The 1,153,433-nt window shown below is 40.0% G+C and overlaps 2 protein-coding genes, 2 non-coding genes and 1 pseudogene across 10 annotated transcripts in view; 1 reads left to right on the top strand and 4 right to left on the bottom strand.

The window, feature by feature from the left end:
• The window catches only part of USH2A (usherin), a 928,983-nt gene extending 775,503 nt beyond the window's left edge, over window positions 1–153,480 (bottom strand). Inside the window, exons 1-10 of the mRNA XM_014481290.2 lie at window positions 152,978–153,480; window positions 149,295–149,460; window positions 87,946–88,078; window positions 55,985–56,048; window positions 52,918–53,212; window positions 51,837–52,021; window positions 51,152–51,373; window positions 49,944–50,037; window positions 17,339–17,534; window positions 13,360–13,490 (exon numbers count right to left, since the gene is read on the bottom strand). Coding sequence (XP_014336776.2) covers window positions 13,360–13,490; window positions 17,339–17,534; window positions 49,944–50,037; window positions 51,152–51,373; window positions 51,837–52,021; window positions 52,918–53,212; window positions 55,985–56,048; window positions 87,946–88,078; window positions 149,295–149,460; window positions 152,978–153,462 — 1,971 coding nt within the window. The 5' untranslated portion in view covers window positions 153,463–153,480. The remainder of the gene's footprint in view (window positions 1–13,359; window positions 13,491–17,338; window positions 17,535–49,943; window positions 50,038–51,151; window positions 51,374–51,836; window positions 52,022–52,917; window positions 53,213–55,984; window positions 56,049–87,945; window positions 88,079–149,294; window positions 149,461–152,977) is intronic.
• An 86,941-nt stretch (window positions 153,481–240,421) lies between these two features.
• ESRRG (estrogen related receptor gamma) lies at window positions 240,422–933,626 on the bottom strand. 7 transcript variants are annotated; one of them, XM_070385518.1, is made up of 10 exons: window positions 733,929–733,983; window positions 732,289–732,379; window positions 723,772–723,863; window positions 579,788–579,817; window positions 437,979–438,394; window positions 410,797–410,913; window positions 311,312–311,422; window positions 307,063–307,224; window positions 256,691–256,960; window positions 240,422–244,306 (listed from the first exon to the last, which is right to left on the bottom strand). In XM_070385518.1, exons 5-10 carry the CDS (start codon window positions 438,379–438,381, stop codon window positions 244,062–244,064), a joined length of 1,308 nt encoding a protein of 435 aa, XP_070241619.1. In that variant the 5' UTR covers window positions 438,382–438,394; window positions 579,788–579,817; window positions 723,772–723,863; window positions 732,289–732,379; window positions 733,929–733,983; the 3' UTR covers window positions 240,422–244,061. The 7 variants fall into 7 exon arrangements, with proteins under 7 accessions (XP_070241619.1, XP_070241614.1, XP_070241616.1 ...); XM_070385513.1 differs by lacking the exon at window positions 579,788–579,817 and adding an exon at window positions 725,412–725,457 and having other exon boundaries at window positions 733,929–733,982; XM_070385515.1 differs by lacking the exons at window positions 732,289–732,379; window positions 733,929–733,983 and adding an exon at window positions 933,464–933,626.
• LOC102275693 (enhancer of rudimentary homolog pseudogene) lies at window positions 279,278–280,001 on the top strand (annotated as a pseudogene).
• TRNAY-AUA (transfer RNA tyrosine (anticodon AUA)) lies at window positions 569,967–570,038 on the bottom strand. Its single transcript has one exon. It is a non-coding gene; the product is annotated as a tRNA-Tyr (tRNA).
• On the bottom strand, window positions 646,215–646,286 carry TRNAC-ACA (transfer RNA cysteine (anticodon ACA)). The gene has a single exon. It is a non-coding gene; the product is annotated as a tRNA-Cys (tRNA).
• Window positions 933,627–1,153,433: the final 219,807 nt, after the last annotated feature.

Genomic DNA, 1,153,433 nt, shown 5'->3' with positions numbered 1-1,153,433 from the left:
AAGCTTTATATGGATGTCCTAAAACTCATCTATCATCTACAGTAGGCTTAGGGATCCCAGGACTCTATATTAAGGATTCTTCAATTATAATGACTCCTCCATTTTTCCTAATAATGGTAATATTATCAATGTCATTTAGATGGTCTATATGTCTTAATTTTAGCATCAGTAGTTTTAGGATCTAGTGACTCAGAGCATTACTTCATGCCATTTTCAAGATCTTGGCATCCACAAGAGGAAGAATTACAACATTTCTTATGGAAGAATAAAGCAAATATGCCATATCTTACAAGATTGGATTGAGTTTCAAATGACAACCGCCAAAGGAAAAAATTCCCTTCCAGAACTCAAAGCACACAACACAGTCACTCAGGCCATTTGGGGCTGGCTTGGTTCCTAAGTTATAAAATGAGACTTGAACTACTGCCTAATTTCCTTGTATGCTCCCTAATATTATTAAGGATTGAAATTGCATGAATGTTTTAAAAACGTCCTTGAATTTAATTTTACAGTTTATAATTCTGACATTGTTGACAGCTTTTTTTAGTGTGTATCCTTTTTTATCCCATTGAAAATGATGGTAAACATTTTTAGAAATCTTTCATAAGATGATTTAGGCAAATGTGTACTCGACACTGCATTTCCACAAGTAATAATAATCCATACACGTTGTGTCTGTACTCGGAACATGAGAAAACAAAATAAAAATCAGGTAAAATGTGAAAGTGATTTAGAGATGGACAATGTGGAGCTTCTAAATTCATTAAAGCATTCTATCACTATGTACCTTCAGACACCTATAACGTAGTTCTCTGGCTGCATGTCATCTTTCATGAATATTCTATTTTTTTCCTGAGTATAAAAATTATCAACAAAGCTAATTAGAGAAAAATAATAAGAAAAAATTAAAACAAAATTTTAAAAAATCTTCCCTTTTATGCATTTTTAAATTAGATTTTTGTACATATACACAGGCGTATCTTTTGAAAACGCCTTTTCTTTTCTTGTCCTTCTTTTTCCTCTACTCTCACTCCTGAGACCAAAGTACATGTTGTAATATTTCAGTACCTTTTTCTTCTTACTACTAAATAATATTCCTTTGAGTGAATATATTTTATTTACCCATTTATCAGTTAATGGATATTTGGATTATTCTTACATTTTGACTACTATGAATAAAGCAGCAGTGAACATTCATGAATAAGATTATATGAGGATGTATTTTTCTTTTTGTCTGGATATATAGCAAGGAGTTAAAGTGCTGGGTCATATAGTAACCCTGTATTTAGTATTTAGAGGAACACGAAATTGTCTTCCAAAGAGGGTGCACATTTTTCATTTCCACCATCAGTCTATGGGAATTCCACTTGCCCCACCTCCTAATCAACATGTGTACTTTTAATGATAGCTATGTTAGTGTGATGTCTCACTGGGCTTTTGATGTGTTTTTCTCTTATGACAGATAATGTCAAGCACATTTCTTCATATGCTTATTTGCCATTTGTTTATCTTCCTTGGAGCAATGTCTCTTTAGGTCTTTTATTCACTTTTAAAATTAGATTGTCTGCTAATTATTGAATTTTAAAATTGTTCTTTAATTAATTTCTGTTTATTGAAGGATACTTGCTTTACCAAATTTTGCTGTTTTCTGTCAAACCTCAACATGAATCAGCCATAGGTATACATATATCCCTTCTCTTCTGAACTTCCCTCCCATCTCCCGCCCCCATCCCACCCCTCTAGGTTGATACAGAGCCCCTGCTTGAGTTTCCTGAGCCATTCAGCAAATTCCTGTTGGCTACCTATTTTACATATGGTAATGTAAGTTCCATGTTACACTTTTCATACATCTCACCCTCTCCTCCCCTCTCCCCATGTCCATAAGTCTATTCTGTATGTCTCTTTCTCCACTGTTGCCCTGTAAGTAAATTCTTCAGTACTATTTTTCTAGATTCCATATATATGTGTTAGAATACGGTATTTATCTTTCTCTTTCTGACTCACTTCACTCTGTATAATAGGTTCTAGGTTCATCCACTTCATTAGAACTGACTCAAATGTGTTCCTTTTATGGCTGAGTAATATTCCATTGTGTATATATATACCACAACTTCTTTATCCACTCATCTGTAGATGGACATCTAGGTTGCTTCCATGTTCTAGCTACTGTAAATAGTGCTGCAATGAACAATGGGATACACGTGTCTCTTTCAATTTTGGTTTCCTCAGGATATATGCCTAGGAGTGGGATTGCTGGGTCATATGGTGGTTTTATTTCTAGTTTTTTAAGGACTCTCCAACCGTCTTTCATAATGGCTATATCAATTTACATTCCCATCAACAGTGCAAGAGTGTTCCCTTTTCTCCACACCCTTCCCAGCATTTATTGTTTGTGGACTTTTTGCTGAGGGCCATTCCGACTGGTGCGAGGTGATATTTCATTGTAATGAATTTTAAAGTCTTTTGCTTTTTTTTTTTTTTTAACATATGCTGGAGACAAGGCTCTTATTGACTATATGCTTTACAAATACTTTCTCCCATTTGTTGGGTTGTTTTTTTCATTTTTGAAACAGTGTCAGACTTTATTTTGGGGGGCTCCAAAATCACTGCAGATGATGATTGCAGCCATAAAATCAAAAGACGCTTACTCCTTGGAAGGAAAGTTATGACCAACTTAGATAGCACATTCAAAAGCAGAGACATTACTTTGCCAAAACAGGTCTGTCTAGTCTAGGCTTTGGTTTTTGCAGTAGTCATGTATGGATGTGAGAGTTGGACTCTGAAGAAAGCTGAGCGCCAAAGAATCGATGCTTTTGAACTGTGGTGTTGGAGAAGACTCTTGAGAGTCCCTTGGACTGCAAGGAGATCCAATCAGTCCACTCTAAAGGAGATCAGTCCTAGGTGTTCTTTGGAAGGACTGATGCTAAAACTGAAACTCCAGTACTTTGGCCACCTCATGCAAAGAGTTGACTCATTGGAAAAGACTCTGATGCTGGGAGGGATTGGGGGCAGGAGAAGAAGGGAACGACAGAGGATGAGATGGTTGGATGGCATCACCAACTCAATGGACGTGAGTTTGAGTGAACTCTGGGAGTTGGTGATGGACAGGGAGGCCTCGCATGCTGCAATTCATGGGGTCACAAAGAGTCTGACACAACTGAGTGACTAAACTGAATGATGTCCTCAGTAAAACAAATGTTCTAAATTTTAATGAAGTCCAATTAATCCATTTTTTGTTTGCTTGTTCTGTAGGAGTAAAATCTAGAAAGTCACTGACTAATCCAAGGATATGAAGATTTACAGCTATTTTCTTCTAAGAGTTTTATAGTTTTTGCTCTTACATTTCATTCTTGTTCTACTTTAATTTTTTGTATATAATATGAAGCAGGAAATTAAACTTCATTTTTTTGCATATCACTATCATTTATTGAAAAGAACATTATTTATTTGTCATGGCACTCATCAAAAATCAACTGACTGTAAAAGCAATGCAATTCTAGACTAATTTCTAGACTCTCACAAACCATTACATTAGTATTGTTAAAATCTGTTTAAATCTTTACTGTATACCTGTATGGATTCATTTTGATATTTGGCAAACCACAATCACATTTAAAAATAAAATAAAATTAGAGAAAAAAAATATTTTAAAAAAAATAAAAAATAAAAAAAATAAAAAAAAAAAAAAAAAAAAAAAACAAAACAAAAAAAAATAGTCTCTTCTAAATCTGTTCTTTTTCAAGACTGTTTTGGCCTTTTTTGAGCGACTTGAGTTTTAATATGAATTTTGAGACCATCATAAATGTTTACAAAGAAGCAATCTGGACCTTTAAGACTGTATTGACTTTCTAGATCAATTGGGAAAGCATTGCTGTCTTAGCAATATTAAGTCTCTAATACAAAAGCACAGGATTTTTTCTATTTATTTACATCTTTAATTCCTTTCAAAAATTATTTTGATGCTATTTAAATAGTGTTTTTAACTTCATTTTCAGATTGTTCTTTACAAGTATATAAAAATACCACTGATCTCTGTAAATTGATCTTGTATTCTGAAACTTTGTTGACCCTTGTCCATTCTGATAGTATGTTGATATATTCCTTGGAATCTTGGGATTTTCTTTTTACCTACAAGACCATATTACATACAAAAAAAGTTTTACTTCTTCCTTTTCAATCGGGATGACTTTTCTTTCTCATTTTCTTGCCTAATGTCCCTGGCTGGAACCTACAATACAGTGTTCAACAGAACATTGTTGTCTTATTTCTGACCTTAGGGGGAGAGCATTGTTTGTCACTGAGTGTTTTCATTTATAAGTAGGAGGTCAGCAGTAGGTGGGTATTATATAGACATTTGTTTTCAAATTGAAGAAATTCTCCATTTTTAGTTTTCTAAGAGTGTTTATCATGAATGTGAGTTAAATTTTGTCAAATACTCTTTCTGAAAACATTATTAATAATCAGGTGACTTTTTCCTTAGCGGAAAATAAGTTGATTGTATTTTTTGATTTTCAAATATTGAAATAATGCATTCCTAGAACACAACTACTTTGGTCTTTGTGTTTAACTATTTTAAAATACTGCTGAATAATTCATGTGCTAAAATTTGTTAAAATCATTGCTCTCGATTCATGAATGATATTGGTTTGTGTTTTTCTTTCATGCACTGTCTTTGTGTTGTTTGCTATCGTCAGTGAAGTGAAGTCGCTCAGTCATGCCCGACTCTGCGACCCCATGGATAGTAGCCTGCACCAAGCTCCTCTGTCCATAGGATTTTCAAGACAAGAAGTACTGGAGTGAGTGTGTAATTTTCTTGGTTGTCTCATAGCAAGAAAAATTTGAAGTGATGGACCAGCATTATAGCCCTCAGATGGACCAGTGTTACAGCTCTGTGTTACAGCTCAGTTTTATTTAGAAAGTAAAGGAAAATACATCCTCAAGGCATGAGGGCATGTCAACACAAAAGACTCAAAGAGAAGAGAGGCCCCTGGCCCAATTTTGGCTCCTCTTTTTACATGCTTTTTCTCCTCCCCCTGGGCCTGCCCTATGTAAACTGGGCTAGCCAGGAGTGCTGTTTGTTTTACCTGAGGTCCTCACTCCAGTCCTCGGACCTTTCTTTGTTCTATTTTTGAGGGCTTTTCCCTTCCTTGTCTTTTAGCCACCACCCTTCTAGACTCCTTTTTCCTATTCTAACTACCTAACACTATCAAGATAATACATTCACAAAATGAGTTAGAATGTCTTCATTTCTTTTCTGTTTTCTGTCAGAGATGCAAAACTCACACAAATTACTTTGAAAATGTTTGGTAGAATTCTCCAGTGAAACAATGAGGCATGGAGATTTCATCTTTAGTTGGTTTTTAATTATGAATTCAAATACCTTAATAGTTGTAGAGTTATTCAAATTATCTATATCATGTTGGGTGAGTTGGCAATTTGCACTTACTGAGTAAATATTTCATTTCATCTAAGTTATAATATGTATGAGTATAGAGTTACTGGTAGTATTCTTTTACTATTCTTTTGATGTCTACAAGATCTGAAGTGATACTTCCGGTTTCATTTTTGCTTAGTTATTTTATTTTTTCTTTGGCAGTCTTGGTAAATACATGTCAGTTTAATTTACCTTTCCAGAGATCCATGTCTTTCGTTGATTTTTTCTATTGTTTTTATGTTTTGATGTGCATTGATTTCTGCTCTTAGTTTTATTACTTAATTTATTCTGCTTGCTTTGAAGTGACTTTGCTTTTTCTTTTATTTCTTGAGTTAGGAGTTCAGATTATAGTTTTGATACTTTTTTTTTCTCTTTTTTCAAGTAAGCACTTAGGGTCATAATCTTCCCTAGTGTTCCTGCTTTATTCACACCCAGGGATTTTCATATTTTATATTTTTGTATGGTTTTAGTTCTTTTAATTCATTAAGGTTTGCTGTATGTCCCAGGATATTTTCTGCCTTGTATAATGAATATGTATATTCTGATATTGTTGAGGGGACTGTTCATCAATGTCAGATAGATTTTTTGGTTGGAAGATATTTTTTACTTCTGTATTCTTGATGAATTTCTATTGTTCTATCAAATGTTCCATTTTCTTTTGTTTATTTATCCTTTAAGGTCTTAGTTTTTCTTCATATATTTTGCAGTGCTGCTGATTGGTACAAACACATTTACAATTTCTGTGTCTTCTTGCTTGACTGGCTCTTTGATCATTATGTATATATCTTTGCCTCATGTAATATCTCAGTTTCTATCTCTGATCATCATGTAATATCTCTGTCTCAAATTTTATTTGCTCTGTTTTCCACATTATCTGCTATTACTATTGAAACTCTTGCTTTCTTTTTGTTAAAATTTTTTAATTTTATTTTTAAACTTTACAATATTGTATTAGTTTTGCCAAATATCGAAATGAATCTGCCACAGGTATACCCGCGTTCCCCATCCTGAACCCTCCTCCCTCCCCATACCCTCCCTCTGGGTTGTCCCAGTGCATCAGCCCCAAGCATGCAGTATCGTGCATCGAACCTGGACTGGCGACTTGTTTCATACATGATATTATACATGTTTCAATGCCATTCTCCCAAATCTCCCCACCCTCTCCCTCTCCCTCTCCCACAGAGTCCATAAGACTGATCTATACATCAGTGTCTCTTTTGCTGTCTCGTACACAGGGTTATTGTTACCATCTTTCTAAATTCCATATATATGCGTTAGTATACTGTATTGGTGTTTTTCTTTCTGGCTTACTTCATTCTGTATAATAGGTTCCAGTTTCATCCATCTCATTAGAACTGATTCAAATGTATTCTTTTTAATGGCTGAGTAATACTCCATTGTGTATATGTACCACTGCTTTCTTATCCATTCATCTGCTGATGGACATCTAGGTTGCTTCCATGTCCTGGCTATTATAAACAGTGCTGCGATGAACATTGGGGTACACGTGTCTCTTTCCCTTCTGATTTCCTCAGTGTGTATGCCCAGCAGTGGGATTGCTGTGTCATGAGGCAGTTCTATTTCCAGTTTTTTAAGGAATCTCCACACTGTTCTCCATAGTGGCTGTACTAGTTTGCATTCCCACCAACAGTGTAAGAGAGTTCCCTTTTCTCCACACCCTCTCCAGCATTTATTGCTTGTAGACTTTTGGATTGCAGCCATTCTGACTGGCGTGAAATGGTACCTCATAGTGGTTTTGATTTGCATTTCTCTGATAATGAGTGATGTTGAGCATCTTTTCATGTGTTTGTTAGCCATCTGTATGTCTTCTTTGGAGAAATGTCTATTTAGTTCTTTGGCCCATCTTAAAGGACATAAATTAATACTTAAAGTGAACTTTTTCCCATAAAAGCAGACAGTAGGTAATGATTTTTTAAATCTGTTATGTCACTCTTTTTTAATTGCTTTATTAGACCAATTATATTTAATGACATTATTGTTAATTAAGGCTTAATAGACATGCCATTTTCTTTTTTTGGTTTTAATTTATTCTATCTGATTTTCAATCTCTATTTACTTTCTCTCTGTATTATTTCAGGTTACTTAAAGATATTTTATTATTTATTTTTTTTACTTTAACATTTTTTCAGAATTCCATTTTAATTATCTATTGTGTTTTAGAGCACATTTTTATTGTCTTTTAATTGTTGCCTAGATATTACATTATATATACATATATTAAAGTCTGCTATTTTTAAAAAATTTTACCAATTCCAGTTAAGGATAGAAAAATTACTGCCACTTACATTCTCTTACCCTCTCCATTTTAAAAATAATTGTTTAACATATCTCCTCTAATACATTGAGAATCACACTAGATAGATAGTGATCCTCAAAAAATTTTAAAAACTCTAATGGGGAAAATATATTATATTTAGCCATATTTTACCTATAGTTTTTTATGCCTTCCTGGTGTTTCAAGATTCCTTTATCTGTCATTTCCTTTCTGTTCAGAGAAGTTTCTTTAGCCAAATTTTAGGTACATGCTGAAAACAAATGTACGGATGCTTTAAAATCTTTATATGATAATTCTAACATCTAAATCACATTGATACTGATATTGCTGATTTTCATTATCCTATTGGAAACTGGACATTTTGGTGTTATAAGAATCTGAATCTTACTTAACCATTGCTTTAACAGTCAGGCCTCCTATGAAACTCTTCTGGTGGAAAGAGGGGATGTTGCCTCGATATTGCCAGGTGTGTATAGAAATCAAGATTCTCCACTCTGGCTCCACTGACCCACCAGGTTCAAGCCTTCATGTTTCCACAGGCAGAACTTGGAGTTTTGGCTCTCCACTAGGACTCTGAAAACACTGCCCAAGCTGGGAGAGGAGAAACACCTCCATTTCCACAAGATCTCAAAGGATGCCTATTTATATTGATGACGTTAATGGTCAGATCAAAGGATGCCTATTTATATTGATGACATTAATGGTCAGAGAGGTCATACCTTTTGAAATGTCATTGTCCTAGTGTACAATTCTGCCCCCAAATCAGATTCACCCCATGAGAGGTGGGGAGAGAGACCTAGAGACAGTATTGTACTGAAACAGTCTCCATTGTCCATCCTAGACATCATATTAAAAAGGAGAGACATGACTTTGCTGACAAAGGTCCAAACAGTCAAAGCTATGGTTTTTCCAGTAATCATGTATGGATGTGACCATTAGACCATAAATAAGGCCGAGCACTGAAGAATCGATGCTTTTGAACTGTGGTGCTGGAGAAGACTCTTGAGAGTCTCTTGAGAGCAAGGAGATCAAACCAGTCAATCCTAAAGGATATCAACCCAGAATATTCATTGGAAGGCTGATACTGAAGCTCTAATACTTGGGCCATCTGATGCAAAGAGCTGATTCATTGGCAAAGACCCTGATGCCAAGAAAGATTGAAGGCAGAAGGAGAAGGGGATGATAGAGTATGAGATTGTTGGATGGCATCATCAATTCCATGAACATGAGTTTGAGCCAATTCCAGGAGACAGTGAAGGACAGGGAAGCCTGGCATGCTGCAGTCCAGGGGATCACAAAGAGTTGGACAGGACTGAGTGACTGAACAACAACAAAGTTTCCATTGTATGATAAAACCATTCTTCCCAAGTTCACATTCAGTGACATTTAATTGGTAGCTTAAATTGATCATAGTGGGTTTTGTTTTTACTCAGATATGTAGTTGTTAAATATTTACAAGCACAGAACTATCAAAACTACCTCCTACTTCTGTGAAATGGAGTTGAGATAGAAATTTGAGAAAAATTAGATTCTAATTTCTTGCATGTCTGAGTTGTACACCTGAGGGGAAAACATGCTATACTTTAGTTCACATGAGTTATGACAAATAAACAAAACTTTGAGAATCGTAACTTTGGTTCACAGTTTTTTAATCAGTTCAGTTCAGTCCAGTCACTCAGTCATGTCCAAATCTTTGCGAGCCCATGGACTGAAGCACACCAGGCTTCCCTGTCCATCACCAACTCCCAGAGCTTGCTCAAATTCATGTCCATCAAGTCGGTGATGCCACCCAACCATCTCATTCTCTGTCGTCCCCTTCTCCTTCTGCCTTCAATCTTTCCCAGCATTGAGGTCTTTCCAATACATCGTTTCTTCACATCAGGTGGCCAAAGTATTGGAGTTTCAGCTTCAGCATCAGTCCTTCCAATGAATATTCAGGACTTATTTCCTTTAGGATTGACTGGTTTGATCTCCTTGCTGTCCAAGGGACTCTCAGAAGTCTTCTTCAACACCGTAAGTTAAAAAAAAAAAAAAAAGGAAAAAAAAAAAAAAACCCTAGTTCTTCAGCATTCAGCTTTCTTTATGGTCCAACTCTTATGTCCATACTTGACTACTGGAAAAACCATAGCTTTGGCTAGATGGACCTTTGTTGGCAAAGTAATGTCTCTGCCTTTTAATATCTGTCTAGGTTAGTCATAGCTCTTCTTCCAAGGAATAAGTGTCTTTTAATTTCATGGTTGCAGTCACCATCTGCAGTGATTTTGGAGCCCAAGAAAATAGCCTGCCACTGTTTCCATTGTTTCCCCATCTACTTGCCATGAAGTGATGGGACCAGATGCCATGATCTTAGTTTTTTGAATGTTGAATTTTAAGCCAGCACAAGATGGCAGAGTAGAAGGATATGCGCTCAACTTCTGTGAGAACTCCAATATTGTAGCTCACTGCTGAACAACAGTTGACCAGAGAATGTTGCATCCCACCAAAAAAAATACCCAATGTAAAAGGACAAAGGAGAAGCCCCAGTAAGATGGTAGGAGGGGTGAAATCATATTTAGAATCAAACTCCACACCCACCAGAGACCCTTGGAGGGCTCAAACAAAATCTCTACTCACCAGGACCCAGAGACCCCACAGAGACTGAGCCATCCCTGCTTTTGAGTGTCTCCTGGGAAGGCACAGGTCAGCAGTGGCCTGCCATGGGGATAAGGGCTCTGGCTGTAGCAGACCTGGGACACACAGCATGTGGCATAAGCCATTTTAGAGGATGTTGCCATTAGCCCCACCATAAAGCTGCCAAGCATACAACCCATAAACTGCACAAAAATTATACCAAAGAAATTCTCACATTGTTAAGAAAGTTCCAGGACCCACAACAGATTTCCCAACCTGAAGATTCAGCAAAGGGACTAAGAACCCCTAGGGAATTTGACTTTGGAGGCCAGTGGGAAAGAACTTCCACAGGACTAGGGAAACAGACTCTTGGAGGGCACAAACAAAACTCTGTGTATACCAGGAGCCAGGAGAAAGGGGCAGTGTCCACACAAGAGACTGAGCCAGACTTGCCTGTTGAGTGTCCAGGAGTCAGTCTCTAGCAGAGGTGTGGGTCAACAGTGGCCTGCTGTGGGGTCAGGGACACCAAATACAACGGTGCAGGCCTAAGGCCTTTTGAAGGAGGTCACCATTACCTCCGTTACCCCCACCACAGTTCCGCCTCAGGCCAAACAACAGGGAGGGAACACAGTCCTGTCCCTCAACAGAAAGTTGGATTAAAGATTTACTGAGCATGGCCCCACTCATCAGAACAAGACCCAGATTCTCCACAGTCAGTCTCTCCCATCAGGAAGCTTCTAAAAGCCTCTTATCCTTATCCATCAGGGCAGACAGAATGAAAACCACAATCCCAGAAAGCTAACAAACTGATCACATGGATCACAGCCTTGTCTAACTCAATGACACGATGAGCCGTGCCATGTAGGGCCACCCAAGACAGACGGGTCCTCGTGGAGAGTTCTAACAAAACATGGTCCAATGGAGAAGGGAATGGCAAACTACTTCAGTATTCTTGCCTTGAGAACCCCATGAACAGTATGAAAAGGCAAAAAAGTTTTTAATACCGTACACTAAAATTACTTGACATTAGGTCTTGAGGGAGAAAACATATTTAAGCAAAAACTTTATATCATGCTCATATTATTATAATAACCATTCTAAATGACCATCTGACCATGACATTAGTGCTCAGACAGAATCTCTCATTTTCTCAACATTTAGTAAACAAATATATGTAGAGTACTCATTACATGACTGAAACCATATTGCTTGTGTTGAACAGAGAGAAGACAGAGTATATAAATAAATTTGCTTAATTAAATAAAGGCTATAGTGAAAATGGGCTTCCCTTGTAGCTCAGCTAGTAAAGAATCTGCCTGCAACGTGAAAGACCTGGGTTTGATCCCTAGGTCAGGAAGATCCCCTGGAGAGTATTCTGGCCTGGAGAATTCCATGGACTGTATAGTCCATGGAGTCACAAAGAGTCCGACACAACGGAGAAACCTTCACTTTCACTTTCATAATGAAAATACCATTGGATGATGAGAAATACAGTGGTTTAAGAATGTTCTTTAATTGCATGGTGGGTGAAGAGATCTCAAAGGATATATCAGTATTTGAGTTGATATTTGAATAATAAGCAAAAGTCATATATGCTGAAATTTCAGGGCAAATGTATAAAGATGAGATGTGTAAAGACACAGATTTTAATAATCAACATATATAAAAATATAATGTGATTCTCTCAGAAAATAGTGCCTCAGTAGCACCATATAAAAACCATAGAAACTGCCTTTGTTATTTTTCTACTCTTTAGCATTCCAATGAAGCATAAAATGCTCTTTCATTAACACACTATGGTTAATATGATGATCTTCAAAAAATAAACATTTTAGTTTATATTATATTTGGCTTTTAATTGTTAAAAACGTTTTTATGCATGCTACAAGTTATATGACAAATAAATTTTGCCTTGGACTTATTATATTTACATTGCAACTTAAAAAATATTTTTTCTTTAACCAGATTGTGGCTTATGCTCGTGGCCACTGCATTTTAAGCTATTTGCAAAAGAATTTAATTATTAAAAATTAACACAATCAGGGCTTCCTTGGTGGTCTGGTAGTTAAGAATCTGCCTTGCAAAACAAGGGACACTGGTTCAGTCCCTGGTCTGGGAAGATACTACTGAGTCTGCCTCTAGAGCCCATGAGCCACAACTACCGAGCCCGTGTGCCTAGAGCCTGTGCTCCACACAAGAGAGAAGCCACTGCCTTGAGAAGCCTGAGCAACACAAGTAGAGAACAGGCCCTACTTGCCACAATTAGAGAAAGCCTGTGCACGGGAATGAAGTCCCAGCACAGTCAAAAAATAAAATGGATAAATAAATCTTTTTAAAAATATATTAAAAATTAATACAATCATTGAATTAATTCTTCAGTGTAAATTTGCCCTTTATCTATTTTTCTGTGGTAGGACTATCAGAAGAGGGAAAAAGCTTCAGTTGAAGACAGCACATTTAAAGATGGAGCTACTTTTCCTGATTGGTAATACAGTTAGGATCTGTGTTAATACAGGTCAGACATCATTTGTGACATTGGTAATTAAAATTTATAAAATTATAGAAACTCATTGTACTGTTAGAGAAAAGGTTACAAGAAATTTATCATAATTTCCATTTGGATCTATGTGTGATTTTTGCTATACTATCATCTATGAAATTAGGAGGAAAACTGTTCTTGTTTACCTAATATCACTTATTAATATTAATTCACAAATAATTCCCAGGCATGTACTTAACTTCCTTCTTTGTTTATGGAACGTCCTACCTCCCAATTTTTTGACAACTGCAAACTTAAAAATAAAATGAGCCTATCTTAACGTGCAAAGAACCATCCAGGTAACCTTATATTTTATGTTCATATTAAAAGTTGCACAGAAACACCCTTAAAGCAAACTCTCTTTGAAATACAAACACAAGAGAGGACTTCCTGATATAGTCCTCAATTTCACTGATGGACCATATCCTAAATTAGTTTCTGAAAGAATGCTGTTCTTTATCTTTGACAGTGAGAACTCACCTGATCACAAAGGAAGCTACTGTTTCTTGTGCCAACTTTATCACAATCACAGGGTCTGCAAACATCTATGGCTGAAGGATCTGCACCAACTTGTCGGAAAAAGTAATCCTTACACAGCTCACAGTTCTTTCCTGCGTCAGGGAAAGGTTATGCATTATGACTTCCAATTCATTAAAATCGGCTGCATAATTCAAAATTAAAGACTGTATTCCTTTGAGGGAATTCTATAATTTTCGGGACGTCCATTTTAATGTACCTTTCATCTCTACCTGCCAGTTTAGTGATCCACAGCATATGAAACAATGAACCTGTTACAAAATGTGCTTTACTTCATTAAACTCCCATCTGTTATATAATACCACACTTCTAAAAAGCTGTGCTTTGCAGGGGCCCATACATTTTGAAATAGTTTATTTCCAAACTTAAAACTTTAGTTTCAGATCAGGTACTGAATCTAAATCAAATATGAGAAATTTCTACATGTGTGGGAGAAGATAGCTATACAGTTGGAAGCAAATAAGCATATAGTATTAAAATATTTTTCTGGAACTAAATCTGATAAAACAGAAGACTACTCTTAATGTAATTTATTATTCTATAGTTAATGTGATTAAAAGTGAATGCTTCTATTGATGCCTATGGCCATTATTTTTCATTCCAAGTATTAAAATACAATTTTATATTTAGCTACACCAAATAAATTTCATATTAAATGTTAGAATATCTTGACACTTTAGAAATATGAGCTACTTCCTGTTGTTTACAACTTATTATTCAGAAAATTTCCCTTTTGATCTTATATTAGAAAACAATCTAAATTAGAGGAAGTTTCTAGAGTAAATATGAGTAGCATATCAGATCACTGAAATAAAAGTCAAGGCTATCAATTCCCGCTTTAAACATGATGCACTTTTGCTCAAATATTGCTGAAATTGGCCCAGTGTTAGAAGACTGAAAGTAACTTGGGCCTCCCTCAAAGCTCAGCGGGTAAAGAATCTGCCTGCAATGCAGGAGACCTGGGTTAAATCCTTGGGTCAGGAAGATTCCCTGGAGAAAGAAATGGCAACCCACTCCAGTATTCCTGCCTGGAGAATCCCATGGACAGAGGAGCCTGGCAGGCTACAGTCCATGGTGTTGCAAGAGTCAGATACAACTTAGTGACTAAACACCATCATGAAAATAACATAATCAAATGAAAAACTCACATTCTAATGGATATTGAATATGGGCTAATTAAAAATAAAATGGATTTATGTCTAGGATATTTCCATTTATATATGCTGATGACTCCCAAATTTATATCTCCAATCTAGAAATCTCTCCTTTGTTAATCATTCAATGAATATTTATTGAGTGATTACCACATTCCAAATACTATGCTAAGTGTTGAGGAAAATACACAATGCACCCTTTTTACAGGACTATCTTATAGTTTAGCAGGTAAGAAGAATCCTAATTAAATAATCACAGGAATAAATATACATTTAAAAGCTGTGATAAGCCTAAGATGCCACTCAAGTACACAGATTATACTGATCTCTGAAGAATCATGGAAGGCTTTATTTGAGAAAGGAGTTTCAGAACTGTGTTTCTAACTGCCTCAGTTCAGTTCAGTTTAGTCACTCAGTCGTGTCCAACTCCTTGCAACCTCATGGACTGCAGCACATCAGGCTTCCCTGTCCATCACCAACTGCCAGAGCTTTCTCAAACTCATGTCTATTGAGTTGGTGATGCCATCCAACCATGTCATTATCTGTAGTCCCCTTCTCCTCCCACCTTCAATCTTTCCCAGCATCAGGGTCTTTTCTAATGAGTCAGTTCTTTGCATCAGGTGGCCAAAGTATTGGAGTTTCAGCTTTGATATCAGTTCTTCCAATGAATATTCAGGACTGATTTCCTATAGGATGGACTGGTTGGATCTCCTTGCAGTCCAAGGGACTCTCAGGAGTCTTCTCCAACACCACACTTCAAAAGCATCAAATCTTTGGTGCTCAGCTTTCTTTATAGTCCAACTCTCACTTCCATACATGACTACTAGAAAAACCATAGCCTTGACTAGATGGACCTTTGTTGGCAAAGCAATGTCTCTGCTTTTTTAATATGCTGCCTAGGTTGGTCATAACTTTTCTTCCAAGGAGTAAGCATCAAAGAGAGTTTATTCTTTGTTTCTTGGAAACATACAGGGAACATGTTCAAAAGAGAATTTTCCATTTTCTCCTTAAGTTTGATCCTCCTGTATCCTATCTAAATGGCTGGTACCAATTTTGACTGTGCTGCTCAAACTAGAGGGTTAGTCATAAGTCATGACTCTTCTTATTTACCTTATCTATACTCTGCATCTTGCTCAGAAAATGCCATCACTTTCTACCCTAAATATCTACTGGATCTACTCATATCTATTCACACCACCTTAATTGTTTTCCCACATTATTTTTCATCTGAATTTTTGTAATACCTGACTAATTGGTTTTCCCAAACCTCTTTGACCCTCTGCAAACCATTCTCTATAACCTGATGGATGTTTCAAAAACACAGTACTTTCCCGAAGTGCCCATATGTGGCATCTCATTAACTTTAGGGTACAAGCCAATCTCTTTATCATTGTTTAGGTGGCCCTCTAGCATCTGAGCGCTGCCTTTCTTCCTGCTTCCTTTTCTCACAATCAACCATTTGCACTTCTGCAAGTGCGCCATGTTTCTCTTTCCTCTCAGCCATGGTGCAACTGTTTCTCTTACTGGAAAACTTTGTCTACACCCTAATATCTACCCCTGCTTCTCCACCTGGTTAACTCCTACTACTCTCCTCCACTTTAGCATTCATCACACCTTTTAATTCTCCCTTTAATAGGGTGTCTTTACCACCAAGTGGGCTTCCCAGGTGGCTCAGTGGTTTAAAAAAATAAAATCTGCCTGCCAATACAGAGACACGGGTACAATCCCTACATCAAAAGATCCCCTGGAGGAGGAAATGGCAACCCACTCTAGTATTCTTGCCTGGGAAATCTCATGGACAAAGGAACCTTGTGGGGTACAGTTCATGGGGTCACAAAGAAACAGACACAACTTAGTGACTAAACAAAAACAACAACAATAGAAAAAAAACAACAAACCACCACCATGTAATAATCCATACAAAGATAATAAAATTCATCATCGTATTAATTTTTATATTCCCAGAAACTAGCCAAGAGCTTGTACCATTTTATATTATCAATAAATATCTAGCAAATTCATTCATGCTTCAAAGTAGCATAATTTCAAACCCATCAGACTTGGGCCATTATATTTTACAAATTCTGATATCATCATTTCTGCTTTTAACATATTAGCCTTTCAAAAAATAGTAATTTTTCAGTGACTAGTCAAAATGCTGGTTGGTTCTTGAAACAAGACTTTAATAGTTTCTGCTTTTAATGAAAATTTTTAAAAAGAGGATTCCCAGATTATCAGAGTCCATGTCAAATCTGACATGCAAATCTCTCTATATGAGAATCCAGGAATAGTAGAAGATCTGGGTCACATAAGAAAATTTATTTTTAGGATATATACATTCAGAATTAGAGAAGGAAATGGTGACCCACTCTAGTATTCTTGCCTGGGAAATCCCATGGATAGAGGAGCCTGGTGGACTACAGTCCATGGGATCTCAAAAGAGTTGGACACAACTTAATGACTAAATAGCAACAATAATACATTCAGAATAATACAGCAATTCTTGATTTATCCAATATATATTTATGATCTAATCAAATGGTGTGAACTTATTTAAAAAATCCTTTTTCCTGAAATTATATAGTGTAAGACTCCAGTATTTGAAAGCTATCCAAATGGAATTATGAATATTTGGTAAACCAGAGTAGTTTTCAAACTTAATAGTATGAAACCACTTTCTTATATAGAATAGCAATATATAATTTAAAATAATATTCATTATATGTAGGTCACGTCTATCTTTGTTATTTGTGTTATTATCTAGTTACCTGCGGTGTTATGCTCACAGTCATCACAAACTCCTCCACCTCCTCTGTAGTGCTCAAATGGAAAGGGATCCACTGAGATGTTGTAGTGGCAGCTTCTGGAATGGCTGTTGCACTCACAGGGTTTACAGTTAAAGGCATGAACATGATCACTTTGGCGGAAAGGCTTGTTATTATAAAGAGGCAGGCAGCGATCACACTAGAATAAAGTAATACCAGAATGATAAATATATAAAGCTGTATTTTTTCTTTTTATTTACAGATACTTTCACTAGATAGAAAGCTAATATCAAAAAGTTAAAAGCCAGCCACTATTGTATTTTCAAAGTGTTTTATACATCAGAAATCAGCATATTACAGGCATGGTCACACAGATTTATAAAAGTGAAAATGAAAGCTGAAACCATGTAAAGTGATCTTAATAACCAGTGGGGGAAATTATGATTGTTTCACAACCTGAATTTTTTTCTCAAAACATTAAAAACTTGACTTTTATGTCCTGGTTCTACCAAGTAAAGAGCTTGGAGTCATCACTCCATCATAACAAAAAATAAAATGTTGAACAGAATGAAAAAAACAATGACTCTCCCTGGATACCTAAGTGAGGGACACAGGGCAAGTAGCTGTCCCTAAGATTGGATAAACGGCAAATACAGGGAGTCTCAGCTATAGGAGGCCAACAAAGGTCTGTCTAGTCAAAGCTATGGTTTTTCCAGTAGTCATGTATGGATGTGAGAGTTGAACTATGAAAAAAGCTGAGCACCAAAGAATTGATGCTTTTGAACTGTGGTGTTGGAGAAGATTCTTGAGAATCCCTTGGACTACAAGGAGATCCAACCAATCCATCCTAAAGGAAATCAGTCCTGAATATTCATTGGAAGGACTGATGTTGAAGCTGAAACTCCAATACTTAGGTCACCTGAGGTGAAGAACTGACTCACTGGAAAAGACCCTGATGCTGGGAAAGATTGAAGGAGGAGAAGGGACGATGAGGATGAGATGGTTGGATGGCATCACTGACTTTATGGACATGAAGTAAGCTCTAGGAGTAAGCTTACTTACTTATTAGAGCTTGAGTAAGCTCTAGGAGTTTGTGATGGACAGGGAAGCCTGGCATGCTGCAGTCCACGCAGTCACAAAGAGTCGGACACGACTGAGTGACTGAACTGAACTGACAGCTATAGAAACAAAGACTCATTGGCAGAAGCTTCCATGAAAATGAATGCTGGGGTGGAAAATCTGAAATATAATTGATATATTGTTGGAAGTTCTGTGTGGACAAGTCTGAGATTTGAAAACTCCAGGGCAATAAGGGGGTCCCTACAATTTTGACCATGTTCTCACAGTAGATAAACTTAGGGGAAAATGACCTGGTGCTTCTGGCAGAGGGAGAAGAAAGGGAGCATTTTTAAATACATAAGAACACTTTGTTTTTCTGATCAATATCTGCCTTAGGATAAAGTAGTTGACCAGAGCCTAACTGACCTGAAGAAGGAAAACACTCCACTCCGGCCCCCTCTAGTCATCCTGTCCCGCCTAAAGAGGAGGCGGGTAGTGGCAACAAAGGCACACGTGGAGTTCACAGTCCAGAGGAAAAGGCTCACTGGGAGAATGAAGCCTAATCATAAGACTATAGAACACATCCCCTCCCCTCCTCACAAGCAGATTGCTAAAAACCTGTTTACAGTAGTTCATTTCAACTGGTACATCATGTCTGCTTTTCAAGAAAGGAAAAAAATAAAAATACAAGGCATACCAGAAAGAGCAAACATCAGAGTTGTTATGGCAGAGATGTTAGAATTATCAGGCTTCCCAAGTGGCACTAGTGGTAAAGAACATGCCCATCAACGCAGGAAATTCAAGGGACATGAGTTCAAGTCCTAGGTCATGAATATCTCCTGGAGAAAGGCATGGCAAATCACTTCACTGTTCTTGCCTGGAGAATCCCATGGACAGAGGAGTCTACCTCCATGAGGTAGCAAAGAGTCAGACACGACTGAAGTGACTTAGCATGCATGCATGCAAGATTAATATGCTATAGACTCTAATGGATAAAGCAGAGAGCACGCAAGAAGAGATGATTAATATAGCAAAGAGATGGAAATTCCATGAAAGAACAAAAAGCAAATAATGAAGATCAAAAAATGAACAATGCCTTTGATGAGCTTAGTGGTAGACTGCACAAGGCTGAGGAGGGAATCTCTGAACTAGATGATAGATACATCACTGCTGCTGCTGCTGCTAAGTCGCTTCAGTCGTGTCCAACTCTGTGCGACCCCATAGACAGCAGCCCACCAGGTTCCCCCGTCCCTGGGATTCTCCAGGCAAGAACACTGGAGTGGGTTGCCATTTCCTTCTCCAACGCATGAAAGTGAAAAGTGAAAGTGAAGTCGCTCAGTCGTGTCCGACTCTTAGCGACTCCATGGACTTGTAGCCTACCAGGATCCTCCGTCCATGGGATTTTCTAGAAGCTTCAAAAACTGAAAAGCAAAGAAAAACAAACTGAAAGGACAAAACAGAAAACCCAAGGACTGTGAGAAAACTGAAAAAGTAGCAAAATACATATAATAGGAATATCAGAGGGAGAAGAAATATTTGAAACAACAATAAAGTCCACTACACTGAGGTATCTTTTTCAAACTACAGAAAACCAAAGAAAAAATTCCAAAAGAGAAACCAAAATTAAAGACACAGCCTACAGAGTTACTAACTAATGACATCCCATTTCTCCTCAGAAAATGTAAACAAGAAGAGAATTGCATGAAATACTTAAAGTGTTGAGAGAAAAAACCCACCAACCTAGAATTATATACTATGCACAATTATCCCTCAAAAGTGAGGGAGAAATAAAGATGTGTAAGACACACACAAATTGAAAATATGTTTCCAGTAAACTTGACTTGGAAGAAATTTTTTAAAAAGTTTTGTAGAGAAGAGAAAAATAATGTAGATAAGAAACTTGGACCTACATAAAGAAAGAAAGAGCATCAGAGAAGGAATAAGTAAAGATAAGGCTATTAAAACTTTCACCAGTTAAAAATGTAAAGAGAAATATTTAGAAAATATTAAAACTAACAATAAATTATGATTTAATATTAGAAACTTTGAGAATTATTTTCTTTGTTAAAAAGCATTATTTGAATAGTGTTTACCTTCTTATTCTATAAATTTCCATATAGAACAAGCATCTTTTCTATACCTTGAGAAAGGTCATACTCTATTTCTAAGCATGGATCAGCCTACTTATATCATTTGCATGTTTGTGCTTTCACTGGCATGAAATATATCTGAGAATTCTTTAAGGTAAAGTTATTGTCAACATCACTTCAGCTAGGACATCTTTACCTATTCATCGCAATCAATGTCCACATTGATGCTAAATTCACCTTAAGTTGCTCTGCCTGCATATATAAATGCAAATGGTAGCACTGATCAACTATTTTGTTTGTAAGAAGAAATGTTTAATTGAAATTCCACTCCAAGAACATTTTCTTTCCATCATTTCAACAATCATTGTTTTTTGAATATTCATACTCATAAATACCAAAAGAGTTTATCACTGACAAAGACGTTACATAACTACAAGCTTCTTTGTGAATGAAATGATTAATGAATGTGCACTGACCAGTTACCACATATGGAAAGAAGAGACATGATTGGTCACTGATCATGATGTGCAATGATTATTTGTTTAGTAATTTGTGGACTGAAGAGCCAGCAGCAAAATTATATAAAATCTATATTTTATATAATTATTTACAGTTATATACCTTAATAACTAATATATGAAACATGTTTTTAGAGGGCTGATGCTTAACTAAACTATGGTAAATGAAATTCATGCATATTGGAACGGCACAGATGCAATTGCCTGTATAACCGAAGAAAACTTTTCTAAGTCACATAAAACTTGTTATGCACTGGATCAATTAAAGCTAGAGTTTTTTTTAATTAATTATTTAGCTTATCTAATACAAATACAATGTATGGACCAATCCAAATAAAGAAACAATTCATAGGCACTGAGCTAAAATTTTAGGCTAAATGTGTACTTAAAAAAGTAGTAATATTTATTTTATAAAATAAAGTAGAAAATAAATATTGACAATTTGAACATCAAGTAATAAGTCAAAATATTTAAATGAGATGATTTTTTCAAAACTTTTAAGTATATATTTTTTTCTTTTTCAAAATTGGGACTACACAGAAACTCACCCGTGCACACACGTATATATCCCATATTCAGTTCAGTTGTCAGTCATGTCCGGCCCCTTGTGACCCCATGAACCGCAGCACACCAGGCCTCCCTGTCCATCACCAACTGCCGTAGTCTACCCAAACCCATATCCATTGAGTCAGTGATGCCATCCAACCATATCATCCTCTATCATCCCCTTCTCCTCCTGCCCTCAATCTTTCTCAGCATCAGGGTCTTTTCAAATGAGTCAGCTCTTTGCATCAGGTGGCCAAAGTATTGGAGTTTCAGCTTCAACATCAGTCCTTCCAATGAACACCCAGGACTGATCTCCTTTAGGATGGACTGGTTGGATCTCCTTTAGGATGGACTGGTTGGATCTCCTTGCAGTCCAAGGGACTCTCAAGAGTCTTCTCCAACACCATACTTCAAAAGCATCAATTCTTCAGTGCTCAGCTTTCTTCATAGTCCAACTCTCACAACCATACATGAACTGGAAAAACCACAGCCTTGACCAGATGGACCTTTGTTGGCAAAGTAATATCTCTGCTTTTTAATATGCTGTCTAGGTTGGTCATAACTTTCCTTCCAAGGAGTAAGCGTCTTTTAATTTCATGGCTGAAATCACCATCTGCAGTGATTTTAGAGCCCCCAAAATAAAGTCAGCCACTGTTTCCACTGTTTCCCCATCTATTTTCCATGAAGTGATGGGACTGGATATTATGATCTTAGTTTTCTGAATGCTGAACTTTAAGCCAACTTTTTCACTCTCCTCTTTCACTTTCATCAAGAGGCTCTTTAGTTCTTCACTTTCTGCCATAAGGGTGGTGTCATCTGCGTATCTGAGGTTATTGATATTTCTCCTGGAAATCTTGATTCCAGCTTGTGCTTCATCCAGCCCAGCATTTCTCATGATGTACCCTGCATGTAAGTTAAATAGGCAGGGTGACAATATAGTCCTGTGATGTACTCCTTTTCCTATTTGGAACCAGTCTGCTGTTCCATGTCCAGTTCTAACTGTTACTTCCTGACCTACATACAGGTTTCTCAAGAGGCAGGTCAGGTGGTCTGGTATTCCCATCTCCTTCAGACTTTTCCACAGTTTATTGTGATCCACACAGTCAAAAGGTTTTGGTATAATCAAAAAAGCAGAAATAGCACATATTACACATTCAAAATCTAGAAGTTACAAGATAGAGGAGGAGGAATAAGAAGGATGAACAGGGTAAAAATCCAACAGAAGTTTTGATCTTGAGTTCAAATGACACCAGCAGTATGTTAGACAGTGCATACTTAATACATTGTCTGCAACCATTGGTAGGGGATTTTGTGATCACAAATGTACTGGTCTATGATCTGATTTAGATGATGTAGCCCAAAGAGTAGACCAATGAGCAGTTTACGGCCAAAGTGCATTTCTGTCTTATTATCTGTAGCTACAACTACTGAGGAGGTCTTATCTAAACTTCATTCCTAGTCGTCATGAGATACCACCAGCATACAACTATCACGTCTAGGAATCCTCCATGTAGGGGAGATCTATCCTCATCACATAGGCAGAAGAATAGATGAAAACTCACTTTCAGACCTTCTGGTTTGGGAGAAGAGAAACGTGCTTATCAATTTTCCCCCCCAGGTCAATCATCCACGCAATTAATCTCATTTCCAATATTTCAAAATCTCTATCTCATTCCAAAACTTTTGCCAAAGGCAAAATTTTGCTGCAATACCTGAAGTCTAATTTTTTTCACTTTATTTCAAAGTATTCTTGTTGATGACTTTGCTCTCCCAATGATGCTTTTAATACTATTCAAGTTATGCTTTTTGCATAACTTGGTGGAAGTGATGATATGCAACCTGTGGTCCTGTCATACTGATTACAGATGCAGTTTGTCTTCAACAAAGCAACTGCCAGCTGTTGGAGTTTGGGATGCTGTCTTCATGAATTAGTGGAGCAAATTCAGTTAAAACCATTCTTTTGATATTCTTATGAACACAACATTTCTGCTTTCAGACTATGATCTAAAGACTCATTGGAGACTTTATCCTTATTGTCAATTTAAAAGCCATTATCAAAAAGTCCTATAGTAAATAATTCTGGACTCAAAACTATATCCATGTTCCAAAGATACAGTCCTGGGTCCTTTGACATTTAAAAACAAAGAGGAATTTGCCACTAACCTAATGGAATGGTTTGGGTCCAACCAAGTAGTTGTTAGTGACAATGGCTAGTCTTTTTGTGAAGAATAAAAAAGCCTACATAAATATTGGTAACATTTCATCCCTTTCTAGAGAAATCAAGCATAGTTATCATCTTTTCAACTCTCAATTAAAAAAAATATTATACCACTTGGGTGCAAGAATTTGTAGAAAGGGTGAGTACAGACACCAGTCCTAGGAGGGGAAGTTGTCCACACCTATCAGGAAAATGTGTACATTCCACTGGACCCTATAATTCTACTGAAAATTCAGACAAGTTCATTTTTTAAACTATTTGAAATATATATTTTATAATGTGGCCCTTATAATAAAGAATAGGATATGAATGTCCAAAAGTAAAGAAATGGTAAAAAAAAAAAAATCATATATCTTCTAAGAAACATACTGCAAACATTTATAGATACAAATGTAGATGAGATTACATAATACAATTTGAATTTTAAAACAAGTGAAAGTAATATGTAGAGTACAATCCTATTTTTTAGATAAAGATAGATTCATATGTATATATGAATATAGAGATACAACTTTAAGAAGATAGAAACAGATGACACAGACTTGTAAATAACAATAATAAAATAATCTGAAATGATATAAACTAAGTTATTTGCCAAGGTTGTCTATGGATGGTAGGGTTATAGATGACTTTTACTTTTTTATAATAAAATTTATTTCTGTGGTGTACATTTATTGCTAATGTATTAAAAATTGTGGGCAAATAAAATGCAACTGCATGGATGGTTAGGCTTCCCAAGTGGCTCAGCAGTAAGAATCCGCCTGCCAAGCAGGAGAAGTGAGTTTGATACCTGGGTCAGAAGATCCCCTGGAGAAGGAAATAGCAACCCACTCCAGTATTCTTGCCTAGGAAATCCCAAGGAGAGGAGCCTTGTGGGCTACAGTCCAAGGAGTCTCGAAGAGTCGGACACAACTTAGCAACGAAGCAGCAGCAGCAGCATATACTTACAAGGAAATTACACGTTATTTACATCACTTGCATGTCACATTCACTGAGAAAAGCTAAGAAAATTAAAATGTACTAGTTTTAAATTACACAGAGATCAGTAAGATAGTGCAGGGAAAATGATTCTCTTTTTTGAGCATAACGTAATGAGTTACCAGTAAACAATATAATTTTTAAAAGGTAAAAAAATTTTCAAAAGAATGAGATTAACATATTGAAGCAAAGATTTTGAGAGGTAACATCCTAAAAGTCTGTTTTAAAATTTAATTGAAAAAATACACAACTAAATAGCACCTTGGCACACATTTTGGCCTCTGATCTTAAGGATGAAGCTATACTTTACGATTTTATGTGGTTTACAAATTTAATGTAACGGTTAATTTTTTCATCTTATAATTCTGTTTCTCACAACTCCTGTTTGAAAATACAAAGACAGTGAAGAAAAAATGGAAGAAATACTAATTAAGTGCATTATGAATAAAGTTTTGAATTTTCACAATTACTTCTATCTTTGCTATCAATGACTTTTGAAGTTTCATTTAAAATCTAGAAATAGGTGTATACCATATTTTACGCAGGTTCTGAACCAAGTGGTTTTCTATTTAATGTCCCAATCTGCAGCTGATCATTTGTCACTTTCAATTATGTTTCAGTTTGTTCTGTAACAACTGGATTCCCCCTGATATGTCCCTGGATGTACAAATTATAAGATTAGACAATGGCTTATCAGGATGAGGACCTTTATCAACTGATTCATTTAACTTCTTTCATTTTGATAGCTTCTTAAAGGCTACTAGTCAATTCCACTAAGTTGCAGTCAAGTTCATTGACATATTCAGGTAGACAAATCATAGAATCATCATTGGATATAGAAAACAGTGATGAAATTTATTTTACTACATTACGTATTAATATTACACAATGACATTTCTCTCTTCTTGATCATTAAACTAGAATAGTGTTTTTTTGTTACTATTATAGACTAACAAAGACAATCTGTCAAAAATCTTCCACAGATCCAAAAGTACTTTTATCAACTCTACTGTTGTCAGTCTCAAGCTTGATGTTTTATTTCCAGTATTTCAAATATGATCCTAATTTACAGAAAAAATACAAGATACATATAGTCACATTTTCAAAAATCTAACTATACAAACTATATATTTCTTCAGCCAATTATCCAGCAATATCAAATGACCACTATGCATCTTTGAAGGAAGGAAGAGAAAATGTCCTCTTAATCAAAGATACATAAAGGGCATGGGAAGGTGGGAGAGGGGATGAGATCTTCTCAAAAGTTACTCATGGAAGAGTTCAACAGATCCAAAAGTCCAACAGATTCAATGCCCTTTGAAAGCTAAAGTTCATTATGATGACCACAAGTTACCAAAATCAACTTGTTGTCAGTGACAGAACAAAGTAAGTGATTTGTTTTATTTTAGAATGGCTTCAAAAAACAGATTAAAACTTCTTTTCATGTTCATTTTAAAAGATCACATCTGGAAAATTTACAAGAAGCAGTTAATTCTCCAATTATGGTAAATAAATGAAACAAATCTTTCTTTAAAAAAAAAAAAGTACTCTAGTACATACTATACAGGCTAAAGTATTAGAAGTGCAAAGAACAACTCTGGGTACAGCCTTATTTCGATAAGCACTTGCAGAGAAAATAGAATCTTGTCTATATTCTTAAAATCACTGCAATTATCATAGAATATTACAATAGTGCATATACTTCTCTGTTGTCCTTGCTAGATTCTGAGCTTCCTTAAGCAGGAATCGGATTTTATTATCTAGTGAGTCTCAGCATAACGCCTGAAATTTTGTTCAATAAATGTATCTTAGGTGAGAGAATGAATAAACAAATTAATGTATGAATGAGTGAATATATCTGTGAACAGCTGATACAAAAAGAGCTCATCTCTATCAGGGAATTCCTTTCATTCACTACTTGCTCTAGCAAAAAAAAAAAAAAAAAGTGAGACAAAATTAGTTCCCTTTCGACCCTCAACAGTAAAATGTCCACAGATGTGGTTATCTAGGCAATGATCTCTGTATACTAAGAACAGTTAAACCTTATGGTGTCAGGCCCAAGTGCTTCATATGTATAAGCTGACTGAATCTCTCCAACTAGCCCGGAAGCAGTAGTTGCAATTGCCTCTCTTTTATTACAGCTGAGAAAACTGAGGAATAGGAAAGAAACTTAATAATTTTCTAAAATCATCCATTAGAATGTCAACTAATATAAGCTAGAATGTAAAAGTTTCTAAGGGCAGAAAAGCTTATTTTTAATTCATGACTATGTTTTCAGTGTCTAGAAGAAGCCCTAACACATAGCAGGTATTCAATTTAGATAAGTAGAATATAGATACATACATACATAGGTAGATAGACAGCCCTTACTCCTGATCATTATGCTAAACTGTTCCAAGATATATGAAATGATCTCTGAGGGAGGGAGGTGTTGAGTAGTTTACTAAGACTGGAATGTCCATACCTACCTCCTTCTGCTCAGTCAAAGGGGATGGCAGAGCCCTGGATGAAAGTGAAAGAAGAGAGTGAAACAGCTGGCTTAAAATTCAACATTCAAAAAACGAGGATCATGGCATCCAGTCGCATCACTTCATGGCAAATAGATGGGAAAACAATGGAAACAGTGACAGACTTTATTTTGGGGGGCTCCAAAATCATTGCAGATCGTGACTGCAGTCGTGAGATTAAAAGACAGTTGCTCCTTGAAAGAAAAGCTATGACTAACCTAGACAGCATATTAAAATGCAGAGACATTACTTTGCTGACAAAGGTCCATCTAGTCAAAGCTATGGTTTTTCCAGTAGGCATGTATGGATGTGAGAGTTGAACTATAAAGAAAGCTGAGTGCTGAAGAATTGATGCTTTTGAACTGTGGTGTTGGAGAAGACTCTTAAGAGTTCTTTGGCCTGCAAGGAGATCCAACCAGTCCATCCGAAAATAAATCAGTCCTGAATATTCACTGGAAGAACTGATGCTGAAGCTGAAACTCCAATACTTTGGCCACCTGATGTGAAGTACTGACTCATGTGAAAAGACCCTGATGCTGGGAAAAATTGAAGGCAGAAGGAGAAGGGGACGACAGAGAATGAGATGGTTGAATGGCATCACCGACTCAGTGGACATGAGTTTGAACAAGCTCTGGGAGTTGGTGATGGACAGGGAAGCCTGGTATGCTTCAGTCCATGGGGTTGCAAAGAGTCGGACACGACTGAGTGACTGAACTGAACTGAACTGAGCTAAGCCCTGGAAACCCAAAGTAGCCATTACCCCATCCTCAATCAGAAAATTTATAGGTATGCAGGCAGCCCCTGTCTCTACAGGAAGGAAAGGAAGGAATCTGTTTCAAAGTGAGAGATATAAACTGTTCACTTTTCCATGGGGTTGCGAAGAGCTGGACATGACTGAGAGACTAACACACTCACATAGTACTACTCACTGAGCTAAAATAATTCATTTGTTAAAACTATTCCCAAACAGCCTAAACGAATTAAAGATCTTTGTAAAGTCTACGAATTGCTCCTTTCTCATCACTAAAAGCCAAACCAGTGTGTTGGAAATTTTTAGAGTCTAAATCTCTGATAATAATAATTGTCCTCGGGCTCTATTCACAGCTTCCTCTTTCTTTCAGATATAGCAGGAATTGTAATTCAAATGATGCAATTTCAGTATAATTTCTTTTGTCTACTAGATAGAAAAATCATTATAAACAATGAACACAAAAACTTCAGTGTAATCATGTAACTCCTTTTCTTTTCCCCAATAGAAGTTTTGCTGGGTATCTCTAATGCTTTAATCACAAAGATATTGTTACACAAACTTGTTAGTTATTTATCATGATATATTGGGTTAGGGGTTGTAGAAGCATAGATAATACTTCCAATTGCAGAAAGAATCCAGACCGAAACTGGCTGAATGCTTTGCACACAGTAAGTGATCAATACACGCTGAATAAATGCATGAATGTATGGGTGAATGACCTAACAGCTTGCTTATATTTATAACATGCTGCAGGGTGGTACCTTAGTATATGCAGTATTTAATTAAATAGTAACATAAAAGGTCTAAAGATAAATGTAATATTTTCCTGCAGAATTTTACCTATGAATTACTATGTAATCTTAACTAGCAAATTTAAAACAATTACCGCACATCACCATTGAGAAGACAGAAATGTTCATGTATTTATCCTTTAATGATATATTCCTTTCTCAGTAATTATCTTTCCCCTAGTTAGAAATTCTCATACAATTAAAAAAGAGTCCACATAAAAATTGTACTTACCTGCTTTCTAGGTGCTGAAATCAATAGCATAAATTGAATAACTATTAATACTATTGGACAGTACTGATCAGACATTGGTGGTAATATAATGATAGTGAATATTTAATATACATAGCCTTTCTATCAATTCAACTATTAATATGTGGTAGCTACTTTTAGAAACTTTCTTAATTCATGCAATGCCTTTTCTGTACCTTGTCTGTACCACTTTAGGCAAAGGAGAATGGAGGATTAGAAAACCATCCAATAAAACAAATTTTAGTAATGCGTGAAACAAAATCTACACCTGCAAAAATGATATAGGCAGAATTATTCAGACAATTGATTCAGTCCTACACATTGTCTCTGTATAAATATAACTGATAGTCTCTGTGCTTTTAAGTACAGGGCTCCTGACCCTGTGATTTGTGAATATATACCATCTAACTGTCCATAGAATTCTCCAGGCAAGTATACTGGAGTGGGATTCCCTGGTGGCTCAGACTGTAAATAATCTCTAATCTCTCTGCAATGCAGGAGATCCAGGTTTGATTCCTGGGTTGGGATGATCCCCTGGAGAAGGGAATGGCAACCCACTCCAGTATTCTTGCCTGGGAAATCACATGGACAAAGAGCCTGGCTGGCTACAGTCCATGGGGTCGCAGAGTTGGATACGACTGAGAGACTAACACTTTCGCTTTCTTTCACCATCCAGCTGTATCTGTTTGTCGAATGAAAAAGAAGCACTTGGGTGATGGACCCTGGAGTCTTATTCATTACTTTTGAATACTGATGGTATTTGATATTTGATTTTTCCCTTGAGCTGTCTGCTTTTTTCCCCCTCTTCCTATTTTTATTGTTTGACTTTTTCAGAGAACTAAATAGAAAAGACTCACAAGAAATGTAAGTCCCCCTCAGAATCCAGAAGGAATATTTAAAGATTTGTTCAAGTTTGTGGGCAGTGGCCAAGCCAAAGCAATTCCACTGCTTTATAATAACTTAAACCTATCGATATGTCAGAAAATTGACCTGGAGTAGAGAACACATTTGTATAGTATAAACTGCATATTTTGTAAAGAAACAATGAAAAAGAAATGAATTCTATTAAAATGTTCTTTACATGCAACTGTTTCAAATAATATAATACAAATATGGATTCTCTAGATTAAGAAGCATAATCCATTATTTCTGTCCTTTAGTTTAATGAGTGGGCATAAAAATGTATTTGAGTTACTATTTGGATATATAGCCATTTTATATTACAAATTTTACCTAGTGCTAGACATGAGTATTAGATTAATAAATTAAAAATCCTTTTATTCATATAGCCCCATTTAATTTTTCCTTTTAAGATTTAAAATGTCAATGATATTTATATTATTTGTTAATTACAAATTGTCAGCCTCAATCATTTGTTGTATTAAAGTCATCTCCATTTATTATAGTAATTAGTGTCTGCCAGGGAATCTTCTTTGAATTTCATAAATGAAAGTCCTTCAATATTTTCAAATACTTGAATCTGTAATCAAGATGTTATGGTTATACTCTAGCCTAACACTCTTCATATAGAAGGCATTTCATAAATATTTCTTAAATGAAGAGAACAAATAATGAAACTTCACATTAGAACAGGAAACATATAATTATTAATTTTATAATGGTTATTCCATGATGAAGAGTCACCTCCACTGTCTTTACCAATAGCATGAATACTTAACATAGGTAATATGTTCTTAATAGATTAATAAATCATTATATTTTAGGAAAATTTTGCTGAAATAAAGCCATGCGAAATTTATAAATAAAACAGCAAACTGTGCTCCTTATTCACCACCTGACAAAAACAAAATAAAATGCCATGTACATCCTGTCTTACCAGTAATATCTGAATTTAGTAATGTTCATTCACAAGTATTTCTTGATATTTTATTACTTTTAACATAGTATGATTTTCTATGGTTATAAATATTATATAAATGATATACTATACTTTACTAAAACAAGCTTTTGGCACTTCATTGTTTGAGAAATCTAATAATGTTGATGCAATAGCTACATTCATTCATATTCACTGCTGTATTTCATTTAAATACTGGCAAATTATTTTTCAGTGGTGGCAACCTTCCCATCAGTGGCTTATACATCCTCAGTACCTAATTTACATCCTTGTCAGAATTTGAAACTTTCAGATTTTTTTCTCTTTACCAACCTCATGGGTATAAAACATTGTCTCATGGTTTTGGTTATTTCACTGCTAACTAGTAAAAGTTCAGATCTTTTCACATGTATTTGACCAGTTAAGTTGCCATTTATGGCCTTTTCTGTGAATTGTTGTTGTACTTGCTAAGTTGTGTTCAACTCTTTGCAAGACTGTAGCCCACCAGGCTCCTCCATTCATGGGATTTACTAGGCAAGAATACTGGAGTGGGTTGCCATTTTCTTCTCCAGAGGATCTTCCCGACCCAGGGATCGAACCCACATCTCCTGCATTGGCAGGCAGATTCTTTACTACCTAGACACCAGGGAAGCTCCTTCTGTGAATTATCTTATCTTGGTGTGTTTTTCAATTAGTTTGTATGATTTAAAAGTTTCCTTTGTTATATTCATTGTGTTGTCCAATATCATCAGCTAGTCTGTAGTTTTTCTTAAAAAGGTAGCTTTTGATGATTAGAAGTTTCTAATTTTTACATAGCCACATTTACCAATTTCCTCTTTTATTAGTTTGTGCTTCAAGTGTCCAGAAGTCATAAAGACATCCTTTATTTCCCAAGGGAAAAATGTTTATCTTCATAAATAGATGATATTGGGAAAGGCAAGACCCTGCCACTTACTATACTCCCCAAATTTATTTCCACTATTTTACTTCTCTAATAATATGTATATTAGAATAAGTTTGTCAAGTCACAGCAAAAAAAAAAAAACTGCTCCAATATTATTAGAATTAGATTGAATTTATAACTGGGGAGAACTGACATGCTTTTGATATGGAATCTTTCTCTACATGAGCATGTTGTAGTTCTCTATTAATTTAAATCTTATAAATTTTTTTCAATACTGTTTCTACCATATATATAAGTTGGTAGATTTTCCTTTGGATATTACTATAATTAGTATCTCTGTTTAAATTAAGCTTCCCATTTGCTTTTTGTTATTAAAAAGCAATTGATTTCCATGAGTCTATCCTGTTTATAGGATTCTTTTCTGTTTGGTCACCCAGTCATGTCTGACCCTTTGTGACCCCATGGACTGCAGCACACCAGGCCTCCCTGCCCCTCACCATCTCCTGAAGTTTGCCCAATTTCATGTCCATTGCATCGGTGATGTCCTCCAGCCATCTCATCCTCTCATGCCTTCTTCTCTTTCTGCCACCAATCTTTCCCAGCATCAGGGACTTTTCCAATGAGTCGGCTATTTGCATCAGACTGAAGTCATTAATATTTAATAATTTGTAGATTGTCTTCCATTTTATGACCAAATCATCTTGTCTTCAGACATTGACAGTTCAATTATTTCTTTTTATTTAATAAATAAATACTTGTATTGACTCATACTTAATTTACAATATTGTGTGAATTTCAGGTATACAGCAAAGTGAATCAGTTACATAGGTGTATACATGTATACAGTAGTCATTAGTCACTCAGTCATGTCCGACTCTTGGCAACCCCATGGACTGTAGCCCACCATGCTCCTCTGTCTGTGGAATTCTCCAGGCAAGAATACTGGAGTGGGTTATACACACATACATACATTATTTTTCAGATTACTTTTCATTATAGGTTATTATAAGATATTGATTATAACTCCTTATGCTATACAGTAGATCCTTGTTGGTTATCTACTTTATGTATAGTAGTCTGTAACCCTGAATTCCTAATTTACTCCCCCACCCCCACTATCCACTTTGGTAACCATAATTTTATTGTCTGTGTCTATAAGTCTATTTCTATTTTCTAAATAAGTTCACTTGTTTCACATTTTTAGATTTCACATATGTGATATCACATGATATTTTTCTTTCTCTGACTTACTTAAAATGATAATATCTAGGTCCATCCATATTGTCCAAATGGCATTATTTCATTCCTTCTTATGGCTGAGCAATATTCCATTGTATATACATGGCACGTCTTACTTATCCATTCATTTGTCAATGGACATTTAGGTTGCTTCCATGTCTTGGCTATAGTAAATTGTGCTGCTATGAATACTGAGATGTCTGTATCTTTTTGAATTGTTTTCTCTGTATATATGCCCAGAAGTGGGATTTGCAGGATTATATGATAACTTTAGTATTTTTAAAGAACCTCCAGACTCTTCACCATAGTGGCTGTATCAATTTACATCCCCACCAACAGTGGTACCTTTTTCTCCATACCCTCTCCAGCGTTTGTTATTTGTAGACTTTTTTGATGATGGTTATTTTAACTGGTGTGAGGTGATACCTCATATGGAGTTTTGATTTGTATTTCTCTAGTAATTAGTCATGCTGAACATCTTTTCATCTGTCTGTTGGAATTTTCTCTTTCCAATTCTTTAAGTGATTACTCTTTTTCTTATCATACTGAGCTGGCTAGATCCTTCAAAAATATGTTGAATAATAGACAATCTTTTTTTTATTTATTTTTTAGATGAAGAATAATTGCTTTACAGAATTTTGTTGTTTTCTGTCAAACCTCAAAATGAATCCTGACCTAAAGTGAACCACCATTATGGGTACTGTTGTTTAAATAAATTTGTAGGTTTTTTTTTTTTTTATCAGATTAAGGGAGTCTGCTTCAACTATGCTGAAAATATTAATCTAGATGGATACTAAATGTTATCAACTGTTTTCTCCAAATATATTGAAATGAGCATGTTTTTCCTCCCTTCATTGGTTAATGTAGTAAATTATATTAATTAATTTTTAATACCAAGTTTCACTTGCATTTGTGGGAGAAACTTGATTTGGCTACCATAAGTTATTGTTTTTATAAATAGCCACATTTGGTCTGTTATTAGTTTAAGAAACTTAGGCTTATGTTTACTAGTGAGAATGATAAAGTTTTATTTGTACTGTCCTTTTTTGACTTTGTTTCCTGGCTTCCTCACTTCTATTGACAGAATTCAAAATAAAGATATGTGCCCTCAGATAAAAACTTAGCATGCTATATATTTAACTTTATATTGCTGTTGACTCTTCTATTCCCACCACCAATTTAAGAGAATGTAAAGAAACTCTTCAAGAATAAGAATTGTGGTTTGCTCAGAGATATAAACCTATTTCTCAGTAAATGAGTACCCAATACAATTTTATTGGATTAATGAAAGATTCATAATTTTAGTTGGCGATGTTTTCTTATTCTATTTTTCTTGATGAATTTATATAATAATGAAATAATTAAATGCATTCATTAACTGAGAACCATGTACTTAATGCCTACAATGTGTTCTGATTAAAAATTCTATATAATATGTTGAAACCATCTTTATTGATTAATACAAGATCAATGTTTATAAATTTTCTATGTGATCTTGACACATACAATGTGTATTTTTCACAGCTGGATACAGGAACCTATTAGTTCAGGCTTCAGATTAGTTCAATACTTAGTTACTAAGGTTTTCCTATTTGTGTTTGGACTGGCTGTTTGACCAATTAAAGTCATCTATACTGATAGCAGATTTGTCAATTTCACCTTCCAGTTCTATCAAAATTTGCTCTATACTTTTGAATCTATAAAATGTATATAAATTTAGAATTGTATTTTTTTATCCATTATATGTAATGAATGTTTTATCTCTAATAAATTTTTAAAGACTATTTTATCCAATATGAATACAGTTTGAGTTTTCTTACATTTTCAAACTTTGTATGTGCTTGTGTTTTAGGTATATATCTCACAACCATAGTGTAAGTATCATGTTAAACTGTATTCAAGCCTGTGCTGTGCTTAGTCGCTCAGTCCTATCCAACTCTCTGAGACCCCATGGACTGTAGTCTGCCAGGTTCCTATGTCCATAGAGATTCTCCATGGACGGAAGAATACTGAAGTAGATCGCCATGCCCTCCTCCAGGGGATCTTCCCAACTCAGGGGTTGAACCAAAGTCTCCCACATTGCAGGCAGATTCTTTACCACCTGAGCCACCAAAGAAGCCCAAGAATACTGGAGTGGGTAGGTAGCTTATCCCTTCTTCAGGGGATCTTCCAGACCCAGGAATCAAACCAGGGGTTCCTGCATTGCAGGCAGATTCTTTACCAGCTGAGATATCAGGGAAGACCATATATACTCCAATATATACTATGAGCTTCCCTGGTGGCTCAGTTGGTAAAGAATCTGCCTGCAATGCAGGAGACCTAGGTTCAATCGTGGGCCAGGGCAGATCCCCTAAAGAAGGAAATGGCAACCCACTCCAGTATCTAGACTGGAGAAATCCCATGGATAGAGTAGCCCACAGGCTACAGTTCATGGGGTAAAATATCTTCCCAAATTTGAAACAAGTGACCTAAGAGCACACATTGCATGATTTAAGTTTGTTAAAGTATAATTTTGTGGCCCAGAATGTGGTTAATCTAGTGAATGTTTCATGTGGGCTTGAGAAGAACATGTATGCTGTAACTGTTGGATAAAGTAATCTACAGGTGTTCAATTAAATCCAGTTGATGAAAGTATTGTTGAATTGAACTATTTCCTTCCTGATTTCCTGCCTCCTGGATCTGTCCATTTCTGACAGAGGGGTTTTGAAGTAGCTAACAAAGATAGTGACTTCATCTATTTCTTTTACCAGTTCTATCAGTTTTTGCCTTACATATTTTGATGCTCTGTTATTAGGCACATATACATTAAGGATTGTTATGTCTCCTCTCAGTTAACCCTTTTACCATTATGTAATACCCCATTTTACCACTGATAATTTTCCTTTCTCTTAACTGTGCTCTAAAGTTAACACTTCAGTGTTTACTCTAGAGTTTTTTGATTAATGTTAACATATAAATCTTTACTCTTTTAATCTATATGTGTCTTTATATTTAACATGGATTTCTTAAAGACAACACATAGTTTTGTCATGTTTTTGATCTTCTCTGCCAAACCCTTTTAACTGATATTTAGGCCATTGATGTTTAAAGTAATTACTGACATATTTGGAGTAATATCTATTGTATCTGTTACTGTTTTCTATTACTTTCACTCTTTGATTCTATTTTTATCTTCCACTCTTTCTGCTTTTGTTGTCTTGATTGTGCGTTTTATGTGATTCCATTTTGTCTTTTCTCAGCATATTAATTATTTTTTACTTTTTTAAAAAAATCGGTGTCCTTAGAGTTTGTAATATACATTTACAACTAATGTACAATATTTACAACTATTCTAAGTCCCCTTTCATTTAACACTATACCACTTCATGGGTAGGATAAATATCTTAAAATAAAATAGCACTCCCAGGTCCTCTCTTCAATTCCTTGTTGCTATTTCATTTGCTAATACATGAGCATATTATGCTATCATTATTTAGATCAAACTATTATCTTTAGATCAATTAAAATTTTAAAAATGTTTTTATTTTACTGTCACTTTTTCTCTAAATCATCTTGACTATTTATATAGATCCAAGCTTCTGATTTATATAGCTTTCCTTCTCTCTAATGAACTTTCAACATTTCTTGTAAACAAGTCTACTGATAACAAATTCCCTCAATTTTGTTTCATTTCTCCCTAACTTTTGAAGGATTAATTTTTCAGGTTACAGAATTCTAGGTCGGTGTGTTGTGTCTCTCAAAACTTGAAATATTTTTCTTGCTTACTGGTATCTGAGATGTCAGAAGTAATTCTTATCTTTGTTCCCCTGTAGGTTAGATGGGTTTTTTCTTTGTAGTTTTTTTGCAGGCTTTTCTTCTTTGATTTCCTGTAGTTTGACTATGATATGGGGGCTTCCCTAGTGGCTCAGATGGTAAGACTCTGCCTGCAATGCGAGAGACCTGACTATGATATGTCAGGGTGTAAATTTTTTTAATTTATTTTGCTTGCTATTTTCAGGCTTCCTGGATTTGTGGGTTGCTATCTGACTTTAATGTAGGAAATTCCCAATCACTATTTCTTCAAATATTTGTTCTTTTCCACTTTTTTCTCTTTCTGATATTTCCATTATGCATATATTATATCCTTTGTAATTATCTCAAAGTTCTTGGATAATCTTTCTTTTTTAACTCTTTACTTCCTCTTTGCTTTTTAGTTTTGGAAGTTTCTGTCCACACATCCTCAAGTTCAGAGATTCTTTCATCAGCCTTGCCCAGTCTACTAATGAATCCATCAAAGATATTCTTCATTTCTATTGCAGTGTTTTTTCTCTCTAACATTTGTTTTTTTTAAGATCTTTCTGCTTATATTATCCATTTATTGTTGCATATAATTTTCCCATTAGAACCTGTATCATATTAATCATAGTTGCTTTAAATTCACAATCTGGTAATTCCAAAATTTCTACTATATTTGAATCTGGATCTGATGTTTGCCCCGTCTCTTTAAACTGCATTTTTGCCTTTTAGTATACTGATTTTTTAAAAAACATAATGATGGACTGGACTGAAGAAACTCCAGAAAAGAAGGCCTTTAGTGAATGTGGTGGTAAGATATGGGATCAGAGAAGTGTTCTATGGCCCTATATTGGGTCTCAGTCTTTCAGTGAGTGTGTGACAGTCCTTCAATCTGACCTGTTAGGTGTAGCAGGATGACTAGAAGGGGGTGGAGTAAGATATTTTCCTTCCCCTTAATTATATTTTTAATGTCCATTTTAATAGTATCTTGCTATTTTATAAACTCTACCACATATTATTACTGAGTTTACATTTATTATTTAATATATTATTATTAAACAAGATTATTATTTCAGTTCAGTTCAGTCGCTCAGTTGTGTCCGACTCTTTGCGACCCCATGAATCGCAGCACACCAGGCCTCCCTGTCCATCACCAACTACCAGAGTTCACCCAGACTCACGTCCCTTGAGTCAGTGATGCCATCCAGCCATCTCATCCTCATCCTCATTCCCCTTGTCCTCCTGCCCCCAATCCCTCCCAGCATCAGAGTCTTTTCCAATGAGTCAACTCTTCGCATGAGGTGGCCAAAGTACTGGAGTTTCAGCTTTAGCATCATTCCTTCCAAAGAAATTCTAGGGCTGATCTCCTTCAGAATGGACTGGTTGGATCTCCTTGCAGTCCAAGGGACTCTCAAGAGTCTTCTCCAACACCACAGTTCAAAAGCATCAATTCTTCGGCACTCAGCCTTCTTCACAGTCCAACTCTCACATCCATACATGACCACAGGAAAAACCATAGCCTTGACTAGACGAACCTTTGTTGGCAAAGTAATGTCTCTGCTTTTGAATATGTTATCTAGGTTGGACATAACTTTCCTTCCAAGGACTAAGCGTCTTTTAATTTCATGGCTGCAGTCACTATCTGCAGTGATTTTGGAGCCCCCAAAAATAAAGTCTGGCACTGTTTCCACTGTTTTCCCATCTATCTCCCATGAAGTGATGGGACTGGATGCCATGATCTTCGTTTTCTGAATGTTGAGCTTTAAGCCAACTTTTTCACTCTCCTCTTTCACTTTCATCAAGAGGCTTTTTAGCTCCTCTTCACTTTCTGCCATAAGGGTGGTGTCATCTGCATATCTGAGGTTATTGATATTTCTCCCGGCAATCTTGATTCCAACTTGTGTTTCTTCCAGTCCAGCATTTCTCATGATGTACTCTGCATAGAAGTTAAATAAGCAGGGTGACAATATACAGCCTTGACATACTCCTTTTCCTATTTGGAACCAGTCTGTTGTTCCATGTCCAGTTCTAACTGTTGCTTCCTGATCTGCATACAGATTTCTCAAGAAGCAGGTCAGGTGGTCTGGTATTCCCATCTCTTTCAGAATTTCCCACAGTTTATTGTGATCCACACAGTCAAAGGCTTTGGCATAGTCAATAAAGCAAAAATAGATGTTTTTCTGGAACTCTCTTGCTTTTTTCCATGATCCAGCGGATGTTGGCAATTTGATCTCTGGTTCTTCTGCCTTTTCTAAAACCAGCTTGAACATCAGGAAGTTCACAGTTCACATATTGCTGAAGCCTGGCTTGGAGCATTTTGAACATTACTTTACTAGCATGTGAGATGAGTACAACTGTGCAGTAGTTTGAGTATTCTTTGGCATTGCCTTTCTTTGGGACCGGAATGAAAACTGACCTTTTCCAGTCCTGTGGCCACTGCTGAGTTTTCCAAATTTGCTGGCATATTGAGTGCAGCACTTTCACAGCATCATCTTTCAGGATTTGAAATAACTCAAATGGAATTCCATCACTTCCACTAGCTTTGTTCGTAGTGATGCTTTCTAAGGCCCACTTGACTTCACATTCCAGGATGTCTGGCTCTAGGTCAGTGATTACACCATCGTGATTATCTGGGTCGTGAAGATCTTTTTTGTACAGTTCTTCTGTGTATTCCTGCCACCTCTTCTTAATATCTTCTGCTTCTGTTAGGTCCATACAATTTCTGTCCTTTATCGAGCTCATCTTTGCATGAAATGTTCCCTTAGTATCTCTAATTTTCTTGAAGAGATCTCTAGTCTTTTCCATTCTGTTGTTTTCCTCTATTTCTTTGCATTGATTGCTGAGGAAGGCTTTCTTATTTCTTCTTACTATTCTTTGGAACTCTGCATTCAGATGCTTATATCTTTCCTTTTCTCCTTTGCTTTTTGCTTCTCTTCTTTTCACAGCTATTTGTAAGGCCTCCCCAGACAGCCATTTTGCTTTTTTGCATTTCTTTTCCATGGGGATGGTCTTGATCCCTGTCTCCTGTACAATGTCATGAACCTCATTCCATAGTTCATCAGGCACTCTATCTATCAGATATCTCACTCCCACTGTATAATCATCACAAGGGATTTGATTTAGGTCATACCTGAATGGTCTAGTGGTTTTCCCTACTTTCTTCAATTTCAGTCTGAATTTGGCAATAAGGAGTTCATGATCTGAGCCACAGTCAGCTTCTGGTCTTGTTTTTGCTGACTGTATAGAGCTTCTCCATCTTTGGCTGCAAAGAATATAATCAGTCTGATTTTGGTAACCTAGCTTATATGTATTGGCTAGTTTACTTGCTCACAGTTCACTTTTGCCTGTCAGGCCTTTTTCCTGAAATAATTATATTTCTTTGTAAAATATATCCTTAAAAATGTTCTTAGTGAATCTACACCAGTGGTAAAGTTGATAAATTTTTGTCAGAGATAAATTGTACTTTTCATCCTTTGTGTTTAAATGATAGTTTAACTACAAATACAATTCTAGGTTTGTTGGTTACTTTTTCTTTGCACTTCAGAGGTACTATTCCATTGTCTTTTGGCTTCTATCGTGAATTGAGATATCCGAAGTTTCAATTTCTTATAAATTCATATCGATAAATATTTATCTTTTTCTCTGGCTACTTTTTAAAATTTACTCTTGGTCTTTGGCAATCATCAGAATCACTATATATTATCAGTGTATTTTTCATAGCCTATTTAGGATTAAGAAGGATCATGTCATTACTCAACTTTTGCCAATTCTTTACCCTTATCCCTTTAAATACCATATGTCTTCATTTTTATATGCTCATCATTTCTATTCTATAAAGCTGTCTTAATCTATCCACTTGCTCCTAACCTCTTTTTCATGTTTTAAACTTACATTTTCAAGGTGTTTAGGTACATACTTATCTCAGGGAAACAAGAATAAGTGTTTTTCAAAGATTAATAATATCATCCATGTGTCAGATAGGAAATGAAATTCTTGACTTTGACTCATGAAGCGAACATCTAATGTAGATTCTATAATATAAACTGCCTAAATGCTAGTTACATGAAAATGAATTCATCAGTATTACAAAACTATAATATAAAATGAAATAAATTTAGAGTAAAAAATTTCTGTTAGCAAATAGAAAACATTCAGAAAACAAAGATCATGGCATCTGGTCCCATCACTTCATGGGAAATAGATGGAGAAACAGTGGAAACAGTGCCAGACTTTATTTTTGGGGGCTCCACAATCACTGCAGATGGTGACTGCAGCCATGAAATTAAAAGACGCTTACTCCTTGGAAGGAAAGTTATGGCCAACCTAGATAGCATGTTCAAAAGCAGAGACATTACTTTGCCAACAAAGGTTCGTCTAGTCAAGGCTATGGTTTTTCCTGTGGTCATGTATGGATGTGAGAGTTGGACTGTGAAGAAGGCTGAGTGCCGAAGAATTGATGCTTTTGAACTGTGGTGTTGGAGAAGACTCTTGAGAGTCCCTTGGACTGCAAGGAGATCCAACCAGTCCATTCTGAAGATCAGCCCTGGGATTTCTTTGGAAGGAATGATGCTGAAGCTGAAACTCCAGTACTTTGGCCACCTCATGCAAAGAGTTGACTCATTGGAAAAGACTCTGATGCTGGGAGGGATTGGGGGCAGGAGGAGAAGGGGGATGACAGAGGATGAGATGGCTGGATGGCATCACTGACTTGACGGACGTGAGTCTGAGTGAACTCCGGGAGTTGGTGATGGGCAGGGAGGCCTGGCATGCTGCGATTCATGGGGTTGCAAAGAGTCGGACACAACTGAGCAACTGAACTGAACTGAACTGAAAGCTCAATGTGTAATAAAAATATGACACAAGTTAGTCATGATGACTCATACTTCTGGACTTAAGTTCCATAATGGAACATACTCTCTAAAATAACAGGAAATACTCATTTACATAAATATCAATGTAGAGTGTGACGATGGCACGATTCAAATTGTTGAATGGTAGAAAGGGTTATTATATAAAATGTTTTAAGCTGGCTCTGCTATTTATAATACTAACAAAATGCATACTGATAGTTTGATCTTAGTTAATTCATAAAATCTAAGATTAATGTTATAAAAGGGTCACAAATCAGAGCCAAAGAATAAAGGAGTATTCACGGTTACTAATAAATTGCTCCATGAATGCTTGGCCACCCTTGCAGATAATGATGTCACAAAATGATGAAAGAATAGTTAAGCAGCCAACAAAGTGCCAGTGCTTGGCAGAGGAACTGATCATTGCATCATTCTTGGACCACAGCCTTTGAAAGGTGAACACAGCTATTAAAAGAAAATGAAAAATTCTAAGGATGCAAGTTTCAACTGGTAACACTTTTCTTAAAACTAGATTCTATCAATACTTGAACTCTTAGAACAGGTAAATAAAGTTCCAGATAGGAGGAGAAAAGAATTAATGGCTATATTGTAGCTATGCCACCATGTTATCTGATATATACTAGTTATTTCCTTATACAAGTTTCCAATTCCTAGGTTGTATTCTGCACCTGTGAACTTAACATATATTTTTGAAATTTATAATGGACTTCCTGAGCAGGTGGACCAGAAGTACTTTTTTATTATAAAGCTAATAATATGACTAGCTAGGAAATGATCTAAAAAGTAAAAAGGAGTTGGGGTGGGGTGGGATTTAGAAGTCTATGTATCAAAATAATATTTATTGAATAACTCTTTGGTATGAAATTAATCTACAATGACAAAATGGTGGTTTCTTCAAACAGGGTTGGTGGGGAGATATTGACTACAAAGGAGCACAAAAGAGAGCTTGCAGAGAGGAAAAGGTTCTATATTTTAATCAGGGTGGTTATTACAACAAGGCTATACATTTGCCAAAACTCAAACTCTACATTTTTAAATGGGTATATTCTATTGTATGCAAATCATACTTCAAGAAAGTCACTCTATAAAGAAAAACAAGATATTCCTATATGTGAAATTTGGTAAAGAGAACAAGAAATATTTGTATCGCTTCTTTTTTTTCTGACCATTGATCTCCTACTCTTTATTAGGAACATATTCCGCAAAGGCCTTTGGTATGGATAGCAGGAAAGCATAAAAACTTTGCTTTTGTGAAGATTAAAGGAAAAATAATGGGTAAAAATACCTGCCACTGGGCAACAGTCATTCACCCCTCCCACTCTGGACTCAGGCTGACATTAGGATTTAAGGAAAGACTGTAATCAATGCTGCTTTACCTCCAAAGGTTGAAGCTGATGTCCTGACTTCAGGAATTGCTTGCTAGAGTTAGCACTCTCCCCACAAACACACACACATACACAACAAAAAGGAAAAAAAAAACAACAACTGTCTTTTGAATGCATAAGTTTTTTCCCCCATAGAATGAATCCTTACACTACTCTTTGAACTCATCTTAAAAATGATAAATACTTACAGTATATGAATTTATAATTCTATCAAAAAACTATTTAAAAATTAAAAATACATGTATAAGTGACAGTTATTAGTCAAATAACATTAAGCATTTTAAAACAGTATCAACAATCATATGATCCATTAGAAGCCTGATGCCATGTAATCCTGAAATCTACTTTAAAACATTCAACTCTGCTCAAAAGTCATTGAATAGTATCTAGTCTGTTGGGATTTGTTTGCCATAGATTAATCCTAAAATGGACCAGTAAATTAATTACTCACTGCTTCAGTCATTTGGAGGGAAGAAATGTGACAAATGCTCCAAATTTTTCTCTATTAATGAAATATGCCATTATTATTTATGGTAACCATAATACATTATGCTCAAAGCATAACACATTGTGTTTAAAGCCTTAAAATTGCCGATACCATACCAAAATATGTCAGAGTTCCTAGTCCAACAGCACTGAGGAGAATCAGTGAGCCTCCTCGAGATAAGTATTTTAAGTTTCACAAAAAGCAGTGGAATGTTTAAGAAAAAGTAAGTATGACTTCAAGTTCATCTTAGAATCAATGGTATCTTTGGTTACAGATATTGAGTTGTTTTGGGTTATTTGTTAGTTTTTTTTTAACTTTATGAATGGACAAAATAAATAGGAACAATGAAACAGACTGCTGATCTTACTATACCCAGAATAATCTACTAGTATACGTCTCAAATATTAGAGTAAGTTTTATTTTTTAGGGTTTACAAGCTTAAAAGTGTCTGAAGACCAGATGGTTAACATGAATGAGGTCACAAGATATACGGCTAAGGATAGTAGTAAATACAGTGGCAAGTGAAGAGTAATGATGCTCTAGAGAGGGTAACTGCTACCATGAGTTAACCAGCTGTTACCATGGGGAACGGGGGCATGCCCGTGTTGGACGACTTTCTAATTAAGAGAACTCGGAGATGTAATAAAAAGATGGAAGGAAGGAAGGTGAAAACTCTTCTTGGAAATTAAAAAACTGAACACTGTTCCCACCTGAGGACCACCAGTTTGCAATATCAACTTTACAAGCAAAAAATATTTTACAGAAAAGTCTCTAGAATGACTATGTATATGAACACACTTCTGATTTCACCATTCCATTCCCCCAATTTCATTCATTTTCACTTCTGCTAAAAACACTTTCTCATAGGACTGACAGTTGCCAAGAACTGGCATATTTTCAAGGCTTACGTTTTCATCTGTTTGCCAAATGGCTGTAATATAAGTCACAGAAGTCCTGTTTATTGAGTAATATTATTAATGGCTAGCATAATACTGTGAAATTGAAGACACTCCTTTTGGATTATGTCCAGATCTTTAAAGAGAACATTGTTTCCAATAGGATATGGATGGCTTATATTAAAACTTGTTATTTAAAAAGTGAAACAATGTGAAAAACACTTGAATATTTTCAAATTACTGTAGGGGAATTTTTTCAGATATAAGTCCCACATGTATTAAAATATCTAGAATGATAACAAAAGAAAAGGTCATGCTATGAATACCTCATAAAATCATTTTTCATTTTCAACACACTATTGAAAATATCATAGGACTGAGAAATCATTCAGCTTAACAGTTTATTGACTTTTTCCCTTCAGTTGCATTTGGGAAGGAAGTGAATGATATTTGTTGCTCTTTTATTTATGGTACAATTCATGAATTATCAAAATACTACAAGAAGGAAGATAACATAAAAGTTAACTTTTAAACTTTTGTTTTCAAAGGCACTTAATGTCTAAGTAAGAAGCATTAAAACATATTCTCAACATAAATTATAGTTAATTATTTCACTAGTTCATAATTCAACAGTCACCACTGGAGACCAAGTCTGAAAATCCCAACTTGACTTCTGAAACCAATCATGAGCCTTGACTTATTTAATGGCTCTATTTTTAAGAGGAAGCATGAAATCACCCAAGAATCATAAGATATCAATCATTGAACTGTGAGCATTTAGAGAGAGAAAAGGGAAAAATATGGGATGGGGCATGAATAGGAAGGGAGATGGGGATGAGAAAACGGGAGAGGAACTAACTAGCCAAAATAAAGCAAGAGAGGCTCAAAAAACAATGAATCAAATGAAAGTATTAGGCAGTCCTCAGTCTATGGGGTCACACAGAGTCGGACACAAGTGACGCGACTTAGGAGCAGCAGCAGCAGCGGTATTCATTTACTAAACCTGTTCAGATCTAACTGTCCTACTCAGTTCATCCCAGAGCACTTTTAAATTGAGTTATTAGTGGACTTGGGGAGGAGTGAGGTTATAAAAGAAATCACTGACTGCAAAAACAGAAGTGTCTATTTTAAATGATCAAAAGGAGACAACACTAAGAAAAACAGTATAGTAAAGTCACTCAGTCGTGTCCAACTCTTTGTGACTCCATGGACTGTAGCCTACCAGGCTCCTCTGTCCATGGGATTTTCCCGACAATAGTCCTGGAGTGGATTGCCATTTCCTTCTCCAGGGGATCTTCCCAACCCAGGGATTGAACCCGGTCTGCGGCATTGTAGACAGAGGCTTTACCGTCTGAGCCACCAGGGAAGTCAAGAAAAACAGTATAAATGTCATTTTTAATATCAAGAGCAAATCAAATTGCCCAAAATTTAAATACACAATTACAGCTGAATAAAGAGTGAATCAATGAAGTTAATTCAAATAATTTCCTTCTGCAACAATACAGTAAGCCATATAAACATTAAAATCAATGTTTAGAGACTTTTTCATGATATACTAATACAATCACACTCAAAGACTCCAGTGTTAGATATCTGAAAAATATAGAAGATTCTTTCTTTCAAATCGATTAACTAGTGGCAAAGACCAAATGTATAAATTAAAAAATCAGCAATATGAATCCATGATCTGGAGGATAGGTTCAAACGGACATCTGAATTAGAATGTGGAAGTTTTGGTTTGAGCACATAGAAATAAAGGTGGCTGTAATCAAATCAAAGACCCTAAGTTGAAACCAAAGATTAGCAAGACGTTCTAAATGTGTCAGAGGAATGCTGCATCTCAGAAAATATTCTTGCCATTGAATTATACACACTAATGCTGTAGTTGAAAAACAAATTAGATTAAGAATTTCAGAAGACAAAAATGGAGTTTGTCAAATCCTTTACAGATGGTTTTTAAAACAAGATATTCCATGAAATTCTAAAACAAACTACACAGACGAGTGAAGTGACTAACAACACACAAGTCGGGAACATCTAGAAGGCATGCAAGTCATATAAGAATCAAGAGACAGTGCTGCCATTTTAAAAGCTAAAATACACTAATGTATAATCTCATATTTATATAACAAAAGATACAAATGTAACCATTCCATACTCTTGTCAATGAAGAACAGCTTTTTAGAATGACAACTACATAAAGTAATCCACTGTATTTACAACTTAAATTTAATACGTGTGAATGTGTTAGTTGCTCAGTCATGTCTGACTCTTCGTGACCCCACGAACTGTGGCCCACCAGGCTCTTCTGTCCATGGGATTTCCTAGGCAAGAATACTGGAGTGGGTAGCCCTTCCCTTCTATAGGGGATCTTATCCACCCGGGGACTGAACCTCAGTCTCCTGTACTGCAGGCAGATTCTTTACTGCCTGAACCACCACGGAATCCCCTTAATTTAATATACACATGGCCACATAATCCTCCAAAAATTTTGTACCAGTTGGGAGTTCCACCATGTTATATTCAAAATTCATCTTCTCTCAAATCTAAATGTCATCAATTTTGAAATTTGTTGCTAATCTGATAGGCTAAAAACAAAATTTTATTATAATCTTCACTTTCCTAATTAAAAGTGAAGTTGGTAAACTTTGATGCATTTGTTGAAAATTGTCTTCTTTGTGAATTGCTTGTTAGTATATTAGCCCCTTAATATTATTACCTTCGACAGCAAGGATATCAAACCAGTCAATCCTAATGGAAATCAACCCTGAATATTCATTGGAAGGACTAATGCTGAAGTTGAAGCTTCAATACTTTGGCCACCTGTTTAAAAGGATCAGCTCATTGGAAAAGACCCTGATGCTGGGAAAGACTGAGAGCAGGAGAAGAGGACGACAGAGGATGAGATGTTTAGATGGCATCACTGACTCAACAGACTTGAGTTTGAGCAAACTCTGGGAGATAGTGAAGGACAGGGAAGCCTGGTGTGCTGCAGTCCATAGGGTTGCAAAGATTTGGACATGATTGAGTGACTGAACGACAAATGGTATTAATTATTTTCCTTAGTATTCTTTAAGTGTTCTTTGTGTATTAGAGATTGTGACATAATAAAATACATATTTTTGGTCTCTGGCACACAGCTTCTAAAACTCTTGTTATTTCCTAACTGGTAAGAGTGATAGGGGCATATTTTGTTATAAACTTGGTTTCTATTCCCAGTTCCTAAAATAGTTCCAGAACCAAAAGTTAAAAAAAATATCTTTTTTATATTCATAACAAGTCCCTATCCACATGAGTTTATTTTAACAAGATGATTTTTGGAAACACCTTAAGGATAAGGGCTGGTGCCAGCAAAGACAACCAAGTGGTCAGAGGGATGGAACTTTCTGCCTCACCTCTAGATCTCCAGGGAAGTGAGAAGGGCTCAAGGTCAAATTCAATGGCCAATGATTAAATCAATCATGTGTAATGAAGTATCCATAAAAATTCTACCTGAAAAGGCTCTGAGAGCCTGCAGACTGCTAAACACATAGACAGTGGCATGCTCAGAGAGGGCATGGAAACTCTGTTCCCCTTCCTCCTGACATTCTCTTTGCATCCCTTCCATCTGGGCGTGCTTGAATTGCATCCTTTTATAATAAATGGTTATCTAATAAGTAAACTATTTACTTGAGTTTTGTGAGCATTTTTAGCAAATTATCAAGCCCAAGGAGTGCATTAGGGGAACTTCTAATTTGTAGCTAAGTCGGACAGAAGTTGTAGTTAACCTGGGGACTCACTACTTGCAGTTGGCATCTAAAGTGAGTGATGTCTTCTAGGACTAAGCTCTAAACCCATGAGGTCTGTGCTAATTCCAATTAGTGTCAGAACTGAATTAAATTGTAGTACACCCAGTTGGTATCCATAGAGAACTGAATTGCTTGGTGTAGGAAAAAAACCCATATATCTGGTGTCAGAAATGTGATCTGTAGTTGTAGGTAAAATAGTGTGCGTTTCCTTTTTAGAAGGATCTCAGATCTTTATCTGTTAAATATTTTCAATCAGCCCCATCACTTATCACTATTGTGCTTAGTCGCTTAGTCGTGTCTGACTCTTTGCGACTCTATGGACTGTAGCCCACCAGACTCCTCTGTCCATGGGGATTCTCTAGGCAAGTATAGTAGAGTGGGCTGTCATGCCCTCCTTCAGGGGATCTTCCTAACCCAGGGATCAAACCCAGGTCTCCCGCATTGCAGGCAGATTCTTTACCATCTGAGCCACGAGAGAAGCCTTCACTTATAAAGAATACTTGTATGACAGAATGTCAGTACTTTTTTATGACTCCTGATATGCTTCTTTATTTTGTATTTCATATGTTTTGCTTATATAGACCCCACCTGAAATTTAGAAATATTTTTTAAGTTATAAAATATATTTTATTATTCTATTGTTTACACATATTCAATGTAGAAAATTTCAAAAATACTGTTATAAATAGGATAAAATACTTTATTTCTGTCACATAGGACTGGTAATTTCTTAAAATTATATTCATTTATTATTTTACCTAGCATTATTAATGTATCAGTAAGTTATTTATTATAATCCTTCCAGTTAAATACGAATGCATTTATGTAATGTATATGTGTGGATATATATGAAAGTGAAAGTGTTAATCATTCTTTTTCTAACCTTTATTTTCATAAATTTACAGTTGTTTTTACATTTAATTCTTTAAGCACCTAGATTTTTATACATGTCATGAGGTAGGTAACTTTATTTTCTTACAAATTGGCAGCCAATTGCTTCAAACACCATTTACTGAAGATGCCATACTCTTTACTTTTATTTCTGCTGTAATCCTGTCTCTGCTGCTGTAACCCTCTTTCATATCATCTATTACTGATGTTTGTGCTGAATATTTATTTCTAACAAATTTCTCTTAATTTTTTTTTCATTTACTTCTTATTCCTAAAGATGAAGCTAAATTTCCACTTCAAGTATGAAACTTACCCCGATGATTAGAGACAAACTAAAGCAATGTAACTTCTAAGCGATTTCACTATAGATTTTCAAATTAACTACTAATTAAAATTCCTGATATCAGCAATAAATTAAACTTGATTGATGCAATCACATAAAGATCTTTTTATATACCTTTGCACAAATGTACCCTTTAGGTGTAGCAATCTGATCCTTTTCTTAGTTCCATCTATTTATATGCCTTAAAAGTTGCTGTATAAAATATGATAATGCTGATGAAACAGAAAAAAAAAGGAAAAAGAAAACCTCTGGGTTTAGTATTAGTTGTTATTTCTCCCACAGAGTATTTTTAAATAAAGTTTTCAACTTTACTCATAGCTTTCATTTTTCTCTATGAAAATGTTTTCTGAAATAATTAACAGTTTAAGTTCATATCAATTTACTTTTACTCACAAGGAGAAGTTAGACCAAGTCAAGTTTAAAGGATTTATATTCAACAGCCCACCCACTTCTTTGAGATTCCCACGCATAAACAGAGAACTCACATGAAGTCCTTCAGTGAAACTTTCCTGAGAGCAGAGGCATCTATAGGGCTGGCTTGTTGTGTCACAGTGATTGGCATGACCATAGCACTGACATCTGTGGACATGAGCATCGAACAACTCCTTAGAAACACCAACCCAACTGTGAGTATATTTAAAGATCTATGTATGTATCCACTATGCGAATTTAACAACAAGAGGCAAAGTCTATTATCCAATACAAAATTCAGGTCCTTTTTAGTCATATGGATAATATTCATAACAGTTTTAAATTAACACTGAAGTATTGGAAGGATTTTCATCAATATCCAAAAGTGAAGTTGATTTCCAAACTCATTCTGAGTGGTTTGTACCAATATTAACCATGTGGCAAACTGTCATGAAAAGGCATTTACTGAAACTACCAAAAACAGAATTGAGACTACAAAGTTCAGAATAAACTGAAGAATAAAGTTCACACATTTCAATTGGTCTTTTTCCTCAAAATTAGATGGTGAAAACTTAATAGCTATTTTTTCATTGTGCTACGACTTAACAAATAACATTTATATGTTCATATTCCAGTCTGCTTATGAATATGTGCTTTATTCACAGGATATATCATTCTTCTAGCGCAAACCAATTCTAAGTAGAGTCTATATATGCAGCATTTCCATACTAGGGAGTACGCTATCTTGTAGTTTTCCAACTATTCATTTATTTAACTTTGTTCTCTACTAGAGCCAGATATTTATAAATTCCTTAGAGTGTCCTATAATTTTCCTTTATTCCTTTATAAGAAAACAGATATTCCTCATAAAACTGTGAACTTATGGAGATCAAGCTCAGTACTTACAGACTAGCTGGGACTACAGTTGTAACTGCAAATCTAGCTTCTTCTCTTTGATTTCAAGAACACTTGAAAATTATATTCCAGAAAAAAATAAGCAAAATATTTGACAATTCTTTTCTAAGTTGGACTCAGGGTATCATAACTTCTAAACCCAACAGCTTTTGAAAATTGATTTCCTAACAATGTGATATTATGTACATCAAAGACCCACATACAAATCTCCCCCCAAAATCTTAGAATAGGAAATAATGTCAATACATGGAGACTGGAATCTGGTTTTCTCTAAAAGGCTAATGTATTTTTAAATGAGTATGACAAAATTTGTTGGACACGAGATTCATCATGAAAAGCACACTCAGAACCTTGGTCATGAGCCTACCTTCCAGTGATGGTGATTTCATTGACCCCATAGTATCTGTGTCTGGGGCTGACAGGAGTCTCAGTCGTATGGTACTGCCCATGGAAATGAAGTCGTACTTGGGTGGCCTTAACGAACTCTTGAAGTGATGGGGTATTATAGAAATTATTGTATCCAGGACGCTGATTTGGTCCAGGTGTTAGGATGCTAAACGTGACATTCCCACAGGAATATGGAGGAAAACTGTTGATGAAATTTGAAATCATGAAAAGCTATTCATATTTTTTGACAAAGCAGACATTATAACAGTAATAGCTTGAATTCTTCATTCTTGGAGACAAACATTTCATCTATTTTATACACAAGCAATACGAAAGCATCCCAGAAAATATAGTAAAACATTTCCCTGAGGACATAATAAAAATCCTATTAATATATATAACTTGGTAGCTAATCTGAAAATCAATTTTAAAGCACAAGTGAGACTGTAAGCAAGAGATACTCTATAAAGTCTTACGGGAATTTTAAACAGTGTTTAAAACTCAGCTTAAGAAATAGTCTTAGAAAAATCTTCCTCAAGAAAATTGGTGGTAGAGGAAGTCTCTACCAGCTTAACTAGCTTGCATGCAGGTTACTACTGCACATTAGTCTATTCAAATTAACTCCTAACTGCATTCAAAGATAATACTTTAAAAAACATTCATACTTGGGAAGTTGAAGACAGTTGACAGAATCAGAATTTGCCAAATCTCCATTGTTTTTCATTCTGAAAGTGCTGCAATTTCTAGCAAAATATTGCCAATCCTCCCAATCTAGGCTGTCCTCCTTTTTCCTCTGAATCCTTACTGCTGTTGGTTGTGGACTAGAGAACTGAATGATAATATAAAACACCTGAAAATGAATGATAATTGTCATTGAAGTTTTAAGTTTGACCCCATCAGTATAAATCAAACCATGGGAATTTTTATGTTCAAACATAATAGCTTACTTCCTTATAATGACAATTACCAAATATTCATTAGACATCAGAAATTCCATAGCCTACAGTAAAGGCAACACATTCTATAACTGCATATATGTCCCTCTTCTCAAGGATTTTATAAAGTGGAAATTAATACATTTCATATAAAGACATGAACAAAACATTACTTCTAAAAATAATTGTTATATATTTCTTCTTATAGTTATTTACAATAAGGACTACAGTTTACATTAATTTGTGCTACTTAATATTGAAAAGAATGTTTTCATATTTCATATGATTTTGATACAAATCTCTAGAAAATTAGGGCCTGCATATCTTTGATATATTTTTATTTTATAGGTTATGATACACTACTTTGATGAAGTAATGGTCAATTGCCTAATTCAGCTTTCACTTTATAGCTGGTTAAATTGTTTCCCAAATAGATGTGTTCAAGTACTAACTCTTGATACTTGTGACTGCAACCTTATTTGAAAATACGGTCTTTGCAGGTATAATTAAGGGTCTCAAGGTGAGGTAATCCTGGATGTACAAGGAAGAGGGCCATGAAAAATGGAGGCAGAGATTGGAGTTATGCTGCCATAAACCAAGAAATGCCAGGAGCCACCAGAATCTGAAGAAGGCAAGGAAAGATTCTTCCCTACAGCCTTTAGAGGGAGCATGGCCTTGTCAACATTGATTTCATACTTCTGATATTCAGAACTGTAAGAGAATAAATTTATGATTGCAAAACTATTAAATGTGTGGTAGCTTGTTGAAATATGCAAAGGAAACTAACACGCATCCCACTGTTACGAATTACCTGATACTGTCCATTTTCCAAATCTATGGAAATGGTCACTCCTTGACTAAGCTGGGTCATGTTTGTAAACACATGTGACACCCACGAAGTACCAACGTTGTTATCATTGACAAAAGAAAGAGGATGGGCTTCAGGATTCAGCCGTAACACCCTGTTTTTGGTTGTGTCTTCTGCGTCATTAGGAATGCAGTACCGCTGTTCCAAACGATGGACACGAGGGTGGCTGCCAGGGCAACGGCAATGTGACTGGATATGCAATCTGGGTAGATCTCTGGAGAAAACTTCCTGAATCTCTCTGTAGGAGTCAAGAGGAAGATGGTAAGGACCAGTAACTCAACAGTGACAGGACTTCTAAGAGGTGTTACCAATGACTATCAGTATCACGATGTTTTGATTTGCAGACATTTACCCTTAATAATTTTCTAAACACAACATAAAATCAAAGTCATTCCTAGTCAAACATATGCAATCTCAAAAACTGTATCTCAAAAACAGTGCATTTTTTAAAATGAGGTATAGTTGATTTACAAAGTTGTCAATCGCTGCTGTATCGCAAAGTGATTCAGTTACAAATACTCATACATTGTTTTTAATATTCTTTCCCATTCATAGTTTATAACAGGATATTGAATATAGTACCCTGTGCTGTACAGCAGGACCTTGTTATTTATCCGTTCTAAATATACTAGTTTGCATCTGCTAATCCCAAACTCCCACTGTATCCTCCCTTAAACCCTGCGCCCTTGGCAACCACAAGATACCACAAGTAACCACAAGTCTATTCTCTGTGTAAAATCAGCACATTCTTAAGGGTTAATTGTATACATCAAGAAGCATGCACAAGTCCTTGACTGATAATCAAGATATTTGTTAAAATATAATACTTTATTGTGCCTATTTTTGATTAAAAGAAAGGCAACATTAACTTTAAGATTAACATTAAGATTGTTAAGCTGACATCACTATGAGTGAACAATAATGTATTGAAAATAATGAGTTATAGATAGGGTCCCCCGTTCATCCATGGAAAGAATTAAGAAAATCATTTTATCTGCTGCTGTTTTAGGAGAAGGGACTGGGGCCAAACCCATTTGTCAATGGTTTCCTGTGACTCATCAGTACAGATTCTGGCACCCTAAAATGCTTCAATGGCTTCAGATCATATGGCCACTGCCAAGAGTCAAAGAAGAATGCCAATTTCAGGCAGATATATTTAATTTTTCCATTAAGGGCAATATACTGATACAGAGCAAAATCAGTCATTCTATTTATAAGCATTCTCCCACATAATGCCTTTCCAGACATTTCAGATAGGCCAACACCAGCAAGCCAGGTCTAAGTAGAGAGCAAACCAGGTCTAAGTTGAGAGATCAGACTTCTCTCAGACCCCTCTAAGGGCAAATGGAGGAGGCGGGCACCTTTTTCACTCACTTAAAACACAGAATGGCATGTGTTCTTCTTTAAATCTCATTCATACTTTTCACTTGACATCATGTGTGGCATAGGGCCAGCAGTGACCGTCCAGTGAAATGTTTATCTGAGGAAAATCTTTATTAGCAATGCTGCTTTTCAGAATTTTAGACAAAAGTGATCTAAATGATTGTCAGACTAGTGGCCATAAATCTCCCCAAGAAAGTGTTTCAGTGTTACAGCATCCTATATTCAGGCATCTCCGGATCATATAGACTAACTAAAAGAATGTGTATATTGTTAATGGACATAAGATCATCGCTTCATCTCAAGAGCAATGCCTCTCAAATTTACAAGAACTAGTTCTGTCATTGGAAATTCACCATACTAATCTACATTTCCCTTGAAGAAAAATGAATAAACATTCTTCTTCTGCAAGTGAATAAGATCAACCAACATATTCATACAATGATGTAATATTATATCATCAAATCATAACTCAGGAAACAAACTTCAGAGGATATCTCAGGCTGAATTTTCCTTGAACTTTCTGAGGAGAATGGAAATATGCATGCCTTAAAAAACACCTAAGAAAGATTTCCTACCTATTCTCAAGATGAAGAAATACTTCAATAAATATAGTTCAAGTCCACACAATGTTTTGTTCACTGGAAATAGAAATATATAACAATACTTCAAATTACTTACTCTTTTTGTCTCGAAGTCTAGTAGTCCAGTCTCTTGAGATTTTTCTATACATGAATATAAGTACTCATTTCCTTTGTTCTACATTCTGTAGTACTTACAAATTCAGCAAAGCAATTTTAAAAGGCAGATATAGCGGTTTCATAAGTATCAGAAACAACTTCAAACAGAACATTTAAACAAATGTATAAAGTGCTTCCCTGATAGCTCACCTGGTAAAGAATCCGCCTGCAATGCAAGCAACCCTAGTTCAATTCCTGGGTCGGGAAGACCCCCTGGAGAAGGGATAGGATACCCACTCTAGAATCTGCCTGCAGTGTGGGAGATCTGGGTTCAATCCCTGGGTTGGGAAGATCCCCTTGAAGAAGGGAAAGGCTACCCACTCCATTATTCCAGCCTGGAGAATTCCATGGACTATATAGTCCATGAGGTCACAAAGAGTCAGACACGACTGAGCAACTTTTACTTCACTTTTATCCCAAATTAGAGGTTTCCCTTGTGGTTTAGTGGTAAAGAACTGGCATGCGAGTTCAACCCCTGGGTCAGGAAGATCCCCTGGAGAATGAAATGACAACTCACTTCAGTATTCTTGCTTGGGAAATTCCATGGACAGGGGCCCTTAGTGGGCTACAGTCCATGGAGTCTCAAGAGAATCAGACATGACTTAGCAACAAAACAACAACAACATCCTAAATTATACACTACTACTTGTTCAAAAGTCTAGTTTTCTTAGAAGAAATCATCTGTACCGAATTTGATCAATTCTATGTTATGAGTTACCCACAGAGTAGCACTAGTGAGTAAAAACCATAGACTAAGCCAAAGCAAACACTAAAAACATTAATTAGATGATGTTAAATACTGTAAAGGTGGAAAATTCAAAATATTCATGATATTCTTACTTAAATGAATTTATCCTTACACTTCAGGTATAAAATTTTCATCAGCTTACCTGTTTGTAAGCGCCACTTGGTATAATCGAAAATCTTGCATTCTTCCAACAAACTGCTCTGAACCTGTAATATATATATACACATGTATATACATATATATTAAATCTCAGTTTTCCAAGCAATGTCTGACAAATGTTCAAGTGACATTCTTTTAAAGCTATGAAACGTTTTTATTCATATTAGTTTCAGTTGTACAGCATTATAATTCAACATCTGTATATAGTACAAAGTGGTCACCACAAATCTAGTTATCACCCATCTCTATACAAGTTGACACCCTCATCGGTTTTGACCCCTCTCAACCACATTTCCCTACAGTTACCAGTAAACTGTTCTCTGTGTTGATGAGTTTTTTAAATTTTTATTGGGCACAATCCAGGGTTCTCAATTCTGTCCCATTGATCTGTGTGTCTGTTTTTGTGCCAACACCATACAATGTTGATTACTATAGCTTTGTAGTAGAGTTTGAAATCAGGGAGGATGGTCCTTCCAGCTTTGTTCTTCTTGCTCAAGATCATTTTGATAATTCATGATCTTTTGTGGTTTGCTACAACTTTTAGAATTATTTGTTCTAGTTCTATGAAATATGCCCTTGGAATTTTGAAAAGAGTTGCATTGAACTTATAGATTTTTTGGATAAGATGAAGCAGTCTCTAAGAGCTATCAGAGGTACTGTCTCCTGGGCTGCAGTCTTCACTCTGGGGCTTCCCTGGTGGCATATATGGTAAAGAATCTACCTTTAATGAGAAGACCCGAATCTGATCCCTGGGTCTGGAAGATCCCCTGGAGAAGGAAACAGCAACCCACTCCAGTATTCTTGCCTGGGAAATACCATGGACAGAAAAGCCTTGTGGGCTGCAACTTGGGTCTCAAAGAGTTGGACACCACTGAGAGAGTAACTCTTTGGATAAGATGGACATTTCAAGAATATTAACTATCCCAATCTATGAACAAGAAATAAATTTCCACTAATTTGTGTCTTTAGTTTGATTCATGAGTGTCCTGTAGTTTTCAATGTACAGGTCTTTTACCTCCTTGGTTAAATTTATTCCTATTTTGCTTTTGTGGTGGTTTAGTCACTAAGTCGTGTCTGACTCTTTGTGAGCCCATGAACTGTGGCCTGCCAGCTCCTCCGTCCATGGGCTTTTTCAGGCAAGAATACTGGAGTGGGTTGCCATTTCCTTCTCCAGGGTATCTTACCAACCCAGAGATCAAATTCAGGTCTCCTGAATTGCAGGCAGATTCTTTACCAATTTGATGCAATTGTAAATATGATTGTTTTCTTAATTTCTCTTCCTCATTAGTTCATTATTTGTGTATAGAACTATGACATATTTTTCTGTATATTGATTTTATATACTGCAACTTGCCTTATTTATCAGTTCTAACAGCTTTTGGCAGGCAGTCTTTAGGTTTTCCATAACATGATATCTGCAAATAGTGATAGTTTTCCCTGCATGCTACAGTCCATGGGGTCGCAAAGAGTTGGACATGACTTAGTGATTGAACGACAACAACAATAATGTGTTATCTGCAAACAGCAACAGTTTTTCTTTTCTTTCTTTCCAATTTAGATTCCTTTTACTTCTTGTGTGCTGTACTTAGTCACTCGATCATGTCCAACTCTTTGAAACCCCATGGACTATAGCCCACCAGGCTCCTCTGTCCATGGGGATTCTCCAGGCAAGAATACTGGAGTGGGTTGCCATGCCCTCCACCGGAGGATCTTCCAAACCCAGGGATCGAACCCAGGTCTCCTGCATTGCAGGAGATTCTTTACCATCTGGGCCACCAGGGAAGTAAGCCCAAGAATACTGGAGTGGGTAGCCTATCCCTTCTTCAGGGGATCTTCCTGACCCAGGAATCAAACCAGGGTCTCCTGCGCTGCATGTGGATTCTTTATCAGCTGAGCTACCAGGGATTTGTTGCTAATTGCTGTGGATAGGAATTTCAAACAATGCTGACGAGAAGTAGTGAGAGGGCATTCTTGTCTTATTCCTGATCTTACAGGAAAGCCTTCATATTTCCACCATTGTTAGTTGTGGGTTTGTCATACATGGCCATTTTATGCTGAGATATAGTCCTCTATAAACACTTTGCTGAGAGTCTTTGTCATAAATTAATGTTGAATTTTGTAAAATGTTTTTTCTACATGTATTGAAATGATCATATGACTTTTATCCTTCATTTTGCTGATGTGACTTATCACCTCAATCGATTTGTGGGTACTGAACCATCCTTACATCCTTGGAATAAATCCCACTTTATCACAATGCATGAGCCTTTCAATGTCTTTTTGGATTCAGTTTGCTAATATCTTGTTCAGAATTTTTTTATCTATGTTCATCAAAGAAGAGTTTGAGAAGGCTAGGTATTTAATCTTCTTTGAATACTTCCTAGAATTCACCAGTGAGGTCATTTGCTCCTGGGCTTACTGGTTGAGAGACTTCTTTTTTTAACTGTTTTAATCTCCTTACTAGTAATTTGGTCAATAGGTGGAAGTGCTTTATATCACAGCCTTTTCAAATTCTTATAGACCAGTGTGTGTACTTAGTCACTTCAGTCGTGTATGACTCTTTGTGACCCCATGGACCATAACACGCCAGGCTTCTCTGTCCATGGGATTTTCCTGGCAAGAATACTAGAGTGGGTTGTCATGCCCTCATCACTGAACAGTATATATTTTACTAATTACAAATGAATAACAGTAATGATCATAGTTATTTCTATAAACTTTATAGGCCTTATGTCAGAGTTATTATTTTGGTGAGCCTACTTACTGACACAACTTATAATCTCTATCCCGAATATCTTCCCCAAATCAAATTTCTCCGTAGTTTATAAACATAAATCTATCATTTCATCAGTCCTAAATGTGATTCTCATCTGTTTCTTATGTGATTTTCAGAGCATTCACATTACTGAGAGATGACTCCCCATTTTTCCATTCCACTTGCTCAATCACCAAGCTTCAGGGCATCAGTTTAGGTACTCTACAAATTAAGATTAATGCCTCATTTAGAAAGCCTGCAATAAGTGAGGATAGATTGTAAACCTCCTATTTATGAGTTCTGAGTTACTCACATGTCTCAAAATTCCATCACCACATGAGTATTTTTATAAAACAAGTCAAGTTCAGAGCCCAATCTGCTTTGAATTAGGTAACTTTTCAAGATATGGGTAGATATCAACTTTAAACCACACACAATTTTATCAATTCAGCAAATACTTATTTACAATGCATTAACAGATAAGCTGATGGAGAGTAGGAACAGAAAAATGTAAGAAAGCTTGTTTGTTTTAATAATAAGAAAAACAATGAAAATGGCAAAATTCTAGCTAGAGTTTAAATCATGGGGACACAAAAAAGGATATGATCTAAAATATAATGCCTATTCAGTAACTGTTTTTAAATTAAATTTAGAGCAATGGCCAATCACCAAATGACTATTTCCTCAAATGTGTTTTTTTAAACAATTCTATTTTTTAATTTTATCTTAATAATAGAGTTTTTAAAAATGTTTGCTGAGCCTTTGCTGCAGTTCCTTGGTGGTGACTCAGAGGAACCTGGGACAGAGTGAGGTTATGCCAGGTGAATAAATGATGCCAAGTAGAATTAGCACACCAAATAGTTTCGATGTTGATCTCAGAAGCAGGGGGAGATGAATGAGCAAAACGGGTGAGATTCAGGGGCATAAAAAGGACATGTGTTTGTGTTTGTGCTTGTGTGTATATATTTCTATTTCTTCTTATAATTATATTAAAGGCTATACTTAAGAAAATAACATTTCACATATGAATATTTCTTCATGAATCTAAAGGTTTCCAATTGATATACAGGAAGTAGGCTAATTGAAATAATTATAGTATTCACTTCAGCGTTGGCTAGGGACACTAAAGAGATTAACACTGATTCTGCTCTTGGCAGCACTTACTAATGAAGCAACAAGAAGTTTCCCAACATCCTCAAAGCATGCTATGCCATCAAGCAATACCCTCCCCAATTTAAAAGCTATTGTTACAGGTTGAATGGTACTCTTCCCAAACTGCATACTGAAGTCATCCCCCAGCACCTATGAACATGCCTTTATATGGAAACAGAGTCTTTGCAGATATAATCAAGTTAAGGTGATATCATTAGGGTAGGACCTAACCTGACGAGTGTCCTTGTAAGAAGAGGAAAGTGCCTGGTAGAAACACATTCACACAATGAGAAGGCCATGTGACGACAAAGGTGGAGTTTGGAGTGACGTAACTGTATAAGTCACGGAATACCATGGCTTGGTGGCCACCACCAGAAGTTAATTAAAGGCAAAGGACTCTCCACTAGAGGTTTCAAAGAGAACATGGACCTAGTAACACCTTGATTTCAGATGTATAGCATCCAGAACCATGAGACAATAAAGTTCTATTGTTATAAGCCACGCAGTTTGTGGTATTTTGTTATGGAGGCCCAGGTAATGAATTTAGTCAATATTTTGTACATTTAACATAATGAGTTATCAAAGAGAAAAAATATATATTATGAAATGTATTCCATATTATCCAATTTGTTTTTTCAGTGTATTTTTTTTAAAAGTCTAAAACATTATATATAGAACCACTAGGGAATGTTTTATTTCAAAGTACCCAGAAAATACAGATCATAACAAGTAAGGGATAATCACTTGTGATTTTTGAAAGACTTAATATCACCGAAAGCAAAATTGATGATCATTGTTATTTTCTCAAAGCTTGAATCATGGATTTAAATTATCAAGGTGCTTTCATTCTTTCTTCATTCATTCCTTCAACAAATATTTATTAAGAGCCTTTCACACGTTAGGACTTTTCATGGGTTTGGGGGATATATTAGTTAACAAAACAGGCACAAAAAGCCAAAAAAACAACTGTGGAGCCTATATTCCAGCAGTTATATGAACATAATAAATGAGTAACTTATATAGTATATTAAAATATGATAAATACTATGAAAATGGGGAAAATTAGAGCTACATAGAGAGCATAGCTGGAATTTAATTTGGATGGTATGTTAAAGAGAGGTCTCATTGAGAACAGAAAGAGAATGAATCATGTATACATCTTGGGGCAATATTCCAGACAGAAGTCAATGAACGCACAGACCCCCTAAGCCACTATGATTGGCATACTAGAGGAGCTGCAAGAAGTCAGTACCCCGAAGCAGAGTAAGAGAAGGGAGGCTCTTGGAAAATTAAGTCAGACAAGCCAGCCAGACAAGTAACTGGCTGCTGTGGTGGTCGGCAGGGGGATGGGGTAATTGGGTTCCAATTGTGAAAAGTCATGGAGCCTATTGTTAGTACTTTGGTTTTATTCTGTGTAAAATAGGAAGTTTCTGGAGAGCATAGAGTAGAGAAGTGACATGAAGTCAGGTTTATTCCAAAGTGTTAAAAACAGAATATAGGAAGACAAGGGTAGAAACAGTGAGACCAGTTAGGCTATTACAGTCTCCAAGTCACAGAAGTCAGACTAGGGTATAGAAGTGAAGGTGCACACCTCAATATTAATAAATCTGAATTCATTTCCTATATTTTAGCAATAAAGGGACACTTTGCTGCAGAGGGATTGTGAAGTCTATTTTATCACCTGTAAAATAAAGGGACTAGGTTTTATGACCTTTAAAAACAATTACAGTTTTCAAATTTGGAATCTGAACATAGAACAATCACATCTTCTACCACAGAATTCATATTTGAAGGGAATTTTTAAAGTTAAAAAAGTTCACTAAAGACCTAGAGTTAATGTGAATCATCCACTTCAAACAGGAGAATTATTATTTGATTTTGGGGGAGAATATCATAAAATCAAGGACACAGTCATAAGAGTGAATTTTACTAATTCCTTTGTCAGCTGCCAGCTTTACAGCAACAGATATTCACTGGAATAAACAATAAAATGATTTTTCTTTGAAAAATATTCATATGGAAAATATCAGTTAAATTACATAAATTGATCAAGTAAACAAATATGAATCATACAGGAAAGCCCTCATGGTTGTATATTTAGAAAATATGTACTTACTGGAAAGAAGCAGTATATCCACATTATGATTGGTGGCATAGCAAAATTACTTCAATAGGAAAACTGAGTAAATAATCTAATACATAAATCAAGATAAAAAGAGTAGTTTTGCAATAAGGCTAAATTTTTAAAAAGTCACACCAACTGGAAAGGAAGAAATAAAATTGCCTCTATTCATGGGTAATATAATTGTCTCTTAGGAAAGCCCAGTAAATTTATACAAAAACTACTAGAAGTAATAAGTGAATTTAGCAATAAGTTGAATGTATAAAAATCAATTCAATTTCTATACACTAGTGATGAACTACTGGAAAGAAGTTTTAAAGTAATATTTATATTAGTCCCAAAACATGAATACTAGTTATAAATCTAACAAATGAAGGTTATGCCTGCTGATGAAAGTGCAAGATAATGATGAGAGAAATTACACAGTGTGATCAGGAATGGCAAAGTAAGAACAAATGAAGATTCTGCCATAAAAGCAATAATAACACTAGCAAAGAATGTCAAAATGATGACATTCTAAAATGATGGAAACTGACCAAAGATTTGCAAAAATCCAGGGGGGGTGTGTGTGTGTGTTTAGTGGGTGAATAACAATAAGAATAGCAAATTTTGTGGCATTTTAACTTTCTCAATTGCCGTCCTCCTCTCCATCGCTCAATGGTTAATCTTGATATTGGATATTCTATGATCACAGCGAAAAATAGAGCCTAGCATCCACTGGAGGAATGAGAGTGGTGTTGGAGTTCCTTGAAAGCCTTAATCTCAGAAAACTGTCATTATTTAATCTGATGGTGGTACTATAAAAAACCCCACATGTATGGCTTGAAATTACTCAGAGCTTGGTCATTTCTTCTCATACTGTCCGTGGCATTCTGAAGGCAAGAATACTGAAGTAGTTTGCCATTCCCTTCTCCAGTGGACCACATTTGGTCAGAACTCTCCACCATGACCCATCCATCTTGGATGCTCCTACACAGCATGGCTCATGGTTTCACTGAGCTAGACAAGGCTGTGGTCCATGTGATCAGTTTCATTAGTTTTCTGTGATTGTGGTTTTCAGTCTGCCTGCCCTCTGATGAAGAAGGATTAGAGGCTTAAGGACGCTTCCTGATGGGAGAGACTGACTGAATGTGAAACTGGGTCTTGTTCTGATGGGTGAGACCATGTTCAGTAAATTTTTAATCCCATTTTCTGTTGATGGGCAGGACTGTGTTCCCTCCCTGTGGCTTGACCTGAGGCCAAACTATGGTGGAGATAATGAAAATAATAGCAACCTCCTTCAAAAGTCCCTTGAACACACCGCTGCACTCAGTGCCCCTGACCCTGCAGCAGGCAACTGCCAACCTACACCTCTGCCAGAGACTCCTGGACACTCCTGGGCAAGTCTGGGTCAGTCTCTTGTGGGGCCACTGCTTCTTTCTCCTGGGTCCTGGTGCACACAAGGGTTTGTTGGTGCCCTCCAAGAGTCTGTTTAAGTTCTGTGTTAGTTCAGCAGTTCTAGGGTGGGGTTAATGGCAACCTCCTCCAAGAGGGCTTATGCCATATCCAGGTCTGCTGAACCCAGAGACACTTCCCCTGTGGCAGGCCACTGCTGACGCATACCTCCACAGGAGACACTCAGACACAGTTCTGGCTGATATACCCATTTGAATGCAGAGTTCCAAAGAATACCAAGGAGAGATAAGAAAGCCTTCCTCAGCAATCAATGAAAAGAAATAGAGGAAAACAGTAGAATGGGAAAGACTACAGATCTCTTCAAGAAAATCAGAGATACCAAAGGAACATTTCATGCAAAAGTGGGCACAATAAAGGACAGAAATTGTATGGACCTAACAGAAGCAGAAGATATTAAGAAGAGGTGGCAAGAATACATAGAACTATACAAAAGAGATCTTCATTACCCAAATAACCACAATGGTGTGATCACTCACCTAGAGCCAGACATCCTGGAATCAAAGTCAAGTGGGCCTTAGGAAGTATCACTAAGAACGAGGCTATAGAGGTGATGGGATTCCAATTGAGTTATTTCAAATCTGAAAAGATGATGCTGTGAAAGTGCTGCACTCAATATGCCAGCAAATCTGGAAAACTCAGCAGTGGCCACAGGACTGAAAAAGGTCAATTTTCATTCCAATCCCAAAGAAGGGCAATGCCAAATAATGTGCAAACTACCACACAATTGCACTCATCTCACACACTAGCAAAGTAATGCTCAAAATGATCCAAGCCAGGTTTCAAAAGTACATGAACTGTGAACTTCCAAATGTTCAAGCTGGATTTAGAAAAGGCAGAGGAACCAGAGATCAAATTTCCAACATTCACTGGATCATCGAAAAACAAAGAGAGTTTCAGAAAAACATCTATTTCTGCTTTATTGACTATGCCAAAGCCTTTTACTGTGGATCACAACAAACTGTGGAAAATTCTGAAAGAGATGGGAATACCAGACACCTGACTTGCCTCCAGAGAAATCTGTATGCAGGTCAAGAAGCAACAGTTAGAACTGGACATGGAACAACAGACTGGTTCCAAATGGGGCAAGGAGTACGTCAAGACTGTATATTGTCACCCTGCTTATTTAACTTATATGCAGAGTACATCATGTGAAATGACAGGCTTGATGAAGCACAAGCTGGAATGAAGATTGCCGGGAGAAATAACAATAACCTCAGATACACACATGACACCACCCTTATGATAGAAAGCAAAGAACTAAAGAGCCTCTTAATGAAAATGAAAGTAGAGAGTGAAAAAGTTGACTTAAAACTCAACATTCAGAAAACTAAGATCATGGCATCTAGTCCCATCACTTGATGGCAAATAGATGGGGAAAGAATGGATACAGTGACAGACTTTATTTTGGGGGGTTACAAAATCACTGCAGACAATGACTGCAGCCATAAAATTAAAAGATGCTTGCTCCTTGGAAGAAAAACTATGACCAACCTAGACAGCACATTAAAAAGGAGAGACATTACTTTGCTGACACATGTCCGTCTAGTCAAAGCTATGGTTTTTCCAGTGGTCATGTATGGATGTGAGAGTTGAACTATAAAGAAAGCTGAGCGCTGAAGAATTGAGGCTTTTGAACTGTGGTGTTGGAGAAGACTCCTGAGAGTCCCTTGGTCAGCAAGGAGATCTGACCAGTCAATCTTAAAGGAAATCAGTCCTGAATATTCACTGGAAGAACTGATGCTGAAGCTGAAACTCTAATACTTTGGCCACCTGATACAAAGAACCAACTCCTTGGAAAAGACCCTGATACTGGGAAAGATTGAAGGTGGGAGGTGAAGGGGATGACAGAGGATGAGATGGTTAGATGGCATCACCGATGCGATGGACATGAGTTTGAATAGGCTCCGGGAGTTGGTGATCGACGGGAATGTCTGAAATGCTACAGTCCAGAGGGTCACAGAGAGTCCGACATGACTGAGGAACTGAACTGAACTGGGATGTTTGTTGAAAGTAATCAGTGGCAACTGCTTAACATTATAGTTGCCTAAGGCAACAATAACAGCTTGGGAAAACAACAAACAAACAAAAAAGAGATAAAAGCTGAGAAATGACACATCCATAGGGGGCTTTGCAAAGATTTCCTGGGAATCTAGAAAGCCATGCTCATACAAAGGGGTATGTATATGTCCAGGAACATGTACATCCCCGAGGGACATTTGAGAACTTAAACTTTCACCTCTCTTTGACCTTGTAATTCTACACAAGCAGTAAATGGTGACTAAAGAAGAGCGCTAATCTGACCGACTGAATGTTAAAGGTATATGGCAACAGACTAATAGAGCCCTCAAAAGAGACTAAAAAGATTATTGGCTCTAAGAATTTATGAAAACCTCAAGGCTATGGTTTTTCCAGTGGTCATGTATGGATGTGAGAGTTGGACTGTGAAGAAAGCTGAGCACCGAAGAATTGATGCTTTTGAACTGTGGTGTTGGAGAAGACTCTTGAGAGTCCCTTGGACTGCAAGGAGATCCAACCTGTCCATTCTAAAGGAGATTAGCCCTGGGATTTCTTTGGAAGGAATGATGCTAAAGCTGAAACTCCAGTACTTTGGCCACCTCATGCGAAGAGTTGACTCATTGGAAAAGGCTCTGATGCTGGGAGGGATTGGGGGCAGGAGGAGAAGGGGACGTCAGAGGATGAGATGGCTGGATGGCATCACTGACTCGATGGACGTGAGTCTGAGTGAACTCCGGGAGTTTGTGATGGACAGGGAGGCCTGGCGTGCAGCGATTCATGGGGTCGCAAGGAGTCGGACACGACTGAGCGACTGAACTGAACTGAACTTCCATTATTGGCTTAAATGGTAAAGAATCTGCATGCAGTGCAGGATACTTGGGTTTGATCCCTGTGTCAGGAAGATACCCTGGAGAAGGGAATGGCAATGCACTCCAGTATTCTTGCCTGGAGAATCCCACGGACAGAGGAGGCTTGTGGGCTACAGTCCATGGGACGCAGAGAGTCAGACATGACTGAACGACTAACACACTAGAGTGCACACTCACACATGCTAACTGAACAGAGAGTTCAATGACCATTCATGACAAAAATATGTATTTTATATAATTTGTTTAGGAAAGTCACTAAACAAGCAAACAGCAGCAACAAAAATCCTGGGGAAGGAAAGACTCTGATTTTTGTATCTGCTACATTACACTATCTAAAATGCCCAGTTTTCAACAAAAAATATGACACATGCTAAGGAACAAGAAAGTATGGCTGATAAACAGTTGAGGGGAAGGGGTCATATAAGCTGGGCCAGTTAAAAGCCCATACATTAAACTTACTAGACAAAGACTTTAAATCAACTATTTAAACATGTTCAAAAAACGGAAGGAAACCATATCTAGAGAACCAAAGTATCAGAATGATGTCTGAGCAAATAGAAAAGATGATTATATGAGACAGAAATTATCGAAAAAGAAAAATTCACTAAAGGGACTCAACAGTAGATGCAAATGGGCAGAAAAAAAACAGTGAACTTAAAAACTGGTCAACTGAGATTAGTCTGCAGAATAGAAAGAAAAAAAATACAAAAATTAACCAGAACTTCAGGGACTTGTGGGATTCCCCATCAAGTATACAAATATGGCCATAACACTAGTCCCACGAGAAGAGAGAATGAAAGGAGCAAGAAAAATATTTAAAGAAATAATCATAAACCTCCTCAGATTTGATGAAAAACATAAATGTATACATCCAAGAAACTCAATTAACTTCAAGAAGGATAATTCAGAAAACTGTACACAATATTTCATAATCAAACTGCTGAAATTCCAACAAATTTATGAAAGCACCAAGAGAGAAATGATCCATCTATACAATGTATCTTCAATAAGATTAACAAGATTTCTCATCAGAAACCATACAGGCCAGATGATAGTGAGATGACATATTTAAAGCACAAAGGAAAAAAGAAAAGAATATGAACCAAAAATTCTCTTTCCAGTAAAACTATTCATAAAAAATGCAGGACAAATGAAGAAATTCCAAAGTAAACAAAAACCGAGACTATGATTTATAGACCTAATGACTTACAGACCTAATTTATAAGAAGTACTAAAGGAAGTCTTCAGACTGAAATGAAAGGACACTAGACAATAATTCTAGTCTATGTAGAGAAATAAAGAACACTTTTAAAAGTAACTACACAAACATAAATATTATTTAAATATTTTACTTATAATTCTTTTTCTTAATTAAAAAGAGAAATGCATAAAATAGTAATTATATATCTGTGTTAACAACATAATTTGAATGACAATAACAAGAGGGATAAAAACAAACAAACAATAAGCAGAAAGTTTGAGTATACTAATGAAATTAAGTTGGTATTAATTCAAGCTAGATTATTATAAGTTTAGAGGCAACTGTGATAACCTGGGAAACTACTAATAAAATAACAAATATAGTAAAAAGAATAACAAGAGGATTAAAATGGTATACTCAAAAACATCTATTTAACACAAAAGAATACATGAACAAAAGAGGCATAAGCCTTAGAAAACAAAGAGCAAAGTAATATTACAAAGTTAACTACCTTATCATAATTGCATTAAATGTAAATGGTTTAAATACAATAAAAAGTAGATTTGCAGAATGGAAAACCAAAACATAAATATGATTCAACTATATGCTTTCTACAATAGACAAGCTTAAGGAAACAAATAGTTTGAAAGTTAAAAAATAAAAAAAGACACATATTACATAAACTATAACCAACATATTCCCAACAATAAATAGGTCAAAGAGGAAATCACAAGCAAATTAGAAAATCCTGAGACAAATAAAAATGAACATATATCACACTCTATGAGTTTCAGATAAAACAACGCTTAAAGTGAAATATAGAACTATAATCATCTATATTAATAATGAAAAGTTTCCAATCAATAACCTAGTCTTCTACCTTCAAAAACTAGAAAAAAAGAGGAAACTCAATCCAAAGCATACTGAAATAAGTCAATTATTAAGATTAGACACAAATGAAATATAGAATTTAAAACAATCAGGAAAACCAGAAAGAACAAAAATTGTGTTTTTTTGTTTTTTTTTTTTTTAATGAACAGCATCTTTAACAAGTCTTCAGCTACACACACTAAGAAAAGAGGAGACAAAGACTCAAATTAGTAATACCAGGAGTGAAAGAGGGGACATTGCAACAGACCTTACAGACAAGAAAAGATGACAAGGGAATCCCTGAAAAATGTAGGCCAAAATTAGGTAATCCAGATCAATGGATCAATTTCTAGAAAGACACAAACTACTGAAACTGACTCAAGAAACAGATATCATCACCAACAGACTACCAGAGCTCATCAATGAATTCAATAATGTTGCAGGTTATAATATTAATATAGAGAAATCTGTTGCAGTTGAATACACTAACAATTTTAAAATGACAAAACTACCCAAATAACCTACAGATTCAGTTCTCAGTCACACAGTCGTGTCCAACTCTTTGCGACCCCATGGACTGCAGCACGCTAGGCTTCCCTGTCCATCACCAACTCCTGGAGTTTACTCAAATTCATGCCCATTGAGTCGGTGATGTCATCCAACCATCTCATCCTCTGTTTTCCCCATCTCCTCCTCCCTTCAATCTTTCCCAGCATCAGGGTTTTTTCAAATGAGTCAGCTCTTTGCATGAGGTGGCCAAAGTACTGGAGTTTCAACTTCAACATCAGTCTTTCCAATGAACATTCAGGACTGATTTCCTTTAGGATGGACTGGTTGGATCTCCTTGCAGTCCAAGGGGCTTTCAAGAGTCTTCTCCAATACCACAGTTCAAAAGCATCAATTCTTCAGTGCTCAACTTTCTTTATAGTCCATGATAGTCAACAAGAGTCCGAAATGCAGTACTTGGATGCAATCTCAAAAACGACAGAATGATCTCTGTTTGTTTCTAAGGCAAACCACTCAATATCATGGTAATCCAACTCTATGCTTCAACCAGTAATGCTGAAGAAGCTGAAATTGAATGGTCCTATGAAGACCTACAAGACCTTCTAGAACTAACACCCAAAAAAGATGTCCTTTTCATTATAGGGACCTGGAAGGCAAAAGTAGGAAGTCAAGAAACACCTGGAGTAACAGGCAAATTTGGCCTTGGAGTAAGGAATGAAGCAGGGCAAAGGCTAATAGAGTTCTGCCAAGAGAATGTACTGGTCATAAGCAAACACCCTCTTCCAACAACACAAGAGAAGACTCTACACATGGACATCACCAGATGGTCAACACCATAATCAGACTGATTATATTATTTGCAGCCAAAGATGAAGAAGCTCTATACAGTAGCAAAAACAAAACCGGGAGCTGACTGTGGCTCAGATCATGAACTCCTTATTGCCAAATTCAGACTGAAATGGAAGAAAGTGGGGAAAACCACTAGGCCATTCAGGTATGACCTAAATCAGATCCCTTATGATTATACAGTGGAAGTGAGAAACAGATTTAAGCAATTAGATCTGATAGACAGAGTGCCTGATGAACTATGGAATGAGGTTCATAACATTGTACAGGAGACAGGGAGCAAAACCATCCCCAAGAAAAAGAAATGCAAAAAAGCAAAATGGCTGTCTGGGGAGGCCTTACAAATAGCTGTGAAAAGAAGAGAAGTGAAAAGCAAAGGAGAAAAGGAAAGATATACCCATCTGAGTGCAGAGTTCCAAAGAACAGCAAGCAGAGATAAGAAAGCCTCCCTCAGTGATCAGTGCAAAGAAATAGAGGAAAACAATAGAATGGGAAAGACTAAAGATCTCTCCAAGAAAATTAGAGATACCAAGGGAACACTTCATGCGAAGATGGGCTCAATAAAGGACAGAAATGGTATGGACCTAACAGAAGCAGAAGATATTAAGAAGAGGTGGCAAGAATACACAGAAGAACTGTAAAAAGATCTCCATGACCCCCAAAAATCGTCACGACCCAAAAGATCTTCATGACTACAGATTCAATGCAATCCCAATCCCAAACAATCTACAGATTCAATGCAATACCAATGACTTTTTTCTTCATACAAACAAAATAATTCTAAAATTTGCAAGGAAACACAAAAGACTCCAAATAGCTAAAACATTATTGAGAAAGACCCAGATGTCTCATGCTCCCTGATTTCAAACCATACTATAAAGCTACAGTAATCAAAACAGTATGATATTGGCACAAAAACAGATGTAGATTAATGGATTAGAATAAAGAATGTAGTGAATACAGGCAATTACTCTATGAAAAAGGAGGGAAGGGCATAAAATAGGAAAAAGTCTCTTTAACAAATGGTGTTGGGAGAAGTGGACAACTACATGCAAAAGAATCAATCTGGACTACTATCACATTATGCACAAAAATAAATTCAAAATAGATTAAAAATTTAAATGTAAGACCTGAAAGCATATAACATCTAGAAGTAAGAATAGGTATGTTCTCTTTGACATTGGTCTTCATAATTTTTTTTTTTGATATGCATCCTTGGGTAGAGAAAACAAAGCAAAAATAAGCAAACAAGACTACATCAAACTAAAAAGCTTTTGCACAGGGAAGGAAACCATCATTAAAAGTAAAATGCCAAAACAACAAAATTCTGTAAAGCAATTATCCATCAATATAAAAATAAATTAAGAAAAAAAAGGAAAATGCCACCTAGTAAATAAGAAAAGATATCTGCAAATGATACATGTTAAGTGCTTAATATCAAAAATAAATAACTCATACAATTCCACAAATGAACAAATAACCCAGTTGAAAAATGCTCTAAGTAGACATTTTTACAAGGAAGATACACAAATGGCCAACAGCCAAATGAAAGATGATCAACATCATCAGGAAAATGCAAGTCAAAACCACAGTAAGATATTACACCATATTTGTCAAAGTAGCTATTATCAAAACACAACAAATAACAAATGTTGGCAAGGAAAAAAGGAAAACCCCCACTGGTGGGAATGTAAACTGGTGCAGCCACTATGGCAGAGTATGGTTATTCCCCCAAAATTTAAAAATAGAGCTACTGTATGATCCAGCAGTGTCATTTCTCAGTATCTATCCTAAGAAGTATAAACATTAATTAGAATAGATATATGCACCTCTTTTTCATTGTAGCATTATTATATTATAAATAACCAAATATGGAAGCAACCAAAATGTACATCAATAGATGAATGGATAAAGAAGATGAGGTATATATACACACATACACAAACAGAATATGGAGTATCACTCAGCCATAAGAAATAAAATCCTGTCATTTGCAAAAACAAGGATGAACTCTGAAGATATGAAATAAACCAGAAAGAGAATGGCAAGTAGTGTATGATTTTACTTAAATTTGAAATCTAAAAAACAAAACAAATGGACAAATATAATAGAACACAAATAGACTTACAGATGCAGTAAAAGGGGACGAGGAAGGAGGAGGAATTAAATAGGTGAGGGAGATTAAGAGGTACAAGCTTTCAGTTGCAAAGTAAATGAGTCACAGGTATGAAATGTACAGTGTGGGAAATATAGTGAATAACTGCATAATATCTTTGCATGGTGATATACGGTACTAGATTTATTGTTATGACCATTTAAAATACAAAATTTTTGAGTCACTAAGTTGAGTAACAGAAACTAACATAGTGTTATAGGTCTACGATATTTTAAAAACAAATTTATAGAAAAGAGATCAAATTTATGGTTAACAGAGAGGGAATAGAGTAGAGGGAAGGGGAAGGAGATGCAGACAGTCAAAAGGTCTGAACCTCCAGGTATAAGTAAGTACTAGTGATATAATATACAATATGATGAATTTAATTAACACTGCTGCATATCATTACGGAAGCTGTTAAGAGAGTAAATCTCAAGAGCTATCATAAGAAAACATTTTTTTCTATTTCTTAAGTTTTATACCTATATAAGTTGATGAATGTTCACCAAAACTATTGTAAAAATCACTTCATGATGTATGTAAATGAGATCACTGTGCTGTATTCCTTAAACTTAAATAGTGCTGTATGTCAATTATATCTTAGTAAAACTGGAAGAAACAAAATCAAATATAATAGTGAATGAAAAAAGAAGAAACAGATATTCTTAATATGGCTATAATAAAAAAGGAGATTTATTTAGTTTAAAAAAGTTATTTTCCACAAAGAAAATCCAGGATCCATGTCTTCACTGAATTCTTATAAGCATTTATTTTTTTCTTTTTTTTTAAATTTATTTATCTTAATTGGAGAAGAGAAACAATGGGGACTTCCCTGGTAGTCCAGTGGCTGAGGTGCCACATTCCCAATGCAAAGGGTCCTGGTTCTACCCCCAGTCGAGGAACTAGATCCCTGATACTGCAGCTGAAAGATTCCCCAAGTTACAACTAAGACCCAGTGCAGTCAAATAAATAAAGAGGAAAAATGTCAAGCCTTCACAAGCTCTTCCAAAAAATATAAAAGGTAAAAACACTTCACGTTGAGGTTTGACAGAAAACAACAGAATTCTGTAAAGCAATTATCCTTCAACAAAAAATAAATAAATTAAAAAAAAAAGCACTTCCCAAATAATTCTATGAAGTTATCTTACCCTGAGAACAAACCCAATAAAGACTATACAAGTAAAGAAAGTTACAGATCAATGTCTTACAAATATATATCTTCAAAAAAAAATACTATTAAACCAAATTCAACAACATAAATACAACACCACAAGCAACTGGGATTTCTCCCAGAGATTCAAGGCTCATTCTACATATGAAAACTAAATAATGCACAATCTGATAGAATAAAGGACAAAACACAAATGATTATCTCCTTAGACGTAGAAAAAGGCCTTTGTCAAATGCCAACATTTGCATTATAAAAACAGTAAACCCTGAAAAAGAGAGAAATTCTTCATATAAGAAAGGGATTTTAGAAAAATCCATAGCTAACATCATATTCGAAGGTACAAGACTACTTGTCTGCCATGTCCAATATCCACATTTGCCACTTGTAGTATATATTGTTCTGTAGGTAATTAACCAGGGCAATTAAGCAGGGAAAAGAAAGGGTTTCCAATTATCAAGGAAGAAGTAAAACAAATGTGTACCACGAGAAACATATGTTAAATGTGAAATTTCATAAATTATAAGAAGAAAATTCTCAGCATGGAAACAAATAAATAATGTATGCTTTTATTCATAAAATGGAATATTAATAAAGCATGCAAAATGAATGAATCAGACTTAAAAATTAAAAATACTCAAAAACAAATTTTACAGTTGCTTTCCAAGGTGAAATTTTACAGTTGTTTCCCAAGGTGAAGCAACTTTTATAAATTTTAACATGAAGATAATAGTATGTATTGTATTATTTAAGTATACTTATATACTCCAGTACTCTTGCCTGGAAAATCCCATGGACAGAGGAGCCTGGGAGACTATAGTCCATGGGGTCGCGAAGAGTCAGACATGACTGAGCGACTTCATTTTCACTTTTATGCATTGGAGAAGGAAATGGCAACCCACTCCAGTGTTCTTGCCTGGAAAATCCCAGGAACAGAGGAGCCTGGTGGGCTGCCATCTATGGAGTCGCACAGAGTCGGACATGACTGACGTGACTTACCAGCAGCAGCAGCATATACATATTAACTTAAGGTTGAAATAGTTAATATTTGACAATCTTTAGTCTATAAAACTGGCAATTATACAAGGTATAAAAAATCTCATGAGGTATAAAAATGACACAAGAATAATAAATGTGAATACAGAATGGGAGAGAGGGTTAAGAACCTTTTGATATTTCAAGGCCATAAATGACCATTACCTAGAAAACTCACTGGCATAACAACAATTTCTATTTTAGAAAGTTAGATGTTAATAAACATGCTAAAGTCAAATGAGGAGAAGGCAATGGCACCCCACTCCGGTACTCTTGACTGGAAAATCCCATGGACGGAGGAGCCTGGTAGGCTGCAGTCCATGGGGTTGCTAAGAGTTGGACACAACTGAGCAACTTCCCTTTCACTTTTCACTTTCATGCATTGGAGAAGGAAATGGCAACCCACTCCAGTGTTCTTGCCTGGAGAATCCCAAGGACGGGGGAGCCTGGTCGGCTGCCATCTATGGGGTCGCACAGAGTCGGACACGACTGAAGCAACTTAGCAAAGTCAAATGAATGGAAATAGCAACAAGTTATTAAGACTAGATCTGTCCTTGTGAACCAAAACAATTTTAGAATTAGAACTGGAAGTATAATTATCGGCACTGCTGCTAAGTCACTTCAGTCGTGTCCAACTCTGTGAGACCCCATAGACGGCAGCCCACCAGGTTCCCCCGTCCCTGGGATTCTCCAGGCAAGAACACTGGAGTGGGTTGCCATTTCCTTCTCCAATGCATGAAAGTGAAAAGTGAAAGTGAAGTCGCTCAGTCATGTCTGACCCTCAGCGACCCCATGGCCTGCAGCCTACCAGGCTCCTCCGTCCATGGGATTTTCCAGGCAAGAGTACTGGAGTGGGGTGCCATTGCCTTCTCCAAATGATTGGCACAGTTGCCTTTAAATAGAGATACCCACTCACGGGCTAAAAGAAAGATAATTACTGTGAATTTTTATTTAAAAAAAAAACCTAGTATGATATCATACTGAGAATCTTCACTTCTGAAAATAACAAAGCTTAAAGACTGAGCATTTTGACAATACCATTAATAGATTCACATATGTAAGAAAAAACCTGCCAATGTAATAGAACAAAAATAAATAAATCTGTGTCCATTCTACAAAGACTTAGATAACCTCCTTTCCTCATTTCTATCAAAAGTTCTAATTGAAATTAAAATTATGCATGATGGGGGTCAGATTAATTACCTAATTTCTATTTACTTCAGTGTGACACAAAAGAAAACATTGTACTCTGAATCCAACTATAAAAGCAAATCAGAAAAAATCTAGAACTTCAAAAATGATGGCTCTAGAACAGAGAGTCAAAGAAGCTTGCTCATTTATTTTTTTCATGCTCACAATGGTAAGGGCTTTATGCCAGAAAATTTAGAATGCATTTTGTGTTTCTATTATTGTTAATGTTGCTTTTAGGTAGTAGTAACAAAAAGATAAGAATATACTCCAGCTGTCATGGAACCATAAGAAAGAAAATAAAGATTTAAATAAAATATCATTGCAGACAACAATAACAAAAAAAAAAAGCATTCAATATAGAGTCAGATATGATTAATATATGTGTATTATACAATTACACAATATATACACTATAATAAAATTCCTTGATTGAGGAAAATTTGAAAATTCACCTCTAGAAGTGGTAGCTAAAATCAGTGAAAGGCAAGGTGTTATCCTGAACAAGTAACAGATGACTACAAAATATTCAAATTAATCATCAACCCCTAGAAGGTAAAAGTTTGAGCTGAATGAAGAAATAACCAATGGTTCAAGTGTTGTAAGACAGAAACTGCTTCACAAAATCAAGAAACAGAAAAAGGCCACTAATGAGTTGAGATAATCTAACAAGGATTCAGAATCCTCAAAAAATTTCAGTGTTAAATATTGGCAGTGAATAGATTTCAGGAAGACCAAAGAAAACTTATGTAAAAAGCCAAAAATCTCCAGAAAAATTTTGAAGAGGTAACAAATAAGGTCAATTCCCAAATGCTACCAAAATAATCTTTGGGGCCAAGTAATAGGTACCTCCCTTGATCAGAATGCCAGAGATCAGCCATGGTTAACAACCAAGAGAGGTGCAGAGTTAAGCAAAGAGGTGGTCAAAGAAAGAAAATGTGCTATCAAGTGTTACAGTAAGAGTTGGATTTCCACCTGTGCTTCAGGTATAGAAAGTTGAAACCATCACTTTAGATCAAACAACCAAAGTAAGCCAGATAAGCTCTAAAATCATTTCTTAAACCATCAGAAAGTAGAGAAGACAGAGAAATTTGAATAAATTCTAAAAAGTAAACAAGCCTTACACAGAAGAGTTGAGACCCACAGCTGTTCTCATCCCTAACAGAAAAGTGAGAGGTAGCAGAAATCAGTTATAGAATAAGAAGACAGCAGTCCCTACTAGCACCAGAGGGAGTCTACATCCATCCTAATTCTGTCATCAAACATCTGAAACCAGCGGTGAACTAAATTATATTACAGCTGAAATAAAGCTCAAATCCACATCAACTTCAAATAAGTTTGATGCTGCTCTCCTCCTTTCCTCCTCCCACCCACTGCCAACACACACACTCCAGAGGCCTAATAGAACCAGAAGTGCTCTTTTCTCTGGAGGTAACTATTATTCACCTAGCTTTCCTGATGGCTCAGATGGTAAAGAATCCGGCTGCAATGCAGGAGATACGGGTTCAGTACCTGGGTCGGGATGATTCCCTGGAGTAGGAAATGGTAACTCACTCCAGGATTCTTATCTGGAGAATTCCACAGACAGAGGAGCCTGGTGGGCTACAGTCCATGGGGTCACAAAGAGTCAGCTGACTGAACAACTAACACACACAAACACACTTCTATCTCTTTCATTCCCTTACACAAAATGTCTGGCACACAATAAAAACATTTTAAGACACATGAAACAGCAAGAAAACATTGTGCATCACAAAGAAAGGAAAAAAAAGTCAAGACATGGCTCAGATGTTCCATAAAATTCTAGTCGTTCAGTCGTGTCCTACTCTTTGTGATGCTGTGGACTATACAGTCCACGGAATTCTCCAGGCCAGAATACTGGAGTGGGTAGACTTTCCCTTCTCCAGAAGATCTTCCCAACTCAGGGGTCAAACCCAGGTCTCCCACATTGCAGGCAGATTCTTTACCAGCTGAGCCACAAGGGAAGACTCAGATGTTGGAATGATCCAAATATCTAAGACAAAAAATACCAAAAGATCTAGTGGAAATGGTGACAATATGTGTGAAAAGATGAGGGAATATGATGAGCAGACAGATGGAACCTACAAATGAGTTACCAAATGGAAATTCTAGAGATGAAAAGTTTGTTATTAAAAAATGAAGAATTTTCTAGATAAGCTTAAGAGCAGCCTAGATACAAACAAGAAATTAATAATCAGTGACTACTAAGACAAATCAATATATAGTATCCAAAGAGAAATGCTAAGAATAAAAAAGAGTATGTTAAAAAAAAAGCAAACAAAAACGTGCCCTACATCTGTGGAATACTATCCATGCTCTGACATAAACATAACTGAAGTCCTAGAGTAAGAGGAGAAAGAATGTGGAATGGAAAAAAAAGAAGAAAGAAAAGTTTAAAGAGATAATTATCAGAACTTCCAAAAGTAGTGAAAACATCAATTTACATAAGCAAGAATCTGAGCAAATCTCAACTAGGATGAATACTATGAAAACTACATCCAGGCAGTTTAATTAAACTATTAAAATCAAAGAGAAAATTTTCAGCAACAATAAAAAAATGGCATATACCCTACAAAGGAATATTAATATGAATGATGGCTGATAACTCATCAAAAATAATGAAGGCAGGAAGACAGTGAAACAACAATCTTTAAACTGCTAAAAAAAATTATAATTAACAATGTATAATTCTATATCCAGTGAAAATATCTTTCAAAAGTAAAAACAAATTAAAGACATTTTTCATAAAGCTGAGAGAATTTGTTCCCACTGGCCAAACTATAAACAATGAAGAAGGAAGTCCTTCAGGCTGAAAAGAAATAACACCAGATAGATGTCACGATTTGTAAAAAAAAAAAAAAAAAACAATGAAGAGTACCAGAGAGGACTAATCTTTGAACAGAGAAAGAACTTATTTTGTGGAGCTTACCTACACAAAATATAGCCATTTTAAACATACTGTACATCACTGTCCTAAATTAAAATTTTTTTCTTACTCACCCTAGGAAAATTTTTATTTTGAGCCAAAAATTGAATGTCGGCCAGGACCATTATTTTAAAATACTTAAATTTCACAAAGTCAATAAGAGTAATACCTAAATTATTATAACATTAATATTTATAATAGCAAACTTTCATTGGATAACAAACATAAACCAAGTATATATTATTTAAAAGTTTTACAGTTGCTTTGAAAACTATATCAAAAACATGTTATAGATGAACAAACAAATTAGGAAACTGGATTGAGAAGTTAAATTTTTTGCCAAAGTCACTTGACTTTTAAGAAGCAAAGCCAGATTCAAACCAAAAACAAGTACCTTGCTTCTCAGGCACTAATTATTATAGCAATAATAATTTCTATGTACAGAGTTCAATATCCGGTGCAAATTTGCATTTCCTCAAACCATGTTAAAGATTATATTATACTTTATGCTCATTCATTTTTCATATTATAACACATCATGAATGTGTTGCCAAGTCTTGACCAACAGACATTTCATTTTTCTTAATAATATACACTTTTCCATTGGAGACATAAATTATCATTTATTTTAATCCATTCTCTTTTGAAGTTTCTAACTGGTTCCAATTATTTGCTACCTTAAGTAATTCTACAATTAACATTTCATGTACATATTTAAAGCCTTACTTAATCATATTCTTGAGAGATATGTCCTGGAAGGAGAACACTTGGATGACACAGCTTTCATATTTTTACTTTTCATAGCTTGCCAGGTTATCGCAAACTCTTTCCAACACTAGTATTCTCTTTTTTATTCCCAAACTATATACAAAATGATAAGCACTGTTTGAATTTTAAATTCTCAGTCAGATGCTTCAATATTTTTGCTTTACCATTTCTGGCCAGGATATCATGCTAATAAAAATCTTCAATATGCCAGGATTATGAAAACATTTCCTTTTACTGTCCTCTACTATCTCATGATTATATATTTCACATTTAAATTTTAATTCATCTGCAGTTTTTATTTAATTATGATTGCAAGGTACACATTTAAATTATATTTTTATTTTTGTAACATAGTTGGCCACTTGTCCTAATAGCATTGCTAGATATCTCTTCCGCAATGCTCTGAAACTCCTTCATCCTTAATTAAACTCCTCTACAGCATTATATGGGCTTTCCTGGTGGCTCAGATGGTAAAGAGTCTTCCTGCAATGTGGGAGAGTCAGGTTCAATCCCTAGGTTAGAAAGATTCCCTGGAGAAGGGAATGGCCACCCATTCCAGTATTCTTGCCTGGAGAATTCTATGGACAGACGAGCCTGGCGGGTATAAACCAAAGGAGTCACAAAGAGTCAGACATGACTGAGCGACTAACACTTGTTTGTTTTTTTAATACCTTTATAGATCTTGTTCCTATAGTCTATTTCCATTCCATTTACCTGTCTCAATTCATCAATTTCTACATTTTTCTATTTCTTTACTTTTTACCTAATTAAAAACAAGAATTCTCTCAGAAAAATTTTAGATTTATCTCCAGCTAAACTAAAAGGAAAACTGGCTTTCCATACATAGCTGAAGTTAGAAATGTTATTGATAACCTTTGGGACAATAGTAGAAATAAAAATACTATTCCAACTCCAGAAAGAACAAGCAAGTGAATGAAGATACAATGCCTAGAAAACATGGAATGCAAGGGAAGTTGGCATTAGCATTAGGTGATCATCTTTTTCTTCCTTGTATATTTGCTTTCACAGCTACACAACGAAAGTTCCCTGATTCCTTAATGACCAGTTATCTTAAGAAAGTAATGTAGAGAAACCAACATTTAAAAGGAAATTAGAACTCTGTTGATAAGAGTTCAGAAATTACTCTGAAATACTTTGATTCATGAGATTTTTTACTTTTATATCCAAAATTTGCAGGGCTATTGTAGTTTATCACCACAGTGACTTTAGAGACTGTTTATAATTACATGTCTGTTACCACAGCTCCTCTTCATTTTCTGCCCAACTGAAGGAATTAAAATAAATATATGACTGGAACTAACGGTACTTAAAAAGGAACTGACACATTGGTTGATATGGAAGGTCTAAGCTGTTTCTATTTGTATATTTAAAAATCAGCCAGAGCAAATCAGATGACTGAGCACACACACTCACACACATCCCATTAATACAGATACAGAACCCAGGAAACAATATTCATATGGTCCATTGACTAATTTCCTAGAGGAGGCAAAGACAAGGCCCACAGCAACAGAAAGTGTCATTGGCACCCTACAATATTTTTCTAGAAAGTTATGCTAGTTGGAGATGAGACTCAAAGAAAAGGCTTTCTAGCAGCCAACACTCACGTGAAGCTGTCGCTTCCTGAGTACAGAAACAAGGAAACAAGGTAAGCCTAACCAGAGAAAGAAAGAAAAGCCATCTTGATTTCCTGTAGACCTTCGTTTGATATGCCTGCGATTGAGGCAGTGTCTGTTCCAAAGCAGAGACAGCCGGCCCGGTACTGCATGAGAGCACCTTTAATTCAGCTTACGGTAATCTCTTGCACAATTACCTCTCCTGAATGAAACCATCTTGGATGTAGACAAAAGTATGGAGGACAGTGACTTAATTTTTTGATTAAAAAAAGGAGCACGGGAGAGAAAGAAAATGATTTATAATAAGTCCGTGGGAACATTCTGTACCTATCTCTTTTCTGATTAGAGAGGTGGCATGGAGCCTGGCTCATTAGGCAGAAGTAATGAGCCAGTCTACCTGCCATCTCTAATTAGAGAAAAGATACAGTAGGTACAACCATACCTAGAAATTGATGGGAAAAAAGATAAAAATTATTTTTAAATATCTTTGCCTCCTGTAGCTCTCCAATGCCAAAACTTAAGGAGGAAAACTATATTAAAAACTAAGTAACACTGGAAATAAATGCTTTTCCAATTATGTGCTTTCTAATCAGAAGTCAAATTTCTTTTTTTGCAGTTTAAAAACAAACATCATATTCAGCCCACACTGTCCTTTGGAATCATTAATTCAGCATTTAGTATATTGAAATAGAATAGAAGCAAGTCATTTCAACCCCACAGTGCAGAATGGACAAATTTATGGCACTATCGAATACTTTGAGCAACATTTGGTGCAATAAAACACTTTTAGAAGTGCTAATGGGAATTAAATATTGAAATAAGGCTCACAAGATTTAATGTGTTATTAAGAATTTCTGCATGCAGAGTACTTTATAAAATTTCTCAATAATACTAATTACTCAAACCAAGTTTCTAAATATATAGGTTTCTTAAAATGCTACTTCTTTACAGAAGTTTAGCTTGATCTAAGAGAATATATAAATTAAAATAATAGAGTCATTTATAGACATTTTCCTTTGGATCTCTCAACAATTCTATGGAAAGTAATTGCTATGTCTACTTCACAATAAGAAAATAGATATTCAAAGAGGTTAATAATAGCTACCACTTATTAAAATTTACTATATGACAAGAAATATATTCTACATATACACTAACATATATAATTCTTATAATATCCCTATAAAATATTTATTAAAATATAAAATTTAACAGATTAGAAACTTTAAAGGAATATATCTTTAGATCAAAGGTAAACAAATGGATTGAATTCAACCCTAAATTTGTTTGGCACCAGAGCTTGGAAATTTAACCAGTGTTTTAGAGTGTATTTTGAATATTTAAATATCTATACACACATTTTCCCATAATTAAATAACTATATAAATCAGGTCATGGGGAAAAATTAACATTTTGCATTATTTCAAAGTTAATAATAACAACACCTATAAATATCTATGTGACAACTCCATGACCAGTTAGGTATTTACTGCAAACATTTGAAAAGATTTGAGTGCCTGCTATGTATAAATGATAGGACTGTATAACTATCAGAATTTAAATTTAGCAAGGTCATTGATTTCGGTGTTGACCATCTGGTAATGTCCACGTATAGAGTCTTCCCTTGTGTTGTTGTAAGAAGGTGTTTGCGATAACCAGTGCGTTCTCTTGGCAAAACTCTATTATTAGCCTTTGCCCTGCTTCATTCCTTACTCCAAGGCCAAATTTGCCTGTTACTCCAGGTGTTTCTTGACTTCCTACTTTTGCATTCCAATCCCCTATAATGAAAAGGGCATCTTTTTGGGGTGTTAGTTCTAGAAGGTCTTGTAGGTCTTCATAGAACTGTTCAACTTCAGCTTCTTCAGTGTTACTGGTTGGGGCATAGGCTTCGATTACTGTGATATTGAATGGTTTGCCTCGGAAACAAACAGAGATCATTCTGTCATTTTTGAGACTGCATCCAAGTACTGCATTTCAGACTCTTGTTGACCATGATGGCTACTCCATTTCTTCTAAGGGATTCCTGCCCACAGTAGTAGATATAATGGTCATCTGAGTTAAATTCACCCATTCCAGTCCATCTTAGTTCACTAATTCCTAGAATGTTGACATTCACTCTTGCCATCTCCTGTTTGACCACTTCCAATTTGCCTTAATTCAGGGACCTGATATTCCAGGTTCCTATGCAATATTGCTCTTTACAGCATCGGACCTTGCTTCTATCACCACTCCCATCCACAACTGGGTATTGTTTTTGCTTTGGCTCCATCCCTTCATTCTTTCTAGAGTTATTTCTCCACTGATCTCCAGTAGCATATTGGGCATCTACTGACCTGGGGAGTTTCCCTTTCAGTATGACACCACCCTTATGTCAGAAATGGCAAAGTAATTTTAGAATTTGTAATTAAGGAAATGGCAATTCACTCCAGCACTCTTGCCTGGAAAATGCCATGGACAGAGGAGCCTGACAGGCTACAGTCCATGGGGTTGCAAAGAGTTGGACACTACTGAGCAACTACACTAACTTCACTTATGTCAGAAAGTGAAGAGGAACTAAAAAGCCTGTTGATGAAAGTGAAAGAGGAGAGTGAAAAAGTTGGCTTAAAGCTCAACATTCAGAAAACTAAGATCATGGCATCTGGTCCCATCACTTCACGGCAGATAGATGGGGGAACAGTGGAAACACTGTCAGGCTTTATTTTGGGGGGCTCCAAAATCACTGCAGATGGTGACTGCAGCCATGAAATTAAAAGACGCTTACTCCATGGAAGGAAAGTTATGACCAACCTAGACAGCATATTGAAAAGCAAAGACATGACTTTGCCAACAAAGATCCGTCTAGTCAAGGCTATGTATGGATGTGAGAGTTGGACTGTGAAGAAAGCTGAGCACTGAAGAATTGATGCTTTTGAAGTGTGGTGTTGGAGAAGACTCTTGAGAGTCCCTTGGACTGCAAGGAGATCCAATCAGTCCATCCTAAAGGAGACCAGTCCTGGGTGTTCATCGGAAGGACTGGTGCTGAAGCTGAAACTCCAATACTTTGGCCACCTCATGTGAAGAGTTGACTCATTGGAAAAGACCCTGATGCTGGGAGGGATTGGGGGCAGGAGGAGAAGGGGACAACAAAAGATGAGGTGGTTGGATGGCATCACCAACTCGATGGACACGAGTTTGAGTGAACTCCGGGAGTTGGTGATAGACAGGGAGGCCTGGTGTGCTGTGATTCATGGAGTCGCAAAGAGTCAGACACGACTGAGCAACTGAACTGCACTGAACTGAAGGTCACTGAACTTAACGTCGATATAAAAATTGATGCTAATTTTATATAATAGAAATAAAACTAGAGAATAAAGTTCCAAAACAGTATTAAGTGAAACTGAATCTTTAAAAAAAAAAAGGACAAAAAAACACACAGGACTAAGTCCTACAAATATGAATGAGACCACTATACAGAAAACTAAAAACATTGCTGGGAGAAATTAAGGAATATATGCTGCTCGTGGATTGGAGGACTTGATATTCTCTATATATCTATTCTTGCAAAAATTGAGTTAAGGATTTAAACTCCCACAAAATTTTTGTGAAAATTGAAAAAACTCCTTTAAAATTCATATAATAACCAAGACAATCTTGAAAGATTTAAAAAAAATTGGAGAAATTAAATCCTTCTAGACAGTAAGACTCTTCTGAAGCTACAAAAATGAAAACTAAATGTTTTAACTATATGTATGGGCAAACAGATCACTGAAACAAAATAGGGAGCTCAGGAACTCACTTCTTCATGTAACAGGGATGTAATTTGTGACAAAGCTGCCATTGCAAAGTAGTGGAGAAGTGATGAAAATGTTTCAGGGTTAATTAAAATTCCAGGTGGGGAAAAAAATAGAATCTTGACTCCTACTTCATACTATACCCAAAAATCAATCCCAGATAGAATGTCAATCTAAATTTGAGAGGCAAAATAATATCACTTTTAAAATAAAGCACAGGAGAACATCTTTAGAGATTTTGGGTATTCTCCTACACTTTATACTTTCAGGGTTTGCAAAGATATTCTAAACATCACATAAAAAGTATTAAGTTTAAAATAAACATAAATTAGACTTCACTGAAATTAAGAACTTCTGTTGATCAAAGGAAACTGATAGTATAAGTTGTAATTCAGAAGGTTATATTTGAAGTCCATTTATCTCTCAAAGAATTCAAATTCAAAATATTGAATTCCTATAAGTTATAAAAAAGACAAGCCTTCCAACTAAAAATTAGCAGAAACTTATATAGGTAGTTCACAAAAGAGCATAACCACGGCCAAGAAGCACATGAAAATGTTCTCAATACCATCAATCATCAGAAAATGCACCATAAAGCCACCAGAATGGCAAACAACAATAATGTATGATATTATTAAGTGTTGGTAAGGACATGGAACACCAACATTCTCAAACATCTTTGGTTAAAATACCCACTTTGAAAAAGTAAAGAAGTATTTTCTAAAGCTTAAAGAAATAGCAGCACACTATAGAGATATATCTTATTGGTGCTTAGAAAAGAATTCATACACAAGAGTACTCACTTGCATGATTTAAAGCGCTTGAACATTCAAGAACAGCCAACACTAATTTATGCTGATAGAGGTCTCTACTGACACTATTCTTTGTTTCCCTTTAGAGTTGGTATTCACCAGGAGTGTGTGAAATCCAGGAAATGTTTGATAACTTTTTCTGGATGAGAATTATGCAAGTTTATATACAGATTAAAAATTCATAAAGCTATATCCGTTAATATTCATGTATTATGTTGCATGAATGTTTTTGCCTTGACTAAAATATAAGAGAATATTTTTTAATTTCTATAATGAAAAGTTCTGACTATCTAAAAGCTAGAAAAAATGTGTAACATAATATTATTAACATTAATGAGCTTTTACAAATAGATTTTCCAGAGTATAAATATGAATATACAATATCAATAAGGAATTCACAAATGACATGCAAATTATCCAGACATATGTGGGAAGCTACTTAATCTCACTAATGGCGAATAATTCTAAGGCAGGGTCCAAAAATACTTTCCGGTGAGAGGAACGGCAAAAATGAAAAAAAAAAAAAGGATTATTTGTCAGGTTAGTTAGTGTTTAAGACAAATAGTTACTTATATTTTTAAATAAGCCTGTAAATTTTCACAACCTTATGAGGTAATGAGGTAATCTGTCGTTATGCTTTAGGGCAATCATTCCCATATGTATTAAAATATAAAATGACCATTTCAATCTAACTTCTATCAACTTAGGTTAGCAAAATAATTATAATTAACAACAGCATTGCATATTAATATAGTTTCGTATACACAAGACCCAGTTATTCATTCATTCATTCAACAAATATGGAACAACTACTGAGTACCAGATGCTGGAAAAACAGTACTGTTTTCTATGACACAGCCTCATTTGATCCTCACCATGAAACTGTAATATCATCACCATCATGATTTTAAATTCAAGATAACTATAGTTTAGAGACATAAAGTTATTTCAAGTCACATGGCTAGTAAGCAGAGAGATGGGACTTGAAAACTGACACCAAAGGAAAAGGTCTTAAGGAACTGCACAGACAATTGCTCAAATGCAATATATATGTGTATGCATAATAGATATAGACACAAATACAATATATAAATACATACATATATATTTTGTGTTTTTGTTCAGATAACTGCTAATAATTTTGAAATAGCAGACGTAATCTACATGTTCATTAATAAGATTGTGTTTAAAAAGTTTTGGTTACATCTATACAACTGTGCACAATGCAGTCATTTTAAATGAGAAGGCATATTAACTTGTTTCTCATAACATTTGGAGGGGAAGTATTTATTTTTAGAGGGCTCAGAGAAAGCATATGTATGATAATTTCATTTTTGGAAAATTATTATATTTATAACCATATCTCTAGCTATATGTACAAAAATGGTGGAAGGTTATAACAAAATTAACTATCTCTATCTATAAAGGTCAAAATAAGGAAAATCCTTCCTATTTTGTAGAGTTTAATGCTGTTTAGTTTTTCTTATAATGATCATTCACTGTTTAATAATATAAAGCAATTAATATTCCCATTTTTAAGTATAGGCAATTTTGTAGACCAGTGTGCTAGTTACTACAAGAGAATTCTAAATTCAGCTTCTGTTCTTTTCAGGATATGCTACTATCTTCTTAAAACTATCTACTCCACCGTACAAAAGAATGAAATAATGTCACTTGCAGCAACGTCAGTGCAACTAGAGTATCTGAAGTAATCAGAGAAAGACAAATGCCATAAAATATCACGTATACGTGGGATCTAAAATTTAACACAAATGAACCTATCTATGAAACAGAAACAAAATCAGAAACACAGAAAACAGACTGTGGTTGCCAAGCGGGAGGGGAACAGGACAGAGGTGGATTGGGAATCTAGGGTTAGCAGATGCAAACTGGTATATATAGAATGGATAAATGACAAGATTCTACTGTATAGCAAAGGGAAAGATATTCAATATCCTATGATAACCATAATGGAAAAATATGAAAAAGAATGAATATATATATGTAACTGAGTCACTCTGCTGTAGAACAGAAATTAATACAAGACTGTAACTCAACTTTACTTCGATAAAAATACATTTTAAAAATATAGTTTATTACATATTGTTCTTACTTTGAAAAAATAATGATAAAGACATTTTAAAGATTCTCTGATATAGTGGGTTAAATAATGGCCTCCAACAAGTAAGACTACCTGCAATTGTGACTTTATTTGGAAAGAAAATCTTTGCAGATGTAATTAAGGATGTCAAGATGAGAAAATACTGGATTAGGCTGGGACCTAAATCTGATCACAAGTGTCTTTAAAAGAGACGAGAAGGGGAGAAGGCCAGGTGAAGATGGAGGCAAAGACTGAAGTTATATATTAATAGCTACAAGCCAAGGAACACTAAGTATTGCTAGAAGCCACCAGAAAGAGAGAGGCATGAAATGAACTCCCCCTCAGAACTTCCAGAAGAGGCCAACACTGAGCCCTTGATTTCAGATTTCTACGCTCCAGAATCACAGGGGGATGAAATCTGCTTTATTAAACTGTCACCCAATTGGTGCTACTGTATTACAGAAGCCCTAGGAAACAAATACACCTGGGTATTTTAAAATATTTTTGACACATTTTTCAAGGAACAATGTAATTAAATAAAACAAATAATTTTCTGAAATCTAAACTCACCATTTAAGCTCTGTCCTATTTGCATGGTACCAGAGGCAAAATCTGTAATTGAACCACTTAGAGTTCTTGCATCAAAAGCTGCATTATCCTTTTCCAAACCATTGATGAAGAAACTGATTTTTGTCTGGTGTACCTGTAAGAAATTATCACCATTATTAATTGCATAATCTTTTATTTTATAATAACTGCCGTTAGCAAGCTTTCTCAAGTTAACTTCCCACTTCTCCACTTCCTTCCGTTGGAAACACTAGGAATTTATTTTAATGGTCAAATGGTATATATTGTGTTTTTATATCTAGACATAAACCTAGATATAATAATTCTGTGCTGGATCATACATACCAGGGTATTCAAAGGTTTGCTTAACTGTTTGTCCCATATATTTCACAGCTCTGTCTTCCATGCCTTCATAAGTTGTTCTGGAGACACTGCTTCTTTAGCTACTAGTTAAATTTGTTACAGTCATATTTGGAAATAAACAGAAATGAATGCAAAAGGCAAAAATATTCAAAACCAGATACACTAGAAATGTATTACATATGAATATAATTCAATTTAGGTTGCTAACACAAAGACTCCTTATAAACATTTATTTTCTTGGATGTTGGTATCCAGTTGGTAATTTTCACCTGCACTTCTCCATGCTGCTGCTGCTGCTGCTACTGCTAAGTCGCTTCAGTCGTGTCCGACTCTGTGCGACCCCAGAGACGGCAGCCCACCAGGCTCCCCCATCCCTGGGATTCTCCTGGCAAGAACACTGGAGTGGGTTGCCATTTCCTTCTCCAGTGCATGAAAGTGAAAAGTGAAAGTGAAGTCGCTCAGTCGTGTCCCATGTCCGACTCTTCGCGACCCCATGGACTGCAGCCTACCAGGCTCCTCTGTCCATGGGAGTTTCCAGGCAAGAGTACTGGAGTGGGTAGCCATTGCCTTCTCCATACAGAATAGCAAAAATCTGCTGACCATAGTCTAGGCTAATTAATCAGGTACCCTAACAACCCTCTACACCAGAAGTCAACAAGCTTTTTCTGTAAATAGATAAATATTTTTTATTTGAATACCAAATGATTTGATTTTGTGGTCTAAATGGCTCAGGTCACAACTGTTCAACTCTGCTGTAATAGGAAAGCAGCCACAAACAATATATATATAAATGGGCACAAATGTGTTCCAGCAAAACTTTTATAAAAATACGTGGCCAGCCACGTTTGTACCACGAGCTATAATTTGACTACCCCTGGATTATATCATAAAAAGTTACGCAGATTACTTCATTGAGAGAAACGTAATATCTTGTAGTTGAAGGTTAGATGCTAACATCTTAAATAAAAATATCAAAATGAAAGTATATTAAAACAGCCTTTCAAAAATTAATGAAAATAAACAACCACCCTCCAATATTTTTAAATCATGTGAATAATTGCCTTAGGAACTCTTTTCAAAGTCCCCATCTTTAAAAAAAAATTACACACACACACTATTGGCAACTATAAAAATTTCTTGGCAATATCAATATATCAGTTCATCAAAAACTTATTCAGTTTGGCTTTTTTCCTCTCTATCCAACCTGCTTTCATTTAAAACCATATTTTTTCCTAAATGCATCAACCCTGTGTTCCATTTGACTTAATTATAAAACAAAGCGTTAACATAAAGACCAAAAATCACACACTAGCTCCTCACGGACCTGGATATATACCCTTCTGCTCTTTTTTTTTTTTTTTGCATGCCATTTTTTACAGCCTGTTACTGTCATTTGGTGTTTGACTGTTATCATTATAAAAGATACAGGCTTTTCTACTTTGTTATTTGTAGCATTATCTCATGTTTTACAACATCTCTGCGCAACATGCAGGCACATGAAATATAACTCGTGGAAAGTTCTCGAAGGTATTAATGCATAAAAAAGAATGTGGTTCCATCTCTACTGTCTTTACCCAGCCAAAAGCTGATGAACAGCCAATTTTCCTTTATCACATTAGCGCAGCCATGAGGGAAACACATTTGTTCTAGTCAGCTCCACTAAAGATACTATTACCAATCTAACATATACATGTTTTATATCAGCAGTATTCTCAGAGCATGAGAGAGCCAACAATATATTAACACTAGCATGACAGTTTATTTAAGAAAAGAAAATTGTCTCTGTAGAGGGACAGAAGTTAGAAATGTATGGCTAAAGCTCAGTGTCACTGGTCTAATAAAGGTAATAATTCTTTGGCTTTCTTTATAGCAGGTAACACTCCTGTGACAGTTCTGTCATATCATTCAAATAAAAATGTTGTCTTTTACAAGTTTAAGTGCACCTTTATTTTGAGTCAGATGGAAAGCATGCTTTTGATTTTCTGTATTCACTGTATTATATCTGTAGTCAAGAGTTCGGGACCTTCTTTTCTCTTTTTTTTTTTTTTTTATCAACTCATCACATATTTACTTAATAGAAGGATTCAGTGTCACTTGCAGTGAATTCCAGAAGAATGTTTTCACTTTCTTGGTACTTAAAAAATGATTAATGATGATCCCAAGTCACTCTTGCCTGGTGTGGCCTCTCCCCCACCCACCACCACCAACTACCTTTCTATAAATAAGATTAAATCATCTTTGGTGTTCTGTATCATGTTTTATATTCCAAGATTCTCTAAACTACTTTGCAATTCAGGTCTGGGGCCCCATCACACTGAAACTGTGACCATGATGGTGGCTCTTTGCCATAGCTCATCCTGATGATCCCCTTGCCAGTTATTTAAGGGAATAGGAATATATATGATGGAATTTCTGATCTGTAAAAAGAAAGCCTTCTGCTCAACTGAACTTCCTCTCTATCTTTCTCCACCTCTCTGAGGATTAGAGGAGTTTGGACATGTTTATTGGTGTGGCTTGAAGGAATGAATTGCCAAAACTAGTAGCAGCTGTAGAAAAGCTTTACGCCCTCACAAGATCCCCAAAAACATTTCAGAAAGAAGATACAAGGGGGCATGTCATTCTCAAGCCTTCATGCTCTCGGGCCTTCAAATTTTACTTTGTTGATTTTTTTTTTTTTTTTGGGAGGGGGTCAAATTTGTGTCTCTGTGATAGGCTGTACTCATTCCTTTGAGCTCCAGAGTATATTAGACTCAAAAAAAAAAAAAAAAAAAGTAGAATTCCTCACCATCCTCATGCCTGATTAGAGAGGAGCATAATTCAAAACTCTAGAAAATCATACAACTGCTAAGAGGCTACCAAGGGAAAAATACAACCAGGCCCCCCCCTGTAATTATCAGCAATCTCTTGTTTCACTGAAATGCCAGATTTCTGTTGTTTTTCTACTTAGGCTGGCTGCTACCGTTACCACTGCCACCACCGACAACACAAAAGCAAAATAATGCTGATTCAGGCTGGGGAAAAAAATAGGCAGAGTCCCTATGCTGACTTCCTCATTGGAGAAATAGTTTTGCAGTTTTCCTGTTGCCTATATCCTCCTAATTTTAATTTACTTCAGCACAGCATGAACCTAGAATCTACAGTAGCCCTGTAAGTTACACCAAAAAAAAATAAATAAAATCACAATCATTTCCTCTAGGAGTTTGTATGTATGAAAGCATAAAGTATTTTTAGTATACTAAAAGTATGTGAATCATTATAAAATATGACAGTTGTTTTTCACTAAAGTACTGAAGCTTATTGTCTTTTTCATGAGGTTGATTTGAAAAGTTGTGCCTTAATCCATAAATGTGTGGTGTAGAACCTATTTGGGGACTTTCTTTGTGGGACCTATCTTCCTAGAACTGACTTATGAGCCTCCCAAGAATATAAGTTTCATTAATTTGATGGATCTCATTTTAGAGCAAAACCATTTTAAGCATTTTGAATAACATCTCTCTCATAGATTTAATACAAATGGTTTGGCAACAGATCTCAAATTCAGACTCACTTTCAGAAGATGAGGATGGGTGATACAAATATAAAGAACATCATCTTGAATGCTAAAGATTTCAAACAAAAAAAGAAAACTACTTTCCCTACAGATATGAATCTGAAGGGAAAACTTTATGAAGGAAAAAGTGTTTGGACTTTCTGAAATAGAAATTGTCCTAAAATAGAATTTCTATTTCTAGGTTAAAGAAGGATTTGCATAAAAGATTCAACTATTCCATCTATAATTTTTAAGCATAAGGAAGACAGTTTATTCTGAAAACTTCATAAGGTTATTTTAAAATATCACATGTATGTTTCATCCTCTACCTGAAAGCATGTGGAATGCCACTCTGCTTACCGTCCTAAACTAAAGGTCTTCTAAGGTTTTCCCTCTCTCGTTCCATCCACTTTTATTTCCAACTGCTCACCAAGAGTCAACTTCACCTAAATGGTGAGATTTCCTCACTGTCTGATAATCACACAATGCTTAATTCTATTTCCATGTTATATTTAAGCTATTTCCATATGGTAATAAACTTGCTACTGCTTTTCATTTACTTAAATTCTTAGTATTTTAAAAACATATATATCTCAAGTCCTAAATCCTACAAGGATCCTTTATTGACTCCTTCAGCATTATCAAAGTGTTCACATTTATTGAGAAGCTAGCATATTGAGCACTGTTCTAAAGTTTTCTTTTATCTTTACAACAACCCGAGACAGATTTGGAATTATCTCCAAGTAATGAAATGGAATCATAGAGAATTAAATACAAAAAGGTTACATTTTTCAAAGTCACAGAGAGGAGTGACTGGTTCTAGAGACTGTTTTAACCAATTTTAATTATCTACACCCAGTTAGCATTTAGAAATAACCACCATCTAGTTTATCAGACCCACCCATTGAACTACTTTGCTTTAACTCAACACAGTGATGATTCAGGTTTCATATCAATGCCTCCCATAATAAGAAGGGTAACAACCCGAATGAGCAATATAACCATTTGCCATTTTCCTGGCAATGTTTTGAATGTTTTACTTATAGTATCTTACCAGGTTCTCAGATCCCCCTCTGTCATGTTATTAGTTTTATCCCCAAAATGAGGACTCTTGAGATTCACCTGCTCCACTATTCTGATCCTGCAGACTCTGGGAAACCTTTCATCTTTGAACAGCTTTTGCTATTATAAATGATTGAACTGGAAGATGTCTCTTTATAAATTCAATTCTTAGGTCCCAGCTCTAATTACTGAGACCACATGAAACAAATTCAATCCCTTTTCCACACAAGAGTTCACACATATTTTTCTCCCAAGTCTTCTTCAAGATAAATGTGTTTGGCTTCTGTGGCGTTCTAAATATGACATGGCTTTGGGTCTTTCTTTTAAAATATGGCTCCAGAAATACTACAATCTCTACATGTGGCCTCTCACCAAATTGAAATAAGATTATCACCTTAATGTAATCCAAACTTGCATGCTACATTTCTGGCAATGACATCATATAGCTAAAACTGATAAATTAAGTTGAGCTGACTGTTAAAGCATATCTACCCCATCCTGTACATATGCAGTTAGTTTTGTGAATCCAAGGACAGGAATTTATATTTATCCACAATATATTTCATCTTGTTAGATTCAGCCCATTGCTCCAGGCTGTCAAAATCTTTTTGGATGCTATGTCTCTCATCCAATGTATTTAACATCCTCCAAGATTTGTGTCATTTGCAAATTTGATGAGCATGCCCTATGTGCTGGGCAGAAGCTCAGTAAATACTAATTGACTGATTGACTAATAAATACTCCAAAAATAAAACCACCAACACAATCTACAGCATTGTAATTCTAAGCAATAAAGAAAAGGCATCATTTTTAACAGATAAAATGTGTCATACAGGAATTCTTCACCTTTGCAGAGTGACCTTATTTACTAACATGGGTTTTTTTATAGAATCATATAATTATGAATAAATACACAAATTTATTAAATATGTTCTATGCTACATTTATCCAAACAATATGAAAAAAAGAGTTGAGGTAATTATTTATGGAAAGTTTGTTTGTAGAAATTAATCACATGGGTTGCACACAAGTATTTGAAATGTGTATGTGTTCCCACATACACTTGGTTTGATTTACCGATAACTCCTTAAATCTTTCTTCTCTTTGACCATGTGAAAGATGCTGCAGGGAAATGACTTCTGACACAGCTATATTATTCAAGATTTTCTGACTAGTTTTGTTTCTCTTTATTATCTCCCATGAGCTCACACATTTCAACACTCCTCTCCCTGGTCCCATCTCCCTTCCTCCCTGCTCCGTTCATCCCCAACCCCCTCTCCAATAGAACTCTGTCTCTGACATAAAGACTTCTGTTTCTCCTGTATGAATAACTCAGACAAGCCAGACCCTGGAAGTGATTCATGCCTAAGTGACTACATTTACACCCTAAGCAGGGTACTTTGGATTTACTACTCTCTCCATGACATCTATCGGGCTTCCCTGATGGCTCAATGGGTAAAGAATCCACCTGCAATGCAGGAGACACATGTTTGACCCCTGGGTTGTGAAGTTCCTCTAGAGGAAGAAATGGCAACCCACTCTAGTATTCTTGCCTGAAAAATCCCACAGACATTGGATCCTGATGAGCTACAGTCCATGGGGTCACAAGGAGTCAGACATGATTGAGCAACTAAGCCTGTATGCATGCCATGACACCTATTAAAGCTCTCTCTCCATATACTGCAATCTCCTAGGAACAAACCTCCAGCTTAATCAATCTCTAGAAATTTAACATAGGAATGTAAGTAATTTTCTTTGTCCTATCTTGAGTGGATATGAAACTCTCATGGCCACTTTTTCCTAAACTATTACTCTAGTTACTTTAAAAAGTAGCTATTAATTTATACATACACACAATGGAAAAATGCGCCAATGGTTTATTATTGATTTCATAGGGAATGGGGACAGAGTCAGCCCATTGTCTGTAGATACTACCTAGGAACATTTTATGCACAATTCCACATTTAAGAATGCTTTTGGTAGTGTGCATATGTTGCATAAAATAAATAATAAGGAACTTACTATTAGTATATATCACAGAGAACTATATTCAATATCTTCTAATAACCTACAATGGAAAAGAACCTAAATACATATATATATAGGTGTGTGTGTGTATGTGTGTGTGTGTGTGTATATATATAGGTGTATATACATATATATATGAATCACTGCTATGCACTTGAAGTTAACAAAACACTGCATATTAACTATACTTCAATTTATAAAAATGGTTGAAAAAGAATGCTTTTGGTACACAGATGATCACAATATCTGACGCTCTTAATTGTCTCAATGTATCTTTAGTTCTTTTTCCTATTTTATCCATACAGAACAGATGACTTCTAAAAGATTATTAGAATTAGCTAAAAAGAACCTTAGTAACTTTTTCAACATTTCCTATCCCTAAATCTGGAAGTTGTTTTTATGCCTACAATTTCCTTTCCTTAAAGTCAAGTTCTTATCATGTCTTCCATGTCTAGGAATAAAACTGTTCATCATACCCTTCATATAAAACCATAACTTTCTGCCATACAATAAGTCTTTGTTGGTTATCTATTTTAAATATAGCAGTGTCTATGTCAGTTCCAAACTCCCAGTCTATGCCTTTCTCCATCCTTTCCCTGACAACTATAACTTCTTTTTCTAAGTCTGTGGGTCTATTTATGTTTTGTAAGTAAGTCCATTTGTAGCATGCTTTAGATGCCACGTGTAAGTGATATCATATGTTATTTGTCTTTCTCTTTCTGACTTACTTCACTTAGTACGATAATTTCTAGGTCAATTCATGTTGTTGGATATGGCATTAACTCATTCTTTCTTTATGGCTGAGTAGTACTCCATTGTGTATATATGCCACATCTTTATTCATTCATCTGTCAATGGACATTTAGGTTGCTTTCATATATTGGCTATTGTGAATAATGCTGCTATGAACACTGGCCTGCATGCATCTATTTGAATTAGAGTTTTCTGGATTTTTGCACAAATGTAGGATCACTGGATCATATGAGAGCTCTATTTTTAGTTTGAGGAACATCCATACTGTTTTCCATAATGTCTGCACCAATTTACATTCCTACCAACAATGTACGAGGATTCCTTTTCCTCCACATGCTCATTAGCTTTTATGATTTTTGGCTTTTGGTGATGGCCATTCTGATTGGCCTAGTGATGTTCTCTACTTTCTTCAATTTATGTCTGAATTTTGCAATAAAGAGTTCATAATCTGAGCCATGGCCAGCTCCTGGTCTTGTTTTTGCTGACTGTGTAGAGCTCCAAAGAATATAATCAATCTGATTTTGGTATTGACCACCTGGTGATGTCCATGCGTAGAGTCTTCTCTTGTGTTGTTGGAAGAAGGTGTTTGCTATGACCAGTGTGTTCTCTTGGCGAAACTCTGTTAGCCTTTGCCTGGCTTCATTTTGTACTCCAAGGCCAAGCTTGCCTGTTACTCCAGGTATCTCTTGACTTCCTACTTTTGCATTCCAGTCCTCTATGATGAAAAGGACATTTTTCTTTGATGTTAGTTCTATAAGGTCTTATAGGTCTTCAAAGAACCATTCAACTTCAGCTTCTTTGGCATTAGTGGTTGGGGTATAAACATGGATTACTGTGATACTGAATGGTTTCCTTGAAAACGAACAAAGATTATTCTACCATTTTTGAGATTGCACCCAAGTACTGCATTTTGGACTCTTTTGTTGACTATGAGGGCTACTCCATTTCCTCTAAGGGATTCTTGCCCACAGTAGCAGCTATAATGGCCATCTGAATTAAATTCACCCATTCCAGTCCATTTCAGTTCACTGATTCCTAAAATGTCAATGTTCACTCTTGCCATCTCTGTTTGACCACTTCCAATTTACCTTGATTTGTGGACCTAACATTCCAGGTTCCTATGTGATATTGTTCTTCAGAGCACTAAACTTTACTTTCACCACCAGACATGTCCACAACTGAGCACTGTTTATGCTTTGGCTCAGCCTCTTCATCCCTTCTGGACCTATTTCTCCACTTTTCTCCAGTAGCATATTGGACACCTACTGACCTGAGGAGTACATCTTTCAATGTCGTATCTTTTTGCCTTTTCATACAGTTTATGGGGTTCTCAAGGCAAGAATACTGAGTGGTTTGCCATCCCCTTCTCCAGTGGACCACGTTTTGTCAGAACTCTCTGCCATGAGCCATTCGTCTCGGGTGACCCTACACGGCATGGCTCATAGTTTCAGTGAGTTTGACAAGGCTGTGATCCATGTGATGTTTGGTTAGTTTCCTGTAATTGTGGCTTTCAGTCTGTCTGCCTCTGAAAGATGAGGATAAAAGGCTTGTGGAAGCTTCCTGGTGGGATGGACTGGCTGTGGGGAAAACTGGGTCTTGCTCTGGTGGGCAGGCCATGCTCATTAAATCTTTAATCCAATTTTCTGCTGATGGATATAGCTGTGTTCCGTCTCTGTAGCTTGGCCTGGGGCCAAACTATGGTAGGGATCAGTTTAGTCAGTTCAGTTTAGTTACTCAGTCATGTCTGACTTTTTGCGATCACATGGACTGCGGCACACCAGGTTTCCCTGTCCTTCACCATCTCTCAGAGCTTACTCAAACTCACATCCATTGATTCACTGATGCCATCCAACCATCTCATCCTCTGTCATCCCCTTATCCTCCTGCCCTCAATCTTTCCCAGCATCAGGGTCTTTTCCAATGAGTCAGTTCTTTGCATCAGGTGGCCAAAGTATTGGAGTTTCAGCTTCAGCATCAGTCCTTCCAATGCATATTCAGCAGAATATTCAAGGAGAGATAAGAAAATCTTCCTCAATGATCAATGCAAAGAAATAGAGGAAAACAATAGAATAGGAAAGACTAGAGATCTCTTCAAGAAAATAAGAGACTGCAAGGGAACATTTCATGCAAAGGTGGGCACAATAAAGGACAGAAATGGTATGGACCTAACAGAAGCAGAAGAAATTAAGAAGAGGTGGCAAGAACACAGAAGAACTAAAGATCTTCATGACCCAAATAACCACAATGGTGTGATCACTCACCTAGAGCCAGACATTCTGGAATTTCAAGTGGGCCTTAGGAAGCATCACTACAAACAAAGCTAGTGGAGGTAATGGAATTCCAATTGAACTATTTCAAATCCTAAAAGATGATGCTGTGAAAGTGCTGCACTCAATATGCCAGCAAATCTGAAAAACTCAGCAGTGGCCACAGGACTGCAAAAGGTCAATTTTCATCCCAATCCCAAAGAAAGGCAATGCCAAAGAATGCTCAAACTACCACACAATTGCATTCATCTCACACATTAGCAAAGTAATGCTCAAAATTCTCCAAGGCAGGCTTCAATAGTATGTGAACTGTGAACTTTCAGATGTTCGAGCTGGATTTAGAAATGACAGAATATCCAAAGATCAAATAGCCAACATCCAGTGGATCATCGAAAAAGCAAGAGAGTTCCAGAAAACATCTACTTCTGCTTTATTGACTACGCCAAAGCCTTTGACTGTGTGGATCACAACAAACTATGGAAAATTCTTCAAGAGATGGGAATACCCGATCACCTGACCTGCTCCTGAGAAATCTGTATGCAGGTCAAGAAGCAACAGTTAGAACTGGAAGTAATACAACAGACTGGTTTCAAATCAGGAAAGGAGCATGTCAAGGCTGTATACTGTCACCCTGCTTATTTAACTTATATGCAGAGTATATCATGGGAAATGCCGGGCTGGATAAAGCACAAGCTGGAATCAAGATTGCCGGGAGAATATCAATAACCTCAGATATGCAGATGACAACACCCTTATGGTAGGGGTAATGACAGTAATGGCAACCTCCTTCAAAAGGACTTATGCCAGCACACTGTGGCTCCCAGGACTGTTTTAATCAATTAGATCTGATAGACAGAGTGCCTGAAGAACCATGGACAGAGGCTCGTGACATTGTACAGGAGGCAGTGATCAAAACCTTTCCCAAGAAAAAGAAACGAAAAAAGACAAAACAGTTGTCTAAGGAGGCCCTACAAATAGCTGAGAAAAGAAGAGAAGTGGAAGGCAAAGAAGAAAAGAAAAGATATACCCATCTGAATGCACAGTTCCAAAGAATAGCAAGGAGAAATAAGAAAGTCTTCCTAAGTGATCAATGCAAAGAAATAGAGGAAAACAATAAAACGGGAAAGATGAGGAATCTCTTCAAGAAAATTAGAATCAAGGAAACATTTCATGCAAAATGGGCACAATAAAGGAGAGAAATGGTATAGAACTAACAGAAGCAGAAGATATTAAGAAGCGGTAGCAAGAATACACAGAACTATACAAAGAGGGTCAAGGATGAGATCCTTGGATGGCATCACTGACTCAATGCACATGGATTTGAGTAAGCTTCTGGGAGACGGTGAAGGACAAAGAAGCCTGGCGTGCTGCAGTCCATCCAGTCACAAACAGTCGGACGCGACTGAGCGACTAAACAACAAATTCTGACTGGTGTGAAGTGGTACCCCATTGTAATTTTTATTTGCATTTCTCTTAATTCGCAACACTGAGCATCTTTTCATGTCCTTATTGGCCATCTGTATGTCTTCTTTGGAGAAATATCTATTTAGGTATTCTACTGCTTTTCAGTTGGATTGTTTGTTTGTTATTAAGTTGTATGAGTTGTTTGTATATTTTGGAAATTAACCCTTTGTCAGTTGCATCATTTGTGAATATTTTCTCCCAGTCTGTATGTTATCTTTACATTCTGTTTATGGTTTCCTTTGCTGTAAAAAGCTTATAAGTTCAGTTATGTCCCATTTGCTTATTTTTGCTTTTATCAATATTTACTTTTTATCAATAAATATTGCTTTTTAAAATATTGCTTTTATCAATATTTATCAATTTGCACTGGTAAAATTTGTCCGAGAATATCTGGCCTATGTTCTCTTCTACGATTTGTCATGTTGTGTATTACATTTAAGCCTTTTAAGCCATTTTGTGTTTATTTTTGTGTATTTTTGTGTGACGATATGTTCTACTAATCTTCATTGATTTACTGCATATAAAGCAACTGGATCTTGCACCAAGTTGTTGTTCAGTCGCTAAGTCATGTCCGACTCTTTGTGACCCCACGAACTGCAGCACACCAGGCTGAGATGTCCTTCACTATCTCCATGAGTTTGTTCAGACTCACGTCCACTGAGTCAGTGATGCCATCCAACCATCTCATCTTCTGTCGTTCTCTTCTCCTCTTGCCCTCAGTCTTTCCCAGCATCAGGGTCTTTTTCAATAAATTCGACAAATCCTCATTCAATCTGTTTCCTTGCTACCTCTGACTTGTCTTTATTAGTATGTCCCTGTGCTCTCTGATCTAGCTACACTGCCCTCAAGGGCTTCCTGGTTGATGGTAGTGGTAAAGAATCTGCCTTCCAGTGGTGCAGGAGACACAGGAGACATGGATTCAATCTCTGAATTGGGAAGCTCTCCTGGTGGAGGAAATGGAAACCCAGTCCAGTATTCTTGCCTGGAGAATCCCATGGAAAGAGAAGTCTGGCAGGCTACAGTACATGGGGTTGCAAAGAGTTGGACACAACTGAGTGTCTGAGTACACACCCCCTCAAACATTCTAGGCACCCATTTTCCTCAAAACCTTCACATTTTCTATTCCTACTCCTTGACATTACTCCTACGGACACCTGCTGGCTATTTGCCACACCTCCTTCAGATGTTTCCTTAATTTCTTTAATTGTCATTTTAGGAAAATCCCTCCTAATACCCTTACTAAAACTGTAGTACCATCCTTGCTAACCCCCTTCCCTATCAGCTTTTCTCTCTGTCCACACCAAACATACTGCATATTTTATTTATTTTTCGGCTTTTTAGTCTCCTCTTCCTGCCTAGAGTCTAAATTCAATAAGGAGAAGTTTGGCTTTGTTTCCTTTTGCTGTTTTGTTTACTACTGTTACCTCATTCCCCAGAGTGATAACTAGCAACTATTAGGAACTTATTAAATATTCACTGAATGAATGAAGCTTCATCTAAACTAAGGACTGAAAGATTAACTACACTAACTTGAAAGATTAACAGAAATTAGCAAAAGGCAGAAGTGGTAGAAGATAGGAAATAAGTGAATTGTTGGAAATGGCAACCCACTCCAGTATTCTTGCCTGGAGAATCCCAGGGACGGAGGAGCCTGGTGGGCTGCCATCTATGGGGTCGCAGAGAGTCAGACACGACTGAAGCGACTTAGCAGCAGCAGCAGCAAGAATAGAAAATGGCTTCCCTTGTAACTCAGTTGGTAAAGAGTCTGCCTGCAGTGCAAAAGACCCAGGTTCAGTTCCCAGGTTAGGAAGATCCCCTGGAGAAGGAAATGGCAACCCACTCCAGTATTCTTGCCTGGAGAACCCCATGGACAGAGGATCCTGACAGGCTACAGTCCATGGGGTTGCAAGAGTCAGACATGACTTAGTGACTAAACCACCACCACCAGGCATAGAAAAACACAAGAAAATGGAAAGAAGCCTTAAACTTATCCCAAGCCTTCTATTTATACTACCCATTCTCATCCTTTTCTTTTCAGTGTGTTGAATTTAAAGCCACATTTCTTACTTTCCCCCCAAATCCTTCCCAGTTTTTTAAATCTATTTAAATTTTAATGATACAGTTGTATATAACTAGGGCAAATTGTGTCTGAAAATGGTGGACATCAGATTCCTGTTTATAAGTTCAGGGAGTAAGACAAAGATGTGAAATCACTCCTGACCCAAAGGCAGAGGCTCATCATTCAATCCTCAACATCTAGATAGATATGTAGGAAATCATTTCTGTACACAATCCGAAAACTCAACTCTGTGCCAGTATTCAACTAATATCTTAAAGATCCTGAGCAGTAATTTGTAAGTTGAAATGGAGTCCTGCTCTATAAACAAAACAGGTAAAATACCTCCTTCTGCTATGCAGGAGTTACTCCTACTAAAATCTTCAACAAAGGCAAAAAATCCCATTAATTAATTAATGGATTATTAAATTTACATTCTTGAAAGAAACACATGCTTTTCTACAAGTACCTATCTTCCAGCCATTCTGTATCCTTAGCTTTTATTTTTTTTTTTTTTTCCCCCAGCTCCAGGAGTACTGAGCAAAATTTATTGAAAATGTGTCTCATAAACTAAATGAAGAAGAGCCATTTTAGGCCAAAGGAAAAACATGGATCTCTTTAACCTCCTTTAGAGAATTGTATCATGAAATCTGATACGAATTGCTTTATCTTTAAAGACACTCAGAACTGAGAATAAAGCCTTCATGGTGACCCTTGTTTAAAGGTGGTGCTCTTTGCCCTAAAGCTGGTGAGATAGTAATTGTCTAAGCAGTTTTTTCTTCAATCAGTAATGGAGAAGCACACACATTTAATTTGGTTTTGACAGGAAAAATGACAGCAGCAAATAGGCATTTTTTTTAAGGTAAGGATTATATCAGCCCTAAAACCAAAAGTAGCTATTTGTGGGTCAAATGTAGAACATTCAGTAAAGTTTCCTTTCTTTCACCCATTTGCAAAAACAGCAAAGAAAAAACCTAAGATTGTGTCATCAGTTAGAGCAAAATAAATGAATGCTTTCATTATTCTCTGAAGAAATTTATACTAGCAAATGGATAACCAGATTCAAGCGGTGCTCTTGAAAATAATATTCATTTTGTCTTTTTACAATTCACATTTATACAGTCCAATTCTTACATATTTCTTCCCAAACCATTTTTCCCAACGTAAGCAGCAGCTGTCAAAAAAAAAAAAAAAAAAATCCCTACATTTGGTGGTGTATTTGGAATCTTTTTTTTACAAAGAGATTAAACTTCTCTAAAGGCTGACAGGCTCCAGAAACGTGAGGCCCAGAATAAAAATAATGGGTGGGAGAAATAGCCACGTGTTGACTTGCCAAAAATAATGAGTTTATAATAACTGCTATAATACCTGACTTCAGTATATTTTTAGAAAGAGGAAATCAAGAGTGAAGGTGGCTATTAAAGGGTAAAACAAAAGGGAAGGGAGAGAACTGCTATGGTTATAATGGGTAATATAAAAATCAGCTTATCTATCATCTCCCACATAATACTGTTTCTGATATTTCACTGGCGCTTTTTTATCTCCTGATATGTGTAACAATGGATGTTGTTAGGTTAGTGTACCTTCCCATTCACTTAAGAATGACTAGGTAGTAGTTTACTTCTACCTTCCACAAATTCACCTTTGAATTATAATGTTTAAATACTCGGTTCAGCTTTTAGGACTTAATGAGACTTTTTTTTAGAACCAGTGATGGGTATGAAGGGATGCAGGGTTTATCGTCACTCAGACCTCACTTGTCTATTGCCACCTCAGAGAGTCCTTTAATGTCCGAGCCAGCCTAAATAATCACTCAATAACTTTCTACTATGTTGTCGTATTTTAATTCTGCAGGTATAAATTTTCTCTCAAAGTATTTCTGGTTTAATTCGCTTGTTCTCCTTTCCCCACTCATACCTCATCATGTACATACATGTGCATGCACGCGTGCACACATACACACACAATAACATCAACTCCAGTCAGTCACTGCATTGTCCCAGCACCAGCAAAGAATCCTTCTAATCTAAGAGATTTCTTTCCACAACTTTAACATAACTGTTTCTATTATCTGTGATTTTTTTCCCCATCCATTCTTTCTGTTTCCGTCTCTGAAACCCCTCTTAGAAGCATGATGGATCTGCCTGTGGACACATCTCTATTTTCTCTAGATCAGATCTGATAACTGCAGGGCAAGGGCGGGTATGCAGGACAACTCATTTTCTCAGGGCAAGGATCCCCTTTCACTTGAGTTTCATCAGCCTTCCTTCTTCTGGCCTAGAGTCCACTCTGTATGCTCCAAACTGAGGTCAGCTGTCACCACTGCCTGATGCCTCTTGATGGGGAAGAGTGGGAGAATCTGACCCAGACTGTCACTCCAAGTGCTGCTTGCCAATTCCTGTCCCCGGCAGTGACGGAGTCTGCTGTGTCTTCTGCCCACGGAGTCCTCCTGCCCCCGGAGTCTGTCAGCTCCAGGCTTATGACACCCACCACTCAGTTCTCTCCTCCACCACAACTTCACTCTCCTGTGTGTATTTTGGACTGTGGTTTCTTTTGCCAACCTGATCTCATCTGCTTTCTACTTTCCCAGATTCCTACGACACATGTTCTAATCATCATGTTCTTTTCTATACCTCCCAATAGTAGCACTTGTGATCAACTGCTGCTGTGTCTGAGCAGGTTAAAATGGTAAATTCCTTTCCCTAGCCAAAAAAGAAAAAAGAAAAACCAGTGAAGACCTGAAACACTCACTGTGAGAAATAAATGTGGGCACTGCCTAAGTAACTTACCCGAAATGCACTTGAGAGCTTCGCAAAATTTCACTTTACCATTAGCCTTTCACGCTACTCGGAATCAGTGTCTAAGTCATTTATACCATTAGACTAGCTAGATGACAGCAAGTTGTCAACAGATTTCTCAAGGATTTCTCCAAGGAACTAGAGACTTACAAGTGGGAGAAAGTGTCACTCCATCTGAATCCAACCATTACACCAATTGACCTGAAAGCTAGAAAGGTTCTGTTTCTCTAAGGAAAATAAAACAATTGAAAAGCTTGAGTATCCAATCAAACAAATTACATTTAACTCCCCAGGGGGCTACACCACTTGTGCTCAAAGCAGAGTTTCGAAGGAATATCTATTCTAAAGGATAGGCTTAGCACAGACTGCTGAAAAGGAGCAAAAAATAAAATGAATAAAACTGAAATATAATGGAACTGAGGAACTACATAGGCATAAAGGTACAATATTATTTTTAAATAATGTTACTATTAAATAACATTTTATATGAACTTGAATTCAAGCCCTGTCATTTAAAATTACATATTTATGGACTAAGAGGGGAATTGATAAAGAATTCCAGTTTTCAGGTTGTCATTAGTGATCGGCAAGAATAATTACTCTATTAATGAAATCTGCAGACAACACCCAATTGATAGGTACTGTGAAAGTCATTAAGAAACCAACCTAGAAGAAAATGCAAGAGGTTAGATTATCGGGCAGGAAAGGAGTGGGAAATTTACTCTATTTAAAGAGAAGGTCATTCAGAAAGCACACTTTAAATAACTTCTTTTTCCAAGTAGCTGAAAATGTTTGAGTACTACTCACTACCTCATATTTACTAGGCAGCAACACTGCTTCAGACAACAGACAGGATATAGAGCCAGAATCGTGAAAAATCAAAATCAAAAATGCCAAATGCAAAAGAAAGAAGTCCCGAGAAATGCGAGAGAAAGACACTCTTTATGTATTTTTTCCTTGACGTGAAATGTGAAGAAAATGTATATAATTTTTAAAGAAACCCCAGCTATCTTCTGGGCTGTAACAGAACTCAAAAGGCTGAGTGTGAATACATCTGTGAAGAACAAAGGATACTGTAGAATTCGGCGTGAGACGAATTGTGAGGGACAAAAAAGAGAACCACTAGTTTAAGTTATACTGTGTTTTTTTTTTTTTTTTTTTTTGACTAAATAGAGAATGGACAGCAGTGAGCAATACAATCACCATCATTGGAAAATACTACAAAGTGATCAACAATCATCTGAAAGAGAATTTTGCTAAAGATAAAGAGGAGATTTTTGTAGAATTTAGCAAAGTTGGGTTCTTTCATCGTTTAAAAAATATATTGAGGTTTTCAGTCTATCACATATGTTTTTCTCAATACTATCATTCTTTACCAAACTCACTCAATTCCATTTGTTTACACATTTTCTTATATTAAACATCCACTATGCAGACACTTTGCTCTATTCTTGACATACATAAATGAAGAAAGTATTTGCCTTCAACAAATTCAAAATGTACTTAATATAAAAATCTACCTATAAATGTCTAATAAAATCTACCCTGTATAAAAAATATTGTACAGCAAATAGGAAAAAATGCCATAGGAGCACAGAAGAGAAAAGGGAAAACAGATTTAACATGCTCTTTACAAACGAATTTGCATTTGTTCTGGTCCCTAAAATATGTGTACAAAGGAACTAAAGGTTAGTTCTAGAGGAAGAAAGGTGCAGGGCAGAAGCAACTATGAAGGAAGGCAAGCCGGAAGAACATGGATGAAAGGACAGTTTTCAGAGACTCAGGGAACACTGCAATTAAAGGTCAAGATACTTGAAGGACAATAAGGCTACAGATCCACAATCTAAAACACTGTAAAAGGGTCTTGAGAGAGTTGCTAAGAGAAGGAGAACTTATGGAGCATAGAGTTTCTTTAGACATGTAATCACATTTGTATTTTAGAAAGAAAACAGTTTTCATTATGGAGGTTGTTTTGAAGACAGATTGAAAACACTAGGGGTAGTGGGTGGGAAGTAGGACAGTGGGGAGTAGAAAATAATTGTAATACACAACCCAAGCGTTACGGAAGGCTCCTCTTTGTAACTCCTACTTGCAAAGCAAGTTGTGAAGAACTTTGTTCAAAACTTTAAAGTCATCTTTAGTGCTCCTCCAAACTTGCCAGTTATTAATGAAATCTTTGCAGTTTTCTCTGTATTTGCCTCATAAACCTGTTTTTGCCCTTCATTTTTTTCCTGCTGCTGCTGCTGCTAAGTCGCTTCAGTCGTGTCCGACTCTGTGCAACCCCAGAGACGGCAGCCCACCACGCTCCCCTGTCCCTGGGATTCTCCAGGCAAGAACACTGGAGTGGGTTGCCATTTCCATCTCCAATGCATGAAAGTGAAAAGTGAAAGTGAAGTCGCTCAGTCGTGTCCGACTCCTAGCGATCCCATGGACTGCAGCCCACCAGGCTCCTCCGTCCATGGGATTTTCCAGGCAAAAGTACTGGAGTGGGGTGCCATTGCCTTCTCTGTTTTTCTGCTACATGTTCAATAATCCATCAATACCTCTCATCTATATCTTAATCAGTTCAGTTCAGTCACTCAGTCAAGTTCTGCTTTATGACCCCACGGACTGCCGCACGCCAGGCTTCCATGTCAATCACCAACTCCCAGAGTTTACTCAAACTCATGTCCATTGAGTCGGTGACGCCATCCAACCATCTCATCCTCTGTCATCCCCTTCTCCTCCTGCCGTCAATCTTTACCAGCATCAGGGTCTTTTCCAATGAGTCCATTCTTCACATCAGGTGGCTAAAGTATTGGAGTTCAAGCTTCACCATCAGTCCTTCCAATGAATATTCAGGACTGATTTTCTTTAGGATACACTGATTGGATCTCCTTGCAGTCCAAAGGACTCTCAACAGTCTTCTCCAACACCACAGTTCAAAAGCATCGAGTCTTCCGTGCTCGGCTTTCTTTATAGTCCAAGTCTCACATCCATAAATGACTACTGGAAAAACCATAGCTTTGATCAGACAGACCTTTGTTGGTGAAGTAATGTTTCTGCTTTTTAATATGCTGACTAGGTTGGTCATAGCTTTTCTTCCAAGGAGCAAGTATCTTGGTTTAATTTCATGGCTGCAGTCACCATCTGCAGTGATTTTGGAGCCCAAGAAAATAGTCTGCCACTGTTTCCATTGTTTCCCCATCTATTTGCCATGAAGTGATGGGACCAGATGCCATGATCTTCGTGGTTTTTTTTTTTTTGAATGCTGAGTTTTAAGCCAGCTTTTTCACACTCCTCTAGATTCCAAACAGATTGTCCTGTTTTCCAAATCTCTTCACTCCAACACTGGATTATGTCATCATTCACTCACTCCATTCATTTACTCATAAAATATTTGAGAACTGACCACATTCAGACATGATGCCAAGCCCTCAAGGAAGTATCAGTAAATATGGTACAATCTTTGACGTAAAGTTTCCTGGTCTAGTTGGGAACACAAATGCAGAGCATTAAGTTAATTGTGAGGATTTCACAGAAGTACTAAGCATATCTCATTCAGGGTTTGAGATAAGAAAAGATATCCAAAAGAATCTGAAACCACCTGAGTTAAAGGAGAAGTAGGGTTAATCTGAATAAACAGGAGTGGCAGAGACAGAGTAAAGGGGCAAAGTACGTAATTAAATAGTTAATCCCACTAGGGGATTTTAAGTAAAGAAAAAAGTATGGAAGACCCCTGTAAGTTAATGATTACTTAAGAAAGCAGATTTGCTTAACCACAAAACCAAGCAGGCTTGCTTAGCAATAAAACCATGTAACAGAATCATGAGACATGCCCCAAAACAATAAAGTAATGGTGGCATGACACCCACATCCTACCCAGGAACTCAGTAAGTCAATGACTCCTAAGACATGCTGTCTGCACACTTAAAAAACAATAATTTTGGAAAGGTGACATTTCAAAGAGACAGACCCTCATTATGTTGAGACCTGAAATAATTTTTTCATAGCATCAAGGCAGTTCTATCTTGATCATGGAGGGACAAGAAAATTTCCCCACCTGACATGGAGGAGGAGTTAATGATGGAAGCATAACATCTACTCAAGAATGAGGAAGAAAATAATCTTTTCCCTCTCCCCCACTTTTCCTTTGATTATAAAACTATAGCCCACTAAGTCCTTGAGATGCAACATCATCTCACCCACCTGTTTGTAAGCCTCGCAAGCATCCTGTTCTAATAAATCACTTATCTATCACACTGCCTCTCACTGAATTCTTTTTGCATGGAGACATAAAGAACTGGAGCTCCTTGGAGTCCCCTGAAATGCCAATGAGTGGTTTTAGCAGGGGGAAAGTAGTCCTCTCACAGTCAAGAAGTTCTGTGGTTTTACAAATGCAAAAAAGACTGATACAGAGTTCAGCATCACTGAAATGAAAGGTACACAGGGAGGATTTACAGGACACAAGGCTGTGCAGCTGTTGCAGCTAACTCATTGAGCATCTTTGTTTCATGCTAAGATATCTTAAAAGTTGGAAGAAAAATAATTGAACTATGAAATATCACTGACAGCATGATGACAATACAAACCTAGGATTTATAGATTTTGTAATCATGAGTATGGGGTTTTCCTGGTGTCTCAGTGGTAAAGAATTTGCCTGCCAATGAAGGAGACTCAGGTTTGATCCCTGGGTTAGAAAGATCCCCTAGAAAAGGAAATGACAACTGACTCCAGTATTCTTCCCTGGGAAATCCCATGGACAGAGGAGCCTCACAGGCTATAGTCCATGGGTTGCAAAAGAGTCAGACACAAATTAGCGACTAAACAACAACAATCATGAGTATAGAACTAGTTCCAGAGTTAATCCTGGTTGTGAATAAGGTCTCTCAGTGGGTGTGTGTGAGATGAAAAGTGAATACAGTTAAACAAGTGGCTGTGGAAATACCAAAATAAAGAGCCTGTGTGGAAGAAGAGTTCTTGAAGAAGAGGCTTGAGGTGACCAGAATATACTGACAGATTAACAGACATCAGAGTATATGCATCCTCTTATTTGGGCTTCACTGATAGCTCCAGTTGGTAAAGAATGAGCCTGCAACACAGAAGATCCCGGTTCAATTCCTGGGTCGGGAAGATCTGCTGGAGAAGGGATAGGCTACCCACTCCAGTATTCTTGGGCTTTTAATCCAAGAATCCACCTGCAATGTGGGAGCCCTGGGTTCAATCTCTGGGTTGGGAAAATCCCCTGGAGAAGGTAAAGGCTACCCATCCTCTTATTTTACTTGTTTACTGCTTATTTAATTTATATGCAGAGTACATCATGAGAAATGCTGGACTGCATGAAGCGCAAGCTAGAATCAAGATTGCTGGGAGAAATATTAATAACTTCAGATATGCAGATGACACCACCCTTATGACAGAAAGCGAAGAACTGAAGAGCCTCTTGATGAAATTGAGAGAGGAGAGTGAAAAAGTTGGCTTAAAACTCAACATTGAGAAAACTAAGATCATGGCTTCTGGTCCCATTACTTCATGGCAAATGGATGGGGAAACAATGGAAACACTGACAGACTTTATATTCTTGGGCTCCAAAATCATTGCAGCTGGTGACTGCAGCCATGAAATTAAAAGACACTTGCTCCTTGGAAGAAAAGCTATGACCAAACTAGACAGCACATTAAAAGGCAGAGACATTACTTTGCCAACAAAGGTCCATCTAGTCAAAGCTATGTTTTTCCAGTAGTCATATACGGACGTGAGAGTTGTACCATAAAGAAGGCTGAGTGCTGAAGAATTGATGCTTTTGAACTGTGATGTTGAAGAAGACTCTTGAGACTCCCTTGGACTGAAGAAGATCCAACCAGTCCATCCTAATGAAAATCAGTTCTGAATATTCATTGGAAGGACATGTTGAAGCTGAAGCTCCAATACTTTGGCTACCTGATGTGAAGAACAGACTCAATGGAAAAGACCCTGATGCTAGGAAAGATTGAAGGCAGGAGGAGAAGGGGACAACAGAGGATGAGATGGTTGGATGGCATCACCGACTCAACGGATATGAGTTTGAGTGAACTCCAGGAGTTGGTGATAGACAGGGAGGCCTGTCATGCTGCAGTGCATGGGGTCACAAAGAGTCGGACACAACTGAGCAACCCAGCTAAACTGATTTTACTTGAAAGAAAGAAAGTAATCTTATAGGATGGAAGCCTGAAAAAACAAATAAGATATAAAGCCAAAGACATAAGAGAGACTAGTATTTAGTGACTATAAAGATGTTCTGAACATTCAGATAAAAGAAGTTTACTCTTCAGAAAAATAAAGATTAATTAATACCATGGTACATGTTTTTTGAACAGGACTTTAAAGATAAAGAAGGAAACCTGTAAGTATTCCCAGCCCCAAACACACACAGGACATGGATAGTGAAAAATAATTCTTAAACTTTTCTCAGATTTCTCTTCAGCAACATGATGTGGTATATTAAAGGCTCAGAAATGAAAGAATATGAAAAGAAGCACATTCTCATCCAAGTCATTGTTCGTGAATACAGGCCTTGGATATGCCCAACTCTACAAAGATTTTGAAGGCACAACACCAGCCATGTTCCTTTTGGAAAACAAATACTCTCACCAATGAGAAAGCTCAATTTTTTTTAAATTTTATTTTATTTTTAAATTTTACATAATTGTATTAGTTTTGTCAAATATCAAAATGAATCCGCCACAGGTATACATGTGTTCCCCATCCTGAACCCTCCTCCCTCCTCCCTCCCCATACCATCCCTCTGGGTCGTCCCAGTGCACCAGCCCCAAGCATCCAGTATAGTGCATCGAACCTGGACTGGCAACTCGCTTCTTACATGATATTTTACATGTTTCAATGCCATTCTCTCAAATCTTCCCACCCTCTCCTTCTCCCACAGAGTCCATAAGACTGTTCTATACATCAGTGTCTCTTTTGCTGTCTCGTACACCGGGTTATTGTTACCATCTTTCTAAATTCCATATATATGCGTTAGTATACTGTATTGGTGTTTTTCCTTCTGGCTTACTTCACTCTGTATAATAGGCTCCAGTTTCATCCACCTCATTAGAACTGCTCAATTTAAATGAAGAAATTAGGTAAATTATAAAAGGATGCTCAGTGAATATTGAATCCATTTAAACCTATTACTTTTAAATAATAGCTATAAAATGTTAGAATAATCCTTGAAATAAAAGTAACATCATCTAATTATAATGATTTTGCTATAATTTATTGGGATAAGAATCTTTATTTATTCTAAGAAAAACTAGACTGTGGCAAGAGAAAAAAAAAAAAAAAAAGAGTTGTGAAAGCAGAGATATGACTACTCTCTTACTTTCCTATGGGAGTTGATAGTTTGATGCCTGAAATTCATAACTTGAGAAATATAGCCTTAAATTATTTTCACACATGGATTTTTAAAATAATCACTAGCATAAATAAAATTAGATTTAATTCCTTCCAAATTACTATAGCCGTAGTATTAGTCACTCAGTCTTGTCCAGCTCTTTGTGACCTCATGGACTGTAGTCCACTAGGCTCCTCGGCTCATGGGATTTCCCAGGCAAGAATACTGGAGTGGGTTGCCAGTTCCTTCTCCAGAGAATCTTCCCAACCTGAGGATGAAACCCAGGTCTCCCACATTGCAGGCAGATTCTTTACCATCTGAACCAAACAATTACTGATACATTAAGATTTCTTAGTAGTCAATAAAAAAGCAAATCCCTTAATTAAAAAAAAAAAAAAAAAGCAAGAAGCAATGTACAATATTACTCAGAAAAAAAACAAAAAACACGTGGTTGATCAATAAGTAGCCATTGCACAGAAGGTGAGACATGTACAAGTTAGGGTAAGAAATGCAAAATGGAACAAGAATGACTAATCTTGTTTTGCCCATCAGATTGGGGAAAATGAAATAAGTAATTCCCTGTATTGACAAGAATTTAAAGGACAGGCACTCTGATTCACTTTTGGTAGGAGTCTGCATTAGTCAAACATTTTCTGAAGGCAATTTGTCAATATGTGTCAAAAATAAAATTATGTACACCCTTTGAGTCAAAAACTGCACCTCTGTAATTGACCCTAAGGTTGCACTGAGAAACCACCTCCAGCTGGAAATCATTTAATCAGTCTACACACCTGTTTTTCTTTGGTATTACCCATCAGTCTATACACAGGCAGTAACAAGGCAGTCTGATGAATAATTTAAGACTAGGGTATTTGGAGGCAAGAGAAGGAAAAGGGGACATGAAATAAAAGAAATTGTTAAGAGACTAGTGAAATCACGTTCTTTGTGGCCTAAGCTAGAAGTAGAGGAAGTGAATCCAGACCAGACTTGATAGACTCAGACAAAAACAAGGGTCCAGAGGCTTAGGTGTGTAGTTAAAAGTTATCATTCAGGACAGATAGGACATCAGAAAGAGGGTGACTGAGTGAGTGAGGATGGTAAAGCGGAGAAGAAGTGAGGGTACATGATCATTGAGCAAAAGATGATGCTGATGTTGAGAAACCCTAAGAGTTAGGGGTGATATTTTATTGTGTTTATAGGGAGGTTGCCCCAGATACCAGCTGTGCAAAAAAATGAGTCAGGTATTGAAGAAAGTTATGTGCTTAATTAACATGAACTTAAAAGTACTGTTTCTTTCCAATGTGAGATTAAGAAAATATGTCAATCTTTATATCTTCATTTATATACATATACATATATATATATAATATATATCTTTATACCTGCCCCAGCACTGAAATGGATGAAAAGCAGGTAGATGAGCACCCTCCACTTGAAAGGCACAAGAGAGGGGTCCTCCAGGGAGGGAATTAGTGTTTATAAGGACAGGACTTTGAAGAGCTGTTGATAAGAGGCTGAAATTGTAGATAAAGTAGCTTGGTTACAAGCTACTGTAAAATGAAAATGTTGAAGATGAAAATAAAGAAAGGAAGGACAGGGAAATAATGGCATGAGAACATGTGAGAAGACACATAATTGATGGGCATGAGTAATAACAAAAGATGACAGGGCTCTTGGACCCTGTGGACTTAACTACTCCACATTCTACTGGAATTCTGGGGTGAAGGTGGCTCTGTGCTGGCAGGTTGGGGGAGGGAGAGAGTGAGAGACTGAAATTAGAAAATATAGGCTATTACATATAGACTGTATAAACAACAAGGTCCTATTGTATAGAATAGAGATCTATATTCAATATCCCATGATAAACCATAATGGAAAGAATTTTTTTGTTTTTTTAACATAAATTTATTTATTTTAATTTGAGGCTAATCACTTTACAGCATTGTATTGGTTTTGCCATATATCAACATGAATCTGCCACGGGTATACACGTGTTCCCCATTCTGAACCCCCTTCCCACCTCCCTCCCCATACCATCCCTCTGGGTCATTCCAGTGCACCATCCCCAAGCATCCTGTATCATGCATCGAACCTGGACTGGCAATTTGTTTCATATATGATATTATACATGTTTTAATACCATTCACCCAAATGATTCCACCCTCTCCCTCTCCCACAGAGTCCAAAAGACTGTTCTATACATCTGTGTCTCTTTTGCTGTCTTGCATACAGGGTTATCATTACCATCTTTCTAAATTCCATATATATGTGTTAGTATACTGTATTGGTGTTTTTCTTTCTGGCTTACTTCACTCTGTATAATAGGCTCCAGTTTCATCCACCTCATTAGAACCGATTCAAATGTGTTCTTTTTAATGGCTGAGTAATACTCCATTGTGTATATGTACCACTGCTTTCTTATCCATTCATCTGCTGATGGACATCTAGGTTGCTTCCATGTCCTGGCTACTATAAACAGCACTGCAATGAACATTGGGGTACACGTGTCTCTTTCAATTCTGGTTTCCTCACTGTCTATGCCCAGCAGTGGGATTGCTGGATCATAAGGCAGTTCTATTTCCAGTTTTTTAAGGAATTTCCACACTGTTCTCCATAGTGGCTATACTAGTTTTCATTCCCACCAACAGTGTAAGAGGATTCCCTTTTCTCAACACCCTCTCCAGCATTTATTGCTTGTAGACTTTTGGATCGCAGCCATTCTGACTGGCAAAATGGTACCTCATTATGGTTCTGATTTGCATTTCTCTGATAATGAGTGATGTGGAGCATCTTTTCATGTGTTTGTTAGCCATCTGTATGTCTTCTTTGGAGAAATGTCTGTTTAGTTCTTTGGCCCATTTTTTGATTGGGTCATTTATTTTTCTGGAATTGAGCTGCAGGAGTTGCTTGTATATTTTTTAGATTCTTTGTCAGTTGCTTCATTTGCTATTATTTTCTCCCATTCTGAAGGCTGTCTTTTCACCTTGCTTATAGTTTCCTTTGTTGTGCAGAAGCTTTTAAGTTTAATTAGGTCCCATTTGTTTATTTTTGCTTTTATTTCCAATATTCTGGGAGATGGGTCATAGAGGATCCTGCTGTGATTTATGTCGGAGAGTGTTTTGCCTATGTTCTCCTCAAGGAGTTTTATAGTTTCTGGTCTTACGTTTAGATCTTTAATCAATTTTGAGTTTATTTTTGTGTATGGTGTTAAAAAGTGCTCTAGTTTCATTCTTTTACAAGTGGTTGACCAGTTTTCCCAGCACCACTTGTTAAAGAGCTTGTCTTTTTTCCATTGTATATTCCTGCCTCCTTTGTCAAAATTAAGGTGTCCATAGGTGTGTGGATTTATCTCTGGGCTTTCTATTTTGTTCCATTGATCTCTATTTCTGTCTTTGTGCCAGTACCATACTGTCTTGATGACTGTGGCTTTGTAGTAGAGCCTGAAGTCAGGCAGGTTGATTCCTCCAGTACCATTCTTCTTTCTCAAGATTGCTTTGGCTATTCGAGGTTTTTTGTATTTCCATACAAATTGTGAAATTATTTGTCCTACCTCTGTGAAAAATGCTGTTGGTAGTTTGATAGGGATTGCACTGAATCTATAGATTGCTTGGGGTAGTATACTCATTTTCACTATATTGATTCTTCCAATCCATGAACACGGTATATTTGTCCATCTATTAGTATCCTCTTTGATTTCTTTCACCAGTGTTTTATAGTTTTCTATATATAGCAAATCTGGGAAACTCAGCAGTGGCCACAGGACTGGAAAAGGTCAGTTTTCATTCCAATCCCAAAGAAAGGCAATGCCAAAGAATGCTCAAACTACCACACAACTGCACTCATCTCACACGCTAGTAAAATAATGCTCAAAATTCTCCAAGCCAGACTTCAGCAATACGTGAACCGTGAACTTCCTAATGTTCAAGCTGGTTTTAGAAAAGGCAGAGGAACCAAAGATCAAATTACCAACATCCACTGGATCATGGAAAAAGTAAGAGAGTTCCAGAAAAACATCTATTTCTGCTTTATTGACTATGCCAAAGCCTTTGACTGTGTGGATCACAATAAACTGTGGAAAATTCTGAAAGATGGGAATACCAGACCACCTGATCTGCCTCTTGAGAAATTTGTATGCAGGTCAGGAAGCAACAGTTAGAACTGGACATGGAACAACAGGCTGGTTCCAAATAGGAAAAGGAGTACGTCAAGGCTGTGTATCGTCACCCTGTTTATTTAACTTATGTGCAGAGTACATCATGAGAAACGCTGGGCTGGAAGAAGCACAAGCTGGAATCAAGATTGCCCGGAGAAATATCAATAACCTCAGATATGCAAATGACACCACCCTTATGACAGAAAGTGAAAAGGAACTAAAAAGCCTCTTGATGAAAGTGAAAGTGGAGAGTGAAAAAGTTGGCTTAAAGCTCAACATTCAGAAAATGAAGATCATGGCATCCGGTCCCATCGCTTCATGGGAGATAGATGGGAAAACAGTGGAAACAGTGTCAGACTTTATTTTTCTGGGCTCCAAAATCACTGCAGATGGTGACTGCAGCCATGAAATTAAAAGATGCTTACTCCTTGGAAGGAAAGTTATGACCAACCCAGATAGCATATTCAAAAGCAGAGACATTACTTTGCCAACAAAAGTCCATCTAGTCAAGGCTATGGTTTTTCCTGTGGTCATGTATGGATGTGAGAGTTGGACTGTGAAGAAGGCTGAGCACTGAAGAATTGATGCTTTTGAACTGTGGTGTTGGAGAAGACTCTTGAGAGTCCCTTGGACTTCAAAGAGATCCAATCAGTCCATTCTGAAGGAGATCAGCCCTGGGATTTCTTTGGAAGGAATGATGCTAAAGCTGAAACTCCAGTACTTTGGCCACCTCATGAGAAGAGTTGACTCATTGGAAAAGACTCTGATGCTGGGAGAGATTGGGGGCAAGAGGAGAAGGGGACGACAGAGGATGAGATGGCTGGATGGCATCACTGACTCAATCGACCTGAGTCTGAGTGAACTCCAAGAGTTGGTGATAGACAGGGAGGCCTGGTGTGCTGCGATTCATGGGGTCGCAAAGAGTCGGATATGACTGAGCGACTGATCTGATCTGATATATAGGTCTTTAGTTTCTTTAGGTAGATATATTCCTAAGTATTTTATTCTTTTCATTTCAGTGGTGAATGGAATTGTTTCCTTAATTTCTCTATTTTCTCATTATTAGTGTATAGGAATGCAAGGGATTTCATATCCTGCAACTTTACTATATTCATTAATTAGCTCTAGTAATTTTCTGGTGGAGTCTTTAGAGTTTTCTATGTAGAGGATCATGTCATCTGCAAACAGTGAGAGTTTTACTTCTTCCTTTCCAAATTGGATTCCTTTTATTTCTTTTTATGCTCCAATTGCTGTGGCCAAAAGTTCCAAAATTTTGTTGAACAGTAATGGTGAAAGTGGACACGCTTGTCTTGTTCCTGACTTTAGGGGAAATGCTTTCAATTTTTCACCATTGAGGATAATGTTTGCTGTGGGTTTGTCATATATAGCTTTTATTATGTTGAGGTATGTTCCTTCTATTCCTGCTTTCTGGAGAGTTTTTATCATAAATGGATGTTGAATTTTGTCAAAGGCTTTCTGGAAAGAATTTGATGCTTGGGGCTGGTGCACTGGGACGACCCAGAGGGATGGTGTGGGGAGGGAGGAGGAAGGAGGGTTCAGGATGGGGAACACATGTATGCCTGTGGCAGATTCATTTTGATATTTGGCAAAACTAATACAATTATGTAAAGTTTAAAAATAAAATAAAATTTTAAAAAATGGAAAGAATATTTTAAAAGAATGTATAAAGATATACATATAAAACCAAATCACTTTACTTTGCTGTACAGCAGAAGTTAACACAACACTGTAAATCAACCATATTTCAATACGTAAAGTAAAGGGCTGTTTTAAACCAATTCCTTTGTTCAAAACTGCCTTTTGTTTCCACTTAATTATTGAATGGTTTTACCAACTTCTTTCAAGTTCCCATCATCTGACACTCAAAATCTTTCAGGATTTCATCTTATTGTGTCTTACATAAAACCTACTCAAGACAAACTTGACCAGTCACTCTAAGTGTTACATGAATACACCGAACTCTGTGCTTTTCCATGTCCCTGTCCAAAATCCAGAATTCTCTTCCCATTTCTACCTCTTTAAAACTTTTCAATCCTCAAAGTCCAGGTTAAATTCATTACGATCTATGAAACTTCAGGAGAAAACACAACTCCAACAACTATAACCACTTGTATGTATTACTCTGTCAGTGTTACAGTCACCAGTGTTTACATTTTACGTCTTCTAATAAGTTCCTGTTGTTGTTCAGTTGCTCAGTCGTGTCTGACTCTTTATGACCCCATGGACTGCAGCATGCCAGGCTTCTCTGTCCTTCACCATCTCTCAGAGCTTGCTCAAACTCATGTCTATTGAGTCAGTGATACCATCCAACCATCTCATCCTCTGTCATCCCCTTTTCCTCCTGCCTTCAATCTTTCCCAGCATCAGGGTCTTTTCCAGGGAGTCAGCTCTTCTCATCAGGGGGCCAAAGTATTGGAGTTTCAGCCTCAGCATCAGTCCTTCCAATGAATATTCAGGGTTGATTTCCTTTAGGATTGACTGGTTTGAACTCCTTGTGTACAAGGGACTCTCAAGAGTCTTCCTCAACACCATAGCTTGAAAGCATCCATTCAACTCTCACATCCATACATGACTACTGGAAAAACCGTAGCTTTGATGGAAAAACCATAGCTTTGACCATATGGACCTTTGTTGGCAAAGTAATGTCTCTGTTTTTTAATATGTTGTCCAGGTCTCTCATAGCTTTTCTTCCAAAGAGGAAGTTTCTTTTAAATTTTGGCTGCAGTTACCAGCTGCAATGATTTTGGTGCCCAAGAAAATAAAGTCTGTCAGTATTTCCATTGTTTCCCCATCCATTTGCCATGAAGTGATGGGACCAGATGCCATAATCTTAGGTTTTTGAATGTTGAGTTTTAAACCAGATTTTTCATTCTCTTTCACCTTCATCAAGAGGCTCTTTAGTTCCCTTTACCAAGATTCTATTTAGTTGATTTTTGTCACTTCCAAAACGTCTATCCAGTGTCTTTTGTACGTGTGCTAAGTCGCTCCAGTCATGTCCAACTCTTTCTGACCTAGTGGACCAACGCCTGCCAGGCTCCTCTGTGCATGGAATTCTCCAGGCAAGAAGACTAGAGTGAGTTGCCATTTCCTTCTTCAAGGTATGTTTCTAGCCTAGAGACTGAATCTGTGTCTCATATCTACTATGTTGGGAGGTGGGTTCTTTACCATTAGCACCATCTGGGAAGCCCGTGGTGTCTCTTACACAGAATTTAATTTGAAAAACAAATTAAAGTGAACAGCAGTCACAACAGAATAGGAGTCATCAAAAAGAATAAAAACTCCTGACTTTGTTCATGCTTTAGCTTTGTGGGCAGAGCTTAAATACCAACTCTACCCACCCATTTAGCCTCTCAGACTTTGAGAATTTTGACATAGGACAGCTTGAAAATCCTCATGGGTTGTAAAGGGATTTTGAAGTAAGGCAGGAGGAATTACTTTTAAAAAAACCATAGTTTAATTACCTTGTAAAAAGGAGAAAATCCAGGGTATGAAGGACCCAGAATGTGTATAAACTTTGTAGTTCTATAAATATAAGATATAATTTGGAAAAGACAAAAATAATCTGAATATAAGAAACATTTATAAAACTAATGTCAACTGGATAAAGAAAATGGTTGAAGACATCACTTAGAATACCCAAACCTGGTTTTCCTAAGCCACAGAGTAGTAAACTTAGATGACAATAACATTCCGGCAGTCAAACTACGGAATCCATTGTTAACAATTTAGTTTCCATTTTCACATTTGAGTCTGGTGTAGCTGACCTGACAAAAAAAAAAGTCTTCAATAGAGACCAAATTTTTCTGCGTGGGTTATTCCATGCAAGTTACTTTACTACCCAAGCTTAATATTCTGGCATTCAGACAATTTTTCAGATGCTGAGCATTTTATATTATTAGACAGGAAGAATCTGGGTATAAAAATGGTTTTAATACATTGCATACTCCCCAGGTGGGCCAAAGTGCTTTACAAATTAATGAGGCAGCTACTGGCTTTGTGGTAACTTCAGTAGACAAACAGAATCTATTAAGAACTCAGTAATACCCTTTACAGATCCTCCAATGTAAAAATCTATTTTAAAGCAACACTTCCAAAGTGTCACTGGGTCTTTAATGCTCTGTGCCACCAAAGTTAGAAATAAAGGACCTTATTTTAACATTTAACCTGCCAGGACATCTTTACCTGCCCTCCCTCCTCCCCCCATTGTGACACCGTCTGAATTCAATATGAGACAAAATTCTGGTATGGGAATTCAACTCAGATATCTCGTTGAAGAGCATCAGGCTCTCCTGACCTCCCAACCTTCCCTTTGTCTGAACCTCCTGAGAATCAGGTAGATGTCAAAATGTAACGAGTTTCCTCTGGAAGAGCGTTATTGGAAGGGGGAATATTCCTTGCCGGGGACTGACCACATTCTGCCAAGATCCAGTGACAAAGCTGTTTAAAGTAAAAATCAACAAATTCCTATAAATTTAATTTAGTGAGTTTAACTATAACCATTATTTTCTTAAAAAAAGAAAAATCTAGCTTTCAAGGCAAAGGTGACTTCAATTTGGGAAGTCAGTGAAAACAAGTATCTGGTGAGAAATGATGCTTTTTCCATAAAGGAGATGGTTTCAACATTCTTTCTTCAGAGATCATTTTAAAGGGAACCTTTAAGGATCTCCTCAAGGATTTTATCTTTGTCTGGAAATCCACTAAGCTTCTGTGTTTGGCTAACCTTATGCTGCCTTTTGGCTATTGCTGCCAGTAATCAACTTTTTTGTTTTGTAGTTTTAGGGGGAAAAAAAGTATTTTCCATTCTTTGTATTTTAATATTTTGACTTAAAATGGAAACTGCAAATGCAAAGGTACGCCAGGTGAGTTAAGATTCAGAAGATGAGTGTTTTTGCTGGGCATAGTGAACAGGAAAACAGCTCACTTTGTACATAAAAGCAGTTTTTTACACATGTCATGAGGCATTTGCACAGGGTCTTGTTCTCAGTCAGACCAAAATGCAAACGCCATGTTAACAGAGGCAGGAATCAAAAGAATGACACTGAAGGACAAGCCAGAATAACTTCTAAGCTGCTGACACCCCTGGCTGAGGTTCCTGCCAAGGAAACTCCTGCTGTTCTTCTGTGAGGAAACTTCTCCTTTCTCCTTTCGTAACTTATTATGCAGGTCTTTCCCTGCCTCCCCCTAGGTATTCGTCAAACAATCAAAGAGGTATTTGGAACTCCTTTATTTAAAGGCAAATCAGCTTTAATTTTATATGACAAATTTTCACAAAGCTATTTATAATTGCAGGGAAAAGGTAAAGATATAAAAAGCAGTGATGGAGCAGAATAAAACGATTAAAACGAGCTAAGGGTTCATTCCCTGAGTGCCCAGTGCAGATGAAAAAAGGAAAAAGTTTTTGGATGAAACGAATGGATTTAATTGCAAGCTTTAATTTGAAAACTTCTAAATCCCAAGTCTTCCTACTCTACCAATTCTCACAGATATAAGGGACCCACACAAAGGATGAGCATCATCTAAATTATAAATAAATGAACACTACTATGTATCTCCCTGCGTTTGGAAACTCAGCTGTTATTTACAATGTAGAGAAACGACAATGCGCGTGCACGCTCAGGCTTGTCTAACTCTTTTGCTACCCCCATGGACTGCAGCCCGTTGGTCTCCTCTGTCCACGGACTCTCCTAGGCAAGAACACTATAGTGGGTTACCATTTCTTCCTCAAGGGGATCATCCTGACCCAGGGACTGAACCCAAGTCTCCTGTGTGCCCTGCATTGGCAAGCAGATTCTTTACCACTGAACCATCTGGGAAGCCCAGAGAAATGACAGCTCACTTCTGAAAGTATGTAAGGAATCATTCCTTCTATTATGAAAGTGTTGGTCGAGGTTGGCTCAACTTACTTCTACTAATTCACTTACATAGCATTTCTTCCAGGGATATATTTACTGAGTAGGATTTTTCTAATTACAAAAGAACAATTTTAAATATTAACTCTTATATTTAAACAGGGGAAAATTCTGAATCTGACATTAACTTCTTAACCTTTCTTTTCTCCATTTATATACTCCCCAGTCATTTCTAAAAAGAGATTTACATGCTGAAAGATTTATACCTAATGGAACAGAAAGTAAACACACACCTTAAATAATTGGCCAATTTTCTTCAATACAAATACTCATCACATCCCTAATGAGGAAAGTATGGTATTTCTAAATACATTCAAATCTTGCCTCAAACACATTTTTATTTAAAGAGAACAGTTTTTCTATACATCTTCCCTTTAGAACCACTGGAAATAATTTAGTTTTTATTTTAAAATATAGCCAAACATTTCCCCTAATGCTCAGGTATCAGGTGGACAAAATAATAGTGACTTACATTTACATCTTGCTTCTCAACTGTCAGTACATTTACTGGCTGTCAGTAAAAGAGAAAAATTTAAAAATTGACTGTCAGTTTTAAAAAAGGGTAAGAAAGAGGAAATATACCAGCAAATGTGGAGAAAATAATTTTGAAAAATATTTTACCCATTTCAGGTGTCTTTCACCAATGTGAAATGTATAACTACGCAATTTGAATTGTTTGATGTCTTAAAATCGTAGATTCTAGAGAAGATGGAAATGCCTGGGTAAAACATGTTTACTTTGAAATCACTATTTCCAAACTAGGTTGAGGCAGATGTAAACAAGACTGCCATTCACCTAGTCAAATAAAGGGATTCTGGAGCTTTGCAGTGTTATTTATATAGAACAGGGGACTTAGACTCAGATTATTAGATCTATGCATCCCTTAAATTTTCCAATCAAATTACTGATGAATTTACCATAACTAAAAAGTTGAGCATATAATACTATAATGAAGAATGAATTCACACCATAACTGCACCTCTTCCAGAACATAAAACCCCAATCTTAGTTATTTCTCAATCTAAACATTCAGAAATTGCAGCAGAGTTTGTTCTCTTATAATGTGTTGGGTTATATGTATTTTTTAATTCAATGAAAATATTTTAAACATTTAATCTAAATTATATTCATTTTCAAAGGCTAAATATTCTTGAAATGGAGAATTCTATACCTAAGTTTTTAAGATAATTCACAGACCTAAATAAATAAGATAAAGAAATAATGATATAGCAAATAAATGTGTACCTATTTTCTTAGTATTTATAACCACAACAAACTTTGAAGATTTTAAGTTTATTAGAGATGTAAGAAATCTCCCATCACTTTGGTATTTTCCTGCTTCAGTGGTGAAATTGCCGATCAAGAAGACTCTTTAAATTTAATCATCATTCATCTAATTTAATGAAATTAAATCTGGGCATATTATTTTTATTAAAATAATGAAATTGAATCATTACAGCATTCTGTCCAGAGATAACAAGTGGACGATGGACGAGAACATCAGCTGTGAATATATTTAAATATAGATTTACACATGCAGTATTAGGGAAGGTAAAAACAGGCTATGAAATAAACATTAGGCATCAACTCTAAGCTCACTGTCAAGAGTACGCCCAAGCTTCTAACCACAGAGTTCAGCTGAAGGTAACTATCTGTCAAATGTAATCTGTGCAAGTGAATATGCTTAAGCTGGTGCTATGAATCAACCAAAATTGCTTTGGTCTTATTGACATTCAATTGCGAGAAGTTGCAGCTCATCCCGTCCAATAGACAGTCTGACAACACCAGGAGTGCTTCCCGTGACAGAAAGCTTTAAATATAGATGCAACTATCATCAAAATACACATGGACCTAAACTTTATGATCCTTCAAAGCATCTTTTGCAATTGGTCAGGCAGTCATCAGCTGGTCATAGAAGCCCCAAGATCCCATCTCGTCGCCCTAACGTCTGCCAGCTGGCTCAGTTAACAAACCATTATTAATCTTGAAAAAAATAATGAATATAGATTTGATTGACAGGTAAAGTCCTCCTGGATTAGTAGGAGCGTTCCTGTTGCATTGTGCTTAACCCCACTTCTTCGCTTTGCAGGTCTGCCTTTTATCTTTTCTACCATTTGAGACTTGCCCCCAATACATCTTAATAAATAATAACCTGGCATGCAGGAAGAAATCCAGAGGGTCAATTTTAGACAATGCCTTGCAGATATTTTTTGACATGTATTGAGTTTGCATAAGCACTGCATTATACAAACAAGAGAACTAAGGTGAGTGAGGTTAAATGACTTGCTTAGAGTTGTTTCCCCTTGGGCACTGTGACCTCTCAAGCAGATTCTGCCGGGGCCCATATGCTTTTGTTCCAGGTCTTAATCTCATATTGAACAAACTTTCCATTTCTTTCCTGTCTGGGCATATTTTCAACTAAGAAAAATGTGTTGAGTTACAAACAAGTCGTGATGCTCTGCTCACCTCTGCTAAATACCGTCAATCGCTCTGTACCTTGGTCATTTCATCTGTACCTTCTTCATAGGGTAGTTCATAAAATGACATGTAAAACCCTTGACTCCATAAGAAACCAGCAGACATAGGTGGGTAGATTGATATTTTCATTTCTAAAGTACCTAAGTAAATACTTTGCTGTTCCTCTAAGAGCTTATCATTTAAGAGAAATTGCACTGTTGAGAACAAATCTTTACAGGACATAAGGAAAGTATATGACCTACCACATTATCTTAAAAAAAAAAAAAACCAGTAGAGTAGCTTCCTGAACTCTCACACTAATCCCTTTATTAGCAATAGTCTTTTCCTTTTTCAGGGAACATATTACTTCTTCAAGACCTACCTTGAACTTTGAAGCTACATGGAAAAAATTGTGATGCAATGTTAACTTAAAAAGGGGAAGGAGGGGTAGACGAAAGTATATATTCACTAAGGATCTGCTGTGGTTAGAACTATCTAAAATATGCGCATGAGACCGGAGGGAATTACATTAGTTTAATGACAGAATTATTGGAGGGGATTGTTGGGTTCATCATTTTTCTTATTTATTTTCTAAGTATTCTAAAATATTGATTTCATCACAGATACAGAGAATAAACTAGTGGTTTTCAAAGGGGAGCAGGTTGGGGCAAGGATGGCATGGGAGATTGAAGTTAGCAGATGTAAGTTATTATATATAGAATGGCTAAACAACAAGGTCCTACTGAATAGTACAGGGAAATATATTCAATACTCTATGATAAAAACACAATGAAAAAGAATATTAAGAAAATGTATATATAAATATACTATACAGCAGTAATTAACACAATATTTTAAGTCGACTATACTTCAATCAAAATAAAAATTAAAGAATATTGATTCTCTAACTATAGTGATTTTTTTAAAAAATCTCATTGTTAACCAAAAATTATTTTTGAACAATCTCTACCCAACCTTCCCACATTGTTTTTTTCTCCTCTGTATAGCTTCTTAGGGACAGGGACAAGGGACTTACCATCTGCGCTCACCTCAAGACCTCTCACAAAGTGTTGTAGGTACAGCAGATATCTAGTTTATTTTACACTCAAAAAAAAATGTGTTCTGGGCAAAACTGTCTTTTTAATTTATTTTTTAATTGCAGCATAATTGCTTTATAATGTGTTGATTTCTGCTGTACAACTATATGAATCAGCTATTTGTATACATATGTATCATCTCCCTCTTGGACCTCCCTCCCACCTCTTCCATCCCACCCCTGTAGATCGTCACTCTTGACTTGTTTCCTAGGACCGTGGCCACAGAGGTTCTTTTCAAGTATTACATGTGAAAATGGAAGATGCATCCACCAATCCTGACTTTTACACCTGCTTTTTCATCAAGCACTCTGTGGCCTTGCTTGAGTCAGCTGCCCTTGTGTCACCAGAGACAAAAAAGTCCCTCCTGCCTACAGGTAAAACATAAAGTTTCTCAACAATCTTATTTACATAGTTTTTTTCACCCCACAATTTTCTTACTTTCTAGCAAATATTTAAATTGAAAATTTAATCAAAGAAGTTCCAAAAGTTCTAAAATCACATATATTAAGGATAAGGTTCCTAAGTACAACACTTTCCATGTTAAGTGCTTGCAGGGAAAACACACTAAATCGGACTTAGCATTTTCAGGTTTAGTTATTTTGAGTGTTTTAGACTACTAGTTAGTTTCCATGTGGCTTTTTATTTATTTCTGGAGTTAAAAAATGTTATGGCTTTTGATGTTTTTATTGTCTCATATGGAAGATGTCATAAATATTATTAATGGACTGAAAATAATTTTTATAAAATATTAAAAATTAGAAAGCATCTTACAAGTCTTCTGATTCTGACCAAGACAGAGTAAGCCCACTTCAGCCTCTATTTCCTTGCAATTACCACCAAAAACCCTGAACAAAATACAAAAAGCAATGGCCTGAAGATTCTGAAAAATGAACCAAAGCAAACAGATTGTGGAAACGAGGCATAACCTAAAGAACTGAAAACTTCTGACTTGTAAAAGACATTGTTGAAAGAATGGGAAGACAAGCTACAGACCAGAAGAATATCTGGAAAACTAACAACTGTCAAAAAGTTCATATGCAGAATACATAAAAAACCATTGAACGTACCTAATAAGAAAACAAAGAACACATGTTTTTTAAATGGGAAGATCTGAACAATACTTCACCAAAGAAAATACATGGAGGATGCACATAAAAGCTGCTTGATGTCAGCAATCTCCAGGGAAATGCAGACCAAAAGCACAATGAGATAACAATAAGTGTCTATCAAAAGAACGGCTGGCTAAGTACAGGTAGGTTGGTAGATGGGTAGGTAGAGAGACCAACCATATTAAGTTCTGGCAAGGATACAAAGCAACTAATCTCACATTTTGCTGGTGGGAATACAAAATGAGACAGCCACTTTGGAGAAAAGTTTGGCAATTTCTGAAAAATGTAAGCATATAGCTACCATAGGAGCCAGGCATTCTACTGCTAGATACTTACTCAGATAACAGATCAGAGGTTGATGGGGGTTGGGAGTGGAAAGAGGGCAGTGACTATAAAAGGGCAGCACAGAGGAATATGTGGAGGTTCCAGATCTCTTTCATATGTTGACTGGCTGGTGATTATATAACTATTACGGTCCCATGATAGTGCATTTGCCCAAAGGAATAGAACTGTACACCAAAAAGGGAACAAATTTGCTATATGTAAATATATTTTGAGCTGTTGTTGTTTAGACTCTAAGTCATATCTAACTCTTTGTGACCCCATGGACTGTAGCCTGCCAGGTCCTCTGGGAGTTCCCAGGCAAGAATATTGGAGTAAGTTGCCATTTCTTTCTCTAGGGAATCTCCCTGATTCAGGGGTCAAACCCAGGTCTCCTGCTTGGCAGGCTGATTCTTTACCACTGAGCCACCAGGGGAAAAAATAAAAAAGCACCTTACAAATATGTGATAACAAACAACCTTTTCAAAAACCTTTAATAGAATAGATAACTAACAGACTTTTTATAGAAATGTCAAATATCACCTGCAAACGTCTCCCAATTGTCAATTTGGCCAATGGTTTCAATCATCAAATTGAGGTACTAATAACTGATCCAGCATGAATCACTAATGAATCAGCTAAGTCACTTCTGCTGCCGCTGCTGCTAAGTCACTTCAGTCGTGTCCTACTCTGTGCGACCCCATAGACGGCAGCCCACCAGGCTCCCCTGTCCCTGGGATTCTCCAGGCAAGAACACTGGAGTGGGTTGCCATTTCCTTCTCCAGTGCATGAAAGTGAAAAGGGAAAGTGAAGTCACTCAGTCGTGTCTGACTCTTAGCGACCCCATGGACTGTAGCCTACCAGACTCCTCCGTCCATGGGATTTTCCAGGCAAGAGTACTTCAGTCGTATCCAGTTCTGCAACCTCACGGACTACAGCTTGCCAGGCTCCTCTGGCCATGTGATTCTCCACACAAGAATACTGGAGTGGGTTGCCGTGCCTTCCTCCAGGGGATTGAACCTTCCTCTCTTACCTCTAACCAGCATTGACAGGTGGGTTCTTTACCACTAGAGCCACCTGGGAAAACCAACAACTGACCCAGACATTTAAAATCCTATCTGATCTCACACCTTAACTCTATGTCACCCTCAAAACACTCAGACTTGTAAGGCTGTTTCCCTTTTTAAATCGACTATTTACTGAAATCCTATTATTTTCATATAAATGAAACTCCTCTTTTAAACATTTCCGATGCTAACAATTCTGTGCACTTTATTTAAACAGAAATTTTTAACAATCAACTTAAATTTGGATCAATTTTTGAGCCAAAATATAGTATGTTGCTAATTCAGAGTTCTTATCAGCTATCCTTAGAAACTGCAGAAGCCTATTTTTAGAATTCCTTTCTGTTTCCATTTTTCTTATTTTTTGGCTTTGATAAACATCGCTCAATTATGTATGGTTAACCTTAAGTCCAAGTCTTTTCTGTATAGGCTTAATATCATACATTATGTCTCTCAAAAAAAGACAGAAATCACCTTGCAAACTATAAGGAAATAGCTAAGAATAAAAATCTAAAACCAAGAAAGATGGTTTTGCCTCTGAGGAGTCACATAGCCATGTCTGAAGACACTTTTGATTATCACTGGGCTAGAGGGAGTTAGATGCGTGGGAGATTTGTTAGTGATATCTATTGATAGTAGGCAGAGGCCAGGATTGACAATAAACATCCTACAACCTACAGGATAGCCCCTACAACAGAGAATTACACTGTCCAAAACATCAAAAGTACTGATACAGAAAATAAACTAGTGGTTACCAGTGGGGAGAGGACACAGAAAAGGAACAATATGGGGGGGGGGGAGATTTAAGAGATCCAAACTATTAGATATGGGCTTCCCTGGTGGCTCAGACAGTAAAGAATCTGCCTGCAATGTAGGAGACCCAGGTTCGATCCCTGGGTCTGCAAGATCCCCTAGGGAAGAAATGGCTACCCATTCCATTATTCCTGCCTGAAAAATTCCATGGACAGAAGAGCCTGGCAGGCTACAGTCCATCGGGTAGCAAAGAGTCAGACATGACCGAGTGACTAACACTTTCACTTTCAACTATTTTATATAAATTCCATGGATATGTTCTACAACATAGGAAATATAGCCAATATCTTACAATAACTATACATGTAGTATGACTTTTATCAATTGTGAACACTATATTGTATACCTGTAATTTATGTAATATTACATAATACATCAACTGTACTTCAATTTGAAAAAAAATATATACCTCAGATTGAGAAACGCTGCCCCAAAGCAATCACATATTCAAGAACATGACATATACTAATGAAAACATGAGCATAAAATCAAAAATTCAGGTAATTTCTAGGCGTTTCACTTATTCTCTAATGACTCGATAGCTACACACATACATAGTAGATTTTTCAATATTAAGAAGCAGTAACAGTACTTTCTCTATTACCCATTATACAAACATGCAAGACTATACCATTTTAAGAAATCCACCAAAAGTTTTCAATAAAAATAAATGTCATATGATTTCAAGAAACAGAAAGTCATAAAAAATTGAGTCAGAGTGCAAGGGAATCTTGAATCAGCAACTTCTTGCATGCAAACACAGTTCGATTTTTAAGGAATAACTCAATAAGCAAACCTAATACATTTTTAATTATGCTAAATCTAAAACTCCACATGAATTTTCTATGATTCTGTTTGAAACAGTATAAAACCTGTATTTGCTAGTTTAAGTTTTACATGAGAGCTTCCACTACATATTTAAAAAGCAAGTCATCTATCATTAATGCTCAGTTATACTAGAGTTAATGATTTAGGACAGGGTGTTTAATAGGTCACAACAAAAATTAACAACAGCTAATAATTATAGATGCTGATTTGGATAAGCTCTCACTAATTAATAGAAGAATTTATCCTTGGTATTTATTTTAACTGCAGTCAAGCATTGCTTATTATTTTAATCACTACATGAACCAGTTATACATGGTACAAATGAACGTCAAACTACATATATTAACACAAGAAACTCCCAGTCATGAGATCTGCAAATAATAACAATTGTTTTTCCATCATGATAACCCTATGTCCCTATTCACAAATCATATAAACTAGTTATGGTCATTTTAACATGGAAAAAGTCTTGAGGGGTCACAAGCACCACTTCAACACGTGAAAGTGGGTTAGTCACTCAGTCGTGTCTGACTCTTTGTGACCTCATGGACTGTAGCCCACCAGGCTCCTCTGTCCATGAGATTCTCCAGGCAAGGACACTGGAGTAGGTTGCCATTCCCTTCTCCTCAACATTTGAAGTTGCTTCAAAAAAGGCAGATATGCCAAAATTAATTGAAACAAAATGTTTAAAAGTACAGACTGCATTATCTCCCTGAACTCCACTTTATGTTTAATATGAAATAGCAATTTCTCTTTCCCCTATGGTGTTCCTGGTCATGTAAATTGGCTCAAATGTTGACACACTGATGCCAAGTTAAAAGCTGCTCTTGAATAAAGTCTTTCTAACTGTGAATGAATCTTGGACTTGCCCACAGGAAAGGGATGGGTCTCTGCCAGCAGCAGTAGTTGTGATAATCAGCAATAGTTATATGTCCAATCAAGGACACACCTTGTTGACTTATGTACTTACTTTACACTTACCTGGAATGATATTTGGTTCAAAAACCATTTCAACCTTTTAACTTCAATTTTGACAAAAGAGTTTCTGAAGAATGTTAAGAGAATCTACAAATGCTCACCCATAGGTTTCTCATCAAGCATTTTATAATTCGCCAGTACACCTGAACACTGCTGCAACTTAGGTCAAATTTTTATTTGTAAACAAGACCATGTCTAGCTTTGTCAGAACTGACTTTGCAGTATTTGACCAGTGTATCTTTTTCCAATACCCAACTCACTTTACAGAGGATTCTTTCTTACTTCCCACCCATTTTAGCCAACTGCTCTGCTGTTACACAGCTGGATGGGATTGGGGGCAGGGAGGTCCCAGAGGGAGTGGATATATGTATACATATAGCTGATTCAAAGCAGAGACATCACTTTGCCAACAAAGGTCCATCTAGTCAAGGTTATGGTTTTTCCAGTGGTCATGTATGGATGTGAGAGTTGGACTGTGAAGAAAGCTGAGCGCTGAAGAATCGATGGTTTTGAACTGTGGTGTTGAAGAAGACTCTTGAGAGTCCCTTGGACTTCAAAGAGATCCAACCAGTCCATTCTAAAGGAGATTGTCCTGGGTGTTCTTTGGAAGGAATGACGCTGAGGCTGAAACTCCAGTACTTTGGCCACCTCATGCGAAGAGTTGACTCATTGGAAAAGACTCCGATGCTGGGAGGGATTGGGGGCAGGAGGAGAAGGGGACGACAGAGGATGAGATGGCTGGATGGCATCACCGACTCGATGGACATGAGTTTGAGTGAACTCCGGGAGTTGGTGATGAACAGGGAGGCCTGGCGTGCTGCAATTCATGGGGTCGCAAAGAGTCGGACACAACTGAGTGACTGAACTGCACTGATAGCTGATTCACTTCATTGTATAGCAGAAACTAATGCAACATTGTAAAGCAACTATACCCTAATTTTTAAAAAGAGAATAAATGTAATGAAGAGTTTATAATAAATAACAAGCATTTTAAAATGGTGGACAAGGTCCCCTTTAAAAGATTGTGACTTTTGGTTCTGATAAAGAACCAGAATAATCCCATTCCTCCCAGGTCCTCTCTCTACAATTTAAAACCCTGGGCACAACACGACAAACAAGTATGGGAGGACTCTTCAAGGTGGGAAGAAGGCAAAAAAACTTTGGGACCTCAGGATCTGAGAAACAACATGGCAGTAAATCCCCTAAGTTTTCTTATTAGTACTCATATTCCCTAGACGGAGCATTCCAGAAGCATCTATCCTAGAATTACAATAGGCACAGGTAAAATAAGTTCCAAGAAAAGTCTAATTCTCCTAGATAAAGGACCAGGAAGTGGTGGCCTAAAATAAAAGGGCTTTTAGGCAATGTCTACCCTACTTCCGCCAAACACCAATGGAAAAATTACAAACACATTAATACACACTCTCTCATAGTTCTAACAAAGCCCATCAGAGGGCTAATATTTCACCCTACCCTCCCAACCCAGCAGAAGCATGCCGCAGTACTTTGAGTCCCCTATGTGGTAGAACTGACAGAGCCATTCAGAGAGTTCACCTTCCTTTGCCCCTGGCGAAGCAGCCAATGTCCTCCTGCAGGGCGGTGCTGTAAACCCAGCAAGGAGCTGCTCTGCCCTTCTCCACTTCAAAAAAGCAAGCAACTCTCCAATTTAAAGGTAGAGGTAGTATTGATGGGAAAGAGTAAGGAACTTACTTTCTATCCTCTGCTCCATGGAAGGAGGTAATATTCTAACCGCCTTCCAAAAGAGTATGCCTTTTGGAATACTCTTTTGGGGGAGCTGATCTGCCACCCCCACCTGCCTGAGGCAGGTTGTACTTCAATTCTTCACCAGGGGAACGTCACCTCAGCCCAGCAAGGACTGAGACTCCAACTCTACCCTCCCATCTGACAACAAGGAGACATGATGAGGTGGGGCAAAGAAGCGTACATCAGCATTTCACTTCCTCCGCCCATGTCATGTCCTGGCAGGAGCTGGCCCGTCACATTCACCCAGCATCAGTATGACTGAAAATGACGTGTGCGTCAGGGCCCATCAGCACTTTACCTCCCCCAACCCTTGGTGTCAGGGGAGCCCAGTTGAGAACCGTACATTTATACCTTCTTCACGGCATGACCAAATGCAGTGATGTGAATCCGGGCTAGTCTGTACCCAAGTTCCCATCCCTCTCCCACCAAGTGAGCAGGGCCTAGTGGGGAGGTGAGCTGAGCCCCCATCCCTGGTGTTAGTTAGACTGAAGGATGTAGTGTGAGGAAGGACTGGTCAGTATTCCACCCCCTCTTCACTTCCTTGTGAAGTGAACCCAGTGAGAAGCTGAGCCTCCTCTTATACCTGGCATCTGTAAGGCAGAATAAGGTGACAGGGGAAGGATTCTTGACCTTCCACCACCCTCTTCCCTGGTGTCAGTAGATACCAGCAGGAAGCTGAGTTTCCGCCACCCTAAAGCTACAAAGTGGTGTGAGTTAGCAATGTGCTTTCCCCGCCCTGGTGGCAGTGAGGCTCAATGGGCATATATCCGGAGAAAACCATAATTCAAAAAGATACCTGCACCCCTATGTTTATTGTAGCACTATTTACAATAGCCAAAACATGGAGACAACTTGAGTCCATCATAGATGAATAGATAAAGAAGATATGGTGTGTAACGGTCCATTGTGTGTGTGTGTATACACTTAACATATAGAAGTATATAATGTAATTATATATAATACATGTAATATGTATATATTGCTTAGGCATAAAAAAGAATGAAATAATGCCATTTGCAGTAACATGGATGGACCTAGATATTGTCATACTAAGTGAAGTCAGACAAAGACAAATATTACATGATACAACATGTATGTGGAATCTTTAAAGAAATAATACAAATGAACTTATTTACAAAATGGAAACATACTCACAGACTTCAAATACAAACTTATGGTTACCAAGGTGAAATGTGGGTTAGGGGGAGACTGAAAGATTAGGCATTTGCGTATTAACATATACACACTGCTATATAAAAATAGATAAACAAGGACCTACTTATAACACAGGAAACTCTACTCAGTATTCTGTAATAACCTAAATGGGAAAAGAATCTGAAAAAAATGGATATATGTATATGTACAACTGACTCACTTTGTTGTATACCTGGAACAGAACATTATAAATCAACTGTGCTCCAATATAAAATAAAAAATAGAAAAATACATCACTCAGACACAACCAGGTGCTACCAGTAGGTGGCCCAGTTCACTGAGGAGGCGTTTGAAGTGCTAAACTTCCAACCCTTCATCTGTAATAAAGCAGTGTGGGTCAGTGAGGTGGTGGTGACAGGAGCAAGTGGGAAGCTAAGTGTATACACTCACCTGGTCATTGTACCTTATCTCAACAGGGGGTCGACCTAATAATAAAAAGAAGAGTAAAGTGGAGCCAGAGTCTCAGAACACAGTATCTAAAATGTCCAGAGGAAAATAAAAGTACTTGTCATACCAAGAACCAGAGAAACTATGACTTAGAATGAGAACAGAAAATCTACCAATACAACACTGAGATGAATCAGATAGTCGAATTATTTGATAAGATTTAAAAGCATAGAAGTGCCCTTGGAAGAAGTTGTGAACTCTCAAGGTGAATGAAGAAAAAGAAAGTCTCAGCAAAGAAATAGAAGTTATAATAAAAGATTAAAATGGAAATTAAAGCATTTAAAAAAAGCCACTGAAACAACAATTTAAAAAAATTTGCTGTATGGACTCAAGAGTAAAGTTAAGATTACAGGATAGAAACTAAACTTGAGGGCAGATCAACAGTATTTATATAGGCTAAATAAAAGAGGAAAAAAGAGATTAAAAGAAATAAAATGAAGAGCACCTCACAGATCTGAGAGACAATAACAGAAGAGTTAATATTGGGATAAATAGAATCTTGGAGACGAGAGCGTGGATTGAAAATGTATTCAAAGAAATATTGTCTGAAAACACTGAGAAACAGCAAAAGACATAAACATACAGAATCAAGAGGCTGAGCAAACTCAGGATAGATAGTAGGATAATACCAAAGACATTCACACCAAGGAGTTCAATATTAAACTTCTGAAAACACAAAGAAAAACTGAAAGTAGCCACAGGAAAATGATGTGAAACTTATTAGGGAATATCAATTCCAATTAAAACAGGTTTCTCACCGGAACGATGGAGGCCTGAAGGAGGGCCACAACATTTTTCAAGTGATGACAGAAATTAACTCTCAATCACAAATTTTACATTCAGCCAAAAATATCCTTTAGAAATAAATGGAAACTCAACGACATTCTCAGTTGAATAAAAACTAAGAAATTTTGTTTTCATCAGTCCTACTCTTAAAGAAGGACTAAAGAAAGTTACTTAGAAACAAAATGATAATAGAAGGTTTAGAGCTTAAGAAAGAAAATAAAAACATCAGAATGAGTAATACTAAGGGTAAATATATAAACTATCCTTATCATGAGTTTATTAAATAACATTTGATGGCTGAAGAAAAAACTATAACACCATCTGTTGTGGTGCTCAATGTATGGAGAGGAAACAGTCAAGGTAATTATACTTAAAATCAGGGTAGGTAAAGGGACCTAAATGGGAGTGAAACTTCTATACTTCAACAGAAGCGACAAAACATCAATGCCAGTAGACTGTGACAAGTTAACTATATATACTGTAATACCTAAGACAATAAAAACACTATAATCAAAAATGCCATAAATAAAAATGAATTCTAGAATGGGCCCAAGTAACCTACAGCAAAGTAAGAAAAGAGGAGAAAAATTTAAAAAAAAAAAAAAAACAAATGACAAAATTGCAGACATAACTCCATCATATGATTAAGCTTAGATGTAAATACACCAAATAAATTGCAAAGATTGGTAGAGAGGATTAAAAGATAATATACAGATAATCAATATATATGAAGAATATATAAACACATACACATTTTATACACACACACACACACACACATAATACAAGCTACACAACAGTAGAATATACATTAATTCTAAGTGCTCACAGAACATTCACCAAGAACATTGGGCCATTTTTTTTAAAAATTCAAGAAAATTTAAAGAACTGAAATCAAATAGTGCTTTTTTTCTGACCACAATGTATTCAAATGGAAATCAATACCAGAAACATAATTTTTTTTAATCTTCAAAAGCTCAGAAATTAGACAACATACCTGGAATTAAAGCATGCATCAAAGAGGAAGTCTCAATAGAAATAAAAATAAATAGAACTGAATAAAAACGAACATACTAAAATATCTATGACACAGCTAAAATGGTACAGAAGTGAATATTTACAGCACTGAATTACACATTAAATTACAGCAGAAGCCTATTGCTTTAAGAAGCCTATTGCATTTAAGAAGAGAAAGGTCTAGAAATATTAATCTGAGTTTCTACCTCAAGAAACCCCAGAAAAAAGAGCAAAATAAATGCAAACTGTTAGGTAGGTAGAATAGGAAAGAGGAGTCCAGAATGGCGGTGGTTAAAAGACAAATAAGGGAAAAGCCAAGAAAATAGAAGCAAGGAAGTTCCCAGTACCCGAGTGAGAACCTCAGGTAAAACAAAAAGTCCTCCTGGCTAGCCCAATTTTCACAGGGCAGGCTCAGGGGGAGGAGAAAAAACATATAAAAAAAAGAGCCAAAATTGGGCCAGGGGGCGTCTCTTCTTTTGGGTCCGCTCGCCCTCATGCCTCAAGGATGTATTTTCCTTTGCTTGCTAAATAAAACTGAGCTGTAACACGGAGTTGTAACACTGGTCTATACAAGGAAATTACACAGGACTGTAACATTGGTCCATCTGTCGTTTCAAATTTTTGTTTCAATGAGACAGAACCGAGGAAATTACACACTCCCCCAACAAAATCAAGCAAATGAAAAGAAATAATAAATATAAAAGCAGAAATCAATGAAATTGAGGATAGGTAAACATTAGAGAAAAGTCAAGGAAACAAGAATTTGGTTTTTCAAAAATATCCATTAAACTGATAAACTTCCAGCAAGACTGACAATTATAAGAAGAGAGAAGATACAAATAATATCAAGAATGAAATAAGTGATATCACTTTAGATCCCATAACCAGTTAAATAAGTGATAATAAAAAATAAATAATATTAAAATCACAAATTCAATTCACTTAAAATAGACTAGTTCTCTGAAAACCACAAACTACCTAAAATCAGCTGAGATAAAAATATACAATCCAAATGAAAGAAATTCAACTTAAATAAAAAGCTTCAACAATGAGATCTCCAAACAACTTCACTATACCTGAAGATGTCTATCAAACATTTAAGAAAGAACGAACACTAATTTTACATAATCTATTTCTGAAAACAGAATAGGAGGGAACACTTCCCAACTCATTTTATGAGGATCACTCTAACCTAATAGTAAAATATAGGACAAGAAAGGAAAATTATGGATCAATACAGCTCACAAATGTAGATGGAAAAATCTTAAGAATACTAGTAAATCAAATCAAGCCGCATATATAAAGAATCATCATAACCTAGTTGAATTTATTTCAGACACATAAAGTTGGTTCAACATTTGGAAATCAGCCAGTGATCACCCACTTTAATAGGCTAAAGAAGAAAAATATCAATTGATGTAGACAAGATCTTTAACAACATCCAACACTCATTATGATGAAAATTTTTAGTAAATCAGCAATAAAGGGAAATTCCCTCAACACGATAGCTAATATTATACTTACTGGTGAAATCTGAATCCTTTGTCCCTAAGATTAGGAACAAAGCAAAGATGTTTGGCATTATCACTCTTACACAACATAATACTAGAAATTCTAGCTATTGCAACAAAGAAAAAAAAAAACGTACAGATTGGAAAGAAACTACTCCTAATTGCAGACATGATTGTCTATGTAGAAAATTCCAACAAATTACAAAATAATTTTCAGAACTAATACATTAAGTTTTTAAATACAGAATTAAGCCCCCTAAATTAATAAGGTTTCTACATACTAACAAAAATACGTGAAAAGTGAAGTCGCTCAGTCATGTCCGACTCTTTGTGACCCCATGGACTGTAGCCTAACAGGCTCTGCTGTCCATGGGATTTTCCTGGCAAGAGTTCTGGAGTGGGTTGCCATTGGAACTAAAATTTAAAATCTGATCAATTTCAATCACTTCAAAGAAAATTAAACACTTATGAATCAACTTAGCAAAACATACACAGGATTTGTATGCTCAGAATTACAAAATGCCTATAAAAAAATCAAAGATTTAAATAGGTTATCTATCATGTTCATTTATTAGAAGATTCAGCATCATAAAAGATGGTAATTCTCCCCAGGTTGATCTATAGATGTAATGAAATTCCTACCAAAATCCCAATAAAACATGTGGTAGACACAGGTAAACTTATTCTAAAATTTATATGAGAAGGCACAAGCCCTGTTGCTGCTGCTGCTAAGTCGCTTCACTCAGGTCCAACTCTGTGCAACCTCATAGACGGCAGCCCACCAGGCTTCCCCATCCCTGGGATATTCCAGGCAAGAACACTGGAGTGGGTTGCCATTTTCCTTCTCTAATGCATGAAAGTGAAAAGGGAAAGTGAAATTGCTCAGTCGTGTCTGACTCTTAGTGACCCTATGGACCGCAGCCTACCAGACTCCTCCATCCGTGGGATTTTCCAGGCAAGAGTACTAGAGTGGGTTGTCATTGCCTTCTCCAGGCACAAGCCCTAAAAATATGTTAAAAAATTAAATCTGTGGTGAAGTAAGACACAAGGTGGGTATGTTTATAAAAGGGGAGCTCAGGGCAGTCTTTTGGTAATGGAACTGTTCTTTATCTTGATTATGATGGAGCCACAAATCTACATATGTGATAATATTATATGGAACTATACACACAAGGGCTTCTCAGGTGGCTCAGTGGCAAAGAATCCACCTGCCAATGCAGAAGGTGCAGGTTCGATCCCCGGGTTGGGAAGATTAAGGAAATGACAATCCACTACAGTATTCTTGCCTGAGAAATTCCATGGACAGAGGAACCTGGTGGGCTAGAGTCCATGGGGTCACAAGAGTCAGATATGACTTAGCAACTACATAACAACAACACACACACAAACAAGTGCAAGAAAAATGGGAAATCTAAATAAAGTGGGTGGATTAGATCAATGTCAGTATCCTGGCTCTGATATTATACTATAGTTTTGCAAGATATTACTGGGGATAAGGGATATTTGAGATCATTCAGTATTATTTCTCATGAATGCTTACAAATATACAATTATCTCCAAATAAGTTAATTAAACATAAAGAAGCACTATCTAGACGGGATCTCTCCAAGTTTAGTGCTCCTCAGTTTTCAGAATTTCTGGGGTCTCACTTCTCTTTGATATTTATAAAAGCCTTTTTCCACAAACTTTGAGATTTTCTGCCTGCAATTGTTAGAGGTGTTTTAGGGGATTAAATAATGGCCACCATTTGTCCCAATGCATATTCCCACAGAACTCATCTTATTTCCAGCTCTCTTGTTTTTTTCTTCTAGCTACCTCTCATTCAACCCAAACATTGAACCCAACTCTTTTCTATAGATTCCCTAAAGTGCCAACCCCTCCCCGCAAATAGCTAGCTATAATTGATGTGGGGCAGATAACTACAATACCACAAGGGATTTGCATCCCAGAAAACATCTTAAAATTGCATACTACATATCCATAATCTAGGTTTTCTTGGTCATCCCCACCACAGTGAAATTGGCATGGCCTGAGTCTCCTCTTCTGAGCCTTGGGCTCTGGCTCTCCTCCCCTCCCCCCACCCTCAACTTGACCACCTTCTGACCTTTTCCCTTCTTTTCTTTTCCCTTTCTCTCCTTAAACTGAGAACCATGAAAACTAATCATAAACCAAAAAATCCAACTATTTTTTCTACTTCTAGAATATACAATTTTTTCCGAGACTACTTCATGTAATCTTTAGAAAGTAAAATGAAGCTGCTTTTCCTAATATGCTTATTATATATATATATATATATAAATAAATACACACACACATATAAATACACAAACATGACTTAGCAACTTGGCACACAATTATACACATATTTATCATGTATATATAATTTTTAAATATCACTTTTCTCTGTTGTAGTTAAGATAATGGGAAGACTAGCATATCCATTAAAGCCTTTCCATTCTTGGGAAAGTTTTTATAATTTGACTATTCTTTCTTTGGCTCAGAGATATCTAAACTGGTATCTTGAACATATGCTCTTATTATGTATCCAGAACAATACAGCTGCTTGGAATATTTTTGAAGGTTGCATTTTAGAGAGAGAAATACCAGGGGAAATTGTATAGGAAAATAAAACTATTCAAGGCCATGTTTAAATAAAGTCATATTCTCTATTCCATTACCAAGCGATACATACCATAGGCCAAATTCTGCCCTAGGTTATATGCACGCTGCTCTTTCTGACTTTAGTGGGAATTGTTCATGTATAACTGAAGGCTTCAGTTAGCCCTGTGGGCACAGAAATGCCTACCCTCAAAAAAAGCAAAAATTATCTGTCTTACTATATTTGGCTTTTAGATGAAAGTGATATAATATAAATGACAATTCTATTAGATAATATAGGTTTTAAAAAGCACTACCATCAAATTTTAACCATTAAAAATTTGACAGAATTACCATAGTGGCATTTGCAAGACCAGAGATTGTTCAAACAGATAAGTAGACGCTGGAAAATACTTTTGGTTGCAATTTTCGATTTTAGTAGTATACAGAATAATGTGCACTATAATATTTGTATGTATTTTTCTTTTGTATATATCATGCATTTTATAGCTATTGGCTGAGAGTCAACCATTTTCTGGCAAGAAAAATTGCTAAATTTTTCAAACAGCAGTTTCTAAGTTTAAATGTTAATTTACCCATGGTTTGCTTTAGATTTTGATTTAGAGGTATTTTCAGAGGAAAGATCTTACTGAACTTAAATTTTTGCTATGAAATATTAGACTGATCACATTCAGACTTGTAAAGTCTAAACACTGCAATGAGAGACGTGATGATCTTTTTGCACATATTAACTAGACAAATATTTTCTTTTGATGTATACATGTATATTGTGTATATTCTAAGGTAAATAACAGTTATGAAACACAATGGATTAGAAGCAGGTGACAAAACATGGGTTGCCTGTCGGAGGGAGAAACAAAATAAAAATAAAAAATTCATAGCCCTATGTAAACTTCTAAGCCACTTTCTCCAGCCTTCTTTATTTAATACATGATATATTTCTTCCTAAGAAACTCAGACCCCTCTTACCCTTACAAGCATCTTAGGCTATTCTCATGCCCCAGGAATTGCTCACCCATTCCTGGTATACAGATTTCCTTCCTCCTCTTCTCTACCTAGGCAAAAGCCTAGTTTCCTTTAGGAGTTAACTCAGATCCTACATTCTTTATGCATCCTTCCTAACAAACCTGAATTGCAGCAGGCCATTTCCTACCTTAAATTCTGATTATTTTATTATACATTTTGTAATCCATCAAGGAAGGCAGGAAAGGAAGAAACAATACTTGGGCCCCACCTCAGAGCAACGAAGACACACTGCAGTGTTGGCATCTGAATGTTTTTGAAAGTTTCTCAGTGATGCTAGTGATTTCTAGAGTTGAGAATTACTACTCTGAACTGCAGTCTAGCTTGTAAGCACTGAATATCAGAAATAGAAGTCTCTTCGAATGTATCTCTTTGGGCAAATGAGACTGTTATTCATACAATCATACAAAAGCCAATAATCTGGGATTTATAAACATCTCCCTTTACCTTAACCTCTACTCTCTTTCAGTCAACAAGTGCTTTGATTTAATTCCTAAATAGATTTTAAAGCTGACCACTTCTCTGTGTACCTATTATTGCCAACATAGTTCAAGATATACTTATATCTCACCTGGACTCTAAGGGTAATTTAACAATCTTTTTTTCTTGTCCTCATACAAATTTTTCTTCTTCACTGCAACCAACATCTGCCCAGGCCATATATTTTCCATTCTTCCCCAATTTCTTCCCTCACCCTCTGTTCCCTACATAAAGTATTTCCATAGAGTCCCCTTGAAAAAAATGTAACATGACCACAATGATCTTTCAGTGGCTGTGGCTTCATTTTGCATGCTGCTCTGCTTAGTCTGCTGCACTCCACCCCTGCACTGGCCTTTTAGTATCTCATATGCAACAGAGTCCCTTTTACCAAAGGGCATTTGCACTATGTGCTACACACGTATGGAAAGTTCTTCTCTACTTGGGTTGCCTCGTTCAGTTCCATATGTTCTTTTGAATACATGCTGCTGCTGCTGCTAAGTCGCTTCAGTCGTGTCCGACTGTGCGACCCCATAGATGGCAGACCACCAGGCTCCACCGTCCCTGGGATACATGCTATCAGTTAAATTGTGACAATCCCAAAAAGACAAATTGAAGTCCTAACCCCTGTGCTGGGGAAACAGTGGAAACAGTGTCAGACTTTATTTTTCTGGGCTCCAAAATCACTGCAGATGGTGACTGCAGCCATGAAATTAAAAGACACTTACTCCTTGGAAGGAAAGTTATGACCAACCTAGATAGCATATTCAGGGGCAGAGACATTACTTTGCCAACAAAGGTTTGTCTAGTCAAGGCTATGGTTTTTCCTATGGTCATGTATGTATGTGAGAGTTGGACTGTGAAGAAGGCTGAGCGCCGAAGAATTCATGGTTTTGAACTGTGGTGTTGGAGAAGACTCTTGAGAGTCCCTTGGACTGCAAGGAGATCCAACCAGTCCATTCTGAAGGAGATCAGCCCTGGGATTTCTTTGGAAGGAATGATGCTAAAGCTGAAACTCCAGTACTTTGGCCACCTCATGAGAAGAGTTGACTCATTGGAAAAGGCTCTGATGCTGGTAGGGATTGGGGGAAGGAGGAGAAGGAGACAACAGAGGATGAGATGGCTGGATGGCATCACGGACTCGATGGATGTGAGTGTGAGTGAACTCCGGGAGTTGGTGATGGACAGGGAGGCCTGGTGTGCTGCGATTCATGGGGTCGCAAAGAGTTGGACACGACTGAGTGACTGATCTGATCTGAACCCCTGTGCCTGTTAATATGATCTTATTTTGGAATAGTTTTTGTGGATGTAATCCAGTTAAGATGAAGTCATACTGAATTAGGATGGATGCTAACCCAGCATGACTGGTGTTCTTATAAAAAGAGGACACTGACACGCAATGGAGAAGATGGTCATGTGATGTTGGAGGCAGAGATGAGAGCAATGCATCTAAAAACGAAGGACTGCTGGTAAACACGAGGAGCAGCAAGTAAAGCTACCCCTCTACAGATTTCAGAAAGAGCATGGTCTTGCAGATTCCTTGATTTCAAACTTCTACTGGAAAAGAATACATTTTCGCTGTTTTAAGCTACTCCATGTGTGTTTTTTAGGGAAAGCCCAGAAAAGTAATACACACATCTAATACAATTTCCTCAAAGTAAGCCTTTCTTGACTTCAGAGATTTCATCAAATTGTCCTTCAGATGATCCCACAGAACTTATCACAGTCATAACTTGGCTTTCATTGGCGTGATTATTTGTCTTTTCTTTCTAATAAACTGTAAGCTCCATCACAGCAGACTGTAAAGTATCACTACTTCATCAGACATTTTTTTCTTTACATGTCACATTTACGGTAGAAGTTAAATAGGCTGGGTTTATCTTTGTTCCCAATTGTTGTGGGTATCTAACATTTCAAGGAGCTACATCACTTTCCTAGGGTTGCACAATTTTTAAGTAAGATATCAAGAATTGAACTTTGCCTTTTTACTAAATATGATATTTTAAAGTCCCATGCAAAGAGAAAAATTAATTTTTACTTGGATTGTTTTACCTTTTTCTAATCAAGTGGTAAAAATTCTTCCTTCTTATTTTTACTATATTGTTACTGGGCTTGGTTCTGTATGTCATGGATCAGGTAACCAGGGAAGGTTAAGTAGAATATTCTTTCTTTAGCCCACCATGGTCTTTCCTGACTGTTATAAACCATAGAGATATTGAGAACATAACATAAAATGATTTATGTTATGCATTAAGCCGCCTGTATCACTGAGAGTATAATCATAAAAATATATTGATTTTAATTATTTGTGCAAATCATGTAAATATGTGAAGCATTATAAACACTGACATTACAAATATGTACAAACATGTATGAAAATTAATTTATATTTACTTTGCAAATATGTCTTTTCAGTTCTTGGTTTTTGTCAAGGGGACATTTAGAGAATTCTGATACTCCTCGTACTTCTGATACAAGTACTTCTTGTATCTTTACAGTGATCTAGGGTCATAGCAATTTATTATTTTTTAGGTAAAGGTCAGGGAAACTTGAGATTTTAAATTCAGGCAGGAAATTTAACCTTGGCAAGGCTGCATTTTTAATCCAGTACAACTAACTAGGCTCAATAATCACAGCTTTTATTATCATCATTTTTAACTGAATATTCTGAAAAGCTTTGTTAAATTCTATTGATCTTTAATTCATTTCAAGTGACAAACTATTCCCCTAACTTGGGTGATATTTGACTGACTAGACACAAACAGAAGGCTTTCATATACATGTAAATAATTACAGTTTAAAGCAATAAAAAGTATTAAAGGAACCATATGGATTGAAATTCTCTTGTGGTAGGAGTTGAGGTGGTGCTCCCAGGAGAATCCCAGTACACAGAGCTTCCTGAAATGAATGAAGAAGCTTCCATGAGGTTGCAAGGACAGTTTATGTTCCCTCAATCAATAGAGACATGGAAATACCTTTATAAAGTGTGCACATGGGCATACACTCCAGAGATTAATTGAGAGAGTTGGTTTATCTATTCTAACAAATGTTGGTTAAATTGCATTTTATTTTTCTCCAGAACCATCAATAGTTTCCCTTTTTCAGATTGAATACATAAATCAACAGAACATATTTCATGAACAAACTATGATTATGAAACTCCTATTCTTCATCTATTGATCCCTGAAACTTTATTTACCCATGCATTTTTTTCCCTTCTCTGTATTAGATTAGAACTGCTCTTTTTCACATTATTGTAGCTAGGACCATCTGTGGCTCTTGACTTGTCAGTGTTTCAAGGAGTCCTCAAAATAGCATAGATGTGAAAAACTCATTGCTAAACCTATTCTTGCTTCCACACTTGCAGTATTTCATCAGCTTCTAATTATAGAATACTACTACATTTCAGCATAATTATTAAAGGGTTACTAATGATTCTTTGATGCTATTGGTCTTATAAAACATGTAGAACTATTTAAGGGAAAACTGTTTTCATAGGAAACTCTGAGGTTTTACTTTTAAATGATACACAACAGAATATCAATATCCTTCCAAGCTGCTTTACTCACCAAGCCCTAACAAACTGCTGAAATAAAATCCTTTTACATATTTTAAAACTTAAAAAAAAAAAGAAAATCCAAAGAGATCTCTTAAAATAACCATAACATGCTGATACAATATGAAAACGAAGCTTTAAAAAATCTGCTAATGTTATCAGTGTTCCCCATTCGATAATAAAAAGTCTGAATTGATTTTTTTCCAGTTTTAGTACAAAAAATATGACATAACGAATTTCAGCTTGATATAATTTGAAATAGCCAATATATTAAACCCCAAAGTAAAATTTAAATTGGCAATCATGTCAGATTCAAGTCCCTGAATGAATATTAATTTAAAAACTAATCATTTTCCAACAGGTTGAAGCTGCAAAATGCTAATTCTTGAATAAAAGCTGTTAGATCCATTACAGTAATATCAGGCATTTTTTTGTTTAGGAAAATAGACCTCCAAAATTTGGAATGTCTGACTCTTCCTAGCACCATTTTTTTTTTTTTTTTTTTTTTGCCCAGGGATTTAATTATTTAAAACTCATTTCTTGTTTTAGATTTGGGAAATCAGAATTCTGATTTTACTGATGGAAAGCTGACACTAAGTGAACTCTCTGAGGTAAGGTGTAAGGCCAGATCGGTTAATTAATTTTATGTCACTATGTCCATGTAAGTTAAATTCTGGTTTCTGAACCAAATCCATGAGTAAAGGTATTTTAGTTTTATAGACACACACATACACGCGTGTGCACATACCATGTAAATTAATTGATTGTGGCTATATTGGAGGATGAGTAAAGACATACATATACACATTAACTATAGACTTGCAATTTTAAACTTGACTAAGCCAGATTATCAAGTATGTGTTCTATCCTATGCCCAGCATGATGAAGGCCCTGATCCCCAAATGAAACAGAATTTGGATGCACTAGATAATAAGGCAACAGAGAATAAGTTACATTTCACATTTAAAATATATTCTTTGCAGTTAAATAGTGAAAGAGTTACAAGTTGCACTTGTCCATATCTTGGCCAAGAAGTCTACCAAAAACATTGCTGTGTAAATTACAGACCACAGGGGGAAGCAGGGGAAAAGCATAAACCCGAGCATCACTTGAGGAGCTGGCTGTGTCACTTAACCATGTCTGTCCAGACAACCCTACACAAATTAACTGCTTCCCACACTTCTTTTCAACAAAGAATTCCAGGAAGCCTTGTTTTGCACATCTAGTCCAATCCTCTTATCACATAAGAAAACTGAGCTAAGTATATTTGTTAAGACTACTGAGTAGCATTACCTGAGTCATATTTCTCTTCTCCTTACCTGTTATTCTTCCCACTTCTTTTTGTATCACTTTTTAGGAATGAGTACCTTCTTTATTAAGCATCTATAACTTTATAAGTATCTTAATATCTTAAATATATCAGAAGTGAGAAGTGAAGGTGTTAATTGCTCAGGCATGTCCAACTCTTTGCAACCCTGCCAGGCTCCTCTGTCCATTGAATTCTCTAAGTAAGAATACTGGAGTGGGTAGCCATTCCCTTCTCCAGGGGATCTTTCTGATCCAGGGATCAAACTCAGGCCTCCCACATTGCAGGCAGGTTCTTTACCGTCTGAGCCACCAGGGAAGCCCAAATGTATTCAGACTTGCGTCCAATTTAAAGGAACGCTATGCAGATCTCCAGTTTAAATAACTGCTCTTTAATTATTATTTGAATGAATACAGATCTCCAAAATGCTGGGTATCCCCATATCTATCAATAAATACCAGATGAATAAAATCCAATCTGCATGATTTTTCTGCTTTATGGCTGTTTTGTTCTGTAGTTTTAAGGTAAAACGTAGAATAGGGATTTAAAAAAAAAAAACACATAAAAATAAATAAATAAAAGAAGAGCACAAATTGGAAAGGACAAGTTTTCTCTTGATAGTCAAACAGTTATGAAATAAAGGTGTCTCATTAAATCATAAGTACTTTAGCCTTTCTTGAAAGAAGGCAAGGATTTAAAGATTTATAAAGAAATTTTGCCTAAACTAGGAAGTGACTCCTATTTGACATGTATTGAAATGATAATGCTGATTTCAACAGGCACTCTAAGAGCATCTGACTCCTAGGGGAGTAATTCAGTCATGGTTACCTCTTCACTTTTAGATTTTTAAACTTTCTTTGTAAAGCTTTTAATGTACTGCTGCCTGCCAAAACATGGCACAGTTTCACAGGTAAGGCAAAATAAAGGCAGGTAGAAAACATTTATTCTTCATTACTGATACAAAACTATGCAACAAATAAATATACTCATTCGATATCTTTTGTAGAGTCCACTTATTCAGTGGTTTCTATTTCCATATTTTTATAACCCAATTCTGGTTCTGGTACACTGGCAGCAGGCAGAATGGACAAGACATATAATAAGTCTTATATCTGCTAACTACTGAATAAATGAGAGGCAAGCATAAACAGACTGAATCCATCATTGCAATAGATATCAGATGTGACCTACCTTTTTGCAGGTCCTTTCAACCTTGGTGGCATGGAAACCCTGCTCCATGCCAACTGAATTTGCTAAACTCATATCCTACCAAAAAGCAGAGTAGATAAGCCTAACATGCTGACTGAAGATCACTTTGCCAATACCCTCCTAGGAAATTAATCATTTCCTCTCTGTGTTCAATCACCTCTCTGCGTTTCTATTTTAAATGTCCTTTTTAAGGCTTTTAATGCAATGCAGCACACACGCATAGCAGAATTTCACAGTTACAATCAGACCAAACAAAGATATGTTTAAAGCGTATTATAATCCTCAATAATAGTATCTACACTGAAATAGATTTTAAAATCCAAATAACAATTCTCAAGACACTTTAAGTGGAACCTGGGACCCCTTGCAGCAGTGCTTGAGTGAACGAGTGAAAGTCACTCAGTCATATCTGACTCTTTGTGACCCCATGTCTCCAGGCCAGAATACTGGAGTGGGTAGCTTTTCCCTTCTCCAGGGGATCTTCCCAACCCAGGGATCGAACCCTGGACAAATGTCTCCTGGAGCAACAAAATACAAAGAAACTATAAAAGACTAAAAACAACTGTGTACATGTTCAGTTGGGGCAAATTATGGACAATAAGATGAAAAAACCCAAATGCCACTTCTGAAGAGCTGGGACCAAAATCAGGGTACTGCACATGTCCCATGCACATAGCATCACCAAAGAGGTAGCAGACCACCTAAGTCATCTCTCTGGTCTGACCCTGGACCTGTTCCTAGTCTCACCACATGTAAGGAATTAGCTTGCACCTCACCTCAAAGAGCAAGCAAGGGAAACTGTTACTTGTTTTTGCCACCTCCCCTGCTACAGCAGGGGACCCAGTAAAAAAAAGGCTTGCTGAATTATTTGTCTGGCCTCTAATCAATTTCTATTAAGGAAGCCAAGAACCATGGTAGTAACATAAGGAAGTCTACCTGCTTCAGAGTTGGGGGGAATGTAATAAATCAAAGACTTTCACAAAGTACACAAGGCTACAGATGTCCTCTAGTGCAAATGGCATGGACCACACGGGGGTGCACCTGTGAGAGCATACTCACGCTGATGCTCCAAGGCTTTGGCCACCTGATGCAAAGAACTGACTCATCGGAAAAGACTCTGATGCTGGGAAAGATCGAAGGCAAAAGGAGAAGGGGACGCAGAGGATGAGATGGTCAGACAGCATCACCAGCTCAATGGACGTGAATTTGAGCAAACTCCAGGAGATAGTAGAGAACAGAGGAGTCTGGTGGGCTGAAGTTCAGGAGGTTGCAGAGCCTGACTGAACAACATGAGAGCATATACTGGGGACTATGGTACACAGTACCTCTGGTGTAAAAGGCAAGGGTGACTTTAGACTGCACTGGACCCTTCCAGAGCCCTAAAGAAACCAAAGAAGAAACTGTCTGTTCCCGAGAACTATAAAATAGCGGCCATCTCACAGTTATCTCAGCCTTTAGCAGCTTCTAAGGCAAATGCAAACTGTTGTTGACAACTAAAGTAATCATATAACACCTTTTGAGTGCCTATTGTGTAAAGTTCATTAGTTCTAAGGTCAGCATTTTAAATGCAACAGTCAAATTGTATTCATATCATAAGAGACTACCTAGAAAAGATAGCTATAAAATCCAGGCCAAGGTCTTAATACTGCATGACTATTAAAATTAGTATTAGACAGCAAAAGAGCTGTTACACATTTTTAAACAAAATAAAATATACTAAGCAAATAAAACAAAACTTTGCTGAGGATATTACTCCAAATGGGACTGTCCTAAGCATCTGTGGACATTTTCACTGCAATTTTGTGGGGGAAATACTGGAATTTCAAAAGATACATTGTTAGGTCATTTAAATATTGTTTTTCTTTAGTTGTCACTTACAAATACTTAAGATCTGAAAGGTAGTGCTTCACATCTTATGGGAAGATGCCATTTAAAGGAAAAAAAAAAGAAAGATGGATCCTTGTGCTTAACCAAATGTTAAATATTTTTTATTTTACTCACCTGCACACTAAGATGAATCCATTTCTTCACAAGAATTCTCCCCAGTGTCATTACTTTTATTGGAGGCTGCAAACCATTTACTGTGCGGTAATAAAACATGGTCTCTTTCTCAGATATTGTAAGTTTGAATACAATCTGCCCATCCGCTGTTTTTTCTATAACACACCTTGGGAAACAACCAGAAAAGAGAAAAGGTCAGTTTCCAACCAAAAGACATTGTCCAGTGATGGTGGTGCAACAGATCCCAGACTCTCATCAAAGGTCACAATGAACAAGTACCTGAAGGTCATCATATTCAGGGCAAGCTTTCTTTCAATTAAGAGGCCCTTTAATTTCAAGAAAGATAGAATTCTTATTTACAGTACATCTGCTAGAACCTTCACTCCCTTTATTAGAGATTCATGGTGGCAGCTCAAGTGGTTGAATCATCCTGCAAAACCAATATTTAGCCTATTGGCTCATTAGTTCCTCTGCCATTTCTTTTATAGGAAGCGGCACAATACACCACATTCTGCTTGGCTATTGAGCCACCAGAGCAAATCATTTTCTCCTCCTCTTTTTTTTTTTAATGTAAAGATAGTTTAGTGTCCATAGAAGGCTCTAAACTGCTAGCCCTGAAGTCAGAATCGCTCTATTTAATTCCCATGATGAAATGGAGAATGGACAACTATAGTCTTTATTTAGCTCATCATCAACTGGCCAGAAGCCAAAGCCAGTGTCTGTAAGATGACGGCCCAGCTCGCCATGACCACAAAGCCCAACTGGGGCACTGAGATCATGGTAATGATCTGGGATGAAAGGTCATGGAATCTTCTAAAAATACAGTGAAATATTTTGATAAAATAGAAGAATTTTCAGAAAATTAACTGTCAGGCCAGTTATCAAATCATGTTATTTTTAAAAATCACTTATATCCTGATTACAACAGCACTGTGTTCTCATCCCTTTAAATAGACATGTTTTATGTTTTCTATATTCTCTACTGATTTATGTTTAGTATAAGTGATTTTATTTTATACTAATTATATCATTGCATGTGCCTTAGCCACTCTGAACCCACTGAGAAGAAACAGATATGAACTTGAGCCCATTTCCAATTACATTTCAGTCTAGCAGTTCAACTTTTGCAGAAGAGACAAGAATCTCCTAAGGAGATTAGTCCCCCAAACCTACTATTTAAAGAGAAATATCATGAACATTAAGCACAAATATCTCCTCCAAGTAACTAGCTATTAAAGATGCTCCTTGCTGCTCACTTATTGTGCTGCTCTGGAAATAACACCCATCCATCTGTCTTCCTATTCAATCATGAGTTGTCTGACAATAGCAGCACAGCCTGGGATATAGTAGATCCTCTGTGCGCCCCGCCCCCCCCACCCCCAAAAAATGATGAGTTAGTGATCTGAGTATGAAGAATCAAAGAGGCAAAGGTAAGATTGGGCCAACCTAGAACTATTGCTAAATATGTTTTTAAAACTTTTCTTTTTTGTTGTTGTTTTTTAATTTTATTTTATTTTTAAACTTTACATAATTGTATTAGTTTTGCCAAATATCAAAATGATTCTTAAAGGACACATTTTTCTCACAAATCATTCCTCCACATTTGCATTCTTTCTGAGAGTTGAGAGGTAATGATACGATCAGAGAATACATAACTCTGCTTGTTATGTATTACTATTAGTAATAGTAATTAGAAATAGTAATACATTACTATTTCACTCTCACTTTTTACTCTATTTTGCACATATATTTGGTGATCAAGTTATGAAAAATATATTTTATATTGGGCAAATAGGTTTAGTTGACATATAGATTTTATATAAAGCAGAGATATGATTTTATGAAAATTCTATTGTGATTCAACTCTTTAGTAGGTGGATATTTCTCAGTCACTGGAATTAAAGTTCCTCTCTATTCCTCACTTCTATGTCTTAAACAATCCAAGAAGAGATTGCCTCCATTCGTTTTTCTTGAGTTTAAATCTACAAGTTAGAATTTGACCATTACTCAAGAATGTATTTGCCAAATGCAGGCTTATTTCCCCAAGCTTACTGAAAATGCATTTCTTAATATGTTATTGATTATCTTCCTTGCTATTTTGTTTGCTTGTAAACATACTTGCTTTGGTAGATAATGAATGTGAGAGGAAGGCAGGTAGCAAAATATTTAGGAACTGGATTTATTTTGCTCCTGGATAAACAATAATTGGATAATCCATGTTTTGTTTGTTTTACTTATCTAGTACAAACACCGCGAAATTCCCCAATTCCCACAGGTATTTTAGTTTTGAGAAGGGAAACGACCTTGATGCTTGGAACTCTCAAAACCGTAAACCATGTGCTACTGCCTCTATAAATGTTCCTCTGTCTTATTTATACAAAATGATACCAATAGAAGATGAATTTTATAGAGACATATCCCCTGGAAAAATTTAGAAAAAATAACTTCATCCTAGCCATATTTGTCAAGAGACAATATTTTAAGACTCTTTGGACATTAGTTACATAAACTAAGTAAGTTGGATTTACTGACATTTCAAACAGTAAGAAAACAGGGTTTTCTTTTAGGGTACATACAGAAACAAAGGTAATGGTTTGAGATGATTTTCACTCCAAATAAAACAAAATGAAAAAACGCCAACTTTCACTTGGCAAATTAAAACTAAACATCATAGATATTTAAGTCTTATTTGCTTATGAGATTATAAGACTTTTCTGGTTTGTTTCACGAGTTTTTAGATACTTGGCCAACATCCTCATACAAAGAAAACATCACAAGAGGAAGAGCCAGAAGCTCTATGGGAAGAAGAAAGATAAGAAAAAAAAAAAAAGTCTCAAAACTGTGTCTTATTTATTCTCATTTCCAGATTGGCTCTAAACACTTAAGGAAAACACTGGATATCAGTTTTAGAAACTATTACAGAATGAAAATAAGGTGATTATTAAAAATAACCAAAAATTGTTAACGAAGCCCCCCACCAAACTCACCAAAGGCATTTCTGATGGGGTCAATGGCATTAAATTTTGAGAATCTTTTATGCTTTTCTATATATTTCCTAATGGATGAAAACACCAGGAAGCAAAGGGCCGAAAGCGATCTCTTTTCAGACATGAGGTGTCATTCATTTGTTCAACTCATTATTGAACATCTTTTACAATGAGTTAAACAAACATCTCTTCCTAGGAAAATAAGAACACAGAAACAGTCCCCAGCACTCACAGAGTTCACTGCCTAATGACAATTGTATACTCTAGTAAAGGCAGGTTGCTTATACAAATCTAGACCAAGACCTTGAAAGTATACATTATTTGTATTACTAGTCCCCATGGCTTACAACTCACAGTGAGCCTGGCTGAGCCTCTGAAAACAAGACTAAAGGTTTAGCTAAAACTACTGGGGGAAAAAAATGAGGCAAGTATAAATATTTCTGCCTGCCATGAAATTATTTTAACATACCTTGAGGGTTCACTTCATTCATAGAAAGGGGAAAGCACTTTGAATTTAGGGAAAGAAATATTTGGTCAAATGAAGTTGACCAGAAAAGCCTCATGTAGGAGCTGGTCTTCAGTTAGCCTAAATTCCGAAGTGCCTTCATTTCCAGGTTGGAATTCAGGTTGCAATACCCTTGACGCTAACTGATTTTGCAGGACCCTAGGAAAGCTTACACTCCCTCTGCTACTTACATTACACCTCCTTGCTCAAGTTTCAACCACACAGCTAGAGTAAATGATGCCGCCAGCCTGGGAGCAGGAGGAGAGGCAAAGCAACTCTGGTGATTTCCAAAAATGAAACTTGCAGAATGGTTATGGGAGTTGGGACTCAGGTCACGCTGGTCTTTAATGATGCAACCCCTGAGGCCTGCTGAGAAGAGGTTGGTGTAGGTGGGGGGCGATGATCGGTAAGGGCAATCCTGAACACACAGCCTCTGAGGACAGACCCGAAGGCCCTCGGGTGTGGCAGAGCTCTGACAGAAAGTGCTTTGGGCTGGGATTCCGCACGTTGCTTGGGTTGGCACCACCGAAACCTTCTTGAAGGCTGCCACGTTCTCCAGCCTTGGGAACAAGCCCTGAGAGTCAGCCCATGAGATGGAAGCAAAGTAGGCAAAGAGCCATGTTTCAGGGACCGGAAACAAGAGGCCGAAGCCCAGAGAAAGAGCCAGGCAATTCATGTTGACTCAAAAGCATTCTCCTCTGATTCAGGCGTTCCTAAATAAGTTGGAAGGCCGAGGGCACTGGCCAGCAACACTTTATTGCGGGGTGCTTTAAGTAACGTTGAGATAAATCCATTTTCGGGAAACTGCAGACGTGGTTTCACACGGGGGTAACACCGGAGGCTTCCGTGGTGATGGCGAAGACATGAGTAGCAGCTGGTGTCTGGGAATCAAAAGTAGAGTGTCAAGAAAAATCTGCTGTGTCTTTAAAACTTTAGGTGCAGTCTAAGCATGAGGATTCTGAGTCCCTAAGAAACATTATTAAACTTCTTAAAAACATTCTTTAGTACACTGTTTATAGCAAAACACTCATTGGTACCTATCTTCATTGGGCGAATCAAGCACTGGAAAAAGTCCACAGGACAGCCAGTTTGATACACACATATGCACGTATATTTTATTAATATATTTCCCCACACAGCAATTTCGGATTGCTACTCCACCTCAGGGAATTAGCAGCATCCACTCTCCTTCACAAAACAAAGAACTGTATAGATTTCCTTTACACACACACGGGAGGCAGTTAACGCAGAGCCAACCTGCAGATGTCCCGAATAAAGCTGGCAAAGCACTTTGGGCCTTCCCCCCTCATCCCAGCATGTGAGGCAACTTTAAGCTCACGGTAAAGCTGATTAGAAACCCAACACCATCTGTCCGTCCTATGCCTTAGTATTTAGCAAATGTTTGCGTGTTTCCTCATATGACTATTTGTAGGTTACATATGGACCCCTAATACTGTGTTAGTAATTGTATTGATAAATAAGCTGAGTTACCATTTCTTTATTGCATTTCAACCAGACCCCTTAGTGTGACAAATGGCTCTTCCCAGGACCGCTGTCCCTGGTTGCCTGGCAACACTACGGTAACCCCCAGAAAGTCTCAGCAAATAGGCCGCAGCAGAAGGACGACTGCAAGGAAGACTTGGGTGCCCAAGTCAGGGATTCTGCAGGGCAAACGCTTGGTTACCTGAAACGCAGAGCGCAGTCTGCTGGCTGGACCGCCTGGAACTGAACTCTCCAAGACTTCAGCAAGTGCCTCAAGCAGTGGGAGGGACAAGGATGCAGCCAGGCATGCATAATTTTAAAGTAGCAGTGTACCTTATCCTCTAATCCCTTTTTTGCCCCTCCCCTTTCCCCCACTTTTATGCACCTCAATCCTTTTAGCCATGTCATCAAAATGATCTGCCACTATCAGACAGTAACATAAGAATTCCTAGTGCTCTTTTTTCTGAGCGACAAATGTACTGATGCTCTAAAAGCTTGTTGCATTCATAAAGTTTTTGTTGCCCATTCAATGGTCACCGTGTTCTTCACCCCAGAACACCCTCTTCTAAATGTATGAACAGCATCTGATGTGATTTCCAAATGGTGCATTTGAAGGGTCAGAAATTTTAATTAAACTACAGAAGCAATAGGACTGCTGACTTTGTAGCTGCTTGATTAGATATGAATGTGTGTTTTTATGAATGCACGGTTGATGTCAATTCTACGTAGTTTTATTACATCCAAAACTCTCTTCAACCATCTGAGGCATCTCATCCTAAATTAGAAATAGCCTAAAGCAACTACTACCCCTCCATTGTCTTAAAAATGGAAAGCTCATTTGGGAAACAACTAGACAATCGCACTTTTATTTTCTATAAGCTATTATATTTAGAAAAATGTGAAGGAAATGGTTGTATGGCATTCCTTGTTAGTAAGGCAGCAAGAGACAAATTCAAAGTACCGTCTCTTAAATTTCCCTTCCAAGAGACTTGAACACAACTCATTTAAATATCAGCTTTACCAATCAGAACTAGGTGCTTCCAGAGGAAATCTTTACCTTTTGTCAAATTATCCTATTGTCTGTCTTGTTGATTAGTATAATCTTTCAAGGGCAAATTTTGAATCAAAAAACAAATGTTACTATAAAACCCACTAACATGTAAGAACTTCTGAAAACCTGGAAAAATGTTTGGAAATAAAGGACACAGTGATGTAGACAAATGGATTATTCACACCTCAACAAAACATGCAACCAATGTTTGTCTTAGAACATGTTATTCAATGGCTAGTTTCTCTTTATGCCTTATGAATCCAAGGATTAACTAATTTTTAATTGTGGTACTTCAGGGTGCATTTTTTGGGTCACTGTTCAGGGGATGAGAAATCATCTACCACATAACAACTGATGTTTTGTAGTAGGAAGTCATGACTCAATTTAGATGATTTAAGATTAGTGACTCTGCTCCACATTCAGAAACTCTGCCTGTGATTTGCAAAGACAGACAGTGGGTTGACATATCCCTCAACTTCTGCAATTCAGTACTGTCAATCTGAAGACACATCTGGTAACTGATTTGGACACCAGCAGTCTTACCACCACTAGACGGGACTTAGAGATACAGGAAAAAAGCAAAAGCAAGAGTGGCAGAAGGAAAGTTTAGTTAAATACAAAGAACTATGTGCTATTATTTTCTCATATTTTTGTGGATCCACTGGGTAGTTCTGCTCTGAACTAGCGTGGCTTGGGCTGGATACTCTGATTTGGCCTTACTCTGTCATCTAGCAGTTGGTTTGACACTCGTGAGAGTCTAACCTAAGCTCGTTGTGATAGTAGCCAGAAAATGCCCAGCAACATAAGCTGAAAGACCCTAATGTAGGAGTACTATTCAGGCATTTGCTTGTATCACATTTGTTAATGTTCCACTGACAGAGGAAGTCACATGACCAAGCCCAGATTCAAGGGCTATGAAACTGACTCCACTCTTCAAAGAACAGTCACATTGCAAGGGGGCACACATAACAGATTGGAAAGAACTTGAGACGATTTTGTAAACTACCACAGAGAGCTGAAAGCAATTTCTTTTTCTAATGGTCAAGACATCTTAGAATCAGCATTTCCTTCTTTTGAAAAAGTTCAAAAAATGATGTTTTAGTTAGTCAACGATTAGTAAATTCATACTCATTATTATGGAAAAGTTCACTATTATAGTTTATTATAAACTTGGTTTTTCAAGCCCTTGAGGCTTAGGTCTCGAAGATGGGCAAAATCAAGGGATATCCTTGGGGTTTTTTAAGCATTCATGGATTTTCTATTAAAATTAATTAACCTATGGCATAACTAATCTAGAAAAAGAAAAATGGTGGATGTGTAAGTAATATAAGATATGAAAACAGAGGGTCCGATGTAATTACAAAATAAGAAAATGTTGTAGACAATTTTATGAGAATTAAACTTGAGTTCTTAGGAATATTAAATAAGTTCCTTAAAATATTTCCAACTTAGACTGAGTCAAGAAGAAACGGTTGGAAACAACACGTTCCATCAACTGCAGAACAGACAGATTATGGTATATATTCACACACTGAAAGGTGAACGCAGAATGAAAGAAAAGTGAACTACTGCTACAAGAAACAACATGGAAAATCTCACAGACCTGATCATGAGTGAAACAAGGTAAACACCCCAAGAACATACTAGAATGATTCCATTCATATGAAGTCAAAGAGAATCAAAGCTAATCTGCGGTGAAAGAAGTCAACATAATGCTATCTTTAAAACAGAGGAAGAAATGGGAAAGGATTCAAGGAAGCCATCAGGAGGGCTGGAAATGTCTTCATCTTAATACAGGTGGTGGTTACACAGATGGATACAGTTTTTGAAGTTCATCAAGTATTACAGTTAAGATTTGTGCTCTTTGTGCAAATTATGCTTCAATAAAAAAGAATAAAGTTTTGCTTTTATTTTTCAACATGAATAGTTCTAATACAGTCTATAGTTAAATTTCTTCCCAAAAGGAAAACAGTAGGCTCCGGCAGTTGTGCAAATCAGTTATGCCACACATATGGGAAACTATAATTCCAGTTTTTACAAACATTCTTACCATTGAAATAAGAATATTTCCCAATTTATTGTATGAGGTAGCTATAACCAAAATAGAATGTGTGTGAGAAAGACAGAAGGCAGGGAGTGAGAGAAAGAGGGAGATTATAAAACAGACAGGAGAATATGAAAGAAAAATTAAAGACCAGTCACACTCATATACATAATGCAAAAAAATTCTGAATAAAGCATAAGCAAACTGAATTCAGAAATATTTAAAAAGAATAAATCTCCTGACAAAGTTGGGTTTGTTCCAGAATTGTAAGATTGGTTTGAATGTTAAAATATATATTACTTCACCATTAAAATAGTTTAAAAATTCATGTTATTTATTGAGGACCAAAATCCTTTATGAATTTATTTCTTTAGGACCAAAATTCTTCATAAAAGAAGAAAACTTCTATAACTTGACAGTTCATGTACAAAAACATTATAAATAATAAGTATGATAATTAGCACTTTTGTTAAGATCAGTAGAGAAGGAACACCTACTTATTACTGCTGCTAGTCAACATCCAACTAGCCAATGCATTAAAATAGGTAAAATATAAACTAAAGGATAAACACTGCAAATGATTATCAAATATCATTTATTTCAGTAGATAACAAAACCTAATGACAAATTTTAACCAGGATTCTAGAGAGAAGATGTAAATATGATTAATGCTATTCATCAATTTTAGAACTCTTCTCTCTAGGCACATACTACTTTTAACTCCTTGGAAATGGTCACATGACTTGCTTTTGCTGAAAAATATGAGCCACTGCCAGGAGGAAGCTATAGGGACCAGTAAGCAATTGCTCTCTCCCTCCCACTTTGCCACATCCAGCTAGTGGCTGCTCTGTCAACCTCTTGCCCTGGCTGGAAAGACATAGATCAGAGTTTGCTTGCCAGACACAAAGCATGTGTGAAAAATAAACCCTTATTGTTTAAAGGAATTTTTTGAAATTTTAGAGTTGTTACTACAGGATAATTTAGTTTAATACAAGTGATGCAAAATCAATAAGCAAAAATCAATTGCACTTCTCTATACCAGTTAGAGAATGAAATAAACAAATTAAAAAATATAACTAAAAGATGCTATCCATATTGTAGAGTACTTGGGAACACATTTAAAAAATGCATTACTGCTATGAAAAAATCAAGTTTATTGGTAACATTTAAGAAACTGAAAATAGAGATATTATGTTTTGGGATTCAAAGACTAACACAAGGATGAAGTTTTCATATAGTCATCTATTAATCCAATGCAATTCCTATGAAAATCACAACAGAGTTATTCATGAACTTGACAAGTTTATTTCAAAGCATATTAAAAAAGAGCAAATAATTGACAGTATTCAAGGCATTACAGACATAGAATAAGGTAAGGGAGTGACTTCGCTAACAGACACCAAGATGTTCTTGCTGCTGCTGCTGCTAAGTCGCTTCAGTCGTGTCTGACTCTGTGCGACCCCAAAGACGACAGACCATCAGGCTCCACCTTCCCTGGGATTCTCCAGGCAAGAACACTGGAGTGGGTTGCCATTTCCTTCGCCAGGGCCACGTAAATTAGGAGTGTGGAACCTTAGTGCAGAGATCGGTGGGGGATTGGGGGAATCCAATAGAAACATCAAAAATCATAGGAAATGATTCACACATATGTATAGACATATGTATATACTTATTTTGTTCCTGTATATCACTAAAAGGGCTTCTTTGGTGGCTCAGATAGTAAAGAATCTGCCTGCAATGCTTGCAGTGCAGGAGTCTCACGTTCAACCCCTGGGTCTGGAAGATCCCCTGAAGAAGGGAATGGCCACCCAATCCAGTATTTTTGCCTGGAGAGCTCCATGGATGGAGCCTGGCGGATTATAGTCTATGGGCTGGCAAAGAGTCAGACATGACTGAGTGACTAACACATCACTAAGAAAAGGGTGAACTAGTTAGTAAATTTTGCAAGGAAAATTAATTCCCTGTATTGGAAAATACTGATAAAATGAGACTGGATCCCTACTTCTCACTATATACAAAAGTTACTTCCAGATAGATTGAGACTTAAATGTTAAGGAGCAAAACTTGAAAATCATTTGAAATTAAAGAAGATGCTTTAACCGCCTTAAGATGTGAACATATTTCTTGAGCTGGACACAAGTGCAAAACATAAAAGATAAATAAATGGGATTACATTAAAATCAAGGACTTCTGTTCATCAAACATCCCCACAAATTGAAAACCTAAGCCACAACATGAGAGACATGTCACACAAATAGGAGAAAAGAATTAATACACAGAATGCTTAAGTGATTTCTGTGAATCCAGACACAAATATTCATTTCTTTATAGAAAAAAAGACAGATGATATAAACAAGGATTTCACAGAATGGCAAACATGAGGGACCCATAAACTTCCAGAAAGCGTTGGACTGCATCAGTATTAGGGAAAAGCAAATTAAAATCACAATGAGATTTTATTTTACACATGCTACGTCACACAAATTTTAAATTAGGACAATGCCAATTGTTATGGAGGACATGTATCAAAAGGAACTCTAAATATATAAAATTGATGCATATTTTTAAAAGTTGAAACTATGTATATCCTAGGAAACAGCATATTCACACATATACATTCATTAGAAAGCCTCAACATTATGCACCAGGGAGCTTACTCTGTGTATTCACAGTAGATATTTCTGGTAATGCCTGAAAACTGGAAACCATTCAATGTTATAAAAAAAAATGTTTATTAAAAACATCAATAAGTCATTGACATTTTCCTATGATGACAAATTCTGCTATTTGTTGATCTTTTCCATATTTTTATTTATTCTGCCTTTTTGTTTCCCATGCTTTGCGGCTTTCTGTGATACAAGTTGACTGTTGACACAGTTATCTAACTAACTGTCCAACCACAGGTTACAATGGGCAAGCCCAATGCATTCATTGAGCATAATATTCTAATTCTGGCTTTTTTATCTTTTCAACAGTTTGTGGTAGATGAGAACTCCTAGCATCTGTCATTGTTGTTGTTGTTGTTTTTAATTACATCCTTGCCCTTTTTCATATTTGAAAATTCAGATGGCTAGTTCTTAGATAATTAAGATTATTTAAAGTCATAATAGTCATCACAATAGGTGCCATATGTGAATGTCTCATATATAGCAGGGACTATGCACATGATTTATACACAATTGAGCATTTATACATACACACACACACACATATAGCCATCATATCTTTACTATAACTCTAGGAGTTAAGTGTTCTTACTTCATTTCACAAATGTGGAAATTGAAGTGTGGAAGGGCTCATGCTGTTTGTTTTTGCCTCTTGAAAAATTAACATGTCCAATAGGAGAAGCGTTCAAACTATGTTGGTTTTCTTTTTATTTCATGTTCTTTATTTTTATCATATTTTTCCTTCCATGATTGAAAACACTAGCTATTACATAAAGACTGAATTAGTTTTTTCAATATAGAAACAATTTGTGCTTTCAAATTATAAAGAGTAAATGTCAAATAGGAATCTGTAAGTGCAATGTTTTTGACCGGTGTGTCCTACTTATAGTGTGTAAGTTCAGTTCAGTCGCTCAGTCGTGTCCCACTCTTTGTAACCCCATGGACTGCAGCATGCCTGTCCATCACCAACTCCTGGAGTTTACCCAAACTCATGTCCATCGAGTCAGTGATGCCATCCAACCATCTCATCCTCTGTCATCCCCTACTCCTCCCGCCTTCCAATCTTTCCCAGCATCAGAGTCTTTTCCAATGAGTCAGTTCTTCTCATCAGGTGGCCAAGGTACTGCAGCTTCAGCCTCAGCATCAGTCCTTCTGTTTAGTGACACCAGTGCCGAGTGTGACAAGGACACAGGGGTATCACCCATAGACTGTGGCCTGGGCTGTGGTCCTGTCAACCTGAAGGACTAAACCAAGATTATAAATCAAATAGGGTGGCAGGCCAGGCTAGGGTGTGGCTGGCAAATTTAAAATTCAGAAAATGTACACGTAAGGAAGGTATGTGGTAGAGAGGCCAAGAGATCAAGAGAGATATTGCAAGTAAATGACTGAGTTGGACCATAATTCCAAAAGGTACATGCATCCCAGTGCTTATGGCAGCCCTATTTACAACAGCCAGGACATAGAAGCAACCCAAACAATGGAATATCACTCCGCCAGAAAAAGGAACAAAATTGTGAAATTTGCAAAGATGTGGATGGACCTAGAAACTGTCACACAAAGTCACGAAAAGAAAAACAAATATTTTATATTAATACACATATATGAAATCTAGCAAATGGCACAGAAGGTCTTATTTGCAAAGCAGAAATAGAGACACAGACAAAGAGAACAAGCGCATGGACACCAAGGGGAGAAAGGTGGGATGAAATGGGAAATTGGGATTGACATATGCTAATATATACGATTGATACTATGTGTAAAATAAATAACTAATGAGAACCTACTGAATAGCACAGGGAACTCTACTCAATGCTCTGTGGTGACCCAAATGGGATGGAAATCCACAAAAGAGGAGACATGTTATACGTATAGCTGATTCACTTTGTTGTACAGTAGTAATTAACACAACATTGTAAAGCAACTATACTCCAATAAAAAAATGTTTAAAAAGTAAATGACTGAGCTGGTAAGTTGGTACAATAAGATGGATAGAGAGGACCATGGCTGCGATCATTAGCAGATTGCTCCTGAAACAGAAAACAGGTTAAGTCAAAAACCAATCTGGAATTAGATATGGCCAGGCTCAAGTGGACCCAATCAGATGGATATGCCCTGACATATGTTTGAAGCAGATTTAACAAGGAGAGGAAAAACTGACTTTTTCCCTCTCCTCCACCCCATACATTTTCTCTCTTTTTTAAAATCACACAAGTAATATATGAACACTGTTTAAAAAAAATTTTAAGCAATATGGAGAGACAAAATTGAAGACTTCATCTGCATCCCACCATCAACTCTTCATTATGCCTCTACTGTTAAAATTTGGACCATTTTCTACAAGCATGAAGTATGTATACTCTACACCAATCAGATTCAACATTGTGAAAAAGTTCAGCAAAATGCTTCCTATTCTTGAAAATTCCCACCTACTTTCTTTTGTAGTTTTCAGAACCAATACAGTCCCTTGCAATGCTCAAAATTCAGAGTCAATTAAATCACCTTTTTTCCCCAAACAGACTAAATCACATATTAATTCTAGGACAATGCCAATAATCCATTTAAGGGAACCCTCCTTCCTTGGAGTGAGTTAGAGTTTCACCCAGGGGCTCAATGAAAGTTGACTTCTTGGAATGGTTTGATCTTCAGGGCCAGACCTAGAATCCTCATAGTGGAATATTTGCTTCCTAGAGAATGATAGACTGTCAGAGCCTCTCAGTGTCAAGAATAAAACAAGTCATGAGGAGATAACTCATATGACAGCACTACCCGTCCAAGTAGCCAGAGACCTGCCCTGAGGAATGTGAGCCCTGGACTTGGGAGACCACAATGGAAGATGTTTCATAATCAAAAGAAGCAGTGACTGAGAAGATGAGCAAAGAACCACGCCTTGCTGGTGATGCCAGCCCTATCCCCACAAGATGCAGAGAAGCTGTGGTGGGACACAGTATATCTTGCTGCTACTGCTGCTAAGTCGCTTCAGTCGTGTCAGACTCTGCAACCCCATAGACGGCAGCCCACCAGGCTCCTCCATCCCTGGGATTCTCCAGGCAAGAACACTGGAGTGGGTTGCCATTGCCTTCTCCAATGCATGAAAGTGAAAAGTGAAAGTGAAGTCACTCAGTTGTGTCCGACTCCTAGCAACCCCATGGACCGCAGCCCACCAGGCTCCTCCGTCCATGGGATTTTCCAGGCAAGAGTACTGGAGTGGGTTGCCATTGCCTTCTCCAAATATTCAAAAAAAAAGATTAAATGAATGGACCACACATCCATCATCACCTGAAGCACTGGGACAGGTAGGACCAGTTAGTGGGTAAGGATGCAAGTGGCAGAGACAGCCTGGGTTGGAACCCTGGCTCCATCACCTGTATTCACTGCGTGTTCTTGGACAGGTTACGTAACCGCTTTTGGCTTCAACTTCCTTACCTGTAGCATGGGAATGTCTTCTACCTCCTACCATTGTTGGCAAATTAAATGTAGAGAAAAAGTGAAAGCTGAAGTCGCTCAGTTGTGTCCCACTCTTTGCAACTCCATGGACTATATAGTCCATGGAATTCTCCAGGCCAGAATACTGGAGTGGGTTGTCATTCCCTTCTCTAGGGGACCTTCCCAACCCAGGGATCGAACCCAGGTCTCCACAATGCAGGCGGATTCTTTACCAGCTGAGCCATAAGGCAAGCCCTAAATGTAGAAACAATAGACTGGGTTTTCACTGTTAGCTCTCCTTATATTTTTTTTTTCAATTTATACCTACTGAGTTCTTCTGTAATTGTATATCCAAAGACAGAGAATAAGCACATTTTTAGAAAATACTACCATAATTTTTCCTGTCATTATCACTTTTTTTAGATTATCTTTTGATCTTTATTAACAAACCTACAAATTGCACAGAGAAACTACTACTTCTAAAATAAAAGTGAACAAATGAGAATCCAGGCTTAAGTCACTTGATGGGCAAATGGCAAAACTCAGACTATCTGGATTAGACCCAGTAACCATCATTTTTTATTTTATTTTTTTACAAAGATTGAACTCAGAGGTTTTGTGATAGGCTGGGGTATTCAATTGTGCCTTGAGAGTTGACAGTTTTATAGACAGAGGAGAACACAATGAGCCTTTTAAGTGACAGGAACAGCATAAGTGAGGACATCTAGTTTAGAATAAGATTGTCCTACATTTATGAGACACATATTTCCTGTAGAAATGTATAAATACAATTCAGAGCTCTAAAGTAGATTGTATCGGATTTCCAGATTTCTCTGAGAACGTTCAAAGCATTAACAAGGGTATTATAAATAACTTCGGGAGCCTTGGTTTTTTATTCTGTATCTAGGTCCTAGCTGTTCTCAATCTATTGCCTTGATCAAAATTGTTGAACACATGTTCTTATACTTCTTAAATTATGCAAACCCTCAGATGGCCCAGGAATCACATTTGTTCAAGGCATAAAAGCTTGGTGTGGGTATTTCAGGTTGCACCAAGACATGTGGGGAACTTGATACCACTGATAGCGTGTGGCAGGCCATCTACCCGCTGTCCATTCCTTCTCCTCAGGCTGGGCAAGGGCCCAGACTGAGCCTGGCAGGTGAATTTAAGAGCGACTTTCGAGAGCTGAGTCTGGCAGGGATATAACAGCTGCCAGGCAGTACGGGACAGGTAGCAGCAGGCCGTTTAATGGCTGGTGAACAGGACAAATGGGTGGGTGTGGGTCTGAAAAAGAAAATGATACAATGTGGGGGAAGGACGGCAGGCAAGCAGAGCACAGCATGGAGCCCCAGCCAGCAGACGATCAGCAATAATTAAGGCTCAAGTTTCTGCAAAGCGCCACGCTCCTCAAGATGATGTGGGCCCCCCTTTTACCATGTGGGAAAGCCCTAGATTGCCTGAAACCCATGGGTGTGGAGTTTCAATATGCTTTTGAGAAAGTGTCATTGTTTTGAGGGAGGAAACACGAAGACACAGCAGGATTCAGGGCACAGTTTACTAAGCAGAGAGGGTGGTATATCTGGTCTTAGAAACTCAACCCAGCTGAACAACCCCTAAAACATTCCCAAGAGTGGGGGAAAAAAATGTGCACTACATTTAGAGTGAAATGGAGGATGTAAAAGTTATGATGATGGGAAGAAAAACCATTTTGCTTAGGAGAAAAAGCCAACAGTATACGGTTGAAGGCTATTTTGTCTTAATTTAGGGGAAATAAAAGGGAATCTGCTGGATCAGTAAACTTTCCTCAAAGGTCTCTGTAACTCTTCATGTAATTTACTTATGTGGTTTATTAATATAATTCTTAGAAGCCAAAGACTTTAAAGAGGAGAAGAGCAAGAGTTTAAAAAATGAAGAGGATGATAAAATTTGAGCAAAATACATTTGCAAAGCAGTTTCTAAAACATATCCAAACACCATCATTATCAGTAAAACTAAAACGGACAGTTTGAGAAACAAGACATTTTACTGAAAAGGAAATTGCCTTTGAGGGAGGCGATGTGAGACTCAACTCTGATGGGACTCAATATTGTTAGGGTTTAAACCAAAACCCAGATCACCTGATGACCAGACCAGCATGATTTCTACCTCATTCTATACCCATGAACATATTTGATTACATTTTATTTGCATATATGTAAAATTACATATTGTACATATATGTAAAGTATGTACTTTCACACATATGCTAAATCAAATGGTCCAAGAAGAAAGGAATTAAGGATCATGAGTGTGTGAGCAATCTGTCTGTAATAGTAACAATACTAACAATACTACAAATGCTAACTGAATTTACATTGTATTCATCATCATGTTGTAAAATACTATCTCATCTAACCTACACAAAACCCTCCAGCACTAATGAATACTATTTGACATATCAGGATGCTGAGATATGGATACTAATTAATTTATTACAGACGAACAATATTTAGAAAGAAATACGGGACTCAAATATACCTCCATTTAAGCTCTTACCCAATGCCACATTGTCATTCAAAGCAATGATATCAGAACATTTTAGTATTAAACTTTTTCTTATATTTTTTAAATTTATCCTTAAGGCAATTTGGGAATCACTGGTTAAAAAAAAATATATTCACCTGCAATTTAGGAGACCAGGAAACACGAGTTTGATCCCTGGGTCAGGAAGACTGCCTGGAGAAGGAAATGGCAGCCCACTCCAGTATTCTTGCCTGGGAAATCTCATGGACAGAGAAGCCTGGCAGGCAATAGTTCATAGGGTTACAAGAGTTGAACACGACTTAGGGACTAAACCACCACCACAAAAGCAATTTAAGTGATACTGAGCATCTTCAGTCTATCAGGCACTGTGCTACACTAACTGATATACAGATATCAATTTTATGAAAATTCCTGAAATTAAGAATTGGCCTTTTGCTTTTAAAAAAATTAAAGATCTTATTTTAGGTGACAATATAAAGTCCTTAGTTTGAGATTGACAGAAGCAGCCCCTTTTGGCAATAGTATGTTCAAATGCCATCAATTCTATTGTTCTAGAACCATGTTAACAAAGCACATTCAGAAGGATCATCAGAGAAAAATCCTTGAAGATGGGGGAAAAAATGAGAAGTAAAGCATAGTTTTGAATAAGTACTTGATAAGATTGAAGTTACTGGCAGTAAGGGAGTCACTTCGTGTAGGAGCAAATAAATCAACTACAATTTTAACCTAAAGTACCACTATAGGAGTATTAAAATTCCTTCTACTTGGGTAAATATCTCTATTTGAATTGCAACTTGCAGGGAGAATGTAATAGAGAGTAACCTAACTGGACAAGACTCTGACCACAAAGAAGGGGCTCTTTGTCAGGCAGCTACAGAACTGGCCAACAGAACTGAAATAGAACTAGAATATAACCTGCAAATGATCCATCAAAAGCAGGCGAGAATTCTAGAGAAATGAGTTATGTGGGCAAATGCCCAACAAGACATTTACTACTGGGGGAAAGACAGTGGACTAGAGGACAGTCACTTGAAGACTGACTCTGAAACTAGCTCCTCAGCAGCTCAAAGAGGAGGGACACTATGCATGTTTACATCTTCTCCAATTACACACCTAGTAATCAATGATCTGTTAAATGAGTAAACAAGCCGAATCTATAATGCAGCTCATAGCTGGGCAGTCAACCATTATGCTGGAGAGCCACACTCCACGCTGCAGCTTCAGATTCCGGAAGAACATACACCAACCAGTACTGTAATGAAACTCAGTAGCCTTGGGAGCTCCTGAAAATGCCAATGTAAGGGACATGGGATGTAGAAGACTGGCAAGCAGAAGGAAAAAGAGAAACCAAAACAGTCAAGAGGAAAACACATAAGATGAATTTGAAACAGGCTCAGAAATTCAAAATGAACTTTTTAAAAAGTCAACATTGTATGGTATCTCTGTTAACATGTAAGCTTAGATCGTTCTTGTCAGGACAGAATCTTGAAAAATAAAGCCTATGGCATTTGCCTCTGGGAGTGGAGAGATGACACACACGCGGCACCTTCTCTGTAGTTGGTCCTTCATGGCCTCAGTGAGTTTGGACACTCCCGTCTTAAGCCTATGCTCTTATATTATCTTTAAACCCATCTTTTCAATTATCTTGGGGAAAAAAAAAGTAAAGTGCAAGCTGATGTCTCAACAGAAACAATGGAAGCTAGATGACAACTCAATATCATCTTTGAAGGAATATAAATGACAATGTAGAATTCTAAAACCATCAAAACTAATCTTCAGATCAGGGATGAAGTCAACATATTTCCTAATGAACAAAAATTGAGATAATTTTTTTCCAGTAAATCTTCACTTAAAGGAGAATTAAAGAAATCCTTTGGTTAGAAGGAAAATGAACTTGGGAAGTGGGGGTGGATACGAAACACAAGATAGAATGTAAAGAAACATAACATCATATGTATGTGTAAATATAAATATTTACATACCTAGTGTATAAAACAGAAGTAATATTTTATTACATTTAAATTGAATAAAGTTAATTAATTTAATGACAAAAATAAAACAAAAATTCGCCTGGAACAAATGAAGTTAAAAAGCTTATTACTGTCTAACTGAAAAATATTAATTTATATTTAACTGTGAAATTAAGCATTCATATTATCATTTGTTGTGTGACTACAAAAAGAATAGAAAAAGTATAACTATCAGCTAGTAGAGAGAAAAATGGAATAATGAAAAAATTTAAAACAATTAACCCAAAGAGGGCAAGACAGAAAAAAAGGAACATAAAACAAATAGGGAAATATAAAACAAACCACAAGAAGTATCTGTAAGTACACAAACATTTAACAGATTATATCGTGATATGAAAAGACTATGATTATAAGCTTCTGTGCTGCTTACAGGATATTTTGGTAAGACGATAAAAGGGTGGGCAAAGATACACCAGCAAACACCGACTAAAAGAATTTATGGTAGTTATAATAAAATTTCAGAAAATGTACACTTTAAGAAGAATTTTTAGGAATAAAGAGGCATATATATATGACACTAAAAAGGTCAATTAACAAGAACACAATAAATCATAAATGTACACATTTGTAGTTCAATTTCCAACTGTGTGTGTGTGTGTGTGTGTATATATATATATATTTGACAGAATTAATGGGGGAAATAGGTAAATGCATAATCATAAACAAAGGACTTTACCCCACCTGTCTTAGATCAATAACAATTAAAAAGACATTTTTAGCAAAATGAATAAACTTGACCTCTTCAACATTTAGAGAACAGTATGGTCAATCATGTTAAATATTTTCAAATACACATAGAATATTTACCAAAGTTTTTCATGTGTTTGGCCATGAAGCAACTCTCAAGTTTCTATAAATTCAAGTAAATTCATATTCAACAGACTACAGTAAAATTAAGATATAAATCAACAAAGATATTCAGAAAATCCCTAAGTGTTTTGAAATGAAATAACATGTTTCTATATAATTCATATATCAAAGATCAATCACAACATGGATATTACAAAATATCTTGAGCTTAACAATAATGGCAAGAAAACAGAAATCTTAAAGGGAAATGAAGAGCCTAAATGCATATATGTTAAGATTGAAAGTCAACTAATTAATCTCAAGCAAAGGAAGAAAATAAATTGAATCCAAAACCCCCAAGAGAAAAATAAATAATCAGTGGGTATAAATCTACACAAAGAATACTGCAGAATAGAGAAAAACCAAGAAAACCAAACCATTTCTTGGAAAAGATCAATAAAATTGATAATTAATGGATCAAGAGGAAAATGAAAGAAGCAGAATTTGCCAATATCAAGTAGATAACCTGTCAAAACCACAGATACCAAAAGGAAAGTAAAGTGACATTATTAATAACTTTATGCCAGTAAATTTGGGAAGTAACCTGAGAGAATTCTTAGAAAAAGAAATTTTATCAAAAAGCTGATATTTTTGCATATATTAAAGAATATATAGTATTCTTTAATATAGAACTCTGTAGCTGGAAATATTTCCAAAAATAACTTTCCATACACAGATGATTTTACCGGGAAACTCTTCCAAATACTTAAGATATATTATAGTTATTACATAAATTCTTCCAGAGGCTAAAGAAAGAAAGAACATTTTCCAAATAGTTTTTATGAGGCTAAAAGCTGCAAGGATACAAAAAAAAAAAAAAAAAATGGAATTCTGCATACCAATCTCTCCCCTGAAGTGCAGAAAACTGAAAAACTGTTAGCATACATACTGTAAAGTACATATGAAGTACAAAACATCAGAATCAAGTTGAATTTATTTTTAAATTGCAAATTTAATTTACCATCTGATAAGTAATCAATATAATATGCTACACTAACTTTATAAAAGAGAAACCCTATGCGATCATAGACACAGAAAAAAAATCACTTGATAAAATTTTAATATTCATTCTTATTTTAAAGAAAAACTCAGCTAGAAGTAGAAGAGAATTTCTGCATGCATTAAGCATATCAACTCCTCCAGAAAGCACTATAGCAGATATCTACTTAATAACATATAAACTTTCATTGTTGCCATTTCTATTCATCATTAAACTCAAACTCCAGGCCAGTGCAATAAAGTAAATGAAAGAAATAAATGGTATAAATATGAGTAACTGAGAAATATCAGCGTTCAAGATATTGATGAGTTGTGGAAAATTCAAAAGAATCTACAAACTATTAAATGAGTTAATTTAGCAAAGTGACTGGATATAAAACATAAAATCCATTATAGTTTATATAACATCATGAAATTAAAATTCAAGAATTATCATTAGAGTAGCTTAAACAACTTTAATGAAAGACAAAGAAGTGCATGAAATTTTATTTTAATAAGTAAAATAAGTTAAATAAATTGAGAGCTAGACCATATTCACAAACTGAAAAACTCAATATTACACAGATATCAATTCTCTACAAATTGAAGAACAAATCCAACATAATCCCTATCAAAATCCTAGCAGAGTTAATTATAAATTGATGTAAGTATAAAATTTATATGAAACTGAAAGGACAAGGAATAATCAAGACAATTATGAAAAAGAACAGTTAAAGAAGTAACAAGTTGGAGAAGGCCTAAAGAACAGAGAACATTACTAGATACTACTGCTGCTGCTGCTGCAAAGTCACTTCAGTCGTGTCTGACTCTGTGCGACCCCAGAGACGGCAGCCCACCAGGCTCCCCCATCCCTGGGACTCTCCAGGCAAGAACACTGGAGTGGGTTGCCATTTCCTTCTCCAATGCATGAAAGTGAAAAGTGAAAGTGAAGTCACTCAGTCGTGCCTGACTCTTAACGACCCCATGGACTGCAGCCTTCCAGGCTCCTCCGTCCATGGGATTTTCCAGGCAAGAATATTGGAGTGGGGTGCCATTGCTTTCTCTGCTACTAGACACTAAGGTATAATAAATCTGTAATAAGATAGTGTGGTGTGGGTGAAAATAAATACACCAAAGGAAACACAATAGAGCCTGGAAACACAATCAAATATAGATATTTCATTTATGAAAATAATTTACTTTAGAGAAGTAAAGATTTTCTGTTATTTTTGGTTTGTGTTTTTTCTTGAAAGATTCTGGGTCAACTTATAATATGAAAGAAAATATCTTTATATAAACAAAAATTTCTAATGTTAATATATCACTGAGAGATTAGAAAGACAAGTTACAAACAGGAACAAAACATTTGCAATAGTTGATAAACAATTCTTATCCAAAGTATATAGAAACACCTGCAAATCAATGAGAGATACTCAGAAAAAATGGCCAAACTACTTGAACAAGATTCTCTAAGTCAATAGACTTAGGAAAAAACATAATTTCATGCTCAGCCCCTCCATGACCAGAGAATTAAACGCAATAACAAGGCACCTCTACAAAAATGGATAAAATTTAAGGCAAGAAATACCAAGTATACAGAAATATTTGATGCAGTTGTAAATCTTAGATACTGCAGTTCCATCTTAAGGTTTACACTCAACAAACATGTGTATAACATATGTTTACCAAAAAAACAAATACTAATAAGCATTTGAATTTTCACAGCAGCACCTTCATAACAGCTAAAAAATGGAAACTATCAAATGTGCATTATCAGTGGAATGGAAAACAATACATTGTTTTAATATTCATACAATAAAACTATGCAGCATTGCCTGTTTCTGCCTTTATATGATTTGAACAAGTTTCCTAATCTACTTTTCTTACCTCACTAGTGAAAAATTACATATTTCATTCATATTCTTATGATTATCATCCGATATTTTACCTTCACATTATTGTTCTTTAAACATGTAGTCAGAATTTCTAACTTTTCCCTAAAGACACCAAGAATGTCAGTACAGTTTTACTTCCACTTCTCTCTCTCTTCTCATCTGTCATTTGGATACCATTTGGAATTTTATTTTAAATTAAGAATCAACATTTACCTGGATGTATCCATGAATTTCACTATCATCTCCCAATGCTGCTTCTTGGATTGCATTTCTACCTCCTACATTTATTTTCTTCTTGCTGAAGAAGCATTTTTACTAGAGTGTCTATAAAGGTCAAATGTCTGAGTCTTACATAGTTGAAAGTTACTTTCTCATTCTCACATTTGAATGATACTTCTGATTTGGGATAGATCCTAGATTTCAAGTTATTGGTCCGAAGAACTTGGATCTTGATCTACTGCCCTCTTGCATCCGGTTTTACTGGATATCAAATCTACTATCAAACTAATATCAAAGTAATTATCATGCTCATGTAGCTAATGAGGTTTCCCTCACTCCCACCTTTGGAATTCTACAATTTTTTCTCTGCAGATTCCCTGTGTTGACTCTAGACGTGGTGTCCTCTTTAGAATTTTTATTGCCTGATATAGTTAACTGTTTCAGTTTGAAAACTCTTAATTCATTTTAGAAATTACCTCCTGTTTGTATTTTGGATATTTTCTCTTCTATAATCTCTACATTTTATTAGATAAATTAAACCTAATGTATTTATCTCACATATTTTATACTTATTTCTCTTCATCTATTATGCTACATCTGGGTAATTCTTTGCTCATCTTCTAGTTTATGAATGGTCTTTTTGGCTATGACTATTGGGCTAATCCAATAAGATTTTAAGCTTTATATTTCAAAAGTTTAATTTTGCTGAATTTAATCTGTTCAAATTTCCTGAGTTTTACTCTGTGGATATCATTTGTATTTATTCTGAAGTCATATTTTTGTAGTACAAACTGTTAGAAACTTTTTACTCTTTCAAGTGCTGAGTTTTCTTCAGATGTTTTATGAGTTCTGAATATGCAGTTTTTTATAGCAGAAATTGTACATCAGACAGAAATTGTCTATTTTAAACTATCTTTCTGCAGTTTCTACTTGGGCAAACTTTTGGTAAACAGTCTTAAGAAAAACAGAGCTGGAGAAATTAGGCTCTGTAACTCGAGACTATATTACAAAGCTACAGTAATCAATACAGTATGGTATTGTCACAAAACAGAAATATAGATCAATGGTACCTCCTGATGGAAAGAGTTGACTCATTGGAAAAGATTCTAACATTAGGTAAGATTGAGGGCAGGAAGACAAGGGGCTGACAGAAGAGGAGATGGTTGAGTGGCATCACCATGGGGTCAAAAAGTCAGACATGACTTAGAGATTGAACAACAACAACAGGACAGAAAGCCAAGATATAAATCCATGCTGCTGCTGCTGCTAAATCACTTCAGTCGTGTCTGACTCTGTGCGACCCCATGGACAGCAGCCCACCAGGCTCCCCCATCCCTGGGACTCTCCAGGCAAGAACACTGGAGTGGGTTGCCATTTCCTTCTCCAATGCATGAAAGTGAAAGGTGAAAGTGAAGTCGCTCAGTCGTGTCCGACCCTCAGTGACCCCATGGACTGCAGCCCACCAGGCTCCTCCGTCCATGGGATTTTCCAGGCAAGAGTACTGGAGTGGGGTGCCATTGTGATTAATTAATCTATGACAATGGAGGCAAGAATATACAATGGAGAAAAAAGTCTCTTCAATAAGCGGTGCTGGGAAAACTGGACAGCTCCATGTAAAAGAGTGAAATGAGAACACTTCCTAACACCATACACAAAAATAAACTAAAAATGGATTAAAGACCTAAATGCAAGACTGCATGCTATAAAACTCTTCAAGAAAAATGTAGGCAGAAGACTGTTTGACATAAATTGCAGCAAGATATTTTTTAATCCACCTCCTAGAGTAATGAAAATAAAAACAAAAATAAACAAATGGAATCTACTTAAAAGCTTTTGTGTAGTAATGGAAAGCATAAACAAAGAGACAACCTTCAGAATGGGAGAAAATATTTGCTATCAAAGTGAAACCAACATGAGATTCATCTCCAAAATATATGAACAGCTCATGAAACTCAGTATCAAAAAAAAAAAAAGCCAGCCCAATCAAAGTGGGCAGAAGATCTAACTAGACATTTCTCTAATTATGACATATAGATGGCTAAAAAGCATGTCAAAAGATGCTCAATATCACTAATTATTAAAGAAATACAAATCAAAACAACATTGAAGTATCACATTACACTAGTCAAAACAGCCAGCATCAAAAAAAATTTACAAATAAATGCTGGAGAGGGTGTAGAGAAAAGAGAATCCTCCTACATTGTCGGTGGGAATGTAAATTGGTCGAGCCACTATGGATAGCAGCATGGAGGTGCCTTAAAAAACTGAAAATAGAACTACTGTAAGACCCAGCAAACACACTACTAGAAACATACCCAGAGAAAAATATAATTCAAAAAGACACATGCACCCCAGTGTTCACTGTCGCACTATTTACAATAGCCATGTCATGGAAGCGAGCTAAATGCCCATCAACGGAGGAATGAATAAAGATGTGGTACCTTTACACAACAGAATATCACTCAGCCATAGCGAAACACAATGTCATTTGCAGCGACATGGATGGACTTAGAGACTGTCACACTGAGTGAATTAAGTCAGAGAAAAACAAATATCGTATGATTATCACTTATACGTGAAATCTTTAAAAAAATGGTATAAATGAACTTATTTACAAAACAAAAGCAAAAAAAAAAAGCAGAAAAAAAATAGAAAACAAACTTACAATTACTCATGGGTAAGTAGGGACTGATAAACTGGGAGATTGGGATTGACAGATACAGACATATACATATAAAAGAGATAAGTAATAAAGAGCTTCTGGGTAATTAGGCTAACAAAGTTGTGAACATTTTAAAAGAATTGTATCATCTGTTCTTAAGCAATTTGTGTCAGTTATATTCTATCAGGCTATTTACTGATAAAAATGAGAAACATCTACTGTAAGGTAAACAAGGATAAAGAACTTTTACAATGAACAATGAGCATGCTTACTGAGACTTGTATCTACAGCATACACTCTGCCATATTATACAATTTCTCCAAAAGTGTATTCACTATTCAAGATGTAGAAGTCTTCTGTTCAGTGTGGAAACAATGCAAAATATACTGCTATTTAAACTACTTCCGAGGGTTTTTCTCTCTTTGGGAGTTACAACTCAATTCTTACATAGTTACAAAATGACACACTGATCTGGTCCAGAATTTATCCCTAATTTTTTTCTGGCTTGTGTTAGATAAGAGATGTGAGTACACTGACATCAGAAGAACAGTTTACAGGATATAAGCACAGGATTGACCCTTCTAAAATATTGATTAAATTCTGTAGAATAATACTTTGCCTCACATTCCCTCCTTCCCAAGTAGCCAACCTGTTTGCTCATTGTCTTGGGGGGCAAAGAGGGGCAGTTAAGATAGGGAAGAAAATGGGCAGGGGTAAGAGAGCTCGCTTCATGATTTTAATTTGAAAATGCCTAAAGCCCTTAAGAAGAAATGGCAACCACTCCAGTGTTCTTGCCTGGAGAATCCCATGGACAGAGGAGCCTGGCAGGCTACAGTCCATAGGGTTCCAAAGAGTTGGACACGACTAAAGCGACTTAGTCCCTGATGCTGGGAAAGACTGAAGGCAGGAAGAGAAGGGGATAACAGAGGATGAGATGGTTGGATGGCATCACTGTTGACAGACATGAGTTTGAGCAAGCTCCAGGAGTTGGTGATGGAGAGGCAGGCCTGGCGTTCTGCAGTCCATGGGGTCTGGACACTGGACTGAGTAGGACACAACTGAGCAACTGAACTAACAAACTAAAAGGGACTCAGCACACAACACACAGAGCCCTTAAGGGGCTTCCTGATGGCTCAGCAGTAAAGACTCCACCTGCAATGCAGGAGACATAGGCAATGGCAACCCGTTTCAGTATTCTTACCTGGAGGATTCCATGGACAGAGAAGCCTGGCAGGATACAGTCCATGGGATCACCGAGTCAGACATGACTTAGCAACTGAACAATAAGAAAAAACCTGTAAGAGAGTGAAGAGTCAGAAGACGTTTATGGGGAGGGACACTGAGAATTGTAAATATCAGGGTTCCCTGTCAGTCTTTCCAGAATGCTCCCCAACCTAAGCAACTTTGGACACAGGCTATGAAGGAGTGGAGGTACCTGGGGAAGGAAGGGAAAAAAGCCACAATAGTTTAAATATCAGAAAACTGAATAGCGGGGTGGGTCCTTTGCTAAGTCAGAACTTCCTAAGATCATTTTATGGAATCTGAGAGCATAATTATATGCCTTGCTCCTGGGGAGAGGTATCACAAAGCGGTAGAGAGCTCCCCAAGAAAGAAAGGCAACAGTGAGTTTAGGCAGGGCGGGACCAGAAACAACCTCATAGATACCACCTGTGTCCTGCAATGGCTGTCTCCCATAAGCCCACAGTATTGCACTGACTGAGGGAAAAGATGATGTCGCCATGGCAACACGCTTCATCAAGAGCCAAGGAAGAAACTGAGTGCTAGCCTTCTCAGTGGGCCAAATACTTCAGGTCACTGTCTCCTTCCTAGGGACGCTCCACAAAAACTTAGTTGCAATTTTGAAGAAAACTATGAGCTGAATTGAAGTTACCAAAAATAAATACATTTCTTACACACCTCAACTACAGAGTTTGAAGGTACTAGAATGAATGCACTTCCTACGTTTCTGCTTGATGGCCTCTCAGACCCTGATTAGCACAAGAATAAGGGGAGCTGGGCAGAAACTAGAGAATTAATGTCTCCTGGGCATTTTTAAGTACTAGATCCTTTACTCAGAGAAGGCAATAGCACCCCACTCCAGTACTCTTGCCTGGAAAATCCCATGGACGGAGGAGCCTGATAGGCTGCAGTCCACGGCGTCATGAAGAGTCGGACACGACTGAGCGACTTCACTTTCACTTTTCACTTTCATGCATTGGAGAAGGAAATGGCAACCCACTCCAGTGTTCTTGCCTGGAGAATCCCAGGGATGGGGAAGCCTGGTGGGCTGCCGTCTCTGGGGTCACACAGAGTCGGACACGACTGAAGCAACTTAGCAGCAGCAGCAGCACCTTTACTAAGCACTTTATTTATCCTAGAAATAAAACCACTAGGAGATAACTTATCTATATTTTTATAAATGAAAAAGTTGAGGCTCACAGAAATAACGTGCCCAAAAATACTCAGGTAGTAACTGAGTTCGAATTCCAATACAAGTCAGCCTCTCTTTGGAGGCTACAAACCTGGGCTTCACCCCCAGACTTAATCAAATTCATCAGGCCTGTCTCACAACCCCAGTCCCTGTACAAGTTCACCAAGAATCCAGGCATGCCGTCTCTTATTTTTCATCCCACTTAGCTATGAATCTGCTCCAATCAGCAATACACTACACCAGGGCACTGTGGTCACCAAGATCCTCCCCCTTCTGAAATCTAAGAAATCCTACTTACTGTCTGTAAGCTTCCTTCCTTTCTTTCTCATTCCTTCATTTCTATTAAGCCAACAGCAGGAGTTCATGAACACGATTAATTCCTGTATTGTCATCCTTCACTATCCCAGGCTGGCCTCTCCACCACATAATCCTGCCTATACCTCAGACTCATTACCTCAAACACCTTAACAATGCTCTAACTTCGTTACTTTTTTTCCGCCCTATCCTGCCTGTCCTCACTCAGACGTAGCCTTCTGTTTCCCATGTATAAACTGCTAACTGTTGCTGCAGAAAACTCCTGGCTATACAGTTTGCAGGCACCATCACTAGTTCAGTAGCGCTCTCGAACACTGTCTGGTAGTTTGGGAATGACAGTTTTCACCCAGCCCCCCTTATTCTTGTGCTAATCAGGGTCTGAGAGCCCATCAAGCAGAAATGCAGGAAGTGCATTCTAGAACCTTCAAACTCTGTAGTTGAGGTGTGTAAGAAATGTATTTATTTTTCTTAACTTCAATTCAGCTCACAGGATTTACATTCATTTTGCATTCCCCTCCCCATGATATCAATCCACACTCCCTCAAGCCCTCCAAAATCCCCCAGTTCCTCTTCACAGCACATGATAAACATGCTCGCATCCTTGCAGACGATCCCTTTCATCCTTACCTCTCATTCCCAAGAAGAGAACTGTCTCTTAATTCTACATCTAAAACTCTCAATTTCTTCTCCTTCCAGATGTTGCTCCTTGAAACATACTTTAAGATTAGGGCTTCAACATCTCCTCTGGTGATTTTTTTGAACTAAAGGATTCTAAATGTTTTTCATTCATATGTATTTGGGTTTTTTTCTTCATTCATTTATATATAATACATATGAAGAGAATAGTAATTTTGCTCTTGCTGTAAGATGTTCTATCTCTTCAAACGTGGTGAAAGCAGAACCTGTTCTCTGTCTCCACGGCCATAGCCTTTCTCTTGTTCTTGTGTCTATGCCGCTCTACTGAAGACACCCTCCCTAAATCACTTCTCTCCCTTCGGTCAAGTGCACTAGCTTATTTTCAGTCCTGTTTCTGTCAATATCTACTAAGCTTGTTAATGTTACCTATTCCTACTTTTTAAAAAATCATTCCTCACCTGACTTCCAGATAACTTCATTTCTGTCTTCTATAGAAATCCTTTTTGGATTTTCAGGTTCTTCCTACAGCCTTCAAGTATTCTTTGCCCTTTTTGTTTGCAGTTCCAAATAAGAATCACCTGGGGCACTTTTCTTAGCACTAAGCTGCAAATTACAATCACCTGAGGGGTCATTTTTAAACAGGCTGAAGCTGTAGCCCTACCTGAGACCAATGAAGTTAAAGTTTCTTGGGGGTGAAGCCTAGGCATCACCATTTTTTTAAGTTCCCAAGATGCTTCTAATGCACAGCCAGAATTGGAGACTTACAGGTTTTCCAGAAACCAAAGATTCTTATATGCATAAGTATCACCTAGGAAGAATTCTTAAAAGGCAATTCCCTAAGTCCTGCTAGCTAGGTATTATCAGTGGGATTTGAAAGGGACCTGTGGATTCACACACACAGGAGGAGAAGGGGATGACAGAAGATGAGATGGTGGATGGCAACACCAAGTCGATGGACATGAGTTTGAGCAAGCTCCGGGAGTTGGTGATGGACAGGGAAGCCTGGTGTGCTGCAGTCCATGGGGTGGCAAAGAGTCAGACATGGCTGAGACATGGCTGAATTGAACTGATGGATTCACATGTCTAACAAGAACACCAGATGATTCTGATCAAGGGTGCTTAAGAATCATTTTAAGACTTTTTCACCTATTCCCTTTCTTTTAGCATGCCTTCTAAACTATTTTCTAAACTTCTTGCCTTTTGAAGTCACTTTAAACTTACCATGTCTAAAATAAAATGTATCCTCCACCCCCCCATATAGCTCTCAACCCCCATATTCCTGCTCCCTGCTAAACAACCTAAGTACCTACTGTGTAAAAGCAGAAATCTTTGAGCCAACACCTTTTCACTTTTCCTCATTCTTCACATCACATTGATCAATACAGCCCTTTGATTCTACCTAAGAAACGTCTCCAAAAATCTCTTCTTACTCCTCACTTCATTATTCAGACTTTTCTTCAATCATACCACTTTATGACTGTTTGTAACTCAGTATCTGAACATTGTTGCCAGAGTAAGCTTTTTATTCATAAAATGCCTACTAGAAAATGGGCTTCCCTGGTGACTGGGATGGTGAAGAATCTGCCTGTGATGCAGGAGACCTGGATTCGAACACTGGGTCAGGAAGATCCCCTGAAAAAGGAAATGGCAACCCACTCCAGTAATCTTGCCTGGAGTATTCCATGGAAAGCGGAACCTGGTGGACTACATACAGTTCATGGGGTTGCAGAGAGTTGGACACGATGGAGTAACTAACACTTAACTCTTGTACTAGAAAATGAAGTAACATTTGATTAAGGGCCAAGACTATGCCAAACACCATTCTAAGAATTATACCTGCTTAATATATTTACATCTCACATTAGCACTTTGCCTGTATTACCTCTATTTTATAGATGAAAGGCAAGTGAGAAGAAACTTGCCTACGTTTACATACCTAAGAAGCAGCAGAGCTGGGATTCAGGTCCAGGCACTGGAGCTCATCACCATTTCAGAGTACTGTAGTTTGGCTACATTGTTTCCCATCTTGAAGGTCTTGGCTTCTTCCAGATTGCCTACAAAAACAAAGACGCTTGAGCATGGCATACAAATCGTTTCAGATTATTTCCTCCCTCTTATTTACTACCTGCTACGCTGCACCCTACAGGCTGCTAATGTTGTAGTTGTCCAGCCGAGAGTCCAAAGAGCCAGAAAACAGGGAGAGACACCAGTGGTTTATCCGATGGGGAATCTTACAGGGCTGAAACCAAAGGGCCCAGCAACAACACTGATGGCTGACGCTATTGAGGGGGAGGAGTCTACCACTGATAGGGGGAATTGACTTCCAATTGGCTCATAGTTACCAGGGAAACCAGTGACTGGGGTGGGGAAGAGGCGGGTGGGGGGCAAGCACCTAGATGGTTACTACTGCTGCTGCTGCTGCTAAGTTGCTTCAGTCGTGTCCGACTCTGTGCAACCCCATAGACAGCAGCCCACCGGGCTCCCCTGTCCCTGGGATTCTCCAGGCAAGAACAATGGAGTGGGTTGCCAGTTCCTTCTCCAATGCATGAAAGTGAAAAGTCAAAGTGAAGTTGCTCAGTCGTGTCCGACTCTTAGCGACCCCATGGACTGCAGCCCAACAGGCTCCTCCGTCCATGGGATTTTCCAGGGCCTTCTCAGATGGTTACTAGAGGCTTACAATTAAGAAGAACGGAGAGTCCGGTGAGTAAAGCAGGGCCTGGCTGAGCAGGGTATGCAGAGAGAGCAAGAGAAGAGCCATCTAAATGGCCTGACCACACATCACCACCCCCTTCTTTGTTCTGTGAGATTTGCACTATTTTCATCCCCACCAAGTCCTCTTAGGCTCAACAACCCTGCTCCATCTGCTCTGCTTATCTTGCCTCTCTGCAACTTCTTCCTACCCTCCATCTGACCAGGCAATGCTGACTCATCCTTTCAAAAATAATTTCAAATATTACTGATTCTGTAAAAATGTTGCAGATGCTTTCAGTAAATAGCTCTTGGCTTATTTTGTATCATCACTCTTTGAACTTTTTATAGACAATGCATATTATTAATTTTAGCTAAAAGTTCCTGAAATAGGATCTGTATTCATCTAGAGCCACTAACAACAAATCAACACCAACTTGGGGGTTTAAAACATTAGAAATGCATTCTCTTATAGTTTGGGGAACCAGGGGTGTGAAATTAAGATGTCGTCAGGGATATGCCCCCTAGAAAGTTCTGGAGAGAATTTTTCTTTGCCTTCTCCAGATTTTGGTGTTATTGGTTTGTGGTGCATAACTCCAACCTCTGCCTTCCTCTTCATATGGTCCATTCTGTTTCTGTGTCCTCTCCTCATAAGAACATTAGTCACTGGATTTAGAGCCCATCTTATCTGAAGGATGACTTCATCTTGAGATCCTCATGAATTACCTGCAAAGAACCTATTTCCAGATACTGTCACAATCTGAGGTTCTAGCTAGACTTAAATTTTTGAGAGAAACTATTTAACCTGGTAAAGAGTTAAATAAGAAAGAATCAATAAATGCTTATTGTTTGGTAGGAAGTAGAATGAATGAATCGGAGATGGTGATGGCACCCCACTCCAGTACTCTTGCCTGGAAAATCCCATTTGATGGAGGAGCCTGGTGGGCTGCAGTCCATGGGGTCGCAAAGAGTTGGACACAACTGAGCGTCTTCACTTTCACTTTTCATTTTCATGCATTGGAGAAGGAAATGGCAACCCACTCCAGTGTTCTTGCCTGGAGAATCCCAGGGACGGGGGAGCCTGGTGGGCTGCCGTCTCTGGGGTCGCACAGAGTCAGACACGACTGAAGCGACTTAGCAACAGCAGAATGAATGAATGAATGACAAATAAATGTCAGAGCTTATATCAAGCTGTATAAAGAATTCTCAATAATAAGACACTTCAATTTTTTAACTCATTTTACTTTTTAACATCTTATTTTTAAAAGCAGTTTTAGCTTTACAACAAAATTAAGAGGGAGGCCTAAGGATTTCTCATATACCCTGTGCCCCCACACATGAATAACATTCCCTATTATAAATATCCGTCCCTATCATCAATGTCACTCACCAGAATGTTTTTTTTTTTTTTTTTTTTTTTGGGGGGAGGCCACACACTGTGACATGTGGGATCTTAATTTCCTGACCAGGGATCAAACCTATGCCCCCTTCATTGGAAGGTCAGGGGAAAAAATCTACACTGACTCACCATAATCAACCAAAGTACACACGTTGTTTGCTAGAGTTCACTCTTGATGATGTGTGATAATATATATACATCATTATAATATCATACAGAGCATTTTCATTGGCCTAAAAGTCTTCTGTGTTTGGGCTATTAATCCCTCCCTCACCCCCCAACCCTGGCAGGCATTGATCTTTTCATTGTTTCCATTGTTGCGCCTTTTCCAGAATATCCTACAGTCGGACTCATTCAGTGTGTAGCATTTTCAGAACAGATGTTGCATCATTCATCATTAGGAAAAATACAATGTAAAATCACAATAAGACATCGCTTCACCCCTATAAGAATGGCTAAAATTTAAAAGATCAGATCAGATCAGATCAGTCTCTCAGTCGTGTCCGACTCTTTGCGACCCCATGAATCGCAGCACGCCAGGCCTCCCTGTCCATCACCAACTCCCAGAGTTCACTCAGACTCACGTCCATCGAGTCAGCGATGCAATCCAGCCATCTCATCCTCTGTCGTCCCCTTCTCCTTCTGCCCCAAATCCCTCCCAGCATCAGAGTCTTTTCCAGTGAGTCAACTCTTCGCATGAGGTGGCCAAAGTACTGGAGTTTCAGCTTTAGCATCATTCCTTCTAAAGAAATCCCAGGGTTGATCTCCTTCAGAATGGACAGGTTGGATCTCCTTGCAGTCCAAGGGACTCTCAAGAGTCTTCTCCAACACCACAGTTCAAAAGCATCAATTCTTCAGCACTCAGCCTTCTTCACAGTCCAATTCTCACATCCATACATGACCACAGGAAAAACCATAGCCTTGACTAGACGAACCTTTGTTGGCAAAGTAATGTCTCTGCTTTTGAATATGCTATCTAGGTTGGTCATAACTTTCCTTCCAAGGAGTAAGCATCTTTTAATTTTATGGCTGCAGTCACCATCTGTAGTGATTTTGGAGCCCAGAAAAATAAAGTCTGACACTGTTTCCACTGTTTCCCCATCTATTTCCCATGAAGTGGTGGGACTGGATGCCATGATCTTCGTTTTCTGAATGTTGAGCTTTAAGCCAACTTTTTCACTCTCCACTTTAGTAAATGATAATGATGTGGAACAATGGAAACTCTTACAGAAAATGGTGCAGCCCCTTTAGAAAACTGGCAGCTTCTGATAAAGTTAAATATACACCACAGAATTTAGCAATCTCACTCTAAAGAAATGAAACATATGCCCATATGATGACCTTTAGACAAATGTTAATAGCAGCTTTATTCATAGTAACCCAGAACCGGCAACAACCAAAGTATCCATCAAATGGTAAATGAAGGAATAAATGATAGCACCTCCATACAGTAGAATAGTATCAGCAATGGAAAAATACAAACTAATAATACCTACAACATGGATAAATCTTTAAAAAAAAAAACACTGCACTAAGTGAAAGAATCCAGGAACCTAAGACCAAAACCAGACTATTGCATTATTACAATATTCTAGAAAAGGCAAAGCTAAAGAGACAGAAATCAATCCGATGACCACTGACTATGAGGGATGGAAAAGGATGTATTGTAAGGGGCAGGCAGGCAGTTACTGAGGTTGTGGAAATATCCCCATCTACGTGGTGATTCGGAGAAGGCAATGGCACCCCACTCCAGTACTCTTGCCTGGAAAATCCCATGGACGGAGGAGCCTGGAAGGCAGCAGTCCATGGGGTCACTGAGGGTCGGACACAACTAAGCGACTTCACTTTCACTTTTCACTTTCATGCATTGGAGAAGGAAATGGCAACCCACTCCAGTGTTCTTGCCTGGAGAATCCCAGGGACGGGGAAGCCTGGTGGGCTGCCATCTATGGGGTCACACAGAGTCGGATACGACTGAAGCGACTTAGCAGCACATGGTGATTGGAGTAAAGGTTACATGATGGTAAAGATTTGTTAAAACTCAAAATAAACATTTTGAAAGAGCAAATTTGGGGACTTTCCTGGTGGTCCTGTGATTAAGACTCCATGCTTCCAATGCATAGTATGCATGTTTGGTCTCTGGTCTGGGAACAAAGATCCCACATGCCTTGAGGTGTGGCCAAAAAACAAACAAACAAAAAATAAATAAATAAAAACAGAAAAATAAAAATCAGTAAACAAAAAAGCAAATTTTACTATATATAAATGGAAACAATGAAGTAGACTCAAAACAGTAAATATATAAATGACAAGATAACTCAATGGCTAATTGCTAGGTTCAGATTCTCCTACTTGTATTCTCAATACTTGTATAACCTTGAGCAAAGTCAGCAAACCTTTGTTTCTTCATATGTGAAACTGTAATAGTAATTTAATAATACCTACTGCATAGAGTAGCTGGGAAGACAAAATGAGATCCTCGATGTAAATGTGTTAGTCCTGGGCCTGGCATATAGCAGGTGTTCTTTAGAATCAGCTCTTATTACTTAATCCCAAGTATTACGAATACAGTATAAAATCATGGCAAAAAGGCATTTCAAAGAAAAATGAAAGCTCTGGCTATGAGCTACAGTGACGAGAGGGGTTCTAGCATAGTAGGGGTTCCCCCTGGCTTTACTTTCTCTCACTCCATAATAAAGCAAAACTCTTCTCAGCAACTCACTAACTGTTGGAAATTGATCTTCCACCAACTCAGTGACATAAACATTGCTTCCTCTGAGGCAGTTTCTTGACCTTGTGGCCATCTTGACTGGCCATCTCATCTCTTCTAGCTGAAGCCCCTGCTGTTATTCAATTAAGCCTCGATTCCAGACCAGAGGCTCCTGGACAGAGTCCCCAGCCCAGATCTCCTGTGGGCACAGCACACAGCTCACACAGACAGAGGAGAGTGACTAACAGTTGGATTTAGAGATTTCTGGTTCACCCTGCACCGCAGGCAAAAAGCAATGTTCCTTTGGGTTTGTGGAGTGTCTGGATGGAGTGAGTCATGTAATCCCATAAGGTAAGTAACATCGCATTTTAAATGGAACGCAGTAAATACATTCATAAAAGCAATTAAGATATTTCAGTAACACCACAAAGCATTTATACAATCAAAAAAAGATGATAATAATACCATTTTACTGATCCCCAGCCTTCAAACACAGGTCTTAAATAGCACATTTATCCTTGGCCTATTGATTAAAGAAATATGACATGTTGTGACCAAATTTTGGCATGTTTCTAAATATTTTGTGAGCACTATAAAGAGTTTTTTAAAATATGAGCTTTGTGAGACAATCTCCATAAGCAATGTTATAGTTTCTAGAATTGTTAAGCAATATAGGAAGAAACAAAAAGTTGAAATGTCGGGCAGTGTGATTGCATGTGTAGGAGAAAGCCAGCAGGAATAAATCTGGGTGACTGTAAAAACTGTTTTTCAAAACCATACAAATTAAATATTAAGAGTACGTATATGCCAGTGTTTCTATGAATTCACTGACTCCTCTCACGTATACAGGCAGAAATACTTCCTCTGTCACCACGGCATTTTGGAAAAGCCTCTTACATATCTCCTTAGAGGGACTCCAGGCATGGTTGCTCCCAGGGTCTTGTGAGACAATGGGCGTTAGAGGAGAGGACAGTATAGGTGAGGTGGGGGTCAGACTTGGAAGTCCAAGCACCATGACTTCCCATCTCAGCTGTGCTGTTTACTGTATGTGGATCCTTAAGCAAGTTACTTGACCTTTTCATTCTTTCATTTTTTTTTTCACAGTTGTTGGGAGAATCAATTGAGAAATGTAAGTGACCGGTAAACAGCAGGTGACATCATTCAAAAAGTGTTATTACCTTCTGGACATTTGACTTTCTAAATAACTCTGTTTTCCTCTTTGCCTTGGCCCCTGGGAAACTTACAGAACAAATTTTCTAACCATCTATAGTAACCACACTGGATGGACCCAAATGATCTACGTTTTTAGGTGAAAGTTTATCTTGGTTTTGGGAGGTTTTTTTGAACTTATATTTGAGTATAGATGAACAGCAATGCTGTGTTAGTTTCAGTTGTACATAAAAGTGATTCAGTTGCACATACACTTGTATCTATTCTTTTTCAAAATCTTTTTCCATTTAGGTTGTTACATAATATTGAGCAGAGTTCCCTGCGCTCTACAGTATGTGCTTGTTGGTTATCCATTTTAAGTATAGTAGTGTGTACTTCAGAGAAGGCGATGGCAACCCGCTCCAGTACTCTTGCCTGGAGAATCCCATGTACGGAGGAGCCTGGTAGGCTGCAGTCCATGAGGTCTCTAAAAGTTGGATACGACTGAGCGACTTCACTTTCACTTTTCACTTTCATGCATTGGAGAAGGAAATGGCAACCCACTCCAGTGTTCTTGCCTGGAGACTCCCAGGGACGGCGGAGCCTGGTGCGCTGCCGTCTCTGGGGTCACACAGAGTCCCACACGACTGAAGCGACTTAGCAGCAGCAGCAGCAGTGTATACTTGTTGATCCCAAACTCCCTGACTATCCTCCCCCACACTCTTCCCCATTGGTAACTGTAAGTTTGTTCTCTTACTGCCCATATTTCTCTTTCTCTTCAACTATGTTGACATTTGCAAAAGTGTGTGTGTATATATTCTATCAAATCTTTTGTGGAATAAATGAGTATATGTATGCAAGTGAACAAATAAATCCATTTTAAACATTCTATGTAAATGATTATCTAATGATATCATAGTTGCTTTGCATTGTCTCCAGAGTAGACTGTGACAAGGAATCCAGACTCCTACAGGGACATATCTTACTCCCTATTGCATTCATTATACCGATGACAGTTCCCAAAACACAGAAGAAATCCCATGACTATTAAAATGAAAGTAATACAATATTGTAAAGTAATTAGCCTCCAATTAAAATAAATAAATTTAAATTAAAAAATAATAAAAAATAAATAAATTTCAATTCCAAAAAAAAAAAAAAAAGTATATTTCTCACTGTGTTGTGTATTACTTTGCCTTGACTTCTAAGGAACCTGCTCACATTTGAGAACAGGATGAGAAAAATCTCACGAAATGTACCTAAAAACTATGAAAGCATATAGTGTTCATATTAAGCTTAATTCAGAGTTAAATAAACCAGAGTTTCACAGGGTCCACAGTAAGCAAAGTCAGGATTATTACTCTGTACCCTGACCACATAATGATCTTTCCCTCCATATTTCAGTATCTTAACTCTAAGTTTATAGACAGAGTAATATATTTTGATTTTTTTTAATATTTATTTTTTTGGCTCTACCGGGTCTTAACTGCTGCATGTGGGATCTTTAATATTTGTTGTGTGGCATATGAGCTCTTAGTTGGGTTATGTGGGATCAAGTTTCCTGACCAGGGATTGTTCCTAGGCCCTCTACTTTGGGAACAGAGTCTTAGACACTGGACTACCAGGGAAGTCCCCAGTATATGTCCTGATTTTAAAGAAAACAGTGACATTGTCTTTTTAATCAGTCTCAGTAAGTGAATAATAAAAATAATCAGGGGGTCATGATGTTGGAGAAAACTTGGACATCTAGTCCTCATTTCATAAATAAGCTCAAAATTCAGCTAAGGCTTTTAATAGAATCTAAATAGCTATATAATGTGTCTCTGGAAGGGATAATAAATTAATGGTGTAAGCAGAAACCAGATTTATATATTCATTAATGTCTTAATTTATAAAAACCAATTGTGAGGTAAAGCAAAAAAAAAAAGTCCAATTCATTTCTTAATTTGTTTTCATGATCTCATTTCCTTTATTACTATTTGCTATTATTTATAAAATTAATTTATTTCCTTTCACGCCACACTTTCCCTGATTTTCTAAAAGGGGCAGCAGGGGCTTTCTGGGTCCTAAAAGAGTGGGCGGGTGATGACTGAAATGCAGACTAATGACTTAATGCCTGCAAGTCCTGCGATTTCCCCACAAAGCTCTGACAAAAAGACCTGGAGAACAGCAGACCCTGCTATTCTCAGCGCAGCTGACAATTTGTGCTAAATAGAATCAAATTTGGGGATCTAGACAAATGCCCAGTGGGACCAGGTTTGATTCACCTGGTCTCTCTGAGTAGAAGATAACCCCCAAGAGAGAAATCAGTCTTCAAAAAACAGAAAGGGAAAAGAAAATTTTCTGATCTCTTGGGATTTGTGTGGGTGCACCCCTCTCTCTGCTACTCCTTCTTCTTTTGGAAAACATCTAGTTTTGGGTCTGATCTTAACTGAAAACCGGTGTCATTAGTATTATTTGAAAGTTAGGATATGAGGGAAACTAGTCACCAAGGTCAATAAGTAAAGATAAAGATAATATTAACATAAGGGGAAAATGAAGCCTCTTTCTGAAAAATATCACAAAGCACCACGGTATCAGAGATATCCATTTGTTGTTGTTTTGTCCACAAAGTCGTGTCAGACTCTTTACAGCCTCATGAACTGCAGCATACCAGGCTCCTCTGTCCTCCACTGTCTCCCAGAGTTTGCTCAAATCCATGTTCAATTAGTTGGTGATGTGACTTAGCACCCACTCATGAATGCTATCTGACCATCTCATCCTCTTCCGCCCCCTTCTCCTTTTGCTTTCAATCATTCCCAGCATCCAGGTCTTTTCTAATGAGTTGGCTCTTCGTATCAGGTGGTCAAAGTATTAGAGCTTCAGCAACAGTCCTTCCAATGAATATTCAGGGTTGATGTCCTCTACGATTGACTGGTTTGATCTCCTTGCTGTCCAAGGGACTCTCAAGAGTCTTCTTCAATACGGCAGTTTAAAAGCATTACTCAGCCTTCTTTGCAGTTCTACTCTCACATCCATACATGACTACTAGGAAAACCATAGCTTTGACTACACGGATCTTTGTTGCCAAAGTATCTCTCTCCTTTCTAATACGCTGTCTAGGTTTGTCATAACTTTCCTTCCAAGGAGAACTGTTTTTTAATTTCATGCTTTCAGTCACCATCCACAGTGAATTTTGGAGCCCAAGAAAATAAAATCTGTCACTGCTTCCACTTTTCCCCTATTTGACAGGAAGTGATGGGACCAGATGCCATGCTCTTAGTTTTTTGAATGCTGAGTTTCAAGCCAGCTTTTCACTCTCCCCTTTCACCCTCATCAAGAGACTCTTTTCGTTCCTCTTCACTTTCTGCCATTACAGTGGTATCATCTGCATATCTGAGGCTGTTAATATTTCTCCAGGCAATCTTGATTCTGGCTTGTGATTCATCCAGCCCAGCATTTCACATCATGTTCTCTGCAGAAGTTAAATAAGCAGAGTGACAATATACAGCCTTGTCATACTCTTTTCCCAATTTTGAACTAGTCAGTTGTTTCATGTCCATTTCTAACTGCTATTTCTTCATCCACATACAGGTTTCTCAGGAGATAGGTAAGGTGGTCTGGTACTCCCATCTCTTTAAGAATTTTCCACAGTTTGTTGTGTGTGATCTATATAGTCAAAGGCTTTAGTATATTCAGTGAAGTAGAAGTAGATGTTCTTCTGGAACTCCCTTGCTCTCTCCATGATCCAACGAATGTTGCAAATTTGATCTTCAGTATCTCTGCCTCTTTGAAACCCAGCCTGTACATCTGGAAGTTTTCAGTTTACTTACTGCTAAAGCCTAGCTTGCAGGATTTTGAGCATTACTTTGCTGGCATGTAAAATGAGCGCAATTGTTCAGTAGTCTGGACATTCTTTGGTATTTCCCTTCTTTGGTATTGGAATGAAATCTGACCTTTTCCAGTCCTGTGGCCACTGCTGAGTTTTCTAAATTTGCTGACATGCTGAATGCAGTGCATTGACAGCGTCATTTTTTAGGATTTTAAATAGCTCAGCTGGAATTCCATCACCTGCACTAGCTTTGTTCATAGTAAAGCTTCCTAAGGCCCACTTGACTTCACACTCCAGGATGTCCTGCTCTAGGAGAGTGACCACACCATCATGGTTAACCAGGTCATTAAGCCAAGTGAAACAGCACAATCAGATTAAATCAGCCACCAATTGTGTTTGAGTATTATGATCAGTGAAAATTCCAAACAGACTGAAAAAAATTACATTCAGTAACTCTAAAAGATGACATTACTCAAAAAGTCTCAATGAACGAGGAATAGGCAGTTGCACTTCTTCCTGGCCCTCTCCTAACTGGTTGCTGTTTTGAGTCTCCCTCTTATTGTAATTTTAGCTTATTTTTGGACATGCCTATACACTTAATGCGAAGAAGGCAATGGCACCCCACTCCAGCACTTTTGCCTGGCAAAACCCATGGATGGAGGAGCCTGGTAGGCTGCAGTCCATGGGGTCACTTGGAGTCAGACATGACTGAGCGACTTCACTTTCACGCATTGGAGAAGGAAATGGCAACCCACTCCAGTGTTCTTGCCTGGAGAATCCCAGGGACGGGGGAACTTGGTGGGCTGCCGTCTATGGGGTTGCACAGAATCGGACACGACTGAAGCGACTTAGCAGTAGCAGCAGCAGCATACACTTAATGACCCTCAATATTCCATTCCCATGTTTCTTCCTTCTCAAATGTCACTTATAGCCTAATAATTCCCACTGCCATGTCCCATTCAACTTTTACACATGACTTTCAGACCTATGTCTCTTACAACTTACAGAATGTCTCTACCTAAATCTGACACAACTTCTTCAAGAGCTGGTCTGAATCATCCTTAACTCTCCACTCCCAAAAGCCAAAAGTCAGCAGTATCTATTGCTTCTGCTTCATATCTAGCTCTTTCTCTCACTACTCTTCCATCTTAGACAAAATTTTCCTTAGAACTTCTCAGCAGCCTAGTGTGTTCCAACTTCAGTGATCTCCCCTGACCCTAGTTAATCCCTCAATCATCCAACCCTCAAAATTTTCCATCAGAGCCATACATCTGACATTCTTATCCTGTTTAAAGGTTTACAATGACCTCTCCTTGTCTATAAGAGAAATTAATATCCTCATAATATTTATTGCATGTAAGTTGTTGCACCCACTGTGAAAAACAGTATGTAGGTTCCTCAGAAAACTAAAACTAAAAATTTTTGTCTGGCATATATCCAGACAAAAACGACAGTTCAAAGAGATAACAGGCACCACTACGTTCATAGCAGCACTAATCACAATAACCAAGACATGGAAACAACTTAAATGTCCACTGACAAATGATTTAAAGAAGATATGGTCAATCAGTTCAGTTCACTCAGTCATGTCTGACTCTTTGCGACCCCATGCACTGCAGTAAACCAGGCTTCCCTGTCTATCACCAACTCTCAAAGTATACTCAAATGCATGTCCATCGAGTCGACGATACCATCCAACCATCTCATCCTCTATCGTCCCCTTCTCCTCCTGCCTTTAATCTTTCCTAACATAGGGTCTTTTCCAATGAGTCTGTTCTTTGGATCAAGTGGCCAAAGTATTGGAGTTTCAGCTTCAGCATCAGTTCTTCCAGTGAATATTCAGGACTGATTTCCTTTAGGATAGACTGGTTGGATCTCCTTGCAGTCCAAGAGACTCTCAAGAGTCTTCTCCAACACCACAGTTCAAAAGCATCAATTCTTCAGCGCTCAGCTTTCTTTATGGTCCAACTCACATCCATACATGACTATAGGAAAAACCATAGCTTTGACTAGATGGACCTTTGTTTGCAAAGTAGTGTCTCTGCCTTTTATTATGCTGTCTAGGTTGGTCATAGCTTTTCTTTCAGGGAGCAAGCATCTTCTAATTTCATGGCTGCAGTCATCATCTGCAGTGATTTTCGAGCTCAAAAAAATAAAGTATCTCACTGTTTCCATTGTTTCCCCATCTATTTACCATGAAATGATGGGACCAGATGCTATGATCTTAGTTTTCTGAATGTTGAGCTTTAAGCCAACCTTTTCACTCTCTTCTTTCACTTTCATCAAGAGGCTCTTTAGTTCTTCTTTGTTTTCTTCCATAAGGGTGGTGTCATCTGCATATCTGAGGTTATTGATATCTCTCCCAACAATCTTGATTCTAGCTTGTGCTTCATCCAGCCTGGCATTTCTCATGATGTATTCTGCCTATAAGTTGCATAAGCAGGGTGACAATATACAGCCTCGACATACTCCTTTCCTGATTTGGAACCAATCTGTTGTTTCATGTCCAGTTCTAATTGTTGCATCTTGATCTGCCTACAGATTTCTCAGGAGGCAGGTCAGGTGGTCTGGTATTCCCATCTCTTTAAGAATTTTCCACAGTTTGTTGTGATCCACTCAGTCAAAGTCTTTGGCATAGTCAATAAAGCAGAAGCAGATGGTTTTCTGGAATTTTCTTGCTCTTTCTATGATCCAACAGATGTTGGCAATTTGATTTCTGGTTCCTCTGCCTTTACTAAATCCATTTTGAACATCTGGAAGTTCACAGTTCATGTACTGTTTAAGCCTGGCTTGGAGAATTTTGAGCATTATGTTGGTATCGTGAGATGAGTGCAATTGTGCAGTAGTTTGAACATCTTTGACATTGCCATTCTTTGGGATTGGAATATTCACAATATTTGGCATTGCCTTTCTTTTTTAAAATTAATTTATTTAATTTAATTGGAGGTTAATTACTTTACAACATTGTGGTGGTTTTTGTCAAACATTGACATGAATCAGCCATGGGTTTACATGTGTCCCCCATCCCAAATCCCCCTCCCACCTCCCTCCCCATCCCATCCCTCTGGATTGTCCCAGTGCACCATGGCATTGCCTTTCTTTGGGATTGGAATATTCATAATAGCCAAGACATGGAAACAACCTAAATACCTATTGACAGATGATTTAAGGAAGATATGGTAGGTAAACACAATTGAATACTACCCAGTCATAAAAAAGAACAAAATAATTCTAAGTACAGAAACACGGATGAAACTAGAGATTATCATACTAAGTGAAGTAAGTCTGAAAAAGAGACAAATGCAACTGCCTTCATCATGGACACAGAGAATCATGGACACAGAGAACAGGTGAGTGGTTGCCAAGAGGGAGGATGCATGGGAGAGGGATGAAGGGGAGGCTGGGGTTAGTGGATATAAGCTGTTATAAGCAGAATGGAAAATAAGGTCCCACCGTACAGCACACAGCTATATTCAATGTCCTATCATAAACCATAATGGAAAAGAATATATTCAAAAGAGAATGTATACAGATGTATAACTGAGTCATTTCACAGTACAGTGAGTAATTAACACACCCTAAATCAACTATACTTCAATTAAAAATCTTTAAAATATTTTTAAAATATAATAATATTCATTCCATCTATCTATCCATTTATCTCTACATTCATTTACTCAAGAAATACTTACTGAGAATAGCATTGAAACATGTATATTACCATATATGAAACAGATCATCAGTCCAAGTTCGATGCATGAAACAGGGCACTCAAAGCCACCGCACTGGGACAACCCTGAGGAATGGGATAGGGAGGGAGGTGGGAGGGGGCTCAGGATGTACACCTGTACACATGTACACCCATGGCTGATTCATGTCAATGTATGTCAAAAACCACTACAATATTGTAAAGTAATTAGCCTCCAATTAAAATAAATAAAATTTTAAAAAAGAAACCATATAAGCATAAAAAAAAAGAAAGAAATACTTACTGGACTCATATTAAAAAACAGGCACTGTTGGTATTATGCTATGTGGAGTAAAACACAAGTCCATGCCTTCTCTGAACCCTGACCTCCACCTTCCAGACTCATCCCTGTCTTTTCTCCCTACCTTACTCAAACCCTACATACTGAATTCATACCAAATATTTCAGTTTCCTTTTTTGGGCTCCAAAATCACTGTAGATGGTGACTGCAGCCATGAAATTAAAAGACGCTTACTCCTTGGAAGGAAAGTTATGACCAACCTAGATAGCATATTCAAAAGCAGAGACATTACTTTGCCAACAAAGGTCCACTAGTCAAGGTTATGGTTTTTCCTGTGGTCATGTATGGATGTGAGAGTTGGACTGTGAAGAAGGCTGAGCGCCAAAGAATTGATGCTTTTGAACTGTGGTGTTGGAGAAGACTCTTGAGAGTCCCTTGGACTGCAAGGAGATCCAATCAGTCCATTCTGAAGGAGATCAGCCCTGGGATTTCTTTGGAAGGAATGATGCTAAAGCTGAAACTCCAGTACTTTGGCCACCTCATGCGAAGAGTTGACTCATTGGAAAAGACTCTGATGCTGGGAGGGATTTGGGGCAGGAGGAGAAGGGGATGACAGAGGGTGAGATGGCTGGATGGCATCACGGACTCGATGGCCGTGAGTCTGAGTGAACTCTGGGAGTTGGTGATGGACAGGGAGGCCTGGCGTGCTGCGATTCATGGGGTCACAGAGAGTCAGACACGACTGAGCAACTGAAATGAAATGAATGAAATATGTTCTGCATTTTGACCTTCACATATTTCACAAACTAGGCTCCCTATTTCAAATCGTGACTTCCTAATAACATTTAAGTACCACAGTCAAGTGCCACCTTTCCTGAGAATGTTCCTGGCTATCCCAGAGAGGGATATCTACAACCTAACCAACAGTTATAGGCTAGATGATTAACTGTCATTTTCTGTTTTGGTTTTTTTTTTTTGGTCCCAGCATATTACACAATGCAAACATATGTGTGTTGGGCAAGAAAACCAATTTTCCAGTAACAAATGCAAAATAAACATAAAAAGTAAAGTAGTTTGGTCAAATGAATTGTCTAAGTCTATTGGTGGAAGAAAAACAAGTTAATTTCAGATAAATGTCCATCTGAAGAAGGAAGGAATGTTGCTTTTTGACCATTTCAACTATGATTTTGAACTCTGTTAAATGGTGAATACATGACCTAGATGAAAAACCTGATTTAGATGAATGCATTCACTGGTTTCAGAACTAGAAGACAATGTTTTACTCACATGTGCAACTTTGAGATGTTCTGGGAAAACAATGTGCTTCCACAAAATTTACTCCCAGAAATTAAGGATTTTGTGAACACATCTCTAAGCACACTTTAAAATGTAAGTATGCCAAATGACCTCTTTGGACCACATCCGCAGTAACTGTCTTATTCTCAACCTGCCACTTCTTGAAAGAACATTCCTTTTTACCAATGGCTCCTATTCACATAGTTCAGAATAAATATCTCTATGGTTCCCGTGTAACTCAGGAAACTGACAAAGTACAGCATCTTCTCCTACCCAGTTTCTCCTTTGCTCCCTACCCCCAACCCTCAATCCCTTTCCAAGGCACCAATGTAAAAGCTGACTGATAACATTCTCACCAGTAGCTGGTCTATTATGATCTGAAACTGGGCTTCTTCTCACTGCTGCATAGAAATCCCATGAGCTCCTATTGCTACATCGTTCAAATACCAGCAGCCAGGGATTCTGAAAGAGGAGTGGAGGAGCAGGAAGAAGCTCTCATGGGGCATTCATTTCATGCAGATCCATGAAGCCAAAGTCTTCCTGGCTGCTTTTCACACATTCTTTGTTAAAAAGATGTGGCATAAGGCTTAGTGGATGCACAAGTCCTCAAGCTGTTGGACTGTATAGAAAAGGGGAAGATATTTTGTCAGCTTTTGAGATTTCCTTTTTAAATATGACCAGACATTCATATACATTTACACACTTTCCCTTTAATCAGCAACATGCAAATTGCGTATTCATCTGGCTAGACATAGGGCAAGCACTGTTTATGGAGATAGCATTACACATTATAGGCACAATTCTGATGAAAGGAAATCTTTTTAAAAAAAAAAAAAAAGTACTGGAGGTAAAAAGAAGCAAGTTCTGTAAAAAGCAAATACAGTTTGGGACCAGGACTTCCAAGGTATGGATCTCGTCTCTGGTTGCCTAGTACAAAGCCAACCAAATTTCTCATAATCATTTTAATAATATTAATACAAATGCCACCATAACATACCATACATTGATTTAATTCCTAAATGTTTCTGTTTGCTGCATTGGTGCAGTTCCCCTAACAAAAACCTTTCAGTTGATTATGAGTCATATTTCCATGCTAGCTTATTTTTAACAATGAATTCTGATGTAGTCAGGACTATTTTTGTGGATGACTATGCTGAGTGTCATTCCAGAATCATTTTGTCAGACTCATCAGTATACCGTGCATGCTTAATGCTAAAATAAAATAATAAAATGTATTTATTTATAAATATTTTCTATTTCTTATATAATTAGAGAAACTGTATTATCATCATATGTTCTTCTTTAATCAGTGTTTATCTCTTTAACATCCATTGAAACATTACATTTATACCAAGTGGTAATACTTTATAAGTAATGGTGAATCTGTCTTAACATTTTCACCCCCGTACTTACTTGTGAGTGATGAGGAAAGGTCACAGGATGATTGAACTTCAGTTTGGTCTCAGCACCATAAGATGATTCTCTTTTCTATTTTTATAACTCATGAAAATTTTGTAAAACTATGGCCATAACAAAGTCAATCTCTTTTATTCCACTTTCATGGCATGCACCATCTTTAATTGAGTATGTTAATCTTCCAAGAGAGGCTAAAAACCCCAAAAAAGTAGTTTGTGTCTGCTTGTTCATTGCCATATCTCCAATGTCTAGAACAAGAATGGCACGAAGAATTACATGGGCGCATCAATAAATATTTGAAAAATAACTAAAAAGAAACAATCAGAACAGAAGAGCAGAATCACAGCCATTCCTTCTTCAGCAATTCAAGCTGCTCCCCTTCTCTCACTCATCTTGAAAAGGAGAGGGAAACAGCAGCAGAAAATGGACAAATGCTCCACTGTTGATGGCAGTGACTTAGATTCAGGAAGTTTGATTAAATATCTGTGGTGAGAGGATGTTAACACGTCTCCTGCCTAGTCCTACCCTCTGTCTTACCTCACACCCCTCTCATTTCACTCAAACCAGGGAAACACAGATATTGGGATCCTTGAACAAAGCCATCATCATCTTGATTTTCATTCCAAGAGCTTATTCCCAGTAAAAGTCCCTTTTCTATAAGGAAAGATTTGCAAGGATATGCTATGATAGAGAACCAGTTTTGTACTGTTATTTCTCCCACCTCCAACCCCCGACTCTCACATCAAGATGGGAAAGAACATGATCCTCGTTGGAGGGCAGAGGGAGCAGAGTGGAAAAGAGACAAAGAAACCGCAGTTAAGTTTGACTACAGAAGGGTAGGAAGGCCCTGAATTCATTAGGTGGAGCCCAAGAAAGTGAATGAGGTTCTGAGCAGCACGAGCAGAAGTCAGGGTGTTAAACAGGGGCAAGTTGAGGAGATACCATACAAAATCCCCCCAACTCTCCCCCTCCACTCCCATAAATCTCCAGAAGCCCTGAGTACACAAAATCATCTCCTCTAGTTCCCCATACTCCTCAAAGTCTTATGTAAGTGTTGAGATTTGGTCAATGAATAGAAAGGGAGCCTTGGGTTCAGGACAGTGAAGCCACCAAGTACGTGACTGAAGACCAGAAACCATGCGGAACTGTGTCAATCTCACCTGACGGCCTCATGGACAGACCCTTCTCCCTGATGCCATGTGAGCCCCAGGAAGTGGATGCTACTCTAGGGGGTAACATGAAGAAAGGACAAATTTAATGAACTGAGTTAAAATCTAGAATGGCTAAGAAAACCCAGGACTGACTACAACACATTTCCCCATTAGGGGGAATGAGGACTCAACAAAGAGATTGGCAGCGTTATGGACAAAGTTTCACAGCACAGTTCGGAAGCATTCACATCCCTTAGCATATATTGTAACTCCATTTGGCAAGCTACATGCTGGGGATGACAAGCATAAGTGTAACTAAACAATCTCTTTAAAGTGTCATGAATACCTGAGAATAAATAAATACAAGTTTAATGCATTTTATCTAAACTGAGGACAGCTAAAATAAAGGAGGTGGCAGAATACATTGTAGACACAGATGTGACCAATAATTTCCTTGAAAATACAGTTGAAAATCATGATTAATATTTTATAACAAATGAAAAGATTATATTACTATTTAAATTTAGCTGTTCCTAACAACACTGTCACCAAGAGTAGAAATGAGATGTTGACCCACTGTATTAGGACATGTATTTTAAATTTCTGCGCACTGAGTCATTCCCTTACTTTACTAAAAATATTTATTCAGGAGCTGGGTCAATGATTAAGGACTGTAGGACGATTAGAAAAAAGTCAAACTTACTGATCCGTAAAGAAGACTGGTACATTATAGTACTTGGATGTAATAATTAGTATCATTGTCTTCATTAGCATTATGGTCATTAAAAAAGCGTGTAATATAGTGGTTATGGACATAGAGTCCAGAGTGAAATCTCAGCTCATTCATTTACTAGCTATGTGTCACTGCAGTAAGTTGCTTAATTTCTTAATTTACCCATCTGTAAAATGGACATTTCACTGTCCCCACCTCTCAGGGCTGTTAGGCCGAAAAGAGTTTAATAGAACAAAGAACTTGGAACAGAATCTGGCACATATGAGATGCTGTTCAGATGTTGACATTTACAGAGGTTATTACTGGTAGTGAGCATGGTGACATCTAAACTTAAAACGGTATCTCACAGTTTAAAAACAATACTGATGTACAATGATCTATTTTAATCTTTATATGAGCCCTGAGAAGGAGGTAACATTGATATGCAGAATAAGGGACTCTACACCTCTAGAGTAGGCTAGGGTCTGCAGCCCTTGTCTAGCAGGAAGAAATTTCAGAAGATGAGACCTTCAGCCACTTAACTCTTAAGAATAAGAGTGTAGGGACAATGAGACAGGTTGGGACCTGGACCCTTTGCTGCAGTACTGCAAAGCTTGCACCTGGATATACCTCTCCTTCTGCAACAAAATACAAAAAAAACTATGTGGGACTAAAACTAACTGCAGGACTGTGCAGGTGGGGCAAATTGTGTACAAAAGATATAAAAAGACCAAAGAACCCCTACTGCCATTTCTGGAGAGCCAGGAGCAAAAACAAGGTGTTGGGAGCAAAGCAAGGTACTGAGCATGCTCCCTGCCTACACCACCTAAGCGTCCTTTGGACCCTACCCCTGGATATACCCAACTCTCAACCCATATAAGGAACAAGCTCACCCCCAATCCCATCAGGCAGAGAGCAAGCAAGAGAGCCTGTATCTTCTCTCTGCTCCTCTGATGTAGCTGCATGCATGTAGCTGGGCCCCTAATAAAGCCTTGCCTGAAAAAAAAGAGAGAACACTAAAATTTGGAGAGCATAAGGGAGATGTGAACCCCAGTCTCCTGAATCCAAATCTAAACTTGCTGTCAAAACATTTGCATCCTCCACTATACAACATGACTCGTTCTCCTTTAAGGAAAACATAAAGGTAAAAGGAATGAGTACTACTTTATCCAGAGACATCAACATATAGAACCTGATCACTGATGACATTGGCATCAGACTGAGAAAGGGCAGTATGCACAGGAGGAAGTTGTGGAAGCCCTGGTTCACTGATGGGAAAGGCCAGCTTAGGGGACTGAGATGATCTGAGGCAGCAGAGCCCCCTGTGGAGGCCACCTGTGTGAGAAGGTATATTATGCACAAAGCATCCCCACTTCTAGGAATTGAAAGGCTGCAGAAAGTAACAGCTGGGCATGGAAAGATATCTCCAATCACTGTGATATAGGATAAAATTTACAATGACCTTATATTTCAGCTATTATAGGACCTTAAGAAATACCTCACAAAAGAAGATATCAGTTCAGTTCAGTTACTCAGTTGTGTCAGACTCTTTGCAACCCCATGGACTGCAGCACACCAGGTTTCCCTGTCCATCAGCAACTCCCGGAGCTTGCTCAAACTCATGTCCGTTGAGTCAGTGATGCCATCCAACCACCTCATCCTCTGTTGTCCCCTTCTCCTCCCACCTTCAATCTTTTCCAGCATCAGGGCCTTTTCCAATGAGTCTGTTCATTGCATCAATGGCCCAAGTATTGGAGTTTCAGCTTCAGCATTAGTCCTTCCAATGAATATTCAGGACTGATTTCCTTTAGGATGGACTCGTTGGTTCTCCTTGAACGTCTAAGGGACTCTCTAGAGTCTTCTCCAAAACAATTCAAAAGCATCAATTCTTTGGCTCTCAGCTTTGGACTATAAAGAAAACTGAGTGCCAAAGAACTGATGCTTCTGGAAACACCATAGCTTTGACTAGATGGACCTTTGTTGACAAAGTAATGTCTCTGCTTTTTAATATGCTGTCTAGGTTGGTCATAAAGAAGATATACAGATGGCAAATAAGCATGTAAAAAGATGCTCTGTACCATACATCGTCATGGAAATGCAAATTAAAACAATAAGATACCACTACCTACTTATTAGAAGGGCCAAAATCCAGAACACTGACAGCATCAAATGCTGGTGAAGAGATGTGGAGCAACCGGAACTCTCCTGACTTAAGGGGATGAAAATGGCACAGCCACTTTGGAAAACAGCTTTGTGGCTTCTTAAAAAACTAGACAAACACACCTCCATGCAAAACAGTCGGAAACTTATGTCTTCACACAAACCTACACACAGATGTTTACTGTAGCTTCACTTACAATTGCCAAACTTGGAAGCATCCTGAGATACCCTTCAGTAAGTGAGTGGATATATGAACAGTGGTACCTCCAGAAATGGAATATTACTCATTGCTAAAAAAGAAATGAGCTATCAAGCCACAAAAAGACATGGATTGCTAAGAGACTTACATATTGCTAAGTGCAGGAAGCCAATCTGAAAGTGCTGCATACTTTGTGATTCCAACTACATGATATTTTGGAAAAAGAAAAACTGTGGAGACAGTAAAAAAGATCAGTGGTTGCCAAGGTTGGTGGGAGTAGGTGGGAGAGACATGAATAAGCTGAGCACAGAGTGAAAATATTGTTTTTGCTATTATAACAATGGATGTCATTAGGCATTGTTTACACCCATAGCATGCACAACACCAAGAGTGAACCATAATGCAAACTTACAGACTTTGGTTGACTATGATATATCAATCTAGGCTTTTCCTTTGTTAAAAAAAAAAAAAAAAGTAGCATTCTGGTATATTCTGGTGCATTCTATGCACTCAAGGGGTCAGGAGGCATATGGGAAATCTCCACTTCCCTTTCAATTTTGCTGCAAACCTAAAACTGCTCCAAAAAAATCTTTTTTAAAAACTAAATAAGTAAGGATACATAACTGTATTTTGAATGATGTCCTGAGAAGTGTCCAAGGTTAAAAATCTGTCTGTTCAAAGAAATATGGAGGCCAATATTTACAGAGATTACACTCAAAGGTGGAAGGTAATGGAAATAATCCTCACAATTAGATAACAGAGCCTTTCCATATTAACATAAATGATATTTTAAAATTGAAATATTAAGCCATGGTAAGCATAAGCTCCAATATTAATGGGGCACATAAACAGAAAAAAAATGGTTTTGTGCTATTTAATCTCAAAAATGGTTTAATGACCCTTATCTGATTATGAAAACAGCACAAGGCACTGTATTAGATAAATAGGACATTAAAAATACTGCTAACTGGTAAGCAGCTTGAAAATATCCAAATGAAAGTAATTTTAAATCAAATTTAATAGTCACTAAAGGAATATTAAAGAGTTGTCCTGGATATGGCTATGACATTGGCAAACACAAACATGTATAAAGAAAGTAAAAGAAAAGCACAGAATAACAGCTAAGAAAACAAATCACAGATTGAAAGTTATGAATTTGGTTAATTTACTTATGGCTTGGTGTCTGCTACTCCAGATGCATTAATCCTCAGACTAATAAAAATGTTGAGTAATACAGTATACTTTAATGCATAATTATACCAACCTAATACAACAAACATGGTCAAGTGCTTTTCTCTGGAATTTGGTTATTTGTTTGCTTACTATAATGAAATTTAGACTAGAAATCAACAATAAAAATTGTATATATAAAGGACATAAACATAAACAACATATACATTTTGAGAAATATGTAATATTTAGAAATAAATAATAAAAATATTATTTATGAAAATCGAGTTATAATAAAAAGCAGTACTTAATGTTAATATTTGGTTAAGCTAGATGCTAATATATGGGGATTATTATATTAATTTCTATTCATATTTTATATTTTTTAAGATTTTCATCTGTGATTTTATTTTTTGATGTTTTTTTGAATTTGGTTAATTTTATATTAGGAATCGAAAGCTGAGCACTGAAGAATCGATGCTTTTGAACTGTGGTGTTGGAGAAGACTCTTGCGAGTCCCTTAGACTGCAAGGAGATCCAACTAATCCATCCTAAAGGAGACCAGTCCTGGGTGTTCATTGGAAGGACTGATGCTGAGGCTGAAACTCCAATACTTTGGCCACATCATGCGAAGAGCTGACTCATTGGAAAAGACTCTGATGCTGGGAGGGATTGGAGGCAGGAGGAGAAGGGGACGACAGAGGATGAGATGGCTGGATGGCATCACTGACTCGATGCACGTGAGTCTGGGTGAACTCCAGGAGTTGATGATGGACAGGGAGGCCTGGCGTGGTATGATTCGTGGGGTTGCAAAGAGTCAGACACAACTGAGTGACTGAACTGAACTCAACTGAACTATTAGGAATCAGCCATTTCAGGACACTGGACAGAGCTTAAGCAAAACATGTAAAACACCGTACTTGAAGCTATCCCCATTTCCCCACTACTCACTTTGACATAAAAGTCATGATGACTAATACATGATTATCTCTAGTGCTTCAGCATCTGAGTATGGGTGGGCTTGACTTGGGCTTCCCAGGTGGCGCTAGAGGTAAAGAACCTGTCTGCCAGTGCAGGAGACATAGAGATGTGGGTTCAATTCCTGGGTCGGGAAGATTCCCTGGAGGAGGAAATGGCAACCCACTCCAATATTCTTTCCTGGAGAATCCCATGGACAGAGGTGCTTGTCAGGCCCGGGTCCATAGAATCACAGAGTCAGACACAGCTGAAGAGACGCAGCAGCAGCAGCAGCAGCAGCAGCAGCAGGGCTTGGCCTGGGATGGTTCTGGCTCCCCCTTCTAAGTGTTCATTCATCTCTCTTTCTCTCCTCTTAAGTGTTAGTACAATGAAAAGGACTTGACTTCATCCCAAAGTTATCTAAGTGTGGGGTCTTCCAGGCCTCAATTCCCTAACTTGAAAACTGAAGGTAACAGCAAAATCTCACAAGTGATTGCATAATAAGAGAGGTAAATAATGTGCCTGGTGGAGCGATAAGTTCAGTGAGCATTACTGATTGTTATGCTCCTTACACCATGGCCCTAGTCACTGTGGTCTACTCACTGGCCCCAACCCCAAGATTTAACTTCTTGCTGATGACCATCTAGGAACCTCCTCGTTTGGGCCATGGTTCATCACATTGTTCTGGTACTACAACAGCATATTTGAGGTATGTATGTTAAATTGTGGTTGGAAATACAAAAGAGAAATTTGTCATAGATAGTTCCAAAAAGTCAAGTAATCACCCCAAAACATTTGTCTCCATCCCAAGAACAAAATTAGAATCACAAGATATTGTCAATGGGATAGTGATGACACCCTCGAGTCAGAAGGGAAATCTGGCCTAGGTTAGTTGGAGGCTGTCCCAGCAGTATCAGCCTCTATATTGCTAGGTTTTGCACATTTGATCAGCTCTGATAGTCAAAATGGTTGTTGTGATTATAAAGGCATCTGGAGTCAGAAAGGATCAAGAATCTCCCTACCTATATCATTTGTTGACATGAGACCTGGAGTTACCTCACAGACACACAGCAGTTTTTTCTCTCCCTGTTTATCATGGTCTAACCTTTTGAACTGTAATTTGGAGAAACAGACAAAAAATTATCTCTGTTAATGAAATCTTGTTGGTTTGTTTTGTTTCTTCAGGGAGCTTGATGTTTACCTACATGTTCCCAAATGAGAGAGCCATTTTTAGGAATCCATTTTTCCAAATAGCAAATAGAAATGAACCCTAGAAGAAAAATAAATGCAGCCAGAGAGCCTAAAAAGTAATCCTAGTGCTCACTCCCAGGTCTGTTATCACCTCCCTGAGTACTGTAACTTCTCCAGTCTTTCCTGCAAGAACCCCAGTTGCACTGAAAGTCACATCCAGCAGAAGTGACCTGTGGCATTTATTAGAACCTGTTTGATGTAATTACTCTTTTTTTTTTCCTTAAGAACCCCTTAACACCTAACCATCCACACAGGTGTTTGTTAGCAGGTACAATGTTACTGCAGAGAAGGCAATGGCACAGGCAAGAGAATCCCATGGGAGGAGCCTGGTAGGCTGCAGTCCATGGGGTCGCTAGGAGTTGGACATGACAGTGACTTCACTTTCACGCAATGGAGAAGGAAATGGCAACCCACTCCAGTGTTCTTGCCTGCAGAATCCCAGGGATGGGGGAGCCTGGTGGGCTGCCGTCTCTGGGGTCGCACAGAGTCGGACACGACTGAATCGACTTAGCAGCAGCAGCAGCACAATGTTACTGAGCATTTACTTTTGTAGGTACAATCCTGAAATGAAGAGCATAGGATGAAATAGAGAACACAATAAAGGCCAGTCCGTAAATCCTATCATCTTTATATTCGTACAACTATGCTGTGAAAGTATATACAATAAATGCAGCAACATATGATTTTCAACTGTAAATTTTGTAAACACTGTTTTGATTCCTCTAATATGTCTCTGGAACTACTCTATAATGTGAATTCATGTTTTCTTCATTTTCGTTCAAATTTTTTTGGAACACAGCCAGTTACAAAGAAATAATTTTATTTTTCAAATCACTGCTATCCTCTATACCACCTTTGGCCAATGGGGAAAAGCATCAGATTGTTAAGCAAACAATAATTAGGTGCAAAGCTCAGAAAGATAGGAATGGCTGTTCTCATACAGGCGGGGCAGTTGGAAGCTCTCCTTCTTTTGACAATTACAGATACAGTGAGTGCATCAAGAGGGCATGTGAGAAATATCAATGCTCACTTGACCTACCAAATATATTTGTTTGGGAAAATATAAATGACAAATTGATCTTCAGATTAATGGCTGCCATATTGGTAAAGTACAAATCACTTTTAACAGCCACATTACTTCAGTAAAGAGAAGCTAGCTAACTGCTCTTTAATTAAGTACAGTTAATGACCTTAAGGGGATTAGTAGTCTTGTCTGATAATCAATAAGCATGGCAAGATTGCTGCCTCATAAACTGGGATGGGAGAACTAAATTAATCTGAAAAGATTAGTTTCCCCTAGGTTTTTTTTTTTTCTTTCTTTCTTTCTTATAGGTTGATTCCATGCAACCCTTTGGAAACTCATAATCCCAGGCAAGAAGTACATGCCAGTAATCCATTTATTATAAAGATATACATTTATCTTAGCATACATGGCTTAAAAAATGGTGCCAAGAATCCAAGTGACCAAAAAAAGGCCTTTTCTTGCAAATCATTGCTTGAATAATGCTCAAATAAAATCCTCTGTGCTGCATTTGGTAAGTGATTGATTAATGGATTTTAACTAGCTCTGCCATTGTGAGGTTCCATTTCTTCATTCATAAAATGAAGGAGGAAGCCTTGAAGGCCCTTTCCAGTTCCTACATTTTATATTTTGAATAGATCATAATTATAGATTCACTTGGTGAATTGTCCGTTTTTTAGTAGCCAATCAGTTTTGAGCAATAAGACACTAATCTTCCGGGCTCTCATCTGCGTTTCCCTTACACAGTCAGCAAAAATAAGCACGGTAAGCCAAGAACGTACATTTGAAATGTACCATCTAGGCAAAAAAAAACAATATATTAAAAATGGATGGTAGTGGATGCCATGTGGTACAGTGGAGATAGGAGAGAGAGGGAGGTGGGACTCGGTAATAATGGCTTTGTAGTCACATATGTTTTATTCAATACTTGACTCTTCTGCTTCTAAGAAACATGGCTTAGACAAATTGCTCTTCCTTTCTCAACCTCAGTAGGGTTAGAGAGTGGATCATCAAAATCATGGTAAATAAATGTTCTATGTACATATCATAGCACTTTCCAAATGCTACTCGTCTAGTCCCATGCCATTCTCTGATGTATTTGGGTGATCAATAGACAAATTCACACAAAATTTGTATGATCCAGCAATCCCATTCCTGGGCACGTATCTGGAAAACCATATTTCAAAGATACATGCACTCCAATATTCACAGCAGCAGTATTCATAATGGCTAAGACATGGAAACAACCTAAATGTCCATCAACAGATGGATGGATAAAGAGGATGTGGTACATATATACAACAAAATATTACTCAGTCATTAAAAAGGATGAAAGAATGTCATTTGAAGCAACATGGATGAACCTAGAGAAGACCATACTAAAAAAGTCAGATGGAGAAAGACAATGTAAATATATATGATAACAGAAAAAATGGTATCAGTCATATGTGGAATCTAAAAATGATTCAAATGAACTTATTTATAAAACAGAAACAGACTCAGATTTAGAAAACAAACTTATGGTTACCAAAGGAGAAGGTGGAGGAGAGGATAAATCAGGATGTGGGGATTAACATGCACATTACTATATACAAAATAGTGAACAAGGACTTACTGTATAGCACAGGGAACGCTACTAAATATTCTGTAATGACCTACATGGAAAAAAATCCAAAAAGCAATGGATATAGGTAAACATATAACTGAATCACCTTGTTGTGACCAACACAAAATTGAAAATCAACTATTCACCAATATAAAATAAAAATTTTAAATACATGTATATGCAGTATAACTATATGTGATATATAAATTCTCTACTTGTATCTGAGTACCGACAAACCTTTTGAAAATAAGACTGGGTCTTTTTTAGCTATAGTTTTCAGCTCCACATGTAGTATCTGGCATAGACACATACTGATAAAACTAAATAAGTACACTTTAGAGTAGTTTATTGGTTTTATTCAATTTTAAACCTTCAATATCTAAGCCCTCAATGTTTTGTTGAACAACCAGGGACATCAACCTACTTGCTAAAACTAATAAGTAGTATCTGATTTTTCTTTCAGTATGTCAGTGTTATCAACTTCATGCACAGCAGTTTACTTATAGAACAATTAAGCCCAACTATGTCCCAGGGATTATGAGAAGTGGTTTTAAACATTAAATGATGCTAATCACAAAAAAATTATATAGCTATTTAATATGTGCTGTCATAATAAAAAGGGTTTGTCTTAAAGTCTTTTCACAGTCACATTTAACTTAGTATTATAAATATGTCGATTATTATCCAAGCAACATTGGTAAGACTTGGAAACTTGGAAGCTGAAATTGTCAGAAAAAGTCATTTTGCCAGCATGAGATAAAGTTCTGTTTACCAACATAATTAAGATAATGTAATAGAGGCTATATCTGCAGAATAATCTCAAGAACTTCAAAAGCTAAAAAACAAAAAACAGAAACAAAAACCCACTGAAATTCTAGTAATGCTGCTGATACTTCAGAGATCTTTTCCTTTCTTATGGATAGGTTATTTAACTTCTTAAGGGTTCATCTTACAAGCCTTCTAGATGAAGAAAATGCAAAAGGTTCTATAAGCAAGGGAGAAAAGCTTCCTTCACTAGATGAAAAATTGTTAACATTTCCTATATTCCAAGAGTCAAACATCTATATAGTGTATAGGAATGAAACCCATTCCGAAATGCCTACATGAGATGCCAGATTTCCAGCTTTGCCACTGAACATGGCTGTCCATGTCTTTAGATTCTCTTGCAATCCCATTTTTTTTTCCCATTTGTGAGAAAGTACACAGAAAGGGCAACGTGTTTCCAGCAGTCTGTAAGAGCCTGTAATGCTTAAATGCTATTGGATTGGTCTTGGGGGACCTGGGGACTCAGCTTATGATTCTATAGCTGGACCTCAGGTTTCTCACTGGTGACAGAGAGCAGCTCCCCACGTGGAGGTGGTTCAGCACCCCTGTGCTCTGCCACTTGGGGGCATTTTCTGCAGTGCCTGTTTCAACCAGTGGACAGTTCCTACACCATCTACCTACCACTGATGTTGGTGGACTGACCAAGTTCCTGGATGCTGCCCTGCGGAACCTGCTCTGCCCAACCATGTGCTTCAAGGGTCACTAAGGAGGTCCTGATGGCTCAAATGATAAAAAAGAAAAAAAAAAAATTCTACCTGCAATGCAAGTGGGTGTGAAAGTCGCTCAGCCATATCTGACTCCTTGCAACCCCATGGACAATGGCCCACCAGGCTCCTCAGTCCATGGGGATTTCCCAGGCAAGAATACTGGAGTGGATTGCCATTCCCTTCTCCAGGGATCTTCTTGCCCCGGGGATCAAGCCCAGGTCTCCTGCATTGCAGGCAGATTCTTACTGTCTGAGCCACCAGGGAAGCCCACAATTTCCTGGGTTGGGTTCAATTTCCTGGGTTGGGAAGATCTCCTGGAGAAGGGAATGGCAGCCCATTCCAGTATTCTTGCCTGGAGAATTCCAGGGACAGAGGAGCCTGGCAGGCTATAGTTCATGGGGTTCATGACTATAGTTCATGACTGAGCGACTAACACTTTCACCTTCAAGGAGGTCCTATTCTCTGAACCATGAGCCACAACTATCCTTTAAGTCATGAATTAATCCAGTGTCATTATAAATGGCAAAACGTGTTGTTCCACTGTGTCCCCATGGACACACTGACCTCAATGTCAATAAATTGCAGTAGGTTATGAGATTTCATTAATTCCTTTCTCTGAACAGCTATGGCCACGAAGACAAGTAAAACATCAAACACTTAAACACTCAAAAAGTTCCCTGAAAGTCCCTAGGCATGGGATAAAGTAATAACAAATACAAAATCATCCTAAATTTCCACTGTGCCTCTCAGGCAAGCTCTAAAAATTCAAAAATAGTACTGTTACTACTTTGCCAAATCTTCAAGGAGCAGTTAAAAGAAAGAAACATTATTGGGGTTAAGATTTTATACTTCATAGAGTTGAAGCAGTGTGACAAGGCATTATAAAACTGTAGGAGAGGATAGCAGTAAGTAGTAGCAGTAGTAATAGTAGTAATGGAAGTGGTAGTGTTCTATTAGATGCTTGGAGACAGCAGAAGAATCAACGAGAAAGATAGAACATTGCAGAGTAGATTTGGTTGAAGAAAGACCTGCTAAGTGTTCCTTCATCCTGTCTCACTTACTATATATGTGGCTGCCCATGCCAGTCAGTCAGTCAGTTCAGTCGCTCAGTTGTATCTTTACGACCCCATGGACTCTTTACGACTCTTTACGACCCCATGGACTGCAGCACGCCAGCCCTCCCTGTCCATCACCAACTTCCGGAGCTTGCTCAAACTCACGTCCGTTGAGCTGGTGATGCCATCCAAACATATTATCCTCTGTCGTCCCCTTCTCCTCACACCTTCAATCTTTCCCAGCATCAGGGTCTTTTCAAATGAGTCAGCTCTTCGCATCAGGTGGCCAAAGTATTGGAGTTTCAGCTTCAGCATCAGTCCGTCCAATGAATATTCAGGACTGATTTCCTTTAGGATGGACTGGTTGGATCTCCTTGCAGTCCAAGGGACTCTCAAGAGTCTTCTCCAACACCACAGTTCAAATGCATCATTTCTTTGGTGCTCAGCTTTGTTTATAGTCTACCTCTCACATCCATACATGACCACTGGAAAAACCATAGCCTTGACTAGACAGACCTTTGTTGGCAAAGTAATGTCTCTGCATTTTAATATGCTATCTAGGTTGGTCATAACTTTTCTTCCAAGAAGTAAGCATATTTTAATTTCATGGCTGCAGTCACCATCTGCAGTGATTTTGGAGCCCAGAAAAATAAAGTCTGCCACTGTTTCCACTGTTTCCCCATCCATTTGCCATGAAGTGATGGGACCAGATGCCATGATCTTAGTTTTTGGAATATTGAGCTTTAAGCCAACTTTTTCACTCTTCTCTTTCACTTTCATCAAGAGGCTCTTTAGTTCTTCTTCACTTTCTGCCATAAGGGTGGTGTCATCTGCATATCTGAGGTTATTGATATTGCCAGAGAAGCCTACAATTTCAGCATCATCTTCAACAGCCTTGATTATAAGGTCACAGGAAGAAAATACAGAAAAGTGAAGAGAGCATAGGTATTCTACCACCATCTCTGGCTAAGGCTTTATGAAGCCTTGAGCAAATCCCTTCACTTCACTGCCCCCCGATTCCTCTCCCACAAATATCCATCTTACAGGGCTCTTGGAGGACTTATAACTCATCAATACAAGGCGCCTAGCAGGGTTATGGTTAGAGCAGTGACTTTTAAATTGACACTTTATTTTTCAAATATTAAATTTAAAAAGGCAAATAATTCAGTGCTACCCATGCCCATTCATCCAGATTTAATTTATTAGTAGCAAGGAAGGTCCAATTGGAGAAGGCAACGGCACCCACTCCAGTGTTCTTGCCTGGAAAATCCCATGGACAGAGGAGCCTGGTGGGCTGCAGTCCACGGGGTCGCTAAGAGTCGGACATGACTGAATGACTTTACTTTCACTTTTCACTTTCATGCATTGGAGAAGGCAATGGCAACCCACTCCAGTGTTCTAGCCTGGAGAATCCCAGGGATGGGGAGCCTGTGTGGGCTGCCATGACTGAAGCGAAGTAGCAGCAGCAGCAGCAGAAAGGTCCAAAGAGACTAATGGAGAGCAGAGAAGGTTCAGAGAACAAAATTTGTCCCCTGGGGGCCACTCGGGAAGAGAACCCTACAGAGATCAGTGGAGCAGGAAGATACAATAGGGAAAGCATTGAAGATGCTCAAAGGGAATTTTCCAATGGATCAAAGAGTTTCTTTTACAGTTCTGCTCTGCACTAGCCCTGAGTCCGGATAAGGATATTTAATCAGAGAGCAGTTAATTGTTATTAATATCAAGTCATGATTTTTACTTTGCAGGTGTCACATTTTCATTTCTGTGTCTTTCTTAGAGAAATTTTCCTCAGCGTTTTCTCAGATTGGCATGGTTCTTTTTTTTTTTTCCACAATGATGTTGGGGGTTCCAGTGATAGGAGAACTGACCCGGGGCTTGTCATAAGAGCAGCCCTGGTTTCTATGTTGCTGTTGGACAGATTAATAAATAGCTCTGGTATCGGATTGAAGATGTTTTGTGCCACAGATTATGAACTGGGGGCCAAGCTTGTGAAAGTCTCTGCAAAGAGTATTCTTTTTACGTTTTTATTGCCTACAAAATGCCAGGAGAGTTTCCAAGTAAGAGCAATCACTGTTAAAGAAAATAGGACATAAAATAAACTGTTATTACCTGCAAAACAGCTGTATTTCCTTTTCTTTCCAGAGAAGCGCATAAACCCTCTGTATACTCTGACATGAAGAAATGTAATAGAACTTTTATTTCTGTAAACACTAGATATTCATCCTTGATAGGTAACATCGGGGGGGAAAGTTGTACTTAAAGTTATATCAGCTGTTTCAGAATCACAAAATTAAAGAAGGGATCTCACAAATGGATCTGGCCATTCTTGGCCCAAGATGGGATGTTGTTAAGGTTCTGAGCAAGTGTTTGCAGCAGGATAGACTGGTGTTCAGTTCCAGCTCTGCCTCTTGGTACCTAGGGAACCTGGAAAAATTTATTTCTGCTCTGCAAGTTTCACTTTCCTCATTGTCAAAGTGGGGACAATAATAGCACCTACTTTATAGGCGCTATTAAATGAAATAATATTAAATGAAGTAACATATGTAAAGTGTTAAATATAGCACTTGACCCACTGGGAGCACATCAAACAATTGGTAGCTATTATGCCAAAACTGTTCTTAGCAGCTAGTTATCTGTTATTTTATAATATATAAAGGGGACCTAATGGATAATTTGAAGAAATAAGAATATTTTCAATTGCTTACTTTCTTTTCCATTCATTTAAATCCATTGCTTTTCCTGATTGTTTTCTTTGAATAAAATGAATGACTTCTCAGCACCTGTCTTATAAACACACTCTTCACAAATCTAGAATCACCATTTTACAGCTGTGAAAGCCTTCATATATAATTTAATGCAACTCCCTTGTTTTCTAGATGATGGAACAAAGTGTTAAAAAGATAACAGGATTTGCACAAATTCACAGGTATCATCTTCAACAAGACCCCAGCTATTACGGGCTCTCCCAAAGCTCCTTCAAGTAAAAGTCAGAATTCAAAGCTAATTTTCACACTCTCCAGTCCTTGATCCCTGACATGAGTTCTCCCAACCACGTTTTATTGTCATTCTATCCTTTTTATGATACTTTTTCTAAGCATATTCCTGGTTCTCTGACCTTTTTTTTTTTTTTTTTAGCTATTTAAAGACTGCAAGCTGAATGCATCACCCTATTGGTGTCTAATTACAGACAAGGGTTCCCAAAGGATTCTTCCCTGACCCCTGGTTTTTGGTCCTGCCCCTGGAAGAATCTTCTCTGAGCATACCTGGTAAAGGTCATGCTTTCTTTCTACTTCTCACAGGTCCAGATACATGTGCATATTTGCTCCTCTTTCCTGGACTCGAGTCCCTGGACAGAGGAATTCTAGTTCCCTGCATCGATCACCCAACAGATCTCTGTGCAAGAAGCCCAGAACAGTTTCTTACTTTCTTTGCTTGTGCCAATGCAACTCACGGATCTAGATCTCACGGATCTAGATCAAGGCACAACAGTGGCTGCCTCTGGCTTTCGGAAAATAAAGCAAAAGGCAGAACTTGAGTTTAGTTTCTTCCTCATGTCTAACCCTAATTTGTTTTAAATGAATGTATCAGACTGCCTGTTGTTTTTCTTATTTTTCACTGTCAATTTTTCTCAGTAGATGTGTCTTCACATCCCATGGATACATATTCAAGTACATGATTTGGTATAAAGATTCCACTGACGTTCTTATTTAAGTTCCAGACCCTTTTTCTTATAACTAAACTTTAATTCTATCTTCTTTTGATGGAGCCAAAGAGGCGTGGATTTGGTATGAAATTTTTCATACATCAGTTACACATCCTTGAAAACAAGGATGCTAAATTTTGAGAACTGCTTTCTGCATAATGATTAAAACTAGTCTGAAGCAGTAATTTACTCCCCCTCCAATACCATTGGGTGGGTTTGCAGGGTGTGTATGGAAGGTTAGATGATGACAGAATTATTTTTAAGAAAAGATATTTCTACTTTCTAACCTGGGTTAAATAAACATAAACCTTAAGCTGGAGGGGGGAGGTGGCAGGCAAAGGGATGAGCACAAATTCCCCATCCATAAAAAACATCTGGCACAAGGAAAACAGTAGCAAGTCCAGATGGTACCCGGCTCTGACACAAGCCAGGGGATGCTCTACGGACAGAGACACCATAGAGATTGTGTGTGTGAGGAAGCACAAAATACAGTCTTACAGAATTAAAACCGGAAACCTTCACGGCTGGTAGCAGGAGAGAATGAGAGCTTAGTCAATATTCTAACAATGACGACTTTGTAAAACCTTTTCTTAATACTTTATGTCTACACCTCTGCTTTACACTGTACTATAAGGTACATGGCAGTTTTACACTGGGCAATCACACTGGGAGGGGGCAAATGCTGCCCAGTATTGAAAAAACCAATTGGAAAGTGAACATGCATGGCACCCAGTTGGTGTGGATGCCGTCTAATATGGTCTCAGGTCAGCAATTGGCCTCTTGTTGTTATCATTCCGCATGCATTTGGTGCACAGCTTTGTTAAGATCAGCTGAACTGGCTATAGAAAACAAACATGTTTATCAAAGGGGAAATGGTAGAGGGGATAAATTAGGAAGTTGGGATGAACAGATATACTACTGTTTATAAAATAGATAACCAACGAGGACCTATTAACATAGCAGAGGGAACTATATGCACTATTTTGTAATAACCTATAAGGGAAAAGAATTCTAAAAAGAGCACTGTACTGTCCAACTGAAACTAACAACACATTATAAATCAACTATACTTCAGCAGAATAAAACAAAATTTAAGAAAAGAGATCTCTGAAGCAATTGATTCCTACTTGCTTCACTCTCTCCTCAGAAAAGCTAAAGGTTATTTTCTCAGTTCAAATATTTCTCATTCCGGGAGGCATCTTCAAGTGAGAGTCTGGTTAAGGGCTCTCATTCCACCCTCCTTAGCAGCCAGGACTTTCTGTAAGAACTCACCGCAGTAGTGGTCATTGGCTCAAAGCAGGTTCCTCCTCTAAGCCTGAATTACACAAATGCTGGGAATACAACCATTTTTCCCATTTAGCCAGTTCATGACTGACTCCACATCTTCACGTCTTGTGTCTGTGTAACAGTCCCTCTTCTAAGCACCCACACAGTGATGAACAAAACAGACAAAACCCCTGTTTCATGGAGTTCATTTCTATGAGGGGAGACAAGCAACATGCATGAAATAAATTAGCAAGACTCTCAAAAGAAAAATGTTTGATGGTGCTGACAGTTCTGGAGGAAAATCCAGGAGGCAAAGAGAGAAGGGGAGTGAGATAGGAGAGGGGTTTTTCAGTTTTAAATAAAGTGACTGGAAAAGCCTCACTGAGAACTTGAGATCTAAAGAAGGTGAGGGAGCAAAAGCAGGCATCAGAAAGGTGTTTACATGTTGAGTGAACTAGTAAATGAAATGACAAGGTAAAGAGGAGTGCGGTCACTGGTCTAGGGTTTCCTCATCTGTGTGGTTCCAGGCTCAGGAGCACTCTGCTAGGTTAAAAAAGATCCATGTAAAAATCCAAGGAAGCAGCTCTGGGGTGGAGTTATTTTCTTTCTAGTTTGAATTACATAACAGAAAAGGAAAACTAGCTGATGGGTTGCAGAAATCAAGGAAAGTAAGGGTGAAGATTAGCTGATGGTTGACTTTCCGGAGAAGAGTAGGTGAGGACCAGCATGAGCACAAGTGGGAAAGAAGAAAGGAACCCGGTGCCTTGGTGTCACGGGAGACCCAGGGGAGAAACTGACTTCTGGACCATTTGGAGAGGAGGCTGGCTTGAAAGGCAGGCCAGAGAGAGAGTCCTTGGTGCTGAAGAAAGAAATTTGGTGTCTGATGTCACAGACAGTTGTAACCAGTGGGCTTTATGAAGCTTAATCGAGACCCGAGATTGATGGCCAAGGAGAGGCGAAACGGAAGTTTATTTAGTGCAAGAGTGGAATGGTGCAGGTGCGGCGCCAATAAGGGAGAGATGGGATTAAGGGAAAAAAGCACATCACTAACTGCAGGACCTTGGGAAAGGCTCACAGCCTCTCAGCCCACTTTCATCTGGAACAGAAACAAACTGGGCCAGATAATTCCTGTAGCAGCTTCCAGCTCTAATCAGTTCTGACTTTGTTTATATTATAAAAGGATAGTAAAGAAAGATAAAGAAAGACATCTCCCTTCTGGATTGAATATCACCTCTTCCCACGGTTCTACTGTTGTTTCTGAAATGCAAGTCTGTGTACCCAATGCACAGCGAGGCCAAATGATACCAAAACGTCAGAGTTTGCAGCAGAGAAAAGTTTATTGAGGGCCCTGCAATGCTATGAGTGGGTCATGCTTTAAAAATCCCAAACTCCCTGAAAGCTCCCAGCAGAGCCCTTTTCTAAGAAAGGTGATGGAGGGGCATGGTGAGTTTGTGCCAACGTCTCGGTTGTCAGACCCTTTGTTCTTGAGGTAGAGTTGTGGTCAGATAACCATATTCCTGTAAATCTCCACCAAATGAACTTTATTCTCTGTTCTGACAAGAAAGGGCAGGTCCTGCAGCACAACCTTCAACCTCTGAGATCCAGGACTGGCTGAGAGAAGGCAGAGCTCAGCAGGCGGCTCCCTCAGGGCCAGGTCCCCAGACCCCATCCAGCCATCATCACTGAGGGAGCCAGGCGCCCAGGACCCAAAGGTCAGTTGGGTCAGGAGCTCAGGCTCCTTAGGTCAGCCACATGGTGGGGACAGGTCTCATAGACTATGTCCCAGGCAGACGGCCACTGCCATTAGGTTGCAGAGGCAGGGATTAGGGAGAGGCTTACTGCCACCTCAAGGCCTGAGCCTGGTCAGTGGGCAGCCATGGCCAGGCCTCCAGAGCCTTGCAGGACACAGATCCTGCCTGTCCCCTGAGCCACACACCCCACCCCAGTTCACCTGCTGGCCCTAGGACAGAGGGCCCCAGGGAGAAGGCCAGGGTCCACCTCTTACCTCACTTTCTGCCTGAGGACCACCACCCAGCCAACTGTTGGCTCAACATGCCCACTAACTGCTGCTCAGTGACAATTGGTCACTTGAGGGAGGGGCTTACCGTGGCCTCAACCAATGGCTGAGCAAGGCCACTAATGGTCACTCATTGACAGTTGTATGCTTGTGGGGGAGGGGCCCATTGTAGTGCAACCATTAGTGGTCTCCTGGTAACCATTGCCTGGTAACAGAAGCCGGTGGTAGAGCACACCAATGGCCATGTGCTAAGGGATATGCAGGCTGCACCTTATCACACTGTTAACTGTTGTGGATGTACCTAGAGCCCCATGCCAAAGCATTCAGTTGGAAATTTCACTTAGAAAGTCTGGTTCATTAAAAATCTAAAAAATAGAGTCACCATATGATCCAGCAACCCCACATCTGGGCAAATATCTGGAAAAGATGAAAATTATGACCCCAAAAGATACATGCACCACAATGTTCATAGCAGCACTATTTTTAATAGTCAAGACATTGACTATCGACAGAGGAATGGATAAAGAAGATGTGGTACATATATACAAAGGAAAATTACTCAGCCAAAAAAAAAAAAAGAATGAAATAAGCCCATTTTAGTAACATGGATGAACCTAGAGAATGTCATACTGAGTGAAGTTAAGTCAGAAAGATAAATATAATACTACTTATATGTGGAATCTAAAAAAATGATACAAACTTATTATAAAGCAGAAATTAACTCAGATGCAGAAAACAAACCAAAGGGGGAAGAAGGGGATAAATGGGAAATTTGGGATTAATATATATACACTGCTATATATTTAAATAGATAAAAAACAAGGACCTACTGTATAACACAGGGAACTGTATTCAGTATCTTTTAATAACCCATAATGGAAAAGTATCTGAAAAAAGATGTGTGTGTGTGTGTGTGTATATCAGATTCAGATATCTGAATCTGTTTGCTGTACACCTGAAATTTATGAATCAATCATATGTTGATTAAAAAAAAAGATCTCTAGGATTCCTCTAGTGTTAGTTGCTCATGTGTCCAACTCTTGTGACTCCCATGAGTTCAGTGCCAGGCTCCCCTCTGACCACGGGATTTCCTAGGCAAGAGTACTGGAGTGGGTTACCATTTCCTTTTCCAGGGGATCTTCCCAACCAAGGAAATGAACCTGGGTCTCCTGCATTGCAGGCAGATTCTTTTCCATCTGAGCCACCAGGGAAGCCCGAATCTTATAAAAGTCATATTCAAATCACTTTGAAAAACACAAAAATCATGTGTGTGAAATACTGCAGACTTTTGGAAATAATTTATTTTATCCTATGAGCATTAAGAAGAAGTAACCAAAAAAGATATACAGAAAGAGAGAGGACTACACCACAGGCATATATTTAAGTCCAACCCTTAACCACATATGAAACCACAAAATGAGGCAGATGCTAATTGGGAGATCTGGTCTTGAGCTTGTTTCTCTTTCCAGCCGCTGGGCTCAAGCAGAGTCAGTTTTCACCAGAAACTCTCATCTGAACTTCCCGCTGGGAGACCTCTGCATGTAGCGCCCTGGGAGGGAGAGAAACTGGACTGAGCACAAAGGACAAAAAGTGGGTGAATTTCTGAAGACAGGGATTGTGAGAAACTACTTCTCTCTTGTTCTTTGGGATGCACCGCTATGGTCTCTAGAAACTGCAGAAACTGTGATTTGGAAGGAGGAGCTAAGATGGTGGAGGAATAGGATGGGAAGAACACTTCACCCCCCAACAAATTCATCAAAAGAACATTTAAACGCCAAGTAAATTCCACAAAACAACTTCTGAATGCTGGCATAGGACATCAGGCACCCAGAAAAGCAACCCATTGTCTTCGAAAGGAGAGAGAAGAAATCCAGCTCCACCCACCAGAACACTGACACAAGCTTCCCTAACCAAGAAACCTTGACAAGCCACCTGTACAAATCCACACACAATGAGGAAACGCCACAATAAAGAGAACTCCACAAACTCCCAGAATATAGAAAGGACACCCCAAACTCAGCAATTTAAACAAGATGAAGAGACAGAGGAATACCCAGCAGGTAAAGGAACAGGATAAATGCCCACCAAACCAAACAAAAGAGGAAGAGATAGGGAATCTACCTGATAAAGAATTCCGAATAATGATAGTGAAATTGATCCAAAATCTTGAAATCAAAATAGAATCACAGATAAACAGCCTGGAGACAAGGACTGAGAAGATGCAAGAAAGGTTTAAAAAGGACCTAGAAGAAGTAAAAAAGAGTCAGTATATAATGAATAATGCAATAAATGAGATCAAAAACACTCTGGAGGCAACAAAAGGTAGAATAACAGAGGCAGAAGATAGGATTAGTGAATTAGAAGATAGAATGGTAGAAATAAATGAATCAGAGAGGGGAAAAAAAAAAACGAATTAAAAGAAATGAGGATAATCTCAGAGACCTCCAGGACAATACTAAACACCACAACATTCGAATCATAGGGTCCCAGAAGAAGACAAAAAAGAAAGACCATGAGAAAATACTTGAGGAGATAATAGTTGAAAACTTCCTAAAATGGGGAAGGAAATAATCATTCAAGTCCAAGAAACCCAGAGAGTCCCAAACAGGATAAACCCAAGGCAAAAAACACCCCAAGACACATATTAATCAAATTAACAAAGATCAAGCACAAAGAACAAATATTAAAAGCAGCAAGGGAAAAACAACAAATAACACACAAGGGAATTCCCATAAGGATAACAGCTGATCTTTCAATAGAAACTCTTCAAGCCAGGAGGGAATGGCAAGACATACTTAAAGTGATGAAAGAAAATAACCTACAGCCCAGATTATTGTACCCAGCAAGGATCTCATTCAAATATGAAGGAGAAATCAAAGGCTTTACAGACAAGCAAAAGCTGAGAGAATTCAGCACCATCAAACCAGCTCTCCAACAAATACTAAAGGATATTCTCTAGACAGAAAACACAAAAACGGTGTATAAATTTGAACCCAAAACAATAAAGTAAATGGCAATGGGATAATACTTATCAATAATTACCTTAAATGTAAATGGGTTGAATGCCCCAACCAAAAGACAAAGATTGGCTGAATGGATACAAAAACAAGACCCCTATATATGTTGTCTACAAGAGACCCACCTCAAAACAGGGGACACATACAGACTGAAAGTGAAGGGCTGGAAAAAGGTTTTCCATGCAAATAGGGACCAAAAGAAAGCAGGAGTAGCAATATTCATATCAGATAAAATAGACTTTAAAACAAAGGCTGTGAAAAGAGATAAAGAAGGTCACTACATAATGATCAAAGGATCAATCCAAGAAGAAGATATAACAATTGTAAATATATATGCACCCAACACGGGAGCACCACAATATGTAAGACAAATGCTAACAAGTATGAAAGGGGAAATTAACAATAACACAATAATAGTGGGAGACTTTAATACCCCACTCACACCTATGGATAGATCAACTAAACAGAAAATTAACAAGGAAACACAAACTTTAAACGATACAATAGACCAGTTAGACCTAATTGATATCTATAGGACATTTCATCTCAAAACAATGAATTTCACCTTTTTCTCAAGCGCACATGGAACCTTCTCCAGGATAGATCACATCCTGGGCCATAAATCTAGCCTTGGTAAATTCAGAAAAATTGAAATCATTCCAAGCATCTTTTCTAACCACAATGGAGTAAGATTAGATCTCAATTACAGGAGAAAAACTATTAAAAATTCCCACATATGGAGGCTGAACAACACGCTGCTGAATAACCAACAAATCACAGAAGAAATCAAAAAAGAAATCAAAATTTGCATTGAATGAAAAAATGAAAACACAACAACCCAAAACCTGTGGGACACTGTAAAAGCAGTCCTCAGGGGAAAGTTCATAGCAATACAGGCATACCTCAAGAAACAAGAAAAAAAAAGTCAAATAAATAACCTAACTCTATACCTAAAGCAACTAGAAAAGGAAGAAATGAAGAACCCCAGGGTTAGTAGAAGGAAAGAAATCTTAAAAATTAGGGCATAAATAAATGCAAAAGAAACAAAAGAGACCATAGCAAAAATCAACAAAGCCAAAAGCTGGTTCTTTGAAAGGATAAGTAAAATTGACAAACCATTAGCCAGACTCATCAAGAAACAAAGGGAGAAAAATCAAATCAATAAAATTAGAAATGAAAATGGAGAGATCACAACAGACAACACAGAAATACAAAGGATCATAAGAGACTACTATCAACAATTATATGCCAATAAAATGGACAATATGGAATAAATGGACAAATTCTTAGAAAAGTACAACTTTCCAAAACTGGACCAGGAAGAAATAGAAAATCTTAACAGACCCATCACAAGCATGGAAATTGAAACTGTAATCAAAAATCTTCCAGCAAACAAAAGCCCAGGTCCAGGCGGCTTCACAGCTGAATTCTACCAAAAATTCAGAGAAGAGCTAACACCTATCCTACTCAAACTCTTCCAGAAAATTGGAGAGGAAGGTAAACTTCCAAACTCATTCTATGAGGCCACCATCAGCCTAATACCAAAATCTGACAAAGATGCCACAAAAAAAGAAAACTACAGGCCAATATCACTGATGAACATAGATGCAAAAATCCTTAACAAAAATCTAGCAATCAGAATCCAACAACACATTAAAAAGATCATACACCATGACCAAGCAGGCTTTATCCCAGGCATGCAAGGATTCTTCAATATCCACAAATCAATCAATGTAATACACCACATTAACAAATTGAAAAATAAAAACCATATGATTATCTCAATAGATGCAGAAAAAGCCTTTGACAAAATTCAACATCCATTTATGATAAAAATTCTCCAGAAAGCAGGAATAGAAGGAACATACCTCAACATAATAAAAGCTATCTATAACAAACCCAAAGCAAACATTATCCTCAATGGTGAAAAATTGAAAGCATTTCCTCTAAAGTCAGGAACAAGACAAGGGTGCCCACTTTCACCATTACTATTCAACATAGTTTTGGAAGTTTTGGTCACAGCAATCAGAGCAGAAAAAGAAATAAAAGGAATCCAAATTGGTAAAGAAGAAGTAAAACTCACTGTTTGCAGATGACATGATCCTCTACCTTGAAAACCCTAAAGACTCCACTAGAAAATTACTAGAACTAATCAATGAATATACTAAAGTTGCAGGATATAAAATCAACACACAGAAATCCCTTGCATTCCTATACACTAATAATGAGAAAATAGAAAGAGAAATTAAGGAAACAATTCCATTCATCATTGCAATGAAAAGAATAAAATACTTAGGAATATATCTACCTAAAGAAACTAAAGACCTATATATAGAAAACTATAAAACACTGGTGAAAGAAATCAAGATCAGATCAGTCGCTCAGTCGTGTCCGACTCTTTGTGACCCCATGAACCGCAGCACGCCAGGCCTCCCTGTCCATCACCAACTCCCGGAGTTCACTGAGACTCACGTCCATTGAGTCAGTGATGCCATCCAGCCATCTCATCCTCTGTCATCCCCTTCTCCTCCTGCCCCCAATCCCTCCCAGCATCAGGGTCTTTTCCAATAAATCAACTCTTCGCATGAGGTGGCCAAAGTACTGGAGTTTCAGCTTTAGCATCATTCCTTCCAAAGAAATCCCAGGGCTGATCTCCTTCAGAATGGACACGTTGGATCTTCTTGCAGTCCAAGGGACTCTCAAGAGTCTTCTCCAACATCACAGTTCAAAAGCATCAATTCTTCGGTGCTCAGCCTTCTTCACAGTCCAATTCTCACATCCATACATGACCACAGGAAAAACCATAGCCTTCACTAGACAGACCTTTGTTGGCAAAGGAATGTCTCTGCTTTTGAATATGCTATCTAGGTTGGTCATAACTTTCTGTCCAAGGAGTAAACGTCTTTTAATTTCATGGCTGCAGTCACCATCTGTAGTGATTTTGGAGCCCAGAAAAATAAAGTCTGACACTGTTTCCACTGTTTCCCCATCTAAAGAGGACACTAATAGATGGAGAAATATACCATGTTCATGGATTGGAAGAATCAATATAGTGAAAATGAGTATAATACCCAAGGCAATTTATAGATTCAATGCAATCCCTATTAAGCTACCAACAGTATTCTTCACAGAGCTAGAACAAATAATTTCACAATTTGTATGGAAATACAAAAAACCTCGAATAGCCAAAGCTATCCTGAGAAAGAAGAATGGTACTGGAGGAATCAACCTGCCTGACTTCAGGCTCTACTACAAAGCCACATTCATCAAGACAGTATGGTACTGGCACAAAGACAGAAATATAGATCAATGGAACAAAATAGAAAGCCCAGAGATAAATCCATGCACATATGGACACCTTATCTTTGACAAAGGAGGCAAGAATATACAATGGATTAAAGACAATCTCTTTAACAAGTGGTGCTGGGAAAACTGGTCAACCACTTGTAAAAGAATGAAACTAGAGCACTTTCTAACACCATACACAAAAATAAACTCAAAATGGATTAAAGATCTAAACGTAAGACCAGAAACTATAAAACTCCTAGAGGAGAACATAGGCAAAACACTCTCCAACATACATCACAGCAGGATCCTCTATGACCCACCTCCAAGAATATTGGAAATAAAAGCAAAAATAAACAAATGGGACCTAATTAAACTTAAAAGCTTCTGCACAACAAAGGAAACTATAAGCAAGGTGAAAAGACAGCCTTCAGAATGGGAGAAAATAATAGCAAATGAAGCAACAGACAAACAACTAACTTCAAAAATATACAAGCAACTCCTACAGCTCAATTCCAGAAAATAAATGACCCAATCAAAAAATGGGCCAAAGAACTAAATAGACATTTCTCCAAAGAAGACATACAGATGGCTAACAAACACATGAAAAGATGCTCAACATCACTCATTATCAGAGAAATGCAAATCAAAACCACTGAGGTACCATTTCACACTAGTCAGAATGGCTGCGATCCAAAAGTCTACAAGCAATAAATGCTGGAGAGGGTGTGGAGAAAAGGGAATCCTCTTACACTGTTGGTGGGAATGCAAACTAGTACAGCCACTATGGAGAACAGTGTGGAGATTCCTTAAAAAACTGGAAATAGAACTGCCTTATGATACAGCAATCCCACTGCTGGGCATACACACTGAGGAAACCAGAAAGGAAAGAGACATGTGTACCCCAATGTTCATCGCAGCACTGTTTATAATAGCCAGGACATGGAAGCAACCTAGATGTCCATCAGCAGATGAATGGATAAGAAAGCAGTGGTACATATACACAATGGAGTATTACTCAGCCATTAAAAAGAATACATTGAATCAGTTCTAATGAGGTGGATGAAACTGGAGCCTATTATACACAGTGAAGTAAGCCAGAAAGAAAAACACCAATACAGTATACTAACGCATATATATGGAATTTAGAAAGATGGTAACAATAACCCTGTATATGAGACAGTAAAAGAGACACTGATGTATAGAACAGTCTTTTGGACTCTGTGGGAGAGGGAGAGGGTGGGATGATTTGGGAGAATGACATTGAAATATGTATAATATCATATATGAAACGAGTCGCCAGTCCAGGTTTGATGCACGATACTGGATGCTTGGGGCTGGTGCACTGGGATGACCCAGAGGGATGGTATAGGGAGGGAGGAACAAGGAGGTTTCAGGATGGGGAACACATGTATACCTGTGACAGATTCATTTTGATATATGGCAAAACCAATACAATATTGTAAAGTTAAATAAAATAAAATTAAAAAAAAAAAAAGACAGCAACACACAGACAACCCCATCCCTTGGAGTCATGAATTCCCGTCTTCCTTGCCTTCAGCTACACTGATTTTAATTTAAGTCATGTTGGGCAGGACTTAAGAAAATTTGGTGAGAGGGTTGACAACATTTTCTACAGTATAAAAAAATCTCAGGCAAAAATTTTACATATACAAGTAAAGTTTTTTATGTTTATTCATAAAGATATTTATGAAGACTTTATTTTTTCTGACCACCTTTAACTCAATTCAACCTTTCATAGATTATTATGGATTCATATCATAAATTGATAGTTTTGTTCTGTCTCAGTGTTCTCACCTTGTGGAATGAAAGAACTCTAAGAAATTTCAAAATTAATTTTGTGATTTTATTTTAGCAAAAATCCAAACACTTTTGAGGCTAAACCCACTTTAGTACAGGCTTCCCAGGTGGTGCTAGAGGCGAGGAACCTTCCTCCCAATGCAGGAGACATTAGAGACACAGGTTCAATCCCTGGGCCAGGAAGATCCTCTGGAGGAGTGCATGACAATCCACTCCAGTTTTTTAGTCTGGAGAATCCCATGGACAGAGGGCTGCCTACAGTCCATAGGGTTACAAAGAGTCAGACAAGATGAAAGGACTTAGCAGGCCCATCACTTTATACATCTGGATGTCCACTGACTTCTGCCATAATTCCAGTGCCTAGCTATGTGTGTGTCCACAATTACTTTGGAATCAAATTGTTGAAGAAACATGAGAAAAGTCTAGAGGTATATTTAATATATAACAATGTCTGGGCACCAAATGCATGCTGAGTGATATAACACAATGTGCTTTAGAATAGAGGGTTTTAATGCTTTATACAGTGGGCTGCCATCTATGGGGTCGCACAGAGTCAGACATGACTGAAGCGACTTAACAGCAACAACAGCATGAGAAAAAAAATGATAGAATAAATTTTACAACTAGGACTGATTACATCCCCTGAAGGAGGAAATGGTAACCCACTCCAGTATTCTTGCCTGGAAAATCCCACAGACAAGAGGAGCCTGGCAGGCTATAGTCTATGGGGTTGCAAAGAGTGGAACACGACTGAGAAACTTAGTATGCACGCACATAAATTGCAAGACTTAGTGGATCATGAACATGTGGAGCATTTTGTTCAAAAAGAAAAAGAGAAAAACATTTCTAACCCTCCCCCCAGACTCTCACTTGACATGTTACTGTATTTTTATCAGTTACTTAATGTCTCAGTCCCTGGAGTGTAGGGATACTGGCCAGAAAAGTGCAGACCCTCACACACACTAATGACTCAGATCACATGAGGAACACATAACCACAACCCTGACACCAGCCTTCACAACAAAACTTCAAAAGTCAAGGCCATAGGATCTGTGTTTTAGTGACACCATATTGACATTATACTAAATAATCCAGTTTCAAGAAAAGGTATCATCTGTCACATACTTTGTTTTATTCGTTTGTTTTGTATTTACTTTGTAGATTTTTTGTTACATAATTGTATAAGGAATGTCCCTAATTTTGCCCTTATAATTATTTAAGTACTGTTATTATAAAAACAGGGCTTGTAATGGCTCAGCAGGTGAAGAATCTGCCTGCAAAGCAGGAGGCACAGGTTCAATCCCTGGGTCAGCATTATCCTCTGGAGAAGGAAATGGCAACCCATGCCAGTATTCTTGCCTGGGAAATCCCAAGGACAGGGGAGTTTGGCGGACTGCAGTCCATGGCATTGCAAAAGAGTCAGACATGATTGATTGAATAAGAACAGACATTATAAAAATAGAAATAATTAAGTAAATCTTGGAGATCTATGAATTTTTTTTCCCCGAAAAGCATCAAAATTATTAACTAACATGAGCTGCTTCTATATTCCCCTACATTCAACATTGGAGATGCCACAAAAATCAAATGAGGTGCTAAAAAACTTATGATAAATTCTTGGGGTACTGTGTGGAAGGAAAATGCACTGAGATCATGATAAGGAGTAGATAGTACAAACGAGGAGAGAGGCTGAGGAAGTGGGGAAGGGCTTGGTCATTGGATCTTCTTTTTCCCCTGCCTCTTCCCCTCCCCATCCAATTTGTCATTATGGAGCAGGAGGAAAAAAGAAGGACGGAAAAGCATATATTATGAAATGACAAATAATAGTAGTGGATCTGTATTATGAGAAAAAAAGTAGACCTAAGGAAAAAGCAGATCATACAGCTAAAGAAGGAAAGTTCATTATGATAAGGGTATCATTTGCCAGTGAAACCAATTTAATGGCAGAAAATGAAGAGGAATGAAAGAGCCTCTTGATGGAGGTGAAAGGGCAGGGTGGAAAGGTTGGCTTAAAATTCAGCATTAAAAAAACAAGGATCTTGGCATCTGGTCTTATCATTTCAAATAAAGAGGCAAATGAAAAGGGAAAATCTGGTAACAGTGTTGGATTTTGTTTTCTTGGGCTCCAAAATCACTCCAGACAGTGACTGCAGCCATGAAATCAAAAGATGCTTGCTCCTTAGAAAAAAAGTTATGAGAACTCTAGGCTGTGTATTAACAAGCAAGAGACATCACTTTGCCAGCAAAGATCTGTATAGTCAACATTTCATGCAAAAAGTGAAGTTGCTCACCATCGTGTCTAAATCTTTATGACCCCATGGACTGTAGCCCACCAGGTTCCTCTGTCCATAGGATGTTCCAGGCAAGAATACTGGAGTGTGTTGCCATTTCCTTCTCCAGGAGATCTTCCTGACCCAGGGATTGAACCCAGGTTTCCCACATTGTAGGCAGACGTTTTACCATCTGAGCCACCAGGGAAGTCATACAAAGATGGGCACAATAAAGGACAGAAATGGTATGGACCTAACAGAAAAAGAAGATATTAGAACAGGTGGCAAGAATACACAGAAGAACGATACAAAAAAGATCTTTATGACCAAGATAACCATGATGGTGTGATCACTCACCTAGAGCCAGACATTCTGGAATGTGAGGTCAAGTGGGCCTTAGGAAGCATCATTACGAACAAAGCTAGTGGAGGTGATGGAATTCCAGCTGACCTATTTCAAATGCTAAAAGATGATGCTGTGAAAAAGCTATACTCAATATGCCAGCAAATTAGGAAGACTCAGCAGTGGCCACAAGACTGGAAAAGGTCAGTTTCATTCCAATCCCAAAGAAAGTTCAAACTACTGTTGCTGCTGCTAAGTCATTTTGTCGTGTCCAACTCTGTGCAACCCCATAGACGGCAGCCCACCAGGCTTCCCCGTCCCTGGGATTCTCCAGGCAAGAACACTGGAGTGGGTTGCCATTTCCTTCTCCCATGCATGAAAGTGAAAAGTGAAAGTGAAGTCTCTCAGTTGTATCCGACCCTCAGTGACCCCATGGCCTGCAGCCTTCCAGGCTCCTACGTCCATGGGATTTTCCAGGTAAGAGTACTGGAGTGGGGTGCCATTGCCTTCTCTGCAAACTACTGTTAGGTAGGTAGAATAGGGAAAAGGAGTCCAAAATGGCTGTGGCTAAAAGACAAGGAAGGGAAAAGCCCGCAAAAATAGAACAAAGGAAGGTTTGAGGACCAGAGTGAGAACCTCAGGTAAAACAAACAATACTCCTGGCTGGCCCAATTTACATAGGACAGGCTCAGGGAGAAAAAAACATAAAAAGAGGAGTCAAAGCTAGCTCTCTCACTCTCTCTACCCCGCGCATTGAGGTGCTCTTCTCTTCCTGTCTTTGGATCAACGTGCCCTCATGCCTCGAATATGGATTTTCCTGCTATCTTCTAAATAAAATAGAGCTGTAACACTGAGCTGTAACACTGATTTGTCTAAGAGTTATAACACGGTCCTTTTGTGACCCAAGAGCTATAACACGGTCTATCCAAGACTCAGAATTTGTAAATATTACCTTATTAGGAAAAAAGAGTTTATACAGATTAAGTTAAGGATCTCAAGATTGGGAAATTATACTTACTAGATGATCTGGGGCATTCTAAATGCCATTACAAATATCTTTATAAGAGATAGAGACAAGACATGAACTGAAGAGAGGGTCATGGTGCTGATGGAGCCAAGAGAGATCTGGAGATGGGACTAATCTAGTTATATGAAAGTCACTCAGTCATGTCCGACTCTTTGTGACCCCATGGACTATACAGCCCATAAACTTCTCCAGGCCAGAATACTGGTGTGGGTTGCATTTCCCTTCTCCAGGGGATCTTCCCAACCCAGGGATCAAACCCAGGTCTCCCACACTGCAGGCAGATTCTTTACCTGCTGAGGAACAAGGGAAGCCCAAGAATACTGGAGTGGGTAGCCTATCCCTTCTCCAACAGATCTTCCTGACCCAGGAATCGAACCAGGGTCTCCTGCATTGCAGATAGATTCTTTACCAACTGGGCTATCAGGAAAGCCAATCCAGTTATATAGCAAGGAACGTCAGCAGCCCCCAGTAGTTGTAGAAGGCAAGGAATGGATGCTCCTCTTGAGTCTTTGGAGGGAACATCTTGATTTTGGACTGGTGAAATTTATTTCAGACTTCTGCCTGAGGATAAATGTCAATTGTTAAGCCAGTAGGTTTGTGGTAATTTGTTATAGCAGTCATAGGAAATTAACATAACTGCTCCACTACAGACTTTGAAGTCACTAAAATATTAATAACAGAAAACTATGAACAATGTTATACAAATAAATTTGAAAACAGAAATAAAGGCACAAATTCCCACAAAAATACAAACATGATACAGGAAGAGATTTAAAAATCTGAATGATGTATATACCTGTTATAAAGTATAGTCCTAAGGAAATAACTTTATCTAGAGAAAATATCTAGAGTTGGACAATAAAGAAAGCTGAGTGCCGAAGAATTGATGCTTTAACACTATGGTGTTAGAGAAGAATCTTGAGAGTCCCTTGGACTTCAAGGAGATCAAACCAGTCAATCTTAAAGGAAATCAGTCCTGAATATTCATTGGAAGGACTAATGCTGAAGCTGAAGCTGAAATACTTGCCACCTGATGGAAATAACTGACTCATTGGAAAAGACCCTGATGCTGGGAAAGAATGAAGGAAGGACGAGACAAAGAAGACAGAGGATGTGATGGTTGGAGGGCATCACCGACTTGATGGACATGAGTTTGAGCAAGCTCTGAGAGTTGGTGATGGACCAGGAGGCCTGGCGTGCTGCAGTCCATGGGGTTGCAAAGAGTCGGACATGACTGAACTGACTGCAACCTCCCTACACACATTACATTTGGAGATACCTTTTCGACACAAAGAAGTCTAGTGTGCAGTTGGATTCTTAATTCTTAGAGAAAATATCAGGCACTCCTGGTTTCTGCATCAAATTCTAAGATGCATTATTTCTTACCAAAGAAATAATGTAATAAATGATATTAGCACAATAAATGTATTTGGTTCTAATTGAATTTTTTCAAGAAAAGGAAATCTAAAGGAGGTACATTTCTTCCATCTTGTTTTATGACAACCTTTATATCATAACATGAAAATTATATCATGGAAAAAAATTAAAGGATTTTATTATTCATAAATAGAGATGGAAAAATTCTTAAATAAAACATAAGCAAATCAAATTCAGCATAATATAAAGAGATTACCATACTATGATCAAGTTAAGTTTATTTCAGGAATGCTATATTAAAATAGCAATAAATAAGTTGCCACATTACCAGAGCAAAGAACAAAAATCACAGAATATCTCAGTAGATGCAAGAAAAGGTATAACATTCAAAGTCCATGGAGTATAAAAATTCTTGGCAATTGGTGGAAAATAAGGAACCATCCTTTATCTATTAAAGAATGTCTGTATGGAACCTACATCAAAATTAATCCATCAAAATTAATGGAGAAAGCCAAAAGCATTTACTTTGAGACAAGGAATAAGGTAAGGGTTCTTGTCTCATTAGTTTTATTAACATGGGATGAAGGTCTCTGCCAGTTCAGTAAGACAAAAGGAAAAGAAGTAAAAGACAAAGGGTTTAGAGGAAAGAAATAAAGCATATGTGAAAGATAAGTTTGAGTATGTAAAAAATTCAAAAGAACTCACAGACAGCTAATTTGAATAAATATGTAAGTTTACACAGGTTGGTGGATACAAACTAAATATACCAAGCAATTTCAATTTTAGATGTCAGCAAAAGACAGAACACAAAATTAAATAAAAATGAACTCTAGACATAAATTTTTATAATAGCAGCAAAATATTTCTAATATGCTATAAGACCTCAAGTTTTTGTTTAAAGATGCTGCTTTGTAAGAAAATAAAGTGCAAGAAAAATAAATTGAGGGTTATAACATACTTATGAATTGGAAGTCTCAATGTAACCTAGATATGTATTTTCTACAAATTGATCTAGAGAATTAATGCAACCCCAATTAAAATATTACCAGGTATGTGCAATTAACAAAATGATATTGTATTTTATATAGAAATGCTAAATGCCAAGATACTTAGGTAAAAGACAACATGAAGAGGAGTTGTTCAGGCAGCTATTTAGCTTTGTAGCATTTTAGGAAGTAATTAAGAGTGTGCAGGATTGGCACAAAGATTGCCAAATGAATGAATAGAAGAGTGGACCCAGAAACAGAGCCATGTTTAACAAAGGTGCCAGTGGAGCTGCAGAGAAAGGTCAGTCTTTCCCATTGAGTGTTTAAACAACTGGATGTTCATACAGAAAAACAAAAAGATAAAAACCGTGACCTCTACTTCATGTCATACAAAAAAATCAATTCCAACTAATTTGAACATATAAAAGAGAAAGCTAAAACAATAAAATTTTTAAAATATTTGAAAGCCTCTTCATAACCTCAAAGAAAGGAAGAATTTTAAAACTGGGTACTATGTAAAGTAATTAGCCTCCAATTAAATAAATTTATATTTAAAAAATAAAAAAATAAATAAAACTGGGTACTAAAAGGACAAACTGTAGAAAATGATTGATAACTTGGATATTAAAATTAAGAACTACTTTCTCAAAATGTAACACTGAGAGTGAAAATCTAAGCCACAGTGTTAGAGAAGTTATTTGCTACACATTAAAAGGACAAATGATACATACTGAGAATATATGAAAAAAACGACAAATCAATAAGTACAAGCCACCAGAAATGTGAATGAAGCAATTGCTTAAACAGAAACTTCATAAAAATAACCAAAATGCTAATAAAAATATGAAAAGGAGCTCAATATTATTAATCAGGGAAGTGAGAAATGTTATAAAATATATAAAAATACATAGTCATCAGAATGACTAAAATTTAAAGGTATGCAGTAACATTCAAACCTTTAGAACTTTCTCTCACACTGTGAGCAGAAAAAGATACTGACATAACCACATGGGAAGAGTTTAGAAGTAACTGCTGAAGTTGAACTTCATGAGAGTCATGCCATTTTTTAGAATATAGTAACAAATGCATGTAATATAAGTAGATGGTGGGGCAAACCAGTTAGCTTGTAGCAGCATTATGCATACTAGCAAAAACTGTATGTAACCCATATGTCCCTCATTTGGAAAAATAAACAGTATTATACAGCACTGAAGAGAAACCACTATTAGCTATAGCATGGACAAATGTCTCAAAAGTGATATTGACTGAAAGAAGCCAGTCACAAAATATTATGTATTGTATAACTCAGTTTTTATAAATGTCAAATGTAGACAAATTTGTACCATGTTGTTTAGAAATACATGAGTAGAAGGAAAAGTGAATCGTGATTCTCTTTGTTTTGCAGAAGAAGCATAAGTGTGATATTTGTGAAACTCACAGTGTTCTTTCTTGACTTGGTGGATGCTTTCATAGATGTTGGTTTTATGATCTTTCTTTAAGGAGTACTTATATTTTAGGTACATTTGTATGTTTAAAAATGTTTTTAAAAGGAAACTACTTACTGGTAAAGAAAATGATCAATTAAGATGTCATGAAGATAATGAACATTATGTAATTGATGATAGAGATTCAAAATATATAAAGGAATAACTAACAAATAAGTCAATACATAATTCTAAGTGGAGATTCTAACACATCCCCATAAGAAATTCTAACATCAAGCAGACAAAAAAAGCGGCAATGACATATTTAAAATAACATTAATAATGTGCTAAAATGAACATTTCGCCCTTCATTCAGAGTATTCACATTCTTTTTGAGCACAACTGGAATATTCTCAAAAAGCTGATCCTAGCTTAACAACAAAGAAGGCTTTTCTAAATTTTGTGGTTCAAATTCATACAATGTTATCTGACAATAACAAAACATCATTAGATCAATAGTAGTAAGTATTTAAAACAAATATTTGAAAACATATACCTATAAAAATATACACATATACAACATACTGGTAAAAAGCCCTTGATGAAAAAGTAAATCATAAGAAGAATTACAGAACACTGCAAAAATACTACACGTCAAATTTTGTGGAAAAGTACTAAGAGGGAAATTTGTGGCTTTAAATACAGTCATTAAAAAATGAAAAAGTGAGAAGTTATTAAGTCATTTGTGATGTACTGAATTATTGTCTCTATTTCTTGATTTCTTTTTGTTTCTACACTCTGTTATGTAAATTTGAAGTTTCTCCCACATAATTGTTTCTCCCGTTCTTTTTTTTTTTTTTAACTTTACAATATTGTATCGGTTTTGCCATACATCAACATGAATCCGCCACAGGTATACACGTGCTCCCCATCCTGAACCCTCCTCCTCCTCCCTCCCTGTAGGATTTGGCTACATGAGTTCCTTTGGCCAATAGGGGGAGTGCATGCTTAGTCACTCAGTCCTGGCTCTTTGTGACCCCATGGACTGTAGTCCATCAGGCTCTTCTGTTCATGGAATTCTCCAAGCAAGAAAAGTGGAGCAGGTTGCCATTCCTTTCTCCAGGGAATCTTCCCCACCCAGGGAATGAAACCAGGTCTCCTGCATTGCAGGCAGATTCTTTACCATCTGAGCCACCAGGAAAGCCCAATGGGAGGAGACAGGAGATAAATAAGAGCCTGAAATGCTCTTGTGTCTTGGCACTTGCTTTCCTGTGCCCTCTTTTATCATCATGATAAGAGAATCTTCTGATTAGTTGCTGCCCCTCTAGCCTGGCCCCCCGAGGGAGACATGAGATGCTGAACTGAGTCCTCTCTCTAGATTCTCCAACCAACTTCAAATGAGTACCTATTTTATTCCACAGTGAGGTTTTGTATTATTATGCACCAAAAACTGATAGAAAAATCGGTACCCAGAAATGGAGTTTCTGCTGCAATGTAAACCTAAAATATGTGGAAGTGGTTTTGGAATACTGGCAGTGGGAAACTTTTATAGAAAACTGGAAAAATGCTACTGAAGGCTGGAAAAATGCTACTGAAGGCTGGAAAAATGGCCATTCATGTTACATACTAGAAACCCATTCACAAAAGTTTTGCCTTCAGTAACTTGGAAGAAAGTAAATGAATCTAACAAATTTATGGACTTGGGGAAAGATGGTTTATAATTAGAATGCTAAAAACATGGGTTGATTCCTCTTAACTGCTTATATAATAAGGTACAATGAGAAAGAGATGAACTCAGAAATAAGCTGATCAGTTTGCAACCTGAATTTAGAGGGAATCCAAGACTGTATATAAATAATTAGAATTAATAAAGAAATTCAGGAAATATTCAAATATAAGATCAATATGTAAAATGAAAGAATATTCTTTATTTAAAAAGTCGCTAATAAAATAGTAAGTTACAATTTCAATAGCCACAAATCTGTAAGTTTCCTAGGATTTGACTCAAAGAATGAGACTTCATGGAGGTAATTTAAAAACATGTTTTCTTAGGTTAATCTCCTAAGGCAGTAAAAATTTTTAAAAAATTAAACAAATAGGGATCTAATCAAACCTACAAACTTTTTCACAGCAAAGGAAACCACTAGTAAAATGGAAAGACAACCTACTGAATAAAAGATTTGCAAATGATGCAACCGACAGGGATTAATTTCCTAAATATACAAACAGTTCACAGAACTCAACAACAAAATAACAAATAATCCCATTGAAAAATAGACAGAAGACCTAAATAAATACTTCTCAAAAGAAGATATAGAGGTGACCAACAGGCCCATGAAAAGGTGCTCAACATCTCTAACTACTGTATTAGAGAAATGCAAGTCAAAACTTCAGTGAGGTACCACTTCACACTAGTCAGAATGGTCGCGTACATTTCCACCAACAGTGTAGGGGGGGTTCCCTTTTCTCCACACTCTCTCCAAAATTTATTATTTGAGTCTACAAATCTGGAGAAAAGGGAACCGTCCTACATTGCTGGTGGAAATGTACACTTGGTGCAGCCACTATGGAAAACAGTTATGAAGAGTCCTCAAAACACTAACAATAGAACTACCATATGATCCAGCAATCCCCCATCTAGCCATATATCCAAATCAAACTCAAATTCAAAAAGATACATGCACTTCTCTGTTCACATCAGAACTATTCACAATAGCCAAGACTTGGAAACAACCTAATGTTCACTGACAGATGAATGAAAAAAGATATGGTATGTGTGTGAATATATATACACATACATATGCACAAACATATGTATGTATACATATATACAATACACATATGCATGCTAAGTCACTTCAGTCATGTCCAACTCTTTGTAACTCCATGAACTAGAGCCTGCCAGGCTCCTCTGTCCATGGGATTCTCCAGGCAACAATACTAGAGTGGGTTGCTGTGCCCTCCCGCAAGGGATCTTTCTGATCCAGGGATTGATTCTGGGTCTCTTATATTTCCTGCCTCGGCAGGTGGTTTCTTTACCACTAGCACAATCTGGGAATCCCCACAATATATACACACACACACACACACACACACACACACATATACATATACACAATGGAATACTACTCAGTCATAGAAAAAGAACAAAATGATGCCATTTGCAGCAACACAGATGAAACTAGAGATTATCATATTAAGTGAAGTAACTCAGAAAAAGAAAGACAAATACCATATGCAATCACTTATTTGTGAAATCTAAAATATGACACAGATGAATTTATCTAAGAAACAGACTCACATAGAGAAGACTTGTGGCTGCCAAGGGCAAGGGTGTATGGGGGAGAGATGGAATGAGAGTTTGGGGTTAGCAGATGCAAATTATTATATATAAAATGGATAAACAACAAGTACTCCTGTATAGTGCAGGGAAATATGGTCAACATACTCTTGGCAAACCATATTAAAAAGGATATGTATGTGTATGTATTTATACATGTATTTGTATATCTGAAACACTTCACTTTACAGCAGAAATGAATAAAACTATACTTCAAAAGAGAATTCTTAAAGAAATAAAAGAAGATATGAATTAATAGATATGTGTACATTGAATCTGATTGATGAAAATGTTAACTTTGTCCAAATTAATTTGTAGACTATACATTGTAATAAAATTTATAGGATGTTCATTCTGAGAACTGAAAAAACACTTTGAAGTTTATGAGAAAGAAAAAAATTTTTCCAAAAAAACAAGAATTTGACAAATAAGACAAAGTGTGTGGCAGGTGAGTGGAGGATACACTCTAAGAGATATTAAGACAAGTTAAAAAATTATATTAATAAAATTATAATACTGTGGCAGTAACATACAGACTGTCAAAAAGCATAAGGAAAAATCAAGTAGATCTTTATACATGGTCGTTTGGTATAATATAGATTTGACATCATACCTTGGTAGAGAACCTTTTATCACAGCGTATCCCAAAGAGATTTTTAAAAGGCTTCAATACAAAATTCAAATCATAAAAAGTTTCAAAAATTTAGAAACATATTTTTAAGTTCAAAAACATGAGGATCAAACAGATGAAGCACTCTATCACAAATAATTTCTAGTGAACACAGACAAAGGTCAAAGTTACTAGGTGAATGACAGACTAGGAGAAGACATTTGGGAAAAAGCTGAAACTGATAAGGATCAATATCTAGAATGTATCAAGAACTCCTGAAGATGAACAAGAAAATGGTGGGAAATCCAATACAAAAAAGAGCAAAGGTTATGAATAGGCAATTCACAGAAAGAAGAGCCTAAGCTGGTAGAAAATAGGAAAAGATGTTCAAAGAAGGGTAAGTCAAAATAATTAATTGCTGTTTGAAAAATAATGTTAGTAAAATTTAAGAGCAAAATAAAATTATATGCTGAGGGAAAATGAAACAAAAAAGGCACTGCGGGTGGGAGTTCAAACCTACCTAATTCAAATTATATTGGTCCATAGGAAAGTCATCCAAAGGTGTTCTTTGCATTGTTGATTGTATTAAGAAATTCAAAACCACCTTCTCAAGAACAGCAAGGAAATCACATGCCATAGAATCCTTGCATGTATTATTAATAAAAACATCCTAAAAACATCTTTATATCTAAACATCCGTTTACTTACAAACCAGCCCAGAAATTACTCTGAACTACATTTTGTGTGTGTGTGTGTGTGCGCGTGGATGAAAGGATTTTTTTTTTCAATGCATACCCTTGAAAACATAGACTACATATTTATTTTGATCTAGAAGCATAAACTTGATACCCTAGGGCTAGTCAATCATTTTGTTCACTAAAGGAAAACCAAGACGAAATAAAAGTCCAGGGGAGAAGAATCTCAAAGACAGTAATATAGAACTCTCTGTGGGATTTTCTTACATTAATTTTAGTATTTTTCATTTGTAATAATTGGAAATCTCATAATTTGGTGGGGGAAAGCCAACACTTGTATAGCTCTAGATCTCATTTTGGAAATTGCTCTCATGACTTCAGTTTTCTGTGCTGTTTTTTTTTTTTTTTTTAAATAGCAGCCAGTTCTTCACTTCCCAAGAAAACTGTGAAATTCGACTGAGCATGGCAGATTGAATTGGAGTGTGAATAGTGTGATTTAATGCTCTTGCTAGTCTGGAATGTTTTCCTGTTAGTACTTTTTAGTGACCCCTCCCAACAGTGTGTTTGTGTTTTCAAACCAACTCTCCCAAGTTCAGTATATTTGAAACACACAGGTTACCATGATTTTCATAAAGAAAATAGGCATTGTCTTGTAGAATAAAATCCAGTTGTACTTTGACCATCTGTAACAAAATTTGTATTGATTAAAAGCTTCAGTGTTTCAAAATCCTTTGTCAGGGCTGCATTCTAATACTTATAGCAAAATCATCCAAATAATTCCATATACTCTATGATGTTATTTTCAATTTTTTAAAAAAAGAATAATGGAAAAGGTATATTACACTCTAAGAGCATTTTCATTCATGCTCGTGGCTTCTGTGCTACATCTGCTACCCTCTGTTCAAAAATATTTTTACACACACACACACATATTTGGTTTATGATCTTAAGTTTAAAAACACTTGTGATTTGAAGCAAATTTTCTCACGGCCAAAATTCTGTGGCATGTTAAGGCAACACCATTAGTACATTGGGACATCTTTTTTTTTTTTTTTTTTTTTGAGGCTGTACAATTGATGCAATAGTTAATTATTAATCTGACTGGCATCTGTAATGAAAAAGTGAGTGCTCTTGCTTTTAGGCCATAGAGCAGTATGTAAATCTCTTGTGTGGCTGCAATCATAATATTCCTGCAGCTATGGTGTCACCTATTGTAATTTTTCTGCTAATAAACAAATTTGAACTAGCCAGGAATCCTAAATTTTGAGACTCGTTGTTTATCTCAAATATACTCCAGAGAAATCGTAATGCAGTCCTGCTTTGAATTTAATTTAAACAGGAACAGGCAAAACAAATCTCTATGGAGGACATTTGACAATAATAAAATATTTCTCCCAGCGGGTGAGCTGGTAGCAATTGTATTGTTGCAATACAAGCTCACGTTTCAGTAGGTCATTACCATCATAACAAGCCCTTGGACCAACTGGCATGGACATGCAACATTGAGCCCCTGATGGGCACATTATTTCAGACCTTTAACTTCATGGAGAACAAGACAAATACTCCTGGGAAAGGAGGATTATATTTTGAAATCCCTTTCTTTTCTATTTTGTTTCATAATAAGATGCAGTGTACAATCAATCTACTGCTACTTGTTTCATTCTGTTTTCTCCACGCTACCGAGGGGCACCAGAAGCTAGACTTAGAGATTTGAAAGGGCCAGAAACAATGACTTAAACGCTCTATGTCTATTGGACTCTGGAACTTTCCATTTCATGTGTACATCACTGTGGACGAAACGAAAACCTTAAGCATTGCTCTCTTTTGACAGTTTAATCACAAAGTAAATCTCACAGTAACAAAGTATACCTAAAGTTTTTGCACAGGCCCAAGAACGAAATATTCTATTTCAGTTCTATTTCGTTTCTACCTCTTATCTACGTCAGCAACTTGCAAAAAGAGAGGTAACGGGAATCATTCCAACAAATCAATTTTGTTTTGTGTTGGTGTTTTCGTTTTTTAGTAGGAAAAAAAATAGGTATTTTTGAACCAAACCTAATTTTAAAGCACAGGATAGGGCCAAATGAGCAGGATTAAAAAAAAAAAAAAAAGATTGGGTGATACTCCGCACAAGTTTTTAGCAGGTATTTCCATTCTATCTCCATTATCTGGGGCATAGCCAGAAGATGTGGCTTGGGAATTATCAAAGAAAATGTGTTCTCCACACTTGTGCTATGCTGCAGAAGCATGAAGGCATGAGGGGTGGATGTGAGGGGGTGGGAGAAAGTGGAGCTGAAAACCATGCAAATACATTCCATTGGCTTTGTGAGTTAAAAAATAAAGAGGTTAAGTCCTTTTGTCTTGATATTTTAAAAGAAGATAGTCTAAAATCTCATAAAAACTCAGAGCCTTTATTTTCTAGGACATTCCTGGCTTATTTGAGAAAAGTATAAAACTTTAAAGCAGTGGTTGCCTCATCTTATCTTTGCATGAGGATCACCTGGAGATGTTTTTTCAAAACTATTCCAAAGCCCAGGCCAATTAAACCCCAAATTTCAGTATGAGCACCAGGCATTTTTAACACTCTTCACGTGATTCCAATATTCTGCCAAGTTCCATAACCACCATTTCCAAAAAAATTAACTCCTTTATACACAACAGGTAAAATAAAATTGATACCTTAACATAAATACAGCCCATTTGTCAAAGCCCATCATTTATATATTGAGAAACACGTGTCAAAATCCTATTGTTATTTTTCTTTTACACCTGAGGCAACCATGATAAACACATCAGTACCAGCAAAGTCACTCTGTAATAATTCTAAATTATAAAAACCAACAAGAGAATTCTGATGTAAAAGTTTTCAAAAGCATGTGTGCCTGTGTGTGTGTGTGTATGTGTGTGTGTGTGTGTAAAACACATACTTTGAAATGAGGACCTATTGGAAAGAATTACAGGCATAATTTTCCTTCTTAGGTTTGTCTCTTGCAGGGTCTCAGTTTTACCCAAATATTTTGAAATTGTCCAGAGTAAAACATGTCACATGCAACGCTGGGCTATGGCCACTCAAAAGACATTCAATCAGGAAAAGACAAGTCTGAATCCTGTGGCCAGCTCGTGTACCTTAGTGATTTAGGTAATTGTGCGCCTCTAAATCGGATGCGGTGTTATCAGCTTGTTTCTCTAGAGAGCCGGCCACCTCGGAAAGGTGAGAAACACGGTGGGCAAACACAGTGACAGGAGGCCATCCAGATAAGCCGAGAAGCCAAGGAAGCAGGGATTAGCACCTCGGAGATGGTGCCAGGAGGGGCTGGTGGATGAACGGCGGACGCTGAGCAGCAAGGGCCCTCACCTCTCTGGAAGAAAGAGCCAGGCAGGGTCCACTTGCGGTCAGCAGTGCTGTGTAAACCTCTTGAATTCCAAGACAGCTCCCAACCTCACTCAGCCTCACCTTTCTAGAAGCTCTGCAACTGATGCCCCCTCGGGAAATCCTGCCGGCCCCTCTGCCTGGCGCTGCTCCACGGACCCAGCAGCTCGCTGGCTGCCAAGCTCAGAGCCGGCACCTGATTTAATTGTGGGTGGAGGGAAATAATAGGTTATCTCTAGCAGGTTTTAATAGGATCTTAAAATAGGGGGAAAGTTTTCTGTTATGACATTGACATAGAGGCGATGATTTGGAGTAAAGTAGGATGATGTGAGACGCTTTAAGATTAAATAAGAGCTATATAAAGGCTTGTCAGAATGAATTCTAATGTGCTTGAGACACTTTGCATACTCTTAAATATGCAAAATGTCTCTTGGCACCCTAGAATTCATTCTGACAAGCCTTTATATAGCTCTTCTTTAACCTCGTACCTTATTCTTAGGGAACAGGTAACTCAGAGATATTCTCTGAAGGAAAGCCACAAAGGGCAGTGTTTTATTGATTTGGTTCTTAACTGGGGGGAGGGGAAAAAAAGAAAACACCATACGAAAGAGCAATCAAAAGTGGAAGCATGTTTAATATTGCTCTACCGTCATCCTGAAAGGCATAATAATTTGAGTTACACATCTGAACTGATTGGAGTTACAGAATCATATCTCCTTTTTGCATTTAACAATATATACAATATAAAATAAATACATTTACACAAATGGACATTTGCTGGAGCACACAGTATGGTACACATCACAAAAATATACAATTGATTGCTTTACAGATGTGAAGCCCATCTACAGCTATAGACAAGGTTTTATTATTATTATTATTCTTTTTACTACTGGCTATAATGCAACTCCTGGATTATTATAAGCAGTTTAAATTTTTTTTGTCCTTTTACGATCTTTGCACATAAGACTGCCATAAAATGTTTTCCTAGGCAGGTAAACAGAGACGCTTAAATAATTAAAATACAATCACCAACACTCATTTTCTCTTCTATAAGAAAAATAGCAGTTTTAAATTTTTTATATCTTTTATGTTATCATTTAAATGCAAAATAGTGGAATAAATACAACAATCTGATCTGATTGAAACACAAGTGTAACTACAGGTAGTCACACAATCATATTGCTTAAATAAGAACCAACCTAAAAGAAGCGAAAGGAAAATGAAAATTATATGGCTAAAACATACACCTTGAGAACTTTCCAGTACTTCACATTAAGTAAATGGTCTTGCTTGAAACTTGAAAAAACTTACCTCCAGCGAGGTTTAAGATGAAGCGTTTACCCTAAAGCCCGTGCAATTCTTTTAGATCTAAATTTTAGTTGTGTTTCCTATTTGTGAGATGCTTGTTCTTTTGTAATGCGGAGAGTCAATTGAACTGAAAACTAAAAATTGTTCTTCATTCTTTTTACATTTCTCCCTCTCAGGTTTTCAGCTGGTTGGCTTTTACTTCTGAAGCCCAGGTACTTCAATGTGATACAGTGAAAACAATGTATATATTGTATATATTTTATTTCTATAGATAGTGTGGTTGAATAGTAGTAACTTAAACCCTGCACAAACTTTCTGGAAAATAATCTTTTGAAACACTTACATATATAAATAATCTTAGAGAATCAGCACCTTTTTTCCCAGGAGTTGTATTTTCCATTGTTATTTTTTCAAGGGATGTGCCAATTTCTGAACTCCTATCACAGCTATAAATTTCAAGTTATTGACCATCTGAATGAATTGCTAATGATGATTTATCTAGAATCACACTACAGTCACTTCTCTACTGAGAAACCACAATCTACGATATAATCCCATATAGCTAATGATAGATACACAGTATTCCTAGCACTAGGCTGATGAGACATCAACCCAAGGTATTTTGTTTAAAGCACACAAAGTAGCAATAGTTTTGGAAACGTGTCCGCACCAAAAAAGTTTTGCAACAACACAGAGCGAGTTAATAACAACATCTGAGAGATGATTGAGTGAAAGCCATATATACAGCATTTAAAAATTAGACTTATCTATATTCTTGAAATATTCAAAGTTTTATTTCTAAGCTATACATTGGTATTCTATAATAAACCATTAGAGAAATTATTCCTTGTTTTGAAAATATTATTATGATTCTGATGTGTATCTGTTTGTAATGAATACTTGTTTGGAGTCTCAATCTCTTAATTATTATTAGGAAGAACCTTATTAATGGTAAGGAATAGAATATACTACTGTAGTCTCCTGAGGAATTGTACATCCAATATTGTCTCTAATTCTACCCTGTGTCTAAAAGCACACACCACAAGAATCCAAACACCACAAGAAGAACAAGACAACAGTCTTTGAATGCAACATAAAATTCAGAAAAGCACAGCAAACATGAAACATTGAAAAGCTGAACTACATTTCTTTTGTTTGTTAGGATTACAATTTTAATTACATTTGTGTACATAGAATAAGACTGTTCACATAATACAGGGAGCAGCTACTAACACTGGTCCATTGGTATAGCATTTGATGGAGGTTACTGTTTATTGGTTATTCAGCGATTGTAGATTTCAGGGGCATCTAATTGATTTCTTCATTAGATTACACCTCTTAACAGTCTGGAACCTGACTGACTTTCTTGCTGTGACAATACTGGTGGAAAAGTACATAGATTGGCTTAGCTCTTGGTAAAAACTGCAGATTAATTTTAACAAACATTCCTAAATGAATCAACTCATAAAGATTGGGTTTTAGAATTTGGTCAGGCGTCTGCTGTCTTTGATGATTTTTTTTTTTTCCCCCAAATCCTGGCATTTGCCTTATTGCCTCTAAAGTGAATACTGGCTCACAGCTCCTTCAGGGATAAAGTCTGTAACTTTGCAAACAGGCAGTATTTCATTCCTAACCACCGTGGCAGCTAGAAATCCTATGGCAACTGGACCTCCCAGGGAGAGAGGCGCGCTCCTGATCACTCTACGGATCTGTATTCCAAGTGCAGTGACCACTCGGAGTCACTGCAGGTGTAATCTAATCCTTTGTGTCAAGTGAACACTTAGGTAAACTGGAGCTCATGTTAAGAAACTGATGTTTGGGACCAGACTGGCACACAACATAAATTGCATCCGTGAAAGTATGCACCTTCCTCTCAACTATTGCTTGAGTAAGTTAAATTCCCATATTAACAAATGGCTGAAAAGTGGTAAAGCTGGTACAAAAAAATCTCCATTTGTAAGAAGAAAACGAAACATTTTTTTAAAAATCTTCCTTCAGGATTCATTTGTCCTTCATTATTGTTCGTAATTGTTCAAAGCCAGCACAAAATTGCAGTATTCTTATTTCTCTTTAGTATTGCATGAATGAATAAAGCTTAAACTATTCCCTGAAAAAGTTACATAGTAGCTAAACTAACAAATACCTGGAAGACTTGAAAAAACAATTAAGGAATCAAATGGCTGTAACTGATTTAGATGGAAAAGCAATGATAAGAAGCAGCCGATGCAACGTTGCTTAAGTCATCTAATTAGAGGCTGCTCCCGTGGAATCTAATACTGCACTCAGTCAATTTGTGTGTGTTGCACTGTACTTTTAGGTACGTCGGTTCTGTCTCTTTGATTCCTTAGTCATTGGGGACGTTACGGTTCACAAGAAGTTCACTGGTATCCATATTATGGATCTCCATCCTTTGGCAGGGCTGGCTTCCATAGCTCTCCAATTAGAGACCTCTTTTAAAAGTTCAGCAGCAGAAGGAAGGAAGGAAAGAAGGAAAAAAGGGAGGAGGAAAGGAAGGAAGGGAAAAAAGAAGGAAGAAGGGAGGGAGGGAAAGAAAAAGAAAGGAAGGAAAATCTTCTTACAACTAGAGAGATTAAAGTTTAAAAGAAAGTAGAAGAATAAGAACAGGAGGGACAAGGGATACAGGAGAAGGAAGGAAGGAATGAAGGAGAGGAAGACTAGGGAAGGAGGAAAAAAAATAACGAGGAAAAGAAAGTGAGAAAAGATACGGAGAAAAGATGAGATCAAGGTAGGAAGAAACTCATCAGGAAGATAGGGAGAAATCTGAAAGCTGCTTCATAGTCTTGCTGCTAAATCATGAGTGCAGTCTTTGTTGATTTTTGACGTTGTTAACTAAACTCTTAAGTTTCTTTGACATCACTCTTGGGTTTATTTTCCCTTTTTCAGCGTGCAGGATAGGATGGCCCCGGGAAGCCTTTAGTCAGACCTTGGCCTCCAGCATTTCCAAAAAAAGTTTGTGCATGGGGACTTTGCCTTCCAGTTTGATGTTGTAGAAATGCTGCACAGCCTTGGTGGAGGTCTGCCTCAGAAGCGGCAGCGTCATCAGCATCTTGCCAGCCCTGCGAGGGTCTTCCATGTGCTGGCCGGCCTCATAATCCTGCAGGGCCTCATGTAAGACATCCTGAAGCTTCTGAACAGCTTCGACATCTTCTATGTGCATGGAGTCTACAAGCAAAGCCAAGAAGATAAACAACAATAAAAAACATGGCAATTCGAGTTGTGAAACTTAAGTCTTATTCTTGAACTTCTCTATGCTGTGAATTGCTCAGGGATTTCCAAAATCTCCATTTTATTTTTCTAAATTTCACTGCAATAGATAATTTCCAGTGCTGACTTAGGGCGTGGGAATTACTACAAAAATCCATTATTTCAAACCTGTGGGTTTTTCCCTCTGGAATCTGAGCAAGAGAAGACTTTAACAGAATATAGTCTTGGCTGTTTTATTCATTATTTCATTCATATATTTATTCATTCATTCAACAATTATAAAAGGCCATCTGTTAAAAAATTATCCTAAGTGCCATGGAGGTAATGTTGTCTAAAATTCAGATCTTGTACTCAAAAAGCCCATATTTCCCAAAAGGGTAAAAAAGAAGCTGATAACCAAAACTGTAAGATATCCATGAAAATACATTGAACCTAACATTATGTTCCATTGTAAACTATACACAAATCACAATAAACTGCTCATCTTTCCAGAATTTTTAGTGTTCTCTTAACAATTCATTAAAGCATCCTTACCTAGTCTGCTTCTCTACAGAAAAACACATGAAGTCTTTAATGAATTCTGAAATACTTTTCACATTTGTGAAGGTGAACTTTGCCCATAAGTGACTAATTTAAAAACCTAATTCAATCAAGCAAGGAAAGGGTTAACAGGGTTGCCACAAGTACTCTTGTGAGAAATGTGAGATGTGAAGGAAAAAATAAAAGTTACAGCTCTAGCTCTAAAACAGACACTTAATTATATACAAGTTTGAATCATTTAGCACGTTTTATTGATTCTGATGACAGTTTATCTGTTAATTACACATAATGGAGTCTTTGGGGGGTTCTTCATGTTTAATAATTCTAGTTCTCTGAGAATGCAGAGCTCTGAGATATATGTAGTTAGCCTAATCTTTCATATAATTCAAATATCAGATCACATGCCCAAAAAGAGAGAGGAAATGTAATTTAAAATCAAGTAGCTAAACATATGATGGAAAAGAATTACGGCAAGGTAATTAAAAGACTGATGGCTATAACCAGTAAATGCTTTTAAAACTTCTAGGTATTTTCTTTACTGTTTTGTTTTGATTTTTACATTGCCATTGTAAAATTGTTGATTCATGAATTGACCATTGTTAACAACAGATTTCTTTAAAAGAGTTTTAGGGGACATCCCTGGTGGTCCAGTGATTAAGAATCCATTCTCCCAATGCAGGGGACAAGGGTTTGATCCTCAGTCAGGGAACCAAGATCCCACAGGCGGCAAGACGCAGCCAAAAAATTTAAAAATTAAAAAACTTGAAAAAATGAAAAAGAGCAGAAAAATATAATAACTAAACCATTTCTTAAATACTTGTTTTTGGGTGTGGCCTCTGATAAGCACTTTATCAGTGCTTATCTCATTCATTTCCCAACAGCCCTGTGAGTCAGGTGGCAGTGCTAGTAAGTGTCAGAGTAGGATTAAACTCAGGTGTCTTTGAATCAAAGTATGTTGCCAGAATTTATAACACTGGACATGACATTTCCTTTAAAAAATAAAAGAGTTGAAATTGTCCTCTGAGCTCATCTCACTCAACTTTCCATCTTCATCAAAAATCTTGTCTACGACATTTCTAACGATGACACTGCCAGTTGCATGGACAGCTTTCTACTTAACAAGGAAAAGAACTAATTGTTAGAAATGTCTTCTTCATATTTTCCCAAATCTGTCTCCAACTGCCATCCTTTGGTCCTGGTTCTAACTACCGAAACCATACAGGATACATTTTCTTCTTTGACATGGCAGATCTTTAAATGCTTGGAGTCAGCTGTACGGTCACCTCGGCCCCCACCCCAAGTCTTGCCTTCCCCACTGCTCTTGCCCAGCAGGAGATATATTATAGAATGTCACAGGAAATGAGGCGAGGACAAATAGCAGAGAGATATGCTCACAAACAGCAATTAAGACTTCAAACTATTCTTTAAAGGCGGTGATTTAGCTTGAGAGATTTAAAAATGATTTAATCAAATTACTATGATAATTTAACTTCCCATTTACAGAAAAGATTCTAACTCATTTTAGCTTAACCCATTCTCGGATCTGCTAATATTTTAAATGCAAACTCACTAAATCTGAACTATTTAATTAGACCATGATTCAGCTGGCAGACTGCTGAAGAAAATATTAATCTCCATTAGGGATCCTAGTTCAAGTTCTGGCTCTCCGGCTTTAATCTGTGTTTTATTCTTGGGGCTAAATTTACACATTTATGCCAAGCTCAATAGAACTGGCATTACTTTATGTAATTATTTAATTTGGTTGTTGGTACTTTTTTTTAACTTTATGTTTTAAAGGAAATTGTCCCAGTATTTGCGCTGATGGGAACCAACTAAATTTAATAATGGAAACCATAGGTTTATGAACTAATCAGACAGAGCAAAGCTGAACATTAAAAACACAGAGTGAGCTGCTAAGAAAAAATAAACCTAGGATTTCTGGGTTCAAGCCCAGACCCATTAAATAAGAAAACTGGAGCAGCATGCAGGACATTAGTAGTTTTTAAAATCTAGGTGATTCTGTGGTCAAGTCAGAGTTGAGAATCAGTCAAATAGACAGTAAGACAAATGGTATTCTAAAATAATCAAGATTCCAAAAGACAACCAGAGATCAAATGATATATATAACCTCAACCATATTTTAAGTTCCAACATCTAATAATAAAACAGAAACCTTTTGTTAAATTCCAGTACTTTCCTCCATGAAGTGGGACCGTAAAGGGACATATCTAATTCAGATCGTTTACTTTGGGAAGACAGCTAAATATCCTTATACTAATAGCTGCAAAATCCATTGAGACTTAGAGCCATGGCAAAAGAAGATTTTTATTTTTACATCTTATCTGGAACAGAACACTGTCCTTCTCAATGGTAAAGTTATCCATTACTGTGGCATTAGGTACAGCCAAATGCCCACGTTCTATTTGGAAACTGTCTTCAGGATTTGTAGCTCATTCTTGGCAATATTTTCTCAATGATGCCAAATCTTATTTTGAGGATGGAATTGAATATTAGACACAGACGAAGCATATTCAGAGTCAAGCCTGACACACATTATAAACTGATACTCAGCCATCTTTTCCATGGAACACAGGTGTTGATTTTCTTTAGTTTGTAAGCTGCCTACATGAAGAGGGGCAGTAAGGGCTCAGCCAATGTGACTCCCTCTCTAATCACCGAAGCAATGAAATGTAGTATGATGAAAAAGAGAAGTGAGCAAAAGCCTACTTTCTAAAAGCAAATTTGTGTCTCCAAATTTTTGTATACGACTGTAAAGAGTCTAATGAAGTGATCTCAGTTAACCAGCTGAGATATTGAAGAAACTGTGTTGTCCACTATGGCAAAATGACTCTTGATTAACCCAGTTAGACTAAAGTTTTCAAAAAGGTGCCAATTATAAAGTTTGGATTAAAAATCAGTAAACTGTATTCCAGGAAGTTGGTAGTTGTGTCACCAAACACTTTTAATCTCTCCAAATCTGCACATAACTAGATAGCAAAACTAAAAACCACAGACAACACTTAGCAGAAACACGAAGTGACAAGATATCCAAAACATACACACACAAACACACACAATCAGAATTATAGTGCGTGTGTCTGTCTGTGTTCCTAGCTCTGTCCACTGAAAAGATTCAGGAAGGATGGTCAACCTAGGGATGTAGTAATGGGTACCACCAGCACCCAAGCTGTAATCAGATTCCAAGTTCCAGCCAGGAAATATTAAGGAAGAATATGGAACTCCTTGGGCTTCCCAGGTGGTGTGAGTGGTAAAGAACCTGCCTGCCAATGCAGAAGACATAAGAGACGTGAGTTTGATCCCTGGGCCGGGAAGATCCCCTGGAGGAGGGCACGGCAACCCACTCCAGTATTCTTGCCTGGAGAATCCCATGGTCAGAGGAACCTGGTGGGCTACAGTCCATAAGGTTGCAAAGAGTCAGACACAACTGAAGCGACTTAGCACACACACACATATAGAACACCTTGTCATGATAACTAGGAAGGAGAGTATCTACAACTACTAAGTCATTCAAAAAAGATTCCATACACTGACCTGCAGAGGTTCCCACTGATGCTATGGGGCAATTTAAAAAGAATTATACTTGCAACTGATTGAAATCCTCTGAATCTGTTTAAATACAAGTTTTTATAATGACATTTTAAAAAGAGTGCTGTTTCATTATCTCGAAAACTTGTAAATTTTAAGTAGAAATAATCAAGCATTTATCCTTTTTTCCCACATTCACTCTGTGACTCTGGTAACCAAGTAAGACAAAGACTCTCTGTGTAAAAGTATCCCCACTACAGAATGAAAAAAGAAAGGTCACAATACAAATCACCATGGATTTAGGGAATGAGTTCCAATGGCTGCTGGGCTTCCCTGGTGGCTCAGACAGTAAACAATCCACCTTGCAATGCAGGAGACCCAGGTTTGATCCCTGGGTTGGGAAGATCCCCTGGAAAAGGGAAGGGCTACCCACTCCAGTATTCCTGCCTGGAGAATCCCATGGACAGAGGAACCTGGCAAGCTTACAGTCCATGGGGTCACAAAGAGTTGGGTGCAACTGAGGGACTAACACTTTCCCTTGCTTTACCAAAGAGCTGCTAACATCACACAAAAAAGTGAGACAGCCAGACATCATGTGTCTGCCCAAGAATAACATGCCACCTATAGGTCTAGAAACTGAATCTGATTATGCTGTTTTGGATCCTGTCACGGGTTTGCACAAGATGCCAAGGCCAGAGAAACAAGATGAGCTGCCCCTACAGGGTGTAAACTGCAAAGTTTGCACTGTGGGGAACTCTGCAGGGCAAATGTCTTGGCTTTTGCAAGAGACAAACTCTAAGAATGTGAAAATGAAAGAATAAATTTTACATGGAAAGAGACTTCACAGATCCATAAGGAGAAGACAATGTTTTTTAAAGGGCAAGACTAAACTATCAAGTCTGGGGATATACATTCAGCAATAAAGCCATTGTAAAAAGCTAACTGTAAAAGTTGGGAGAAGAGTGGTTACTTACATGGAAAGGGAGGGGATTGAGATTGGGACAGAACAATTGAGATTGGACACAACTTGACCTTGTTCATTGTGACAGGTAGCAAAATGGTCCGAAAGATATCCAGATTGTCTATCTCTCCAACCTGAATGTTACCCTGTATGGAAAAAGGGACTTTGATATAGGACAGTATCTTATATTATCCATGGGCATTCAGTGAAATCAAGTGTCCTTTTAAGAGGGAGGGGGGGAAAAAAAGGCAATGTCACCACTGAAGCAAAATGGTACAGGAATGGCTCTGAAGATGGTGGAAAGAACCACGAGCCAAGGATTATAAGGAACACCACAGTGGAAGCTGTAAAAGGCCAGGAGCCAGATTGTCCTATAGAGTTCCCAGAGGCAGTGTGGCCCTGTCCATACCTTGTTGTTAACCTGGTGAAGCTGATCAGGACTTTTGACCTCCAGAACTGTAGGACAATAAATTCGTGTGGTTTAAAGCCATGGGAGCTTCCTTGGTGGCTAAGTGGTAAAGAAACCTGCAGTGCAGGAGATGATGGAGACATGGGTTCGATCCCTGGGTCGGGAAGATCCCCTGGAGTAGAGTACAGCAACCCACTCCAGTATTCTTACCTAGAGAATCCCATGGACAGAGGAGCCTGGCAGGCTTCAATCTATAGTCAAAAAGAGTTGGACACAGCCGAGTGATTTACACTTTCAAGTCACATATTTGCTTTTGTATGTGTATGGGTGTGTTAGTTTGTGTTTTACATTAAAATGGTGAGAGACCTAGAGAGAGGTAGAGAGAAACTTGATGAAAATGTCCTTTCTAGAAAGTAGTGAGTTGAGCGGAATTCCTATCAAGACTACAGAAACAGTTGGCAGAAACACCAAGGAAGCTGCACACACATCAAGTAGGGGGTTGGATCATAACACCTTGTAGGTAGGTCTTTTCTAACCCAGAGAAGTTGCAGTTCTAATACTGCAAATAAAAATAACTCTGAGGAGACTGGGCTTGACACGTACACACTACTGTATATAAAGTACGTAACTACTAATAACTGACTAATAATGAGGGTCAGTGGTCAAGAATCCAACTGCTGATGCCAACTCTAATCCAACTGGATATGCAGGAGATCTAGGTTTGATCCCTGGGTGGAGAAGATCCCCTGGAGAAGGAAATGGCAACCCACTCCAGTATTCTTGCTGGAAAAATCCCAAGGACAGAGGAGCCTGGCGAGCTACAGTCCATAGGGTCGCAAAGATTTGGGCATAACTGAACACACAGCAGTGATCACTGAGCATGGTAAGAAACATTCCAAGAACCAGCTCTATTTTTACATAGGATTTTGAAACATCACAATATGCAAATAAGGGTTGCATTAAATCAAAAAACAATCTACTTTCCTAATATGTCTTCAAAAATAAAATAACCCAAAGAATGATGGCAGATTTGAGCAAAAACTAAAAAGAAGTAGAAAAGACGGAAAGGCATTAAGTTTGCTTTTTTATTTGTGTGATAGTATTAACTATGGTTTTGTCTGGGTAAGAGTTGAGAATAAGCTTCTACCTGCCAAAAAAGACCTACCTATATTAATTTCTTACAAAATCTGGTAAACATTTTGGCTTCAACTATTTTTGTAACTTTCCCGAGTAGTTTTATACCATAACTCTCTACAAAGACAGTAAGAAGATAAAGGAAGCATAAGCAAGCACATGTGCTCAGCAGTGTCCAACTCTTTGCGACCCCATGTACAACAGCCTGCCAAGCACCTCTGTCCAGGGGATTTCCCGGGCAAGAACACTACAGTAGCGTTGCTATTACCTCTTCCAGGGGATCTTTCCAACCCAGGGATTAAACCCGCACCCTTGCATTGCAGGTGGATTTTTTTTTTTTTTTACCACTGAGCCACCTGGGAAGCCCAAGATAAAGGAACTGGGGACAAAATTCAAAATGAAACTTAAAATATTAATTTAGGCTGGCAGATCTGAAACTGCACTTGGTAATGTCTTACTCACTGACCACTTTAAAGACGTGGGATATACTTATTTGTAAAACAAACAGCTTATTGATAGCAAGGGACAGAGGGTCCAACCCTCTGTCCTCAAGTAGTCTCACATCTTTTATCGGCTCGCTTCTGTTACCCATAAAACGATACTGGAGATGTCTACTCAAACAGGCAGGTTGTGGGAATCTAAAAAGATTTCCTGGCAGAGGCTCAAAACTAAAATAGAAATGTCTACAGAAAGATACTAAAAATGGATAATCTCTTGTCCATTAGCTAAAACGGTCTCCTGTGTATCAAATCAGCAAACTCCATTAAAATTTCAATAAAACTGTTTGAGGACCCAGTAGATACTAAAGAGCTGTTTTTACTCCTTTACTAATTGTTCCGATCTGTGAAGATGTTACTATTTCTCTATTACAAATTCAACACAAATACACATACCACACATGAAATCTAAGACCAAAGGCATTATCCTCTTTTAAAAGTAACTGAGAGTTAAAATTTTAGGCCAGTTAGGAGAAATAAGGTGCTATTTAATTCATCTGCCTGATTTTACAGAGAAGAAGCCATGCATTCCTAAAGGATGTAAAAATCTGAAATTGGAAGAGTAGGGGAAAAAATCTCTGCTTTAAGGTAAAATGCATACACAGACAGTACATAAACAGATTATATAGAGTATTTGTAATATTACTTCACTGGGGACCTATTAGGAAAAACGTATCTAAACAGCCTACCCTAAGAAGAGTATGTGGTGCTGGAGAAGACTCTTGAGAGTCCCTTGAACAGCACGGACATCAAACCAGTCAACCCTAAAGGAAATCAATCCTGAATATTCATTGGAAGGACTAACACTAAAGCTGAAACTCCAATACTTTGGCCACCTGATGCAAAGAGCCAGCTCAGAAAAGACACGGAACAGACCATGATGCTGGGAAAGACTGAGGGCAGGAGAAGGGGGCGACAAAGGATGAGATGGTTGGATGGCATCACTGACTCAATGGACATGAGGCTGAACAAACTCTGGGAGATAGTGAAGGACAGGGAAGCCTGGCGTGCTGTAGTCCCTGGGTTCGCAAAGAGTCAGACATGACTGAGTGACTGAACAAGAAGAGTGATCATGAAAAATAAGATTGAGAGACACTAAAGTTGTATGAGGTTCCAAATACACTGATTAAATATGGCCCCATTCCAGCCTCCAATAGAAATCATCAACTTTTCAATCCCTGAAATTACACCACATTCTGTACATATACCATTTGTATTTGAGAACGAAATACTGTCATGAGATGAGGATAATCACTTATGATTTAAAATTGATGACCAAAATATCATTTGCAGCTCGATATCAATTTGATGTTATTACTCCAGAAGTGGGATTCCCAGATGGCACAGTGGTAAAGAATTCGCCTGCAATACAGGAGATGCGGGTTTGATCCCTGGGTCAGGAAGATCCCCTGGAGAAGGCAATGGTAACCCACTACCACAGTCTTGCTGGGAAAATCGCATGGACAGAAGAGCCTGGCAGGCTACAGTCCTGGGTGTCACAAAGAGTCAGACACGACTGACCGTGCATACATGCACACTCTTAAAGTACTGTGTAGAAGTAAAAAGAAAACTCAACTTGAACATGTAGATTCTATTTATTCTCAAACAGCCCAGGGTTAAAACTGCTCTAGGTTGGGGGTGGATCTGGAGTGGCAACAGTTGGCATGTGAGGGGTGGCTATGGAACTTGAAGCTCTTGTGACTTAAGCAAAGAGAATGATCGGACTAAAAGTAATTCTTAATCTTAAAGTGCTTTTAATCTTGCACTGCATAAAGGTGAGTATATTACCTTGGGGCTAGTGATAATAGTTTTCAATAAATCTTAGACAAAAGAATCAAAAGAACCAATTGAGAGAATAGAATCATATGCTATAATCTTACCTAAAATGCTTACAGCACTATCTTACTCTCTTTATGTCTCATGAAGACAAAGTGAATTCTAGAATCATAGAATTCCCCAAATGGAAAGAATTCTAGAGATTAGTCAAAACCTCTTGGTTAATGTGTCAGAAAGCTGGGGCCTTACAAGGCCAATGTTCAAATTGTGACCTAGATTCTCCTTTTAAAATTCAATCTCACGAGATGTATCAGGGTGCAATATTTCTCAAAGAGATTGTTGTTCTCTATCCAAAATAGAGAATATGTAGTTGAAATGAGCCTATAAAGTTTCTTACCTTCAAATATAAGTGGAATAATTAGAGTTTTCAAATATTAGAATATCGTAATCACAGTATTGTTGTTGTTGTTTAGTTGCTCAGTCATTTCTGACTCTTTGTGACCCCGTGGACTGTAGCCTGCCAGGCTCCTCCGTCCATGGGATTTCCCAGGCAAGAATCCTGGAGTAGCTTGTCATTTCCTTCTCCAGGGGATCTTCCCAACCCAGGGACTGAACCAGTGTTTCCTGCAAGGGTAGGAGGATTCTTTACCACTGAATCACCAGGGAAGCCCTAATTACAGCATTAGCTCACGATACATTGGGATTTTTGGCTGTGTACCTAAAGACAGGGAATATACTTTCAATGGCTTTCTGGTGTTATAAATATTCCTGAATTCATATGTGACAGAAACACAGCTACAAAAATTATGACAGCCATTATCAGGAAGCCAATTCCCTGTTTCCCAAGCATAAGCACAACATTTATAATTATTGAATAAAGACAGGTGTTTAAAATAAGCTGAAATTTAGATTAATGAGACAATGGTTGTTAACACCGACAGCCCGAAGGAGAATGCTGAGATATTATAACAATAAAGTAGATTTTTTTCTCCACACACAGTCTTTTACATTAACCTAAAATTTCTAAATATGAAAAGAAAAATTTACAAACTTTTTGGTATGTTTATGAGAAGTATTAAAATATATTCACATTGATGTGTTTGGCAGCTTAAGAAACACTGGTTCCTAGCAAGATCAAATCTACAACTTTATTGATGTCCTTCAAATAATGGTTAAAAAATGGAATAAAACAGCATCATATTGGCAGTCTCAAACAAAATGACTTTCTGAGTGGTTTATCCCAAGCTAAAACAGTAGGGCTTACAGGTTGGATGGATGAGAGAAAGCTATATTTACGAGACGAAGGAGAGGTGACACCATGTAGAAATTAAAAGCCCTTATAGTGCTTAATCACTACTCCTTCATTACAGACTCTGATTCTGTTAGTTTTTCTTGGTACTGAGAAGCTGAAAAATGTTAGAATTACTCACAGGAGAATTTTGTGATGTGGAGAAGTAGCATACTACTGAATAACACTATGCTAGAAGAGAGGGTTTGTTGACTATTTCTGGCTTAACACATGAAAAATAAACTGACTAGTTCTTTAAAGAGTTTCTAATCACCACTCATTGCTCAAAAGTAGGTCACTTCCTCCCCCTCATATAGAAGAGAATGTGGGATTCGAACATCATATATCAAAATATTAATGATTATACTTCTAAACGACAGTGACAAATGCTGCTACTAATTAATTCGGGTATTTTAAATTATAATCCATAGCCATAAAGTATACAACTAATATCCAAAATTACAAAATTTTAGCAATTTTGATGATAAAGTTTTAGCATTGCACAGCATTCATGATTAGTTAATAATTCACAAAAAGCAATTTGAGACACAAAAGATACACAACACACTGGGCTATATTTTAAAAATAATTAACCAAGTAAATGTTTTAAATTAGAACCACTATACAATTTCCAGATAAAAATTCTTCCCAAACCATCACTGGATCTTTCATCCAATTATGAGAGATGCTTTAATGGGAAGTCCATACCAACTAATAAATTCTCAAAACATTTCTATCCCATCTCCCACTTTGGTCATCCAGACAGCAGGGGTTTCTTCAGGGTTTGTGATGATGATGCCATGTGTCATAAAGAGTCATATTTTACAATTTCACAAGGGGAGGAGGAGAGAAGCGAGTGGTATTTTAAGGAAGAGGGGTCCATTCACAATTAAAAGTGTGAAATGCTAAACTCCATTATGAAGACAAATAGCAAAGTACAACTTCATTGTTGAAAACAATTTCCCTCCTATCAGTCCAAGGATTCATGCATCAATATTGTAGATGAACTGTTAATTACAAAATCAATTAAAAATTATTCCTAAAAACAGTCACGCATCCCTGGCTCTCATGGGGGCAATTTGGGCAGAAGGTCTCATCTCACTAGGACCGCGCCAAATCACAAAGTCGTCATCCACAAGTAAGCAAAAGCAATCTGGTTTTTCATTTTTCAGCGCGGCTGAGCCCAGCCTGAGATTGATCGTCACATATGGCCCCAGAAAACAAACTGTCAATACCTTGAATGCTGCAGAATTTGAACAAATAGCCACCCGCCCATTCAAGCCACTCATTGCATCCCATTTAACAGATTTTATTGACAGTTTCCTTCTTGTAATTAAAGGGAAAACTACTGGCCGGCAACCAAGATAAAGTTCAAAGATAGGGTCAAAACAAAAGCAGATGGAGGGGCACGATGTGACTGTCAATGGTACATAGCATCAGAGCGTGTTATTGACGCAGGTATCTAAAGATCGGCACGTCATTAAGGAGGGATCTATCCTGGACTTTATGCAAATGCTGAGAGAGACTTAAGACCACAGTCAAGCATCCAGAGAGGCACAAAGGCAAGAACAACAAAGCACCAACGATTTTTACTTATCAGAGTTTGCTCTCTATTTTAGCACATTTCAGTTCTCACGTAAAGACCGTTTATTCTCATAATTCTTAACCCTTACTACATAGGTAATACCTTTAAGGGAAATACTCCTTTGCAGAATTCGACTGCTAGAGAATTCCAGAAGGGAAGAAAACAGTATTCTCTGATAACCAGAATGAAAAGCAACACAACATATATGATTCCAATTAAAAAATTTGCATTATAAGGTAGGGGAATGATTTGCATGTCTAACTCATACTTATTTTCACTTGTGTAAATAAGACAAAGGACCTAACATTGTCCTGAGTGTCCATTTACACCACTGCCACTTTTGCTTTTGCTTTGCCATGATTTGTGTTAATGAACAATTTGGTGGTATAAGGGACACAGCCCTTAATAAGCAAATAAAATAAAAATAACTCCCTTTAAGTTGGTTTTTCTTTTCTTCTAACTTTTCCCTAGAAAGCTATGAGGATTATAATTTAGCTGACTCAGAATTTACAGCTGGGTCTAGTAAATCCCTGAAGAAGAAGTTAAGTGAAGGGGCAGAACTGACATATTAGGAAATATAACAACGAACCATGTCAATATGCCAACCTGAATTAGCGAGAGCTATCGCTTTGAGGGTGACAAATTCTTCTTTCTCCAGCTTCATGCTCTTGTATTTTTTTACCAGCTGCAGGATAGCATTATTTAGGTCAAGAAGGCCTGCTAATTTGGACTGGTCTTCATCCATTATATAATCGTCTGCATAGACAAGTTCATCCTCAAAGGAAAGAGATCGGTACACGACACCAAGGATCAAGATTTCCATCCAAGCACTTTGCAGAAGGCTCATCTGGTCCGCCAGGGACAGCGTGGAGAAGCCTGCATGGGGATATAGGCAGATCAAGTTACTTTAAAGCCATCATATCATAATGCAATATTAGCTTCATATGGTAGTCAGCTTCTGCATAGGTGCTCAAAATTATGCTGAGCTCTGATTAGCTGCTCTTAAAATTTCCTCTACCCATTTTGCCAACGGCAAAGTAAAAGGCACCAACCAGATTAAACTTGTTGGTGTTTTCTCCATATTTCAGACACAGCTGACAGGAATATAATAGATAAGAGGTAGTTTTCTTTCACTTGAAATACCATGCAATCATGAAATACAATTGATTTCTAGTGGAAGTCTTTATGAATGTCTTAAATGGAAGGAAGTGTTAGTCGCTCAGGCATGGCTGGCTCTTTGTGACCCCATGGACTCTAGCCTGCCAGGGTCCTCTGTCCCTGGAATTCTCCAGGCAAGAATACTGGGGTGGGTAGCCATTTTCTTCTCCAGGGAAACTTCCCTACCCAGGAATCGAACCTGGGTCTCCTGCATTGCAGGTAGATTTTTTACCATTTGAGCCACTCTTACTAGGCTTGATAGTTTGATAGGAAGTCAAACTATCAACTACCTCATCTCCAAAAACTGCTCTTGATAAACATGAAAGTGAAAAACAAACCCCAAAAAACAGAAGCCCCAAATAAAGGACAACAATTTAGGCCACACAGTAGAGTGCAATCTGGAACCATTTCTCTGTAGTAGTCACAAGCACAGCGAGTGTTGAGTACGATTACACCTGAAAGAGCTTTCTTAATTGGATATTCTGTCCCCACTGACATTTAGCATGAATTCCTTTTTTAAATGGTGATTATTGGTATCAAAGAGGATGGAATACTTTGCAGACTGGTCCCCTCACCAAACAGAGAAGCCACATTTTATTCTTGATATTAGGATCCACTCATTTAAAAAGTTAAAATGGAGACCAGGAGGTGCAATGAACAAAGTGTGAGCAGAGACAGATCCTAAACTTCAGTATCCGCTCCATTGAACTACTGGCTGTGTCACCTTGAGCAAGATAATTTCCTTGTACCCTAATTTCTGTTTTGCCAAACACTACTTTATAATATGTATTCTATAAGTGTAGCTATATGATATGCTATTTTTATCTGAAATACCTGGATGACTGCTTCAATCCTAAACCTGGTCTGCATTTATACATACATGTTTAAAGTCCCTTCTGAACTTGAGAAAACACAAGTTAAAAAAAATTAAAAAGAAAATGTGGATCAAGAGGGAAACATGAAGTAGGACAATTAAACCTACTTAGGAGTAAAGATATCTATTTAAATTTTAGAGGGATTAGACCCAGACTCTAAAAGAAGTCTTAGTGGAGATAACCTGATGATCAGTTGCTTACTTTTGCCTTAAGAAAAAAAGTTTTCTTAAAACTTCACCTTCATTTCAAGGTTATGCCCAGGAATTCCAAGGGTAACAAACCGTATCTATGGTTTTTGAGGACAATGGTACCATGATTTTAGATTCTGCCACCAATAATTTCACAGAAGGAAGAAAGTATTCATAATGCAACTTATAAAATCTGTTATTACTCCCTTTCTAGAACCTATTACCCAAATCATAAATACCCACTGCTGTTCAGCTTTCTTAGGCTCCTACCTTTGGCTATTGTTCTTAATCATTTTTATTCATCACAAATTATTCATGTTTCCTGTGAGAGTAGCAACTATAGCATGATAAAGAAAAGGAAATTATTTCCTGGCCCATTGGAGGAAACTAGTGGTTGGACATTTGGTACCATTCCCTTCAAGTGTTTAATAAAATCACCAAGAGGGATTAGTCCAGCTTTTCTTAAGGCCCACGTAAAAAGCATTTATTTCATTTTTTTTCTTCATCAAGTTGCTTACATATTACTTAACTGATCTTCTTTTGGACTATGTCTCTTTTTCCTTTTTCTCTATTCTTTCTTTGTCAACAAAATATGGGGTTACATGAATAAATGTCTGCTTAGAATTAGAGACGTCACAACTTTTAACAGGGATTACAAAGAGAAAAATAACGATCGAATCTGAGTAGATGTGGCTCCATTTCCTTTTCATGTTGAGAATGTTTTACAACAAATAAACCAAAAATCAAACAAACAAATATTGATCTTTTTTCCATTCCCCCACTGCAAGAAAAAGATGTCCTGCAAATACCTAAGTTAAGAAGAGAGACTAAGCAGGAATTTCTTTTGTAACTAAAATAGACGCAAAAATAGTCATCTAGGAAGTTCTGAGCAAAAGGAGATGGGTAATTTCCATTCGCCTTCATATCCTTGTTCCTTTTCACGCTCCCAAGCAGCAGTTTTTCTGCAGCGGCAGATGGACAGAGCGCATAGCCTGCAGCACCTTCCTGTGACAGCCCTATTCTCCAGCCCAGACACTGCTGTTAGTAAATAGATTTACACATTCTCCAATCTCCACACATCTTTCTGCCGAATAATTAAAAGCAGGATGATTAGTTTATTGAGTGGAAGGAGGAACTTTTTTATTGAGGTCCGTCCACGATTTTATCAGGGCCAGCACTTTTACGGTTGTCAGGAGGATGCAGGCATCCAATTTTTCTTATCTGGCTGATTAATACAAACGCTGTTTCAGGACGCATTAATTAACAGATACAAATCTACGTTCTCATGGAAGGATCAATACGGAGAAGAAAAGAGGCATCAATGTGAATTTAGTGCTGATGATGGAGCAGGCACGCTATCGACATTTACGTGCACGGAAACTTTAAAGTTGCACGGGGGCCCTTTTGTCCCTGTGATTTACAAATGAACAATTTTTTTTCAGCCATGACAATGTTTCACACATTTCTTGGGGGGTTTAATTAAGCCCAAAACAATAAAACTTCATTTTTTTAGGTTGATCCTGTGACTTGATCCTTCTAGGGGTGGGTGGGTAGGTGGGTAGGTGGGTGGGTGTGTGTGTGAACCGAACTTGGCCTTTTACTTCTTAATGAAATAAAAACAAGGAAAAGGGTAAAGAAAAGGTTCTCCTTTTGGAGGGTGGGGGTGGTCAGGGAGCACATAAAGATAGATATAGTACAAAAGGTCCGCTTGAGAGCCTCAAGTCTATTTCAAGCTGATCAGAGGAGGTGTAATTTGCCAAACCAAAGGGGAAAGGACAACCTATGGTCTACACAATATAAATAAAGTCTGGACTTTTATCTCTTCTTGGTCCAGAAATAGCTGGATCCCAACATTTTAACCCTTTCCTCCCAAACCCTTGCAATCTGGAAGCTGTCACAAAGAACTGTCCTGCCCAAATGCTTGGATAACAGTTAAACAGCCCTGTTATAAGCTGGCTGTGCTCACCTGAGCACTAAGGCAGCTGAACCCAAAACAGAGACGATATTTCAATTCCTCAAAAATTTCCTTCCTGGCCTTTAGGAGTGCTAGTTCTATTTTACACTCATAAAGACGCAGGGATGAAGTGATAATTTAATCAGTAGTCCTGAGCAAAGTAGAAAAACATAAGTGACCAAGAGCTAAATGAAAATGCATATTTTAGTGAACTGAGTCTAAGGAATTTTCTCAAAACATGACTGCTCCATTGGTCCACACAGGCTTGCCTCCAAATGATAATTATTTGTTTGTGCTTTTACTGGGCCTTCAGTGGTGTTTTATAGCTACTGGACTACAAGTTAGAGGTCCTTCGTATCTATAACCTTTAGCTATCTTTGGCGAGAAACCTCTTTGCCAAGTGAAATAAAACATGCTTTGCCGTGGTGTCATGGGCACTTCATGTTTTGTACATTCCGGCATCTTAATCTTCAGTGTGTGACAGGTTATAGTTTTAAATGTTCAGCTGTATTACAGCTTTTTAAAATACACTGATACCATGGCACATTTTTTTCTTCCCCAGCTCCAGTCCATCCCAGGCATATTGCTGACATCTCCGATCTCTCTTCATCTCCACCCTAGAGTCAGTGCGACTTAATGTATCTCAGGCATTCTGCAGGCAGAATGAGTCTCTACCTTAACCCACAGTTACGTAGCGTGTTTATCTGCAGGATGGTGTGCGCCAAATAAACCAGATGACACTTGGGAATAACATCATTTTGAAAGATTGAAAAGCTTCTCGAGAGGCAGGTACCCTTGAAGTAACAAGCCTGAAGAAAGCATGTTTTGTGCCAAGTCCCTCGCTTTCTTCTCCTGGAAGCGTCGGAGGTTGACAGTGGCGCTGTGGGCCCTTGTCAAGCACTTTTATTTATTTATTTTTAGCCTGGCAAACTGATGCACTTTGCAGTCAACTTACCAAAAAGGCTAAGCATTTGAAAGTGTGAAGGGCAAAAAATATCTGACGGCTAGTCTTCAAAAATACACTTTCATTTCAGAAAGCATAAATGTTTATTTCCTGAACAGAGTGTTGACAGAAATAGGCTGCCGTGAAGGCGTTTGGGTTTAACCCCTGCTAGGCATTTTCTTCTTGGCAGTTTCCTCGAAACAGAGCAAGCCTCTTACATCTTTGGGGTGTCTGTTAATATCACTTAATCATGGCATTGATTTCTCTGTTCACAGTTTTTGAACTGGAGTGTCTCTGTCCCACCAAAAATGGACACATTTCAATGAATAGCATAGCATGCTAAAATTACATGTATATCACAATGACATAACAACTCACTGAGATCACAAGCGGAGTTCACTGAGAGAAGCTGACTGAGCAACACGGAATCTTCAACTCTCATAGAAATAAACCTAGTGTTGATAGGAACTAGAGGAAAAAAGCATAACAATGGCACAAAGGTTTGGCCTTAGTTATTAATAAATGCAGATCCATAGGCTTTGTCAGTGATACTCTTTTTTTTAGTTAACTTGTTCTTCTCAAATAGGAACAGACATATCATTTCTTCTATGATTCGCAAAACACAGGGCTTGAGTTTATGTGTATGTATGTGTGCACATGTGTGTGTATATATATACCTAAAAGACCTTTTCTCTCTTTATTTCCCATAGAGATGAACTTCATGGACTAGAACTCAGTTGGGGCTCAAGGCAAACAGTTACCAATAGTCCAGTGCCAAACTGAAAACCTGGAATATCCTTTTGGTGCTATCAGCAACATTTTTTTTAAACATTTTCTTTATAAAAGATAATTATTATCACTCTATTATTATCTCTCTACCATATTATCTCTTTGTTATATTAGCACCTAAGCATTACATACATACAGTGCTACCCTTTGAACCTTTATTCTTTTAGCCTGACTGAGACCCAGATTTCAAGCATTTAAATTCAATCACAGTTGGTTTGGGTGAAACGTAAGAATAACTGACAAAAATGGGATCGCTCCCTTTCTTGCCAATATGATCACTCATTTCAACATATGTGGAACACCAGAAATCTGTTTCTTTAGTTCTGTTTCTATACTCCAAGTAAGGTTCATGGATATTTTACAGAGCCATTATCTTAAAATAGTGGTTTCATGGGATAAATGTGAAAATTAGAAAGACAGAACTCAGATTCAAAAATTACTTTATATCTGCATGGCAGAACTGACCACTGTGTGTACAATGATCTGGATAGCCGTGATAAACTAAAGGAGGAGAGAAGAGAGTTGAACAGGTGGTATCCACCAGTCCAAGGCACAATTACCACTATTCACCAAGCTTACAGGTTTGACTGGCCACTCACTAACCACTTATGCTGGTTATGTGAACAGCCAAATATGTTAGCAACAACACGCCCCTATGCCCACATGGCACTGGTGAAATGCTTTCTTCAGCAATTGTTTCATGGTTTGTTTTTTTTTTTTTTTTTTTGGCCACACCACAAGGCATCTATGATCTTAGTTCCCTGACCAGAGATTGACCTCGTGCCCCCTGCAATACAAGTGGAGATTCTTAACCACTGGACTGCCAGGGAAGTCCCAGCAATTGTTTCTTGTTTCCCAGTCCAGCTTGCTAGAAAAAATTTTTTAAATTAAATAAAAAATTAAAAGTGTAACAGCAGCTAAGGAAAAATATTCCCAGGTGGCAGCACTGGAAAGCCTCAAAATGACGGTACGAACTTTTTTGTTGGTTTGTTTGTTTCTGTGAGTGGGCAGGTTTAAACACTTGCCAACCTACTTTGAAAAGGACCTGAGAGAGGGCAGATGAATGCAAAATAAGAACCCAGAGAACATCTACAGGGAGGGTACAGCTTCTCTTTGTAAATCCCACTTACCTACCATCTCTGAAGGCTCCAGAGGAGCTGAAATAATTCCCTTAGTCCTTCCCCAACCCTCTCTGAGCTGGCCTCAACTGTACTTCTCTCCTTTCATCTAAGCCAAGAAGAAAGACAAATTGTTTGGGGTCATGGAGGCAAGGATAGAGAAGCTGCTTTCAAGGAGGAAACTCTAATAGCTTTCTTTTCTTACAACCTTTTTTTGTGTGTGGTACTAGTTGAAGACAACAAAGTTCTACCTGGGAAAACTCTCCTTTTTGATGTGACTAAAATTTGTTTGGCCATGAAGAAAAAAAAAGGCTGCACCATATATAAAATAGGACTCTTCAAAAAAAATCTGATAAAAGGGTATTGCCAGTTTTACTTTGGAATTAGATAGATACTGAGGAGGGAAAAACATTGTGAAGCTACATTTCTAATTTGGGGGCAAAAAAAGAAACTACTGGAATCTTGCTCTCCCCAGTAGGACTGGTAAGAAATATCTTGTGTGTTATAGGAGCCAGAACCGTTGTCCAAGAAGAATCAGCCCAGCCCCACCAGATATGCAGGCATTATCCTCTTTAGGAAATTCCCAAGAAGTGTGTATCAGTTTTGGTCTAATACTTGATATAAAAGTCAAACCCTGAAAACAAACACAGGTCGACTGTCTTGAACTTTGGGGATCTTTAAGGCTGGTAGACATTTCCACAAACTTTTAAAGAGTATGTAGGAAACTTTTAATGTCAAATATTCAAAAGCTAAGGGTTTACTGCTATGGGTGACAGAAGAGGGAAGAGGCTGTGGTGTGGGGAGCAGTGACCTTGAGGTCTGGGGATCTGAGTTCTGGTTCCATCTCTCCCGGTGACCAAGGGTGTTACCTTGGCCCCTGCTGTTAAGTTGACAGCTGTTAAGCTGTTAACTGCCCTCCAAAAGCTGTTGGAATCCAAAATCCCAGGACTGTGAATGTGACCTTATTTGGAAATAAGGTCTGTGTAGATGATCAAGTTAAAATGAGGTCATTAGGATGCTGCTGCTGCTGCTAAGTCACTTCAGTCATGTCTGACTCTGTGCGACCCCATAGACGGCAGCCCACCAGGCTCCCCAGTCCCTGGGATTCTCCAGGCAAGAACACTGGAGTGGGTTGCCATTTCCTTCTTCAATGCATGAAAGTGAAAAGTCAAAGTGAAGTCACTCAGTCGTGTCCAACTCTTTGTGACCCCATGGACTGCAGCCCACCAGGTTCTGCTGTCCATGGGATTTTCCAGGCAAGAGTACTGGAGTGGGGTGCCATCGCCTTCTCCGAGAAGAAAGGCTTCCCTGACCAGGAAGGTCATTAGGGTGGGTCCTCATCTAATCTGATTACAACTTCACTGAAGGGGAAATTCAGACTCAGACACAAACAGGAGGAAAACAAAGTGAAGATACACAGAATATTATCATCCACAAACCATAGGATGCTGGAGGCTACCTGAAGCTAGAAGAAAGGCATGGGATAGATCTCAGAAGGAACATACCCTTCAGACACCCTTGATCTCAGACTTCTAGGCTCCAGAACTATAAGACAAATGCTTAAGTCATTCAGTTTGAGGTACATAATTATAGCAGCCCAAACAAACTGCTGGCTTCCCTGGTGGCTCAATGGTAAAGAATCCGCCTGCCATGTAAGGTACTCAGGTTTGATCCCTGGGTCAGGAAGATCCCCTGGAAAAGGAAATGGCAACCCGCTCCGGTATTCTTGCCTGGGAAATTCCATGGACAGAGTTGTCTGGCGGGCTACAGTCCATGGGGTCTCAAAGAGTCAGACAATACTGAGTGCACACACGCACACATGCAGAGGAAACCAATACAGACCCGTAGCTGATGCTTCACCTGTCAGTGTGAAATGAGGACCAAACATCTCTGAAGCATCTTCCAGCCCCAGTGCTGTCTGACTCCGAATAACAAATGGGAGAGCTGCTTACATGAAACAAGCCTGTGTGGGTAATAGTGAGCACCTCTGATGAAGATCACTGGATTGGGAGTAAATCAGCTAGCATGGGGTGCCAGCTCAGCCACCAACTAGCCATGGGACTCAGCTCCTGGGATTCCTGCTTTCTCACCCGTAAAATGAAAGGTGGGAACAATCTTCCCAAAGTTTGGGTCCAGTTCTGCATCATTCAGGTTTTAGTGGTTCCACCCTAACACAATTCAAATTAACCGATACTTGGTGCGTCTATGATGAATGAAACGCTGTGTTCATGACCATGATACTAATATTACACAAGATGATATGATTCCTGCGCTCTCAGACTTTACGGTTTAGTAAATGAAGAGGAGTACACCACGAGGTGAAGTAGGTGGGTACCACAAAAGGCTCACACTGAGTACAATGGGCTGGCCAAAAAGTCCACTCGGTTTTTTCCATCCCATCTCACAGAAAAACCCTAATGAACTTTTTGGCCAACCCAATAAATGCAGAGGAAGAAAGATGGGTGTTTGGTTGGACGCATCCTCCCAAATGGACCCATCACTTTGTCTCCTTTTCTTCCTCTGTGGTTTTGGTTTGGGTGTCCATCTTCTCTTTTGGGATAAAGGATACACAAATCCTTATGGCTAGTGTTTCCCACTTCTGTCCTACCTGTGGTTACTCAAACATTCTGTTGAATATGAACTCTAACTCTGCTATTCACTGATACAAATGTTTTCTTGGCTTCCACATCTCCTGCAGGACAAAACTGAAACTCTCTGGCACAAGATGAAATTTCTTTAAAAAAAAAAAAAGATGAAATTTCTTTCACTCTGTGGCCTTTCTCATCCCTTCCTTCCATACTTCCTGAAAATGTCTCACCTGGGAAGTGCTCTGTGGATGGCTTAATACCTTGAAAACTGAGACCATTTTCCCAACCCCCATGTCAAACTCCACACCTTCATGACTTCCCAGATTAACAGCAACACCACCTACCAGCTGCCTCACCCCTAGCCTCTCAGGGATCTATCACTAAGTGTTCTCTTTAATTCCTAATGTCAAGTGCATATATTTCTTTCCATCCTTACTGTCCTTATCACTGTTCCTGTGTAGCATCCAGTGGCAGTGACAGTGGTGAGCTGCAGAACAGGCTAGTGGAGCTCAAGGTAAAGACATCAACAAGTGAGGGAGCGGGGGTGACGACATTTGCCCAACAGGTATATCCATATCCTTCTTGTGCATTTCCCCGATCTCTGAGCTCTTACCAGTGGAGACCTTCTCTTCTTTGCTCCTTGCTGTATCCGCAGCACCTCCAACACTGCCTGCCGTGTAGCATGTGCTCAATAAATATGTGCCGAACGAATGAATGATAGAAAATTCCTTAACAACTCCTGGACTGGCTTTCAACAAGAATAGGAGGCTAAAGAAATAAATATTCCAGATACCAGCTCCAGCCCCCCAAATATTTGAACACTTCACAAAAAAACTGCCTAATATTTTTTTTTTTTAATTCAACAAGTGTTTATTAAGGCACTGATTATACATAAAGCTTTTTGCTTGTAAGTGCCTATCTAGCATATAGGATTTTCTCTGGAGCCACTTAAACTCTGATAAAGTTCTGCCTAAATTTCACAACCTCAGCCAGTTCTTTTTGAATTTGTAATTAAAGTTGACATTTTAATCATACTGCCTAACTACGTTCTCCTATATTTACAAATAACCATTCACAACAGATTCCATGATCATGTCACGACTTTTTTATTATTTACAAGTATCTGTAATTAATTTCTCTACTTTACCCCAGTTGTGTAATTATTTTGACAATGTGTAAATTTATTATCTGGAGCTAGTATTTTAATTCTCTGAAAGCCTGACTTAGGTCACAAATGAAAGAAAAAGCTCACTGCCTCTTTCTACTCGCTGGAATAAAAATTTGTATCTCTACCGTTTTTACATAAATTCTTAGGAGACTCCAAATCTGGCTTTGATAAAGCCAAAGTCACTGACAAAGGCACTTTCTACACTTTAAAAAAATGGCAAGCAGATTGAGCAATCCTGTATTTTCTTTATTCATTATGAGTTTCCTTTCCTTGAGTCAAAAACAGCAAAGAAAAGGCAATGCAATAAAAATGCATTCAGGTATGGCAACTCCCTCTCGGTCCATTCTAGAACAATGGATTCTAATACTCACTTGTCAGAAGTATTTGCAACATGACAGCCATTGGGCAGCACGAGGGAGTGAGGTGGCTTCCCACTTGAAAGCAGCAAATTAGGCATTTACGGCAGTGAAGATGGTACTTGTTGGTTCCGACCTTTCACTGTGACTGCACAAGTAGGTGTTAATGTAATTTAAATGCCACTTAGACATGTTTCAGGTTTATCAAACTGGTTTGCACATCCATTCTTATGCAATCATTTTGAAGGGGACCGATTTCCACCTGCTGTAGGAACAAGCATGGCCAGAAACAGCCCTAGGCAAATGCTGTGGGCAAGTGAAGGAGGGTCCGTTTAACTTAAGAAAAAGGCAGGTTGGACCTTGAGGAAATCAACAGGACGCCAAAAAATACCTTTAATAAGTTGGGTAGTTGGTTCACATTACTTTTTACGAACTCTGTTTTTTCCATTTTTTTATACGTATTCAGCTGAGAGTCTGTATTTATGGACACACATGTTAGGTCTCTTGGAAACCATAACTTTTCATTTAAAATAGGGATATGGTGAGAAACTCAAGAAGATGAATTTTGCTAACACAAATTTTCAGATCAAATACATTTTTTTTTTACAATTCAAAATTTTAATAAACTAAACAATGTTATTAATAAAGCATATCATCTGTCAGAGTTTAGCAAGAGAGAGATGTGCCTCTAACCCTCTTTAGAATTGCTGGAGAAACAATCCCAACTATAATTTTGGGTTGTTCTTTTAAAGCAACAGTGCATTATCGGCATTTTTTATCTTCCTTTACAATTCCTAATATTTTATTTTTAAACTGTGTTTCTGATCCCAAAATATACTTTAAATTAAAAATAAATTTTTGTGAGTTTGTCTTTTGCTCACACATGAAACGTGATAACTTTTTAAAAAGATGAACCACTTTTAATGGGAGCATTCGATCATTAAGGAAATCTATAAATAGCAAGTTAGCCATGGCTGCTTTGTCTTGTTATATGTGACACAACATGATATTTTGATATTGAAGAATCTAAAAGCACATTCCACACATTGGATAAAATAGAAATAAGCTGTTGTAGTATATACATGTATATTTATACATATTAAATAAATTGGTTATATATTATGTAATATATACATAGGTGTGCATATTCATATACATATATATAAAACTACAAATATATGGTTTACATATATCTAAATAAGTTAACATAATGAAAAATTAGAAGGAAAGAAGAAATGATCTATCCACCCTAATTTGATTTTGGATTAAATGCTGCCCATTCAAGGAAGGTAAGTATTCAAACTTTCTCCCAATGCACCTGCTTGCATTAACAGAGGCACAGTTGCTAGCTTATGGCTTAGGGTATTAAGTCAAAAGAGTCTTTTTTTTACACTATTTTTCCATTTGTGAAGGCCACATCTGCACACCTGAAGCCACAGAATGACGTTGGCATCATGAAAGACTGAGTTAATTCTCTGAGCTCACCCAAAAATGTGCAAATTTTATTTCCGCTGCCAAATACCAAAGAACAGAACATTGCGATCATCTTGCTTGCTTTCACTTAAAGGATAAAGAATTGATTCTCTCTGGGATCTCTAAGAGAAAGTCACTTCTAATTTCTTTATTAATTTTATATAACATGCCTTCAAATCTTTTCTAACATACCAAATTAAGTTCCTCGATATAGAAACACAAATCTCAACAAGAGCACTAATTATGAGAGGCTTGTTGTTTATGGAATTAAAATTTATGTCTTCCCTTTTCTCACTTTTACTTCTTATATATAAAGTAGAAAAAGAAAAAAGAAAATCTTCAGGTGTGCTTTTCTTGATTTTTCCCTAAGTAGAAAGATACTATAATTCAGTGTCTCCAACATATGCCCTAGAAAGAGGAGAGGCAGGAAAAAAAAAAAAAAAGGCAAAAAACTAAGAGGTCTTCTGCATAAATGCAAGTTAAAGGATTTACAGCGAAGGCTATTAAAAACAAAGTGTCATATGTATTCGTGAAAGAACGTAGAAGAAATATGTTATCCATGAGATGCATGTCATAGATGTAAAATTATAGCACCCTGACCCTGAAACTCCACATTCAAATAATATTAGAAATTATCACCATCTATGCTTAAAAACCCGGGCATAATTTGTGCTCCAGACAGCAAGGAAAAACAGCAACTCTGAATTTCTAGCCCTGAGAGTTGGGTTTAAAGTCAGGCTCTCACATGATTTTTCTCTGGGGCTAATGAAGATCTGTTTACGAATATTTACTCCCAAGTTCACGGCTGGTGTTTGCTGGCTCAAGCAGAGCTAAGTCATTACGGCTTGGCACACGATCCACCGGGGAGGCTACCAGTTATCTTCTCACTGACAACAGAGGCAACCCCTCCGATTCCTCTCTGCCTCCCCTCCTTCTTCTCTACACTGCCCTGATTTGGATAACTGGCCAAGTTAACAGGAAACAAAAAAACTGAGAAACAACACAGCTCTTGGAATTTCTCAACCACATGAATGCAGAATCGTTATCAGTCTTGAAATGCTGCCTGTCCTATTTACCACAGATACATAATATACAAACCAGACCTGCAAACCTACGCCTCTTAGAATAACTCTTTCGAGACACTTCCATTCAAAAGTAGAATGGAGGAGGGAGATGGAGCTGCGGTGTAAAGCTCTCACATTGTCATGGCTCTTTTCCTGAAATGAACAAGAGCACCCACTGCACCGCCTCCCTGTCTTCCTGCTTGGATCTTTTGGAGAAGGAAATTTATCTTTGCATCTCACCTCTCCTCTATGCTGTGACCAATCCCTTTCACGTCACTGAGATCCTGCAAATAGATCCAGGAAATCCTAGAAATTTCTAGATGAGGCTGATTCAAGAAAACAAGCAAGAGGTTACTAAATAAGAGTTACCATTCAGGCATGAATCTAGCTGGAAGTTGCACTGCATCCTAACTCCACTGGAGTAGCATGAAGGCACCTCTGCAGGCAGAAACTCTTAAACGTCTGCAACAGTCCAAAATGAAAGAGGAGGGGAAAAAAAGAAGAAGGAAAAAAAAAAAAGCTGCCTGATTCTAATACACCTAATTAGCCATCGGCAGACTCTTAATTGCATACATTAGGATGATTCCATAGTGGAGATTAATTCTAAATATACCCAAGCAGCTGGTTAAGATGCCATGGATTACAGTGTGGACTGTACTTTTCCACTTAATTAGATATCAAAATTAAGCAGCAACAAGCATTTTGACATAACGGGGATCAAGCCGCTGCTTGGTATCCCAGAGCTGCACTTAAAATGACCGCTAAACAGAGCCGCACAGATGGAGAGATATTAAATGCCGCACTGGAAAGTAATTTCAAATAATAAAATATCAATATTTACATTTTAATTACCCCTACTGAGAGCCTCTCTGTCATTTTCACTATTGCCGACGCAGCAAGGGGTAGTGAAATGACATTGCAGCTCTGGCTGCAATGACTATTTTGTTTCCATTAAAGAATGACAAGTGTTTTAGAGGCAGTGACACTCGGTGTGTGAACAAGAATGACAGCAGATCAGAAAATTCCTATTAAGGGACTAAATGCCTCAACAAGAGAATTGACTCTGAGCAGCAGCTCTTCCTTGAAGCACATAATCCTTTCCAAATTTTCTGCTGAAAGTTTATTATTGGGGATGCCCAAGGGAAGTTTTAGTCTCCCATGAAATATTTAGATTGGTAAAACGTTATATGATGATCGCCAATCTAAAAACAATAATACTTGACATGAACAAATATCCAGGAGTTCTGTGTAAATCACAAAGAAGTTAAGGGTTTCTTTTTAAAAATTTCTGTCATTGAAATTGACAATACCATTGATCACGTTTCCTTGAAACATATCTATTTCCTATCAAATGCATGGATGAAAGCTCGGGATGTGACTTCGAATCATCATAGTAAAAATGCTGGGCTTGTTTGCCCCAGTTTTTCATTAGTATTTTTATTGTATGCAACCATCTCAATCATAATTTCCTTGACATGGAAAATAAAGTTAAAAAATGGGTAACAATTTGTATGTGTAAAATGCATATCCATGTGCAAAGATACTATAGATTTTTTCTTTGGCTTCTGTTATGATTTAAAAGTAGCAAATTCCTTGCGGCTCTTAGAGGCCGTCCTCAAATTTAATTACTCTTTATGGGGTGCGAAGATGAGATCATGGAAAAAAATAAAAGGTATATATGAAACGTGACATGCCACATTCACGGGATAATAAATGAAAACGGTAAAGTCTTCCTTTGGGGATGACTGTCAAAACTGTAGAGATCTTGAAAGAATTTTAATGCCTCAAGATATGAGAGAGCATATAAGAGAAACTCCTTGGTCACTATAGTAGGCAGTTAACTGACCCCCTATCTCAGAGCCTGCATTTATTTAATGTGTAGAGATGAACAACCATAAACATGATGAATGGCTATAGCGGGAGGCTGAACAGAATTTTTCAAAGAAGAGAAAAGGGAAGTTGGGGAGTGATACAGACCCTTAGCCCTCTTCTACTCCCATTCCTTTTAAAATACCAGTTTTGAAGTTGGAATAAAAACTTGGTAATAGGCATGGGAGACTAATGCTGATTCTCGAGGAGATGTTCCTCTGAACAACAACAAAAAAGGAAGTGCCTAGGAAAGTATGTCTTAAGCATCCTTAATGCTTTTAGGACAAGACAGATCCCCATTTCTCAGCTACCAGCACCTTTTAATTTCTGAAAGAGCCACGGTTGAAAATCTTAATTAATTGTTCCATACTGCTTCAGGATCATTATGCAATGTAATAAAGGCCGTGTAATTATGAAATTTTACAGCCATTACCAAGGCTGATGGCTCGTATTTCATCCTCAGCTGGACCCGATGGCTTTTAGGCACTCAGCTCCCCTTTGATGAACTACAGACAGATCTATCAGGCCCAAACAATATCCAGGCGAGGCAGCTATAATAGCTACCTACAGATGAAGCCATAGATAAAGATAAACTATAAATCTACACACACAAATGCAGGCACATCGCCTGGGGATGACAGAGAGAGGATGAGACATTTGGGAAAGGCAGACGCTCCCACGAAGACGACCTCCTGCGTCTTCCCTTCATTTCACTCCAGAATGGCTTGGATTTTATAAAAGACAGCGAAACCCAAGTGAACGTCTCATTTATTCTCTGTATCTCAAAATCAAATGAGAAAAGGCAGGGGTGTGAGAGTATGTCCATAAGCATTGTACTTAGTGCATTATTTAAAGAGTAGAAACTACTCAGATATCCTAACATCTATTTCAAAGGTGAAAGAAAAAAAGAAAGGCTAGCTATTTATAATTTTTTTTGCCCAAACCTAGCACTAACGTGGCAATCCAAAATAAGCACATTGTGGCAAATTAGAGTACATCTCATGAGTATCTTTTGTAGAGATATGAACATTTAAAAAATAATTTAAGAACAACAAAAAGCCACGCTGAAATGCAGAGAGAGAAAAATACAATTATATTCATATATAACTATTATAACTAAGGGATTCCCTGGTAGCTCAGACAGTAAAGAATCTGCATGCAATGCGGGAGACCTGGGTTCGATCCCTGGGTTGGGAAGTTCCCCTGGAGAAGGGAATGGCAACCCACTCCAGTATTCTGGCCTAGAGAATCCCATGGTCTGTATAGTCAATGGGGTCGCAAAGAGTCGGACACGACTGAGCAACTTTCACATATTATAACTAAAACTTTTGTAGCTTGAAGTATTTTTCATTTTGGCATGTAAGAATTCATATAGCCTGAGAAATGATAAAGCTATGGTCTGAAAAAAATTTAAAAAAAAAAAAACAGCAACTATGGTCTTCTTAATATGTTTCCAACATCTCTTTTTTTATGTGAATTAAACATTTACGGAGCTCCTTTTAATCATCAAGATAAAGAGAAAAGGGCCACCAAGGAGGTTCATTTGACAACCATTAAGTGCTACACTCCGGGGAGCATTGAGTTCAACTCTGCCTCTGGGATGTGGCAGCAACTTCACAGAGCTAATGCCCTCAGTCCTTACGATGGCTGGCTCATTTCATGAATATGACCGGACAGCCAGTCTTAACTTGGTTTTATCCAGGAGGAAAAAAAAAATGCCTATCAGAGGGTTAATCTAATTCAAGGTGCAAGCCCAAGGGTGGACCATGCCTGGCAAGAAAGAAAAGTAGCACGATGTACCCAGGGTGATTTTGAGATTGAAGACAGGCTGTGAGGTAGGATGTATGAGTAAGGGGGCTGGTGAACATAAAAAAGGATATAATATGGGTTTAAGTGGTGTATAGTCTCTAGAAAGCACAGCTCGAAACTGTTCATGAAAAGCATGGATCAAGAGTGAGAAAACTGGTTTCCGTACAATCTCAACTGACCAGTTGTGTAACCTTGAGCTAGTCACCAAATCGCTCAGCCTCCTTCTCCCAGACAAAGCTGATTGACAGGATGCTCTAGTCTACAGTACACTCCAGACTGACATTCCATTATCTTTAATGTCCTTTGTTTTGGTGGGGGCAGAAAAAAGTGTAGATCCAAAACATTCCTTCTCTACAGAAATGGATGGTCTCCCTGCTTGAATCCCTTTCTAGGCTTGACTATATTTTACTTTGCTAACATGATCCCACCTCTCCCCGCCTTTTCTCTGAGAAAGAGAACACCGAGTACAAATGCCCTTGACCTACTCCCCCTTGTCATCTGTATGAGGACCGATTCCTAACACCTTTTTGCTTTTCTCTAAAGAAAAGGGATTGCTCCTTCCTCCCACGGATGGATGTTTAGCCCATTCTGTCCCTCCTCCTCCCTGAAACTCCCCCCATGGCCTCTGGTGCTTGTCACACAGCCTTCTCTTGGTCGTCCTGCCTTCTTTTGTGCAGTACTTTCCATGTGACATTTTCCATAATTCTGCTTGGCTTTTCACTGCTGCTAAGTCACTTCAGTCGTGTCCATCTCTGTGCGACCCCATAGATGGCCGCCCACCAGGTTCCGCCGTCCCTGGGATTCTCCAGGCAAGAACACTGGAGTGGGTTGCCATTTCCTTCTCCAATGCAGGAAAGTGAAAAGTGAAAGGGAAGTTGCTCAGTTGTGTCCGACTCTTAGCGACCCCATGGACTGCAGCCTACCAGGCTCCTCCATCCATGGGATTTTCCAGGCAAGAGTACTGGAGTGGGGTGCCATTATTTCCATGGGTGTAACAAGCCTATGATACCAGCACACATGGTTCCCCAAAGAGCTAGACTTTTCTATCTCCCACTCCCTGTAGTCATCCTCATGGAAATGTAACTTGGGCAACTCACCTCAAAATATCTACAGGTGAACTCATCCCCTGCCTCTCTAACTTAGCCCAGTGAATCCCCTAGAGCATCCTCATCAAATACTTAACAAGATAGAACCAAAATTTTTGGATTGATCTTTGACTCTTCTCCCAAGTCCAAGTGTTCCCATGAAACGTCTCTTAGTCCCACCTCTTCCTTCCAATCCTACCGCCTAATCACATCCTCCATTATCTTCCACCTGAACCGAACTCATGGTTTCCCTGACTCAAATCTCACCCCTCTACACTGACATTAAGCAGGGATCATCTCTCCCCTGCTCTTATGGTTTCTCTCTGTGAGGTTCACGGAATCCCTCATAGTCTAGGCTCATCGTGCCATTCTTTATTTCTTGTTAAGAATGATGGTGACGATAACAATTTGTAAAATTTGTTCAGGGCTTATTACATGCCAGGAATTGTGTTAAAGACTTCCATTTATAAAGAGACCATAATGAGCCCAGTATTAGGGATTCACCAAAAGACAAAGTACTTGCCTTTTGGGGGTTTACATTTAGGACCTATGGGACCAGGTGGTGCAGTGGTACAGAATATGCCTGCCAGTACAGGAGAAGGCAATGGCACCCCACTCCAGTACTGTTGCCCGGAAAATCCCATGGATGGAGAAGCCTGGTAGGCCGCAGTCCATGGGGTTGCTAAGAGTCAGACACGACTGAGCGACTTCACTTTCACTTTCCACTTTCATGCATTGGAGAAGGAAATGGCAACCAACTCCAGTGTTCTTGCCTGGAGAATCCCAGGGACGGGGGAGCCTGATAGGCTGCAGTCCATGGGGTCGCACAGAGTCAGATACAACTGAAGCGACTTAGCAGCAGCAGCAGCACAGAAGATACTGTACTTTTGAACTGTGGTGTTGGAGAAGACTCTTAAGAGTCCCTTGGACTGCAAGAAGATCCAACCAGTCCATTCTGAAGGAGATCAGCCCTGGGATTTCTTTGGAAGGAATGATGCTAAAGCTGAAACTCCAGTACTTTGGCCACCTCATGTGAAGAGTTGACTCACTGGAAAAGACTCTGATGCTGGGAGGGATTGGGGGCAGGAGGAGAAGGGGATGACAGAGGATGAGATGGCTGGATGGCATCACTGACTCGATGGACATGAGTCTGGGTGAACTCTGGGAGTCGGTGCTGGACAGGGAGGCCTGGCGTGCTGCGATTCATGGGGTCGCAAAGAGTCAGACACGACTGAGCTACTGAACTGAACTGAACAGGAGATATAAGAGATGCAGGTTCTGTCTCTAGGTCAGGAAGATTCCCTGGAGTAGGAAATGGCAACCCACTCCAGTATTCCAATCCCATGGACAGAGGAGCCTGGTGGGCTACAGTCCAAAGAGTTGCAAAGAGTCAGACATGACTAAGCAAGTGAGCACTCACACACATGTTCAGGAGGGCAGTGGGGAGAGAAGAAATAAAACCACAGCAGGCAGTAAAATAACAGTGCAATGGAGGGACCTTCCACAAAACTAAGGGAATAAACAGGCACCAAAAAGGGGCAAAGGGAAGCAGTCATGTTAAACAGGGCTCTCAAGGGGAGTGTTCCTGATACAGGGTGTCTGAGCAGAGCCCTGAAGAGCTGAAAGCACAGTCCTGTATCCCCCTATGGAGGAGCATCCCAGGAGGACAGAAAGGTAAAGATGCACTCACTGGAGAAGGCTTTTCGTGGTTCAGAGAATTGCAGAGAGGCCAGTGTGGCTGGGGAGGAAGAGGAGGAGCTAATGGTGTTGGTGAGGTCATGAGAACAGGCATGTCACAGAGGCTTTGCAACTTTTTACAAACTTTTGGTTTTTGGTTTTTTTTTTTTTTGAATGAGAGAAGAAAAGCCACTGGTTGCTTTGAGCAGAGAGGAGACACAACCTGACCTGCATTTTTAAAAGATGACTGGGTGCAAGAGACGAATGAGGCGGCTCTAAGCATTTCATTCTAACCTTACAGAACATCTACTATTCTCCTTCCCAGTTTCCACGTGAGGCAACTGAGGCATGAAACCCACTCCAGGTCACACGGTGAAAAGTATTAGAGTTACAGCCATGAAAATGAATGAAATAATGCCATTTGCAGCAACATGAATGGACCTTGAGATGATCACACTAAGTAAGTCAGAAAGAGAAAAACAAACACCATATGATATCACTGGCATCACTTATACGTGGAATCTAAAACATGACACAAGTGAGCTTTGCTACAAAACAAACTCTCAGACAGAGAACAGATTTGCCGCTGCCATGGGGGGAGGATGGATTGGGAGTTTGGGATTTGCCGATGCAAACTATTATATAGATGCATAACTGAATCCCTTTGCTGTCCACCAGAAACTAATACAACACTGTACATCAACTAAACTTCAATAAAATATGTTTTTTTAAAAAAAGTACTAGAGCTATGATTTGCACATGTGCCACTTGAATCCAGAACCTGTAACTGAACCACGAAGCAGCGAGCTTCTCTTCCTGTGTTCCCACCATCACTTATTCTTTCCCAAACAAGCCATACTTGACTTCTGCCCATTCTTTCTTCCTGAATGTTTTTCTTCCTTCCTTTCTTTCGGCCACACTGAGTTTGCAGGATCTCAGTTCCCTGATCAAGGACTGAGCCCAAACCAGGGCAGAGAAAGCCTGGAATCCTAACCAACAGGCCACCCGGGAACTCCTGCTATTTCCTGACCTCGGTGTGGACTGCCCTTTCCCTTCCTCTCTGAAGAGGCAACTCATTGGCAAAGACCCTGATAATGGGGAAGACTGAGAGCAGGAGGAGAAGGGGGCAACGGAGGATGAGATGGTTGGATGGCATCACCGACTCACTGGACAAGAGTTTAAGTAAACTCTGGGAGATGGTGGAGGACAGTGAAGCCTAGCGTGCTCCAGTTCATGGGGTCACAAAGACTCAGACACGACTGAGTGACTGAACAACAGCTGTAGGGCAGATGCCCCTTCAACCGTCCAAACCTCTCTGAAATATTTTCCTCGAACTATTTCTCTCATGACCTTAGAGACAGTGAGGCGTCCTTCTCCTCCAGTACCCAGCCCATCATATCAGCTTGTGTCGACCCTACTGAAGTTACTATCTTTTCTACGATATCAAATCACTTATTCATCATGGTATCCCCAGGGCTGGGTACACAGTTGCATAGTCTCAGGACCTAAATGGTTTTAATCCATGTTTGGGGAATAACTAAAGAAATGACTGATGGGAAGGGAGTCAGGGTCACAGCTTGGCTCAGGGTGTGAGGAGAGCTGAAAGCAAAAGAGCTTCCAGACACCTCTGTCCCGTCCATTCCTGGTCCCACGCTCCCTCCCAAAGGCTGGAAATCAGAACACAGTGAAGGCTTGCTCTGCTGCCGCCAGTTAGAGGTGACTCAGATAGCTGAGGAATTCCTCAAGGGGAACACAGGGTAAGCCTGAAAAGCTGGAAGAGTTTTGAGAGCGAAAAAGCAGCAAATGCATCCTGTCGCCCCAAAAGAAGATGCTCAAAACCTCCTAAAAGGACCCTAAAGCATCATCCTATTCCCCAGCTTAACACCAAGTGGCTGTTCCACACGCCTGGGTTTAAGTCTCCAGCCTGCCAGGCACCCCATTAACAGCGAAACTGTTTCAAGATAACTTTGAAAAGCTAGGCGCCACAGCAGTACAATGCAACCTGGAGTTTACTGAACAAAGCGCACGAGGCCACAGGATACAAAGTCCTAGAAACAGTCTTAAAAATGATCTCATTGAAAATCCCCGTTTAAACGATGACAAAGCTGAGAACCCTTAGGAAAACAAATTCCATCATATTAGACATGTGGGCTGTGCTTAGTTGCTCAGTCGGACTCTTTGTGACCCCATGGACTGCAGCCGCAAGGCTGGTCTGTCCATGGGGATTCTCCAGGTAAGAATACGGGAGTGGGTTGCCAGGCCCTCTCCTCCAGGGGATCTTCCCAACCCAGGGATCGAACCCAGGTCTCCCACGCTGCAGGAAGATTCTTTACCATCTGAGCCACCGGCCTCCTCCCTAACCATTCTAGGATATATAGTCTGGCCACATTGTGCATACAGTTTATGTATTTTAATATTTCTACTGCATCTCATCCCTAAGACAGAGGTAGTCTTGGAAGACTTCTCCCTTATTAACACTTCCTGTAGACTTTTGATATTCTATTCTCATGTTGTGAAGAACCTCAGCAGAGTCAATGGGCTCAGAAATTCCTACAGAATGAAATGGCTGTAAAGTTCCACCTTATATGCAGAGAAAAACTTTACAGATTTGTTACACATAGTTTTTATTTATCACGTATTTTTAATTAAAAGGTATAATAGATTCACATAGTCAAGCTCTAAATGAAGACGGCTGGGGTCACACATAAAGGACTGTATTTAAATTTTGACTGGTCTGTTACACCACAAGGTAGGTGCTCAAATATTCATTAAACGCATAAGCTCACAAGACTAGGTGGTGTAAATCAGTCAATATCATGTTTGACATAATGATGTGTTTTCAATTGTTTCATTTCTAAATTCAACTTTAGTATAAATAAAGTTGCTATTTGCAGCAACATGGATGGGCCTAAAGAAAACTACACTTGGTGAAGTAAGTCAGACAGAGAAAGACAAATACTATGTGATACCATTTATATGTGGAATCTAAAGAATAATACAAATGGATCTATATATAAGACAGAAACAGATTCACAGACATAGAAAACAAACTCGGTGCGGCGGCGGAGTCGGCCATCGGCTGCAGCGGGAGACTTTGGCACGATGTCTCACACCATCTTGCTGGTACAGCCTACCAAGAGGCCAGAAGGCAGAACTTACGCTGACTATGAATCTGTGAATGAGTGTATGGAAGGTGTTTGTAAAATGTATGAAGAACATCTGAAGAGAATGAATCCCAACAGCCCCTCAGTCAGTTGTTTGATTTTATTGATGACCTGGCAGACCTCAGCTGCCTTGTTTACCGAGCTGATACCCAGACATACCAGCCTTATAACAAAGATTGGATTAAAGAGAAGATCTACATGCTCCTTCGTCAAAAGGCCCAACAGGCTGGGAAATAGTTGAGTTTGCAAGCATTAGGGGGACGGGGGTGGGCTTGGAACACAGGTGTGTGCAGTGTGCTGTAGTGGAAGTTTTGTATTATAGTTATCCTGTTTCCATTTTGGTATACCCTAGCCAGAATTGAATGTATTAGATAAAATGTGATGATCTTGTTCAATCTGAAAACCCCTTTGCCGCCCCCCCCGCCTTTTTTTTTACTTAAACATTTTTATGATGATTTAGATGGAAGTTGGTTTTTGTCAGTTAACGTTGGTTCCAGTCCCTCAAACTGTTCATACCTGCTTTATAACATCCACTGTACTAATCCTCCTTCAAGTTGGAGTGGGGAGTGGAGGCGCAGTTTAGTTACGTCCTCAAGATAAAGTCTTGTTGAAAAACAAATAAATGTTCTTTAGTTAAAAAAAAAAAAAAGAAAAGAAAACAAACTCATGGTTACCAAAGGGGAAAGTAGGCGGGAGGGATAAATTAGGAGTATGAGATTAACAGATACAAGCTACTCTGTATAAAACAGATAAGCAGTAAGGATCTTCTGCATAGCACAGGGAACTATATTTAATATCTTATAATAACCTATAAACAAAACAACCTGAAAAAAAAAATATGTAACTGAACTGCTTTGCTGTACACCTGAAACATAATATTGAAAATGACTATACTTGAGTAAAAAAAATTTTTGCAAGGAACTTGACATTTAAAAATTAGCAGTAAAGGTATCAATATAATGGTGAGACATGCTCAACTCTGCTTCAGTTTCTCCAGGATCAAGGCCTGGGAAGTATGTGAGCAAATGAACTAGAGAAGAAACAATAGCTAGAAATAAAGTCTAATTCAAAGCCAATTACATTCCAATACGAACCTTACTTTACTCTGCTGCTTTTACTAAGATATGTTCTTTAGGCAGAATAATTCCTGTTGTGCTTGATTAGGATTTCTCACTACTTAAAATTTAATGGTTGAGTTATTTCTTTTTTTTTTTTTTGAGTTATTTCTTAAAAAAAAAAAAAAGGCATCAAAGAACTTGCTTTTTTATTCCTATTGAAAACTGGCAGTTTTTCCAGACGTTTCTTTATAACCTGGGAAGATGACAGTTACCACTGTTGTAAGGAGACACGGACTCTCTTTGGAGGCTGCAGCGCTAATAAGAAAGATATGGTTCAATGTCCTAGGTATTCTTCCAAGTTTTATTAATTAGGTGGAAAGCCTTTCCCCCTGGAATAGTCAAGGTATTTATTAACACTTCAGCCCCACAAATAGAACAAATGTACAGCAAAGGAGGTAATTATTAAATACACCGATCCCTTTATCAACTTGGCAGGGACAACCCAAAAGACAGTTTCTGATTATGATCTTTTTCATGATATTTTAATTGTGCTTCTTAACCTGCTAAATTAAAAACTACAGGGCAATCTCACTTAGATCACAGACAAAGGAGATCATATCAATTTGCAACAAAATGTATGAATGCTCCTATCTGCTTTAATTACACCGAGAACTTAACAGGCATATTCAATAGGATCACAGAAGGATTGAGAGCTAAATGTTATCTCTTAGCCAACAGCATTATCATGCCCGTATGTTGTTACACATTATGGAGTGTGAACCTCTGTTTCATAATAAGTTTAGGAAATAAGGACATTGAAGTAAAGGAGCTTGCTCTGATATTTGAGTCTGTTGGTTTTTTTTTTTTTTTTTTTTAAGATTTTTTTTGATGTGGAACGTTTTTAAAGGTTTTCTTGAATGTGTTACAATGCTGCTTCTGTCTTATGTTTTGGTCTTTGGCCATGAGGTTTGTGGGATCTGAGCTCCCAGACCAGGGATTGAACGTCTCCTGCATTGGAAGGCAAAGTCTTAACCATTAGTCCGCCAGGGAAGACCCCGTCAGTCATTTTTATCATGAGCTCTTCTATGTAACTCGGCCATGAGCCTAAGATGAGTGACGACAAGAAAAGACCTAAGTCTTCCTGTCTCTTAAAGTCAGCATATGGATTCTAAATATGTTTTTTAACTTGCATTTTATTCTACGTATGTAATCGTTTTTCAACCAAAATCCTGCTAGAATTAATCTCAGCCAACCTTTTAGGTTTTCTCAATTAGCCCATTTACTTTTATCCTAAAAACCCTCACCCCAAACCTTCTTGTGATGCCTGAGTGTGAATACGGAGCAGGTTCCTGCGAGCATCAACCACCAAGGATTTGAGCTTTTAATCTTGTCCACACCTTTGGGAGCATAAACCAAGGCCAATTTTGCTATAATAACTTGATAGGAAATGTGTTCTTTGGTGACTTTTCAAAGCTGGACACACTACATTCTGTGACTCTATTCTTTGTGTTTGGGGAGATGGAGGAGGGACAGAGAGTTTTCTGATTCTACTACTAATCCTGGTTGATCAGTTCCATGCTACCTGGGCTTCCCTGGTAGATCAGCTGGTAAAGAATCCGCCTGCAATGCAGGAGACCTCAGTTTGATTCCTAGGTCGGGAAGATCTGCTGGAGAAGGGATAGGCTACCCACTCCAGTATTCTAGGGCTTCCCTGATGACTCAGCTGGTAAAGAATCCACTTGAAATGTGGCAAGCCTGGGTTTGATCCCTGGGTTGGGACAATCCCCTAGAGAAGGGAAAAGCTACCCACTCCAGTATTTGGGCCTGGAGAATTCCACCGGGTCGCAAAGAGTTGGACACAACTGAGCTACTTTCGCTTTTCTTTCTATGCTACTTGCAAGGGAACCCCCTTCCCAGTGCTCACATCCTGCTGATACTCATTTTTTTTTTATTTTTAAACTTTACAATATTGTATTGGTTTTGCCAAATATCGAAATGAATCCGTGACAGGCATACATGTGTTCCCTATCCTGAACCCTCCTCCCTCCTCCCTCCCCATACTATCCCTCTGGGTCCAGTATCGTGCATCGAACCTGGACTGGCGACTCGTTTCATATATGATATTATACGTATTTCAATGCCATTCTCCCACATCATCCCACCCTCTCCCTCTCCCTCTCCCACAGAGTCCAAAAGACTCTTCCTTGAACTATTTTCTATCTCCCTCCCAGAGGTGGGAATTCTTATTTAATTGCTTTAGCAAGCTTCCATCTTTTTGCTAGCCTGTAAGAACAGAAGGATGCACCTTTTAAAATTCCTTATGAAGTAGTCTTTAAAAATTACTGATAGCTCTTACATATCCATGTAAAGGAGATATTAACATGGAGCTATGCAAAAAGAAGCACATCCAAGCAAGGATGGACAATGCATCATGTAGATCCTTAGAATTCTCCACCAGCCACAAATGAAATGGGAGACTGCAGAGATATACTGCCATTCAGAAGCTTACACTCAATATTACCTAGGAAGCTACTGTTTTCCCCTTAGTTAGGACACACTGTAGCATTTATTCCACCAGGTATCCTGATTGTCTTTGACATTTTTGTTTTTTTTTTTTTCAAATTTTTACACTGTTTTCCCAAATAGATTTTGATGACTGGGATTGTTTTAAAAACAATATATTTCATACCCTGCCCCCCCCCCAAAATACCCTCAATAATGTTGTAGGATTAAATTTTTTCTATTTACTTATTTTTTGCTGAGTTCTAGGTCCACACTTTCACACTCCTGCATGTGCCACTTAGTTTTACCCATTTGAATTTGTACTGACCTGAATTGAGTATTCATTTCCACTCAAATTATTCTCAGCTAAAGGAAATAGCCACTCCGACCCATTCCCCTCACCAAATGGCATTAGGAAATATGGTAGTGTTTTTTCTAATATATGCTTATTTGGCTGTCCCAGGTCTGAGTTGAGTCCTGTGGGATCTAGTTCTCTGACCATGAACCCAGGGCCCTGCATTGGGAGTATGGCATCTTAATCTTAAGATTAATTGGGAGTATGGTCTCTTAATCACTGGACCACCAGGGAGGTCCCCAGAAATATGGCATTTTTGAACCAAGACTTTTGAGAATCAAAGGATGCTAAAAGTTCTTCAAGATAAGTAAGCTCCCATTCAGAATAACAATAGCATCCTCACTGAAAAATGCCATGAGTTCAGTCCACTAGACAAATAAACCTGAAATTGACTACACTGTTGCCATGTGCAAAAATGCACACGAGACCACCTTCAAATCATTGACAAGGAATTGGATGCACTGAAATTTTCCATGGGACACTGATATCTATCCCAAATCCAAGTTATACAGTATTTCAGGTTGTAGCATCGTTTCCAAATCTGCCTTTAAGAATCTCATTACACGTTCTTTTATTTGGAATTTTTTGAAGTTCCCTATCACCATTTTTAAAAAGTTTTGGGATTAAAATATGTTTCTTTCTTTGGCACAGACATTCAGGAAATCTCTTCTATGCTTCTATGAATCCCTGGTAGATCTAAAAGAATAAAGAACTGACTTCTTGAGCCCCAAGGCTGGAAGACCATTCTGGTAACACAGGTATATATCACATTTGGATTCCAGCAAGCTTCTAATTTTGCTTTATTATCTCAATACTAATGTCTAACTGCTGCCTTCTGGAGACTTACTAATAAAATTTGAATTGGAAATACACTGCAACATGTATTATTTCATTTATTTCTATTGATTCACTATCAAAACTATGATTACATTTGCAGTATTTTCTCAGTCTATTGAATAAAAATACAGTGCTCACCATGATCTAAACAGTACTTTAACACATTCTAAACTTCAGGATTCCATCTATACTTGAGATCATAGTGATAAGTAAAGTTACTTAAATACTTTTAAGAGATTAGCTCATTTGAAAAATAGAAGATTATAGAAGCTCATCATTATGTTTATGACCAATACACATTAAAAATGAAAAGAAAATTAGAAAATTGTTCTAAATATCAAAATGGCAGAAACTTTTGATCACCTGAATTTAGGTATCTTGTAGAACTGCATAGCAATTACCTGAGTGACAGTTGTCAGAAGACAGATGTACATACACAATCAAGTGTGTTAGTTTAGAGAAAATCACTTAATCTTTGTGTCTTGGTTTCCTCATCTGGACAAAATGAAAAGGTGAAAACAACAACCTCACAGGTAAGCTGTATGTAACAAATGCAGATGAATATCAGATTTATTTGGATTCACTTTGTAAGCTGAGCCTCACTATGCAAATGATGATCATTTTCATTATTGCTGCTACTGCTGCTAAGTCGCTTCAGTCCTGTCCGACTCTGTGCGACCCCAGAGACGGCAGCCCCACAGGCTTCCCCGTCCCTGGGATTCTCCAGGCAAGAACAGTGGAGTGGGTTGCCATTTCCTTCTCCAATGCATGAAAGTGAAAAGTGAAAGTGAAGTCTCTCAGTCATGCCCGACTCTTAGCGACCCCATGGACTGCAGCCTACCAGGCTCCTCTGTCCATGGATTTTCCAGGCAAGAGTACTGGAGTGGGGTGCCATTGCCTTCTCCGATTTTCATTATTACTGTTTCACTAATAATCACAATAGTTCAGACTCATCTCACCTAGGTGAATTTCAGAAACTTCCAAGCACTTTTTAAAAAAAGATTTTAGTCATCTTTGGTAGATTTCTTTAAAATAATTACATATTTCTCAGTCTTCTTAAAGTAAGTCTACTGAATACATCTTTAATTTTCCTGATGACCAGGGTCAGCACGCCAGGACCCATCAGGAGATCCAAGCTGCCCTGAGTTACCCTCAGAGGTAGCTGAAGGATGCAAGGCTGCCCAAACCCATGTTACTTAGCCTCCAGTGCTGGGCTTCTTAGGGCTTGATTTGCATTTTATATTTTTACCTGCAGACTCTTGCTTTCTATTGCCATTCACAGATTCCTTTTGGCATTATCCCTCCTAAAATTTGCTATGTTTGAGAAGAAAAGCTAAGGTATTTAGAATGGATCATAGAAACGATTGACTAGTCTATGAACGAGGGGCTGAGGGACTTCACAATGACAACAGTTTCGGATATTACCCAGAACACTTCTTTCTGTTTGTTTTCAGTTATGCTATAGGGAATTGGGTTGCTCAAAATTTGATATAATATCCCTAGAAGGAGAGAAACTGAGTTGAAAGACAGTGATATAAAGTTTACTTACGTAGAAATTTCTGTGTAAAAAGATGGTTATTATGGTTCATTGTTTTTCCTCTTAAATGATTAGAAAAACAGTTTAAGAATTAAAAAATGTCAGTAAGAGTTGAATTATATAGCCTCATGAATTTTTAAGAGTAACTGCTGAAGTGTTTATGCAATAAAGCAATACATTTACATATAGCAGCTTTATGTAGACTTTATACAACTCATTGACAAGCTTATGAAATACCCACCCCAACTCAGCAATTTTAAGAATGTCCAGGTTAATATTAACATATTTAGTGTTATTCTAAAGTTATCTGTATAAGTTCATATAAAAGATATCTGTCAAAAATTCAAATGTCTTCAAATACACATAGCATTTAACTGTGTCCTTAGAACATTTATCACTGAAGATTTATAAATTTTTATAAAAATTTATAAACATTATTTACATCCAAATAACTGAAAACATTTCTGTTCAATGAATAAATACATATTTATATATTTGTTAAAATGCATATTGCTTACTGGAATGTGCTATAATGGCCCCTTTCTCATCATTACATGTGAATATGTAATTAGCCACATAATGAATATCTCCAATGAAATTTCCAAGAAAGCTCTTAATTCAAATGTGTCATGATCACTTTTCAGAGATCATGAACTTTTCTGTTTTATTTTTTTGAACACTAAAGATAAAATTATGGCTTGGCCACAAAAATGCTGGTGTAAATGCACCTTGGCTGTCCAATAAATCTTTATTGATCTTGTGGATAAAGGTGGCTTCTAGGGAAGTGAAGCCTTCTCTTTGGTAATAAAGCTACCATATTTATTTATGTATCCATTTAAAAGATTTGCAAAACTGAACACTAAACTTGAAAATCATGAGAGTATGATGGTTTACGATAGATTTTTCAACCCCAATACTACTGACACCTTTGGGTGGAAAACTCTTCATTGAGGAGAAAGGGGTGGGGGGCTGCTCTGTGAACTGTTGAAGGTGAAACAGCATTCCTGGCCTCTCTCCACTAGATGTTCCTCCTTCTCTGTTGTTACCCTGATTGTGACAAAGTGTCTCTGCTGCTGCTGCTAAGTCGCTTCAGTTGTGTCCGACTCTCTGCGATCCCATAGTCACTGCCAAATATCCCCTGTGATGCAAAATTCTCCCTGGGTGGGGACCACCGGTTAAAGATGATGAAAAAACATCTTTTCCTCCCTAAATGAGCTACCAGAAGTTGAGAATCATGGTAACAAGAGTAAGTTTTCTTGGCCTACGTAGCATTTTCCCAGCCCTAACCAAACAGAGACTTGAATAAGAGAGGCTCCTCTATTCGCCAAACTTGGCCCCAAGCAAAATTTGCATCTCTCAAAGGCATGCTTCATGGCTAGCTGCCCTGTGTCGGGAGCTGCGTGAGGTTGAATCCTCTGCTGTTGCCATTGTGAAATTCTTAGTAATTTTTATTTATTGTTTTTTTTCTTATTTTTTTTTCTTCTTAATAATTTTTAAACTGTGGGTTCTGCATTTCCCTGTGCACTGTACCCCGTCAGTTATGGAGCCAGTTCCATAAAAACTATCAAACCAACATTAGTGGGATGCACCAATGAAATCTGTTTTGCCAGCAGAAGTTTTTGAGATCCCACTGTGCTAAACAAAAAAATCAGTTTGGAACTTTTTAAAAAAAATGAATTAGTTTATAAACTGTGTTAGCATAATAGGTAAAAATCAGGGATTTTGAATGCAATAGACCTGAATTGCAATCTCATTGTCTCTATTTTACTAGCTTCAGAATCTCAGGCCAAGTTGGCCTCTCTAAACTTCAATTTTCTCAATTATAAAACGGTGTCCAATTGACAAGGGGATATATATATAAATGGAATATTACTCAGCCATAAAAAGCAAAATACTGGTATTTGCAGCAACAGATGGAACAAGAGAATATTATGCTTAGTGAAATAAATCAAAGACAAATATACGGTATCACTTATATGTGGCATCTGCAAAATTATACAAGTGAATCTATATACAAAACAGAAATAGAGTAGTAGAAAACAAACTTGTGGTTACCAAAGGGGATGGGAGGCAGGAACAAATTGGGGGTATGGGATTAACATAAACAAACTACTATACGTAAACCAGATAAGCAACAAAGATCTACTGTATAGCACAGGGACCTATACCCACTACCTTATAATAACTTTAATGGAATATAATCTGTACAAGTGCTGAGTCACTATGCTGTTCATCTGAAACTACCACAATGTTGTAAATTACTTATGTTTCAATAAATAGCATCAGAGGTGATACTTAGTTACAGGGTTTCTTTGAAGAGTAACTGAGGTAATTTATACAAAACAATTAGCCTGACACCTAGTAAGTGCTCAGTGAATGTAGCTCTAGCACAGTGATGTTGTCGAGATTCATCCAAGATTGGGATGAGAAAATAAAATCTCAACCTGAACAGGGTCCTCATACTGTTTGTGAAGGCACATTTCCAAGGTGCAAAGCATCGTGGAGTCCTGCTTGCCCAATCATTTCCAATCATTATTCACCCAAAAGTCTCAAATTTCAAAAACACCTATCAAGTGTTTAAAACCTGGTTCTGAATTTGCACCTGCAGGTCCAAAGGTCCAGCAGAACACACCTGAGCCGGGCTGTGCATGCTTGGCTGCTGATATCAGCCCAAGTCGATGGTGCAAGCGTGCGTGTTAATACATTTCATACATTAGAGATGTAAATTTTATTCTTCAAGCTGAAAGCCAGGTGATTAATTCTCATAGCATAGTGATCAATTGGTGCAGATGCTCCACCTGTATTAATGTTTGTTTTTGTACGCATTAGGAGCGGGAGCACACCAATAACACAGGTGTCTGACGCAGAGCTCTGCAATGTTGCCGTTAGCCGGCAAACATTGAGATCAGTACTTAGGCTGCACGTAGCACTGCCAATTTTTTCAATTAGACCCATTATTGATTTGATGAAAAAGCAAATTAAACATACCATGGTGGTATGTAAATCGGTTAGAGAGAGCATAAGGTTCTGGTACAAAGAAGGCATGAGCTGCACGGCTTTCCTCAGCTGTAACTCGTAAGGGGTTCTTGGCAATTGCTGTCCTGGATGGGGTTCCTTGTGGCTTCCTTGGTGGCTCAGATAGTGAAGAAATCGCCTCAAATTCAGGAGACCCGGGTTTGATCCCTGGGTCTGGAAGATGCCCTAGAGAAGGGAATGGTTACCCACTCCAGTATTCTTGCCTGGGAATCCCATGGACAGGGAAGCCTGGTAGGCTACAGTCCATGATGTCTAAAAGAGTCAGACATGACTGAGCGATTAAGCACACACATACAAATACAGAGGGTTCCTGGAGCTACACGGGCTGGCTGGCAAAACAACCACCTGCAAAGAGCAGAGCTATGTTTTAAAAATTCACAACAGTTTTGCAGAAAGGAAAAGGGATGTTGGAAATCAACTAACTTTGAAAGGATATGGAGATAGGAAGGGTTGCAGAAGCAGCATAAACTGGTTTTCATCAACTGATGGTCCATTTTGCTCAGATGTATGGCCATTGAGAGTGCATCCGGCAGGCATATATGTGAGACATTTAAGAAACTGATTTTGCTGATTCAAAATGTTGTCTTGACCACTACCTCAAGCTCGTGCATGTTTTCCTTGTCTAAAGTTGAAAGCTCCTGGCCTGCCTACGATCAGAGTTTAATCCAGCTCCTATAATTTCTTAAAATTTGAAAGAATGTTCTTCGTTGGTCAGTGAATGATGTTCTCCAGTCCTGCTAACAAATGGGACAAAAGTATGAAAAATGAGCCTGTTTAACCTACTCTATTGTTTGCTTTTAATTCAAACCTTTCATTTTTATTTTATCTATTCATTTATTTTTGGCAGCACTGCATGACATGTGAGATTAGTTCCTCGACTAGGGATGGAACCCGTGTCCCCTGCAGTAGACCAATAGAGTCTTAGCCACTGGACTGCCAGGAAGTCCCTACTCTACTGGTTTTATTAACAGAAGGAAGCTAATGCTTATCTCAAAGTTCTTGATATCTCCCTAAACATGCATCTTCTCTAGATTTCTATACAAGAAGGCGTCAAGGCTTCTAGGAGCCTTCCCTGATTCCCAATGTTAAAACTGCCACCATGGTGTATCCCTAGTATGCTGCGCTGCTCCATCAATGCACTGAGAACACCATGCTATAACTGCCCCTTTGCTTATTTGTGACCTTCAAAAGATCCAACTTTTGACAACTGTGTGATCATCTCTACTCTGTTCACTTGTATATTCCACCACCAAGCAGAGTGCTTAGCATAAAGGTACTCAACATTTTTACAATAAATATGTCACACAGACAAAATTCAATTTTGTTGACTTTAAATAAGAGATCTTATTAAATAATATTCCAGGGACTTCTGTGGTAGTTCAGTGAGTAAGACTCCATGCTTCCACTGCAAGGGGGCATGGATTCGATCCCTGGTCTGGGAACTAGGATCCCACATGCCACACAGCCTGGTCAAAATAAATTAATAACATTCTAAAGAGTTTGCTCTTCTCCTGGCAAATAATGGGGTCTAGTAGGCCAAAGGGTTGGCCTTGCCAAATCTTAAGCTCTAAGTTTCAATTATAAAGTCTATGACAAATCTGCCAAGATAAACTGGAATCAGTCAGTGATGATTCAAAATGCCACCAAAATAAGTAGCAGGTGAACCAAGGTCATGCAGATATGTTTTTCATATCTTATTTAGCAACTTTCACTGAGAAGGCAAATGACTTCTGCAGAGAAGAGAAAGAATCAAAGCAACGTCAGTAACTGGATGAGGTTAATGACAAACACAAATCAAAGAGGAAATGTTGAAAGTTTTAAATTCCACGAGATCAATGATTTAAAGGCGCTTTTTATATGAGCACTCATAAAAAGAGATTTAGACAAGAGAAAAATATTGGGAAAGGATGGAAACGTATGACCACTGCTTTCACTGGGATAAATAGAGCCAAGAGGGCCTGAGAGGGATAGAGGGATCCTATATGTATGAGAAGACAATTTCTGTGAATGAATGAATGAACTGTCACAGCTCATCTGAAGTTACTGAGCTGCTATGCAAGTATAATTAGGGAAAAGGCATTCAGATCAGATACTCCATCCAAACAATTTCATTCACTATACTGTGAATTATAACATGATGTGTATATGTGTGTGTGTGTGTGTGTGTGTGTATACGTGTGTGTGAGTGTATATATATGAAATTAGGCTTCCCAGGTGATGCTAGTGGTAAAGAATCCACTTGCCAATGCAGGAGACACAGGAGATACAGGTTCAATATCTGGGTTGAGAAGATCCCTTGGAGGAGGGCATGGCAACCCACTCCAGTATTCTTGCCTGGAGAATCCCATGGACATAGCATTGCAAAGAGTCAGACAAGACTGAAGTGACTTAGCACAGCACACATATATAACCAGCATTTCTCTATGGTGCCCCAAATCAACACTCTTATCAGGGTGCTGCAAAGACACACATCTCCACAAAGAATGGCTTAGGTGAAAAGAATACCTTGCATAAACAGAGAGGTTCTAAAAATGTGAAACTAAGAAAAATAAAGGTTTTGTTCACTTTTTCCCTCCAAGGGAAACTCTTCAAAGAGATGGTATGAGTCATCTGAAGAGTTCCTGGTTGTTCTTTGTTTTCCTTTATTTTTACATTTGTGGGTTCATTTTTTTTTTAATCGAAAATCGAGAAGATTGGAGCTGGCATGGCCATCAGTGTCTGACAGGAGAGAGCATATGTTTCCTGTCATGCTGGCACCTGAGTGCAACAGCCGTGCGGAAGTCAGCACAAGTCCTCGCATCAAAGTTTGCTTGCCATTGTACGGACGTTGTTAGAAGTTGAAAAAAAGCAATGTCCATTTGAAGCTCGTCTGTGAACTTTGCATGAACCGCTAGGAATAATGTAGTGTGATGACAAGCCAGTTATACCTTCCACTAAATTTGCTGTCTGGAATGAACTGAAATAGTGTTTGGTTTGTGTAATTACGTCCATCTATCTTTATATTCCAGCGGCATATCGCAAATTGAAAATACTAAAAATTGACTGTTGGTTCTGATATTTAATGATTGCCAAAGACAAGACGATGATTTATTGGTTACTTACCGATGTGACACATTTGCATCTTATTAGACGGAGATTACTATTCCTTAAAATGCGGACGAGGCCTGATCATGTCTGATGGATTGATTTGATTTGCAAATGTAATCAAACTAATAAGAGGGAAAAAATGAGCAATAATGCCTTGTTTTTCAACTGGCAATCACTCCCCTGCCAACAAGGCTGATATCCCTGACTAAGCAGCCTTTACACAGTCTTCCTGTCGCCTCAAATAAACAAAGGGATGCTAAGAGCTTGATAAGAGGATAACAAGCCAAGTATGGATGCAGCATGGAACCCACACCCCTGAACTGTGCTGCTGCAGGGGAGAACAAAAGTGAACAGCAGGAGATGCCACACGACCTTAACAATCTGGAGAAAAAGCTCTCATCAGCTCTCTATGCCCAAATTCTTCCACCTCTTCAAAGTAAACGAAGAAGCTTTTCTTAAAGTGAAAAATACTGTCATATTCCCTCATGCAGTAAAGCAGGCCTCTATTCATAAAGAGACTGTTTCTGAGAGAGTTTAACCACGTAACATCCAAGTGGGTTTAGAACCACCACACGTACATGGTTTGAAAATAGCATCAAAGCCCTGCGAGGCAGCCACTGACCCTCAGTTGAGACCCTACAATATCACTGATATCCAGAATACACGAAGGGGTGCTACAGAGTGGGAAACTGCAGTAAGGACCAGGAACGCGGTTGATACCTGACTTCGATCATTCTCAAAGCCTTTCTTCAAGCTTCCTGAGTACATGTAGGACAGAAAAATAAAAACCATGATCCTCAGTGTGCTGTAAAGCAGCCATTCTTAAGATGAAAATTCAAAAAGAGTTTTGATAATAGATCAACTATGCCTCATAGTCATTTACTAAATAAAGCCAGAGACAGTCTCCCTAGAATGGAACTTTAGTGTAAGAGCTACCATAGAATAGGCTTTCAATATACATTTTTGTTCAGTGCATGAGTGAACAGGCATTAAGTTGCTACAAAAATATATCACAAACAGTATTTCTGCTGGGGTGTTGAATATTACAAAGTGTGCAAAAAAGTCAAATTGAATTTACAGAACTTATTACCATATTCAGATCTCCAAAACTATCATAGTTGATGTTTCAAAGATAACCACATCACCCATCCTCAGCCCACAGGAAATTTATTAAACCACAAGAACACAGCATGGTCCGATTCAAATTAAATAATAAACAATTCTATAGTAACTATATAAAGTTGTCTTGGAAATTTGAATTAAACATACATGGCACACACAGAGATGTTAAAATCTAAAATCCTCACTGGGAATAATGGGTTGGATCGCTGACTAGGCTAATTAGAATCCATGGATTATCCACAAGCTTATTTTAATCAAACGTTATATACCCATTTGCAAGAGACATTGTTTTCAAAGATAGCATCAGTGTTTGCATAGCAAGTATACTCAGAGATGGTCTAAAAGTAAGGTGCTCCTTGTGTATTCATGTTATTTTATCCTTATGTTATCCAGGCCCTTAGCTTTGCCTCAAGAACTTCCATTGAAAAATGCTTGGTCACCTTAAGCTGTTGGTCATGTTTACCAACCTCAAGCTTCAGCAATGATTTCTCTCTACTATATACCCCTGCATGAAACAGTAAGATTCTAAGCTAAACCTTTAGATTGATAATCCTTCAGATTATGATCTGATATATCCAGATATTATATCCAGGCTATATCAAAGAATAACAAAAGAAAGATGGGCTTACTGCTTATACCGTGGGGTCCATAGTTTAAAAAATACACAGAAATAACTTTTCTATAATATTTTCATTACTGGTCTATCTTCAAGTCTATGTTGCCCATGTAAATATATGTATGCTTATATGTGTGTGTATGTTAGTCATTCAATCATGTCTGACTCTGCAACCCCATGGACTGCAGCTCCCCAGGCTCCTCTGTCCATGCAGATTCTCCAGGCAAGAATACTGGTGTGGGTGGCCATTCCCTTCTCCAGGGGATCTTCCTGACCCAGGAATCAAACTCATGTCTCCTGTACTGCAGGCAGATTCTTTACCATTTGAGCCACCAAGGAAACTCCTGTTTATATATAATGTGCTATATATATAGATTAGAAAAAACATTGAGGATAACTTGCTAATATTTAATACCATGCATAAGAGTGTTTATATACTCTTTCCCAAAAAACTGGTGGTGACCATGATAAATATCAACATCGTTCAACTGGGAGTTAAAAGACTGAGTTTTAGTCTCAACTATGTCCTAAGTAGCTTGTGACCTTGGGTAAGTCATTCAGTTTTCCTGGTCTTAAACATTTTTGTCTGTGAGTGAATGTGCAAGTAAAGGCATTTAACATTTAATGAACACTTAACAATTAAAATATTGGATTGGGCACTTTACAATTAATGCATTGATTTGCCCTAGCACCCTATAAAGTTGGTTGCTATATCATTCTCATGCCCATCTTATACATAAGCAAACTGAGTTCCTACTGCTGCTGCTGCTGCCAAGTCGCTTCAGTCATGTCCGACTCTGTGCGACCCCATAGACAGCAGCCCACCAGGCTCCCCTGTCCCTGGGATTCTCCAGGCAAGAACACTGGAGTGGGTTGCCATTTCCTTCTCCAATGCATGAAAGTGAAAAGTCAAAGTGAAGTCTCTCAGTTGTGTCAGAGTCTTAGCCATCCCATGGACTGCAGCCTACTAGGCTCCTCCATTCATGGCAGGTAGCAAATACAGATATTTTATATCTAATCCAAACTGCAATACAGCATCTCCTCTTAAAATGGAAAGTTCTAGCAAATGATCTCTAAGGTTTATTCTAGTTCTACCAACCAAGAACTAATTTTTTAAGAGATCTCTCTTTGATATCATTACATTTTTTTTTTAAAGAATGTCACAAAACTTCCTCTAGGTATTTTTCTGAATAAGCAAGCACATTTTTTTAAACTTTGGAAAAGTCTATGATACAGCAGTTTAGCAGTTCAGCATCATAGCTGTTCACAGACATAAATCTGCAATGTTCAAGTACAGATTCCGTGTTTGCGTGCACAGTTGAAAGGACCTTTGGGAGGGTATTTCTCTCTTACATTTATAAATCTGCATTGCAGACACCCTGCCACTGGGTTCTGCCATGACACAGAAAATGATAAGAAGACACTGGTTGGGAGGGGAGTTTGGGGGAGAATGGATACCTGTGTGTGTAAGGCTGGGTCCCTTCACTGTCCACCTGAAACTATCACAACATTGTTAACTGGCTATGTGTGTGTGTTAGTCGCTCAGTCGCATCCGACTCTTTGTGATTCCATGAACTGTAGCCCGCCAGGTTTCTCTGTCCACGGAATTCTCCAGGCAAGAATACTGGACTGGGTTGCCATTCCCTTCTCCAGATTAACTGGCTATACCCCAATGCAAAATAAAAAAGTTTTTAAAATCACAAGAATAAGTACAGCTGGACTACTTTTTCCCCCTAAAGTGCTGACCGCATCAGGAGGAGTCAGTCCTTCCGTGAGCCCCCAGCGGCTCCTTCTCCCCTACTCCCTCCTCAGCCCAGGCCACCATGTGTCCTGCCACAAACATGCTGACTGGCGGCGGGGGCCCCACACGTCAGGTAATTAATCCTTCCCTAATGTAGGTTAAGCAGGTGTGAACCCCCTTCATACACAGAGGAGGGGGCTACTCTTCAGAGACACCCCTGAGGTATGGTGCTTAATTGGGCTCCGATGACTCTCAATTCATACAGGCCGTGCTGCTGACCTGGACGCCCAGTCATCCACTGCCTTAATCTGAACCCAGTGGAAGAAGCTGGTCCTTTCCCCTTCTTGATTTTGTAATATTAACTATATGCGGTGAGGACTTAATTGCCCATTCAGGCAACAGAAATATAATTTTCTTATTGGAAGCAAAGTTATGTGATTAATGGAGACACATAAAATTGCGGGATGAACTAAGTTGCATTGACTCTAGCGCTTAGAATTCACAAGAGGTGGTATTTATCCATTATATTTTTCTCTTTAACTAAATTACAATGCATTAGTATCTTTAGGTCATATAATGATAACACTGAACTGCACATTAAGAGATCCAAGTATAAAATGAATGCTGAATACCCCTTTGACTTGGGGCTTGTACATTTTGTACATCATTCCTGATTCTTGCTGGAGGGAAAAAAATATATCAGCTGACAAAAATAAAAGTGGTTGATTGTTTCAGAGAAAACCATAGTACTTTTTCTTCTGGCAAAACAGAACATTTTTCTTCTTAAGAGAAATATTAAGGTGTTTACAAACAAATGGACATATAATGTCTATTTATCATATACCATTCACTTATTAGAAAATTTGGTCAATCAAAGTGATTTTGGGACTTCCCTAGTGGCTCAGCTGGTAAAGAATCCGCTTGCAATGCGGGAGACCTGGGTTCAGTCCCTAGGCTGGGAAGATCCCCTGGAGATCTCACTCCAGTATATCCCCTGGAATACCCACTCCAGTATTCTGGCCTGGAGAATTCCAAGGACTGTATAGTGATGGGGTTGCAAAGAGCTGGACGTTACTGAGCGACTTTCACTTTCACTTTCAAAGTGATTTTGGCTGGTTAAATACATTCTTCTAGTTGGATTCTTGTAATGAAGAGTCATTTATGATGGCTGAAAAGTGGCCTGAACTGGGGAGGGAGCCATGGGTTGGGAAGATCCCTGGAGAAAAGAATAGCTACCCATTCCAGTAGTCTTGCCTTGAGAATTCCACGGACAGAGGAGCTTGGTGGGCTACAGTCCATAGGGTCACAAAGAGTCAGATACGACTGAGTGATGAACATTTTCACTTTTCAGCTTTTAGGGAAGTCATAAGCTTACATTCAAGTTTGGTATTGTCTGATTGGTAAAATACCACTGATGTGGATAGCGTGGGTGACTTTGTACATGCGTGTGTGCACTCAGTTGCTCAGTCATGTCCAACTCTGCAACCCCATGGACTGTAGCCCACCAGGCTCCTCTGCCCATGGGATATCCTAGGCAAGAATACTAGAGTGGGTTGCCTTTTCCTTCTCCAGGGAACCTTTCCAACTCAGGAATCGAACCTGTGTCTCCTGCGGCTCCCGCAATGGGGGGCAGATTCTTTACCACTGAGGCTCCCAGGAAGTCCCACTTCGGACATACATGGGTTGAAAATTAGAGAAAAGAGAATAATGAAAAAGCATAGTTAAAGGGAGGACGGTGCCTTGACTGTGTGGACCCTGACTTTGGTTAATAAGGAAAATTCATAAGGAAGAGGAAAAGGTAAATGAACAGCAAATGCTAGCGGCAGATTTCCCCTCCCCCTTCTTGTCGCACCTCCCTGACAACCCCTCAGCAAAGGCTATCCAACAGTCTAGGAAATCACAATTTCAAAAGTACTCCTGGGACGTGCCTGGTGGTCCAGAAGTTAAGACTCCACACTTCTACTGCAAGGGCCGTGGGTTCCACTCCGGTCAGGAACTGAGATCTGGCAAGTCCCATAGAGGCCAAAGGAGAATACACCCTAATACTCCTCACGCCTTTCATTCTTCCCCAAATGTTCGCAGTGAGTTCAGTTCAACTCTCTTTCCTCTTTGCTTCATCCACATCCATACCATTTCCTTTTACACATCAAAACCACACTTTGTATCTTGAACCTGAAGCTCACTTATTCACCAGAGCTTGGTCTAACAAGGAAGCAGGCTGACTTAGTCACTTAAAAAACAAAGCCAAGGTGGGCACTCTTGGGAAAAAGATAAACAGAAGACCACAGTTACCTGGCTTTTCTGTGGCTTGTGAACCAAAATTATTTTGAATTCTCTTTCAGTTCAGTTCAGTTCAGTCGCTCAGTTGTGCCTGATTCTTTGTGACCCCATGGGCTGCAGCACGCCAGGCCTCCCTGTTCATCACCAACTCCCGGAGCTTACTCAAACCCATGTCCATTGAGTCAGTGATGCCATCCAACCATCTCATCCTCTGTCGTCCCCTTCTCCTTCCACCTTCAATCTTTCCCAACATTAGGGTCTTTTCACATGAGTCAGTTCTTCGCATGATGTGGACAAATTATTGGAATTTCAGGGTGATACAAAATCCCCATTCCTTATGCACCCTGGCGCACATGTGTGAGGGAGCGCGCACACACGCACACACACACACACACACAAACACACACACACAACTATACAGCATTCACACTTTCAAATTAACCATTCCACTCTATGTGGATGATTTGACTATTCCTTCTTCCAAAGTATTTAGGCTGTGTCCTAGCTTTCATAAATTCATTAGGTATAGGCAATCTTGGATTACACAGATAGCTATTTTTATCTAAAAAATATAATGCACTGTACCAGAAATTCTGAGTTTAGCTGAGTAATACATACACCCTCTTTCAAAAAGAAAACTCAGCAGTTAATTTTTTTTTTTTTTTTTTTGAAGAAACCTCTTCTCTGTGAGTTTAAAAAAGTGCTTTCAAATTACTCGGCATTCTACAGAAAACTGTTTCTCTGATGCTTGAAGTCTCCAACTGCCTCATAATTTATATCTCTTTTCTCTGCTCTTTGTTTTTCAGCCATTTTCCCTGAATGTCAAAGTCAATTTAGTGCATTTCACTTTGCTGAATAAATCAGAGGCGAAATCCTTGCTAAAAGTGAAAATTTGATTTGCTAAAAGGAGCTTAGGGCAACTATTAATCAATATATCCAGAGTGCCAAAGCCAAGGCCACTATAGACATGCATTCATTTGGAGATTGGCTGAGGCAGACCAAGGGGGACGCAGGGGAAAACGTGTGACCAGCCCCCAGGAGGGAGGTGGGATTAGGGGTGGGGAGAGGGTCACAGAGGAGCAGAGGGAGAAACAAAAACACGCCGGCATCGTGTTCAGACTTCTCCCTTCAATTCTTCTTTTACAAGTGGAGAAAGATTCTAAGGACGCATTTAAGCATATATGGGTTATGCTAACTACACTGGCTTCCATGCAACAATTTTTTCACAAGACACAAAAGTCTTTCTCTCTAGAACTCATCAAGCAGCCTTCAGAAGAACCTAAAAGCAACAGCTTTATAAACAAACAGAATTCCAGAATAGAAATGAGTTGGGTCAGATCTATAGGATGTCAATATTTTGATAACCCTCAGGCTTCTGATACACAATGAAATGAAGGACAGGACTCATCCTGTCCCTTATCATTCAAAAGAGCTTCACAATTACAATTACTTGCCTGAAAACGATACCATATTTTAGGATATGATGCATAGAGAAATCTTCAATCTAGTGAATCTGAACAGAGTCAAGGAGGGAGAGCCTTCATTTTAGCAACCAATCACTTAAAAACTTTTCCAACTATTCAGCTGAGTAGCTACTCAGTGATCACTTTGTTTCATTAAAATTTGTGATCAGGGATATAAAGGATACAGTATCAATCAAACACCTTGGTTTTGACTGATTTTAAAAGTGTGTCATACATTTCCTCTTCAATTATTTTCATTCTCCTTTCATTTTATAAATTAATAGACAAAATGTAAAGATAAGGCAAACATGTTACATTTGCCTAAACTTGCTATGAAAGGCAGGTAGATAATCTGGAACAATGACAAAAAAAAAAAAAAAGTATGGGAAAGTAGATAGATGAAGAGGGGTGAGAAAGGCCCAATGAAGCTATTGGCAAAAAGTGATTTAAGCTAAATAGTCTATGGGTTCTAGTAACATTACTAACAGTGTGAATGAAACCTCCTGACTTAAGAGTTTGCTCATCTATAAAGTGAAGGTAATAAGAATTACATTATGATATGTAAAATTAGATAGCTAGTAGGAATTTGCTGTATGACACAGGGAGCTCAAATTCGTTGTTCTGTGACAACCTAGAGGGGTGGGATGGGACGTGGGAGGGAGGTTCAAAAGGGAGGGGACATACGTATATCTATGGCTGATTCTTGTTGATATACAGCAGAAACTAACCCAAAATTATAAAGTAATTATCCTCCAATTAAAGATAAATAATTTAAAAAAAGAATTAAACTGCCAAACTGTTGTAGACACCAAATAAAAGTTCTTGCACATGCTTTGTAAATAATAATAAACCATATAGATATTAGTTATTTTTGTGTTGAAAGCTTATGCGCATGCTTTAGTCACTCAGTCACATCCAAATCTTTGTGACCCCAGCGACTACAGTCCGCCAGGCTCCTCCGTCCATGGAATTCTCCAGGCAAGAATACTGGAGTGGGTTGCCATTCCCTTCTCCAGGGGATCTTCCTGATCCAGGGATTGAACCCGTGTCTCCTGCACCGCAGGCAGATCCTTTAATACCTGAGCCATCAGGGAAGACCTTTGAAAGCTTAATCTCACAAGAAAAAAGAAGATCACATTTCAGTGTACACATGTATACACAGAAATTTCTGTAGACAAAGACCCATGATTCAGGGTAGAGATCAGGTCACTTGTATCTTTAATAACCCTCACAGTACCTAGCATAGTACTAAGTCCATAGCTGACAGTCAAATGCTTAAACTGTATTCATGACTGCTATGAAATTATGATCCTTCTTTGATCAGAGGTACATGGTGGCATGACTATGAGTGGAAATGCAAATCTATTTGGGGGACACCTAGTAACGCAGCAGAAGTAATGCTGGAACAGAGGTCACGTGAGCACAGGTAATTCAGCATGGTGACTGCACTGTACGTTCAGTCACAAACAAAGGCACTGAACATTGAGGAGAGGTCTCTGTGAGCATCTTTAACAACATTTGAGGTGTCTCAGAAACTGAGTCTCTGTCTGGGAAACCTCAAAACTTCTTTGTTGGTCTTCCTCCTTTATAGCAAGGGGAGCTGCGGAAAAGGAACAAATCTCTCGGGGACATTGCAGATTATCTTACTCACAACAGTTTTCAACTTGTTCCTTTCTCCTTATCACAATTGTGACTTCTGGAACTGATCAACACAGTTATTTTAGGTTTGGCTGAGGAGGACAAACTAGAGTATTTGAAGCTGATGGTCCTGCTCACCTAGGACAGCATGACGACAATATCCATACAATGATCCTCTTGGTTAAATAACCTTTCCCTCCCTTTCTACTACAACGGATGTTTGCCGTGAATATTTTTTGAAATAGCTCTTATGAATACTAACTTTTTGGATCACTTGCCTCTAATTACAATAAAATGACAATCTATGTGCAGTCTCTTCGATAATAAAATGAACACTGAATATTTTACGTTTAGATCATGCTTTATAATGTGCAAATTAGTTATGCATATGTATGTAATTTGCATGTGTATTCTTTTCCTTTTCATTTTCACAAAATAACTAACGGTTAGACCAGTTATGCAACTTACAAAATAGTACTCAACTATATACAGCTCAGGTTTTCTGATTTTACTTTCAGAATTATTCTACATGTATTAAACCACAACTACAGGTACCCAGGTATACAACTACCAGGTGCATTAAATATAACTTCTGATTATCTTATAATTGAATTTAGCTATAATTTAAATAGTCTTATTAAGTGCCAGAAGAGTAGATCTTCAATTTAAAATTTTTCCATTTAACTAAAAGACTCAATGACTTTATAGTTCGGAAATCACTGTTACATGCAAATAAGAAATATTAACCCTAAGAAAAGAGCTGTAATCACTTTAATTCACTTATAGCAAAGTAGAAATCACAACTACATGTAAATTCAGTTATAGAATGGGGTGGAAGGTGGAGCCTCAGAGCCAATTAACAGTTTCATGCTATGAATATTTTTAATCAACAATATATTTTTCAAGTGCCAATGCTATAGATCCAAAACAGCATATTAGGTCCTTTTTATATATACCATAGGGGCTTCCCTGGTGGCTCAGACGGTAAGGAGTCTGCCTACAAGGCAGGAGACCCGGGTTTGATCCCTGGGTCAGGAAGATCCCCTGGAAAAGAAAATGGCAAGCCACTCCAGTATTCTTACCTGGAAAATCCCATGGACGGAGGAGCCTGGCAGGCTATAGTCCACGGGGTCACAAAGAGTAAGACATGACTGAACGACTAACACACAACACAACTCCCCAGGTGCCTCGGTGGTAAACAATCCGCCTGCCAATGCAGGAGACTCAGGTTCGATCCTGTGTCAGGAAGATGCCCTGGAGAAGAAAACAGCAACCCACTCCAGCTTTTGCCTGGGAAATCCCATGGACAGAGGAGCCCCAAGGTGCATTTGGTCACAAACAAAGGCACTGAATGATGAGGAGAGGTCTCTGTGAACATCTTTATGGTCTGTGGGGTCACAAAAGAGTCAGACATGACTTAATGACTAAAACAATACATAACCTAACTCTCTTAGTCATCTATGCCATTTCTTGCATACAAAACCATGATCACATACACATATACATGAAACATACTGTTGTTACAGATGGAAACATAAGCTTACAGTAATTATTTCCATCACAATATATGTGCTTTTTCACATCAAAAGCATGTACTGGTGCTAAGCAGTTTAAGATAAATAACCGGCATTTGAAAAACAAAACCTTCACAACTTTGTCTGGAGGATGACACAATCTTAAAAATTTGTCTCTGCATCAAATGCACTAGGACAATAAACATTTCTTTAAAAAGTATCATTTTCAAAATGCTCTTGTGTATTCTCTCAAAAGATTTATATCCTAGGGTAGAAATAGTTCGTTCATTTTCTTTAGAGATTTCTTTCATTTACAGAAAACTCTGAATACTTTTACTGAGAAAACTATTAAAAAAAACTCAATGAGCAATTTTAATACATTTTCCTAAGTAAATAAATGTGTTAGTAAACAATGTTTCAGAGTAAATGGAGAATACTGGTTTCTCTATGTTAGATTTCTGTTTCTTCATGAATAAAGAACTATATGTAAAGAGTTTTCTATCTCATATCTTCCTAGTGTGGCTTGCTTTTCGAGCTTATTATTTCCTGCCTTCGTTTGGTATGAAGAAAATAATTACAGGTTTTTTCCTTTCCTGTTTAATGCCATTGTATAGACACTATTTTAAAAATGTGACTAAGAGGCCCCAAACTTAAAGAGTCCTCCTTCTTTAGCAAGGAACTGTTTAACCTGTCATGTTAAAATTAAACAAGCCCACCTGACAATTTGCCATACTTGATAAAGGAACCAAAAAAAAAGCTTCTAACGTACATTCATTCACTTAATTGTTCAAATACCTTTCTCTTCTTTTAAAGTAATCCATCTGGCAAGATCCATAAATATATTTAAGCCACTTATATAGGTCAGCTAATATGGGTGATGCTTTTTTAAGCACCATCTGACGAAGCACATTCTGCATTCCACTAACAAAGTTACAGTATAAAATAATATTTTAATCAAGCCCAAAGAACAATAACAGATCTGACTGCTGGACTGATAATCGTCTTATCACACCGTGTGAAACCTAGCTCTAATATTTGACGGAGCCTCCATTACTTGGCAGCCCATTCTAAAAAAGGCCAACAATGGAGAGAGAATGAAGTGGAGTGTGCAAGACCTCCGTATCTACATAAAAGAGATTAGAGGCGACAGCGTTCCATTTTACAGCTCAATCATATTGTGTTAGCATGCGCTTATCCGAGCGCAGACGAAATTGAAAGAGAAATAAAAAAGAGTCAGGCAGATAGGAACCAGAAAAGCGAGGCCTGAGCAATTTCCAAGGATATAAAAGGATGCTAATGGCGGGGCCCTGTCATTCTTAAAAAGGGCTATTAGGGCACCATCATCTGTTCTGGTGCCCTTATGCTCCTTCAACTAAAGTCAAGCATTTTCTAAAGCCCTTGTGATCTTTTTGCTTCTAGAGATAAAGTATGGTCATGTTTCAGAACAACACACTTTCCATTTATGTGATTTATTAAAGTAAGTCAACTAATTCTATTTACTGATTTAAAAAAAAAAAAAAAAAACCCACTCCCTATGTATTTTTCTTCAGTACTTGCTTTTGTTGAATTTGTCACTTTTTCACGGAGCAAAACAAGTATACGAAAATACTTTCCCAGCAATGCAGAAAGGCTATGATGTTATCTGAGATGCTAAACTTAATTTTGAAAAAGCATGTGGGTCTACATGTGTGTGTGATTCCACAAACTGAGAGTCGCATACAGAGAGCAAAGGCTTGGATGTTAGTATATTCTAAAAAAAGGTTTCACTTAATTTTCACACAAGCATTAAAAACATAACAGTTTTGAAGTGAAATTTCAGTTCTGATTTGGCTTTAATTCCAGCTCTGACCCCAGTTATCAGGACTAGGTCATGGTATCAAAAACACATTTTTACTTTTATTGCGGCAGAAATGGGACCTCAGTCTTTATATTCTCTTAGGCGTTACCCTCCCATCCCACATTGCACGCTGCCGCCATGCCCAAGCAGCCTGAACCCAGCTTGCACATAGAGCAGCAAGCTCGAATCACAGCATCTTTCTCTTCCACCTCAAAACACTGTCTGGCACACTTACTGTTAGCATTTCAGTGAATGCGTGGTTTGCTAATCCCTCTCTGAAAAGCCAAGAGACTCCTTGCAATCATTTAAAACACCCTCCGGGTATCACGAAAACCAGAGCTGTGAATCATCAGTGCACAGCAACCTCCTCTGGCATTTGCTGGGCAGAGAGACTCACGTCAGCCCCCACCAATTCTAAGCCTCCGCTTAAGACTGAACACATAATCGTACAGCAATTGTTTCCACCACTGGAAATGCTGTTACTCATAGTTATTTAAAGTTACTGTCTTCACAGAAGTCACCAGAGCCCCTTTACTGTGACAAGTTCCTCTGTAAGCTGACATTTCTACTTAGATACACAACTGGACCCACAAATTTATCACCGACTTTTCCTGACCGGAGAGCATCAGCAGGCATTGTTGACTTCTTGGTCGTCTTTATGGAATGTCTGCACAGTATCAAAATACGGGCTTAGTAAATTTCTTAATTTAAGGAGAACTGGGGCAGAATTCTCTGAAAGAATGGGTGGTGTGGTGTCAGAATGACATATCCTTTGATGCTATGAATAATGATAACATTATTGCTATTATTTTGAACTAATTCTCTCAAAGGTGATCAACTGGGGAACTAACATACACAGATTCCACTCCAGGAAGCAATGATGAATATGGGCTTTGAAGGCTCTGGACGCATCTGTGAACCTGTGGAAGTGCTTTTATTAATACCTCCTTCTGCCCCAGATCTCCCTATCTTTGAATTAAGCAAAATAATATCTAATTCCTGGGTTAGAACAATGATTCTCAACTGGGGAAGAAGGGGTTGATATTGCCCCCTCGAGAGGATATCTGGCAATGTCTGAAGACATTTTTATTTGTCATAACTCAAAGGTACCAGAGGATGGTAGAGGGTAGAGACCAAGGATGCTGCTAAATTCCCTACAAGGAACAGGACAGGCCCCACAACAAAGGGTTACCTGGTTCCAAACAACAATTGTGTCAAGACTGAGAAACCTTGGCTTAGAATAATACTAGTTTGAATTTGTGACAATATATGTGTGTGTACATATAAATACTGGAGAAGGAAATGGCAACCCACTCCAGTATTCTTGCCTGGAGAATCCCATAGACAGAGGAGCCTGGTGGGCTACAGTCCATAGGGTCGCAAAGAGTCAGACACAACTGAAGCGACTTAGCAGCAGTAACAGCATGTATAAATATAAATGATATACTATATATTGGTTATTTTTAAAAGTTTATATGGGCTCTTCAACAAATCTTAGTTGTGTTTCTTTTAAATCGCTTCATTAACACTTTCCTTCAAAATAAGTTTTCATATAATTGTTTAGGCAAATTCCAGCTTTTTCCCCTGCTACCATTCCCAATGTCTTACCATCTTTTAGCATATCCTATTTTTTCTTTTTTTGCTTTTCCTGAAAATCTGTCAGCTGTGATCATAATCCAAATGCAAACCAACCATCCACACGATCAAATTTCCATCTTTCTTTTAGATGTAGTGACCCTTGTGGAGGTATCTGCTACAGACCACACTCCAGCTCACCTATTTAACTAGTTTTGACCTAATTTGGGGTGCTTTATTAGCAAACAGTGTAAGACAAAGTAGCTGGTATAATACAGAGTGATGTTTAAATTAGTTTACAATTTGCTTGGCCTCATCTAGAACTGCAGCGAACAAAGCCATTCAGAAATGTCAGCTGTGTTCCCAAGCACTGTAACAAATTGTCGCCTGAACGCTGCACACCTAATGACTTCAAATTAGCTTCACTGCGATATCGCCTGACAGTTCGTTACGACTGTTAGCAACATAGCTGGCGTATCATGACCAATAAATTGGTTTCAGTGTGGGCTGGGAAAGGGACTTCCATCAATTTGATTAAAGAAATTACTGTAGCATTCAAAGCATAAAGACAAACTAGTTTAAGGAGACAGAAATAAGTTCACTCTACCAAAGAAACATGGCTCATCATCCAAAAATTTGTGTGTAAACTATTTGAAGATCAGAGTTCAAACAGACAATAATTCAAGTAGACAACTAAAATTCTTAAACCTTGTGATCAGGTAATATGTTCACTGATCTAAGGATGGGTCTGGAAAGAAAAGTCACTGGATATTTTAAAATACTACTCTTAAGTTATAATAACAGAAAATTTATGAGGTTTAACATTTATGTTTGTAATTTATGTATAAATTCATAGTAAATATCTCATTGTAAACCAAAGCAATAAGCAAATATGAAAAGCAATTCAGTATAAATCGCCACTACGAATGACAAAATGAGTGATTTTTAAAAGGAAAAATGGGATCTAGACTACTCTTGATAAAAAAACATTTTTTAAAGTGAAAAGAAAAAGCCGAAGTGTTTTCTTAGGCTAAAACAGACTTTAAAAGGAGTAAAAAATATTTTAACAAGTTATATTCTATTTATCTGAGGTTGGCAATAATAGTACCTTCATGTGTGAAAAAATAATGAACAAGCATTCAAGATGGTATAGCTATAAAAAGATTTATGATTCTATTAGGATAGGAAAGCTCTAAATTAAGTATGACAAATGTAAAGGTTTAAAAAAAGTCCTAATGAACAGGATTTCCCTGGAAGGCCAGTGGTTAGGACTGCGTGCTTTCACTGCTGAGGATGTGAGTTCAATTCCTAGTCAGAGAGCTAAGATTCCACATGCCTTGCCAGGTGGCCCCCCCAAAAAGAAAAAAAAATTTTTTTAATATATAAATTTAAAAAAGTAAAATTTAAAACTCTTAATGAGAAAACTGTGAATTGGCCTAAATCAACATATACACCCTAGGGGATTAATTGCAAACATTTCTTTTTCATTTCAGAAAATGTACCTGGAATATGCTTCGCCCATCCAATGATAACCACCAACTCTCGATCAGCCAAGTCACACAGTGTAGTGAGGGCTTTGATGTCACTGTCGGGGACGGTAGGGTCAGGCATGGCATAGATCTTCTCCGGTTCAGCCACCAACAAATGTGAGACAATCTTGTTATCTGCAGGATCAGACCAGAGCACTCCGGGATCACTAGCAGCATCATTTCTTTTTCACACATTCTAAACTAGGTGGTGTTTTGAAAGGAAAAAAACCCAAAGCCTCAAATAGCCTATAATCAACCCCAAATATTCCATTTATGGTTCAATATATGTATATTAAAGTGTTTCGGAAAACCCACAGCAAGAAATAAGCCGCTGCAGTCGTGATAGCCCTCTGCTTCTCCTTGGCTTTACCTGCCTTTGCTGGAATGAAGCATCTGTCCTGTAATGAAATTTTTTATAGCAAACAGATAAGAGGAGTTAGATGCTTTCTGGGTTTACTCTTTGATTCTTAAGTGGGATTTGGGGAAGCAGATTAAATAGTATAGAGCAGTTTTAAAATAAAACTCTACGTAAACCCCTGAAATGTAGAACGCAATGTGGAAGGCAAAGATCTAGTGCCCGTAGACCTAATGGGCATAAAAGTCATTAATTGTCCTAATTCCTTTAAAAAAGAGCAAAGGTCAGAGCCCTTCTGCCTGGGTGAATTACTGACTGTATAACTCTATCTCTGTGGGATGCCTTCAATAGGAATGTCTTTCCTGTCTCCTCTCCACACACCCAGCGCATCTTCCAAATAGAGCCAATGTCAGTTTCCAGAAAAACACTCCTACTTAAAAGTGACCATGTTTTCTCTTCTGAGCGTCTCATTCTTCAGTCTTCTTTTATCATCTATTGTCTTAGTTCACTCTCTGGTTCAGATCTATCTGTCCGAAATTTGTGATATACGTTTTTAAAATCCTTCATAAAGTAAACACTAGAGACAAATGGAAAGCATCACATCAAATGTGTTTTATCGCTCAGGGCCATGTGAGAGTTTATGGAAGGGGTTATAAAGCCTTGCTAACGGAATGAATTTTCTTGTTGGCCTTATTTCCAATTTTTACACATAGTTTTAGATTTGATACTTTCTTCTAAGTGAGGAGATACAAATAGGTAAGAATAAACCCAGATATTTCAATATTCTACATCTTATTACTCTAGAAAACTAAGGTCTTAAATGGGATCTTATGAGTCAAACCAAAAATTCTTCTCTGTTCACTGTTTGCCTTTTCCTCTAAATTTTTAACTTTTTAAACTCAAAATGAAAAGACTTCGTATATCTTAGAATTGAAAACAAAGCTTTCTGTCTCCTTTAACAGCAAGAATCCTTATCCAAGCTATAATTAGTAATTTTTCTGATATAGTTTAAAATTTTTATTACTATGACTGCCACATGAATTCTTTTAATTTCAAAGTAGCAACATCAATATTCCCTGGCAGTAATATTCGATTACTATCAAATTAAAAACACAGATTTGGGAGGAAATATTTCCAAATATATACTTTCTAGAAAAAAATTAAGCTCAAATAGAGATTTTTTTTTTTTAATTTGCAGGATCTGCAGAGAATGACATTTGTTTCTTGTATATGCTATAGAAACAACACCCTGTTTTTTAGTTACGCTTGGAAAAGTTTCTGCTTTCATTGCTCTGACACTGTAACAAACCCTGTCAGCAACTACTAGATTCTCAGGACTAGAAGGAAATGCAATAATAAAGGGTGCAAAAATGTAACTGAAGGAAATAGTGATTCGAGTTTTTTTTAGTACAGGGAAAATGTTAACCTGTTTTTAGCTAAGTCAATGGATACTTGACCAGAGGGGCCAGAAAAACTTGGTGGAGGCTTAGAAATTCCTATCATTCAGAAAATGGAATAGCTGGCAGCACTGTTTCGAGGTGAAGCTTATTTAATGTTTCCCTAATTAGAATCAATAGAACCCAATTTTCATTCTTGGGCTTTTGTAGAACACAGACAATCAGTCAGGCTCCAGAAATCTCCCCCAGCCACTTCCTCAGCAATGCCAGGGCCCAGTCTCTTGACACTTATCTGACAGGATCTGAAAATTAAGTTTTATAAATGTTTGTTACCAAAACACACTAATTGGATGGACTAAGGAAAATTAACACAGAGGCCTTAAGATAATGAGTAATGATTTATTAGGAGTCCTCTTTTATCTCAGACCAGTGGAGCTCACTGAAATTGCTGTAATCTCCTTCAAGGTACTTGACAAGCCTCCTCCCGATTCCCCAGGTTTAAGCTGAAAACCATAGATGTTTCTCTACCCTGTGGACTTACGAATGAGCTGGTGCTCATTCTTCTCTCAGTAGAGGAAATCATCAATGGTGTCAGTCAACGTTCATAGAAAATGAATGAGAAATGGCCAGTCTGGACATTTACTGAATCCAGGAAAACAAAACCTCTAATGAAATTAAGCATTAGTGTTTATTGCATTTTATTGTATTATCAGAAAGTTTTTGATTCTAATGTGCAAAATCTGCTTAATGCAGTCCTAGATTGTATTTGCAGAATGCCAAACAGCTTATGCAGGCTGAGGAGAAGATGCCAGATTGGACAATTGAAGGTATAATCAACATAATGTTTTTTGGAAAGGCAAAAGGAAACTATGCCATATGTTCACTTAAGCTTTAATTTTATGTAAAACTGGTTGTTTTTCCTTTGACATAGCTAAAATGTCCTTTCATTTACAGTTCAGGGTCTGTTTTATTTACTTAACAGATGCCCATATGCTCACATGGATGACACACAGCAGCGCCCCCTCCTGGAGAGTCCGAGAGAGGACATTTTTTTTTTCTCTTCCCCTCAAAGCTGATCAAAAATGACCTGTGTCTTTTCTAGACCTGCTCTAGCTGCAACTTCCTCTGGTGAGGGCCAGTTGTGTCTTCTGAGCCAGAGACAGCTAAATAGGAGAAATGTTTCCACCGCAGCAGTTTTCAGTGCCTCGTATAAACTCTGTGCCTAAACATCCTAAAATATTAGCTCTTTTGCATTACAATAAGCCCCCCACATGTGAACCTTCAAGTTGCAAACTTTCAATGTCTGGCCTGAGTGAAACTGCAGCTTGCCCTCCGTCTCCTATTGCTGACGATCCTTCAGCTCTACCATCTCCCACCGCCTCTCCCTCCTCCAGTCAGCAACTTCTCTTGCCTCTTCACTTGATGCCAGCCTCGGTATGCCAGCTGTTGTACTGTACTACTACTGGACTTTGCAACATAGTGTAAGATTAAAAATGTTTTCTTTATTTTTTGTGTCTGTTTTATGTGTTATTTGTGTGAAAAGAATTATAAACCTATTACAGTACAGCACTACATAGCTGTGTTAGTAAGGTGCCTAGGCTAATTTTGTTGGACTTATGAACAAATTGGATGTACAAATGGGCTCTTGGAATGGAACTGGTTGGTATGTAAGGGACTTACTATACAGCCATGAACTGATTTTTCCAAAACTGGAATACGGTTAACCACCTTGATCTATATTCTACCTCTTTAAAAAGATGTATCTATAGTCTAGTTAATGACATACAGAACAGGGCTTGCATTTTAGCTATGTACCCATCACCATTTTAAACTGCAACTGGACGTTATCAATGGGCTTTTAAAAAATAATTCATAAAGCCCATAAGGACATCTGAAATGGAACCACCAACCTATGCTTGTTATTAGTTGGACTCAATCTTGTTTTAATCTATTGCTGGCTCGTGTGTTAACCTTCCATAGCTCCAAATTAATGAGGCTCCTAATGTATTTTCATTGGGAGGTTGAACAGTCAAACTCATTTAGTTAGTGAAAACTACAAAAATCACTTTCTTGTGAAATCTGAAACTAACAGCTCCAATGAACTAATGATCGTGGTATGATCTGTTTTATGTACCTCTGAAAATAAAGATAACCTGTAAATGTAAAAGTCACACCATATAAGCTATGACTTAGTATGCTTAATGTTTCTACAAAATGACTAGGTTTAAAAAAGTGGGGAGGGGCGGTAGGGGACAAGAAAGCCATAGGGGGAAAAAGATAATCAGCTGAGTTGCTACTGCTCTTCAAAGGCAGTCCCTGGGAATAAAGCCACAGACCCCCCCTACCCCCCTTAGGGAAGAGAAGCCTCATTGGAGTCAGTAGGAATGGGCATGCCAAAACTAATGTATCGAGAGCAGCCAGCTGGGAGGATGTCGTGTGCTGGAAAGCCAGACGTGTCTGCTGTACTTACATGGCTTTTTGGCTGGCTGAACCAGCTGAGGGTTCAGGTATGGGCTGTTCTCCGCATCTATTCTGCGTTTGTACTTCTGCCGACCTCCGCGTACTCTGTCAAGACGCACTCCTGTGGGCAAAGACAGGCACTAACTTACTGTTGAGGTAACTATCTTTGGGACCAATCAAATACATAGAGGTAAACAGAGAATAGAATGCTGAATGGTCCAGGCGGATTAGAGGAATGTTAAAAAAAAAAAATGTGATGGTTAAGCCAAGACTGCCAGAGATTGGAAACCAAATCTGGAAGAGACGCCGCCCAAGCTGAAAGACATGTATCCAAGGCCATCAAAATCACCTACACACCAAAGAAAAGGCACCTTTCCTTGAGAATTAAAACAAAGAAACTGGAATTTGGTGCTAATGTTGTTTCCTCCATTAGCAGTGTGTATTCTCCTCATCATGGGCTTCCCTGGAAGCTCAGTGGTAAAGAATCCATCTGCCAATGCAGAAGACTCAGGTTCCATCCTTGGGTCGGGAAGATCCCCTGGAGGAGGAAATGGCAACCCACTCCAGTATTCTTGCCTGGAGAATCCCATGGACAGAGGAGCCTGGTGGGCTACAGTCCATGGGGTTGCAATAGTCGGACACAGCTTGGCAACTAAACAACAGTCCTCTTCATCAGTCACCCCTGAAAGCTCAGTGTGTGGGGTCGAGTAGATGGGTAGATCCAAAGCCGTCGAATCCACCCCTGTCTATCAGAGGACTCCACATGGACCTGTGGAAGTGAACTGAGTTGAAAACTCCCACGGGCTGTGGAGAGCAGGAATCCCATACCCGGGATGAGATCCAAGGATGAGATCCATGTTCTAACATCAACATGTCTCAGACAGAGTGTGTTATTTACATCTTGCCACACATCTGTATTTTGTTTTAATTGAGAGAAAACGGAGAGTAGGTTTGGACTGAACACAGGATAGAAAGAGGAGATTCCTGAAAGAATTCAGGAGGCTAGGATGGTGAAGAGGGGATTTGTTAGGAGGGCAGAGATGAAGCGTGAAGCTAGAAAGTAGGCAAAAGGAGACTGGCAGTAACACTTTTTCCCCAAGAGTGATGGATTGGGTCAAGATTCAGGGAGGTTTTGCTGGCAGTGGGTCAGCAAAATTAAGCAAAGGAACAAAAGGAAAAGAAAGGAATTAAAAAGAAAGAAATGTCTCATTTACATGGAGGAGCGGTGAGGAAGAGCTTGATAATAACCTGGCTTCCAGTCTATAATTACAAAGTTTAGGGTAGAACCATATAAATCTTTATCAAATAGAGACGATAACTTGGGAGTAAAGAGAGGGGTGAGAGATTCTTTCTGTGCTCTTAGGTTGTACCTTAGCTGATTAAAAAAACAGTATTAACACTCTCCATTAATAAATTCAGCCAAACAGTTCATTGTATTTTGGTATTTCTCACACACACACAAACTGTTTAGGACATAGTTTAACAGCATCCTCAGTATTATTATTTTACCAAAGGACCTCTCAGAGCTTTTAACACACAAATAACCTCTGTAAAACTCTCATAGGGAGATACAGACTATGCAATGTTTTGCAAGCCAATGTCACAAAGATCTTGATTTGGAAACACTTATCAATATCATGTTGCACATGTGGATTGTGGGGTAACTAAGTTAAATGAAACAGTTCGGGAAAGGCTGATGTGTTTCTTTGTGAATCCTGAAGGTGAATATATACACTCAAATGTTAAAGGTGATTATCAATCCATGAGCTAAAGAAAAATACAACTTTTCATATTGTCTTAATAATACCACTTTAAGAGCTGATTTCCTTTTAGAGATAAACACAAACACACACTTGGTTCTAGATAAAGCCTGAAATGTCAAACTGAAACTTCTGAGCATAGTTTAAATGAAATCAAGAGAAAACTTCAAGAGCAATGACAGTAGATTCAGATAAATAAATACCAAAAATCGAAGAAATTACGTATAGTATCTAAGTATTTAGGGGCTTCCCCAGTGGCTCGGACGGTAAAGAATATGCTTACAACGCAGGAGACCAGGGTTCGATCCCTGAGTCAGGAAGATTCCCTAGAGAAGGAAATGGCAACCCAACCCACTCCAGTATTCTTGTCTGGAGAATTCCATGGACAGAGGAGTATTTAATGAAAATAGTAGTGCTAGTGAGTCACAAAGAAACTGTATTTCTTGACTGTTGCTTTTAAAGTACTTTTGAGCTTATGGTAGAGTTTTACCCCTTTGATTATCTAATTTTTAATGTTCTATTTTTATTGTGTCTCTATTTACTAAAGTTTAACACTTGCTCCCTTTTCTGCTTTTTAATTCATGTTCCATGTTTTTTCATTTCTTTCTTTCCCCAAGATAGTTTTCCAATTTACACAATGTGTCCACATTTCATTTGTTCATCTGAGATCCATTCAAATGTGTTTCACTGTAAGAGTTTAGGAAATTCAAAGCATACATAATTCAGAGTGGTATCATAGCACGTGTGGCATCTAAGTCCAACACAATGCAGACATTAATGTGATATGATTAAAGGTGTAAAGAGAAGGCAGGATGAAACAAACAAAGAGAGAAAGACAATGGCAGACTAAAGCTAAGAAAAGGAGGAAACATTTAAAAATAACCAAAATTGTTAGAACCCATAAAGCTTGACATACTATATATAAGCTGTCACTACTATATATAAAATAGATAATCAACAAGGACCTATTTTTAGCATAGGGAAATCTACTCAAGTCTATAATGATCTATACGGGAAAAGAATCTCAAAGTGGATATATGTATATGTATAACTGATTCCATTTGCTGTACAGCAGAAAATACCACAAAACTATAAATCAACTATACTCCAATAAATTTTTTTTCATTAAAAAAAAAAAAAAGAACCAAGAAAGCTCATAGAATACATCTCAGTTAGGTTTTAGACTCCAAGATTTCCTTCTGGTGTTTGTCAAGACATGCATTCACCATGTGCAATACAGCCTCACACTGCCAAATGCTGAACAATACACTACATATTTTCAAATACAGGGGTCAGAGCTGGTGCGTTTCTGACAATGGATTTTGTCTGTCATGAAGGCACGTGGAAGAAGACTATGGCTCAAAGACTGGATTCAAGGTCCCAGTTGAAACAGTTCTGACATAGTCATACATACCACACGAGAGCCACCAGCCAGCTTAGACAACTGGCCCAAGTTTAGGGGAAAAGTGCAACACTGAAAACCAGTTATTAAACATCACGAAGAAAAAATGAATACTCTTTACTGACACAACTTTTATTATATATTGTGCATTATTTTTGTATTTGGAGGAACAGATCCTTTAAGCATTATGAAATAATTTTATTACTGTGCATTTCCTCTCAACTTTGAACAATGAATTACAGAAATACTCATATTACTCCCTGCATGCTCCCTCCAAATTTAAAAGCGTGTCCTCCCTCTTACATTTATTCTTTTTCTCCTTTTTCCTCTTTTTCTTATTACCCCCCACCCGCCCCACCTCATTGCAGTGTGTGGGCAGATAAACTACTGTCTAGCCATATATCTGGGAGAAGGCAATGGCATCCCACTCCAGTCCTCTTGCCTGGAAAATCCCATGGATGGAGGAGCCTGATGGGCTACAGTCCATGGGGTCACTAACAGTCAGACATGACTGAGTGACTTCACTTTCACTTTTCACTTTCATGCATTGGAGAAGGAAATGGCAACCTACTCCAGTGTTCTTGCCTGGAGAATCCCAGGGATGGGGGAGCCTAGTGGGCTGCCATCTATGGGGTCGCACAGAGTCGGACATGACTGAAGTGACTTAGCAACAGCCATACATCTATCTCATCCTTCCCATTCATCCACACAAACATCTATCCATCCAACCAGCCAGCCATCCCACTGTATATAGCTGTCTAGTTTCTAAATATAAATACTCAAGCACTTTTTACATAAACCATGGTTTCATTATTTCCTAAAATAAAGATCAGTAGGACAAAGGATTCTTTTATGATTTGTAACTTTAGGTAAATGATATTCAGTAGATTATTACAGAGGGGAAAATTAGATATGCTACTTGATTAATAATACAGTTATGTAGTGAAAATTGATGGACAGCCAACAGAAAAAGTGTTCCTGCCAAGTTCAAATAACTTAATGGTAAAAATTTATAGAATCAATATATTTTAAAAGATCATAATAATTTAAATGAAAATTTTATTCCCATTTTAGGGCGTGAAAAGTAGGCAAATATCAATAGCTTCAACTAAAAAATATTTATACCACTTTTAACCTCTTTTCAAAATCTGGGAAATCTTTTTATGCTTCTTGCAGTGAAATGATGATGATGATGATGATGATATAGTTTAGCTGACTTCATACTCAGTGAAATGTTTGAACTCAAATCCTAGTAACACACCTGCAACTACTACATCATACTTAAATTACTCATATATTTACTCAGTTCTGCTTGAAGAAAAAACTTACTCAGTAAAACCAATCCCCACCTGCCCCCGCCCCTGGACAATCACAGAACACACAAATACACAAGAGGCATAGCTGTAGAACTTAAATCAGCGTAAACTACGTCTTAAAACACATGGACCCAGCCTCTGAGTTGTGCATCTTTGAAAATAAACAATAAACAAAATAAACTGAGTCATAATAATGCATGCACTAAAACTGTAAAAGTTATTTTAAAAAGAGTCCAATAACACTACACAGATATCATGAAGAAGTCTACTATCAGCATATTTAGAGTTTAAAATTTTTTCCAGAAAAATGTTTCTAACTGTAATAATATGATAATTTATTCCTAAATACTACAGGAAGACTATGCTAAAAAAAATAAAGCATCGTTTACAAATCAGAATGCTTCCTTTCTGGCTCTTTCATTAACCAGCTCTTGAATTTTGTTGAACTCCTTAACTTTTGCTTTCCAAATATATGAATATTAAGACAATATTCTCCCAGATGTTTTGCTGCAATGATTCAATATGATATTAATATAATAATATATTTGGATATTATACAAATGCATTATTAAAATATTTTATAAATACTAAAATGCCAAGGATATTGACATTATATCAAAATTTTGTTGAAATATTGCTATATTACTTTATTGGAGTATAATCTCCATCATGATCATTTACTGAATATCTACCCTGATGGAGTTTGACGGTCTACCCTGTCTCAGTTCTATATGTCAACAGATTTGATATATGATTGAATGGTAAGATAATATAAAAGATAAAAGCCCAATAATGATATTATTTGATGTATAAGTGAATACAGAATCTCATTCTATTTACTGCTCATCCCTGTTACTAATAATATCTCTTAGAGATTATTTTAGAGTAGGTATAGAGACTAACCCAAATTCTATCCAAAAGAAAAATGCTTTCTTTGAATCCAGCTATAAACACGTAATACAAAGTTAAGTAGAGAACTGATAATTATTCAATTAACCTAATGCATTTCATTTAAAAGTCTTAAACTATTTCAGCAGAAACAAAGAAAAATGACCATATTTACGATCTGGACCAGGAAAATCCTGATTTGCCATAAATAAATATCAATCTAATCCAAATATTTCTACTGCCAATGGCAAAGCCTGCCCCTCTACATCTTTACAATCTTTAATACAAACAATTTCTGTTGGGACTTCACTTGGTAAATCATTTTCGAAAAAGTTTAAAAAAAAAAAGATTTCTCTCAGGAAATAAGACACCCACAATGTTCAATGTGTGACAGGATGCGAAGTTAATTAAGGCAATTGGACTTTCTATTCATGTGGAGACTGCCATTACCCTTTTTTTTAAAAATAAAAGATTTTAATAGTTGGCATTACTGACTCAACAGAACACTTCACACTGCTTCTTCTTTCAAATACTGCATGTGCCTGCACTGCCACAAGGGAATCACAAATCTCATACACTGTCAGAATTTACAAAATTGAGAAAGCAAGAATAGGGCAAGAAGGAAAAAAAATATGCTGTGAGGCAAATAAACGCCAAAAGAAGTGAAACAGTTCAGCACAGGCCTTCTTAGGTCAGCTCATTTTAAGTCTACATTTTATGCCCAAATGCAAATTTTTACAATATTATATAGTCCAAAGTCAAAAGTGTTTTCCACATTTTTTAATAGCACAAAGTCAGAGGCATTTCATAGGACAATAAAAGTTCTCTTCAGATAATTCTACAAGGCAACCCTAGCCTATTTGGCTAAATCAAAGACAAGGTTTTCATAACACTGTTCTCTAACAAACGTTTGCTTAAAAAAAAACAAAGAAACGATAATTACACAGCCCCATGGAATACTTAAAATACAGAGTCATATTAAAGTAATGATAATCTTTAAAAAGAAAGTGAAATCATTTTTTAAAAGATTAGTGACTTTAATGACTCCTAAATAAATAGCTGCATTATTTAAATATTACTGAACAGGACTTGTAATTGAGGATGGGAAACAGATGGGAAAGTACTGATAAAACTTATGAGGCAATAAGGTGAAGAGAGTGGGAACTTTCTCTTCCACTATGTCTCCTGATACTGCGGCTTCCTTTGCTGCGGAAGGAAACGTGGTTCCTTCCAGTCAGAAAAATAAATACCTAGGTGTGCCCTAGAATTTGCCTGAGATTTCTGTGAGGGAACCATCGTAGACAGAGGGTAGGGAAAATCCCTTTGCGGGACTGCAGGAAAGAAGAAAAGGCAAGTCAGCAGCATCAAAACACAGTAGAGAGAATTTTAGTGGCAGCTTCTGACAGGGTTCTCCTTCAGAACAGCATCCTTACAGAGAGTACCAGTTTTACCTAAAGTAGCTGGGTGTATTTACAGGCACCACAGTAAAAGGTGAGTGGAACTTATCTGTATATTGACACACATACTCCAGCAAGAGTCTAATCATAGTAAAGTATTGAGGATCGTGAGACACAATAAAATATGCCAAGCCTTAGTTATCTACTTACTATTATTGCCCCTTCTCTAAATAGACAGCAATGCTGCTCAACATGGCTTCATGATATAGTTCCTTTCTTCCTACTTCAGTAGTTTTTTGACTCCTGATACCCGCATCTCCCTACCAAGCAGTGTCTTCATTTCTAATGGAATGACTCAGTCTCTGTATGAAATGTCTTGGAATCAACTGGAACATCCATGGGTTATGAGAGCTTCTTCCAGGCAATGGGTTAACTGTTTTACATATACGGACACACTAGATATTTATAGCAACCCTACGAGGCAGGTGCTATTATTATCCCATTTTACAAATGAGAAAACTGGAATTGGGAAGAGGCTGAGTCAGGAGTGGCAGCTGGGGACCATGGATGCAGAACTCACGTCCTCAAGCACTCTGTTTATACTGCTTCTCTGTCATCAAATTCTATTTTTGGAAAAGAGTGTGTGTGCTCAGTCCCTTCAGTTGTATTAGACTCTTTGCAGCCCTATGGACTGTAGCCCAGAGGGTCCTTTATTCATGGGATTCTCTAGGCACGAATACTGGAGTGAGTTGCCATGCCCTCCTCCAGGGGATCCTCCCAATCCAGGAATCCGCATCTCTTCTATCTCCTGCACTGGCAGGCAGGTTCTTTACTACTCGTGCCACATGGGAAGCCCTTGGAAAAGAGCATGTGGTATTAATATATACTCCAAGAGCAGAAGCACAGGCAGACAAAGCCCAATTGTTGTGGTAAACAGTACTTGCCTCCTGATGGGAGTGTGTGTAAACAGTGGGGCAGAATGATGAATGAGCAGGGGGAGAGACGAAGACAGATGAACACCTTTACCCCACGGAAGGGCTGGGGCTTCTCAGGTGGTCTCCATGGTAAAGAACCCGCGTGCCAATGCAGGAGATGGAAGAGACGCAAGTTTGATTCCTAGGCTGGGAAGATTTCCCAGAGGAGGGCATGGCAATCCATTCCAGTGTTCTTACCTGGAGAAATCACATGGACAGAGGAGCCTGGCGGGTTCTGAGTCCATGAGTCAGACAGTCCATGAGTCAGACACAACTGAAGTGACTTGGTGTGTATGCACACACAAAAGGGCTAGGCATTCTGCATCTATGACTCTATAAAGCATCTTCACATAGAAGTTTATAGCTATGTGACTGTAAACCAAAGATGATATACAGATTCAGTCACTCTGCTTTTCTGCTGAGGTAGGGACCCAGAGATATTTATTTCCTTGCTCCCTGTTTCTCTTTAAAACATCAGTGAAGTAAGACAAGGACTGTTTGGCCAGGGCCATGGAGGAAAAGCAACGCTCTGGCTGAGTTTTACAGTTTAGAAGGAGACCCAGATGGTGGCTTTTCAGCTAGACCCCCTGACCAATGGTTACATTTACATTTACTTCTGCTGGAATGCCACTGCATGTCCAATACTTCGGCCACCTGATGAGAAGAGCCCACTCATTGGAAAGACCCTGATGCTGGGAAAGATTGAGGGCAGGAGGAGAAGGGGACAACAGAGGATGAGATGGTTGATTGGCATCACCGACTCAACGGACATGAATTTGAGCCAACTCTGGGAGACAGTGAAAGGGAAGTCTGGTGTGCTGCAGTCCAAGGGGTCGCAAAGAGTGGGACACGACTTAGCGACTGAACAAGAACAATGTGAAAACACTGTAAGATCTACTGAAATAAAAGGGGAAAATCACACAAGGAGAGAAAATGCATATCCATTAAGCGGGCTTTTTTTTCTTTTTAACTGAGTCCTCAGTCACTAAAAGAGATAAAAGCCATGACTCACATTAAAGCTTCCTTGCTCTACAGATGAATTAACAATTAGCAAGGGGAAGTCTTTCGTTTTGGTCTTCTGATAGCTATCTGGACTATTAAACATGTGAGCCTTGCATAGGAAATTACAGAGGCTTCCCTCTGTTGCAGATTCAAGCTGCAACCAAAATACATTTGTAGATTTCCGCACCTAGGACACAGCCACAAAGAAGTCCCTCCTTCTTTTTCTTTTTTTTCCAGGGTGCGATTCACTGCTTTTAGCTGGTTCTGAGGCATCTGTGCTAAATTTATAATCTGGGTGATAGCCGAAATAAAAATCACAGAAAGCTGAAATAGTCATAGTTTACAAAATACTTTGCAGGGAAAATATGATTCCACCAAGGGACCCAAGTTGCTTCATCTGAAGCATGGAGCCCTAATCTATGACACATACAAGTACAAATTAGGTCATCTGCAACAGGTGACAAGTTTTAATTGAATGTCTTCTGTCTGCAATTCTGACAAAAGGTGAATGGAAATAAATGAGTCTGGCAAGAACGGCCCTGAGCCTTACAAAACCCAATATCTCATTATTTTTAAACAGCTATCTATAAACTGATGCTGACAAGCCTTGAACCTTTTATTTCTGCTCAAGATGAGGTGGTGTGCAGGGAAGAAAAAAAAAAGGGAAAGAAAAAGGGGCATCTAGAACATTACATTAAACATGCAATACCTACCATTATTACTTCCCCAACGTAATTAAAGGAAATCTCCTATTCAAAAGGCACTATTTCTTACTTTGCTTGATGTCAGAGAGGAAGAGAGAGAGCATGCTTGCCTTGCATTTGCTTAAACACAGAGACTGCCTTTAAGGGAAAAAAAAGAAAATCTTCTCTTTCTTTCTTTTTGGCCTGTTAAAAATTTCATAAACTATTCAAAGAGATATTACGGTGGCTTAAACCTATCTAAACTCTATGTTCTCAGGTTACTATTAAATACTGGTGACTCTTCCTTTTACCCTTTTCAAAATTGCCTTCTCCTGTGAATAAAGTTGTGAATTAGTGGGTAAAGACATGAAATGTGGTTGCACATCACCATCAAGAAAAGTGATTCTACTAATTCACAATTAAATTTGACACTGGCAGCAATAAGTTTAACACAATAATAACAGTAATAACAGTGCACAGTACCCCATGGGGATGCTCTGTAAACAGAAGCACAAATATTATTTATGCAAAATTCAATGCCCTGTAAAAATGAATTAAATATGAAATCAACCAAGCTGGTTTATAAGTTGCAGGTTGAGAGCCATAGTCACTGTGTTTCATTCAATGGAGAGGAAGTCAGTGGAGACCAAAAAACCAGACATGGATTTCAAAGAGAATATAGGCTGTGGGAGAAAAAAATAAATGAGTGACAGAGAAAGAAAGTATGATTCTAGGTCACGTGGGCAACCAACGTAGAGTTTATGAAGCACAAAGAGAAGCTGACTGTAATGAATCTGCCTGCAATGCAGATCCCCGGGTTGGGAAGATTCTCTAGAGGAGGGAATGGCTACCCACTCCAGTATTCCTGCCTGGAGAATCCCATGAACAGAGGAGCTGGTGGGCTGCAGTCCATGGGGTCTCAAAGAGTTGGACAGGACTGAGTGACCAACATTTTCACTTTTCACTTGGTGACTTTAGTGGGGAGAACTTGAAACCCTGGACAATTTGTTAGGAACTCAGCAAAAATAATAAAAATGCTTTACCAGGGCAGGCTGCAAGTTAAATTGCTTCAGCTATGTCTGACTCTTTGAGACTCCATGGACTGTAGCCTGCCAGGCTCCTCTGTCCAAAGGATTCTCCCGCAAGAACTCTGGAGTGGGTTGCCATTTCCTCCTCCAGAGGATTTTCCTGACCCAAGCTCAAACAGAAATTACAAAAGCCAACTATAAGATACCAAAGTGACACATGATGCTTAATATTTTTCCACTGCTATGATCTGGCAAAATTGAGATTGTATATAAAGTAAAGCTAGCAGAAGGAACATATGTCTGGGTCGTGTGAAAAAGAATTATACCTAAAACATAAAATGCATAGGAAAAAAATCAGTAGAGATCAAATGTTAATATAATTTAATGTATACACACTGAAATTTCATATCAGTGAGACATTTTCTTGTGACCATGTGACATTTCTTATGCTATTGGCAGCAATGAGCTTAATAGAGTAATAATAGTAATAACAATACACAGGACTCCATGGGGATTCTGTGTGTAAACAGAAGCACAAAGAAAATTTATGCAAAATTCAGTACCCTGTAAAAAAGAATTAAATATGAAATTAAGCTGGTATTCAAGTAGCTGGAGTGAGAACCATCGTCACTGCATAATATTCAAATAGAGAGGTACACAGTGGAGTTCAATGGCCGCACCGTAGGTTTTTAGTGGAGTAAACACGAAGTGCCATGGGCTGAATGTTTGTTTTCCCCCAAAATTCATACGTTGAAACTGAGTCCCCCACGTGATAGTACCTGGAAGTGAGGCCTTTGCGGCGATTAGATCACGAAGGTGTAGCCCTCATGATAGGACTAGTGCCCTTATAAAAAACGTTTCAGGGGACTTCCCTGATGGTCTAGTGGTTAAGACTCTGCCTTTCAATGGGCTAGGGTTAGATCCCTAGTCGGCAAACTAAGGTTCCGCATGCCCAGAGAGCTCTCAGGAAACCTCACTGAACACTGAATCTGCCAGGGCCTTGGTCTTGGACTTCTCAGCCTCTGGAAACGCGAGAAGTAAGTTTCTCTTTTTTATAAGCCACCCAGTCTATGGTATCCTGGTACAGCATCCCAAATGGACTAAAACAAGGAGAAATGAAGAAAAAAATTTAAAAATGACTCGGCCATAAGAAAGAATGAAATAATGCCATTTGCAGCAACATGGATGGGTCTAGAGGCTGTCCTACTAAGTGAAATAAGTGAGAAAGAGAAAGACAAATACCATATGTATCACTTTTATGTGGAATCTAAAATATGGCACAAATGAATTTATATATCAAACAGAAAGACTCACAAACATAACAGAATTGCGGCTTCCAAAGGACACGGGGAGTGTAGGAGAGAAGGAATGGGAGTTTAGGGGCAGCAGATGTAAACTATTACATACAGACTGGATAAACAACAAGGTCCTATTGTATAGCACAGAGAACTATACACACACACACACACACACACACACACAAATAACATACAAATCCAACCAGTCCATTCTGAAGGAGATCAGCCCTGGGATTTCTTTGGAAGGAGTGATGTTAAAGCTGAAACTCCAGTACTTCGGCCACCTCATGTGAAGAGTTGACTCATTGGAAAAGACTCTGATGCTGGGAGGGATTGGGGACAGGAGGAAAAGGGGATGACAGAGGATGAGATGGCTGGATGGCATCACCGACTCAATGGACGTGAGTTTGAATGAACTCTGGGAGTTGGTGATGGACAGGGAGGCCTGGAGTGCTGCGATTCATGGGGTCGCAAAGAGTCGGACATGACTGAGCGACTGAACTGAACTGAACTGAACATACATATATGGTGGTTTAGTCAATAAGTCATGTTTGTCTCTTGAGACCCCATGACTATCAGACTAGCCTATGAGACTCCTCTGTCCATAGAATTTCCCAGGCAAGAATACTGGAGTGGGTTGCCACTTCCTTCTCTAGGAGATCTTCCCAACCCAGGAATAAACCCAGATCACCTGCATTGCAAGTGGCCTCCTGCATCTCAGGTGGATTCTTTACCGACTGAGCCACCAGGGAACATAACATACATACACATATATATAACTGAACAATATATATAATATATATATAACTGCATAATTTTGCTGTATAATAGAAAGTAATATAACACTGCAAATCAACTATACTTCAATAAAATTTTTCAAAAGGAGGGAGATAGAGACATACTCTACAATGGATTGATTCAATGTCTAATATGAAATTTAAAAATACAATAGTTTTCCATATGCTTCTCATCCAAATCTATGTACCATTCAGTTCAGTTCAGTTCAGTCGCTCAGTCGTGTCTGACTCTTTGCAACCCCATGAATCGCAGCATGCCAGGCCTCCCTGTCCATCACCAACTCCCGGAGTTCACTCAGACTCACGTCCATAGAGTCAGTGATGCCATCCAGCCATCTCATCCTCTGTCGTCCCCTTCTCCTCCTGCCCCCAATCCCTCCCAGCATCAGAGTCTTTTCCAATGAGTCAACTCTTCGCATGAGGTGGCCAAAGTACTGGAGTTTCAGCTTTGGCATCATTCCTTCCAAAGAAATCCTAGGGCTGATATCCTTCAGAATGGACTGGTTGGATCTCCTTGCAGTCCAAGGGACTCTCAAGAGTCTTCTCCAACACCACAGTTCAAAAGCATCAATTCTTCGGCGCTCAGCCTTCTTCACAGTCCAACTCTCACATCCATATATGACCACAGGAAAAACCATAGCCTTGACTAGACGGACCTTTGTTGTACCATTACTAACCCCCATTCATCTGCCAACTAAGCTGTTAATTTGTGAGGACAATTAATGGAGAAAAGGAAAAGAAAACCAAGAGAGAGTATGAGTGAATGGTCTAAGCCTTGCAGAAGTACAGACATGGAGAAGATGGCATGGTGGATTTAGAATCCACTTCCAGCTGCCTGGGTCCACAAGGGCACATGGCTTCTGTAAGCACATTTTCAAGCCTATGAGAATTCAGTTTTCCTCCCCTAAAGCTGACAAATTAGACTACTGAGCAATTTAAGACCTCATGAGAAAAACTAGGGTAGAATAATCATGAGTGGCAGTGATAATAAAAAAGCACTTATACATAAGTGATATATTCACTAAAATAAAGACAAATATGAAAAGACTATTAATAACAGACACACTAAATAAGTCATGTTTCCTGTACAATTAATTTCCATTTATCATCCTTTGATCTCTGGAATATTTTTAGTATCTTCCTTCTACCTAGTTTTAGCAAGATAACTATAAATTCAGTTTGAATTGCTGTAGATAAGACGTGTATGAAAATACATTTTTTTAAAAAATCTGTTTTTTAAACCAAATGTTCACTGACACACTTATGTTACCATTTTGGGAACTGAAGTCTTAAGCCGGTGCTATTCCAGATTCATGCTTTAATGAATGTTAAAGATTTGGGGGAGAGTGATGCATAAGCAAATATAAATATAAACATATCAAGACTTTCAGTCAAGGAAAAAAAAAACAGTGAAGAAAGTGCTTACTCTGAGGCCAGTAAGAAAACTGTACATTTAAAGTGCAGTGGCGGGATGAGGTCCATGGGCTGTACTTTTGTTCTTATATTAGGATGTGTGAAGAGTGTGTAAAAAAAAAAAAAGACAGAAAACACCAATGATATTTCCAGATGCCAAATACAGTAGGTTTTGGCTGAGGAAAGTCTGTATCCGTACCAGATCATAAATTTCCTGAAAGACTTCGCTGTGTGTAGTTGTTATAGGAGGGGCTAGCTGGAGGTCCTGCCAGAATCCCCAGAATGGCCCACAAGGCCAGGAAGAATCTTGACATCCTAAAGGTGCCAAGAAATGAAGAACAGGCTTTTCTAGGCATGGGCAGCTCAAAGCTAGATGTTGGGAGTTAAGCGTCTAACTGTCACTGCCTCACATGGAATGCAGTAGAATTTCCCATGAAAATCTCCTCGCAGTATTCCAAAACACATTTTCTTATTCTTTCCTGTTAACAGGTTCACTCCATATTTTTATATTATTTTATTTCTTTAAATGTATTTGGCTGTGCTGGATCTTAATTGAAGCATGCTGTATCTTTAGTTGTGGTATTCGTGTTTAGTTGCTCTGTTGTGTCTGACTCTTTTGCAACCCCATGGACAGTAGCCTGCCAGGCTCCTCTCTGTCCATGGGGTTCTCCAGGCAAGAATCCTGGAGTGTGTTGCCATTTCCTTCTCTGGTGGGGGGAGGGAGGGTGGTGGTCGGGGGTCTTCCTGACCCAGGGATAGAACCCACATCTCTTGTGTCTCCTGCATTGCAGGCAAATTCTTTACATGCTGACCCACTGGGGAAGCCCTTTAGTTGCAGCATGTGGGATCTAGTTCCCTGACCAGAGATTAAACCTGGGCCCCCTGCATTGGGAGTTTGGAGTCTTAACCACTGGGCCACCAGGGAATCCCATTTCTCTATATTTTTAAAAACACAATCTAGGTTAAAATCAAAAATATTTTATCTATTATGTATGTTCATAATTTCATCAAAAAGTTGAGGGTGAGGTCACAGTGAGAAATGACACTCTAATTGAAACAGCTTCAAAGGATCAAAATACAGTCAGATGATTTTGATGTACATTTTAATAGCATGTTGCTCTGTCATTGCCCTTGTAGTATATGTCACACAGAAGACACTCAAAAATACTGAGTAAGTGAATAAAATTTACAACATGCTTTATAGCCATGTACTAATCGGGGTCTTTTTTTATTCTTCTTTTGATATTTCTAAACCTGGAATGTAAACACAGAAAGATATGGACCTCTTGTCATTTCTCTCAGTAATTCTTATTTATCCTGTCTTTCTTAACTAACATATTTTAACTTTAGAAAGGTAGAGAAAGCTTGACAGTGGAAAAACAGCATGAAGCAATTAAAAAAAGAGTTGTTCAAAGCATGCATTTTGAGTCACTTCAGTCATGTCCAACTCTTCTTGACCCTATGGACTGTAGTCTGCCAGGCTCCTCTGTCTGTGGGATTCTCTAGGCAAGAACACTGGAGGGGGTTGTCATGCCCTCCTCCAGGGAATCTGCCTGACCCAGGGACGGAACCCATTCCTCTTGTGTCTCCTGCATCCGCAGGTGGGTTCTTTACCACTAGCACCATCTGGGAAGCCTTCTGTTGAAAGGGAGGACATCTAAATTGAATTTTTCAATATTCATCCTTGTAATATAAGAGGAAACAGCATTTGATTTACTGGGAAAACCACAGATAAATATTAAGAAAAATTAACTCCTAAGAATTATATTTAGATTCCAAATATTGAGCAAGAAAGGCCAAGGTCCCTATACTTGGGAAATTTGATAAATGAAGAAAACCATTCTGTTTCCGAGACATTTTTATTGCTCTCTCACTGGAAGCAGATGAATGAATGTGATCACGTGTTAAGCTCTCTTCCAGTTCTAAGACTCTATGAATGAAATGGTATACTTAAAAAGATGGAATTGACCCACAGATTCAGAGTACAAAAACTGCCTTGGCAGTGGGAAACATCAACATACTTCATATCTTAAATCAGGAAGACCAGAGCCAAATGGATAGCATTAATGAACCAGAAGAGCAGAAGGTTTTCTGGCACAGGCCTCAGCCTTCCCCTTTCACTGACCTTGGCCAAATGCATTTCCTTTTGTTCTTGACAATAATACAGCAAATAATGTGCCCATGTTTGAAAAGTGCTCCTAGCTTATTACTGCATTAGGAAAAGATCAATGCCTGTTGCATATGCCTGTGCAGACTGAAGGATGGAAAATTAGAAACAGCTTCAGATTTGTGAGCACTGTACCACACAGAGACTAGATTATGCTAAGGAGAGGACAATATGACCTAATAATGGAGATTAAGAAAACGACCAATGAGCAGCTAATACCTATTCTGGTACTTAAGTGAATTTCATCTGGAGTTTCAAAATAAAAAGGCATTTGGCTAAATAGGATCAGGTTTCAGTAAATATGCTACAATGAGTAATGTTTCATCTAAACATCTATAGTCATCCTTTTAGGGCTTCCCTGGTGACTCAGTCAGTAAATACCTTGCCTGCGATGCAGGAGACCCAGGTTTGATCCCTGGGTTGAGAAGATCCCTTGGAGAAGGGAATGGTAATCCACTCTAGTATTCTTGCCTGGAAAATTCCAAGAACAGAGGAGCCTGGCGGGCTACAATCTGTGCGGTCGCAAGAACTGGACACAACTGAACGACTAACACACACACACACATATATATACACAGAAATTATAGTTATATATCATGGATATCTACATATATACATAAATACATAAAGAAATAGATGTGTGTGTGCTTGCTCAGTGGAATCTGATTCTTTGCGACTTCATGGAATGTAGCCCACCAGCCTCCTCTCTCCATGGGATTTCCCAGGCAAGAGTATGGAATGAGTTGCCATTTCCTTTTCCAGGGGATCTTCCCGACCCAGGGATCAAACCTGCGTCTCTTGCATCTCCTGCATTGCAGGCAGATTCTTTACCACTGAGCCACCTGGGAACCCCTATCTAGAAATAGGTAAATATACACAAATTCTAAATCAATAATATACAGTTCAATTTCTTTACCTTCTTGATAATGATCTGCCAGGTCTAATGACTGTGGCAATTATTTATTTGCAAGATTTTTCCATTCAAAGAAAACCCATGTTACATGAGTTAATATTGATGTTTATATCAGGAGTTGCAAATTCAAACAACTACAGGGACTCCTGGTGTAAAGTGAAGAAGCAAAATGGACTGTGTGTTTAAAAAAAATAAGGAGGACGTGCTGTGGTGACCCAGAGACCTCTGGTCCCACCATGTATACAGTCCCTGCCAGCACCCCTATGATGTTGCCTTGTGGGGATGTAGGTGCATCCGAATGGAAGGCCAGCATTATCAGTTTCCAATTCCAAAAGCAGCCAGCAATCTGGATCTTTACATAAAATTACCCAATGATTACATGTTCACACCAATTTTTAGCTAATCAATGGCCCTCAGGATGCCAAATTATAGTCTTTGGTTTATCTTCTTTAACACAGGGGCCATTTGTTAGAAGTTCCCTGATAGAAGTCAACTCTGACAACTGGCTGATTAAACTGATCAGACTATAAGTTGGTAGCTATTTAGAAATTTTATTTAGGCCTTCCTTATATATGAGCATAACTTAATTGCTTAAATTGTTTGATAGGCTATATTCTGAAATTCTAATTGAAAAATACTATTATCCACAGGCACAGAAAACAAATTCGCGGTTACCAAAGAGAAAAGGAAGTAGAGAGATAAATTAGGAGTTTGGGATTAACATACACACACTACTGTACATAAAATACAGAACTAACAACGACCTACTGTGTAACACAGGGAACGCTACTCAATAGTTTATAATAATCTATACGGGAAAACAATCTGAAAAATTATATATATATATATACATGCAAATATACACTTATGTGCATAACTGAATCACTTTGCTGTATACCTGAAACTTACACAACACTGTAAATCAATTACACTTCAATAAAAAAATTAAAAAATGCTATCTAGTAGGGTTTTAGGTATAATAATGTACAAAATATAAGGATTCTGATTAGAAACCATTTCAAACAAGAGTAAAAAGTGAATCATCTATGCCCGCACATAGCACCTGTCAGTTCAGAATGTTGACATGTTTTGATCCACATAAGCCCTCTTACAGAATCTTGCTTAAATAAGCACAAGTCTCCATGGCTGTTTATAGTAAATGGCAGTGAAGGCTTTCCTTAAATTCATCCATCATGTTTACAAAATATCTTGACTTTAGGAAGGAATATCTTTCTGCCTAGCAAAATCTGTTGGAACCTGCAAAGTCAACTCTTATAATACAATTGGTGTGTCATGACTGTCACTAAGATGACACCAAATTAATCATTATTGGGAATTAGCTGACAAAGAACTGCTCTTCTGTTGGCCTAGACCCTTCCTCCCCCAACTTATTGTGTAATATGGGAAGAGAGGGTCTTCGATGTGAAAAAGAGTAAAATATACTGAACACCTTTTGGAACTGTCCTAGTAGGAATTTGGTTTTAATAATGAGTTCTTTGGTTTGGTAGATCACCAAACACAATGGACTAGAAGATGCTACTGACAGCTGGAGGGGGTGGGTGTCAGTGGGAGATGGCCAAGACCGTGTTACTATCAAAGATGTTGTAAGAGAAATGAAAGGAAAGAAACTAAATTTCAAAAGACTTGCGAGTTTACAAAATAAAACCTCTATGATTAAAAGAAGGTACTAAAAATCACTTAATCATTAACTCTTTAAAAATACATGGGGGGAAGAAATGAGTCTTTAAACAGATCATGACATACACTGGACAACCAGCAGTAATATTATCACTGAAGCCAGGATTAATTAAAATATAAATGTATTCACAACAGAGAGGAGTCAAATCTGTACACCTGCTGAATGAAATGGTTATTCCCTGAGTCTCATCAATACCAAACCACTCATGCAACATGAGCCTCTGACAGAGAGGTAAGGGCTTCCTCTACTCTTCATATTTCAGAAACTCACTTTAACAAGCATCTCATCTTTGCTGCCATCAAGAGAACTGGATAGGAATCCCCTGGAAGTTGTCATCTAAGTGCCCTAATAATCAAGAAGGCTGTTACTGGGTAGCATGACCACCACCACCACCACCACCTCCTGCCCACTATCCACAATAGCTTCTTGGCTTTCCTCTTCAGTACACAGGGTCCTTAATGGCCAAGGAAATGGAAGACCTTGAAACTGAACTCAAGACATGGCATGTCAAGCAACGGTAGTAACTGGGCCACCAAAGAAGCCCAAGAACACACTTAAATGTCATAATAACATTTCCATCACCACGTTGAGACTGGAAAAAGTACAACACTTAGATTCCAAAAAAATTTTTAGATAGCCATATATGTTGGTTTACTCATGCCTTTAACCAAATCCTAAGGAGACAGTCAATATAGACAAAGACTTTATGTGATATGGGGTTGGCGGGGGGAACCACAGCAAAGTCATTCTCATTCTTCCTACTTCTCTCATCTGGCTACCTGATTTAATTTTATATGTATTATATTCATACACACACACACACACATATATGTGTGTGTGTATATATATACATGTTATATATGTATATATGTATATATGTACACACACATGAATGCTCAGTTGCTTAGTCATGTCTGATTCTTTTGCGACCCCATGGACTGCAGCCTGCCAGGTTCCTCTGTCCATGGGATTCTCTAGGCAAGGGTTCTGGAGTGGGTTGTCATTTCCATCTCCAGGGGATCTTCCTGACCCAGGGATTGAACTGGTGTCTTCTGCATTGGCAAGGAGATTCTTTATCACTGAGCCACCAGGGAAGCCCATACACACACACACACACACACACACACACACACACACACACACACACACACACACGTGTGTGTATATTCAGGACTGGTCAGATCTTTTTTAAAATAATTGATATGTTCTGTAAATCAATGTACCTTGTTGTTAAAAACATGCTATAAATGGGAAAAATATAAGCTTTTCTGAGCATTCCTTGCTTGGCTATTACTGAAATGATTTCCCAAATTTCAAATAATTTTCCAGCTCTGATAATAATTTGTATTTCTTAAAAATGTTTATATTGTTTCATGTGTTTTACTTGGTATTTACAAAAGTAATAACCAAAGTACTGCTTAGTATTAAAATGCAAAAAAACAGAGCTCAACTCAATAATTCTCTGCATATCTGTCCATAATATGATGTAGTTTTTACTGCTGGGGATATAATTCAAGAATATCTGCATATCATGGAGTTGTTTTAAGACCAGCTGTATGCTGAATACTTGACAGATCTCATGGTATCAAACACACTCAATAAATGTTCATTGGTAACATTGTTAAGAATGAAAAGAAATATAAGGGGAATTATTTTAGTCATTGGTTCTAATAAAATGACAGTTCATTTATCTATCAACATGTATTCAGTCCCAAACTGAGATACATTTTAAAAGTTAAATAAGATACAGAAGAGACCTTGTATGAAGGTAAAAAGAAATCATCGACAGAAAAGAATGCTTGGTTTTCTGTTTCCCTGATATTTATTATAGATTTTCTTTTTCAAGACTGAGGTACACTTAAAGAAAATGGGAAAATTAAAAATGTGGCATGGACTCTTGTAAATCTATACTGCCTCACTTAGTAAACGTGTTAACGTGTGATGAATTTTTTGTGAAGTCGTTAACATAGGATTACACCGAACACTGTACTATCTCCATATCTGAATCATGTGTTGCATATTTAACAAAACAAGGTGGACAGATCTGGATTTGGAATACAATGGTGTAAAACTTTTCTTGAAATCAAGGAGTTAATTAAGCACAAAACAAAGGAGGAATAAATTCTAAAATAGTCCCTGAAAAAAAGATGAGGGAGGGAATCTGATTTTTGAGGAAAACAAGATATATTTTCAGAAATGGGATGTTAATTACATCAAATAATATCCTAATAGATGTTTGTAAACAGTTGTGCATAATTTTAAACCATAACATGTTGTTATTAGATAATGCAACATAAATAGAAATATAGGATCAATTACATAAATTTTATCAATCCAATGTCTGAATTCAATGAACATACATAAAAATAAAGCTATTTTAAAGTTTTTACCTTTTTCAAGAAATTCCAGTAACAGTATTCCACTTTTTATATAGTGAAATATGAATATATACAAAGGATAATTCAGAACCACATTAACAATTCCTAAAACTGAAAATTCAAACCTGTCCAACTTTTCCACTTTCCTATCTGGTGTAAGTATAATTTCTGAAGCTACCTGGGTTTCAGCTTCTTTACCAAAACAAACTTTAGCACAATCTTTCAAAATTCTGGAATAAAGACTGCTTTTAAAATATTTTGAAAAGAAGAACTCCAAAAGAGTTTTGCCACAGATGAAATAGCTGTGGTTTTGAAAACCAATAATCAGCATTTTCTTTTAAAGACAATTAGTGGTAAAGTTAAGAGGTACATTAACTTTGGCCATTAGAGGGATGCGTTATTTTTAAAATACATCACCTAATAATGATGCAACTGTTAACTGAAATCATAAAAATCTCTATTCCAACTTCTACTTGTCCAAGGAATCTAATAGCCAAAGTAACTTGGGGTTTCCAAATCTTCCTTTATTAGCACCGTTGCAACACTTGAGACATTTTATCCCACTTATAATTTCTATATATGCTGTCCAAACAATACACTATGATTATCCAAGTTTTAAAAAATACTACCATATTATTTATTGATACTACAATCTAGACGAGGTATTATAAATCTCATACAAATAGTATACTGGCAATGGAAATAAAGTAACTATGTATCTACTATAAAAATTCAGACAGACATTCTATGGAATTCTAAGCAAGAAAGCCATTTTTGAAAAATGATATCTAATTCCACAATCTATCATTATGCTTCAAATCAATGCTTTGGACCAAAATGAAATTATATTCAGAAATTCTAATGACAGTCTGCACCTCGATTGCAATGTGCCCCCTCCAAAATTTCAACAGAAAACAGTAGCAATTTTACCGTAATCTGATGAAGAAGCATTTAGACTTTTGGGGAAGGAGTTAATGAATTATAGATCTGAAACCAAGTTCCATGGATTCACTATGGACTTTCATTCTAATAGTTAAAGTACATGTCTATCAAATTGCTCATGAGGACAAATTTATGGAAAATAACCAAGAGGAAAAGCTTTGTTCTTATTAAGAAACATGAATATGTATGTAATTTTAGCCAGACTAAATTAACCCAAAAATGAATAAAAAAAAAAAAGGACAATAATTGTCACCACAGAAGGCTTGCTTCCCTTCCTGCTCTTACAAAAGCATCTATGTTTAGAGTTTCAAAAAAGAACTCATCATTTTGAATAAAACTACTTGGAAAGAGACAAAAGAAAAGGAATATGAGAGGAAACCATTATGGAGTAAGAAACAAGCAGAGTGTCCCCCCCTTAGTAATCAACCTGTTTAAAGCAGGGATAGCCTGCAGGCTTGCTATGAACAAGGACAGGATAATTAGTGTGCATGCGAGTAGTGTGCTATTGCCCGGGTGTGTCCACTTCCTAAGCACGACTCTATTTACAAAGCTTACACTGAGTCATTAATCCAAATTCTACATTATACATCTGAAACTGCATGAATTCTGAAAAGAGCAAAATCCCATTTTAGCAGCAACAGTACAAATATGAAATGAATGTGCAATGTATTACAGATAGTTGTGCAAATTCTTCCCCATCTTTGTGGGCAAGCTATGTTTACATGTCCTCTTCTTGGCAAATGCTCAATTCATCCGAACCAATATCAACACATAAGTGGATTCAATCTGTGATTTTTGTTTTTACTTTCAAACTAACGGTGCCTTCCCAGATGGCGCTAGTGGGAAAGAACCTATTTGCCAATGCAAGAGACGTTAAGAGACACGGGTTCAATCCCTGGGTCGGGAAGATCCCCTGGAGGAGGGGCATGGCAATCCACTCCAGGATTCTTGCCTAGAGAATTCCATGGACAGAGGAGCCTGGCAGGCTTCGGTCCACAGGGCTGCAAAGAGTTGTAGACTACTGAAGCGACTTCATACGCGCTAATGGTTTAATTTGATTGATGTTTGCTCATGATTAGGGATTTTAGAATGTAAAATCAGTACCATTTGAATTTAGCAGACATGCAAAATTATACTGCTGTTATCTCTCTCATCTTCTTAGGCTACTATTTCTTCTATAACCTTTTAATATATGAAGACCTGAAAGTGAGGAACTCATACATCAAACAACAAATAAAACCAGGCAATGCGGTTCATTTCTGTTAATAAATTAATGACTATGATTTAACTTCTGGTTCCAAATAGGAAAAGGAGTACATCAAGGCTGTCAATTGTCACCCTGCTTATTTAACTTATATGCAGAGTACATCATAAGAAACGCTGGGCTGGAGGAATCAAGCTTGCCGGGAGAAATATCAATAACCTCAGATATGCAGATGACACCACCCTTACAGCAGAAAGTGAAGAGGAACTAAAAAGCCTCTTGATGAAAGTGAAAGAGGAGAGTGAAAAAGTTGGCTTAAAGCTCAACATTCAGAAAACGAAGATCACGGCATCTGGTCCCATCACTTCATGGGAAATAGATGGGGAAACAGTGGAAACAGTGTCAGACTTTATTTTTCTGGGCTCCAAAATCACTGCAGATGGTGATTGCAGCCATGAAATTAAAAGATGCTTGCTCTTTGCAAGAAAAGTTATGACCAACCTAGACAGCATATTCAAAAGCAGAGACATTACTTTGCCAACAAAGGGGTGGCTAGTCAAGGCTATGGTTTTTCCAGTGGTCATGTATGGATGTGAGAGTTGGACTATGAAGAAAGCTGAGTGCCAAAGAATTGATGCTTTTGAACTGTGGTGTTGGAGAAGACTCTTGAGAGTCCCTTGGACTGCAAGGAGATCCAACCAGTCCATCCTAAAGGAGATCAGTCCTGGGTGTTCATTGGAAGGACTGATGCTGAAGTTGAAACTCCAATACTTTGGCCACCTCATGCGAAGAGTTGACTTACTGGAAAAGACCCTGATGCTAGGAGGGATTGGGGGCAGGAGGAGAAGGGGACAACAGAGGATGAGATGGCTGAATGGCGTCACCGACTCGATGGCCATGAGTTTGGGTAAACTCCAGGAGTTGGTGGTGGACAGGGAGGCCTGGCGTGCTGCTATTCATGGGGTCGCAAAGAGTCGGACATGACTGAGCGACTGAACTGAACTGACCTTCTGCATTGCCTTATATAAAATAGAAATAACTATACTTTTCATTTTTAAATTAAATAAATTTAATATAACATCGCTTTATATACCAGACATTTCAAATACATCAACTCTCCCTCAAAGACTTTGGAATACAGTAAGCAAAAACACCCAAGTGAATTATTAATGTCTACAAAGCACTTTCACGGATATAATCTCATTAATTCCTAACAGTGCTATAAACATAGGCCTGATATTTCCAATTTGTAGAGTCAGAGGAGATAAGCAACTTGTGATCAAGATCTTGGACTTATTTTTCTAATTCCACGTGCTCCTTAAACTACTGTGAGTGTGTGTGTGTATGTGTGTGTGTGTGTGTGTGTGTATTATATATAATCTTCATTTTCCAAAACTCAATAAATGTATTAAAAAAGTTTAAAAATAGAAAAAGTAAAAAATAAAGAACAGTAGATAATATACCCATTGCTCTCTCCAGCCCCTTCCTCCCAAACAGACACTTTGAGAATCTCCTGGATCCTTTTCTGAGACCTTACAGGCAATGGGAACAAAGAGAAGGGCAAGTTCAAGACTGACAATGTGGCAGGGGAAGAGAAAACAGGGTCAGAGAAGAGCCAAAATCTGGATCCCAAAGGAAAAAACAGTGTTCTTGGCCAAAATGGGGGAACCAGAAGAAGGAATCGGTTACAAAACAAAGATAACAAGTATAGTGTTATGCCTGTCAAACTTGAGATGATTTGGGGAAATCCAAGGTATAGCACACAGAACTCAAAACTGAAATTCAAGTCAGAACTCAGAACTGGTCGTGTAAACTTGAGTCCCAATGCAGACATGTAAAAATGTAAACGCAGATTTGCTTTTCAGAAAGTAGAATGGAAGGGCTAGGACCAATCTTGGAAACTTCTCATAAATACAGTGAAGAAACAATAAGTGAAATGAGATGGAGGAAACTAGGAATGGTGATTTCAAAAGTAGGAGGGGGAAAATTGCTGACTATTGTAGTACATTAATTGAAGGAGAACAAACCACTAGGAGATGGGATTCCTACAAGCTTAGCAAAATGAATGGGGACAGTAAAATTGAAGAAATTATATAGTATCAACTTAAGGAACACATGTCAATATTACTTTAAGTTATGATAAAACTGAGCATCTTAAACTAAGTGTGAATGTATAGTCTTCAAGATATTTTTAAATCAGCCTTGATGAAAATATGGGCTTCCCAGAGGGCTCAGTAAGGTAAAGAACCTGCCTGCAATGCAGGAGATGCCAGGGATATGGGTTTGATTCTTGGGTTGGCAAGATCCCCTGGAGAAGGGTACGGCAACCCACTCCGGTATTCTTGCCTGAAGAATCCCACGGACAGAGGAGCCTGGTGGGCTACAGTCGATAGGTCGCAAAGAATCAGACATGACTGAAGCAACTGAGCACAGCACACACGGTAGATGAACATATATGCAGTATCACAGATTCTTATCTAAACCAAAACTCTCCTAAAGGCAGTCATTATTAATAGCATGACTAATATAATGCATCATATCCAAAGGGAAGGGACATTATTACATCCTATCGTACCGCTCTGTTTGTGTCTGTGTAGATGTGTGTGGATGTGTTTAGTGCTTGAGTTGTAATATATCTTTGCATTTTCTTTAACACACTATAAAAAAAAAAAAAAAGGGCAGACCAGAGTCAAAGGAGTAAATATCAACACAATTAAACTGTATGAATTTTAACAATCTTACATCTTTTACAAAAACCACAAAGCTCTATGCTACCAACAGTTCTACAGTCCAAGGGACTGAATTAACTTTTCTATTTCTGTTATTTTTTAAGTTAAATCCTTCCAAACCCCAATCTCACGTGAAATATCACTCTAGAATACTCTGAAGGTTATGAACTTAAAGAACTGTACAATCCGCACTGATCTGGATTTATGTTAAGGATGGGCAAAAGAGTTTGGATAAACCCATAAAAAGGAGCTGAAACCAGCTACTCTTCTCTCTGGAGTAAGGAAGTAAAGACTCCTGCAATCTTACACCAGGTAAAACTGTGCTTCACTTACAAAGTTCATCGATATGTTTTCTGGGCTACAGATCCTGTTATGGATTTTTGGAGAAAATGAAAGCAGAGGGCAGCAGAAGTGGTTCTAATGATGAAAATCCAAGACTGAATATTACCCTGTGATTTCAGGCCTTTAAATAGGAACACTATTGTCTGATCCCTCACTGGGGAGCATGGAAGAGCAACAGGAGAACTAAAAACCCAACTTCATTTTACTCTCATACAGGCCACAGACAGCGTCTCCATCAGACTCGTGTTCAGTAACTACGCATGGGATGATAGCACATGTCCTTTTTTTGTCTCTTAAGTCTATGACGCTTTACTGACAACTGACTTTCTAAAGCTTCAGCTTTATTGACACATGACCATGACCATACAGTATGGTGATGCTCCTTTTATACAAACACTCAAAACAACACCTGTGGTATCAGAGAAAGAAACTGCATCTTTGTCCCCATTCCTGACACACAGCTCCTAAAATCATCAGAACTGTCTGAGTGATAAATAAGCATGATAGGAGTCACTTTGGTACTCATGAAACAACTCTCTGTGAGCCCCTTGACAGCTTCAGGATGGGGACTCTTGGTCAGGAAGGCCAAACCTTGATTAGAAATTTGGAACTTTCAACCCCACACCCCTACGCAAAACTTCCAGGGAGCAGATAGTGGCTAGAGATTGAATTAGTTGCCAATGGCCAATAATTCAATCAGTCGTGATTATTTTGTAGAAACCTCCATGAAATACTCTAAAAATGGGACTCAGTTTGGAGAGCTTCCAAGCTGGTAAATACCATGGTGCTGGGAGGACAGAGCATTCAGAGAGGGCAGAGAAGCTCTGTAACCCTGCCCATCCCTCACTCTATGCCTATTTCCCATTTGCTGATCTTTATAAGAACCCAAAAATAGTAAGTGCAGTTCCTTCCTGAGTTCCATGTGCCTTTCCAGGAAATTATCAAACCTGAGGATGGTCATTGAGACCATGGGAAGCTGTGTGCTGTTTTCTGGTTCATGAAGCACTTCATCGACCTTACCTCTCTGGATTCTCATATTCACTCTAAGAGTTAAGTATTGTGCTTTCCCATTTTACAAATGAGGAAACTGAGGAAGATTCAATCCATCACAAGGTGGTAGACACAGTTACCACACTTACATGAGTATCACATGGCTGCCTTCCTTACATACAAGGAACTGTCTGCATCCAGCATTATTAAAAAGAAAGTCATTTAAACAAAGAACTGCCACTGAAATAAGCTGGTATTGTTCAAACTACTCAATCCGAATGAATAACCGTCACTATGCCATCTCAATTAACGTAGGGAAGGCTACAGTCATTTATCTTCTCTTCCATCGTTGCTTAGCTTTTTAACTAAAAGGGACGGTCCTTTATTGTTAATTGTGATTTTTTTTTTAAGAAGTGGAAAGAAACAAAAAAGAAAATGAACAAAATCAATTATGGTTGTTGGTGAATTTCATATATCTGAGGCCGAACTTTACTGTTTTAATTAAGTGGAAATATAGGCCCATTGTTTGAAAAACATTAAAAGACAATTCCAGCCCTGACACTGACCCTCCCCCATGCCCCAACCTTGTCTTTTTAAAGGGGAACACCTATGACAACCAGGCCGAGAACTGCCTGGAAGACTGAATGCTGATAATGACCAATAGTAAATAACTATCTGCATCTTAATTATTCCTCTAAAAAGCCAACTAATTATAAGTCAACCACCTGGTACATTTCAATAAAGTTAGTAAATTATCTAAAGTCATTCGATAGAGTTCACAGATTTGAAATCAAAAGTATCTATGCATAAGTTTGAATAAATTCCCAGTGAGTAATTCTAGGATTTATTCTACTCACACTGACTACATCTTACTAGGAGTTTGCATCCTGAAACACAAGGAAAATCTCTTAAAACTGGTGTGCGTGTGTGCGTGCATGCTTAGTCACCAAGTCCTGTTAGGCTCCTCTGTCCACGCAATTTTCCAGGCAAGAGTGGCTTACCATTTCCTTTTCCAGGGGATCTTCCTGACCGAGGGATTGAACCTGTGTCTCTTGCGTCTCCTGCATAGGCAGGCAGATTCTTTACCACTGAGTCAGCAGGGAAGCCCTGAGGAAGCATTTCATGGTTGGTGGCATTGTGACTTTAAAGTTATGAAACTGGATCAAACCCCAGTTGCATCACTTCCCAGATGTGTGATCTTCATCGTTTTGGGGCCTCGGCTTGCTCATGTGTGGAATGGGTCTGAAACCAGTATATACCTCGCAGACACATGGTGACAAAATGAGATGAGTCTCCGGTACCAGACATGCCAGCCATTGTTAGTACTCACATGTGCATTACAAATACACTTTACTATCCTTTAAATGTTTAGGTTTCCAATCTTCTATCTAGAAATTAATGTCTTTTGGGGACAACAATATTACTTACACCCTTTTGAGTACTCTTTTAAGTAGGAATATTTTGAGAATAGCAAAATGTCCTCAAAAATCTATGTGCTCAATGGTTCCATCAGTCCTGTTATGTGGCCAAACATCCGATCGAGAGGGAAGACTGGGCAAACTGTCTTCCATCACTCCCACCTGTTAAGACTGGTCCTCTCCCTCCATCGTACCATCTGACCAGAGTGTTCAGCATCCTGGAACCAACTAATGAAAGCTAATCACTCATTTCACAAGAAAGTGGAGTGGAAAAAATGACTGCTTTTAGCTTGAATCACAGCTCCACCACTTTTTCGCTGTGTGATCTTTGCACAATTCATGAACACCTTTGAGTATCTTTTGTTCCCTCTCCTGCCTAGCTAGATTGAGAAATTAGGAAAACAGCATCTCTATAAGGCCTTACACAGTACCAGGCACACAGCAGACACTCAGTAAATATTCATTCTCTATGGCCTTCATCTACGTCTTTCCCAGGAAAGAAGAACATAGCATGTAAAGGAAACATTTGCAAGGCAGGCAAAAAAAAAAAAAAGTCATTATTGGTGGAATTTCAGGACTCAGTAGTATCTTGGTAGAGCAGCTATTTTGAGACCTGGGGCATTTTTAGCATCTGTCACAGCATAATAGGCAACTACTTGATCGGAGCTGCAGAGAGTAGGCTATGGCTAACAGTGATGTTTCCATAAACTCCTCAAGGTAAAATCGTGCAAGTGCTTGTATGAGAGTGAGAAATCTATCTTCTCTCTTTCTAAGAAAGATGAGAGGGACACTGTTCTCTAGGCAAATGTTTGAAATGAAAAAGCTAGTATGATTAGAACAAACCAGTATGAAGCACATTAAACAATGTCTAATGATAGAAAACAATTTTATTTTTCAAAGCTGATACTTACATGGGAAGGCTTACTTGATGTCTAAAATTCACACAGCACTCAGCTCTCATTACTTTAGGAACTCATGTTAGCTCAAAAATGACAGGGCCGTGAAACACATAGAAACAGGAAACCTCGATTACAAACGCTAAATTCCAACATAATCAATCATAATTGGACTTATTTTATCTTTTCACTTGATAAAAACATATTCTGTGGGGAAGTATGTACAGTAAAAACCTGTTTAAATTATTTTAGAAAACTAAGTTTCAAATAATTTAAAAGGTAAACTGCTACTATCAAATGTCAAATGCATAAAATGTCAATTTCTTGGGAAGGGTGCAGCACAGATTTCATTTCTATTATGCTTTTTGTACCTTTCCTCTATTTCTGGAGACAAATAAATTTTGAGAGAGCCTAATTAGCTGTCTATTCAGGTGCAACTCAGTGAAAAAGCTGAGGGCATTCCTGACTGTTTTTCCCCAACTTCTGATTTCTTAGAATGCTGAATTTCTGCTTACACTGCCTCAAAACCCTTGGGATCCAAGGGGCGATTTTATTTTCTGCAGTGCCAGATTACGAAAACAATTATGCAAAGCATCAGTGGCATCTCTTCTCCGCAGAATTTTGGTAGGAACATGGGAGAACATTAAAAAAAAAAAAAAAAACCTGTAACAAGTTACATATTTTAGTAGCACAGGGCAAAGATAAAGGTTTATTGCTATGTTTCATATGCATTGTTTTGACTGCACGCTGCCCCAAAGCCAATTCAGAGAGCAATCAGGGATTACTCGCAGCTTCGTTTCCTCTGGAGAAGAACACACATTCTTACACTGCTTCCAACCTGTGCAAGCCCCATCCCTGGGGTCAACTGGCTCACTGAGAAAGTCAGATGAGGAACAACATAAAACACGATTACTGCTCTGGTTTTCCCTAAATGCTCTAGGTAGCCGTCACTTTACCCTGTATACACTGCATTCCATTACTGCCCAAAGTAATAAAGACTTCTGTCACCACAAGAGCTTTTCATCTTCAGAGCTCCTTTCTCTTCTCCTGATAAGACTGCCAACTCCATTCTCTGTAAATGAGCTCATGTGAACACTTTATTTTCAGCACGTGAAAACAAAAAGGGCCACTGCCCAGCTTCAGAGATGGAGGGGGTGGTGCTCTGTCTTCAAAGTCAGCCAGGGATGTTTGAAAGGGATTGAAGCTGACCTAGGGAGCCTCCCTTGGAATAAGGAAGTTAAGGCTGAGCCATTCTATTCCTCCAGTAGTCTCACTTCTATTTTACAATGAAGTAAGACTTGGCTGGGTGGGGGAGTGGAGGAGATGGAGCGAGGAGAACAGAGCAGCTACCTTTAAACCGATTTTCTGTGTGTGAACATTAGATGTTTGCATTCACTTTGGACACCACCACTAGCCAATACCCATGCCATCACAAGCGTATGTGAGCTGAACATGTCACATGTGGGACAGATGGCTAAACCATCCCAATGCTGTCAATTCTGAAATAAGTGAATCGCAGCTTAGGTGTCCTCGTCCAAACAGTAAGTAAATTTAATTTTTTTGCAATCAGTGGCATATGTTTGCATCTGTGTACAATATGACTTGGGCCAAATCTGATCTGGCCACGATGTCCTGAGTACTAAGGCCGTATAATTCCTAGGTTAAATGTATTGCAAATACCAGAGGGGGACAGGTTAACTAATTAAGAATATACATTGCTTTTCTAGTCCCCTGGATATCTACCATGCTTGTGCAAAGTAAGAGTGACTGACCAGCCAGAGGATCTTCTCTGTTGTATTTCTAAAATGCTTAAACTTGCCCCATCAATGGAACACACTTAATTTTCCATAGTATCTAACAGAGACTGGCTTTATCTGTTCACAGAATTATATCCACAATCATTATATCATTAATCATTAATCATCATTATATCCACCTCCACAAAGCTAGTGGAGGTGATGGAATACCAGTTGAGCTATTTCAACTCCTAAAAGATGATGCTATGAAAATGCTGCACTCAACATGCCAGCAAATTTGGAAAACTCAGCAGTGGCCACAGGACTGGAAAAGGTCAGTTTTCATTCCAATCCCAAAGAAAGGCAATGCCAAAGAATGCTCAAACTACGGCACAATTGCATTCATCTCACACGCTAGCAAAGTACTGCTCGAAATTCTCCAAGCCAGACTTCGACAGTACATGAACCGTGAACTTCCACATGTTCAAGTTGGATTTAGAAAAGGCAGAGGAACCAGAGATCAAATTGCCAACATCTGTTGGATCACTGAAAAAGCAAGAGAGTTCCAGAAAAACATCTACTTCTGCTTTATTGACTATGCCAAAGCCTTTGACTATGCGGATCACAACAAACTGTGGAAAATTTTTAGAGATGGGGATACCAAACCACCTGACCTGCCAGCTAAGAGATCTGGATGCAGGTCAAACAGCAACAGTTAGAACTGGACATGGAACAACAGGCTGGTTCCAAATCGGGAATGAAGTACGTCAAGACTGTGAATTGTCACCCTGCTTATTTAACTTATATGCAGAGTACATCATGAGAAACGCTGGGCTGGAGGAAGCACAAGCTGGAATCAAGATTACCGGGAGAAATATCAATAACCTCACATATGCAGATGACACCACCCTTATGGCAGAAAGTGAAGAAGAACTAAAGAGCCTCTTGAAGAAAGTGAAAGAGGAGAGTGAAAAAGTTGGCCTAAAACTCAACATTCAGAAAACTAAGATCATGGCATCTGGTCCCATCACTTCATGGCAAATAGATGGGGAAACAATGGAAACACTGACAGACTTTATTTTGGGGGCTCCAAAATCACTGCAGATGGCGACTGCAGCCATGATATTAAAAGATGCTTGCTCCTTGGAAGAAAAGTTACGACCAACCTAGACAGCATATTAAAAAGCAGAGACATTACTTTGCCAACAAAGGTCCATCTAGTCAAAGATATGGTTTTTCGAGTAGTCATGTATGGACGTGAGAGTTGGACTATAAAGAAAGCTGAGTGCTGAAGAATCGATGCTTTTGAACTGTGGTGTTGGAGAAGACTCTTGAGAGTCCCTTGGACTGCAAGGAGATCCAGCCAGTCCATCCTAAAGGAAATCAGTCCTGAATATTCATTGGAAGGACTGATGCTGAAGCTGAAACTCCAATACTTTGGACACCTGATGTTAAGTACTGACTCCTTTGAAAAGAGCCTGATGCTGGGAAAGACTGAAGGCAAGAGGAGAGGGGACGACAGAGGATGAGATGGTTGGATGGCATCACCAACTCAATGGACAGGAGTTTGAGTAAACTCGAATTTGGTGACAGACAGGGAGGCCTGGTGTACTGCAGTCCATGGGGTCACAAAGAGTTGGACACAACTGAATGACTGAACTGAATTGAACTGATCATTATATCCACCCAAATCAAGTTATTCAAATATGTAAAAAGTGCTTATTATGTGCCAGGCTCTGTAGCAGGCATGGAGTTACTTTCCTTCCAGGGCTCCCAGTCTGGTGGAGGCAGGTAAATAATTACAGATAAATAATTACTGTGGAATGTCATTTTCTAATGAAAGCACAGGTCCCTAGAAGGGAAGAAAAGTTCTCTGGGGAAGTCAAGGAAGGTATTCAGGCATCGTTGAGTTGAAGAGCCAATCTGTATATTTAAATACGGAAGACAGAAGCACATTTTAGTCACAGAGACTAGCTGTGGCAATTGTTTCTTTATCTGTTGCTTACTTGCTAAGTCCTGTTTGACTCTTTTGTGACCCCATGGACTGTAGCTTGCCAGGATCCTCTGTCCAAGGGATTTCCCAGGCAAGATTACTGGAGTGGGTTGCCATTCCCTTTTCCAGGGGATCTTCCTGACCTAGGGGTCAAAACTGTATCTTCCACATTGCAGGTAGATTCTTTAGCACTGACCCAGCAGGGAAGCCCAGTTGTGGCAGAGAAATAAGCAAAAACATGATCTGAAACTGTGCTGTCCAATATTTGGCTATTTCCATTTCAACGTAAACTCATTAAAATAAAATCTAAACTTCAGTATCTTAGTTATACTTGCTATATTTTAAATATTCTGTAGTTACATGCAGCTAGTGGCTACCATATTGGACACTGTACTTACAGAGTATTTCCATCATTGCAGAAATTATGGATTTGGGAAAACAGACATTTGAGGAGTGACAAGCTATGGATGTTTGAAATACAGGAAGGAACCTGGAGATCCTGAAAGATGACTCAAAGAAACAGACACTTTAGCTCACCATATTTGAAGACCCACAGCTGCATTTAAGTAATGGAGTAAGTAGTGTGGGCAAATGAGAAACGAAAATGGATGATCTGATCAGATTGGTGTTTTAGAAAAAAACTTCATTCAAGCTAAAGTGTGGAGTGTGGCTCACAGACACACATGTGCACACACACACAATCATACACAAGTATTCCACATACGTATACACTAACCATACATGCTTTTTACTTCCTTTGTTTTTGAATGAATAACAGCAATCATAATGGAGGCTAACACTGCGGGTTGCTTACTCTGGACCAGGCACTGCCTCAAATACTCTGCACATATTAACTCATGGGGCTCAAGAGGTGAAAGGATTCCTTAGAGAAACATGTTGACATCTATGGGCCAATACTTCTGTTTAATCCTTCACTTATATTGTTTCATGGGACTAGACATACAGAACTCTGAATAGAAATAACTACAGAAAAACACATGGACAGTTGAATCGATGGTGTAATTCATCCTGCCAACTGAACTTAAGCCTTCATCAGGTTACCCTGGAACTTGGGGGCTGAGCTGATCGTGCCTGCTACACTCATCCACAAATATGTCATATGGCATTTATGGAGGTGCCAATAAAAATCTCCTGTGTCGCATGAATGGGAACTTCTCCACACAGAACATCCAACTAAAAGCCCCAGAAGTAACAGTTCATACTGAAAACCCACAGTATAAAACTTGAAGACACAGAGGCAACAATTAGAAGCAACCATGAGCAGTGACTTCTCCAGTGACCAGCATCTCACTCACATGGTGAATTGAGGTGGCTGAATGTCTGGCCAAATCTCGCTTGTCTTCACTTTCTTGGGTAGGGTACTTTGCTCACCATCCTAATCACTTAAAGTCAGGCTGTGCCCCACACTAAGCTAGTGAAATAAGCTTTCTTCTTTAATGGCCAAAATCTGACCCAGGTTCACCCAGTGGAAGAGAAGGAGCCTCATATAGTCTGAGTCTAGATGTCCTTCCACACTAGACTCTTAAAGCCCCTCTCAGTATCCTATAATTCACTGAGTGGATCAGTCATAAAGAACTAATTCAATGCCCACTGTGTGCAAAGAACTCATGGCATGTAAAGAAACATACTTCTGGAATAAAGATTTTAAAAGAGATAAAGTATATATAGAGGAAATAACATGACAACAATTAAAAAGCAACACATAAATACTGAAAACAATTTGTTATAAGCTAAATCCTTGAGTGCTATGAGATTTAGGATTTAGGAGAGAGAGAGAGATGAATCTAGTGATACAGGTTAAGAAAGGAAGACAACTCGAAGAAGACTGATTCTAAATCAGGTCATGACCAACTCTGTGCGACCCCATAGACGGCAGCCCTCCAGGCTCCCCCGTCCCTGGGAATCTCCAGGCAAGAACACTGGAGTGGGTTGCCATTTCCTTCTCCATAAGCTATATATATGGTTCACCAAAAAAGTTCATTCGAGTTTTTCCATAACCTCTTGTGGGAAAACTCAAATGAATTTTTTGGCTGACCCAATATGTTTATCAAAATGGTTCCCAGTGAATTCTTTCTGATTTATTTTACAATAAAACTACAATCAAAGGTTCTTAACATCTGAAAAGAGAAATTAGGAAAGAAAGCATATGAAAGTTAGTATTGGCTCATCAGCCATTTTTAAAGAAAGAGTAGAAAAAAAGCACATTAGAAATTACATAGTCTTATCTCCAAACAAGAAAGACAACTTTACATGGCGTACTTTCCTTACAATTTCTTAAAACCTCACTATTTACAATTTCTAATATAATTAATGGAATGTTTATAATGCTTAATGCTGAAAATCCTCTGATCGAGCTAATTTTTAAAATGAATTATTCCACTTAACAAGGAAAGGAAAAAAAATCCTTTCGATTTTTACCCACATGCTACAGTTCTCCAACTATTCCATATTTTCAGCTATTATCCCTTTCTTACAAAGAGCCCACTTAATAATGTTCACTCTAACAACCTCATTTATTTTCCAGAAAATTAACTCAGTTTCAACCCTGATTAATGATTTCATCTAAATGAATCAAATTAAAAATTGAAAATTATATTTCAAAAGCCAAAGAAAAAAAAATTGACCATTTCCAGTTAACAAATGATCCTTTCAAATATTAAAAGATGACCATGAAGAGTGCGTGATAGTAATGAAATCTGGCTCAGGCCTGCTGCTTATCTGGAGTTCATGGAGGAGAAATAAAGGAAAAGAGAAAAAAGCAAAGAAAAAGGTACCCTATGCATTTTTTAACACTGAAATCCCTTGGGCGTCCAAACTGACTTCTACTTAAGCTTTGCCTGTAATCAGTGTACCAAAATAATATGAGCATTTCCCTCTTAATTAAAACTGGTTGGGTTGGAGATGCCCCTCAAGCCCATGGGGGATTAGGAAGCCACATACACACTAATAGCCCCTGTTAACAAAACCCAACCCATGAAAGAACGCCTCATGCTAGGAGGGAGAAGCTTGCCCATAAGGAAAACAAGCAACTAATTAGGGAGAAACTTCTTCTCTGATAGGTTGTTTAAAAAAAAATTTATTCTGGGCCAGGGATTAAGGAGGAGGCAGTGAATGGGAGAAGCACAGAGGGTTTTAGGGCAGTGAAACTATTCTGTGATATTACAATGGTAGATACACCCAGAGAACATAAAGGGTGAACCCTGATGTCAACATGAACTTTGGGTCCCTGTAGGTTCCACTGTAGGAAAAGTATCACTTCTCTGCTCGGTGTTGTCAGTGGGGGACGGGGTGTATGCGGGAGGAGAGGGGACAAGGGCACTCTGTGCTTCCCACTCAATCTGGCTATGAACCTAAAACTACTTTAAAGAACAATGTTTATTTAAAAAAAAAAAAAAAAAAGAATCCTCTCCACCAGAAGTCTACTTTAGGAGTCTATGGGATTACTGCCTTTAGAGACTTTAAGAATAAAGGATGTCACTTTCAGCTAGACTCCCTTCTTTAATTCAATTGTTCAAATGTACACCTCAAGAGTAACCAACGTGAACAACTGGCCTTCCAGCGGGTCTCAAGTCGACAGAACGGAGGAGGCGTTGTGGTTGTACACAGGCTGCATCCCGTTTCTCTGACAGATAAATGCAGCCCAAGCTTTCCCTTCCGAGGGCAGATTGTTACAGATAATATAGTATCTCAAATGATGAGGGAGCCAAAAAAAGCTGCTTCTGCATTCCTCCCCAATTCTCCGCTGGGATTTGGCTCACAGAGGTCGTTAGGGGCTTCGCAGAGGCCAACCAAGCCCGCCAGCGGAGGAGGGAGGAGGGAGGAGGGAGGAGGGAAGCGGGAGGATGGCGGCAGGATGCGGGACTGGGCGGCGGTTGCAGCTCCGGGCAGGGGATGCTGCGGGGAGGCTCTGGTGAGACTCGGCTCCAACTGCCAGCTCGGGTCCCCCGCCACCCGCAAGCTGCCCGCCCGCCCACCCCCGATGGGCGCCCGGCCAGGGGCTCTGCTAGGTGGAGGGGACGCCCGGGGAGGGCGCCCTGGCCCGCAGCCCGCACACCCGGCGCCGCCCTGGGGCTCCCCTTTGCACACTCGTGTCTGGCCGGGGCTGCCTCCGAACCGCCGCACCGGGAGCCAACCTCAGAGGCAAAACAGAAACGCAGAACCTGAGACGCAAGGAAGAGGCGGCTGTCCCAGAAAACTCGAGACCGGAACATCGCGAGTGTTATGAGAAAACAAGGGCGTCTGTGATCGGAAACATTTACCAAACAGTGTTCATCCTCATGAGTTGTTTGGGTTCTCACAGAGAAACACGACTTCAAAGGGAATAAGCAAGGATGAACCTTTATTTACGGCAAGAATGTGGTGGGTTTGGAGATTATTACGTTTTACTCCAAGTTAGTGCAACAACCCTCAGCTGCTTCCTCTTCAGTGGCTCCTTTCTCACGTCCCTTGTCAGAGCTGGTGTGCCCTCATGTCCCTTGCCCCCTGGTTGGAAAATTATTTCATTAATCACTACAACAGGCAGCAGATAATATTACCTACAATTTACGAGGAAAATAAAGACACAGGAAGAAGCGACTTGCACCATAACCAAAAAAAAAAAAGTATCATGTTATATGGCTCCTCAACTATTATTAACCTGTCAAACTTTCTATGGTAGACTTCATAAAATTCTAGAAAAAAATTTTAAGTACTCTGCATAACTTTAAAACCAGAAACCTATTCAAAGCCCTTACAACTGAAATGAGCCCTTGAGAGATTATTAAAATGCCCTCATATAACAAATAAATAAACGAAGGCTCAAAATGGTTGAATGACTTGTCTAAGTTCACAGGGCTAGTAAATAAACATAGGATAAAAATGTATGAAAACGTCTGAATCAGTACAGCCTTTTTGTGTTCTGCTTAAATTCCTGGTGCTTTCAAATACAGTAATTCTTTTAACGCACAGTGGAAGCTATGATCTACATTAGAGATAAAGTGCTGGCTTGAATGAGCCTTTGACATTTGCAGGGATTTTGTTAATGATCAGTGGAGAGGACCAAGAGAGCCTGGCTATGTCATATATGGGATTTCTCTTCCATTACATTTTCCCAAGGAATCTAAATGCTCATAGACTCTGCCTAGCTTGTCCTGAGCCTGCCAAGGTTTGTGACTTGTCTAGGTACACACCTGCTTTTGTGATGAAACATAATATAGAAAATAAAATTTGCTTATGAAAGCAAAAATTCTTCAACACTAAATATAATCTTTGCCATTTTCAGACAAGAAGGCTGGGATAAGAAAATCAGAACTAGGGCCAACTGTAACAGGTGCTAATAAAATTTTTCCATGAACCACTGTGTCACTATAATCCCTACTCTGATCTGGAACACTTTGGCCATTTTAATGCCAGGCTTGTCTGGACTATCTGTTCCAGGTTAAATGTTCCCAAGTGGATTGTTGATTCAATGCAATGGAGAGAAGTTTTGCAGAGATTATTTTAAAATTGCACAATAATTTCTCTGACTGTCTAGATGAACCAAGTTTTCAAAATGATGATCTAATTAATTACCTAGGCCAGTAACATCTTCCCAGCATAGCTGGACACTGAAATGATTTTCTCGAGTTCAAGGTTCAGGAAATAAATGTAAACTTACTGTAAATTTAAATCAGTCTTTAATAACTGATCAAAAAGCTACAACCAACCTAGATAGCATATTAAAAAGCAGAGACATTACTTTGCCAACTAAGGTCTGTCTAGTCAAAGCTACAGTTTTTCCAGTAGTCATGTATGGATGTGAGAGTTGGCCTATAAAGAAAGCTGAACACCAAAAAATTGATGCTTTTGAACTTTGGTGTTGGAGAAGACTCTTGAGAGTCCCTTGGACTACAAGGAGATCCAGCCAGTCCATCCTAAAGGAAATCAGTCCTGAATATTCATTGGAAGGACTGATGCTGAAGCTGAAACTCCAATACTTTGGACACCTGACGTGAAGAACTGACTCACTGGAAAAGACCCTGATGCTGGGAAAGACTGAAGGCAGGAGGAGAAGGGGACGACAGAATAAGATGGTTGGATGGCATCACGAACTTGATGGACATGAGTTTGAGCAAGCTCCGGGAGTTGATGATGGACAGGGAAGCCTGGCGTGCTGCAGTCCTGGGGGTTGCAAAGAGTCAGACACAAATGAGAAACTGAACTGAATCTGACATTTGTTTTCATTGCTTACATGAAGAAAATGAAGACAAAATAATGTTTAAGCTGTATTATAACCTGGTGTTAAACCACATCTATATAGCAGGAAAGAAAACAATGGGAGCAGATAATGTTTAATTTGGTTTCTATAGATCTGATAATAAAGATATCAAAGTTCTATCTTTTTATTTGAATTACTGTATTTAGCTGCTATCTATACTAGTCAGAATAACCATGCTAATGTCTTGCTTTTATATTTGATATTACTTAAAATATCATTTTAATCATATGTATACTGAATGTCACTTTAAAGGAAATTACGTAGTTCCTAAATATCATTTAATTTTCATTAATAGTTACTTTTGTTCATTTTTAACACTAAACTCCTCTGCTTACTTTAACATGTAATTCAAAACCCTCATTCTACACAAACTTTTTCAAAATGTATCTTATTCATCCATTCTCCAAAAGACTGACACAATCCATGAATTGACCCTAATTTTCATTGAAGTAGTTTGCAAATATTTGCTATAACTTTATTTACCTAACTGCTTTATCTGGTTTGACTACTAGCTGGATGAAGATAGATTTCTATTTAATCCTCACCATAAAAAGACACTATTGAATGCTAAGGAGCCTGTGAACACTCCAAAAAAGATCACTGGCTGCAAATCAGTTTAAGTTACAGACATCAAAGAATAAAATGCCAGTACAGTGATTCAGGGACTTCCCTGGTGGCTTAGAAGCACACAGTCCAACTGCAATGCAGTAGATGCAGGGAATGGGGGTTCGATCCCCGAGCTGGGGAGATCCCCTGGAGGAGGAAATGGCAACCTGCTCTAGTATTCCAACCTGAGAAATCCCATGAACAGAAGCACCTGGGGGGTTTACACCACAGGGTCACAAATAAGACAGACAGCACTGAAGCGACCGAGCAAGCAAGCATGTACTGTGATTCAGTGTTCTCAGCCGTTTTCAAACTCGTCAACAAAACTTTGAGATTCCCAAAAAGGAAAACAGAAAATTCTCTAATTTATGCCATCACATTCTAGTCATGTATTCTAGTACCCAGTGAGGGAATGAGGCTGTGAGATTAAGAGAAATAATGCATATAAAATTAGGAAATTGTTGTTCTACATTTATTGAAGTCCAGATGGGAAGACAGAAATCATACCAGGCATTTCAACAGGGAGAATTTAATATGAGAAACTGGTTCAAAGGGTATTGGAAAGTTGCAAGAGCAAAAATGCAGCAGGGATCCTAACTGCAGGAAGCTTCTGGAAATCGAGAGAGCAAAAGGAAGATTCAGTGCTATCAGAGTCTGGAAGCCCGGCAAAAAGGCCCTAGTTGGGCTGGGACTCAGAGCTCTGAGCTGCGCTATGGGGCTTGAGCAGGAGTGCCAGGAAGAGCTAGAAACAGAGCCAACTGTCAATGCCAGGGCAAAGGGTCTTTGATAGAATGGCACTGGCAGGAGTAAGTCAACAGGAAGCAAACATAAAGATCCAATTTCTTCTCTCTCCTCCTGTCTTAGATCCCAGGCCTTGCATCACAACAGAAAAGGGTGGGTGAGCGCTCTGAGAGCTGAGACACAATAGCTCCATAAAGGGCTCTAGGCTTAAGAGGGTTTTCATAACTGGATCATCAACCTCATCTCTAAGAAACAGTAACCTTTCTATAAAAGTGCATCCTAGGGCATTAAAAAGCCATCGGGTCACTTTCATGAGCCAGTAATCTGTTGCTAATACTCAATGTTCACCCGCTAACGCCCACATTTACATTCTTTTCCATGGACTGTATCACCAAAATATTTAGCTGTTGCTCCTTAATCTAAACACTTACTCTTGACCTTTTCACTTTAAAAAGGCGGATTATATCACCATTGGTCACCAAAGGCACAGCAGTATTTCTGTGCAGGGTGAACATATCTTTGGAATATATTGAAACCCTAGCCCTGTGGCCTTAGGGCTGTGTTGGCTCATTACCAGGTGGACAGGTGGATGGAGGTGGGAGGGGGGTGTGCCTGTATGTAAGGGGTGGATGGATATGTGTGTACAATGAGGCCGCTATTGTAAAGAGAAGCACAGCACCAAATTAGGCCAAAAACGTAATCAAGAAGCAGAGCTCAAACCAAACTTAATAAAGAAGTTACTTGTTCTTTTTCTTCTTCTTTTTTTTTTTTTTTTTTTTGCATTAATGTTTTTGGTCAGATCCTTAATGTTATATGAAAACAGAACTATTGCCTGTGAACCAATTTACTAAACAAATAGCAGCTGTAGTAAAACATCTGTTTGGGAAAGAGAAAATATAAACACATAAAATCAAATGAAGGCAATGCGACTTGTACTTTCACGAATATGTGAGCATTGGACATATGGTGCAGTCTGCAAACGATTATTAATCATTCTATTAAAAAAACAAATTGCAAAGCAGGTATTATTATGACTGTTACACAGTATAATAGCCAGTATCTGAATAAGATTTTAGAAAATAGTATATGACTATTTCTCAGGAATGAGAACTCCCTTGCAAAAGAAATGTTTAAAATGAAAAGCAGCATTGTATCTAAAAATATTTCTATGTCTCTATACTGTCACCCAAAGTGGAAAGATTGGTGTAATATAAATAACATAATATAGAGATTGAATAAAGTAATAATAACAATTGGAACAAAAAATTGTGTAACTTGGGAAGGGCATTAAGTAGATTATGCATAGACTTGGCCCTGTAGCTCATCAAAGTCAAAGTGGTTTGCTTTCTGAGATGAATCGTCAGAAGACCTCTAATAAAAATTTCAATGAAACTATGGAAAAGAAAAGTCAGGGAAATGACTAGGTTCCAGCCTTATGTGCCCAGTGTGGAAGAAAAGCAAAAACCAATAAAGAGAGCTTAAATTAAAAAAAGCAAAGCAACACACAAAAACATCTTCTGCAGAAGCTGTTGCTGTCTTCATAATAAGAGAAAAGCTGATTTTTGCTTGTTTTTTGTTTGCACTACTTTGCTGCCCTCGCTCGCCTTCTTTCTCTTTGATTCACAGAGTTTAAGTTAAAACCAAAGAAAGACATAATACAACTGAAACCAAATCACATCACTAGTATACAGCAAATCTGAGAGTGGTAATAAATGTCAGAGCTATACAAGCAAAGGCGAGCAGCTAGGTTCTTTTTAAAAAAAAAAAAATTTTTTTTCTTTCTTTCCATACTTAAAAGTGAAATACCTAGCTGTTATCTTGGTGCCTGCAGAGCCTCCCCATTGTAGATTCAATAATACAAGAGGCTTCTTATCAGCAGCTGGGGTGACTGATTGGAGCTGTGATATGTTTAGACAATGCACTGTATTTAACTGAATTTACAGATGCCCCAACTCAGGCGTGGTAGTAAACGCCAGAGACTAATAGCAAATTAAACATGTACAATGGACTAACTCCATTTGCTCTCACAGTGTAATGTGTTTAGTTAACTTACTCATAGTCACACTTTATCTTTTTCTCTATGGATTCCCTGGGATATGTTTCAAATTGGCCAGAGATTAAATCTTCTTTTCAATTTTTTTGTTACCATTTTATTGCCTCTTTCCATTATTATGGGCCCCTTTTTCTCTTGCAGAGATAAGCTAAACAAGATGACCCTCAGTTCCCCCCCCCAACCCAATTATCAGATAGTCAGCAAGGAATGCCAGGCTACAGGATTCCATAATATTAATATTAATATAACATGAGAGGAACAAAAATCAGTCACTTATTTGAAAGCAATGGTGTATTTAACTCATTTGAAATTTAAATGTGAATTTTAATGTACCTGGTATGTAACACATACATACAGAGTGGGAGCAGCATGCACAGGCCATTCTGAGAATTATTTTAACTCTTCACTGTTTCATAGATTTGTTCACAAAAATAACTGCAAGTAAATGTATATCTACGTCCATGCACAGCCCAACTGTTGACGAGGAAGGAAGAGTTGTCACAATGCTCTCGCACTTTCCATCTGGTTAACAGAGAAAGGTAATTTATTGTTAGATAGACCCACAGATGGATCTGCTGATCTTCTTTGAAAGAGGTTGTTCAGAGAACTCTCTCATTATACAATAGCCACTGAATCCATAATGGGTCTGTTGTCCTCAGGAAACTACAAAGAATTTCTACATTCATGAAAGCATGTTACCTACAGAGCATAAAGGAAATCTCTAGTTTATGCTGATCACATTCAGACTCTGGAGAGGGTTAAAGATAGCTCCACATCCCCGCCCTCCCATGACCCTGGTCTTGAGAAAAGTGGATGGAGTTACATGCTGAAAAAACTGACAGCTAAGGTTGACATTAGGCTAGATGATGGTGACTTCTGATTCACTTGTTGACATCTATTATACGGACAAGCAAAAACATTTTTGCATCAGCCTCACTTACAAAACGAAACATAAGGAAACCTAGAGTAAAGACAATGGTCTGGAAAAAATGAACAAAATGGATGATTTCATGGCCATTTCCATGGTTCGGAACCTAAAAAATGACACTGGACAGAAAGAAGGTACAGTGTAAATCCTGTGTGTGTGTATTCACATCTACTTCTGAGAGACCAGTCCCTGGACCCTACCACAGGACGGCTCATTCTGATGCACAGGAGACCCAAACTTGTGACCATGGCCTTGATCTGACATGATCTTCTCCATTCTCCATTAGCCCTTATGACTGACTACACAAACTATTTTATCAGGATCTTGCATCTAATGAGACATAAATACTTAAACAAAATGGAAAGTGGAAAAGAAACATGTGACTATGATGACCAAATGCTGCTAAGTCACTTCAGTCGTGTCCAACCCTGTGCGACCCCATAGACGGCAGCCCACCAGGCTCCCCCGTCCCTGGGATTCTCCAGGCAAGAACACTGGAGTGGGTTGCCATTTCCTTCTCCAATGCATGAAAGTGAAAAGTGAAAGTGAAGTCACTCAGTCGTGTCCGACTCTTAGCGACCCCATGGACTGAAGCCTACCAGTCTCCTCTATCCATGGGATTTTCCAGGCAAAAGTACTGGAGTGGGGTGCCATTGCCTTCTCCAATGCATGAAAGTGAAAAGTGAAAGGGAAGTTGCTCAGTCGTGTCCAACTCTTGGCGACCCCATGGACTGCAGCCCACCAGGCTCCTCCATCATGGGATTTTCCAGGCAAGAGTACTGGAGTGGGGTGCCTAAGTGCCTGAGTATCAGAGTCCCTCTGATAAAAGTCAAAAAATTGACTTTTGAATTGGCTTTCTGAAAAGCAGGGATGGCACCAAATGGAAACACTAAAAGCACACATAACCACACAAAACCACTATAAACCAAGCTTATAGAATGAATCATCCCCAAAGCACTAGTCCCCTAACGCCCAGACCCAAACTTCACTCTGAGCAAAGTACAAAATGGCATGGAGGACTACTGTCATTTGAAAATCAACTTATAATCAAATAACCATTACTCGTCAGACGGACTTCACAGTAATCGTTTCTTTCTATAACTGAGCAGTCCAACAAATGTTACTTCTCTTAATCAGTTCTGATTGGTATTTGCCATAGGAGACATAGACAAATCTTTGACCAATCTTTAATTAGTATCACTGATGAAATATTTATTCTTTTAATTTGAATTTAGAAACCCAATAAAGCCATGTTTGCATCTTTTATCAACTTAAATATTATCCTCCTTTATTGCTTTTGTCATGACTGCAGATTCTGAAAATGTTCTCCTGAAACAATGCGTCTTCCACATATGCACAGTTGCCCTGGTCTCACTGCTTTTAGGGCAAATATTTAATATAGGCATTAAGGTCATAAATTCATTTCAGTCCTCCTCCTGAGGGGATCATGAGGTAGAATTCCTCTAAGTGTCAAGAGAGAAAAGGAAGATATTTTTAGACATCTTAAGACCTTCTTAGGGAATCACAGATTGACCAAATCATACTTAATCCTCCAATTCGCAGAAACAATGGGCTGGACAGTACTATTTAGCCCTTGTGCGTGGAACGTATGGGATATTCTACTGTCCAGACGCTGAACTGAGAAGTTGGTGTTCTATTTTTGGTTCTACAACTGATGAACTGCCACCATTGGCTTAACCTGTCTCCCAGCCACAGACACAGTTACATAGTTCTCCTGTCTGATGGTTCAACAGGGATCAGAATTCATCTAAAATACCAGAAATCACCAAGAATGTGATTAAAATCAAATGAAGCAATCAGAATGCCTCTTGTAACAAGAATGCCTTTACCAATTTCCTGTAGCCCATAAAACACCTCTGAAATTAGTATCTGGAATAATCTAGGGGGAAAAAAAAGCAAACTAGGGAAGAATTATATCTTCCGGCAGTTACACAAATAAATAACATAAATGTCCCCTGCATTGCTCAGAGGAGGTTCCAGTACTGAAATATCTTTCCTAGTTGCTGGTTTTGAATTTTCTTTCACCTTTTCTTTCGCACTCTAGAATCTCCAATAAAAGTCACCTCTTTGTGACAAATCCATCACAAACGGGTGTTTGTAATATATAGAGTATCAGATGTTCAAACAAGCTGTGCTTGCTAATCTATTACACGTACTTAGGAGCATCACCTATTTCTGCTACCTAGAAGTTACACAGATACCCATGCTCCTGAGATTATCGCACATAAGATTACAAACTTTTTTCAGAACCTGGATCATACTGGCTTATGCTTGCTACTGTATACTCAAAGTCCAACATAATGCCCGGCACATAAACATCAAATGAGGAGAATATAGACCTTTTATCAAAGAAGCCAACACTTATTCTGTGCTTGTCTTGTAATAGAGTCACACCTTTATCTACCTGGGAGCCCTCCTCTCATCCTTGACATATCTCCTGCCAGAGTCCTGACATCCCGATGGGTGCAAACTTGGATACTCCTACGTTCTTACTTCTACTAAGAAATAACAAAAGCAACAATTGACATTTCATGTTTTGAAAAGATGTTTTGTAAAAAAAAATAAACACGCCAAGTAGGATCCTTAACCCTCTTACTCAGATTCAATAAAACAGAATACTCTGGAATTCACAAAATAAACTTCACTAAAATCCCACTTTAGAAATAACAAACCCCTTTCTTAAAATAATCAACCATGAAAAAGGAAACACAGATACAAAAATAACCTGATTGTTGATACAGTAGTTAAAGTGTATGCTGGCATTTCCTGTCAAAAAATCTTCATTAGTGGTTAATTCTGTCAAACAAAATCTGGACCCACAATTCTACTGGTGGTGGCTGTCAGCTTGTAGTTTGGACATTTCAGTATTATTTAAAAGTACTTTTCCATATTTAATATATGATGGCTTCCTGTACCTTTCCACTGGCATTTATCACCTCTCAAGAGTGATCAGTCTCCATGAAAGTGAAGCTCACTGTCACAGAAGGGCCTAGCCCTCATTTATTTCCCCATGCAGTATTTGGTACATAGCAGAATGTCCAACAGCAGATGTGTCTCCTATAGAAAGGTCACACACTTAATAGAAATACAAGTTACTTAAACAGACTTGTAATCTTTAAAGACATAAAGTGCCCTTAGAATAAAGTCTAGATAATTGTACAAAATTCAGTGTGTGTATTTTCTTTTGCTCCAGGTTCCAAAATGATCTTAAAGATGCTGCCATTTCCCACACCAGAGTTCTGACTGTTGGTAGGATTTAACATTGAGTTTAGAGAAAGACAGGCTTACAGTATCCCCATCAACCAACTTTATCCTTGCTGCATTTCTCTATCTCTGTAAGAAGTCAACACAGCGTATGGGGCTTGAAGGCATTTAAAAGACATTTAGAGGAGTATTTTTTTTTCTCCATTAGCTTCCGCATGATAAGCCCATCTTAATTTGTTTTTCTTCTGAATCTCTTTACTAATGATTAGTACAGGCTCTCAGCATGAATGTGGGAAAGGGAGGTGGGCTGCATTGGAGAAAAATGTAAGTGCCTACAGCGGTGAACATGATTCACCCCACCCCCGCCCCAGCTCTGCCACTGACTATGTGACTTTGGGCAGGATACCCGAACACTATCTGTAAGGATATGAGGGTAGTAAGTGCTACTGAAATACACACACACACACACACACACACGGGGTTGGCCAAAAAAGTTCATTCGAGTTTTTCATAAGATCTTACAGAAAAACCCAAACAAACTTTTTGGCCAACCCTAGTATACACACACACACGCACACAGACACACACACACACACAGCTTCCCCAGTGGCTCAGTGGTAAAGAACACACCTGCAATGTAGAATACACAGGAGACCTAGGTTCGATCCCTGGGTCAGGAAGATCCCCTGGAAAAGGGAAAGTAACCCATTCCAGTATTCTTGCCTGGAGAATCCCATGGACAGAGGAGCCTGGCAAGCTACAGTCCATGGGGGTCTCAAAGAGTCAGGCATGACTGAAGCAACTGAGCGTGCACACACACACATTTATTTATTGTTGTTGTTAAGTTGCTAAGTCATGTCCAACTCTTTTACAACCCCACGGACTGTAGGGCTTGATTCTCTATGACTCAGCCACCAGGGAAGCCCTATATATACGTATGCATGTATGTGTACACACACACACACACACACACACACACACATAATATAAAGCAAAGGAAACAGAGTACCTAATCGCTAAGTAAATGCCCAAGTTTACACAACAAAAGTGAAAGAATCAGAATGTAGCTGTTTTGATGCCTTGAAGGATATAACTAAGATTATGAAAAGCATGTGGGATAGAGTCTGACACACAGGAGTTCCTCAATATAAATGGTAGGTTCTTCCTTCTCTGTCTCTCTCTTCCCTGCATTTCCTTTTCACAGAAATAGATAGCCAGATTCTCTTAGACTAGCCTGAAGGACCAATTCAATTGGTAAAAAGAACTTAGCAGGGAGTCACTATAGATACGGAGAAGGCAATGACACCCTACTCTAGTACTCTTGCCTGGAAAATCCCATGGACGGAGGAGCCTGGTAGGCTGCAGTCCATGGGGTCGCGAAGAGTCAGACACGACTGAGTGACTTCACTTTCACTTTTCACTTTCATGCATTGGAGAAGGAAATGGCAACCCACTCCAGTGTTCTTGCCTGGAGAATCCCAGGGACGGGGGAGCCTGGTGGGCTGCCATCTATGGGGTCGCACAGAGTCGGACACGACTGAAGTGACTTAGTAGTAGTAGCAGCAGCACTATAGATAAAATTTTATGAATATACACAGACTTAGTGAACAAACTTATAGTTGCCAGGGTGAATGGATGGGGGAAAGGAATATTAGGGAAGTTAGGATCAACATGGACACACTGCTATATTTAAAACAGATAAGCAACAAAGTCCTACTGTACAGCACAGGGAACCGTGCTCAATGTTACGTGGCAGCCTGGATAGGAAGAGAGTTGGATACATGTATATTTATGGCTGAGTCCCTTGGCTGTCCACCTGAAACTATCACAACACTGTTAATCAGCTATACTCCAATATAAATAAAATGTTAAAAAAAATCTTATGAGCATATATAAATATTAATCTACTAACAAATTCAGTGCACCTACACACACACACACACACACACACACACAATTCAAGTAAGCCTCCAAAGAAGGTTCCTGGAATAGCCACAGACAATGAGTGGACTCAGGTCACAAACACTATGTTGGGTTTAGGGGCAGGAGGTCAGGAGGTCAGACAAGAACAAAACTTACTGCCTGCCCTCAAGGGCCCAGAATCCACTGGGGTACTCTTTTTAATAACTCAGTGTAATATATTTTGCTCTATGTCAGAGGTATATATTAAAAAAAAAAGCAAACCCTATGGGAATGTAGAACAAGAAACAATTAATTCTGCAAAAGGATTCAGGAAGTCTTCACAAAATGGAAGTGATTTTTTTTAGACATGTTGAACTTCTCCAGGCAATGATGTGGGTAAGAAGGGTATCCTAAGTTGAGAGAATGAACAAGCAGTGACATGGAGGCATGGAGAGCCTGCTACGTGCCAGTGGTAGAGAGAAGAACAAAGTCGCTAAACATACAGGACCTGACGAAGGCCCGGGAGATGGATGAGGTTTTAAGTGTGAATGGCTGCTTACAAAACTGGGAGGGTGTTGGAATTTACCCTGCGCAGTGTGGAACACGCCCAGAAGAGAGGACAACGCAGACTGGTGGAGATGACTTCATAGCCTGGGTGATGAAGAAAACAATCTTTGCCAAAGTAATGGCCAGGGGAGACTTCCCTGGTGGCCCAGTGGTTAAAATTCCACCCTCCCACTGCAGGGACCACAGGTTTGATCCCTGGTTGAGGAACTAAGATCCCGCATGATGCCCTCTCATTCAGCTAAAAACATAATATAAAATAAACAAAGAAGTGGCAAGGGGGATGAATGGAAGGAGATGCAATCAAAGGATTAACAACAGAAGAGCTGTAGGGATTTAGAAGAAGACAAATGCCAGGATGTGTCTGATGATAGTAAGTCCATATACTGGGTTAGCTAAAAAGTTCGTTCGAGTTTTTCTGTAAGATCACATGGAAAAACCCAAATGAACTTTTTGGCCAATCCAATACCTGATGCTCTTTAAGATTTATTCTTGCACGAAAAGAAAAGGAGGATAGGAGGCAGGACTTGTCTTTGAGGAAAAAGGAGAATAATAATAATAAAAACAACAACTGTTTCAATTCTAAGGTGCTGTAAAACTGAAGTCGAAGAGTAGACATCTCGGGCTGCAGTAAAGAGCATCCAAGGGTACTTACTGAGGGCTCTACATCACATTACAAAATACATATACAACATACACTTTATATTCCTTTCTCCATTTCTCCTTCTCCTACCTTCTTCCTTCTCCTTTCTTCTTTCCCTTCCTCTTCTCTGTAGTCTGTCCTAGGCCCAAACACATCAGCAGAGCTTAGCTCTACAAGTCAGGAAGAATCCATAACACCCTGCCCTCTGACTTCCCTCACACTAACATTAGTGTCACAACCACAATTTACTCGACACACCTCAGAATCCCATTATAGAAATTCAAGTTCTTCCAAAACCGCTTTGTGGGACTTATTTAACCTAAAAGCTCAGCGATGTTTACCTCTGAGCCTGCAGCCCTGCAGTGGAATAACTTAATAAATGGACGTTGCGGAGACACCTTTATGTTTCCTATGCAAATACTGCTTAGAAAAGCCATTAATGGGAATTATGGAAGGAGAAAGCCAACTAAATACCCAGGCCAGGATAAGCAGGGATGGATGACTCAACTGGCCTTCAGGGGCCTTCTCCTCTGCTCGTAATTTTATTAGAACCATTACCAGTGAAGAAATCTGGAGCTTTTTGAATTGAACCGTAAATTGTTTCTGCTTTCTATGGGATCCTAAAGGAATTTCAGGGGGAATTTTTCTTTGCTTTGTCGAGTGGCTCCCAATGGACTGGGGGAAGTCTTTTGGAAATTTCTGGGTTACTCTTGGGGACTTTTCCTGGAATAGATTCTTCATTAGAAGTTATTAATTTTAAAAATACATTGGAATTTTTGTATAAAAATGCACAGCATGCACCCCCAAATTCAAGTTTACAGGATTCACAAAAAACAGTCTCATAATGGTAACATCTTATCATGGTGGAAATGTTTTCTGCTCATGGTTACAAAACCCTGTGTTACTGCTTTAATCTCTGCAGTAAGAAGTCATTGTTTTAAAAACAAGACACTGAATGTGTTTTTGACAATCCCTCATTACCCAATTTATTTTTGGCAGAAGTGATATAAAGTGTTTCGTTTTTATTTATAAAAAATATATTATTTGTGATTCTGGGCAAAAAGACAATGAAATGACATGGAAAGCACCTTAAAATGTTTGTCTGCAAAAGCACTTAAAGGCTCATAACAACTGCTTGATGTAATGTTTATTGTGTTCAATCATCACATCATTTATTTTATTTAAAAGTGCATGCCTCTCTCCACATCCCAGTTTTAACAAAATCATCTTTTACTGTTCATATCCTCCTCAGAAAACTTTAGGTGGCATTAATAATGCCACCCACTCACACCTGAATCTAACACAATACTGGAAATTAACTATGATTTAATAATAATAATAAAATATAATAATGCTGCCCATTCACAGGGGCGATATAAAAAACTCCTCTAACTTTCTCTCAGTTGTTTCTCTCGTGGCCAAAGTTCCAACACTAACAACAAATTGTGGTTTAAAAGGCAGATATCATACGATATCACTTATATGTGGAATCTAAAATATGACACAAATGAGCCCAGCTATGAAACAGAAACAGAATCATGGACACGGACCAGACGGGAGGTTGCCAAGGCAGGGTTGGGAGAGGGGTGGGTGGAGTGGGAGGTTGGGGTTAGCAGATGTAAGCTTTTATTTATAGAATGGATAAACAACAGGTTCTACTCTACTCTGTAGCACAGAAAACTACATCTTATGATAAACCATAATGGAAAACCATATTAAAAAAGAATGTGCGTGTATACGAATGTATAACTGAATCACACTCGACTGTGTAGCAGTAGTTAACACGCTGTAAATCAACTATACTTCAATTTTTAAAAAATCGACACAGGCAACTACACTTCATACTTTGTAATAACCTATATGAGAAAAGACTGAAAAATAATGCATATATGTGTGTGTGTATATATATACATGAATAACTGAATCACTTGGCTGTACACCTAAATCTAACATGACACTGTAAATCAACTCCACCTCAGTAAAAACATACATTGTGATAAAAGGTGATAGCTATGAATTGGAAAATTGCTTTTAGTTTTCAGAGAACAGTATCTTCTTATGCTCTTCAGCTTTTATTTCCTTAGCAGCCTCTTAAGCCAAACAGGTTTCCTTTTGCTATTTTCCCTGCTCTTCCACAAGTTTCCCAAGCAAGTCTTCTCTTGGTTTGCAACTCCCGTTGAGTAAAATAGCACTCTGGTGTCTCTACGGGGCCACACTGTCCGGGCTATACTAAATTTGAAGTCCTTTCTCCCTGATTCCACACCCTGCTTTACAAAAACACACCATTTGCAGATCAAAGAGAGACGATTTATGCTTTCATCCAGCTGACGGACGATTAAATTAAAACAGATCAGCAGTGCAGTGCACGGGCAGGTGGCTCCCACCACCACGGTCGGCCTCAGAGCGATTAAATTGTGGCGGAGATGGAGGGCCTTCCGCTCCCATTCCCGCACTTACAGATCAAACGGTGACAAATGAGATGTTACTGCTCTTGTAAAGCAAGGCTACAATCTGTCAAAATCCAACATAATTTGTGACCCTCTGTGACATCCTCTTTCTCTCTCTCTCTCTCTTTTTTTTTTTTGACATTTGAATACAGTGATTGTACTAGAGTCAAGTCCATTTAAGTGAATATAGTCAATTCTATCTAAAGGAATACAGCCTGTTAGCTCCAACATGGTAGCTGAATATATATCTGTTGAGTACTCCAGCGACCCTTTGTGTTAAGTGCATACCATTAACAATGAATTCTGATTTTTTCCAAGTTATATAATTTGATATCTTGACAGCCCAGACACTTAAAGCACTACTATTTGTTTTAAATGGCTTTATTTTATTGTTTAAATGTCAGTATCAAAATAAAGTAATGCATACAGCCTTGTCAGTTCTACTGCAGAGGGAAGGATTCCCGTTGAGGAGAGTCTTGAAAGAGTTTGTTCTAAAAATGGACTCAAAAGTCAATTGCAATGTCTCTTGGCTGAATCCTTAAATGACTCATGAAACATATTTATACCGCATTTTCTGTTTGGTTGCTGCATTTAATAAGGCACTGAGGCATAACAGCAAAGGGAGCATAGCATCTTAACTTACTGAAGTTGACATCGTTGCCAGGTTTGAAAAAAAAAAAAAAAAAAAAAACTATGGGAAATAATTGAGGAATGCTTGATAAAAGCCACAGCCCAAACTGAACGGGCTTCTTCATGGGCTTTCATTGTATAATCTGTGGGATTACTGTAGGTGGCTTAATCTTCAAGAAAGAAAATACAAGATTCAAGGGACTGATTGAGGATAGTTTCTAATATTTTTAACTACTTGAATGACAGGGAGAATTGATTCTCTCACGCTTTCACTCCATTCAGACCTGTTTGGGGTTTATGAGCCTGTCACATTTTAGAAAAGTCATTAACTTTCTACTTCAAGGTGGCTAAAGATCTTTCCCAAAAGATTTCTGTTGACCACAAACCTTTAGGCAAAGCAACGTCAACCTTCTGGGAAATCTCTCTGAAATAACTTTGTTTACAAAGAATAAAAGTATATCTAGGCTCTTTGAGCACTTTTTTTAGGGTCATACTTCAAGGTTCATGGGTATAAAATGTTTTCCTTCTGTGCAGCTCATTCAGTGAACTACCAAAATAAAATGGGTGTGTTCAACTTATTCTGCTCCTCCTGGTTTACCTCTGGGCTTGTTTGCCCACATTTTAAAGTAACTGTCCAGCCTGACTAAAATCCCTGTTAATGACTTGGCTTCAGGAACCCAGTTGGCTAAAACAGCAATCAGCAGAGACAGAAAATTCACCTCCATTTCTGGCACACGGTGCTGTGATATCTACCCTTATTATGATGCACCTTTATATCACTGCTACCCAGACGAGGAGAGGAGAGTATGAGCCATAAGACCTACAGACCTTGCCTATTAAAGGCAGAGTCCAAGTCAGTCTGAACACATCCGAGGAGCCATGCATTTGCTTTCTATAGCAAGGAAAAGGAATTCACCCTCCAAAAAAGGAATCCAGGGTCTATGGCCAGCAGCTCTGTTGTGTCAGGAGTTACCAGAGAGGTGCTCCAGTGGATTATCACAGAAGAAAGTCCACATTAAGTCCCTGACATACAAATGGGTTCCATTCTGAGAACACATTTGTAAGTCCAACTTGTTCGTATGTCTAACAATGGCTTGTTTGCCCATATTTTAGGTACCCAACTAACCCCGTCGGCTATATATGGATAGTACTGTACTGTAATAGGTTTATAATACATAAAAGACAAGCAAACACAAAAAATAAAGAAAACATTTTCAATCCTATCCAACCAGTCCATTCTGAAGGAGATCAGCCCTGGGATTTCTTTGGAAGGAATGATGCTAAAGCTGAAGCTCCAGTACTTCGGCCACCTCATGCGAAGAGCTGACTCATTGGAAAAGACTCTGATGCTGGGAGGGATTGGGGGCAGGAGGAGAAGGGGACGACAGAGGATGAGATGGCTGGATGGCATCACTGACTCGATGGACGTGAGTCTGAGTGAACTCCGGGAGTTGGTGATGGACAGGGAGGCCTGGTGTGCTGCGATTCATGGGGTCGCAAAGAGTTGGACACGACTGAGCGACTGAACTGAACAGTACCTTGAAAAGTCCAGTAGTACAGTACAACAGCTGGCATACAGGGGCTGGCATTCAGTGAACAGGCAGAAAGAGTTACTGACAAGAGGTGGGAGATGGTAGAGCTGAAGGATCATCACCAACAGGAGACAGAGCGTCAGCTGCAATTTCACTCCTGTCTGAAATGACTGGATGTGAGAATGCACGTTCGCATCTTTGAAAGTTCCCGACTTGAAGTTTCCTATGTAGGAGACTTAACTGTATTGGGGTTTGGCTCCACTACTGTGTGTTTGTGGATTTCTAGAATGTAACTCTTATAGTTACCTAACCTGTGGTATGAGTAGTTTGTTATCACTGAAAACCTACCAGCATTGGGGAATAAATATGCTTAGTGAAATAAGTCAGACAAAGACAAACACTGTATGACAGCACTTATATGTGGAATTTAAAAATATGAGTGAATGTATATGCAAAACAGAAACAGACACACAGCTATAGAGAACAATCTAGCAGTTATGAAAGAGGAGAGGGAAGGGGGAGGGGAAGTTTGGGGTACGGGATTAAGAGATACAAACTACTATGTATAATTCAGTGACAAGGGTACATTGTAGCACGGGGAATTTTAACTGTTAATAGAGTATAATCTGTTAAAAAAAAAAAGGAAATGAATTACTATGTTGTACACCTGAAACTTTATAGTACAACATTGTAAATCAACTATCAGTTGAGTTCAGTTCAGTCGCTCAGTTATGTCCAACCCTGTGACCCCATGGACCGCAGCACGCCAGGCTTCCCTGTCCAGCACCAACACCCAGAGTTACTTAAACTCATGTCCATCAAGTCAATGATGCCATCCATCTCATCTTCTGTTGTCCCCTTCTCCTCCCGCCTTAAATCTTTCCCAGCATCAGAGTCTTTTCCCATGAGTCAGTTCTTTACATCAGGTGGCCAAAGTATTGGAGTTTCAGCTTCAGCATCAGTCCTTCCAATGAATATTTAAGACTGATTTCCTTTAGGATTGACTCGTTGGATCTCCTTGCAGTCCAAGAGACTTTCAAGAGTCTTCTCCAACACCACAGTTCAAAAGCATCAATTCTTCGGGGCATAGCATTCTTTATAGTCCAATTCTCTCACATCCATACATGACTACTGGAAAAACCACAGCCTTAACTAGACGGACCTTTGTTGACAAAGTAATGTCTCTGCTTTTTCATATGCTGTCTAGGTTGGTCGTAACTTTTCTTCCAAGGAGCGTCTTTTAATTTCATGGCTGCAGTCACCATCTGCAGTGATTTTGGAGCCCCCCAAAATAAAGTCTGTCACTGTTTTCATTGTTTCCCCATCTATTTGCCATGAAGTGATGGGACCAGATGCCATGATCTTAGTTTTCTGAATGTTGAGTTTTAAGCCAACTTCTTCATTCTCCTCTTTCACTTTCATTAAGAGGCTTTTTAGTTCCTCTTCACTTTCTGCCATAAGGGTGGTGTCATCTGCACATCTGAGGTCACTGATATTTCTCCTGGCAATCCTGATCCCAGCTTTTGCTTCATCCAGTCCAGCATTTCTCATGATGTAGTCTGCATATAAGTTAAATAAGCAGGGTGACAATATACAGCCTTGATGTACTCCTTTCCCAATTCGGAACCAGTCTGTTGTCCCATGTCCAATTCTAACTGTTCCTTCTTGACCTGCAGACAGATTTCTCAGAAGGCAGGTCAGGTGGTCCGGTATACTACACTTCAATTTTAAAGAATGCATGTTCTACCCTGAACCAGTTAGAAATGGGTATATAAAACAGAAAATGCAGGTTTGGCAAATGTTCTCTTCACAGCAATCCTTCTCAAGTCAAAACATGACTTGAAAGATTTTAACAAGATTGATTTTTACTTTCCCCTTCATCCCATCTTGTTCTTTCTCCACATTGTTTATAAATGTAAATAGGTTAGAATTGTGTGTCGATCTGTACTTATTGTGACTCACAAACAGCAGTCACTGGGGTTGCCAACTGTTCTGCATTTGTTAACAGATTACTTCTACTTGTGTGAGTTCTGTCTGGCTCCTATATCTGCAAAGACTTTTGCTGATTTTATAACCTGCCACATAGTGATGAGCTGATCTCTGTTCCTCACTTTCCTCTCTCTTCTTTCCCTTTCCTGCTTTTGATGTAGATTCTCTATTAGACGCAGGGGACATAAAGCAGGTTTTCACCTTTGCCTGGAAGGACGCACAAGAGGAGCAAAAAGGAAGGTGGCAGAAATATTCAGAACTTGAAAATCTTTTCTCTGCCTCCAAGATGAGGATAAATGTCCCCGAAAGATTACCTGAGATCCATGTACAGACAGCTCTTCCCTCGAAGGATTCTCCCGGCACCTCAGAGGTTGTTTGTTTTCCTTTTACCTTCTTTCAATGGAGTATGACTCTCAGTGTATGCAGAAAGTGAAAGTGAAAGTCGCTCAGTTGTGTCTCTTTGCAACCCCTTGGACTATACAGTCCATGGCATTCTCCAGGCCAGAATACTGGAGTGGGTAGCCTTTCACTTCTCCAGGGGATCTTCCCAACCCAGGGATCAAACTCAGGTCTCCCGCACTGCAGGCTGATCCTTTACCAGCTGAGCCTCAAGGGAAGCCCCAGTGTATGTAGAGATCTTCCCAAGTAAGACGACTGCTTTGCATTTGTTAATGACATCTTTGTAAGATAAAACCCATCCAATTTGTGTTTCTTCTCAACATTTTCAATGTTTGCTATATGATGGTAATTACACCTGAACTTTCCTACCACTAAAAATTTCCCCAACTTTCCTTAGATTGGTAGCTCACATCTTCCTGAGTAACTTTTCCAGCAACAGAAGTGCATATGAGTGGCTGATGTCAACCAAACCGGAGGCCACTTGAGAATGCCACTAAAAGAATAGTGGCTGAAGGTTATAAATAGGTGACACTATTTTTAAAGCATCAACGAAATGCTTCATGAAGTGAAACATAAAGCCCAAGCAGTCATATTGTTAAAGAGCTGTCCCCGTGTCTAATATCCACATAAATAGCAGCATGAACGTAGTCTCATGAGCTGCTTTGCTTGGTCTCAAGCTCATCACAGGCACAACAGAGGAAACTTCCTACAAACTGCTGGTCTGCCTTAAAAACAACAACAACAACAAGAAAACCAACTTCTGGGCTGTTGAAGCCTTACAAAGTGAGCAAATAAGAGTATCACAAAGCAGAGTTCAAAAGAATCTCAATTACTGAACAGTCAGGAATGATTATATATTGCAGTACTTCAGTTTAGACCAATAACATTTTGTTAACAAGAACATTCAATTCTTAGCCTCAACCTCACCCGGCACTTGTTGCTACTGAAAGATTAAGGTTATCTCTCTGTGTAAGTAACCTACGTTTATGTCCAAAATTAGACTGTAAAGTGGGAGCCTTCTTGGCTAGAATAAAATGGTTTTTAACGTCAATTTATAAGTACTCTGAAAATGCAAGTCCCTTTCCCTCAGCTGAATGACTAATGCATAACAAGATTTTGTGATATCCAAACCATTGACTGTCAGAAAGATTTAAGCTCAAATCAACATGCATTTATTCTATGGTACAGCAATATGGAAGGCTGATAGCATGAATATTTTACAGTAATGTTTCAATATTAAAATCCCTATATTGAGATTCTGGAGTAACATGCAAATTATATTTAACCATCAAAAAAATTCACTGAAGTACTTATTAGGGTATCAGTAATAATAGTCATTAAAATTTTATGATCACTTAAAAGAACACTAAATAAAGACAGTTTAGCAAATGCCCTATTTACATATTTTAACAAGACTTACATAGTAATATCAAAATCACATTGAATTTGAGAGTAAAATTAAACTTGCCCTTAAAAGAACAGATACATTATGATCTACTCTGATAAATTTGCTTGTTTTCCCAATAGTGGGGTGAGTTGCATGGATTTATTCATTTTGCCTTTTCAGACCAGCTGTGATATTATACAAGATATGACCAAAGGTCAGGGGTTCATTCTAGGGATTAAGAACAGAATTAACTGAACAGGCTGTATAGGAATTGAGTCTGCAATCTTAGCCTCCAACACCAAGTCCTATTTTGCTCTACTAAACACTAACACATGAACATCACTTGATTTTACATAGATATAAGTAAAGACTATATATATAACTACTTCCACATATATATGTATGTACATAGGTGGCTCGCTTTCATTTAAAACATTTTAGGATATTTATACAAATTAGGCATTTTGACATATAAAATAAGAAGCTGACTTTTCACAGCATTTTAGAATGCTGACGACAATCATTTTCAAAACTGAGGGCCCTCACACTTTGCAACTAAATCCAGCGTAGAGCATAAAACTAAAAAATGGGTGGGATTTGTCTTCTTTACCCTATATGTGTAAGGTTAAGAGTGATCACTGTAAATTCAATGCACTTGAGGAAACAGCAGACCAACAGAAATTCTCAAGGAGAGATATATGTAGGTACTCAGGGAAGATGGGTGGTCTGGGGTCAACAACCAAGTCTGTGGAGAGTGATCGTGCCATTGACCAGGTCACTTCGGTTTCCTTGGGATGACTGATTTACTGGAAAACACATCCGGTAGAACCCATTAGGCTCCATCAAAATTTGAGGCTCATGGGTGGCCAATTCATTTGGCAAGACAGGCAGCACCACAGAATCCAATGAGGAATAAATAAGCCGCACCATATGTGAGTCCTTAGCTATCTTCCTTGTTTCCCTGTTAGCGCATTTACAAAGTAACTAACACTAGGAAATCAGAAAAGAGGAAACTTCCTAATATCATACTGTCCTGACCGTATGTGTGTGTGTGTGTGTGTGGGTATACACACGCTCACATGTATGAGGGAGGGAGATAATTACAGAACTGACAGATTCTTGGAATCAGAAATTTATAGAAAAGATGAAATATGTCAAGTGATGTTTTCTAAAGTCTTATTTAAATAAACAAAGAAAAACTATCAGAGATATTTGGGAGCAACTTCATTCAAAGCCCATGACTGCCACTGTTTCCACTTTCCTTCTTCAAAGAAATAGGAGTTAAGACTTCTCACTTTCACTGGCTGTCATACAAGTAACTTTCAGCAACACTTTATATGGCAGCTGTATGAGCTTTCCACTAAGGACATTAACTTTTTTCTTTCAAAACTCTAGCTATCACTAAGCAGTTCTGTATTCTAAGGAGTTCTGTATTCTGAAAGGCACACACTAGTAACAAAAGACCACAAACACTAATTTGCAATGTATCTGTGCCCAGTTACTAAAGCATTTTCATCTTTCCAATCATCTCTCTTTTTTTCTTTTTTAGGTTAATATCAATACTAAGTGAAGTAGGCCAGACAGAGAAAGACCAATATACGATACTGTTTATATGTGGAAATCTGAAAAAAAAAAAAAAAAGATGCAAACAAACTTATTTACAAAACAGGAACAGACTCACAGACTCAGAGAATGAACTTAGGGTTATCAGGGGAGAGTTGAGGGGAGAACAGATTGGGAGTTTGGGACTGACATGTACACACTGCTATATTTAAAGCAAATAGCCAACTGTATAGCACAGGGAACTCTGCTACTCTGTAACAACTTAAATGGGAAAACAATTTGAAAAAGAATAGATACATGTATATGTATAACTGAACCACTCTGCTATACACCTGAAACTAACACAACACTGTTAATTCTATTCCAATAAAATAAAAAATTTTTTAATTATATTTTTCATGACATAGAGAGGTTTGTTTAGTTGAAGAGTTAAAAGATACCCCAAATAACTTGATAACCGAATAATCCACAAACAGCATTCAATACAAGTGGCTAGCAGAGAGTCGAATTTGATTAGACATATCTAGTCAGTAAAATATTTTAAAAGGTTTTTAAACTGAAAAGTTCATTCAGTGTGAATTAGGAAAAAAAAACCCTGAATATATGCGTCCAAAAAGATCCAAAATGCACAAAATTCACCATCTCATGGTCCTTCCCAATGTTTTAAAAATTAAAGAACAAGCCCTTTTGACATTAAAAAAGCTCTCAATACATGTAGAAATTTTTTTCATATAATTAGAAGCCCTCCACGCTATAGTAACAGATGGTAGACTGCAGTCTATAAAAGCCTGGGTTCAGAAGTCAATTTCTAGGTTTGAATCCCAGCCCTGTAAAGTATCTGTGTGATTCTGAAACAAGTTACTCAATACCTTTGCTCTCCAATTTTCTCATCTACAAAATGGGTTTAAAATAGCACCTATACCAATCCTTAGTATAATTTTGAGGATGAACTGACTTAATACACATAAAGCTCTACTCGCAAACCATCATTATTAATACATTTTAGATCATCCCATCACAGAGCCAATTTGCCAGTTTGAATGCTATGCTGCCCCCGGAGAATCCTACTCAATCTTTTATATTCATTCATTCAATTGCTCCTGTTCTTAAAGAATTTGGAGAAGGACATGTCACCAAGCTAGTAGCTAACCAAGAAAAAGAATCAATGGGGCCTACTCTTGACAATAAGCATGCACTTTGGTGGTGTGAAGTAATTATTTAAATTATATAACCCAATCCTTCCTTCACTAACTGCAGTTCATTCACATTATACTCTAGGCACAAAATGAATGAGAGACTTAATCACTTATTTGTGACCAAGGAAAATGTTGACGACATATTTTATTTGACCTCAAGGACAAAAAAATGTAAATATTTACAAGAAGGTATACTTTTACATGATGGTAATCTCCTTTCATCCATGGTCCTTTGATTTGTAACTATAGTTACCATTTGGAGGATCCACTGAAATATCCTCCATTTTTAGAAAATCGCTCAAGGCAGAGTAGTATTTTGAATGATGCAGAAAAGGAGACTGATCTTTAAACATGTTTGGCTCACCAATCTGAAATCTGTTCCTCCATGACATAATATGAATACTGACATCAAGTTTGGACACCAGACGTCAAGATGCAGGGTGTTTTCCAAAGAAGACTCCCATCTTTGTTTTTACATCAGCCAATGAATATTGATAAGACTCTGGAAGCAGCCCTGGATATGTATCCACAGCAGAAACTTCATGTAAGTGGCATGTAAGTGATATTTGCGTATAAAATTTTGCTTATTCTAGGCTAAAGCACTCAAAGCTCTGACCTTGACCTACCCTTTGCCCAGTTGGGCAAAAATCCAATTTATTACTCAGTTTCAAGAATTTTCTTTATGTTTTATTGGAAAAAGGATGCCTTTCTATCTCATATACTAGTAAAAGGAACATCCTGGTGGTATGTGCTTAAAAAACCTGACAAAGAGGTACCTCATCGGGGGTCACACACAATAATTATTCCATGCATCCCATCAAAAGATACCACTGGTGGCACTCTGTGTTTTGTTGCCAAGAGAGGGGAAAGGAGATGTAGAAGGAGGTCACCCCACATGTTCAGGTCATGCTTAGTCACTCAGTCGTGTCCGACTCTTTGTGACCCCATGGACTGTAGCCCACTAGGCTCCTCTGTCTATGAGGATTCTCCAGGCAAGAATACTGGAGTGGGCTTGCCATGCCCTCCTCCAGGAGATTTTTCCAAACTATGTCTCCCACATTGCAGGTGAATTCTTTACTGTCTGAGTCATCAGAGAAACCCAAGAATACCAGAGTGGGTAGCCTATCCCTTCTCCAGGGGACCTTCCCAACCCAGGAATTGAACCAAGGTCTCCTGCATTGCAGGTGGATTCTTTACCAGCTGAGCTAGCAGGGAAGTCCATGTTCAGGTTATATGATGATAAAGCCACCTTCCTTAGAACAAAGGGCTTCGTTCAGATATCTCTAGCTAACACCTTAATTCCTCAACAAGGCCACCTCCTTGTGGAATGCTCCATAATCAAGCCATTTGGGGACAGGTCAGCAGCCACAGGAGACAAAATTCCACTCTCCCAAGTCGCCTTGGCTTTGATTTTTAAACCAAAAACTCTCTTTTTAATTAGCACTTTCTGGTTGTTTATTTACTTTTATTGGAAAGATAACTGCTTTACAAAGTTGTATTGGTTTCTGCCATACATCAGCAAGGATCAGCCTACGGGATACATATGTCCCCTCCCTCTTGAACATGCCTTCCCCTCCCCACCCCATCTCACCCCTCTAGGTTGTCATGGAACATCAGCTTGATCTTCCTGTGTCATACAGGAAATTCCCAATGGCTATCTATTGACAGACGACAATAGGTATGTTTCCAATGCTACTCTCTCAATTCATCCCACCCGCTCCTTTCCCCGCCGTGTGTCCACAAGTCTGTTCTATGTCAGTGTCTCTATGGCTGCCTTGCAATAGGTTCATCACAATTAGAGACTGAAGGTACGCCGAGAATAATCAGTTGCAGCCGTGGGCTCCACTGGTTTTACCACGAAGTGACTATTGCTCCTTCCAACAATATTACAAAATCTGGAGAGGCACTGAGTCAGGTGAATTCTCCCTTGAAATGCTTCTCAAGTCCATCTCTTTCTAGTCCTCAAGTGGATCCACACTATTCGACACTTGAAATGTCCACAGTGATGTGCTCACCAGACTGCATGCGTCGCCTTCCTCTACACTTCCATCTTCACACATGGGTACCCATCACTTCCCTTAAGATATACAAGCCTTAGACCCTGGGTATCTACTGTCTATAGGATGCAGTGTACATATTTGGCCTGGAATTCTAGCAACATTCTCTATGACCTTGGTCTTATCAACTTCATCCTCATCTCCAGACTCTGCCTTTCACAAAACTTGATTTGAGCCAGAATGATACTTACTGGGCCTGAAAAATCACTGAAGACTTATGACTCAAGTGACACCCACGCATAACTGGCCACAGCTACTCTTCTGAGGAAGGTCCTTCTTCTCAATCTCTGCAGTTCTAAGAACTAACATTCCTTTAAGAATAGAAATCCACTTGTTAAAATATCCTGGTGTCACCTTTAATCAGGTAGGAACTGATCTCTGATAACTAGTCTCTGACTTATTTATATGGGATCTCTTTTGTGCTCATGAGAATGGTTGATATCTTTTATTTGTTCTTTGATTCTTCTCAACTAGATCAACCATCTTTTAGGGGTACAGACCCTACACTTGAAATCCCCTGGACACATGAAAGTGACCTACACATAACAGAAAATTTGTTCACTATGATAGTAAGAAAAATGTTTCTCCCTTCTGTTAAGTAGCTCCAATGGAACACAAAGAAAAGGCATCTATATTTTATAATACATAAGCATATATAGATATAATAAATTATATAATATACACAATTATTTGCTTAGTAAGCCATGTTCTTTATGGGTGTTTTGCTTCTTGTAAGCTCAATTTATAAGGTCAGACTTTTCCTGAAGAAGAAATTTCAATGCATATCAATCACTCTGATTACAGGTTTCTTTCTTTCGATATATTCTACATTGATTTGAGCCATTTGAAGTCTCAAAATAAAGAAATTACTAGTGTATTTGAAAGGCATGTCCATACTTCTAGATGAGACTGGCTCTTTTAAAGATACAGGAAGAAAGAAAGAAGGAAGATACAGTCATGTAAACAAATCTAAACTCTTCCTGTAGAAAAGAGCACTTTAATCATTTCATTCTGTTTATCCTAGGAGTTCAAAACATTAACTTCTATAGTCACAGTTCAATGCAACTTACGACTAAACTTGGCATCCATCGAAGCCATTTAACTCTACCTTTAAAGAACAGGGGAAAAGACTCTGTTTGCAGCATTATATAGATTAGCATTACTCCCGTAGGTGATATTATTATCAAGTAAATTCCTCCATCATATAAACGATGCATCCATTCACTGAGACGAGAATGTACTAATGTAAAATATTCCCTGCCCCTGTTCTTCTGACAGGATTTCCCTGGTGACTCAGTGGTAAAGAATCCACCTGCCACTGCAAGAAACGTGGGTTCAGTCCCTGAGTTGGGAAAATCCCCTGGATAAGGAAATGGCAACCCACTCTAGTAATCTTGCCTGGAGAATCCCACGGGCAAAGGAGCCTGGTGGGCTAGAGACCACAGGGTTGCAAACAGTCAGATATGAGTGTGACTGAGGACACACTCACACTCTTCTGACAAAGCAGGAAAGGTGGTAGAGACAAGGCTCTGCTATTGCGTGACTAAGGAAACTGAAGATTTCCTTTATCAACTTTAGAAGGTACAAGGAAGGAAGCAAGACCTCTGGAAACTAGTCAGATGCTTACAAATCCTTACAAGGATATCCTTGCAAGGGCGACTAGACCATATAGCTCTGAAAATGTACCCATGTCACACTTACAGGCAGAAAGATGCTAAGATTAATAGTAACTCACTACGATAAATATACTGAGAATTTGCAAGTGCGCTCTACACACTGTGCTCAGTCGCTAAGTCATGTCCGACTCTTTGCGACACCATGGACTGTAGCCCACCAGGTCCTCTGTGCATGGAATTTTGAAGAATACTACAGCAGGTTGCCATTTCCTGCTCCATGGGCTCTTCCCAACCCAGGGATGGAGCCCGCATCTCTTGCATCTCCTGCATTGGCGGGCGGATTCTTTTACCACTACCCCACCTGGAAAGGCCCTCTCTACACTGGGTTGGTCATAAATAGCTTATGTGTGCATGTACAGCAAAATGCACAGAAATACAAACAAATACGTAATAAAGGTAGGTCTACATAGCGAGTATGTGCTTCAGGATGTATATCCATATGGATCAAATGTACTATTCCAGCAGGACCATCATTTATAAATCAAACTCTATCAGCCAAGTCCACATCCCCAGACCATTACTATTTGGAAAAGATCTGAAACACTCTCCTTTTCTCCAAAATATGCTCAGCCGATATCACTTCCACTAAGACTTAGAAAAAAGCCCAGAGAGACACAAAAACCCCATGAGCGACCATCAAATGCCAGCCTCGGTCTCCTTCTCCCATAAATCACAGACAGTAGGGTGCTGAGCACTAAAAATCTGAAGCAGAAAAAATGTCTAGAACCATGAACAGAAACTTGCCTTTGCTCATTTCTGGCAATACTGTGAGTTTCTGTTCCTGTGTTCACTTATCATTGCAAAGATGAAAAAGCATTCAGATACTTAACAGTGTCTAATAATAGGAGACAGTTTAGAACAGAAATAATTCCAGACTTCTAAGAAACCTGTCAAAATTTCCCAGAGGTAAGAAACAATGACCTACAGTAGACTGTGGCCATGACCCTGGGGTCTAAGTGCTAAGTCTAAAAAAGTGCCACAAGATATCTGATGACAGATGATCAAGACATCATTTTACACCCTACCTGGACCAGATAATACACTCAAATGAATATTCAGCATACTTGCCTTCAATACCACATGGAAATTCACAGAGAGACACAAGGAAAAAAATGACATTCTTTGTTCAAGGCTCTCCTTGAATCCATACAAGACTCAACCCTCATCTTTATGCTACTGTTCTCAAATTAACATCTCATCTCAGTCCCTGAAATTCTTACCCAGACTCCAGCCTCATGGTTTTAAGTGTGGTGAATCATTTTGATTCGGATACTCCGATATGACCCGAAACCCAGCACATCTGAACTAAACTCATGCTCAGTCCCTGATCAGTACTTATCAGAAGGCTTGGCTCAAAGGTCAAAGAAAGCACCCAAAAAATCCATGTTCAGTGAGTTATTTCTTCTCGTACCAGTTACCGTTCCACACCCTCCAATTGTGTTTCTTTCGGATCACTGGTTTCCTACTTCGCTTCTTTGAAATAATTGAGTCTTACTGACTTGCTTCCACCCTCCCCCCCACAACCCTCATTCAAACACTCACCAAATCCCTCCATCCTTTCTTCATAAACTCTGACATAATTACCTCTTGGAATACTTCAACCCTCAACCAGATGCTGATTACCTTGTACTGGCCCAATGGAGCTGCAGCCTAGGTTAGCAAAATAACCATCTGCCTCTTTCCCCTTTCACCTGACCTGACTACTTCTACAGGATTAGAATTCATAAAAATAATAGCTTTGTTCCTTTTATAGGAACCTAAGCGCACTGTGTCTGCTTCATCCCTCCCAAGCGGTGTTCACAGTGCCACTGCCTGATTCCTGTCCACACCATTCTAATAAAACTGTTCTTGCCAAATTCAGTTTTGACTGCTTTGTTGGACGTGAAAGAAATCTCACGAATAAGTAACCATAAAATCAGAGGCAATACCTAGCCATGTACCTTAGACTCTAAGATATGCATATACAGACATAGATGCAAAAAAATTCAGAATGATTAACTATGTCATATCAAGAACCACAAAACTGCCCGTACAAACTGACCCAGTTTTCCCTCCCTCATGGAATCATCTCACGAGAAACGATTTAAAAGAAGGAAAATGCTATAAAGTGATGTAAGATGATCATATGCACAATGGGGGAAAAATAACAAATGATTCCCAAGAAGCAAATAATTAGGTGCATGATACCATTAATTTTTAATGACATGGCACTTAAGAACACTACAAAAGTATATGTAAGAAATACTGTATGCACTACGATTATAGCTATGAAATGGGAATGAATAAAGGGCTACAGATAAATAAAAATAAAATTTATATTAGCTCTAAATTTTCTTTCAAAATGGAAATACTACAAGATTAAAAAGAGAGCCTGACTCCAATAAGGATATCAGTTTTGAGATAACTAATTAGTCTTTAAATTCTAATTATTAAATTGCTAACTATTTCGTCCTGGAATGAGAAATCAAGTGGGCCTCAGGAAGCATCACTACAAACAAAGCTAGTGGAGGTGATGGAATTCCAGTGGAGCTATTTCAAATCCTAAAAGATGATGCTGTGAAAGTGTGGCACTCAATATGCCAGCAAATTTGGAAAACTCAGCAGTGGCCACAGGACTGGAAAAGGTCAGTTTTCATTCCAATTCCAAAGAAAGGCAATGCCAAAAAATGTTTGAGCTGCTGCACAATTTCACTCATCTTACATGCTAGCAAAGTAATGCTCAAAATTCTCCAAGCCAGGCTTCAACAGTACATAACTGTGAACTTCCAGATGTTCAAGTTGGATTTAGAAAAGCCAAAGGAACCAGAGATCAAACTGCCAACATCTACTGGATCATACAAAAACCTAAGAGTTTCATAAAAACATCTACTTCTTTTTACTGACTACACCAAAGCCTTTGACTGTGTGGATCACAACAAACTGTGCAAAGTTCTTAAAGAGATAGGAATACCAGACCACCTGACCTGCCTCCTGAGGAATCTGGATGCAGGTCAAGCAGCAACAGTTAGAACTGGACATGGAACAACAGCCTGGTTCCAAATCAGGAAAGGATATATTGTCAGGCTGTATATTGTCACCCTGCTTATTTAACTTATATGCAGAGTACATCATGAGAAATGCCGAGCTGGATGAAGCACAAACTGGAATCAAGATTGCCAGGAGAAACATCAATAACCTCAGAAACGCAGATGACACCACCCTATGGCAGAAAGCTAAGAAGAACTAAAGAGCCTCTTGATGAAAGTGAAAGAGGAGAGTGAAAAGTTGACTTAAAACTCAACATTCAGAAAACTAAGATCATGGCATCTGGTCCCATCACTTTATGGCAAGTAGATGGGGAAACAGTGGAAATAGTGACAGATTTTATTTGGGGGGGCTCCAAAATCACTGCAGATGGTGACTGCAGCCATGAAATTAAAAGATGCTTGTTCCTTGGAAGAAAAGTTATGACCAACCTAGACAGCACATTAAAAAGCAGAGACATTACTTTGCCAACAAAGGCCCATCTAGTCAAAGCTATGGTTTCTCCAGTAGTCATGTATGAATAAGAGTTGGACTATATGTATAATACCATATATGAAACGAGTCGCCAGTCCAGGTTCGATGCACGATACTGGATGCTTGGGGCTGGTGCACTGGGACAACCCAGAGGGATGGTATGGGGAGGGAGGAGGAAGGAGGGTTCAGGATGGGGAACACATGTATACCTGTGGCAGATTCATTTCGATATATGGCAAAACCAATACAATATTGTAAAGTTAAAAAATTAAATTAAATTAAAAAAAAAAAAAAGCTGAGTGCCGAAGAATTGATGCTTTTGAACTGTGGTGTTGGAGAAGACTCTTGAGAGTCCCCTGGACAGCAAGGAGATCCAACCAGTCCATCCTAAAGGAAATCAGTCCTGAATATTCATTGGAAGGACTGATGCTAAAGCATACTTTGGCCACCTGATGAGAAGAACTGACTCACTGGAAAAGACCCTGATGCTGGGAATGTAGGCAGGAGGAGAAGGGGATGACAGAGGATGAGATGGTTGGATGGCATCACCGACTTGATGGACATGAGTTCGAGCAAGCTGCAGGAGTTGGTTTTAGACAGAGAGGCCTGGCATGCTATAGTCCATGGGGTCGCAAAGAGTCGGACATGACTGAACAATTGAACTGAACAGTTTCAAAAGGGAAGAGAAGAATGTGATATCTTCAGAATCTAATGCAGCTAACAGTTATGTAAAGTTATCATTTACTGAACATCTACTATACACTAGGTCCTTTAAATATTTTCTCTTTAGTTCTTAACAACTACCTTACTAAGTAAGTACTGTTATTCCCATCTTATCTAGATGAGGAACTTGAGTCTCAGAAAGGCCAAGTGGCTTATTCAAGGCTCAAAGCTACTGAGTGGTACAGTCAAAGTCAAACCCAAGTACACCTCAGTTCTGGCTCAGAACCTTTCTAACACACCATTCCCACCGCAGGCCATTTCACAGATTTAAATTTTAACGAACAAAAGATAAGAAGAAAACAAATGAAAACATTCAAAAAGAAGACAAAGTATAAATACACACTCCCAAACTAGACAAGGCTGAGAGGAGATGTCCAAGACCAAATACCTCTCAGTTTGTTTTAATTGTCTTGCTTCTCATTCGCTTATGAATTATAGGAAGTGTGCAGTTACTTACTGATGGCTAGCACCAGCCTCCTAGATTTCAAGCATCCACTAGTGTGTGAATCTTGGGGAAGAGAAGAACCTCACCTCCCACCATGGGACAACTAAAATGCCAGACAATTTGCTAACCTGAACCCCAAGGGCAGGCTGTGGGTACATGCTCATTCAATCAGAACGCCTGCCTGATCTCCAAAATAGGGAATATGACTCAAAGAAGTGACTGCTGAGAACTCGCTCCAGGGCCAATGCAGTAGCATCCAGAGGCCCGGAGGAGCAGCTCCTGTGCTGGCCACAGTAGTATCCTATAGAGGATGATCCTGGGCCTGAACTTAGCTGTGGTCCAGTCACTCCACTCCCTAGAGCCCCCGTCCATTTCTTGAGTCTGTTTCTCCAGGATGCCCACTGATTGTCAAGCTACCAATTCCCCTGACTGTGTAAATTCCTTTTGCCTGTAAGTTCATTAAAGTCGATTTCTGTTGATTGCAATCAAACACCTTGACTGGTAAAATAACGTAACAGGAACCGATGACCAAGTGGTGATAAACTATAGTAGTGCTGCTTTTGTGTTTGTGTCTGCTGCTTTCCACCATCAAACAGAATGATCCTCTAACTAGAAAAAGGTAAAACTGAATATACCACAAAATAAAACAAAAAATAAGACAGCATTTACATACTTTAATAAAAGTCAAATTGCTTGACCCAAGGAGATCACATCCAGACTATGTCTTTATGAACCTAAAGATGTAATTTCTTTAATTTCTGAGAAACCACGGAACTAGATGCATCCCATCTATAGATGTGAACAAATCTAGACTCTCCAGGAAAGGGAAACAGAGGATTTTATAAACAACAGATCCTGATGTGTATCTCTTACCCACTTTTAGAGAGAAACAGGTTCAGGGCTCTATAAGAAACCACATCACACTCAAGCACACAATATAAACACTAGTTGCCTTTGGGTGGTACATTTTTCTTCTTCCTCCTCTTCTGCATTTTCACATTCAATTTCTATAATGAATAGTTAAAGCTTTTAAAACGGAAGAAGAAAAATTTAAAGGTCAAATCATGTCCTTCCATGAAAAACCTCATAATCTTCTTTGATGGAGTTATTCTCCGTGTGTGTGTGTGTGTGTGTGTGTGTGTGTGCACGCACGCGCCCTAAGTTGCTCGGCCATGCCCGATTCCATGACCCCATGGACTGTCGCCCCTCAGGCTTCTCTGAGGGTATCTCCTGACCCAGGGATCAAACCCGTGTCTCTTGTATCTCCTGCATTGGCAGGCATATTCTTTACCACTAGCACCACTGGGGAAGCCCTATTCTCCTAGGAGATGGCAGGAAAACCACAGACACCTGGTTAATGCTTTCAACAAGGTACTTTACAAAATCTCCATGAAAATCCCCTGGACAAGACAGAAACATGTGGAGTGGGTGATGGAAAATTCAGAAGAATTTGAGCTGAATGGCATTAGAGTTAGGTGAACCCAGAGTTGGGTGTACTACCATACTCAAATTATGTGTATTAAGGAATTAAGGTCAATTTCCAAGGAAGGGGAATGCCAGATGTGGTCTGGAAATTTTTATGGTGATTTCTGCTCAGTGTTAGTTACAATCACTTGAAGACAAGATTGCAGACGTATTACAGTATTTACAGATAAGCCAAAGAAAGTGTGTGTAACATATAGGATGGCAAAGTGATTCTGTCAGATCTGAGACAATTTAAAAAATGCTAATAATGCTAAAAATAAAATTTAAGATTAGGCTTAAAAGTCCATTAGGTAAGAAAAGGCTAAAGGAGTGAAAACTAGGTAATGATCCCTTTAAAAACACTGAGGATTAGAGCTGAGGAGAAGGTTAATAAGACCAACAATCTGGGAAGAGCATCTATAATATCAAGGGAATCAGCAGATCTGGTGGGCAGTATTTAATCACAAAATATCGGCACTATTGTGTACAGGCCTAAGAACCATTCTTTTAAGAAGGACACTTATTAAGTAAAAAAAGTAATGAAAAAAAAGCAACCAGAATGATAAGAGCCTAAAAATTACTTGAGGGAAGAATTAAAGATACGTAGCCTGGAAGAGTGTGAAGGAAGGAAAATTAAGCAGCTTTTTATTTTTTTGTTTGTTGGCCAGTGGCTTGTAGGATCTTCCCCAACCAGGGATTGAACCCATCCCCCCTGTATTGGGAGCACAGAATCTTAACCACTGGACTACTCAGCAAGTCCAATTTCTGATTTTTAAAGCATCTTTAAATGCATGAAAGTATAAACTTCAGTACAGTTCCACAAAACAAAAGCAGTGATAATCAGTGGATGCTCAACAGACACAGCAGCAGAACTATTAATACCGAGACAGAGTCAGGGTAAGGGAAGACAAATAGGCTGCAGTTACAGCAGCAATGCTGCGCCATATGTTTATTCCATGCAGCTATTTCTTCTTTTGTATCTTTGTGCCCAGTGACTCTATGCTGCTGCTGCTGCTAAGTCACTTCAGTCATGTCCGACTCTGTGCAACCCCACAGATGGCAGCCCACCAGGCTCCCCTGTCCCTGGGATTCTCCAGGCAAGAACACTAGAGTGGGTTGCCATTTCCTTCTCCAATGCATGAAAGTGAAAAGTGAAAGTGAAGTCGGTCAGTCGTGTCCAACCCTCAGCGACCCCATGGACTGCAGCCTTCCAGACTCCTCTGTCCATGGGATTTTCCAGACAAGAGTACTGGAGTGCGATGCCATTGCCTTCTCCAGTGACTCTATACTAGAGCCTAAAACATTTAAAGCATGAGAAAAGCAGTAGCTCTGCAGTTTCCCCAATGGTTCAGTGAGTAAAAGAATCCACCTGCAATGCAGGAGACACAAGTTCAATCCCTGGGCCAGGAAGATACCCTGGAGAAGAAAATGGCAATCCATTCCAATATTTTCGCCGGGAACATCCCACAGAGAGAGGAGACAGGTGGGTTACAGTCCATGGGGTCTCAAAGAGTTGGACACGACTGAGTACGTAAATTCATAAGCTGGAGTGTGTGGTCATTAATCTATATTGAAGGTTAAGGAAATCCTCAAGAGTAGATTTGACTTTTTAACCCATTTCCAAGGCACTGGTTCTCAAAACCAGGATCAGTTCAGTTCAGTTCAGTTCAGTCGTGTCCGACTCTTTGCGACCCCATGAATCACAGCACGCCAGGCCTCCCTGTCCATCACCAACTCCCAGAGTTCACTCAGACTCACGTCCATCGAGTCAGTGATGCCATCCAGCCATCTCGTCCTTTGTCGTCCCCTTCTCCTCCTGCCCCCAATCCCTCCCAGCATCACAAAACCAGGATACATATCTCATTTGGTTTTGATGACATGATTTCATATAGAAGGACACTCCTTGTGCATGCCACTAATAACTGAAGTGTCTCTAATCCATACAAAAATAACTAGAGACTATGAATTTTAAAATACCATCTTCAAATAGGAAAGTTCCTTCGTTCCCAGGCGCCATTCTTTTTTATTCACAAACATCCTGACTGCTCATAATCCTTTCTCTTTTACTACTTCCTCTACCTCTAGCTCCCTATGCATTCTCACCCCCAATTCCCTTCCTTTCCACGTTGGTTACATTGCAGCTGGTCCTTGCTTTCTCAGATACCAACTCAGCTTGTCCACACATCCATCCCACTCCTCCCTAGTTCTCCTTCTACTCTGCTCCATCAAGTGGAAGGTTTTTCCTGACAGCAAGGCTTTTCCTGACAGCATGAAGAAAAACTAACTCTACTTTGCTGTGAAAGGTTAAGAAATAAATGTAGGAAACCATATCTATAGAAAGATATCTTGGTTAGATAATGTATATTTCCCCAAATCCCTGAATAGAAACCTAGAATTCTGACGACATGTTTATTTCAAGAAAGTGGAAATATTCAGTAGAGTAACAGCATAACATTATGTGCAATAAGATTATTCTGTCAAGAAATAAAAGACAGGCAAATAATGATTTTCTCTATTACAGAAACTTCATTAGTACAGCCTTGTTCAGTATAAATTATTATTTGATAATTGTGAAATATGCCCAAGGGATCAAGAAATTTTTTCCTTATACTGGGTGATAAAGTTTAAAATGTCAAGGAAATGAAAATAGTCCCATGTGTTGTCTTTTATATCTACAGATTAGAAGTTGTGCTTATAACTATGTGAAAATTTCATCACAAAGGCATAAGTATGATTCTCTGGAAAACATATTATATATTCCTATAAAGAGAATTAATTATTTTACAATGTCCATAGAATATGAACTTTACTACAAACCCAGAGCCTGATGGTATACTTGCTTTAGATAAACTGATAAATCTGCATACAATATCCTTTTGATTGGAATAATGGCCTTTTAGTGTTGGCAAGGATTGTAGAATCTACAGCCACAAATGTTAACCTGTGCCCTTTCAACATTCAGAGTGAGCACAGTGTTTGTAAATACAAATAATCCATTGAGTCTGATGGATCAAATCTTAAGGACTCAAGCTACAAGCCAATTTGGAATGTGCTCAGATATGGTCTTATTTTTGGAGTTGAGAAACACATGAATGAGCATAGACCTCTGTAGTACCATCATATGAATAAAAATTCCTATTTTTTTTATTAGATTGGGGAGAGCAAGATCACAGAAATAAACTAGACAGAAAATGAATAAAATCCATCCTTAAAAATGACAGCAAGTCTAGTCAGCACCACTGGCTCATTCATTCATTCATTAAGCTGTAGCCACCGTGTTCTTTCGGAAACACACGTGTAAATCCTATGCAAAACAAGAACCAAACCTTCAAAACTCATTAACCTCAGGCAAAGTCTAAAATCGTTAATGAGGTTTTAAGATCCTTCAATACCTTGACCAGGGACTTTCCTTGAGATCCAGTGACTAAGACTCTGCACTCCCAATATAGGGGGCCCAGGTTAGATCTCACATGCCCCAACTAAAAAAAGAAAAGAACCCACCTGCTGCAACTAAGACCCCAGCACAGTCAACTAGGTAAATATTTGGGGCTTCCTTAGTAGTCTAGTGGTTAAGAATCTGCCTTGCAATGCAGGGGACAACAGTTTGATCCTTGGTCTGGGAAGACTCCACATGCTTCAGGCAACTAAGTCCATGCGCCACAGCTACTGAGCCCGAACGCCCTAGAGCCTGTGCTTTGAAACAAGAGAGGCCACTGCAATGAGAAGCCCGCATACCACAACTGGAGAGCAGCCACCTCTCTTGGTAACTAGAGAACGCCTATGTGCAGGAATGAAGACCCAGCACAGGCAAAAACAAATAAATGAATAAATATTAAAAAAAAAAAAAAAAAACGCCTTGACCCCATCTTCCAGCATGACTAGCCTACCTCTGCACAGGCCATGAACCATTAGCAACACTTGGCAACTTTCCCTTCCTCAAAAGAACAAAACTCTCTCAAGGTCTTTGAGCTTTTACATCAACTGACTCTCTGCTTGGACACCTCTGTTCTCTGTCCCCTTTTTCACTAGCTGCACAGACTTCTGGCCTTACTTTATATACCACTTCTTTTTGGTGCCCTTGGACTGGAGAGACTGGATCAGATGCTCCACCCATGTGCCCCCACACCCCCTTGCTGCTGCCACCCCTCCTTCCCACCAGCTAGACAATCAACTCCTCCACTTCCCATTCACTGCTGATCCCCATCCCCTAGCATCCTGCTTGAAACAGAGGAGGAGTTAATGCACCATTGTTAAGTGGGTCAATGAATAAACTAAGGACTGAGACTGAGGCCCTAGGGAAGCACTGACACAAACCAGCAAGCTGAGAGTGGACATGCCAGGGTTCAGTTTCATGAAACATAAACGTAGAAAATAAAAGATATCTTTTTCCCAAACATGTTTGGAGGTCAGATAATTTTGCTCATTAGATATATGTGGATATAAGACAGCACTGTCAGAAGTAAATTTAAGACATAGTTAGTGAGTTAAGTCAGAATGGAATAACTCTGGAAGGTAAGTAAAATTCCCCCTATTGGACTTATTATCTCCAATAGCTAAGTCACTCCCTGGGGAGAATTTGGCTCTTCTACAAGAATGCTAACTTTTTTTCACCAGAGCAGAGTCTAATCAAGTGTGTAAATGCTGCAATACACCAAATGGCAGAAGAGAATTAATGTTCCTCTTGTGGGTTCCGGAAGTGTCTTACCACCAGGAAGTAATACAGGCACTGAACAGAAACAGTGATCATTAGAAACAGTCACGCAAAACTTATGAAGAGGAATAGTCTTGCTTTACGAGAACCTAAGATTTTGATCATCTCTCTCTCTTTCCATTTGATGCCCTTGGAGTAGAGGCTTAGGTAAAATATCAAGTCATATCCACATTCACAGGCCTCAAAGTAAGAAAAAAAAAGTCAGTTTAAAATTCCTTTAGTTGTCTATTGTTGCATTCAAATGCTTTGTGACTATTATCATCTTAGATACTCTAGTGAGTTCATTTTTCCCTTGCTTAAAAAAAAAAAAAACAGCTACACATACCCATCAAAATGAAGACTCTCACACTCACTGTGATAAGCAAAACCCTAGTGAAATGGTGAACGGTGAAGTCACTGGAAATATTGGGGAAATAACTTGACTTTCAAGCACATATTGTTTTTTGATCGCGAAGTCAGACGCAAAGGACAAACAAACGAGCGCTGTGAAAAACTATTGCTTCATGACAGCCAAGGCTTCTGAATCTTGCTTTGTAAATCATCAGCATGTTTCATTCTCTGTGATCAGAGAACCTCAGATGATCCAAATCACAATCATAGATTAGCAGCCTGAATTATTCTTCCAACACAGAACAGTTACTGAATTACAGGAAGACTTCAGAAGTCCTGTGTACCTGCTCATCAAACTTCATTTTGGCAATTTTTTTAAACCATTAGTAAAACTAACACACACACATGCACACACACAAATCTTAAGAGGAAAAGTCTGCGACCTCTGCCAAATTTCAGCTGGGAACAAATTTTTATGGCCAGCTAATAAACCTGCTGAAAAGAGGGGTGGATAATGAAAACCCTCCCGAGCCCTTAACTACAGTGTGCACGGCTATAATAAAAAGAATTAATGCAGTCAATTTGTACTACTGTTCTCAGAACAAAAACCCCTATTTCAACCACAGCCTTTTCAACAGCTGATTGGCAGCCCTGTCCATTCCCCCTCTGCAGTGTTGTCAGGAGTCTTCAACATGATAATGAGCCTGTCACCATATTCAAATAGCCCTGTGACAGCAAGTTTTGTGAGTGTGACGTCCACTGCAAAGGGTCTGTCAAAAAGCACCTTTCAGAAAATGAAAAGAGAATGCTTTCCTGATGATAAACCTAATTTCTCCATAGATAAAAGAGTGAGATTTTTCATCAGATTTTGTCAGTGTTATGTTGTGTTGCATTCATCTCTTCAAATGTTCCTGTTTTCTCTTTTTTTAATATACATAAATTTAGATTTGTCAGTGACGGGGAAAAAAACTGATGATGAAACATCACTTTGGTTCTAGGAAGCTAAGTCCATCAGGTTACCACAGAGGGAAAAGGGGGAAAGGAGGAAAAAAACGGATGCCTTTTCTAAAACATTAACAATTGGCAAGAAGAGTAAGAGACTAACTTGTTACTAGTTGCCTAATAAACTTTCAAATTCAAAGTGAGGCTTTACTCACTGAGGCCAATTGCTTCCCTTCAAAAACCCACAGGAAATTGCTCTGTTCAAACTGTCTCCCTACAGTCACTTTCTCAGTGACAGACTCTGTGACTTCACAACAAAGAGAAAGCTCCTACCTCAAGATTTGAGGGTTAGGTTACCTCAGTACCCAAGAACATTGTGCAGATTTGCAAAAATCTGGGAAAATGTGTTTTCATCACACTTGAACACATTAAAGAATCTGGTATGCAACAAAGATGTTTAAAACGTACTATTGTTGAAGAAAACATTCATTTTACTTCCATTATGAAGAATGATTTTATAAAGAGCCCAGATTCTCTAGAGCATTGCCTAACTTCCTGCTATTTTACTCTTCAACCTAGACCAAATCTCAGTGTGTCCAGCATCAAGACAAAACTCTAATTTAGGTATCTTCTCAGAAGCGGTATGTACTTGTTTGTGTATATGTATGAAAGTCAAAGTGATAGTCCTCAGTTGCGTCTGATTCTCTGTGACCCCCATGGATTGTAGCCCGCCAGGCTCCTCTGTTCATGTTAATTCTCCAGGCAAGAATACTGGAGGGGGCTGCTATTCCCTTCTCCAGGGGATCTTTCCAAACCAGGGATTGAACCCCAGTCTCCTGCATTGCAGACACATTCTTTACCATCTGAACCATCAGGGAAGACATGTATATGTATATTCAGTTCAGTTCAGTGCAGGTGCTCAGTTGTGTCCGACTCTTTGCGACCCCATGAATCGCAGCATGCCAGGCCTCCCTGTCCATCACCAACTCACGGAGTTCACCCAGACTCACGTCATCGAGTCAGTGATGCCATCCAGCCATCTCATCCTCTGTCGTCCCCTTCTCCTCCTGCCCCCAATCCCTCCCAGCATCAGTCTTTTCCAATGAGTCAACTCTTCGCATGAGGTGGCCATATTAATGTGTATATAAAATACATGCCTCTACATATATACTGTGCATATATATAACATACACATATATGTATATGTATTACATGTGCATAAATACACACACCATACATGCACATATACATTATATATATTACATGTATCACATACACATATATATGTGTACACATGCACATATATATGCACAAGCAGAAAGAACATCAAGCTCTTACTCTTTGTGAATGCTCGTGTCTCAGATTTTAATAAAATTTATTTTAATAAAATGCACACATGTGTACCCAAGAAAAACAGAGCAGCACTCTGGCTTTGATAGTGGAAGAGGATCGGGAATGAAGAAGCAGGGGGACAAGAAGCCAGCAGAGAACTGTCATTCTCTCACTCCGAGGCGCCCTGAATACCACCTTTAGCAAATAAACACATGCAGGAGGTCCTAAAGTCTTGGAAGAAAGAAAACCTATGTCGGAATTTAAATCCAACACCTACTGTATCTCAGGCTCTGTGACAGTAAAAGAACCTTACAGAAAATATATATACTCCACCCAGTAAACTACCGTAAGATTTAATTCTCTGCTCTTCCTATATTGAACTACATTCAAACATGTAGAAGAGATACTATGATACATGCATAACCACATGTTTCATGAGTCTGATTTTAGCTGATGATTCACTGATATAAGTTCCATTTTTAAAGGGATTTTTAAAGGGACTTTTAAACATTTTTAAAGCAATGTTTTCTTTCTATCCTCTGATCTCATGGCAACTTATATATCTAGATGTGATGAGAGCATCTGTGAAGCCCTTTTACTATTCAAAAACAATGGACTCACTGGAATTCTCATTCTCTCAATTTCAAGCAAATACAGTCCTAGTTATGTCTCAATTTGGTTCAGATCTGAATATGCCAAAAAGGCCTATTAATTAAGGAAACTGATAATTTCATGTTTTTGTATGTGTCATATACACAAAGCTGACATGACCAGAGAGTTTTCCTAATCAAAAGTTATACATTTTAATGTATGATGGGGAGGGTGGGTAGAATCTTTATCTTTGCAATTATAGAGATTATTCTAAATACACCAGAATGATCAAAATTAAAAATACAAATAAGAAGTTAAAAAAAAAAAGACATGGTTCACTTTTACTAGTCAACAGATAGTGACGCTGAAAGTACTGAAGAGTTTCTAGTTTTTAAAGCCCAGAGTAAGAAAAAGAAGCAAAGGGGAAATGTGGGTGGGGTGGGGGATGGTATCTCCCCAATATATGTAAATGCAACTCCTAAAAGAAGATAAAAGTAACTCATGAAGGATCAGCCATAAATTTGACTGATTTTAAGTTTGTCAGCTGGAGGGAACTATTATAATGCCAATAAATAGAGCTGTAGACAGCTGGCCATGTGTAATACCATGCCCCTTTGCCTAAATGTTTAAACCATTGATTTACTTGGGATTAAAAAAAAAAAATGAAATCTCAAATTCAGCTATCCCCAACACACAAAGCAAATTCCAGAATCTTGAAGACTTTCATTGTCTCTGAAAGTCATTGTCACCACCCTAATCCCCTCATTAAAGCTAAAGAAAGGCCGAGATGGCATTAAAATGAATGCAGACCATTTGCAGCAATCTCCTGCTCACACCACCTCCAAATGAAGGCAGGCACATTGCATAATCCAGGCAGCAAGAGCTCCTGACAGGTGGATGATTTATGCTCATAGTCAGAAGAATCGGAGGGCCTGCGGAGGAGACAGCATGAGCTAGGCGGTGGCGAGACAGATGCTCTCAGTGGGCTTGCGGGGGCTGGCAGGCTCCAGCTAGTTCAGGTGCAACCTGGACACTTTAAGTGCTGAACTCCTATTGCCTAGATTCCAACACTCTGATGTGCCATTTGCAATATGATATGCAATGTACACTGTGAATAAACTGTCAACTGCAGGCAAGCACTGTATACACGCACGTACCCCTTCCGAGCATAGATGTTATGGACACGTGCCCCAGCACATAAAAGAACGGAAACCCATTTTTTTTTTTTCTGTTGTTATTGTCAAATGATTCTTCTAGTACAGATGTACACGTTATGAAGTGCAAGGATCTTCAGTCCTGAAGATTTTTCGCCCAGGTAGGGTAAGCGGAGAGTGACAAGATTTCCTAACAATTAGATCAATATTAAAGATTGCACAGAGGGATTAGGAGAAACACACCTCAGCAGAAAACCGACATTCCTGTCAATTATATTAATTATTTTTCAGATACATGACATGCCTTCATGACATTTCCTTCTGAGAAGGCATTTGAATATTTGAGAGGAAAATGAATCAGAGGTGGATAAAAGGAAGGATCCCTAAAGGGTTGAACCTCTTTGAAATCAATCTTTAAAATAGTTTTTTTTTTTTTCAGAATTTCTCTCAGTAGCCCCAAACAATAACAATCTGTTAAAGATTATGGTATTGGTTAAAAGGGTAGATAAACCTAATTACAGCTATCGACGACAAATTACGGCTACTCCGATCTCTAACAGAAGGTATTAGCCAGCATTTGACTGGTCAGCAATAACCCACCCACTGGATGGAGAAATTCACTCCACAGATCCAAATGGAACTATATAGATCATTATTCATCTGCTCAGCCCAGTATTTCCAAGGTACAGAATTCCAGGCAACAGAGAAAAGGCTAAATATCGAAATGTACAGGCTTCAGGTTATCTTGGAGGAATTCGACTTTACTTTAAAATCCTAGATACTTACTGTAGGGTCAAAGGTAGAACTGCCAATGAGAATTAAAGACACAGCCATCCCTTTAATTAGATAAGAGTATTCAAAGACGGTAAATTCCCAAGAAGCCACTTTGCAGAGCAAGAGTTACAGTGTTCTCCTGGGGGGTGGGGGGCCCGTGGGCTTTTTTCAGCTCTGCACCAGCTAAAAGAGAAATTTTTAAAAGAACAAAATGGAATACATTGTAAGTAATTCAAAATGCCTCCAGACTTTACAGTTCTCCCAAGAGAAAAAACTCAAACAATTTGAAGTCTTCACAAACTGCATCCAAATCCTTTTTCTAACTTCATTAAGCTCTGGTGCTTAAAAATCGTTCATAGCAAGTACTTTAATTAGATACATTAGAGAGGAGCCAGTGCAGGTAACCAGACTATCCTACCCGGAGGAGGTGGGGGGTGGGGGAGGGGACGAAGAGTCTCTTACTCAACCCTGAGACCTGGTTAAGGGACTAATCAGGGGCTGGTACCTTTCCTCCCCAGTCCCACAAAGCCAACTGGGGACATGGGTGGGTGGGCTAGAGATAAAGAGATTCCAATGTCATCCCGGCCTCGTCAGTATTCTGCCAGGTTACCACTGTATACACAGAGAAAGAAAGCAAATGTTAAGGAAGCACAGGACTGAGTCCTCTGTACTTTGTAAGCTATTTTTCTGTTTTTGCTTCCCTTCCTTTCTCTCTCCTCTCTTCTTTCCTCTTGGTTTTCCCTCTCTCTCCACGTCAGACCTTCCAACCCCCATACTCTGGGGCCAAAACCACCGCCACAAGATTTGCAGGATGGATAGAAACCAGCATTAAAGCGATGGGCGCTATACAGAACTCTGAGTTGCTACCATTGATCTGATGTTCTGAAGTTAATCAAGGGTGGAAGGACGAAGGGATGGGGAAGAGAGAACATTTCTATGCAGAAGTAATGCAGGAGTACTTTTCCTGCTGGAATAACGGCTCTGAGGCAGGGTTTGGGAAGACAAGTAAAAACCGTGCAGGCTTCCAGTGACTTGCAACCTTAAACCCAGGATACTTAAAGAGACGGAAACCACAAAAATCAAGAAACCTCAAACAGCACAGTTTTTTGTTGTTGTTGTTGTTGTTGATTTTTGGTTTCAGTGGATTTTTTTCCTTTTTTAAATTTAACTAGGGAGAATTCTTTCCTATGGAAAGAGCTAGCACAATCGCATATATGAAGGCAGAAACAACAGGTACTAACCTGGAGGGGAGGGTGAAGGGTGAGTATGCCACTACGGCCAGGTGAATCCACGGTTCCACTTCCCGTCCGAGGTAAAAGCTCCCCAAACAACGTAGAAACAAGCTGTACATTTCACCTTTAGCCACTGTCTGCCCTTTCAAATATCTGTTCTACAAGAACTTTTAACACCACACCATCCTTTAAAAACTTTGCTTTCCTCTCTTTGTCTTTTCATGTAGAAACAGCAGTTTTTAAGGGATGGCATGCTTGTTAAAGTCCAAGGCAGAGGTGAAAGCCTTTCTTCACCAACGACTTATCTATTGTTTAATCCTGAAAAGCTAGAAGTGAATGCATACATTAGCATGTCCAAGAATAACTGCAGATGCCATAAATTACACTTTGGAAAAAGTTAGCCATGATCTGGATGCGAAGTGATTCCATGGCTGCAAGGTCATTTGTTTCTGGTCCATGACAGACTTGCCTGCTGTCCCCCCACGATCCACAGAGGGGTCTCTGTAATTCTGGCAGGTTCTGCCGACCCTGCCTGTCACCTTCAGATCTCAGGCCCACAGGAAAGGGTCTTGGGCTGGAGTCACACAGAGCGTTATTGCGGACCTCTGACCTCAGTAAGTCTCAGAGAGCAGCAGTGTGAAGACAACCCAAACCTGCTGTGAACACAGCACTTGGTCATTCTAAAGGGAGAAAAAAAGTCCAGAAAGATGACACTGGAGACCAAGCAGAACATATCTGTTTAGGTTTAGCTAGGCAGTGCCCCAAACACTTAAGATAAGAAAATAATACTGATGCTAATGATACTAATAACAGTTGACATTTACCACAAGGACTCATATTTGTCACAGGGTGCTAAATATTTTATATTTATCTTATCTAATCCTCACAGCAAACTCTGTAGGGCATGCATTATTATGATGATCACTATTTTATAGATGAAAAAAACTGAGGTTGGAGACATTAAGAAATTTGTTTTCAGAGGGTCTTCCCTGGTGGCCCAGTGGTTACGACTCTGAGCTCTCAATGCAGGGAGCCAGAGTTCAATCCCTGGTCAGGGAACTAGATGCCACTTGCTGTAATTAAAGAGTTTGTTTGCGGCAACTAAGACCCAGCACAGCCAAATAAATATTTAAAAAAAAAAAAAAAAAGTGTTAGTAACTGGCCACCTAATAGCGACTCAGGGCTGTCTATCAGCAAATACTATGATCTCAATACAGTATGTCAAATGACGTGTTTAAAAGACAGTTCCGAACATATTCTCTTTATTTTGCCTATACATGCCACCCGTGCCTTTGTAAGATATCATACTACCTACTGGAATGTTGCAATGTGAAAAGAAACTAAGGATTCATCATTTTTCCCTCTACTTCCCTCAGCCCTGAATTTCTTTAAAATATCCAGCCATGAAGAAAAAAGAAAGTGCAGAGAAAGCAAAAGAATCAGGTATATGTGTGTCTGCACATCACAGGAGAAGACTTTTTATCAGTGATCTCTCTCACTGTGATGGAAGGGAGGCAGAGGAAAGACCCTGAAACTAACCTCTGCTTCCCTGGCCCATTAGCTGTTTTCCAATGTGCAAATAACTCTGGTCTCCTAGGACCATTTAAGAGTTCAGCTGACTCTAGCATTCACTCCTTCTGGGTTTCCAGTTAAAATCAATGCATTAACTGAAGCTGCTAGTTAGATTCTGTAACTGCAAGTTAAGTAAGAAAGGTAAGGAAGGGAAGAATTCCCAGCTTTATAAGCTTAGGAACTTTCAAAGAGGCCAGTTCCCCAGTGGCATTAAAATAGAAGTAGAATTACTTGTAAAAGCTGGGGGATTTTGTTCTTTTCTACCTTAACAAAACTTTTGATAGATTTTCTCTGCTGGAGCACATAACCAAATAGTTAAAAGATTTGTGAGATAACCAGGAGATTCTCTATCTAATATTTCCTAGGCATACAGCGACTGAATTGAATTGCTGTTCCTTTTATTTTATCACCATTACTGGAGCTTTATTTTTCTACACTGTCCTCTCCAGATTCTAATTAATGACTTCTGGGGAGACCCACAGACATACACGAAATCGTTGAGAAATACATTTGGACCTGTTGACTGCAGAATATGAAAGTGATTCTACAAACAGAAAAATGAAATCATCAGATGATGCCCTGGACTGCCTCTTGGGCGCAGATACTATGCAGTGGCAGTCTCTTCTGCTAAACAGCCCATAATAGTCTACCTGGAAAGGGTGAAGTTCAGAGATACCAGCAACTCCAACATGATTCAAACGATTTCTAAGAAAAAGTAGGAACAGTCTACGTAGAAATTTTAAGAAATGATCTTGTGGTCCTACAGAGAGCAACATTTACAGAAATCAGAAAACAGTCCTGTGATTGCATAGCGCTCTTGTTTCAGCATATCTATCACAAGGAACAATTCTGGAATTCAGATAGTTCTGCCACCAAAACTATTCCCTGAAATCAAGGTCTCCTTGCTCATAAAAGGAGGTAATAGCGGACAGCAGGGGCTTCCATGTGCCGGAAATAATATTTCAAATCTTGACACCGTGGAAAGATTAACTAATTAAGAGAAAAACCAAAAGACTCCATTATGAATATCAGTAGAACATATGGGCTTCAGAGTCTGAGAAATCAGGAATGAATTCTGATTTGCCATTTACTAGTTTTGTGATCTTAGGCAAGTTATTTATATGAGTTATTTATATTTAAAATACATCTTATATAGAAAACAAATGTATGGTTACCAAAGGGGATGAGGGATAAATTAGGAGTTTGGGATTAATATATACACATTACCACTTTAAACAACAAGGACCTACTATACAGCACAGGGAATTATATTCAGTATCTTGTAATAAGCTCTAATGAAAAGAATCTGAAAAATAATATATATATATATACACATATGTATAACTTAATACTTTGTTGTATACCTGAAATTAACACATTATAAATCAACTATATTTCAATTTAAAAAAATAGGTCTTAGTTTTCTCATTTAAATTCATTAACATATCAAATATCTATGGGCAAGACAAATGAAAAATATCTTTTTCTTGAAATTCAGGATATATCTATTGCTGTATCATCAGGGTACTCAATAAGAATTCACACAACATGACTTCTGAAATATAATTCTGTCACAGTCACACACATATAAAGAAAAATATAAAAGTGACTTGTATGTGATGATAGTACAAGAATTATTTCTAAAAATCATTCTGAAAAAATTATCCCTGCATTCAAGTTTTAATAATGTAACTCAAAGCCTACTAAACTAGGCTAAAAAAAAAAAATTAATCAGTTATATTTTACTGAGCACCTATTAAGTGATCACTATGAGGTGTCATAGTCTATTCTGAAGATCTTTATGCTTTACTGTATGGTAAATGCTAAAGTGACTAATAGAATATAAAATATTACTAACACAATATTTTCTTATAGATTATTTGCTTACTAGGCACTATGCCAAAGAACATTACATCGATTACCTCATTTAAACCTCCAAACAAGCCTGTGATGCAGTTAGAATTACAACCCCCATTTTACAGATAAAGGGTCAAGCACCTTGTTTGAGATAACGCAGCAAGTAAGAAAGTTTGGATTGAACTCAGATTCTATTTCAGCACTGTCCCCTATGTTACTCACTGGCCCTGAGGGACCATTTAATTTAAATAAAATTAAATAAAATTAAAAATTCAACAATTTATTTGCATGAGACACATTTCAAGGGCTCAATTCACAGTCACAGACTCCATTTGATCTGAGACATCAAGCTTTTATTTTTACTTCCCTACACAGAAAATATGAAATCAAAATGCTAAATTGTACAAAACAGAATATAAAGGCTGGTAAAATTCAGAAAGGGAGAAAATCTGTATAATTATAAACAAGCAGGCATATGATTAATGATGATAGATCATAAACCCCATGAGGGCAGAAACTTGCCTCTCATGTTCACTTTTTAACCCTGGCGTTAATAAAGTGAGTGGTATGAAGCATGCCTCGAAAGTATTCACTGAAGGCGTGGATAAAAAGTGGATGAGAAAACACTTGAAGATGGGGTTGATGAACACATATGATTGGGGTCCATAAGTTGTTAGAAAGAAGCTCTTGGAGGAACAACCCCGCCTCAATTCTTTCTGTTACAATGAACAGGGTGTATTTTTTGGACAGCACATAGAGGTATTTACATCAATTAGACCATACGGCCAGAATCCACATTCTATCCAAATATTTCCAAATTATACATGAATTGATAATAACCTAAGAGTGGCTAAGGTCAGAGTAATTGCCATTTAATTGGCTTCAAATACACTAATGATTATGATAATGTTGATATTGGAGAGACTTAATAGGCCTAGAGATAAATGTCTAAGAGAGCAGAGGGGTAAATCCAGGTGGGGTGAGACGGGGGGCAGACAATGACAAAGGTCATAAGCTTCAGAACCACCAAATGACAACTCACTACACTGGTGAAGAAGCTTCACTTTCAGAAGAAATTTTGGAACGAAAAAAAATGCTCAAAAAACAAAGCGGCAATAAGAAGGAGAGGAAGTTCTGTGTTTCAATAAAGTTAGGTCTTAGAGAAAAGTTTGGGGAAAATTAACTGGACAGAGAGAAGCCACTAAATAAGGGCTCAAGAGTCCACAAGGAAAACTCTTTGTAGCTCAGATCTGAAAGGCAGGTTGGAGGAAATGGAGTTGACTTCCGAGAGAGAAACAGAACTGAAATTTACTACAGAGATAAGCAGAAACACATGCTAAGTGAAACAAGGTAATGCAAATGATTTCAATCTTGCCTACAGTCTATTCCTTCAATTCCCCTCATCCCCAAAGGCCTGATGGGCCTAGAGTTTGTCATACAGTGAAGTAAGTCAGAAAAACAAATATCGTGTATTAATACATATAAGTGCAATCTAAAAAAAAAAAAAAGTACAGATGAACCTCTTTCCAAGGCAGGAATAGAGACACAGACATAGAGAACAGATATGTGGACACAGAGGGGAGAAGGAGAAGGTGGGATGAATTGGAAGTTTAGGATTGACATATATACACTATGATGTGTGAAACAGCTTGCCAGTGGGAACCTGCTGTCTGTATAACACAGGAGCTCAGCTTGGTGCTCTGCAATGACCTAGAGCGGTGGGATGGGGGCAGAGGATACATGTATACATATAGTTGATTCACTTCATTGTACAGCATAAACTAACACAACATTGTAAAGCAATTATACTCCAGTCAAAAAGAAAAAAAAGCTAGTAAAGTAGTCCAGGAGTGTAAAACTAGGAGTATGGAGCCTACATAGAAAAGACTTCACAGCTGAAAATGTATAATCAATGAGAAAAATAGGGAAGGGATTATGATTCCCCTGGTGGCTCAGTGGTAAAGAATCTGCCTGCAATGCAGGAGACCTGGGCTTGATCCCTGGGTCAGAAAGATCCACTGGAGAAGAAAATGGCAACTCACTCCAGTTTTCGTGCCTGAGAAATCCCATAGACAGAGGAGCCTCTGGCGGGCTACAGTCCATGGGGTCACGAAAGAGTTAGACATGATTTAGCAGCTAAACAACAAATTACAATTTTAGACTACGCATAATCCTTGGAGAAGCAGGTTAACCCAAGGGCGATCGCTAATAAATCCTCCCTTTGAATTCTGCCATCGCACCCCTGTTGCATCCCAACCACCATGTAAAAGAAGGGGCTCTTCCAACTGGGGTTTGCAAAGAGCAGAAATCCTAATACTTCTGTCAAAGGTCTCTATCAAGCTTCCTGCTTCCAAAATCACTTCCAGGACATTTCCTGTGAATGGCAGGATTCATCCTTGCTGCTGCTGCTGCTGCTAAGTCGCTTCAGTCATGTCCGACTCTGTGCAACCCATAGACGGCAGCCCACCAGGCTCCCCCATCCCTGGGATTCTCCAGGCAAGAACACTGGAGTGGGTTGCCATTTCCTTCTCCAATGCATTAAAGTTAAAAGTGAAAGTGAAGTCACTCAGTCGTGTCCGAGTCTTAGCAACGCTATGGACGACAGCCCACCAGGCTCCTCTGTCCATGGGATTTTCCAGGCAAGAGTAATGGAGTGGGGTGCCATTGCCTTCTCCGAGGATTCATCCTTATGTCAACATTAAAAAGCAATTAAAGCTGAAGTCAGGTGAAAACAAATTGAGGATGTGGATAATCAGCTGAACTCCATTGCACCTGGGGAGCAGTGGCTTCCAGGGCGCTGGGGCTGTGCGGTCTGCGGGGGAAGGCTGGGTGGGAGTGGCAGAGTCTTGGTATCTGTTCTCCCGGCCACAAAGCCACCCTGGCTCTCAAACAGCACAATCTGCCATTCACTGAAGTCTGGTTTGCCAGGAAGCCCAAGGATGGACTCCCCACCAGTACCATCAGGCTCAGGGAATTTGGCGAGCACCAGGCACCTCCGACTTCTGCCAGCTCATTGGCTTTGGGGAAGCCGCTGACCTACTCTCCGCTGAGTGGCTTTTGTGAACCTGGACTCCGGCCCGCCGCTCATCATTGATCAACCTTGGCCAAGCCAGCTGGCTCAGTTCCTTTGCAGACAGCTTGCCTTAGGGAAGCTGGTTGGTGGCTCGACAACCTACTAAGCGAGAGAGACACGAAACTCCAGAACGATCTCTCAAGAAATACCCAGCTCTCGCTTTCACTGGAGGGAGACTTGGAAGTGTACAAAAACACTGTCTGATGCCTCCTCGGATAACACTGAGGTGACCAGAAAGGTAACTGACAAGTTAGGAATGGTGCCCAGGGGAAATGAAACCGTGAAGCTCTTCATTCAGCAGGCCTTATTCAAATGTGCATCAGAGAATTCCATTAAATTTAACCCAATGCCATAAACAACAGGGCCACGGGGATATATGTGGGCACTGGTGAAAAGGAATAAAAATATGTTGTCTGGAGGCTGGTGGGGAAAAAATTCCACATCCGACAGAGTCCTAAATGGCAGGGGCCTCCCCTCCCCGCTCCCTCACCACTTACCATGCTGCCACTAGACTTCTGGTGCAAGAGCAAATGTTGAAGCAGGTTTTTTCCCCCTTGGGGCAAAACCCATTGGGGATTTTTAATAATCCAAGAGGAATAAAAATTGGTAGCGTAGTAGATAAATGCTGGCTCCCTATTTCAAATTCACAAATGGAAATGACAAATGAGGACAATCAAATAAATGATTAACTTTTAATAGTATTCCCATTAAAACACGAGGAAGGGAGCTAAAAGAACCGTTCCTTATAATTTCAATCTTTCTGTCCTCTCTCACACAAATGCGGCGAGCGAAGGCAGATTTATTCAGTTCAAATAATTCTCAGTGCTGCCTTTGCTAAGTTCACAGGAGAGAATCTATCCGCTTCATTTCTAATGTAATTGTCATTTTTGACAAATATATAAATATAAAACGGTTCCAGAGAACCAGAGATCCATGGGGAATTTGTGATAGTCCAAAACTCACGTGGATTATATACAGAATCATAGACAAATCTTTAAAACATTAGTACTTCAATTTTTCTCATTTATAAGACATATAAGATTGTAATATCCCAGAGGTCCACTCTGGCCACATCCTCCAAACAACTGAGGTGACTGACACTCAAAGTCAGTGAATCACACTCACTCCTCTTTACAAAAGCAAAACTTCAAAGGAAATTTGTTCTGAACTTGGCTTTCTAAAAATTGGAGCCAGAGAGTAAAACTATGTCACAGAACAAAATGTTCCCCTCTGCTCTAATTGGGATTTAAATAAGATGTCATGCACTAACAGAAACAGAGAACTCTCAAATTGGGTTCCCAGGAACTGAACAGCTTGCGTGTAGCTGGTACTTTATTCACACAGTTTATAACTGACAAGTTATTCTAAAGTTTATGTTGCGATCTCAAGAATCTCAGAGTGCGAAGTCACATGAAAGTTCTTCTAGTCTAATCCCTACATGATCCTTGAAACTGTTCTCTGCATCAGCTCTCATACTGATGGGAAACTCACTGCCTTTTGACACAGTCCATTCTATTTCTGGAAAGTAAGTGAAGAACGCAAAGCAATCGAGTGAGCCCTAGTTTAAAAAAAAAAAAAAAAAGGGTTTATTTAAGTAATCTTTTAAGAGCTCAGTATCTCATAATACCCATAGCTTCTGAAGAATCCCAAGCTAAATATACACTTGAATATTCCTACTGTATTAAACAAATACAGCATATAGGCAGAAGAGCTGGAATGCCTGACTCTATCAAGCCTTGTGAGAACTCTGGCAAGTAACATAATCTCTGTAAGTTTTTCTTTCCTCTGTGAAATGGGGAAATACCCAACTCTGGAAGTCATTGTAAGGATTAACAACAACAAAAAAAATCCAACTAGAGCACAGAGCACATAGCCTACGGCATATTAAGCGCTCACCAGTAACTGTTATTACTCTTACCCTCGAAATCTTGCTATTCATTTCAAGACTATCCAGGTTTCATACCAACAAAGCACAAGGAAAAAAAAAAAAAAAAAAGCCACCATCTGGCAGTGCAGCAACTGTACATGAAATAAGTTTTCATGGCACCTTAAGTATATTCCCAACGGCTTAATGTCAAGACAAAGCTCACGAAAAAGGTGCTCTTTGCTATTGCTTATATTATAACTTGGGAGTTTTGTTTAATACTCTGCATTAATGAGGGAGCTTCTTAGGATAATATTACAACAGAGAGTGCAAGAAATACCAGTGAGGTCAATGCAGTTCTATTAACTGTCATCTAACACAGAAATATTTTCCTTGAATACCATTAAAGCTTTCTCTTTTTCTTTGTTCTGCTTTTTGAAGGCAGTAGGAACCCAAATTTCCCTACCAATAATTTCTGTTTTCGACTTGGCAGCATAATGATGTTAGACTTGGAGAAAAAAAAAAAATTCACCTTGGCAATGTCTTCTTCAGAGGTTTTTACAAAAGATATTTCACTAGGATAAATTGCACTAAGCAGGTTCTTTAAGTAAGCAAAAACAAATCTGCTTGTTAATAAATGGCCTGAGTAGCTTTTGTATTTTTTAAAGAAAATCTACCTGGAAAGTGCTACAGTCTTTAAAGAACATTTTATTAAAATAGAAGATATGAAACAGAAGGGTAATTAGACAAGTTAGTTGCTCTTTGCTGCTCCTGCTGATAGGGTAAACCCAGAAGACTCTCAGAGTTCCCACTGCCATATATAAATCAAGACACAAGCTGTGGTTGGGGGAAAACAGTTCTGGGATAATTTTTCTTTACATCCTGGGGGTTCCAGACAACTGATCAGAGAAATATAATGGCAGCTAAATGAATAAACATATAATCTGTGCTCGGTCTCATATTTATGTATATATGGGGACACACACATGATGCCTTCTCTAAACTAAAAAGTAGAAATAGGAAGGATATCCTATGGATTATGATGAGATAGATCAGAATAAACAGGATCTCTGGACAATGCATCCTCTACTGTGGAGGAATTCTCTATATTCTATCATTTTTCTCCTACCCAAACATTTCCTAAACACGAGGTCAGTCTTACTAATCTATGAGACAGAGCAAAAGATGAGAGCATTCCACTCTATAGAGACTGGCAACTCTTGATGGGTTTTAAATGATTTGGAAAGTCAAAGGATTTAAGTAGGGCATAGATGGCATGACCCTTTTAAGGTATGGATTGGCCCAAAAGTTCATTCGGGTTTTTTGTAACATCTTATGGAGAAACCCCGGAGAAGGTGATGGCACCCCACTCCAGTTCTCTTGTCTGGAAAATTCCATGGATGGAGGAGCCTGGTAGGCTGCAGTCCATGGGATCACTGGGAGTCGGACACGACTGAGTGACTTCACTTTCACTTTTCACTTTCATACATTGGAGAAGGAAATGGCAACCCATTCCAGCGTTCTTGCCTGGAGAATCCCAGGGACAGGGGAGCCTGGTGGGCTGCCGTCTATGGGGTCGCACAGAGTCGGACACGACTGAGGCGACTTGGCGGCGGCAGCATGGAGAAACCCAAATGAACTTTCTGGCCCACCCAATACCAGAGAACCAAGAAATGAAAACAAAAGATTTCATTCTAGATTTTCAAACTTTTCCAGGCTAATTTCTTTCCCAGGGACCTATCTAGATACAGACAGTAACTCATCTTGACCAAAATGAATGGACCTGAATATATTGTTCCATACAATACAGTAACCTTGTCATTCTTCCCTCCACCACTCCTGATACACAAAACCTTCTCCAACTCACTATATGCCCAATGTTCCAGCTGCTGAGTTATCTTGTAAAGACATTTCCTAGACGGATCCCCATAATCATCTGCATTTTCAGTGACCTCATTAAACTCCAGGTGAAAAACCTGGTTTCCCCATTCAGAATCCTAAGGAAAAGTCCCTTCCTTATGAATGCCATTAATACCAGTATCTTGGGCACATATCCCTTGTTAAACCTATAAGTTCTGCTGTTTCCCGAGTGCCAGCACTGTTTCCCATCTTCTCTACCCTTAAATGAATCTTTCAGGTCACAGATGGCCTGCTCTGCTGAGATGCTGGGCAATCGACCCACAGCTGGAGAATGAAAGACCCTTGTTGGGCCAAGGCTGAAACATGCTATGATACAATTACAGGAGGGACCTGGGAATAGGACTTTCATCTCATACCCACTGATCTGCAATGGGACCTTGGGTAAGTTACTAAAACTCTGATCCTTGAGCTCCTCATCTGATTAATGAGAATCTGACATGCAGGGACCCACTTTTCCCAATGAGGTTTTAAGCTGATAATGAAACTGTAATATCCCATGCCCTTTCCACGCTGAATAACATTTCAAATGCTGATTTCCAGCCACTGCTTTGACTTGATCCTGAACAAGAAGACTCACAGTTCTACCATATCATGTAAATTGTCTACCTGGCATCTTCATGGTATTACAGATTTTTAAAAAGTAGGGGATTATATGGAGCACCTCTATAACAGAAGCTTACTTTATAAAGGCAAATACAGTTATCAGTTAAACACATAACTGTATCATTTGTTGTGTTTTAATGACTCATTTGTTTTTTTCTCCAGAGGAAGTACTTAGAAGGCACTTGAAAATTAATATTTTAGTATTATGTTCCTATAGAGATTGTATCATTTTTTCTTGTCCATGCCATGCAGTAGGTAGGTTCTTAGTTATCCTTGAGCAGGGATCAAACCCATGACCCCTGCAATGGAAACATGGAGTCTTAAGCCCTAGACTACTAGGAAAGTTCTGACATTATATTATTTTAACAAAACTTATAGAAGTTTGGAATGGAAGATATGAGAAAGAAACTAGCTTAACTGCTCCCCAGCATGTATGGAAAGGAAGACAGAATTGAATGGACTGAAAACAACAATGCAAGGTAGTGGAAAAACCAGAATCAAAAGCAGAAACACAGTGTTTTGCCAGATACATGGGAGGAACTCGGTTAATATGGAGCTGTGCTAAAACTTATTTCTCTCCTCAGTTTTTTCCATGATGCTCTGATATCAAAATTACCTCAGTAAAATTTAATGTACCTAAGAGGTTAGTAGAATTCTTATATGTCTTCTTGCACACATTTAAAAATGTGTGTGTTCTGTCCATTTTCTTTGGTAGACAAAGGATTAAATTCTATATTTATAAATAAACAGGCTGAAACTGAGTCCTAGAGGTCATATACCTTGCCCCAGGTCCAAGAGTATACAGAGCCGGGGCCTGAATCTAGGTTCACCTGACCATAAAGTTTGACCAGCAATGATAGCTAACATTGAACTGCTCCTGATTCTGGGCCACTTGCTAATCTGAGCACCTAACCTGCAGTATCTTACTGGATATTGGCAACAACTTTTATTTGCAATAATAAAAGTTTATTTGCAAACTTTTTATTTGCAAATATAATTATTGGCACTACCATTTTTCAGATGACAAAAGTGATGATTAGAAATGTTAAGTAAACTCTTTTTTTTTAGGGAAAAGCAAAAAGCATACTCTCTTGTCATGAAATAACCAAACCAGTCTGCCATGTTGCCTGGCTTCATCTGTACTGTGGCATGCAGGCTTGCTTAGCTGAGGAATATAACACTGTACACAAATGTGCATCTCTTGTTTTCACCTACAAGAGTCAAGGAAAAATACTTGAGTTGCCAAGGTGAAACCCATCACGCCAATAACGAACAAAAAGCCCTTCTTCAATCTTTGATCAGTGAATTCTATACCTAAATAAAATAATTATTGCTTTCATAAAATGTCTCTGTTTGCCACTGACAGAGGGAAAACTGAACCTGTATGTCCTGCAATACCTTTTAAATAACTAAGGGAGAGAGATCAAAATAAAAATAAATCTTGACCAGATTTATAGGTGCACCTTGATTAGTTCTTGTTTTCTCCTTCAAATAAACAATACCTGAAAAAAATGAAAAGGGAATGTTGAGACCAGATATCTTGTAATAGATGGGTTTTCCCTGACATACAGTATGGTATAATGCTGAAAAAAATAATCCTGGCCCATCATTCCTTAGCGGAACGTAGAACCTAGAAAAGAGAAGGGGATTTTTCAGGATGCAGAAATGGTGCAACTATTTGGATTCAAACAAGCTACTTCTGTTTTTTTTTTAACTGTACTTCTCACAGTTTTGCTTTATTGTTGAATTTTGTCGTTTTCTTCACATAACTGTTTCTTTGCTTCCATTGATAACAATTTTTTGATTCAGAAATTCTAATAGTAAAACCAAACATGTGGGACATCCTTGGTGGCCCAGTGGTTACGATTTCACCTTCCAATGCATGGGGTGCAGGTTCCATCCCTGGCTGGTGAGGTAAGATCCCACTCCATATGCTTCATAGCCAAAAAAATCAAAACAAAACAATACTGTAACAGATTCAATGAAAAATTTTAAAATGGCCCACATCCAAAAACAAATCTTAAAAAAAAAAAAAAAAACAGAACTAAAAAACAAAAAGACAAACATAGTTCATTTGGATAGGATTCTGGTACTAATGAGAAGCCACGTCTTATAAAGAATTTAATCCCATACAGTGTGAAGCAACTGAACTTGTTTACTGATTAAGCCACTCCTTCGTCCCACATCATTAGTAGAAATGCCAGTCAATAAAACCAAGGCTTATTATTTTTAAAAGAACGGAAGTTTCATTTTTCTATAAACCCCTTTTTTAATGAAAATGTCTTCATTTCCCTCAGGCAGCATTTTATCTAAGATGCACTTGGCTAGTTGAATAAAAATATCTGTTAAAGGAAAGAAGGTTCCCATCAAAGCTGTTGAAATCTGATTTCATTTCAGATTCTAGAACTAATGTTGTTTTTTGTTTAAATAGATTTTGTCTGTCAATTTCCAGACCCGCTGTGCCATCAGCCTGTATGGACTGCTGTGGTCAACACGGGGGTTGTAGAGGCAAATTTTATTATGGACTGGTAATTGAATTGAACAGGTTTACATTTGAATAGATTTACTACATCATGATCTCTGACATACTGCATGGGACTGAAATCCCTCTCCATCCATAAAGATATATTTAAGACAGTATCATTCTCTCCAGGCTGAGAAGGTAAGTCTTGAGGCAAGGAGATGGCCCAATATAATCGTGCATTTATATGCAGTGTGTAATACAATATTTCACTGTATTTTTTAAGGACAAAAGAAAAAAGAGTATTCCATATTTACTCATAACCATCCCCTCTTTTCTCTTTGGGGGAGGGGGCTTAGAGATATTTTTCCACCAAAGTGCACACAAGGAAGTAAAGGAAAATAAATTATTTTTTGAGTATATCAGCAATAGCAGCAATTCCCTTGAAAACAGTCCCTCTAAAGGCTTGATAACAGCAACTGAAGAGGTGTGAATTATAGATAAGCACCCATCCCATTTACTTTCACCAACAATGTTTAATTAAACACAGTTCACACCTCTTCAGTCACTCTAACCACCCTTCAAGATTGCGCCTGCCTGAAAACACCATGGGGAAAATTACTTAAGGGAAAATATGTTTTCTACTTCTTCCTTAAACCTGGAAGGACAAATAGGTGAGTACACTGTAGCAGTAAAATCAAACTAATGAAAAAAAATTCTATCTATTGGACATGGAGGCATATCACGATGTACTTTAGTTTTTGAAAAAACAATCCAAATTGAGGAGACACCCATTCAGCGAGAGGGGTGTGGGTTTAATCCCTGGTCGGGAAACTAAGGTCCCACATGCCACGTGGTATGGCCAAAAAGTTTTTTTTAAGTGCTAATTGATACATTACTTTTACAACAGTTTTAAAACACTGATTTGCTTTTGAAAAATAGAGGTTCCTCAACTCCAAACTCAAAAGTTAAGCCTTTTTGAATAAGCATACGTCTCTATAGCTCAACTAGGGGCTTTCCAGATCATAAAGAACCTGCCTCCCAAGGCTGGAGACATAAGAGACATGGGCTTGATCCCTGGATCAGGAAGGTCCCCTGGAGCAGAGCATGGCAACCCACTCCAATATTCTTGCCCGGAGAATCCCATGGACAGAAGAGCCTGGCTGGCTACAGTCTACAGGGATGCAAAGAGTCAGACACAACTGACATGAATGTGTGCACAGCTCAATTAAGTGGCAACATAAAGATAACAAAGACCAAAAGTGACTATCAATCAATCACTTGTGACACTCTGAAATATGTTTTGTCTGGTACTCTGTTACTGGGTTTAAAGGCAATCACTAAGATAAGGTTTTCCACCACAACGTCAGCTATCACCGCTGTTCTAACTCAGAGGAAAACTCTTTGTCCTATGAGTTGGGTTGTTACTGTTAGATTATGTTTTCCTTTGTTAAAATTGCTGTCCTTTTGGCATTTTTCACATAAGCTTCCTCTAGCAACACCATCCATCATTCTCACTGTTGCATCTCTGGAGCCTAGAATAGTGCCTGGCATATGAGAGCAACTTACTAAATATTTAGGAAATGGATTATAAATGTAAGACACGGTCACTGTGGAAAACTCCTAACAGTGCCAAAGGCTATAGAGCAAAAACAAAAGCATTTCTCATCCTTAATTTTATTCACCAGTATAACACTGTTACCAATCTTTGTGCTTTCTTCCATTTTCCATACACGCATCACCAGTGTGTGCATACTAATATAAATTATCAAAATATAAATTTGTATAAAATTTAAATAGGCATATTTTATATAAAATATATATAATCATTCTAATAGGTAATTTGTTTTCTTCTTTTATTACTGAATAGTTGATTTACAATGTGTTAATTTCAGGTGTACAGCACAGTGATCCCATTATATATATTTATATATATACATATCTTTTTCAGGCTCTTTTCCATTATATGCTATTATGAGATATGATTATAGTTCCCTGTGCTACAGTTCCTTGTCCTTGCTGTTTATCTATTTTATATATAGTAGTATATATCCGTTAATCCCAAACTTCTAATTTATCCCACCCCGCCTTGATTTTCCCTTTGGTAATCATAGATTTCTATGATTGTGAGTCTGTTTTTGTTTTGTAAAAAGTTTATTTTTGCATCATTTTTTTTTCTAGATTCCACATATATATGTGATATCCTATGATATTTGTCTTTCTCTGATCTACTTCACTTAGTGTGACAATAATCTCTAGGTCCATCCATGTGGCTGCAGGCAATTTGCTTTCTGTTTTATTTTTGGCAAAATATCTTCTTTCTTTTTCCATAAGGCTTTAAGGATAAAGTTACACACTTGTCTGTTTACAATTTTTCTTCAAGTTGTTCTTAGTTAAGGGAGAAGTTACATCTTAGTGAACAAGAGAAAAACAGAGTGAATTCCATGTACCCAAATATTGTCTGATCTACTCATCTTCCAATGATATTGTTCACAGAAAAAAACTTGGAAGAAAAAGCCAGGAAAAATTATGAGATCTGTTGATGCCATAGCTAACTGAAGCTCTGGTTCATTCATGGGAAATAAACACTTGGATCTACTCGGATTTAAAAGTGAAAAAAAATAGGTGATCTCCAGTAACAACAAATTATACAAATTCATAAGGCTGACCCCAGGAATAAGACAGTCTATGACTCAATAAAAACAACACATTTAAATATTTAATTTACCTCATTTTCTTTCAAACTTCAATCACTGTATTTTAATTTTGTTACTGTATAAAATTATCAGTTATTTTAAACATTGGCAAATTTTCTGAAGAGAAAGAAACAGTAAAATCTAAATGTAGTATGTAAAATTCACATCTACAAAAGCACATACATACATGCAAATACATTCAAAATAAACCAAAAATTAAACTGAGGTTTCCCACAGAAAAGAACAATTTTTCTCTGTCTCTAAGCTTCACTAGACATACTTGAAACATACAAAGATTTCAGGACCTTTAGTATGAGTGAAGGACTTGAATGAATTCTAGAATCTATTTGGGTTCAGCTCCTGTCTCTATGGCTTGTTTGGTGTGTGTACTTAGGCAATTTGTTTAGCACAAAATACATCTTCACTGTTACTGTTTTGTGTTTGTTGCTATTATCCCCAACTGAAAGCAACAATTTTAATAGCACTGTTATAAAGTCTTTATAGTAGAAAATAAGTCCCTAAGATAAGATTAGAAAAGAAAAACAAATGCTTTACATCTAAGATTAATTTTTAAGAAAGAAAGACAAAGGTAAACATATGAAATGAAATGATGGATATGTTAATTAGCTTGATTATGGTGATTATTCCACTATACATATATATATAATGAAATACAAATCATATGCTTTAAATATATACAACTTTTATGAATGACACCTCAGTAAAGATGAGGGGCTCTCGCTGTATATGTAGTACTGAGAAGAAAGCAAAACGACAATGACTAAGTAGCCTCTTAGCTGCTCTTCACCCTCCGCTTTCTGCAAGTTGCAAAGATGAAAAGAACCCACACTGCCAACATACCTGTGGGTTTAGCTGCACATCAGACGTGTCCTACCTTGTCCCTCCCTGTCGATGTCAAGCAGGCATGAAGGATCAAGAGCTCAGGCGTACAGAAGGAGCATTCTGCCACCAGATTCAGGGTACTTACTGTGACCCCAGCATTTCCCGGTTTCTCTAACATTTTTGAAATTCCCTGTACATCCCCTCCTCCCATCCCCAACCCAAAGCACAAGGCCACTAGCACCCAGCCTTACCTTCTTTCAGCATGCCCACTTTTAAACACTTCATGAAGCGGCAAGCCTGGCAGGATTTACGTCTGCGCTTCGTGATTTCACATTCATTCGTGGCAGGGCAGCTATATTCTATATTACCTAAAACACAGAGTGTGAAGAAAAGAAGCTGTTAGGTTTGCAAGACCCAGGCAATCTGAGCATCCCCCTGATAATGTCAACTCTGCTACTTCTGCCCTCTTCCCTCAAATAAATGTCAACAGGAATCATGAGGGTGTCGCAAATATCATGAAGCCAGATGCTCAGCTACGACCACTGAAGATGCACTGAATGATGAGTAGCTACAGAGGAGATATACAGTGAAGTTCTTCAAAAAACTGAGCTTAAAATTAGCCTTTAAAACATTATGCTTCTTCCATTCAAGCAAAGCAGCAGTCTCCCAGAATCCTGGGATCGAAAAGAAATTTCCCAGCAGATTATTTCCATAAAAAACACAAACATCAAAACCATATAACTACACCATCCATCCTGGCTTTCTTTTGGCTACTAATCATCTGATGCATCAGGCTTCCTGTCCTTCTGACACGGAACAGTATAAATCTCACTGTGAAATGATCAGCAGGCTAATTTGGAACTGCACAGTAAGCTCCTTGAGGGCAGGGACTAAAGTTACATAGTTCTCACTTCATCACTTACCAGAGCTTTACAATACAATTTTACTCTTTGGAAAATGTTTACTGATGATGGATGATCACCATCATGACCATCATCATTACCATTATCACCATCACCATCATCATCATGTTTATTACATTACTTGCATAATTAATCCCAAACACTCAAACTGCATGGAAGTGTTAGATACAAAAATAAACAGCTATGACATAATACTTTTAATATGACGGTCTACATCATTTACATTAGTAACAATACATGTGAAATGATAAGGATGTCATCAGAAGAAGATCCAAACTCTAACTTGAAATCTTTCAATTAGGGCCAATGACAGGGTGTGGGAAGCGCTCTGGGGCTGCCTGCAGCTTTGTAGAGAAGCTGCCTTTAAAATAAAGCCTCTTTCCCCTATCAACTCTGTCACATAGTGCTGGAAGGTCCTTCGTTACTTCCTAACCCTTTCCCCTTGTGATTAAGTGCATTAGTATCTCTAATGAAAATGCATTCTGTTTATTGCCCTCTTGGGAAGGGGGAGGTCATCACACCAAATGCATAAATTGTCATCAGAGACAGTCCGAGCATAATTGCAATTTTGCTGCTCCATGTTTGCAATACTCAGGGTCCATCCAAGTCCCCTGAAACATGCACAGATTCTAGTAATTAGCATAGAGTCTGCCTGGGACCACAGCATTGATGAAATATTTCAGAGTTAATCACACTTTGTAAACACTGATTTATATTGACTACCTTTCTCCAGACTGATGTCTCCTCATTAAATATCACATTAGTGGATTGCAGAATTGTAGAAAGACTCAACTACTCAGCAACTGCTAATTCAACAGGAAGTAATACCTAACCACTTTTAAGTACGGAAACCTGGTTAAGGATGCATGACTTCAAAAAAAAAAGGAAAAAAGCCTGTACATTATAACTTGAGATGAGCCTATCAAAACTGACTAAATTAGCATTCTAATTCAGGGCATTTATAATAATAAAAGCAACTACTTTTTAACATAATAGGTTAAATATTAAGAGCAATATTAATTGTATCAACAGAAGCACAACACCACCACCTTCCTCAGAGAAATTACGGTGTTATTGTATTACACTCACAGAAAACCAAGGATAAGTCAAAGGAACCAGATTGGCTGGGTCATGGCTGAGAATAAAAGGATTTAGAATCTTAACTTTAAATGAATCATTTTTCACTGTGAGATTCGCTGAAAATTTATTTTGCATCAAGAGTGTTGCTAGTCATTTTCTAGGGGTTAATTAATATTCTACTACCAGATCTGTGCATTCTACATGGCTCTGTGTGTGTGTGTGTGTGTGTGCGCGCGCGCGCGCACCTGCTCTCAGTAGTGTCCAACTCTTTGCATCCCCATGGACTGTAGCCCACCAGGCTGCTCTGTCCATGGAATTTTCCAGGCAAGAATACAGGAGTGGGTTGCCATTCCTCCTCCTGGGGATCTTCCCCGTTGGCAGGCAGCTTCTTTACCACTAGCGCCACCTGGGAAACCCATTCTGCATGGCGCTCCTTGTACTTATTTAAAAAGAAACCCAAGCCTCTGCTTTCTTAGGAAGAGCCAAATAATAACTAGCTAGAAAGGGGGAAAAAATGCTTTCCAAACAGCATTTCTTCCCTTTTTTGTTCCAGAGAAGTCAGTATGAATTTTTGTTCACTTTCCAGTATCAAGGCATGACCCCACACCACAGCCCCGCTTTTAACCCACTACTGTTAACTTCTACTGAAATGCCTCATCACACACACACACACACAAAATAATCATATTTCCTTTCAAACCAGTTCCTCTTCCTCTTTGAAAATTACATTCTCATCCCTTGCAACAAGGCCTTTCTGACAGGCCCCTAAGTCAGGCCTGTGTGAGCTCACACCTGGACGATTGCAGTTACCTTCTCGGGCACTTTGCCTCTGTCCTGTCCCCCTCTAATCCACACTGCATACCACGATCATATTCCTCTGCCTATGATGGCTTTGATCATGTCATTAACCCAACTAAAAAAAAAAAAATCAATAAGTTCCTATGGCCTCCGGAATAAATATAAAATATTCATCTAGCCAACAAAATCTCTGCTCCCATCTCACTCTCATCTACTTTTCCAGCAACATTACAATGATTACCTTACATGAACTTCCTGATGCACCAATTTGATTTATTCCATTTTTGCTGTGTCCTTCAGGCTTCCCTCTGAGGATGAGCTATCTTTGCCCCTCTTTCCTTCTTAAAATTACTTCCAAGGCTCAGCATTCAACTCACAGTCCATTCCAAGCTTTCATGGAATCTTCAGACCACCCTAGCAGAAAATGATTTCCAGGTTCTCCTACCTTTGTGGGTACTCTCATCACATAATGTGCCAGATTTTTTTTTTTTTTTTCACTTTGTCATGTGCATATTACCCATTAGATCATAAGATCCTGGAGAGTATTACTTATGAAGAATAGAAATACTCCACCAAAAAGTAGTATATAAGTAAAATAACACATTTTAAATTATTTTTTGGTGCCTCAGGGTCACTTTGATGAACATTAAATACGATGCTGTCACATGGGTTCACAAGGTCAAGTGAGCTGGGTCGCCCATTAAGAAACAATATGAAGAAATTAGGAAAATCATTCCACAAATGTTTTAAAAAAGTAAAAATCTAGTTAATTTTTCAAAACCTTAAAGAAATACCTTTGACAAAAATGGAAATCCATGGCAAAACCACGGGAGCTGCTATCAAGGGGAAAATAAGAAAAATACAAAGGCTTCTGGAGAGTTAATTGTGAAAAAAGAAGAAAAAAAAACCTGTAAGAAGTTTTAAAGGAAATAAAAGTGCATCTTGATATAAATAAGAATAAAAGTAGTATAAAAATACAGACAGATGGCACTAAATGAGTTACTGGGGCTTCCCAGCTGGCGCAGTGGTAAAGAATCTGCCTGCCAATGAGGGAGACTCAAGAGATGTGGGTTCAATCCCTGGGTCTGGAAGATCCCCTGGAGTAGGAGGTGGCAACCCACTCCAGTATTCTTGCCTAGAAATTTCCATGGACAGAGGAGCCTGGTGGGTTACAGTCCATAGGACTGCAAAGAGTCGGGCAGGACTGAGCAACGGAGCATATACATAAATGGGTTATCTAATGCTTATCTCATTATAACACAATTATTTACAGGAAACATTCAAGGATGATTCAATAATACCAACAAAATTTATGGATAACCCTTCTCTCTGAATGACTGTCTAAAGATTTTTAAGATTTCTTCAGAAACAGAAGGGGAATTTTCACATTCTCCACATGAGAGTTTAGATCACATATAAGGAAGAATTCCAGTTTCGTTTCCAACTACTACATTCTATAATTCTTCAGTGACAAAGAGAAACGTTTTAAAGGCAGACGAGTTTTTCATAGGGCCTTAGGATGAGTTCTTCAGGGGAAAGAGTCCTGTCTCATTTATGGCTGAATCCTCACTGCATATGGATGAGCCAACCTTCATGAACCTGTGCAGGGCTGGAAAAGAAAGAGAAAATTCCTACCTCTTAAGGAATCTAGGACCTTACAAAGAAGACAAAGATAAAGATTTGTATGTCAACAAATCACAACACAACTGAGTGTGATGGTTCTAGCTTCAAGTCAGCCCCAGATGCCCGTGTACACACAAACATCCCCACAAGCAGAAATCATGCTTCAGAGACTCAGTGAATTCCTCACATGGGAGCAAATTATTGAAATGTGCTGTCACAAATGAATAAATGACAACATGGGGGTAAAGAAATCTTCCCAAAGCTATAGGAAAGGCGGCACTCTTATAAAAATTTCACTGTGAATGCAAAGAAAATACACGGGTCACAAGTGTTTTCATACATGATACATTTCCAGCTAAGTATATAGACATGGTTTACAATGAATCTGGTATCCTTCAGCCAAATGTTCTGTTTCGCTGTATTTGTCTTGACATACATGGATGATAACCTTGATTTCACTAAGTAACACTGGTTTTATGTCTTGAAAAACAAATCAACATCGTTCTAAAGAACTTCTTTGCTGGAGGAAAACTTCTCTAATTTCCAAGCCCTCCCATTGAGTCCCTTAGTTCATTGTTGTTGGCTGTGATCACCCACCCAAAGGTCTTTGATCCATGTCAGAGTGTACAAAGATTCTGCCCTTGAAAAACCTTCCCTGGTAGCTTTTGTATTCAATGAAGAAAGCATTTTATGCTAAAAACATGCTCCATCCCCCTCCCCAAGCACCTGGGCAACACTGTTTTACATCTATTTTGGTAACGGCTCAAACACACTACTCCCAAGAGACCCTATGATCTCGATGGGGTACTTGTTTTCCTTCGATTCACGAAGAGTAGAAATGAGACAAAAGTATTTCCAGTAGTAACTGCAGGCCCCTGGAACGTTAACACCAGACAGTGATTCAGGGGGGTGCAGAAGCTACTGCTCACATTCTCAAATTCTCCTTTCAAACACGGAGGTTTCCTGGATTAGAGCTCGCCATTTTCCGGGCCACACTTGTTCCATGGTACCACCAGGGACCACACTGGGCAGCCATGCATGACACGATTGGAATTTTCCCAGTTTTGTCAATGGCTTCGGAGCCAATCAGGTCCGTGTGGAAGCTCTGGGTTTTGAAACCAGGCTGGCAGGAATGATAGAGCAATTTATAATATCTCCTGGCGGCTTTTCAGAAGGTCCTGGGCTCTGATGACTTATTTCAGAGTCTTTTGTACAATTAGTTTGCAGGCAATATAATCTTCTCACTTACTGCTTAATAGAATCTTGCAGCAAGCTGGCGGATAGAATAACAGGGTGTATGTAAAACTCCAGCCTGGAGTGCCAGTGGATAATTTGTATATTCCTTTCAGTCACTTAATGGACTTTTACAGTTTGGCAGTGAAAGGGCTGAATGATGTGAATTAGCATGGCATCTCAAAATAAAAATATATGTCAAATCTTTACTTCCGACTCACATCTCTCGCACACAGTAATGCAGCATTGGGCTTCATGGAGTTCCCAAGAGCTGTCCTCTTTTTCATATGTACAGACATCATCATTGTAAAGCCAATTTGAAAGCATCTGTATATTTCCTCCAATTGTTTTAATTTTATTAACAGAACCAAATGGCTTGAGATGACCCACAGGGCACTCCAAGTGGGGTTTATCCAATTGTTTTCCAACATTAAGTGATTTAAAAATAATGGGATTTGCCTCAGTACACAATTACAGAGCATTAAAAACATGCAGGCAATAATCTGTAGTATTTTTGTTTTAAGTGCCCAAAAGCAGAAAAAAAGAAAGAAAATCCTCTCTAGTGTACGGTAGTAAAGGGTTTTCATACAGCTTCCCTTTCTTTTTCTTTCTCATGTTTAAAGCTCCTTTGTTTCTAACTCCTTTCTCCTCATTCTACTTGAAATAGAAAATATTATTATTATAGCTATAGCTTGTATTGTATAATGTGGGATAATAATTCATTACATACTTGTGGCAAAAAAAAAGTCATAATTCCATCAATGTATATTAAATAAAGGGTGTTATTTTATTTTCAAAGAATGCACCCAAAGTTAGACTTCAAAATAAGTTACTTTGTTCCCAGAAGACTGCTCTGAATACTTTTCAAAACTTCCTTTAAAACTGCCACAAGAGTCACTTCAAAGCTATAAGCTGGAGACAAAGGAGCTATCAAACGGTACTTTGCTCATATTCACCCAAAACATTTGACTGGCCTCTTTATCACAAGCCATGACGCTAAATGATGATGTCCATTACTAAATGTTAAATCTCCCCTCGAAAGTCAAAGACCTGTCATCACTGAAGATATTTCAAGAATCTGCCTCAAGTCTCAGTGAGGATGCCCGCCTCAGACAAAGACAAGGAACGTCAGCGCCAGCCTACCTAGGGGACCCCACCTATCTGCGAGGTATAAGATGTGGCAGACAGTGGAGAGAGAGGGGAGGATCACACCTGGTTAACAGTCACATCCAGCCCTTAGCAAAACAGTTCCATACACAGGGTTATGCCAGAGTCTCACATCCTTTGCCTTCTTGCTCCCCTCTAAGCCTCTACAAAGTGAGGTGGGAGATGGGCAGGTCTAGAAAAGATATTTGATGCTTTAAGGTTCTACAGGATTAAATTCTGATCATCACAAATGTCATTCACAAGAGCCATAATAGTATGTGGGCACAAATGACTGCCTTTTCAGAGGGAAGCTTAGGCCCCAAATGGGAAAAGATGATGCTTTGCCTTTAAGGGAAAAGATCAAGAAAAACCCACAAGCAGACAGGTTTATCTTATTTTCTGGTCATGCCACTCAACTTATGGGATCTTAGTGCCCTGACCAGGAATTGAACCTGGACCCCCACAGTGAAAGCTTGGAGTCCTAACGTCTGGGCTACCAGGGAATTCCCCAAGCAGGAAGGTTTATGAACCTCAGATACTGGAGACTAAACCACAACTCTGGTTTCACCCTCCAGCAATCCGTGTTGGGAAGACCACTGAGCCTGTTATACAATGGCCAGAAATGTACGTGTATATAACCACAAGATTACAATTCCCATTGCATTCAATGAAAAATGGTTTAGTGGGAAAACAATGCTGTTAAATGGGGAAATTATTTAGCCCTGCCTTTTTTCCAATTTAAACAAGAGATACCCAGCCTCCGTTTCCCCCAAACTTGTAAACATGCCCATTCCTTTATTGCTCTACCTGCACAGCAGTTAACACTGGGCAATGCGCATGTTCGTATCAAGAAGATGGGTACAGGTCTTATATGCCCACTGAATAGCCATCCTGTGCACACTGCCTTGCACATGGGGCAGGAAAGCATCTGAGTGAGGGAAGAAGGAGAAAGGAAAGCTCTGTCCTTTTTGAGTTGTGTGAACTTGAACTGATCACTTTACCTTCATTACTCTCAGTTTGCTAAAGTACAAAAGAGGAATAATCATATCTGCTTTGTAACATCGTAAGCATTACATGAAATATACATACTAAAATCATAGAGATTTGCTCTCCCTTCTGAGAAGAAAGGGAAGAGACACTTGAAGAGTCCATGAATTCTGTACCATTTTCACTCAGAGACCTAACTCTGGAATTTGGGAACGGTATAAAAACAACCTTGCACAGATTTATGCAAGACTGGGAGAATGAATACACCCTTCACCCAGAGAACTGGAAAGAGGATTTTGTCTTGTCAATGACTCCTGTGTACATAGCTTTATTTTACAGATACCAGGAGGAAAGGAAGAGTGCAATGATTCAGGTCATTTATTAAAGCATCAAATTGTCTATTAAGTGAATTTCCAAGATGCCAACCACCACTTCTCCTAAACATTTCCTGTCACTTTCCTGGAGCTCATAAAATGCCCATCACTGGATGTAATCTGATTATAATTGAGGGCAAAACATTTGCAAAGCTCTTCAAAATCTCACCCAGCCTTATCTCTGGCCACAATCTCTGGCCAATCTCTACCCCTAGCCCAAACCCACCCCCTTGTCTACCACCTAGGCTGAATTCCTCCCAGTTCCTAGAAAGCAGCATTGTCTTTCCCACTGGTTCCAGATGTGCTTCTTGTATTATTTTTTCAACAAAGATCTCCCAAGGGCCCACAAGACTGGCGTCCAGCAGTCCTTATGGGTGTGAATAGTTCATCTCCCATTTATCTTCAAGCGAACGTTTCTCTTAGTATTCAATACACTTTATTACAAGTGTCTAGTGAATTGTCCACCTCCTGTCCCAACCATACAACTGTCCATTCCTTGAGGGCAGAGACTTACTCCTCTGGGTCCCCAGTGGAACGTTTTATTATCTATCAACTTGATTTTTCCTGATGCTCTCTCTCATTCCTTCATGCTAATGCTTAGCTCCAAATTATTCATAAAAATAAACCAAGTACAGTTAATTAGACAGAATACAACTGATAACAAGCCACCAGTAATATATCATTTGGCATAAAGCAACACAGATTTTTAGGCTATTGGATTTTGTACAAATCCTAAAGTCCAGTGGGTTCAGGCTCTTGGTTTTCTGTAAACCAGAGAAAGGTAAATGTGTACTCACTTGTTTATGATCACTCAACCCTCTTTACAAAGATAGTGAAAGTCGCTCAGTCGTGTCCGACCCTTTGTGACCCATGAATTACACAGTTCATAGAATTCTCCAGGCCAGAATACTGGAGTGGGTAGCCTTTCCCTTCTCCAGGGGATCTTCCCAATCCAGGGATCGAACCCAGGTCTCCCACACTGCAGGATTCTTTACCAGCTGAGCCACCAGGGAAGCCTAAGAATACTGGAATGAGTAGCCTATCCCTTCTCCAGAGGATCTTCCCAACCCAGGAATCGAACCAGGGTCTCCTGCATTGCAGGCAGATTCTTTACCAGCTGAGCTAGCAGGGAAAGAGCTAGTTAATTGCAGGAAAAAGACCAAACCTCAAATTCCTGATATCCAGTCCAATGTTCTTTCAATGCACCTGTTAAAACTCACATACAAATAAATGGTAAGAGTTCTGAGAACTCTTCCATGTTCTTTATGTTACATCTATGAACCCCCCTTTCACAGATGAGAGAATTAAGACAGAGAGAAGAGCTAACATGCCCAGAAACACATAGCTACCAAGGGCCAGAGCCACAATTAAAACTCAGGCACTCTGGATCCAGCATCTCTCCTCTTCACTGTGATGTTATGTTGCCTGACTTTAATCCTTAAAAGACATGAATTGAGCGTCATGATTGAGTGTTGCTTAGAACAGAAATGAAAAACAAAATTCTTATCTTCGAAGAGCCTGTTTTGTGTGGCTGTTGTTGTTGCTATTGTTGCTGGTGGGAAAGGAAATTTTGATGCCTACTGGGAGCAGGAGGATAGGGTGGATCTTGGCATTGTCTTGCTATTGTCAGACTTGTGGTACGTGGGCAGCTGTGGAGAGGATACGGTTGCTTTTGGAGAATGGAATCTCTCAACACCTCAGAAAGAAATCCCTCAACTCGTCTCTGTACCACTATGGTTTGTGACCAGTTTAAGTCCAGGGAAACCAAACAAACCATGTCACCAAAGCAACAGGTGTCAGATTGCAAACACGCATTTTCAAGATCCCCAAATCATGGGGATTGCTCATGATAGAAAAGAAACTGTCCTCCATAATCAGCAGGGTGTGCTCTGAAATGCATCTAAAGGGGAATAACAGTGTACAGTCAAAAAGACTGACTGATGAAAAGGATGGTGAATACAAATATCTCTCATCAAAGGTATGCAGAAATTTAATGTTTTTAGCTTTGATATGACATCTTCTTGCAAAGGGCAACTGTTCTTTTGCAGTGCAGAGAACATCCCCTATGTGACGTGTACCTATTGCATCTCTGTCTTTACGCTCCTATGGTACGGGGATCGTATCACAGAGTCTTCATAAAAGAGCTCAAAAACGACTAGTGCCACCAGAAAAGTGTTAGATCTGAGTTAAGCATAATTCCCCAAAATGGCGGCATTCGGTATCCAACCCCAACTTTCATGTGATCTTGCTCCACCCACCTACAAATTTTAAACAACTTTGATATGAGTCTGCCTGTGTCTCCTTTAAAACATACAACTAAAAACAAACAAACAAAAAGCAAAACAACAGTTTTCTAACAAAATACTCTTGGTGAACGGAAGAAATGCTAATTAAGTCTAATGCATCCACTCTATTTGGATAGAGTTTCCATGTGTACATTTTGCAGTGATGGTTACATAATGGTACAGAAAGTCCATATGTCAAGTGTGGAGGCATTAGGACCATATCCTATGTGACAAAAACAAATGACTCAAACAGGAATTTGACTTCATACCAATCTCGAGATCTTCCTCCTACCTTAAACAAGTAAAAGCAAGCATGCGAGTGTTAGTCACTCAGTAGTATCCAACTCTATGCCACCCCATGGACTGTAGCCTGCCAGGCAAAATTACTGGAGTGGGTAGCCATTTCCTTCTCCAGGAGATCTTCCTCACTCAGGAATTGAACCTGGGTCTCCTGCATTGCAGGCAAATTCCCAAAGCAAGCGTATCACTGTATACTGTCCCTAAGGGCTTTTTTCTCAAATGCTATCAGTGTACCCAGAACTCAAAAGAGACACTGGAATTAGATTCTTCCTCCCAGATCAAGTTCACATATTCAGCAAGTATATACCTACGTTCTCCAGAGAGGATATGGATTTGGGGTCATCCTGCTTGACACAAGTGATGGAAACTGATCTAAATTTAAACTGTAGTGATTCCAAGCTAAGACATTAGAGTCAAACAGGTTCAAATTCCAATTCTATCATTTCCTGTCTGAGTTGGGGAAAACTTTTAAATCTGAAGTTACTGTCTTTGTAAACGAAGTGGTCATGGGACCTAGCAACAGATACCTTAAGGGACTGCTGTGAAAATCAAATGAGATCATGTATTTTGAATGGACCAAGCAGAAGGCCTGACACAGAGTAAACCTCGATTATCAACCATCATAACAACAGTGTAATGATGCTCAGGAGAGGGACTAAGATGCAGGAAAAGGGCTAAGGGGGACTTGAGAAGAACCCAGGTGCTGGTCCTTAGCACAGAAATGAGGAGATCGCATCACTTCATGGCAAATAGATGGGGAAACAATGGAAACACTGACAGACTTTATTTTCTTGGGCTCCAAAATCACCGCAGATGGTGACTGCAGCCATGAAATTAAAAGATGCTTGCTCCCGGGAAGAAAAGCGATGATCAACCTAGACAGCATATTAAAAAGCAGAGACATTCCTTTGCCAACAAAGGTCCGTCTAGTCAAGGCTATGGTTTTTCCAGTAGTCATGTATGGATGTGAGAGTTGGATTATAAAGAAAGCTGAGCACTAAGAACTGATGCTTTTGAACTGTGGTGTTGGATAAAACTCTTGAGAGTCCCTTGGACTACAAGGAAATCAAACCAGTTCACCCTAAAGGAAATCAGTCCTGAACATTCATTGGAAGGACTGATGCTGAAGCAGAAGCTCCAATACTTTGGTCACCTGATGCGAAGAACTGGCTTATTAGAAAAGTCCCTGATGCTGGGAAAGATTGAAGGCAGGAAGAGAAGGGGACACAGAGGATGAGATGGTTGGATGGCATCACCGACTCAATGGACCTGAGTTTGAACAAGCTCCGGGAGTTGGTGATGGACAGGGAAGCCTGGTGTGCTGCAGTCCATGGGGTCACAGAGTTGAACATGACTGAGCAGCTGAACTGAACCGAGGAGATGCTGGGCAGAGAATTCCTCCTGGATGGTGCTAGGAAACCAAAAGATAGGAGCATAGTACGTCTGTTAAACCAACTGGCACATTAGGAGATGCATAAGGCAATGTCCAAAAGTAAGTAACGACTTATCATCCTAGGGGTCAGGGGGTGTAGACAAGGCTGCCAGATGGATTCACAGTAAAACAGAGAAGCCGAAAGGAGGACCTGGAGAGCTGGGACTGTGCAGTGTTTGCGCCTGAAGACTTTCCTTTCGAATGAAAACCTGGGCAGTTAGACTGTCTCCTCGGACAGGGTCTGCAGCAAAGGGCTTGTCATTTCTTCCCTGGTAGCTCAGACAGTAAAGAATCTGCCTGTGATGAAGGAGACCCAGGTTGGATCCCTGGATCAGGAAGATCTCCTGGAAAAGGAAATGGCAACTCACTCCAATATTCTTGCCTGCAGAATTCTAGGGACAGAGGAGCCTAGTGGGTTATCATCCATGGGGTCACAAACTGTCAGACACGACTGACCGACTAACACACACACAGAGAGGAGGAGTACAGAGGAAAACTGACAGGGGAGAGTGGGGGGCTTCCTGCTGGATGATGACGCAGGGGAGGGATGGTCCCATGCCTCTTTCAGGGAACACTCAATTCCCACTCCCTTAGAAAACAGCTGGGGTCTGCAAGCTTTTTCTTAAAGGGTCAGACAGTAAAGAGCTCAGCTTTGCAGGTCCTTAAAGAGTCCAGCGTGGGTCCTGTAGCAGCAGGAGGGCAGACACAGACAACGCAAGAATGGGCGTGGCTCTGTTCCCATAGACTTTCTTTAACAAAGTGAATTTGGCCCCCAGGGTCTTGGTTTGCTGATCTGGGGTCCAAAATGTATAGACAGAAGGCTGCAAGGATAAGAAATACTTTACAATCTATTATCCATTATTTTCTTTATTTTTTTGGTGGGTGGGGGGGCAGGGCTTAGGACCCTGTAAAGTAGCTTCTTACAAGTTAAGTTCAAAGTAGTCTCTGTAAATTGATAATATCTGAGATGAACAGGTGGCAGGATGAGTTGGAGGGCTTTTGCTTTAAAGATTTACAAAATTTGATATTGTTATCCACCTAAAACAGAGTCTGAGGACTCTGGAGACAGAGAGAGTATTCCAGATGCAAGGAAGCAGTGAAGATGCTCTGGAAGCAAGAGAAAAAATGAAAAGGTGTAATCAAGGACAAATCTTGGTCTGTATTTGTTCCTTTGAAGATTCTTGTGCTTGCCTCTGATCTTCCCCAAATGGAAACTATGATAATAGCATGCAATGAAAAAAAAATGAATGTCAGAATATAGATTTGGGATATGCTTTCAGATTCACTCTAAAGCATTCAGAACTTAAGCTCTAAATTCTAAATTAATCCATATTTTCTTGTACTAAATTCTGTTCTTTGTAGGATTACTCAGGGATGCCCTTCTTAAAAAAAAAATATATGACTGTTTTTTAAAATTTTTTCAAACCAGAATAAAACAAGAGTTAATTCCAAAGAATACAACTGTTTCCTATAAACATACAGATGCATTCATATAATCACTTTTTAAAAAAATCTCTTCTAACTAGCACTCATCATAAGAAAAAAAAATGGACTCTGACCTGCCTTCTGTTGTGGTCACAAAGTTTAGTAAGTGCACAGCTATCCCTACATCAAGACAGGAGGAGAAATAAGCCTCTTTTCTCCTGAACTCAAGAAAGAAAGAGTCTGGGAAGTGTTATCAGTGGTAAGTGTACATTTTTAGGATCCATCTAAGACCAGCAACTAAAAATCTAGTGGCAAAACGATTGTCAGCAGATAAAGTCCAGGGAACGGACACAGAAAACCGATTGGGTGGTACTGAAGACTTGCACTCTCAAACTTCATCTTTAGGGGATTTGGGAAAATGAATGATAAAAAATTAGATATTTTTAAGACTTACTTCTGACTGCCTTCTTTTTATAAACCTTTAACATCTAATCATAACTGAAAATATTCTTAATTCCCCATTTTTATTGTATTTTAACAACTTAATGGAAAATTTTACCCATGAACTGAAATCTCTTAAGAAAAATTCAGGCTAGAATTATTCCATGCTTGAAAAGATTTTTAAATATACAAGGCAGATTAATATGGGGGTTAACAGCTCAGGCTCTGAGTTCAGATTGGGATCCAAGTGTGTTTGGATAATTCCTTCTCTGTGCCTGGTGGTGAACTTTACAGATGTTCCACATCTATAAGTAATACCGTGATACTATAATGGTGGTATCTACTCTAATGGAATGATGAAAGGATGAAACAAGATAATTAATGTAAAACACTTAGAATAATGTGTGGCGAATTTTAAGAATTGAATATATTATTATTATGAAAAATTAACAAACATTTCATATATTACTGGTATAAAGGCATTGCATTCAATTGGAGAGGGTGAAACCAGCTGTTTACATTGTCCACATAACGTAATTATTTATGGATAGGCTTTGGTAGCTAAAAGAGGAACTTCAAAAAAGAACTTTAACTTTGGGAAGCAGCTGAAACACCTCAAAATGTTTAAACATTCACCTTACACTCATGAGGATGGTACGAAAAAAAAAAAGAAAAGAACAAGTGTTGCAGAGGATACAGAGAAATTAGAACACTTGTGCACTGTTGGTGAGAGGGAAAATGGTGCAGCATCTACAGAAAACAATATGGAGGCTCCCCCAAAATTATAAATAGAGCTACCATATGATCGAGCTACCCTGCCTCTGGGCATTTTACCTAAAAAACTGAAAGCAGGATCTCGAAGAGATATCTGTACAACCATGTTTATTACATCATTATGGGCAATAACCAAGAGGCAGAAATGACCTCAGGTCCACTGATGAATGAGTGGAAGAAGCACATGTGGTATATAAATATAATAGAGTATCACTCAGCTCCTAAACAACAGTTCCAGTGGTTAAGAATCCGCCTTCCAATGGAGGGGATGTAGGTTCAGTCCCTGGTCAGGGAGCTAAGATCCCACATGTGGGGGTGGGGGTCGGGGGCGAGACTAAGCCTGCACCACAACTGCTGAGCCCATGTGCTCAGAGTCACAAGCCCACACGGAAGTGCAAGGAAACATCCCCCATGCCTCAGTGAATATCCTGCATGCTGCGTAAGACCCGACTGAGCCAAATAAATAATTTTTAAAAATAAATAAATAAATAAAATTTAAAAGGAAATCCTGATATACGCTACAGCACGGTTAAACTGAGGATAGTATGCTAAGTGAAACAGACCAGTCACAAAAAGATACATATGACATGATTCTGCCTATAGGGGGTACTGAAGTAGTTAAACTCACAGAAACAGAAAGTAGAATGGTGATCACCAGGGGTTGGGGGGAGGGAAAAACGGGGAGTTGCTACTTAATTGGTATAGAGTTTCATTTTTGCAAGATGAGATCATGCTGGCTATCTGTTGTACAACCATGTGCATGCAGTTCTCACTAAAGTAACGTATCCTTAAAAATGGTTAAGATGGAAAACTTTAAGTTTGATACTATGTTATGTACATCTTTTATGCTTTTTACCACAAAAAGAAATAAATTAAAAATACATTGGAACATCATTAATTTAAATAGAAACTTATATTTACTTTTGGTATATATCAGAATACTTTCCCAACATCCATTACCTAATTTTAATTTCATGTAAAATTCTGAAATGGTGTAAGAGGATACCAGTGACCAAGCTTCAACACTGTTGAATCCTAATAACTTCAAGCAACTTCAAAGAGAAAGCTAATTAATGCCCTGTGTATACTTTATCACTTCTAAGATGTTATCTAACTTTATCAAGTAATATATCAGAAAAATGAACAATGGCCTTGGGCTTTACCAGTAGAGAAAAAAAATTCTGACCCATGCCACTGACCCTGTCATTCCTCACAACCTGCCTCACTGTTTCCAGAACCTGAATTCTCACAAGTAACAAATCATCAGATTCAAATCATATTGAGACACAGACTGCTGCAACTAAATACCAAAAAAGTGAGGCACATCAATAGGAATTTCAGGCAACAAAACTCTCATCACATTTTTTTGTTGCTGTTTCCTTTCCTACCCTAAGGATGAACATTTTAATGTACCCTAACTGGATTTTCCCTGATAGCTCAGATGGTACAGAATCTGCTTGCAACGTGGAAGATCCAGGTTTGATCCCTGGGTCAGGAAGATTCCCCTGAAAAAGGGAATGGCTACTCACTCCAGTATTCTTGCCTGGGAAACCCCATGGGCAGAGAAGCTTGGGGTGGGGGGCCACAGTCTGTGGGTTCGCAAAGGGTCAGCCACGGCTGAGAGGCTAACACTAACTAGATTTAGGGCTTCCCCAGGAGTTCAGTGGTAAAGAATCTGCCTGCTAATGCAAGCAATTCAGTTTCAAGCCCTGGGTTGGGAAGATCCCCTGGAGGAGGAAATGGCAACCCACTCCAGTATTCCTTACCTGGGAAATCCCATGGACAGAGGAGCCTGGCGGACTATAATCCATGGAGTCGCAAGAGACTTGGACGTGACTTAGCGATTAAACAACAACTGGATTTAGTCAGAACCAATTCTGCATTTATGGGGAAAAGGGTCTTATCATGTAATTACTTTAATATACGTTAAAATGTGCATTTTGAAAAGTATAAAGTACAATATACCATTCCTATTATTTGTCCTCAAGCATTTAATAGGATGCTCTGTAGATGAGGGCCAGTTGTTCTGTGAAGGAAACAGCCCTATTTGTCAGGGTTTGGTTCTGAGTAAGGGAAAAGAATGAAAGCTATGTTAAGACAAGTATTGATATCTTTGCTCAGGAGTTTATCTTGTCATCAAAGAATAGCCTCTAGCCTCCTCCTCAAAACAGTCATAATACTGGACTTGAGTGCAAATCCAGTGATCTGCAAAGTATCAGCCACACCCCATTACCTAAGGAGGCCCACCACAGATGCAAAAATCCATCTGGTTAACAAACAGGAAAGTAAGTGAGATTTTTAAAAGAATTAAGTGGAACTGATCCATGAAGTCCTTTGGACTTCATGTAAACAGCACAAACTTTCTTCTCACCAGTGACTTGCCGGGAAAACTGGTGTGGAGTGCTGGCAGAGGTAGTACCTTTGACCATGGCAGGCTGGGACAGGGCAGGATTATTTGTTGTTTAGTTGCTGGTATCCAACTCTTTGCCACCCCATGGACTGCAGCCTGCCAGGCTCCTCTGTCCATGGGATTTTTCAGCCTAGAGTACTGGAGCGGGTTGCTATTTCCTTCTCCAGGGGATCTTCCTGACCCAGGGATCAAACCCAGGTCTCCTGCATTGGCAGATGAGTTCTTTACCACTGAGCCACCAAGGAAGCCCAGGGAAAGAGAATTACTCACCAACAAATTCCCTGGAAGAAATGGGAATGCATGTGCTTATGGGAGAGGTCCCATAAGAAAGTAACTAAGTCAGGGACAGGTAAAAATGGATGGCACAGGTGGATCAGGACACAACCACAGAGGGTACCGGGGTCACGCCAGCTCCACCCACATTCAGCACCAAGGAGCTCCTCTCCTTCCTGGCTGCTATTATTACTTCTGAGGACGCAACCTCAGGTGAACCAGGGGAAATGGATTTTATTTTCTGAGTACAGAGGGTTTTATTCAAGAAAATAAAGTTTACAAAAATTCAAGAGAGAGAGAGAGAGAGACAGCCTCTTAAATATACATGTAAAGATAATCCAGAATAACATTCTTATTTTTCTGATTATATCAAGAAGGCCATATCACAGTAGAATCAATGAAAAATATATTAATATTACAGATATATTAGGAAGTTAAAGTACGAAAATAGAAGTTAAAAAAGTTACTAACAAGTTTGTACTTTTATTTATCATAACTGTTACACTTTTAAGATGAGTGATATTACTACTACAAAGTGTCTTTTTTAATAAATAAAAATAAACATAATGTAATTTACCAGAGGGTCATAAAATACATGCTGTAACTTCTTCTCAACCACCGTGAAATAACATAGACAGTAAAAGAGGGGTCATTTATTTCGCAGATATACTGCTTAGGAAAGTGAATTTTGTCAGCCTAAATTGACTAATTATCCAATCTCACTAATTTGACGGTGAACTACAGTTGGACTTTTTACCATGGCATTAAAAAGTTTCATTGCAAACTCTTTTTCTCCTTGAATGCCACCGCACAAACTCCTTACGTGAGATGGGTTCTTATCTACAGTCACCCAACTGGAAAATACACCCTTTCAGGAGGTTAAAATAATATGTTGATTTTAAATGACTTTCAAAATACAGTAACGTAATGCAATGTGCTTAATAAACATGTAAATGACACCAGAGACGCTGGTGTTGCAAATGTGAGCTCCTAACATCTGAAGGACAAAAAAACAGTGAGGCTCATTACATTTTCTTCTGTTTTCCTTTCCATGATCAAAGACCAACTATGCAATTTATTCTCTGAAAATAAACACTCTTATTTTATACAACCAAGATCCAACTTTTTGTCAGTTACTCTAAATGCTACTTTATTTTCATTTACATTGATTCTGTTTTCTGACTAGCTGGCTGATATACACATGTATATGTCATCGGGAGCAGTGAAAAGAGGCTAGAAAATTCTGATTCCTGGGGAAAAAAAAATTCTGAAAACTGAAATAAAAGACTAAAAAGATCATGGTAGAGAACTTGATTTCAATTTAAATAAATAACATGCAAGCAAAAGTCCTCTGAAATGAAAATTTTGGTAATCAATATCGCCCACAAGGAAGATGAAATGAGGGTGTTTACCTACACTATGGCCAGCTTTCAAATCTAGCCCTAGGTCTGTTTTTGTATGACTCAGCGTCTGCCTGCAGTGCGGGAGACCCAGGTTCGATCCCTGGGTCGGGAAGATCCTCTGGAGAAGGAAATGGCAACCCACTCCAGTATTCTTGCCTGGAAAATCTCATGGATGGAGCCTGGTAGGCTACAGTCCATGGGGTCGCAAAGAGTCGGACACGACTGAGTGACTTCACTTCACTTACTTCACTTCAAGCCCAGATTGGTTTTTATGTTCTTAAACAGCTTAAAAAGTAAAACAAAGCAAAACCTGAGTAAGTGACAGGGCAAGTATACACGACCTAAGATATTTACTATCTGTTTTATTATCTGGTTCCTTATAGAAGAATTTTGTTGCCCTTAGCTCTTCAACAACCTCAGAAGTGATGACAATTTAGGCCAATTCCTAAAAGTCAGAACAATCCATGAAAAAAGAATCACCACTCACTTACCCTGAGAAGTGGGCGCACTAAGTCAAAACTGAGACAGAGTAAACTATAAATTGTGCTGTTTCCTGAAACATCTATTCACGTAACATTCTCTACCCATGGATAAAGTCTTTGATACTGAGTTTTCCTATTAAAAACACTGAACCTAACAATTAAAATAACAGGAGAAAGATTACTTCTCATTCTTCTCATTGATAACCTGGCCACATTCATGCATGTCAAAAAAATCAGACAACACTGGCATCAAAGGCAAGGAAAAGTGGAAAAAGGCAATTAAACATAACAAGAACAAGCTCTGAGTTAGAGCAAATTGCGGTTTAGAAAATATTTCTTCTGAAAATATTACCTCCATATTTAACAGTGCAAACAAACTAATGATCACAGGTTCATCACGATGGTTTAGATATTTCTATATTATTTTGGATTTTAATTTTAAAACATACTAGTTTTAAAGCTGCCATTTACAAACAGAGGAAATTCTTTTCTCTAAATGCTGTTTGAGTTAAACAGATAGTACCTGATTATTTTCCACGGGAAGGTTCATATGATATACAGACACTCAATTTGTAAGTTATTTCCTCCAGTGCTGCAAATATTCTATTCTAAGACTAAAATAGCACAGGAAGGCAAAGAAAATGCTACCTCCAGGAAAGAGCCTCTAGAACTAGGCAGCCAGCTTCAGGAAGGAGTCAGCAATTCAGGATGGAAAAGAATAGCATTTGCAAAGGCTGTGCCCAGACACCTTCAGCAGATGCCTTGCAGGCAAATTCCTCCTCTTTAAAGCCCTGTGTTTAAGGTGGGATTTAAGGCTCTTATCAGTGTCACCTTTAGACTCAGACTAGAAGGGCCCCCACCTGAAGGCCCCAGGCTTTAGAAAGCATCAAGGTGGGAGCCCTTCCACAGCCAAAGAAGATAACCCCTCCCAGATCCACCCCTTGTATACTTGTATACCTGCTGCTGCTGCTGCTAAGTCGCTTCAGTTGTGTCCCACTCTGTGCGACCCCATAGACAGCAGCCCACCAGACTCCCCCGTCCCTGGGATTCTCCAGGCAAGAACACTGGAGTGGGTTGCCATTTCCTTCTCCAATGCATGAAAGTGAAAAGTGAAAGTGAAGTCGCTCAGTCATGTCCAACTCTTCGAGACCCCATGGGCCGCAGCCTACCAGGCTCCTCCGTCCATGGGATTGGGACTCCCTAATTCCTGGGATAAACCTCCACAAGGTCCATTCCAGGGCCTGCATTAATCTCTCCCCTGGGTCCCTCCTCTGGAAGGTGGCTTGGCCTGGACCTCACTCCTTGTGTGCACATTACACAGCCCATGCATGATCAAGGTGCAGCTGTTAGGAAGAGGTGGGTGGGCCTTGGACATGGGGGCAGAGGTATGCTGATATACCAGACAGGATGCGAGGCACGGGTGAAGGGAGAGAAATGGGCTCTCCTTCTACCGCTTCTTCCTGATACAAAACACCTGAATCTAAGAATTAAAAATGCCAAGCTGGCCTCTCAGGCCATTATGAAGGCATATTTGCTCGGAGAACAGAACATATTTGACTTGGTGGTGGTGGCTTAGTTGCTTCAGTCCCATGTCTAACTCTTGTGATCCTGTGGACTGTAGCCCCCCAGGATCCTCTGTCCATGGGATTTCCAGGCAAGAATACTGGAGTGGGTTGCCATTTCCTTCTCCAGGGGATCTTCCTGACTCAGGGATGCAGGTGGTCTCCTGCACTGCAGGCGGATTCTTTACTGAGCCACAAAGGAACCCCCTTACCAGTTTATTATCTTGATTTATAAACATTTAAATATTTACACAGTATATGGGTGCCCACTATACTCCCATCTCAGAGCCCACGGATATCTGCAGTGGACTTCGTTCTCACGACGGTCACTCCTATATCTCACGCAGCAAAGATATTCTGTTCTTTTTATTTACTAAATTTCACATTTAAAGCTTAACTGGGATATTTTAAGTTACAAGACTCAGGCTCCCTTTCTGATTTACCTAGTTTTCCATCCATAGGGGGAAAAAAAATTGATCACCATAAAACTATATAAAACCAATCAAATTTCCCAATCAGCCCACCGAAATGCCTCCTAGTCTAAAACAGTGCTATTGTGAGGAATGGTTACAGGAAAATTTTGAGGGTTTATTATCAGAACGTGGCTCAGACGGTAAAGTGTCTGTCTACAATGTGGGAGACCTGGGTTCAATCCCTGGTTTGGGAAGATCCCCTGGAGAAGGAAATGGCAATCCACTCCAGTACTATTGCCTGGAAAATCCCATGGACAGAGGAACCTGGTAGGTTACAGTCCATGGGGTCGCAGAGTCGGACACGACTGAGCGACTTCACTTCCCATCAGAACAAAAGGGTGGGGAGCTGTGAGCTGAGAAGGCCGCAGGTCCTTCTAGTTTACCGTCACAGACCCCTCTTTGCCTAGAGTATTTGCCCGCCCAGTGCTTTGGTATCCTAGTCACACTGTCCATATCAACCAAAGTCAATCATTTACTGAGCACTTACTGTGGGTCAGGCACTTTGACAGTCTCTCATTTAACCCTTACCTTCTGTGGCTCAGACGGTAAAGAGTCTGCCTACAATGCGGGAGACCTGGGTTCGATCCCTGGATCAGGAAGATCCTCTGGAGAAGGAAACGGAAACCCACTCCAGTACTCTTGCCTGGAAAATCCCATGGACGGAGGAACCTGGTAGGCTACAGTCTATGGGGTCGCAAAGAGTCGGACACGACTGAGCGACTTCACTTTCACCTGTGAAAGGGAGGCACGGAGAAGTTGTGGCCTCTCAGCACATAAGCAGCTAAGACTTGAACCTGGTTTTACATGAATTCAAAACCCATTTGAAAATGAATATCTTTTAAAAAAAATTATCCCCTACTTTTTAAATATAAAGTTTCTTTTTAAAAGGGTGGATATCATATTTCTAGCATAAGAATAAATGGTTGAAAATGGTTATATTAATCATATATTTAGTAAACATAATATATAACATATGTAATATAATACATATTTTTATATAGAAATAAGAACTTTTGGGGGTTAGTGTTTTATAAATTAAATAATGAAATATATATTGAGTTTTGGGGATATAAAGATATTTTCCTTCTCTTATCGCCTTAACAAGAGTCCAGGGAAAACTCTTAATGATACCAAAAAAATACAAAATCCCACACATACACAAAAATTTTCACTCATTTATGCATCGAGGCCAAAGGTAGAATTAGAAAATAATCAGAAAAATGATTATTACACACAAAAATGAATAAGCTTAGAAAATGGCAATGAAATCACTGCTGCCATTGTAATGCTGTGTGATAAAAGAACTGTCAAAAGCCTCTAAAAAGTTTTTTATTCAGCAGAAAAGAAAAAAGATAAAACCAACTAAAACCTTCCAGAACTGTTGACTTTTACCTAAGTGCTGACCTAATTCAATAGTTTTCCAATGATAATTTGACCAGCCAATAAATAAAATATGCCTTTCTGGTGGAAAATATGCCTTTCTGTTTGACTTTCACTGAAATCTATGATTAATTGCCTCTCACAACCAGAATAACCACATTCAGCTTTGACAAGAACAAGTCTCATTACTTTTCTTAACATGTGCTCCAGATATTTGTTCTTTTGGCTCTAAATTTAAGCATGTTGCTCAACTGTTAAAATGTGTTACATATTGGATAGCCAATCTTAAATTATTATAACAAGAAATAAAAATTCTAAAGTGGCAATATTCCCCGTGACTATGGCTTTGAATACATATGTCCCTTAGTCAAATCAACAAGAGCGTGCTGAACCAGGAAGCCACACTTACATAATGCCTTGCCCATATGGGTTGTGAGATTGCAGAAAGACTTGTTCTTAAGGAAAGTTGCGTAATCTTTTCTGATTCTCCAGGAGAGCTTCAAGGGAGGGAAAGGCAGAGACTACTATCCGTCAAGGATAGTTTGGCTCTAGTGCTGCCTGAAGACATGAGAATGGATGTTACAGTCCTTTCCACATCAGAATGAGCATCTGTGATGTTGCAACAGATCCGGGCCACTTTCAACATCTTCCCAGTTGCATCGCTATCACTCGTTGGCTGCAGAAAGGAGGGGCTGTTCCAATCTCCCTTACAATTACCACCCTAATTATTACATTACACTTTCACAATCTAATCCCTTTATTTGCCTCACTGCCTTTTTGGGGCTAAGTAAGCACCACGGCATGACGCCCGCTGATGTAGCTAGCAGGGTAGCTGGGTAGCTGGAGTGCCTCCCAGCTGCCAGCTACAAGCACAGCCAGGTGGGCAAGTCCAGAGTCTAATCTGGACAGTGACATGTCTGCCTCCTGCTCAAAATCCTTGGAAGTTGCTCTTTCCAATATGGAGTAGAACTGAGCACTAACACATCAATGCCAAGAAGCACCCTGTGCTTCGCCCTGGGAAGCTTTTGGTAGCATTTCAGCATCTAAGGGAGCAGCAGCAACAGAATTCCAATTGCTCTATTCCAGGGATCCCTGGGAAGCTTTTGGTAGCATTTCAGCATCTAAGGGAGCAGCAGCAACAGAATTCCAATTGCTCTATTCCAGGGATCTCTGGTAAGTAACTACTGCATGGCTATTAACAGCTCAGCAATAGAATTTCTTTCTTTTTTTGAAACAACTATCAGGAAATGTTTGCACAAAGTGGTCCTATCTTTAGGACAACATACTGGAAATACATACTGAGGACCAAGTTGTTTAATCCTGCCTCCCAACCAAAATCTCTGGTATTCCCTCAAGGTTGGAGACATTTATAGGAGGAATTTACCTCAATCCACAAACCTCTGGGAACCAAGCTTTCAGAAAACATGGCTAAGCTGAAACTCAAACCAATACACTGCCAGGCCCACAGTAGATTTTAAGTCAATATCTGTTGACCTTGGGTCAATAGTTAGACCCCGAGTTGTGTAAACGGAGTTAACAAAATCAAATTACTAACAGTTTAAATTTGGGATGCTCCGTAGCATCCATATTCTAATATCGTGGGGCAATGCTTCCAAGAACCTCCAAATTTGAAGTGTCTTCCTTCTCAAGTTTTGCAATCTAGTAAGTAGGCTGAGATGGCACTAGCGGTGAACAATCCACCTGCCAATACAGGAGACATAAAAGAGGAGTGAGTCAGGAAGATCTCCCGCAGGAGGAAATGGCACCCAACTCCAGTATTCTTGCCAGGAGAACTCCATGGACAGAGGAGCCAGTCAGGCTACAGTCCATAGCGTTGCAAAGAGTCAGACACGACTGAGCGTCTGAGCACAGCACACAAGCAGGCTGAAGGGCCTCCATGGTGGCTCAGTGGTAAAGAACTCGCCTGCCAATGTAGGAGATGCAGGTTCGCTCCCTGGGTCAGGAAAATCCCCTGGAGAGGGAAATCGCAACCCACACCAGTCTTCTTCCCTGGGAAATCCCACAGACAGAAGAGCCTGGCGAGCTATAGTCCATAGGGTCGCAAAAGAGTCAGACAGTACTTACCAACTAAGCAACAACAGCAAGAAAGCTGAAGAAATATGTTCAAATGCCCCAAAGTGAGAGGAAGCTTTGCATACAGACCATCATTCTTTTTACTTACTTACTTTACATTTGATTTTGTATTTCATTTTATCCAGAAGCATTCCTTGAGGTAGGTCTTAATGCCTTCAGTTTACAGATGAGAATAAAGGAAATAAAGATCCAGTGGATGAAGGATTTTTGTAAGAAAATGCTAATAAAATATGGCAATGACGATCCATTAAATATGAAGATACAGCTAGGAAAATATTTAGGTAATTCATATGTACTCACACTAACTTGGCTTGTGTTCTTCAGTTAAATCTATGAGAGGCTATGAAAAGATGAGGCTGAAAGATTCATTCTATTATATGTTATAATTTCTTGAACAACTGTGCACTTTAACTCTTTAACTGTGTGTTCATCAGCCATACATCAAGGAAACAATCATGTAATGGACAACACAAAAGCAAGTGGGAGATGGAACCTCCCTATAGTCTTCATTGCATCTGGGTGAGATTTGCCCTCACACATGCTCTTAAAAGAAAGGGTAGAAGATAACTCTGTGCCCATAAAGGGTTTCAGAATCACCTTTTGTTGGAACATTTAGAAGGATTAGAGTTTAACAAACATCATCTCTTTTGTGCTTTAAAACCAGGAAGCATGTCACACATTTATTAAACTGATTCCAGTTATGTCCAACAAGGGACCAGTAGATGACAAAGGAGAGTTGCCAGCGTTAAATCAGCAGCAACACGGTAACAGAGCTGTGGTTCCCAAACTCTGAGCATCAGAATCACCTGGAGGGCTTGGCAAAGCACGTATTGCTGGGTCCACCCCCAGGGATGCTGATGGAGGTAATCTGGGATGCAGGATGGGAATAATCTGCCTTTCTAACAAATTCCCCAATGATGCTGCTGATACTCCTGAATCAGAGCTCACACTTTGAGAAGCACTGTTACAGAACACAGCACAGTACAGGGCAGTGGTTCTTAACCTCAGTTTTACCTGAAGCATTAACTAGGAAGCTTTCAAAACCCCACTTGCCCTGGCTGCACCCAAAGCCAATTAATTCCGAATTTGGGGGTATGAGCCCAGATATCAACATTTTTTTACATCTCCGGGTAAGTCCAGTGAGCCCACAAGGTTAAGAACCACTGATACCTGGGAAGACAGATAACATTTTGGATTTGGCACAAGGCTTGTGGGCTCTTGGTTTCCCCACCAGGGATTAACCTGGGCCCTTAGCAGTGAAAGCACGGAGGCCTTAACCATTGGACCACCAGGGAATCCCCAGAAGATACATCTTGTAAATCACTGAGCAGAACAGAATCACTGGTATGCTAGAGGCACTCAAGAAACAAAGATTCTTTCCTTCCTCTGTTTTCTTGAAAGTGTATCACAAAGCATATAGAAAGGTGAAATGTAGTTTTCTGTAAGGATATATATCCATAGCTTTGAAAAGGAGTTGAGTTTTGTCTTTGTGGATTCCTAAAGGTCACATACAAATTTCAACCATAGTTTCTACATTTTTGTGTGGGAAATAATACTGCTATTTGTAAATCTGGAGACCTATACAGTTTTGATATGTCATACATGTTGGACACATATTTAATAATTCAGTATAGTTTGGTAAGTTTTTTATATAAACTCATTAAAAAGGTAGGGAAAGTGTGTCTATGCACAGGAAAAGAAGGTAGGCCATAGAAAATTAAATTTGTCTCCAGAGGTGATTCTCAGAGTGTAGTCCCTGGACCAACAATAGCAGCATCATCTAAAAATCTGTTAGAAATATAAATTCTCACATTCCTACTCAAGACAGAGCTAATGAATCAGAAGCTCTGGGAGTGGGTGATCTGCATTTTCAGAAGACCTCCAGGTGAGTGTGATGCATACTCTAGTTTGAAAATCACTGGTCTGAAATATTTATTATTTTAGCTCTAAGAAGAACAGAAGAGGTAAAAACACAATTTATCCAGGGCATAGATAGGGCTTCCCTGGTGGCTCAGCAGTGAAGAATTCGCCTCCAAGGCAGGAGACAGCCTGCAATGCCTATGACCTGGGTTCGATCCCTGGGTCAGAAAGAACCTCTGGAGAAGGAAACGGCAATTCACTCCAGTATTCCTGCCTGGGAAATCCCATGGATAGATGGGGTTGCCAGCACTGGACACAACTCTGCAACTGAACTACCACCACCACCATCCTGTACACATCAGTTCAGTTGCTATCTAGATACCCCCCTGCTCTAATAATAGCTGTGTTCTTTTAAACTCCACCCAAAGCTTATTATCATTCCACCCCTGGAGCTTGACAGTAAAGGTGGAATTGATAGGGAGCAAATGGAGGGGCGGAGTCTATTCTACAAATCCTCCACTATCAATTTTAATCTATTTCTATTTTGTAAGCAAGATAGAATTAAGATGGTAAAACTAGATTAACTAGGACAAGAACCCAGAAAACCAACTAACCAACCATCATATGAGTGGGAAGAGTGGGTATCGCCAGGTGGGTATCGAGACCCTCGCTCACCTTGAATCGTCCTCTTGAAGAACGCCTTGCAGGCTTCACAGGATGCCACCCCATAGTGGTACCCTGACGCGATGTCGCCACACACTAAACACAGTCTCTTGGGCATCGAGTTGAGCATGTATTCACACTTGGTCTGGGGATCTTCAACAATGGTGCTGGAGCAGTCGTCATACAGTTTCCGGACAGGCCCACTACCTCCTAGGATAGGAGCAGAAGGGTAGAGAGGCGGCGAGTCAAGTCCGTTCTGATGGCCATTCATGGTTGAACTGTAGCTCCCGCTGGCGTCCGAAGAGCCACCTGGGCTGTGGTGGTTGACGCTGTCCGTCAGGGAGGCCGGGCTGGAGGGTTCCGTCTTGATGAAGGACGAACAGCTGGAATCAATGTGTCGATCTTTGTTTGACATTCTGCAGAGAAGCCTGAGGTGGAGGGAGATACAAACAGAAGGAGAAAGAGAAGGATAGAGTGTCAAACACAAAGACCAAAACAGGTAGAGACAAAGAGGAGGTGAAAAAACAAGAGGAAATGGAAGGGAAGGTTGAAGGAAGGAAAAAAAAAAAAAAACAAGAATTCATATGTTAAAGACTTGGCTCCTTGAGAGTGCAGCCTAAGAGCTGGGGCCTACACATCATTCGCTAGTCAATATCTCTTGTTCTACAACAAGGTAATCAGCATAAGGGCGTGACAGGGTTACATCAAAGTGCCCAGACAGACCATAAACAAAAGCTCTAAGGGATCCATTTCCTTTCATTTTAATACCTTTCTCTTGGAGAAGTCAATATCTAAATCAACTCTCTAGATTCTAAATTTATCCACGGAAGAAGAGTAATTGGTAAGGTCTGTATCATTTCTAAAATTACATTTATCCTCACTCTACTTTTCTCTTCCATTTTCGGATGTTGCAATCATTGTATTACGAGCAGAACCCAACTTTTATTGTCAAGACCAAACAGATGATTCCTCAGCTCTGTAATTACTGTTTGTCAGCATGCTCCATAAGCATAACCGTGTCTTTTATTGATCTAAGACACATAGGGAATATATCCTCACTCACTTTGCCTCTTTATTTAAATTGCTCTATTTCCTAGACATTTAGCGATAGAGAAAGATTTCAAGGATAAAATTCTCACCAATATTTAAGGATTACTTCCTCGAGCCCACAAAACAGGGAAATGATTACCGGCATCGATTAATAAATATGTACATGTGTTTACGAGTGTATGTGTTTGCGTGTGTGATCTACCACCGTCAACAACAAGAATCACTAAAAGCCATTTGAGCTTTCAGTCTACCTATGAATCCATAAATCTGATACTCTATACTCAGGAAAGTAAGGATGTATCAGATTCTGTCCTGAAAAAATAAGACTTGTGGTGGTCTCTCTTTCTCCCCTGCCTTTGCTCTTTTAACATCATACCTCCTAAAAGGAAATATGATGAAGCATCTAATCTGACGAACTCTCTCTCTTATTTAGAAGAAACGGTCCATCCCTCTTACTTTGTCGGACCCATAAGTGATTAAATTTCTGAAGAGGTAATTAGATGAAAAGACGTAATTGGTCCTATTTTCTTTCCGGTTAGCCACAGTGCAAAACCCCTTTTAGCAAAGTCTCTAAGAACCTTCTGAGAGCCCACTAGAGGAAGAAAAGGTGACAGCTGAGAAAGAGACTAAGATAATTGCTTCCCAGTGGAAAGCTGATTTATGGGAATCCCACAGGGTAATGGTCATTCACTGGAATTTGGGGGAGTATGTCACAGGATAACCGAAAGGATGCAATTACCTCTTTCCCTATAAATCTAATGATAGTTTATCACTGCACAAATTTCATGCTCTCCTCTGGGCACCCCCCTCCCCAAATCCCCCCCGCTGTTCTGTTACTTTCAAACCAAGAAAAATACGGTTCTTTCCTATCAGGGAATGTTCACTGAAAGGTTCCAAGAAGGGGATCTCAAGTGCCTCTAGAGCCAGAATGTGCCTCCTACCTAGTAGATTTCCCACTGGAAGTTCTGTGCTGCTTTCTCAAGGAAAGCAAGCTTAGGATGTGAAGAAAACAAACAGGAAGGAGAAATCCACAAAAATACCTTCTTGCTTTCGCCCACCCACTCATGTTGTCCTTTCCTAGAGAAGGAACGAAAGGAAAAATATCCCCCTTGCCAGCCTGAACCAGGCTTCTGCTCCCTCCCACCTCGGCTGCCTTGTCCCGTCACTGTTAATGAGTGTTGTAATTAATAGATCGCTCTCCTTGTCTCCCGGCTTGCACCCTGGGCTAAGCACTTTTCCTCAAGTCAACGTTTGAAAGAAAGCGGGTCGGCACTGACTTACAGCAGCCCTGCGAATTCCTTTTAATTTAAAGCACTTACCCCACCACTTCACTTATTACCTTATAATTACTGGACTGCTCGCACATACATTATGATCTTAGACTAGAGTTAGAAGTTATTAGGGTACTAAAACACGGTTGCTCCCCTTTCCTCTCTCCAGCACTGAATTTCTCACAGTGATGACAATTAACTCTTTCGCCATCTGCCCGTGAGGCACCATTTTTTAATCTTCTTTTTTTTTTCTTTTTTCCTGAGGACAGTTGCTTTGAACTGCTTAATCATTAACAGTTTACGCTTTCTCCAGGTCCTCTTCTCTAACTCTTTGATTGTTCAATTTTATACCAATTTCCTTTCCTTTGAGCTTTTTTCTCATGGACTTCTAAGTGAAGAGCAAAACTCTTCATTGAGGAACAAGGGCAGGAATCAGCCTCCTATTCATGGAAGTGTTATTTGCAAAGTCACCAAATGTTTATGGGTCAAATGCATGTTGTTAATAAGGTCTTTGAAAAATTGGGTATCTCCGGCCAGCCGTTTCCTGGAAAAATCTCAGTCCCTAACTTTGCAATTATCTGGATGGAAGCAAGAAAATTCACAAAGTTCATGCAGTCAGGGAAGTCTTGGGACAGGTGCAATCTCTCTTCCTACACAAGTCTGGCCTCCGCAGCTGTAAATGAAAGTGAACAAGCTGGATTTGTGCTGTAGGTTTTACAGGTTTCTTCTCAGACGTGAACCGCTTCCTTCATGAACACTTTCTGCCCAGTGGAAATAATAATAGAGCTGCCATTTATCAAGTGCTTACTAGGCACCAGACACTGACCTGAGTACCTTACAAATATTTCCTCATTTAATCCCCAAGACGGTCTTGTGAGGGAGGTATGACTCTTTAGGACACAGACCCTCAGACATGATGCTATGCTATGCTAAGTCACTTCAGTCATGTCCGACTCTGTGTGACCCCATAGACGGCAGCCCATCAGGCTCCCCCGTCCCTGGGATTCTCCAGGCAAGAACACTGGAGTGGGTTGCCATTTCCTTCTCCAAAGCACGAAAGTGAAAGTGAAGTCGCTCAGTCGTGTACGACTCTCAGCGACCCCATGGACTTCAGCCTACCAGGCTCCTCCATCGATGGGATTTTCCAGGCAAGAGTACTGGAGTGGGGTGCCATCTCCTTCTCCGTCAGACATGATACAATTTCCTGAAAGTCATACATTTTGGAAGTGGAAAAATCAAAGATGTGAACTCAGGGCTGTCTCCAAAGTCCAGTGCAGAAATGTCTTCAAGCCAACAGAGAGTCTTTCAAGGTGTTTGCTGACTTTTTAAAAAATAGCCAAGCAAGCAAAGGTAGAGATGGCACACACAGAGCGTCTACGACATTCACGCTTACCCATGAGTGCAAAGGTGGCTGAAGGAGCCACCACCACCCTGGCGACAGGGCTGCCCTGTTGAGTCACCCTCCCCAGAGTTTGGAGTGACACCAAAACCGAAGCTGAAAGAACACAGTTGTCTCCTAATTACTACTTAGCTCATTACACTGAACATTTCCTAGACACCATTACATTATACCCTAAAACTACAGTGGCTCTTAATTCTCTCCCTCTCTGTCTCTGAAATTCTACAGCTCTATTATTCAAGCCTGAAATATTCACAACTATCTATAAATTCAATTGTCAGCTGGTGGGTTTTATTCTAGACTTCACTTCAATCTAAAATTAGAGGCACTAAAATTCACATTAACTCTAAGAGGAATGTAGTGAATAAGACTTTATTTCAAAAGAACACCTTTTTGTCAGAAAGAACCATTTTCAAGATGATGGCTTTATCTGGAGCCAAAGAGAATAAGCCCGATTCCACATTGTGCTGTTAACGCAGAAATTTTAGGTCACATTGGATTAATAAAAATCTAAATTTAGTTAAGAATTATGAATAGAAATAACATGTGTTGGAAAATGTGGGAAATATTTATTTTAAAGCCTACGTAGAGTTGCTTTTATTATTTCAAGGGAAGTGATGGGAGGCACGAGGGAAAAAGAGAAGTAACTTTCTCAAAATCTTTTCTGAGTGTACACGCTGAGAATAAACTGGAGAGAGAAATAACCATGTCAAGAATAACATTTAGTTTCTGTATAAGAAACAAAATTTGAGGCTGTAAAAGCCTTCTAGAAGCCAGGGACATTGTAGCGCTTTAGAAAGCATTTTCAACACAGTCTGAGATACAGTCTTCAGTATTCTATGCAAATCCTAGATATGTTCTACCATATATTCGATATTGTTGTTAGTTAGCTGTTAAGTCGTGTCTGACTTTCCTGCGATCCCATGGGCTGTAGCCCACCAGGCTCCTCTGTCCATGGGATTTCCCAGGCAAGAATACTGGAATAGGTTGCCGTTTCCTTCTCCAGGGGATCTTCCCAGGACAGGGATTGAAATCAAGTCTCCTGCATTGGCAGGGAGATAGATTCTTTACCACTGAGCCACCAGGAAAGCCCTTATATTCTATATATGTTCTACTATATAATATATATATATATATTTATATATAAAGTCTGATGATCATGCTTCTACATAGGAACTTAACTTTTTGTTTTATATTGGAGTATCGCCAATTAACAGTGTTGTGATAGTTTCGGATGGACAGCAAAGGGTCTCAGCCATACATACATATGTATGTATCTATTCTCTTCCAACTGTCCCTCCCATCCAGACTGCCACACAACACTGAGCACAGTTCTCTGTATTATGTACTAGGTCCTTGCTGGTTATCCATTTTATATGAGTGTACCTGTCTGTCCCAAACTCCCTAACTATCTCTCCCCACCATCCTTCCCCCCTGGCAACTGTAAGTTCTCTATGTCAGTGAATCTGTTTTCTGTTTTGTAAATAACATAGGAACTTCGTGCCCAGCCTTGCCTAAGGGGCAGCAAGAGTAAAATTTTTCTTTGGTGTTAGATACTAGTCATCAAGCAAATAAAGCTTCCTGGTTGCTGGACTATTTAAACATGTAATTTTAGAAAGTTAATTAGTGGTGCGTATAGGTGTGCATGTAAAAGGAGAAAGTGAGTAAAAAAAAAAATAAGGATCAGTTAAAGTTGCTGTTGTAGAGGAAAACCAGATAATCTGTAATTAATATCCCATACATAATTACTCTTCCCTGGTGGCTCAGACAGTAAAGAGTCTGTCTACAATGTGAGAGACCTGGGTTCGATCCCTGGGTTGGGAAGATTCCCTGGAGAAGGAAATGGCAACCCACTCCAGTACTCTTGCCTTGAAAATCCCATGGACAGAGGAGCTTGGTGCAGGCCACTATCCATGGGGTCGCAAAGAGTCGGGCACGACTGAGAGACTTCACTTTCACTTCACTTATCTTATAATTATCAAGCTTGATTTGAGAGATGCTACCTAGATCCAGGTAAATGTGTGATAGTAAGTGACTGCTGTGACTTTGTGGGCAATGTATAAGCGTCCAGCACAGTCTGGATTTCCCAGAAGGGACTTAAGCCAATGTTCCCTAGGCTTATATATAATTATATATTATTAACCCTTTCACCAAAATAGAAGTTCTTAAGAAGTAGCTGCCTTTCATATTTTGAATTTTATACCAAACTCGAGTTCTTTGCTATTTTATTTCCCTCCTCAAATATGGTGCATTAATGCAATACACGTGTACAGGTCTTCTTTGACTTTCCTGATTGTAAAACGAAGGCAAGATTTTTTTTTAACTTTTATCATACCTATTTCAGTGACAGACACCTTGATAGCTAAATAGATGACAACTATTTTATTTGCTTCCTTGTCATCCTTAAGGGCCCCAAAATACCCATCATCATTATGGATTCCAAACATTTTATCAATATATATCCCAAATTTTTATGTATTAACAATGAAGCCAGCAAACCTGCAAGTTTACAAATAAGAAGAGAGAGAGAGAGAAGAAGACAGAATCTGTGACTTTCCTGCTGGTTCAGTGGTTAAAGAATCCACTTCCAATGCAGGGGGCATGGGTTTGACTCTGATCAGGGACCAAATACCTACCTGCTGTGTGGGGTGGTCAAAAAAAATCCTTAATTCTCTCACTGAGTCAGGGTTGAAAAGCAAGGTGCTCAAGTCCTATCACTCATCACTTACCTATTCAAAATGGGAACAAATCTCTAAGAACTGGTCAATTTTCTACCAGCTGAAATCACCCGATTGAATATTTCAGTATTTTTCTTTCAAAAAATAAGAAGCTTTTATTAGCCTATAGGTTTGGGGTTTTGCTTTTATGCTTTCAGAAGAAAACCACTAAGACCAAGGCTGCAGACCCCAGAGGCCCAGGCTTCAAAGCCCGTAACCCCAGCAGCTCCCTGGCAGAGTCTGAGTTACAACTTCAAGCAGGCCACTTTACAATGAGCTTTTTTTTTCCCCTCCCTGCTTCAATTAATTGCACTCTCGTAAAGTGGCAAAATGTGAATCACTTAGTAACAAAATGGGCACCAGCTGCTATTGTCAGAGAATGATGATGCTGAAGAAAGAGAAAGCAACGGAATGAAGTGTCATGTCAGAAATCAACGGTGCAACGTGTGATTTGAGAAAACATGACTACTTTACAGAGACAGGGTGTCATTATGGCATCACAGTAATACGCTGCTTTGACAACTGCTGGGTCTAACATATCATCATTGCATTAAGGTACACTGGCTTAGTTGGGGAAAGAAGACAGAGGATTTTTTCTTTTAATAAGAAATATCTCCAGGTCTGCCTGGTTAACCCAACAGAAGGAGATCATTAATTGTAAAGAAAGAACCGTACATCATGATTCACACGCTCAGAAAGATTAAAACGTGCGCATGTACGCACGCACACACACACAGATATCATTTTAGGTCTTCTTTAATAAACGCTGAGGTCCATCTAACGCAAGAAACGTCTGCCTAAGAGAATCACAAGGATGTAGTGGCCAGTTCTTGATTGTTTGAACAAGTAACTTGAGCATTTAGTCTAAAAGATTCTGTGCAAGTAATACTAGCATGAAATGGCCAAGGTAAAAACCTTTTCAAGTTCCAGAACAGCAACGTCACGTCACTCTCCAACTGTCCTATTTTGATTTCACCCCAGTGCAATTTTATTTTTCTCCTATTCAGCTGGTCACTGAAATTAAATTTTACAATGGTTAAATAAATAAAAGATTCTTTGCAATTTACTCTGTCAAGAACAACAGTAACCAAACATCTCCTCACAAAGCTGGTGCTTGAGTCACTGGGAGATGTAGCTAAGCTGTATGAGAACCAGGGGCTAGCTCCTTCAAATGACAAATCAGAGCTTCTATCTAAGCCAAACCCTTTGCCAATTCTATCAAAGGCTTTACCAAGCAAAAAAATTTAGGACAAAAAAGGAGACCTGCAACTCATTTCTAGTGAGTTGTTGAAAGGAACACACCCAGGAATGTAACTTTGTGTGTGAGTGTGTGTGTGGGTGTTCAATCGCTCAGTCATGTCCAACTCTTTGAGACCCCTTGGACTGCAGCCCGCCAGGCTCCTCTGCCCATGGAATTTCTCAGGCAAGAATATGGGAGTGGGTTGCCATTTCCTCCTCCAGGGGATCTTCCCGACCCAGGGATCAGACCCACATCTCCTGAATCTCCTGCATTGCAGGTGGATTCTTTACTGCTGAGCCATCAGGGAAGCCCTGATATAACTTCATACCTAGGGCTGAACCATGACCAGGAAGGACTTCGTTGAAACTCTGCTTTTAAGACTGCAGAGTTCAGTGATCTTTTCTTATCCAATTTTCCTCTGAAACTAGGTCTGTCAACTATCCTGGTATAGTCACTGAAATGCCACATCCTAGGACTCCCTCCATCCCAGACAAACCAGGATGGTTGGCCATCCAATTGAAGGTAGAGAAACACCTATAAAACCCTGTGCCTCTCCTTCTGCGGTTGTACCTAAAACAAAGGGAAACGGATTATATTCCTTTTCGGTAAAGAGAAATGCGGTAGTAACACTGCTGCTGCTGCTGCTAAGTTGCTTCAGTCGTGTCTGACTCTGTGCGACCCCATAGAGGGCAGCCCACTAGGCTCCCCTGTCCCTGGGATTCTCAAGGCAAGAACACTGGAGTGGGTTGCCATTTCCTTCTCCAATGCAGCAAAGTGAAAAGTGAAAGTGAAGTCGCTCAGTCGTGCCCAACTCTTAGCGACCCCACAGACTGCAGCCTACCAGGCTCCTCCATCCATGGGACTTTGGGGTGTTCTAAACTGTACGGGTCAGGAAATGCCAGCATCCCTATCTTACTACGCCATACCAGCCAGACCCATCACCATGTACTACTTTGGATGTAGGAAATCCCAACTGCTTCCATTTGTACTGCCAGGTGATTTCTGATGCTTCCTGGTTGATAAACTTTATTAATGGGAAAAGAAATGGTTCTGTGGTATCACAGTACGTTGCTCATTATGGCTGTTGACAGTTTCTGTATTTAAGGATTCGATCTGATGCTGAGGTGCTTAGTAGTGTAATTCATCCTTAGCTTGTTTTCCTGGACCTATTTCAATCTGGGGGTGAGCATCCCTCGTTTATAGCTCTAAATACAGTAAGTGAGCTACTGGCAAATCAATAAAAACTGTTAAATGCATAATAATGCAGGGTAATTGCATACATGATGTTTTGCATTATTAACTGTCTGAGCTTTTCTTTAATATAATGGGCACTCATGTAATATAGAGCAGCTTTAAGTCTATAAAATATACACAGTTTATACGAACCGTGATTCTGCTTAAAACTCTGGCTAATCACCTACATCGGCTTTGAAGGAAGACTTCTCCTCCACTGCCAAGTCCAAATCAATTCTTATGACATTACTTTATAACTAACATGATATTTAACTGATGATGGCTATTAGCTATTATACAGATTGCCTTCAAGGACTGAACAGTAGGGGGAAAATACCACTTAGTTTAAACAAACTTCTGCCATGTAATCAATATTATTGAGGCAAATTAAGTGTCTTAACAAGTGTGTATATTTGCCCTAATGCAGCTTAATTAACTATATCCTCACCACTGCCCAAGTCCTGGTCACCTATGGATGTCAGAAGACAAGAAATGTCTAGTCAGAAACTTAGATGCATAACAGATGCAAAACAAGCATTTTTATCTCCAGTCTCTAAGAAGACTTCTTTCTTTATACGGGTTACTCTCCTGGGACCCAAAGTCAGAGGACAGGAGGGCTTTAGAATTGTGTACCCTATGTCTTGATGTAGGAAATGCCCAAGTGCTGACCAGACTGCTATCCCCAGGCTAGAGTGAAACAGCCCTGGGCAAAAGGTGGGGACCACTACCAGAAAAAAAAAAAAAAAAACCTAAGATAAATCATCAAAATGAAGCTTAGGATATATGCTGAATGTAACATTTATTCAGTCTTAGAGATTTACTACGCCATGAGCAGACCTCCTCTGCAGTAAGCTTTCTAGAGAAAGGAAATCGTCTCCTCCTTCTACAAATCTCTGGTCTTTCAAACAGAAATATGGATCAATAAAGTTTGCTTGTGTTCAGACAATTCCGTTTTCAAGCAGTCAAGGAGTACACTGAAGAGAAAAAGCGGACACAGCAGTAGGGGGTACTGACAGCTAAATGAAGACCTTCTCACAGCATCTCGCTAGAGGAGAAATAAACAGACACTGAACTCATAGAAAGTCTATGCACTGATCTTTACAAATTACAATCGAATATAGATGCTTTACACACACACACTGCACTGATGGAGTTCACAAATCAAATCCAGGTCAATGAGAGCGCTCAGGCTGTCTGAATCTCCCTTTCTTATTCTCTTTGCTACACTAGAACAGGAAACAAGAATGCTATCCGGAGTTGATGTAAGGATACTGAGACCATAGTATTGATGTCACCCTTTACTCATTAAGAAAATGTTTTGCAAAAGTGATTACAATGACCAATAAGCCAGCTGCCTCCATAGAGAGGCCAGTTCCTTTGGAGTGGAACTCTGCAACATCCCCGGAAACCAGGTGAATCACAGTAGCAAGAAAGCCTAGATGCTGAGAAGGAATCCTTGTTGAAATAAACGTTGCTTCGCGTTTACAGGAACATTTCTGTCTTAGAGGGAGAGTCACGGTAGCACCGCAGATAGTAAACCACATCTCTTTCTATTGGACAGCAGTTAAACTATATTTATACTTTTAACTTACTAGCTTAGTCTGCAGTAGTTAACATCTGGATGCAAAAGCAGCTGGTCTGGGGTGATGTATGAGAGCAGAGGTTACCATGATGTTCTGTTGGTATCAGGTGCTGTTCAGCTGAAGTAGGAGAGTGGGGGGAGGGCTGGGAGAGGGGGAATCAGCTAATTATTAATCCTAAGACTCCTTCCTCTGTATTATTTTTTTAAATAAAAGCTTGTCATTGAGCTAGCTGCCTGAAGAGAAGATGAAGCTTAAAGACCCAAGCCACTATTTGCAGGCAAGGAAAAATAACATAGATACACACATACATTTAATTCAAGCCATAGAAATGACGAAGGATTTGTTCTGTAGCAGAATGGATTTTGTAAAAGGGATTATGCAGCAGTGAGACACCATCGAGCGAAGCCAATGGAAGCCACCGAGGGGCCAGGAATTCAGATCAGAAGGGCTCAGTGGTGGTGTGTCAGTCAAAGACCCAAAGACAAACATGCAGAGAAAAATTTCTAAAATCTTCTCAGTTCTGGAAAACTGATCCAAAAATGTAGGACACCAGAGTTCCCACACTCGGTCTGTTTCTCTCATTTCTCAGGAAACCCTGCCTTCTTACAGGGCTGGAGGGAGGAGGTGTGTGCCTCCAGGTGGGGACCTGGGGCTGAGTGACCTAAGGCAGGCCACGAAGGCATGCTGATCCTCTATCTTCATTCTTACTTGTCAGATGGGAGGATGTGCTGAAGTGCTTTCTAAAATAACTCCTGCCCTTTAAAATGTATACATATATACATATACATTTTACTCAAATAAAACCCACACTGGCTTGTGACTTGGATGAGACCTGAGAGCAAGGGCTACTGCATGAAAGCGCACTTCCCAAACTTCTGTCTGTTTCCTTGACTGCCACTGCACTGTTGAAGATCAGGGGAGTGTGTGCATGTACTGTGTGTATGAGTGTGTGTGCTGTAGGAGAAAGAAAAAGTACTTCAACAACTTGCAGTGGTTGTGTGTGTGTGTGTGCATGTGTGTGTGTGCTGTAGGAGAAAGAAAAAGTACTCTGACAACTTGTAGTGCGTGTTTGTGTGTGTGTGTGCTGTAGGAGAAAGAAAAAGTACTTCAACAACTTGCAGTGGGGGTGTGTGTATGGGGGGGTGGGTGTGTGTGCTGTAGGAGAAAGAAAAAGTACTCCAACAACTTGCAGTGGGTGTGTGTGTGCGTGCGTGCGTGCGTGCGTGTGTGTGTGTGCTGTAGAAGAAAAAGTACTCCAACAACTTGCAGTACATGTGTGTGTGTGCGTGTGTGTGTGTGCTGTAGGAGAAAGAAAAAGTACTCTAACAACTTGCAGTGCGTGTTTGTGTGTGTGTGTGCTGTAGGAGAAAGAAAAAGTACTGCAACAACTTGCAGTGGGTGTGTGTGTGCGTGTGTGTGTGCTGTAGGAGAAAGAAAAAGTACTCCAACAACCTGCCACATAACAATGCAACTGCGGCAATGACATTCAACTGAGTAATCCTTCCCAGTGGGTGACAAAGGGACAAATAGATCCGTGATCATTAGAGGGAATCTGGGGAGCAGGAATCTTGGTTGTTTTTTTTTCCCCTAGAAATGGTTCTCTTCTTGCTCATTACGTTTTTGGTAGGAGGCGTTGGCGGAAAGGGCAATTCCCCGCAATCAGTGTTTAAGTGGATGTTTGTCCCAGTGTGTGACACCACGCTGTCAGCAAGCAGCGGGGAGTCCTTGAGTTGTTACTACATTTGATTTGACTGCCAGTAGGAAGCTTCATTTCTACCAACTGTTAGTTGCTCGCTCAAAGAATCTTCTCTTCATTTCAGGAGTGATTTTTCCCCCCTTTCTTCTATTTTCTTTTCCTTGATAGGTCGTGAGTTCAAACTTGCATGTGGACAGAGGCAACTTTAGTTCTTGTCTCCAAAGCTGGTCAGATCTGAGGGTCTGGTTGTAAAGAGTCCAGCCAGTATGTTCAGAATTTCGTGTCTCTCATTTAGATTCTCTGCACTTTAATTCAGATTTCCTAGATCATCATAAGGTCAACACAGACGCAAACTGGTTTGGCCACATTGTGTGCACATGTTTTTACTTGGTGGGGTTTATTTCAGTTGATGGAGCAGACGTTTCTGCAGCTCTTATCAACCAAAAAAAACAAAGCCTTGTCACTCACCTTTTCCTGCAATTTTGTTCAACTATCTGCTATTTTGGTGACTGCTTCCGATACCTCTACAATTTTTCTGATCTGATAACTTTACTACTTCCCATGAAAGCATCTCTCTTCTCAAATAATGATTCTGATAATTAGGATTCTCAGACAGTGCCTCTGACAAGAACTTCTGACAGTGAAAAGCATCTTTAGAAACAACAAAAGCATATGATGAGTAAAAATGGTGGGGGGAAAAAAGAGAAGGAAAAATTCCTCAGAGATACGATGAAAATTCAGGCTGAATGGAAAAGTAATTAACACGGAAGAGCTAAAACTGTAATTAAGAAAAATTTCATTACAGGGAGGCAGGTGAGTCCGTTTTTCTGAATATGACAAGGGGCTGTGTTAAAATAAAATAGAGGCAGGTTTCGGGGAGTGGAACAGGAAAGCCATGTCTTTAACCAGATCAAATTCTCGAAATTGGCTGTCAAGACAGGATTGTTGTGATTTATACCCGTCTATCAAGTGACCGAACGGAGAGACAGAGAGAAGAGAAACAAGCTGCTGTCGCTTCCATTCGCAAAGAACCTTTAATTTCCACAGCACCATCTGTTACCAAATCTAATTCACATTCCCCCTTAATCTGGTTTAGTTCCATAATACTAATTCTTTTCCAACCCCTAGGAACACAAACCACCAAAAAAAAAAAAAAAAAAAAATGGCTTTGGTTCTTGGTGAGTGAGAAATTGAATATTATAGAGTTAAGGTGTAAAGGCTCGGTGGCTTAAGTGAATCATGCTCTTCTCCATTAAAATGTCTTCCTGGTAAAGGGATTTGTTTTCAGCCAATGCAGAGATATGAAATTGTTCACATTTGGGGTAAAAAAAAAAAATGCTGATATAAAAGTAGGCCGGGGACATGAAAGGAGAGGTTGTCATAAAATACAATTGTTGTCAAGTTTAGTCACTTTCAGAACTGGCTATAAAATCACTTTGTCATGGTTTTCACATAGAGAAAGCCTGAAATTGTACTTTTGTTAAGAAAACTGAGAGTGATGTATATATTCAGAAAAGGTAGAGAAGGCTGGGCTGGGGGTTGGGGGGAAACCGAAGGGAAACCTAAAGAAATGAAAATGGAAAAATTTATATATAATTTAAAATAAAGAGATGTATATGGGTAAACACATGTCCATGTCCCCCAATCCGAGGTTCGGTTAGCACAGACTTGATCCAACATCACTTCCGCTCTTAGCCAATATAATAACTGGCATTCACAATAATGAAAGCTGTGGAGCTATAAAATTATAAAGTGCTTTCTGCATCAGAGAAGGATTAAACCATCCTCAGTAAAGACTCAGTGCTAAATGTATTTCACTGCTTTCTCACTCTGTGAAAATCTGTCATCTCTAAAGGCAATAATACGTAAAGATCCACAGGCGAACTTTACAAAATGAGAAGAGACACTGTCTGAATCCTGGGGTGAGAAGTTTTGATTACATATTTCGTCAACTGGCTCACTACCTCATTCTCCTATGAACGTTAGAAGAATCATCCTTTTGTTCTCTAATCCAGTCACTCAGAAGACTAGCTGGTTGGTCCACGTCATATCAACCACTCAGTAAATCACTGGAGAGGTTATGATCAAAATATTTTCATGACAGACTTAACTGTAAACCAATAAATACATGCCTTATAAAAAAAACACCTTAACATGTAAAATTGGTCACTGAACTGGTAGTATCTTCATACTTGATTTAAAAGATATCCTAAATCTGTTACATAAAGATGCATTTTTTAGGAAAGATTCTCTCACTTTACTGATGACATCTTCTGATTAGGTAGCTATTTTCAACTACTAGCAATAAGACCCTGCTTTTTAAGAAATGTGGTAGATTATGAAAGAAGATAAATCGTTCGTGACGTTGTAACAAACAAGAAAAGTGGAGATGAGAATAAATATGCTTATATATGCACACACACGCACACACATGCACACACACACATTTATCTCCTATAGAAACATCAATGGATGTCATATATACATATAAGTGATTAGAGATTCTAAAAATGGTATAATAGAAAATTAAACTTAATATTTTCAATATTCATGAAGGAATATGCTAATTCTGAAGTGAAGTGAAGTCGCTCAGTCATGTCCAACTCTTTGCGACCCCGTGGACTGTAGCCTATCAGTCTCCTCCGTCCATGGGATTTTCCAGGCAAGAGTGCTGGAGTGGATTGCCATTTCCTTCTCCAGGGGATCTTCCTGACCCAGGAATCAAACCCAGGTCTCCCACATTGCGGGCAAACGTTTTACCATCTGAGCCACCAGGGAAGCCCCAGGTGCTAATTCTGACATCCCTAAATTATATAGAGTAATTTGTATTGTATAATTTTTAGAGTTTCTATTACAGTTGAAAAAGAAATTTTTGTTTTCTTCACATTCATAGGAATTCACAAGACTGACAATACTAAATGTTGGTGAGGATGTGAAGCAACTGGAACTCACATACATTGCTGGCAGGGTACAAAATGGTATGACAGTTGTGGAAAAACAGTTTGGAAGTTTCTAATGAAGTTAAACATACACTTACCACATCACAAGAATTCACTCTTAGATACTTACTATCTAGTATCAATAGAAGTTATCTATTTATCAATAGAAGTTTCTATTGATTCTTATGCCTTGTTGTTGTTATTTAGCCACTAAGTTGTATCCAACCCTTTTGCAACCCCAAGGACTGTAGCCTGCCAGGTTCCTCTGTCCATGGGATTTCCCAGGCAAGAATACTGTACTGGGTTGCCATTTCCTTTTCCAGAGGATCTTCCCAACTTAGGGCTCAAACCTGTGTCTCCTGCATGGGCAGGTGAATTCTTTACTACTGAGCTACCTGGGAAGCCCCAAGTCTTAAACAGGCAGACTTAGAAAATTCTTCATCAACACCTACCTGTACTTTTGACTTACACATAAGAACTGAGTGAGTCAGGGAAGTGAGACACATGACTTATTTAAGGACATTGAGAATTATGAGGTAGAATTTAGTCCAAATTCCAGGTTTCCAACTCTGAGGTCAGATCTTTTTCTAACCTATGAACAGGACAAAGGATGAAATTAAGATTAGGCCCATAATTTGTGGACACAGAGGAGGAAGAAAAGGGTGGGACAAATTGAGAGAGTAGTACTAATGTATATACACTACTAGGCTTCCTCAATGGCTCAATGGATAAAGAATCTGCCTGTGATACAAGAGACACAGGCTCCATCCCTGGGTCGGGAAGATCCCCTGGAGCAGGAAATGGCAACCCACTCCAGTATTCTTGCCTGGGAAATCCCATGGACAGAGAAGCTTGGACGGCTACAGTCCACAGAGTTCCAAAGAGTCAAACATGACTGAGCATGCACACACACACACACACATAAATGTTTACACACTATCATGTGTAAAACACAGAGCTAGTGGGAACCTGCTGTATAGCACAGGGAGCTCAGCTTGGTGCTCTGTGATGACCTAGGGAGGTAGGATGAGGTGGGTAGGTAGGAGGCTCAAGAGGGAGAGGATATATGAATATGTGTGTATATGTGTGTGTATATATATATATATATATACATATTTTATATAGTATATAGCTGATTCTCTTCCCCCTTTTCATAGGTAAAGAATCTGCCTGTCAATGCAGGCGACACAGGAGATGAGGGTTCGATCCCTGGGTCAGGAAAATCCCCTGGAGGAGGAAATGGCAACCCACTCCAGTATTCTTGCCTGGAGAATCTCATGGTCAGAGGGGCCTGGCGGGCTACAGTCCATGGGGTCGCAAAGAGTTGGACACGGCTGAGTGACCAAGCACATACATAGCTGATTTATGTTTTTGTACAGCAGAAACTAACACAACACTGTAAAGCAAATATCCTTCCCCCAACTTAAAAAAAAAAAGAAATAAAAAAAAACTAGGCCTATAATAAATAATATTCTATTGATCTGGGTAAACACCTTTTCATATTTTATTTTTTAAATACTTATGAAATTTTTTTTTACTGTAAACACCAAATAATTCCGTGGATCCATGTGCACATTTGGGAAGTAAAGAAAGATAACCTGAGTTCACTCCTCATCGTCTTCCTCCAAGACAGGGCTCATGACAAAACGGCTTATGCAAATAGGCAAAATTGGAGCGGTGATGTGGTCATGTGTCATTGTAAGTAACTCATGGTGGGCTTTTGAACATTTTTGGTTTGATTCTTTGACATTTTACTTAATTTTCAAATATTTATTTATTTGGCTGCACCGGGTCTTCGTTGCAGCACATGGGATCTGCAATCTTCGCTGCAGCCTGCGGGATTTTCAGTTACAGCATGTGGGACCTAGTTCTCTGACCAGGACCTCTGCACTGGGACTGCAGAGTCTTAACCACTAGACCACTGGAGAAGTCTTTTGCAACAAGGAAGATTATGGGACACAGAATAAGGAAACATTAAGGATTTAAAACATGGAAATCAGAAAAAGAGGGGGAGTCATCTCATTTTTAAAAATATCTTTTAGATTATCAGTATAAACACAGTTTTAATAAAAAGAGTCAGGGAGAAGTGCAATATAGAAAACTGGAGTAGTTAAAATCATGTATTTCAAAAGAAATGCCTAATTCTATGGAGCTTTCAGGAAAGAAAACTTGCATAGTGACTTACATCAATTTAAAAATGATTTCAACACCAATTTACCAGATGCTCCTCAAGTAGGAAGATGGGGGATGATGTTCCTTAATGGGAAGGAAAATAAATCACAGAACACATTTCTTCCCTTTTTTAACTTACATACACATGAAGGTTACAGCATTCAGTACTTAGCCAAGGAGAAATGACGTGATCGTACAGCTAATTCATGTTTTCCTGAAAAGAGGTTTCTGCAAAATAATAAAACTGTGTGAAATAATAAATAAATAAAACTGTACATTCCTGAAGATGAATTCAGCCAAGTTTATCTCTGTCAATGGCTCCATACACACCCTACAGGTCAACAATCCTCTTCCACCCTAAATCTCACTTCTCCCCACCTTGTACCTCTTACACGAAATGTTTTGTTGTTGTTTAGACACCAAGTCCTGTCCGACTCTTTGTGACCCCGTGGACTGCACCCTGCCAGGCTCCTCTGTCTATGGAATTTCCCAGATAAGAATACTGGAATGGGTTGCCATTTCCTTCTCCAGAGGATCTTCCCAAACCAGGGATGGAACCGGTACCTCCTATACTACAGACAGATTCTTTACCGCTGAGCCACTACAGATCCTTCATGCAGTGCTTAGTGACTTGTAATTCTTCCTACCAACCAGCTTTCTCTTTTCCCTGGAATGCATTTCTCCTTTCCTTTGCTCCAACATCTGGTCAGCTCCCATTCATTAATAAAACTTCTACTGAGTTATCACATCTCCAGGAAGTCTTCCCAGCACCACTTTCCCTAGATATTCCCATAATTCCACCAGCCTACTTCTACAACCGCACTTAACACATTGTCTTTCCCGTGGATACTTATGTTTGCATCCCTCCTCTTGAGGAGGACTGTACACTATATCTCTTCCTAAATTTAACACCGTGCCTGGGCTAGTGAATGAATGTACAAAACGCGAAGTCACATCTGCAAAAAGTAGTGGACTTTAAATGCTGGGTTACAATTTTTTTTTTTTTAATTAGCATGTTGTTCACACAATCTCAAGAATCTGTGAGATAAACATTAAACATAGAAAATCTATTTTTCTATTTTCTTAGGTCAAAGTAAGAGATTTGATTGAAACTGAACAATCTACAGGATGAACTAGTAAATGATTATAAGATTTTTAATTAGACACCTTGGCTTTGAGTTCACCAACATTGTCATTCCTTAGTGCCAAACTCGGAGAAGGCAATGGCACCCCACTCCAGTACTCTTGCCTGGAAAATCCCACGGATGGATGAGCCTGGTTGGCTGCAGTCCATGGGGTCGCTAGGAGTCAGACACGACTAAGCGACTTCACTTTCACTTTTCACTTTCATGCAATGGAGAAGGAAATGGCAACCCACTCCAGTGTTCTTGCCTGGAGAATGCCAGGGACGGGGGAGCCTGGTGGGCTGCCGTCTATGGGGTCGCACAGAGTTGGACACGACTGAAGCGACTTAGCAGCAGCAGCAGTGCCAAACTAACTGCAGGTGCTGAGATGTTATCTACAAACCTCAGTTGCTGAATCTGTTACATGGGAGCTATATCTCATAGTACAGGAAGTGTAAACAACTGTTTGCAAAGGTGCTATTGAGTTCAGAACGATCTCAATGAGTAAGAAGAGAAAGGCCATTTTAGGATGGAGGAGGATGATCCAGAAGTGCAGGGGAGGCTCATAGAATGAAGGAGGGAGTGGTTCTGCAGAACAAGATAGGGGATCTGGAATCTGCTACAGGTTCAAAAAGTAGGTTGGCCAGACTGTGGAAGGTTTGAAATACTATGATATGCAGATTCGATGCCATTTTATAGGTGATGGGAAGCTACTGAAGACTTCTAAGGAGAAAAGACGTAACCAATATTGTGCTTTTATTAAACACAGTTTTGACTGCAGCAGTGTCCATGTCATTCATCCCTATTGTGTTTCAGGAATATCACCTGATAAAACAAACAGACCAGATCTCTGAACTCACAGTGTTTAAAGGCCAACTTCGGAAGCTCTTCTATCTGGCCAGATAAAGGATGAGAAGAACCTGAAGTGAAATGGTAGCAAAGACAATGAAAAAAAGAGGAGGCAGACATTCTGAGCATCATGAATAGAGTTTTCTCCACCTCCAGTGATCCATAAATAATACATGAGAATTGATGAAGCTAAAATGATTTTAACGAAGTATACATATATATATATTTTTTTTTTTAATAAAGTAAGCTCCAATAATTTGGCCACCTGATGTAAAGAGCTGACTCACTGGAAAAGACACTAATGCTGGGTAAGACTTGAGGGCAGGAGGAGAAGGAGGTGACAGAGGATGAAATGGTTGGATGGTATCACTGACCAACAGACATGACTTTGAGCAAACTCCGGGAGACAGTAAAGGACAGTAAAAGCCCGGCGTGCTGCAGTTCACGGGTGGACATGACTTAGCGACTGATCAGCAATGCAAAAACAAATGCCCATCTTGTGATGGAACTGTTCTTTATCTTGACTGTGGTGGTGGTCAGAGGAACGTACATTTACAATAAAATTACACAGAACTAAACCCACGCACTCACACACACAAGCACAAATGAGTGTACACGATGAGATCTAAAGTCAGTAAACTCTTTCAGGATCAGCCTCTTGGTTGTGATCTTGTACTATAATTGAAGGAGGTTACCACGGAAAAATGTTAGATGATTCAACTTCTGTTTCGTTATCGTAGAACCATGTGAACTATTCCATTATGGCAGATACTTAAGCATCAACTTTAATAAATTCTATGTTTTGTTTAAAGAAGGCTCCCCATGGATTTTTGGTTTCCCTGGTAGCTTGGACGGTAAAGCGTCTGCCTACAATGCGGGAGACCCGGGTTCGATCTCTGGGTCGGGAAAGTCCCCTGGAGAAGGAAATGGCAACCCACTCCAGTATTCATGCCTGGAAAATCCCATGGACCGAGGAGCCTGGTGGGCTACAGTCCATGGGATCGCAAAGAGTCGGACACGACTGAGCGACTTCATTTCATTTCATTTTCACCACGGAAAAAACTGGGTGAATGTATAGTATTTCTCGGTATTATTTCTTATAACTGCATGTGAGTCTACAAATATATCAAAGTAAAAAGGTTTTTTTTTTTTTAAATTAACATCTCTCTTGAAGACATGGACTATAGTGCATTTGACTTTGTATCCTTGGCACTTTGTATGATGCTGAACTCATATTAACTACTCAATGAATATGTCACTTAATATGTTTGTTGAATAAATAAATGAGCTGCAAGGCACAATGTTAACTAAAGGCATCATTATTCTTTATAAATGTTGTTATAAACCTCATCACATAAGTTCTATGTCTGGCTTATATTTATCTGGCATTACTTGAAATACCAAACTTCCAACACTAAATATCAGTTAGTCAAGGTCATGAAGCTGAGGCATAGATGGTCCTCCATTCTACCACTTCTCAGAGTATGGTGAGCTCTCAGGATAATGGTCGTAAGAAATATTAATATTATTTCATGTATCTCAATAAGATATCAGGATTTTTTTTCCTTTTTAACAGTGAGAAAAGAAGTTATAATCACACAATGATTCTCGAAACAAACTTGTATGACAAGCATGTTCTCTGTTTTACAGATGAGGAAACAGTATTGTCATAGAACTGGAACTTGAACTTGAAATTTCTGTCTAAATTTTGTCCTCTGAGCTACAAAATGCTGAACCACGAAGATTTAATAACAATACTTTATAGCAGCCAATTACACATGTCAACTGTAGTTACACATATAACTACTACCTTCTAAAGATTTTAGTTTTCAATACTATTTCTTAAACAACTGCATACTCAGTTAAGTGCTATGATGTATCTGTGATGATGATACAAATACAAAATAACAAAAATGGGACCAAAATAAAACAAAAATAAAAAAAAGTACCTTATCCCCTTAAACATCTAACAACAAAGGATAATTTTGAAAAGTCAAAATTACTTGGTGACTTAGAAAATACTAGATTATTTACACCATAGAAAGGAAAAGCTAAAAGATGACTATTATTTAATTGAAACAGATTTAGAGCCTTCTAATAAGAAGAAATTAACTTATTTCACAGCATGAAAAACCTGAGCTAGATACCAGGTAGAACTTCCAGACCAATTAGCTTTTATCATTAATATCAAAACATTAATTATGTTAATTACATATACACTATGTATATGTAATTAATTAATATACATTAATTAATTTTCTGTGTCTCAGCTATCTATTAACTAAAATGTAGGTATTAATTAATGCTCACACTATCTAATGCAGAAATGTTGAGACACAAAAAGAAAATAGATATGAAAACCTTTGAAGAGTTTAAATGTTATGCAAATCCAAAGTGTTACTACAAATCTGTGAGACAAAATATTTTAATCTTTGCAATAATCAAATCAGAACATTAAGCTGCACCTACTTTTGAAATATAAATCCATACCTACCTGGGGCTGTCACAAGAAAACTAGTCAGCCTTTGGGATTTGTTGTAAATTACATTTGTTTAAACACTTTGATAACACATTCTAACTTGTACTGGGAGCTTTCCTGGTGGCTCAGACGGTAAAGCGTCTGTCTACAATGAGGAAGACCAGGGTTGGATCCCTGGGTTGGGAAGATCCCCTGGAGAAGGAAATGGCAATCCACTCCAGTACTATTGCCTGGAAAATCCCATGGACAGAGGAAGCCGATAGGCTACAGTCCATGGGATCACAAAGAGTCGGACACGACTGAGCGACTTCACTTTCACTTTCTAACTTGTACTGACTTTTCACCAACATAAGCTCACACTATCACCCAAAATGATCTCCTTAACTTCTCAGTACTTGAGATGAAGGGAGGATGCTAGGTGTTCACAGGAAAGCTTTAAAGGAAGCAGTTTACAAATCTTTATGTGCCAAGAATGATATGGACACTGAAGAATAATGAAGTCTTTATCCAGAGGAAAATGTGTTTCAGAAGTCAATATATCCATGCTAAGAATGCAGGCTGCATGAAAGTCATGCAAGAAAATACTGAGGTTTAGAACACCAACCTCCCCCAGCCCCTCCACCTGTCATCAGATTCCATGTGGATGACACCTAGTCTAACACAGGTCAGGGGGAAAATTCAGGTTAGAGATAAATTCTGAAACTGCTTAACTACACTAGGCCTTCTTAGCTATTAATCACAAGAATAAAATAAGAAAGTGCGGATAAAGCTACTATGATCACTTTGGGGGAGGAAAAAAGTGACACCTACCACTAGAGACATTGTCTTCAAGCAAGAACCATGAGGAATGTCTCTCTGGAGTGACTTCAACAACGCACAGTATGAGTCACAATGGCTGTCAACCTCAGCAGCCTCTGAGTCAGCCTCTTCAAGACCCAAGCCCCTGCCTCCTCTGTTTGCTGCTAAGGCGTGGCTCTCCTATGACAGTACATCTGACCACTTTTCAGAAGGCAAGCAGACAAGGTAGGAACATTCCTTGTTCTTAGCCAAAGTCCAAGAAGAAAGATGTAGGGAAAACAGGAAGAGGGGAAAATTAGTGCTGTTCATCTCATAAGACTTGATCACTGATACAAAGTAGCTGAATGGACTGCAGCAGGGGCTTTGGAACACAGTGTTGCCCTTGATGTGCATGTTTGAGGGCAGCTGTGGCCCTGGAAAGCAGGCCTGGCGGAGCCCAGCCACGAGGACAGGCCCTGGTGGTGATGTGGCTGCACTCAATATGCCAGCAAATTTGGAAAACTCAGCAGTGGCCACAGGACTGGAAAAGGTCAGTTTTCATTCCAAGCCCAAGAAAGGCAATGCTAAAGAATGTTCAAACCACCACACAATTGCACTCATCTCACACGCTGGCAAAGTAATGCTCAAAATTCTCCAAGTGAGGCTTCGACAGTACGTGTACTGAAAACTTCCTGATGTTCAAGCTGGATTTAGAAAAGGCAGAGAAACCACAGATCAAATTGCCAACATCCATTGGATCAAAGAAAAAGCCACAGAGTTCCAGAAAAACATCTACTTCTGCTGTATTGACTATGCCAAAACCTTTGTGTAGATCACAATAAACTGTGGAAAATTCTGAAAGAGATGGGAATACCAGACCACCTGACCTGCCTCCAGAGAAATCTGTATGCAGGTCAAGAAGCAACAGTTAGAACTGGACATGGAACAACAGACTGGCTCCAAATCGGGAAAGGAGTACGTCAAGGCTCTATGCTGTCACCTTGCTTATTTAACTAACACGCAAAGTACATCATGTGAAACGCTGGGCTGGATGAAGCACAAGTTGGAATCAAGATTGCCGGGAGAAATATCAATAACCTCAGATATGCAGATGACACCACCCTTATGGCAGAAAGTGAAGAATAACTAAAGAGACTCTTGATGAAAGTGAAAGAGGAGAGTGAAAAAGCTGGCTTAAAACTCAATATTAAAAAAAACGAAGATCATGGCATCCAGTCTCATCACTTCATGGCAAATAGATGGGGAAACAATGGAAACAGTGAGAGACTTTATTTCCTTGGGCTCCAAAATCAGATGGTGACTACAGCCATGAAATTAAAAAATGCTTACTCCTTGGAAGGAAAGCTATAACAAACCTAGACAGCATATTAAAAAGCAGAGATATTACTTTGCCAACAAAGGTCCATCTAGTCAAGGCTATGGTTTTTCCAGTGGTCATGTATGGATGTGAGAGTTGGACTACAAAGAAAGCTGAGTGCCGAAGAATTGATGCTTTTGAACTGTGGTGTTGAAGACTCTTGAGAGTCTCTTGGACTGCAAGGAGATCCAACCAGTCCACCCTAAAGGAAATCAGTCCTGAATATTCATTGGAAGGACTGATGCTGAAGCTGAAACTCCAATACTTTGGCCACCTGATGCGAAGAACTGATTCATTTGAAAAGACCCTGATGCTGGGAAAGTTTGAAGGCCGGAGGAGAAGGGGATGACAGAGGATGAGATGGTTGGATGGCATCACTGACTCAATGGACATGAGTTTGAGTAAACTCCAGCAGCTGTTGACGGACAGGGAAGCCTGGCGTGCTGCAGGTCCATGCGGTCGCAAAGAGTCAGACAGGACTGAGTGACTGAACTGATCCAGTAGCTGGGCTTCACTGGTGGTTCAGTGGTAAAAGAAAAAAAAAAAAAAAAAACCTGCCCATGCAGGAGACAGAGGTTCAATCCCTGGGTTAGAAAGATCCCCTGGAGGAAGACAAGGCAACCACTCCAGTATCCTTGCCTGGGAAATCCCATGAACGGAAGAGCCTGACAGGCTATGGCCCACAGGTCGCAAAAAAGTGAGACACGACTTAGCCAGTAAACACAACCACCTAGTAGCTAGCTAGTTAGATATACACGATTTCAAGTCTCCTCCTGGAGCATCTACATCCACATGTGAACTCCAGAGTCATATCTAATGGAAATGAGCAGGTTTACTTACTCACAGTAAGTGATGGCCAGTTACAGACATGAATTTCACAGACAAGGATACTAGGATCCACTGTGAGAGATAAAATTGGATGGCAGGGAAATCAAAGAAACAGGAGATGGAGTAAGGAGCTCGGTGTCAGCACTTGGAACTTCTATAGGAGCAATGGTATAATACCTCTCTCCCATTCCTAAGGGACCAAAGATTCTGTGACAGAGGGAATTGATGCTTAGATAAAATGGATCTCTTGAGAAATGGTCATTCCTGTCCTAGCCTGCCTCAACATGTCCATATTTCTCCCCAGTCTCCAAAATTCAGCTGACAGATTATCAAGCTCAGATAATAACACTGACTGATGTTGGGAACTTTATTCATTCATCCATCTTTCTATCCTCGGAACCTCACAAAGCTGAAGGCTGTGTGCTGAGGTCACAGCCAGCACATAAGTAAGGTTATCTGCTTATTTACCTGCACTGCTGTATCAAATATGCTGTCAAATTTAAGCTAGACTGTCTACTAAAATATCAGCCGCAAAAAACCCAAATAATGATGGCTGAAGGATGGCATGTGATTGGTTGACTATACTGAGCACAGGGTGGTTGTTACCGTAGTCCTTTTATTAAATATGAAAGTCAAAGATTTATGTTATGGGTGATGAGGGCAAGAATGCTGTAAAAGGGAGAAAATATGGCAACAGTATGCTGTACATCACCAATGGGATAATTATTTATCTAAAAAGTTGGCATTCTTAGACTTCCAACATGCAGTGTATGAAATTCATATATTCAAAGGAGACATCATAATAACCTGCCGGCTGGTGGTGATGGATATGTTTTTAATCCAAATGACCACAATCTTCAGCCTGCCTGTCATGGAGGGCCAGGGAAAAATGGAATTTTCCTTTCATAACTCTTGATGTTGAAAGAGGAAAAACCTGGAAGCATGATAAGTGGCTCATTCCAATGGACAAATGGACACGGTGCTGAGAGAATGAGCGTGAATAAAAGTCATTGTTCCTGAACGAATGCCATTTTCACTTGTTACACCAAGAAAATGGAGCAAAGGGTGGTGTCTGCCTCCTTCCTTCCTGGAAAGTGCAAGTTCAAACGGCAACGAAAGCTGGAAAATCTTCAACATGGTGTGGATTCATTTACAATTTACCTCTTGCTGGAGAAAGTCGGGGGCAGGCTGGGATAATATTTGTCTATTAACTAAAACTTATTGTACAAACACAGCAAGAAGAGTTGATGCTGGAGTGCTTTATTGACTCGAAAGCCTCGCCTATGGATTTCCTCCTTTGAGGTTTAGAGGAATTCCTATTTCTCATTTACAGGCTATCAGAAAAGGTATATGACCTGTATTTTTTAATTTATATAAATCCACTCAGTCAATCAGCCTGGGCTGAAATTTAATGGATGTATCAGTCATTGTTGGTCCAGGGAGAGAGCAGGCATCAGCATCCACCGTTCCATCTCTCTTCTTACATTACCTCCGCCCTCCTTTTTTACTTTTTTAACCTCCCTAGCTCAGATGTCTCCCCTAACTTCAAGCAAGGAATCTTTCAAAGCTGTTGTTTTTAAAGGGAGAAATCCAAGTAAATATAAACGGATGGAAATACAGGAAGATCTTTCGGCTAATTCGGTTTTTAAAAATCTTCATTTCTCCCATCCATGAGATGCCAATTTTATTACATATTCAGCAAATTTACAGGAACAAGATGTTCCCCTGACAAATTAATCACTTTCCAAGCATTTTATCATATAAATAAAATATCACCACAGGAGAGTAAAATCATCAGCTCAACCAGTTGGTTTAACCCTTCCTTAGGAAACTGGCCTGAAACAGATTAAGGACCACCTCCGAGACACACAGACACACACACACTCCTTCACTTACTCTTAAAACCATGAGTTCGGCAATCAGACTACTCATAACAAGGCTTTCAGGGACTTGGAACTTCAGAAGCCAGATTACAATGTTTAAAAGAGAGATACCTATACCTCTGGTTTTTAAAATTTTTTTTGCTGCACTGCATGGCATATGACATCTTTAGTTCCCCAGCCAAGATTGAATCCATGACTCCTGCATTGCAAACCCTGAGTCTTAACCACTAGACCCCCCCTTAACCACAGGGGACCGGAAGTTCACTCCCCTCTCTTGCTTTTTAAAAGATAGGAGAAACTGAAGACAAAAGGATCTCTACTATGCTAGAATTTATCTTTTCTTTTTCATAGTTTTATTTCGACATTTCTCCTAAATAATCATCATTAAATACTATGTTTTCATAGACCTATTCTTACCCTACCATTCTAGGCAGGGAAGAAAAAATGCAAGGTGCTAGGTTTCTGTCTTTACTTAGCTTTCCCCTCTGCTAATTTCAGAAAGTGAAGCCAGCAATTATAAGTAGTAGGGAATTGATAAGGAGTTCACACGTGCAGGAGAAATAGCTTCAATTCAAGCTTCCCTGACTAATCCTTATTATGACTCATTTCGACTTCAGAATTTGTCGGTTGAGGTAAGAAGCTAATTTGGCTTTGAGAAGTGAAATCTCAGTTTTGTACTTTCCTTCCAGTGCTTCTAACAACCCATTATTAAGAGCAGAGTAGGAGGGGGCATGAAATATTTACTGAGTGCCCACTTTCACCAGGCATTTTTTTTTTTTGCATGCTATTTTATTAGATCATTAAACTTAACATACTTTAAGTAAGAGCATAAATTTCTTTGGCTTCCAAACCCACAGTCTGTACCACTGTATATCTTACATTGGAAAATAAAATGCACTATTTTAAAACTTATACCCAATACGATTCTCAAACTCTGACCCTGAGACGAACAGCAGGACACTCGGCAGATCTTGGCAGGAAAGTGGCCCTGGCAGATTTCTCTTAACTGTTTCGTTGCTCTATGTGCACGCATGCTGCTCCTTCTGTTTGCACTCATCAGAAGACCTGTCTCCTTTCTTGCCATGGGTTCTCTTGCAACAAATACAACCAAGTTTAATCTAGAGAAATCTGGCATCATGACTGGGCCAGGTGTGAGACACCAAGGAAAGGTGACCAGGCCATGCTGACTGTCTTCAGTGCTTACATAAATATTAATACCATTCTATTAATGAGCCCTGTTTGGGGAAACCCTAAATGGTCACCTTACCTCCCTACTTATGAGCCCATAAAAATACTGGTAATTTATGTTACATCCTTCTTCTTCCCTATGAATTGCATAATGAAGTTCTTTATGCGAGGCTATTAAGAAGCAACTTGGATGCTACTACTTGCTACTTATCCCATATAATTAATAATATCATAACTGCTATTGAGGGCACTGTTTAAAACAGCTAGGCTTCTCAAGTGGTATCAGTGGTAAAGAACCCACCTGCCATGGCAGGAGAAACAAAAGATGCAGGTTTGATCCCTGGGTCTGGAAGATTCAGTGGAGTAGGAAATGACACCCCACTCCAGTATTCTTGCCTGGAAAACTCCACAGGCAGAGGAACCTGGTGGGATACGGTCCACGGGATCACAAAGAATCAGACATGACTGACAGAGTACAGAACACAGCCTTCCATAAATATAACTGATTTGACTAAACTTTCAATAGCAAATTTCAGGAATAATCATTAAAATGAGATTTGCTTTCGAAACAAATGTGTTATACAAAGGCTTTTAGTAACATTTATTTATTTTGGTTCTAATTAAATCATTATACTCATCAGTTGACTACATAACTATAAAGTCAGCATTCTTAAAAAAGAAGTAATAAAACTAATTAATTTCTTTTGTTGTTCCTTGATAAATTATGAAATCTCTCTTTTACATTTCCTGACAAATACTTGGGCACATAGCTTTCTTTAATAGTTGATGTTCATGTCTTTGAATAACACCCTTCAATGAAAATGCCAATCAAATAAAAATAAAATTAACATTTAGATTATGGATTTTCTGGTCCTATGAGAGAAGATGAAAGAATGAATCTGTAAAATGCTAAAAAGAGATGTTTATAGCAAGCACATGTTCATTTACTAAGCTTCCATTGCCATTTTGTGGAAATAAACATACTTAAAACTCTAAATTCTTCCTGTCAAAACAAATGAGTTTGAGCAAGCTCTGGGAGACGGTGAAGGCCAGGGAAGCCTGGTGTGCGGCAGTCCATGGGGTTGCAAAGAGTTGGACATGACTGAGTGACTGAACAACAAAACTCTGAACTCTTCCTGTCAAAACAAATATACTTTTTATCATGATCCCTCAGACGGTAAAGAGTCTGCCAGCAATGTGCGAGACCTGGGTTCGATCCCTGGGTCAGGAAGATCCCCTGGAGTAGGAAATGGCAAGCCACTCCAGTATTCTTGCCTGGAGAATCCCATGCATGGAGGAGGCTGGTAGGCTATTCCGTCCATGGGGTCGCAAAGAGTCGGACATGACTGAGCAACTTCACTTTAAGATAAAGTAAGTTACAACATAACCCAGGCAAAGCTGACACAAGCATGTGATCTGATGAATCATATGCATGTAAATTACTTGAAAATGATATAAAACTGGTCCTGTTCCGATTAGATCAGAGGTGTTCTAACACCCTAACCTCAGAAAACAAAAGGGGATAATAAAACAACGTTCAGGAAGACCCATGCCTGCAAGTCTTCAATCAGAACAAAATTTAAAAACAAAAAGCCAGTCAAAGTGAATAAAAGTAATTAAGACAATGGGTAAAAAGCTTGTGTTCTTGTATAGGTATATTTAAAAACTTTTTCTAAAATACTTCTTGACTTTGTACATTGTGTGTGTGCTTAGCCACTCAGTTGTGTCCAACTCTTTGCGACCCCATGGAACCCACTAGGCTCCTCTGTCCATGGGGATTTCAGGCAAGAAGACTAGAGTGGGTTGCCATTTCCTTCTCCAAGGGATCTTCCTGACCTAGAAATCAAACTTGGGTGTCTTGCACCTCCTGCATTGGCAGACAGATTCTCTTACCACTGAGCCACCTGGGAAGCCCCTGACTTTGTATATTGATGGAGCCTAAAATATCTATAAAGTCTTCCCTAAAGTTGTCAATTAGACGCTGAGTCAACTCCTGCTCTTGTAGTTAAACCATCACTATTTCCATGCACATGTTACTTCTAATTAATTCATGTCTCTCAACATTGTCCTTTGCCTGTCAAAAGAGTAAGCATTCAATCATCAGCCAACAGTATCCAAGTGCCTTCAGGAGGAATAGATTTGTTTTCCAGGAAAAGATAATATATGAAAAGTCACTAATTCTGAGAAAATATCTTTTGTGGGGGTTTTATTTTTGCAATGGTATGCAGCAAAGCTAGGGGTGGGGCTGTGTTGTTCAACGTGAGGCTTGGGGGTGGTGGGCAGAGAGAGCTGGGATGTCAGAGGAAGGAGAAAGATCACAAACCAGGTGTGGTCTAGTGCTCCTGAATTTTAACTTAATGCCTTTAAATTTTATGGAGTTACTTGGCTTATGACAAACAGCTCATTTTATTTGGCACTGGAAAATGGTTTCAAAGGCAGAAAAAAAGGAATCATCTCAAATATTTTTTTAGAAAGTAACTGGTTAGAAAGATATTTCCTCGAAATAAAAAGTATTTTACTTGAGCAACTATGAAGCAGGTTGCTGCTTATATTTTAAATTAGCAGAATGGTTCCTTTTCATGCCTGTTTTGCTCCAGATAGATGTTGCTTATTTAAGTGAAGGCTAGAGCTTGACTGGCTCAAAAAAGCAAGTCCATTAAATTTACTTTGCAACTGAACTGAGTCAAGTGGGATGGAGTAGAGGAACACTAAAGAGTCTAGTCTATTCTAGAACATAAGCACCAATTGCTTTTCTGGACAGATAGAATTGGGGGAACTATTCACAAACACATTTTCTTTTTAATGGCTCTATCATAAGTTTGTCCATTAAAACATAAAAAGGTTAGATGTAATACATAACACTATCCATATATCTGTAAGAACCTACACAGTAAAAATAAGGGGGATGCATAAAAAATCATAAACTTGAATGAAGCACCTACCCTCACCCCAAAATTATATTTTATGATTTTCAGGAAAGAAGAAAGGAACAGTTTGTTTCAACCCTGGATATTACCGATGCCATTCATAGTTCTGGAATTTCATTTAGAATCATTTTCATTCAGACTAGATCTTCCTAGATTTCAATGACAATGTCAGGCCTGTAGAGCCTATCTTGTGAGATACCAGGAAGTCTTTTAAAACCATTATGTTTAAACTTTCCTTATTTTAGTATAAATGATTTCGTTAACTCCAGTTTACCATTTCTTTAAGTATTTTGTTTTTGCACTCATCAGGTAATTCCTACAACATGCCTTTCTAGGTGGTTTATTGAGACCCCAAACACACAGTCCTATACAGATTTCTATGGTTAAAGCTTTCATTTCATATTTAGTTTATATTAATGGACATGCTGAATTCAGTTACAGGGTTTTGTATGTAGCAATTACCCAAAAGATTTTTGACTGGCCACCTATACAAATAAAATTAACATCAATCTTTTTCTAACTGTTTTTACCTAGTAGAAAAACAAAACAAAATACGTATAAATCACGATTCACTAAAAAGTCGAATGTTTTATTCCCCACTTCCCCCTCCCCCACCACACACAAAAATCATCAGTTTCAGAAAGGACAGAGTTGTTTTATTTCTGCCAAAGCTGTGCCTAAAAATATTACATTTCATCAGTTTCACTTATCTTGAAAAGTCCCCAAAGGTTCCCTACCTGAAGCTGGCCATATTTTCAGTGCAAAATAGGCTGAGCTCTGCTATCTAAATCTAGATAAACTCCTGGGTTTGTAATCTGCACAAAGATCTATACATCTAAATCTCTATGCAAATCAAATGCTTTCCTGCATTCGTGTGAACATTCCAAAGCACCCAGGGCTCAGGGAGCAGGAGGAGGTTCTTACAGATTCTTCCCGGAGCCCTTCTTCTCCTTTCCCTCTATTTATTTATACTAGCTCCCTAAATAATTCACACTGCCTGCTTTTCAGCCCGAATGTGCCTCAGAAGAGGCCTACAATGAGCGATTGCAGTCACCAGATGGACTCGTGAATGCAGCAGGTGGGGCAGATGGCAAGGCGCCCTGTCTGATGCTGCTTGCTTCGGCATGGGCTGCCTTTCTTTCCAGGTACATTATCATCATCCGAACACTGAGTGGTGTGTAGTTTGGGGGTGGGGTGGAAGTGGGGCGCTGGCAAATCTCTGACATGCATTCCTAGAGGAATCATCAATTACCAGCTGCCCTCTTCCTCCCTGCCCCCCACCTCCAGCAACCCTGGATATTTTTACGCTGTTGCTTTGTGAGAGGGTCTGTTAAGACTATGGTGAAGGTTTTGCGATGGACTTTGGCACTAGGGATAAAGAAGGATGCCTGCGTTTTAAAATTCCACCTCGGCTTCATAGCAAGTGAAGAAGAGAGGATTCAAGGGGATGGACACCGGAAAAGTCAGGGAAACTATAAGGGAGAAATGTATTCTCATAGATACTTTGCCAAAAAAAAAACACAAATGAAGGGAAAAGGTAGGTGAGATGACTCAGCTCCTGTCTGTCATGCCTTTGTATAAAGGTAAGCTGCCCTTTGCATCTATCCAATGGAGATCAAAACTGTATCTTTATAGCTTTTCAGTGTTGCAGAAAATATTAGCTGTGCCCAAGTTGAGACAGTTCTGTGTCTCATATTTCTTTAAGAGTCATTTCCAAAAAGTGCAGTATTTCCCTTTCAAAGTTTGTAATTCTATAGTCCTATAGAAAACTGCAATGCCTATCACTTGAAATTGGAAATTTGCAGTCTCATGGTGCCAAGCTATCATGAGACAATCACTCAGTAACATGGAGTATAAATTTTAATTGAGCATAAACACTTGACAAAAATTCTCCCGAGATATTTCTGGCATATTCAGATTGGCAATGGTACTATGACACCATGATTTTAATCCTTCTATAAACTTAACTGATGCCAATATAAATCTTATTACCTAACTTCACTAATCATCTAATTATTAACATCTAAAAATGTGAAAGAGAATCATTTTAATGACCTGAAGCAAACCAAGCTGTATCTTCCCAAAAATAAATAAATAAAACACTTTAATAAAATGCGTTCACTGAAGGGAGACTGTAAAGACAGAAAACTGCTTTGAATTCCATCTTTGAGTCCTGGGGCAAATTGAAATCCCAGGCTTTGGGGAACAGCGATGGGCAGTTTTGCAAGACTGCTGGACAAAGACAGTAGCTGTGAGATTATCTCAAGATTAAGGGCAAGGTTTCCTTATAAAAATTACCTTTCAATAGTCATTTACTTTGATTAGAATGAATTTACTAACTCAGACTTTGCCCTCACAGTCCAACTACACAAATCTAGCGTTCAAATGCATCCTCTTTGCTTCTCCTATGACCAGGTAAATGTATTCTTCCCTGATCTTTTAAAGACTTTATCCCCCTCTCATTTCCAGTCTAAGAAACAAACCATACACGAGTCATTTAGAGTATTTTAAGATGTAATGGCAGCTTTGGTGATCAAAGCTTCAAAGGCTTCACAAGGAAGCAGTCTGGACCAGACTTGACTGCTCCAAGACCCCAATCACACTTTCGCAATATTTAGGACTGAAATGTACCATTTCTGATTTGTGTTCTTGAGGGCTAACTTCTTATCGGCTTTACAGGGCCCAAATCAGAAAATCAGAATGGATGTTTCAATTCACTTAGGTTTTATGTAAAATCCCTGCTACCTAAATTCCTGAAATCATTTTCTGAAGATTGACCCAAGCATAAGTTGAAACATGTTTTTTTTTTTTTTAATGTACTCAAGATGACTTATATTTTTATTACTTATTTCAGGAACTTTGTGCCCCAGATAGGATCTATACATAGTCAAATATTTTGGAATGAATGATCAAGAAAACGCAGTTTAATGCACTAAATTGATTAGTGATTGTAAAAATTGCAAAGGAATGAATGTAATCTTTTTTGATGCAATAAGAGAAGCTACTGTAAGCAATCAATTGGACACCAGAGAGTTGGCTATAAAAAATACACTTCAAAAATCAATTTTAAACTGGTATTTTCTAAACTTGATTTTATTAACTCTCCTTAAGCTATTTGTCCATAACCTAATTAATGTACATAACCAAAGGTACTTAATAATACTAAACAGAAGGAAATGGACATTTTTTAGAAAGACATTAAAAGGCAGATGGTAATAAATTAAAATGTAAAGATAATAACTGTAAAATTAATTTTTAGAATTATACATTTTATAGTGATTTGAATGTCTGTTCAGACTTCCACAATTAAACTGGCAGGCCAGATTATTTCTAAAATAAAAGTAGTAGCAAAGTCTCAGCTAAAAAATAACTGCTATTAAAAAAATTAAAAGGTAGTAAGTATAAGAGTGATAAAATGAGTGGGTCATTACAATTTAAGCATTGGATGTAAGAGAAAATACAGGTAATGTATGGTATAAGATGCTGCTGAAAGTGAATGATAACTGAAATTTTGATTTCTGACACTACAAAATTATTCTTTTAGTAAAGTCTATATGATATTCTAAAACAGATGCACCTTATATAAACACCTATATTTGAACATACTTTTGGAGTATCAGAAATCAGTGTCATGCTATTATATACACATGCAAAAATTTCTACATTTGCTTTGCCCGTGTTTAAAAAGTTAGTACATATGTGTGTCTGTATTTGTGTGTGTGTGTGTGTATGTAACACAATTTCTCTGATTTATTTCCTTATTTCAGATGCCTTTCTAGATGTGAATAAGTCTTAGAGTTTCAAAGTACAAGTTAGTTGAAACCTAACAGAGAAAAATAGATATCCAAATTTTATCCTGATACACAGTATATACAAGAATTAGCATAATTTAAACAGAAACATATATTTATATGCCACCTTTCTCTTTCCCAAACAAAATATGGACAAAGTCCCTCAGATGACATAAATTCAGTGTAATGCCCAATTTGTTAAACTCATGCAGTCCCCTATATTAACTATGACTTTTTTTATTTTTAACTATGATCTTTCTTGGTCAGTTTTATTGTTCCTAGGCAGGTAGCACTGATTGGGGAAAAAAATGAAGGGAGAGTGGTTATGATCTCTAATGAAATTACTTATTTATTTGTGGTCTACCTGCCTAGGGGAAAATAGACACTGAGTCATGTAATTAACACAAAAAGAATCTTAGAAGAATACAAACCAACCAACCATATTCTTAAGAGGCAGGAAATACAACGATCAAATAACTAAGCAACTTAAAATTTGAGGTAAAGACAGTATCTTTGCAATATTCACCTGTAATCCTGGTTCAAGATTTACCCAGACCACTTTTGCTCTGTTTGGTTTTTCCTCTTGCTGAATATCTGAGAAGAATTTTCAAGTTTTGAGTGTAGAGTTTAAAAAAGAGAGAATGAGAAAATGATCTCTAGCATGCATTCTGGGAACCTCCACAGAACTATTTGCATAGCCCTTGAACACTGTTTAGTAAACAAGGAGTGGACAGGACCAGAGTGGCTTCTCTCTTCGAGTCCTGCTGTCCTTCTTCAAAGCAAGGCAGGGGTTCTGTTTTTAGTACACACTTTGGTTCAGCGTTAATCCTGTTTTATGTTGTTCACACCTGCTGCTGACTAGCAGCCTGCTGATGGGCTGAGGCTCACGCTGCTCAGAGAAATCCCACTCAACTGAGAGGCCGGACAAAAGCTACTGGACGGAGCTGGAAACAAAGCCTGACCAGGGTCCTGAATACATGAGAAGCGGACCCCACAAAATCTCTCCTCTCATTTGCAAATAAAGTCTCCGATGTCCCAAATTTGCCACCCAACAGTAAATGCAACCAAATGCTCTTTTTTTTTTTGAAAGCCTAAACCCCATTGGTCTGTCTATAGTCCTCAGTGTTTTCATGTCTTTTGGTAAAATGAATGCCAATATATGCAAAAAAAAAAAAAAAAAAAAGCTTGCAAGAATCAGGTGTACATGACAGCCACCCTCTATGTCCTTACCAAAAGAATCTGTACCTGAAACAAACCGATTATTCACTTAAAATATCCTATTGCTCACCTATTCATGGAATTTTATATCCCAAAATGAACAGATAGAAAATACATATTCTGCCATCCGTGGCCACCGGCTGACCAGGACAGTGACTTGTATGCTAAGACGGTTCTCCCCCACCCCCCAGCCTGCACTGCATGTGCCTAATAGCAAACATCAAAAGGAATGACTTCTTTTTTGATCTTAGTACCAGCGATAAATCAAATTCAGTGCCACAGACAGGGGGGAAATGCACTACTAAAGGAAAACTCCAAGGCTGACAGTGGGACCAGTCGGAGGCATTCGCTCAATCAAGTTTCAGTAAACGATGCCCACCCTCCCTCTCTCTGGAAACAAGATGTAAGCTGTCATGTGCTTACCCAGAGCGAGAAAAACTTACCCAGTCCTGACGTGACCCTAAGTCAAGATGCACTTTCTGCTGACATTTCCAGCGGTGGTCCCAGAGCCCCTCCCACCCACCGAAAGACAGAGTCAATTTCCTTCCTATCTGGGAGTCGGATTCTGCCCGCAGGTGGGCACAGAGAGCTCCTACCGGCCAGCACAGCGCAGCCCCGAGATGAGCCGCACATCTGGGGGTTGGGGGGGTGGTGTCAAATAAAGACTCTGGGATCATTTTATTACATCTCCCGAAGCACCTTTCCTGCCTGCCACAGCCAATAAAGCCCCATGGGCTCCACTGCCAGCACTCAGGGAGCCACACGTCTGCCTAACCCACAGCAGTGCATAGATTTAATGGAGCACAGTTTTAATACTTCTCTGGGGGGGACGCATGCAAAGCGCTAACTAGCAAACTAAGGTTCTATTAATGAATGGATGTACAGGTGCCATACTGGAGATGCTGGCAGCTTCTTCCCAGTTTGCTTTCCAACTATCTGCCCCGAGCAACGTGCTCTTTGGGGGCAGTCAGTCCTCGAGCCTAGCTCCTCTGTTGGCGCCATACTCTTCCTCGGCAGTTGAGAAACGTACAGGGATGCTCGGAATCAGAGACGCTACCACAGGTGAGAAGCCAGGTGAAGGCACACTGTTTCCGTCTGTGTAAGACAGTGTTCTTAGGAACTCTCTACTGGTATTAAAGAAAAAAAAAAGTTGTCGAAAAAACGATACTCTACTTGCCGTAACTGCAGACAGAATTCATGTGTTTTTCATCATCGGACACAGCCCATTCGAACACTGAAAACATAGTTGTCACTTTCAATTTGTTTATGGGATATGAACAGCATAGGAGTAAATTCAATTATTATGTGGAATCACACAAAATTGCTGATATTTGACCTAGAAAAATGGCCATTTCATATGGCTCAACCTAATTTAATTAGAATCCTATTATCTTACGTTCATGCAAAAAAGCCTTAAGTTTGATTGGGAAATTTCATAACTTTCCTTCTTGTTTTCCCTCAGAAAGCTACCTCTATTTTTGTTTTTTAATCACTATCAAAAGTGAGATTTTATCGAAGCATATTTCAAGACTTGAGCCTATTAAGATTTGGGGTACACAAGCCTTAGCCATCAAAATTTCACTGGAAATCAAGTTTTGCTCATTAGTTCACCCACTCATTCCATAGAGTGTTTCCTGTAAGGCTTGGCCTTGTGAGAAGCAACTTGGCAACCCCATAAAACAAAAGAGCAAAAGCTTCATCCCAAGGGCCAAGAGGACAGAACGATGGAAAAAGATGGACAAGTCTCAGCTTTGACGTTCTGAACTAAAGGACTTGAATCACGGGTGATTTTTTTCTCCCCCAGCGGCTTTGTAAGTTTGCTCAAGACAGAAAGACTTCAGCGGATATCAGCAGCAGCGGCGGCTCTCAGGTCAGGTGATATTTAGCGTTTTGCATGTAGTATTGGCGATGTGATGAATACCCTCAGATAAGAAGGGGAAGAGGAGCTGCCACGAGCAATTGATCACAGTGTACTACCTGCCTCCGCCTCCAGCGCTGCTCCAAAGTTGGCCCACTCCTGAAGAAAGTGAGGCCACCTTCGTTGGAGGATAGCGCTTTCCTCGGGCACAAGTTTTTATTTCAGTTTGAATCTTACCCCATTGCATTGCCAGTGATGCATTTTTATGTTTACAATTGACATCTTCGTCAAAGAACGAAACCTCTGAGCAACGGCTCAAAAGCATGAAGGTTGCCTGCAGTTAAGTACTTATTTTACACCTAAACGGAGCCCAGTTGTTTTGAGTTAAAATTTAATAAACCTTAAACGGATGACCTTTCTTGCACAGAAAGGCCCAGGGTTACAAAAAAGAAACGAACTTTCCAATGAAATATATTTTAAGGATCTAGTGCTGAACAAAGAGCTAGTTAAAGCTGAATGCTTTGTCAATTTATCAGCTTGTGAACATTCTGTTCCTGAATTCCCCACTGCTCCTGGATGTATGGAACGGTGGTGCCTTGCTTAATCGAATACTATTGATTCGAGTGTGTCACAGTGATCTCATTGAGAGTAATCAATAGTAATCCAAAATCAATCAATCTGGCTCTTGCACTATCATTTATCAAATCTGAATACGCCAAATTATTTGTAGGCGTCAAATTACAAAGAAGAGAAGGGGGGAAAACCGGGGAAGTTAATGGTTTATATTGAAGAGCAAGACCAATGTCTTTGTTTTTTTTTTTTTCCCTTTAAAATGGACAACTACTTGGCCAAATGCATTTATCTTCTCATTAACGTATCCTAAATTTATAATGAATCTCATTCCATTCTTGGGAAAGAATAAGACTTCTTGTACAGGAGTGAGCTGGTTCAGCATAATCTTTAGAAACTTAAAGATGCCCCAGCTTGCGGAGATCACACCAGCATTTTCCAAGTCTGAGTAGCTACGTTTCAAATGCCTGTCATCCATCTGCTGGTAAAAAGGAGACGGGACTGGCACAGGACAAAACTGCATCTCTGAGGATCAGAAATGATGGCTAATGGAATCAGAGTGGAAAAAGGAAGAGTTAATTTCTCCAGAGAATGTACACCTAGATGCACGTGCTTATCAAAGAAGCTGCTGTTGGCGCTGAGGGTTCCTTTATCAACACATTCACCTGTAATTTAGTCCAGGTAATAAATCCGTCTATTCATTACAGCACACACTCAAAAGCACTCCTACTATTTAACGTGAATGAAAAAAAGGCCCAGAGTGTCTAAAACATTTACTTTCGCTAATGTAAAAGTGTTGGCATTTTACTTCATTCGCGATAAGCTGGTGCCAGTGGAAGTGATTATTCTTTTCTTATTCAAAGCCTATCAGCATTTCGAAAAGCTCTCTCCATCTTATCAGGTGTATGAACAGCACAGTTACTGAAAACAGTTTGTACGGCTCCTCTCTCTTTCTGCCCAGCTATCTGATAAACCCCCAACTAACTAACTGTATTTACACACAATCAAACAGAAGTTGTATCTTCCACGCGCGGTCGCCACATTCCAGTTGGCCGTAGGTTTTTCTGCTGTGACATTAACTTAACGAAAATGTCAGTAGCGAGTACCCCAAACTGACAACAATCAAGAAAACACTATAAAAGCACTCAACTAGAATGCACGACAAACAGAGACAAAAGCAAAACAAATGCGAATAGTTGAAGGCAATCTCTTTGGAATTTGAGGGGGGTGGGGGATAAAGTGTACCGTGTGTGCAAATCGGGATGAAAATCATGCACTTACCTTTGACCAAAGTAAATGATCTTTTAGCAAAACAGATCAATAGACAGACAGCAATTTTAAAAGAAAATACTGCTGACATGGAGGGGGTTCAGGAAAGTTTCTAAGAACTGAGCACGTATTGCCCCCACATTTCAGTTTATCTCAATGTAGGGCAGAGAGGTTCTATAATGTAAGCAAAGTAAGACAATAGTATCACCGAACTTACCCCATAAACCGAAGACAAGATAGAAAGCAAGGCTGTCACATATGGTGACCACATTCTCAGGACAGATTTTCCAATCATTAAAACCCTCATAAATGCTCTAGACATTAAAGTTTTGTTCACTATAAGGAAATAGAAAAATACAAAAAATACAATTTGAGTGTTTAACCTCATCATTTTTCTCATTCTTCAGAATTAACCAACTGAACAGTCCCATATACAGCTACAAAAAAGAACCATCCTAGAGACTAAGCTAAGGAGATGATCCACTCTCCATTTCTACCTGGTTAAAAAATGCTTTCAGGAGTTCATGGTTCATACAAATCGAGAGACATCCCTAATCATTTCTGGGTAGTTCTTCGGAGCATGAAAGACAATAATGATATTTCTAGAACAGAAGAGAAATATGAAATTTATTGAACAACTGAATAATAAATTCCTAACCCCATGAAAGAATCTCTGCCTGGGCTTCGGTGCATAAATGGTCCATTTCCTCCTCACCTCCTTTTGCTGAATGGCTAGGAGAGAACAGAAAAAGGCAGCCACATGCTCCCACCTGAGCCCAACTCCTGATTCTGTCTAGACTCCAAGAACAGAATGAGCCTTTCCTCAGATGGGGAGAGCAATAAGATGAATTAGCCAAGTGTGCAGTTCAGTACAATTCAGCTGATGGTTGCCTTTCCATCTGTGACACTATGATCCCAAGACTGGTGAGGCAGGTCTCATTTAAGTCTGTGGCTAAAAGGGGTGCTTCTGTCATTTCTTAGGGCCCAGGACCAACTGTATACAGACACTTTCTCATATATATTTTTTTCTTTCTTTGGCCATGAACTGTTGGTTATGGGTACAACAGTCCTCCCAAAATATCTAATTTGTTTTAATAGATCAATGGCTGTAAAGAAAGCATTGATAGAGTATTTTTTCATTTAGGGAAAAATGAATACAATGTAACAAGGCAACTTAGATTTTTTGGAGAAGTTAAAGTGCCACGATAATTTGGATTATGGAGGGCAAAGAGCTATTGATTGAACAACCTCACATTTGAATTTTTCTCTTAAGTACCTTTGTCTCTATAATTTTTCATATGACTCACGATTTTTGCTCACTCTGAACACAATTTTAGATATTTTTTTCAAAGCAAAATAAATTTTTAAAACTACAGACTGTAATAACCTACTAACTGCCTTGAAAAGGACATCTTTTCACATCTTTTCATTTTAGCTCCCATTGTATTAAGAAACTAAATGTATTTATTTAATGAGTCCTTTGTTTAAATTCTCAGAAGCCATTGCAAATGAATAAAATCTTCCTCGAGTACATGAAAAAGGAAATCTCACATACAAAAATACAATTCTGATCATGGAGGAGAAAAAAAGAATTCAGTGTTCTTCTGTCTATTTTCTGTGCATAAGTTCTTGATTTACTTTTTTAAATTTCATTTTTTTAACCTATTGAAGAAGCAAGACAAACATGAAAGCACAAGATACCTTATTTTTTTTTCTTTCTCAGAAAATGTATGCAATATGCAACAAAAAAAGAAATGTCCCTTTAAAGTGGACTGACAAGGCTTTTGATTCTCCACTTGTTAAAGACTTTATATACATCACACGTAAGAGCAACTAAGATTCACTACTTTGGACCTTTTTTTTAAAAACAATGAACCCCATTATTATCCCTTTATTTCCAAGATAGTAAAAAGATTTGAACAAGCTTCAGTTACTCTTTTTCTTTTTTTGAACAAAACTCATTATTATCTATGCTTTCTGTAGTCCCACAGAGTTTTAAAGAGAAGTAAGCAAACAAGCTGGTTTTCATTGCAGTTCTACTAGCCATCAATCTCTGATACAATATGAGAATTTATTGGTTGCTTCCCTTTTATTTAGTACCATCTTAAGCAACTGTTTGCAGAGGTGTATGAGGAAGCAAAGTTAAATTGACACGTCTGTGATATGCCTGACAGCCCTTCGTATGCCTAGTATTAATTTGCTTTCTTTGGCTAGGTAAGTGCTGCCAAAGCATATTATATATAATGTGTACTTCCAATCAAAATGATGAAAAGTATATATGCAATTTTGTTTCACTCAAAGCAAGATGAGAAAGCAGAGGAATGTATATGACAGAGACTGCCTTTAACAATCAAAATATAAATTTGCTTTCAAGTTCTCTTTTTACAATGCAATCTGATCTTCGATAGGCTCTCCATGAGTTTAACACTTTAAATAACTCTTTAATAGATTTTAAATGCCAAAAACCAGTGTTTTCATTTATTAGACTATGTGAAAGAATTCCATATAGCCAGAGGCAGCATTTCTAATGGCTAGTGTTGCATGTTCTATATTTATATTCAAATGCACATACAGATCTATGTCAGTATATTGAAATAAGACTTTAATTGGCCAGTGAGAAGCCAATTTATTTAAAACTGTACTTTTTCTTTTATTGCTTTGCCTCAGTGAGTTATCTTCCAAATAAATATACATGCATTGCCATCAATTAAAATGACAAAACATTTGAAAAATCAAAACATAAAAAAGCAAGCTTCTTCCAGACATTTTAAAATGCTTTTTATAAATTAAAAAAGGAGGTGCCTGAAGGTATACATACACAACACATATACAATCTGTATCTGCTCAATTTGATGGTTTTGCATAGTTGATTTGAAAATACATTTGGAAAATACTGAGAAATAGTGTCCAAATCAAAGAAAAAGAAACATTTGGCACTTCTGTAAAGAAAAAGTAAAGAGAAAGGGTGTTTGTTATAACTAAATGGAAATTATTTTTATTAGCTAGGTTTCCCAGACTTTGACAGTAGAAATCTAAAATGAACTTGAAACAAGAAGAAGATGCCAGGTAAATCCTTCAAAAGGCAGAAGGCTGTCACTTAACACTCTCAGATAATAAAAGAGCTAACTTTCAGCAGATGGATTGGCATAAAGAAACAGCAGGATTTTTTTAAACAAGAAACATTAAATCTGTTTAAGTATTATACAAACATATAAAGGTAGGAAATGAATCTAGGAATTTAAACAAAATATGCATTAGAACAAGAATTTGAATAGAAAGAGCATTTGGATAAATGTTTTCTCTCAACACTCAGATTCACTGAGCAAAACCACAGACCTTAAACTTACCTCTGAGAATAAAATTCAAAAATTCACAAATCTATGATGTCTTTCATATGCACATAATGATAATTAATTTTCTATATTTGCTTTTGGCAAAAAATAAAATGACATATTTATATAGTCAGATAAGTGAAATTTTTATTTTGCACTTATTTAAAAGCTATCATGTTTTCATTAAGATATATTTATCAGACCCAACTATATGAGAAAACAATGTAGCTAAGAGCTAATTCAAAACTGGTTCTTGGATATGGGCCCAAACCATTAAATTATGTACTTAATACTAGTGGCTTATTTCCTATTTTACAAATTATTTATGATTTCTATATACTGAATTTCAAGATGATAATTAAAAATGTATAAAATCAGAAACAAATTAATATATTAGGTTACCTGTTACCTGTCATTTATACAGCAGCTAAACCAATTTAGTTTAAAATCAGACTTGGTAAATACCTGAAATACTAATTCAAGGTTAAAATGATGCCTAGGAAATTTAACTAGACACTAGCTGATTAGAAAAACACTTGAGATCCACTTTATTATATAAATACACAAGAACACTCTCAGCAGCACACTTATATTCTACATACATACTTCTTCCCGTGTCTATATATGTATTTCACCTGCATACTATACATGCACATAAATGCACACACATGTGTGTAGTATATTCTACAGACTGCTTTGGATTTTAAAGTAGCGTATGCATAGCTATTTATTTACAATGGGATAGACCATGGACATCCCATACACATGGCTACGAAAATAATAATCAACAGCAAAATATACAAAATGCAGTAAGAGAGAATGTCAAGAGGCAGAGATGCTGGGTGTCATCCCCGGACTCTCAAATACAAATATAAGTATGATTGGAGAAAGAGAACCTAAATATTTCACTGTCAGAGAATGTAGAAAACAGCAATTCATTTCTATCTCATGTGCTTTAGGACAATGACAATTTAATACAAGGCCAGTGGATGTAAAAGAGATAAAAACTGAACAAACTGGGCCAGGGCAATCAAAGATTTTCTCCAGAGAGCTGGCTAGGGCCGGAGCTCAAATGCACTTACAACAGATCAACATTGTATTGTTTCTCTCTTCCATGAATTTGCTATGAAGCAAAATTCAGAGCAGAGCTTATCTGCTGCAATGACTTGAAACTTCTACTGAGATACCTCAACGCTCTCCTCTTATTTGTGAATTCTTGGTAGGTGATTCTGAAAAGTTTATTTGATATTAATTGCTGTCACAGAAATCATGGCTATCAACTGCCACTTGTATGACAAAGTATCAACCATAAGCACAGATTTTGATTTATTTTTATGAAATAACATAAGCAAAGCATTCAGTGCCAAACAGCACTTAGGAAGTCAAACAAAGAAATATTTTGTTTTGTCACTAGGCTAAGAAAAATGTTGAGGAATTTTTCACAAGTGATACGGACTTGAGATTAGGCATTATGCCTACCTTCCAAAAAAACGGCTTCTTCTTTGTCTGTAGTTCTTGCAGGAGTGAGGTATTGTGAAAGTATTGTTAAACAGAGTCATAGAGAAGTTAGCTGCCCCCTTTGATGAATAGCACCATGGACCTAAAATTAATTGCAAAAGTATGGCCTGGCTAATGAGATGGTCCTTATCTTTTTTTAGCACAGGAAGCACAAGTATTTTTCTACTGGCTCAATATTTTACAAAAATGCCTAAACTATTCTTAACTCAGTAAAAATATTATTCAAAGACCTCAAAGACACAAAATAACACAAATTCTAAGATCTAGAAAATTCGGAATGAAAACTAATTTCCTGTATTATTTTCTTTCTAAATGTTTATTTTCTTTTTTGCTTTGAAAAGAAGGACAACAAAAAAAAAAAAAAAAATCTTTTCTCTGGCTTCTGTTAGCATTTTTTAAAGCTGAATTACAATACCATTCTTTATAAGATGACCAATATATATCACAGGTCAGATTAAATCAAAGAAATATATCAAAGGCCGTCAATTTAGAATTAAAAAAAAAAAAAAAGAACAATGATGCCGTATTAGGGGGAAAACACTAGAAAAATGATCATCCATGCAAGAGAATTAATGGATATCCACAAGGGCTTTGCTAATAACATGGGTTAATTACCACTGCAACACACTAGGCTCAGTAAATAAAGCAGCAGTGCCACAAACACATTAAGATGAGAAACCATCACTGGAAGAACCAGCCAACACCATCACCCTTGCCTCTGCCCAGGAAATGGGAAGCTGATTCCCAGCCCTTTCTGCACAAGGAGCATTTCTAAACTTACCACCCAATGTGTACAGGGTAACACATAAACGCACTGACACAAAGGGCGAGTGAGACACGGGTGTCCAGCACTTACTCACCACTCCCATTCAACACTGATTCTCTTAACTCAGAACACTTTTTTTTGCTTACTCCAAGGAGAAAATCATAGGTTACATAATTCACACTGTCCGGATATTTCGACTATACGTAGTTTGGGATATGTGGTTATTTAATTTTTAGAGAAACAGAATTAATCTGTTCACTTTAGGGATGTGATGGGCAAGGTTACGAGACTCTACAGCTCAGGAACATTCACCCCGAAGTGCAGCCACTTGTCACTTCCAGCAATTTACAAAAAAATCATCTGAAATCCCCTACCTTTAAGGCTGCAGGTGTTTTCAACAGATTTATAGAGAAGAAACAGGAAGAAAAGTAACATGAGCTCCATGTCTGCAGTGTATTCTTTCTTTGAAAAATAAACTTAAACAGTCTGTTCATAGTTCCCAAATAATATCACATCTAAAGTGACTTCGGCAAGCTCCTATCTTTTTTAGAAAATTGCCTCCACTCTGATGTAGGCTTTTTGTTGTTGTTGTTATTGTATACATTTTCCCTTCCAGCCTATGTTTATCCCATGTATTTCGACATTATAATATTACTTTTGGATAGTTGTATTTCAATTTACTTTAGCTTTTAACAAGGAGTGATGAGGCAGAGAAAAGAGTCAAAACCCTGAAGCAGAAACAGTAAACCTTACACAATTAAACTTGCATAGCTCCAAACAGGAATTAAAAAAACAAACAAACACAAATCTGCTTAATTTTTGAGGTCTGGATTTTCATGATCAGGCTGAAATTCAAATACTAAACTGTTCCCTCCTAGCCTTGCCTGTTTTGGAGTGTTTCAATTGCCTTTCCTTCTTCCAACAGCTGTGACAACTGCTAAAACAGTCAGTAAAATTAAGTCCGCTCTATAATCCTGTAGTCAATGTTACATTTTAATCAGAGGTTGAAAGAGAACCGTGATGAGCACACTCATTTAGAATGATTAGACTGACACATATGTCAAAATGAGCAGATATATTATTTTCATCTATTTATGCTATCAGTTATTACGGCTATTAAATGTGAAACAAGCTTTCAAGTATTATGCTCTTTAATGCACTGGCACATTTCCCAAAATTTAAAAAAAAAACATAGTTATAGGTTAACATTTTAGGCTCTCCTGATGGTGGTCAATAAATTGAAGGAATCTTTTCTACAGCCTCCACAGCAGAAATTGTCCAATATTCTCCTCTGAAACTGCATAACTCTGGTTTCATTTCTGTGTATACACACACGTGATGGGGTTTAACCCAGCACAATTACTATGAATATTAATAGCATGTATAAATTCTGTGGTTTATTAATTGAGACAGAGAGGCAGATGCGTTACTAAGCATTAGATCTTTCTGTCTGTCCAGTGAACCACGTAACCATCAGAGCTGCAACCAAACAATAAATCTGTATTTTTTAAAGATGACTTTTAATTGAGCCAAAAAAGAAAGCTAGTTTGAATCTTGCGCCAAAGCCAAAAGGACATGTGTCCTGATTTCATTTAAATGCATCTGCTTTAAGAGGCTTATCTAAACTAATTATTCAAATTAGCCATAAGAAGTTAAATTCAAGGAAACTATTTTACAAAGAAGGCTAGGGGCAGGAGACAGATTTTTAAAGTTTATTTATTTATGAGAGAAAAGTTCTGACTTGGTTGAGCTTGGATAAGGCATTCTTCCTGACATGAAGGTGTATTAAATTCTCCAGTGCTACAGCCTCAGGTGTACTAACCTTCAAACTCCACTTGAGTGGGCAGTCCTACCTTTGTTTATTTTTCATTTTTATTTTCACACAATTTAAGGTTTCTTCCTTGGAGCGTTTACAACTGACGCAAGCACTGCCTTCCAATCTTTCGGTTCTTCCTAAGTCCATCCCTGGGCTAACATCCCTGGTGTGAGTGTGTATGCATGCAAGCACGTCTACAGACACGCATACACACACACTCACACTCAAACATACGAGGAGCCACTGAGACCGCAAGTCACTTTTCATCTCTTGCTTAATTACAAAGCAAGGCAATATGCAGTCACTAAGGACCGCTAGTGGACATCTACCTATAATGCATGACCTCCTCCTCTCGAGGGTTTTATGTTTTCTTCACAATCTAGAGAGAACTGTTTGCCAAGAGCACTCTTTTCAGAATTATAACAGTTGGTATTCCTGTAATGGGAAAGCAAAGCCATATAACTGACTCAACAGAAAGAGGAACCAGTGACAGTTACTATGATAAACTAGTATTTTATCTTAACAGTGGGTTGAAATTAAGTTTATGACCTACTCATTTTTACCCAAGAATGCCTAATTTACTCCTTTTACCCCTACTCACTTCTCCCCCACCCTGAGCAATACAAATATGTATATTTCCATGGGCATAAAGATATTCATAAATACGAGTGAAACTGCATCTAAGGACAAAAGTACTTTTCTGCATTTTCTGGACATGATACATGAAACAAATCCACAATCTCAGCGTCGTCTGTTCAAGGAGAAATTTAAAAAGTCACTACTGTTTCTTCTTTAGTTTTTTTTTCTCCCTTTAAATATTTATAGCGTGTGAAAAATCTCATGTTACTTAATGGACTGATTTGTCAGTTAAGTGCTGACTTAATGCTAACCATGCAAATAACATTATTCTAGCCCCGGCTTGCATAGGGCTAGTTTTTAAATTGTTCTCTGAAGGAGAATTAGTAAATGTGCAATTTCGCCTCTAACTCTGAGCGGTAAGAAATGACGGGGAGCTGAAAATATCTGTCAAGCTGCAAATACATAAGAGGCACTCAATAGTATAAATCATTTTGAATATTGTATTTTAAAACATCTTTCCTTGGGAAAATGGGTCCTAGTAAAAGATGCATTTTAACAGTTCAGTAAGCATTTGTGCCAAGTGCCTATTCTTAGCACCTGAATAAGAAGTGACTGTCACACAGCTGTTTTACTGACAGTCACTGAGCTTTGCCTCAAAGGTAACATTGTAGTCAGAGAACAATTCTCGACTTCCTGAATTAGGAGATCACCCTCAACACAAAAGGCACAAGACAGACACAAACAAGCACTCGTGCACACGAAATACCCAAGACATTACCTGAATCAGTGCGCCACGATCCCCTCCGTCCACCCCCCACACCCCCCCGCCACACACACACACACACACACGCACCCCCACGACGAGTTTTAAAAAGCAAAGAAAAAGGTACCTACTCTTCCTCGTAGTGCAGGGAAAAAGATTCAGGAAGGCAAAGTTCTACCGAATCCATGTGCGACCGGCAACCATTATTTGTGTACCCCCGCTATAAATCAAAGTTTCCTTGACAGAGCACAGTGCAATTAACACAAATGTTCTCCTAGTGACAAGCCTATAGGCACAGCCAGTTGGGACCAGAGCTCTCACACTCTCCTAATCAAGGACTTAAAGCCCCGATTGGAGCTTATTAATATGAAGTAGAGCTTAACATATGCAGTCCCACCGGCCCAGGCGCGCAGCCGATTGGGGGGCGGCTGCCCAATCAGGAGGGAGGCGACGGGAGGCTGCGAGGAGCCGCGGAACCAGGCAGGTACGAAGGGTGCAGAGACGCGACCCGGCTAGAAACTGAGCGCGAGAGAAAAGGGAGCGGGGACCAGAGATCCGGACGCTCCCAGTAGATACTGCGCTAGGCCCGTGCTTGCTTGCTCTTTTCTTTTTCTCTTTTCTCTCCTCCCGTGGGAAGCTAGAAAAGAAACCTAACTAATTTAACCCTCCAAGCCCCGGAGGGATCTGTCTTGGGTTTCTCACCCAAGATCTCTTTTTGCCTTGCCCAGAAGAACTCACGCAGACTCTCAGTTAATTTGGGAAAGGATTCTGCGGAAGGTAGAGAATGAAGTTTGTCCTGGCGTTGTCTGTGTTTGATTCCACCGGGGAGGGGGCTCCTGCTTACTGAGTGCTGTACTTTCTCATTGATCCGTCATCGTGTTGTCGTCTGTTTCTCTGATCTAGACTGGGTATTAAAAAAAAAAAATCCAAGATATGACTTCTAAATTGTTCGGATATGCGAAGTGGGAATCGTCCTCTGAGGTGGATTGCAGTTTTACATCACTACAGAAGAGGAGAGTGCCTCAATGCAATTTTCGAAAATGCCTATGTAAATTATATGTGTAAATATTTCTTTACCTGCTCCCCCTCTTTCTACCTATAGATATACAATGCATAGCTTTTCAAAACAAAGATAAACAACTGCGGGACAAATTGGCTCCTCCAGTTTCAGGAGTGGGAGACAGGGCAGCTGGGTAGCTAGTGCATTGAAAACGTCTCAGTGCATTTTGACAAAATAAAGACTGCATTTTTTTTTTTTTTCTCCTGTAGGGAAAGCAGTGCTAACCAGCGCACTAAAAGTGTTCTTAGTCATACATTTATTTCAATACAAGCCTCCAAACTGGGAAACATATACAAACACATATGATTTTTACCCCGAACATCAGCTTTCAAATAAAATGTAGTTTACTATTTGTCAGTTATACATAACACACCCTGAATGCTTTAAAAAATCAACTCAGAAACATTTCGTAAATCATCACACAGTTTGGTCATTATAAGCAGGAGTTTCAAACAGAAGTGCTTTTTAAAGACAGAATATAAGAAGAGAAGGGTGTTTTTTCTCTAATAGTGTATAAGCCTGATTTTAGTTTCCATATAACAAAGAGTTTGCTTAAGTCCTATTTTTAAATACGGGTTCTTTTTATACTAGCAAATGTACATGGGAATAGCTACCAGCTATTTATGGCAAAGAGATAACTGCTACCTTATGACCCGAAATTTTGATTCAGCTCTACTGCTTACCAACCCTTTTCCTATTAAGTCTGACATGATATAAATAGTCTAATCTTTGAGATCAAAATAAATTAGTTCATATATCCAGTCTGTGTTCAATTCACTAGATCAGAATTCAACTCTTTCTTCCACCCTCTCAAATTTTTCTAGGCCTTTAAAATAGAACAGCCACATTAACATTCAGAATATAAAAATGACAGACATGATTTGGTTTCCCCCACAGAAGAAAGCAATTTCCTTGCCATGTATTTAGCCATATCTAAAGATATGGGCCTGATGCCTTTTGTTTGTGGTCTAAATGCATACAAGTTTCTAGTGGAGAACTCCCATAGCAAAAGCTATGCCTAAGAATACTGTAGAAAAGCAGGTAGTAAAAGCTTAATTACCAGTAGCATTATGCTGTCTATATTGTTAAATGTGAACTCTGCAATTAAGATGTAAATTTGGTGGTGAGCAGTGAATTAAAAGAGCTTTGAGATGTAGGAAATCTGCAGACACCCGAGGAAAAAGAAAAAAGAGATTTGTCTGTTCAATTGAAAATGAGACATGTAATCATTTTATAATTTAAAAAATAAATAAGGCATTTGAAAAAGAAACATGATTTTAAAAAATACAATAAAAGAAATATGGAAACTAATATTGCTTTAGAAAGACAGGAAAAAAATATCTGATTCAAGGATTCCTATCTTAATCTGTGAATAAAATAAAATTCTCAGAGTAATTAATCCAGTTGTATACATTTTTAAAAGAAGAGATACAGCAAATAAAATTTCCCTTCTTATTTTGTCCCGGGACATTTAAAAAAATAAAAATCACTTAACGTATTCAGTGGATCTTAATGTACTCAGCACATTCAGCTCTTGCACCTGTGCAGAATACTGTATTCTATTCAGTTTCTTTGCATTATCATACTGTGACAGAACCTGTTTATTACTCCTTTGAAATGGCTTTTTAAAGACAAGATTTGTAGTCAGTAATTTACCGATGGACATTAAGTCACCATGTTTCCTGAGAGTTATCTTTTATTTCCTAGAATGTCTTTATTTTTTCTAGGGTACTTATTTGACCCATTCTGAACCATTTGATTTTGCTGGTGTCTGTTTTTAAACATATTTAGACTCATATTCATATGTAAGTCTTTTTTCTGTGCTCACAGAGGTCCTCGTCCAAACACGCACCGTGTGATCCCCACAGATTGCTCACTAGCTATATTTCATCTGTGCAAGGTGCAGTGTCCATTGAACTAGCTGCTTTCTGAACCAGTTTGCAAAGCTGGTTTATTTTCCCTAGGGATCAGTGTGTCACCTCTACAAGTCAAGGACCTAAGATTACACCTACTGTCTTGAATCTAGCTTAACTAATTTAAAATTTAAAATAATATCTACTGCACTAAACTTGCGAGACAGCTTCCAGAATGTTTTATAAACACACAGCTTAGTCATCTCTAGAATCTTCCCTAGTCACAGACTTTTTTTTTCACCTTGAAGGAGGAAAGAGGATAATTACAGGAAATAAACATACCATGTGCAATACTGAGCATAAGCTTTAAAGAATCTCAACTACAAAGGATTTGGGCTAAAATGAAACAAATGGACAGATCACCAGCCCAGAATAAATAAATGTATTTGCTCACCAGTCTATACACTTCACAATCTTACCACAAGGAGTCTACGCAAAGCAGGATAAATGGAACCAGACAAAAGGACCCCTATGAGTGTTTCGCAAAGAATATTAACAAATTAGTTAACATCAGTCTATTAGGCATCAGACCCTGGATCCACACGCAGTTTCAGTCTCTTCTTTAAACAATGCAGTTTCATATCCAAACAACTTCATTCTTAGGCCCCAACGAAAGCACAGATGCTAAGCAGAAAATACCCTTCATTTCTGCTTGAAAGAATGAAACAGCAACAAACAAAACTCAGCGGAAACAAAAGGTAGATTCCTGTTGTCTATAACAGACATTTTACTGTATTGAGTCGGAATCATTTTCTGAAACCGTGAATTCTTATGATGTTAGAAGGTGCGGAGAATGCTTAGTCCTGCTATCACTGCATGCTAATAGCTATTTTTCATCCCCACCTTCCTTTTCTGAAAATTAACAGGACTCATCTGTATGAAAATGTTTATAGCTGCCACACTCTTTCTGCAGCAAATCTTGAGTCTATATTGCGCGTTTGCCATTTGTTAAATATTTCAAACTAAACAAGGCATTGCAAATTTAGATTTTCAAATTGCCCTGCAATCTACTTTTGCAGATCTTTCTCAAGATCATAAAACCTTTGAAAATCTGTTTAACTTTTGGAACCATCTTCCCTGCTGTCTGTGATATATTGTGTGTAGTATAATATACTACAAAAAGCAAACTGAGACTTTTACAAACTACCATCTTTCTGAGACTTTTTCAAACGACCATCTTTAACTCCAAAAGAAAATCCACAAGGAGCATCCCTGGAAAAAGCAGCCTGAAGGACAAGCAGAGGCCTGGGCCCCAGGGTCCCCTCTGCCACCTCATGAGCTGTGTGTCTCTTGCTTCTTCATTTGTGCTTTGAGATTTCTTTCATGCTATAACTCTGCTTAAGAAGACACCTTCCCAGTGAGAACATGAAGACTCCTTTCGAAGTCAGTGTGACTACTTTATATCACCACCAAACCTCTATCCATTCATCAAACCTCATTTTCTGTTGCTTTTCATTTCTAGGGCACAGGCTTTGATATTTAAATTATTGTCTCGATTGGCAAGAAGCAATCATTTCTACTGAAAGTGATCGCTTCCACAGAGGCACTAATAAAAACCTTTCCTTTTGACAAACCTCTTGTCCTATATATCCATCCCATTCCCGAATTACCAAGTCCATGTAAAACAAAGCCCGTTCTCTGGGGAGTGATTACCTCACTTCCAGAATTCACAAAACTCTTTTCCCAGTGTGTTTGTGAAAGTGGGGAGAAAAAAATAAAGAATCAAAGGAAGACAGAGAAACTAACAGAGGCAATTCGGTTTCTGTTTAATTAATTCAGGATTACTTCACTTTCATTTTGTCGAGCTAATCATATACATGGTGAAATGTCAGTAAAAATTAAATTATAAACTACAGTAGCTCCAATGGGAAAACTGGCTCTAGTTGTGTTGTATTTCTGACATACTTAACCCCCGTAAAATACCAAGTGCATTTTCTCATATTCTACAAGCTTTCTATAATCTGCATGGCATGTATTTCCAGAGCAATAGTTAACATTTTGAGATTACATGTTAATAAATGAGTTGCAGTTATATTCTTTCCTGAATGTTAAGCACCATGAGCTAAATGCAGAAAACATTCAAGGTCAATGTCCCGTTTTAGACCTTTTCAGGCAGCTGTAATATTATGATAATCAAGCTTAAAATATTCCTATAGAAAGAGTAAATTAGCCTTTTCACTTGAAAGATGATTATGATAAACAATAAACCTAAGAGAGGACAAAATCCCTATTTTTAAAAGCCATAAATTGTTGACTCAATCATGTGTGTGATAGTGTTGTCCAAAATAAAGTGTAGCTTCACTCTGTGAGGAGGGCAGGGGGTGGGAATGGAGAGAGAACAGGAACAGATGTAAAACAAATATGACAGATTTCAGAGGGAGCAATACTTGCTTTGATACCAGTAAAATGATCGATTTATCCATCTTACTCATTCCATTCAACACACAGTATATTTGAAGTTAAAAAAATGGATCGATTAATGACACATGAATAAAAGCATTGTTTTTTCCTGATGTATACGAACAACATTGAAAGTTCTCTTCTCCTACAGCTTCCGTGAACTTTTTTGTCCACATTTTCCAAGGAACAGCAGTTTTTTTAAAAAAGTGAGATACTCAGCATCTCGTGTCATATAAACAGGCCTAAAGAGGTGATCATGCTGTTTTTGGATCTTAGAACTCTCTGACACACTTAGAAGTTCCTTCTCACAAATGAACATATTTCATAAAAACCTGTTTCCCCCTACCACGGCGAAACAATCAGGGATGTGTGTGTGTGTCACGCCTGGCAGACGTCAGATGACTGTGGAAAGCCCCTAGCTAGGTGGTAACAACCTACTCTGGGGTCACGCCTCAGGTTCAGATTGCAACTAGCAGGGCTGAGGCTTTGGACCTAGAGTCACATCACCCACATAAATCTCAGTTTCTTCAGTTACCAAATGGGAAGAACAATAATAGCAACCATGTAAAAATTATTATGGGGATTACACGAGTTAAACTGATTTAGCGGAGTATCTGGTCCTAGTTGGGGGAACCATATGGTCCCGTGGGCCAAGGACATTCTGGTTGTGCCAATTTTCCTTCCTGGCTTAAACATTTATAGTACTCACTGCTTACACTCTCAAAAGTGCCTCAGTATAGATCAGACGTTTTACAGTCATCCTTCACACAGTGAACCCTCCATAAATGTTAACCGTATTATTTTTAAATCTCACTAAACATGAGATAGAAGAGGATGACACTGACAATTCATTTGGCTTTCGTCTTTGACTGGTTCAAGGTATTTATAGAAAGGCAAATGAAGTGCAAATATTCCCCCAGTGAAACTATCAATAACTTTTACCATAAGATGATATGAACTGATATGAACTGCTTGCTCTAATATTGCCATATATATATGTATATATATATATAGTTTTGATGTAATGAATGGGAAAAATTAAGGTTATGAGGAAAACAGACTTGGAAAGTTAGTGATTCTGCTGAACCTCCAGAGCGTTCAATTGTACACTGTTTACCAGCAAGAAAGGGAGAGAGAAATTACTCCTACTCCTTTTTTCTTCCTTTAAGACACTTCTTCCACATCTCTTCACCCTGGCAGGTCCGTCAATAATGCTGTTGATTTTATTACTATCCCAAGCACATGCTCATTTACCCTGGAGTGCTTTTGATCAGATACCCCAAGAACTCAATTTCTTCACAAGGCGTTGCTCTTGTTACATTGAATGGCCGCTAATCTATGGCGGAACAGAAGGGCTAGGCCACGAGGAATTACAGGCCGAGGGACACCATGGGGATTTTGAGTTCAACCTGGTTACCTGACAGGTGAGGAAAATAAGGCTCCAGAGAGGTAAGAGCCTTAACTCAGGTTGCTTACCCAGGCAGTAGAAAAGCTCTATTTGCAGAGATGCGAACGGACTTAGAGTCGATCACAGAGTGAAGTGCAGCTGAACCTATTTCCAGGGCAGAATTGAGACGCAGATGTAGAGAATGGACCTGCAGGCGCAGGAGGGGAAGGGGAGAGCGGGTCGAACGGAGAGAGCAGCACTAACAGCGCACACACCACCATGTGTAAAACAGCCAGAGGAAAGCTGCTGTGTGGCACGGAGAACGCAGCTCGGTGCTCTGTTGACCTAGAGGAGTGGGATGCCGGTGCTGGGAGGGAGGTCCACGAGGGAGGGGGTATAGGTATACATATAGCTGATTCACTTGTACAGCAGAAACTAACGACACTGTAAAGCAATTATACTCCAATTAAAAAATTATATTTTCTCTCATTTCTAGTGCTTACATGCATGCATGCTCAATAGCTTCAGTCATGTCCCTCTCTTTGAGAACCCATGGACTGTAGCCCGCCAGGCTCCTCTGTCTTTGGGGCTTCTCCAAGCAAGAATACTGGAGTGGATTGCCATTTCCTTCTCCAGGGGATCTTCCTGACCCAGGGATTGAACCCATGTCTCTTAGGTCTTTTGAATTGGCAGACAGGTTCTTTACCACTAGCACCACCTAGGAAGCCATGGTAACAAGCTATTAATGTCACTCTCACAATTATTGACTATATTAGTAGTTCAAAGAACTCTGGCTGAGAACCTGAGCCCTCTAAGGACAACGGTCCCAAGTAAGAGTCAAGGGACATCTAATCCCAAGAGATAAATACCCGAGTGGATGTCCAAACTGTCCTCCACTTCCTCCAAAAGCTTAGAAAGTCAAAAAGAGCCACATATTAAAAAAAGAAGCGGGGATGAATTAGTAGAGAGAAATTCTCTTTCTTCTCCCCAAGTAATTAGGTGTCCAGTAATGGAATCCAGTAAATATTTCTGTTGATATTACAGGAACACAATGAATATATTTTGGATGAGTGAATGAATAAACCAATGACAAGTGTTATTACTCTGTTTATTATTACTCAGTTTAAGGGAGGTTGGCAAATGGAAAGACTGGTGGGCAAAAATGCTTTTCTGTACTTCTTGGGTATCTTAGTTCAGTTGGATTATTAGAGTAATGTAAGTAAATTTAAAAAGATTAAAGTGATTTTTAAAAAGTAAATGGAGAAAAGGGAGGTAGAAAAAGACAAAAAGAAAGAAAGGATTAGAGGTCTAGGTCTGCTGATTCAAGATATTCCAGCTTTCCTCACCACTTATCCTTTGGAAAGGTAAGCACAGGCAACATGGAATGATCACTTTCTTTCTCATCTTTCTCTTTTCCAAATATTCATATTGACTAAATATCAAGACTGGAGAAGGAAATGGAAACGCATTCAGTATCCTTGCCTGGGACATCCCAGGGATAGAGGAGTCTGGCAGACTACAGTCCCTGGGGTCACAAAGAGTCGGGAACAACTGAGTGACTAAAACAACAACAACAAATATCAGATATAGAAAGACAATATTTATTATCAAAACAAAAGCAAGCAAACAAAGCCGCCATATTAGTACCTAAAACTATGACCCCTATCAGGGTAACATGAAAACATTCTCTTATTTAACCTGACAGAAATGCTTTTAGAAAATCATGATATCCCAAGTATGTCCTGAAAATGACTACTTTTTAAATAAAAGCATTCAAAACTGTCTCTGGTACTCTCTATATATGTATAAAATATATATATATATATTTGTATATATAATGATATTAAGGATTTTAGGGTTTCCTTTTAGGAATCCTTTTAGGATTCTAGTGTTTCGGTAGTCAAATGTTGACAAGATCCTACGAATGGCACACATCTATTTCTACGCAGTCTTAATGCCAGAGCAGCACAGAGCACTGAATGTTTTCAGAAAGGTGGTGGGTTTCTCTTCTTACAAGACAGGATCTTGCCTTTAGGTCTGTGTGTTGTTTGGTGGTTTCACTCCAAGAGGAAGACAGAGATGAGGACATACAACTTTGCATCCTATCAAGGAGAGCCAGAAAGTGTTTTCTAGAAAACCACACTCACGATGCAAAAGAGAGTGAGGCAAAGAATTCCCTCCCCATCTCCTAGCAGATTATAATAACAGGAATGGTGACAGAGATGGGGACATGAGGACAATACATTAAGCCTGGGGGCTCATATCTCACCTGCAGTTTGTCCCCAAATGCACAGCTCTTTGTACCACAAGCTTTATCCAATCAAACTTTGTGTTGCAGAAAAGCAAGTAACATAATTAAAGACCCCATTTTTTCTTTTTTTTTTTCCTGGAGTTCAGTTACTACTTGAATTAGAAAACTAAACAAATCAAAGATAATTTTCATTAGTGAGAAAAGAAACAGATTAACTCACCCTTTGATAAATTGGAACTCCAAACAAAGGAGAAACATTTAACAAAGGAAGGTTTTTCAATCTTTATAGTTTTAAAACATAGCCAGGTAGAAAAGTTAAGCTGTTTAGGAAAAATTTCTGATTATAATAGGTGGGATATCTAATATTTTTGCTATAGTTTAATATTAACAAAAGCTGTTTCACACACAGTCCTCGCAGCAACTCTGTGAAGCAGGGAGAAACTCTATTTTTATTATCCTCATTTTACAGATGACAAAACTGATGTCTGAAGAATTTATTTGATGGCCTAAAGACATTTGGTTGTTAGGCTGCAGTTATGAGGACCTGAATTTCTTGTTTTTTTTTTTTTAAATTTCTACGTCTCTTGTGCTCCTAATTTCATGCTATGTCTCATAAATCTTGTTTCATCCTCTTAAAGAAGACACACAAGAAATACAGAAAAGCATTCACTAGCATGCACTTTTACCCACCAACAGTTTTGTTTCAGGAAAGTAGAATAAACTTGCTCCTACCAATGATACACCTTATTCTTCTTTTCTTATTGAGGAAACACACCTTTGGGATTCCTGATCTATATCAGGCCCTGTGTAAGTTTCCTGGGATGAACACATACAACACTAATGAGAATTTAAAGTACAAAAGGGAAACCTGAAGTCTCTTTTCCCGTCTCTCTGATTTCACTCAGAAAGCTTTGGTCTAGCTCTCCATTGATTAGTTTCTCTTCCCCACGTTTCACGGTAATGCAGCTCCAGTCTTAACTCTAGAAGGTCTAAACCGGGAAACAGAGACCTAAGAAGGAGCAAAACTGTCCCTCATTAAAAATGAAGCAACCGCAATTTGTAAAGATTTAAATGAAATTTAAAAATCATCTTATTTGCCTGGAATGTTTCCAAGATTTCCTCATTAGTAAAAAAAGAACTGTGATCAACCTATATAATGTAACAGCCTTATCAGCATCAGCATAGTTTTCTGAGTTACTTTATTTCATCTCTCAAATCTTTCCAGAAGGCACTGCATAATGCTGGGTGCTCTTGGATCTGCGATTATTATTGCTAAGAAGATCTTAGAAGGAAACATGGCCACATTTTGTTTTCTCTATTAGCAAAGATGATTAGATGAGACAATATTAGCTTTAATGGGCTCTTTCTGTGGTTAGAGCTTTCCAATTTGGCCCCACCATTGGCCTCATTCCATCGATTGAGCAGTTAGTCCTATTCAATTATTCAATCCCAATAGATATTTTGAGATGTACAGAATGTGAATGTAAACATTCTGTTTATTTTTTACCAGACTGAATTCATGTACTCTTACTGGGGAGAGAAAGTCACACATTCACAAATAAACTCTGTAGTATTGCAAAGAAAGTGTTCCCTTGCTGATAATTCTGGCTCGCATTTGGTCAGCTACAGCACTGAACAAAGTTTAATCCACAGGATAGACAGAGCACCATTCCAGCCTTCTGAGGCTACCTGAGATGCCTCTTCCTCTCCACGCATCCTTCAGGGGTCCCCAGGCAGAGTCAATGGCTGTCTCCTCTGTGTCCCACAATGCTTTGCACTCAGGGGTCTAACTGGCTTGTATCAAGCTAGATTGTCCTATGTCTCTGTGCTTTCCATTTAGTAACTTTCTTCTTTTAATCATCTGGGCTCTGCCTTGTAATCTGGACGTTTTAGGCTCTTCATAAATATTATCCCAAGGGACAGCTGATTTGGGCAAAAACTGTCACATTCATGCTGATTGATTTTTTTGGTAAATGAGTTTCAATGTTTCTCTGAAGAAACCCTGTCACTATTTTAATGGGGCTAATATATTTATTCTTCCACAATGAACTACTCACTAAATGAGACTGTATTTTGACTTATGAGGGAAGGAGGATTGTTATTACAGAATCCCATCCCCCTTACCCCACTCAATGAATTAGAAGGAAAAGTTGACCGTATTTTTCAGTATTCCTTTTTTTCTTGACAAGGTTGTACAGTGGTGCCTCCTCCTCACCCTTGTCATCCACGAGAGAGCCTCTAGAACAACTGTTTACAAGTTTTCCATCCTCAAAATCATAATGACAAATAAATCTCCATCCTTAGGTGACCTGAGTGGTTTCAGTTAAGTGAATGATTTACCCAAGAGCTTGATTCTGTGCATCGTGGTACTTACCTCCTCTTGAGAAAGACAACAGGAAGAAGATTCTGAAGGGGCAGTTCCTGGTGTGTATAATGAATAACCTTTCTAGGCAATACACTATACCCCAAATCAGATGCTTCTAAAGCGTTAAATATTAATGCAAATATTTATCCCCTCAAGTTAAAATCAAGCTGGATTTTAGGGTTAAGAGTAGAAAAGAAAACCTCTGATGCTCCTGCATTTTGCCCAGAGGAGTGAGACGGGGTAGAAAGAACACCGAGGAGCAACTAAGGAACAAGTGTTCTTTTCTGTAATCTGTGACTTAGGTCTTTCATCTCCTTGGGTTTCCATGAATAATGGGACTGGGCTAGTGCAGTGGTTCTCAAAGTGCAGATCCCAGACTAGCAGAATCCACATCAACTGCAAGCCAGCTAGAAATGCAGACTCTCAGGCCCTGGCCTGGACCTACTAAGGGATACTGGACCTGAAAAATCCGTGTTTTAACAAACCCTCAATGTGACTCTGATGCCTAAACCTGAGGACCGCTGGGCTAGAGGATCACTGTGGGATGCACCATAGTGCATTCCCCTGGACAACAAGGAGATCCAACCAGTCCATCCTAAAGGAAATCAGTTCTGAATATTCAATGGAAGGACTGATGCTGAAGCTGAAACTCCAGTACTTTGGCCACCGGATGCGAAGAACTGACTCACTGAAAAAAACCCCTGATGTTGAGAAAGATTGAAGGCAGGAGGAGAAGGGGATGACAGAGGATGAGATGGTTGGATGGTATCACCGACTCAATGGATGTGAGTTTGAGCAAGCTCCGGGAGTTGGTGATGGACAGGGAAGCAACTGAGCAACTGAACTGAACTAATGGGATACACTGAGCCTGATGAATAAAGTCACACAACAACAAATGCCAAAATAAATACATTCACTGCTGCTGACTAAGGCTATCCCAGATGCTTGAACCTTCAGAATACTCTAAATTTGGTTCTTTTGCTTCACTTCTGTAGGTAAACTTTTTTAACTCAGCTGTTTATGCTGCAAGATCTGAAGTAAAAGACCTTAAATTTGTAAGAGGACAATATGGAAACTCTGAGAACTGCAGGCAGTGGTTCTTTCCTTGCTTTGGATCCAGTGGATGGTGGGCTGGTAGGTTAAGCTCTTCTCTGCCTCAGTTTCCTCAATTTTAAAGTGGTGGCTCTAACCTCATATTATTGTTCACAACATTCAATGAAAAGGTCTATATATGTCAGTGGTTTGAAAAATCTTGATTCCCCAGGCTATACCTCAGCCAATTAATTTATAATCTTTGGCATCAGGAGTTTTTAAATCTCCTGGTGAATTCAATATGCTGCCAAAGTTGAGACTTGAGAACCACTGGTAAATTGCTTAGCACAGGACCTGGAAGCATTATTTTACTATTATTGAACCATATAAAGAAGTGTAAGTAGAAGCATACACTTAGATATTGGATGGCTTATGTTCAATCCTGGCTCTTGAGCTAGCTGACAAGTACCTGAATTGTTTCTTCTTAGGGTTATCACTGGCAAGAACAATTAACAAGAGGGGAGAGAGGATTAAAAAAATACCTGCCCTGCTTACTTCGTATGATTGTTGTAAAAACAAGTGAGATCATGTAAATCCAAGAGCACTGTGAACTATGCACATGTCAGGAAAGATTATTCATACATGTAGCCCACAAACACTGTTTCTAACATGCAAGAAATCTCAGTAGCTACATGTCAAATCATTAAATGCAAGAGACTTCTAGATCGTCACTAGTCCTGCTGAAGGGACATCACCTTTTTTGTTGTTTAGGCCTTGATAACATCCCAAAGTCCAAGGGTAATCATAGAATGAGATCATTTGGATCCACAGTAAAATTACCTGGGGCTTTGAAAGCTACAGATGGTTGGATCTCACCCAAACTCCCTGACTCAGAATCTCTGAGATCCACACAGTAGTACTTTGGGGAAGAGTCTACTGGTGATTCCAAACTGCAACCAACATGGAGAAAGACAGAAAAAAAGGTGACATGAAACAACAGGAAAGTGGCTTCAGGTAGCTGAAAGGCATTTGTGGGCCTCGCTTTTATGTGACATCATGCTGAGGAACCAGAGTTTCACAGATCCATCCATTCATGAAATTTAAAGTGAGAGCAATACTGCCAAGCATCCAGGAGAAAGCAGGGAACCACGTGGTTTGCCACAGAGGTGCTGAGCAGAATTTAAAAGTCTGTCTTAACACAGTGCTTTAGACCAAAAACAGATGTGAAATAGTTAAAATATGAAGTGGGATCATAAACAATAAAATTTACTCTTCATTTCTTCCTTAAATTCTTACGCATCGTTCGAATGGTTTTACAGCCAATGTGGCTTATTTCTCTCACAGATAATAATGGTCAAATAGAATTTAATGTGGGAGAAAAAAAAAAGTAGAATGAGTGGGGCAAAGTACAAAAGGGAGGTAACTAGACACCAGATCTGAGAGGTAAAAAAAAAACAGCTCTCTTATAAAGAGAAAGTTCTAGAACTTTCAAACTCCTGGCAGATTCCTATGTATACATCCTCATATCTCCTTTCTCTCTGCTTTTCCTCAGTCCTTCTGTTTAGCAAAATCCTACTTAGCCTTAATATTGAAAAGTTTATAACAGCTCATGGAAAAACTTTTTGGCCAACCCAATACTTAAGTTCTCTCTAGGGAGTTCAGAGGAGGCTTCTTACAGGACAGAGACCCCAGCATCCTTCTTCTGCTGCTGCTGCTGTGTAGTTGCTAAGCCATGTCCAACTCTTTTGTGACCCCACAGACTACAGCCCGCCAGGCCCCTCTGTCCATGGGATTTTCCAGGCAAGAATACTGGAGTGGGTGGCCATTTCCTCCTGCAGGGCATCTTCCCGACCCAGGGATGGAACCCACGTCTCCTGCACTGGCAGGCAGATTCTTTACCACCGAGCCACTGGGGAAGCCCATCATCCTTCTAAACCTTCACTAACCAAATGCTATTGACTTTTTCCTTCTGTTTGCCTGATTTTCCCCATGAATATAAGCTTTTTGAGAATAAAACTTGTATCCTGTTCATCTTTATAAATAATCTCAGCTTCTTAGGACAAGTGCACAAAAGGTGATCTCCAAGGACACATTAAACTGAATTAAAAAGCCCCTGGCTGTGGGGAACAAGAAGGAATTCCTAATAAGGAAAGAATAAGCTCCAGCATTCTTGCCTGGAGAATCCCGTGGACAGAGGAGCCTGGCAGGCCATGGTCCATAGGGTCGCAGAGAGTCGAACACAACTGAAGTGATCACGCACGTGTGCAAGATGTTAGACAATTATAGCTTTAATTTTAAAATAATTTTCAATTATTAAATGTTTAATATTTTTTTCCTTAGCAAATAAGCTTCCTATACATAAACTGTCTTCAGTGATCTTTCAGACTTTCTTCTTGAGGTTAAGCAGCAGAGCTGCCAAGGACACTTGCTCAGTGGATTTAACCAGTAGGTGCTTTAAGATGCTAAGGCTTGATTCTCTAGGGACTGGCATATGGGGTTTATACCAGTGGTTCTCAAAGTGAACCATCAGTGTAACTTGGAAACTGACCATGTTAATTTCAGACCCTACCTGGAGAAACCCTGAGGGTGGGGCCCAGCAATCTGTATCTTATCAAATCTTCCAGGTGATTTTAATGCAAGTTCAAGTTTGAGCCCCATGTTGGAGCTCAGTGGTGAAGAATCTGCCTGCCAATGCAGGAGATGCAGGTTCAATCCCTGGGTGGGGAAGATGCCCTGGAAAAGGAAATGGCTACCCACCCCAGTGTTCTTGCCTGAGAAATCCCATGGACAGAATCCCATGGACAGAAGAGACTAGCAGGCTACAGTCCATGGGGTTGCAAAAGAGTCAGACATGACTTAGTGACTGAGCAGAAGTATGGTCCAAACAAAAGGATTTAGAAGAAAAATGAAAAAAAAATGAACTTCTTTTCAAAGTCAGTTTCTAAATGGGCCATGGAGTCCCAAACTCAGATTAGCAAGCGCTTCAGAACAAAGACACAGCTAAACTTAAAATTCCTACCTCTGGCTCCTTAGAAGAATGAGGTTTAAGATGCGGATAACAAACTTGTCTCTTTTCTATAGTCTATCCAACCAGCCACCTTCATCCTTCACCATTTTCCCTGCAGATTGCCTTGTAAACGTGGCCACATCTTAAGTCCTAACTCTGACTCCTGACCTCGAGAATGTTAGCCCCTTTCGGGCTGAAGAACACTCCTTGGATCACTGACTTGTTGTATTATGCTAGGCTTAATAGGCCTGACCTGTGCAATATTTTTTATCTGGCTATAGTCCTATCTCTAAATTCTCTATTTTGAATGAATACCGATTTTGTGACATGAAGTCTGCTATATAATGAAATGCAAACAATGAAAAAGCTAAATCAGTTTACAAAAAATCTATTTGTCAAACAGTGTGGAGATGTTCCCAATTTAGTCTGGGCTGTTCGTGCAGTTCTTGATAAGGGAGTTAAAAACGTTGCTGTTCGCCGAATGAAAATAAAGGCATTTGCACCACAGATATATTTTCCTTTCAAAAGTCTTTGTTGTAACTTGTAGCTAATTAAATGCCCTCACACAAGAGATGTACACACACAGCAAAATCAGAGAATTTTCTTACAAGGGAGCTTGAGTTAAAAAAGAGAGCAAGGCTAGCTTACCACATACATCCTTATATTACATTTACATTTCTATACAGCTTCATCAGCCTGACAAAAAAATAGCACAAGGGGAGGCCTTTTCTGTTCAATTTTGGACTAGAGAGATTTCTAAGCCCTACAAAGGAACGTGCTTAACATTAAAAAAAGAAGAAGAGGAAGAAAAAGAAAGAAATAGTAACCCTGTCTTAGATGCCTGTAGAAAAAGAATGCTTTCCACACACCTTTCTATGTACCCAACAGAGGAACTAAAAAATGGCTGGGAACTTTAAAAAGGGTTCAAATTTTTTATTTGTGACTATCTTCTTCACTCCTGGAGCTTCTTTGCAGGCAGAGGTGTTCTGTATCAAACTTGGTATTCATTGGAGTGGTTTTGAACTTACCGTGCCACACTTACCAATACGGGGTTTAATGTAGACTGACATTCTCTAGTTCTTCCCCCTTCCGAATGTAACCATTTCTGGGGCAGAATTTCATGTGCTAATATGCAGTTGAAAAATATTTAAATCATATAAAACATTAATTCTCCAATAGAACTGGCATGGAGTTATCACAGTTTCTAGCCTACTATCTTCTCTCACAACTCTATCCCCCTACAGGAAGGCTGTCCCAACATAATAGAATGACATGGAATGTAAAAACAGAACACTGTCCACACAGAGCAGCCATCACTAGAGAGCTGAACGCTCTCTGGGGGTCAGTGTGAAAGTGAAAGCGTTAGTCACTCAGTCATGTCTGTCGTGTCCGACTCTTTGTGACCTCATGGACTGTAGCCTGCCAGGCTCTTCTGTCCATGGAATTCTCTACATAAGAGTACTGGAGGAGGTAGCCATTCCCTTCTCCAGGGAATCTTCCCAACCCAGGGATCGAACCCAGGTCTCCTGCATTGCAGGCAGATTCTTTACTGTCCAAGCCACCAGGGATCATTGTAATGTACAATTATTTCTTTATATCTGGTCATAATCCTCTGTCACTACACGCATGGATTTCCATAGCCCTGGCCCACACACCTACGCATTTTTCATCTGAAAACTCAGAAAGATCTCCTCTTCCCTGAAGGCATCTCTTATTGTGCCATCCTTTTGGGTTTCATATCAATTTGTACATAATTGTATTTCTCCTGTTAAATTGTGAGTTCCTTGAAGGTAGGAACCCTGTCTTAATCGTCACCACAATGCTTGGAACACAGCTCAGGGCCTGACAGAGAATAAATATTCCACAGCTGTTTATGGAATAAAGGAATAAACACAAACATTTCAGGGCACTTGCACTTTGAGAACTGTGACTGTTACAAGAAAGAGTAATTTATATAACCCTTTTAGTTACCAAAAAAATGCCATGCTTTTTGCATAAAAGTGCTTGGAGTAAATTTGTAAGTTTCTAAGACCTAGTGGTTCTAACCTCAAATCATCTCTGTGTTCTCAAGGCTTTCTGCCTGAATCTCCAAACTACTGGCTTAACTTTTTTCCTTCCATCTATCTGCGCCTTTCTAAACCAATTCACGTGATCTTCTCAAGCACCACTGTTCCTCAGTACCCCATGCTATCTATTGCTACAGAACAAAATCTAGATTTCTATAACCTGAAATTCAAGTCTGTAAACAATCTGACCTAAATCCTCTTTTCTTGCATATTTCTCACAATTCTGCTTCTAGAAACCTAGGGACAGTCATCTCAGCTTAACTCGAAGTACTGAATAAGCTTTCCTCTTTCCAGGGGCTTTGTCCACCCCGCCCCCATATAATGCTCTTCAAAGACATTCTATGTCTTTATATCTTTATAAAGTAGGTTAGAGTCTTAGGAAAGGACAGGAACCATTCTGCTTGGGAGAGGGGAGAGAAGGTAGCAGGTTTTCTGAGCTAAGTCTTAAAAGACAGTTGGAGAAGGAAGGACTCATGATAAGCAAAACAATCTTCAAAGACACAAGAGAAGCACAGAGTCATAGTTCTTCAGTAGACTGGAAGTCCCCTGAGGGCAGGAGTTGCCTGGCTCATCTTAATAATCCCAATAGTACCCACCAGAGTATCTTGCATGCAGAAGTTGAGCAGCACACATTTCGTTAATGAGTCTTTACCCATTCATGCACTAACTCCCTCCAAACCTTTAATATGGTATCTTGCATATAGTAGGTACTCAATAAATATCAGGTAAATGAATGAATGATTTCACAGTCTTTCAGTTCTTTGAAAAATGCGAATGTGGGGAAATGGACGAAGTGAATAAAATTTCAGCAGCTAGAAAAAAATTCTTAAGAAGAAACATTAACGGTTAGGAACACAAAGTATACTTATTATGTTTACATACCAAAAATATACTGTATTTAAAAACTAGTTAAAATCTTGTGTTCACATCGCCCTCTGGTGTCGGACTCTCCCAGACATCAAAAAAAACTTCAAAATTTTAGTTTGGGGAGAATTTACCTCAAAAAAAAAAAGAAGAAGGCTCTACTTTTCCTGATGAACGCAACCTATAGCACTGACAAAGAAGAGCAGTGCCTGTCAACCTTGTTCCAGTTGTTAAGGATTAAATTCTTAACCCCAGCAAGGTATGGAGCCTCCAATATTTTTGCTGAGTATTTGTCTAAGTCATAATCTTACCGTGAGAGTCATTAGAGACCAAGAGAATGAGCCTGCTGAACTGCAAGGCTTTGGGTAAAAGGTGTGCTTCAAAACCCCACCAAGACAAGACTTTGTACCAGTAGCTTACGATGAAAGTTCATCTTTGCCAAATTTTGTCATGTATCAGAAAAGTTGTCAAGCGGAGAACAAAAGTTACAACACAGCACAATCTATGCATCTGCTGTTAGTGGTAGAAGAGGTGGCCAAGGTGGCTGAAATGAAAACGCCATCTGCAAAGTGACTCTTGGTGTTATGAAGAGAACACTCGAATAAATTTCTCAGAAGGAATAAAACCATTTTGGGGGGCTATGGCATAGAATTCTGTATATCTCTCATATTAAAAATATAAAGCTATTGGTCTTCAGAGTAATTTAGTAATTTAAGTTAGCGGATTTAAGGTTTCTCAAAACTAGGAGGTAATTTGGAGACGTCTTAGACCCAGAAACACAAACTAGAAACAGATCTTCGCATGATTCCTTTTAAGTTTGTAAGCTGATTGCCACAGAGTACTCTAACCATCCTCACCATCTTGCTTATCATCACCATTGTTACAGTCACCACCGTGAGTACCAGCATCGTCACCATCACCAGTGTTGCTAAGCATCACACATTTAAGATATGCTAGGACTGTGCTCAGCTGACATAATTCATAATTCAGCTCATCTGAACCTCATAACAATCTTTATGTCAGTTTTACTGATCAGAAAACTGAGGCTTCATAACTTCCTGCAACTTCTGTATGAGCTGAGGCAGAAACAATTCTAACCCTGCTCATAGGACTCAACCTGGGCTATTAACTGTTCTATTTACTACAATTAGGTACCAGCCCTTCATTTAATGGCACTGGCTCTGAAGATGGTACCACATGGAATGTGGCTCTATTCATTTATTTGCTGCATCCTTCCTTCTAGCTAACGTGCTGATAGGAAGGCTCGAAAGGGTTAAGTGCTTTAAAGGAACAAAGCCAAAGAGATCAATCTTGGGTGGACAAGGAGCCATGAGGGAGTAAGAAATACATTGTCTGCTAGAGTCTCTTTTACTTTGTCTCTGAACAAATGGCAACAAAATAAAGAATACCAAACTTGAGGGTGTCAAATCAATTTACTTATACTATATTTGGCAAGCATTTGTCACATTGTTGTTACCACTGCACCCAGCGTTAAACAAAATATTTACACACCAGAGAAATGCAAGCCCACATCCCTTCCTTGGAAAGTAAACAACCACCGTGCAATATTCATAAAGTAACTCATTGGACGTTTTAATCAAATCTTTGATCTCATTTGAGTGTAGTCCTGAACACTTGGGGATGCACACACTCACCTACCCTTCTCAACACAGTTCTGAAAACAAAGGTCCAAGAATGCCAGGAATCAACAAATTTTATTAGTCAAAAGACTTTAAAAAACACGTGCAACAATTAAAAAAAAATACAACAACCGACTTTAAGAAATGCACACATATAGGACTTACAGAGGTTATTCCCACATCTCACCATCTTCATTCCTGGCAATGCATGCTGTGTTACCTATGAATAGTCTCTTTTTGGCTACAAATGTGTCCCATCTTCCATCTGTTCTTCTAGCAATACTGCTGGCCTCCTGCCACTGGAGTGGCATCAGCCTTCATGATGTCACTTGACTAGGTTTTCTCTGGTCCCCATTTGTTTTACTCTCCAGGCGAGATCAGGCAAGTATACTTTTCTGTCGCTTTTTGATCAGGTTGTAATTGGGGTTCCATAGTAGCAAACATTTATGTTTCTGCTCTATTTACCAAAGTTTGCAGCCTACTTAGCTCAGGTCAAACAGAGAATCTAAAGTTCCTCGAGAAATCGCTGGCTGAGCCATCAGAGGATTCAGCACAGGGCCTGAAGTTTCCTTTTATAACCAAATATCATTTAGAGGTGTGTCTACTAAAGATACTTCTCCCTAAATTGTCTCATCATTTTCCTGAATTTTGCTTTCCCTTCTTTCATTTCTTCAAGAAATAACTGATCCAATACCTGCTCTGTTTCAGAAACTGTGCTACACCCAAGGATTGCTCGCCCTCTTGAGCTGAAAGCTGGGTTTCCCCCAACCTTCCCTCTTCAAGGATCTCACTGTAAGTAGCCCTTCAGGCTGCCCAGCCCACTGGTTCAGAGGTTGCTAAGTTTCCGAGTCAGCTCTGTTCCTTGCTAAGGGTTTGTCTCTGGGAAAGTTACTTAATCTCTCACTAGTTTCCTTATCTCTGAAGGACATATCCAACAAAGGGTGCCTGTTATTTCTTAATTGTATTATGGCGATTTCTATTTCCATCTTCCCAGTAGGACAGTTGTGTGTTGTGCATGCGTGCTCAGTCCTGTCCAACTCTTTGCGACCCTATGAACTGTAGCCCACCAGGCTCCTCCGCCCATGGGATTTCCCAGGCAAGAGTACTAGAGTGGGTTGCCATTTCCTTCTCCAGGGGATCTTCCCCACCCAGGGATGGGACCCTCCTCTCCGGTGCCTCCTGCACTGGCAGGCAGAGTCTTTACCACAGCGCCACCTAGGAAGTGTATTAAACTCATTCTGTAAAATTATAAAGAAGTAAACAAATAGAAGATGGTGTGAGTGAGTGAAAGTTGCTCAGTCGTGTATGACTCTTTGCGACCTCATGGACTATACAGTCCATGGAATTCTCCAGGCCAGAATACTGGAGTGGGTAGCCTTTCTATCTAATAGGGCTTCCTAGGTGGCGCTAGCGGTAAAGAACCCGCCTGCCAATGCAAGAGACACTAGAACCTGGGCTTTGATCCCTGGGTCAGGAAGATCCCCCCCGAGGAGGGCATGGCAACCCCCTCCAGTATTCTGGCCTGGAGAGTCCCATGGACAGAGGAGCCTGGCGGGCTACAATCCAAAGGGTTGCAAAGAGTCGGACAAGACTGAAGTGACTTAGCACAGCACGCACATTACTATCTAATACAGGATTTGGGGCTTCCCTGGTGGCTCAGTGGTAAAGAATTCACCTGCCAATGCAGGAGACACGGGTTCCATCCCTGATCGGCGAAGATGCCACGTGCCTTGTAGCAACTAAGCCTGTGCACCACAAGTATTCAGCCTGTGCTCTAGAGGCCCGGAGTCACAACAAAAGCCACCACAATGAGAAGCAACTGCAGAGCAGCCCGCTTACTGCCACTGGAGAAAAGCCTGCAAAGCAAGGAAGACCCCGCAGAGCCAAAGGGGGGAAAAAAAAGAAATACACAGAGTTTGATACAGGTTTTAACATGGAGTTTGTATTAGAGAAAAATGGAAAACATGTGTCCAGCACCTATTGTGTGTCAAACACTGCTGCAATCTCTCCATATATATTTTGGTTACCCTCAAAAATGTTCAATGAGATCAAAATAACAACAGCTTTCTTTATTGTGTGATTTTTTAATAACATTGGGTTGGCCAAAAAGTTTGTTCAGGTTTTTCCATAACATCTACATGCATGTAATATTTCATATATATGTAGATTTTTATGATGATTCCATTTTGACGAAATGAAAAGGCGGTGATGAAGCTCAGGCATTCACTTAGCCAAGAAAACCCACTCAGTGAGTGACAGAACTGGAGTATGACCCCAGGACCTCTACTGCCAGAAACTGTAACTCTTCCTGCTACAAAACATACTTCTCCTGAGTGGGAAAGGAAAATAAGGTAGGCCCAGATTAGGCTGAATAAAAGAAAATAATACCAACCTGATAAAACATTGACCCTGACAGGCAAAATATTCTAACTGGCAAAAAGACTAATGTCACGGACACAGTATTTTCTGTCTCAAAAGTGAAAGTGTTAGTCGCACAGTTGGGTCGGACTCTTTGTGACCCCACGGACTGTAGCTCTCCAAGCTCCTCTGTCCGTGGGATTTCCCAGGCAAGAATACTGGACTGGCTTGCCATTTCTCCTCCAGGGGGTTTTCCCATTGGAAAATCTAGGTCCCCTGCATTGCAGGTAGATTCTTTACTGTCTGAGCCACAGAGGAAGCTCATTCTATCCCAAAGAGTTTGGTATTTGTGCAAATGCAAATTGCAGAATATCAAAGCCAACTTTTAAAATAATTCCTTGCTTAAAGTTCTTAACTTTCATTGTGTCCTCTTTTGTCTGATAGTAGAGCAAGAATTGGATCAAATTTGATAGATTTATTAATTGTAGAAGTATCACTTGGAACATTACACCGCTTATTTATCTTCTGTAGCTGACAACCGGCCTGTGTGAAGAGGTGTGCAGTACACTTTTGATGAAATAAAAACACGCAGTCTTTACCCACTACTTTGGAGATCTTTGAGAGCCATCAAATGCTAATCAGCAGACAAACACCGACCTAATTCCAAAAATTGTATACTTATCAAAAAAACAAAATAGGTGCACACAAACACCATTCTGCCTTGCTTCATGTCATACCTGTGTATATAAAATTCTGAATATTTTACTTCAACAGCCTAATTTAACTTCAAATTCGTTTTTCACCCTAGTCAGAAGGCTTTAGATTATTAGTAATAATTATCAGTATGACTTTGCAAAGGAAACCTAATCTAAGAACCCATAAAACAAGTTTCAGGGAATTGATATATTTTATAGTCCTGCAACCTCATTTCATTCATTTCTAGCACAAACATATCACTTTCAAGCTTCCCAAATCCTAGTTCACACATAATCTCATTTAGTCCTCTTACCTATCTGTGAGATCCACAATGTTAGTTTTCTAGATTCAGCAATAAACATTCTGAGAGGTTATTTACATTGTCTTGGAACATAGCAACCCATAAGTGGCAGAGACGAACTCCAAGATAATGACTCCAATCCCATCAGAGTTCCCCCATCTGTCTCAGCAGCCCCTTCACGCTTCTACCCAACTCTCAAGACTATGTGATAAAATAAAATAACAGCAGTGAAGTATACCTCTGTCACAGTGCTGGTTCCTCAAGAGATCGTCGTAGGGTCGTTCCTCTGCAGGGTGCTTTATATCATCACATGGGTGTCTTGCAAGGCCCACTCCCTTTTCCCTCCCGCCTCCCACCCCACCCCCAGCAGCGCAGTTTCTCTTTGATTTCCCCAGATATGCCTGATACAGGAATGCAGAGGAACTGGACCTTTGGGTGCAACCATTGCACTTTTTTCTAAACTAGATATTATGATTTTGTCAAACATTTTATAGACGCTTAATACTCAAATATGAGTAGCCTCTTTTTGATTCTGGTTCTACTATGAGCAATTTGGGTGACTTTGAGCCAATTAGTCCATCTTTTTAAGCCTCTGTTTACTGAAATGGATCACTTGAGGCAGAGTCTATTCAAGCCCGCCCCACCCCTGATATTATTAGTCTTTGAAAGTATATTTGTTAAAATTCAAGGAAAACAAGTGTTCAGGGGGCCAAAAAACACAATTAAGGAGAAGAGTCCAGTAAACATTTACCCTTATTTTGTGTACAATGTTGCCTAATCCATCAACCCCATTTTGCTTCAATTTCCTGCAGCTGAACTAGAAAGGGGATTGGATAAAGATTGTTATCTATGATGTTGGTAACCCACACTTTGAATAATAAGTACTACTGAGACAGAGTGATGACTTAAAAATAAGAAAAACTTAAATTTGTGAATTTGAAGAGGACTATATTGGGGTTAATTATTGATTTATAACTATAGTTTAGAAATGAAGAGGCTTTTTTGAGGCAGAAGGTAAAGCTGAAATTTATCATACATAATGGACCCTCAATTTCCCTGTAAATGTGTATCCTTGATCAAGGCCTGCTCCAAACAGGTTACTAGTATCATGCTTTTTAATCCACATTACCTGGACAGGAAAGAAATGGCCATTCTGTGATACCAAAATGCCAAAGTACTCAAAGTTGACTGGCTTTATTTTTTATTTTTACTTTTATTCAGAATTAGCAGAATATGGAAAATACAGAAAACAGTCAAATGTTTTTCCAGCTGCAGAAGCAAACACTTTCCTAGTAATTTCAAGTAATTTAAAATGTGGTCTTGCTTCTCTAGCTCTTTTATTTTTTTACTATCAGTACCAAACCAAGAGTCTGAATATTAATAGAACAATTTATATAGGCTGTTTTCCACCTTAATGTGGATATTTCAAATTACTTCCACATTGTGCTCTATCAAAACACACAGGCCCCTCTAAGTTTTTCTGTCGTGCATGCTTAGGGTACACAGGTAAGTTCATGAAGTTTTGGCAAATTCACAACTTCCTGTTCTTTAGGGGGAACAGAGGTTGTCCCTGGATTGATAAAGAGATAGGATTTGGGAGGATTCTGCAGGATCAGCCAGCTTTTTCAAACTCAGTTTAATCAAATGTTGTTATTATGGGGAGGGGTGATCTCGTTTGACAAGAAGAGCAAGGCCACGAGAGGACAAAGTGTGACTTGCAAACTAGAAATAATCAGGAGATGTAACATACGAGCATCGCCTGCTAGGGTGCACCCCACATTCTCGGACACAAGGAAGACCTGGACACATCCCATTTGTCTATGCTTATGTGGTGACAATCTTCAGTTGCCTATTTTCAAAATAGGAAGGCTCTGCTTAAATCAAATGTGCCATCCAGCCTTTTGTATTCTGAACAGGTCCACACTCTTTACTCCAGGCTTTCCTGTTCCCAGCACTCTACAGAACTGGGGAGCAGGCAACAGCCCTTCAACCACAGTCTGTCTGCAGGGGCCTTGCACAGCTAAGGTGTCTAAATATGCTTTGCGCTGTGATGCCGTCACTTAAGGATCAATCAACTGCCCTCTGGAGCTAACTACTATTCAGCAACTGATGCCAACCCTCAGCCCTGGGGCAAAAAGATGGTGCCACCCAATGCCCCCCATTGTTTGTCGAGTTTCTCAGATTCCATAAGACCCATACCAACGGCACCTGTTAAAGCTGCTTCTGCTAAGCCGTTCTGCATTTGTCTGGCTGGATTTGGACTTCCTGGCTCTCTGGCTAAACACAAAGTGATTAGAAAGCCCAGTGTTTGGCAACAAGCATGATGGGGAGGACGCTTCAGGTAGGTCTAAAGGAGCGGGATGTGTTCTTCAGAACTCGGAGCAGGGAGCGCCCTGCTAGAGACCTTGCTGGGGGATCATGACGCTCTCCATTGCTGTCAGCTGTTTAACAGCAGCTGCTTCATGTAATTCCAAATGATCCACTTGGATGACGTTGTCATTCTTGCCGTAATCTTTAATTTAGTAAAACACATAGCTAAGCAACGTTAATTTGAATGTTATTTGAGTTCCAAAAAAGTTTCCAATGTCTGTATTTTCCATGTCAACACCAGGTAAAAATCATTACGGAAAAATAGAAGTTGCACAAAGGAGAACATGAGATAACATATTTTCTATCAAAGTCAGTTAGATGCTGATGTGTAGTTGGGGATGGACATGTACACACTGCTATGTTTAAAACAGATAACCACCAAGGACCTACTGTATAGCACAGGGAACTCTGCTCAATGTAATGTAACAAGCTAAATGGCAAAAGGATTTGAGAAAGAACAGATACAGGTATATGTATAACTGAATCGCTTTGTGGTACACCTGAAACTAACCCAACATTGTTAATCAGCTATACCCCAGTATCAAATCAAAAGTTAAAAAAAAAAAAAAAAAAAAAAGCGGAGGTATAAATTGAAGTGCACCAAAACAAACAAGCAAACAAAAAGTAGAATGAAGTTAACAAAAACTTTTTCTATTGTTAACCTGTCTTCCTCATTGCTTAATTTAAATTGCACCTTTCTGCTAAGGAGGACTTTCTATGTTAAAGAGCTAGGACAGAAACATTTAACACAGCTCATGTTTTAAACATTGGAAAATAGCGGAGTGCTCACATAATACAAAGGTGAACACAAATCAATCTTTTTTTCCCCCTTTTCTTTCCTTCCTTCCTCCCTCTTCCTCCTTCCCTTCTTACCTTCCTAACACGACGGATTATCATCAACCACGGGTTGCAGAGAAGCCGGTTTACAAGGCAAAAAAAAGCCTGGCCTGTTCTCCCGCGATTCTGCAATTCTCTCGTGGACAATAGAGGGCGCTGATGCTTCTGGTCTGGCAGAGGCAGCGCCTCCGCAAGAACAAAATTGCACCTCTGCCCGCGGCTTGCCTTCCAGCTTGCCTACCTCTCCTCTGGAACCACACTCCCTCTGCTTAGACGTTCTCTCTCTCCCAAGAAAGCTGCCTTTATTCTTCCTCTATTAGTCTATATTCTGCGTTCTCCTTTTCAAACCACTGCTTTAAAAAGCCGTTATTCAGTAATAGCTTGTGATCTTTTTTTTTTTTTTAATATATCTTGGCTTTTCTGATTATCAATAGCTGTTCTCAAAGCATTTCTTCTTACCTTACTGTTATTCTCCTAACCCCATCTAAATGCAATTCATTCAGAAAAGATACTACTGCTGGCATCTCAACTTAAAGGGGGGAAATGAAGGCTTCTAGAAGCTATGACCCTTGAGTCTATGTCCCAAAAGCCTACTGTTTGGTGACAGAATAGCTATTGAAGGTCACATATTGATAAACTGATAGACACCAGACTCCCCCCACCCCCACCCCCCCTGCAGAAGAACACTGTATTGGAGATACAGTTCTTTACCAAAGAGAGCTATTTACTTTTTTTAAAAAAGCTCAGAGCCATAACAATTTAAACTGTTTCACTTGAATCAAATGAGATGCATCATCCATTTCCCTGATGTGCTTTCAGTAAAGAGGAAACGCATTCGTATAAAATACCTTCGGAGAGTGCTCTGTGTTTAACCATTTTCTCCCCATAAAAGCTCAAATCACCTAATCAGAAAACACTCTATCATTTTACACTGAATGGTTCATAAGAACATAAAACTCCATTTAGCACCACTACTCGCTCTCATCATCTACCCTTTTAAAATGCTTACCCATCTTTCTCATTGCTATTCAAAGAAACAGATTTATTTCTCACCCTGGAGTTGGGAATTTTGGCATGCCAGATTGAAAATGTACCCAACGCAAGTAGTGGATGGGTTATTCTTAGTCTCCTTACACGCTTAAGAGAAAATGGGGCAGGGTATGTCTCTAAATCAAATAAAGTTCTTTGGAAACTCTGACTTCAACTAGATCTACATTAGTGAGGCCCTTGTCGTATTAGAAAAAGAGCTGGAATTGTGAACGATAGGCATTTTAGCTCTATGAAGAGTGGGGAAGGGGCAAAGTCACGGAGATTTTGAGCCAAGGTGGCAGAATTATCACCATATTCACGGTACATCTGATTTTTTTTTAAAGCTTTGGTTATGGACATGAGAAAAATTTCTCCAATGTATTTTTAAAATTTTCATGGGAGTAGAATCCCATGGACAGAGGAGCCTGGTGGGTTACAGTCCATAGGGTCACAAAGAGTCGGACACAACTGAACAACTGAGCGCGTGCGCGCACACACACACACACACACACACACAGTTGCTTTACAATGTTGTTGTAGTTTCTGCTGTACAGCAAAGTGAATTGGCTATATGTATATGTATATCCTCCCTTTTGGGGGAATTCCCTTCCCATTTAGGTCACCATAGAGCACTTAGTAGAGTTCCCTGTCCTATACAGTCAGTTCTCATTAGTTATCTATTTTATACATATTATCAATAGTGTGTGTGTGTGTGTGTATCAATCCAATCTCCTAATTCATCTCACCGCCCCCCCCGCCCCCGCTTCCTCCTGGTATCCATATGTTTGTTCTCTAAGTCTGTGTGTCTATTTCTTCTTGGTAAATAAGATTGTATATACCATTTTTTCCCCCAACTTCTTTTTGATGTTTATCATTTACAATGAAAACGATAGCTACTAACATTTGATGGGGGTATTTTGCCTCAGTTCGGCTGTGCAAACCCTTCTTATTGTTTCTCTCCTGTTTCTTTCAACCAACTTTTATCTTTACCTCGCTTGTCCTTCCCTAGTGAGGCATCAAGACATGGGAGACACAAGTTACAAGTGTGGCTAAAAGGGTTGCTGCCTCTCCTTTTAGAAAGTCAGGGCGGAAATTCTCCCCAGATAGTCACACTAGTCCGTATCCTTTTTCCTCAAAGTTGATGAAATAAAATCAGAAGGTCTTTGTCTATCTTGTGTTTTAGACTATTTATCATATGAAGAAGAAGACAATTGGGTTAATGATTTTTTTTTTTCTTTTTGGAAGAAGCAGTTTCTATGCTCTGTGGCAGCCAACAGCCCCTCTGATTAGAAGGCGGCTTCATAAATTACAAACCACCAGAGTGAGAGTCATTATGTAGAATGGGCTCTGCCATCTGGTCGTCCACTCTCTACATGAGAAAGGCCATAATCTTTGCTCTGTGGCTTGGTTACTTCAAGGAGCCCTCAGTCACAATGAAAAAAAAGAAATGTATTTTCATTCCACACTCACTTGGCTTTCTAACCCTAGAAAATCCCGGCACTTGGAAAGGCTATGATTCCCACTGAACCGATGAGAAAACTGAGAAAAGCAAGTTCAGTGTTTTATCTTAAGTAGCCTTTACAAATCAAGTCCAAAGGAAAAAAAAAAAAAAGCAGGGTTTGCTCTTTGGTTCAACAGGAAGAGAGTAAGTTCTCTTTTTTTTCCCCTGCTTTCTCTCCATATAAGAAATTTCACGTCTATTTCATTTCCATTTTCTGAAAGGTTCTATCAATGCAAGTTACAGGCGCATGTGACAGGAGAGAATAGATTTCTTATTAAACAGGTAGACACTTTGCAACAATTCATCGCAGCTGCCTCTAGGGGAAAAAAATAAAAGTTTTTAGTGAAGTTGATAAAATGCCAGACAGGAACTAATTCTTTACTTTTATATATGCTTCTTTCCTGAAGCAAACAGGAGAAACACACCTCTCTTTACCTCTGGCAAGCAGTTCAGAATACACTGCCAGAGGTCCTATTCTCTTTAGAAAGAACCACTGGGCATTCAAACTAAAACCAGCCAAGCCAAAGAATGATTTGGCCCTGCGTGGATTCGGTATGAAGGGGATTACTAATTCAGGCTTTCACATCTCTCCATTTATCTATAGCTTCCCTGTATTAGACTACTTTAGAAGCAATGTAGCATCATGCTCAAGAACATGGATTCTGAACCCGTTTCTGAGGCCACTGATGACTCTTATTCACTGTCTGGCCTTGGGCCAGTGATTTAAGATTTCTGCACTTCAGTTTCTCCCTCTATAAAATGAGTTTATAACAGTACTAATTTCACTGGATTGCTGGGAGAATTACAAATGCAATTGTTATGATGCTTAGAATAAAATTTTCCAATGACAATCTTTTGTGATCTTTTCACTCAACTGTGGTTTGTTAGTTTTTTAAATTTTTATTGGAGTATAGTTGCTTTACAATGTTGTGTTCGTTTCTGCTTATAGCAAAGTGAATCAGTTATATGTATACGTGTGTGTGTTAGTCACTCAGTTGTGTCTGACTCTTTGTACCCCATGGACTGCAGTCCATCAGGCTCCTCTATCCATGGAATTCTCCAGGCAAGAATACTGGAGTGGGTTGCCATTCCCTTCTCCAGGAGATCTTTCTGACCCAGGTATTGAACCAGCATCTCCTGCATTGGCAGGTGGGCAGTTCTTTACCACTGAGCCACCAGGGAAGCATAGATATGCTTCCTTCTTTGCAAACAGCTATCAATTCAATGAGCTTCCCTGATGGCTCAGGAAGTAAAGAATGTCACCTCCAGTGCTGGAGACACAGGAGATGTGGATTTGATCCCTGGGTCAGAAAGTCCCTTGCAGGAGGAAATGGCAACCCACTCCAGTTTCGTGCCTGAAAAATCCCATGGACAGAGTAGCATAGTGGGCTACAGCCCACAAGGTCAAAAAGATTCAGATACGACTGAGCGATTAAACACATCAATTCAATTGGATGCTTTCAATTAACACTCAGATGTTTGCCTGGTGTATAGTATCAGACTTTTCTCATGATCAGAGGAGATTGGTATTTATGAGATATGGCCAAAGAAATTCATCAAAGGATATTTTAAAATTCCATATTAACTATTATCATTGCCTACCTTTGAAAAAATAAAAAAGAGAATATCACGAAAGGAGTTCAACAAACTAATACTACTGTTTACAGGTTTCTTTTTATCTTAAGTCTAAGTTCTGTTAAAAAAAATTAATCTCAGATGTACGTTGGGCTTTCTACATATGTTATAATAGTTGTGCAAATACATTAAATATATTCATATACTGTAACCCTTTAACAAAGTCTAGAGGTATAGCCTAAATAAACTTAAAGCATACAAAAATTCCTAGTTAAAAAGCAAAGACTATTTGGAGATATTAAAGATTATGCATTATGACTCAGGCCAGTATGTAAGAAACCCGGGTTTCTGATATCGCCGGAGAGTGGGGATGAGGGTGGGGAGTGGCAGGAAAGGCAGCTAGCTGTGCAGGCACTGTCTCCATTTTCTTGAGAGCAGGAATAAACTCAGTCACCAGTGATCTTGCAACGCAACATGAAGCTGGGTTTCCAGGGCCCGCACCCACTCAGCTGCGACTCTTCTCCGTGTCCTCCACTCCACGTGGCATTTGGTTACCCTACCACTGTTCCTCGCAGGCCTTGAGTCAGAAACCATGCTGATTTTACTGCCACTTTTTCCTTCCCAAACCATAAGAGCTTTCAAAAGTAACTTAATGGGAAACAGCCAGACATTTTAAAAGAGAAGGAAAAAAATATCCTTCCTCCCAAATTGTCTGAAACCCAAGACCAAGAATGAATGTGACCTTGACACAACAGAGTCATTTCTCCAAGGGGTCAAGAGGCCTCTAGGGAATCTCAAGCCTTCCCTCTGGGGCACACATCCACATTCATACACAGACTCCTATCTTGGGATTTACTTTTTTGAGAGATGCACAGAAATATCTCTCATGGTACCCTAGAGGCCAGCATCCAGAAGTACTCCCTGGATCACTGAAATTGTGTTTTCCCTTCTCTATCCCCTTGCAAAGGGGACAGTCAACTTTTCTTGTTCAAGATCCTCTTGGGGGCATCCTTCATTCTGGTCCCTGAGTTCAAGTTTACCAACAACTCTTAACAAATCCTCCCCTGAACTCTATGTAGGGACACTGGACAAGGCCTAATCTATTACTCTGATTATTCAGAGATGATCTTTCAGCCTCTGGATTGTGTCTGGATACTTGTTTGAGTCCCTAACTTAGAATTTTATTTCTTAGTATCTAAGGCAGCAGACCCTGAAAGAGAAAGAACTCAAAAGAGAAAGACCCAAAAGAGAAAGAACTCACATGCAGCCATTTTTTCCACATTTTAATCAAGTTGGGTAAAAGATTTGGTGGGGAACTTTGAAAGTAATGGCTCACAGGAACTTTCTCTATGATTTGTGGGTTTCACTCTCCAATGTTCCTTTCCTATTTCGACTCTATTATAATGGATAATTGAGAACTGACTATACAGATGGGGAATGCATCCATCCATTCATTCAACAAATATTTCAAGATGATGACAGGGACATCAAATTTGCCAACATGTAACAAGGCCTCCTTAAAAGAGGCAGATTATGAGAGAATATGGAAGACAGACAGTATATCTTTTTTCGTTTGTATATTTCTGGTACTCCATGCACACATTTAAGAACAAAAAAGGAAAAGAGATGAGGATATTTTTATGTGTTCCAAAGCCATTCATGTCTTTATATTTCCTACTATTTTTTAATGAGGTAGCATATTTTAAAAGTAAACTTTACTTTTTTGAAAGCAGTGAACTGGTGAATTTTTGATATTTTGTAACTTCTTAAATGATGGTTTTACATTAAGATCTCACTCAGAGTAGTAGGAAATTCCATGACTGTCTTCAAAGGAGAAATTAATTTGGGAATTTCAAGTCATGATTTTTCTTGATTCTACTAGATCAGAACGCTAGATCTTAGAGTCCCCCCAAAATGAGGTACTACATCTTGTGTTAGGAAAAGAGAGCATTTGGTTAAATAAATGACTAAATAAACCGTCAAAGTCACTGCATCAGGCATCTTTTATACAGTATTTTTTCTCTTAAATTTTTGGTTCTATACATATAGTAACATTATACTGAAAAATCTGAATGAACTTTCTGGCCAATCCAATTTATTTATTTGTTTATTATATAGAACAGGCTTCCCAGATGGCTCAATGTTAAAGAATCCACCAGCAATGCAGGAGATGTTCAGTCTCAGGGTTGGGAAGATCCACTGGAGGATGAAATGGCAACCCACTCCAGTATTCCTGCTTGGGAAATCCCATGGACAGAGAAGCCTGGTGGGCTACAGTTCGTGGGGTCACAAAGAGTCAGACAGGACTTAGTGACTAAACAACAATGATAAATGATAGTATATTACACTACTGCTGTGAAAATCAAATTCATTTTTAATCAATTTACTTATATTTGCCTCACATGATACCCACATATCATGGAAGAATGACCTTGAACTCAGCCTCTGCGGTCAATCCTCCCACACCCAGTCTCCAAGTCAGTAGGTCCTCTGAGACTATCAGAGCACACCTTCGGTAGGTGTTTACAGAGCTAACTCTTCTCTCTTTAGTGTAAAGTGATCAATGGGTTAAGAGAGCAAGAAGCAGTGTGTAATTCACCTTAAGGATTGACTTTGCAAAACACCATGTGAAAAACAAATATATGATATTGCTTATATGTGGAATCTAAAAAAAATAGTACAAATGAACTCATTTACAAAACAGAGTCACAGATATAGAAAACAAACTTATGGCTATCACATTTAATACTACTATGTATAATAAATAACTAATAAGACTACTGTATAGCACTGCTGCTCCTAAGTCGCTTCACTCGTGTCCGACTCTGTGCGACCCCATAGACGGCAGCCCACCAGGTTCCCCCGTCCCTGGGATTCTCCAGGCAAGAACACTGGAGTGGGTTGCCATTTCCTTCTCCAATGCATGAAAGTGAAAAGTGAAAGTGAAGTCGCTTAGTCGTGTCCGACCCTCAGCGACCCCTTGGACTGCAGCCTTCCAGGCTCCTCCATCCATGGGATTTTCCAGGCAGGAGTACTGGAGTGGGGTGCCACTGCCTTCTCTGACTGTATAGCACAGGGAACTCTATTCAATACTCTGTAATGACCTAAATGGAAAAAGAATCTAAGAAAGAGGGGATTATATATACAGGGATAACTGATTATTTTGCTGTACACCTGAAACTAACACAACATTGTAAATCAACTATACTGCCCCAAAATTTAGAGAAAAACAAACTTTGACCTGAATAGTAATAAATACCATGTTAAAATGTTTGGGGGTACAGCTAAAAAAAATCATGTCATGTATTAAAAAGCTTTTGGACTTCTATGCCAAGGGTTATTTGTATACACTAACTTCAAGGAGAGTTGGACCATAAAGAAGGCTGAGCACTGAAGAATTGATGCTTTCCAACTGTGGCACGAGAAGACTCTTGAGCATCCCTTGGACAGCAAGGAGATCCAACCAGTCCATCCTAAAGGAAATCAAGCCTGAATATTCATTGAAAGGACTGATGTTGAAGCTGAAGTCCCAATGCTTTGAACACCTGATGTGAAGACCCAACTCATTTCAAAAGATCCTGATGCTGGGAGCTATTGAGGGCAGGAGAAGGGGCAGCAGAGGATGAGATGGTTGGATAGCATCACCAACTCTATGACCATGAATCTGAGCAAAGTCCAAGAGATGGGGAAGGACAGGGAAGCCTGGTTTGCTACAGTCCCTGGGGTCACAAAGATTTGGATACAACTTAGCGACTGAACAACAACAACCCTTCAAGAATTCTAGTTAAATTTCCCCCTGGATGCTGAGCTCCTCTGAGTAGCAATCTAGAGACGCTTCCTCTTGAGCCTGGGCCACTGAGGGTTACAGGGAACTAAGCAGACTAACTTGCTCCAGAAACCCAAAGGGCTTGGGATCCTTGAGTAAGAAGCCTCCCCGAATCTCATTTTCCCCAGATAACTCTAGCTTCTTGGGGCCAGACCTTAAGGCAGCCAGTGTCCTTTAATTTTCTCACCTGAACAATGCAGAGAGCCTCTGCTCTAACTTATAGTCATGTGTGGGAATAGACGCCATAAGATGGAAATCTCTGGCATTCAATACAATCCATTTTACAACCCCCCAACACCATCAGAATTGCATGACTACCAAAAAGTGACGTGTCATTTAAGGTTCTTCTCTCTTTTTCTCTGTATTCTAGGCTATCAGAGTAGTATGTTACAGGAGACACAGCAAAGACCCCCGGAAACAGCCCTTTCTTGGTCTTGGAATCAGAGAATGACCTGCAGGCAGGGTCTAGAGAAGACGTGAACCAGAACAACTCCCTCATCTCTCTGCATGTCACCACAGCTTGGATACAACAGGAGCTTCAACAAGAGGAATGCGTACTTAAGAATCAAGAAAATCAGGTTCTCCCTCTTTGACAGAGAAAGCTCTCAGGTCTTGTTAAAGCCTCTTTTTCTCCTTGGGAATTGAGAGATAGCTCCTTTGTGGTACTTCAAAAGAGGGCAAGCAAGGGCTTCCCTGGTGGCTTAGTGGTAAAGAATTCCCAGCCAAGGCAGGAGACATGGGCTCTGGATCTCTGATCCAGAAAGATCCCATATGCTGCAGAGCAATTAAGCCTGTGTGCCATAACTACTGAGCCTGTGCTCTAGAGCCCAGGACCTGAAACGACCAAGCCTTCATGCCACAATTACTGAAGTCTTTATGCCCTGAACCCATGCTCCATCACAAGAGAAGCTACCGCACCAAAACTGGAAAGTACTGGAAAGTAGCCCCCACTCACTGCAACTAGAGAAAGCCCACAAGCAGCAATGAAAACTCAGCACACCCAAAATAAGTAAATAAATAAAATTATTAAAAAAAACAGAAGGTAAGGCAAGAGAGGGCAGATGGGTCAGATTTCCAAAAGTAGGAAACCTGCAAGTTATCTACCAATACCTACCAATAAACAGAAGCCAGTCTTTATTTCTAGAAATTCAAGAGTGAAATAATGACAGTGGACATAACAAAAGTCACAAAAGAATATTCGTTGTTTACTCACTGTATTTTTTGAAATTTAAAAATGTTTGGCCTTGCTGTGCAGCCTGTGGGATCTTAGGTCCCCAACCACAGATTGAACCTGGGGATCCCTGCATTGGAAGTGTGGAGTCTTAACCACTGGACAATCTGGGAGGTCCCTATCATCACTTTAAATGTATGCAATTTTCTACACCAAAAAATAGTCATTCTTTTTAATTCTGAAAACATACATAGGGAGCAAGAGGAAGAGCGGTCTGAGTGCAGAGGTTGAAAAATACTATCATAAACCTATATCTCCAAACTGGTGACTTTCTGGGGTATCCACCTCTACCTCCCTAAGAGCAGAGAGAGGCAGGTATTCAAGGGCCCTCCCCACTCCTCATAAAGGCATTGCTCCAGCTTCCTGAACTCCCATCTAAAGGTTGTCATTGCAACTTTGTGCCATGCATGGCTCCAGACAATTCACTAATTCAAACTGTAAATCTTTATTATAAAGATTTCCTTCTCCTAAGCAGTAATTCTCTCTGCTCTGGTGGGGAGAGGAATGATTTGTTTTTTCGTTACTGGTTATTTATAAGATATCTACTCTAGATTAGTCCTGCTTGAGTGGCATCCTAAATGGCTCCATTCCCCAGCAGTACTTTACTTCTGATGGGAGACTGACAACCGCTACTTAGAATGTCTTTCATGATACACAATGAAGTGAAAAACTGCTGTGAAAAAGCCCATGTTTCAAAACAAACCATCTCTATAATAAGCACTTAAAACCCTTTTCATTAATATATTTCTTTGTGGATAAAACAAAAGCTTAATACTGCAATGTGGCCTTTGACTTTTTTTTTTTTTAAATAAACACTATTTCAATTTTTAGCTGGATCCAAATAATGGAAATGCAAGTGAGGCTTGAGATGTTATCCACATACATCCTCTTAACGCTGGGGCAAATTGTGTTGTTTTCCACAAAAATATTCAAAGTTCAACAGAAATCTGAAAGTGCAAGCCTGAATTGGTAAGTGCAGAATCTAACCACCTCCGTATCATAGGTATTAACAAATACCTTTGGTGGAAAGAGATACAGTCCTATCTAATCCTTGTCTGAATTTGCAATTAAGACTACAGAGCAGCAGATATCTGTGCACAGTTCTGCTCGCTTCGTTTTAAATGGCTGGACCTCAATCAAATTGGGCTCCAAGAAGATCGAAAAGCAAATGTCTAACATCTAATTGAACTCATAGACAGCACTCTTTTTAATACAGCTAATGCTTAGTGCCAGCTTCAGGCTGCCAGGATGTGGGGGAGTAGGAGAAATGAACAAACAAATAGCATTAAAAAAAGAAAGACAGAAAATCTCCTTGGAAAACTTGTCAGGAAATGATGATTACTTAATTCCTTAATATAAATATAAAAGCCAGCCATTCCACACTGATGCTCCGCGGTCTCCTCCCCCCACCCTCCTTCCCTCTCTCTGCTCAGAATGAGGGCTCCACTCACTTCCATTCGCTGTCACCTCCCATAGAACACCCTGAGAGCCTCAAAATGAAGCACTTCTGAGTCTTCTTTTTCAATCTGTGTGAGTTTATCGCAAATGAACAATCATGTTGGAAGGGGCCCCGTCTGTTTAATGTCATTAGCGATTGTTTCATAAAACAAACAGCCGCTCCACCGTTCGGCTGCAGTTAATCTTAAATCTAAACGTGGCGGCACTCGGGACTGGTTTGTTCTCACCAAGGCAGGTCTCTTAATCTACTCCAAGTCAAGGCGCTTATCTCTCTGCTCAGTTCAGGGATTTTTTTTCTCCAAATACTAAACCAAACCCAGGGAACACTGGGCGTCCAGAATTTTTTTTTTTTTTAATCCCCTGGGCAATTTTTTAAAAAAAAAAAGCGACTCAAAGTCTACAGTATATTTATTTATTGACGGTGCTATTTTACAAATATTTTCCCAATACTGACAAAGTCAAATGCTTTCGCAGGTTGGCACCTAAGTGCCAGCCTAATCAGTGACTTTGGGAATCCTGATAAAAGGCTAAACTGAGAACAAAAACACATTTATCGACTTTGGAATGATGGGTACTTGGAAAGTCAAAGACTTCAAGTAGTTATATACTCGTGGAAGGGTCTGATTAGCTCCGTACACTAGGCTAATTTATTATTATTATCTTTTAACAATATTCTTATTTAGTATATATTTTGTCACAGGTATGATCCCAAATTCACTGGATGATCTTTTATTTTTTCATTGACTCAGTCAAATAACCCTCAATAAGGTATTATTATGCCCATTTTCAGATAAACAATATTATTATTTAATATATATTTTGTTATAGGCATGGTCCCAAGACTCAAGGTATGTTCATTTTTTCATTGACTTAGCCAAATAACTCTTAAGAAAGCATTATTATCCCCATTTTCAGATAGAGTAACTAAGGCTTTGGTAAGAGATGAAGACATTTGCCAAAAACCACACTGCTGGTACCAGGCAAACTCATTATTTAAAACAAGGGCACACTGGTTTAAAATCTATATTCCCAGCCCTAAGGTCCCATTAAAACTGGTCATCACATCAGTTTGAAAATTCATGCCTATAATGATCATACATTCTGGCGTTCCTAGGAGGGTTCTAACTTAGAAATTTTTGTACCTCTGCCCAACAATGTGCCTGAGATTTATAGTGGCAATATTACTGTGGTTCCAGGCTAGAGATTCCAGTAAAAGGTTGTCTGTTGGTACTTCAGGCTCAGAGAATAAAGGTCACTTTCAAGTTGTATCAAATCACCACCCAATCTCCTCACCAGAGCTTACCTCAGGGAGAGGGGCCCCTGACCAAGCTGACTTAATCTCCGTAGATGGCAACTTTTGGGTCCCAATTACAGCCCTGTTCATCACACCAGTACCTGCCCCCTGCCACCCCTGCATGTCTCCTCCACTCACCACTTGGCCATCCACCCACTCAGGCATTTAAACCCATTAAAACAAAACTCTGTTGACTTCTTACATGATTTTTAAAACCTTTTTGTTAAATTTTTTTTCCCTCTAGACCCATAATTAGATGAAAAAACACTGAAAGGCAGAAATCAAAGTGTGAAGCTCTTTACATGGTACTGAATAGTCATTCTTATAGCCAATCAGTCAGAAAATGATTACTAAGTATCTTTCATGTCCTGAGCACTAGGCTGGGCACAAGCATCCCAATATTACTGCCCAATGGCACTCCACTCCAGTACTTTTGCCTAGAAAATCCCATGGATGGAGGAGCCTGGAAGGCTGTAGTCCATGGGGTCGCTAGAGTCAGACACGACTGAGCGACTTCACTTTCACTTTTCACTTTCATGCACTGGAGAAGGAAATGGCAACCCACTCCAGTGTTCTTGCCTGGAGAATCCCAGGGACGGGGAAGCCTGGTGGGCTGCCATCTATGGGGTCACACAGAGTCGGACATGACTGAAGCAACTTAGCAGCAGCAGCAGCACACCTACTATGGGCTACCCAGGTGGCTCAGTGGTAAAGAATCCACCTGCAAATGCAGGAGACTCAGGTTGGATACTTGGGTTGGGAAGATCCCCTGGAGAAGGAAATGGCAACCTGCTCCAATGTTCTTGCCTGGAGAATCCCATGGACAGAGGAGCCTGGTGGGCTATAGTCCATGGGGTCAAAAAAGAGTTGGTGACACGACTTAGCAACTAAGCAACAACACCTACTATACTAATGGTAACAATTTTCTCCTGCTGTACTAATTTGTTAAAGAGAATTGGAAGGTCATCCTCATTCATATCCTTCTGTTCTGACCTTTGGCAATTACTTTCAGCTTCTCAGAGGGGACAAGTACTTTTACATCTAAACATTCGCACCTACACTTTCCTCAGTCTAGTACTTTATCCTCCTCCTCCTCACTTGGATAATTCCTGCTCCACCTTCAGATCTTAGGTCACATGTCATTTCTTCAGGGCTATGTCCCCATTCACTGCATTCCTGAATGGGGTGGGTGTCCATGGTTTCCATAGCATCCAGTGTTTTCCCATGTCACAGCACTTAGAACCTGTGCACATCCCCCAGGAAACTGTAAGCACCAAGAGACAGGAAGCTGGTCTGTCTTGTTCACTGGTGCCCCCACCCAACATGAAGAATGATGCTCGGTATGGAGGTGTGCTGAAAACGTTTTGTCTGCATGGATGAATAGATGAATGGATAGATGAATGGATAGATGGATAGATGGAAGGATATCTAAGAGTATATTATTTTACTTTTATAACCAATCAAAAATATCTCAAATTTTTAAAAAATTAAAATATATATCATCTGAAGAATGGCAGTTAATTGATATCACCGGATTTTGTTGTTTTAAAATTAGAATTAAGAGCAAATATAGGACATTGTAAATGGAGTTTCAAAATTCCAGAGAGGGTAAGGGGAGATTTCAGCAGAGGGATACAGGGATCAGAAGACAAAAAACATGAACACTCTTTGGATTTTGCAGTCTTGACCAAGGAAATTGATGTTTTATAAAGATGAGTCAATTTATTTGACAAATCATCACTGGGCCTCAGCTGACAGGACAAGCACACTAGTGGGCATCATGAGGCGATCAGAGATGATTAAGATATTCTAATTCTAAGGATGTATGAGCAAACAGTATCACTAATTATTAGATAAATGCAAATCAAAAGTATAATAAGATATCACCTCACACCAGTGAGAATGGCTGTTAAAAAGTCTACAAATGATGAATTCTCAAGAGAGTATGGAGAAAAGGGAACCCTCCTACACTGTTATTGGAAATGTTAATTGGTGCAGCCACTAAGGAAACAGTAGGGGTTCCTTAAGCAACTAAAGAACTATCATATGATCCTGCAACCCCATTCCTAGGAGGAAACTAATTTGAAAATATATATGTGCCCCAATGTTCACAGCAGCACATGACAATAGTCAAGACATAAAAGAAACCTAAATGTCCAGCAACAGAAGAATGGATAAAGAAGACGTGGTACATACATACAATGGAATACTACTCAGCCATAAAAAAGAATGAAACAATGCTGTCTGCCGCAATATGGATAGACCTGCTGCTGCTGCTGCTAAGTCACTTCAGTCGTGTCCAACTCTGTGTGACCCCATAGACGGCAGCCCACTAGGCTCCCCCGTCCCTGGGATTCTCCAGGCAAAAACACTGGAGTGGGTTGCCATTTCCTTCTCCAATGCATGAAAGTGAAAAGTGAAAGTGAAGTCGCTCAGTCTAAGTCAAGTGAATCAGACAAAGACAACCATCATATAATATCACTTATATGTGGAATCTAAAAAAAGGATACAAATGAATTTATTTACAAAAACGAAACAGGCTCACAAACATAGAAAACACACTTATGGTTACCAAAGAGGATGCAGGAGGCAAGGGGAGAGATAAATGAGGAGTTTGAGATTAACATATACACAATACTATATGTAAAATAGGCAAAGAACAAGGACCTACAGCATAACACAGAGATCTATACACAGCATATCGTAATAACCTTTATTGGAAAATAACCTGGAAAAGAATACACACACACATACATGGGCTTCCCCAGTGGCTCAGAAGTAAAGAATTCACCTGCAATGCAGAAGCCCCAGGAGACATGGGTTCAATCCCCTGGAGGAGGAAATGGCAACCCACTCCAGTATTCTCACGTGGAGAATCCCATAGAAAGAGGAGCCTGGCGGGCTATAGTCCACAGGGTCACAAAGAGTTGAACACGACTGAAGTGACTTAGCACGCACGATGCACATACATACACATAACTGAATCAGTTTGCTGTACACATGATACTAACATAACATTGTAAGTTAACTATACTTCATTTTTTTTATACTTCAGTTTTTAAAAATGTATGAGCAGAGAAAGAGAGAAAAAAATACATACAGTTTCCTTTGAAGGAGTGCAAAGATGTCATTGGTTCAATCTCTTTTTTCATAGTCTAGGAGCTGCAACCCACTGTTCCAGTTCCAAAGCTCATTTTAACTCCCTACTAGGCTTCCCTGGCAGCTCAGATGGTAAGAATTGACATGCAATAAGGAGACCTGGGTTTGATCCCTGGGTCAAGAAGATCCCCTGGAGAAGGGAATGGCCACTCTAGTATCCTGGAGAATCCCATGGACAGAGGAGCCTGTCAGGCTACAGTCCATAGGGTTGCAGAGAGCTAGACATGACTGAAGTGACTTGCCACAACACAGCACAACCTCCCACTAGGGAGAGACCATGACGTCTAACAGAGGGGAAAAAATTAGATTTGGAAATTAAGTTCCCCCACTTCACCATACGCTTTCTTTTCTGTCAATACCTGGCACTCCCCTTTTGCAAAGTCTGGATCTTTTGGGATCAGGTCTGAGTAAAATGACTATTAATTTATTTAGTTCGTGCAAAGAGTACAGTTCAGAATCAAACAATATTTTATAGTGGCAAACTTCACTAATGGAAAGTAGGGGGGGATCTTACGAATAATCATAATTCCTGACTGAAATGTTCATTGAGTGAATGAATGACCTACAATTTCATATTCACTGCAAATGTCTACAAATCTTTAAATCAAGATAGCTGCAAATAGCCAATGCACTGACTTGGATTCATTGTATTCTCCCTACCCTGGCCAATATCTACTATCTAGAGAAAACAACACTTAGAAACAAGAACAGTAAAAATAAAATCCTTTGAAAAGAAGTAACATTAATTTTTTACCTGTATTTTCAAGCCCTGAAAAGCCAAGGCTTTCTGTAGTAGGCTTAAGTATGACTACCATTTGAAACACTTTAATACGTGTGAAATAAAGGAAGAAAAACAATGGCACTCATTTACAAATCCTATCTTTGAACTAGTGTGCAAACTGGTTCATGACTTGAGGTTTACAACTTGCAGCTGTCCAGCTCTTAAATGCATTGCTCAGTTTTCATAAAATCAGTTTTGTGGCTTACAGTCCAAGGGTGTGTATATCCAGGTCTCCAGCAGTCTGAATGTGAAGTACTAGATAATGCCCCTTGGTGGTGGCTGCTAACAAAATAATGACACCAGCACTCTGCCAAGTGTCACAGATCCATTGTTTTATTAATCCCCATAATAACACTAGATCTAGAACGGGTTGTTAGTCAATGCCTCCTTCTCCTACAATAAGGAACATGAAGCTTGCAGGGCTGCGTAATTGCCCAGAACCATGAGTAAGAGCTAGTGCTCTACAGGAGCTAATCAGGTAAGAGAGGACTTTTTCTATAACAAATTCTTAGTCTACAAATCTGACATAATTCTTGAGCTCAAGATGCTTTTCCAGAGGCAGGTCCTGAAGGACAGTATATAGTATATAAGTTGCAGTTCAGAAGTCCCTTATACAAGCGGAATCTTGGATGATTATTCCAGTGAAATTCCCCAAACTGTAAATCTTTGACAGCCTATGTGGTAGGTAGACGTGCTTCTTGTATTAATCTCACAAGTTACTTAAGAGCACCAACTCTTCCAGAAGTTTTTTTTTGCTCCATTCTCATTTACAGGTTACAAAAGCAATTAAAAATAGATTAGTGGAGGCAAGAAGGGGAAACAATTACAACAAGTCCCCCACATATGAACAAGTTCCATTCTGAGAGCGTGTTCGTAAGTCCAATTTGTTCATTAAGTTCAATAAAGTTAACCTAGGTACCCAACTAACACAATTGGCTATACAGGACTGTACTGTTAATAGGTTTATAATACTTTTCACAAAAATAATACCTAGAGACAAACACACATAATATATAGAAAACATTTTTAATCTTACAGTACAGTGATCTTACAGACACATGGACTAACTTATGTGATTGGACATGGGAATGGATGTTCACATCTTTGAAAGTTCGCAACTTGAAGGTTTGTATGTAGGGGGCTGACTGAATATCGGGGACCATTTACACAGGGGTATGGCATTCATGTGAGAAAATCAGTTAGCTCATTTTCTACACATTCTTCATTTTGGTTTCTTTTCTAACTACACTGAATACACTCTCATATAATACTTCATTTAAAAAATGGCTATAGTATGAATACTTTAGGCCATAACATGCTCTCATTGGTCATGGGGCCTCTTCAGAAAGTACTACAATTTTCAATAAATCACTAAGAAAAACAGAATCTTTATTACCTGAAAAAAAGCTTTTCCTCAATTGTAATCCATATGCTTATTTTGAGTACTTTCTTTTTACACATCACATTTTAGTTCAGATTATTGATCAGTAAGATACAGTGGAGGATAAGGAATAGAAAGGGAGGGTGAGGGGGAGGGAGGGGGGAGGAAAATGAGAGAGGAACCTGAAAATAAATCACCAAAGAGAAAAGTGGTTACGAAATGAATGTACACCTAGCGTTTTTCGCTGCTTAAAATCAATAATTTCTTCCCTGAGTACTGTAAGGCTGAGTTCAATTTTATATATACAATTTTCTAGTGCTTAAATTCACTCAAAACACTGAGCTGGCAAAGTTTTCATATGCATGTGTAGGAGCACACCCATCAGAAGAACAAAGCTTTTGGATCCCAACAGATGTAGAAGTGGATTCATCTCAGAAAACTACCAGCTCTGAATACATGACTCAAGGTATCCTTAATTTTGTCATCTATAAAATAAAGAAGAATATATTTAGGTTTGTGATTCTCAACTATAATAAATCTAAAAACTAGAACATAGTAGGCATTCAATGAGTTACAGTCTTGTTAGAGAAGACAAATGCATTAAAAAAATTAAATAAAACTGAAAACAGGTTAAAATAAATGCAAGGATGGTTAAAAGTACTGTCTTATAAGCTATCTTCTTGGGCTTCCCTGGTGGCTCAGTTGTAAAGAATCTGCCTGCTGATGCAAGAGATTTAGGTTTGATCCCTAGGCTAACCTGGAGAATAAACGGCAACCCACTTCAGTATTCTTGTCTGGGAAATCCCATGGACAGAGGAGCCTGGCAGGCTACAATCCCTGGGGTCACAAAAGAGTCAGACACAATTTAGCAACTAAATAACAGCAACAACAATAAGCTGTCTTCTACAGCTATCATGGCATCTGGTCCCATCACTTCATGGGAAATAGATGGGGAAACAGTGTCAGATTTTATTTTTCTGGGCTCCAAAACCACTGCAGATGGTGACTGCAGCCATGAAATTAAAAGACGCTTACTCCTTGGAAGGAAAGTTATGACCAACCTAGATAGCATATTCAAAAGCAGAGACATTACTTTGCCAACAAAGGTTCGTCTAGTCAAGGCTATGGTTTTTCCTGTGGTCATGTATGGATGTGAGAGTTGGACCGTGAAGAAGGCTGAGCGCCGAAGAATTGATGCTCCAACTGTGGTGTTGGAGAATACTCTTGAGAGTCCCTTGGACTGCAAGGAGATCCACCAAGTTTATTCTGAAAGAGATCAGCCCTGGGATTTCTTTGGAAGGTGTGATGCTAAAGCTGAAACTGCATGTGAAGAGTTGACTCATTGGAAAAGACTCTGATGCTGGGAGGGATCGGGGGCAGGAGGAGAAGGGGACGACAGAGGATGAGATGGCTGGATGGCATCACTGACTCAATGGCCCTGAGTCTGAGTGAACTCTGGGAGTTGGTGATGGACAGGGAGGCCTGGCGTGCTGCGATTCATGGGGTCGCAAAGAGTCGGACACAACTGAGTGACTGATCTGATCTGATCTGACAGCTATCAGAATCCCCTGAGGTTCTTATTAATTATGTAAATTTCTGGGTTCCACATCAGACCTGCAGAGGGGAGCCTCTAAGGGTTTAGATTCTGGAATCCGTAAATCTGCATCTTCAAAACCCACTCAACTCATTCTTTTGTTCACTCAAGTCTGAGAATTTCTTCTAGGTAGACAGAGTAAATATGTTGGTAAGAGGATGAAAGGACACAGATGGCACTCTCAACCTGGATGATTCCAGAAGGCTTTACTGGCAGAGGGACCAAATACAAGGGAACTAATGACAGTAAGTAGGGGAACCACAAGAGATCATGCAGAAACCCAGGGTGAGCAGCAGTGAAACCATTACCACCCCAAGATGGACGCAGACTCAGGAAGAGAGAGAGTTGTGGGGAGGAAACTTCCTTTAAGAGAAGCAATGACCTTGGTTGAGAAAGGCAGCTGGAACAAGGCTGGCAGGGATCGGTCCTTTGGAAAATACATTGTTCTTACGTTTCTTCCTCTCTCCAGGTTCCAGTGGAGTCTCTGCAATGGCCAGAACCTACTGGAACCCAGAGGGCAAGGAGCCTTATGGATAGGGTCTCTGGAGGTCACCTCTTGGAGCAGAAGCCAGTGGAAAAGTTGGAGGTTAACCTGGAGTGGAAGACTGCTGACAGCAGGGATGGGAAGACTTCACAAATGAAACAGCCTTTGAGTTTGAGGATGACTAAAAGATCAACAGTAATAATGAAGATCATAATAGTTATATCAAGCTAGATCATATAGCTGGAGAAGGCAATGGCACCCCACTCCAGTGCTCTTGCCTGGAAAATCCCATGGATGGAGGAGCCTGGTGGGCTACAGTCCATGGGGTCGCTAAGAGTCAGACACGACTGAGTGACTTCACTTTCACTCTTTGCTTTCATGCACTGGGGAAGGAAATGGCAACCCACTCCAGTATTCTTGCCTTGAGAATCCCAGGGACAGGGAAGCCTGGTTGGGCTGCTGTCTATGGGGTCGCACAGAGTCAGACACGACTGAAGCGACTTAGCAGCAACAGCAGCAGATCATATAGCTAGATCAAAAGCTATATCCTTTTCGAAGGACTTCATGTGTATTCAGTTGTTTGATACTCACTACAGCCTTACAAGTCTGGCCCCATCACAGATCAGGATGCTGAGACAGGCAAAGGTTAACTTACCAGCCTAAGGTTGCAGCGAGTTAAGAGAAAGCAGAGCTAAAGGTTGGCCAGCTGCCCCCTGGGAATGAGCTGAGAGCTCCACTGCTCCACTGTCCCAAAAGAAGTGTCTCAGGCAAACGATTACATACAGGATGGATAAACAAGATCCTACTGCACAGCACAGTGAACTTTAGTCGATATTCTGTGACAAACCATAATGGAAAAAGAGTATGAAAAACAATAAAGAATAATAGTCTCTCCGCCTGCCAAGGCAGGAGACTCAAGAGATGTGGGTTCGATCCCTGGGTTGGGAAGATCCCCTGGAGAAGAGAATGGCAACCCATTCTAGTATTCTTGACTGGAGAATCCCATGGACAGAGGAGCCCTATGGGCTACAGTCCATGGGGTCACAAACAGTCAGACATGACTAAAGCAACTTTGCACACTCACCTATATGTAATAGTAGGTATGTGTAATATAGTATATAACTGAGTCACTTTGCTGTATGGAAGAGATTAACACAACATTGTGAATCAGCTGTACTTCATAATTCTTTTTTAGTTAAAATAAGAAAAAAAGAGGTGTCTCTGAGGGAAAGTAGGTTCCGAGCTATGGGAAGAACAAATAAATAAGAGAGAGAAATGTGCCCAGCCTGGTGTGTGAGAAAACCAGGAAGACTGCAGTGTGACCAGACACTAAGGGACCTGGAGAGGCAGCAGAAAGCCTTGAACTCCATCCCTCGATGCTGCTTAGCTTCACCCTGGCAGTGGGGAGTTCCACGCACCTACAAAGCTTTTCAACATGCTGTTCCTACAACCTGGGCATTGACTAAGCCCTGGGCTTTCACTGAACTGTGTGTGCTGAGGTGGAAGACAGCTTTATTGTTACTCACAAATGGAGTATTACGGATCCCTGGTTCTTTTTCACCTTTCATTGCTTGCTCCTGATATAACTTTTTATAACAGGAGCCATAGAAACACAAACTCAAAATATCTCAAGGCAGCAGAGGTAAAAATAGAATGTAATAGTAAAGCCCAGCAATCTTCGAAACAAATCTTGTAAAGAGAACCTGTCGGGGTTTGATCTCTTCATTCAGCACACTTGTCCTCACAGAGGTGCACTCAGATGTAAAACTGTGACAGAAGAACCTGATCCTTACTATTCTGTGAGTATTATCTCTCTCTCTCTCTTTTGCTTCATCAATTCTCAGCCCACCACAAGGATGAAGATAACTCCTCCCCCAGGATATGTGAGTTTACAGCTGCTCCTGTTTGGGGGACCCAGGAGGTACAATTATGCAAAGAAGACATGTGTGTGTGTGTGTGTGTGTGTGTGTGTGTGTGTGTGTGTGTGTGTGGAGAGAATTACATGCAGAGGAGAAAGACACAGGAAAGGATTACAGGAGCAGAACAGAAAACAATCGAGACATGTTCTTACTAGCCATTTGATTTTCATCAGTGCTCCTACTCAGTCCAAATTTGGGGGTTACTGAGATGAACAAGGGCTTCCCAGGTGGCTCAGTGGGAAAGAACCTGCCTACCAATGCAAGAGACCCAGGAGACAAGATTTTGATCCCTGGGTCAGGAAGATTCCCCTGGAGCAGAAAATGGCAACCCACTCCAGTATTCTTGCCTCAAGAATCCCATGGATAGGGGAGCCTGGTAGGATACAGTTCGTGGAGTCGCAGAGAGTTGACACGACTGAGCAGGAGCGCGAAATGAAAAAAGAAATGAGAGAGCTGTTGATTCATTCCCTGGAACTTCCCCAGCACCCTATGGGAACTGCCCTGGGATAGCGTCATGTCCCATGCGTTCAGTGTTAAAACATGTCATTTTGAAAATCTTTATCTGACGTACACAAAAAACAGTGTGATATTTGATGAGATGACACAGCCCCACGGACTACACAGTCCATGGAATTCTCCAGGCCAGAATACTAGAGTGGGTAGCCTTTCCCTTCTCCAGGATTAAACCTCCAGAAATTTATTTATTGATATCAGGAGTTACACCACAGACACTGACTCTCTTTACAGAAAGAGAGTCATGCGACAACATGGATGAACCTAGAGATCATCATACTAAGTGAAGTTAGAGAAAGACAAATATCATATGAATGACATTACTTTTATGTGGAATCTAAAATGACACAAATCAACTTATCTATGAAACAGAAACAGGTTCACAGACACAGAGCACAGGTTTGCGATTTCTAAGGGGGAAGGGAATTAAGAAAGGATGGAGTAGGCGGTTGGGGTTGGCAGACATAAACTATTATATGCAGGATGGATAAACTGTCCTACTGTATAGCACAGGGAGCTATACTCAATATCCTGTGATAAACCATCGTGGGAAAGAATATGAAAAAGAATACATTTATGAGCATCACTTTGCTGTACAGCAAAATTAATTTCACAGCAGAAATTAACACAACACTGTAAATCAACCATACTTAGATAAAAGAAAAAGAAAGGCAGAGTCTCCTTAGAAGCCTCTACTTTCTCCTTTCCGATCTCCATGATTCTGCCTTCTTGGGTCAGCCATGATTCAGACCAACAGACCTCTGGCCAGCGATCCAGGATTCTTTATCCATTATTCAGGTAATATAGCTGTCATATATTTGATTGTGGTTATTGCGTAACTTCTCTTCGAATCTAAACCAAATTATCTTCTACAAATAAAACTTGATGATGCTCAATCACTTATAATCACTGAACTTAAAAACTAGACAGGATCTTCTGACCATATAATTCAACTCCTTGTTCTAACGGACAGCTGAGGCCACAGCAAAGGGAAAGACACTTGTCCAAGGTCATAAGAAGCAGTAAACCTGACTCAAATTGTTGTGTTTGATTCTGCTCAGCACACTGACTCAGCAAACTGCCCCCGTTAACAAGATTTTCCTTTCTTTCCTTGTTCCTTATATTTTTAAAGTCACACTGGCTTCTTTTAAAAAAAAAAAAAAAAAAAAAAGGAGTGGGGGAGGAAAAAACACACAAAGGAGTGTACTGGTCAAAATTTCAAAGACATAATTTCTGAAAAATAAGGGCATAAGGAAAGAAGGGGAGAATTTTTGAGCCTACTGCCTAAAATGCCATCCAGATAGGTTAACTGTAATCTAATCACTTGCAATGTTTATCCTGCATTATGGTAACAGTGAGTTTAAAGCTATATGAATAACAAGATACTGGGATTTTGTCAGCTCCAGCTCCATGATGTCTGCAATTTTCAATATATCTCATGGTGGAAAAATATAAGCAATCATTAAGTCTTTGATTTCAGCTAGTACAGTTTACTTAGATAGATATTAATACATAACTTATATCATGCCAAGCAAATAGCTGAGTCAGTAGACAGCGGTCACATGCACATGGCTGTGAAAATGTCTAAATGGCATGGAGAGCCTTTTTATAGTTTTCCTCTTCAAATGATTTTCTCATGATGATATTTTATATTTATTCTGGGCTTCAACATTTAGGTATGCATTTTGACAAGATCTGGGGACAAGACAGGCGAGAGAAGAACTGATTCAACTATCAGTTGACGTTATTAGCAAAACAATATTTCCATGAGAGGACTGTAAGCTATTGGGTTGTTACACTTGAGCTTATTGCTTAAAATAAAATTTAGAAACCCAAGGTCAACAGAGCCTTTGCACCTACCCAGACTGTTGGCTGGCTTTATTATTGAAAGTGACCCCTGATGTGATTGGCATTTAACACATATATTTACTGGCGGCTAAAATGGTAAAGAATAGGCCTGCAATCCAGGAGACCTGGGTTCAATCCTTGGGTCAGGAACATCCCCTGGAGAAGGAAATGGCTACCCACTCCGGTATTCTTGCTTGGAGAATTCCATGGACAGAGGAGCCTGGAGGGCTACCGTCCACAGGGTCGCAAAGAATCAGACATGACTAAAAGGTATGGGCACCATTATAGGTCATAATTATTCAAATTGTCTACCTTTTCTGAAAAAGCTGATAATAGATCAACTGTCAGGACCCTGTTATAAACACCTGTGCATCCATTTATCCATCCATCCCCTCATTTACCTGTTCATTCATTCATTCATCAAATATGTCTATTCTATGCCACATACTGGATAAAATAATCAGCCTTGTTCCCTCATCCCATTGTGCTACACATAACTTCAAAGATATAGTTCTTTGTCAAATAAATCTATACCAGATTTCAATTAATGGGAATTTTTAGAAGTCCAGATAAATAAGAGAAGAAAATGATACTTGCCTCTTTTATTAATATTACTTATCTAAGATGCGCCACAGTTCAACATAAATATACATATGCTTATAGCAGTATGAAAAAATTCAATTGAAAAATTTAAATTAGGCACATTTCTAATTTAATGCCTTATTATCTTTGCCATAGCATGTGCAGACAGTTATCTAATAAGTAAAATATGGAGAACAAGGAAGAGGGGCTCAGCCCTAAGGGAATTTATAATACATTCTAATGTATTCTAATGGTGTGTGAAATATACATCTAAAGTCAGAATTTGTCAAAATTTTGTAACTGGGAGACACTGATAACTATGTCCAAGTATGCGTCTAAAATATTCCTGCCATAGGAGAAAATATGCCTTATTCTGTATTTAAAAGCTTCTGTACTGCTAGAAAAATAATTAATACACCTATACCTAGACATATTTTGAGAAAATAATGTGGGAGAGCATTGTTGAGTTTCTTTACTGCACTATGTTTTTTTTTCCTCCTGTGATATCATTAGATATGCAGGTGGTAAATTTATTTATAGTATATATTTTTAAAGTTGCATGCTTTCTTTCTTTTGAGAGACATAGCTAATGAAGCAAATTTAAATTTCAGAGCCCAAATTCTGTGGTGAAAGTGACATTGTTCTAACCTTCAGGGGCCCCAGTTCTGGTTTTAGCTCTACAGGCCAGAGGTGGAACACAATCTCTCTTAGCCTCTGAGACCATCCGTTTATAGAAAGGAGATGACCAGCAACATAGATGGATCTAGAGACTGTCATACTGAGTGAAGTAAGTCAGACAGAGACATCATACGACATTACTTATATGTGGAATCTAAACTAAGGCTACAGATGAACTTATGTGCCAAACAGAAATAGAGTTACGTATGTAGAGAAAACTTATGGTTACCAGCGGGAAGAGAGGAGGAGGGATAAACTGGAAGATTCGTATTGACATAGACACACTACTATATATACAATAGATAACTAATAAGGACCTACTGTATAGCGCAAGAAACTCTACTCATTACTCTGTAATGACCTACACAGGAAAAGAATCTAAAAAAGAGTGGATATAGGTATATGTATAACAGATTCACTTCGCTGTACATGTGAAACTAACACAACATTATAAATCAACTATACCCCAATAAAAATTTTTAAAAAGAGGAAATGATGAATTTGGGATTAACAGATACACATTGTTGTATATTAAACTGATAAAAAAAACACAGACCTACTATGTAACACAGGGAACTATATTCAATATCTTATAACCGCCTATAATGGAAAAGGATCTGAAAAAGAATATATTATGTGTGTGTATATATATAAAGAGAGAGACGTATAACCGAATCACTTTGTTGTATATTTGAAATTAACACAGTATTGTAAATAAACTACATATACTTCAAAAGTTTTATTTATTTATTTTTTTAAAGGAGATGACATTAGGATAAACTAAAGGCCATTCCATAAAGGTGGGAGTTCCATGAACTCAAACTCTGATGGGGAGGGCTAGGTGTCTGCCAGGGAAGTTTAAGCAAATGGAGCAGTAGTGAGATTCAGAGTGAACTGGGGGAAAGAGGCGCCATCTAAATTCATTCAAGTTCTAATAACAGACCGACAGACAAGGGAAGAAGCAAAGTACATGTGCAGCCTACATATAGTCAGTCAGCAAAATCTGCACTGGATGATTGTAAGGCTAAGTTTCAGTTCAAAATGAGGGAGCCTATGATGTTGAGGCAATGGCACCCCACTCCAGTACTCTTGCCTGGAAAATCCCATGGATGGAGGAGCCTGGTAGGCTGCAGTCCATGGGGTCGCTAAGGGTCGGACATGACTGAGCGACTTCACTTTCACTTTTCACTTTCATGCATTGAAGAAGGAAATGGCAACCCACTCCAATGTTCTTGCCTGGAGAATCCCAGGAACGGGGGAGCCTGATGGGCTGCCGTCTATGGGGTTGCACAGAGTCGGACACGACTGAAGCGACTTAGCAGCAGCAGCATGAGGTCCCCAAAGAATTCTTCCCTCTGCAAGTCCTCACCGCTCTTTCTCAATATCCTACAAGAATTCAGCAGCTCAGGCTGAAGCTGCATACGACAAGTTCTAGAAGTTCTTCAACTTCACAGCACTTCAAAAACGTATAGAGTTATACAGTTCTACCTTTATCCAACAGCTAGAACACAACGTGAGAAAGGCAGTAATTCTGACACTAAGATATAGCCTTCATAGTTAAAGGCGGTAAAGAATTCACCTGCAATTCCTGGGTCGGGAAGATCCACTGGAGAAGGGATAGGCTACTATTCTTGGGCGTCTCTTGTGGCTCAGCTGGTAAAGAATCCGCCTGCAGTGTAGGAGACTTGGGTTCGATTCCTGGTTTGGGAAGATCTTCTGGAGAAGGGAAAGGCTACACACTCTAGTATTCTGACCTGGAGAATTCCATGGCCTGTATAGTCCATGGGGTAGCAAAGAGTCAGACAGACTGAATGACTTTCACTTTCAAGCTATAACCTCTGAAATACCTAACTTTCTCTTTCTCCAACATAATTTTTTAACTAGTAAAACATATTATTTGTCATTACTCAATATCTAAAAGCAAAATCTTTAGTTTGAGAAGTCTGTGCCAATGACCTCAGAGAAAGTTAGTTTTATAAAATAAATAACATACTGAGTTATTTTTTGCTTACCAACGTCTTCTAGCTTTGGAACTACATTCCCAAATAGCTTAGTGGATCTGACCCAGTGTCAGATTACCCAAAAAGAGGCTAAGGAATATGCTTGGGCAGCAGCAAAGCAGGGACTCTGAAACATTTTTTTCTTTTTTAAAGAAGCTGATATTTGATGTTTTAAAATGAACAAAAAAAATGAGGTACTCTTTGTCGGATAAAATCAGAACTTTGTCGATTTCTAATACTATCATGCAGCTTGGTACTGTTTTTGCTTCTAATTACCTTTAGGTAGGAGATGAAGAGATGGGCATCCTCTTTAATGCCCAGCAGGGTTTTCTACAGGTTTTAATCTGTCCTTGATCTGACCATTTGAATGGAGAAGTCAAATAAGCAGACGAAGGTATGAAAAAAAAATCTCAATCAGGGACATTGTGATGTTAAGTAAAGAATATTTAGACTTAAACTACATATGCTTTCTTAAATAGTCACAGTAAAAGAGTATAAACTGCCTTTGTTTTTAAGAGATTGGATTAGAAATTTGGATGGTTTACCAAGCAGATAAGATTCATTAATAAATTCATGGATTTTTTACACAGTTATAGCTTGCTTTTGATTTAAAACTTCCACCATAAATGCAATGATATAATTTAAGCAACAAATAGTTTTCTTTACTCCATAGACTGCTCTTGATGTGGATATGGTATACCTTACTTAGGGGATTTATTTCTGCCTTTCTGATCCCCCTGGTGGTGGTGGTTTAGTTATTAAGTTCTGTCTGACTGTTTGCAACCCCATGGTTGGTAGCCAGGCTTCTCTCTGTCCAGGAGATTTCCCAGGCTAGAATACTGGAGTAGGTTGTCATTTCCTTCTCTAGGGGGATCTTCTGATCTAGGGATCCAACCCGCATCTCCTGCATTGCAGGCAGATTCTTTTACCACTGCGTCACCAGCGAAGACCCTGAAGCACACCAGAAACCTTAGGGATCTTCCCACTTTTGATGAAATTGTCAACTGCAATTAACTACGAAAATGCTTTTGTATAAGCAGTATTTGATAAACTTAATCAGGAGTAAAAAAAAAAAAGAAAAGAAAAGAAAAAAAGAGGATATTAGGATTTTACTAAATACCCAAAAAGTTTAAAAAAATTCACGAGTCTCCAAAGTCAGCCTCTAAGTTCTTTCCTGAAGAAAAGAGAGAGATTCATTGACGGGAAAAGAGTCAGACTTAGATCTTTCTGAGTAAGCAGCTGCAGATGGAGGCTAAAAAGGATAAAATGAACAATGCAGGGTAAAGGCTATGACTAGGCTTATGAGAAGTCTTGTAACCCAGCCCCAGGAGACCCTGATAGCTTCCTCCGCATGGATACTGTTTCAGTCATAATGTGCCAGAGTACTAAAGGGATTTGCTACTTACAAAGTAAGTACTAAATGATGATAATAATAAAAGTATTGACCAGTAACTAATGTTGAAGCATGACATTGTTTATATGTTATTTCATTTAGTCTTCATAGCAATTCTATAACAGGGAATTTCGCCCCAAGTTAAAGATGTGTGCATTCATCTTTAACTTGATGAAGACTGGACCGTTTAGGAGTGGTAGAGCCAAACCTCAACCCAAAGCCCAGTCTTCCTGGCATAAGGATCTGTGCACTTGGACCCAGGTTTCTTGAAATACCTTGGTCAGATTCTGCTCCCAAAGGGCACAGACCTGGCATCTTGCTGCTCTCCCGGGGTCCCACTTCTTTGGACTTTGGAAGCAGACCATGCAGGGTAGTACTAGACACTGGTTCCTCTGGAGGTGGCAATTTACCCCGTCACACATCCGTGGCAGGGGCCACGGTTTAGGCTGCAAGAGAACGTGGCTCATGTCACGGGGGTGACGGCACACCATGTTCCACTCCACAGCATGGTCGGAGGTTACGAATCGCAAAAGCAACATGAAATCCTAAACGCGAGTCTCCTCTGTACATCAGTCATGCTGCGCCATCATCCTATTACTCTCTCGCTTTATGAATGAAAATCGTGGTTGCTAAACCCTCCAAATCCCTCCCTTTTTTTTTTTTATCCTCCACGTGGAGTAGTTGCACTCTCTTAAAGGCACTGTCATGGTTCAAAGCCACTGTTCATAAATGAAACCTCCAAAATGACATGAAAAATACTGATAATAGATTAATGAAAAGGACTAGAATGAGGCACTAAATCCAGACTCCAATTAAAAGTGTGTAAAAACCGTGAACACATATGAATGAGATCTGCAAAGGAATGCGGAAACAATTAAGATCCTGGGACAGTGAGGGATTTTTCTATTTTTTTTAAATTGCTGTTGAAAATGTTATTTATACTGTAGTAAAGATGTGAACCTAAAAATATTGCCCTATTTTCAGTTTGCCCTCTGCCACCTGTTGCTCATCTATTTATCGTGTAACAAGCGTGATTTCTAGGTCCCGAGATCAGTTGCCTCTCTTCCTGTGTGAATCCATCCACCTCATCCCTTTAATTACTTTGTAAAATAGTAATGGTTTTTGTTTCTAGATCTTGAGCCCTGCAACCCTGTAACCAGTGGCCTTAGTGGCTAACATGACTCGAAAGTCCCATGAGCACCTCACATGCAAATATTATCATCCCCTCTCCACACCTGTCCCTTTTCCTGCGTCCCCATGCTGTGAACCTCTCCACACTCCTTTGACTGGCCAAACCTGACACTAGGGAGCCTTTCCTACATACATAAAATATCTCTTTTTAAAAATAATACCATCCCCAATTTATCACTCATCTCTCTTCCCATCATCACTGTCAGAAACGAGGTTACTCTTGGCTCTCACCAACTCCACTCAAAAGATCCAACCTAACCTTCATTTCTCTCCAAAGAAGTCAGAGTGATCATTTTAGACTAAGGATCCCCCTTGCCACTCTTCTATGTAAATCCCTTTAACAGCTCCCTGTTACTCCCAGGATTAAGGGCAAACTGCTTAATATGTTCGATAAGGTTCTCTTTGACTTGGCCTAAGCCAACATTCGGACTGTGTTCTCCTGCCTTCACCTCTCCCTAATCTTTCAACAAACCCTAATAACCACCATCACTGGGTTATGGGCTTCCCAGGTGGCGCTAGTGGTAAAGAACCGACCTGCCAATGTGGGAGACATAAAAGGCTCAGGTTCGATCCCTGGGTTGGGAAGATCCCCTGGAGGCGGAAATGGCAACCCACTCCAGTATTCTTGCCTGGAGAATGGCATGGACAGAGAAGCCTGGTGGGCTGTAGTCCACATAGGTGCAAAGAGTTGGGCACGACTGAAGTGACTTAGCACACGCACACCGGGTAACAGTTCTTTGTGCAACATGGCAAGCCCTCCCTGCCCCACCCCAGCACAAATGCCCCCTGGCTAATCCCAGTGTCTCTCCATTATGGCTGTTCCAGCCTCCAAAGGCTGACTTAGATGCACCTCAGCTGCTCCCCAGGACCCTGGGCCTGTCTGCATCCTAGCATTTACCACACGCAGTTATAATTGCCTTATTCTGAGTATGCGGTCCCTTACAGGACTTCAGACTCTTTGAGGGCTTTGGCTGTGTCTTATTCATAGTTGTATCCCCGGTAAAGTTCCCCATACAGTTACTGTAGCCTAAATAAATGCCAAAGGTCAAGTTCTATTTAAGCATTTGATGGATTAGCAGAGACAGTATTTGTGTACTAAGGTGCTTCAGTCGTGTCTGTCTCTGTGCATCCCTTTGGACTGTAGCCCGCCAGGCTCCTCTGTCCATGGTATTCTCCAGGCACAAATACTGGAGTGGATTGCCATGCCCTGCTCCAGGGGATCTTCCCAACCCAGCGATCCGACCTGCATCTCTTGTACTGGCAGGTGGGTTCTTTTCCACTAGTGCTGCCTGGCACTAAGACAGTATTTAGACACATTTATATTATTTATACTTGGGCTTCCCTGGTGGCTCAGAAGGTAGAGAATCTGCCTGCAGTGCAAGAGACACAGGTTCGATCCCTGGGTTGGGATGATCCCCTGGAGAAGGGAATGGCTGCCCACTACAGTATTCCTGCCTGGAGAATTCCATGGACAGAGCAGCCTGATGGGCTACAGTCCATGGGTCGTAAAGAGTCAGACACAACTGAGCAACTAACACTTTCACATATATATATAATATAGGGCCACTTTAAAATATGTTAACAGTGAGAGATTCTACAGAGTTTAGGAGATAAAGGAACATTCTATGACTTCCAGAAAGATGTTATGCGAAAGGGGGGCAAAGTATTATACTGGCTTTTTTTAAAAGAAAAATCTGATTAAATACTGTTTATAAGAGATATCAGTTTACTTTTTTTTTGGCCACACCATGCAGCTTGTGGGATCTTAGATCCCTGACCAGGGACTGAACTTGGGCCCATGCAGTAAAAGCACCAAGTCCTAACCACTGGACTGCCAAGGAAGTGCCAAGAAATTCACTTTAAATACAAATATACAGACAGATTGGAAGTAAAAATATAGAAAAAGATATCCATGAAACACTAATCCTAAGAAAGCTAGGGTGTTTCTATTGACTCAGACAAAGAAGATTTCAAGACAAAGAGAATTATAGAGATGAGTAGGGTCACGTCCACATGTCAGGTTCATACCAGCTGGACAAAACACATTCTAAGGAGATGAAGATGGAGATAAAAAGTTAGAAGATAAAAGACAGTACCTATAGGCATTTTTAATGTAGCTTTGTCTCCCTACCCAGTCATCTTTTAACCTCTTGAAGTGCATCCATCATTGTTTTGGATTTATCCCCCTCTCTTCCCAGCCAGGTACCACTGGCATGATGGATGGGAAGGGGCGTAATTCACCAGTGTGGCTTGCCCACGTGGGCTGTAATCAACAGTGACGTGTTTTGTGACAGTTCTGTATAAAAGATGACTAACATAAATAAAACGCATTGTATATTATGGGGTAATAGAATATAAAGCACCACAGATATACTTGCCTGGCAGCAAGGATCTAGGATTTAAGTCTGTGAGAGGCGGCATTCCAAGAGGAAGTCAAAATTCTACCTGGCAGCTCATCCCGTCACCCAGTGGCTTCCAAAACGTCCAGCTATCACTCAGTCCCTCACGAAGACCTTCTCAACAAGGGGCAACATGGAATTTTTGCACATTTGTATGACCTCAAATCAAGCATCCTGAGTGCAATTTTAGTTTTCATCTGATGCATTTTGTCATAGAGGCTTTTCTTTATAATATGTTACAGAGAAACATGGGCTTCCCTGGTAGCTCAGATGGTAAAGAATCTGCCTGCAATGCAGATTCAATCCCTGCGTTGGGAAGATCCCCTGGAGGAGGGCATGGCAACCCACTCCAGTATTCCTGCCTGGAGAATCTCCATGGACAGAGGAACCTGGGGGGCTATAGTCCACGAGGTCACAAAGGGTCGAACATGACTGAACAACTAAGCACAGCACACAGAGAAACACAACTGAGGGGAATCAGCAAGGTCTTCTACAAAGGCCAACGGTACTGGAGTCAAACTGAAGTCTGAATTCTGACCTCACAACTGAACATTTATGTTACTATTGAATAATGACAGAGATAGCTTCTTAATCTTTAAAATAAGGATCTTGTCATATTCATTTCTAAAGTCTCAACATCTAACTCAATGTAACAGACATGTTGCAAATAATTTACATTCTTCCCCTTCTCTCCTTCTCTTGCTGTTTCACACACACACACACACACACACACACACACCTTTACTCTCGTGAAACCCAGACAGAAATGTTTCCCTGAGATCTGTAACTGTGAAGTGATACATGGACTTTCAATATTATTAGTAGTAATATTAAAGTATAGTATTTGCAAGGTTGTGTAAATTTCAAGTGTACAAAAAAGTGGTTCAGTTGTACACACACACACACATATATACATATATATATTTTTTTTTTTCAGATTCTTTTCCCTTATGCTTCGTGCTTGCTCAGTTGCTCAGTCAGTGTCCAACTCTTTGCAACCCCATGGACTGTAGCCCACCAGGCTCCTCTGTCCATGGAATTTTCCAAGCAAGAATACTGGAGTGGGTTGCCATTTCCCACTCCAGGGCATCTTACGGACCCAGGCATCAAACCTGCATCTCCAGCATTGGCAGGTGGATTCTTAATCACTACACCACCTGAGAAGCCCCCTTTTCTCTTATGCTGCTGCTAAGTCATTTCAGTTGTGTCTGACTCTGTGTGACCCCATGGATGGCAGCCTACCAGGCTCCCCCATCCCTGGGATTCTCCAGGCAAGAACACTGGAGTGGGTTGCCATTTCCTTCTCCAATGCATGAAAGTGAAAAGTGAAAGTGAAGTTGCTCAGTCATGTCTGTCCCTTAGAGACCCCATGGACTGCAGCCTACCAGGCTCCTCCATCCATGGGATTTTCCAAGCCAGAGTACTGGAGTGGGGTGCCATTGCCTTCTCTGCTTTTCTCTTATAGGTTATTACAAAATGTTGAATATAGTTCCTCATGCTATACGGTAGGCCCTTACTGGTTACCTACTTTATACATTGTACTATGTGTCCCCTAATCCCAAACCCCTAATTTATCCTTCCCCCTTCTCTGATACATGGTACTTTTATTCCATGATCCCTTCCGTGCTGACTTAGGAACCCAACAAGGGCTGCTTTCAACAGAGTTGCCTGCTGTTTTAAATTCAAACAATAACCACGTTTAGCCACCTGGTACCTATCACTGCAAACTACTTCTCAGAAAAGCACGCTGGGACTCATATGAACCGGTAAAGAATTCAAAAGCCATTCAGCATATTCTGGCCACAGACCTGTGGAAATTATAAAACTGACCCAATAGAGGAACTTGCTGAAGGTGGTCCGTGGTTGGCTCCTTGAGAAACAGATCCTGGGGTCTGCACTAGAGGGCTGGAAGGAGATCCTCTTAGGAGTGGGGGAGGCGGGAAGCAGAGTGGACAGAGAAAGGAAAGCAAGTGGGATACTGCTGATCCCACCAGGAGCTCGGGGCTCAAATGGCCCTTCGGAGTTGTCTCTATTCAAGGTGAGGGAGCAGGGCCTTTGGACCTCTGCACAGATGAGTCACGGAGCCCTCGGTAAGACAGCTTGCTTTGGCAGAAACTACTTCCGGGGAAGGACTGTACTGTGAAGCCTCACTTCTGGCAGCTGTGGGCATGAATTTCCTGGTCCTAGAATGAGGACCTGGACCCTACACCACACACCCACTCCAGAGATGTGAGTCGCACCCTGGCTATCCAGTCTGTTGAGTCCCTGGTCGCCTGCAGTGAAACACCGGTCTTTAGGTACCTTTCCAGCGCACCCCAGAGGTCAGGGGCTGGGCTCCCAGTCACCTGGAAGCAGTTCCTGATGAGGTGGTGCTGACCAGGCCCCAACAGAGTGCAGACACACAAGAGGAGCTTGCCTTTGGCTGAGACGTTCGGCACACCTATTTCACTAAATGAGGGGCTTCCTCAGTGTGTATGCCCAGCAGTGGGATTGCTGGATCATAAGGCAGTTCTATTTCCAGTTTTTTAAGGAATCTCCACACTGTTCTCCATAGTGGCTGTACTAGTTTGCATTCCCACCAATAGTGTAAGAGGGTTCCCTTTTCTCCACACCCTCTCCAGCATTTATTGCTTGTAGACTTTTGGATCGCAGCCATTCTGACTGGCGTGAAATGGTACCTCATAGTGGTTTTGATTTGCATTTCTCTGATAATGAGTGATGTTGAGCATCTTTTCATGTGTTTGTTAGCCATCTGTATGTCTTCTTTGGAGAAATGTCTATTTAGTTCTTTGGCCCATTTTTTGGGTCATTTATTTTTCTGGAATTGAGCAGTAGGAGTTGCTTGTATATTTTTGAGATTAGTTGTTTGTCAGTTGCTTCATTTGCTATTATTTTCTCCCATTCTGAAGGCTGTCTTTTCACATTGCTTATAGTTTCCTTTGTTGTGCAGAAGCCTTTAAGTTTAATTAGGTCCCATTTATTTATTTTTGCTTTTATTTCCAATATTCTGGGAGGTGGGTCATAGAGGATCCTGCTGTGATGTATGTCGGAGAGTGTTTTGCCTATGTTCTCCTCTAGGAGTTTTATAGTTTCTGGTCTTATGTTTAGATCTTTAATCCATTTTGAGTTTATTTTTGTGTATGGTGTTAGAAAGTGCTCTAGTTTCATTCTTTTATGGTACATATACACAATGGAGTATTACTCAGCCATTAAAAAGAATACATTTGAATCAGTTCTAATGAGGTGGATGAAACTGGAGCCTATTATACAGAGTGAAGTAAGCCAGAAAGAAAAACACCAATACAGTATACTAATGCATATATATGGAATTTAGAAAGATGGTAACAATAACCCTGTATACGAGACAGCAAGAGAGACACTGATGTATAGAACAGTCTTTTGGACTCTGTGGGAGAGGGAGAGGGTAGGATGATTTGGGAGAATGGCATTGAAATACGTATAATATCATATGAAACGAGTCGCCAGTCCAGGTTCGATGCACGATACTGGATGCTTGGGGCTGGTGCACTGGGACGACCCAGAGCGATGGTACGGGGAGGGAGGAGGGAGGAGGGTTCAGGATGGGGAACACATGTATACCTGTGGTGGATTCATTTCAATATTTGGCAAAACCAATACAATATTGTAAAGTTTAAAAATAAAAATTAAATTAAAAAAATAAAAAAAAAAAAAATGCAGATGTACTATACCTCATAAAAAAAAAAAAAAAAAAAAAAAAAATATTTACGTCATTGAAATAAAAAATAAATAAAATAAATGAGGGGCATCTAGATGGGATTAAACCCGTAAGCAAGAAAAAGCCAACTTCATTGTTCTAAGAGGAGGAAATACCACGAACAGAGGCTCATTACACTGATAAACACACTGGAGTTAAAGGGAACCCTCACCCCACCCCCACCCCCAAAAAAGAAAAACAAAACTAAAAAATCTAATTAAAAAAGAGAAGACCCAAACTTTTTAAGAGAAATCTATCCATGGCAATAGGTCCTCAGAAGGACAGAGTGACAAAGTAATATTAATCTGTGATCCCCGGGCCTCTGCTCAAGGTCACCCCGCTCAACTCTGACACAACAAAACAATGCCAGAATACAAACCTGAACTGTGAAGAAATACCTTTTTCATTAGTTATTCAAATGTTATTTGTAACTCTGTTATTATGAGGAGGCTTAAAATTTATGCATGTATAAACTGCTGCTGCTGCTGCTGCTGCTAAGTCGCTTCAGTCGTGTCCGACTCTGTGCGACCCCACAGACGGCAGCCCAGCAGGCTCCCCCATCCCTGGGATTCTCCAGGCAAGAACACTGGAGTGGGTTGCCATTGCCTTCTCCAATGCATGAAAGTGAAAAGTGAAAGGGAAGTCGCTCAGTCGTGTCCGACCCTCAGCGACCCCATGGACTCCAGCCTTCCTGGCTCCTCCATCCATGGGATTTTCCAGGCAGGAGTACTGGAGTGGGTGCCATTGCCTTCTCCGATAAACTTCTAGGGCAAAACATTTATTCAATTCACCCTCAAAAGACTTTCACTATAGGGCTTCCTTGGTCGTCCAGTGGTTAGGGCTCTGGGCTTCCATTGCAGGGGGCCCGGGTTCAATCCCTGGTCTGGAACTAAGATCCCACACGTTTTGAGGAGAGGCCAAAAAAACAAAAAACAAAAACAAGTCTTCCACTAGCTTTAAAAGGCACAACTGGTTATAACTCTTACTTTTTGAAACATAGTGGATTAAAAATTAACACATTTTTATAACAATCCAGTCACAAACATTAAGGAATTAGAAGTATCTCTGAGATCAGAAAAGGGGAGGTAAGGTTCATCTAGTCAGATGTTTAGAACACTGTAATAAGAGGGTATTGTTGTTCAGTCACTAAGTTGTGTCTGACTCTTTGCGACCCCATAGACTATAGCCTGCCAGACTCCTCTGTCCATGGGATTCTCTAGGCAAGAATACTGGAGTCAGTTGCCATTTCCTTCTCCAGGGGATCTTCCCAGACCAGGGGTTGAACCCATATCTCCTGCATTGGCAGGCGTTTTCTTTACCACTGAACCACCAAGGAAGCCCATAATAAGAGGTTAGAATTCAATATTTGCAGAATGACCTTGGTCTACTGTGTTATCCCTCCTGAGACTCAGTGTTTCATCTGTACAAAGGGTGCAATATGCACACTGATTGATGTTAAGGATCAAGTAATGCCATATATAAAGTCACAAGCACCCAATATATTATATGCACTGTGTATAGAACAATGTTAGTTACTTCTGCTTCATCTCCTTCTACATCATGAGGCATTTTTTGTTGAAGCATTTTCTAAGGACCGGAGTTTTTAAAAAACATGTAGGATGTTTCCATAGCTCAGATTTATAGCAAAAAAAAAAAAAAAAAAAAAAAAAAAGCATCAAGAGTGCAAAGAAATTGTGGTGCATGTGCTACAGCCAGTGATTAAACTTTAAAATAACTTGACAGTTTTTATTTTTATATAAATACCACCAGGGCCAATCATTCACATTATGGATTTCAAGCTTAACAAATGTAATTTAAAAACAACAAAGGTACTTTTAAAGGAGTACTGTCAAAGCCCTGACACTTGCAAAACTGAAAATGCTCATGTGTAAGACTTGAAATGGTAAACCACACAATTCTCTCTCCCTGACAGAAGCTATCAGGATGGATCTGAGAATGCCCAGACATTTTTTATGTTGAGTTAATCATTGGTTTGGTGAAGGAAATGGAAACCCATTCCAGTGTTTTTGCTCGGGAAATCCCATGGACAGAGGAGCCTGGCAGGCTACAGTCCATGGGGTCATAAGAGTTGGACACAACTTATTGACTAAAATCACAAACCACTGATAGGCTGGTACAATTTCTCATGAAATTGTATACATTTAGATATAGAATAAAAACTAGGAATTGCTGGGATTTGCTCAGTGCTTATTGAATGAGGCTCTGCGCATAGATTTTTCTCTTTACTTGTCACAGAAAAGTTATGGGTCTGTGTCAATATTATCTAGTTTGCCAAAGACAAAACTAGAGCAGAGTAAGATCTAGAGGCCCTTCAACCAGATTGCTCTCCTTTTGCCTATATTATCTTAATAATATGACAAGCCGTGTTGTGGGAGTGTGGTTTACAGAAGGAGAAACAGAGGTTTGGAGAGGAGAAGGGATGTGCAAGGTCTCACAGCTGGTTAGTGACAAGGCAACGACTGGGACTCAGTTCTCAGATTCATGTTCTTCTTCATGAACCTTATTGTCACTTCTGGATTGTGGCTCCAGCACAAGAAATTAGAATGTGTCCAGCAAAACAAAGCTTTATGTTCATGACAGAGAACTAAGTACTATGAGTACTGGGACTCATAGATTTACCAACAACATATGTAGGTCCCGTGTCTTTCTCAGTTCAGTTCAGTAGCTCAGTCATGTCCGACTCTTTCTGACACCATGGACTGCAGCACGCCAGGCTTCTCTGTCTATCACCAACTCACGCAGCTTGCTCAAACTCATGTCCATCGATTCAGTGATGCCATATCTTTCTACTTCAGCACTAAATTCAACTAGTAATTGCCAAAATAAATAATTTTGTGAGGTGGTCTCAAAGTAGCTATACACTTATTATTTTAACCAAATTCAAAATAATAAGCAATATTATTGTCTTATCAAGAGTCACCATATGATACTACAATCCCACTCCTGGGCATACATCTGTAGAAAACTCTAATGCAAAAAGATATATGCACCCCAGTGTGCACAGTAAGCATTATTTTCAATAACCAAGACACAGAAACAACCTAAGTGTCCATCAATAGATGAATGGCTAAAGAAGATGTGGTGCATATACAATAGAATATTCTTTGCCATAAAAAGCACAAAATAATGCCATGTGCAGCAACATGGATGAACCTCGAGGTTATACTAATGAAGTAAGTCAGTCAGAGAAAGACAGATATCATATGACATTGCTTATATGCAGAGTTAAAAAAAGATACAAATAAACTTATTTACAAAACAGAAGACTCAGGAACATAGAAAACAAACTTATGGTTACTAAAGTGGAAAGGGAAATATAAATTAGGAGCTTGGGATGAACAGATACCCACTGCTACACAGAAAACAGGTAACTGACAAGGACCCACTGTATAGCACAGGCAACTATACTCAATATTTTCTAATAACCTATAAGGGAAAAGAATCTTAAAAATAATATACTGAATCACTTTGCTGTACACCTGAAACTAACATGACATTGTAAATCAACTATATTCTGATTAAAAAAAAAAAAGAACTGAAAAAAGAGAGCAAATAAGAAATATACCTGGTTTGTAGGTTAATACGTAGGTATAGAAAAGGACAATACATTATTACTATGTTCACTTCTCCACTACTTGCCTAACATATTCATTCTTTCATTAAGCAAATATTTATTGAGCACCTACTGTGTGACAGACACTGTGCTTAACACTAGAAATACATCCCTGAACAGCTAAAAAAAAAAAAAGCAACTCTTGCTTCAATCTCTGCTGGAGAGTAAGACCATAGAGAAATCAAGGTAGATTTATTTAGCTGTGGCTACTTTTTTTTAAAGAGCCGTAATGAAAACAGCAGATAATAAATATATTTGCAAGCTTCTTTATATAGCCTTCAAATGTTTTTTATTTCTCTTATGTCCAACTAGGGGTTTAACCACAGGAACATGTGCAGAAGTCCATCAACAAGTGAGTTAATGCTTATTTAATATCATCTGCATCCCAAATGCTAAATGAAACACTGTCACAGTTCCAAAGAGCTTATATTTTAGTGGACTAATCAATGCAAGCATAATGAATCAGCCGACATACATACCACGCCCGGTGCCCTAATGCAGGAGAGACCACCTTTGCAGGTGCAAATATCCCTCTCTTCACTTCTGCCTCTGTGTGGCTGTCTCAGAAAACCAGGTATGTCACCAGGTAAGACAGGAATCACAGGGGAGTGCGAGACCACCTTTGTAGCTCAATTCCAGACAATTTCTGGGAATCATTAACGTGCAAAGTAAGAGCCAGACTGACCAGATTCATATTTATGTCCTGCACAGGGGTATACAGACATGCCGTGTGCAAATGCTGGCCATTTCAAGGTGACAAGCCTCTGATTGAAAAGTCTGGAGGTCGATAAGTCTCATTTGGGGTCACCTGGCCTAGCTGTCACCTCGGCTGACAAAGAGGAAATTTTTAGAAAATAAACCCCAATAAGCTTTGAACAGCTTGGCCTCCATTTCCAAAATAATTATGACACGCCAGGTCTTCAGGCTTAAAAAAAGAAACTGACTTCACATTTCTTTCTGTTCAGAGCAAGTCTCCTGTGAGTAAATAGTTACAGTCCGGATTACAAAGGCCTGGGTTTTCAAGCCAAACACAAGAGCACTTAAATATAATAGGGCTGGTAGATGCCTTTTAAATCCCTTTTCTTTTTGATCAGAGAGACAGATTTGCACTTGTTACAGGATGACTGAGTAAGTCACTCATGGCGTTGCCACTTGTGAGTAATGGCACGATTCCTTCCTTCTTGGGGTGTTAAGTATTTTCTCTCCATCTCTGTCTTTCCCTGTATATATTAATATCTAATTTCCATGTTGGAGATCAAAATGCAGGCAAACATTTTCTGCTTTTGCACCAGGAAGGCAGAGGACATTATAGGAACTCTGGAGAAATTCAAGCCTCAATCATGTTCTAACTTATTGATTTATGTGAATCAATATGCATTTTTGCAAACTGTCTTTTTTTTTTTTTTTAAAGTTCCACACTTAGCAGCAGAATTAGGTAATTTTCATTAGAAAGACCTTCTAATTAACTAGTTCTTTATTTAAAAGAATACAAATTCTGCTCTCAAGAATGCTATAACGTTTTGTCAATAGTTCAGAACAGGGGTAATGACCCTCATTAATGAAAGCCCAGTGTGAGTCTGAGATCTCCATTTGATTCCTTTTATCAAAGTATGGGATCCTAGGCAAAAAAAAAAAAGCTTTACAGGAATCATTCTCTACCTCACAAATAAATAAAACCAACCTGCCAGAGAAGGTGACAGGAAATGTATGGTGCAAAATAAAAAATATCCGTTGTCAGTTTTAACAGGTATTCCATCTTTTGGACCAATGAGAAATTTGGGGAAAATATTTTCTCCTTCTTTGTTTCTTGTTCTCTTTTTTAAAAAAATCTACTTGGATGTCCCCTGTTCATTATAAATGATCTCATGTAGAGATATCAGAAAGTGGAATAAAGAAGGAATGAAATAACTCCAATCTTATATTTCTCTTAAGAATAGAGGGCATCTTAGAATCTCCCAGGGAGCTGGGGTTTGAGGGAGTTGGGGGATGGGCTTGTGTGGTTCGAAAATGCTTTTCAAGTGATTCTAATATAGCTTCTGGTTGAGAATTTAGAATTTATTACCTGGGTTTGCCTCATCATATGTCTCAATTATATTATGAATGGATCCAATCTCTATTCCCTTAGAACAATACATCCTCTAGGAGAGGGTCTCTGCACTGATTGAATCTGAGGAAATAGGGCTAATTAACTACTGTGTGTGTGTGTGTGTGTGTGTGTGTGTGTGTGTGTGATTGATATTATTAGTACTTTTGCAGCTATGCTTACAAAGTACCTTAGCTTTTACAAATATCCTCATGTGTGTGTGTGTGTGTGTGTGTGTGTATGTGTGTCTGTCTGTCTGTTTTTTGAGTGATACTGATATATATTGACATTAATACAAAAGAAGGGAAGACTAAAAGTTGCTAGTTAACAGGAACAACTATTGGTGCAATTTCTTTCTTGGAGAGGATATGCACTCAGATCATGAGACCTTAAATAAAAGCAAAGACTGGAATTTTAAGAACCAAATAGGGGTCAAATTTTACCTATTAATACAAAAATTGCTAAAGGTAAAAGGAGAAGTTTCAAAATATTCTTCATGCTAAATCATATAAGCAAAACAAAAGATTAAAACTCTTTTTTTTTTCTCTTTTAAACAAAAATTTCTTTTGTTTGTATTTATTATTAATAATAATAACAATAACATCAACATTTACCAAAAACAATTCCTACATGATCAAGAATTAAAATAAGGGGCTGAGGATCTTAATCCTCATCTTAATCTTAAAACTCTTCTTAATCCTGAAATTTCATCACATAGGATACACACACACACAGGGATGTTTGTAAAAGCTATGCAACTTCATTAGCTGAATGATTTCTGAAATGAATGCACTTAACACGAGCACAACTACCTTGTAACACCTCGCTCCATCAGAAATTATCTTTTAAAGGTCCAATTTTTTTCATCATTCATTTGTAATTAAAATAATTTAATTATTTTACCTCCTAGGAAACCTCATTTCCTGATTTTTAGCTTTAGTTTCTGTTGTACACTTATATCTCCTCATGCTCCAAGACTAGTGGCTTATGTGTTCATAGTTTCCCAACCTCAACTAATCTACTCCCTTTTCAGTTTGTCACAAATTCCTAATGGGATGCAAATCCTCCTGTGTGCCGTCCCAGTCTGGACAATACTGTCATGATATCTAGGGTGACAAAACTTCATTCAAAGGGGCCATCCCAAGACCATGTTCGCACGGGACTCCTGCCTGAGCTTTGCCCTGACTCTTCACATATTTCGAGTCTGTATTCCATTTCCCACTGTTGACTTGTAAAATCTTTTGCAGTCTCTTAAAGAGTTACAATAAAAAAATCATATAGTTGATTTTAAAATTCAAAATCATCTTATCTTGCCTTCTTTTCCAATACTGGGTGATGCCATCATCATCTGGGAATTATTACTGTTGGTTTGTTTTGCACCCTGCCTTTTGCTTTCTTTTCTTGATCTCTTCGTTAATACAGTTCTTCCTGAGCTAATTACAATTTCATTAGATTAAGTGAGGTCCTTAAAAGCAGCGTTTGTCCATTCATGACACGAGCTACAAGTTCCTGTCACCCCATCATATTCTTCAGAGAGCTTCTTTTTCATAATTTACATCTTATTCTTTTTCTCTTTCCAATGTTGAGTGTTTTCTCAATAATTTGCTGTTTTTGTCCATTTGCCATGCCTCTCCTAACCTGTTAAAACATCTGTGATGTTATAGCTAATTGTAGTCAAGGATTTTCCCTTTTTGGCTGAGAACAGCTTTTGCTAGAGTTTAAAAATAAGTTCCTTGCAGAGGCTTTCATCCTATTCCACAATAGCTCTAAATCTAAGTTACATCTCATGAGTCATAATAAAAGAAACCCTCACATACTTTATTTCTGTGAACAGAGAAACACACACACTTTTTGGAAAATATATATATAAAATACTAGATTCAAATTCTGAGGTCCAATAGACAAGAGAGGTCCTAAAACACTACAATTATTTCAGATGATTTAAAAACAAAGGTATACTAGAAAAGTCATAGATACATGCGTACGTATAACTGAATCACTTTGCTGTACGCCTGAAACTAACATAATGTTGTTAATCAACTATACTCCAATATAAAGTAAAAGAGTTTAAAGGTATAATGAATTTTTCTGTGATTTGATTTCCCTAGCTTCAATGTAGTTAAGGAATTATCAAACAGATGATCACATCAATGTCTTACTGAATACACTCCATCTCTCAAAGATGACTATTTGGCCCCAGATTCCTTTCTTCCTTCCTCCTCCCTGTAGCCCCAAACCCCCACCAAAAAGCTTACCAGTTGCTTAGTCTGTGTGTTATTAATTCATGGAAATGCAAGTATTATTTAACTATAAAAATAAAAATCGCACTCAGGCGAGTCCTGAATTATTCATGCACTCTGATTTTACATAATTTGACCATCCCTCTTTTTATTGCTATTTCAGTTTCTATCACTAAACAATTCTCCGCTAGGTCCACCTTGGATTCCTGTGAACAAGGAGATAACACTTGCAAAATGTTCCCTCGGAGACGATGTTCTGAGCTGATGTCCAAACATTTACAGCCAGAGCCTAAACTATGAAAAACAGCAAGGAATACCCTCAGTGCCCAGAATGAAAAGTTGAGTCTTAACAAGACTGTTTTTTAAAATCAAATTTCTTTAGAATTTCAAAATCTGGGGTGACACAAAAGCTAGCAAAATGGAACCATCACAGGAATAGACCTTGGAGACGGCCATTGTCACTCTATGTTTTCATCGTGAGGACACACAGACCCAAGACATCATGGAAACACAATTAAGGCACTTAATGTGATTTTGCCATTAAGAGTTTCAATGGGCAATGTCCGTCTCCCTGTTTGGTAAGCAGCAGGAGGAAGAGAAGGAGTGCATCTGAACAAGTGTTGGGAAGATAAAATATAAGATTGGGAAGCAGCTTGCACCCGCAGCAAAATAGCAAGAGCTGGCAAGATGAGTCTTTATGGTGGCCAGTATTTTTGAAAGTCTCTATTGAATTTGTTACAACGTTGCTTCCGTTTTTAATGTTTTGGTTTTTTGGCCATCTTAGCTCCCCAACCAGGGATCGAACTGGCACCCTCTGCACTGGATGCCCAAGTTGCAACCACTGGACCACCAGGGAAGTCCCTATGACGGCCAACATTTTATTTTCTTAATTATTTTTAAAAAACCTTTTATTTTGTATTGGGATATCAGACACGACTGAGAAACAAACACCTTTTTGACTTCCCAAGTGGTGCTAGTGGTAAAGAGTCTGCCTGCCAATGCAGGAGACTCAAGAGGCATAAGTTTGATCTCTGAGTCGGGAAGATCCCCTGGAGGAGGAAATGGCAACCCATTCTAGTATTCCTGCCTGGAGAATCCCTAGGACAGAGGAGCCTGGCAGGCTACAGTAGAGGGGGGTGCAAAGAGTGGGATAGGATTGAGTGACTTAGCATATACCATAGCCGATCAACAATGTTGTGATCAATTCAGGTGAACAGCAAAGACACTCAGCCATACATACACATGTAAAATGGCCAATATTTTAGACATCACAATGTTAGGTGCCTGGCATGCTGCAGCCCATGGGGACGCAAAGAGTCAGACACCACTTAGCCAATAACAACAATGACAACAACAATATAACAGGGCACAGTTTGTGTAGGCCTGTATTTTACAAAGCAGGCTCTCTGAACTTCACCAGAATCTTGCTCAGAGTTGGAGGGAAAGGCTAGTCGTAGGAGTAACATCAGACAGAGTTGAACGGAGCAAGAAGAGACAGCAAAGAACCATGCCAGGCAGGACAAACCAGACAACTCAAAATAGTGATGAGCACAGCCTTGTCTAGCAAGAGCACAGTCTCCTTTTTCAAAATCACTGTTTACTGTTTTGCTCATTTCCAAAATATCATCTTTAGCAGGTCATTAAGGCAAGGAACTAGAAGTGTAAACTGAACCTTTGTGGCAACATTCTTGAAATGTTCGGTGTGAAGCATGGAAAAAGGGAAAAAAAAACCCCACACCACACAGATGGAAAATACTGTCATGAACTGACATGTTCTATTTAAAAACTGTTTGTCAGCCGTAGTTAAGTTGATGCTGTCAGCATGGCAACAAATCATAACATTTTGCATGTTTTGCTGCATGCTTGAAGCAGGCAGCGCACACAGCATGCCTTGATCATAGTTGGGTAGGGGGGAATTTAGGAACCAAGCAATCAGTGGAATAGAACAGAACAAGTCTGATCTGCTAGTCCCTAAAGGTCAGCCACCAGGGAAGAGGACAGTGCTATCTCTGATGCGTTATCTCTCTGTGTCTCTGAAAGAAAATTGCTGTTCAGAGAGAGATTTCAAAGAGGGAAGCCTGTAGCCCAGGAGTACTAAGGGGTATCCCTCCCCTATCTTGCTTGTTTGTTGTGTACCACTCAGTCATGTCTGACTCTTTGCAACCCCATGGACTGTAGCCCACCAGGCTCCTCTGTCCATAGAATTCTCAAGGCAAGAATAACCGGAGTATGTTGCCATTTCCTTCTTCAGGGGATCTTCCTGACCCAGGGATGGAACCTGGGTCTCCCACAGTGCAGGCAGATTCTTTACCGTAATATCTGCAATTAACATAGAGATCCAAGCCCTGTCAGAATGACATCCTCCTTTTTGGCTTTATCACAAGGGGAAAAAAGGGCAACGCTGAGTAATTATCAGCTAGTACCAGACTTGGGGGCCTCAGATCCATATGCCTGCTCTGGGATGGACAAGGCTACTATCTGGACAATCTGCTGGACAAGGCTACAATCTGGACAATCTGCTCTCCTCTGTTTCCTGGACCCAGGAGGAGACTGCATTCCCCAGGCCAGCAGCTGACAAGCCACATGACCACTCTTCAGACAAGGACTGATGAGCAACAGTGCAACTTCCACCTCATGTACTTGGGGGAAAAAAGATCTGACGTGGACTTTGACCTTGTTGCCTTTCCTTGGCTGACATGACCAAGGTCAGGGCCACCTTAGAGGCTGGGGATGGCAAAACCACTGGCAATCGGGCTTGCTAAAGCCCTGTGGGGCAGGGCCACCTACTCACCTCCAGCATTTGCTTTAGTCTTTCACAGGAGAGAGGAGCAAATTTATCATTTGTTTTTATTTAAGAAAATTTATTTCTATATTTATTTAAGAAAATTTATTTCTATATTTTATTTAAGAAAATTTATTTCTATATTTTATTTAAGAAAATTTATTTCTACATTTTATTTAAGAAAATTTATTTCTATATTGTAATTTATTTCTACATGTCCAATTTATAAGACTGCTGTTCAGTCCCTAAGTTGTGTCTGACTTTGACCCTATGGACTGTAAGCACGCCAGGCCTCCCCATCCTTCACTATTTCCCAGAGTTTTATAAGACTACATAGTATTTATTATTCTGCTTCTGGATGGAATGATTTGCATTGTTTATGGAGACAGATTCAAGGCATGACAATTCAGAAAGCAGGTTTTTAACAATCCTAAGGAGTATGTTGGGTACTATTGCCCTCTTTTTTTTTTTGGTCACTTTTTATTTTATACTGGAGTATAGTTAATTAACAGTGTTGTATTAATTTCAGGTACACAACAAAGTAATTCATTCATATATTCTTTTTCAATTCTTTCCCCTGTTAGGTTGTTACAGAATATTGAGCAGTGTTCCTGTGCCATACAGTACATCCTTGTTGGTTATCCATTTTTTAAAATAGCAGTGTGTACATGTTAACCCCAAACTCCCTAAATATCCCTCCCTCTACCCTTCCCTCTGATAACCATAAGTTTGTTCTCTAAGTCTGTGTGTCTAGAAAGGAACATTTATATTCTTTACTCTGCACTATTTTGGAGTGTTTGTTATACAAGTTTATTAACCATGACTCATTCAGGTCCTGAATCTAACACTGGACAGTTTGATGCCTTGGAAAAGTCAAACACTTTTGAGCCTCTTTTCCACCTGTACAATGGGCACAATTCATATTTGCCCTTATTGGTTTAATGTTTTTATTTTGACTGCGCGGGTTTTTGTTGCCACGCACGGGCTTTCTCTAGTTGCAGTGAGTGGGTTTAGTTGCCCAGCGGCATGTGGGATCTTACTTCCCCACCCAGGGATCGAACCCACGTCCCCTGCATTGGAAGGCAGATTCTAAACCACTGGACCACCACCACTTGCCCTTTTTTAACCTAAAGGAATATGGACATAAGTAATTTGTAAAATGCTGTTATACAAATATAAAGTAGAAGCTAACATAGGAATTTGAAGGAAAAACCAATTCCTTCTAGCTGGAGTGATCACAGGAGATTAAAGAGAAGAAGCTGAGGGGCAGGAGGTGGGAGGGAGATTCAAGAGGAAAGGGATTACGTGTATACCTATAGCTGATTCATATTGATGTATGCCAAAAGCCAACACAATATTGTAAAGCAATTGCCCTCCAATTAAAAATAAATAAATTTTAAATTTATGTAGATTCTTCCCTCATGCACTTTATAGAGAAACAAACAAATTAAAAAAAAAAAATCTTCCAAAGAAGAGAAGTTGAGCGAAATCTTAGTAACATTGGATAGAATTTTAACTTGCAAGGAGGATGTACAAGGATGGAGAAAAAGCAGAGGACAATATTTGAAATAAAGACTGCATTTTTCAGAGTAGGTAGCAGGCAGTTTGACTATAGTTAAGGAATCTAATAGAAGGGTAATAGGAAATAAGGCCGGAGAAGGAAATGGCAACCCACTCCAGTGTTCTTGCCTGGAGAATCCCAGGAACGGCAGAGCCTGGTGGGCTGCTGTCTCTGGGGTCGCACAGAGTCGGACATGACTGAAGAGACTTAGCAGCAAGAAGTAAGGCTAGAAAGATAAGTTTGAGAGCTGGATGTAGGAGGGTAAGAGAGCCTTGAACACTAGGACAGTGAATTCGATTGATCCTGGTAGTGGGGGTAACTCATCCTCTTTACCTATGCTTGGTTGAGGACAATCACTGGCTTGAGACACTGTTCTGTAGAGATGCAGTGCTAGGATCTGGGAGAGTTAACTTGCGATCTGAATGGAAAGACCGAGAGAATCCAAGATGCCAATCTGGACTCTTAGCCCTGTGGAGCCACTGAACAAACCTGGAAGCACTTATCTCTACCCTTCCTGTGATATGGGATAACTAAATGCTTATTTTTCATCCAACACTAATTGCCATTTCTGTTACTTGCAGCAGAAACATTTTAATTTTTTTAAGAGTCTTTATTGAATTTGTTACAATATTGCTTCTGTTTTATGTTTTTTTGGTCTTCTGTCCATGAAGCATGTGGGAACTTAGCTGCCACACCAGGGATGAAACCCACACCCTTGCTCTGGAAGGTGAAGTCTTAACCACTAGACTGCTAGGGAAGTCCCCAAAAGCATTTTTAAAGAGTAAGCAGTGTAAGTGGTTCACTTAGAACCATGGAGAACAATGAATTAACATCTGGAAAAAATATTTGATCTCTGAAAAGATTATTTGCAAAACCATCACTTTAATTCCTCAGACATACACCCTTCATGATCAATACACTGAGCTATTCTGTTTGTTGTTCAGTCACCAAGTCATGTCCGACTCTGAAACCTCATGGACGGCAGCACACCAGGCTTGCCTGTCCCTCACCGCCATCACAAAAACATTCTGAGATATATTTACAGAAGCAATCTAGAAATGGACTTTATAAGAAAGAAACTTTTTTCACTGATAAGTTTTACTTACAAGCATAGCACTTTTACGTTTGTAAACTGTATAAAAATTACAAATATTCAGAAAAAAGTCAGCCTGTAGAAAACGATTTTTAGAAAACTTTAGACCTAAGAAAACCTAGATAAATCAACTATCTCTTCTTCATAACTTTACAGAGGAGAAATTCAGGCTGTATCATATTACATGCCTTGCTAAAACCCATGACTAGAACACCCAGCCTTTACTATTTTTTCTCCCACAAAATATCACAGTTTAGCTGCTCTGCTGTCAACTAGAATTTCTTTTTGTTCCTAGTATAAGAAATACAGGACAAATGTATTATAAAGATCAAAGAGGGAAGGTCAGGTGACCCGGCATTACCTATAACTACTATGCATTTTACCAGGAGCATATGAATCTAAATTTGAAATGGGATATTTGAGTAATATTTAGACCAACAGGACCTATCCAAGCACATATGCATGGAGCAGAAGCATGTTGTCAGTATTCTTCATTATCTCCATGACGCCCATGCATAACTTGCTAAATATTTCATTTTGTATCATGTCCTCTATCTGGCCATTTCCCTAGATCTAGTCCCAAATTAAGCAAGGATTGGAAGTCATTCTGAGCATAAGTAGAGTACTAGAAAGTAATACCAATGTCATTTGTTCTTCCTCTCTCTTTAGCTTCTCCTCTCCATGTACTCCCTAGGTTCTTGCCAGGTTAAAGCGGAGGAAGATCAGGAGAGAAAAGCTGTTTTTTATATTTAAAACCCTCAACCACTGCTTCAGAAACAAATATTCAGAAGAAAGGGAGAGATACAAATCAGATCTTTTACATCCGTGAAGGAAACTTGGGGTGGAGGCCCACAGGAAAAACGCATAGAGTACTCTTGGTGTGTTTCCTCAGCTTGAATAAATGCTATTTAATAGGTGTCTTTATGTAAAATAATTCAGTCTTTGAGAGGAGAAATAAGCAGCAGAATTTGATGCTTTAGCCCAAATCAGTAGTTTTATAAATATGGTGGCGAAATTTTTTCTTAGATGATCGTACAACAAACCCTTCACTGCTTTGTTAAATAGAATGCTTGATAAAGAAAAACTGGTCGGCTGTGGTTGATTCTGAGGCTGTATCACAGGAACCACGGAAGGGACTCATTCAAGTACGGCCTCTCCTGCAGTCCCCATTTCAATTTTCATAAGGCACGGGGATCCCTTAGTGGAAAAGAATCGCTCGAAGTCTGCTGCTGATGGGAATATGATCAGTGACCTTAAATCCTTTTCTTTGCAAAATCAGAGTCATGTCATACAGAATTCAGAATTTCTAACAAATTTTCCAGACAGATTTTCTCAGCTGCTGTCCCTTCTGGCTGGCCCATCTTTCTTTCATGTTTACCACCCGATCCCCAAATACAACCCTTTTCTTCCCAGGGTGGTTGCTAACATCTGGATATTTTTGATCACACTTCTTTTACTGCTAATCTTGGAGACTCAGCAGGTCAGTATTTTTTTTTTTTTTTGGCCATGGCTCATGGCTTATGGAATCTCAGTTCCCTGACCAGGGACTGAACCCTGGCCGTGGAAGTGAAAGCCTGGAATACTGATCACTAGGCCACCAGGGAATTTTGGAGCAGGTCTGTGTTTGGACGGAAGACTGTGATGGTAGGTGTCCTAAATGCCCCCTCCCCAAATTCCCCCTTCTATGTTTGTATCTGTGTATAGTGCTCAGTTGCTCAGTCATGTCTGACTCTTTATGACTCACCAGACAGTAGTCCTCCAGGCTCCTCTGTCCACGGGATTCTCCAGGCAAGAATACTGGAGTGGGTTGCCATTTCCTATTCCAGGGAATCTTCCTGACCCAGGGATCTCTTGCGCCTCCTGCATTTACTACTGAGCCACCTGGGAAGCCCCATCTTTGTATGGGCCCCCCCCATACTGTACCAGGATCAGTCTGTGTGACCAATAGAACACCACAGAAATTATGGCATGTCACTTCTGAGGCTGGATTATAAAAGACACTGTGGCTTCTTCTTTGGCCTCCTTTTCTCCCTAATTGTGAGCTTTGGGGAAAGTCAGCTGCCTCACCCTGAGCAGCCATCTGGAGAACTCCACGTGGTGAGGAGCTGAGGCCCTCCAGCTGGGAACCAGAGAAGGGAACTTGGAAGGAAACCCTCCTGCTCGGTCATGACTTCAGAGGACCTCAGTCCTGGCTACCAGCTTGACTGAAACCTCATGGGAGACCTGGAGCCAGAAGTAGACACCTACGATGCTCCCAGACTTTGGACTCTAAGAAGCTTCATGAGGTAACAGACAGCTCCTGTCTTAAGCCATTACATTTACTAGTAATTTGTTCTGCAGCTTTAATGCATGCTAACAGGCACTGTAGGGCTTTTGGTTTTGTTTTCTTTTCTTCTAATCTTTAAGTAACTTGAGGATAGGAGCCATATCTTATTCATCTTCAGGTTCAGTAGCGTGCCTTAGGACAGAGCAGATCCAATAACCATTTTCTGAATGAATGATCATCTCCTTCCTGTTTTTATCATTAAAGTAAATTCAATGACAATTACACTTCCAGACTTCTGGCTTAACTGAAGATTTTTTTTTTAATAATGTGGTTTCACCCAGAGAATATAGAAAAGGGGAAAAAAATCTGAAATGAGATCACCTTTCAAAGGCTCCAATTTTTTTTAATGCTCCCACCATTAAGAGTTCAATATAAATTTACAATAAGGCTCAGCGAGCAATTTAGGAAGCCTTGGCCTGCTGCCTTATATAAGCATTTGTGATTACAAACTAAAACTTGGCCTTGCCAGCTAAGACATGACAGCAAGATGGGAAAGACTAAAGGCTGATGTAAGTGTGAAAAAAATAAGCTCCTGGAGCTCTTGGGTCTCAGGGGACAGTAGAATAATTCTCAAGATGACCTGGGGAAGCCACTCCTAAAGGTTAAGTGTCCCTTGGTAACTTGACAGCTTGGGGAGAAGCAGGGATCAACACCTTCCCAGCTTTGTCTGTAGGTGCGAACTGTAAATAATTCATGATATATCCATCCCTCCAGATCCACCAACCCCCAAATTCTAAAGTATTCCTATTGGGAAAACACAGCTTAATGAGTGGGTACAAGAACCACTCTTACCATGCTGAGAAATGAAGATGCACCCATTCAGTTCAGTTCAGTTGCTCAGTCGTGTCTGACTCTTTGCAACCCCATGGAGTACAGCATGCCAGGGTTCCTGTCCATCACAGCTCCTGGAGCTTGCTCAAACTCATGTCCATCAAGTTGCTGAAGCCATCCAACATCTCATCCTCTATCATCCCCTTCTTCTCCTGCCTTCAATCTTTCCCAGCATCAGGGTCTTTTCCAGTGAGTCAGTTCTTCGCGTCAGGTGGCCAAAGTATTGGAGTTTCAGCATTAGCATCAGTCCACCCAGTGAATATTCAGGACTGATTGCCTTTAGAATTGACTGGTTTAATCTTGCCATTAGGAAGCCTCTTAGGAGACATGCATGACATTTACTAACAGGGCAACATTTTTTTTCCCCACTGACTACACCCCTTTCCTAGGGCTTCCCAGGTGGCTCAGCGGTAAAGAATCTACCTGCCAATACAGGAAACTCGAGTTCGATCCCTGGGTTGAGAATATCCCGTGGAGGAGGAAATGGTAACCTACTCTAGTATTCTTGCCTTGGCAATCCCGTGGACAGAGGAGCCTGGTGGGCTATAGTCCATGGGATTGCAAAGAGTTGAACATGACTTAAGAGATTAAACAATAACAAACCCCTTCCCTAGACAGTGATCTCTTCTGGGAGAGAGTTACTGTAGTTATTACTTACGTATATTAGTAAGTATTATCATTACTTTGTACTGAGTACAAGAAGAAAAGTAAAAGTTTTGCTCAGCACAGTTGAAGTTTGACCAAAGAAAAGTTCAAGGTGCATGAATGAAAAAACAAAACTTTCACTGGGAAATCATTTCCATGGATTGCATGAACTGTATCTTTAGGGACTTGGGTAAGTGCTAGTCTTCTTTTGGGAAAGAAAAGACTCAAGAAAAGCTGTCTTCCTTTCCTTCACTCTCAACTAGCTGACAAACAAATACAGCTCAAGAAACCAAGAGTCAGAATCATTTCTTTGTCATTTTAAAAAAATCACTAAAATATTAAAAGAGGAAAGAACCGGCTAGGGTCGTACAAGAAAGGGCCCCAGGTTCAGTTAATTTCCATTCCAGATAACAAGCTAGAATTCCTGCATCACTTGACAAAAGACTGCTTACTCTAAAAAATGAGAGGACTGCCCCAAAGGCATAAAGTAACATGCTCCGAGGACTAAACTTTAAAACCAACAGACTCGGAAAAATAAAATGACAGCTCTGTTCCTTAATTACAACTGTTTTTCCACTAAAATAAACAGACAAATAATCAGACTCTGTAATACATTAACTTTTAACATCTTTTTAAAAAACACAATCACATATATAAGAAAACAAAGGTGATTTTAAATGTAGGATCCTGGAACTTTGATTTCAAGAAGGTAAAGACTTTTCTGTCCCCTTCATCTTAGAAATTATCTGCAATACAACAATACAAACAGAAACACATCCTCCATCATTGATAAAAATAGACGTACTTGAGCCTGAACTATGGTGCAGGAAGTTGAAAAGCAGAGTTCAGAGGAATAAATGTTCAAGAGAGACAAGGAAGTGAACTACAAACACAGACAAAATGGGATGCCAACAAGAAGCAGGACTCTACACTCTGAAAGCTCAGGAGTCAAGGGCATTGGGTATACCTAGCATCCCTTGCTGAAAATGAGGGCATTGCAGGAAAGCCTGCATTACCCTCATTACCCCCCACCCCCTCAACCAGGCTCCCAGGATTTTCTCAGGCAATTGTATATCCCCAAAGCAAGACACTGGAGGACTTGGAAAGAACAGAAGGATCTAGAGAAAAGACCAACAAACACCAGCACTTTGGGATTCTCTCAAGAACAACAACAAAACTGATCTACAAAATCACCCTAGAATAAAGGCAACCCATTCACGATCTCTATTCACAAAGCCATCAACTCACCTTCACTTTTTTAGGGCCTCACTTTTAAATACGAACAGAACAAAAATAAACAAATGGGACCTAATTAACCTTAAAAGCTTCTGCACATCAAAGGAAACTATTAGCAAGGTGAAAAGACAGCCTTCAGAATGGGAGAAAATAATAGCAGATGAAGCAACCGACAAACAACTAATCTCAAAAATATACAAGCAACTCCTACAGCTCAACTCCAGAAAAATAAATGACCCAATCAAAAAATGGGCCAAAGAACTAAATAGACATTTCTCCAAAGAAGACATACAGATGGCTAACAAACACATGAAAAGATGTTCAACATCACTCATTATCAGAGAAATGCAAATCAAAACCACTATGAGGTACCATTTCACACCAGTCAGAATGGCTGCGATCCAAAAGTCTACAAATAATAAATGCTGGAGAGGGTGTGGAGAAAAGGGAACCCTCTTACACTGTTGGTGGGAATGCAAACTAGTACAGCCACTATGGAGAACAGTGTGGAGATTCCTTAAAAAACTGGAAATAGAACTGCCTTATGACCCAGCAATCCCACTGCTGGGCATACACACTGAGGAAACCAGAAGGGAAAGAGACACGTGTACCCCAATGTTCATCGCAGCACTGTTCATAATAGTCAGGAGATGGAAACAACCTAGATGTCCATCAGCAGATGAATGGATAAGAAAGCTATGGTACATATACACAATGGAGTATTACTCAGCCATTAAAAAGAATACATTTGAATCAGTTCTAATGAGGTGGATGAAACTGGAGCCTATTATACAGAGTGAAGTAAGCCAGAAAGAAAAACACCAATACAGTATATTAACGCATATATATGGAATTTAGAAAGATGGTAACAATAACCCTTGTACGAGACAGCAAAAGAGACACTGATATATAGAACAGTCTTATGGACTCTGTGGGAGAGGGAGAGGGTGGGAAGATTTGGGAGAATGGCATTGAAACTGTAAAATATCATGTATGAAACGAGTCACCAGTCCAGGTTCGATTCACGATACTGGATGCTTGGGGCTAGTGCACTGGGACGACCCAGAGGGATGGTATGGGGAGGGAGGAGGGAGGAGGGTTCAGGATGGGGAACACATGTATACCTGTAGCGGATTCATTTTGATATTTGGCAAAACTAATACAATTATGTAAAGTTTAAAAAAAAAAAAATCCTGGTCAGGGAATGAGAACCCACATGCCACAGTGAAGATGGAAGATTTCATGTGCCTCAATTAAGATCTGGTGCAGCCAAATAAGTAAAGAAATAAATCTGCAGGAAAGTTGTGAAGATAGTACCAGAGCGCTCCCTTCCGTACACCTGGTATCCAGTCTCTAACTTTCCACATGTTACATTAGTAAGGGTACATTTGTCACATCTAATGAACCCCTGTTGATGCATGATTATTAACTAAACTTCTTATTTACTCAAATGTTCTTAATTTGTACCTATTGTTCTTCTGCTCCAGGACCCATCTACGATATCACATCATATTTAGTTATCATGAGGCTTCAGGTTTCTCTAACATTCCTCAGACTTTGTTTTCAATGATCTCGACAGTATTGAGGAGTTCTGGTTAAGGACTCAATAGAATCTCCACTGAGATTTGCTTGAGGTTTGTTGCATATTTAGATTGGGGTGATGGGTTTGGGGCCAGAAGACCACAGAGGTAAAGTGCCATCTCAATGGTACATACTATTGACATGATTTATGATGGTTGGGCTGACCTTGGTCACCTGGAAGAGGCCTTCTTTGTCAAGTTGCTCCTGCCTCCAGTGTGAAGTTTCTCTTCCCCATCCCTTTTTCCATAGCGTATTTCTGGGAAGGCAGTCACTATGCATGGCCCATACATAAGAAGTGGGCAGCTATGTTCCTCTTGCTTCAGAGCAAAGTATCCATAGAGATTATTTTGAATTCTTCTCAGCATCACTTTTGACTAGTCTTTTGCCCTTGATCTCCATTCCAGGCATTTTCTCAATAAGTAAGCAGTACAAGGGGATTCAGTGCAGATATGGCTACTCCAAACCCTGACTCTTTTGATGGAGATAAAACAGACTGAATTATTCCTGGTATCTTAGAGCTTCCTTCTTTCTTTCCCTTCTTCAACAAATTTGTGGTGTCTGCTATACATTAGGGCTTGCATTAACTTTAGGAACAGGGCTAAGTCACAGAAATATGAGGGCTCAAAGATTATTAACAGTAGTCTCTAATTTAGCTAAGGAGTCAGAGAAGGCTTCTTGGAGACCATGACTTCTGAGTTAAAATCTGGTGGGGAGAAATATGTCTATGAAAGGGAGATATAAGAGAAGAGAAAAGTCTATTTAGGTCTTCCACCCATTTTTTTCATTTTTTGAGCACTCAAAGCCACTAAGAGAAATGTAAATCAAATCTACAACAAGGTATCATCTAACACCAGTCAGATAGGTCATCATCAAAAAAATCTACAAACAATAAATCCCGGAGAGAATGTGGAGAAAAGGGAACCCTCCTACACTGTTGGTGGAAATGTACAGATAACTTGATGCAGCCACTATGGAGAACAGAATGGAGATTCCTTAACAAAACTAAAAATAGAATAACCACATGACCCAGCATATATCTGGAGAAAGCCATAATTCAAAAAGATACACACACCCCAGTGTTCATTGTAGCACTGTTTACAATAGCCGGCACATGGAAGCAACCTAGATGTCCATCAGCAGAGGAATGGATAAAGAGGATGTGGTACATATATACAATGGAATATTACTCAGCCAAAAAAGAACAAAGTTGTGGCATTTTCAGAGATGTGGATGGACCTAGAGACTGTCATCCAGAATGAAGTAAGTCAGGAAGAATAAAACAGGAAGAGTAAAACTGCTCATATGTGGAATCTAGAAAAATGGAACAGATGACTATTCACAAAGCAGAAATAGACACAGATCTAGAGAATAAACTTCTGGGGGAAGAGGAGATGCAATGAATTGGGAGATTGGAACTGACATATATACACCTCTAGTTTATAATAGATGACTAATGAAACCCTACGATATAGCACAGGAAACTCTACTCAATCCACTGTGGTGACCTAAATGGGAAAGTGAAAGTGAAAGTGAAGTCGCTCAGTCGTGTCCAACTCTTTGCGACGTCATGGACTGTAGCCTACCAGGCTGCTCCATCCATGGGATTCTCCAGGCAAGAATACTGGAGTGGGGTGCCATTTCCTTCTCCAGGAGATTTTCCCAACCCAGGGATTGAACCCAGGTCTTCTGCATTATAGGCAGACGCTTTACCATCTAAGCCACCAGGGAAGCTCCCAAACTAAATGGGAAGGCAACTAAAAAAGAAGGGATATATGTATACATATAACTGATTCACTTTGCTGTACAGCAGAGACTAAAACAACATTGTAAAGGAGCTATACTCCAATAAAAAAAAAATTTAAAAAAAAAGAGAGAGAGAGAAAGGAGAGAACATTCTAGATGGAGGGACAGCGTGAGCAAAAGCTCTGACAGGGGAGGGAGTGTGGGGGGAAGTTCTGCAGAACCACGAGCAAGGGAGATAGGGGGAAGGGGGCGTCTGGGGCCAGGAAGGGCTGACTCCTGAGAATCCACAAGCAACACGTGGTCACTAAGAGCAGGACTGTGCCTTGGATAGAGACGTTTTCAAACGATTATTAAGTCTGCCAAAGGCAGAATCTTCCTGGGCAGAAGGAATGGATGCAGGACAGCCAGTTAGGAGGCCTTTACTGAGTCTTAAGAGGAGGTGATGCGAGCTTGGCCTAAGACTGGGACAGTGTGGGGAGGGACAAAGAGGGATACACATATACCTGCCTCATGGAGTTCTGTGAGGTCATGAGTTAATAAGCACAAAGCATTTAAGCAAGTGCCTGCCTTATACTAACTGCTTATAATAATAATACTGCTTATATGATCTTGAATAGACATCAAAATGGGAATCAACCCCCTCACCAACAAAATGAAGAGGCTTGGCTATATAATATCCAAGATCTTCTCTAACCCTAAAGAGTTAATATTCTTAGCCATTATTCTTTGCTAGTTTGAGGACTGTCAGCTCTTATGTGTGCTGTTCCCCAAGAGCTGCCTAAGTAAATGTTACCTTCACTTGGTTACCCTATACCATTGCAATACCATCAGACCTTTTCAAAGAAGTGACAGTGGGCAAAAGGTAAATATGTAACTGATTTTTCATTCCTAAACATTTCACATTCTGTAGAATTGGTCATGCATTTCTACCCATTATACCATCAACTATCTTGTTATTTCTGCCAGGTCTAGAAAGTATTTCAGGAGTAAATCTACCCTAGTAAACTTTAAACACTCAGAGATGCCACCAACACCTGTGGAAGCACAACTTAAATGTTAAATCTGATTTCTCAGGGTAGCTGCTGCTGCTGCTGCTGCTAAGTCGCTTCAATCGTGTCCGACTCTGTGCGACCCCATAGACAGCAGCCCACCAGGCTTCCCCATCCCTGGGATTCTCCAGGCAAGAACACTGGAGTGGGTTGCCATTTCCTTCTCCAATGCATGAAAGTGAAAAGTGAAAGTGAAGTCGTTCAGTCGTGTCCGACTCCTAGCGACCCCATGGACTGCAGCCTTCCTGGCTCCTCCATCCATGGGATTTTCCAGGCAAGAGTACTGGAGTGGGATGCCATTGCCTTCTCTGTCTCAGGGTACAGGGGGTCATTATAATCACTGAATCAGTGAAGAATGGAAAGCACTAAATGGGTCTGACATCTTGCTAGGATTTATTGTCAGTACAAAGAACACAAGTCCCTGTCTTCAAGGAGCTTACAGTTTATCTCAGGGGAAAGATTATACAATTATATGTTGTATAATCCATATACAACATAAGATTATAGAAATTATGAATGGTTTCTCAATTCAGACTCTAGACAGTGGAAAGAATTCAGAGGAGAGGGAATGAAAGCCATATAATGATCAAAAAGAGTCAAGAACATTGAGATATATTATCACAGTGAAGTTTTTACTTCAAAAACTTTGGAAAATCTCAACCAAAAGGATAAAATGTATTCTGTGAACTCTTGTCAAAGCTTACATCCTTCATACAAACTAGAAAAAAGAATACACAAGCATTCCAGATTCTTCTACTAAACTGGGTAAATTTATCTGTAATGATAACTGTAAATACCCCATTTGTCATTAATTTAGAATGATCACTTACATAGCCTGAGAAATGTGTGATATTCTTGAGAACCATGTGATATCCTCCTAAACCCACATTTATTTGTAAATAAAACTATCTTAATCTATTACACACAGGGAGGAGGAATCTCACTACCTTTCAAATAAAATTACACTAAAACAAAGACAGGAAATAGAAATTTCTAAAGGTGAGAAAAATAAAAATTCAGTTGTAAATGAGCGAACATCACAAGTAAATTTAAGGTACTAAAACAGATGATTTTACTGAAAATTTAACACCTCTCAACACAGCTATCTGCCCAGTGGTCAGGAAACCAATAACATCTTGTCAGCAATGCTCCAAGTACATCAGTGACACAGATTCTAAAAACAACAAAAGCAAAACAACAAAACAACAAAAGCAGTGTACATACGACCCTAGCCATCGGCTCACACGTTTTTCTCAACTGCCCTTTCCTGGCTCATTTCTAACACCGAGGAATTCGCAAATAGCACGAAGAACACAGGCTGGTGGGAAACGCAGGGGGACAATGTAGATAATTTTGAAAGGCAAGCAAGAAATATTTCAAACAATGTGGGAACATTTAAGAAACATCTTTTCAAACTTGTAATTGATAAACTGGGGTATATGTGGGGGGGAGTGGTTAAAACTCAGGAAAGTATCCCTTTAATAATGAATAAGTCATTACATACAGTGTTCTATTTTAATAAGAAACATCATTTTCTCAAATTAGAACACCAAAGCAGGGGTCTTTAATTACTTTTGGGCCAGAGGCTCCTTTGAGGATCTGATGAAAGTCAGACATTTTCCTCTGAAAACTACATGCTCTCACAAATTTAGCATTCAAATTTCAACATAATTTATGGACTCACATCTCTGCCCAACATCAAATCCACCCCTCTATGGGTTCGCCATTGTCTTGTAGGCTCACGTGTTAAAGGCTTATAAGCCCCCGATTTTATAAACTAGTGTGCTATTGAAACATGCTTAAGACCTTGGAACAAGACTATGTGTATGCATAACTGAATTACTTTACATCTGTACATCTGAAACTAACACAACATTGTAAATCCACTCTTGTTGTTATTCAGTCACTAAGTCGTGTCCGACTCTTTGCAACCCCATGGACTGAGGCATGCCAAGCTTCCCTGTCCTCCACTATCTTCTGGAGTTTGCTCAAACCCACGTGCACTGAGTTAGTGATGCCATCCAACTATCTCATTCTCTGTTGCCCCTTTCTCCTCCTGCCCTCAATCTTTCCCATCAACAGGGTCTTTTCCAATGAGTCGTCTCTTCGAATCAGGTAGCTTATGTACTGGAGCTTCAGCTTCAGCACCAGTCCTTCCAATGAATATTCAGGGTTGATTTCCTTTAGGATGGACTGATTTCATCTCCTTGCTGTCCAAGGGACTCTCAAGAGTTTTCTCGAGCACCACAATTCGAAAGCATCAACTCTTTACCATTCAGCCTTCTGTCTAGTCCAACTCTCACATTCCTACATGACTACTTGAAAAACCATTGCTTTGACTATATGGACTTTTGTCAGCAAAGTGATGTCTCTGCTTTTTAATATGCTGTCTAGGTTTGTCATAGCTTTTCTTCCAAGGAGTAAACTTCTTTTAATTTCGTGGCTATAGTCACTGTCCGCAGCAATTTTGGAGCCCAAGAAAAGAATATCTGTCACTGTTTCCACATTTTCCCCATCTATTTGCCATGAGGTGATGGAACCAGATGTCATGATCTTTGTTTTTTGAATATTTAGTTTTAAGCCAGTTTTTTCACTCTCCTCTTTCACCTTCACCCAGAGGCTCTTTAGTTCCTCGTCGCTTTCTGCTGTTAGAGTAGTATCATCTGCATATCGGAAGTTGTTGATATTTCTCCTGGCAATCTTGATCCCAGCTTGGGATTCATCCAGTCTGGCATTTCACATTATGTATTCTACATAGAAGTTAAGTACGCAGGGTGACAATATAAAACCTTGATATACTCCTTTCCCAATTCTGAACCAGTCTATTGTTCCATGTCTGGTTGTAACTTGTTTCTTGACCTGCACACAGATTTCTCAGGAGACAGGTAAGGTGGTCTGGTACTGTCTCTTTAAGAATTTTCCACAGTTTGTTGTGATCCACACAGTCAAAAGTTTTAGTGTAGTCAACAAAGTCAAAATAGATATTTTTCTGGAATTCCCATGCTTTTTCTATGATGTTAGCAATTTGATCTCTGGTTCCTCTGCCCTTTTCTAAATCCAACTTGTACATTTGGAAATTCTTGATAACATATTATTGAAGTCTAGCTTGAAGGATTTTGAGCATAATCTTGCTAGCATGTGAAATGAGCATAACTGTATGGTAGTTTGAACATTCTTTGGCATTGCCCTTTTTGGGGACTGGAATGAAAACTGACCTTTTCTAGTCCTGTGGCCACTGCTGAGTTTCCCATATTTGCTGACATACTGAGTGCAGCACTTCAACAGCATCATCTTTTAGGATTGGAAATAGCTCAGCTGGAATGCCATCATCTCCACCAGCTTTGTTTTGTAGCAGTGCTTCCTAAGACCCACTTGACTTCACACTCCAAGATATCTGGCTCTAGGTGAGTGAGCATACCATTGTGGTTATGTAGGTCATTAGACTTTTTAGATAGCTCTTCTGTGTATTCTTGCCACCTCCTTTTAATCTCTCTGCTTCTGTTAGGTCCTTGCTGTTTCTGTCCTTTATTGTGCCCATCTTTGCATGAAATGTTTCCTTGATATCTCCAATTTTCTTGAAGAGATCTCTAGTCTTTCCCATCCTATTGTTTTCCTCTATTTGCACTGTTCACTTAAGAAGACCTTCTTGTCTCTCCCCACTAAAATCAACTACACTCCAACATAAAATTAAATTAAAAATTGAAAAAAAAACACATATTATTGAATAGAACACATATTCAAAAAAGCACTTCATTTTACTGATTGTGTGGTATACAATGTTATCCATTTAATTTCTTACCAATTCTTGGTCATCACCAATTCTTGGAACTCATTTCTCCCTGTTTTTCCATTTTGGTTCTCAGTCCATGCATTTTCAGCATTCTGTTCCTCAAAACTACTTAGCAAGAACAAAACGGAGAAAAAAATGTTTCAAAGATGAGAGGAAAACCAGTCACTTGTGCTCTTGGCAGCCCTGGTCATTGGTTTAGTTGTTTATTTATTCAGTCAACAACTTGAGGGTCGACTATGTATCAGGAGCGGGGAGGCAGCAGGCTTGAAAAAGAGAAAGCTGCCCCCTCTCCAGTGCGCCCCAAAATAGTTTCGTGTCCAGAGCAGCAGCTGGAGAAGCGGTTAGAGTAGGTGGATATATAACCAGGTGCCCTGAGGATAAGAGGACACCCTTGAGGCAGGGTGTTTTCTGCTTGGAGACAGGAAAAAATTGAGCTGAATAGCGGTTAAAGAAGGTGTATTCAGGAAGAACAGGAATGGCTGGAGACACAGAGGAAAACCAATGCACATCTTCTCTCAGGAATGGGGTGCCAAGGCAAGGAAGGTTGAGAATTGCAGTGTGGTTGGGACACATTGGGCATTAATGGAAGGAACGCAGCAGCAGCAAGAAAGTGAAAAAAAAAGGGGGGGGGGATTAATTGAATTGTTACTTGGTGCTGATAATGCCAAAAGCTAGTTTAAAATATCCAATCAGAGTTGTAGTTGGATCTCTATTTCTGTTATGCAAATAAGATTATCTATATTATATTTCTAGATTCCACATATATGCGTTAACATGAATGAAAATATCAACACCAAGGGGGAAAAGGGGTGGGTAGGATGAGTTGGGAGCTTCGGACTGACATGTATACACTATTGATACTACGGATAAAACAGACAATTAACGAGAACCTAGTGTGTAGCTCTGGAGAAGGTAATGGCACCCCATTCCAGTACTCTTGCCTGGAAAATCCCATGGACAGAGAAGCCTGATAGGCTGCAGTCCATGGGGTTGCTACAAGTCAGACACGACTGAGCGACTTCACTTTCACTTTTCACTTTCATGCATTGGAGAAGGAAATGGCAACCCACTCCAGTGTTCTTGCCTGGAGGATCCCAGGGACGGGGGAGCCTGGTGGGCTGCTGTCTATGGGGTCGCACAGAATCGGACACAACTGAAGCGACTTAGCAGTGTGTAGCTCAGGGAACCCTACTTGGTGCCCTGTGGTGACCTAAATGAGAAAGAAATCTAAAAGAGAGGGGATATATGTATACAAATAACTGATTTACTCTGCTGTACTGTAGAAACTAACCAAACACTGTAAAGTAACTATACCCAAATAAAAACTAATTAAAAAAATAAAAATAGCACAGAAAAAAAGACAATATTGTAGTTGGAAAAGAAATAGAAATTTTGAGCAAAATTAAGTAACTATATTAGAACCAGCAGCCTGACTTGGGAGCCCAGTGCAAAATAAAAATGCGGGGCTGGTTCTTTGTTCAAAATTATGAATCATTTTAAGATGGTGATAGGAGAATATTAAGCCAAATATAAGGGCCCTTCTGAGCATTGGACCCTATGTGACTACACAGGCTGTACATCCCTGAATCTGGCCCTGATTATATAAGAAGGAAATTTCAAACGTTCACCATGATTCGTTATTAGCATGGATAAACAACTCACAGTTCCAAATTGGCAACTATAACACCAGGCTGGGAGCCTTAGAGTCACTTCATTTTCTCAGCAATTCTATGAGGCACAGATACCTCTCTTAGATACTAGGAGACAAAAGAGCAAAAGAGAAAAGCGATCTTATATATATCTTAAAGAATTCCCTCAGTGCCTTGAGCCATGCTGTGTTATAGTGAGCACTCAATACTGACTTGTAACTAAGTGATTTTATTTCTTTGCTCTGAGTTCATCTTCGGCTGAGCCATGAAAGTCCAGACTCTCTGAAGTCAGCCAGAGGGTCTGTATTTATAGTTGTGAGTGAAAGATAGAAATAGAAAGGACCACCTTTCACCATTCCAGTTACACCAGTCCATGGAGTCTCAAAACATCTACCTCTAGCAGGAATGTGAGATGGGAATGTGGGGGGAGCAAAATGCCAGCACTCTCAGAACTGTCCTTTTTTTTTTAAACACAGACACAGCTCTGAGCACAAATTCCATAAGTTTCAGGAGAAATTATGCATTCAAATAGCACATACACATTACAAGAATACTGAATCTATTTTATTTATTTATGTATTTAAATGAAGGATAATTGCTACAATGTTGTGTTGGTTTCTGTGGCACAACTTGAATCAGTCATAACTATGTAACTATATATATATATATATATATATATTTTATATATATCCCCTTCCTCTTGAGCCCTCCCCCCCACTCAGCACAATCCCACCTTTCTAGGTTGTCCCAGAGTACAAGGTTGGGCTCCCTGTGTCATATAGCAGCTTCCCACTAGCTATCTACTTCACACATGGTGTGTATATATACCTAACGGAGGCATGGCTACCCACTCCAGGATTCTTGCCTGGAGAATCCCATGGACAGAGGAGCCTGGCGGGCTACGGTTCATAGGGTCGCAAAGAGTTGGATATGACTGAAGTGATTGAGCAGGCAGGCAGGCAGTGTATATATGTCAATGCTACTCTCTCAATTCGTCCCACCCTGAATCTATTTTAAAAGAAGTTATTAAATCTTCAGAACCTACAGTAATTTCTGACTTCTCCCAGCAAACCTCCAATTAAGAGTTTCATGAAACAAAGCCTTGCTAGAGGGTTCAGGTTCATCAGCGTGCTCACCCCTCCCCCTCCCTCCTCCGCCTCCCTCCAAAGCTTCAGAAGGACCTGAATCATCTATTGCCATCAATGAAATTCACTTTTTCCACTTAGGATGAGAGTAAGAACTGCCATGACTGTTAGGGGAAGCACACTGATTGAAACCGCCCATCCTGGCCAGGCACCATAGTAACCATTGGCATGAGTTGTTTTATGACAGGAGATCCTGATAAGGAATATGGAACTAATAAGCCACCATCAACAGGAAGAGTCCGGAAAGGTCGAAAGGAGACACCGCATGTCCGTCCACTTCCCAGAATCCCTCTTGCCAGCATCCATCTTGGCTGAGCGATGCGTGCGCCACCAGGAAAGACTCTGAATTAGAATAATTGGCCAAAGACCACCTGGAAACTAATCCCATCACCATAAAACCCGAGACCACGAGCCACGCGGCAGAGCAGTTCTCCTGGGTTCCCTTACCCTACTGCTCTCCACCCGGGTGCCCTTTCCCAATAAAATCTCTTGCTTTGTCAGCACATGTGTCTCCTCAGACAATTCATTTCTGAGTGTTAGACAAGAGCACAGTTTCAGGCCCTGGAAGGGGTCCGCCTTCCTGAGACAATGACCACAACAGACCATTAATTCAACAGTGAAAACCAAAGACTAAATGTTTGCTAAAACTCCTTAGATTTTTATATCGACTTTTTAGCTTACTTGAACAGGTCATCTCTTGCACATTGGGGCAAGTGGGGGGCTTTTGATGGTGTGTTCAGGGCTTTCTGTGGAGCCTCTGTCCTTTGGTTCTGGGAGGCCTCCACAACACCCTGTAGCTCAGAGTTCTGTGTGATTAATAGCTCTGCCAGCCATTCCTATTTAAAAACTATTCTTACTTTATATCTTTTTTTTTCTTCCTCTGTCTCTGATTTTCTCTGATCCTTATTTTTCTCCTCAGCAAAAGTACCCACTGTCAGAATTTTCTCCCTACTTTCCCAAGCCTTGTCACTTTATTCCACAGTGTCTTGGTTTGGGGGAGCTTTTGTTCAGTAGATAGCAGGCCTTATGCAAATCTCACAAGTATAACTGGCCAAAAGGTTCAACAAGGTAAATCATCAACTGGTCCCTTTCTCCCCCTTCTCACGTCCCCGCACGCCGCCCCCTACCCCCAGTTCCAAATCCACATCCTGAGAAGGAAAGAAAGAAAAAAAGCAACCCACCAAAGGAGACACTGCGTCGCTGCAAGCAAAGCAGTAGTTTCTCTGTTCGGCTTGTACAGTGGATGTGTAAGTGGCATTTTCAAAATTATTCTGTCAGCCCCATGACAATTTAATTAATTTATTTTTTTATCCCGTGCCTCAACTCTGTTGTTTGGGTAGCAATGTCCTGTCAATATCTCACTCAGGTGTAGCAGGGACGGGTCTAACAGCCCTGGGCCGGCAGCCAAGCTCACCGGTGACTGACGCTCGCTTAACTGAGCAAAGATTTGCTCTGCGTGGAGTGGGGCTTGACTGTACAAGGACCGGTGGTGACAGCCAGGGTGCCGGCTGGAATCCTAACAAAGCTGCTTCCAACGTGTGCTCAGGCGAGTGGAACCAGCACTTAAACTGAATGTTAAGGGGCTTCAATCTTGGTGGTGTTCTTTTTTTTTTTTTTTTCTCCATCATTTACCATCAGAATAAACCCTGGGATTTTACAGGGAAAACAGCACATTAGGGCACTTAAATAGCAAATCCTTGTACCTTTTTAAAAGGCTGTTGAAGATGTATTAACTTGTAGGAGCAGTCATTTAATTGCTTGCCTCTGCTACCCCACACACTATTTTTTTTTTTTAAATGACCAAATTAAACCTGCTGCACAAATTTGTGCTTTGAAGTTTCTGCCAAAGGATCATTCCTTTTAGGGCGTGAGAAAAAGAACTGAAACGCTCTCCTTGGGTACCAATGTCTGCAGCTTCCTTCCACCCCCCGACCCCCCACCTTCCCTGTCCCAGAAGCCTTCAGACAAAGAAGCAAATCATTGGCGTTTAAATGTTTCAAATTCATTTTCCAAGCCAGGTTCGAATATCACTATCATAATTCCCTCTGTCATTTCAATGAAAGCCCGTAAGCATTTACAAATGGAGGAATGTTGTACTTACAATTTGGGGGTGTGTGATGCAGCCGTGTATCTTAAGAAAAAAAAAAAAAAAACAACCTGTTATGTTTATAGGCTGTCCGTCCTGTTCAAAGACAACACCACTCTTGGTAAAGCTGAAGAAATTAGTGAGAAACAGAAAAGTCTTTTCCACACCGTGAACCTGTGAAAACTACTCTTTGCAAGGAGCCATGGGAGTTGGTAGCAGAGTCTGCTGTTGTTTGAGACTTTGTCTCTTAGGTCAAATGCAGCCCAAAGCCAACAAGATGATTTACCATCTCACCGCTTTGAATCTGATGATATGCAACTGCCGGATGAAATATTTATACGAATTTCCCACTTCACCTATAAAAACCGTAGAGACACGCATAGGTACACAAACAACAGGCAGTCATGGTGCACATTTGTTTAGTTAGCTAGCAATTTTTGAAAGTTGTGTGTGGATAAGCAGATAGTGTCAGCGTGACAGAGGCAGTGCATCTGGGTTGTTCAAGTCCTGGATGCCTCTTCCCTTGGAAAGGAGTCCTGTTCCATTGCATCAGACGCCCAGTAACATGATCTCATCAACCTATGTGAGCACCAGAGGTCCAGGCAGGTCACAAGTCAAATTCTCTCTGTTGCCAATTGAGATTGACATGTGCTGTTGTCTTAATGATCACATGGTCCGATTTGGCCAAACGGGTGATCTTCACGAGAAACCAAGGTACAGTTTGTCAAACTGAAAGGCATTTGCAGGCTCGAGTGTTAGGTTTCCACAATAACAGTTGGCTGAATCTCTCTCTGCAGGTTAAAATACTGTTTTGTAAGTGGGGAAAAAAGAAAATCTTCTTTTTCTTTTGGTCTCTGGTTTGGTTTTGGCTTTGTTTTGTTTCAGTCTGATTTTTAAAGGCATGGATGCCCAGACTACTACAAAGGGGGGCTGGTTGGACCTCCCTGGCAGGGACGGGACAGAAGGATGTCTGAGTCTTGTAGGAGAGAAGGCTGTTACGCTGCATCTAACCCAAACCTGGTTAGCTGAGAAACAGTTCTTCATTCCTCTGTGGGACTTGGAACCTGGATGCTATAATTGAAAGCCAGTGTATTAAGCATAACACATCAAACCACTGTTAACACCCAGCCTCCCGCAAGGCAGCCTTCCTAACAGCTCTGCTTTCTGCCTACAGTCTGTGCAAGCAAGTGGAACCGTCGCATGCACTGCATGCTAAAGGCCGCAGCCTTTGTCTTCTCCAAGTTCTGTCTGTTTCAGAGGCTAACATGCAGCAATTAGTCTAATTAATGTGAAACAATGAGCTGTGTTACCACTTATCAAATTGATTGTTCCCCTATCAAAACAAAACAGGCTGGCTTTTTGATGTAATTTCAAGAGATGATTTGAAATGTCATGTTGCTGGGAGCCAATTACCTTATGACTAGAGTCACGGTCAACAGAATACATAATTAGCATGAGTTTGGGAAGGCTGCTTACTGCTAGTATGTTAATTAACTGTCTTTTGTCATAAAACAAAAAGGTTGTACGGAAGGTTTTGAAATAGGTCTTTTTTATTTACATTTCTCTGCGCTTATCAACGCGAGGCATGACAATGCAAAAGAATAGGAAATTTGAATTCCCCTACTTCAGATGAATACTCAGCTTGCAAGGTCAGGGCCACGTGCAAACTGCAATGCCATTCACCTCGCTCCAGTCCTGCCCCAGTGTTATTATATTACTCGTGGATTTTAATTAACTATCGGGTAAAACTCAAATGTAAGAAATACCAAGTCCCACGAAATAAATCCCCTAACAGACTTCTTTGGAGCTTCGCTTGCGTTTGCGCATCTTATGAGGACTGGACAGTGCTTGGCTGACCTGGGAATGCCACTCAGGTGTCATCTTTCTATTTCAATCTTGATATTTGGAAAGAATAAACCCATCATCAAATGATGTTATTGCCTTTACCACACTATGACAGAGAGGGGATGTATAGCAGGCACCTGTGGGTTTGTAAAGGCATCCTATCCATGAGCTAGGACTCCAAAACTCATCTGCAGCTTCCTCTCATCTGGGGGAGCCTGGCAATTCCATCTTCTTGATTAAGGAACTGATTCTGTACTTCTCAAGCCTGAATGCATTCTGGAGGGAGCTATAATCAGTAACTGACAATGAACAATCACGTTCACAGCAGCCCTGAGGCATCATGGTTTGACAGGCCCATGGGTCACTAGCTTCTGGTATGGAGATCAAGTTCAAGTTCCCAGAATTCGAATACAATTGTCCCACTGCCGAAAGATGGCATTGTTTGACATGCAAAAGCAGGGGGTCCTCTCTTGAAGATCCCACAGTTTTTGATGAGAAATGTGCTGCCATCTTGTAAGGGTCTGCCAACTCTTTCCTTTGCTTTTTCTTGGGATTTAGTTCTAATCTTACAGTCCTATTAGAAGGATCCTCAGAGGGCAAAACAAAACAAAATAAAAGACTTCCCTGGTAGCACAGTGGATAAGAAGCCACCTGCCAATGTAGGGGACACAGGTAGTGTCCTTGGGCCAGGAGGATCCCACATGTTGCAGAGCAACTAAGCCCATGAGTCATAACCGTTGAGCCCGAGTTCTAGAGTCCAGGAGCTGCAACTGCTGAAGGCCAAGTGCCTAGAGTCTGTGTTCCACAACAAAAGCCACCGAAATAAGAAGCCCGCACACCACAACGAAGAGTATGAAGAGCAGCTCCTGTTCTCTGCAACTAAGAAAGCATGTGTGCAGCAACAAAGTCCCAGTGCCCCCATCTCCCAAAATCCCACAAAATACAACACCTTGCTATTAGAAATACTAAGTTTACTTTGCAAATTGGATTCTCCATACTAATTAGTTTCCATTTTTTAACAATTTTTTTCCTGTTTCTAACATCATTAAAATACTATTTAAATGTAATATTAAAAAAACATTAAATGGACGGGAGGTAGTGCTTTTTCTTCTGGGGTTTGGGTTTCTCATTTTTGCAATGTAGAGTCAGGAACCTTGGGGTGCAGACAGTGGACAGAAAGGACCCGTGAATCAGCTAAACTGGAGAAGAAAGTGTGTTGCTGATCAATTCTTCACCCTCTGAGACAGCTTCTCTTCTTCTGCCAGTTTAAAAGTTTATTCTGGATTGAGATTCTAGTTTTCAAAATGTTGGATGGGGGAGACAGAACCAAATGAGGATGCTACCTGAGAAGTCTGACTCATTAACAATAGCTAACCATCACTAATCTGGAGAAGGAAATGAAAACTCATTCCAGTATCCTTGCCTGGAAAACCCCATGGACAGAGGAGCCTGGTGGGCTACAGACCATGGGGCCACAAAGAGTTGGACATGAGTGAGCAACTGTACACACACACATCACTAAAGCTTTTTGAGGTACGAAAGCAGTGGTACTAACCCCAATATGGACATGAAAAGAAATTAACTAATTTTGACTAATTTCATAGCTGTGCATAGAGTTTCTGGTATGCTTGCCAAATTCCTTCTCTGGACTCAAGAGGTTACAAAACCCTACTGAAGATACGTGGGAGACTGACAGACTTATCAGAGTCTGTCATACAGAGCAAAGTAAGTCAGAGAGAAAAAACAGATATCATATATTAAAAATGCATGCGGAACCTAGAAAAAAGGTTTAGATGATCTAATCTGCAAAGCAGAAATAGAGACACAGATGCAGAGAACAAATGTATGGATGCCAAAGTGGAAGGAGGGGAGTGGATGAATTGGGAGGTTGGGATTGACACATCCACACCATGTGTGTGTGCGTGATCTGTCTCAGTTGTGTCTGACTCTTTGTGACCCCATAGACTGTAGCCCATCATGCTCCTCTGTTTCTGAGATTCTCCAGGCAAGAAGACTAGAGTGGGTTGCCATGCCCTCCTCTAGGTGTATGCTGCTGCTGCTGCTAAGTCACTTCAGTCGTGTCCGACTCTGTGCGACCCCATAGACGGCAGCCCACCAGGCTCCCCCGTCCCTGGGATTCTCCAGGCAAGAACACTGGAGTGGGTTGCCATTTCCTTCTCCAATGCACAAAAGTGAAAAGTGAAAGTGAAGTCGCTCAGTCATGTCTGACTGTTCGCGACCCCATGGACTGCAGCCCACCAGGCTCCTCCATTCATGGGATTCTCCAGGCAAGAGTACTGGAGTGGGGTGCCATTGCCTTCTCCTCCAGGAGTATACACACTACTAACTGATGAGAACCTGCTGTATAGCATAGGGAACTCTACTCAATGCTCTGTGGTGACCTAAGTGGGAAGGAAACTCAAAAAAGAGGGGATAAATGTAAACATATAGCTGATTCACGACACCGTACAGCAGGAACTAATGCAACATTGTAAAGTAATGAAAGTGTTAGTCGCTCAGTCGTGTCCGACTTCTTGTGACCCATGGACTATAGCCTGCCAGGCTTCTCCGTCCATGGGATTCTCCAGGCAAGAATACTGGAGTGGGTTGCCATTCCTTTGTCCAGAGGATCTTCCTGAATCAGGGATTGAACCCAGGTCTTCTGCATCGCAGGCAGATTCTTTACCATTTGAGCAACTAGGGAAGCCCCCTTGTAAAGTAACTATACGCCAATTAAAAAAAAAAGGTTACAGAACCCTAGCGTTGAATGAAATCTTATAGAAATGCCCCCTCCTAACATCTCTCCAAGTGGAATTTTCCCTACACTGACTCTGACCACTGAAATGTGATTCCTTTCAGGGATGAACCTCTTTGGGGGAATTGAGAGAAATGTGCAAACATCCTCTAAAAGTTCTTGGATCCCTGTGAATAAGAAAACAGAATTCCTGATGTTTGGGTGCTATTATTGCTCTAAAGTGAATGCATGGCTCACAGATAATGTGAGGGGTCACAGCATCTGGGCTCTGGTCATTTAAGAGGATGACACAAAGTCCTTATAAAGTGAGGTCTAAAAACAGGTCCCTTCTGAACGAGAAACCTAAATGAGTCTTGATTATATATCATCCGTGAAACCAAAATGGACAATTTGGAGACTAAGCATTGGTAACAAAAGTCCAACAGACAGTTTGCTTGTAATATTTACCAGCCCTAGTCCCATCCTAACCATTCCCCAGTGCCTCACATTATTACAATACCAAGTTACATCTCATCTGATTCTGCCAAAGGATTTTTTTCCCCTATTTTTTCCCTCAAATTGCAAGGAAAGTAGTTAAAAATAAGGAGGAAGAGGGGCAAGAGAAGAAACTGTTAAGTGGCTGACAGTTGCTGTGCTGTGCTGGCTTACATATATACGTACAGGGTGCTGTGCTAAATTCATGTATTACCTTATTAAATTCTCACAAGGACCCTGCAGGATGAGTACTACTTTTTTTAACTATACCATTTTCTAAATGTTAATGATAAGTTAAGAAGACTTAGAAAAGACCATTAACTAAGCCAAGGCTTTGGAACTAACATTGACTCTACAATTCTAGTCCTTCTGACTACACAGGCTGCTTGGTATTTCTGTGGTAGTTTTAAAATTTTAATGCAATATCTCAATAGAATAAGGGTCTGCTTTTTTAAATAAATGTAAAAGAAAAAAAAAGACCTCTGGTTATCATCATTAAAAACAGAGCACCATGTATGTATATACAATGGAATACTATGCTATGCTATGCTAAGTCATTTCAGTCGTGTCCGACTCTGTGTGACCCGATAGATGGCAGCCCACCAGGCTCCCCTGTCCCTGGGATTCTCCAGGCAACAACACCAGAGTGGGCTGCCATTTCCTTCTCCAATACATGAAAGTGAAAAGTGAAAGGGAAGTCGCTCAGTCGTGTCTGACTCTTAGCGACCCCATGGACTGCAGCCCACCAGGCTCCTCCGTCCGTGGGATTTTCCGGGCAAGAGTACTGGAGTGGGGTGCCATTGCCTTCTCCGAGTGAATATAACAACAACAAAAAAAAACCCCAGATTCACTGATATAGAAAATAAACGAGTGATTACCACTGGGGAGAGGGGAGGGGGAGCAATATAGGGATAAGGGAATAAAAGTTACAAACTGTTATGTAAAAAATAAGCCACAAGGATATATTGTACAACATGGGAAATAGAGCCAATATTTCATAGTAACTACATGGAGTATAACCTTTAAACACTGTGAATCTCTATATTGTACACCCATAACTTACATATGGGCTTCCTGGGTGGCTCAGTGATAAAGAATCTCCCTGCCAAGCAGGAGACTCGGATTTGATCCCTGGGTCAGGAAGATCCCCTAGAGAAGGAAAGAGCAACCCACTGCAGTATTCTTGCCTGGGAAAACCTATGGATGGGGGAGCACGGGGGACTATAGTCTATGGGGTCGCAAAGCACTGGATAGCACTGAGCAACCAAACAACAACAAACTTACATATATTGTGCAGCAACTACACTTCAGTAAAAAATAAACACACAGAAGACAGAACACCATGGATTAGGGTCAGTAACAACCATCTGCTGCAAAGTAGTATGGAGATTTACCTTTCTATCATTTGAATTCTTGAAAATGAGGGATTTAAGGAAAGCAGGGCAATAGCCACATTTTTGTTCTGCACCCGACATGTTTTCTTGAAATTTGAGACAAGTTTAAAACAAATCAATGTTTTCAGAAAAGTAGGGCATTTTTTTTTCTTTTATCATTAAACGCTAAAATTCTTCAGAAATGTTTGCTTTGGGCTTTCAACAAACCTGATCACCTCCTGCAGAAAACAAGTGCTAAACCAAAAACAGGGTTTTGGGCAGCAGATTCAGCAAGGAATAGAGCATCAAAGTCCAAGGGACTGTGGGCCCGCTCCCTGGAAAGTAGACCAGAACTCTGGAGGCTGGAGGCAGCACCGTGATGGAGTGGGGTGTGGAGAAGCAGCTCCCACTGAAGTGCCGTTGACATGTCAGCCAAACACTCAGCTTGCCTCCATCACTCTTCACAGAGCGAAACATCTCTTTACGTCCGGAAACATTCGGAAAGCCTCAAATCTGTCTTTTCTCTAACTTTAATCCAATGAGTGGTGGAAATGAAGGAGAGAGAGAGAGGGATGGAGGAAAAGAGAGGACCAGTTCTGTTCACATGAAAGGGTGGGACCAGTTACATGTCTGAATGCTGTTCCTGCAGACTCTTAGAATCTTTTCTGAGACTGGTGGCTGTGAAAATAGAGCAGCAGCGGAGCCCAGCCACCCACCCACCACATTCAGACCATCAGAGCTGGTGTCCCTTCTGCAAACTTGCAAAGATGCTTCAAGACCTGCCTCGATGCCCTGGTGCACGAGCAGCAACACCTCATTTGCTTTCCCTTTCCCATTTTTACCCCTTCTTACTCCTGGCTACAGTCTGCTCACCTATGTTCCAAATGTCAGTATTATGGAACAATCCTCAATATTGTAAACCTAACAACAGCTTAATAAATAAAATGTTTTTTTAAAAAGTTTCGGCTGGAGCCTAAGACAGTGTGCTTGGCTTTTCTCTAGTCCTCTTGGAGCCTGAAAATAGCACTAGGCCTTAAAGAACAAGCAGATCTCAGAGATGTGGCAGTTCAGTTCAAGATCACCACAATAAAGTGAGTATCACAGTAAAAAAATTTAAATAAATAAAATAAAACAATCCTTACGTGATGTTGTGGTGGCGCACGTGTCAGTGTTCCTATTATATGTTAAGCCTCAAAGGAAAAGTAAAGTTTGGGAAGAAGGCAAGATAGAACTTGAGGGAAGAGACAGAACCTTAGAGACACAGGTTTGGGAAAGCCTCAAAATGTGGTTGATAAGCGACAAGGTGTCATACACAATGTGGGTCAGTAGTAGATGTAATAGATCACATATATACCTGTATATATGTAAGTATTTTTGCTTAAGAATTAGCCCACTTTCCAAAAAGCAATGCTTGGCAACAAATAGGAGAGGCACGTTGAAACTAAAATGTAACCTGCCTTTATGCACAGCCCTGATCAAAACAGGAGATCACTGAGCTTTGTGTTGAGAAGCTAAGCAAATTTCAGAAACTAAAGGGAGGTAAAGTGAAAGTGAAGTCACTCAGTCGTGTCCGACTCTTTGCGACCCCATGGACCGTAGCCTTGTAGCCTATCAGGCTCCTCTGTCCATGGGATTTTCCAGGCAAGACTGCTGGAGTGGATTGCCATTGCCTTCTCCAGGGGATCTTCCCGACCCAGGGATTGAACCCAGGTCTCCCGGATTGCAGGCAGACGCTTTACCATCTGAGCCACCAGAGAAGCCCAAAGAGAGGTAAGATGCATCAAATAGGGCTTCTTCAATAGTAAAGAGTCTTCCTGTCAATGCAGGAGACACAGGTTCGATTCCTAGGTGGGGAAAATCCCACATGCCGCGGAGCAGCTAAGTTCGTGCACCCCAACTATTGAGCCTGTGCTCTAGAGCCCAGGAGCCGCAGCTACTGCAGCCCATGCACCCTAGAGCTCGTGCCTGGCAGCAAGGGAAGCCACCACAATGGGAAACCTGCGCTCCGAAACTAGAGAGTAGCCTCTGATCGCTGCAACTAGAGAAAAGTCTTCGGAGCATCGAAGACCCAGTACAGTCAAAAACAATTATAAATAAAGTAAATTAAAAAAATTTTAAAAGATGCATCAAATACCGGACAACTGGATGTGTTCACACATATATGGAGAATGTGAATTCTACAAAGGTTTTTTTGTTTTTGTTTTTTTTTAAACAAGAAGCTATAGTAGCTCTTTGGAAAGGGTTTGGTATGGGAGAAGACGAAACCTATCAAACAAAATAAGATAATATAAATATTTCATTTAGTTGTTATCTCTTTTTATGATAAGACATTATTATCATATTTTTTACTCTAACTCATAGAAAATGGTCAATCTTCCACATTCGTAATGGGCTAGAGCACACTAATCTTAGTTTGGCATAAAGCTCATACAAACCACTCAATATTTTCAATATAAATGTAATGACTTCTGATTTTAGGAAAAAATAACAATGCTCAAGAAAAACCCATCACTGGTTAACTCTAAACTCTCCTATTGGTCATTTCTGTAAGTAGGTGCACTTGCAAAAAATAAAATAAACTTTCTGCATATTCATTATGGAAGAAGATGGATGATAATCAGTAGGAGAGACAGCAAATTTCTTCTTGAGGATTAGGCTCCAATTGGTTGCATTTCAACATCAACCTGGCAATTTTACTATTAAGTCAGCAGAAGTGAGTCCTCGTACGGTATGCCACTTACTCCCGGAGAACATCAGGCAAAGGGAAGAGAACACGCTAGAATAAATTGTGCATTATTTCTGGCATTAGTTAAAGGAACAGAGCATTATAAGGAAAAAAAATACAGTACCATTGATTTTTACAGGTGTTTAATACAGATAAGCTGAAAAAAGGGTTTCCATTTTAAGCCCAGTGATGGCTAAAGATGCATTCAAATATGTTCAAAAGCAATCTAAAGTCTTCTAAAATGGTGTTTAAGCTATTCGAGCAAAACGTAAATAGTTTTTGTCGTAGTACTGAGGAAGGTAGAACAAAAAACAGATTCCAAGGAGCTGACTCTGGCACACTGCCGGCCACTGTAAAATCAGGGGGTCATTAAAACAGAGGTAATACTGTTTATCCATTACATGATCACAGGTTATTTAGTGAAAACAGTCGCAGACTGTCCTTAGAAAGGTAGGCGGCATAATTACCCTGGAAGTCTCTGAGGTCCACTGTCAGGAGAAGAGACTGAAACAACCAAACTGACGACTTATATGTGTGTTTAAGAGAGTCACTATAGAAAGAAACTAAATCCAGATGCTTTATGATACGTACCTATGTTTTAACACGTTTCTTTAAAGTTCATTTATAAAGAATGGGAACATATTTGACATATTGAAGTGCTCTGCAGAAACCAAATTATGAAGAAAAGTTGATGTTGGCAGAATTATTGCATGGATAATGTTTGTTTCACTTATTTGAGGGCGGAGACATTGGCCTCCAATTTCTGCAGAGCTGTTTGTTCACACAGTAGACTGCATAACAAATAAAGCAAAAGCGATAGCTGCCCATGTCTGACCACGTAACTAGAGCATCCAGAGATGCTATGAGACAGGGAGAGAGACGTTTGCTTTGGGCATTTTTCACTATGTATTATGATTTGTCTTCTCATTAGCAATCAGATTTTCTTTCTTAGAAATACATATCGATAATTCTGATTCAAAGAGAAGTCCAATTCCAAAAGTCTGGATCCCTTGAACATTTTTAAAAATTGTGCTCCCCTCTCTTCCATGACATTGGCTGGATATCCTCTTTTCTAACTCTTTTGATCATATCCTAACTGACGGCAGGGTCGGAGCTCTAGTGAACAGATGATGGACATGGTTAGCCAACGCCTCTCTGGCCAACTGACAAACACAAATTTAGTGCCTCTTTCCCATGCATCTAGCACTGAGGACAGGGTTGATATAAATGAGGACAGAAGGGACTCAGTAGACAAAAATATCCCTCTCATAACAGGTATTAGAATAATTACAATACGTCATGTTAACTAGGATGAAAGAGCGCTGTGCAGCTGAACAGTTAAGTCTAAGCATTGTGAAGTATGAGCTTCAGGGGAAGCCAAGTGAACTTGGAGAGGTTTATTGTAGTGATGCCCAGTCACTAACACATCCCGTGAGCTGCGACAGCTGACTCATGTTCTGGAGATGCTAAAGTGGAAATCCCAGGAATCAGAAGCTGCTATTTGTTAAACACATGATATGATCAGCTGCAAGTCAGAGCACCTAGACAAGTGATCTTGACAAGCCTGGTTAGTGATACTTGGGGACACACACTGGCTCAGCTGTGATCATGTCTCAGAGTTTCCACAGGAAAAATGTCACGAGACTCCTTTATGTCATCGGTGCTGAGGGACATGTAACGCAGCCTTAGTAATATCATGAACTTGGTAATATTTCGGAATCTAGTTATACTTGCAATGTTATAAAACTTTTGTTAAAATGGATGTGGGAACACAACAACTCAGAGGACACTGGAATTTATATTATGCAATGTTATACTAGGGCTTCCTTGGTGGCTCAGAAAGTAAAGAGTCTGCCTGCAATGCAAGAGGCTTGGGTTCAATCCCTGGGTCAGGAAGACCCCCTGGAGAAGGGAATGGCAACCCACTCTAGTATTCTTGCCTGGAAAATTCCATGGACAGAGGAGCCTGGTGGGCTACAGTCAGTGGGACTGCAAAGAGCTGGACAGAACTGAGCAACTAACACTAAAGTTATACTACCAATTTTAAATCTACATATATGGAGCAGCAGGAACATGAGTTTCTTTTTTCTCCTTACAAAAACAAATTTTTATTCAAGTATAGTGGATTTACAATGTTGTGTTAGTTTCAGGCATACAGAAAAGTGATTGTAATACATATATATCTATCTCTACATAGCTTTCTATATATTTATTTTTCAAACTCTTTCCCATTATAGATTATAACAACCTAAATGGGAAAAGAATTTGAAAAAGAATATATATATATGTGTGTGTGTGTGTGTGTGTGTGTGCGTGTGCATCTGTGCTAAGTTGCTTCAGCTGTGTCCAACTCTTTGTGACTCCATGGACTATAGCCCACCAGGCTCCTCTGTCCATGGAATTCTCCAGACAAGAATACTGGAGTAGACTGCCATGCCCTCCTCATATATATATATGTGTGTGTGTGTGTGTGTGTGTATGTGTGTATATAAAACTGAATCACTTTGCTGTACATATATGAAAGAAAGTGAAAGTGAAAGTCACTCAGTCGTCTCCAACTCTTTGCGTCTCCTGGACGGTATAGTCCAGGGAATTCTCCAGGCCAGAATACTGAAGCAATATATATATTGCTGTATGTACATATATATGCATGTGTGTGTGTGTATACATACATACATATATATATATATATAAAACTGAATCATTTTGCTGTACGCCTGAAACTAACATAACATTGTTAATCAACTGTACAGCAATATAAAATAAAATTCAAACAAAGAAATCACTTAGGTGGTAAGAAAAATAAATAAATAAGTGTCATCCAATTTTAACTCACAAAATAAACAATAATTAAAAACCCAAAGAAGACATTGAATATTACTTTGAAATCAGAAAATCAAGGTCAAAATCTTCGCCTAATCAACATTAAGTTCCCGGGCACCTTGTCTGTAACATGGGGAATCAGGAAGGCTTGCACCTCTCAGGGATGTCATAGTGAAGCTCACACAGGTGGATATGCATGAAACTGCCCATCGATGCTGAAGCACTCTACATAAATCGTTGTTATTGCTGTACACCTGGGTTTATACCAGGACATCCTGCTTGCACAGGATGAAATCACTCACTGAACATGCTCACTCCCTGGGGAGAGGATTCTTACCACTCTTGTGAATTTGAGGAATAATGTGTGAGTTGCATTAACTGGTGTTTATTAATGTATTATGAACCTCTGCCATGGCATCTGATTCACAATAAAAAGATTAAGCAGACTAATTTGTCATTTATTTTCCAATGCCTGCTTTCCTGCCCGAAGCACCACTAATATCCCAGGAGCTCGTCAACCCAATTATTTCCCATTTTGCATTACTTGCTGAAAATAGTGCTAATGTGCCCAAAAGGCTTTGCTTCTTGGTGTTGGAAAAAAAAAAACCCAAAACAAAACGAAGAAAAACCACTCCTAAAAGAAAAAAAAAACAACCGCTCCTGCTGTAGCCATCTCAATACTGTTGTCATTGGGTGAACAGAAATACCCCAGAACCACTGGGCTATAGCTAGTAATCAAACTAAGTTAGCAGCCTTATTGCACTGTGGACGCGAGCCACGGCCCTGTGCTTATTGAGTATTTATTTTTGGGTGGAAGGGAATTCCATCTGTAGAATGAAATTCACAAGCTAGAGGGAGCTGAATTATACTCTGCCTATACATTAATACACGAACCATTTTGTTTGCTTGCTGGGGGAATTGGATGTCAAAAGCACTCAAATAACTGGTGAAATCAACTTTTTTTTTCCTTCTCAAAATATTCATAATCAGTTATTTAGACAACTTCAAATATTAATTTGCAAAACTAATTTGTGAATGTAGACACAACTCATTATTAATAGAAGCATAAAGATTTCTCATCTATTTTTTTAATCCAGCCTTATAAATGGTTTTTAACCTTAACATGTAATAGTTCTGGCTACTTTCTTCAGTCTGTTTCACTTTGAAAATGTGCTTTTTGCTTTATCCCAGGAGTTTCTGTATTGCTTAAGGCAAAATACTCCAGCATACATTCACAGCTATCAACTGTAAACATTTTTCTGCCTTATTCTGCCCAAGGCTCAGAGCCAGTTTAAAATGTCTGCGGATAGTTTCAGAAGCCTACAAGACTCCACAGAGTCATGAAAAATGATTATTTTTAAAAAACTTGCCAATTTTCCCAGCAATGTAAAATTTATATTTTTAAAACCCAATCATTTTAGCTGTGGGGAGACACTGACTAAAAACATAGTGTTTTTTTCTTTCAAATATGATCAGCTTCAAGGATGAGATGCTGTAGATTACATTAATCCTTATGAGGTTATTTCTTACCATTATTTTCTTAAATCCTTCCCTCACTTTAATCAAGAACAGGAATGTTATGGGCTAGATGTAGGGAAGAAGCATAGATTAGTGGTTAGTATAATAGCCGGAAAGCCAGGAAACGTGAATTCTATTCTTGGCCAAGTGGTCTTAGGTGAGCTCATGATTTACAGCCTCAGTTTCTCCATCTATAAACAGAAAGTGTTGCACTTTACCACAAAAGAGGGCTAAGCATTTTAAAAGGATTATTTTCTTTCATCCTTCGATGTAGATAATATCATTATCCTAACTTTATAGAGTAGGTAACTGAGGTGTGCAGGCGTATTAAGTCGCTTTAGTCATATCTGACTCTTTGCAACCCCATGGATTGTCGCTCACCAGGCTCCTCTGTCCATGGGATCCACCAGGCAAGAATACTGGAGTGGGTTGCCATGCCCTCCTCCAGGGCATCTTTCTGACCCAGGGATCGAGTCCGTGTCTCTTACGTCTCCTGCATTAGTAGGCGGGTCCTTTACCACTAGTGCTACCCGGGAAGCAACGGAGGCACAGAGATGTTAAGGAACTGGCCCAAGGTCACACAGCTCGGAACCAACTGCAGAGGCTGAGCTCTAACCCTTAGGCCACAGCGTTCTCTACATCCTTGGTCTCGACGAATGGAATAGACTGTGGATCCAGTCCAGAAAACTGTCAGAATAGGGGCCCAGATTGTCCCTGTCCTCTTGGGCCTCTGTGGATATTCTCTTAAACTCACATTCTCTGGGCCATTCCTGCCACCTGCCTTGCGGGGAGGACCACCCGGATTCAGGCCTCCCTGGCAGTGTTGCTCCTGGCAGCCCCCGCTCATGGCAGTTGCCACACAGCAGAGCTTCATCTGCCAACTGAACCCGAGTGAGACCTCCGGGCACGGTCAAGTGCAGCTGGTGGAGGGAGGCTCAGATTTCCGATGAACTGAACACAATGGAGCGGCACCGTCACATGACCATTACGAAAGCACATGCTGGCTGCTTGTTTTTCACGCAGAAGTGCATGAACTATTTAAAACTTCTCCTCCCCCTCACCGCTCCCCCAGCCCCAGCTCCCCTTCTCTCCAGATCTTCCATGCCTTCCTACGGGTAAAGTTCAGCCAGGGGACAATTGGCCAGATGTTATCTGGTGTCACTAGCTTCTTTGCAAAATGAGGATCAAACACAACGCAGAAACTGGCTTTCTCTGCACTGTTGCTGACAGCATGGATCCCAAATGGTGCACTTGCAGAGCAGACAGGGGCACCACTGAGGCTCCTCTCTTTGAACCTGGCATTGGCGGGGACAGCCAACTTAACCTTGACTTCCACAGAGACTAACGAAACGCCCCTTTCACTACGAGGAGTCATCGTCCATATCAGAGCAAACTTGCCAGAAACAGAGCGAAGGTTTAAAAGGTCTCACCACATCATATCTTCGGGGTGCTATATGAAACATGGTTTTAAAATATCCCGTGTTAGTGGGTGCACAACTGAAGCGACTTAGCAGCAGCAGCAGCAGTGGGTGTCCATTAGGAACTGTGGTCATTTAACATGTATCATAATTGTGAATTCAAAAGAAACTGTTGATCTTCATATTTCATGACTCTGATGAAGCAGTGAATAGTAAAATGATGCTCTTTGTATTTAAGCCAAAAATAAGGATTACAGTAAAAGAACCAAACTTATGGAAATGTCCTCGTTCTTTAATGTGTCTGGGATAAGGTTGCAAATGAAATTCAAGGGTGTTTACATGCAATTGCTAGATTAATATTTGCGCATTTAAAAGCACTAAACTGGCTAAAGAGAAGACTGCTAAGTTGCTTCAGTCGTGTCTGACCCTGTACGACCCCATAGACAGCAGCCACCAGGCTCCCCTGTCCCTGGGATTCTCCAGGCAAGAACACTGGAGTGGGTTGCCATTTCCTTCTCCAATGCATGAAAGTGAAAAGTGAAAGTGAAGTCGCTCAGCTGTGTCTGACTCTTAGCGACCCCATGGATTGTAGCCTACGAGGCTCCACCGCCCACGGGATTTTCCAGGCAAGAGTACTGGAGTGGGGTGCCATTGCTTTCTCCGAAAGAGAAGTCTGGTATTCACTAAAATCTAACTGGAGGGAACAGGAAAAAAAAAAAGGAATCATACATACGACTTTTAAGATATTTGAAAAGCTTCTCCTTATAAAGAGGTCTTTCAAAGACAGCAAACACTGAAGATTTGCCAATGAAGAAAGAAAATCTTTCCAAATAAGTCATTTAAACAATGTGGAGCTTAAGGCTTCCTTATCTTATTCGTGGTTCAGAGAAAACATTTTGTGATCTTTTTATATTCAGATCATCTCTTCACAAAACGTTGCTTTCTTTGGTTCAAAAAAATCAAAACTAAGCTTAAACAATTTTGCAGTAAAGCATCACATAGTGACGCTGTTAATATTAAGGAAAATAAACAAAAAACAGGAGCTTAGTGAATCAATACAGAATAGACTTTTTTACAAGAGGAAATACTTTGGGAAAACTTGCACACATCAAATAATGTCTGGAAGTTGTGAAATACTCTGGGAAACAAACTTTTCTTCCTATAAATATTGAAAAAGAACAGCTACAAGATGCAAATGAACTACTGAACTCAATTCTTGGTCTTTAAAATGTATTTCAATAGAATAGCCAATGTACCATCTCAGTATGAAAAAAAGATGTACAGTAATAGCATTCTGAAAAATGAATTAAGAATACATTGTCATCAACTCCAGCAAAAATAATAAAGGTAGAAAAGATTAAGAGGCAAGCATATCTTTCAGAATTGTAAAATGGGTTTATAGGTCTTCTAATAACAACTTTTACTCAAACCTTACATAAATAGGCTTAGATGATACAAATATTATGTGGGCTGTGTGGACACTCCCAGCTTCCTAATCATGTTTAGGGATTACTTGATAGAACAGAGACATTTCATTCCTATTGGGCTGAGGGATTACTGCAAAGAAACATCTAATATTCCATTTTTTAATTTCATGCATTTTTTATTTACCTTTAATGATGCTGTATATATTCATCATCCTGAAATATTAAAACAGTATGAAAAAAGTAATAAATTGGTGGAAAATTTAGGGAATAGGAATGCAACAGCACGCAAATCATACACTATCAAGTGCTTGATACACATTTAAAATTACTGCCGACTACGGCAAAGCCAAATTCCTAGCAGATTTCTGAAGCACAAAGTCACAATAAGAAGATCAGCAGAACAGACTGAAATAATAGAATATTCATCCCTCTAATCCATATGCAATTCTTTAGGGCTTTTTTTTTTTAACAATGCATATGAGGTCTGACTGTATTCAGGATTTAAATAAGTTGTCTCTCTCCTTCCTGCTCCTCTCTGTTTTTATATAAAAAAAAGTATATATAGTTATCATTTCTGCATTGCCGCACCATGGAAGACAAGGTTAGCACATTTCCTCACATCTCAAATGAAACAATAGCATCTTTAAACAACAAAGGTGTGAAAAGAAATACAATGTATTCATCCCACCAAAACCTCCTGAACCAGATTTTTGGGAAGAAGGAAAGTTGACATCACTCATAGGGGAAATGAAGTGATGTTCTCTGGTCACTTCATTACCAATTAATAAACTGATATAATATTGCATTTAAATATTGACCAAAAGCAAAAAGCTGGCATTTCATCTCTGCTTTATTCGCCTTCCCCTGCAGACAGTTGAGACTGTCTGTCTGTTGGGTATTAAGAAACATTGCAATGAAGAATAGAAAATGACAGAGAAAAAAGCCAGCATCACCGAGTTTGGGATGAACTTTTCCGCGAGAGCACTTGGAAGTCTGGGAAAGTGGAAGGACACGCTGGCCATCAGATGACCAGCTGTCAGTCAACTGTCAGGCGCCTGGTGGTTGCATCGTCATCCTCGCAGCCCATGTTCTAATTGCCCCGTGTTAACAGAAACTGCCTTCCAGCAAGAAAGTTCTTTAAATTACCTTCTTTAGGTTTCTTTGTAATACTGTTTTCTTTAAGGAGAATTTACTGCCTGTGCCTGCATGCCTGCTTAGTCGCTCAATCTTCTTCTAGTCTTTGCGACCCCCTGGACTGTAGCCCACCAAGGCTCCTGTATCCATGTGATTTCTCAGGCAAGAATACTAGAGTGGGTTGCCATTTCCTTCTCCTAGGGATCTTCTTGATCCAACCCACGTATCCGGTGTCTCTTGCATTGCAGGTGGATTCTTTACCCACTGAGCCACTGGAGAAATACTGCCTTGTAACAAGGAGGAAAATCAATGTAACAGAAACTACCAAATATGCTATCTATTTTTTAAAATCTCATACATCTCTCAAACCAGTCAATCCTAAAGGAAATCAACCCTAAATATTCCTTGGAAGGATTGATGCTGAAACTGAAGCTCCAATACTTTGGTCACCTGATACAAAAAGTTGACTCATTGGGAAAGACCCTGATGCTGGGAAAGATTGAGAGCAAGAGGAGAAGAGGGTGATAGAGGATGAGATGGTTTGATGGCATCACCGATTCAGTGGACATGAATTTGAGCAAGCTCCAAGAGACAGGGAAGGACGGGGAAGCCTGGTGTGCTACAGTCCATGGGGTAGAAAAGAGTCGGACACAACTTAGCAACTGAACAATGACAACATCTCTCCTTCTTTATGAGGCTTTCTTGCATTCACCCAACACTCTTGGTCTGTCCTTCGAGCTAATGTTGCTACCGAATGTCTTATGGCCTAAATCACATTCTGTCTTGTGGCACGGTCCTCTGCCTCCTAAGCATGCCTTTTGAAGGATTAAGTCCGTTCAGGGCGAAGGCTGGGTCTTCTCCCCCATTATCTTCTCTCTTACAATACTGATCACAGCTCATTGTGCCTAGTGGGTATTTAGCAATTTCTCACTGTTACTGACTGAACTAAAATTGGTTTTATTAATTGTCTTCATTTGTGTGATACTCTGTTTTTCAGCTCACTACTCCAATTAGACAATCCTACCAGTTGTCAATGAGGTTAGTTGCCATGAATGACACTAAACCCAGAGTTAGAACACCTTGCAGAAAATGAATTGGAGAGAATCTGCATGTCCTGCCATCTCAGCAGTGCCCCTAACAGAAAAGAGGGTGTGCAGCTCTGAAGAATGAGGAAAGCATTTACAGAAAGCAGAGCAGAGACAAACAATGCAGTGTTGGAAATAAAAGTTTCCTGTTCACATCAAGCAATAGAAAAATGTATAGGAAATGAAGAGGCTATATGACAGAGAGAAGAAGAGTTCTTCGCCCTACTTAGAGAAAAACAGGGGCTTCTTCAGGGAAAGACAGACTACCACGCCCAAATTTAATACACATTAAAGCAAAGCTTGCTAAACATTTCAGTGGGCTGGGCAGCCTTAAGGAAGTTCCCACGTTCCAGACCACAGCTCACAGAATCCTTTGCTAAGACCTCTTCGCATTTGCCTGGCTGTGATACGTCTCCATTCCTCTCCAACCCTCACAATGCATTCCGGAGTCAAGGAAAGCTGAGAATCCATCCAATTTTAATCCAATTCCTTCTTGAAGGTTTTAAGCTTATTCCTTCATTCTGTTTTAAAGACGTTAAGACACCCGAGGGAGAAAGACCAGGAAGCCTGGCATGATGCAGTCCATGGGGTCTCAAAGAGCTGGGCACGACTGAACAAGAAGAATGAGACACTCGAGGGGAGAAAAACATTCAAAATACGGCATGATGAATGGCAAGAGGAAAAGAGGGGAGAACAACTTATTAGAACTGATATAAACTGTAGGAAAAATCAAACCTCATGTCTTTGTATACCCCTCTCTGTCTTATGTCAGAACGAACTGCCTTCGGTCCTAATTATGACAGGATGATCCTATCTACAACATGATATCATCTTTTCAGCTCAAGTTCTCACACCACTAAGCCTCTCGACTCCAGGCAATCACTCAAGAATTCAGAAGTGTTCTCAAGTTCTTGTGTGAACCAAGATGTGTCAGCTCCGAGCAGGTGGTTCAGCTGCTCTGAGATTCTTTGCTGCGTACATCCAGCACGCAGCTTAAGCCTCTTAGAAACAATGCGTGCACAGCTTGTAATTAGCCACCCAGATCTGCTGGGGTCAATAAACTCCCTGATATTTATAACTGATGACAACAGGTCAAGGTGTCACATACGATGCGGCAGATAGAGTGGTAAGACGGCTACTTTTAAATTCTATACCAGGTGCCAACTCCATTCACAAAAGCTTCTCTTCCTATAGAAGGACTCCTCCCCTTACCTACCCAGGTCTCTCTTTCTGGTTTCATGAACTTTGCTTTCCCTGCCTGCTAATAGTTGATCAGTTCTTTTTTTTTTTTGGAAAATATTTCTAAAACACAAATAAACTACGTTACGAACTTTCTTGAGAGCCTGACTTGATTTTACAGATTCTGTTTTATATGTGTTAATTCTTATAGAAGTCTGAAATAACAGGGATGTCTCAAGGTTAAGCCAACTGTCATAGATACTTGGAAAGCAGAGCCATTGATAACAACCGTTGTCATCACTCTTACCTGTCTGCTCCCTCCTTCTAGGACAGATGTGAGCTTACTTAAATGAGTAAATACAGATTTCCCTGCTTCCAGCCCATACCATCTCTTCTGGAAGTTGCTATTTAGTAGGAGTTTCAATTTGCTGGAAAATACTCTGGGTTTTACCCATTCAACTAAACGATTTAAAACTGTTGGGGTCTTGTGGGGTTAATGATGGTCATATCATCCACATCATTTCCATATCATTCAACCTTATTTGTTGCCAAATTTCCATATCATTCAAACTTATATGTTGCCTTATCTGAGTCCCACAACGATATTTTGTGGCAGATACTATGATTTCCATTTCACTATTATCGTGTATTGTCACATGACTGCTGCTGCTGCTAAGTCAATTCAGTCGTGTCCGACTCTGTGTGACCCCAGAGATGGCAGCCCACCAGGCTCCCTTGTCCCTGGGATTCTCCAGGCAAGGACACTGGAGTGGGTTGCCATTTCCTTCTCCAATGCATGAAAGTGAAAAGTGAAAGTTAAGTTGCTCAGTTGTGTCCGACTTTTAGCGACCCCATGGACCGCTACTTGCTTACAAAAGCTGAGCTTTAAAACTGAGTTTGTATGGCCTCAGAGCTCAGGCGGCCAACCTCCTAGTGGGGTTACAATCTCCTCCACCTGGTTCTCCTGGTGGCTCAGACGGTAAAGAATCCAACTGCAATGCAGGAGACCCTGGTTCAATCCCTAGGTCAGGAAGATCTTCTGGAGAAGGGAATGTCTGCCACTCCAATATTCTTACCTGAAGAATTCCATGAACAGAGGAGCCTGGTTAGCCTACAGTCCATGGGGTCATAAAGAGTCATATATGACTGAGTGGCTAACACTTTCACTTTCCACCTGGCTGAGCAGGATGGGAATTAGAACTCTGGCATAATCACACCCTTACCTTTTAGAAATGCTGGCATGATAAATCTCAGGATCTCAAAATCGGACCATCTCACTCTTTCAATCGAGATGGACATGTATATTTTAGGATTATTTGACAATGACATTAGTTGATACTGAATTTCAACTCAGATGTAGGTATATCCTGTGCCCAGGTTAATGTATATACTGTAACCTTAAAAGTCACTGATCTACAGACTGGTGGTTGCCAGAGGTAGTGAGTGGGCAAAATTGATGGAAAGGATGTGTTAGTCACTCAGTCGTGTCCAATTCTTTGTGACCCCGTGGACTGTAGCCCCCCAGGCTCCTCTGTCCCTGGAATTCTTCAGGTAAGAATACTGGAGTGGGTAGCCATTCTCTTCTCCAGGAAATCTTCTTGACCCAGGGATTAAACCCAGGTCTCCTGCATTGCAGTCAAGATTCTTTACCATCTGAGGCACCAGGGAAGCTGGGAAAAATTGGTGAAGGAGAACAAAAGGTACACATTTCCAGTTATACAATAAATATGTTATGGAGATGTAATGCATAGCATGATGACTAGAATTTACAATACTGTCTGGCATATGTGAAAACTGCTAAGAGAGTAAAACTTAAAAGTTATCACTGCTAAGTCACTTCAGTCATGTCCGACTCTGTGCAACCCAAGATGGCAGCCCATCAGGCTCCACCGTCCCTGGGATTCTCCAGGCAAGGACACTGGAGTGGGTTGCCATTTCCTTCTCCAATGCATGAAAGTGAAAAGTGAAAGTGAAGTTGCTCAATCGTGTCCGACTCTTAGCGACCCCATGGACTGCAGCCTACCAGGCTCCTCTGCCCATGAGATTTTCCAGGCAAGAGTACTGGAGTGGGGTGCCATCGCCTTAAAAATTTTAACTATGTGTGGTGGTGATAGATGTTAATGAAGAAAATAAGTCACTGTTGGAAAATGGAGTTTTGATATTTTCTGAAAGTCTGAATGGATGAAAAATTATATAAAATAAAACACTTGGAGGAAACCAATTTTTTTAACAAACCCAACTAAAATCACCTTGAGGGTAAAAAGGATGACCACCAACAAATGAAAATATATCTCTCAGAATTAAATAATTGTTTAAAGGTTGCAACTACACTTAGAAAAGCACTTGCAAATTAATAAATTTTTTAAAAGGGTGTTCTTAAAGCAGAAAACACTTTCCCTCAGTACTCCTGCCTTAAGCCATTTGAACCTTTTGGCAAACACCTATCGTTGTCCAGCAGCATGAATTAAGCAGGTGTGTGGAAGGCTTATCTTCCAGTCATCGAGGATCTCTGCCACTCCTTAGGCTCGGGCTGCTCCTGGGTATCATGGATTATCAGTGTGTGTTCCTTCATTTGTTTATATAAACGGACCAATGGCTGTTGAAACACTTCAGAGCACTTAACTAAAGCAAACACAGCTCTTGAACTTTAAATATCCAACAAGAGGAGCTATTGACAAGGAGGACTTGACTTAGCAAATCTCAGTATCATTTGGAACCTTACTACAATCTTCCAGATTTACAAAGAAGGCACACAACCCCGACACTTATCTTAACTTTGGCTCCACACAGAAGACACCATCCCGAGTTGAGACAAGATTTAAAACTAATACTACCACTGAGCAATTTCACTTGGTTCATTTTTTTTTTAATTGCAGTAGAACCCTCCTCCACTGTTGGTGGGAATATGAGTTAACATAGCTACTCTGGAGAATACGATGGCGGTTCCTTCAAAAACTAAACAGAACTACCATGTGTGTGCTAAGTCACTTCAGCCGTGTCCGATTCTTTGTGACCTCATGAACTGTCGCCTACCAGGCTCCTCTGTCCATGGGATTCTCCAGGCAAGAAAGCTTGAGTGGGTTGCCATGCCCTCCTCCGGGTATCTTCCTGACCCGGACTGAACCCACGCCTCTTTCGTCTCCGGCATTGGCAGGCAGGTTCTTTACCACTAGCACCACCTGGAAGCCCAGGACGACCATGTGGCCCAACTATTCCACACTTGGGCATATACCCTGAGGAAATCATAATTCAAAAAGATACACGTACCCCAAGGTTCATCATTTGGTTCCGTAATTGTCCTTGGGATTAGAGATGAGGCTACCTACTTAGAGAAAGGAAAGAGGGTCTTTAGCTTCTATCTTAGCCTTCCAGTTTTTTGATTCCCTCCCATTCTGCATTCCCTAAACTCAAAGATATTTCTGAAAGAACTCCTGCGAGGAGAACCTCAGATTAACATCAGGGTATCTGAATTTCCATTCCAGCATCCCTATCATCTGAAAAACTGTGCCTAAGTCATAAATCCTCCCAGCTTAGGGAACGATGTCTCTGAGCTGGACATAAAGACCCCCTTCAGCTCTAAGAGCCAATTATTCTACCATTTAAGGAATTCACAATGATGAAATCAATTGACCTATTCATACTGGTGGCTAGAGAAAGAGTGCCATGGTACTACTGAATGTTGTTGCTGTTGTTTAGTCACTAAATTGTGTCTGACTCTTGGGATCTCATGGATTGCAGTCCACCAGGCTCCTCTGTCCCTGGGATTTCCCAGGCAAGAATACTGGAGTGGGTTGCCATTGCCTTTTCTGGGGGATCTTCACAATGCAGGGATTGAACCCACATCTCCTTCATTGGCAGGGAGGTGCTTTACCACTGAACCACCAAGGAAGTCAGCATGCATGCTGCTGCTGCTAAGTCGCTTCAGTCTTGTCCGACTCTGTGCGACCCCATAGAAGGCAGCCCACCAGGCTCCTCTGTCCCTGGGATTCTCCAGGCAAGAACACTGGAGTGGGTTGCCATTTCCTTCCCCAATGCATGAAAGCAAAAACTGAAAGTGAAGTCACTCAGTCGTGTCCAACTCTTTATGACCCCATGGACTGTAGCCTACCAGGCTCTTCCGCCCATGGGATTCTCCAGGCAAGAGTACTGGAGTGAGTGGCCATTTCCTTCTCCACAGCATTGCATATAAGGTTATAAAAATCTTCCCAAAGAGTGGCAATAGATTTATTGTGTTGCTTCCTTTATGTCGAAAGAAACTGCACATTTCTCTGGTGATTTTTAGAAATGTTAATATTGAGATGGCATTTTAGATGCTAGAGAGTTGTTCTATGTATTCCCCTTTGGAATTTCCTAATCTTACTTTAGTTATTGCTTGAATTTAGCTTTGCTTTAGTGCCAGGAGGAAAAACACAAAAGAAAACACATTATTTTCAAGAAATTTAAATAACTTAACCTTATTTCCATTTGCCTTTCTAGACTAAACAACAACTTGAATTCCAGTTCTTCCCAACTGTTAGGGTTCCTAATTCAACAGACTTATCTTCTCTTGTAGAGTGTTAGAGCCACCAGCTTTCTGGCGGGAATGTAAGTTGTCTTTACAGGATTCAAGGCGTTAGACTAAAAGAAAATTTTCAGGGAAATCCAAAACTTTTATTGGCCTATGATTTTCATATATAGTACAAAAAGCATTAGAATAATATTCATAACTTTTGCTTCTGATCAACTGCCCAACTGCCCTATGTTACAATGAAAGACAAGTCCGTTCCATATAAAGACGTGCCCTTTATAACACACACCTAGCTGGAGCCCTTATAAGGCTTGGAGATAAGTTTCTGACTACAAGATGTTTCTCTTATTTATCCTTTTTTATTTTTATTTTTTTGACAAAACTACACGCACCTCTAGCAAGAAAACAGAGTCCAGAAAAGCTGGAAAACTATATATTCTTCCCAGCCCCCCAAGCCCCTGCATTCCTCAAGAACTGCCATATCCTGGAGCAAGGCCCAATGTCTTGTCAAGTGCCTCTCTCTGTTTTAAGCTTCTTCTCCTTTTACATTTATGATTATTATTCTCACTTTTTCACAAAGCCTGCATTAGAGAGCATACGAACTACTGAATAAGAAAATCTTAGTCACAGATCCTATAGGGAATAGCTTTTGAAATTCTCCAACATACTAAGTCATAATTGGGTTTTAACGCATAAAATGGCTGAGTAATTTAAATGTTTAGAAAAGAAAACAGTCTTTCCTAGAGTTTATGAAGTGCTAAGCCTATTTCTTACAATGACTAACTTCCTTTCAGACTCGAGCATCGTCTAGCGTATGCTCCGGAGAAGGCTCGCTGAAGACACAAACCAATTTACCAGACTAGTGTCTCATTGTGCCTGCAGCGCCTTTTTGTGAAGATGTTGCTGTTGTTCAGTTGCTCAGTTGTGCCCAACACTTTGCAACCCCATGGACTGCCACTCCCAGAGTTTGCTCACCCTCATGTCCATTGAGTTGATGATGCCATCTGACCATCTCATCCCCTGTCGTCCCCTTGTGAAGATGGGGAAGTAACAAACCATGACCTGCCCCACCTTATGAAATGAAGCATAATGTTTTAGAAACATATATTCAACATCTGTCTGCATGTGGTTCTGCATGAACCAGGAAGTCAGCAGCCAGCGGGATTTGTCACAGTGAGCGACAGAAGTCTGTTCTTGATAACTGGATCCATCTGCCTCTCTTTGTCGTCAAGTGCTGACCCCACGCAATCATGATAGCAACAGTGGGCAGAAAATGCGGGCATCATTATCTCTCCATGTCAGTTTTGAAAGCACTGGGCCCAGAGACCAGTCCTTCCCATACATTCTTCTTGCCCGTTCCGGCAAGGTTCAGATGGAGAAATCTTTGGCTTGAGCCTCACAACAGTTTGTGGGAGTAAAGCAGCATCACTACTGGCTCTATTGCTCAGCATGGCTTAGATGTTCTCCTTTCACAGAGAAAACGGTAAAAATGTGGACAATAATACCACGTTGGTATTATTGGGTTGTTGTCAGCATCCAATAGGATACTGCAGGCAAAGATATAAAGAGCTTTACAAATTTCCTCTAATGCTTTGCAGAGGGAAATCAGACCTCTGAATTTGTTAGTGACATTTCAGAGACTCAGAGAAGGAAAGGACAGCCTGAAAGTCTGAGATGGTGGATCCTAAGTTATATTTAAAAGTGTGAAAGTATTAGTTGCTCAGTCGTGTCCGACTCTTTGCAACCCCACGCCCTATAGCCCACCAGGCTCCTCTGTCCATGGAATTCTTCAGACAAGTATACTGGAGTGGGTTTCCATGTCCTCTTCCAGGGGATCTTTCCAACCCAGGTATCAAACCAGGGTCTTCTGCATTGCAGGCAGATTCTTTACTGTCTGAGCCACCAGAAAATCCTTAAGTTATATTTAATGCAAGACAAATGAGATAACAGGATCCCTTGGCATTAGCATCTTAAGAAGGACTCTCTGGAGACATAATGATATGGTATCGTATCAGTCCAGTATTGAAAGGGAACGTAGTCCAGGCAGATGGGTCTCCCAATTACTTCCTAAGTCCTCAGATTTGAGCTGGATCTATTAGCTCTTCGAGGACCAAACCTTTCCAACAAAGGAAGCCAACCCATTGTCTGAGTTGAAGTGTCCACCAATGTTGATACTGTAACATATAGTTGAGAGTATAAATTGCCACTCAAGTTTCTTACATTTCCTTTGCTAACAAAACTAGGAGACAAGTAAGATTTGCCTAAATAGTCTCACATGCTGAGACGTAAAGGGAGGACAGTTGGAGTTACTTTGCATTTAACCTCAGTTCTAATGACAAAGTGCTCAATCACCATGATCCAAGGAAAGGTGAAACACACACACACACACCCCATCTAGAGACAGACAGACGACACGCAATCAGTAAGTCAACGCACACTGGCTACAGGTACAATTCTAATAAAATACATTTATCTGGACTTGTAAACCAATAGTACGGTGAAATGTACCAGAATCAAAAGTACAGTGTGGATTAATACATGCTGGCAAATCAACTGACCTTGAGTTTTAAGTATTAGCTGCATGATCTGGGCTCACCAATAACACTAGGTACAGTTTACTTCTTGGCTCAGAAGTCAAGACCGATGATAAGCAGAGGTTAGTGATAATAATGCTATGAGAATAGTATTGGATATCATGTGAAAACTGTTTTATAAACACTTCTCTCTTGGGACTTTCCTGGCAGTCCAGTGATAAGGAATCTGCCTGCTGATGCAGGGGACATGGGTTTGATCCCTGGGCCAGAAAGATCCCACATGCCTCGGAGAAACCATACCATGTGCCACGATTACTGAGCCTGCACTCTGAGGTCATGCTCCAAAGCTAGAGAGTAGCACCTGCTCACCACAACTAGAAAACACCTGCATATAGCAATGAAGAATCAGTGCAGCCAATAATAAATAAATATTTAAAAAACCCCACATTTCTTGATTTAATTTCCTTCTTATACTAATGTCTTTGGTTTCAATATTACTGATCCCATTTTACAGATAAGGAAACTGAAGGTAAGGTGCCTAATGCTTCTAACTCCAAAGGCTTTGCTCGTAATTTTAGGCCACACTTTTAAGTTCTAATTTCATCCCAGAGTCTTCAGTAGACTGTCATTGCTTCTGACCACCAAAAAGGACCTTGAAATTGTTCCTCCAAAGTTTTCCATACTTTGGTTCTACAAGGACTCAGAAAGTTCTACTATCATCAGCTGACCAAGTAGATACTTCAGGATCTACATAGGGCAGAATTTTCACGAGCACACTCTAAGTTCCTCTCTTGTTCCTACTGCTAAGTCACTTCAGTCGTGTCTGACTCTGTGCGACCCCATAGACGGCAGCCCACCAGGCTCCCCCGTCCCTGGGATTCTCCAGGCAAGAACACGGGAGTGGGTTGCCATTTCCTTCTTCAATGCATGAAAGGAAAAGTGAAAGTGAAGTCGCTCAGTCGTGTCCGACTCTTAGCGACCCCATGGACTGCAGCCTACCAGGCTCCTCCGCCCATGGGATTTTCCAGGCAAGAGTCCTGGAGTGGGTTGCCATTGCCTTCTCTTGTTCCTACCTATATCAAAAAAGGCGATCCTGGCCCATTTCTCACAGACACTGACAGTGAAGTACTGACTGCTACAAAACTGAAAGAAAAACAGATCTCAGATTTATAGATCATGACCATTGAAAAAATCTGGAAGAATTATCTTAAATGGTAACAGAGTATAGGTCTATGAACATAATGGAATGGTGGTGATTTTCATTCTCTGCTTTAGATTTGTCTCTGTTCTTACAATATTTTACAAACAGCCATGAATTATTTTGTTACTGAAAAATATGTTGAAAATGATATGGGGATATACTGATCTAATGATTTTATTTAAAATGATGCCTCTGAAATGTTCTTTCTCATTGTACAGTCATCTTATTCTGTTCTGGATTTTAAAACTTATTCTAATGTGATCAGTAGTTATATTGTACAGAAATTTGCAGTGGGTTTATGTCTAAATGACTGCAATGGGGTCATGTCCCAATAAACAAGCTAAACTATTGCTATATTGAAAACACATTTAATACACCTAACCAATGGAACGAATGAGAGAGTTGGGCCATAAAAAAGTCTGAATGCTGAAGAACTGATGCTTTCAAACTGTGGTGCTGGGGAAGACTCTTGAGAGTTGCCTTGGACTGCAAGAAGATCAAACCAGTCAATCCTAAAGGAAATTAAATTTGATATTTATTGGAAGGACTGATGCTGAAGCGCCAATACTTTGGCCACCTGAAGCAAAGAGTCAACTCATTGGAAAGACCCTGATGCTGGGAAGGATTGAGGACAGGAGGAGAAGGGGACCACAGAGGATAAGATGGTTGGATGGCATCATTGACTTGATGGACATGAGTTTAAGCAAGCTCTGGGAATTGTGATGGACAGGGAAGCCTAGTGTGCTGCAGTCCAAGGGTTCACAAAGAGTTGGACACGACTTAGCAACTGAATAACAATGACCTACAGAACATCACAGCTTAGTCTGTTGTTCAGTTGCTGAGTCGTGTCTGACTCTTTTGTGACCCCATGGACTACGGCAGGCCAGGTTTCTCTGTCCATGGGATTTCCCAGGCAAGAATACTGGAATGGGCTGCCATTTCCTTCTCCGGGGGAATCTTCCCAACCCAGGAATCAGAACCATGTCTCCTGTATTGGCAGGTAGATTCTTTACCACTGAGCCACCTGGGAAACCACAGCTTAGCCCAGCCTACCTTAAATGTACTTACATTAGCCTACAGCTGGGCAAAATCACCGAACACAGATTATTTCATAATACAATGTTGAATAGCTCATGCAATTTACTGAAAACTGCGCAGAAAGTAGAATGGGGTCTGGGTCCAGAATGGATATCACGTGTTTACCTGTGTGGTCGCGTGACCAACTAGGACCTGTAAAGCACAGCTCGGGCAGAGAGTGCCACCCACACATCGCTAGCACACATTTGACTTTTTTGAAAAAGTCAAAAAAGATGAAGCACAGTTTCTACTGAATACACATCATTTTATGCCATGGTCAAATTGAGAAACCATAAGTCAAACCACTGTAAGTTGGAGACTATGTGAATTCATTCCATGCCCTCTGGATTCCCTTCTAGCATCTGAGAGGAACTGAAAAAAGCTCTGATAAAACCCCAGCTCTGCTTCTCATTACCTTCATAACCTGGAATAATATAACTTCTCAATTTCCTCACACATGAAACAGGAATAATAATACCTATTTCCTTGCTTTGAGATGATGTTTCTTAAAATTCTCTAGGCTTTCATAATTTTTCTTCCTTCTTGATAAATATAGAACTTATTTCATGTGTCATCTGACACCTAGATTTTCTTAAATTGACTTTCTGTGTATGATCCTACTTCTCCAATTGGCCAAAGGAGTAAAAGAATGAGATTGTATAAATCTGTGTAACCCATCCAGGATTGGATGTATGAAGAATATAAAAGGTAAATAAGACCTGGAAACTCATTATCAAGTAGGTCCTAATAGTTCCATATAAATAACCACAGTACAAGTTCAAGGCTAAGGGCCATTGGTGGAGGGTATGTGCATGCGTGCCAAGTCACTTCAGTCATGTCCGGCTCTTTGCAACCCTATGGACTGTAGCTGACTAGGCTCCTCTGTCCATGGGATTCTCCAGGCATGAATTCTGGAGTGGGTTGCCATGCCCCTTCTCCAGGGGACCTTCCTGACCCAGGGATCGAACCTGCGTCTCTTATGCCTCCTGCATTGGCAGGTGGGTTCTCTACCATTAGTGATACCAGGGAAGCCCAGTGGAAGGTAAAATTAATTTTAAAAAAATGAATAAAAAAATGGAAGCAAGAATGACTTCAGGTTATAAAGTGGTATTTGAGGAGGGTCTTGAAAGATGAACAGGCTCTCACAGGCTGAAAACTGGGGACATGATGAAGAAAAACTAAGAACTTTCAAACTCTCTTTACATCTCTGACTCTTGGTATTGTGCTTACACAGATCATTTTCCACTGTTTCATGGTTCATCATTCTCTGTTTAAAACACAACACTTTCCTGGTTCAAATTAGCATTGACTGAATATCTCTCAAGCCCAAGAAAGAACCAGAGCTTAAATTGGGGAGCTGTTTCCCAGAGAGAAGAGAGCTGGTCTAGCAAATGACATCTTTATAGTCCTTTTGTGTGCTTGGGCTCAGTCACTAGATTCTGTCCAATTCTTGGTGATCCCACGGACTGTAGCCCGCCAGGCTCCTCTGTCCATGGGATTCTCCAGGCAAGAATACTGGACTGGGTTGCCATTTCCTTCTCCAGGGGATATTCCCAGCCTAGGGACTGAATCTGCATCTCCTGTGTCTCTTGCATTGGCAGGCGGATTCTTTACCACTGAGCCAACTGGGAAGCCCTCTTAGTTATGAACAGATTCCTGTGACATATGACAGCAATGCTCTTATAGAGCCAACTTTTTATACATAGTCTGCAAATTTAAAGATTGAAAGCAATTGTGTTTGTTTGTTTTTGTTGTTTTGAAGGAAGGTATGCAGGAGCAAACAGAGAGCACGCTTATTATCTCACCTACACTTCCATGTTTTCCAGGTGGGGAGGCTAATAGTACCTGCATCAGCAGGTCATCATTCAAAGTGCACAGCAATAGTAAAAGCTGCATAAATGTTTTAAACAAAGGAACATAAAAATCGCTTTATTGGAATACACACTCTTAATAAAATTATCTAATTATTCTTGGGGGGCACACATTTGAACACGTACATAATGCATCAAGTTCTTTTCTTTAATATTTCAGAGCTGGCTTGTTGTCTCTACATGTCTTGGAATTTGTATTTTCTATGAGTAGAAAACCTAGGCACAACATATTAACCCCCAAAAGACAACCGGTCATAAAAAAAGTTACTGGATTTTTTTCATGTCTAATTAACAGATGAAACCAAAGGCTGTATTTCAATGATCAGTAACTTCATGACTCGTTTTCAATGATGCTGGAGCCCATGTGTAAAGAATGATGCCCTCTCACCAGTGGCACATCTTTTATCCTTTTTATTTTATTAGCCTATCATCTTAGTCTACATTGTTTTTGATAACAGTCGATCACGGTTCATAGTTCAGTTAACATTTGTCAATTTGCTAATATCTCAGCGCTCACAGTTAGGCATACAAATGCAGTGTCAAGGGTTGTCTTGGGCAATATGACCAGAGAAAGAGCTCAGATCCTATTAGATATAGGAAAGACAATGGGATACAGGGACACAATGAAACTTTTTGTTTGTTTTTGTTGTAATTTTCAGCTGCACCACATGGCATGTGTGGTCTTAATTCCCTGACCAGGGACTGAACCCACATCCCCTGCCTTGGGAGCATGGAGTCTTAACCACTGAACCACCAGGGAAGTTCCTTAAATGCTTCACTCTTTCATTTTAGAGGATAAAGCTGTCTCAGTAAAAGTGATCTGCACTGACAGAATGGCTGTCAACATCAACAGCCTCTTGGTATCATTAACCTGCAAAATTTATTCTTTCTCCAATACTACAACCATTTCTCAAAGAACTCCAGAGCTCCTGCCACACTGAAGAGTCTCTGTGAACATATATGCAACCATGAGGGACACAGCTGAGGATGGAAGGGTTAGGCTGCTGTCCATTATCACCATCACCATCATCATCACTACACCAGCATCATATCATAACAAGATCATGCACTGATCAGCATCAGTACCACAGGACCATTCATTGACCAGCAGCAGCATCCTTATCATCATCACAGGACCATTCATTGACCAGCAGCAGCAGCAGCATCCTTATCATCATCACAGGACCATTCACTGACCATCAGCATCATCATCATTGTCATCTCATCACCACCACCACCAGCATCATATCATAACAAGACCATGCACTGATCAGCATCAGTATCACAGGACCATTTATTGACCAGCAGCAGCATCCTTACCATCATCACAGGACCATTCACTGGCCAGTACGCAGACACTGTGCTAAATTCTTTCAGAGATGTTTTCACTTAGTTCCTTACAGCTACACTATCCCCATTTTGCTGATGAAGAAAATGAGACAAAAGGAGGTCAAGTAACCAATTTAAGAAGCTGGGCGCTAATAAGCAAGGGAGTCAGGATTCTAACAGAGAGCAGCCTCAGGCCAAGAAGCCTGTCTCCTAACCATTCCACCTCACAGGCTTCTCACCTCCGAGAGGATTTATGGAAATGAAACGGTGGCTAAAATAGCAGCCAACTCCATAACGCACACCCTGTGGAGTCCATAACGGGGCACCCTGTGGGGCCAGGAAAGGCCTCGCAAAGGCCACGTTTTGAAATGAAAGCCTCCATGTGCCAAGAGCGAACACACCCACACACAGGCACTCAGGAATTTTCTTAGTGTTTTCTCCCTGCTGAAACTCTGAACGCAGCATGGGCAGGCGCCCAGAGCCCTGCTCCCTTCAAGTGTTACCAATTCCTGGGCACATTAATACCATAGTTAATATGAAGTGTTTAGAGCCTCCCCATCGGTGACAAATGCGACTCAGCCAAATTTCCTGACCACCGAGGCCACGGAGGGACAATTTGGTAGATTTCATCAACAGTTCTAATTATGTTCCTGTCAAGTCGAGAACGAAGTAATCCATAACTGGGGGGTGCGCGCAGACAGTGGCGCAGAAGAGTAATTTATGCCCCAGACACAGGGTCCTTTCTGTAGTTACTGTGCACAACGCTTGACTAACAAGTGGGTTCAAAAAGGAATTGATTAGGGAGAACACAGCCCTCTCACTTGGAGAGGCTTGTCAGGTGGAAGTTTATGAGGAGTTACGGGGTAATGGCTTCTGGGAAGTCTTGTTTATCTATGCATCCAGAGCTCAGGGCTCTCGACACCTCAGAGCTGCAGGTTGTAAGATACAGGATCCTGGCTTCTAGCCTCTCACGGACTCTTTTCAAACTGCTTGATTTGAGCCGCATCTCTGGAGAGGCTCTGCAAGCAGACTTTTTCAAGTGTGACCAGGAGGGAAGCTGAAGAGGGTGAGCCAATGAACGGTTGACTTAATGGAATAGATTTTTTAAAAATAACAGGTCAATCTCCAGATAGCATCGTCATCAGAGATACAAGGATATCATTAGAAGGGGGAAGAAAGGACCCTTCGACGATGCTATAAATAATGTGCTAATGGAATGTGCAGAGGAATTGTTAGGAACATACACTGAAATGTCACAATACCCCAGTGTGTGCTCTCCTCTTCAAAAAAATGAAACTACCAGACCAACAATTAGAAAAGAGTAGGGGGAGGAGAGAAAGGAAAGAGGATGGAGGGGAGGCTGGGGAGGGGACATATCATGCAATTTTGAGTGATTTTCCACTGCCATCTCTATTGGAATGCGACCCCTGTTCCCTCCAACAGGGTAATTTTATACATGACATTCTTATTAAATATTTCAAAGGAGGGAGGGGGAGAAGGAGGAGGAGTTATGTGTTTGCTGCCTTTTTTTTTTCCAAGAGTTAAGGCTGGTAATATTAGCAGCTGCTTGGTTATTATTACCGATCAGTTGTTAATTAAAATAAAATGAAGCTTCTTAAACTTCAACACCATATTGCAAATTATGCAAAAGACACAACTAATTGCATTATTAGCAAAAATTACATTTAAAAATAGCACCACACAAAGAACTAAAATTATCTAAACTCGCTTTTACCAAATGAAGCCTGAGGAGACAGAACTCCGGGGAAAACAAGGGTTTTTCTGCCTCTCGTTCAATAAGGAAAGAGACAGAGGAGAGAAAAAGGCCTTAAATTTTGCTACTAAATATTCACAGAAATAGTAAAGACATTTGGAATTACCTAAGATAAACTATTAGATAACAAATTTAGATCATTCTCACACAGTACACACATAATATACATTTGGATATAATTAATTCTGGGTCATGCACATACAATTTTCCAGGCAATGAATTCAGGAAAACCAGGGCTCATTATTATTGCTAAGACCTTCCTGGTCTTTAAATGTAGAGCCTGGACAGAATGGGATAAAAATAAGCCCAAGAACAGTGAAAAAGATATATACTGTTCACTGGGCACTTACCAACAATATACATATACACATTTTTTTAAAAGAAGACCATGATCCACTGTTCTTTTTTCCCCAAATTTCTTCTACCTTCACCTGGGTGGATGACCAAGAGCTGCCCGTGTCTGTAGATGGTTTTTCATGCTTAACTTTGTTACACAGAGATGTCAAGGCATCCACAGGCCCCTTCATGCAGGCTCTCTCATGCTGTACGAGTGGCAATTAACTAACACAAAACAAGACGGTGCATTTGTTTTTACAAGCAAGCACTGCAAAATCGCTCTTCTGATATCATCGTGTATTTAATATCACTTTGATTAATTTTTTTCCTTTAATTCTGTTCCCTTCTTAGTTATAAAGCTACCACCTTCTCTACTTAACAACAGGAGTGCTTTCAGCAAAAAGGAAAACACTACCTGGAAAAAAGACAATTGTGGGGAATTCCTTCTTGCTCAACACTGAAACTTCTAAGCTGAATAGAAGTTCCTTTTGACTATTAGTTTTGGCCAGGGTCTTGCCATAGGTGGAAAAATGAGCATTATTCTCTTAATCCAGGAGAGAGACAAGTTTCCTACTGAAATGTCATCCTGCTTCAGAGCCACAGATAGAACCCTTTTCATAAACAGCTGGGCCCAAGGAGCAACTGACAACTCTAGAAATGAGAGCTTGCAAGCTGATGTGGTAAAATGGTCAGATAAACGAATAAATTTATTCCATCTGATGGTATATCATCTGGGGCAGATAAGTCCACTTCAGGTCATTATGCTTTTCTCTACTTCCTTTATCACCATCTTCACCTTCTAATTTATTTCACTTTTTCCTGTAGGTCATCCACCATAATTTATGAGAGGAAGGGCAGTACTGAATGGTTGAAAGACCATCACTACTCTAACACACTGACAATAGAGGGTTCATGTAGTGGTAATTCCTCATCACTTTGCTCTGAATCCCTAGACCCCTTCACTAACCTCACGTGATGCTGTGCTAGAGTAAGTGCTCAAAAACTCAGGAAGGAAAGGGTGGGATGAATTGAGAGAGTAGCATTGAAACATACATATTACCATATGTAAAACAGACAGCCGATGGGAAATTGCTGTATAACACAGGGAGCTCAACCCAGTGTTCTGTGACAACCTAGGGGGGTGGGATGGAGTGGGGGTTGGAAGGGAGTTTAAGAGGGAGGGTACATATATATACTTATGGTGACATATGTTGTTGTGTGGCAGAAGCTAATGCAATATTATAATTACCCTCCATTAAAAAGAAAATCAGAAGTCACCTGTGAATTGGCCTTTTGTAGATAAACTTGGATACTTTACCTGAAAGCGTTATACTTCAGTATACATATTACCTTAAAAATGTATAATTTAGAAAAAACACATCAGGTGGGAAATCCATTTAGTCATAAGGATTCAGTGATAAGATCCACAGCACTTGACATCTGCTCCAAAACTGCAGGGATCATTACCAGCCTTAGCTATCATTTCCTAAGCTATTTGTTCTAATAATAGTTATAAGGTATCTCCTTGTAGATCTGTAGGGCTTCCTTGGTAGCTCAGCTGGTAAGGAATCTGTCTGCAATGCAGGAGGCCCCGGTTTGATTCCTGGGTCAGGAAAATCCACTGGAGAAGGGACAGGCTACCCACTCCAGTACTCTTGGACTTCCCTGCTGGCTCAGCTGGTAAAGAATCCACCTGCAGTGTGCGAGACCTGGGTTTGATCCCTGGGTTGGGAAGATCCCATGGAGAAGGGAAAGGCTACAAACTCAGATATTCTGGACTAGAGAATTCCACAGACTTTATCATCCATGGGGTCACAGAGTTGGACACGACTGAGCGACTTTCATTTTCATTTGTAGCTCTGTAGGCTTTATGGTATTTAGACACCTGACTGCTTCTAGGTAGTCTGGTCATTTTTCAAAATCCAGATGCATTGTTTCTGTGAAAAATTTGATGCACACAAAATTGGCCAAGTAGTATCCTTATTTGTATAGCAAGGAGATCAAACCAGTCAATCCTTAAGGAAATCAATCCTGAATATTCATTGTAAGGACAGATGTTGAAGCTGAAGCTCCAATTCTATGTCCATCTCATGCCCGGAGCCAACTCATGGGAAGAGACCCCAGTGCTGGGACAGATTAAAGGCAGGAGGAGAAGAGGGTGACAGAGGATGAGATGGTTGGATAGCATCACCAACTCAGTGGACATGAGTTCGAGAAGCCTCTAGGAAATAGTAAAGGTCAGGGAAGCCTGGCATGCTGCAGTCCATGGGGTCACAAAGAGTTGGACACGACTTAGTGGCTGAACAACAACAAACGTTATATGGTGTTCTTTTTTTCAACCTCTCCTCTATAGAAATGGACAATGGATACAGACACTGCTTAAGGCTAAATTTGAGGGAAAGAAAGATTTTCAGCCTAAATCAAGGTGGTTAATTCAATTACTAAATTCTCTCAGCACAGTTACCACCTGGGTACTGTGCATCACTGTTCATCTAAAATCTGTTCTTCAACATACAGATGGCTAACAAACACATGAAAAGATGCTCAACATCACTCATTATCAGAGAAATGCAAATCAAAACCACTATGAGGTACCATTTCACACCAGTCAGAATGGCTGCGATCCAAAAGTCTACAAGCAATAAATGCTGGAGAGGATGTGGAGAAAATGGAACCCTCTTACACTGTTGGTGGGAATGCAAACTAGTACAGCCACTATGGAGAACAGTGTGGAGATTCCTTAAAAAAACTGGAAATAGAACTGCCATACGACCCAGCAATCCCACTGCTGGGCATACGAAGTGAGGAAACCAGAACTGAAAGAGACACGTGTACCCCAATGTTCATCGCAGCACTGTTTATAATAGCCAGGATATGGAAACAACCTAGATGTCCATCAGCAGATGAATGGATAAGAAAGCTGTGGTATGTATACACAATGGAGTATTACTCAGCCATTAAAAAGAATAGATTTGATTCAGTTCTAATGAGGTGGATGAAACTGGAGCCTATTATACAGACTGAAGTAAGCCAGAAAGAAAAATACCAATACAGTATACTAACTCATATATATGGAATTTAGAAAGATGGTAACAACAACCCTGTATGTGAGACAGCAAAAGAAACACAGATGTATAGAACAGTCTTATGGACTCTGTGGGAGATGGAGGGGGGATGATTTGGGAGAATGGCATTAAAACATGTATAATATCATATAAGAAATGAATCGCCAGTCCAGGTTTGATGCAGGATACAGGAAGCTTGGGGCTGGTGCACTGGGATGACCCAGAGGGATGGTATGGGGAGGGAGGTGGGAGGGGGGTTCAGGATGGGAACACATGTACACCCATGGCGGATGCATGTTGATGTATGACAAAACCAATACAATATTGTAAAGTAAAAAAAAAATAATAAAAAAAATATATATAAAAAAATAAAATCTGTTTTTCAGAGACTTTTCTGCGAAAACCTGCCAAGAGGTGCTTCTCATTCATAGCTTTATGGAACAAGTGTCAACAACACAGTAGGAATTGAGGCTTGAAGAGAGCCCCAGCTGTCAGTTATGGAGCTATTCTCCATGCCGTGGGAGTTATGGGACATTGACTGTCAAGGCTGAGATGAGACCAAGAGTCTCCAGCTCACCAATCGTACAATTAAGAGGAGGGACAGCACTGTCCAACTATCAGCACTGCAATGAGCATGACATAACATATGGTAGAGTTGATGCATTTTGCAAGCTGTAAAACTGAGTGAGAAAGCATAGAGACAAAGATGACTTGCGGGGAGGGGGTTAGTATGGATGCTGGAGCAAAGGGTTGGTCATTGAGAAAATCGGAGAGTCAGAGGTGATTACTTGGAAAGGAAAAGAATAACAATTGTTTGAGGAATGGGTATGCTGAACTTCAGGCAGCACGTCCAAATGACTTTGACCAGCATTTTGACGTGTTACTAGGAATCAGAAGAGAGGTTGAGACCGGAATGTGCTATATGTGTGGACATAAGCTCTGAAGCCCTACTCATGGACGAAAGATGATGACAGATGCTAGACCATTGGTTTGGTGCCAATGGATATAAAACGTTAGCAAAGAAACATGGAGAAATTTAGCTGTCTACAAGGTTGCGTGAACCGAGGAGCAAGAACATGTCAGTAAGGAAAGGGCCATTAGATACAGCAGAGACTTTCCGAATATAAAGACTGATAGTGATATAAGCTCAAACACATTCTGAAAGGTCTACCTTTTCTTACTCCCCTCCCTGACATTTTGTGATTCTGATGTCCTGTTTTACATATTCTTGTTCATCCTTTTGCTGTTCATTGTAGGTATAATTGCTTTCACAGAATTTTTCAAGTTGTTTTTAATCTATATGCTGCTTTATTTAAGTGATGACCAATATTTTTCTAAAGATTTTTTAAAATGTGGACTATTTTTAAAGTCTTTATTGAATTTGTTACACTACTATTTAGGCAAAGTCTTAACCACTGGACCATCAAGGAAGACCTTTCAATCCTTTAATATTTACATTTCCTATTATGATTTTCCCTTTTTTATAGATTCTTGCTTCTTCTCACTTGTCAATATTTCTTTTAAGACAGATTTAGTATCACTATATTCTCTTAGCTCTTGCTTGTCTGAGAAATTATTTTTCTCTCTTTCTATTCTAAATGATAATCTTGTGGGGTACACCATCCTATCAGCAGGTTGTAGGTTTTCCCTTTCCAGGACTTTGAATATATCTTATCACTCGCTTCTGGCCTGCAAAGTTTCTGGGGAAAAGTTAGCTGATAGACTTACAAAAGTTCCCTTGTAACTGATTGCTTTTCTCTTGTATACGCAATGGAATACTAGTCAGCCATAAAAAAGAATGAAACAATACCATTTGCAACAAACGGATGGATCTAGAGATTATCATAGCATGTGAAATAAATTAGAGAAAGACAAATAGTGATGATATCACTTATATGTGGAATCTAAAAAATAGTACAAATGAACTTATTTATAAAACAGAAACAGACTCACCACAGACAGACTCACAGACATAGAAAGTAAACATGTAGTTACCAAAGAGGGATAAATTAGGAATATGGGATTAACAGATGCATACTACCATATATAAAGGAGATAAACAATAAGGATTTACTGTATAGCACAGGGAACTATATTTAATATTTTGTAATAAACTGAAATGAAAAAGAATAATAATATAGTTATACACATATACATGCTGCTGCTGTGCTGAGCTCAGTCATGTCTGACTCTTTGCAACCCCATGGACTATGGCCTGCCAGGCTCTTTGGTCCATGGAATTCTCCAGGCAAGAATACTGGAGTGGGTTGTCATTTCCTCCTCCAGGGCATCTTCCCAACTCAGGGCTCAAACCCAAGTCTCTTGCATCCCCTGGCAGGCAGATTCTTCACTAGTGTCATCTGGGAAGCCTATGTATGTGTGTGTATATACATATATATATATATATATGTATGTATGTATGTATGTATATACACACATAGACATACACACACATACACATACATGCATATCACCAAACCACTTTCCTATACACCTGAAATCAACACAATATTGTAAATCAACTGTACTTTAAAATTAAAAAAAAGGGATGTGAGGACTGAGAAAAGATCAGTGGATTCCATGGCTGGAAGTGGACCACAGGGGCAGCAACTGAAGGGCAAGGCAGCACCAGATTACAAGTCAAGGAGCAGGTTGCAAAGATTCCATGGAGATCAGGTGCATGAAATGTTTTTATAAGAATGTTGATGATGAAGAAAATGAGAAAAGCCAGGCAGCTCTCCTAGCAGTGATCAAGATGTGGGAAAGTTTTTGTTTGTTTCTTTGCTTTTTTTATTTTCTACGTTGGAAAGGCATTCTTGGAGTTGGAAGAGTCCAGCACTTTGGAGACACTAAGGGATGGAGTTGAATCTTAGAAAATATAGGTAGAACTGGGATCAGCTTAGGCAGAAAGATGCATCTCACCAGAGATGGGAGAGGAGATGCCTAGAGCTCTGTTTAACTTGACAAAGGCAAAGAGTGGCAAGATGAAGTGTGGTGCAACTTCTAGGCTTTGTAAAGAATCACAAGCTACCAGCAACAGGAATCATGTAAAAGAGCAAAGTTCAAACCCTATAAGGCAGTAATACTTATATTACAACATTTAATGAGAATGTAGCTAAAGAGATTCTTTGATGTCTTGCAAGCAAAATAACTGCTTGATTTATTGAAGTTGCTACTGTTTATCCTATTGTTCTAGAATCATGTGCATTTAGCTCAATAGAGTCACATTGTTTCAAACAACAGAGTTTTGGGGGAAAAAAATACATGCTCAAATATATCTTTGCGTCCCACACAAGTAATATTCTGGGAGCTCTAGGTCCTGCTTATGCAGAGTGAAGGAAGCAGCCAATGCTGCTGTTTTAACAAAAACGTGGATTGGAAAAATTAGAAATAAATTTTTATCACCAGACTGATTTTCAAACCTAACAAAAATAAGAAGGTAACCAGTAAGTTTGTGATACCACGAAGCCCCAATTTAGACATACTAACAGTAAGTTATTTAAAAAACAAAACAAAACTTTCTTGTCCTTTAGTTTCCTTTATTTTGACTACACCTGTGAGCATGGCAAAAACCAGTTCTTTTAGTCTTTCCAGTACATGAACTTGAGGACAGGGAGAATACAATGAAATGAGAAAATTAGGTAACTCTCACCCCAAGGAGTTAAAATCCATCAGCAGTGAGTCACGGACTTTAACTGCACATCCTTTATTATTTTATTTTTGTTTTTTTTAAAACTGTTTTTCTTTCTACAATCACAGGCCAAGCAAGACCATAATCTCCCAGCAGGAGCCTGGCATCAGCACAATGGCACGACCAGCCCGGCAGCAGGAAGGCAGGCGATCTCCCTGCTGGCCCTCTTTGTTGTATAAAAAGGGCTTGGCATGAGTGCGTCTGACAATGACCACCAACCATTTCTTACTTTTTCCTGAGCCATACTCAGTATCAAGAAAGCATCAAGGGGTGCGGCAGTTCCATAACACACTGTGGCAGGAGAGTTAGCCCAGCAGGCAAACGTTTTGGCTAATGTGAAATCCTTGTGCAGCAAACGTGACAAGACAATGGCAAAAGGAGAGACTGGTGGATGGCTGGAACTGGTTTGGGTGGCAGAGAGAAAAGATGGGGAGAGAAGGTAAATAGCTAAGAATGATAATTGCAGATAACATAGGCTGCTAGATACATAGATACATACACACGCACACATACACACACACTCACGCAGAGAAGAAAAGGCAAAAGCTTCCAAACCTTAGTACTGGGCAGATCAAGCATATGCGTGAGTGCTCAGTCAGTCATGTCCGACTCTTTGCAACCCAATGGGGCTGTAGCCCACCAGGTTCCTCTGTCCATGGAATTGTCCAGGCGAGAACACTGGAGTGGGTTGCCATTGCCTCCTCCAAGGGATCCTCCCAACACATGAGACCACCTCATAATAAGAAATACCAAATAAACTACTCAATGACAAAGCATCGTTCCACTCCCAAGTAAAGATACACTTAACTTTGAAAATGATAACCCTTTCCATAGACATGTCTGGTTTTTAGAATCTTAAAAGTGTCATCTCCTGCTCAAATTAATGTGCTGATATCTAATCATCATTGCTGGGGGAATCAGTGATAGAGGGCTGGAAAATCCCAGGGAAAGCCAATGATGGTGTGTGCCTTGGACCCAAAGGTTCCCTCAATTCATCAGGTGGTCAAGAGGATTCAGTATCATGGGCTGGAGAAGATGGAGTATCATCTTGAAAGGCAACAGGGAGCTGAAAAGCAGACTGATGGTGTCTTGAGCCACAGACCTTGACCACAGCATCCAGGACGCTGGGTACCGGCCAGTGGAAAGATGGCCTTTCTGTGAGATGGGCCGGGAGCTATCCTTTGTAAGACTCACAATTTTAAAAGATTAATTCTGTCTAACAGTTATGGGTGCAGACTTCTTAGAAAGTAGGTTACAAGGTCAGCCAGCTTTCAGAAGCTTTACATTGTTGGGATATTTTTTTATAGGGAAAGTAGACTTCGGGTGGTATATGGCTAAAAGCCCTAGTATAACCCAGATTGGGAGGATAAGTTTTTTTTTTTTTTTTGATTTTGTTTCCCCAAAATTATCTCTTCAGTTATTGAACTGTGCCTGAGAAAGCATGACATGGAGATCAAAGCTATCTTTTTTGTTCTTTCCATACCCACAAAAAAGACAGATGAAACGAGTTTCTCCTGCCTTAGACCTGCCTCCTAGCAGAGCCTCTGAAACCAGGTATGCACAAGAAAGAATGGGATGGCTTCCCACCTACTCATATCATTATTTCTGACTGTCATCACATGAAACTTGGTTCTGATTCCTGCAACGGAGGAGAGAAGCAATGGAGTGACATCAACAACTTTTGTTGCTGTTTTTCAGCCTCCAGAAGCGCCGTCTTCAGTAGATGAAGACCACACTGCTATCGATGAGAACACACGTCCTTTGTCACTTTCTCCCATTTTGATGTAACGACTTTGAGACCTTGACACTTCCTTTTTCTGGTAACACAGTGACTAGAGGCACACATTGTTGTTAAGACACTTAATGCGTTTTAGGAGAATATACTGTGACATTATTAAAAAGGAATGACTGGCCTAGACAGGAATCAAATACATGACTTTGGCCTCAATTCCACACGTTCTAACCAACTGTCAATATGTTTACTATAAATAGTACTTCCTAAGGTTGAAATAATTGGGCAACAATGGATAGCTATTACTAACTGATCCAAAATTGCCTGGGTAACCTCTTCGTTAAGGGTACTTGACGTGGGACATGGAAACAACCTAGATGTCCATCGGCAGACGAATGGATAAGAAAGCTGTGGTACATATACACAATGGACTATTACTCAGCTATTATAAAGAATGCATTTGAATCAGTTCTAAGGAGGTGGATGAAACTGGAGCCTATTATATGGAGCGAAGTAAGTCTGAAAAAAAAAACAAAACACCAATACAGTATATTAATACATATATATGGAATTTAGAAAGATGGTAATGATGACCCTATATGCGAAAGAGACACAGATGTAAAGAACAGACTTTTGGACTCTGCGGGAGAAGGTGAGGGTGGGAAGATTTGAGAGAATAGTATTGAAACATGTATATTACCATATGGGAAATAGATCACCAGTCTAGGTTCGATGAATGAGACAGGGTGCTCAGGGCTGGTGCACTGGGATGACCCTGAGGGATGGGATGGGGAGGGAGGTGGGAAGGTGGGTCAGGATGGGAAACACATGTACACCCATGGCTGACTCATGTCAGTGTATGGCAAAAACCACTACAATATTGTAAAGTAATTAGCCTCCAATTAAAATAAATAAATTTTATTTTATTTGTTTATTTACCCTTTTGTTACCAAAAAGGGTACTTGATGATCTTAAAATTAAATAGGATTTCTCCCCCCCACCCCACCCCGCCGCTAATTTCTGGAGGGGGAGCAATAGGAAGAGAATTAGGGAGCAAGGGAAGAGATGAGATGGAAACAGAGATAGAAGCAGAGGGAGACAGCAAGAAACAGACGCTCAGGGCAGCCTCCCAGCAGTGCCTGCCAGCAGCCCTCTCCCCTTCTCAGGAGTCTTGGCGCACAGGAACAGCTCTGTCTCCAGGGCACACATCACAGTCTGTAACTCAGGGGCTAGCAGTCTGGTCAGTCCTGGTTTGCACACTCTCCTTGCCCTGGGGGATTCTAGAGGAATTCAATCAGGAAGGAAACAGTAGAGGTTCATGAACACTGGGCAAGAACAGCTGCCAACTTCATTTAGGATGGGCCGTTAACAGAAAGGAACAAGGTCTGGGAGCATTTCGTCGCCCACTTTGGAGAGTGTTAGGAATAATGCCTCCTCAGGACAGTGGCCGGCCAGGTGGAAACCTAAGCAACTCGACAGCTAGCTTATGGCAGGTTCACTTTATCATGCGAACACCTCTTAAACACACCCCTCCCCGCCACCCTGCAGGGGCTCCCGTGCTTGTAGTTTGTGTAATTCTAATGTAAAACCTTTGGGAAATGTACATGCTAATGCTACTTCACCCGGATTCAGTGAATGACGCAAATCTAAGTTTTCAAAAAATAAATCTTGATCTTTTCCAATGGACAACAAGAAAATATCTGGGGTTAGGATGGCCTACATGAGTTTTTACAAAAGGAACATATATCTCCTAATGAGGTCCAGTTTTCATATCTAGTGTTCATTTCTCAAACTTAAATTAAGAAACCCTCTTAATATAAAATAGATTTTTGGCCATTAAAGATAATAAAATTAATTTGTCTAGAAGCTCATTGCCAAACTGAACAAAGGAAAGCTGGAAGAGATGTCTCTCCACTATTCATACTGGCAAGAGAGACTAAAACAGAATACCCAGCAAGCAAAGATTATTCTTGATGCAGGAAAGTCTCACTTAGGAAAATCTACACTGTAAGTCAACTCATGGGGCTCAGTATTACGTAAGGTTCTTAACTTCTCTTTGTTTTTCTTCCTCAAAGTTGAATTTATAACCTCATACTGGGCTTCCCTGGTGGCTCAGCTGGTAAAGAATCCACCTGCAATGCAGCAGACCTGGGTTCAATCCCTGGATTGGGAAGATGCCCTGGAGAATTCCATGGATTGTATAATTCCATGGGGTTGCAAAGAATCAGACAGGACTGAGCGACTTTCACTGCAGCTTAAGAGAACCCTGATTCATGGTTCAGTTAAGACATGGCTTACAAGGGAAGTCGGGCACAGGCCTGCAGGTACCCATCCATTCTGTGCTAGCAAGGTGCTCACTGCCCAGGGACCCCATTAGGAAAAAGGGCCACATGAACGTCTGAACTGAAAGCTGTCACAGACACGAGGGCAGCTACACTGAGATGCTATCAATATCTGTCCTCAGAGGATCAGAGGCCAGCAAAGTCCTCTGTCACAAACTCCACTTCTCTCTCCAACCCACAGTATCTTTAAAGCAGGAGGCAGATGGGCTTCCTGCCTGGAGATAAGGCGTCAACCCAACTGTCACCCAGGACTCCAGTTGAATGGTATGTGATACGCTTACAAAATAGCCCAGCTGGAGAGACCAACCTGGCCATTTTGCCCGTTGTAAATGGGTTATTCACGGGAAGACTTGCATCTTCATCTATCCATTGACAAGAAAGCACTATTAATCTGAGAAGCAAAAGTTCTATGGACTTGACAGTGTATATATCCAGAAAACTTGGAAGCGTAAACCCTGGCTGAAGAGTGCTTTATCGCCTCATGTGCCAGATGTTAGCTAACATGTGTGTACATGGCGGGGCGGCGGGGGGGGTGCGGTATTCTTTGACCTGGTGGAATGTCATAAAAGGTCATGAACGAAACTGGAATCCAGGGTTTATAGCTGTGAAATATGCATTATCAAAAGCCATGCTCGTGAACAAACACTAGGAATGATTCATCCTTCTTTCTTTTTGCCTGGAAGGAAATAAAATTGCCTGGTCCTCAATTCATGATGACCAGGCAGTCAAACAGATCATCTTAAGTTACTTCACAGCTTAGACAAGGGTGCAAAACAAACAGATGAGAAGAAAGAAAAAAATTCTTTTCTTTTTTAAAAAGATTTTGTTTCCATGCATCTTTTCAACACTGTTCTAACAAAAGGACCTATTAAGACATATCCCTGTGTTTTGTTCTTTTGTCCTGTTTTTCCTGAGTTACAGGAAAAAATTTTTTTAACAATAACATGAAAAGCAGGGAGTTTCAAAATTGTGGTTTTATTAACGAATGGAAGATCACCTTTCTCAACAGGGCTTTACAAAATATTCCATCAGCAGAAGTGTGAGGCAGGTCGGAGAGACCAACTTTTCCAAGGTATTAAATTAAAAGATGTTGAATTAAGTTAAATGCCCCACATTGAATTGACATTTCCCCCTTTTTAAATGCAAGCTAAGATTGATGAAAAATACCACTTATCTACATTAAGGGTCAAAATCTCTAGCAAAAGGAGCTTCTGGTTCAACATGTCAGAGCAGAGTCAGTCTTCCATAATCCAGGGACCAGGACGCGGATCACATTCTGATGATCCAATTAATGGTCGGATACTTTGCAATCATCTAGCAAGCAAGGCCCCTAACAGATTGTGGGGCTGTAACATCAATTTCTTAAGTGCATTTAAAGGATTACAAATGTTAGTCCTGGCTTGAGATTGAAACACCTATTGAGGTGCTCTGAACCACATTACTGTAATTGGGTACCTTGAATTAATGCCATTTCTTCTGATGGGTGAGTTGAATACATTGGAATTAAGAGTTCTTTCAGCGGTATGTCACTTTCCCATTCTTTCTTCCTTTTTTTGTTTCCTTGGAACATAAATCCGAATTGAAATAACTCTTTTTAATCCAGATAGCTTTAATTACAGCCCTCAGGAATCCAAGTATTGTCCTAATTTTACCTCATGCACTGTTTGGGTGCTTTCTCCCTTGGCTTGTTATCTTAATAGGCAGCGTTTAGGAGATGAAAATACAATTCTTTTCTTAACAAGGGAATGAGGGGAGGGGAAAAGGGAGTGAAAGAATCCTTCTTCTCTTTCCTTCCAGCCAGATGAACCTCTTTAAGAACACAGAGGATAGTACTGAAGAGCAGTTTTGGGTTTTTGGTTGTTTTTTTTTTTTTTTTTTGCATTTTGTCATGTTTTCTTCCTAACTGTACAAACACATTCTTCCCCCACCCCCGCCATCCCCCAACCCATCAGGAGATGATACGGCTGGAAAAATCTCACGAGTCCAGGTTGCTTTGTCAGCAGAGCACTTTTCATTATTCTTCAGCATAGGATCTTTCTCTCTAAGCTGGGCGTGTCAAGGTCTACGACTCTAGTATGTAACGAAGTGGTACATTGCAGCCCTAAGTGAACTGGTTCTTTATTTGTAGCCTTTTATCAAACTGTGGGGCTGAAGGGTCCACACACAGACACTGGGCATCTGGATGGCAGGAGACACACACGCTCTGCCCACTAAAGCTCCAGAAGACAGCAATATGTTTGGGGAGTGAAAGGATAACAACTCCCTTCTTGCCTCCTTCTTTAGCTCTTGCATGTGCGTGCGTGTGTCGCTTCAGTTGTGTCTGACTCTGTGTGACCCTATGGGCTGTAGCCTGCCAGGTTCTTCTGTCCATGGGATTCTCTAGGCATGAATTCTGGAGTGAGTTGCCATGCCCTTAAGGCTCCAGGGCATTTTCCCGACCCAGGGAGTGAACCTGCATCTCTTAGTCTCCTGTACTGGCAGGCAGGTTCTTTACCACAAGTGCCATCTGTAGCTCTCACATATTTTTAAATATCATACATAAATGCTGTTCCAAAGTGTTGAAATAGGAGACAGCATTTCTCAACCTCAGCACCACTGAGATTTGGGGCCAGGTCATTTGGGGCTCTAGGGGCTCCCCTGTGCATTGTGGAAGGTTTAGCAGCACCCTCAGCCTCTACCCAAAAGATACCAGCAGTAGCTGCCCAGCTGTGACAACCAAAAATGTCTCCAGAAATTGCCAAATGTCCTCCAGGAGGCAAAATGACCCCGACTGAGAAACACTGGATGAGACGGACCTAGCAACCAGAAGCATACTGCACTTGCTCATCTCCTCTGCCAAATATGGGTCTCCTTGGTGGCTCAGCCAGTAGTCTGCCTGCAATGCAGGAGACCTGGGTTCAGTCCCTGGGTCAGGAAGATCCCCTGTAGGAAGGCATGGCAACCCACTCCGGTATTCTTGCCTGGAGAATCCCATTGACAGAAGAGCCTGGCAGGCTACAGTCCTTATGTTTGCAAAGAGTCAGACAGGACTGAGCGACTAACATGTCCACTTTTCTGCCAAATATGGTTCTGGCTGGGATTAAAAAAAAAAAACAAAAAAAAAGCAGCAACACACAGAGCCCTGAAAAGGGCTACCTTGAGGACCCAGGCCTCCATGAACAGGTGAACTGTTTCTCTACCTGCAGGCTAGAGTAGTTGGCTTGTTGGGTTCAGTAGTTCTTTCAAAGCTAGATAGGAGGAGTTTCTCTGAATTTTTTTTTTTTTTTGACTCATTAGATAGCCCTGCTCAAAATGATTTACACACAGATAATTAAACTTAAGCCCCAAGGACTAGTTAACTGTTTAGCAGTGTATACATTTCATAAAACCATTTCCATACATCTAGTTTTAAATTCATTAACAAAAATTAATAGCTATGCAGTGCTCTCCATCGCAGCAGGTTGCTATGGGATGCTGGCTAAATTACCCCTTTCTATCACTCCGCCAGCGATCTCAGAGACAGTTAAACTTTGCTGCACTGGAAATGCTGCCTACCAATTTACAGCAAAGCTCATATTTACTATATTTAGTGTGAATCATTGACTGAACTTCAGAAAATATTTGTCTCTGTTTGGTGTGCCTCTGGAACATTCCATCAGCTTTAAAGCACAGTGTGTGCACTTTTTGCAGCTTTGGAAAAACGAGTGAGAAGCATTTAATAGACAATATTAGCTTTGAATATGTATTAGGAATGTATTTTATCCTCATATATCTTTCATCTTAAAGTCCCCTAAATGTGCTTAAATATCTTGTGTTTGTTTGTTCCCCCTCTTGGTGTGTTTTTATGGGGAGAAAAATGCCTTTCTGATATGGTACCTATGATCCATTCATTACCTCTTTATTTCCGAATACCAGGATAATAAGACAAAGTAGACAGTAAATCTCTTCTCTGTAAACTTATTCTGACCTTTATATGCATTTTAGGATTTTTGGTAAATTAAAAAAAAATTTGGCTGCCCCCGTGGCATGTGGACCCTTGGTTTTCCAGCCAGGAATAGAACCTGTGCCCCTGCATTGGAAGGTGGAGTCTTAACCCCTGGATCATCATGATTTTTGGTAATTTAAAGCATACTTTCTATTAAAAATAATCTTCATACTCTGCTTCAATCATCTTTCACCAGTATTCACAGTGTTCAAGTCTGAAAGAGAGTCAGGGTGAACTAATTCATTGTTGACACTCAGAATCCTAGGTGGCCCAGTCCCACAGAGTTAGTACAAAGCATTGTATCGTTCGTTCTTAGCACTTATCTTAATCTTAATAACTAGCCAGACAAGTGACTCCAGAGTCTGGGGCTTATCAACTGGAATTCGTCACATGAACCCAAGAGAAGACAAGAAATACATTATATAACCACACCATACAAATCGTTATCGTTTGATATTTAAAGGTATGCGTTCAAAAGCCTATAGGAGACTTTCATTTATTTATTTATTTATCCTCTGCGGAACCCAAATTCCACTTGTTCGTATTAAATTGGATAGCACGTGAACAGAAACGCTCTTGTTGGGTGTTATCTGCAAACAGTATTTACTCCCAGGAGATCAAAAGGATTCTTCCTGCTTCATTTCAGCACTGGCTATCAGGAACAATCTGCTTGAAAACCTAGCTTTGATACTGATTATTTGGGAAACTGATTAAAAAGGAAATAAAAAGGCCCATGTTCCTTAACCATTCAGAAATGCCAACTGCTTTAGTTGAATTTTCAGTGTCTTCCCCATTAGAAGGCTGTCTGGATTCCTTCAGTAGAGGCTTACACAAACAGCAATGTTAAGCCAGCCACACTACAGTTTTCCCAGATCATGTCCTGAGTTAAAAATAGGATGTGACTCTTAACTGTACCACATTGAAGGTATCTTCTTCAAGAGCGGCAAGAAGCTTATTTAGTTTCTTTTGTGACAGATCATTTATTATGAATCTTTCTAATTATACCTTCAAAATTTTTACTCTAAATGAATTGAGGCTCTAAGAGGTATAACACACTTGTTTTTGCATTTTTCTACAAGATGTATTTAGGTTACAGAACATTTTATTATGTGTATAATGAGCTAAATATATTTTACTGAGATTTCAAAAAATATATATGTTTAAAAATGTAGATGGCTAAATAATCAGCCTCTTCAAAATAAATATTTTCTTTAAAATCACCCTTTTGGCATTTTTTCCCAAATAAAATGAATTATGAAACTATTTGACAGCTGCGTTTTAGCTTTTTACCTACATTGTAAACTTGAATATACGTTTCAATAAATTCTAACTTATTACCTTTCCTCCTTTTCAGGAAAAAATATTAGCTCATTAGTTATTTTAAGAATTCTTAACGTTAAGACCGTTTTACTTTTGGTGAGAGTGGGGTAAGTTCATTAATATTTGCATTCTTAAAAGAGATATAGTTGTTACTCAATTATCATAAGTAGTTTCAAAACAAAGACCTCATATCAAATTGCATTAGGTCTGGAAACAGGCTGACAATAAGATTTGGTGATCAGACATATGTGTGTGTACCTTTGGTCTGATAATTATATAATTTACTGGGTTCATATCTCCTTTCTATCAATCACTGAAGGTACATTTTGGTGACATTTCAATACATGCAAAATGAAAGGTAGCAGAAATATGAAAAGAGTATAATATGTATCATTTTCCCTAGAGATTACACTCTTCCTATAGTCTGTAATAAATAGCCTGCTATTTTCCAAATTGGGAATGAGAAAAACTGATGGTATTGATTATAGGTTTTGTACTTCTCACTGACTCTATTGATGTAGAGTTTACCGAGAAAGAAAGGGTCAGAATCTAAAAACAAAGTAGGTTTATGTATATGTAAAACTGATTCACTTATTGTACATCTGAAACTAACAACATTGTAAATCGACTATACACCAATAAAAATTTAAAATAAATGAATAAATAAAACAGATAACCAAAAAGGACCTAGTGTATAGCCACAGAATTCTGCTTAATATTCTGTAATAACCCAAATGGGAGAAAAATAGGGAACAGGATAGATAGATGTATATGAAAGACTGAATCACTTTGCTGTACGCCTGAAACTAACACATTGTTAATCAACTATGTTCCAATATAAGATAAAACTTAAAAAAAAACTGTGATTATAATGAGTGAGCGCTATTCATATGTTAAAAAAATAAGATCATTTTTAAAAGGATCAAAAAGATCTTTGGAAATATCACTTTATCATTTTGTTAATATCTAAGTGGGCCTTCCCAGTGGCTCAGCAGTAAAGAATCAACTGGCAATGCAGGAGACCCAGGTTTGATCCCTAGGTTGGGAACATTCCCTGGAGGAGGAAATGGCAACCCACACCAGTTTTCTTGCCTGGAGAATTCCATGGACAGAGGAATCTGGTGGGCTACAGTCCATATGGATTCAAACAGTCAGACAGGGTTGAGCAACTGAACACATAATATCTAAGTGCTTAGATATCACTGTATTTTATCAAGGCTAAAACAGGAAATGCTGATGGATGTTTTATCTTGTCTTGAAAAGTGACCTTCTAGAAACCTGTATATGAACATAAAAAAATATCGCAGTGGTAATGTTCAAGTATTTAAAGGCATAGTTTACTTAAATAATATGTGTGGTGCTTCCCTGGTGGCTCAGTGGTAAAGAAACAGCCTGCCAATGCAGGAGACACAGGTTTGATCCCTGTTCTGGGAAGATCTACATGACACAGAGCAACTAAGCCTGGGAGCCGCAACTACTGAGCCCTCGTGCTGCGACTACTGAAGACTGCGTGCCCTGGAGCCCACGGTGCACAAGAGAAGCCACTGCAACGAGAAGCCCGCCCACCACACCGAGACAGAAGCCCCTGCTCGGCGCAGCTAGAGAAAAACTCATGCAGCAAGAAGACCCAGCACATCCAAAAATATGTGTGTGCGTGTGTGTGTGTAAAATTCTCTCCACCAATGTGATATTTTGCTTTTACTGAATGCAATTTATACTTGATCAAATATTGTGATGTAATCATATTTTTTCTAGACTCTTCTTGGGAGTCCTGGCAGGACAAAGCAAGAAAGGTTAAAGACCCATGCCGAATTAGAATGATAACTTCTTTGTAAAGAATGAATAAATGCACTTCCCAGAGAACCCCACTCATTACCAAAAGCTGCCTTCTCTGAGTCAGTATGACCCCTTAAGCCAAAAAGAAACATTTTCTAGTCTTCTGACTTGGCATCAAAATTGGTTGTGAAATATAGCAGAGAACTACTATTGTCTGCCAATAGGCAGAAGTATACATCTCCCTTTGCCCATTCTAAGATTCCTTTTATTTTTTCCTGAATATTATAGAAGCAAATAAGAAAAACAAATATTAAGAAACTGGCATCTAAAGACAGCAAAAAGTTGGGCTACACTGGCTCAGACAGTAAAGAATCTGCCTGCAATGCTGGAGCCCTGGGTTTGATCCCTGGGCTGGGAAAATCTCCTGGAGGAGGGCATGGCAACCCATTCCAGTATTCTTGGCTGGAGAATCACCTCGGACAGATGTGCCTGGTGGGCTACAGTCCATGGGGTCACAAAGATTCGGACACAACTGAGTGACTTAAGTACAACACAGCACAGCACACTGATTTTAATTTTACTTAATAAAGAAATATTAAGAATCATTAGATGACTCAGCCAAAACCTTGACACATGGACTTTAGAGTGGTCAATAAGAAAGAGAAGCAATCAAGAAAGAACTAGATGACTGCACTGCTGCTGAGTTTACCAGATAAATCAATAAAGATTCAAAGCGAAGAGAAATGTTTCAAAAAGAGTGCTTTTTACTTGGTCTACTTGAGACTTAAGCAATGTTTCTTTGAAATATTTTTCAGTCTGAGTCCTTCACTTTTGAAATTTATTAGTCACCAGCTCTAAAGACTTTAGTGGTAAACACTGGCTTCTTCACAGACACCACGGCTACATGCTGGCTTCTTGACACTCTCTCTTATAAAGATGTTAATAAAGAACCAATATTAGCTAATCAAGATAATGAACACAACAGTGGTAAGCAGGACACTATAAAGGAAATTCTTTGGTGTAGAAACTGTGGTACACCAATTAGCAATCAAAGACAAAAGATCAGAGGGTTATGATACAATTGTGAATATAGCTATTTATGGTCTCAATTTTTTTATTTAAAAAAATCAGAAAACCAAAATATTTTTTGCATTGGTTGTTTAACGCAAATAAATTTGCCTGTAACACAGATTTATTTCCTAGCATTTTACTGCTTATTATATATATATTGGGCTTCCCTGGTGGTTCAGATGGTAAAGAATCCACCTACAATGTGGGAGACCTGGGTTTGATCCCTCGGTTGGGAAGATCCCCTGGAGGAGGGCATGGCAACCCACTCCAGTATTCTTGCCTGGAGAATCCCCAAGGACAGAGGAGCCTGGCAGGTTACAGTCCATGGGGTCACAGAGTCAGACACGACGGAGTGACTAAGCATGCTGCTGCTGCTGCTGCTAAGTCGCTTCAGTCGTGTCCGACTCTGTGTGACCCCATAGACGGCAGCCCACCAGGCTCCCCCGTCCCTGGGATTCTCCAGGCAAGAACACTGGAGTGGGTTGCCATTTCCTTCTCCAATGCATAAAAGTGAAAAGTGAAAGTGAAATCGCTCAGTCGTGCCCGACTCTTAGTGACCCCATGGACTGCAGCCCACCAGGCTCCTCCGTCCATGGGATTTTCCAGGCAAGAGTACTGGAGTGGGTTGCCGTAGCACAGCTCACCAGGCTCCTCCGTCCATGGGATTTTCCAGGCAAAAGTACTGGAGTGGGTTGCCGTAGCACAGCATAAATATTTTGGCAATTTAACACATCTTGTTGTTTATTTCTACAGAGGTGTTTGAATCCTGGAAGTCAAGAAAAAATTTTTTTGCTGCCTTGTTTATTAATTGTTGTTGTTTAGTTGCTAAGTCACGTCTGCCTCTTTGTGACCCCATGGACAATAGCCCACCAGGCTCCTCTGTCCATGGGATTTCTCAGGCAAGAAAACTGGAATGGGTCACCATTTCCTTCTCCAGGGGATCTTCCTGACCCAGGGATTGAACCAGGAACTCCTGCATTACAGGCAGATTCTTTACCACTGAGCCACCAGGGAGGCCCTTGTTTATCAATTATAACATTCAAAATTGAACACAGGAAAACGGGCACATATATACTATAACTACACTGAATTTGAGGCTTATGAAGTTCTTAAAAACCACAGAATTGTTGAGAAAAAAAAATTTAGTTGACTAATATTTTTTTTTTTAATTAAGAAATTGAGACCATAAATAGCTAAGAATCAAATCCAAAGTCAGGAAGTCTAGCTCCAAAGATGGCACTCATTTGCCTTCATCTGTCTTCTGATTTCCTGCAAGAGTTCTTTCCAGATTAAGATTTATTTTGTCCACTTGATGGAAACACAGTTAGGTCCTTCGAACCATGTCCCTACTCACAATTTCAGGACATGGTATTCACTAGACATCCATTCCACATATTTTCTAAAGTGGGACTTTATAGAAATATCTTTAACCTCGTATAGCTAAACCCATTAGGACTCCTGCTCTTTGAAGCCAGTTTCCAAAACTGGTAACACTCCACACATTCGCCAAGGACACAACCACATGTCAAAAAAGTTTAACCCTGCCAGGTATATATTATGCTAAAGAAATGAATCAAGTTAAAGGTGGAAAATAGCTCGACTTCTTTTGTAGAGCAATGTCTATAGGACAGCTGGCTGACTAGTATCAAAATGAACTGAGAAATTCCCCAAATCCAAGCTTAACATCAGAGCTGACTCTACGCCTTTATCAGAGCCCCCAACGTGTGCTGCCAGTGGGCTTCTGAATACTCAGCGTGGATGATGTCACACCCAACCTCAAAAATGTTCAATGCTGCACATCCTTACCTACTAAATAATAAAGCCCACACTTTCGTATGATATTTGAGATCTTTCTGCTTTGTCCATTGTGTGTTCTACTTAGCAATCCCACTCAGTTTCGACAAACACCTCCACTGGAGTGTGCTCATTTTTCTCTTTCTCACACTTTGTTTTCTTTATCCACTGGGTCCCAGAAAGCTAAACACCTGTGAACACGCACCAGCCCCACCTGCACACACACTCATCTTCCCCTCACCTCCTTTGCTCACCCATCACATTTTACCTCTCTTCCAAAGACCGGGGAAGCTGGCTGGTCTTCCCAGACGTTGCTCCCTAGACCCTGAGTTCCAATGAAACTTCTTTTCCCATAAAAGTCCACAGTGTGTTGTTTTGATATCTATCTCTAGTTTTCATGCTTTTATTTCCTCTTTCCCCCTTTTCAAGCACTTCATGATATTTCCTTGATGAAATGATTCAACTGCTCATTTTTATAAGTGTTTATACCTACTAGGCGGAGAAGGCAATGGCACCCCACTCTAGTACTCTTGCCTGGAGAATCCCATGGATGGAGGAGCCTGGTAGGCTGCAGTCCATGGGGTCGCAAAGAGTCAGACATGACTTAATGACTTCATTTTAACTTTTCATTTTCATGCATTGGAGAAGGAAATGGCAACCCACTCCAGTGTTCTTGCCTGGAGAATCCCAGGGACGGGGGAGCCTGGTGGTCTGCTGTCTATGGGGTCGCACAGAGTCGGACACGACTGAAGTGACTTAGCAGCAGCAGCAGCATACCTTCTAGGACATGTATGCTTGATTGTGACATGTATAGTATGTGATACGATATGTATGATATGTGGTATATATGACATTCACACATCTAGGACATCTATGAAATATTGTGATAATCCTGCTACAGAGGATAAACCCAGACATCAGTCCATTAATTACTCTGTGAAGTAACTGGGGGTTTGACCCAGTTGGTCGCTTCTGCAGTTGCCCCCACCTTTCCTATTAGACTGTAATCTCCTTTAAGATCAGATGGTTGGCTTTTCCATCTTTATCTATCTTAATCAGGTACGCAAATGTGTATAAAACCCAAACGTAAGTGGGTACTCAATAGATGGTGCTGAAATGTATTCTACTCATCCTTCCCACTTTGACATCTCAGAGCAGGATACAGAAAAAGGGGTGCACACAGTGAAAACAGTGATCTTTGTATGGAGCTGGGGGTTGCTACTTATGATTGACAGTCTCAGCCAATGGATGCCAGTGACGGCAAGTCACATAATCCAACACGCTAGGAAGACCTCGCCCTCTGGCAATACCTGTGGACTAACAGAAAGGTCCTGGCTGGAGAGTCTACCAAATTCACTCTCTCTCAGTTAATGTCAGGCTCCATTTGGGGAGAATTATCCTCCATGTATTTTCATCCTGAAGGAAAAAAGTAACTTTTTTTTAAAAAATCTCTAGGGCATCTGATATGACTGAGTGTGTCTATGTGTTCAGTCGTGTCTGACTCTTTGAGCCCCCTGTAGCCTGCCAAGTTCCTCTGTCCACAGAATTTCCCAGGCAATAATACTGGAGTGAGCTGCCATTTCCTCCTCCAGGGGATCTTCCCAGCCCAGGGATCAAACCCACGTCTCCTGTGCTGGCAAGTGGATTTTTTTTACTGCTGAGCCACCTGAGGAGCTGAACTGATATGATACTTGGATTCAATATTCTGGAATAAAAACAACACTGTTGAAGCTGGCTTGAATCATCACAGGACTTAGGGACAAAGTGAGGTTCCTGGCAACAGTACCTAAAAAACGACAAACAGTAGTCCCGCCTTCAGTCTGAAGTCCCTGTGATGAGACTACAGTTGATTTGAATATTATTTGGTGCCAGAGTCTTGGATATGTTCTTTTGGTGAATTCTCTCATTGACTTCTTAGAAAAATCTCTGTGGGAATAATTATTTCTCCATGTGACAGATGAGAAAATTCAAAGTCTGAACAATCTAAAAAGATGGATATAAAATCTAAATGGGAAAAGAATTTGAAAAAAAAAAGTGAAAGTGTTAGTTTTTCAGTCATGTCTGACTCTTTTGTGATCCCATGAACTGTAGCCCACCAGGCTCCTCTGCCCATGGAATTTCCCAGGCAAGAATACTGAAGTGGGTAGCCACTCTCTTCTCCAGGGGATCTTCCTGACCCAGGGATCAAACCCACATCTTCTGTATTGCAGGCAGCATCTTTACCATCTGAGCTATATATAACTGAATCACTTTGGTGTACATCTGAAACTAACACAACACTGTTAATCAACTCTATTGCAACTTAAAATTTAAAAAAGTACGATATGAAATCAAAAGGAGAGTTAGGCCCTGTGGGCAACTAAAGTGGAAAATTAAATGCTTTTTTTTTTTTTTCCACAATAACTCAGGGTGGAGACCATAAACCAAGGCGAGACAAACTGGTATACAGGACCGGTGGAGGGAAGTGCTCGCTCTGCTACACATCTCTTCTTTATCCACCAATCAGCCACCCTACCATCCACTCACCTGCTCACAAATAAAGGCAACACCTATGAGCCAACTAGGTAAGCCCAGATGCAAAGGTGAGTCTACCTGGGTCTGAGTCTGCACCTGCAGAACGATTCTTAGAACAGTTGTCAACTTGCAAATCTAGTTGAGCAGGAGTTCCCTCTCCCCACCCGTCCCTCCATGAAGGATGTGTTAGGCACCTGCCTCCCCTGCCTGGCTTCCCACTCTCATCTCTTCCTCTCTCGTGTTTATGGACTTTCTCTCAATCCAAGTGAAGACAGTGGTGCTGAATAATGACAAGATGCTTCCCTCAACCCTCGCTGGAGGTAGCCAGAGAGTTTCAGTCAGCTTGGAATTCTTCAAATATCTTCTTCTTATCAAAAAGAGATGCCCTAATATTCCTGGGGCATTGTGTGGACACCTAGAGATACCAAAGGAAGCCAAGGGTTGTGATTTCCTTTTCTTTTACTGTTTCCTATCTCTCCTGGGATTATCACTCGGTTGTTTTGTTTCTTATAAAACACTTTTGATGCAAAAAAAAAATATCGCATTGAGTTTATACACAGTAGCTGAACAAATGGAGAAATGGGTGAATGGATCTCAAACTGATGTAAAGAGAAAGTTTCTGGGAAGCTTGTGTTTTATTTTCCTATATAGATATGATCAGGTGCTTAATCAGTCTGTCTCTTTCTTTCTCTTCATCCATATCTGTCTCTGTCTGTCTCTTTCTCTCTCTCACACACACGCACACACACACACACACACACTTTGGAAACAACACAAGCCATTTGAGCGTGAAGAAACATATCTTGAACTTGACCTGAAACTGCTTTTGGATCATGTTCATCTCTGACATCAAAACAGTTTCTGCCACATAGGGTCTGGGGACAAGCAACCCACAAAATAGTAGCTTATTTAAAAACCAAATTCAGCCCTTACTGAAAGTGGTGATATTTGAAGCACATACAAGTAAAACTAATTTAACCTTTGGAAAGTTATCTCAGGAGGGAAAAGTCAAAATCCCTTTATAAGATTTTTAAGCACTGCAATTATTGACAAGGGGTATATTGCTTCAGTTTTCTCCGATCAGGAAGAAAAAAAAAAAAAAGAGAGAGAGAGAGAGAAGCCCACAAGAGACATCAGCAGCTGTCAGGCTGCTTTCCAATTGCAAAGAGGTAGTTTACAGTGGGCTTGTGCCAGTCTCTTAAGACAGGGTTAAGAAGCCTTTTTAAAATGCCTCAAAAAGCCAGCTCATACATTAATCAAGTCGAACCCTCATCCATACTTACTGCAATACATCAATTACAATGTCTTTTTTTAAAAAAATAAATTCTGGTTGACAGCAGACACCTTATTAAGGCCCACTAAAATGATACAATAAGTAGAAGGCTATTAATATTGCTCTTTTTTTTCCCTCCTTGCTATTGTCTTGCTGCTCTGGTCCGCAAACAAATTCAAGCTGCATTACAATTAATGCTGGTGGAACTCCTTCTAACGACTTCCAGCTTGCTAATTTTTTACGCTAATAATAAAAAAAAGGCATTGCTATGCAAGAACGACCCCCTTTTATCATGCGAGCATAGCACACCAGAGAGTGTCTGCTATTGTTCACATGAAAGACAATTAAACCCTGGAACATCAAACCTAAAAATGACAATCTGCTAACCAGCACTGGGCATTGCTCAATGCTTTCCTTTATTTTCTGAACTCCTAGAAAAAACAATTCTCTGAAGACCTTCCTTTCCTGTTCTCCCTTAACCACCTTTTGTGGGTGGGGGGAGGAGTAAAAAAAAAAAATAACCGTTGCTGATTTATGCATCTCTGTGTAGAATTTATTAACAGTCTAAGGCCAATTTCACTACAGCCTTCTTACTGCCTGTAGGTTGAAATTCCGGACACATAAAAAAGAAAGGCACCAATATCACCTACATAGTATCCCATTTAAAAATAAACAGTAAAGGTTCTTCAAAAATGCATGCAATATGAAAGTCTAGAAGGAGAAAGAAAAATCTAATTCCGCAACTCTGTGCTACTCGTCATCTCTGGGGATTTTGCTAGAGTCACGTGGGTATTTGGAAAACTCGTCTAATCCAGGCACCAAGTTTCCACAAAGCCAGAGTCGAAAACCAACTCCCTTCCTTCTTAGCAACATAAGGATTTCTTCACCAAAACACATGCTCATTTACTGGAAAAATACCCACGATTTGAGTTTTAATTATAACATTCAGAACATAAATACAACCACTTAAAAGTTCACTGGCTTTCCCAAGTGTTTTCCACATACTGACTGAGGCTTTGTCACAGCATAAAGAGAACTGGATTCAAGTTGCAGCTGGAGTGAGTCTTGGCTTGGCCACCTGCTCATCTTGGGGTTTTGACCAAATCTGCTAACCTCCTTGAGTCTCAGTTTCTCCCTTTGTAAAACAAATAGAAAAAAAAAGGGGGCTTCTTCTTCATCTTGTAAAGATGAAACGAGAAGATGGCTGTGAAAGCTCTCTGAAAACGAAACCTCTGTGTATTGTATTGAAAAGTAAATAATTAAACGGAGTTGCTGTACGTCCTCACCAGAGTTGCACTGAAAGCTTTATTATCTGATTAGTAGTGAGTGATTCTCAAAAGCTGAGCATGACCACATCTTCTATTTAATCCACAGGTTTTCAGTAAAGGGGCCAGGCACTACGCTAGGACCTGCACGTTTGGAATTATGTTTCATTTTTACAGGAACTCTCCATGGTAGGTGTGATATTCCATACTTACAAATGAAGAAACTGAAGCCCACAAAGACTGAATGATTTGCCTAAGAGGCAGAGCTGAGATTTAGGTCTCAGCACAATTTGTGACCCAACCTAAGACACGCACCTTGGAAAGCTTCTTCTGTGGGAGAGCAGGTCTGTGAAGCAAGGGTCAGAGATAAAAACTGTGCTGTAATGTCAGCTCTGACATCATTGGCTCTGAAACCTTGGACCAGCCCTTCAGCTCTCAGTTTTTGTATCTGTAAAATACAGATAACATTTCTGCCCAGGGGTGGTTGTGAGGATCAAATAAGCTAACCCAATGTTCCTGGTAATAGCAAGTACTTAATTAATGTGGGGGCTTCCCTGGTGGCTCAGACAGTAGAGAATCCACCTGCAATTCGGGAGACCGGGGTTTGATCCCTGGGTTGGGAAGATCTCCTGGAGAAGGGAATGGCTACCCACTCCCGTATTCTTGCCTGGAGAATTCTGTGGACAGAAGAGCCTGGTGGGCTATAGTCCACAGGGTCTCAAAGAGTTGGACACAACTGAGCAACTAACACATACTCACACAATGTGAACAAATGTTATTGCCCATATTCTCCTGGAGAAAGAAATGGCAACCCACTCCAGTATTCTTGCCTGGAAAATCCCATGGACGGAGGAGCCTGGTAGACTACAGTCCATGGGGTCGCAAAGAGTTGGACACAACTGAAATACTAGGTAATAAACTTTAACATATAAAATGAGAATTAAACAAGGATCAGTAACTTCTACATTTAGCCAAAGTAGGGAAGCAGAGACCACATTTCAGTTCAGTTCAGTCACTCAGTTGTGTCCAACTCTTTGCGATCCCATGGACTGCAGCATGCCAGGCTTCCCTGTTCATCACAGACTCCTGGAGCTTGCTCAAACTCATGTTCATTGAGTCGATGATGCCATCCAATCATTTCATTCTCTGTCGTCCCCTTCTCCTCCTAGCTTCAATCTTTCCAAGCATCAGGATATTTTCTAATGAGTCAGTTCTTTGCATCAGGTGGCCAAACTATTGGAGCTTCAATTTCAGCATCAGTCCTTCCAGTTAATATTCAGGACTGATTTCCTTTAGGATCGACTGGTTTGATCTCCTTGCAGTCCAAGGGACTCACAAGAGTCTTCTCTAGTACCACAGTTTGAAAGCATCAATTCTTCAGTGCTCAGCTTTCTTTATGGTCCAACTCTCACATCCATACATGACTACTGGAAAAACCATAGCTTTGACTAGACAGCCTTTTGTCAGCAAAGTAATGTTTCTGTTTTTTTAATAATGCTGTCTAGGTTGGTCATAGATTTTTTTTTCCAAGGAGCAAGTGTCTTTTAATTTCATGGCTGTAGGCACCATCTGCAGTGATTTTGGAGCCCAAGAAAATAGTCTCTCACTGTTTCCATTGTTTCCCCATCTATTTGCCATGAAGTGATGGGACTGGATGCCACAATCTTTGTTTTTTGAATGTTTAGTTTTAAGCCAGCTTTTTCACTCTTCTCTTTCATTCTCATCAAAAGGCTCTTTAGTTCCTCTTCATTTTTTGCCATAAGGGTGGTGTCATCTGCATATGTGAGGTTTTTGATATTTCTCCCAGCAATCTTGATTCCAGCTTGTGCTTCATCCAGCCCAGCATTTTGCATGATGTACTCTACATATGTTAAGTAGGCAGGATGACAATATACAGCCTTGACGTACTCTTTCCCAATTTGGAACCAATCCGTTGTTCCATGTCTGGTTCTAACTGTTGCTTCTTGAACTGCATACAGATTTCTCAGGAGGCAGGTAAGGGATCACATTAACCACTCATTTCAGCTTGCTGCCCGGAGAGAAGGTCCAGGCTATATGCAAAAACATGAAGTCCAGCAGACTCCTTCAATTAAGAAGATAAAGTTTAGGACTTTCCAGGTGGTCCAGTGGTTAAGAATCTGACTGACAACGCAGGGGACACGAGTTCAATCCCTGGTCCAGGAAGATTCCACGTGCTGCGGGGTGCGTGTACCTAAACCCGTGTACCTCAACGACCGAAGCCTGTGTCCCCTAGAGCCCGTGCTCCATAACAAGAAAAGTGCTTCAATGAGAAGGCCACAGCACAGCCGGGGAGTAGCCCCCAGTCACTGCAACTAGAGAAGGCCCACACGCAGCAACAAAGACCCAGCACAGCCATACATAAAGAAATAAATGAAATTTAAAAAAAAAGAAGACTAAGTTGAAAATCTGGGGAGGTCAAGGCAGCTAGAGCTTGTAGGATGGAGCACTGGAGAAGACAGTGCTGCACCGACAACTCCGCAGACCTGCAGATGGTGCCCTTCAAATATTCAGCTGAATGTCAATCAGCACAGGTGCTTAAAGAAACTACCAATGGCCAGGAAAGGCCCATTCAAAAAGATGAGCAATAACAGTGCCCAGTGCTCACACAAGGCCAGGAATTATACCTGTGCCCATCAGTCAGAATCAGACTGGAAAAGCCTCATGATTCATGGAGCATTATAAGATATACAGCAAGGCCTTGACTCAACAGCAGGAAATAATTAGCTCCAGACTGAGTTTTGTTTCACTTAAGTTAGAGATGAGATCCTAAAGTATCAAACTTTTTTCAAGTACCTGAAGTGCATCTCAAAACAAGGTTCAAGAATATTAATTGAAATACAAAATATACAGTACACAGCAAGGTAAATTCTCACTGTCTGGCATCCAATCAGAAGTTACCAGACATTTTTAAAAAGTTTCAGTTGAAAACTCCAACTTTTAAAAAGCTCCAACATAAAACTCCAATTGAGGAGAAAAAAAATCAGTTAATTGAGATAGATGCAAAACTGATCTGGAGTTACAATTAGCAGACAAGGACATTAAAACAGTTATAGTAACTAATAGTTTATGTGTTCAAAAGCAGAGGAAAGGGAGATTTATAAGCCTACAGATCAATGAATCTCCACAAACCCCAACATAAGAAGCATAAAAATTCTATACCAAGATGTGTCATAATCAAGTTGCTCAAAATTGTCTATAAAGAGAAAGTCTTAAAAGCATCCAGAGATAAACACATTAGGACAGAGACAAGAAGGTAAGTCTGACAGCAAATTCGTCAGTGGAAACACTGCAAGTAAGAAAACAGTGGATCAGCATATTTAAATTGCTGAAATAAAAATAACTTTCAAAAACAAAGCCCCCCCAAAAAAATACCTTTACAGACATACAAAGGCTGAAACAACTCATTACTAGCAGACTGGCACTACAAAAATATTAAAAGAAATTCTCCAGACATTATACCAGATGGAAATACAGATTTGCACAAAGGAATGAAGAGCAGCTACATGGGTAAATATAGTTTTTTTTTTAATTATTATTTTCATTTCTTTAAATGATAATTTACTGTTTAAACAAAGAGTAATAATAACAATGTAGTGTGGGGCTTATGATATTTATAAAAGCAAAACATACGACAATAGCACAAAGGCCAAGAAGGAGAAAACTGAAAGTACTATACTGTCTGTCTCAAACTATAAAGTGGCATAATATTACTTGCGCATAGCCTATGATAAGTAAAAGATGTAAACTATAAATCCTAAAGCAATCATACAACAACAAAGACTTATAGCTAATAACTAACAGAGGTAATAAAATAGAATCATAAAAGTACTCAATCCATAAGATGGCAAAAAGGGAGAAAGGAAACAAAGAAAAGATGGAATAAATAGGAAAGAAATAGCAAGACACTACATTTAAACGTAACCATGTGAATTGCCACATTAAATATGTGTTCTGCTGCTGCTAATTTGCTTTAGTCGTGTCCGACTCTGTGGACCCCATAGACGGCAGCCCACCAGGCTCCCCCGTCCCTGGGATTCTCCAGGCAAGAGTACTAGAGTGGATTGCCATTTCCTTCTCCAATGCATGAAAGTGAAAAGTGAAAGTGAAGTCGCTCAGTCGTGTTCGACTCTTAGCGACCCCATGGACTGCAGCCTACCAGGCTCCTCCATCCATGGGATTTTCCAGGCAAGAGTCCTGGAGTGGGGTGCCGTTGTCTTCTCTGAAATATGTGTTCTACATATCCCAATTAAAAGATATTGTCAGATTCCATTAAAAAACATATCCCAATTAAAAGATATTGTCAGATTCCGTTAAAAAAAAGTAAAATCCAACAATATGATGCCCACAAGAAACATACATAGGAGAAACTTTCTGTGACTTGGTTAGAATGTTTTCTTTTAGTTACAAAATGAAAATAATAATCCGTAAATGATTAAACTGATAAGTCAACTTCATAAAAATTAAAAATGCATGCCCTTTGAAACACAGTGTCCAGAAAATGAAAAGACAAGCCAACTCTGGCAGAATATATTGCAAATCATAAAATCCAGTTAAGGACTTGTATCTATAATATATAAAGAACTAACAAAAATCAACAAAAAAACCTACTATAAAAGTGGGCAGAGATTTGAGTAGACACTCCAACAACAAAGATACACAAATGACAAATGAGCACATGAAAAGATACTCACCATCATTAATCACTAGAGAAATGCAAAGTAAAGCCACAGTTATATACTAATACTGTGGTGTTGGAGAAGACTCTTGAGAGTCCCTTGGACTGCAAGGAGATCCAACCAGTCCATCCTGAAGGAGATTAGCCCTGGGATTTCTTTGGAAGGAATGATGCTAAAGCTGAAACTGCAGTACTTTGGCCACCTCATGCATAGAGTTGACTCATTGGACGAGACTGATGCTGGGAGGGATTGGGGGCAGGAGGAGAAGGGGACAACAGAGGATGAGATGGCTGGATGGCATCACTGACTCAATGGACGTGAGTCTGAGTGAACTCCGGGAGTTGGTGATGGACAGGGAGGCCTGGCATGCTGCGATTCATGGGGTCGCAGGGAGTCGGACACGACTGAGTGACTGAACTGAACTGACACACCTATTAGAAGGAATGCAATTAAAAAGCCTGAATATATCAAGGATTTCTTTAGAACAAATGGAACTCTCATGCACTGTCACTGAGAATGCAAAATGGTACAACTGCTTTGGAAAACAATTTGGCAGTTTCTTATAAAGCCAAATATACATGTGACGTACGATCCATTCCTAAATTCACCCAAAGAGAAATGAAAGCCTATGTCCATACAAAGACTTGTCCCCAAATGTTCACAGTAGTTTATTTGTCAACATTCCAAACTGGAAACACGATGAAAGCTCATCAATAGATTACTGGATGAGCAGAATGTATTATATCCATACAGTCATAGAGTATGCAGTAATAAAATGGAGCTGTCACTGCAATGACATGGATAAATGTTAAAGTAATGATGCAGAGTGAAAGAAACTAGACCAAAAAGAATACATACTCTAAGATTCCACTTATTTAAAACTCTGGAAAATGTGAATTTATCTCTAGAGACAGCTGATAAATGGTTGCCCCAGGTTGGGGAGATTAGGCCTGTAAGAGGTCAGAGGGAAGAAGTGCAAAGAGGGACAAGACAACTTGTAGGGCGATATATCTGATCATTACCTTGATAACAGTGTTGGTTTCAAAAGTACATATGGATGTTAAAACTGCTATATCTCAATAGAGCTGTTGAAAACAGATAGGATCATTGTCCACAAGGAACTAAAAATCTGCTTATTGAAATAAAGCATACACAAAAATAATGTAATGAATAAGAAAGATAGTGTTTCCCACAGAAAACATGAATAGTACCCAACAGTGTTCTTACAAGTTCCTGTGTATCAGAATCAACCGGAGGGAGTGTTAAAACATGGGCTTGCCGGATCCAAGATCTAGAGTTTCTAATTCAGTAGGTCTGGGATGGGACTTAACAATTTGTATTTTAAACTAGCTCTCTGGTCTTTCATACAAGCTGCATTGGCTTAGAGACAATCACCACTCTTTCAGAAAACAGTCAAATCTCAAAGTGAATGAAGTCCCTCAGTCGTGTCCGACTCTCTCTGACCCCATGGACTGTAGCCTACCATGCTCCATCCATGGGATTTTCCAGGCAAGAGTCCTGGAGTGGGTTGCCATTGCCTTCTCCAGAGGATCTTCCCAACCCAGGGATTGAACCTGGGTCTCCCGCATTGTAGGCAGACGCTTTACCATCTCAGCCACCAGGGAAGTCTATTAAATCTCAAACTTATGAGTAAATTAAGAGTCAGGCAAGGATATGGTTCTATTAGTCAAACTCCAGTTTCTGCTCTATTTTAGCTTTTCTCTTATAGCCTTTTGAGAAATAGTTACTGTGGTAAATCAGAAGTGATAAAGATGCAATCATCTCTCAGTATCCATGGGGGGTTGCTTCCAGTACCCCCTGCAGATACTAAAATCCACGGATGCTCACGTCCCTCACATATTTAGTATCTCTTTCTCGATCATGGGCTTTGGTGCTCACTATTTCCTTTGAGTGTAACACCTTTTATCCCTCATGCTTACTTTTATCTGGCTAATTCTAATTCATCCTTTAGGGCTGAGTTTAGACATACATCAGTCTGTGAAGAACTTTCTCTGGCATACTCCTATACCCAGCCTTCTGCTCAGGCAAATTTTCTGCTCCTCTAGTCCGTATTTCATGCCCCTACCTAGCACTCCCCGGGGTTGACCCTTGAGTTCATCTTCTAAATCAGTTTACCATGCTCATCCCATTTCTTTCTATTTCTCAAAAAACTAATTTATTTCTCTTTCGTTGACTGCAGTAGCATTTGGGACATTTCAGCATTCTTGATTCTCTCTGAGTTACCAAGCCAGTCAGGGAGAGAGAAGGAAGAAAAGAGGGGTAACAAAAATCTAGAATCATAAAGTGGGATAGGAAGGACAGGGGATGAAATTGTAAATCCACAATATCACATGCACACACAAACTATGTGGGGGATGCTGACGATTATTACTCAAAGGGTAGTAATTTCAAGTGGTACCAATCTTTAACCCAGATTGGATCACAGGACAAATCAAGCTTCCCAGTTCATACTCATGCATTTGACATATTTATGGTCTGCTTTTATAGTTTTTGATCACAATTTCTAGGAGGCAGCTAGTCCCTAAATCAACAAGTCAGTAAAAAGCAACTAAAGTTCCAGTCCTGTTAACAGAACTACCTACGAGGAGGTCAGCACTGTTTGGAACACATTTAAAACATTTATGAGAGCCACCGAAAAATGTCTGTTCATGAAACCAGGTTACATTAAGCATCCTGACTGTATTTTTCCACAACTCTAGACTTTGGTTACAGCAGCCCAAAACAAGGGTTGAAGAAAAAGAATAAAAGTGATCCAGAAAAAAAAAAAAAAAACTTTCCTGAAAATTTTTGTTTCAACCAGAGGGATGGAAGTTCTGAGGACAAAAAGCAAAGTCAAGGACACCAGGGACATCTGTCTTAGGAAGGGCAGTTGTCACATCACACTCAGGGGTTGAGAGTCAGGGTGGCTTTCCTGTGGCTCAGATGGTAAAGTCTGTCTGCAATGTAGAAGACCCAGATGTGATCCCTGGGCCAGGAAGATCCCCTGGAGAAGGAAATGGCCCTCCACTCAGTATTCTTGCCTGGAGAATCTCATGGACAGGGGAGCCTGGCGGGCTCCAGTGGGGTCACAAAGAGTTGGTTGCAACAGAGGAACTAAACACACACACAGAGTCAGGGTGGACTATTCAGTCTGACTTCAGCAGGGAGCGTCTGTCCACTTCAGGAGACGCTGCCTAGAGGTTCAGGCTTAGAAGAACAACCCCAGTTCTCTGGGAAGGTCCGCCAACATTTGGAAGGTAGGATTATTAGGGGAAGCACACTGATTGAAACCGCCCACCCTGGCCAGGCACCATAGTAACCATTGGCATGAGTTGTTTTATGACAGGAGATCCTGATAAGGTATAATATGGAACTAATAAGCCACCACCAACAGGAAGAGTCCGGAAAGGTCGAAAGGAGACACCACGTGTCCGTCCACTTCCCAGAATCCCTCTCGCTAGCATCCATCTTGGCTGAGCGATGTGTGTGCCACCAGGAAAGACTCTGAATTAGAATGATTGGCCAAAGACCACCCGGAAACTAATCCCATCACTATAAAACCCGAGACCGCGAGCCACGCGGCACAGCAGTTCTCCTGGGTTCCCTTACCCTACTGCTCTCCGCCCGGGTGCCCTTTCCCAATAAAATCTCTTGCTTTGTCAGCATGTGTCTCTCCTTGGACAATTCATTTCTGAGTGTTAGACAAAAGCCCAGTTTTGGGCCCTGGAAGGGGTCCACCTTCCTGCAACAGGATGGCATTAAATAACCACAGCCCAGCAAAGAAGCTAACCTGGGAAAACTGACTTACAGATTCTACCACTGCAACAGCCAACAGTTGGAGGCCACATCCCCAAAAGTATGACAATCCCAGCCTCTTGCACAACAGGAACTGACCTAGAAAAACCTTTATTCCCCTGCCAAATAAAAAAATCTGGTTCCCAAAAGCAAAGAATACTTTGACTTCACACTCTTTCTGGTGGACCTTATTTTGATGATTATATGATGAATGAAGGGGAAAAAAAAGGCTGGACTCTGACTAGGAAAGTTTGTCATAAGGTTTCCCATAATCTTGACTTCTTTTATGCTCTGCAGGAAAAAAAAAAAAAGATTACCAAAAAGGAATAAAGAGCACTAACCAAAGAAATTTCTCTCTCCCAAATTTGCAGCACCTCTGAACTTCCTTGAAAGGGAAGGACAAAGCAGCCGTTTGCTCAGCTTAGATCATTTTGATTGAGACTCATATGTTATTTTAAATGAACATTGCTCAGGTAGTTAAGCCTTAAAAACCAACCATCCTTGACAACTGTCCAATTCTCTTTTTTTAAAGTCTTACCTTAAGGGTTTCAGAAGCACATTTTCAAGTAGGCTGTAGTGGGAGGGGACAAAGCTTCCTCCCTGCTTCACAGCTCAATGGGGCTTCTGGCCTTTGTTCATTTTTGTCTTTGAAAACTTTATGTTACAATTATAAAAGAAAAAAAAAATAACCAGAGTAAACTTAAAAAGCAAACACGCTGCAGTTGCTTTAAGCTGTTGGAACAATGCAAAATTCCAATGCATATTAAATATATAATCTAATAGAACACTTATTTTTTAAGATTTTACTCTTACTACTTGACTAATAATGTTAAAAAGGAAAATAAAGGGCTACATTTCTCCAGTGACACTGGGAGTTTACTTACATTAATTTTTTTGTTGTTGAATGGAGTGGATGACACAACAGCAAGGCAAGCATACCAAAGGGCAGCTAAAGTCTTCTTTGCATTTCCTATGCATGGAGTCCCTCTGGAAGACTTCCCAGGGGGCTCAGATGGTAAAGAATCTGCCTGCAATGCAGCTGACCCATGTTTGATCCCTGGGTTGGGAAGACCCCCCTGGAGATGAGAATGGCAACCCACTCCAGTATTCTTCCCTGGAGAATTCCACGGACAGAGGAGCCTGGTGGGCTTTATAGAACATGAAGTCGCAAAGAGTCAGACACTACTGAGTGGTTAACACTTTCACTTCACTTTTAGACACTAAGTCCTGATGTAAAATAATGTTTGCAGTTTTTATTTCCATACTGCATATAACATACATACATATATATTTTTTTTACTTTGTGGAAGCTCTAGTCTTACACCTTATAGTAATGCCAACAAAAATGTTTAAGGAAGGATCATCCAAAAGAAGACATGACATTTTGCAAAGCCTTCAGTTTATCTTTAGAAAGTGCAATTATAAACGATGCTTGAATCAAGCTGCCCAGACACTTGTGTTAACACAGAAATTCTGTTACCATTAGTTCTTGCTCAGTAAATGCAAATATTATGAATACTGTTCAACCGCAGGGAATGTCATATCTACCACTTCTATGACAGTAATAATGTAAAACATGCTTGCAAGTAATAAACATATTTATTAAATAGACCTCCATTCAAGTTAGGTATATATACATACAAACACACATTTTATTGGATAGACTATTAAGTGTCCATAGCCTATGTATTCATATACAATATGATATGCATTCACATCCCCTTTAAATTGTGCAACTATAATAACACAATGACATTTAAAGGATGTTCTTACTTAAATATATATTGTTAAATGTACAGTTCTTGGGGCTTTCTAGGGTGCTAGTTGTAAAAAACCTGCCTGCCAATTCATAAGACATAAGAGACTCAGGTACGATCCCTGGGTCTGGAAGATCCCTTGGAGGAGGGTATAGCAACCCACTCCAGTATTCTTGCCTGGAGAATCCTGTGAACAGAGGAGCCTGGTGGGCTACGGTCCATAGGGTCATAAAGAGTCAGACACGACTGAAGAGACTTAACACACACACATACACGTTCTTTACCAATATTGAAATGAGTGTTTTTTAGGGGAAAGGAACAAGCATGCATCTTAATTTCTACTGAAGGTCTGCTTTAAGCTTTCTGAGGAAAACCATATTAAAATCACATATACTAGCTTTCCAATGTAGTAAATATACATATTTCATGATATCTTTATCTTCTAAAGGGGCTGGAGGTATGTCTATATTTCTTTTTCCACATGGTTTTCACAGCTTTAAATTCTGACATCTATTATTAAATTTCATTCTTTGATGTGGGTCTTCAAACTTAAAAAAGACAGTATAAAGCAATCTCTCTTCCTTTTCTTCCTGCCAAATAGACATTTTTCTAACTTAAATATTTTTTATATCCTTAACTATAAGTTTCTGTCATTTTCTTCATCCATGTTCAAACTGTGAAACGAGAAGATATATTTGGTTTTAAGAAATAAAATGATGAAACTTTGTAAATATCAATGGCCTTCAAGTCTCGTGCTGAAATATGGATGCCATATGTATTCTGATAGAGTCTCAGGAAAAACATCAGATGCCAGAATAGCTATCTTCACATTACGCATATGGGGAAATTAAGGCACAGAACTAAATTGCCTGTCCAACGGCTCAGAAAGGCTGTATCTGCAAGTACAAACTGATTGAGAGGGAGCCAAATCATTTAATACAAATCGGTTTTCAAAATAACTCTTTTACTTTAGCAATATTTTTCTAACCTTTCATTTTTATACACAGCTAAATTCTCTGCCAAAAATGGAACATCAATTCAAAGATCATTATCTTAAATTTACAATAATTTTTATAGCTTGGGCAGAATTTTACCTTCATATATCGATGAAGAAAAAAGTCTGTAAGTAAATTAACAGCAAAACAAATCTGCATGTTTTGAGGATGTTTAACTACACACGATAAAATAGCTTTATGGGCTGTTGCTGATTTAGAAACAACCATTTCATTACAAACAAATTAATAAGCAAATCATTTAAAGTTTATTTTTTTTTTAAATTGTCCTATCTACCTCTACCAGAATGCTTTGTAAATTTAACCCCAGTTCTGCATGTTTGAGTTAATTTTATTTCTTGCTATCTCCCTACTTTCCCCCACTATACCGTAATTGCTATGATGGCCCAAAAATTATTTTCCTTTTCAGTATAAAACATTTGAAATTTCATTTTTTAAATTATAATACTTCTGGCAACCACTGAGTAGTCTCCAACATTACAGTTTTATCTTTTTGTGAATGTCATATACAGTTGATCCTTGAACACACAGCAGTTAGGGGCACCAATCCCCTACCCGACTGAAAATTCATTTATAACTTTACAGTTACCCTTTCATATTCATGGTCTGCTCCTCAAATTCAGCCAACTGTGGATCATGTAGCAAATATTCAGTGAAAAATACATGTATAGGTGGACCAGTGCAGTTCAAACCTGTGTTGTCCCAAGGTCAACTGTAAATGGTACCACATAGAATGTAACCTTTGGAATCAGGCTTCCTTCATTCAGCATAGAGACTCATCCAAATTGTTGTATGAATCAATGGTTTCTTCCTTTATAATACTGTGCAGTGTTCCATTGTATGGATATAACACAGACCGTTACACCGTTTACCCTTAAAGACATTATTTCCAGTTTTGAATAGACCTTCCATAAACAGTCATGTACAGGTTTTTGTGTGAACATATGTCTACATTTCTCAAAGTTAAAAACCCAGAAATAGGATTTCTGCATATGACAGGTGCATGCTTAATCTTATAAAAAGAGGCCAAATTGCTTTTGAGAATGACTGTCATTTTGCATTTCTACCAGTGATGAATGCAAGTTCCAACTGTTCCATATCCTCACCTACACTTAGTATTGTCAGAATTTTAAAAATTATCCATTCTAATAGATGTGCAGTAGATCTTAAAAAGGTTTTAATATGCACATCTCTAATGACTAATGACGGTGAACATCTTTTTGTGTGCTTATATCCAGTGTGTATATTATCTTAAGTGAAATGTCTGTTCAAGTGTTTGTCCTACTATACAAATTAGGTTGTTTTCACACTACTCAGTTATGAGAGTATTTTTTTTTTTTAACTTACTCTTGACACAAGAGCTTTGTCAGATATGGGCTTTGCAATTTCCCTCCTCAGAATGGAGTTTGTCTTTTCATGTTCTTAACAGTAGGAGACCAAAAGTTTTAAATTTTGATAAAGGCTGATTTATCAACTCTTTATTTTGTGGATTATATACTTATACAAATGGTGTCATGCCTGAGAATTTTTTGCCTAACCTCATATCATAAAGATACTTTCATATGTCATCTTCTAAAAGGTTTATAGTTTTGTATTTTACTTGGTATTTGGCAAATTTTGAGTTTTTTATTAATCAGGCATGAAGTTTAGGTCGAGATTCTTTTAATTTTTTTTTTTTTTTTTTGCTTATTGATGTTCTTCACTTGCTCTAATATCATTTGCTGAGCAGATCAGTTTATTTTTATACCACTGTCCAAATCCATCAGCTGTAGATGCTCTCTTTTGCTCCCCTGACAACTGTCTGTTCTTTTGCCCATACTGTACTGTCTTGATTACTGTAGTGATATAAGAAGTCTTAAAATCATGAAGTGTAATTCATATGAGCTTTTTCCTTCTTTTTACACATTATTTTATGGTAATTCTTTTGCCTTTCCAAAAAATTTTGAGAATCAGTTTGCTTATATCTACAAAAAAAATCCTGCTGGAAATGTTACTGAAACTTCAATAAATCTATTGATCAAATTGAGGAGATGATTTCCTTTCTATCAGTTTTATCTATTATAGAAAGTGTAGACATCTCCAGCATCCACAAATTGTGGATTTGTCCATTTCTCTTCTCAGTTCAGTTAGTTTTTGCTTCATGTATTTTGAAGCTTAGTTTTTGAGTTCATACAAATTTAGAATTGTTACATCTTATTGGTGAATTGATCTCCTTATTGTTATGTACTTCTTTATTCCTGATATTTGACTTTTCAGTTTTGGGGGAGTGCTTCTAAAGTTTTCTTTATCTCATTAAGATAGCTGCTTCAACTTTCTTTTAATGATTAGTGTTTGCATAGAACATCTTTTTCTATCTGTTTACTTTTAATCTACATATATCACTGTATTAGAAGGGAGTTTCTTATGGGAAATACAGAGTAGAGTTGTGGTTTTTTTTTACTTCTTTTTGATTACGTATTTTATTTATTGCATTTAGATCACTTATGTCTAATATATTTATTGATTTGTTTGGATTTATATCTACCAATCTGCTACTTGGTTTCTATTTGCTTTCTTTTTTAATTCAGGTATCAGTCAGTTTCTAAGGAGAAACTTGGATTACTTGAGCGTTTTTTAGCATTCTATTTTAATTTATCTATTGCATTTTTTATTATCTCTTGTATAATTTTGTAGTGGTTGCTCTTCACCTCTCATAGTTTATTCAGAATCATATTTACTACTTCAAGTGGAACATGGAAACCTTACCATATTATAGTTCCCTTTATCATTCTCCATTATATTATAGTTAACTTATATATAGGGGATTCCCTGGTGGCTTAGAGGGTAAAGCGTCCACCTGCAATGCGGGAGACCCAGGTTCAATCCCTGAGTTGGGAAGATCCTCTGGGGAAGGAAACAGCAACCCACTCCAGTACTCTTGCCTGGAAAATCCCATAGATGGAGAAGCCTGGGAGGCTGCAATCCATGGGGTCACAAAGAGTCAGACACGACTGAGCGACTTCACTTTACCTTATATGTACATTGAAAATTCCATCATTCAGTGTTAAAGTTTTGCTTTCAACTGTCAAACATATTTTAAAGAACTCAAGGAGAGAAGAGTAGTCTACAATGTATATCCAATATCTACTATTTCTTTTGCTCTTCTTTCATTCTTTATGTTTCAAGTTTCCTTCTAGTATTATCTTCCTCCTATCTGAAGAACTTCCCACAGATGTTATTTCAGAACTTGTCTGAAGGCAGCAAATTCTTAGTTATCCTTCATCTGAATATGTCTTTATTTCTCCTTCATTTCTATGCAGTAGTTTGGCTGGATATAGAATTCTGGGTTGGAGGTGCTTTTCAGTAATTTTAACATGTTGTGTCACTTCCTTCTGCCTTCTGTAGTTTTTAATGAGAAATCCACAGTTGTTCAAATTGTTTTTTTTTCCCAATAAAATTGAATATTTTAACTCTGGGCAATTTCAAGATTTTTTGTGCACTTACTTTTGTAACATTTTGATGAAGATGTGTCTGAACACAGATATGTTTAAGTTTATTCTGTTTGGTTTTCACAAAACTTCTGTAATCTATAGACTATTTTCCTTCCCCATCGAGGAAGTTTGGGGCCATTATTTCTTCAAAAAATTATTTGTACTGCATTATTTTTTTCCTCCTTCTAGAACTTCAAGGACACAAATGTTAGACTTTTGTGTTTTTTTTCATCTCATAGTTTTGTAAAGCTCTCTGTATTCCCTGTCCCATGAATCTCTCTTTATTCCCTATCCCCAAACATTTTTCTTCTTTGTTAACCAGTAAGATAATTTCTATTGGCCTACTTTCAAGTTTATTGACTCTCAGTCTTTCATTTCCATTTTGCTATTGAGTTGATCCAGTAAGATTTTTATTATGAGTTTTGTACTTTTTAGTTCTAAAATTTGCATTGAATTCTTCTTTATATTTCCAATTTCTTTGTTAAGAAATTCCCATTTTCACATTTGTTTCAAGAGTGTTTGTGATTGCTTGAGTATATTTTAAGAAACAGCTTCTATAAGTCTCTGTCAGATAATACCAACGTGTGTATATATTCCCACTGTTGGCATCTATTGATTGTCTTTTCAATGGAATTGAGGTTCTTTATATGCCAAGTAATTTGGGGTAATATCTTGGACAGTTTTGATGTGATATTATGATACTATATATCTTGTTTATATCCTATGGATTATGTAATATTTTGGTTAACAGGCAATCAAACTAGGTGAGGTTCAGTTCACAAATTCGTAACTGTCTTTTGTGGACTAGGGTTCCAGTGTTAGGTCAATTTTCAAAGCCTTATAGTGCTATTCAGATTTTTCCTATGCATGTGCCATGACATGGCCAGTAGACATAATGGGCAGTGGTTTATCCATTTAATTCACCAAAGTTTTGATACAATAAATTAGATATGTGTACAGCAGCTCAAGGATGAACCCAGGAGGACATAAACATCTTTATGTGGTCATTTCCCAAGGCCTCAATTTACAGCATAATCTCTGATATTTTTATTTCCTTGGGCTCTCATTTTTAGACCTTTATCTGTAAATTTTGGGCTTTAGTTATGTTATTCAGTTGCTAGAACAGAGAGAGAAAAAACAATGTGTATGTGCTCCATCATCTTGGGACCACTTATGTGAGAAGGCTCCCCTCTTTCAGATGTTTGGCTCCTGCCACTATCACTGATGATGATGGAACTGCTTTGGGCCTGAATACAAGGAAATGAAGAAAAGAAAAAAATCCTCCCCTTTATTTTTGCCACACTGCAACCAGAACTAGAAGCCTTCTCCTGGAGCTCTCTCTGTCTGAGCTCTGGTGCCCATGTCTAACTCCAATAAGGTTAGGACAGGAGATACTGGAAGGGGAATAATGGTAAACTCACCATCAGTTTAGGAGTTCTTTCAATTCTGATCTACTTCCCTAATCCACCTGCTACTGTTTGCTTTTCAGTATCCTCACATAATGACTCCATGAATTCTGTCCAGGTTTTATAGCTGAATTCAGTGGGAGGCACAAGGTGGACTGTGCCTATTCCATTTTATCTGGAACCAAAACGCTGCTAATTTTTTTTTTTTTTTAATTGTGAAATGACTGCATCAAACACACTGAAAAATACAGAAAACATATGTAAAGTTTAAAGAATAATATTATTAAATACCAGTGTACCCTCACTTATGAGAAAAACTTGGGGATACTAACTAGTCCCTGAGAATCTCACTGTGTGTCTCCTATGTTAATATTTCTCTTTCATAGAGTTATCAGTCCCTCAGCGTTAGAGGAATCATTCTTTTACATCCTTTCATAATCTTGTCACTTCAATCCATACCCCTGAACAATATACTATTTAGCTTTTTTATATCTTAACAGAACTTTTAATGTATATACAAAAATATGCACAGAAAAGTATATAAACTATATACAGAAAATTACACAGATCATGTGCAACATAATTATGCCCGCAGCTCCCTGTCACCACCAACATTCATACTGTAATAAACATTCTTGCACACCTGTCATTATGGACAATGTGGGAAGTCATCAAGGAGTAGACCAGGAACAAATGTGCTACAGTGTTCTGCAGCATGTGGTATGCCTGCATTGGCTACACCAGTCTATAGTTCCACTAACCATATGTGAGGAGTCTCAAATCTCAGTTTTTGCCAATACCTGCTGCTGCTGCTAAGTCGCTTCAGTCGTGTCCGACTCTGTGCGACCCCATAGACGGCAGTCCACCAGGCTCCACCGTCCCTGGGATTCTCCAGGCAAGAACACTGGAGTGGGTTGCCATTTCCTTGCCAATATCTGGCATTATACAATTCCAATTTCTAGTTTCTACCTAATTCATGATGTTAGAATCTGCATTTCTATTATTGTTAATGAGTTTGAACACTTTTAACAGTGCTTGCTAACTCTTTGGATGTCCTCCTCTATAAATTGCCTGATCATAACCACCTATCTTTACAATTGGGATTGCTATCTTTTTCTTTGTAAGTCTCATAAGTTATTTTTACAGCCTAGATACTAATCTCTCATCTTATTCAGTTCAGTTCAGTCACTCAGTTGTGTCCAACCCTTTGTGACCCCATGAATTGCAGCACGCCAGGCCTCCCTCTCTATCACCAACTCCCGGAGTTCACTCAAACTCACGTCCATCAAGTCGATGATGCCATCCAGCCATCTCATCCTCTGTTGTCCCCTTCTCCTCCTGCCCCCAATCCCTCCCAGCATCAGAATCTTTTCCAATGAGTCAGCTCTTCACATGAGATGGCCAAAGTACTGGAGTTTCAGCTTTAGCATCATTCCTTCCAAAGAACACCCAGGACTGATCTCCTTGCAGTCCAAGGGACTCTCAAGAGTCTTCTCCAACACCACAGTTCAAAAGCATCAATTCTTCAGCGCTCAGCTTTCTTCATAGTCCAACTCTCATATCCATACATGGCCACTGGAAAAACCATAGCCTTGACTAGATGGACCTTTCTTGGCAAAGTAATATCTTTGCTTTTGAATATGCTATCTAGGTTGGTCATAACTTTCCTTCCAAGGACTGAGCGTCTTCTAATTTCATGGCTGCAATCACCATCTGCAGTGATTTTGGAGCCCAAAAAAATAAAGTCTGACACTGTTTCCACTGTTTCCCCATCTATTTCCCATGAAGTGATGGGACCAGATGCCATGGTCTTCGTTTTCTGAACGTTGAGCTCTAAGCCAACTTTTTCACTCTCCTCTTTCACTTTCATCAAGAGACTTTTTAGTTCTTCTTTACTTTCTGCCATAAGGGTAGTGTCATCTGCATATCTGAGGTTATTGATACTTCTCCCGGCAATCTTGATTCCAGCTTGTGCTTCCTCCAGCCCGGCATTTCTCATGATGTACTCTGCATATAAGTTAAATAAGCAGGGTGACAATATACAGCTTTGACGCACTCCTTTTCCTATTTGGAACCAGTCTGTTGTTCCATGTCCAGTTCTAACTGTTGCTGCCTGACCTCATCTTACTAGACACCATTAATTGTTTTATTGTATTAATTGAGCATTAATTTTATTTATTTATTTTTGTTGCTGAACACAGGTGTTTCAATGTTTAATATCACATGCACGCATGCTCAGTTGTGTCTAACTCTTTGTGACCCTGTGGACTGTAGCCCATCAGGTTCTTCTGTTCATGGAATTCTCCAGGCAAGAATATTGGAGCAGGATGCCATTTCCTATTCCAGGGGATCTTCCCCACCTAGAGATCAAACCCATGTCTCTTGCATGAACTTTTAATATGTAAAATAATCAATTTTTGTCTTAAATTATCCTTTTGAGGTTTTAAAAAATATTTTTCTATCTCTAGGTCACAAAGATATTCTCCTGTTTCCTTCTACTATTTTTATAGTTTTATCTTCCACATTTATCTCTGTAATACACCTAGAAATTATCTATGTAAAAGGTTTAGGAAGGGATCCAGTTTTATATTTTTCCATGTAGTAAGCATTTTCTAAAAGTCACATAAAATGCAATCTGTCCTTTCTCCATTAATTTTTTGAGGCTGCTTTAATAAGTATTAAGTTTTTATAATTTAAGTTCTCTGTGCTTTTATTCTGTACTATTAGTCTCTCATCTGTTTGAAATACTCAAAAGAAGTTGCTGAATAAATATATTTTTATTTCACAAAATTATGAATAATTTTATGAAAGTATGGATTTTATGAAAGTATGAATTATAATTTTACCAAAGTATGGGTATTTTAATGTTAATTTTATAAAGGTTTAAAGAGTTCTAGGAGATCCTTATTCCTGCATATACGTTTTGCACTTGCTTATCATATCTATCCTCTTATTTCCTATTATGGAACATCATGTCTGGGACAAAATCGGTCAAAGGATACATTTTAACACAAAGATATTATCAAATTACAACTATATGGGCATATAAAAATGTGCTAAGTGAGCACAGAAGAGAAAGACCAAATGGGAGATGAGAGAAACTGGATTTGAACCAATTCTGGCTTAAGCACAAAGAGTTCAGTTCTAAAGGCAAATAGGTGAACATATAGCCACTGGAATATAGTCCATTTATATAATTCTCTAGCAAATCTGCTTTGCCATCTGTCTTAGTCTCTAAATAACTTAGAGTTCAAGAGTTTACAGGGGGTTGCACTCAAGCTCAACTTTTTGGTAAATGGTTCCAGGGCACTGAACCCACACTCCAAAAAAACTAACAAACAAAACAGTGTTGATTTCCTGTCCACTGCAATTCATCTCTCTCTACAATTGCCATGACAGTCTCTGATTACTGATATTATTATCCCCAGAAGATGGTTCATGGAAATTCTCATCCCCTGCTAGGCTGTCCCAGTTTTATAAAGTGAAAATCTGGTCAGCTTACTCTACAGGGGAAAAAAAGGCCACCAGGAAAAAAAAAAAAGGCTGTTTAAAAAAGATAGCAGCTGCTACGATGCAGCATTAATGCAGACACAGCAGAGTGAAGGCAGGATGTCTGTTTTGCTGTTTTGCTTGTCTTTTTTCTCCTTAGTCCTTTAGTGACAATATCACTAGAGAGTTAATGGAAGCACTGTCAAGGAATTTTCTGAACAACAAAATGGTTACTCTCCCTAATTATTTCAAATGCAATGCATTCTCCTTCCAAAGAAGAATTTTGCAGCATTCTTTCTGTTCCTAAATTCATCTCCATCTCCCAGTACCCTTTCCAAATAAGGTACATTTATATCTTGTTTAAACAAGCAAAATGAAATCAAGTAACCCAGTCTTAATTAGGATTTTATGAATTCTGAATTTGTGACCAATATAGTTATTTATCTGAAATTAATCTGTACCAACAGTGTGTATGCTTGCTTACACATTATTGTAAATAATATTAAACTACTATCAAAAAACTTTTTTCATGCACCTTAATTACTTCGGGCACACCCATTAATATTTGGAAGGCACATACATTAGAGCCAGAAGAAACCATTTTATCTAATATTCATCTTGCAGAGAAGGAACCTAAAACTCAGAAAAAGAGGCAGAGACTTCCTGTAATCATTTAAAAAGCCATCTAAAGATTTTTACTAAGCAAGTTTCCATTAGCTTCATCCAAATATACTTCCAAATGTGAACTGCATTCACATTTTTCTAACATATTTATTAATGTTTTACTTGACTTTAATCAGACAAATCCTTCTAACTTCAGTATCCCATTTGTAACACCAATATCATTTACTCTCTACTTTTTATTTAGTTGAGGAAATATTTAACATACTAATTTATAATTATGTGACAGTAAAAAACTAAATAAAGTGGGAAAGTAGATTATTAAGGAGTATGAGACATGAATTCATCATCAAGAGAAAATTAGAATTCTCCAATATATTCTCATTTATATTAAATGTATTCAATGGAAGGACTATTTTGCAAAGATAAAAAGCATTGCTGATCCATTATTACTGAACATATACTAGGATAATTATTGCCTTTTAATATACTCTTTCTACCTTAAAACAATTGAACCCACAGATAAAAAATAAATATTAATTGAAGCTGAGGTCGTTCTGTATTGAGCCACAGGGAAATTCCCTAAAACACAACATAAAAGAAAAAACAAGCATAAATTAAACTGGCAAAGTTCAAATGCTTCTACTTTTATGTCTATTAAATGCTTCTTAAGATGAGCATGAGAAAAGTTACTAAAGAAAATCTTACTAAAAATTATTTAGAGTGAACCAGTTCCTAAATAAACTCTCATTTTTTCCAAACATATATCATATTTTTTTTATTAAAGAATGATATTCTCCAGATATATGAAGACTATAAAAAGCAGGTGCAGGTCATTCTCAGAACAATTTCAAAGCTTGGTAGCTTATCAAATATGGAATTCTCCTCTGAAAAAATTAATTGTAATTAATGAGTATCATTAGCACTGGAAAGTCATTTTTCAAAGATAGTAATAGATGTAAATCACATTTCTTCTGTCCATGAATTGCCACAAAACTTCCCTGGGTCCTTTTCCAATACTGTATGGAAGTGATGGGGGAAATGGAAGTGGATCTAGGGGTTTGAGGGGAGAAAGAGGAGTCATAACCACATCAAAAGAGACGTTAAAAAAATCAAGAGCAAAAGAAATCTCCCTATTTATCTAGGTTTCCCATCATTATAGCAAAACCTGCCACCATCTTTCCCACTACAAAAAAAAAAAAAAGTCAGGGATTAAATCTGCTGCATAGGTTAAGCAAGAGAATACCTGACCCTAATTATAATCTAATGTTAAGGAAGCCAGATGTGTACTACACAAACATATGAAAGGAGAATAAAAAGTTATGGACACATTCAAGCAAACGTTTCAAGGGGAATGAAGATTTACTGCATAAATCTAATAGGAAAGATGTTTGTGAACCATCTGGTAACTGACTTATATAGCCCCATACATTAGCAACTGTTGTCATGTTTTTAAAGTACAGAATTTCAAAACTGTGCTGAAGTCTTTTGAATGCAGGGAGCTTGCAGGAAGGGATTTAAAAAAAAAAAAAAAGTCCTAAAGAAAAGGCTTGCACTTGAGTTTTAAATAAAATTCTGAATGGTGTTTTCGAGGTTAATATAAGCATTGTCTCTATCATACCCTTATTCAGCCCTTACAACCACCTTATGGGAGGGCAGGGGGGCATTATGATAACGGCCATTTTACAGGTGACATAACAGATTCAGAGTGTTTCAGTGACTTTCACAAGATTACCTGGGTGATGGTTGCAGAGTCCGGATTGCAAATTCCTAGGACTCTTCATTTCCTTCGACTATTTTTAGGCTTTGAATCATAATATGAGGCTTATTGGCTGTCAGAGGTGTCCACTTTCTTTTGGTTTACCAGACTGCTCATGAACTAGTGTCGGCTCGTTGAATAGAGGCACGGAGGAATCCCAGGGCCAGGCATGCACTGTGCCTCTCCTGGGAGGAGCACAGCAAATACTTATTGAATGAATAAATTAAGAAAGAATAAAGCAGATGTGATATAGATGTACAGAATGGAACACTACTCAGTCACGAAAAAGCATGAAATAATGCCATTTGCAGCAATATGGACGAACCTAGAGACTATCATACGAAGTGAAGTAAGTCAGAAAGAGAAAAACAAATATCTTAAAATATCACTTACATATGGAATTTAAAAAAATGATACCAATGAACTTATTTGCAAACCAGAGATGAGACTCACAGTCGTAGAGAGGAAACTTATGGTTACCAAAGAAGATGGGGGTGGAATAAATTAGGAGTTTGGGATTAACATATACATACTATTACATATAAAATAGGTAAACAACAAGGGCCTACTGTATAGCACAGTGAACTACAGTCAGTATCTTGTGTGTGTGTAATATATGCATACACAACTGACTCACCTTCTGTACACTGGAGACTAACACAACATTGTAAATCAGCCATAATTCAGTGAAAAAAGAGAGAGGAATGTCAAGCAATTCCTAGTATCTAGAAAATACTCAGTAACATGATAGATGCTGGAATAAGGAAATAAAATATGGATTTTTGTCTCAATAAGACAAACAGAATGGAAAGCACAAGGCCCAAGTTATTAGAACTAAACTGTTCCATGCCAAGCGTAAGTACTAGGGCTCAGAAGAAGTTACGGGTTCAGTTTACTTGGAAATAATGAACTTATTAATGATACGGAAAATAGGGAGGGGACTAAAAATGGCCTTTAAATGGACAAAAATATTGATAAAGCCAAAGCAAAAGAAGAGAGCTTTAACAAGTAGCATTAACAATGACATTGGTAAAATTGAGAATGTGTGCATTGTGCTAAGTCGCTTCAGACATGTCCAACTCTTTGCAACCCTATGGACCACAGCCTGCTAGGCTCCTCTGTCTGGAAGAGTAATCTTGCCTGGGATTCTCCAGGCAAGAATACTGGAGTAGGTAGCCATGCCCTCCTCCAGGGGATCTTCCCAACCCAGGGATCGAACCTGTGTCTCTTATGTATCCTGCACTGGCAGGTGGGTTCTTTACCACCTTTAGCACCACCTGGGAAGCCCAAAATTGAGAATATATTTCCTTTAACTTTAATTTCTAAGATGACATAATAAGAAATTTAATAACTTTCACAATCTGTCAGATACTGAAGAGTCCCAGAGGGAAAATACATATTACTTTTCACTATTTTTTTAGGGAGTCACAATTTTGAAATCATTGTCTAGATAAAACTAATGATATTTGAAAGCAGATGTCTATATTGACTAAGATCTACCTCTTCCCTAACTTAAACTCTACACAGATGACTGTCAATATGCTAAGACCATGGCTGACCCAGAAGCATGCTCAATTTCCTTAAGCTCAATTTGTTTCTAGGATGCGCTGTTCGATGTGATTTTCATGGCATCCTTATTTCTAACAAAAAGTTCAAAAAGACAGGTTACAGAAAGGAGTTGGCAGTGACTAGACAGAGATATTCCACTGCTTCTAAATCGTCACGAAGCTTAGACTTAGTCCAGCCAAGTGGATGAAAAGTTGAAGCTTGACGGCTTACCCATGTGGGTTCTTTGGACTTCGTCATGGCTTCCGGCTCCAATCTGAGGTCCTTACAGTATGAGGATTCATCAAAGCAGGTAGAACAATGAGCTGCTTCCCTGCCACAAATATATGCACCCCCGTCCCCACCACCCCGTGGTAGCACTGTGAGGATTCTGGGGCTGGCTTGTCAGAGCACTCCATTGCAGACAGTTACCATGAAGAATATCACTGCAAATGAGAATAGATGTCCCACACCTCTCTGGAATAGTAATTTCTTAATTCTCATTCAAATCCAGCAGGCAGGACAATATAACTCGATCTCAATTGGCCATGTGGTCCTGACGGCGTCCTGCTAATGGGCTGTTCACTTAATTTATGTAATTTTAAAAAATTAAATAGTCCTATTTTAAATCCCCACTGCAGTCCTTCAGCTCGAAAGCACACATTTAAAAGTTACAGTGTCTTTCTAAATCAGCATTACCAAACTTCTTACCTTGTTGACTATGCTCTCCTAAAGTTTTACCTTTTCTTGGCTCCCCTTCTGGTTTGTGAGAAATAATTCCGAATCCCATTCACAAGTCACTTAAAGCTCTGCTTCAGGAAACTAGGTTTGCCAATTTGGTTTTAGACTGAAACATAAATCTGTTGCTTTATGAATATAAAGTAAGAACCCAGCTTGCTGATTTATGATATATTTGCAAAGAGGACTACCTTAGTAGGGCCAGTGCAGTGTTCAAAAGTGAACAAAATGAAATTCACTCTTTGATATACACACGATTCCAGAAAACAATTCACAAAACATTTCACTGACAGCCTACTATGTCCAAAGTATTGCCCCCACTACTGGTAACTTTATCTTTGTTTTAAAATCAACGTTTTTCTTTTTTTTTTTTTACATTTTTGAAGGTTTTTCTTTCATTAATTAATTATTTAATGAATATAGTTGAGTATGAGTATAGTTTAATGAGTATAATTGCTTTACAATGCTGTGTTAGCATCTTCCGTATAGCAAAATGAGTCGGCTATACGTATAGCCCCTCCCTGTTGGACTTCCCTCCCATTTAGGACACCACAGTGCATTAAGCAGAGTTCCCTGTGCTATACAGTATGTTCTCATCAGTTGTCTACTTTACACATAGTATCTGTACTATAAATGTGTCAATCCCAATCTCCCAATTCTTCCCACACTCCCTTTTCCCCCTTGGGGTCCATATATTTGTTCTCTACTTTTGTATCTGCTTTGCAGATAAGGTCATCTACACCACTTTCTAGATTCCACATGTATGTGTTAATACATAATATTTGTTTTTCCTTCTGACTTACTTCACTCTGCATGACATTCTCCAGGTCCCCCCCCAAAAAAGAAATTAACATTAAATCAATTTCTTTATCCTAGTCTGTGTATATAGTGGCTGCCTGAACCTTCCTGAGGCTTCCCTTGGATTTAAGGCCTAGAGCAACCACACAGACACTAAGAAAGCTTCTTAGATGTATGTAAAACCTCTCACTGGCTGTCAAAATCCTTGCTCTGAGGGCTCAGCAACATCTGGAACGCCTCTCGGTTTTCTCCACTCTAGAACAGCATGTCTCTCTCTAGAATCTTCCATCAAGGATTTGGAGAGAAATGGACATTACGTCTCAGAGCATATTTGAAGGCACACTCACTACCTTCCATATAAGAGACTCTGATCACATTGTAGTGAGGTTCACAGTTACTTTATTTCGGTTTATAAAGTATTTTCTAATAAATTAGCTACACTTTGGGTGACAATCACATAGTACAGTAGTTCACAAACAGGCTAGCTAATAATTCCAGTTATTTTTTATGGTTTGTTCTTTTTGTTTGTGTTTTTGCTTTTGAGGTGTGGGGCATAGGATGACGTTAAATGATGCTGGATTCACTTAATCCCCTTCCCTCTGTTCTTAATGGGTCCCTGAAACAAAGGGAAAATCAACCACTACATTCTGAAGTCCGAGTAGTCCAAGTGGAAGGAGAAACGTGGCTAGATGAGTTGTGTTCAGAGCAGATTTCCAGAAGGCAGCAGGAGACATGAGAGAAAGAGAAAGTCTGACACATTTAAATACAAAAGTGAATATATAATTTGTGTGTGTTCATTTAATATGTGTTCATCTAATCATGTAAATAAACTACATAAGGTACATACTATTAATAGCTATATACAAGACTATCTGAAATACATAATACATACACAGGATACATTAAGTATTAGGTCTATAAAGATGCATGTGAAGAGGACTATGAGCCAGAGATGCTCAGTCTGCTTCTGAGGCTGTCCAGGGAGAGGGCCAAGGCGGGGGATGCTGAAGGGAAGTAAGAGTCCATGCAACCGCTGACCCGAGGGGCTATGCTTTATCTGTTCTGTAAATTGAGGTCCCAAGTTTCCAAGTTAGATTTTGTTGGGGAGAGGTCTGCCACTTCCTCAGTACCTTGCCAGTCTGATCTGTCATTGCTCCCCACAGGTACACGCTATCTTTGCTTCATACATTGATCTTCACCTGGCCCTCCTTCCTTCTCTGATAAAACAAACTATGTTTATTCCCAATTTTATTTCTTACCACCCATCCAACTACTACTCCTTCTTTAAAGCCAAAGTCAGGCCCCACCTCCCATGTCAACGTCTTCCTAGAAACTCCAGTTTGTAACCACTTTCCTCCCTTTTCTTAATTCCTTTTCCTCTATTCAACCTTTGAATTAACGCTGTTGATTTCTGAAGATATATTCCATTTCTTCAACTCATTTTCAGTTTTGAATTGATGGACTAAAGCCAGTATGGATAATCTCTGAATATGACTGTCCCCTTAGGTATGAACACTGAGAAGGCAATGGCACCCCACTCCAGTACTCTTGCCTGGAAAATCCCATGGACGGAGGAGCCTGGTAGGCTGCAGTCCATGGGGTCGCTAAGAGTGGGACACGACTGAGCGACTTCACTTTCACTTTTCACTTTCATGCACTGGAGAATGAAATGGCAACCCACTCCAGTGTTCTTGCCTGGAGAATCCTAGGGACGGGGGAGCCTGGTGGGCTGCCGTCTATGGGGTCGCACAGAGTCGGACACGACTGAAGTGACTTAGCATAGCATAGCATAGCATTAGGTATGAACAACTGGCAGAACACGTCGAATCCTTTTTCCTCCCCCCATTCCAGTTAACCTGAGCCTGATCCTTGACCCACTCCATTTTACATCTCACTCAAGGCAGGGCACTGTCCCCTGCCTACAGGGTCTCCTGCAGCCAGAACAAGGAACTGTCCCTCTTTATTCCTCACTGGTCAGGGCTAAGACAGCCCCAGGTCTCCCAATCCTCTCGGCTGGCTAATGTAAGAATACTTTAGTAGTCAAAGTTGGAAGACATTCACATAAACTGATGGTTACAGTCCCATATTTTAAATTCAGTGTAAAACATAGTCATACAGGAAGACTATCGAATGGCAAAACATGTAAAAAATAAAAGTTAGGCCATATTTGGATACAAAAAACTGTAATAAAGAATTGGCAACACCTACATCATCCATGAATAAGTGCTGTGAATAAGTCTTTAAAAGCTTCCTCGCCACCACCTCTTCAATAAATCTGTGTTATCAGAAGAATCCATTTAACAGCTAAAAACTATTATTCAATTTAAAACCAGTGTTTTGTTTTTTTACTTAATTACTAGATCACCAGGATCTATGGGTGTAAAAACCAGGGGTTCTTTTTGTTACTATCTACCCACAACCCTTTAAGAAGGTACCATCTTCTCCATTTTTCAGATTAGAAAACTGAGGGTCCACGTCTGTCCTCACTGAGTGGTCAGAAAGACTTGAGCTTGGTTTTGGCTCACTTCAAAGCCCAGTATTCCCACAGGGCCCCTCTGACCAACTGAATACAATGTTTCATATATACGGTATTTCAGCTACCTTTCAGTTAAGTAAGCTTTCCTGAAATAGTCCAAGTGCTATATATTACATTCTTACTACGGAAAAAAATACCTTCTAAGTTTCAAGGAGCTGAGTTCAAATTTTAAATTTGAACTATCAGAACAGAATCACATTTAACTCTGAGATTTGCTATCCTAATTCAGGTCTAACTTAGGTCAGAAAAAAAGGGGAAGACTTACTCTTATTTCTCAAATAAACTGTCGCTTTTATTAAAAGATACTGTATGTTTTAATACCTCCTGGCATGTACTTGAAATTGTTTTAAAAAAGAGAAAATGTTTATATTTATATATATATATATAAAATACTATGGTTCTGCTTATGGAACCCTGTATTTTTCTATCTGCTAACATAACTGACCTGTTCATAAGTGTCTTTCAATTTTCTGTTATATACAGAAATTCCCACCCGCTTCCTTTGAATGGCTGATTTTTCCTCTCTGAATACATAATAATATGTTTATCCTCTTTGAACTGTATTAAAAAGATATACCTAAACACATTCCTATCACTCCATAGAACTTTTACATGAAAAGTATAGGAAACACTCTTTCAATGCCACAAGAAGGAATATTTTCCCCATTTAGAAATGTTAGTTTTCAGTCTCCTGTTGAAAAATAGAGTTAAATCTTGGATGCAGTGAAGTTCTATTCATGTTGAATAGTCATTATTATGGTGGCTTCTCTGCCTGATTGGTTAAAGAAGACAACACAATTTGTAATTGATTCTTCTTACCACTGAACAACTAATTTTGTCTTCCAAAAAAAGCTCTAGGGTTTATTAACTGTGCAATCACAATTTACTGAGGTCCTTTCATCAAATTAGCCCTGCAACAATGCAATTTTTCCCTTATTTTGCTTCTATTTCAAGAAGGGCTTTCTACTATGGCTCTTATTAAGACAGACAGTCACTCTCTTCTAATTTAGGTGTTTTTCTCATGGCAACAATTCATTATTACAGCTGAAGGATTTTTTTTGTAACCCAATTCTAAGCTTCCTTTTTCTTATTTCCTATTTCCTACAATGTCATAAAATGAGTTATCTCCAAATTGGAGCAACCAGTCCCTCTCCCAAGGAATATGCTCTCTTGTTCTTTAGAAACAGGAATTTCAATTTAGGAATAATCCACTCAATTTCTTTGGCTAGCCCTTCTTTTCTTTGTTTTGCTTATTCACTTATTTCACACTTAGCTCTACAGACTCAAACTTCAATAAAATGATTACATCATTAAATTTTTAAGGGTTCTTTTCCTACAGCATCCCCAAGCAGGATGAATTTACTACATGTTATCTTTCTCTGATCTACTTACAGGAGTATGGGATTCACATGGACCCTCATTGATAGCTATATGGAAACCTGCTTCTACATCCAAAGAAATATTCTTGATCTAGTTCCTAGCACCCAACTTAACACTGGCCCCTCAAAGGCACAGCCAGTATCTCAAATGCCACACGCATGGGTGAATGGGAATCCAGAAATAAAGCCCTGGAGATCAATAGATGTGGCTGAGAAAGCGTTTGCATTCTCAGGGGTAGAGCTCACTGTGTTTCTAAGTGGATCAGAGATATGATCCGCAGCCACCGTGAATGGAACGGAAACTAGATGCCATCAGAGGGAGATGCGGGTCCTAATGAGGTGAGGTAATGCGGCAAGAATAGAGTCAGGGAAGGAAGTGCGGCCCCGAGGAATCTCAAAATTAGCTCATACTTGCATCCCGACCCTCAGAAGAGTGAGAAAAGCCACAAAGCAGAATTGCAGAGTTTCAAACCTTTGTGTAAGAGAGGAGTCAACTTTTACTTCCTCTGCTTATCCATGGAAGTTACACCCTGAGTACTCCGAGAGGTAGCACAGCATGTTTTCCTAGGAATAGTGAGTGAAAGATTGCTGACATCTTTCTATTGTGGAAAGTGGGAGGCGGGGTCAAAGTGCTGACTCTCCACACAGAGAGGTATCCACTGGAGGTGGCCTGACACATGCTCTAACCGGACACCTCCGAGAAGATTGCTGAAGCATAGATTTCAAGCCCAAATGCCTGGGAAACACTCAACGCAGAGGGGATTTCGCACGTGCTAGGCACACCGTGGCAGCCTTTTCATGTAGACAGCAATTCAGCAAGTCTGTCAATCAAAGGTCCAGAGGCAGACAGACCAGGGACACCCACTTCTGACCTTGCTGGGCCACCAGGACAAGGGGGAAAGAAACTGGCAGTAGAAACTTTTCTCAGTGAAGTAGAATGACATAAAATTATCATTAAAAGGAACTCCTCTACTCTGGCCTTCTCTGTAAATCCACGGTAACACCATCCCATCCATTCACCCCAATCTCCAGATGACCAGTGAGATGCTGTCACAAAGAAAAAGACAGCTCTTGCGGTACTCCTTTTAGAGGCAGGCATTCGTAGTTTTGTTTATAGTTTTATGTTTGTTTCCAAACAGTATTTCTCATTGGGTAGGGTATCTTATATATCCATTGACTTTGCTTTCTTGGTAAACCAATTCTCAATACATTAAGAGTTAATTCTAGGTGAATTTATGTGAGGTTATTTCAGTCTAATAATTATTTTATTGTGCATAGAAAGTGGAAGGAAAAGATGACAAGGTCTCTTTTTGAGGTTAGACTTGACAATGTTGTGCTTAGTTGCTCCCCTGTGTCCGACTCTTTGTAACCCCATGGACTGTGGCCCACCAGGCTCCTCTGTCCATGGAATTCTCTGGGCAAAAATACTGGAGAGGGTTGTCATTTCCTTTTCCAGGTGATCTTCCCAACCCAGGGATTGAACCCAAGCCTCCTGCATTGCAGGCAGATTCCTTACTGTCTGAGCCACCAGGGAAGCATTTTAGATAGCCCAGCATGTAGATGGAATAAAATTAATTTTATCTCTGCATGAGATTCATGTAATAAAGTGAGTTTACTTACTTGAGGATTTATTGAGTTGGAGACTTTTTTTTTTTTAATAAAGGCCTATAACACTTTTCCCTTGAGCATAAACTTTTATAGATTAATGGGTCTAAAATCTTTTATTGATATCCAACTATAAGCAATGAGTTGGAAAGGTAAAACAGAGTAAAAGTATAATCCCAACTTTATTCTCCAAGAGTTCATGAGGGGCAGTCGTACACACAATTGGGTATTTATGATATAATAAATGATGTACCCCCATCACTGTTCCCGTTAAGAACAAAATCAGAGCTCTACAGTGAATATTTACTGGGCAATTCTAATGGACAGAGAACGTACTTAGCCAAATACAACTCTCTCTGGCTCCACGCTGAAAGTGTCCTTCATTTTTCAGTTGGACACATGGATGCATCAACTTGAGATAGATAGTCTGTGATATCAAGACCCAGCCTACGGGAGTCTTGCCTTGATGAAATACACATGAACCAGTTTTTTAAATGAATATATATTCACATGTGCATACATGCACACACACACACACACACACACTCTGTATGTCTGTGTCCCTCTTAGAGCATGCTTCTGTCGCATGTCTGCATTCTCAGTATATAAACAGATCATTTGCTTTTCCACCCATTTCCAAATCTTAGAGTAATAACTTCTAGGAAAGAAGAAATAATAAAGAATGATTACACAACCTTATTTGGGCAAAAAGTTAACATATGGGTATCAAGGCCAAAAATATGGATTTCAAGATAAAACATATGGATGCCCATATGGAAAAAAAGGTTTCCTGGCCGGAAACTCTGCTGTTGCATTTTTTATGCCTGTATGTGTGGGTTTTCTTTCTTTTTTTTTTTTTTTGCCTTCTGCCAAATAACACTGTCTGCCGACAGATTCGAATGTTATAAATTCACACACAAATTTCACAAAATGCTCTACTGTTATCAACTTTATTAGATTTTTTAAAATTTTCTTAATCCTTTCATCACTTACTAGCTCAACAAGTAATGGATTTTTAGTAAAACGGTGAGGCTTATTACAATCGATCCTGGGACTGAATCTTTTCTTGATGCTTAACTAATGAAACTTATTTTTCTTCAAAACCTCCATAAAGAAAACCCTTCCCTTCACACACACATGTGTGCTCATGCATGCACACACACACAATGGGTGGCCCTTATGATCCTGCCTCTGTTTGGGGTAGCCATCAGACAGTTGGCATCAGACATTTACAGGTTCTATTCTGGAGAGTAATACCCCATAGAAATGGCAGAACACGGTCAATTAGGACAGGGGTCCTCAACTTCCAGGCCACAGACAGGTACCTCTTGTTAGATCAGCGATGGCATTAGATTAGAAATAAAGTGCAAATAAACGTAATCCGCTTGAATCATCCTGAAACCATCCTCTCCACCTCCATCCACGGAAAAATTGTCTTCCCCGAAATCAGTCCCTGGTGCCGAAAAAGTTGGGGATTACTGATAAGAGATGAACTCTTAAGAAAGTTTCCATCTTTATTCTTAAATTGTATTCATGGAGAACTTTCTTCTTTTAAGGGATAGAGGAAACAGAGGTATCAAGAGAAAACTGCAGACTTTTGAGAAAACATGTCCTTTAATGTGGTACCTTTAAGTCACTGGATTCTCTGTGAGCAGATATTTAAATCTGAAGTATCACATACTTTACAAAAGAAAACATTCTTTTGTGAAGAACGTTCACTGTGACCCTTTTGGCATACAGATAACTAGAACATACATTTAAATTCTAGTCTTAGGATACTTCTGGGGCAAGTATGTTATCAGATAGGACGTGCCCACCAAGAGCCCTTCTGATTGCAGATCTGGCTGTGTTGCAGCTTCACAGGAGAGGGGCATACTTTCTGATTTGGGATCCCTGGAGCTCTAGGCTTCAAGAGCATCACCTTCTATCCTGAAGGTTTCTAAAGGGGTATATACATCACCTCCAACAGGGGAATTAAAACTAGTTCTTATCCCACAGAAAGAATATCATGACAGAGTTGGTCTGCAGTATTTAAAGTTATAAGGTACTATTTAAGTTCTTCCCAGTCTCTTTAAGGAGGCAAAAAGTGGATATTGGAGCTTTAAAAGGCTTCAGATTATCCCAACCTGAGTCTGTTGGATTCTCTCTGAATCCACTTTTAGCACTGGTATCAAAGGCAAAGAAAATAAGGAGAAACTAAAACTAAATTCAGTAAAGGGTGAAGCAGGAGCAAGCTGATCTATTGCAATCAACACAGCCCTGGTCTCACAACACTTTTACAGTATTCAGCTATTACAGCAATTACGGCCAGCACATGTGAATCATTAAATCGTCCTCTCCACTACCTGCCTGGCTTGGTGTATCTAGACCCAGAATAAAAGCCAACTCTTTAAGTTCATATAACACGATGTTTTAAGGTAATTTTCTTTTAACAAAAGGTCACAATCGTCCATCATTAACCACATTCAGTGTCTGTCTTCGAGAATACTGCCCAAATTCCTTAGCTGGGCATTGACGACTATTCACAAGTTGGTCTCAAGCTACTCTTCCTGGTGGCTCAGCGGTAAAGAATATACCTGAAATGCAGGAGATAGAGGAGACTCGGGTTCGATCCCTGGGTTGGGAATATCCCTGGAGGAGAAAATTGTAACTAACTCCTGTATTCTTGCCTGGGAAATCCCATGGACGGAGGAGGCTGGTGGGTTAACAGTCCATGGGGTCATAAAGACACATGACTGAGCATGCACCCACAAGGCTACCCTTTCCAAATCTGATATTATATATATATATATAAAATACACACAGACACACACACCACATTTAACAAACTATTTTCTATTTCTTGTAAAAACAAATACACATCTAGTTTCCAAGTCTGTGTTCCTTTGACTCTTCCCTCCTAGAATATTTCTTCCCATTCATTTTCTTTCTTTCAACAGCACTAATTGAGTAATCAATTTGCCAAGGATTGTCACAGATAACGGAAACATATTGGCAAACAAGCAGAAACAGCTCCTGAATTCAGGACGCTTACAATCTACTCCATATCTAAACCAACCCCGAGGCTCAGCAATAATTCCCCAACGTCTTCCTGATGCTTCAGCTAGGAAGTAGTAACCACCCCAATTCTCTCCATCAAATCAGACTAAAATTCCACAGTGACCAATAGAGTGCCAGGGCCTGACATACAATGAACTTTCAAGATAAACCTTGAAAGGATGATATTACAATTAAAGAAACATTCAACTTCATTTTTTTTTCCCAGCTGAGTGCATCATTTGTCCAAAGCACCAGGTCTGGCAAGTGGAAAGCCAGTAACAATCCTTATTTAATTGTGAATGTGAATGAAATGAAAGTGAAAGTCACTCAGTCGTGTCTGACTCTGTGACCCCATGGACTACAGTCCATGGAATTCTCTAGGCTAGCATATTGAAGTTGGTAGACTTTCCCTTCTCCAGGGGATCTTCCCAACCCAGGTCTCCTAGGTCTCTCACATTGCAGGCAGATTCTCTGCCAGCTGAGCCACAGGGAAGCCTAAGAATCCTGGAATGGGTAGCCTATCCCTTTTCCAGGGGATCTTCCTGACCCAGGGATCAAACCCAGGTCTCTCAGCATTGCAGGCGGATTCTTTACCAACTGAGCTATAAGTGAATGTGAATAGGACGGGTTACTTTCCTCAAGGAGCTTACAATCACCATAGAGATGACCAAAAGAGGCAAGAAATATGGAATGAGGGAGGTGGGAGGGGGGTTCAGGACAGGGGGACACATGTACACCTGAGGCTGATTCATATAAATGTATGGCAAAACCCACAATATTGTAAAGTAATTAGCCTCTAATTAAAATAAATAAGTTTAAAAAGAAAAAAAAAGAAATACGGAATGAGCTATTGGGAAAATATTGATGGCAATGAAAGCTGATTGCTGTAAAGGAGAATAAATGTAAACGTCTGTTTTAGTGACTGCTCCTCAAAGGATAGGAAGGAAGCCTGCTTTGTGATTACTTAGGGAATACAATGCATCTAATTGAAAGAATCAAAACTAATTTGAAATTATTTTCTAAATGCAAAGTAATGTTCAATTCAATTAAAAGAGATGCTGTGATTTGGATCTGAGTCCATACAACACATTATTCAATGATTCTGGAAAGGCTTTTCCAAAATGCATGTTGGCTTGAGTTTCTGGAAATGCTGATCTCCAGACCTGAAACAGAAGCAAGCGATTTTCATGACGTTTACACTGTGGATTTTGCCCATCCCTAACCCTGAGTGCCAAATTGAGTATTCTGCTCTGATTTGATTATTACCTATGTTCTGCCTGACTGTGGATCATCTTGCAAAAGCTGTAACTAAGGGTCAGATCAGTAAACTCAGACCTGGCGGTGAATTTCATTTCACAGACTCAGGAACCACAGGGTACAGACGCTTTAAAGACAGTGGTCAATTTCTCTTTTAAAGGTCTTAACTCCCCAAGTCAGGTCATCTGTCCTGTAAATATTCTGAGAAAGCCTGAATCAATGAGACACAGCAAAACGAACCAAGCCAGCCAGTCCATGTAGCAGCCTGAGTGAATCACCTATATTTACACAGAGCCTCAATCAGATGCTTCAGTAGAGTGGCTATGTTTATTTCCCTTGCTTGCCTATGATCTCTTTATTAAGTTTGCTGTCTTTACAGAGGAACTGGCAGGCTATCACTTAAAGGCTATCTCCTTCCCCTCCTAGCTTAAAATCTTATTTTTAGAAGGAAGAAAAGATGAGGGAGCTGGAGACTGGGGAAAGAGGCGGGGAGCGGGAGAGAGCTATTACTTGCCAAACCCGCACATGTGCACCAGAGAACACGGTCAAGTGGTCAGAAGCAGCACTGATGTTAATTAGCAATGAAATGAGGAATGAACCAGCATTAGCCCTGAGACTAATCAATGGGAAAATCACTCCAAGCAGCAGCTTAATGAAGTAGTATACAGCTGTTTATTTTTAGCCAGTTTATCCAGAACAAAAAAAAAAAAAAAAGAGAGAGAGAGAAATCTCCAGTAATTATTAGGAAAAAATCTTGCTAAAGTATATTTTTTCAAAGCCAGGGTACAGCTCTGATTTATGTATTTATAGTATAAATCCTATTCTGTGTTGTTTATTGTTTTAGTGGGTAAGTCATGTCCAACTCTTTGTGATCCTATGGACTGTAGCCCCGCCAGGCTTCTCTGTCCATGGGGTTTCCCAGGCAAGAATGCTGGAGTGGGTTGCCATTTCCTTCTCCATGGGGATCTTCCTGAGCCAGATCAAACCCACATCTCTTACATCTTCTGCATTGGCAGGTGGATTCTTCACCACTGCTCCAAGTAATAGAAAAATAAAAACTTGCTAAAGTATATTTTTTCAAAGCCAGGGTACAGCTCTGATTTATGTATTTATAGGATAAATCATATTCTTATTTCTTTCAATTAATAGGACAAACCAAAAAATTAGATGGGTATGAATACCTGTACCGTATCAGAAATACACTTTTAAAAATCTTCTTAACATAGATATTCATACTTATTTTGATTTGTAAAACACATAAACAAACAAACAAACAAAACACACACCATTTTGCTGGAGATGTAAAACTGCTGCAATTTTTCTGTAAGTGGATTATGGGAAAAAATGCTATTAAGAGGAAATAGGATTCTTCTCTCATTTCTTTGAAAGGTGAGGGAAATCACTTAGAAAATATTTTTCTTGGTTTCCACTTTTAGAAAATATGACTGGTATCTACCTATGAGCAAGGCCACAAAACCTAATAATTAAGATCTACTGGAGGTTTTCAATAGAAGTACATCGTGATATATATGGGGATCAAAAACTAGAAGGACAATTAGGAGGGGGAATCTTTATCATTTTATCAGGATGGTCAGAAGACAGAGTAGTCAGTTTAAACGAAGTAAGTCTCTCTTTGAGAATTTCTTCCCTGGCTCTAACTGAAAGATAAAATTTTCCTCGGAAGGATACAAATGTTCTTCTTACCTTAGCAAGTTCCAAATAAACAAAAGGGACTTCTCAAATGAGAAAGTCTTATTCACCATTCTGGGAACAAACTTAGAGTCCACTTTCCTCCTAGTGATGGAGATATTACTAAAAGTCCAAACACTGACTCTAGCCAGACAGACTTGAACTAAAGTATCATTTCGTGGGGGGATGGATGGTTTGGGAAGGAAAAGGGAAAAAAGGAACCAGAAGAGCTCCTCTGCCATGCCCCTTTTTCTCCTTTTTTCTCCCTCTTTTTCTTCTATCTAGTAATTTGATAAGTGGTAGTACCCCCATGATACAGGAAAATCACTGCTTGCAAAATATGTCCAAGTAGAAATCAGGACTTTAGAGGCCTATTAGGCCTCCTTTCTTTCTCTTTAACTAGAGTTTCAAAACCCTAAGTAAGAGATGGAGCTTCTCATTCTACCCATTCTTCCCTCCAAGTGTCGGGGGTGTGTGTGTGTTAGTCACTCAGTCATGTCCGACTCTTTGTGACCCCATGGACTGTAGCCTTCCTCCCAGGGATCTTCCTGACCCAGGGATCAAACTCAAGTCTCCTGCATTAGAGTACACAAATAATTTTTTTTTTTTAACATCATGCCAAATCTAGTGAAATGAATACACATCCTCTCATTCTCTTCCAAAGAGAGTCTATGTAAACCTTCACAAACACCTGAAAAAAATCAAGCTCTATTTCAACAGATCCAGGCTTAGGTTTGAGGCTATTAATTGGGAAGAAAGGGGAGCGCCCATTACTGGAAGCATCTTCTGACACTTGGCCTGAGCCTCACTGTTCGGGGCCACTGCAATTTTTTAAGCACACTTCCCATCCAATGAAGCATCTTAAGAAAACAAAAACAAACAAAACAACAAAACAACAAACCGGCCGCTAAATACAAACCTGGGAAACAACAGCCCTCAGGTAATCCCCTTTATAGGATGATTTGATAGCTCAAGAAAACGGAAACAAAGCACCGGGCCCTAGAACACCAACAGCTGGTTGGGAAATTGCCGCAGATTGTTAGGGGGACCTGCAAACTAGAGATAGGCAATGAAAAGGTTAGAAATGATAGTTAAAAAAAGACAAATTACTCCAAAGACCATATTCTTTAAATCGCTGAAGCAAAACATGTTTATTCGATTTGTTTGTATGCCTATTACAAAAATGCTACTTTGGGATTCTAGGAACCCAGTCTGTCAATTTTTCAGTTTCTGCATTTTCATGGTTGCTTAGAGCTGTTTAATGCAAATACACTTCCAATAAGAGATTTCATGCCCCTAAATTACACCCAGTTAAAAGCGAATGAAAATGTAAGGTAAATAACTATAATCAGCCATATTAGCTTTCTCTTGGCACCTCTCACTTTACAGGCATATTTAAAGACATCTCTGGGGCCCTATCCTTTTTAACAAGCAGCAGCGTATTTCCTGGAATATTACTTAAGATGCTGTGCAGTGAACATTACACAGGTTAAAATGTTACCTAGAGACCTAGAAAGAATTGCGTCTGTTGCAAGAGCCATCTTTTTTGCCACATTTTGGAATGTCTGAGAAGATGAAAGGGCATTTGCCGTGGAGGGGATGAAAGGAGATGAGAAGAGTTTAAGTTTGTCTTTCATGTGTGAGTTCATTGATCAGTCGTTGTGAAGAGCACGGAAGTTTGAAAAAAAGTAACTCTGGGAAGAAATGAATGAGGGAGGGAAGGAAATGTACAAATGAGAAGGACCCTCTGGATTTGCCATACAAAGAAAGCTCTTCGGAGTTAAACCTCTAAATTAACTCTTGGAGGGGGAGCCTGTTTGACGCCCCTGACTATGTTTTGCTCTCACTTTTTTTTTTTTGGCATCGACGGTTCTTAAACCTCAGTGTCCCTGAGGATAACCCTGTGCACCATTTAAAATGCAGAGTTCCAGGCCACCTGAGAAATGTGGATTAAATAGCTCAATTAAGGAGCTCAGGAATCTGTGTTTTTAAAAAACTGAAGTATAGTTGATTTACAATGTTGTGCTTGTTTCAAGAGTATGACAAAGTGATTCTGTTACATATATTCTTTTTTGGACTGCTTTCCACTGTAGGTTATTACAGTATATTGAATACAGTTCTCTGTGCTATATAATAGGTCCTATTGCTTATCTATTTTATACGTATTAGTATCTGTTATACCCAAATTCTGAATTTATCCCCCTCCCTTTCTCCTTTGGTAAGCATAGGTCTGTTTTCTGCGTCTGTGAGTCTGCTTCTGTTTTGCAAATCAGTTCATCTGTATCATATTTTAGATTCTACCTATAAGTGATATCATGATATTTGTCTTTCTCTGTCTGACTTACTTCACTTAGTATGATAATCTCTAGGTTCATCCATGTGGCTGCAAATGGCATTATTTCATTTTTTTTATGGCTGAGTAACAGCGATCTGCATTTTTAACTAGCACTGCCAGGGTATTTGTGGATTACACTGAGAAAATGGCTCTATGATGTTAAGAGCACACATATTCTTTCAGATGGCATTGCCATTTCAAAAAGACTTCCCACCCATTCACATAGGCTTTTCCTGCAAAGCGCACACTTGTAAGCAAGCCTTCAGAAGTATGATTAGCCAGGGAACAAAGGGGAGCAAGAGATTAGAAGAACAATCAATAAATGGCTCAAATATAGGAAAATACCTTGTTCATCCAAAATATAGGATGGTATTGTTCTGTGATCCTAGGGCTCAACTGCCTCAGTTCAGTTTTAGGAAAAGTGGTAATCATTGCCTTTTGTGGGAGGCACAATTTCTGAGGAACCCAGTCATTTAAAAAAGTGAGATCTCCCCTCTATTGACAGAGCAGTCATCATCTCTGTATTATGGTACCCATGCAGTAGCGGGGCAGACAGGGAAAGAGCTGGGTCCAAGTTCAACCCATCCTGACACTTACTGCTGGTGCAACCTTGGGCAGGGCCGTGCTCATTTCCTGGCTCATTCCACATCTGCACGATGAATATACATTGCAGGCAAAAGCAGACTTGTGCACCATAAATACAAAACAACCTCTTCACAAATGCTGAGGGTAAAATGAGATGAGAAAGCAGTGTTCTTTAGTACAGAGCCTGAAACATGAGACATGCAGAGCAAATAAAATGGAGAAACAAGCTGGTCAAATCAAGCATCAGAACTTAAATCTTGTGACTCAGTTTGGGGCACTAATTTCCTAACTCAACTGATGAGACTTGCCATTCATTTTAAGCTACTTAGGGAATCCTGAAGATTCGGAAGCTGGAAATGAGGTTCATTTCATGGGAGATGAGGTTCATTTCATGTATTATTACTAATTCAGCTGGGAGGACTACAGTAGGTCCCCTACATGTGAACCTTCAAGTTGCAAACTTGATGGAACGTGTGTTCCATCAGTGTCAGGCCTGAGTGAAACTGCAGCTTGCTCTCTGTCTCCTATTGCTGACACTACTTCAGCTCTACCACCATTTCACACCTCCTCTCCTTCTCAAGGAGTGGAAGGGCACATGCTCTTCTCTGGCAGGATCCTGGGTCACAGGCAGGGCAGGAAAGGATTTCTGAGGGTCTCAGGGAAAGTAGGAGGGCCCTGCAGATCAGTTACTGGTAGATATGTTACTAATCCCCTTATATACCCTGGGGACACTTTTAGGCGATGAATAGTTAGGAAACGTTGCAGATAACGACAAGAAAGCTCCAGGGCCAAGAACCAAAGACACAAGAACTATAACCTAGACTTTCTTTCTCTGTAAGTACTTAAGCACTTTCATTAATAGTATTTTCTGGGACATTTGGAATTTATTCTTTGAATAAATACTCTCAAAAGCACCACATTTTAAGACAGTGTTCAGGTTTGTCCATATCACCGAGCTGTGCTTTAAAAGGTATGAGTCCATGCTCTTATTTGCATTCCTTCAGCCACTAATTTTATCCATGAAAACAAAGACTTTGGGACAGGCTCAAAGGCAATGCCTTGTCCGCTCAGGGGCACTGAAGGTGAGGAAAAGAGATGCTCCATTTATACTTCACAATTCTACAATTTTAGAATTTCCACGGGAATGGACTGTCTTTTGACATTCCTCTCTGACTTGAATGTACAAACACCCGAAGGGACTCACCAGCCACGATGAAAGTTCTAGGCGCTTTGTTTATGGTCTCCTTTGGGGTGCTCTGCTCCCTATCCTTATTGACCACATAGTACATAGAGACGGCTGGCAGAAAACACTCAGGTGATGCTAACACTGAGATGCTTATGAAGAAAGACAGGGAAAGTCTGGCTGAAGCCCAAACAAAAGGTAGGTGGTAACGTAGCAGAAGCCAATCAGCCCATCTAGATGGTGAGTCTGGGAGGTACTGGTAGCCACAGGAGCCAGGAAGATGGCTAGAGAACCCACTAGGTCTCTGAATGTGCAGCCATAACTCAACCCAGTAATGCTTTATGCCTACGACTTATACATCAGAACTGCCCATTCCAATAGGCCCAATGGGGGTTTTCCCTTCACCTCTTTGCTTTTATAAGTTGAACAATTTTGTCCTCGCTCTATGGTATCATGAAGCTGCTAAAGAAATCCGTATTAGCTTTTTTCACCCTTCAGAATCAAGAGCTTTGACCACCTCTTTATAAAATATTTCAATAACAAGGCTTGGAATAGCCCATAAATAAGCATTTGTTGCCCTTAACACGGACCTCAACGGTCAGGAGCTTCACAGTACGGTCCACAGAGATGAACTAAGTTACCTCCAACAATGAACCCACTCTTGCGGGGTGGCGATCCTCAAACCTGGAGTACTTAGAGCTTTGCCAAAGATAAACAAAATAGTCTAATTATTTATGTTTAGTACAGCATGCTTACAGCTTCCCTGTAGCTCAGACAGTAAAGAATTTGCCTGCTTGGGTTTGATCCCTGGGTAGGGAAGATCCTCTGGAGAAGGGAATGGCAACCCACTCCACTATTCTTTCCTGGAGAATCCCATGGACAGAGGAGCCTGGCGGGCTATAGTACATGGGGTCACAAAGAGTTGGACACGACTGAGCAACCAACACTACTATTACAGCAAGCTTACTGATTCCCAGAAAAGAAGGTATCACCCAGTTAGCTTGGTGTTCAGGTTGTGGGCATTCTGGAAAGCTCCAAGAGAAAACCAATAATGAGGTCAGAGCTCCCAGAAGCAGTAAGAGAATGAGCAAAATTGTATCTGGGTTGTGGGTGCATGAGTGGTGTGTGTGTGTGGTGTGTGTGTGTTGCACTCTGTAGTCTGATATTTTCAGTCTGGTTTGAGGGGAAAGAACTGTGACTGAGTGGACAAGTTGTATCCTAATATATACACTATATTATTTCAAACCTTTACATAAAAACTTAGCTTCATGCTTTGTCTCTTGGTCCCAAATCATAAGGACCTTGACACTTTAAGGAGTGGACCAAGGGTAGTTTTATGTAATAAAATTTTAAATCACAGCAGCTTGATCCCCTTTAGTTACACTAAGGGCTCACAGGTAATCATAATACATTTACTATGTCTGTATCTTTAAATTGCAAAGTGTACACTGGAGAGAACTTGGGGATATGTAACCATATCCAGTTCCCGTGAATCTCAGATAATGACAATGAAGAGGAAGCGCAGAAGTTAGAGGTGCACTCAGAGTGTCACATTGCCAAGTGAAATAAGCTTCCAGAATATTCATGCAGGGAGCCCAGATTTCTCACTTCCTTATTTCTCGCTGTCAAACAGGAAGCAACTAAGGTGAGGCTGAGAAGCCCTCTCAGACTCACTGCTGCTGTGTTTTGCTTCTTAATCCTGTGCCTTTGTTAGGAAAACATGATTGGAATTGAGAGAGCACATGGGATTGGGCTGGGAGAGGCAAGAAATGTAGCCACCTTTTGTGCATCAGTAGAGGAGCAGAATCAGAGGGTCAGGAGCTAGGAGGACCCTTGGGAGCTGATGCAGTGCTCCAAGCAAAGCTAGAGTCACCCAAGTGGAATCGTTAATCTCCCTTCCTCCACTTCCTGGCACAGAGGATTCTCTGCCTGGTTCCGAGAGGTTCTTTTCAATATGGAATTCGAGTCATCCTTCTTCTGGCTAAAATTTGAACACGTCCTCTTTTGTTAGCAGCAGGATTCTCATGAAACAGTCAGTGGTAAGGTGTCTACCGATACAGTTTCTACACCTGAAGTCCATGGGCATGATATTCACAAGGTTCTTATCCCAACTGCTATTTCCTAAGCTTCTATTTTTGGAACCATCTCAATATCATCTTGTTTTATGATCCAGGGTTGTTCTGATCTTGTGAATAAGAGTAATCATTTTTGCCTCCATGAAAAGGGATGGGGGAGAAATGTTAGTCTGCTCTGTGTCTCCTCCAGTATAACCGTCTACAAACACCTCAATATCGGACCCAATTCCAACTCCTAGAGCTCAGAGGTGAGTCGGTGACAGTTTCCATCTCTTCCAAGACATCAGCAGCTGAGAAAACACGAGAGTTTTTGAAATGGTTTTGTGGCTCCATATTGCAAACAGATGGTGCTTAGTGATAAAGAACCCACCTGCCAATGCAGGAGATGTAGGAGACATGGGTCTGAATCCTGGGTCAGAAAGATCCCCTGGAGGAGGGCCAGGCAACTGACTCCAGTATTCTTGCCTGGAGAGTTCCATAGACAGAGAAGCCTGGTAGGCTATAGTCCATAGGCTCACAAAGAGTCGGACACGACTGAAGCAACTTAGCAAGCATGCATGCATTGCAAACAATGCTACTGGCTGAAATAGCATTCAAGACAGAGAGCATTCCTCCTCCCAGGATGGGCTGAAATATTACATGGCTGCACAGGGAGCATGGGATCCTCCAGCCTTTTTGGAGACTATTCTCTATTATCATCTCATTTGGCCTGAGTTCCCCAGCCATCACTGGCCAATGGAACTTCATTTTGTTTTCATGTTCCCACTTGTCCACACAGGACAAGGCTGTCATTGTCTCATCAAGTGTTTATAAATAGCCTTTGTGTGAAGAGCATCATGTCCTGGTGGCTTTCAGAACCTAATCTGAAGGGAAACCCCTGGGTATAATTGTATGTATGTGTGTGTCTGCCTATTTGTGTATATGTGTACTCACATGTCTCTGAGCTCAGCAAAATATACCTAGAATTGTGTTACTCATTTTCTTACTGTGTATCCAAGGCCCATGTCAGCCAGCACGCCTTGCCAATATAAAGGATGCTGTATTTGACACATCTCTGCCTTGGGCAATGTCCACAGCATGGAATTCTTCTTGAAGGATCTTTTTTTTAAACAAAACAAAACATCTATTTATTCATTTGGCTGCATCAGGTCTTCGTTGCGACATGTGGGATCCTTCATTGCAGCACGTGCGACCTTTCACGTTAGTTATGTGAAAGTTAGTTATGACCAACAGGCTCAGCGGTTGTAGCACACGTGGGCTTAGTCACCCTGTGGCAGGCAGGATCTTAGTTCCTCAACCAGGAGTGAACCCCCGTCCCCTCAATGGGTCCAGTAGATAAGTGGATTCTTATCTACTGGACCACCAGCAAAGTCCTACAAAGCGAATTTTTTGAAAGACTATGACTTAACTAGCACTAGGGTCTACCTCTTTTTTAAGCTAAAAGGCACTTAGGCAAAGAGATGTGTGTGTGTGTGCACATGGGTGTGTGTGTGTGACCAACTGCATGTGCATGTATATGTGTGACTCTGTGTGTGTGTGTGTGTGTGTGTGTGTGTGTGTGTGTGTGTGTGGCAGGGCTGTAGAGAAAAGAACGGAAATACCAAGATTACAGGTTTGCAAGGATGGGCTTAGTCTTTGATTCCCCAGCTGTAAGGAATGGAGGGTGTGAAAGTGACTCAGAGTGGCAGGAGTCCCACACAGCTGGTCCCTGCTGGCCTGTATACTCAGAAGAGAGACCGAGCCTCTGGTGGAGAACTATCCAGAGATGCAGACGAGACAAATTCATCCGAGAAAGTGAGAAGTGGCTTGGGCGTGAGCATAGTAGACGGCTGGGTTAAATTAAATGCCACTGATGTGCCGTCTTTTTCTCTTTTCATACTGTTCATGGGGTTCAAGATAGCATCACAGACTCAACAGTCGTGAGTTTGAGCAAGCTCCGGGAGTTGGTGATGGACAGGGAAGCCTGGCGAGCTGCAGTCCATGGGGTTGCAAAGAGTCAGACACGACTGACTGTGATGAAATGATATGTCATCGACCCCTTCCACCCTCCACATTCAGATGATGCTCCCAGGTACTGGTCATTACTTTATTAACAAAACAAGGGGTAACTCTGCACAAGAGGCAGTTAAGTCCTTGCTTGGACACTTGCACATTTCCTTCAAAGACGGCAGCCTGAAGCCCAGAGCACAAGGAAAGAGCCCACAGTCTGGTGCAGAGCCTGGCTGCAGCCCTCTGCTTGGGTGGATTACAAACCCCTTGCTGGCCCAGTTTCTTATCTACAAAACAAGGAAGGATAGTATTTGTGTCTACCTTGCGGGGTCACTGTGAATATTAAAGATGATTTCAATAAAGCACCTAGGAAAAACGTTGGCAGGTCTTAGGAAGTAGTAACTCTTTGGAAAACTCAAGAGAGGGCAAGGGTCCCAGAGTATTTATTGCAAATGCAATCACTCCTGGACCGACAATTACATTTATTTCTTAATTCTCTAAAAGAGATAAAACCACCACCGTCCTCACAGATGACATTTTGCAATTTACATTCCTAAAACAACTCAGAGGATGCTGTGCGGGCATGTGTGCTAAGTCGTTTCAGTTGTGTACGACTCTTTGTGACCCTATGGACCGTAGCCCACCTGGCTCCTCTGTTCATACAATTCTCCAGGCAAGAATACTGGAGTGGGTTACCATGACCTCCTCTAGGGGATCTTGCCACCCAGGGATTGAACCTGCATTTCGTACATCTCCTGCATTGGCAGGTGGGTTCTTTACCACTAGCGCTACCTGGAAACCCCTCAGAGGATGCTGCTGCTGCTGCTAAATCACTTCAGTCGTGTCCGACTTTGTGCAACCCCATAGACGGCAGCCCACCAGGCTCCCCCGTCCCTGGGATTCTCCAGGCAAGAACACTGGAGTGGGTTGCCATTTCCTTCTCCAATGCATGAAAGTGAAAAGTGAAAGTGAAATCGTTCAACCGTGCCTGACTCTTCACGACCCCATGGACTGCAGCCTACCAGGCTCCTCTGTCCATGGGGTTTTCCAGGCATGAGTACTGGAGTGGGGTGCCATTGCCTTCTCCATCAGAGGATGCTACCTATAGATAAAACGGTACTATCAGATGCAAGAAGCTAAGTCAAACCTTCTGTTCAACTTTATTCTATGGGATATTCCAGATTCCCTGGTAGATGCACTGTGAGATTGCAAAAATTAAACCAAGTCATTTAAAAAAAAGTGTATTTAGTGCCTGTTATAAACAGAAATGGCTTCTACTCTCCCAAAGATACTCATTTTTCCCCCCTCTTTTTTTTTAATCTCCTTACTGCTTGGAACTGCTGAGCTTAACAAAGCAAATTTGGCTTTACTTAACAGAACCAGCTCAGGAACCCCTAAGAGAAGGAGTGACCCAACCACCAGAGATACTATGCTCTACAAGAAGCCCTGAAGACAGTTTAAAGTCCAGAAGATCCTTCAAGGCCAGCGCCTCCACAACTACTAGGCAGGCTTAGATTTTAGGAACAGAAATGGGTCATCTGCATTTTCTGTGGCTGCAAACCCCAGCCACTGCCTGGAAGTTTATGACAAGCAGACATTCTGGGACTCTAAGCGGTTTCTGGGATCTTAGCACTGAGCGGAGATATAAAGAGAATACACATAACAGAAAGCTACCCTCTTCTGAACTGCTCAAGGAAAATTCCTCACCCCAAATGAGATTAAGAGCTCGGCGCAGATAACTGTCTGTGACATCCATTTCAATGCCATCCCGCACAAAATGGGCATTTTATGTCATTCAAACTAGAATCACTTTAGAATTCTTGTGAAAATCCAATATACGCTGATTTTTTTCCCCTTCATACTATGCGTAAAGAAAGATTAGCCAAGCAAATTAAACATGCAAAGGCTATGGCAAGGAGTGCAGTTAAATGAACTTTATAGTTTTCAACATATCATATGCAAATAGGCAATTCATCATGCACGGGATGAGCTGCAGCCTTTCCAAGGGGGGCTCATAGCTCAGTTGGTAAAGAATCGCCTGCAATGCAGGAGACCTCAGTTCGATTCCTGGGTCGGGAAGATCTGCTGGAGGAGGTATAGGCTACCCACTCCAGTATTCTTGGATTTCCCTTGTGGCTCAACTGGTAAAGAATCTGCCTGCAAAACGGGAGGCCTGGGTTTGATCCCTGGGTTAAGAAGGTCCCCTGGAGAAGGGAAAGGGTACCCACTCCAATATTTTGGCCTGGAGAATTTCATGGACTGTACAGTCCATGGGGTTGCAAAGAGTCGGACACGACTGAGCGACTTTCACTATCAGGGTTCAATGTCATGGTCTTGCTCACCCACGACAACAAGGCCAAATACTTCTTCACTCACCAGGCTCTGCCTATTTCAGTCTTTTTTCTGTTCCTTGAACCAGCCCAGCTCATGCCCACCGGACGGCCCTTGCTCCTGTTACTCTGTCTGCCAAGAACATCCTGTCCTTGAATCTTTATAGGATGGGTTCCTTATCACAATGCTCGCAGATCAAAGGTTACCCCTTAAAGTTCAACCCTTCTTTGACTGTCTAATCATTCTCCATCCCACCTTCATTTTAGTCCCTTCCTAACACTTATCACCATCTGAATTCCACATCATTCTCTTGGTATACTTATTTAATAATGGAACAATAGACTTGTAGGTCAGTGAATGCTTGGTCTTTGTCTTATCTCGACCATAGCCTCAGAATCTGGGGCTCCCAATAAACACGGATTTATTAGTGGAAAATCAGCTACAAAATACTATTTGTTTTAAAAGATTCAGAAAGATTTCTCTTTAAAAACAACTGAGAAGCAGCACAGTATGTATTAGAGTGCAATAAAACATTATACTAGGCTGGCCAGTAAGTTCATTCGGGTTTTCCTGCAACTTTTCCATAGGATGGTATGGAAAATCCTGAATGGACTTTTTGGCCAACCCAATACTTTTATACATTTTTACACTTCAAACTCTTTCTGGTTTCAGTGGGCTACCTCTCTCTACTTTACAGTATATGTGTGCCCCACCTTCATTCCATTTATTCAACCTGAAAGAGAAAAATTGTCAAACTCTAGATAAACACAGTAAACACAGCCAAGTAAAACCAAGAGCGCTGCTAACAGTTTTATATCCTCGGCATCGCTGTGAAGCAGCAGGATATTCTCTTGTGAAGTCTCAGCCCCCAGGCTAAGATAAAGGGAAGAGAGAAAGGCTAAATTCGATGTGGGCTCACTCAGTCCATAGGAACCTCCAGCCCATGGTCTACCTGGGCCTCCGGCACTGCACACAGGGAAGTACGATCTTAAGTGAACAGCAGAGCTCTCCTGCAACCAGCATGGAGGATGCTCCCTGCCTGCCCACCTGGAACACTAGCCAACGTTCCTCAACAACTCCACACATTCCAAGACACATTAACATCCTGGAAATGAAAGATCCAATTGCCGAAAAGATGCTTCTCAAAATGAAGACACCATATCACACATGAGTGATGGACCTGAACGAAGGTAACTTCTTAGGATAGGGGACTGACCCAGAAGAAAGAAAGGAAAACATCCAGAGAATTCTTGCCATATCTTTGTTGTATCACTGGCTACCAAAGAACTCATGTGGAACTTCCACTCTGGAAGAAGTAGTTAGGACACATAAAGTGTTTCCTTTTTTTTTTTTTTTACATTTAGAGATAAGGAGTGTTTTCCCAAATAAAGAAATGAGATAAAGCAGAAGTTCATGCACTGCATCTGGAACTATCTCCAAATGTTCTTTGCTCACATTTGTAACTGTCTGCATATATATATGTCTGTGTGTATGTGAAAGTATGTTGGTGGGAGATTGTGCGTGTTCGTGTGTGCCACTGGGGAACGCTGAAAAAGTGGAGGAGAGACTCCGAGAGTCGGGACATTCTGAGTAGCTAATACTCCATGTTGTAAACTGCTTGTGCAGCAGGACCAAAGAAGAGGCATCGCCTGGCCACCGGCTGTTACTGACTCTGGGAAAATGAAAAGACAGCGTCTCTGCACCTGTTCACCTGATGGTGAAGGAAGGAAAAGCCATTACCGAGTGACAGGAGACGAAAAACCAAAATCCACTTCAGCAACTCATCCCACGGCTGGTGATTAATCTCACACTCCCTCAGCCTGATGCCCATTAACCAGATAATTAATAATTTCTTTAGGGATTCCGGCTCGGCAACTGTTTTATCAACCCACACAGCATCAGGGAAACGCTGCATTGGTGATCAAACGTCTGGAACCAGGCAACGGCTGGAAAGACACAGTAGGGCTTTGCAGCCATTTGTGAGCTTCTTTCAAAATGAGCAAGTACAGGGCAAGTGGTCCAGTCTCATTTTTCGTCACTACTGTTGGCCACCCTGCAGTGCCGAGGACCAGCCATCCCCTCAACCCCAGGCCCAGGAGAAGACCCCTCTGCACTGGGACATCTCACAGACTTGGAATTGCAAGGACTTCCTTACTATGTATACAAACCAGAATAAACCATAAACTCTGGGCATACGTCTTTCAAAAGAGGGCATAATCTGAGAGCTCCCCAAATCAAAACTTTCAAATAAGTATTTAATCAGAACCATGCCAGTGGACATATTTCTTATTCTTGCTGGCTCTCATTCATATGCATCGTATGCAGGAAGGTACAAAGAATCAAGAGCACCCTTTCTGAGTCTCCTGTGTACATTTATCCTTCTTCTCTCATGTTAAAACTTGTTCCATGGGGACAAGCCAACTCCTCTTTTTTATATGTATTTTTATTAAGACTTTAAGACTGTGAATAAAATCCCAGGGAGAATAATAAATCATAAGGATTGCTATTAAAAAGGCTCACCATTAAAATTCCAATGGATTCATTTTCTCTCCTAATGAGAAGAACACTACCCTGGAAATATTATTATACATTTCTCTTAACTCCATCCAGAAAGCAATTTGGATGGAAAAGAAACAAGGGTTTAATCCATCCTCGTCAGAAATCACAATGGACTTGCCGGCAGAAAACCTGGGTTGAGACCTGCCATAGTTACACTGGGTTTTGGTATTATCTCCTCGAGCTTTTCTCACGGGATGCTATAATTTGCAGCCAAACAACACATCGCGTGAAGTTTGCCATGAGAATGCCAAAATGCCCTGTTTGCACCTGGCAATCCAAGATGCAAGGCTGTTCACTTTATGTGGGCCCAAAAGGGATATTTCCCTCAGGCTTCAGGGCCAGGATAACCTGGACTCCTTCTACATGTGGCTTACACAGCTGACGCAAAACTTCAGACTGAGAGTCTGGGCTGGAAGGAAGCTTAGAGCCAAATCAATGGTCTATTTCTAGCAAATTTGCAGGAACATAACACAGGCATCTACCCACAACACACACTCCAATTTAATCCTGCTACGACAGCCTGGTTTTTCTTTCACTCTGACTTTCATACATTTTTAGATTTTATTGTATGTCCTTAGGAGAAGGCCCTTAAATCATTTTTGTAATAAAATAGTAGGTAACAAATTTTGTCAACAAAAAGAGAGTAAAAGAAACACAGGCTGTAAAAACTTTGGCTAAACATGTAGCATCACTAAGTGTAATGTTAGAATAAGCTGGAAGGATTGTGGATTTACATGACCTGATTGGGTACTCCCCAAGCCCAGGGCAAGGCAGTGTGCCATAGAATTATCCCCACAGAAATCCATGAAATCCCTATGGCATAAAGTTTACTCTGATTTGAGTTTTGAGGGACAAATTTTCATATCGAAGCATAAATCATAGAGCAAAATGCAAATTTCACATGCACAGGATAGATAAGACAAAGACTTAAAAAAAAAACCCCAAAACCCACAAATATTTTGGTTGTTACTGGCCATTTCAAACTAGAAATGGTTTCTAGTTTGAAATGGCCAGTAACAGTAATTAACATCACATAAATGCTGTTATGTGATGAATATGTGTGTTCCTGGCAAAGTCATATGTTGAAATCCTCACCCTAATGTAAGGGTATTCAGAGGTGGGGCCTTTGGGAGGTAATTAGGTCATGGGGATGGAGCCCTCAAAGGGATTAGTGTCCCTATAAAGGAGAATCCAGAGAGGTCGCTCACCCCTTTCCACCAGGAGTGGACACAGAAAGAGGATGGTCATCTGTGAATCAGGAAGTACACCTTCACCAGACACCAAATTGACCAGAGCCTTGGTCTTGGATTCCCTAAATAAATAAATTGGATTCCCTCCATAAATAAATAAATTCAAATTGACTAAATTAAATGTATTTAAATAAGTGTGAGCAGTAAATGTTTGTTTGTTTTTTAAGCCAGTCAGTCTATGGTCTTCTGTGACAGCAGCCCAAAGTGATTAAGATACTCAGAAACCACACAAGCATGTTTCTGGACCTCTGCTTTCAAAGTCCATGGGTAGAAATTTTCAGAAACTTTCAACTGGATCACATTAGAGATAAGGAAAATGAGACCCAGTCCCTTGACTCTGCACAGCCTTAGGCTCATCATCTCTAAAATGAGGATATTAATAAATAGTTCACAGACTACCATGGAGATCCAGTGGTAGAACACATGTGAAGAATATCATAATCTATAAAGCACTGGAAGCCATGAAGTCTCAATCAAGAACACACACGATCCAGATTCACAAAAATCCAATTTTGACCAATAACTCTGCCCTGTGTGTGTTTTTGTGTTACTCACTCAGTTGTGTCTGACTCTTTGTGACCCCATGGACTGTAGCCCGCCAGGCTCCTCTGTTCATGGGATTCTCCAGGCAAGAATACTGGAGTGGGTTGCCATTCCCTTCTCCAGGGGATCTTCCCGACCTAGGGATTGAACCTGGGTTTCCTGCATGGCAAGCAGATTCTTTACTGTCTCAGCCACCAGCGAAGGCCAACTCTATACCTTATCCAAGTCTAAGACAGGAGGCACACAGAGTCACTGGGGTGGGGGTGGTGTGGTGTTGAATTATCCAACCATGGGTAACACTCAGTTCCCAGAGGGTGAAACTAGACTGGAAAGATCCAACACTATACTCTCCATTCCTGGAGGATAAGGACCTTACCCAGTTATTTTCAACTTCCTAGAACCAAACATCAGAGAAGGCAATGGCACCCCACTCCAGTACTCTTGCCTGGAAAATCCCAGGAATGGAGGATCCTGGTAGGCTGCCGTCTATGGGGTCGCACAGAGTCGGACACGACTGAAGCGATGCAGCAGCAGCAGCAGCAGAACCAAACATAATGCCTCCCCAAGCATTCAGGACACGAGGGGGTTTCCCTGGGGCTCAGATGGTAAAGTATCTGCCTGTAATGCAGGACCCCGCTTCCCTGGGATTGCAGAGTCGGACACAACTGAGCGACAAACACTTTCAAGTGTTAATAGAACAACTACTGGTTGAAAAGAGGTCTGGGAATAGACACATACCATTAGACTAAAAGTGCCTAAATATTGCAAGTTTACTTCAAAACCGAAAGCAGACTAGCCCCATCGACAGCAATCAAAACGAATGAACAGAAACAAGAACAAACCAGAACATAAATGTGGTACAACACAAACACCGCTGGATTTCGAGTCATAAGACCTGGCTTCAACTCTCTGATTCTTTTTAGCTGTGTAGACTTAAAGGGGCAATCCCCACCGCATGCAGCCTATGTCCTCCCTGTTTCCTCCTCTTTAAAACAGAATAACACTATCATTACTAAATAGCAATATTATTGGGGTTTCCCAGGTGGCACTAATGGTAAACAATCCTCCTGCCAATGCAGGAAACACCAGAGATGCAGGTTCAATCCATGTGTTGGGAAGATGCCCTGGAGAAGGGCATGGCAACCCACTCCAGTATTCTTGCCTGGAGAATCCCTATGGACAGACGGGCCTGTAGGGCTACAGTCCACGGGGCTGCAGAGAGTCAGATACGACTGCCCACGCCACTTTTATTAATAATTAATAATCTTATTTATATTAATAAAGTCAAACTGTTGTTGTGAGGAATGAGTTAACATGAATTAGAGAAAATTTTGTGAAAGTATAAAGCACTAAAAAGTATTAGTTATTACCTATTATTACACTATCACATAGAAATAAAAAGCCTGTCTGAAACACACACATGCACACACCCATTGTGGGTTTTTCTCTCTCCCAAATGGCTTGATTCCAAAGCAAACTAAAGCAAGATTTTACAAACTAGAAACAGTATTTTAAAATAACTACACACCATCTCAGCCACTAATTATTTTTAGGATTTTACTATATGCAGCTAATTGAAAATGCTCAGTCCTTTCCATTCATTAGTTTTACTACAAGCACTCCAATGGATAAAAAGAAAATCCATCATTACCAACCTTCCTTGAAACTTTCATGGTCTTGTCACAAAGGCCTTGCCCTTACGAAAACAGTCCGCATTCATTCCGCACAAGTCACAGGACTGAACAGAAGATGAAATTCTGGCATTCCTAATACATAGAGTACCAGTGAGTAAGTGTGACAGAACACCATTCTACTCCTGATGGCAGGAAACCAGGCAGACAATGCATTGCTCGTTATGGTGAGGTGTATTATACATCACTGACTGCACAGAGGCTCTATTTGACCTGGAGCAAACCAAATATATGAACTGAGGCACTCCACCACAGGACTGCAACTTTGTTAAAAACTCACATATGCATATTATGAAAAATGGAGCCCTGGAAAAAAAAGATAAGCTACAAAGATATTTACTAAGAAAATTATGAGACTGTAGGCACATCCACATTAAGAAGCATGTATCATGGACTACCCTGGCGGTCCAGTGGTTAAGAATCCACCTGCCAATGCAGGGGATATGGGTTCGATCCCTGGTCCGGGAAGATTCCACATGCTTTGGGCAAGTAAGGCCATGAACTGTAACTACTGAAGCCTGCACCCTGAGCTGGTGCTCTGTAACAAGAGAAGCCACGGCAATGAGAAGTTCATACACTGCAACTAGAGAGCAGCCTCCACTCACTGCAACTAAATAAAGACCATGTGGAACACATAAGACTCAGCACAGCCAAAAAGAAAGACATAATTAATACAAAGAAGCACGTAGCAGAGCACCCTTAACTATAACCTTTGATGTAAGTGGCAGCTCCATACATCTGTTGCTTTTGTTAGTAATCACCATTTATTGAATGCTTTTTATGAACGATGCACTTATTATATACTCAACATTCATTAACCAATAGAAACCATCTTATCTAGGAAGTTCTGTAATCATCATTTCACAGGTGGGAAAAAAAGAAAAAAACTAGAAAAAATATAGACCCAGAGTCTTACATGTGGCACAAGTGGGAAGCAAATCTAGGCCTGCCCAAGTTCAAGGCCTACGCCACTTCTGCATGTGTTTATATTTTAAAAACACATGGAGAATACACACAAATCCAAGTCAACCTCTTTTATATGTCTCCCCAAAATATAACTGTAATTATACTCATCCTGGTAAACAATATACAATGGTGGCTTAGTCACTCAGTTCTGTCCTACTCTTTTGCGACCCCATGGACTGTAGCCTACCAGGCTCCTCTGTGCATGGAATTTTCCAGGCCAGAATACTAGAGTGGGTTGCCATTTCCTTCTTCAGGGGATCTTCCTGACTCAGGGATCAAATCTGTGTCTCCTACATTGCAGGCAGTCTCCTGCATTGCAGGCAGAATCTTTACCGACTGAGCCACTAAGAAAGCCCTTAATATAAAACAAAATCCTATTAAATAAGCATCTGCTACATGTTCAGTTCTATATTGTTGATGCTACAGTAATAATTTTTTAAAATTGTAGTATAACTATAGAAATACAGAAATAAAGTATAGAAGTGAAGCTGATTTACGATGTCATGTTAGTTTCAGGTGTATAGCACAGTGATTCAAATACACACACACACACACATATAGAGATTCTTTTCCCTTATATTACAAAATATTGAGTACAGTTCCCGTGCTATACAGTAGATCCTTGCTGTTTCTCTATTTTATATATACTAATGTGTCTCTGTTAACCCAACCTCCTAATAACCATAAGTTTGTTTTTTTATATCTGTGAGTCTCTTTCTGTTTTGGAAATAGGTTCATTTGTATCTTTTTTTCCACACATATAAGTGACATCATATGATATCTGTCTTTCTCTGTCTGGCTTACATTACTCTGCGTGACAACCTCTAGGTCCATCTGTGTTCCTACCAGTGGCATTGTTTCATTATCTTTTATGGCTGGGTGGTAGTCCATTGTATATATGTGCTACATCTTCTTTAATAATTATTAAAAATCATAAGGTATGCCCATAGAAAATACTGGTATGGTATTTCTCTATATATGTAGCCTTCATATTTATATTTTTTTTTTACTCAGATCAAAGGAAAGTATATAGAGTATTATATTCAGTATTTAGGTTTTGGTTTTTTTTAATGTACCATGACTGCTCCACTTGGTCAGGAGATTGTGCCTTTGGAGTCAGGAGATCAAGGTTCAAGCACTGACTGTATTTTAAGCTTACTCTGTAGCCACGAGAATCGCTCAAGCATGTTGAGTCTGTTAACTGTTTCTTTTTTCTCTTTTTAAGATTTTACTGATTTATTTTTGGCTCTTCTTGGTCTTCGTTGCTGTGCGGCTTTTCTCTAGTTACGGTGAGTGAGGGCTCCTCTCGAGTTGCAGTGTGCGGGCTTCTCCCTGCAGAGGCTTCTCTTGTGCAGCATGGCTCCAGGGCACGTGGACTTCAGTAATTGCGGCTTCTCAGCTTTAGAGCACAGCTCAATAGCTGTGGTGCATGGGCTTAGTTGCTCCACAGCATGCGGGATCTTCTCAGACCAGGGATTGAACCTGTGTCTCCTGCATTGACAGGCAGGTCCCTTACCACTGAGGCACCAGGGAAGCATTGTTGACTATTTTTGAGATGGAAATAAAAACATCTCTCTGTCAACTTTAAAGGGCAATTGTGACTATCAAATAATATAGTGCAGGTGATAAGCACTTTACAATATATTCCGAAGTTATAAACCTTGAGGAGGCTTTAATATAAGCATTAGTTACATGGTTTTTGCCCTGTTGTGACTTCGAAAGGACTACAGTTATATCTCGAGGAATGAGGAAAGTGAAAGTGTTAGTGGCTCAGTTGTGTCCGTCTGACTCTCTGTGACACTATGGACCATGGCCCACCAGGCTCCTCTTTCCATGGGGCTCTCCAGGCAAAAATACTGGAGTGGGTAGCCATTCCCTTTTCCAGGGGATCTTCCTGACCCAGGGATCAGACCCAGTCCTCCTGCATTGCAGGCAGATTCTTTGCCATCTGAGCCACCAGGGATGAGGAGAAAGAAAGAATAAAGACACAAGGCATTATATTCTAACAACAGCCAACTATAAGCCTATATCTTCAAACAGAAAATGACAACAGGGAAAGCAGCAAGAAAGTTCATTCTGGTAGGTCTTGATCAAGAAAAATCAGTTCCAAGTCCTTAAAAATCACAACTCTCCCTGCCATTTGAAAAAACTCCATTGTCTTTCCATTCCGCTATTGCCACGAGCTCTGCTATCATCAGAGGATAAAATGAGTCTGTTGGCAGGTGAAAGCTTGAGTTCTAATCTCAGCTCTGACACAGGGGATTAATAAACAAATATTTGTAATGTTTTCTGAAGAGGAAAATTCTCGGGTTTTTTGTTAGTATTAGTGGCATATCCCTATGTGTACTTGGCCCTAGCATTGCATCGCCTATTTAATATTATTATATGAGCTTCATTGCACAAATGAAATAAAATGTTACTTGTAAAAATGCTCACTCGTCCCCCCACAATAACTTAAACACAAGGCTGAGAGGTCATTTCTCTAACCATTAGCGGTCCTGCAATTTTCTATAACTTTCAGCTTTTCTCAGAAGCAAACTCTTCCATAGAATGTCTCAGTAAAAAAAGGGGCTTTGATCATGTAAACACATCTAACTGTCAGCTGAAATCACGAGAAAGCTGAATTGTACAATTTACAGAAGGGCTCACTTAGCTGGCCGTGAGAAAGGCTTGATTGGGGGCACATTAACCCTAAATACTTCCTCTGCAAAACCAGAAGGATGTTTAATGCCAGCGTTCTTGGTGATCAAGGTAACAGTGCGGCAGCAGTGACCCCATGGAGGAAGTCACCCTGAGGCATCAGTCACATCAGCGCTGCCTGCCGGGAGGACACAAACTCAACAGATAAATAAGTGACAGGGAACATACCATTCACCCTTTCCCCTTTCCCGCCCAGAAACCCTAGTTCTAAAACAATGTCCAAAGGACAGGAGAGATTTATTTCCACCAAAAAAGAATTCATCTGCAATGCAGGAGACTCAGAAGACATGGGTTAGATCCCTGTGTCAGGAAGATTCCCTGGAGGAGGGCATGGCAACCCACTCCTGTATTCTTGCCTGGAGAATCCCGTGGACAGAGGAGCCTGGCGGGCTACAGTCCATGGGGTCACAGAGAGTCGGACATGACTGAAGTGATTGAGCATGCACGCACACACTGTTCCCTAGACCTTTATTCAAGGATCCAAATAGAAGTTGAAGAAACTGGAGGCAGAAGAGGATAACCACTCGTGTGTGAGAAACTACGTGGATTTCAGTTTCCATCAGTAAACACAGAAGGCTCTTCAGAACTTGCTCCCTTTGCTGGGTCTAGCTTGGTCTGGCTGCTGGAGGCAGCCACCACTCCTCACAGACCTACGATGGGAGCCTAGGGTCGCTTCAGCAGGAAGCTTCTGGTTCACCATGTCATGGGGCGGCTTGAAAAGACAGGCCACACGAAGCAGCAGGGCCCCCTAGGCTCTGCTTCTGGAAGAATGCCCTCTTATCTTGGCATACAGAGGTCACCATAGGGTGTTACATGTAGGATGTTACATGCTGGACTAAACCACATTCTACTGTCCTCAAGGAGGTGGATGAGATGGAGAAGAAGAAACGGCGAACGTGCTTTTCAACACGCAGATTGCGTTAGAACAGAAAACAACTTAACCATTATTCAGTCCCAAATAGCCAATATAGTTTTACAAAAAACAAACAAACAAAAAAAACAAAACCCTGTAAGTGTGTACTTGGTTACAAAGAGAATCTGAACTACTGTGGTGGTACTATAACATAGGACGCCTGGGTAGTCTACTTAAGATCATTTCCAAAGGAGGATTGGGAAAGATCCACAGTAACAACACTAGTACATCATGGCAATGCTGAGAGAAGACCTACTAACAGCTATTTTGGCAAAGCAGGAACTTGCCATGTAGACTGAAGTGCCCATCTTGACTCCCTTTACCATCACAAGTTTCGCAAGGAAGCAGCCAAGGGTATGCACTGTGCCAGTTCATATCCAAACTCCAGGCGATCTTGTGAACTATTCATCAGGGGCAGAAGATGGTTATTTTCCTTTATATCATACTTTTCAGAACTTTTAGTCATTTGTGGTTCTCTAACTGTGTGTGCACGTGCACACACGCCCACCCACCTCCCTGTTCCTTTCAGGCTCAATTCAAACATTAACCTTTGATGTAACATTTTTGCTCCTCATCAGAATGGAAAGGATGAGCTTCAGAGAAGCAATTGAGTTGCGAGAATAAAAAAGATGACATCACTTCAAACGTGGACTTGCCAGAAAAGGATCCTTTTAAGCGCTCCCCTGTGTGACCAGCCAGGGACCCTCAACTCTCCCTGACCCGCTGCATGCTGCCCCTGTTTCATATCTTTTGATCACCATTTGTTTTATGTCACCGTTCATAACATCCCCCGTGCGTATATGTGTGTGTTGCACCTGTGTACTTTTTAAAGCTCCTGTCCGTGTTCACTTTATAAACTCCCAAGTGAAAGAGAGGAATTCATTAGCATCTGTTATTAGTTTGATAATTCTCAATAAAGTCAATACAAACATTCACATGGCATTTGCCCAGGAAGAGTATCAGGAGCAAGAATTTTGGGCCATCTGCTCATGTTCTTTCTGATACATGCACTAAAAGGTACATATAGCAAAAATGGCCCTAGGGATGGGTCTGAGGCCACTGATATGTTTCTCTTTTTCTCTAAAACATAATGCAAACGTCTTCTAACTTTTTCCTTTTTCACAATACATGAGTGTCAGATGCAGAACCACGTTGAGAGGTGCTCAAGTGTCACTGGATTCCTTCCGTTCCACCTTCCCCAGCAACTTGTGAGCTCATGGTGAGAAACAAATATCCATTAAAGCCAGAGCGGCGGGTTTGAGTCCTACTCCGCCACTGCTTTGATCTGCCTTTGCTCTGTAACTAACGACTCAAAGTAACCGGACTGCAAACAACTGCCAATGTCTTCTCACAGCTCTCCAGTCTGATGGGGCTCCGCTGGACCATTCTTCCGTCGCTCCTGCTGGTAGGGTCATTCACATGCATGTGTTCAGCTGGCCTGTGGGCTGGGGCTGGACTCAGCTGGGGTGATGCGCTGGCTGTATCTCAATCTCTCTCACTGTTTCTCTTTGTTTCTTTCTCCCTGTAGTCTCAGGGTCTCTATGTGTCTCTTCTCATGGTCTCAGCACAAGGTCTCTCCAACAGGGTAGCTAGACTTTTAAAATTGGTGACCTAAGACTTGCACGCCCACAAAAGTGGTAGCTGCCAGGCCTGCTTAAGGCTTAAGTCTAGAACTGGAACCATCTGGCCAGTCCAGATTGCAGGGGTGCGGGGGGGTGGTGTCCACAGGGGAAGAAACTACACAGTGTGAATACAGAAAGTGTGAGTCACTGGGAGATCCCCACGTAGCCGACTACAGTAGCCAACTACCATAGTCCCCTAGCAAGGCACTCCCTCTCTTCATTTTGCTGAGTCTTATTGTATCATCAGTTTCCCTGTCCATTAAAAGAGACTAATAATATCCCAATGGACTTCCTAGGTGGTGCAGTGGTAAAGAATCCACCTGCCAGCGCGGGAGACCCAAGAGACACAGATTTGACCCCTGGGTCAGGAAGATCTCCTGGAGCAGGAAATGGCCACCCACTCCAGTATCTTGCAAGGATAATCCCATGGACTGAGGAGCCTGGTGGGCTACAGTCCATGAGGTAACAAAGAGTTGGACACAACTGAGTGACTGAGCACATACACACACACAATAATATCGCTGTATTTATGGAGCTCTAACAGTTAAACATGACAATGAATGTTAAGTGGTAAGCACAGCGACTGACACAGTAAATAAACTCTGTAAAAAGCCTCTTTGGTGAATCCCAAAGTACTTGGAATACCCAGAGATTTGAGAGCCCAGACCTACCACTGGGTACCCCTCCCTTGAGATAGAGTCCATAGTTCTCATCAGCCTTCCGAGAAGTAACGTTGGTTCCTAGAACAAAGCTGGGCATTCATTAAGTACTAGCACTAAGTGTTTGCTGATTAACTCTTCGATCAAATGAATTGGTATACACTGTCTCCCAAACTCCCTTCCACAACACAAGGACAGATTGAGCTATTTCTCAAGAATTTCTTATACGCAAAGGGAAAGTTATCAAATTCAATGTCATGAGCAATCATAGCAGTCTGGAGTTCATCTTCACCTCTTTTTAAATATAGTATATATAGCAAATTCCCCAGAAATATTTTGCCAGATTTTTCACTGCCTCCATTTTAGAACTCAGGCGCACTATAAGAACTATGTAATCCATATGTCTATGATTCATTTTTACCCAGTTCATCAAAATGCTGTTTTTGTTTTAAATGTCAAAATGCCTTTTATGACTTTATTTATGAGCCCTTGAAAGTTGTTATTTTTAAATGAGGGTAGAACATGGTTTGCCAAATTTAAAATCTACAAAGGCATTTATAACTGTGTTCCAAATATCAGTTTCTGGGAGAGTTCATTTTGTTTACTGTTGGAAAAATTCATAGTTTCAGATACAGAATTTTAAAGTTCATGTACTTCATTTAAAATAGACTAATTTTAAATGTACTAATGAATACAATCACCTACGTGTACACAGAGAGTTTGGAAAAGCAGTATGTGACTTATCGTCCCTTCAAAGGAAAACCTTACTGTCTCTGTCATCTCATTCTACTTCAATTTCATATCTTGATGAATAAAAAAATGAGACTGCCATTGCCACCTATTTGTAAGGGTAAAACAGTGTCCAAATCTTCATCCCCACAGTTCTAAACTGTGCCCCCTTCCCTACACAGACATATTATATGCTCATCTTACTTCTGACAATCAAACGTCATCAAACCCTCTTCCTGTCTTCTTCATGTCTTTATTAGTGTTTACATTTTTTACCAGGAGATATTTTTTAAAATGACAGCAATTAAAGGGACCTCTCCATAACTCAAATTTCTGTGATAAGCCAATTGTAACCTGAATTAAAATAAAATAAATATATACCATAAAGCTGCTGCTGCTGCTAAGTCGCTTCAGTCATGTCTGATTCTGTGTGACCCCATAGACGGCAGCCCACCAGGCTCTGCCGCCCCTGGGATTCTCCAGGCAAGAACGCTGGAGTGGGCTGCCATTTCCTTCTCCAATGCATGAGAGTGAAAAGTGAAAGTGAAGTCGCTCAGTCGTGTCTGACTCTTCGAGACCCCATGGACTGCGGCCCACCAGGCTCCTCCGTCCATGGGATTTTCCAGGCAGGAGTACTGGAGTGGGGTGCCATCGCTTTCTCTGACCATAAAGCTGAGTGTTGGCTAAAAGAAATCTGTAAAACCCAATGTTATATAATTTTTAAAGTCCTATATTTTAAAAAAGACAACCTGGGGGAAAAAGAAAAGGGAATCTGAAAACCAGTGGAAGGTCAGTGACCTTAGACCAGTCGAGCTCTAAGTTAATTTACGAGTCTGTAACATGAAGATAATGAAGGCTGCATTCCTCCCATCACAGACTTATTATGAATAGCAAGTATATAACATTTCATAAACCACAAAAATACTTAATGATAATAATAAATACCAAGTATGAGCTGTGGTGGGCTTACAGTCGGTAAAGAACCCACCTGCAACGTAGGAGAGCCGCATTTAATTCCTGGGTTGAAAAGATCCCCTGGAAAAGAGATAGGCTACCCACTCCAGCATTCTTGGGCTTCCCTGATGGCTCCGATGGTAAAGAATCTGCCTGCATTGCAGGAGACCTAGGTTAGACCCCTGGGTTGGGAAGATCCCCTGGAGGGGGCAAGGCAACTCACCCCAGTATTGCCTGGAGAATCCTCATGGACAGAGGAGCCTGGCGGTTTGCAGTCCATGGGGTTGCAAAGAGTTGGACATAACTAAGCAACTAAGCACAGCACAGCAGCATGAGCGGTCGCATATTTTTATCTCAGTTTCAAATAGAAACTGGTGCAAATTCACTGTCTTCTCTCACATTTCCATGTCAGAGGAAAACATTTACATTGAACTACTAAAGAAACAATGGGGAATTAGCCTGACATAACTCTGAAGAGGACAAGTGAGAGGTCTGTGTGCTTACTTGTCCCAGCGCTAAGAATGTGCTGATTCCAAGTCCCCTGCTAAGCACAGGATGGTACCCTGAGCCTCCACAGAATAAACATCATCCACGTGACACCGACACTTTTACCTTCAGTTTGTCACAATCTCAATCAATCCAGAAACAGAATTTCTGGCTTTGAACTGAAAAGCACCCTAGTTCCCAGACTTTGGCCAGGAGACGGACCACACAGCTAGAACTCTCTGCTCAGGTTGAAAAGCAGCTTGGAAATCTGAACACCAACCACAGTAAATCTGTTGCTAGGTTAACAATGTTTTCTAGTAAACAAAGTCTGCTTCCCCAATAACTTATACACCAGAATACATTCTTTTTATTCCTCTCTTTAAAATGCAAGGAGAGAAAATAACTAGGCTGTCGCATTGCTTGGCCTCTTCTCTCGAAATCAGACAAGAGTAATTCCCATTGCACACCTGAACTCGTCCTGCAGGGACGAGAAACATCATGTTTTTATACCACCCCAGAGCTGACCCGGGTGTTAATTTGAATCTTAAGCAGAATCGAGCTTTTCTGTGGGTCCATCCCACCTGTCAGCGTATGGTTGTATAACAAGATAATTACTTTCTCTTATTTCAAAATGCCAGGTACCCAAGGAAGACTTCCATGGCAAATGAAGACAGTGCTTGTATGAAATTTTATTCTAATAAGTCTAAGGCTGAGCCTTACTAGCATCTTGTTATGTTATTCACAGAAATGGTGGCAGATGCCACATACACCCTACAAAGAGGAAGAACCAGAGTGCGTGAGAACTTCAGAAATATATTCAGGGAAAAGTTTGGCAGGAAGCAAGATGAAGTTGTGTATCATTCATTTACATAGCTGTGCATTCTGGGTAAGAAAAAGTACAAGGTCAAATTCAAGGTAATTTAGAGAAGGAAAAGAGCAATGATGTGCTTGTGCTATAAAATTATTGCTTACTTAGTCTCTCAAAATTCTAAAGATTTTAGATGTAAAAAGGCATGTCCAGGTTACTAAAGGGGAAAGGTGGGGGGGGAGGGATAAATTAGGAGTTTGGGATTAACATATTGTTGGGCGGAGAAGGCAATGGCGCCCCACTCCAGTACTCTTGCCTGGAAAATCCCATGGACGGAGGAGCCTGGTAGGCTGCAATCCATGGGGTCTCTCAGAGTCGGACACGACTGAGCAACTTCACTTTCACTTTTCACTTTCATGCATTGGAGAAGGAAATGGCAACCCACTCCAGTGTTCTTGCCTGGAGAATCCCAGGGATGGGAAGCCTGGTGGGCTGCCGTCTATGGGGTCGCAGAGTCGGACACGACTGAAGCGACTTAGCAGCAGCAGCATATTGTTGGGCTTCCCTGATGGCTCAGATGGTAAAGAATCCACCAGCAATGTAGGAGATGCTGTTTTGATCCCTGGGTCAGGAAGATCCCCTGAAGAAAGGAATGGCTACCCAGTCCAGTATTCTTGCTTAGAGAATTGCATGGACAGAGGAGTCTGCTGGGCCATGGAGTCTCAGGTAGTTGGACATGACTGAGCAAGTAACACTTTCTATACATACTGCTGCTGCTGCTAAGTTGCTTCAGTCGTGTCCAACTCTGTGCGCCCCCAGAGACAGCAGCCCACCAGGCTCCCCTGTCCCTGGGATTCTCCAGGCAAGAACACTGGAGTGGGTTGCCATTTCCTTCTATACATACTACTATATATAAAATAGATCAACAACAAGGACCTACTATACAAGGAATGCTACTTAACATTCTCTAATAACCCAAACCGGAAAAGAATCTCCAAAAAAATAGATATGTGTACAGCTGAATCACTTTGCTGTACACTTGAAACTAACACAGCATTGTAAATCAACTACACTCCAATATTAAATAAAAATAAAACAACATAGGTAACTCACACAAAAAAGGCAGGTCTAGAATTTGGCCTCACCCCCAGCAAGTCATGGCTCCTCACACGAAAGAGCATGATTAGTTATTTCTTACAAATAGATTTGATCCAGATAACTTAGACCAGAGTTGCACAGAAGACCCAGGAAACAGAGAACTCTGGTTGTGTCTGAGTGTGGATGTGTGTGTACGTTCGTCTGTAGGTAAAGCTCTATGTCTGCATCTGTCTGGCCACGACCTTTCACATTTGTCATAAGGATTAATTTAGGATATTTAATGATGCCTATTCACCTTTCAAATTCACCAAGAAAGAAGAGACCTTTACTGATATCCAATGAGATCAATATTACCTTCTGGTAATATAGGACTTGGAAAAGAAGTTCCTGAAGACAAATGAAATCTAAGGACAGTTCCCACATGAGGACTTTTATGCAACCTTGTGTCATTTATTGCACTGCTGCCTTCCACAACTACAGGCTTTCCATACCCGCTCATTTGGTAATTGGAAATCTACCCCATAAGATCTGTCTGGAGATCAGAGGAAGAGGTTCAAAGAGGGAGCCTCACAGAAAGGTCACGATCACAGGTCAGGGCTAGCAGCATACAATATCTCATTCCCTGTATATGTTGACTGAATGCAACTTTGTGTCTGGAGTTACAAAAGCCCAAGAGGCAGCAGGATGCCATGAGCAGGGCATGAGATTCAGAGCCAGGCCCACAGCACTAGATTCAAATTCCAGACCTGACCCTTCTTGCTTCTGTGCTGTTGAGCAGTTTACAGATTTTGCTATGTTCTGCTGTCTTGTCTGGAAACTGAATTTAGTGCTGCAAATGGGATCTGAAGTGGTCCTGTTACTCATGATTTTGAATCCAGATTTTATATATATAACAGCATTGGCAAGATTTTTACCTCTGATGGTAAGAAAGGCATTTGGAGATTTCCTTGATGGTCCCGGGGTTAAGAATCTGCCTGCTAATGCAGGGGACATGGGTTTGATCCTTGGCCCCAGAAGATTCCACATGCCGCAGAGCAACTGAGCCCGCGTACCACAACTACTGAAGCTCGTACACTTTAGGGCCCATGAGCCATGACTACTGAGTCTGTGTGCTGCAACCACTGAAGCCCACACGCCCCAGAGCCCATGCTCAGCAACAAGAGAAGCCACCACAGAGAGAAGCCCCAGCTCCCCGCACCTAGGTAAAGCCCGTGTGAAGCAACAAAGACCCAATGCAACCAAAAAGAAATTTGTTTTTTGTTTTTTTTTTTTTTAAAAGAAAGGCATTGCACAGACACCAGGAATGTCTTCCATCTGGAGGTGGATTACAGTAGTCTCTTGGACACATCACATGCTCTCTGCATCTTAGTCACGCTGTTAAGTTCTTGCAACTTCTTAACTGAATTTTACTGTGCAGTCTGCATTCTATCAGTGAAATGAGGAAATACTCCCATCTCTCAGGGTTGAAAATGTAAGACAGATTCTCACTCCTCTGCCTAAACTCCCCCAACCCTGGGGCTTCCCATTTTCTGCCAGGTAAGAGGCAAAGCCCTTAGGAGGGGCTGCTATATACCTCAGAGCTCCCCTGCTCTCTCCCCGGAGCCCTGACCATCCCTTTAGACCATCGCTTTTTTTAAAAAGATGTATTGTGTTTACTGTCTTAACTCCTTTCACAGGAATAAAAATTTCACTTGGGCAGGAATTTGTATCGATTTTATTCCCTGCTGTATCTCTGCTGCTGAGCGTGGTACTAGGGATGCTCCATAAATATTTATGGATAAATAGATTTGTTGTAAGGTATCAGATAGTGTGGGGGTTCCCAGGTGGCACTAGAGGTAAAGAACTCTACCTGCCAATGCAGGAGACACCAGAGACACGGGTTTGATGCCTGGTTGGGAAGATCCCCTGAAGAAGGGCATGACAACCCACTCTAGTATTCTTACCTGGAGAAACCCATGGACAGAGAAGCCTGGAGGGCTGTGTATAGTCCACAGGGTAACAAAGAGTCAGACATGACTGAAGTGACTTAGCACATGAGATTGTGTGTTATCTCTAAAGCTCCCAATACAGTGCCTGGCATGTGGTAAGAACTTGATAAATGACAACTATTGGTTCTTGAGGGTGTTTAACTGTGGGTAAGATTGTAATCATTGGAATTGTGAGGGGGCAGGTGCTTCTTGGCCAGTCAACAGTTTAACTAACACCTGGGTTACCCCAGGGTACTGGAAGCCCACTGTTCTATTGTCTTGACTTGTCATGACTCATCTGTGGGTCCTAGGCACACCAGTTTCTGCATCTGTAAAAGAAACACAGTAATATCTACCTTCCAGGGGAGAAAGAAGGTTAAAAAAACAAACAAAAACCCTGTTTGTCAATTGCTTTGCTATCTGCGATGAAGTGTCCGTAGAATGATTTAAAATATTCGATAAGAATAAAAAATAGGAAAAACCATAGCTTCTTACATCTGATGATTTTTCTGCCAAAAAAAAGGCATCTTTCAGCCAGCACTCACACATTGTACCTAAGAGGGTTTCAGCCACAGTCTTTTTTTTTCCCCTTCTGGTTAAAATTAAGCAGTGATGAGGGAAACGTAGTCAGATATTCCTGGGGATATCTGAGGATTAGGTTTGCCAGTTGGGGGAAGTCATTCCTTTCACCAGGGTAGTGAAATACAGGGAAGAATAGATACTAGTCTCCTGCTCATTAACTGGGTAGAATTACTGCAGCAAGAAGGTTAACAATTACCCAAGTAATTAACGCTTCCTTGACTTTCATACTCTAATCCTATAGATGCAGGATTTCAGCTCTGGTCCCAGAGTCCATGGAAGATGAGAGTGGAATGGGATGGAATGGGACTGCTTTGGAGAGAGGGCCTGGGAAGCCAGGGTAGTTTCTCTGGGTTTCTCGCCACTTCCTGATGAGACGCAGCTGCAGCAGAGGAGCGCTGACAGCCAGTGCTCTGGTTTCTGGAACCATCCGGCACCACACAGGTATATGACGCCCGATCTTCTCTAAGCCCCCACGCCTACCCCTTCCCGCCCACACGCGGCATATTTGGTGTCACTGTTTATTAAAGATAACTAATGCCCTAAGTCTTTATTTACTTCTGTTTATTGCTATTTTAGCAAGAGTCACTGGAGAGCAGCAATGCTTCTGGTCCACTCGGGTTCTTTAATCACTGTTAGTAGGTAAAATCATCTGTGACAACTAATCCAAAAAGCAGATTATATTTATTTTGGCTACAGTGGCTTGCAATTCGTTAAAATCAACAAAGCCTTTTCATTAGCCCCCTGCTGATGTCCTAAAAACAGACATTTCAAGGGTCTCAAAGCGCTGAGCTACACATATGCAGCCACGCTAATTCTGACAGATTCTCAGAGCCATTCTTAACACGAAATCTTATTAAACTCACAAACAAGAAACAGAACCCTTCTGCTTTCATACAAAGGCTTAATTAACATGCCTAAACTCCAAAATCAAAATCATAGCCGCAAAGCTCCCTGAATGTGGGAGCAAAACAAACACAAAGAGACTGGATCATTAGTTAAGCAAGACTTACCAAAAATTGTTGGGACTTTTTTTTTTAATAATATGGGAAAGGATTAGAAATCAGAACCATGGTGCCTATTTCTAAACAGTTCTGCATGGGCATTCTGGCCTTCAAAAGCTGGGGTGGTGATTAACTGGACTGTTGATGGAGGCGGCAAATCCAGGGAGGAGAGGATCAAGGTCCTATTTCAGGGGTTTGCCAGAGGTTAGAAACAGTTGCATCTTGTTTAAGTCAGCATCGTTGCAACAATGTTCTATGCATCTTCCCTCTCCCACCTTCGCTCCTGCGAACACACTCACTGCTGCCCTTTCCAGGTGCGTTTCTTTTCTTTAGTACCATCCGGCTGTCCATCGCAGAGAAAGTCTCCTGAATGCTGAATTGGATTTTAAGGCTCAGTGTCAGAGATGGGGGCGTTCCAGGAAAGATGCTCACGGCAGTGACTCAGCCATCACTGTGCCACTGGGCAGCAGCCATAATTAATGAATATATCAAAAGGTCTACTCAAGGAGCAAAGAAGGTAGACAATGATTTATGTTTACCGAAGGAGTAGATTATTTAGCTTTGCAAGAGCTTTCAGAATCAGGAAGCCCAGAAATAGTTAGAGATGGTGTAGTAGCTCTCCAATCCTGGAGAGAAATTCAAGGAACAGGAAGCAGATCCAAAAACAAAGGGCAAGGGGACTTTGCCCTTTGCCGAGGGTGAGCTGCTCTCTCCTGCCATTATCCCCTCCACGGCTCTGATTGGAAAGCTGCTGTGGTTCATGTACTGCCATGACCGCTGCTGCAATGGAATGACTTGTTTGCCCTCCCAGCATAATCCTGAATGTTGTCAAGGACGATTACCAGATGATACTTCAAGCAAGTCTCTGTTCTAACGTGGATTTCTGCCGGTACGAATGGGAAGCCAAAAGCAGGCCTTGAGAGCAATGGCTTGTTTGGGTCTTCAATTCACTTGGGATGAGCACGTTGGGACCAGAAGGTCTAGTTCATCTCCACGAGGGCCTCTGTCCAGCAGCCCCTTCAGCCAGGACTTCTGCTTCCTCCAGTTCATTCCATGAGCCAAAGAGCTATCTGTTAGAGCAGATTATAACATCCAGCCTAGAAGGAAAATCTACATACAAAGCTTCTCTCCAATCAGAGTTCTGTCCCTAGGGAAAAGGGAGCTACCTCTGATAGACAAGTTATCATTTGGGCTTTCCATAATTAACACTGTGTCTGCCATGGTAATCCAAACAGTGTTGCAAATACAAGAAAGGCTAGTATCATGGCTTTTGGGGGGTTACTGATATAATTTGCAGCCCCAGCTTGGGTATATTGATGGCGGGGCAGAAATGCAAGTTAGACAAACAGCAGAACAACATCCAGCGAGGTAAGAAAATCTAAAACTCAATTAAGTATCCAAGATACTGTTTTCAATTGTTCCTTGGTCCCTGGCCGGCCTTATTCACTAGGTAATAAAAGCACACTGTCTTCCTTATGTATATTTACAACCAGCAGCTTTTCACAGCACACCCCAAAGCTTCCTGATTTTCTTCACTATCATCTACCACTATCTAGAGGATTATACTCAAGAAGATTTCCAGGTCATCACAACAGGTCACTTTTCTAAGCCACCTTATCAGGGAATAGGAACCACATGCAGTTCTTATGCAAAAAAAACAAAGAATCCACTTGGTTTTGTGACTTAAACAGGTTGGCGAAACAGCCTTTATCACTGTTGTCATATAAAACATGTTGAGACAAGCAATACAGTGGCAGTCGCCCTGGGGAGTATTTCAACTTTATACCTCCTAAGGTTATTCTCAAATAAAACAGCACACACCCTTCAGTTTTTGTTTTTTTTTTTTTTTTTTTTTTAAACAGGCTCCCTTCTCTTCCTGGTTCCTTCAAAATGAGCCTGCTGTTCAGGGTTCACGATTTCCTCAGGACAAAACAACCTGAGTCAAGCCAGAGCCAAAAGCCACACAAACCACTGCCCACTCCCCTAGACAACCCCAAGATCCGGCACACCCCTGCCAGCCAGAAGCAGCAATGAATGGGCCAGTGTTTTCCAGCCTGGCAAGACCCAAAGAAGCATCTAGAGCACTTGTTAAAACACAGAATGCCAGCCTCTTGGCCTGGAGACTCTGCTTTAGCAGGTCTGGGCACACTGGGGCAATGCCGGTACAGATGGAGTTGGCCAGATGCTCTGCGGGACACATTCCACATTCAGAACTGAATCAAAGGGCTTCCCAGGTGGCTCAGTGGTAAAGAATCTGCCTGCCAAGCAGGAGACGCAGGTTCGATCCCTGGGTCAGGAAGATCCCCTGGAGAAGGAAATGGCAAGCCACTCCAGTATTTTTGGGTGGAGAATCCCATGGACAGAAGCTTGAAGGGCCGCAGCACATCCATGGGTCGAAAAAGAGTCAGACATGACTGAGCAACTAAACAACAATAGAGTATCAAATCCAGAGGGCGAGAACCTGAGGAGGCAGAGGATTTGTTCTCTGGCCCATTCTGCTACACAACCAGCTACTTCAACACAACCAGCTTCCTTCCCAGGAAGACTGAGTATGTGTGTGTGTGCGCTCAGTCATGCCTGACTCTTTGTGACCCCCATGGACTGTAGTCTGCCAAGCTCCTCTGTTCATGGGATTTTCCCAGCAAGAGTACTGGAGTGTGTTGCCATGACCTCCTCCAGGGGATCTTCATGACCCAGGGACTGAATGTGTCTCCTGCACTGCAGGTAGATTTTTTATTGCTGGAGCCACCAGGGAAGCCCCAAGGCGGGGAAAAAAAACCACTCCACGTATGTTCTTGTGGTTCTAACACACCTTGAATCCCAATATCGAACGTCGTGGTCACGTTAATGTGGCATAAAAAGTGGGGGGGCAGAGTTGTTGATTTTTCAGTGAAATATAATAGGAGAGAAGCTAGCCATTTCAGACTCAGGAAAATGAACTGGTTACTTATCTACTGATGGATTTGCGGGGGGCGGAGTCGGGGACGGCTCTGATGGGACATCGCATTGGTAGCGATAGTTTAGAAATCCGGGTGGAAAAGACATATAATGTTTCACTTAAGGCTGGGGACAGTACTTCGAGATGTTGAAAGAAGCATATAATATGTTCCCTGGGGGATCTGAAGGTAGCAGTGTAGGTGACAAACAAGCCTGGAGGACTGAGGTCGTGACGAGGGCTTTCATCTGGTCAAATGAGTTGTATATGCAGTACACCGCCACTAAGCTAGGTCCCTCCGCAAAAAGAACAGCTCAACACAGCCCCCATTACTGTATTTCACGGACACTCTGTCTCACTAGAGTATGACTTGTTGGGGGGGATTAGTGTCTAGAGAGATCTCAAATAAGCTTTTACTAAAAGACCGGACGCTCAACTATGGCAACTGCTTCTTTTTAATTCCGAAAGCAGCCTGAGCCATAACCCAATAGTTCTGCCCTCTGATAACGGAGTAAAATCTAATACTGTTCCTGAAATTTTATAGACATTCTTCTCTTTCTAAGGACATGAATAGTGTATATATACTCTTCAAAGACTCGATTTTTCTCTTTTGTAGCAAAATGGCAAGCGCCTATGGGAGCGCAGTGCCTGCGGCAATGTTTCTTTCCGCTTAGAAGCCACCTGCTAATCACCTGCAAGTAATAACAGACTACAAGGGAGGCGGCCCCTCACCCTCCTGAAGGGCAAGGGTTAACTGGGAACAAAGTGAGGGAGGCTTTCTTGGCCTGAGGGGGCCTCCGCAAAGTGACCAGTGAGAACCTCCCCAAGGACGGATCCAAGGCGCTGAGAAGCCACCGTTCAAGATCAGAGGCAACTTGAAATGGACCGACGAAGTGGACTTCTGAAGCAGAAGGAAAAAAAAATACCACTTCCAGAAAGGTAACATAGTCTCAGAGCCGGCAACATCTTGGAGAGTTCCTTGCTCTGCCTCTAGGCTGAGAGGTTGAGCTTGATGGGCATGGCACATAATGGGCCCTTCTCATTAGGCTGCTTTCAGAAACATGGCACCCTTTCACTCTACAGTAAGGCCAGTGCTACGCTGGGTACCAGCAACATCACAGGGACCCACAAGATGATTAAGGAGAACACTAGTTTCAAACAGGATGCAAGAAAAATCCAGCTATTCCCCCCGGGGTACAGCGGCCCCTCAGTATTTGCAGAGGGTTGGCTCCAGGGCCAGGCGTGTGTGTGCGTGTGTGTGTGTGTGTGTATACACACACATATATATGTATGGTCTTCCCTGGTGGCTCAGTGGTAAAGAATCTGCCTACAATGCAGGAGACATGAGTTCAATCCCTGAGTCAGGAAGATCACCTGCAGAAAGAAATGGCAAACCCACTGCAGTATTTGTGTCTGGGAAATCCCATGGACAGAGGAGCCTGGTGGGTTACAGTCCACGGGATCACGAAAGAGTTGGACACGACATATATGTATATATGTGTATGTGTGTGTGTGTGTGTATGTATATATATTTATAAAGAGAGAGAGAGGCATGCATAATATTGACTAGCTAGAAAGTTTGTTAGGGTTTTTCCACAACACCTTATGGAAAAATCCAAACAGACTTTTTGAGCAACCCAATATTTGCATAAGACCTACACAGATCCTCCCATATACTTTAAATCATCTCTAGAGTGCTTATAATACCTAATACAATGTAAATGCTCTGCAAACAATTGCAAATACACAGAAAGACAAAGCAAATGCTATTTAAATAGTTGCCTTTGTGCAGTAAGTTCAAGTTTTGCTTTTTGGAACTTCCTGGAATTTTGAGGAACATTTTTACCTGCAGTTGGCTGAATCTGCAGATGCAAAACCCGTGGATACAGAGGGCTGACTGTAGTTTAACCCAAGAGAACTCAGAACAGACAATTCAAAGGGCATTAAAGGCTTAGAAAACTGTAACTAAGAAGTTGTTAAGGGAAAAGAGTTTAATCCTGTTCTGATCTTGAACTGAGAAAGAATTTAGGCATGTGAGGGATTTGATGGAATGAGTATGAATAATTCTTCTCCAGCGACTGAGAAGTCAAGAAAAGATTTCTGAACTTGTTGGGTTGAACATGAGGGATTGGTGCCTGATGGTGGCTGTGGGGTCACTGTCTTCAGGTTGTCATTAACTAGAGATCATATTCATTGATCTCCTTCCTTCATGAAGACAGTGGGATGGCTTTGAATTAATACACGCTTTGCTCTCCTCCGTCATTACATCTTACCCCTGTGCCCTGTCGAAAGGCATTACACTGTGCCCAAATTCCCCTTTTTCCTCCATCCTTCTCTCACCTCTTTCCCCCAGGTTTTCCTTTCAAAGGAAACCTCCTTCTTTTCTGCCCCTTTGCATTCATTCTGTTCTTTCATCTTGATAACAATGGAAAGGGAAAAATGAATCTCTCTCAAACCTACTTCTCAAAACTTACTATTATTTGAAACCTGTGGTATCCATCTCCATCACCCTCTTCCTATCAAGGATGCTATGGTCCAACTGAAACATTTCTTCTCCCTCCGGTCTAAATCTCCATGCTCTTGTATATTTTTGTAGGTTCTCCCATCCATATTATAATTTCCTTCATCTATCCTTCTTCCCCTGCTTGTAGCCACTACACTCTGTACCACTGGCCATCCCACAGGCTACGAGGTTACATGATGGAGGGTGTATCACTGCGCTCCTGTGAAAACAGCACAAATGTCCATCCACGAATGAATGGAAAAATAAAATATGGTGCAGACATACAATGAAATGTTATTCAGTTTTAAAAGGTGTAGGATTCTGATATATGCTACAGCGTGGATAAACTCTGAAAACATTATGGTGAATGAAATATATCAGACAATGTTATATAATTCCACTTACACGAAGTATTTAGAGTAACGGAATTCATAGGGTTGGAAAGGGGAGTGGTACGTGCTAGGGGCTGGGGGGAGGTGGGTATGGAGAATTAATGTTTAATGAACACAGAGTTTGAAGTGATGAAAAGTTCTAGGGATGGGTAGTGATGATAACTACACAGCAACGTGAACGGACTTGATGTCACTGAAATGCACACTAGAAATAGTTAAGACACTAGGAAAGCGTTAAGCCTGGTTTCCCAGACTTGCATGGGAATGTTCAAGTCACACTGGAGTCAAGTTTGATTATACTTAGTTTCAGAAGAAGCATGGAAGGCTCAGTCAACAAATGATGGTGAAAAGATATCACTTCAATGTACATTTCTTCCTTCCTTCACTCACATAGGAGATGTTTACTGGGCAACGTCTCTGCGGCTGGTACAGTCCTAGAAGATGCGACTGAACAGCACTCACGATCTAGAAAAGCAAAGGGACAGTCAAGAAGGAACAACTTGTCCCACAAATGTTAAAAATAGGACAGAAATGCTTGGAAGCATGTCAGGAAGGCCTTTCAAACTAGTGTGTGGGGGTGGGGAGGACAGAGGATGCTTTAAGAATGTTTTTAAGCTGAGACCTACGGTTTTAAAGGAGTTAGGCAAAGGCTATTCCAGACCGAGAGAGCTGTAGGCATGAATGAGAAATGACATAAGACTTCGGAGATTGGTTTGGCTGGAATTTAGAGAGAGAACAGAGAGACAGAAAGTGGACCGTGGAGGCGGGGTGGCGGAAGTGGGGAGTCAGTCTGGAAGATGACATGAAGCATTTTAGGCGTTTTTTTTTTTTTTTCCCCTAAAGACTAAATGAGAAGATTACAACAGACCTCCCTTCCCAACTGAAGATGCTATTCAACTATGAAGGTGTTAAATCTGTGATCTCGTTCCCAGCCTCATCTGTGATGCCCTCATCCTCCCAATGTCCTCAGAGAAACCGTGTCTGACGCCCTGCACGTAGAGCCCTCCTCAGCACTTCCCCGCCCACACATATCACCCTGACCTCACTCAAATTATTAGGCACCACAGGGCTTCCTTGGACATCTTTCCTCGCAAAGACCAGGGTCGGCATTCTCACCACTGTCCTCAGTCACAGACACGCCGCCAAGTTTATTATGTAACCTTCCTTTCTGACTCACATCCCTTCTGAAGAACCTCTCTGACTCACTTCTCCCATGGAGCAGGCATCCTTCTCTTTTGCCTGCATCTTGAAACTCTCTGCTCACCCTTTTTCTTTCCGCTTTACATAGTCTCAGGTCTCTTCTGTTATCCACATCACTCTTTGGTCACCAGAGGTGAAGGCAGATGTGAACGTGGCTCATTATCCATTCATTCCATCTAAATTCAACTTGGCCGTCCACCAAGAATACGAGGTGATTCATTTACTGATCCTCGGTGCATTCCTGGCCTCACTTCCTTCTGAGGTTTCTTTAAAATAACTCTCTCCTCAAGCTCCTAACCCCTATCTTCAGGAAATGACTTTCCATTCTGACTATTCCATGGGCACTCTTACCCGTCATCTGTCCTTGACTTTTGTGGGCCACAGGTCTGTTTGTACAGATGGGCTTGATCTTCTTAGCCTTTTTTAAAGGAGGATGACACTGAAACTTCACTGTGTGAAAGGCCTGAGAACTGCCAAGCCGGGTAAGACATGGTTCTTGCCTTTCTGAAAGTTTTATCTATATTTAAAACTATACTTACATGGGGCTTCCCAGGTAGCTCAGTGGTAAAGAACCTGCCTGCCAATGCAGGAGACTCAGGTTGGATCCCTGGGTCGGGAAGATCCCCTGGAAGAGGGCATGGCAATCCACTCCAGGATTCTTGCCTGGAGAATCCTCATGGACAGAGGAGCCTGGCAGGCTATGGTCCATGGGGTCACAAAGAGTCAGACACAACTGAAACACTTTGTTTTAGGATGAATCTTAAATGGTACCAGTGTACGTTTCCACATCCAGGGCTCTTCTAGCAGAAGAGATCAGGGAAGGCTGAAGGAAGAAGGTGAAGTTTAGGCTGAGCCTTTAAGGATAAGTGGGATCCTGGTAGGCCTGACAGAGTGATATGAGGCATCCTGAGCAGAAGGAATTGCAAGTGTGAAACGTGTGGATGGAGGATACAAATAGTTTTACTTTTCTTTTCATTTTCTTGAGATATCCTTGATAAAGGAACATTGCATTAGTTCCAGATACACAACATAATGACTTGATTTTTGTATATATTGTGAAATGCAGTTATGCTTTTTAATATGAAGATCCGAAGAACACGATGGTGCAATGGAGCTAGAAGTGTGTGGTGTGATAATGCCGCGGAGGTTTCATCTGCTCAGTAAGGGAGGAAGGACCTTGTTACAGATAACAGGATGGTATTCTGAAGAAGGAAATGGCAAGCCACTCCAGTATTCTTGCCTGGAATATCCCAAGGACAGAGGAACCTGGTGGGCTACAGTCCATGGGGTTGCTAAGATTCAGACACGACTGAGCGACTTCACTTTCTATTCCAGAGTGGCCCTCAGTGCACCTTGAAAGTTGAGAGGTTGAAGGTCAAGTTCAGCTAGGAGGACTGTGTCACCAGCTGGTCCCAAAGTAAGGCACACCGATTCCAATCCCTAATACTTTTGTGGGGAGGGGCTTATCTTTATTCATTTATTATTTACTTTGTTTAATCCCATTCTTAGAGCTTCCTTCAGCTTAAAATTCCTTATTTCTCATAAAAGTAATAATCGTTTGTGTGTATGTGTGTGGAAATTTTAAAGAATTAAGAAAAATCATTGTCCCCTCATATTAGAAACGCTTTCCCTTGACTCACCCTGAGAAACCACAGGGGCTTCTCCTTCCTTGCTCTGTAAAGCCTCCTGACTTTTCAAAGTGTTCAAGTCTCTTTGACTTGCCATTTCCCTCAGCTGGAAGCCCTCCCTACCTCCCTGGCCTCAACCTTAAGGGTTCAGCTCAGATGTCAACCCCCTGGGAAGCCTAGACACACCCCTCTGTCTCCTCTGCCAGTGTTCTAAGAACCCACCTCTGGGGACCCACGGCGCTCGGTTATCCCTCAGAACACCAAGCGGATAACGTGGAAATACCCATTTTCTGCAGCTGTCTTCCTCACTAGTCTATGAACACAGGGCTCAAGGGAAGGATGGCAGGGAGGGATAGTTAGGGAGTTGGGAATGGACACATATACACGGTTGTGTTTGAAATGGATCACCAACAAGGTCCTACTGTACAGCACGGGGAACTCTGCTCAATGATATGTGGCAGCCTGGATGGGAGGGGAGTTTGGGGGAGAATGGATACATGTACATGTATCGCTGAGTCCCTTCCCTGTTCACCCGAAACGATCACAAACATTGTTAATTGGCTATACCCCAATACAAAATAAAAAGATTTTCTAAAAAGATTAAGAATAAAATAAATACTGTTTTTCTTTGTTTTGGGGAGGGATCCAATCTAAGTTAGACGAGAAAATATGAAGGCACACACACACAAAATCAAAATAAACATATTCGACTACTTCCCCTAGACAAAAGAGAACCAAAGGTAAAATAAAACAGAGATTTCAGCAACACATTTAAGAGAAACGGGGGTTAATATTCTTAGTGTGAAAAGAATGATAACAAATAAGGAAAATGATGATGATTTCAATACAAATAATTGCCAAGAAAATATGAAATTGCAAATTCACTGAAAAAGATATAAATGACCGATAAACATCACAACAGATGCTTAGCTTCATTCACAATTTTTAAACTGTAGATTGAAATGACTCTAAAACACCATTTCTCAACAGTAAATTGGCAAAAACATTGAAAGTCTGATGGAATCGTGGCTAACTGGGAAATTGATAGTCGTACAATGTTGGTAGATGTGTTAACTTACACTGGTTTATAACACATAAGTTTCATATGTATAATTTATGTAACTTCTTAACGATCTGCTGACAGTTTCTTATAAAACTGAAAATGCAGATACACTGAGCCTCAGCAATCCTATTCTAGATATCTATCCTACAGGAATAAGAGCACAAGAATAAAAAACAAATTATACAGCAATACTGAAAACTAAACAAGGTAAAAGGGTTGACTGCGTATCACTAAGAGAATGGTTATATATGTTATGATATGTCCATCTAAGGGGTACCTTCAATAAATACATACTCGTTAAAGAGAAGATATGTTAAGTAAACTTCAGACCTATATGTTGCATGGTTGAGTTGAAAATGAAACTAGTTAGATCAGAATTTCAATAAACATTAGAATTTGTAGAAAAAGCTATTAAAAAACTGTGAAGAGTGACTGCTGGCTGTGCATGGCAAAAGATGATTGTGCTTCTGTCTTTTCTTCCTTCACAAAACACTTTTTAACTTTGCCATATGTCTCTTTATCCTCAGCCCTTAGCAGTCCTCATGGAAGATGCTCAGTAAATGCTGGTTAAAGAGATTCCATTCTCCATTATTATGAACTCTTAGAAATCTGCCAGTTTTGTGCATCTGAAGGCATCACTTGACCACACATCTTACGAGAAACCCAAACAAACTTTTGGGGCAACCCCAAAATTAATAGCTCCCACCCCCCTTCACATGTAAAAAACAATTCAATTTTGACAACAAATTATTCCATTACCATTATAAAGTCTCACTGAAGCCCTTGGCATTGTGAATCAGCTGCTTCCTCCCCAAACTCTCCTTAATCTTCCTGACACTGGCTTTTATGCCTCCTGTCCTCCCCCTCACTTTCTGCTTGCTCATTCTCTCATTCACTGCCTCTTTTTCTGTTTGCATGTTTTTCTTCTAAAGTTTTGTTCTCCCTGATACTCTTCTCTCTCTGCTTCATTCCTGTGATGATTCACCTTTCCTCGAGACCACATCCAAATGTTGTCTGTCTCTGAATAGGGCACCATTAATTTTCCAGGCTCATTAGCTTTGGGAGCCTCATGTTTTTGATTCCCTACAACTCAAATCCTGTCTGCAACTGAAAGAGTCTCCATCTCCCTCCTAAATGATCCCATTCTTGGTCCAGTTTCTCAAAGATTCTCCAGGTGGCGGGGTTAAGCTGGTTGTCATTTTCTCCACCGAGTGTCAGAATAGCATGGTGAACTCCAAAGCAGGACTTGTTGAGTCACCCAGTCGTGTCTGACTCTTTTGTGACCCCATGGACTGTAGCCTGCCAAGCTCCTCTGAACACTGGATTTCTCAGGCAAGAATACTGGAGTGGGTTTCCATTTCCTTTTCCAGGGGATCTTCCCAACCCAGGGATTAAATCTGCATCTCTTGCATTGGCAGGCGGGTTCTTTACCACTGAGCCACCAGGGAAGCCCCAGAGTGGGACTGTCTGCTCTCAAGTCAAATCTCCTCTACTCAACCAAACTCTTCAATGTCTCTGTACTTCAATTTCCCTATGTTTAAAATGGGATAATACCAACTATTTTATGAGGCTGTAAGCAAGATTTCATGATTTATTCTATTTAAAGCACTCAAAAGTGCTCTAGAAAGCATTATGGAAATACAAGTTATTATTCTGTTTTCCAAATTTTCCATAGTGAACATCCACCAAGCTCGTCTGTCCATGGAATTCTCCAGGCAATAATACTGGAGTAGGTAGCCATTCCCTTCTCCAGGAGATCGTCCCAACTCAAGGATTGAACCTGGGTCTCCTGTACTGCAGGCAGATTCTTTACCATCTGAGCCACCAGAGAAGCCCATAATAATAATAAAAAGTATTTAAGATATTCAATAGTTCCCAAAGATTTCTAAATCAACTGTAAACCCTTTGCCTACCTTAATGCCCTCTCTCCAGGAAGATGAACCTATTTTCCTTATGCAACTCAATCTTCTGACTTTTTTTTCATTCAGCACTTCCCAATTCTTTAGCTCCATCCCCAAATCCAGTGTCTGCCCAGGGAATTTCAAGAACTGGCTCTCAAATGAGTAAAAAAGCCCCAATTTTAATCATTCACCAATACAAATATTCCCATCCTGGCTGATTTTAAGCTACCAACACAGCATCATGGAGTATGTAGTTAGGAAGAAATTGCACCATTATATAGTATTTCCATAGTTCAAATACAACAGGCAGACCTCAAGAGCATTGAAAATAGCGATCTATGGGGGAAAATTATTAGGAAGCAATAAGTTCTATTTATTACTTTTGTTTTTAAGATCACCGACTTACTTTAAGTTTATTTAATTCTTCATAATATTTCACAAAAGCTGGCTTATAAAATTCCTAGAAATTTAATGCTTGGCTCTCTTGGGTTGAGAAGGCTCCAGAACACCATGAAACACCCTACTCCCCTACCCCAAGCATCCTCCTATTGACTCCAGCTTTGTCTTCCTGAACTGGTTCTCCTTGCCTCCTCCCTGACCCCTGGGCTACCCATCCTAGAGTACACAATGACAGCATCCCATTGGTCCTCCTTTGCCCATGCCATTAAGCATTTTTAAGGGATATTAATTACATTTAGCATCCCGGCATACATATTTTATTACCTTTTTTTTACTGTTTTGCATATTTTCCTTTCTCCCACCTCCAAATTAGATCATATTTGTTTTATACTAGTGATTATCAACTACAGAAAAGGAGGGGTCTGCATCTTTGAGAATCATTTGAGAACCTCAGTACCTTTACAAGCCTCTCCTTCTCCAAGCCAAAGGATGCTGAAATTTCAGTTCCAATGCCTATCTCACTTCGGTTAGAGAACCACTATTTTATATTTGCAAATCTTAGCCCTACAAACGCCTGGCACATAGTAAGCACTCAGTAATTACTTGTAGATTGAAGAGATCAGATATTCCAGAAGAAAAAATAAATCCTATTGATGAATTTAAAAGTCAGCTATCTGTCAAGGTAGGGTTTTGGTTTCTTTATAGAAAGAAATAACAGTACAGTCCTGGTAGTTATATTTGGATATAATAGTGAGAAAACAGGTTACAACTCAGGATATTCTTTCTTATAAAGGCAGTGAAACTCTTCCAACAGAAACCTAAAGCATAAGCCCATTACTACTAACAAGGTAAAGTGGTGGATGCCTTTATTAATGTAGAAATGACTGGAAATTCCTGCTGTCACATTCTTGGAAACCTTGGAGACCTGTAAATGCACACACATACATACATACATGCCTGCACACAGACATGTGCATAAACATACATGGCATGATCATACACTTACTGCAAGAGTGTTTTTAAACACCAGGTGTGATGGCTACGAACTAACTCCATTAGAAATGATAGTATTGAAAGATCAAACTGTTTTATTCCTACTTATTTTGAAATAACATCCTAAATAACTTGTCTCTCATGAACTTCAACAACAATAACAACAAAAGCAAGAGAAAGCTATGGCCTTCACGTTCACATGGAAATTTTGGCTAACACTAAAATAGTCCAAGATGAGCACCAGCGGTAAAGCGGAAAAGCTACCTTTGAGAATGAGAATTGCCCTATCACATCCTTTTCTGAAGGAGAGATCTCAGATTATCCTGCGTCCAAGTCTACATGGATTCCCTGGGCAGACACCCAGGGAAACTTCAGGAAAGGCAGTCTCAAGCCATCCTAAAACAGTCACCCTGTAAATAAGTAAATCTTTCTCTTTCATTGGCACTTATATTTGCCCCAAGACAGTCTGTTTAGTAAAGAAAAAAAAAACACCCTCAAAATTTGGACCCCACTTTGCCAGCAGTAAGCTTTCTGCTAATTCTGTCATAAATAAAGAGCATTGACAAAGGCATTAAAGATGGAAACAATAAAAATAGTCAGGAAGGGCAGCAAAAAAGATTGCCATGATGGTCTGTCTCAGTTTGCAAAAAAAAAAAAGGTATTAAAATACCAACGATACAAAAATAGACTTGGACAATTATCTTCTTCACAGGGAGGGGGAAACTGCTCCCAGACCTCATAAGATGGGTGTCTTCAAGGTTTCATTGATTAGTTGATAAGTTTGCTGGTGAATGATGAGTCGATTAGTCAGAAGGGTTTGAATTAGTTACCAGAGCTGCTTCTTCCATGAATAAAATGCAGGAGTGTCCTCTCTCCCACCCTCTGTGACAGATGATATCTGTTTTCTCCTGTGAGTTTGAATTTAAGAGCCACTGAAGCTCAGCCACAGTATATTCTGGCTCAAATGAGCTGAAAATTGCATTCAATTTGAATTTCAAAAATGGAGGAGAAGAAGGGGGGAAAAAAAAACCCTTAGCACCCATCAAGTCTCCACACATTTCAACTATTTCCTGCTGCTTAGCTGCATTCCGCCAGGCTGGGGACCTGAAACCAGGATGTACTGCAGGGGGTAAGAGCATCTCTGGATTCCTGCCCAGTCTGAGTTTAAAAATAAACTTTTAATAGTCAGGATCAAAGCAAACCTCACTTTTACGCACATGCATAATGCAGAACGCGACCCAGCGAAGAAATAGATTTATCTTTTCCAAACTCAAATTGACCTGCTTTTTTTCCCCCTTATGTACTTTGGAGGTGATAAAGGTGAAGATGTTTTCCCTGGGAAACTCTAGAAAGGCAAATTCTTCTCTAAATTAAAATTAATTCCTCCTCAGCTCACTTAAGACCCTCATTCCCTGTTGCTTGATTTTTCCCCTTCTCCTGCCTCGCATTACAAAGCAGGTGCATTCTTGAAAAGTTGAGTGAGTGGACATTGATTTTTTTCAAATCAAATCATATTTTAAATGCTCTAAGAGAGTTATTTAAAGAAATCTCGTGATAAATTATTGTATAAAACCAAGCTATTTTGAGAGTGCAGATACTCGCCCCTTCATGCAAAGACACCATCAGCATGCATTTGAGGCCATATTCAGTTTTCTTAAAGCAGGGCATACCTACAGTTTTGAAGAAACACAGATTGAAGTATCACCAATAATTAAAACTAAACTGTTGTTACCCAAAACAACAGATAAATCCCAGAATCATGTAACTGAATGATCTGGGGCCAGAACTCCAATTCATGATTGTTGGAGCTGAAGGAATACAGAGAATATCAGATTCATTTCAACCTATTTCACACATGGAAGTGTATTCTCCCATTGCCTAAATCATGTTGCAAATGAAGCAGCTTGGGTGTGATGAAAAAGGTAATTCAGTTCTGAAGTCCATTTTCCACATAGAAGCAGGAATGTGTTGAACACTGTTCAGATAATCCAATGACTCTAGAGGGTTCAATACCAGGCAGGATGGAAAGCATGGTTCCCAGCGTCCTTGCTCTGCCCGGGGAGGTTGGGGGGAGTGGGTGGGGTGGGGGGTGGAGGATGGGTACCGGATGACTCACTGATCCCACCTTGGAGAACCATGCACAGCAATGGTTTGCCTCCTTACCTGAGTTGTGAACTGTTTGAGCGTCTGATGGAAACACAGACCCTTTCCAATTTAAGAACCCCTCCATACTATGATCCTCATGAGTTATTACCACAGGGTTCATGGCTGCTACTGCTAAGTCGCTTCAGTCGTGTCTGACTCTGTGCGACCCCATAGACGGCAGCCCACCAAGCTCCGCAGTCCCTGGGATTCTCCAGGCAAGAACACTGGAGTGGGTTGCCATTTCCTTCTCCAATGCATGAAAGTGAAAAGTGAAAGTGAAGTCGCTCAGTCGTGTCTGACTCTTTGCGACCCCATGGACTGCAGCCCACCAGGCTCCTCCGTCCATGGGATTTTCCAGGTAAAAGTACTGGAGTGGGGTGCCACTGCCTTCTCCGCAGGGTTCATGGATCCAGGACCAATTGAGTAACTGATGAAAGTATAGAAAAGTAGGCATTACATGCTTTTCCTTCAAAAACAGAGTGAAGACTTAACATCTAGATATATTTGGAAAGATCTAGGCATCCACCTGGTACCTGACAGCATGCAAGTACTTTTACTGAGTTCACAGAAGGCAGAATTGAGAAGGCTTCCTATCTTAAGTACAGGACAAGACCAAGAGAACATTAATACTTGAAGTTCTCGCGCACTGCCAAAACAGAAAAAAGTAAGAAATAATCTAACCGTGACAGCTGTAGCTTAATGGCTAATACAGGGAATCAGTAGAAACAGAGCAAAACTTTTCAAAAAGAACCATGATATCATCGCAACACATACTCCTTAAAGTCCCATTTGTCGGAATATCCCATAAAATAAAACCCGTGAAAAGCTTGAAAACAACGTTCTTGCATTTTAAAAGACAGAATGAGGGAAACATGGGTGACTCTTCACATACTAATGAAATCCTTGCCAGGACCACAGGGACAAAGATGTGAAGAGGCCACTTAACTCTTTAGTGTGTAACACATGGCATTATGTTCTGTGGCTTTAAAGGATCATTCACGACTCCTAATTTTTTAGGGAACAGCTTACCTTTCAAACTGCAACAATGTTAGCGTAGAATTTTTTCCTTACATCTTCATAATGTAATATTGTTTCATTGATGAACCAGTAAATTGTCAGCTCTATTCATTATGTGGCAGGAGCAAGGATCCAACCCAAAAAAGGAAAAAAAAAAAAAAAAATTGAGGTCAATTTTCTTGGCTGCTGCATTTAATAAAATCTCCCAGGCAAGAGAGTTAAGCACACATTAATAGCTATGACTTAGCTGCCTTCTGCAAGTCTTTGATTTTCCTATATATACTCAGGGCTGTATTAACACTAGCGCTAAGGGACAGTCCTCATGGCTTGTTTTAAGTTTTCTTCCTTCTCAGCTTTATCAGATTTATTAATCTTCTGCTTCCCTCTTATTTATACTGCATGCTCTGGTTAAGGTTTGAAAGCGTTTTCCATTATAACACCCATTTATAACTTTCAGAAAAAAAAAAATTCTTCTATCACAGGGCTCAAGGGACTTTCTACTTATTTCACGTTAGTCTCAAAATAAACAAGTTTCTCTAAATGGTGTGGGTGGGGGGTGGTTCTTATTTCTCCCATTCTCAAAATGAGACAAAAGGAAGCAGGTTGAGGAGGACAAGTTTCCTGATGGAAAAACTCGAAGATTCGGGTATTTTTTTTGTTTCTGTTTGTTTTAAATTTGGTGGCACCTTGTAGCACGTGGGATCTTAGAATCCCGACCAGGGGTCAAACCCACACTCCGTGCTTTGGAAGCGTGGAGTCCCAACCACAGGCCCACCAGGGATCCCGAAGCCTCGGTTTTAAATAAGCCCACCGTGCATTTACCAAGTGCACTCTTTTTCAAAATCTTGTTTTTTCATAGAGTGTTTATCAGAGGAAATGATTAGATTGAAACTAATCTTGTAAAACTGCCAATGTTTTACTGATCTTGACCTACAAAAATGGCAATTCCATATGATCTAACTTAACAGATCTCATATCTATACCCTCATATAAAAGAAAACTGTTTGGAGCAATACTTTGTTCACAGGGATATCCAGGGGGATTCTGTGCTGGACTTGGGGCCCAGGGGAGGGAGAAGGGAGAGGAAATAAATGTTGTGACCAACAGATAACTGAAGGGTCCTAACAATTTGTTTGGTGCAGGTTCTCATGCAGTTTGTTCAGTAAAAGATGTGGGAAAACTCATTAATTCTATGGCACCAGGCCATTCCCATCACACCCTTGAGGCATGAATGTGGTAACTGTAGACTTCGGGGAGTGAACACTTCAAAGAGATGCCTGTGCTGTGATTAGAAGATTCTCAGAGGGGCTCTAAATCGTATTCACTCAAGACACCCTTCAAACCCACAGCATTTTGCCTTTTCTTTAAAGAATGAAGTTAAAAGTAAAATGCTTGACAATTAAACAAGATTGAGGTTTCAATTTCAACTTTGCCTTAATACCCCAAGACTACAAGAAGCAATTGGAACCAAACTTTGATCATTTGCTTTCACGCTGAAGAGGAACTATTAGAGCACTCGAGAAACAAAGGGATCATTTTAAAAGTTTTTGCGTGAGGGAGGGCTGATGATCAATGAAGCCAGGAGACCAAGGAGGCTTCTGGCATAGAATGGAATTTGACAGGGTGTAGACTCAAGAAAGGGAGATACTAACCGACAGAGAAAGACAAATATCATATGATATCACCTATACGTGGAATCTGAAAAATATGATACAAATGAACTTAGTTCCAAACCAGAAATAGACACACAGACACAGAAAACAAATGCTATGGTTACCAAAGGGGATAGTGGGGGGCAGGGGGTTTTGTTAACTTAGGAGTTTGGGATTAACAGAGAAACACTACTATGCATAAAATAGGTAAACAGCAAGGTCCTACTGTACAGAACAGGGAACTGTACTCAACATCTTCTAATAATGGAAAAGAATCTGAAAAAATTCAGTTTTGTATGTATATATAACTGAATCACTTTTCTGTATGCTTAAAAGTAACATGATATTAGGAATTAGCTACATTTCAACAAAAAAGAACCCCCCTCCAAATAAAGAAAATAAAAGATGCTCTGCAAATACAAATAGGAGGGTATATTTGATATACTTACTAATGAGAAAGGCTAAACGAGTTGCATGTGAGAATCTAACCCTATTTATATTCTAGGACTGTGAACATAGGAAGCCTGTTAAAAATCTGCAATTTGTACAAATATAATTTCCCCTGGAGAAGGAAATGGCAACCCACTCCAGTACTCTTACCTGGAAAATCCCATAGACGGAGGAGCCTGGTAGGCTACAGTCCATGGGTCTCAAAGAGTCGGACACGACTGAGCGACTTCACTTTAATGAAGCACTAAGAGAGAGTCCACTCGAGTGACACTACAGGGTAAGATGTCCTTAGGAATCTAATTTAGGTTGTTTATTACTATTATTATTATAGAGAAAGCCTAGGATTCCAGAGTACGAAAGAAGGATTTAAAGGGACAAAAAATCCTTCCGGGGCTGAGTTCATCAGATAATGTTACTGTCCAGGTAATCATGCCAATGGTCATGACCAATGTGGTTGTGATTTCAAGTTCGCATTTAAAATACATAACTGGTCAAAGCCTATCTCTGAAATCAATGCAAATTCAAACTAACATTTACACTGTAGTTACAGTCTTGGGAACAGCTTCTTTTGACCTCACATGTAGCGCTTATCTCTGAGCAGAGGCTTTCAACTCAGGATCTTCTTACTGTGACCACCCCTACTTGCAGAGGAAGCCCAGATCAGTGGGCAGTGGGACGCTGGTCTCGGAGTCTTGGGGAGGAAGAGTTACTGCCTTAGTCACTACACTCCCTTTCAGACATGCACAAGACCTTAGGAGCTGTTGCAAGAAGAGGAAAGATGGATGCCTAAGTGCTTCTAGGATTCCTGATAGAAGAATTTGGAGTCTTCCGAACCCAATGGGAGCTAACTGTCCATGGCCAATTGGGGTCTTGTTATTTAGGAGTTCTTGAAAGGTAGGGGTGAAGGAGGAATTAGAACCTAGCTCTTTGATCACTTTTCCCCCTCCCCCAGTTTTTGCATACTTTTGCCATAAATCTTTCATGCCCCACTCTGTCCCATTCAGGGATTGGTAATGAGGGAAGATGGATGGGCATTGGAAGGGTATGTGGAATTTATTCACATTACCTCAATGGTCTCCTCTTACTACAAAATGTAATATACATATCCCCAGATTAATTTCATTCTAAATAGTGACAACCAACCCAGGTGGAAGATTTCTTCTTCAGTATTGCAGATAATGTACTAAAGAACAGAAAACAAAACTGTTGTAGACCTGAAGAAGTTGTGTCACAGTTTGATTGAGATTTTTGTGGGTAATCTAGAAACTCACTACCATTTATCTCATCTTTTTCCTCATCTGCAGATAGTCTGAATTACAAACAACCAGTTTTACGATGTACAGTGGGACACTGCTATTTTATAAACTGGGTATTTCCTACCCTCAATTCATTATTGAGACTGGACATATGAAGTCACAAAAAATAAATTCATTCCAGGATGAAAAACTACCAGATACACGCACATAGATTTCTGCTTTGCACAACTTTACTGGACATTCTTTCACAAAGATTATAATGTGATGATGCCACACCACCATGACTGCACAAAGTGGGGTTGGAGGAGAAAGCATCTGAATTTCTTCCCCCCTAACCCAGAGTTTATTTTTAAAGCAAAGCCAGAGAATCAAGTTACCAGTTTCCCATCACTCACAGTCACTGACCCCAAGGCAAGAGAACTTGCACCACCTCAATCCCCACCACCAGCAGCCTCTAAGTAGTAACCTCCTTAGGAAGATGGAGAATTACCTCTCTGCCTTCTAATAGATATTCCAATACAAAGAGAAGCTATTAAGCACATAATGTTCATAAATTATGGTGGCACTACAGTGGAACCCAATGATGGCTGTCCTTGAGGAAAAGCATATTTTCAGTTACAAAACCTAAGGAATATGTCTTACTAGGACTCACCTGTAAAAAGGCTATGACAAACTTAGACAGCCTATAAAAAAGCAGAGATACCAGTTTGCTCACAAAGGTCTGTATAGTCGAACTATGGGTTTTCCAGTACTCATGTACGGATGTGAGGATTGCACCATAAAGAAGGCTGAGCGCCGAAGAATTGATGCTTTTGAAATTTGGTGCTGCAGAAGACTCCTCAGAGTCCCAAGGAGATCAAACCAGTCAATCCTAAAGGAAATCAACCTTGAATATTCCTTGGAAGGACTGATGCTGAAGCTGATGCTCCAGTACTTTGGCCACCTGATGGGAAGACTTGACTAACTGGAAAAGCCCTGATGCTGGGAAAGATTGAAGGCAGGAGGAGAAGAGGACGACAGAGGATGAGATGGTTGGATGGATGGTACTACCAACTCAATAGACATGAGTTTGAACAAACTTTGGGATACAGTGAAGGACAGGGAAGTCTGGCATGCTGCAGTCCATGGGGTCACAAGAGTTGGCCACAACTGAGCGACTGAACAATAACACCTGTAACATGCTAACAGATACCAAAGCCTGGACATCATACACTTTCAAAATGTAAGTTAATGGCAGAAGTTTTTTAAAAGGGAGAACAATAATAGTTCCTTTGACTCAACTGACTATGACTTTAGTACACTGTCAGTAGTAGATGATAAACAGAATAAATTCCAAAGCTTTCTAGACTCCCAGCCATATGTTGTTCACATCATTATAAATAAGTGTGATTATTTGAAGATTTGTTTCAAGATTTCAAAAAAGGCAATCAGAAAAGATTATCTGTAGGACTTCCCTCGTAGTCCAGTAGCTAAGACTCAATGCTCCCAAAGTAGGGAACCTGGGTTTGATTCTTGGTCAGGGAACTAGATACCACACGCCACAACTAAGACACGGTGCAGTCAAATAAACATTAAAAAAAAAGAGAAAAGAGTATCCTGGGAAGGCATAGGATGCACATCTTTGGGGACAAAGATGACTTCAGCACCCCAACCCCCCCATCAAGTTTGCTATAATTAAAAGAGAAACAGGGAACAATATAGTCAACATAGTATTTTTAAATGACCCTTGAAAGGAAGAGTAGGCCAGAGATTGGTATAGTTTTGAGAATGGATAATAGCCCACCAATGTAGATATAGCTTTTTCACTGATGGATACAACGTAAGGCTTTTCTCCAGTAAAGCTGAACTCCAATTTAAGACTTCCAGATTTAGATCTCCCAGTAGTTGCCACTGTGTAGTTCAGTTCAGTTCAGTCGCTCAGTCGTGTCCGACTCTTTGCGACCCCATGAATCGCAGCTCGCCAGGCCTCCCTGTTCATCACCAATTCCCAGAGTTCACTCAGACTCACGTCCATCGAGTCGGTGATGCCATCCAGCAATCTCATCCTCTGTCATCCCCTTCTCCTCCTGCCCCCAATCCCTCCCAACATCAGTCTTTTCCAATGAGTCAACTCTTGGCATGAGGTGGCCAAAGTACTGGAGTTTCAGCTTTAGCATCAGTCCTTCCAAAGAACACCCAGGACTGATCTCCTTCAGAATGGACTGGTTGGATCTCCTTGCAGTCCAAGGGACTCTCAGAAGTCTTCTCCAACACCACAGGTCAAAAGCATCAATTCTTCGGTGCTCAGCTTTCTTCACAGTCCAACTTTCACATCCATACATGACCACGGGAAAAACCATAGCCTTGACTAGACGGACCTTTGTCGGCAAAGTAATGTCTCTGCTTTTGAATATGCTATCTAGGTTGGTCATAACTTTCCTTCCAAGGAGTAAGTGTCTTTTAATTTCATGGCTGCAATCACCATCTGCAGTGATTTTGGAGCCCCCCCAAATAAAGTATGACACTGTTTCCACTGTTTTCCCATCTATCTCCCATGAAGTGATGGGACCAGATGCCATGATCTTCGTTTTCTGAATGTTGAGCTTTAAGCCAACTTTTTCACTCTCCTCTTTCACTTTCATCAAGAAGCTTTTTAGTTCCTCTTCACTTTCTGCCATAAGGGTGGTGTCATCTGCATATCTGAGGTTATTGATATTTCTCCCGGCAATCTTGATTCCAGCTTGTGCTTCTTCCAGCCCAGCGTTTCTCATGATGTACTCTGTATAGAAGTTAAATAAACAGGGTGACAATATACAGCCTTGACGTACACATTTTCCTATTTGGAACCAGTCTGTTGTTCCATGTCCAGTTCTAACTGTTGCTTCCCGACTGCATATAGGTTTCTCAAGAGGCAGGTCAGGTGGTCTGGTATTCCCATCTCTTGAAGAATTTTCCACAGTTTTTTGTGATCCACACAGTCAAAGGCTTTGGCATAGTCAAGAAAGCAGAAATAGATGTTTTTCTGGAACTCTCTTGCTTTTTCCATGATCCAGCCGATGTTGGCAATTTGATCTCTGGTTCCTCTGCCTTTTCTAAAACCAGCTTGAACATCAGGAAGTTCACGGTTCATGTATTGCTGAAGCCTGGCTTGGAGAATTTTGAGCATTACTCTCCTAGCGTGTGAGATGAGTGCAATTGTGCGGTAGTTTGAGCATTCTTTGGCATGCCTTTCTTTGGGATTGGAATGAAAACTGACCTTTTCCAGTCCTGTGGCCACTGCTGAGTTTCCCAAATTTGCTGGCATATTGAGTGTAGCATTTTCACAGCATCATCTTTCAGGATTTGAAATAGCTCAACTGGAATTCCATCACCCCCATTAGCTTTGTGTGTAGTGATGCTTTCTAAGGCCCACTTGACTTCACATTCCAGGATGTCTGGCTCTAGGTCAGTGATCACACCATCGTGATTATCTGGGTCATGAAGATCTTTTTTGTACAGTTCTTCTGTGTATTCTTGCCACCTCTTCTTAATATCTTCTGCTTCTGTTAGGTCCATACCATTTCTGTCCTTTATTGTGCCCATCTTTGCATGAAATGTTTCCTTGGTATCTGTAATTTTCTTGAAGAGATCTCTAGTCTTTCCCATTCTGTTGTTTTCCTCTATTTCTTTGCATTGATAGCTGAGGAAGGCTTTCTTATCTCTCCTTGCTATTCTTTGGAACTCTGCATTCAGATGCTTATATCTTTCCTTTTCTCCTTTGCTTTTCACCTTTCTTCTTTTCACAGCTATTTGTAAGGCCTCCCCAGACACCCATTTTTCTTTTTTGCATTTCTTTTCCATGGAGATGGTCTTGATCCCTGTCTCCTGTACAATGTCACAAACCTCCCTCCATAGTTTATCAGGCACTCTATCTCCTAAATCCAATAATATTGGCTATCTTCTGATGTCATTTCTGAAGGAGATAGCTCTTCTATAAGAAAGACATGGCATTTAAAAAATAAGTGGCCAAGATCCTCGATTCTAGCACATTTCTAACCATTTTTCTTGCACTTTAACCATGGAAACATGGAAAGTCAGAAAGGGAAAGGAACAAGAACAAGCAGCAGGAGAGAGCAAACGTGAAAAACTAAGAGAAAAGAAAAATAATGGAAGGAAAGAGGAAGGTTAAACATGAGTGAGCACACAGTTCATTCACTCAAACCTGGAGTACTCAGGACAGTCAAATTCAAATAGAGGGCAAACTTGGTTTATCACTCCTTTCCCTGAAGGATGCAAGAATGCCACTGCTGGCAGAGATCCTGGAGATGGTCTACTCCAAAGCCCTCATGTCATCAGTGAGGACAATGAGGCCCTGGAAGGGAAAGTAACTTCAAAGTCAGAGCAGGAAGCCAGGTTCACTGTGGACCAGTCTAAGGGTCTACCAACCACAGCCACGTGAAAGCAGTAAAGGCCCGTCCTAGTCATGCACGCATGCTGTTGCTCAGTCATGTCTGACTATTTTAGACCCCGTGGACTGTAGCCCGCTGGGCTTCTCCGTCCACAGAATTTCCCAGGCAAGAATATTGGAGTGGGTTGCCATTTGCTCTTCCAGGAGATCTTCCCAACCCAGGAATCAAACCAGCATCTCTTGGGTCGCCTGCACTGCAGGTGGATTCTTTACCACCTGGGAAGCCCTTTCCCAATCACAGACAATCACTAATGATCCCAGGAGTGAAGAAAGATGGAGATGCCCTTCTCTCTCTGGGGGGAAAAACACAGATCAGCTCACAGAATTTAAACGCACAGGAAGAGCTGGAATTGGGCACGGCCACAGCCGACCCAGCTTCGGGGGTAATCTGGCCCGTGGAGGCAGCACACTCTGAATTTAGAAAGCTCCAAGTCCAATTTCTTACATTCCCAACAAACCGTCTCTGGTGGTGATTATGCCGTAACATTTCTGATGATTAATTAAGAGACTTTCATTACATCACTTGGCTTGTAATTAACAGCTCCCCCTGTCTTTAATAAAATAGATGGCATGATATAAAATAAACAAGGGGGACCAAGTGATAGGTAAACCCTAAGCCAAGATGATATCACCCTCCTCTTCTGTCAGGATGGAGGTGAAGAAGCAAAAGGCTATGGAAAAGATGAGTGGGGTGTGCTCAAGAGGGAGATGGGGGGGAGAAGGCAAGCATTTGCTCAATCAGTACCTATTTTCAGAATTTCCTTCAAGCTGGCTCGGACTGAGAGTCATCAATTATTTAAAAGATGTAACATGATGCTTCCTTTGTTGAGGCAAATCTGCAAGCAGACCCCGAGAGAAAATAAAAAATGAATTAGGCAGAATGTATTAGTCTGCTTGAAGAAAACAAAGATTTAGCTATTGGGACTCGCTCTTCTTAGAAACAGTTCAAATTTGTCTCCAAAATTCACAAACCTTTTTTCTCCCTCTCCTTACCTATTTATTTATTATTTTCTACAGTAGATCACACAAAAGGGGGCATGAATCATTTCCTAAACTTCTCCTTTCTTTTCAGATTCAGCTTGATGTATTGTCTTCATTTAAATTACAAATACACTAATCTGAAACACTGTTTACCAAGCAGCATTTTAAATGAAAGATACAAGAAATTGCATCACTCACATTTTAAAAATGACTTTAGACTTCGGACCTCATAAAAAACAGCCGACAGTGTTCTCTGTCTTGGCTGCTATATTTCAGTCTAGCTAATGAAATTCAATTAGTGAGCTTTGTACTTAGGACATTATGATTCTGATGGCTGGTCTGATCAAAACTGGTGTGCCAAGCCCTAGTTCTGTTTTCTGGCAGACCACAGTTAAAAGGAAAATTCAATAGGGTAGATTGGCATGGGGAAAGTTAGTTTCAGAGGAACTCACTTCTCACCATCATTAAAAAAATACGGGAGGAGAGCTGTTCCTTAGAAGGGTTTTATTATTTACTAATCAAATGGACTAACTTTTTGAAAAACCTCAATACCTAAGTCTGTCATTATCAGTGTTAGTCTTTTAAAAATAGCAACTGACCTAAAATAAACCAGTAACCAACTAAAATCAATAAATCACAGATTTAATCCGTTTTTAGGTTTGGATCTGCCTGAGCTTGTGTTACAAACAAAAAGTACAAATACTGGACTCTTAGTGATGTCTTTATGTTAATTTTGTTCTTGTTCAGTCATTAAGTAGTATCCGATTCTTTGTGACCCCATGGATGGTAGCCCACCATGTTCCTCTGTCCTTGAGATTTATCCAGGCAAGAATCCTGGAGTGGGTTGCCATTTCCTTCTCCAGGGGATCTTCCTTAGCTAGGGATTGAACCCATGTCCCCTGCATTGACAGGCGGATTCTGTACCACTGAGCCACCAGGGAAGCCCAATGTCTTTTACAGGCCTTCCTAATTAAAGCAATAAGCATCACCCACAGGAAACCTTGAGCCTTTACACTGAAGATTCAGATTACACCATCAGTTCAAGAGGTGCTGTGCCTTTAACACCTGAAAGAATTTAACACTTGAAAACAGATACACACTTAGCAAAAACCACTGGGCTGAAGCCTAGTACATTACACATCTTGATCCTCTACCTGGACCATTGGCCTTTGATTCAAGGGTACCACGTCTGCATGGATCAGGTTGAATGGCAAGACACAATCTAACTCATCATTATATGGCCTGATTCTTTGGACAGCAAAAGCAGACAAGCAAAAATGGAAATTTCAGATGGACATATAGTCTTTGGTCTGTTAATAACAATCCTAATTAACTAGACAATTGAGACCTGAGCATCTATTTCATTTTCAAAGTTGTTTTCTTAAAACACAAACCAGGTCGTACCGGTTCTTTGCTTCTCTCACAGGGAATGACACCCCTGTCCAACTCGTGATAGACAGAAACCAAAAGAGCCATCCTTGGCATCTCTTCTGCGTCATCACGTCTTTCCCTCTTTCTGGAAAACAATTACGGAAACAGTCATCTGAAATTCCAGAAGTGGAATCTGACTTCTTGGTCCACTCCTTGGAAAGCTGTTCTAGAAGCTTTTGGTTTTACCTGAGAGTGACCCAGGATTGAGTACAGATACTCAGCCTGGACTTCTTGTACCCTTGGTGCTATTTTTCTCTGACTCAAAAATTGTACATCCCTCATCTGTTCTTGATAGGAATATATCATATAGATATTTTTTGATTATAAATCCATTTTGAAGTAAACTTTTTCTTGTGTCAAATGCAAAAGGGAAAATGCACATTCACTTCCTTCCCACAAATGGGCTGTCTCTGATGTGTTTTCTCAGAATTCATTAGTAAAATGCCTTGCTAGACTGTCTTGCTCCAGCTTGCTAGAGCAGAGTCTGCGCCTCTCTTTTCAAATCCACATTGACTGACTTCACATTGGTAACTTGAAATCACACTGCGGCAGGAGTATTTACATCAAGGAAATCACTGTCAGAACTCAGGTATTTTTACACTATGGTTACCAAAGGGAAAAGGTGAGAGGAGGGATAAATCAAGAGTCTGGGATTAACATATACACACTGCTGCTGCTGCTGCTGCTAAGTCGCGTCAGTCATGTCCGACTCTGTGCGACCCCATAGACGGCAGCCCACCAGGCTCCGCCACCCCCAGGATTCTCCAGGCAAGAACACTGGAATGGGTTGCCATTTCCTTCTCCAATGCATGAAAGTGAAAAGTGAAAGTGAAGTTGCTCAGTCGTGTCCGACTCTGAGCGACCCCATGGACTGCAGCCAACCAGGCTCCTCCGTCCATGGGATTTTCCAGGCAGAAGTACTGGAGTGGGGTGCCATTGCCTTCTCCAATATACACACTACTGTATATAAAATGGGCTTCCCAGGTGGCTCAGTGGTAAAGACTCTGCTTGTCACTACAGAGGATGCAGATTCAATCCCTTAGGTTGGGAAGACCCTCTGGAGAAGGAAATGGCAATCCACTCCAGTATTCTCGCCTGGGAAACCCCACAGACAGAGGAGCCTGGTGGGCTGCAGTCCCTGGGGTCGCAGAGTCAGACACAATTTAGCGACTAAATAACAGTATATAAAGTAGATAATCAAGAAGGCCCTACTGTATAGCACAGGGAAATCTACTCAATACTCTGTAATAACCTATACAGGAAAAAAAAAATCTGAAAAAAAAATGGGTTTATGTACAACTGAGTCACTTTGCTGTACACCTAAAACTAACACAATATTGTAAATCAATTACACTCCAATATAAAATTTTTTAAAAATCAGGTGTTTTTTCATCCCCTTCCCTCACAGATAGTTTACCAGCACATTGCTGGAAAAGGCTTTAATTCAGTTTTCTTCTTCTCAAATAAAAGGTACTATAGAGTGTTTTGCATCGACACCCATCCTTTTTCTTCTCTTTCCCTCTTTTGGGGGGGACGCTAGTCAGAAGTTCACCACCTCTTATTCCTTGGCTCCAGGCTTGACCATCTTTCCCAGCCACTCTTGCAGGTAGGTGAGGTCAGGTGATTGAGTTTCCTTCCATGGACAGAGACCAAAAGTGACAGAAACCTCTCCATACTTGGGTTGTAAGCCACCCCCACAAATACATTCCACGGTTTTCCCCTTTCACGGGCTTCTGTAGATGCTCTGGGCAACCCTGGATGCCACTCATCGAAGAAAGAGAGCAATGGGATAAGAAGACATCAACCTTCAAATCCGTTCTGGAAAGAGACTTACCCCATTCGGGAATACCCATTGTGAACTTCAAATGTGAGAAAACAGTAAAGTTTTTTTGTTTGAACAGTTTACTGTTTGAGAGTTTGTTTGATTCACCAGTCACCATGACTATAGCTGAGTATTCGTTCTCCTCTTCTTTCAACCACTGTCTTTCCTCCCCCAGCTGATGTGATAAATCCAGGGATGAGGACTGATCAAGACTGGGAAGACTGGAATAGGAGCCCTAATATATAATACTGACTTCTCATGCAGAATTTTTGTTTCACTTAAGAGTTTTGAGTTCTATGTGTTGTTCATGTCAATAGTCATTAGCCAGAAATCTGTGTTATTTCCATATGCTTGTGGTACCGTGTGTAGCTCATTCTTTCTCCCTTTAGTGATGTCATCTAAATAAAGTGTTCCAATTTATAATCATATCCACATCAGATATATATGAGGAGTTCAATCCATATGCCCTATGTCTTGTCAAGGAAATTAACTATAAAGGTATTGATATTATACAATTAATATGAGGGCTCTTAACATATTTAATTTCCCCCTGACCTGACTTTCTTCACTCATTGTGAACAAAAAGCATGAATTCATTATTTGCAAATAGTCTGGATTGCTTAATGTATTCTAGAAGGAACGAAGAGTACACATACATGTACTCAAGCACGCATGTTTCTGTCCCTATAGGGGGCAAAAATAGTAATTAAGGTAAAGATAAGGAACCATTCTAAGTTGTCAACCATGTAGGCTTAGTGGAACTCTAAATGTATTTTTAGTTCATATTTGTGTATTTAAGGTTTTCTCTTTCTATAACACTCAAGGTAAGAAAAAAAAAAAAAAAAGGGGGAGGGAGAGAAAAATAGAGAAACCAAAAAAAATTGTTTCAATCTCTCCATATTATTTACTATATAAAGCATCACACATTTTCCTCCTTGCAAGCCTGCATAAAGAGTCTATTTGGGAGTGTTTGGAATTGTTGTGTTTTTAAAAATTTAACAATCATAGCTCTGAAGCTTAATCACTTGTATGTGTTACAAGACCAGATGGTTCAAGTGGGTGTTTGTTTACAAGCTCTTTGTATAAGGTTTTTAGCTGCTTCTTAGTCCAAAGCTGGATATTTCAACTAACCAAGAAGGCAATGAGGAATGAGAAGAGACTGGATTTCACAGATCCCTGGACTATTAGACTTCACTCCACTATGGTCCTGAGCACCTGTACAAGGCAGGGTTTACGGCCTAAGAAATAATAACATTTGCACGCCACGCTCTGAGTTCTTCATGGACCTCGGACAGGCTCTAGAGGAAGAAGGCATCTACCCTGGGCTCAGCGCTGCTGGCTGCTGGCAGTGGACACCAGAGAAGAACAGAGCACCCTGCCTTCCTAACATTTTAATTACCCTCAAGCTCTAGAATTTAAGATGTTTCCTGTTTTAACTGGCTTCGAGAACTGAGCTGTTTGACCAGTCTCATCCTCCTCCAACTTTCTCCTTCCTGATGTGGATGAAAGGAGAGAAAGACAACTTTCTTGGTGGCTGCCCCATTCTCTGTTTCCTCTGTACGAACCACACAGCCAATATTGGCAAACGTGCAAAGGATGCAGGTTTCTTTACCGCAAAATAAGTCCAATAACATTAAAGTTTCCTTAGAAGAGAATGAAAAGTTTCATCAAGGAACAAACTTTATTGGCTTTGAAAAGATGAACATGTACTTCTTGTTTTCTGGATGAGAAAATCCCCTTATAGTTCACTGTCTACTCTGGGGCTCACCTTCTCTCAACAGAAAGAAGGCAGTCAATACTTCCTTATTTTCATTCTTAATAAGATTAATGATGTTCAGCACAGTTAGCCCACCTAGAATTAATATCTTACAACACGAGCTATCTGTCCTTCATGGGTTCCCCAAACTGGTATCCTTCCTGTGACCACCCAATCAGTTCCAAGAAATAAGATATTAGAGCAAAAGGGGCAAGATATTAAGTTCCAAGAAATTTTCAGTTCCAAGAAATAAGATATTAGAGCAAAAGGGTACAGGGATATCTTAGCATTTCAGTGAATTTCTATCCTTTTGTACAATCAACTAGCAAGAAATTATATCCCAACAAAAATGGGTTTGATCATTATCATTTCAGGCATTTGATTCCTCTTGTTTATTAGTTTGGGGGATAGATCTTTTCCATAACTTCTTTGGATTAACTCAGCAAAATGGGACATCATTTAACTGCATCTTTAGGATAAGGCTTGAGAAGGGAATGGCAACTTACTCCAGTATTCTTGCCTAGGGAATTCCATGGACAGAGGAGCCTGGTAGGCTATATAGTCCATGGAGTCACAGAGTTGAACACGACTGAGTGACTAATACTTTCACTTTCACTTTAGGATAAGGAATGCACATCATTTATTATTCATTCTCCAAAGAGCCACACAATATTTTGCACATAGCTGGTGGTATCACTGACTCGATAGACGTGAGTCTGAGTGAACTCCGGGAGTTGGTGATGGACAGGAAGGCCTGGCGTGCTGCGATTCATGGGGTCGCAAAGAGTCGGACACGACTGAGCGACTGAACTGAACTGAGTGTTCCAGAAAAGGATGTTGAATGAATGAAGGAATAAATTACTAGCATTGATTATTCTCTTCCAATCTTAATGAATGCAAAGCTTACGTTAATACATGTCATTAGCCTTGGCAAAGTAAAGTCAGGAATACCTAGATAAATGAGCATATTTATGACATGTGACTGTTTTGCCTTCTGAAGACAACTCTTAAGAAAGAGCATTTTCCCCAAACAAACAAAAAAGAACCAACTGATATTTTAGAAGAGAATATGAAGTATGATTTTTCTCTCAACACTTGATAATCATTTGCTTATAAAACTAACAAAAAAGACACACATTGAATCAGGGATGTCTAAGTGATCTCAGAAATAGGATCATCTGTCCCTATAACAGGACAGCATGAATCAAACAAATATGTTCCAGATTCTTCCATGTATGTATCCCGACTCTGGAGCCCAAACAAAAACCTGTCAATAAACTGTGAAATTAGGGGGAAATAAAAGAGTGTTCTCATTATTTACAACCTTTAATAAGGAGAGTGTGTATAGTCAAATTCAATTTGAAATTTTGAAATTTGAAAAATTGAAAAATTGTCTTGATTTTTTTTTGACTGTGCCAAGTGGCCTGTGAGATCTTAGTTCCCCGACCAGGGATTGAACCCAGGCCCTCAGCAGTGACAGTGTGGAGTCCTAACCACTGGACCTTCAGAGAATTATTTGTCTTGACATTTAACAAAAGAAATCAAACTTAGCACATATACTTTCTACGGTAACAGTGTCCACCATAGAGTAGTTGCTATGGACTGAATGTTTATGTCCCCCTGAAAATTGTATGTTGAATCCTAATGCCCAACGTGATCGGCATGTGGCCTTTGGGGTGATTAGATTATGAGAGTGACACACATCCCCTGTGGTGGGATTAATACCTTCACAAAAGAGGCCTGAGCGCTCCCTTGTCCCTTCTTCCATGTGAAATTGCTGCAAAAGACACCATTTGGGATGAGGACCTCACTGGACACCAGATCTACTGCAGCCAGGACTGTGGACTTCCCAGCCTTCAAAACCGTGAGAACTGAATTTCTGTTATTTAAAAGCCACCTAATTTAGGGTACTTTCTGAGAGCAGTCCAAACAGACTAAAACAGTAGTCAACTTTTAACCAAAACTTGTTAAATGAATAAATGTATATAGCAGCCAATTCTGTATCATAGTAAAGATGTGGCTTGGGTAGAGAAAGTTAAACCCAAACTCAACTTCTGATTTGCTAAAAATCCTTCCCTTTTTAGCACAATCATTATTTATTCTTATTTGTGACATAAAATGAATGGGCACTTGAAATAAGAATGTTTAAAACCAAGATGGGATTTTCCAAAATGCATCACTTCCTAATCACACTACTATATATTTGTCTTATCTATGTTTTTCAAAAAGATTATGACTATCGTATCTGGTAGCAGAAATACTATATGGCAGGTGCTACTGTGATTATAACATGAAAGTATCTAGGTAGGATATTTCACACCACAGAAATTGGCAAATTCTACAGTTCAGGATTTGATTTACTGTTTGGTTTACCGTCTTGTCTTCAGAAATGATGGATAAAATGTAAATAAAGTAAATTAAATTAGTAAAATAAAATGCCCTTTCACATTAAAAAAAGATGTGATTTTCCTTTCATTATATCCCTCTAAACATCCTGGGAAAATCTAGCTAGGCTTCTGCACACATAGAACTACTCTTCTGCAGACTGAAGGGGAGCAGAAACACCAGCAGTAGCTATGAAATATCACTGGTGGTCACTATTCATGTTTTATATACTGTCAGCAGCAACATGGTCATTTAGCATCAGACATAGTTATCCAGGCACTTAGATGATGCAGCAAGTGTCAATACTGAGGATACTATTTATAGCCCAATAAACTATCCTTTGAACAATATTAGTAACATTAAGCTTAGGTAGCACTCAAAGTACTAATGCCTTAATATAGATATATTGCTATAAGCATAGTTTACAGCACGGAACATAAACACAAATCCAGTGACACTAATAAATCACTTTCTTGACTGCTTAAAAATGTACTGCCAAAATGGGCTTTATGCATTACACAATGGAGCAGAAGGCAGCGATATATATTTAAATTTTCCATTTTTAAGCTGTCACTCAAAAACTTTTCATCCTTTTTTTAGCTTATTGATCTTACCGGCTTGTGATAACTGCTTCAACTGCTTGGTTGAGCTGTTTTTAGCTTCTGCTTCTCTTTAATAAGAACTAAATCAGGAATCATAAAATGCTACTAATTTAGCATATTTCAATAGAGATGGAAGTTACAAATAGCACGAAAATAGTGCGATTCTCATGTCTTATTGCCCTAGAATCCCAGATTTAATTACCATGTGGTACAGTATAATGAAGGGGATAGTGATGCTATGTATCACTATATACACACTGAAAATAAAACTTGTATTAAATATGCTAAAATAGTTGCTCCAGGTTTCCTGATCCCTTCAATTAAATATTTTTTCACATGAATGAATTATATGTGTGTATATATATATATAGGTTTTTAATTGTTGTTGTATATAGAATAGATTCTGTGCTATTATTTCCTTTCTTTTTGGTTCATTTACAAAGAAAGCTCCATTCTTAAGGTTTTTGCTATGCCTTACCTTACAATATATTGTATTGGCCAAAAAGTTCATTCAGGTTTTTCCATGAGATCTTATGGAAAAACCCAAATGATCTTCTTGGCCAACGCAACATATCTGGCATCAAAACAACCAAAATATCATCAGCAGAACAGCTGAACTGATTACCTGATCAACCAGCTTGCATCATCCCCTCCACACCGTGCATGCTCTTCAGCTTGGAGCGGCAAGCTGTTAACCACAGTCAGAAAACGTCTCAAGGCTGATTTTGGATCAGAACCTTGTCCTCTCAGACCTGTGTCTGCTCTCAAAGGAGACTGTCTCTGAACTCTGCAGCAAACTGTACTTCGCTTCTCCCCTCACTGCTAGCCCCAAAGTTCAGGGCTCAGTATGGAAGAAAGAGCGGTCCTCATAGCTCATTGCCCCTATTTTGCAAACGGCTGCATGGAATGCGGAAGCCACAGATCCCCAAGGCCCGATCCATAAGAAATATCCCCGTGACCAGTGTACTGTGTGGTTGTGGTCATGGCTCTGAGTACGGCCCTGAATCTCACCCACTCAGATAGGACAAAGCACTGGATTTGCTCACAGTGCAAATCCCATCACACCTTCCCCTGACGTCCTCCCCAGAAGCGGCAATAGCAGCAACTATTAGGCAGCCATGAAGTTTATTCTCAGAGGCAAGAACAGCTGGATTTTAGTTACTATCATTATATCTAGCTTCTGAGAGAACCTTGAGAGCGTGCAAAAATAGCCAGATTAGTTTAAAAAATACAGATGAGTGAAGGGAAGGCTTTTCTTTCAGCGTATTTAAAATCATTAAAACTCTTCCATAAATAGTTCTTGCTCACTTGACAGCTCCTAATGTCAATAATGTTAAGCTTCCTGCATCATTTCAAACTGAGCCCCCAGTTCGTTCCTGGCACAGCTTTGGTGCCAGCTTTCTAGCAGGTGGCCACCACCAAGAGTCATCATGTTTCAGCAGAACTCACCATTCTGTTTCTGTATCCCTTGTTTCCACAAATGCTACCGCTTCGTTGAACAGGTCTCACAATCACACACATTGCCCCCTCTGGTTTGTGTACCATCTGTGTATGTAAATGTAAGTGGGCGGGTGCACACCCAACCGGAGGGGCACATTTTCATTCCTCTTCCACATCAATATGGTGATGAATTTCCCACTTAGAGCTTTTCTGACAGCTGGACGAAATGGTAGCTCCCGTGACCAGGGATGTCCTGACTTCTCCTTGCAGAAAGGTATTCAGCGCACGTAATAATTATCCATCCATCTCGTTCACACTAAAGGCATGGCAATGCAATTTTAGCCTTATAATCAAGACCATATGACAAAAACCCAAGGCCATTAGGGACCAATTTTGAGGATTCTCTGCAAGACCATGATTTTCCAACTGCACTTACATATGCTGAATAGTTACCTCTGCACGACCGCACCTGCTCTCATTTATGGAGCCCCTCTGTTTTCCAAAGCTATTCTTAATAATGAAATAGGGTAAAGTTTTAAAGGCTGGCTGACTTTTTTCTTCCTTCATTAATTTTTTTTTTCCATTTCCCTAAGCATAGTATGAAAACGCTGAGGGTGAGTTTTCTGCTCACGCCACCGACCATACTTCAGGGTCTGCTTTTCTCTCTTTCTTCTTCACTTCGCCCTCTGCCCTGACCCCTCCCATCCTTCCTCTCAGCCCTGCCTCTGATCTGAAGCCTGATCTTCCTGGCCCATAGTTGCTCCACATGGACTTCTGACCACCCCACTTCAGGTTCAGTGACACAATAATAATGATGTCTCTGAGAGAACATGATGTCATCATAAATCTAGGAGCTGTCCAGCAAAGACTCCACTCGTAAAGTAGAAAGATGGCCAGAGTTACTTTGAAATAATATAAAACATGGCTCAAATAGTCTTTCATGTCTTATATAAAAATGTTTAGAATAATGAATAAAGCCATACCCTTTGATAGATAAAGCTATAAATACTAAAAGCAATAATATGGTCTAGAATTAATGATTTATCAATTTGAGAGGCAATAGGGAAAAATATTCATTAACTAGTAAGAAGAAACACATTATAAAGCTTCCACAAAATAAAAAACGGCCAAGATGCTAGATTTTACTACCATTACTTTGGACTCTCTATGTATAGACTCTGCTCAATCTTATTTTTTAATCGTTCAAGGGACAAGAAATTATCTCCAAACATCAATTAATTGTCACCTTGGTTCCTTAGCTCGTAAGAGGGCATCATATTATCTCATCTCTGGACATTTTTCTAAAATTACGAGATAATGGACCTTTTAATGCAAGTCCATCACTCATTTTTTTTTAAATTGTAAGACAGCATAGATAAATAATGCCATAAGCAATAACTCAGTATAATAACATAAAAAAAAAACTCCATACAGTCCCTCTCCATGGAAGAAGTAGTCATACATTGCAGATGGCCATGTTTGGGAAAGTTCTGTGAAGCTACCTGACAAAAAATTCTTACCTCTGCATTGAGGCCATCAAAACCAATCTGTTTGTTTTGTCCAATGCTCTGGAAATACAATTGTTATCCATCCTTCTCACTGCTTAATTTAACACAATGAATCTTGGCCTGTTCTTAGTAAACAAGGGCAGAATGTATTGTGCAATTTCCAATATAAAACACTAAAAAGTTCCTAATTACTTGATTAAGGCATGTGGAAACAAGGGGACCATATATAAAAGGAGCCAATGATCTTGGCTTGAGCATTCCACCAGTTGAACAAAGTTCTGATTATCTAATCAGGTTCTAAATATGTGCAGATAATGTATCATCTATAAGAGGGTATATAGTTCGTGTTAAAATATGAGCTGTTTCCTCAATTAAGGTACTTGCCAGCTGACAGGCAGAGGAGTAGTTGTGACATCTCAGTAGCGATCCCAACCTGAGTATGTGTGAAGTTAGCTGTTCCTCTGATTGTCACCTCACTGGAACTATTTGCATTGGCAACAGCACACGGAGTTGGTTCGACCTTAAATGTGCATCTCTTAAAATGCCTTCAAAAAAGCCTGCCCAGTGGTGCTGCTCTGGAAATAAAGCCATTATGTTACCTAGAAGCTAACCTGTCACAGGCTTGACAATGCGGTTACAGGCAGTAGAAAGGGCCAAATCTTTCAGGAGAAATCATATAATTTTAAAAGCTACCAAAGGTGGGTGTGAACAATTCCTGTGTCATTCATGTGCCAATCACCTATCTATCAAAAGCATTAAATCAAGGAATAAACAAAACCAAACTTTAAAGTAGAAAAGAAAAAAAAAAAAAAGACAGGTGGAAGCCTAGTATTCTGCAATAATCTTAAAATTATACTTTTAACCATAAAGGTGATAAAGAACTCAAGATGATGAAGACAAATTATGAAAAGCACTGTATCACTGTGATGCCAGATGAGCAACGGATAAAAGTCATTCCAAAAACTCTAGAAGTGGAAAAGGCTCTGTTAGATTTGTATATCTTTGCTCAGCTTTGGAGATACTTCTTTAATTTTGCTCTGTTCCTCACTCGTAATTAAATACTTCCTCGAGTCTCCTCTTTTGATTATTCTTGATTTCCTCATCCCTGAATTGTTAAAGAAGCTAAAACCCTGGACCTCCTTTTTATTCTACATTCACTCCCTAGGTGGTCACAGCTAGCCTCTGTAATTTTAAATACCATACATATGATGACAAACCACAAACGCATAACTTTAGCCAAAATGTTTCCTCTGAACTTCAGCCTCATCGATCCATCTTCCTACTTCCTAAACAATTCATTTGGATGTCTATCATGCATCTCAAAAGTAACATTTCCAAAATGAGTACTGATTATTCCGTGTCCTCAAATGACCGAACACCATCTCTGAGCATCCTTGCTGTTACCACTGTGGGAAGTTTCTTGTTCCCCACATCTGCCTACCCATTTCCTCACTTTATTTTTTAGTAACTTCTGGAATATTCTGACTAAAAAGGCAACCACATCTTCCCCACTCTCTATCCCCCTTATCCAGTTTTATTTTTTCCATAATACTTAGCATTAAGATGTGATATTTTTAATTGAAGTATAGTTAATTTACAATGTTGTATTAGCTTCCAGTATAGAGCAAAATGATTCAGTTATAGATATGTATGTATGTGTGTATATATGTATATATTCTTTTTCATATTCTTTTCCATTATAGTTCATTACAAGACATTGAATTTAGTTTCCTGTGCTATACAGTAGGTCTTTGTTATTTATCTATTTTATATATAGTAGTGTGTATCTGCTAATCCCAAACTTCTAATTTATCCCTACTCCCCATCTTTCCCCTTTGGTAATAAGCTTATTTTCGATGTTTGAGAGTCTGTTTCTGTCTGGTAAATAAGTTCCTTTGTACCATATTTTAAATTCCACACATAAGTGATATCATATAATATCTGTCTTTCTCTGACTTATTTCACTTAGTATTATGATCTCTAGGTTCATCCATGTTGCTGCAAATGCATTGCTTCATTCTTTTGCATGGGTAAGTAGTATTTCATTGTGTGTGTAAACATACGTAAACTTACTTTCTACTCATTTTGCTTCCTTTCCCTCCTTCCTTTTGTCCTGTTTTCTTTCCACCTTTCCTTCTTTATTTCTCTCTGTCTCTGTTTCCATTTGTTCTTTTCCTTGCTTCCCTCCCTCTTCCTTCCTTCCTTTCTTTCATTATTTATCTCCCTATACCAAAATGTAAGCTCTATCAAAACAGAGAACCTCTGTTCACTGCTATATGTCTATTCATTCCACAAGTGTGCTGTCCACTATCATATTTCAAGATCCTAAAACAAATTTTTAACTGTCAAAAGTATTGAGACAACTATGCATTTGGACTGTTTGCAAATTTAAACATGAGAATTTTTAGTCTTCTACTGTATTTGACACAACTGAGCGACTGAACTGAACTGAACTGTATTTCCTTAAAAAAAAAAACTACAATTTTATATTTAAAAAGAAAAAAGAAACTTAAAACTAGGATTCCAAACAGAACCTAAAATCCATGACATGCTTTCATTTTTAAAAAATGAGGCTGAATAATACATAAACCAAATAGAATTTCTAGAACAAAATGAAAAATTATATATAGAGATAGATTCTATTAAGCAGAGTAATGATAGAATGGATAAATGAATCTTTGCTGACTGCTAGCCATGGGTCAGAAAATGTTAATCCTAACAAGAACCCCATGAGGGAAAATTCCCACTTTACAGAGTAGGAAATTAAGTGTTTGATCAACTTGCTACATTTATATAGCTAATCCCAAAGCCAGGATTTAAACTGTATTATATTGTATCGGTTTGCCTAAATATACATACACATGGTGTGGGTATAAATTTAATGTGAATTAGAAACAGAACTCTACAGAAAGAAGCCTGGAATACAAAGAAGAGAAAATGTAACAATTCTCGTCTCTTGGAGGCTTAACATTTTTAATATGCATATGTTTTTATACAATTATCACAATGTTGCAGTTCTTAAATTTTATTTTTGTGATAGTGAATATAAAATATGTATCATGTATGTAAATTATGAAACATAATAATAAAATGAACCTTCATGAATCCCCTATCCAGCTTAAGTAATAAGCATTGCTAAAACTGGTAAAGTTATCCAGGGACCTTTTTTAATTGCACACAGCTCCATTCCTTACCAGGAATAAACACTGTCTTAATTGTGTGCATATCATTCCTTTTGTTTTCCCTGGAAATTTTACCACAAGAATTTGTCCTTAAATAACATAATTTACTTCTAACTGATATTTCAAGATGGTGTCATATGGCATGTAGTCCTTCCTTTCCGGTTGTTTGTTGTTTTCTCATTAAATATTATTAGTATCTTTCTATGACATGTCTGGGTTGATGCACATAGCTGTGGTTCATTGATTCCATTGCTCTATCGTATTCCAATTCATGAACATGCCAAATTTACTTGTCCAGCCTTCTGCTAACTTCTTCTGCAGACATCAAAACATATTATAAAGCTACCATGAGATAATGTGTTCTTTATATGAGGACAGACAAATTAATCAATAAAGCCAAATAAATAGCTCAGAAACAGGATCACACCAGATGGAAACCTGGTATCTAACAAAAGTAAATTGCAGATCTGCAGGGAAAAGATGAACTACAGTAAATGGTGCTGATATCATTGATTGCCTTTAAAAGGAATCCTTCCTTAAACTGTCTATACACAATTGTACATTTCAGATGAGTTACAAATTGTGAAAAGCAAACTTCTAAAACGTTAAGAAGACAGTATAAGAGAATATCTTCATGACTTTCAGTTAGGAAAAAAAATATTTTTGACAACACAAAAAGTGTCAACCATCAAGAAAGACTGATAAATTCTATCTAAATGAAAGTGAGAAGATCTTTTCAACAAAGGATACCATAAAGAAAATAAATGGAGAAGTCATGATTCTCAGAAGATATTTAGGATACATTTATCTGTTTCTTATTAAGGATTTCTTTTTTAATTATACTCCAACCTTCTCTGAAATAGTCACTACTTAAATGCCTTCCTTTTATAGGTTCTTTGTTCCTTCTTAGTGCTTTGAAAATTAGGGACTCCATAAACACTGCTGACTAACAGATTTTTATTTTAGGCTGTTTTCTGCTGCAGTACATGTAAAATTTTACCTTGCTTTAAACAAAGGCTACTAACTATAGGTGGCATTGTTGTAGCATAGATCATGTTCTCAATTACCTGTATGACAGCAAAGACTGATACTAGTAAAACTTCATTTAAGTTTTTTAATTCAATTGAACCAGAAGGTCATTGACACTTCAGTAATTGCTATTGAAAACCATTTGGCTAAAAGAGAAAAACACACACATAGATACACACAAAATAAATTGTGACATAATCTGTACTACAGATTATTCATTTTAAATGGATTGTCCAGGTCTTGTTACAAGATCATTATTGCAATTATTTTACCTAATAAATTTCTTAATGATTCTGAAACAATGGTCAAACGTGACATAATTTATACAACCCAACTAAAGAAAAATTGGCAGTGCTTTTCTGGACCACAAACAGAAAGTCCAGTTTTTAAGCTGTGTTCTAGTTCTAAACTATGGAATAAACACAAAAGGATGAAAAGAACAAGAGAGGAAGTGATTTGCAAGAAGCTGGGGGAGCAACCCTTTTGCTATAGATGGGCAGCATGCAGTGTGAGGCTCTGTGCCCAAGTGGCACTGTGTGGATGACCAGGCTGTTCCCTCCCGATCAGAGGTGTCTGGGAAAGTCTTGGACTTTTCTTGATTTCTTCTCTGTTTCCATTCCAAGAAGACAGGGTTAATATTGCTCAGTCACTCAGTCATGTCTGACTCTGCGACCTCAAGGACTGTAGCCCGCCAGGCTCCTCCTCTGTCTATGGGATTGCCCAGGCAAGAATACTGGAGTGGCTTGCCATTTCCTCCTCCAGGGGATCTTCCTGACCCAGGGATTGAACTCAGGACTCTGGCGTCTCCTGCATTGGCAAGTGGATTCTTTACCACTGAGCCACCTGGGAAAGCCAGGGCTTGGTATAGCTAAGTGTCTAAAATTCCCCTTCTCTATAAATGTTTAAAAAAGTGCTCCTACTCAAAAAGTATGGCAGAGAGCAGGGTGTGAATGAAATTCTCAGACTAGATATTTAATCTGTCAAGTCCGGCATCTGTCATCTCATTAACTGAATCTTGAATTCCCACAACTAGGAACCTTCTGTTTTGTTTGTTTGGGTTTCTTGTTTTTGCTAAATATAAAAAAGTCATCCTTAGGCTAACACATTCTCTCGTTAAAAAAAACGAAGCCATGACGCAACCCGGGTAGACTTAGAGATCATCCTGCTAAGTGAATTAAATCACAGGCAGAAAAACATCATATATCACTAAGATGTGGAACATAAAAAAATGATACCAATGAATTTACTTATAAGACTGAAACAGACTCACAGACTGAAAACAAAGTTATGGTTACCAAAGGGCAAATGGGGGACAGGGAGTTTGGGATTCGCAGATACAAACTACTACATATACAACAGATAAATAATAGGTTCCACTGTATATTATGGAGAACTATATTCAACATCATGTAATAAACTATAATGAAAAATAACATAGATATGTATAATTCAATCATTTTGCTGTACATCCGAAACACAGCACTATAAATCAACTATATTTCAATTACAAAAAAAAGAATAAAGAAGCCAGTACAATACCAGAATGTATGAGTAAGAGTACATTATTTAAAGAATCACTGAAATCTTTTCATTTCAAACTTGCTTTTTAAAAACACTGTGTTTCAGGGCTATATACGCAATATGATACATGGAAAACAGAGCTCAGGAAACAACAGTGAAAATAAACACAGGTGTGGAAAAGAGCAACTGAGAAAATATATACGTTGATACGACAGGATGGTGACAAGCCAAAAGAAGAGCTAGGTAGACTCTGTCTTCTCACAAACAGATGGTGGTTTCTGATACTGTGACAACTCGGGCTTTGAAAACACAAACACCTGAGTTTAACACCCATCTGTCCATCTGAGTCATGGACAAGCCATGTGATTCCGAGTAAGTTCTGTCCTCTCTCCGGGCTGTTTACTGAGAAGACAGGAAAGACTATTCAACCCCTGAGCGATCCAAGATTCGATGAGATGACGTACTTAAAACACTTTGCAAACCGTGAAGCACTACATAAATGTGATTCATCTATTTAAAGCATCATTATCAAAATAGACTCTCCCTGAGGAAAGAACAGAGGAAACGGGCTTACTAAATGATAGAAAAAGGGATTTCTATGACACAGCAGCAGGGAAAGCATCCTGACTGTGACAATGATTGCAACGGAGAGGACAGAGTTACTTTCTGCAGTACAACCAGCACTGCTTGATGCAGAATTAAAACCAACTTTCTTGGAGAGAAAGGCATAGAGTATGTGACACTTGCTGGTGCCACTCAGGATAAAAATTGAGTTCAGAGTTAACAAAGGTCCCTATCTTGTTCAGTCTTCCAAAGACAGCCTTCTACTGTGTCTCCTGGGGCCCCAAGGAATCTAACTATATCAAACTGTGTAATTCTAAAGTATTTGCTGGCTCTCTCTTGTAAAAGTTTAATCAAGATTTGTCGATCCCCCTCCATTATCCCCAAATGAAGCCCTTTTATTTTTATCTATTTTTTACAGTAGGTTCTTTTTGGTTAACTATTTTAAATATAGCGGTGTGTACATACCAATTCCAAACTCTCAATCTCTCCTGCCCTAACGCCACTCCCCTGATAACCATAAATTCATTCTCTGTGAGTCTGTTTTGTAAATAAGTTCATTTGTATTTTTTTATATATAAGCAATATCATATTTGTTTTTCTGTGTCTGACTTCCTTCACTTAAAATGATAATCTCTAGGTCCATCTGTGTGTGTGCATTCAGTCGCTTCAGTCATGCCTGACTCTTTGCGACCCTATGGACTATACCCTACCAGGCTTCTCTGTCCATGGGATTCTCCAGGCAAGAATACTGCAGTGGGTTGCCATGCCCTCCTCCAGGGCATTTTCCCAACCCAGGGATCGAACCTGTGTCTCCTGCACTGCAGGCTGATTCCTCACCACTGAGCCACTGGGGAAGCTGCAGGGCCATTCATGTCCCTACATTATTGCACTCTTTTTCTTCTTCTTCTTCTATTTATTTACTATTTAATTGAAGGATAATTGCTTTACAGAATTTTCTTGCTTTCTTCAAACCTCAACATGAATCAGCCATAGGTATACATATATCCCCTCCCTTTGGAAACTCCCTCCCATCTACCTTCCCATTCCACCCCTCTAGGTTGATACAGAGCCCCTGTTTGAGTTTCCTGAAACATACAGCAAATTCCCGATGGCTATCTATTTTACATATGGTAATGTAAGTTTCCACATTACTCTAGTTCATTCTTTTTTATGGCTGAGTAATATTCCATTGTATCTATGTACCACATCTTTATCCATTCTTCTGCTGATGGACATTTTCCAAATGAAGCATTTTTAAATGAGCCACCAACTTATAAATGTAATTTGATTGAATTTTGCCAAATATTAAACATGCAGGCTGTCCTTAGGGCAATCCAGGGAAGAGGAGAATCACCCTGCTCTCTGATCCTTCCCACAAAGGACATTAAGGGCCCACTCTGGACAGGCTTCTATGGTAAGTGCTAGGAAGACACAGCAAAAGCTAAAGCAGACAGTCTCTGCTCTCAAGAAGTCTCAGTCTAGTAGGAGAGGCAGACATTACTCAAAGCCACATTCTCGAAAATTAATGCCTTGAAAGTCTTCAATAAAGGGACTGATCAACACAGAGCACGCAAGTAAGGGTTACCTAAGGGTGAGAAGAATTAGAAGATACTTGAGGACACAGTAAGTATTAACTAGGCAGACACAGGACTTCAAGATTTCTAAGCATAGAGAGAAGCAGGTGCAAAGGTCCTGCGGCAGAAGGAGCATAACAAGTCAAGAATCTAAAAGAAGCAGCTGGGTGGATGCACAGGGCAAGCAAGAAGCATGGGACGAAATAAGGTGAGAGAAGTGGGTGCAGCCAGACCAGACCAGTATTCTTAGGCCATGTTTAGGATTTTGGCCTTTATCCTTAGAGCAAGGTGAAGCAGCTGATGCAATGGAGGTTAAGAGAAAAATAAATCACAGGAGTTAAGAGTTCCTTGTGGAACAGGTAAGGAATGGCCTTAACTGTGCTGGGCTTCCCTGATAGCTCAGCAGGTAAAGAATCTGCCTGCAATGCAGGAGCCACAGGAGATACAGGTTTGATCCCTGGGTTCGAAAGATCGCTTGGAGAAGGAAGTGGCAATCTTCCTACTCCGGGATTCTTGCCTGAAAAATCTCATGGACAGAAAAGCCCAGTGGATTACAGTTCAATAACTGCTAGTGATGAAATGGAGGGAGGATCAAAAATCACTGGATTGTTCTTCCCTGGCTCAGTGGTCAAGTATCCCGCCTGTCAACACAGGAGTTGTTGTTGTTTAGTCACTAAGTCTTGTCCTACTGTTTGCAACCCCATGGACCGTAGCCCACCAGACTCTTCCATTCACGGAATTTCCCAGGCAAGAATACTGGAGTGGGTTGCCATTTCCTTCTCCAGGGGATCTTCCCAAACCAGGGATCAAACCTGAGTTCTCTTGCATTGGTAGGCAGATTCTTTACTGCCTAAGGGGAAGACACTGGGGAAGTCTTTCAATGCAGGGGATCCAGGTTCGATCCCTGATACGGAAAGATCCCACACGTTTCGGAGCAACTAAGCCTGTGTACCACAACTATTGAGCCGGTCCTCTAGAGGCCAGGAGCCGCAACTACTGAAGCCTGCATGCCCCAGAGCCCATGTTCCACAACAAGAGAAGCCACGGCAATAAGCCCACGCATTGCAACAGAGACGTGCCCCCACTCACTGAAACTAGAGAAAAGCTCTCGCAGCAACAAAGACCTAGCACAGCCAAAAATAAATTTAAAAAATTATTTTTAAAAAATCACTGGATAGTTCCTCAGATGTATGGACACCAAAGTAGGGGAAAGGAGTGGGATGAACTGGGAGACTGGGACTGGCATATATTATATATACTACTATGTATAAAATAGACAATTAATCAGAACCTACTCTATAGCTCAGGGAACTCTACTCAATGATCTTTGGTGACCTAAATGGGAGGGAAATCCAAAAAAGAGGGGATATATGTATACATATAGCTGATTCACTTGGCTGTCCTGCAAAAACTAACAAAACATTGTAAAACAACTATTGTCTGATAAAAATTAATTTAAAAAAATTGCTGGGTGGTTCCTTAAGTCACCAGCATTATTTCCCCCCAAATTGGACCTTATAGCCTGATCATCTCCATTTTTGCACCCCGTTGGGTATCTCTGCTGAGCAAGTCATTGCCTTCCCACAAAAACTGAACACTGCTCCCCAGGGAGTTTAGGCGCTGGCAGTACCTGACAAAATATACCTGTGGGACGAATGAGGCTGCAGAGGGGTGCACGTGGCAGCTGACAGTGAATGTGAGTCAGTATGTGTCTACCTCACTCTGGTGGTTCAGATCGTAAAGAATCTGCCTGCAATGTAGAAGACCGGGGTTCGATCGCTGGGTCAGGAAGATTCCCTGGAAAAGGGAATGGCAACCCACTCCAGTATTCTTGCCTACGAAATCCCATGGTCGGAGGAGCCTGGCAGGCTACAGTCTGTGGGGTTGCAAAGAGTCAGACCCGACTTTGCAGCTAACACTTTCACAACCCTGGAGGTAGACCTGGAAGGAAAAATCATCATCCCAACTTTCTCCTTCTTTCTGCTCCAGATAATGGCTCTCTCTATTAAAAATGTCCCTACTATTAGTAATTCAGTATTTATAAAAGGAGGAGAGAAGAAAAAACTCTGGCAGGGAAATAATAACAAAATGTATGATCCACAGAGGTGGTGGGGAGATATAATGTTATTTTACATATTTGATATAGAGCCTAAATTAAGCCATAGAAAAGAGGCCATGAATCTTCAAAGCCTCATTATCAAGCCTCCTTAAACCTCAAATACAGAAAAATACATTTCATAAACAAAGACCCAATAGGATTTTAATAGTACAATAAATTTCACAGACATTTGCACTAATCACATTTCATTACATTTTTTTTTTTAAAGAAACTCCATTTGATGGAGAGTCAGATTTTGAAAGAGGGTACAAAAGACCTTTTAGGAAGTTAGTGTTTGACTGACCATCAAAATGCCAGTCAGATTTGCTATGGACACATCTGATATTATGCAACTGAAAAGTTGTACACAAGCTCCCTCCCCCCACCTTCCACCACTCCTGAGATTCACTGTATCATGGTCCGTCTCCTATGTCTCTCAGGATACATCTTTCCTCTGACCATCCCCAACAGCAGGAAACTCGGACCTCAATTAGAGTTGTCAACTCGTCAGTTGTTCCTGATGGCTTTCAACAGTTGCATGCTTTCTACTGCAAATTTCCATCTGTATATTACCTGATGGGGATGAAGACAGTCCAGTCCGAATGCCATCACCACAATAATCTTAGACCCAGAAAAGAGATACCTTTATCCATTACTACTTTCAGACCAGAGCAAAACAGGCTCCTACCTGGGCTCGCACTTTGGTGGCCCCTTCTCTGGCTGTGTCCTTCTCTACTGTATGGGACGTCTAACGGGCAGTAGGCTGTGTCCACCTTGAGTTCATGCACCACCTCTAGACCCTCAAAGCGTTGGGATTCTTGAATCCCCCACTTGCAAGCTCCTAAGCTTACTTTAGGTTGGAATCCATCCTCAGGACGCCTGACTATTCTGCCAAAGGTATATTTCTGACCAGAGGGGAGACTCAAGAGCAGCTCTTATAAAGGGATATGATTATGTCCACTGGGGTAAGCATTCTTTTGAAGACAAGGCACCTTGAGATGCTGGAAGAAGTTGGGGGTGGGGACTTCCCTGCTAGTCCAGTGGCTAAAACTCCCTGTTCCCAATCCGAGGGGCTGGGGTTCGGACCCTGGTCAGGGAACTAGATCCCACAGGCTGCAACTGAAGATCCTGCATGCCATAACTCAGACCTGGCACAGTTAGATCAAATAAATAAATATTAAAAAAAAAAAAAGATGAAGAAGCTGGGGGTGGAAAAAGGAGAGGATCAGGGTAGAGGTCGGGGGCTGAAACACAGTTTTTGTCCTGAGGCCTTGTTCTAAGGCAGCACTCCAGGAAGCCTGCCTGATTCTATACTAGAACTTGGCCTTTCGAGTCACTCTGAACAGCGTTTCTCAAAGTTTGATGTGCTACCAAGGTACCTGGAGGTCTTGTTCAGTGCAGATTTGGATTCAGTGACCCTGAAGTCCAGCCTGAAAGTCTGCGTTTCTAATAAGCTCTGAGATGATACTGAGGCTGCTGGCAGGTGAACCATACTTTGAGTACAAAGGACATGAAGGTGTATTTTTTTCAAGACAGAACGATAGAAGATGTTTTATTTAACAATTTGTTTGGTGTGCAGCTTTTCAACAATTGTGAAGGGGCCTTCACAAAAGGGCCTCCATTTGTACTATTATTGCCCTAACCCAGCAAACACTTTAGAGACATGCCTGCCTTTCCTCTTTCATACCAGGGACCTACCGATTTCACTCATCAGAGTGGGGGAGAGTCGGCTTGAAGAACAAAAAGTCTCAACAAAAGATTAACTGCTTCTATTAATTGTGCTTCAGACGCTGCACCAGAGAGGTGCTCAGGCTGTCCACAGATTCTAATTCTGATACTGTGAACAATGTGAGAATTCCTCTGCCCTTGGCTATTTCACTACTCCCAAGCCCGTGGCTCCATGTCTACTTCATGGTAGTCATTTTGCAAAGAGAAACCAGGGGGACCAGGTCAGATAGTGGCCACTCCTGCCTAGGAAGATGCACGCCTTCTTGGGTGCTGGCTCACCTGTGACTTAGATGCCTGGCTGATCTGAGATACAGTCTCCTTCCTTGCCCATCCTGTCTCACTGGGCTCAAGATGCTGTTTCCTCGTTCCAGCATCTTCCCGAGTCCCCAGGAATGAGCATGAGATGTCTCTCTTTTTATTTAGTTCTTTGATTTCATCAGAGTTTTGTAGTTTTCCTTGTATAGATCTTGAACATAGTTTGTTAGATTTATACTTAGGTGTTTCATTGGCTGATGCTGGGAGGAATTGGGGGCAGGAGGAGAAGGGGACAACAGAGGATGAGATGGCTGGATGGCATCACTGACTCGATGGACGTGAGTCTGAGTGAACTCCAGGAGTTGGTGATGGACAGGGAGGCCTGGCATGCTGCAATTCATGGGGTCGCAAAGAGTCGGACACGACTGAGCGACTGAACTGAACTGAACTGAAGGTAAGTGGTATGGCCGTCCACTTTTTCTCCTACAAGGAATTTGCTTCTTCTACTTTTACTCTTCAATCAAGTCCTCTTCTTAGGCTAACCCCTAATGAATCTTCAGATCTCAGACTATCTGTCATTTTGAGAAATCTTTCTTAAACACATATTTAATCATTCAGTCAACTTCTCATACATTCATTTAACAAATCTATTTAAAATTTCTACTATGTGCCAGGTGTTATTCTAACTCTGGGGATAAGTTAGAAATATAAAGTTCTCTTCCTCATAGAACATATTCAAATGGGGAGGGGCAAAAATAAAAGTAAACATAAAAAAACCTTTCTGATAACAGTAACCCAATTGTACAGGTAATTATTAAACAATGAACGAAGGCATGTTGAATTCCTTTAGGAAAACCATGGAAATTCATTTTTGGTTAGCTTCTTCCTTAAACAAATTGAAAGAAAAAATGATAGAGAATCTATTTTACGTTTCTATTGACTGCAGCCCCTGAACTAATTCAATGATGAGTGCACATTCACTGCTTAAGAAATACTTAAAACAATCGACTGATGTTTCAGGAAGTGCAGTTTGGACTATAGGCTCTTCTATAGAAATCTGTAACCAGGAATGTTAAATCTGAAATGGAGAATGCCTCTCACAACAGATACATAAGGATTCCCTTTGAATCGAAGGAGCAGGCAAACATAAAAGTATTACCACCATCTTTATTTCAAATTAAAACGTGTCCCTTTCCCTACCCCAGATTCTAAGTCAAACAGCCACAATCCACAGCCTTTCAACCCAAATCAGGTTCAACTGATCTGGTTCAAAAACCACCACCAATGCTGGCTTTTAATTTAATCCTTTGGGTGTTGTCTTCATCGCAAGCAGGCTGGGAACCACTAGGAGAAACATTATTGAAGCTATTGAAAGTTTTACTATCAACTGGAAAAATCCACAAATAAAAATGAAGATGAGAAAATGCATCTCTAGAAATCTAATGTGCAGTTGGCTAAATGATAAACCAATTTGAATTAGTGAATTCTAATTGAAAAACGGCATGACAAAGTATTTTCCCATTAAAACAGGAATTTGCTAAAGGCATTTTCAATTATTTATCATGCTTCAGTAAAAAGCTTCACACATCCTAACGACACAGTGTCTTCAACTTTGCCTACTGATCGAATTTTTAGCACAATGGCACCTAGCTCAGATGACTTTAAAAATTATATGCCAATGACCTTGACCGTGTTCTTTAATTTTTATGAGGTTCTTTTTTCCCTTGCTCTCTACAGTCCTCACATGTAACTGCACAGATGCTTTTAACTTGATAACCTAATTATTATCTATAAGTGTTAATATTTTTAACCTTATCGGGGCTGATCTGCCTCCTGGAAACTGACAGTTCACTGAGTTTTACTAAAGGAGTAGAATATTTGGAAATTTTGACCACCGAAAAGGACGTTTTAGATGAAGGACTATCTCCCTTTGAAGTTCACAAATATTTGAATGTCCTTTCAATTGCTTAGATAACTTACACTTCTCAAAATCAGGGCAGAGGTGACTGCTGGGAGCCAAAATTGTGGATTCCAAGCCCACAGGGAAGGGAATATATTTGGAACATAATACCCTGTTGGTGCTCAATAAATGTTTATTAATGAGCCCCAATTTTTGACCCAGGCATGGAGAATAAGTCCAAGGAAGGAAGATTATGCAAATACACAGAAAGGTCACCCAGCCCTACATGGGGGTGTGGCCCACGGTGGGGGCACAACCAAGTCATTCAGGTGACAGGACATTCTCCTGGGTGTACAGCAGTGACCCTGGCAACCCCCACTCCAATAGTTATCTATTCCATTAAAAATAATGTAGAAGAACATTTTGTCAGTGGTTGCAAAAACTGCTGTTCAAGGAAAAAAACAACCAACCACAACAAAAATTCACAACACTCTCCACATAACAGCTTAAAGAGATTCTCGGGCCAGAAGATTCTTGATGGAGAATGGAGTGAAGAAAAACAAAATGTGACCTATAGAAATTATTAGTAATTCACTCTTATCCATTGACTCTTGTGTAACCCACTAGGCCTTGTAGTTAGTCCACACTATAAACTTGCAGGAGAGGGGAGGGCTCTCATGAAAAAGTTAGTCGCTCAGTCATGTCTGACTCTCTGCAATCCCATGGACTGTAGCCCACCAGGCTCCTCTGATCATGGGATTCTCCAGGCAAGAATACTGGAGTGGGTAGCCATTCCCTTCTCCAGGGAATCTTCCCGACCCAGGAATTGAACCCAGGTCTTATGCATTGTAGGCTGATTCTTTAGTGTCGGAGCCACCAGGGAAGCCCAGCTCTCATGAAATCAGGCTTCAAAACATCTTTTCAGACGACAGATTTATCTTGAAAGTGACATGTCAGAAAGAATCACAAGCCTGGGAATTCATGCGATCCAGACTGATGACAGTAGACAAGGGCCACTCCAAAAGTGAAATTCATAAAAAGGTACCACCTTCTCTGATAGAAAACAGAAAAAGCTCAAAACGGTTACCCAAATGCCTTATACGATTCATATGTCCTTTCTCTCCACTACTGCAGAGAAGAATGTCTGTATGATTTGGCACCAGTCATTAGCGATTCAAAATTATTGTTTTTAATCTAGTAAGTAAAACAGAAATTTGCGATGGTTTATTTTAATGAAATATTTATGAGCTTTAGGAAAGTAGCTAAAACAGCTCTGATCTGAAAGTGAACAATGAAAATGAACTAAATTGATATCTCCCCAGTAGGACACACAGCTCCAAACACATACACATAAAAGACTGTCCCACCTAAACTAAAAATTTTAAACTGTATTTTGTAGGCTTTCTCTGCTTTTCATTGAAATCTTAGCTGAGGTGGAGATTACCTCTTTTCCTTCAGCTATCCTCACCTTGTCTTGCCTGAAGGCCCATAAATGGTAAATTATTAAACAATCGTTATTTGTAGCAGCCAACTGATTTTTTAGAGAATCCATATTGATTGAGATATTCTAGACTAATGATTTGAGGTTAAGGTATTTAGATATTATTACCTGTGATGAACTCAACTGGTAGAGCTTTTCTTCTATTTATATTATATTCTATTAATACATAGTCCAACTTGCTTGTCAGCCTTGGATTCATCCATCAGACCAATAAATGTGGCCAGCTGGCTTTTGCAATTGCCAAAGCACTTGATATGCTAAAACAATGCCAGCTATCCATAAAAGATTGTAAAAGACTGTAACTGTGATAGGTTAGTGAGCTGGTTAGCATCGTAACTGGGGTTGAAGTCATAGTTTTATTGTTGGTTAGGCTAATTCATCTTACTGTCTTCTAGTAAATCAGAAGGCCTCACTAAAACACAAATAATGGCCGGTGGGTTACACAAGAGTCAATGGATGAGAGTGAAGTGGCCCAAACTGGGTAAATTAATTGCTAGTTACCAGAAAAAAAAAAAGAAAAACATCAAGTTCATAGTCAAAAGTTCTTCAGCACCTCTCTCTTCATATACAAAAGATAAACATATGTCCAATATTATAATAATGCCTAACAACGGTATTTGAGATATTCTTCTTTGCCTCAGGACCCTTTGGATAACTGAAATGCTGGAATCCCAAAAGCTATGGTCCCAGCACTTAATAAGGAAGGTGATCTTTATGAGAGTAATTTTGTTGAGTTTAAGTGTCTACTCTGCCCCAAACAGGCTATATAAACTTGGTCAGAGTATTTAACATCCCAGGACCTTCAATGGTCTGAAAGATGAATGCATACCTACTTCATAGGTTCAACTCTGATATATAAATAAAAGCATTTTAATTTTTAAACTACAGTCCAGTGCATATATACATTTTTGTTATTATAGTTAATATCAGAGTGAGAAACTAAGGTTTTAAAGGCTGTAGGCGGCTTCCCAGGTGGTGCTACTGGTAAAGAATGTGCCTGCCAAGGTAGGAGATGTAAGAGGCGTGGGTGGGATCCCTGGGTCGGGAAGATCCCCTGAAGGAGGGCATGGCAACCCACTCCAGTATTCCTGCCTGAATAATCCCATGGACAGAGGAGCCTGGTGGGCTACGGTTCATAAGATCACAAAGCATTGGACACAACTGAAGAGACTTAGCACACATGCACGTTGAAGATCGTAGAATGAAGGTCTGCAGTTCAAAGGTTTTCTTTCTCTCTGACCTCACATCCAAACCATTACCACATCCTGTCGGCACTACCTCCAAAGTACTGGGCTGGCCAAAAAGTTCACTCGGATTTTCCTATAACATCTTACAGGGAAACCCAAGCAAACTTTTTGGCCAGCCCAGTATATCCAAAGCCCCTCAACCGTTTTTCACTACCTCCATGTAGACCTTGAGGGTCCAAGCCACTATCACCTCTCCCTGGACTGTAACCATGGCCTCGTAGAAAGTTCTCTGCTTTTTCCCTTGTTTCTCTAAAAAGCTGCTGGGAGAATCCTTTATAAATGTCAGATCAGGTCATTCCCCTCCTCAAAATCCTGCAATTGGCTTCATCTCATTCAGAGTACAAGCCACAGCCATGACAGTGACCTTAACAGCCACTCAGCTCTGCCCTCTTTCTCCCTTGACGCCCTCTCCCCTCACTGTTCCCTCCTGAGTATACTTCCCTCTAATCTCATCGCTGTCCTCGCTTACCTAGAACACACCAGACGCTGCTCTTCCTCGGAATACTTGCATCTGCTGGTCCCACCACCTGAAATCACTCTTCTTAGCCATTCACATAACCATTCCTTCAGTGGCTTCAGTTCTTTCTGCAAATATCACCTCAATGGAGTCTTCCCTGACCAACCTTATATAAAGTCAAATCCCAACCCACCTCTCCTCGCTCTATTTTTTCCCATAGGACATACTATCTTTTATTCTTCTTCAGTTTACTTTCTTACTAGAATGTAAGCTCTATGCCAGAGGCTCTGTCTCTCTTATTCACCGTTCTGTACCCAGAACAGTGCTGGATCAATAAATACATGTTAAAGAACAAAAGAGAAGAAAGAAAAACAAAGGAACGGATTCCAGATCCTCCAGCTCTGCCTTCTAACAACATTCTTTTCCTTTAATTGAAGTAGAGTTGATTTACAATGTTTTGCTAGTTCCTGCTATATAGCAAAGCGATTCAGTTATATATACGTTCTTTTTCATATCCACTTCATTGTGGTTTATTACAGGATATTGAATCTAGTGCCCTGTGCTATACAGTAGGGCTTTGTTATTTTATACATAGTAGTTTGTATCTGCTAATTCCTAATTTATCCCTTCCCCACCCCGTTTCTCCTTTATTAACCATAAGTTTCTAATAACATTCCTGATTGTTATAAACCAGTAAGCATATGAAAGAAATAGCCAATATATGCTTAGTCTCTAATACACTATAGGATCAGGGCATTATCCAAAACTCTGTTGCAGGATTGTTCCCACCCAACTGGTTACAACACTGCAAATCGTCACAAATTCCAGTGTAACTCTTAAAGTAGAAAGGAATTATTATTATAATTGCAATCATTATCATTAACATTTCTGCGTATTTAAAGAAAAAAGCAGGTAACTTCCATCTACGTTCATCTTTCCAAAAATTGCTAATTGACTTGAGCCTCTGAAATTTCTGATTTAACAGGAAACTGAATTTGACCCCTGTAGATAATTCATTTTTCCAAAGAGAAAAAGAAGCAGCCGAAAAAATATTTCAACACTTTGTAAACTGAGATTCATATTTGTATTCCTAAACCACATACGCATGAGGCTCCAAAGTTCTCAAGGTAAAGAATAAAAGGGCTGGCAGATAATTTTTTAAACAGAAAAATGAGCAGCAGCACTTTAAAACTTCTCAGTTGGAAAGGGATATTTTTGGTCAATGATCTATTTTTATTTCTGCTCTGCTGTTTCTCGAGGAGTCCAATGACAAGGACCTGTCCTTCAAAGTTTTAGTCTATGGGCATTGAATTAGCATTTTCAATTACTTTCCTTGGATGAAGTATACAGGTCTCTTTCCCTTCCTACCCCCCACCATTCTCCCCTTTTCTTTCCCCTCTGAGGACAGGGAGGGCAGTTTCTGGGTTACCCTTTCTTTTTTTTTCCAGAATTTTCTCAGCAGGCTACCAACATACTTTTAAAAAGTAATTTACAGCTCTTTTCCCAAAAAGATAAGAACCACAGAGAGGATTTAGACACCATATGACACACACTCAAACTATCAAAACTATTTGTTTTAGCTAACAAATTCGTGTCATTCTTAGCAGATACATATCTTTGTTACTCCTTCCAATTCTGCAGCAAAGCTAGTTAACTATCATCTTGGCATCTTGGATAATATACACAGAACAGTTGCCCTTACAGACATATTTAATAAAAACAACACCGAGTGGGAACTTAGAAATGAGACCTGATTACTTTGTCACCCAAGGAACAAGCATTGTTCTACATTTTTTTTTTTTTTTTTTTTTTTGGTCATGCCATATGCAGGATCTTAGTTCCCAATTGGATCGAACTCACGCCCTCTGCACCGGAGGCAGAATCTTAACCACTGGACCACCAGTCCCTATATCCTTCTTTCCATGATCATTTTACCACCTTTTTAATACAACAATATAGTCAGCTCAAGGGCAGATATGGAAAGGAGGAGACAAAGGGGCAACTTCTGTTTAATTTTTAGTAGAGCCAGTATCCAAAAACAGTCAAACCAGAAAGCTAGGAGTAAGGATTGAACTCATGTGGAAGCCATAAATTCTTCTATGGTGATACAGTTGTCCTGCTGATTGGGTGGAGGACCTTAGGAGGGGGCCTTCCTTTATTTGGTCTCTGGTCTCTGTTTATTCAGAGAAATAAATGATCTGCAAACACATAAGAAACACACCATAGCTCACTTAAAAGGCACAACACAGAATTCTGAAACTATTCACTTCAATCCTCGACCTTTCGGTATCTTGCCGTTTCACGTTTAAGGCTTGAGGGGAAATACCAGAGACACAGAGGTCTGGGATCTAATCTCTTTGACTGCAAAAAACCATCCTTAATCAAAGAGATTCGAAACCAGGTATTTGATGGAATAACCAGGATATCTCTTACATGGGTGTGAAAGTGCCAGGTCTGCTGGGCACCAACTGTATGCCGGGTCCCTGTAGGTTTCTTTACTTATTCCATTTTGAGAAGCAGATTCCTGGGACGGACCACCTTAAACTCTAACTCCAAAAGCTCAACATCAAACTGTCTTGCTGCTGCTAAGTCGCTTCAGTCGTGTCCAACTCTGTGCGACCCCATAGATGGCAGCCCACCAGGCTCCGCCATCCCTGGGATTCTCCAGGCAAGAACACTGGAGTGGGTTGCCATTTCCTTCTCCAATGCATGAAAGTGAAAAGTGAAAGTGAAGTCGCTCAGTTGTGTCCAACTCTTAGCAACCCCATGGACTGCAGCCTACCAGGCTCCTCCATCCATGGGATTTTCCAGGCAAGAGTACTGGAGTGGGGTGTCATCAAACTGTCTTACCCTACAACAAATATAGCTTTCCATGAGCTATCCAACCATCTACTGGAAGTTCATTGGCTCTGCAGTTATCCCAGGGCTGAAATCTACTTCAGAGCACGTATTGCAGTCTGTCTAACACCAACTAACATAAACATCCGATTCAAGTTACTTGAAAAGGTGTATCCAACAGCATTGCTAGTGCTAACACAAAAAGAATGAAAATAAGTGTTAGGTACTAAAGATGTAGAAACATGCAAACTAGAGATCATTTTAAAACTATAAAATAACATTCACTTCAATCTGGGTTTCCCAGGTGGCACTAGTAATAAATAATCTGTCTGCCAATGCAGGAGACATAAGAGACAAGGGTTCAATCCCTGGGTCAGGAAGACCCCCTGAAGGAGAAAATGGCACCCTACTGAAATATTCTTCCTGGAAGAATCCCATGAACAGAGGCGCCTGGTGGGTTACAGTCCACGGGGTCGCAAAGAGTCAGACATAACTGAGCGTCTGAGCACACACACACATGTGTAACTATATAAGGGTCACTCAGTATGTCCAAGGAGAAAATGCTCCTAAAAGAGCATGTATATGTGTGTTCACGTATACAACACACGTCACTCCCTTCCTCCATTCATTCAAGCACTCCCCGCTTAAAATAAAAAGTTGGAAGGGATTAAACTACAATGCTATTCCACAAGGCGGTAAATGCTTAAGCTACTGGCTGAATCTCTAAACCATGTCAGTGCCATTGGCTGTTTCATTAAGCTCACCTTTGGCAGGTATAACCTTCATAACCCAGTGTCTCCATTGGACTGACATTTACACAGCAATATCTTTTTAAAGCAATAGCCGTCAATGTTAAACACCTCTTAATTATGGGCTCATTGAACAAAGGTAGCATTCATCTCTTCATTTCACATAGACAGGCAATGGCAGCGGTGGTGGCAATTTTTATTTGTAGGAACCTAACTGCCACTTAAGACTCATTTTTATTACTCTTCAATAATGAGGTTTGTATTTTGTTTTGTGCTTAAACGATGGATTGGACTCCAATGAATCTGTCTTTCCTCCTTATTACTCTTATGACTTTCATGAGGAAGGAGAGGGTTTAGGCATGTCCCATTCTGTATCCTGCCTTAAACCAAGTGCACTAGAGGGGAAATAAGTAAATCTGGAGCCTCCCGGCTCTCTCTATTAGATTAATCACAGTGGGCTCCAGAGGATGGAGTATCTAGAGCTAAGATGGAATCATTTTCTTTCCTATACTAGGCTCAGCACTTTTTACATTTCTATTCATAACAGGGTTAAAGGCAGTGGAATGCCATCTCTTTTTCTTTTATGTCGGTTTCTTGTACTGTTTATAGAGAAATTCTAGGAATAGTATTGACGCAAGTATGCATTACTGGCTTAATTTTGTTTTAGGAGACATTTTCTTTGCAACCCTCTGGGTCAGGGCATTTCCTCCGCCTCATGCTAGGCCACTGAACCTTATCTGTCAAGCTCATAGAAGTCAAGTTCTAACGCAACCAAACAATATTAGGAGGAAAAATTCTTACAAATTAAGAATTTATTAACGATCTGTAATTTTGGTTTTTAAGATAAAAAATGAGGTGGACTAGGTTTGGAAAGAAACTTTTAGCGACATTGACAGTCTTAATTTTGTCTGGTATTTGGCGAGCACTTTCTCAAACTCTTCTACAAAGAATGTGAGAGCTGAAAAAGTCCTTAAAAACTGAGAATTAAGTACAAGGCCAAGGTCCCCCAGCTGGCAGGGGCTTCTACATCCAGCCTTCCTTCTTCTATGAAATATTTATTAATATTTATTTTCTGACTTTCTGGGTAAGAGTAATGAACCAAATGGAGGAATGAAGGGACTGAGACACTAGGGAAATCAGGTTATTTGCCTACAACGAGGGATGGCAAATGACTGTGAAGTCCAACCTGTCTCTTCCATCTTCCACCTCCGCCTGCTTTTTAAAGTTCTATTGAGACATAACCAAGCTCATTCGTTTACATAACTAAGGCTGCTTCTGCACTATAATGGCAGACTTGGATAGAAACAGAAAATATTTATTATCTGGCCTTCACAGAACAAGCATGCTAGTTCCCTGCCTAAGTACGCAGGCATGGCTGTGTGAAGCCGTGAGTGCTCAGCCGTGGCCAAGTCTTTTGTGACCCCATGGACTGTAGCCCGCCAGGCTCCTCTGTCCGTGGAATTTTCCAGGGCAGGAATACTGGAGTGGGTGGCCATTTTCATCTCCAGAAGATCTTCCTGACTGACCCAGGGATCAAACTCACCAGTCTTGAGTCTCCTGCATGTGCAGGTGAATTCTTTACCACTGCCTGGTACACAGACTTGGTACTAAACTGTCCCCACACAGGAAATAACATGGCTTCTATTCAAATATGCTACCCTAATTTTACCAGGGGCTTCCCTGGTGGCTCAGACAGTAAAGACTCCGCCTGCAATGTGGGAGACCTGCGTTCATTCCCTTGGTTGGGACGATCTCCTAGAGGAGAGCACGGCAACCCACTCCAGTATTCATGCCTGGAGAATCCCCATGGACAGAGGAGCCTGGCGAGCTCCAGTCCATGGGGTCACAGAAAGTCGGACATGACTGAGCGACTAAGCACAGCACAATTTTACTGGAATCAAGAAAGCTCTCCTGGACATTGTGGGCTCAGTGTTGCAAAGGCACATCCAATATCTGTCCTTCAATCGCTATATACAGTTGCAGGCACTGATGCCGGGCTCTGCTCCCCAATGCTGTGTGCAAGGCTACTGATTGCTAATCCCCTCAGTGACTGTCAGAGCAAAAAGAACCATCCCTGTGCACAAACCCCATCCTGCTCCCCTAATGGACAGGTACCCTGTATTGAGAAGAAAGGTTTTTCTGTGCATCCAGTGGAACTGTGGGCCATTTGGGCTCCTTGAAGAAGTCCAAGTTCTTTTCCCTTTATTTTCTCCTCTCTTCCCTCTTTTCCTGGAGCTGATTAGGCCATGTGCTTAAAGAGATGAAATATTCAGGGGGATAAAAGCCAACACGACCAAGTACACGAGGGCTAGAGCCCCTTTTCCTTCACCAGTTAGATCTGAACAGCCAGCCCACCTTAGAGAAGTCACTTTCCTGCTCTCTCTCTCCACCCACCTCCCCCCACACCCTTCCCTCTTCCCTCTTCTCCTAGGAGGTAGCCAGGTGTACACAGAGATGTCTTGGGTTGGCCAAAAAATTCGTGGGTTTCTCCACACGATGTTATGGAAAATTCCGAACATTTTGGCTGGCCAAGCCAGAGAGCTTAGTCTGGCTAGATTTTGACACCTGAAAAGGCCCTCTAGCACTCCCGGTTCTCTGGCACTATCTCCTCCAGTTCCTCAGATTATGGTGGGGATGTGCCACATGGGCTTTTCCTTGAAGTTTATAAATGTGTGATTCAGGATGGGCCTTCTGGGAAAATCAGCCTCTGAACTCACCAATATGGCTTTGGACTTTGGCACCGTACACACCTCCCAATACAGGGTTACTTACCCTTATCCTGTGATCTGTGCTCAGTGGCTCAGTCGTGTCTGACTCTTTGTGACCCCATGGCCTGTAGCCCGCCTGGGATTCTCCAGGCAAGAATACTGGAGTGGGTGGCCATTCCCTTCTCCAGGGGATCTTCCCGACCCAGGGACTGAATCTGCATCTGCTACATTGCAGGTGGATTCTTAACCACTGTGCCAGGCATAAGCATTACTTGGGGTTTGCAAGAGACAGAACGACTGGTCACAGCTAGAGTCTTCGATTCTTGAGTCTTCTGGTCATGATATTAGAGAGACAATATAGTGTACAGTAGTGGAGCCAGAACTTCTAGATTCAAAAGCCAGAATCAGCTACTTATTAGTGACTTGGCAAATCACTCAAATTCTGTGCCTGTTTCCTCATCTGGAAAATGGGGACAATAATAGTCCCTACGTCACAGGAGTATTGTGAAAACTAAATAGGAATAGGTGCAAAGTACTCAGAACTATGACTGGCACCATTATAAGGACGATAATAAATGTTTCATAATTGGGGTTAAAATTGAAATTTTATATTAGAGGAAAACTATCACCAACACATTAGGCATAGTCAGTCGTCCAATTTCAGAAAAACGTTTAATAGTGATTTAACACAAATGCACGTTTCATGGAGGCCCTACTTCTTTTTAAAGTAATTCCTAAAGCACACTCTAGAACCAAACAATCCAATATTTGAGTGTCTCCCAAAGGAAGCTTCTAAAACATCACATTGCTGAACCTGAGGATTTTTCCAGATAAAACTATTGTTTCCCTCCTTTTCTTTCCACCCAACTTAAAGTCTAACTTTCTACTCCCAAATCTCTTTTTTCATGAATTTCTTTTAACAGCCCCATCTATTGGCTACTAAACCCTATCCTGTCTTGCCTATTTGTGTAGTACTAACACTTGCCCGCCGTATTACACCACCATGCATGGAATGAAAACCTTAGCAAAATTTACTAGGCAGAAGCCCCAGGTCTGCTGATGGCTCTTGTTCAAACACAGCCATATTGCCTAACTTTGAGTCATGTGTGTTCACCTGTCTTACAGATACCTCCAGATACATGTCTCAAGAAGCTCAAGTCTAACCAAATTAAACACACAATTTTTAACCCAAGTCTGTTCCATTTCTTATATCTCTTCATAAAATAAATGGCTTACTACAGTGCTATTTACAGTAGCAAAGACATGGTAGCAACCAAAGTGTTTATCAGCAGATGAATGTGAAAAAAGAAGATGAGGTGTGTGTGTGTGTGTGTGTGTAATTGAATACTACTCAGTCATAAAAACTGAAATAATGTCATTTGCAGCAACATGGATGGGCCTATACATTATTATACTAAGCGAAGTAAGTCAGACAGAAAAAGAAAATACCATATGATATCACCTACATGTGGAATCTAAAATATGACACAAATAAAATCATTTACACTACATTAGGCAGAGTTAGCTGTCCAATTTCAGAAAGAAATGTTTAACTGTGATTTAGTACACAGAAACAGACTCACAGATACAGAAAATAAACTTATGATTACCAAGGAGGAAAAGGGGGAATAAATTAGGAGTATGGGATTAACAGATATATACTACTGTATAAAAAATAAACAAGAATTTACCATATTGCACAGAGAATGGCATTTAATATCCTCTAATAATCTATAATGGAAAAGCATCTGAAAATATATATGTATCTGTATAACTGAATATATATACAACTGAATCACTTTGCTGTATACCTGAAACTAATATTGTAAATCAACTATACTTCTATTAAAAACTTAATGACTTACTAATTTTTTTTTCAAACCAGAAATAGATCCTCAGTTCCTCCCATCTATCTCTTCTTTTCTCATATTTAACAAGTGACTGGTCTCTTTGAACAGTGCTTAAGTATATCCTACCACTCCAATTCTGCAGGTACCATGCCAGTTCACATTCAGATAATTTTGTCCAAGACTACTGCAATAGACTCCAGTTTTAGTAACTCCCAGACCCTTCAATACATCATCCAAGGCACTGCTTCCCTAACCTCAACTGGACCACCCCTCCACAGTCTCACATGGTTTCAATGGTATTCTCAATCCTCCAGGTACATCCACAGCTTACTGCAGGGTACACGATGTCAGTGTCATGGTAACTCTATTAACTGAACAATCCTGGCTTCCTCTTTTGCCTCCACTTAACCACCTTTCATTTTGCACTCCAGCTATATGGAGTTAATAGAGTTTCCAAAACATTCCAGGTGGTCTCCTGCCTTTACATCTGCTCTTCTCTCATCTTGTAATGCCTTTTCCCACCTGGTCCATAGGAAAACTACTTTTTCCCATAAAGTCTCAGGTCAAATGTTACGCATTTGCTCCCTTTCCTGACTATATTATAGATTGAGTACCTGCTAAAATAACCAGATAACATGCTAGTCACTGGTTATATAGTCATGCCCATGAAAGCAATCCCCAGAGATGAGCTGACTTTTCCTCCATGCCAACCCTGGGCCTGATGCATCTTTCCATTACAGTAGGAAGGGCACTAACTTGGAGTTACGTGGGTATCAGCCTTTCCACTCTACCCTAAGCATGTGCCTGTTGCTCAGTGGCTAAGGTGAAAGTGAAAAACGGAACGTGTTAGTCACTCAGTTGTGTCCGACTCTTTTGTGACCCCATGGACTGTATCCCACCAGGCTCCTCTGTCCATGGGATTTCCCAGGCAAGAAAACTGGAATGGGTTGCCATTTCCTTCTCCTGGGGATCTTCCCAACCCAGGGACTGAACCCGAGCCACTGAGCCACCAGGGAAGCCCGTACCTCCAACACAGTATTCAGCAGTATGTATGTTAAAAGAATGAAAAAGCACACTCTGTCTCTTCGACTAATTTGTCCTCTGGTTTCACTGAATTTCTCAAAGGGCATAATCACATACAAGGTACTGTGGTCAACAGTACAGGCTTTGCAGTAAGACAACCTCAGTCCCAAATCTGGTACCACTACTCGTCATCTATGAGACCTTGGACAGACTACTACTTAGTTCTATAAAATGGAGACAATTCTGGTATCCAATTTCACAGGGCTGCCCTGATGATGCAACAGGGGAACACATGTAAATAACTCAAAATGACTCTTCAATAAATGTTAGCTACTAATTTACCCTGAATACTACGCATCTACCTATATGAGACAACAAACTATAGAAATAAATAGAAATTAATTGCTTTGTTCAAGAAATTAATTAGTCCACACATTTTTCACTTCCTGTACGGTTTCCAACTGTGTCGAACCTAAAGGGTTAAACAGGCATACGCACAAACATTCTTCCCACCAAGGCTTGTCATCTGAGGATGAGGGTCGGGCAAGGCAGTGCTGCTGGTTATGGATGTTAAATCAACAATTTTTTCTTACAACAAACCCCTGGCACCCTGTTCTCACCATGTCATGGCCTGTGATGACTTAGTGGCTCCCAAGCATGACCAAGCGATTAGCGGGGCTGTGTCTGCGCATCTCAACAGTAATGGGAGCTCTCTTTCCATTTGCCGTGTATTGAAGCCTGAGCGCTTCGCTGCCTCGTGCATTTTCAGCTTGATGAATTCATTATTCTCCATATTTTTCTCCTCCCTCCTTCAGAGAAAAACCTTTCCCTAAAATGCCAGGATTTTTGCCCTGGTTTTAAGAAAAAAAAATTTTTTAATTTTGTAAACATGCAACTTGGACAGCGAGTCTGCAACAGCTTAGCTGCACCCTGGGCCACTTGAAGAGAGTGATATGTCAAGTTCTTTAATACAACCCCCACAGCATCTCCTTTCACTGGAGAGAAAACATGCAGGTGTCAGTTGGGCATTTCTCCAAAAAAAAAGAAAAAAAGAGTACTTTTCTCCAGCTCTGAAAAGGGATGAGGTTGAAGTTATTTGTCCTAGATGGACAAGGATATGCTGGTCTAAACAGGAGACCTGAGAGCTTATCTCCCACGGTTTGCTTTTTTTGTTCCCCATAAACAAAGCCCACCCCCATACCTGGAGTGTATCCTTTCCCTCTCCCCCATATAAAGAATGTCAGATCGTTTCAACACACTGTGCTCACGGACAGGGATATGGTCGGAGGGTGACAAGGGCAGTTTCTGTTCATCTGTCATTTTAGAAATCACTTTCAGAGAAAAGGGAAAGAAATTATCCTCATGGAATAAAATTGTACATGGCAGAAGAACACCTTACTTAAAACCGATCTGTGGCTTGCAAACTTCTTCTTTTCAGCCATATGACTGGCTTTCAGTAGCAAAAGAACGTAGGAAAGAACTCCACTCCACCATACACAACATAGGCTCTGCCGACATTTCTGAATCAAGACCTCGAGTTTAACGAGCGACAAGGACTCTGCCCGTGTAATGGGTGACGTCACATGCACTGGCCTTTCTGGTGACCAGCGGATGCCAAGGTCACAATCATCTTTGATTTTACCTTCACACACACAAAATGACATGAGCCATCAGTGAACTGCTTCTAAGGGCATTAGGAGAATAGTTCAAAGCACTGGCCCAGGCGTCAGGCCACCTGAGTTCAAAACCTGACCAGCTCAGGGACCCTGAATGGGTTGTTTAATTCTCTAAGCTTCAGCTTCCTTACCTCTAAAATGGGAATGGTACTGTACACCTGATATATAACCTGATGATAAAATAATACGTGAAATATGCTCACCACTTATTTAGGTACTACAAAAATCTGTATTAAACACAGTGGCATTGATTATTTTTTCTTTGATTATTGTAATTTCCTGATACATCTCCCAATATTTCCTTTTGCAGGTATCACAGATTTTCTGGATGAAGTTTTGCTCTTAACTAAAATTTTTACTTTACCCAAGTAGGAACAAAATGATGTACCTCTTGTAGAGAAACATATGTTTTTTAAAAAAGACTCTACTCCCCAAAAGTTGGTAACATACAAAGGCACTGGTTTTTTTTTTTACAACAAATACCAGATTGTGACAAAAATGCTTCTTTCTATAAAATAATGTCAAAAAGATCCCACCAGCTATGGGTTTCTTACCCACAGCAAAGCCTTATCCCCCAGAAGGTGAAAATATCCCAAATGGTTATCTCCTCCATTAGGCAAAAATAAAAAAACAAAACAAAACGAACCATATCCTGCCATGCTTCTCAGAGGCACAGCCTTGCTGTGGTCACACAGCCTCTGAAGAGGATGCTTCAGATCTAAATATAGGGATGTGGTGGGGGTGGGGGGCTGGAGATATAAGAACAGGAGTGAGCAGAGGCCCATGGGCTATAAATAACCAATGAGCAGGACTACGTTTAGAGCTGCCCATGTGCGGGACTCCAACAAATTTCCCACTTTGTTTCCTGAAACAAAAGAAACAAGAGCTATGTCCAGGTTTCTCTGGATCTCTGGCAAGAATATACTCTTCTGTATGTGAATACATATATATGTGTGTGTGTGTATATGTGTATATATATATATATATATATGTATGTATTTTTCTTTTGAAGAACTGCAAGCTCAAAATAAATTGTTACCATCGCATTAAGACCATCTCATCCCAAGCTGGATCCACACTCACTAGTTAGGATGACCCGTTCACACTCGAGGGCACTGGCTTCATGCAAAATAATAATTCCCTAAACATAAAAGGTTTACCTGGCCAAGTCTTAACAAGCAGAGTACATATTTCAGCTGCAAATATTTGTCCCTCTCTAACATCTTCAAGATGGTTGTTCTTTACAATGTTTTGGCAGAAACAAACATCGGTTTGGGGGACAACACCTGATCATTTTCACCATTCCTTTAATGGGAAAGTGCTGACTAGATGAAGGGTTTACAAAGATTCTGTGTGCAGAGAGTAAGACCCAGGTATCTCTAAAATCATCTGTTCAGAAAAAAGCACAACCAACATTGCTGAAACCCTTTGAGCTGTCTCCCTTCAAAACGTTTCTAAGCTCTATGCTACCTGAGTCCCTGAGTGAGTCCCCAAGTGAGTCCACTGGAGAATTCTGCATAATCTTAGGCTAGTCACACGGAATATTTGGTGACTAATCTGCATTCCTGTCAAATGGATGGGGTCTATATGCCTGTGGATTTGTAGAGTCCCAGGAGGAGTTTGGGTCCATAAACCACTGAATGAATTCCATTAATACATATATGTGGCTTTTTCACCTGTGACATAAATGACATTTTTTTACTCGTCTATTTCTGAATGTTCTTTATTAAATAATAAACTCAAGAAAAATTTCATACAAATCACCAGTGTCTGTAACTATTATTCCTTATTATTACAATGGCTTCTTCTTGGGCTGAACTGAGAGTCTAATTTCAGAACTATGGTAGATTTGGCCCCCTTGGATGGCAGGGCCAGATCAGCAGGCTACTTTTGCAAAACCAGATCTCTGACAGGTCAGTTGGAGAGATCAGATAAAAACTTTGAACTTTAAAATATATTTATTAGAATCAGAGGCTATTAAATATATAAATAAAATATATTTATTAGAATCAAAAGTTTTTCTTTTGGACAACTTTACAATTCGTCCAGCTTTTCCCACACACACAGGGATGCATGCTAAGCCCTTCAGTGGTGTCTGACTCTGTGAACCCATGGACTGTACTGCCCAGGATCCTCTGTCCATGGGATTCTCCAGGCAAGGATACTGGAGTACATTGCTGTGTCCCCCTCCAGGGGATCTTCCCGACCCAGGGATTGAACTTGCATCTCCCATGTCTCTCTCCTGCATTGGCAGGTGGTTATTTACCATGAGCACCAACTGAGAAGCCCAGGGATGGATCCCTGGTAAAGAGATTTTAGAGCCCACAGATCTGCCTCCCAGAAGAACCTCCACACACTGGAAGAGACTGGTCAGTAAGACTCCAAGGAATATGCTGGAAACCTCACCCCAGGCCCACACTAGAGAAGCAGGTAGTGGTTCAAATTTCTCCAAACATTGCAAAGGCAAAGTTGTTCCCTTGATGACTAAATTCCAAGCTATCTGGTCCAATTTCCCCTTCCTGCTTGGAGATACCTTTCCAGTGCTAAAGGTTTGTTAGTCTTGAGAGTGTGCATGCTTTAATAAAATATGTGACTCCACTAAAAGCCTACATCTTCATTAAAGGGAAAACTAATTTCAAGGGAGAAAAGCATGTGAAGGAATCTTGAAGCTTTCTTCTTAGCTTTCCATCCAACCCCAAGATGAGTCCAGGTCAAGAGTTTGATGAAGATACTCCTTTCCAATCTATCAAAGCGGAGGCCACCTTGCCCATATTCCTTCCCTTACCAATTCAATACAGGCTGACTTAACTGTCATCATCTGTATTTTATTTTTTTTGCCAAGAGGTATTCTCTGGCCACCATGATTGTTTTTACCTGCTTGCCTACATGGCAGTCCATATAGTCAAAGCTATGTTTTTCCCAATAGTCATGTATGGATGTGACAGTTGGACCATAAAGTGGACCATAAAGAAGGCTGAGCACTGAAGAACTGATGCTTTCGAATTGTGGTGCTAGAGAAGACTCCTGAGAGTCCTGTGGATTGCAAGGTGATCAAACCAATCAATCCTAAAGGAAATCAACCCTGAATATTCATTGGAAGGACTGGTGCTGAAGCTGAAGCTCCAATACTTTGGTCACCTGATACAAAGAGCCAACTCATTGGAAAAGACCCAGAGGCTGGGAAATATTGAAGGCAAAAAGAGAAAGGGGTGGCAGAAGATGAGATGGTTAGATAGCATCCCTGAGTCAATGGACATGGGTTTGAGCAAACTCCAGGAGATAGTGGAGGACAAAGGAGCCTGGCACGCTGTGGTCTACGGGGTCACAAACAGTCAAACATGACCTAGCAACTGGACAACAATGTGGCGGTGCTGATGTATCAGGAATCAGCATCCAACAGCAGCCCTGACCAATGAGTGACAGGAGAACTGGGGGACAAATGTTTCATCTGCATCACCTATTGGAGGGCTCACTCTGAGGCCTCCCAGAGTTTCCCAGTAGGACTGAGTCCCACTTATAACTTCCTTGATGATGAAAATCTTTACTGGCTGCCTTCCCTTCTGTGTCTTCCTTCCTCCTTGTTCTACTAAGATCGCTTCCCAAATAAATTACTTGCCCTTGAATCTGTGCCTTGGGGTCTGTTTCAGCTGGAATTCAAACTAAGGCTCTGAGATATTTAAGCCTCAACAGAGAAAACACATTTGGAAGAAAAGAAAGACACACCCAGAGTTGCATAATTACTATTATATGACCTGTTATAGAATTGATGCTTTTGAACCGTGGTGTTGGAGAAGACTCTTGAGAATCCCTTGGACTGCAAGGAGATTCAACCAGTCCATTCTGAAGGAGATCAGCCCTGGGATTTCTTTGGAAGGAATGATGCTAAAGATGAAGCTCCAGTACTTTGGCCACCTCATGCAAAGAGCTGACTCATTGGAAAAGACTCTGATGCTAGGAGGGATTGGGGGCAGGAGGAGAAGGGGACGACAGAGGATGAGATGGCTGGATGATCACTGACTTGATGGACGTGAGTCTGAGTGAGCTCCGGGAGTTGGTGATGGACAGGGAGGCCTGGTGTGCTGCGATTCATGGGGTCGCTAAGAGTCCGACACGACTGAGTGACTGAACTGAACTGAACTGATAGTTAACTCCAGGGCTATACGTGTCCATCATCATCTCTGTTTGAATAAGAAACTTAGGGGAGGAAATGACTTACCATCAGGATTTAGGGGTTCCATGAAAACTGCAAAGGCTTTTTGGACTATTTGTGAAAGACTATTTTTTAATCTCATCCTGGATTCTGCCCATGATCTCTCATACTTACCCTTTGCTTTCCTCACTGTACTTTCTGAAGCTCAGGCTATGAGTGTTCCTACAGGAACCAGGTAACAAGCCCACTGTCTTCCACCTCCTGCCTGCTTTATGGGGCTCCTTCCCCACCTTCCCTATCTGCAGCACTTGGCTCTGGCCTCATTTTAGTTGCCACCTTTCGGTCTGAGAACCACATCCCTCGGATCCAGTGGGTTGTGAATTGATGGCTTGACTATTCACATCTGGCTCTTCCTCTTGGGTAACTCTTTGGGTTCAATAACCTCATGTTTGTGCCTTTCTCTGGCCTGGATTCTGGTCTCTACACACTTGCTGCTCTTGGGATCTTCCCCACTGACCTGTGCCTTTCAGCCCTCCTGTTTGTCCCTAGCAATTTACCACATGCTCAAGGAAAAATTTATAATGGATACTTATTCAGACAAAAGTGAATTAGAAGATAAATGTGCATAAAGAACGATAACAACAAAAACACCTTTTATGTGTTTTTGGAGTGCTTCAAGTTATGTTTTTTCTTTTTTCCACTAGAGGGAAGGCCCTTCATCACAGCCTTTTAACTGGAAGGGCAACAACCTACTTCTGCCATGAGACACGAAAGACAGAGGCTGCAGATGGAGTCTTCCTCGTGTGCTCAAGTGCCTAATGTTCGTATTTAATTATTTGTCTGTAAAGGGAGGAGTGGGTAATTCTTGTCAAGGAGATGAAATTAAATATCAGACATGAGTATATTACTCAAAAAGAGATTTCTAGATTTAGGTAATGTATCACCCTTTCTCATGTCAAAGTCTTTCATCAGGGAGGTAAAAATATGATTTCTAAGATAACACCAATCAAAAACTGCAACTCCACTCTTTGATAACATGTATATATATGTGTGTTTAAATCCAGCACCAGATTTCCTTCATACAATGTCGTATTCCCAGTTATTATTTACTTAGACCCAGCACCTCAGTGATAGCTCACACTTTTTCCTTTGTATTCTAAGATAAAGGGTGTTCCTGCAGCTTTCTCCTTCCAGGAAGGCTGTCTTGATTTTCATGGGTTTTCACCTGTGCTTCAGTAACGGGCATTTACAAGACATTCTCCAATGGAAAGAGTTAGTGAGGTGGAAGTTCTTCTGTATAGGTCATGGCTGAGATGTTTGAACAGTTTCCTAAAATCACTTTCTGAGAAGGGTGGTGTGTCTTTAATCTAGATGAACGGTGTGTGTAGGAGTGAAGTTCAGCGGGGAGAGGAGATATCCTGAGCTCTTTAGAATGACTCTGAGTTGAAACAGTCATTGAAGTAGCTGGATGATTAACAAGCTATGTAAATAATCTATAACAACATTATGAAAATCTCTTATATCCCACAATTCTCTTAAGATTATCTGAATTCACAAAGAAATGTCATCAGAGATTTTTCCTACATGAGTCTACTCCTAGGTCAAGCCATCCATAACCTGAAGGATAGCATGAAAGGCAAAGATGATATTTCCAAAACAGCGTAACAGTTTCTAGAAGAGATTAACATGTGTTAATCAGTGTGCACCCCTCACCCCAGAACACTGATGCTTTGTAATTTTAACCAATAAGCCTTATTGTTAGAGCTAATAATAATACCTCTTATCTAAATTGCAAAAATTAAAAAAATAACAAAAGCATACATATTTTAAAACAATCACTGCAAACAATTTCCTAACCTCATCCCTATAGTTCCTTTCATGTTTGGCCATAGTACCATTTTGATATCATAAAGTTTAGAAAGACAGTTAACTTCATGTATCCCTATATCATGTGTTCCTATACAGAGCATCAAGTTCTCTGCCATCTAAACAAATATTAGAAGACTTACTCTGATTTTACAAGCTCTCCTGAACTCTTAAGGGGTGTTTGTTGTTGTTGCTGCTGTTACTGTTGTGCCATTAGCCATCACTACATCTCATGAATTCAGCAAATATTCGCGAGTCTACTCTGCACCAAGCATTGGGCATAGACACATGCACCCCAGTGTTCACTGCAGCCCTATTTACAATAGCCTGGATATGGAAGCAACCTAAACAGCCAGCAACAAAGGACTGGATAAAGAAGATGCGGTACACATACATAATGGAATATCACTCAGCCATGAAGAGGAATGAAACCAGGTCATTTGGAGAGACCTGGATGGACCTAGAGTCTGCTATGTAGAGTGAGGTAAAAAAGAGAAAAACAAATATCATCTGTTAACACATATATGTGAGATCTAGAAAAATGGTACAAATGAACCTATTTGCAGGGCAGCAGTAGAGACACAGATGCAGAGAATGGACACGTGGGCATGGGGGGAGGGGAAAGAGAGGGAGGGATGAAGTGGGAGATTAGCACTGACACACACACACTGCTGCCATGTGTCACACGGGTTTCCCTGGTGGCTCAGATGGTAGAGAATCTGCCCACAATGTGGGAGACCTGGGTTCAATCCCTGGGTTGGGAAGCTCCCCAGAGGAGGGCATGGCAACCCACTCCAGTATTCTTGCCTGGAGAATCCCCATGGACAGTGGCGCCTGGCAGGCTATGGTCCATGGGGGAGCAAACAGTCGGACACGGCTGAGCGACTAAGCACAGCCGTGTGTAAAACAGCTAGTGGGAACCTGCTGTGTAGTGCTCAGCTCGGTGCTCTGTGATGACCTAGAGGGGTGGGATGGGGAGGTAGGTCCAAGAAGGAGGGGATATCTGTATGTGGATATCACAGATATATATATGTGTGTATATATATATATGTATGTGTGTATATATCTGATTCATTTCGCTGTATAACAGAATCCAGTACAACACTGTAAAGTAACTATAGCCCCAATTAGAAAAATGTGAACAAGACAATGTTCTTTCCCTCACAAGGCTTACACATCTAATGGAGGACACATCCAAGGAATATGTAAATATATCCCTGATAGAGAACTACAGAACAGGATAGGGTAGGTGAATAGAAAAGAATGATCCTCTGAAGAGCAAAAAGCAGAGAAAGGAGGCAGAGTGTGAAAAGCCATGGTTAAGAGTTGTAAGTGAGCAGGATCCTATGGGGCCTTTCTAGGACAGACCCCTCCCCTCCCCTTCCCTATGGCCTCTGCCTGCCTCTGGTCTGCAGAAAACCTTTAGCCTCCCAAGCTTTCCCTGAGTCCCAAAGAATAAATTTAATTAGAGAAGTAAGAAAATGCAGAAGCAAAGGAAAACAGTCAAACAAGGCAAAATAATAATAGTTTAGCCATTAAGCAAAGTCTTTTAGTGCCTCCTCAAGGACTAGAGATAATACTCTGAGCAATATGGTTTGAACTGTTTTGCAGATACTGAAACCCCCACCAGGTGGAAGACGTCCTGTTCATTGCATACTGCCTAAAAGCATGGAGAATCTCAGACCAGTTGGAATCAGAAGGTTGATGATGCCGACTCCCACTTACTTCACCACCAACCAATCAGAAGAATAGCCATGAGCTGATCACAATCCCTGAAAGGCCCTCCCTTATCCTGTCTTTAAAAACCTTTCCCTGAAAGCCATATAGGAGTACAGGCCTTCTGAGCACTAGCGACCTGGACTTCTTGCTTGATGTCTTCAATAAACATTGCACTTTCCTTCAACACAACAGATTGGTGTCAGCAGACTGGCTTTGCTGTGAGCAGGAGAGAGGACTGAAGTCTGGCTCAGCAACAGAATCAATACAGACTTCTCTGAGTAGGTGCCATGCTTGCTACCAAAGTAAACTCACAGACTAACAAACAAGAAAAAATAGACTCTGGAAAGCAATTTCCAGGTGTGTTTTATTTGTGCCACTTCATGTACCCTATATGTGTCTCTCTGGTATAAATCCCACTTCATTCCATCACTGAACTATACCTAGGCTGAGATTTTCATCCCCAACGTTCCCCAGACAGGGTGTGATATGCTGCTTATAAAGGCCAAAGGATAATAGAGTGTTGCCAAGTGGACTGCAGATTCCCATGCAGCCTGGACTTTTCAGACCGAATGAATCAGCTGGCCCTGCATGACCTCAATTAAGATAGGAATGGGGGCTTCGCTTTGGCCACACATCCTAAACCACATACTGTGCTTAAGTTTCCAAGCTGTCAGTCTCTGTGACTCCCCTTTAGCAATACTTAACGACGACTTGTGACATGGGATTCTGAAAGCTTTTTGAAAGTCTTACTCACTAATGGACAGACCTCTTACATATTTTATAGAACTAAACAAACATCAAAGTTAACACTCAAATGCAACTTGTTTTTTTCTAAACTCTCTAAAGCCTTGTCAGCATATAAACTCTCCTGCAAGTCTGAGTCAAACAAAGAGTACATGAGTGATGAATTTTTAGGGGAAAAAAAAAAAAAAAGATTCCAAGCTTCTTGAGGGCCAAGACTCAATTTTACATTTTTGCTTCCCAGTGCCTAGCACGATGTCTGACACAAAGTAGATGGGCAAGTAATGTTTAATTGTACTGAAGTGGGGGGCAGGAAATTGCAAAATATTTAACCACAAAGAACAATCAGCTTTTGCTGATTTTCCCTTAAATATTATTAGCTGTCTCCAAAGTTAAAATGTAACTGAAAATAACAAAACATATTTATATATACAGATACAGAATTCTAAGTACACTCTAAACAGAGCTTCCAATACGACTTTACAGGCTCCCCAAATTTCAGAAGTGCACACAAATAACATTATGACCAAGGATTATGATGATGGGGATCAGAACAATAGTGACCACTGATTAATTGCTAATCAGGTGCCAAGCACTGTGCTTGACACTTGCTTGTACTCTCCCCTTAACACAGGAGATCACAGTATCACGTCACCTCCTGCATCCAGACTTCCTGTAATCACCACATCTAAAGCAGCAGCAGGGCTGGCACTAGTGGTAAAGAACCCGCTTGCCAATGCAAGAGACATTAAGGGATACAGGTTGGACCCCTGTGTTGGGAAGATCCCCTAAAAGAGGAAATGGCAACCCACTCCAATATTCTTGCCTGAAAAACCCCATGGGCAGAGGAGCCAGGCGGACTACAGTCCATGGGGTCGCAGAGTCAGACAGGACCGAGCGACTGAGCACATATTCATGCAAAGTAGCACCACTGGAATGCAAACTGGTGCAGTCACTATGGAGAACAGTATGGAAGTTCCTTTAAAAACTAAAAAACAGAGTTACCATATGATCCAGCAATCCCACTCCTGGGATTATATATCTGGTAAAAACTCTAACTGGAAAATATACATGTACCCCAGTGCTCACTGCAGCACTTTTTATTAACAGCCAAGACATGGACACATCTTAAATATCCATCAACAGACAAAAAGATAAAGAAGATGTGATACAAGTATACAGTGGAATATTATTCAGCCATAACAAAGGACAAAATAATGCCATTTGCACCAACATGGATGGACCCAGAGATTATCATACTAAGTGAAGTAAGTTGAGGGAGAAAGACAAACACCGTATCACTTATATATAGAGTTTTAAAAAATGACGCAAAGGAACTTACTTATATAACAGAAACAGGCTCACAGACATAGGAAACAAACTTACAGTTATCAAAGGGGAAAAGAGGAAAAGCATAAATTAGGAGTTTGGGATTAGCAGATATAAACTAGTATATTAAAAAGAGATAAACAACAAGGCCCTACTATATAACACAGAGATCAACTAAAATGGAAAGAAATATTTGAAAGGATATATGTGTGTGTATATATATATATATATAAAAACTGAATTGCTTTCCTGTATAACAGCAACTAATATAACAATGTAAATCAACTATACTTCAAAAAATAAATTAGAAAAAAAAATAAAGTAACATCACTCTTGCGTTCCTCTCACTCCTTACCTTGCTTTATCACCCACCTGCTAATATTTTGTATATTTACTTGTTCAGTCATTTCTTAAATCTAGAAAGTGAGTTCCATGTGAGCAGTGACTTTATATTATTCACTTTTGGTTCTTGAGAAATTTAGTAAAAACTGAATAAGCAGCTGATGAATGAATGAATGATTTCATTCACCCTGTAAAACAGCTCTGCAAATTAGTATGTTTAGCCCCAAGAGACTGCACCTGTATCTCCCTAAGTCCCACACTCTTTTGGTACCCCAAACTGACACGTGTTGAAAAAACAAACAAGGAGAGGGAAAGTCCTCCCCCCTCCCCTCCCCTCTCCTACCTTTCCTTGAGAGGACCAGAGTCTCCAGCTCTCTCCTCCCTGGCACATTCTCAGCGGAAGACAATGAGCAAAGTCAACACGGGGTAACCACTTGCCGTGTTATTTTTATACAGCATGTCTGCCACCCAAGAAGGAAAGGTCATACCAGTTGGAGTTTGGGAGCAGAGATCTGGAGATTTACGAGCCCTCTCTGAGTCACCTGAAGCATCAGTGCAGCGTGGACCCGGCCTGAGGCGGGGACTGGAACCAGGGAGGCTGATTCCTGTGAACTCACCGAGACGACGATGGCACATCCAAGGTTAAGGTGACGGATTTTCCTGTACCGCAGTCTTGCCCATTTATATCCAAGACCCTCCACCTCTGAGGTACCCTGTTGAATGACTCACTCCTGGCTACACTTGTGCCTCAAAAAATATTGGGTAGAGATTGCGCTCACTCTGGCTCCAGTTCCACAATGACCTCACTCAGGCTCCTGGTCCATAATGATGAGGTTCTGCCTGAATTATAACCTACAGCAGATTTTTTTCAGTTACTTCTTTCAGAAAAAAAAATGGACTTTTATCTTCCTTATATTTTAAATTTTATCTCCAGGTAAATATAGCTTTTTCTCCAATATATTTTTATTCCAGGAGGGCGATGGATGCAAACAAGAGCCAATGTTTTAATTGCTCTAATAAAATGAATCATCTCTTTCATGCGCATTTTACTTCTTGCAAAGATTTCTTTCTTAAATCTGTGAGTGCATGTCTGAGAGTTCTGAAATAGAAGCATATCTCTGAGCCTGCTAACTACATTTCCCATAGTAGGCTATTTAAAATGTATCTTTAAAGTGGATTACACATCTCAGGGGACTGGTAATGGGCTATGGAGTCACCAGTTCAAATTTAGTCCAGACTTTTAGCAGTGAACAAAAATCATTATAACTGAGAACTGCTTGGTGTTCTTTTGGGGAAATGGATCAATGGTTCCTCTCTGGTTCCCAGTTCCTAGTTCCCCACATCACACAGGACCACCATCATCTCAAAGGCACTGAAATCCTCCCAGTGATAGGGCAACCAGAGGAGAAGCATCTGTATATAGATATACACAAACACACTCACATGCACACTGAGGATGCACATATATAGACATACACATGCACATATACACATCAACACACACATACATGTATCCTGGTACAGCTATTTTGATCAAACTCATCCATAAGGGGCAGTAAGACAGATACTGTAACCATTGATCTGACAACACTCTATTCAATCAAAACTGTTCAACAACTCAAGAATGTGCCTACACCATTCTGTGGTCCGGCTGTCACTGTGCAGGATTTCTGCACACAGATGAGAGCACCTTCAGAAGCCAGCCAGGCTGTTCACTGTGATGAAGAGCACTGTGATGAAACAGAAGATGACACCAGTCTTCAGGGATGTCAATCTGGAGGCTTTCAGGAACATGAGCCTGCACTTAAAGATCAAAGACAACTGAGATGACCCCTCAGAAATCATACCTTTCCTCAGAACCCAAGAGACTGAACGCCACTCTTCACCCCTGCTCCTCCTTCATCTTTTGCCTCCCATATATCAGCATAGCTTATCCATCTCCACTCTTCATACACCCTGAATTCATCACTTATTTCCATTGACATCATCACCTTCTTCGGAAGGGGGACCACCATCGCTCCCCTTGAATACTGCAACCTTCCCCTATGTCCTTGTCTGAGATTTGCAGTCTAGTCCTTCTCTGTGAACACTCCAGATCACCACTGCCCTGCTTAAAACCGTTCAGCGGCTCCCCACTGCTTCCAGACAGGATCTATAATTCTAGAACTGCCAATAAGACCTTGACAATTTCACCACCATGGCCTCCTTCTCTGTGTTCACATCACAGAAACCACAGAGCCCAATCATGTCCATTCTTGCAATGCTTCCAACGGCCAGGTCTGTATTCCTGCCTTCCACCATGTTTCCTCATTATTATGAAAGCATCCTCCTGACTCAGTGTAACTCTCATTTCTTTCAAAGGTGTAACCTCGCCCTTCCAAGTTCTGGGTTGGGTGTCGTTCATATAGCCTTATCACATAATGTACTGCACTATAGCAGAATATTATCCCCTTTAGGAGGGGCTGATCCTTGTTCACTGTTGAATCCCTAGTTGTTCAGTTGCTATGTTGTGTCTACCCCTTTGCAACCTCATGGACTTTAGCCCACCAGACCCCTCTGTCCATGAGATTATCCTGGCAGGAATACTGGAATGGGTTGCCATTTCCTTCCCCACACTAATATGGTACCTGTGGTTTATTTTAATGAATAAATGAGTTCAGAAAATTTTTAAATGGCTTATAGCATTTTCTCTTTCATGACTATATTCCTCCTACCTTTTCTGTTCTATTATAAACCAACCTTGTGTCCTAGCCACATCCTGTTTATTTCTTTATCTTGGTATAGACCTCTCTGCATATAAAGCAAAGAACAGCAGACATGGAGAGAGGACAACCACTGCAAGCCAGGATTCCAGAGGTAGGTTACTAAGGAAAATCAAACACTAGCCTTTTGGGGAGGGCTTTTATTTACTTTTTTTAAAGAGCAATTTATCCTGTGCTTGAAGAGTTTTAGGCACGATATTCTCTGAAGATAATGGAATACATTGGATCACTGAAAGAAAGGTAAGACGCAGGGAAAAAGAAGAGTGAACATCAAAAGAAATATGTGGGCAAATCAGAGGAAAAGCACAAAAGAATAGGTAAGAAAAAGGAAAGAGGGGACAGTGTGATAAGGTAATTTGCACTCAGTAGGGGTCTTTTTTGGACAGTTGAATAGATCAATGCATGAATGAGTGAGGAAAAATCAAGGAATATCCAAAAAGGATAAAATAATTTTTAATGGTCATACTGGGTGAAGCAAGTCAGTTCAGTTCAGTTCAGTCGCTCAGTTGTGTCCAGCTGTTTGTGACCCCATGGACTGCAGCCCGCCAGGCCTCCCTGTCCATCACCACTTTCCAGAGTCTACTCCAACTCATCTCCATTGAGTCAGTGATGCCATCCAACCTCTGTCATCCCGTTCTCCTCCTGCCTTCAATCTTCCCCAGCATCAGGGTGAAGTAAGTCAGAGAAAGAGAAATATCACACGATATCCCTTATATGCAGAATCTAAAAATAAATGATACACATGAACTTATTTACAAAACAAAAACGGACCCACAGACTTAGAGAACAGACTTATGGTTACAGGGCGGGAGGGATAGTAAGGGAGTTTGGGATCGACACATACCTACTCCTATATTTAAAATACATAATCAACAAGATCCTACTGTATAGCACAGGAAACTCTGCCCAATGTCTGTGGCAGCCGAGATGGGATGGGAGTTTCGGAGAGAATGGATACGTGCATATGTATGACTGAGTCCCTTTGCTGTCTACCTAAAACTAATACAATGTTATTCATGAGCTATACCCCAATATAAAGTGAAAAGTTTTAAAAAGATACCTGGACTTGGATCTCCAGTCTAACATGTTATGTATTCATTACACTCCAAAAGTGCTGGGCTCTTCCCCAGCCCAGTCAACTGAGAGCAAAAGTCGATTTTATATTAATATTAAGAATAGTATGTGATTAGAATGTTGATATCATTCATTCGCTCATGTATTCGACTAACAATCACTAAGTACTCTCAGTGGCCAGACCCTGTATTAGGTGTGAAGGACCTGACTGTCAAACACGTCACCAATGCCCCCAAGGAGACTGCAAAAGAAAGCACTAAATCTTCTTAAAATTGGAAAGAATCTTCTGCTTTATACTGCACAGCCTACATAATCTGTGAAAAAAAAAAATATCAGAATCAAAAGTAATAGTGTGGCTTGGACAAAAGCCACAGGAAACGGGGGCATCTTTCTCAATAGAATTAGACGACATTATGACATGTGCCCATTTAGAATGGAACTGCAAATCATAAAAATGCCAAAAACGTGGAGAAGAAAAACATTAAAGGAGCTAACAGTAGAATATTAAAGACAGATGTAATTAAAGAGAGAAAGGCATAATAAATACAGGGTACTTTAAATTCTCTTTGTCATAGGGCTAGACTGCAGTTTGACTCCCAATCCCATTAAAGTCATTCTAAATTGATTCCCTTGGTATAATGAGCCCCTCCTGATAACACCAAAACACTTGGCCTCGCAAGAGCTCCTGAAGTGGCCCTGCAGAGTCGACCACCAGAAGGACAGTCATGCAGGGAGGTAGCAGACACTTCATGTGGAGCCCCGTGGACAGAAACACATACCCACATCCTGCTCTTCCTCCCCAGACCCTCAGCACAGGAGTGAACGGCATCACTTTGCTGTCCACCAGGGGACAGAGACCAGACCTTCTAGATCCACATTTCAGTAACAAGGTCCTACTGAATTCCCAACTTTGTTGCTGTTGTTTTGTTTTCAGCCACACCACTTAGCCCACGGGATCTTAAGTTCCCCAACCAGAGATGGAACCTGTATTCCCCCGCACTGGGAACGCAGAGTCTTAACCACTGGCCCACCGAGGAAGTCCCTGAATCCCCGACTTTTGACACTTGCTGGCTATAAATATCTTAGACTTGAAGAGTTATGATATTATGCTAGAGATTCCCTGGGGAAAAAAAAAATCCTTTGCTATATTTGGGCTACAAGTTTTACCTCTCCTATTTAATTTGAATAAAAGGGAGAATGTATACAATTTCCCCACTGAGGTCATCTTTGCTCATACACTTTGCATGATTTGAAATAGGAGTTTCCAATAAGGACAGAGGGATTTCAGATACATTTTGTAATCAACACCACCCTCCTCCACCGAACAAAATGCTGGCAAATTTGAGAGACACACACTCTAAGTCAGTGGGACATCCCAGAAACCCAAATTATTACACTACCATTTTCCTGGACACCATTAACCTTGAGAGAATTGTAAAGGTCATCGGTTTGCAGGGCTAAATAGCATGCAGCAATTTCTCTAGAAATGTAAAACTAAGAGCTCTTCCACCCATGCTCAATTTTTTTTTTTTCTTTTCTAATCACTGAAGATATTTGCATGAAAACAGGATCTTTGTTTCCTAAGGATTGATCCCCTTGCTACTTACTGCTGCCGCATCTCCACCTTGGTGACATCAGAGTTCCTGCTAAAGAGCTAATTTTAATATCACAAAGGATCGTGATTGCAAGTGGAAGCAGCTAACCTCTTATGAAACAAAGACCCTATTTTCAAGCAATTGTTTCTTATAATAAAATGCAAGAAAAGCTAAATATCTAAAATGAAAAAGAGATGATTTACCTGAAGAATTGATACTAACATTGTCTATGACTTCTTAAAGCTGCAGGAAAAAGTTAGGACAAAAGGGAAAAAAAACAAAAACAAAAGAAACTAAAAATGAACTTTCAAATGTTGACATGCTTTTCTCACACCTTTGCCATTGTTGTTTGGATGTGGGACAATTATATTCTTATTATTTTACTATACTAACCTCATTTCACTGAGCGATACTGGTCTAAAATTAGGTTTGAAAATGGCATATTTTATCTAGACATTACTTCATTTTGCAACTGTAAAGCCACTTACAATAATTTCTATTGTCCCATTATCCCTACATAATTTAGCATTTTGCTCACATTTTATTATTTATATTATCACAATTAAGAATCAGTTTTCAGTGATTTCAGTCTCAGCAGTGCGCATAGATGAGTCTACTCCTAATCACTCTATTTATAAGCATAAGTAAAAATATTCCTTCCTACAGAATGAAATGAACACTGAGAGCTCATAAACCCCAAGTTATTGGACAAGTAAGAAAAATATAAATGTATTTAGAATGAGTTCTGATAAATGTATATGATTTATGAAAAATACATGAGAAAATGGTAAGTGATCACCAAGAGAAGCTGGGTGCTATTCAGCCTTTGAAGCCTATTTCAGGAAACATTATGAAACGTTACCAAACGTGGACATTCATGTTGATTTGGTTCATGCAATCCAAGAACCATGGACTGGAGCCAGTGTACCTTCCTTTCCTGCAGGCTACTCAAATCATCACACACTATTGCCTGATCATCTATGACTCTCTCTTGTGGGAGGACACACCAGTGCATCAGAAAAGAGAAAACTGTGACTAGGACTCTTGTGTGAACCACTCAGGTTCACTCTCTAGGGACCACACAGCCCCAATCACCTGCATGTGGGTGCATGCTCAGTCACATCTGACTCTGCAACCCCATGGACTGTAGCCCACCAGGCTCCTCTGTCCATGGGATTCTCCAGGCAAGATACTGGAGTGGGTTGTCATGCCCTCCTCCAGGGGATCTTCCTGACCCAGGGATTGAACTCTCATCTCCTATGTCTCCTACATTGCAGGTGAATTCTTCACCCACTGCTCCATCCAGGAAGCCTAATTATCTACATTAGAATGTCCAGATCTTGGATAAAGAAAAGATGAAGGCTGCCATGAACACTAGGGTGCATGTATCGTTTTGAATTACGGTTTTCTCACGGTATATGTCCAGGAGTGGGACTGCTGGGTCATGTGGTAGTTCTGGGGCTTTCCAGGTGGTGCTAGTGGTAAAGAACCTGCCTGCCAATGCAGGAGATATGGGTTGGATCCCTGGGTCAGGAAGATTCCCTGGAGGAGGGCAACCTACTCCAGTATTCTTGCCTGGAGAATCCCATCAGCAGAGGAACCTAGTGGGCTACAGTCCATATGGTTGTAAAGAGTCGGATAGGACTGAAGTGACTTAGCATAGTAAAGCACGGTAGTTCTGAGCTTCCTAGACTGTGCTAGTGGTAAAGTATCTGCCTGCCAATGCCAGAGACTTGGGTTCAATCCCTGGGTTGGGAAGATCCCCGGGAGCAGAAATGGGAATGCACTCCAGTATTATTGCCCAGAAAATTCCATGGACAGAGGAGCCTGGTGTGCTACAGTACATGGGGTGGCAAAGGAGTCAGACACAACTGAGCACACACAGAAGTCCTATTTTTAGTTTTTGAACCTCTATATTGTTTTCCAAAGTGGCTACAGCAGAAACTAACACAACATTGTAAAGCAACTATAAAAAAAATAAAAAAAGATGAAAGGAGAATTAGAGCTAGAATGGGGTTCACACCTCATTATTAAAAGAGAGCTGGATCAAATGTATTAGCCATATTGACCACATAGTTGAGGTATGTGAAGATATTAAAGATGCTTAAGTCAAAAGAGCTACTGTTAAACATTTATGTGTGAGGAGCTCTTTACATTTTATATAATCCTACACTTAACAGTAACCTTCCCAGGTATTCTTATCTCACGTCACCTCTTGCAAGGTGTACATAGCATTTGAAGATGATATGACTAAGCCTGAAAGGGTTAATTTGCCTAACTTCACACAACAAAGTGTGGGTACACTGGGATGCAAGGTCAGCCCAGGCCCTATTACCTTCCTATTCTAAGAGGTAAAATTCTTCTACGCTTAAGCTAATGAAACATATGTGGTAGTTTCCCAAAACTCTAAAGCTTGGCTCAAAAATCTTCAGGTTCATTTATTCATTCAGCATACATGGATTGAGTAGCTATTCTGTGATGATTCATATTTTGTAAGAGAGGGAATTTGGTTTCAAAAGAGAGGAGTGGTTGGGAATCTTGTATCCAGCCATTCCTTTCTAGATTCACCGGGAAAAGAAGAACTGAGTAGCTTTCCTTCGTAGGACCAGAGACGCTAGGATCTTCTGTAACATGAAGAGGTTAGACAAGATCATTTCCGTATTTGCTTCTAAAGGGGGTAATATGTCTTCATGCCTTCAAATAATAACTAGTCATCTCATAGCAGGTATGTCAATATCAAGCCATTGTAACTAAAGAAGAGCACTGTATGGAAATGTGGGTTTAGTAATTACCTCATTATATGAGCATAATCTGTCTCATACATCTTTGCTTATACCCAAGTTTTTTCACATGAAAATGTGCTAAGTGGATTGTTGTAGTGTCATCTGAGTGCTGCTTAATGCTTGCTTTATGATACATAAGTGAATAATTACTGTATTAGTTTGCTACGCCTGCTGTGACAAAGTACCACAGACTGGTGGCATAAACAACAGAAATTTATTGTCTCACAGTTCTGGAGGCAAGAAGGCCAGAATCAAGGATGTCATCAGGGCTGGTTCCTTAGGAAAATCATGGAGGTTAATCTGTTCTCTTCCTCTCTCCAAAGCTTCTGATTTGCTGGCAATCTTTGGAGTTCCTTGGCCTATGCCCATATAAACTCATCTTCACTTGGCATTCTACCTATGTCTCGCTCTCTGCCTAAATTTCCCTCTTTGGTAGGGACACCAGTCACACTGGATTAAGATCCACCCTACAGACCTCATCTCAACTTAAGCATCTGCAAAGACTTTATCTCCAATTAAGATTACATTCTCAAGAACTAGGGGTTAGAACTTCAACATCTTTAGGGGGAACACAATCCAAACCATGACAGTGACTCATTCATAAAGTTTCTATTTCTTTAGATGTTTCATACGATGTAAAAGCTCAGTTGTCTCCTGCAGCACTAATTCCAAGAGAAGGACTAGGTAAGGACATTTCACTAGAAACCCATAGAGAAGGCAAGACACGAGTTTGGGATTTGGGAAGATAGAGCTCAGCGAAGCATTCAGCCCACATGGCAAGGGTCCACACACTTTGTTCCCATTCCATGGAGATCCATGCTGATGGAAACTCCAGTCTAAAGACCGTTCACGTGATACACACGTCAAAGATAAATCTTTCCATGTGATCAGAGACAATTCTGTTCACATGAAGCAAAATGAACCATGCTGTGTCATGTAAGATGGTGGCCCCAATGAGATATATCTTGATTTAATAGAGAAATAAAAGCAGTGTAAGGTCATAAGCTAAGGCCATCATAAAGTGCATGCAGGCACCCTATATTTTAATACACCCAAGCTGCTTTTTAACTCTGAGAGAAACCATTTCCCCAATGTCTACAAAAACGGCTCAATTAATTTCCTCCCTTAGATAATACCAACCTGTTCCCCATAATATGTCTAGTAGAAGTGTTTTCCTTTTCTTTTGTTCTCCTTTATGTTGGAACTCTAAAGATCTAAGGATGGAAACAGTGCTGGTTTCTGAATGACAGGAAATCTCCCACAGAAATAAAGCATACCCACACTTGATTACTGTGGTTAGAGATGCTCTAAAACTGTTAAAGACCAAGCATCAGTATCTGGAAAGAACCAAGGGGAAGGTACCAAACTGCCTTGGGCAGAAAAAACACTGGCATCTCCTTATAGCTTCACCAATAATTTTTCTGTTCAATAATAATAAAAAAAACAACTGAGCATCCACTATGTTTCAGGTTCACTGTTAGAGGTAGAAGGCAGTAATTTAAAATAGGATGGTCAGGGCAGACCTTACTAGAAAATAACAGTTGAGGAGGACTGGAATTATGGAAGGAGTACATCACAAGGATATAGAAAAGAGTATTTCCCGTCGTGCCAAGAACCTATGATAGGAGCAAGGCTGGAGAGCTCAGGTAATAGCAAGGAGGCCAGGTGGTTAGAGCAGAAACATACATATAAAATGGAATATTTTTCAGCAGTTGTAAATAATGAAATCTTGCCATCTGCAACAACATGGATGGTAATGGAGGGCATTAAGCTAAGTAAAATAAAAACAGTCAGACAAATATCATACGATTTGACTTATATGTGGAAATCTACAAATAAAACAAACAAGTAAGCAAAACAAAACTAATAGGCACAGAATAGAATGATGGCTGCCTGAAGGGAGGTGGTGGGGCAGGGGAGCAAAATGCGTACAGAGGGTCAAGAGGAACAAGCTTCCAGTTACGAAATGGGTAAGTCATGGGGATACAGCGTACAGCATAGTGACCAAAGCCAGTAACACTGTACTGCATATTTGAAAAGTGCCACAAGAATAAATCTTAAAAGCTTTCATCACAAGAAAATAACAATTTTTTTTTTTTTGGTTGCTTTGTGGGACTTCTCAGGCCCGGCACTAGTGGTAAAGAATCTGCCTGCCGATGCAGGAGATGAAAGAGACAGGATTTTGATTGCTGGGTCAGGAGGATTCCCGTGGAATAGGAAATGGCAACCCACTCCAGTATTCTTGCCTGGAAAATTCAATGGAGAAGCCTTGTGGGTTACAGTTCATGGGGCTGCAAAGAGCTGGACACGACTGAGCAGCTAAACACAAATGTCCCTTCACAATGAATCTCTACTAGAAACAAGCCAAGCTCAAACCTCCAAATCAGCACCAGTGTGTGTGTATATATATATATATTTTTTTTTTTTAAGAAAGAGACAAATTATACACATTGCATAATATTCATTTAAGACAGATTCTTCCCTAAAGTTACAAGGGCTTAAATAAATCTGGATTCTATTTCCTACTCTTTATAATTAAGGGGTCAGTACTAATATAGTATTATTATAAAATTACATATGTACAGTATTTGTATGTCTGGTAGCCAGCCTCCATGATGGGCTGTGATGACCCTTGTCTCTTGATATTCACATCTTTGTGTGACTAGTAAATAATAGCAGAATGAGGGCTGGACAGTGTGACCACTTCATTAAGGCTGGAGTGATAATGCGTGACTCCCAAGGGGAGGTCATAAAAGACATCACAGCTTCTGCCTTGTTCCAAGAATCACTTGCTCTAGAGGGATGCCAGCCACCACACTATGGGGAGAGGACCACAGGGGGAAGCGCTGACTTGCCTGCTCTACGAGTAGCCACCTTGGAAGTGGTTCCTCCAGCCCTCTTCAAGCCGTCCTGTGGCTGTAATTCTGCCCAACAACCCACTGCAACTTCCTAGTAACACAGAACCGTGTGAGTAACCCCAATCCAGAATTTCCCAACCAAGCTCTTCCTAAATTTCCAATCCACAGAAAGCACAGAATGAGCATGTCATTTTCTGGAGTCACTAACTTTTGGGGTTATTCATTATTCAGTGACAGACACCTGTTATACTTTCTAACATCCAGATACTCTAGTGATCAGCAGTTAGCAATGGTTTACAACATTCATTTTTATCTGAACTTGACCCCTAAATTAGTATTAAGATCATGACCAGACTAAATAAAACTATATTGGGAGATGGATCTACTTGCGAAGAAGAAATAGAGACATAAATGGAGAGAACAACCCTATGGACACCAAGGGGAGAAGAGGGGATGGGATGAGTTGGGAGATTGGGACTGACACTGCTGATACTATGTATAAAGTAGATAATTAATGAGAACCTCCTGTATAGCTCAGGGAACTCCACTCAGTGCTCTGTGTAACTTAATGTGAGGGAAATCCCAAAGAGAAGGAAACATGTATACAGGTATGGCTGATTCACTCTGCTGTACAGCATAAACTTCATTGTAAAGTAACTATATTCCAATAAGTGTTTTTTTTTTAAAAAACTCTATTAGGAAATTACAAAAACATATACTGAAAAGTTTCACTTGACTGAAATACCAAAACTAAAAAATACTGATTTCGAGTGACATAGAATGCTGGAGGAAGGACAGACCTTGGAGTCAGTAAAAAGGAATTGGATTTGGCTCTGCCAAGTGGCTCCACCACTTACTAGCTTGGACTGATCAAATCTTAGTTTCTCAGTCTGCAAAATGGGAGAGCAATGCTTAGTTTACACTGTTGAGAAGAATAAACAAGACAATAAGTACAAATAATTTTATTCGACAAACAAAAGTTTCTCTTCTGTTAAAATGAATCTGGGTCAGGTTTGTTTTGAAAAGGCAAAAACTTTAAAAATAATAAATTAATATGTGTGTATAAGTTTTACCTTCTTGTCTCATGGCTAATGTTATAACTACCATTAGGCTTGTTTTGTGTCTAGTTTCAATCTAACCGCAACTCAGAGAACTTATAATCAGTAATTCATTTGTTATTAGCATTGCAATGTCATTTACATTTTGGAGACGGAAATGGCTAGATACAGAATCATATCAGAAGAGCGCTTAATACCTAGTGCTCTATTCTTAATAATTTCTACAAAGTAGAACTGACAGATGAGGTATGTTTTACCCAGTTTATTTATACTGTCTGTTTGAACATGTTTTAGAGAGAATTTAAAAATAAAGCAGAATGAATTAACAACCAAATTCACAATAAGGCAAATGGTATCCAATTCAAGATTTCCCTACGATTTCTTCAAATAGAGTAACATGGGCATATAATCTAATGTCCTGGAAAAAGAAAACAACAGATAGTGTTCGTTAAGAAATTAATCATATACTGGATCACCCAATTGATTTACTCCAAAAATACTTGTTTATTCTCATGAATGATGCTGTCTGACAATTTAGATATAGTGCCTGTGAAGGGAGGATAGTATTTTGTTATTTCTAGCTGCCATCATAAAGGGTGCACCACTTTGAAATTACTGAGCTAAAAATAGCAAAACAGACTCTGGACTTTTTACTACCAAGGACCACCTGACACTTTTTAAAGTTTTCCCCCATGAATCCTATTGGTTTGTATTGGACACTCAATCTACATTTAGTTAATAATAACTGCTATATTTTTATTAATAAAAAGCTATACTATTGCTGGCCAGAATTTGTAATTTGTAAGACTCAGTGTTGCAAAAAAATAAAGACAGGCAGGTAAGAGGGAGAGGGTCCTTTTGGAGTTGAATCCTTTTGGATAATGTAACCCCAAAAGCAAAAACAAAGAGATGTTTTAGTTAGTTTGTGCACATTGTGATCTTACACATTTCCATTATTGTTGCTGTTGTTCAGTCACTGAGTTGCGTCCAACTCTCTGTGACCCCATGGACTGCAGCACACCAGGCTTCCCTGTCCTTCACTATCTCCCAGAGTTTGCTCAAACTCATGTCCAATGAGTCAGTGATGCCATCCAACCATCAATCTTCTGTCATCCCCTTCTCTTCCTGCCCTAAATCTTTCCCAGCATTAGGGTCTTTTCCAAAGTCTTTTCATTACACTTTTTAAAATCCTGAAAATGAATCATTCTTTCATCACTTCCTCTAAGGATCCTAAGTTGAGAACTATTTAGACCCAACTGTTTCCTTTGAAAGAAGATCTAGACCAGAAACGATCTATGATTAGTCCAAAGACACACAGTTTAAAATGGCATACACAGGACTGGATATTGAATCTTAAACACAAGACTGGTGCCCTTACCCCTCTATGCTCTATGCTAAAATCACCATTGGTTTGCACACGATGACAACCAGCTCAATCAGTCAAATCAACAAAATTTTCTATCCTGATTTCTGTTTGGCATTCACAGCTAAGCCCTTAAGAGTAATAGGAAACTCTGAGAACTTAAGCAACTCTAAAACGATGGGCCTCAACATACTGAAGGACTGGTGTAATGTTTTCCTTCTCAAAGTGTCAATGTCAATCAAAGAGAAAGTTCTGCTGTCTGCTACAATGAACTTGAAAGATAATCTGACATCTACAATAGCCTACATTCTCATTTATGTATTATATGGTAACATTAGAGTTGGTTTTTAAATGGCTCTTCTATTAAAAAAAACTATTTTAATAAAAGGTCAAATCCACAATTTTTCTATATCAATATTCTCTCTTCTTTTTTCTAAGAAGAGAAGCTTACATCTTGCTCCCTTTCTAAGTAGTCTTGCAAGTTGATAGGAAAAATACTTTTTTTGCTTACTTTTACCTTGTCAGCTTCAGAACCAGTAAATTCATCACCGTGCAAATTACAAGGGTCTTCATTGATGGATATATTTTATCCAAAGGATGTTATAAATAACTTCTTTTCCATAGAGCAACAACTAATAATTAGTGATCAAACTGGCTCCTTATTAAAACTCAGATACTACTGTTTAACTCACAGAGATGAGTCCAGTTTGATTTAGAATGACTTTGAAGCCAGGGAGTTTGCTTTTGGATTATAATCTGACTTTTTTGTTATATACTATGATGTGGATGTGGTGTAGAAAAATAAACACATGCTCAATAATGAACATAACTTATTATACTAAGCATAAATCTGTAAATCATTTTAAGGTATGTTTAAAAGTAAAATATAATTGAAGCATATAAAATTAATTTGGTAGTGTAAAGAAAGTGTACATTTTATTAAATATTATCAGTGATATACTAACATGAATAGTTGATATATACAATTTAAATTTATTCTATTAATAACAGCATTGATAATTTAGTTTATTCAATTTAAGATTACAATATATATATAATATCACACAGACTCACAGGATATGTGTAACCAATATTTCACTGTAGTTACTTAATGACAATGGCTTAATATTAATAACTGGTTGATTCTAGCTATTTAGTAAACAAGTAACGCCAAAGTAATTTCTTAAACTGTGTGTTACTTTATTTATTGTTATCAGTGATAAAGGCTAACTTCCTCACCTCAGTGAGGTAAAGAATCCACTCAGTGGTAAAGAATCCACTTGCCAACAAGGAGACTCAGACTCGACCCCTGGGTCAGGAAGATCCCCTGGAGAAGGAAATGGTAACTCTTCCTGCCTGGAGAATACCATGGACAGAGGAGCCTGGTGGGCTACAGTCCACTGGGTCGCAAAAGAGTCAGACATGACTTAGTAACTAAACACCAACAAATCATTAAGGCTTCTAATAACTATGATAATTCTATGTAACTAAATGCTTTGAATAATCTATCAAGATTTTTTTTCTAGATATTTAAAAGGACTATAATGAGTTCAAAGAAGATAGAGATTAAATTCATAGTATACTCACAGAAAGAGCAAAGGGATATTTAATCATTCCTTATACATATATACGTATAGCATTCCAATATAGAAGAATGCCTCACCATGCCAAAACATTAAGACTTAAATGTGACTTCTCAATTATTGGGGGTGAGGTAGGTAGGGGTGGTAAAGGTGAGAGGTTGGTCAAGACAGACAGAGAGCAAGCCATCACTTTGTGGTCATATAGTTTCAGTCTAAAAATTTTAAGATATTTTCCCATGATACCATGTAATGACTAATTCAGTAACTTTGGTCTCTCCTGCCAAAAGGGTAAGACGGGACAGGAAAGAAACACTAAGCCAAAGGCATTTTCATAACAAACTTCAGAACATTGTAATTGTGCTACTGGATAATTCAAGGATATTATCCTTATCTTTAGCTCAAAGCCTGAAATATATCAACACTTCTAAGGATTATTGTCAAAAACCATTTATGATTTTGGAGGATTAGAGTGAAAAACTTCAGTCTTGTAAATATCTTTATCAAGTCAGTCTCCACAAAACTCTTACTCTTCCTATTCTGCTGCTGCTGCTGCTAAGTCACTTTAGTCATGTCCTACTCTGTGCAACCCCATAGACAGCAGCCCACCAGGCTCCTCTGTCCCTGGGATTCCCCAGGCAAGAACACTGGAGTAGGTTGCCATTTCCTTCTCCAATGCATGAAAGTGATATATTCTTAGGCAATTTTCTTTGATAAACCAAACTTTCTAAGCCTATCAAAGAGGTTTTACTTGGACTTCCTTCCTCCCTTCCTTCCCTCCCTCCTCTCCTCTCTTCTGTTTTCCTTCCTTCTTTCCATCTTCCCTTCTCCTTCCTTCCTTCAAGGTGTGTTCATTAAATACATACATACCAAGAATTTGCTGCATGCCAAGCATTGTTTATGCCAAGCACATGCTTCCCTGATAGCTCAGTTGGTAAATAATCCGCCTGCAATGCAGGAGACCCTGGTTTGATTCCTGTGTCAGGAAGATCTGCTGGAGAAGGGATAGGGTACCCACTCCAGTGTTCTTGGGCTTTCCTTGTGGCTCAGCTGGTAAAGAATCCACCTGCAATGTGGGAGACCTGGGTTCAATCCCTGGGTTGGGAAGATCCCCTGGAGAAGGGAAAGGCTACGCACTCCAGTATTCTGGCCTGGAGAATTCCATGGACTGTATAGTCATGAGGTCGCAAAGAGTCGGACATGACTGAGTGACTTGCTCTTTCACTTTCACTTTCAAGCACTGTTCTAGGTGCTGGGTAGTCAACAGCAAATAATAACAATAACGCCACAGCCCAATCACAGTATTCAAGTGGGAGCAGATAAAGAGGAAGAAAAGGATGTGAAATGATCCACAGCAGGCTTCCACAATGGCTCAGTGGTAAAAGAATCTGCCGGCAATACGAGAGGCGGGTTTGATCCCTGGGTCAGGAAGACAGCCTAGAAGAAGAAATGGCAACCCATTCCAGTATTCTTTTTTGGAAAATCCCATGGACAGAGAAGCCTGGTGGGATATGATCCACAGGGTTGCAAAGAGTTGGACACAACTGAAGCAACTGAGCATACATCCAAGAGAGGAGCTGTGATATAAGAAGAAGAATGATCTACCAAAGGGAATAAAGAACCTCAGATTTTCTGCCCCATCACAACCAGTCCCACATCACAACCTCACCTTTACCCCACTGCACTCAAACATATCCTACAGGAACTAGGCACTGAGACAAATCAACTACATACCAGAACCACAAACCCAGCTCAGCAGACGTTAAAATCTTCACCACTATCAATTACTCACACTTTTTTAACTCCTTTGAATCTGAAACCCAGAATGTGGTAACAAGAGCAAGGTCAATTTTATTGTCTCTGAATTTAGCAAGCTGGCAGAGTTAGAGCTGGTTAGATAGCATCACTGACTCATTGGACATGAGTCTGAGCAAACTCCGGGAGATGGTGAATTACAGGGAAGCCTGGCGTGCTGCAGTCCATGGGGACACAGACAGTCCGACACGACTTGGCAGCTGAACAATAACAATGCAGTTGTTCAGGGTTACAAAGCTAAATAACAGCACTAACGTCAAAACATGGACTTCTGTTTCCAATAAAGAGCTTTTTCCATACACCATACTATTTCTCCACCATCAGACTATCTCCTCAGTGGAAGGACAGGCTAGGTGAATCCAAATCTTTGCCTCCAGTAACTGCTCTAGAATATTCACACACTGATGCAGTCGATGGCAACGGATAGGGAAAGAAGATGGCCTTCAAGTAGCATGGGGAACACACTAGATCTCCTTAGATTATGTGCAATCTCTAGACTGGTGCTACCAGGGACCATCAAAGCTCTTGGAGTGGGGAGTAGGAAGGTAGGGAAGACAAGTACTGATGAAGAATTCAACCCCAAGGTCAGCCTAGATGTCTGAGACAAGTTGTCATATGCAACTCAACTTCTACCTCCAGAAATTTTTATCAGCCTCATTTCATTAACCAGAGACAATGGCCCTTGATTTATCACTTAAGTCCACCCCTTCCAAGGTTATGCACTGTGGCTGAGTTGAAACCAACCCCTACTGCCTACTGTAGTCAAGAGAATTACTGAAATAGACCAGTGTCCCCCCAGTGAGCTGCTGGCTTAGGAGCATCTTCCCACCAGACACCAAGAATACTTTTGCAGGATTTAGAATCTCAAGAAACATGCTTCTAAAACTTTGACCAGAGTCATTAGTGGCCAAGTTACTATGTCACTTGATACAAGCATATTCAGGAGGATTATTGGAAGGATTATATTGCATATGTCCTACTTGAAAGCAGTTCAAACATCCTCATTCTTCATGGTAAGAGAAATATTCTACGTCACATTCATTTCCATCCCTAAAATTTCATCCTGCTTCCCGGTTGCTAGATGCTTCCTGCTCAAGTCAATCTGATACAAATTCTGCATGTTTCAGACTAGGTATTACTTACTCTTAGCTCTCTCCGAGAGTACCTAGCAGAATGCAAGGCTCACAGGGGGATGTTATGTATTGGCTGACATTCCTTGAAGGAAGTTTGCTCTCTAAGTGAAAGTGAAGTGAAAGTCACTCAGTCATGTCCAACTCTTTGTCACCCCATGGACTATGCACTCCATGGAATTCTCCAGACCAGAATGCTGGAGTGGGTAGCCATTCCCTGCTCCAGGGGATCTTTCCAACCCAGGGATCAAACCCAGGTCTCCCGCATTGCAGGCAGATTCTTTACCAGCTGAGTCACCAGGGAAGCCCTTGCTCTCTAAAATTCCTTCCAAACAGAGATGCAAACATAGGGAACAGCCTTGGGGACCCAGAGGGGGAAGGAGAGGGTGGGATGAATTGAGAGAGTAGCATTGCCATGTATACACCACCATGCATAAGACAGAGCTAGGGGGAACCTGCGGTATGGCATAGGGTGTTCAGCTTGATGCTCTGTGATGACCTAGTTGGATGGGATGGGGGAGAAGGAGGGAGGCTCAAGAAGGAGGGGATATATGTCAACATATAGCTGATTCACATTGTTGTACAACAGAAACTAACACAACATTGTAAAGCAATTATCCTCCAATTAAAATAAATAAATAAAACTCCTTCTCTGGGATGGTACATAATGCACACTGAAATTGGCTAAGAGTAGATTTAAGTCAAGTGATGTTCCAGCCATTGGCTTTGGGGTTTTCAAAGCTCTCAAGTTCAAAATATCCAAAGATACAGCCGCGAGCAGTTCCAACAAGCAAATGACTTTATTTGAAAAATAAGCAAATAAAAATGACAGGTCATAAAACAAATGTAAACTTCCTATTGCTTTATGCTGCTCTGTTGTCAACCCCATTGTCTATTGTTAACAGCATCTGGCACGAATTCTTTAGATGGGAAAGTTGTTTAAGGAACGTTCAGAATGCCAGTCCCCTCCATTCATGCATCTCGTGAGTCTACCCCATTGAGTACAGTTTTCAAATTTCAAATCACTCAAACTTATACTCATAGCATACACATCAGACCAACCGTGGGGATTTTTTTATTTATGGGGTACAAAATGAAGAGATTTCACGGTGGGGGGGAACATGAGCAGAAGAGAAGAGGGAGATGAACCCAGTCAGCCCAAAATGAGGAGGGGGGTGCGGCAGATGCAGTCATTAACACAGTTTCTGATGAATAAACATCCCCTTTTGTATTATTTTGATGTCAGCCTGTTCTCACATGCTGTGTCTCTCTGGCAAAAGAGAGCCAATATCTGTATCCGAAAATGACTGTTAATCACATTTTTGAAAAACATATTTTAGCAAAGGACGAAAACATTCACAAATGCAGCTGGAAAGCAAAAAAGAAAGAGAGAAAAGCGACCACCCCTGCAGCCAAAACAACTCAGTATGGGTACAGTGTCATGTGGACGCATCTCTGAAGCCCGACTGATTTGTAAAATCATCAGAAATGAGGCGGCTGGCGCTGATTACCCGTGTGATTTGGGGTGTATTTAGCCTTCGATAGAAAGTCTGTTCAAATGAGTTCTCCCACATCCATGCCACCCGTCAGGCTTCATGCTAACAGTGATCATCAGAAAGAACTGAGCGTTGTCAAAGGTTATCTTTCCATTCAAAGGTACCACATGAGAGGCGGAGATAGAACTTCATACCAAATTCCGTCCTGTGAATAGAAATCATTGAATGACTGTCCAAAGAGGCCAGGAGGGTTTTAATAAAATATCCAAAGACCAGGGCAACAGTGACCTTGAATGCAAAATTATGGGAAATAAGATTCAACAAGATGTGTGGTAGAGACTAAGATACCGAGGTAGAAGACGGGAAGATGCGGAAATTCAGTTCTTTCCTCTAGATAGCAGCCCCTTACCTCCTTATCCTGCCTTCAAGACAGATTAGACCTGAAAATGTCTTTGATCCCTGGTAGACAGGTTTCAACACCAATAGGTTAAAATATTTATGGGCAACGGCCTGCAGATTCCAACAAGTCACATTCAATAATTAGATCTACTGATGATTCTAAGCTTACCCACCAGCCGCCACCAACTCCATATGATCTGCTTACTATGCAAATATCTACATACGTGCAAAGTCTTATTATTATAAATAACTCATCTCCCAGCTGCACACATACTCAACAGAGAAAATGACACATCGCCTGACTAGCACTAAAAGAAGCCAAGTGAAAGTGATGGAAAACGCTGGTCTCCAAACCGGTTGCTCACAATTTTAGGTTTTATTTGGAACGTAAAAGGCGGTCCCAACTGCAGTCAGAATTCTCTGGCACTGAGCAAACAGATTTACAGGTGGGTATTCCAATGCCAGGAAGCAAGGTTGACTGGTGGCTTCTCAGACCCTCAGCGGTGATTTGAAAAACTGTGACATGAGCTGGATCTTTTCACTGGCTCTGGGGGACAGAGCTCCGAGTGGCTAAATTCTCGTGTTCTAGTCTGCTTCCTCTCTACATGAGCCAATTGCTTGAGTGCCTGTATGCAAAGCACTTTGCTGGATACCCTCTAAGGGCTCTAAAACCCTCACCCCTCATTTTAGTTGAGTTTACCCTCTGCTCTCCTTGCTTTGGGATTGGCTTTTGTGCTGGAAAGCATAGAAGAGACTTTCTTATAAACACACACCATTCCCCAGCACGTCCATCACAAGCACCTCACTTGAGGACACCTCATATCTAGTTCTTATTTAACTTTTATTTTGTATTGGAGTATAGTTATTTACAGTATTGTGTTAGTTTCAGGTGTACAGTAAAGTGACTTAGTTATGCATATACCTGTATCTATTCTCTCAGATTCTTTTCCCATATGACTTATTACAGAATATTGAGTAGAGTTTTCTGTGCTATACGGTAGGTCCTTGTTGGTTATCTGTTTTATATATAGGAGCAGTTGTTATTTAGTTGCTAAATCATATCTGAATCTTTTGTGACCCCCATGGACGGTGGCCCGCCAGCCTCCTCTGTCCATGGGATTTCCCAGGCAAGAATACTAGAGTGGTTTCCACTTCCTTCTCCAGAGGATCTTCCTGACCCAGGGATCAAAACTGCATCTCCTGTGTGGCAGGCAGATTCTTTACCACCGAGCAACCAGGGAGGCCCATATACAGTAGTGTGTATATGTTAATCCCAAACTTCTAAGTGATCTTGTTCTTAACCTGAATTCACCAGGGAATTCTCCTCTGTGGTCCCTGATTGCTCAGCTTCAGACTCAACCTTGGTTTCCACACCTCTCACTCTCTTGCGCAGCTCAGCCTTCAGGTAAGAAAAAATGAAGTTCATGAACTTGACCGATTATATGGAAAGCTACTGATGAGCATCTAATGTGATGGCACTTGCAACAGTTTCCACTCTGTTAGTGCTGGAAAACTTTTCTTTTGAGTTACTAATAGTTACGAAGTTGACACTGACACTGGCCATGTAGAAAAGACAAACTCACAGACTCAATTTAGGCAAAAGGATCCTGGAGAGTATGAGTGCATTTCTCTCTTTCCTCAGTTTCCTCAAGCTACTTCGCCCCAGGGCCTCCTACACCTGCCCTCAGCTCTCCAGCCCCCTCCAGGCACTGGTCAGTGCACCAGGCTCACTGCTTCCTTATGTCTCTGTTCTTTGAACACCACTGAATTAGACCGTTGAAATTTCCATTGTACCCCTGAGGACTTATCTCAGCAATGCAAGGATTTTTTTTCAGTACCCACAAATCAATCAATATGATAGTGTGCTACATTAACAAATTGAAAAATAAACTGATCATCTCAGAAGATGCAGAAAAAGTTTTTGATAAAATTCAACAACGATTTATGATGAAAACTCTCCAGAAAGTGGGCACAGAGAACATAACTCAAGTATAGATGACATATATGGAAAACCCACAGCTCACATCATACTCAATGGTGAAAAGCTGAAAGCATTCCATCTAAGATCAGGAATAAGACAAAGGTGCCCACTCTCACAACTTTTCTTCAACACAGTTTTGGAAGTTTTAGCCACAGCAATCAGAGAAGAAAAAGAAATAAAAGGAATATAAACTGGAAAAGAAAAAGTAAAACTGTCACTGTTTACAGATGACATGATACTATACTTAGAAAATCCTGAAGACACCACCAAAAAATTACTCAGTTCAGTTCAGTTGCGCAGCCATGTCCAACTCTTTGCAACCCCATGCACTGCAGCACGCCAGGCCTCCCTGTCTATCACCAACTCCTGGAGTTTACTCAAACTCATGTCCATTGAGTTGGTGATGCCATCTAACCATCTCATCCTCTGTTGTGCCCTTTTCCTGCCTTCAATCTTTCCCAGAATCAGGGTCTTTTCAAATGAGTCAGTTCTTCGCATCAGGTGGTCAAAGTATTGGAGTTTTAGCTTCAGCATCAATCCTTCCAATGAATATTCAGGACTGATTTCCTCTGGGATGGACTGGTTGGATCTCATTGCTGTCCAAGGGACTCTCAAGAGTCTTCTCTAACACCACAGTTCAAAAGCATCAATTCTTCAGCACTCAGCTTTCCTTATAGTCCAACTCTCACATCTATACATGACCACTGGAAAAACCACAGCCTTGACTAGATGGACCTTTGTCAGCAAAGTCCATTGTCAGCAATGTCTCTGCTTTTTAATACGCTGTCTGGGTTGGTCCTTTTCTTCCAAGGAGTAAGTGTCTTCTAATTTCATGGCTGCAGTCACCATCTGCAGTGATTTTGGAGCCCCCAAAAATAAAGTCTGTCATTATTTCCATTGTTTCCCCATCTATTTGCCATGAAGTGATGGGACGAGATGCCATGATCTTAGTTTTCTGAATGTTGAGCTTTAAGCCAACTTTTTCACTCTCCTCTTTCATCAAGAGGCTCTTTAGTTATTCCTTGCTTTCTGCTATAAGAGTGGTGTCATCTGCATACCTGAGCATATCGATATTTTTTCCAGCAGTCTTGATTCCAGCTTGTGCTTCTTCCAGCCCAGTGTTTCTCATGATGTACTCTGCATGTAAGTTAAATAAGCAGGGTGACAATATACAGCCTTGACATACTCCTTTCCTGATTTGGAACCAGTCTGTTGTTCCATGTCCAGTTCTAACTGTTGCTTCCTGACCTGCATACAGATTTCACAACAGACAAGTCAGGAGGTCTGGTATTCCCATCTCTTTCAGAATTTTCCACAGTTTATTGTGATCTACACAGTCAAAGGCTTTGGCATAGTCAATAAAGCAGAAATAGATGTTTTTCTGGAACTCTTCTGCTTTTTTGATGATCCATCGGGTGTTGGCAATTTGATCTCTGGTTCCTCTGCCTTTTCTAAAACCAGCTTGAACATCTGGAATTTCACGATTCATGTATTGTTGAAGCCTGGCTTGGAGAATTTTGAGCATTACTTTATTCAAGTGTGAGATGAGTGCAATTGTGCTGTAGTCTGAACATTTTTTGGCATTGCCTTTCTTTGGGATTGGAATGAAATCTGACCTTTTCCAGTCCTGTGGCCACTGCTGAGTTTTCCAAATTTGCTGGCATACTGAGTGCAGCACTTTTACAGCATCATCTTCCAGGATTTGAAATAGTTCAACTAGAATTCCATCACCTCCACTAGTTTTGTTTGTGTGATGCTTCCTAAGGCCCACTTGACTTCACATTCCAGGATGTCTGGCTCTAGGTGAGTGATCAGACCATCGTGATTATCTGGGTGAAGATGTTTTTTGTATAGTTGTTCTGTGTATTCTTGCCACCTCTTCTTAATATCTTCTGCTTCTGTTAGGTCCATACCATTTCTGTCCTTTATTGTGCCCATCTTTGCATGAAATGTTCCCTTGGTATCTCTAATTTTCTTGAAGAGACCTCTAGTCTTTCCCATTCTATTGTTTTCCTCTATTTCTTTCCATTGATCACTGAGGAAGGCTTTCTTATCTCTCCTTGTTCTTCTTTGGAACAATATCCATTTGAATGCAGAGTTCCAAACAATCATTCCATAGTCTCTAACAAAACAGAGTTCCTTAAAATGCTCCACTCGTAGGGAACTTCAAACTCTTAGGAGCAGTAAGTCAAGTCACATGGCATACCCCACAAGTGTGGTGTTAAGCTTTATATAGAGTTTATCTCCAGATAAGAGAGGTGGCAATTGCTTCATGCTAAATTCTCAGAGGATGGTTTACAACAGAAGGACTTAAAATGTCATGTGGGTGATTTTCATCGTCAGGAGGTCCAGTCAGTGTTACTTTAATCCCCCTAAAAGAGTGACCAAGTACATCCTTCCACCTGGCAGTTGGCCACTTGTCTCACCATCATATCATCAAACGGCTGGGGGTGGGGGGTGGGGCGCTGAGTCATTAGCACACACCAGAGGGATGGAAACAGTGAACATGATAAAATGGTCATGAAAACGAAAGCCAACCATCAAAGCCAGAGAAACAAGATATGGATGGGTTACCAGTGATGCTCCTCCAATCACACTCGATCAAGTAATGTTAAGAAAGGGCGAAGGGCACCTAGCCTCCCTTCTTTTCCTTCTTTACATCTGCTTGGAGGATTCCTTTGGCCTTTGTGTTTTTACCCCCGTTTTCTCTCCTTCCAAAATAAAATTTACTTTTGTGACTGCTGTGGGTGTTTGGGTTCTTATTTTAATTTATTTTAAAGTTTGATTTAAATTTGGAAACTGCATTAAGACTTTTGACATTTATTTCTGGGGGTGTTTTCTGAAGCCCAATGAAGTGGGTGTTGATTGACAGGCAGGTTGCTATGGAAATAGCTGTCACCGCAGAGACTAGGGTTTTATTTTGTACTCTTCCTTTGTCAGGCAAAGGTTTGTGGGATATTTTAAAAATAGTATAAGTGCCCCAGAATTAATAGGAAATCGTTCAGTGACTCTTTCCTAACATGCCTATCAAAACCTGCAATTGTTTTTCATTCTGTACTGTTCTGCATGCGTATTTGTAACTTTGCTTCATAAGAAGTGCTTTCCAATATTGTTTTCTCCCATTGGTCAGTTGTTATTTGCATTTCCCCTATGTCACTGGCCCCTACAAAATTACATAGGTAAGGAAATTGAAGTAATAAAGAACATTTAAAGGTCTTCCCAAAGAAATTCCCAACTAGTACAATCATGGAGAGCCTGCCAATTCAATCCTGGGGCTATTTTTACTGGGCAAGTTCATTCTAGGCTTTTAAAGAAGAAATTCCAGAGATGAGAAAATGCATATATGAGGTTTAAAGAGAAATGCATTAGCGACCTTAGACTTAAGTTGGGTTCAATTATTCTTAACTCCATTCATTTATTTATTCTTCATCTTTACTAGCTTGTTGGCCAGTTGGGAAATGCAGGACTTTCACATCCAGTACTGATTAGACTCAAATCTTCTATTATTTTTAGGACCCTCACTCCTCAGGCATTCATTACAGTCCAAAAAGCAACTGAATTCTGAATACTTTCCAAACATCACTTAAAAAAAGCAGAAACCCCCTGAAGGAATATGCTCTACAAATAATGAAGAGTGACCCTCTTCCAAACTCAGCTTCCTAGGAACCTGAACCTAATCATCTGTTTTCTTTATAACGGGTGCCTCGCTACACTATTCTCCATATTAACATAGCCCAGGTCAGCGCCTGGATTTCTGAAAATAGTGCAGGGAATGTGTTGGCATTACTTTGTATTTTTCTGGCTGCAGTCAATTCTACCATCTCTTTATTGGTCTTACTTATCTCCCTTTTATATGAATGTCAAATTTTGCATTTGTTAAGGGCCATCCTCCAGACCCCTGCTGGGAGAGCAAATTTTTTCTCTTGGTAATGCTTGAGATTTATACTATCTAAATATGAATTAAAACCATAGTTTGGAGGACTGAAATATATACAAATACTGATTTGTTTTCTTGAAATGTGGTTCACACAAAGTTTCTTTAATCATTTCGTTGGATGGGGATTTACCAAAGGATTTTTTTTTTCCTATGCAGTATTGCTAAATGTTTGTCATCTTAGTGTATGTGTGAAAATTTGCTTAATAGACGAAAATCATAAACTCTCACTAAATCATATTTTCTCATTAAATAAAAAGTACATATAAGATATAAGATATTAGTGAGGATCTTAATTATGCATGACAAAGAAGGTTTAGTATTTCAGGAGCCTCAATTTTGGGGGTTGTGTCAAGTCTTAGTCGTGGCATGCGGGCTCAATTGCCCTTTGGCAGGTGGAATCTTAATTTTCCAACCAGGGATGGAACCCACTTCCTCTGCATTGGAAGGCAGATTCTTAACCACTGGACTACAAGAGTCCCAGGAACCTCATGGTTTAATGGCCAGATTTAGAGTAAGAATGGGAAGAAATATATTGAGGAAGAGGATGGTTGATCTTCTTTCTATGGCTGAAACAGCTCATTTGGAGAGTAGACTGGAAAGGAAATCTGTATCTCTGACTTTACTAAGAAATCCAGTAAGTCCAGTGAGTTACAAAGCTTAGAACACAGATAAAGATGGCAGGAAGATGAAAGAGGTCAGGAAAGGGAAAGAGTGAAGACAGGAGAATAACATTCAATCCAACAAAATGCTACACGGGACAGAGATATGGACCACCATAATATAGACTGAGATACTATCGACTTGCTCATCATAAGTACAGCATCATTCACATATTTTTTTAAAGATAGGTACCATTTCTTTTGTCTCTCTTAAAGATTCTGTAATGGAAAAATTACTGAACTAGATGAGCTAGCACTTGATTTCCCAAGTCATTAGATAAGTGACCTCATGCAGGTAACACTTTTACTGCTGTTATTTTCCCCCTTTTCCCCCTTCTTCTCCCTTCTCTCCTCCTCTCCATCATTATCTCCATCATCATCATCACTGTTTTTATGATCACTTGGGGTCAACATCTGGGCTGGAAATTGCATTTCAGCATTTGTTCCCTGCAGAAAGACACCCTCAAAAGATATTACCCTTTTATCCCCTCACTTTGATTCTACCAATCATGTCCCCAAAAGCTAGATACTCTGTTAAGTTTTTCTATCAATGGAACCTGTTTGGCCAACCTAATTAAGAAATTCATCATGAGTAAAATATTTACATATTTTTTCATATTTACGGAATTCATTAGCAAACCCTAATTATCCACTCAGATGCCTCATGCCCATATCGAGGAATATGCCTACGTAGTTTATCCTCATACAACACAGGAAAGCTGAAAATCCAATAAGTGAACTCTTTCTCTGAGAGACATAACCAAAAAAGCCTGTTGTCACTTTTTAACAGACTGCAAATCAATAAGTGATGTAGGGTTTTATTCTTTGGTAACATTAGGATGTTGACTTCAGCAATAAGCAGGCTATAGATCAGAAGTTGGGACAGAATGTTTTGCAGTGATATACAAGTAAAAAGCTTCTTTTTTTAGAACTGTAGACATCAGTTATCTTATCCAACAACTAGCTCTATACTTACACTATCTCTCGGAGTACTGAGCACTGCATAATCTACGGTCACTGTACTAGTTTTTCCACTACAGTGTCTACCCAGGGAGGGGGAAAACATGGAACATTCTAGTGGAAATTGCCAATACACAAATGGAGAAGGCATAAAAATAATAAAAACAACTCTTCTCAGCCTCATTCACATTGAGAATAAACAAAAGTGTTATTATTCATGCTGCTGTCGGACAGTATCACATCTAAGTCACATCAGACACAACTGAAGCTGGTTTGTTATTTTATTTACAAAATACCCAGAGAAAAGAGTCTACAGAACTCAAAAAAAAAAAAAAAAAACACAGGGAAACCTATTCCACAAATCACAATGTCCACTGTCAGGACAGTCTTGCTTATTTTGTTTAAAGATCTAGAAGAAAGAAGAAAAAAATTGGAATTTATTTTTCAAATTAACCCTTCCCCAAATATGTTATTTTAATCAAATCACTTAATGTTTTTGTGCCTCAACTCTTTTCATGTATTTAGAATGAGGTAATGATAGCATCTAAGACTAAATATTAAAAAAAATTAGAGCATGGTATCTGGCCCCATTACTTCACGGCAAATAGAAGGGGGAAAGGTGGAAGTAGTGACAGATTTCCTCTGCTTGGGCTCCAAAATCACTGCAGATGGTGACTGCAGCCACGAAATCAGAAGACGATTGCTTCTTGGCAGGAAAGCGATGACAAACCTAGACAATGTGTTGAAAAGCAAAGACATTACTCTGCTGACAAAGGTTTGTATAGTCAGGGCCATGGTCTTCCCAGTGGTCACGTACAGTTGTGAGAGTTGGACCATAAGGAAGGCAGAATGCCAAAGATCTGAGGCTTTTGAAATGTAGTGCTGGAGAAGACTCCTGAACGTCCCGTGGACAGCAAGGAGATGAAACCAGTCAATCATAAGGAAGATCAACCCTGAATACTCATTGGAAGGACTGATGCTGAAGCTGAAGCTCCAGGATTTTGGTCATCTGATGTGAACAGCAGACTCATTGGAAAAGTCCCTGATGCTGGGAAAGATTGAGGGCAGAAGGAGAAGAGGGCGTCAGGGGATGATATGGCTAGACAGCATTACCGATGCAATGAACATGAACTTGGGGAAACTCTGGGAGATGATGGGGGACAGGAGGCCTGGCGTGCTGCAGTCCATGGGGTCACAAAGAGTCAGACACAATTGGGTGACTGAACAACAACAACAAGTTGTTTTTAAATCAATAGAAATTGAAAGTTGTTTTTAAATCAATAGAAATTGAAAGATACTAAATATCCTAAATCCTGTATGATGCTATATAGTTGACAGTAATATTTTAGTTGACAGTAATGGTTAATTGTGGTAGCAATAAGAACTACACCAACAAAAGGCCTACCCCACCAATTACATGACCCTTCAGCAGGGCCACAGACAGACACACTACTATTTCTATAGCAAAAGATGCAACCCTTCACACTGTGGAATAAAGAATATAATTAGCCTGACATCACTGAAGGTCAAATTTTGCTGCCAAAAAGTTTTGAGGCCAATTTATAAAAATAAATTTAAACAGAAAAGCTAACAGTGACTTCTTTTGGATTTCAGGACTATGTATAACAGATTTTAGATTTGAACTAATAAATTAATATATAGGAGCCAAACTTTACCATGGAAATAGTTATTAAATTTACCCTTAGCCTTTGCCTTTCTGTATCTTAACTAAATTATTCTCGTTTCAATTTCCTTCCTGACCTGATACCCACTGATCTTTATCACCCCGCTTCATCACCCTGATCTTCATCTCCTTACACTGTGTGTGTGTGTGTGTGTGCACACGCATGGGCACATGCTGTGTCACTAAGTCATGTTCAACTCTTTGAGACCCCGTGGACTATAGCCCGCCAGGCTCCTTTGTCCATGGGGTTTTCCAGGCAAGAATACTGGAGTGGGTTGCCATTTCTTTCTCCAGGGGATCTTTCTGAGCCAGGGATCGAACCCACATCTCCTGTGACGTCTGCATAGGCAGATGGATTCTTTACCACTGAGCCCCTGGGAAGCCCCACACTACTCTTCTATTAAAACTCACCAAAGTCTCCATGTTGTTTGGCTAGGTTCTGCAGTGTAACAGGAAGACAGACGCTCAAAAATAAGATGGACTGATGTATCCTACCCCGACAGCCTCCTGAACTGGCCTTTCCTGCTTCCATCCAATCCCTCCTCCCTCCAGGAGTGACTGATCCTTTTAAAAGGAAAAGTTACACATGTCGCCCTTTTGCAAACATCTTTCAATGCCCTTTCAAGATTCTACTCAACAGAGATCAGACTTCTCAACATCGTGTACAAAGCCCTTTATGATCTAGTTTCGGCCTCTGTTTCCAGCCTCACCCTCCTCCTGGGCTTACTCCCTCCTAATCCACAAAGCCCAGGTCCTAGTCCAGCCAGATGATTCACAGTTCTTGGAATATGTAGTAATATCTTACCTCTGCCTTTTGCTCACCCTGGCCTTTTTGCTATGACTTCCCTCCCCAGGGGCATCTGCCGGGTGGCCATTCCTCATCCTGTGCACATCCTCCCAAGCACAACTTCATCTGTGAAGCTGACCATGACTTCTTCACAGTTCCTTTGATCGCTGGCCATATCTCAAATACGTTGCTATGGGGCACTTATCACATTGTCACAGGGCCACACGAAAGCACAATGACCCGCTCTAACTACGCGCCGACTCATTTTCCCTGACTCTTCACATAGGCATCCTCAGTATGGCAACTGCCACAGTCATCATGCAAAGCGCATGCTGAGTAAATAAAGAAAATATTTATGAATAAAAGTGCTTCATATAGCTTTCTACAAAACTCTAGATATTAAAGGCATATAAACAGCAACCACCTACCAACTTTAAAGTTGAAGAAAAGGTTTTGGATCTTTGGTTTAGAAGATAACATGTCGGTTTGTTCTATATCTGTGGTTCTCGTGGAAGAACTCTACACAGTTTAGTGCTCAGGTTGAAAAAAAGAATCTCTACTTTTCGACTGCACTCCATTAAACAAATTAGAAATACACAGCATGCGAACAGGTATCACCAGCACCAGACAAATACTAGAATGTGGCCAATGAGATCTTGCTTTCAAGTTGGAAAGTTTTTCCAGCAGAGAAAGATTCAGAGGGAGATACAGGTTCACAAAAATGTGCACAAATGCACGACTTTCCCACCCCCTGCAAAGGAATTTCTGTCTGTGGAGATAAAAAGTTGCTTACATGCCAGTGACAAATATCTTACAAGCATATCTGTGGGAAGAAGAAAAATGTTCCAAGCACAACAATGCTTTAGGCTATGCAAGGTTACTATTCAAAGAACAGCCTGCCAGGACCGACACGTATGTCTGAGGTGGCTCAGACACTCAGTTGTGTCTGACTCTGTGACCCCATGGACTGTAGCCTGGCAGGCTCCTCTGTCCATGGGATTTTCCTCACAAGAATACTGGAGCAGGTTGCCATTTCCTACTCCAGGGATTCTTCCCAACCCAGGGATCGAAACTGTGTCTCGTACGTCTCTTGCATCGGCAGGTAGATTTTTTTACCCCTGGCGCCCCTGGGAAGCCCAGTGTCTGAGGTATTCAAGTACTATTCAATAAAACTACTAGCTCGTACATTTCAAGCAAATTTGGGACAACTCATTAAAGGAGATGACATCCATTAAGAAACATTGAGCCTTTTACTCATCTTTTAAGAAATTAGGTTTTCTTTTATATTAAGAGGACCAGAGCAAGTGCTAGTGAGGGTGTCTGTAATTTTTTCACTCTTGGTGCCTATGGTGGCTGTTCCATAGAAAGCTCTTGATATGTGTTTACTGAACAAAACCAGAAACTTACATTAGAGAGCAGACTTAAGAAACTCTGTCTCTACATCATAGCTCTGACTATAATATTTCTAACTTACTGACTTCCATGGTTGCTTGGAGCAGGGCAGGGCCAAACTACGGATGGTTCACGTTCAGGTACCTGGATGAAGTGGCCGGAACTCTGATACCTAATATCACTCTTCATGGGCCTTTGGTCACAGGCTCACTCAAGGTCACAGAATAACTACACGACATCTTTCCTGCCTTTCCCTAAGTCTCAGAGCTCCTAGGACATTCCTACATTGTTTGGCTCAAATGGATAAAGAAATGAGAAGGGGAGGGGAAGTCCTCGGGAGAAAATAATATCTAAGTAGCTTATGTTGAATTTTAGGGAATCTTTTCATCTTTACTTTGAACCTGGGTAATAACCAGTAAAGAAGGCTAATATCATAGGGCCATATTTTAAAAATAAATATGAAATTGCTGGGTCTGGAATAATCATACTAAGGTAAAATGAGTCAGACAGAGAAAGAAAAAACCATTATAGAATATCATTTATATATGGAATCTAAAAACTAGTACAAATGAACTTATTTACAAAAGAGACTCACTGACACAGAAAAACTTTTGGTTACCAAAGGGGATGGGGGAGGGATAAATTAGGAGTAGGGAATTAACAAACGTGCACTGAAAGTGAGTGTTCGTCGCTTAGTCATGTCTGAGTCTTTGCGATGCCATGGACTATAGCCGGCCAGGCTCCTCTGTCGGTGGAATTCTCCAGGCAAGGATGCTTGCCTGGAGTGGGTAGTCATTCCCTTCTCCAGGGGATCTTCCCGACACAAGGACTCAACCTGCATCTTCTGCATGGCAGGCAGATTCTTTACCATCTGAGCCACCAGAGAAGCTCTAGTAATTAATAGGGGATTCACAGATGGACACTACCATACATAAAATAAACAAACAACAAGGATTTACTGTACAGCACAGGGAACTGTATTCAATATCTTGTAATAAACTACAATGGAAGGAGTCAGAAGAAGAATATATATATATATATATATATATACACACACACACACACACATGTGTATATGTATGTAAACAAATCACTTTGCTGTAGACCTGAAACATAACATTGCAAATCAACTATATTTCAATAAAAAACAAAAAGAAAAAAAATCGGAAAAAGAAAAAGTGACAAGGAAAAAAGTAAAAATAATAATAATAAATATGAAATTGCAAAAAAAAATACAACAAATGCTCAAAACTTCTGTAAAGGTTTGAAAAGTGTGCACTGACCCATTCAATATAGTCTATCTTCCATCTTGATCTAAAATGCTATTGCTAAGCTGTCAAGATTCTCTCCTGTAGCATTTTACAACGAGGAAAACAAGCCTAAAACAGCTACTTATGCGAGTTCATACATTCTAATACCTAAAGGGAAATACTGCTACCTCTTCTTTTATATCAGAGTTGTGTTACTGATAACAAGCCCTACTTGAAATGGATAAAGGACCAGTATTTTTCTCTCTTCTATGTACAATTCTTCAAAGATGTGAACAACGTAATAGATTTTAGTGAGCCCCAGAACACTTGGGTAGGAGAGCAAGGGCCAGGAAAGCAAGACGTGAGAAGGCACAGAGGATCTCTTTCTCTTGCTCAAGCCTTATAAAGTCCTGTTGAAAAATCTACAGATAAGCATCTGAAATCACGGTAAATTACACACTGCATGCTGGTGACTCGGTCATGGAAAATTATGAAGCTACGTGATGTCTCATTTGTTGTGCTGAAAACAAATGTAAATAAATTACTGGGAGAATCTCATTTACATTTAGAAATTCATCCTGATGCATGACATGACTGCCGATTTTTTTAAAGATACTTTGAGAAGAAACGCCACTCATTAAACCCAGATCATGAGGATCATGGCAGGAATTTGATTTGGTGCAGACTTTTCAAAACAAGGAACGTCTACCCTTTCGTAACAGTAGAAACACCTATTCCTACCCCACTCCCACCCTCAACACAGGGGAGGAGAAACAGCTTCAAGCTCGTGGTGGTTACTGTTTCTAACGCCCATTCTGCTGCCGTTCAAAGAGAACACCTCCCACCCACAGTCAGTGGGACTAGCTGGTCACCCAGCAGTGGTCCGCCATTCACACTCCCTCACCCAAATACACCCATGACCTAAGGCTGCTAAATGGGGTTAACGGGACAGATTGGACTTAACTGGATCCTGGAGGGATCAAACCCATGACCAATCTCGTTAGTACTCTGCTTTGACCAACTGAGCTGCAAAGCCAGGGAATCTCACTGACTAGGAATTGGTCATCCAGGCACAGATGCCCTATGCTGTGATGCCGCTGACCTGAAAAGGCAGATATAAAGTGCAGGAGATTGATGGGCTCTAAGCAAAAACCTTGAAGGGCTTTGGGTCTAGGGTGGCCATTCGGCTTGCTGCCATGCTCAATTTATCCCATCCACCTCTCCACGACTCCATCAAATAACCCAGGGCCACAGCAAGGACTTAGGAAACGGGGTAATGAGAACAAATCAGGCAAGCACTCGTCAAAATGTTTTGAGAATCATTACACGTAGCCTAAAAAGCTACAGCTAGAGAAGACGAGACTGCAGTTCCTTGCAGTTATGGCAGTACACAGAGTATGGTCCAGCTAATTCCGTGCATACCCTTCCCTCCACATCAGAGACAATCATTCCTCAGCACCCTGTCTTCTAAGTCAGAAGTCTCCAATTATTTGGCACCAAGGGCCAGTTTTATGGAAGACAGTTTTTACATGGACCAGGGGTGGGGTGGGGAGGGGAGGTGACATTTCAGGGTGCTTCATGCTTGTTGTGTCTGTGCAGCTGCTAACATGGGGTCTTTGCGACCCCATGGACTATAGCCTGCCAGGCTCCCCTGCCCATGGGATTCTCCAGGCAAGGATACTGGAGTGGGTTGCCATTTCTTCCTCCAGGGGATCATCCTGACCCAGGATCGAACCCACACCTCCTGCATTGGCAGGCAGGTCCTTTATCATTAAGCCACCAGTGAAGCCCCTAAACCTGAGTTTGTCTCTGTTTTCATGTGTATTCATTTGTATTGTCTTTAAATTTCACATAAGAGATATCATCCAGTATTACACAAGTCTCTTCTCCACTCTTGGCTGCCCTAAACCCAGTACAATGCTGTGGCATGGAGGTGGTGGGAACAGAGAATGCCAGGTAGATAACGGGATCATTCACAGGAAAGCCATGAATGTCGCTTCCCAGTGGATAGTCGTGACCACTAAGCATGGAGTGCAGTGTATGAGCAGGACTCTTGTGGAGGGGGGCAGGGACAGAGTGGGGACTAGGTATTCTTTGCATTCCCAAAGCTGGGTTGGAAGGGAAAGAGGATTTCAGTGACCAGACTCCCCTTGCTCTGAAACAGGCAACCTGACATTGAATCCCAAATACCTGTCCATGGCACTTTATTTCTAATCTAACGCCACTGCTGATCTGACAGGAGGTACCAGTCTGAGGCTCGGAGGTTGGATACCCCTATTCTAAGTCACAGCCTGGGACTCAACCTTTGTTTCCCTATGACTATGGGCTCAATTTCCAGTCACTAGATTTCTTCCCATCTTTATTCTCCATCCCCACCTCACTCTAAATAGATATCTCAAAAAGATGTTGAGTTTTGCTTTCCGCCCCACAAGGGTAAAATAGACCATTTCCTAAATAGAGACCTGATGGTGTGCTCAGCCACATCCATAGCAGAATATTTACATAAGCCTGAAGTGGTCTGAGAGTTTATTGGTTAAGGGAAAAATAAGCAGGCCATGAAATAATTATTTTTCATTGTGCCCTGCCAAAACCATTCAGCCAAAGGCTAAACTGAGCCACTATTGTGATTATTTGAACTGGGGAGCCAAAAGTCTTTGCTGCAAAGCATCCCAGCTGTCCTAAATTTTGTTCTGATGGCTAGTTTTCATTCTGGCTCAGATCCTGCCAAAAAAAATGGTCCCCAAAATAGGCGGGTAGAAGAGTGGCTTTATCCAGACCCACATCAACTGCAGATTTAGGGCCATTCAGAGAACTTGATTATTAACAAATCACTTCCTGAAACTGTCATGACAGGATTCCCATATGCAAACGGCAGGCCTGCTCATATGCACACAGTGAGGCGAGGAAATTAAAATGAAGACTTCCCCAATTTACTGATGGCCATTTCTTTGAACGCTGATTGTACTTTATGCAAATGAGTTCTTCCCAGTGGTCCTCATGGCTGGGAAGCTGCAGCAGTTATCCAGGTTTAGTGTGGGCATTCACCCTGTGCTTGCCTGGTGCCTTGAAAGGTGTATCTAGTGACTGGAGAATTTCACGACTGAGTAACGTGGCTTTAGAAAGCAGTGGAAGCCCATAAAAAGGCCTTAGCAAGCAATGTGAACTCTTCTTGTTCAGTGTGGCATCCCCAGCCTCTGGGGCAGTATCTGCCCTTTGCAGGCATTCAACAAACACCTGTCTGAAGAAAGAAAGGACAGGAGGCAGGTGTGTGGAGAGTCAGGGGCAACCAAAGTGTTAAGTCTGTTGTACCTTCTAAATAAATATTCTTTTTGTGTCCTAGGACAGAATACTCACCTAGGGTGGAGGCACAGAAAACCTCCAATCTGTCATCTTTTATCCAACCATTATTTCTTCCTACTCTGGTCAAGATTCACTCCCAATGGAGAAAAGTAGCAAATGCAATATTTAATCAAATGCATTATTCTATCAATATGTACAGCAGACTTGAACAAAAACCAGTGTGTGTGCGCATGTTAGTCAGTCAGTCATGTTTGACCCTTTGCGACCCCATGGACATGAGCCTATCAGGCTCCTCTGTCCATGGAATTCTCCAGGCAATAATACTGGAGTGGGCTGTCATTCTCTTCTCCAGGGGATTTTCCCCACACAGGGCTAGAACCCGGGTCTTCTGTGTTGCAGGCAGATTTTTTACCATCTGAGCCAACAGGGAAGCCCTGAACAAAAACCAGAGTGTCTCTGAAAAATCTTCTAAGATTTTTTTGCAGTTTACCTCTCAATAATATTTTTAAAAATGGAAGTGGCTGCAATTGTATATGAATTTCAGGTCGACCGATAAGGTTGACCTGGAAGGTACAAGAGGGAAAGCAGAAGCTCAAGAACCAAAAGGAAAGCCCACAGAGAAGCTCCGGGAATCACCTTGCTGCCTGTATCCGCATTACTTGTGGGGCGAGGTTCCAAGAACTTCAAGGTACTCCCACTTCTGGTGAAACCAGTTTGATCTGTCCTGAAGCCAGTTTCAAGGTAGGGACAAAGCCTGGAGACACTGAAATCACCAGTCAGAGCAAGGTAAGTTTTTAGCATTTCTTGGCTCTACTTGGAAGGAAAGCAACTACTGGAACTGGTTTTATGTAATATCAATCACAGTTTTAAAAGTCATCTTCAAGCAACTCTGGAAATCCCCTTCTTTGTGATGTCTTCTGGGAAATATTATAGGAGTGGGGACTTTCTTGGTGTGCTTTGCTTGTGATATGACTTGCTCCCCCGTCCACTCATCTCAGCACCCACCAGCCACCGAACTAAAAGATGGAGGTGGGAAAGGGAATGCTTACCCTACTGGTAACTGACAACCTAGAACTGGAAACCATCTATGTCATACACCAGCTCTCCTGAGTGCCCATCGGGACTACCTAGTTCTAGGTTAATCTGTGACAATTAACACAGGTGAACATTTTGATCGAATGATGCGGCTTACATGATTAACATGTGAAAGATAAGTAGATGGGCCATCTTTTAAATAGAAACAATAGCTAGGAGATACAGTCACATGAAAGACATCGTTAATTTAAAAGATGCATTCAGAAAACAAAATTTTTTGGTGACTAATGGTGGAAACATAACAGAATATGGTTGTCAAGGGAATCTGGGGGCTGTGCGTACTTCAGGCTAGCACAGATGGGTTGTCTTTGTCATGGCTGCTTCATGGCACCACCAATTAGAACCAAAAGGGATCTTAGCCATCATGCCCGCTATTCCTACCCATGATGATACCCACTCTAGCTACCACCAAAATGAGATAAAGACACAGAGGCCTGGAGACATGAATATCATTCTATCTCTCATCTTCAAATGCAATTATCTTTTATTGTTAATCTCTTTTCCTCTCTGCTCCATCATTCTTTCTATTCTTCTCCATTTCTATGCACTCAGTTAAATATTTAACATCTTTTCCTTCTCCCTAACTGTGACTTGGATCTTCCTCCCCAGCAGCTGTAAGAATAATTTTACAGACCAAAGATTTATACAGCACTTATGGTGCTAGGAACTGTTCCGAGTGCTTTGACATTCACCACATCATTTGTTCTTTCCAAGAGCCCTAGGAGGTAGGTACTATAGTGATTCCATTTTATTATAGACCAGGAAATTGAGGTGTAGAAAGACTAGGAACTAGCTCAAGGATACTCAACTGATAAACAACCACGATATATTTTAAAACAGGCAGGTAGGCTCCAGAGACCTTGCTTTTAACCATTATATAAACTGCCTCCACTACTAAATGTTACTGCATATTGATAATGGGCCAGCCATTATGTAGTTCATAGGGTCACAGAGTTGGACACGACTTAGTGACTGAACAACAACAGCCAATATGCTAAGGATTTTATAGGCACTGTTTCATGCATTTCTCAAAATCACTAAAAGAGGTATTTAATAACGTCCTTCCCACTTCATGTGAGACAATTGAGACTTGAAGAGTTTTAGAAACATGCCCAAAGTAATCATCTAGAAAGAAGTACACCAGGTTGAGATAGATCATCTGACTATGGAATCTGTCCTTCTAAACAGGCTCCTATCTTCCTCTTCATCCCACCAGAGATCCAGAGCCCAGAAGGCCTGGAGGAACCAGGATCAATGCTGACAGCAAGGAGCTAGGGTAAGTAGGTCCTGAAGTCTGTCATGCCATCAGGTTCAAAAGTCTTTAGAAACCTAGGAAACAGGGAAAAAAGCATCTAGAGAGTGCTTTTGTTTTGTAAACACAAGAAAGAATTACCTAGCATGCATTCCTGAGGAATGATTTTCATCAGTTTCAGTTATGAAAAGTACAAGCTCAATAGGGTGATGTTTATTTTAAACAATTGTGGCCAAAAATAAATCTCTCTTTTTTGAAAATCCTAAATAACATCCGTCACAGGTTTTGGGTCTAACTTTCAGGGTAAATCAGTACATACAGTGGGAAAAGCATATGCACAAAAAAATTAAATGTTTGTAGTCAAAAATAGTAGAGAAAGCAAAGACATCCACAAAGAATCGAAAGTTCTATTCTAGTCATTTTTAAACTCTAAGACTTTCCCACCATCTACTAAAGATGTTCCCCAATAAAACAATAATCTCTACAAGCCTGATCTCTTATCCTTGTCCACACCCTTAACCTAGAAAAGTCCAAATGCAGTTCATAGTTACTTTACATAGAAACCCAAGACAAGGGATGAAGACATCGAAAAAATATTGGAGGAATGTTTATTATGCTATTAGATCATTTCAAAGAGGGAGGGCATACCCATGTCTTAGAAGATCCCTGCCCTGGAAAATCACTAATATGTGGTTATATGATACAGTACCAATAAATTACCAAAATCATGGTAGGTCATTTTCATTCTGATTTTCTACTCTCCCTTTTACATATTATTCCTATCTGGAATAATACACAGCCTAAGATGAGAGAAGAAATAGCAGAATAAGGAAAATTCTTATAAAAGGATAAAAAGCTAAGCCCATGACCCCCAGCAGAGAACAACCTCTGCCCCGCCATCCCTCGCCAAGGTCAGCCGAGCATGGTGACCTAACACCTTGCCTTCAGTTTCCTGACCTCTCCTCTGGCCTGCTGAGCCCCATGGAACTGGCTGCAACTCATGATTTCATTCCTACCTGAGCTGAAGGCATGAAAAGAGCCATGACCTATGATCTAAGACCTATGGGAGAGCCACGATCTACCGACTGACTAGATCCCCTCCAATCCAGTCCTTCAGCCCAAGGAAGCAATACAACATCTTTCCCTTTAAGGCAAAGGAAGAGATGCCAGGCATGCTTCATTTCAATGAAACCCAGCAGAGAATCAGAACCAAATCCGTCATCCTTACTGGAAGACCCTGCAGATGGCAAGAGTGTTGAAGACATCACTCATGGTTAATTAAAGAGTATAGACAATGAACACTCACTCAAGGCTAGTTCCTTCTTCCCAGAGTTATGGGTTCAGAAAAGGCCAGGGCTCCAGCAAAAGGGTTATTAAACATCACCTCTGCCCTGAGTTTGGCTGAACTGCTGTCATGTTTCACATGTGATAACACATGTGGCTATCCACTGCCGGGGGGGCGGTGTTCTGATTTGGAGGGCAATTAATGTGTAGCCTTTCCTGGCGAATCTGCCTCAGGAATTAGTAACCACTACTCCCCCCCACCTACAAAGTTCAGTTGAATATTAACTGCATTAACTTTGCAGTCTGCAACATCCTGTTACACACAAATAGCTCATAGTGCTTATGGATGGCTTGCTTCACAAAAATCATTCCAAGCAGAGCCCCATTGCTGGAAAACTGTGTTCCATCCAAAGGGGTGCCCACCCACAACCAGCCTTGGCCAAGACCCAACAGAAAGTGCCCAGTCTAGGGTATTTACTTGGTTTAACTCAATGGCCAGAATGCCCCGGACCAGGCAGCACCCCCTTCTTCTCTAAGTCTTACTACAGACCACGTTCCTGAGGATTACTTGACAAGATGCACTCTGCAAGATGAGAATGTTGAATGTTCTCCGTAACCTTTAAAACAATCAATACAAAGACCAAGTGTTCATCCTGTTCCCAAAATATAAGGTCCCCAAGAACAACTTCCTATCAACCAGAAAACTTTCAGGAAAAGCACAGAGAATTCAATTACTACTCCCAGTACACAAAAATGAATGAATACAGCTTGAATCTATCTGATAAATAGAAGAAACACTCACTCACCTTCTGCCCAATGGCGAGCACTACCCTAGGGATGATCAGCTCACCAGAACCTGCACTCAATGAGCATTCCCTCTCCTTACACTCTAGTTCTTCGTTACATGTATACTTGAGTCCTTACCAGTCACCCGGACAGGGGGAGTGCAGTGTAATTAGAAATCAAGTTAAATCTTGAGGCCTGGGACCTTTATCTTTTCATAATGCTATACACTTATTGCTCCTGTCAGTTAGCAACACAATTATGTTGTCTAGAAATGGAGACAAACAATAGATTTTAGTATTTAAACAAGAACTGAAATTGCAAGCAGAGAGCCGCAAACCATACCATTACACTGGAATTAAAGCTCCACAAGAAAAGAAAAAGTTTCACTCCCACCCATCAGCAGCCAACATGCAAAAAGAAGCTACCTGCAAATCAGAAGGAAGGTGGAACATGTGCGGCAAAGCTTGGGTTCCCAAGTTAGGCTGGGATTTTGTGAAAACCCCAGGCATGAATATATGAAGAGAGAAAGCAGAAAACAATATTGCATAACACTTGCCCTTTAGAGTTAAAGGAATGATAGAAACCTTATCTATCAACGATGCCATTCAAGCAAAACTGTTGTGTCAATTTAGCCTTTCTCTAATCTTCCTGCCTACCAAGATTTTCCAAACTCAGGCCTTACTATCAGAGTTGGGAAACAGAACAATCAACAATCGATGGCTATCTATCCCCACTTCCTAGAAATTATTACAAGAATCACAAAAATTCAAAGGATGAGCAGATTTAGCCTTGCATGTCTCTCTGAATCCTATTCCTAGAATTTTTATAACAAGCTCTGCATCCCTGTAACCTCCATCAGTGCATGTATCTTTTCTGATAATCTATAAGGGGATACAAATTTTACAGAATAGATTCTTATTTCAGCTTTTTGAATGGAATGAATTCAGCCTCTATCACTATTACCACTCTACAGAGAGGTCTGGATGATCTTGAAATATCCATGGAGGAAACAACTAGAGGAGATGTTGCCAGAAGACTCTTCCGCAGGAGTTTGCCAAAAACAGCAAAGCTAAGAGAACTCATACTGGAGGCAGGAACTTTATCTCTATGCTCGAGAAGTGTGGCCAGCGGACACAAGCCCAACACCCCTTCTGTGGACAGACTTATTTAGATTTGATGCCAAGTTCAGAAGAGGCCTGGGTTTTGCCTGTTTAGCTGAATATGCAAAGTGTAGAACCTATAGTGGAAATAACTCCTCCCAAGAGAGTGGTGAGAGAAACTTCTGGATTGAATTTTGCATCTTTAGAAACAGCAAATTTGCCCCTCAAATACACAAGTTGATCATCTGACAAAATAAAACTGGTGAAGAATATTTTCCAATTCCTGGAAATTAGCACAAAATCACTGCAGATGGTGACTGCAGCCATGAAATTAAAAGACGCTTACTCCTTGCAAGGAAAGTTATGACCAACCTAGATAGCATATTCAAAAGCAGAGACATTACTTTGCCAACAAAGGTTCATCTAGTCAAGGCTATGGTTTTTCCTGTGGTCATGTATGGATGTGAGAGTTGGACTGTGAAGAAGGCTGAGTGCCGAAGAATTGATGCTTTTGAACTGTGGTGTTGGAGAAGACTCTTGAGAGTCCCTTGGACTGCAAGGAGATCCAACCTGTCCATTCTGAAGGAGATTAGCCCTGGGATTTCTTGGAAGGAATGATGCTAAAGCTGAAACTCCAGTACTTTGGCCACCTCATGCAAATAGTTGACTCATTGGAAAAGACCCTGATGCTGGGAGGGATTGGGGGCAGGAGAAGGGGACGCCAGAGGATGAGATGGCTGGATGGCATCACTGACTCGATGGACGTGAGTCTCAGTGAACTCCGGGAGTTGGTGATGGACAGGGAGGCCTGGTGTGCTGTGATTCATGGGGTCGCAAAGAGTTGGACACGACTAAGCGACTGAGCGACTGATCTGATCTCATCTGATATAATATATATATAGAGAGAGAGAGAGAAAGAGGGTGGGGGAGGGAGAGAGATACAAACATATATATATATATATGTATATGCATGCCAAGTTGCTTCAGTCGTGTCTGACTCTATGCGACCCTGTGGACTGTAGCCTGCCAGGCTCCTCTGTCCACAGGATTCTCCAGGCAATAATACTGGAGTGGGCTGCCCTGCCCTCCTCCAGGAGATCTTCCAGACACAGGGATCAAACACGCATTCTTATGTTTCCTGCATTGGCAGGCAGGTTCTTTACCACAAGCAGGTAAAAAAAGAAGAGGTGGGTTCTTTACCATTATATATATGTATATATGCATATATATGTATATATATATGTAATTAATGAGTTTATACATACATGTAGGTCATATACCCATCTGCATGAGTATATGGTACCAATGCTCATGTAGAGTTTGTTGATGATACTGTCTAGTCTCTATTTTGCCTTTTGTTTGAATTAAAAGGGCCTCTTCACAATAATTTTCTTGGCCTTGCCTTGAAAAAATACTAAGCATTGGCACCCTATGCCTCTGCCTTCTGAAAATCAAGGGTTGCACCAACAACCACATTAGCCATCCCTATACTAAAACTCTGGACCCTCCAGAAAAATATCCCCCCTCCATTTCCTCTTTGATTCAAAAGTAATTGTGCACCAGTAGAGTTCAGAGTTTAAAACGAGTGCTTTTAAAAACTCAGAAAAAAACAAAAGGAGAAATTAATCCTAACCCTTACCTTTGGCACCTTAAAAGACTTTGGCCATGACTTACCTGTATAAATAGAAAGAACTAAATTACTACAGAAATGCCCATGGGCAAACATGTACTGACCAATGAAGTGTTCAGCTTTTGCATGATTAACCAGCTGGTGGGGGGGGGGCGGAGTGTAAAAAGCAGAGGGCATAAAAATAATAAGAAGAATTGATTAGCAGCCCCCTTTTAAAGTAGTCTATGAAAAAATCCTTTTTTTGTATTCACTAGCTTGGAAACTGACTGCCAGGGATAATAAACTTGAATGACTTACCAGGACACTGGGCAGACCCCATGGCAGCTGTTCGAGTCTTCAGAATTCACTAAATACGAAGGTTCAGGTAAAAGAAAAAAAGCCACCAAACTGCCTCAAATGGATCGACTTACACAACAGGTCCTGCCAGCTGTCATAAAGTTAATTTTCTAATATATTGTGAAACACATTACATAAAGTTGAAAACTACGACTGGGCTTTGTGTCCATTCAATTTTCTCTCTGGAGCACTCTCCTAGACCACACTTGGCTTTAACTCCCGCCAGACCAATTCATTAAGAAAAAAGGGGATAGTCTTGAGCCAGAATATTTATACACTTGACTCAGAAACAATCTATTCTAAGCGACATTTTCCCAAGCTAAATGTACTGCAGGACTCTTCTATTCATAAAATTCTTGAGCTGGTCTGCAACTCCCTTAAGTGAGGAGAAAAGGAGTCAGATCCAAAAAAGAAAAACGCACAGTCAAAAAAGAAAGGAAATGCCCAAGGAAAGGCATGGGTTTAGGCTACTTATAAAGCAATGAGACTTCTCTTTCTTCCATTTACTCTGATTACACAACTAATATTTACTCAGCTTAGTCCTCCCTTTAGCACAAGGGACAGGCATTTTCTAGGCAAAGAAAAGAGAACAACCAAGGCTCAGAGGCCTCGCCAACAGGCTAGACCCCAACCCCCCCAGATTCTACCTTTTATCTAGGATGCTGCCTAGGTTAAAGAGACATTAAGAGGCTCCAGAAGCAGTGACCCACAAAGACGCAAGTGCGTGACACACAAATGCACACGCGCATATTCTTATCACAAGTCCCTTATCCAGGCCATCAAAACACAAGTCTTTCCTCCCCTTCACTCTTCCCTTTGGCTACGGACAGCATCCCTTTTCCCAGCTGACCTCTCACATGTTCGCCACAGATCATAAGGCCTTATAACGAACTATATGCAAAGAGTAATATACATATCACTATGACCAAGGAATCGACCGTTTTCCTGCTGCCTGGATGACTCTAGGCAAGGGGTGCTTCATCCCGACTTTACAGAACAGCATAGTGGGAAGGCTATTGGCTGGTGCATGGATCAGAATTCTGGTATTAGGTCTGCTGCTAAACTAGCTGTGTGAACTTGGGCAAACCACTCAGCCTTTCTGATCCTTGGCTTCCTCATTTACAAAATGAAGCGTTAGAGCAGTGATCCTCTAAGCAAACTTCCAGTTTTAAGATCTTTTCTTTCCTTTTTTTTTTTCCCTGTGCTCATTGACAGGTTAATGGACTAGAGGAGATTGGCTGAACACTTGTCAAAGTTACTCCAGCACTGCGCTGTCCAATAAGCAGCCACTGGCCACATGCAGAAACTGAACAGTTGAAACAGAGTGAGTCCTAATCTTAAAGACTTAGAATTTTAAAAAATGCAAATATCTCATTAATAATCTTTATATCAGTTACATATTGAAAAAATGTATTTAGGATATATTTTAAAATGTATTATAAAAATTAAATTTATGTTTCTTTTTACTGTTTTTAATGTGGCTACTAGAAAAATTGAAATTGAAAATGTGACTCATGTTATATTTCTGTTGAACAGCAGTGCTCTACAGGAGACTTGGCATGCAGTCCAGATCTGGTCCACAGCCTATTTTTATATATCCTGAAAGCTCAAAAGAGTTTTTACATTTTCAAAGGGTTGTTTTTAAGATCATGTTATATAGACTATGTGTGGCCAGCAAAGGTTAAAATATTTACTATCTTCCCTTTTATGGAGAAAGTTTGCCTCCCCACCCTTAGTCCTCTCCTTACGGGTTTGGTGCTATAGTAATACTCCAGTCTTGAATGCAGTACCAGAAAAATCATGCTTGGAATTTCCCCATCAATCTCCATATTCCCATCATTGTCTTAAACGTGGAGAAGATGCGAAGAGCATTCCAGAAGGAGAAGGAAAGGATAATCCAGGCTCCCTGATAATTTTCCTTTCCCCTTGTCTAACCTATAGTAGCAGGGAAGCGTACAGACTGTGCCACCTCACAGATTTCTGTTTCCCTCTTAAGAGAAAAGTAGCTGAATATGGCGTCACTAAGAGTCAGACTTGGCTGAGCGACTTCACTTTCACTTTTCATTTTTCATGCACTGGAGAAGGAAATGGCAACCCACTCCAGTGTTGTTGCCTGGAGAATCCCAGGGCAGGGGAGACTGGTGGGCTGCCGTCTATGGGGTCACACAGAGTCAGACATGACTAAAGTGACTTAGCAGCAGCAGCAGCAGCAGCAGCTGAATATGAAAAAATTTAGCCTAAAGGGAATACTATGACAATTTTAACCTAATTGTAACCAATTTAACCTCCCCCCTGCCCCAACGCTAACAGTGTCGCTTTAGGGGTGGGGCAGAATTTAGTGCAATCAACCACTCTACTTGCCCAGGACTGAGAATTTCCTGGAACTCGGGACTGTCTGCATGCTGAAGTACGAGTCTGGACAGTCCTGGGCAACCCAGGATGAGCTGGTCACTTTAAATTGGACCAATGAAAACTATGCTATTGGGACTTCCCTGACGGTCCAGTGGTTAGGACTCCATGCTTCCAGTTCGGCGGGGCACAGGTTCAATCCCTGGTCAGGGAAGTAAGATCCTTCATGTGGAGTGATTTGGCCAAAAAAAGAAAACTATGATACTATATTAACATAAAGAATGCAATGCTAATCACATTTTCCTAACAGAAATACCTTTAAAAAAAAAAAAAAAAAGAATGTTGAAGTTTTGCTTCTTCTACTTTCATTGCCTAATTAAAATTAAAATTTTCAGAAAGTAAGTTCTCCCTGGACCATTCATATCATTTTAGGATCCTGGAATCAAACCCCCTGACCTCTCTGGGCCTCATTTCTTCCACTATAAAAGATCCTGAGGAGATAGTGCACTCTTGCCAGGGACTTCTGCTGGGGGATAAAACAGTAGCCATTGAGGGAGAAGAGAATTCTCAATTCAGGATTCATGCCCAATTCTGGATAACTGGGCAACAGTTGTCAACAGGATGCATTCTTAAAAGTGTTTCAACTTTTGTGACCGTATAATCACTTAAACCAGAGATAAAAAGGAACTCAGCAAGAATGGATTTCCAAAGAGGAGGGAAAATGATACTTTAAATCCAGAAAAGTTATATGTCCCATATTCAGGAACCTAGATGGTGACATTTTATTATTACTTCTGTCATCATCTTGGGGTGATTGTTTTGAAATTCGTGGATGATAGGATATCTACTTCCACAAACAGCTGAAACTTGACAATGGAATTCCCGTTCTCCCCAAGGGCATGGAAACGTTCTCATTGTTTAAGAGAAGCGTGTCATTCATTGCATATTAAACACACACTGTCTTATGTTTCATTGGGGATGCTCTGTTGTGCAATAATTGGTCCCCATTGTTACATGCACAATTTGGCAGCTCAGATGTAAAAGTAAAGCCTCTTAAATAGCTATCTCCACTGATAGCCTTAGGCATCGAAGGTCCCCCGTGGCCACGTGCCTGCAGCAAGCCAAGACTAAGGCTTATGGGAGGGAGGGATAGATGAAAAGGGGGTGCACCTATAATCCTTTATTTATATTAGAAAAGCACCCCAAAAACCTCATTTGCAATGGCCGTGTGCCGTGGCAAGCCCCCGGCAAAAATTCTGCCCAGAGTGGAGCCCTGCTAAAGGAGAGGAAGTGGTTCTTGACCAGAAGAGAGGGAGAGACAAAATCCTGCTGGGTCCTTGCTCTTCTCCCCATGGCAACACCTGTCCTCCTTTCCACCTGGGACCCTTGCTCCTAACATCACCCATTCAAAACCCTCAAGCCCCAGAGGCCATTTCTCACCTAAACAATCACAGCATCCCAGCTATGTTACAGCTGAGATGGCTCTGAATCCAGAAGACAGTCTCGTTTCCCCCCCACATTACTGAAATTCCCCCTTTTCAATTCTGAAATCCTTTCATGTCAAAGACAGATTTTGGATTTTTTCCCCATTATTATTTCGACACAAGTCTTTTTGAAATTTCTTTGTTCCCCTTGCTCTGTCTCAAACCCTGCCCCTACTGAAACTCTGTGAAGTTCAGAGACGCCTGGAGGGACCTTCCTCTGAACTTCAGCTCCGTCCTAGGAACCACTAGGGGATCTGGGGCTCTCTAGTAAGTTTCACACCGGCCACCGGACAATGCAATGCATTGTTCCGTCTTCCAGGGCGCTGACATCTGAACCACCGGGACAATTGCGGCTTCCCCTGGGATGAAAGCCAACTTTCTTCCACAAACCCTTTGTAACACAGGTCGACAAAGTTGGGAGCAGACCAAAGGCATGGAAGCAAGGAGAATCGGCCTCAGTCCCCAGTTCCTTCCCTTATGAATCCTGCTCAGAGGATCTGTGAAGTCAGAGCTGGACCCAGGCTGCAGAGTGCTTAATGGTACTTTTAATAACATCAAGTTGTCGGCAAGCAATCTACCATGGAACATTACACTGTAAATGAGAGGAGCAAGAACTAGGATTTCATATGCTGTATGAAAAAAAAAAAAAGGAAAACAACATCTTCTGTCTATGGATTATTTTTAACATGTCCAGAGTATTTTAAAAGGTCCTCTAAATAAAAAAAATCTCCTGGTTGGTGAAGGACAGGAAGATAGAGTAGACTGGTTCTGAGTTCAAGTCTCACCTTTGTGACTTTGGTCAGTTTTCAAACTGTGCCTTGGTCTCCATTTCATCACTGTTGAAGTAGGACAAATAAAATCTATCTTACTAGCATTGCTGTGGGAATCAAATGTGTATGCTCAGTCACTAAGTGAAACCCACCAGGCTCCTCTGTCCATGGGATTCTCCAGGCAAGAACACTGGAGTCAGTTGCCGTTTCCTTCTTCAGGGGCTCTTCCTGACTGAGGGATCAAACCTGTGTCTCCTGCATTGCATGCAGAGTCTTTACCACTGATTCAGCTATGAAGCCATAAGAATCAAATGTTGTTGTTGTGTTAGTTGCTCAGTTGTGTCCAACTCTTTGCAACCCCATGGACTGTAGCCCGCCAGGCTTCTCTGTCCATAGGATTCTCCAGGCAAGAATACTGGAGTGGATTGCCATTCGCTTCTCCAAAGAATCAAATAGATGATGTCTAAAAAGTGTTTAGCAAAGTGCTGATGTACCTTTTATTTTTTTATTTTCAAATTTTTTATTGAAGTATTGTTTGATTTTCAATATTGTATAAGTTTCAGGTCTATAGCACAGTGATTCAGTGTGCTGAATCAGATTATTTTCCCTTACAAGTTATTACAAAATATCGATATGTACATCCCTGTGCTATACAGTAGGTCTTTGTTGGCTATCCATTTTATACACAGTAATATGTATATGTTAATTCTGGCCTCTTAATTTATCCCTCCATCCACCCTCCCCCTTTGGTAACCATAAGTTTCTTTTCTGTGTGACTCTCTGTTTTGGAAATAAGTTCATTAGTGCTTTTTTTTTTTCCCTTTTAGAGTCCACATATAAGGGATATCATATGATGTTTGTCTGACTTACTTCACTTAGTATTATAATCCCTAGGTACATCCATGTTGCTGCAAATGATATTATTTCATCCTTTTTAATGGCTAAGTAATATTCCACTATATATGTGTACCACATCTTCTTTATCCATTCATCTGACAATACACATTTAGGTTACTTTCGTGTCTTGGTTATTAGAAATCATGCAGCAGTTAACACTGGGATACATGTATCTTTTCAAATTATGATTTTCTCTGGATATGTGCCCAGGAGTAGGATTGCAGGATCATATGGTAACTCTTATTTTTAATTTTTTTTAAGAAACCACCATACTGCTAATATACTTTTTAAATAATGACTAGCTATTGTTACCACTGGTCCTAGTAGGCGTACAGGAAATTGCAAGTTGAGGAGTGAGTTCAAGATCACTCAGTTTGCTGATCCAGAAGCAGGACTGTTGTTTTTGGTAAATTACAGACAGTTCTTCCACAAGGCCAACCCCTCCCAAATATCTCTGGCCAAAGCAGAGATATATATAGAAAAAAATCACTAGGGCCTGAAATATTTAACAGGATGTTTGGGTTCGATACAAAAGTCAGAAAACTTGACTGAAGTGAGAGCTCTAGTGATTCTGTGAAAAAATTATTAGCTGAAGGCAGAGCTCTTCCAAAGAAATACTAAAGTGTTTCCTAGAGGGTAAGGAAGACCTAGGACTGACATATGGGTCCTAGTCATGTCTGTCAAAGTCTGTCCCCCATTAGTAAGAATATCAGACAGATAAGGAACCATCCCATCAAGTTTCATCACAGCACTGCCTTTTCCCAGCTGGTCCCCACCTTGTTCTGTTTTAGCCCTCCTGAGTCATGCTGGGCTTTTAGCCAAGCAGCATCCTTTCTTTGAATCCCAGCTGGAGAACACAGACTATAAAGGCTGTAACTCTCCTCCAAGGCCAAAGGAATGATGTCGAGGCACCTTGCCTGTGGACCATGGGCCGAGCCTGTTCTTTAGAAAGTAGGTAATGTATTGACAAATGTCTCCAGGAGCCTGACTCTGCTCCCCAAGGACATATATTTTGCTTTCCCTTTTCCAAGTGGTATCCTGAGATTCCTGTCGCATGCCCAGATAGGGTCAGTATTTTGCATCTCCCCCTCCAACGTTTTTTTAAGAAAACTATTTTCTCCACTCCAAAAGCTGTGTATTTTTTCTGATTTAACTAAATTCAACTAAGTTCCCTTTCAAAGCACTTGCACACACATGAGCTTCATCCCATAACTTTTGTACTTGCTTTCACAAACTTTTAAAGTCTTCTTAAATTGTTTATACCTTAGTGTGTTCTGTTCCTCCACCATTAATGTAAGCTCCTGCAATTTGAAGTTTCTTTTTTAAAACTGAATGCAGTTGACTGACAATGTTGTGTTACTTTCTGGTACACAGCCAGGAGAATTGGAGATATATATAGATACAGATATAGTATATGTATTCTTTTTCAAAATTTTTTTTCCATTATAGGTTATTACAACATATTGAATATAGTTCCCTGTGCTATACAATAGGACCTTGTTGTTTATCTATTTTATATATAGCAGCGTGTATCTGTTACTCTCAGGCTCCCAATTTATCCCTCCCCACCTCTTTCCCCTTTGGTAGCCATAAGTTTGTTTTCTATGTCTGTGAGTCTCTGTTTTGTATATATAAGTTAATTTCTATCATTTTTTTTAGATTCTACATATAAGTGATATCATATGACATTTATCCTCCTCTGTCTTAGTTCAGTTAGTACGATAATTTCTAGGTCCGTCCATGTTACTGCAAATGACATAATTTCATTCTCTTTTACAGCTGAGTAGATATACACATTTCACTGTATGTGTGTGTATATATATATATATATATATCTCCATATGTATACACGTCCATAAGGATATATATTATATCACATCTTCTTTATCCCTTCATCTGTTATATATATGTATTTACATATATATCACATGTGTGTGTGTGTGTGTGTGTGTATGTGTGTGTGTGTGTACAAGGAGATCAAACCAGTCAACCCTAAAGGAAATCAGTCCTGAATATTCATTGGAAGGACCAATGCTGAAGCTGAAGCTCCAATGCTTTCGCCACCTGATGCGAAGAGTCAACTCATTAGAAAAGACCCTGATGCTGGGAAAGACTGAAGGCAGGAGGAGAAGGGGAAGACAGAGGATAAGCTGGTTGGATGGACAAGAATTTGAGCAAGTTCCAGGAGATAGTGAAGGACAGGGAAGCTTGGCAAGCTATAGTCCATGAGGTCAAAAAGAGTCAGACATGACTGAGTAACTGAACAACATATGTGTATATATATAACATCTTCTTTATCCATTCATCTGTTATATATATATGTCTGTGTCGGGGGGGGTCACACACACAGACATATATATATCTCACATCTTCCTTATCCATTCATCTGTTAATGAGGGTCTCTTTTTTTAACCCCATCTCAGTGTCTCCTGAACAGTAGTATTCTGTACAGAATTCAGTCACCAGGTGATCAAAGTACCCCATCAACTCTACCTTAATCTTGGTAATCTGGCTCCATGGGAACATATAGACATAAACAACACACACACACACACACACACATACACACACACTGGAGAAGAAGAGAAAGGGGACAGACAGAGAAAGATGAGGCTGGCAAAAATACTAACTTAATTTGACTTTGGTGAGATCTCCCACATCAGACTTAACTGCCCTTGTATTCTCAGCCTTGTTTGATAAGAATTGTGGCACTCTATTTTTTAAAAAATTTCAGACTAGTGGTGTCAAAATGGGGTTTGTGACAACTAAAGAGATTTAAGACTGGTCATGGAAGGGAAAAGGTCTTCGGTTAGTGAGTTCAAATTCTGTCTCTTCAGTGGCTTGGCTGAGCACACTCTAAAGTCACGCTGCTATTTCCCACCTACACGGTCACAGGCCCCTGAAGAAGGGACCCGAGGGGCTGCCTGAGTCATGTCAACACTCGTCCACCTCAGAGAAGAAAAGACCCCCTTTTACTTTCCTCCCACATTCACCTGCCCTTGGACTGGAATTCTTTTATTCTTTTCAAATGATTCATCTTATTCCTTTGGGATTTAATAAGTAAAGCTGTTCCTTTAGTTAAACTTTTATGGCAGCAAGTTAGCAATCAAACACTTTTTTTTTCTTTCCTTTTTTGGCTGATGAGAGTTTCAGGTCTGGGATATGTCAAGATTTTTCTATCAACAAATATTTCTCTCTGCATGAAGCACTGTGTTGGCCAAAAGCTTCATTTGGGTTTTTCCTTAAGATGTTTTCCTTTTGGCCAGCCTGATATCTTCCCAAAGCAAGTATAGCTCTCACCTTAACAAGAATCCTGCGAGATGGTTTGTTTTGCTTATGAGGAAACTGTAAATCATGGACGTGAAATGATTTGTCCAAGGCATATTCAAAGCAACCTAATTTGGGGACTTTCCTAGCAGTCCAATGGTTAAGACTTTGCCTTCCAATGCAGGAAGTATGGGTTTGATCCTTGCTCAGGGAGCTAAGATCCTATCTATCTTTTGGACAAGAAACCAAAACATAAAACAGAAGCAATATTGTACCAAATTCAATAAAAACTTCTAAAAAAAAAAAGGTCCACATCAAGAACAAAACAAACACACACAAAAAACAAACCAATCTAATTTGACACCAAATCCTACACCCTGTACCTATTCTAGGTACATGTCTGAGGGTGCATGCTCAGTTGCTAAGTCATGTCTGACTCTGCAGCCCCGTGGACTATAACCCACCAGGCTCCTCTGTCCATGGGATTTCCTGGGCAAGAATGTAGGTTGCCATTTCCTGTTCCAGGGGATCTTCCCGACCCAGGGATCAAAACTGCGTCTCCTGCATGGGCAGGTGGGTTCTTTACCACTGAGCCATCAGGGAAGCCCACTAGGTACACAGTGGTACTCAATAGATGCTATTGGCCCCCATCCACTCAACCCAAATGGATGCTCAGAAATTTGGTAGGCTTCAAGGAAACACAGACCAGATCAATTATGTCAATACAGAGCCCGCTGAGTTTTATTTGTAGCTTCTGGCAATACTTCCTCACTGCCCACCAGTCTATTCAGCTACTTGCTTCTACATCGGGCACCCTCAACAACTAGGCTAACTGCCTATTTAGTCCACACCCGCCCCCTCGATCTTGGCTTGACACTCTGTACAGAGTGTGTGCTTAGTAAAAGCCTGAAAAATCTTCTCATCCTTTTTTATTAAAAAAAAAAAAAATGAAATCACAGAGACCCAGGGATCTCTAGCTAAGAGGCCCTATCGTCAGAAACACTGAAAAAAGATCATAGCTGACACCACAGTTGGTGAAAATAACAGCCTACAAGCTGTGCCAAAAGTTCTTTTTCCTCATCTAATCTCCCCATCATTCTTCTGACATAAGACAGCAAATGCATGAAATCCTTTAAACATTCATTGCAAGTTGTTATAAAGGTAGTACATTTTAAGAGTTGAAAAAAAATCTATATACAAACTCACATACGGACACATCCATTCATATATAAAACACTGCACATAGTTTTTAAAGAAATTGGCTTAGTAACATTTAAAAGAATCATTTAATCTAACTGATCTCATGTGTAACAGGGAAGAAGTTAGCTGTGTCTAGATTAGGCTTGAGAAGTAAAACCTTCATCTTTCACTTCCATGGAAAACTCAAGTTTCCACAACAAGCCTTGTGTAGAGATGGTTTTGTTTATTGTTTCTAGTTTGCTTCCTCCCTGGAACATTAAGTGGTCTTGGATATTAGAAAACAAACAGCCATCTGACTGTCACCCTACCAGCTGGCAGACTGAAGCGTCATAGCTAAAGCCCACACCTGCTTAGCTTCCTACAGAATCTCCACTTTAATTAGAATTAGATATTAGTCTTTGAGTATGTGTTCTAATTTTACTTCTTACTTGAAACCTTGCTTTGGCATGCAACATCTTGTTTACCTTCTTGGAAACAAATACCTATGCTTGTCCTAAGGGATCTCACGGTTATATTCAAAGCCACCTGCCCAGTAGATTCTCCACTGACATTTTATGATCTGAAATCCACGAACCCAGATTAGACTTTACAACAGGACCATGCTGCTGCCATCTTTTGATGTTCCCTGATAGCATCTCATTTCAGTTTGAAAGAAACGATTGCTTCAAAAGGTGGGGGCTCATTCTAATCATAGATATATATTTCTGCTTTGATAAAATGTAGAACTGTTTATCTTATGGAGTGTCCCCTCTGTTTGTTTGTCTTGAATCACTCAGCTATACCCTATGCTGAATGACATATAAAGATAGAAATTACGGAAATCAAGAAAGCATTTTCTCCAATGCAGATCCTGAGTTGCTCAAATGAGTCGCTAAAATTTCCCTCTAGGATGTCGTTTAAAGTCTAACGTTGTCCCAGATAACAACTGACCACCGGTTTCTTTGATTCCCAAGAAAGGAGAACTTTGCAGTGTGACGCAGGCCAGAGCATTTGTTGTACAGGCTTGAGGCATTCACCCAGGAGGGAAATAAAGAAAAAAATTCACACACTCACACACACACATGTGCATGCACACACACACTCAGGCACACTGCCGCCATCCAGCAACAGTAAAAGAGCACACAAACAGAGCCCCATCCAGACAGACAGTATTGGTGCAGGTGTTTGTAAACAAGTAAGTTTGGAGAGGTTTCTAATTATAAGCTGTCACAGCTAAAATTAGAAACCCGATCTGCTCACTTTATTTAAAAAAAAAAATGCTTTCCAAAAGAGTTTATTTAAATGAGAGCAGCCAGCAAGCTTTGATTTGGCAGCCTGACGCTGCTCTGGTGACACAGCCGGGTGTCAGCTTCTTCACTGTACCAGGAGGGGCGCTTCCCAGGTCCCAGTGAAGACAGGCACAGTTTTCATCCATTGTCATGGAATGATACTGTCTTCTCTGGATGCAAATATCAATCACTCTATTCCCCATCAGCCTCATGTCTCCCTCTGTATCCTCAAAAATACACTCTCATCACTTCCTGTTTCTCCTTTTCCTCCCAGCTCCAATTCAAACTCAATTGCAAACATTAAGCATTTCTTGGCCTCCCCTACCCCACAAAAAATAACACTCCATAATAAGCTACATATAGATGTTCAAGACTGAACATCCATTAGGAAACTCAGCGGAGAAGACAAACTTGATACATCAGCGGGGCCATCACACCACATTCCAATCCTAGACACAGCAAAGTGAGCGCCCTCACCCTTTGCAGAGCAATTGGACCACAAAGATGCTTTCCATAAATGGAAAGAAGGAAGCTGGCTTCAGTTACAGGGAGGAAGCTGCTCTCTCCCATTTACACAAACAATATAAAATCACCACCCTCAACCTGAGAAGTTTGTGTCATTTTTAAAACCCATCAATAATAAATGAATACTGCACAATTCAGCCCCGGTTGACCAAAATCCTCAGTCACACTTCCTGAAATGAAGTGCATCTCTGTTGACTCTTTTCAGTCTTACAATAGCCAAAAAAAGAAGCTCAAGACAATAGTGGGCTTCAACACTTTCATTAAAGAGCCATTACCTTAACCCAGAGTTTTAACTTTAGCTATTTTTATTCTCATTTTCATGACTCTCTCTCTGAGCCAGCTTCTCGGGATAAGAGGCAAATGAATAACCGTTATTTGCACCCACATCCTGGCTCTTAAAGACACATATAGACAGAAAATTAAGTCATATTTCTAAAGACAAAGAGCTAATGCTCTTTATATAGATTGCACCCGTACAGGAACAAAACGGAACTATTCAAAACGCAGAGCTGAAGCTATAACCCCAGCTAACTCATCTTCAGCTCTGCCTTCTTTTGTATATTCACCCCCCTGCATACCTGCAACAGCTTCAGTCTCATCCCTTCATCTCTACAGACCATCACCCAGAGTTCTGAATTAAAGGAAAAACTGCCACATTTTAATTTTACCTTTTTCTCTCCAATTTATAGAAAAGATGCCACTACCATTAAAATAGCCAAAGGTAAAAAGACAAAGGGAAAAAAATGACTACGGATCATTTGACTATGGCACTATGAAGAATCCGTCATCAAATAATCAAGATGATCAATTCTCTAATAAAGCAATAACCACCTCTTAAATTTCACTGAACCAGGTAGCGGATCTCGAAACGCAGATACTCAAGGCAGTTCCTCCCTGTCCACAGGAGATCCAATAGATGACACTGAAATTATGTTGTCTGTTGACCACCCCACTCCCTGCCCCTTTTGGCTACATGGCATTCCCTACACAGACTGGTTTCTGCGACCCACTTGATGATAAGCCCTACTAATACCCTAGGTCCTCCTGCTTTTCAAACTTTATTAAGTATGGGTCTCTACCATCTGCATGCACATACTCTATTCAATACCTAGAGGACCGGACAAGAAAGATCACAATATCATTCCCTGCCAAGTTCATTCTATACACATTAATGTGGCCCCTTCCTGGAAATCTTTAATCTATCTCTTATGTGTGTGCCCAGTCAGGTCCAACTCTTTGCAACTTCATGGACTGTAGCCCTCCAGCCTCCTCTGTCCATGGGATTCTCCAAGCAAGAATATTGGAGTGGGGTGCTATTTCCTACTCCAGGGGATCTTCCTGATCCAGGGATCAAACCTGCATCTCCAGCATTGGCAGGTAGATTCTTTACCACTGAGCCACCTGGGATGCCCTCAATCTATCTCTTACTGGTCCCTAATGAAATCCACATACTACGTATTCCAAACCTAAGCCAAATATCTCACATCCTCATTCTGACCTCTAACTCAGGTTACAGGTGAAACTTAAGATGTAAAAGAGCTCCAGGTAACTCATGAAGAGGCACACAATCATGGACTGTAACTGACACATAAAGTCCTATTCCAGTTTCATATTTTTTAACTGGTACTTAAAAAAAAAAAAAAAGCAACTCCACGGGAAAATGGACTTCTTGCCGAAACCCTCAGCAAAAACAGACACTAGAATAATTCATCAGCACTGGGTTATTAAAATCCCTGACAGGTATTACTTAAGATGTTAGAAAATTATTCAGGCACATGTGTACACATACATCTACCTTCTGTGCTTGTGTGCTCACACACACACACACTCACATTTTTAGTAAGTACTCATTAAGCTATCTGAGATATTAAAACTAATCACGGCAGTTTTCCTTTAATGTTATCCTCAGCATAAAGAGAAATGAGCCCATTGTCATTTATTTCAAAATCATTCTTTATAAAAAATAGCTAATCTCCAGAAGCACACCTGGTTTATTGAAGTGAATACAAAGATGCAGCATATAGCCTTAATGTGCTCAGCTGGGAAAATATATTTTTTTAAATGAGCATTTGTTAGGGCTTTATTTGCAAATGCAAAACTATCCACAGCACTCTTTGTGCATGGAGGGATTTTTCATTTCAAAAACCACATTAATATAGGAGGATTCACATCAAACATGAACAGTGGCAAATAAAATTAACCCTTGCAGAACTGGAAAAACAACAAAAAATAATACCGGGTTACAGGAAACCCAAAACCCAGGAAACTATGGACATGACCCTTAACGTTCATTCTATAGAAACTAGTGTAACCCTGTTTCAACAAAACCTCCTGACTCATATATTTAAAGTGTAAGTATCTACAAAGTTGACTCAGGCATCAAAAGTGGCAGAAAAGAGGGAACTGCTAGGTTAAATATTACAAAGAAAAGATCACCCATTAACTACACTGGGGAAGTTCCAAGGGAAAATAATGACACATCTAGAGCTTGCCCTAATCTTCTGAGATGGCCCGTCTCCACGAGGAGACACGAGGCTGCCCCAGTTGCCAAGGATGGCCTGTTGGAAGGTTTTCTCAGCAAGGCCATGTGGGAAGAAGTGTGGCTCTTGGCCATGTTAGCCAGGCGTTTCCTAGATACGATGGCAGGTGTCATTTTTTTCCATTTGATCAGGAAATGTAATACATCTTCAAAACAGTTTTCACCCAACTGGTCAGAGATGTTAAAATACAACCCTAAAAAAGTCCCTTTGCCACTTTCCCACAGAGATGCCCTCTCCTACACTGTTGGGTTTCTTTTAAAATATGTCATTATCACACAAAGGTCTCTGATATGTTTGCTTCTCCAATTTATTTTGTATTTAAAAATAAAATCAAAATACACAATTCTTATATTTCATTAGGGATCTGAAGAAAATGAAAATAATTCTGCTAAATGACAAGATGAACACAAAAGCAAGTAAGCTGTTACTTCCAGAATTGAAAAAGGTAGCGTCTACAGAGCTTGTTGTGACCTAAAAGGGTTACGTCATGACTTTAATGAAAGGATCTATGTCAGGAACCACTGACATCTTATGCTGTGCTTTCTTTTATAAATCAGACTTAAAAGTAGTGCTAACTTCTTCTACCTATATCCAAAATGGATACTAGCCTCATAACTGAAGACATGTTATTTTTACCTTATAATTTTATATCCACATATCACTCAGCACGGTACCTTATACAAAGAGATGATAAAAAATTGGTATTATACTGCGTGGAGCAACTCAGAGAAAGGCAAATATCATATGATATCACTTACATGTAGGATCTAAAAAAAAATGGTACAAATGAACATATTCACAAAATGGAAATAGAGGCGTTGATGTAGAAAATAAACTTATGGTTACCAAGGTGGCAGGGATAAACTGGGAGATTGGGATTGACATATACATGATACATATAAAACAGATAACTAATAAGAACCTACTGTATAGCATAGGGAGCTCTATTCAATACTCTGTAATGAATTATACGGGAAAAGAACCTAAAAAAGAGTGGCTATATGTATTCGTATAGCTGATTCACTTTGCTGTGAAACAGAAACTAACACAACATTGTAAATCAACTACACTGCCATAAAAATTAATTTTAAAAGTAGGTAGTGAAGTGAACAAATGAATCAACTTGCTGGCATTAGATAAAGGAAGTCATTCTAAGCCAAGCCCACCCCAATTATATCACTCGTTCCTTGTCTTACAGCCCTTGATAGTTCTCCATTACCTACTTTAGGATAAAGTCCAAACTTCTAGGTATTAGCTCCTCCCACATTTCTAGCTTCATCACTTATCAACACTTTCACAAGCAATTTGGGAATATGGCAATGATAGGAATAACATTGATTTTTGAGAGTAAAATCTTGAGAGCAACAGAACTGAGATCGGCGACATCATTGAAAAGAGACAAAATTATTCCTTAGTTGGGAAGGAAGCTGAGCAGTGTGTTCTTGGTCATTCTCATCGAGCTGCCCCCACTGGAAAAATAATCCTCATGGTTCAGCTGTGGAAATGGATAAGTGCAAAGGATTGTGATGAACTGCATCAACTGAGTATTTTTTAAATGTCCTCCTTGTTAAAATTAGGACAATGGTCTGCTAAGAGAGATATTTGTAACTTGGACTTGGGTGATGACAATGAGAATGGAGAGAAATTAACGGTTAAGAAAATATCTAGATAGTAGGATCAGCAGTATTTACTGTTTGATTAAACAAGGTATTTATTGCTTAGTTGTAAACTGTTTGAATATATTAACATGTAAATGTCTTTCAGAAAAGGAGGCAGAGTGATGAACCATGGGATATACCATGGGAGAGAGAATATTAGCCAACAGACTTATTTCTCATCTGATCTCTCTGGTAAACCTCTGCTTATAGTGAGATGGTTGCATCAGACTATCATTTGATTAAGCTATTCGTGCATGCGTGCGTGCGTGCATGTTAAGTCACTTCAGTCATGTCCAATTCTTTGCAACCCTATCGACTGTGGCCCACCAGGCTCCTCTGTCCATTGGATTCTTCAGGTAAAAACACTAGAGTAGGTTGCCATCCTCTCCTCCAAGGGATCTTCCCGACCCAAGCATCCAACCCATGTCTCTTGTCTCCTGCATTGGCAGGTGGGTTCTTAACCACTAATGCCATCTGGGAAGCCTGATTAAGCTAGTCATCACTCTTCAAACGTCAAACACATCAACCAATCTTATAATGAGGATATTACTTCCTAGAACATATCCTTTTTTGAGCAATAAATCTCTACATCTTGCATCTGATAACCACATAGCTTCACTTGGAAGTCTCACTGGAACTTCAAATTCACCATGTCCAAAAGTGGACTAGTCCCCCCACAAACGATGCTTTTTCCAGTCTTCCAGGTCTTGTAAATGGCATCACCATGCAAACCAGAAACCTGAGAGCCTCACATTTGATCAATTCACCTTGTTTAATCAAACAGTAAATACTGCTGATCCTACTATCTAGATATTTCCTTAAACATTAATTTCTCTCCATTCTCATTGTCATCATCCAAGTCCAAGTTACAAATATCTCTCTTAGCAGACCATTGTCCTAATTTTAACAAGGAGGACATTTTAAAAATGCTCAGTTGATGCAGTTCATCACAATCCTTTGCACTTATCCATTTCCACAGCTGAACCGTGAGGATTATTTTTCCAGTGGGGGCAGATGAGAATGACCAAGAACACACTGCTCAGTTTTGAGTGTCAAAGCTGACTTCCCTGACCTCTGTACCTTGACAGATGCCTCTAAACTGAACTTCATAGAGAGCAAGAAAGGAAATTATCAATTTACTAATAAGATCTTTCACTTTGACACTGAATTTTAGTCTTCGACAATAGGCGCTGAGAGAGAGACGACAAAAATGGGGTTTGAGAAATAAACTAGCCCACCCTTCCAGCCCACGGTGTAGAGGAAGAGGACAGGCGGAGGCAGCAGGAGCAGACCATGGAAGCGATCCTGACCCACTTCTCTGGGTTGCAGTGCTCAAGCAGGTAGACACGTAAGAGGTTTCTTCCTCCACTTCCTGTCCAGAAACATCTTAATAGGTGCTCCCCAGCTCCCAACCTAGAGCATACTCAGCAGAATAAAGGCCGGGGGTAGAGGACAGGGATGAGGAGAGAGAAAGCCTGAGTCGAGCTCCCTCATAGCCCCATTGTCTTTAGCATAGTTCAGAAGGACGCAGAAAGTCCTGTGTTCTCTGTGCGGGGACATAAACCAGCGCTGATAATGTTGGACCAGGGCTGGGAGGGGTGGGCATCACACTAGCATCCAGGTGTGACACAGAGCCAGACTTCAAACAGTCAAGAAGCAACAAGAGAGCTCAGGTGTGAGAGAGGCAGAGAAAAGGCTCCTCAGACCCAGACCAAGCTGAAACACAGCAGCGAGTGAGTTCATCAGGTCCAGAGTTCAGCAGCCAATGGAGGCAGGGCAGAAGGGACCAGACAGGTGGTGAGCCACCTTTCCTGCAGAGGGCAGTAGTGAGCACCCGGAGAGCTGCCCCAAAACCTCTAGGCAGATCCACTGCACCACTGTCCGAGGCACCGCAAGCTCTCCCGTGGCGCCACTGCCATCCTGGGGAGAAGGAGACTGGGTGGGCAACTCTGAGCAGTGACCCAAAAGGGACCATTTCAAAGGAAAGAAAATGATTGAAAACTGGAAGAGACTGGGACATCATGCATTTTGTGCTACACACTAGAGTAGGTACCTAAGTGTGAGTAAATTTCCCTCCCTGCAACACACTTTGGCCATCCTCTTACGTGCTTCCAACTTGAAGCCAGAGTGTTTTGTGTGTGTGTGTGTGTGTGTGTGTTTTCTTTTTTGACAACGTATATCTAATTAGACCATAAGCTTTCCTTGCCCACTCAACAGTGATCAAAATCCTTAATGTGGCCAATAAGTCCTCTATAACCAGGCATCTTTCATCTCATAGAATAAGTACCTGCAAGAAAGTGCTAAAACGGGATTCACAGAACCAAGAAGCATGTCTCTATGGAGACCAAAGAAGGAAGTGAATAAGGCTTCTTGGAAAAGAGGAGAAATACGATTCCGATCATGGAAAGAAACCTGAATATCTTCTGAGGAGGTGATAAAACAGTAAGACAGCATAGGAGAAAAAAAATAAAGAACAACAGATGCATCCATTGGCCCCTTCAAGAAGACAGGGGGTACATTAAGAAGTCTGCCCCATGTTGGGCACTCACGATCTTCCTGCTGCCCTGTGCCCTCCCTGCAATTCTTAAGCCCATAGACACAGCCTGAGCTCCAAGCACCCTCTTCTGCCACAGGCTGCACCAGAGCTGGTTCTAATCCAGGGGGAACAGCCAGTGCCGCTGATGAGAATTCAACATAAGCTGTTCTGGGAACCAGAAGAAAGAGGCCACAAGAAAAGAAATTGAGCCAGAATAGAGTAGAAAAGAAAGCGAAAGCTGGTCTTCTGTGCTCCCATTTGGGAAGACTCTGTGGAAAGGAAAAGGTCTTCTCTGCTCTCATTTGGAAAGACTGTATGTTCCAGGAAAGAGATTGCATCATTTTGAGCAAGTAAGTCTACAAAGAACAACAGAAATATGTGAAAACTTCCCATCAGAAGATTTGTGGCATCTTCCACATGGAGCAAACTTCATCATTAAGTCAGATGTGCTTCAACTCCATTCAAGGGAACTTAATAGGTGAGATGTCAAAGAACTTTATTAGGAGGCTGTCTTACCTATGTGCTCCTCTGACCTGGACCCCAAGGATCATCTGCAGTGATTTGCCAAGATATCTCAATCGGGGGGAGAGGGGACATGGCGTGAAGAAGAACTTCTGGCAACACAGCTTGATAAATGGATTCTCTGGCCCAGAGAAGTTGCTGAAGTAGTAAAACTAGATGTGATCCAACAAAAACTCGGTTACACATGGGAAAGATCATGCCCAAATCATCGCCCTTCCCCAGCAAGACTCCGTTATTTCCTATTAGATGGGATAGACCACATATCCTGAGCAACTTTATCATCTGGTGTCACAGGTCATCTGGGGACCACTCAAGTGCGAATAACAGAGCGGGGGCAGACATTCCACATGTGAATGGTTCCTCATCTACAGGAAAGCCAAGCAGCTCCTCTGCTCAGAGAAACTCCACAGAGAGGTGGTGATTGCCAATCAAAGGAGAAAATGCCAGGCTCCTAAAACCAGAGGTGTCAGACTGGCCTAATGTGTGGAGAAGCAGCATCTCCAGGGCAGAAGGTGATCCAGGTTACCTACTGTCCTAACCTAGATGTGGGTCCATTAGTCGCCTCTTCTCCTCTGTTCTTTTAGCCACTGCCTTTGCCTCAATTTGCTTGATAATAAATGGTCCCAGCTGATGGGACCACCATCAAAATAAATCAATCATTAAACTAATAATCAAGAAGCCCGGAGAAAGTCATAGGGAGACGAGCCAGCACCTGGGACCCTTTGCTGCAGTGCTCGCACCTGAGCAAACATCTCCTCCAGCAACAAAATACGAAGAAACTGTAAGGGACTAAGAATAATTGCGTATCTGTGGAATCGCCGCAAATTATGAACAAGATACAAAAAGACCAAAAACCCAACTGCTACTTCTGAAAAGCTGGGAGCAGATACAAGGCACTGGGAGCAAATGTAGGGGACAGATCAGGCCTGCATTCAACACCACCAAAGGGGTGGGCAAGCCATGGGGCAACCAACCTAAGCCACCCCTCAGCCCACCCCCTGAACATCCCCCTACCCTCACCCTGTGGAAAGAACCAGCTCACCCCCACCTTGGGGATCTAGCAAGGGAACCCCTTACTTGATTTTGCTCCCCACTGCTAAACGAATGCCCCAGTAAAACCTTCCCTGACCTTCTTTTCTGGTCTCTTATCAATTTCTATTGATTAAGCAGGCCAAGAAGCCTGGTCGGTAACAATAGCTCACTTGCTATGTCACTAGGACTTGAGTGTCTGTGTCTCCTTTTAGAAGATCTTTCTAGGGCTCCAAAGGGTAAAAATAGTGCCATTTAAAATGACTGCTCAGGCCATGGAACATTGCTTTGGCCGTCAGGTTTAGAAATAGCCAGGTGTGAGGAAGAATCAGTGAACAGAGCAGACTTCAAGATAGAAAGAGAAAAAAATTTTTTTTCAGGTGTGCACACAGGCTGACAAAGGAAAAAAATGAAATCCTGGAAGAAAGGTTTTGTGAAAGACTTTTTCCTCCTCATTTCACATCCAGGATCTAAGACCTATGCATTGGCCAAGAAGCTGAAGTCAGCAGTTTCTATGTCCTTAGGTGGTTCTGAGACAAGACAGAAAAGAGTGGATAAGGAGGGGGGTGATGGATGGGAAAGACTGGGTCATTTGATAATTCTGGGCTTGAACCTACAAGGGTTTCCCTTTGGGTATTATCCTGAAGAAAGCTCCAGGCAACCTTAGGCTTATTCTTCACTTGTCACTTGGAAAAGGTGAATCAGTTCATGCTTACAATGGCTAATTCTGCTACATCTCAAGTTCACATGCACCTTCTAATTATAAGAAACAGGCTTCTTGGGCTTCTCCAGGCAAATGCTCAGAGGACGCCAACATTATTTTTGCTGTTACTGCAACATCCAAATAATTTTCCATCTGCCAGAGCCTCAAATTAAAAGGGCAATGATCATGAGTGAATGTGTGCCCATGGCCTGGGCCATCCTTAAGTCTCTGGACCAGCCACTGGGCCATTTTCTCTATTAAGAGGCACACGACGGTGAAGAGTCATATGGGATAGGAGTTTCCCTGAGAGACAAGATAACTGGGTTACACGTCGACTATGCTTTTAAACGGCCGAGAGGTCCTATTCAAAAGCAACTGGACCCGTCAGGAGTCTTGTTTCCCATTATTAAAGTGCTCAAAAGTACTGTGAAAACACAACAGCAAGAGCAGCGAGACCATTTTTGAATCAACTTTCCCATCAGACTTATTTCAAGCTGCCCAGGAAGACATACAGAGGATGCCAAACATAAATAGACCTTAGATTTTGAGACTGAATTCTGAAACTGACGAAAGTGTTAATGTCACTTCGGAGGAAGTGCCACACAAGGAACTGCGGTGATTCAAAAGAGATGGACTTTAAGATTTGGTATAGACGATAATCTGCTAGTATCCAGAGGCACGTGGGGTAACCCTGAAGCAGATGCTGGGGCAAATTTCACAGTGACTGAACACATCAGCATCAAAGCCATCACCCTCTGTAAATTATTCCAAATGAATTCCTGGTTACATCTTGAGTAATAACCATATATTACATTCATGTTAGAATGGCATTAGGTCCCACTGCCCATCTTTCTAAAATAATCTAACAAAGATCGAGATGGTCAGAACCAGGTGTGTAAGAACATTTCTAACAATAGATCCAGGAGTGTGTCAAACAAACTAGAAGCTCCCCTTGACCTGACAGAACGTTTCCAGACATTTCTAGATTAAGCGGCAAGTGCAAGTCTGTGACCAAAAACACACTTTTAGAAGAGAACAGTCTCTACCTTCTCATTGGGGTGGGGGTAATGAGGACTGTAATCTGGTTGACAAGATAGTTAACCACAGCAGGGCGTTCCTTAAAAGGTTTATCTAGGCAATCTAGGGCAGTTGGTTAAGGAATCTTATATTTTCTAGCCAGAGTCCGTGGACTAACCATCCTTAATCACTAAGACAGCTCTCACATATTACAGAAGTTCTGATGAAAACAAATAGGCCCTTCTGGAGGTGAACATGGAAATCAAGAGGTACTTTGCTTTCATCTTCCTTCCTTCTTCTTTAATCATATTAAAGTTACATATTTTAAAACAGTTGCCCCAAAATACCCATCAGATGCTATAGAAAAATAGTATATGTGATTCTTATTCTAGGCATTAGACCTCAAAAGACTTATTCAAGAATAAATATTAAAACTTCGATATGTGCTCCCCAAATCATTTCTTTCATTCCTAACAATCTGACTGGCATGATCAGCAAATGAATGGCCTTTTATGGTGCTCGTTTGGTTTCCTTTTTTCACTCTGACAGTACTGAAGAAGAGGCCCTTTGGATTCTTTCAAGAGCTATCCAAGTGCCAGTGTCATGGTTGTTAGCACCAGACGTCGGGCAACATGAGAAGGAGGGGTTGGCACATTTTTCCAGGGGCAAGGGTATATGGTAAGTCCATGGTGGGTCCCAGTGGCACTAAGGCTCCTGTGGACAGTGCTGCTTTACAAGAAAGGCTCAGCCGATTCCTCGGCATCTGGGAAGCTGTCAGCGTGGCATTCCTTACAAAGCTGGGTGGCTGCTTGCTGCTGACATGTTCAGTTTTGAACTCTGAAACAAAGAAAAAAAAAAAAGTAACCTCCCTGGAATGTTGAGCTCGGCAAAGATAGCAGATGCCCAAAATGAGAAAGTCCATCATACATCAGGTGCTTGGGAACCTTCTGGAAGCTACTGAAAAAACCATGAGTATTTCTCTAATAAGTCTGCACTCAGCCATTTCAGGCGCTTGCCTTGAAATCCCTCCATTTCCACCTCCAGGACCTTGACAGCCAGACTAGAGATGATTCCATAGGTGATTGATCACATCCTCTTCTAAAGGTCATGCTGGGGAGCAGAAATGCCAGACACACCGTGCACTTCTCTAAGGAAGATGCCGGTTTTATTTGCCTTCCTATTTAAACTCCTATGGACTTCAAGCAAGATGTGGTAATGTCATGGAAATGTCCATGTGAGGTTTGATACTCATAGTCATTTTCTCTGCTTTTCTCCATTTGGTGTTCTACCCACAAGAAAGGACAAAATACACATAGTAATCTTCCTAGACTCCACTCAAAGCAAAGAAGACTACTCAGCAGCTCACTGTGGTATCTTCTAAAAGAAGAAAAACCATCCCCTTCTAACAGCATTGCAACACCAGTTCCCAGGACTAGATCTCGCCACAGCAGTGTCTATTTAGGTAGTAATGATCTGAACAAAGCGAAATGTATGGCCACGGTGGTTATTATAAGGGTGCCTGGCAATAAAATACGATGCCTTAGCAAATCAAGAGACATAGGAGGTGAGGAAAGGTCAGCGAAAAAAAAAACACATGAGAAATCAATGTCAAAAGAGGTCACTTTATGAGCTTCAAAGAGAGCTACCGTCATTGATTATAATATCACTGAAACAACACAGGCCCGGTGAGATCTGAAATTACATTTCCAATCTGAATTTATAGAACTCACTGCGGGCCCTGTTGTGACTGTAGCACGTTAATGGAAGCCTACCAAGTAAGCATGATTTAGACGGGCTCAGGCAGAGGTGAATTCAGTTTTCCCTGGGTTATAGCACTAGGCCCATGATCGAGAAAGGTTCAGAATCAGTTTCCTCTTCCATTTCAGAGACATGTCTGGTAATAGCTGGGGGCCAGAATTCTCTTTCAAAATCACAAACTCGATTATGGCACTTCCTTGCTTAGAAATCACCAACAGCTCCGTTTCTCATGCAGGGTAAGGTTTAGAATCCTTAGGCAACAGGCAAGCCCTTCTTAAGAGGCCAGTGCAGGCTCCTTTTCTGACTTCGTCTGACGCTCCAAGTTTACCAGAATCCTTTCAAGTTTCTTAAGCCAAGCTACTCTTCCCCATATGCAGGTCTTTATACAATTCTTTTCTGGCTTAAAGGCCACTCTACCCTGATAAATTATTCCTTATTCTTCTCTTTCCCCATTTCCTCATCATGAAAGATCCTGGGCTCACAAAACCCCATTTCTGTTTTCTTCCACACAGTTACACTACCTTTCCAGCTTCCCTGCCTGGCATATAGATACATGAATAAACTCTGCCCTATGGTATATGGGCAGAAATGATGTATGACATCACTGACCCCTAACATCCTCCTGTAAGATTTTCTATATTCTCTCTCCTCCATGGTTTCAGCCTCTGAGTGACTTGAAGATGGTCTGGGTCCCTGAATAACTACGTGGAGCAGAGTATCCAACTCACCCCAGCCTCCAATCCAGGTGAGACCACGGTGGCATTAGTGAGAAATACTTAAAGACACCAAGATGTTCAGAATGTTTGTTTCTGCAGTTAGTCTACTTTAACTAATGTGCTCAACCAAACAGTATTATGTTTTATCTTTTGCTACGGTGCTTGTAAGTCACCATGTTTATTCTGGAAGAAGTCAAGGTATAAACAGAAACGCATGCTTCCTGAAGGAAAGAAAAGCTGCATGTATATCAAAACAAAACCAAAATTATGCAAGACATCTACCCATTTCTGGGCTGACTAGCTAAGTTTCCTATACCATCTGTTTTGTTTTTGTGTTAGACACTCACTTGTATCAGGCTCTTCGCAACCCCATGGACTATAGCCGTCAGGCTCCTCTGTCCATGGGATTCTCCAGGCAAGAATACTGGAGTGTGCTGCCATTTCCTTCTGCAGGGGATCTTCCTGACCTAGGGATGGAACTTGAGTCTCCCGCATTGCAGGCAGATTCTATCTGAGCCACCAAGGAAGCTAACTCACTCCAATAGAGTGGAACCCATAAATGCAATTTCATTTCCTAGAACATGGTGCCGTTGATATTGTATTTATGGGTTCCACCCTATCAGGGTGAGTTAGCTTGGACAGAAGTAGATTCTTCTGGGGGAGCTGGCCATATCCCTTTTCCTAGACTGCTGTTTGTAATATACATGCCGCTAATTATATGGGCCACTATTTAAACTAAGCTGGGGAGAGAATTCCAGAAAAATGTTGGCAGCGATGGCAACATAGTTTTTCAATCCTTTGAATGCTGTAAAAATAGAACAACTGCACACACACAAAAAAACCCTAAATCCATGGACAACAAAACCAGGAGATGTAATTTCCTCAAGAATCTCAAACAATTCAATGGGGCAAACTACGAAGAGTCACAGATCCTACATGGAATTGGCACGTGGATGACAGGAAGAAGGAAGTAATGGGCATGATAACTAATGGGACTGAGATCCTACATGGACTCGGCACATGGATGACAGGAAGAAGGAAGTAATGGGCGATAACTAATGGGACTGAGATCCTACATGGACTCGGCACGTGGATGACAGGAAGAAGGAAGTAATGGGCGTGATAACTAATGGGACTGAGATCCTACATGGACTCGGCACGTGGATGACAGGAAGAAGGAAGTAATGGGCATGATAACTAATGGGACTGAGAACGGAATCCTACAAACACCCAACACTACTCACTGGAGTTTCGTCCTTTTTTAAACCCAAGTGCAACAGCCCCACAGTAAGCAGGACTGACAGGAACAAAGCAGGTTAATTCCCACGAGCGGTCAACCATGAACTGTTCCTCTTCCAGAGTCAGTCCCCACTGAGGAGATACTACTGCATAAGACAATAAACTTGAGCAGCATGGAATAAGAAACCTGCAAGAAAGAGAAGGTCTAGATCAAAGCAGAGGAGGGGAAAGCAGGAGGGGATCCTAAGAAGTGATCTACCATATTCTTAAAACCCCAGCAGTACACACACACACACACAGAAGAGAAAGCTTTATAAAGCTAGTGAGACTTCTTGAACCCTACTTCATTCTAAACTGACACGAAAATTAATTTCACATAAAAATAAACAATGAAAAAGTATCAAGGTCAAATTTCATACAAAGTTATTATAATTACAATAAAGAATAAGGAGCAGAAAAAAAAATCCCTAAACACAACAAAAGCATGCTGGAGAGACATTCTCTCAAAACAGATCAAAACTATAACCTATCATTTCAAAAGAAGTTTGAAGACATTAAGAAAGGATATAAAATACAAAGAACATCACAATCAGGTTTAAAGGACTCATAAATATGGTGACAGGACTCAGAAAAGAACTGAAATAAAAGGAAAAAAATTATAAATGCCAGCTAAACTAAAAACAAACACAACAAATAATTCCTTAATGAATATAAAAGGTAAAAAGGAGGAAGGCTAAAAAAGAAAGAGATACAACAGTCTGAAGAGTAAGAGACAAATAGTAAAGATAAGCAAAGAAAATTGAACATACAGGTAACAAGAGATTCTGAAGATGGAACCAAAGGAAACATAACAAATATTAAGAACTATAACTTGGAGAAGGCAATGGCACCCCACTCCAGTACTCTTGCCTGGAAAATCCCATGGATGGAGGAGCCTGGAAGGCTGCAGTCCATGGGGTCGCTGAGGGTCGGACATGACTGAGCGACTTCACTTTCACTTTTCACTTTCCTGCATTGGAGGAGGAAACGGCAACCCACTCCAGTGTTCTTGCCTGGAGAATCCCAGGGATGGGGGAGCCTGGTGGGCTGCCGTCTATGGGGTCGCACAGAGTCAGACACAACTGAAGTGACTTAGCAGCAGCACAACTCCAGAAAATTTCCAAAGTATAAAAAAACTTGAAATGACATTAAAATGTATAACATGTATCTGCCAATATTGGCCCCCCAAAACAATAGTAAGACATGTTTAATAAAATCCTTTGGAATTTTAGGCAAAATTACTGTGACAAAAAACCACTGTGACATACAGTGTTAAGAAAATTAAATTACCATTTGAGGACGATCCCCTGGAGAAGGGCATGGCAACCCACATCAGTATTGTTGCCTGGACAATCCCATGGACAGAAGAGCCTGGTGGATTACAGTCCATAGAGTGTCACAGAGTCAGAGACAACTGAAGTGACTTAGCACACGTGCACACAAGCAATGCTTTAGGCCATTAGAAATCAGAGTTGTCCATTTGCTATATTAAATAAAAGAAAATAATTTTATATCCAGCAAAACTGATTTACAAGTATTAAAGGTTCAAACAAACTGGCCTGGATATAGGCAAGAACCGAAAAAATATTGTCTCCCTGAGTCCTTTCAATGGAGAAGGAAATGGCAACCCACTCCAGTGTTCTTGCCTGGAGAATCCCAGGGACAGGGGAGCCTGGTGGGCTGCCGTCTACGGGGTCGCATAGAGTCGGACACGACTGAAGTGACTTAGCAGCAGCAGAGTCCTTTCAAAAGAACATGCTAGAAAATGAGCTTCAGGCAATCAAAACAATTAGGCCAACAACATAAGGACTAGTGGTGAATATCAAAATATATAGTTCGCTGCAGAATTTAGCTAGAAGGAGGCTAAGCAGTAGACAGCAGAGTATCTACTGACTATGCTCTGACAATGTGGATATAGCATAACTATTTAAAAATGAGAGAAGGATGAAGGGTACAATATGCAAAAAAAAAAAAAAATTAATTTACAATACCTACAATGGTCCTAGTTTTAGCACTATTTTCCTGAGACTATTGTGCACATAATTTGGGATAAAACAAATGAGTTAATTATGTGATATTCTAATTCTGTTATCCCCCTGTGCCTTTGAGAACCAACATTCTTCTGGAAGGAAGGATATATAAATGTAATGCAGAAGAGGTAAAATAAAACTCTATAATCTCACATTTGAACTAGAGTATCAATATGAATTCATAAGCTCTTAAAATATATAGTAAGATAAACTGCAAACTATCTCTATCATTTTATGAGTTTTTGATAGAGATTCCCAATCCTATCCTCTACAAAGGGTTAGGAAACAATGACAAACCCAGTAGTAGGGAGTATCCTTAGCACTTAAGACTAACATTTCTCACCTAAAGAAACCAGAGCTTCTTGGAGAAAATGGCTGATTCCAGATCTAGGGCAGGAAATATACAAGATGAACCTGGAACATCTTGTATTACCAGAGGGCAGGAAAGTTAAAGGTTTTTAAGACAATGACCAAAGGACTCAAGACCCAACTCAAAGGGCTCCCCACTGGCTCAACTGGAACAATCTGGGCTTCAATTACGATTGCAGCCTTGTCAAACACCACCTACAGTAGAGCCAAAAGGATCAGACTGGAGTCTGACCCAGTCTCTGGATCCAGCAGCCAATTTGCAGGACAGCCAGGGCTGAATAACTTGTCTAACGGACTATGAGTGTACAGTCGGGAAAACTCAGGCTCGGGGAAACTCTATAGGTCAAAGAGCCCAAGTTCCTCAATAGATAAATTGTAAGGAAATGAAAGGGATTAAAAGGGAACTTTACAGATTAAAAAAGACTTAAAGGCATATCGATTTTTTTTAATGGCCAAGACTAAACATGGTGTTTGTGGATACCCACTGGGTGATAAATGTGTTTCTAAAAATATAATGAAGTGACTATTATAATGGATAATGGTTACTTATGGGGGGGTTCAAAGGGTTGTGATTGGGTGAGGCACAGGGAAGGGATTCTGGGGTAGCAAAATTCTATTTCCTGTCCCAGCTGGTGTACAATACATATGCAGTACATATACACATATATGTACACATATTTCATACAATATATAAATATACAGAGCATTGCTGCTAAGTCACTTCAGTCGTGTCCGACTCTGTGTGACCCCATAGACGGCAGCCCACCAGGCTCCCCCGTCCCTGGGATTCTAATACAGAGCATTAGGACATGCATTTGATTTGTGTTGCCTTCTGTATTCATGCTGCATTTTCAATAAAAATATTCTTCTTAAAAAAAGACTAGGAGTTTCTTGCTGTCATCCAATGCCCCACTGAGAAGGCAATGCAAAGCACGTGGGTGAAGTGGAAAAGAATGCGAGGAAATGATGATTGAGGTCATATTGTGAAGGTCAACAAAAGTCTTTGCCGAGTTATATTTAATTCAAAGATAATGTAGATCCACTTAAAGGTTTTATGAGTCCAGTGATTTCCCCTTTCCTCTGAACTTCTTAATGTCTCCATCATTTACTGGATTCTCATATTTGTATAATTAAGCTAAGCGAGCTAAAGAAAGACGATGCCAAATAAACCCTGGCCAGAAATCTATATTCTTACATGGTTGAAGAGGGCTGGACCATGGCCGTTATCATGGGTAAAGTAACACTCATCGTCTTTATTGGGATTTAATAAAAATCAGCTTGCTGTATCATATTATACTAAATTAACTTTATTCAGACATCTTTACCTTTTTAAGCAACTAAATTCCTCTATTTCTCAGGGAACATACTATGATTCAGGAGAAAAGAGTCAACTTAGAGTTATGAAATCAAAACAACTTTGAAAATGACGTAGAAAGACACAAGGGAATAAATGCCTCTGAGTGAGTCTAAACAATCGAAACAAATGTACAGGTATCTTCTTGAGACTGTGGAGAAGGTGTCTCTTAGAAATTATTATTTTATACATATTATTCTGTTTTAAAATATCCAACCTTCATAGATAGGCTATTTTACTTAGCATGCCAAATATTTTTAGTGACCATAAAGAATAGTCATAAGAAATTTTGTAGATTTGTTCTTTTTTCTCACTCTAAAAGGTCTTAAGTTCTTCCATTCCAAATTATTCATCCAGTGGGATTTTCAGGAGTTAATAAGGTGGAAAATGCTCCTTGTTCAAGACAAAGACAAAAATGAAGCTTTTAAAATCGCCAGCGTCACCGTTAGGAAAAAACGTCCTGCCAATCACCAGAGCAGAATTCAATCTCATATTACAAAATGACTCCTTCCTAGTTCTTTTAGAAATAGATGGGGCACTGAATCACAAATAAAAAAACAAAATCTAACTACCACCAAAATAGAAAATAATATAACTCAAAGTAGCTAAATGTGTGTAAGAACCAAATGTAATAGGCCATATGTGTTACAAACTTCACAAGAGCCCAGGACTGCATTCATGCTCCCAATTCATGGGAAATAAATGGACTCATCCCACCCGTAACTCTGGAATAAAAAGACAGTTGCACAGGACTGCACAAGAGCCAAACCCAAATTCACAGAGGTTTTATTAAAAACAGGAAAAGGTCAGTCCTCTTCCCCCAAAGGAATGTCCAGGGCTTGTTGGAATTATTACTCCAAGATAGTTTCTTTATTAAATTCACTGTGCAGGAATAGAAAGACAAGGCTGGGAGAACTAGAAAGACAACAGAAAGTCTTAGTTTAGCCACAAACTAAATTTAATGCAAGATAAAGAGGAATCGGCATTCTCTTCACTCAATCTACAAATCAGATATATTTTAAAAGGTAGTCCTTAATGAACTGAGAAATCATATCGTTAAAGAACCCATGAATGTACATCATCTTTGCTCTTTCCTCCAAATAAAATAAGAGTGATATGCCAGGTATGGGGAACCACCTCACCACCAAACAAGAACATGAAACAGTCATTTACTTTTTCACCTCTGCTCACTACTATTTAAAATCAAGGGTTAGTTAATGAATTAGTTTGAGTGAATTTACAGATTGAGGGTGGCCCAGCACTGTCTCGTTTAGCCAATGTTTTTCAACATGGGTGATCACAGGGGAAAATCTCAAGCCCAAATTCACTGTCAACTTAAAATGGATCCCTGAGACACCCCTGGCGTGTGAACTAATTCTGTTTGTATCAATATTTGGAACGTGAGACAGATAACACAGTCACTTTACATGATGCTCCAGCACTCCCTCCCCAGCATTTTTATCATTTAAAATAATCATGTTTTGGGCTTCCCTGGGGGTTCAGTGGCAAAGAATCTGCCTGCCAATGTAAGGGACATGGGGTTTGATCCTTGATCCGGGAAGATCCCACATGCCAAGGAACAACTAAGCCCGTGAGCCACAACTATTGAGCCTGTGTTCTGGAGCCTGGGAGCCACAGCTACTGAAAGCCATATGCCTAGAGCCTCTGCTCTGCGACAAGAGAAGCCACTGCAATGAGAAGCCCGCACACTGCAACTAGAGTAGCCCCCACTCTCCACAACTAGAGAAAAAGCCCTCGCAGCAGCAAAGACCCAGCACAGTCAAAAATAAGTTTAATTAATTAAATCATTTTTAAAAAGTGACCGTGTTATGAAAGCTGGGGCAGCAAGTGTGAGAGACTTTTACAAGCGTGAAAGAAAAGAAGGCAAAAAGTGGAACATATCTCCTCTGGTCTCTGCCTAGGTGACATCCCAGCTTTCAACAGCAAGGCTACATTTGGGTGGCAAAGCACAGGGTACTGTATTCCATTTCAGGGCCGAGATAGGGGGTTGAGTCATCTGGTTTCTTTCCATTTCAGATCACATCCCTGGCAGAAAAGTCAACAGATCCACCATAATGCCCATTGCTCTGGATGCAGACCCAAAAATATTCCTTGTAAGGAGGTAAAAAAATGAAAGCAACATCTGGCAGAGAAATCTGTTCTCAAGAGCTACAATCTAAAGGAAGCGTGGGGTAGTGGGGGAGGGACATCCTGGTGGCTCAGGATGTAAAGTATCCGCCTGCCAACTCCCAGAGACACAGGTTTGATCCCTGGCCCAGGAAGATCCCACATGCCATGGAACAACTAAGCCCCTGCACCGCAACTATGGAGCCCATGCTCTGGAGTCCCAGAGCCACAACTCCTGAGCCCACACACTGCAATTACTGAAGCCAGTGTGCCCTCAAGCCTGTGCTCCACAACCAGAGGCCACCACAATGAGAAGCCCTCGCACGGTAAGGGAGAGTGGCCCCAGCTCTCCACAACCAGAGAAAAGCAGCGGGGAAGACCCAACACAGCCAAAAATAATAAATACAAATTTTTTTTTTTAAAGGAAGAGTGTCATGGATTGAAGGGATTGAAGTCCTTCTTTTTGAGATGCTGTTTACAAGCTGGTGCTAGTGTTTGGTGGGTAACGAGGGAGGAGGCTGATTTGGAGCAGCAAAAACCTGGGAGAGACAAATCCCTCCCTTTGGTCTACAGTCTCAAATGTTGCTCGATATTCAAGACTTGGATGGCTTAGAAGTGAGAAGGTCGCCTGGTTTGGGTTGTATTTCTTTCCCTGCCGGGCTTTTGATGGAGAGGTCGGTGAAACTAACAAGGCCATGGAGAGAAGGGAAAAAGGGCGGTGACATCAGAAGAGACTCTGGCCACTCGGTCAACCCTTCACCAGGTACCTGCGCTACCAGCTCTTCACTCTCTCTGTTGAGACCTAACAGCAGGATCCGTCTTGGAAGAACATCTGATGTAAGGCTTCAGAGTCTGACATATCGTTACCCTGCCTTGCCTCCTTCTCCTCTAACGGGTTCTAGAAAAAGCCTAGGAGAGTGCCGTTTCAGCAGACAGGGAAAAGAGGGTTGCGACGCTTTACATAGTTATTTTTATATTTAATCCCAGAGCGAAAGAGGACTAGGCGACCCAGCTGACTCTCAAAAGCATTTTAGGAAGTTGGCCGCAGAACAGCCATCTCCTGCTCTCTCGGACCATGTATCAAGAAACCGGATCTAGGGTATAGATATGTTTGTTGAAGATATCAATAGCGCAGATAATTAAGTTAGCTGCAGCAAACCAGCTCCAGGCTTTGAAGTGTGGGCACAGTTGATGCGCTCACCTTTCCCTCACCTGAGAGGCTAAGCCTACAATCTCCTCACAGATGTTCACAATCTTGTGACCTTTGGTCCCCCCTCATTATCACATCATTGAGGTTACCTAACCCCGTGGGGCCGACCATAAAAAGAATTTTATCAACTGGAGAGTGGTGAATTCCTACCTTCAAAGACAAGACTCCGCCTGGGTGAGAAGAACCTTCAGCTAGAGGAGCTGAAATTCTCTAGACTTCTCTCTGCTGCTGTGGAAAGGAAGGGAAGGGCATCACAGAGCCGGAAAGGATGTCCACTAACTCAGTGCTCCCCAAACGCTGAATTGTATGGGAATCCCACCAGGTGTTTCTAAAAATACAAGTTACTGGAGCCTACATTTAACACTGCTACTGCTAAGTCGCTTCAGTCGTGTCCGACTCTGTGTGACCCCATAGACGGTAGCCCACCAGGCTCCCCCGTCCCTGGCATTCTCCAGGCAAGAACACTGGAGTGGGTTGCCATTTCCTTCTCCAATGCATGAAAGTGAAAAGCGAAAGTGAAGTTGCTCAGTCGTGTCCAACTCCCAGCAACCCCATGGACTGCAGCCTACCAGGCTCCTCCGTCCATGGGATTTTCCAGGCAAGAGGACTGGAGTGGGGTGCCATTGCCTTCTCCGGCATTTAACACTAGAGATTCCTATTTAACACTCCAGCTAGAGGCCCGGAATCTGCATTTTAATGATGAGTACAGAGGTGAATCCAAATGTGTAGTCCTCGGACCACAGTTTTTAGAAACCTAAGAACTGAGTGAATCCAGCTTCTCAAGACTCCAGAAGTATTATATGTATAGCAATACGTACATTAATGATCCAATAAGAGCGGTATTACCCCAGAAACCACCAACCCTTTACCTATTACATTTTGTGCTTTGTATATTTCACATTATTTAATCTTCATTATATATATATAGATAGATAGATAGATAAAATAATTTGATCAATTTTACAGTCATTCTTTACTAACTGAGCTACGAGGGAAGCCCATACAGTCATATACATATATATATACAGACACACTATAATTTGATCCATTTTACAGTCATGGAAACTGGGCAATGGTAATTTGATTCAAGGTCACAAGCTAGTGAGTAAATGGTTAAAAATCCACCTTGCAGTGCAGGGGACACAGGTTCTATCACTGGTCGGGGAATAAGACCTCGTATGTTGCAGGGGAAATAAACTCGTATGCGGCAACTAGAGAGTCTGTGTGCTGCAACTAAGACCCAATGCAGCCAGGTGTATATATATGTGTGTGTGTGTGTATAATACTACATGAACTCAGCCTCTTTGTAGCCAAGTCTCTACTGTACCCAGTCTCTCTATAGACTCCCCAAACTTGAATATATCCTTACTGTATTCTATTTGGGGTTTTCATCGAGGAAGGAAAGGAGAAGAAAGCAAGAACTTAAAGGAGTCAGCCACTGAACTGCCACTTTTCCCCAATTCTAGTACCAGGCCTTTTACAGTAAGAGAAAAGCAGAGGTGTTTCAACTGCTACTAGAAAGATAAATAGCCTAGGATATCTATTCGTGCCCCATAAATACTGCTGCTCAGAATACTGATATATTTCCAGTTATTTGTGATGTTTTCCTTTTCGGTTTTTTATGACAACTGAAATTTAATACAACAGGCCAGTTTGGCAAAGGTGAGCTGTGTAGCTATGACCAACTTAATTCCCTGGACTCAGAACCCTCAGAAAGTGTCAAAGCAGCAAATCTAAATAACTTCCCAATTCTCCCAGAAGCCCCCACCAGGAATATGACTTCTGACATAGCATTTCCAGGGAGAATTCCATGTTAAATGTGTTCTTGGAGACTCTCCCATGAGACTTGCCCAGAGAGATTCTACCTGGTTTTTGTTGGTTTTTTTTTTTTTGACATGTGAGATTTTAGTGTATCAAACCCACCTTGATGTTGAAATTTTAAAGGGAGAGAGATGAGACAGAGAACAGTCAGAGAGAAGGTTACGGCCTCAAGGGTGAGCGGCCACTTCCTGACCATGGATATTCACTCTCCATCAGTTACACACAACCAGAAGATCACTTCTGTTGAGAACGGTTACTGGAGAGGAAAAGATGGACAGGCATGGAACCAGGTGCAGGCCTGGCAAGCAGAGGGTTATAAAACCTTTTTCTTTTTCCTTCCTCTAGAAGCAAATATAAACTTGCTTTATGATGCCAATCCTAGTTTCCCAGAGAAGTGCTTTGGCAATAACAGCCCTGGAGAATAAAAGCTTGAGCAACCAGGGGCATTTAGAACAATAAAGCCGCCTTCTTCCCACACATATTATTGTCAGTGCTGCCATGGCTCTGTTCCATACATTTCCTGCCAGGAGCTCACCTTATTCCTACAGTCAAGCATGGCAGTGTCTGAGTACTGAAGGCCATGGTCATGGTACCTCCTCGGTGGAGTTGCATTGAGGATCAGTTGAATCAGTATATGGGAAGATGCTCTGGACAGTACCTGGTACACAGCAAGCTCTTCATGAGTCATAGCTATGATATTGTGGGATAGTGGCTGTTATATGCATTGATAGTTCAATAGCCACAATGCACGTAATATATCCCAAATATTTTTAAAGTAAATATTTGACTTGTTTTTTTAAAGCAAATATGTGACATCCAAAATCACTGTGGACAGTGACTACATCCACAAAATTAAAAGACGCTTGCTCCTTGAAAAAATAACTATGACAAACCTAGACAGTGTATTAAAAAGCAGAGACATCACTTTGCTGACAAAGGTCCTTATAGTCAAAGCTATGGTTTTTCAAGTAGTCATGTATGCATGTGAGAGTTGGACTATAAAGAAGGCTGAGCACTGAAGAATTGATGCTTTCGAAATGTGGTCCTGGAGAAGACTCTTGAGAGTCTCTTGGACAGCAAGGAGGTCAAACCAGTTAATCCTAAAGGAAATCAAGCCTGAATATTCATTGGAAGGACTGGAGCTGAAGCTGAAGCTTTGGCCACCTGATGCAAAGAGCCAACTCATTGGAAAAGACTCTGATGCTGGGAAAGATTGAGGGCAAGAGAAGAAGGGGGTGATAGAGGGTGAGATGGTTAGATGGCATCACTGAGTCAATGGACAGGAGTTTGAGCTAACTCCAGGAGATGGTGAAGGACAGGGAAGCCTGGCATGCTGCAATTCAGGGGTCACAAAAAGTAGGACACAACTTAGTGACTGAACAACAAAATGACTTGTTTGTATTTTTTATATTTATTCTACATCCCATGGGGGAAATGCTAAAATCATCCATTTATAAATAAAATCTGAAAATGTTAAAGCAACCTACTTTCTCCCTTACCTTTTAAATTCTGGAAAAGCAAGGCTTTTCGATCTCAATATTGTTGACATTTGAGGTTGAAAAATTCCATGTTGTATAGAGAGTTGCCCTGTGCATTGAATGGTGTTTAGCAGTATCTGTGGTGTCTACTCATCAGATGCCCAAAGCACCCTCTTCCCAGGTGCAATAATCAAAAATGTCTTCAAACATTGTCCTTTAGGGTTCAAAACTGCCCTTGGCTGAGAACCACTGGTCTAGAGTCATTCTGAAACAGACAAGTGAACTACAGACACAGGTTCTCTAAAATATGCCTCAAACGTAAGATGCTGTGTCCCTACTGGGGATTTCACTCATGCTACAAATAGCATTTTACTAGCAGTGAAGTGAAACCCAAAGCCTGACAGGGATGGTGAGATGCTTACCCACTAACAAGCTATGGTAAGCAAAACAGTCCAAACTTCTTCACTTATGCAAACTCAACATTTAATTTTCTGCAAGATTACCCACAATAATTACAAAGTTTCTATAACCCAGCCTCAAAAGCTTGAAACTCTGAGATCCATAAGAATTGATCTTTTATCTTTTACCTCTGCCGTTTACTGTGTCTGTGTAACATAGCAGATGAGTGAAAGCAATGTTGTCCTCTAATTTCTAGAAGAAAGTGAAACTTTAAATTATTAAATAATCCAGTAGAGAGATATAGAGAGTAAACCTCTAGCGTACAAACATTTTAAGCATGCATCTTTCAACTGAACAATTTTTTTTTCCATATGATAATAATAGTTTGACATTCTAAAAGTAATGCTGAAATATTAGCCGGTAGCTGCCGGTTAAAGATGGTTTGAGGCCAAAAAGCTGACATCTCTGGGACACCAGTGTGTTCACTCTGCCAGTCACATACAGTACTTTTGAAGCATTAGCAATAGCTTGAATGGACTTCCTACCAGGAATCTGCGGTCAATTCTGACTAATGCCAGATCAACTTGAAGATTTCAGAGCCATTATGAAATATATAAGTACTCTGACATAGTCTGAGAATGAAGACAAACCAAGAAATTCACACTATTATCAGAACTGGGTTAGGATCTTACTGACCAGGGATTAGAAAAATAGAGCTCAAAGGAGAGAGAACACGCATTCTTTCCACTTTCTAATATCCACATGACTTATAAGGTTTCATTCCAAAGGGGGAAAAAAGAAATGGCACCCATATTTTAACTAAGTATCAGGCCAAGGCAGTTTTATCCGAAGGGTATTAATTGCTCTGGTGAAGGAATGTTGCACCATCCACTCACACCCTGGATCTCACTTAGTTGTTCCTTCATGTTTAAGATGCTATTACTGTCCTGGATTATGCTCCTATGACGGGTGAAGTGGGCGGGGCATTGAATGACCAGGAACTAAGTGTGCATGTACAAGGTCATTTCTCTTTTGCTTAGAGCTGCCTCGATTCCATCTGCTAAGAAGCTAACAGTGTATCTTCACTCCAGTGCCTGACCTAAGAGGGGAAAGTCTGGGGACTGAGGCAGGGAGAAGTCACCAGCATCCTGTATGAGCCATCTGGGGGGGACTCCCCTTCCCCTGTCCCCTGGCCTTCATCTTTGTTGTTTAGTCGCTAAGTCATGTCTCACACTTTGCGACCCCATAGACTGTAGTCTGCCAGGCTCCTTGGTCCATGAGATTTCCCAGGCAAGAATACTGGAGTGGGTTGCCATTTCCTCTTCCAGGGGACCTTCCTGACCCAGCAATCAAACACGTGCCTCCCAAGCTGCAGGTGGATTCTTTACTGCTAAGCCACCTGGGAAACCCCAGCCTTCATCTTTCAGTTCAGTTCAGTTCAGTCGCTCAGTTGTGTCTGACTCTTTGCGTGAGGACAAAAATCAGAATCTTTGCACCATCCTGTAGCCACAGGTACTGCACCCACAAAAAAAACAGACATCACAAGTTCTTTCTTCTAATATTCTCAGGGCTGTTTTTTCCCCCCATCTTTTTTCCCTTTTCTAATGCCCTTCCCACTCGGTTTTCAGTCCTACCCCACACCAGCCCTCTGTCAAGACTGGAATTGCTAACAGGTAGAAGCAATCTAGATCTAGATGTCAGAAGACTCAGTTTTGAGCCTTCCACTCTCTTTTTAATAGTGTCCCTCTGAACAAGCCACTTAATCTTGCCAAGTTAACTTAGCTATCAAAGGGAAATGATAATTTGTGACTTTATAAACTTTCACTACACAAATATCATGTGTTATTAGAAGAAATATTTAAAGCTAGAAGGGGTCATTCTGCATGTTATTTCAGTGGACCTGGTAAGAAAACAATTATTTATCGACAAGCACAGTTATTTTCAAGCAGCTTTCCTCAAAGCTGGCCAGATGGTTCCATGACTTTCTAAGAGAAAAGGTGAAAAGCCATCACATTTACCCCCTTTTAATCTTCCTTTTCTACCTTCATCATTTAAACACAGAAAAAGGGTTATTGGGCAGTTACCATATTTTCCCCTGAGAAGGAAAAAGTGTTCCCAGTGGTCTAACTTTAGGGATTCTGTTTAAACTGACTGAGAAGGTGGTCTGACCTTGGCATTAACCTTGGAAATTACGAAGCTTTCCACATTTGCCTCTTTCCACTGTAGCTGGACTGCCTCTTGTTTCTCACACAACAGTTTGGGACCTCCCTCTTTTCCTGGCCCCCTGTACGTAACAAAAACCCACATCTTCAAAACAAGCATGCAGAGCAGAAAGTACTTCTTGAAAGGGAGCTCCATCTGCCTTACAAACAGAGTGCCAGTCGGACATATCGTGGGAGCAGCAGGCAACTGTCTGGGGAAGAGACCATAGCATCTGGTGGACCCCAGGAGGCTAAGCACAAGAAGGACGGGATTCTCTCCAGTGCCCAGCCTGGATTCGAGGGGAAAAGAGAACGTTGTGAACTACAGCCCTGATGTCATTCCTTAAAGATCAGGAGATGGTCTTCCGAACTCGAAGGCAAGATGAAAACCTTCAGGGAAGGGTCAACCTCTCTTTCCACTTCGAAGAAAGAACCTCATTATGTACACAGGTGTGACTCTTCCATCGTGTGTCTCCAAGTTCTTAGAAACTGATGAAGTGATAACCATACCAATTAGAAGAGATCATCGCAGGAAAGAGGAAAGTCTTTTTCTGGAGGGTCAAAAACTAGAGGACTTTCATATCTGCTATCAACTCCTATGATCTTAGGGAAATAATTTAACTTCTGCACAACTCCTTTTCTTCATCTGTACAATTAGGAAGAAAGTGTCACTGAAAACCCACAAGATTTTTTTTTTTTTTGAAAATCAACTCAGGAAGTAAAAACCTAATTTTAAATAAAAAGCATTAAATATTTAATAATATTCTTAAGCATCTTGTCTTCTGCATATGAATTAATCTAGCTTATGCCTATAGCTGCAAAAGCACAAAGGGACTTTGGAAAGTCTTTGTGTTCACATCTGTAAAAGCTAAAAGATGGTTCTAATATTGTCTGCATGTCAGTGTACCTATGTTTCTTTCTCTTCATGTGTCTGTATCTTTGTATGAATCTTTCTGTCTCAAAAGGCAGAATAATGTAGCAGGAGAGTGCCCTGGATGTAAAGATAGAATACATAGAGTAAATCCCAAGTCCATTATTTCTGGTTGTGTTGCTTCGGACAAAATAACGTCTAAAATGAGGATGATGATTCTGGATCATCTACCTCCACGATTGCTTGAGTGTTAAATGATAGCCACGTTCTCTGCCACCTCTCTCTCTCACTCTCCTCTTCCTCCTCATTATTCATTACCCTTTTCCACCACTGCCTCTTATCTCTTCCTGTCCTTAAGATCAAGTTAAAGTATATTTCTAGATTTTTCTGAATATCGAGTGAATAAAATAAATTGCTTTTTACCGTGATCATCTTCCCTGTTTCTGGTTTGAGTCTCCTGAATGTCCTGTGTGTGTGTGTATTAGTCACTCAGTCGTGTCCAACTCTTTGTGACCCCATGGGCTGTAGCCTGCTGGGCTCCTCTGTCCATGGAATTCTGCAGGCAAGAATACTGGAGTGGGTTTCCATTCCCTTTTTCAGGGGATCTTCCCAACCCAGGGATCGAACCCAGGTCTCCTGAACTGTGGGCAGATTCTTTACCATCTGAGCCACCTGGGAAGCCCCTGAATGTCCTAGAAGAAATCTATTTCATGATTCTTGGGTCTCTTTCATTCCAGAAAATATACATTTTCCACCAACTCTGCAAACTGTCTCCGACTTAGTGAGCAGTGCAGGGGAGATATGTATAGAAGATTATAAATTGGAGGCCTTTGTCTGTCATTCACTAGCTGGGCAAGTTCTATTACCTCTTGTAGGCTCCATTTTCTCATTTATAAGATGCAAGTAACACTATCTATTTCAAAAGAATAATGGGAGAATTAAATCAATTATGATACCATTTAAAACACATGGCATAACGCCTTTTTAAATGGTAAGTACACAATAAAGAGCAGCTTTTATTATGTTAAAACTAAAACACAGTTTTATTATTAATGATACCATGGTGTTAATAATGGTGATTTTTCAGAGGGAATCTTGAAGGTAGGATGCTGCCCCATCAAATAGCTTAGAGACAAAAACTTCTAAGAATTTCTAAAAAAAAAAAAAAGAATTTCTAACACTTACTGTGTACTAGACATTTTTCTTACTATTAATACTTTCCAGGTATTAACTCAGTTATTTCCTAGGTCATCATAGTTCATGAGTGGTTGATTCAAGGCTCAAACCCATCAGTTCAGGACTAGGATGTAAAGCACCATTCAAAATGCGAGGAAAGATAGCATCTTCTAGACAAACCAAGTTGCTAGTAATTTGTTACCAGTAACATAGAACTGGGGGCTTTTCTGGTGGTGCAGTAGTAAAGTATTCGCCAGCAATGCAGGAGACATGGATTCAATCCCTGGGGCAGGAAGATCCCCTGGAGAAGGAAATGGTAACCCACTCCAGTGTTCTTGTCTGAAGACAAGAGAAGAACAATGGTAACTACCCCAGCATCCAGTGGGTAGTCTCATGGACAGAGAATCTGGCGGGCTGTAGTCCACGGGCTTGCAAAGAGTCAGACATGACTTAGCAACTGAACAACGACAAAGTACTGAAGCCTATGATTTTTTTCCTAAACTTTTTCATTTATATTAGAGTATAGCCAATTAACAATATTGTGATAGCTTCAGGTGGATAGCAAAGGGCCTCAGCCATACATATAAATGTATCCACTGATTTTCTTTTTAATTTAAATGAGTGTAGATATAACGGCACAGCTCTTGCTCACCAACACTGTGACTTCCTCTCTACGGTAGGAAAGGAAGCAGTGTATCCAAACTAAAGCTTTAGGACTTGCTTATAGCCCTGGGTTCATCTGCGGTATGAGGACCTCAGGTGCATCAGCATTCGCATCTTTTCATCACTACCACCACCATGATCATCATCACCACCGTGTTAATATTTATTGATCATTCTATGCCAAGCATGGGCTTTCCCTGATGGCTCAGTGTTAAAGAATCCGCTTGCCGGTGCAGGAGATTGAGTTTGATCTCTGGGTTGGGAAGATCCCCTGGAGAAAGAAATGGCAACCCACTCCAGTATCCTTTCCTGGAAAATCTCATGGACAGAGGAGCCTGACAAGTTAGAGTCCATGGGGTCACAAAGAGTCAGACACAACTCAGCAGCTAAACAACAACACCAACAAGCATTCTTCATATATATTTTTCTGTATGTGTTAAAGCAGAAAAAAAAATGTTGAAAATCATTGAGCTACACATTTCCAGATGCCTTCTGAAGACTTTACTCATAATTCTACCCTACAGGACTCCACCACCAACCTTGAAAAGAAAAGAGGATGACAGTAATATTTACTGATATCTATCTTGTGTCAAGCATAAGATTAGGGACTTTCCATACATAATCTTATTTAATCCTCACAACAAACCTAAAATATAAGCATTATATTTATTGCTTAGTTATTGTCACTGATTTTTTATTATTTTAATCTCAGATGTATGATGAAGAAAATCACAGCTCAGAATGACTTGGTATCTTTCTCAAGGCTCACTGAGCTTCTAAATTACAGCTTGAGGATTACAACTAGATGTATATGTCTCTTTTGAGTAATATCTTTAAAATAGCCTTACCATTTACTAAACTGGCTTGTTTTCTTCCAATGTAATATAAACTCTCTCTTTTTTGGTCTGTTCACTGGAAGGCAGGAGCCCTTAAAAGAGTACCAGCCTGGGAATCAGAAATCTCAGCTTATAGCCCTGGCTGTACAACTCATGGGTTGTGTGACTCTGGAACAGTCATTTATCCATTTAAAATGAACCATCTCCAGCTCTAATTCTACACACTACACTGCCTGAAAGTAGATACCAGACACCCGTCATCACTCACATGATATCAATTCTAATTGCAGGCTTTCTCTCTGCCCTTGGAAGAGAAGATTATGGAGAGGGACCTGCTGCACAAGAGCATTTGTTGACCAGACCACCAGACAAGGGTGGTTAAGGAGGAGGTTGGCAGGGAAGTGTGAGAAAGTCATCCACCTTACAGCTGTCCTGGCCGGAACACTACCACGGATAAACAAGAGTCCCTCTCTAGAGAATCCTGCTGGCATCTCTTCTTCATTCCTTTCTGGAAAAAAAAAAAAAAAAATTCATATCCCTGTGAAGAATGTATTGCCTTCGACACGCAACTGCCAAAAACCCAACTGTAGGCAAAATCCATCTGACAAAAATCCCTTAACTGCTTTGATTCAGTTCTTAAAGGAGATTAGTGGTTGGAAGGTCACAGAGAAGCCAACCTACTGCACACTGCAGCCTGGGGTTTCAAAGCTCTCACTACTAAGGGGATCTCCGTACCTCATGCCCCTTCCCTCCAGGCCGTTTAATCAATGAATCAACAAATAGTTACCGAACGAGGCTTCCCTGGAGTCTGCAGGTCACTTCAGATGTGCCTCTCCAGTTCAATAGCAGGAGAAAGAAAAACAGATTTTTCTGACTCTTCTTAAAGTTTCCATTTATAAAACCAGGACTAACATGAAAAGACTGTGAGTCTCTTCTCCCTCTTTTTCTCTTCCCTTGAACCCTTCTGATTCACAAAGAAAAAGAAAATGCTATGGAGTTGAGAGAATAAGAAGAGATAAAAGGAAGAAAGGGAGGAAGGAGGGACAGTAGGAGGTAAGGAAGGAAGGAAAGAGGTGGGGAGACAGACCACAAAGCAGAGAATCAGAAGCTTAGAGTTCAGGAAGGTCAAAGGACACAGCAAACATGTAGACAATCTTCTCAAGATAAACCACAATGGAAAAGAATGTGTGAAAAAAAATACATATATATATATATATATATGTATGTATAACTGAATCCTTTTGCTTTACAGCAGAAACTAACACAACACAATAAATAAGCATACTTCAATAAAAATTTTTTTTTAAAAAAAGAAATATCTCTTTGATAGCATGTAACTTTCATGTTTACTACCCTGTGAATTACTATTGCTCTTTAGTAGATGTGATTATCTTTGAGAACTAGTTACCACTAGTTTTAAGCTTTTAGGATTGATGTAATGATGAAGGTCTTATAATTCTAGGTGTTCTTCTGCTCTCAGCTCTGGCAACAGGATCACAGAGAAAATGCTCACGTTGCCTCAAACACCCACAGTATCAGAAATCAGAAATACACACACCAAAAAAAAGGTAAATAACTTTCTAAATAATTTGCATGGAAATGAAAAAGTACATGGCAAAAAGATATTACTTTGGGCCTACAGAAAATGTTATGTTAAAAAAACTATACTAGGTTACAAACTAAATCACCATCTCCCAAGTGATGATCAAGTTACTGCATGTACAACCATCACTAGAGCAGGACCGGCCCATGATGTGACTGTTGATCTCTGACCCAACACTTAGAGCAGGATTCTACTTCACCAAATGTTTCCTCAATCAAAAATAATAATGAAACTAGGAACAGCTTATGAAGCACTCACTATATGCCAGACATGGTGGAAAATACCTTCTATGCATCAGCTCAGTTAACCCTTTCACCTGCCCATGAGCGGGCCTGACCTTCCTCAGACTACAGAGGACAATGTGTCACTTTGCTCCAATTCTTAAGCACAGTGATCAGGTCCGGAACAAAATCTCCAACCCAGGTCTCACTCCACGGGTTGTGCTTCTAACCACCTTGTAGCTGACACTTTACTCCTGTTCTTCGGTGTAGGGAATCAAAGCTGGGAAAAGTAAAAATACCGTATTTCATTATCATTTATCACCTCACCAAGACTTGGTGTTCCCCTGTCAGCTTCAAATTGCTCCTTTCCCTCACAACATGAATGACTACAGTTTCTTCTTTCCTTTCTTTTAGATAAGCAAACCTGGTATTACAAGAGCTAACAAACCATGAAGCTATATAAGAGAACCATAACATTCTAAAGAATCCTTCGGTCTAAGCATGTGATGAGGCACTCCAACATCTTAAAAAGCTAATTAAAAAAAAGTTTAAATATAAGTACTGTCTTCACACTCATAGGCCTAAACAAATAGTCCACTAGATAAAACTCCTGAGTGGATACAGAAAAGACTGATGCTCTGTTATCTTACTGAACTTCTAAATTACAACCCCCAAGCTTTTTTTCACGTGCTGATGGGGTCTATTGTAATGAAGCCATTAATAGAAAAATAACCCAAATTCTATTATTCAATATGACATCTCTATATGTACAACGATGCATCTATTCAGAAGTATCTGTACGATAAAACGAGGTAAGATATACATACAGCATGATCTTTTGTTCCAAGATGATACGATGATTTCTACCATCTGTGCATAGACCAGTTCGAGTCTATTTCACCTTGAGACATAACACACGTAGAGACAGACCTTTCCTCAGGGTGCCCAGGATTGTCCAACACAGTGACTCTGAACCCCTTCATTCCTGCACACTGGGTACCAGCCAGGACCACCCTTCAAATCTGGCTTCTAAGTGTCCCCTTTCCCCCCAACTCTGAAGACTAGAGTTTCTTTTTTCATTTCCTTTAACAAATACAGCTGAGATCAGTACCAAACAAACCACAAGGGTAGCACTTGACACATATACAGTGTTAATGATTCCTGGTTGAAGGCAAATGTATGAATCTACAACCACACTCACGTCCAGAAACCACTTCTATCAGAGAAATGCAAATCATATCGCAAAGGCGCGTCCTTGTAGAACTCAGCAAAGGTCTGCCTGGGCTCCAACCTAGAGGTTAGACACGGCGCTTCTCCCAGAATCTGCCTGTGCTCATTACCATATTGCAGGAGTGGCTCCCAAAGCCAAGAATCAGTTTTCAGAAAGGCCAAGGTTCTCAAATAATCCGGAGATTTAGGAAGGCAGAGAAAAGACAGTGGCATCACATAAAAGCCAAGGAACAAAATGACCTATTCCTCCTACATCAAAGCTTGAGGACTTCTAGAGCACACTTTTAGCACGACCTTCCATGGAGGAAGCCCAGGAAGACACAGATGTCCTTTGGGTTTCTAAAAGGAAGGTACTTACCGTGAAAACCCACCAGTCACCACGCTTTGCCCAGCATGACAGTGGCCACCCTTCCCCACGGAAGCACAGCCTGGGACCCACCAAGTTTGTGGAGCTGTCTACTTGGGTTGCTTGGGAATAGGCGAGGGGGAGAGGGGGGCAGGGTGGGCAAGGTGGGGGAGAAAAGACGGACTTTCCCTTTAAAACTGAACAGAAGCTGATCCCAAATCACATGACCTTTTACCGTAATTTCTATTAAAATCATTTCATGTCTGGTTGCCTCTGCTCTCCTGGCTCATTTGTATTGTTTACAACAAGTCATTGCACTGGCAGTGAGTGGGGGCTGAATCCATGGTTACCCGTTTTTACATTCACTAGTTAAATGGAATGCAGTCCTGCTGTGGGTTTCAGGGAACCAGCTCTTAAGAAACCACAATCCAGCTATCAATCAGCCTAATCGGAGAGAAATTAATCTTATAAACCCAAGTATTGGTACATATTAAAAACTGATGGCGAAGGGGCACGGGCTTTTTATTGGTTGGAGTTACGAAAGTGGCCAAGCTGACATTCGACTTAGAGCTTCAGAGTGTTTGGTCTGTGGTCTCCATCTGACAGCCGTACATGTTGTGCAGCTAAACAGCTTTCAAGAGTAACACGACCACCCTTGAAAATAAATCCTCCTTCCCCCCACCCCCACCCAATTTTGTGAGCATTTCCTTCACCTGGTTGCTCTTAGGATCCAAAGAGTGCCTGAACAACAGTTCAACCAGACTGCAAACCAGCAAAGTAACTTAACCAGATACACACAAGCCAGTAAAACATCACACTGACAGCCTTGGGTAGGATTCAATTAAGACAAAAACCCCAGTGGAATGCTCTTTATGAGTAAATTAAAACTGCAAACTAATATGTTTCATTGAGAGCAAAGACGGTCCACTTTCATTATACTGTCCATGAATTTAGGTGGTTAATTCTTCTAAAAACATTCCGCAAAGCAAACTTGTTTCTCAAGATGGACATGCTCAGCAATTATTATTCCTAATCAAAATTTACAAGTTTTCTAGTTTAACGCCCACCATCATCGTCCCACAAGTCACATCTCCACGCTAAATGAGAACAGCAAATAGTTAAAGCTAACATATTACAACCCCATCTACTGCAAAGTCACTGTATCAGAAGCTAGAATTGATTTGTTTCCTCAGAACGAATGGAAAATGAATGTAACAAAACGTCAGAAAAATCCCTCCTGCACTGCTAATCGGATATTGTATAATGGTTGATTGCAGCTCTGCCCTGTCCGCTCGCTGCCTAAATCGTACATACTTACACGTTCTGGGCTCTTCCAAGAGTTTGGTGCAGTTTCAAGGACAAATGTCTTAAGGAAGCCTCTCTACTGTGCAGCAGGGAGTCTAGCGCGGATCTGATGACAAGAGCGCGGTGCTAAATCTGACAACAGAGAAGGAAACTTCCTGCGTGCAGAGGAGATCTTGGAAAGTCTCGGGGTTAAAAAGGCTGCTTTGACTGTGCTGGGTGATCTGCTCCCTGGTTGTGTACACACAGTAGCAGCTGATCTGTGTTTGCAGCCCTGCAGAAAGGAACCTTTACTGAAAACCAATGGTATCACATTTCAGCAGAGCTGGTGCCAAGGGCTGGAGAGCAGAACCACCTTTGACAACTTCACACAATTCAACCCAGCAGACTTACCACAGGTCACAGAGGAGTGTACAAGGCATCTCTCCCCTCCCACCCCATCCCAGGTTTCACCTCGAATAGGTTAGCGCAGTTCCCTGGGAATCTAAATACTGTTACCGGCTCGACTCTGCCAACAGTACAAGGTATTTCCTGGACTTTTATTAAATATAGTCCCCAATCCCTGCTGTCCTGACCTACCATGGACTGTTATTTTTATAGAATTTTAAAAAATGAACCCTAATTTTTAAAAGGCACGGCTCTCTGTTATACAAAAGTTCAGATCCATGGTAGGTTACTAATCCCGCATTGAGTATTTCAGGCTCCCTGGACATTCCTCACAAATAAACCGAGGAAAAATAAATCAGGATTGGAGACCTGATTCCAAGTTCAGAAGTCAGAGTTTTCAAATTCCTGTTTGGTTGGGGGCCATCTTTTTTACTGTTGATTCTAAACTGGCCACAACTATAAAACTTCACTCCAGGTGGACCTACTAATAGAATAGGGCTCTTGGGATTTTAGGATTGGGCAGGCAGAGTATGAATATGCTGTTTGGTGCAGCATCACCTTCTTTACCACCCTACGACGGAGGAGAATGGAGATTCTAGACCTTGCCAGCTCCAAGAGGGAAAGTGAAGAGTGTGGGGTTTAGGGCCGGGGTGTTGACCGCTGGGGCTAACGCAGTCCAAGTCCCTGGTTAACCACCTCAGTATCTGTGTGTGCCCCAGTGTCCTTTCTGATGGCAAGTCTAGGCTATGGTATATTATATGGTCTTTTCTCACAACTGCACATCTGACTTCAAAGGGTAGAAATCAGGGCTGATGGTTTAACCAAAGGCCGTGTTCAATGCGTCAGGCAGCACAGGGCAGTGTTCACCTGCTTCTCTGAAAGCTGGCCCATAAACTGCCTGGGCACCTGGTCAATTACCCACATCTTTTGCTTTTCATTTTGCCCACACTACGGTTCAGATGTAATGGTCATTCCCTACCCTGTAATGTAATGACAGCTTCCTATCCTGACCCGACTGCTTTCTACCTACTTGAGATTGAGTTATTTAAAATCTTCAACTTCTGATTCTTCACCTATGAAATGGAGACAGTATATCTACCATTTAAGATTACTGGGAAGATTTAAAGAATAATATAGGTCAAGGGCTGACCCTAGGTGCCTGGTATGCATGCATTTATCAACATTTACTGCGCCCCCTCAGAACAAGGCCCAGGGCCAGAATCAGGGGTACATGTCAGCTGAGACATGACCCCTACTCTCAAGCACAGTGCTTCCAGTGTCTTTCCTCCTTTCCTCCTGCGAGGTGTGTAGTCTCCATTACACACCAAAAAAATTTTTCAAATACTCAGTCCCATTTGATTCTATGATAATCTAATAAGACAGATAAACCTATGCCCATTTTGCAAGTGGGAAAACCATGGCTTAAAGAAATGAGAGTCACACAGCTTGTAAATAATAGCTGGGGACTTCCCTGGTGGTACAGTGGTTAAGAATTTACCTTTCAATTCAGGGGACACAGGTTCAATCCCTGGTCAGGGAACTAAGATCCCACATGCTACAGGGCAACTAATCCCAAGTGTCAGAACTAGAGAAGGCTGCACACTGCAACAAAGACCCAGACCAACCAAAACACAAAACAAAACCAAACCTGTAGCCCAAAATGCAATCCAAGTTCTGATTCTGTCACCATACATATGAATTTGTCACATAGCATTCATTTTCTGTACAAATCTACATTGTATTGTTATCTTAATAGTTCTTTGTGCATTATTGTACTTCCCTAAAGATAGTGTTGGAGAAGAGAATGGCAAGCCACTCCAGTATTCTTGCCTGGAAAATTCCATGGACAGAGGAACCTGGCAGGCTATAGTCCATGGGGTCACAAAGAGTTGGATACTATTGAGCCTCTGAGCAAAGATAGTTTAAGTCTTTAAAGAGAGACTTAAAATTATTTTCTATTCTCTTAACAGACCTAGCCTGACACTAAACATCAGATCAGATCAGATCAGATCAGTCACTCAGTCGTGTCCAACTCTTTGCAACCCCATGAATCACAGCACGCCAGGCCTCCCTGTCCATCACCAACTCCTGGAGTTCACTGAAACTCACGTCCATTGAGTCAGTGATGCCATCCAGCCATCTCATCCTCTGTCGTCCCCTTCTCCTCTTGCCCCCAACCCCTCCCAGCATCAGAGTCTTTTCCAATTAGTCAACTCTTCGCATGAGGTGGCCAATGTGTTTAATATATTTTCCTAAATGTAAAAGCAACTCAAGCTGGGTTCATTTACTCCTATGAGCACTCTCACAGGAAGCCATAGCTTCTCAACAAATAATGGTTGGGAGGTTCTTTGTTGCCGTCCAGTGTCTGTGCTATATCTTCGTGAGAGCTAAGTTGCTTTAGCCGTGTCTGAATCTGTGTGACGCTATGGACTGCAGCCCACCAGGCTCCGCTGTCCATGGGATTCTCCAGGCAAGAGTGGGATGCCATGCCCTCCTCCAGGGGTCTTCCCAATCCAAGGATGGAACCCACATCTCTTATTTTACCTGCATTGGCAGGTGAGTTCTTTACCACTAGCACCACCCGGGAAGCCCATGCTATGTCTTCTGCTGCTGCTGCTGCTAAGTTGCTTCAGTCATGTCTGACTCTGTGCGACCCCATAGACGGCAGCCCACCAGGCTCCCCCGTCCCTGGGATTCTCCAGGCAAGAACACTGGAGTGGGTTGCCATTTCCTTCTCCAATGCATGAGAGTGAAAAGTGAAAGTGAAGTCACTCTGTCGTGTCCGACTCTTCGAGACCCCATGGTCTGCAGCCTACCAGGCTCCTCCGTCCATGCGATTTTCCAGGCAAGAGTACTGGAGTGGGGTGCCATTGCCTTCTCCAACTATGTCTTCAGTTACTTTCAAATAATTATACACATGTCAAAGTTTTTAACATTGCCTCATAATTAAACCACCCCAAAACTGTTTTCTTCATTGGTTTAACATATATTCTATACATATATCTATACAAAACCCAGTGAATTTTGATAGGGAACATTTAATATTTACTTTTAAATTCAAACTTGATCCTTAGATATCTCATGATTTCTAGGTTCCCTTTAGTTTCAAGGTTTGACAAGTCACCAAGTATAGAATTACATTGATCATTATCTTGTGAATTAGAGCAGAACACACTGCCAACCAACCTCAGGTAAAACCCAAGCAGATTTCTGAATCTTTTAAAAAAATATACCGTCTGCACAAACAGTCCAGATTCCTTCAATAATTCTTGATCTACTGCTTCACTTTAGGTTTTGAAATGTAGTCCATTTCTGATGGAAGAATTGGCTAGACACTTATCAGTGAATCCTACATAAAAATCTTTTTGAAAGAGATCTGTATATAATCTAGAATTTGGAGTTCAATTGATGCATTACATTAATTAGTTCTGTTGTATCTTGGAAATTTTTCCTTGAATGAAATTTATATCATTATTAATTAGTACTTACTGCCAAACAATGATTCCTTCAGCCTTAACAAAAACCCAGGGAAGTCTAGATTAACATCAATGTCAAGGCAAAAGTGGAATGACAGGCAGTGTTTGAGACAAAGAAATCAGTGACTGGATTCATTGTTTTTGTTTCCAAAGTCATTCACACGTGTATTTAGACAAGCTGTGGCCATCTGTAAGGGCGGGTAAATATGCTCCTTGTGCACTGGCATTGCATACATTAGAATTACCAGGCTTGCTCCATTCAGCTGGCCAGCTGCATACTATTTCCTGCTTCCTCCTTAAATAAAATATTATGTAAAGTACCCACCACATACTTGGTCCACAGTTCTTGGACCAGAGTGGACAAGAAACACGCTTCCCAAAGACCACTCTGGAGCTAAACAAATCGACCTCAGCCTTGGGCAGACCTGTTCAGCATGAAGAACTGCTTGACCCAGTGACTTTTCCTCATCATATAAAAATACAGAGAATATTCAAGCGCTTTTACAGCCATGAGTCTCACTCAACTCCCACAACCATCTTGGAATCAAATGCTTTTCTTATGTACATGTTTACCGATACGACAAATTCAGAGAACTGAATAATTCCCCAAGGTCAGACAGGCATGAATGGCCCAGGAAAAATTTCAAAATGCATGCTCAAACTGTAATTCCAATACTTTTCCACGTAATTCACATACCATATTCTCTTCAGGAAGAATGTGCATGCATTAGCTTCCCTCTTTTTCCTTTTGGTTCCTCATCATACAGATCAGTTAAATGCAGACCAAGCTCTTTCTCATTCAAATACACAAACACACACACACACATGCCCGCATGTACACACACCCACCCATATGACTCTTTTCTACCTTCGGCTGCCTTCTATCTTTTCTTCTCTCACATCTTGGCCAATTACTTCAAACTGAATTGTTTCTCTACATTTTTTTCACTTTCCCACTTTTCAATAATTGGCTGTCAAAACCCAAATCATATTATAGGTGATAAACTTAGGTGTACTGCTAATTTACACTATTCCCAGGGAAAGAAATATTTTGCAACCCTGTCTCTAAAAATCCTGAAGTTACTAAAAGTTTCATTCATAATTTTTTTTTAAGTCCCTTTCAGATACTCTGTAATAGTTTCCATCTATCTTTTTTAACTTCCATTTATATGTGTATTCTCTTAAACATCAACCCTCTAGAATCTAGATAAATGATAAACTATCAGTCAGTTTTATTGCCTTATGTTACTCTCATCACTTGTTTCATAACAGCACTGTTTTTTTTGCATTTTTTTCCATCACTGATGTACAATAATTTACTCTAATAAGTAGTGCAAAATTTTATGGCCTCGCCTAGTAAAGTCATCTGTATTTAAGATTATTTTCTGTGGGAAAAAAAAAAGCTTGAACTAACAATTAATCTACAAATGAAAAATTTCAGTGTAAAACTTGAGTGTCTAAGTTTCATGAGGCTTTCATTTCAAACCCCTGAACCTGAGCTGACTTACTACTCTACACATTAACATCTCCAGTCATGGCGTAAAGGCTACGCTTATGTAAATACTTAGCTTATAGAAGAGAAATAACCCAAAGTATGATTAATTGGTTTATTCATTATTAATCAATCACTTAATTCAGAATCACTGGAGACCATCAAGGCACACCCCTTCATTTCAGAAATGAAGAAACAAAGGGACAAGGTTCTCAGATGAAGAGGACAGGCAGGTCATACTATAAACTCTGCTCAGGACCATTTTGACTGTCCCTGAGCTGAAGATCAATGTTCAGTAATACCCATTAGCTAAAAAGCACAAATTTCTAACTCTGATGGATCCAAAGGGTCCTAAAAGTATTATGTCCCATTTCTGTAACCTTTGGAAAATAAATGTTCATCCTAAATAGAACATGAATTTCTAATAACCGAATTAAACGGTTCATCTAAATAGCCAACTTTGGATTTCTCTCCACACATAATAACTTGGAAAAATATATAGCCTGTGTTTACTAGAGCGCTATAGCCACAGTCTCTAAGAAGAGCTATAACTTGCTAACAATTTTCCTGATTTATGTTTGAAAACATACAGGGCATGAAATGATTTCTGCAACCTTATATTTTCCTCAAGAACACTGGTAGGCAGAAGATAGGTTCCAAAAATAATGCTGGATTGCTTGTTGCAGCCTCTTTTTTAATAGAAATGTGTGATGGGCAATTATATGTGCTCCTCCAAAAAAAAAAAAAAACCATCATTAGATTTTTTTTTTTCCTGATTAAGAGAATTTTTAAAAAAAGAAGGAAGGATGAGGATGGAAAGAGGAAGGGAGTGAGGAAGGAGACGGTGATAAAAGCATCTCTTTTCATATGATGTTTACATTATAAAAACTGATTGCCTTCTTGCATAAGAAAATGCAATAGATATTCTTCTAAAGAACAGCTTATAGATAATGTATGGTTACAAACCATAACACGCTTATACAAATGTTAGTTATTTTCTGTTATCAGTGTTTAACATATATGGAAATTTACCTCACAATCTATAATTGTGCTAATTAAAACAAGTATTTGTGAATATAAATTATAATGGTCATAAAATCAGCCTTATTAATCTAATATATCTTAGAGTGAGATTGAATTTAAATGGGTCACTCTGGTAACACAGATACAGGAAAACACAGTTTATCCTACCACATAAGTATCAGGAGTACAAAAGTTTTTCTATGTTTCATATAAAGTTAGCATCCTAAATTTGAATCTTCCAAACAGTCAAAGATCACTGTGACAGCTACGCATATTTGCCACGTTAAAAACAAGAATTCATTTGTGTAAAGAAAGAAAAATCAGGACATTCATTAGTGAGCATCCTTTATAGGGCCCTATCCAAGTTATTTATTTTACCAGATGTGCCATCTGAAACAGCTGTAAGTGTCCATAAGTAAATAAGATAGCTTTGATTCTCCAGGGTCTGGCATGTGACCACAGGAATTCTAAACGTATTTAACCCCTTTTGTGCTAACTATGATCATTCCCTTGTTTACACAAATAAAAGTATCTTTCACAATAGAAATATAAACAGAGGCCTGACTTAAAACTACCAATGATTCTTCTTCACAAGCACAGGTATTATTGAGCATAATGGTATAAGCACATTATAAAATAGTTTAAGGTGTACATATCAGAAGGAGAATGGGAGGAAGAATTTACATCCAAGCAGCTACGGGGGGAGTGAGCCTTCGCAATTGGAAATCATTCAGGCACTTGAATGAATGGCATCTAATTTCCAAGGAAAAGGAAACTGCCCTAGCTATGTGAAAAAGAGTCTTAGCATCACTACCATATGTACTTAGGGAATTTTTATTTAATGATTTCCAAAGATATTTCCAGTGACCTGAATCTGAAGATTCAAAACCGGAAGGTTGTGTGTCCACTTTCTATACCAAAAGACTGAATTATTTTCTGCCATCATCTCTCAAAAGAAGGTCCTTCTCCTTGTTGGCCACCACTTAACACTGATTCCAGTACAAAACACTATTACGAATTAGGTTGAAAGTAATGTAAAGAAGATGGTTCTAGAGGAAGATACTTGAACTTTCCTGCAGCACCCTATGCCATTTGCTCACCTGAGGCCATAAGGAGCATATAGGACTCCTATACAATTCCCTACTCTGATTCCTAAGGTCCACTTACTCTACTGGAATGACACTGCTAACCTCAAAAACTAAATTGTAAAGCAGAATTATTTCACAGCTTTTTAAAAACTGACAACAAAGTGACAAGAGAAAATTTCTTTGTTTGCACATGAGGTACATATTTTGACTTTATAAAGATACTGTAAGTGAATTTTAAAAAATCAAAATATTCTGAAACTAGGTAATCATGACTTCAAAACGGCAGACTCTATTGTTCACAAAGAAATTTTCAGTTGGGTTTTTAATACCATTGGTTCAATGGAAAGATTCGCCAACTGCTCCCTGGAGAAAACAGAAGAGATCTGCATTTAAATAGAGATATAGTATTTCCAAATGCACAGTACCTAGAAGGCAGATACTGTCCAGGTTTCTTAGTAAGTTGAAAGTAACTCAAATGGTATTAGGTACATTTCGAGGCTGTAGCCTCTTCATTGCATAGTGCTCCATCTGTTTCCATACCTTTGCTTTTTCCTCTGTGCATTCTTTGTAGTACTTATCCCAAGAAGTTAAAATTAAACCTTTCTCCACTGCAAACTCCCCACACTAGCAACCAGCAATTACTAGTGTACACATCATTTCTGATGTGTACAGAAAAAGACCACAGAAGATAGGTTGGCCAGAAATGTTAAATAATTGAAAAGTATAATGACTTAATAGAGGAGTAAGCTTAGTTTACAATGCAGCCCATTTAAAGCCATAAAGATACTGTGTAAAAATTTTATCTTGTGGTTGACCATTACATATCCTATCTATTATTCAAAAGTATCTCAACATTGTTTTTCTTCATTAATGTGGCTTTTGGCATTTCCCTCAAAATCTTTCTGTTCCCAGCGTTTTCCAACAATTTTGAAACAAATACAAAATTCCTACTTTCTATGTCATAAATTTCCCTCACTGGGATAATGAGATCTCCAGTGTCTAATTGAAACCAATTTCACAGGTCAACTTGTAAGGCAGCCTTTAACTTCCTTGGATGTGATTTGTTTTGCATTGAACACAATCAAGCACGCACAATATTAAAAAAGAAATAAAACAGGGCTAAAGCTACTTGCATGGACATATCTGTAAAAAAAGAGAATCTCATAAATAACCTACCTTCCTGGGACACATTAAACCAGGGATTTGTCTATATTATTAAATGTCACAGGGCATCAGGAAAGTTTTGCCTTGACTGTTCAGCTAAGGTAAGTAGCAAGTTCATGAAGAAGAAAAAAAAAAAAACAGAGAGACACTTGGGATCAATTTCAAACATAAGCCCATTACCTCCGGCAGGCTCCTGCGAAAATTCTAGCTGCAACTGAAATATCCCTGTAAACAAGGTTCCTGAGAACAGCCTCAAATATTCTTCTCAGCAACACTTTCCCTCCCAGCCCTTCGGCTGCCTGCCTACGAGGGAGGTTGGTTACACCTTATCTGGCTGTCCTGCCATCTCATGCTGATTCAAATTCAGAACTCAAAGTGAAAGATGAAATATCTTCCAGATCACTTAATATTGAAATCCTGTCGCAGTAATAAGTGGTGCTCAGTTGGAGATGGGAACATGGAACTCTCTTGGTAACCTTTTAATTTCTGAAAAAATTGTACAGAGTAAATTGAGTGACACAGACATAGAAACCAAATGGATCGACCTGCTCTATTTTGTTACAGCACCACCCATCAGAAGTTCCCTTGGCTCCCTTGGCAATCCCCCCTTAATGAAGACTGGCGGGTTTCAGTAGACACTAGGCACTAAGATTTAAATGCTATTTTGATTTGCTGAAGAAATGATCTTTTATTGACATTCATCTCCCCAGTCAATGGACAGCTCTCTGTGTTATACCATCCTCCACAGAAACGCTTCTAATTCTCCATAACATGAGTGGAAAGAGTTATGAGAACTGTTTTAATAAAAAATAACAAAGCCATGCTTAACAGACAGATCTATATTTGAGAAATCATCTAGGCCTGTTTCATGATATACTCGATTCTTTTCGTATTTAAAGGAAAAGAAGCCCCATCACGTGACTTCATCTCCATCCATATTTTCAAGTACCTTCTTCTGTCAGCTATTCCTCAGCTCAGATCTGAGAACTGTTCAAATTTCCCTCTCCTCCCTACAAGGACAGAAAACTGTTTCTCAGGTTGGTTAACTCATTTTGGTAACATCAAACCTACTGGACAGGAAAAAATAAAAAAGAATCCAGACACCCCTTTCCCATTCCCCAACCACATCCCCTGCCTTCCCCTGGAGAACTTTTCTTCCCCTTTTCTCTTGCCTGCTGCTTCTGAGTTTGGGCCTTTTCCAAACACACTCCCCTATTTGGACTTTGGGCAGCGTGAGAAACAAAAGAGAGTCTCTCTTCAAAACTAGACCAAGTCATTCAGCTGCTCCGCACCACTTCAAAACATCCCCAGGTCTCTTGCTTCTTGACTTAAAGTATTAAGCAGGAGTGTTCTGAAAAGAGTAGGAAGTCATACGTGGCCCTAACAGCTGCACTTAACTCACATGCTGAGCATTTCTTTCTTTTTTCCTCTTTTTTCTTTTTTTTTAAAGAGAGAGAAAAGGTGTTATTTTCAACATTGCCCTCTGGTTTGGAGTAGCAAAAATCACGTGCTTTCAGTGTCTGCCCGTGTCTTCTTGGGAGGCCACTGGTGCTTGGCCCTACAACACCAACCCACAGCAAACAAGCCTCCGTAGCTGAAACCGCCCCGTGTGGCAATTCACAACATCACCCGAGCAAGCAGGAGAGAGAAACACAGACAGAATCACTCCACAACATCGAGGCACCGCGAGGGACTTCTCCAGGCCCTTCCGGACTTTTCCAGAAATGTTCATTAAGATTCTGAAAAGGGGGGTGGGGGGGGTGGGGGTCAGGGAAGGGAACAGGAGGAGGAGAGCTTGGCCCTCTGTGTGTCTCTGTCTCTGAGACTCTCATCACCAAACATTGGGGGGGTGGGGGGGAGGGGGTCTAGCCTGCAGATCCATCGGAGAGACTTGAAGGCTAGAAGGGGGTGGGTGGTTTGAAATACTTAAATGACGGTCGGGTGACCTCCGTGTAACTTCAGAGAGTCCCACGGGAAGGTGAACGCGTTGGGGAAACACAGAGGGTGAGGCGTAGAGGACAGGAAGGAGACACCTAGGTCTACAGCAGCAGCAAGCACCAGAAGGATTTTTCCAGCCCACGACAGCGGTCCTCAACTCCGGACACCACCCTCTCCCCAACGACCCCCTGCCCCGATCCCCTCGCCCCCTAGGGCCCCCACCCCTACTCATCCCCCACCCCGGTCCCGGCGCCCTAACTCTGCCCTTACTCTTTGCCACTTTCCCAAGCCCTGAAGTCTCGATCCAGGAAGGGGGATGGGAGAGGTGTTTTAAAGAACAAATCTCATGGAAATGAGAATTGATCAGTGTCTCTAGCACACACGCGCTGACAGTTTTGCAGTCATGGTAAGGCGAGTCTACGACAGGGGGACAGTACTCATGGTTGTGTTATGGAGGGAGGGGTTGCTTTTTTTTTTTTTTCTCCGAGAGACTCTAAACAAGTGAAGGGGGGAAGGGGGGAGCAATAGAGATTTCCACCAGGACTGCAAATCAAGGATGCCCCCGATGCAAATGTCTGTCTCCAGATGTTGATGATAAGGGTTTGGACCAGTTACCTTGGCAGGGTCAGAACTGCAGCAGGTTAAGCAGGTGAGTCGTCGGGGATTTTAAAGAAGCCGAAGCCGGTCGCTTTGGCTGGGAAAGTCTACAAAACCCCCATGCAGGAACATTGCACATCTTACACACGCCTCCTTTAACTGGGCTCCCGCGACCTCGGGCGGGCGAGGGGGTGCCGGCCGGCGCGCCGGGGCCAAGGGCACGGCCCCCCGCTGGGCCCCCGCGGGTGCGGGGCCGGTCTGGGCCCCGGGGTCCGCGTCCCGCGCGGCTGTGCACTCACCGAGCCGGGCGGCCAGGGGCCGAGGGGCGCCCGCCGCTAGCCGGAGCGCCCGGGCGCCTCCCTTTGCTCTTGGTAGCGTCGGTCCGCACTCCCTGTGACCCAGGACGTCATGATGCCTGTCTGTTTTCTCAATGATAACTTGGCAGAAGAAGAGAGAGGCTGCCAGGTTCTCCTCGGGTGGTTACGTGGTATGTGCACGTTTCTGTTTGCATGCCTTTCTCTCTCTCCCTTTTGCAAAATAAATATCTAGATTTCTCAAAAAAAAAAAAAAAAATCCGGCACTGTCATGATTTGATTGCATTATTGCGTTGGCATAATTGACGCCTCTGGGTGTGTATTTATGTGTCTGTGCGTGTGGGTTTTTTGTGTGTGTGGGTTTTTTTTTTTTCCCCTTTAAATCCTGCTGCTGTTACTGCCGCCGCAGCCGCCGCTGCCGAGAGGAAAGCAAGCATGCGTTCATCTTTTGTCTTTCATTTTACCTTCAGGGTGACATTCAGTGCCAACGGCTCCCTTTTGACCTTCGCCAATCCCCGGCTGGGCAAAAGACGTTTGGGGAAACTTGGGGGGAGGGGAAAGAAGCGCCCCTCGGCCCCGAACGCTGGGGTCTCTGTTCCTTCCAAGGCCAGACCCCAAACCATCCCGACCCACCGCCCACCCCTGAAAAACGATTTTCCCTTCTACCCACCGGGCCCAGGCAGAGAAGCGGCACCCAGACAGCAAGGAGCATCCACCCAGGGCCAGACATTCCTGTTCTCGGCTGGCACTTGCTGACTTGCATCTCTCAGTTGCATTCCCAGCGTGTAGGCCTCTCACAACTGGAGCTATTTTTGTCTCCCAGAGATGTTCCTTAAAGCCCTTTAAAAATGGGGGGCGGGGGGCAGGGAAGAAAAAGAGAGAGAAAGACAGAATAGGACCAACTCCCTATTTGAGGGGCTCTCTGGACACATCCGGAAATTTGGGGGTGCTCCCGGACGTCTGACCCACAAGGGGAGTTTAAAAGGGCAGAAAGGAGAACTACCTTTTATTTGAATTCTTCTACAACAGCAAGAAAACTTTTTTTTTTTTTTTAATACCAAGATATTATTGCTGATCATTCACTCTATGGGTCACTTCTCTCATGTTCTCTGGAATCAGTAGGGAAGGTCTCAAAAAATATTCCTTTGTGTTTGTTTCTGCAAACATGAGAATGTATTTTAGATGGTGTGTCTACATGACAGGTAAAACGGAGGGCATGTCTTTTTGTAATCTGTAGTTTACATCACTTGTACATTGGTATGTTTTACGTAGCTTCTATTAATCACAGTCTTGTGTATGTTCATCACTACAGTACTATGCATTGCTGAAAAATAAAAATCTAGCATGAGGTTTGGCAAACACTTTGCCCTTCTTTATCACTAATTCCCCACTTGGGGTAGTAGAACGGGCTTAGGATTTTTTTTACCGCCCCCCTCCAAAGCCCCTGTTGACCTTGGTCACCATCATGAATAAGTGAAGTCACTGATTCAAATTCCTAAAAGATGACAGCAGAAGCCAAGTTTGCAAAATAGTAAGCATGAAGGAGAGTGTCAAATCTGGATGAGTTCAAAAGTTTTTCTCCCCAATCTGAGAAAAACTTTTGAACTCATCCAAAATAATCTTCAGCTGCTGTAGGTTTAAAAACAGTTTACCTATTTGAGAGGTTGGCTCCATGTAATGAAAACAACAAGTCAATTCCTAGGGCTTTTCCATTTCAACTCACAGATCAAGAATCACTAGCAAATTCCAGAGGGAAGTCATTGTAATTATGCAAAGACCAGACCATTTACATTGGAGCAGAACCTCACTAAAATAAACCTAGGGAGGGTCTCAGGACTCCTGACTTAGTACATTCCAGAAGTGAACTCTATCTCATCACCCTTAATAATCAGACATAGTTGTCTAGCTTTGCTTATCAGTCTTCTTGGAATGCCCAAAGGATGAATCAGTGTAGTTTTGTCCCGTGTTTAGAGGTTATCAGGGTCAAAGATGATTCTAAAGAAGGCAGAGGCTATTCAGAACTCTTAAGGAGACATCATCTCTCCATGTTCTTGGTGACTTTTCAGTAACTATCCAAGAGGGACTCATTAATATTCCATCTACCAACTTGGTTCTCCAGCTTGTTTACTTATTAACCTCAGAAGTAGACCCTTAAAGACCCACTGCCAAGAGAAAGAACCATCAAAATGTGACTAACTTTAATCCCTTGAAATTCAAGTTTTTTTGTTCAGACAAATGCCTTCTGTGCTGTTTTGTCACCAATCCACATGCTCGTGCAGGTCACCAAGCAGTTTCCTCCCCCAGAGCTGAGCTATTGAGCAACCAGTATTGAGGCGACGAACTCAAGCTCTCTGGAGGTTTGAGTAGATCCCTTGTAAGCCCAGCTTGTCTAAATCCAGTTCCGGCGGGGAACTGGTCTCTCTTGTTTATTCAAGTTCAAACTTCTCAGGCTACTTTCAAGTCTTTATTTTCTGGCTTTATCCTAAATATAATAGTTGATATTGTTGTAACATGTTCAGTTTACAACTGATTGTACAATTGAAGTTGTACAATTGTTTGTAACTTCCCAATCAAACCAAAGGGCGTAAAAGCGCTAAGGTGGATGGAACATATACAAGGCACTGTTCTAACCGTGTGTTTAGAAGTAATAAACCTAATTAAATCTTCTCAACCTCAGTGTGAGAGAAGGGTTATTGGTTATTCACATTGTATCCCCCAAGGAAACAGAGGGACAGAGAAGTTAAGTAATTTGCCCAAAGTTACACAGTTGGGATTCAAATTCAAGTGCCTTGAGCTGCCATTGTTAAGCTCGTTGCCTGTCTACTCACCTACCTACTCAACTTGCATCCCAACTGTCCTGCAGTCAGGCTAGACACCCACTGCCCACGGCACACCTTCTGTTAACTCCTACTCCAATGTCATTGCCCAAGCATTCAATGTGATTGGTCAAGTCCAAGTCAAAATTTTATTTTGCACACAAAACCATTATTTACCATTCTTGAGTGTGATCATCGTCTCTCTCTGTTCTTTGGTGTTCACTTCTACATATGACATCACTGTTATTTAACCATTTCAGGGGTTTGCTTTTAACTCTCCACTCTCAATTCCTTTGGAACAGGACTATAGGTTTTTGAGTTTTGTTCCCTGTCTTTTCTGGCTTGCCTAACAAAGTGCCAAGTACAACAACTGGTTCTCATTAAACAGTTTCTGATCACTCATTGACACAAAAGTGCCCTTTGGAGAGCTTGGATGCCAATGTTTAATTTGACAGACATCGAACATTTAACATAGCAAATGTTTTATCCTTTTAACTGGACAAAAGGCAAGCTTATTTCTCCATATTTCAGACAGGCCTTGAAAAAAACAAGTAAGATCATGTGAAGTGAAAGTCACTTAGTTGTGTCCAACTCCATGGAATTCTCCAGGCCTGAATACTGGAGTGGGTAGCCTTTCCCTTCTCCAGGGGATCTTCCCAACCCAGGAATCGAACCGGGGTCTCCTGCATTGCAGGCGGATTCTTTACCAATTGAGCTATGAGGGTAGCCCAGGTAAGATCATAGGCAAAACTATTTAATTGGAGAAGCATATTCTTAAATGTATATTTTTTAAAATATTTACTTATTTGGTTGTAAATATTTTCTAAAAAAATTTGGTTGTACCTGGTGCTCATTGTGGCACTCGGGATCTTTAGTTGGAGCATAGACACTCTTAGTTGTAGCATGCGGGATCTAGCGTCCTGACCAGGGATTGAACCTGGGCCTCCTAGCATTGGGAGCACATTGTCTTAGCCATTGGCCCACCAGGGAAGTCCCTGGGGAAACATATTCTGATGGGGTAGAACTTAATGAGAGTGAGGGAAAAGAGTGGGCACATATATAATTGTCATATTTGTAAGGCAATTAGACAATTATGACTTTTTAGCTTTTATGAACCTTTCTCTGCTGTATTTTTAATTTTCTAAGTGTCAAGATACTCATTTTCCTGCTTTAAAAGATAGGAAAATAAGTGGGGAACCATAGTCCCTTGTGATCTTCTCTTGGATCCACTATTGATCGGGTGATATCTGGCAAAAAACTGAATCATTCTTAACGGCAGTTTCCTTCGTGCACAAGGAGAAAAGTAAGCAGTCTAGTAGGACTGGATTTTTGGAAAATACAAAAATATGCTGGGGAGCTCAGGTAAAATTAACCACAACTGTATTTCTAATTCCTGAGTATAGTTAAGGGTAGCTCAGAAAAAAAATCCATACACCGAAATATGTTCAAACTTACTACCTTTTCCAAGACGGCCCCTTTTATATGAGATAAAATGATTAATAACTGTGTATACCAGTAACCGACCATATCAGCCACAATGTTATTAGTCATTATTCATACTTGCCTACAACTTTTCTTTCTACCACAATCAGAGTGTTGTACAACCTTTTTTTGAGGTAAATGGGTTCAACCATTTATGCCTTGATGAGTTAGATTCAGGTGTTGCTATCCTGAATTAAATCATGAAGTTAGTTGAAGAGCACAGGTATATGGTGAAGACAGGAGGGAGCTAGAACCAGAATGGGACCTCTTATATATTCCCTGATGTAACTCATTTGGAAGACGCTTCTCTCTGTGTTCCTTTCCTTATTTATTCCTATGCGTTGAAAAATTTTAACTCACCAACCTTCTCATCAGGTCTTTGTTAGGAGAAAGTGAAATGGCAGGAAGGAAAACACTCTTCCAATACAATGAAATACAATCATGGCAGATGTGCCTCATTTTACACTAGAGTTGTGTCTCTAAAATTTTTTTACAAACTTAGTAGAGCATAGAAAGACAAGAATTTAGGTCCTCTGGCTGAGGATCTAAATTGATTTCTACTACATCTTGCTAGTTATAGGACATCACAAAGTCCTACAGTTAGGCTTATAATCAGAATGACAATACAGATCAATGACCCTATCCACTCCATACTTGAAAGACATTGTCCAAGTAGTAAGAACAGCCATTTATCAACCAGGACCAAGTTCATAAGACCATTTCTTTAAAACAGAAATGCATTCCATGCCTTTTTTATGAAAGACCACAATATCATATAAGGCAGAGGTCCTCAACCCAGATTTCATGCTCCATGAATGAATAAGGGAGTCCTGAAGTTGTAGGCAACATGTGCGTGTGCCTGTGTGTGTCTATGCACTGCTCTCAAAAAAGACCCATACGTCTCATCACATTCTCAAAAGAGTTCATGACCCCAGAAAGGTTAAGAACCACTGACGTAAGAATAGTTTATTTTAAAAACTGAACTTAAAAGAGAATAACACATCCATTTCAGCCAAATGTCATGCTGACTACAACATGGAGAGTGTATAGTAATCACCAATATTCAGAATGATGGCCTTGAGACACAATAAAAGCTTCAATCATCAAAGAAATTTATTACCAAGGTATTTTACTGAATATGGAGAAAATGGGCCACCCTTTTAAAAAGATCTGAATATTGAATTAAAATAAGAAGGGCCCTCTGGTTTGATTTAAGCTGGCTGGACACTGCTGTGGGTACTAAGAAAGATGGATTAGTTTGGAGAAATACTCATTGTTTCAGGGAGTACAGTTAAGATGCAGGGCATCTGTTAGGTGCCAAGGAATGGGCGCTGTGGGCAAAACTGTGGCAGTGAGGTGGGGAAGAGACATGGGAGGGAACTTAGCAGGAAAGCTGGAATCGACAGGCTTTCCTGACTGGCTTGGGCAACTGAATTAGTGATAGGATGTTAAAGAGATACAAATAAAGGTGATGCTGAGAAAATAATGAATTTGGTTTGGGATATACTAAGCTTCAAGACTTGTGCAACAGCCGGATTCCACCAGCCTTAGCAGAGATTTAGACAAAAATCTGTAGCCAGAGAATTTGTTTTGGAATCATCAGGAGATTGGCAGTGACTTAAGCTGGTAATAAAGATGGGGGGTGGGGTGGTTATCAATGTAAAGGACTTACAAGCATCTGACATAAAGTTGCATTTGTTTGAATAAAACCTAATTTGTAAAATATGAAATTATGTAACAAGGCAAAAGACTGCTGGGGATTTTAAATATCTGTAGACACCTGTATTTGTACCATACATTTCTGAATAGGGCAATAACTTTCAGATTTTAATTTTACACCTGGGGTTTTCTGGAGTTCTTTCATTTTAAGGCTGTATTTTCATCTGAGATATTTGCTGCCCAGGTTCAGAAGGGAGAAACTTTTCCTTGGCAACCAGGTTCAACTGGAAAAAATGATCAAGGTGTCACCTGATGCTACGAGTCACCGACTATGCGCTCAGCTCTGCGGCCCTGCCAGATGCTGACCCAGCAGAGGAAACTCGGTGTCATGGAAAGAACACTAAACTTGGAGTCAGAACACGCTAGTGGGAGTCGAATTTCTACCTCATATGGCTTTTGCGACCCTGGGCAAGTCATTCAACTTCTTTCAACCTGGATTTCCTGTTTAGTAACTTCCCTACCATCCTCAGGGAAGAATTTTTTGAGCATTGGTGGTTAGGTAATCTCCAGAGAGGTGCATGAGTGAACCTAACCACACACTTTAGAAGTCACCTTGAAGAGCAGACTTATGGATAAAGGCAGTGGCGGTGGGGGAGGGGGGGTGGGGGAGGGTAGGAAGGAGAGGGTGAGATGATTGGAGAGAATAGCATAGAAGCATATAGACTACCGTATGTAAATAGCCAATGGGAATTTGCTGTATGACTCAAGGAACTCAAACTGGGGCTCTGTAACAACCTAGAGGGGTGGGAAAGGGTGGGAGGTGGGAAGGAGGTTCACGAGGGAGGGGACATATGTACACCTATGGCTAATTCATGTTGATGTAGAAATGCAGAAATCAAGCCAATATGGTAAAGCAATTATCCTTCAATTAAAAATAAAAAAATTCCAAAAAAAAAAGTCACCTCGATGCCAAAATGCAAGCCCCCTACCCTCTGAGTAACAGTCTAGCGTGGTCCATCATGCCTTCTTCTCTACCTCCATCAACACACTTCTCTGACCGTATTTATCATACTTCAATTATCCTTGCTATGTCTGTCTTTGATGCTCAACTGTAACTGCCTTTAGTGTCACAGGTGTCTTAGCTCTCTTTTTAATTCCTAGTGCCTCGCACACAATAGGTGCCCCATAAATGTTCAATGAAGAAACCGGGATCAAGGGAGAGCATTTGCCTGCATCTGTTCCCATTCCACGAAGGCTTGAGCTTATCTGGGAAATAGAAACAGCAGGGCCAGCCTTCCTGAGAGGCCCTAAGCTATAGAGCACAGGTGCGGTGCCTAGAGGGGCTTCCCTGGCGGCGCTAGTGCTAAAGAGTCCACCTGCCACTGCAGGAGGCACAAGAGACGCAGGTTTGATCCCTGGGTCAGGAAGATCCCCTGGAGCAGGAAACGGCAACCCACTCTGTATTCTTGCCTGAAGGGGTCTCTCTCAGAAAACTCCTCCATTTACTGTTTATTAAGCTACCTTACTGTACAGTTAGTACAAGGGAATAAAGTATGTCACTTCCTAATCATATGAAAACATAAAATACAAAACTGCCCCTCTCTCCAAAACATATAACACTGATTTCATCTGCCATCGATGTACTTTTATTCTTTGTTAAAATTTTGTTTTTAATGGGACATTTCAAATATAAAGAAATTGAATAATGAATCCTCACATGTCAGATACCCAGATCTAGTAAGCCTAAATATGTTATCTTTTCTTTAGGGTTATTTTTTTTTTAATAAGAAAATATGGCATTTTAAATACCAAAAAATAAAATACATGCTGCAAACCAGATTTTACCAGAAAGCTAAGGAGAGGAAGAAGAGGGCGGGAGAAGGCATTGGGAACCTAAAGGAAAGTTGAGTGGCTGTCATGGCGTGGTGGAAAGGACCAAGAAAAATGGGACTGATGTCCTGTTTCAAAGTCCTTAGGAAATATATTAAACTCTTTATGATCAAATGATTGCATCTTTAAAATGGGATACTATTTAAGTATTGGAATTATTAGGAAGATGAAATGCATATGAAGGCATATGCCTTGTCCAAATAGGCAGCTGATAAAAGCAAATTCTCCTCTGTCCCCGCACACCGCCCCCCACCCCCCAGCTGCTGCCTTTCTTCCTTCCTACTTCTTTACCTTCCCAGAAGAAAAAAAGAATCTAATTCATTGATTTGTAACAACAGTCTACTTGGAAGCTTTTCTCTTGGCCAGGCTGCTAAAAAACAAGATCACAAGGATTAGCTTAAATCAGTGAGCTCCAGACTTTACCATATACTGGAACCATTTGAAAAGCTTTTAAAAGCTATCTCAATGCTCAGACTTCCTTAGTGGCTCAGACAGTAAAAAATCAGCCCGCAATGATGGAGACCGGGATTCGATCCCTGGGTTGGGAAGATCCCCTAGAGGAGGAAAATAGCAACCCACTCTAGTATTCTTGCCTGGAGAATCCCATGGACAGAGGAGCCTTGTGGGCTGTAGTCCATGGGGCTGCAAAGAGTCAGACACGACTTAGCAACTAACATTTTCACTTTCAAGACACACCCGGCAGTAAAGAAGTCAGGATGCAGGATGTGCAAGAGTAGAAGCCAGGTGACAGTATGTTTTTAAAACCCCCAAGTGATTCCAATGTGTACCCAAGTTGGGGAACCCTGGCTCATGTGGAGAAATGGGCCTGTGACCAGTTAATTTAGCTAACTGGAGCCTGATGCTAGTCAGGCCCAGGGTTTGAATTCTGGTCCAGGGTGCCATTCTTCACTCTCTCACAGACAGAACGCTCAGTCCTTCTGCGACGCTCCTTTGGCAAGCTCTGTATCCATGAACCGCAGGCAGGGTAATGACCGGGGACTGACTCAGCCCAGGTTCCATAAAAGTGAACAAAAAAGCCCCTAGGACACTCGTATTTGTAGGACTTTACAATTTAGCAAGTCCTTTAACACTGTATTTCATTTCCTCTTCACAACAACCCTGCCCAGTTGGCATGATTACGATGCCCAATTTCAAGATGATGAAACCCAACATGAGGAAAGTTCTTTCGCTCAGAGACAAAGTGGCAGATGGAGGTCTCCTATTTAGGTCTGGGTCTCCAGAATGGAGGCGTTTGTCCTGGACTCCTCTGCCTCAGAAGCTCCACTGACCATCAGGGCTGATCATCAGCACTGATCATGCAGGGCTGCCTGCACGTTTGAAGGTTGGTTCAGACCCATTGTAGTTGCTCTGCTTATTAGGAAAGGTAAGGGAGGAAGGGGAAGAGAGGGGGAGGGAAGGATAGAGGAAGGGAAGGAGGGAGAAAGAAAAATACTTTTAAATATGTTTGTTAGGGCTTCCGAGGTGGCGCTAGTGGTAAAGGACCCACCTTCCAATGCAGGATAAGGATGAGTTCGATCCCTGGGTGAGGAAGATCCCCTGGAGGAGGGCATGGCAACCCACTCCAGTATTCTTGCCTAGAGAATCCCCAAGGACAGGGGAGCCTGGCAGGCCACAGTCCATGGGGTTGCAAAGAGTCGGACATGATTGAAGCGACTCAGCACACATGCATGTTTGAGTTAAACAGATTTCTTCCCAGCAGGCCTTTTTAAATTATTTAATGTGTTAACAAGCATTATAAATCTCTAAAATTTACTTCCAAACGTATGAAACAGCAAAACCCTTTTTAAGCTCAGCCTTTGTCAGGACTAATGTCCCATGGAATGCGATTCCATAAAAGCTGCCGGGGCTTTCCTCACTTCGCTCAAGATTTTGTTGAAGTGTCATCCTCTCCTCTAAGTTAGATGGAGAAAAACAAACATCATATGGTATCACTCACATGTGGAATCTACTTTTTAGAAAAGATGAAACAAATGAACTTGTTTGCAAAATAGAAAGAGACTGATAGATATCAAAAACAAAGTTATAGTTACCAAAGAGGAAATGCGGGAAGGAGGGATAAATCAGTGGTTACCAAAGAGGAAATGTGGGGAGGAGGGATAAATCAGGAGCTTGAGATGAACATACACAGACTACTATATATAAGAGCGATAACCAACAAGGACCTACTGTACAGCTCAGGGAACTCTACTCAATACTCTGGGATATGATAAAAGTATCATATCTATATGATAAAAGTATCTAAAATGAATGAATATATATATATATGTATAATGAATCACTTTGCCGTATACCTGAAACTAACAGAACATTGTAAATCTACTGTACCCCAATAAAATTAAAATTTTTAAAAAACCGAATCAACACCTGCTACCTATCCTCACCTGCTTTTCCTGCTCTGTTTTCTCTGAACCCCTTAATGCCTTCTAATATACCTTGTAATTGACATTATTTCCTTGACTGTTTGCCTTGCCCTCTGTTTGGGAACATGGCATTTTCTGGCTAATTTTTCCCAGTGAAATCTCCAGCACCTAGAAGCATCACTGGCCCACAGTAGATGTTCAATAAATATGTATTAAAGGAATGAATGAAGGCCCCAAAAGAAAAAAATGCCTGGAAGAATTCAAATGAAGGAAGCTTCTCCACAGGTATTGCCCCTTTAAGGAAATCAATTCTAATTCTAGTTATCGCTTACAATGATCTAATGAAGTGGATATGATTCCTACCTTATAGAAAGATAAAACGAGAATTAAAGCAATTAGACCTGTATGCAGGGCAGAAAAAAATAGTTAAGCCAAAAGATTGTTATACTGGAATTGATTCTTTTTCATTTTCTGCGTAACTACTGTGAGATAAAGTATATATGGTGGCTGTTTCCAGCTGTATCTGTGAAATCTACTAGACCTGTGGATAGCCATGAATTAATAGCACAGAGGTCTAATGTATTCAATATCAGGACAAGAAATTCTTTCCCATCTTCCAAACCAGACCAAGCTAAGATATAAAAATCCAGGAGACCCCTGATATAACGATGTTAACCACTGCCCGGATTCAGCATCACCACAGCTCACATCATATTCTGAGGAATGTTCTATAGAATTCTAATGGCAGTTAGCCTATTGCACAAGTGTACTGGGTCCCCTCCCCGACCATTTCACAAAAGCTCTACTATATGATAACAATGCTTGACACCGATGTAGAGCTGCTCTCTGGTAAAGGTCAAAGTGCTGTGAACAATTCAAATATAAGCAGGGACGATGCTGGTCCATGGAGCTCAGAAAATGATCCAGTTGACCGATTCCTCTCCAAACACAGAGAGCAACGATGATGTGAAGAATATACATAGTAATAATGCCGGATGAATGCTCTGTTCCTCTATGTTTTCCGTTTTATCCACATTTATGAAGGGATGCTCTTTTAGTAATGAAATTGGTATTTATTAAGCACACCAGAAACTGCAAATCCAAATGAGCATTTCCCTACAAAATAGTCACTTGGGGAGACGATGTAATTACCTCAGCGATCCTGTGACTGCTCTAAACATTTGGGGAATTCCTCTTTTAAAATCACCTTCAGAGCTGCTTGAGGATTCACACAAGAAAACCAATCTCATTCCTTTATGGCTGCACTTTACGTAACGCAAATATCACATTTCAATCCCAGGCAAATTTGGTTGGTCAATGTAGTGGGTAGCAAAGTGGCTGTCCATCCGAATCTCCCAGGCATTGATTCAGGACATAGCATGCCACGTTGACCTCGATTCACTTTGCAGTGAGTCAGGGCTGGGAACTGAGAGTCTGTTTTTAAGAAACCACCCCAGGGGGTTCTGATGCAGCTGGTTTTCTTTTGTGGGATGTGGATTTGAGTACCTCGAAGTTGGACAGCCTCATCCAGTGAGTCTTCCTCACTGCAAAGCCTGAACCTCTAACCTCCAATTATTCATTCACTCACTCAACATCTATTGAGTTCTTCCTATTAATATTTTATTCTACAAAGAAAGAACTACTGGCAATAAGAAGTGGAATAAAAGAAGTGTATGGTTAGATCAAAAACATTCCTACTGGACACATCCCCTTTCTCATCATATTCTCTTGCTCAATCTCCTAGTTTCTGCCTTCACCTTGGAGATGGTCCAAAAAAGAATTAATGTGTGTAGACTCCAGAATAAAACGGCCTGGAGTCCAATCCTTGCTCATCACTTAATCAGGTGACTGGGCAAGTTACCTCTCAGTTCTGGGCCTTATTTCCCCATCTCTGAAAGGAAGTTGATCATAGTACCTTCTTCTTAGGGATGCTGAGACCAGTAAGTAAGAAAAGGCATATAAAATATTTAGTATGGAGTTCACAGTTTTCAGTAAATATTGAGTACTATTATTTTTAATACTTATGTGCTAATAACTCTTAAATCATAAATTCTACATCTGAAATCCCAACTTCCTTATGCCTAGATGTCCATCACCATTTCAAACTGACCAGATGCAAACTTGAATTAAATATTGGCCCAACTGCTCCAAGTTATTCTATTCTGCTCTGGAGAAGGAAATGGCAACTCACTCCAGTATTCTTGCCTTAGAAATCCCATGAACAGAGGAGCCTGGTGGGCTATACACTCCATGGGATTGGAAAAGAGTCAGACATGACTTAGCAACTATTAACAACAACAATATGTTATATATGAATGTTTTTAAGAAAGTAAATTCTTAAGAGTTTTCATCACAAGGAAAAAAATTTTTTTTCTATTTATTTAACTTTGTATCTACATGAGATGATGGATACTCACTAAACTTATTGTGATCATTATGATGTATATAAATCAAATTATTTTATTGTATATTTTAAACTTATATCATACTGTATGTCAATTATATCTCAGAAAAACTGGAAGAAAGGTAAAAAGAGATTACCCCAAGAGTGGGTGGAGAGAATTTCTATTTTTACTTTCTTACTGCTTTTGTATATTTATTTCCAACTAATTCGTACAGCTTTTGTAATTTAAAAAGTAATAAAATTAGAAATTAAGAAAAAAAATTTATTCTGCTCCCAATCTTGATTCAAGGTATCATTTATCTGTAAGGTCATTCAGTCCCCAAACCAAATGTATCTCAGATGATTTCTCCCACTTCATCCATCTCCCAAGCCAACAGGCACACATCCATACACACACATTTCACTTAGCTATAAATTTGTGTCAGTTCTGTTTCCACAATTTTTCTTTCCACTCTTGTGTATGTGTTTTAAATTAATGTTTAATAAGATGCTGCTACATGCCAGGTCTAATCACATCAATCATCAATTCATACAAATCTTATAGCAACATACGAATTAAATGCTATTATTATTTCCACTGTAAAAATGTAAAAACTGAGGCATGAAGACATTGGGAAATTTACTGGGATTCAACCAGCAAGGAACTCTGGAAACTAAGAGTCAATCCTGGCAACGGAGCCCAGAGCTGTGCTCTTCACCACTGTCCAAGACCAATGCTAATATTTAAAAATAATCATATGTGGAGTTCTTAGTACAGTATACCTTCATGACCATCCTATGATATAGACGCTATTTAAAACCCCTCTTTTGTAGATGAGGAAACTGGCACGCCCAGAGTATAAGCTGCCACTTCTCAAGTTCAGGTTTCCCTTGGGTATTGCCTGAGCTAATGAAATTACCTCCTCTATCCCTTCTGTGCATCTCCCAATTGAAATTTTGACAATTACTTTAAACTCAGATCTTACAATACTCTTCCCAAAGCTGAGTTCTTATCATTTATTCTTTTAAAATAATTTATTAAAAACCAACTGTATTCTAAGCAGTGTTTCTCTAATCTAACATTCATACATCCAAGGTAAATCTGACATGGAACTGTCCACAAGAAGGTCTTGGTCTTTGGCTGAGTACATAAACAGAAAATTTCTTCAATGTGTACGATAGTGCAAGGAAAATGGCCTAACAGCAGGGCATGGGATGGGTTCAAAGAAGGCCAAGAAAGAGCTTGGAGGATTGGTAGAATCTGCTGGGAAGCTGATAAGGTAGAGAAAAGGAGAAGAAAGAAGAGAGGCCCTTGATGAATGTAATTGAAGAAGACAGAGATAAATAGAAAAATACCCATGTTCATGGAGTGGAAGACTTAATAATAAAATCTCCATATTATTCAAAGTAATCTGTAAATCCAACACAGTTTCTATCAAGATTCTAATAGCATGTTTTACAGAAACAGAAAAAAAAAAAAATCCTAAGATTCATATGGAACCATAAAAGACCCCTAATAGCCAAAGTAATCCAAGGAAGGAAAAGCTGGAGGCATCACACTTCCTAATTTCAAGCCATATCACAAAGCTATAGTCATCAAACAGTATAGTGGTGGTGGTGGTTTAGTTGCTAAGTTGTGTTCAGCTCTTGTGACCCCATTGATTGTAGCTTGCCAGGCTCCTCTGTCTATGGGATTTTCTAGGCAATACTACTGGAGTGGGTTGCTATTCCCTTCTCCAGGGGATCTTCCTGATCCAGAGATGGAATCTGGGTCTTCTGCATTGCAGGCAGATTCTTTGCTATGCTAACTGAGCTATGAGGGAAGCCCATAAACAGTATGGGCTGGTATAAAAACAGACACATAAGACCAATGGAACAGAAGGAAGAACCAAGAAATAAAACCACACATAAACAATCAACTAACATTGGAGAAGGCAATGGCACCCCATTTCAGTACTCTTGCCTGGAAAATCCCAGGGACGGAGGAGCCTGGTAGGCTGAAGTCCATGGGGTTGCTAGCAGTCAGACACGACTGAGCGACTTCACTTTCACTTTTCACTCTCATGCACTGGAGAAGGAAATGGCAACCCACTCCAGTGTTCTTGCCTGGAGAATCCCAAGGACAGGGGCGCTTGGTGGGCTGCCGTCTCTGGGGTTGCACAGAGTTGGACACGACTGAAGCGACTTAGCAGCAGCAGCAGCAGCAACATTGGACAGGTAGCCAAGAATACTCAACAGGGAAAAGACATTCTCTTAAATAAATGTTGCTGGGAAAATTGGATATTCACATTTATAGGAATGAAACTGGACCCATATGTTGCACTACTCACAGAATTAACCTGAAATGAGTAAAAGACTTAAATGTAAGATTCGAAATCATAAAACTCCTATGAAAAAAACATAGGGAAAAACCTCTTTGACATTGGTCTTGGCAATGAATTTATGGGCATGACACTCAGAGCACAAGCAACAAAAGCAAAAATACACAAGTAGAACCACATCAAACTAAACAGCTTCTGCAGAGAAAAAAATCAACAACATGCAGGGGCAACCTATGGAATGGGAGAAAATATTTGTAGATCACATATCTAATAAAAGTCATTTTACAAAATATATAAAGAACTCATACAACTCTACCAGGAAAAAAAAAAACAAATACTCCAATTTAAAAATGGGCAAAGAACCTGAATAGACGTTTTTCTAAAGAAGATATTCTAAAGGTCAACAGGTACATGAAAAGGTGCTCAATCAATGTCACTAATCATGAGGGGAATGCAAAATAACACTACTATGAGATATCACCTTACACCTGTTAGAATGGCTACTACCTAAAAGATAAAAGGTGACAAAAGTTGGTGAGGAAGTGGAGAAAAGGGAACCCTTGTATATCTGGTAGAAATGTAAACTGGTGCAGCCATATGGAAAACAGTATGGGCATTCCCTTAAAAAAGTAAAAACAGAGCTACCTTAAGATCCAGCAATCCCAATTTTGAGGTATGCATCTGAAGGAAATGTAATTACAATTTCAAAGCGGTATCTGTACCCTGGCATTCGCTGAAATAGCCAAGACATGGAAACAACTTGTGTTTAACTTTATGTGTATTGGCAACAACAAGGATAAAACGTGACAGTGATACGCTAAAAGATATAAGTCAAACAAAGACAGAGAAATTCCACTTATATGTGGAATATAAAAACATGCCATTCCGGGATCTTTGGACCCAGGGATTGAACCCTGGTCTCCCACATTGCAGGCAGATTCTTTGCCATCTGAACCACCAGAGGTAATGGAGAGTATTAACTAACCCTGCTGTGGTAATTCGGCTTCTCTGGTAGCTCAGATGGTAAAGAATCTGCCTACAATGCAGGAGACCTGAGTTTGATCCCTGGGTGGGGAAGATCCCCTACAGGAGGGCACGGCAAGCTACTCCAGTATTACTGCCTGGAGAATCCCATGGACAAAGGAGCCTGGTGGGCTACAGTCCATGGGGTCCCAAAGAGCCTGACACAACTGAGCAACTAATAGACACACACATCTTAGTAATTATTTTACAATAAGTACACATATCAAATCATTACATTGTACACCTTAAACTTACACAACATCATGTCAATTATATTTCAATAACGGGGAAATTTTTTAAATAAAAGAATAGAGGGCTTTCCTGGCAGATGGGAAAATATGCTGTGAGTAGAGATTCCAAGTAATTCTGTGCTGTTCAGTGTGACTATGGGCTTCCCTGGTGGCTCAGATGGTAAAGAATCTGCCTGCAGTGCAGAAGACCCAGATTCCATATTTGGATCAGGAAGATCCCCTGGAGAAGGGAATGGCTACCCACTCCAGTGTCCTTGCCTGGAGAATTTCATGGACAGAGGAGTCTGGTGAGCTGCAGTCCATGGGGTTGCAGAGTCAGACACACTGAGCTATTAACACTTCTACTTCTGTCAATCTATGTTGAAGGATTTAAGGACCCAATGTGGAAGGTGTGGCTGGAGATGTGTTTTGAAGCTTGGTGCATACCAAGCTTATATGTATAAGCACACAGTTTTGATAAGTTTCCTACTGTGTAGGCTTTCCCAGGCTTGCTGATAGGATGAACAGGCTAAAGCACCCTTCTGCCCTTCTGCTAGCACTGCTGAAATCTGAAAGGTGAAGCACAGAGTGAGGAGAGAACTCTTCTTGGCCTGTTTATGGAATCTGGATGTCATGCTGTCATGGGCAGCAGTCAAAGGATTTTAAAGGGGACTACGACATGACTGTGTTGGGCTGGCCAAAAAGTTTGTTCGGGTTTTCTGTAACATGGGATGGCAAACCCGAATGAACTTTTTGGCCAAACCAATATTTACGTCAAACAATGATTACACGCATGACTAATGCCACTCCTTGCCTCAAAATCTTCCTCATGGCTTCCCCATCACTGAAAAAGGAAGTGTAAAGTCTTCTGCATTCCAAGAAGAAACTCCAAGCATAAAGGCCTGGAGATAGCAGCATATTTGCTCTGTTCAAGAAACAGGAAGGAGATCCAAGTGGCGGAGGCAAAATCAGAGGTAGGACAGGGTAGGCCGATGGGGAAGAGAGATGGGATCAGAGAGATGAGAGCTCCGAGCGGAGGCAGTTCTGAGCAGGGGAGAAACTTGATCTGTACTTATTAAAAAATATATATATATACATATATCCCTCTGCTCTGATCCTGGATACGACCACACATAATACACAATGATTGTTCGTAGAACAGAGCTCTGCACCCAAAACATTCTGGGATGCTGCTCTTCCCTAGGTGCCCATTCTTTTTTAAGCTTTACAAATTCTGACATCTATCACATACTTATCTTTAACTCAAGAGGAAGATGAAATCAAAGACAGGGCGGCCTCTTTCATCCCCTGGAGCTCCTGTGAATAGCACCAGTGTGGACAGAATGTTTTGAGAGCCGAGCCCAGAGGGCTGATACCTCGTAAACTGGTGAAAGCCCTGGAAGCCACTGTTTAGCACAGTGATGTACGCACTACTATATATAAAACAGACAACCAACAAGCTCCTAGTGTATAGCACAGGGAACTCTACTCAATATTTTGTAATAATCTATACAGGAAAAGAATCTGAAAAAAAAAGATGTATATGCATGTATAGCTTTACTGGACACCTGAAATTAACACATTATTGTAACTCAATTAAAAACACACATACAATGATATGGGAGAGAAGCACATAGTAAACCATCATCAGCTTGCAGTCAACACAATAAAGTGGAAAAAAGTCACAGAGCTTGTATTCCAAAATCTGGCTTCTAACTGTGGCTCTATCACCTACCAGCTGAGAGGCCTTGGGCAATTCGACTGTCTGAGCCTCATGTCCTCAAAGGAGCTGATTCCTGCCTTGCCAGTTGAAGGGGAGATAAATGAGAACAAAGGGGCAAAGGGCTCTGTAGGTGATAATGGATTAGATGACAGTGAGATCCCATCATCTTCTCAGCTGATTAGTCCCCCAGCAAAGTCTTGAAGCCAGAGAACTGGAGTGTCTTTAAGTGGAGACAAAGGTAGGAAAGTGCTGGGTGGCACAGGACATTAGGCTTCAGGATAAAGAAGAAAACAGTGACAGCATCATGTGATGGAAAGGAGCACTGTCACCATTCAATAGGCTTCCTTGGTGGCTCAGCAGTAAAGAATCTGCCTGCCAATGCAAGAGACACGGGTTCAATCCCTGGGTCAGGAAGATCCCCTGGAGGAGGAAATGGCTACCCACTCCAGTATTCTTGCCTGGGAAATTCCAAGGACAGAGGAGCCTGGAGGGGTGAAGTCCATGGGGTTACAAAGGAGTTGGATCATACTTTTCACATGTGATATTTTGAATTTTGCAAAAAGAATACAATTCGATCAATTCTGTGAGTTGAAATTCAGCGTAAAACTCTTCCTTACAGATGAGGTTTCTTGGAGAACATATCTTGGGAAATGCTCACATGATGGGTTAGTCTCTAGAAAAGCACTCTGAAAGGATCACAGGTTAAGCGTGGTTCTGTGTGAATTCAGTTGGATAATTAAAGTGCACTATCCCATCTAGTTCCTTGTCTTTGTGACCCTCTCATTGCCAAAGAGACCCCATCAGAATCACACACAAACTCAGACCCTTTCTAAGCGTGATATCCATCCTGACCTCTAGCCAGGGGCAGTCCAAGAGGACTCAGTATCATCATAACAATCATTTTTCCTGGTCTTATTCTCACTGGTATTCTAATTCCAGTAACTGAACTTCTTATTTCTATAATCAAATTTTCACTTTGCTCTAGGCATAACCATAATAACCAATTTTTCAAAAAGCTATCATTTGTTACACTCAGTGTGGTTCAGTCACGTGCTAAGGACTTTGTTATTTTTAACACCACAATACCCCCAACAAGGTAGGTACTATCTCATTTTTATAACTTTACAGGAGCTGGGGTTTAGAGAGACTAAATAACCAGTCAGGGCCATGAGTTAGTAAGTGGGGGCGCCAGGACTGGGTCTGGGTACTTGAACTTGGCTTCTGAATGCTGGCGCTGTGCATGGGTTCTGGTTGCTGCTGATTGGGCTTCCTTGGACTTCCTGGATGGTTGCAATAGTCACCAACCACCTACCACTCTGAGCTCCTCTGATGTGCGGGAGCGCTGGTCTGTCTCCATGGTAACAGATTCTGCGCAATAGTCTCCTGCTCAGACTTCCTCCCCGAACCTGCCCACGGACCACCATCAGCCCAGCACCTGACCCATCCTCAGCAGCCCACCTCTAGTCTCAAATCTCAGCTTTTCTGCCCCATAGTTTTGCTCGGCTGCATGACCTTGAAGTCTCCTAGGGGTAAAGACTAGAGGTTTCATGAAGTAGAAACTAATAAAAATACTCACTTTCATCTTATATCATGTTCTAGATAAATAAAATAAACCTTGAGACCATGCATTTATCATTTTAAGAACTAAACCAGTGACCAAATTAGATTACGGTGAATTCATTTACCTACATAGAAATTAAATATTAATGCAATATACCCAAATGGACAGACTTAATTGCTAAGGAATACAAAAATATGCTTTCTTCCAAAGACCAAAAAACAAGTAAATAACAATTACAAAAGAAACACCCTGAGTTTAGATAAAAGTCTTTAAATGAAACAGACTCTGAGCAAGAGATTTCAAACAATTTTCAAGCAGGAAACTCACTGTTTTTGAAAGTAAAATAGTACTTGGAATCTCGACGTATAAGAGATCAAAGAGGGACTTCTTTGACAGTCTGAAGGCCAGACTTGTTCTGGGTAGACCCCCCCTAAATCATCACAGCTAAGGAAGCCCCCCGGGCTTACACCTCACGCACAGACACACTCACACCACCCGGTCTCAGTGGCTTTGGAGGTTGTTTCTAAGTGATTCTATGATGAGCTCCAGAAAGTGTTTAGTTAGTGTCGATCAAGATGACAGGGTTGCAAAAGTCACTGATGGTTTTGGTTTAGGCACGGGTAATAACAGAAAAAGAAAAGCTCTGAATTATCTAGGATAAAGAGCCTCATTTATCAGGAGAAGAATTTTTGGAAACAAAAAATTCCTTGAGCATTCTTCTCGGTCACGTCAACTCTCCTGTTTCCAGCTGCTCAGCCAGCCTAAAGTTTGCTGACATGAGACACTTGGCTTTGAATTTTGCCACCCTCCCCACCCCCACCCCTCCACAACCCAGCCTCCAGCCTTACCGTCTTGACCTTGACAAGCTCCTTTGCCTGACTTCGAATTGTGCCAAGCTCACTCCTACGACTCTGAAGTGGAAAATGATGCAAAAATTCTTTGTGGCAAACAGTAAATGTTTCCTAATGTTATGCTTTTACCGTGTTCTATGCGCCTGTCATGATTTAAACATGGGCCTCCGCTCCCCTCCAGTGACCACCTATCTGGAACGGAGAAATTTTAGAATCTGAAACAATTAATAGAGGGTGTTTTTATTTTTTTACTTTCTCTTTTTAAAAATTTATTTTTATTTTTGGCAGTGCTAGGCCTTCGTTGCTGTGCAGGCTTTTCTCTACTTGAGGGCTACTCTCTAGATGTGCTGTGCGGGCTTCCCATTGTGGCGGTCTCTCTTGTTGCAGAGCACGGGTTCCAGGGCCCAAGGGCTTCAGTAGTTGGCTCAGTAGTCGCGGTTCCCGGGCTCAAGAGCGCAGGCTCAACAGTTGTGCACGGGCCTAGTTGCTCCCCAGCCAATGGGATCTTCCCGGATCAGGGGTCAAACCTGTGTCTCCTGCACTGGCAGGCGGATTCTTTACCACTGAGCCACCAGGGAAGCCCACAATTAATACCGTTTTCAAAGATCTGGGTGTACTGATTAGACTGATCATTTTCCATACCTTAATCTGTTTTGCAAGCTAAGCAGATATTTCATCAGAACGCAAACGTTAATAATTTCAATATCCTCTGGCTGATGTTAATGGTCTGGCTTATTGAGAATGTGGAAGAAAAAAGCTCTGTTACGTTACATCAGAAAAAACTAAAAATAAGTAAACAACTGTAATTCAAGTCTCTTCTTCCTAAAAACACTTGATAAGACCCCTTATTCGTGTTTACCAGATCTATGTGTTTCCCACTTTTCTGCCCTGGATCATAGCTTAGGTCACATTAATTTATTAGGCATGACATTATCCAGCATTCAGACTACAACCATAAGTTATTCATGACAATCAAATGCCAATAGTACCTTGAGAGAAAGTCCTGTGTAGTTTCCAGTCACCTCCTTATACTCAGAAGCTGAAACTTATACATAGATATTACACTTTTTTCCCTTTTGGCTTAGTTTGTAAAGTTTGTTTTATTAGGCCACTGACATAGGAAAAGGTTCAAGTTCTTCTAAATAGTTTCATTTAAATGCATATATAAGCATTTCATTGTAGCTAGTGGGACCGAAAGTTCACAGGGAAGTTACCCATTAGATATATGGTCTGTTTCTACGCCCAAACTTAATGCTGAAATGTATTTTTAAAAAACTCCCCTAAAATTCAATGTGAGCTACTTATGCACAAGGGCCATGGGATTGGCCTCCATACAATTATTTAAGATGTTATAAAGAGTATTTTCCATCTTTCTTATGCTTGGAAATAGTTAGATTTTATGACTGCTGAGTCAGAGCCAAAAAATATAATTTTATGCCATAAAATACAACCTTTTCCTTTGGCTGGGAAATTTATATGTACATATTTATGTGCTTATATAGATAAAAATCTTCATAAACAGAGTGGCCCATTTGAGATGAACTCCATTTAAAGCATGTCATTCCTGACTCTGATAACATTACCGCTGTGCTTTAAAAAATTCAGTACTTCCCCATAACTTAGCAAATTAAACCCAAATATCCCAAACTGGAGTTCAAGTCTTTCCACAATGTTTATAATCTTTCTGGGTTTTCTCCTAGTTCTTTACCATACAAACCTACTCAAAAACCAGATATAATTGCCACCATGTCCAGGCCTTGGACTCTCTCTCAAGTGCTACCATATTTCCAATCATCAAAATCCCAGAAACCCTTCAAATCTCTTCCTAAGTAGATTCCTACCCCCTCCTTGTAGTTATTGCTCATCTCCTCCTGCATGTATAATTTCTCCACCTTTGGACATTCATAGTTCATTATAGCTTTATGATGGTATTTTTTCAGAATTTTGTAAATAAATTACATGGGTCTTTGAAAAAATTATTACAATAATCTATTTACAATAGAGTGCATGGACACACGTGTTAAATTATGATATCTGAAGCTGAAGCCCCAACACCTTGGCCATCTGATGTGAAGAGTCTACTCGCTGGAAGAGACCCTGATGCTGGGGGAAGATTGAAGGCAAAAGGAGAAGAGGGTGGCAGAGGATGAGATGGTTGGATAGCATCACCAACTCAGTGAACATGAATTTGAGCATCTCTGGGATATAATGAAGGACAGGGAAGCCTGGTGTGCTGCAGCCCAGGGGGTCACAAAGAGCGGGACATGACTGACCGACTGAACAACAGCAACTCAGAAATGTACTGGGACAGTCTAAATGCTAAGGCTTTTATCCATCAGGCAGATTTTGGACAGGAGCACGTGCACAACAGTAAAGCATGAGCTTGATTTTCCCACCAAGATGCTCAGGAATGAATGTGTATAAACCAGTGAAGAGACTATTCCAAGACAGTAAGAGTTTCCTTCCATTCAGATGCTATGCAAGGCTTCTTTACATGAACAATGAGCAAAACCACAAGGGAACTTGGCTATAAACACTACACTCTGTTCCAAATACTCCTTTCAACACCTACATGTCCAACTCAGAGACCATCTCAAGTCCAGGCAAGAAGTATGAAGCCAAGATCCTTTTCCTTACAATCAAATACATTCAGATATGTTTGCTTATGTTCTAGACTGAACTATAATAGATGAAGTGCCCAATATTTCTGTATATCTCAGCAAAGGAGCTTGAGAAATAGCAAAAGTTCTTAATTTTTAATGGTGGTAAAGGTACCAGTTTTAATGGTCGTGTTACCAGGTACCATATCAAAACCTACTTAAGGATTTTCCGAAACTACACATTTCTCCAGATCACCAGACACACCCTTGCCCTGGGGTCTACAGAGGTGGCTTTCATCTCCTCCACCTGCCTTCATAGCCAAGGGAACCAGGTACTGGAAAGTGAAGTCACTCAATCGTGTCCGACTCTTTGTGACCCCATGGACTGTGGCCTACCAGGCTCCTCCGTCCGTGGGATTCTCCAGGCAAGAGTACTGGAGTGGGTTACCATTTCCTCTCCAGGAGATCTTCCCAACTCAGGGATCGAACCTGGGTCTCCGGCATTGCAGGCAGACACTTTACCATCTGAGCCAACAGGGAAGCTACTCTAAGTGGTAGGAAGTCTAAAGTCATCTGATGTTCAAGGAAAAAAAAATAGGGGACTGAGTTAGGTGAAGTCAGCAAAGTTAAAAAACATGAGTGGGGAAAGAAAAGGGTGTGGTGGGGAATCAAATAGGCTAGCTGCAAAACAGCCGCAGTGCATGAATCACAGCTCTGGTGTTGGTGAATTCTAAGAAATTTTAATTTCTGGCTTCCAGAACATATCACCTCCCTAAAGGGTCTTCAAGTCGAGGTGGGTGAACTCTGACTTTTTTAAAGGGTAACTCATCCGTGTCCAATTGGTCACCAATTCCAAGCCACTTCACCTAGCCTACTTTGTTGCTCCCTAGAGAACCGTCCACAGCCACATCCTGGAGTCCGGCTGCCAGCCTCCTCTTCATCAGCTCGGCCACAGATGGCAACCACATGGCACACAGGCTGCCAACCCCACCCAGCCGAGGCATCCGTGGCAGACACAGTGAATTATTCGTGGCACCCTTTCATGCACACACCAAACTGGATCTCAGAATTGTTCTCAACATAGCGCTCTGAACACCAACCACCAGTTGATGAGAGTGAGTTGAAACCACTCCACCACCTGTGTTAAGGAAATCCCTTCAAACCACCTCAACTTGTCTTCCAGTACATGACTGCCTTTTCCACTTTGTGCTCCTGATTCACAGAGCTTCAGCTTGCTCAAAACCATAGCAAACATTTGCCTTTCTCTTGATCTCAGCTTCCAAGCCTAGCTTCTTGTTGACTCCAGGAAATCACTGACTGACTTTTTTCTGTGAATTTTCAGCTTCTGGACCATTGCAAGCTTCCAATCTTGAATTTAACCAAGGAACTCCTGGCTGTAATGTCTTCCCCATGACTCAGTCCTACATCCACCCATCTTTTCATGAGTGCCATTGAGGCTTAGAGGGAAATGCCCAAGTTCTTCCAGAGAGTCTTGATTTTTGTCCAAGTGTGCAGCCATCCAATGAAGTATCCTAGGGTGAGGTTCCTATTTAAAAAGTAAGATGGAAGTCTATCACTGGAGGCCAGGACACCAAGAAGACACAAAGACAGGCTCGAATAAATTGTCTGAGGTGCTCTTCTTTCTCCCCCTCCAGCACACACCTGGAGAACCATTAAGCCTGCATGGATGGCATCACCTCAGGAGCCTGCCACCCTGCCTCCCACGTGGGGTATGACCGTGCCAGCCTTCTTAATACCCAGCTCTCCAAAACAAAAGGTCAAGATTTTGATACACTACAGTTAAAAGGTCACTGAGTCCTGCTGGAGACTGTAAAATAGGGTGGACTGTCCAGCTGAACTTAAAAAATGGACCATCCCGACAGGGATTCACACCATTTAAAAATTTATATACAGATTAGTCCTCGGCATTCAAAATGACCGGAACAATATGATTAAATCAAAGAAGAAAAAGAAAGGCAGCTTCTAAAGGTTTGCAACATTTCATACACTTACAAACTTTTTCAGAGCAAAAAGCTTCTAGCTAGAAGATTTCTCTGAATCAGAATTCCTTAGGTACCACCCCCTGGGCCACAGAGTCCCCTGAAAAACTTCCCAACTTTTTAGCTGCTGGTTCTAATAAGCACACATCCATGCTGCCAATATTTTCCCCCAAAGGGGGATAGTTTGGGAGGGTTCTGATCATCAGTGTGGAAGATTAAAGATGGCCACAAAATATTTGTTTTTTTCTCATTTAGAGAAAATAGCTCCACCCATTGAATAAGGACTATTAAAATTCAACAACAATGACCTTCTGGAACTACCAAAGCTGAGTCATAAGAATTTTTGCAGTTTCTATCTAGGTCTCTTCAAACATTCTCTCCCCAGACATTCCCCCGGAGAATCTAGTCATCATGCTTATAGGAAGTCATGCCATAAGGTAAAGCCATACACACACACTCAGGCTGACAGCCCCACCTCAGCTGCTAGACAACAGCCAGCATCAGTTGTGAGCCCTGAGAGGGACCCACTTGGATCGCTTCAGGTAACCAGTCCTAGGCTATATCTGGTGGCCGCTGCAGAAGAGACCTCAAGCACCAGCTGTCTGAGCTCTTTCCAAATTCCGGTTCCACAAACTGATGAGCAAAACACTGTGGTTGTGAAAGTGGGGAGGGGAGATGGGATTGGGAGCTTGGGATTAGCAGATGTAAACCAGTATATATGGAATGGATAAAAAACAAGGTCCAAATGTATAGCACAGGGAACTATATTCAATATACTGTGATAAACTATAATGGAAAAGAATATGAAAAAGAATGTGTGTGTGTGTATATAACTGAATCACTGTGCTATCCTGTACAGCAAAAATTACTGCAGCATTGTAAATCAGCTATAAATAAATCAATATTTTGATTTATTTGGAAAGTGGTTGTTCTAAGCCACTAAGTACTAAGTGAGTTTTCACAGTCAGGTGTAGCTGGAGTAGACCATTTCCAAAAGTGGGACTCTATCTAAAAAATCTAAAACCTGTGACATTGACTCTGGGACCATGCAGCAGACACTGGTTGTTAAGGCCTTGAGGAGATGGTTAGTGAAAGCTGGAAGGGCCTCAAGGAGATGAGAACTTGAAGGACAGAGAGGAAAATACATGGAAGCCTTGAGAAAAGATCACCTGAATTAAATATAGGCAGAACAGTGAGCAAATAATTGCCTACAATAATACAGACAATAGAAGACAGCCTAATGATCTCCAGGACACGAGTAAGAGTTTCGGGCACAGTTTGAAAGCACTATCTGGCTTTTTCTAGATTTGTATACAATGAGTCCCCTACAGTGTGAACAAGTTCTGTTCTGAGAATGCGTTTAAGTTCAACTTGTTCCTAAATCCAACAAAAGTAGCCTAGGTACCCAATTAACACAATCAGCTGTAGCTATATAGTGCTGTACTGTAACAGGTTTATAACACATCCACACCTCTGAAAGCTCACAACTTGAAGGCTCATATGTAGGGGACTTTAATAAAACTCAAGAAGAGAAGGATGGGTTCATGGGAAAACTATTCAATACTTTTTTAGCAGAATTGAGATCCAGGATTTGCTGTGTTTCAAAAGAAAACTGTTTCTCATCTCTAGTTGCTCTCAAAAGGATTCTCATAGTAAGAAATCTTTCATTGCCTCAAGAGAAAGATCAAACATAGAGTCTTTGTTAAGGCCTCAGAGAGATTTGACATGGGGCTCCACAGAAACGTTCAGCTACATAAAGAGCTTTCGAAGGTTCCACAAGCAAGTGTCATAGACCTTCTCTGTGAAACAACAGAACTTCTAAGCATCTTAAGTGTTCTTCTATAGCAGCTTCACCCAGGGCTCAAGACAGAGGAGGAGGTACCTTGAAGAGTTACGTCTGTGAGGTTTTTGACTAATAGCCTAATGCCAGTAAGTCATGAGAAACCCATATATTTCAAGAGAATTGTATTGGTAGAAGGGCTGCCAGATGAGATGAAAGGGTCAGAGACAAGACAAAATGAAGAGGTCTTTAGACTCCCAACCTTGCACAAGTAGGCAAGGGGGCGAGAAAGCTACTCACACGCAAGCATGGGCCTTTTTTTTTTTTTTTAAACGATTCAAAAGTGGAACCAGGACATCAAAAGTGTAAGTGTCAGTCACTCAATCATGTCTGGCTCTTTGTAGCCTGCCAGGCTCCTCTGTCCATGGGATTTCCCAGGCAAGAATACGAGATCCCCTTCCTTTCTCCAAGGGATCCTCCCGACCCAGGGATTGAACCTGGGTCTCCTGCATTGCAGGCAGATTCTTTACCATCTGAACCACCAGGATATCATATATTAATGCATATATGTAGAATCTAGAAAAATGGTATACTGATGAACCTATTTGCAGGACAGGAATAGACATGCAGAGGGAGAGAATGGACCTGTAGATGCAGCAGAGGAAGGAGAGGGTGGGATAAACTGAGAGTAGCATTGACGTATATAAACCACCACGTGTAAAATAGATAGCTAGTGGGAACCTGCTGTATACTGCAAGGAGCTCAGCTCGGTGCTCTGCGATGACGCAGAGGGGTGATGGCGGGGGGAGGTTCAAGAAGGAGGGCATAAATGTATACTAACAGCTGATTCATGCTGTTGTACAGCAGAAACTAACACAACATTGTGTAGCAATTATACTCCAATTTTTTTTTAATTTACAATAAATTCAAAAAAAAAAAAAATTTGGACTGAGAGAGAGAGTTGAACTTCTAAAACTAATTAAAGATAAAACCTACCACACAGATCAGGCAGGGATCTTTCCTTATGTCACACCACAAAAAGTAAAGATGGTTAAAAGTTTGAAGTTTCTTGCTAGTTGGATATATGAAAGTGCAATTAAGTCCTAGGTAGAAGAAAATAACCAAGAAGAACCTGGAAGAAAATAACCAATATGCCCCTGACTGGGATGCAGAAGACAGTTCTAACTTGTCAGCAAAAAAGATCTCATACTCTTGCTACACAGTAACTTGGGCAAGACTGAAGAAAAAGGAGCACTCCCAGATTGAGGTGTCTAAGTACAGCTATCTTCTTACTTTGTCAGGGTGAGAAAATTTAGCTTTAATGAAACACAAGGTGCTTTTCATTTCACAAGATGGTTTGTGTTCTAATAGACTTTTTGTTTTTGGCATGACTAATGTCTTAGAATTCATTCTGAATAGAACTCACTGGACCCAAATTCAGTTTATATACAACTTTTCAAGAACACCGTTATCCCATAGATATCCCGTAGTACACCGTCACTTGTGCATGGAGATCTAAAAGCTTCTTACAATTAACTGAAAGCTTTTTACAATTAACTGCTTCTTCTCTCAGAGAAGGCAATGGCACCCCACTCCAGTACTCTTGCCTGGGAAGTCCCATGGACGGAGGAGCCTGGTAGGCTGCAGTCCACGGGGTCTCTACGAGTCAGACACAACTGAGCGACTTCACTTTCACGCATTGGAGAAGGAAATGGCAACCCACTCCAGTGTTCTTGCCTGGAGAATCCCAGGGACGGGGGAGCCTGGTGGGCTGCCGTCTATGGGGTTGCACAGAGTCAGACACGACTGACGTGACTTAGCAGCAGCAGCAGCTTCTTCTCTGGGGAGACATGTCACATGTGGGGAAGTGAGGAAGAAGGCAGTCACTCTGTTCTGCTGGATGAGAGGGGTCCCTTTGTGTGTCATTGTGATCTTTCCCTGGGGGAAATACGGCTGGGCGTTGTTCACACAGCCTTTCTGTCACTTTTAGGGTAAATACGGGTGGGGATGGGCATTGTTCCTACTTATGTAAAACTCCCCACTTGGGAAAAGAAAGTTTAGAGTGCAGCATGTTTGAGTGTTTACTTTTCTGTCTCCTCTACCAGGCTGTATCACTTGAGGGAAATACATTTATCTTTCTTCTCCGGGCCTTCAGAGTAGAGAATAGTGCCTGCCATGTAGTTGGATTTCAATAAACTTCAGTGGAAAGGGAAAAAATGTCCCATCCGTGCGTATTCTAGAACGGCTCCTCCCTATCTGCCTCCACCCTCCTGGTTGTGGCATCATAGGAAGTCAGAGTCTAGGAACTCTCACTTACAGCATCTATCAGCCCCATAACCTCTCTCGCCTCTCCTACACTCATGTTCCTGCTCACTGTGCTCCAGCTCCGCTGTCCTACTCGCTCTAACGTGGGGCTCATGCCCCTGCCACGAGTGCTCTGTTTGCTCTTCCCTCTGCCTGAGATGCTGTTTGCCCAGACTCCTGTAAAGTTGGCTTCCTCATTTCCTTCAGGTCTGCACTCAAAAGTTGCTTCCTCATGGATAACTTCCTTCTTCGCCTGATCCGAATTTCACCCTCCCAAACATTTCATATCCCCTTCTCTTCCTTCTTTGCTTCACTTCAGCTAACATAATCTTATATCCTATGTATTTACCTACTTATACTGTTCGTTCTCTCTCCACTAGAATTTAAGCTCCATGAGCCGCGTTTTGGTCTGTTCCATTCACTACCCAGCACCCCCAAACAGTCTCTGATATTTGATAGCATCTCCATATAAATTTGATGAATAAATGAACTTAGAGAAGGCTGACTTCCAGTACATGGACAATTTCTTAATGGTAATTTTTGGTGTAAGTGGGTAGAAAAGGGGAGGGAAGACTGAACGAAAAATTTATTAATGTGTGTTTTTTCCAAGATCCTGATCCCTGCTTAGCCTGTTAAAATGTCTAGATTCTATGTAGGTGCAATAGATAAAATAGATTAAGATAGGCACTCTTCCATTTTATGGATATAAATATCTTAATTATCATGAGAGGAATGTATAAAGCCATCACCATGGATAACAGTGATCGCTGGCAGGTCCTAACTCTGGCTGTCATCTCATTGGCAAGTTCCCAAATAGAGTATAATGATTTGCTACTAATTCAAACCAAACTAATAACAATCCATGATTTTCCTGAAGTGTTTAAAGAAGTGAGATGGCTTCTATAGGATCTATTAAACTTACTGACAATATTTAATCAAAAAGCTAAATGTTTTGACCCTAATGATGCTTACTTGAAATATGACATGGTAATAGAGAAAATGAATATCATATTTTACCAACTTAGAGGGAAAGCAATTCCCCATAAGCCCTTAGTATTTTAACAGCCAAACTGTCAAAATGTTCTTATTAAAGCCTAACAAAGATATTTTGTTATAATTTTGGCATCGTTAATGAAACACAGAAAATAAAAGGAGTTGGTCATCGTGTCACTGAGAATGTGACAAGCAAGACAGAGATTTTCCTAATTTGCAGAGACAGTGTAGAATAGTTATGGTTCTGTGTTTTCCCCCTACCCTAATCCTTGCTGCTTTACCTCCTCTCTGAATTGCTTTTCCGTTGCTATTTCTGCTGACTCTCCTGTCCCTACCAACACCAGCCCCCTGGGTTGGTGGTAAGTATGGAATTGATGAGAATCTCTGGTCTTATTTAGGGAATGAGCTTATGGTTACCAGGGGGAAAGAATGAGGGGAAGGAACACTTAGAGAGTTTGGGATGGACCTGTATACACTGCTATATTTAAAATGGATAACCAACAAGGACCTACTGTAAAGCATAGGGAACTCTGCTCAATGTAATGTGGCAGCCTGGATGAACAGGGAGTTGGGGGGAGAATGGGTACACGCATATATGTGTGGCTGAGTCCCTTTGCTGCACACCTGAAACTATCAAAATACTGTTAATCAGCTATAGACGCCAATATACAATACAAAGGTGGTTTGTTCTTGTTTTTTTTTTTTAAAGGATCTCTAGTCTTGGATGGTTGTAGATAAATTAGAAAATCTGCAGTCTTACAAATGGGATATGCAGTTACTGGATAGTCCTGGGCAAATCAATCCATTTAAGTTTCAATTTTCTTATCTGTAAAATTGAGATGTCAAGAATGCTTAGCTCAAAGAGCATTTAAAGTGCTTTAAATGCCATGTTGATGATAGTTATAATATAAATAACAATATAGAGACTGAGAGAAATTCATCATAGAGGTTAAAAATACTGGCTTTGCAGTTTGTCATAAGTGGGTTCCAATCTGGATTCTGGTACAAAATGGCTTTGGAACCACAAAAAGCTACATCACTTCTCTGAGTCTCAGGTGAGTTATATGTAAGATAGAGATAACAACTTCCTGGAATTTTGTGATTAACAGGAGTTAAATGATTAAAAAATTAAATGAAATTAAATATTCACTTTCTGTGATATACAAAGCACTCAATAAATAGCTGGATTTATTAACTTGTTAATAAATTTATTTCTAGGTCCAGTCTGGTAATTTTTCTTTGTCTTCACCAAACTAAATCATCTTGAGGTCTTTAACCTTCGCTTAATGACACCTGTGTCTTCAACTCCTCTGGGATTATTTTTTGATATTTATAATACTTTAAGGCATATTTATAGAAATCAACCTCTAAAATAATTCAGCTTTAAAGGTCAAGTAGATGATGTACATTTAATATTTCACCAAAAAGTTCAAATTATTTTCATTTTACCAAAAGTTGAGCTGACCTTACGTTCACAAATCTACCTCTGTCTCTATAAAGCCCACACCTTTAGCATCTTCCTAATGAAGCAAACAAGAAATTATTTAGCACTTACTATGAGCCAAAGCTCATAGTTCACTGTTCAAAGCATTTCATCTACATTAGTGCTTTTAATTCTTCCAATTACCCACTGCAATAAGTGTATTACTAACATCATCTTGAACATAGGGAGACTGAGAAACAAAGAGTTATATTACTGGACTAACTTTATACCAGACTTCCCAGGTAGTGATATTGATAAAGAATGTACCTGCTCATGCAGGAGACCTGAGATGGGTAAGGAAGATCCTGTGGAGGAGGACATGCAACCCAGTTCGATATTCTTGCCTGGAAAATTCCATGGACAGAGGGGCCTGGCAGGCGACAGCCCATAGGGTCACAAAGAATAGGACACAACTGAAGTGATGTAACACCAAGCACACGTTTACACCACTGGTAAATGGTTGAAGTAAGAAATTAACCCAGAAGTCTGACTCTGGATCCTGGACTCTAAATCACTCTATTAAACTTTTTAATGCAAATCCTGACAGTTCTAACAACTGCGTTCAGCTTGACCATCTCTGTGGCCTGAAGATATTGGGTAACTGCCAGATCTACCCTTTGTACTAGAGAGATTTGGCCTCAGAGTCTGCAGCTATACGTAGTCAAGTTTGCCATAGCCAGTCAATAAAATCAATATGGTTGGGCCATCAGTGACATGATACTTACTCAATTCTGATTCTCATCACTAAAATGGGCAAGAAGGAACTCTGAAGTTCATTCAAGCCAACCACTCTCCCCTTTGCTCACATCAGAAAAGGATGGTACCACCATCCAAAGAAAAGGAAAGAATCACACCAAAAAAGCATACAAAGTGAGAAAAACACACACTTTGGCCTCGATGATTTACATTATGTCATGGGGTAAGACAGGCATGGGGCCTTAGAAGTGTAGATTTCCAATAAAACAATAAGGGATGATTTCTCCAATTTCAGGATTACAGTAGAAAAATCTCACCCTGGTCTGGGTCAATGAAACTAAACACACCATTCATTATCGTGTACAAACTGAGTTCAAACAAGGTCTCGCAGGAGTCAGTTTTAAGGGGCCCACTTCACAGGGAACGTAAAGACTTAGCTTTGTTTCACCACAGAGGCTGCTTGTGTGATTAGGATTAAATTCAGCAGATTCAAAATATTGTTCTGTCATTCTGACTCCAAGAAACAGCGAATATGCTTCACATCCATGCTGTGAAAATAGCCCATTAATGGACCATGTAGAAGTCCAAATCTCTCTCTAGATCTGCCCTAATGACTGAATGCTAACCTCCAAAATAAAAGAAAAAGAGAGTGAAAAAATAAATAGGCCTGGTTACATTTCTTTTGTCTCTGCCAACCCTCGTTCTGTAGATTCATTCTAATTTCTTTTAGTCCTGCCACATAAAGACACAGTTCATTTCTGGAGCATCATCTCTATGTTATTCTTATAGCTTGACTGGCTTTGATTTACTCAGGAGAGAATGTCCCTTGAGTAAACATTATATGGTTTTTAAAATAACACAAGCAGTATTTGAAACAAACATTGGGTTGGAAACCAGCTGTAAACTTAAGGTTTAATTATATTTTGTGTCATAATGTAACTTATTAGCCAGGGATTTAAATTACTACAACTAAGCCTCAACTTATCTTTCTAGTATTTTCTTGCCTCTGTTACTGGCATGGGAGGAACTGTGTGAGCTTTGGAGTCAGATCATTTATTCACAAATATATACTGGGAAAATATGTGCAATTTACAATAATTGGTACTGAGGATATAAGAAAGAATAACATGAAAACCATAATTCCAAAAAAATACCTGTACCCCAATGTTCATAAAAGCACTACTTACAATAGTAAGGACATGAAAACAATCTAAATTTCCATTAACAAAGGAATGGATAAAGAAGATGTGGTACATATATACAATGGAGTATTACTCAGCCATAAAAAAGAACAAAATTGGGTCATTTGCAGAGACATAAGTGAGCCTAGAGAATGTTATACAGAGTGAAGTAGTTAGAAAAACAAATACTGTATATTAACACATATAATGGAATCTAAAAATGAAATAGGTGATTTTACTTGCAAAGCAGAAATAAAGACACGGATGTAGACAATATATGGATACCAAGGGGGAAGGGAGTATGGGAGGAGCTGGGAGACTGGGATTGACACTATTATATGCGCTATTGATACTGTATATGAAATAGGTAACTAACGCAAACACACTGTGTGGCACAGGGAACTCTACTGAATGCACTGTGGTGACCTGATGGGAAGGAAGCCCAAAAGGGAGGGGATACATGTATATGTATGGCTGATTCATTTTGCTATGCAGCAGAAACTAACACAACATTTTAAAGCATATATTCCAATAAAAATTAATTTAAAGAAAAAGAAGAGGAAGAAGGCAGAGGAGAGGAGAAGAAAAAAAAATGCTGTTCCATCCTTTTGAGAATCTAGTAAGTGAATGTCTTGTCCAGCTCTTTGCAACCTCATGGACTATACATACACAGTCCATGGAATTCTCCAGGCCTGAATACTGGAGTGGGAAGCTTTTCCCTTCTCCAGGGGACCTTCCCAACCCAGGGATCAAACCCAGGTCTCCGCATTGCAGGTGGCTTCTTTACCAGCTGAGCCACAAGGGAAGCCCAAGAACATTGGAGTGGATAGCCTATCCCTTCTCCAGGGGATCTTCCTGGCCCAGTAATTGAACTGGGGTCTCCTGAATTGCAGGAGGATTCTTTACCAACTGAGCTATCAAAGAGAAGCACGAAGGTAATTATAATGTAGCATATGTGAAGCTACAGGGCTTCCCAAGTGGCTCAGTGGTAAAGAATCAACCTGCAATGCAGGAGACACAGGAGACACAGGTTCAATTCCTAGATTGGGAAGATCTCCTCGAGAAGGGCATGGCAACCCACACCAGTATTCTTGCCTGGAGAATCCCATGGACAGAGAAGCCTGGCAGGCTACAGTCCATAGGGTCACAAAGAGTTGGACATGACTGAAGTGAATGAACACATGTGTGCACACGTACACACACGCACACACACGCGTGCAGCAACCGAAACATGCTGAACATCCAGGGAAATGATTCCTTTTAGATATCTCCAAGGCAGCTCACATTCAACCTCTCTCTGAGCTAGTTTTCTCCTAGTATATTTCTTTTCTCCATGACTAGCTTTATCCTCCATCCAGGAATATGGGGATCATTCTTCATATCTCCTTCTTCTTCAGCTACCATCTCTAATCCTAAATATGAATTATTTCATCACCACTATCACAAACTTAATTCAATATACCAGTATCTCTAGCCTGAACTAACAACTCTAGCCTCATCCACTCAGTTGACCATCAAACTCACTCTTCTTACAGTGGCCAGAATGAATTCTTAAAAAAAAAAACCAAAAACTGATTACATCTTATCTTACATTAAATGACTTTCCATTCCACTTAAATAAGGAGAAACCTCCTTAACAGGCTTATGAAGCTCTTCACAGCCTTGTCTCCACTTCCTTCTCCTGCCTCACTCTGTACCTCATTTCCTAAACCAATGCCTCCACTGCACTGGTCTTTATTCAGTCCTTAACCTGATGGGGTTCAGGATGTGCTACCCCAAAACATGCACGCTGAATATTTTAAGCTGAAGGAGTTTGAGAAAATGGCAGAAGCAGAAAGGCCCCCTTAACCTCCCTTCATCATCCTCTCCCCTGAAGTAGGTCTTCCTCCTTGAGAAGGACCCTCCCTACGCCCAGAGGGAAGGAACATCCTTGTCTGCAAGACGGAGGGATACCAAGAAGAATCCAAACAAACACCCCTTGCTAAGTTCTTCCGGTTTACTCACTTATCTCACGCTCTTTGCCCTCTCACACCTTCCCTTGACTTCCCACTCTTCAGCAAGCCCAGGAAACCATTCAGGTCAGTTTGCACTTTTGGGTCTTCATTTCCTCAGGAAGGTTCCCATGTCACATCAAATTTACAATAAATAAGTGTATGTGCTTTTTTCCTGTTAGTATGTCTTTGTTTAATTTTCAGATCCATCCAAGGATAACGCTGTCAAAAGAAGCTTTTTTTCTCTGGTAGAATCCCAAATTTCCTCCTAACCTAGTGTTGATACATTGTGTAACCTCTGTCTACAAGCGATTTTTCTTACCTGGCTAATTCACCTTTTACTATTGTTGTTTAGTCACTAAGTCACGTCCGACTCTTTGTAACCCCATGAACTGTAGCCTGCCAGGTTCCTCTGTCCATGGAATTCTTCAGGCATGGATAGTGGGGAGGGTTACCATTTCTTCCTCCAAGGGATCTTCCCAACCCAGGGATCAAACCTGTGTCTCCTGCATTGGCAGGCAGATTCTTTACCTCTGAGCCACCAGGGAAGCCCCCTATATTCCCTTACTAAGGTTAAATTCTCCTACAATGGGCTGATCAATATATTCATTTTCCTTCTTCATAGCATTTGTCACAGTTGTAATTTCCTTACGTTTGTTTGTGGGACTATTTGATTGATGTCCAACTCTGCCATTAGACTGTAAGCTTCACAAGGACAGGAATCATACCTACTTCTGCTTTTCACATCCAATGTTTAACACAATGAGTCTGAAAGGGACAGATCGTCAATAAACAGAACATTTATTCATGGAATAAATGAAACAATAAGCAAAGAGTGGAGAAATGTCAGTATAGTGTCACAGAAAAGGTGTCAGCTGTGTTGGGTCTTGAAAAATACATAATCATTCATTAGGCAGAAGGAACACATGAGCAGAGAAACAAAGAAATGAAACAGGCTGGCAGCGCTCAGTATAACTGAAGCCGTGGGGGTGATCTGTTTGGGGGAGGAGAACAGTCAAGTGTCAGAAATGACGGTGGAGAGATTCAGGGACGAAGCCACAGAGGGCCTTTTGTGCACTGCAAAGCAATTTGGACTTTTGCCATGGGAAATCACTGAAGGGTTGTAAAAAGGGAGTAAAATGATCATCAGATTTGCATTTTCGAAAAATCACTCTCATGGTAGTGTGAAGGATGTCCTTGCTAGGTGGCTGTTGGAGACAGGGTGACCAATGAGGAGGACATTCTACAAGTCTCCGGGAGAGACGCTGAAGACACAGAGCAAGGTGGTAGAAAAGCATTAAGTGGAGTGGGCACTTTCAAAAGATACTTGAGAGATGAGAACAACTAGCAATGGAGAGTAAGGTAAAAGAATAAGTCAGGGTATATATCACACCCTGGTCTCTGGGCCTCTGGGAGGGTAGTGTGATCATTAACCAGGGAAGAGAAAACAAGATACAAAGTCAGTTTGGGTAGACGGATGAGTGTGTTTCTAAACTCAGCAGGATTTTTAACATTTTTCTTTTTTCACATTTCTTAAGATTTTATTTACTTATTTTTGGCTGCACTGGGTCTTCACTGCCGCACACAGGCTTTCTCTAGTCATGGTCTGGGGGCTTTTTTTGTTGGGGAGCACGGGTCCTAAGCACATGGACTTCAGTAGCTGTGGCTCCCAGGCGCTAGAGCATTGCTCAGTAGCTGCAGCGCGGGCTTTGTTGCTCCACAGCATGCAGGATCTTCCCAGACCAGGAACTGAACCTGTGTCCCCCACATTGGCAGGTGGATTCTTAACCACTGGACCACCAAGGAAGTCCAGGCCCAGTGGATTTAAAGCTGAGAGTCTTGTGCCAGAATGATTGGTGTCCTGCAAAATCCTCTTCCATCCAGTACTGTTTCAGCTGAGCACAAAACCAGCTACCAGTGACCACACTGTTCAGCCCTCCTACATCCCTGTGACCAAGTTCTTGATAATGGAAGAGGAGCCAAAGCGTGCAACCTCTCATTTGCTTTCAGAAAATTGCTTATGTCACATTTCTTTTCAGAAAACCAGGAAGTGGGTTAACTTTAACCGTGCCAATGAGACAACCCCTTAAAGGAGGGCTAGATGACCCTAGGTAAAGAACCAAAGGATCAGTAAAGCAGACAGCCCAGACAAGCATTCCATTAGAAGGGGAAGAAATTTTTAAACTTACTCTAGGGGGAAAAACTTACTTAATCCATAGTACTCTAGGGGGAAAATAACTTATTTAATCTATAGTATAGTGGAGCCTTATTTATGGGCCAAACAACATAGGCAGTAGGCAGCCACCTACACCAGTCTGGACCTAAAAAAAAAAAAGGAGTTCTAGGTCAACAATTGAGAACTGATAGCATAGAGATAGTTGTTAAAACCATGGGAATAATGACTTCCCTGGTGGTCCAGTGGTTAAGAATCTGCCTTACAACGCAGGGGACGAGGGTTCACCCCTGGTCAGGGAACTAAGATCTCATGCTGTGGGGTTGAGCGCACACGCCCCAACTACTGAGCCCATGGGCCACAGCTAGAAGAAGCCCACACACCACAATGAAATATTCTGCATGATGCAAGAAGATCCCAGGTGCTGCAACCAAGTTAAAATAATAATAATAATAAATGAATATTTAAACAACAGCGACATGGGAATAGAATCAGAGAACACTCTTGAAGACACACTTGGCTTTGTAATCCTGGCCTCACTTGTTATTTTTAAGGGATTTAGAGTAACTTACATCTACGAGCCTGTGTTATATAAGCCTATTATAATAACTGTATTAATGAAGGTAGCTCTAGCTTCTATAAAAAATAAATCTCTACATCTCAGTAGCTGACTTAATTTCTTTCCCATTTATGTGAAGTCTGGTTGCATGTTGAGTAGGACTCAGGCTCCTCCAGGCACTGGCTCTCCCTCCCCTAAGATCTTGAAGCCCTTTGTTTACAGCTTTTTTCTTTCTATAGTCCATGATGGAAAGGGCACATGTGTTCCTAACCATGTCAGCCTGGAAGCTGTATCCACATCTCAATGTGGAGAACAATCATTTGGCCCCAACAAATGCAAAGGGACCTAGGAAGCATGGTACCCACCTTGACAGTCACTTCCCAGCAGAAACGCTATACAGTGGAAATGGTACAGGAATCTTGGCGAACAACAGCCTCAAAAGTGATCTGTCCTGCTTGCTGCAAGGATGAAAAGTGAAATTGGATGGATGATATACCTAAGTGTATCACAGCTAAGAGACCCTCAATAATGTTCTCTTTTTTTTAATATTTATTCTAATTTATTTGGCTGCACCAGGTCTTAGTTGTGGCATGTGAATTCTGAGTTGGAGCCCGTGGATCTAGTTCCCTGACCAGGGATTGAACCCAGGATCCCTGCGTTGGGAATACAGAGTCTCAGCCACTGGACCAGCAAAGCCCCCATGTCTTATATTTTTCTCTGCTAGTTTCCCCTCTTTCTCCCCTAAATACACTTCTTTGGTGTCCCAAATATGCCTTATATGTTCCCATTTCTGTGTCTTTATTCATATTCTTGCCTTATATACAAAACTCTTCTTCTCTTTTCTACTCCACCAAATCATCTTCTACCTATTTTTAAAGACCAACCTCACAGCAATTTTCCTGGAGTCAGCTCTTCCTAATTCTTCATGGCCAGATTAAATGCCTTTGAAACACCATCACCATGCTTAAAACTCTTCGTGGAGCACCTACCAGATAGCTGTATGATATCATAGCAATGTCTGTTTTTACCCTTCCTGACTACCTCCCAGCCTAAGCTGTAACCTCCCTGAAGATAGCAATTGCATTTAACTCCTCTTACTCAAAGTGATTAAAAGAGTAAACTAAATTTAGACTTTAAGTTCAAGACACCAGCACTTAAGAGATCTGATATCCCCTCACAAAGAATGAAAAGGTGAATATTTAATCAGACAACTCTGGAAAAAGGGGGACAGAGGAGTCTGTCTTAAGTATTTATATACTCAGGTGATGACTATCTGAATTATTGAGAAATTGCTCCATTTCTTTATTTTGTATATCTGTGTGGAATTATGTGTGGTAATATGGAATAAAGCGCGTACTTAATGAACAATAAAGCAACATATCTTTCAATATTATGATAACTAAGAAAAGCAAACAATTCTGAAGAGGTTTCTTTAAGGACTCTCCACATGCATGAATCAAGGTGGTGATGTGGCAGTTCTCTGGGTAATCTGATAAATGTCAACATCCAAACTATTTAAATCCATCCATCAGGTGAACTCACCCCTGTGAGTTATCTGAGCCAAGCCACTTTGTTCTTTTTAGACAGAGCAAGTGTCTGAGAAAAAGAAGAACAAGAAAAAACAAAAAACCAAAGCTAGGAATCACTGGACTTAGGCAATCCACTGAAAAGGCCTATGTTTTCCTTTTTCCAACAACTATCTTGATAAAAGTGGGTAACGCATAGAAAGGAGGTCTTTTTCAGCAAATTAATCTGATTACACGCAGTGAGTCAAAGGCTGAGTGGTCCTCCAGTAATATCCAGCTTTCTGTCTAGGAAAGAAAGTGGCACGTGCTCTCCATTAATGCGACTCTTCCCACACCCAATGCTCCAAAATGGGCCCCAGAAATGCTAGAATCTCTTCTTCTGCTTTCACCATTCCTTAGCTGAGAGACCAGGGACACATCCAGGGATCACCCCATGTTCAAATCCACACCCCAGCCACCTATGAAGATGGCCCAAAGCTGATCTGAATCCCTGGATGCTAGCTCTTCGGCCAAAGTCCGCTCGTTGCTTATCCCAGTGCTCACTAGGCTATCAGAACACTACTACTCTGGTGGCTAGAGGTGCAGTGGGATTCCACTTCTACAATACACTTCCTGTCTCTATCAGTGCCACAGATCTGAGCCTTCCAAGGAAACAGAATCTCACCACAGTGTGTAGGAAGAGTGTGATCCAGAAGGTGTTCCATGGAGCACTAGACCTAGGAGGTAACCTTCACCTGAAGGATGCTGTAATACATCTGGAAAACACCACTTTCAACAGTCCTGTCTTAGATATTCACAGCACGCATCAGGTACATGGGAGGCTCTGAAGTGTACCTGCTTCTGAAATAATCTGTAAAAGCCATTATTTTACAAATGTGTCTGCTAAGAAAACTTTGCATCTCTACCATCTTTCCTCAATAGATGGGGTTCCATAAAGTCAGGGTTCCTTCACTGTTGACATAGCACTTCACATTTTAGTACATATTTGCTGAATGAATGACTATCCTATAGAAGTAGGGTCCTATAGAACACATTTTATAAAATAGTGATTTTTTAAAAAATCACACTTCTATGGAATACTTCTAATAAGATCAACCTCCCTAAACAAGAAGATCTCTTTGACTCTCTTATTTAAATCATGGGATTCTCCAGGCAAGAATACTGGAGGGGGTTGCCATTTCCTACTACAGGAGATCTTCCCAGGGATCGAACCTCTGTCTCTTGGGTCTCCTGTACTGGCAGACTGGTTCTTTACCACTAGAGTTACCTGGGAAGCCCACATAGAATACTTCCAATAAGAACAACCTCCCCAAACGGGAAGATCTCTTTGAATCTCTTATTTAAAACCCAGTTTGTCGGGCACCTATCAAGAGCACACTAGCATTCACTGTCTGTGGTCAGATTTCTCTTTTCTCTTCCAACTATCTTAGTGTCAAACTGACCTCACCAGGGACTTCACTGGTGGCCCACTGGTTAAGAGTTTGCCTTCCAATGCAGAGGGTGCCAGTTCCATCCCTGGTTGGGGATCCCTTATGCCTCATGGCCAAAAAAACAGAACATAAACAATAGAAGCAATATTGTAACAAATTCAATGAAGACTTCAGAAACAAGCCGCATTAAAAAAAAAAAAACTTGACCTAACCAAATATTTCAACATTTTTAGTATACAGACCAGTTAAGCCTAATGTTAACTGTATATAAATATATTGAAGGGACCATTAACAATTCTGGGTCCTGGGGATTCAGTATTCCTAGAGCAAGGCCTAGGATTCTACATTTTATACAAATGTCCTGGGTCATTGTGAAGGGGTTCAAGTGAAACACACTCTCAGAAATGCTGATCAAGAGACATGGAAGAGGAACCCTTGATTTGGCATCAGAAGCCTGGGTTTGAGGCCCAAATCTGCAGCCCTACTACCTGTGTGGTCATGGGCAGTCATCTCCAAGCCTCACTGTCCTCCCTACGGGATTCATAGTATGTCTATTACCTTCCCACCCACCTCATAACATTGAAAGCCAGCAGGTACTCAACATACACTGCACACTGAATTAGCAAGTTCACCATCATTCTATAGGATTCAATAAAGTAATCACAGCAAGTTTTCAACACAGAAAGGGTTTCTGCTGATTATTTACAAGCAAATAAAACAGGGCTAAACCAATAGTACTGTATGCCTCCATGTCAGCCCACCTGGCAAACTTCCACAGAACATTTGACTCACACTTGTGGACCCAACATGGGTCTAATCACGGTGAAAGCTCAGCCATGTGACTCTGATCACAGTGCACAGGTGAATGTTAAAACACCTCCTCTGCTTGGTACCAGACCTCTGAAAGATGGCCTCTTCACTCTTAAGTTGGCAAATGGCTAGAATAAAACTCTTTGGTTAGCATCTGCATGTTTACAAGAGGAATGTTCTTGCCTATCAAGTGTCCTCATGAATAATAACTAACCATTGCTCAAAAATTAGGATGCAATGGAATATATGCAATTAACATAGTACTTGGCATCTTTAATTCTCTCTCCATTCAGAAGATTCTTTTGGAGCCTGTAGCACTCAGGGCAATTGCTATGAATACTACTCAACTACACTGAGTTGAATAAGCATGAGTCAATCTTTTGAAAACACAGGAAATAGGGTTGACTGTTTCCCAACTTTGTGGCATATTCTGAAGCCTACTTTTTGGAGTAGATCTGATATTGTTTGTTATTTACCTTTTGTGTATAAAATAATGAAACAAATTCTGTCATAACTGAAAGATCTCTGCCTAAAAGACTAGTGATTAAAGATTTCTAATTGGTGGGATTTTTTTTTTTAATCCTACATGGTGGCTCAGTGGTAAAGAATCCACTTTTATGCAGGAGATGCAGGAGACTTGGGTTTGATCCGTGGGTCAGGAAGATGCCCTGGAGAAAGGAATGGCAAACCACTCCTGTATTCTTGTCTGGAAACTACATGGACAGAGGAGCCTGGTGGGCTACAATCCATAGGGTCTCAAAGAGTCAGACACAACTGAAGCTACTTAGCACACACACACATATTAATTTATATTATTCTCTGCACATGTGTTGGATTTTCTTCTGATTTTAAACTTCTCAATTTTAAAAGGGCTTGTTCCTCCACTTGAGTACTCAGAGGGTACCCAACTAATCTCTTTGGCTCATGGGATCTGTAGTTAATGACAGGAGCAAGAGAACTTTGCAAAAATAAATCCATGCCAAAATGTTTATCTGCTATATTTATTATTGCCTTCCTGTTTAATATTTTGGTTCTGATCTATTTTCCTTGTGTGGGGCTCATGTTAGCAGGAACAAGTGTGAATAATTACAGGACTCACCCAGGCAAACAAGTGAATGAATCAAGACAAGTTGGGTGAACCCATCAAAAGATGGCAGACTATCTGGATTGCTGCAGACTGTTGCCAGGAGAGAATGCAATATTGCAGCCCCAGCATTCCTAGACTTTCCAACGTCTCAAAAGAAGTATGACAAAGTATAGGTATTCAATAAACACTAAGTAAATCAATAAATGCAGAGACTCCAATTTTCATTTGAAAACTCAAAGTTTTAACTGTAAGCAACATGATACAGTCTAAAGAACACAGACTCTGGAGCCAGACTATCTGGGTTCAAAAATCTATCTCTGCTACTTATCAACTGTATGATTGTGGGCAAGTTATATAAAATTTCCATGCTTCACTTTTCTCACTTATAAAATGAGGGGAAATAGTACCTACCTTGTGGGGTTGTTTGAGGACTTAATTTTTTAATGTGTTAAGTTTTCAGACGATACCTGGTATATTTTAAGGGCTACACAAATAAGGAAACACACGCTACAACTTCAAAAAGCTTTATCATTTTAATACGTATTATTCTGTTTTTCCCTCAGATACCTGTAGGGCGAAGATGTTACCCTGCAGAGGAGGAGCGTGAGTGTCCCTCAGAATCCTTCTTGGCTGTTCAGGATAACAGCAACATGTGTGGATCATGCAAGAACTCTGTGCATGGACACTTAGAAAGAGTCCAGTGGTTTGCCCAATACGTTATTCCATAAAATGGCAGATGTCAGAATCCAGTCCAAGACTTTCGAGGGACAGAATCAGAGATGTGTCGATCAATGTTCACCACAAGCCTGCTTCCTTCATAACTAAGAATGAAATTAAATGAAGAGCTGGTTCAAATCAGTTAATTATCTCAAAACAGCCAATTTGAGAAAACAGGCAAAATCTGTGCACTCAACAATGTCCACTTATACTCGTCCTCTTTGTGTTAAGGTGCTTTGCAATACTTTAGTTTCTCTCATCTATGACTCCAAGACCTTTCTCCTGGGAACTTTACAAGTATATTACCTTACTACACAGCCTGCGTGTGGCTGGGTTAGAAACATCCTGGCAACATTTTCTTTGATCTTCCTGGTTGTTGTTGGTTTAAGGCAGATCCTGAATGTTATTTAAACAGAGGAGACTATTTGAAATTTCTTGGTAGATGAATTTGATAAAGATAATTAAAAAAAAAACTACTGTCATCTAAAGATAAAAGATCTCATTCATCAGACCTTGAATAACCCAGGACTTCTTCAAAGAAAAAGGTCAATGGAGCCACAGCTGCTTCCTTCACTTGTACAGCGGTAACTTTACACACTCCTTGATAATCTACATTTGGTAAAGTTGCTCTCTTGCATTACAGGACAGTTTGTTTTTTTTTTTTAGGATTCAGCATTTAATTTTTTTGGTCCTGTGTTCAATCTGTTTCCCTCTGAATGAAGAATGTACCTATTGTTTAAAATAACTTCTACTAAATTGGACTTTATCAAAACTAAAAACTCTTATGAACTGCAGGGTAATACCAAAAGGGTGAAAAACAATCCAGAGAATGGGAGGAAAGATAAATATTTGTAAGTCATGTGTGTGTTAAGGATCTAATACTCAAAATACATCAAAAACTCTTACAGTTCAACAACAAAAAGACAAATAGGGAAGCAATTGAAAAGGAAGCAAAGACAATGAACAGATATTTATCCAAAGAAGATATTCCAATGGCCAATAAGCACATGCAAAGATACTGAGCACCATCAGTCATTAGGGAAATGCAAATCAAAATCCCAGTGAGATAACACTTACACTCACTAGGATGGCTATGATTTTTTCAAATGGAAAATAAAATAAATGTTGACAAAGATGTGGAGAAGTTGGAATTCTTAGACATTTTTAATAGGACTGTAAAACTGTATAGCCACTGTGGAAAGCAATATGGTGATTCCTCAGAAAGTTAAACACAGAGTTAGGATATGGCCAGCAAAAATCTGAAAACATAGGTTAAAGGAAGATTCTGAATAGTGTTTAAACAGAAAAGACTATTTGAAATTTCTTGGTAGATGAATTTGATCATGATAATTAAAAAGAAAAAAAAAAAGGCTGAATGGGTTCAAACGAATTTTGTAGTGAATGTTCACAGCAGCATTGTTCATAATAGCCAAATGGTAGAAACAACCCAAGTGCCCACCAGCACAATGTGGTATATCCATAAAATCAGATATTATTCAGCTGTAGAGAGGAATGAGGGACTGACACATGCTACAACGTGGCTGAACTTGGAAACTACTAGGCAAAGTGAATGAAGCCAGGCACAAAGGGCCAAATATTAAATAATTTCAGTTACAAAATGTCCAGAACAGGCAGATCCATAGAGACAGAAGGCAGCTCAGTGACCACCAAGGGTCGGGAGGAGGAGAGAAGGGGAGAGACTGCTTAACGAATACACAGTTTCCTTTTGGGGTGATGAAAATGTTCTAGAGTTAAATAGTGGTGATGCATGGTAGTAAAAAGCCATTATGTTGTATGCTTTAAAAGAATAAAAAATGTTGGATGTTACAGCATCTGAAATTTTACCTCGTTTTAAAAAAAAATACTGGCTTGAGTCTCCAGTACTTAGCAAGAGCTTCTTTTCCCCTACAAAGTTACTTCATATATTGCCCAAACAGTGTTTAAAAGTGAAATACTATATATAGAAGATCAGTGGCTGACAAGTTCTATTTCCTGTATTTCACTGGGCCATTTGTCATTAATGCTTTTGCTCTTGAACGGTATTCTTGGTTCATCAGTTTACCATTAAAACATCAACTTTCCCAATGCTACATTTCCACTTCCAAATGTTTCCTGTCAATAGTTTAACCAATTTAGCCAGCTCCTATTAATGAACATATGTGGGACCTTCTGTCTTCAAAATGACATTAAAATGTTTAATTCAAAATAACAGAATACTGATGACTCTGATAAGAAGAGTGATATGATTTATCATAAGTCAGTAATTTGAGTCTTTCCTTAATTTACACAAGATAAATAGAAAACAATGACATATCTGATAGAAAAAAAATAGAATCTGGAGGAAAACTAATCATTCAGTAAGCCTCCTGAAAAAAAAAAAAGATATATATTTATTTTATAAATCTATATATATAATAATACATTTATTTGCTCCCAAAAGAAATCTTTTTAACTATCAAAATGTTAACAATAAAACAGAGATTATACAAATGGGTCAGTAGAATCTATTATATGCTCCAAACTTAATTTTTCTGAGCTGCAAACTTTCAGATCAACTACCTGACCTGAAACAAGGGGAAATGTGGAAAGAATTTTGAATTTAGGGAAAAAAAAAATCTCCTTTGACTCAATACTTGTGAAGCAGTTGATGGTAGATGCCCTTAGATCAGAGAATATAGCTGTAAACAAGCATGACAAAGTTGCATGGAAAGTTCTGCAAATAAATCTAGCTGTCAATGAATTTCAAAGATATAATTTCCTGAAATCATGTTAAATACCTGAGCCATGACTTTTTAAATCTCGAAGAAAATGTCTACATAAAAAGCCATGTTTGTCATTTGCAACATGTCTATTTAAATGTTAACATGACTGGGTTTATTCCAAACAGGCAGAAGAAAAAAGAAAAGCAAGTATTTGGATAATTTGGGTTTTAAAAAAGCCCCTCACTTTCATCTTCAGGTAAGTATCCCTTTCAGGTGAAAGCAAAGGCGGTTTTAGCCAGAATTGCCTGGAGAAATGCAGAAGGAATAATCCTGTCTCGTAGAAGCTAAACATATCTGGTTCGTGGATGTTATTGTAAGGAAATTTGAGAAATAACAGAAACTGAAACCAACTGTTGAAGGTGAACAAGAACTTGGTGAAAAGAAAGGCTTATATTTCATGTTAAAATCAAGTCAGATGGAAGAGTGCACAGAAGATTTTACAGGTCAAATTCTGAAAATCCTTGACCAGAATATACATATGAACACGTGGCCACAACAGTCACAGAAGTGGAGAATCCTATTCCTTCACTTAAGAGAGAAAAAGGAAGTTAAACTGGTGAAACCGAAGAGGAAAGCAAGGAGTCAAAGGAACTTTCTTGCCAGTCACTTGGATCTTCTCTGGATTCTCCTTAAGCCCTCTTTCCACTGACATTTCAGACCTCAGTTTTGTGCTCAGAGACGTGCAAATTTATAATCGACTGAAACCTTGAAAGGACACAACTCAGCTCTTCTTAGTGTTCACTTCTTCCTGAGAGAAGTCTCTATAAAGAACACATAAGCTAGGAATTGCTAACATAGCTTAGGAATGGCTGGAGTCCTGGGATAACTGACCCAGGAAAGACTGGAGATGAGCATAGGGAGAGGAATTGCTCCAGTTTTCAGGAAAAGTGACCACTGCTTACAACCTTCCACACATACCCAGCAGAGTCACAGGTCTACCTGGGGAAAGGGGTGGGGTGGTGGTGGGGGCTGCTGAAGTTCCTCCTAAGCTCCAGTTTTAGGCCCCAGATGACCCAGTAGAGCAGCTCAGGGCACCATGAAGAGGACTGTCAGGTGTTCTGCTCTGATTTTCCATAAAACTGTTACCACCGTTTACAACCATGATCTAAGGTCATCCAAAAGGGCAAAGCCTGTTTGCAGGCAGGCATGGGTGGCCTTCTCTGCCACCCTTCTCCCCCACAGTTTCTCTCTCATCACTTGTAGATCACTGATCTGAAGAATTTCTAAGAGGAAACTCCCCAGTCCTCTCTCTTTTCAGGGTTCCTTGAAATCATGAGCTGTTTGGAGAGAGAGAAATTTCTTCCTCCATGCAACTAAGCTCATTTGGACACTAACAGGCCTCCCCGTTCTCTGCCCTCACCTCCTTCCATACACAGCAAGTTTATTCTCTTCTTTTGTCTGGATGTCGGAAGGTCATTCTCACTCAACCGAGAAAGAGAACTTGGGTCTTTCCTATCTAGAATTTCCACCTGAGGGTAAATCCCCAGGAGTCTGGAGGCCCCGAAACAGAAGCAGAGTGCGGAATGTCAGGGATGGAAAAGAATCTGCAGCCAGAAGGGAGAACTAGAAAGATCTGGGGGAATCGCAGCGCAGAGAACTGAGGCAGATCTCAGGACAAGTTTATTTTATTTCGTTGAGCTCCCCGAAGCTCCCAAGTTCTAGGATTCCTTCAGAAAGTCGGGGGCGAGGTGGGGTGAGGAGCCCAGCTAATTCTCAAAATTCCTAAAGGCGAAATTATCTGGGCAAGCATTCCTCTCCCACCAGAGCGCTGCACTTTGCGCGCGCCTGCGGGGGACTCAGATACTGTGCCAAAGTAGACTCGCTGAGAGGGCGCGCTGGGCCTTCTCCATCTTTGACCAGTTCCTGAGCAAAGCGTGTCGTGTCGTCCAGCGCTGGGGACAGGGAATTTCCATGTGGTTAAGGGTTGAGCGCTGAGGAAGCTGAGAAGCGTGTCAGATAAAGCACGGGCTGACGCGCCTCCACTAGCCGGCCAAGGTCAGAGAACTTGGAGTGGGGTCTGGAGGTGGATGCTCTTGGGCTAACGCCAAGGCTCTTGAAACATCGTGCTCTTTTCCAAGGAGATAAGAAGGGATACAGCTAGCTAGAGACCACACCTTCCCTTTTATCTCGTCTTTTCTTTCATTTCCTTTTAATTTCCATCTTTCTTACTTTTGATCGTTTTTCTTCCTTTTATAAGAAAAGCTTCCCCGAACCTGTGCCAGGGGAGCTGAGTGGCACTTACTGTCGGCTAATGGGGCGGAGGAACAGAGGAGACACCGCACCCCCAGCCCCCGAATTCCGACATTTACAGGTCCCCGCCGCTTAGTGTCCGGCTGTAAAGTTGTAATAAATTTGCCATCTACCCATAACCCCACATGCAGCCCAGAGATAGCAGAAGATAAGTGCCTCTGAATTTAACTTGGCGGTCGAGTTTCTGAAAGCTCTTTTGGGCAAGCCGGGGTGAGAATCCGGGTAGCTCCGGGCCAGTTGGGGGTGGCCCCCGTCCCGTCTGAACCAGATCGTCCTTGCGGAGTGAGCCCAGGAGTGAAGCAGGGACCGACTGGAGCCGGAAACAGGCCTCAGACCCCGTTTCTGTGCCGGAAACCCTGAGTGCACATACTTTGGAAAGTCGGGTTCCCCCTGTGGCACTGCCATAGACCGGGGCTGGGTCTTCGCTCCCTACCACTTTTGTCCACAGACAGACTGAGCGCCCTGAGGGAGCGGCCACAGGGGGATTCAGGGACATCCACCGTGAGAGGAGAAATCGGTGATGGGGCAGAAATTCATCAGCGGGGGCCAGAGCCCTGAGCGCGCCACAGGCGAGGCCGCAGTTCTTCGCTTGCTGATTCTTAACCTCTCCCCACCTCCGCGCTGGAGCTCAGATCTCCAGCCAAACGGATCCGAGCCCCGGGTTATTTTCAGTCATAACCTTCTCCACCCCCCCAAATGCCGCGCCTGGGCTCTGAGGGGGAAAGGGTGGTTTGAACTGCCCTGCGCGAGTCTCATGGCCGCCGCCGCGCGCCTGCGGCAGAGCCGGCCTGGTCGCGGCCCCGAGGGCACAGCCCTTCCCCGAACCACGCGCGCGTCTGGCGCTCCACTCGCCCGGGGCTCGGGGCACCTCTCCAACCTGCCCCGCTCCCTGCTCCCCGCCCCCATCGACTTCTAGGTTCTAAAGCACAGAAGCATCGTCTAAGGCGTTAGCAGGTAGAAAGAGGAGACAAGGTCAAGGCCCGCGGACCTCCGCGATCCCCAAGCTTGCGCCCTTGCTGTCTCCGCAAGCGAGTCTTGTCCACAGCCGAGGAGAGGAAGGGTGTCGCAGACCCCAATTCTATCTTAAATTTGGGATTTGACGCTGTTTCCCGACTACCCTCCGCCAGCGCTCACATTCTTCCCTCCTTTCCGCCCGGCGCGGTTCCTAGATTTTAAGACATCTTGTCCTTCCCCCCTACAGCCCCCATCGCAGAGGGATGGTTCCCAACCGAGAAGCTTCACGAACACTGCATTCCCATCCTGCGGTCGGTCGGTGCCAAGACAAGAGGAAAGGTCTCGCGATCAACGCGCCTCGCCCACCCCTACCCCCCGCCCCCCGTCCCTGCTACCGGGCGCGCTCCCGTACGCGCCTCCCTCCCCCAGACCCACAGAGTTTTCTTCGGTAGGAAACACACGCGCCCAACCCACCCCGCCTCCCACGTAAAGGCCAGTCGCCTGTTTTTTTGTGTGTGCCCAAACTCAGCTGGAAGTTGAAAGCAGGGGAGTCAGAGAAGCGCGGAAATAAAAGAGTGAGAAGCGAGAAATCAAAGGCAAGGGGAGGAGGAAGAAGGAAGCAGCCGGAGGTCGCACCGGCAGAGGCGGAGGCCAGCCCCCCGGGGGCTCCGGCGCGGCGGCCCCCGCGGCCGCGCCGCCCCCGCGGCCGCCTGCCAGCCCGCGCGCGCGGAGCCGGGTCAGGCGCGGACTCACATGGTGGGAGTGCAGAGCCGCTCTCTCAACTACTACGCGTGGGTGGTTTCGGGGCTGCTCCCCGCGTCCTGCTCCGGGGCTGCCCGCGGTGTGAGGGCAGAAACAAAACCAAACCGATCACGGGACGCGGTCGAGACGGGCCGCCCGGCGCCGCGAGGACCTCTCTCACTTTGCAAAGGAAGCGGGCGCGGGGATTCGGGCTGCCGGGTGTAGCCTATAAATAGCGAACTTTTAGACGGAATCAACTGACAAATGAGAGAAGCGCGGAAATTTGCGCCGGATTCCCCTTCCCCGGGATGACCCTCCCTCCCTACCAATCCCTCCCCCAACACAGCCACTCTGCTGGCAGGATTTGGGAGGGGGACAGATGGGGGTGGGGTGGAATGTAGTTTTACTCCGATTTCCAGTAGTTTTGTTATTTTTGCCAGGAGGGGTGTACTCCGCCTCTTTGCCTCCCCCCGCACCCTAGCGAAGCACTAGAGGCACCAACTGGGAAGGGCAAAGGCCCTAAGAGCAAGGATCCTAGGAGTTGGCTGGAGAAGGGGGAAGGGAGCAAGGAGCCGGGTTTCCCCTGGGATCACGGGAGCGACGGAAGGAAGGCGGGAAACTGGCAGGATTAGGGGTTTTCTTGAGACGCCAGGACGAGAGTTTAGGTTACCCTGTGTTTGAAGGGAACAGCGACAGGGTGAGTGCAGAAGGCACAAGGGAGTTCCCAGCCCGTAGGTTTCCATCCCCGAAGGTCACAGTAACTCTCCAGGAATACCAAGACCCCCTCCCCCTCGCAACTTCACGACCCCTCGGCCACAAGCCGCCGGGGTTAAGCAGGCACGGCCCCGGGGTCACGTCCTCACTCTCCGAGGGCCCCAAGCTCCGGGGAAGCGCGCCCGGCCCGCTGGCGCCCGGGGGTGGTCCTCGTTAGCTCCCCGGGGGCTGGCCGCCTTTCGCCGAGCCCGCGCACACCGGCCGACCGAAGAGACCCCCCGAGTGACTGTGCGTCCTGACCGCCACTCGCCGCCCACCCGCCCCCTTTCCTTGAGCCTGGGCCAGATTGCGAACGGTGATTTGGGTTAGTATGATTTTCATCTTTATTCCAGGTGCTTTCTCAAATATAAACCCCTCCGGGGACGACAGACATTAGGTCTCCACTCCAAACTCGCCAGTTCAAGAGGCTGCCTAGCTGAATTTATCCTGGCGGTCTCAACACCAACCACAGCCTATAGGATAAGTCTAATAGGGCTGGGTGCCAGGGGTGGAGAAATTGAGGACACCGCAGGGGTGGGTCTGCAGGTGGAAAGGATTCTCTTTGGAGTCTTCACATTCAACATAAGGCCTGCAGAGGAGGGTGCCAAGCCCTTCCGAAGGGACTAAAAGCGGCCTCAGGGCTGGGGGGTGCGGGGGGCCGAGGAAAAGGGGATCAGGAGAGCGGCGGCGATCTTTCTTTTCGCCCCTTATCCCCGCCCAGTACCACCGTCCGTCCCTGTCTCACCTCTACCCCGACCCCCAGGAGAAAACCGAAGGGGGTCCCCCACGCGGTTGGGGGATGGGGGCGTTGCTACCCGGTTCCCACTTCTTCTAATACCACTTCCTGCCGGTTACCTCCCGCGTGCACGGAAAAGTTATTTTGCCTTATCCCAGAATCCAGACGAGTTTGGAAGGTGAGGGGCAAGAGAGAGGTGCTAAGAGGGTTCCGGCGGCCGCTCTCTCCGCGTGGTGCCCCCACCGGCCCCCGACTCCACGCAGGCGAGTGAGCGCGGCGTTCGGAGCCACCCGAAGCCCGCGCTGCTCTGGCGCCCGCCGGAGGGTTGCGCTTCCCTTGCTGCCCCGAGGGTCACGAGCCCGCGGGGGGAGAGTGACTCCTCTGCCCCGGTCCAAAGCCAGCTTACGGGTGTTCCCAGACGGGAGTTGGACGGGGCCCGGACGGCCCGGGCCACTCGCGCCTGGTTTGCGTTCCCCTGGCTACGTACCTGTCCCGGCCTTCCCGCTCGGACGGCTGACCCGGCTGCGGAGCCCGGCCCGGGAGCCTGCGCCTCCAGGGTACCCGCCCCCGCCCTCTCCCGCGCGCCCTCGCTCCCCCGGACGCTGGGCCAGACGTGGGGCGGTCTCTTGCGGATCTTTGGCTTGGGCCGCTGTTCCGACCCGGCTTTGAGGATTTCCCCAGGCTTTGGGGCCCCCTTTGTGGACCGGTGAGAGAGTGGCCAGGCCGGCGACTCACCTTTGACCCCACCCACCACTCCTTGCATCCCTCAAGTTCCCCTGCATCCGTCCCCTGGAGCCCAAGGCTTTGAAACGGTAGTGACTCCGCAAAGAAAGCGGGTGAGAACCTCCTTGCGGGTCGAGCATGGAAGTCAAGTGGGTGTTTGCGGCGTTTCTCGAAGATTCTGGGTGTTCGTACCAGGGGAACGGGCCCTAAGGGGACAGAAAAGATAGACGTACGGACAGCATCCCGGTGGCTGTTTTCAGCGCGAAGTTCACGTCTATTGTTTTCTGCCTCGGGAAAAGCTGCCCGGTGTGATAGATCTGTTTAGATCCCATCACTGGAAGAAAAATCCTAGTGATAACGATTATCTCCCGCTCGCGCTATCTTGCCATCGGCCCGATTCATCTCGCTCTCCGGGAGATGAAGAGGGTGAGAGGCTGGAGGGAGGATGGGCCAGGCCGTTGCCCTCGGATGGAGCGGAGAGGCACGAGGCCACCTCACCCGTCCCATTCCGCTCCGGGCTGGGGAAGAGGACACGGCGGGTTTCTTTCTCTGCCCAGCCTCACGCTTCTTTCAAATGATTTTAGTCTGGTGCTCCGGTCTATCCATATACATTTCCAATCTCATGGCTCATAAACTATTAGCAAAATGGTTTCATTATTCACCTTCTGTATCCTACAAAAGGGAGAAAAGAAGGGAGCAGCAGGAAGGCAGAGGGGGGGTAGGGGGACGACCGTGGGCCACTAGTTCACAGTGATACCGCCCGTGTTTAAATCATGGCTCAGGCTACCTTCTTCATGTTGACACTCAACAAATCTGATCCGTTTCCGAAGATCTGTAGTCGACCTCCTCTCTTTATCTCTCCCCTCCCCTTTCTCTCTCTCTCTCTCTCTCTCTCTCTCTCTCTCGTCCATCACTCTCTCTCCTAGGTTTCTAGAAGGACCAGATAAATAACCAAAATACTGCAGATCCATTGTTTGTTTCATTAGCTGTCATCAATAAGGCACGCCCTTTAGATACGACATATAAAATTGACTGATTAGAATGTCTACCCCTGTCCCCTTTTGGGTGGTGGTGGTGACAGAGTCACATGTCATCTGTAAAGCCAAACCATCCTAAGACACAAGGTTAGGATGATAACCAAGAAGTTTATTTGTGGCATCAAGGTGGCCAATGGAGCAACAAGCCCTCAGCGGGCTTCCGCGAATCCCGGGAAGTGAGGAAGTTGCAGAGTGGAGTGAGTGAGTGAAAGTGTGTATACGTGTGTGTACACGCGCGTGCCCGTGTGTGTGCCCTTTAGGAGAATGGGAAGACTAAAAGAGCGGGGTCTTTGTTTGGCTCTGAAGGATGGGGGAGGGGGACACATTAAATGAGTCAACCCTAATTAAAAGACAAATAGAAGCAAACATTCCTGGAGGCCGGAGAACTGTGTGCAAGGGGCTAAAAACTGCGGGCAGGCGCGAGACGGCAGAAGCAGCCTCGGGCAATAGGAATCTGGATCGGCTTCTCCTCTGGGGTTTATGATCATAATAAGTGTCTCTACCAACACTTTTACTTTTCTTATCAATATATTTTATGTAGGATGACTCTATCAACACATACGCCCGCGCTCCCGGTACTTTTGAAAATATAAAGGACGCCAGGCAAGCGAACGTGCAGTAATTATCCCTCGATGGAGAAACCAATCTGGCTGCGAGAGGCCCGTCTGCGATCGCCCGAGGCATCGGCGCGGGGACCTGCGCAGAGGCCGGAGACTGCCGGCGCTCGCTAGGTCACCGCGCCGCGCGGCCGCCGCTCGCCCGCTGTTTAATATACATAGGGTGGGAACGCAGGGAAAAAGGATCTTTGTGTCGGCACGTCCTGCAGGAAAAAAAAATCAATTTGCTATTTATTTTTGAAATATATAGATTTAGGATTTTTTTTTTCCCCCAGCCCGACCCTCTTCAAGAAACAGCGGCCCATATTGAATTACGTCTTTTAATGACTTTTCCCCTATATGCCGTAGCGATTTCACGTTCTGGGCAGGAGCAGGGTGGAGTTTCCTGGGCGGGGGTGGGGAGGGGGGGTGTCAATGCTGGTATCTTCAAAAAGATTTGCCTCGTGTGTTAATTGCATGCTGTTAAGCACATCTGGGACTGCGCGCTGACCAACTCGGACCAACTTTTAATTAACACATTGACCCGGCGATGGAGCAGCCGCCCGGCCTCCCCCTCGAAATATGTATATGAGCCGCGCGCCGCCAGATGCGAGCGAGAATCGCCTGCGTCCTGGAGCGGGAGGGGTGGGCACAGCGCCATCGTAGGCTCTCCCTGTGAACATTTTTTCCTTGCCTATAGGTGTATAGGAAATCAACAAAGACAAAGAGTGAAGGACCGGCTCCTGGAGCAGGCTTCTTGCATCCTTTAATGTGACTTGACCATGGGCGGGGCAGTTGGGGGAACGGGGAAGGAAGACCCCCCGCCCCTTCTCCCCCCAAGGCCATTGCTACCCAGCCTGCCTTGGGCTTGAGCTGCAGGCTTGAGCCGGGGCTTTTTGAATGGACCGACTTCTTGGTTAGGGAAAGCGGTGGCCGAACATCCGCGTGGAGAGAACGAGCCACCACTGCTTTCCCGGTTCTAGCCGGCCTCCTCCCATCCTCCCCGTCCTCCGAGGCTCTCCGTGGAGAAATCACAAACTCCAGGGCCCCCGGCCTGAGAAATAGGAATGGGCTCCCCCCACCCCCACCCCCCGGGTTCTTGGAGCTCAGAAGGCTAGGGCGCAGGAAACTACTGGCTATTTTTAGGACCCTAGGCCCTTTCTCTGGAGACCAGGGGGCGACCTTCCAGCCAGGTCAGTCACATCCCCGGCCGCGGGGAGCAAGAAACCCGGAGCGGAGAGCAGACGATGCCACCTGCAGATACGCAATTTCACCCTAAGTAATTTCATTCAGAATTGATGGCGTTTCACCGGAGTGGTGCCTTCGAAGTGACTGCCTAGCCTGCCTCCCCGTAGAGCACCAATGCGGGTTAATTCCCAGATACGTACTCATTTTCTCTTTCCTCATCTAATCTCAACTGCCTAGCTCTTCTAAGTGCTTAGATTCAGCATACATCCCTATAAAAAAATGTCAAAGTGGTGTTCCTTCTCCTACCCATAAAAAAAAGTTGGAGTGAATCACTCCCAAGTTACCTTTTAACATCCCCTCCAGGTAACAGTTGAAGTTTCTTGTTTGACATTTTTCATTCCCCAATACAGAACTTTTCCATAAATACCCAGTCGCAACATGAGGAGAAGTATATGTGGCAATAAATTCACAGCTATATGTTCTAACTATGGCGATGCTTTAGAAAATTTAATGTGACAAGATTGCTCCCCAAATTCCTTCCACCTCTTTTCTTTTTTTCTGTATTCTCCTTTTTTTTCCCCCCTGTCCTTCCCTTAAATCTACTTCTCCTATCAACTTATCAGAGGATCTGCAAAATTTAAAACTAGAAGAAGAGAAAAGATAAAGACAATGTTCTATTACTCAGTATGCCTCTGAGTTCCTCTAGATCTTTTTTTTTTTTTTTTAATTCAGATAAAGGTATAATCAACACCTATCTTTCCTCAGGAAAAAACCAATCAGTTGGTAAATTACAATATCCCTTTGCAAAGATAAGGCCTTTGGAAAGGTAGCACAATCATTGCCCAAATGGCTTCATTTTGAGTTGAGTGGACCACTGCTCCTTATTTCAGCTCACAAATTGTTCTGCAAAATTGCAGCACACACCTGATATCCAGGAAAAAACAAGGGTTGGTAACTCCAGCTGGTTCTTTTGATTTACTCTGCCTGGTAAGATGTATGCTGGGGTGTTTTGATAAGGGAAAAAAAAAAAGGAGTCAGCAGTTTGATTTGGAAACTCTTTTATTGCTGAATATGGTTGCAGGTTTAAACTAAAGAATGTGTTTCTGCTGGGGACATTTGCATGACACATCCATATGCATTAGCAGCTGCACGGTGTGATATCATCAGTTCCTGTGAGCATTTATCTTTTTTTCCCCTTCTGTCTTTCTCAAAGAAAGTGGGTGAGTGGCTTATAAGAGTACCATATAGACTTTAAAGATACATGACTCTTCCTGTGTCCTTCAGGCCCTCGTCACCTAATTGGCCTGCAACAACCTGTTTCTTTTGAGAATTATGGAAAATTTAAAGTAGTTAGCCTTCCTGGTTACACTTTTTGTATTATAATAATGGATTAACAGTGTACAAAATTTAATGACAGAAGTTTTCAGAGAAAGGAGCCATTTGAAGCTTCAACTCCCTTTTGCCAAAGAAAAAGGTGTTGTAATCCACATTCTTCTGATCATTTGTTTAGTGACTTAAAAGAGAAATGTTTAATTAGATAAAGTGCCTTTATGTCATCAGACTTCACTTCTTGATATATGATAGAGATAATACTTTTGAATCAAGAAAACTAAGATTTTACCATACAGTCATGGAGAGATGGTGTCAGAGAGCAGTTCTGAAAGACGTTTGCTTCTCCAAATGTTGTATGAGCAGTACAAAAGCTACTTTCTAACATCCACAGTGAGTTTTCTGCAACTAATTTGTCCTAAACTGTATTTCATGTGTGATTCTCCCTGAATCCCAGTGGTCTGTAAACAGCAGGAACCACAATGTCAAACTGAAATTGGAAGGAAACTGGATCTGTTTCTGTCCAGTTACTCAGGCTATTCATTTTTAGAAAGAAAACTGTACATTTAAGTTGCGGTCATCAAGTCACGTTGACTTGGAAGTATATTGACCCCAAGCCAAGAGATTAACATACGCACAGTTTTAAAACTTTGCATCTCATTTCTTCTCAACATTCAGTGTTTGATGGTATTGCTGGAGAATAATCATGCTCAGATCCATCACAATACAGGTGTATCACAAAGTGAAACAAAAATCTCTCACATATACAAACAAGCAAGCAAAGAGATAATTACTCTTATCAGGAAATGTGTTGACCAATGACGATAACCTGCTAGAGATATTATGGTTTTTCTTTCAGTCTTTGTAGCTTTTTTGGTCTCCAGAAAAGATATTTAAAAGAAAAAAATGAAATGACAGTAATTAGTGAAATAGTGTCGTTCACTTTTCTTCTAAAATACATGGTACTAATATGTACTATTGCACAAATGTGCACACACAATGACACATAAATATGCATGAGTCTATGTAATAATCTACTTTTATGTCTTGTTTCCAGATGTTTGCAAATACCACCAGTGCATTGGTTTGACCTAACCAAAAGGTAGCTAAGATCTCTGCCATTCAGTTGAATCCTAGATGTTTTAGGCATCACAGAACAAATTTCTCCTATCCTCCATTGCACAAAAGTTGAATTAAAAAAAAAATTATGTAACTTTAAAGTACTCATTCAATACAGTATGGATAAAGGTAAAAATGGCTGCCTTGTGTGATATTATATGATGAAAAATCCAGCTGCATTATTTTATTCAATTAATTGTTTGAGGAATAACTAGAACAGCCACAGGTTAGCTTAGTTGTTTAGTTCAGAACATGGCCCAGAATTGATCTTGTGATTAATTGTGTCCTGGCTCAAGAGCTCCATATTATACCCCTCAACCTTGGGCAGCCCGGGACAATTCTGTGCCAGATGTGACAAGAAGAACAAGGGAAAATGTGGATAAACTTGCACAAACCAAAGAAATCAAAAGATTTGCTTTTAAAAGCACACATTGCACTTGAAGCATTAAGTACAGAAGACGTGGTGTAAATGTCTGCATTTCAAACAAAATCTCTCTGGAAAGATTTATTAGAGAACAGAGAAAGGGAGCAAAAACACCTCATTGAGGCTTGAAGGGGAGCTTAGACTTGATGAAGAAAACTACTGTACCTGCCTGCGTTTTGATATATCATTTAAAACATTTTCAAATCAGCTGCTGCTTAATATGTGTTCTCTTTACCTTTAAAATAGAGAATTTATTTGCTTGTATGCTTTTCGATTGGCTTTTGATATTAAACATTTCTAAATGTTTTAAATGGTCAATAGATTTTGGATAAAAGGGATGTGAAGAAATTACTTATTTGCTTATCCATTTGTCTCTCAGTTTATTTACAGAATAATTCCATTTTTTCCTCAAAGGCTCTTTTGGCACAGGTCACAATATCATAGGGTCTTTGAAACATAGTGGTGAACAAAGATAAAACAGACCATTCTAATGGTCATCCTTGATTCAGCGGATCCAAGGTAAAGAGCAGAAGGAAATTCTGTTATGTCAGTACTTAAATCTATAGCCGTTTATTCAGATTCATTTCCAAGAAGTATGTATGAGGTAGGTAATATGGATATTCAAAAGCCAGTGATTACAATCCAGCATGGATGAAGCTCAGAAGTCACCACTCCATTCTAACAAGTAAAGGATGAACGAACTGAAAAATCAGTTCTCCTTAGATTCATCAGAGAAGTGAGATCACAGGGCAAACGGCTGTGTCTGAAATTAGAGAGACAGACAGATACAGACAATCACAATTTATGAGGGTTCAAGAGCTGAAACCTCAGGAACCAGTTCTGGGGGAAACTGAACTGAAATTAACACATTCCTAGAGGCTCAGTCTGGACAAATCAGAGTTTAAAACTCCAGCAAGAGCAAGTCATAATCAAGGCCTCATACCTCCATTGAGTTTTATTTCTAGGAGCTCTACTAGTTCCTTGTTGCAAATGTCAGAGAAAAATACTCTCATACTTCCTAGATCTGTGGTGTCAGACATCAGTCATTGTTACTTCAAATATTGCCTCTGTTCCTTTCTTTCTTTCTCTTCTGGTATTTCCATTGTGCATGTTACATCTTTCATAATTGTTCCACAGTCCTTGGATATTCTGTTCTTTTTTTAGGGATAAAATTGCACTCTTGTTATTGTTTAGTGGCTAAGTCATCATACGGCTCTTCTGTGACCCCATGGACTGCAGCTGGCCAGGCTGCTCTGTCCATGGGCTTTTCCAGGCAGGAATACCGGAGTGGGTTGCCATTTCCTTCTCCATGGGATCTTCCCAACCCTGAAGGGATCAAACACGTGTCTCCTGCTTGGCAGGTGAATTCTTTACCACTGAGTCACCAGGGAAGCCCAAGAAGGTCATTACATAATAATAAATGGGTCAATACTCTAAGAATATATAACAATCCTTAATATGTATGTATTTAACAAAAAAGCTTAAAATTCAACATTCAAAAAATTAATATCAAGGCACCCAGTCCCATCACTTCATGGCAAATAGATGGAGAAACAATGGAAACAGTGACAGACTTAATTTTTCTGGACTTCAAAATCTCTGCAGATGGTGACTGCAGCCATGAATTTAAAAGACACTTGCTCCTTGGAAGAAAAGCTATGACCAACCTAGACAACATATTAAAAAGCAGAGGTGTTACTTTGTCGACAAAAGGTCCGTCTAGTCAAAGCTATGGTTTTTCCAGTAGTCATGTATGGATGTGAGAGTTGGACCATAAAGAAAGCTGAGTGCCGAGGAATTGATGCTTTTGAACTGTAGTGTTGGAGAAGACTCTGGAGAGTCCCCTGAATAGCAAGGAGATCCAATCAGTCCATCCTAAAGGAGATCAGTCCTGAATATTCATTGGAAGGAATGAGGCTGAAGCTGGAGCTCTAGTATTTTGGCCTCTTGATGCAAAGAACTGACTCATTGGAAAAGACCCTGATAACCGGGAAAGATTGAATGCAGGAGGAGAAGGGGATGACAAAGATGAGATGGTTGGATAGCATCACTGACTCGATGGACATGAGTTTGAGCAAGCTCCAGGAGTTAGTGATGGACAGGGAAGCCTGGCATGCTGCAGTCCATGGGGTCACAAAGAGTAGGACACGGCTGAGTGACTGAACTGAACTGATACTGATTGAAAAGGAGGAAATAAAACTCTTTCTGTTACTGATCATTTCCGTGCATGATCATTTATGTATAAAGTCTGAAAGAATCAACTAAAAAATTCCTGAAACTCTTAAATGATTGTAGCAAGGTTGTAGGACACAGGTTAACATTCAAAAGTAAATTTCAGTAAGTCTTTAATCCAATTGATGCTTTTGAACTGTGGTTATTGGAGAAGACTCTTGAGAGTCCCTTGGACTACAAGGAGATCAAGCCAGTCAATCCTAAAGGAGATCAGTCCTGAATATTCATTGGAAGGACTGATGCGGGGAGGTTTCTTAGTGACCGGTTGCCTGATCTTATCTAGTGAAGCCTGTATCTCTCTGTATACTTTTATTCAAACCAAGAAACAACTTCAGAATGACTATGAAAGGATTATTTGAAAATGACTGGATTTAGGATTTATGACAGAGATGGTAATGATTTCAGTTCAGTTCAGTCACTTAGTCATGTCTGACTCTGCGACCCCATGGACTACAGCACGCCAGGCTTCCTGTCCATCACCAACTCCCAGAGCTTACTCAAACTCATGTCCATGGAGTCAGTGATGCCATCCAATCATCTCATCCTCTGTTGTCCCCTACTCCTGCCTTCAATCTTTTCCAGCATCAGGGTCTTTTCTGATGAGTCAGTTCTTCGCATCAGGTGGCCAAAGTATTGGAGCTTCGATGGATATGAGTTTGAACAAGCTTCAGGAGTTAGTGATGGACAGGAATTTTTCATCTCATGGCTGCAGTCACTGTCTTCAGTGGTTTTGGAGCCCAAGAAAATTAAGTCTGTCACTGTTTTGCACTGTTTCCCCATCTACTTGCCATTAAGTGATCGGACCAGATGCCATGATCTTGGTTTCTTGAATGTTGAGTTTTTAGCCAACTTTATACCTTTATTTTAAAAAGTATAATCACATCATCTGGGCAGCTTGACTGGTTGATAGAGCCAGAGGTCCAGCTGTGGTACCCAGATGGCCAGTCCTTATTGGATTCCCTGGCCACAGAGTCACCCCCTAATCTCCACATCCTCTGGAAAATGTGTCTGTCAGAAGAAAAAAGTCAGAGAAAAGTTGCTGCCATCATTAAAACAATATCATGTTGGTAAAACAACTCAGGCTTCATGCTTACTGTTGACTGATCTTCATATGAGAACAGTAAAACACTGATACACTTAGTCTCACACACTTAGTCTTCATTTTAGGTTGGAGATTCACATGCTGTCCAGTTAGCATGGTCCGTTGTGGGCAAGAATTTTTTCTGTATCATCAGAGCTGACTATGGGGCCAGAGCCAGGGTGGTTGGATAATAAATATTTCTTCAGTGAATTAAAGTTACAAATGTAAACCGAGATATAAAATAAAAGATAACAAGTCCCATTTGCTGGACTTTCCATTTAAAAACAAGAAGAAGAACAGGATGTGTTGTGACTTTTAAACAGTCTATTGACTTTTGCGGGGGTGTACTGCTTACATAGTGATTAGGAGCCCGAACCATAATTGTTCTTGTCATCCACACACTCGGCTCCAGTCGATATCTTTTTATCATATACATTTTTAATCATGTATTAATAAACAAGAAGTCTGTATCGTATTGATGATTGGATTATATTATTGACTAACTCCACAATTCCACGCATGGCTTCTGAAAATATAAACAAGGTCAAAATGTAAAGATCACATAAAGAGCATCAGAGACATACATTAGGCTTTTCTCCAACTCTTCATACAACTCTCGTGGAGAATGATTCTGAGGAGAGCAGAGGAACTTTGAAGTTATTTATCAAGTGAATGAGTGATTCTGTCTAGAGCAGAGAGAATAACAGAAATAAAAATTAAATCACTTCATTTTACTGAAACACTGAAAGTGCTTTTGCTTTTCATACATCTTGGTGTGAGTGACTTCTTGAAATAAAGTGTGACCTAGGTTGCTTCAAGAATTTGGAGTTATAAGGAAAATGCGCCCCTGGCTGTTGGCAAACAGAAAATGTTACACTTGGGAAAATGGGCTTTACTTCATCACCTGCCAAAAGCATTAGGATTTTTTCCTCTCAAGGATAGAGGCTTCCCTGGTGGCTCAGTGGTAAAGAATCTGCCTGCCAATGCAGGAGACACAGGTTCTATCCCTGGGTTGGGAAGATCTCCTGGAGAAGAAAATGCAACCCTCTCCTGTATTCTTGCCAGGAGGATCACAGAGCCTGACAGGCTCCAGGACTTAGTTGCTCTATGACTAAGCAACTAAGCACATTCACACCTCTCAAGGCTAAGCCCTTTGTATTATGATTCTTCCCCTCCCTATACTGTAATGCCGCTCCCTGCCTGCCAGGGTATTTGCTCCTGGTGTGGTTGCCCAGACACTTCAGCTGGTGGGTAGACATCACTGGGAGAATCAACTTTGTGAAAATTAGATAAGTTATGGGTGAAAAATCTCAGTAGGGTTCAGTTCAGTTTAAACCCTCACGTATAGCATACATTTTAACTGTTCTTTCTTCTTCACTCTTCTTTAGAACCTCTAGTGTAAGGCTAGGAAATGGCAACCCACTCCAGTGTTCTTGCCTGGAGAATCCCAGGGACAGGGGAGCCTAGTGGGCTTCCGTCTATGGGGTCGCACAGAGTCGGACACGACTGATGCGACTTAGCAGCAGCAGCAGCTTTGTAAGACTAATGAATGACGGTTCTTATATCTTCTTAAGACCCTGAGAACTTGGAGGAAATGTGTCTTTCTGAACCTCACGGGTTCTTTACACACTCGGTCTGTGAACTCTGACTTCTCTCTCCCAACAAACCATAGTCCCACTCCTTCCACTTGACCCGGGCACTTTGAAGCCCATTGACTCTTGGTCTTTATCATTCTTTTTCTAAAAGTTCCCTTTAATTCTGACATTCCTCCAACTTGTGATTTTCGCTTTCCTCCGTAGTCTGGTTAATTGTTCCACTGGCAAGTTCCTGGTTTTGAGAATGGGCTATGGTTATGTAAAATGTTACTGTTGAGGGGAAGCTAAGTGACAGGATATGAGCCCTCTCTCTATTGTTTTGCAACTTCTTTTGAGCCTATAATTGTTTCTAAATTAAATCAGATCTTAAAAAATCCAAGCCAAAATGCTAGCAGCTCATACTTCCATTTAATACAAATATTTCTGCATTCTCTGGACGTAACTCCCTAACTCACAACTTGGCAGAAAAAGGGTGGTGGGGGAGAGTTATCTTCGATTTTAAAGTTTTAACTGCTTTTGGAGAGAAGCTTTTGGGGACAGGGTGATAGAGCATGAGGGGATGGAAGAGAAAAAGACGTTAAGCAAAAGAATAAGAAAATGATTGCTTTTGAGCTAGACTGGAAGGAGATAATCAAAAGCACAAATACTTTGAATGCTCACAGAAAATAAAGTCCTGTCTTTTCACAATGTAATGTATTCAAATAGATTTAATACTCCTTTGGAGCTCTTCATTTGCATCAGTTAAATATGATAATAATACCTTGTGTATATAGTGATTTACACTTTTCAAAATTCACATTTATTATCTCTTTGATCTTCATAAAAATTCTGTGACACAGACAAAGGAGCGATTATTATTCCCATTTAAATCTGGCTACAGATCTGAGAAGACTGTGTACTTTCTTAGGAGTGGTTAAGCCTGGAACCTATATTTTCAAGTTCCTAGTCAGGTGATCTTCCTAACTCACTAGATATTATTAGAATATCTAGTTTGGACTTTATTTATCTCTGGTTATAGAGCAAAAACCATGAAAGTTGTTTACTTTGCTTTAATCTTTTGAGGGAAAAAAAGTTGCCCCACCTTGCCCCATCCTATCTGCAAGGATTTGATTCCATGGGTATCAAAATCCAGGGATGCTCGAGTCCCATAGTTAGTCCTCAGATCCAAGAATTTGGATCCACAAATTCCCTAAACCAAGGATTGTGTAGTAATCCATGTATTAATTGAAAAAACTCACGTGTAAATGGACCCATGCAGTTCAAGTTCCAGTCATTCAAGGGTCAACTATGCTTTAAATAGTAACAAGGTCCTGAAAAATGACAGACCTGTGAATGATATTTAATGAACTTTTTTCCTTCATGTATCACTCTGTGACTTTCTGTAAGTGAAGCTCTCTGGGCCTGTCTCTCCAGTTCTCTTCCTGGTAACAGGCCTGTCTTCTCCACTTCGGGTATTCTTCACCTTGGTTTAACTGAGAGATTGAGTGTTTCTATATTTTATTTGACTTATTCAATAGAATTTTATAGTCACACTGCTTAGGTTACAGAGAGAATCTTGAGAATTTTTTTCAATTTCCCTTTTTTCTTCTTTTTTTAAACCAAGTCACTGATTTTTCCTAAGTAGCCCTTTTTAGTCTTGTTAGTTTGTCTTTTGGTCCTGGAGTCTATGGTCTTTCAACAATTTCCCTGATTAATGAAGTTTCCTTTTCCCCAGAAAGTTTATTTGGGGCTTTAAAATTTATATTCAGTAGATCAAAATTACAAAGTCAAAATTCAGTTTTTTCTTGAGCTCATAAGATCAGCTTATACATATTTTGTTGTCATTTTTAAATCTGCAGATTTTGGCTAGCTACTTAGAAGTTTTTCAAAAACATTTACTCCCTTTTATAAACTTAACTGAATACCCGCAAGCACTTAAGCAGATTATTAATGTACTTATTAGAGTTTTATTTTAAAATCATTCATGTATTTGTATCTGAACTAACAAACAAAACTTTTCCAAGAATTAAATAACTTTTACACATCCAAGACATGTGTATGTGTATGGGAACCAACATTTTTCTTAGATATTTCAAAAATAATACATTGGTAAGCTGTCACTTTGTATTCACAGTCTAAATTGATTACTCAATTTCACATTTTAAATAGGAGTCAGAAAACTCCCCCTCCAGTAGGAGGGATTTGCTGCACATTAAATAGCAAATATATATATATATATCTCTTTTAATATGAAATTCCAGTGCTATGGCTTTTTAGCTTTTTTATGGTAAACAGTAAAAATGGACTTTTCTGGTGCTTTTGTGAATTTTTACACAATATACAGCTTTGTGTAACCACCAACACAATCAGAATATAGGGCAGCAAAAGTTACCTTTCATTCCCTAAAAGTTCTCTTTAATTCTCTGTATGACTGTATCCTGACATTCCTCAAGTGTTTATCCTTGGGCTTCTTTCTGTAGTCTGGTTAAATATGCCAACGTAGATTTCTTGGTTTTAATAATATACTGTAGTTATGTCAGAGGTTACCTAAGGGGATACTGGAGGTTGGGTATATGTGACCACTCTGTACTGTTTTTTTTTTGCAGTTTATTTGGGGTCTATGATTATTTCAGAATAAGGAATTTAAACCGCCCCCCCCAAAAAAAATCCAGTCTGTGTGTTCTAAAGGCACAGTCACCTACAACTCATCTTTACATGTTAACACAGACATTTCTGCACTTTCTGTCTGGATGTGATCTTGTAATTCGCAGTGCATTTTGGGGAGAATGAGTTTATCATTTTTGTTACAGAACAGTTCTGTCACCTCACCAGACTTCCATGCGCTACCTTTTCATAACCACACATCCCTCCACCCCTATCTATAATGTCAAATAGTCCCTGACCACGTCCCTGTCATTATAGCTTCTTCTTTTAGAGAACGTCACAAAAATCATGCAGTATTATAGCTTTTTAGAGGTCAGCTTCTTTCATTCAGGAAAATGCCTCTGAGATTCATCTGCGTTTTTGCAGGTATGAGTAGTTTGTTCCTTATTGCTAAGGAGTATTCCATTGAATGGGTATACACAATTTGTTTATACATTCATTTGTTACAGGATATTTGGGTTAGTTCCCATATTTTTGCAATTAGGGACAAAGTTGCTGTAAGCATCCACGTGCAGGCTTTTGGGTGCACGTGTTTTCATTTCTCTAAGGTAAATACGCAGGAGTGGGATTACTAGGGCAAATACATAGTATGTGTCTAACTTTATAAGGAACTACCAAACTGGCTTCCAGAGTGGCTCCACACTTTCACCATCAGTGTGCGAGGATTCCAGTTGCTCCACATCCTCACCGGCAAGTGGTGTTTTATCAGTACTTTTTATTTTATCCATTCTGATAGATATGCAATGGCATCTCATTGTGGGTTTACTTTTCTCTGGTGGCTAGTGATGTTAACTATTTTTTCATGTGCTTATATATATCTTCTTTGATGAAAGATCTGTTCAAATCTTTTACCTGTTTTTTTTTTAAACTGGATTGTTTGTATTTGTTTAATTCAGTTTTGAATTTTGCCAAAACTCAGGTCACCAAGATTTTCTCCGAAAAGCTTTCACATTTTAGGGGCACAAACTATTATGTATAAAATAAATGAGGTACAAAGATATACTCTACAACACAAGGAAGATAGCCAATTTTTTAACAATAACTATAAATGGAGTGAGAGTTGGACTGTGAAGAAGGCTGAGCACCGAAGAATTGATGCTTTTGAACTGTGGTGTTGGAGAAGACTCTTGAGAGTCCCTTGGACTGCAAGGAGATCCAGCCAGTCCATTCTGAAGGAGATCAGCCCTGGGATTTCTTTGGAAGGAATGATGCTAAAGCTGAAACTCCAGTACTTTGGCCACCTCATGTGAAGAGTTGACTCATTGGAAAAGACTCTGATGCTGGGAGGGATTGGGGGCAGGAGGAGAAGGGGACGACAGAGGATGAGATGGCTGGATGGCATCACTGACTCGATGGACATGAGTGAACTCCGGGAGTTGGTGATGGACAGGGAGGCCTGGCGAGCTGCAATTCATGGGGTTGCAAAGAGTCGGACATGACTGAGCAACTGATCTGATCTGATCTGATAAATGGAGTAAATGGCAACCCACTTCTGTGTTCTTGCCTGGAGAATCCCAGGGACAGGGGAACCTGGTGGGCTGCCATCTATGGGGTCGCACAGAGTCGGACACAACTGAAGCGACTTAGCAGCAGTAGCAGCATAAACGGAGTAAAACCTTTAAAAAGTGTGAATCACTGTGTTGAATACCTGTAATATATAATATCATACATCAACTATATCTCCATTTCTAAAAGTAAAAAAAAAATACATTTAGACCTATGATCCGCGTTGAGTTAATTTCTCTTTGTTATGAGATCTAGACTGAGGCTCATTTTTCTGCCTGCAGATATCCAGTTGTTCTAATGCCATTTGTTGAAAGGTCTGTGTTTCCTCCATTGAATTGTCTTTGCATCTTTGTCAAAATCAGGTGGCCCTATTTCAGTGGGTCTGTTTCAGGATTCCCTGTTCTCTTTCATTAATCTGGGTACCTGTCTCTCTGTCAGAACCCCACTGGCTTGTTTACCATAGCTATATCGTAAGTTTAAAAATCAGGAGGTGTGATTCTTTCACCTTTGTTTTTTTTCAAAAGTCTTGCTCTAGTCTACACCTTTTCCTTTCCAAATACTTTTAGAAACAAGTTGTATTGCTGGTATTTTGATGGGAAGTACGTTAAACTTATAGATCCATTTGGAGGGAGTTGACATCTTTCCTATGTTGAGTCTTCAAATCCATGAACATGATATGTCTTTTCATTTATTTTTCTTTGATTTCTTTTGTACCTTTTTGTAGTTTTTAATCATAGTGAGCCTATGTATGTTTTATTAGACTTATACCTGAGCATTTGGGGAAACTATTTTAAGTACTTTTGTTTTCAGTTTCCTGTTTTTCATTGCTAGTGTACAGAAATATGATTGATTCTGAGCATTAACTTTGTCTCCTCCAACTTTGCTTATAAGCTCTAGATTTTACAAATAGATTCCTTGGGATTTTTCTACAGAGACAATCATGCTTCTGAAAATAATTTCATTACTTTATTTCCAGTATGTATGTCTTTTTATTTCTTTCCCTTGTTCTAGTGTATAGATAAAGATTTCCAGGAACTCCAGCCAAGTTTCAATGTTCATTCTTTTTTGGTCTAATATAATGTATACTTTGACCTTCCCTGGTGGCTCAGAGGTTAAAGCCTCTGCCTGGAATGTGGGAGACCCGGGTTCAATCCCTGGGTCAGAAGATCCCCTGGAGAAGGAAATGGCAACCCACTCCAGTACTCTTGCCTGGAGAATCTCATGGAGGGAGGAGCCTGGTAAGCTATACTTCATGGGGTCACAAAGAGTTGGACGCGACTGAGCGACTTCACTAATGTATATTTTATAGGTTTCAAAGATATTTCTTATAGGTTCCATCATATGAAATTTTACTTATTCTCCTTTAATAATAGTTTTCTGTTTTGGTTTCTAACTAATGAGGCCCCAGAGTTGAACAGCTAAAACAGTTATCATGGTTAAATTAATTGAATTACTTTGCACGCAATGCAGAGTATGACGAAAGCATCACCATTCAGAGATGATCAGAGCCCCCCGAAGTGACAGGTATTAAGATGTACAGAGCAAGTCTTTGTGGCCGTCCAATAGCTGGGTAACTAGGGTGAACTCTGGAAGATAACTTCTAACCTACAACCAATCAAAAAGCCAAAAGCACCCATTCTTTAAGACTGCATAAAGTTCCTTAAACTCTGAGACAGAAAATTGGGTACAGTAGAATGAGCAGAAACATGTGTCTTCAGGACTGGGGTGCCAGTGATCAGAAAGACTCCAGTAGCAGTATGGGATTGCAAGATATTGGATGAAGCTCTTGATTAGAGTCAAGACTGTCCCTCAAATAGTAGACTTGGTGGTGGGTTGGGTAAGTGACTTCTGTTATGGGGAGCAGGGGATAAATAGGATACGAATGTCACAGAGTTTGATTGAACAAAACATGAGTGCAAAGTTTCAGTCATCCTCACTTGTCCTTTTCCCCCATCAGAGTCATTTTCTTCTCATTTCAAAATTGTTGACATTTAAATAATTTCATTAAATTATTTAATGAAATAATGAAACTTATTTCAGTAGTTTCAAATACATTGGTGTATGGAATTAACTCTGTTGATCAAATAGAGTAAAATTTTAGGACTGCTTCTTCAGTGTTTCTTCTAGATAAGGGGTCTCTTGCATTATTAGGATTTCAACAAATACCCTTTTCCTAAAGAAGGAAACTGTTTGATCACCTAGGAAGCACACAGAGAGCTCATCTGTGGTCAAGGGCAGGTATTTCATTTACCTGATTTCATGAGTAGCGGCAGCCAAAGCATTGTTTTGGAGAGATTTTTGGGCAGAATCTCTCGAACAAGAGCTCTCATATCATGAAAACCCAATTTCTTCTTTTCATATATTACTTCACATTAGGTCATGACTCAGTCTTGATATATTCTCATTTTAGGTATAGGTGTAGACCTGCCAGGGTATACAGGATTGAGATAAAATGGATGGAACAGCAAGCTCACCCGAGTGCTTCTATAATCCTGTCCACCTCTCCTTTTACCATATCACTTATGCGGTAGTATGGGATTGAAATACCTGATCATTTTCCAAGATGAGCTCTCTACGTGTTTCCAAAATACCTACAAGATAATTAAACATTTTCCTTCCTCAAGAAAATGTATTTGTGGAAATGCTAAAAATACGTCAACTTCTGTTTCTGAATTCAAGTCACTCAGACAACTGGTTTGGCTCTCAGAGCCTCCTAAAGGTCACCTGTGTGGTTATTTGCATTCACGGTGCCATCCACAAATATAAATTAAGCCACCTGCAAGAAAGGGAACTTTAAATTTAGGCAATGGGCATAGACTGGGCCCAGAGGATCCATTTCCATTAAATGAGGCTATAAAAACTAACCATGACCTAAGCATTCTTCTGCCCTCCAAAACAAGGCTCAGGGTGACAGTTAAGCCAAGAAAACATACTGCCTAGAAGGAAGCAAAGGACAGGACAAACACTCATCCGGCTGCGTCTTGGTACAACAGAGCACAGGTAAAACACGGATTGGAAAGAACCCCTGGCCTAATGCATTCGCTTTTCTTATATTTGTCAGATGGTATTCCTATCAGATATTGACACATGCACACCATTTTCACAGGCAGATATCTTCTCAAAGATGTATTGGCAATAAGCACAACCCCCAAAGCCAAAAGGCACAAAACAACAGCAGCTAAAGGATTATTACGTAGATATACTATAGCACGCATGTCTCCTCAGTGCAGAATCTCGGTGTGTAAATGTATACAGTGGAGTCTTTCCACTACTTTAATCTAATAAATTCATATGAAATTGCTTGTGGTGATCCCACTGGGTCAGCTGGTAATGCACAAAGTTTGAATCAGCTGAAAAACCAGTTTAATGGCAGTGGGGGAAAAATAAGGCAATACTACATATCTGGTATTGTGTTATTTATTGCATGTTTTTGAGCAATCATGTGGGCTCTTTGTCATGATCGCTTTCCCTTGGGATTTTTGAAGAGTTTTGTGGTTTCCCTTATATTAGTTATGGGCTTTGCAGTTATGTGGCACTAGTGGTGAAGAATCTACCTGCTAAAGCAGAGATGCAAGAGATGTGGGTTTGATCCCTGGATTAGGAAGATCCACTGGAGGAGGAAATGGCTACCCACTCCAGTATTCTTTGCATGGGAGATCCCATGGAGAGAGGGACCTGGTGAGCTACAGTCCATGGGTTCACAAAGAGTCAAACACGACTAACCACACTCCTTACCTTACCTTATATATTAATCATGCAAAGGAAAGTACCCTGTGTATTTTCCTATCATGAAAAGTTAGATCAGTTCCAGACCAAACTAAAATTCTGAACACTAACATTGCCCAAAGGAATGCTACCAAAGACAATTTAATGCTTTACCACTGTGTAGGAAATGTTGTTGTTGTTCAGTCGCTCAGTTGTGTCCCACTCTGCGACCCCATGGACTGCAGCATGCCAGGCTTCCCTGTCCTTCACCATCTCCCAGAGCTTGCTCAAACTCATATCTATTGAGTCAGTGATACCATCCAACCATCTCATCCTCTGTCATCCCCTTCTTCTGTCTTCAATCTTTCCCAGCTGATGAGTTGACTCTTCACATCAGATAGCAAAAGTATTGGATCTTCAGCATCAGTCCTTCCAATTAATATTCAGGGTTGATTTCATTTAGGATTGACTGGTTTGATCTCCTTGCTGTCCAAGGGACTCTCAAGGGTCTTCTCCAGCACCATAGTTAGAAGGCATCAGTTCTTCTGCACTCAGCCTTTTTTATTTTCCAACTCTCACATCCATACGTGACTACTGGAAAAACTATAGCTTTGACTATATGGACCTTTGTAGGCAAAGTAATGTCTCTACCTTTTAATATGTTGTCTCAGTTTGTGATTGCTTTTCTTCCAAGAAGCAAGCGTCTTTTAATTTCATGGCTGCAGTCACCATCCACGGTGATTTTGGAGCTCAAGAAAATGAAGTCTGTCGCTGTTTCTATTATTGCCTCATCTATTTGCCATGAAGTGATGGGAACAGATGCCACAATCTTAGTTTTCTGAATGTTGAGATTTAAGCCAGCTTTTTCACTCTTCTCTTTCACATTCATCAAGAGATGCTTTAATTCTTCTTCACTTTCTATCATAAGGGTGGTGTCACCTGCATATCTGAGATTATTGATATTTTTCCCCACAGTCTTGATTCCAGCTTGTGCTTCATCCAGCCCAGAATTTCGCATGATGTATTCTGCATATAAGTTAAATAAGCAAGGTGACAATATACAGCCTTGACATACTCCTTTCCCAATTTGGAAACAGTCCATTGTTCCATGACCAGTTCTAACTGTTGCTTCTTGACTTGCATACAGATTTCTCAAGAGGCAGGTCAGGTGGTCTGATATTCCCATCTCTTGAAGAATTTTCCACAGTTTGTTGCGATCTACACAGTCAAAGGCTTTAGCATAGTCAATGAAGCAGAAGTAGATGTTTTCCTGGAAATCTCTAGCTTTTTATATGATCCAATGGACATTGGCAATTTGATCTCTGGTTCCTCTGCCTTTTCTAAATCCAGCTTGAACATCTGGAAGTTCTCAGTTCACATACTGTTAAAGCCTAGTTTGAAGGATTTTGAGCATGATTTTGCTAGCTTGTGAAATGAGTGCATTTGTGTGGTCGTTTGAATATTCTTTGGCATTGCCTTTCTTTGGGATTGGAATGAAAACCAACTTTTTCCAGTCCTGTGTCCACTGCTGAGATTTCCAAATTTGCTGACATATTGAGTACAGCACTTTAAAAGCATCATCTTTTAGAATTTGAAGTAGCTTAACTGGAATTTCATCACCTCCACTAGCTTTGTTTGTAGTGATGTCTCTTAAGGCCCACTTGACTTCACGCTCCAGGATGTCTGGCTCTAGGTGAGTGATCACACCATCATGGTTATCCAGGTCAAGATCTTTTTTGTACAGTTCAGTTTATTCTTGCCACCTCTTCTTAATATAGGAAGTGGTGCTTATATTTTATTAAAATTATATTAAATAATTATATTAAGTGCATAAAACCTCCAGAGTAAAATAGCCTATTTACTTTATTTACAAATAAAGTTAAATAGGCTGCTTTTCTCTGGGGGTTTACAACACTTATCATAGGCAAAGGTACATTAAGAATAGCTTTGAGATTAACAGATATACACTATTTTATATGAAATAGATAAGAAGGATGTGCTGTATAACACAGGGAACTATATTCAGTATCTTCTAATAAACTATAATGGAAAAGAATCTGATAAAGAACATCTATAAATATATTTATGTGTATATATAAAACTGAATCACTTTGCTGTACACCTGAGTCATTGTAAATCAACTATACTTCAATAAATTTTTTATTTAAAAAAAGGTGTTTGTTTTTTTTTTTTTAAAGAATATCCTACAGGGAAACAGAGTAATCAGTATTTCCAAAACCTGCTTGACCATAGAATCCATTTCTTGTGGAGCATCTCTCTTGGCAAGTGTTTCCCAGACCACACTTGAATAAAACATTGCTTCAAGTGGTTTCAACAGAAGCATCATTAAAGCCAGATCCGTTGCTCCCTCTTGCTACCTGGCTCCAGGTGACTGGAGGCAGGGACCACACTAAGTGTTACTTTTTTCTTTTTGTTTTCTGTACAGTGAAAGGACCTGGCACACCAGTTGCTTGGTTTGGTTTGATTTTCACAGAGGGTATAAATCATCCTGACCAAAGCTACATACCCAACTGGGAACACAATTTAGGGGGTTCAAAAAAGGCAGTTAGCCTTCCTTGGTTGATTGTAAAAACGAAATTGCTGTGGTAACTAGTACTTATATAAAGTTGTGAAATTTTCAAAGTTTTAATTTCTTTTTCAAGCAGAAAAAGAAGATAAATACAGTACGTACTTTCAGGGCTTTGTCACATCAGAGTTTTATATGAGGACTAGTTAGCACAGCATCTTATCTTTTTTTTATTATGTTTACTATCAGTGAATTCTTATATGGGGCTTTTAGCTTGTGTGTGTATGTCTATATGAGTTGATCTTTGGCAATAATACTGTTTGAGATATGCTGATTACAGAAAAATATTCTGTACTGAAGAAATTCTGTTATTTTACTAGACCAATATAAAATTTCCTATATTTTCGCATATATATGTGTGTGTGTGTGTGTGTGTGTGTGTATAGACACACATATATAACGTATTCTGAGATAAAATATTTTCTACTCTCTCCCCAAACAAATAATCAGATGATCATGTTGTAACAGTAGTTCAATCAAGTCCAAAAATTCATATCAAAACATGACTTGCTAAAATTTTTTAAGTAAATGCAATTGTTTTTTTTTTAAGTAAATAAAATTGTTTAGACAATTTTATAGACCTCAAATTTCACTTTTCAACCAGTTTTCTGTAACACAGACAGAGCCTACCTCAGCATTCTTTTAGGGCACCTAGCAAATACAGGCTGTAATAATGTGCTGTCTTGTAGGAAAATCCAAACGAAATGGCAGAAGCAGAAGTCATTCTGTCAAGTAGACAGTTGATTCAGTTAAGTAAAGAGTTTCATTTTGTTGGTGAGTTGTTCGGTATTTTCTAGCTTCTGTCTTAGTCCGTATGTTTTGAGGAAGTACAAACACATATTTAAGGGACAAATCCAAGTAATACAAATTAATGGTGTTCACAGGTGTCAAATTGAAGGGAGACGTTCCTGGGAGAAGCAGGCATGGTAAGGAAGTTTCTTCGTTTTCTTTCTTTCCTTCTTACAGAGTACCTTTTGGTTAGACTTTAAGAGAAAAGTGAGGACAAGACTTAATGGAAGGTTGAAAAGGCGGCATGCTTTATTCATCCACAAAAGGAGGAAGACTGTTAAGTGAAAAACAAATGAATGCAAATGATGAGCCAGTAAATTTAGCGAGGGTAGAGAGTAAGTCTCAGAAAATGACTGTTATTTGATAGTTTGAGGATGGGACACCTTAAAATACATATTGATACTTTTATATTCAATTTGATGGATGATGGGAAAAGTAACTTGAAGTTTCAGTATAAAGTACATTCTACATAACTTATTAATCTGTTGATCTAGAGCTAGACATACACATTGTATATGTACAGATATAAAGATATGTTCTATATGTATCCAACTATAGAGATACTGTAGAAATAAATTTAGATAGATATACACAACATATATTCATGAATCTCTACATATATCTATATAATGCATGTAGATGTATATGTATAATCAGATAGATAGATATACACATTGTTTACTGATATCTGTATGTAAAATACTAGCAAAAACATTATAGAAGATTGCCATATAAGAGAGAAATAAGAACAGATTACATCTATTGAGGATAATTTTTGTTAGAGAAATTTTCTATGTATATAAAATTGTTTTGATTAATATTTATACATCAAAATTCTGATAGTAACTGTTATAGACTGAGTTGTGTCCCCACAAAAGCCATATGTTGAAGCCCCAGTGCCCACCGTGACTGTATTTGAAAACAGTCTGTAGGGAGGTGTCGTTCATTCGCTAGGTTGTGTCCAAATCTTTGTGAGCCCACAGACTTCAGCCAGAGGTGAAAGTGAAAGTGCAAGTCACTCAGTTGTGTCCAACTCTTTGTGACCCCATGGACTATACAATCCATGGAGTTCTCCAGGCCAGAATACTGGAGTGGGTAGCCTTTCCATTCTCCAGAGGTCTTCCCAACCTAGGGATCAAACCCAGGTCTCCTGCATTGCAGATGGATTCCTTACCAGCTGATCCACAAAGGAAGCCCAGAGATAATAAAGTTTATATAAGGTCCTAAGGGAGGGGCCTTACTCCAGTAGGACCAGTGTCCTTGTAAGAAGAGGAAGAGATACCAGAGAACTCTCTCTCCATGAGCACAGAGGGAAGAAGCTGTCTGAGAACACAGGGGTGAGGAGGTGGCCATCTACAAGCCAGAGAGGGAGGCTTCACCTTAAACCAGCCCTGGCAGTACCTTGACTTCCAGAAGTAGACTTCCAGGCTCCAGAACTGTGCACACACACACTCCTATAGGATTTGCCTCCCCAAACTCAGGATATTTCAACAGCTGTCCTTATTTTGAAAATTTTATAGTAAACATGTGCTAATTTCTCCCCAGCTGTAACCAATATTCATTCATATAAATTTTCCAAGTTCACAGGAAATCAGGCTTCAGTGACAGCGAAATGATATAAAATGTCAAGAGAAAGATACAATAGGAAACTGGGTATGAAATTCTCAGTTGCCCAAAGTGTTATGTAAACCAACACACCAGGATAGGGCAGACCTCTTATAACGAAGATCCCAAACTCCCTAAATCTACATTTTAAAAGCACCCCCCACCACGGTTGATCCTTGAACACACTGAAGTTCAAAAGCACTATTTAAAACATTGACAGACTTATCTGTCTGCCACAGCAGGAAGCAGAGGAGTGGGCTAATGTTGAGGATCAATAAAAGCTTATTGAACTGAATTGATGATCTCTCAGGGCCTTTTTGTGTCTATGAAACTGATCATCTTTTCCCCCCAATCACGTGACATTTTTTTTTTTTTCTGGTTCACTAACAGTGTTGGAGAAGGAAATGGCAACCCACTCCAGCATTCTTGCCTGGGAAAGCCCATGGACAGAGGAGCATGGTGAGCTATAGTCCATAGGGTTGCAAAGAGTCGGACACGACTGAGCACACACACACACACACACACACACACACACAACAGTGCAGTGTGTAGCACAAAGTAATATTTCTCTTAATAATTCCTCCTGACTTTTTTATTGAAGTATAGTTAACTTACGATGTATGAGTTTCAGATGTATAGCAAAATGATTCAGCTTTCTGTGTGTGTATACATATATATATGGTTTTTCAGATTCTTTTCCATTATAGATTATTACAATATTTGAGTATAGTTCTCTGTGCTCTACAGTAGGCCCTTGTGGTTTATGTATTTTATATATAGTGGTATGCATATTTTAATCCTAAACTCCTAACTTATGTCTCTCCCCCACCCCTACTATTCCCTTCTGTAACCATGTTTGTTTTCTATGTTTATGTCTGTGAGTTTATTTCTGTTTTGTAAATAAGTTCAAAGCTGATCATCTTTGAGGAGCAAGTCCATTGTTTTCCTATTCCACAAACTAATATTCCCACACTGGAACACAACTTCAAGCATCTCATGTCAGGCTGGGCAACATACAAGATTAACCCTTTCACTATTGCAGAAATTACCTATCTTAAGATGCTTACTCCTTGGAAGGAAAGTTATGACCAACCTAGATAGCATATTCAAAAGCAGACATTACTTTGCCAACAAAGGTCCATCTAGTCAAGGCTATGGTTTTTCCAGTGGTCATGTATGGATGTGAGAGTTGGACTGTGAAGAAAGCTGGCATTGAAGAATTGATGCTTTTGAACTGTGGTGTTGGAGAAGGCTCTTGAGAGTTCCTTGGACTGCAAGGAGATCCAACCAGTCCATCCTAAAGGATGGTCCTGGGTGTTCTTTGGAAGGACTGATGCTAAAGCTGAAACTCCAGTACTTTGGCCACCTCATGCGAAGAGTTGACTCAATGGAAAAGACCCTGATGCTGGGAGGGATTGGGGGCAGGAGGAGAAGGAGACGGCAGAGGATGAGATGGCTGGATGGCATCACTGACTTGATGGACATGAGTTTGGGTGAACTCCGGGAGTTGTTGACGGACAGGGAGGCCTGGTGTGCTGTGATTCATGGGTCACAAAGGGTCGGACACGACTGAGTGACTGAACTGAACTGAACTGAATAACATTTTTAAAAATGCTGCTTCCTTAGCACCCCTTCCTTATCTTCCAACATCTTTCATCTCAGTTCTAATTCGCTCCAGAATATTTACATGTGCTTGTGCTTAGGCACTCAGTGGTGTCCGACTCTTTGTGACCCCATGGACTGTAGCACACCAGGCTCTGCTGTCCATGAGGATTCTCCAGGCAAGAATACTGGAGTGGATGGCCATCCTGTTCTCCAGGGGATCTTCCCAACCCAGGGACCGAACCTAGGTCTCCCACATTGCAGGCGGTTTCTTTACCGTCTGAGCCACCAGGGAAGCCCGAATATTTATACAGTCTCCTCCTATCTCCTAGCTAGAGTCACTCACAGGAAGGGATCAGTCCTGGTAGTGTTGTGTAATCCTGTTTTTCCCACTTGTATAATCAGCCTGTTACCAAATCTCATGCAACGGTAAGTGAGAAAGGAAATCTCTTTCCCACAGGGGAGGTGCAGAGCGGGCTGCTGCTGCCTTGCCTCACGTCAGCTCTCCTCGGTCCTCCTGCAGGCACAGGAGACAGTTCTCATCACACTGTAGGCTTCCCACCTGCCCCTCTTCTCTGCCCCAGGCATGGAAGTCCAGGATGGGAGTCCAGGCATGTACGGCCCACCATTCCTATTCTCCTGATCTTGAACAGTAGGATGGAATCCCAAGGGTCCATAGAAGTAACTTGTTCTTTCATGTTCATGCAACTGACATTTTCCCCTTATCCTGTTCATATATGATTCCTGGGATCACCTTCCAAATAAACTGCCTGCATCCAAGGCCCTGTCACAGGCTGTGCTTTGGGGGCCCTGATCTAAGTTGAATCCCATATTCATGAAGACCTTATCTCTGCTTAGCAAAAGGGCCATAAACTGACATCTTTAATAGCACATTTTATTTGCATAATAATTTTTGCAAACTTTAACTAACATTTATAAATTATATGACCACATAAATCTAGATTTCCACCTTCTCTTTAAATATTGCTGTGTTTACCCCCATGGGGCCCTGCTGGTGCTGAGGGGTGACTGGTCTCTTTAAAGGACTCTGCACTCCAGGCCTGCCCATTCACTCCAGGAATGCAGACATACGTTCATCTACCCCGTGCTCCTTCCTCTCCTTCCTCACGTTCATAACCTGCCTGGCTCCCGTAGGAGTTGGTGCAGCAATGGACATTGAGCTTGTGGGCTTTGTCACTCATCAATGTGGGGGAATTAGTGCACAGAGCAGCCTGGGAGTGTGGTTGGTGATGGTGAGCAGCTGTCGCATTCTCGGCACCGATGTGAAGAAAGCCCGGAAGCTTCTTTTCCCCTTCATTCCTGGACCCAGGGCTGTAGGACCAGTGGTCCCAGGACCAGAGTCCCTGGGAAGAAGTAGAGGAAAGTGAAGACCGGTAAAAGCCACACTGGCCTGACCCTGGGCCCATGCTGGTGACCAGCACCTTTTGTGATGGTCTGGTGATGCAGGCCAGAGCTCTCTCAGGCTGTTTTCTGGGGCGGGGGTGGGGGGTGGCGCTTAAGGAGGAGCATTCTTCAGACCTAGAAAAAGCAACTCGAGTTGCCTCTGATCTAGGATCTCGTCCTCTTTATTTTTTCTAGAGAAGGCATTTAACAAGGCATAAGAAATTACAAAAATCCAGACCATCTTAAAATGAGTTCCATTTACAAGCTTCCACAATAACTTTGTGTGGAGGGAGTGGGGAGCCCAGCTAACTTCTCTGTTTCTCGGCATTTTAATTTGGCCAAAAGTGATAATCACCATATTTAGTGATCTTACAGGTGCCCTGAGCGTGAATGAGACAATGTGAGAAAATTACCAAGTGCTTCATGTTAGTCCTAGTTTTACTTATTTTAAGAGTCTTTTTATCTCAAAGTGAAAAAAAAATTGTAAAATGGAAACACCTAGTACTATAGAGAATGGAGGAAAAAAACAGTTACCGAAACCACTTTAATAAAAGTAATAGCAAAGTAACACAGCCATAGAGGGGACCCTATTATGCCCACTGCTAAAGTATTAATACCACCTTCTCTTTATATTTTTGGGAACATGACTATAACTTAGTTTTGGAACCGTGTATCTATTCCAGTGGAGAAGGCAGTGGCACCCCACTCCAGTACTCTTGCCTGGAAAATCCCATGGACGGAGGAGCCTGGCTGCAGTCCATGGGGTCGCTAGAGTCGGACACGACTGAGTGACTTCACTTTCACTTTTCACTTTCATGCATTGGAGAAGGAAATGGCAACCCCTCCAGTGTTCTTGCCTGGAGAATCCCAGGGACGGGGGAGCCTGGTGGGCTGCCGTCTATGGGGTCGCACAGAGTCGGACACGACTGAAGCGACTTAGCAGCAGCATCTATTCCAGATTCCCGTCTCCTAAATGATTATAGTTAATAAAACATCTAAAATTTCTGTGGCTATTTACATATAGTAGGTGCTAAAAGATATGCTCGGAAACAGAAAGGGGGAAAGGAAGGAAGTATGGAAGGGAGGAAAGGATGGAGGGAGGGAGCGAAGGAGGGAGGAAGGGAAAACTTCCATTCATTCTGATTTTAGAATGATATTATGCTTTGAAGTAGAGAGATCAGAAACAATGAAAGAGGATTAGGAACGTTCCCTTAAATGCTGTGACCCTCAAAACCATGTCTCTCCATTTATCACCTACAAGTGTTACTGACTCTCATTGTGCCCAATGCTGGGAAAATCAAAGACATGTCAAACATGGCCCTTTGTGTGCTTCAACAGCTTAAACTCTAGTTGTAGAATTACAGCAAACAAAGATATATATATATATATGAAAGAATTACAAAGGATGTGGTACACATTCTGGGTTATGGCGATAACTGACATTCTGAGAGGGAAAAGGTCGCTAGGGACTGATTCAGCCGGAGAAGTCTTCTGAAGGAGATGGTGCTGGAGTCAGGCTGTGAGATGAACTCGCTGTATTCCCCATCTATGCCTCACATTAACCCTGTAAGGTTAATCTCTTTTCATAAATGAGGAAACAGCTCAGGCAGACTAAGTCACTCACCAAGGTCACTCAGATGAGGTCTATCTGACGGCAGGGGTTTCTCCTCCATACCGCACTTTTTCTGTAATGTCTGAGTTGTTACGATCATGGGATAAAAGCCAAAGTTCTGGTCTAGACTCTGCCCTGTGTACCTCTCGTCATCCGCCATTTTCCCATGTGCCCTCTGCTTCAGCCACACTTTATGTGTTAAGAAGGGACCTAGCAGGAAATACATGGCACCCTTCAAAGAATTTAACTGAAAATAATATAGTGAGGAATTATTTTCAGAGAAGTTGGCAGTTCGAAGAACCAGCAAAGGCTTGGGGGCCTGGGGGGTTGGGGGGTGGGGCAGGGAGCTGGTGGTAGCCGGAAGCCAATACTACTCCAAGACCGAAGAGAAAGAGCAGAAGTGGAGATACTGCAGGCTGGAGAGTGCTGGAACCATGAAGGCGAGGTAACAGGAGCCGTGGTTTTGCATCCGCACCCTCAAAACTACAGAGAGAACACACTCCCTATCCTCTCTTACTGCCTGCCCTCACGTTGCCTACTGGGGTCTTCAGTTGGTCGAAGCCCTGGAAGACAGAGGTCAAGGGAGTCCGAGTGTTAGAGTCCATGGAGGTCAGCCTCGCAGACACAGAGGGGAAAAGGGTAGAGACTAGATTGTAGAGACAAATTGCGATCCGAGAGCTTTGCAAACACTGCTGTCACCCAGAAGGCCCCCATTGTCTAGGTAAGCCCTCTTCTTCCTTTAAGACTTAGTCCAAGAGTCACCAGTACTAGGGAGCCGGTTATTGCCCACTGCCTCCCCCCTGTGTTTTCACAGTCTCTGTGTATACCTTTATTCCTGCCCCTGCCTTGTTCTTGGAATGAACCCAGAGTGAGCCAGGGGCACTGGGGCTGAGGGAAATCGCTATGATTCAACCAAATGCACGCAAGGGGGCCAATCAAACTGAGCTCTCCATGATAAATACATATTTCCTAACTTGTCAGTTTTGACTTAATTTTAAACATAGAGAAAAGTTGCCGGAATAACAGAAGCAATTCCCATATTCCCTTTTTTGGTCCGGATTCACCAGTTAACATTTTGCCATTTTACATCATCATTCTGTTTATATATATCAATGGCACCCCACTACAGTACTCTTGCCTGGAAAATCCCATGGATGGAGGAGCCTGGTAGGCTGCAGTCCATGGGGTCGAGAAGAGTCCATTACGACTGAGTGACTTCACTTTCACTTTTCACTTTCATGCATTGGAGAAGGAAATGGCAACCACTCCAGTGCTCTTGCCTGGAGAATCCCAGGGACGGAGGAGCCTGATGGGCTGCCATCTATGGGGTTGCACAGAGTCAGACACGACTGAAGTGAGTTAGCAGTAGCAGCACATATATAGAATATAAAAGTATATATTTGACATCTATATGTAATCTAGATATAAAATTTTCCCTTTGTTACTTGCAAGTTGGAATGGTTACCCTTTTGCCCCTAAATACTTTAGTGCATATTTTCTAAGAACAAGGACATTCTCTTATATACTTAGAACACAATAATCAAAATTGAACACTGAAACAATACTATTACCTAGTTCACAGTCCATTTTCATATTTTGTCAATGGCATCAGTCATATTCTTAATAGCTCTTCCCACTCCCCTCCCCCGACCAGAAAACAATACAAGATTATGCATTGCAATTGGTTATTATATATCTTTAGCCTTCTTTAATCTGGAACACTTCCTCCATCTTTCTGTGTCTTGACCTTGACATTTTTGAAGAGTATGGGACGCTAATTTCATAGAATGCCCTGTAATATGGCTTTATCTGATGTTTCCATTTGATTAGATTTAGCGTCTTCATTTTTGGCAGGAATACCTGTGATGTTGTGTCCTTCTCAATGACTCATTGAGTGGTGTCAACCTGCCCTGATATTGGTGATGTTAACTCTGGTTATCATGAAGGTGTGTCTGCTGAGTATCTCTATTATTAAAAAGTATTATTTTAAATTTATAAATAAGTTGTAGAATGTGCTTTGAGACTTTGTGAGTAGCCTGTTCCTCATCAAATTCCAACCATTTTTTTTTACATTTTTTTTTGGAGTGTATTTGCTTTTCAGATTGTGTTAGTTTCTACTGTACAGCAAAGTGAATCGACTGCACATATACGGATATTCCCTCTTCCTTGGATTTCCATTCCATTTAGGTAACCACAGAGCACTGAGCTGCCTGAGCTACACAGTAGGTTCTCATTAGTTGTCTATTTCATACATAGTATCAATAGTGTGTATATGTCAATCCCAATCTCCTCATGCATCCCATTCCCATGCCCCTCTTTTGTGTTCATGTATTTGTTCTCTACATCTGTGTCTCTGTTTCTGCTCTGCAAATATGTTCATCCATACTATTTTTCCAGATTCCACATACATGTGTTAATATACGATATTTGTTTTTCTTTTTCTGACTTACTTCACAATGTATGACAGTCTCTAGGTCCCTCCACATCTTTGCAAATGGCACAATTTCATTCCTTTTTTCTGGCTAATATTCCATTGTACATATGTACCACATCTTCTTTATCCATTCCTCTGTTGATGAACATTTAGGTTACTTCCATGTGCTGGCTACTGTGAATAATGCTGCAGTAAACATTAGAGTGTGTGTGTCTTTTGGAATTGCAATTTTCTCCCAGGAAATGCCCAGGAATGGGATAGCTGGGTCATATGGGAGCTTTTTTTTTTTTTTTTTTTTTTAAGGAACCGCCACACTGTTAAATTCTAACCATTTTTTTTAAAGGAAACATAAACAATTCACTGGGTATAGTGGGCAAAAAAAGGAAATGACCCTAATCTTCAGATACCCCTAGTTTTCTGCCCCTGATACCAAGGCATGTCAATTCACTGTCTGAGATTTTCCCTTTGGAATCACAGCTTGGTTCTGCAGGTCCTTACAAAGGATTCCTCTAGAAGAAAATGGAAGGAGTTGAGTCTCAATAAGAACAGGCCAATCCAGCAGCACCTCCTTGGGATCACGGGTCAGCCCTTCTATAATTCCCCTTCTCCTCCGACCACCAGAAGCAGGGATTCCGTCCTGACTATTCCCACTTAACTAAATGTACATCAAAACTGGGCAGGCTTTCCCTTGGCTTATTTACTTCTAAGGTCTGAGCGGTAGAAGCGTAGCCTAATTATTATTGACCCAAGTCATTTTTCTTGCTTAGGAAACGATTTAATAGTATTAGGAGCTGAAGTCTGGTAAAATTGGAAACCCAAATAATCTTGTCCTCAGACCTTGAAGACTAATACAAGGTTAATGTCTCTGCCTTTTTTAAAAAAGTAAGTATTTATAGTGTTTTAAACTGGTACTTGCTTTCCTTTCCATGTCTCCTTTAACACGATGATCACAATGAGAACTTTAAATCACCTGTAAAATATCATATCATAGTTGTTAGTTTAGTTGCTTGTCCCACCCTAGAATGTGATCTCTCTGAGGCCGGGGCGGTGCTCTATTCATTTACCTGTGCATCTCCTATAAGCATTTTGCATAACACATCATGAATGCTCAGGTTTAGCTGAATAATTTTAAACAATATTTATTTATTTATTTGTCTGTGCCAGATCTTAGCTGTGGCATGTGGGTTCCTGTTTCCCAACCAGGGATCAAACCTTGGCCCACTGCATTGGGAGCACAGAGTCTTAACCACAGGACTGCCAGGGAAGTCCTTAGTTGAATAATTGAATGAGTTAAGTGGTTCCCTGTATTCTAAATTATTCTTTACCCCAATCTGTTTCTTTTATTAAAATCTTTCAGTCTAGGAGCAAAAAGAATTTAATCAGGATCTGGGTTTTTTTTTTGTTTTTTGTTTTTGGCTGTAGAAAATATTGTAAAGTTTTGTTGAAAAACATTAAAAAAATCTCAGTGTACCAATATTACTTTTATAGAAAGAATCTCTTTATATTGTTTAATACTTTTTATGTTTATAAGATCATAAGACTCACAAAAAGTTATCAAAATGATACAGGGAGTCCTGGGTACCCTTCTCTCTGCACCTGCCACAGGTAATTTCTGACATAGTAGGTGTTATCATAGTGAATTTGTCCAAACTCCAAAATGGACTTTCCGGCAATACTAATAACTACTGACCAATTCTTATTTGGGATTCACCCGTTTTTATAAGCACTTTGTTTGTTTATAGTTCTTAGAAATTTTATCTCATGTCTAGTTTTGCACAAACATCAATCTGAACACAGAACTCTTCCATGACCACAAAGAAGCTGTTATCACTTTATGATCACATCTCATCACCTCCCCCCTTCCCCAAGACCAACCTCTGGAAACCTTTGATCTATTCTCTATAATTTGGTCACTTTGAGAATAGTACATAAATGGGATTACACAGTGTGTTACGTTTTGTGATCAGCTTCTTTTTTTCCCCACTCAGTATAATGCCCTTAAGATCCATTCCAGGTTCTGCCCTGTGTCCCCTTCATGTCTTTCTCTCCATAGCTTCTCTAAGCGATTTCCTCTGGTCCTATGGCTTTCAATATCAACTCCATAATGATGACTCCCTAGTCTTTATTTCCAAGTTCCTGGAAATCTAGTTTTGAAGATTCAGATGCCCACTTTATGACTTCATGGATGTTTAATACATTTCTCAAAATGGCCCTGGCTTAAACAGTTTTTCCTCCAAACTGACAGAAGATCAGAGAAAATCCAAGCTTTTTCATTTTAGTACCTACTATTTTGCCAAATTGCTCAAGACAAGTGTTGAGGAACTCTCTGATTTTTCTGTTTCTTTTCTTATTAATTCATTGGTAATTCTGTTGATTCCACTTATAACCACATCCGGAGGTTTCCTTTTTAAATTTTTATTGGAGTCTAGTTACTTTACAATATTATGTTAGTTTCTATTGCATACAAAGTGAATCAGCTAGGTGTATATGTATATCCCCTCATTTCTGGATTTTCTTCCCATTTAGGTCACCACAGAGCACTGAGTAGAGTGCTATACGGTAGAGAACCTACTGTATGTAGTATCAGTATACTATATAGTATATAGTATCAGTATACTGACACTACTATAGTATCAGTAGTGTATATATGTGTCAATCTCAATTTCCCAACATCATATATTAATGCATATTATGTGGAATCTAGAAAAATGGTACAGATGAACCTATTTGCAAAGCAGAAATCGAGAGACTTCCAAGTATGAGTGCATTTATGCTCTCTAGGAGAGAGTATGGAGGTTGAAAGCCTGGATCTGGGGTCAGACCCTGCATCTGCTTCCTGTTAGTATGCACTCTTAGTTCCCCTGCTGAGGCTCCCTGTTACCTGAGTTCACTCAGTGACAAAAGGGCGAATGAGTATAGCTCCTCCCTCATAAAGTTGTGATAGTTCATCAAGTTCAAGTATGAGGACTTTTAACAACCCCCAGTGCATAGTAAACACTCAAACACTAGAACATATTAGCTGTTATTCATCATTTGTTCACAAATGTTATAGAGTGGCTATTACGTGCTGGGTATTGGAGACATAGCAGTAAACAGATCTGAGATCCTGGCCTTAGGGAGCCTACATTGTAATCGGGTAGGGGAGTGAGGGATAGAAATGAGGAACCATACCTAACTGTGGTTACTATGCAAGTGAGTAGCTCTGATCTTTCTTCTTTTAAAAAAGAAATATTGTTATATAATTATTCCTTAAAAGCATATTGGTTTTTTTTTTTAATTTTTTAATTTAGGTTTTTTTGGCTGTACCGCAGAGCACGTGGGATCTTAGTTCCCAGACCAGGAATTGAACCCATGCCCTGTGCAGGGGAAGCACAGAGTCTTAGCCACTAGACCACCAAGGAAGTCCCTTTATTTAAAAAATTTTTTTCAGGTATAGTTGATATACAGTGTTGTGTTAATTTCTGCTGTACGCAAAGTGACTCATTATACATATATCCTTTTTTATATTCTTTTCCACTGTAGTTTATCAGAGGATACTGAATATAGTTCTCTATGCTATACAGTAGGACCTTGTTGTTTATCCATCTTATATATATATATAGTTTGCATCTGCTAATCCCAAACTCCCAATCTTTCCCTCTCACATCCTTCCCCCTTGGCCACCACAGGTCTGTTCTTTATGTCTGTGAGTCAGTTTATGTTTCATAGATACATTCATTTGTGTCTTGGTTTAGAGTCTACATATAAACTATATCGTGATATTTGTCTTTCTATTAGTGACTTACTGCGCTTAGTATGATAAGCTCCGAGTCCAACCATGTTGCAGCAAATGACATGGTTCATTATTTTTAATGGCTGAGTAATATTCCATGGTATATATGTACCACATCTGATCTTTCCTTAAGAGAACCAGCCATGGGGAACACAGGTAGCTGAAGGCGTCTCCCTTTTCTACCTCCCAACCCCTTTCAGTGTTCACACTCAGGCCTTTTCTCCCAGGCTGATCCAGAGACTAAGCAGGGGTGCCAGAGCCTGGTCATCTCTGAACTCCTAACAGGCCATCTTTCCTCCAGGGCCTCCCATCAGCCTGGCCAGGACTTTCTCAGAGCAGCACTGCATCTGGGGTGCACCGCAGCACACACAATCTGAGGCCCTCACCACCTGTTCATCTTCCCTAGCCTTCCTTACTTGCCTCTCTCCTTTCACGGGTGTCAGACCTGCAATGCAATCTGAAGGCTGTGCCCACCTGTTCCTCCTCCTCCTTCCCTTTATCCTTCTGAGGAATTTCCACCAATTAATCTCTTGCCCATTAAAGTCCATCTTGGCATCTGTTTCTTGGAGGAGGCAAACTCACTCAGTGGGTTAAAGAAAAATGAAATGAGGTCAAGGAGAGAGAATGTGGCTCAGAAGTATTGAAAATATTGAGTACCTGTCTAATTGAATGGGTAGAATCTATTAATTTTTAGATAAGAGAGGTATGCCAGTGTCTGGAGGGAGTGTTCTCCAGGTGGAGACAATAACAAATGCAGAGACCCTGAGATGGGAACATGCTTGGCACCTTTAAGGACCAATAAGAAGCCATTTGGGCTTCCCTTGTAGCTCACCTGGTAAAGAATCTGGGTGCGAAGTGGGAGACCTGGGTTCAATCCCTGGAGAAGGGAAAGGCTACCCACTCCAGTATTCTGGCTTGGAGAATTCCATGGACTGTATAGTCCACGGGGTCACAAAGAGTCAGGTACAACTGAGTGACTTTCACTTTCTTTCACTTCAAGGAGTCATTTGCAGAGAAGTGGATAGGCCTAGAGACTGTCATACAGAGTGAAGTAAGTCAGAAAGAGAAATCGAATACTGTATATTAACACTTACATATGGAATCTAGAAAAATGATACAGATGAACTTATTTCCAAAGCAGAAATAGAGACATAGATGTAGAGAACAAACCATGGATACTGAGGAGGGAAAGAGTAGGATGAATTGGGAAACTGAGATTTACATTTATACACTATTGATACTATGCATTAAGTAGATAACTAATGAAAACCTACTATAGAGCACAGGGAACTGTACTCAGTGCTCTGTGGTGTCCTAAATGGGAAGGAAATAAAGAAAACGGGTCGTATATGTATACCTACAGCTAATTCACTTTGCTGTACAGAAGAAGCTAACACAACATTGTAAAAGAACTATACTCCAATTAAAAAATGAAGTTCTTCGTGATCTGACCCTGTCTCCTCTTCAACACAATCTCATTCAGTTTTCTCTCTTTTTCTCTCTTCTTTAGTAGACATCCTCTTTTTAGAGCAGTTCACAGCAAAATTGAGCAGAAAGTACAAAGATTTCACATATATCCTCTGCCCCCAAACTTGAACAGTGTTCCCCATTATCAACATGCCCTGCCATCTGCTCCTTTTTTTACATCAATTCTTGAACCAAAATGTACCTTTTCTGTAATGTGATTTAACAAACCTATTCTTGGTTCAGAGAATCTACTGCTCCCTCTGTCTGAAATATTCTTTCCTATAATCTTGGTATGGAGGGCTCTTCCTTTCATTGATACCTCAACTTCAATGTGTTCTCCTGAGAGAGGCTTCCCCCCAACTTCCAGAGCACCCTCTGTCTTACTCTCTGGTTGAATTCTGTTCACATGGGTTATTACCATCTGGTCTTTTTCTAGTTCATTTACTTGCTCATACACACCTACCCCTCAAAGAATATAAGCTCTATGAAAGCAAGGACTTTATTTTGTTCACTTCAAGAACAGAATTTTGCATATGATGGATATTTATACAATTGTTAAAGAAAGTTCTCAAAGGCCAAATGTAGAATGTTCTCCTGCAATGGAAAATAGAGAACTGACTACAATAAAATGACCCTTATTCAGCTTGCTGCTGCTGCTGCTGCTGCTAAGTCGCTTCAGTCGTGTCCGACTCTGTGCGACCCCAGAGATGGCAGCCCACCAGTCTCCCCCGTCCCTGGGATTCTCCAGGCAAGAACACTAGAGTGAGTTGCCATTTCCTTCTCCAGTGCATGAAAGTGAAAAGTGAAAGTGAAGCTGCTCAGTCGTGTCCGACTCTTAGAGACCCCAGGGACTGCAGCCCACCAGGCTCCTCCGTCCATGGGATTTTCCAGGCAAGAGTACTGGAGTGGGATGCCATTGCCTTCTCTGTTATTCAGATTAGGTTTATAAAAATTGAATATGTATAACTTAAACTAATACTGCAATATAATTTTTTTTAATAAGAGATAAATTTATCTTTTAGATGCCCAGGTCATATGTGTTGTCTTTTTAAGGCTCTTAGGATGTCAAATATCTTTTTAAAAGATTTACTTGTCAGTGATGTAAGATGTAACATCTGGTACCTAGATTCCTGGGTTAGTGTCCTGCCAGCTGTTCATCCTGAACTTCTCTGTTCGGATTAATAATAAGTAATCAAGTACCCTATAATAAACAGGAAAGTCCTTAATGCATACTTTTCGTGTATTTTCTGACCTGTCTTCCAGAAAGATACTCATTAATCAATTTTATTTCTCGACTGACTCCTTGTTTATGTGCTGAATGTTGATGTCTCCCCTCCTACTGTTCCAAAGCTGAAGCCCTAGCACCCCCTCCTTTTTTTTTGACCCCACTGCATGGCATGCAAGCTTTTACACTGATTGGGGATTGATGTCCCTTGCAGTGGAAGCATGGAGCCTTAACCATTGGACCACCAGGGAAGCCTCTGAAGCCCTAACCCTTAAGGCGTGCCCTAAGGTGTATTAGAAGATGGGAGACTTTGGTAGGGAATTAGGTTTATATGAGGTCATGAAGGTGGAGCCCACCTGAAGGATTAGTGCCCTTTTAAGAAGAGGAAGGGGAAAAAAATGAAGAAGAGACCCTGAGAGCTGCTTTCTTCTGCTTCAGGTGAGGACACAGACCACTGTGTGCAAACCAGGAAGAGAGTTCTCACCAAGACCCAACCATGCTGGCCTCCTGATCTTGGACTTCAAGCTCCAGAACTGTGTGAAATAATTGGCTGTTGTTTAAAAGATACAATATTATGGCAGCCCCAGTTAACTAAGGCACCACCTTTCCTTTTCTTATGCCTTTTTTTTCCTCCTTCTCACTGAGTCCTTTTCTGGATCAACCGGATTTAGTGATTCCACTTTCCAGGGGATATAGCTTGTTTGTAGCTTGTTTCATTTGTGCTTCCTGATTAGTCCTTGTAACAGTTTCATTTATCTGCTGCAGCGCCATTCACCTGGCTTAAATGAAACAACTCTTGTCTCCTCTATTCTACTCTGGTATCCATCAATTCCATCTCCATACACCCCAGGGAAATTCCATTCTCTTGGCAATAGGCAGAGCACTTCTTAGGCACTGCCCTGGGTCATTTCGATCTGGTCCAAGAAAGTCAGTGTGCAAATAGAGATGTGTTAGTTGCTCAGTCATGTCCAGCTCTTTGTGACCCCGTAGACTGTACCCTGCCAGGCTCCTCTGTCCACGCGATTTCCTAGGCAAGAGTGCTGGACTGGGTAGCCATTCCTTTCTCTAGAGGATCTTCGCAAACCAGGGACTGAACCCAGGTCTCCGACACTGCAGGCATATTCTTTACTGTCTGAGCCACCAGGGAAGCCAGCAAATAGAGATGAGCACCAAGTCAAATGGGGTGGGGTGAGGTGGCGGAAGAATAGTATTCCTGGGATTCTGGAATACTGAAATTGTGCGTTGCCTGGGGTCACTGTGCAGAGCCAAGGCCTTGTGTTTACTTTCCATTCTTGTTTTCCTCCCGGGCAGTAGGAAGCCTTCTTTCCCTTGCCTCCTTTGCATCTGAGTGGGGTCATATTACTAGGATGACTAGTTCTGTTCAAGGCTACTTTTAGGCTTGAGGCCAAAGTGGGGGTAGGGTGGGTGGGAGAGGGTGGGAAGAGACTGATACAATTGAGAAGCAGAATTCTCTCAGGATGATCCATTAAGATGAATGCACTAAGAAAAACAAATAATTGTCGATTAACGCACGTATGTGGAATCTAGGAAAATGGTAGAGATGAACCTGTTTGCAGGGCAGGGAATAGAGACACAGATGTAGAGAAGGAACTCGTGGACTTGGTAGGGGAAAGAGGGGGAGGATGAATTCGGAGAGTAATGATGATGTATATACACTGCTATGTATAAAATAGGTAACTAGTGGGAACCTGCCCTAAATTTACAGGAATCTGAGCTCGCAGTTCTGTGATGACCTGGAGGGATGGGGGTGGGGGGGAAGGAGGTCTTAGAGGAAGAGGATATATGTATACAAATGGCTGATTCACTTCACTGTACAGAAAAAGTAACAGAACATTGTAAAGCAATTATATTCCAATAAACAAGAATAGGTGTCTGGCTGAAGGGCAGTAAAGTAGGCTCTCCCCCTTGTGCTATGAGGGTAGAATTTAGGAGACATCCGTATGATGCACAGTAGCTCCTGGTGGCACAGACACACATGTGTTCATTTGGGATGCACTGTATGTGGAAGAAGATCACTGTCGCCACACAGTGAAAGAGGGTGTGAAGAGAGTGCCCTCAGAGTCTTACTGATGCTTCTTGTTGGAGAGACAAAAATAAATATGCTGTAACACATAGATGTGGAACCAAGAAAAATGATACAGATAAACCTCTTTGCAGGGCAGGAATAGAGAGACAGATGTAGAAACCAGACATTCAGACACAATAGGAGAAGGAGTGCTCAGTCGCTAAGTCATCTCTGACTCTTTGCTACCCCCATGGACTGTAGCCTGCCAGGATCCTCTGTTCATGGGATATTCCAGGCAAGAATCATGGAGTGGGTTGCCATTTCCTTCTCCAGGGGGACGGTGAGGGTGGGATGAATGGGGAGATTAGGATTGAAGTGTATACACTACCGGGTATACACAAGATAGATGGCTAGTGGGAAGCTGCTGTATAACACAGGGAGCTCAGCTCAGTGCTCCGTGATGACCTAGTGGGGTGGGGTGGGGGGAGTGGGAGGGTCATCCAAGAGGGAGGGGATATAACGTATACATAGGAGTGATTTGCTTCATTGTACAGCAGAAACTAGCACAACATTGTAAGACAACTATATCCCAGTTAAAAAAAAAAAAAAGAGTTTCTGAGATATTTTACAGAGATAAGCCAAAAATCATTTAGCTTAAAGAACTAAATAAAGCCCAACAAAGGGATCAAGAAGGTTAGGTTCCTCTCCCATCCTGAAAGTCCTTCATGTGACTTCCATCTCCGCACCACACCTGATTTTAAAACTAGCACATGTATGACATATAATACAACATTTATAAATTAAGGAAGCCCACCTCTTTTAAGTAATATTCTTTAAATCTCCATCTCTGACAGTCCTACTATTTGCACGGTAACTGTAACAGGCGTATTTTTCAGAAAATAGTGAATAAAAACTGACAAGCTATCTGGGGAATCTGAATGTATAATTGATAGGGGCATAAATTAATATGATTAGGCCTTTATTGGGTGCAGTGGCTGCCAAACCTACAAAAGAGGCCTGGAATGAAACACGGCTATGGTCTCGGCACTGATAGACATCAATATGTAATGTGGATTATCTCAAACTTTCTCATGTGGGCTGCTGATGACAGTACTGAGCCTAATTGAAATTTTTATCTTTTCGTTGCATACAGACAGTTTTGGCTGGTCATTTTCTTTGGAAAGAGGAGAAAACCAGGTGATAAAAAATAATCAAGGTTTTCAGTGAAGGTCTTAATAAAATCATTTAATGAAGGCTTTAGAAATTAGTGCTTTGTAAAGCCACTTTGGAGAACCTAACTTCTGGAAATTCCTTTACATTATTATTATTTAAATATTATTAAGCAGTCGTGTCCAACCAAAGTAACACAGAAGATTCAGTCATTTCTTCGGAAATTGATGGCATCTATATAAAATCATGGTTGATGGTTTAGCTGTTTTTGACACTTATAAAAACATTTCTTAATGCCTCTGATGAAATGCATCTTTGCAGAATGACATCTAAACAGGCTTTCCAGGTGGCTCAGTGGTAAAGAATCTGCCTGCCAATGCAGGAAATACAGGAGACACAGGTTAAGTCCATGGATAGGGAAGATCCCCTGAAGAAGCAAATGACTACCCACTCCAGTATTCTTGCCTGAGAAATTCCATGGACAGAGAAGCCTGGTGGGCTACAGTCCATGGGGTCACAAAGAGTTGGACACAACTGAGGGACTGAGCACACATTCACACCTATAAATAACAAAATTAAAATAATTTCCCCATTCATTCTAAAAAACAAATTTACATGCTTAATAGTTAAAAGTTATCATCCCTGAGTACCACTATTTTTGCTAATATACCATTTTCCATTGTATATTTTAGATTGCAATGCTACGATCAAAAACAGATCAGAATTGTGATATTTCCAGAATGACATGTTAAGTTTCAGAGATCGAAGCACTTTCATCTGTAATTTTCCAGAACTTCCTCACTTTACAGCATGTATAATATTAGCCACATTTTATATCTGCCCTCGGCTGTAGTAAGTATAAGATGTGAAACAAGCTTGATATGATTTTGGGGAACATTTGTGTACTGCAACCAGAAAGGTCATATGTTTTATGTACTTTGTGATAAAAGTGAGTGTTGATATCTAGGGACTGGACAATGAAAACTAATGGGGCATTGGAACTTTCTTGGTGACCTCATGAAGCAATTTACGATCCTTTTATCACCCCCTAATACGATGTTGTCATAAAAATGATCTTTTAATTAAATGTAACAGGAAAACCCTGCACCCTCATTGGGGTGTTTCTGGTCCCGGCGAGTTAACATTTTTAATGGCACACCATCAGCAGTCAGCAGTGTTGGATTTATAAAATGCCGTTCCTCTCGAGTACTTTCAAAGCTGTGATCCCTGTGACTGTATCTACCCAAGGGTCTGTGGTATAAAAGCAAAGCAGTTGAAAGAGTTGCTCGTGCAGAAAGGCAATGGAATATCATAGAAAGACAACTGGGTTGAAAAGAAACCTGGTCTGTCTCCTGTGAAATGTCCACTATATGCTAGGCATTCCACCAAAAACTTTACCATTACTTCTATGTCATATTTCACCCTTATTCTCTGGAGAACTGGGTTCTCGCTCAGTCTCTGCCACTATTTGGTTGCATGATCTTAGGGTCATAGCTCTGATTTCAGTTTTCTCTTCTGTATGTGGAGCAGCAGAGTAAAGAATGGATCTGACTATTTGCGACCTCATGGACTGTAGCCCACCAAGCTTCTTTGTCCATGGAATTTTTCATGCAAGAATCTAGGAGTGGGTTGCCATTTCCTTCACCAGGGGATCTTCTCAACCAAGGAATCAAACCCATGTCTCTTATGTCTCCTGCATTGAAAAGCAGAGTCTTTATCACTGAGCCTCCCAGGGGACCATAAGAATAAGACCACAGGCTTTCCAATTGCAGCATTAAATCTCTATACAAGAAATAAAAGAATGAGCATAGAAGAGAGAAAGAGAATCAGAGGAAAGGACATTATTGAAGTTTACCATGAACCATCTATGGTCCTGGGATCTGGAGACGGATGACCAAAATATAGTCCCTGATATTAAAAAACTCATAGTCCCATGAGAAGATGAATGCCATGTTAGCCTAAGAAAATATATACTGGTGGGAGCAAGCACAGAGGGCTGTGGTATCAGACAAGGCAGTGCATCTCAAATGAAAAGTTGAGGGAAGGCTTTCAGAGGACATAATGACTAGCGAAACCCTGAATAGTGACAAATGAGAGCTGGGTGAAGTGAGGAAGGACTAGCGTTCCAGGTGGAGGGAAGCCTCAGAGGGGTGAAATAGACTAGCTGCAAGGCGCTGCAAGAGGTTTGCTATGACTAGCACATGAAGCACAAGGCTGTTAGTAAGAGGAGCAAAAATTAGATATAAAGGGAACCCAATTCACAACAATTCTTGCAAGTTGGGCTCAGAAGCCTGGACTTTATCCTACAGGAAATAAAAAGCTGAAGACAGGTTGGATTGAGATTTAGAAAAAAAATCAGCCTGGCTACAATAAGGGGTGGGGCTAGATCTCAACAGAGCAAAAACAGAGGTGGGGAGGTCAGTTAAGAAGCTACAGCAACTAGGGCAACATTTGTTGAAAGATGATCTGTCCCTGAACTGGAGAAATGGCCTGGGTGCTGAAAAGGAGGCAGGCATGAGAAATGTTTGGAAGCTGAAACCAGCAGGTCATGGGCTTGACTGGATGGGAGATCAGTCTAAGAAGGGACAGTCTGGACCAAAGTGCTGACCAACTCCATCAATTCAATGAAAACTAAAAGTCAGTTGTACTCAGTCACTCAGTCATGTTCAACTCTTTGTGACCCCATCAACTGTAGCCCGCCAGGCTTCTCTGTCCACGGAATTTTTCAGGCAAGAAGACGGGAGTGGGTAGCCATTTCCTTTTCCAGGGGATCTTCCTGATCCAGGGATCAAACCTGTGTCTCTTGCATCTCCTGCATCGGCAGGTGGATTCTTTACTACTGTGCTTCCTGGGAAGTCTGCATACTACCCTTGATCTTAGCCAAAAGGTCCTATGGAAAAATCTGTTAGATACTTGCTTTGTTACTGTGGTCTCAAAAAACTAAAAAAGTTGATAAACTGAAATCTTTCATCAAGTGCTCAGCATGGGCTTCCCTGTCACTTATCTTCCCCAGGAGTCAGTCAGGGATAAAGAAAGTCATTTTTACCTCCCCTATGTAGCTAGAGAAATAGAAGTCCTAGATACTGGGTGATACAACAGGCGGATGCTTGCAGAGAAAGAAGCCTGCTTACCCAGCTTCTAGTCCACATGGTTATTCCTTGCACAGTTCAGTTCAGTTCAGTCGCTCAGTCGTGTCTGACTCTTTGCAGCCCCATGAACTGCAGCACACCAGACCTCCCTGTCCATCACCAACTCCCGGAGTTTACCCAAACTCATGTCCATTGAGTCAGTGATGCCATCCAACCATCTCATCCTCTGTTGTCCCCTTCTCCTCCTGCCTTCAATCTTTCCCAGCATCAGGGTCTTTTCAAATGAGTCAGTTCTTCGCACCAGGTAGCCGAAGTATTGGAGTTTCAGCTTCAATATCAGTCCTTCCAATGAACACCCAGGACTGATCTCTTTTAGGATGGACTGGTTGGATCTCCTTGCAGTCCAAGGGACTCTCAAGAATCTTCTCCAACACCACAGTTCAAAAGCATCAATTCTTCGTTGTTCAGCTTTCTTTATAGTCCAACTCTCACATCCATACATGACCACTGGAAAAACCATAGCCTTGACTAGACGGAACTTTGTTGACAAAGTAATGTCTCTGCTTTTGAATATGCTATCTAGGTTGGTCATAACTTTCCTTCCAAGGAGTAAGTATCTTTTAATTTCATGGCTGCAATCATCATCTGCATTTTGGATTCCAGAAAAGTAAAGTCAGCCACTGGTTCCACTGTTTCCCCATCTATTTCCCATGAAGTGATGGGACCAGATGCCATAATCTTAGTTTTCTGAATGTTGAGCTTTAAGCAAACTTTTTCACTCTCCTCTTTCACTTTCATCAAGAGGCTCTTTAGTTCTTCTTCACTTTCTGCCATAAGGGTGGTGTCGTGTGCATATCTGAGGTTATTGATATTTCTCCTGGCAATCATGATTCCAGCTTGTGCTTCTTCCAGTCCAGCATTTCTCATGATGTACTCTGCATATAACTTAAATAAGCAGGGTGACAATATACAGCCTTGATGTACTCCTTTTCCTATTTGGAACCAGTCTGTTGTTCCTTGCACAGCCTGCCTCCTTTGTGATAGAGGGACTTAAAGCAATTTTTTTTTCAATGTGTTGTTATTAGCATTCAAAAATTTTATTTTATTTTATTTTTTTTTCAAAAATTTTAGAATATTTAAATTCTCTTCTCTGATGACATACTGATTTATAGTCTATGGTTTTCCTTAGAGAAGTAATTGGCCTTTGAAATTTGTTTAAGCTCCTAAGTATTCACATGAATAGGGAATACCAAGTAGTAGCTACAGTACTATTTAAAAGCAGACCATTGACAGTATCAACACCCTTCAGCTTGAAAAGGTAGCCCAAATTAATCCATGATGGCACTCATTTCAGTGAGATGTGATTCATTCACAGGAGGATTCTTATTTTTTGCCCATGCCACGTGGCATGTAGGATGTTAGTTTCCCAACCAAGAATTGAACCTGCATCCCCGCTGTGTTGGGAGCACAGAGTCTGAACCACTGAACGGCCAGGGAAGTCTCAGGATTCTTGACAGTAAAAATGACTCTTGATTTTCCATGGTGATTAGATAATTAGAAAAAACAAATAATCCCAAATCTCATTTTCACTAATATTTTCAACCTCCTTGTGTATCAGCCCTTTTACCAGGGCTGTGGGCAAATAGGAAAATAAACCTGCTTGAGTTTTATCTTTTTCCAGCTTCAAGACCTGTTGAGAATTTATTTCACTCTGGGACTCTGGGAAATATGGAACACAAAGACCTTGCAAATCAGCAAACAGGATGATATTTAGGAAAGACCATAAATTGCTTTCAGTAAGTCGCTGGTAAATCTGGTAATTTTGCACTGTATCTTTCCATCTTCTGAGGTATGAAATCCTAACAACTCAAATTGACATTCTGTCAGCCCCAGATTAATAAAGGAATTGCTCAGGAACTGAGGTCAATTCCCCAAGAATTAAAACCAGGTAGGAAATAGCAAGATACCATAGGTAGAGCCACAGTGTTGGATCATGAATGTTAATAAAACAGTACATTTGATGCCTTGATATGTAAGTTTTATTCAGCACAAGTGTACTACTTTTCTCTCAGAATGAGAGTGACAAATGAATCTGAGAGGTTAAATAGTTCTCACAGGGACACTGTCTCTACTCTCACTGGTTCAGGCTACTATTACATCTTGATTGGACTCTTCAGACACCTTCCTAACTTATCTATTTACTTCAGGAATACCGGTAGACTGCCTTGCCTTCTGTGCTGCTAAAATGATGAACCTACATGTCTTCACATTTCAATAGCTCCCTATAGTTGTACGATAAAATTCAAGTTCCTTTACTGCCATATAGCCCATTTCTGGTTCAGCCTCACGTCCTGCCACTTTCCTTCACCAACTCCAAATTCCAGTCAAGTTCAATCAACTGTAGGTCTTCAAAAATACTACTTTTGTTTATGCCTCCCCCAAACTGGCATAATGTCAGCCTACCAATCCATGAAAAATCAGCGAAAGGCTCACATCTGAGGCCAGTGATGTTGCATCATTCCTGAGAAAAGTTAAGAGCATGGGGGCCAGACAGATATAGGCTGGAATCCAGGCTACACGATTTGACTGGGTATATGACTTTGGAAGAACTACTGAAGTCTCTAACCAGAATCCTCACCAGAAAGAACAGGATCACAATGATATCTATGTCACAGGGATATAGAAGGAATTAAAGAGCAAACATGTGTAAAGCTTGTAGTACAGTGCCTGGCACTTTGTAAGTATTCAAAGTGTTAGATGTTACAGTGTAACAGGGAAGAACAAAACCTGACTCCATGTTGGGTCTGTTTCTTTTGCTTTAATCTTTGCTTTACATTGCTTTTGTTACTGTAATAAAAGGATGCTGTCTATCCCTAGAAGCATACATTACATAACAGCCGGTCTGGTGGGCTGCTGTCCATGGGGTTGCACAGAGTTGGACACTACTGAAGCGACTTAGCATGCATGCATGCATTGGAGAAGGAAATGGCAACCCACTCCAGTATTGCTGCCTGGAGAATCCCAGGGACAGAGGAGCCTGGTGGACTGCTGTCTATGGGGTCGCACAGAGTGGACACAACTGAAGTGACTTAGCAGCAGCAGCAGCAGCAGCCTGGGGAACCCTGCCCCTCTGCCTGAATGTTAAAGTGCCTTTGTTCAGCTCACAGGGAGGCATCCTGACCCTGCCCGCCTGTGAATGGCTACAGGAAAGAAAAATTAACACATCCCTTCCCTTTTGCTGGCCAAGCCAGGAAAATTATGGAAGACTTATGGCCTTTTAACTTTACTTCCTTATCTCCTCCCCTTCTCTGTTCTAAAAAAGCAACTGGCATCCGGACCCTGATAAAATGGCACTCTAAGACTCTAGTCTGCCATCTTCTCGGAGGTTTGGCTTTCCAAGAAAGTCGCCATCCCCTGCCTGGTCTCCAGATTATTGGCCTGTCGTGAGGCAAGCAGTCAGAGCTTGGACTCAGTGAACAACAGTAGTGCTGGGAGTAACTTTTAATTGTTCTTCATGTTTCCACCAAGGCCAAATGAGCAGTCTAGCAACCATATCCCTACACCTCTCTGGCTGTAATTGTTTAAATGTATGAGCCTGCTACCGGGCTCTGCAGAATCTGCGTACCCCACGTGAAAGGATCAGGACCTGCCTTTGATAGAATTAATGAGGAAATTGAAAACCTTCACTCTACTGCTCCTGTAAATGTACAATAAGATATATATTTTTTTCACACCCATTTTAACTCAGGAAGGATTCCATATGACAGTTTATAGCACATTATCAATCTCACTTTTATTGGAAAATGGGTTTTAATTTTTTTTTCAAGAATATATGAAGGACAGCCAATGAGCCCATGTTTCACTTATTTGAATCACATATCCTACATTCTAGAAAATAATTATTTTGTGGCATTTTTTCTAGCAAATTATGTGGTGTCTTGACTGTGGCAGTGATGGTGTTGTTTTTAATCATATTCTCTGATCTTCCCTCCAGTTACTATTACTACTTTCTACTTACTACCTGTTCACTTTGGTTGTTCTGTCTCTTTCTGTCTTGTGTTTTAGTCAAGGGGTATGAGGTCTGAAAGAAGAAGGTGAAAGTGATCCTGAGAAGACACACACAGTAGTCACTGTTTGAAAGTGCCTAATCCACCACCTTGAGACAAAAGTTGATGTTTATTTTTTATTTCATGAATATCTAATTTTACAAGTAATAAAAAATAATGTTCATTGTATAAAAGCAACTACACAGAGACTAAAGCTCCCTAACCCATATTTTAGCATTTCTGTATTATACATATATATTTAATAATGTTTTTTATTGATTATAATTCTTTTTTTGAGTGCTGAGCTTTTAGTACTCAACTATTTGTTTTAAAGATCTTTCCATGTCTTAATTTTGTTTTAAAATTTTGCATAGTATTCCATTATATAGCTATATTGTGATTTATTAACCATTCTACTATTGATGAATAGTTAGGTTATTTCCATTTTTGTGCTGCAATAATACCCTTATACACGTCTCTTTGTATACATGGATCTATATTTCTCTGGGAGTAGATGCTGAGAAGTGTAATTGCTGTGTCATACTACCTGGACTTAGAAAAAGAAATTTTATTCAATTGTTTTTTAATAAAAAACAAGCTTACAGTATAAAATCCAGATGTTGAAAAGTGCTATTTACCTTCCACTGTCTGGTATCTAGTCAAATAGTTCCCTCCCAGGGAGCAACCAGTAGTATCATATTTTTTTTTAATATGTCCTTTAAAAGATATTTTTTCATATTGAAGCAAATAATTAAGTAACTGTGTTTACATTGATGTGTATATTATGTAGCCCGCCAGGCTCCTTTGCCCATGCAGTTCTCCAGGCAAGAATATTGGAGTGGGCTACCAGTTCCTACTCCAGGGGATCTTTTTGACGTAGGGATCCAACCCATGTCTCCTGTGTCTCCTGTATTGGCAGGCAGGTTCTTTACCACTGAGCCACCTGAGAAGCCCCACTTCATTTTATGGGTGTACTATAATATGTTTAATGGTTCACTTATTGATGGTCATTTAGCTTTTTCCCAATATTTTATAAAAAATACTACAATGAATACATTTCTGAGTCAAGTATACATGCATTTATAGTCTTACAGTGAGTGAGTGAAGTCGCTCAGTCGTGTCCAACTCTTTGCGACCCCACAGACTGACTGTAGCTTACCAGGCTCCTCCGTCCATGGGATTTTCCAGGCAAGAATACTGGAGTGGGTTGCCATTGCCTTCTCCAGGGGATCTTCCAGCCCAGGGATTGAACCCGGGTCTCCCACATTGTAGGCAGACGCTTTACCATCTGAGCCACCAGGAACTCCCAAGATAGTCTTATAGGTGCAGTCAAATTTTCTTCTACCCTACTTGCTTTGGGTTAAAATGTTAGTCCCTCAGGATGACTGTAAATTCCTTACCATTCCAACCATCAAGAGACAGTTTATTTCTCCAGCCTTTGGTTCTGTGAATTGTTTTTGCCCACTAGAATGCTGTAGAAGTAATACTGTGTCATTTTTAAAGCTGGGTCTAAGAGATCAACAGCTTTTTCTTTCTTAAGCTTGAAATGTTACTCTTATAAATGCTGGACAATAAGAAGTTCAAGCCAGATGGAGGAGAATCAAGGTAACCCCAGATGATCTGCCAGTCAGGCAGAACCAGCCAGATGAATCAGCTTTCTTGGGTTCCAGCCTAGTCAAGCCTTCAGATGAACTACCCTGGTTAGCCCAGTCAACCCTCAGAATCATGAGAAGTGATAAATGGTTGTTATTTTCAACCACTAAGTTTTACTTTACTTTTTTCATTTTGTAATTGAAGTATAGTTGGGCGTCCCTGGTGGCTCAGATGCTAAAGAATCTGCCTGCAGTTGTGGGAGATCTGGGTTTGATCCCTGGGTCGGGAAGATTCCCTGGAGAAGGGCATGGCTACCTACTCCAGTATTCTTGCCTGGAGAATCCCATGGACAGAGGAGCCTGGTGGGCTACAGTCCACGGGGTCGCAAAGAGTCAGACACGACTGAAAGGCTCACTTTCATAGCTGAATTACACTGTTCTGTTAGTTTCTGCTGTATAGTGAAGTGATTGGCATGCATACATCTCTATTAATGCATTTTTGAAATATCCTTTTCCATTATTATTTATCATAGGATATTGATTATAGTTCCCCGTGCTGTTCAGTAGGACCTTATTGTTTATCCATTCCGCATATAATGGCTTACATCTGCTAACCTCAGCCTCCCACTCCATCCAGCCCCCTCCCTCTTGGTAAGCATCAGTCTGAGATGTCCGTGGTCCTGCTTCTGTTTCATAGATAGGTTTGGTTGTGTCATATTTTAGATTCCACAAAAAGTGATATCATGTGTTATTGGTCTTTCTCTTTCTCACTTACTTCAGTTAGTATGATGATCTCTACTTGCATCCATGTTTCAGCCGCTAAACAGTGATTCTTAAATGTGAGAATGAACAGGATAAAAATGATATTTTCAAATTTAATCAATATATCATATTTGCATATCTAAAGCTATTAACTACTTCTCAAAAATCTTTTTCCCTGTCTACCAGTATTTCTCACATCCACTTGCCCCCTTACCCTACCATTCCTGTATGTATGTATTTCTATTCCTCATGTCTACTTCATCAGAATCTTGTAATATTTTCCCTAGAATTCTGAAATCTATTTTTGCCCCACACAATTCAAAATGGATGATTTCTGAGAGTCCGTGTGTTCAGCTCAGAACTTGGCAGGTCTCTAGGGAGCAGATTACAAAACACTACTGAAGTCCAAACTGAAACCCAGTTTCTTCCAGAATGATGACTCACAGTCTGGCTGCATGTGGGCACCTGCTGACCAGAGTTTCTTAGCTGAGGGTTCCCATGCAGGTTACCTTCAGGTGTCTGTCAGTTTTATTAAAAGTAGTCCCCATCACATCTTTGGGGATGAACATAAATCCCATATTTTTTTAGGAAGTCTCAGTTTATGCCTTTTATCTTTGGTATAATAATTCATTATGCACCTTTTCACTCTCAAAAGTATTTCAGTTTTTAAAATAAATCATATGATCATTCTAGGATGTATTGCAGAATACTTTCCAAGTTGCCGCAGAACTTACACACACACACACAGATACACACACATACACACAGACAAACACACCCATGAATGTAGCAACTTAGGGTATTTGTTAGTAAATTCAAACCCAGTGTGCATTGCAACGATTCAAATTATTTAGTGACGATTCAATAACCATTCCATACTTGTTATCTTCCATATGTATTCTGTGAGTTTTACTCTCAAACTTAACTATACAGTTTTTTTAAAATAAAAAATTACAAGCCTACTAAAGAGTATTTCTGTGAACCCAATTTAATATCATCAAGGAATATATTTTGAAACTAGAGAATGTCTCAACAAATAGATATTAATGGAGACCCATTCTCAAACTCCCATTGTGTTGTACAGGACCAGAAATGCTTTACTGTGATCTGGGGTTCTAAAGATAATTAGGTATCAAAATAAGATTGAGAGAGAAAAAAAATAAGAGCAGTGATGAAGTAAGTTCATATGCTTATTTGGGCCAAAGTACATGTACATACCCAGGTCAGAGAAGATTATGGGTCTAAGGCTGGGGCACAGGTATGTAAGAGGTGATACCTTTAACACATCAGCATGAGTAGGTCACTCAAACAAAGTCAGAAATCCAATAAAGCATCAGGAACCAACAATGTAGAAATACAGTGGAAATCAAGGAAAATCTAAGAACAAAAGCATTCTGCTCAAGTTTAACTGATTATGTCCCTCTCACTCTAGGAGAAGACTATTCCTGGTTGTTAGAGGACCAACTACGTACTGGAGGATGTAAGTGAAGACAGATAACATGGTTTGGATTGTCAGGGACCAGACACTGTTTTTACCAGAGGGAGTGTCTGGGAATAATTTTCTCTTATCAAGTATACTTTTACTAAACACTGGAACACCCTTTATATTCCAGGCATTGTGTTGGATGTAAAATGGAGAGGAAAAGAGGAAAAAATATAATTGTGATAATAAAAGGTCCGATCACTACTCTTAAGAGGTTTATAGCCTGGTTCTTCATTTTTGGTTCCCTTCTGTTGCTATATTCATTTCAAGCACTACATGTTAATTGGATAGACATGGTACCCTTCTTAACAATTTAGTTTTTTAGTGAAATTTTGGGGAGCAACAGATATGTTTTGGTCATTGTCTTTGGTGCTAGGGCTAAAGCATTTTTCATTGTAAGCTAAAGCTCTAAAATAGTCTTTTAAGCACATTCTGAATACAAGCAGGTTGCTGTATTATTTAGTGAAAATGTTCATTTCGAGAGCTTTTTTTTTTCTAAAAAGCTCCAGACAATTACACATTCATCGCTTTCCTTAAGTGCTATCACTTACATAGCCTCTACATAGTATTTCAACATGAGGTTAATTGCAGCTAAAGAAAAGTTTATGATTAGTCCAGACAGGTATTTTTCTTCATTGTCTGATACCATAAATCCATTAAATTCCTATCCATCTTGTCATCCTCTCCTTGAAGACTGGGTTATATGACCTGCAATACTAGTTCAGTTTCGTGATGATAATTGTGATTGGCAGAGAGCTTTCAGAGTTGCAATAAATTTTGCCACAGGCAGAGAGGAATTTTGTACCAACCCAATTCCACTGTGAAATCAGATTTTTTAACTATCTTATTACTGGTGAATAGTTATCATTTGGAAGAAAGAACCATGGCTGTGTTCTGGCTTTAATAATTGCAGTAATTTGCTTTGGAAGATCAAGTTTGAAGCAGCTTGAGATACGTGGCTTTTCTTTGCATTTTTGGAGGGCTGAAGCACACTGCCTTCCATCCCCTATCCTGGAGTTCGTCTGCATCCTTGGATTGTTTTTTGCCTCGTTTTCGTAGCCCATGGATAATCCTGGAATATGGGAAAAGTTGTGGCGCTCTTGTCATAGGAAGTTGACAACACATTTTCTTCTACTCTATTTTTGTCTTTCTGAAAAAAAAAAAAAAAGACAGAGTTTAGGGACTCTGCAGTGTTTGTATATGCGTGTGTGTGCACGTGTGTGTGTATATAAACAAGAAGCCCACATACACATGATACATGTGTTCCTCCTTGAAATTTCAGTTGTTGACATGCTGGAAAAATTGGGTACGTAAATTATTTCTGCCCCCAGGCACTTTAACTTGAACGGCCAACACTTACTCACTGGTCACCATAGGTCTCCCTGTCCTTGGCAGCCTTACAGGGGTAATATTTTTTAACATGGTTGAACAGTTCTTGGAAATTTCTCCAATGTATTAAGCATGAACAAGCCTTTCTTCAACATCAGGCTTGCATGTTCCCTCCGCATTTATTTCTCTACAACCAACATATTTATTGGGGCCATTATGAGAAAAATCTCCCTCTCCATAAATGTTTGTCTTCCCCTTTGTCCCTTTTATAGGATAGTGAAGACGTGATGGAGGATCTTGCTGGATGATGGTATGTGTGTGTTTGAAGGGGAACTCCCTCTCGGTGAACTGTCTCCACGAAGTGTTCTTTCAAAAACCAGGCAGTAGGTTTGGGAAGTTGCTTTGGGGTGACAGATGCACTAAGTAACAAAATAGGTGATAAACAGGGCTCATGACATCAGTAAAAAGTGGAGTATTCTCTGTACCAGCATTTGCAAAGGATTTCATTTACCACACCCATGAATGTCACTAAAATATATCTAGGATCTAATACTTTAACTGATCACCTTCTGGCCAAATAGCCATCTAAGAGCAGTTTAAATTATGGCATTCAGGTAAACAAATGCTCAGATATTCGTTCACTCTGCAAAATTTTTGTCATTGTAGACCTGATGGCTCAGTGGGAAAGAATCTGCCTGCCAGTGCAGCGGACTCGGGTTTGATCCCTGGGTTGGGAAGATCCCCTGGACAAGGACATGACCACCCACTCCAGTATTCTTGTCTGGAGAATCCCATGGACAGAGGAGCCTGCCAGGCTACAGTCCACGTGGTCTCAAAGAGTTGGAAACGACTCAGCAACTGAACAGCAAGACACAGCCAAAGGAAAATAATCAAATTTTCTGACACTCGTCAAGAGTAGTTATCTCTGTGCACAGGACAGTGTTGCCAGGACCATCTGATGTGTCTGTTTTCACGGCTTCTTGGTTCATAATTAAACTAAAATTCAGGGTACTTTTGTCTCCTGTTTGTGCAAATGGCTGCCATTGAAGATGCTGTGGCATCTAGGGTGACAGCTGGATAATATAAGGATGTGTTTTCTACTGTGCCCTTACATAGGGAAAGCAGAGACCTACAGCTTATAACTATTCCAGCCAATCCCTACTTTTATTTTGGCAAGTCTGGAATTCATCCCTCTTCTAGAGAACTTGCTTACTATATACTGGATGCCAAAGGCATAAGGCAGGGAGGAAATATCTTTACATTAAGTTCCACATTAAGACATCACACAATCTCCAGTTAGTCTGCTGGGGAACTGGACTTGTGGGGTCAGAGATCAAAGGTCCATCATCATGGTTGTGATTTATCAGGTGAATTTGGGGTACACCTCCCCCCTCATGTTTACAATCACATTCCATCAGCTTCAGTTAGGAAGGAGACAATCCAAGTGCATTTCTTGGGGATGTTTCTCAGAAAGCCAGTGACCTGGCGAACCCTCATATTGGCAGCCTCCGTGAAAGCCATGGAGACCAGATGACCCACTTCTGTCTTCAAAGCAAGGCTGAGGGACCATGAGAACAGAGATCCATCCCGGGCTCTGGCAGCTGCAGCTGCCTCACGGGCAGGTCTATTTCTAGGGAAATTTAGAAGATTCTATTTTCAGTCCTCTTACCTTCAGTGTGTAACTATACTGTTGCCTTTGAAGGCATGAGATCAGATTCTGAGTCCTAGAGAGAGCCTCTCTAGTTTAATGTATTTTAAAACAGGCTGAATTTGGGCACATACCCTACCTAGTAAGCTCTCCTTTTTCTGGAACTAACAGTCACCACAGGAGTTATTTGCATGGAAGATTTGTTTATGAATGTATTTTGTTTATCTTTTAATACTTTAACTTTTTTTTTGGCCCTGGGGCACACAGGATCTTAGTTCTCTGACCAGGGGTGGAACCTATACTCCCTGCAGTGGAAGCATGGAGTCCCAGCCACTGGACTGTCAGGGGAGTCCCTAATGCTTTAACTTTTTAGTAATTGAGATAAAATTTGTAAATGTGAAGTGTGTAGTCTTAAGTGTAGAATACCACTCAATGACTTATGACAGATGTATGCTCTTGCATACATGCTAAGTCATTTCAGCCATGCCTAACTCTTTGTGACCCTATGGACCGTAACACACCAGGATCCTCTGTCCTTGGGAATCTCTAGGCAAGAATACTGGAGTGGGTTGTCATGCCCTCCTCCAGGGGATCTTCTCAACCCAGAAATCGAACCTGAGTTTCTTATGTCTCCTGCATTGGTAAGTAGGTTCTTTATCACTCACGCCACACAGGAAGCCCTGCACTTGTATAACCAGTAGCCAGATAGAGATATAGAACATTTCCATCAATCCAGAAAATCACCTTGTGCTCCCTTCCACTCTCTTCCCCACCATCAGCAACCACTCTTAGTTTCTAACAGTGCCTGTTCTTGACCTTCATATAAATATTACCTCACAGTATATGCTCTTGCTTCTGACGCTTTTTGCTCAACACAATGCTTTAGAGACTTATTTACCTTGTTGAGTGTATCAGTAGTTCATACTTTCTTGTGACTAAATTGGATTGCATTGTATGAATATAATACAGTTTATTTATTCATTTTGCTATTACTGCTTTGTTTATAGTGGTTGTCTATTGTAAAGAAAGCTACTATGTACAGTCTTGTAGAAGTCTTTTTGTGAATATATGTTCATATTTACCTTAGTATATATAGAGAGAGAGCAGAAATTCTGAGCAATATATATCAAGGAATAGAAATGGTATAGGTTAAGCTTTTTGAAAGTAATGAAAGTGTTAGTCACTCAGTCTGACTTTTAGATACCAGGTGGACTATAGCCCACCAGGCTCCTCTGTCCATAGAATTCTCCAGGCAAGAATACTGGAGTAGTTAGCTATTTCCTTCTCAAGGTCTCCCTGGGTCTCCCTCACTGCAGGCAGATTCTTTGCTATCTGAGCCACCAGGGAAGCCCAGAGCTTTATATCTTTACATATATCTTTATATCTATATCTCTTTTCAACCCAGGGACTGTAGCCTGCCAGGCCCCTCTGTCCATGGGCTTCTCCAGGCAAGAATACTGGAGTGGGTTGCCATGCCCTTCTCCAGGGGATCTTCCCAACCCAGGGATCAAACCCAGGTCTTCTGCACTTCACGCAGATTCTTTACTGTCTGAGTTACCAGGGAAGCCCATGAATACTGGAGTGGGTAGCTTATCCCTTCTCCAGGGGATCTTCCTGACCCAGGAATCAAATGGAGGTGTCCTGCATTACAGGCAGATTCTTTACCAGCTGAACTACAAGCAAAGCCCATATATATGTACATGTACTTTATATGTATATATATATACATATATATGCAGAGGTGTGTGTGTGTGTGTGTGTGTGTGTGCTATTTTGTTTACTGTTAATTTATAGTAAATTTTGAAATCAGGTAGAGTGAGACTTTCAAATATGTTCTTTTTCAAGATTATTTTGACAATTCCAAGTCTTTGCATTCTCATTAAACTTTTAGAATCAACTTGTCAATTTCTACTAAAAAAAAAGCCTGATGGGATTTTGATTGGTATTGCATGGAATCCATACATCAATTTTCCAAGAATTAATACTTCAATAATATTGATTCTTCCAGGTTATGAACATGGTATGTCTCTCTACTTATTAAGGCCTTCCTTAGGCCTTAATTTGTCTCAGTTTTGTTGTGTAACTTCAACTGGAGAAGTACTACATGTATCTTTTCAAAGATGATTTCTAAATACATTTTTTAATGTTACTGTAGATGGAAACTTAAAATTTCATTTTCTAATGATTTGCTGCTAGTGTAGAGAAATGCCATTTTTGTGTGTGTGTATTGATTTTGTATACTACAACTTGCTGAATTTGTTATTAGTTTCATAAGATGTGATTTTTAAGGCAGATTCTCAGTTCTTTCTATGGATGTGATTATGTCGTTTGCGAGTGAAGACAGTTTTACTTTTTCAGTTTTAGTCTGTGTCCCTCCTTTTGTTTTTCCCCTTGCTTTGTTGCACTGGCTAGAACGTCAATATGATGATGAAAAGCAGTGATGACTTGCTTTCCTTGTGTCTGTCTTTATGGGGACAGTGTTTGATATTTCACTTTTGCACACTGTTAGCAAAAGATTTTTCATGATGCCCTTTATCAGACAGAAAATTTCTTCCTATTTTTAAACTTGCCAAGATTTTTTTTTTTTTGGTCTGTCTTAAATCATGAAGAGGTGTATAATTTTGTCAATTTTTTTCTACATCTGTTGAAATTATCATATTAATCATGTTATCCCCTTTTCTTACTGATGGTCTAAATTACACTAGCTAATTTCCAAATGTTAAACCAGTTTTTAAAATTTCTGAAATAAACCCCAGCTGGTTATTGTGTATAATTTTTTCATGTAATTCTGATTTCAGTTTGCTAGGAATGTGCTAAGGACTTTTTTATTTATGTTCATGAGAGATATTGGCCTGTAATTTTCTTTTCTTATAATGTCTTTGGCAAATTGTGTCCCAGGGTTGTCCTGACCTGATAAAATGTGTTGGGAAATGTTCCCTTCTCTGTTTCCCCAAAACATCTGTGTAAGAACGTATTATTTTTTTTTGGAAATTTTAGATAGAATTCACAAGTGAAACAATCTGGGCTTAGATTGTTTATTTGTGGGAAGAGTATTTATCACACATTCAGTTTCTTTCGTTGGTATTAGTCTATTCAGAGTTCGATATTATGTTTTTTCAAGTAATTTTTCTATTTTATATAAGTTGTAAAATTTATGGGCATTAAATTATTTATAGTATTTGCCTTATGATTATAATATCTGTAAATGTATATGTCAGTTCTTTTCTTATACTGAAATTTGTATTTTTTATTCTTGATCAGTCTTGCTAAGGCTTTATAATTTTAATTGTCTTGTATGAATCAATTTTTTACATTTTTTTGGTTGTTTAGTGTTTCACCCCTTTCCTGTATTAAGGTTATTATTTATCTCCTTTATTTCCCGTGGCTTTAATTTCTTTCTTTGCCTACTTTTGTAATGTGGAAGGTTAGTTTATTAATTATACATTTTTCTTCTTTTATATGAAAAGCATTGAAAGCTGTAAATTTTCTTCAAATCACTCTTTTAGCTGAATTCTCTAATTTTTGTGTAATATAAAATTGATTATCTTAACTATTCTTAAGTATGCAGTTCCATAGTGTTAAGTATATCCAATTGTTTGTGTGACCAATCACTAAACTCTTTTCATCTTGCAAAACTGAAACTTTATACTCACTGGACAATTACCCCTTCCCCATTCCCTTGTCTAGCAACAAGGATGGTTCCCCGTGTCTAGCAGCCATCATTCTGCTTTCCATCGCTATATATTTAACTACTCTGGGAACCTCGCATGAGTGGAATTATCCAGTGTTTAGCTTTTCGTGACTGACATTCACTTAGCATGATGTTCTTAAGGTTCACTGATGTCATAGCAAATATGAAAATTTTTCTTCCTTTTTAAGGCTGAATAATATTCCATTGGGCTACACTGGTAGCTGATTTCGGTGTTGACCATCTGGTGATGTCCATGTGTAGAGTCTTCTCTTGTGTTGTTGGAAGAGGGTGTTTGTTATGATCAGTGCATTTTCTTGGCAAAACTCTATTAGTCTTTGCCCTGCTTCATTCCGTATTCCAAGGCCAAATTTGCCTGTTACTCCAGGTGTTTCTTGACTTCCTACTTCTGCATTCCAGTCCCCTATAATGAAAAGGACATCTTTTTTGGGTGTTAGTTCTAAAAGGCCTTGTAGGTCTTCATAGAACCGTTCAACTTCAGCTTCTTCAGCGTTACTGGTTGGGGCATAGACTTGGATTACTGTGATATTGAATGGTTTGCCTTGGAAATGAACAGAGATCATTCTGTCGTTTTTGAGATTGCATCCAAGTACTGCATTTCAGACTCTTTTGTTGACTATGATGGCTACTCCATTTCTTCTAAGGGATTCCTGCCCACAGTAGTAGATATAATGGTCATCTGAGTTAAATTCACCCATTCCAGTCCATTTCAGTTCGCTGATTCCTAGAATGTTGACATTCACTCTTGCCATCTCTTGTTTGACCACTTCCAATTTGCCTTGATTCATGGGCCTGACATTCCAGGTTCCTATGCAATATTGCTCTTTACAGCATCGGACCTTGCTTCTATCACCAGTCACATCCACAGCTGGGTATTGTTTTTGCTTTGGCTCCATCCCTTCATTCTTTCTGGAGTTATTTCTCCACTGATCTCCAGTAGCATATTGGGCACCTACTGACCTGGGAAGTTTCTCTTTAAGTATCCTATCATTTTGCCTTTTCATACTGTTCATGGGGTTCTCAAGGCAAGAATACTGAAGTGGTTTGCCATTCCCTTCTCCAGTGGACCACTGGACAGAATCCACATTCTGTCAGATCTCTCCACCATGACCCACCCATCTTGGGTTGCCCCACGGGCATGGCTTAGTTTCCTTGAGTTAGACAAGGCTATGGTCCTAGTGTGATTAGATTGACTAGTTTTCTGTGATTATGGTTTCAGTGTGTCTGCCCTGATGCCCTCTTGCAACACCTACCATCTTACACATGGACATCACCAGATGGTCAATACCAAAATCAGATTGATTGTATTCTTTACAGCCAAAGAAGTACAAGCTCTATACAGTCAGCAAAAACAAGACCAGGAGCTGACTGTGGCTCAGATCATGAACTCCTTGTTGCCAAATTCAGACTTAAATTGAAGAAAGTAGGGAAAACCACTAGACCATTCAGGGATGACCTAAACCAAATCCCTTATGATTATACAGTGGAAGTGAGAAATAGATTTAAGGGCCTAGATCTGATAGACAGAGTGCCTGATGAACTATGGAATGAGGTTCACGACATTGTGCAGGAGACAGGGATCAAGACCATCCCCGTGGAAAAGAAATGCAAAAAAAGCAAAATGGCTGTCTGGGGAGGCCTTACAAATAGCTGTGAAAAGAAGAGAAGCGAAAAGCAAAGGAGCAAAGGAAAGATATAAGCATCTGAGTGCAGAGTTCCAAAGAATAGCAAGAAGAGATAAGAAAGCCTTCTTCAGCGATCAATGCAAAGAAATAGAGGAAAACAACAGAATGGGAAAGACTAGAGATCTCTTCAAGAAAATTAGAGATACCAAGGAAACATTTCATGCAAAGATGGGCACAATAAAGGACAGAAATGGTATGGGCCTAACAGAAGCAGAAGATATTAGGAAGAGATGGCAAGAATACACAGAAGAACTGTACAAAAAAGATCTTCACGACCCAGATAATCACAATGGTGTGATCACTGACCTAGAGCCAGACATCCTGGAATGTGAAGTCAAGTGGGCCCTAGAAAGCATCACTACGAACAAAGCTAGTGGAGGTGATGGAATTCCAGTTGAGCTATTTCAAATCCTGAAAGATGATGCTGTGAAAGTGTTGCACTCAATATGCCAGCAAGTTTGGAAAACTCAGCAGTGGCCACAGGACTGGAAAAGGTCAGTTTTCACTCCAATCCCAAAGAAAGGCAATGCCAAAGAATGCTCAAACTACCACACAATTGCACTCATCTCACACGCTAGTAAAGTAATGCTCAAAATTCTCCAAGCCAGGCTTCAACAGTATGTGAACCAAGAACTTCCTGATGTTCAAGCTGGTTTTAGAAAAGGCAGAGGAACCAGAGATCAAATTGCCAACATCGGCTGGATCATGGAAAAAGCAAGAGAGTTCCAGAAAAGCATCTATTTCTGCTTTATTGACTATGCCAAAGCCTTTGACTGTGTGGATCACAATAAACTGTGGAAAATTCTGAAAGAGATGGGAATCCCAGACCACCTGATCTGCCTCTTGAGAAATTTGTATGAAGGTCAGGAAGCAACAGTTAGAACTGGACATGGAACAACAGACTGGTTCCAAATAGGAAAAGGAGTACGTCAAGGCTGTATATTGTCACCCTGCTTATTTAACTTATATGCAGAGTACATCATGAGAAACGCTGGACTGGAAGAAACACAAGCTGGAATCAAGATTGCTGGGAGAAATATCAATAACCTCAGATATGCAGATGACACCACCCTTATGGCAGAAAGTGAAGAGGAACTCAAAAGCCTCTTGATGAAAGTGAAAGTGGAGAGTGAAGAAGTTGGCTTAAAGCTCAACATTCAGAAAATGAAGATCATGGCATCCGGTCCCATCACTTCACGGGAAAATAGATGGGAAAACAGTGGAAACAGTGTCAGACTTTATTTTTGGGGGCTCCAAAACCACTGCAGATGGTGATTGCAGCCATGAAATTAAAAGATGCTTACTCCTTGGAAGGAAAGTTATGACCAACCTAGACAGCATATTCAAAAGCAGAGACATTGCTTTGCCAACAAAGGTTCGTCTAGTCAAGGCTATGGTTTTTCCTGTGGTCATGTGTGGATGTGAGAGTTGGACTGTGAAGAAGGCTGAGCGCCAAAGAATTGATGCCTTTGAACTGTGGTGTTGGAGAAGACTCTTGAGAGTCCCTTGGACTGCAAGGAGATCCAACCAGTCCATTCTGAAGGAGATCAGCCCTGGGATTTCTTTGGAAGGAATGATGCTAAAGCTGAAACTCCAGTACTTTGGCCACCTCATGTGAAGAGTTGACTCATTGGAAAAGACTCTGATGCTGGGAGAGGTTGGGGGCAGGAGGAGAAGGGGACGACAGAGGATGAGATGGCTGGATGGCATCACTGACTCGATGGACGTGAGTCTCAGTGAACTCCGGGAGTTGGTGATGGACAGGGAGGCCTGGTGAGCTGCGATTCATGGGGTCACAAAGAGTCGGACATGACTGAGTGACTGAACTGAACTGAACTGACACTGGTAGCTCAGGTGGTAAAGAAACTGCCTGCAATGTGGGACACCTGGGTTTGGTCCCTGGGTTGGGAAGATCCCCTGGAGAAGGGAATGGCAACCCATTACAGTATTCTCACCTGGAGAATTCCATGGACAGAGCAGCCTGGCAGGCTACAGTTCATGAGGCTGCAAAGAGGTGGATCTGACTAAGCAACCAACCCACACACAATATTCCATTCTATGTATATACCATGTCCAAATGATGGCCTGAGTGATGAGACCATAGGTCCCTGAACATGGAGGATAATTCATTTTTATAGTTCATGATTTATCAAATTTGATAATTAATTTTCAATCTCTTTTCACTGTTTTCTTTGGATTAGGTCTACCATCAACTCCAGTAATCCTTTATATTGTAATTTTCATTTTTTCTTTGGTCCATGCAATAGTTTTCTTTCTTTTTTTTTTAATTTTATTTTATTTTTAAACTTTACAATATTGTATTAGTTTTGCCAAATACCGAAATGAATCCGCCACAGGTATACCTGTGCTCCCTATCCTGAACCCTCCTCCCTCCTCCCTCCCCATACCCTCCCTCTGGGTCGTCCCAGTGCACCAGCCCCAAGCATCCAGTATTGTGCATCGAACCTGGACTGGCGACTCATTTCATACATGATATTATACATGCTTCAATGCCATTCTCCCAAATCTCCCCACCCTCTCCCTCTCCCACAGAGTCCATAAGTCTGATCTGTACATCAGTGTCTCTTTTGCTGTCTCGTACACAGGGTTATTGTTACCATCTTTCTAAATTCCATATATATGCGTTAGTATACTGTACTGGTGTTTTTCTTTCTGGCTTACTTCACTCTGTATAATAGGTTCCAGTTTCATCCATCTCATTAGAACTGATTCAAATGTATTCTTTTTAATGGCTGAGTAATACTCCATTGTGTATATGTACCACAGCTTTCTTATCCATTCATCTGCTGATGGGCATCTAGGTTGCTTCCATGTCCTGGCTATTATAAACAGTGCTGCGATGAACCTTGGGATACACGTGTCTCTTTCCCTTCTGGTTTCCTCAATGTGTATGCCCAGCAGTGGTAATTTTATTTTTCCTTTCAATTCTAGAATTTCCCTTTGGTTCTTTATGAAGTTTCCATTTTTTTTCTGGATTTTTTTCTGTTATTCCTTATGACCTTTCCTTTTATGTCCTTGATTATATTTATAATTTTTTTTTCTTTTTTTAACCACAACCTGAAGACCACATGATTTTGTTCCCTGAACAGAAATCAGATCCATGCCCCCTGCAGTGGGAGTGTGTAGTCCTAAACACTGAACTGCCAAGGAATTCCTATAAAGTTTTCTGTATATATCTTTTCTGCTAATTCTACTACCTGCTTATTTTCAGTTTTTTTTTTTCTTAAATATGGGTCACATTTTCCTGCTTCTTTGAATATCTAGTAATTATTATTGTTTGCTGAACAGTGTAAAAAATACATTGTATAGGGTGGATAGTGTCCTCTTTCTTTAAAATGGTTATGTAGTGTTCTGTGAGATCCTTTTGATTCCATAATAATGGATTTTATTCTTTGTTAGAGCAGGTGTTGATCAGTAAGCTAGTGGCACTGAATTATATGAAATACTCTACACGGATGGGGTTACCCCAGCCTCAGTGACCGGGGAGAAGTTTAGGACATTATTTGGTGACAAGATTGTAGTTAAACTAATATCAGTTTTTTATCTTTTCATTGGTAAAGTTTAAATACAAAGAAGTGAGTCATCACAGAGCACCGAGCTGAGCTCCCTGTGCTATACAACAGGTTCCTGCTGCAATCTAGTTTATGCATTATGGTGTATATATATTAGTTCTACTCTCTTAATTCCTCCCACCCTTTTCTTACCTGCTCCTGTTGTCCACAGCTCTGCTCTCTACCTCTGTGTCTCTATTTCTGCCCTGCAAATAGGTTCATCAGTTCCAGATATGATACACAGATATAATGGAACATTACTCAGCTGTAAAAAGGAACAAAATAAGGTTATTTGCAGTGATGTGGATAACCTAGATCTGTCTTACAGAGTGAAGTAAGTCAGATAGAGAAAAACAAATATTGTATATTAAGGTATAGACATGGAATCTAGAAAATGGTATATGGTTTAACTTTAACTATTAAAAGAAATATGGCCTTATTTGCTATAAGCTTTGAGTCAAATGTACATATATAATTTTTTTCTTATAAAAGTTACCTCAAATGTTTTCATCTGTTATAAATGTTCTTCATATATATATGTAGTCATATAGTCACATTTTACAGTTGATGGCTACATAATATCCTATTGCATAACTATACTGGATTTTACATAACCAATTCTTAATAGCTGTGCATTAAATTATAATAAATTTTGAGTTATCTTTAAACAGCTCAGCCATAAAATTCCTTGTATTAACACTACAAGTATGTATCACTTTGCTAGGACTGCCATGACAAAATACCACAGGCAGAGAGGCTTAAACAATAGAAATGTCTTCTCTTATACTTCTGGAGGTTAGAAGTCTAAGATCAAGAGGTTGGCAGGCTTGGTTGCTCTGGAGGCCTTTCTCTTCAGCTTTCAGATGGCTGCCTTTCTGCTTTGCCCTCATATGACCCTTTCTCTGTTCATGGGTGTCACCAGTGTCTCTCCCTCTGCTTATAGCATTGGATTAGGTTATACTCATATGACCTCATTTAACTTTATTATCTCTTCAAAGACCCTATCTCCAAATACCATCACATTCTAACATACTCAAGGTTACCACTTCAACATATGAATTTTGGGGGAACGTGTGCGTGCATGCTCAGTCGCTCAATCGTGTCCAACTCTGCAACCCCGTGGACTATAGTCCACCAGGCTGCTCTGCCATGAGATTTTCCAGGCAAGAATACTGGAGTGGGTTGCCGTTTCCCCCTGCAAGAGATCTTCCCGACCCAGGGATCAAACCTGTGTCTCCTGCGTTGGCAGGCGGCTTCTTTACCACTGAACCACCTGGGAAGCCCAACATAAGAATTTTGGGAAAACACAATATATGAAAGCCCATATTTAAAACTTAGAAGTCAGTCCCAGTAGTGCTCAGTAAACATTTTCACTGGTTTTGTGGACTGGCTTGCCACGAATCTCATGGACAGAGGAGCCTGGTAGTCTACTGTCCATGGGGACGCAGAACCAGACACGACTGAGTAACTTTACTTACTTACTTTTGCCATGAATAATGCTCCTCACCCCCACTGCAAGCGTTATAACTAACACTTTACACAAAGAGCCAGTCCTGACTTCCCAGCACCCTTAGGAAGGTGGAGGGGGAAAGTGGAAAATCTGTGGCCGCTTCCATATGTATACTTAGTGAAAACGAGTGGTTTCCCACTGTGCTAGGTCATCCCCTGGCACTTTTGTTATGATATCTCAGCTGTCTAGCACGAGCACCTCCACTTGTGCGGGGGTAGGGGAAGGAAGTAATAGGAGCAAGGCAAGAACATTCACTTGAGTGTTAACTGTCAGCACGATTACCCCTTTCCATCTGGGTACTAGAGTATCCCGTACCATAGGTCTTGACTGTCTGCTTGCATCCACAGCTTTTAATTCAAAAGGAGATGCACAGTGGTAGAGTTGTTGAATTAAGAAATTCTACTAACCGTAAGGACTTACTGTGCTCAGAAATTACCCTTCCCCAAGACAGTTCAGGCTTTGAAATGAAACCAGATTATTTTCTTTTACCAGCTATTTTAGCCCTCATTTCTGCCCAGTGGTCTCAACACTGTGCTGTATCAATATGATCCAGCTTGGTGTGGTTTTCAGTTTTGTTTTGTCATTTTCTGTTTTTTGGCAGTGTACAGCAGGGAAATTCTCTCTTTATATGTGGATATGTCGGGCTTCCCAGCTGGCATGGTGGTAAAGAATCCATCTGCCATTGCAGGAGACACAAGAGACACAGGTTCAATCCCTGGGTTGGGAAGATGCCCCGGAGCAGGAAATGCCAACCCATGCTGGTATTCTTGCTGGAAAATCCCATGGACAGAGGAGCCTGGTGGCCTGCAGTCCACAGGGTTGCAAAGAGTCAGATACAACTGAGCACGGACAGACACATGTGAATATGTCATCATTGCTGAATGATACCACAGGGTACATTGCTACTAATAAATCTTATTTGATGAGGGATTAGGTAGAAACCAACGATTTGGGGGGCAGAGGATGTAGGGACATTTTTGGATTATCTTGTTACCATCAGTTTTAATAAAAAAGTTTTTCTTTATGTTCCTGATGTGAGGACAAAGGGTAAAATTAATGAAGCTCTAAATCAAATGACAGCCCTTCCAGGTATATCTTCTCATTTCACTAGTGAAGTGAGGAAATCCTGAAGTGAAGCCTGTTTCTTGCCAAAGTGTAGCTGACAATCTTCAAATGTCAAAAAGTTAAAAAAAAAAAAACAACTATTTTCAGGTATGCCAACCAGTGACTTATTTGAAATGCTAGTTGAATTATTGGGAATGCCACCGTTTTTGTGGTTTTCCTTTCAGTTTCCATTCTTTATAGTACATTTTCACGGCTCAATTACCAGACCAATTATACTTTTCTCTTTTTATTTGTTCTTTTTTATTGCCACCCAGGACAGAAGAAAAAAAAGAACATTGGTGACAGTCATCTCATTTATGGAAGGCTTTCAACGTTCCTGATTAGAATGCTCTTCAGCAAGTCGACTTGCCAATGACATACTATAAAAACAGCTTTTCTGATTAGAATCTTCATGCAATGGAGATATTTCTCACTAATGGAAATATACAAATGTGAGCTGACTCTCTGAGTAAGGGAGAAGAGGTCTGCTTGAGGAGTGAGTTTCAGGCTCATTGTTTCTTTTTTAAAGATTTTTATCACTGATTTGGAGAATGGAGTATGCTCCTGGATATTATGGAAAAGCAATTAAAATTTAAAATTACACAGGTTCTTAACACATAGTTAAAAGTAGCAGTTGAAAATTCAGGATGTCTGAATTAGATTGCAGTATGGGTAATCATATTAAGTTTATTCTGAAAGAGACCTGAAATACATATATATGTATATACACATTTATATAAATGTATATATACACACATACATATCCTAGTCAATTCAATGATCATGGACAAGTATAGTATGAGAACTGAAATCTCAGAATCATAAAATTAAGACCAAGTATAATGATAGCATGAGGAGGGCATGGCAACCCACTCCAGTGCTCTTGCCTGGAGAATCCCATGGACAGTGGAGCCTGGTGGGCTATGGTCCACAGGGTCGCAAAGAGTCAGACGTGACTTAGTGACTTAGCACATGCATGCATCACATTGGTAGCACACAGAGAGGAAAATATCCATACAGGCTGGAAAGAAGGATTACAGTCACTTCTAATGAGGTGATGACTTTTTATGAAGATCACATAAGAGTATAAACCCATGTTTAGAAGTTTATTTAAAATATTATATTTTTACTGTTAAACACTGCATGTTTTCTAAGATACTTTGGCCCCCTAATGCCAAGAGTTGACTCATTAGAAAAACCCCTGATGCTGGGAAAGACTGAAGGCAGGAAGAGAAGGGAACAACAGAAGATGAGATGGTTAGATGGCATCACTGACTCTATGGGCATGAGTTTGAGCAAGCTCTGGGAAATGGTGAAGGACAGGGAAGCCTGGCTTCCTACAGTCCATGGGGTCGCAAAGAGTCAGACACGACTGAGCGACTGAACAACAACAACAGTAGATGCCAGACTGGTCATGAAGTGAAAAAGTCAAAGTGTTAGTAGCTCAACTGTGTTCAACTTTTTAAGACCCCAAGGAACGTAGCCTGCCAGGCTCCTCTGTCCATGGAATTCTCCAGGCAAGAATACTGGAGTGAGTAGCCATGCCCTCCTCCAGGGGATCTTCCAAAGCCAGGTTTTGAACTCGGGTCTCTCACACTACAGGCAGATTCTTTACCATCTGAACCACCAGCCTTTTCCTAGAGCATGGACTGTTGGATTCCTTCTCCTGTAAGTGTAGTCCTGTGTCAAGCTCTTGGGAAAATCAGTGTCCCATCCCTACAGATGGGAAAGGTCAGGTAGGGTTCCAGATCTTGTGCAGAAACCAGGGGTTGGCTCATGATGGGCAGGCCATGGCAACACTATTCAAAGTGGAAAAGAAATAAGGAGAGTCAGTGAAGGAACTCTAGCCTTGGATAGGGGGTGGAAATGTGGAGAGGGAGGAACACTATCAGAAATAATGTGTAGATGCAAGAGATAGATGCTGGTGGGGCTTGCATCTCAAGAAGACTTGAGGAGGCTTTAAACTACTGCTTCATCACTTTTATGGGCACATGGCAGATGGTATGTTTGGTGGACTTAAAGATCAAGAAAGACAGTGTCTGAGATTCACTATCATCAATCTTGCTGCCAAGTCTGGCTCTGACCTTTTATCTCCTAATTAGATAATTGGGCACCTGGTTATTCCTGACTTCAGTCCTGCCCCTCAGGTTCAGTTTGGTGTCTGAGAACTGGCTACCAGAGATTCCCCTGCTACTATCTTCCTTTCTACTTTCCTTAGTTCGGCCTGCTCCTTCCAATGCTCTCTTTTATCTATCTTACTCTCCCTAGGTTAGGTGTTTTCCTGGAGCAGGACTTGTCATCTGTGTCCACATAATACTCTTTAGATATAGTCATCTTCCTGTTGAAGAGGAAAATTTAAATGCTTTCTCAGAGGCATACATATTGGGGCAGAGTAGGTGTGTATCTACTGATGTGGAATCTGGGTAGCAGAGCAGTGCCAGTGTCTCTCTGAAATATTTCTGACCTGACAATTGATGCCTACAAATTCAGGAGCCAAGCATTCATTCATTAAAATATAAATTCCCAGGGGAGCATTAGTTTATATCAAGCCTTTGTACCTTAGTGGGATTAAGGGATCTGAGAGAGAAATTTTTGTAGAGGAGAGAGGAAGAGGAAAAGAACATTATTGGTTTCCTAATGTCAGTTTCAAGGTGGAAATTTTAAAGCCCAGAAGATGACTTCACCTTTTTGGATCTGAATATTCTAGGCAATCTGACTGTAGCAATTGGCCAGAGACATCCAAGCAACCTGGCCAAAGATCGAGCTCTACATCCTGTATTTGTAGTCTCATACAATGTTCTCAGTTCAGTTCAGTTCAGTTCAGTCGCTCAGTCGTGTCCAACTCTTTGTGACCCCATGAATCGCAGCTCGCCAGGCCTCCCTGTCCATCACCAACTCCCGGAGTTCACCCAGACTCACGTCCATCGAGTCAGTGATGCCATCCAGCCATCTCATCCTCTGTCATCCCCTTCTCCTCCTGCCCCCAATCCCTCCCAGCATCAGAGTCTTTTCCAGTGAGTCAACTCTTCACATGAGGTGGCCAAAGTACTGGAGTTTCAGCTTTAGCATCATTCCTTCCAAAGAAATCCCAGGGCTGATCTCCTTCAGAATGGACTGGTTGGATCTCCTTGCAGTCCAAGGGACTCTCAAGAGTCTTCACCAACACCACAGTTCAAAAGCATCAATTCTTCAGCGCTCAGCCTTCTTCACAGTCCAACTCTCACATCCATACATGACCACTGGAAAAACCATAGCCTTGACTAGACTAGATGATGATAAATCCTCTATTCTTTATCTGTCAGTTATTCTGAAAGCATTATTCCCAAGTCTTTCTCAGCCAACCATCCACAACTGTTATCCCGCACCTCACCCTTTTCACTCTCCCATGTTTATACTTATTAAACACCCACCAGGACTGTTGGCTACTGTTGTGTTGTAGCAACCCAAGCTGTGCTTCATTGTTTCATTTTGGATTTCAATTTATGCTTTCATCAGAACCCTTGATCATGGGTTAAGAGTCTAAGAGTCTTGGCTAAAAGTCTAAGACAGGATGGATTTTTCAGATGGTAGACTGGAACATGAAGACAAATTATAAAGAGACATCAAAGAATTTAGGTATATTTACTGGGTAACAAATATTTCTAAATGATGATGTTGTGAAAGTGCTGCACTCAATATGCCAGCAAATTTGGAAAACTCAGCAGTGGCCACAGGACTGGAAAAGGTCAGTTTTCATTCCAATCTCAAAGAAAGGCAATACCAAAGAATGCTCAAACTACTGCACAATTGCACCCATCTCACACGCTAGCAAAGTAATGCTCAAAATTCTCCAAGCCAGGCTTCAACAGTATGTGAACCAAGAACTTCCAGATGTTCAAGCTGGATTTTGAAAAGGCAGAGGAACCAGAGATCAAATTGCCAACATCTATTGGATCATAGAAAAAGCAAGAGAGTTTCTGAAAAACATCTAGTTCTGCTTTATTGAATATGCCAAGGCCTTTGCCTGTGTGGATCACAATAAACTGTGGAAAATTCTTCAAGAGATGGGAATACCAGACCCCCTGACCTACCTCCTGAGAAATCTGTATGGAGGTCAAGAAGCAGCAGTTAGAACTAGACATGGAACAACAGACGTTCCAAATCAGGAAAGGAGTATGTCAAGGCTGTATATTGTCACTCTGCTTATTTAACCTATAAGCCGAATACATCATGTGAAATGCCGGGCTAGATGAAGCACAAGCTGGAATCAAGATTGCTGGGAGAAATACCAATATCCTCAGATGTGCAGATGACACCACCCTTATGGAAGAAAGTGAAGAGGAACTAAAGAGCCTCTTGATAAAAGTGAAAGAGGAGAGTGAAAAAGTTGTCTTAAAACTCAGCATTCAAAAAACTAAGATCATGGCTTCTGGTCCCATCACTTCATGGCAAATAGATGGGGAAACAATGGAAACAGTGACAGACTTTATTTTCTTGGGCTCCAAAATCACTGCATGTGGTGACTGCAGCCATGAAATTAAAAGATGCTTGCTCCTTGGAAGAAAAGCTATGACCAACCTAGAAAGCATATTAAAAAAGCAGAGACATTACTTTGCCAACAAAGGTCCATCTAGTCAAAGCTATGGTTTTTCCAGTAGTCATGTATGGGTGTCAGAGTTGGACTATAAAGAAAGCTGAGTGCCAAAGAATTGATGATTTTGATCTGTGGTGTTGGAGAAGACTCTTGAGAGTCCCTTGGACTGCAAGGAGATCCAACCAGTCCATCCTAAAGGAAATCAGTCCTGAATATTCACTGGAAGGACTGAAGCTGAAGCTGAAACTCCAATACTTTGGCTACCTGATGCAAAGAACCGGCTCATTGGAAAAGACCCTTATGCTGGGAAAGATTGAAGGCAAAGGAGGAGAAGGGGACGAAAGAGGATGAGATGGTTGGATAGCATCACTGACTTGATGGACATGAGTTTGAGAAAGCTCTGAGAGTTGGTGATGGCAGGAATGCCTGGCGTGCTGCGATCCATGGGATCACAAAGAGTCGGACACATCTGAATGACTGAACTGAACAAATATTTCAAACAGCCTTACAATGGAGAAATTAGAGGTGAATTTTATGGATGATGGGTATTGTCAATTGATTTTAGAGTCTAATGATTATAATCCTGTAAGAATGAAATATTTATGGTACTCTATGAATTTTCATATTTTCTCTCACCCCTTCTTTTGTGTGCTTTGTTGTCTGTCTCTCTTTCCCCTAACATTTTAGCTTTTTTCTGTTTCTTCCAACCTTACTCAGTAATTGCTGTAATACGTAATAATATCAAAGTGTAGTTGTCACTTACAATGAAGAGTCTTCTTGAACTCTTAAGACTGGGTTAGGAATCCCTCTTATGTCCCTCTAACAGCCTATTCTTGCACCCAAGATAGCTTATACACATTGTAACATCACTACCATTTTATTTGTCTAATTTCCAATCAGACCTTAAACATATTTTTGTGACCATTTCTCTGTCTGGTTTGCCATGAGATTCCCTTCTGCCTGGTACCATGCTTGCAACATTCTTGGGGCTCAGGACTATTTGAACCACTTCTGCCACTTCAGACATCTGTAAAGAAGTTTCTTCCCTTTCTTTATTTTCTATACTAGTCTTAGAAGACGGGGAGCAGTATTTATACAATTTGCTCCAATTTCAGTAGAGATGTTTATCATGGTCTTCATGTCAAGGGTATCTCAGAACTTAATGCAAGTCAATAGAAAGAGTGCATTTTTATAGGGATAGTAGAGAACTTGGAGCCCAGGAGTCAACTTAAGGAGGTGGCTAGCACTGCTGTGGTCACCTCCAAAAGAATATAGCAAACACAGTTCTTTCAGAGGGTCACTACCTGAAGAGTCCAGTCTGGTAGAAGGGGTAGCATCAGAATTCTCTGAAGAATGCGGCTCCCTAATCATAGGTCTAAGAAGTTTTTATTAAAAAGGAACAGATCTCAAAGAAGCAGTATGGTCTACTTTCTGATTGAGAAGAATGGAGCAGAAATTGGACAGGGGACCAGGTCTCCAGACCCAAATGCTAAGGAGTATTAAGAAGCTGAAACACAGCCCCAAAACTGATATAGAAACTCCATCAAGTGGCCCAGGGACCCAGAGTGAGAGTTGGGCACGGTGGCTGTACCTTATTGGCGTGTGAACACCCAGGGGTCTCCTGGTCATAGCGAACACCATTCAAAAGGCAGTAGTCAAATGCTTGTCTTCACAGGACTCCAGGGAAGGATCAACAGTGGCTTATCTTCTAACAGCTATTGTAACAGAGCCTTTGGTAAGAAGCTTTGTCTTGTAAGCTCTGAGATTGTTCCAAAATGGAATTCAAATTTGAATTACATAGTTTGTAGCCAGTGATTCAGTTACCAGGGCACACACCAAGGAACTCTGGGGAGAGTTTCTGAACAGCACAGGATACTGAAGGAGAACAAAGTCATTTTCTTAGGCATCTAGAAATCAGACCCATCTTTAAATGTCAACTCTTGGGTTGCCCATGATCCAACATGCCCCACAGATATAAAAAGATAAACTAAAGTGGCCATAAAAACAGTGGCCAAGATGATTGGGCCAAGTTCATAAAATTATTGAATCTGTTTGTTTTATAGGCTATAACTGAAAAGTGATAAATGCTTTTTATACTGAACTGCAGTAGAAGACCCAGTGGAATATGGATTATCAAGGCACATCTCTATCTTTGCCCTTTTATATTGTTTTATAATTACCTGTTTATGTGTCTGTCTCCCTAATTGGGTCTAATAACCCCAGATCATGAAGCCCTTCAGGAACTAACTTTGTGTTTTCACTTCATGGTACAGTGGCCCACACTTAGTGTGATACAGACCAATAGCTCTCCTCCAAAAACTGTTTTCCTTTTCTTTGGCCACACATGTAGCTCTCTGAGTAGTTTGGTATCTCTGTAAGTCATGTCTGAAATAGCACTTTGTCCTGAAGCCAGGAAACCAAGTCTTATCCTTTGTATTAATATAAGCAAATGACATAGACCAAATCTGGCCAATGCCCAATGACTCAGAGCAGTATGATGGCACTACGAAACCAGGCTAGCCATGATCACACTCTGAATATTTTCAAGGGTGATTTTCCCCTAGAAACCTAACTTGAATAAATGTTGAAATACAGATTCAATCACCTGGTTGTCTGAGATGGTTTTTCTGATAGGAAATGATGTCTTTTAAAGGGTCATAAGTATAAAAAATGAAAATTTTTAACAATGCATTCTTACCAGTATGCTTTTCTCTTAGGAACAACTACAGTAGAGTGTATTAACCGCAGGCAACCAGTCCTTTCCCACTTTCTTGCTTCTGTTCCTATACTTTATGGATATTATTTCTCCTTCCAGAAATACATTCTAGTTCATATTATTTTAAAAATTCTACTCCATATTCATTTCTGGTAGTAAAAATATTCTGGTCTAGGAAGTACATATTTGTCAGCATAAATCACATTTGATTTTTCCATTTGTTCTGAGAGTCTTCTAGGTCTTGAGTATATATAATGGTTCTTGTAATGAAATCAGCTTGTTTGAAAACTGGACAAATAGTTTGCAAACCAGCAGAAAACTTTCCAAGTATAGAAAAAAAAATCTGATCCAGGGATTGAAATAAATGATGACATTAATGTAAAAGTCTATTTTTCCTCAGTCAAAACAATTAACTTAATTAACAAACACTTACTGAGTTGACATAGTGAGTTAAAAAATAATGACAATAATAAAAAAAGCTTTTATTTAGTTTCAAATCAATGATATTAGTTTAATTGTTTTTAAACTCATTATTTCTGAACTCAATACTTTTGGAAAATTAACTTCATCATTCTTAAGTCATAAATAAAGCTTCTATGTTTTTAAGCAATAAATAAAGCTTCTGTACTTTGATAGGTCATGTCTCTTAATTTACAAATGAGTCATTTTCTTTTGATTATGGCTTATATCCAGGTTAAATTACATTGCAACAAATCACAGTACATTATAGTGAAAGCTCCTTCTTGAGTCACTGTTAATTCTAATTTTCCCTTATTCCAAATAATATTTAATGCAACAGAATCCAAATACAAGGGAACTTTGATCCCTTAAGAATTTTGAAAAAGTAGCTTGCCTGTATTTATTTATAGTTTTTCTGAGAGCTATAATAAGAATGGTTCTTGTGATAAAAGTATAGTGCATATTTAGAAAATAATAGAATAAAACCAAATATCTAAAACATAAAATAATTGAGTTCGTTATTTATATAGGTTAAATGCCTCTTTAATCTTTCTTTTATTGAGATTTTGTTTTGTGAATAGATAGGCATGCAAGACACGTTTTAGATTGATTACTGTTCTCTATCATTATCTTGAATTACAAGTCTGATTCTAGGACCCTAATGAATGTGAATGTGCTTAGTTGCTCAGTCGTGTCCAACTCTTTGCGACCCCATGGACTGTAGCCCACCAGGCTCTTCTGTCCATGAGGATTCTCCAAGCAAGAATCCTGGAGCGAGTTGCCATGCCCTTCTCCAGGGGATCGTCCCAACCCAGGGACTGAACCCTGGTCTCCCACATTGCAGGCAGATTCTTCACCATTTGAGCCACCAGAGAAGCCCCAAAGTTAGTTGACACCACAGCTATCTCCCACGGCATCCTAATACAGTGTCTGAAAGTGTTAGTCCCTCAGTCATGTGCAACTCTTTGCAACCCATGGACTGTAGCCCTCCTGGCTCCTCTGTCCATGGAATTTTCTAGTCTAGAATACTGGAGTGGGTTGCCATTCCCATCTCCAGGGCCCTGACCCAGGGATCGAACACAGGTCTCCTGCATTGCAGAGGGATTGTTTACTGTCTAAGCTACTGGGGAAGCAGGACCCTAACCCTAATGGAAAATTTCCAATCTTTAGTGAGAAGAGTCCTGACTGATTAGAAATCTCTAGGCTTCTTCTTTCCTAGATTAAGAGTGACTCACCTGATAGCAAATACTAATTCCACACCTTGGGATCACCCCAAATTTTTTTATGTTAATGCACTTGATCAGACATATTTGTGTGCAGATTATATGAGTTATTAACAGATAACAATGGTGAAATAGAGCTTGTTGTTTACGATGAGTTAGTAAGAAATAATTCTTAATAATGCAAATGAACTTTTCAATAGACACAATTATATTACTTGTTTGAAGACATGAAGTTAAAATACTAGTGGGAGTCAATAAGTACATTGATGAAAACACTGGTACTTAGCAGAGTAAGTTTTTCTTATGAAATGAATTTACCGTATCTTACGTAGATGTAGGGTACCTCTGATCATATAGTGCTTTATAGTGACAGAGAATGAGATGGTAAGATAGCATCACTGACTCAATGGACACGAGTTTGAGCAAATTCTGGGAGATAGTGAAGGACAGAGGAGTGTGGTGTGCTGCAGTCCCTGGGGTCACAAAGAGTCAGACATAGCTTAGCAACTGAACAACAATAAATGTAGACCCACTAATGAATTTTGATAAGGGAGACTGGAGAAATACATACTCCATCATTCCGTTTTATCCAAGAAAGGGGAGAGCAGGATGTCAGTTGGAGGTGTGTTAGAAAGCACGAGGGATTAAAAGCATTTTGGAGAATCTCTGATGGAAAAAAAAAGCTTGTTCAAGTGCCAGAAAAATTTCTGATATGTTTTGAGCCCACCTAATATTGGAAAACCATAAATTTAGATGCAGTATTGAGATTCCATAAATATTTAAACACTTAATATATGCTTGGATGTTCTAGGCACCGGGGATTCAGCCAAGTCCTCGTGGAGTTTGCCTCCTGGGGGGATAAAGAGTTTCTGTGATACAAAGAAAGAAGACTGCTTGCTTAGCGGCTTCAGATTGGAGAATTTCAAGAGTTAAGTGTGGAGGAAGGGCAGGAGTTTAATTCATTTCATTGCAAGAAGCATTTATTGACTATCTATAATATCCCAGCCATCCTGTTAGTTGTTGGAGAATCAAGGATCAAAAAACAGTCTCTCTCTTTCAAGAGCACGTACAGCTTTCTGAGAAAGCCAGAAGTGCTAGCAGGTATTGTCACTAGCATGTGGCCAGTACTCTGATGGCCTGGAGGGCAGTGTGTGCAGGGCCAGAGGTCCTTAGCTCAGTCTGGGAAGGGCCGGTGGAGAAGTGTCAGGGGGATGAAAACTAGGCAAGAGGATCCCTGGGCCAAGCCTTCAGACAACATAGCCAGGCTCAAAGACCTTAAAGAACCTTGTGTGATGCCTGAAGACAACTGTATACTGATTGATACCCTCCTGCATAAAGGATGAGGAAAGCAGGTCTGGTGATGAGGCTGGTGGGATAGTGAAGAGATCACAGAGCTTCTTGGTGGTTGGTACCAGTAAGAAAATAGACTGTACTCTATAGCACAGGGAACATATTCAATGTCCTATAACAGACCATAATGGAAAAGGATATGAAAAAAAAAAATATATATATATACACACATATGTTTCTCCCAGAAATCTTGATTCCAGCTTGAACTTCATCGGCATATAAGTTAAATAAACAGGGTGGCAATATACAGTCTTGATGTACTCCTTTCCCAATTTGGAGCTAGTCCATTGTTCCATATCTGGTTCTAACTCTTGCTTCTTGACCTGCATACAGGTTTCACAAGAGGCAGGCAAGGTGGTCTGATATTCCCATCTCTTTAAGAATTTTCCACAGTTAGTTGCGATCCACAAGGTCAAAGGCTTTAGCATAATCAATGAAGCAGAAGTAGATGTTTTTTCTACATAGGATTTCTCTATGATCCAGAGGGTGTTGGCAGTTTGATCTCTGGTTCCTCTGCTTTTTATAAATCCCCTGGAACACCCTGTTTATTTAACTTATATGCAGAGTACATCATGAGAAACGCTGGACTGGAAGAAGCACAAGCTGGAATCAAGATTGCCGGGAGAAATATCAATAACCTCAGATATGCAGATGACACCACCCTGATGGCAGAAAGTGAAGAGGAACTCAAAAGCCTCTTGATGAAATGGAAAGTGGAGAGTGAAAAAGTTGGCTTAAAGCTCAACATTCAGAAAACGAAGATCATGGCATCCGGTCCCATCACTTCATGGGAAATAGATGGGGAAACAGTGGAAACAGTGTCAGACTTTATTTTTCTGGGCTCCAAAATCACTGCAGATGGTGACTGCAGCCATGAAATTAAAAGACACTTACTCCTTGGAAGGAAAGTTATGACCAACCTAGATAGCATATTCAAAAGCAGAGACATTACTTTGCCAACAAAGGTCCGTCTAGTCAAGGCTATGGTTTTTCCTGTGGTCGTGTATGGATGTGAGAGTTGGACTGTGAAGAAGGCTGAGCACTGAAGAATTGATGCTTTTGAACTGTGGTGTTGGAGAAGACTCTTGAGAGTCCCTTGGACAGTAAGGAGATCCAACCAGTCCATTCTGAAGGAGATCAGCCCTGGGATTTCTTTGGAAGGAATGATGCTAAAGCTGAAACTCCAGTACTTTGGCCACCTCATGTGAAGAGTTGACTCATTGGAAAAGACTCTGATGCTGGGAGGGATTGGGGGCAGGAGGAGAAGGGGACAGCAGAGAATGAGATGGCTGGATGGCATCACTGACTCGATGGACGTGAGTCTGAGTGAACTCCGGGAGTTGGTGATGGACAGGGAGGCCTGGTGTGCTGCGATTCATGGGGTCGCAAAGAGTCAGACACGACTGAGTGACTGATCTGATCTGATCTGGTCTGGAACATCTGGGAGTTCTTAGTTCACGTACTGGTGAAGCCTTGCTTGGAGAATTTTGAGCATTACTTTGTTAGCATGTGAAATGAGTGCAACTGTGCAGTAGTTTGAGCATTCTTTGTCATTGCCCTTCTTTGAGATTGAAATAAAAACTGACCTTTTCCAGTCCTGTGGCCACTGCTGAGTTTTCCAAATTTGCTGGCATATTGATTGTAGCACTTTGGATTTGAAATAGGTTAGCTGGAATTCTATCACCTCCTCTAGCTTTGTTTGTGTGATGCTTCCTAAGGCCCACTTGGCTTCATGTTCCAGGATGTCTGGCTCTAGGGGAGTGATCACACCATCGTGGTTATCTGGGTCATGAAGATCTTTTTTGTACAGTTCCTCTGTGTATTCTTGCCACCACTTCTTAATATCTTCTGCTTCTGTTAGGTCCATACTGTTTCTGTCCTTTACTGTGCCCATGTTTGCGTGAAAAGTTCTCTTGGTATCTCTAATTTTCTTGAAGAGATCTCTAGTCTTTCCCATTCTATTGTTTTCCTTTATTTCTTTGCATTGTTCACTTAGGAAGACTTTCTTATCTCTCCTTGCTATTCTTTGGAACTCTGCATTCAAATGGGTATATCTTTCCTTTTTTCCTTTGCCTTTCACTTCTCTTCTTTTCTAAGCTATTTGTAAGGCCTCCTCAGACAACCATTTTGCCTTTTTGCATTTCTTTTTCTTGGGATGGTTTTTCCCATTGCCTCCTATACAATGTTACGAACCTCCCTCCATAGTTCTTCAGGTACTCTGTCTATCAGATCTAAACCCTTGAATCTATTTGTCACTCCCACTGTTAGGGATTTCATTTAGGTCATGCATGAATGGCCTAGTGGTTTTCTTTCCTTCAACTTAAGTCTGAATTTTGCAGTAAGTCAGCTCCCAGTCTTATTTTTGCTGATTGTATAGAGCTTCTCCATCTTCAGCTGCAAAGAATATAATCAATCTGATTATATCAATAACCTCAGATATGCAGATGACACCACCCTTACTGCAGAAAGTGAAGAGGAACTAAAGAACCTCTTGATGAAGGTGAAAGAGGAGACTGAAAAAGCTGGTTTAAAACTCAACATTCATAAAACTAAGGTCATGGCACCCAGTCCCATCACTTCATGGCAAATAGATGGGGAAAAAATGGAAACAGTGACAGACTTTATTTTGGGGGGCTTCAAAATCACTGTGGATGGTGACTGCAGCCATGAAATTAAAAGACATTTGCTCCTTGGAAGAAAAGCTATCACCAACCTAGATAGCATATTGAAAAGCAGAGACATTATTTTACCAACAAAGGTCATTATAGTCAAAGCTATGGTTTTTCCAGTGGTCATGTATGGATGTGAGAGTTGGACCATAAAGAAGGCTGAGCTTCAAAGAATTCATGCTTTTGAGCTGTGGTGTTGGAGAAGACTCTTGAGAGTCCCTTGGAGATCAAACCAGTCAATCCTAAAGGAAATCAGTCCTGGATATTAGTTGGAAGGACTGATGCTGAAATTGAAGCTCCAATAGTTTGGCCACCTGATGCAAAGAACTGACGCATTAGAAAATATCCTGATGCTGGGAAAGATTGAAGGCAGGAGGAGAAGGGGATGACAGAGGATGAGATGGTTGAATGGCATCACTAACTCAATGGACATGAGTTTGAACAGTCTCCAAGAATTGGTGAAGGACAGGGAAGCCTGGCGTGCTGCAGTCCATTGGGTCATAAAGAGTCAGACATGATTTAGCAACTGAACAACAATAACAATATAACACCGGCTTGTTTCCTGCTCGTGAAATTTATAGTTCTGCATGCCTTTGTTTTTGTAAAATATTTTTGCCAACATTATCATATTTCATCATCACAACATCCCTTTGAGCCATAACCAATGCTTTTCCCCTTGGTTTACAGATGAGGAAACAGTCACAGAGATGAAATATTTTTCTCCAAGTCTTATATGGCAGAACTGAGCTAAAAACTGAGATTTCTGTTTTTTATTTTCTTTTTTGTTTTATTTGTTTGGAGAAGAGAAAAATTTGTTGCAGGGCCAACAAGGAAAATGGGTAGCTCATGCCTAAAAACCTCGGACTTCAAAGACTGACTTTTCAAGAAATAGAACAGGCAAGGGTCCTTTCTTATTTTATATATCAGAGGCAAGCATTTGGTTTATATAATTTTCTAATACAAAATTTGGTTGCTTTTAGAACTAACTTTGGCCCATTATCTTCTTGAATCTTTCAGAAGCAAGAAAAAACTCAAAAGTAGATTTTTTTTTCAAAACCTTGTTAGCTATAATCTTGAATCTGCGAGAAAAGATGTATCTTTCTAGGCCTAGTTTTATACTTAATAAGATGAGACATGTTTAATTTTATTTTTAAAAAGAAATTAAGGCACAAGGAGGATATTTTGCATCATCTGTGTATCAGGGTGTGGTGACTTTTTTTGATAGTAAACATCTATCAAGGAGTCATAAAAATTCAACAACCTTCATGTTCAGTTTTAAAAGCTAATTTTTGGATTTTGGTCCAAGATACCAAAAATATTTGTACTCTTTTTCATATACTAGTAAATCTCATTTTCAGAGATGCCTAGATGGTATTCATTTAGAAATGTGTGATCATTACCAAGTGGGACAGTCACATTCTTGCCTTTGTGAACCACTTTATACCCCTTCCCAATGGGTGATGCAGTGGAGTTACCAGACCAGTAGGTAAATCATTAAAAAAAAGAAGTGATGTATTTAAAATTCCTCTTTTTGCTGCTAGTCATAGGCAAAGGAAGCTGCCCAAATGGTTTCTACTTCTCTTATTTTCATTTTTCCCCCTAAGCTTTCTCTTAAATTGTCATTTACTGCCACTGGTGTCAAATGTGTTATTCCTTGTTAAGAATAAACTTTATTGAACGGGAAATCTCATCCTCTTACTATTTATTAATACAGTTTTAGAAGAATCCTCCCATTCGGGTTGGTAGCTGCTCAGTTGGGTTTCAATGCGATGTACTTGTTGGCTCTTTAGTCTCATGGGGACTGTGCTGAGACAGACTTACCCAGGCTTCCTTTGAACACAGAAATGAAAATCAATAAACAATTTGAACTTCTTCAAGGAGAATTTTTCTTCTCTAATGAATATACAAGCTTGGTTACAGCTTAATTCAAAGATTGAATTTAGTGAGTGTTTTTGAATGCACTATAAGCATGACAAACGCAAACCTCAAACAGCATGTCTCACAGGGAGATAGTGCTAAAAAACAATTCCTACTCTCCCATTCCAAGTGCACATAAAAATGAGACAACGCAACTGTGGTCATATTTACTTGGACCAGTCTTTAGACACGGCCCAGGGAATGCCCGGTCATATTATGTGTGCTATCTTCACATGAAGATTTTGAAAGCGAATATATGGACAAACAAAAAAAGAGCCCAATTAAATGAAACAAATATTTTATCAGTTAGGATTTTGCTATCTTTTAAGTGGAAGAAAATTCAACTCTGGCCTTAGTTAAGTCTTGATCCAGGGGCTCATCTGGTGTTAGTAAGATCCACTTCTTTGTGTCCCTCGGCTCCTTCTTCTGTGTGTTAACCAGTGCGTGTCTGACTCTGCGACCCCATGGACTGTAGCCTACCAGGCTCCTTCATCCATGGAATTTTCCAGGCAAGAGTACTGGAGTGGGTTGCCATTTCCTTCTCCAGGGGATCTTCCTGACCCAGGGATTGAACCCAGGTCTCCCACATTGCTTTACCACCTGAGCTACCAGGGAAGCCCATAACTGTGTGTTAACTTCATCCTTATTCTTCGCTTCAGAGCAAGACACTCCCACATGACACCAAAATGCCTCCCAAGGAAATGAGCTAAGCTTTTTATTTTTCACAATAATTGAAAAAGAGCCTAGATCCTGTTTCTCATTGACCTGATTAGGGTCCCGAGCTCACTGTTATCTCTGCGGCCAGAGGGGTAGGATACACTGATTGACTGAAGGCTATCTGAGTTCACCCCTTGAATTAAGGATGGTATCAACCTCAAGCAAGTCTTCAAGTGTTTGCCAGAAGTGATTTCTCTGAAAGAATTTGAGGAAATAGTTCCCCAAAAGAGTGGTGTGAAAGTACTGTATGACCAAAACCACAGATAGAGGCCAGGAAAACAGATTTGAGAAATGGTTGAATAAATTAATTAGTTAATGGTACTATTAGAAACATCTTTTAAAATGTGGTAGTAAGTTGGGCTGTGACTGTAATTCATCACCAATGACTTATAATATTAAACACATATGTTAATGGATGATGACACTTTTGAAAGTTTTAAGAATAAAGATACGACTGTATAAATACCAATTCAATACCATAAATGCAACTCATTACTTACCTGTAAAGTCTATTATTAAATGCCTGTGAAAAATAAGGATTTCATACCTCTTACTGTAAATGACTTCCAAGACAATATCCTTTGTCTTCATAGTATTTTATCATTACGTTTCTATTTTTCCTGCATAATTTAACAATATACACATTGGAGCCATGAAAGGGAAAAAACATTGCATTTCCCTCCTCACCTCCCATTTTTCACTGGCAATAGAGAAGGAACATGCAGAAAGAGAAAGTCATAGGACTCACCTTTCTTTATCTTGTTAAATCCAGAGACAACATCCTTGTGCTGGTTTATGACAAGAGGCCAGTTGAAAAATCCACAAGATAATCTGTTGATTAATGATGGCTGGAAGTTTTGGAATTTACAAATGTAAACAAACTACATCTTCCTGACCCTGCTGAGAAGATTGTCGATTCTTTAGTCTAGTCCTAGGTTCTTGCTTTTCACTCGTGTCTACTGACAATATCTGTGGTGGTTTTGCAGTATGGTCATAAGTTCCTCAACACTTCTCCTTCTACATATTTTTGTTGTTGTTGTTTAGTTGCTAGGTAATGTCCAACTCTTTTGTGACCCCATGGACTGTAGACCACCAGGCTCCTCTGTCCATGGGACTTGCCAGCAAGAATACCGGAGTGGGTTGCCATTCCCTTCTCCAGGGCGTCTTCCCAACCCAGGGATCAAACCTGCATCTCCTGCATTGGCAGGTGGATTCTCAGATGGTGCTGAGCCACCAGGGAAGCCCGTCCCTCTGAATGTTGGAGCCCAGTTCCCATCCTCTTGCATATGTCTTGGCCTTACTTCTAACAAATAGAAGATGGCAAACATGATCATATACCTCCTTTAGGTCATTAAAGGTATAGCAGTTTCCTCCTTGATTTCTCTTTCTCCTTTGGACCTTGTGCTGGAAGCCAGTGGCCATTTGATAACAACACTTCAGAAGCCCTGTGATGCAGTCCTGTGCTAAGAAACAAAGGCCCTCTGCCTACTGCTGAAGGAAAAAACAGACAGAACAGGCTCCATCTTGAAAGCAGGACTCCATCTTGGGCCAGACTGTGGACTTTGAGCTACATGTCCAGTATCTATGGAAGTGACGTATCAACTGGAAAACCAGACCCCCCCAGATGGAAGAGCCCCAGAGCTCATACGTAGACTCTCGGTCACCTAAAAGAATACCCTAATTATCTGTGTAACCAAATAGAATTATAAATTCTATTATGCTTATTGGGGTATGACCACAGGCCCATTGATAATTGTCCAGTGTTAACTACCTAGGTTTAAGGCATATGAATCACAAGTTAGCTTTGATTGTATCTTTCTCTTCCTTTGTTCAGACTAGTTTCAGGGAATTTGGGGAGATGGGTTTGGGCATGTACACTTAGGGTATATAAAGTTTTCACAAAAACTGGTCGGGGTCCTTGGCTAAGAGGAGACTCTGCCTTGGGCCCCTGGTGTAATAAATGGCACTCCATTGTCTATCTGAGTGAGTTTGTTTCCCGGAAGCATGGCTACAACACTGCCAGCTAGAGAGAGAGGTTCCCCACCTAGAGCCGTGTGAGTGAGCCATCTTAGAAGTGGGTCCTTTAGCCCCCTTTCATTCAGCTGAAACTTTTGGCCATATCTTGACCTCAATCTCACGACAGACCCTGAACTAGAACCAGGAGGCTAAACTCTTTCCAGATCATTACCTTCAGAAAATGTGTGAGATAATAAACATTTGTTGCTTTAAGCCACTTGCGGGATTCATTGGGGATTATGTTTGGGAATCTTATTCCCTGTTGCTCATCAAGATACAAATTCTCGTGACATGTGTTGTTGTTTAGTCACTAAGTCATGTCCTACTCTTTTGCAGCCCCATAGACTGTAGCCCTCCAGGCTCCTTTGTCCCTGGAATTTCCCAGACAAGAATACTGTAGTGGGTTGCCATTTCTTTCTTCAGGGGATCTTCCCAAACCAGGGATCGAACCTGCGTCTCCTACATTGGCCGGGAGATTCTTTACCACTGAGTCACGAGGGAAGCCCCTCATGACATGTATTGACCAATAAATTAGTCAATCAAGCAGTCAACCAATTGAGCATATATTTACTACTTATCCCTTCCATGCACAGGATAATCTCAAATCTAACTGCAATACCTTCCTTACCTCATCTTATCTTCTTTACATGATTTTCTAGTAAGTAGCATACAGATGAGCACATGATTTTGCTTTAAGGAACTTCTCTCTGTTACATTTGGCCAATTTCCCCAAAGCCAGAGATCTTCCTGTTTTAAAACATTTCTGAATGCATTTCTGGACTCAGAAGAAGTCTTGATGAATTGAAGTAGCAAATTAGCTCCTTCAAGTTGCTTGACTCCCAAGGAAATTAAATAAATGACTCTTTCAGAGCAAGTGCTTTTTTGCAGTCTTAGGAGAGAGGAGTCAGTTTTCCCCATTCCAGTCACTTCCTGCTTTACCCCTTGCGGAAAGTAGGTATCAGCAAACAGTTTCTGTAAAGGGCCAGAAAGTAAAGAGTTTGGGTTTCTCGGGCATATGCAACTACTCAGCTATATTGTGATGATGTGAAAGCTGTTGGAGACAGTAAGTAAATTAGTGGACGTGATGTGTCCCAATAAAAGTTTATTTACATACGTAGGTGCTAGGACAGTTTTGGCCCCTAGGCTGTAGTTTGTGGACTCATGCTCTAGGGTGGTATTTCCCAACATTGTTTATCATAAGCATCACCTGGAAAGCTTGTTTTACAATACCCACAGCTCTGTGAAAATGTGTTTTGACTAAGCACCTCCACTGTTCCTTATAATCTGACAAATTTGGAAGCCCTAGAGAAATGAATGAAACCTGTGGTTTCCTTTGAACCAGGGGATGCTTTCTTCTGTGAGATGTGAAATGAGAATGTGAGGCAAGAATCACACATTGCATTTCTTTTTTTTATTTCTTAGGTCACTCTGTGAGGCAAGTATGATCTTAGTTTCCTGATGAGGAATCTAATCCCACCACCTGCAGTGGAAGTACAGAGTCTTAACCATTGGGCCACCAGGTGAGTCCCACAAATCACATTCTTTGATGTAGGATTTCTCCAATTTCATGAGGCTACACAATCTAAGGACTGGCTATTATGTTTCTCATAAACACATGGCTGAATTTCTTATGGTAGGAATGACAACAACAGGTAAAATCACTTCCCCCATTTCATTAAGGAAAAATTAATGCCCCAGGAAAATTTCTGGACTTGGTTTGAAGGATGCAGTCCCCCTGTTCTTCTACACAACGTGTAGTTTTCTTAAAATGATAGTTGCTTCGCAAGATTAAGATTTTTTTAAGATATAGAATTCAGATATGTAATATGAAACTAGGCATAGGGCAGAAACACTTAAATCTGTGCAAAGTTTGACCCAAGAGATGGCGCATATCTATAGCATTATGCTCTGATTTCAAATGTGTGGTTCATTTGTTAAAAATAAACTTACAATTGCAATTTTTGAATGAGTTTCCTATATGTATTCTGGGACTCTTGTTCTAGTCCAAATTAGTGAGATACAGTATATCCTGGGTCAGGACGATCCCCTGGAGAAGGAAATGGCAACCCACTCCAGTGTTCTTGACTGGAAAATCCCATGGACAAAGGAACCTGGTGGGCTACTGTCCATAGGGTCGTGAAGAATCAGACACAACTGAAGCGACTTGGGATGGATGGAGTACATTAAGATTGCCTTTCTTTTCATTTTTTATTGAGTACATGTGTTTTGTAATTTCAGCAAATATCAGCAAGGAACAAACGAACCCTAATAATTGCCCCCAGGGCTCCCACTCAACTCTTTGGGTGTCACAAAGCAGAACTGTAGCTAGATTTGTAGAGAGTACATGGTTGGCAATATGGACCTCTTGCACTGGAACTCTTTTATCGTGGGAGACTGTTTTGTGCATTGTATGTAGGCTGGTTTTCAGCCTTCGTTGCCTCTATTTGCTGGATTCCAGTAGCTCTCTCAAGTTGTAACAATCAACAATGTCTCCAGACCCTGCCAAATGTCCCCGGCTGAGGGTGGGAGGGAAGGGCGGGAAACATCCCTGTTAAGAACCATTGTCATCAAGACTGTGTGAATACCGGAAGCAAAGTGAAGAAGTGGGACAGCTTCCCAGACATCTCATATTAAGTCCCTGCCCTCAGAGTCTCCTGAAATCCTTAGATAAGGAGAAGATGGGCTCATTCAAGCTGTAATTATTCAGGTAATTGACTCAGTGCTCCTCTTTGCTTTCACTGTGCGAACACCAGCAGTGAGACTTAGCTCTCCTGGGAACTGCACGGGACTCCATTGTTCAGGAACACCTGGGGACCATCATGTGTTGGCTCCCTCAGTAATAATTTTCCAGCACCCAGATGTTAGAAAAACCATTTGTACACACTGACCCAGGCTCACAGATTTTAATAAATCTGCACCCAGAGAATGCCAGGGAGTATGAGGAAGAACTAGGCAGCGTACACCATCTGGTGTTTTTAAAAATACATGCCATGAGCCCAATTAAGAATTTATTTTTAGGCTATTTATGAATGAGCTGATTTTGAATGAAACAGGAGCAACCTAACCCTAAAATAAATGAACTAGCTTCAAAATTTTCTTTGAAATTGAATTTTTAAGTGTGATTTCATAATAATGGGATTTTAGAAGACAACCTAAGACTTTGCATGAGTTGAATTGTTTCCTCCCTGCAAAAAATTCATTTCTCGAAGCTCTAACCCCTCAGTATTTCACAAAGTAATCATATTTGGCACTAAAGTCTTTAAAGTGGGAATTAAGTTAAATAAGGTCACCAGTGTTAGCATGTTAGTCGCTCAGTCAGTCGTGTTTGACTCTTTGCAATCGCATGGACTGTAGCCCGCCAGGTTCCTCTGTCCATAGAATTCTCTAAGCAAGAATATTGGAGTGGGTAGCCATTCCCTTTTCCAGGGGTTCTTCCCAACCCAGGGATTGAACGTGGGTCTCCTGCATTGCAGGCAGACTCTTCACCACCTGAGCCATCAGGGCAAGCCCTAATTCATTAGTGTGGGCCCTAATTCAATGACTGGTGTCCTTATAAGAAGAGATTTGGACACAGATGCGTGCAGCACAGAGAACACAACGAGAAGGCGGCCGTCTTCGAGTCAATGGGAGAGGCCTCAAAAGAAAGCAAACCTGCTGACACCTTGGTTTTGGACTTCTAGCCTCCAGGATTGTAAGAAAATCCATTTACCTTGTTTAAGCCACTACATCTATGGTATTTGGTTATGGTAATTCTAGCAAAGCAATATAGTGGGTTCTGTAACCCATTTGTTCCCTAACCAGCAAATAAGGGTTGTAAGTATAGGAAAATGACCAAGAAATGACCACTTCTTTGAAAGTGCCTCTCTCTACTCCCCACCCAAGTCAAGATCATGTTCCTGATGCAGACTCAAAGATGAGTAATCTCATTAAAAACTAGAAAGATAGAGCACGGTGGTATCTCATCTATCTGTTTAGTTCACTTGTTTGGTCTCACCAAAACCTAATGGATCTTAACAGATGATAGTGAACTTCTGTAAACTAGTTGATAGGCTCAAGTTGCAGCTATTATCTGGATATGGTATCATCACTGAAGAACATGAACCAACACAGCCCCTTGTACTTGGTACATATGTATTAACTGACAAATTATTTTTTCTCAGAAATCTAATAGAATTAAAAGCAGTTTGCATTTACATGACAAGGACAGGAGTATACCTTTATTATCTTTGTCCTGATCTCTTAACTTATCCTGCTTTTTTTAACATGACATAATCCATGGGGACCTTAATCATCTTTACATTGTATATAATATCACAAAGTGTACCTTGTTGATGATATCATGCTAACTGGCCTTGAGAAAATAGGAAATAGTTATAGTCTTGGTAAGACATCTGCCTGCCACAGAGTATGAGAGAACCATGAAGATCCATGAACCTACCACACTGGGGAAGATTTTAGGAGTTTAGTCACCTTGGGCATGCTGGCATATCCTCTCTAAGACTGTAGTACTTTGTTACTTCTACCATTAAGAAGGGCTTCCCTGATAGCTCAGTTGGTAAAGAATCCACCTGCAATGCAGCAGGCCCTGGTTCGATTCCTCGTTCAGGAAGATCTGCTGCAGAAGGGATAGGATACCCACTCCAGTATTCTGGCCTGGAGAATTCAGGACTATACAGTCCATGGGATCTCAAGAGTCAGACACAACTGAGTGACTTTCACTTTACTTTCCACACTTACAATTAAGAAAGAAGCCAAGTAACTGTTAGATCCCTTTGAATTCTGGAAGCAAGATTACACCACATTTGGGAATACTGCTGTGATCCATTTACAATTTTTCTGATTTTGAATCAAGCACAGTGCAAGAGGGAGTTCTGTGTGGTTCAGTGGGGTTAGCTTCTCTGATGCCTAGGCTATATCAGCAAATCCTATGGTGCCCCAGCTGTCTGTAATGGATGAGATTGCTCTGTGGCATTTCTAGCAAGCTCCTGGAGGAGAGTCAAGGTTAGAACCTTAGGGTACTGGGATAAGAACTGCGTGTGGTGAAGTACCATTCTGTGTTTTTAGAACAGCTCCCGATTGACTACTTGGTCATCAAGGACACAGAACATCTGATTACTGGGCTCAAGTGACTCTTCGGAGCCACCCATTATGAATTCAGCATTATTAGATTCACTGAGTTATACACTGGGATGGACCCAACAGCAGTTCATTATGGTATGGAAGTGATGCATCCAGAACCAGCTCAAGCAGATCCAGAAAGCACACAAGAATTATATGCAGAGACAGTCCAGGCTCCCTCATAACCCACCTGTGCTTTTCCACAATGGAGCTTCCTTCACCCTATACCATGCCTTCATTGCTGATATGTGTGTGTGTATTGGGTGAAGGGTGATTTGCTTATAATCAACCAACAGAATAGCAAAAAAGACATAGGGCTAGTTAACAGGCTTGAAAAAATGTTGGCTGTGATTGAAATGGTTTGCATAATAGCCACACCTAAGAGAGCCCTGGAGGACAGGAGGAAAGGGGAATCTTCCTAGTAGGTGGAGCTTTGAGACATAGACTTAGTTGTACCCTTTGTATGAAGGGAAGTGGTCTGAATTCCAAAATACAAAGTATGTATTGATTCTCGTTGTTGCTCAGTCACTGAGTTATGCCTGACTCTGCAACCCCATGGACTACAGCACACCTGTCCTTCACCATCTCCCAGAGTTTGTTCAAACTCACGTCCATTGAGTCAGTGATGCTATCTAACCATTTCATCCTCTGCTGCTCTCTTCTCATTTTGACTTCAGTCTTCCCCAGCATCAGGGTCTTTGAGCTTCAGCATCCATCCTTCCAGTGAATATTCAGGGTTGATTTCCTTTAGGATTGACTAATTTGATTTCCTTGCAGTCTAACAGACTCTCAAGAGTCTTCTCTAGCCTCTAAGAACACAATTCGAAAGCATTAATTCTTTGGCACTCTGCCTTCTTTATGGTCCACCTCTCACATCTGTACATGACTACTGGAAAAACCACAGCTTTGACTATACCTTTGTCAGCAAAGTGATGTCTCTGCTTTTTAATATGCTGACTAGGTTCGTCATCACTTTTCTTCCAAGGAGCAAGTGTCTTTCAATTTCATGGCTGCAGTCACCACCCACAGTGGTTTTGGAGCCCAAGAAAATAAAATTTGTCACTGTTTCCAGTTTTTCCCCTTCTATTTGCCATATGCAGAATACATCATGAGAAATGCTGGACTGGATGAAGCATGAGCTGGAATCAAGATTCCAAGGAGAAATATCAATAATCTCAGATATGCAGATGACACCACCCTTATGGCAGAAAGCAAAAAGGACCGAAAGAGCCTCTTGATGAAAGTGAAGAAGGAGAGTGAAAAAGTCGGCTTAAAACTCAACATTCAGAAAACTAAGATCATGGCGTCTAGTCCCATCACTTCATGGCAAATAGACGGGGAAACAATGGAAACAGTGACAGACTTTATTTTGGGGGGGCTCCAAAATCACTGCAGATGGTGACTGCAATCATGAAATTAGAAGACACTTGCTCCTTGGAAGAAAATCTATGACCAACCTAGACATCATATTAAAAAGCAGAGACATTACTTTGCCAACAAAGGTCCATCTAGTCAAAGCTACGATTTTTCCAGTAGTCATGTATGGATGTGAGAGTTGGACTATAAACAAAACGGAGTGCTGAAGAATTGATACTTTTGAACTGTGGTGTTGGAGATGACTCTTGAGAGTCCTTTGGACAGCAAGGAGATCCAACCAATCCATCCTAAAAGAAATCAGTCCTGAATATTCATTGGAAGGACTGATGCTGAAGCTGAAACTCTGATAGTTTGGCCACCTGATGCAAAGGACTGACTCATTTGAAAAGACCCTTATACTGGTAATGATTGAAGGTGGGAGGAGAAGGGGATGACAGAGGATGATATGGTTGGATGGCATCACCAACTCAATGGACATGACTTTGAGTAAGCTCCTGGAGTTGGTGATGGACAGGGAATCCTGGGGTACTGCAGTCCGTAGGGTTGCAAAGAATCAGACATGACTGAGCGCCTGAACTGAACTGATTTGCCATATGATTCCTAGGCAGGAGCAAATGGTTTGCCTGATTGGTCAGGGGTCTGTGCAGAGGAATACTGGAAATCAGTAAGAAGGAGGGCTATGAAAGAGCTGGGTGACAGGACCCAGGAAGGTGGTCTCCAAATATTAGGATTTTTGTACTTCAGTTTGATGTTCACTCAGAAAACCTTTCTTTTGTCATTGAGAATCTCACTATTCTATCAGCTGGACAGAATAACCTATTCTGGGGATATCAGCCAGCCTCGCCGAATGGGGAATCTGGATTCTCCTGCTACCAAAGGGGCCCAGTTTTCTGCCCAGAAGTAGAAGGTGGTTATCTCCTTATGGGGTGAAATTTGACCAATGACAGAAGGAGATGAGAAGGAATCAAGCAGATAAGGAATTTATTGTAAGCATAGTTTCTCCATGGCCTATTGGAATCCAGTCTCTGCAGCCTCCTCAGTGGTATAATGAAGCTAGCTTACAGTTTTCTGTGGGGTTTTTAGCTTTTCATTTTATATTGGAATATCCCATGGCTCAGCAGTAAAGAACCTGCCTACAGTGCAGAAGACATAGGAGCTGAAGTTTCGATCCCTGGGTTGGCAAGATCCCCTGGAGGAGGAAATGGCAACCCATTGCAGTATTCTTGCCCGGGAAATCGCATGCATGGATAGTTGATTTACAATGTTGTGTTAGTTTCATGTGTACAGCAAAGTGATTCAGTCATACATATACATATATCCACTCATTTCTAGGTTCTTTTCCCATATAGGTTATTACAGAGTATTTAGTAAAGTTCCCTATGCTATATAGTAGGCCTTCATTGGTTATTTATTTTATATATAGCAGTGTGTATATGTTAATCTCAAATGCCTAATTTGCCCCTACTTCCCACTTTCCTCTTTGGTAATCTTAAATTTGTTTTATATATCTGGGAGTGTATTTCTGTTTTGTAAATAAGTTTCTTTGTATCATTTTTTTTAGATTCCACCTATGAGTAATATCATATGATATCTGTCTTTCTCTGGCTTACAGTTTTGCAAGAATTGTTTGTATGCATCTCTTCCCAAGTTTGCATTCAGTGATGTCACTTGGTAGCTTAAAATCAACTGTGTTAGGAGTATTTACACTAGGGAAACTGGCAGACACTAGAAATCAGGACTCTTCTTCCCTAGAGAAAGAGAATGAAAGTCATTCAGTTGTGTCCAACTCTTTGCAGCCCCATGGACTATACAATCCATGGAATTCTCCAGGCCAGAATACTGGAGTGGGTAGCCTTTCCCTTCTCCAGCGGATCTTCCCAACCCAGGGATCGAACCCAGATCTCCTGCATTGCAGGTGGATTCTTTACAAGCTGAGCCACAAGGGAAGCCCAAGAATACTTGAGTGAGTAGCCTATCCCTTCTCCAGCGGATCTTCCTGACCCAGGAATCGAACTGGGGTCTCCTGTATTGCAGGTGGATTCTTTACCAACTGAGCTATGAGGGAAGCCCCTCCCTAGAGAGCTGGTTGTTAAATATTTACTCTGAATCCCGCTGAGCCATTGGACATTCCCACCACTGTTTCTCTATGGCCCTTCATGAAGCAGTGACCATAACTAATGCATCCCTCACATTGCTATTCACCTTTCTCTGCTTCGCTGTACTCTTACTATTGCCATTGTGTATCACTTCCCAAATAAATCATTAGCATGCAATCTTTGTTTCAGGCTCTGTTCACTAGGAACCTCAGACTAGGACAGGAGTTAAAGGGAACTGAGTGAAAGGATTCTAGATCTTTGTTCACAGGTTGATGTAGAATCCATGTACACACTATGGAGACTTTCTCTAGCAACCTTATACCAACTTGGGAGCAAGAGTGAATAAAATGATTGATGAGACTTATTTAGGTTTGGATAAGTTGAGAGATGGTCCAGCAGGAAAGAGATTCTGGGCTTCTGTCTTTCTCTAGTTGAGGTGGTTGGTCTGCATTTAAGAATGCCTACAGAGTTAAATGTAGGAGGAGGCAAAAGGCTGGGAGATCAGAACCAACACACATCAGAGGTATGGATGAGGGCATGGGACTCCCCCGATGGTCCATTGGTTAAGACTCCATGCTTCCTCTGCAGGGGCTGTGAGTTCAATCCCTGGTAAAGGGATTTAAGTTCCTCACTGATGCATGGCATGCTCCTCTCCCCCCAAAAGAGAGAGGAAAAGAAGTATTGATGAGGGCAAAAAGCATATTTCATAAACAATGAAGTTGTGAGAAATTTCTTGGAAAACAGTTTTCTGAATTTTTCTTCCAATATATCAAAACATATATGTATATAATTTAAATAGAATAAATATATATTACAAATACATACATATATCTTCTAATATACATACATATATCTTCTAGTATGTCAAAACATATGTGTATATAATTTAAATAGAATAAATATATACTACAAATACATATATAATATGTATAATGTATGTATTTGTAATATTTATTTATGTATATATATATATAATTCCATATATATTAACCCACCATTTTCTTTTATTTTTTTAATTTATTTTAATTGGAGGCTAATTACTTTATGATATTGTATTGGTTTTGCCATACATCAACATGAATCCACCATGGGTATACACGTGTTCCCCGTCCTGAACCCCCTCCCCACCTCCCTCCCCAAACCATTGCTCTGGGTCATCCCAGTGCACCAGCCCCAAGCATCCTATATCCTGCATCGAACCTGGACTGGCGATTCGTTTCTTATATGATATTATACATGTTTCAATGTCATTCTCCCAAATCATCCCACCGTTGCCCTCTCCCACAGAGTCCAAAAGACTGTTCTATACACCTGTGTCTCTTTTGCTGTCTCGCATACAGGGTTATTGTTACCATCTTTCTAAATTCCATATATATGCGTTAGTATACTGTATTGATGGTTTTTTTTTTTCTGGCTTACTTCACTCTGTATAATATGCTCCAGTTTCATCCACCTCATTAGAACTGATTCAAATGTATTCTTTTTAATGGCTGAGTAATACTCCATTGTGTATATGTAGCACTGCTTTCTTATCCATTCATTTGCTGATGGGCATCTCGGTTACTTCCATGTCCTGGCTATTATAAACAGTGTTGCAATGAACATTGGGGTACATGTGCCTCTTTCAATTCTGGTTTCCTCAGTGTGTATGCTCAGCAGTGGGATTGCTGGGTCATAAGGCAGTTCTATTTCCAGTTTTTAAAGGAATCTCCACACTGTTCTCCATAGTGGCTGTACTAGTTTGCATTCCCACCAACAGTGTAAGAGGGTTCCCTTTTCTCCACACCCTCTCCAGCATTTATTGCTTGTAGACTTTTGGATCGAAGCCATTCTAACTGGTGTGAAATGGTACCTCATTGTGGTTTTGATTTGCATTTCTCTGATAATGAGTGATGTTGAGCATCTTTTCATGTGTTTGTTAGCCATCTGTATGTCTTCTTTGGAGAAATGTCTATTTAGTTCTTTGGCCCACTTTTTGATTAGGTCGTTTATTTTTCTGGAATTGAGCTGCAGGAGTTGCTTGTATATTTTTGAGATTAGTTGTTTGTCAGTTGCTTCATTTGCTATTATTTTCTCCCATTTGGAAGGCTGTCTTTTCACATTGCTTATAGTTTCCTTTGTTGTGCAAAAGCTTTTAATTTTAATTAGGTCCAATTTGTTTATTTTTGCTTTTATTTCCAATATTCTGGGAGGCAGGTCATGGAGGATCCTGCTGTGATGTATGTCGGAGAGTGTTTTGCCTATGTTCTCCTCTAGGAGTTTTATAGTTTCTGGTCTTAAGTTTAGATCTTTAATCCATTTTGAGTTTATTTTTGTGTATGGTGTTACAAAGTGTTCTAGTTTCATTCTTTTACAAGTGGTTGACCAGTTTTCCCAGTACCACTTGTTAAAGAGATTGTCTTTTCTCCATTGTATATTCTTGCTTCCTTTGTCAAAGATAAGGTGTCCATAGGTGCATGGATTTATCTCTGGGCTTTCTATTTTGTTCCATTGATCTATATTTCTGTCTTTGTGCCAGTACCATACCACCTTGATGACTGTGGCTTTGTAGTAGAGCCTGAAGTCAGGCAGGTTGATTCCTCCAGTTCCATTCTTCTTTCTCAAGATTGCTTTGGCTATTCGAGGTTTTTTGTATTTCCATACAAATTGTGAAATTATTTGTTCTATCTCTGTGAAAAATACCGTTGGTAACTTGATAGGGATTGCATTGAATCTATAGATTGCTTTGGGTAGTATACTCATTTTCACTATATTGATTCTTCTGATCCATGAACATGGTATATTTCTCCATCTATTAGTGTCCTCTTTGATTTCTTTCACCAGTGTTTTATAGTTTTCTATGTATAGGTCTTTAGTTTCTTTAGGTAGATATATTCCTGAGTATTTTATTCTTTTCGTTGCAATGGTGAATGGAATTGTTTCCTTAATTTCTCTTTCTAGTTTCTCATTATTAGTGTATAGGAATGCAAGGGATTTCTGTGTGTTGATTTTATATCCTGCCACTTTACTATATTCATTGATTAGCTCTAGTAATTTTCTGGTGGAGTCTTTAGGGTTTTCTCTGTAGAGGATCATGTCATCTGCAAACAGTGAGAGTTTTACTTCTTCTTTTCCAATTTGGATTCCTTTTATTTCTTTTTCTGCTCTGATTGCTGTGGCCAAAACTTCCAAAACTATGTTGAATAGTAATGGTGAGAGTGGGCACCCTTGTCTTGTTCCTGACTTGAGGGGAAATGCTTTCAATTTTTCACCATTGAGGATAATGTTTGCTGTGGGTTTGTCATATATAGCTTTTATTATGTTGAGGTATGTTCCTTCTATTCCTGCTTTCTGGAGAGTTTTTATCACACATGGATGTTGAATTTTGTCAAAGGCTTTCTCTGCATCTATTGATATAATCATATGGCTTTTATTTTTAAATTTGTTAATGTGGTGTATTACATTGATTGATTTGCGGATATTGAAGAATCCTTGCATCCCTGGGATAAAGCCCACTTGGTCATGGTGTATGATCTTTTTAATGTGTTATTGGATTCTGATTGCTAGAATTTTGTTAAGGATTTTTTCATCTATGTTCATCAGTGATATTGGCCTGTAGTTTTATTTTTTTGTGGGATCTTTGTCAGGTTTTGGTATTAGGGTGATGGTGGCCTCATAGAATGAGTTTGGAAGTTTACCTTCCTCTGCAACTTTCTGGAAGTGTTTGATTAGGATAGGTGTTAGCTCTTCTCTAAATTTTTGGTAGAATTTAGCTGTGAAGCCGTCTGGACCTGGGCTTTTGTTTGCTGGAATATTTCTGATTACAGTTTCAATTTCCATGCTTGTGATGGGTCTGTTAAGATTTTCTATTTCTTCCTGGTTCAGTTTTGGAAAATTGTACTTTTCTAAGATTTTATTTATGTATATTATGTATATATATATAATTCCATATATATGAACCCATCATTTTCCTTTACACTTTTCTGCTCTAGCCACTGGGATTTTCTTTCTGTCCTTTAAATAAGCCAAGCTCATTTTGCCTAGTGCCTGGTAGATTCTCTTTGCCCAGATATTCATTTGGCTTTTCCAATTAGATTGCAGTTCAAATGTCACCTTCTCAGAGAGGTTGTCAGATTGTCCTAACTAAAAGAGTGCACTTCTCTCCCTTAACTTACCCAACTTTATTTCTCTTCATAAACCTTATTACGATCTGGCATTGTTTTATCTATTTGCTTCATTTTTGTCTTCCTCACTAGAATACAGGCCCCATGGAAGCAGAGATGTATCAGTTATGCAACTCCAGCACTTGTATTAATAATAGTGTCAAGCACATCATAGATCATTTATGAATATTTATAGAGTAAATGAACAATTATCATTAACTGTTAATTAATTGTTTATAGATGTGTCAGGATGGCAAAGTGGTCTAAGGCACCAAACTCAAGCTTCTGCTTTCCCCCACTGGGGCTTCTGGTCTCTGAATAATGGGGGTGTGGGTTTGAATCCAAATTCTGATTCATCCTTATTTGGGCTTCCCTGATGCTAAGAGGAGAAGGCAATGGCACCCCACTCCAGTACTTTTGCCTGGAAAATCTCATGGACGGAGGAGCCTTATAGGCTGCAGTCCATGGGGTCGCTAAGAGTTGGACATGACCAAGCAACTTCACTATCAATTTTCACTTTCATGCATTGGAGAAGGAAATGGCAACCCACTCCAGTGTTCTTGCCTGGAGAATCCCAGGGATGGGGGAGCCTGGTGGGCTGCCATCTATGGGGTCGCACAGAGTCAGACACAACTGAAGTGACTTAGCAACACCAGATAGCTAAGATGGTAAAGAATCTGCCTGCAATGCAGGAGACCTGGATTCAACCTCTGGGTTAGGAAGATTCCCTGGAGAAGGAAATGGCAACCCACTCCAGTGTTCTTGCCTGGAGAATTCCATGGACAGAGGAGCCTGGTGGGCCACAGTCCATAGTATCACAAAGAGTCAGACAAGACTGAATGACTAACACAACACATAATTAAATAATTGGATGTTTAAGAATTGATGATAATTAATTAATTAATGATCTTGTGTGTGTCTGTCCCTATGGCAGGTCAGAAGACCAGGAATTGGAAGACCTGATTACAGCTTTTGGGCAGCCAGCAGTTACACTGAGGTGATAAGGCATGTGCACACAGACACCTGGACACAGTGCAGTAGAGCAGGTGACGTATGTCACATCCATGATGAGTCTTCCGTTTGACAAGTGCTAGGAGAGTTCAGAGCACAGTGCACTGGAGCAGCCAGAGATTTTCAGAAGAAGTAGGTTTCCATGGTGCTCATGAGCATGGGTTGGATGTGGGAGTAAAGGGTAGAGAGAGGATTGTTTTAGTATCCCTCCCATGACCTTACCAGTGCTAAATTTGTTGGTGTCCAGGCATACAACCTGTTAAAAACCCCCAAATAGTCATTTTCCAATTACTTTGTCTGCATGACACAAGTGCAGGCAAAAAAGTCATCTGTGAGGGTAAGATACAAGTTTAATACTTAAACAGCTCTCTGTTATGTTTTGACCTCTGTTGCAATGAGATGAATAAATATTGATTGGTTTAAGTGAATTCAGGAACACTGAACTCATGTGCTGAACTATGTCTGTGTACCACTTTAGGAAGGAAAAAACAAGATGGATTCTGTTTGTCAAGGACTGACTGATGTCTAGTCGAATGTCCTCATTTAGTGTCAGCTTCTCATAAAAATGAAGCTGGTTGATTTATTCGAGTATTTTTTCAATGTGACTATTTGATAAAAACCCATTTAAATTGCCCTCATCAATTGTACTCTTTTATTCTGGTTTCATGGAGTAGGAAATGTCAACCCACTTCAGTATTCTTGCCTGGAAAATTCCATGGCGGTGCCTGGTAGGGTCGCAAAGAGTTGGACATGACTGAGAGGGTCCATGCATGCACACACGTGCACACACATACACGCACACACACACATATCCTGGTTTCATCTCTTCTTTGTGTTGTCTTATCTTCTCAGTGATGGTAAAAATTTTTCTTACTTTAACTTTAATTTTTTGAATCCAAACTTTTCATATACCCTAAAATTATTTATCTTAGTTTTTAAAACTAATAACAAAAAATCTAACCATCCTATCCCCAGAGCTTTGCCTGCCTGCTCCTGAGTGTTTAAGTAGGATTTAGTTCATAGATGGCACCCGGTATGCAGTCTTTTTTCCCTTGAGCTGATTTGCTGATTTGAGTAAGGCCAGGATTTGTTTTCCTCCTTTCTGAATCAGTCCTCAGCAGCTGCTCCTCAAGGAACAGTATTGTTCTTAGTGACTTTAGAACAGAAGAAGCTAGAAAGGCCCATTATTTCTAAAGCTAGTTTTTCTTGGCCCATAAATATTTGACACACTAGTAACTCTGAGCAGGGCATTAGGACAATATCAACTCACACAGTAGGAAATTTATACCAGTTTCCTTTTGTTAAAGAAAAGGAAGAGAGCAAATTCTCTGATGGCCCAGGGGTTAAGACTCTGCACTTCCAATACAAGGGGCACAGGTTCAATCCCTGGAGGGGGAACTAAGATCCCTCATGCCATGTGGCCATAAAATAAATAAGTAAACTGAAAGTCTTACTTTAAAAAAAATAAAGGCAGAGAAATTCAGCTGCTACCAATATTTATCAAGGCCACTCTGGAAATTATTGAGTTGTGAGGCATTCTGAGAGGAAAATGTAAAATTCTCATTTTGGCTTAGAAAACTGTTTTAAACATATTCAACAAGCAATATTCAGAAGTTTGATGATGAGAAGAGCAATTCTAAGAGAAGAGTCAAGTTACGACTAGAAAGTAAAATCATGGTAAACGTAGGTTACTCATGTAAGAGAAGTCAATCAGATTATTACTATTAAATTTTCAGGGGACTTGTACTCAGAACTAAAGGAAGAAAAAAAGACATTCAGAAGAAGGGATGTGTGTTGAGGGTTTAAAAAAAAGTTTATCTGAATAAATGAATGAATGAACCAGCAAGTCTTAGAGAATTTTATTACTTGTTGGTTAAAGTATAAAAACTTGTGAAAATGTAGATTTATGGCAGGATTATGTGTAGATCTATATCTCTGAATGATGTAATCCCACTGCTATATTTACCGAAAAGCATTCTTACTTGAGGCCATGAGGATTAATGTTGCTCTCTTGGTAACATACCAAGAAACAGTCTCATGTCTTTTAAAACAAAGCAATATAACACTCTGAATGTACAAGCAACATTGCTCCAGGAAACACATTTGTCTGCCAGAGCCAAATAGTAAGCCTAATTTAATGAACATCAGCAGTTTGTTGAGCCCACCAGGGAATAAGAGTCTTTTGGGAAAGCCTGAAACTGAATTGTGCCAATTTATTAGGTAGCTTTTTATTTAGGGAAGAATTTAAGTGCTTGGAATACTTCACCAAAAGATTCAAGAGTTCTCTCAAAACTGGGTCTCTTATTCAAGATATCCCTTAAATGTTGAGGGAAATGGAAATAGTCATCTATGTATTACTTGCCTTGCTCACAGACACATTACTTATGCCTTTGTATCTTAAGTTCACCTTAGGACATACTCCCTACGAGGAATAACATTGCACAATCAAAAAAGGAACAATATGAGATTTATTCATTCATTCCTGAAATATTAGAAATGCCTGACCATCCTTTCTTAGGGTCCTTTTATAGAGAATTGCACTTACAAAGCAACACCAAGAAAATATAAAACAACCATTATTTTCTGGAATATCTTGGTGTCGTGGTATCGGCAGCCATGGAGCTCTGTAAGTGGGCCTTGGTCAAGAGCTGTATTGAGGTCATTATTCAGCTGTGAGTCATTATTCAGACAGGCCTCCCTACCTCTCAGACATTAGCATCCCTGTCTATTCCTTCTGAAGCCCTCCCTTTCACTTGCCATCATTGTTGGTATTAGTAAGGAAGGGAATGAATGCTTTCAGAACTGTTGAGATGTCCCTGCCTAGATTAGGGAGACAAACTTTGCAATCAGCCTGCCTTGGACTATTCTGCACTCTGTACTCCCAGGATAATAGTGTTCTTTATGATTTGACAACTCCACATTGGTGGTAGCTGGTATTCTTTTTTGTCTTAGAACTTCTGTCATAGAAATAGTGCTCTTTTCTTCTCCCTTATTTGGCACATATGATTTCTGCATTTGAGTACCCATCTTGTCCGTTGATGATGCTGGGCTCTGGGAAGGATATGAGTATCTGTGTATCTGTGTATGGAGAGTACCCACGCCTACCTGGTGTCTTTTCCAGTATTTGGGAACTAGTTCATTTTTCACATGATTCCAAGTGCCCATAAGCAGCAACAAGGAATGGAATCTCAATTCCGAATCTTCTCTGAATTGAAAGCATAGATCACAATTGCATGTTTATTTTTTCTAGATCTTCTGATAAATCATCTGTAAACTAGCATGGGGGTATGCCTTGTTATTATGGGGTGGGATGAATTGGGAAAATTATATGACATGAACAGGGGCAGAAATAATATAAATCATTATGAAAATTTCTTCTTGGAAACTGGACTTGTGATATTTTATTGCCTGCTCCCAAGATGCCAGTAGGCATCATGAGATCGATAAAAATTTCCTAAGATTCAATGAGCCAAACTGGTCTCTTGCTTCACTACATTACCCTGGGTCCCAGGGAAGCCATAGTGCTGAGCAGGGGTCCGGGAGCTGTAACTGCCTTTTACTTAAAATAACAAGTGATCTGTGAACATCCTGGCACAGAGGGAAGAAGTGGGCAATAGAATTTTCAAATAGGACTTATTTCTGTAACACCACTGTATCTGTTTCTTGTGGTTATCATAACAAAGTACCATAAACTTGGTGGCTCAAAACATCAGAAAATATTGTCCCTGGTTCTGAAATCCAGAAGTCTGAAATCAAGGTGTCAGCAGGGCCACCCTCCTCTGGAGGCTTATGGAAAGAGCCTGTCCTTTGGCTCTTCCAGCTACTGTGTTTCTTGGCATCCTTGTGGCTGCATCCATCTAATCTCCCCCTTGTCATCTGTATCTTCTCATCTGTCTCTTAGAAGACACTTGTTAGATTTAGGCCCCACCCAGGTAGTCTGGGATGATCTCATCTCAGTTAAGTTAAAATCCTGAACTTAATTGAATTTCAAAGACCCTTTGTCCGAAAGGTAACATTTACAGGTTTTAGGAATGTGGATGTGGACCTTATTTTGGTCCCTACCATCAAGCCCACATGTTCCTCGTGTCAGGTTCTCCTCTAGGTACTTTACTCATACAGTAAGTGCCCTACGTATGAACCTTCAAGCTGTGAACTTTCAAAAATGTCATTGTGTGTTCCATCAGCATCAGGTGTGAGTGCAGCCGCCGCTTGCCCTCTGTCTCCCATTGCAGACGATCATTGAGCTCTACCATCTCCCACCTCCTCTCCCTCCTCCAGGCAGTAACTCTTCTTGCCTCTTCACTCAGTGCCAGCCCTTGTATGCCAGCTGTTGTACTGCACTACTGCATCTTTCAAAGTCCTGTTGCATGCATGGGTGCTCAGTTGCTCAGTTGTGTCCAACTCTTTGGGACCCCCATGGACTGTAGCCTGCCAGGCTCCTGCTATACTGTAAGATTAAAAATATTATCTTTCATGTTTTGTGTTTGTCTTTTATGTATTAAATATGTGAAAAGTACTTTAACCCTATTACAATATAGTACTATGTACCCAATTGTGTTAGTTGGGTACCTATGCTAACTTTGTTGGACTTATGAACTTGCTCTCAAAATGGAGCTCATTCATATGTAGAGGATTTACTGTATTAACTTTTGAATTTCTGAAATCTGTATAGCTCTATCACCAGCTAGCTGTGTAATCTCAAACAAGTCATTTCACATTTTCAGTCATTTTGTCTGGGTAGCAGTCTCCTCCTTTGTGAAATGAAGAAGATTGGATTACTTAAAGGAATCCATATAATAGAGTAGGGAATAGCCTTAATTTTAGAAGACATGAAAGGGTTTTGTTCAAATCTACATAGGAACTGATCATCTACAATTTCCCAAGTGCTATACTAAGGCGATATAGAGGAATGTAAGACCCTGGCCTTTGTTTCACATGCCCACTGTCTAGAGGAGGCAACAATATTATCTGTGTGCCCAAGCACTGTCACTCAAGTAGGTGAAGCCAAAGAAAGTTCTTGTGGGAAAAAAAATTAACAAATTGAATCAAGAATAAACCTGCGTAGAAGATGCAGAGCCAGAGCTTGTTGGCTTCATTGCTAAATCATGAGAAAGTGGATGCCAGTTGCTCTGCCACTGAAACCCCAGAGGGTACAGCTACTCGTGACCATCCAGGGATTAATGGTGCATTTAAATTGTTCTCACCAGAGGTTATATATGCACTGAGCCACAGTGGAGGCCAGAGCTGCATGGCACCTAATGGCAAACTCCAAAATGCCCCTGCATTTTTCTGAAAGGAGGATTAATAACATGCAAAGATATTGTGGCAGATAGTTCTGACATCTGACCTTCAAGAAGGTCTCAGGTCCCATGAGACCAACCACCCAGGTTCTAGAAAATATGTCCAGAGGAAATCTGTCCCCTGGCCAGATGTAGGCTGTGAGCTTGTACTTTGGTTCAGTGATCTGTACACTGCAAGGAGGAAGTTCATCATCATACTGCCTGAAGCAGGGGCACTTGGAGACGTATAAGGGCACCAAACGTCTCCGCTAAATGTCAGGGTACATTTAGTAAACTTGGCAAGCTCAGACTCAGTCCCAGTTAACATTTTTCTCCAAACCCCCAGCAGGCAGCCTGGCCTGGCTGGCAACCTACTAGTAAGAAACCCAGAAATACATAATCATTGCTTAGTTCAGCTAAGCAAGCTCTAGAAAAGAGATTCAAGATACAAAAGAATGCCCAGGTTCAGCCTTAAGTAGATCAACAATGACTTCTCAACCAGAAATGGAAGGAGCATCCAGACCAGCTTGTGTGGAGGAAAGCTGTAAGACTCAGTCCATCTGCAGTAACCAAAGTTCATCTGATCATCATGAGAAATAAGCTGTTTCAGGCAACATTCAGCATGGAGAGACATGCTCAGAGCAAGTCAGGCACATGGCAAATCAAAGAGCTACAGGAATATAATAAGAGAAAGCTAGGGTCATGCTGGGTGCCCGCCTCAAAAAGTGCCAGAGAAGGCCAAGACACTGAAAAGCCTAATTATTTGAAATAATAGCTTTCATGTGACATACCAGAGCCTTCAGTTTATGGAGACTATCTAAATATTCACAGTTCCTTACCCCTAATGTCATGTTTTTCTCCAATTATATACTGCTAAGTCACTTCAGTCGTGTCCAACTCTATGCGACCCCATAGACCCCGGCCCACCAGGCTCCCCCGTCCCTGGGATTCTCCAAGCAAGAACAGTGGAGTGGGTTGCCATTTCCTTCTCCAATGCATGAAAGTGAAAAGTGAAAGTGAAGTCGCTCAGTCATGTCTGACTCTCAGCGACCCCATGGACTGCAGCCTTCCAGGCGCCTCCATCCATGGGATTTTCCAGGCAAGAGTACTGGAGTGGGGTGCCATTGCCTTCTCCGAATTATATACTAGGGGCTAGGAAATACTGCTAATTATTTTAGTCAAGTGGCTATAACTCTTGCTGTTACAATGAAATACCATAGGCCAAGTGGCTTAAACAACAGACATTTCTTTCTCACAGTTCTGGAGGTTGAGAAGTCCAAGATTAAGGTGTGGACAGATGTGGTTCTTGGTGAGGGCTTGCTTTCTGGCTTGTAGACAGCCACATTCTTGCTGCATCCCCACCTGATAGACAGAGAGAGGGTTCTGGTCTCTTCCTTTTCTTAGAAGGGCACTAATTTTATCCTGGAGGCTCCACCCTCATGACCTCATCTAGATCTCATTCTTACTGCTTCCAAATGCCACACATTCGGTATTAGGGCTTTGACATTCAAATTTTGGGAGACACAAACATTCTGTATATAGTGAAAATAATAAAATAGTAGTAATAATAAGCAGATACACTTTTTCCTGGTGGCTCAGATGGTAAAGCATCCGCCTACAATACGGGAGACCTGGGTTCAATCCTTGGGTTGGGAAAATCTCCTGGAGAAGGAAATGACAACCCACTCCAGTATTCTTGCCTGGAAAATCCCATTGATGGAGGAGCTTGTAGGCTACAGTCCATGGAGTCACAAAGAATTGGACACGACTGAGTGACTTCACTTTCACTTTCACTCTTTTTCCTTAATCAAGCTCACAGTCTAGTAGAGTTACAGATATTCATCAAACTTTCACACCCAAATATGTGAAATTACAATTGTGTTTCAGCTTGAAAAAGAAGAGGTGCATGAGGGTATTAGAGCAGACAGTAGGGGGATTTGACTGATGGGAGGTCAGAGATTCCCCTGCAACAACTGAGCTGAAATTGAAGGGCAAGGAGGTGCCAACTTGTAATGGTGGTGCTCAGATGCTCAGTTGTGTCTGACGCTTTGTGCCCCCATGGACTGTAGCCCACCAGGCTCCTCTGTTCATGGGGATTCTCTTGGCAAGAATACTGGGGTGGATTGCCATTTCCTTCTCAAGGGGATCTTCCTGACCCAGGAATCAAACCCCAGTCTCTTGCATTGGCAGGTGGATTGTTTATGACTAGTGCCAGCTTGTGGTATCAGACAAGTAGCTAGAAGGGAAGGGAAAAGATGGAGGATGGGACCAGATGGACCTGTGGTGTCCAGGAAGCGTGTGCGTGTGTGTGTATTTGGAGTTAGGGTCTGTAAGGAGGTAGTTAAGGTTAAGTGAGGTTATAAGGTGGGATCCTAATTTGATAAAACTGGGTACTTATAAAAAGAGGAAGAGATGCGGTGCTGTTTCTCTGTGCCCAGAGGAAAGGCCGTGTGAGGACATCGGGAGAAGGCGGCTGTCTACAAGCTGGGAAGAGAGCTCTCACCAGGAACCAAACTGGCTGAGACTTCTGGCTCCTCGAACTGTGAGAAAATACATTTCTGTTGGTTAAGCCGCCAGCTGGTTACAGTCTGTAAAGGCAGCCCAAGAAGAAACAAAGACAAAAATAAACTAATATTTATTGAGTACGTGCCAGGTGCCAGAATCTTTGGGTTAACAGCTAGTATTTTTGGATACTTACAAAGGAAAACATTTATAGGAAATTATCTTCTTCTCTGTAGTTCAAGATAGCTTACCACAATGTCCACATTGCAACCACAAGATAAGAAAAGATCCCTTCCCAAAAGGCATCACCCAGAAATTACACATTCTGTTTGCCTGCATCCTATTGAAAGACCTTAATCACATAGCTACCCTTAACTACAAAGGAAGCTGAGAAATGTAGTCTTTATTTTTTTCTTTTGTCCGAATCAGAGGTTCTATTACCATCAAGGAGGAAAGAATGCCCATTAAGGGAAAAAAGTCACTCTCCTACACCCACACCTTCAAATGGCCTTGGATGTTCCTGAATAAAATTGTTGTTGCTTTGTTGTTTAGTCACTAAGATGTGTCTGATTCTTTGAGATCCCATGGGCTGTAGCCTACCAGGCTCCTCGTCCATGGGATTTCCCAGGCCAGGATACTGGAATGGGTTGCCATTTCGTTCTGTAGGCGGTCTTCCCATCCCAGGGCTTGAACCTGCATCTCGTTCATTGCCAGACATATTTGTTACCACGCAGCCACCAGGGAAGCCATCCTGAATAAATAATGTTTTTAAAGTATTTGATTAGTCAAGGATAATATTTTCTACACATCTTGGTTACCAACTCCTGTTGCAATGAAGACAGCCCACCCTTTTGTGGATAAATAATAAACTTCAGTTGTTTATTACCCATATAATGGAAGAAACACTAATTTTTCTCACAGCCATGAAAGTAAAGTGATTTGCTTAAGGATTGACATAGTCAGCAAATAGAATTACTGGGATATAAGTGAAGATTTTGGCAATGCAAGTACAGTTTTGTTCCCACTTAACAACCAGATGATTTAAAAGTCCTCCTTATATGCCATAAGATTTACAAATGAACTAATTTACACATAACTGAAGATACAAGGTAGGCAAGTTGGATGGTGAAGACCACCCTGAACAAATGGGAAAAAATTTTGCATTTCATCTGTTTCTTGTTTCTTAAAGAATTCAACTTTCAATCATTGATATTTCATAATATGAATGTATCATGGCCTACTAAGTTGCTGATTCCTATGAGCACCAGAGAATTGATGCTTTTGAATTGTGGTGCTGGAGAAGACTTGAGAGTCTCTTGGACAGCAAGGAGATCAAACTAGTCAATCCTAAAGGAAATCAACCCTGAATATTCATTGGAAGGACTGATGCTGAAGCTGAAGCTCCAATACTTTGGCCACCTGATGTGAAGAGCTGACTCATTGAAAAAGACCTTGATGCTGGGAAAGATTGAAGGCAGGAGAAGGGGACAACACAGCATGAGATGACTGGATAGCATCACCAACTCAATGGACATGAGTTGGAGCAAACTCTGGGAGATAGTGAAGGACAGGGAAGCCTGGTGTTCTGCAGTTCATGGGGTCTCAAAGAGTTGGACATGACTGACTGAACAACAACAACAACAAATATATTTATATTGTTTTCATTCGATTCCCTTGCTGTTATAAACCATACTGCATCAAACTTAACTGCATAAATATTTTTATGGGGGGTGGATAGTTGAACAGTTGTACACATCTTTTAAAACCTGTTGACTGTCTTTGGCAGTATTGCCAAAGTGAAAGAGTACTGTTCAAAAAGACGACCTGAAATTTACTTTCATCAAGAATATATGAGACTATGTGGAATCTAAAATCTGACACATCTGAACCAGTCTATGAAACAGAAACAGAATCATGGGCATAGAGAATAGACTGGTAGTTGCCAAGCAGAGTGAGTTGGCAGAGGGATGGAGTGGGAGTTTGCGATTTGCAGAAGCAAGCTTTTATATAGAGAATGGATGAACAGCAAGGTCCTACTGTAGAGCACAGAGAAGTATATTCAATATTGTATGATAAACCATAATGGAAAAGAATACAAAAACAAAGAATGTAGATATATGTATAACTGAGTCACCTTGCTGTATAGCAGAAATTAACACAGCATTGTAAATCAGCTGCATTTCAATTAACAAATAAATTATTTAAAAAAATTTTTAAAGAATATGTGAGACTAAAAAAAATAGAATATATGAGACTGAAGTTTGAGGTCCTAGATTGGGGTCTCCAGAAGCAAACCTTGATATGAAAATCCTGTGTAAGTGATTTATGCAGGAAGTGTTTCCTGGGGAGACCAGTAAGGACTGGAGAATCAGGACAGGGAAAGGAAGGAAGCCAAGTAGAGTTTTGTTGTTGTTCAGTCGCTCAGTTATGCCTGACTCTTTGCAACTCCATGGATTATAGGCACTCCAGGCTTCCCTGTCCTTCACTATCTCCTGGAGTTTGTTCAAACTCATGTCCATTGAGTCAGTGATGCCATCCAACCATCTCATCCATTGTTGTCCCCTTCTCCTCCTGCCTTCAATCTTTCCCACCATCAGGGTCTTTTCCAGTGAGTCAGCTCTTGACATCCGGTGGACAAAGTATTGGAGCCTCAGCTTCAACATCAGTTCTTCCAATGAATATTTAGGGTTGATTTCCTTTAGAATTGACTGGTTTGATCTCCTTGCAGTCCAAGGGATTCTCAAGAGTCTTCTTCAACACCACAGTTCGAAAGCATCAATTCTTTGGTGCTCAGCCTTCTTGATGGTCTGATTGTCACATCTGTACATGACTACTGGAAAAACCATAGCTTTGACTATACTAATTTTTGTCTGCAAAGTGATGTCTGTGCTTTCACACTGAAGAGCTTAAGCTTCAGCCTTGTCCCTCAGGAGAAATCTAGAGAATAAATAAACCTCAGAATTGTCCTGAACAGAGGCAAGGGAGCTGAGCTTTCACATTCTGATGTCTGATGGTCATTTGTCAAGGGCCAGCCCAGGGAAGAGGCAAACCCCAGGCATGCATGTTTTGATTCCTGGTATACAGTAAAGCAGCTCCGATAGCCTGAGGGCAGTCCTCCAAAGCAGAATCTCAAGTTCCAGACTTTAAAACACAGAAGTCAGTGGTAGAGGCAGCGTAGGTTATATACAGAAACTATTACAAGAAATCTGAGAGGACCTGGAAAAAACACCAATATTTTCTGCTACAGTTCACCCTTTGCTCTTGGTCAGGCCCTCTGACATTTCATGTCAGTTTCATTCCATTCTTTGAAAACTTCTTGAAGGTTGCTCAAAATTTCTGGGGCAAATTGTATTATAAAAATTGTATATTAAATGTGAGAGTCATTGAACACCCTACAGTCTCTCCTGCTGCAGCTGGCCCTACAGGGATTACGTTTTCTCATCTCCCTCTTCTGCCACCCATTCTAGATTCCTCTAGACCAGTTTTCTTTTTTTTTTTTTAAGTTATTTATTTATAAAGATCTTATTATTATTTATTTATTTAGCTGCACCATGTCTTAGCTGTATCAAGCAGGATCTTCATTGCCCCATGCAGGGTTTTAGTTACAGCATGCTAACATCTAGTTCCTTGACCAGGGATTGAACCCAGGACCCGGGCATTGCAATCATGGAGTCTTAGCCACTGGACCATCAGGTAAGTCCCCTCTCAACCACTCTTGAATGTAACAGTGACACTATCTTCATTACCCTAGTAAAGAACCTTTCACTGGGCCTTCGTAAGGAACAGAGGCATACTTATAACCCTAAATCTTTTGATTCTTTTCTCAATACTCTGCCAGGTCATTATTTGTTACAAGTTGCCAGGAGCCATTCCAGTGGCTTATTAGGACCAGCTCCAGGGGCTCTTGCCAGAGTGTTAAATACTGAGTCATAGGACAGTGGCCCTTATATTAATAAAATGTCCCTTATCAACCACTCTGGTTTGGCATCCTCAATACTGAATTCCAGGCCTGCTCTCCCAGGACCAGGAAGTACACATTCCCCAAGTCCTATGGATCTTTTGGCAAATAATTTCTTTCTCCTTTAATAAGGTCAAAATTTCCCCAGTTAAGTCATGCTGAAGCTTGACCCTGGTTTTCCATCTAGAAGTCAAAAAGAAAGGTGGGAGGGGGCGATCATAAGGAGAGCAAATACCGCCTTTCAATGTGTCTGTCTTAGTAGAGGCTTCTGAAAAGTCTCCAAGCTCATAGGGGACTGCTTTCGTTTGGAAAAAGAGAGTTTGTCAATCTGGCAGGTTCAGCGTGTTCAGCTGACTCGAGGAAATCAATGCTTCATAGCACACCTGCTCAGATTACCTATCTTGAGTCTCAGGGTCCCCCTCCTTCCTTAGCAGAGCCCTGATTTTGGTGCAGGGGATTTGCTGTGATTAAGTCATCTTCTCTGAGGTTCTGTTACTCTTACAGCCAAGTCTGGTCTTCAGTACACCCTTTCACTGCCTCAGTATTATGAGGGTCTCCTTCAACTCTCTTCAAGGCCTGCTGGCTTTCCTACTGTGCCTTAAGTTGATAACTGACTGACCTAGGCTTGTATTTTTCTGGAGAAGGAAATGGCAATCCACTCCAGTATTCTTGCCTAGAGAATCCTGTGGATGGAGGAGCCTTGTGGGCTGCTGTCCATAGGGTTGCACAGAGTCAGACACTACTGAAGCGACTTAGCATGCATGCATGCATGCATTGGAGAAGGAAATGGCAACCCACTCCAGTGTTCTGCCTGGAGAATCCCAGGGTTGGAGGAGCCTGGTGGGCTGCCGTCTATGGGGTGGCACAGAGTCAGACACAACTGAAGTGACTTAGCAGCAGCAAGCTTGTATTTTCCTCGACTTGATGCACTGATAGCACTCAGAAACAACTCACCAGTTCATAGCTTTTGTAATTACAACTTGCCCCGTATCTTTCAAATGCACACAGTGTTCTGTGTGTCAGAGCATCCTTTCCATCCCTATGCCATCTTAACACCAGTGAAAATCTTAGTAACTGTGGGCTAATGCCAGGAAGAGTCAGCAGCCCACCCAGCACCAATAAAGGGGCCTTTGTTTTCAGATAGCCATTGAATAGCTAACTCCAAATCTGGCTCCTAGAGTCAGCTTCTTAAGGCCAGTGGGGGTACCAGCTACCTTAGGAGGTTCTAAAAAAGCAGTTCCTGAGATGAGGGTGGGTTTGCAAACAATTTCCAAAAAAATGATCCCAGGAAAACCAATAATAGAGTAGGAAATAGAATAGGAAAAGGGGAAAAGCCCAGCACTGGTGTGGTCTCCGGCAGAAGGCTCTCAGAAGGTAGATCTTTGAGGGGAACTCTGGACTCTGAGTGACAGCTCACCACTATCCCAATCTGATAGGAGCTAGACTATGGTACTTGTTCACCCGTTTGTCTCTGGACAAAGTCCAGCTGGAATGTAAACCCCTGAATGCTTGCAATTCTCTGTGCAATTCTCTTGCAATTCTCTGTGACAAAGTGGCTCCAGCAGCCCAAGGACCGGGAGGGCAGAGCTGCAGATACCGGTCCATGGAAGAGCAAGTGTGAAGAAAGTGGGCATGGTGAGGGGGCACAGACAAAGTAGAAAGGGATCCTGGGAATCTGGGCAGACCACTATATCTGCTAGAGTTATACTCCTCTTTTCATAGAGTAAAAGATATATCATTTACTATCTTTCTGTTTGTTTGCATAACTTCTTTTATCTTGATTCATTTTTTCTTCTTAAACTTTCAAGTTTCATTTACTTGCAGAGTGGGTGATAGTTTGCATATAGGACAAAATTCAAATTTTCCAGAAGGTATACAGGAAACATCTTCATGTTTATCCTTTCAGAGATATCTTCTGAGAACAGATTTTACGTGGTACAAAAATCACTATAAACATCTTCTGTTTCGTGTACATGGAATTCTTCTTTACACTTCTGTCTTCTTATTTAAAGGAATCAATTCTTTTCTGCATGGGAGTCCAGGACAAAGATAGCATCCCATCAGCAAAAAAGAAACTGAAAGCTATTGAGTTGTTGAGTGCTACATAATATGCAGGAAGGAAACTAACAATGAGGCCTAATCAGTTCAATCAGTTCCCCACATCAGTTCAATTCAGTTGCTCAGTTGTGTCCAACTCTTTGTGACCCCATGGACTGCAGCATGCCAGGCCTCCCTATCCATCACCAACTCCTGGAGTTTACTCAGACTCATGTCCATTGAGTCAGTGATGCCAGCCAACCATCTCATCCTCTGTTGTCCCCTTTTCCTCCCGCCTTCAGTTTTTCCTAGCATCAGGGTCTTTTCCAATGAGTCAGTTCTTCGCATCAGGTAGCCAAAGTATTTGCATTTCAGCTTCAGCATCAGTCCTTCCAATGAATATTCTTGACAAATCATCATTGTTCATGGAAGCAGTTTGTTTTCATTCAGTCGATCAGTCGTGTCCAACTCTGTGACCCCATGGACTGTAGTCCATCAGGCTGCTCTGTCTATGGGATTCTCCAGGCAAGAATCCTGGAGCAGGTTGCCATTTCCATCTCCAGGGGACCTTCCTGACCCAGGGATGGAACCTGAGACTCCTGTATTGGCAGGCAAATTCTTTACCACTGAGTCACCAGAGAAGACCTTTAAGGAAGCAATAATATTAATAATAATTATCAATTTAGGGGAAAACATCTATTAATTGACAAAAATGTTTGTCTCAAAATTTTGAGACAATTTTTTTGTTGTTGTTATACTGTGAGAAATAGAGAAATTGTTATAGTATGGGCTGGTAAAATATTGGATGATAACGATAGGCAATGGATGGGTTTTAGGGGCATCCATCTGACTGCACCTTTAAAGAACACCAAGCGTTTTACTTATTTTGGAAAAAAATACTGTCAAAATGGAAAGAACACCAGGCAGAATTAAGAAAACCTATGTGCTGTTGCAGTTTTGCTGGGAACTTGCTGTGTTTTGGTTAATGCTCTTAACCTCTCTGTGCTTTCATACTCATCTGTAATCTTCATTCAGGAATATTGTAGAGATGGAAATGAAATAAGTAGCTTCAAAGCAGAGCATTTGGGTAATTTTATATGCAGCAATATAATTAATAATAATACTAGCATGAGAGATAAGGCCAGTAGGCAAGGTTTTTCCTCTTGACTTATTTTTAGATTGCCACTATTATTTAGCCATCTGAACAAAGTATCTACTGATTTGGTTTATTTTCCAAGACCAAGTCAACTCACCCTGCGGATAGAAAGGTACAGTTTCACAGCTAGCAGTACTGTTGGGGGAATGCAGGATATCAATTGAGGATAAATGATGTGGTCAGCTCCTGGTCCTTACTTTCTTCTCATGCACAGAGCTTACTTTCAGGACTAGTTGAGATGCTTGGGAAGGAGGGACTTATCAAAAGTTATATATCATGAAATTAAAATTTGCATATAAAAAAGCCTGTAACTGACTGCAGAAAAATACTGTTTGATTCCACTTATACGAGGTACCTAGAATAGTCCAATTCAGAGTCAAAAGTATCTTGGTAGATGCCCAGGCTATGAGGGGTGGGTTTGGGTGGGGGTTGGAGTGAAGTGAAGTGAAGTCGCTCAGTTGTGTCCGACTCTTTGTGACCCCATGGACTGTAGCCTATCAGGCTCCTCCGTCCATGGGATTTTCCAGGCAAGAGTGCTGGAGTGGATTGCCATTTCCTTCTCCAGGGGATCTTCCCAACCCAGGAATCGAACCCGGGTCTCCCTCATTGCAGGCAGACGCTTTACCGTCTGAGCCACCAGGGAAGCCCAAGGGGTTCCTGGGCTTCCAGGGAACCCTCCAGGGGGTTGGAGACTTAGTGTTTAATGGGGACAGAGTTCCAGATTAGGAAGGTGAGAAATTTGGAGATGGATGATGGTGAGAATTATGCAACAATGTGAATGCTGCTGAACTGTATGGTTAAACATAGTTTAAAAGTATGTTTTATCTTATGTGACTTTTTCTACAATTAAAAAAAAAGATGTTTGAAGAAATTGAATGAGTGGATGAAATTATCAATTGCTTTTATTTATGTTGTTTCCTAAGAGTACAGAGAAACTTTAAAGCTCCTGATCTTCAAGTATAGTCATGCTTGCATGTTTTTTTATGCAGTTCCCTGTCTATCAGGCGTCTGCATATCACAGGCTGGGTTACATGGATCTCGAGAACAGCCATGCCTGAATTATCCCTGTAATAGTTTTCTATTGTTGCCGTAACAAATGGCTACAAACTTGTACCCATACCAAACTTGTACAAACGGCATACATTTATTACCTCACAGTTCAGTAGGGCAGAAGTCTGAGGACAGCAGGCTGATTTGCTTAGGGTGTCATGGGACAGAAATGAAGATGTGGGTAGGGCTATGTTTCTTTTTGAAGGCTATAGGTCTCCTTCTGGTTGTCGGCAAAATTCAGCTCCATGTGGTTGTAGAACGGATGCCTTATCTCCATACTGGCTATATGCCAGTGGCTGCCCTTAGCATCTGGTCTCCTGTCTGCAGTTCCTACAGGTTGCTCCCTGTGTTTCAGGGCCAGCAATAATGCACTGAACCTTTCCCACACAATTGCTTGTCTTCTGTGTCCTCTTCTTCTGCCACATCCCTCTCACTGACCATTCTGCCTTCTTTTAAAAGCTCAAGTGATTAGATTGAGCCCACCAGATAATCCAGGATAATCTCTTATTTTAAGGTCTGTAACCTCAATCACATCTGCAAAGACCCTTTTCCTGTAACATAGTCCAAGGTTTGAGGGATTAAGACATAGTGTGGAAATCTTTGGGGGTCATTATTCTGCCCATTGCAATCTCAAAGACCAGAAGAGGAGTCATTATGGGATATTACATCCCCATATGGCTTCCCTGGTGGCTCAGTGGTGTAGAACCCCCCCTGCCAATTCAGGAGACACAGGGATGTTGCCTTCCTTCTAGAATTATTTATTGTGATTAGTTATTAGCTATTTCCTGGTTTAGCTAGGAAGTGTTACAAAAACCATAGGAAGCAGGTGAGATACTAAGATAGGGAAAGGAGCCGGGTGTGTGTATGTGGCACATTTGCTTCTCCTGGTGAGATTCTCTAGCAAAAGAAATTTTTGGTCTCTCTTACACACTGCCTGATTTCTCCTACCATTATGTGGCTGATGACTTTGGAGAAGGAAGTGGGACTGCAGGGATCAGCCCCTGCTGAGGGTCGCATTTGGGATCTATCTGCCTGTGGGGAGTATGAACACTGGTCTGCCTGGCCACATGATAAGCTCAGGGTAAATTCCCTGCCTTGTAGGGGAAGGACTCTAATTGTTGCCTGTAATTGAGTGTATATGTTCAAATGGATTAAATCATTCTTCCAGGCCAATTCAACCATGAACAAGTCAAGCTCAATCTTTTAGATGTACTGAGTCACTATTACATGCAGACCAACGTGTCTCGTACTATGGAGTAGACAAAGATGAATTGAGACCCTATATATAAAACAGGAGAATAAAGATATATTTTCTCTCTTCTCTTTCAAATCACTCCAACAAAAACAATATAGTACAATGAATAATAGTGAGTTGAGACAGCAACGAGAAGGAAGAAGGCAATATATATAAACTGATATTTTCACCTTTTATATAGAGGAAGGGGGAAGGTGGATGTCAAACGATCTAAGTCTGACCAATTAAGTAGTATATATTTAAACATATTTACAGAAACCCAGGAAGGTTCTAGAAAACCTAGTAACAATGATATGATTAGCTAAAATTAAGGGGGGGGAGGGATGAACAGTGGGAAGAAATACAAATGTACTAGTTTTACCATTGGTTGAAGTAGGAAGACAGTAGATACTGTCTGAAGAAACAGTGTTTATTATCTTTTATAAGTTTTAATTATAAATTTTATCACTGGATTAAAAATAAAATACACATATACAGAAGGAAACTTTAACAACAGTAAATAAAATTATTAATAAATAGTACAATGAAAGATTGGAAAAAACAAAAATAAGAATAGAAAGGTAACATAGAACTGAAAGTTATATTTTATATCAACAGCTATAAAAAGATAAAGACTTTCAAATTGTATCAAAATGTAAAATCCAGGCATATGATATATAGAATACCATACACATAAAACTCACTGACAAAGAAAGGTTGAAAATGAAAGAATGAACAAAAGCTTATCACACAAATAGAAAAAGTCACTGAAAAAGAGATAAACTAGTTTTCAAACATATGAAAAGACCCTAACCTCATAGTAAATGTAATTCAAAATAAAACTGCTCTACAGGAGCCTGTCCACTCTTAAAATTAGCAAAGATCAAAAGCCAGGTAGCACAATAGTTGCTGGAAGTGAGACTACACAGACGCTTTTATGTATTGCTGGAAGGATGTAAATTAGCCCAGCCTTCACAGAATGTAACTTGATGTACAAGTGCACTGACTCTATGATGCAGCAATTCCAGTTTAACGAATTTATTCTAGAGCAGTCCTCACACATATGAACAAGGCTATTCAATGCATATTATCTATAAGAGCAAATATTTGAAAGTAGTTCAATATATCCATTAATCAAACTTATTGAAGCCATTAAGAATGAAACTGTGGCTTTCAGTGTATTTGTGCAAAATGAGTTCCAAGATTAAGAGGGAAAGAAAGTGTCTCTGTCAAAGGTCATTGCAAGCCCACATATTGCTTTTGTACAAATTAGAAAAAGATATTCCCTTCTCCTGCAAGGATGCAGTCTCTGCCTGGGTCCTTTTCTAAGTGGAGCAGGAGAGAACTTTAGCCTGCATGCACCTCTCAACCACACGCTTGTATGGAGAAGAGTTATACATGGGTGCCCTGACTCAAGAGCAAAAACTTGCATTACTTTTTAATACATTACTTTTTACTACAGCATTTAAGAAAAAAGAACATCACATCTTCACTTCTTTTAGTACATAAGCATACTATCAAACAATTATGTGAGTAGAAATAATGAGTTGAAGATATCTTATTGTAACAAGGAAAATAATTGGTGGATCATTAAGATGTAAGCATCTAATGGAAAGAGTAGGATTTTATTTACCAGGCAATCTTAATTTGCTTTCTGAATTGAATTAATTGATTAGTTAATTTAATGCTTAACACCATTCGTTACCTCTGAATAGAATCACTAAAGTTTAAATTAGTAAAGTTTGTAAACAATAAATTGGAAGATGGATCTCAGATTTGTATCAAATAAATGTTGTAGTCTATGTTTCTATGATACTTCTTGATAGATATTTCATATTAATAAATATAAATGGTATACACTTTCTATCTATTTGTATATTTAGAGAGAGAATCAGTTATCTACAAGTTTGGTCCATATTATACTCAGATACAGTTTGTTTTAGAGTTATTAAAACAAATATACACCAACATTTCAGTAACTTAACATATAATAACCCAATGCAGATGTTTCTGGTTGGTTGATGGCTTTCTAACTCCATGGACTGTAACCTCCCACGTTCCTCCATCCATGGGATTTTCTAGGCAAGAATATTGGAGTGGGTTGCCATTTCCTTCTCCAAGGGGTTCTTCCCAACCCAGGGATCGAACCTGGATCTCCTGCATTGCAGGCAGACTCTTTATTGTCTGAGCCACCAGGGAAGCCGCCACACACACACATGCACACATTTTTAATTATTTATTCTTGACTATGCTGGGTCTTCATTGCTGCACAGGCTTTTGCATAGTTGTGGCAAGTGGGGGCTACTCTTCATTGTGGCTCACGGGCTTCTCACTGTGGGGGTTTCTCTTGTTGTGGAGCACAGGCTCTAGGGCACAGGCTTGATAGTCGTGGCACATGGGCTTCGTTGCTCTGCGGCATATGGGATCTTCCTGGGCCAGGGATGGAACCCATGTCTCCTGCATTGGCAGGTAGATTATTTACCACTGAGCCATCAGAGAAGCTCATGGCTTTCTTCTTGAATGATCTGGATACAGACTCTTTCCATCTTGTGCTCTGCCATGACCTTGGGTCTTGGAATCCTCTGCATACAGCTGACAGAAAAGAAAAGAAAGTGGAGAATCCTGCTTCTTCAAAGCCTCGGACAGTGACAATTATCATTTCTACTGTCATTACATTGGTGAATTCTAGTCTTATGACCACACTTAAATACAAAGGCTGCTGGAAATGTCTGTAGTGCCACAGCTGTCAACCAGGAACAGTGATATAGTATGAAAAGGGGATTATGAATTTTGGGTGAACAGCTAAATATCTCTGCTGCAGAGTTGAACCCTATAGGACAGTATCTGACTGAATAATAACTTTGAATTTAGATATTTGACATTTTGTGAACCCAGGATTGACCTATGACAACCCACTCCAGTACTCTTGTCTAGAAAATCCCATGGACGGAGGAGCCTGGTAGGCCGCAGTCCATGGGGTCGCAAAGAGTCAGACACGACTGAGCGACTTCACTTTCACTTTTCACTTTCATGCACTGGAGAAGGAAATGGCAACCCACTCCAGTGTTCTTGCCTGGAGAATCCCAGGGACGGGGGAGCCTGGTGGGCTGCCATCTATGGGGTCGCACAGAGTCGGACACGACTGAAGTGACTTAGCAGTAGCATACATGGAATGGAAGTTCTAAACTGAATCAAATACATGATAATTCTTGAAGGACTTGCCTACATGTGTAGTCTCTTTCCCTGGGATTCTTCTACCCAAAGTTTACTCCCAAAATTTCACTGGACAATCTTAGTCAAAAATATACTGAGCTCTTCCGCAAATTCAACCTGCATTTATCAGTCATTACATTCATGGACCTTCACTGTAACCAACACTGGGGACTGCTTCCTCTTTCATAGCCTTCTCTTCTCTTCTGTGCGTTTTGCTTCTTTTTTCTCACTTCTTCTGGACATTTCATCTCAGGTCTCTCCCCAGGTTTCTTCTCTTAATGCTCTTTAAATATGAGTGTTCCTTGAATATTAATCCTGACTCAGCACTTTGCCTCTTCCAAACCGTCCTGGAATGATCTTATCCTTCCTAAAATTATAACCATCACCTGTATGCAGTTGGTGCTCAGATTTGTTTCTCTAGAACTTATCTTTTACCTGAGCTTCAGGCCATGCTTCCATGCTAAACATTTTCCCTAGACACCACACAAAAACTTCCACTAAGTCCAAACATACCTCTTTCTAAAGTTTCTCTCCCTCTAGTATTTTCTGTTGCAAAATTAGACACTATTTATCCAGTTATATAAGCCAAAGTCTTCATGTGTGATCCTGTTTATTTCAACATTAACCATATGCATAGCTGGCTTATTTTACCTCTTAAAAATACTTCACTCCCTTTTATTCCTCTCCTATTATTATTGCCTTCTTTTGGAACTTTGAAATTTCACCCCTGGAATACTAAAATAATCTCATCTTGGGTCCCTTACTCTAGTCCTCTCTTTAGATTGCACACGTTTGCTCATAGTGATTCCACCCTTGACCTAGTGGCTCAGGATATCCTGAATCAAGTCAGGATTTTCCATTTGAGTTTTTACAGTAGCTCTTAGGTGATTTTGATCACCAGCCAGTTTTGGAAATCACTGTCCTAGAATAAGTCCTGTGAGCAAGCCCCAAACAGCAGGTTTTATGGCAACCAATCCCTGTGTATAGTTTCAGGCCTTTATAGATTATCTCTTGGTATTCTAAGCCCTGAAAACAACAAAGGAATGACATTGAGGCTCTGGCATGATATGTCTAGCTCCTTCAACTGCTTCAAGTTCAATTCAATTACCATCACTACAGAGTGACTGTGAATTCAAGGAAACCTTGGTTCATACTGTGAATTTTATACACCTCTGTGTTCAGTGCATTAGTCAGATCATGGAATTTTTTCATCAGGCCATGTCAGGCAAATATTAGGGATGGGATCTTTCAGGAACCTACTATATAGCCTTGATGCTGAGCTCTGAATGCCATTGATCAATAGAAATAGAGCAGAGCAGGAAATGGATGAATATGTATCAGTGTTTCTTAGATTGGCTACTTTATGATAAAAGGAGTTTGTGGGGAGGATATTGGGGAGCTCACCAAGTGGGCTGGAGGTATAAGAAAGGGCTGGCTGGTCAAGGAAGGAAGCTTGGAGGTATAGGAAGCAGAAAACAGAGCGGTCCTGTTACAGAGAGAGAATAAAGGCTAAGCAGCTGATAAATGGCAAATATCCATTGCCGTGCACCTAAGGAAATAAAGGAGAGAAAGGGAAAAGGGTGGGGAAACAAGACTGAGGAAGCAGGGAAAATACTAGGTTTAAGCTTCATATAAACAGCCACATAGGAATTTTATTTTGTTTCTCTTTGTTTTTATTATTTTTTAAATTAATCAAAAGAAAATCTCTTATGTACTTGATAACAATACATCTGGTCCTAATAATTCTAGAAATCTCTATTTATAGACATCAAATGTGCTGTTGAAATTAAACATAATGCATGAACAAAAATTGCAAGATAGATTTAGGGCTTGCTTTTTCAGTAAAGTAGACCACAAAGGGAATAAAGAAATTCTTTCCTCAAATTAATGGTGAATTCTTTTGTCATGAGAATAGGAGTTTATATTCATTTCACTGAAAGCCCATAAATTGTTCTAGACAAGAAAAACAAAAGTAGCCCAAGGCAGTATTTTCATTATAGAAAAAGGCACATGTCCATGAATATCTAGTTTAATATTAACAAAAGTCATTCAATTAGCTATGCATGTGCCATTGTTATGAATATTTATTCACGTCTCAACTAAGTAACACTGATATCTTTTATTCACTGGTTCAGAGATTCAGATGTTATAAACATTACCCTTCGTGCCCTGGTGTGACATAAAGAGATCTGAGTCCAAAAAAGATCTGACACTTCCCACCACTGAAAATGCAAATTTCTTTAGAACTTCCAACTTTTTGTTATGGAAAATGCCTTTGTTGTTTGCTGATTTTATTTCTTCTGTAGAATCATTAAAAGAAAAACCATCCTGATGAGCTAATATTGGTTCTTTAATAATAAAAAAATTTTTTAATCTAAAAAATGGTTTCCTTTCCCTCATCGGGAATCTCTCTAGGTGGCTCAAAGAAAGAGAAAAGCATGTAAAATGCAGATGAATGAGATTATTTAGAGCAGGAATAGCAAATTCCCTTGTCTATGATAGGCTTTGCTAGTTGGTTTGGGTACTCTTTTCTGCTAAGCCCAGATATGGTTTCTATATCCAAAACTCACTTCTTCAGTTCAGTCGCTTAGTCATGTCTGACTCTCTGTGACTCCATGGACTGCAGCACATCAGGCTTCCCTGTCCATCACCAACTCTTGGAGCTTGCTCAAACTCATGTCCATCGAGTCAGTGATGTCATCCAACCATCTCATCCTGTCGTCCCCTTCTCCTCCTGCCTTCAGTCTTTCCCAGCATCAGGGTCTTTTCCAATGAGTCAGTTCTTTGCAGGTGACCAAAGTGTTGGAGTTTCAGCTTCAGCCTCAGTCTTTCCAATGAATATTCAGGACTGATTTCCTTTAGGATGGACTGGTTAGATCTCCTTGCAGTCCAAGGGACTCTCAAGTCTTCTCCAATACCACAGTTCAAAATCATCAATTCCTCAGTGCTCAGCTTTCTTTATAGTACAGCTCTCACATCCATACATATGCTTTTGATTTATATGACTTGGCATATAAGATGAAACATACTGCTAAGTCACTTCAGTCGTGTCCGATTCTGTGTGACCCCATAGACAGCAGCCCACCAGGCCCCCTATCCCTGGGATTCTCCAGGCAGTAACACTGGAGTGGGTTGCCATTTCCTTCTCCATGAAACATACTGGCTATACACTATTTAGATCAATTCAGGAAAAAATACAAGTTTCTGCATGCTACCCTATTTAGAAGATGTATAGAGCACCAGTGACTCAACGGTATCAATTTCCATTATTTGGAAAGTCTTACACTATCCAATCAGTAGTGACTTGGAATCTCCTATTTTCCCTTATTCTCTCAATTTTGACTTCTTCCACCACCAATGAGAATGGTTGTTCTAACCCTTACATTCTTCTCTTCTGGGCTTTTATCCTCTGATGTATCTTCCCTGACCAGGCATTTCCTATTTCAGCAGGCTCTGTTCTAGAAATGAAACACACACACACCCATTAAGTTTATATGCTCCCAAAAAATTCTGGTTGAGAGAATGAAGTGTTTTCTTAAATATTATGTAATGCCTGTAGATTTCTGTTGTCTAGGCTTTATCTACTCTCTACTCTCTTAAATAAATTCTTTTCATTAACTACAATTAAATTATCAAATTTTCTATATATGCCAAGTTTCATTTCACAAAAACACCAGAAATAATCTCTCCAACAAAGATATTTTCATGTTTTATATACTATCCTCTTTGGTTTTTCAATAAGAAATTCTATCAAACAAAGGCTGTCTTTAAGAGGGCTGAAATCCCTTCTAGTTAGGCTCAAACCCTGCTGTTTTTCTTTACCTAGGCAATTCCTACATCTTTATTCTTATTTCAGATAGAGTTCAGGGGACACTTTCTCAAAGAAGCTTTCCATCCTTGACCTCCTATTTAGTTTCAAGTCCCTTACAATTACTAGTGACTAGTGCATAAGATGATGTCGTTCTCTTTTGTTTAGCTGTGCCCTGCATTCACTGAAGCAATTTTTTTCTGTTACTATCTGTTCCTGCTACTAGACTATAAACTTTGTGAGATTAGGAGCTATAATTTGGCCACCTGATGCGAAAAGCTAACTCACTGGAAAAGACTCTGATGCTGGGAAAGATTGAAGACAGGAGGAGAAGGGGATGACAGAGGACGAGATGGCTGGATGGCATCACTGACTCAATGGACATGTGTTTGAACAGATTCTGGGATATGGTGAAGGACAGGGAAGCCTGGCATTACACAGTTCATGGGGTTGCAAAAAGTAGGACACTACTTAGCAACTGAACAACAACAACAAATTGGATTTTGCTTTACCTTATCTACCCAATGCTTAGCACAAATGTGACCTGTGCTTGTGGCTCAATAAATAATGGTTGAATGAATAAGTAAGTATTCATTCAAATGCATGTCACTTCAAGGTACAGGCGACATGATAGTCTAATACTGAGTGCATGTGAAGGCCAGAGGAGAAAATATCTTAGCCCAAAGGACTCTCCAGTGGACAGCGTCAACTATCTGTGACGGGACAAAGAGAAAATTTCTCCTGGGAAGGAGGTAAAGCTCCTTCCTTACACTCTTCAATGGATGCCACACAAGGGGCCTTCTAATACGTTCAAAAGAATATCTATGGTAGCTGCCTGCGTTATCAGAGTGCTTCATATTCCAGCTCCATTTCTGTGAATGTGAGCTCTCATCTCCCTCCAAATGACCCCTCGAGGGCCTTAGCAGCTTGATGGGTCCAATATCCAGCCACTGGGTTAGAGTGAAGAGATCAGTTAAGCAATGGGATAGCAGTGTTCTCCTGGCCAAGGGCTCAGAGTGACCTGGATATCGTGGGATCCTTAGTACTTCAGGCTTGTTTCCCTGTTTTTGTACCTTGGGTCAACATCATAAAAGTGACTGAAATTGCTGTCCTCGGTTGGTACGGAATTAAGGAGAAACTTTGGTCCTTATAACCATTAAAACCTTAATTAAGTCAAAAATGGGAACTCATTACCTCCTGCGTAGCTTGTGCTCTAGCTTTCAAATTACATCACTGCCACACGCCTGGGCCTGCAGTCTCCACTTCTAACCAAAAGGCACTTTGCCCTCAAGACTTATCAGCAGACAATCTTGTCCTGTTATGAAGGCAGAAGTCAGCTCTTCACTGAACAATGCTTCCGTTTGATAGTCAAGACGGAGAGAAGGTATATAGTATTTGACCTTCAGGAAAATGCTGGAAAACTCCACTGCACTGTGAAAGGCAAATTATAAATTCCTTGAAAAAAAGGCTGTCTTACCTACTTCTTATGGCCTGCCCAGTGCCTAACAATTATTTGTACTAAGTAAAAATTATTGGTTAACTGATTATTTTGCAGATGGATTAAATGAACATTGTCTGTGAGGGTGCCTACACCATGATAAACAAGAACTGATCGTTGTTACCTGAGATGCTGGTGCTAGAGAGAGTATTTAATGAGAGCAGGTTACCAAGCTGCACTCCACAAATATTATGGCTCCTCGTGTATGACGTAGGGGGCTTCCCAGGTGGAAGAATCCACCTGCCAGTGAAGGAGACACCAGAGATGTGGGTTCAATCCCTGGATTGGGAAGATCCCCTGGAGAAGGAAATGGCAACCACTCCGGTATTCTTACCTGGGGAATTCCATGGACACAGTATCCTGGTGGGCTATAGCCTATGGGGTCATAAAGAGTTGGATATGACTTAGTGACTGAGCACAAGCACAAGTATGAAGTAGAGCCTTGAAAGCTCTACTTCATGAAGCTTCCCTACTTGACTCACCACACTGGATCCAATCTAAAACACCATCAGCTGCAGAAAGGAACATTATTTGCCTATCTCTAAGAAAGAGATTGTCGATTAACCTGTGCTATAGTATAGAGGCTTCCCTGGTGGCTCAGAGGATAAAATGTCTGCCTGCAATGCGGGAGACCTGGGTTCGATCCCTGGGTCGGGAAGATCCCCTGGAGAAGGAAATGGCAACCCGCTCCAGTACTCTTGCCTGGAAAATCCCATGGACTGAGAAGCCTGGTAGGCTACAGTCCATGGGGTTGCAAAGAGTCGGACGTGACTGAGCGACTTCACTTTCACATAGTATATAAGTACTGTGTATAGTACTTATGAAGGCATAGGTCAGAAACTGCAACCAGATTTTACAGTTGTAAATGGAAACAGCAAGAGAGTTCCAGAAAAACATCTATTTCTGCTTTATTGACTATGCCAAAGCCTTTGACTGTGTAGATCACAATAAACTGTGGAAAATTCTGAAAGAGATGGGAATACCAGAGCACCTGACCTGCCTCTTGAGAAACCTGTATGCAGGTCAGGAAGCAACAGTTAGAACTGGACATGGAACAACAGACTGGTTCCAAATAGGAAAAGGAGTATGTCAAGGCTGTATATTGTCACCCTGCTTATTTAACTTATATGCAGAGTACATCATGAGAAGTGCTGGGCTGGAAGAAGCATAAGCTGGAATCAAGATTGCCAGGAGAAATATCAATAACCTCAGATATGCAGATGACACCACCCTGATGGCAGAAAGTGAAGAGGAACTCAAAAGCCTCTTAATGAAAGTGAAAGTGGAGAGTGAAAAAGTTGGCTTAAAGCTCAACATTCAGAAAACGAAGATCATGGCATCTGGTCCCATCACTTCATGGGAAATAGATGGGGGAACGGTGGAAACAGTGTCAAACTTTATTTTTCTGGGCTCCAAAATCACTGCAGATGGTGACTGCAGCCATGAAATTGAAAGACACTTACTCCTTGGAAGGAAAGTTATGACCAACCTAGATAGCATATTCAAAAGCAGAGACATTACTTTGCCGACAAAGGTCCGTCTAGTCAAGGCTATGGTTTTTCCTGTGGTCAAGTATGGATGTGAGAGTTGGACTGTGAAAACGGCTGAGTGCCGAAGAATTGATGCTTTTGAACTGTGGTGTTGGAGAAGACTCTTGAGAGAGTCCCTTGGACTGCAAGGAGATCCAACCAGTCCATTCTGAAGGAGATCAGTCCTGGGTGTTCTTTGGAAGGACTGATGCTAAAGCTGAAACTCCAGTACTTTGGCCACCTCATGAGAAGAGTTGACTCATTGGACAAGACTCTGATGCTGGGAGGGATTGGGGGCAGGAGGAGAAGGGGACGACAGAGGATGAGATGGCTGGATGGCATCACTGACTCGATGGACGTGAGTCTGAGTGAACTCCGGGAGTTGGTGATGGACAGGGAGGCCTGGCGTGCTGCGGTTCATGGGGTCGCAAAGAGTCAGACACGACTGAGCGACTGAACTGACTGAACTGAAAAATGTACAAACATGAAACATTGTTTTCCAGCATTTGGAGTGATTCTGAGGGTATATTGTTGTTAGTGGTAACCATGAAGCAACAACTTGAAGGTCAGAGGAGGAGAGGAGGGTAAAAATATACCATTAATACGAGAAAAACCTACAGATGATTTCTGTTGTTTTAGTCACTAACTCTCACATGACTATTTTTGACCCCTGGGTTGTAGTCTGCCAGGGTCATCAGTCCATGGGATTTCCCAGGCAAGAATGCTGGAGTGGGTTGCCCTTCTCCAGGGGATCTTCCAGACCCAGGAATCGAACCTGTATCTCCTGCATTGGCAGGCCTACTCTTTACCATGGAGCCACCTAGGAAACCCACAGATGATTTCTAGCTGTCAGTGAAAAAGTTTGTAAGCAACCAGGGTGAATCTATACTTTTGTACTTCGAAGCTCAAACACCAAGTAACACTCTTGGTTTGATTTACAAATTCAAGCTTAATGAAATTTAAAATACTTAAAAATGAAATACTTAACCACATGTAGTTGTTCATTTTGATGTCTTTTTTTGAAGGGAAACTATGTACAAAAATGTACCGTCTTATAAGAGTCCATAAGAACAGGAAATGATAACTTCATAAATGGTCAAGTGGTCTGCTGTTCCGATTTGGTTCTGACAACCTGTGTTCAGTTGGGTGTCATTCTTCATCAGTTCTGTCCAATAGAAATAAAAGGCGAAGCCACATAGGCTACTTTGAATTTTCTAGCAGCCATATTTCAAAAAGTTAAAAGAAACAGGTGAAATTAATGTTAAAGTATATTTAGTGGAACACATCTCAAATACTTTGGCCACCTCATGCGAAGAGTTGACTCATTGGACAAGACTCTGATGCTGGGAGGGATTGGGGGCAGGAGGAAAAGGGGACGACAGAAGATGAGATGGCTGGATGGCATCACCGACTCGATGGACGTGAGTCTGGGTGAACTTCGGGAGTTGGTGATGGACAGGGAGGCCAGGCATGCTGCGATTCATGGGGTTGCAAAGAGTCAGACACGACTGAGCAACTGAACTGAACTGAACTGATTTCCAAATACTGTCATGTCAACATTGAAACAATAAAGTAATCATGAATGAGTTATTTAACATTGTGTTTTTCCTACTGTCTTCAAACTCAAGTGTGTATTTCCCACTTCAGTCAGTTTTAACTGACTGCATTTCTAATGCTCAGTGGCCACATATGGCTGCCACGTTGGATTAATGTAGCTTTATATCAGCCCTGGGTGTTCTTTGGAAGGAATGATGCTAAAGCTGAAACTCCAGTACTTTGGCCACCTCATGAGAAGAGTTGACTCATTGGAGAAGACTCTGATGCTGGGAGGGATTGGGGGCAGGAGGAGAAGGGGATGACAGAGGATGAGATGGCTGGATGGGATCACCGACTCAATGGATGTAAGCTTGAGTGAACTCTGGGAGATGGTGATGGACAGGGAGGCCTGTGTGCTGCAATTCATGGGGTCGCAAAGAGTCGGACACAACTGAGCGACTGAACTGAACTGATAGTCTCTCTGGCAGTTTATGTATCTCTATATTAGAAGAGTATCTATTCCTTTATAATTCCTCCATTATTCCTCCATAATTCCAGGAGGAAACCTTCTGGAATGGGTGCTGAATTCCCTTAAGATTTCTCTTCCATTTCCAAATATTATAGTTACTATCAGTATAAATACAAAGTAAGAATTCTTATGTGTCAATGGAAGTTGAGCTTGTATATATAGCTTTACCTAATTCAGAAACAAACTATCTTACTTTGACATAGCTTTAGGTATCTCATATATATATTTTATGTATAGCAGACACATTTGTGTGTCTCAAATTCAGATGTCAGTCTCAAATTCAGATTCTGGTTTTGCTCATCTGAGACTGAATTGGTAGCTGAAATACAGGGGATACAAAGAAATGGGAGATACATGGTCCCTTTCCTCTAGGAATTTATACTGTTAACTTAGGGAAAAATGCATGGGGCCCCAGTGAGCTCTAAGATACTGCCCAAAATACTTTGGCACACTGGAATTTTGTTAAGATACATATAACATGAAATAAGCAGGATACTAGCTGGGTTTTGCATGTCCTGTTGGCCAGGAAGCGTTTTCATTGTAACGAGTCCAGGTAATGAGACGACTTGTATTTGTATTGAGTACCAATTCTGATGCCATAGATGATTTTGATTTTTCAAAGGATTTCAAAGCAATTCACAACACCACTAAAACAGATCTTGCTGGTTGTTACATTAGTTTTATGTCAATTCTTAACAAAGCATATACGTTAGCCCTTGGAATGACACAACTGCAAAAATACAGATTATGATGATTAAACAAGAACAAAATCAAATTAATTACTATGAACCACAGAAGCTACTAAAATCAAGCTATATTTGAACACAAACATGTCCTAAATTTAATTTTTCCTCTAGAAGAACTTCTGAGTCACAGTAGCAGACTACATGCCCATCAAACCATGTTATCAGAGCCTGCCAGCAGGTGGCCACAGGGCCTTTGCATAGCTCTCTCTCCTTTTACAACCTCATCTGGTTACTGCTAGATTTTTTTTTTTATGTGGACCATTTTTAAAGTCTTTATTGATTTGTTACAACATTGCTTCTGTTTTATATTTTGATTTTGGCATGTGGCAATCGGGGATTGAACCTGCACCCCCTGCCTCAGAAGGTAAAGTCTTAACCAGTGGACTACCGGGGAAGTCCCTGGTTACTGCTAGATTTGTAGGTTCATGGTTGTTTGCAGGTTCTGCAAAAATTTCCTAAATAAAAAAAGAAGAGAAAATTCCCTGTTCATTTACTTGTCTCAGTTTAATACCAGGTAAAGAAATTCTGCCTCAGAGTGAAACCCTGTTTTCTGAGCTGATCATTCGAACACATTGAAGTAGGAGAAGCCAAATGGAGAAACGCGGTGATAAAATATCCGAGATTAAAAGCCCATTTTATTTTAGTTCTTTTGAATCCACTTTCACTCATTAGTCTTTTATTTTATATCCTTCTCCAAAATTGCCTGATGTCTGATGGTTCTGAGGAGACAGCAGAAAAGGTTCTTGGCATCTGATCAGAAGCCAAATTATTGAGTAGATTTACATTCTCCCATAATGTTGGCTTAGAGATATGTATGTCTCCCATCAAGCTCATATAACCTTCCCTCTGACTTAAAGTACAGGTAATCAATTGCATGGCAATAGAAAGAGACTTACCTATTTCTTGAGAGGGAATAGAACAAACAAATGTTTGGACAACCGCTGCTGTATTAATATACATGAGAAAGCAACAGCTAGTGTTATTCTACAGAAATGAATGAATGAATAAATAAATAGACTCTAAGCACTTTATTCTTCTCACATAATTTCTTCTCAGTGACATTATTGAACAGGCTGTTGAAAACAAACATCGTTAAATGAGAAAAGAAGAGCAGCCGCCTTTCTGATTCCCTGCTGCAACATTTTCCAGTGACGAATGCTCCCTAAATGGATTGAGCTTTTCGAAAAAGAAGTCAGAGAGAAATTTGATGTGGCCCCCTGACCCCTGGTAAGCACATGTATCTTCACCTGCCACGCAGCATGCTGGCACTTGCTTACTTTTCAGCAAAGACTATTGATTTTGCTTATTGGCTGCAGGCGAGTCCATAAAGAACAAATTACAAAGTCAGAGGTCCACGGTTAGCAATTGCTTGCATGATAACAGGGGCCTCACTCCACCCCCAGCTTTCACTATTGACATCCTCACCACCCCAGCCAAAGGAGAAGGCTGGATAAGAAACCTAGGATGTATTTTCAACCACTGTAAACTCAGTGTTATATACAAAGGTTTCTGTAAAGGATGAAAATGCAGGAAATTGGCTACAACTGTGTGGGGTAGAGTGTGTGTGTGTGTGTGTGTGTGCGTGTGTGTGTGTGTGTGTGTGTGTGTGTGTTTACTCGACGGGAAGCACAAGCCTTAAAGTAGAGAAGACATGCCATTCTGGATGTAGAAAAGGAAGCTTGGAATGGGCACTGGATGCTGCTGTGAAACTGCCCTTTCTTGAGGCTTAAAAGAAAAGCAGGTAGATATATATCTGATATAAATGTGTTTCTAATGGAGACAGTTTATGGACTGAGCATTTTCTCCAGATAACTTCTAAGTCAAAGAATCTATGATGTTCTTATTTTTTTAATTAATTAACTATTTTTGGCTGTGCTGGGTCTTCATTGCTGTGTGCGAGATTTCTCTAGTTGGGGCCAGCGGGGGCTACTCTCCACTGGGGTGCGGGGGCTTCTCATTGGGTGGCTTCTCTTGTTTTGGAGCACAGCCTCTAGGCATGTGGGCTTCAACAGTTGCAGCACGCCATCTCAGTAGCTGTGGCTGCCCCAAGGCATGTGGGATCTTCCTGGACCAGGGATCAAACCCATGTCCCCCGCATTGGCAGGCAGATTCTGAACCACTGGATCACCAGGGAAGTCCTCTTATAGAGATTTAAGGGTGGTGGAAAACATATTTCTTCTGTAATTAAACAAAACCTATGAGTTGAACTTGTAAACAAATTAAAATCAGATGGAAAGCAATGTGACTCAATGCCACTATAGTGACTTGTTTTTCCATCAATTCATTTCTTCCAGCACCTTAAATGGTTTAATCCATTGACTCAAGCAGGCAGTAATCTGAATTTGTTTAAACTCAAAACTTTTTCCACATGACAAATTTCATCTGGGTTATAGTCCAAGATTTGATGGTCACTATAGTCGATAGTCTAAATAGCTAGGGGAAATTAGTGGCTACCTCTTAAAATAATGAGAGAACCTACATTTTTTGGCCAAAAATTAGTCTGACTCCAAAAGTCTAAATACCAAGATGCTAATAATTAGAGAGACACAGGATGTTTTTAAAATACATATCATGAATCTCCTAGCACTTCTGATTCTTCAGAGGGCAGATGTTAGAGACAAGTCAGGTTCTGAAGACATAAAATTATTGATGGACATGGAGATGAAAAGTGCTCAGAGTTTTCAGAGTTTGATGAGGAAAATAAATATTGGAGAAACATATCTGAAGGCTCTCAGCAGGTCATGTTGGCCACACAAATAACCAATGAGAAAGACCACTGCACAGTCCTGAAGTTCTGGTGTGCTTTGCTTCCATCTTATAGCATGAAAATGAAAATCTAGTTTGACTTTAGTATGTATTTGCTGACAGTCTTTTACTATATTTGAGGGGATGCCATGCTAAGGAGATGGAAATAGCTGCACAGAAAGCAAAACTTCTAAATATACCTTCCCACAAGACACAGGCTCTTATGAATATTACTCTGCATTAACATCACTTTGACGGAACTGCTGAGCTAGATTGCAGTTTTAAATGAAATCTAAAATCCTGGTCACTTTATTTCTGATGACACCATAGAGATTCCCACGTAAGCTCACCCCAGAGAGAGTTTTCAAGAAATGTTTGGCTATGTAAATTACCTGCTACAATGGATTTTGTTGCAATGGCTTCTGGGAGGGTTATGTGAATTTGTGATGAAAATGACAAGTCCAGCTTGGGGCTCAGGGTAGGAATCTTGGTTGAGGGTTATTGGCTGCCCTCTTAGGCCCTATAAAACCTACAGAATGTCAAGCAAGGAAAAGTCTCAGGCTTCAAAGCCAAACTTCTTGCATTCCCATGACACTCCCTATAACCTTCCTCTTATCCCCCCTAGAAGCCCACAGCCCTCCAGCACGTGGCTTTTTTGCACCGTCAGGTAGATAGAATAAGTTTGTCATTATCTTCAGCTAGTAGTAGCTGTGAACTAGTTTGGGGATTGAGAGAGGAGTTAGGACATTTATGATCTTCCACAATGATTGCTGTTGCTAATTCTGCTGTGAAATATGTGAAGCATCTGGAGAGGGAATTCAATAAAGTGTGGCCAAAATAGCATTCACTTTATGCCCTAGCTTCTGGCACCATTTAAGACAGCACTGAGACAGATCATATGACCCCAGCCCTGGCGAGACCTCATCACTTTTCATGGGAGGACTGAAAAGTGCTGATCCTGGAGCGTTTATGCTGATGGAACACAGATAAAAATCTGCAGGTGTAACTTTTAAAAAATTTAGTACATGAAGCATAAAAAATATATCAGTACCACTATACATCATCCAGACCCAACTTCAGCACCATGTTGTAGATATAAAAACGCCCATCAGACTCTTCCAGTGTACAAGAATTCATAAATGGAGCTATGTCATAACAAATAGTAGGTTCAAAATGCTCTTTTTTATTTTTAAAGGATAGCAAGTAAGGTATTTACTTATTATAACTCAAAGAGGAAACATCATTTCATTGTAAAGATGTCAAATATTATTGACACATATTGTCATCATCTAATTTTTCATTGATGGACAGTTTGTTCTAGAGAATGCTTGAAGAAGCATTGAGGGAGAAGAAAAAGAAAAAGATAAAAAAGATGCATAATGTTGTAAGAACTGCAAGTGGAAATAGCTAAGCTGTAGGTGAGCAGAGAAGAGAAAATAGGAAGTCCTGGCTGCAGGATGACATTTTGGAGGGGAACTGAGGTAAAGGCTGAATTTCCTCACCTATAAAGTGAATTTAACTAGAATTTGGGTCCAATTCGAAACTCATTCTTAGAAACTAAAAAAAAAAAAAAAAAATTAAATGAAGGCCAGGAAACAAACAAGCAAATAAAAAACCACAAAAAATGAACATAAAAAGAAATGAAGTTTGGGCATGCAAAAATAGTTTGTATGCTTGAAATATATGCAGATGCATTTTTTTCTACCTTAGGAGGACTTGGAATGAATCAGATATAATAATAATAAAGATTGTTTTGGAAAATAATGGGGATATTTACCTGATTCCTATGTCCTGAGGAAATTCAAAGCAGTTTACCAAATATGTGCGACTCTACACTGAATGAAAACATGAAGGTGATTTCTTATCAAAAAAAAAGAAACAGTATTGACTCAGAGCAGGAGAGGGTATATAGGCAAAAATCTCACCCAGGTGTTTGGCTATCTGGCACCAAATTTAGATTCCCAAATCTAAATCCTTAGCTCCTTTCAACTGCCTACTCAGACCTAAGGTGTCCAAAATTCATACCATCTTCAACCAAATACTACCCACCAACTTCTTTTTCTGCCCTCCATTCCACAGTTCCACGAATGGGACAACCAGTTGTTGAGATGGAAATACTGGAGTCATTCTTTTTCCTTTTCCCCCCTACATTCTCAGTCACGGGGGTCCACAGATTTTATGCCTAAAGAATCTGCCCTACCATCTTCCTCCTCCAGTTCCATTGCCTTCATTTGGGCCCCAATCATCCCCCTCCTGGCTGACTGCACTTCCTAATGCCTTGAGTAACACCCACGTCCCTCGGTAAATTACCCTCACCATTGCCAGAGAAGTCCTGCTGAAAGAAAATCTCATGTTACTCTTTAGCATTAAATCTTTCAATGGATCCCTATCACTCTTGGGAATCAAATCCAAATTCCTTAGGATGGCATGAAGGACACTTCATCATCTGACCTCTGCCTCCCTATTTAGCCTCATCTTCTGTTAAAGGTCTCCGTTCACCCATATTCATGGTCTACTGCTTCAAGCTAAAGGAAACAACACACCACTCCCCTGCCTCCTGCCACCGGCTTTCTCAGCCCATACACGTCAATAATTAATGAGTACAGAGAAAACATAGAACCCATGGGCCAAAGATTCCTAGACTCAGTTTTAAGACAAAATGAGGGAAACCATGTTTTTAGACTCCACACCAAACATGTCTCCATATCTCTCTCGAAAACTTGACACTTTCAAACCAAAGCTCTGAGCTTTCAGATCATTATCTCTTTATGGGCTTTGAAAAACTCAGAAACCCTGCCTTCTCTTTGAAGCTATGAACGATATTAATTTAGTGAGTGGAAAGCTCTGCATAGGCCAATGAGAAAACTTTAAGAGCAACCAGAAATTGAAAAAGACATCAGATTGTGTTTTAGGATTATATTTTCTACTTAAGGATCTTAGGAAAACAGCAGGCTCTAGTCTAGGGTTTCTGACTCCCTAGAAAATGACTGAATCATTTCAAAAGAGCGAAAAACGATCCCTAAAAACCCCAATGACTGACAGCTAGTGCCCCAACTTATACTCCACGAAGATATAATATTTATGATGGATTCAGAATTTATAAAAGAGAATGTCCCAACCTCATGTGAAATTTAATAGCACACATCCATTTGTCTGTTGATGTTTAAAGGGGTAAAAGAGTGGATATCTCCATGTGGCACTTGGTGGAAACTGGTGTTTGGGCGGTCCCTGGAAAGAAGAGAAGGACTTCTACCTCTCTCTGCAAGAGCAATGATGACACGATCTTTGCTTCTGTGATTCCAAGTTTTATACATTCAAAGGATCATGATGTGAGGCAAAATGTTAGTTGCCCAGTCGTGTCCGACCCTGTGCAACACCATGGACTTTGGCCGACCAGGCTCCTCTGTCCATGGAATTCTTCAGAGAAGAATACTGGAGTGGGTAGCCATTCCGTTCTCCAGGGGATCTTTCTGGCACAGGGATTGAATCAAGGTGTCCTGCATTGCAAGCAGATTCTTTACTGTCTGAGACATCAGGGAAGCCCCAGAGGAGTTGTAAAAGAACCAATCAGGATGATGCTCTAGAAACAGAGCCAGGTAAGACAAAGCAGTGAAGTGTTTGGGGTGCCTTTACCAATCTCTTGTAGATATCTCATTCAATCCTGGAGAAAAATGAGAAAAAAATAAAACCAGAATTCTACAAAATGAGCACATAAGGGAGCCATATAATTTGTGTTTAAAAAGACAAAAAAGGTCACTTCAATAAACAACTCTTGTATTCAAATCCAGTTTGAGTTGATTCAAACAGTTATTTCTTCAATCATCACTATGTATGGACACGCAAAGGAAATTTTATTAGTGCTTTTCTGCTGTTTCATAATCTCTGATTCAAAGTGTGGTAATGGTTTTCTCTCTGTTATTATCAAATGATATGAAATTTTGTAAGCAATTTTTTAAGAAGCAGACATCCAACACTTGTGTTTTCCCAGCTCTCAAGACAGATATAAGTCAACATTTTATTATGCAGCTTGAAATTTTCCTAACAGATTATTAGTTTTACCTGAATTTCCAGAAGCAAATTCAGTGTGGTAAATTAACTGTTCAGAAAGCTTATGTAGGAAAAAAGTGCTTTCATTATACAGATCTCTCCCACAATCAGTGACATTTCTTTAACATAAAGGGATACCCATTTCTTTAGTAGGGCTGTTTCCTTAGCTGAATTACAGAAACAGGCTAGGGCTTACCTTGCTTTAGGTAATTCCTTCCTTAAAGTTTGGTTCAACTTTGTGCTCTAAATTTAAGAAGGCCAATCAGAAGCCAGGACTGGTCTTCCCTACATTACAATTTATACAGGATCCTAAGAGACTTTGCATATTACTGTTATTTACTTCTCCAACAAGTTCAAGTACCACACTCTGCCCTTACTCTGCCCTTTTCCAAATTATAGATTCTCAGAAAAAGAATTGTCAAAATTTATACTTATTAAGGGAGAAGGCAATGGCACCCCACTCCAGTACTCTTGCCTGGAAAATCCCATGGATGGAGGAGCCTGGTAGGCTGCAGTCTATGGGGGTCTCTAGGAGTCGGACACGACTGAGCGACTTCACTTTCACTTTTCCCTTTCATGCATTGGAGAAGGAAATGGCAACCCACTCCAGTGTTCTTGCCTGGAGAATCCCAGGGACAGGGGAGCCTGGTGGGCTGCCGTCTATGGGGTCGCACAGAGTTGGACACGACTGAAGTGACTTAGCAGCAGCAGCAGCGGCATACTTATTAAGAATATTCTTAATTCTAGAGTACACACAGAACCTTCTTAAGAGGCCTATTGCTCTGTATCCTTAGTGTAGGACAGGGGTCCCCAACCCCAGTACCTGTCCATGGACTGTTAGGAACTGGGCTGCAGAGCAGGAGGTGATCATCAGGCAAGCAAGTGAAGCTTCATCTGTATTTACAGCCACTCCCCATCACTGGAATTACTGCCTGAATTCCGCCTCTTGTCACATCAGTGGTGCTGGCAAGAGATTCTCGTAAGGCCACGGACCCTACTGTGAACTGTGCCTGGGAGGGATGCAGGTCGTGTTTGTTCCTAATAAGAATCATCCTGCAACCTTCCTCCCCACCTCCAGTCCATGGAAAAACTGTCTTCTACGAAACTGGCCCCTGGTGCCAAAAAGCTTGGGGACTGCTGGTGTAGGATCTACCTCCCCAAATTCTAATGTGGTTGAGGAATTACAAGTCTTATAAATATATTGTTTAGATCCTTGAATATGAGATCTTTGGGAAACTTTAATTTATAGAAAATTTCCCAAGTACTCCTTAGTAGTACATGATCTTACTACTAATAATAGCTCACACTTCTTGAGTGCTTACTATGGGCAAAGCTATATCTTATTTAATTCTCCTAGCAATCCTGTAAAGTAGATCTTCTTACTATCCCTTATTTTACAGATCAAAGTAGGCTTCCAATGTGCTGCTAAGTACATTATCACCAAGACTGTAAGTACCCATTAGCAAGTCATGTCTCCAGAATGTTGACACTGAAAAAAGTTCTCCAGGACTTCAGAGTCCTACCACCCAGACGGCTTTTAAATAGTGTAGCATTTTCCCTCATGGGTTTCAGTCCTGTGTAGATTAATGTTTCAGGATATGATTCTTCTTAAAGATACAGTCTTCATCCAGTGCGTACCCATGTTCACTTTCTCTGTGAAATGCTCTACCTTAAAGAATAAACACTCTTTGGTGAACATGCCAGTTGGAAAATATGCTCAGTGTTGAAGACTGCTGATACTTCTTAAATAATGAGATTTACTTTTTTTTTTCTAATTTTTTGGCCATGCCATGTGTCATGTGGGATCTTAGTTCCTTGACCAGGGACTGAACCCATGCCCCCAGCAGTGGAAGTGTGTTGTCTTAACCACTGGTCCAGTGGTAGTCCCTAGCATTATTGTTGATTCTAATGATGAAAGAATAGAGCCTCAGAATAGAACCTAATTATTAGTCTTCATTTTTAGCACTTCCTGTCAATTATATCAAGTTTTTGTTATGAGTATCAATTAGCCATCATTGTTGTTATTTAGTCACTAAGTCATGTCTGACTCTCTTTCGACCCTATGGACTGTCCATGGCATTTCCCAAGCAAGAAGACTGGAGCAGGTTGCCATTTCCTTTTCCAGGGGATCTTCCTAACCTAGGGATGGAGCCCTCAGCTCCTGCTGTATCTCCTGCATTGCATGTGGGTTCTTTACCACTGAGCCACCAGGGAAGCCATTATTGTAGACAACTTCAATTTGTCCACCAAAGATCTTATCTTCCTTTTCAACATGCCCGTAAGATTTTCCATTCTGACAAGAAGTCACAGATCTGGAATAGTTTTCTTTGTCTCTGCCCACTCACTTATAGCCTTGCTGTGGGCCTGGCCCCTGTGCCATCTGATAAGTTTCTCTGACTATGGGAATCTTTCATCAAATAGGCTTGTTTCATGAGCCGAACGCTAACCAGCTAATATTAGTTTTTAATGAGTAACCTGAACTTAATTGTTCCTTGATCTGGTTTTAACTCTTTCGAGAGTTCAGATCACAAAATTATAGCCAGTCAGAGCTAGAAGGAACCTTCAGACTTATCTCTGCTGCTGCTGCTGCTGCTAAGTCGCTTCAGTCGTGTCCGACTCTATGCGACCCGACCCCATGGACTGCAGCCTACCAGGCTCCTCCATCCATGGAATTTTCCAGGCAAGAGTACTGGAGTGGGGTGAGACTTATCTCTAATTCCCACAAATTATAGAGAAAATGGAATTCCAGATGAGCAGATGACTCATTCATGGACACACATGATTAGGAGCAGTTCTGATTCATGGTTTTTGGCCTGCATCACTTTTTCCCACAATTTCGTGATTGATAGTCTAAAAAGAGAAATAAAATGTTGATTGAATTGACCAAATATAAAGCATGGAGAGAGATACCTGCTAATGGATCTATGAAAGTATAAAATAGCTCCCACTTACTCACTACCACCCTAGATGTTGTGTTTGGCATCTTACATCTAGTCTCTCTTTCAAAACACTTGATAGCTCTGCAGAGTTTTACAGAGAAGGGTGTAGAAGCTGAAGTCAGAACTAGTAAGTGGCCTGTCTACATTTGGAACCCTAGTTTTTCTGACTCCAAAGCAGGTTCTTTGTTAAAATAATTTTTAAAATTTATTTTTGGCTGCGCTGGATATGTGTTAACTGCATGGTCTTTTCTCTAGTTGCAGCGAGCAGGGGCTACTCTCTGGTTGCAGTGATTGGGCTTCTCATGGCGCTGACTTCTCTTGTGGAGTGCAGACTCTAGGGCACACAGGCTTCACAAGTTGGGGCTCCTGGGTTCTAGAGCACAGGCTCAATAGTTACGGCCCACGGGTTTATTTGCTCCATGTCATGTGGCATCTTCCTGGATCAGGGATCCAACCTGTCTCCTGCATTGGCAAGTGGGTTCTTTATCACTGAGCACCCAGGAAAGCCCCCAGACTAGGTTCTTTTTAATCGAACGTGTTGTTCTGCATTTGGGAAATGGGAGGTAATTTATTGTTTTAAAGTAGAGGGAGATGCACACATAGAAAACAAAGTTATCGTTTCTAAAGGGGAAAAGGGGTAGAATAAATTGGGAATTTGGGATTAACAGATTGACACTGCTAAATGAAATAAACAACAAGGACCCACTGTGTGCCACAGGGAGCTATACTCAGTGTCTTGTAATAGCCTATAGTGGAAAAGAACATGAAAAAATCTATGTGTGACTGAATCACTTTGCTGTACACTTGAATCACTGAAAATTAACTATACGTGAATTAAAAAATATTTTTAAAATAGAGTGAATTGTTAAAAGAGAGTATTAGAATCTGAAAACTTGGCATCCTTTTCAGCCCTTGAAAGGACTGCAGAGGGAACAGTGTGCTGGTTGAGGGCTATTTGTTTTCTCACAATGTAAAAATCCTGCACTTTTCATTGCAGTTTGATATTTTAGGTCTATTGATCAGGTGAGTTTTCTAACTATTATAGGTACTGTATTTTATGGGATGTTTCAGTGTCCAGCTGTAACTCATTTCAGCAAAATGACATGCCTCTTCCCTGCCAAACAGTACCATAAAGTTATGTGACTCATCAGAAAAGTAACGTGATGCAGCAAAATGTTATGACTAACATTGACAAAAATGCTCATGACTAGTGATTTAGGCAGCTAATAAAGGCAAGAACATTGTATTATTCATGTCCGGATAACATTCATAGATAATTCAGTATGCCAAAACCTCTAAGGATCAGGCTTCTAAGGAAAATACACTGTTTCTGTGGATTTTGCTAAATCAAACCAGATGTGCTGCAAGATACATTTTTATCAAAAGCTTTACTTTATAAATAGGCTCTCGAGCCAGACCCATTTTCAGGTCTTAAAGCAGAACTCCAAATGCATCCTGTGCCCTGTCTTGGATATTATAAGAAACAGTCTGTTTCAGAGAACTGAAGTCTCCCATCAGACATCTCACTCTGGATCAACATTATTTGAAACCTTCACACCCACTGCTACTGCTGCTACTGCTGCTAAGTCGCTTTAGTTGTGTCTGACTCTTAGCGACTCCATGGACTGCAGCCCACCAGGCTCCTCTGTCCATGGGATTTTCCAGGCAAGAGTACTGGAATGGAGTGCCATTTCCTTCTCCAATGCATGAAAGTGAAAAGTGAAAGTAAAGTTGCTCAGTCATGTCCAACTCTTAGTGACCCCATGGACTGCAGCCCACCAGGCTCCTCCGTCCATGGGATTTTCCAGGCAAGAGTACTGAAGTGGGGTGCCACTGCCTTCTCCTCACACCCACTACATTCCTCAAACCAAGGGTGCAGAGACATTTCTAAAAGGTTGAGAGGAACCACTAGTCTAATTCTTGCTTTATTGGGCTGAAAAAAGATGTGTGTTTCAATCAATTACCACGAAGATACATATGAATGGAAGCCCTTTACTTGTACTTTTTGTAGTTCCCTGCAATTTAAACAGCTTCTAACTTACGAAATTACCAACAGAACTTGTATACTTCATTCCTTTCATTTAGATTTTTCCACTCATTTCTCAGAACTACAGAGAAGCTGATGGAAGCTTCTGTACAAAATGGGAGGAAATAAATCTAGTGATTAAGAGCAGACTTTAGACTAAGGCAAGCATTGGTTCAATTATTTGCTTCACCATTTACTAGTGGCTTAGACGGTAAATGGCAACCCACTACTTTGCCTGGAAAATCCCATGGATGGAGGAGCCTGGTAGGCTGCAGTCCATGGGGTCGCTAAGAGTCAGGCACAACTGAGCGACTTCACTTTCACTTTTCACTTTCATGCATTAGAGAAGGAAATGGCAACCCACTCCAGTGTTCTTGCCTGGAGAATCCCAGGGATGGGGGAACCTGGTGGCTGCCATCTATGGGGTCACACAGAGTTGGACACGACTGAAGTGACTTAGCAGGCAGACGGTAAAAAATCCACCTACAATGCGGGAGACCTGGGTGTGATCCCTGGGTTGGGAAAATCCCCTGGAGAAGGGCATGGCAACCCACTCCAGTATTCTTGCCTGGCCAATCCCCATGGATAAAGGAGCCTTGTGGGCTACGGTCCATAAGGTAACAAAGAGTTGGACATGGCTGAGCAACTAAGTACAGCATTTATTAGTTGTGGAAGCCTGGGAAAGTTACTCAATCTCTTCAAGCCTCAGGCATCTCATCTGTAAAAATCCTACTTTATAGAGTTGTTATAGGGCTTAAATAAGCTTATCTTATTTAAGCTTCTATGTGTAGAGAAGCTTGCACATAATAATTGCTCAATAAACATAAGCTAGTTGTAGTAGTTAAAAGTGTAAAATAAACTTGGCAATTTTCTAGAAAGTCACAGCTCGCCAAAGATCTCATGTACAGGTGTATAAATAAGGTTGAAATGTACATTTTCAACCATTTTAGGGAGCCTTGGGGGATTATAAAATTAAAGAAGAATAATCTCCCCATTAAAATTCCATAGTCCCCTAGAATTAAGGAAGTGTGTAATGATTACCTTTTCCAGATTTTTTTTTTCCATCTCACCATCACCCTCTTCTCCTCCCCCATGTCCATAGGTCTGTTTTCTATGTCTGTTTCTCCATTCCTGACTGGTTATTTTGAGTCAGAGTTTTTGATGATTTTAAAGCAAAGCATAGAATGTATTAAATTTAAACCGTCATCAGTGAAATGGCAACCCACTCCAGTATTCTTGGCTAGAGAATCCCATGGACAGAGGAGCCTGGTGGACTACAGTCCATGGGGTTGCAAAAAGTTAGACACGACTGAGCAACTTACAAGTCAGTAGCCATATTTATCACTCAAATTACATATAATTGTTTCTGTGAATTTAGATGTCTATCCTTCAAAATGGGGGCTTCACTGGTGGCTCAGATGGTAAAGAATCTGCCTGCAATGCAGGAGACCTGGGTGTAATCCCTGGGTCACAAATTTCTCCTGGAGAAGGGAATGACTGCCCACTCCGGTATTCTTGCCAGGAGAAGGCCATGGCCAGGGGGGCTTGGCGGGCTACAGTGCATGGGGTTACAAAGAGTCAAACACGACTGAGCAACTAACACATACATGCTTCCTAACAGACCTTTGAGTGCATTTCAGTTATTCAGTCGTGTCAGACTCTGCGAGCCCATGAACTGCAGCACACCAGACTTCCCTCCATCACCAACTCCCAGAGCTTGCTCAAACTCATGCCCATAGAGTCCGTGATGCCATCCAACCATCTCATCCTCTGTTGTCCCCTTCTCCTCTTGCCTTCAATCTTTCCCAGCATCAGGGTCTTTTCCAATGAGTCAGTTCTTCACATCAGGTGGCCAAAATGTTGGAGTTTCAGCTTCAGTATCAGTCCTTCCAATGAATATTCAGGACTAATCTTTAGGATGGACTCGTTTGATCTCCTTGCAGTCCAAGGGACTCTCAAGAGTCTTCTCCAACACCACAGTTCAAAAGCATCAATTCTTTGGCCCTCAGCTTTCTTTGTAGTCCACCTCTCACATCCATACATGACCACTGGAAAAACCAGAGCTTTGACTAAATGGAACTTTGTCAGCAAAGTAATGTCTCTGCTTTTTAATATGCTATCTAGATTGGTCATAGCTTTTCTTGTAAGGAGCACGTGTCTTTTAATTTCATGGCTACAGTCACCTTCTGCAGTGATTTTGGAGCCCAAGAAAATAAAGTCTGTCACTGTTTCCTTTGTTTTCCATCTATTTGCCATGAAGTGATGAGACCAGATGCCATGTTCTTAGTTTTCTGAATATTGAGTTTTAAGCCAACTTTTTCACTCTCCTCTTTCACTTTCATCAAGAAGCTCTTTAGTTCTTCTTCACTTTCTGCCATACGGGTGGCATATGTGAGGCTACTGATATTTCCTCTGGCAATCTTGATTCCAGCCTGTGCTTCATCCAGCCCAGCATTTTGCATGATATACTCTGCACTTAAGTTAAAAAAGCAGGCTGACAATATACAGCCTTGACCAACTCTTTTCTCAACTTGAAGCCAGTTCATTGTTCCATGTCTGGTTTTAACTATTGCTTCTTGACCTGAATACAGATTTCTCAGGAGGCAGGTCAGGGGGTCTGGTATTCCCATCTCTTGAAGAATTTTCCACAGTTTTGTTGTGATCCACACAGTCAAAGGCTTTGGCGTATTCAATAAAGCAGAAGTAGATGTTTTTCTGGAACTCTCTTGCTTTTTCGATGACGCAGTGGATGTTCGCAATTTGATCTCTGGCTCCTCTGCCTTTTCTAAATCCTGCCTGAATATCTGGAAGTTCATGGTTCATGTACTCCTGAAGCCTAGCTTGCAGATTTTCAGCATTACTTTGCTAGCATGTGAGGTGAGTGCAATTGTGTGGTAGTTTGAACACTCTTTGGCATTGCCTTTCTTCGGGATTGGAATGAAAATTGATCTTTTCCAGTCCTGTGACCACTGCTGAGTTTTCCAAATTTGCTGGCATATTGACTGCAGCACTTTCACAACATCATCTTTTAGGATTTGAAATAGGTCAACTAGAATTCTGTCACCTCCACTAGCTTTGTTCATAGTGATGCTTCCTAAGGCCCACTTGGAAGACAAGACACTCTCCAGGGTGTCTGGCTCAAGGTGTGTGATCACACCATCATGGTTATCTGGGTCATGAAGATCTTTTTTTGTATGGTTCTGTGTATTCTTGCCACCTCTTCTTAATATTTTCTGCTTCTGTTAGGTCCATACCATATCTGTCTTTTATTGTGCCCATCTTTGCATGAAATGTTCCCTTGGTATCTCTAATTTTCTTGAAGAGATCTCTAGTCTTTCCCATTCTATTGTTTTCCTCTATTTCTTTCCACTGATCAGTGAGGAATGCTTTCTTATCTCTGCTTGCTATTCTTTGGAACTCGGCATTCAAATGGGTGTATCTTTCCTTTTCTCCTTTGCCTTTAGCTTCTCTTCTTTTCTCAGCTATTTGTAACGCCTCCTCAGACAACCATTTTGCCTTTTTGCACTTCTTTTTTTGGGGGATGGTCTTGATCACTTCCTCCTATACAATGTCATGAACCTCCATCCATAGTTCTTCAGGCACTCTGTCTATCAGATCTAATCCCTTGAATCTATTTGTCACGTCCACTGTATAATCATAAGGGATTTGATTTAGGTCATACCTGAATGGTCTAGTAGTTTTCCCTCTTCAATTTAAGTCTGAATTTGGCAATAAGGAGTTCATGATCTGAGCCACAGTCAGCTCCCGGTCTTGTTTTTGCTGACTGTAGAGAGCTTCTCCATCTTTGTCTGCAAAGGATATAATCAATCTGATTTCAGTATTGATGTACTGGTGATGCCCATGTGTAGAGTCATCTCTTGTGTTGTTGGAAGAGGGTGTTTGCTATGACCAGTGCGTTTTCTTGGCAAAACTCTGAGAGCCTTTGCACTGCTTCATTTTGTACTCCAAAGCCAAATTTGCCTGTTACTCCAGGTGTTTCTTGACTTCCTACTTTTGCATTTCAGTCCCCTATAATGTAAAAGACATATTTTTTCGGTGTTAGTTCTAAAAGGTCTTGTAGGTCTTCATAAGACCATTCAACTTCAGCTTCTTCAGCATTACTGGTTGGGGCATAGACTTGGATTACTGTGATAGTGAATGGTTTGCCTTGGAAGTGAACAGAAATGATTCTGTCATTTTTTGAGACTGCACCCAACTACAGCATTTTGGACCCTTTTGTTGACTATGAGGGCTACTCTATTTCTTCTAAGGGATTCTTGGCCACAGTAGTAGATATAATGAACATCTGAATTAAATTTTCTCATCCAGTCCATTTTAGTTCTCTGATTCCTAAAATGTCGATGTACACTCCTGCCATCTCCTGTTTGACCACTTTTAATTTGCCTTGATTCATGGACCTAACATTCCAGGTTCCTATGCAATATTGTTCTTTGCAGCATTGGACTTTACTTCCATCACCAATCACATCCATAACCGGGCTTTGTTTTCTCTTTGGCTTCGTCTCTTCATTCTTTCTGGAGTTATTTCTCCACTCTACTCTAATAGCATATTGGGTACCTACCGACCTGGGGAGTTCATCTTTCAGTGTTCTATCTTTTTTCCTTTTCATACTGTTCATGGGGTTCTTGAGGCAAGAACACTGAAGCGGTTTGCCATTCCCTTCTCCAGGGGACCACGTTTGTCAGACCTCTCCACCATGACCTGTCCGTCTTGAGTGGCCTTACCCCTGCAGCTTGGAAGCTGATTTTACTTTCTCTTTGCAACATTTCTCATGAAATCTCGCACACAGTGAATATTAAATAAAAGTTGAAAAAGTAAATGAATGGGTAAATTATTTCCACCTTTTCTAGCAAACAGTTATAAAGAAATAGTGCTCATTACATGATGAGTAATATGGTTTCAATTTCCTATTAGATCATTGTATTGTGTTTGAACATGGGCATTTGAGAAAGTTTATGTGGTCTTTTGACTCATAAAAGGTCATTTAAAGAGTAATATTTATTGATCTTTTCCCTTATAATACTAGTTTTTTTGTTTCTTAGCTTTATTTTACTTTATTTTCTTCATACTTATTCTGGTGTGTGTGTGTGTGTGTGTGTGTGTGTGCTTTTGTCTATAAAACACAAAAGCAGGAGGGTTTCTTGGCTCACTATCCAGCTGCATTAGACAAGGTCTCTAACTGAGACTTGTATGTATATACACACTTCTTGCTATTTTTGTGTATAGATATACTTCACAGACTGGAAACCCAATGAGAAATAAAACACAATCACAGAAACCTATATTTTAAGCTAAACTAGGGCTTCTCTGGTAGCTCAGACTGTCAATAATCTGCCCACAGTGCAGAAGACCTGGGTTTGATACCTGGGTCAGGAAGATTCCCTGGAGAAGGGAATGGCAACCCACTGCAGTATTCTTGCCTGAAGAATTCCACGGACAGTGGAGCTTGGCGAGTTATAATCCAGGGGTCAAAAAGAGTCAGACACGACTGAGCGACTAATACAACACACATAAACTAACACAACACACACAAACACAAATTTGTTTGAAATAAAGAAAGTGTAAATTTCATCTAGGGAATTCCCTGGTGGTCCAGTGGTTAGGATTCTGTGCTTTCACTACAGTGGTACTGGGTTCAGTCCCTCTTGGGGAATTAAGATTCCATAAGCCACACAATACAGCCAAAAAAATTTAGAAATTGTCATCTAACTAAAAATTTTAATCCTCAAATTGCCCATCCATAGCCCTCTTGGCAACCCTAGGAACTGACCTTCACCCAGTCCATAATAGGAAAACTTTCAGATAAACAACGAGGAGCATGGCAATTAGCTGCAGTTTGCATGAAATAGAAAAGAAAATCCCTAAACAGATAAAAATATTTTTTTAGAATGCCAACAAATCGGACTGACTTAAAAGTAACCATTTACTTGATTGACACCAAGGGGAATGACGTTTGTTTCTGCCCTCGCACTGTGTATGGCATGTAATAATAACTCAGTGAATGTCTATGGAACTAAACTATTAAGCTAAGTGTATAGAGCCAAGGTGAGTCAGCTTTAGCATCAGCAGTATGGTGGCTATTTACTCATCTGACCCTGCAAAATAGGGTCAATTGTACCGTAATCCCACTTTAAAATCAACTAGTTGAATTAATATCTTGTATGAAACAACCATTAGACCCCACTTATGATAATTAACAAGCCAAAGGAAGGTTTTCTGCCACAGACAACAGAACCACTGTGTCACATTCCAGTGAAGTGGAAAAAGAAGTCGAAAGCAAAATGCAGCTGAAGGTGAAATCAGCTTCTAAACATGTAAAGAGACTAACAGTCCCAATTTGAGGAGTATCAGAAAAAGTCAGAATTTTCAGCCATGGGAAAAATATTTCTCTTCCCCAAGTAGCTCTTTGCAGCCGTAAAACTAGACAGACTACCCTGAGCAGTAGGTGTTTTCCTGGAACTCCCTTGCTTTACTGTCCATGGGGCTCTCCGGTCAAGAATACTGGAGTGGGTTGCCATACCTTCCTCCAGTTGACCATGTTTTCTCAGAACTCTTCACTATGACCCATCCATCTTGGGTGGACCTGCACGGCATGGCTCATAGCTTCATTGAGTTACACAGGTCCCTGACTGCAGTCATGAAATTAAAAGACGCTTGCTCCTTGGAAGAAAAGCTGTGATAAACCTAGACAGCATATTAAGAAGTAGAGACATCACTTTGCTGACAAAAGTCTGTATAGTCAAAGCTGTGGTTTTTCCAGTAGTCACGTATGGATGTGAGAGTCCGTAAAGAAGGCTGAGTGCTGAAGAATTGATGCTTTCAAACTGTGGTGTTGGAGAAGACTCCTGAGAGTCCCTTGAACTACAAGGAGATCAAACCAGTCGATCCTAAAGGAGATCAGTCCTGAATATTCATTGGAAGGACTGATGCTGAAGCTGAAGCTCCAATACTTTGGCCACCTGATGTGAAGAACTGACTCATTGGAAAAGACCCTGATGCTGGGAAAGATCGAAGGCAAAAGAAGGGGGCGACAGATGATGAGATGATTAGATAGCATCACTGACTCAATGGACATGAATTTGAGCAAACTCTGGAAGGCAGTGAAGGACAGGGAAGCCTGGTGTGCTGCAATCCATGGGGTCGCAAAGAGTTGGACACAAATTAGCAAGTAACACCACCAACAACAAATCCTGAGCCGTGAAGAAATGTTCTTGGGGTCTGAATATTTATAGATCTTTTCTTATATTTATTACGGTAAAATTCGATTTTTGCTCTGCTTTTCTCTAAACCCTGTCTCAAGAGGGAATATATTCAGCAAACTACCACAAATTATGATAAGAAAAATGATCAGTGCAGCCTCTCTCTAAATGTTCTGACAATCAGTACAATTAGAGGTGCAACAAGAAGAGCTCTTGTTGCAGAATGAATGTGGAAAGCAAACTTGAATCTGTCCTGGAGTGATAGAATGCATCAAATAGGCCACACCAAAGCAACCATGTGGACAGTGCTGGAGGTGCATAGACAATGAACTGAATTAAGAAGCACACGCTGACCATCGTAGACAAAGGGTCAACTATGGGAAGCGAGGCCTGCTGACATTGGGATCCTGCAGCACGTTTCTTTTTTACAAATGGCACTTTGGTTTATGATTGCACGGGAGAAAGATAAAAAAGGCAAAACAATACAAAAAGAATGGCTGCGTTCTACTACTGATGAAAAAAAGAAAAGCATTCCTCTTGCCTCCATAACTCTGAGCCAGTTGGAGAAGAAGACAAGAGACCACAGATCGAAGCAAAAAATATCACTTCTATGACTGATAAAGGGTGAGTTTGGCAATGCAGAATGTACAGTGTTTTGAGTCAAACTGCCCTGTTAACTGAACCAGTGAATCAGGTATGCTTACTTGCCAGATCTCAGGCAGGGGTGAATGATGACAACCTCATCTCTTGCCACCAGCCTTCGCGTGATGACAGAACAACCACTCTGCTGGAGCCCAGGAGAATGCTCATTCCCTGTGAGCGGCTTGCTCCCACGATAGAGAACGGAGGGGCCTAGTGGAGCATCTTCTGTCTACTGGAAACGAATTCTATTGGTGGTTACTTCACCGCCCTAAAAGTGAGTCGAGGTTTGAAGAAGAACCAGGAGTTATAGTATCTTGTTTCACTGGCAATGATGGAAACACTGAGCGGGAAGTGTTCCCTTCTTAACAGTATGAATTGGTACAAAACTACTGATAATTTCTTGTCAACCCAGCTCAGTTTAGATTTCCATTCTAGACCTTGATTTTCTTCCCAAAATGAATATCACCTCCTGTCTGCTTCCAAAATGCATACACTGTTAGTTTGTAGGGGATATAAATACCTTATTCTGGAAAGAATTAATATTTTAATCTTTTCTCTATAGTTCTAATAGATACTTCATATATTCTGATTTATACTGCATACTTCTTCTTTCCAAAGAGGTTGTCAGTGTAATTATGTAGTATAGTATTTAGCACGTATTACTTGTAATTAGAGGGTGTATCAATACATGTGCTCTGACCAAACTCAGCTTGGCTTGTACCTACCCTGCTTCTCCAGGGGCTATTATTTCTCTGTTTGTACATTAACACTTAAAAAGTCTGGTTTTGAGGCTATGAGAAGTAAAGAAGGTTGTAGCTCGAATAAAGCTATGGCCAGAGCACTGCCTTCACTGTCCTCACAGAGGATTATCGAGAAGGAGACATTGTATAGTTTTAGCCATTGAGCTATGTGTTAGTCTATAGCATATCCGCTGCTTTTGTACATATTGGGGAGTTATTGAGCCAAACAGAAATGTAAAAAAATGTGAAAGGATTGGAAGAAGTAAGCAATCGTGATAGAAATAGAAGTGAAACAGCAAGGTACTCTGCTCCAATCAGGGCTTCCCAGGTGGTGCTAGAGGTAAGGAGACACAGAGATGTGGGTTCAATCCCTGGGTCCGGAAGATCCCCTGGAGAAGAGCATGGCAACCCACTCCAGTATTCTTGCCTGGAGAATCCCATGGACAGAGGGGCCTGGCGGGCAACAGTCCATGGGGTCACAAAGAGTCAGACATGACTGAAGCGACTTGGCAGGCATGCATGCTCCAGTCAATTGAAATGAGTCACATTGGATTGCCAACGAACGGAATTAGGAAAAGCCTTCAAAATCTAAACTGTTTATAAGTAGAGGTGTTTTTAATCACACCAAGTAAGTTTATAATTCAGGCAGAGTCAAATTATTTGTACTGTATTTCAAACTATGTTACAACAGGACCTTATTTCACACAATACCAATGATAACTTTTATTCTTATTTTTATATTCAAGGTATATAATTTCCCTACTGAAAATCAAACAAGCATTTTCCACATACAGAGGTTTGGCACACCAGAAATTCTGAGGGAACTTCCTACTGCAAAACACACTTGTGATTGCTGGGCTTAAAGGAAAAAGGAGTAATTTCCAAGTCTCTTCCCACAATGCTACTTTGGAAGAGGGGGAACAGATCACGGAGACAAACCCTGGACTCACTGCTAGGCACAGTGAGTGGGCAGAGGATCGGTGCTATAGTGACTGCAATACCAATGACAGGCCTCAACCCAACAAATAAGAGGCAGTGCTTTGAGTCAATAGCAAAGTGTAGGATGGAACTGCACACCTTCTCAGTAAGACAGAAGCCTGGAAAGGAGCTACAGGGTAGACTGACTGATGGCAACATCTGCTCATAGCAGAGACAAATACGTATTTTATCTGAAAGAAAATATCTCTAATTTAACCCTATAAAATCTCCACAGACAAAGATTGGACAATTTGGAGTTCACAAAGATCATTCATCACAAAAGAGAATAAGATTCCAATGGGGGAAAAAAATAGAGGCAGGGGGATTTAAAAACAACAGATTTAGATTACCTTGTCTTCATATACTTGAATCATCATAAACAACATATTGAGTAGTCATGTATGAAATGCCTGAAGAACTGAAGTATGGAATCACAAAAAAATAGGCAAGCTACCAGTGATCTCCAAATGACTGGTGTCGACTCTGTGCGACCCCATAGATAGCAGCCCGCCAGGCTCCCCCGTCCCTGGGATCCTCCAGGCAAGAACACTGGAGTGGGTTGCCATTTCCTTCTCCAGTGCATGAAAGTGAAAAGTGAAAGCGAAGTCCCTTAGTCATGTCCGACTCTTAGCGACCCCATGGACTGTAGCCTACCAGGCTCCTCCATCCATGGGATTTTCCAGGCAAGAGTTCTGGAGTGGGGTGCCATTGCCTTCTCTGCTCCAAATGACTACATAGATCTAAAAAGGAAAAAAATGGAGGTTCAGAAGTGAAAATATAATTTTCAAACAAATTCCTCAACAAATGGATTAAACAGCTGATTAAATACAATTAAAGAGATAAATAGTTCCCCAAAAGATACCTCTGAAAAAATAAAAATGCAGCACAAACAACAAGAAGATATAAAATATGAAATAGAAATTAAGAGAGATAATGAGTTCTAATATATAAGCAATCTGAGTTCCAAAAGAAGATCATAAAATAATTTGAAGTCATAATTACTGAGGATTTTTCCATAACTAATATAAGCATAGTATACATTCAGGAAATTTAACACTTCTCAAGCAGAATAAACAAAAAGAAATCCGTATCTACACACAGCAGTAGATACAGTGTAGATACAGTGGCACTGCAGAACACCAAAGACAAAGATTGCTTTTCAAAAGTAATTGCAGAGAAAAGTAAGGTCACCTAGAAAACAGTGACAATTACAGTGACTACAGACCTCTCAACAGCAGCAAAGGAGCCAAAATTCGGGGAATAATAATTTCAGGGTGCTGACAGAAAATGACTATCAAATTATAATTGAGTATTCAGAAAAATGACCTTTCATAAATGAGGGTAAAATAAAGACATTTTTTTTATAATGAAAGCATTTTACTTTATAATTTTATAATGAAAGTATTTCCCACCAATAAACCTGTGCTGCTGGAGCTTTTAAGAATACATTTTGAGAAGAAAGAAATTACTTACAAAAATGTCATCTGACATACAAAAGGAAATAGTGAGTATATAAAATAGTAATCAAAATATGTAACTTAAAACATCATCTGCATAGAATAATAACAAGTTTAATATATAGAAGAATTAAGAGCAGAACCAAAATACTATACTACAATAGTCATAATTCAAAGGGAGGCAATGGAGCTAAGGTTGTTGTATGAGGCAAGATAGCATGCATATATATTTTGTAGAATAAACATTAAAAAAAAAGACAAAGGATACACCCGTGGCTGATTCATGTCAATGTATGGCAAAACCACTACAATATTGTAAAGTAATTAGCATCCAATTAAAATAAATAAATTTATTTTAAAAAACCAAAAAAATAAAAATAAAATAGAAGACAAAGTATAAAGTTTCCAAACTAACATAGGAAAATAATAGTTAAGAGAAAATAATAAACAAAAATAACAAATAAATCAACATCAAGAGTGGAGGACAAAATGAAGAAACAAAAACAGAGGTAAAATAGAAATCAGAGAATAGATGGAAGAAAAATTTCAACAATATTCAGCTACATGATTACTCTTAATACATTTAAAAAGATCAGGCTCATTAAAATATATTGTCATAGTAGACAAAAATATCCTGTATATTCTATTTACAATGGACACTCCAAAATTAAAAGAACATTTAAAAAGTATAGAAAGAAAAAGAAAGGAGAAATTTATCGTTCAAAAAAATAATCAGATCAGAGCCATCGCTCAGTCGTGTCCGACTCTTCGCGACCCCATGAATAATAATAAGCTAATTTAACCATATCATTGCCAGACAAAACCAACTTTGAGACAAAAAGGATTATTAATGGTCAACTACTTAATTACAAAAGGCTTAATTTGCCAGCGAGACAATTTAAATTTGTTCATCTCCATTAAAATGGGTTTCCCTGGTGGCTCAGGTGGTAAAAAGTCTGCCCACCAATGCCAGAGACACAAGAGATATAGGTTCAATTTCTGGGTTGGGAAGATGCCCTAGAGAAGGGAATGACTACCCACTCCAGTATTCTTGCCTGAGAAATCCCATGGACAGAGGAGCTTGGCAGGCCACAGTCAGCCCATGGGGGTCGCAAAGAGTCAGACTCGACTGAGTAACTAACACTTCACTTCACTTTCACTTCATCTCCATTAAAATAGCCTAAAAATGTAAAAGGTAAATATTGATAGAAATTGAGGTATACATTTTTTAATCTTCATTACATTTAAGAAATTTCAGCATCTCTTTCTTACTTTTGATAGGAGAAGCAGAAAAAAATAGGGAAGATATAGCCTATTTGTAAAATAATTTAGGTGAATCATATCATCAGTATATTAAAAAATAATATGGCCAGGCAAATTTATTCTAGGAATGTAAGGATGGTTCAATGGATAACAAAAAGATAGCTTAATTGATGATAAAAGGAGATTAATAAAATTCACTATAAATCTATGATTTTTAAAAGTGACTTAGATTAGAAATAGAAAGCTGTTTCCTTTAGTGGAAGTATCTATCTCAAACTAAGTGTCAAAATGATATTTATGATGAAACATTATGGGTTTAAGAGACAGTGCTCTGTAATCACTCTTCCTCAGGTTTGATAGTAGCTTTGCCACTTACTACTTCAACTTGAGCAAATTAACTTTTAAACCCAGAGAAATGCAAATCAAAACCACAATGAGGTACTATCTCATGCCAGTCAGAATGGCTGTCATCAAAAATTCTACAAGTAATACATGCTGGAGAGGGTGTGGAAAAAAGGGAAACCTCTTACGCTGTTGGTGGGAATGCAAACTAGTACAGCCACCATGGAGAACAGTGTGGAGATTTCTTAAAAAACTGGAAATAGAATTGCCATGTGACCCAGCAGGCCCACTGCTGGACATACACACTGAGGAAACCAGAATTGAAAGCGACACATGTACCTCAATATTCATTTCAGAGCTGTTTACAGTATCTAGGACATGGAAGCAACCTAGATGACCATTGGCAGACAAATGGATAAGGAAGTTGTAGTACACACACACAATGGAATATTACTCAGCTGTAAAAAAAAAAGAACACATTTACTTCAGTTCTAATGAGGTGGGTGAAACTGGAGACTATTATATAGAATGAAGTAAGTCAGAAAGAGAAATACCAATGCAGTATATTAATGCATATATGTGGAATTTAGAAAGATGGTAACGATGGCGTATGCAAGACAGCAGAAGAGACACAGTCGTAAAGAACAGACTTTTGGACTCTGTGGAAGGCAAGGGTGGGATAATTTGAGAGAATAGCATTGAAACATATATATTACCATATATAAAATAGATGACCAGTGTAAGTTCAATGCATGAAGCAGGGCACTCAAAGCCAGTGCTCTGGGACAACCCAGAGGGATGGAATGGGGAGGGAATGGGGAGGGGGTTTCAGGATGGCGGACACATGTATACCCATGGCTGATTCATGTTGATGTATGGCAAAAACCACCATAATATTGTAAAGTAATTAACCTCCAATTAAAATAAATGAATTTAAAAAATCATTTATTTTCTCATATTATATATCAAAATAAAATAATAAATCTTTCAGTTCAGTTCAGTTCAGTTGCTCAGTTATGTCTGACTCTTTGCGACCCCATGAATTGCAGCACACCAGGCCTCCCTGTCCATCACCAACTCCCAGAGTTCACCCAAACTAATGTCCGTCGAGTTGGTGATGCCATCCAGCCATCTCATCCTCTATCGTCCCCTTCTCCTCCTGCCCCCAATCTCTCCCAGCATCAGAGTGTTTTCCAATGAGTCAACTCTTCTCATGAGGTGGCCAAAGTACTGGAGTTTCAGCTTTAGCATCAGTCCTTCCAAAGAACACCCAGGATTGATCTCCTTCAGAATGGACTGGTTAGATCTCCTTGCAGTCCAAGGGACCCTCAAGAGTCTTGTCCAACACCATGTTCAAAAGCATCAATTCTTTGGCGCTCAGCTTTCTTCACAGTCCAACTCTAACATCCATACATGACCACAGGAAAAACCATAGCCTTGACTAGATGGACCCTTGTGGACAAAGTAATGTCTTTACTTTTTAATATGCTGTCTAGGTTGGTCATAACTGTCCTTCCAAGGAGTAAGCATCTTTTAATTTCATGGCGGCTATCACCATCTGCAGTGATTTTGGAGCCCAGAAAAATAAAGTCAGCTACTCTTTCCACTGTTTCCCCATCTATTTCCCATGAAGTGATGAGACCAGATGCCATGGTCTTCATTTTCTGAATGTTGAGTTTTAAGCCAAATTTTTCACTCTCCACTTTCACTTTCATTAACAGGCTCTTTAGTTCTTCTTCACTTTCTGCCATAAGGGCGGTGTCATCCACATATCTGAAATTATTGATATTTCTCCCGGCAATCTTGATTCCAGCTTGTGCTTCTTCCAGCCCAGTGTTTCTCATGATGTACTCTGCATAGAAGTTAAATAAGCAGGGTGACAATATACAGCCTTGATGTACTCCTTTTCCTATTTGGAACCAGTCTGTTGTTCCATGTCCAGTTCTAACTGTTGCTTCCTGACCTGCATACAGGTTTCTCAAGAGGCAGGTCAGGTGCTCTGGTATTCCCATCTGTTTCAGAATTTTCCACAGTTTATTGTGATCCACACAGTCAAAGGCTTTGGCATAGTCAATAAAGCAGAAATAGATGTTTTTCTGGAACTCTCTTGCTTTTTCCATGATCCAGCAGATGTTGGCAATTTGATCTCTGGTTCCTCTGCCTTTTCTTAAACCATCTTGAACATCTGGAAGTTCACAGTTCACATATTGCTGAAGCCTGGTTTGGAGAATTTTGAGCATTACTTTACTAGCGTGTGAGATGAGTACAATTGTGTGGTAGTTTGAGCATTCTTTGGCATTGCCTTTCTTTAGGATTGGAATGAAAACCACTGTGGCCATTGCTAAGTTTTCCAAATTTGCTGACATATTGTGTGTAGCACTTTCACAGCATCATCTTTCAGGATTTGAAATAGCTCAACTGGAATTCCATCACCTCCACAAGCTTTGTTCGTAGTGATGCTTTCTAAGGCCTACTTGACTTCATATTCCAGGATGTCTGGCTCAAGGTGAGTGGGAGTGATCATACCATTGTGATTATCTGGGTCATGAAGATCTTTTTTGTACAGTTCTTCTGTGTATTCTTGCCACTTCTTCTTAATATCTTCTGTTTCTATTAGGTCCATACCATTTCTGTCCTTTATTGTTTAGTCGCTAAGTTGTGTCCAACTCTTTTGCGACTCCATGGACTTGAGCTCACAAGACTCCTCTGTCCATGGGATTTCCCTGGCAAGAATACTGGAGTGATTGCCATTTCCTTCTCCAGGGAATCTTCCTGACCCAGAGATTAAAACTGCATCTCCTGCACTGGCAGGTGGATTCCTTGCCAGTGAACCTCCAGGGAAACCCTTGATTTGTCCTACAATTTACTTTACCTGGATGCACATTTACGTATCTTATCTCCCCTAGCTATACTGTCAGGTCCTAGAGGGCAAAACCATCTCTTTTTCTTTTTCCTTCCAAAATTAACCAGTTTAGGTAAGGAAAAAACAATCTGGCTTAGAAAGAACTGTTAACAATAAAGATGGTATGTATTTTAAATAATAATAGCCCCAAATAGAGAACTATTCAACAAATTAAAATAGATATTAAATGATAAGGTGAATATTGGAAAGTTACCAATGAATGATTAAAATTTGGTTAAAATGACTGTATTCCACACTTTTCTCTTCCTTTTGGAATTCCCTCTGCAACAATTGGGTAAATGGAGTCACCTGTCTCCCACCCTCTGTCCTTCCCTTCCTCTCCTTCTTCAATAGCTCTACTGAATTGTAATTTACATCCCATGAAATTCACCTATGGTGAGTGTGCCATTTGAAAATTTTGGTAAATTTATGAAATTTTATATATCTCTTTTGACTCCCCTCTAGCTCCAGACATGATGCTGTGTGTTATTAGGTAACCAGTAAATCCCCAGAAAGAATGAATAAACTAATCATAGATATTATAGTTGACTCACTTGAACTGCTATTCAAAAAACCAAGTCTATCATGATGTGAGACTTTTCCTGGCAGCGTGAGCATCCAGTCTCCTGAGAGGCCATGTAGCTGAAATTCAGTCTGTACCGTGGTCGAATTAAATCTGAGACAGAGTTTTGGGAGAAGTAGAAAAGAATAGTTTTATTGCTTTGCCAGGCAGAGGGGACTAGAGAGGGCTGTGTGTATCACTCAGTCATGTCCAACTCTTGACTCTTCTCTTCATGGAATTCTCCCAGGCAAGAATACTGGATTAGGTTGCTGTAGGGATAGAACTTAGGTCTCCTGCATTGCAGGGAGATTCTTTACCATTTGAGCCACCTGGATTAATGCCCTCAAAACTGTGTGTTCTGACCTGGAAGAAGTAGTGAGGAGTTTTATAGTAATAGTTCAAAGTGGAGAGTGGGATCAGCTCAAGGACAGTTTTCTGATTGGCTGGTGGTGAGGTAATCTGGAGTCAGGATCATCAACCTTCTGGCTCCAAATGGCCTGGGGTCTATGTGCTTGTAGAGAGCATGCAGTTAAGGTGTTCCACCTGGTGGGGGGTTTCAGTATCTGCTAAATAGCCCAAAGATATTGTTATGTGTATCACCTGAAGGGAAACCAGAACCCTGCCCCAAAGCTGTACTATTGTTTCTTATTGCTCCTCCCTTGTCTCTGTGTCCCCTCCTTTCCCTGATTAGCAACTGTTGGAACCTGCCCTTTGGGTCCCAGGGAAGGTCTTGGAAGCTGTATAAAGCCTACTTCCTGTAATCAAGAAATGGGAAACACAGAAAAGCTTTAGTGCCCAGGAGATCCAATGGGTCCTGCTTCATTTCAGCCATACAGGAGGGCAGGATGTATAATGGTTCTTTCGTGGAGAATTCAGACACTGCATATTCCTTTGAGAAGGGCTGAAGGAGCAGTAGCCTCAGGACTCAGACTGGTTTGAAGGTGGAACCCAGACAAACTCAATTCTGTTCTTGAATAACCAGTCTTAATTTCCCAGACAAGGACTAAACTTGTTTAATAAACAATTCACTCATGTGGTAAATACCTGTACCTTAGACACATGCTTTAATAATGTGTTGGAAATCCCCTGGCAGTCCAGTGGTTAGGAATCCATGCTTTCACTGCCGAGACCCTGGGTTCGATGCCTGATCAGGGAACAAAGATCCTAAATCTGCCTAGCAAGGCCAAAAAAGAAAAAAAGTATGTTAAAGCTTTTTTTTTTTTTTTTAATTTCAAAGCAGTATACAAATAAAATAAATTGAACATTGTGATTTATATTCACTTATTTCTCTTGGGCATACATATATGCGTAGTGAGTTACTTAGGGGACAATAATCATTCATTAGCACCAACAGCAAGAGACATTTGAATATGTTTGGATGGATGAGAATATGATAACAGCTGAGAATTTTCTTTTAAAAAGTGAATTTTATATTTAAAAAATGCTATTAACAAATGGTATCCATAAACTTTGGCTATAAAACATTTTTTGTTCACTAAGACATTTATATACAGATCTGAAATTCAATAGAAAATCAAAGAATTAGATAAAAGAATAACTTCACAGTTTATGAGTACTGCACCTCATTTTATTTATAATAAGACATGCTTAAGAATATGTAATTTTTGCCATTTGGCTATAAAATCTTATGTTTCAACTGTAATATAGTATTTCCTTAGTTTGATTTGTAAGAATTTAATACTTTGTTATTGGACTACCATTATATTATTATGAATAAAGGAATTTTTACCTTTTTAGAGTTTTTTTGGTAGTACAGGAATGATATTAATGAGTTAAAAATGACCATATCACTCTCTAACCACCAATCACCATCACCACCATACGCACACCAAACACACATGCACACACCCTTAAATCTCATCAATAAATCCTCATTGGTCCAAGTCCATGGTCCTTGCATGATGTGCAGGACTTCACACCCAACCTTGTCTACTTCTGAAGACAATCCTTTGATCACCAAATTCAAGTTTATGTCCCAGGAATATCAGGTTATTCACAGTTCCCAGGACAATTCCTGTTAGTCCTGTTTCCTGCTTTTGCAAATGGAATACCCTTTCCCAACATCACTGCTTTCTTTCCTTTTCCTCTGCCAGATTACCTGTCTGGAAAAATATTCATTCATCCTTTAAAACTGTGCAGATACCTCTCCTGAGAAGCTTTCTCTGTGCACAGATTCAGCATATTCCTTCTTTGTTGTTTTGAGTTGCTGCTGTTGTATTTGGTAACATCTCTGAGCCAGGGCAGAGGTACATTATTTAACATTTTCCTCTGTGGTATAAGGGCTTCCCTTTCAGTTCAGCTGGTAAAGAATTTGCCTGCAATGCGAGAGACCTAGGTTCGATACTTGGGTTGGGAAGATCCGCTGGAGAAGAGAAAGGTTACCCACTCCAGTATTCTGGCCTAGAGAATTCCGTGGACTGTATAGTCCATGGGGTCACAAAGAGTCAGACATGACTGCATGACTTTCACTTTACTTCACTTCACTTCACTTCACTTCACGTCTGTTGCCCCTATGGAACTGGAGCTCTTTGAGGTCAGAAGCCAGTCCTCATTAACCTCTGTCCACCTCCTGCCTACCACCAAACCTAGTTCATATCCAGTAAATGTTTCTCAGTTCAGTTCAGTCGCGTCTGATTCTTTGTGACCCCATGGACTGCAGCATACCAGGCCTCCCTGTCCATCCCAACCCCTGGAGCCTACTCAAACTCATGTCCATCGAATTGGTGATGCCATCCAACCATCTCATCCTCTGTTGTCCCCTTCTCCTCCCGCCTTCAATCTTTCCTAGCATCAGGGTCTTTTCCAATGAGTCGGCTCTTTGCATCAGGTGGCCAAAGTATTGGAATTTTAACTTCAGTATCAGTCCTTCCAAAGAATATTCAAGACTGATCTCCTTTAGGATGGACTGGTTGGATCTCCTTGCAGTCCAAGGGACTCTCGAGAGTCTAATCCAACTCCACAGTTCAAAAGCATCAATTCTTTGGCGTTCAGCTTTCCTTATAGTCCAACTCTCACATCCATACATGACCACTGGAAAAACCATAACCTTGACCAGATGGACCTTTGTTGGCAAAGTAGTGTCTCTGCTTCTTAATATACTGTCTAAATGTTCCTAAATCTCTTCAATTTGAAGGGCATAAACCATTAATTTTATATTTTTAAAAGATATGTCCGGAAATCACTTTAAAAGTGATTTTTACTGACACCAAAACAAAAGAATGGAAGGAGTTCACCATCTGCTTGCCTGCCTTGTGATTAGTATCTTGTGATAGTTACACATGACCATCAACGGTGGAAGTCTGGCACCTTTGCAGAGAGAGAGTTAGGGGCCCTTAATGAATTTGGTACCCTGAGTGCTTCTGACTAGATATCTTTATGAATGGGAAGATCTTTGTCATAGACTGTTTATCCCAAGACACATTTGCAAAGTGGAAAATTAGCTGTACTATTACTTGTTTTTGGACGGAGAGTTTTTCTTCCCTTCATTATTTACAGCTGATTACGTGGCTGTGGATTTCAAAAAGTGTACACTTCTTTCACATTCACACATGCAACTGAAATCCATATTATATTTAAGTTCACTTTTTGTTTGGAAATGAGATACATAAAATCAGAGTATCATGTGGCATTTGCATGCTCAGCCTCTTAGAAAGCTAAGTAATTCTCTCCCTTCTCCAGAGTAGATCTATTTTCTAAAGATATTCCCTGTTTCACCAATGAGAATAATCACAGGGGACTCTTCCCCCCTAAGGTGTTATTTTGATTTCAAGAATTAAGCTCTAATTGAGCAACTGAGAAAGATCCTGCTGTAAATGTTAACGATGGAGCCAGCTTTTCTAATGAATTCCAGCTGATGAGGGGCCAGGAGAAAGAGAAGAACAGCAAGACATGTTGGGGGTGGACTGTGCAATTAGTGACCTCCAAGAACAGTGGTGGAGAAGGCAATGGCACCCCACTCCAGTACTCTTGCCTGGAAAATCCCATGGGTGGAGGAGCCTGGTAGGCTGCAGTCCATGGGGTCGTGAAGAGTCAGATACGACTGAACGACTTCACTTTCACTTTTCACTTTCATGCATTGGAGAAGGAAATGGCAACCCACTCCAGTGCTCTTGCCTGGAGGATCCCAGGGATGGAGGAGCCTGGTGGGCTGCCGTCTATGGGGTCGCACAGAGTCAGACACGACTGAAGTGACCTAGCAGCAGCAGCAGCAGCAGCAGCGAGAATAGTGACTTCCAAGTTCATGTTTATCTGGACCCTTAGGATATGACCTTATTTAGAAATAGGGTCTTTTTAGATGTAATTAATCAAGGATGAAATTATCTGGATTTACTGTGGGTCTTAAATTCAGTGGGACTAACTGGTGGCTCAGTGGTAAAGAGCCACCTGCAATGCAAGAGACACAGGTTTGATCCCTGGGTCAGGAAGATTCCCCTGGAGGAGGAAATGGCAACCCACTCCTCTATTGTTACCTGGGAAATCCAGTGGACAAAGAAGCTGGGCAGGCTACAGTCCATAGGGTGGCAAAAGAGTTGGAGAGGACTTAGAGACTAAACAACACTTAAATCCAGTACTTGATACCTTAGAAGAAGAGGAGAGGGCACTTATCAGGTGGTCTAGTGGCTAAGATTCCATGCTCCAATGAAGGGGCCCAGGTTTCAATCCCTGGTCAGGGAATAATATCCCCCATGCTGCAACTAACCGTTTGCATGGCACAATTAACAATACCACATGCTGGGATGAAAATCAAAGATCCCATGTGCTGCAGCTAAGACCTGGTACAGCCAAATAAGTACATTAAAAAAAAATTTTTTTTTAATGGAGAAGAAGAGAAGACACAGAGAGACAGACACAGGAGAAGACAGCCATGTGAGACAGGCAGAGATTGGAGTGATGCAGCCACAAGCCAAGGATGTCTGCGGTCACCAGAATTGGAAGAGGCCTGAGAGGATTCTTCCCTAGAGACTTCAGAGGGAGCATGTTCTTGCTGATACTGTGATTTCAAACTTCTAGCTTCCGAATGAAGAGGATAAATTTCTTCTGTTTTAAGCTACCAAGTTTCTTGTCATTTATTATGACACCCACAAGAGACTCTACAGGTTGCATATTTGTGTATCCAAATAATTATTTACTGAGTGCTCCCTATTTGCCAAGTACTATGATAGGTACTTGTTTTTGTTGTTTAGTGGCTAAGTTGTGTCCAACTCTTTTGTGACCCCATGGACTGTAGCCCACCAGGCTCCTTTGGTCCATGGGATTTCCCAGGCAAGAATATTGGAGTGGGTTGCCATTCCCTTCTCTAGGAGAGCTTCCCAACCCAGGGATCAAACCTGCTTCTCCTGCATTGGCAGGCGGATTCATTACTGCTGAGCTACCTGGGAAGCCCATGCTAGGTATATCCCTAGTCATACCTAGCCCATTACTAGGTATATCGTAACACATAAATGAGACATTAAACAAATGCAGTACTTATAGTGCTGTGAGAGTATAAGCTAAGAGGTGTAGCTTGAGGGTTTGAGAAAGACTTAGCCACAAATGAAGCAAGCAATGGGTAGGGTAGTCCAGCTATGTGCAGTTGTCCAGGTAAATAGGGAAGGTAATGGAGACCATTGCAACAGAGGAAAGCCAAAAACTTTAAGGAAAATTTCAGCACTCTGAGATATGTAGGAGCTTGGTTGGGAAAGTGTGTCTGGATCATGATTCTTGGTAGATCAGTAACACAAGGTGATCCTGGAGATGCGGTCAGGGATGACATCATACAGGTCCTTGTAGGTTTTGTCAAATGTCAGACATTATTCTAAGTACAATCACAAGTCTTGTGAAGAATTTTTAAAAGGGTGTTGTATTGCGACTGTGATTGTATTGTGATTGACTTGTCTTGTGATTAAAGTCATTTTTAAGAGATTAGTCTAGTTATTCTGTAGACAAGGAGTTGGAGGAAGGTAAGAATGAGTGTTGGTTGCCAGGTAGAAGTCCACTGCAGTGGCTCAGAAAAGAAACAGGGTGGCCTAGAGTCAAGATCATTGTAATGGAGTTAGAGATGTGAATGGATTTAAGATATATCTGAGGGAAAGAAGTCATAGGACTTCATGTCTAGAGGAAGGAGTGAAATGGACAGATGTCAAGAAAATATTTGCTTGGAAAAACTAGAAGAGGAACACGTTATATGGATTTAGTGGGCCTGAATTTACTTTTGGATTTGTTTCCAGAAGTGTCTTTGTGACATCTAAGCACAGATGTAATGTCATCAAATATACAGGGCTAAAGTTGAGATGCTCATGCTGGCCTGAAGATGTAAATTCCAAGTCATCAGAATTAATTTGTATTTGAAGCAATGGGAATAAAAAACATCATCTAGGGAGAAAATGGAGAGAGAGGAGACTTGCAGAACAGAAGCACTCCTGAAGGATATGGAGATAGGCTTTTTAAAATATAGCAAGAAAAATCAGTGGAAAACGAGGTGGTGATGGTGTGTGCAAGCCAAGGGAAGGAAGTGGTTTAAGAAGAAATGGCCAACTAGGTCAAAAGCTGATGGGTGTCTAAGTATGATGAGACTGAAAAAATGTCTCTTGAATTTAGTAATATGGAGGGCATCGGTGACCTTAACCAAAGCTGAAAATGGCCAGTGGCAAGCAGAAGTGGGGGTGCCCATAGACCACAGGAATAAAGAATGCCACCAGGGTAGATGCTGTGAAGTCAGGATTCTATGCTCATCCCCACTATGATGTCTTTGGGTTTCAAAAAGCCCCTGAAGTGCTTAGAATTTCTGAGCTGCCTGAGACGGGATTTCCATGCCCTGGTAGAATGGTAACTTGAAATAAAGATTAAGTTCAGTTGTAGAGAAAGTCACCTGTCTTTTTGTATATTTGGGCACAGAGATTCATCTTGCTACATAAAGTGAGTTAGAGAAGCATTAATATTGGAGAGGAAGAGATGGAACATCCTAGAAAGACCAGGGAAAACCAGCACACCCAACCCCAGTGGAAGAATTTTTAAAGCCCACTAGCAAATGTAAATAGGCTAAAAATTTCTGCACAGGATTTGTTTTTTTGTGCAACATAATCAGTCACCCAACTCTCTTCCAGGATTTCAAATCTAGAAATTAGTATCTGCTTCTCCCACTGATGCATCTGTTCTAGGGCCAAGGAACATGTGTGTTTAAAAATCTCTCAAGAGGTTCTGATATTCTGATGGTGAAGGGGAACCTCTGAGTTATCTAATCTCTAGGGTCCCTTCAACTCCAGCACTTTACTATCCAAAGAGGATAAGGGATAGACACCGTGGCAACACATTACCAGTGGCTTGATGGGAGTTGATTCTAATTCATGTTTGGTCTTCAGATGGCACTCTCCAGTTATCAGTGTGAGTTCCTGGTTTAATTTCCAAATAAAATTCAAAGACTACCTTAAGGGATAGGAACTGGTTCCAAGAAAGCTTGATCTAAAGCATATCTCAGAAGACATTACAAAGGTAAACTCCAAAGCCTCATGTCTTTAAGGATCTCTATGTCATGGCCTTTATTTAACATGTATATTTTAGTTAGCTGGGCTTCTCTGTAGACTCAGCGGTAAAGAACCCATCTGCCAGTGCAGGAGACATGGGTTTGATCCCTGGGTTAGGAAGATCCCCTGGAGAAAGAAATTGCAACCCCATCCAGTATTCTTGCTTGGAAAATCCCTTGGACAGAGAAGCTTGGTAGGCTATAGTCCATTGGGTTGAAAAAAGTCGGGCACAACTTGGCAACTAAACAACAATTTTAGTTAAAAAGCATTTCTAAGAGAAGACATGCAGATGACACCACCCTTATGGCAGAAAGTGAAGAGGAACTAAAAAGCCTCTTGATGAAAGTGAAAGTGGAGAGTGAAAAAGTTGGCTTAAAGCTCAACATTCAGAAAACGAAGATCATGGCATCTGGTCCCATCACTTCATGGGAAATAGATGGGGAAACAGTGGAAACAGTGTCAGACTTTATTTTTCTGGGCTCCAAAATCACTACAGATGGTGACTGCAGCCATGAAATTAAAAGACGCTTACTCCTTGGAAGGAAAGTTATGACCAACCTAGATAGCATATTCAAAAGCAGAGACATTCCTTTGCCAACAAAGTTTCGTCTAGTCAAGGCTATGGTTTTTCCTGTGGACATGTATGGATGTGAGGGTTGGACTGTGAAGAAGGCTGAGTGCCGAAGAATTGATGCTTTTGAACTGTGGTGTTGGAGAAGACTCTTGAGAGTCCCTTGGACTGCAAGGAGATCCAACCAGTCCATTCTGAAGGAGATCGGCCCTGGGATTTCTTTGGAAGGACTGATGCTAAAGCTGAAACTGGTGCTTTGGCCACCTGACTCGAAGAGTTGAGTCATTGGAAAGGACTCTGATGCTGGGAGGGATTGGGGGCTGGAGGAAGAGGGGATGACAGAGGATGAGATGGCTGGATGGCATCACTGACTCAATGGATGTGAGTCTGGGTGAACTCCGGGAGTTGGTGATGGACAGGGAGGCCTGGCGTGCTGCGATTCATGGGGTCGCAAAGAGTCAGACATGACTGAGTGACTGAACTGAATTGAACTGAAGAGAAGTCATCTCATTTTGTTAAAAGATGTAATTTCTAAATCTTCTGACTTTTCTAAGAAAAATTTTTTCTTCTAAGCCTGGTCCCAAAACTGAGTAGGCATTTTTCAGCTTTTTTGTTTGTATTCTTATCCACTGTGCCACCAGAGAAGTCCAACTCCTATGACTACTCAAATATACATTTTCAAACTATTTTAAACTTCTCATGACTTGAGATAATTCACGGAGCAAGAAATAACCAGAAAGGTATTTCTACTAAATAGTTTTAGTATTTAAGATGGTGAATTCTTAATAGGATCTCTCTTTATTTTTATAGTTGGGTTGTTGTTGTTCAGTTACTAAGTTGTGTCTGACTCTTTGCAACCCCATGGACTGCTTAATCAAATATTTTACAAATACGTAAAAATATCCCCTGAGATCACTCTAACAAAATTATTTTTGAAGACACGTCTCATAATGCAACATTACATGCTTAAGAAATGTGATAGTTATGTAACTTTATTTTCTGTTGGGCTTCCCTGGTGGCTCAATGGTAAAGAACCCACCTGCCAATACAGGAGACACGGGTTTCATCCCTGGGTCAGAAAGATCCCCTGGAGAAGGAAATGGCAGCACACTCCAGTATTCTTGCCTGGGAAATCCCATGAACAGAGGAGCCTGGATGGCTACAATCAATGGGGTTGCAAAAGAGTCGAACATGACTTAGCAACTAAATAGCAACAACAAAAGTGATAGTAATTAGGGGTACCCTCTCATCTGCATGCCTCAGGGTTTTTTTTAATTTATTTTATTGAAGTATAGTTGATTTACAATATTTTGTTAGTCTCAGGTGTACAGCAAAGTAATTTAGCTATACATACATATATGTATCTATACACAGTCTTTTTCATATTCCTTTCCATTATAGTTTATCATAAGATGTTGATCATAGCTCACTGTACTATACAGTTCAGTTCAGTTCAGTCGTTAGTTGTGTCTGACTCTTTGCAACCCCGTGGACTGCGGTGAGCCAGGCCTCCCTGTCCATCACCACCTCCCGGAGCTTGCTCAAACTCATGTCCATCGAATCGGTGATGCCATCCAACCATCTCATCTTCTGTTGTCCCCTTCTCCTCCTGCCCTCAGTCTTTCCCAGCATCAGGGTCTTTTCTAAGCAGTGAGTTCTTCACATCAGGTGGCCAAAGTAATATACAGTAGGACCTTGTATGTATGATCGTTTGCATCTGCTAATCATAATCTCGCAATCCATCCCTCCCCACTCCTCTCCTCCTTGGCAGTCACAGGTCTGTTCTCTATGTGTGTGAGTCTGTTCCTGTTTCATAGGTAAGTGCATTTGTGTCATAGTTTGCTGCTAAGTCGCTTCAGTCGTGTCCAACTCTGTGCGACCCCATAAACGGCAACCCACCAGGCTCCCCCGTCCCTGGGATTCTCCAGGCAAGAACACTGGAGTGGGTTGCCATTTCCCTCTCCAATGCGTGAAAGTGAAAAGTGAAAGTGAAGTCGCTCAGTCTTGTCCGACTCTTTTCGACCCCATGGACTGCAGCCCACCAGGCTCCTCCATCCATGGGATTTTCCAGGCAAGAGTACTGGAGTGGGGTGCCATTGCCTTCTCTGGTGTCATAGTTTAGACGCACACATAAGTGATGTCATATAGTATTTGTCTTTTTCTGACTGACTTCCCTTAGTATAATACTCTCTAGATCCATATATGTTGCTGCAAATGGCATTCTTTCATCCTTATTTTTATGCCCGAGTAATAGTCCATTGTATATACGTACCACATCTTCTTTATCCATTCCCCTGTTGATGGATATTTAGGTTATTTCCATCTATTGGCTGTTGTGAGTAGTGCTGTTATGAACGAGGAGGGCACGTATCTTTTTGAATTGTAGCTTTGTCTGAATATATGACCAGGGGTGTGACTGCTGGATAGCATGGTAGCTGAGTTTTCAGTTTTCTAAGGACCCTCCATCCTGTTTTCCATAGTGTGCTTGCCTCAGGTTTGCAAATGGTGAGACTTTAATGTGGAGGGACACCCCTTGAGTTCCTTGGGCTTCTCTCTACCACCTTGCTCACACTTCTGAAACATCAAATTGCTGAGTTTGGGAGGAAAAACTGGACTTAAAGCCTGACTCATTCCACTACGAATGTCTTTCCCCTCTGCTCCCTGTGCCACAGTTTTTACCTCAGCAGCTCTGTCTCTGTGAACAAGACCCGAGTCCTTTGGTTTCCCGGAGGCTGGAAGTGACGGAGTCAGGAAGCCCATTGTTCTTGCACAACTGACCACATTCTCCCAGAACTGCTTCTATTGACTCTGAATCCAGCTGGAAGCGAGGGCAGCTGTTTGGGAACCCCCTACCGTTCCAACAAATATGTCCTCATGATTGAATGTCTTTGGGAGGGGCAGAAGGATAGCACACAGAATGGTTACTGATCGTGTCACTTCAATATCTGGACAAGTAGAGAAAAATCAACAAATGAAAAGATAAGCTCTCCACCCTTCAGAAGTTTATATGTTTGGCTAGCTTTTCTATTTTGATAGATTATATATTTTGACAGTTTTGTGGACATCTGATCAAATGCTTGTACCTCATGAAATGAAGCAGGTAGAGGTATATGTCTTTTGATCAAATGCAGATAAGCCCCAAGATGTATTATGTAATTTAATTCACATTATGAAAGTAGTCTTTCCCTTTAGCCATCCAGTTACCTGACTACAAAAAAATTCCTGTGTTAGTATTATGTCATGCATATAAATGTGTTTTAAATATTTCAAAGTATTATGTACACATAAATTGTAAGCTATTATTTTGGCCATAGCACATTCCAAACTTGACATCCTTTCTCTGTTCATTTATTCTCAAATCTTCTCACCTGAGCATTTATTACATCAGGCATAAGCTGGTTATTTAAGATCTAGGAATAGCCACCTCATTTTCCAATTCTAGAATAATTCTTATCAAGTAAATTTTGTCAAGTAGAAGTTAACATATTATTCTTGCATTCCAACTAGCAATCTTTAACTGACAGGAAAATCAATGCCATTTCCTCAACAGCAAATTATATTGCACTTCTGTGCATTATAGCACTTTTCTTGGAGTTGATAAATAAGGGGAAAATACTGATGGTCATTTAACTTAGTAGGATTTACTTAAATGAACTGCCAGAAAGGACTTAATTTTTAAAATAACTGATTTTTCTCTGCATCAGATGAAAAAATATACAATAGAGTAAATGGAAATCTTTTAAACAAAAGTAATTTTCTGTTCATTAAATGAAACACAAAGTACACTCTAAGGTTGAATTATCTAAATCTTTGAAAAACAATTACTTGCAGGTTATTAACCTATTTTTAAGGCAAGAGGTTTTAACTGGCATTCGGAGAGATTCCTAACCTGACATGCATTGAGATAAAAAATTTTTGAGATAGTTATCACTACCCTAATGTTTTTGCTACATACTGGTAGAGGAAAATAGCTGAGTGTATTCAAGTGATTTGAAAATGACATGCAGTGTCTCATGACAGGTAATGGCAGCTGAGAGACCTGGGAAAAAAAATCCATACTGACCTCACCACTGTTCAGCTTCTATCGACAGTTGTCACTCAAAAGGCGATATCATATAAAAGCTTTCCAATCTGAAGCTTAAGTTTCCATAGTAGGGCAAAATCCTATTACCTTCGAACCCACCTTTCAGACATCTATTCTCTTCTCTTCATGTTTGCAAACCACTGACAGTTTCTTCTAGGTAAAATGTCTTTACCCAGGTTGGTTCTTCTTATCATCCCAGCCCCAAATCTTCCTTAAAAAATAATCAGTTGTATAGAATGATATGCAGGTTAATTACAGTTTTCTTAAAGTTAAATTATGTAGCACCCAACTTCATTTAATTGCCGTCTCCTACCATGGCTGTTTCTTTTTTTTTTTTTTAATTTTTCCATAGCTGAAAATTTTCTGGTATTTAAATTGTGTTTTCTGAATTTCATTTTCATATATTTTGAACATTTCACTTGTTTAAATGTTCTTGAGATCTAGGAATAGAAGAGATTAGTGGTAGATTGTATAACATTACTCAAAATTTTAAAAATGTATAGAATTTATAGACGTGAGTTTACAGTCGTCTATTCAAAAAAAGCTGGTTGGAAGTTAGAAAATAATAAATTTAATTCTGCCTGTGTATATGATGTGAGATGATTGGTGTTTGCTTAATATTTCATCTGACTTTATAATTACTGATAGTCACTGCTGCTGTTGCTATTTTGTTGTTAAGTTGTGTCTGACTCTTTGTGACCCTGTGGACTGTGGCCTGCCAGACTCCCCTGTCCTTGGGATATTCCCATCAAGAGTACTGGAATGCATTGCCATTTCCTCCTCCAGGGGATCTTCCTGACTCAGGGATTGAACCTTCATCTCCTGTTTGGCAGCCGAATTCTTTATCACTGAGTCACCTGGGAAGTCCTACAATAGACACACTCTAGGATAAAAAGGAATAGCAATAATCTCTTCTAAGAGCTCATCAATGATCCATCCATTAAGAGACACAGAGGAAACTTTAAAGGTGTTTTATATCAAAGGAAACTAGTAAGATCATAACTTTGTCATTGTGTAATCTGCCAAAGAATGGTGTTTAGTTGTGTGGTCTGGCATGGCCTCATATCGTGCCAGCTGGAGAGGTGGCTTTCATGACATTTTTAAATCAAGTAATTCTTCAAAATCATGAATTCATTCAAAACAAAGGCTATGGTTTTTCCTGTGGTCATGTATGGATGTGAGAGTTGGACTGTGAAGAAAGCTGAGCGCCGAAGAATTGATGCTTTTGAACTGTGGTGTTGGAGAAGACTCCTGAGAGTCCCTTGGACTGCAAGGAGATCCAACCAGTCCATTCTCAAAGGAGACCAGTCCTGGGTGTTCATTGGAAGGACTAATGCTGAGGCTGAAACTCCAATACTTTGGCCACCTCATGCGAAGACTTGACTCATTGGAAAAGACTCTGATGCTGGGAGGGATTGGGGGCAGGAGGAGAAAGGGACGACAGAGGATGAGATGGCTGGATGGCATCACTGACTCAATGCACATGAGTTTGGGTGAACTCCGGGAGTTGGTGATGGACAGGGAGGTCTGGTGTGCTGTGATTCATGGGGTCACAAAGAGTTAGACATGACTAAGCGACTGAACTGAACTGAGGTGCTTTTGTGGTCTTCCCAGATGGTGTAGTGGTAAAGAATCCACCTGCCAATGCAGAAGACACAGGAGATGTGGTTTCAGTTCTGGGTGGGGAAGACCTCCTGGAGGAGAAAGTGACAACCCACTGCAATACTCTTGCCTGGGAAATCCCATAGAGAGAGGAACCTGGCAGGCTACAGTCCATGAGTTAGATTACAAAGAGTTGGACAGGACTAAGGACACATGCACAGGTACTTGTATAATCCATAGATGTCCTTTCTGTTCCCTATATCAACTTGATTCCTACTCATCCTTGAATATTTAGGGTAGATATTAGTTTCTTCATGAAGCCTCTTCCCAGCCTATTTTTAATCTACCTTAGTACTAGAATGAATCACGTTATCCTGGAAACTTTTTTTAAATAACTTCTTTATTGAGATACTATTCGCATATCATAGATTTCATCCTTTGTAAGATTACAGTTCCGTGGCATTTCATATACTTACAAGGTTAAGTACTGATCACCACTAATTCCAGACGATTTTTACCACCTCCCCCCAAAACAAGTCCCAAACCTTTATCACTCACTCTTCCCCCTTCCCTTAACTCCTGGCAACCACCAAATCCCTTTCTGTCTCTGCGGATGCACCTATTATGTACATTTCATACAATGGAATCTGTGGATGTATCTATTCTGTATATTTCATACAATTTCATACAATGATATGTGGTCTTTTTTGCTGGCTTCTTTCACTTAAGCATAAAGTTTTTAAGGCTCCTCCATGTTAGAGTATAGGGCAGGAGGAGAAGTGGGTGACAGAGGATAAGATGGATAGCATGAGTTTGAGCAAACTCCAAGAGATAGTGAAGGACAGGAAAGCCTGGCGTGCTGCAGTCCATGGTGTTGCCAAGAGTTAGACTTGACTTAGCAACTAAACAACAACAACATATTATAGTATACATTCTTTTCCATTGCCAAATGATATTCCACTGCACAGATTCCCCCACATTTTTTATTCATTCATCAATTGATGATAATTTGGGTTGTTTCTGCTTTGGGGTTATTATGAATGATGCTTCCATGAGCAATCATGTACAAATTTGGTATAGACATATGTTTTCAGTTCTCTTGAGTATATAGCTGGGTCACATGATAAATCTGTGCTTAACATTTTGAGGAACTGCCAAACTGTTGTCCCAAGTGGTTGCACCACTTTAAAATTCTACCAGCAACCCATGATGGTTCTAATTTCACTATATCCTTGGCAACACTTGCTAAGGTCCATCCTTTTTTACTGTAGTCGTCCTAGTGAGGATGAAGTGCTATCTTACTGTGGTTTTGATCTGCTTTCCCTAATGAAGAGTCCCTCAACTCATCATGAGTCCCTCATGACTAATGCTGTTGAGCATTATTTCACCTAGATGGGGCGATTCTAAAGTTTGGGGCAAAAATATTATTTATTTTACTATCTCCAGTATCAAATATACACTGGCACACACTAGAAAGTAAAAATGTTGGTCGCTTAGTCATGTCTGACTCTGCAACCCCATGGACTGTAGCCTGCCAGGCTTCACTGTCCATGGAATTCTCCAGGCAAGAATACTGGAGTGGGTTGCCATTCCTTTTTCCAGGGAATCTTTCCAACCCAGGGATTGAAACTGGGTCTCTCATATTGCAGGCAGATTCTTTACCATCTGAACCACCAAGGAAGCCCACATAATAGGAAGCCAATAATTTTTATAAATGGAATGAATATATATTTAATTTTTAACAGAACTGAGCTTTGAATTACTCACAAGAGCAGTCCTAGGTACCCAATGTCTTTTATAAATATTGGCTATATACATGAAAGAAAAATATAAAGATTCTTTAAACTCCTTTTTAAAAACCCAGCAAAAATATGTGTTCTTTAAATGATGACTTACTTATATTTTTCTCTTTAGAAATCAGTTTTTAACAAGCACTATATCTTGGCTCTCACGGGAGCAAAGTGTAACTCAGATTGGGTGGTAGCTGTGTTTCAGCCAAGTTGATTACAGGGCCAGGAAAGGAAAATGCGGTGTTTGTGGAAGGCAGGGGTAGATATGGATCTTGCACGAGAGCCTGTCCCCTGAAATTAGAGATGGATGAGAGATATGGATTTATTTTTCAGGATATGTTCCTTCCTGGATGTCAGATGCCATTTGTCACACCACAGATTTTGCTGTCTATCAGGATCTAGGTAAAAAGGTATTTCAGAGCTTAAGGAGTTTCTCCTCATACAGCATTTTATCCAAAGAAGCAGTCTCAATTCCTCTGAGAAGTTTAGAAAGTTGGAGAAAAGCACAGACTTATATGCACCATGGTATTCAGCATGCTAGCTCTGTATCTTAACTCCTTAATAATTTTAGAATCTACAGTAATTCTATTATTTTTCTAGCATGATTTTAATAAATCCTTGTTTCCATGGTCTAAACAGGACCCAAATGACTAAAACATTTCCAAAAGTGGCAAATTTACAAACTGCGGATAACTGGGGAACTGAGAGAATGAGAGAAGAGGGTTGAGAGCAGAATCGGATAGTATGTTTTGAAAGACTAAAAAAATGGACATGGCTAGTGATACAGGAAGTTCATTTTTAGGACTGTAACTTCAGGAAATAATTAGACGACTGTGCAAAGATTTATGAACGTAGATCATCTTGGATTGTTTAAGACAGAGAAAAACCTATAAACAATCTAATAGCCTAGCAGTAGAGTTGACAATAAATTATAGTACATCCCCATATCCATATAAAAGAATACTACCCAGACACTAAAGTCATCTTGTAGAAGACTGTTTAATGATGTAGGTATTTTCAAAATATATGAGGTTTAAAAAGCAGGTTTTAAGAATACATATCTATTACAATAGGGCTTTCCTTGTGGCTCAGCTGGCAAAGAATTCACCTGTAATGTGGGAAACCTGAGTTCTATCCCTGGGTTGGGAAGATCCCCTGGAGAAGGGAAAGGCTACCCATTCCAGTATTCTGGCCTGGAGAATTCCAATGACTGTATAGTCCTTGGGGTCGCAAAGAGTCGGACACGACTGAGGGAATTTCTGTTTCATCTATTACAATCTTCTTTTAAAAATACATGTTATATATATATGTCTGCATAGAAGAAAATTTTGAACTCTGAGTGGTAATACAGCAAGTAGCTTTTTAATTTGTATTTGTGCTTTTGGGTCTACATATTAAGATTAATAATATATTATTAAGTGGCACATTGCTTAAATAGAGAAAAAAAGCAGAACTTTTGCTGAGCTACCATGTATGTAGAAGCTCATATCTTTGGAGACTGTATTTTAAATAGGATCCCTTTTGCGGATGTTTGATGTACATGATGTAAGGGATGTACACACAAGCACACACAGAACAGCAAATTGCATTTTGAGGTGACTTTTAGCTTTGGGTCTCTGTCTTGATTTTTAAAAACCTTTTCAAATGGGAGGGACTCGTGTGGAATTTTGGAGGAATTTCTAGTCTGCAGTCTCGTGTTTCCTTGCTGGGCAGCTCCTACTAAAGTCATGTTCCTGGGCTTCCCTGGTGGCTCAGTGGCAAATAATCCTGGTGCAAGTAACGCCTGCCAGTGCAGGAGACACAGATTTGATCCCTGTTCCGGGAAGATCTTGCATGCTGTAGAACAACTAAGCCTGTGCGCTGCAACTATTGAGCCTGTGCTCTAGAGCCCAGGAGCTACAACTGCTGAAGCCCCAGAGCCCATGCTCTGCAGCAAGAGAAACCACCTCAGTGAGAAGCGTGTGCACTGCAACTAGAGAGGAGCCCCGACTGGTTACAACTAGAGGAAAACCTGCACAGCAGCAAAGACCCAGCATGGCCAAAAGCAAATCAACAAAGTCTTGTTCTTGGCTCTCTTAATCCCTAGTCCACTCCCGACTCTGAGACTTATCTGACAGTAAGGCTGACTCTGCCCCTCCTGTTTCCTCTCTCTCCATGCCAAGGCCTGTCCCTGGGATGCATTCTCATCTCCTCCCTGTAGTGATCTCCCTGGTGGTTATCTGGGACAGTCTGGTGATTACCTGGGGCTGTTGAACTGTGTCCAAAGTGGAGAGACAAGACGATCTAATCCACTACACAGCTTTAAAGTCTCGGTTGTGTCCATATCATCATACACAGCTTGGTGCGTGTGCTTGCATGCTAAGTCACTTCAGTTGTGTCTGACTCTTTGCAATCCTATGGATCGTAGCCTGCCAGGCTCCTCTGTCCATGGGACTCTCCAGGAAAGGATACTCGAGCGGGTTGCCCTGTGCTCCTCCAGGGGTTGCGTACCCTCTTGCCATGCCAATGCAGGGATTGAACCTGTGTCTCTTATGCCTCCTGCATTGAGGCATGTGAGTTCCTTACCACTAGCACCACCTGGGAAGCCCTATCCAGGTTTGCTGAGTAATAAATCTGATCTTTAACATATATTCTAATACACAATAGTCATTGCTTTTTTATATGCCACCAGTGAATAGCTTGAATTTGAAATTTAAAACACAACCCCATTAGTATGTACACCAAAGACAAAAAGATGCATTAGGTGTAAATGTAATAAAATATGGATGAGATCTATATGAAAAGGAATATAAAATTCTGATAAAAAGAAATTAAAGAAGATCTGAATAAATGGAGAGATATGCCATCTATGTGGATAAGAAGACTCAGTATTGTCAAGATGTCAGTCCTTCCCAACTTGATCTATAGATTCACCACAATCCCAATCAAATTCTCAGCAAGTTATTTTGTGGATATTGACAAACTGATTTTGAAGTTTATTCAGAAAGGCAAAAGACCCAGAATAGTCAGCACGATATTGAAGGAGAAGAACAAAGTCAGAGAACTAACACTACCTGACTTCAAAACTGACTATAAAGTTAGTCATCAAAAGAGTGTGATATTGGAGAAGGAATAGACAAACAGATCAATGAATAGAACTGGGAGCCCAGAAATACACCTACTTAAATACAGTCAACGAATCTCTGGCAGAGGAGCAAAGGCAGAAAAATAGAGCAAAGACAGTGACTCCAACAAATGTTGCTGGAACCACTGAATTGATCCTCCACATGCAAAGGAAAAAATAGAATCTAGACCCAGACCTTACACTTTTCACAAAAATTAGCTCAAACTGGATGGATCATAGACCTAAATGTAAAATGCAAAACTATAGAACTCCTAGAAGATAACACAGGAGAAAATCTAGGTGACCTTGAGTTTGGTAATGACTTTTTTGGTACAACATAAAAAACAGGATCCATGAAAGAAAAATATTGACAAATTTGGCTTCATTAAAATTAAAAATTGCTGCCTTGCAAAAAAAAAAAGCTGTTAAAAAATAATAATAAGACAAGCCACAGACTGAGAGAAAATACTTGTAAAATGCACATCTGATAAATGACTGGTATCCCAAATTACAAAGCACTCATAAAACTCAACAAGAAAAACAAACACCTCAACTAGCATCCATGTCAGTCTGTCTCCTACATCCATATCACAATTGGTTATGAACTTGGAAAAGCAAGAAGTGTGTTACTTATGCAAACCTCCCCCACAAACCCAGATTTCGGATGATTCCATGAAGGAGCTGTTTGGAGGAGGTACAGTTCCCTGGCGATTTATGAGTAACCTATATTGAGAAAACCCTAACTAATACTTATCGAGAAAAAAAGTGGGAAAGACTGGTAGGAACATGCTAATTGGTTCCCATGGGGTATACTGAAGAGGAGGATACAGAATCTCAAGTGAGAAAATAAAAGGAGCTAGAGTGAGCTTTTTCTTAATTAGATAAGGAGGCAAGATGGGCTAAAATTTACAAACTCCTGCTCAAGAGGCAATGTGTCCTGGGTGAATCTTGGCTCTGTCCCTTGTAAGCTGTGTAAGCTTGGACAGATAATTCAATCTCTATGAAAAGAAAGAGAACATCCAGAAAAGTAGGTTGTTCCCTTATGCCCCCTTTCTTTCTGTTCAAACTCCTGATATCTGTCTGGCTAATTCTCAGGGTTAGGGCAGTTTATTTTAAAGATCTAAAAGAAGAACAAATGCCACAGCCAATTCCACCAGATGAAAGGGGAGCCCTAAGTGAACGGAAAGGAAGACGTAACAGCTGCTGCTGCTGCTGCTAAGTCGCTTCAGTAGTGTCCGACTCTGTGCGACCCCATAGACGGCAGCCCACCAGGCTCCACCGTCCCTGGGATTCTCCAGGCAAGAACACTGGAGTGGGTTGCCATTTCCTTCTCCAAAGCATGAAAGTGAAAAGTGAAAGTGAAGTCACTCAGTCGTGTCCAACTCCTAGCGACCCCATGGACTGCAGCCTTCCAGGCTCCTCTGTCCATGGTATTTTCCAGGCAAGAGTACTGGAGTGGGGTGCCATTGCCTTCTCCGAGACATAACAGAGATACTCCTAAATCACAGGCCGAATAGTTGGAGGTGAAATGCTCTCCCTCTTTAGGATCATCTGCAGAGACTGAGAAGGCAATGGCAACCCACTCCAGTACTCTTGCCTGGAAAATCCCATGGAAGGAGGAGCCTGGTGGGCTGCAATCCATCAGGTTGCTAAGAGTCGGACATGACTGAGCGATTCACTTTCACTTTTCACTTTCATGCATTGGAGAAGGAAATGGCAACCCATTCCAGTGTTCTTGCCTGGAGAATCCCAGGGACGGGGGAGCCTGGTGGGCTGCCATCTATGGGGTCGCACAGAGTCGGACACGACTGAAGCAACTTAGCAGCAGTAGCAGTAGCAGCAGTGTGTGTATGTAAATTTGAAACTCCTAATTTATCTCTCCCTGCTCACCCTCAACTATCCCTTTTGTTTGTTTTCTATGTCTTCGGGTATATCTCTGTTTTGTAAATAAGTTTATTTGTATCATATTTTTAGATTCCACAAATAAGTGATACCATATTATATTTGTCTTTCTCTGTCTGACTTACTTAATATGAGAATCTCTAGGGCCATCCATGTTGCTGCAAATTGCATTGTGGCATTCTTTTTTATGGCTGAGTAATATTCCACTGTATGTGTGTACCATATCTTCTTTATCCATTCATATATTGATGGACATTTAGTTTGCTTTCATGTCTTGGCTATTATAAATAGTGCTGCTATGAACATTGGGATGCATGTACCTTCTTGAAATAGAGTTTTCTCCAGATATATGCCCAGGAGTAGGGTTGCAGGATCATATGATACCTGTATTTTTTTAAGGAACCTCCATATTGTTTTCCATAGTAACAGCATCAATTTACATTCCTGCCAACAGTGTAAGAGGGTGCCCTTTTGTCTACACCCTCTCCAGTATTTATTACCTGTAGACTTTAACCATGGCCATTCTGACTGTGTGAGGTGATATCTCATTGTAGTTCTCTTGAAAAACAGTGATAATGACTTTACTACCTAAAGCAACAAAACACTTACCTTGGATCACGAGAAACATCAGTCCTTTATTAAACACACCAAGCTTTGCATCTGGTCTTCATGAGGCAGGAGAGACTGCTGCAATGTGGGGTCAGAATGTGGCTTTGTGAAGACCTCAGGGATGTGGCCAAGGTTTCCGGACTCATTCCCCATCCCTCAGGAGTGACTCACTGACACACCATTGAAAGTTACTAAAACATAGTTATAGCTCAATAAGTACAGTTATTATCTTGGTATTATGCTAATTAATATTTTTAAAAGATTAAATGCTTGTTACATATGTCATACAGCAAGTAAAATGTGAGGTCAATATTAGAACAAGGCCTGCCTGCTCTCTAAATCTAGACATTTTTAACTGCATATACCATAGAGTAAATTCACATTCTTATTATGGGGTTGGAACCCAAAACCACTAGTGAGGCAAATTTGGAATATAAGAATTGTGACTAATTCGTATATTCCTGTGGAATATAGGAAATTTGACTAATTTGGAATATAGGAATCAGCACTAGAAAATATTTTTTAAAAATAAGTCAGATTGGACTTCCCTGGCAGTCCAGTGGTTAAGACCCTGAGCTTCCAATGCAAGCGATGGAGGTTCGATCTCTGGTCAGGGAGCTAAGATTCCACATGCCAAATGGCGTGGGGGGAAAAAAAAAAAAGGACAAAAAGAGGCAGAACTTATGTCTTTGGAATTCCCATTACTCAAAGTAAGCCAACAACTGATTTCCAAATGAGATCTGCCAATAGAATAAAGAAGAATCATTTTCACTTAAGCATATTAATTGTTGGTATATAGTGTTTTTGTAATGTTAGAGAAAATGTTTATTAAATTTCATCATTTATGATCACTGTATTATAACCAAAGTAACCCTGCATAAACTTTGACATTTAAAAACACAGAACATACTGATTTTTCACCTATTTTATTTATAGGTACTTTTCAATTCTTATGTAGGGCTCATAATTAGGGGATATTATACATTTATTTTTCTCATATATTGCTTATTTAAGAACCAAATTCAGGGAACTTCCATGGCAGTCCAGGGGTTAAGACTTCATCTTTCAATTTAGGGGTTGTGGGTTTGATGTCTGGTTAGGAAGCTAAGATCCCATATGCCTCATGACCAAAAAAAAAAAAAAAAACCAAAACATAAATACAGAAGCAGTATTGTAACAAATTCAATAATGACTTTAAAAATGGTCCACATCAAAAAAAAAAACCTTTAAAAAAAGGAAGCAAATTCAGAAGGGAAAAAAACACCAATATAATTTCATTCTTCAAAACTTCTCACAATGTTCCTTTTAATTATATGCTTATGGTACATTCTTCTGCTAAAATATTAAAAATAATTTGTTCCCTTTGACAGGTAAATCAGTCCCATGACATTGAGTTTATAGTATGCATTTGCTTGCCGAGCAAACTTTGAGTGTAAGACAGTGCAAAGTTAAATAAGTCTGCCTTCTTTAAGTTTTTAATTTAATTAAAGTCTATATTTTAAGGCACTTCAAAAGAAATATAATACAGGATGTGAGCTGAATAATCCCAAAAGTTTCTGTAAAAAAACTTCTGATCCCTGGTGGACAAAGTATAAATAATCTCATTGCCTATCACCCGTTCCTTCTGCCCAAGTGTTGGAACTGCAGCTGGGCACAGAATGCTTTAATTTGGAGATGAAGAAGATTTTTTTTTCCCCCTAAGTAGAAAGCATACCATGGAGAATATGAATCACAAAGGGTGACATTAAATCTTGCAAAGAGATAATATATGTCTCTGTGGTGGCTCAAGAGACTAACAATAAATGTTAAATATTAATAAGATTGTGAGAATCCTCATGGATACTGTGATAAAGTAGCACCAGAGAAGGGGGAAAGACACAGACAATAAAAAGCAGAGACGTATGTCGTGGTCTTTACTGCAGTTCACTGTAAGTTTTCTGCTTGGGGAAAAGGTAAATAAAGAGAAGAGAAATGTTTACCCCAGGGAAAAGACAGGTTTGGGAGTGTATAACATTAGAAACACTCTGTCTTCAGAGACAGAGAGTTGGGCCCTTCTCTTGTGGGCTGAGATGCAAAGGAAAATCAGCCACATTCCAAGAAGGAATCTGCTGTGACACGTTGAGAATGAATCCATTTGCTATTTTTTTTTTTTTTTTGGTATTGGTATAGAGTTGATTTACAGTGTTGTGTTAATTTCAGGTGTATAGCCAAGTGATTCAGTTATACATATGTTCATTCTTTTTCAGATTCTTTTTCCATACAGGTTATCCTAGAAGATTAGGTAGAGTTCCCTGTGCTACACAGTAGGTCCTTGTTGGTTATCTATCTTATGTATAGTGCTGTGCTGTACTTAGTTGCTCAGTCTTGTCAGACTCTTTATGACTTCACGTACTATAGCCTGCCAGGCTCCTCTGTCTATGGGAGTTCTCCAGGCCAGAATACTGGAGTGGGTTGCTATGCCCTCCTCCAAGGGATCGTCCCGGTCCAGGAATAGAACCCAGATCTCCCACATTGCAGGCAAATTCTTTACCGTCTGAGCCACCAGGGAAGCCCATCTTAATATAGAGTAGCGTATGTGTATTCATCCCAGGCTCCTGATTTATCCTCCCTCTACATTTCCCCTTTGTTTTCAATATCTGTAAGTCTGTTCTAAAAATAAGTTCATTTGTTTCATTTTTAAAAACAAGTTGAATTCCACATAAGAGTATTTGTCTGTGACCATATCACCTTGAGGATTCCCAGGTGGCTCAGTGGTAAAGAATCCACCTGCCAATGTAGGAGATGAAAGAGACATGGGTTCGATCCCTGGGTTGGAATGATCCCCTGGAGAAGGAAATGGCAACCCACTCCAGTATCCTAGCTTGGGAAATCCCATGGACAGAGGAGTCTGGTGGGCTACAGTCCATGGGGGTCACAAAGAGTCAGATACGCCTGAGCATGCACACACACACACACACACACACACACACACACGCACACCTCCCTGAACATGCCTCATCACATCCATTTGCTTTTTTTTTTTTTAATTAAAAATAATTTTATTTTCTCTTTTTTTGAAGTTGGAGTATAATTGATTTACAATGCTATGTTAGTTTCTGCTGTACAATGAGTTCTTGATTTTCTTAGCTTTTGCACTTGCTGTGGTCTCTGGGGACGGCAGCAAGGAGAGTGCTGACAGAGGACTGTCTAGCCCCACCCACCGCTCAGAGAGGGACGGCGGGCTGGGCCAGGACACAGCTGTACCTCGTGGCTCCTCTTCAAAGCCTGAGGCCTTCCAAGTCGCTGAGTGTATCTGCAGACCAATTATGAGGGAGAGAGTTGCTGTCGATAACATTGGCTCAGCCTGCACTTAATTCTGAAATGAGCCCTGCTTTTAGACTCTCTTTCTCCTACCCTGACAATACCGAGCCTGATGGATGGAGCCACCTGGGTCGGTGGTCAGATGCATTTTCTCATACTGAAAAAGGGGTTAGAGACCAATTATCTAAAAATGGGGGAAGGTAAGAAATTACCAGGCTTCTATCATTTGGATGTAGCCAAACCCTATCTGGTTTGAATGACTATGTTAAAAAAAAAAAAGAAAAAGAAATAGCAATCTTTCTGGTTATTGTGGAGGCCACGAGCAGATGAGCAAAGGAAAGTGTCAAAGGAAAACAGCCAAACTAGGTGAAGGCTGAGTGTGTGGAGGCCCGTGGGGAATATTTGGATGGTCTCAGGGAAGCACGTTCGCTCTCCATTCTGATACACAGGGAGCCGGGGATCCCCCAGAACACGGGAGATGTGTGTCTGGGTGTGCTTAGGGTGAAGGAAGGCTGAGGGCTGCAGAGCAGGACACAGAGGTGTGGAGAATGAGCTGGGAGGTGAGCAGAGTATGGCGTGTGGACCTCCCATCCCAATTTTACATTACCTGAACCTAATTGTGAGGGAGGGAAATGAAAGGATTATTATTATTATTTTTAATTATCAAAGTAGAGTCGTTTTACAATGTTGTGTCAATATCTGCTGTATAGCAAAGTGACTCAGTTACACATATCCCTGAGTATACGTACATACTCAGCGGCAAAGAATCCACCTGCTATGCAAGAACTGCAGGAAATACAGGTTTGATCCCCTGATGGGGAAGATCCCCTGGAGGAGAGCATGGCAATCCACTCCAGTATTCTCACCTGGAGAGTCTCATTGACAGAGGAGCCTCACGAGCTAGGGTCGCAAAGAGTCGGACATGACTGACGTGAGTTAACACACATACATGTTCTTTTTCATATTTTCTCTAGTATGGTTTACCACAAGATATTGATTATAGTTCCCTGTGCTATACAGCAGGATCTTGTTGATGTACTGTGTGTATAATAGTTCACATCCCAAACTTCTACTCTATCCTCCAGCCCTTCTCCTCCTTGGCAATCACAAATCTGTTCTCTATGTCTGTGAGTCTGTTTCCTTTCCGTACATACATTCATTTATGTCATATTTTAGGTTCAACCTATAAGTGATATCATATATCATATATCTTTGTCTCTTTCTAACTTACTTCACTTAGTATGATAATCTCTCCATCCATCCATTCACTGCAAATGGCAATATTTCATTATTTTTTTAATTAAATTGAATTTTTTTATTGAAGGATAATTGCTTTAGAGAATTTTGTTGTTTTCTGTCAAACTTCAACATGAATCAGTCATAGGTATACGTATATCCCCTCCCTTTTGAACTTGCCTCATCTCTCACCTCATCCCACACCTCTAGGTTGATACAGAGCCCCTGTTTGAATTTCCGGAGCCATACAGCAAATTCCCACTGGCTATCTATTTTACATACGGTAGTGTAAGTTTCCATGTTACTCTTTCCATACATCTCACCCTCTCCTCCCCTCTCCCCATGTCCATAAGTCAATTCTCTATGTCTGTTTCTCTATTGCTGCCCTGTAAATAAATCCTTCAGTACCATTTTTCTAGATTCCATATATGTGCGTTAGAATATGATATTTATCTTTCTCTTTCTGAAGTTATATTTAACTTCACTCTGTATAATAGGTTCTAGGTTCATCCACCTCATCGGAACTGACTCAAATGTGTTCCTTTTTATGGCTGAGTAATATTCCATTGTGTATATGTACCACAACTTCTTTAGCCATTCATCTGTCCATGGACATCTAGGTTGCTTCCATGTTCTAGCTATTGTAAATAGTGCTGCAATGAACAGTGGGATACATGTGTCTTTTTCCAGTTTTGTTTCCTTGGGGTGTATGTCTAGGAGTGGGATTGCTGGATCATAAGGTGCTTTTTATTCCTAGTTTCTAAGGAATCTCTATACCATATTCCATAGTGGCTGTATCAATTTACATTCCCACCAACAGTGCAAGAGGGTTCCCTTTTCTCCACACCCTCTCCAGCATTTATTGTTTGTAGACTTTTTGATGATGGCCATTCTGACAAGTGTGAGGTGATATTTCATTGTGGTTTTGATTTGCATTTCTCTAATAATGAGCGATGTTGAGTATCTTTTCATGTGTTTGTTAGCCATCTGTATGTCTTCTTTGGAGAAATGTCTGTTTTGGCCTTTTCCCCACTTTTTGATTGGGTTGTTTGTTTTTCTGGCACTGAGTTGTATGAGCTGCTGGTATATTTTGGAAATGAATCTTTTGCCAGTTGTTTCATTTGCTGTTATTTTCTCGCATTCTGAGGGTTGTCTTTTCACCTTGCTTATAGTTTCCTTTGCTGTGCAAAAGCTTTTAGGTTTAATCAGGTCCCACTTGTTTATTTTGTTTTTATCTCTGTTACTCTAGGAAGAGGGTCATAGAGATCTTGCTTTGATTTATGTCATCAAGTGTTCTGCCTATGTTTTCCTCTAAGAGTTTTATAGTTTCTGGTCTTACATTTAGGTCTTTAATCCATTTTGAGCTTATCTTTGTGTGTGTGTTAGGAAGTGTTCTAACTTCATTCTTTTTCATGTAGCTGTCCAGTTTTCCCAGCACCATTTATTGAAGAGGCTGTCTTTGCCCCATTGTATATTCTTACCTCCTTTGTCAAAAATAAGGCACCCATAGGTGCATGGGTTTATTTCTGGCTTTCTATCTTGTTCCATTGGTCTGTATTTCTGTTTTTGTGCCAGTACCATACTGTCTTGATGACTGTAGCTTTGTAGTATAATCTGAAGTCAGGAAGATTGGTTCCTCCATCTCCATTCTTCTTTCTCAAGACTGCTTTAGCTAATCAGGGTCTTTGTGTTTCCATATGAATTGTGAAATTTTTTGTTCTAGTTCTATGAAAAATGCTGTTGGTAATTTGATAGGGATCACATTGAATCTGTAGACTGCATTTGGTAGTATAGTCATTTTCACAATATGGATGCTTCCTACCCAGGGACATGGAATATCTCTCCATCTGTTTATGTCGTCTTTGATTTCTTTCATCAGTGTCTTATAATTTTCTGTGTACAGTTCTTTTGTCTCCTTAGGTAAGTTTATTCCTAGATACTTAATTCTTCTTTTTGTTGCAATGGTGAGTGGGATTGATTTCTTAATTTCTTTTTCTGATTTTTCATTGTTAGTATATAACAATGCAAGTGATTTCTGTGTATTGATTTTGTATCCTACATCTTTGCTAAATTCACCGATTAGCTCTAGTAATTTTCTGATACTCTCTTTACGGTTCTCTATGTACACTATCATGTCATCTGCAAACAGTGAAAGCTTTACTTTTTCTTTTCCAATCTGGATTCATTTTATTTCTTTTTCTTCTCTGATTGCTGTAGCTAGGACTTCCAGAAATATGTTGAACAATAGTGGTGAAAGTGGACACCGTTGTCTTGTTCCTGATCTTAGGGGGAATGCTTTCAGTTTTTCACCAATGAGAATAATGTTTGCTCTAGGTTTATCATATCTGGCCTTCACTATGTTGAGGTAGGTTCCTACTATGCCCATTATTTGAAGAGTTTTAATCATAAATGGGTGCTGAATTTTGTCAAAGGCTTTTTCTGCATCTATTGAGATGATCATATGGTTTTAATCTTTCAATTTGTTAATATGGTGTATCACATTGATTGATTTACATATATTGAAGAATCCTTGCATTCCTGGAATAAACCCAACTTGATCTAGTGAATGAGCTTTTTGATGTGTTGCTGAATTCTGTTTGCTAAAATTTTGTTGAGGATTTTTGCATCAATGTTCATCAGTGATATTGGTCTGTAGTTTTCCTTTTTTGTGTTGTCTTCGTCTGGTTTTGGTATCAGGGTGATGGCCTCATAGAATGAGTTTGGAAGTGTTCCTTCCTCTGCAATTTTTTGAAAGAGTTTTAGAAGGATAGGCATCAGCTCTTCTGTAAATGTTTGATAGAATTCTCCTGTGAAGTCATCTGGTCCTGGGCTTTTGTGTTTTGGGAGATTTTTGATCACAGCTTCAATTTCAGTGCTTGTAATTGGGTTGTTCATAATTTTCTATTTCTTCCTGGTTCAGTCTTGGAAGATTGAACTTTTCTAAGAATCTATTTCTTCCAGGTTATCCATTTTATTGCCATAGAGTTGTTCAGAATAGTCTCTTATAATCCTTTGTATTTCTGCATTGTCTGTTGTAATCTCTTCTTTTTTCATTTCTAATTTTGTTGATTTGATTCTTCTCTCTTTTTTCTTGATGAGTCTGGCTAAAGGTTTGTCAATTTTATCTTCTCAAAGAACCAGCTTTTAGTTTTATTAATCTTTACTATTGTTTCTCTCACTTCTGTTTCATTTATTTCTGCTTGGATCTTTATGATGTCATTCCTTCTACTAATTTTGGGGGTTTTTGTTCTTCTTTTTTCAGTTGTTTTAGGTGTAAAGTTAGATTGTCTGTTCGATGTTTTTCTTGTTTCTTGAGGTTGGTTTGTACTGCTATAAACTTCCCTCTTAGGACTGCTTTTGATTCATCCCATAGGTTTTGAGCTGTCATGTTTTCATTGTCATTTGTTTCTAGAAATTTTTTAATTTCCCTTTTGATTTCTTCAGTAACCTGTTGGTTATTTAGAAACGTGTTGTTTAATCTTCATGTGTTTGTGTTTCTTGGAGTTCTTTTTCTTGTAATTGATATCTAGTCTCATAGCATTGTGGTCGGAGAAGATGCTTGATACGATTTCAATATTCTTAAATTTACTGTGGTTTGATTTGTGGCCCAAGATGTGGTCTATCCTGGAAAATGTTCCATGTGCACTTGAGAAGAAGGTGTATTCTTCTGCATTTGGGTGGAATGTCCTGAAGATATCAATGAGATCCATCTCACCTAATGTATCATTTAAGACTTGTGTTTCCTTATTAATTTTCTGTTTTGATGATCTCCATTGGTGTGAGTGGGGTGTTAAAGTCTCCTGCTATAATTGTGTTACTGTCAATTTCTCCTTTTATGTCTATTAGTGTTTATCTTATGTATTGAGGTGCTCCTATGTTGGGTGCATAGATATTTACAATTGTTGTGTCTTCCTATTGGATTGATCCCTTGATCATTATGTAGTGCCCTTCCTTATCTCTTGTAATCTTCTTTATTTTAAGGTCTATTTTGTCTGATATGAGGATTGCTAGTCCAGCTTTCTTTGGCTTCCCATTTGCATGGAATATATTTTTCCATCCTCTCACTTTCAGTCTATATGTGTCTTTAGGTCTGAAGTGTGTTTATTGTAGACAGTATATATATGGGTCTTATTTTTGTATCCATCCAGCCAGGCTGTGTCTTTTGGTTGGAGCATTTAATCCATTTACATTTACAGTGATTATTGATATATATGTTCGTATTGCCATTTTCTTAATTGTTTGGGGTTGATTGTAGATCTTTTTTCTTCTCTTGTATTTCTTGACTATATAAGTCCATTTAACATTTGTTGTAAAGCTGGTTTGGTAGTACTAAATTCTCTTAATTTTTGCATGTCTGGAAAACTTTTTATTTCTCCATCAATTTTGAATGAGATCCTTGCTGGTTACAGTAATCTTGGTTGTAGATTTTTCCCTTTCAGTACTTTAAATATATCCTGCCACTCCCTTCTGGCCTGCAGAGTTTCTGCTGAAAGATCAGCTGTCAAGTGTATGGGGTTTCCCTTGTATGTTACTTGTTGCTTCTTCCTTGCTGCTTTTAATATTCTTTCTTTGTATTTAGTCTTTGTTACTTTGATTAGTATATGTCTTCGTGTGTTTCTCCTTGGGTTTCTCCTGTATGGGGCTCTTTGTGCCTCTTGGACTTGCTTGACTATTTCCTTTTTCATGTTGGGGAAAATTTCAACTATAATCTCTTCAAAATTTTCTCATACCCTTTCTTTTTCTCTTCTTCTTCTTGGACCCCTATAATTTGAATGTTGGTGCGTTTGATATTGTCCCAGAGGTCTCTGAGACTATCCTCAGTTCTTTTCATTCTTTTTACTTTATTCTACTCTTCAGAAGTTATTCCTACCATTTTATCTTCCAGCTCAATGATTCATTCTTCTGTTTCAGATGTTCTGCGATTGATTCCATCTAGGGTATTTTTAATTTCAGTAACTGTGTTGTTTGTCTTTGTCTGTTTATTCTTTAATTCTTCTAGGTCTTTGTTGATTGATTCTTGCATTTTCTCCATTTTGTTTTCAAGGTTTTTGATCATCTGTACTGTCATTATTCTGAATTCTTTTTCAGGTAGTTTGCCTATTTCCTCTTCGTTTATTTGGACTTCTGTGTTTCTAGTTTGTTCCTTCATTTGTATAATATTTCTCTGCCTTTTCATTATTTTTTTTTAACTTATTGTGTTTGAGGTCTCCTTTTCCCAGGCTTCAAGGTTGAATTCTTTCTTCCTTTTGGTTTCTGCCCTCCTAAGGTTGGTCCAGTGGTTTGTGTAAGCTTCCTATAGGGTGAGATTAGTGCTGAGTTTCTGTTTGTTAGTTTATTTTTCCTCTGATGGGCAAGGCTGAGTGAGGTGGTAATGCTGTCTGCTGATGATAGGGTTTGTATTTTTGCTTTGTTTGTTGTTTAGATAAGGTGTCCTGCCCAGGGTGCTACTGGTGGTTTGGTGATGCCCGGTCTTGTATTCAAGTGGTTTCCTTTGTGTGAGTTCTCACTATTTAATACTCCCTAAGGTTAGTTCTCTGGTAGCCTAGGGTCTTGGAGTCAGTGCTTCCACTCCAAAGGCTCAGGGCTTGATCTCTGGTCAGGAACAAAGATTCCACAAGTGGTTTGTTATGGCATTGCTGCTGCTGCTGCTGCTAAGTCGAGTCAGTCTGACTCTGTGTGACTCCATAGACAGCAACCCACCAGGCTCCCCCATCCCTGGGATTCTCCAGGCAAGAACACTGGAGTGGGTTGCCATTTCCTTCTCCAATGCATGAAAGTGAAAAGTGAAAGTGAAGTCACTCAGTCGTGTCCGACTCTAGCGACCCCATGGACTGCAGCCTACCAGGCTCCTCCGTCCATGCAATTTTCCAGGCAAAAGTACTGGAGTGGGGTGCCATTGCCTTCTCCGTGTTATGGCATTAAGTGAGATTAAAACAAATATCCAAAAACGAGAAACCAAAGATGACCCCCAGACAAATGGCACTTACAAAATCAGGCAAATAATAATTAAAATAATGGAATATACACATATACATATACACCAATGAGCAAAGTCAAAACAGCCCAAGAAAAATAAAGTATGGTAGATTGACCTGGTGAACAAAGGAAAACAGAAATTGTATTTACCAGTTAGGAACAAAACTAACTAAAGCCCAAACTGGGAAACAAAACTAAAGCAAGGTGCCAACTGGGAAAAAAGTAATGAAAATGGAATGAACAAATATGTTGAGAGGAAAGAAAAGAAAGAAATAATAGATATACAAAGTTAAATAGAGGTAGATAAAGAAGATTTCTATACATTAAAGATTAACTGCTCAGGGAAAAGAACAATAGGAAAGGAAAACAAAGGAATAAATGTAGAAAAAAATATTATAGGTTTACAAAAATTAAAAATTGAAATTATAAAAAAAAAAAAAAAAAGAAGAAGAGAGAAAAAAAGGGGGAAAAAAAGTCCACAGAACTGCAAAAGCCCAATGTAGAGGCAGAGGTTTATAACAATAAAAAGTGTGACTGAAGTTACACATATACATATACACACATCTGCAAAATCAAAAAAATCCGATAAAAATAAAGTACAATAGATTGACCCAGCAAACAAAGGAAACAAAAAAATTATATCTACCAGTTAAGAACAAAACTAAGTAAAGCACAAACTGGAAAACAAAACTAAAGCAGGGTGCCAACTGGGGAATAAAGCAATGAAAATAAAACTAAAAAATATGTTGAGGGGAAAGGAAAGAAAGAAAAGAAAGAATAGATATGCAAAATTAAACAGAGGCAGATAAAGAAGATTTATATACATTAAAGATTAACTGCAAGAGGAAAAGAACAGCAGAAAAAGCAAACAAAGGAATAAATGTAGAAAAATAATAATAGGTTTAAAATATTAAAAATTAAAATGAAAAAGAGAGAGAGAAAAAAAAGGAAAACTCCACAGAACTGCAAAAGCCCAATGTAGAGGCAGAGGTTTATAACAACAATAAAAAATGTGACTGAGGAAAAAAAGAAAAAGCTCAAATGCTTAGATTTCATAGTGCCAATAAAATCGACAACAGAGCGGGGCGGGGGGGGGAGGGTGAAAAAGAAAAAAAATCCGAAAAGAATCTACAGAACAAGTCAAAACACAAGAACAACAAATGTTTTTCTTGAGTCACTGCTGTCAGAGTCCTTTCCCTCGCTGGGAGTCACAGTCCACTTCACCTCCCTAGGATGCCCTCCAACACTGTGCTGGTCTCTGGACCTGCTGTGCGGGCAGCTCAGATTCTAATCTGGTCTTGCTCCGGTGTGTTCTTGCCTCCATTGTCCACAGCTATCAGAACCAGTGTGTTTTTCTTTTGTGGGAGCTCTCAATGACCTTTTATATATTCCATAGACACAGAGCCTGCCTAGTTGATCATGTGGATTTAATCTGCAGCTTTTACAGCTGGTGGTAAGGTTTTGGGTCTTCTTTGTTAGCCACACTGCCCCTGGGTTTCAATTGGGTTTTTATTTCCACCTCTGCATGTGGGTCGTCCACTGGAGTTTGTTCCTGAGGCTGCCCTGGAAGACTTGGGTTTGCCCCTGTGAGGGCCAGGTGTGGAGGTGGTGCAGCTGATTGAGTTGCAGGAGTTCTGGCAGCATCAGGTACTCAGGGGAGCTGGGGGCTAGGGGAGCAGGAAGTATAGTGCTTTAGAAGTGTATGGCAACCAGTATTGGCCAATACGCTCCAGTATTCTTGCCTGGAGAACCACCCCCCTCCCACTACCCCAACTGAGAAACCTGGCAGGCCACAGTCTACAGGGTCGCAAAAGTTGGACATGACCAAAGCGACCCTGTGTGCACAGACGTAAGACTTTTTTTGCCCGTAGCAACTCTGCCCCAGTGAGAGTTAAGCATGAAGGTGGTGCAGCTGCTTGGCTTGCATAGACCTTGGCGGCGCCAAATGCTCAGGGACACGACTGCCTCCACAGCAGGTGTTATGGCTCTATCACAGTCTTTTTTCGAGCTTCTTGTAGCTGGCCATCAGTAGGTTTCTTTGGCCAGTCCATCTCTGTAGCTCCTCCCATTCAGGCACTTAGAGGGCTTTCTTGCCTGGGGTCCTTCTCTGTTGTTCGGCAGGTCAGGCACATACACGGGCCCCTCTGGCTAGGGTCCTACTCTGTGGATCTGCATGTCAGGCACTTAAAGGGGCACGCTGGGTGGGGTCCTACTCTGTAGTTCAATGCATCAGGCATTTGATGGGCCAGGCTCTCTATTGTTCAGCTGCCTATATTGGCATGTGGGGAAAGAGCAGCTATGGTGATGGCTCCACCCCATTGCGTGACTCAGCAGTATTACCTGGCTTCGATGACTGCCTGTCTGGCTTTCCTCCATAGGCATTTCCTATCACACTCTCCTCACTCACATCCCCTAGATCGTCTCTCAGCAGTCAACAGCAGCCCTCACCTGGGGTTGCTCCACAATCCCTAAACTGCAGCTCCCAGCCACTGTACCTTCCAGCAGACTTGCGTCCCTGTCTGGAGAATTTATGGCTGCAGCAAGGACTGTCTGATTCTCATTCCATTTAGGCTGCCACAGATTAGCTGTTTCACTCAGCCTTAAATGGTTCTCCTCTGACTCAGACAACTGCCCGGATGTGGGGATTGGACCCCTGCTTCAGTTCCCTCACCTGCTGAGGGCAGGTCCAGTCCTCCTAACACTCCTGTTTTCCCACCTAGTTCCTTCATCCTACCGAGTTTTGTGTGGGTCTGCATATTCTTTTCCACTGGTCGGGAACTCCTGTCTGCTCTCAGGTGGTGTTCTGCATGCACTTCTGTGTCTGAAGGTGTATACCTGATGTATCCATAGAGAGAGATGCACTCCATGACCACCTACTCCTCCGCCATCTTGTTCTCCTCCTTTTTGATTCTTTTTAACCGTGGAGGAAGTGGAAAGATTTAAACAGGATTCTTATTTGGACTTATTCCACTCAGGAAAAGAAAGAAAGACAGGCACATTATTACTTATTTGCAATCTAAAAAATACTATTTTGAGAATAAATAACATTCTGATTTCTCCCCCCGCCCTTTTTTTTTCATTTTTAATTGAAGAAAAAACGTGCAGTTAGGCCAAAGGAAGAAATACCTTTACTGCCAAAGATGATTGTGTTATCTGTCTCCTCAAGGAACTTTTTTATGAAGATAACCTGATTTTCATTTTGATTTATCTGATATCAGAGATTGAACCAAATGACTCCCAAGGCTATTCTCAAATCCACATTTTATAATTTTTAAGACAGAAAATGTCCTTTTTAAAGAATTCTACAAACCGAAAAAGGAGTTTTCTTTTTTCTGTGAAGGCACCACCCTCGATGGGTGGATCCCCAGTGAGAACTGGGGATGTACTCCTGGCCTGCCTTGAGTTTAGGACCAGAGAGCACAGATATAGTTGGAACATAATGGAAGGCCCTCATAAATGGCATCAGGAGAGCAGAGCTGCAAGCTGAAATACCTCTGTATGTCATCCAGTTGCTTCTGCTTTCAAAAACTTGCTTTTACTTGGTTGCACTGAAGCACATTCTATCTAGAATTAAGGGGAAAAAAGATGTTGTAATGGCAAAGTAGATGCCTGGTGTTTCCTTATATTTTGCAGAAAGAAAATCTGGGCTTCCTTTTGATAAACTACAGTATCTTTGTGGAGCCAGATTTGGGTTCCAAAGGGCAAGGTCCTTACCTCCTCATTGGCTGTGAGGCATAGTGTTGTCCTGTCCATAGATAATACTCCTTTATGTTGGGGACCAAAGGAGTCATATGTGATCACAGTTCAGTGAACATATGATTTCAGGAAGAGAGATCTCAGTGGCAGAATAATGCTTAGTATATGCAAATTGTGTTTGGCTGGACGTAAAGAAACCCTGATTTATGGTAGTATATTCTTCTGGCATAAAAAGCAAGTGAAAGAAAAATACTGAATAATGTCACTTATGTGTGAATCAAAAGGAAAAACTTGTGAAAACTGAGTCGAATGATGGTTACTAGGGGCTGGGGCAGGAGGAGAGAGATGTTTGGGGAGATTGGGGAGATGTTGTTTAAGGGTATTAACTCAAAACCAAGTTGGTAAGTCCTAAGTCCTGAAGATTTAATTCGCTGGATCCTGCTTGTAGCCAACAATGCTGTATTACAAGCTTCAAAGTTACTAAAAGACTAGATCTTAATTATTTCCACCACAAAAAAATGAAATTATAATTATGTGAGGTGATAGAGATACTAACTATGATGGTAATCATATTGCAATATGTGAATGAACCAAATCAACATGTTATACATCTTACAACATTGTATGGCAATTGTACAGCAATTTTGTTTTTAGTTGTTAAGTCCTGTCTGACTCTTTTTGACCCCATGATCTGTAGCCCACCAACCTCTTCTGTCCATGGGATTTCCCAGGCAAGGATACTAGAGTGGCAACTTGCTCTAGTATCTGGCATATTCCAGACCCTGGGATTGAACCCATGTCCCCTGCATTAACATGTGGATTCTTTACCACTGAGCCACCTGGAAAGCCCTGTATGGCAATTAGACTCCAATAAAAAGAAATCTGCAGATACACCCTACTGCATATAATATAGATTTTAAAAAAAAAGGACCTATTGTATAGCATAAATAGCTATGTATTGTCTTGTAATAACCTATAATGGGAAAGAATCTGATATATATATATATCAGATCAGATCAGTCGCTCAGTCATGTCCAACTCTTTGCGACCCCATGAATCGCAGCACACCAGGCCTCCCTGTCCATCACCAACTCCCAGAGTTCACTCAGATTCACGTCCATTGAGTCAGTGATGCCATCCAGCCATCTCATCCTCTGTCGTCCCCTTCTCCTCCTGCCCCCAATCCCTCCCAGCATCAGAGTCTTTTCCAATGAGTCAACTCTTCACATGAGGTGGCCAAAGTACTGGAGTTTCAGCTTTAGCATCATTCTTTCCAAAGAAATCCCAGGGCTGATCTCCTTCAGAATGGACTGGTTGGATCTCCTTGCAGTCCAAGGGACTCTCAAGAGTCTTCTCCAACACCACAGTTCAAAAGCATCAATTCTTCTACGCTCAGCCTTCTTCACAGTCCAACTCTCACATCTACACATGACCACAGGAAAAACCATAGCCTTGACTAGACGAACCTGTGTTGGCAAAGTAATGTCTCTGCTTTTGAATATGCTATCTAGGTTGGTCATAACTTTCCTTCCAAGGAGTAAGCGTCTTTTAATTTCATGGCTGCAATCACCATCTGCAGTGATTTTGGAGCCCAGAAAAATAAAGTCTGACACTGTTTCCACTGTTTCCCCATCTATTTCCCATGAAGTGGTGGGACCGGATGCCATGAACTTAGTTTTCTGAATGTTGAGCTTTAAGCCAACTTTTTCACTCTCCACTTTCACTTTCACCAAGAGGCTTTTGAGTTCTCTTCACTTTCTGCCATAAGGGTGGTGTCATCTGCATATCTGAGGTTATTGATATTTCTCCCGGCACTCTCGATTCCAGATTGTGTTTCTTCCAGTCCAGCGTTTCTCATGATATATATAAACAGAGAAGGCAATGGCACCCCACTCCAGTACTTTTGCTGGACTGGATTTTGTTGGAAAATCCCATAGATAGAGGAGCCTGGTAGGCTGCAGTCCATGGGGTCACTAAGAGTCGGACACGACTGAGTGACTTCACTTTCACTTTTCACTTTCATGCATTGGAGAAGGAAATGGCAACCCACTCCAGTGTTCTTGCCTGGAGAATCCCAGGAACGGGGCAGCCTGGTGGGCTGCCATCTACGGGGTCACACAGAGTCGGACACGACTGAAGTGACTTAGCATAGCATAGCATATATATAAAACTGAAAGTTTGCTATACATTTGAAATTAATAAGACATTGTAAATCAACTGTATCTCAATTTTTATAAAAGGAAAATTTTAAAACGAAGGTCAAAAAGTAAGTGATTTCTGGTACCCATGCAGCAGTTCAATCATGTTAGTGCTCACATGGCTCCAGTCCCCTTGGCTTTTCCCTGATATTGTAAGATGGCTTCTTTGCACCCAGCTATGTATCACCATCCAAGGTAGGAGGAAGGCAACTCGGAAGAAGGATCTGCGTCAGTCACATCTGTGTCTTTTTATGAAGGAAACAAAAACTTTCCCAGAAATATTTCCCAGCAGACTTCAGGGTGTATCACATGACCACCTCCAGCTGCAAGGGAGGCTGAGAAATCCAGGATCAGGGTCATCATGATTGGCTGTGATCAAATTAACCTGGAGTTTTGCTGACCCTGAACATTACTAGATCCTGTCAGCAGGGGTTGGGGATAGGAGTGCTCTGGATAGACAAGTGAAAGTATCTGTCAAACACAGTAATTTGAATGAGCAAATAGTTTATTTTATGCTTTTTTAAAAAGATTTTTTTAATGTGGATCTTCAAAGTCTTTAATGAACCTGTTACAATATTGCTTCTGTTTTATGTGTTGACCCTTTGGCCACAAAGCATGTGGGATCTTAGTTCCCCCACCAGGGATTGAACCCTCAACCCCTGCATAGACGGTGAAGTTCCAACTACTGGACCACGGGGAAATCCCAAGTAGTTTATTTTGTGTGCTCTTGCTTGCTCAGCTACTCCGTTGTGTTAGACTCGTTGCGACCCTTAGTTTATTTTAGATGGGATTAAATTCCAAATCCCAGTCTATTATTTATTATCTGCTGCAAGTCAGCTAGCCTCAGGTTCTCAGGTAAAATAGAGAGAGTGATTTTTTCTCTGATTGTTGTCATTATTGCATAAGATGTTCTTTAAAATGCTTAGCAGAAGGAATGGGTAATAATAAGTCCTTAGGGATACTGGCCCCTTTCAACTTTGACCCACGGTCTACTTACGCACAGGAAACTCTGCAGAAGAGACAGTGGAAAACGAGATGGGCGGAGGAGTAGGTGAATGTGGAGTATATCTCTCCCCATGGATACATCAGGAATACACCTTCAGACACCCAGAATACATGCAGAATACCAGCTGAGAGCAGACAGGAGTACCTGACCAGTGGAAAAGAATATATAGACCCATGCAAAACTCAGTAGGATGAAGGAACTGGGGGGGGAAATGGGAATTTTAGTAGGACTAGACCTGCCCTCAGCAGTGGGGAAACTAAAGCAGGGGTCCGAGCCCCACATTGGGGCAATTGTCTGAGTCAGAGGAGAACCATTTAAGGCTGAGAGTGAAACAGCTGATCTGTGGCAGCCTAAATGGAATGAGAATCAGACAGTCCTTGACGCAGCTATACATTCCCCGGACAGGGACGCAAGTCTTCTGGAAGGTGCAGCGGCTGAGAGCTGCAGTTTAGGGATTGTGGAGCAACCCCAGGGTGCTGTTGACAGTGGAGAGACGGGTTGAGGGGATGTGAGGGAGGAGATTGTGGTAAGAAATGCCCATGGAGGAAAGCCAGGCAGCCATGGAAGCCAGGCGATACTGCTGAGTCATGCGAGGGGGTGGAGCCATCACCGTAGCCTCTCTCCCCACACGCCAGCATTGGTGGCTGAACAAGAGAGGCTGGCCCATCAAATACCTGATGTACTCAACTACAGAGTAGGACCCCACCCAGGGTACTCCTTTAAGTGCTGATGTGCCCATCTACAGAGTAGGACCCCAGTCAGGGGGACCCCTCTATGTGCCTAATGTGCCGAACAACAGAGAAGGACCCCAGGCAAGGGAGCCCTCTAAGTGCCTGAATGGGCCAAGCCACAGAGAAAGACTGGCCAAAGAGGCCTTCTGATCACCAGCTACAAGAGGCTTGGAAAGAGACTGCAACAGGGTGGTAACTCCTGCTGCGGAGGCAGTCCATATTCCTGCACAGTTGGTGCTGCCAGGGTCCCCACAAGCCAAGCAGCTGCATCACCTTCACACTCAACTCTCACTGGGGCGGAGCTGCCACAGGCAAAAAAAGCCTTGCACCTGCCTATGTGCACAGGCTCACTTCGGTCATGTCTGACTCTGCAACCCTGTAGACTGTGGCCTGCCAGGCTTCTCTGTCAGGGAGGGGGGTTCTCCAGGCAAGAACCCTCAAATTAAAAAAAAAAAGAGAGAGAGAGAGAGAGAGAGATTGTGGCTCTTACCTGGGGCATCTAGAAATTGTGCAGAGCAGAAGGAATTCAGTTCTATCTGGCACCTTTAGTGAGGCACCTGTCATGGGTTGGTAGGGATTCCCAGTACAGGTGAATAAGCTAAGATCATGAGCCAGTGGACAAAATTTCTTAGAGATGTTGACTCTGCCTGCTCCCTGTGGGCCTCAGGAAGCCTTCAAACATAGTGTGAATAAATCACACTCACCCTCTAGCAAATGCCTAGATGCTTCCAGGATTCCTGTTCTTCCCCCATCCTTGCCCCAACGCAAGACACAGGCATACTGATTTTCATGCACAAAGAGTAGAAACCAGAAAGGTATGTGTGGTGCAATGGTAAAAAGTTAGGCTCTAGTGTGGGTTCAAACCCCAGCTCTGTTGTAAAGTAGCTATGTGACCTCTGAGCAAGTTAGCTCATCTTTGTGCTGTGTGACTCTGAGCAAGTTACTTGATCCCTCTGTGCCTCAGTTTCCCTATCATTAAATGGAAGTGATAAAAGCACTTCATAAAGTCGTTGTGAGAAATAGATGAGTCAAATATACATAAAGGGCTTCCAGGGTGACATTTGTAGTGGAATATCTTGCAGACACATTAGAATGGGTTTGGCCACCACTTGATTTAAACGTGCTCTGAGATGGTTACTGCACTGATGAAATAACAAGTAATCTAAGTCTCAAAATGGCTAAACTTCTAAATTACTCCTGAAGGATTACCCTAGAGTCCAAAGGAGTCCCCAGTGTTGCCTTTCAGCTTTGCTTGGGTTCCTTCTGAGCTTCTGCCAGGCCAGCCATAGAGGGAATATCCACAAGTGGGTATCATTAAAGTAGGGAAAACGTCAGTGCATTTTTCTCCTTGCTGTCTCTAACATACAAACAGGACCATGTTACTCTCTGGCTTGAAGACTTCTCAGTGCCATTTCTTTGCCAGATTTCCTTACATGTCACACAAATGTTTCCAGGCTATGCCACCTGGCGCCACCTGCTTATCATCTGCAAGCCCTGTGTCACATGTTTTGAAGACAATAGTTCTCAAACTTTAGCTGCACCCTAAGTATCCAGAGAGCTGGTTAAAAAGCAGATTTCTGGGCCCTGAGAATTTCTGATTCAGCTGGTGGGACTCAAGAATGTACATCTCTAACTGATCCATTCAGTTTGGCTGCTTTTCCTTTTCTGAAAGGAAATCAAGACTTTAAAAACTAATTTTTAATTCATATTTTTTCACCAATGCAGAGTAGTCCTCCCTGACCAGACCTTGAGCTGTTTAAAGTCTAGAACCTTGCTGATTCATCTTCATCCATCTAGGGGTTTCCTGGCCCATTGTCGAAGACCTAGTAGTTTTTCTCAACAGTGTCTGATGCTCAAATGAAATTCAAATGAGTGAGGATTGGCTTTGCATCTGTTCTGTCCTTCATCTACAAAGCAGCAGTACCAACTGAATTGCTGGCAAGAACTTTTCTTAGTCGTGGTGGCAGGCTGACCAAGTTAGGCCCCCAAGACTTCCTCTGGGACCCACACACTCATTTGTTTAAAAACCGTATAAGGTTCAATATACCCAGTAAAGGCACAACAGGAGCCTTTTATCCTCTGAAAGTCAGTACTCCAGTGTGGATAGATCTGCAGCCTTGGTTCATGGACACCTAGGGTATCTCACTTTTATTCTCTTACCCAAGTTCTTCCCTTAAAGATGCATAGAATACCCACTGATCTCATTTTAGATATCATAAATGAATTTTTTCTTTCATTTTGGCTGACCAGTACAAAAGGAACAGTAACCACACAACTGAGAATAGAATAACCTTAATGAATGTCCCTTCTAGAGAGAACAGGGTGGAACAGCCTAGCCTGAGAGTATATTTAAGCATGTTTTGTAATCTTTACTCTAGATGTGATCTGAATTTTTGATCATTGTTTTATCATATTTGGCCATTGTTTTACATTATCTTAGGGCTTCCCTGATAGCTCGGTTGGTAAAGAATATGCCTGCAATGCAGGAGACCCTTATTTGATTTGTGGGTGGGGAAGATCCACTGGAGAAGGCTACCCACTCTAGTATTCTTGGGCTTCCCTTGTGGCTCAGCTGGTAAAGAATCCACCTGCAATGCAGGAGACCTAGGTTTGATCTGTGGGTTGAAGAAGAATGTGTATTTTCCTAGCCAATGAAAATTTCTGATTGATTTAAACATTAGGACGACAGAAGGCCCTTATCTAACTTGAGTAACACAGATTTCTTTTTTGGGGTTCTTGGTTTTTACTGGAGGTCTCATTTACCAGTCCTCTCTTTTTTTCAGACCTGACTGGCATCAGACAAGCTTTGGCTGGCTATTTCACCATCCTGAACCTGGATTTCCTTATTTACCAAATGGAAATGATATTGTCTCATAATACTGCTGTGAGAAGTAAGGGAAACGGCATGAGTAAAGTGCCAAACTGTGTACTATGTACCACATTGTGAGTAGGGTCTAGAAGGGGCAGGGTCCCTGTACATAAAGTTTGGTACATAGTAGGTTCATAGTAAACACTAAATTAAAATATTTATTGAACACTTGCTGCTGCTGCTAAGTCACTTCAGTCGTGTCCAACTCTGTGCGACCCCATAGACGGCAGCCCACTAGGCTCCCCCGTCCCTGGGATTCTCCAGGCAAGAACACTAGAGTGGGTTGCCATTTCCTTCTCCAATGCATGAAAGTGAAAAGTGAAAGTGAAGTCGCTCAGTCGTGTCCGACTCTTAGCGACCCCATGGACTGCAGCCCATCAGGCTCCTCCGTCCATGGGATTTTCCAGGCAAGAGTACTGGAGTCGGGTACCATTGCCTTCTCCGATTGAATACTTACTGCCTATGTAACTTCATGCACCATGTGATGTGGTATAGGCTAAAGAAGCATATAGTCAGTGGTGAGTAAGGGCCATTCATGCAAAATTAAGTAAAACAAAGACAACAAATTCATAAATGGCAACAGGACCCATATAGCATAAAATAGTAGAGGCCTGCATGCCTAAGAGGATTATAATCAAGGACTGAGTTTTGTCAGAGGAGGCAAGAAGATTCTGAAGGTTTTATAGAGAATTTTTTAACTTTTTAATCAAACAAAGAGGAGGTTTCCCCCAAGCCTCAGTTTCTTAATTGGTAAAATATGGATACTAATAAAACATTGGGAGGATTCAGTGAAATAAATTGTGCAACTTAGTGGATTAATAAATGCTCAATAAACTGAACAGTTCTATGAAGACCTACTAGACCTTCTAGAAATAACACCCAAAAAAGATGTCCTTTTCATTATAGGAGAGTGGAATGCAAAATAGGAAGTCAAGAAACACCTGGAGTAACAGGCAAATTTGGCCTTGGAGTACAGAATGAAGCAGGGCAAAGGCTAATAGAGTTCTGCCAGGAGAACGCACTGGTCATAGCAAACACTCTTCCAACAACACAAGAGAAGACTCTACACATGGACATCACCAGATGGTCAACACCGAAATCAGATTGATTATATTCTTTGCAGCCAAAAATGGAGAAGCCCTCTACAGTCAGCAAAAACAAGACCGGGAGCTGACTGTGGCTCAGATCATGAACTCCTTATTGCCAAATTCAGACTGAATTTGAAGGAAGTGGAGAAAACCACTAGACCATTCAGGTATGGCCTAAATCAAATCCCTTATGACTATACAGTGGAAGTGAGAAATAGATTTAAGGGACTAGATCTGATAGAGTGCCTGATGAACATGGAATGAGGTTCGTGACATTGTACAGGAGACAGGGATCAAGAACATCCCCAAGAAAAAGAAATGCAAAAAAGCAAAACAGCTGTCTGAAGCCTTACAAATAGCTGTGAAAAGAAGAGAAGCGAAATGCAAAGGGGGAAAGGAAAGATATACCCATTTGAATGCAGAGTTCCAAAGAATAGCAAGGAGAGATAAGAAAGCCTTCCTCAGCGATCAATGCAAAGAAATAGAGGAAAACAATAGAATGGGAAAGACTAGAGATCTCTTCAAGAAAATTAGAGATATCAAGGGAACATTTTATACAAAGATGGGCTCAATAAAGGACAGAAATTGTATGGACCTGAGAGAAGCAGAAGATATTAAGAAGAGGTGGCAAGAATACACAAAAGATCTTCACGACCCAGATAATCACGATGGTGTGATCACTCACCTAGAGCCAGACATCCTGGAATGTGAAGTCAAGTGGGCCCTAGAAAGCATCACTATGAACAAAGCTAGTGGAGGTGATGGAATTCCAGTTGAACTATTTCAAATCCTGAAAGACGACGCTGTGAAAGTGCTTCACTCAATATGCCAGCAAATTTGGAAAACTCAGCAGTGGCCACAGGATTGGAAAAGGTCAGTTTTCATTCCAATCCCAAAGAAAGGCAATGCCAAAGAATGCTCAAACTACCGCACAATTGCACTCATCTCACATGCTAGTAAAGTAATGCTCAAAATTCTCCAAGCCAGGCTTCAGCAATACGTGAACCGTGAACTTCCTGATGTTCAAGCTGGTTTTAGAAAAGGCAGAGGAATCAGAAATCAAATCGCCAACATCTGCTGGATTATTGATAAGCAAAAGAGTTCCAGAAAAACATCTATTTCTGCTTTATTGACTATGCCAAAGCCTTTGACTGTGTGGATCACAATAAACTGTGGAAAATTCTGAAAGAGATGGGAATACCAGACTACTTGACCTGCCTCCTGAGAAATCTATATGCAGGTCAGGAAGCAACAGTTAGAACTGGACATGGCACAACAGACTGGTTCCAAATTGGAAAAGTTGTACATCAAGGCTGTATATTGTCACCCTGCTTATTTAACTTATATGCAGAATACATCATGAGAAACGCTAGACTGGAGGAAACACAAGCCGGAATCAAGATTGCCGGGAGAAATATCAACAACCTCAGATATGCAGATGACACCATCCTTATGGCAGAAAGTGAAGAACTAAAGAGCCTCTTGATGAAAGTGAAAGAGGACGGTGAAAAAGTTGGCTTAAAGCTCAACATTCATGGCATCTGGTCCCATCACTTCATGGGAAATAGATGGGGAAACAGTGGGAACAGTGGCTGACTTTATTTTTCTGGGCTCCAAAATCACTGCAGATGGTGATTGCAGTAATGAAACTAAAAGATGCTTACTCCTTGGAAGAAAAGTTATGACCAACCTAGATAGCATATTAAAGCACAGACATTACTTTGCCAACAAAGGTCTGTCTAGTCAAGGCTATGGTTTTTCCAGTGGTCATGTATGGATGTGAGAGTTGGACTATAAAGAAAGCTGAGCACAGAAAAATTGATGCTTTTGAACTGTGTTGTTGGAGAAGACTCTTGAGAGTCCCTTGGACTGCAAGGAGATCCAACCAGTCCATCCTAAAGGAGATTAGTCCTGGGTGTTCAGTGGAGGGACTGATGTTGAAGCTGAAGCTCCAATACTTTGACCACCTGATGCAAAGAGCTGACTCATTAGAAAAGACCCTGATGCTGGGAAGGATTGAGGGCAGGAGGAGAAGGGGATGACAGAGGATGAGATGGTTGGATGGCATCACCGTCTCAATGGACATGGGTTTGGGTGGACTCTGGGAGTTGGTGATGGACAGGGAGGCCTGGCGTGCTGTGCTTCATGGGGTCTCAAAGAGTTGGAGATGACTGAGCGACTGAAATGAACTGAAAACTGTAACTATTGCAGAAGAAAACAATTCTAGAGAAGTATTAGTAAAAAAAAAAAAAAAGGTTGGGACCAGCAGTCTGGAAACCTGAGTCCTTCATCTCTCTGAGTCTACAAGGATGAAACTAGAGGACCATTAGACTCTCAAAGCCCCTTCCAGCATGATGGTCCTTTGTGCTGAGCTCTGTGTAACTGCATGGTGAGTGGGGTCTAAAGGGGCAGTGGCCCCTGCCCTCACCACCAGCTGCACACCAGATGCTGCCTGCTCCCTCCCCTGGCTCTCAAGGTGTCTGGTGAGTATGTTGAGTTCATAGAGAGTTTGGTTTGAATTTTGGCTCTGGGCCTCAGTTTCTGCAGGGGAATAGTTTTTATTTACATTGTAGGGTGGTTATAAGGAATCAAAGAGGTGCCGATTACAGTGGTGACTATGATGATGGTGATGGTGATGATGACGGTAGTGGTGCTAATTATGACAGGGATGGTGATGGTATTGATGGCGGTTGTGGTGGTGGTGGTGATTCTGATGATAGCGATGGTGATAATAATGATGATGGTGGTGGTGGTGGTGTGTGGCTGTTGTTACTACTCTAATACCTCTTGACCTAAGAAAACAGGAATTTGTCCCTTGCATCCTCCTGCTCCCAAGCATTATTCCCCTCTCCTGTCCAGGTGGGTCTGTTTCTTTTTCATTCCTTTGCTTCCAGTGTTATTTTAGCCCCCAAAAGCAGTCGTATTACCATCTTGTCTTGATATTGTCCAGGTCCCCCCAAGAACACAGAAACTTCCCTTGCAAGTTTCTTATCCTTTTGGGTTTGCTTCCTGTATTTCACATTGTTCCACACTCATGGACCCCAGTTACTGGGCAAAAGATATGCTATGATATTCTATGCATATTTATATCAAGATCTAATGATACATACACCATTGCTTGCATACATGCTAAGGCATTTCAGTCGTGTCCAACTCTTTACAAGCCTATGGACTTAGCTCTCTGGGTGCCTCTGTCCATGGGGACCCTCCAGTCAAGAATACTGGAGTGGGTTGTCATTGCCTCCTCCAAGGGATCTTTCTGACCCTGGGAATGAACACACATCTCTTATGTCTCCTGTATGGGCAGGCAGGTTCCTTACCACTAGCACCACTTGTGAAGCCCACATATACGTACCATTGAAAGTGAAAAGTGATGTCGCTCAGTCGTGTCCGACTCTTTGCGACCCCATGGGCAGTAGCCTGCACCAGGCTCCTCCATCCATGGGATTTTCTAGGCAATAGTACTGGAGTGGGTTGCCATTTCCTTCTCCAGGGAATCTTCCCGACCCAGGGATCGAACCCAAGTCTCCCAGATTGTAGACAGACGCTATACCATCTGAGCCACCAAGGAAGTCATTACCTTTGTTCATTTCACTGAAATGAAGTTTTTGCCTTCACTTCTAACCAAAACCAGTGTTTGAATAAAAATAACGCCAGACACAAAGAAGTCAATCACACACTCATTTCTGAGAGCAACCACATAAAATTAGTGAGTTCAGTCCTTACATACACAGCAGGTGTGTTAATGCAGTGGAGGAACTTTGCAAATCAGTCGGATCTAGGCTCACTTCTAACCAACTAGCCTTAGCCGAGGTGCCCTGAAGTCAGAAACCCCGAGGAAGTGTATACAGTGTGAGAAGAGTTTCCTAAGACACTCTGTTAACAGCCAAGATGAGAGGCTGACATTTTTAAAAGACAGAGAGGGGGAAAGGTGAGAAACCAACTTACCAGGAAGATAGCGCTAGAGTTGAACCTATGATTTCAACTCAGATATGCAGCGTCGTTGCCAAGATAGCTGTGTCTGAGTTATCTTGGGAAGAAACAACATTCTGGACTGATGGGCTATACGTGGGGGAGTTTGTGGATTTAAAAGCAGTCCCTCCAGCCCCTCTTCCCCCAGATTTCAGTAAAAGCTTGTATTGAACTGTGCCACTCAGGCAAGGAGTTAAAAGAAGCCAGGCTGCTCATTCTTACTCAGCACTTACTTTTTTTTTTTAAGGATTCATTATTTACTTATTTATGGCTGCACTGGGTCTTCACTGCTGTGCGCGGGCTTGTCTCTAGTTGTGGAGATCAGGTCTAGTTGCAGTACTCGGGCTTGTCATTGCAGTGGCTTCACTTGTGGAGGACAGGCTGTAGGGTGAGCGGGCTTCAGTAGTTGCGGTCCCCAGGCTCTAGAGCGCCGGCACAGTAGTTGTGCACAGGGGCTTAGCTGTTCCGGGCCATCTTCCTGACCCAGGGATCGAACTGGAGTCTCCTGCATTGGCAGGCAGATTCTTTACCACTGCGCCACTGGGGAAGCCCCTTACTCAGTGCGTCTGCTCCTGTAGTTCAGTTCAGTTCAGTCGCTCTGTCGGGTCCGACTCTTTGCGACCCCATGAATTGCAGCACGCCAGGCCTCCCTCTCCATCACCAACTCCCAGAGTCCACCCAAACCCATGTCCATTGAGTCAGTGATGCCATCCAACCATCTCATCCTCTGTCATCCCCTTCTTCTCCTGCCCTCAATCTTTCCCAGCATCAGGGTGTTTTCCAATGAGTCAGCTCTTCGCATCAGGTGGCCAAAGTATTAGAGTTTCAGCTTCAACATCAGTCCTTCTGATGAACACCCAGAACTGATCTCCTTTAGGATGGACTGGTTGGATCTCCTTGCAGTCCAAGGGACTCTCAAGAGTCTTCTCCAACAACACAGTTCAAAAGCATCAATTCTTCAGCGCTCAGCTTTCTTTATAGTCCAACTCTCACATCCATACATGACCACTGGAAAAACTTGCCCACACCTAACTTTGTACCAGATTTTGCTTTCTTATTATATGTTTTGTCATTTGTCAATTGCTTTGAAGATGAAATTGGGACCTGCCATTGTTAAGTTCCTGAGAAGGCAATGGCACCCCACTCCAGTACTCTTGCCTGGAAAATCCCATGGACGGAGGAGCCTGGTAGGCTGCAGTCCATGAGGTCGCTAAAAGTCGGACACGACTGAGTGACTTCCCTTTCACGTTTCACTTTCAAGCATTGGAGAAGGAAATGACAACCTACTCCAGTATTCTTGCCTGGAGAATCCCAGGGACAGAGGAGCCTGGTGGGCTGCCGTCTATGGGGTCGCACAGAGTCGGACACGACTGAAGTGACTTAGCAGCAGCAGCAGCATTGTTAAGTTCTCCACTGCAGCAAGCACAGAGCTTTAGACAAAGTACCATTCCATTCAGTGTTCTTGAAACTGGTCAATGAAATCAGCAAAGCTTAGGGATTTAAGAAACTTAGGACTAATGTTAGGTATAATGGAATTATTCCACTCTATGGGGAAGCCATATAGCTGGGGTCCCCAACCCTGGGCTAAGGGCCTGTTAGGAACTGGGCCACACAGCAGGAGGTGAGCAGCAGGTGAGCAAGCAAAGCTTCCTCTGTATTTACAGCAACCCCCCCCACAGTCACTCACATTACAACCTCAGCTTCACCTCCTGTCAGATCAGCAGCGGCATAATACATGTAATGCATTTGAATCATCCCCAAAGCATACCCCAACCCCCATGTCTGTGAAAAAATTGTCTTCCGTAAAACTGGTCCCTGGTGCAAAAATGGTTGGAGCTGCTGCCGTGGAAGCCTGTGAGTTTATGAGTCAGGCTGACCTGGGACTGAGTCCTGGCCCCAGGCACTCTTTGCCCGTGACCTTGGTGAGTTGCTGTTGTCACACATGTTCATCTCTGGGTTCATCTGAACTTCTTGTCTCCAAGTCTCACCTTCTTCATCTCTAAAGGGAGGGAGGTCATGATTCCTACTGCATAGAATACTAACAGTACCTACTTCAAAGAACCAACCTCTTAATAAGAGTAAGTCCCTCATAATTCTTGGGAAGAGTTCATGAAAATTATGATTAAACAGCTTTTAGCATAGTGTTTGCTACGTATTAGGCACTCACTGAGTGAGAGCTGTTAATAATAACGTGGTCATTTTCTACTTCAACTTTGGATTCATCTTGAGGGACGATTTTCACTCTTGTATTGACAAAATAATGACATCATCCAAATAAATGTACTGGAGTTTTTCTTGAGGATTGATGGCATTGTTCCCACCATGGAAAGGTGGCGCTGTGGATTTTTTTTTAACTTTTTATTTTGTATTGGGGTATATAGCGGATTAACAAACAGTGCTGTGATAGTTTCAGATGAACAGGGAAGGGACACAGTCATACATATACATGTATATCTATTCTCCTCCAAACTCCCCTCCCAGCCAGGCCTAGCATTGTGTTTTCATTATATGATTGAGGTCCTTCTAATTTTTTTTGTTAAAAATATCAAGATAAGAGAGGGGACATGGGTCTACCTGTGGCTGATTCATGTTGATGTTTGGCAGAAGCCAATACAATACTGTAAAGCAATTATCCTTCAATTAAAAATAAATTATATATATGTATATATATTAAGATAATCCATTTAATGTACGTAAAAAATCCCCATGATTATATGATTATACAGAGGATTCTGGAGTTATCTGTGGAATAAGAATAACTGCCATTTATTCAGTGTCTACCAGCTGTCTTGTCCCGTGTGGGGCACTTTGGCTCTATTACTTCACCTGATCCTCTGACTGGCCACGATTTTAGCTCCATTTCACTGATGAAGGAATGAAAGCTCAAAGGGTAAGCAACTTGCTCTGGTCACATAGTCCGAAAATAGCAGAGGTGGGTGTGATTTGAAGTGAGCTCTGACATCAAGTCCGTGCCTGGCCAGCACTCCTGACATCTGGAATATTCGCAGCCTTGTTCAGAGGTTAGGCACGCACCAGCCCCACCCCAGAGGCTGGGGTATGATTCTTCTACCTGTTTGCCAGGATTGTGCTGCTGCAGTTTAAGCCTGCGCGGAAACACCATTGTAAATTACTTATTTTGAAAGTTGGCTAATGGGCCCAAAGGATGAACTATTCACAGTAAACAACACCAACAGCACGCGGGAGAGTAGGTCTCCAGGCCAGGAAATCGCCTCATTTATCTTAATCCTTCCTCCTTCGCACACACATCTCCTGTTCCTCCGGCCCTGTTCCTTCCCTCGTTGAACACACAGGATGTGTGTTTTGGGTGTCAGGGTACAAGCGCCCTGGCAGACGTTCCCTGCAGTGTTAATGATCTTGAACTGTTCTCTGGTGTCTGCGGCGTTGGGAAGACCAGGGGGAGAAGAAGCTACACCTTTGGTACACGTGTCTGAACAAATGTGTGCAGTGACTGTTCACAACTGTCTCTAATTCTTCTCCCTCTGATGCACATCAGTGGAGCTCCCATAAGGCGTTAGGTGCCAGGCACAGGGCTACGCTGACCACGGGATCAGGACTAAGATGACTTTCCTGGAGGAGCTTGCAGAAAGGAGTGAGCTGGAGGAGACTGGCAAGCAGAGAAGGTCTCATTCTAATATAGTAAATGCTGCCATGTATGTATATACCCTGCAGCTCAGATGGTAAAGAATCTGCCCGCAGTGCAGGAGACCTGGGTTCAACCCTCAGGAAGATCCTCTGGAGAAGGGAATGGCAATCCGCTTTAGTATTCTTGCCTGGCTAATCCCATGGACAGAGGAACCCGGCAGGCTACAGTTGGTGGGGTCGCAAAGAGGCGCAATTAGACTGAGCAACTAATACTACTGCTACTACGAGCATACAGCGGTGATACTGAGACCTGAAATGGCGTGGAAGGATGAAGGCAGAGCAAGTCCCAAATGTTTTGGTGAAATATATGATGTCTCAGCTAAACACAAGAAGTGCGATGGTGTGAGACCAGCAGATCTCAAACCGCATTCCCTGGAACCACATCTTGACACCTACTACAGACTAGGGACTATTTGAGCCCTGGAGAGACGGAGGGAATACAATAGATTCCAGGCCAATTAACTTCTAGAGTCAGACTCCTCCGCTATCAATGTATTTTGCGATCTTAGGTAAGTCACTTCAGTCTTTTGGACTCAATTTCTTGGTCTGTGAAAGAGGAAAGTTGAAGAAGATAATCAAAAAAACTCTCTTGCCAGTTTTGACTCCTTTACAGGTAAAAGAAGAAATACTTTTGAAGATTTCTTGATTTTTTTTTTTTCCCGTGATAACAGGCCATGAACATCCTTGGCCCTGGAGTTAGAGGAGGACAAAATATACGTGGTCCTTGTTCTTGTGGAATTCACCAGCTGCCTGGGAAACAGTTTTAAACAAACAAAATACTTAATTACAGATTACTGAGGGTAACTGCTTTTGAAGGAAAAGTTTTTGGAAAAGTTTTCATTTCTTAAGCAGCTTGAACTTGTCTGTGATTCTCTTGATTTACCATTGTGGTTAACAAAACTGCATCTTTTAAAAAGTGTTTTAGTTTTGGAAACGTCTGTGTGTGTCTGTGTTAGTCACTCAGTCATGTCCGACTCTTGGCGACTCCATGGTCTGTAGCCCACAGGCTCCTTTTTGTTTACATTTATTTTATTGAAATATAGTTGATTTATAACATTGTGTTAATTTCTGCTGTACAGCAAAGTGATTCACTTATACATGTATATGCATGCTAAATCACTTCAGTTGTGTCCAACTTTTTGTGACCCCTGTGGACTATAGCCCACAAGGCTCCTCTGTCCATGGGATTCTCTGGGCAAGAATACTGGAGTGGGTTGCCATACCCTCCTCCAAGGGATTGTCCCTATCCAGGGAGTGAACCTTCGTCCCTCATGTCTCCTTCATTGACAGGCAGGTTCTTTACCTGGGAAGTCTATAAATATTTTCTTTTTAATATTCTTTTCCATTATTGTTTATCACGGGGCAATTGAATACAGTTCCCTGGAAACTGCATCTTTTCAGTTGAGCACGTTCTGGATAACATCTGTCTCTGGGTATCCCGGAGAGCCACAGTCCCAAGAGAACAGCAGGCATTGCTGAGGCATCCAGCTCTGTTTATCATAGGGCTTCTTAGACCCTCTTCTGAGCCACCTGAGAGCCCAAGAGCCCTGATGATCAGGAAGGAGCAGTGAAGAAAAAGAAAGCAGTTACCCCTAGGCTGGAAGGGAACAAGAATGACGATTTTGCAGCAGCGTCAGATCTGATTGGACCCCAACATCAAGAGATAACTGTGAACAGACCAGTGTTAGCTGCTCCGGCTACAAGCAGGCAGCAGTGAGAGGGTCACATTTCAGAGGGGTGGACAGCTGTCCCCAAAGTACTCCATCCTCGCTGGTGGGCTTGGCAACGAATGGCTCACCAGGGAGAGCTGGGTTTTGCCGTGAGCGGTTGTTTGCATCCAGGCTTAAAGAAGCTAAGGGCATCATCCTCGGTCTCGTGGCTTTGATGAGACAGGGTGAAAGCCCTGGAGCAGAAGATGGCACCCCACTCCAGTATTCTTGCCTGGAAAATTCCATGGACAGAGGAGCCTAGAGGGCTACAGTCCATGAGATCGCAAAGTGCTGGGCACGACTGAGCGCAGGCATGCGCACGCACACACAGACACACAGACACACACACACACACACACACACATACACACACACAGTGAAAGAAAGGAGAAGGGAAGTTTTATTGGTGATTTCAGCTCCCACCTATGTATGGCTGTGAATTTCCAAAGTTATAAATTACTGATCAGGCTCAGAATGGAATTCCAGCAGGCTTTCTATTGTGTGTGTTCCTTAGAGGTTCTCTAGAAGGATTGTCACATTTTTCTCACTGTGACCCTGGGATGATCCATGTAGCTTATCTGGTTTAAAAAACACAGCCTGCTTAAGTGACGTGTTCAGGGTCACTTAGCAAGTGAGTACCAGGGCCAGGAAGAGAACCCAGATAGTCCAACTTTTTTACCTTTCATAATGGACCAGGCTAGGTTTCTTATTTTACTTTTGCCTTCTCGGAAATCACAAATTAGCCTGCAGTAAACTTCTGTCTTGGGGAACGACTGACTTGGTCAAATCATAAACTGGAGAGTTTGCAGCAGTATTAAGAAGTCCCTATAGAAAACAGAAAGAAAAGCTCCTGAATTCAGAACGTAGCCCACATTCCTGGCTCAGACAAGCAGCGGCATTTGCCCTGACTTGCCTGGCTCAGTGCCAAGCCCCAAGAGTACTGGATCTCTGTCTAGATTGTCTTCGGGACAAAGAACCTGGAAACAAAACAGGGGGGAGGGGATCTTGGAGAAAGAGGAGAGAATCCAGGCAGAACGACACGTTGCAGGAAGTTCTCTATCATCGAGGAAACCCACCTGCTCCCAAACCTGGTTCAGCCATGCTCCTACAAAGGTTACTAATGGAAAAACCCTGGGGACAAGGCCTTTGACACAGAGTTCTACAGGACAGTGAGAGTGACATCAAGTGGATGAAGGAGTGAATGAAACAGTCCCATGAACTCAGTCCCGTGGTAGAGGATTGCCATTCTGTGAAGCAGGCTTCCTGTTCAGAGTCATCCTTAGGATTCGGTGTTTGGTTCCACCCCCCACCCTGGTTCTCTCGCCTGTGTATTTCTCCAGGGATCTCCTTGCAGGAATCTGAGTTCTCCTTGCACAGAGTGGGTCATCCTCTAAGCTCAGTCATTCTGATGTCTTTGTGGGGACTGGGGAATGACGTTTGTTTAGGGCATTCATTTGATATGAAATTGACAGATATTTGAGCATATGTACTACATGTCATATACTGCCTTATGTATTGGGGATGTAAGGACAGTCCTTACTCTCAAGATGCTTACTGTCTAATTTAGCGAGAAAGGCAATATCACAAGTAAGCATGGAGAAGAGGTGTCTAATCCATCTCATTAGGAAGGGCGACACCTGAGTTGAGCCTTGAAGGGATAAAGTAGCCACACAGGGCACTAGGAGGTGAGAGTCTAGAAAGCAGCCTCAGCCAAGTCTGGAAAGGGAGAACAGCATCTGGATGTGGATAAAGATTTCAGGACTCTGGGACAGTAGATTGAGGTTTAGAGCAATCGCTTGCTCCTGGTTTCCTCCTCTGCAAGAGGGTGGTCTCCAGCCTCGGCTTACTCCACGCACATATCCCATGAAGAGGATGAGTTTGGAGGGTGCTTCACTTGAAAAGCTACATATGCTTCCAATGCCATCTGTCTATTTGTTTTAAAGAGTGGGATCTTAGCTTTATTTAAATGTGCCAACAGGACAGTACACCAGAACTTAAAATCTTTGAATCCAACCAAACCTATGACAAAATACAGTTTTAATTGCGGTAAAATACACATAACCTAAAACTTAACTATCTTAACTGTGTCTGCTGCTGCTAAGTCGCTTCAGTCATGTCCGACTCCATGCGACCCCATAGACGGCAGCCCACCAGGCTCCCCCGTCCCTGGGATTCTCCAGGCAAGAACACTGGAGTGGGTTGCCATTTCCTTCTTCAATACATGAAAGTGAAAAGTGAAAGTGAAGTCGCTCAGTCGTGTTTGACTCTTTGTGACCCCATACCAGGCTCCTCCGTCCAAGAGTACTGGAGTGGCTTGCCACTGTACCCTTAATGGCAGCAGGTACATTTCCATTGTCGTGCAACCTTCACCACTGTTCATCTCCAGATCTCAGCCATCAACCCAGCCTGTAACTCTGAGCCCATGAACAGTAACTTCTCCTGCCCCCAGCCCCTGGTCACCTGCCTTTGTTTGTTTGCATTCATTGAGTTGTTTTTGCCTTTCATGTATAAGCCTCAGAGTGATTTTCCAACAGCATGCACCAGATGGAACTATCCACTAGACGACTCTGGACAGAGGAACAGCCGTCAGTTTTGGGTTCTTGTCATGAGGCTCATTTCTCTCAGATGTGACTTCAAAATGCAAAGTTAACGAGCCTTATAATTCATAATTCAAAAAGTCTCATGCACCCCGATGTTCACTGCAGCACTATTTACAGTAGCAAAGACATGGAAGCAATGTAAATGTCCATCAACAGAGGAATGGATAAAGAAGCCGTGGTACATTTACACAATGGAATATTACTCGGCCACCAGAAAGGATGATGTAATGCTGTTTGCAGCGACATGGATGGATCTAGAGTTTGTCATAGTGAGCGAAGTAAGTCAGACACAGAAAAACAAATACATGATATCACTTACATGTGGAATCTAAAATTAAAGGATACAAATGAACTTATTTACAAAACAGAAGTAGAGTCACAGATATTGAAAACAAACTTATGGTTACCAGGAGATGGGGTGGGTGAAACAGTTAGAAGATTGGGACTGATGTATACACCCTACTGTACATATAGAATAAGTAACTAATAAGAACGTACTATATGGCACAGGGAACTCTCTTTAATACTCTGCAATGGTCTGTATGGGAACAGAATCTAAAATAATAATAATGGATATATGTATAACTGATTCAGTTTTCTGTACACCTGTCTGAAACTAACACAACCTTTTAAATAAACTATGCATGCTTAGTCCCTCAGTCATGTCCGACTCTTTTCGACCCCATGGACTGTAGGCCTCCAGACTCCTCTCTCTATGGGATTCTCCAGGCAAAAATCCTGGAGTGGACAGCCATTCCCTTCTCCAGGGTTTCCTCCTGAACCGAGGTTTGAACCTGGGTCTCCTGCATTGCGGGCAGATTCTTTACTGTCTGAGCCACCAAGGAAGCCCTAATCAACTATGTGCTGTGCTTAGTCACTCAGTCCTGTCTGACTCTTTGTGACCCCACGGACTGCAGCCCACCAGGCTCCTCTGTCCGTGGGAATTCTCCAGGTCAGAATACTGGAGTGGGTAGCCGTTCCCTTCTCCAGGGGAGCTTCCCAACCCAGGGATATAACCCAGGTCTTCCACATTCAGGCAGATTCTTTACCATCTGAGCCACCAGGGAAGCCCAAATCAACTAGACTCCAATTAAAAAAAAGAAAAAAAAGTTTCTCCTCCTAGCCTAGAGCGGGAAGCGTGAGCTCCCCCTGGAGTTCAGTGCTCGTGTAGCAACAATCCAGGCAAAAATACCAGGCAAAAAGCTCGAATTGTTGGTGGATTGCTTCCCTTGTGGCTCAGCTGGTAAAGAATCCACCTGCAATGAGGGAGACCTGGGTTCGATCCCTGGGTTGGGAAGATCCCCTGGAGAAGGGAAAGGCTACCCACTCCAATATTCTGACCTGGAGAGTTGAGGGTCGCAAAGAGTCGGACACAACTGAGCAACTTTCACGTTTGGGGGCTTCCCTGGTGGCTCAGATGGTAAAACGTCTGCCTGCAATGCCGGAGACCCGGGTTCGATTTCTGGGTCAGGAAGATCCCCTGGAGAAGGAAATGGCAATCCACTCCAACACTCTTGCCTGGAAAATCGATGGACGGAGGACCCTGATAGGCTACAGTCCATGGGGTCGCAAAGAGTCGGGCACGACTGAGCGACTTCACTTTCACTTTTGGGAAGGGAAAGGAAGATTAGAGAGCCACTAGGGAGTTTGTAAGTACAACCTGTCATCTCTCCGTCTCACACCCTGGACTGCCTTTCAGAATCCTGCCAACACTTAAATCCCTTTTGCTGCTTAGACTGTCCCGAGTAATTGAGAACGCTGGTGCTTCAATGAGCACTGCTGTTCCTCCAGTCAATGTGGAAGGAATGTTTCAGCAAAGGGCCAGAGATGTGCTCCCAGAGACGGCAGAAATCAAGTGAAACATAAAACGCAGGCCCTGACCAACTCTGGTCCCAAAGGCTTGCTTGGAACCTCTCACCAAATGGACGCTTTCCTGTTTCTGCATTAATCCTTTGTATGCTGGCTAAATTCCAACTCAGGTAATTACATTCTCTCTTACCCAAATCCCCCTGGCAAATTTAGTCCTTTCATAGGTCTTCTTGTGATTTTTATTTTTTAATCTTTTTTAGTTTTTGTGGTGTTTTGCTCTTGATGTGGCAGTTTTCTGAAGAGATTTTGCCTTTCCGAAAGAGGGCAGAGAGGGTGGGCCCACTGGCTCTGTGTGTTATCTTCAGAAGAATTGCAGGGGCGAAGTAAAGGTGATGGGAGCCCTGCTGAGCAGAGCAGAACCCTGGAGAATGAGATCCCTCCCTCAGGGAGGTGTGTGATCAAACCTCTGATGTTATCCACTGACTTCTTGGTATAAAGTCTCCATGACCCTCTGCAGTGAGACAGCCAGGTTTATTACTCTTTGGGCAAATGATTCGAACTTATCCTTAAATGGAACCCCTACGGCTTGGGTGTTGCGGGTCCATCCTCTGTTTCTTGTATTTGATTGACAGACAGTCTATTGTCTGGTTTCCCAGCGTCATGATCTGGATTTTGCTTTGGGATGAAGGCACTGTAGATGTTTTTGGTTATTTGGATCCAAAAATCTCTAAAACATGCCAGCAATTTCTCAGTAATTATATTTTAAAAATCACCAGATCATCAAACTGTGATCAATTATGTGATACACTCCAACCCATGAAACATTTATTGAATGACTATGTCCCCTTCCCTTCCATCTAAGTCACCCTGAGGAAGTTAGCTAACAGTTTCGTGCTTTGGTTATCTTACTTGTAGCTTGAGGATGATAAGAATAGCTACTTCATAAGATTGTTTTGATGATTTATTAGGAGTGCATGGAAAGTTACTACTACTACTGTTATTACAAATTATTTTATTATAAAACACTAAATATTAAGCAAACATATATATTGTGGAATTGATCTTCTAAGAAGGTAATGAAATACTCAAAATATCTCTTAAATAAAATGAGGATACCAAGGTAACTAAGCAATGGTCCTGCCCTCAGTACACTTGTGATCTAATGAAGGAGTCAAATGTCCTTTTCTCTTAATTTTTTAAGATAGTCTTTTTCAAATTAATTTGTTTATTTGGCCAGGTGAGGTCTTAGTTGCATCATGGTGGATCTTTCATTGTGGCGCAAGGACTCTCTAGCTGTGCTCAGGCTCAGTAGTCCTGGCACATGGGTTTAGTCACTCCACAGCCTATGGGATCTTGGTTCCCCGACCAGAGATTGAATCCATGTCCTCCGCACTGCAAGGTGGATTCTTATACTGGGCCGCCAGAGAAGTCCCAGAGTCATATGTTCTTCTTTAATGCTGTCGTCCTGATACCTAGATACATGCCTGGCATTTACAGTGGGAGGCCGATAAATGTTTGTTATTGGGATTACTGAATGTATAAAGGACTTAAGCACAAACGTACGGAAGGTAAATTGCCAATGAGGAGAATTGAGGACAGCTTCATACAGAGGTTTGCGTCTGATCTTTGAATTCTCTGGTTGAATACAATGATTGAATTCAATCTCAGGAATGGATATGATCTTGATAGATCAGGAAAGAAGTAAAAGACCCTCAAAATCACTTACTGAAATGGTGTTTCCCAATTTTTATTGGATTAGAGGACATGAAGAAAATAGTAATATTTACACAGGACACGGGTCAAAGGCTGTATGTAAGAACATGCTCCCCAAGAGAACAGACTTTGGCTATTGTGGTCAGCTTTGTATCCCCAACACCTAGGATGGTACTTTGCAGATATTAGTTGAGTAGCAGCAAAGGGGAAACACTTAAAGTTGGTCTATAAAAGGCATGATTGGGGCCACTGAGCTGCAGGATTCAAAAGAAAATGTAGAAAGAGTCAAGAAAGGCTGGAGGCAAATCTAGGATGCTTTTGAATGCAGTTCCCAAATTGGTCTTTATTCACTAGGGCATGGGCTCTACTAAAAATTTTGGGTTGGAAGCTCTTAATAAGAAAGACAGTTCTGGGTGGGAGCCATGTAAAGAACAGAGAAAAATACTAGGAGAAGAAAATTAAAAAGGTGACTATTTGTAGTGTCAGGATGGCAGACAGTGAGGGACTGAAATACTGGGTTGGCCAGAATGTTCAAATACAAATGAACTTTTTGGCCAACCCAATAGGAAGGGGAATGTTAAGAAAAGAAATGAAGAAATATTTGATAGGACATTGCTGGAGTGGGTTGAAAAAGGCAAGGCAAGAGTAATGTCATTACTAATGAACACTTCCACCTTAGTGGAAAAAGTGTTAGTTGCTTAGTTGTGTCCAACTTTTTGCAACCCCATGGACTGTAGCCCACCATGCTCCTCTGTCCATAGGTTTCTCCAGGCAAAAATACTGGAGTGGGTTGCCATTCCCTTCTCCAAGGGATCTTCCTGACCCAAGGATCGAACCCAGGTCTCCTGCATTGCAGGCAGATTATTTACCATCTGAGCCACCAGGGAAGCCCAGAGTACTTAACCTTTCCATCTGTTTCCACATCTGAAATGACCGTAACTATTCTTTCAGTGCCATTCATTCCTAGTATTTTAGAATTCTCTAATCTTATCAAATTCTCAGTACATTAGAGACCTTTCTAATGTACTTGGTCATTTCCCCCACCCCTCCTCCACCTCAGTTGGTAGTGACATTTCAGTTTCCTACTTTGGACTCCCTTAATTCTTTGAAGAATTTCAGGCTAACATTCATTAAAGTATAGCGTGTAGATCCTTAGGGCACAGGGTGGAGTCGTGTTCCCTGTGCCATCTGAAGATACTCAACTGGCATTGTCTTCTCTCTACTTTGCTCTTATATATTGGGTCTTCTAGGGGGACCCCTGACATAGATTTTTTTTTTTTATGCATAGGAATTGTGTCTTACTCCCCTTTGCCAATACAAGCTTGGCATAGAATAACTGCTCACAACTATGAGGGACAAATGAATGAATGAGTAAATGCTTTGATGATGGGGAGACATCCCTTGGATTGTAGCTCTTTGGCCTTTGGGAAGTTCTGGTCAGATGCTTTATGACAAGAAACTGGTTAACAGCATCTTTTGTTTTTTTCTTTCCTTGAGAACTCTTAAGCTAAATGTTTTTCTAAACCTTTGTTCTCTGACAGCTATTGCTGTCATATGCTTCTTGGCCTTTCTCATCCATAATTGGTTACCTTCCCAAGCTCATCTGAAGTCTGGGGAATCAATTGTGCCATCCTTTTCTCTTAAGATTAGAACACTGACTGTTATGTGCACAGAAATTCCATCCATGGTATCAACATAGTCTTTCCAGGACAGAGACCTAGAATGAGTTAATAAGCACCAACACATTTGCTAAACTTAAAAGAATACTCTATTATTGTGTGGCAATTGGTAAAGAACTTATTAATTAAGGATATAAGATAGAGAGAAATCTCCCAAGAGGCAAAAAGCCATTACAAAGACATTGTGGAACCAATCTAGCAGTTAATGGAATACTCAGAGGTTCTTAAAAAAAAAAGAGAGAAAGTGAGGGGGGGTGGGGTCACTTTTCAAAGGGTGTCACCAAATTAATGATATATTATAGATTGTGGGAAACTTACCAAAAGACAGATAGACTATAAAAACAAAGCAAAAGCCTCCTAAACTTTTGTTTTCATACAATCCAATCTTTGTATGGCAACATCTCCTGATCCTAAATACACACCCACTCCACCACAAAGCATAAAAGTAAATTGAGATGGAAATCAGAATCAAACTAGTGTTGCAAATGAGAATTAATAGTACATTTGCTTTTGTTCTGAGACAAAATAAATAACTCATTTCAACTGCCTGTGAGTTGTTTGTTTAAGACAGAACTAGCAAATTAACAAGAAATGCCAGGCTCTCCTCCATTTCCCTTTTCAATTTTAAGTTTCCCCCTACAGATTATCTGGTCATATGAGAACAGTGTTGTGTTTTAGAGAGGGATTTGGTGAGACGAGGCAAAAGCAGAGGATTACCCAGGAATTGGGTCCCCTGGAGTGATAACAGAGATCTGACAGACCTGTTCTATTAAGATGCTTATCTTCCTAGCTCCAGCACTGTGAGCAGACGCCCGTAGACCTGACTGCACCAAGCCTCCCAACGACATAGCATCACAAAGAACACGGTCGCGGGATCTTAATAACTCTGTGTTGGATCCCAGCGAACCTTTCATCTTTGAGGCAAAACCAGACCTGGGAAATATTAATATCTGCATCAGAGGAGCAGCATATAGGTTCAGAGCACGAGAATGAGAAAAATCAGGGACATTAGTTTCTTTAAGTTGCAATTCACATGTAACCTAGACCCATCCTCTGAACACAGATAATACACTCATAAGTTAAAACTTGTGAATTCTTTATGCCATAGTTTTGGATGGAGGGGTGAGATGCATTTACATTAATGAACATAAAATGGGAAAGTAGAAAGATCACTGGACATGGAATGTGAACATTTGATTTTGAATTTGTATGAGTTTATATGAGCTCTGGTATCAGGATGTATTGCTCACACTTCATGAGCTTTTCCTTTCTCATCTACAAAAGGGGGTAAAACCATACCCACACTGCCTGCCTCGTACAGTAGATGTAAAGCTCACATAATATATGCCAGAGCACTATACCATCCATAGAATTTTAAGATGGTGGTGGTGATGATGATGATGATAAGTTATTAGCTCAAAGCAAGTACCTTAGTCTGTCTTGAAAGAAAATGACTAAGCTTTGTGATAAATGGTGGTAGAAATGAAAAGATAGTTTGTTTATTTAAGTATTTGTTCCAGGTATTAGTTGTAGCAAGTGGGATCTGGGATCTTTGATCTTCCTTGCAGCGTGTGAGATCTTTAGTTGTAGCACTCAAACTCTTAGTTGTGGCATGTGTGATCTTAGTTCTCTGGCCAGGCATCGAACCTGACTCCTTTACGTTAGAAGACAGATTCTTAACCACTGGAGCACCAGGGAGGTCCCACAATGTCTTTTTCAACACTCTTGTTCTACATGTTTAGTTTTTGAGTATCTTTCTACTTTATATAAAGGATAGAGGTCAAATGGGAGTTGAATAACTTGGCTGGCTTTCTATAACATACCCGCTAAGTATTATACCAAACCTTCCCAAATATGCAACTTTTGTCTTTGTCCTGCTGGCTCCAAATATAGTTAGATTTTTCTTTTATTGTTCTCTCTAGTTTCATAAACTTGATGCATTGTTGGACTCAGTCTTTCTAGGCCTATCTTTTTGCAGTTTTATATTTGAGTTCATCAGAGTTTTCTTTATCTAGTCAGTTATATTGGTTCTATAATCTAATCTCCCAGCACATTTTGGTAATTGGCACTGCATGTAATTAAGGTAGAATTTAATCTCATACCGGCTCTTAACTGCACTGAGTATCTTTTAGGATTTCTTTTAGTCTTTGTTCACAGGACTATTAGGTGCTTAAGAGCTTGGCTCATAGAGAAAATCTCTTTCTATGCTTGAGGCGCTCTTCTTTGATATTACAAAAGTTCATGGGAGTGTACTGAACTTCTCCCACCATAATTCCCTGTTTTTGACTACCTGCTTATCACTTAAGACTTACAAACTTTCTGATCTCCCTGCCTAGAACTTTTTT

This window comes from Bos mutus, chromosome 16 (genome assembly GCF_027580195.1).
Source record: "Bos mutus isolate GX-2022 chromosome 16, NWIPB_WYAK_1.1, whole genome shotgun sequence".
Classification (NCBI taxonomy): Eukaryota; Metazoa; Chordata; class Mammalia; order Artiodactyla; family Bovidae; genus Bos; species Bos mutus.
This window is presented reverse-complemented; position numbering and strand designations above follow the sequence as displayed.

Coding starts and splice junctions, on each gene's coding strand:
- ESRRG (XM_070385511.1), bottom strand. CDS start 486,366: ATGGATTCGGTAGAACTTTGCCTTCCTGAATCTTTTTCCCTGCACTAC. Junction 256,961..307,062: donor ATGGGCGAAGCATATTCCAG/GTACATTTTCTG, acceptor ATCCCCATGCAG/GCTTCTCCACGCTGTCCCTG. Junction 244,307..256,690: donor GATAGCTCTCGCTAATTCAG/GTTGGCATATTG, acceptor CTTTGCTTGTAG/ACTCCATGCACATAGAAGAT.